The sequence below is a fragment of the Pleurodeles waltl genome, chromosome 5 (genome assembly GCF_031143425.1).
Source record: "Pleurodeles waltl isolate 20211129_DDA chromosome 5, aPleWal1.hap1.20221129, whole genome shotgun sequence".
Taxonomy (NCBI): domain Eukaryota; kingdom Metazoa; phylum Chordata; class Amphibia; order Caudata; family Salamandridae; genus Pleurodeles; species Pleurodeles waltl.
The window spans coordinates 408,740,512-409,893,944 of NC_090444.1; the positions used below are offsets into that span (position 1 = coordinate 408,740,512).

A 1,153,433-nucleotide genomic window follows, 5' to 3' on the forward strand; every position below is an offset into this window, starting at 1 on the left:
ATGGAACACCCTAGTCGACCTTGCCATCCTGGAAGAGGGCCACATCATTCAGACCTATTGTCTGAACCGTCAGAACATCATGGAGCTGGTGAGCCAGTTGGAGCCAGATCTGTTGCCTGCCAATTGTCATCCCAATGCCATCCCTCCCACAGCACAGGTGTTGTCAGCCCTCCACTTCCTTGCCTCAGGGTCATTCCAGATTACGGTGGCCTTGGCAGCAGAGATATCACAGCCCATGTTCAGCTACGCCCTGAGGGATGTACCATGTGCCCTGCTAAAACATCTGCCCAGCAACATCAGGTTCCCCCAACATGCTGACTTAGCCACCATCAAAGCTGCATTTTTCGAATTGGCACATGTACCTCATGTGATAGGGGTCAGTGATGGCACACCCATTGTACTGGAGCCATCCAGGAGGAGTGGAAAGTGTATAGGAACCATAAAAACAACCATTCCACCAATGTACAGGTGGAGTGTCTCGCTGACCAATATATCACACAAGTAACTGCAAAGTTCCATGGTTCTGTGCATGACTCATGCACTCTGCGGAACAGCACCATCCCACACATGATGGCATCATTTCAGAGGGAGCGGGCCTGCCTCATCGGTATGTATTTTTTCAAATGTGTGCCTCTCTGTTCTCAACACCCTTCATGACCTGCCCTATCACCCATCCGGAACTGACATGGCTCTTACCTCTTTGGACATAGGTGACTCTGGTTATCCCAAACTTCCCTTGCTACTGACACCCGTGAGGCATCCAGCTACAGTTGCTGAAAACTGTTTCAATGAGGCCCAGAGTAGGACAAGACAGGTCATTGAGAGGACCTTACTCATGCTAAAGGCCAGATTTTGGGGTCTGCACATCTCCGGAGGTGCCCTACTCTACAGACCACAAAAGGTGTACCAGATCATTGTTGCCTGCTGCATGCTGCACAATCTGGCACTCAGACATCACATCCCATTATGGGATGCAGAGGATGTGGCACCTGTACCAGTGGCTGATGAAGGGGACATGGGGAGTGATGAGGAGGAAAATGATGAGGATGCAGCTGACTCCAGAGCAGAGCTGATACAACAATACTTCCACTAAGATACAGCTACGTGTCAATTATCTGGGATGTGACCTGTGCAACTGTCTGCCTTGTGCCATGCTGCCACCTGGTGTCTGTAATCACTGTATGGATTGGGTGCAGCTCTGACTCTGGGTGGCTTGGGGGTGGAATACATGTGCCCATGAGCTGGTTCCTTACTGTGCACAGGTCAGTGCCATTCTGTACCTGCTGATGTGTTGCAGCACCAGAGACATCTATGTGCATGACCATTGTTGCCTGGACTGGCAAATCCAGTGCTCCATGTATGCAGCACTAGGTGGATTCCTCTGCATGGCACCCTCTCCTGGAGATCGACATTGGGGGCTGAGCAACATCAATGTGTGTGCCAGTGTGAACTGCCTCACGTCTGGATTTGTTTGGTGTGGGGAAGGGGCTACTGGAAAGGTATGTTTTGGGTATGTGGATTTGTTATGAGCATATGGTTGGGGACTTGTGTTGCCATCTCAACTTTGGCCTCCTGTACTTATAGTGCATGTGTGCTGACTAGAGATTTGTGACTCATTTTGTGATTCGTGTCCCTGTCTTCTTCCATTTACAAAGCATTGTTGTGGGGCACCCTGGTACCTGCCTCACCTGTTGCCTCCCTTGACAAATGTCTCCAGCAACCGGCTGCACCCCTGTATTCGTTCATGCATGTTGCTCCCCCTTCTGTCACTCTCACATACATTGGCATCACAATGGGTTGCCTGTTGCACATGTAATGGCAGTATATATCATACTTATGACAAATACAGATGTAGACAGTAACTGTGCTCAATTTGTTTATTTGGTACAAGTGCAAGGGGTGAAGAGTGGGGTCATGGCAGGTTGGGTTCATCAGAATATATAGGCCAGCAGTGGGTAGTCGCACTCCAATATGGTAGCCTTGGGAGAACAGAGATATGACAGTGGACAGTCAACAGGGTGTCTCAGTGACACACAGGGGAGAATGCTCAGGAGAGGGTCACTTCCTGGCAGTGGTCTTGGTATCAATTCCGGCTGGATGTCTGGTTGGATGTCCTCGCTTGCGTGGGGTCTCCTCTGCTACAGTGGGGGGGGCTACTGGGGTCCTGCGGGTCCCGGGGCAGGGCCTCCATGCCAGTAGCTCCCACTGGCATGAAGGGCTCAGATGGGTTGTGGCTATTGGAAGGGCCTGCTGGTGTGAGGTGGACTGATGCTGGATGGTGGTGAATTCCTTCAGCACCCCTGCTATGGAGGCTATGGTTGCATTGTGGGTCTGCCACTGGTGCATGGCCTCCTGATGGTGTGCAGTCTGCATCCTCTGGGTCTCCTGCACAGTGGCGAGGATATGGGCCATGGTGTCCTGGGTTTGGTGGTACGCACCCAGGACTTGGTGAGAGCTCCTGGACAGTCTGGTATTGTGGCTGTACCATCGCTTGGACAACTGTACCCCTCCCACTTCCCCTAGCCCCCTGTGCCACTGGCACATTGTGCCCATTCCCGGTGGCCCCAGGCCCTTCATTGTCGGGGGTGTGTGCGTTCACACTAGCCGCTCTACTGTGGTGCACACTTCTGATTGAGAGGTCTCTGGGGCACAGGTTTGTGGAGGAGGGGCTGACTGAAGACTTGTAGGCACATGGGATGGGGTGTCCAGTATGTCCATGATTAAGCTGCTGGGAGTGGACTGACCAATCTCCCCAGAGGGCCCAGGCACGTTGACCCCATCCATACATCTGCTTGGGCCTTCATCCTGGTGAGGGCTGTCTGACCCTGGCCTCCTCAGCAGGGTGGCAGTGGCAGGGTCACCTTTGGATGGAAAGGTGGAGAGTGTGTATGTGGATGTGTAGTTGTCATTTCCATTGTGTGGTGCACGCAGTGGCCCGACTTGCTTCCCAGTGATGGCATTCACAGCCTCGTCCACCATGACCCGCAGCTCGTTGTCTGTGAATCGTGGCTGCTTCTGGCGTGACATGTTGTTTAGGGGGTGTGCTGTGCGGGAAGGGTGCAGTGTGGGGGGATTGGTGTTGTAGGGGGTGTAAAAGTGGGTGCAGGTGGATGGTGGTGGTGGTGGTGTGTGCTAAGTGTGCAATGTGAAGGTGTTTGTAGTATAAGTGATATGCTTTGTGGCTTGTGTCTCTGTGGCTGGTCATGAGAGCCGCAAGGGGCTGTGGGTGTGGGTGTGTTTTATAGTACTGTGAGCATCTGTGTGTGTGGTGCACACAGTGCCCCGATTTGCGTCCCAGTGATGGCATTCACAGCCTCGTCCACCATGACCCGCAGCTCGTTGTCTGTGAATCGTGGCTGCTTCTGGCGTGACATGTTGTTTAGGGGGGTGCTGTGCGGGAAGGGTGCAGTGTGGGGGGATTGGTGTTGTAGGGGGTGTAAAAGTGGGTGCAGGTGGATGGTGGTGGTGGTGTGTGCTAAGTGTGCAATGTGAAGGTGTTTGTAGTATAAGTGATATGCTTTGTGGCTTGTGTCTCTGTGGCTGGTCATGAGAGCCGCAAGGGGCTGTGGGTGTGGGTGTGTTTTATAGTACTGTGAGCATCTGTGTGTGTGGTGCACGCAGTGGCCCGACTTGCTTCCCAGTGATGGCATTCACAGCCTCGTCCACCATGACCCGCAGCTCGTTGTCTGTGAATCGTGGCTGCTTCTGGCGTGACATGTTGTTTAGGGGGGTGCTGTGCAGGAAGGGTGCAGTGTGGGGGGATTGGTGTTGTAGGGGGTGTAAAAGTGGGTGCAGGTGGATGGTGGTGGTGGTGTGTGCTAAGTGTGCAATGTGAAGGTGTTTGTAGTATAAGTGATATGCTTTGTGGCTTGTGTCTCTGTGGCTGGTCATGAGAGCCGCAAGGGGCTGTGGGGGTGTTTTATAGTACTGTGAGCATCTGTGTGTGTCTGTGTTTCAGGTGTGGGGGATTCAAACTGTCCAATGTGGTGTGGGCTACTATTGGCGATGCCTTTTTGTACCACGGTGGTACGAACCGCCGTGCAAGTGCCGCTTTGCTGGGAACTGACTCGTAATGGGGCAGCCGGAATATTATTGGTGTGGCGGGACCCGCGGTTGGTCAGTCACTCTTTCGTCGTAGGTCGACCTGTTGTTGTTGGTTTTGTGGCTGATTTGGGCATTTACTTTGTGACTCGTGATATGGCAGACGCTGTATCAAAAATCAGGGAGCAAGAGTCCTTAAAAATCCAAAATGTCAGAAACTGAATTTTGGAGGTTAGGTCTGGCTGAGCTCACCCACTGGTGTGGCTAAAAATCCTTAACACATCCCTCTCCTGCCCTCTCCTAATCTATTCAAGAGGGCACCTGCTTGTCTGAGTTTGCAGGAAATGGGGGAGGCCCTGAGCTGCTCCAAATGTCCTTCCCTCCATTAAAGACTTGTTTGGCTGCTCTCCCCCCATCCTGTTTTACCATCTGCTGAGGCAAATCTCCTCCCCCAGGCACTTCCTTTGTGTTCAGCCCAGGCCACTTCACACCTCATCAAGGCAGCCTGGCTAGGCTTCCAGAGGCTGGCCAATCAGAGAAGGCCACTACAAAGCTAAAACTGGTAACTTTTAGGAAGAGTTCTAAAACTCTTTCCCTGAACTAGTTACAGTAAATCCAACAATGGCAAGTTGTTGTATTTATTATAACAATCAGTTTGAAACCTTGCAATGAATAGCTACTTTAGAGACTTGGGGCCAGATGTAGCAACCCTTTTGCGAGTCGCAAACGGCGAAAATCGCCGTTTGCGACTCGCAAACGTGGGTTTGCAATGCACAAATGCATATTGCGAGTCGTTACCGACTCGCAATATGCATTTGCGACTCGCAAATAGGAAGGGGTGTTCGGAGTGGTATGCAACTCCATTTGCGACCGCGTACGTGGTCGCAAATGGAGTCGCAGTTACCATCCACTTGAAGTGGATGGTAACCCACTCGCAAACGGGAAGGGGTCCCCATGGGACCCCTTCCCCTTTGTGAATGGACCCCAAATTATTTTTTCAGGGCAGGGAGTGGTCCAAGGGACCACTCCCTGCCCTGAAAAAACCGAAACAAAAGGTTTCGGATGTTTTTGAAATGCAGCTCGTTTTCCTGTGAAGAAAACGGGCTGCACTTAAAAAAAAAAAAAACCTTTATTTAAAAGGCAGGTCGCTAACATGGAGGCCTGCTGACGTCAGCAGGCCTCCATGTTAGCGAGTGCCTATACTCGCAATGGGGTCGCAAACTGCGACCCACCTCATAAATATTTATGAGGTGGGTCTTTGCGACCCCATTGCGAGTTGCAGAAGGTGTCTGAGACACCTTTCTGCATAGCAAATTGCGACTTGCAATTTGCGAGTCGCACAGACTCGCAAATTGCAAGTGGCAATTTGATTTTTTCCTACATCTGGCCCTTGATTAATTAAAATAAAGTCTCCCCATTTTAGCTTATGGAGCCTATTCACTACATTGAGGGAAAAACGAATTTGGCTATTTTTCCTCACCAGGGCTTATAAAACATATTGTATAAGATCCCTTCTTATAGTTACACTGCACCCAGCACTGGAGGCACATGGGGCCTTAGGTAGTTTAAGATTTTTGGAAGTACTTTCAATTCCAAAGTCGAATTTCCATCTAACTTTACTTACTCATTCACTCTCAGGGCACCCTCAGAGTCAGGAAAACACCACCAAAAAGTGAAAAATGGGGGCAAAAAATTAGGGGACTTCTGCAACCAACCTAGTTATCTCACAAGATGATATTGGGAACTCTTAACAAAGCTCAGTTAGATACTTACAGAGCGTACACACAAATGTTTATATGCAAAGACATTCCAAAACATGTAGGACAAGCCTATGAGAGACTGAATCAGCCCAGAAATATGAATTTGAATAGGAGAAAAGTTATTGTTTAGGATTTAGTGACAAGGATGTTATGAACATGAGACCTCTGGGAATTAAACTGGAAATTAGGACATTAATTTACATTTGAGAATGGAGTGCATTAGACAGGTGAAAAGGAAGATGGGTAAAGAAGAAGGATCAGAAGAAAGTGAGAATAGATCTGCCCCAACTGGAACAGGTCAGAGTGAGAGAGCTGTATAAATGCTTTCCATGAGGGATGTTCCTGGTTGAGGATATGTTCATGTAACTTGGAGTAACAGTGATATTTTGTCATTCACAAATGATTTCCCAAAATTGAGAGATAAACCTGCAGAATGGTATAGACAGGCAAAATGTTTGTGGGAGGATTTGAACACATTGTTTGACATTGTTGTTCCAGGTGATTTGTAGAGTAAATGCAAAGAGGCTGTTAATTGGCCTGATAAGGAATCTCCAAGAGACCCGGTGACTAATGCACCACCTAATGTAGTGAGAAAAAAGGATCAGAAGGTTATTGCATTCTTGAAAGAAAATGTGTACCCTAAATATATTGATTGGCTAAGGATTGACAGTATGAGCCAAGAGTCTAAGGAGTCGATATATTCCTATTATGAGAGATTGTCGAAGGCTTTCAAACATTTCAATGGTACTGAGACCACTAAGGCAAAATATATGGGTAATTTTGTATTCAGATTTCTACAGGGATTGAAGCAAGAAGTGAATACCATGAATCAGCAGCATTTGATATGTTGGCAGAACAAACCAATCAATGAGATCCAGTGATATGCAAAGAAATGCAACATCAAATTTGATTTGAAGCAGAGAAAGTTAAAAGAGAATTCAGAGCTCAGAAATGCTCAGAGAAATCAGAATCCACAGTTTCCAAGGAATACTAGTGAAACGCAAGAAGTGTATCAACAGGGAGTTCCAATGATGCAAGGAGGAAATAGTTTTCAGCCACAAGGTAGTCTATGAGATGTTCCTATTGATCCAAGTATAGATGTGGATATGGTGACTTTAAAGAGGACCAATCCATGTCAAGTATGCATCAAATTGGGCCATTGAAAGAGAAAGTGTCACCTTAATGTAAGTAATAATCAGGTGCAGAATGGTGGATTTGTGCGGGCGCAGGGAAATAATCAACTTCAGACGCAACAAATGCAAAGACCCCGAATGCAAAACTCGAATGTGTCCCAGAGACAACAGATGCAGGTTCCACAAGCACTGATGCCCCAACACCAGTCAAATGTTCTTCAACAAAATTCGAATCAAGTCCTAAATGTGAATTCCAACCAAGTGGCAAGTCACTTCCCAGTGAACCTTTTGGATGATGACTACTTCTTTGATAGTTCCCAATGACAGTGGCCAAGGATGGAGGAGGAATGCACACTTGGCGCATCCTTAGAGGTAGACCAGAGTGGTCCATACATTGATGGTAACATGAATGACCACGGTAGGAAAGTAGGATCTTTCTGACGTAGTTAGTCCCACTTTCTGCCTGGTGCCAGTGTATTTTGACTGTAGTACACTGGGACCCTGCTAACCAGGACCCCAGTGTCAGTGTTCTCTCCCCAAAATGTAGTTGGTAAGCAACCTTTACACCCCACAATTGGCATTGAGCAGAGGCACCCCTGCAAACCCCAGATCCCATTTTCTGGGCTTTGTAATTATGGGGAAGCCATTTTAAGGTATGGAGTGGACAGTGGTCATCACAAGATGCCCAACTACATAAAGGCTTCACTGGACCTAGTTATGTTTGGTATAAAACATGTTGGAATCATGCAACTGCATCGATTCCAGTGTTAGTTGCATGCTACCATGTATTTTGGGGGTTCCTTAGAGGATCCCCGCATGTCTGCCAGTACAGCCTTGCAAGGTCTGCGTGCAAGCCAGTGCGGCCGCCAACCCCAGATACTGTTCTGCCCTGCTGCTGCTGAGCCTAACTCAGGCAGGAGAAGGCAGGACAAATAATTTCCTGTAGAGGAGAGGTGTTACCACCTCTCCTTTAGAAATGGGTGTCTCTGGGTTAGGGTGAGGGTGCCCTGAGCACCAACATACTGATTTGATGGACACAATTGGTGCCCTCCATGTATAAACCAGTTTACTCCAGGGCAGAAGCCCCGGCTCCCCCTCTGGCCCAAAACCACACAAAGGACAGGGGAAAACCACACAAAAGACAGGGGAGGGACAGGGGACTGACCACTCCCCTGTCCAGCTCCTCTCCCAGGAAGGTACCCAGAGCTCTGCAAGGTGGCCACTTGATTCTGCCATTTTGGAAATTAGATGAACAGAGCCCCCTGAGAGAATCTGACTGGCCGTCCACCAGATTGGCATCCCTGCACCCCCCCCCGTAGAAGGGGTCACTGCAGAAGCTGTCCAACCCCCTTTCTGGGTTACCTAAGAGTTCCCCTGAGGGTGAGACCCTAGATTAATCTCCAAGAGCAAGACCCTTCTGCAAGTCTCTTCTGCAAGACACTTCTGCAACCTAGACACTGGAACCACTGCTGGGCTTTGCCAGGAACCAAGACAAGACAGCAACTGGTAGCAGGGTTCTTTCTTGTGAGGACATCACTAACTGATCTATGTGGCATTTGCAATTGCTTTACACCCTCCTGGATAAGCCTTAGCTGCTCTCCACAGCTACCCTTTGAGAGCTCTGGTTATCTAGAACCACTTACACTATCACTAAAGGTTGCCTGAACTCAGTACCGGGGGCCTCATCTATAGGGGAACACCATATACTGAGCCACCCTCCTACAGCCACCATGTGTCTTTTCTGGTTGACACTGGTGCTACCCACCCTATTGTAAGAACAGCAGAGGGTTCCAAACTACCCTCTCGGGAAAACAGGGCCAAATTGTAGGAGTTGCGAATCAACAATTGACAAGCTCTGTAACGGAAGTTATCCCTGTAAAGATAGGATTCTTCAAAAACGAGCACCAACTTGTGGTCTGTGATTTGAGTCCTGTGAGTTTGCTTGGACGCAATTTGTTACACAAATTAAATGTCTCTATCTACTGTACTATAAAAGGCATTGAAATAAGACCCATGATGAGGATGTGGTATTGAAAATTGCAAAACAAACCCTTAGGGGGTCATTCTAACTCTGGCGGGCGGCGGAGGCCGCCCGCCAGAGTTCCCCCGACAGAACACCGCTCCGCGGTCTAAAGACCGCTGCGGAGATTCTGTGTTTCCCGCTGGGCTGGCGGGCGACCGCCAGAAGGCCGCCCGCCAGCCCAGCGGGAAACCCCTTCCCACGAGGAAGCCGGCTCCGAATGGAGCCGGCGGAGTGGGAAGGTGCGACGGGTGCAGTTGCACCCGTCGCAAACTTCAGTGTCTGCTAGGCAGACACTGAAATTCTTTGTGGGGCCCTCTTATGGGGGCCCCTGCAGTGCCCATGCCATTGGCATGGGCACTGCAGGGGCCCCCAGGGGCCCCACGACACCCCATACCGCCATCCTGTTCCTGGCGGGCGAACCGCCAGGAACAGGATGGCGGTATGGGGTGTCAGAATCCCCATGGCGGCGCAGCAAGCTGCGCCGCCATGGAGGATTCCATAGGGCAGCGGAAAACCGGCGGGAGACCGCCGGTTTTCCTGTTCTGACCGTGGCCAAACCGCTGCGGTCAGAATGCCCTGCGGGGCACCGCCAGCCTGTTGGCGGTGCTCCCGCCGACCCTGGCCCCGGCAGTCAAGGACCGCCGGGGTCAGAATCACCCCCTTAGTGTCACATTGTTCTCTATGGTGACATGTAGTGAGTTTCCCACAGACTTGAGAGATACCGTTCTCCTGAAGTCAGGGACTTTTCAGGAAAAGTGATAGGACTCATCAACAGTGTAGACCTATCAAGATAACTGTGAAAACAAAATGTTGAGTGTCTGAGAATCTCACAATACAACATGACACCCGAAACCAATGCAGGGATTACCCCAGTGATGTAGTCCATGATGGAACAGGGAATTTAAAAATAGATAATGGGGAGTCCATGTAACTCTCCCAATATGGGACTGCAAAAGCCCAAGGGAAAACACGCTAAGTCCAGGGCCTTAAAAGGATCAATGAAATAGTGTTGTCCCATGGTACTGAATCCAGCAGTGAGTTTGTTTCAAATTCAATGTAAAGCCGAATGGTTCACTGTGATTGACCTGAGACAAGGATCTTTTCTCCATTCCGCTGCAAGAGAAAAGTAATTTTTTTTTGCACTTCGGTTTGGCAGTCGTGTTTTTGGCATGGTGCCTATTCCCGCAAGGGTGTACAGAGAGACCAATAATTCTCAACCAGATCTTGAAAAAGAATCTGGACTCCCTAGAGATGCCCTATAACTCTTGAAGCTTGAAGGAAGAGACACAATTGCCCTGTTGAACCACTTAGCTGAGAATGGACATGGCATAACGTTTCCCTGACTAAAGTGCAGTACTGTGAGAAAGAAATCTTGCACCTTGGACATCACACTGAGAAAGGTACAAGGAAGGTGTCACAAGAAAGAATCTCAGCAATTTTGAAAATTAATCCCCCAACAACTCAGAAAGATGTTAGAATGTTTTTGTGAATGGTTGGTTACTGTCAACTGTGGATTCTAAACTCTCCCCTATTGGCCAAGCCTTTTCAGAGGCTAATACACAAAGATGTGTCTGATCTGGTACCATTGGATTACAACTTGTGACATGCCTTCACAGAGCTGAGAGAAAATCTCTGTCATTCCCCTGCTCTGGGAATGCCTGATTACAACAAATGTTTTACTTTGTATTGCGGTGAGAGGGAGGGATTTGCTCTCTCTGTGTTGACCCAGCTACATGGAAATGTGTACAGACCTGTCACGTATGTTTCCACCACTCTTGATCCAGTGACTTCTGCTTTGCCCTGCTGTCTTAAAGCAGTTGCACCACCTGGTGTCAGCATTTAACAGTGCAAAAGCATAGTTATTGGTCATCCTTTGAATGATTTTGTTCCCCATTCCATGAAAATGTTGTTAAAGCAGACTAAAACACAATGTCTCACCAGCAGATTAACATGGTATGAGCAGACCATTACGGCTGCTCCCCATGTGACATTGAAACGCTGTTTGACATTGTACCCTGCCGCTCTATTGCCCTTGCCTATGGAGGAGAAAATTATTGGTGTTGATGAAATTGAGCATAACTGTCTAGATGTCACTGACCAATGCACAAAGCCAAGACCCAATATTTAGGATACCCTACTTTCTGAACCTGATCATGTAATATTTGTTATGGCTCCTGTTTGAGAGACCATGAAGGAAACCTGAGAGCTGCCTGTGCAATCTGCACTGTTTCATGTCTGGTTGGAGCCTCCTGGCTTCAAGGAGTCTTTTCTGCCCATGTAGCTGAATTGATGCTCTTACAAGAGCATGCTGTGTTTCTGAACAGCTGAAGGCAACTATTTTTCACCAATAGTCAGTATGGCTTTGGCGTTGTCCATGACTTCGGTCAGTTGTGGTCCTAGAAACCTCTTCTGGTTCCGCAATTCGTCATGGAGAAAAGGTTTACAACCTGTAGAAAGCATTACAGTTGTCTGCTCAGCTTGCAGTTGTGATGTGCTCTGCGCTCTGCAAGGGAGGAGATTTGTCACCATTGGCAATAATTATGCTGACCAGATAGCCAGATATTGCGCATTAAATTGCAGTACATTTAATGGAGAGCCTGCAAATGAGGGTACCGATGAGCCAAATTACAATCTCTTGTTAAATGCTTCAGATACATAGGAAGAAGTTAAAAGATTGCAGGAAGAAGTGTCTGAGGAAGAACAGCAGAGTTGGAGTAGAGCAGGTTGTGTCAAAAGAGATAAGAATGATGTTTGGGTTTCAGTAATGCCTAACAGTTTGGGCCTGATTTAGATATTGGTGGATGGGTTAAACCGTCACAACAGTGACAGCTATCCCGTCTGCCAAAATCTACATCCCATTATTTCCTATGTAATTTAGATTTAGGAGGACAGGGCATCTGTCACCGTTGTGACAGAGTAACCCATCAGCCAATATCTAAATCAGGCCCATTGTTACCAACTATGCGAGGTATTACCATGGTCCAGCTCATGATGGTTGTGATGCCATGGTTAGAGTAATGCAGCAGACATGGTTTATTCCCAGATTTAGATTGATGCCAGAAGCTCTTTGTCACAGTAGTGTCACTTGTCAGCTGATGAATGGAAGCAAACAATCTGATGTTACGCTGAGTCACATAGGAAGATAAGGAGGACCTTTTAATAGAACGCAGCTTGATCTTATTGAACTACCCATATTAGTTGTTGTATTCATTTTCTCTTGTTGGGTTGAGGCTTGGGGCAGTTTATGCCCATAAAAAGGTTGAAGAAAGAAGAAGAGAAATAAAAACAAAGGCAGAAAGAGGTGTACTAGTATGAAGCTGGGGAAGGGAAGAAGAAGCTTACTCAAAAGCAGGACAACAAGCTGCCTTGACATCAGATTGGGAACATGTACAGAAAGTATGTGTATATAGGCAGATCTCCAAAACTGACACAACATTTGTGGGGACAATTGAGTGTAGACATGTGTTTACATTTCAAAGTAGTTGGATATTAATGTAAAATTGACAAAACCCAGTAATACCAGGAGTTTATTTCATTTGTGGAAAGCATGCATACTTTAGGCTGCCGAAAGGATGGTATGATACATGTTATTTAGGAACAGTTTTTCCCAAGATTTATCCTGTAGAACATTTTGTTGATCCTGTATTGGATGAAAAGTCAAACGCCCGAGTCAAGTGAGGTGCTAGTGCTTCAGAATTTGTAGGAGACATCTTTGGTGCAATGATTCCATCTGTAGGAGTGATTCTAAATTATCTGAAAATAAGAAAGCTGTCAACCGTTGTAGATAAGTTGTCTACAGATAGAGCAGGTGCCTTCTTGTTAGTAGATACTGAGATAGTTGCCATAAGATCAATGGTTTAGTAAAATCGTCTTGCGTTAGACATCCTTCTTGTGAAAGAGGTTGGGGTTTGCAAGATGCTGAAAGTTCAACAATTTTGCACTTACATCCCAGATAACAGTAAGGAACTAAGGGCCAGATGTAGGAAATGTTTAGCGACTCGCAAACGGCAAAAATTGCAGTTTGCGAGTCGCTAAACGCGTTTCCCAATGCAGAAATGCATATTGCGAGTCGGTACCGACTCGCAATATGCATTTCTGAATCGCAAATAGGAAGGGGTGTTCCCTTCCTATTTGCGATTCTGAGTGGTATGCAATACCATTTGAGACCGCGTACGCGGTCGCAAAGGGTATCGCAGTTACCATCCACTTCAAGTGGTTGGTAACCCACTCGCAAATTGGAAGGGGTCCCCATGGGACCCCTTCCACTTTGTGAATGGACCCAAAAATATTTTTTCAGGGTAGGTAGTGGTCCAAGGGACCACTAACTGCCCTGAAAAAAACCCGAAACTAAAGGTTTCGGTTTTTTTTTTTAAGTGCAGCTCGTTTTCCTTTAAGGAAAACGGGCTACACTTTTTTTAAAAACTGCTCTATTGAAAGCAGTCACGAACATGGAGGTCTGCTGACGAAAGCAGGCCTCCATGTTTGCGAGTGCCTATACTCGCTATGGGGACGCAATTTGCGACCCACCTCATGAATATTCATGAGGTGGGTCATTGCGACCCCATAGCAAGTCGCAGTCGGTGTCTGAGACACCGTACTGCATACCAATTTGCGACTTGCAAATTGCGAGTCACAGGGACTCGCAATTTGCAAGTCGCAAATTGGCGTTTTGCTACATCTGGCCCTAAGAATGTATTTCAAGAAAAGTATCGATTTGAAAGGAGATATGAAGGAGTTAGAAGCAACAGGTGCCCAAGAGACGATAGGTAGTGGATTCTCAGCAATTGGAAAGTGGTTTGGACACCTAGGGAGCGGAATAATTGGAAGTATTCTGAGACCATTCCTGATAATTGCCCCAAGTATCCTGGTAATTTTTAGATCTTTCTGATTGTACACGTGTGCAGAAGAAGAGAGCAGAAAAGGGGAGAAAACAGGAAGAAATAGAGATTGAGAATAGATGAAATATCTATTTTAGTGACATTCAGCAGTTAGAGGAGTCCTGAAGATCTTTCCGGGATCAACCGGAAAGACTTTGATCTGTCTCATTGATATGAGAGATTGTAATCTGATGTGATGGCTTGATTCGCCAACAGAGGGAGAACTGGTGCAGCAGAAATTTGGCTGCTACCCTTGATGTCACAATGTTGATCTATACGTGACAAAAATTAAATTATAACGTGTGAATTTATGACATGCTAACTGTGAAGTGGTGCGCTCACAGTCCATATTGAGGTGGATTCACTGTAGAGTAGAACCAAAATGTGTATGGTATAACCATATTAATTGAAATTTACCCATTGACTTCTTTGATTTTACATCAATCCTTATGTTAATAGAGTATTTACCTTTGAAACAATAATGATTTTCATAACATGTGTATAAATGCTATATGCCAATGCTGAGAAAATGTAGTTATCCATCATATTGACTTACATGTGCTAACAAGTTTGTTTTGCATTACCTGCAACATAAAGTTTAAACAAGATTATGGCGGTCATTATGAACACGGCGGTAAACACCGCCAACCGCTGTGGTGGCGGGAATGCTGGACCTCCCCACCCCACCCCGCCACTGCCAAGCACACCCACATCCCGCCCTCCAAATAATGATGTACAAATCACCTTAGCAGACAGTGGAGGCCGACCGCCAGGCCAGCAAGTGGACTTAACAACAAGAAGTGCACACATTGGATAAGCGTGCAACCCACACACCTGACACACATCCATAACCCCATAAAACACCCCTAGACACACCCCACAATCCAGTGTGCCTGTGTTTTGGCGGCACACTGTTGAACCCTGGTCTTTTGTTTCATTGTTTGTGGGTGTGGGGCATTTGTATGTACTATGGTCAAGTTGGATGTGCCTTGTGTCGGGTAAGTACCTCTTGCTGTGGGGTGTATGACTTGTGCTGCTGTGAAGGGTTGTGGGGGCGTTGCGGGGTGGGTGGAGTGGGTGGGTATGTAACTGTGCACAGTTAGGGCGATTTTCCCTTCCAGGGGGGGCAGAAATGCCCACTAGACACCAGGGATTTATTTTTTTCTTTTTTTCTTTCATGTGCAGGGATCGACCCCTTAGGCAAGGGTCGCTCCCTGGGGGGCCACATTGTGCTTAGGCCATTTCTGCCCCCCCGGGGGCAGATCTGCCTCATATAATTAGGCCGATCTACCCCCAGGGGGGGTAGAAATGCCCACTAGAAACCAGGGATTTTTGTTTCTTTGTGTTTTGTGATAAAGGGAGAGGTCCCTTGGACAAGGGTCGCTCCCTAGGGGGCCATATTATTTTTACGCCATTTCTGCCCTCCCTGGGGGCAGATCAGCCTAATATAATTAGGCCGATCTGCCCACGGGGGGCAGAAATGCCCACTAGGCGCCAGGGATATATTTTATTTTTTCTTTTATGTGCAGGGGGCGATCCCTTAGGCAAGGGTCGCTCCCTGGGGGGCCAAATTGTGCTTAGGCCATTTCTGCCCCCCTGGAGGCAGATCGGCCTGATATAATTAGGCTGATCTTCCCCCAGGGGGGGCAGAAATGCCCACTAGACACCACGGATTTCTTTTTCTTTGTGTTTTCTAATAAAGGGAGCGGCCCCTTGGGCAAGGGTCACTCCGTAGGGGGGCATATTATTTTTAGTCCATTTCTGCCCCCCGGAGGCAGGTCAGCCTAATATAATTAGGCCGATCTGCCTCCGGGGGGGGCAGAAACCTCTAGTCACCAGGGATCTATTTATATTTTTATTTACTTTATGTTTTTATGTATGGGGAGCGACCCTTTAGGCAAGGGTCACTCCCCTGGGGGGGGAATTGTATTTTGTCCATTTCTGCCTCCCTTGGGGGTAGATTGGCCTATTTTTGTTAGGCCAATCTCTCCTCAAGGGGGGCAGAAACCACTAGACACCAGGGATTGGTGTGTGTGTATGTGTGTGTTTTGTTTTGGGGGGGCAGCCCCTTGGGCAAGGGTCGCTCCCCATGGGGACACATTACTGTTGGCCATATCTGCCCCAGTTGGGGGCGGATTGGCCTATTTTTGGAAGGCCCATCTGCCCCCAAGGGGGGCAGAAAGCTCACCAGAGACCGGTGAAGATTTTATTTTCAAAATGAGAGGGTGGGGTTATGGCCATACCCCCACCCTAAATAATGGGGACAAAGTTGTTCTGCCCACCAGTGGACAGATGGGGCAATTACCCCGATCCACACCCCGGGGGGGGAGAAAGTCTTCTAGATGCCATGCAATTTAAAAAAATAAATATAGTGGGGTGGTGACTACCAACCAGTATGAGCCTGGTTATGCCCTCCCCCGAACTGAAGGGGCTAACAGTCATTCAGCTCTCCCCCGCACTCTAAAACATCTTATCCCATGGCAAGCAAGAGGACAATTGATTTTTTTGGTTTTTGTTTTACATTTGGGCCATGAGAGCTTGGTAACTCTCAAAATCGTCCCACTTGGAATGGTGAGGGGTGCTGCACTTGTTTTTACTTTGGGACGATGCCATGTAGAAAAATCCACAAGACCTAGACACATCTGAAAACTAAACATCTAGTTGATTCCAGGGTGGTGTGCTTCACATGGACCCCGCACCATTTCCTTACCCACAATGCCCTGCAAACCTGCAACTTTGCTGGAAAGCACACATTTTTCCCACATTTTTGTGATGGAACCTTCCGGAATCTGCAGGAATCCACAAAATTCCTACCACCCAGCATTGTCTCATCTATACCGATAACATTTCTGCTGCACTTGTCAGCCTAAAAATGTTTTGTTTCAAACTGCCCTTTTGGACCCACTGTGGTTCCCCCTCAATTTCAATGTGTTTTTGGCTCTTCCCTGTCACAAACACTTGGCCCACCTACACAAGTGAGGTGTCATTTTTACCGGGAGACTAAGGGGAACATTGGGTGGTAGGAAATTTGTCCCGGTGCGGTGATCCCACCCAGAACTGTGGGAAAAATTAGATTTTTTAGCTAAACTTGAGGTTTGCTGAGGATTCTGGGAAAGAAAACATTGGGGGATCCACACAAGTCACACCTCCCTTGAATGCCTCGGGTGTCTAGTTTTCAGAAATGTCTGGGTTTGGTAGGTTTCCCTAGATGGCTGCTGAGCCCAGGACCAAAAACGCAGGTGCCCCCCGCAAAAACTGGTAGTTTTCTATTTGATAATTTTGATGTGTCCAGATAGTGTTTTGGGGCATTTTCCATCACGGGCACTAGGCCTACCCACACAAGTGAGGTACCATTTTTATCGGGAGACTTGGGGGAACGCTGGGTGGAAGGAAATTTGTGGCTCCTCTCAGAATCCAGAACTTTCTGTCACCAAAATGTGAGGAAAAAGTGTTTTTGTAGCCACATTTTGAGGTTTGCAAAGGATTCTGGGTAACAGAACCTGGTGAGAGCCCCACAAGTCACCCCATCTTGGATTCCCCTAGGTCTCTATTTTTAAAAAATGCACAGGTGTGGTAGGTTTCCCTAGGTGGCGGCTGAGCTAGAGGACAAAATCCACAGGTAGGCACTTTGCAAAAAACAACTCTGTTTTCTTTGAGAAAATGTGATGTGTCCACTTTGTGTTTTGGGGCATCTGTTTTCTTTGAGAAAATGTGATGTGTCCACTTTGTGTTTTGGGGCATTTCCTGTCGCGGGCTCTAGGCCTACCCACACAAGTGAGGTACCATTTATATCGGGAGACTTGGGGGAACATAGAATAGCATAACAAGTGTTATTGGGCCAGATGTAGCAACACGGCAATTTGCGACTTGCAAATTGCGAGTCCCTGCGACTCGCAATTTGCAAGTCGCAAATTGCTATGCAGTACGGTGTCTCAGACACCGACTGCAACTCGCAATGGGGTCGCAATGACCCACCTCATGAATATTCATGAGGTGGGTCGCAAATTGCGGCCCCATTGCGAGTATAGGCACTCGCTAACATGGAGGCCTGCTGTCGTCAGCAGACCTCCATGTTAGCGGCCTGCTTTTCAATAAAGCAGTTTTTTTTTTTTTGAAGTGTAGCCAGTTTTCCTAACAGGAAAACGAGCTGCACTTCAAAAAAAACGAAACCTTTAGTTTCGGTTTTTTTTCAGGGCAGGGAGTGGTCCCTTGGACCACTCCCTTCCCTGAAAAAATAATTTGGGGTCCAGTCACAAACTGGAAGGGGTCCCCTGGGGACCCCTTCCAATTTGCGAGTGGGTTACCATCCACTTGAAGTGGATGGTAACTGCGACTCCATTTGCGACCGCGTATGCGGTCGCAAATGGAATTGCATCCCACTGCGAGTCGCAAATAGGAAGGGAACACCCCTTCCTATTTGCGAGTCGGAAATTCATTTTGCGAGTCGGAGCCGACTCGCAAAATGCATTTCTGAATGGCAAAGTGGCTTTTGCGCCTCGCAAACGGCGATTTTCGCCGTTTGCGAGGCGCAAACACTTTGCTACATCTGGCCCATTGTCCCTTGTCTTTCTCTACATTTTTGTCTTCCAAATATAAGACAGTGTGTAAAAAAGACGTCTATTTGAGAAATGCCCTGTAATTCACATGCTAGTATGGGTACCCCAGAATTCAGAGATGTGCAAATAACCACTGCTTGTCAATACCTTATCTTGTGCCCATTTGGGAAATACAAAGGTTTTCTTGATACCTATTTTTCACTCTTTATATTTCAGCAAATGAATTGCTGTGTACCCAGTATTGAATGAAAACCCACTGCAAGGCGCAGCTCATTTATTTGCTCTGGGTACCTAGGGTTCTTGATGAACCTACAAGCCCTATATATCCCCGCAACCAGAAGAGTCCAGCACACGTAACGGTATATTGCTTTAAAAAATCTGACATTGCAAGAAAAAGTTACAGAGTAAAATGTAGAGAAAAATGGCTATTTTTTCACCTCAATTTCAATATTTTTTTATTTAAGTTGTTATTTTCTGTAGGAATCCCTTGTAGGATCTACACAAATTACCCATTGCTTAATTCAGAATGTTGTCTACTTTGCAGAAATGTTGAGGTTTCTGGGATCCAACATTGGTTTCAGACCCATTTCTGTCACTGACTGGAAGGAGGCTGAAAGCACAAAAAATCATAAAAATGGGGTATGTCCCGGAAAAATGCCAAATTTGTGTTGAAAAATTTGGTTTTCTGATTCAAGTCTGCCTGTTCCTGAAAGCTGGGAAGCTGGTGATTTTAGCACTGCAAACCCTTTGTTGGTACTAATTTCAAGAGAAAAAAAAACACAAGCCTTCTTCTGCAGCCCTTTTTTCCATTTTTTTTTTTTAATGAAATTTTTACTGTATTTTGGCGAATTTCTTGATCTCCTTCAGGGGAACCCACAAAGTCTCGGAACCTCTAAAATCCATAGGATGTTGGGAAAAAAGGACGCAAATTTGGCATGGGTAGCTTATGTGGACAAAAAGTTATGAGGGCCTATGCACGCCCTTCCCCAAATAGCCAAAAAAAGGCCTGCCACCTGAGGGGGGGAAAGGCATGGCAGCAAAGGGGTTAATAAATCAATGTCAGTTGATTAGAAAAGGAAATTCCCTTGGATTTTGAGAGGTACAGACCTGTTTGCTCTTGCCCCGCACTTTCCCAGATGCTTATTGAGAGAAGTCAGATTTGTCGTAGATCCATGGGAAGACTATTGACGAGCTTCTGATATGCTGACACCTTCCCTTCTTACATACTTTTTGCCAAATTTGATTTGCTTCATTTTGCCCCAGATGTCAATTTTTCAACCTCTTTTTATCCTTTATTTACTTTTTAGAGTCGAGCCTGCGAGAGCATGTACTAGCACATGAGACTCGCTTACGAACCTTGTTGTATACAGAAAAGGGCTTGGAGCCCTCTCATGCTTACCATTTGTGCGCTGCAGTGTCACTCTTCATTTTAGCATCCCTAATAGGCTAATTCAGTCGAAACGTCACTTCCAGTGCTTGCAGTGGAGCACTGGCCAAGCACAGATTGATTCTACTTAATCAGTGCTCCTCAGCTGCTCCCGACGCTATTGAGGTACTATTTCTTCCCCCACCTCCCACTGCTCCCGCTTTTGCATTATTTTCTTGTCTGGTTTCCTTTCTGGAAGGATGGGCTACTTTCAGGCCCATCTATGAATCTTTCATTCACATGCCCGACTCTCTTTCTTCATTTTCACGCCCTTCTTTTGTTGCTAGTTGTAATCTGTACCCATCGCAGTCATGACTTTTGAGAGCCTGTCCTCCAGCCCGAAACCCTGCGATAGACCAGCAGAGCTCCGGCTCTGAGCGCATGCAGGGGTGGACAAAAGGTCAAGTAACGTTCTTTTATCAGTTTTTTATTATTATTTTTAAAATATGTTGGATATTTAGGGCTGGTTTAAGTTTGGTGATTGCTTTAAAGTGGAGGAGAGCTGCTGGGACGGCTGCTCTTCTGTGGGTGTGCAGTTGCACTGGCTTCTTGCAGGGTTGGTTACTTGTATTTTGGCACACTGTGGCTCATGCAGCCCTGGTGCTTATACACAAGAGAGGGGCATGTATGGTGGGTTCTTCCCCCAGAAGTCTATGCTAGGTTATACATCCCCATCCCAGCACCTAAGAGCAGCAGAAAGCTCTTGGAAGTGGACTTTGGCAGCTGCTGTGCATGAGCAGCTGACCGCAAGGTGCCCCTCCCACACCCTTAGGAGCCTTCAGTGGAACAGGCCTCAGTGAAAACATGGTTTTGTACTGATTTTGTTTCATATTATTGCCTCTTTTCAATAAGAGGCAGAGATGAGCCATGAAACATCAAGAAACTGAGGTAAAATAAAAGAATGCTACATGGGTTAATGCTGCAGAGAGCAGAGCATAATTGCCAGGTGCAGCTTTGAAGCCCAGTGGAGCCGACCATTCATCCTTGCGAGGTCCATAAAAGACAGATATTAAGTTGTGTAGTAACAAGCTATGTTATTTTATATTATTGTCTTTTTCATGCAGATATCATACTTTGACCACCTCTCTCTTAAATAAGACAGACTGGCCAGGATTGGCAGGGACAGTTCACACACTCCCCTGTTGCGCCACTTTTCCTGCAGCTCCTTGGGCAGAAGCAGTTCACTCGTGGTTCATTCACTTTGGAATGCAGGGTACTTAAAATTTCAATTATTTTAGAAGTCAAATACTTGATGAGTCAGCACTGCATGTTTCATGTGTTTGCCATTCATTAGAGAAGAGTATTTCTTCTCCTTTGGGGCTGAGGGGGCTTACATGGTGCTTATATTTGTCAACTGCTCACCAGCTCGGCACACCGACTGACTTCCCTCCCGCAAACGAGGGCCCCTTAATAATACTCCACAGGTGTGTTTTGCACTCTCACAAACGCCCCCCTAATGCATACCACTGTGCTTTTTAAAATTGTTGTACCTCTGTGCGTGATCACCTCAAACCTATGGAAAAAAATTTGAGACAACAATTACCCCCCCACCCCCATCAGTGCTCTCCTGTAGACCTCGTTAGACCTCTCTCGCTTCGCCCTGACTCTCTGCAGCTGCACTCCCATGGGAGCACTTTCCAGTCGTGCAGCAGGAGCAGCAGCACCAGGACACCGAGCACTGACCCAAATTAACGCTTCATTTTTATTTTTAAACAGGACCCACCGGGCCTAGTTAGGTTTGGTGATTTGGTGAAGTGGAGGAGAGTTGCTGGGACGGCTGCTCTTCCGTGGGTGTGCTGGTTCACCGGCGTCTTGACGGGTTGTTTACTTGCATTTTGACACACTGTGGCTTACGCAGTCCTGGTGCTTATACACAAGGTAGAGACGTGTGGTGGTCTCTTCCCCAGAAGTCTAACCCAGGTGATACGTCCCCATCCTAGCGCCTAAGGGCAGCAGAAAGCTCTCAGAAGCAGACCTTGGCAGCTGCTGTGTACGAACAGCTGAGAGCAAGGCGCCCTCTCACGCCCGCAGGAGTCCTCAGTGGAACAAGCCTCAGTGAAAATATATTTTTGTACTGATTTGGTTAAAAATTTTGGGTGCTTTTCAATATGAGGCACAGATGAGCCATGAAAATCAAGAAACCAATGTGAAATAAAAGAGTGTTACATGGGTAAATGCATCTGCTGCGGAGAGCTATGCATAACTGCCAGGTGCAGCTTTGAAGCCTAGTGGAGCCGACTCTGTCATTCATCCTTACGACCTCCATAAAAGAGTGACATTAAGTTGTGTGATAACAGGCTATGTTATTTCATATTATAGTTTTACATCATTGTCTTTTTCATGCAGACGTCATACCTTCACAACATCTTACTAGAATATGACAGACTGAGCAGGAGAGGGCAGGTATAGTTCACACTCCCCTTTTCCCGCAGCTCATTGGGCAGAAGCAGTTCACTTTTACTCCGTGCTTAAAATGGAAAAAAAGAAGTGCAGGTGCAGATTGTTTCTGAGAAGTGCCGGTACTCTCCGATTGAAAGTATTACGTTTTTCTGGAGAAGTGCAGATACTCTCCCTCTCAAAATAAAAAAGTGCCAGTACTCGGTACCGGGCAGTACTGGCCCATTTAAAGCACTGCTTTTACTTGCAGTTCAGTCACTTTGCAATGCAGGGTACTTACATTTCAATTATTTTAGAAGTCAAATACTTGATGAGCCAGCACTGCATGTTTCATGTGTTTGCCATTCATCAGAGAAGAGTATTTCTTCTGCTTGGGGGCTGAGGGGGCTTAACCGTCCGTATAATTTAAAACTGCCTCACCAGCTCGGCACACCGATTGACTTCCCTCCCGCACAAAGAACCCCTTATTAACACTCCACAGGTGTGTTTTGCACTCTCACAAAAGAGCCCCCAGTGCATAATGACACACTGGTTAAACCACTGTGCACTTGTTAAAAAATGTTGTTCCTCCGTGAGTGATCACCTCAAACTATGCTAACATTGTTGAAACAACAAACCCCTCCAATCAATTCTATCAATTCTCTCGTATAGCCCCTCACAACACTTCTCTGACTCTTTGCAGCTGCATTCCCATAGGAGTACTTTCCAGTCGTGCAACAGGGGCAGCAGCACCAGGACACTAGGCACTGATCTAAATGAATGCTTCTGGGACCATCACACACTGCCTACTTCACTGCGTACTGCCACATTTTTGTACTTGGCTCCTTTTTTATGGGCGAGTGGAAAGCGCTCCGTCCCATGCTGTAACCTCTCTTTGGGCTTCTAACCACACCCATGTCATGTCAGTCACTTTCACTGGTTTGTGGGCCTGCCTTTTAAAATCCGCTTGCTTTCATTTGTGAAAAGCATGCATACGTCATGCCTTTTCTGGTATTTAGCCCACCAAGACAGCAGCGGTAAACTACTGAAAGCATTCGAGGCTCCATGTGATCAGCATGGTTTCCAGACTACTTTATATTTTTGTTTTCCACACAGCGCAATCACGCTGGAGTTTACATAGCGCAATCGCACTCGGTTTTTCCGTTTTCAATTTCAGCACGATTGTGCTGCATTTTACATAGCGCGATCACGCTGTGTTTTTTTTCTTGTAATTTGTGTGGCAAGAAAAGTCCATTTAGGAGTTTAAAGTGCTAATAGCTCTAACTCGAGCAAATGTGGGACCCGTTGCATTGCAAATGCTTGTTAACTACCAAGTGTCCTCTTTAATGCCTGTGCTATAATAACACCAACAAAACATATCACCCTTCTCGCTGCATCCCATGTCAAACAGATCTCTCCATCTTCATCTACCGCCAGCTCACCTACACTCACTGGCCCACAGTTGTTTTTTTGTGTGCAACAGGTGCAGTGACACAGTACCCCACACAAACCCAAAAACAACACACTATTTTTTTATTTCACCCATATACATATTCCTCACACATCCCTAGATTTTTCCACGCAATTCCATCGGATTAGCTTCATTGATGCAGTGGTGCCACAACATTTTTCACTCTCACGTGTGTTTTTGATCTCGAACCACTCATGTTGTGCTTTTATGCATCATGTTACTTCAGAATAGCCACAAACCACAATTGTTGACCTTTTCTAAGCCCCTAAAACCCCACCGCTTCATCTTCCTTTTTCACTTCCAAACTTAAAAACCTAAATTGGTCTTTTAGCCATTAGCTGCCACCACATTCAATTACATTTTAACAATATTCACATGCAGGGCATGCTCCTTCAGTTTACTTTCACCTTTTGCAGAGTTATGTTGTATAACTTCATATCCTTCCAGTGCATTCAAAAATATAAACTTTGCTCTTTTACGCACAGTCATTCATACAACACCAACTAACGAGATATGTTGTGCCTTGCCTCCCCACCACATACACAACAACCATGCCTATACCTCTTCCTTTCTATTCCTAGATTACACAACTACACTTACTGGAACATTGCTTCATTATGTGCAACAGATACAGGCTGTGCCCTAAAAATACAAACAACTCAGGTGCATGCTTTCTTACAAAGTTGAAACAGGATCCCAGGGACCCAATTACCTACTTACACTTCAGCCGAAAACACCCTGTCTACACCACTGCTTACTTTTGAAAACAGTTGTTGAGTGCTTGCGTTGTCACCTAGAAATTATGCTCACATGAAACAACACACCATCACTGCTCTTCTAGGACCCTTTAGCCACGAATTTAATGACTCAAGCTCATGGATAACAGCAAAGATGCATAGCTTTTCCCTTGAGGAGGGAGTTAGAATTCTGCTATATTGTAATATGTGTACTCCACGTATTTCTTTTCAGCTGCGGTACAGCATTCCGGATAATGTGATGCATGGCTACACATTTATAAGGTCCAAAAGGCGAGACCTCTTGGCTATGCCAATGCTTGTTATTTTTTTGTCCCCTATTTTTGTAACTTAACCCATGTTAATTAGTAGCATGCTGACTGTGGAGGATTCCCTTTGCTTTAGTTAGTTAATTAGATGATTCTAATTTGATGTCATGTTTAGATGAGTTGGTCAACGTTTATTTTCTGAACACCAAGTATTGTTGTTGTTACTCTGCGTAGCTGTTATTGAGTGCTCAGTTTGCTTGATGTTGATTAGATTACACTTCTTCCAAAGATTTGGACACCCGATGGTAATACTGTACCTTTACAGCCTGTTTTTACGAATTTTCTACATTATCCTGAGTATAAGTTTGTAATAAAACCCTTTAACTTTATTTTCGATTTAGGTTTTCATTGTGTGGCCAAATTGGTCACACTGTAAATTAACTGTTTGATTGTGCAGAATTGATTCCATCCCCTGCTAGAGCAAAAAGATTTGTTGACCTCGTTTTAGAGCATACCGAAATGCTCCATCAGGCCAAACAAAGCGCAGCACAGTATTATTGCGCACAAGAGCCACCACTACTTCGCTAATCTACTTCCAAATTTCCCAAAAAGAGCTTTAAATGTAACTCACCACTGAAATAGGCTAGAGCTACAATATTGCTGAAAAACAATTCATATGTTATAATTTTAGATCAAATTGAGACATCGTGTTACATTATAGTCCCTCTTGTAATTGTTTTTGCCACTTTTTAGCCTGCATTGGGTGTCGATAGGAGACAATTTACTATGGCAATTGTTTGTCAAATTGAGGTCCCTTTTTAGGGTCGAGCCTGCGTTGCATGCGCTCGCGCATGCGTAAAGCAGGGAGACTCTTTAGTGTTCAGAAAAGGGCTCCGAGCGCTGTCATCATGACGTCAGTGTTTTTTATTGGTTCGTGGGCTTGCCTAAAAAAATCTGCTTGATTTCATTAGTCGAAAGCAGGCATATGTCATGCCTTTTCCGGAGGCTAGCCCTCCTCCAGCGCAGCGACCAAGTACAGAAAACATGCGAGGCTCGCTGTTTTCCATCGGGCTCGTGGAGTTCTTTTTCTCCAATTTACGAGCCCGATCTCGCTTGGCAGAAGTCGAGCGCTTTACATAGTTAATTTCACTTTTTCTGGTTATGTACATTAATGCACTTTTTCCCGATAGGTGAAAAGTCGGGTTAGGAGTTTAGAACGCGATCAGCTCTAACATGAGCAAACGCGAGACCCGATGCATTGTAAATGCTTGTTGTGACTAGTTGCGGTTTTTGGCCTACAAAATATGACCATCCTAAATAGATAACGACTGAAACATGATCATTTCACTTATACTTTTTTACTCTTCAATGGATCGCTCTGTCCTTATTTCAATAGCTGCACTGTAAATAATGGAAATTCATATTAACAGAGATTGTTAATAAGTACATCATTTAAAAGGTATTTCTTTTTTGCATTTATCTTTGACATATTCACAATCGTAGGAAAGTGTATTCCACATAGCTTTAAGGATAGTGTCTGAAGTGGGACACCCCACCAAATAATTTCTTAGTAGAATTATGGCCTGTCGGTAACAGTTGGATTTGAAGCTTCCATCAACAGTGACACTCACTGTTGCTGCAAACAGGGTCTGGGAAAGCTAAGTGTACTTACATGTGATGTGCAGACAGGGCCTAGTGCTCAGGGCACAGAGTTGCATGGGGTAGCTATCTGTCACTCACGCCACATTTGGGTGCTGTCTGAGATGATGACCCACGCAGTCACTTGACTCATGCTCATCATTCATCAGAGCTTTGCATCCATGTCAGACTTTGGATGTGGAGCCATGGATGTGGACCTTGGACACATGAGCAGATAGGAAATAGGTGTTAGATTATGTGTTCACCACTACAGCATCAGTTTTCATCCATCCAGTTCTGACCGTGTGATTGACCACCTTCTGACACAGGATATGCATGCATTCAACCTGGCAGTGTCAGGTCCCAATAAAATCCGGCTCCAATCAGGCTCAAATTGAGACTTCAAAGTCCTGAACACCTGTATCCTTTAGCCTCTGCCTGGACTATCGAACCTCCTTCTCTTTAGTGTGATTGTGTGTCATAGGGCATGTGCCTCTGGTGGTTTCAAACAGATACTGAAATGGTAGCACAAACAGTATACTTTACTGGCAGATCATTAGCATCCAAATGCTTAGCTATTATTGTGCTTCATGTTGTGTCACTCTGAAGCACTGTAAATAAACAATATTCTGATTAATTGGGGTACGTTGTTAACACTATTATCAAAGTCACCGTTGTGTGTATGATCTTAGAACTAGAATGTACATGTAAACTCCATTTATTTTCAATGCTACAACATGTTAAACGTCATTCTGAGATGGCTCACACCTCATTTTTCTCGTATGAGTTTCTCTTAAAGTCAGCACTGACTGAGTCACTGTTTCATATCATAGACATCAAGTGTGGCAGTTTAGAATCTTCTTTTTGTTGGGGTATGATACCTAAATGGATATAAGACAACCCACAGTCGCTGTGTAGTGTCAGGATTCCTAATAAGATTCGTTGATGGTGCTGCCCCATCACAGAGATTTATCAGGTTTTGTAGCCCAGAAGGCAAATGTACTTGCCCTGTGAGGTCATTAGTACCTTTTACAGCTCAGCATGTACACAACTAGTGCAAATCCAAGGACAGCAGCATCAATTATGTTTACACTTAAACAACCTCAAATCTATTGATGCACAAGCACACACGGTCCATCCACACGTGCATACATTTGTGCACACAACAGACATACACAGCTGTCATATACACAAAGTAACCTTTAATCCACCCAGGCACACAAACTGACCATCACCCACCCTTGCACAAATACCCTTCAATTTACAGACATTGGGGGTTATTACAACTTTGGAGGAGGTGTTAATCCGTCCCAAAAGTGACGGTAAATTGACGGATATACCACCAGCCGTATTACGAGTTCCATAGGATATAATGGACTCGTAATACGGCTGGTGGTATATCCATCACTTTACCGTCACTTTTGGGACAGATTAACACCTCCTCCAAAGTTGTAATAACCCCCATTGTCTTTTCACATGCATTATCCACCCAGAGACAGCCCCCATTCACCTACTCACCTATCTATTCACACACATTCAATATTCATTCAATAATAAATTCATGAGCCATCTAGTTTCCAACTCACCTAACTGTCCACCAACTCGCCCTACCATTGAACCATAAACGCCTTCATTCACTCATGTATCAATTCTGCCATTCCGCCATCGACTGATAACATAGCATGTGTACTTGTAAAGCACATGTTCACTGTTTGGGGTGTATTGACACTGAAATAAGAGATGTTTTTACTCAGTCATCCATACATAACTTTGTAGTTCAACCATCCAAGCAGTTACCAATCTACACAACCATACTGAAACATATGCATCAAATAGGTGAGGGTGTTTGCAGTGCTGCTGCAGACTCAGCAGCACCTGTTATGTGAGAGAGGGGCTTCATTGGTACTTCCTAAGCGTTTCCTGTTCAGTAACAGCAGGAAAATTGGACTGCTGCTGTAGTGTTGTAACTTTTCAGTCTGGGAGTGAAGCTTCTACTGCTGTAACAATGCTGTACCTGTTCCTTGAGGGATGGAAGGTTGCACTTATGCCCACCAACCCTTTTTCGGTAAAGAATGGATCTTAACTTTGTAAAAAAACCTTTTGCCACTGGCTGAAGCAAAAACATAACATTTTCAGAGTCCCTGTTGAAGCTTAGATCTGCAGCCAATATTTTTTTTTTTTTTTTTTTTTGCTTCTCATGGCACCCACTTTTTTAAGTGACAAACTGGCAGTTCAAAGAATGGGATCTGAGACAGAGACACCTTCAGAAGTTTGGGGGCCCTGGGCCAAACAAATTTTGTGGGCCCCTGTTCAGAATATGTTTTAAAATAGTGTGCAATTTCAGCTCTTCCATACCTGCTAGGTCCAGTTCACTGGTAGTGCACGGTCAGGGGCATTGGGCCCAAACAAAAATTGTGGAGCTTTGTTTTGAATATTTAGACTTATTAAGTGGTACAAATTACACACCTCCAAGATGCCATTTCGCAACTGAATTCCTTGCTAAAGAAGAAGGACTACAATTTAAAATTGCCTATTGAACTACAAAATACAACCAGAGTGTGGCAAACAGCAGATTTCAACATCAGCAACGTTAAAAAGGAGGATTGTGCATTTAGATTAAGAAAAATATGGGATGTATTGCAGCCTTTTCAGTATCATTTAATGCTAACTGAAAGCATTTTCTACACATATGAATGCTGTATACATTTTTAGGTAGAGATATTTGGAATCAACACAAATGTTACAGGACCTGACTTTAGAAAACTGAGGGTGGTCATTCTAACCCTGGCGGTCGGCGACCGCCAGGGCTAAAATGACGGAAGCACCGCCAACAGGCTGGCGGTGCTTCCTTGGCCATTCTGACCGCGGCGGTAAAGCCACGGTCAGAAAAGGGCAACCGGCGGTTTCCCGCCGGTTTACCCCTGGCCCAGGGAATCCTCCATGGCGGCGCTGCTTGCAGCGCCGCCATGGGGATTCCGACCCCCTTACTGCCATCCTGTTCCTGGCAGTTTTCACCGCCAGGAACAGGATGGCGGTAACGGGTGTCATGGGGCCCCTGGGGGCCCCTGCAGTGCCCATGCCACTGGCATGGGCACTGCAGGGGCCCCCTAACAGGGCCCCACTAAGATTTTCAGTGTCTGCAAAGCAGACACTGAAAATCGCGACGGGTGCCACTGCACCCGTCGCACCCCTTCGACTCCGCCGGCTCCATTCGGAGCCGGCATCCTCGTAGAAGGGGGTTTCCCGCTGGGCCGGCGGGCGGCCTTCTGGCGGTCGCCCGCCGGCCCAGCGGGAAAGCCAGAATGGCTGCCGCGGTCTTTTGACCGCGGTGCGGTCATTCGGCGGTTCCTGCTTGGCGGGCGGCGACCGCCACCCGCCAATGTAGGAATGACCCCCTGAGTTTTATTCCTTTAATTCAAATCAGACATGAATTCAATTAGTAAGCATTGTCTCGGGTTGCATGTATCTTAACATACGATAGGCTCAGGCATCACACAGGAAAGGTGTAATAGCCAAGGTTGGGCATGATTTACAGGCTCAGGTATCAACTCCATGAGTTGTAGAGATCTTCCAAAGATTTTGAGCTAGCCCTCCCGTTAAACAGTGTGTACAAGTTCAAACCTCAGACAGGTATAATACTCATATTACACAGATACCACTGACTCCAGTTTTAGACAGTTCTATGAATTAGATGTTTATCAGCAATGAGATCTCTCTTATTACTTAGGTCTTACAGACTCAGTACTCTAACGGCTTGGCTGTTCTCAGGTACATCAGCTTTAAAAGCTCAAGCATCTAAGTAGAAAGCTATCCCTCAGGTAACCCATAATGAACAGGCTCAGGACTCTGGAGGCAAAGCTAACGCCTATGTTAAAGGAAGTTTTCTGGCTCAAACATCAGACACATACCCTGTAACTGAGCTTACATAAAACTTACCAGCTAAGCCATCAGCCAGGAGTAAATTTTATTGAAATCTCACAGGCCCAGACTTCTTACAGCTAAAGTATATATCAGGGTACGAATTTCTACCAGGTTGCAGTCTCAAAGTGAGCGAGAATAACTATCCTGCATGAGCTATATTGCAAGAACTATATTGCATGCTTACTTATCAGACAGGACATATAAACATTGATGAAGCTGTCTTTAAGGCCAAATTGGAAAAATATTCAGTCAGCGGGGAGATGAAAGCTCTCACTTCTATGCAGGGCTCTGAAGACTAGATTATCGCAAACTATTATGGATGTCAGGATTGAAAGCCAATAACGAATTTTCACACTGCAACTGATCCATTACAATAACCCCAAAGTAAGTGTAAGAACCACAAAGTAGTGGTTCAAATAGCTTTAAGGGGATACACATATGGCACGTTTAAGCATTAGTGGAATACTGAACACTAAACCTGTACGAAAGGGACATACTAAGACAGCAACTGTGCAAGCCTTCCTCAGAAACCGAACAGTCACAGTGGAGACAACAGCAGAGCTAGCGTACTTAGGACAGCCCAGGAAGCAAGAGTACAAAAGACAATCTGGGCTTCCTCCAGGCACCAAACGGGCATCACCAGAGAAGGCTTATCATAGAGACAGAAGTGAACAAGCAAATGAAGAATGATGACACGGGCAACAGACCAGTGTGAGCAGCAGTATGCACAGTGTCCCTGAAGCAAAAAAGATGCACCTAGAGTTTCTGCATCCGTCACACAGAATAGGCAAAGCAAGCCTCACTGTCACATGAACAGTATGGAAAGCAGCACTGCAAACTGTCTACACACACCCGCAAACAGCTGGTTCCACACACTGACAGACACTTAGCAAGCTTCACCTCATACAAATGACAGCCTCAGCAAATAGACGGAACAGGTGCGCACTGTGCTTGAAAGTCCAATGTGGACACTGAACATTACTGAATGTTTTTGCCTTTCCTTGTGGGAATATATTATTGACAAAGTGACCTTGCAGAGACCCTATGCCTACTTTAGTCATGTTAAAATGTGTTGAAAATAAAGTAGTAGAGATGTAATATTTTTAAAAAACACATACATTAGAGCTATGTATTGCTTTTAACTGGGTGTTTTACATGCCTTTCCTTCTAACGTTCAGACTATGTGCATCAGAAGCCTGTGTAGTAGTGTTTTTTTTTCAAAGCTATGATGCAAAACTAATGCTCTGGAAAATAATATGTATGACTCCCTCTTCCGTTTCTCATAAGGGGGGCACTGTTTTGATCTAAGCAAAACCATTTTTTATTGATGTTGCATTTCTTTAAAACACAGCACAACAATTCTCTGTAAACTTTCTGTAAGGAACTCCCACACATGACGCTAAAAGTAAAGGAAAAAAACATGGTATCTAAACAATCAACTTTTAAGAGTCACTCAAGGTCATCAGGCCGGTTTGTCTGCAGAACACAGCCGGCTCAGGGAGGCAGCTGAGAAGGCTATCAAGAGGCCCCTGAAAGGGCGGCGCCCTGGGCCAGTGCCCACTTTGCCCATGCCTTAACACGTCTCTGAACTGAGAAGATGTTTACGCATTTTCAGACCCGTGAGTGGAGCGCACTGTTCGCCATAACAGCACAATGAAAGGAATTATATTGGCCATATGCTTTTAAATAGTTCCTTTAGTTTATATCTATTTAGATGCAAAGAATAAACTGCATTTTGTCTGTTGTGTTACATTTCTTATTTGTTCAAAACAACGTCCCCCAAGTCACTCAAAGGTGCAACAGAGCTCTGATGTATATCAATTATATTCTGGTTAGCAAGTCTATAGGCAGGGCCGTCAGAAGGGGGGTTGCAGAGGGTCATTTCTATGAACTTCAAAACAGGTTCTCTTTCTATTTGATGGCCCAAGCACCGCGACAACGTCGATGCACTGCAAAGTATTTTTACGCCGGGCAGCAATTCAGTTCTTACTGACAAAGTAAATAACAAACCCGTAACAGGACATGGTTCTTGGAACGTTATATATGGAGCCTTGTCTAATTCGGGTTCTTGATATGACTGCGTCTAAAATGTTATTAAGTAAAACAGCTGTTGTGAAGCAGCAGTATTTTTGGACCGATTTTGTTTATTTATTTGGCAAGCTTTGCGTTTTATTTTTAGGTTTGTGGGATTGTTTCTTATAAATATATATCTGTTGGGATTCTTATGATGGTTTAACATTCATTTTTGTATTTGCATTTTTTTAATCGATGGCAAACTTTGTGAAATAGAAACAAAATGATCCATACTCCTAAGCTATATATTTTGTAGGTGTGGTTATATGGGCTGTTGTACTGATGAATGCAAGAATGAGTGAAAGGGTAGATGAACGGATTAGTGAGTGCATACATAATAGGGTGAGTGAATGAGTGCATGCATGAATGAATGCACAGATGACTGAATGTATGCATGGAGGCATGAGTGCTTGCACGGACGAATGAATGGGTGAGTGCGTGAAAGGGAGCATTGAAGAGAGATGAATAAGTGTGCATGCAATGACGATTGGAAGAGGAAGTTAGTAAGTGCTGGAATGGCTGAGGGCAGGGTGCTGGCGCTTACCTCTGGTCCTCTTTGGTGGCAGGGTCCTATTCTCTTCTGCTACTGCTCAGTTACATTTCCCTGCTGTCATGCATCTATTCATGTGCCCATTCACACATCCTTGCCATCCAGCATTCACTCATACTTCCATTCATTCACACACCCATAAGGTCACTCACTTTCACTCAATGAAGAATCACTTTTAGGTACAAAAAATGCAGACATTAGCCTTGGTAATGCATGTCCCACCAGTGAACAACAATACTACAAACAACTACAGTAAACAAAAATACTACAAGAACATGACTGCAAGTTTTAATAGGAGTCATTAAATTCAATGCACTAAAATGAAAATGTCGAGCAGTGCAAGAAGAGGGCCGTGACTATGTATCAACAGATCTGGCTTAGTATAACTGTCTAGGGACTCCGCAGTACTAGCACCTGAACGTTTTCCTTCGCTGCACCAGAAACCAAGGGGAAGGCATAGTTGGAGGCAGGATGTAAGTGTCTCTAACCAGAAATGATGCTATTTACACCAGACATCGAAAAGACCATCGTCATGACTAGAGGTAATGGCCTAAACCCTTCATCCCACTAGCACTTCTATTCCAAAACAAACCACACGTAACATGGGCACCACAGAAGCATCACATTCTTACCCTCACATTCGCCCTTTTTTCCATCATTTGCTGAAGACTTTTAGATTCAAATTTTCTTGGTCTAATTTTTTAACGGCCTCAAAAAGTGGGTGCCATTTTTGTGTATATGCTTCCTGGACTTGTGGCCACTGTTCTCTTGTACAGTGACATGCACGTGACCCATGTACTGATTGTGCGGTGCTCAGTGCCACTCAGAGAAGGAACCATCACCTAGAGAGAGTCAGGGAGGTCTCAAAGACCACCCTCTCCTATTTGCCTGTTTAGGGTGCATGGATGGTCTCTACCGTCACTGCTACCACCTCTCACCACAAGCAGTGCAGAGGGCATGCAGATGTCTCAAACGAATGTACTCCTTTGTCTTGCAGATTCTGCCAATATAGAAAAAATACTCCATATAAAGACTAACAGTTCCAACATCCAGAGGCAGCAAGGTGGGCTGATCCAGACTGGGAATGATACTTGCAGCAAGCAGTGGCAGAGGAACACTGGCCGTTTGCCCTTCTATCTATGTCCTATAATGTACTGATTCATAAGATCTTACATCTCAACCACACCCAAAAACAGATGTGAAATCTTCTCTCCCTCAGCAATGTCCGACGTATGTGTTTCAACATATGTGTAATGGTATCTACATGAATGGTGACACATTAGGCAGAAGGGAATTGGAGAATAAAATATATAGGGCCTCTGTCACAAACATGACGTATATCCCATCCGCCGTATTATGATTCCTATAGGATATAATGTGATTGTAATACGGCGGATGGAATATCCCTCATGGTTGTGACAAAGTAACCCCATCCGCCAAACTCTGAATCAGGCCCATGATTTGTGTCTGACAGGGCTCTCACCGTGAACACGTTAGACCTTGATGGTGAACAATTTGAGTACATGGTTGTGCATTAGGGGTCCATTGAGCGCTTTGTAGATGTAAACAGCAGTATTTGTGATTAAAAGACAAAAAATATTAAGTGAATTGTTAAATACCCTGTTAAAGGCCCACCCCAGAGAGCAAACCAAACAAAGAGTTATATTTCTTGAGGTCAATGATGCTTTCAACTTGCATTAGATTAATATTTTGTTGTTCTCAAAGGCAGCCCCAAACATGACGGTAGCACTAGTATGGGCAGCTCGTTACAAAACCCAAACATATACGGTCATACATGAAAAAAACCTAATGAACAAGGTGACAAATGTGGACCCATGATCAAAAGTCCAGTCTGTACAAACATTGAGGTACATATAATGTGCTGAACTTTTCTAATGGACAACAGGGAGGTTTGCATTTAGAAGTAACCAAAAAGAAGATTTGAAATATGAGTTTAGAATTATTCATTTACTATTAGTCATTGCTGTCACTCGTTAAAGCTGATTAAGAATGTTGCTGCAAAACAGGACAGAGGTACACCGCTCTAAAATAGACGCATAAAGACAGACCCGTGAAACATGTCGTTATGTATGACAGATGTGCCATGCATAGTACACACTTAGCTCGAATCCTTTCACTGGGTTTCGGATCAGTGAGGGTTATCAAGGGGCAACAGTGGATTGGTAAGGGGTGTGCTGTGAACAAAGGGGACTAAGCGCTAAGACTATATGAATCACCAATAAGGTGAGTTTGGGCAATTCTGTCAAACAAACAACACACTCTGGCAGTCTCTCCTATGTCCTTAACAACCTGACTGGCTGACTAACTAACATCATTTGTACGGCACCAACAACCTCAAAGGGATTTCTGGGCACAGGTCTAAATACTGTACATACAAGCAAGAAAGACTTCAGCATTTTTCTGGATCTTAGAAGTGTAGTTGAGAGCTTGATGTCATTCTTGTTTCCTGTGGTTGCATCCATTTCCTTCTTATAATTACTCCTTAGTCAATATTTTGGCAATGAGTGATGCTTTTGATGGGCTTGCCAAGGCAACGTGCAAAACTTATAACATAATTTGAATCGTTTGTGCTGTTTGCGTATGCAGAGGAAGTTGGAGGACTCGCTAAGAGCCTTCACTGCAGTTAAATTTGAAGGAGAAGAAAATCAGCCACCAGCTGTAGTTGGGTTAAAAGTGTAGATGTATTTCAGAAGTAATAGGGACAACTGGGCAGCTGCCACCACTGCGAACTCTAGACATTGACTGACAAACTAGACCAGTTGAAATCTGGAACTCTGCAAGACCAGCACATGCACAAGACCAAAAAGCAAGTCTTGAGGCAGAACAAGCATGGAACACCATTACAGCAACAATACAGTGATCAGAATAATGACATACTTCATTGTCCAACATATTTTTCGGCAGTCTTTCTAACTTCCTGTTAGACGTGGCAACCTTGGTGTGGTTCTTCCCTAACTTTTTGTTTTCAACCCTCCTGTCTTGATGACATTGTTTTTGGTGACTTTGGAAATCTGTGCACTCCACCTCTGCTAACCAGTGCTAAAGTGGTTGTGTTCTCTCCTCAAAACATGACAGAAATGGCTTACACCCAACTGGCACATTTAATTTACCTATAACCACCAGGTAAAGTGATACTGCCTGTAACCAGGGCCTGTAAATCAAATGCTACTAGTGGGCTTGCAGCACTGATTATGCCACCCTCTTAAGTAGGCATTTCAACATCTCTCAGGTTTGCCATTGCAGCATCCGTGCGATGTTTAACCTGCCATTTCAACCTGTCAAAATAAACCTTTTGCCAGGCCTAAACCTTCCTTTCTAATACATATGTCACCCCTAGGGTAGGCCCTGAACAGCCCAAAGGGCAGGGTGCAGTATATTTAAAAAGTAAGACATTTACTTTTAAGTTTTACATTTCGTGGTACTGAAAAACCCGTAAAGTCATGTTTCACTACTGCAAAGCCTACCTCGCCTATAGAATAAAATTGGAGTCACCTTATTACATTTAATAAGGTGTATCTTCCAATTGGGAGCAGGTAGACAAGTCGAGTTCATTGTCAAAGGAATATTAATTAATCACCCTTTTCAATGGTAAAGTTGGATTTTCAATCACAATTCTGAAAGTGCCGCGTTTGGAAAGTTGGCATTTTTTTGTTCTAATCATTTGGTGCCTGCAGCCTGGTCCTGGGTAACGTGACTAGGTGTAGCTGACAGTTGGTCCATGTGCATTGCTCCCAGATAGTGAGACAAAGGGAAGATAGGTGTTGGCAGGATTGGCTACTCTGAGTTAACAATGGGGAGGAACTATCACCTACCACACTTGCACATCACAAAGGATCTGCCTGAACACTCTCACAAAGGGTTTGGCACTAGTCTATTGGGACCCCAGACAAGCTGGGACCAGTACAGGGAGGAAAGGGATGCCTGACATCTCAGGGGGTGGAAACCTCTAGAAAATTCCCCGAAAGTGGTCACTGGTATAAATGTTGGATGCTTAGACCCAACTCTTCATTAACTCCTGGACCTGTAGACTTTGCCAGGAAGAAGGGCTGTTGTGATGCTGAAAGTACTATCGCTTTGCTGGACTGCTGCTCTGAAGGACTGCTGGTCTGCTGTGCTGACCTGCTCTCTACTTCCCTCTTCCCTGGGGGAGAAGGAGGATTTGACCTGCATCAGTTGAACCCAAGACCCCAGAATTACCCCGAAGGGCTAGTTGGCTGGCTGTCTGATTAGAGCCCAGGGTCAGAAGGTTCCATTAACCGTGAACCCACACTTGGACTCTGCCATCTGTGAGTCCTACCCTGCCAAGAGATGCCACCCTAGTCCTGGAACCTTGGAAGTGGGCCTTACAGTGCTCTGCTAGCCCATCTGTGGTTTCAGCAGAACCAATGCATCTCTTTTGCTGTGCAGTGCAACCCAGAGCAGAACCGATGCATTGCCTCTGCCACATGGATTTCCCTGGTGCAAGGACTTTGTATTGCAAGCCCCTCGTCGATGGCATCCTCGACGATAAAGCAGGGCTGAGCATTGCAAGCCCACAGCTTCCTAGAAACCAGCAGGTTCTCAGTGCATTTTGACGCAGGACTTCGCATTGCAAGCCCCTCATCGAACTCATCGTCAATGATGTCGCAGAACCTTGCATCTCTGCTTCGCAGCTCCTAGGAATCACTGCAATGCATCCTTGACTCAGGACTCCACAATGCTACTCAACAAAGATTTAAGGTACTCTTGTTCAACAGGCCTAGCTGGCTCCCTGTAGCCGGCCTGTGCTCCGTTGCTGTTACCTTGAACTTGTGACTCTATCCCGGTCTAGTGCAACCAGATATCCACAGTTGGTACTTTGTGCTTTTTGGCACTATTTTCACTTAAATCTTTGCATATCTCCGGTTCTACTTTTTCAATGTTATTGTCATTTGGTCTCATTTGAATATTAAACTTTATTCAATTTTTCTAAATTGGTGTGGGATTCTTCCTGTGCTCTCAGTTGATTACTGTTTGAAATGTTACACATAGACTCCACACATTGCCTCTAAGGTAAGCCTTGACAAGCTACCAGAGTTGAGCACAGGTTAATGTGGGGTTTGGTGGTGACTACAACCTGACAAGGATTATGGCTGCCTCTTGAATAGGGTTTCACCCTCTTAACCAGTAGCCCAGTTTCTCACAGTCCATAACTCTACGTGTATATCTTTCTTCACACATGTATATCACCCTTCTCTTTCAACTTTCAATCATCATTCTCCTTGTATACTTGTTTTTCACAAGTACCCCCAGTTATATGTACTGAACCACTAATTGCCTCATCACATGTAACAAAATCATTTTCCTCTCACACTATCCGATTCTAACATTCTACTACAGATACCACCAGACATAGTTACAGGATAATCCCGTCACAGAACAATCAATTGAACCACCACAATCCACCTCAGTAAAACACCTGAGTTGGGCACTTTTTACTAAACTTTGTAAAATGTTTTCACAAGATGAGGAATGCCCCCAAAGACTCCTTGGAACATTATGTGTAGTCTGAAACAGCTTAGAAAAAGGGGAAGGTTGTGTTAAAAAGTATCTACCGGACAGTATAGAGACCCTCGGACTCAGTGAACTATGGCACCTGGACACAAGCAAGCAAGTCTTTAAGAAAGTTGTGAAAAACTGCATCAGGTTGAAAAGTTGGTGGGAGGACAAAATGACACGAGCAAAGCGAGCACATGTGTGGCTGGTGTGAAATTCTTATGTTGGCCAACATGAACATACCTACTTCAAAGCTGTTTACTCTGTGAACAACAAGGGGAAATGTATGAAAATGAGATTGGGGCTGTTCCCCACCCTGGATTTCAACCCGAAGTGGCAGCAGGAATGACAACATGAGAACAAGAGGTGCTGTTTATGCCATCTGACAAAGGAAACATTGTTGCACATTCGCTGTCTCTGTCCATGCCTACTTGTGCATTGGATGGCCCTGCTACACAACGAATTAACAGCTTTAGGAATTAGACCTTGCAGGTCAGCGGCCACGGAGTCTTTAAATCCTCAAAACATCAAGTTGAATATTCAGCTGGTGCAATCTCTTAACATTTTTAATAATTTGGTTAAGGCCAAAGACTCTCCCAAGTAGGGCTTTAGATTCCCTGTATCAGGAAGGTGCCAATGGCAAGCTGAGTTTGTGCACAGGAGACTTGAAAGATGGTTTGCTAGGAGGTACATTAGGTGTGAAAGCGAGAAGAATACTGTATACTCTATCCCATCTGTGTGGGTCCGAAGGGTAATAGGGATGCACTAAAAATCCCACATGGCTCCCAACCTCTGGGGGGTCAAAAGCCTCTGGGAACTGCCTTTGGCAGACCCTGTTGGAGTCTCTCTGGGGGGATCTAGTTGTACCCTGCATTTGTTATGCATTATGCATGGTACGTGGTGATGTTTTATACTCCACTGTTATGACGAGGAGATGGATCCCAATTACGCTTTTAACATGTTAGGTCATGAGCACCCTGTTTATCACCAGACGCTACTCAGTTGGTTGTGTTTTCGTCAACTTTTTTATAACGTCTTTATTATGTGAAGTGAATGGTTTGGCTAATCCGTCTGAAAACCGCTATGGATGTCTATCAAATTTATGGTTACTTCTCGCTTTATATGATGATCTGGACCCACGAAGGGAATGGGCTACTCCTTGCACTTTACCATGCAGAATGACAGATATGCAACCACGCCCTTGGTTTTTAGATTTTCGCTGCTATTAAGGTGTTTTCTTTTAATCTTCGCCGCTATTACAGGCGGGAGGCAGTAGGGGAGGCACCCTTAGAGGTACACTCTACTATGCATTTTGCACTTTAAAGACTAATAGACACATGGACATGCTCCAGGTTTTGTAATCATTGCTGCTATTACAGGGACAGGGGAGGGTAGGAGGAAGGCACCCCCATGTCTAGGCTCAAGTGCTTCTCAGTTCTTTTAACATTGTATTTACATCATGTTTTTATAGTTCCTATTGAATGGCTATGTCAAATTGTTTGATGTATGTTTTTGTGTTTGTGGTCTCTATTAACTAATACAAAAAATGTCACATTTTTACAAAGAGAACAGAATAGCACTTCTGGAAAAACCAATGATCATCTCTGGACCTTCAAATCCACATTTTCCTTTACATCCCCCTCACTCCTTCCTCTTTATCCAAATTTCTTATCGTGGTATCTGTTAGCTTTAGCTTGTTTCAGTGAAGCTCTACATTTCTCAAGTTTCACAACAATCTGATTTCATTAGATACCTGTTGCATCGTAAAGCCAATTTGGAACTAGCCTAGAATTATCATTTCTCCTACTTAACTGTCAGAAAATAATTTCACTGGAAGCCTCCATAATATTGTACCTCCTGTAGGCCGATCTCCCTTCTTAAAGTAGAAACGAAACTGTTAGCGAAGGTACTGACAAACAGGCTGAGTGATGGATACTATAACTGCCCTGGATCAGTCAGGATGTATGCCTTGTAGAGCAATGCAACACAACTTGAGATAACCATTTGGCTGTCTTGCAAGTAGAGACCTGAACGAGGAACCGGCAATGTTGTCAGAGATAGAGGTCGAAAAGGCATTTCACTCCATGGTCATCGAGTAGCCGTATCTGCTCAAAAGATGGACTTTGGTCTGTCATTCCTGGGATGGGTTAGGCTGCTGTATTAGGACCCTCTAGCTTGGGTCAGTGTGAATCATGTGAGGGCAACAGAGTTCATTTTGGGTAGGAGAACCAGACATGGGTGCCCGTTGTACCCACTTCTATATGGCTATGGGGTGATGCCGTGAGTAAGGGCCTGAAATGGGACCCGGACTGGGAGGGCACAATTAAACTATATGCTGGTGACATGCTACTGTATTTGGCAGCTCCAGAGGTCTTGATCCCACGTATACTCAACATCCTCAATATCTTCGAGAAGTATGCAGGGATCCATATAAACTGGAATGAATCAATTGTGCCAGATAACAGAGTGGACCCCACCCATTGGTTGGGAAACTCCCTTGCAATGAGTGACGACCTATTTTGAATAACTGGACCACAAGAAAGACTGTATTCCTCTGGAAAAACCTAAAGTGGCAGTATCCCACTGGTGAAAACTCCCAATCTCTGTGCTGGGTCGGGCTGCCCTATATACAAGGATATACTTTCCCAAACTGCTTTAAATACTGCAAAATACCCTAGTTGAGGTTCCAGATAATTTTTCGGAACTGAGGTGCAGTGACCAGACTGTTATTATGGGAAGGAGGCCTGCCGAGGATTGCACTTTCCGTACCGAGCCAGCAACAGGAGGTCGGGGGGTGGGAATATCCCTCCATAATCTGCAGCTTTATTATTGGGTGACACAGCTGCTGTTCATTAATGACTTGGCATTTGCAACGAACAAGAGCCATCAGCATATGCAGATGGAAGAGCTATGGAACCCGGTGAATACCTCAGCCAGCTATAAGGGTAGTAAAGAGCAGAATGTTAGTCAATGGGCTGTAGCCAAATAGTTATCTGAAGAATTGTGTAAATCCTGATTGCAAAATAGTTGTTGTTTTTAACATTATCATCTTTGTCCCACTGCACAAGCACTTTATGTATCACTACTACATCAGCACATCCTGATCCGAAGACGTGTTGTGGCAAAATCCGTACTAACATTGACCTTGGTGGTCTTTATGTCTCTATTTAAGGTATTCAATATGAAACTGTCGTAGAACTCTTACCTTGGCGATAAGACTGCATAGTTGGAGGGTGGCAGCACCACCAAGTGAGGGTGACTGAGTCGGTGCCACACTGTCTGAAAGCTGTTGGCCTGACTTTGTCGGCTAGCTAGCAGCACCTCACACAAACCTAGAAAGTAAAGCTGATTTGTCAATGAATCAATCAAATCAAATCAAAATCATTAACATTTATAAAGCGCGCTACTCACCCGTGCGGGTCTCAAGGCGCTAGGGGAAAGGGGGGGGGTTACTGCTGCTCGAAAAGCCAGGTTTTTAGGAGTCTCCGGAAAGCGGAGTGGTCCTGGGTGGTCCTGAGGCTGGTGGGGAGGGAGTTCCAGGTCTTGGCCGCCAGGAAGGAGAAAGATCTCCCGCCCGCCGTGGAGCGGCGGATACGAGGGACGGCAGCGAGCGCGAGGCCAGAGGAACGGAGGAGGCGGGTGGGGACGTAGAAGCTGAGGCGTCGGTTGAGGTATTCCGGTCCCTTGTTGTGGAGGGCTTTGTGTGCCTGGGTGAGAAGTCGAAAGGTGATCCTTTTGCTGACTGGGAGCCAATGCAGGTGTCTCAGGTGTGTGGAGATGTGGCTGTTGCGGGGTACGTCGAGGATGAGGCGGGCCGAGGCGTTTTGAATGCGTTGCAGGCGATTTTGGAGTTTGGCTGTGGTCCCAGCGTAGAGGGTGTTACCGTAGTCCAGGCGGCTCGTGACGAGGGCGTGGGTCACGGTTTTTCTAGTGTCGGCGGGGATCCAGCGGAAGATCTTGCAGAGCATGCAGAGGGTGAGGAAGCAGGCGGAGGACACGGCATTGACTTGCTTGGTCATGGTGAGAAGAGGGTCCAAGATGAAGCCGAGGTTGCGGGCGTGGTCTGTGGGGGTCGGTGCGGTGCCGAGGGCCGTGGGCCACCAGGAGTCGTCCCAGGCGGACGGGGTGTTGCCGAGGATGAGGACTTCCGTTTTTTCAGAGTTCAGCTTTAGGCGGCTGAGCCTCATCCAATCTGCGAGGTCCTTCATACCCTCTTGTAGGTTGGTCTTGGCGCTGGCGGGGTCCTTGGTGAGGGAGAGTATAAGTTGGTTGTCGTCGGCGTAGGAGGTGATGATGATGTCGTGCTTGCGTACGATGTTGGCGAGGGGGCTCATGTAGACATTGAAGAGTGTCAGGCTGAGCGATGAGCCTTGAGGTACGCCGCAGATGATCTCGGTGGGTTCTGAGCGAAACGGAGGGAGGTAAACTCTTTGGGAACGGTTTGAGAGGAAGGAGGCGATCCAGTCCAGGGCCTGGCCTTGGATCCCGGTGGAGCGGAGGCGGGTGATTAGGGTGCGGTGACAGACGGTGTCGAAGGCAGCCGAGAGATCGAGGAGGATGAGGGCGACTGTTTTACCGTTGTCCATCAGGGTTCTGATGTCGACTGTGACTGAGATGAGGGCGGTTTCCGTGCTGTGGTTGGTTCAGAATCCGGTTTGTGAAGGGTCGAGCAGGTTGTTGTTTTCCAGGAAGGTTGTCAGCTGTTTGTTGACGGTCTTCTCTATTACCTTGGCTGGGAAAGGCAGGAGAGAGATGGGGCGGAAGTTTTTCAGGTCGCTCGGGTCAGCCGTAGGTTTCTTTAGTGTGGCGTGACTTCGGCGTGTTTCCAGCATTCGGGGAAAGTAGCAGAAGAAAAAGAAGAGTTGATGACGGCCTGGAGGTGCGGGGAGATGATGTCGTCGGCTTTATTAAAGATGAAGTGAGGGCAGGGGTCCGAAGGGGTGCCGGAGTGGATAGAGTTCATGATGGATTTGGTTTCTTCAGTGTTGATGTGGGTCCAGTTGTTGAGGGTGATGGCCGGGGGTGCGGGTTCGGTGGTGTTTGGTTGGGTCTGGTGTCGGAAGCTGTCGTGGAGGTCGCTGATCTTGCGATGGAAGAAGGTGGTGAGGGATTCGCACAAATCCTGTGAGGGCGTGACGGCGTTGCCGTTGGGGTTGGAGAACTCCTTGACGATGCTGAAGAGTTCTCTGCTGTTGTGGCTGTTTTTGTCCAGTCTGTCGGTGAAAAAGTTCCTTTTGGCAGCGCGGATCAGGTGGTGGTGTTTGCGGGTAGCGTTCTTGAGGGCGGTCATGTTGTCAGCGGTGTGGTCCTTGCGCCAGGCCTTCTCGAGGGCGCGACAAGTTTTCTTTGATTCTTTGAGGGTGTCAGAGAACCAGAGTGGTTTTTTGGTGTTGGTCTGTCGATGCGTGCATTTGAGGGGAGCAAGGTTGTCTGCGCAGTTGGAGATTCAGTTTGTGAGGCTGAGGGCTGCGTCGTTGGGGTCGGTGGTGAGGGTGGGTTGGTTGGCGGCGAGTGCGGAGAAGAGTTGCTCTTCGGGGATCTTGTTCCACTGTCGACGATGGATGGGTTGAGTGCGGAGGTGGCGGGTCTCGCGTCGGAATGTGAAGTGGACACAGCTGTGGTCGGTCCAGTGTAGAGCGGAGGTGTGGTTGAAGAAGATGTGTTTGCTGGCGGAGAAGATAGGGTCCAGCGTGTGTCCGGCGATGTGGGTGGCTGTGTTCACCAGTTGCTTGAGGCCGAGGTTGGCGAGGTTGTCGAGCAGGGCGCTGGTGTTGGGGTCGTTGTTCTGTTCCAGATGGAAGTTGAGGTCGCCTAGGAGGATGTAGTCCGGCGAGGCGAGGGCGTGCGGGGAGATGAAGTCGGCGATGGCGTCGCTGAAAGGGGCGCGCGGTCCGGGGGAACGGTAGACGAGGGATCCTCTGAGGGTGGTCCTGGGGTCGGTGCGAATTTGAAAATGCAGATGTTCAGCGGCGAGAGGGGTGTCTTCGGTGGAGGTGGTGACGCTGATGGAGTCTTTGAAGACGATGGCGATACCTCCTCCTACTTGGTTGGTGCGGTCTTTTCTGGAGATTTTGTAGCCTTCGGGGATGGCAGTGGCGATGTCTGGAGCTGATGAGGCGTTCATCCAAGTTTCCGTGATGAAGGCGACGTCCGGAGCTGTGGAGTCCAGGAGGTCCCAGAGTTCAACGGCGTGCTTGTGGACAGAGCGCGCGTTGACCAGGATGCACTTGAGGTGGTTGATGGCGCGTGGGCTGGTGGTCGTGGTAGTTGCGTGGTGGAAGATGCGTTTGCAGGAGTTACAGGCGAAGGGTCCATGGGTGCGCTTGGGGTGGGCTTGGAAGCAGGTGTTGGAGCGCCCGGGGTTGAGGGCATGGAGGGTGGTGGGGTCGTAGCGGGTCAGCGGGGTAGGGGAGGGCTGGGGACCAGGGGTCGAGGCGCTGGGCGCAGGCCAGGCGCAGACGGGCTTGCCTCTGGCGCGCCTCCGGCGCGCGAGCGGCACGCCTGCTGCGCAGTCGCGCAGCGGCCGCCATAAGAGGGAGGGGGGGGAGGGGTCAGCTGGGGGCGAATGGGAGCTGGGGGGCGGGGGCGTGCAGGAGGTCACGGCAGGAAAGCGCGAGGGAGGGGGGGACAGGTAGAGTGAGAAGAGCTGGGGGAGGGGGGTTTAAGGGTGAAGGGGGGTGAGTGTTAGAGTTTTAGGAGAATAGGGAGATAGATAGGAGTAGGGTTGAAAAGATAGGGGAGGGGGTGGTAGAGGTGGGTGAGGGTGAGAGGTAGAGTGAGAGGGTAGGAAGATAGGAAGATAGGTAACAGAGAGGGTGTCGGGACGGGGGGAGAGATAGGGAAATAGATAGATGGAGAGATAGGTGGAGAGATAGAAAAATAGGTAGATGGGGGGGGGGTCAGTGAGGGAGTTAGATGGAGAGATAGGTAGAGGGGTGAGGGAGGCAGGTAGCGAAAGGGTAGATGTGGGTGATAGTGAGAGATAGGTGGAGAGATAGAGGGGGGTGAGGCAGGAGCAGGAGGGCAGAGACAGGGAAGAGACAGGGGTCGGAGAAGACCGAAGAACAGAAGAAGCGAAGAACACAGAAGACCGGAACAGCACAGAAGAACAGAAGAACACAGAAGAACAGAAGAGAAGAACACAGAAGACCGGAAGAACACAGAAGAACAGAAGAACACAGAAGAAGAGAAGAACACAAAAGAACAGAAGAACTCAGAAGAACAGAAGAGGAGAACACAGAAGACCGGAAGAACACAGAAGAACAGAAGAACCGAAGAGAAGAACACAGAAGAACACAGAAGAACCGAAGAGAAGAACACAGAAGAACAGAAGAACACAGAGGAAGATGCAGGGGACGAAGAAGCAGAAGAGCAGACGGACAGAAGATCAACAAAGAAGATACAGAAGACGAAGAGCAGAAGGCAGAAGACCACAGAGCAAGATGAGGAAGAAGAGAGGCGACAGGAGAGGCTGAGGAGCACACAGAAGAAGAGAGAAGACGGGGAAAAGAAGAGTACAGAAGAAGATTGCAGAGGAGGAGCGAGGAGGAAGAGACAGAGAGGAGGAAAAGAAGCAGGAGCAGGAGAGAGAGTGAGTAGCGCGGGGCAGGGCGAGGGGCTGGGAGGTGGGGGGTACTTACTGTGAGGTGGGTCTCAGGAACTCAGGAACCTGGAGGAGCTGGAGGAGCTGCAGCGGCAGGGGGAGCGACCTACCCTTGGGTCAAGGGTCGCTACCACTGTCGCGCAGCGGCCGCCATAAGAGGGAGGAGGGGGGGAGGGGTCAGCTGGGGGCGAATGGGAGCTGGGGGGCGGGGGCGTGCAGGAGGTCGCGGCGGGAAAGCGCGAGGGAGGGGGGACAGGTAGAGTGAGAAGAGCTGGGGGAGCGGGGTTTAAGGGTGGAGGGGGGTGAGTGTTAGAGTTTTAGGAGAATAGGGAGATAGATAGGAGTAGGGTTGAAAAGATAGGGGAGGGGGGTGGTAGAGGTGGGTGAGGGTGAGAGGTAGAGTGAGAGGGTAGGAAGATAGGTAACAGAGGGGGTGTCGGGACGGGGGGAGAGATAGGGAAATAGATGGAGAGATAGGTGGAGAGATAGAAAAATAGGTAGATAGGAGGAGGGGGTCAGTGAGGGAGTTAGATGGAGAGATAGGTAGAGGGGTGAGGGAGGCAGGTAGCGAAAGGGTAGATGTGGGTGATAGTGAGAGATAGGTGGAGAGATAGAGGGGGGTGAGGCAGGAGCAGGAGGGCAGAGACAGGGAAGAGACAGGGGTCGGAGAAGACCGAAGAACAGAAGAAGCGAAGAACACAGAAGACCTGAAGAACACAGAAGAACAGAAGAGAAGAACACAGAAGACCGGAAGAACACAGAAGAACAGAAGAACACAGAAGAACAGAAGAGAAGAACACAAAAGAACAGAAGAACACAGAAGAACAGAAGAGGAGAACACAGAAGACCAGAAGAACACAGAATAACAGAACAACACAGAAGAACCGAAGAGAAGAACACAGAAGAACAGAAGAACACAGAAGAACCGAAGAGAAGAACACAAAAGAACAGAAGAACACAGAGGAAGATGCAGGGGACGAAGAAGCGGAAGAGCAGACGGACAGAAGATCAACAAAGAAGATACAGAAGACGAAGAGCAGAAGGCAGAAGACCACAGAGCAAGATGAGGAAGAAGAGAGGCGACAGGAGAGGCTGAGGAGCACACAGAAGAAGAGAGAAGACGGGGAAAAGAAGAGTACAGAAGAAGATTGCAGAGGAGGAGCGAGGAGGAAGAGACAGAGAGGAGGAAAAGAAGCAGGAGCAGGAGAGAGGGTGAGTAGCGCGGGGCAGGGCGAGGGGCTGGGAGGTGGGGGGTACTTACTGTGAGGTGGGTCTCAGGAACTCAGGAACCTGGAGGAGCTGGAGGAGCTGCAGCGGCAGGGGGAGCGACCTACCCTTGGGTCAAGGGTCGCTACCACTGTCGCGCAGCGGCCGCCATAAGAGGGAGGAGGGGGGGAGGGGTCAGCTGGGGGCGAATGGGAGCTGGGGGGCGGGGGTGTGCAGGAGGTCGTGGCGGGAAAGCGCGAGGGGGGGGACAGGTAGAGTGAGAAGAGCTGGGGGAGGGGGGTTTAAGGGTGGAGGGGGGTGAGTGTTAGAGTTTTAGGAGAATAGGGAGATAGATAGGAGTAGGGTTGAAAAGATAGGGGAGGGGGGGTGGTAGAGTTGGGTGAGGGTGAGAGGTAGAGTGAGAGGGTAGGAAGATAGGTAACAGAGGGGGTGTCGGGACGGGGGAGAGATAGGGAAATAGATAGATGGAGAGATAGGTGGAGAGATAGAAAAATAGGTAGATAGGAGGAGGGGGTCAGTGAGGGAGTTAGATGGAGAGATAGGTAGAGGGGTGAGGGAGGCAGGTAGCGAAAGGGTAGATGTGGGTGATAGTGAGAGATAGGTGGAGAGATAGAGGGGGGTGAGGCAGGAGCAGGAGGGCAGAGACAGGGGTCGGAGAAGACCGAAGAACAGAAGAAGCGAAGAACACAGAAGACCGGAAGAACATAGAAGAACAGAAGAACACAGAAGAACAGAAGAGAAGAACACAGAAGACCGGAAGAACACAGAAGAACACAGAAGAACAGAAGAGAAGAACACAAAAGAACAGAAGAACACAGAAGAACAGAAGAGGAGAACACAGAAGACCGGAAGAACACAGAAGAACACAGAAGAACCGAAGAGAAGAACACAGAAGAACAGAAGAACACAGAAGAACCGAAGAGAAGAACACAGAAGAACAGAAGAACACAGAGGAAGATGCAGGGGACAAAGAAGCAGAAGAGCAGACGGACAGAAGATCAACAAAGAAGATACAGAAGACGAAGAGCAGAAGGCAGAAGATCACAGAGCAAGATGAGGAAGAAGAGAGGCGACAGGAGAGGCTGAGGAGCACACAGAAGAAGAGAGAAGACGGGAAAAAGAAGAGTACAGAAGAAGATTGCAGAGGAGGAGCGAGGAGGAAGAGACAGAGAGGAGGAAAAGAAGCAGGAGCAGGAGAGAGGGTGAGTAGCGTGGGGCAGGGCGAGGGGCTGGGAGGTGGGGGGTACTTACTGTGAGGTAGGTCTCAGGAACTCAGGAACCTGGAGGAGCTGGAGGAGCTGCAGCGGCAGGGGGAGCGACCTACCCTTGGGTCAAGATCAATCAATCAGGATTTATAAGACACAGCCAATCACCCAATAGGATATCACCCAACAGGATACCCAATAGGATACCCAATAAGAATGGCCAGGTCTTGAGGGCCATTCAAAATTCAAGAAGTGAGGTGATGGTCTCGAGATGCATGGGAGGCCTTTTCAGGTTTTTCTGTGAGAGAAGGCGCATCCTCCACTTCAGATTTGGTAGATGCAAGGAATATGGGCAAGTGAAAGAGAGGCAGAGTGTAGGTGGAAGTTCAAGCCATAGTTAGTGTATGCAGGTCCTTGGTTGTGTAGAGACTTATGCGCATGGGTCAGAGGCTTGGACGTGCATCCCTCCCATAAGGAGGGTCTAAAAACATGACATTCTGACTCCTCAGGAAAGTCGTGGTGAACAGATCGTACCTTTTCTCTCAGATACACAAAGCCTCACACATGGCAAGGGAAATAAGGAGATGCAAGATAGGTTTAAATTAATTTACTTAAGCATTTGCATTTGATTATAAAAAAGGTGGGTTGCAATGATTAGGCAGATGAAGCATAATACAGTGATTATGGTTATCAGTAAAGTGAAGAGAATAAACAGTCCCACCATCCTGGTATGATTATGAAATCTAATGATTCCTACATAAAGCTCTAATGTCTAAAACCTGAAAGCATAGTGGTGCTAGCCCTTCTGCCTATGGGAAGACCCCCGACTCCATACCTGAACGATGGGCAAGGGTCTGCCCGTTGTCTGCTGGAAATCCTCCCGGTTGGCTGAAGAGTCAATGCCAGGATCAATTGAGCTGTCAATGGAATGATGTACTTTAGAAGATGACCATAGCTAGAATGCCCTCTGCCCTCCTTAGGCCTATATGTTGTTTATAAAACAAATAGAACAGTGTTCTACAAACAGGCCTGGTGTGTTAATATGTCTAGGGCTAAGTTTTGCCTCCGTAACTCCTGGAGCAGCAATCAGTGTTAGATTATCATGTACCAAGCATGAGAGCCTTGTGCAGGGCACACAGCAAAATGTGTGCAGAGGTGATAAAATGTACAACACGGGCAACTATACCTTCTCAGAAAAGGCAGCTGATTAAAACATAAAATATATTAAAAGGATTAAAATAAATAAAATGTGTGTGTGCATTTAAAGTCACATGCTACGGGCCTCAAGCTAAAATAAGAATGTCAAGCCTAGGTACTAAGGGGAATCCACAACAAAAGAATCTAGTGTTTAGATTAATGTTTGCGACACAAATGCTGAAAGGTTTTTGTTAACAATTCCAACAGAACCACAGGTGCTTATGTTAGCTATATGGGATGGGCAGAGTCACCAAGCCACCAGACCCGGCCACAGTGATACTTAAAATATGGCATAGAGTGACAAGGGTTCTGGAATCGAAAGGCCATAATGCAGGGTAATGCTTGAGACTCCCCTTTGGCAGTGTGCTCTGCTGTCCAGGCTATGGCAGGTTGAAGACTATAAAAAACACGACCTGCTAGGTATGTCAAAGGTAGGCAATATCTGTTGTGACAGAAAAACAATACAATTCCCTAAATTTACAGGGATATTTTGACCTGATGAGGAGTCAGTTTCTCTGTTACCTGAAGATAAAACATATTCTTTGGAATTATTGTGCCTTCCTCAGGACCATTGTGGAGTAGACACACCTGGTGTTTCACATAGCGATGGCCCCACTCCACAAACATGCTCTCTTGCAGTTATACTCAATTTTACTTTTGAACAATGTGTTTCCCCACCTCCCGCGAAAACCTGTGGAGCAAATGGGAGAAAGACCTGGGGATACTGGTCAACAATGCCTGGGGAAGGCATGTAGGTACCGTTGGGAGGTAGCCACCCAGGCAGGGTTCAGGCTTGTCCAACTGAAGATCTTTTACTGGGCATATTACATGAGAACCAGACTTCATAGGATGGGGAGAGCAAGGGACGACAGATGCCTCAGGGGATGTGGGCAGAGGGGGTCTCTGGTACATACCCTGTGGTAGTGCATGGGTATCAAAAGATATTAGGTGGCAGTGTAGGACAAGATTAAATCTGTTCTTGAGTACCCCTGTCACTCACACCCCAGCTGGTAACACTGGGCATTTGGGAAGAGCAAACACTGGCCTAGTATGCACTTCTCTTCAGTAACGTGGCACTGATGGTTGCAAGAAGACACATAATGAACCAGAGAGACATTGACCCCGAGTCCGTTGAAGTGGATCTTCAACATGCACTGATGCATGAGTGCAGGGGTGATGATGTATTAAGCCAGGGAATGTTCTGCAAATTCGATAAAGTCTAGGGCCTGTGGAGAGAGCCATCTGCTGCCACAGTCTGAGAGGACCATCGCAGGCACGATTGAGACTGGAAGAGGAAATGGAAGAGACATGTTGAGCCGAGCTCCAAGGTCTCCCACAAACGAGAGCTGGGAAGGGGCTGGATGGACACGTGGTGGAACTGTTGAACTGTGGTGGTAATTGCAACACATTCTGCTTAGTTCCAATGTAAGACAGTGCCTTACTACAATGAAGTTATTGCCTGTTTGGGTTATTGTTCAAAATCTAAATAAACAGAATTCTAAAAAAAAAAGAAAGACGTTTTACTGATGGTGGAATGAGGAGTTTTATGGGAACCCCACATTTTGTGTCTGACAAAAGATGTATCATCTTTACTGCATATAACCACAGTTCTCACGCCTTTAATCTGTACTCTGCACTCTGTTTACTCACTTGATGAGACCATTAGGTTGGGGATTTTAAAAATACAGTGTATTGTTGAATGTCATTAGATTTAAAAATGCCTTGCATATTTTTCTGTGAAGTCTGCCACTGAACGGTGTGGCGGGGTGGGATAGGGTGCAAGGGGGGGTTAAAAAAATGTAAAAACATACAAAAACACTTACCTTCGAGGGGGGACACGTTCATCTCCCCTCCATCCTCTTCCTCTTCCCTGCTGCACAGGCTCCCAGCCAGTCATGGCGCTGCTAACAGCAGCGTTGTGATTGGTCTGGGCGGCTTGACTTTGCTGCTCAGACTGGGAATGGGAGACTGTGCATGTTCTCTACCCGGCTGTGCTATACAGCTGAGTAGAGAACATGCAAAGTGCGCATGTCTTTTTGGAAGGCCGAACACGGTCGGCCAAAAAGGCATGCACACTTTGTGTGCACATGGCCTCCTCAGGCCCCCTCCCTCCAGCCCTGCCCACTCTACAAGGAAAAATAAAATGATAATAATGAAATGTACATTATTATTTTATTTTTACTTTTTGGAAAAACCAGTGGGGCGGCGCTCCTCCATCTTACCAAAGGAGCCACCTGTGATAGTTTTCAGAAACAAATTCTACACAGTTATTGGAGACCAACACTTTGGGTGTACCTTGCAACTCAAAAAGTTCCTGAGAAAAAGTAACTTCTAATTCAGTTATTGGTGATCTCACAAAAGCCTGGTGCACCCAATTTGAGAAACAGTTTACCAGCACAGTAATAATGTTCTGGTAGCAATGGGACCTGCAGAATTAATCACTGCCTTCTACCAAGATCCATCGGGCACAGGTATAATTTGTTAAGGGGTATTGCTAACTTTTCAGTGCTTATTTGAAAGAGCATATTTCTTAAAACATCCACCAAGCAACTTCACCAACTGAAGACCCTTTCTTAGTCACAAAAAGTGTTTCCTCTAAATCTTCTTAGTGTACCTACTACCCTCATATCTGTCATGTGCTAAGGAAATGATACACCATCATAACCCTGAAGAGTCACTGATTTCCATAACCTCAAACAGCAAGGCAGGCCTGCCTTTAAGACGGCATTGGGCACCTCAGCAGTGCACCTATGGGGGCACCATCTATGCTGGGATCCCTGAACCTCCATGCCCTACCATATACTAGGGACTTATAGGTAGGTTGACTTAGCCAATTATAATTAGCCTAATTTCCATACTGATTTTACACAGAGCACATGCCCTGGGACTGGTTAGTAGTACCCAGGGCACCATCAGAGTTAGGAAAACACCAGCAAAAAGGGGAAAATGGGGGCAGAAAGTCTGCAATCAGCCCTTTTCTCTCACAGGGACAACCGTAAAGAATCTTGCAGTAATCAACAATCAAGCTGCACATTAGAAACTGCACTAACTGCCATCTGTAAGAAAGCACTAACCTTCTACTCTGGATTCAATAGGGGTATTACTCATCCAGTTCTCACTGCCTCCACCAAGGATCACATACAATGAGAATATCAGGGCTAGCAGTAGAAATGAGGAAAAAGAATGGAATAAGAGAGAAAGTAGAGACACTAGATAACACCACTCTGACTCGTCCCTCTGATATGCATTGACACAATAACAGCTACAGATTGTAATCGATGTATAAAGGCAATAGGGGATATCTTAATTACTTGCCATTTAACTTCTGCAGATGTATCTCCACGTAACTTAATCTGTGTTCTCACATACAAAAACTTACCATTCCTGAAAATGCAGCATAACAAAGGATGACTACCTATATATATATTTTCATCAACAATTCTCCCCTATTTGTAAAATAACCATTTCAAGCATCCTAACGATGCACTCTCTGATAAAGATAAGCTTAGTATATACCTGACTCCTATCGCACAGGTATATTATTTAACGTGGATTAATATTTTGTGGCTCTTATTGTTAGCTGTATTTATAAAACCTGCTTAGAACTATGAATGCCTTATGCATAAAATATATACATATCACAATAAGTTGATGTGGGAATTCTTCATGTTTGTTCACAGGATCAAACCTTAAGTTTAAATTAAACAATTCCAAAAGTCTTGAACAAATCTTGTTTGTTTCTCAACACAATTTGATTTTCAAAATACATCTTTGTATTCACAAACTGTCCAACAATAAATTCTCAAGGAAGCAACTGTTCTTTGCAAAACAATCTTCTGAATCTAAATAGCAAGGTACTGGCTACAGTAATTTTGCAGCATGATTGCGTAGCAAGGATGCCGTGAAATGCAAGTAAAATGATGCTTGACAATCCAAGCCTACAGTATTGCCTAACAATGTGAGAGATCAAGGTCTGTTCATTGTTGGTGCGCCGTCATATAGTGTGTTCTCCACACACATAAATCTTCCCACCAGACAGCGCCAACCTCTCTGAACACCGCTAGCCTTTCCTGCTCTGAAATGAACTCGGCACGAGCTAGAATACTGAGCTTCTGGGATCAACTATGTTGTTTACATGTACTCTTTTTTCACATGGATCAAATTTTCACTGCAAATTCAGAAGTGGTTCTCCCCGTGTCTAAACCTCACTCACAGATGATCACGGCCAGTTGGGTTCAGAGGATGGATAATAATGCGCAACAATAGTTAGGATGTACTGATAGCAAGCCAAGACATGACTGAATGAATGTGTCATAGATGACTAAAGGTCACTTGTTAACTGAGCACATCATCATCATTATAATAATTAGAATTAGTGCATCCTTAAACACCCACATACATCAAAGCCCCATACAAAATACAAAACATTTTATAGTATCCCAACTCAACATTAAAAAGCCATTCGCAAATTCATCAATTGCATTTTCAAGTCGTATTTTGTGAGGAATATGCACAGAGACTGGGGCTAAATGAAAACCATCGTATTAGACATTTCCCTCTATCCCAAGATACTTGACCATACAATAGAGCACTTTCAGGACACAGTGGACTTAAATAATCATGGGGTAGCCCTCCTCTTGCAATATTGAAACTCTTGCAGTGGAGGCTTAACCAATCTTTTAAGAGTTGACCATCAGCTGGGCATACAAAAGACAATGTTGCTTATTCTTCGTCATTGGCAATGACCATGTTGAAGCATGCCCCATTTTTCTGTAAGACTCTTCAAACAGCCCAGGTGGAAATTAGCATACAGGGCTTTCCTTCCTATGAAGATAATTTGACCCAATTTGGGAGAGTTTCACATTGGAAGTAATGCAAACTGCAGGGACAGCTTTAGGATTTTGTGGGCCCTGGGCCAAACGGATTTTGGGGACCCCTGTTCAGAACAGCTTCGAATGCATGATCAAGTTTCGGCTCTTTCAAGCCCTCTTTGGCTAGGACACTGACAGCGCACAGACACATTCGTCCAAATTTTAAATGTGTTTACATCTAACATTCAGACAAAGTGGTGTGTGTTTTTTTAATATTGTAAGACAGCAGCAGCTCACTAACACCACTACCAATAATCTCTGTGACACCCTCCCATTTCTCATATGTGAGGTCATGTTTTGATGTAAAAGAAACTTTTTTATGGATGTTGCAAGAAACATAAATTCTTTCTGCAAAATGTCTGTAATCGACTCTCCCACATCATCCACATTAAAAAATACATTAAAGGAAAATGGAATATGAAATAATGGTTAAGAATTATTTAAGGTCATCGGGACAAGACTCTCTGCAGAACAGAGCTGGCTCTGCCAGGGGAACCCCTTAAAGGCTGGGGCCCTGGCCCACAGCCCACTTTGCCCATGCCTTAACACGTCTATGGCAGACTGAGGGACTATGTATTGTGGAGTAAATTATGTCACATTAAAATTTTTGCCAATGTTTTCCTTTAATCTGAGTTGCTTCAGCGTTTGCAGAATAAGTTGGACTTGTCCATATCACATTCATCCTTGTATTAGCTAGTACTTCCTTTATATGCACCACTCAACTAAGACCTAGAGTTGGATCACAATTCAAAAGGTCTGCTATAGCTTCCTGAAAGACGTTTGCGTCATTATTTGCCCAGAACCTTGCTCACATTAGAACATACTTGATATAGACCATACGCATTACATTGGAGACTCCTTCCACCTTCTTGAGAAATGTCAAGGAAGTATATTACACATTTTATAACCTATAAGGTCTGCATTTAGATGACACCACAGTTTGTAGCTTCTACCATGATCTCAGGCCTGTACAATTTTAGTGGGGCTAATATTGGTCCTTTTTCTTATTTCAAATTCAGGACTGATGTTACTTGGCCAAAATAACTCAGAATCGTACCACTTTTTCTCACTTGTCAAGATGAAACTGGCTAAATCGTATACAAAAATAGCCAAAGTCTTCTGCAAGCTCCAAAATATTCCCTTGATTAAGCAAAAATACCTCTTTAGGATATAACTTTCAGCCCATTATCAAAATTTGAAAATGTCATTGCATTCACCTGCAGCCCCTGTAATAGCACTATCTCTAACGCCAGACAATAATTATTGTAATAGAATTTCTGTCCTGTCTATTAAGATAGTATAATTTATAGAAGAGACGATGGTTGGGAATACTGATTACCATCAGGTAGTCCGTATTGCAGTTCACCAAGAAGTAATCATGGAAATTAAAATATAATAATAATGCGTCCAGAAAACAGCCCTGCCTAACCTCCTTAGACACTGTGGAAATTCAGAATCTTTTTCTGTGTTCCATAATGGACCATGCCTTTATTATTTGCATGCAGCAGAAATACAGCATTGATCAACTCAATCGGGACTTGGATTTACTGCACAGCTACATCACCGTTATTAAATGCCGTCCTGAGGTTAAGTGAGGCAAAAAAAAAAGACTTCCTCTCCTCAGGGCAACTTATTTAATATGTAAATAAAAAATCGAAGGCCCTAATGCACCATCCCCAGTGAGAACCTTACCCCACCCTGAGAATCTCCTATGTGTAGAAATGCTTTACGTGATGATTCAAATGCTTTATCAAACAATTTCCTTACCCTTTCATGGTTTAAAAACCGAAATTATTGTAGCTAACTGCAATGAGGTTACAGTCTTGCCTGCTTTTATAATTGTATTGCATAAACGTGCAAGAGCAGATGTCCTGATCATTGAGTCATGGACGAAATAACCAAGAGAAACATGCCCGCACAGCTGGGCATTGAATGCCACACTCAATGTGCCCTCAGGCAAACCTGCACAGACCACACAGGTGTTTCCACTCTTGAGAGCACTTCTAGGGATGTCCTCAAACCTGTATGGCATGTAAGGAGAGATGTGGGCAGTGAAGGAGAGGAGCACAACACAGAATGAAGGATATTAAATTTGGCCTTTTTCTTCATACGCCTATTCAAAGCCATGTGTTTCAGGAATTAAATTGGGAAAATCTTGTACTGTGGCCTTTCGAAGATGGGATGTATCTAGGAGAATCTGTACAAGATTACCAGTCCAAGATGCAAGAAGTGTTTTTCCCTGTGATGTGATTCCTGTTTATATCATATGTATAGCATCCGTTTCTCATTTTTTACTTATTTTTACAGATAAATACAGAAAAAACACATTGTTTTCTGTCTGATTTTATTTTTAAAAGTGGAAAAATATAGAAAATAGTGCTTCTTTTAAGTTACTGGCCGTGCTGTGTTTCATGAATTCCAGGCCACCTGCTGAGCAGATAGAAAGGATACAGAGTTGAAAAACTGGTTGAAATTTCCCTAATGATGGTGCATGTTAACATGCATTTGCACTATAATGCTAATAATTACCTGTGAATCCATTATTATGTTATATTTGGCTGCTTAGTTTGCTAAAACATGAAAGGCATCAACGTGAGAGTGCACATTTATCAGTTAAATAAATGTTGAAAGATATAATTCTACAACTTCCTATATTCACAAAATAAATGTGTAGAAATACCCACAAGAAGACCAAAAACAAAATATGGATAAATACAGACGAGAATGTAAAAAGAAAATACCATAAAACCGGGAGCCCTATCATATTTAAGGAGTATCTATAAGTGATAGATGCATCACAATACATTTGTACCCAGATTTCTCATTGCGTTCCTCATCGATTTGCTTCTCTTTTTGTCCCAGAGATTAGATTCTTTTTAGATGGATATTTCAGTTAATGTCTTCTGGATTCTTCCTACTTGCCTTACACTCCTTCCTGATGTCAGGGTGAACTTGGTTCCTTGCTTTTCATCTCTACATTGATCTTCAACTACATCTAGCCAAAGATGGTTTTTATCCTTTGTGATTTTAGCTCCTGTACAGGATCCTGTAAAGCAGACACCTTTTACATTTACTATTAAGTGAAGGGTGGAACTATGGCTACTGGGAGGAGTCAATCTTTCCTCAGGCAATCAAAAAGGCAATTCAACAGACCTTCGCAACATCCAGCCTTTGATACTCAGAGTCTTAACCCTTGTTTTGAGACCCTATAGCTAGTGCTACACCTTCAGTTATTAGATCTCTTGGAGGGACAGGAATACTCGCATCAGGAAAAGCCTAGTCGATAGACGTGTCATTTGGGATTGTAGTTGGCATCCCATAAGGACCGAGTAATGGGTGTACTAAGCATTGGCAATTACCTAGCTTTCTGGGATCATATTTTGACACTTCGATTTCCTGCCTACAGGGGTCCAATAAAATCTCTAGGTCTATTTACATACTTCTTTCTATACCTGCTCCTGGACAGAAAATGACTTTCTTTATTTTTTAGGAATTTTTAATTATATGTTTTAATAGACAACACTGTTGCTAGTCAAAGGGCAGTGAAACTCTCGCACATACCCATTGAATCTCTTTTACTCCTTAAGCAACCTTGATCAAACCTCTTGTCATTCTTGTCTGCTCTTCCTCATAGGAACAAAAGTAAGATCTTCAGTCATTGACCCTAATAGTCTTTTAAAAATCAAGCAATACTCCCTTGGATTATGTGCCAGCTCTAAAACTAATTCTAATTCCTGTTCGGCTCACCCAAGGACACCTTACACTGATCCTAGCACACCAGCTTCAACATAAGTACTCATTCTCCAGTCAAAATATATGGTAACCACTCAGGATGAGAACGCAATGAAAGTACTCACAGGATAACGTTCTCAAGACTAGTGGTGATTCTGGTGTGCTAGTTGGGCACACCAGAATCAGTGAATCAAAGGCTGGTATGCAAGAACTTACCATTTTGGGTGGCCTGTACCTTTCCTCCCAACCAAGCCTAAGCCAATAGAAACCTGTCTCCAATATTCGTCAGCTCGTGAAATAGCTTGTCGTGAGCCCAACTCCTAACTGCATGCACATGCTAACTACTAGCTCTGCGTTTTTAGAAATGAAAGTGCAATGTAAAGGCTCACATCGAAACAGAGGGAGGACAAAGAAAGACCAGTATCTTTGTTGTCATTTTACATATAATCTAAAATGAGCATATACTTTTTACCTATTTGTTCCTCTAATTCAGTGTTGACAATATTCCAAAGTGAGCTCACTGTAATGAAAAGGTTTGGAGTGAGTGTAGTATCCTGATTGGTATGCCCTTGGATGCAACATAGTCAAAGCATAGCCTGTGTCCTGGTTTTCCAAAAAAATTTGAATGATGGCACAACTAAGAACACACAGGGTTGCATTCATGTATTGTATTGTATTGTATTGTATTGTACTGTATTGTATTGTATTGTAATAGACACTTACAGAGTGCATAGCTACCATAGGGCATCCCACGCTATAGTGTCCTACACATTACACAGCGGTGACGATGTTAAACATCTGCCATTAGAACCAGGCGATCAACAAGATTAAGCGAACCGCCAAGTCCTTAACTGTTTGCGGAATTGCAATTCAAATTCAACAGTCTGCAAGGTAGTAGGAAAAGAATTCCATAGCTTGGAAACATTGTACTAGAAAGATATGCTGCCTCTTCTCACTTGATGGATCGGCAGAACCATAGCTAGGCAGGCACTGGAAGAACACAAGCATCTTGTAGATATATAAGGAGTGATCCATGCATTCCCAATCTTGAGACCAGTCTGGGTGAGTGATCTGCGAGCAATGCACAGGGATTTAAATGTAATTCTTTGAGCAGCCGGCAGGCAGTGTAGTGACTTTAGAGTTTGTCGGGCAGAGTGAAATTTAGAGATGTTACACAGAAGATGGGCAGTAGCATTTTGCACCACTTGTAATTTGCTAACTGTTGATTTGGGAGCACCCAAGTATAGCTCATTACCATAGTCCATTCATGCCAGATTGAGTGCTTGGACTGTGAGTCTTTTGGACAGGGACGGGAGAAGGTATGACATTTTCCGGAGAGCTCTCAACATCCTAAAGCAGGTTGCAGCCACTAGTGTTGCTTGGGTGTTCATGGTAAAGTCTTAGTCTAGCCAAACGCCTAGACTTTTTATCCTTGGCTTTGATGTTGGCGGGGCGATTAAGTCATTAGGGCATCCAAAATTTATTTGGAGAGGGCCTACCTAGAATTCATGTGACCTCCAGGACAACCAATAAACATTTAGGACAACCAATAAACATTTAGGAATAGCCAGCCATTGCAATCACAGCAAAGCACTCTTTTGCTTAGTGGGAACAGTCTCATGAAAGTGGTGATGCTGCAAATTGCTGAGCACAATGAAAAGACAAGGGCTATAGTCAATAGATGTAACCCCACATATTATGTCTATCATCTATAGATCATTGAAGGCATAGGCATTTAACATAAGGATATTCACATTTACATAGAATGATGCTCTGCTACGGCTAGAGAAAGAACGATACAGACTGATTTCATCTGTGTTTCTTTTCCCCCAGGCAACTCACATTTTTATTTTACATACCACACATCCTCCCCTAAATACTGTCGACGCAGCCTGCTCATGTATAAGTGTTCCTCACAAAAGTGATGCAGGGTTAAAGTATAGTAAATTGTTCCTTTAACCTGGCATTATTGAAAGACCTCTGAGAGAGCGGGATAAGGATTGGTGTACAGCACCATCATAAAAATTATAAAGTGCATCTTCATTGCAGGAAAAGGACAATTTGCAGTCCATGTACTGCAATGGAACCACTATATAGGTGGAATCATAAATCTAGTACACCAATTACAGGCTTGGACACTAGTAAAGAGAAAATAGTCAATCGGTTGACCTAAAATAGGAATTACATTTTCATCTACAATGACTGAAAGGCCACTCTTAGTATATTTTCTGCTCATCCGTTGGCTCTGGCCGACAGCTATAGCTGTCTCTTTCCAGATCTAAAAAAGCAGTCTGGAACCAGTATTTGCTAGAAATAGAGCTCCTTGGTTAACTAAGGCCCATATTTATACTTTTTTAGTCCCGCATTTGCGGTATTTTTTGACGCAAAAGCGGCGCAAACTTACAAAATAGTATTTTGTAAGTTTGTGCCACTTTTGCGTAAAAAACACCGCAAATGCGGCGCTAAAAAAGTATAAATATTGGCCTAAGTCTTTTTTCAAATGGCGCTAAGATCTAAATCCTTGGATAGTCAGTGTCAAAAGCCCCTTATGACAGCAACCTAAGGGCACCAGCTCATTGCAAAAGGCCTAAGCAATGAGCAACCTTTCCCCGTTCCTGGCTAAGGCCCTGGTCACTGAAAGATAGAACTTCCAAAAGCACCTGGTATAGTTCAGCAGTCTTTGCTTTAACTTCAAGTGTGTAACAGTAACAGTTGCAAATCTCTGTTGCACACATACACCTCCACCAATCCAGCATATGAACAAAGCCAATAGCATTAACACTCTGAAACACAGTCCTTCCTACCTGTGAACAAAGCTGATAGCATTAACACTCTGAAACACAGTCGTATCTGGGAACATAGCTGATAGCATCCACACTCTGCAACACAATGCTACCTGTGAACAAAGCCCATATCATTAACACTCTGCAACACAATTCTTTTCCAGATCAGATCTCCCCCATTCTTCAGCTTCTTCAAAAAAAGGTCAAAAAAATTGAGAGGCAATAAATAGCCCCCTTGATAGTAAGCAACACCAGAATATTCAACCGTGATGTCACAGCATATATATAAAGTAAATGTCCAAAGAGTGTGATGCCACCCTACGAATATGGCCCACTTGCAGACTCTGGGCAAGTAGACGGCTCTATATCTCGAGCGGGCATGATGCGGCAAACACACCTTGTAATAAATGTACTTGATGAATACTGTAATGAGTGCGATACAAGCAACAATAAGAACATTAGTTTCATATAATATACAATTCTGTATAACCAAATATGGGTTGGCTGTTTGCTAATTCACCACCATCTAATAGAGTACTCCATGAAGCATCCAAGCTGTGTATTTCAGGGCCTCAACAGGGCTAGTAAGTGCTATAGAAGTACAAGTACTGTGGTGTTTCACCTTTCATTTTCATTCAAATGTTTTAACCATATTCTCATGCTTGTAAGGTTTACTCGTCTTAACTACCTGCCATTTCTGAATGCGATGATCTGCATGGGAGCTTCCAAGTTGAAACTGCTGCCTGTGATTTGATAGAGTGTAACATCCACAAGAAGCAGGTGGAGAATGAGCATATTGCGTTTTTTCAATTTTCTTGCGTGGAGATTTCCAGGAAAAATGGCGCAATCTCAGGTTTATAAGCACTCGGTCACAGTGTTCCCTTTTTCCGTTCTTATCTTTTCTGCTAAAGCAAACTACAAACGTGCCATAACGGCAAGAAATAATAGGAAGATTAAGTTTACTTGAAATCGCTGCGCTGCTTACAGATCATACATTTCTTGCCCTTTCCTTTCCTGTGAAATGCAATGGTGTTCATTTAGATAATCGTTTTTTAAACAATTAAATAAAATTAAAATGTCAGATAAATGTCGAAATAAATACACAAATCACAACATACTCAGTGATGCGTTAACTTTAAAAGTAGGATAACTACCCACTGATACCTCCAGTGATAATGGACGTCACACTGGCCACCTGTAACCTTTTCATGGTCATCACCCTAGAGTCAAGGTGCAACAGAAATCTATGAGTGTACACATTTTTACACGTGATTAGTGTCGGACTGACCTATAAGACAATCTTGCATTGCCAAAAGAACTGGTCTGACCGCTCAGTATGTGGCCTGTTTTCAGGGCGAGCGCGCAAGCGCTCTGGCCAGTTGTAATCTATCTGTGGGCTTTTAACCGCGCCCACCACACGCCCATCACTATTAGTCTTTCATGGGCTTGCCTCTCCAAAATCCTTTATCATTGGTAAATGCTTTACTTTTGTCCCTCCCTGGGGCAGTTTTGTTAACTCCTTGGACATTTACCTTGTTACATGGATAATTGCACTTTTGCAGAGACGTTTTTCTGCGAGTGAACCTCTTTTTCCTTTTGTGCTTCTCCTTCGCACTCATGCTCATGGCAGTCTTGGACAGCGCTTTGAATCGGCTTGCTTATGTCAACTGTTTTACCTTTCATTTTCAAGTTATGTGGCAAGAAAAGTACAGTTAGGAATTTACAATGCCAATACCTCTAACTTCAGCAAACGCAAGACCCATTGCATTTCAAATGCTTGTTTTCACTGGTAGCGTTTCTGGCTTAATGGAGTTCTGAGCCGGATTTTATTGTTAGTCTCCCTGATGTTGTTACCAAAACCCATACCTGAAGCAAGCACAAATGCATCCAGCCTTCAAAATCAGTCAAGCCACTGATAGCGCGTCCAGTCCTTGTAAACTACTTATACTTGGACACGCTGGAGGTCGGTGAACCTTTTGACCAAGTTGGGTCCTCCTCATCTGAGAATAGTCGGATCACTCAAATCAATAATCAATAATCTTTTATAATCAATAACCAATACTCAATTAGTAATTAAACAACAATCAGAAATCAATAGTAATTTGACACACCATGAACTTTCAGTCATGAATAACCACACCTGTTTATTAAATGTTAATGAGCTTATTTCCCTATATTAACAAAGCTAATACAATATAAGTAAGTCTCAAAATCAAATGATATACGTATACGAACGTTATAGCAATGCAAATCACTAATATAAGTAACTGAATTTGACTAATTGCATACATCGGTCAGCATAACAAGATTTCAATTCAACATGGTGCATCAAATGAATACCTCAACTAACCTCTAATTAGCATTGGCTTGTGGGGCTTCATGCAAAACGAATTTAGTCAACACAAATTTAGAAAACTTCTGGCTTGGGCTCTGTCAAAATAAACAGTTGGTACCTAAGAAGGAAAACACAATGCATAATACAATTATCCTTTCATAATTACCAAATACAATCAGCACTCAAGGTAAGTCTTCGTCCTTCAGGTACTGGTTCGATCAGCATGGGGCAGATTTCAAAGGGGCAAACTTAAGGCAAATTTCCTTGCGGCAGCAAGGAAAATAGGGCAAAAGGTATTGCATGGACAAAACGGGGTAAAGTTAAAGTTAAAGTCTCTAGGGTGAGAATTCTTTAAAGTCTCTCTCTCTGGAATAGAGAAAAAGCATCAAAGTGTCATTTAAATTGGCGTCTTGAATCTGGCTTCAAAATGGCATCAAGGAAAATGGCTGACTTCTCTTTGTCCGGTGGGTTTAAGTAAGAAACGAACGTTCCAAATTCTTCAGGGTCTTCCATTGGAGGGTTCATAGGGTGGCTTCTCTTTGACCAATGAATAGTGTCTTTCTCTTAGTACTCATTGATGCATAAGGTGTCCTTGGAGCTTTGGAACACAAGTAGCAACAAAGTTTGCCAATTATTTCTGTATCAGTGTCTTTATTGTCTGCACCTGCAGAAACTGGCCTTGCTTCAAAGGGGATGAAACTTGCCTAGCACGAAACCTTGAGATAAGTGTATTAGTCATTCTACTGGGAAAATACAGCCTTTAAAGTTAAAATGCGTTTTTGTTAATACAAGTGAAAACCACGCAGTTAAATTTGAGACCAGGCAACTAGGCCAAAGCCTCTGCTAAATTTAAACTAAGCATATAACAGTTTCAACAAGAAAATCATAGAATACATTTTGCAATTATGACAGATGACTACATTGTCGATTCCTCATGATTAATTAAGCTCGTTTATAATAATGGCGAACTACCTCGTGGGCACATTTTCCCCACATACATTATTTTTCTTTGCTAAAATCACACTACCTTTTACGATTTTGTTACATGATATATGAATATTTGTTAGCCTTTCTTATTCTGCTTCATCACCACCTACGCAGCATATCTTTATAGGTTCACAGCCGCCCCGATTTGGAAACATGGGCCGCTTTTTTAGCTGCTACGCTAATAAGGCCACTTTTGTTTTGGTTTCTGTCCCAGTCCGACCCTGCACATGATCTGTTCATGGGCCCACTAGTGTATGGAAGAAGAGGTGGTTGCTTGGGATAGAGCAGCATGAGGGTGGCACATTTATCATGCAGTAAAGATGTCCCGTTGCAAGCAGGTATGTGCACAAGAGTGTAACATGTCACTTTCCTAAGGCAGCATAGATCCTTGTAACAGCCCTGACTTAGACCCCTGCTGATCCATCAGCCTTGATTCCCCTGAGATTTCCACTCTCCATGACCCGCATGTAAGGACGTACAATGACTTTACTATGGCCATATTAAAGTGCTTTGCACAATTCACCAGTACACAAAGTGTCACAGCACACACGAAGGACTACTAGACACACTGTTCCAGTAATCACAATGCTAAAGAAAACCTCTGCCCAAATAAGCACACTATCCCAAGTAAGGCCAATGTTCGGATGCCACTGTGGATGTCTCACTACCCACGTTAGATCAAGACAGCAGAATGTCCGAGATTGCACAGCACTAGCATTGTGCATGCTGGAGGTACAGCATTGTGCATACCTTTCAGTGAACACATAGCCCAGGATTGCTCAATATCACATAAGGCAACACACACTGGCAGTTCCATAGCCTCCTCCAACCACTGTTACCCTACCCCGCTGAATCCACTACTTTTGCCATCCAGAGGAGGCCTGCCAGGAGCCTGGCCAGAGAGGGGTAGTCGTGGTGGGATCAAGTCAATATGCTAATATTCTCTCCATCATCTAGCTAGCTCTACCTAATATGGTGGCGGACAGTATAGTCCACATCTGCTACCTAAGTCACTGCTAGTGGCCAACCCACCTACTATTCCTCTGTCTCCATATCACCCACCTTAACCAGGTGACAGTAGAAGAGCATGACGCAACTGGAGGGCCCCTGTGCCCTCATTGAGACGATGCCCCGTTCCTCCGTCACAGAGAGTATCCATGGTCCATGGTGGCTGCCTAGTCTTGTCCTTGAAGCATTCCTAGGACCGAGAATAATGCAATAAATCTTCTTCCGTTTCATCATTAAGCTCATTATGCTTCATTTACATGTACACTGAATTTCCCTCAAACAGTAGAGTTTTTTAAGTATGTTACTATTTTGAAATACTTCCCTTGGAAACCCCATTGCCTTCTTCTCTTTTTTAAAGAGTTATCTTAAACATACTGCTAATATACCACGTAGAAAGTGTATTTTCTGGTACCATACCTGAGATGACTATAACTCATACGATTTTGCAATCCCTGTATAAATATTTACCTCTAATTTCTTCATAATGCACAGGATTCTGCATAAAAACCCATCTCCGGGTCACACAATTGCACATCACCTAATTGACACCACTTAGGCTTTGGCAGACATAAAAGTGTTTTTCACCAGCAGGTTTCTGATGACCAGATGACAGTGGAGACTTCTTTCATGTGGTTTGCATTGTCCTATTATTATGAAATATTGGTCTGCTATTTTCAATATTCTGTTCCATTCTGGGGAGACCTATTAATAACAAGCAACAGATTATCCTGCTGGGGTCTTTTGGAGAACATGGGAAGTTACAAAAGGGGGGGTATCACCTGGTTTGTTTTGGCATCACGATTGCAAAAAGGGAAATTGCACATGCAGGGAAATCTGCTGACCAGTCTTCCTTGGCTATTTGGCGCTCTGCTATGGACCGCTGTGTGAAAACAGAGGAAACTATTTACAAAGCAAAAAGTTGTCACCATAAATAACACAACATTTCGGGCAAATGTTGGTATTGTCATGGCCTAGGGTGACTGATGTAATGAATTGTGTTGTCTCTTATTTGCATAATATGCACTTTAGTGTTTGCATTGTAGTGACTGATTTAAGTTTTGAAAAATCAATAAAGCTGGCTCATAAAAAAATTAAACCTGTCGTTAATTTGGGATTTTGGGATTCTGCAGTCTTGGTGATCCCTGTTTCATTTGTGGGTCTTCTTGTCTGGTGACTGGGGAGCAGGATAAGGGTGAGATAGGGGAGTGCATGAATGGTTGCGAGGTCTTGGTGTGTACGGAACGAAGGATGTGTTTTATTGTCACAGTCACTCAGCTTGCTCAGCGGGTAAATTGGTGTGCTTGGTGGGGTGGAGTCATCCACTATGGGATATCAACGAGTTTGTCAGATTAAAGTTTTATCTTAGAATGTTAGAGGACTAAACAGTCAAATTAAGAAGAGAACAAGTTTTGGCTTGCATCAACAGATTAATGGTTCATGTGGTGAAGGTCTAAGACACTTTCCTAGTAGACTCCACCTTCCTATGACTAACAGTTGACCTTTCCACAACTTTTTCTTGTGTGTGCATGTGCATCTGTGTGTGTATGTGTGTGTGTGTGTGCATGAGCATGTGGAGGCTGGGGTTTTCAGAAGGTGTCCTCACAATTCTCAGAATGATAAACTTTGTTTTTAGAGGTTGGCTTGCCAACGAGCTAGTCATTTTACAACATAGTCCAGCAATGAATTATTCTCATTTACTTTCCAACAGGTTATGATAGAAATGATCATGGCTCACGTTTTATGTTCTTTCTTTTTAGAGTGACTTTTTTTGAAACTGTAGTTGTGATGATGCAGGTGACTTGATAGGTCTGATCAATGTTCCAGACCATGAATGGATACACTTTTGGGCCAAAACATAGCAACTTTTTAGGAAACTGTGAGGTACTAATAACTGTCACATATCTCCTTATGTTTTTTTCTCTTTTAGTAGTAAGACTAGACTGTCACATGAGGGCTACACCAGTCGTTAAAGGCTCTCTTGGAGGAAGGGGACTTTGAAAAATTGCTATAGCCCGAGGCAGAGATCATATAATGCTACTGGAACATAATTCTATGCCAATTGACACCCTCTGGTGACACGCAATCTTTACTCCATTTTCCTGTCTAACGAGGTGATTTGTGCAAGCCACACAGGATTATGTCACAAATAACCTGAAAAGGATTTGAAAAAACGATCAAATTTTAAGAAGTGAGTCACCCTTGATTTAAGCAGCTTGAGAATCAGAAGGATGCACCCTGGTTTCCCTTTAACAACTTCCTCTTAGTCCCCTCTTGTTGATACTGAAACTCCAGTTACAAGCCAGGTTATTTTCCTTGAAGAGGGGGATTTCAGATGCTTCTTCACATTTTTTCTTCTTTAACATCAGATAGTGAACCAGCAATATAGATGGGAGTTCAAGATAGTCTCAGGCATAGGAATCTGCAACAGTAAGCCTTTGTTGTGTTTAGGCGCCAAACATTGATGTTGCTTCATTCTTCATTAATGTTGATTAACTTTGCTTTGTTTGTGCAGTTGAGTGGGAATTCACTGGAGGAATCTTTAACATGACTCTCACCACATCCCTTGACTCCTCCGTTGCAGGCCCACACCCCCTTTCTAAATCTACTAAATCAATGGCCTTATGTATTACTATATTCTGCTAGAGATACATAAACAGCATCCCCATCATGCAGACCTGCCTCAACTCCCTTTTTGCAATTAACAAGACTGTTATAGGGAGATGGGGAGTGCAGCAAAGCACCTACAGGCCAATGTAGTGAGACAGTGAGGTCAGTAGTATGCAGAATGCTATAGTAGGATATATACCTTGGATGTGACAATCTGCCTGTAAATGGTAAAACCCTAATGGATCAATTGACACTGCCACAACTCTTTGAAGGAGATAGAGAGATGATAAGATGATAGGGAGACTCCAGAGCCCCCAAATTCAGTGACAGAGATCCATAGAGCCATATAGTCACTGTCCTGTATGAAAACTCCTGGAGAAAGGGCAATTGCCTCCTGCAGTGAGGACGGTGCACATCTTCAACCTTCCCAAATGAAATGCTTTTTAATAAGTGGCTCATATATGCCACTCTCACTTCAAAAAGCTGCATTGATGGCTCTAGCCATCCATTGGTTGATTCAACAAATTATTCAGGGTGTAAGGGTCTGCAGAGATAAAGGGGGCATGATATTGGCTATGCTCAATGTCATGAAGGCTTTCAATTCAATTTAATTCAATTCATTATTCACTCTTTATTCGGCATAAAAAGCCATAAAAGCATAAAACATAAATACACGGTATGGTAATTCATAAAACTAACATGAAGCATAGTTTGCAGTCTCATAATTGTTAGTAATTCATACCAATCTCTGATCTGTAATGCACTCTTAATAAAATTCAATATTACATGACATATCTCTATTGACAAAACTCTTTATAGAACTTCATAGCAGGCTTGTGCAAAACTAACCTAACTCCATAAAGGTACTAGAAACATTGATCTGGGGTTTGAATTCAGCGGGCAAAACAGGTTAAAGTGGCACATGCTTTGCTTTGAAAAATAATTATAGTGGCATTGGGGTAAATCATATTTCCATGTCCCTTCTACAGAAAGTTGAATAAAAACAATAGCTTGGATTCTTGAACCAAAGTTGATATAGATTGGCGTGTTTCACTACAACCATATAATCTTTCGTTCATACAGATTTCTGCATGGCAAGATCTGACAATAACTTCTGCACTATGTTTTATTGACTGGGGATGGAAAACATTTCTGAAAGCACCAGCCTATCAAATAGTGCATTTATATTTGCCAGCCAGAGTATTTTATTCCCTTTTTTTCTTTCTTCTTTTTTTCTTTTTCCCCCTTTTCCTTGCCTTTCCTTTCCTTCCCTTCCTTCTTTTTTTTTCCTCCTTTCTCTTAAAAAAAATAATCTAGCCTTATTCGGGCATAGCTCTAAAACATAGGACAAGTCGATTAAAATCACAATGAAATCATTACTTAAAATACAATATACTGAAAATATAAAAATAGGAGTGTCATCATCTCATAATTCTGATAAAACATAGAAGACAGCATTATACAGTATGACAGCAATTCTCGCAATTCCCAAAGATGCAACTAATTGCATTTCTTCGGGATGCAAGCCTTTGTAATCCTAAGTACATATTAGATAACACCAGCGTATTCCTTGCCATATAGTCAATAATTAAGATCAATTTAATCCTTGTAAAATTACCTTTGGTTAGTTAAACATCACATACCAGCCCTCTCACCCCTTGCAAGGCTCTGGAGAGCTCCATTAAGGAACCTTGTATTTCATTTAAAAATCAGCCTAAAGGAGATGTCCATTCAAAAATCTCATATCTACCAGCAGGTTGAGAGCTTGACCTCGATTAATAACTTTATATTCCCTAACAATTAGCTTTAAAAACGTTTTCCATTCATCCAAGAACCACAAGCAATCCAATAAAATATGTTTGGCACTACATTATTCTTTGAGGCCACATGTACATAGTCCCTGATCATCCCTCATTATGGCTCTTGTTTTCAGATCCATATAGCATGGGGTTAGCCCGACCCTGAATTTTAGCACCACGTCCCTTAAGTTGGGATTACGGAAACATATCCTAATTTCTCCACCCACGCATCAAGAACGGGGTAGATATTTTACCCTCCAAATAACATAAATCCTTTTCCCTTGCACTTTTGTTTACCATGGTGCACAACTCCTGCTTAGGGATTTGTTCTCTGCACCACTGATTGTCAGCTAAACCCAAAGTAACACAGTTCTTCTCTGGATGACCTCTCACTTGAGATGCCCAGTTCAAATCACTTATCCTTACTTCCCTTTTACATAGGAACGCAATTTTGGGAATACCCTCTTCAGACAGACTCAACCAAAATTTCAATGAAGCTTGCATTCCCAAGTTACTCCATGTAGTTATTTAGCCTTTATGGCCTGGATCAGACTTGAGAGGGGAAGCGAATGCAGTTGTCTTCCGCATCCCACCTCGACTTCCCAGATAATGTTTAAACTTCCACCCCATATTGAAATTAAGGTCGCACCATGGCATTAAAGGCAGAAAGTACAGGACGAAGAGACACACCTCCATACTTCTGACTAAAATGCTTTAATCCCCAAACTGATATTAATGCCGTGGATTTTAGTGACTCAATATGCTCTTGCCATCTTAATTCAGAATCAAACCTAAATATTTATATTTATCAACCATTTCTACTTTATCACCTCCCAGGTACCAGGAAAAAGCCCCCTTCCTTTTTCTCATCACCATTATTTTCATCTTATCCAAATTAACTGTAAGCTTTTTACTTTGACAGTAGTTATGAAAGACATCTAATATTCTTTGCAATCCCAACTCCTTCATGTCAACTATCACTAAGTCATCAGTATATAATAAACAAGAAACATGGGTCCTATCCATTTTTGGGCATAAAACCCTAGCCTCCTCTAGTACGTTTGGCAAATAACACAAAAATATTACAAACGTTATGGGGGCCAAGACACAACCTTGTTGCAGCCCATTCTTTATTGGGATCTTCTTTGATAACGGCCCAACGGTATCTAAAATCACTTGGGCCCAATTTCACGTATGTAGTCCCTAGAGGAGAAATCGTAGTTCAGAGTCGATCTGAGCCACCTCAACATAACCCACAACAAACTCCGATCTACCAAATCAAAAGTGGCACGAAACTCCACAAAGCAATAAAATAGACAACCTCATACCTCTATTGACCTTTTTGCCAGTGCCCAAAGAATAAAACAGTGGTCTATTATGGAATGACCTTCCTTGAATCCACCTTGCTCTACTGGAATCAAATTATTTAACTCTGCCCAGGACTTCATAAGATCTAGCAATAGCTTAACAAAAACATTTTCACCCACGTCCAACAGGCTAATTAGGCAATAATCCTTTGGTTGTGTTGCATCATCCTTCATATAAATTGCCCTAATTATCGGACCCTTTCTACTCTCAGGGACGCAGCCAGAATACATTTTTTTATGAAAGGTAACAGGAAAGAGTCTTGCCCACCAATCAACATTATTTTTTCTTATTACCGCTTGAAGGTTATCGGGCCAGCTGCTTTAGTTAACTTAAGAGCTGCAATTATTTCTTTTATCTTTTGAAGGGAAAAATATGACCTTATGTCACCACCTACTTCAACTTCATTCTCCAGAACTAACCTGACAACCTTCCCCCTATATAGATTGCCCAAATGCTTATTCCAATCATCTTCTCCAACTAGACACTGCATAGTACCAGGGGCTTTCCCCTCCCTCACCAACTACCAAAACCTCCTAATTTTGTGGGTTCCTATCACATCTAACATAACTTTCCAATTCATATTTATGTACTCCTTTTTCCTTTTTCTCAAGATGTTTTTATAGTTTTGTTTGGCTATACGGAGCTTCTGTTCGGTTCCCTTGGTGCGCCTTTTCCTAAATTCCCTTTCCAACTTCCGCACATTCAACTTCTGGATTCTACACTCATGGCAAAACCAGGTAGTTGCATAATCCCTTCTAGCTTGTCCCTGATTTTTATTTGCATGGATTATTTTCATTTTTACTTTCAGCCAATCAACCACTTGTTAAATCACTCTTTCATATCCCATAAACACATCATTCAAATGTTCAGTCAAGCTGAGACCCCAGTAATTTATAATCCAGTCACTGACAACATTGAAGCTATTCTGTGTAATACGGGTGGTTATCCGACACGGGAGCTCTACCTGCAATGCAACCACTCTTTCTCTTAGATCTTTATTCCCTGCCCTGAGTGTCAATTGTAGGGGCCACTGATCACTACCCTCTAGGTGCACAACTTCAGATCTCACAACTTCCTTTAAATGCCAAACATTTACGAAGCTATAATCAGTTGGGCAAGCCTGACTACCTACTCGGAAGGTTTGCTTTGCAGGGCACTCTGCATTCACATGTCCATTCAAACAAAACAATCCTAAGGAGCCTAAAATTCTCACTAAGACCCTATCACGTGCCGTAACTTCTGATCTGGGGAAAATGGCTTGTGGCACATGTGTAGTGGTCAACAACTATACAATTTGTCACAGAATGTTGGATCTAATTTATGATTAAAATCTCCTAAAATCAATACCAGCTGCTCTACTTCATTCTTACATATTGCCTCCAGATCTTACTCAAGCAGACCCAGCTGGATATCATAATCTGTTGTTATCTCTGACTGAATATATACATGAATTACAGTGAGCTGCCTCGACCCTCCAATATCATTATAGAGGTCGACCCGACCAGCTAGTAACCAACGACTTTTTGTTTTTATCTTTATAAATCTGTTAGCTATTCCAGTCGAGGTCATAGTAATTAGGCCACCCGAAGGTCATCCTGGGCCTAGACGTGTAGCACCCTTAAAGAGTCTTCGAAAGCCATCTACTGGTTCAGTTTCTTCGCACAGCAAGTTTCCTGGAAACACACAATATCTTACTTTTCCAACATATCTTTAAATGTATCATTTTAAATGTTTCTTTTATCCTCCTAAATTCCAGGAGAAAACCAGGAGGCTCTGCGAAGTAACTAATCCCTAGACCAAATCACTCAACTGCCCCCCACTATAATCTTCAAGGGGGTTTGAAAGGAGCTCAAAACGGTTCCTCAGCATTGGTCCCTTAGGGTCGGCTACTATGGTCACACTTAGCCTGCTCTTGTTTCTATCCACACATGTTCTTGGATTTTGAGTACTACTAAACTATATTGTACTTGATCTGGGAGCAGCCCTGTGTGACCAGTGAGGGCTCTATAACTTCTCTCTACATTCTTCAATTCCCTCAATAGAACCAGTCTTATGCCCTACTTCTCTAATTCCTTCTCCGCCCTCAATACCAATTGTCTAACACATCCTGAATAAAAAGAGGCTTTGTCACCTCATTCCCTACAAGATTTGTCATAAACCCTATTTGCCCTATATCCTCTGATCCAATCCCACATAAACTGGGACATTTACCCATAACTTCTAATAGACGCAAGCTTCAGCTTCTTCTGCCTCTTCCTCCCAATCTTCCTTACCCAGGGTTCCAAGTATACCCACAAAATCTCACTTCCATTATGGCCCACTATCTTCCTCATGTTCCAATGACCCCGAGATCATAATGATGGACCACCCTTCTCCTGTTGTTCTAAACTTAATTCCTCCCTTTTTTTTTTTACTAATTACCTTTCTTTGGATACCAGTAGCTTCCTTACTTTCCTCCATTACGACCCCTTGGATGTACCTATTCTCCTTTACTAACCGCATGTCTTCTGTGTCTACTGCTCTAGGTCCCCTTTGAGTTACAATTCCCCTCTTGGAGGTGCCTGCTTCATGCCTCTATTGTGGGGCTACTCCTACATTTTTAAGCCAATCTATCCTCCCCCCTTTTTTCATAGTTTTTTTACTTTTAATGTCCCTCTGTTTATTTCTTAATATGTAAAAATAGGGTATATAGTCCCCTACTCCCCAACCTCAACCCCTTTGTATCACCAGCATAGGCTGTTTTGAGATATATTATGATGGCAGATTTGTTGTATTTATAGGTCCTTCTTCACTACTTTCTACCGGCTTACCCACCTCCTGGTGCCTTTTCTCTGGTAGTGGCCACACAAGTACCGGCATATAGCTGTTTATTTGTTTCAGCTCTTCCGTAATCCCCTGTAGTTGGTTTTTGTGTGACGTACTGATACCATTATTCACTGTCAATGCTTCTAAAGTGGCCTGTAAGATTTTCTGCATTAAGAAGATTACCTCTAGTAGAGATGCTGCTGGAGTTGCAGTAGTATCTATACCTAATGGAGACTGCCTATTGAAAGGAGAGGAAGTATCCATTCCGGGAGCACCCCTAACTTCCCCTTCCAACCCCTCCTTCTCGATTGTAGTGTAAAACAGGGATCTTTCATCCATCATGTAATTGTTCACCACAAGGGGGGAGAGGTAAGGTAATGAAGATAACCTAGGCTCCGGTAAGAGAACCCACTATATTCCTACCCATCTGTAAGGAATACAAAATAATAGAATCACTTGCTACAACACGTTCATCTTCTTTCTGATCAAACTTTGAGGGTTTTTATCTTTCAGTTACCTGGGATACATTGGCATTCCTTTTGAAATACTTCTCACAAATTCTTTAATTGATAAACCTAAAGGCATTACACCAGTTTCTTCCCTGGTGCCTGTCAAGTCATCCTCATGTTGCAAGATAGGAGACATATCTCCTCTTTCAGGACTAATATCAATATTTTCTAAGGGTTGACATTCCTTAGGCTTTCCCTTTTACCTAGTGATGTTGTTCAAACCCTTCTTGGGGCCACACCACCCAAAGATCCGTGTTTTGCTTGAAGGCATTCTATATTTCTGTTTTCCCAGGAGACGATTGAGCTCTATGAATAACAGGAACTTTGCTCCACCTGTAAATTATGAATTGCCACTACCGCTGCCTCCACACTCTATGGCCCTCATTACGTCCCTGGTGGGACGGCGGTATTTTGGAGAAAGGTACTGCCAACAGGCTGGCGGTACCTTTCCCCAAATTATGGCATTGGCAGTTTGGCTCAAGCCAAACTGTTCAAGCCAAACCGCCAATGAACCACTCTGTCTGCCAGGGCGGTAACAGCCGCTAGGCTGGAGATTTCGGTCTCTGGCCAGGCGGCTGTCACTGTCCCACCCGGGGGATTATGACCCCACCTACCGCCATGGTTTTCGTGGCAATCTTACCGCCACGAAAACCATGGCGGTGGGCACTATCAGTGACAGGGAATTCCTTTCCTGACGCTGATAAGGGGCTCCCCTGCCCCCTCCTCCTCCCCAGAGTCCTCCCCCACACCCCCCCACCCCCTTCCGATGCCCCCGACATACATGCACATTCACGCACCAACATACACAAGCATACACACACTCATACCCACATTCACCCACGCATGCATACATTCATTCACACACACAACACACACTGACATACATTCCAACACACACGCATTCACACCACACAACATTCACGCACACTCACACCCATTCATGCACACACGCATTCCACACGCCACACACCCACATGCATGCACACAATCACATACACCTCCACACTCACACAAAACCCCCCTGCCCTGTCAGAGCTCCCTGACTTACCTGCATGCAGGGGGTCCTCCGGCAGGAGATGGGACGCAGCGCTGCAGCCGGCAGCAGCGTCCGACAGCCGAACACTGCCAGGCTTTATCATGGATCATGATACGGTCTGCGGCGGTCTTCTGGCGTGGTACTGTTGCAGGCAGCAGCGCCACCTTGCCACTGTCCGCGGCCATGACCGTAGCCGGAATTGCGGCTATGGTCATAATATGGCGAATGGTAGGTAGCCGCGGCAATGGTGTTTTGATGGCCGTCGCCACGGTAGTAGGCGGTCATTACCACCAGGCCAATCTCCAACACTCTGCTCCAACACGGTTCCAACAGTTCCACAATTTCAACTCCTGCTCCTGCTACTCCACAACTTTCATGATTACCATGGCACCTGTGATTTCCACCAGGAAACAAGAACTCTGCACCCACGGTCGTAATGTAGGCACACAGAGGCTCGATAGACCAGAAGATGCGAAGAGGTGGGCACAAGCATGGTAGCAGCAGAGGTGGGATGGGCGTTAAATCAATTGACTCAGCTCATCTCGTACAATGAGGCAAGAAAGTCTCTGTAACTCACAGATTGACTACAGATCATTGTGCTTCAGACAGATTTACAAGGGGAGAGTTGTTTTTCTCAATTCTCACTAGTAATGTGTAAGGAGTACTCTCACACTATAGTCACTGGCAGGCATCCCAAGTAGAATGATAGAGGGTGCTCAGCAGCCTTGCCACCCCAATTTCTTTGTCCTGGCACTTCTTGTCTGAGGGAGACACTGACGCTTTCTCCTGCAGCTTATTCTTGTGCTAATATAGACTGAGCTTTCGGTCACGCGGTGTTCTAATTACTGCTCGTATATTCAAGGTAAAAAAGTCTAAACTGCCCCAATACATGCGTGTAATGTTCCTGCAGATGAACTCAGAGACAAGCCGCCTTTATTTCACAGCATTTTAAGGGGGCGTTAAGCAAAAAACAAAATGGTGGCAGTCAGTCTCCCCACAAGAGATAGGTGCTCCTCTTGCACCAGCCGTAGTCCCCAGGCACCAAACACACCCAGCACTTTGGGGCACTTTATAAACAAAAATATGTCAGAGGGAACTGACCAAATCCTACCTCTTGGCAGGGAGTACCTCGTACTGCCCTCTACGCGCCTTCCTCCTGCCCTAATAGCTGTTGCGGGATCCGCTGTGTTCTTAAAAATGTGTGAAGCAGCGCACAGGGTGCTCACCTCCTAAGTCGGCACAGGATGTCCTCTTCCCCCTGTGCCCTACACTTCCTCCTGCAGGGTATATTCGGTCTTTGCCCATTCCCGGGCAGTTCGGGGGAGCAGGCGCAGCCCACAGAATATGCAGTGCCTCCACTTCCCCTCAACACACCGTGTACCAGGCTCCGCGAATGGCACCAGCCTCAGCACCTCTGTGATCCGGGAGAGGTGCCTTGTACGCCCCTGCATGTGCTCTCAACCTCAATCACACTTCCACAGGATCACTGTGCTGAAGGTGCTGGGTAAGGGAAACAATGTTTTTCATCATTCATATGTTCATAATTACAATTCCACCTCTTAAATCTACTCGTGGCAGGTACTTAACCGATTTGGGTTCAGTTCTGTTTTTCACAAAACTGGTATGACTTCTCAACAGGGATCCTGGGACCTGATGTTGATAGAATTGAGTTATTTCTTTAGCTAGTCCATTTCAGTGAGAGGTGGGACAGGGAGGTCCATTGTTCCATTTGATGTTTTTGATCTCTACTAACCCCTTAGTCATCATGTACAGCCAGGAAATGCTGCACTCTGTGGTTACACATATAATATTACGTCAAATTTGCAGGTACATTCACTTTTTCAGTACTTTCCCTGAAACTTTCATCTACATTAACAACACCGCAGATGGCGGTTAAAAGTTGGATCAAGTTCGCAATAGTACAGGCAGCCCATGTGAGTTTTATAAAATGGTTGTGATTTTAAACATACTGTATAATTTTTGCAACCTGATACATAAGCCAGATTTAAGATTTGTTCCCAAACGCAGAAGATTGTTGACTCAAATTGTCTGGCGGTTAAGGTCACAAGAGTCTCTTTTGAAATGACTTACACATGGGCCGTCTGAGGGATTAAGGTTCCTGATTTGTACACATATTTCTAGCTGTCCAGTTATAGCATGTGTTGTACTAGCCTGACAATAGTTACAGTTCGCTGTATATCCTAATGAAACAGCAGGGTTCAGGGTTTACTTGTTAGGTTTCACCAATGCTTAAATTGTAAAATTAAATGTGCTGGTACTCATAGTTTATCTGAGAAATCCACACTAGTGCCATTAAATGAATGAATGAATGATTTAATTTATAGAGCGCAGTGGCTGCTTACAAGAAGCATCCTGGCACTGTACTAACTGAAAGAGCAGAACAAAATCATATCTCATGAAACAAAGCTGTCCTCAAGTGAGCCTTGAACAAACTTTCCTTCGGGACAAAATGAAGATGATCTGGTAGAGAATTCCAGAGGCAAGGTGCCAGGAAGGAAAATGGTCTGTCCCCTGCCCAGGCTTTATGCACTTTGGGTATGCATGCCAAAGATGATTTTGGTTAACAGAGTGTAGTGCCTCACAGAAAGATATTTTGTAGATATATACTAAGGGCTGTCAAGTGCTTTGAATTTGATTCTCAACTTCACAGGTAACCAATGCAGTACTTTCAGACCTTGCCGTATGGATTGTCCTTTAGGGATGTTTAAGAGCAGATGGACTGATGCATTCAGAACTTGCTGAAGCCGGTTAACCAACTCCAGGGGCTCCAAGATAGACTACAATGGTGTAATACAATATAGATGTGATTAATGCAAGCACAATGTTTTGCAGGTAGGGAATGGAAGACATTTCAAGGTCTTCCATAGAGTTTTTAGAAGTGAGAAACAATTGGCGACAGTGGCCTGAACCTGAGATCTGAAAAATAACACTGTGTGCTAGTGAACCCCAAGATTCTTTGCAAAACATAGAGGCAGGGGCTGGCCCTAGCTCTGTGGGCCATGGTCTTGTGGTGTCTAATGGGGAAGATACACCAAAGACTAAGATTACTGATTTATCCAAATTTAGTTTAAGACAATTACAGTGCATCCACCTAACAACTGCAGAGAGACAGGCTTCAAAGTTCTCAACCAAGGTTTCATCAATCTGTTGGAACAGCAGCATAAGCTGTGTGTCATCTGCATAAGTAACAATGTTAAAACCCTAGCATTGAATGATAGGCGCTAGTGGGGGCTTAAGGCTGAGCCCCATGGGGCCCCAAGGTGCGTTTCTCCCTGAGGTGAATGGTGATAGAAAAACAGCTTCATTCCTCTCTGAAAGACAGTATTGGGGCCAAGTCTAAGATGTGGCCACTATCCCAGCCATCTCCAGTCTCTGTAGGGGTATTTTGTGGGACACCTCAACAAAGGCGGAGGAGAAATCTAATACAATGACCACAGATTTTCTTCCTAGGTCCAGATCACATCTAATATACTCACTGACCTCCAAAAGGGCAGACTCTGTGTTAAAACCACAGCAGAAGCCAGATTGCAATGCATGAAGAATGTTATTCCTCTCAATGTGCCTTGACATCTGGACATTTACCAGGGTTTCCAGCATTTTTCCACAAACAGGGAGTGATGGAATAGGCCTATAGTTACTCAGAATTAGGGTATCAGCATTGTTTTTTTTTTTTTTTTACAAGACTGGCACCCCCAACATCTTTTTTGAGGCTGTAGACATAGTGGCTAATTCCAGAGATAAATTGGAAAGGACATTAATCTGCAGATTGACGGAGGCAGCTGCTTGAGTCAAGATATGAGATAGGCAAACAACAGGGGGTGATCCAGATTTAACATTTTAAATAATTAAATCAGATTCAGCAAAAGTGATCCTCCCAAAAGCCGCTAGCATGAAGCCTTTCTTTTATAGCCTACCTCACGACTTATTCTTCAAGAGAAAATGATCTGAGTCTTCTGGTCATCGGCCAACTGCTGAGAGACCAGAATAATCTGTTTCTTTGCCTCAGGATTCAGAAATATCGTTTTGTGGTACAGCTTAAAAACAGCTTTATAGACTCACATATTCTCAGTGTCATAATTCAGTCACTGTTTTCTTTCCAGCTGTTTACATCTCTGTTTTTCTGCTGGTAGACTGGGAGAGAACCATGCCACGGAGGACATCTTTATCTTCCGTGTGCCTTTTTTAAGTGGTGCAAGATTGTCGAGCCCTTATAGTAGGGTTGAATTGAAGGAACTGACCGCTTCATCCATTACCAAAATTTGCAAACAAATGTCAATCAAGCTTGAATCTGCAGTACAGTGCGAAGGCCTGGGAATTCCCACTGGCCTAGCTGTTTCAATCAGAGCACCAGAACAGGACAGGTGGAAGGGAACTAAAAAATTATCAGTCCAAGCTAATTGGACAGGTTGTCCAGTAAAGACAGAACAATGGTTAGAAAAAATTAGGTCAGCAGTATGCCCACCTTTATGAGTGGGACCTTTGACCAAGCGTGGTAAATTTTTGTTTGCAATTGCTTCCCTTAACTGCTCCGTCAATTTACAGGTAGGGTCCTCCATATCCATACTAAGGTCTCCCAGTACTGTAAAATTGGACTATCGTAAATAAAAAGAAGCAATTACGTTTGGAAACACTTCCGGAAACTTAGGAGGATGGTAAATTAGTGCACCCAATAAAGGAACATTGTCATAAATTGTAAGAGAAAAGTCAAATTGCTCAGCTAATTCCAATATCTCTAACTTTGTGATGGAGTACATACATTTTGAATGGTAAATTATAGCAATCTCCTCACCGGTCCCTCCCACCTGATCCAGATGGGAGACAGAGTCTCCCTCAGGTATTGCCAAGGCTATATCAGGGCTGGAATTAGCATTAAGCCAAGTTTCAGTTAAAGATACAACATCTAAAACATTGTTGTATAACATGTCCCAAATCTCCAATTTATGTTTGGGTATGGATCTGATATTAATGAAACAAGCTCTAAGCTCACACCTGCCCTTATCAGGCTCCCGGGCAGGAAACTGTGGGTAAGTCACATTAGGTTCCCTTTGAACTAACTTGGGAAGGCAGGTCCTGCTTTGAAATATTAAGTTACAGTTAGTGCATTGCTGAATCAAAATAACCTCAGGGGTGAGAAGCCATAAATCATAACAGCAGGGTCTCCTTGCAATAGGTTAACCTCAGAGGTTTACCTGGAAAAAAAAGCAGCATAGTTGGCACTGATCGCAATCTGGTCGCTGACAGACACAGCCTTTGTCGCACATCTGTGCTGATCCTGGCATTAAATGCACAAGGGAGATCTAGTAGCCTCTCCGAGGTTCCAACCACTAGAGCGTTCGGCTCCTAAAATGGAGTTGCAGTATGGAGCACAGGTAGAAAACACTTTAAAAAGACCACCAAAATAATACCCCATCTCTCTAAACCCAGTACCAACAAATTTCCAGTTTAAAAAATGAACAAGTTCAAATTAGAAACAACTAGATGAGAAGTATTCAAACCACCTATTACTCATTGAAGGTTGGGTTTGCAAATACACAGGCTGCTCTGTCTTAATTCCACTTGATGGCCCTTTAATCCCCCATTAGGCACTCCCTGCCTCATTATATCACTCTTGCAAGTTCTTTTTCATCCCTGCTTTCTCACCCCGTTACTGTTTTTCTTTCTTTCTTTTTCTCCTTGTTTTCCCCTTTTATGCCTTTCTCCCTCTTGCTCTGTCTCAAAGGTTCTTGAGGAAAAGTAAGTGCTGGTCCCCAACAATGAGCCGTGGTGAGCCCCACCTACAACCACTGGTTCAAATTAAGTGCTGGGTTTGCTTCGCCTTTATTTATTTAAACTATGGATCATACTTCGGTGCAATATTCCCTTTTATGTTTGGAAAGAGGCGATGCAGCATTTGACTACACCTGTTCCTTGTAGTCTGACCCTTATTTCCTGTGTCTTACAGCTCCTTTGGTTTAGACTTGAGCTGGAATTTTGTCACTGGAGGACCCTTTGAAAATAATTCCCTGAAAATTAGGGACAAGATAGAACCTTCTCTGGGTTGCTCTGTAGGCATTCTGTTGATACTTACAAATGGGGCTAGTCCCTACTTGGTTACTAATATTTGCACCATATATAATGACTTCTCCTTGCAGCCACTAATACCTACAAGAGCCGTGGGAATCAGATTTAGAACTAGAGTTTTCTGATGCAGAGCAGAGGGATTTTTATAGTCACTTTAAGGGGTTATCAATTAATGCACGCTTTCAGATGATTCAATACTGTTTCCTTAAAAGGAAGTACCTCACTCCATTAATTTTCAACAAATTAAACTCTCAGAATCCCCCTCATTGCACCTGGTACTGGCTTTCTGCTCAAGGTCTGGGCATGTTCCTTCCTGAAGTGATTTGGGACTCAGATTCTTGATGATGTTGCAAATACTCTTTATTTGGTGGCAGTACTTGCCGAACGTTTTTTTTCTGCCTTCCATTAGTTGAGGAAGCTGGCACATATGTATGTATATATATATATATATATATATATATATATATATTACATTACGTGGTGGCGGTCGCCACTAAGGGGTGATCCATCCAGGTGGGACCAAGAAAAAGGGGAGATTCCAAAACACGTTTTCCCCATTCATTTTGCAATAGGGATTTTTAACAGCGATAGCGCAAAAACTACTGGATGGAATTAAACCAAATTTGGCAGAAAGTTAGGTCCTGGTCCAGAAATGTACCTTTTTTAGGGTTGAGCACACAAGCGCTCTGTCTTTGTTGTAATCTCCCTTTGGGCTTTTAATCATGCCCATGTCATGCCTGTCTCTTTCATTGGTTCATGGGCTTGCCTTTTAAAATCCGCTTGATTTCATTAGTGAAAGGCATGCATACGTCATGTCTTTTCCAGTGTTTAGCCCTCCTCGAGCACACAGGCCAACTACTTAAAATATACGAGGCTCCATGTTTTCAGCGTGGTTTCTGCACTACTCTATATATTTATTTTCCACGCAGCGCAATCGCTCTGGGTTTTACATAGCACGATCGCGCTCGTTTTTTAATTTCAATTTATGTGGCAAGAAAAGTCTGGTTAGGAGTTTACAAAGCTAATAGCTCTAACTAGAGCAAATGCGAGACCCGTTGCATTGCAAATGCTTGTTCTATTTTGGTGTAACTCCTTTCAGTAGTTTTAGAGAAATTAAAGAAAATCCAAATTTGTGTATATATAGGGACAAAAAAGGACTTGTGACCCCTCCTGACCTCATGCTGAGATCTGATTGGCTGATAACACTTTAACAACAGAAGCTGTTGAAGTGTTGTCAGCCACCTTGGGACTCGACTGAAGCCAAGTCTAAAAAAAAAGTTTAAAAAAAGGAAAGGGGTCAGGGTACGAACACCCGGACCCCTTAACTCTGGTGGTTGGATACCAAAGGCCCTCCACACCCACCCCCCTGGGGCTAAATAGCATTTTTTATTTAATTTTGCGAGTGGAGTTGCGTTGGATCTGAAAGATCCGCTGTAAAATAAAAACAAAACAAAGCGTGGTCTTCCCAGAGGCTTATGTGTAAAAAAGCCGGGGGGCTCTCCCCGGGCTTATTAGTTTTATGCCTGGGGGGCTGAGTGCCCCCCACTGCCAGGGGAACCGCCACCTCCCCAGAGCTGTTATCTAATGTGCAATGTGGATGCTCGGCCACCTCCCGCTGCCCGGGATCTCCACCTCCCCGGGACATTCAGGTAATAATCAGGGGACCTCCGCCCCCTGGGGCAAAATGCTATTTATTTGCTGGTGGCACTCGCCCCCCAGCTGCCCCGGCGATCACCATCCCATAGGGCAAAATGCTATTTATTTTCAGAGGGGCTATTTCCAAGTTGGAGAGGGCCACTCAGCCCCACCTCTTGGAGCCATAGATGGTCCTGAGGCAGCTCTGCAGCCAAGCCACAGCAAACTCTTTGGGTTTTGACAGGGGGATTTTATCTCCGTTCCTGGCACATATGCACACAGCCACTCTCACTCCCAGATACACCCTCTCACACCTATTCTCGCAACCCCTGGAAGCTGCGGCCAACTCCTGCCACGCACGGCCAAAGGGCAGAACTTGCAGGTAACCCCCACTGCTCACAGGTGAAGGCCGTGCAGGGTGCAAGAGTGGGTGCCTCTAGGGGGTTGGGTTGCCAGGCCCTGTGACCAGCCCTGCCATGCACGGCCAAAGGTTGTGCGCAGTGGTGGTTGGATTAAAGAATAATAAATAATTCAAATTACTATATCGTAAAAAAACGAAATTCATTGAAAAAAAACAAAGGTTATAGGGATGTTATAGTTAGGAAATAGAATTGTACAAAACATAGAAATTCACTTAAAAAAAACAAAGGTTACAGGTACGTTATAGTTAGGCTCACATTTTAGACGTATGAAACCATAGAAATTCACCAGCTATAGTTACCTCAAGTAACTATAACTCATGCCCTAAGGTAACTATAACTTGCCACATACTGCTAATTAACCCACAAATTACGGAACTCATGCCATCTTTCATAACATCACTGATAATATCAATGTAATATTTGCAGTAATATTTTTGATGAAAAAACTGTGCATGGTGGGGGCGCGAGTAATAGTTACCTTAGGGCACGAGTTATAGTTACTATGCTTTTTTTAATTCAATTTTCCAACTACATTTTTTTTTTCTGTGAATATATATATATAACATATATGTATATGTATATATATATATATATATATATATTATATATATATATATATATATATATATATATATATATATATACACACAAGTGCACTCCCAACAGGTCATACCGGATTGTCAGCAACTTACAAGGAATTCTTTGGCATTTTCATTATTTCTGGCCTTATATTTTCAAACATCTCAGGACACGTGTTTCTGGGTTCATCCCTTCATCAGCAGAGAACAAAAATTTCAAACATTTCCTTCCTTTTTCAGAAGCCAACTGCCTGGCTGCTCAGCAGATTTAATTGCAGGTACCTGATCATTCAGTTAAATACCAGTAATTTCATAGTGAACTCTTAAGGGAGCTGCAAGGTGCATCCTGGTAAAGGTAGTCCTGCTCATTTTAAATGATATCCCAAGTGGTTTCTGAAGCCAAACAAAAGTAATAAAACCCAGTTCATCAGCCCAGTGGGCAAACTCAAAGTAAGAAAATTGAGTTTGCTGCCAATGTTCCAACCTGCTGCTCTGAAAGTGACAATCCATAAAGTCACACAGCCCTGCTCCTTCATGCACAGGAGCACTTTCTACTGGTTAGTTAGTAAGTGCTACCTCGTTGGGTTAATGGCCAGCGTGGGGAGGGAGACTGTGTGATTGCCTTCCACCAGCCAAATCTGGCCCAGGGGACCCCATCCACCGGCACCCACTACAATTCAATGTGGGGGCTGCGTGGCCTGGACAGCTCTTGGTGGAAAATTTGTGATGTCTTTGCGAATTTGCTGCAAATTGTTTTTTTAAAAGTGCGATTTCGCTCTGTGTGGTACCTCTGGGACTCCAGCACCAGAGCTAAGGGGTCTTTTTCTGAAGCTCGGCTGAAGCCGACTGCCAAGATCGCTGCCAACACTTTCTGGTTAAAGTGTTGGCAGCCAATCAGAGCTCTGTAGATCTTTTCACAATCTTATTATTCGCAAAAACATCGGGAAGGATCCGTAGCCCTAGATATACAAATGTGGTTTACCTTTGATTTCTCTTAAACTACTGGTCAGATTTACAACAAATAACATAAAGTGTAATCTGGGGACCAAAAGCTACCTTTCTGCCAAATGTGGTGTAATTCTGTCTAGCGGTTCAGGCTGTAGTCGTGTTCAAATCTCCTATGAGACTCAACATGGGAAGCGCATGTTTTTTGACCACCCTTTTTCTTGGCCCCCACTTGACGGATCACCCCGAAATTTACAGTGTGCAACAAGAATCACTGGCATACTTTTGCGGGAACATTTTGTGGCAATTTGTCAAACGGTGCCAAGGATATATGCAAGTCAGAAAATGCCTTATCTATGAAACATATATATAAATATATATATATATATATATATATATACACACACACACACATGTGCGGCCACAGAGATGTTCTCATAATTAGAGATTATGCCGCATTTGTCCTCAATGAAACTGACCTTCTCAAAGAGGAGCCCAATTGTGGGACATACTCTGACTTTAGTCCATCTTGGTTTTATCATTCTGACGGTACTACCTACGCTCACAATAGTCTATGAAAATTGCAACCCTTTGCATCTCTCTTTTTGTCTGTCATAGCCAGGATAGTTCATGCTGCTGTTATTATAAGTTTAAGCATGTCTATTGCTGGACAAAATGAATAAAGACATTAAAAATGTAACTTTTATTCAGTTGGCACTCTCCTTCCAGCAGCAAGCCCATTCAGTGTATTAGTTAGCCACACAGAAGCCTACTTGGCTGCCACTAGTTTGACTTCATATTTCAGGGAGTCCACATCCCAGTACACAGACACTGGCTCACATTTTCAGAGGCATAGTGATGAATAGTGCCAGCAGGTGCAGTGGCACTAGGATCCAGAGGGGCCAAATGCACCCCAATCATGCCTGTTTTTACTTGAAAAGCAGAAACTGGTGGCAATTGTCCTTACTTGCATCAGTGCTAGAATGACCACCTCACTCTAGTTCATTACAGGCAGTGTCTCCAGTCCTGAACTTTCCAACCACAAATCACTAATTTCAAGTGTATTAGTGTAATTACTTACATCGAAGAAAAGTAGGAATACAAGACCCAGAATATCTTAGGCTGTCAAGCAAAATTCCAGGACTGGAAACAGTGTCCATAATGAGCTGGAGGAAGGTGTTCATCCAGATAAGGTCTCCAAGTCAGCCATTCTCTCCCACTGCACATCCTGCCTCACACACTCTCTGCAGAACAACGTACTTCACATCTCTTTCATCCTACAATCAATCTCATGTATGTAATTCCCTTGGCCAATGGTTTCAGATTGTGGCATGCGGCCCCTTCTACACTAGCTGCAAGTGGAATATCCGCCATGCGAGCCTGCAGTCCATCAACATTAAACGTGTCCTACATTCATGGCTCTGAGTGGTGTTTACCGAATCTAAAGAGAGCTATCCTCTGTTAATCCCTGAAGCTCTGACACGCGACTAACTCTGGCGATGGGCCTAAATTTAGTTGGTTCACTGGGTTCACCTCCTTCCTCGTGATCAGTAACAGTAACCTCCCTCTGTCATTCGCATTGAGCAAAGCATTGCATAACATTTGCATCAAGTTCAGCTGACAGCTGGAAACAAGCGCTGTCATGACAACTTGGAGGCCAGATACAGATGCAATAACTGTTGGAAGCACCTAACTTCAGAAAGAGGGCAACTTTTTGTAATCAAAGTGATTCCTTTAAATTCATAAACGCAAACTTGAAGTTTAGTTGTTTCGAGAAGAACACTAATTAAGAGGGTAAGGGAGGCGGTTTGCTCTGTCTGGCCTTTCCAAGTATTAACATTTGATAGGTACACTAGGCAGAGCGGGTTGCTACGGGAGGCAGAGTGATGGAATTGTACTGTGTAGTTCTATGAATTTACTGTGAAGTGATCACTGGCATTGGGCTGAAGGCCAGGAATTTACTGGCCGCAAACCAGGCACATCATAAGCCGAAGCAGGGACATTCTGAACGTACTGCCTGTAGTATTCATGTGCTACTTTAGAAAGCATCCATTCCTCTTTCAGAACAGAGACGATCAGCAAAACTTGAAGTGAAAAAAGTTTGAAATAATGTGGGTGTTGGTAGAGAACACCCTGCAGAGACCACCCAAAGCAACTGGGCCACCTTTAGGCACCACATGCAACAATGAAACACACAGAAGGTAAGGGGAGGCATGCTTGCAATTTCTCTAACTACCGGCAACCGTTCGGTGTAGCATTCCAACCTATTGCTATTTTGCCCACCATGCCACCTCAGTTTGGGCCCAGCCATATGCTAAACAGTCTTGACCTTGCTCCAGTCGGAGCAGTTAAGCCCGAACTGCTAGGCCCGGTCCTCCCTGAACCGGAACACAAGCAACTTAAGGCATGTTTCGCCTTGATTGGACCTATTCAGTCAGATCTAGAGCATGCAAAAATGACCATTTCTGCACCTGTCAGATAAAGGATACATCAGTGTAACTCCCTCTCATGCTGTATGTTCTTTCTTCACTTGTTGCACCTGGAGCATTTACAGAGCCAACCAGAATCAAAACAACGGGCGTCTGCTGACCTGGCCTGATCTATGGATGCAGAGACGTCATTGGGCTCCAACTGATGACCAATGCCCAATTGGAGTGGCCTTTTCATGTCAAATATTTAAATGTGAAAATAGCCGTGCCCCAGGCTTAAAGTATTTCTCAAGTTGGCTAGACCCCGCTATGCCCAGCTCTGCCCTAAACCTTGGTTCCAGTAAAGTTGTCCATCAAAACTGGGATGTTTTCTTGAACATATTTACTACCCTTCACAATAATGAGCAGTTTAATAACCCTTTTTTGGGACCTACCCTTAAATTATAATTGGCTGTTTAGAACAGCAGATGAAGTATTATTACTCAATTTTTGGAATGTTGACTTATCTCATTATTTTTAGAAGGGCTGAGAATTGTGTATATTGTCTCTTCCACCCACACCATTCCTCATTTGAATACTTCTTCACCCATGCCAAGCCACTATAAGGTAAGCCAAGCGTACTCTACTGAGACACTGGATCTTCCTTGCTTGTGAAAAGCAGTTGTATGCTGTTTCTCAGCTACAGGACATAGCAATGCATGCATAAAATAAAAGACTAATCAATTTTAAATTTTAAAAGTATAAATATTTAAAAGTCATATATTTAATACGCAAACTAAAACGTCCATTACAGTAAAAAAAATAAGTTGTCCATGCCTTACCATTTCAATAATTTATCTATTGCCTCTGATCCTAATAACATTAAATAAGCGACACAGTTGCTCCTAAACAGAGGCACAAACCTCAAATGCAATATGGTCTCTTTGCCACCCATCTCACAGTCACAATATTCTTTCAGCCGTTCTAATTTCCTGTGTAGAAATGCACCAGCAAAATATCCAATCAAAATTCAATATACCTGCAGACCATATTTGTGCAGTGATCTCATCCAAGAATGGTTAAAACCCATGGTGTGCCTTCCCTGTAGTTCACGAAATAGCTGCATTCCAGTGGTGAAAAAGTTCAGGTAAACTACTTCACACCTTTGTCTTAGTTGCACCTCTATCAAGCCATTGACTTCCTGACAGATGTACCTGGACTTATAAAATCACCTTATTTCCTATTGGACACATGACACTAAGCTGATTGACTCCTATTGGTTTATTGGACTATGTAAATAATGAACCATCCCTCCGGGTGCTCAAACATGTGGATGGGTTTTCTTACGATACAATGCAATTAGCCTGCTATATTCCAATCCCAGATTTTAAAAGCAACTGCTTTAGAAGCAACTGATCACAGTTAAACCTCCACTACCACTTCCATTAATCAGAACCACTGACATTCTCAGGTTTATTGTGGCATTATTGCAATCTATACTACAATCTACTAAGGTAAGGGGAACTAGCTCGTTCCCCTAGCAGCACCACTACGGCATCATTTAGTTGTGCCCGACTTGCCTAGATAACTAAAAATCACCACAGAGAATTCAAGTTGTGCATAGAACAGAGAGTGATTTCAGGTGCGTATCCAACATAATACATTTCTTAAAGCACATGTACGTGCATAGGACTCCTACCTATGCATAAAGGGAGCTAACCAGTTCTGGTGCTAGGAAACAGAGGAATTATGTGTGTCAAAAAGTGAAATTCCATGAAAGAGGAGAGTGAAAAAGGTAATGTCTTGAGCATTCGGTACAATTCAGAGATCTTCTCGACTTACGATAATGCTGTAGACAATGGGAAGTGCTGTCAAATAAACATGCTGAGAAAGATGCCCCCTTCTACACCCTAACCATTCAGAGGAGCTATTCAAATATGAAGGCTTGGGATCAGGGCCAGCCTTAACCTCCCTGTGCAACAATGTTTGTTGGGGCACACCAATGACCTTTGCCACGGATTCCTTCTACCACCATCTAACAGTGCCCCTCAAGTCTCCGTGACCACTCTCAGATGCATTTTATTAATTCCAGTGTAGGGTGTCAGAGCACCTTTACAACGCACACACACTCCACACTCATTCATCTGTGTGTAAACCAGTGTATAAGAAATTTTACATAAGACAGAGGACTGCAAGGTGTAGGAGTCACAGTTTATCCATACTGGTAGGCTGTATAGTTTGAGTGCTTGCTCTGGAGAAGCACAAGCTCAGAATTTAAAATGTAACGCTGTGGCTGGGGGCTTCGCTTTAATAATAAGAATTGATTTATACCCAAATTAATCCTTTTTGCAACATTAGGATAATGAAAGACTGGGGAAAAAATAATAAAGATCTGATCTATACATTGCAGTTTGCATGCAGCTCTTTGATAACAGTCAATAGCTTACTGTTCTACAGTATATTTGGATTTTAACTTATAAGCTGTAAGACCTCTCTGACAAAATCATTAACCCACTGACAATTTGCGTTATATTATCTTTGTGATCTGCATGGTACATGTTCTTTGCAGGAGGCATATAACCTCCTGTGCTACCATAAAACTTCCACTAGAAAAAACTCCGAACTCTCTCTAGACAGAACATTAATCACCTGAGTTATCTTGACATTATTATTGTTGCCTGAAAATTCCTGGAAGCAAGGAAAGCCGGCGGCACCCCCTTCCAAATTCAGCACCCGGGGCTGTGGCACCAGTCACACTGCAGTAGTCTGAGCATCTCCTGCTTGGGATGCTCAGGCTACTGCAATATACACAGAAGGATCTACTGAAAAAAATGTAAATCCCAGCAACACAAAATTTAAAGTCCCAATATATATCAACTAAGAAAATCATAACAACACAGAAAGCAGGTCCTCAGGTACCATTCAGAATAATACACACAATGCATTAGACTTTCTGAAACAAGGTCCCATGGTACCTCCAAAAATAGCCTAGAAGCATCCAGTATGTAATAAGGCTACATGAAAATGCAAGACAAAAATGTATATTTTCCAGGATGCGGCCCAGATGCACTGAACGCATCAAAATCATACCTTAGAAGCACCAGTAAATCATATAGGGGGTCATTACGAGTTTGGCTGTCTCAGGGCCACCATGTTGGTGGCAACGGTCGTACTGCCGACAGCCCGGCTGTGAAGACTGCAAAATTATGACCATAGCGGTGTTCCCAACAGAATACAGCCAACCTACTGTTAGTTCCGCCAGTATTGTCAGGCCACCATGGACAGCAGTAGGCACCTTCAGACCGGCGGGGACCATGTTTCCGCGGGACACATTACGAGGCTGCACACTGCCAAGGTTTCCGCCAAGGTTGCACCACCACGAAAACCCCGGAGGAAACCAACTCTATTAAAGGAAACACCCACCTTGAGGAATTCATACCTGGCCAAAGTCGCCATGGAACCTGGACTGGAAGTCCTCCCACTGCTCCTGCTCGCATAACGACTCTGGAACCACCGACGAAGACAACAACCATAAATAAACACACCTACCGGACACTGGAGGGAAAGGCATCTGTCCCTACGCACACACAACATATACAGCCGGGACGGCTTGCGACTGCCACACATAAATGTAACCACACGCCCATACGAACACACACACACACACACCTACCTACATACACACACACATATCACACACACGTACACACATGTCGACCCATACTACACACACCATGACCAACACATACATGCCATACACACACCAACCCACACACACACATCAATGGCACTGTCTAACACAATCATACACAACACCACCTAGTCACACAACAACACCACAACTGCAACTACACAAACGCTAGGCCAAGCAATCTCACTGCACACCTCCACATGACAATACATACTTACAACACGTAACAACACCACACAACCAATCAACACAATCACACTGCCATGCAATGAAGCATATGTCATACTACACCCACACAACACATATGGCATAGCCACCACCACACAGGCGCACACACAACAACCACACAAGGGCACACCACATCATCATTACACATTTCCACACAAACAATGCACAATTCATGTACATACATGCAAGTAACAACGACAAATATATTCTACACACAATACACAGCAATGACAGCGGGACAACTGGCAGAGCCACATGCAGGCCAGGCACAACAGCTAGCACAACCCTCACACACACACACATCACACACACACAAACCAAAGCTCACAAACACCAAACAGCCCTGTAGAAAGAAAGGCAGGACAAGTATGTTACCATCAAATCCAACACCAGGTTGGTCCAGATGTATTAATAATGTGAAATGGAAAATATAAAATAACTATGTACAATAATGGGGCCATTGGCAAGTCCAAAGTTCAAAGTGCCAGATGCACTAATGGCACCTTCACTGTGCCCCTACTTGACTCCTGACTGCAAAATGACCTCCACAGGGTACGGGCATCAAGGGGGCAGGCAGACACCTCAGGGATGAGGGGGGTGGATTGGGTGGTTTGGGCTTGGGAGGGGGTGTCCGTGGGCTTGAGTGTGGGCTTGGGAGGGGGGTCTTTGGGTTTGGGCTTGTGAGGGGCAGACTTCTTGGCAGGGGGAGGGGCATGGGCACTACCGGGGGGGCAGGAGAGAACTTGGAAGTAGAAGGGCTGGACTTGGGGAGGGACACGGAGTGCTTGGTGGGAGAGGGGTTGGGAACAGGAAAAACTCCCAAAAGTGGTCAACTCAAAAGGGTTTGGGAGTGGAGGAAGAGGGAGAGGGAGTAGTTGTGAGATGAGTCTTGGTGGATGTCTTGGGTTTACGTGCATGTGTGGAGTGCTTGTGGCTGCTGAGTGTCTTTTGGGTGGGTGAGTGTGGGCGTTTAGGTGTCTTGGGGGAGGGGGAGGGAGGGCGGATGTGCTGGGAGATGCTGTGGGGGATGGGTGACTGTATGTTGGGGTGGTGTCTGCAGGGATGGTACATGTGCTGCATGTGGTGGTGTCGGTGGTTGTGGTGACTGCAGATGTGGTGATTGGGGTGGATGTCTGCGGGTCTATTTTTGTGCTGACTGTTGGTAAAATAGCAAAAACAACAAGTGATGGACGGAATGCTGAACATTGTCAAACACTCACCCCCAGTCATAGATCTGGGTTTAATCCATCGTTCTTTTGCTCACCATGCCACCCCAGTTTGGACCCAGCCATATGCAAATCAGTCTTGACCCTGTTCCTCATGGGAACAGTCCAGACCGAACTGCCAAGCCAGGTCCTCACTGGACCGGAAACAAGCATCCTGGGACCGGTTTCAGGGTTTTACGCCTCATCAGCCAGGCTAGCTTGAATCCAGTGGCATGGGAAGCACGGGACCCACGTCTGGGCATACCCTTACCACTTAGGGTGACAAAGCAAAAACAACAAGTGATGGACGGAATGCTGATGCAATGTCTGTGAAGGAGTGGGTTGCAGGGGAGTCAGTGCAGGGAGTAGATGTTGGTGTGTCTGCAGGTGGGTGTTGCTTGTGTGCATGCTGGCGTTGGGTCTTGTGGTGCTTGTGTTTGTCTGAGCTACCCTTGTCTGTTGAGGTGGATGCATGCCTTTGTGTACATGTGCTTTGGATTGGTATAGGGAGAGGGGTTTGAGATTGGGAACAGGCAGTTGGAGTGGGGACGGGAGACTGGTTGTAATCAGAGTGGAGGCCAGAGCCTGATAGGATCTCTGTTGGCCAGCCACAGCACAGTGAATGCCATTCAGGAATGCATTGCTCTGTTGGACTTAAGCTGCCAGTCCCTGGAAGGCATTCACAGTGGTGGACTGACCCACAGAGATGGACCTCAGAAGGTCAATAGCCTCTTCACTGAGGGCAGCAGGGCTGACTGGGGCAGGGGCAGAGGTGCCTGCAGCGAAGGAGATGCTGACCCCCCCGGGTGAGCGGGCAAGGGCAACTGGGTGGGGAACAACTGGGAGTGGTAATAAGGGGGGTGACGGATAAAGATGGTGCTGGGGTGGTCCCGGATGGGTCCGCCAGGGAGTGCCCACCGGAGGAGGATTCTGAAGAAGAGGTGGTAGATCTGGTCTCCCCCATGGCACTCCCCTAGTCCTCTGTTTCCCTGGGTTCATCGCTCTCACTGCTGGCAGCTTCCTGGGTCCCGAGGGCTGCTGCTTTCCCACTCATCTGTGCCCCTTCTCCTTCACCTGATGATACTGATGCACACAAAGAGGGAGAGGGAGGGGAAAAAAAAGATAGTAGGGAAAAGGGTCAACATATACCTCCCATAGACACAGCTAAGCATGTTAATCTGTGACAATACATACCATAGCTAGCCAATGGCATTTGCCAATACACATTACCTTCATCATGTCATTATATGTCACTACTACCCACACCTGTACGCCAACCCTCACACCCATATCGATACCTAAGTAGGACAGCACTACAAGAGTCATCCCCATGATGGCAACCAAAGCCTTTTTAGCTGGCACTGCATGCCCTGGATGCAGTATCAATAGTATGCATGAATACACATCTTACCTCTCCATACCCCTTTCACTCATTAGGTGTACAGCTGACTGAACACAACACTTCAGGCCTCTAGAGTAACAAAACCTGATTAGTCCATGTCCTCTGTAACATGTCAATCACAGTGTAGACAACTCCACTCACAGACTGCACTGCACCTATCTGTCATGTTACATGGCTGATCTCTCAGCACAGTGAAGCCATTATGGAGAACAATTCTGATTTAGCCAATACAGCTAAACAGTTCACATCTAATGTGTACTATGTGAATCTGTGGTATAGCCATGTGATCAGTCAGACCCTATCACAGAGCCAGTGCAGCTGACACTTGACACATACCTCACTACTCAGCATACTAAGTGCATCTACAATGGGCCATGTACTACATATAACACATACAAACAAATCCACTGAGTGCAGTGTCACAACAGATGTGCCACTGGAACACACATATCACATCATGGACCACTTCCATTGCCACCACACATGAAGGTACACCAGTTTGACTACGCACCATGACAACTCCAGCCTCACACAACATTCCACAAATGGCAAAACCTGTCACAGAGCCCAGACAATACACATCTCAGAGGGGGACTTTTTGCATTTTGCAACACCAATTGCACATCCCACTCCCACAAAAGGCAGCCTGAGGAGACTGAATCAAAATATTGAATCACATCAACATGCCATGTGTCATGCAATACCCAAACCACTCCTCACCTGCCACTACCTATTGGCCAAGTCATGCTGTAATAGCCACAAGCCATTAGATATGCACCAAAATTTCCATGATGACATGATGTAGGCAGTTACTCAGCAGCATAGGAATTGCTAGGGCTTTGCCATACATGTCATGTTCACACCATGGTGACAAATAAGGGATCTCCCAGGGCACTTACCACCACTAGTACCATTCCATAGATTCAAAGACCACATCCCCCCAGGTATAGCTTCTAGGAATGCATGATCTGTGCTATCAGGCCCCATTAATTCAATATGTTTCAGTATCCCAGTTTGGCTACAGTCAGCAAATGACCTATATATTCCTAGTCAGCTATCTGGGCAATACTCCTGTCCCATGAGAGCCATTTCTGTGGTGGAACTGTAATGCCATTCCCCACAATCTGTCAATACCAGATACAGTACATGATGTACATAGTCCCAGTGATAAAAGGAGAGCCACACAGTAGCATATACAGGTAGGCTATAGAGATGGTAGTGGACTGACACCTCAGAGCCACTAATGTAAATGGATGGAGCTGGTCATACACAATGCTTAGGGTGATCCAAAAACTCACATCCATTGTATGCCCAGGATGGAGTCAGACATGTGCCTGTGTCATCAGTGCATCGCAACATTACAGACACGGAGAGGTATGGAAAGGTGAGATGTACATCCACTGACAGTAAAGCGTGGAAACACATCAACTAAAGATACTCTTTCAGGGTGCCTAATACCTATTACCAAATGTCGATAAATATGTAGCATAACCGACAATGTCACTTTGCCTGCAGTGAAGCACCCAAGCCCATTTAAGGCCAGCCAAGTCCCAGGATACAGTCAGTTCACACCCCCTTGTGGCTGCTGTGCTGCGATCAAACGTTCATCCATCTCAGGGTAGGCCACTGCCAAAATGCGGGCCACTGGGGGGATCAGGGTCTGGCGGAAACCCATTCCTCATTGGGAGGACATCCCCTGCTGGGCCTCTGCAGTCTACCGGGCCCAGTATCTCAGGTCCTCTCCCCACTTGCAACAATGAATGCTCTGCCAGCTATGTATCCCAGTGTCTGCACTTGCTTGGTGATCGCACGCCATATCCCCTTCTTCTGATGGGTGTTTACCTGCATGGGTGACACAGACAGGCAGAGAAAGTAATGTAGACTGGCACCATACCAACAGCAGTGGACTATAAACATCAGACTGACCAAATGCCCACATATACCCATCGTGACGGTTCACAGGACTTACCTCCATGCCCCCTGCATGCATGTACTCCCTGACCGGTACACTTATGCCATTTAACCTCACACCCACACCTTTCCCACATGACTATGGCATTGGGCTCACCTGCTACTCTGGTTGCCCATACAGCTGTCCATACAGGGGTAGGACCCCTTCCATTAGCTTCTACAGCTCTTCTTGGATGAAAGTTGGGGCCCTATCACCTGCAGGACATGGCACAATGGCTTCCAGAGACAGTACACAGCAGCTCGTGTCGTGGAGGTCTTGCTTGGAAGAGTGTCAGGAGTCAAGTGAGCAAGGCTGCAGAAAATGGCGGTCACGGCCGCCGCATACAGGACCATCATCGCTGGCAGTGATCGCCATTGGCCCCAGTCCCCCATAGGCAGCAATGTTAACCAATGAGAAGTTGCACAGTGGTTGCGACCGCCTACTGCCATGCACCAGTGTACCATCTGCAAGTCGACCTTGCAACCATGGAGGACAGGCATATCATCCTGACCTATCGTCTGAATCATCAGACCACCCAGTTGGAGCCAGATCTACTGCCTGCCATATGTAATCCCTATGCCATCCCTCCCACAGTCCAAGTCCTGTCAGTGGTACACTTTCTTGCCACAGGCTTCTTTCAAAATACAGTGGGCTTGGCAGCAGGGATGTCACAGGTCATGTTCAGTCTTGTGTTGAAGGATGCTCTGTGTGTTTTCTTGAAACACATGGACAGCTACATCAGGTTCCCCCGAAGTGCAGATTTGGCCTAGGTGAAGGCAGACTTCTATGATATGGGACAAGTCCCTTATGTGAAAGGGGCCATAAATGGCACCCATATAGCTTTGGTCCCTTCCAGTGCCAATGAATAGGTGTATATGAACAGGAAAAACTACCACTCCATCAATGTTCAGGTGGTGTGTGTGGCAGGCCAGTACATCTCCCAAGTGACAGCCAGGTTTCAAGGATCTGTGCATGACTCCTACATTCTGAGAAACAGCAATGTCCCCAAATGATGGCACGTCTACAGAGAGAGAGAGGGCTTGGCTCATTGGTATTTATACATTTAGATGTGTGTTTATGCTATGGCACCGGTCATCAGATTCTTTCCTATGTCTGTACCTGTATTGTAACAGGTCCCATCTATGTGCACACAGGTGACTCTGGCTATCCTAACCTTCCCTCGCTGTTGACACCAGTGAGGTACCCTGCCACAGAAGGGGAACTCCGTTTCAGTGAGGCCCACGCAGTGCAAGGCATGTAATTGAAAGGATATTTGTCCTATTGAAAGCCAGATTCAGGTGCCTGAACGTCTCTGGAGGTGCCCTCCTCTACAGTCCCCAAAAGTGATGCCAGATCATAGTTGCCTGCTGCATGCTCCACAACCTAGCCCTGAGACATCAGATACCATTACTAGCAGATGATGATGATGTAGCTGGACCAGTGGTTGGTGTTGCAGACATGGAAAGTGATGAGGAAGCAGATGAGGAAGGTGCAGCTGATTCTAGGACAGAACTCATCAATCAGTACTTCTAGTAATATACAGATATGTTGTGCGTGTATATGCAAGTGGTGTATTTCCACATTGATTGATGTCAATGGTGCTCCAGATTTGGATCATCAGTGGTGGTGGAATGTGACCCTATCTCTATGTGTGTGTTGTGGGAGGTGACTGATTGCATGTAAGTGCAGAGTTAAAATGTCTCATCTCTAACATGTGTACTCTATGCAGCTTGCAAGTATCACATCTCCTATGGACAGCCCTGTATTATGCTATGCGTTCTGCATTCTCCTGTTCTCATGTCATTTCAGCGAGTAATTGTGTACTGTGAATCTTTGCCTCTCCTACCTATTGCTTGAGGCATTCATGTTCATTAGCCTTTGGTTACTGTTTACAGAGTAGAGTTTTTCCCATTACTGACGCCAGCTACAGTGTTTTGTGATGTATTTCCATGAGACTGGTGATGCAGAAGTGGCATCTGTTGTGTCCTGTTCAGTTGGCAATCCACACTGGGCATGACAACAATGACCTGCATTTGTGCTTTGTGTGCCACCATGCCTACTATCCAGATGAAAGTCTCTGTCATGTTCTTTTTGCAGGTTGGATAAGTGGATATACTCTGGTGTGTGGCTGGACTAGTTAACATCTGCCCTCGGACATGTCTGTTGTACTGTGTTTCCTGCAGAGAATGCCTCTCTCTGTTGTCCATTACACTGCCTGTTGGTTTAGGGGGCCATACCCACATAACATTTTGCTGACCAAACATTTGTACATGGACAAATAAAAAACATATGAATTTACTGAGATCTACAGTGTTTATTGTGTATTAATTGTCCAACAGGTGATGAGTGGGGCCATGGAGGATGATATCATCAGAGTAGATGGCACAGCTGTAGGTAGCACAGGTTGAGCGTCCAAGAACCATAGGAAAATTGAGAAATGTCATTGAACAGCCAACAGGGTGTCTCAGTGGCACACAAGGGAGAGAAATCAGGAGAGGGTCACTTCCTGGCAGTGGGTTTTGTCTTGGCATCTGCTCCAGCCAGATGTCTGGATGGATGTCCACCTTTGCCAGGGAGGGTCTTCAGCTACAGAGGGAGGGGTGCCTGAGGGCTGTGGTTCCCCTGGCAGGGCCTCCATTCCACTTGCTGCTGCAGATGTTGAGGGCTCAGTTGTGATTTGGCTAGTGGAAGGGGGCTGTTGGTGTGTGGAAGAAGCACGCAGGGTGGTGTTTATGTCCCTGAGCACCCCTGCAATGGAGGCCATGTGGCATTGTGGGCCTGCCACGGCTGCATGACCTCCTGGTTGTACTCCCTCTGCAGCCTTTGGTTTTCTCCCAACATGTTATGATCAGGCCCATCCTGTCCTGGGACTGTTGCTATGTCCTGAGGACTTGGGAGATAGCCTGCTGGTCAGGTGACTGCCTTGGGTGCCTCTGGCTCACAGGTTCCCTCCCACACCTCCTACCCTATGTGCCTGTGCCCCTGGCACGGTGTGCCCACTCCCAGAGTCAGCAGGACCTTAAATGTCTTTGGTGTGAGGGGTCGACTCAGGTCCCTGTACAGTGGGGCACACAGTAGTTTGAACAGTCCTTGGGACACAGGTTTTGGGATGAAGGGTTGGCTGTAATGTTGGTGCCACTGGGTGGGGGGGTTGGATGTGGGCAGGGTGAGGCAGGGAGTGGTAGATAGGTCATCCCTGCCCAAACATCCAGCGGCATTGTCCTCACTGGGGCCTTCATCCTGAGGAGGGCTGGAAGTCTCTGGTATCCTCTCCATGGTGGCAATGGCAGGGGTCCCTGTGGATGGAGTAAGAGAGGGTTAAATGGTGGAGGTGTGAATGGTTGTGTCATTGTCTGATGCATACAGTGGCTTGACTTGATTCCCAGCAATGGCAATGACAGGTGCAGCACTGCTAACACAGTTTGTGGATAGTGGATTGTGATGTATGTATCATCCTCCTTAGGGGTTGTTGTCGGTCAAGCTTGGTAACCTTAGCTCAGTGGGTGGGTTCTGTTCATGTGGGATGGTTCACATGACAGGTGTGCCCTGTTAGCAGGTGGCAATTCAGGCATGCTAGTTGTGAGTAAGTATGGCTGTACATTGCAGCTTGGTGTCCAAGTGGGAGGAGGGTATATGTGTATGCAAGATTGCTTGCCCTATCTGTGCATGTTGTGCATGGAGTACTTTCTTGCCCATGATCAGTCCATTTAAGGGTTTTTGATCTGGATATGTGTCCTTTAGGTTTGGTGACAGTGCTGTGTCTGTGTTTGGCATTGTTTGGCGTTGTGTTGTGCCATAGCATTCCTGCTATTGCCATGTAGTTGTCCTCAATCAAAGCATCCAGTAGGTGTAGCTGGTGAAATAGTCATACATACAAGAGATGTGATGTTATATGCACATTGCAGGTTTTGATGGTGATGGGCAGGTGCATTGTGGGAGTTGTAGTGATTGTGACTGGCAGTGCCATTCCCTCCCTACACTTGGCAGGGACTGTGTGGGCATTGGGGCTGGGCAGTGGTGTGGCATGCAGGAGAGGGGCATTAGGTGATTGGGTGGGAGGTGTAGTGCAAGATGGGGTGAAATGGTGAGTGATTGTTGGTAAGGATGTATGCTGGACCACACAATTTTGTGCCAGGGGAGTGTTAGTTGCTCACCGGAGTGCAGTGCTTCGGGTATTCCAGTCAGGCCCTCTGGATGAGGTATGTCCAAGACCTTCTCCTCCCACAGTGTGAACTCTGGGGGAGGAGATGGGGGCCACCACCAGTCTTCAGCACGGCAATTTGGTGTCTCGATGTCAAGGAACGCACAGTTCCATGTCCTCCCTTGTGTGTGGATCATTGCCACTGAGTTGACCCTGTCGACTCTTCTCTGCCATAACTCAATTTTCCTGGCAATGGATGTGTGCTGTACCTGTGCTCCAAACTGTTGTGGCTCTACCCTGACAATTTCATCAACCATGACCCTCACCTCATCATCTGTGAAGCGTTGGTTTTTTTGCCGGGACATGGTGGCTGTGTTGTGGGTGGGAGTGGGTGTAGTGTGTGTAAGGGTGCAGTGTGGGGTGGGGGTGTTTGGTTGTGTGTGCTGTTTTTTTTTGGTGTTTGTGTGCAGTAGTTATATGTGTATAGTGTAGATCGTGCAGTTGTGTGGTGGGTGCTGAGTGGTAAGTATGTATGTGCTTATGGTATATAAGTGCTGAGTCATTCAGTTGTGGCTCCTCTCTGTCAATATCGTTTTGGTAGCAAACAATTGTGGGTTTTGTGGGGGTGTTTATATATTGCTGTGAGTAGGTGTGTCTGGTGTGTGTATGTGTGTCAGGTGTGAGGTTTTCAAACTGTCCAATGTGGTGTTGTGCTCTGTCTGATATGAGTTTTTGAGTGCAGTGGTTCGGGAAGAACCGCTGTGGTAATTTGTGGGTCACAATCTGGTGGGTGGAGAGTTCTTGGGCTGGTAGTGCTGGTGGTGGAACCGCCTGTTTCTCACTCTGCAGTGTCCGGCGGTCTCGGATTTGTGGATGTTTTTGGCGGTCTTCAGTGTGTAACTCTTAATAAGGCGGTTGGAATACTCCCAACATGGCGGTCTTTTGGCGGCTGCCACTACAGCGGTGTTCCGAAAAGACCATCAAATTTGTAACAAGTCCCATAGTATTAAACAAATAGCTAACCAATGCATGGATTATGTAAATAAAATACCAACTTGTTTATGTTTAAAACAATTTATTTCTTACAAAGTCATTTTTTATTCTTTCTATAGTCAATTCACATTAATTTTACATGTCCAGATTACTTCATCAGTTTCATTACATTTGACCACTTTGTCATTCGTGTTTTATTCATTACATTGATTTGTATTGCCCTATGCATGTCACAAGACTTCCCAGTGCTAGATTAGTCAATACCAACTCAACAGCAGATTCAGCAAGTTAGAAAGTGAGACAGACCCTGCAAAGCTACCAAGAACATTGATTGTAAATTTAAAATAAAAGGACAGGCTAGGACATCTAAAAGAAGTCAAATCCCTTTTAAGAAGCATCCTCGCGATTTAGGCGTCTTTTTGCAAAGGTTGGTTTTTACAGCTTTTTTGAGCAATGTGTACTGATCTAAGCTGAGGGTACAGTAAGTTCTAGATCTGGGCTTCCTATGCTCTGATGGTATTTCCTTCATGGGCTTTTTGTATTTGGAAGAGCAGTTTAAATTCAAATTGCTACACCTGAGTCTACGACCAGAGGTGCAATGGGGCTTCACTCCTCCAAGGTACTTTATTGGAAAGGATCTGGAGACTATATACAGAAGTTTGAAGGTTATCTTTTGTTCCATCATAATCAATATATAAAACACTCTGAGCACTAGAGCAAGCTGGCAGGTGAGAAAAAACTGAAAACTATTGGCTTTTCATCAATTTCCGGAAACATAGTACATTCTCTGTAATCCAAAATAATTTCAATATGTCAGCCTAGAGCCTTTGCCAAGGAAGGAAAAAGGTCTGCCTCCAGAATGAGACTGATGCCCATTTGGGCATAATTACAGTTTTTGAAACTGAAGCTGTACACACGTATCCAGGAAGCTACTAGGCATTTAAAGTGCTTGAACATTTGTACACTGAATTTTGTCAATGGCACACCCAGTATTTCAGCTCATCCTGTAATGCAGATATCAGGCCACCAGGAGTAATCTGCGGGTAATGGGTTGTACTGTGTTTCAATTTAAGATACGAGCCCAACAGGAGAAAGAAGTCTATTTAGACAGTTGTGGTTCACCTAGTCCTCATTTCAGAACAAAATGGACAGAATGGATGTAATATTCAATGTGGACAAGGAGGATATTTTGAACATAATGTGTGTATTACAAAAAGAACTATTGAATTATCCAAGGTACTACTACAAGATGTTGAAAAAAGCAGAGGACAATTGGAAATCCTGGGGAACTCCACAGGTCACTTGGGTGGGACACAACATTTGCAATGCAAAGAATGAAGGATGTGTTCGCACAAAAAACTGCAAGTTGATTTCTTTCCAGTCTCAACACCGATCTTGCTTGGCAAACCTACACAATAACTGACCTCCGCTGATGAAAATTCCTTGTGCTAAATTTACGAAATGAGGAAAAGCTTTTTCCTCAAGGAAACTGAAGAAATATCAATAAAACAACCACCAGAGGGCACGGAGGGGTTACGAGGAAATAGGCAAGGGCCAAAGGGGCAGGATTAATTGAGAATGGCAGGTAGAGATACTGGATAATAGGCAGAATTCAAGACATAGTAGAGGCAGAAGTACAGGGTGTAGCTAATGTCGAGGTACTAGAGTATAGGGCAGGGATAAATATTTAAGAGTACTTGCATTATGTTAAAGTCAGACATTGACGGTACAGGTGTTAGGAAGAGATAGAGGAATCACGGTATAGGCAATGTTAGAGATAGAAGGGTAGAGATACTAGGTATAAGTAGAAACAAACGGCTGGATTATGAGTTTGTCGGTCGGGAACACCTGTCCGGCAATCTCCTGATGGGGTGGTTGCCACCGTGCTGGCTACCTCCCTGCCGGCCCCATTAAGACTTTCCCGCAGGGTTGACGGGTTCAAGCCAAGGTCAGTCCAGTGGGAAAGTGGCAGCAGCATTGTCGCTGGCTTGTAGTAAAGCCGGTGGCAATGCTACCGCCCAGATGGGGCAACAGCACCCTCATAATGCGCAGATGGTGCGCATTACGAGGGTGCTGGGCAAGGGGATCCCTGCTCTGCCCATTCCATGGGCAGTGCAGGGCCCCACCTGTGGCCCCCTGTACCTGTTCCCTGCCAGCCTTTTCATGGCAGAGGGTACTTACTTGGGGGTACTGACAGTAGAGTATAGCAGTGTTAAATGTATAACAGCATATGTTGGAGGAGATGAATGGTTTAGAACAAAAAAGCATTTGTGAAAAGAAGTGAGAACAGATGAATAATAGGAAGAGTCATGAAGAGAGGACAAAAGGGGAGCAGACAGGGATGTAAAAGAGAAACAAAAGCTGTATGTGATCTGGAAAAAGACAAAGTGCAGGGAATTTTTTCAACATGAAGGGAGTACACCGAAATAGATTTGGCATTTAAGGATAGCCATTCACTTGACAAAAATGGAAAATTTGGCATCTGACTCAGTGCCTCTAGTAGGCTGCAGCCTTAAAATGCCCTTTGCCTCCATAAAAGTTGCAGTTTTCCTGTATAATAAGTAACGATATAAGTATAATTCTTGCAATTGTAAGAATGTAGGGAGCCCTTATTGGCTATAAAAGTGTGTTTCCAAAAATCTATCTATTATGGGGCACAATGAGGAGCACCCTCTAATGTAAAAAAATTGTGAACTGTGTAGTAGTGAGATGGTGCACAGATGCAGAGAAGCAGGCAAAGGCATATACAATGAAACAGGAGGTGAAAGCACAGTAGTAAAACAAGAACAGGATGGAGAAGGCAAGGAAATCCCAAGAATCCAAGCAGCAAAAGGAACAAACAATTGGACAAACTCACAGAGGGACCACTATATATGAACTAGAATTTCCTCCAGAAAAAAGAGAAATTCAATATTCATGTGTAGATTATTCAGGTAGATGGTCACTTGTCAAAACCCATTGAAACAGGGATCTGTAGATACCCCTAAGAAACTCCTAAGAAGATGGATGTACCCCCTGCCTCCCTCCCCTTCCTAATGGTGGCCGCAGTGTGGCTGCGCTGCTGGCATGCTGAAGGTGCGCCAAGAGCAAGCTCGTCTGTGCCCATCCACGCCTGGACCGCGGCGCTGGGTGCAGTCCAGGTGTGGATGGGCGCGCCCAGCGCCACAGACCCTAGTTTTCGCTGGTTCGATGCCAGCATTCTACGCACCCCCAACCCTGGAAGATCCTCAGCCTGCCACCTAGCCGACCCCAGGGATAGTCATGGACCTTTTTCATGCCGCGCATGCTCCAGCACCCTACAAGGATCACCTCATGATCACGTACCAAGCACAATCGACCACCCCAAGTGCATACTCCTCAACACACGTTCCCTTGTCAAGCACGCAGTAGTAGTCTGGGACCTCCTCGACTCAAGAGCCCCGGACAACATCTACTTCACAGAGACATGGATCGCCCCCACTGCTGACCCAGACATCGCCACTGCCATTCCAGACAGAGCCGGACACATCCTTGACCCCATTTTCTCAACAGGAGACAACATCACCATCTCCTACACCTCCGAACACCATTGGACCAACCACAAGTGCGTCCACTTTACCTACACAAAGGACACTGCACGCCACCACGCCCTGTCTTCCCCTTGGCAGACGCTGGGGCAAAGTTATAGAAGCACAACTCACCAACAACCACTCCGTCCCACCAGACGCAGCAGACGCTAATGAAACCGCACACAATCTACACTGCTGGTTATCGGAATGCGCAACAATGTAGTCCGCCTAAGGAAACCAACAGACCCACAGGAATTCAAACACTCCTGCAGATGATGGTAATGGAAATGGAGGCACAGCAAATCAACGGAAGACTGCACAGCCTAAATTAATGCAGTCACCACGCACCACCAGAACATCAGAGCCACCAAAGAAGCCGCCATGCAAGCATGCCTCAACACCAGCACTCACAACAGCAAAGAGCTCTTCGTCATCCTCAAAGAGTTCATGAACCCTGGGACTGACACCTTATCTATCTCCCCTCCCGAGACCTCTGCAAAGACCTTGCCACCTTCTTTCACCGAAAAACCAAGAACATTTACGAAGGCTTTAGGAACCAAAACTCACCAGCATCACTCACCACCATGGCCCTATCACCTCACCAGATCCTGAACTCCGGGACCCCCATCACCAAAGAGGATACCCAAAGACTGATGAACTCCATCCACTCAGGAGCACCCTCGGATCCGTGCACTCATCATATCTTCAAACTGGCCAGTGCCACATAGCACTGGAGCTCTACCGAACTATCAACCGATCCTTCGAGACAGCCACCTTCCCATCAGACTGGAACACACACCAAGATCAACTCGCTGCTCGAGAAACTCACCACTGATCCAAGGGAGCTCAAAAACTACAGACCCATCCCTCTGCTGCCTTTTCCAGCCAAGGTTACAGAGAAGGATGTCAACCAGCAACTCACTGAATTCCTCAAAACACACCAAATTCTAGACCCATCTCAATCCGGATTCAGAAGCAACCACTGCACTGAAACCACAATCCTAGCAGCCACCAATGACATACGCATCATACTCGACCAATGAGGCATGGTTGCACTCATCCTTCTCAACCTCTCTGCTTCGTTTGACACTGTCTCCCACTCGACCCTCTGCGACAGACTACACAAAGCCGGCATCCAAGACAAAGCACTGGATTGGATCAGGTCCTTCCTCACTGGAAGAACACAGAGGCCCTCATTAAGACTTTGGCAGTTTCCAGACAAGACCACCATGCAGAAAACTGCCACCATACCATCAGTGATGGCGGTACAGTGAATGCCGTATTACGAGTCACAAAGTGAAAAACGCCCAAAAGCAGCCATAAATGCAACACCGTCCGGCCAACCGATGGTGAAAGAATGACTGTCCAACCACCAGTCCCGCCACGGTAACACTATTCTGTCCACCATATCACAAGTCAGTTCCATTCCCAGTGGTCCATGCATGGCAGAAAACAATTGGCAGTGCGCACCGCCGCGGTTCCAAAAGGTACTGCCAATAGTAGACAACACCATATTGGACAGTTTGAATACCCCACACCTGGGACACATAAAAAAAAAAAACATACCTGCTCAGGGCACTATAAGTAAGTCCCCCACACACACTCACAATCCCTTGCGAATCCAACGAACAGCACACATAGCGACGACCCATTTACATAGATCGCGTACAGCACAGGCATATTCACACTGCACATCCAGCACAGACCACACAACTACACGTTTTGCACTAGGCACACATCACACTAACATACCAACACCACAACCCACCTGCATCCACAACAAAACACTCCCACCCCACCAAAATGGCACATCAAAAGCACCCACATATCACTGACAATGAGTTAAGGGTCATGGTAGATGAAATCATCAGGTTAGGGCCACAGCTTTTCGGAGCCCAGGTCCAGCAAACATTGATGGCAAGAAAAACAGAGTTATGGCAGAGGATGGTTGACAGGCTCAACTCAGTAGGCACACATCCACGCACAAGGGACGACATCAGAAAGAGGTGGAATGACCTACAGGGGAAGGTGAGTTCCATGGTGTCCAGGCACCAGATAGCCCTGAACAAAACTGGCAGTGGCCCCCACCTCCACCCCTTGAGCCAGCATCCTGGGAGGAGACAGTCTTGGACATCATGCATCCTGTGGGCCTGACTAGAATCATCGGTGGAATCGACTCTAGTAAGTCACCAACACCCCCCAGGCATCAGCCACTCCTGCCCAGTAGCGTCCCCACCACCCATCACTCCCAAATTCATCCCATCCCACGCCCCTGTAATCTCCCAGGCACCCCACACCCCTCCAGTGCATGCCATACCACCCCACTCCGCATGCCAGACCAACTGGCAGTCCCGACTGCATTCCAGCACATGGCAATGACAGCAATGGCATCCACTATCACCAATCCTCACTGGCACATGGAAACAATGGCACTATCTGCATCCCCCAAACAATGTTTCAGTCACTGCAGCTGTGATTGCCATCACCGGGAAGCAAGTCAGGCCACACATTGCATCACACAATGTGGCCAACAAACACATCTACAAAATGGAACACACTCCCTTTCCATCCACAGGTCCCGCAGCCACTTCCACCCGCCAGCGGTTGCAAGGGTCATACATCCCTCCCCAGGATGAAGGTCCCAGTGGATGTCTGGACAGTGACGACTTGCCTGGCCTATCAGGGACAACTGGTCAGGACACCCCAGACTCTCCCTCCCATGTGGCACCCACACCTCAGCCAGCCTTACATCCCCAAACCAGTGCCCCTGGGATGGGTCAATCAGCAGTGTGCCTCACAGTACAGGGGCCAGAGTCAAGGGCACACACTCAAGACAATGAAGGTCCAGGTGCTAATGGGAGGGAGCACACTGTGCCAAGGGCACAGATACAGGGGGTCGGGGTAGTGGGAGGGGACCTGTGGTCCAAGGGTTGGCCAGACTGCCCAGTGGCCCTCTCCCAAGTCCTGGGTGCATACCACCAAACCCAGGACACGATGGGCCAGATACTCACCACCATACAGGAGAACCAGAGGCTGCAGGGGGAACACCATCAGGAGACCATGCAGCAGTGGCAGGCCCTCAAAGCCACCATGGCCACCACTGCAGGGGTGTTCAAGGAACTGACCACCATCCTGCGTGAGGCCTCCACCCTCCAGCAAATCCCTTCCACTAGCCACATTCCAACAGAGCCCTCCACTACAGTGCCGGCTAGTGGAATTGAAGCCCTGCCTGGGAACCCGCAGACCACCAGCACACCTCTACCTGCAGTTGAGGGGTCCCCACAAAAGCGAGGACATCCAACCAGACATCCCGCAGGTACTGATGCCAAGGCCAACACCAACACCAGGAAGTGACCCTCTCCTGAACATTCACACTTGTGTGTCACAGAGACACCCTGTTGACTGTCCGCCATCATCACTCCATTCTCCCATGACCCCCATACTGAACCCGGACAACACACAGCTGCTCACTCTACTCTGATGAGCACACCAACAATCCCCCTTGCACGTGTCAGTCACAAATAAACACTATTGATTACAGCTACTGTCAACATGCTTCTTGCAAGAAGTACCATTTACTGTTGCTTTGCCACTGTCCTGCCCAAATTTGTGTAAGTGACAAAAGGGGGGAGCAATATGCAGCATGGATGATAGTGGAGCAGGCAGAGGCTGGACACATGTGTCAAGTGAGGCAACAGGTGTTGCAGGAACCAGAGTGCACCACACAAATGCCCTGCAAGTAAAACAGGACAGGAACAACATTTACTATAGGATTTCAAAATGGTCAAACATCACACATGCACCACAACTACAAAGTCCCAAGGGTGATTTGGCAAGTGTCAGCTCTGGCCATATGTCCACATGAGCCCCACATTCCCAAGACAACCATCCCCAATGGTCCTTCTATCCCAGCAGACAAAGCTAAACTTAAGGCATGTTCCACAGTCAGTACAGTCATTTTGCACAGACTCCCAATGTGCACTCTTAGGAGAGGTAGCAATACTGTTCACACCACAATGTGTAGCACACATACTGCAGTTGAAGTGGCAGTACAGGGAACAATGGAAAAGCACAAACATGTTGCATGTGAAGCAACACAATAGCAGGGATGTGATTTAACTGAAATGTGCACAGTAACAACCCCACTGATGGTGAAATGTCATCCCCCCCAAACACACCCAGAGGCAGAGCTGAAACCAATTCCACCAGTGCTAACAGACACCAGGAGGATCCATGTTACAAGGCAGCCAAGAATGCAGGTCACATAACATAAATCTGACACATACCTGGATCTCAGTGTAAGTATTGTTGTATCAACTCTGCTCTGGAGTCAGCTGCATCCGCATCATCTTCATCCTTTTCACTCCACATGTCACCTTCATCAACCACTGGCCCAGTTGCCACCTCCTCTGCATCCAATAATGGTATGTGATGTCTCAGGGCCAGATTGTGTAGCATACAGCAGGTAACCACGATGTGGTACACTTTCTGTGGTCTGTAGAAAAGGGCACTTCCGGAGATAGGGCAGGGTGTGAAATGATTTGAGTGTACCGGGGCACACATACTATTGCATACATACTGATGAGCCAGGCCCGGTCCCTCTGTAGTAGTGCCATCATGTGTGGGACGTTGCTGTTCCATAGAATGTAGGAGTCATGCACAGAACCAGGGAACTTGGCAGTCACTTGTGAGATACTTTGGTCAGCGAGACACACCACCTGCACATTAATAGAATAGAAATGTTTACGGTTCCTGAACACTTGTTCATTTCTTCTGGGTGTCACCAAGGCTATATGTGTGCCATCTATGGCCCCTATCACATGAGGGGCATGTGCTAAATTGTAAAAGGTACCTTTGACAGTGGTAAATCAGCACATTGGGGGAACTTGATGTAGCAGGGCAGATGTCTCAACAGGGCAAACAGTACATCCCTCAAAACATTACTGAACATCGCCAGTGACATCCATGCTGCCAAGCCCACTGTCATCTGGAACGAACCTGTTGAAAGAAAATGGAGAACTGACAACACCTGTACTGGGAGGGATGGCATTGGGATGACGGATGGCAGGCAACTGATCAGGCTCCAACTGGGTCACCAACTCCATGATGGTCTGATGGCTCAGGCGACATGTCTGAATGACGTTTCGCTCTTCCAGGGTGGCACGGTCGACAAGAGGCCGGTAGACAGGAGCATTTCTCATCCTCAACATTGCACTGTATCTGTGAATAAGAGGAGGGGAATTTAGAAAATTTACTGGGTGGACACTTTGAAGCTGTGCAAAAGTTACACTTTTCACCCATGATGCAAATAACATTCAGCCCCTATTCACAACATACACATAAAATGGCAGCCACCTGTCCTGCATGCACAGGACAGATGGAAATTACCTCATACCGCTGGCGTTAAACTTCATGGGGGTTGGCAGTCGCAATTGCTGTGCAACTCCTCATTTGATGAAATGGTTGTCTATGGGAGACTGGAGTCAATGGTGATTTCTGCCGGCGGTGACGGTGATGTCTGCGGCAGACGTGACCGCCATTCTATGTCGCAATGCTCACTTGACTCCTTACACTCCTGCACACAAGACCTCCACTATGTGTGCTGCTTTGTTCTGACTCTGGAAGCCAAGATGCCACATCCTGCAGGTGATAGGGCCCAGCCTTCTCCCAGGAGGAACTTGAGAAGCTTGTGGATGGGGTCCTACCCCTGTATGGAAAGTTGTATGGGGCATCAGAGCAGTAGGTGAGTACAATGTCACAGTCCTGTCTGATAGCGATGTGTATGTGGATGTACAGCATTGGGACATGGCAGATAGAGTGGATGCATAGAGATGGGTGAGGGGTCTGACCATTAGTGGCGTGTAGACATGTGAGTGTAGCCATGAGATGTGTGAGATATGTGCTGTCCACTACTGTCCCTGTGATGTAACTCTACATGACTTTCTTCTTCCATCTGTCACCCATGCAGGTCAGCGCCCATCAGGAGAGGGGTATTTGGCGGGTCACCGCCAAGCAAGTGAGGACCCTGGAGTCCATGCCTGGTGGAGCAATGACTGCAGAAAGCGGTGAGAGGACCAGAGACGCTGGGCCTGGAAGACCACAGAGGCCCAGTGGCGACATCCTCCCAATGAGGGAGGTGCCCAGCGGACCGTGACCCCCCTAATGGCCCGCATTTTGTTGGTGGCCTACCCTGAGATGGATGGGTGCTTGAGGGCAACACAGCAGCCACAAGGGGGTAAGTCTCTCTCACCTCATTATTGTGTTGCTTAGGTGCTTTTGGGTTGTGGACTAGTGGGAAGCTGTAGGTACTAGGTAGATACCTGTCCTCTATGGGTCTCACTCACCCTGCCAGGATTGGTGTCACAGATGTGTGGCCATTCCATGCAGTCAGTGACTTATGAGGGCAAGTACTCCCAATGTGTAACTTATGTGGTCACCCTCATCCAAGTTCAGAAACCAAGCTCCTGCCTGAGTCATCAGTACAACTGAGGTGTCAGGACATTGTCAGCTCTGTTGTCCGACCACTGTACCACGGGAGATGAGTGTGTCCTTATACCGCTGCTTTGTACTTTATGTGTAGTGAGGCAGAATGGGGCAAGATGTTAGGGTTCTAGATGTCACTGGCTTAGTAGCCATGCTACCTACCCATGCAGGATTCAGTTGCTACAGGAATACAGGATTTGTTTCCCTAAATGGCCTAGTGGAGTTGGCAAGTACTGGGCATGTGTGACAAGCGTGACTCACATCAAATACATGTGTACATTTGTACCACTATCAGTAATACAGGTCAGCATAGCTGTAGTTTGCCACATGGTGTCCCACTGTTGTAGCATGTATAGGTGAGGGCATGGCGTGCCATGGCATGGCATCAGATGATGATGTTGTTACTCTGTGTGGCTGTTGTGCTGACATTGACCCATTGCACCTTCTTTCTTTCCCACCCTCATTCCCTCCCTCTCCTCCTCTGTCTTTGTGTGCATCAGCATCATCTGGTGAAGGAGAAGGGGCACTGGCAAGTGGGGAAGCTGCAGCCCACGGGACCCAGGAGGCTGAATAAAGCAGAGCAGAGGGGAGCAGAGGGATGGGGTGAGGGGAATGCCACAGGGGAGACAGGATCGACCACACAATCCAGAGGCTGGCATCCCAGATGCAGCAGTCCAATGCATTCCTGTAAGGCATTCATGGTGACCTGGCTGGCCTGCAGAGATCGTTTCAGGCTCTGGCCTCCTCATTGATGACTGCCAGTGTCCCTGTTTCACCTGTCCCCCTCCAGCTACCTGTTTCAATCCCACATCCCTCTCCCCTCATCCATCCAAGGCACATTTTCTGACCCACATGCGTCCATATCAACAGACACGGTACGCAAGGACAGACATTAGCACCACAAACGCCACCACCGCCATGCACACACAACAAAGATGCAGACATGACAACATCCACTCCCTACACCGACTCACCCCACCACCTTCCTCCGCACAAGCACTACACCACTCACACCTGCAGTAACCACTTCATCAGTCCCAGATCCTGCCACATTTGCTCTCACTGCCACCATCACCACAACATTAGACCCACATACATGCACCCCATACACCACATCTGCACTCAGCACCCCCACATGCAGCACACCCACCCTACCAGCAGACACCACCACAACAGTCACTCACACATCCCCCTGCCATCTCCCTGCATCTCCTCCCCCTCCTCCCTATACATCTAAACGCCCACAGTCACCCACCCAACAGTCACGCAGCACACACATGGCATCCAAGCACGCACCTGCACCCAAATCACTTCCACATACTCACCTCTCAACCAGTCCCTCTACCTTCACTCCCATACCTTTCTGCCATGACCGTCCCTGTGCCCCTAAGAAACACTTCCTACAATTAATTTTCCCTGTTCCCCACCAGTGAACTTGTCACTGCCCCTCCAAGCGCCATGTTCCCCTTCCCACACCCCTGCCTTTCATCTCCCAGTCCTCCCCTGGTCGTCTCCTTGCCCCTCCCCTGCCTAAGACCTCCTCCCACACCAAGTCCACAGTCACCCCTCCCAAGCTCAGACCCAAACCCACTCCACCCAAATCAAGATTGAAGTCTAAACCCCCCTTCTGTGCCTAAAGACCCCCCTCCAAGCACAACCCTAAGGACCCTGCCTCCAAACCCAAACCACCACCCCGCACCCCTGAGGTGCCTGCATGCCCCATTGATGCCACTGCCCAGTGGAGGCCAGCAGTTTGCAGTCAGGAGTCAAGTTGGGCCTTCATTCTGTGCACAGTGCGCAAGGGACACAATGGACTATATGGACTGGGTCTTGGGCCCCACGTAACATTGATTTATGTTCATATTGATGTTTCCATATTTATATATATACAGCACTGCACTGTTGGTGTAGATGGTTCCAACCTTGCCCTGGCTTTCCTTCCAAATGTATGTGTGGTGTATTGAGCTTGTGTCAGTGCGTGTATGTGTATGTGTGTTTTGGTACGGGTGTTTGCGTGTGTATGTGGACGTGGCTTGCTGTGCCAGGTGTGTGTGTGTGTTCTAATGTCCTTCCCTCCAGTGTGTGCTAGGTGGGTGTACTTACAATTGGTGTCTTTGTTGCCGTTGCTGGTCCTGGAGTTCAATAGCCAGCAGGAGCATTGGGAAGACTTGCAATTTATGTGCCATGGTGCCTGAGGACGTGCCTGTGTTCCTGAAGGTGAGTGTTCCCTTTTGATTCATTTCCGCCAGGCTTTTCATGGCGATGCGAGCGGCCCGGAATTCCTGGCGGTAGCAGCTTCCTCATAGGCTCGTTGGTAACAGCCTCACCGCCGGCCTGGATGTGCCTGCCGTGGCGGTCCATCCACGGTAGGGGGTTTGGGCGGCGACTTGGCTGTGTTCTGTTTGTTCTGTCCCAATGCTCATAATGTGGCGGTCCGCTCCACCGGAGCTGTGGCGGTGTGACCTCCACCGGGCGGGCCACGGACCGTCAGTCTCATAATAACCACCAGAGTGTCAGACTACTACCGTTCACGTCAGAACACACAGACACATGCTGCGGAGTGCCCCAAGGATGTTTACTCAGTCCAACACTTTTCAACATCTACATGGTCCCACTTACCAAGATCATCAAACAACACAGGCTAAACAAAGTCTCCTATGCCGATGAAACCCAACTGCTCCTCTCCCTGTCTGAGGAACCTCAAAGGCCAAGAGACGTTTCCACAATGGGATGGGAGCAGTCACCGCCTGGATGGAAGCCAGCTGCCTCAAACTCAACTTGGACAAGACAGAGATCTTTGTAGTCGGCTCCACCCCTTACACTTGGAACGATTTCTGGTGACCCACTGTACTGGGATAACGACCACACCCCCATGGACAATGCACGCAACCTGGGCATCATCCTAGACTCATCTTTATCCATGACCCACCAAGTCAATCCTGTTTCTTCGTCATGCTTCCACACCCTCTGAGTCCTGCAGAAGATTTTCAAGTGGATTCCCTCCAACACGAGAAAGACAGTCACCCCCGCACTCATCACTAGCAAACTGGACTACGGCAACACACTCTATGACGACATCACCAAGAAACTTCAATCAAGACTACAAAGAATCCAGAATGCAGCAGCCAGACTCATCCTGGACATCCACAGAAACAGCCTCATCTCTTCACACCTCAGAGACCTACACTGGTTCCCAGTCAACAAGCGCATCAAATTCAAACTCCTGACCCACACCCACAAAGCACTGCACAACATAGGACCAGCATACCTCAACCACCACCTCACATTCTACGTACCCAACAGACATCTCCATTCTACCCAGCTCGCCCTTGTAGCCGTCTCCAAGATCTGGAAAAGCACAGAAGGAGGAAGATCCTTCTCCTATCTAGCAGCCCGGACATGGAACATGCTACCTCTCAAGCTCAGACAGACTGCATCTCTGACTGATTGACTGACTGATTGATTGATTCAGTAAAGAACAACATATTTTGGAATCCACACTGTCTATCCCGGCTGTACCAAAGGTTACAAAGAGGTTGCTCCCTGGGAATTAGTGCCTGACACCACACAGAGGAAAAAGCCAAAGACACAAACAAGTCTAAAGTTTTGAATCACAATAGTAGAACACTTCTTGCAAGTCTGAAATTGTGGATCTTGGTAGGACCAGGAGTGAAGCAAAGCTGGAGCTGCCAGGCCGGGAACAGAGCTAAAGTAAGATAAGAACTGGAGCAGAGCTGGCAATGGCTGACCTGGAACAAAACTGTACATGGAGTTAGCAGGACTGGAACACAGCTGAACCTGGAGCTAGCAGGACTGGAGAGAACTGGAGCAGAGCTAAAGCAGGAGAAAAGAGTCTAACAGCAGGTCAAGCCAGTGGCGTTGCTATGCCTGGGTACTCGGATTAGAGGCTCTTTATAGTGGGTTAGGTCAGGAACTACCTAACAGGAATGGTATGGTCTCTGAATAGGAATAACTTGACAGGATGGAACTGGTCTCAGAACAGAAAAGGAACACATTCGAATGATGTTTACATTTAGTGGCCATTTTAGAGTGGAGCCTGTGTTGGTGGTCATTTTTTGGAATAAAGTCTCACTAAAGAAGCATTGGACTGTAGCTTTCTGTTTACAGCTATACAAGTTGCCACTGCAGAAAAATAGTATAACTTCACACACTGAATTTTCTGAAAATGATGAGAATCAGCAAATATAGGAACTCGCTGTAAATAGTTTGGATCAGGAGGCAACCTGTATTTATTTTCTTTCTAAGATATATGCACAAGCATCAAATGAGCAATGAACTGTGCCTCATCTCCTGATAGTTCCATAGTTGGCTGTTCAGTTCATTTGGAGTGGGTCCATAAGGAGTCAGATGTTTATTTGTTTCTTGTAGAGCATCATTAGACAGTGTACTTGGGTCAGAAATGGTCATGGTTTCTAAAACTAACATTTTGGAATCAGAAAAGGCCTAAATGAAATATTCAGACCTCAGCTGTCCATTCCCCACAAAAGCAATGTGCTAGATCATATTGAGCTTTTATCTGGTTTGTTTGCACAAGGTCTCTGTCTATGGGGTAGTAAAACACTTCTTGTTCACTAATCACCTTCAACTCTCCCAAGGACATACTAGGCAAGACTTACCAGCTTAATGACATTAGGCGAACTATGACCCAAAAATATATTTTACCGTTAACTGGCTAAGGGGCACTATGCCCAGAAAGTGATCTACCGTCTTCTTCAGTAGAAGCGCGTGTTAACTAACTACCAGATGATAACCTACAATGTTCATGACCGAAGGTGGATCTCATAACTATGACCCTGGGCACACAATTAATACATGGGTCAAAACATACAAGCCAAGGCAATCTAAAATCACAGAATTATTGCATGCAGCAATAACATCAATCAAGACTATTTCCTTGTGGTCTCAAATATTATACATAATGGCGTTGTGATGAAATGTACAAGAACTGTACATAACATTGTACTAGCCACTGTCTGCAACCAGTCTGGTTTTTTTCTTTCTAAAAGTGGGAATAAACTGTTATTGCAACGAAGCCAGATTGAGTCAGTAGCTCCAGAATCCAGGCATACTAGCATCTCAAGAAAGTGTACAAAATCCTCTTGCATCAACACACTAAAAAACAGCATAGAATCGCCAATGACACTGGTATAGTCTCACACAATGTATTATTAAGATGGGTTGGCAGGTCTTTCAGGAAAAAAAAGATTATTCGCTTACTGACCCTAATAAAGACAAAGCCGTAAGCGACATCTGCAAGCTTGTTCTTTAACTGATAAACTTTGCATAGCTGTTCTGATTTTCATAGGCTCTTCAGGTAAAGAGGCAGGAAATTCAGGGGCTATAGCTATAGTAAATGGGGACCAGAGTGGTCTGAGACTGCATTTTATTGGCTAGCTTATTTCCTTTGCCAATCTTCTTCTGTTGATTCTGTGCTCTATCTGTTACATTAGGCTAGTCAATTCATGCTAGGAAGTATACGGAGCAAACGTGCTACTTCATTCTTTATGTTTTTTCTTGCAAACCCCTTCACAGAAGTGTCATTTAGGTCTGTTCAACCCAAAATGTCTCTGTGGCTACTTGTTTGAACAGGGTAGCAAATGTTACAGAGTCCATAATGCCTGGCTGGAGATAACAAAGTGCTTCTGCTGCAGACACCTTAGCATTAGGGCAAATGAACATGCATTTAAACTTTGTCAAAAGGTTAGCATAAAACAGCTGACAGGGTTCATTGACAGCCACTATGGGTAAAGTCTGCAATAAAGGTGAGTTTGTGAGGTTACTTATAAAGTAACCTGTCTTAGAACAATCTGAACAAATATGGAAAAAGGGTAAACTAAATCAAGTCACATTCAAGTATTCTCTCCTAGCTTTTGGGGATCCCTTTTGAATTTGGGACACCTCTGGACTTACCACAAGAGGTTCCAAAGTTGGGAGGGGTTGGCTAAGGTTTACCGTAAGTCAGCATTTTCATTCTGCAGAGTCTGCATTTGAGTTTGCTGCTGCTTAATGATAGTCAACAAATCCTGAATGTGTTTATCCATAGACTCAGGTTGACAAGAAACATTTGGCTTTGCAACTTTTCAAGGGCTTCAAATAGTGGTGGATGGTTCACCTCTTCTGAGTAAAGGGCAACCCATTCTGAAAGCCACACTCTCTACCTCAGATGTAATACAGGGTGCAGAGAGGATACCATCTGAAAAGTAGTGCCTGACAGCACAGGAAAGAAACATCCAAAGGCACAAAAACCATACGATGTGCTGGGTCCCAACAGCAGGACAGTCTTGCAATATAAAAGGTTTGGATTCGAGTAAGACCTGGACTGGAGCTAAGCTGGACCTGGTAGGCTTGGAGTACAGCTGGAGTAAGACAAGGAGTTTAGCAAAGCTTGAAAGTCTGGAGCTGAGCTGTAAGCTAGCAGAACTGTAGCAGATCAGGGGTGAAGAATCCAACAGCAAGAGTAAACTAAAAGGATTTGTGATGCACTGGTACTCTGATCAGTAGCTCTTTATATACTGTTATGGCAGGTGCCACCGTACAGGAAGGAGTTGGCCTGAGAAAGGAACATACTGGAATGTTGTTGGAGTGGATTCTATGTTTGGTGCACATCTACAAATGGGGATTCACTAAAGGAGAATTGCATGGAGGGTTCTAGTCCTGAATATCATCTACCAAAATATCCACCTACCAAAATATGTAAAGTCAAAATAATTACTACCAAGATATCAAGAATCCTAGACTTATAACTAAAATAACATCAACAATATTTCCAAAATATTGTCCTACAAAATTATTTGAAGTTAGCTAATAAAAAATAGATATTGAGTTTTAAAAATAACATTAGAATTAACAAAAATAGCAAAGTATACAATATAGTATAAAACAATATGAATAATATCATTTAAAAACATGAAACTTATTTCCGTAAAATTAATTTTCTAAAACATTGAGGTACATTTTCAAAATATATTTTATATAATCAAATATCAATTATTTTTAAATTACTCTTTAAAAACTGGTATTTTAAATCATAAATAAAAATAATAAAACATATTCAATTAAAAATATTTAATTTAAAAATCATCTGTCAAACACAACATAAAAAAATCTAAGCATCCACTTATCTGTAAATATTCTTTCAGCTAAGTATATTCACAAAGAGATTTTTTTTTCATTTTTTAGAAATGTACAATATATATCTACAAAAATGTAAACCTAAGTTTTAAATACATTTCAAATTGAAATAAATTAACTTATTTGGAAGGTCAGATCCTCTAGTCTAACTCCAGTCTATTTAAATTGTGAAACATGCATCTATTTCGCCAGAGCATATTTACTATTCTAACTCCAATCCAACTAACGTTAAAGAAAATGCATACATTTAATGTGATCAAATTTACTATTCTAGCTCAGGTCTGACTATTACTGGGAGAAATACACGTATGTGGAGGATCAGATTTGCTCTTACCCACTCAAAATGAAGCAAAACTGTAAAACATGTTGGATTGTGGGCTGCCAAACATACGAATCCTACTGCAAACAAAGCACCCTTTAGGAAAATGCTGGACTCCAGAGGAGTCTGATTTACTATTCCCACTCCAAACCAATTAATGTTAGGGAAAGTGTTGGACTTTGAAAAGTCACACTTACTGTACCCATTCGGAATTGAGTAATATTGGGGAAAGTGCTTAAATCTGTGAGGTTATCTTTCCTATTTGCACTCCAAACTAAGCAATATACGGGCACCGTGCTGGGTTCTGGTAGTGAGGGTGTGGGGAGAGTCCAATTTACTACTGTCTCTCCAGACAGAGCAACAGTGGGGAAAATGTTAGACTCTAGGGAGTGTCAAATTTACTATTCCCACTGCAAAATGAGCAACACTAGGAACGTTTTGGGTCACACACAGCCTAATCAACATTAAAGAAAAAAAATGAAAGAATGCATTTAAATAAATATATAACAAAAAAACAATAAAAATATCAGTACTTTACCTACCAAAAGTAAAAAATATAGCAAAATAAAACATGGAAGCGCTCTTTAAAAGTAACATAAACATAAATAGCAGTACAAATATAATAGCATCTGAAATATACATTTATATTAACACAATAATCTAATTCTCCAAATTCAACTTTGACTGTTTAGCAATTAACTTAAATAATTATTTTGTTCATTTTTAATCAAAAACACTTTTTAAATAATCCTGAAAGTTGTTTCTTAACTAAAAAATCATATTTAAACCAAAATAATAAAACTTATTAAAAAAAATTAAATAAAGAAAAAATATACAATTATTTCAAACATATCAGTTTGCCAAAGTGTCCAGGCATGCAGTGTTTTGAATAAATTCTATTGGTGATTCCAGGATGCAGTTTATTCAAGTAAACATCTCACAGAGGCAGAGAGGTGCAATTGTGACATTAGGATACAGATGTGGGATCCAGATTGACTGAAAATACCTTGAGGGTCCCCATTGCATCATCTTTAATAGTGGGGTCCTCAGGTATGTCTAAAAAACAAAATACGATGGAATTGTTGAGGTCAATGGCTCAACCCATCTTTTTAGCTGACATGTTTCTGCCCTATCAAGTAGGCTTAACAGGTATGGGGCATTCTTCAGGGCTATGGATCCTTATCTCACTCAGGTGTTCTAAACACAGAGTTCTGTTACCCTACACTATCATTATAACCCAGGTGGATACTACCTGACTAAGGATACTGGAACAGTGACCTATTTGTGATAAGAACAAAAGATTAAAACTTAAAGTTAGCAATAAGATAATTACTTATGCAGGTTTGTTATCTCAAAATGTGCCGTGGTCATGCAATTGGCAAAACACTGCAAATCAAGGCAAAAAAACACATGTTCAGTGAAGGGATGTGTACACACTTAATGCACACGCATTTGCACCTTCGGAAGTTAACTTTGTCTACAAATGCAACTTTCTAGCTGAAACCATTATTTAAAACAAAATTCCACTTTCACTTAAAACTAAAATTAAATAACATAGACTAAACTATCCCTAAGCCTAGATTTTAGGTGATACCATTGCCTGGTCTGGGATTGGGATGGTGACCTTTGTAGTCATATACTTATGGAGTAATATCATAAAAGGTATAGTTAATTGAAAATCACTAAAGGTCCCTCATTGAGACTCTGTTAACAGACAGTGCTTGCACTCTACAGTATAGCAATTGTTTCTCTACAATGTTCATTTTATACTCCTTCCATGTCATGGACTCACACTGGCCCACGCAATGACAGGGTTAGTAATTACTAATGACAATTAACCATGTACCCACGTTATTAGATCTATTCACATTTGGGAGAGCCACTATATTGTTCCTAACTTGCTCAGAAAAAAATTATACAAACATTTTTTGTGCCAACTGTTGGTTCCAAAAACTGAACAGCGTGAGGATCTGCTAGTACATGTATGCACAAATTACTTCTGGGAGTGGGAGAAATCATCCACTCACACTCCTCCCTACCATGTATCTTCTTTGCAAGTTCATAAATTAGGGAATTAGTTCCTCCTGTCACATAATTGGTTCTGAAATCAAAGCATAGTACGTGTGTGCAAGGTGATTGAGGCATAGGCATCTGTTGCTGTATAGTGACACACACTGGCCTTAATGGAGCGGGGCATACAATACTGATCCAGTCAAACATAATCATTAATCGCTGGTACCCATTATTAATTAACCTCTAACAACCGTTTGCAAAACGGCTGGTGCTCTCTCAATCATCCTTGTGACCGAGCTTCTTATTAAAGTGTAGAAGTACATACACAACCATGGATTTCCTTAGTGTGGCTTTTTTTAGGTCACCAACCATACTTTTCAAAGTGCACAGCCCCCATTGTAGTCTCCACTCACTTCGTCAAAATGCTCACCATGCGTCTTCACCAGCTGCTAATACAGTGTGCTGGTGTAGCCGCTTTGTTTTAAAATGCCTCAGGTGTGCTGATCTCTCAGGGCGACAGCACACCTGTGGTGAAACGTGATTGCATCATCAGTCAGTGCCATACCTAGAGCTGCTGGGTAAAGTAGTTCTGGCAGGCAAACATTGCCCGGGTGTGAATTATCCATAACTCATCCTGAGGAAGGTAGAATTCAAAGCAAGTATTAAATACATTCCTATTGGATCCTGACTGTAGAAAGGTGAAGATTTTATATGGTATGATTAAGTAGTCTTACCATGGAATACCAACACAATACCTAGTAGTGGACCTCGGATTCACTCTCAGCAAACCCTAGCTCAGTCCTTGTAGTGTGGCATAGAGCGGTCAGGCTACTTAGAGGAACAAGTATAAAGCATTTCAAATTACCAATATGGATAATAAGTAAACGACACGGCTCAACAGAAATCCAACACCAATTTAGAAAAATAGATTAGTTTTAATCTTAATTTAGACACCAAAATGAACTTTGTAGCTTCTGTACAACAGGAGTTGTGAATTTTTAAGCCTTTAGAAAATAAAGTGCTTTGTAGATTTAAAGGGCTTCAATTAGAGTCAATGGGGAAAATAGCAGTGAGCACTCAGGCACTTATAGGGTAAGTTCTGACAAACCCATGGGAACTTAAGGTTCTGCGAGGACCTCGACCAAGATTCAACAGTCCGACTTTTTTTACCTTCCCCAGTAAGTCCAGTTGCAGAGGTGACTTGACTGTGCTTCGTTCTGAACGGTCCGCAGTGGCTGGTGCGTTTTGCACTCCGTTGCAAGACTGGACTTGGGGGTGGACTCATACTCTACCCTTTGGATGTAGAGGTCTTTGGGGGACCACAACCAAGAATCGATGCTTGGATCTGCACCACCTCGTTCAGTAGCTCTGGGTGCAGAGGTGGCTCCTAGCTGTCAATCACCAGGCTGGTTGTGCCAATGATGCTTTGCTGCTCCAGTCGAGGTCACGTTCTTCAGGCTGCAGTCCCACATCGGTCAGGCAACAGACAAACTTTGGTAACTGCAAGGGTGGTCCACAGGCTTTCTGGCAGCTGGAGGTCGTTTGGCAGGGAGTATAGACTTGAAACTTCAGTCCCACACTTAAGATGCTGGTAACTGAGTTTCTTTAGGCTCAGACACACAGAGCATGTTGGGTAACACTTCTTCGATCTCAGCCGACCTTTACTCCTGCAGTTTAAAGTGGGCTGGTACCACCAGTCAGGGGAGTCTTCCTTGGTGTTTCGGTGTCCACTGGGGTACCTCTTGCTGGGACCAACAAGTCTTCGCCTTGGGCACACATCAGGCATGCAGTTCCAGTACTGGTCTCCTTAGGTCACTCTGTGTCCTCTTCTTTGCACTGGGACTGGAGTCAGGTCCTGTTGTTGGTGCAGGCGTCTTGTTGTGCTTCTTCCTTCTTTTCAAGGTACAATCTAAGTTCTTTTGGCAGGGGAGCCCCTTAAATCCTGGATTAGGGGGCGTTTAAGGGTGTGAGGGACAGAGCCAATGGGCTACTAATCCATACGGCTTGTCTGCCCCTGCAGTAATGACTTCCTGTGGGAATATGTCACTTTCTACCCAGAACCCACTATTCTTAGGATCTGCCAAAATGGCAGAACCCTCCCTCAGCTGTGCAGACCTCTTAGCCCACCCTCAAAATGTGGCTAGTTCTATAAGGGTGCATATCTCCTACATAGCTCATTTCCCACCTGCCTTGCCGGGCAGGGCAGAAAGGGCTTTGTCCTTCACTGGGGGCACAGCTACTTACAAATCAAAGGTGGTAAAGACTTTGAGGCTTACCGCCCTGATGCTTTTCTCAGTAGCCAGCCTGGGTGTCAGAAGGTGGGACCTCCTTCCTGCTCAGGCCCTTTGGCTTACATCCTGCCAAGGTGCTAGCACCACCGGCAGGAGGTCAGTCTCTTGCCTGTGGTGGCAGCAGCTCTGGAGACCCCGCCAAAACAGTACAGGACTTGGTAATTTGCTGGGCACCCTCTAAGGGTGCCACCTGTGCAGGGTGACTGACCTGTCCACGGGCAGTAACAGGGACTCTGCCTGTACCGGGTCTCACTCGAGCAGCAGGCTGCTTATGCAGGCTGATATGGCAGCTCTGCAGTCTTTCTTTTACTTGGGGTAGTCAGGGTTGCACAATCAGTGCTGAAGCCCTGGGGTCCCCCTTTACCAGCTTTGCCTTGGGTACCCTCGGTACTATTCACTAGGGACATACAGGGGGCAAGGTCCTTGCCAATTGGCCTATGCAATTCAACATACAATTTAAGGGAAAGGGCACTGGTAGTGGGGCGGGTTAGCATGCTTCAGTACAATGACAGGTCAAAAACAACAGAATCTGACAGCAAATAGTGAGGGGTGACTATCCAAAAAGGGGCACTTTACAACTTCTATCTATCAAATACTTCTATCATATTACTCTCATCTGGAATATGTGAACAGCAGTGTTGAGCCTTTTACAGACGTCATCTTTCTCACACAACAATATATCTAAAGCTAATCGTTCTTGCAAGACCATTGGCCTAATAGCTAATAATTGTGTATTAACTGCTAGTAAAGAACCAGTTGTACAGGAAACCAGTTTATTTACTATGGTAGAGAGCTTTCTGATTTTCTTCTCATTCAGAACTACTCCTACTGGAGGAATGATTGCCCCAAAGTACCTCCCACTAATTGTGTTCCATCAGTGGTCCTGTATGTATGTTTGTGAGAAGGAGCCATTGTTAAAGCATCTATGCAATTTACATGATACATCGGGTACAATCAAGCTAGATAGGTAACACCCTTTCAGTTAGCAGGCAATTGGAAATATGCATCTTGCCCACAAACAAAACAGACTCCAGAAATAGTTGTCTCTTCTCCTGTTAAGTTTTTGAACAAGCTCTCCAAGAACTTCACATGTATGCTCACAGCTACATTTCCCAATGCATTTCTTTCTAAATTGACTACTTCTGTAGACACACAGGGCCTTATTATGACCCTGGCGGCCTGCGGTAAGCTGGCGATAACACTGCCAACAGGCAGGCAGTGTCCTGCCAGCTATTATGACCGTGGCACAATAGCCACGGCCATACCGGCGGCCCCTCCACTATACCGCCAAGCACGGCAGCCCTTCACCGCTGCCCTGGGGATTATGAGACCCCGACCACCAGCCTCCCCATGGCGGTAAGCACCTCTATGGAAAGGCTGGTGGTAAGGGGGACTTGGGGTGCCCCTGCACTGCCCATGTACTTGGTATGGGCAGTGCAGGGGCCCCCAGCCATAGCCCAGTCGCGCATTCGGGCAGTGAAATGTGCGACAGGTGCTACTGCACCCGCTGCACATCAGCATTGCCGCCAGCTCTATTACGAGCTGGCAGCAATGTTGATGTTACTTTTCCGCTGGGCCAGCGGACGTTAACACTGTTATCGTCCACTGGCCCAGCGAAAAAGTCATAATAGGGAGCCAGAAATACCGCCAGCACTGGCAGTATTCTGGCTCCCGCAGCCTCAGCAGTCTTTTGAAAAGACCGCTGAGGTTGAAATGAGGGCAACAATCTTTCTTTCTGTTGCTTATCTAGTTTTAATGTTAGATATGTTATCTTCTTTTTGTATTCTTTTTCCTTTTTCCAAACATTATTTGATACATCTTGTTCCTTATTTGCCTTATGAAACATGTGAGCTCTCTAATCCTCTAATGCTAGGAAAAAATGTATTTTCTAATGGTTTCACAAAACATGTCAGAATTCCTTTGTATGCCTTAATAGTGTCCACTTTGGTAGGTATTGTAAAGAAAAACTAAGCTACTTCCATATCCTTAGCTTGTGGATGAGAGTTGATTCTTTTCTAAAGGGGGGCTTCAGAAAGAATCATGTTATAATTGGAAAAGTAATATTCGAAATGTTTCTTTCTATATAATAAGCTAAGTAATATACTACATGTATCTGCATATGAAAGTTGAACGTGGTGACATGTTACATCTTCAGCAGCTGAAGAAGGTAAGTTTGCATAAACATAACAGTCTTTAGCATTTATAGCTTGAACTGATCTAGAAAAAACATTGGTTGTTAAATCTTAATTTGAAGCATGTATAAACAATGCATTTATTTTTTGGTCATCTACTGTACTGTGTGTGCATGTGATGTTGGTGCATGTGTAGATTTAAATGTTTCTGTCTCTGGAGTACAACACATACCAACTAAAAGAACTATAAGTGCTAACACAACAACTATTTAAGTGATAGTAATGACTATTCTACATTTAGCATTTGAAAGGAAACTCAAAGAATAGAAGAGAATAGAATGCAACACCAGGCAGATTCAATATTATACTTTGATTTTACTTGTGCAATATGAGCAGAACTTTTGATGGTTAAATTGCAGGTATTTCATTCAGCTTAGATACAACAGTCTTCATGAGATATCCCTAGCTGTACTCTGTCTTCTTCTAAAAGTGTTATTCCTACTCTTCAACTGCAAGCTTGGCCCTAGGAAATTCTTCTTAATTATTTTTATTGTCTTTGTTAGAGAATAATAATCATGTTCATTTACCATAGTCTTTATAACTCGGTTAAACACAATTCATTGTTTGTAGAAACAGATCTCATTATCAATTATACGTTTTATTTCATAGTGTTTGTTTTAAGAAGTTAAATAAAATGCTGTCTTTATGTGGCATATCACAGAGTCTGATATGTTGCATTAGGAATGTTCTCTATGTAATAGGCCCACAAGGTATTCTTGCTTTCTTTGGTCTCCTTGGTGCCTGTTGATCTTGTTCTGACTCATTTTTGCCACTGGATTCTGTTTCTTGCATGATGACTTGTGGTATATGTCCAAATAACACACTAGCTCTCAATTGTCTCCTACTACTCGGCCATTCTGATCTCAATTGTAGCTTTTCCTTTCCTACACTTGTTCCTTCATCAGGATCGCTCATTGGTTCCACTGAAATTCAATGGCTCCATATTTTCAATTCTCAGGTCTCCGACTTCAGGGGATACTTCCACACCACTTTGCAAGATTTCAGGAACTTGAACAGGTGAGGAATTCTGCTGTACTTCATCCCCCTCTGGTCGCCCTCTTCTGGTCCTTCAGGACGTATAGACACAGGAGGTTTCTGACTTGGTTCAAAAGGCACTACTTCATCAAGTAGACACCTCACTCTCTAGGGCATGAAAGGCAATTAGGCTTCTAGGTGCACTTCACAGCAGTGTTAGTGATTAGAATCACTTACTAAGGTCTTTTCCATTTTGGCTCTAAGCAATATTTTTTAAACCTGTTTTTTGAGTAGGACCCAGTTGCCAGGGTTAAGGTTGTGACATTGCTTCTGGCTTGGACTGGCAGTGACAGCTCCAACCTTTTGAGAAACGGAATGCACCACATCAGCTTACCTCTTCCAATAATCGAGGATCATGTCATCAGTGATATTTACATGCACATTTGCATGCACAGCAGGCAGTCACATAGCATGTCCATTGAGTATTTTGTGAGGTGATGATGCTGTCTTTCTATCTGGAGTGCTTCGGAGACTCATCAATACTAATGGCAACACATCTGTCCAAATAGATGTTTGCCAAACTTGATTTCAACATCCCATTCAGCTGTTCAACTATACCCAAAGCTTCGAAATGATAGTTATATTGCAGCTTCTGTTCCACTTGAAGTGCCACACGTAGTAGTCAAAGGACCTCATTGTTGCAGTGGATCCCTCAGTCTGACTCCAGAGTAACTGGAAATCTGAACCTTGGTATGAGTTCATGTAACAGCAGTTTGGCTATAGCAAGTCTGACATTTCTCTATATTGGGTATGCTTCACCCATTTGGAGAAAATGCACACTATAACCAGGATATATCTCAGCCTGTTACAAACAGGCATTTCAATAAAATCCAAATTCATCCTGTTAAAGGGTCTTCCTGATCTTCCTACATGGCTCACTGTTACAGGGGTCCTCTTCCCTACAGTCACCTGCTGACATGTCACATATCTGTGACATAGCTCTTCAGCTAAAACTCAGAATTGGGGATTGAATCAATTCTGCCTGAATAATCTCACCATTGCATCCCTTTCAGTGTGTGGTGCAGGGCCATGACAATGTATTGTGATGGGAAACAAACAGATTATCTAACAACAAGGTCTTCCGTCAGCTCAAACCCAAATATCATTAGCATTTGTAACACACCGTGCACAGACGCATCTTTGCTGTTCTGCTTCCAAAACTTCTTCTTGCAATCTTTTGATTTCTTCCCATGGATCAGCTATTGACAACAGCATTGAAAAGGCGTTGTCCTCATCAGATTCATATATATATTCTCTGCTAGATGCGCATGCAACAATCGCACAATACTGAGCAACTTCATCAGCGTATCTGTTTCCAACAGTGACATAATCATTTCCACTTCTGTAAACTGCACATTTAACTATGTAATTTATTGTGACAATTGCAATGCTTCCAACAATCACATATCACCATTCCAGAATAGAGATCCAGAGGAAGTCATGAATCCTCTTTGCAACCACAACTGTCCAAAATCATGAACCACACCAAAGCCATATTATCTGTACATTGTGTAAGGGTGATCAATTCCACCACCTGTGCAGAGATAACACCTTGAACCCATGAGGCTGCCACCACTTCCTGTACAAACAGCCTAAGATGCTCTAACAGTCCCAAAGTCCCCTCATTATCTCTTAAACATGGGCTGTCTACAAAGATTACATTTTCGGGCTCATCAATGGGTTCATCCTTAATGTCAGGCTTTGCCGCATAGATCCGTAATATCGAGTCCAGTCATGCTCAATCTCTTCTGCATCAATTTAAATTTCAGGCAATGGTAACAATATAGCTGGATTAAGAGTCTGACAACTTTGTAACGCCATGTTTTCGGCTTCAAGAATCAATTGTTCATATTTTGTAAGTCTGCTGTTTGTCAAATATTGGGCCTTAGTGTGAGTGAGCAAAAAATCTACAGAGTGAGGGACCATCACTATAAGAGCATGTCCCATCACTATGATCCCACTTCTCTCAAAACTGACACCAGTCACGGCAACAGCTTTAAGACAGCCGAGCAATCCTGCAGCACCATTGTCAAGAGTAGTTGAAAAATATGCCACAGGTTGTTGAGAGACTCCATGCAATTGAGTAAGCACTGAAAAGAGTGCAGCCCTCCGATTCACTGCAAACAAAGTGAACATTTTTACTGTAAACAGACATTCCCCGTGCCGGGGCACCATAGAGTCTTTCTTTCAGCTCATGGAACGCTTTTAAGCAATCTTTGTTCCATAGAGTGGTTCGGGCACATCCTTGTGTGTCAGCCTCAGTAAAGGCTTGGTCATTTTTTTAAAGCTGGGTATCCACTATCTATAGTAGCCCACCACTCCCAAGAACATTCTGACTTCTCATGTGTTCTGGGTGGATTCCGTTTTAAAATTGTTGTTTTTCTCTTCTGTAACACCTTTCTCATTCTCTTTTCAATGGGATGTCCTAAACATAGAATCTTATTCTAGCAGTATTGCAATTTGGTAGGGAACACCTTGTGTCCATTCTCAGCCAAATGACTCAAAAGAGCAATTGTATTCTCCTTACAAGCTTCTTGTGTTTTTGGTGTCACACGTAGGTCATTAATGTATTGCACAAGAACTGAATTACATGACATTTGTAATGTCTCAGATTATTTTTCAAGATCTGATTAAATATCGCAGGAATCTCTGTATACCATTGTGGAACTTGGCACTATGCAAAAACTGTGGCCCTCATTATGACCCCAACGGTGGGGGGAACACTGGCGGTAACACCGCCAACAGGTGTTCCGCCAGCGTATTATGACCATGGCGCATTTGCCACGGTCACACCGCCAGCCCCTCGACTATAACGCCAGGCTTCCGCCGGGCGGTCATAATCCCCAACCGCCAGCCTGTCCATGGCGGTAAAACCACCATGGAAAGGCTCACAGTAAGGGGGACTCGGGGTGCCCCTGGGGGCCCCCAGGCACAGCCCCATCGTGCATTTCACTGTCCGAATTTCCGGCAGTGAAATGCGCGACGGGTGCTTCTGCACCCGCTGCACATCAACATAGCCGCCGGCTCTATTATGAGCCGGCTTCAATGTTGATGTGACTTTTCCGCTGGGCCAGCGGACAGAAACGCTGTTTCAGTCTGCTGGCCCAGCAGAAAAGTCATTATAGGGGGCAAGCACTGGCAGTATGTTGGCTCCCGTGGCTTCGGCGGTGAAGTTGTAATGAGGGGCTATATCTCTGAATTCAAAGAAGAAGAAGAATTGACTGCCATCATGCAATGGGATAGAGAAAAAGGCCTGGCAGAGATCTACAAAAGTAAACCATTCATTGGTTTAGTACCATGGAAAAGCATGGAACTACAGTGTTGTTAATTTTCCGAAGATCCTGTGCAATTCTATACTTGTGATTAGACTTCTGTAAACCCATAATCTATGAAATGCAAGGACTTCCGACAATGTCCCTCAAAATTCCTTAGTTTAGCATTGTTTCAATCAATCATTGGAGTGATTCCGGCCACTGTTTCAGGAGTGGATTATATGGTGGTTTTCTCAGAAACACTGCATTCTGTTTTATGGTCACTTTGATTGATTCTAGTCTGATATATTTTCTTGAAAATCCCATAATTCCAATTTTACAGTATTTCGTAAATCGGGAGATAAGCTTTCTACTGTTCTTACAGGGTACAATCCAACAGCTGTTCCTTGTCAAGCAATTTTAAATTTGACACTTTCATCATGTGTTAAAGCAACACAATCCGGTGTTCAATAAATTGTGCAATTTAACTTGCACAAAAGATCCGCCCTAGCAGATTTAAAGGACTCAAGTCACACAATAAATTAGTGATCTTTCTCAAATGAACCTATTTTTGCAGGAGCTTTCTTCGAAACGGGGTTGGTTATTTGCTTACTTGTGAAACCTATAACTTGGATCTTTTTTCACGAGAGGGGGTAGGACTGGGTCTACAGCTGTTCTATTAGTGGAATAAGTAGCAAATATGTCTATAAGAATTACACTTGGTGGCCATTTATATCTCCTACTACAAAAGGTCCACTCTGGTCTACCTCCAAGACCGCACCAAGTATGCCGTCTTTCTCCGCCAGAGGGACTGTCATTGTGAATTGTCGTAATCAAAGCTTTCATTCTCAAACATGGGAAATTGTTGAAATGGATGCTGACTTTGGAACAAAATCGAATTTGCTCTTGATTCTTGACTCATATTGAACCTGGGATTATCCAGGTTCTGTGGGTCCACTGGAGCTTGCTGCAACTACATCATAGGGACTTGTGACTGATTTGGCATCTGCATTTGCTGAACTAGGGCCTGAATTGGAACATTTTGCATCTGTGTTTGAATGACACCTTGCATTTGCCCATCACCACTCACTCAGTTATGATTCTGTCTTCCCTCCATCTTCCAATGCCCGAGCTTGTTACAACAATGACACAGAGTCAATTTCTTTAACATTGCACCATCTACCCCGGAATTTGGGTCAATCGGAATACGTCCACCTCTACCCAGAATTAGGATCATTCAGAACACCTTCACCTCTATCCTGTAAAACACCAACTCCAACTTGTGCTATTTGACCTCTAATTTGAACATGAACACCATACATTACACCAACATTCAATACATCTGACTGATTTAGAAAGCCTTTCCGAGCCACCTTCATTTGTGCCAACATACATTTCTCCTTAAGTCTTTTCTGCTTCATCTCATGTTCATCACTAAAGCATTTGACATGTCAGATCTCATCTAAAGGCGTTGTCTGCCAATAGATCACGTTCTGTTGTACGCCCATACTGATTTCTGGCCGCAAATCAAGAATAAACTGTGACATAAAACTCGCTATATCTCCCATTTCTGTCCACTGTGTTGTTGAACTGTGACTGCGGCTGTAACAATCATTCAGAATGGGCATGCACTGATTCTTTTGCTTCTTGAGCAGTTCTATTGATCTTTACCAATCAATATCCATCGCTGAAACTTTTCCTTTCAAAAAAGTAATCAACTCATTGTACTTTGTCATCACCATAGGTAAGCATGCAGGAGTATGTGCATTCCTTGGAGGCTCCGTACCTGGCCACTGCACAGCCACCTTACATTCAACCCATAGATCACTCTGTACCACATTAATGAAGAAACTATTCAAATCTGTCCACAAAACATTTGAAAACTTCACAAACTTGTCAACTAGAGTATACCACTGGGCAGAAGTCCCTCTCAGTTTTGGGAAGTTGTTTGTGAATGTGACAAAATCACCTCTTCTCCACTGCACATGAACATACCCGGTACCTGGTAACTCCCTCATAGGGAAAATTAGAGCCTCATCTTCATCTAGAGTGCTGGTGGAGGTTTACTATTTGCTTCTGTAACATCTGTTTCTTTTTCTTCCCCTGCTTCTTTGCCCATTTACTCTCTAATCTGTCAAAATCACTCCACTTCTGAATGCACTTAACCAATTCAGCAGTGTCCAATCTCATCCCCTGAAGCTCACGTGGTCCCAATAGTCTCATCATCTAACTGTGCCCTAAAGCTTTTCTGAAAAGGGATGCTTTTAGTAAAATCTATTTCACATTTACCTGCCAAATCTGTCAATTTATCGTGTGTTGCAGCTGCACTTCATGTGATCTCCTTACTCTGGTATATCAGCTGATTTCCCTGATATTGATTCAAATGGTAAATATCTAAACATCCTTTATTAATATCTTGTAATTCCACTTTCAGTTTTGGTACATCTACAGGTCATGCCCTTTCTTGGCTACTAGTTGGTCTCTCTATATCTCCCGTTCTTTTATTTTCAGGAGTTTCCACAACTAAACCATAGGGGAAAAATTCCATCATCAAATGGCCCCATCCCTCCTTGTGCATTTGGGGTTTTAAATATAATTCCCCTCCCTTCTCTTAATGACTGAACAATCTGAGAAGAGGTCCAGGCAACAATCTGTGAGTTTTTCACCACCATGATAAACCCTGTCACAGCTACTCGGCTACTTCTCCTACAGCTCCTGGAATAACCGGATTCGGTACAATATTAATTGGTGCAGTAGCCACAGGAATTGCTAATGCCTGAGCTGATGCAACCTGTGACACTGGTGCAGGAACGGTCACAATAGAAGCTGTAACACCTGGAGCAATTACAGTAGTGTCTGCTTCAGCAGGTGCAGCTGCAATTGAGAGTGGTGGAGGTGGTCCCCAATCTGAATAACACTCGGATCCATAGCCAAGGTACCACTAGTGGTTGTAAAGTCTTCTGAACCTGATGTTGGAGCCACATACGGTCGTAGATGTGACAAAACAAGGCATCTAAAATATCCTCCACTGAGTCACCGTCAATTTTTCTGCAGGATGCTACATTGTAATTTCCCTGTTTCTGATTCTTTTTAGGCTTTTCTGTTATTTTTGCTGGGTATGTTCTAGCCCCCTCAACTACACATGTCCTCCATCTCTGCTGTTCTTCATCCCATATAGCATCCACATAATTATGCTCTGTTCTCTTTGGTCTATGCTAGTACCTTTCTTTCTCTTTGGTATGAACTGCTGTTCCCCAAGCATTTCATAATTCATACTGTGTGGGTCAAAGGGTGGGTTTATTTCATATAATTTTTCAACTTAGTTTTCAATAATCTTTAAATTAAAAGTACCATATTGTGGAAACCTTATTGCGCCTTCTATTTCCATGATCTTTATGGAGACCTACATGTGTCACCGTATAATGACATGACATACCTTCTGGAGAAGCTTCCTTGCCCTCATGGACAGAAACTCACACATTACCTCTCATTAAATCTCTAAGTGCTTTACAGCATTTCATGATTGTAGAAATTTCAGAACAAATAAGGCAATATTGATTTGATTTATAAATATTGATTCAATTTTTGGTGTAGTCGCAGTTTCGTACAAATCAATATTCTCTTCCAGTCTCAAAACAATCCCTCCTTGTGAGCCTATCCCTGTACAGCACTTGATGATTCGTCAACCAGCTCCAGCACGGTACTTGGCACCAACTGACCTATCCCAGCGCAGCACAGTCTAATGTAATTCTCAATCCCCACAGTGATTCATCCTACTTTACTATTTTCTCAGACACTAAATTCCAAAATTTTAAGCAAACACAATAAACAAATTATCTTTGTCTGCTCACTAAAGAAGTCAGAGTAATTCATTCATACAAGACACATTCGGTAATAAAACCTCCTGACTTTCTCTCTCATAAACACACAGATAAAATCTAGACTTGGCAGGAAAACATACTGATTGATATAGTCTTCCCTTTGTGCAAATATGTTCCACTAACACCAATCACACAGTATATGATAGTCCCTGTCCCACTTGTGCAGTTGATGATACCTTACAAACTGACACCACAGAACCTTAGCAGACAAGTAACACCACAGTCTACTATTTTCTATTTTTGCTATACCATATTCTCTTATTGCAGGATCTTGGACTACTCTGAGTCCGATAATAGCTTCAACTGCTCAACATCAAGCACAGTAGCACAATCAAACAATCAACTTTACCACAAGTGACATAACTTTAACTAAATAATGATGACTTAACTAAGACAATTGTGATGCATAACTCTATTGATAGTCACACCACTACCAGTGCAACCACCTTTTGAAACTGCAACTTCAGTCTTCAAGTTGAGGCTCTGGACTTAAAGGACCTGGGCAATTCTAAACTTGGGCAATTTATTGCAGTTTCTTTTTCTCTGGTGATATTAACTGTCTTCCTGCCACCACTTGACAGTGCTGGGATTTGTGTACCTTAACCTTTGGGTACAATCATTAAGTAATCCCCCATCGCTGGTTTGTTCACCGACAAAGAGAGTTCTTCAGTGTCAACAATTATTTTCATATTTGTAATAGTCAATAAAGAGAATTTGTGTGAGCTAAAGGGTTTTAATATTAGTACCAATTGGTTTCCAATAAGCAAAAAAAAATATTCACAAAATATTATTCTTTAATAATCGTTATTATAAATTAAAAAATAATTCATTAGTAGATATTTCAAAACTAGGCAGAGTACTATATTAGTAAAGATTACAAATAATAGAAAGATAATACAACAAGTGTGTTCCGCAAAGGAATTCCCCTAATCTAAATTAAGGATTAGAATGGCAATCTAAGACAAAATAAAGGTGCCAGTTCAGAAACCAAATAAAGAGTTCTGATGACAAAACAGAATGCATAAGCATGAAGCCTTTACAATTAAGCAAAATACTTTTTGAGCTGGAAAGTATTCTCAGCTATAAATCAGCAGACACTTTTCAGAAAGAACAAGCATTTGCAATGCATTGGGTCTCACATTTGCTCGAGTTAGAGCTACTGGTGTTGTAAATTCCTAACTGGACTATTCTTGCCACATAAATTGAAAATGAAAAGTAAAACAGTTGACATAAGCGAGCCGATTCAAAGCACCACAGCTGCCATGAGCACGAAGGAGAGACACAAAAAGGAAAAGTGGTTCGCTTGCATTCAAACGTATCGGCAAACGTGCAATTATTCATGTAATAGGATTGGTGCCCAAGATGGTAATAAAACCGCCCCAAATATGGATAAACGTAAAGCATTTACCAATGATAACAGAGGATTTTTGAAAGGCAAGCAAATGAGTGAAAATGATGGACGTGCGGCGGGCGTGGTTAAAAGCCCACAATACTTACAGTAGGTCAAAGCGCTTGCACGCTTGACCTAAAAATAACTACAAATTAACCAAAGGATGCTGCCGCGAGGGACAACAGGTCCCAGAATCCAGTGAAGGAACCAGGGCGCGGGGCCAGACCATACCCTGCGCGCTCTTAAGCACTGACGGAACCCTGCGCCGGGGAACCAAAGAACGCTGCAGCGAGGGACAACAGGTCCCAGAATCCAGTGAAGGAACCAGGGGGCAGGGCCAAACCATACCCCCGCGCACTCTTAAGCGCTGGCGGAACCCCGCACCGCGGGAACCAAAGGACGCTGCCGCGAGGGACAACAGGTCCCAGAATCCAGTGAAGGAACAAGGGGTCGGGCCAGACCATCCCCCGTGTGCTCTTAAGCTCTGACGGAACACCGCACCGCGGGAACCAAAGGACGCTGCTGCGAGGGACAACAGGTCCCAGAATCCAGTGAAGGAACCTGGGGGCAGGCCAGACCATACCCCACGCGCTCTTAAGCGCTGACGGAACCCTGTGCCGTGGGAACCAAAGGACGCTGCCGCGAGGGACAACAGGTCCCGGAATCCAGTGAAGGAACCAGGGGCGGAACCAGACCATACCCCGCGCATTCTTAAGCGCTGACGGAACCCTGCGCCGCAGGAACCAAAGGACGCTGCCGCGAGGAACAACAGGTCCCAGAATCCGGTGAAGGAACCAGGGGGCGGGGCCAGACCATACCCCACGCGCTCTTAAGCACTGACGGAGCCCCGTGCCACGTGATGCACGTGGGCTGCGCCCACGCAAAGCCCAGGCCAAGGGCAGGCCCATCCTGCGCCCGTCAGCGGCCAAAAGAGGCTGGGCCACCACCTGACAACTGTATTTCAGGGAGTAATGCGGTAAGCAATTTTCAGCAGAACCTAGCTCCACGCTCATGTTTAGTTAAGCCTTACTTCCAAAGCAGCACAGTGTATGACTAATATCAGGGCTGGTACCTGGGCCGTTCCCTGTTTTATATATCTCTCCTGGGTTAGGTCTTCTGGATTAGTTATATATAGGACTCCTACTTTTTTCATATATAATGGGTAAAAGGAAAAGCACCACACAAGGGGGACACAAGGGGGAGATGGTGTTCAGGGCCAGCCTATTCAACCAACTATAACTAGTTATCTATCATCTGTGATTGGGGCTATTGAGACCAAAATAGTGAAGGTTGAATAAAAAATCAGGGCTGCTCATAAACTCACCCAGAGAATTCCCCTTGAGCCCTCGGCTCTCATAATGCCTAATCAAGGGACTCAGGGTCTTTCCATGAGCGCTTTCAGTCATGACATATCCCAGCCTGAAGCTGGTGCCCCCTGTCCGCAATCCCTTAATGTATGCGACAAATCTAATGGGGACCATTTTTCTGCAGTCTCCCCACCTTTGAAAAAAAGAAAAGAGGTAGGCCGTCCCAAAAATTCTAGGACCTCAAAACGGACCCAAAGGGCAAAGGGAAACACTCATTTATCTCTGGACCCTCCTGTTGGTCTATTACAAGCTCCAGGTCTACCACCAGATGATTTAGATCTTGACACTAGAGAGAAGAGAGTCATTTGGGACGACCATACACACATAATGAACTCTATGCTTAAACCTCTTTTTGTAGCCCTGGAGGAGAAACTAGTGCTTACTGGCTGAGTTTAAAGATCAGCTATCAATATGATTTAAATAATAAGATACTTATGGCACGTAGAGTGAAGTGGGTAGATCTTTCAAAGAAGATATATGATGGTGACTGTGTTGTGATCAACTTTGCTAATCTGTGCTTGGTTAAACGTGTGTTGGCGGATTCATTATGTTGTGCTAAGAAAACAGGAGGGATTCAAATGCACACAGTGAGTTTCTTTTATGACCCAACCACTTTACCTGCCCGCCCTGTGGTGGTGCATTGTGATTTTAACGCAGGGTTGCCTATGACACTTTCACAAGTAAACACCCTTACTCCCAGCAGCTGTCAGGACTCGACCCCTTTAGATGAGAAAGATTGACAGGTGGTTAAGGATACGCTTACAAAAGGTGCCTCAAGCGGAGCAGTGGCGTGTGATGGGCATGTGTCCCTTCTATTACTGAAAGGGCCTGATGAGATAGATACTCCCCACCATGTCATGGTAGATGTTGCTATAAACAAGGATTCAGTGGTAGGATCCCATCATAAACATTTAACATTGATTAGCTGGAATATTATGGGGCTACGGTCAAAGGCCAAAAACCCAGAGTGGCTGGAATTTATATCCACCTATGGTGTTATTTGTTTTCAGGAGACCTGGTCCAACAACCCTTTTCACTTGGATGGGTATTATTCCGCATTCCAACCAGCAACCCCTTCCTTAGCGGGCAGGGCAAGTGGGGGGCTTTTGGTTCTTGTCTCTTTGCAGCTTCCCAAAATGGAGGCGTCCTTGATCTGGTCTTCTGTGGGGTTTTTTGGTGATTCAATTACTGATAGAGGGGAACAATGGCCTTTTGCTTTTAATTTTTTATAATAATATTCTGTGTGATTCTGTGAAGGGAAGCCTTGAGGAGCTAACAGATTTCCTTGATTCTTTTGGAAAGCTTCAGGACAGTGAGCTAGCTATGATTTGGGTTGGAGATTTTAATGTGTCACTATGCAACCAGGAAGTTCCACATGTGTGTGGTGCTTTTATAGATGGTAGAGAGATGCCTACTCATTTTATTCATACAAACCAAGGTGAAGCGCTAAATACCGTTATTTACAAATTTGATCTTGTCTATGCAAGGGAGAAGGCTGCTACACAAATCCAAAAGATACCCCCCTATACGAGGAATTCTAAGGGTAGTATTATTGATTTTATTTTAATTAGCTCTTCAGATTTCCACTTAATCTTGGATTTTAAGATAATACCACATTGTGCCAGCGACCATAATTCTTTATGTATCAATTTAGCTTTTAACAATAGATCGGCTTCAACTAATATAGAACGCAGGGGCAAACCTGTTTTTAACAGAAATTTTGGCCTTCGCATGAAATAGGAAAGAGTAAATTCCAAAACCTTTCATAAGGAAATTATTGAGCAAAATGTTGATCCTATTAACACATGTTTGTCGCCACAGCCAACTTATGCCCACCTTGTATCTGAATTTGAACTTTTAAGTCATGCTATTGCTGAGGCCCTGGTGAGTAGCAGGCCTATTCAGGGCCCCAAGCCCCAGCAATGGTTTAATTCTACTTGTACAGCAGCCCATAAAGATCTAAAATTAGCCTTGAAAACCACCCCGTTTTGCCGGGAATTAGTCAGGTGGCAAGGGGCTGATATGAGGCAGCCCTGGAGGAAAGAAGAAATGAAATCAGAACTAGAGCATGGGAAGAACTCCTGGCAGCTACGGAATTGAAGGACACCGCACAATTCTGGAAAGTAGTAAACCACCCATACTTTCTGGAACATGATAATAAGGAGGATGACTACCTGATACCTGAAGTGGTTTGGGTGAAATATTTTACAAAGGTCTTTCAGCCTGAAAATGTCCCCCAACATGAATAAGGGAATAGTTGTAATTCGAATCCAGTAGCACCTAACTTGAATACGTATGATTTATCCTTTGAGGTACATGAAGTAATTAGAGCTATCAAACGACTGAGATCAGGGAAAGCCCCTGGCCTGGATGGGGTTCCGGTCAATCTTTTTAAATCTATATCTGACCTCTGGGGCCCATTAATTACAAATGTATTGATTAGCGTAGTTAAAAGTAGCATCCCCTCCTCATGGAAAACGGCAATAGTTGTTCCTATTTTTAAAAAGGGTAACAGGCATGATCCAACTTGTTATAGACCAATTTCCCTCATAGATTCCACGGTTAAGATCCTGGGAGTGTGATTCTGACACGGCATGAGGACTGGGTGGGAAAGACTAGAATTCTCTCCCCAATCCAATATGGCTTTAGACCTGGCTTAAGCACAGTGGATCAGGCTTTAAATTTGTACCTCATCCTTGTCACCGCCAGGAGAGGATCTATTCATTTAGCCTTCATTGATCTATCTACTCCGTTTGACTTGGTGAACAGAGAGAAGCTGTGGCGACTGATGGATTCACCGGGGGTTGACCAGGATCTGCTTGAGTTAATTAAATGTCTATATACTGACCTCACAATTTCAGTCCAATATGGTCAGCATGGTGGGAGGTCCTCTTCCTTTTCATCTACGCGAGGAGTTAGACAGGGTTGTATCATAGCACCGTTTTTATCTTTGCTATATATCAATGTCCTTTATGGATTTTTAGTAAAAAAATTGTAAGGATTTCCCCAGGATGGGATCAAGACAGCTTCCAGTTCAATTGTATGCCGATGACGCTGTTTTAATTGCTCGTACAGCTAATGGCCTTTAGAATTTATTGGATCTCTTTTTAACCTTTATGCCGGAACTTAACTTGAAAGATAATTTTACAAAATCGCATGTTATGACTTGTGGCCCCCAAAACACACAAACCAAATGTTTTACTATGGGTGGAAATATTTTAAACAAAGTGAAATACTTTTGCTATCTCGGACTGTAGTTAAGCTCTTCCTTATCATGGAACCCCCATCTCACTTTTAAGACCCAACAAATAGAGAGAAATATGGAAGTGATTTTTCGCTTTGCTCGTAAATTGGGACATAGACCAGTTCAACAGATTATTATGTTCTATAAGTCTAAGGGGGTGATTCTAATTCTGGCGGGCGGCGGAGGCCGCCCGCCAGAATTCCGCCCCCATAATACCGCTCCACGGTCAGAAGACCGCGGAGGGTATTATGAGTTTTTCCCTGGGCTGGCGGGCGGTCTCCAAAAGACCGCCCGCCAGCCCAGGGAAAAACTCCCTTCCCACGAGGATGCCGGCTCGTAATCGAGCCGGCGGAGTGGGAAGGTGCGACGGGTGCAGTAGCACCCGTCGCGTATTTCAGTGTCTGCAAGGCAGACACTGAAATACCTTGCGGGGCCCTCTTACGGGGGCCCCGCGACCCCCCCTACCGCCATCCTGTTCATGGCGGCTTTTCCGCCATGAACAGGATGGCGGTAGGGGGGGTCAGAATCCCCCATGGCGGCGCAGCAAGCTGCGCCGCCATGGGGGATTCTGAGGGCAGCGGTAAACCGGCGGGAGACCGCCGGTTTACCCTTTCTGACCGCGGCCAAAGCGCCGCGGTCAGAATGCCCTGCGGGGCACCGCCGGCCTGTCGGCGGTGCTCCCGCCGACCCTCGCCCCGGCGGTCGAAGACCGCCGGGGTTAGAATCAGCCCCTAAATGTGTAACAGAAGCTATTTATGGAGCAGGTCTCTGGGGCTACACCAAATCCATCCTTTTACAATGTACTGAGAACATATTTTTGCACAGGTTGCTATTGGTATCCAAGAATGTAGCAAACATCATCTGCCACGAGGAGTTGGGAGTACGGCATATTGAGGATTTGATTGGCGTTGCCCCACTCTTGTTGTGGCTAAACGTCTGGTCAAACTCTGCGGCTAGCTTGGGACAAGATTGCCTGACCGACTGTATTCAATCAGCTAACCATAATAAAATTATGTGGCTTACATTCGTGCATAATTCTTTTCGGAACTTAGGGCTGGAGAACATATTTATTAACCCAGGGTCCCTGCCTACTAATGCTAAGGAATTGGTCAAAACCCTCTATATAGAGTACGCCTCGAACCTTAGATATCAGGTGGCAGTAAAATTGAAAACATTTGATTCTATTTTCAGATTTCAACTTCGATTTCAAGAGAACCATACCTAATTTGGTTTCTGAGCTCCTCATCATATTCTCTTCTTGTTTTATTCAGATTAAATCTGATACATTTTAGAGTGGCTTGCCCAAAGAAATGTACATGGCAAAAAACGCTCTTGAACTGTCCCTGTGATAATTCTTCTAAGCAAATTACATGTCACTTTTTTTTATTCTGTTCTCTCTACTCTGCTCCCAGACGCGTTTTTATATTGCCAATTTTGCACAATTTGCAAACCACCTCTTATAAGGAAGCGCTGATTACCATCCAAAGACTTTCATCAATACAAATGTGTCACTCTGTCTTAAGCTTCATTAAATCTGCTATGGCCATCAGGAATCGATATGAACTGGTTGAAACAGCTGTATATTAACACAAACTGGTAACATATGATTTCATCTTGATGTTGGGATTTTATTACATGTAAATTATTATATTTTATAGATATGGGTCGTTGGACATACTGATAAAAGCAATGTATACAGCTCTGCAATTCTGTTGACTGAAAAAGTTTTGTTATTATTTTCTTAATCTATTTGTATTGTATTTAATTATTTAAAAATAAATAGCCAGAAATGTACATGTGCTTTTATGGCATATTGCCGAATAAAGAATTTTGACTGACTGAATGACTGAACTACAAATTAATCACTGAGTACACTATAACTGGGTTAGTTTGTTCATGATCATTCACAATGTGACAAAGAATACACTTCCACTAATAACACAACATTGTGACTGTCAGAGTACCTTGATTTGATTTCCCTCAGGAGCAGAAGACTAATCTTCAATTCCCAACCCAAGCTGCTCGCAATGAATAGTTCCTCCTTATGAGCACCCTGGAAGGGGAGTGGGGTAAGAGAGACTGCCTCAGAGGTCCACTTCTTCTTTCGTTCGGTCTGCTAGACTATTCTATATTTAACTTGAAGCAACACCTGAAAAATTACAATCACAATTACTAGGGACACGTTTTCTTTAACATCTATAACATTACCAACAATTAATAAGGTTTTTTCTTCTATTCACACTCTTTACCTGCACTTTCTGAGGAATTTGCCTCTCTCCTTCTCTCAACTGGTATATATTAGTATTTATAATAAATAAATCACATGAAGGACTAACTGATTTTCGATTGAGATAATAGTCAATTTGATGCTTTCTTGTTGAATAACATTGTCTCTGTAGGCATGTATTATTAGTTCATTCTTGCCTTAATTTCCTTTTGTAAAAAGTGGTTGCTATATATATGTATTTATAGAGCGAGAATTAAATACTGTCATATGACTTATGAAATTTAAATTCTTATTGACTAACTTTTAAATGTTCCTTAGTAGTCAACAATACTTTTGTTTGAGACTCTTCTTGTAATGTTCGCTCCTTGAAACTCAGCCGACAACTCTCTAACATCCTGTCGACTACTTCGAAGTCTGTAGTGTAAAAATAGAGTTATAAATAGGCTCTCTGATGTATTTTGGAATTGTTCATTTCAAGTGTTTACATAGATTCCAAGCGGAACTCTCAGGACGCTGCGAATCACCTTGAAACCTTCGACAACTTTACATTGTCAAGAATTATCTGAGACTTACTTGAATTGTTGTTAATTCTCATGGAGTACAGTGCCTTCGTCAATAACTTTTACCTCAGGGTTCCTGTGAACTATGGAGCCTATGCCGTCAACTTTTACTTCAGGATAAGCGCTCTCATATTTCACCTCCCAACTCCAGTCAGAACTCAGTTGAAGTGCGCGGCCCTCAAGCAGCGCACGCCTATTGACAACTCGCTTGTGGAAGAACAACACTAGAATAATAACTTGTGCCGGAACAACCTGACGGCCATCTTGGATGCCTCTCTCTGTGCAATAACTGTAATATAACTCAACACAATTCCTTCCAATAAGGATGCTGTCTCTGCCACTGAGGATACCTTTTGAATTGCAAATATTTTACACTTCTCCCACTCTTCACAGCATTGCAACTCAGGGGGTTCTTGACAGTGACATGGTGTGCACTGAAAATGGGGCACGGAAAGCACTCACACTGCTTCAAGGAATCATAGGCATGCACTCTGTAACATGTACACACAGATATGCTTAATTTACAAAGGAAGACCCTGATTAGCCCTGAGAAACACTGGCACAACACACTTGGGCAGAGAGACACTGATCTGCACATTGAGCTAAAAACACAAAGACTCTCTGAACAGATACAGGTGGATGTTGGAAAGCAGGAATATCCAACCCCTTATAGTCTCCAGCAAAGGGGACACCCATCACCATCATCCAACATTCTAAAGCAAACACAGCCTAAAAATCATTGGTAGGACACAAGTCTACCCGTTCCAAATACTAAAGAATCTAGGGCCAGCTGTATCAAACTCCCGGTTTGCATTTCTTAAAAATCAAATTTTATTAAATTGCTATTTTAGAAATGCAAAATGGGAATTATCAAAAATGCGAGTTGGTAATTGCGATTTCTTAAAATTCGCAAACGCAATTTGCGAATAGCAAATACCGAATCGCAAATCAATTGCGATTCAGTATTTGAAAATCTCAAATTGCGAAAATGGCAAAAAGGAACAGCCTGATGACATCACAACCAGGAAGTGAGTCAGCCATCCTGTTTTCAGGAGCCACACCCACAGGAGCAGACAGGGATACATAACCCAGCACCAGGGAGCCAGCTTTGTGAGCCTTCCAGGATCAAACTGCAACATGGCCAATGATGGGAAGGTAAAGGACAAGGGAGACAGGAAGCGCAAGTTCAAATTCAGTGAGCAGTTATTGGAGGTGCTCACTGAGGAGGTGGTCAGGAACCATGACAAACTCTTTGGGAAGAACTCACTCCAGGTATCTGAAAGTGAGAAAAGGAAACTGTGGTCAGAAATCCAGACCAAAATATGCGCAGTGGGTGTTACGCAGCGCTCTGTGGAGGGGATACGCAAGAGATGGTATGACCTACATTCCCGTGCCAAAGAAAGGGCAGCCAGCAGACTAAAGGAGACAAAGAGCACCAGGAGGAGGACCACCCACCCAGACACCGTCCACACCAATGGAAGACATGGTGGAGTCCACACTGCTACCGGAAGCTGACATTAACACCTCAGGGACACCCAGCACCAGCAAAGGTAAGGCCAGCAATGATGTGTATCCCCATATGTACATGTACAAATGCCCCCAAGAAAAGAGCTGTTACTTAGATGCATTGTGATTAGTAGTCCATGCCACATCTTACATACAACCTAACTATACCTTAAGGGAGTGGTAGTCCACAACCCTAAGGTCAAAATGTCACATGAAAAGCAAGTTGGTGTTGAGCAACATAGAGTAACAACACACACAACTCCCAGTGATATGATGTCAGAGTACAATTTTTACTATTGTGCAACTTATTGTGATATATAGATGTCCTGGGCCCTGCTGCAGCAGAAGGTGGAAATGTGGGGAATGTTGAAACACAGCCACAGTCCGACTCCAACACAAGAGAGTCTTTCAGTGTTGCACCAACTAGACATGAGCCAAGGGTGTTTCCTCTCCCAGAGTATACCCGGGACTCAGATGAGATGGCGGATGAAGTCCCCACACCACCCCAGAGGCTAGATCCACAGGAAGGCAGCAGTCCCTGCCCCAGCGTCAGTCAACTCCCCTCAGGAGGCGTCACAATTCAGGCAGACAGTGCACAGAAGAAGGAGAGGGCCCATCAATCTTCAGCGGTCTTGAAGCTTTCATGCTGAAAGTGCAGCGCCTGCAATGCAAACACATGATGTCAATGCACAGGCAGTTGGTGTCCATCGATCAGCACATGGGCGCAATGCACAGGCAGTTTGAGTCTCATAATGATAATATGGGAGTACTGCACAAGCAGATGGATAGACTCAATGAAAACGTTGGATAAATGAACAAGCAGTTGGAGTCTCTGAATGAGGGACAGCAAACAGCAGCCAAAAACACAAAGGAGTTGACAAATGCCTCTGCACTGAGATTCAGCAGGAGCGTTTCAGCCACTGTAGGCGCCATCACCAATTTATGGGAAGGTTTGATGGGTTCTCCAGATCGGTAAATCTGCTTGCTAGCTCAATTGCCTTGATTTCACGACGTGCTGTGGACATACAGGTGGAGATGGCACACTGCAGTTGGGACGCTGCACAGGGATTAGTGCAAATAACCAATGTCCTGGATGCAATGCAGACAGCACGCAGTGCTTTGAACAGCGACCTTGGTGGTTGGGATAGTGAGGAGTTCTCTAGCCTCAGCATTCTTACAGCCCCTGTGATGGATCCTAGGCGTCGCAATACCAGACACAATACTGCCCGTGAACCCGCTACAAGAGGTGCCAATGAGGCCACTGAGCACTCAAGTGGAGTGAGTGGACGTAGGAAGTAATGTTAAGGCCTACAGGGGACTACCATAACATGTAACTGTACAGTAATACAATGATGCTAATAGTGTGAGACTATTAATCGCAAATGTTAGCCTATGGTTCATGGCTACATCCTATTGACACATACTTTACCTGAAGTCAAGGTAATCAATCAATCAATCAATCAATCAAAAAAATGTATAGAGCGCGCTACTCACCCGTAAGGGTCTCAAGGCGCTGGGGGGGAGAAAAAAGAAAATAGGGGGGGCTGTTGATTACTCGAAAAGCCATGTCTTGAGGTGTTTTCTGAATGACCGGAGGTCCTGAGTGTTGCGGAGGTTGGTGGGGAGGGAGTTCTGGGTTTTGGGGGCGAGGTAGGAGAATGATCTGCCTCCGGCGGTGGCGCGTTGGATGCGGGGGACTGTGGCGAGGGCGAGGTCGGTGGAGCGGAGGTGGCGAGTGGGAGTGTGGAAGTTCACTCTTTCGTTGAAGTAGGCGGGTCCAGTGTTGTGGAGGGATTTGTGTGTGTGGATGAGGACTTTGAAGATGACCCTTTTGTCGATAGGAAGCCAGTGAAGGGATCTGAGGTGGGAGGAGATGTGTTCATGGCGTGGGAGGTTCAGGATGAGGCGAGCGGCTGCATTCTGGATTCTCTGGAGTTTCTGCTGAAACTTGACTGTGGCGCCAGTGTAGAGGGCGTTTCCGTAGTCTAGCCTGCTGCTGATGAGTGCATGGGTGATGGTCTTTCTGGTTTCTAAGGGTATCCATTTGAAGGTTTTTCGCAGCATGCGGAGGGTGTTGAAACAGGAGGATGTGATAGCGTTGATTTGCTGGGTCATGAAGAGACAAGAATCTAAGATGACGCCGAGGTTGCGTGCGTGGGTGGCGGGTGTTGGGGGTAATCCTAGGGCGGTGGGCCACCAGGAGTCGTCCCATATTGTTTTGTTGGGGCAGAAGATGATGATTTCGGTTTTGATGGAGTTTAGTTTGAGTCCGGAGTGGAGGTTGGTCTTGGCGGTGGTAGGGTTCCTGGTGAGGGAGATGACGAGCTGGGGGTCGTCTGCGTAGGATATTATGGTGATTCCGTGTGGCCGTAGGATGTTGGCGAGCGGGGCCATGTAAATGTTGAAAAGGGTGGGGCTGAGGGAGGACCCTTGGGGAACTCCGCAGATGATCTTGGTTGCTGGGGATTGGAAGGTAGGGAGGCAGACTTTCTGGGTCCTTTCAGCGAGGAAGGAGGCGAGCCAGTCCAGAGCCTTGTGTCGTATTCCTGTGTCGTAGAGGCATGTATGGAGTATTTGGTGGCAGACAGTGTTGAATGCTGCGGAGAGGTCCAGGAGGATGAGTGTGACGGTCTCGCCATTGTCGACTCTGGTTCTGATGTCATCTGTACAGTTGATGAGGGCGGTCTCAGTGCTGTGGTTCTTGCGGAATCCAGACTGGGAGGAGTTGAGTTCGTTGTTTCCCTCTAGGAAGTGAGACAGGCGAGCATTCATTAACTTCTCAGCGACCTTGGCGGGGAAGGGGAGAAGAGAAATTGGGCGGTAGTTTGTGAGGTCATCGGGGTCTGCTTTGGGTTTTTTCAGGAGTGCGGTTACTTCTGCCTGCTTCCAGGAGTCTGGGAAGGTGGCGTCGTCGAAAGATCTGTTGATTACGGCGTGAAGCTTGGGAGCTATGGTTGGGCTGGCCTAGTGGAAGATGCAGTGGGGGCAGGGGTCCGAGGGGGAGCCTGAATGGATGGAATTCATGTTTTTTTCGGTTTCTTTGTCGTTGGTGGGGGCCCAGGTGTGTAGCAGGTTGAGGAGGGGAGGTGAGTTGTTGTTGGTCGTGTCGGTATTGGAGGTGGTGGGTCCTGGTGGTGTGAAGCTGTTGTGTATGTCTAAAATTTTGAGGTGGAAGTAGTCGGAGAGGGAGTCACAGAGGTTTTGTGTGTGAGTGGGGTCGATGTTGCAGGCTTTGGGTTTGGTGAGCTCTTTGATGATGGTAAAGAGTTCCTTGCTGTTATGTGAGTTACTGTCTATGCGTTCCTTGTAGTAAGCCCTTTTGGTGGTCCGTATGAGTTGGTGATGTTTGCGTATGGTGGTTTTGAGGGTGGAGAAGTTGGTCATTGAGGGTTCCTGGCCCCAAGCTTTCTCTGTTTTGCGGCATTCACGCTTGGAGGCTTGGAGTTCAGTGGTGAACCTGGGGGCGTTCTTGATGTTGCGGGTAGTGATGTTTCTTCTAAGAGGGGCGAGTGAGTCAGCGCAAATCCATTGTGTGAGGTTATGGGCAGCAATGTTGGGGTCGTTGGTGTTGGGGGGGTTATGTGTGAGTTGGGCATTCAGGTGTTCTGTGGGGATCTTGTCCCACATGCGGTAGGGTGTGGTGTGTTGGTGGTGGTGCGTGGGGGGTTTCGAGAAGGAGAAATGAACGCAGTGGTGGTCGGTCCAGTGGAGTTCGGTGGTGTGAGTGAAGGTTATGTGGTTGCTGGAGGTGTGTGTCCTGCTGAGTGGGTGGGTGATGTGACTAGTTGTTTGAGTCCTAGGTTTGTGAGGTTGTCTAGTAGGGATGTGGAGTTGTGGTCGTGGGGGTTCTCCAGGTGAAAGTTAAAGTCACCAAGGAGTATGTAGTTTGTGGAAGTGAGGGCATGGGGGGCGAGGTCCTGGTGGTCTGTAAATGAGGGTTCCTCTGAGGGTGGTGTTGCCTTTTATGTGAATTAGGAAGTGCAGGTGTTCTGCGCTGTCTAGGGTGTCGTGTATGTTGGTGATGATCTTTATGGTGTTTTTATGTATAATGGCGTTCCACCTACTGGTTTGTTTAGACGAACTCTACGATGGATTTTTTAGCCTTCTGGGATGGCTGTGGTTATGTCGGGCTCAGATGAGGGATTCATCCAAGTTTCGTTGAGGAAGGCAATGTCCAGGGAGTGTGATGTGATCAGGTCCCAGAGTTCGATGGCATGCTTGCGTACTGAGCGGTGTTTAGGAGTATGCAGTTAAGGTGGTTGCGGGAGCTGTTGTTGTTGTGGTGCGTGATGGTGTTGGTGTGGGGGTGTTAGTGTTGTTGTGGGAGTGTTAGTGTTGTTGTAGAGCGTGCTGGCGTTGTGGTGGGGCATGTTGGGGTTGGCATGGGGCGTGTGGGTGTCTTTGGTGTTTGTGGTGGTGCTGGAGAACCGGCATGCATAGCATGAGAAGGGTCCATGTGTGCTTGGGGTTGGCTTGGGCGCAGGCGGGGTGCAGACCTGGGTTGAGGGAGTGGAGCTTGGTGGTTGAGTAGTGTTGTCTAGGGGGTCAGGGTTGAGAGGACCAGGGGGACTGGCCTCTGGCGCGCCAGAGGTGGGAGGGTGGAGCAGCTGGTAGGCGGGAGGGAGGGCCAATGGGTGTGCGAGGGGGGCGGGCCGCAGGTAACGCAGTGGCAGGGAGAGTGTGACCGGCGAGAGCCAGTAGAAACGGGCACAGATACTTGCGCAGCAAACGAAATACAGGGGGGGCACGGGGCAGTGAAAAGCAATGCAAACAATGCAAAAACAAGCACAATGGGTCAGACTAAGAAATAGGCTTTAAGATTTAAACGAAAAAAGGAAAAATGAACACTTGAAAAACATGAAGGAATACTTATGCAACAACAGGAAATGCCTACCACTAGGCACCTGGGATGAGGAGCAGGTGGGTGCCAGCAGGTGGTGGAGGACCTCGAACTACTGTCCAGGCGGCAGTCGGCAGGATCAGGGGCACGGGGGCAGGCTGGTGGAGCCAAATGGACTCCTGGGCAGAACCATGTCAGGGAGTCACACGGGGCTCTGCACAGCGGCCGCCATTAAGAGGGGGAGGTGGGAGGGTGGAGCAGCTGGGAGGCCGGAGGGAGGGCCAATGGGTGTGCGAGGGGGGCGGGGACGCAGGGGACGCAGCGGCAGGGAGAGTGTGACCGGCGAGAGCCGGTAGAAATGGGCGGCGATACTTGCGCAGTGAACGAAATACATGGGTGGTACGGGGGCAGAGAAAAGCAATGCAAACAATGCAAAAACAAGCACAATGGGTCAGACTAAGAAATAGGCTTTAAGATTTAAATGAAAAATGGAAAAACGAACACTTGAAAAACACGAAGGAATACTCATGCAACAACAGGAAATGCCTACCACTAGGCACAGGGATGAGGTGCAGAGGGGTGCCTGCGGGTGGTGGAGGGCCTCGAACTACTGTCCAGGCGGCAGGCGGCGGGATCAGGGGCACGGGGCAGGCTGGTAGAGCCAAGTGGACTCCTGGCCACAACCAGGTCAGGGGGTCACACGGGGCTACGTGCAGCAGCCGCCATTAAGAGGGGGAGGTGGGAGGGTGGAGCAGCTGGGAGGAGGAAGGGAGGGCCAGTGGGTGTGCGAGGGGGGCAGGGTCGCAGGGGACTCAGCGGCAGGGAGAGTGTGACCAGCGAGAGCCGGTAGAAACGGGTGGAGATACTTGCGCAGCGAATGAAATACAGGGGGGGGAACGGGCCAGAGAAAAGCAATGCAAACAATGCAAAAACAAGCACAATGGGTCAGACTAAGAAATAGGCTTGAAGATTTAAACGAAAAACTGAAAAATGAACACTTGAAAAACACGAAGGAATGCTTATGCAACAACAGGAAATTCCTACCACTAGGCACCAGGAATGAGGCGCTGGCAGGTGCCTGCGGGTGGTGGAGGGCCTAGAACTACTGTCCAGGCAGCAGTCGGCGAGATCAGGGGCACGGGGGCAGGCTGTTGGAGCCAAGTAATAAAGGTAATAAAGTTGCTACCTACAGAAATACATAATATTAAAGTGGTGTTGTCATTACTTGCATCAGAAAGGGTTGTGCGTGATGTCAGCACGACTTTGCCTGCCCTCTGCTGCACTGGTCCTGTCTACTGGGTGATGGGGTAGTAAAGGAGCACCATCTTCATTTGAGTCAGGCTCCATTGGTTCAACTGGTATGCCCCTTCTTGTTGCAATGTTGTGCAACACTGCACATGTAGCCACAATTTTACAGGTCATCTCTGGGCTGTACTGTAGCGCACCTCCACTCTTATGGATACACCTGAAGCAGACAAAAAGTCCGCTCCACCACACTGCGGGTTGCCCTGTGTGCAGCATTGTACCTCCTCTCTGCAGGTGTTGCAGGGTTCAGGTAGGGCGTCACTATATAGGTGCGCACTGCGTAGGCACTGTCTCCTGGAATGAACAGAGGGTAAAATTAGTACTGTTGTAATCTGACGTCACCATAACATCAATGCAACATTGTCAACTATTACTTTACCCAGTAGGTATCCTTCACCAAACTTCCCAGCTAGCAGTCTTGTGTGAATGCTGCTGTGTCGAAATATGTACAAGTCATGTGTGCTACCTGGGTATCTGGCCACGAGATAGGTAATGATGTTAGAGGCATTGCTAATCTCCTGTATGTTCATTGAATGTTGGTTCTTACGGTTGCAATACCCATACTCGATGGCCGATGGTGGACAGATTGCTACATGTGTCCCATTGATGGCACCTATGACATGTGGGAATTGTGCAATCTGATAGAAATTGATTTTAATTTGTTGTAATTCCTGTGGGTTGTTGGGGAACTTTATCTGCTCGTGTATTTTGCTCAGCATAGCATTCAGAAATGCATTGAAGAAGGGTGAGAGGGCACTCTGTGAGACCCCTTCAGCTGCTACTATGACCCCTTGATAGCTCTCTGAGGCTAATAGGTGTAGGGAGCATAATACCTGCACATGGGTGGGAATGCTATTGGTCCTGTGTGTGGTGCGCTGCAGTAGGGATTGTAGCTCAGCTATCAGGTCAAGTATCATGGCTGAGCTTAACTTGTGCTTCTCATAGAATCCCTGCTCTGTCTGGTCAAATAGGGTTATGCGCACTCTGAAAATGCACTCCTTTCTCCTCCTCCCTCTTCTCAAACCTGCCAAGATCCTCATACTCCTCGCCATCATGTAGAGTGCAGCCATTGTGGAAAAGAGGCTGAGTCATTCTGGGCCTCTTTATATAGGTTGCACCTGGTCACCACCTGATTTCAATTCGTGGTAAACTGCATGTACAAAAGGCCATTCTGCGAATATTCACAATTCGCGAATATTTGATGCATCACATTGCGGCATGGTTTTGCGTGTCACAATCAGTGTATCGCAAATTGCGCAGGATTTTGCAGATTGCTATCTGCGAATTGCAAAACTTTGTCTCAGTTTGCGATAGCAAATAGCGATTCAGTAAATCATGTTGCTATTTGCGATTCTCTGTTTGCGACACGCAAAACCATGTAATATTCGCTAAAACTCGCTAATTTATTGATTCCTTATTTTCCTCATGAATGCCTTTCATACATCGCAGGAGGCATTTCTGCATTCACAAACAGCCGATTTTTTGCGATTCGCACTGTTTGCGAAAGCAAAAAGGTCTGATACATCTTGTTTCAGCCTTGTCAGAGATGAGCAGATTAAGGGCCAGGTGTATAAAGAATGGATTTGGTTAAATTGGTCACAAATCCTTTCCTTTTTTGAGAGCTGACCTATGTAATAGGTAGGTGTACAAAAACACGAATCATAGAGGTTCACAATTCAACCTACTTCATGAATATTAATGAGGTAGGTCACAAATTCTGGCTTTCTATGATTCACAACCATCACAGAGGTGATGACCTGCTGAAGTTGGCAGACCACCATGTTTGTGATTTTTTTTAAATAAGGTGTTTTTGCAAAGTTTAAATAACTGTTTTTAAGAGTAGGTATTCGTCTATTGGACTACTCCTTACTCTTAAAAAATGTATTTGTCACCATTCACAAAGCGTAAGGGGTCCCTTGAGGACCAATTCTCATTTGCAAATGGATTAATCTTAATGCCTTGCATCTGGATTTTGGTTGCAAAAAATGTATACATTTCATACTGAATCAGCATTTGGACAGGACGCTCTAAACATGCCTCCCGCAAATATCAATTCGATATTCGGTCGCAAACACAAATTACAATTTGGAAACGTGTTAAAGAATCATAATTTGTGCTTCACAAATGCATAAAAGCATTTTTGTGTTTGCAAATGCTCGGATTCTGTGAATACAAAAATCCATTATAGTCATATAGCCTTTTTGTTTTTATGGCACAGAAAGCTTCAGATTTGTGTCTTTCCTTTAAGATCATCACTTAAAGTGATTGAGTCTGAAAGTATTTTATACTCCAGTTAAGAAGGGACATTTCTCATGGAGGGCAGCCAACATCCTATTCACCCCACTGTTTGGAAAGTGTGTCCTCCATCTCCATGTTTAAGGTTGGTTTGTGCCTTACCTCATTTGAGATACTAAAACACAACTAACAATGAGATGATGCTAAATAAAACAAATTAGCAGAGAAAATAATTTAATTGCCAACAAAACTGCAAGCTTTCACTTTTTAATAAGAAATACGACTGATTCATTCGTCTTAGCACTGGGAATTTCGGTTCAAAAACTAAAAAGGAAGTCCTAGCCTATGCAAATAATATTTTCTGCATTGAAATACAAAGTGCAACATTAGAGCTAGACAGCTAATACATTTGTTTTGATTTATATGTAAAACGCACATACTTGCAAACTGCATGCACGGATGTTTTCAGGACTGCCTCTGTTCCAAACTGCTGTTTTCCATCTTGGCTTAACACGGCCATATGTTTTGAGATTCCTTTTGTTAAATCGAACAAAGAGGTGACTGGAGGTGCTTTGCTCTGCCAAACTACTAATGTGTGAGCAGGTTTACTTGACTGATGCATGTTTATAGTACTGTTTCACACAAACAAGAGTCAAGGTCCATGCCCAATGCTGAAGTTTCCTAAATAATAATCAAATTGTTTAATTTCTGAGAGAAAAAATCTAATGGAGTAAAAGAGTAAAACGGTTGTGTACTATTTGCATAACATGAGGTGTATAAAAATAATTTTACTATCAAAATGTCATCCTTAAGGAATAGAACGTTGTGCCTTATTGTACTTTCATTGCTTCACTGAGTGTCTCAACCGAAGTCATAGCTTGCAATAAAATTTTACCAGAATGAAAATTCTTGCAAGCATTCTTGCATCGCATGTCAAGGAGCAGTGCAGCCTTAGAAGATTTATGGCCCTAATAGAGGAAATAAGCAATACCCTGTGTGCGATGTTGTGAGTGCTGGCAGGGGAGGGGCTTGGAGAGAGAGACTCAGATGAGAGGCTAAGCAAGTTTCACAGCATTGATTCTAGGTATAGCTACATTCTACAAGAAAGGGCATATTGTGGCTTTCGTGAGCAATGAGCTAAATGGTCGGGTGTTTCTTTTGTAAAGTAAGCTTAGTTTAGAAGCCAAAGGTAAACGAGGACAGCACTGGAATAAAGCCAAAACAAATGTCAGCGACCTGGAAGGAGGTGGGAGGAATGGAATGCTGCAGCTACCAGCATAAAACACCAACAGTGAAAGGGGAGCACCAAAGAAATGTCAAAAATAGTTTGTCACAGCAACAGATAATGAAACCAAAGTGGAGCAATACAGTAGTTGGTCACTGATCTGAATTAGGAAAAGGAGGGAGAAAAAGGCAGAAATGACCACTAGCGAGCAAGAATGTTTAAAGGACATTGCAACCAACAAATGAAATCGCTTTCAGCCACAAGAAGGATACTAAAAGTGTACACAAGGTCGAATGCTTATGCTTGACCTAAAAAGGGATAAAAGTGAAATCTGCCCTGAAGAGATATAAGCCTATGGATCTCAGTGCGAGAAATCACAGTACCGAGAAAGTCAGGGTTCTGATTGTCTGAGTCGGCCTGTCTACTCCAGGAACACATCTAAACACACAGAGAGAGTCAGGTAGAGAAAAACAAGAAGAACCAACCCATACTATCTCCCTATAACTAGAACCATAAACACAAAGAGTATGGGGTTCACTTATATTATGGAGCCGCTGGTGAGAGATTTCGCCTAGGGTTCCTTAAACTCACACTATGGGGGTTATTCTAACTTTGGAGGAGTGTTAATCCGTCCCAAAAGTGACGGTAAAGTGACGGATATACCACCAGCCGTATTACGAGTTCCATAGGATATAATGGACTCGTAATACGGCTGGTGGTAAATCCGTCACTTTTCCGTCACTTTTGGGACGGATTAACACCTCCTCCAAAGTTAGAATAACCCCCTATGAGTTTCCGTGCTGTGGAAGGTTGTATGGTGGGGGGAGTTTCCTTTACAGACTAGGTGGTCTCACACACTAAATAGTGTCATGCTTCATCATATGACCACCTAGCCCCACCCAGGTAGGACAGTGCCACCTAGGCTGACTCAACCTTACTGTTAAAAGAACATGAGGGAGTGCGTAAATTCAGTTTGTCTGGAAAAATATGGGATCCAGCTATATTAGGGAAGAAGTAAAAACACCTAGTCAGTCACCTGTGTAATAGTACACTTTTATTTGTGGTGTCTGCTGGTGTGATTAAGAGCAAGGATGGGACACCTCTGTGAGAACAAAGACTCACTGGGTCACCTATCTAAAGGTTACTGGCCAACATGTTTCTGCCCACTACTAAGAGCCAAGGAAGGTCTGGGGACATTCTTCAGGGCCGAAGATCCCTCAAAATCATGCATTGCAACCATTAAGCCACTCCGCTAAAAGGAGTGCAGATAACATAATATAAAGATAGGGGGCCTACCTGTGGGGAGATACCTTATGGAGGCTCCTCTTTTCTAGGCCCCCCGGGTTACCCGCCCTCCCCCAGTGAAAGAGTGAAATATATTGTGTACAATAACAAATTAATGTGTAAACTTCTGTTAATATGAAAGCAGCAGTTAAGCTAACAAATCAGACATTACGTTATCTGACATTTGTTTATAATGACTAAGGCCCTCATTACGACTTCGCCAGACAGAAACGCCCGTCCCCCGAAACTGTGCAGTCAGAAAATCGCCAGTGCGGTGACCTGACAGGGAGGGCTATTAAGAGTTTCCTGCTGGGTCAGCAGGCCGAAACCCAGCGGAAAACAGCCCACAACATTAACGCCGGCTCATAATAGAGCGATGTTGTGGTGCGTCGGGTGTAGCAGCACATGTTGCACTTTTCACTGTCTGAAAAGCACAACTGGGCTGCCTATGGGGGCCCATGCACTCCAAGTGCATGGCAAGTGCAGGGGCCTCCAGCACCCCGTCTCCAGCAGCTTTTACATGGCCTTGCAACAACTATGTAAAAGCTGGTGGAGAGGGGACTCGTAATCCTCAAGCAGCGCTGCCCTGGTGGATTAAGGCCACTGGCACCTTCAGGCCGTCGAAAAAGTGGCAGTACCGGTGGTCCGACCTCGGTGCTTTCGCCACGGTCTTAATGTGGAGGCCAGATCACCGCATTGGCGGCAGTCCAAAGGCCACTGCGAGGACTCCTATTGGTATGAGAGTAGGGAAGTGGCATTCTTCATTTGAGTGTGGCGCTTGTTGGAGGAAAAATTATCCACATGGTTGGTTGTTGACAACAGACCTAGATAGAGAGAGTTTTGGGACTCCAGAGTATACTGACAAGTGTAGAGAGACACTTGATATATGTTGTAATTTGTTCATTTAGTAGGCCGATCTATCGGGATTGGTAACTCAAGTTTGTGAGAAAATAGTGTGAACGAAAAAAAACTGAAGATTTGGTGAGTGCTAATTGCACTAGACAATAGTCGAAGGAACAGTGGGGTAGTAAAATTTGATGGTCGAAGTTTACTGGTGATTGTGGGAACTGTGAAAATGGAGTAGGCGAAAGCTGAAGGTTTCTTTGGAAGGTTCTGAAGCGTTTGTGTTACCCTACCTGTAGTAAATTAGAGAATTTTGTTTTCTTATTTTTGAGTGAGCTTGCGAATTAATATTGCATTGGTTGTAGTAAGTGTGAGTTGTGAAAGGGATAGTACGATAGACTTTGTCAGCGTCTCAGCGAAGGTGCTGAGGGGAGTGAATGAGTTGAGCGTGACGTAGTGTTGCCGCGCTGGGATTGCTTAGTTGGCAGAAAGGAGTCCCGCATGGATTTGTCAATCACTCTGATAATAATGTAACGTGATTGGAAGGCAAGGGAGGTTGAAGAGAATTGTGGGATAACAGTCACTTCACATGATTGGGTGTTCTTTCTTTAAACTTATTTACTGATTCTTGAATTGTTTTGAAGTTAAACTCTTTTTCTGAGAATATTGTGTTGGAATTAATTGAATCATAATGAAGTTTTTCAAAGCTTTAAAATGTGCGTTGAGGGGTGGTGAGTACATTCCGGTTCTGGAAGGTGAGATTTGTCTGCCAGAAAATACTCCGGCATACATTGTGTTTGAGGAGAGAGGTGCCATTGGTTGAAACATTGGGTCAAAATCACAAAGAAAAAGGGTTGTTTAGCATTTCCGGAACATGGTACGTTTAATTTTAAGGTTCTGGATAATTTGAGAACAAAGATGTACAGTCTCAAATCTCGACCGAGGCCAGCGCAGTATGAAACTTTAGCTATATGGGAGCTGGTAGCGAAGGAACAGCAAGCCTTAAAATGTGAAAAGAGAACGAAAAGGGTAGAGAAATCGTTGACTGAAACATTGTGGGAAGAGGAACAGAAAGAGTGGAGATTAGGTACATGACACTGGGTTAGGTTATTCCCAGCAAGAATAGGTGAAGATGAAGTGAAAACAAAAGACGGAAAGAAAAAGAATAAGAAGAGTTCATTAGAACAGGACACAAAAGAGCTGAAGAGGGTTATGTTTAACGATGATGACACGGAAGAAGATGAGGTGCTTAATCATGTCGTAGAGACATACCTCCCGCCTAATATGAGGCAGCAGAACATAAGTGGAGCGAATGGGAGCGGTATGTGTAGTGCAATTCCTACTGCACCATTGGCATCAGAATCGGCAAGGGGTGACCTGAGTCATGAGAAAGTACAGATGCAGTGTAGTTTTAATGACTCATTTAACAATAGACAACAGATTACAATGAGCATTCCTGAGGTTCAGCCAGAAGCTCAGACAGTGAGGACAATGGCAAACACAGTTTTGTCACAGGGTTGTCAGGGGACAAGGTTATGAGAGCCTGTACATATACAGATTCCACAAATGCAGACCATGAGAGCAGAACAAACATTAGGAGCGGGAACACTGATGAATCCAAACGCAATTACTGTACCTATTATGATGGGTCCAGTAACTCCATTATATGTTTGAGTAGTCAATAGTGACAAAACTTCATTAATGATTGTGCAGGATAGAGAAGGACCAAGTTTAAATGAGATAAATTCTTTAATAGATTTGTCACCTGTCAAGACATCGGGAACGATGGTTCAACAACCGAGCATGAGTTCAGGACATGAGCGAGGAGCAGGTGTACAAACTAGCGGAGTATCTCTGAAAGGTTTGACTGCACAGGAAATAACACACTGGTTGGAGGACTTAAATAGTTCAAAACAAACACAACAACCATAGAGAAAAGAAAAGGAAGAAGAGATGATAAACAGAGTAAGGTTAAACATGGAAGGGAGTGAACTCCTGTAGGGAACAATGGGAGTGAACAGTCTTGAGTTTTAAACTGAAGGGCAATTGAGATACCTATGTAAGGTCATTACGAAAGGAGCAAACAGGGTTTATCAACAGTTGCAAGACGCTGCAGATGAATACAATATTGATTTAACAAAAATTAAAACATTGAAAATGAGTTATCGACTGAGTTTAGAGGAAGAAGACTTTGTTCACATGAGATCTTCAGGGATGAGAACACATCTCAAAGAATTATTGAGAAGGTGCAGATCTGGAGGGCATTACATAAATGGGAGAGTAAATGGGACAGAAAAAGATAAAGACCTAAGAAAGATGATGAGGCAGGGGATACAGTAAAAATGTTACCAATGAGAGAAACACCAGGAGGGAATTTTATTCATGTACCTTGGAGTAGAAGCGATATCATAAGATTTACAAATGATTATCCAAGACTGAGAGAGAAGCCAATGGAGTGGTATCAGTAAACAGATAGGTTTGTGAAACTTTCAAAGTGTCTTTGGGAAGACTTGAATACGCTCTTTGACATTGTGGTTCCAGCAGATATGTGGGTTGAATGCAAAAGAAGTCTTGACTGGCAGATGAGTGAGCTGCAAAGAGATTTGAAGAGGTGTGCGCCGTCACCTGAAAAAATGAAATATTACTATAAGGTCACTGAATGTCTGAAAACGAGAGTTTCGCCGAAAAGTGTTGACTGGCAATGCATTGACAGAACAACACAAGAAGGGAAACAGTCAATTAATGCGTACTATGAGAGGTTGTTGAAGGCATTCTAACAGTTTAGTGGTGCAGGGACAATTGAAAAAGAAAACATGAATCATTTGGTGTTCAGGTTTGTCAACGGGTTGAAACCAGAGGTGAGTCAAATGATTAAGAATCACTTGATATGTTGGCAAGCAAAGCCGATTGATGAGATCCTGTAATATGCTAAATATTGTAGTGACGAAATTGAGTTGAAACAGAAGAAGCTGAAAGAAAAGGCAATGGTAATTCAAATTAAGGCAGCGCAGACCGGGATGCAGGGCAATTTACAGCAGTTGCCACAGGGAAATGGATTGTTTCCTAGCCAAGGTTGTGTTAGAGGAAGAGGAATGATGATTCTAGTGGTGAATAGAAATGTAGACGAACACAGTGCTAATGCTGGGATGAACAGCAGCGGCGAAAGGTATTAATTTGCCACATTTGCAGATTGCTGGGACATTGGAAAAGACAGTGTCTGATGTTGAATCAGGGAGGAGGAATGGTTCAGCAAACAAATGATGCCAATTCATTTCTAGGCATGAGAGGAGCTAGGATAGGAGGTGAAAATCGAAATGTTCAAACTAATATAAATAACATGCAGAGTTTTCAACATTTACAGCCAGTGCAACAAATGCCAAATGTGCAACCTCAAGTACAACTGGTACAAATGCCACAAACACAACAAATGCAGCTGCAGGTGCAGATGGTGACTGTACAGCATAGACAATTACTGAGACAGGTTCAATTAACACAGAGCCCAGTGGAGCAGCAGCAGGTTATGTTTTCACAAGTGATCACAAATCAGTGTAAAAACAAAGGTGTAAACACAGTTCAACAATTTCCTTTACAGAGTGAGAGTGAAATAAATGCTGAATGGCCGTTTAGTAGTTCAGATGAAGAGGAATTCATGATGGATGTATCATTAGATGTTGATCAGAGAGGTTCTTATGTGCAGGGTGAAGTACACAGCATGAAGTTAGTTTTTTGGTTGACACAGGGGCAACACGCTTGACAATAAGGAAAGTTGAGATACCAGACGTACCTGTTTCTGAAAGGACAGTACAGATAGTAGGTGTTGCAAACAAGCAGTTGGTTAATGCCCTTACATAACCAGTTCTTGTGAAGATTTGACATTTCAGAGACTACCATGATTTCGTTGTTTGTGATTCCAGTCCAGTATCACTGTTGGGAAGAGATTTGCTGTGCAAAATAAATTGTTCATTCATGTGCTCCAGAAAGGGAATTACCATGGAGACTATTAACATTGATAGGGAGGAGTTGCCAGTTGATGAGGGGAAAAAGAATTAGAGGTTGTGAATTAGCTTTGTTGAATGTAGAAGAAGATCAAGTAGTAAATGAAGAGGAGACACATGAGGAACATGATCTGGAAAACTTAATGAGTTTCTTTCCAGTGTTTGAAAAGAAGGACTTGCTGAGTGATCTGCAGGAAAGGGTTAAACCAAAAGTTTGAGATTTGACAAGAAAGGACATTGGCTTAATTAAGGGAGTTGAAGGAGTCAGAGTGGGAGTGAAAGAGAATGTGGTGTTTCCACAAATAGCTCAATACCTGATAACAAATGAGATCATTGAAGGGATAAGACCACAGTTTTTGGAACAAGGAGTTTTAAAAGAGGTGATAAGCAGCCCATGTAGTTCACCGATCATGGGTTTGAAGAACCCGAATGGGAAAATACGTTTGGTTCAAGACTTGAGGAAAATAAATGACATTGTGATGAAATGTTGTCCAGGAGTACCTAATCCAGCGGAGATAATGTTTCAGATTCCGTGTGATGCAGAAAGGTTTACAGTCATTGATTTGTGCCAAGCATTTTTTTCAGTGCCTCTTCATGAACACAGCAGATTTCTCTTTTGTTTCAAATTCCTGACTAGAGTCTACTGTTGGTGCAGGATTCCTAAAGGGTTTTCAGAGTCGCCATCAATTTTCAATCAGATTTTGAAAAAGAATTTGGAGACGCTGGTGATGCCTTATGAGTCGACCTTAGTGCAGTACATTGATGACTTACAGATAGCGTCAAAGACAAAGGAAGGCTGTGGGGAAGACACAATTGCATTGTTGAATTTCCTGGGAGACAATGGTCGCAAGGTTTCTCCAGCTATGTTGCAATACTGCCAGCAAGAAGTGAAGTATTTTGGACATTTGATTGAGAAAGGGTCAAGGAGAATTTCCATAGAGAGAATAGCGGCAATAATGAAAATAAAAATGCAGAGTTCGCAAAAGGAGTTGAGAATGTTTTTGGGAATGGTAGGTTATTGTCATCAGTGGATCACAAATTTTTCGGCTGTTTCAAAGCCATTGCAAAGGTTGACACCTAAGGATGTTTCAGACCCAATAATGATGGATGAAAAGTGTGTGAAAGGTTTCGTTGAGCTGAGAGAAAGTTTGTGTCAAGCACCAGCTTTAGGTATGCCTGACTACACAAAGCCTTTCCTATTGTTTTGTCACGAGAGAGATGGATGTTCTTTGTCTGTCTTAACCCAGAAACATGGTGGTTTTAATCACCCAGTAGAATATTTTTCAGCTACTTTAGATAATGTTGCAGCAGCCTTGCCTAGATGTCTGCGAGCTGTCGCAGCAGTGGAACAGAGTATAACTCAAAGTGAAAACATTGTGATAGGTCATCCTCTGACAGTAATGGTACCTCATTCAATTGAAATTTTACTGACCAGATCAAAGACACAATATTTGACAAATGCCGGATTAACGCATTATGAAACAGTTATTCTTAGGGCACCAAATCTGACCATAAAAAGGTGCACAGTACTTAACCCGGCAAGGTTGTTACCGAAAGAGGGAGAGGATCTGTCTAACATAGATGATGTTGAACATGATTGTTTGGAGGTGACAGAACTTTGTACAAAACCCAGGGAAGACATTAAAGATACTTGTTTAGAAGACAATTATCAAATTATTTGTGTCAATGGATCTTGCTTACGAGACAACAGGGGTGCATTGAGAGCAGGGTATGCAGTGTGTAAAGTCACAGGCATACTGGAAGCTTCATGGCTCAAAGGAGTAATATCCACTCAAGTTTCAGAATTGGTGGCTCTTATTAGAGCATGCCAGTTATCTGAACAAATGAAAGTCACAATCTACATGGATAGTCAGTGCATGATTTTGGGCAAATTTGGTCACAAAGAGGGTTCCTGACTTCTTCAGGATCATCTGTAAGAAATGGTGAAAGAATACATGACCTACTGCTGTCGCGTGGGCTCTCATTATCCTAAATGAGACTACTGGATTTCTAGGCAGCAGGATCGATAACGGTGTGGGGGATTGAGTCTGACCCACGTGTAAGGAACTCTGTCACCCTAAATCCGGTTTTTGCTCCGGCTAACTAGCAGTGCCTCATTTCTCCCACAGGGAAGAGATGATTGGGCAGCCGAGCGCATGACATCTTTGGAACTTCTCAGGGAAGTCGTGGTCACTCAGATCCAAACCAACTCTCTCATTTACAGTATGATCTCATATACAAATGACAAAGGCAGTATAAGTTTTATATAATGTTTTAATAAAACGACTGCATTTTAGATATTAAGGCGTGAGCCGCAATAACCAGAACCATACAACACAGTAGGATTGAAATGGTCACCAGGAGAGTAAAACATAAGAACAAAGCTATCATTGTGTCTAATAGTTTCTACTCTCCCTCTGCTTGTTCTATTTCGAGCACAGCATGTTAAGCTTCTAACTTGCCTTTCTGAATCACTGGGGAGACATCAGCCCTCATACCTGAGCAAAGGCCTGTGATCTTGGTTCAGCATCTGCAACGAGGCAGTCAGCGTCTAGTTGTGGTTCCCTGGTCGGAATCTCCCTCTTGCGTGTATTGGGACAAAGAAGTGTTTTTATAACTAACATGTCAGCGTGATCACAAAATGTCCCTACGCAGAAATGCCAAAGACTAAACTCCTACCACGTCTATCGGCAATGTACCAGACTGTATCCTTGACTGAAGCACAGAGTGAACAAGAATGTGTTATGGAGAACTCCAGTGCTGAAGTAGGCTACACAGAGTGATATGAATATAAAACAAGACCATAGAACTGGCTATTTGAAAAATAACAGTACGAAGCCTAATAAAAAGCATGTAGAGCAAAGTGCACAGAGGCTCTAAGCTGCAAGCAAATGAATAAAATACATCCAGGGCACAAAGGCCTAAAGCCTGAAGCTAATGCGCAAAGGGTACGTAAAACTAACCACACTACACCCTCCCCTTGTCGGTAGCAAGTGGTTCCAATAATATAAAAGTATGCCCCAGATATAAACAATACCTAAAAATATATATATTTCGACAAGGTCAGAGAACAACAAAGTCATAAATTTGGGAAGCATGTGACAATAAAGCCAAATTCAATATAATGTCAATTTTCGAGGGGAAGAAAAAAATCCAATTGTCAGACAGAAGCAATAGAAAGCAGGAGCTCCTCCACTTTGATATATGTTAATATCGGAAGATCCACGCCAAAAAGTACCATGGAGCAGCCAAAGTACCATGGAGTGTTCCAAAGCCCCGAAACCATTCAGGGCGGCACGCCGTGCAGGGCCTATGAATGAGACAATACCATCTTCCTCCAGGAAGGGAATCTCATAAACTGCCTCACGAAGCAAACGCAACCGTAGTGCACAAGTCTGGGAATGAGCCCTAATCGGGAACATCAACAGATCAGTATCAACCACTGGAGGGCTGTTAAATAATAATCCGAGATGTATTTGCCTCAGACTTTATTTCTGCGTATTCCATTAATATTGCCATGTGCTCGACAAAGCTGACTCTTCATTTAAACTGTGTAAGTTGACTTCCCTGTGAACTCAGTTTTTGTCTAAAACCATTTCCTTCTCTGGGCCTCTTCACTTATCTAACCAAGCTGACTTTCAGGATACCGAGCCACAGCTGTATCCTTCTTATCATTGTGCACGAACAGAACTGTACCTCTTCCCACCGCATTCCAGGGGCCTCCTGCAAGGGATATCCTCGTAAATTATCAAACCAACTGTGATAAGACTGACATTTGACAAATGAACTGTCACTTTGCCGTGTATTAGCAGGATACTCCCGAGACAGTGGGAGTACAAGCAGGAAAGACTAATCAAATGTATGTACGTCAGCAGGATGCTCTCGGGTTAAAAGGAGAACTGTTTGAAGCTTTTGTGTTCGCCAGATATGGAGGGGTGGCTTCCTGGCTGAAGGGGGGCAGCTTAACTATATAAGATTGTACGCTGCAGAATGAAGCAGCCAGCCTCCGTAGGAAAGTCATTCAGACTGTCCTGGGACACTGTGCTCAGCTCGAGCTACTATCTGTTTTGCTAATAAAACTTTTCTCTTCCTCATCAGTCGTGACTCCGCCTGTTGTGTTCTTTGCTGGTAAGAGACCCTGAAGGCCTAGGGTGTCCCCTCCACCCCTGGGAGAGGTGAGCCTGCCTTTCCCGGTTCTTCAGGGCGCTGCAGTGAGAGACAGAGAGCCAGTGCATGTTCAAACGAGCACCAAAGGCACCGAAACACGGGTTGCACACAATCCAAAACTGGTCGGAATGACAGTGACGAGTCACACTCCAACTGTCCTAGGAGTGTTGCTCCAAAATGCTGCATCATGCGTTCACGACACAGCTGCGCTGACGGGAGCGCCAATATAGGATCTCGTCGTGGCGGGACAGCCATTGCGGAAGAACAGCAACAACAGCAAGACTCCAGCCAATAAAGCCAAGGTAATCGGGAAACCCCCAAAAATGCTTCCGAAAATAGAGTGTATAGCCGAAGGTATTAAACCGAATATGGAAGAGAAGGTGTGAGCAAAACCAACACCAACAAAAAATGTGCAATTCCAGCAGTGCTGGACGCATTAAATATACGTCCCACAAGTTCACCAAAGTGACTCAGAAAGTTTGTATTTAAAAGGGACTGTATTTCCGCCGACGACCTTGCCACCTGAAGTGCGTAGGTCTCGCTAGCAGATGTAAGGGCCACATGCTTTTGAAACAATAAAGCCTTCAGTCGACTCAACTTGTCGAAATTAACCTTGGAAGTAGTAATATGAGGCCAGATGTCCGCTACCTCCCTAATTTGAGTGGGGGGAAACAACACATTCCCGCAGCACGTAACGGCCTTGGTGACAACGACAATGTAAACTATTCCGGCACGCATGCCACAGCAGCGTTTGCTGTTAAGAACAATGTAACTGCCGTTAGAAAGCACCTGGAAAGTGTTTTTAATAACCGGGACTGGAACTCCCTTCAGAAAACAAGCTAAGTTAGCAATCGAAGCGTTACACGCCCGTGCAAGGACAGCTGTTTACAAACCATGGAATAGCTGACAGAAGTTTTGCATTCACTATCGCTAAGAAAAACCTCCCTCAAACCATTAATACATCTGTATAGAAAGGGAAGCTCCCACACCTTGTGTATGTAACTGTCTCCCAACCGTTCATATCTACCCACCGGAATGTGTTTCAAACAAGAAGTAAATTGCAGAGTGGAGATAGGCAGATTAATTACCCCATGAATCAACCACTCAGCTGACGGAATCTCAGCAACCGTGAAAGGCAGTTTATCCAATTTCTCAGTATTCAACATGACATACGTTGCTTCCTTTTTAGCCATCAGCTGTTGTTGACGAGTTAAATTAAAGGAGACAAAGATCTCTCTGGCACGAATGTGCTGCCACGGAACGCGACCTGCCTTCAAGGTCTGAAGAGTCCAACCCAGCTGCATGATGGACCGTGTCTGACTCTGCCCATGATATAAAGAAGACATATCTGATTTAATAATGTCTATAGCAGAGGAAACAATGCTTTCAATTGTGTAAACACAGTCAGAAAGGGTATGCATGCCATTATCCACAACAGATAAAGCCTGTATCAGGTTTTCCTGATCAATTTGCCTCAGCCGGGCTGCTGCCTCCTGTTGTGAAAGCTTCCAAATCTCATTGTATACTTCGTATAAAAATCGTTTCTTCCGAGGTACCTTAGGTCCTGACAAAAAATCTTGTAAGTCAGTATCATTAGACAGTAACGTGAGATGTGATTTAACTGCATCCAGCGTGGATGATTTTAACCATTGCTGACAAAGCTTTCCCACGCTGTATGTAGTTATGATATCAGCATGTTCTGGTGAAATGTAGCGAGGGTCTGCCCTACTAGTCCTGAACCCCCCTGAAGAGGTGACAAAACGTTGATGACACTTATTAGTGTCTACAGGCCATAATAACCACCCGCCCGGATGTACCAATGAAGTGTTAAGCGTACCATTCTGGACCCAGTGTGTAAACTCATTAAACGTAGCATTAACATATCGCTGCCAATTGTTCAATTTGGAAGGGACAGGTATACTAGGCAAATTCAATTCTCTAATTGTCGCCAAGCCCAAACAGCTAGTCTGTTGTACTGTGTCATTGAGGAAAATCATCTGCACAGGGATAATACATGCTCTAAATAATGTGTCCCTGCCTTGCATCTGCCAATTTTTCGTTCCCCAGACACTTTTTAAGTCAACAGTCTTAAACCAATATTTTAAAAAAACGAAAGTTTAGATACAAACAAATTCGAATACAGTAATTTAGTATTGGTCAATAACATTTGCTTATTAGCATACGGAGTAACTTTAAAATAGTAAGAACTAGCATTTTGTTGATTATGCCCAGAAAAATATGCAAATTTATCATAATATGTTTTTGAACTCCCCTGTGGAGGAGTCGGGCAATATTCCCATTACACATAATCAAATATGGACTTAGGGCTACTTGCTTTATGAATAAAGTGGTGTCCATAATAGTTGTAGCAAAACATGTCACCATGATTATCTCTAAACTGATAAGCATTTTCATCGTCATAGACAGTATAATATTGCAATTCAGTCAGCATAGAATCTACTGTCTTCACATCCCAATCATCAGAAACAATGCCTGGTATAACAATATCATTCATTGATAACTTGAGAACATACGGTATTTGAATCAATTCAGTGGGACCATATATATCAAACATTACTTTATCCCACACAATCCCATCCGGAATCGGTATCGCAGAAATGTTTACATTGGACAAATCTCTTTGAACCATATGAGACGAAAAATGTGGTTTTAATACTGTCTCCACATGCTCAATGTCAGATCGTTCGGGAAGAAAATGACCATGTATTACTAGAAAAAAAGTAACCACAAATCCCAACCACAAAAAAGAGTCATTACAGCCATAAAAAGCCACAAATAGTTCCAAGGAAAAACAAAATATGTGCGTTTAAGCCAACACAGCAGCTTACGTGGACCTCGGATTGAAGATAGTGAGGACGAGGAGTCTGACGCGGCATCATCAGTGTCGTTGAAGCAGCCAGAGGCAGTTCTTGCAAAAGGTGCAACTGTGAACAAAGAAGCAGATGGAGGCTCCCGCCTTGGCACACTGTAAACCACATGTTCAGAAACATCAGTAGAACGTACAGCAACTTGATCAAAAGATTCCAAATTAATCGTCGTCTGTGGAACAATCGCAAGATCATCTTCCACCCTCCCCAAGCTCGGAGAGGAAACAGCGTTGGTGCAAATCACCTGCAGCGGGACTTCTTCCCCAGTAGTGAGAGGGATTCCGGAACTACTGGGTGTCCCGCTTGGTCTGCTGTGCAGAATCGGCCACATGTTGTAACTTGACATTATCAATGGAAACAAAGCGATTTCCCTTGGCCCTATGCAGCGGCGGTAAAATTACAGTTCTCGTGCCGCTAACCCCTAATACAGGGACTGGTGCTCGATAAGAAGGACCAAATTCTTTCTTTACTGTGACCTTTTCACGCACAAGATCCCCAATCCTGGGTATCCAACCAGTAGGTGTTACTGGCTCATCCTTAATTCCTGAGGAGTCAGCACTCGCAGAAGAGTTATCTTCACGGAATTGTTGTAAATCCTGTAAAACAGTGACACAATCATTTATGTCAAAAGGCGTATCCGCTGCCTCCACACCAGGACCATCTAGATCAGGAACATACATTTGTGTTCCAAACAGGCACTCATATGAAGTACAACCCCCCAATGACCTTCTAGGCAAGTTATTAAGTGCTCTCTGTACTCCATACAGGTGGGCTAGCCAACCACGACCCGTACCTATAACTCTGGCCGTTAAGGATTGCTTTAAATCACGATTTAAACGCTCCACAACAGAATTTCCCTCGGGATGAAATGGAGACGAGAATTGAAGTTGGACCCCCAACAAAGCCATGGTGTCCCTGAATGCCTTAGAGGCAAATGCAGGGCCCTGGTCCGAATGAAAAGCTGCAACAGCAAATGTATCGACAAAGATGCGCAAATCTTTAATAACAGTACGAGCGTCAGCCGAGCGTTGTGGCCAGACCCACACAAATCTGGAGCACGAATCTACAGCAACCAAAATATATTTGAATGCACTATCGGGTGTCAGCGGACCACAATGATCCAAGTACACACACTGTAAAGGCTTATTTGAAATCAGAAGGTGCGTCTGCTGCGGGCGTCTAGCCGACGAAGCTTTGATTTGTTGACAAACGTCACAACAAAGGACATACTGCTTTGTCTCTTTATAGAGACCAGGCCACCAGTAACGAGCCTGTAAAAGTGAAATCGTGGCCGCCACACCAGCATGTGCAGATGCCGCCCCCTCATGTGCTGCAGAAATTAACCGAGGTCTCTCAATTCTATTGGGCATTTCACGTACACCAATGCCTGGAATGTTAACAACAGCATTTAGCACACTACTCAAGCAGTAACTATATTTAGAAGGAAATCCTTTAGGAAAGGGCGTGCCATCAGCCGTAGCCCTTATAGCAGCCGAAATCTCTGTGTCTGGTTTGGAACTCGAATGAGTTACTGCGGCCACAGTGGCGACAGCCACTGCCGACTTCGCGGCTTCATCAGCCAAAGTATTCCCAGCAACGTGTATTCCAACGCGCTGGTGTCCAAGTGTATGTACAACATGGACCTTGGGAAGCGTTTCCTTCAGATCCGCAACCTTACCCCACACCAATTTGTGTTTAATGGTGTTGCCTTTAGAATCTCTGAACCCATTCAACTTCCAATAGTACAAATATTAATTGAAAGACTGAACACAGTAGTAGGAGTCACAGACCAGCAAGGTTAAAGTCACCAGATCTGTGTGCTCCAATGCTAACAATAGAGCTTTGAGCTCAGCCAGCTGTGCTGTACAATCTCCCAAGGTTTGAGTATAAGTATGTCGAGGGCAGAACACTTCCCCCTCCATAGTGCCGCTCACCACCGCACATGCAGCAGAATATTGTTGTTTAGTCCCAACCGCCGGTTGCGCAGAGCCATCGGTATACATGACCACCTGATATTGGTCAATAGGCAATGTGCCAGCAGGAACTGGGTACTCCATTTCATATTGAAGAAATTCTTGAGTCTGCAGTTTAGGGTCAAATATGTAATCTACATCAGTGGCTGTCAAAGACGTAGCCCATTGTATCCATCGCAGGTGTAAAGCTTTCGAATTAGGAACACTCGCTTTTGTAACAGCCTCTAAGGCTGGAATCGGGGAAACGACAATGATGCGTTGTCCCTGGGCAAGAGGTCTTTCTTTAATCACAGCCATCTGTACTGCAGTGAGTATTTTCTCAGTTTGTGCAAATCGTTGTTCTGCAGCAGAATACAAGTGGGACTTGTATGCAATCGGACTGTCTCACCCTCATTAAAGGTGACATATGTAAACCCAACAGCCCCAGGTATCACCTTGATGACTAAATGTGTTTTATTGTCCCTAGAGTGTAAATGTTGAAATGCTAAGAGATCAGTTTGCAAATCTCGTAGTATATGTGTATGCTCAATCGTCCAAAATCTACTCGAAAAATTTGGGCGAATCAACTCGTATAAGGGTTTTATACGTGTAGCATAATCAGGAATGTAAGTTCTGCCAAAATTCAGAAACCCCAATAATGACTGGAGCTTCCGAACCGTATTAGGAGGCTGCAACTGAGCACATTTCTCCAAAAAATGTGGCGCTAAGCTCTTGCCCTCACTCGACAATTCATATCCCAGGAAAATGACGCTGAGGAAGGCAATCTTTGATTTCTTAAAATTAAACTTATAGCCAATTTCAGCAAACCCCACAACAATGCGTGCTATGCGCCTTAGATGTTGCAGAATCTCATCATCCGTCAAATATATATCATCAACATATGATAACGCTTCAGGGTCCAACTCATGCAGAATTTCAGTAACACGAGCTGAAAATAGTCCCGGGCTATTCTTATACCCCTGAGGCAAACGACAAAACTTTTTCTGAGAGCCAAACGCACTGAAACTGGTATAGTCCCGACTCTCGGGCGCTATATTTTGGCAGAAAAATCCATTCTAGATATCTAATGTTGTTTTGTATTTTTTACGCACAATATTATTCATAAGTGCTGCGCTATGTGAATTCTGTATCGCATATGTGCGTGTATGTCCATTTAAATGTCTGTAATCCACCACTATCCTATATGAATGGTCCGGTTTAGCAACTGGAAATAAGGGATTATTCATCGGTGAGACACAGGTTTCAATTACACCCTGGTACTCCAATTGTGTAAGAATTTTCCTAACCGATGCCCTTGCCTCAAATTTGATAGGATACTGCGGCTGCGGCTGAGGTTCGCCCTTTATTGGAATTACTTGATAAGGTGATTGTCTATCCCACCCCACGTTATTTCTATATAGGGCAGGGGCCTGTGCTAGAGCCCATGTCTTACTATAGGACTCCGCTAGTTCTCTCGGAACAAGTGGTGAGAAGGAAGGTGTAATAACCTCCTCCCCAACCGGACAGTCGCGAACAAAGTCAGGTGGCCAATCTTGTTCAGCCAGCAGAACATCATATGATTTTACCACATGGTCCCAAAAAATGGCGGGCACAACGCGATCAATGTCCCCTTCTAATCGCAGAGTCACTTTATATACTCTATCAGGATCAGAGACTCGCATATCCGCCGTTTCGACTTGTATAAAGTCATCAGTTGCTTTCACCTCCAGATGCTCTAGAAGACTCCGGCGAACTATTGTGACCTCTGCCGCGCTGTCTAACAGTGCTAACGCCCATGTCTTGTTCAAGAGAACTCTCTTCTTGAGCGGCATGTCTAACTGAGACTGCTGCCACTTTCTTCTTTTTATATTGTTGTTTTTGTTGCAGTGGTTTCTCTTCTTGTTTAATAGAAACCTCTGTTGAGCGTTGTGAGTCCTGTCTCGGTTTCACGTACTCAGTTCTGCGCTCAGATCGCCCACCTCTCTCACTTCTCTTGTCCGAGGAGTCCTGAAAGGAACGAGATTGGCGTGTATCAGTATATTGATATCTATCAGGCGTCTTCAAGTTATCCCTATTCCTGAGATTATACCTATTTTGAGGGGTCTCTGGTTGCGGAGACTGTCCCCCATCTTTCTTAGGTGTTTGCTGTTTCTTTTCCCAGCGCTTTTTAGTACCCTCAGGTTGCTGCTGTTTAGCATTATTTTTACCCTGTAATTGGGGTTTTTGTGGTCTAGCCCCTAGGCTATCGCGACCAATACTGGAATATGTTTCTGCTATTATTCTCGGAAGTTCCCGCTCCTGATTAATCTGCGGAACGTCCCGAAGACGCATACGCACTGCTAGTCCTACTGCCTCTCCCTTGAGATTACTCAAAATAATAGAAGAAACTGCGGCAAAATTGCCCATCAACTGCATGCCCAAATCTAAGGCAGGGGCAGCCCCATATTCATCTTGAATTTGTTTAAGTACCTCTGGTAAATTAGCTAATGTCGGTGTTCCGTGTGCCATAGTGTAGAGCGCGGCAAACACTGTGCCCCAGGTATTACAATGATCCACAGTAGGAACCATCCCATATGGCAAACACATCGTCAAAATTCTATGTTTATCCTAAGGTCCCGTATGGGGAAATACTGCTTCCAGCGTATTAATTTTTTGCGCCAGCCAAAATGGAGTTTCCTCACGTTTAGCCGGTACTTTACCCATAACTGAGTGTACAGTGGCTGGATTAATACCCGGAACCACTGCCTGTGGGTGTGCCGGAGCAGCACGCGCTGCGTTTGTATTTAGTGTCTGCATTACAAATTGAACTAATCGTCTATATGTAGCCGTTAAGTCTGTATATAAACGACGAACCTCAGACACTGCCAATTGAGCAACCGCAGGATGTGGTGTATATGTAGCCAATAAAGGCCAGGTAGGACCATCATTACTTAGTGGACCTAACCTAACTTGTGCTACTGTGTGTGGGAGGGCGCCATCAAGCCAATTATGGTGTTCTTGATAAGATAAAGGTATCTCTAAGTATGCATAAGCCCTGTACTGTCCAGGGACATTCGCAACAGTGTATTCGTGAAAAGTGTTTGTACCTCCATCAACTGCTGGAAACACTGTGGTAAATAATTTAAAATACCTCTGAATTTGCCTTGTAAGTTAAATAAATAATAAAAAAAGGAGAGAGACGGGGTCCGAGATGTAGAGAATAATCGGGATTTATTCAATAACTCGAGTTAAGGGAGAGCTCCTTCACCAAGTGGGTTAGGGAGTAGTCTGTCTTACTTCGCACAGCATAGAGCTTTTATAAATTTTTCTACTACATGCAAACAAATGGCAGAGGTTCAATCATTTTCCACTAGTTAGGTATAAAAACATTTGTATGCCTCAGGGGAGAGGAGTGGGAGATTGCTTACAAACAAAAATGTGCAAACAGCTGAAGCGTATAATAGTGTGTAGTAAATGGCAGGTATGACCTTGTTCCAATTGCAGGTTATTCCGTGGAAATTAGTTTTTCTCAAAATTGGCTTAACCGCAGGTATGTGGCCGGTCTGGTATTCGGCCTTAGGCATATTACACGATGTAGCTGCTTTCAAGCTGCATCTTTTTCGGTCTATTTCCTCTGCGACGGGGTGTTTAAAACACTCACAAAATGAATGCCATATTCAATATGGTTGTGCTGATGTCAAATGAACAGTGGTTGCACGAAGGGTGAGAAACTATTTTTCCACAACACGACCCAAGAATAAAAAAGTTCTGTTCTATAGGCTGCATGGGCGTCCACCACAAAAGTGACCGAACCCCCCTGGACCGTCAGTCCATGTGCTACCAGATGTCTTTTGAGCGGGTGTCGCATATTAAGTGCTACATTCATTACATTGGGATTCGCCATTTGTAATGACAGCACTAGGTCAGAGAAGGCACACCAATATCGGGGTTTTCCTTTCAAAGTTCAAGCTTGAACAACCAACCACTAAGTAATAGGATGCCTATCCCGTGGTGGCGGAAATCCTCAGCCCCACGGACGTTTCCGCATACGGAACCGAGGAGTCAATATATATATGAGACCGAGAGAGTCAGCCGGACCTAAAAATTAGAGCCAGACCAAACGTTGGCGGCGCCATGTCGCGTGGGCTCTCATTATCCTAAATGAGACTACTGGATTTCTAGGCAGCAGGATCGATAACGGTGTGGGGGACTGAGTCTGACCCACGTGTAAGGAACTCTGTCACCCTAAATCCGTTTTTTGCTCCGGCTAACTAGCAGTGCCTCATTTCTCCCACGGGAAGAGATGATTGGGCAGCCGAGCGCATGACATCTTTGGAACTTCTCAGGGAAGTCGTGGTCACTCAGATCCAAACCAACTCTCTCATTTACAGTATTATCTCATATACAAATGACAAAGGCAGTATAAGTTTTATATAATGTTTTAATAAAACAACTGCATTTTAGATATTAAGGCGTGAGCCGCAATAACCAGAACCATACAACACAGTAGGATTTAAATAGTCACCAGGAGAGTAAAACATAAGAACAAAGCTATCATTGTGTCTAATAGTTTCTACTCTCCCTCTGCTTGTTCTATTTCGAGCACAGTATGTTAAGCTTCTAACTTGCCTTTCTGAATCACTGGGGAGACATCAGCCCTCATACCTGAGCAAAGGCCTGTGATCTTGGTTCAGCATCTGCAACGAGGCAGTCAGCGTCTAGTTGTGGTTCCCTGGTCGGAATCTCCCTCTTGCGTATATTGGGACAAGGAAGTGTTTTCATAACTAACATGTCAGCGTGATCACAAAATGTCCCTACGCAGAAATACCAAAGACTAAACTCCTACCACGTCTATCGGCAATGTACCAGACTGTGTGGGTTTTTCCGACCGTGGCGGGCGGCGGGCACCGCCCGCCGGGCGGAGACCGCCAAAAGACCGTACCGCGGTCAAATGCTCGCGGCGGTCATTTTGACTTTCCCGCTGGGCAGGTGGGCGACTGCCAAAAGGCCGCCCGCCCGCCCAGTGGGAAAGCCCCAGCAACGATGAAGCCGGCTCCGAATGGAGCCGGCGGAGTTGCTGGTGTGCGACGGGTGCAGTGGTACCCGTCGCGATTTTCAGTGTCTGCTTTGCAGACACTGAAAATCTTAATGGGGCCCTGTTAGGGGACCCCTGCAGTGCCCATGCCGGTGGCATGGGCACTGCAGGGGCCCCCAGGGGCCCCACGACACCCGTTCCCGCCAGCCTCTTCCTGGCGGTGTAAACCGCCAGGAACAGGCTGGCGGGAAGGGGGTCGGAATCCCCATGGCGGCGCTGCTTGCAGCGCCGCTGTGGAGGATTCCCTGGGGCAGGGGAAAACCGGCGGGAAACCGCCGGTTTCCCTTTTCTGACCGCGGCTTTACCGCTGCGGTCAGAATTGCCCCTGAATCACTGCCAGCCTGTTGGCGGTGCTTCCTCCGTCCCCGGCCCTGGCGGTCCATGACCGCCAAGGTCGAAATTACCCCCTGTATCCTTGACTGAAGCACAGAGTGAACAAGAATGTGTTATGGAGAACTCCAGTGCTGAAGTAGGCTAAACAGTGTGATATGAATATAAAACAAGACCGTAGAACTGGCTATTTGAAAAATAACAGTACGAAGCCTAATAAAAAGCATGTAGAGCAAAGTGCACAGAGGCTCTAAGCTGCAAGCAAATGAATAAAATACATCCAGGGCAAAGTGCACAAAGGCCTAAAGCCTGAAGCTAATGTGCAAAGGATACGTAAAACTAATCACACTACACTGCAAGCAGTGCAGAAACCTGAGAAAATTGCTGTGGTCAAATGCAATGCACACCAGAGAGGACATGATTATGTAACATTGGGAAATGTTTATGCAGACCAGGTTGCAAAATGTTGTGCTCTAAATGGAATATCATTCAAAGGAAACTGGGAATTGATGTCTGAAAATTAAGATATTTATGCAAACTTTACTGTACAGATAATGGAGACACTACATGAATTGAAAGCAATACAGAACATTGTTACAGGTGAAGAAATGAGGGATTGGATTAAAAATAAATGCATACAAAGGGAGAATGAGATTTGGGTGACCATGGAAGGAAAGGTAGTCTTGCCAAATAGTCTGCTGACGCAACTGGCTAGATATTACCATGGCCAAACACACATTGGAAGGGATGCAATGATCAGGAGTTTCAAACAGTAGTGGTACAATCCAAAATTCAGACAAGTGGCAGAGCTTGTGTGCCATAGGTGCATAATTTGCCAGCAGATGAATGTCGGTAAAGGAACAATTGTCAACATAGGGTACATAGGGATGGCAGGAGGTCCATTCAGTAGAATTTAGATGGATTTCATTGAGATGTGTGCATGTGCAGGTTTGAAATATGTGTTGGTGATTGTGTGTATTTTCAGTCATTGGATTGAGGCTTACCCAACACGAAGAAATGACAGTCTGACCTTGGCTAAGTTGCTTTTGCGAGAACTAATTCCACGTTTTGGTTTTCCTGTCTCAATTGAATCAGATAGGGGTACACATTTCAATAATGAGGTGATAAAATTGCTTTTCTCTGCATTAAACATTCAGCGAAGACTACATTGTAGTTATCGCCCAGAAGCTTCAGGTTTAGTGGAACAAATGAATGGAACACTGAAATCACGATTGGCAAAAGTGTGTGCATCAACAAATCTAAAGTGGCCAGATGCTGTACCTCTAGTGCTAATGTCAATGAGAAGTACACCTGACAAAAAGACTGGGTTATCTCCACATGAGATACTGATGGGGAGAGCAATGAGAGTACCAGCAATACCTGCAAACACACTTGTGAATATTACAGATTATATGGTGCTAGATTACTGCAAAAGCCTGGCTGATGTAGCTCGGTCTTCTTCTCATCAGGTGGAAGCTGCAACAGCCCAGCAAATACAAGGTCAACAACATAGTCTGAGAGAAGGATACTGGGTGCTCATAAGGAAACACGTGCGAAAGTCTTGCCTTGAACCACGTTGGAAGGGCCCGTATCAAATTGTGCTCACAACAACAACTGCAGTAAAGTGTGCTGGTTTGTCGAACTGGGTGCATGCAAGCCATACGAAAAAGTGCATGATCCAACAGAGAGAGATGAACAGCTGTAGAGATAGCCAACAGTTGCCAATACTGTAAACCAAGGAGGGAACAGTGAGCAAAACAACGGAACTGACAAAGATGTACCTACTCCTAGAGCAGATGAAAGAGAACAAAATGGTGAAAAGGAACAAGCTGTAAAAGGAGTAGAAGAATTAGTCCGGGACAAAGGAAGAGAGACTGATTTTGATCAGAGGAGGGTGTCCTCGAGGGAGAACGAAAAAGAGGAAACCACAAAAGAAAAATCTGCTCAGAAGAGGGAAACCTCAGAAGCAGGTGGTTTGTCCAACCAAACAGAAGGCGAGACAGACCCCGTTGGGAAAGGAATTGAGAATGGTCCCACCCAAGTGGATTATACTCTTACAGAACCAATTGCGGGAACGTCTAAAGAGAAGGGTACAAAGGCAAGTGAAGACTCAATATTGAGGAGATTATTGACAAAAGGAACGTTGAAAGGAGAAAATTGGCCAGAGAAAACGGTAAAAAGGGAATAGTTGATGAGATATCATCAGAACCAGAGGAGAAAGAGTTGCCTGGTGAAGAACAAACGAGTGGAGAAGATAGTGAACGTTGAAGACGACCGAAAAGGAAAAGAGTTGCGAGTAAGAGATATGCTGGACCTGAATGGGCATTTTTGAATTTGAGTGATTGGCAAGAAGAATTTTTGAGCTATTGTTTTGACAGAGACTTAGAAAATTCTGATTTCTGACAGTGTAAACAATTCATAAAAAAGACATTGGGTTAAAGATAAATGAGAAAATTGAGTACTAAACTCATGCTGAAAAGACAAATATTGAAACTTACTGGAAAAGACAAATGAAAAACTGAACTTAGACAAGCTGCTATACTGAATTTGACAAAGGATCTGTCCAAGAGTGAATGAATTCATAAAAAATAAAAAAAAATTAGGAGGCGTTTTTTAGATTTTTGATAATTTTTTAGTTTTTCTTTTTTTTTTTATTGTTATTCTTAAAATAGAAAATGAGTAACTCACACAACCAAAACTGTAGGATTAGTTGCTGTAAAGTGCTTGGAACTGGATTAGCAGTAATGAGTGTGTTGATATGTTTATTGTTGTTTGTGGGAGTGTCTGATTATGAGATTAATGGAGTAAATCAGAATGTGGAAATAAATTCTTTAGATTTGGCTGATAAATCATTGACTAAAGAGAATTTGAGAATAGATGTAAAATATTAGCATAGGGAAAAAGAGCTTTCTTCTAATGTGTTCTATTGCATATTGCATGAGTATGTTGAGGTGATGGATGCGACTGATTGTTATGTATGTACGCAGATTCTGGCTTCAGTAGAAGGAGGAACTACATATCACAGTCTAACTGTGACTTACGCTATAAGTTGTAGTCTTTTGCTAACACGCTTCTAAAAACAAGAGTATATTCAATACTTTTATTCAAATGATCACTTGGTATTGTCCTTTGTAACTATCATAGGATATTTGAATAAAATAGCCAAAGAAAATAACATAGTGATTATGAGAGATTTCTTTGAGCCAACTCTAACCTTTGGAACTGCCTTTGCCCACAGGAATAATTTGGCTTGTTTGCTAACACCAGTAGAAAAGAAATGTCTAGATAATACAGAAGATAGAAGGAGAGAAATCAAGGCAAAAATGGATAAGGGAAAAATAAGTAGGATGCCTGAAATAGACTATGCTTATACTAACATTACTAAGCAGGGTAAGCTAATCATAGATGCTGAGCAAGTAGGGAAACTTTTTATACAAAGACCTTGGAGTAAGAATGATAGATTGTTTGTGTGAAAGAGTGAATGTAAACATGTTTTTATGTTTAAGAGTAAGTGGGATTTTATGATGAATGGACAAGATCCTCCGATTCCTGGCGTTTATTATATTTGCGGAAGAAATGCATATTACCGTCTTCCTAGAGGATGGTATGGGACATGTTATCTGGGAGTAGTCTTTCCGAAAATCTATCAATTGGAAGACTTGAGTAAGGTTCCTATTTCTATTAAATCAAAAACGAGACACAAGCGAGAATCATTTTCTAGCATTGTGGGAGACATATTTGGGGCTATATTTCCATCAGTGGGAGTGGTCCTAAACTCTGTTAAGATTCAGAAATGTTCCACAATAGTGGATAATATGTTGACAAGATATTCCAGAGCTATCATTCTTCTTGATACAGAATTAGCTGCTACGAGAGCTATGGCACAACAGAATCGCCTTGCATAAGACATTCTTTTGGCGAAAGAGGGCGGAGTTTGTAAATTAATTGGTTCGAATCATTGTTGCTCGTTCATTCCTGACAATTCAAGAAAGGTTAAAGAATTATTCACTAATGTGACCAACACTAATAATAAAGATTTGAAAGAGCTAAAAGAAATCACAATTTGGGAGAAAGTTGGAAAAGGAATTGAAGCTGTGGGAAATTGGTTTAGTAATGTGGGATGAAATGTTATTTTTAAAATTGCAAAATGGCTGTCAATAATTGTGTTTTGTTTAATTGGAATTTGGGAAACATTTAGAATAATTAAGTGTGTTAGGAGAGGAAATTAGAAAGGAATAAACAACATTTTTAAATGGAAATGAATACATTTTACAGAGAAAATAAAAGGAGAAAAACAAAGTTTAAATCTTATGATAATATATAAAGTGGATTAAAAGGTGATGTGATGACATGAATAGTCATCAGAGGAGAGATTGTGAGAGCGTGAATTTTCAAATATGTTTATTAATGATTTTCGTATTAATAATGAGTGATGAATTAACGTGTAAAACGAGAAAACTTTTACTTAACTGAGCAAAACTATACTCAGATGCTGTAGCTATTTTCCATGATTAGAAGTTTCAATAATAAACGTTTTCAAGCTTGTGTAGACGTATCCACAGCTACCCCTAGCGGGTTGCAGTGACATGTCCTACAAGGTCATATATTAACTGAGCATTGCATAAGTTGAAATGTCCTATTGTTTGAGAATGTTACTAATATCTGGTCTTTCCACGAGGATGGAAATAAATGCAGCTGAGAGAGTTTATTCCTGAGAACAAGATATTCAAGAGGGGGATGAGTCAATGGAGTTACAGAGGAGACGGAAGAAGAGTGTACCTACTGAAAGAAAATGTTATGGTTAGCGTAGGTTTGTCAAGATTAGCTCATTAAATTAGTTGTCGATTGGTTGAAATAAAAACACCCCATAGACTGACCAATCAGGAGTTGATTAGATTTTAGTTTAATAATCTGTGTAGACTAATTAGGGGCAGTGAGAGGGAGAGTAGAATGCTTGGACTGTGGGTTTGTTGTTCCTTGAGAGCAGTTGAGTGTTGAGATTAGCTGTGGTAAGGCTCAAAGCTGTTGATGGTGTCCTCAAGTGGAAGCTGATCTTTTGCTGTTACTACTATTATGGTAATGTGTGTTATTAGATGTGAATTGTGGCTCTCTTGCTTTTCAGGTACCAACTGCAACTAATGATTAAATTGCTGCACGTTATTAATTTTTATAAATTGACATAATTGAGTTAAGAGTTTTCTAAATTTGTGTTTCTAAATTCTTTTCACATGAAGCCCACATGTAATGCTAATCTGTGGTTGGTAAGAAAAATAACCATCGCTTATGATCTGGTTTGAAATCATTTTAATACTGAACCAATGACTTCTGTACCATCATTACTGGTTTTTATATTATTAATAAGTGTGATTCTATTGGAGATTATTTGTTTAACCGTATTAATCAAATTGAGATAAATACCCATTTCAATGAACCGCTATTGATTCTTTATGCTTATCATTTGTGTTTGAGAGTTATCTTTGTGACCTTAGCATTGTTAATAAAGGGAAATAAAACTCAAATATTCTTGTTACTAAACTGGTGTGATTATTGACTGAAGCTTTATAATATTGAATATTGTTGAATTGTTATTGGAATATTGGTACTCACAAATCCCATAGGTGACATCCCCTCAAACCTATGTCGCTTCCATCCATCGTGCTCTCACAGAGGATCCCTTATAAAGTATTAATAAAAGTTTGGATCTCGTGGCGCGCTTGCAGTACTAAACAACATGTACGGTAATAAATCCTTGACACGGTGTGACGCCATGGCATACGGAACGTCACATGCCAAACATAGGCCCCAATCCCGTCATTACATTTGATGTTTCGCTGTGTCGCCCAAAATTAAATCTCTCTTTTCCAAACCTCCGTTGTGGACCACATATGTTACAACCCGCTTACTCTCTCGACATTCCCCAGTAGTGTCTTCGCAGTACAGAAGTTATGAACTATTTTCATTTTGAATGATTCATATTTTAATGCTTGCTATTTAATTTTACATCACACCTTCGTAGATTTTCACGCTTATAAGTGTAAATGGGATCTTGCCGATTCCAGTAACACGGCACTGGCAATTCAGTTTGCACTGGTACTCAAGACTTGTCTCTGTTGCCCTTAAATAATTAGTGTCTCCCACGCCCCTGCTGGCACCTTCGCAATATCTGTATTACACCGCATTCAAGATCTCTCTAGCACAACAACAGGGATTTCCTGGAAGTCGGAATCACGTCACAGAACATACTCGCTCTCCCATTGGGTGTTCTTCGCGTCACGTGACATTGTCAAGCCCTATCCTCAGCTCCTTTCGTCGCAGGCAGTTGAAACCGGCTGGGACTGCTCTACGTTGTCGGTGAAGCCCGGGTGGCGCTGCGACCACTGCCCGGCATGGAGACTTCGCTCCCCCCACCCCGCTGAGAGCCGTCCCTTCCCCCTCACCCCCAGCCCCCCATTCCCCCATCCCCGACACCGCTGTGAGTATTGGCTGGGAGAGAGGATGTATTATCCCACCCAGGCTAAGAGCAGCAGGATGTTTCTTGGGAACCTTGGGAGGGGAAGTTAGAGGTACTGGGTGTGTGTTCATGTGCGTGTTCTTGTAAGTATCCGTGTCTTTACTGCGCGAGGTGCTGCTACTGGTCTAAGGTCGTTGTTGGGCTTCAACGTGGTACCACCTACCATTTCAAACGTGGATGCAGGGAGATGGAGGTTAGATATTTGGACAGCTCATCTGAAAGCCTCTAGTTCTGGGGCGGAAGAGTCCGCTTATGACTATAACAGAAGATTGGCAACTGCATTGTACGCTTAACCCGTCTTCATTGGTTTTAATCCGGCGTGATGAGGCCTTCGCAAGTAACTGGAGGTCTTCTTAGTTTGTATTTTTGGGAACAGTTGAACAGTCATATTAAAGAGCGGGTTTTATGTATTTGTCCCTGGCAGATGTTTTGGGTGTTGCAGCAGCTCGGAGAAGGGTCTGTGGAGATTCCACAGCGCAGTACCGCGGCAGATTCCAGGAGATTTTACCCCCCACTAACCTTCACTAGCAAGGTGCGCCCACCCGAGACATCGGGGACAGTTAGATGGTCTTGCGCAGGTGTATCCGAGCAATCTAGTTTCTATAACGCTGTGGCTTTGTGAATTCTCCCGTTGGGAAGAGTGATTCGTAATATCGTACACTAGATAACTCTCTCTTTTGTAGGGCTTTGATAAATAACGAATCATCCTCATAAAGCTAAACACACACAATATATTTTTTTTACAACTACGCTGCAATATGTTTCACTGCCTACCTAAACAGATCTAAGCGTTTCATGGCTAAAAAAATATTACCCCAAACGCTCCTAGCCCGTTTCTTCCAAAAGTGAAGCGAGGTTTCTCTAATCTACTAAAACAGCTCAACAATCTTGCATCAACATTTCGTTAGAATTTTTTTTAGACATATACCATGGCACGTGACACTACGCTCCCTTTTCAGATTTATTTTTGCTGCAGTATCAATGTGCGCGTTTTCTTTCACAGGCAACGCTAATGTAGTCATATACATGAGTAGCTACTGAAACGGGCAAATCATTAAACTCTATACTTAGATGTTAATGGCATATTACGTAGCGATATGGCCTCATTGCATGCAAGAATTTGGGGTGGGGTGCTGCATTGCTGTTGAGGATTAGTCGTTTTTCACTATAAATGTACCTTCATTATTTGCAACAGGGTATCCAAATCATATTCGTTTGTTTATTCTCCCGCTGAAATGTATAGCAGTTTAGGGGTTGGAATTCTTATTTCATCGTCAGTACAAAGCATGTGACAAATTAGGCTAAATTGTTTCTTGTAGAAAGTGGGCATAATAGGCTCCGATTGAATGAAGGCATATACTCTTTCTTTGCATCTATTTATGCGGTAGTATCTAATTTCAAGCGACTGTAAAAGCAGGCTAGGTACCATGAACTGTTAATTCTTTTCTACGGTTGTCTTTAGTTAGAATTATCAGCCTATTTTCCCTTAAGGGTGCTTCTTACAAAACTATTGGTGCAATAGCTTAGAGGTTTGAAGGTTGAAATTTCCTTGCACTGTTTCTTAAAGATTCTTTGAAATAAATTGAACGTTTACTTCTGCTGAGTTGCTCACGTGTGCTGCACATTTCTTACTAGTGGAATTTGCAAAATGTTGCAGGAGTATTTCAAGAAACTACACCGTTTATACATTTCTAGAAAAGTTTGCATGTTTAATGCCAAAGGATGAGGAATTTCTACCAGGTGGCAATCTCTTCAGCATAAATGCAATACATTCGTGCAATTTACACAGTTTAACTTTTTCCTTTGAGGAAAATATTTTTTTAATGTGATAAAACCTCCTACCTTAAACCCAATGCTCTAAATGGGCCGGTACTGAATACCAGCACTTTTTTACTTTAAGAGGGAGAGTACCGACACATCTCAAGAAAAACTTAATACTTTCAATTGGAGAGTACTGGCACTTCTCAGAAACAAGCAGGTACTCTGGCACACCACAGTACCTACACTTTAATTTTTCAATTTCGAGCACTACCCAAACCCTCGTTTGAATATGTCGAGATTCCCCCGCATTACTGCCTGAATGGGGGGGCGGGGGATAGAAAACGGACTCTATCTTCGGTCAGCTTCCTCCAGCAACCCCCCCCCCCCAAAAAAAAATAGATGTCATCACTCTGTGTTGATGCTAAAGGGGCTACCCACACCAGTTGCATGAATGGAGTAATTCATTATGAACTGTAGTTCAATTCACAAATCACTTAGAGATTTGAATATGCATTTTCAAGAAACAGTCTTGACACAGTTTGCAGAATTTATAATGCACTATGCGTGTTGGTAAATAATTTTGTTGGTGACAATCCATAGAGCACAAAAACATTGTTTGTTGCCTCTTACATGTCATTTATTACCTGCTTAGCTAGTTTATTTGAAAGGGGATAAGTATTCTGGTTAGACCCTGTCCGATACATTATGCTCGTTAATGTGAGTGTATGTGTAAATATATATATCTCAGACCAATCCTTCAGCTATGTAACACCAAAAGAAAAAGTCGCACTCACTGTGTCATCTTTTCAAAAAAATTTTATTTGGCTACGCATTTCAACCTAAAAGGGTCTTCGTCATGGCCTAAACTTGAAAAATCTTTTTCTACCTGACTGAATGTACATCTAGCTTTGATTTTAAAAAGTGTCAGCGCGTCGGTCCTTAATAAGTAAACTTACAAGGGGACGTGTATAGGTTGAAGAACCTTTTGACTCGTTTGAGATGTTCTTACCATAGCTCCAGAACAGAAGCAATAATCAACACACAGTAGTCAATAATCAAGTCAGTAATTGTCACACGCCATGACCTTTCAGGCATGAATAACCACACCTTTAGTAAAGGTTTAGTACCTTTATTTCCCTTATATTAACAATGCTAAAGTCATATATAAATTAATCTCAAAATCAAATGAAACACATACAAGAACAATACTGGTTGTCTGAAGCATCAGAAGAAACGGTTTAATCAAAGCTTGAATCACAACGCATTCTAAGTTAACAATGCATATCAATAGCAGAGTCCGCTGCAATAGAGATATATGATGCATAAAATTCGGCAAGATAGCTCGTCAAACATTTGTCCCTGCAAATTGTCAGTTATCATGTAAATAGCCTCAACTAACCCAGATTAGCATCAGCATGTGGGGCTTCATAGAAAACAATTTAGAACACACATTTAGGAAAAACGTCTAGCTAAGGAAACTATCAAGACAGCGCAGTTGGTACCCAGAAAGGAAAGGCATAAAAATGTAATTCAGTCACATTGTCATATCTTCCTATCCACGGTATGGGTCAGCAAACAGAATCAGTCTACGTCTTCAGGTCATCAATCAATCAGCAAAACCATCAGGATCTCAGTTCAGAGTATGAGCCCAATGACAGAATCTTGAGTCTCTTCGTCTTCTCAATATCGCAGTAATTCCCTAAACTCTGAACGAGTCTCCTCTGTCGCGTTTACATCAGTCACCTAAAATATCCCCATAATCCCTATTGGTCAGTTAGTTGTACGTTTATACACTACCCAATAATATTTCAACACTAAATTCGACACCTGCTTCAGCAAAAGTCATCCATGTTTACACTCCATTCCCTAACTCATGCACAGCACTCCCACATCCATGCCCTGTACACCCTCAGGCATGTTGTGAGCTTTTTGCACTTTTACACCGCTTGTCCCACAATGTGTACCATACTTGCCCCCCCCCCCCCCCCCCCCCCCCCCCCCATGCAAAGAGTTTGTGATTTGCTGATGTGGTTTTTTTTTTTTTTTTTGTGTGGTTCATTGTTTGGTCATTCTCTGACACTTGCCAGTCCTTTCCCCTCAATATCAAGTGGGGCTCCACTTGGTTGGTTGTTGATACTGAGATACACCACTCAGAAAAAAACAACCAAGCTCTTAACAGTGAGATGACCCACTCTCACCGGCTTTGGAATTCTTTGACTGCGACCAACTGTTCAAATGTTAGTCATGAATGTTTTGAGGCCTACTAAGCATTGTCAGTTGATCAGTTCAGTACCCCTATTGGCTTGCATGAATTGAACCTTGTTGATTTCAAACTGTAGGCAGATAGTGTTCATTGGACTGGGGTAAAATCCATGTCTATCAGTGCCATATATTCAGACTTTGGGCCTCATTGTGAATTGGAAGTCGGAAGATGGCTAAATCATGCAATGGCGGTCGGACTACAAGATTACAACCCAGCCGGTAGAACCGCCACCACTGGCATCCTGGATCATGGATCCTGACACTGTGGTGGCGGTCGGAGTTGTGGTCAGCCACGGCAGAGCTTATGATAGCACCTCAGTGTTGATCACAAGCCCACTTTCAGCCAGCTTTTCCGAGGCTGGTGTGACGGCAACCTCACCCCTGTGGGTTTGGCAGTCAGATGGCCAAACTTGCAGTGGGGTCCTTTTGTCTTGTATCACTAGCTAACCCAATAAAAGATTGAGTTTTTGTAGAGTGCTAGGGCTTGTGTTTTCTGTGACTCCTAAAATCCGCCCCCATGGACAGCTCAATAAATATTCTATTATATTATTGTTCACAGTTGATGGTTATAGAGATATCCGTTGTGCTGAACTCCTACTACATGCTGACCCTTAATAAGTTTCACTGAAAGTCGTGCAAACTGCTCATTTTCATTATGGTTCTGTACGATTAGAAGTGAGAACCACCTTTTGTCTTCTTACAGTTATGCAATTTTTGCAATTGTAGATTGCTGAAAATGGCAGAACGGAGACCAAAAGCGCAATAATTAAAGTTTTTACTCTCTCTCTCTCAGCACTTCATCTAATAACTTGTAAGTAATTTACAACTAGAAATCGTACTTCTTCCCAATCTCCTTTTTTCTGGACATTTCTCATTGCCTTCAGTTTTACCCTTGACCTTATGAATGCATTTGCCTTATTAGCTGCTTTGTTTAAAAATGTTTTTTTTAAACTTTTATGAGCACACCAAAATGAAATAATTGAAGGTTTGTTTACCCTATCACAAAATGTTTAAAACATTTATTTTTTCAAAAGTAGCCAAAATTATAATGTTAACCTTTTAATAATAAAAAAAAAATCTTTCCATGTTTCCATTTGTTCATTGTGCATAGGGGACGATAAGGAGTGCTAGCTTATCAGTCGACAAAACGTTGGATTATGGGACTGGGTTTTACTTTTACAAAGTGCAGTTGGGCAAAAACTCAGAACTATATGAAGTTTTTGCGCATACAGTAGTGCCACTAGAAGTTATGCAGGTGTGCATATGCTTGCGTAGGAGTTGTATATTGCTTTAGTTGTTCATCTTCATGCTTATATGTCTGTTTTCTGTGTGCTTGAGATGTTTTCTCTGTCTGTATGGAAGGATAAAAGGAATGGGCTTCAGTCTTTTCACTTTTTATGTAAATTTAATTGACGTACCTATGAAAAAATATAGTATTAAATATTAATACTTTTTTATATCTACAACTTGATAGAAAATGCACATTCCAAAGTTGGCACACAATCTAATTAACAATTTAAATGCGCTAGGACCTCGGAGATTTGTTTCTGTTGGCGTTTGCTGCATTGTCAGCATATTAGAAAGTTTTAAATTCACTGTAAGTTTAAATTGAGAGTGATTGGACTTATTTTTGCATCCTGTGGTTTTCTGTGCTTTCATTGTGAAATATGAAGCCATCTTTCACAAATTATTGGTCTTGTACTCCTAATTCTTATTTGTATTGTGGAATAGCCTCCAGCTGTAAATTATTCTGCATCCTGTTGCTGCGTTAGTACCCATTCTGTTTATGGTAAATTAATTCTGTTTCCAACTGATCACTTGCATGCTTCTTAAAAAAAAAAAAAGGGAAAAAACAATTCTAAACATTACTATAATTATTGTTTTATTTAATGTATATATTTAACAATATTAAGTGGTCATTAGGTGTTTGGCGGATGGAAACATTCGTCTGCCAAATTCCTGATGAGGATGCCGCCACAGTGCTGGTGGTCTCCCCAGCAGCCCCATCACAACTTTTCCACTGGGCTGACTGGCAAAAACCAAAGTTTGCACCAGTCAGCCCAGTGGGAAAGGTGCAACGGCATTGTTCCCGACTCAATTATGAGCCAGTGGCACTGCTGTCACCATCAGGGTGCACCAGCACCCTTGAAATGCACGCCCAGTGTGCATTTCAAGGGTGCAGGGGGGACCCTTGCACTACCCATACCATTGGAATGGGCAACGCAGGGGCCTCCCTGTGTCCCCCTGCACTTGTTCTCCCTTTGCCTTTTCATGATAAACCAGCCATGCAAAGGATTGTGGAGAACAAGGCTGTAATCAGTACTGTGGCAATGTTGATTACAGCCACAAGCGCCATCATCTCATCGGAATCACTGATCCGAGCGGAGAAGGTGATCTTTTGGTGGTCCGACCGACAAACTCTTAATTTGATGGTCAAAGCCGCTGGGGTCCAGACCGCCACCATGAGTCTGGCGGTCTATTGCATGCCAGAGTCATAATTAGGCCCTTCATTTTCTTTCATAACAAATTTTAATTGGGTATTCATATGCATTAGAGACACAAATGGGCCATACATCAATATAGGATTCTGGAGGATGAGGCCTTAAAGTCGTACAAACAGATGCACCATAAAGCGCCGGTCTACCCTCTCCCCCACCCACTGCTGACTCAGATATCACGTACCAGTGTAGTTCCAGATCACTACACTGCGTTGCTCCATGTCTCAAACCCCCCCCCCCCCGTGGCCACCGTATTGAATCTCCGATAGTCGGTCCATCTCTGCCAAATCTTCTGATGCACCTTGGAGCCCATACAAAAGTCCATTCCAACCTTCCCGACCCCTCAGTAATGTTGGGCGGTGGCTTTCCATAATCGCATGATGTCTCTTTTGCCATTGTGAGCCTGAGGAATAGTAGATGATGATTGTATCTGTTCCCACTTATGCTCTCTGTGCTATGGAGCAGAATCAGTTTCGGGAGATTTGGTATGACCCAGGCCAGAACCTCACTCAAACGCAATACTACGCCTCACCAGAAGTGCGTCCGTGCACTACAGCGCCACACAGTGTGAATAAACCTGCAGACTGTGGTTTCACACCGCACACATGTGGGAGAGCCTGTTGGACCCATACGCCACAGACTGCTCCTCGTATAGAACAGTACACTTAAGGCTTGATATATACTTTGTTTGTGCTGCTTTTGAGAGTAAAAAAAAAAAAGAAAGAAAAGACGCAAATGTGGTGCTAAAAACAGTATAAATCAGGCCCTTAATTTTAAAGTTATTTTTAAAAATAATTCAACATAACTCTTAACCAGGATAACTACAAAATAAACAGAATGTTAGTGAGGGTGGTAATTTTATTTTTGAATTATTGGTCAACAATTAATATGTATTAAGTGAACACATTTCATTTTTTTAAATCATTTAAAGTGTAATACAATTTGAGGAGGTAATGTGTAACTAAAAAACAAAACAAAAAAAACCCATGTTAAATAGCTAATTAAAACTGGGCTAATATACTGAGGGCTTGCACTTATTTAGTAGGTTTAGGTAAAAGCTTACTGCTTGCGTGCACAATCTGTTTTAGCATTTTTTTAAAGTGTTGTATCTGCTAGGGAACACTCCACTTTTTGGCCAGGTTTTGCTTCAGGAAGACGCCCTGCTCTTATTTCTGATAGGCTGGAGGAAACCTCTCCGCCTCGGGGGGACTTCTCCATAGATCTTTTGCCGTGCATTTGGTCAGACCATTTTTTTAAATTCAAATTTCTTCTCTTGGATGTGGAATGGCCCAGGCCTAAACCTATAGCAGCTGAATGCTCTAGAAACTGGGCTTGTGTCAACATGGACTCTTTCTGCAGCTCCTTGGCCAATTCCTAGCCTGATGCTAAGGTCTATCTTGACTGTATGTAGGAGGGCATCATTAATTGTTGAACGAGTGCTTGCAACTTTCATGCCTCTCCTAGAAGTATTAGACCATCAAGGTGTCATGATGCCTCAAAATGTTTTTCATCAGATTTGAAGGTAGCCAAATTGGAATTACGGCGTGCTGAACAGAAGTGGCGAAGGAACTATGCCTCTAAGGGAAAAAGTTTGTCACTCCTCAAACTATAAAGAAAAGTCAATACACAGGCTAAATTCACATATTTCTCAATAATGCAAAAGACATTTTAAAATTGCCTGATCCTGATAGGGCGGCTTTTACGATCATTCCCATGCAGAATGTATGGGAGGCTTTGAACTCTTTCTTTACTTATTGACAAGATTACTAACACTAAATCTAGTATTCCTTCGTGCTCTTGGCCCATGGATCTCCGTGTGCCACGTAATTCTGCCACAATTACAGCTTTGCCTGCTATTACCAAATGAGCGTCTTAGACCTTCTGATTGAAGTAAAATGAGGCTTCCCAAATGACCCGTGCCCCCCCCCCCCCCCGAGCTCCTAAAAATAGTCTGTTCACACATACCTGACCCTACCCTTGCCCTCCTTACCTTTTCTTTAAATTGTGGTCAGTGCCCCAGTTCATTCAAGGAAGCCATTGTAATCTTTACTAAAGAAAGCTGGTGATGACTCCTCTATTATGAAAAATTATTGGCCGATATATTTCCTCCCTTATCTAGCTAAGATTCTTGAAGCCCAAGTTGGGAAAGGCCGCTGCTCTTTTGTGGAGTCGTCAACCTTTCTTGAGCCCTTCAAACCCACCCCCTCTGCCCCAAACCCCATAAGGCAGATTTCAACCTGCCCTTTCCACCGAGACAATCCTACTTGTGTTGGTGAATGACCTCTGGAAGGTGGCCGACGGGGACATTTCCCAAGCATTGATGCTTTTGGATCTCTTGCCGGCTATCGACACGGTCGACCACGATATTTTGGTCGACGGGGTCTAGGACACAGGCCCTCGAGGAACTGCACGAGATTGGGTTACGTCCTTTTTGGAGGACCGTTTGCAGGTGGTCATACTCTTTATTCATCTAAGGTCTGTTTGTCTTTTGGTGTCCCTGAGGGCTCCTCACTATTTGTCTCCCATCCCCAAACAATCTGTTTAATCTATACAGTCACTCTCTGTTGCATTTCCCAGAATCAAAGTAGGGCCAAGTTATACAACTATGCTGATGACTTGAAATTGATATTTACCAGCGACAGCTCCCCTGAATGTGTAAACTCTTTCCACAACACTATGCTGTTTATACACAACTAGATGAATGACAATCAATTAAAACTTAACTTTTATAAGATGGAAATAGTCAGTCATTATTATAAACATGCTTGATATTTGCTGTCCTTCTCTCTGGCCGGTATCTATGGGTTGAAACCTCCTCGCTCCTCCCCTCCCCGCCTAAGAATTCAGTTAAGAGTCTTGGTGTCTTGACATGCCAATTTGACTTTAAAAACCCACGTATAAGCTCTGATTTTCTCCTGTTTTGTTTGATCTTTGGAAGATCAGAAAGATCTGCAACCTTTTGTCTTAAGAGTCCCTCATACAGGTCGTTATTGCTTTGGTCCTTTCAAGTTTAGATTATGCTAATTCTCTGTCCTTGGGTCTTCCCAAGTGTCTGACTCCTTATTGAGAAATTTGCATTGGCTGCCTGTAGAAAGGCACTACATTTTCAAGACCGGTTGTCTTATTTTTAAGTTATTCCAGCCGTGTTGCCCCACCTTTGACACGGTCCGCATACAAAAACATATTCCCAGTCTCAACCTGAGATCTTCCTTTGCTAACCTTCTTTCTAATCCCATTTAAAAAAAAAAAAAAAAAGACTGGGGTGGCGCTAGTGTGCGAAATTGGAGCCCCACGTAGAAATGCTCTTCCTTTCAAAATTAGACACTCTTCTTGCTATTCAGTCTTCAGAAAGCTCCTAGATGTGGCTTATCAGGCTGACATATGAGTAAGGGTGTGCTGTATGTTAGACTCTTCATCCTTGGCGTGGTCTCCCTTAACCTTTTTTTCCTCTGTTTCCCAGGTTGTTGTGTGCTGGACTCTGTTTTTGCTGTTTTTGTTACTCTGGGCACTTTACCACTGCTAACCAGTGCTAAAGTGCAAGTGTTCCTAAACAAAATGTGTATGTAATTGGTTTATCCATGATTGGCATATTTGGTTTACTAGTAAGTCCCTAGTAAAGTGCACTAGAGGTGCCCAGGGCCTGTAAATCAAATGCTACTAGTGGGCCTGCATCACTGGTTGTGCCATCCAGATTAGTACCTCTGTAATCATGTCTCAGACCTGCCACTGTAGTGTCTGTGTGTGCAGTTTTAACTGTAAATCCGACTTGGCAAGTGTACCCTCTTGCCAGGCCTAAACCTTCCCTTTTCTTACATGTAAGGTACCCCTAAGGTAGGCCCTAGGTAGTCCCATGGGCAGGGTGCAGTGTATGGTTAAGGTAGGACATATAGTAATGTGTTTTATATTCCCTGACAGTGAAATATCGCTAAATTCGTTTTTCACTGTAGCAAGGCCTGTCCCTCTCATAGGTGAACACAGGGGCGCCCTTTTAAATCTGATTAAAGTGTAGGTTCCCTTCGGGAGCGGATAGACGTGGAGTTTGGGGCCTCTGAGCTCACAATTTCAAAATACATCTTTTAGTGAAGTTGATTTTAAGATTGTGTGTTTTGAAAATGCCACTTTTAGAAAGTGAGCATTTTCTTGCTTAAACCATTTCTGTGACTTGGCCTGTTTGTGGATTCCCTGCCTGGGTCAGTTTGACAGTTGGGCTGGTTGCACCTCTCACTAGACAGTGACACAAAGGGAGCTGGGGTGTAGCCTGTATATCCTGATGAGCCATCTGTGCTAGGAAGGAGGGGGGGAGTGGTCACTCATACCTGAAAGGGCTGTGTCTGCCCTCACACAATGCAGTCTCCAACCCCCTGGTGTGTGACTGGGGACTGGCCTGGGCAAGGCAGGATTTCACAATCAAGAGAAACTTTGCTTTGAAGTAAGCCTATTTCAAAGGAAGAAGAGCAGCCCTGCTCTGCGTGTGATTGTGCTTTGTGGAGCTATCCTGAAGTTGCTTCTGCCTGTGCTAGAAGACAAAGACTGGACTGACTCTGTGTGCCTTCCATCTTGTGAAGAACTCTCCAAGGTCTTGATTTAGAGCTTGCCACCTGTTATTGAAGTCTCGGGGACAGCAAAGACTTCTCTCTGACAGTACCTGGAGCCTCTGCTGAGATTCCTACTCTGCCAAGTGGTGCCCATCCAGTTCCTGGGACCTGAAAGGAAATGCTGGCAGCCCAAGAGTGAGAAATCCACGCACCGACCGCCGTGAGGGGAGAAGATCGACGCAACTTGGATCTGCAGCTGAAAAATTACTGTGCCGCCAGCGTCGTGGCTGAAAATTGATGCTCGTCTGCAACGCAGCCAGAAGATCGATGCCCGTGGCTGGAGAAACAACACGCAGCATCGCTGACTGAGGCTGGTGAGATCGCAACCCGCGCTGCATGGTTTTCGGATCATCGTGTGGGCGTGTAAAAACGATGCAAGGCCTGCCCGGACCCGAGAGTGCTGACTGGATCGCCGAATCGCTCTCGCCTAGAGAAGAAATGACGCACACCAACCTGACTAAAGGAGAAATGATGCAAGGTTCGCTCGTGAGTGATATCGGCGCATCGCAAGCTGTTTTTGAAGCTCACTCCCCCTTGCAGGGTTATTTTTGACGCACCCAAGGTACATTTTCACGTTAACAGCGTTAGCGTCGTGTTTAAAATTACATGAAGAGTTTTTGCATTTTTTGTGATAACTTGACTTGGGTATTGTGGATTTTTGTTGTTTTGGTCTTGTTTTGTTTAGATAGAGGATATTTATTTTTCTAAACCTGTGTTGTTGTTTTGTAGTGTTTTCATAATGTTATTGTGTGTGTTGGTACACATACTTTACACCTAGCACTCTGAAGTTAAGCCCACTGCTCGTGCCAAGCTACCAAGGGGGTGAGCGTGGGTTAGCTGAGGGTGATTCTCTTTTACCCTGACTAGAGTGAGGGTCCTTGCTTGGACAGGGGGTAACCTGACTGCCAACCAAAGACCCCATTTCTAACACTGTATGTTAGGTTTTAGTTATCTAGTGTCAAGAAACCTATTTTTTTTTATGTGCGGTTTAGAAATATTTGTAACATAACACATAATAAACTTTAATATTTTTTCCTTTATTTGCTAACACACAGATATCTGCCCTGGGGGAGGAGAACTCACAAAATAGCCAGTTACTAAAAGTAATTTTACTAGCATAAGATGGGTTGAAAGAGGCTCCACACCCTCATTTGAAAGAGTGGAGGTCCTAATTCTACACATAGGAGTAACTTGCCACTCGAAAATGGTGAAGAGCAAAAAGTGAACATCTACACAGAGGTGTAGGAGTAGATCACAATAATATTGTATGGTGTGTGTGTGTTTTTTTTTTTTTTTTCTTTATACTCCAATCTCCCTTCTTCAAAATTCCCGAAGAACAGAGTAATGTACCACTTCAAATTTTTATCTGGAGTCCTACTCTTGCTGACTTTTGAAAGTTACGTAAGGACGTCCAGCCTTTTGCAGACACAACCTTTTAGTTGAAAAGAAACCAATATGTGTTTTATCACTGATTGACGTTGCTTGTGCCAAAATTAAAGCAACGTCTGCTTTTTAAGATATTTGCCTAGATGGCCATTGAAATCAAAAAGGTTTAAACTAATGTGGATTCATTCTTAAGGTTTTTTTTTTTTTTTTTTTTAATGGATGTAGAAATCTCATTGCGAAATGTCGTTTTAATTTGCACTACTGTTCATTAAGCTCTGGTTTTGTTTCCTAGTATAAAGTTTATTCTACTTGAATCTACAGTTAGAATTAGAGGAAACATGAAAGGCAGTGTTATAATTACCTTATGCAAAGATATGGTGCTAGGTAATAGTGTGACTTTACATGGGGCTACACGTCTATTTAATATGAAATATTTACTATCCTAGCTACTTCTAGTTCCCCCTTTTTATGGTCTGGCTTGACAGCGCTGCTGTCACCAGACAATTTTATGTATCACCAGGAAAAGGGCTTTGGCTCTGCCCACGTATTGGGAGCCAAGAGTACCTGTTTTGATTGGGCAGAAGTTGTGTACTTCCACAAAAACGTGCTTGCCCTTCACACAGATGTCATAATTTTATTTGTCCTCTGTCTGAGCCTTCAGGGGCACACGAGTGCCATTTCAGTGCTATTAAATTGTCCTAGATAACTAGTTAATTTATGGTGTTTCTATCAGGTAGCAGCACAGATGGGAGCAGACATGCATGGATTTTTAGGTCTGGCTTGACAGTTCATGCATTAGCCTTGACTTATTACTATTGCCAGTGCTTGTTCTGTAAAAGTGTGGGATCAGTCACTTTCAGTGGTTCCCAACCTTGTGACTTCTGTGGACCGCCACTTTACCATTATTGGAACCTGGGGACCCTTACTGAATCATTATTGGAATCAGCGGACTCCCCTTAGTCATTACTGGAAGCCAGAGACCCAGGCCTATATGTCTGTTTGAACTGCAAAACAGCACACAAAAAAAAGTAACAAACATTCCATCAAACGCATACACAAATGTTATTACACTTTTTAATTTAATTTGCAAACAAAATAAAAAAAATTACTAGGGTGGTTGGAGCGTTTCTAAAGTCAATTGAAGCTACACATCGCCCATACTTTAATATGCATGATACGCCCACACTCTTCCCACTAATCAATTTGAGGATACTAGTTTAGCTTATAGCCTCCAATTTTAACATCCAAGACATTACAGTATATTTAAAAAAATTAATTGTACTTTTAGCAAATGTTTTTTATTTTGTTTATTTAAAAAAAAAAAAAATTATATACACTTTATTAATCTGTTAAAATTAGTTAATTTTCTAAGTAGTCACTGACACCTGAGGGGACCACAGGTTGGGAACCACTGGGTTACATCCTATTCTCCTTTGCTAGTTGTAAATGTAGTGAGACAAATTTCAAGCAGCCTTCTTTAGAGGCCGCAATTGTTGTGTTAGTGAGATTCCACAAGCTTGGTTTTGATGTATGCAGTGATTTTAGCGATCATGAAGATGGCTGAAATCAGAACGGCTGTAATAGCGGAGTGTTACACTTTATAAACAGCTTGTTTGTTTTCTTCCAATAGGAACATTTTCTTCAGTGACCTAAACATCTACAGCGATGGCATCTCAAATCACACTTCAAGTGAGAGCATCAACTATACCAGGTAAAGTGTACTTTTTATATTGCTGTTATTTTATAAACCAATTGAGATAGCCTTAAATGAGCAAATGAAATTTAAACATTGAACCTGTCATGGAGTGTTTTTTCATGGGCTAATGTACAGCTTCATTAGTAAGTGGTTTCCAATTAACATAATCCTGCAGCCATGGCCCCCCTTGATTTGTACCCTAACCAAGGGTCAAAGAAGGAGCCGAAAACTGCCAAAGCTGGTTTAATGCCAGGCTAGTATTACTTGCAACTGGATAGTGAGCGTAGTTAATCTGAAGTTGATAGGATTGAAGTGAAGAAGGTGAAACAGATGTTACTCAGGTAAGCTTTGTAGTAGCCAACTGGCTTCTAACCCACAAGCAAATGTATTTCTATCAAGCGCTGCTGCATAAACTGTTTATTTTTAAACATTGCTCACATTTTGGTGGAAAACAGAGTTGGAGAAGCAGTTCTTCAAATGCAAATCCTAGACAGACATGTCTCCCACTTGGTGACTAAACTGACAAAATTTGAGACCGACATGATTATTGTCATAGAAGAGATGTACCAGAATTATAACCATTTTCACCATTTGTTTCTTGATTTGCAACACGGAAATGGAAAGGAATAGTTTAAATGGAAAGCTCGTTCATAAATATGGATGTTTTGGGAATTGACAGCCAGCTATAAAAATGTACACCAAAATTCTAGGGACTTGGTAAAGAGAGACTGTGAAGAAATAAACTTGTTGTTGTATTCTGGTTTCTGTCATAAATTGAAGGGAGGGAGCGTTGGGAGCTTTGGCAACACGTAACTGAGTCAAAGGAGAAAAATACTATGGCGGGGCTATTGAACTAAGGCAAGAATCCACACCACTTAAGAAAGAAAATGGAAAAATGCTGCAGATGACCCGGGAGGGAGGGATTATTACAAATGCCTGTAATGGTCCAGAAAGTAAGGAAAGATTGAGAGCAAAGTATATTGGTTTCAGGAGGTGGATGGGGTGTTGGTATACTTATTTAAAGAAAAATATGAAGGGGGAGGGCAAGGGAGAAAATGTAAAGAATTGCGAGAGGGGCTGTATCTTCTTAAGCGCTTGTATTTTAACTGTGATGTTTCTCAAAATAAATGTTAGGCCAGTTGTTGTAAGTCTGTTTCCCATCCAGAGAATAGATCACCACTCAAAAGAAGAAGGTTTATTATGTCTGCAAAATGGGCCTTTATAACTGGGTTATGTTCTGAGCTACACTCATGCTTGTATTTGAAACTAAGAGCAAGAAATATTATTTTAGGTGAAACAGCAGAAAATTACCTTCCTATCTCGGAGGCATACCATGTTACAAATGATTTATTGATCCAAACCCGATTCTCTCACCTTCTACTGATGTATGAGCAACAGTAGGTTATATTCTGTGTGATGGCCAGCTCAATAATATTTGATTTATTTAGCCTTGATTGGCCCTCAGCTGCTAGTGTCCCAAATCTTTGGATACCAAAAAGGGAGGATATTTTAAGATGTTGGCATCAATAACCTGGCAAGCGTTTTCCTTGTTAAGGCATTATAGAATGTTTTAAAAGTTAATATAGCTTGCAAGTCCTGGCCCATGGGTAATAATCCCGGCCCCTTGATATACCTCAGTTTTAAAAAGAAAAAAAATATGCACTCAAGAGACTTTCATTTTTGATTTGTCATTGGATCATTAGAGACGTAATTTAGCTTGGGTAGACATTGCTGATCTGGGTCGATTATTTATATATATATTTTTTTATTTATATTTTTCTGGACGACATTTTTTTTAACAAGCATTTTCAATGCAACTGGTCTCACATTTGCTCGAGTTACAGCTATTAGTGTTGTAAACTCCTAACCAGACTTTTCTTGCCACACAAATTAAAAGAAGGAAAAATGTGGCGATTGCACTATGTAAAATGCAGCGCAATCATTCTGAAATTGAAAACTGAAAAAAACAAGTGCGATTGCGCTATGTGGAAAAAATCAGATATAGTCCGGAAACCATGCTGAAAACATAGAGCCTCGTATGTTTTCAGTAGTTTACCGGTGCTGTGTAGGTGGGCTAAACATCAGAAAAGGCATGACGTATGCATGCCTTTCACAAATGGAAGCAAGCGGATTTTAAAAGGCAAGCCCACGAACCAATGAAAGTGACTGACGTGACATGGGTGTGGTTGGAAGCCCAAAGAAAGATTACTACAGGGGACGGAGTGCTTTGCACTCCTCAAAAAAATGACGGATGTGTTGCAGTTATGATGTAAAATTTCAGGAGCCATGAGACCTATATACTTCATTTTGGTGTCAAAGCATAGGTTTGGGGTCAAGTAGTCTTACAGAGACAGAAAATAACTCCTCAGAGCAACCCTTTCTTTATTTTCCAAAGTGGATCTTTGATAGAGAAGACATATATAGAAGCAAATAATAATAACAAAAAAAAATCCTTTTACGTGTGCACCAAACAATGTTTATGATATGACTATGATTTTTTTTTTTTTTATGACTTCTGTTTTAGACACATTTTCATAGTTCACTTTCTTTCGGCAATCTCTTGTGGTACATTTGTAGAATGTTAAGCTCTTTTCAAATGCTCTTCGACAGGGACATCTTTTTGCAACACAGGATTTGCAAGTACGTGTAAGTTCTGTGGGTAGATAAAAATGTTATAGGTTTTAGCACCAGATCAGTATCTTCCCAGCCAAATTCATACAGATCTTTCTCTACATATGCATGATCCAAACCTTTTCCACATCTTCTGATCAAGTAGAATGCGCTTTTAATGTGTCCACCCACAGATATTGGTGGAAGGTCACTTAGCAGGACTGATCTCTTGAACTCGCTGTACTGAAGATCGTTAAATGTGTGTCAGTCAGTCAGAACTCATTTTCCACACATTGGTAAGGTATTTTCTATGTCTTTAAACTCACATTTTTCTTCTACTTCAGCAAATCCTTTTAGAAACTTCACAGACTCAGCAGTTAAAACTCCATAATTTGTTCCAGCTTTGCTCGGTGTCATCACCCGTAAGAATATGTGCCTTGATAAGAAAACTGGGCATCTCTGGATGAAGTTTCCTGTACAGAATATGAAGTGGGATTAAGTGTCTTCTCACCGGTTCCATAACGTATCCATAACTCTGAAATTCCTTGACTTATGAACATTGCAACAAATCTAAGTAGCACAATAATAACACTTGTATTTGACAGTACTAGGACTTGATTGAAACCATTTCAAACAGCCCACTCAACGTGGCACAACTCTAAGGTCCGCTTCCTCCAATTTGCTGTTAAGTTATTGAACAATAAGGCCCATACAATGTTTTTTTTTTATTTTTTTATTTTGTATTAATAAAATGCAACAGTATACAATTACATTGAGTATTTTTCTCCTTTTTTCCCCTCAGTTAACATGGAAAGAGCACTCGTAACGTTTTGAAAATATCTCTGCAGGCACCACCTCCTCATTGACAATCGTGCAGGGTGTGGAATTTAATAAAATACCTACATGTCCATGGGACAGGTTACTCCATAAATCTACTTGTCCTGTAAATAAAATCTGCTTGTCCCTTTCGTGGCATGTATTGCAGCAATCTCATTATAAGAACTCAGATAATATCTCTGATTATGCCAGGGCTAATATTTAGGAGGCCCTGAATACTAGCAGCTTCCTTATATTGCCACCTTTCCTCAGATCTACATAATGGCGGTAGCGTTAAGCAATAGTCCCAGGGTTGGCATCTCTTTTGATTCTGTGCAAACCTACTGACTTGCATTTTTTAAGGGTTTCCCCAGCTCCCTTTTTTTTTTCTTACTGAGGAAGGTTGAAAAGTTACTCCTGACGAGGGTCAGAAGTAAAACCTCTTCCAGGGTTGGGGGGTGGGGGTGGGGGAGAAAGTTAAAGGGAAAGTACACTTGTAAAACACTCAACACATTTTTGCATGAGCAAATCTAAACCTGCAGATTTGCTTGTGCTAAAGAACAGTTCAAAAATATTTTCTACAGTATGATTTCCTGGTATTCTTTTATGAATTATTGTGACTTCATGAAATACACAAATCTGCTCTAATGCAAAGACCTATACCATGTGTGCACTTTTGTGAATTTATTTAAGAATTGGCCCCTAATTAGGTCTGACATTAACCAAGAACTTTTGATTTTTATTAGTATTCGGTCTCTCTCTATCCATATATCAAATTCTGTCCCTCTCTATATATCTGCTGCCTTCACTGTGACTGATGCTACTTGTAGAACCCGCCCTACTCAGCACCTGGATACCCTCACAGGTGACAAGTTCTGCGCTATACAAATCCATGTTACATTACAATGAAAACAATCTGCTCTTTAACAAGGAGCATATCAGTACACAAAGTTGTTTTGTTCAATGCCAAGAACTACAATGGCAATGTATGCTTTTTGGTTTTAAAAAACATTTTTGATTTTGTGTAATGTTTGTTACAAAGGCGAGGGCCCACTAGCTCCCACAATAAAGTTTAACAAAAGCCATGTCAAAACAAATCCCAGACTGGCAAAACCAAAAAGACTGACCACCAGTGCCTGACATATTGGCTTTGCCAATGCTTGTTTACGGTGACTTTCCATTATGAATTTATTTTTTGGAAATACTAGAATGCATCAACATTTTCCTAAACATTGGTTCAAAGAAAAGGTATCTAAAATCTCACAGTAGTTTAGCAACACATTTGTTTTCCTAGTTACATTTTTGTGAAAATTTTATTTTGAAAGCAAAAGATCATCAATCTTGCTTTCAAGCTTCTACAAATATTTGCATTTAATCGCAGTGCATTCTGGGAGTATTATAAATCACCTCATATTGTTAAACATTGCTAATGTGTGTCGACATTTTTAGGTCTAGCGTAAGCATTCGACTTCTTGTATACCTCTGTGGGCTGCCAGCTATTTCATTTGTTAGTTTCAGTGTCATTTAAAATCGTTGCACGCTAGTGGTCAGTCATAACTTTGTCCCTTCAGTGAAGGAGCAGGGACCAACTACTGTATTATTACACTTTGTCCTGTTTATCTGTTCTGTAGGGGACTTTTGAAATGTTTTTTTATTTTTTTTATTTTTTATTTTTATTTTTTTACTTTGTGTCCTGCTCCTGTTCAGGGAAGCTTCCCTTTTCATTTGCAAAGCATTCTTCCTCTGAGCTTAGCTGTGTAACCGTGCTATGAATTGGGCTGTTATCTTGGTCACCTTATGGTCTTTGTTGGCTCTCTGCACCCTCTTTCTGCTGCCTGGCCCCCACCCTTCCGTTGCTTCGATTCTCTTTACCAAGTAAGCCTGCCTCTATGCTGAGAGAAAGGGCAGAAGATTGCTTATAGCCTAGAAACCCAGCCCTACAAGGGCTCCGCAATCCTTAGAGACAGTGCCCACTTCTGCTCCATGCTGGGGTCCCACTCACAGTTCTATCAGTGCACCCTGGTTCACACACTCCAAGCCCTCAGCCGTGCCAGTGCTACAAACCCCACATACGCTGTTTGCCAGAGCACCGCAGTTCTTGCAGTCAGTGCACACCATTGAAACTAAGTGGGACATGCTGGGGATTTCTCATGATGTTACCTAAAGAGGTCACAGGCTAACTGCCTCCTTCTTCCTTAACATTACCAAATGCGTGCGTAACGAACCTTTACTAATGACTCCTGTGACAGCCACCTGAGGCTCAGGAAGACCTGTTTTTCATGCACCTTTAACGCACTCTCTGTGCTAAATCCAACTCCTTCCAGTTTGTGGATGCAAGTTGGGGGGTGTACGAGTATGCCGTACAAAGCGATTCCTTGAACTGATACAGCATATCTACCTTTGAAACTAAGGGAGACGTGCTGGGGATTTCTCATGATGTTCCCTAAAGAGAAGGTCATAGGCTATGAAAAAGGGTAGTGTTTGGTGCATAGGGGAGTCCATGAGAACGTAGCATATGTCCCAGCCAACATTATGTGCAGTGATGTGACTATAATGCCCTTATACAGCAAACTGAACATCTACTAAGTTCTGATGGAGGATGAACATGAAAAGCAGGTCAAACACTGACCTATACAAGTCATTCTCCTTCAGTGCTGGGATGGCACCAATGGGTTTGAATCCACAGGTGTAGATGATGTACATCTGTACTACCTTTACTATCTGCCTTCTACCTGTGCAATAACCCTGTGAAGGCACTCCTACCATAAGCTTTCCTTACCCATTCATGTCTCTGTTCTTATCAGAGTCCTGGCTAATCCTGTATAATTGCCAAGTGAACCTATACTAGTTTGTGGAAGCAAGTTGGGTGTTTCCAAGTATGCCGTACAAAGTGATTCCTTGAACTGAGAGAGCATATCTACTGTTGAAAGTAAGGTAGACATGCTGGTGAAGAAAGGGTACTCCGTGGCAATGTGGCATATGTTCTGTCCACTAGTATATGCAGTAGGGGGAATATAATGCATGTTAATTGAACAGAACACCGACCACGCTCTGGCGGTAGATTTAGCTGTCAAGCAGTCCAAAAGGAAGTCCATGATGAAGTAAAATTCTGTGGCTCCTTGCCTAACGAAGCAGTGGCCCATGGATGTTCGGTATCCATGCACTGCCACTGAAAGGATTACCCAACGGCAGCTCAACCTCAGTCGATTTCCCAGAACTTTGCTTTAGTATGATACAACGTAAAGCAAGTAGGGATACAGAGGCCTGGTTGTGATGGACACCGGGGACAGTAATACCGACTCTCCTGCCGCTTTCCATGCTTCGAGCACACTTTACAGCGACGACATGGACGATCCTTTTTGGGTGTTTTAGGAATGCGATCAGCAAAGTGTCGCTCCTGCAGCCTTGCCACATCCTCCAGAACATATAAGGTGGAGGCTGCTGCTTCTTCTGTAACAGCAGTGAGGCTTTCAATTACAGACAACTGGAAGTCCAGGAAAGTCATGAGTCTTCCTGTTGTTGTCTGACGGTAAACAACATACGCATTATATGTTGCCATCTGAATCGGGTGGGTAAACAGTTTCTTGTACCAAGTGCGAGTTTTATGACACGCATTGTATGGTTGAAGAACCTGGTTGTTCTTGTCCACTCTGCCCATTAACTTATTGTAATCAAATATACAGATGGGCTTGCGGACTTTGGCCATCTGACCCCAAACCGTGATGGGAGAAGTGCTCGCATCATGAATTGTAGTGAGCACGTATACATCACGCCTATCTAGGAACTTGACTGCGAGCAGTTCGTTAGAACGCAATGCAGTACTCTGGGATTTCTGGAGCTTCTTGCAAACAAGCTCCTGCGTGAGTCCTTTGCGGTTTCAACGAACTGTACCGCAGGCCACAGTGCCAGCTTTGTAGAGCTCACTGAACAGCTCTACTCCTGTATAGAAATTGTCCACATAAAGGTTATAACCTTTGTGAAGAAGTGGCTGGACAAGTTCCCATGCAATCTTACCTGTGACCCCTAACGCGAGAGGGCAACCTACAGGGTTTAGGGTAGAATCCTTCCCTGTATACACTCTCAAGCTGTACACATAGCCAGAAGAGCTCTCACACAGCATGTACAGCTTTATGCCATAGCGAGCGCTTTTGCTCGCAATGTACTGTCTGAAAAGCAGCCGTCCTTTGTACAGGATCAAGGACTCATCGACTGCTATATTCTTTCCAGGAGTATAGATCTCTGGAAACCTGGCAGACACATGTTCCACAACAGGCCGAATTTTGAACAACCTGTCATGAACTGGATGGTCCCGGGGCAATGCAGCAGAACTGTCATTGAAATGCAGCATGCGCTGCAGTAGCAAAAAACGATCTCTGCTCATGTATGGTGCGAAGATGGGAGTTAACCAAACCGTGCGAGTCGTCCAGTAGGACTACAAGGTGGGTTTCTGCACTAGCCCCATTTTGAGCGTAAGGCCCAAAAATATCTTCAACTCCGCCAGCGAAGTGGGAGTCCACTGGCGTGCCCTAGAACGGGGCCCTAGAGTGCCTCCGCGCTCCCTCAGAAATTGTTCTGCACGCAAATTTGTTTGCTGCACAACTTTCTGAAGGAAGTCGACATCCAAAAAGTAGATAGATGTAGTCGACTGGCAAAAAGTTAGCTGTATCGACTTTACATCCAGCGTCACCAGTAAAAGGTGGAATTTGGGGCTAAACCAAACCGGGGGGCTGCCAAGAGAGCACTCTCTCTGTGCTTGCGGCAGCAAGCACGTGCTCTCTGGGTTCGGTTAACCCAATGTGGTCCCGCTGCCCAGAATGTGCTTGCGAAGAGAGAGCACGGATGTCGTCATTGTCTCCTTCAGACTCACTGGAAGAGGTGTTGTCGGATCGGACTCCGCCGACTGATAAATCACTCCCAGATTCTGCCCCATTGTCCTTTCCCTCAGATGCTGTCTCAGTGTCTGCTGTCTCAGTCTCTGAGCCTACATCAGAACTGTCCTCCATAACCCGAGTTAGGGCTTGATCAGCAGTCATCCAACGAGACGCCATCTCTGCAACTGGCTAAACTGTCCCTCTAAATTACTAGCCTACGTAGAAGGCAGATACCCGCAAGCAATTTTGTGACTATGTTTGTTGTGTACAATAGGAAATGTCGTCACCTTACCTTCGCTTCTTCTCCAATTCTTCAGATTCTCTGAAAACACCGAAAAAACAAAAAAATAATGTATTACTTCACCTTACCACACACCCAGTGCAACAGTCATTTTTGGTGCTCTGCCTCCCATTACCGCCTCTTCTAATTCCCTCGGTAATACCCAGCAAAAGTGCCACTCATATCTCCATAGTCCCCCTGGCATAACATTTGTTTTAAAGCACAGGTAACGCTTGCCTTTACTAATCCACTCGGCTAAATACATATAAATGTATCTCCTTTGCAGCAGGACAATAAACCGTCTGTGCTACTTTATGGCAACTGCCACTAGTGTGTGTGTGTGTGTGTGTGTGTGTGTGTGTGTGTGTGTGTGTGTGAACAAGAATCTCACCGCACTCCACGAGGTTCAAATTGGCATCTTTTATTACAAGCAACAGCCACATACGCATTTCGACTCTCAAGGAGTCCTGATCCCAGTAAATGAGTCCCTCTTTTCTTTCATTTTTTTATACTTGCAATAAAACTTGTCAATTTGAACCTCGTGGAGTGCGGTGAGATTCTTGCTCACAAAATATTTTCGAGGTTGCTCTCCTCCATCACTGAGCAGTGGAGTGCGCAGTACAACAATCTTTTAACCAATTTGTGTTGCATATATATATGTATATGTTTAGAAACTAAGTGGTTGAAGGGTTGCTGGGCGGCGTACTCCACTGCCGGTGCCCAGTGACGGAGAAGACCAATCTTGAAATTATGTAATGCCGAAAAATGTCGCCGCACTCCACGAGGTACAAATAAACGTGTATTTTATTGCAGTCAATAACCACCAACGTGTTTAGACTCACCAAGGAGTCTTGATCACGGTCCTCGTGGAGTGCGGTGAAATTGTTCACCATTATAAAACACCACACAAAAGAAAAACAATGCATTTACAATGCAATGGGTCTCGCATCTGCTCGAGTTAGAGCTATTAGCGTTATAAACTCCTAACCCAACTTTTCTTGCCACATAAATTGATAATTGAAAGTTAAACACTTTCACATAAGAGAGACGATTCACAGGGCCACGGCCACCATGAGCATCGGGTGAAGAGATACACAAAAGGAAAAGAAGTTTGCTCGCAGTTAAACGTAACAGCAAAAGTGCAATTAACCATGTACTAGTGGCGATGGCCAAGGCAGTAACAAAACATCCCCAAGGAGGGACAAAGGTAAACCATTTACCAATGTAATCAAAGGATTTTTGAAGGGCAAGCCTACGAACGAGTGGTAGTGATGGGCGTTGGTAGAAGCCCAGATCCACACCAAGTCAGAAAAGCAGCGCATGGGCGCTGCAATGCGCGACCTGAAAAAATTATAATTATAACTCATTTCACATAACTTTTTTTTTTATACATGCGTGCTTGCCCTCGGCAAAGCACACATGTATAAAAAACAAAAAACAAAATGGCCCCATAGATGGTCATCCTAAGGGCTGACCACCAACAATTGGCGCTGCGATCTATGGCCAGGAAACGGTGCCAGGGAGGCATCGATGGAAAGGGGAGAGCCTCCCCTTTCCATCGATGCATCCCTGGCATCTGGGGAGGCCATTTTGGCCTTTTTTTCCCCACCGGAGAACAAGAGAACGCTTACCTGCTTCTCTTCTTCTCCGGTGGGGAAAAACCGTGACGTCACAAAGGGACGGGGATGGAGACGCGGAAGTTCTTCCTCGTTTCCTATTTGGGGGGGGGAAGAGAATAAAAAATAAAAATCCTCCCTGGCATCGGCCACTGGTCGTGACCCGCACAAGGGAGGAAGTGTAAAAGGGGTAAGATCCACACAGTAATTTTTTTTTTTTTTTTTTTTTTTTTTGTGTTTTTTTTTTTTCAACTGTTTATTTCTACCCCCTTTTTTTTTTTTTTTATTTCTCTCTTCCTCTTGCTATGTCCTCTTTCAAACTCGCAAAAACGTGGTTATTTCTTTCCTTGTTTTGTTCTTTTTTTTTTTTTTTCTTCATCAGCGATTCATTCTCTCACTTTTTTGTTGTTGTTGTTTTTTTTAAGATCTTTCATCCTTCCTTTCTCTGGTGTTTTTCTTCTCGTCATCTGTCAATTCACGTTTTACTATAAATCCCTCTTTTTCCTGTCTGTGTGTGTGAAAGCCACAATTTACCTTCCGGGACCCGAAGTGTCAGTGGTTTGTGGGAAATGTGTCCGTACACACATGCCCTGATTCTTTTGCTGCTTGTCTCTCTCACCATCTTCTCTTTTTTTTTTTTTTTTTTTTTTTTTTTATGTTCATTTTTCACACTTCATAATTTTTTTCCTCTCTTTTGTTTGCTAGCTTCCTTCCCTTTTTTTTTTCTTTTCGCACGTTTGCTCTATTTCTTCTTAGTTTTCATTTTCACTTTCTTTCTTTCCCTTCTTTCTTTTATTTCTTTGTGACCCCCTTCTCTTCCTTCCTTTTTGTATGTTTTCCTTTTGTTTCTGTTTTTCTGCCCCATCCGCTTTCTGTCTTAAATCCTAGTTATCAATGGAGCAACAGGTGCAGTGGCACTGGACCCCAGAAACCTATGGACCTCACACTCAACTCAAATTACTGCTGTATTTTCCTACTGAAATTGCAGTCAACCACTTTTCTTTCTTGCTCTAGGGCCCATGACAACATTGCCACACCACTTGTCCCCTCCATCTTTGCTCCTGACTCCCTTTTTCCTTTCACCCTCCAAATAGTCAGAAATTATATTTGTTGTGGTGTTTTGAGCATTACACTCCAATGGGCCAATGGAATTATATGTCAGGAAAAGACAACTTTATGATACACGGTTGATCAATTTATGTGGCAAGAAAAGTCAAGTTATGAATTTACAGTGCCAATAGCTAACGCAAGAAAATGCGAGACCTATTCCATTGCAAATGCTTGTCTTTTTTAAAAATTTTTACTGGAGCCACTGTCAGTAGTGCAGTCCGAGCTTACAACATATATTTAGAAATCTCACCTTAATAATAAAAGCTTTGTATTAATGAACCGTAAATACAAGTTCGAACATCATTAACATTTAAATGCAAATATTCTTACCTCCGCTGCACACAATTCCTTTTCCTGCTGTGTAACGTGGTACTGTATATTGGCAGCCAAAGGGTTTGTGCTGCAAAGGGTTGGGGCCTACTTGTCCCAAGAACCAAAAAAGTTGGTGAGTTAACATCTCCAAGTTCATTTCGTTCGATGTTGACCAGAATTTATCAAGATGCACCGGTATAGCTGTATTGTGTGCGCAGTGTTTTTTTTTTTTTTTTGTATATGCAGGCAAGTTCAATTATTTCACGTGTTCGTCTTATTCTCTCATATTCTTTGATGGTTAAATATAACTGTCAGACAATTTGCAGTCGTTGCAAGGTGCACACTCACTTTGATGTCTGTAGAGCAGTCTGAACGACTTCTCCAAAATTTTTCAAGGATGAAATCTTGACCGTTCGCAATTGTGACATATAGCCCACAACAGCAATTTTCAATGAGGACACCATTTCGAATTGAAATTCTTCAGATGAAAGGAACAATTTCACAATGATCCATTGATTGTGAAGTTGTCACCTCTGAAAAGATTGCAAATAGAAAGGACTTCACAGTGAACCACCTGCCATTGAGCAACATATTCATTTTTGCGTGTCTGACCAACAATTCCAGGGATGTGGCACACCAGGTATAATTTTTTTTGTTTTTGTTTTATGCATGTGGGAGTGACCCCCTTGGCCAAGGGCAACTTATATATAGGCCTTTTCTGCTGATTTCCCCCCTCCCTCCTCCACCCAGGGGGGGGGGGCAGATCAGCTTATTATACTTAGGACGATCGGGGGCGGCGACTCCTTAGCCAAGGGTGACTCGCTTGGGGACAATTTTACTCTTAGGTCATTTCTGCCCCCCTTGGGGGCATATCAGGAAATTTTTATTAGGCCAATCAGCCCCCAAGGCGGGCAGAAACCACTAGACACCTAGGATGCGTCAGTTTCACGCATGGGGGGGCGGCCCCTTAGGCAAGGGTCGTTCCCCTTGGTGGTAAACGTGTTTTAGGCCATTTCAGCTGCTGCAACAGGCATGATGCAGGCCCAATGAAGCACACACCAGACTTTACCCTTTTCTGCCTCTTGAAAACCTCAACATGCCTGTTTTCTGATTGCACCTAATAAAGGGAGTTTGACCAGCTCCAAACTTTACCCATCATTTCGTGAGTGAGAGCTAACACTAGGCCAATATGCCTAGCCAGCAGCACAAGCACTATCCCCCTGATTACACAGCTCTGTTCATACCAAAATGAAAAATCCCTACCACTCAACCTATTTTACTATTTGTGGGAGGGTTACTTATGCTCAGTTATGCCCCCTAGGCCACATTCGCGCTACAAAATGCCAAATTCAAAGACAAAAACTCAATAGATTGATAACTGAAGACTATGCTTTACCCTTATTTCACCTACTAATGAAGAAGGGGGCTGCATGGGAGTCAGGAGAGAAAATATTTATAATTTTCGGGCACCTGTGCAAAAAAGTGTGTCTGAAATTGCTCCTGCTTTTTATAAAATCGAAATATCGGCCCATTTTTCTATTAGGCAGAGAAACCACCAGACACCAGGGAAGATCCCCCACCCCCCCCAAAAAAAAATAAGAGGGTGGGGGTATGGCCATACCCCCACCCCAAGTAAATGGGGCCAAAGTTGTTCTGCCCACCAGTGTGCAGATGGGGCAGTTACCCCGGATCCACACCCCAGGGGGTGCAGAAAAGATACTAGATGCCAGGGAATTAAAAATTAATATAATAGTGGGGTGGTGGCTACCAACCAGTATGGGCCTGGTTATGCCCCCACCCCAACTGAAGTGGGTAACAGTCTTTTAGCTCTCCCTCTGCCCACTAAAACATCTTATCCCACGGCAAGCAAGAGGACATTTTGATTATTTTGGGTTTTGGTTTTACATTTGTGCCATGAGAGCTTGGCTAACTCTCAAAATCATCCCACTTGGAATGGTGAGGGCTGCACTTTTTGGACTTTGGGACACTGCCATGTAGAAAAATCCACAAGACCTAGACACATCTGAAAAGTAAACAGCTGGGTGATTCCAGGGTGGTGTCCTTCACATGCACCCGCATCATTTTCTTAACCACATTGCCCTGCAAACCTCCAACTTTTCAGGAAATCACACATTTGTGTGATGGAACCTTCCGGAATCAGCAGGAATCCACAAAATTCCTACCACCCAGCACTCTCATTTATACCGATAAAACTTCTGCAGCAATTGTCAACCTAAAAATGTTTTTTGGACCCACTTTGGTTCCCCCTCAATTTCGACATGTTTTTGGCTCTTCCCTGTTGGAGGCACTTGGCACCCCTACACAAGTGAGGTATCATTTTTACCGGGAGAATGAGGGGAACGTTGGGTGGTAGGAAAGTTTCCCCGGTGCGGTGGTCCCACACACAAATGTGGTAAAAATGTATTGTGGTTTTTTTTTTCTTTTTTTTTTAAATAGCTAAATTTAAGGTTTGCTGAGGTTTCTGGGTAAGAAAACATTGGGGGATCCACGCAAGTCACACCTCCCTATACTCCCTCGGGTGTCTTGTTTTCAGATATGTCTGGGTTTGGTTGGTTTCCCCTAGCTGCTGAGCCCAGGACCAATACGCAGGCCCCATTCCCCCTATTCTGCCCCCCGCAAAAACAGGTAGTTTTGTATTTGATAATTGTAATGTGTCTACATACCGTTTTGGTGCATTTCCTTTCGCGGGCACTAGGTCTACCCTTACAAGTGAGGTACACATTTGTGGCTACTCTCGCGTTCCAGCGCTTTGTGTCACCGAATGTGAGGAAAACATGTGTTTTTTTCGCCAAACCCCATTCCCCTAGGTGTCTAGTTTTCAAATATGTACAGGTTTAATAGGTTTCCCCTAGGTGCTGGCTGAGCTAGGGGTCAAGATCCACAGCTAGGCACTTTGTAAAAAACAGGTCTGTTTTCTTTGGGAGATTGTGATGTGTCCATGTTGTGTTTCTGGTCACAAGCATTAGGCCTACCCAAGCAAGGGAGGTACCATTTTTATCGGGAGACTTGGGGGAACACAGAATAGCAAAACCAGTGTTATTGCCCCTTGTCTTTCTCTACATTTTTTTTTCCTTCCAAATGTAAGAGTGTGTAAAAAAGACATCTATTTGAGAAATGCCGTGTAATTCACATGCTAGTATGGGCACCCTGGAATTCAGAGATGTGCAAATAACCACTGCTTCTCAACACCTTATCTTGTGCCCATTTTGGAAATACAAAGGTTTTCTTGATACCTATTTTTAACTTTTTATATTTCAGCAAATTAATTGCTGTGTACCCGGTATAGAATGAAAACCCACTGCAAGGTGCATCTCACTTATTGGCTTTGGGTACCTAGAGTTCTGGGTACAAGCCCTATATATCACCGCAACCAGAAGAGTCCAGCAAACGTAACGGTGTATTGCTTTCAAAAGTCTGACATCGCAGGAAAAGGTTACAGAGTAAAACGTTGAGAAAAATGGCTTTGCTTTTTTTTTTTTTTTTTTTTTTTTTTTTTTTTTTTTTACCTCCATTTCAATATTTCTTTTTTATTTCAGCTGTTATTTTGTGTAGGAAACACTTGTAGGATCTACACAAATGACCCCTTGCTGAACTCAGAATTTCGTCGTCTTTTCAGAAAGGGTTAGCTTTCTGGGATCCAGCATTGGTTTGACACCCATTTCTGTCAATAACTGGAAGGAGGTTGAAAGTACAAAAAATAGTAAAAATGGGGTATGTCACAGTAAAATGCCAAAATTGTGATGATAAATGGGATTTTCTGATTAAAGTGTGCCTATTCCTGAAAGATGGGAAGCTGGTGCTTTTTGGCACTGCAAACCCTTTGTTGATGCCATTTTCAGGGGGGGAAAAAACACAAGCCGCCTTCTGCAGCCCATGTGGACAAGAAGTTGAGGGCCTAAGCGCCAAATAGCCAAAAAAAGGCCTGCACCTGAGAGGAAAAGGCCTGGCAACGAAGGGTTTAATGAAAAGCCTTCATTGTTATTGGTGAGTGTTGTAAATAATGTTTTAAAGTCACACTGCCCTACTGACAGTGGTTCCAGTGAAAAAAAGAATTAAAGTGTACACATTTAAAAAGTTTAACAATTTGAGGATAAGGGTAATTCTCCCACAACGCTCTCTGCTTACCTGCAAATGTTTGCAGAAGCTTGTAAGCAAGGGTGATGATTCTTTGCTTTCAAAATAAAATGTTCAGAAAAAAATGCAAGTAGGAAAAAAAAATGTTTTGCTACAATAAAATTTCAGGTGCTGTTTCCTTGAAGCCTCATTTAGTAAAATGTGCTGATGTATGCTAGTATTTTCAAAAAATATTCCTAATGAGAAATCAGTGTGACCATTTTCAACAAGATTATAGGAAGCATGAAAATAAATAAGCTCTGGCAAAGCCAACCAATCAAACAGTCTTTTGGTTTTGTCAATGTGTGTCTTGTTTTGACATGGCTTTTGTAACTTTGCTGTTGGGGGAGCTGCCAGGCCCTCACCATTCTAACACGCACTGGCAAAAAGAAATAAAAGTTTTTGGTCTCAAAAAGCACACGTTGCCACCAGTGGCATAACAACGGCTCCACAGCCCCCTCCAGGGTCCCCCTCAGGACAGCACCTTCCCGGAGTGAGTCTGGAGGTGAGGAGGGTGTCCATGTTCTTTGCGGGGAGGGGGCTCCAAATTCGTTATGCCACTGATTGCCACAGCAGTTCCTGGCACTGAACAAAACTACTTTGTGTACTAATATGCTCTGTTAGAAATGGGGTCTTTGGTTGGCAGTCAGATTACCCCATGTCCAAGCAAGGACCCTCACTCTAGTCAACGTATGTCACACACAATCCAAATTATCCTGTGCCCACCCTCTGGTAGCTTGGCACTGAGCAGTCAGGCTTAACTTAGAAGGTAATGTGTAAAGTATTTGGGCAATAAATCATGTGATAACACAGTAGAACACCACAAAAATACACCACACAGTGTTTAGAAAAATATATAATATATGTATCTGGATTAATGCAGGTCAAATTGATAAAGATGCAATTAAGTATATGTAGGAAGTTGGCTCTGTATGCACTATTTCAAAGTAAGGAATAGTATGCACAGAGTCCAAGGGTTCCCCTTAGAGGTAAGATAGTGGCAAAAAGAGATCATACTAATGCTCTATTTTGTGGTAGTGTGGTCGAGCAGTAGGCTTATCAAAGGAGTAGTGTTAAGCATTTGTTGTGTACACACACAAGCAATAAATGAGGAACACACACTCAAAGACAATTCCAGGCCAATAGGTTTTTGTATAGAAAAATATCTTTTCTTAGTTTATTTTAAGAACCACAGGTTCACATTCTACATGTAATACTTTGCATGAAAGGTATTGCAGGTAAGTACTTTAGGAACTTTGAATAATCACAATAGCATATATACTTTTCAAATAAAACACATATAGCTATTTTAAAACTAGACAGTGCAATTTTCAACAGTTCCTGGGGGAGGTAAGTATTTGTTAGTTTTTGTAGGTAAGTAAACCACCTACGGGGTTCAAGTTTGGGTCCAAGGTAGCCCACCGTTGGGGGTTCAGAGTAACCCCAAAGTTACCACACCAGCAGCTCAGGGCCGGTCAGGTGCAGAGTTCAAAGTGGTGCCCAAAACGCATAGGCTTCAATGGCGAAGGGGGTGCCCCGGTTCCAGTCTGCCAGCAGGTAAGTACCCGCGTCTTCGGAGGGCAGACCCGGGGGGTTTTGTAGGGCACCGGGGGGGACACAAGTTAGCACAGGAAGTACACACTCAGCAGCACGGGGCGGCCGGGTGCAGTGTGCAAACAAGCGTCAGGTTTGTAATAGGAATCAATGGGAGACCAAGGGGTCTCTTCAGCGATGCAGGCAAGGGGGGGGGGGGGCTCCTCGGGGTAGCCACCACCTGGGCAAGGAAGAGGGCCTCCTGGGGGTCACTCCTGCACTGGAGTTCCGATCTTTCAGGTCCTGGGGGCTGCGGGTGCAGAGTCTATTCCAGGAGTCGGGATCTGGGAGTCAGGCAGTCGTGGTCAGGGGGAGCCCCGGGATTCCCTCTGCAGGCGTCGCTGTGGGGGCCCTGGGGGGACAACTTTGGTTACTCACAGTCTCGGAGTCGCCGGAGGGTCCTCCCTGTAGCGTTGTTTCTCCACCAGTCGAGTCGGGGTCGCCGGGTGCAGGGTTGTAAGTCTCACGCTTCTGGCGGGAAACGCTGTTGCCTTTAAGTTGCTCCTTTGGAAACAAAGTTGCAGTCTTGGGTGAACAGGGCCGCTGTTCTCTGGAGTTTCTTGGTCCTTTTAGAGCAGGGCAGTCCTCTGAGGATTCAGAGGTCGCTGGTCCTGGGGAAAGCATCGCTGGAGCAGTTTTCTTCCGAAGGGGGGAAGACAGTTGGTGTCTCCGTCTTCTCTGCAGGGTGTTTCAGCTCAGCAGTCCTCTTCTTCTTAGGTTGCAGGAATCTAGTTTCCTAGGTTCTGGGGAGCCCCTAAATACTGAATTTTGGGGTGTGTTTAGGTCTGGGAGGGCAGTAGCCAATGGCTACTAGCCCTGAGGGTGGCTACACCCTCTTTGTGCCTCCTCCCAAGGGGAGGGGGTCACATTCCTATCCCTATTGGGGGATTCCTCCATCTGCAAGATGGAGGATTCCTAAAAGTCAGAGTCCCTTCAGCTCAGGTTGCTTTAGGGGCTGTCCTGACTGGCCAGTGACTCCTCCTTGTTTTTCTCATTATCTCTCCTGGACTTTCCTCCAAAAGTGGGGGCTGGGTCCAGGGGGCGGGCATCTTCACTAGCTGGAGTTCCCTGGGGCATTGTAACACGAAGCTTGAGCCTTTGAGGCTCACTGCTAGGTGTTACAGTTCCTGCAGGGGGGAGGTGTGAAGCACCTCCACCCAGAGCAGGCTTTTGTTTCTATCCCCAGAGAGCACAAAGGCCCTCACCACATGGGGTCAGAAACTCGTCTCTCAGCAGCAGGCTGGCACAGACCAGTCAGTCCTGCACTGAACAATTGGGTAAAATACAGGGGTTATCTCTAAGATGCCCTCTGTGTGCATTTTTTAATAAATCCAACACTGGCATCAGTGTGGGTTTATTATTCTGAGAAGTTTGATACTAAACTTCCCAGTATTCAGTGTAGCCATTATGGAGCTGTGGAGTTCGTTTTTGACAGACTCCCAGACCATATACTCTTATGGCTACCCTGCACTTACAATGTCTAAGGTTTTGCTTAGACACTGTAGGGGCATAGTGCTCATGCACATGTGCCCTCACCTGTGGTATAGTGCACCCTGCCTTAGGGCTGTAAGGCCTGCTAGAGGGGTGACTTACCTATGCCATAGGCAGTGTGAGGTTGGCATGGCACCGTGAAGGGAGTGCCATGTCGACTTAATCATTTTCTCCCCACCAGCACACACAAGCTGGCAAGCAGTGTGTCTGTGCTGAGTGAGGGGTCCCTAGGGTGGCATAAGACATGCTGCAGCCCTTAGAGATCTTCCCTGGCATCAGGGCCCTTGGTACCAGGGTACCAGTTACAAGGGACTTACCTGGGTAACAGGGTTGTGCCAATTGTGGAGACAACGGTACATTTTAGGTGAAAGAACACTGGTGCTGGGGCCTGGTTAGCAGGGTCCCAGCACACTTCTCAGTCAAGTCAGCATCAGTATCAGGCAAAAAGTGGGGGGTAACTGCAACAGGGAGCTATTTCTTTACAGTATACGTTGAACTATCACTGTAAAAATGATATAAAGTGTACTTAGTCTCGCAAAAGCAACTTTTTTTTTTTAATTTTTTTATTTTTTATTGGCATTTCAGTTGAAGTTTAAGCAGATAACACAACACCTTGTTCATTTCATGACATACTGCCTGGCATTTGTACAAGTAACATAATTAGGTTTTACAGATGTAGTGAACTTTCTGCAGTACACAGTATTTTCATTTTGTCGCTAATGCCATCACTCCTCTGTTATGATATACGTAGTACTCAATTGTTCAGCGATTCTGATTAGTGAGCGGGTGAGGGGGGGGAATATAGGTAATAATGTCACGTAAGGCCACTTTCTAGTGTCCCCATCAATGCGTATTCATGCTGCCTAGGGATTACCAATCAACTTTGTTGTCTGCAATACTTACAAAGAGAGCCAACTAGAAATGAAGCCAACAATATAACCAAGCCAAGAAAAACTAAGAACTAATAGTCTGCTCGTGGTCCTCGTGTGGCTGAGTGGTGATATTAGATATGGAAATCTTCTTTTATGTACTATCTTGAAGTCCGTGCATGAGGATGGTTCCCCGATGAGGTGGGTGTGCAGGGGAGGTAGCAACTCGTTCATGTGCCATTCCCCTGGGGGTTCTGAAGTAGTCTCAAGGGTGCTCTTCCCTATATCTCTCTCCTATAATCTCATTGTAGTGCTTCCTGTATTGCTTTCAGGGTCTGTGTCTATTCCTGCAGCACTGTTTTCCCAGCCATCCACGACCTCTGTCCACAGTGGTGCCAGTGGCCTACGCCTCATCCCCCTGCTTTCTTCCCTCTTCAGGGCGCTCTCCTCCGCCCTACCCCATCTCATGATATCTAGAGTCCAAGTCTGTAGGCCAGGACTCTGTCGATGGCATGGAAACATGCTCAATCATAGCTTAGCCAGCACCAGAGCCAGATAAACAAATCTCTTGCCCACTTTTTTGGGGCGTGGCCCAGTAAATAACCCCAGGTGGCATGTCTCCATCATAGTCTCTAGTCGTCTATGCAGTGCACGGTTAATTTTATGGATGACTCCCCCCCCCCCCCCCCCCCCCCCTCCCCCCCTCCAAAATTCTGGCAGCTGTGGACACCCTTGTGTCATGTGCCCGAATCCCGCGTCTAGTAATCGGCGCTGTGAGCAGCACATCCCAGCACCCCCCCACCTCCCCCCACAATATGAGCACCAGCCGACGTGGGGTTAGGTAAGCCCTGTGCGTTTAGTTATATTGTATATATTTTAGTCAGGGTGTTTTGGGAGTGTATGCAAGAATTCTGTTCCATTCCCTGTCAGTGAGGTGTCTATCTAAGTCTGTCTCCCACTTAGCCCAGAGAGCATCCAGCAGATTATGTATCATAGCCAGGAGACCAAATTCCCCCCCCACCAATAGACAGCATAGTCTGTAAGACCTTGTGTGTGGGAGGTTCACCCTCTAGCCCTCCCCTGAGGGTCTGAATAGTCCCCACTATTGCCTCATATGTCAAACTGCCCACAAGGCAAACCAGTCTGGTTCCGCAAGATCCTTAAACGGGATCAGCGTTCCCTGACTATATAGTGTGCCTAGCGTATGCAGGTCTGTGGTCGTACAACAGTGTAGTTGTTGTTTTGTAAAACAAGCGAGCGTGTCACCATGGGACATCCCCACAAGTGCCATATCCGGTGCATAAGGCACCTCCGTGTGTGTGTGTGTTCTCCTAAGGAGACTCTGCCAATTGCCAAGAGCTCTTATCAGTAATACCCCCCTCCTTGTGCCTCGTGCGGTAGGCAGAAGCAGCCCATCTACCAGTCTGCCACTACTGAGATCTCTCCCATCTGCTGTCCGCTCCGAAAGCCCCACTCCACTGAGCCACCGTGCAAGCCACTGCATCTGGGTTGATAGAAAATAAAACTCAGTCGGGGACTCCAAGCCCCCTGGCATCCGGGGGCAGTTGTAGAGTGGCCAGTGCCACCCGCTGTCGTCCACCATCCCAAACCAGTTCTCTAAACAGCATATCCAGCTCTTGAAACCAAGAGGGTGGCAGGGTAATAGGCAGAGTAGTAAAATAGAGCAGTCTGGGAAGCACAACCATCTTAATAAGAGATATAAACGGTAGGCGAAGGGAGTGTCAGAAGGTGACTCTGGACCGCAGTGCCTGAGTCTCTGGACCCAAGTTGCCTTCTCTGAGGTCTTGTGTCTCATGATAAATCTGGATGCCCAGATAGCGGAAGGTAAGTGGTGTCCAAGATACCTCCTCCGGGTATGAAGACGGATGACTCGTTTCATTAACTGCCGTGAAGATACAAGTCTTTTTTTTTTATTTAGTCGGAGACCAGAACAGACTTCAAAGTCAGCTAGCAGTTGGAACACCTGGGGCAATGTTTCTGGACCATTGTTAAGATAGATAAGCAGATCATCAGCGTACAAGGAGTCCTCATGGAAGCATCCCTGTCGACATATACCCCATTCTCGGGCCATATCTCGCTGCCAGGGGCTCTCTGGCAATGGCGAATAGCAAGGGGGATAAAGGACACCCTTGTCGGGTTCCCCTATGTATGTCATAGCTACAGGAAATCGTTCTTCCCGTCCTGACTCGTGCCATAGGTTGTGTGTGAAGCAACTTAACCCAGTCACCCCAAGCCCTGCCCAAGCTCAATGCATCATAGTGGCATCCAGAAATTCCCAGCTCAGTGTCGAAAGCTTTTTCAAGATCCACCGTCACAATCCCTGCCATTGAGGCAGGGGGATGTAAATCATCGTAGAGCAGAGGTCTTCAAACTTTTTGATGCCGGGACCCCCTCTTAAAACTTTTTTAGGTGTAAGGACCCCCTTCTGATAAAAAATTTCTAGAACCCGGAACACCTCATCATCAACAACAATAATAAACGTCCCCATTTCCCACAGCAAATCATTTTTACTGTGAGGAAATAATATTAAACAGTGTTTAGCAAACCAAAGGTCAGTGAGTGTGGGGGTGTGGTCAAGGGTGTGGCTAAAAACAAAGGTACTCATTTATGAGGATTTGGCATAGGAGAGTGCCACAAGTCTTCTTGCTACACTGCCCCACGGCAATACAAAAGGGCAGGAATGCACCGTATTTATGAAATACAGTGCATTCCTGTCCTTTCCCCCGCGCTGGAGCACAATTGTTGCCTAGCTCCAATATAGGCAGGATTGTATTTGTGCAGGAAGGGGCACCTTCCGATGCAAAAAGGAGGCATTGTACCTCTTTCTATATGTGCGGCAGATAGCAACACGCATGGACAGAGGAAAAAACAATGAGAAATGAGAAAATTTCTCCTCATTATGCCTCTGGGGAGGCGTAAGGTTTTGGCACTGCTCCAGTTTTACTTGATTTTGTAAATCTGGGGCAGCGTCAAAATCCATGTGTGTTGCATGGGAACACCCACCACTACTCCCATGGAACGCCTCCTCGACGCAAAGTAAGGCAATGCAGCAGCTTGCGCTGCTTTGCCTTTCTCCGTATCTACAATGCCATTCAAAGCCACTCAGGAAGGCTTTGCGTCACCTCATAGGTATGATTGAGAGGCCTGTGCCGCTGGAGCATCAAAAAAGGTGATGCTCCAGCAGCGCAAGCCTCTCATAAATAAACTCAAAATATTCTCTTTTTTTTTTTAGGTCTCTCACTGTCAGATAGCTACATATAAAATAACAGCCAGCTTAAATGAAAAATAAATAAAAGAAAGTTGTTACTTATTGGTAAATGCACTGTAGTGCATTATGAAACCTCTATTAGTTAATGCACTGCAGAGGTCTGCGTGTAACCAGAGAGCGACAGAACGAAATCTTGGTTAGTGCAGTTGAGAATAGTGACTTGTGTATTTTTAGTGCCATGAGGTCACAGACTGTGACAGAAAGCACTGTGAATATGTGAGGCATTATTTTATACTTGTATTACACACAGTATAAGATAGGCCACTACAAAAAGGTTTAAGACAAAACAGTGGTTCCAAAATGTAGATTTAAGTAATACCAGAGCATATGCAATACCTTTTTTTTTTTTTTTTTTTTTTTTTTTTTTTTTTTTTTTTTTTTAATAGCTGTCCCTTCAACACCTCCAGGTGAAGTAAGCACTGTGGAAATACAATTACAATTAAAAGCAGGCACTTCACAGCCCAGTTGTTAACTCTTTGCACTACCCTCAAAAAGAATAAATATTTGTCGTCCCAAAGCTTTGAGTGATTCCATCATTTAAAGCTGCTCCCAAGCACCCTTTACATTTGCAGATGAGCTCATAGAGCACATTTGCATTTCATTCAGGAAGCAGACGCCCTGGGAAGGCCTCAGCTGTCTGTGAGGCTTTCACTGCACAGGAGACTCAATGTTCAGCTGAGGTATTTAGGATCGGCTGGGGGACTGCGGGACCCCCTTTCCAGGACTCCGCGGCCCCCCGGGGGTCCCGACCCCCAGATTGAAGACCTCTGTCGTAGAGCAAGGGAGTACAAGCCCCCAACCCCAGTGCCTGCCTGCAACGCTAGAGTGACCCCTGGGTCCTTCCATTGTTTTCATATCTGAAACCCGATGCCTGCTTTGCACACTGCACCCGGCTGCCCCTGTGCAGCTGAGCGTGTTTTGTGTGCCTGCTTGTCTCTCACCACCTCCCCGAGGACGCGGGTACTTATCTCTGCACCTGACCGGCCCTGAGCTGCTGGTGTGGTAACTTTGGGGTTGCCTTGAACCCCCAACGGTGAGCTTCCTATGCCCAGGAACTGAGAGTTGTGTTTTACTTACCCCACAATCTAACCTTTTACTTACCTCCCACAGGAACTGGTGATTTTTGCACTGTCCACTTTTAAAATAGCTTATTGCCATTTTAACAAAGACTTTATATGATATTGCTTTTATTCAAAGTTCCTAACTTACCTGTGTGAAGTACCTTGCATTTTATGTTACACTTCAAATCTGGAACCTGTGGTTCTTAAAATAAAAGAAAATATATTTTTCTATATAAAAACCTGTTGGCCTGGAGTAAGTCTTTGAGTGTGTGTTCCTCATTTATTGCCTGTGTGTGTACAACAAATGCTTAATACTACCCTCTGATAAGCCTACTGCTCGACCACACTACCACAAAATAGAGCATTAGTATTATCTAATTTTGCAACTGTCAACCTCTAAGGGGAGCCCTTGGACTCTGTGCACACTATATCTCACTTAGAGATAGTATACACAGAGCCAACCTCCTACAATGAGGGTATTCATATAGGGAAGCAGTCTTGTAGCAAGCGCTTTACTAAGGATTTTAAAATCTGTGTTGAGCATGGACAGAGGCCTAAAGTCTGTAACTCTCCTGTCTGCATGTTTAGATTTGGGTAATGGAATCACTATAGCCTCTCTGGTCGTGGCTGGTAACAGTTTGGTCTCCTAGGCTTCAGTATACATCTCCGCCAGTCTAGGAGCCAGGACATCACAGCCCAATTTATAGAACTCCTAGGGCAAACCATAAGCACCCGGGGTCTTTCCCGCTGCTAGAGTTTTAATGGCTGACTTAACCTCTCCCACCGATACCTGCACTCCAAACTCCTCCCTGTCCTCTTTAGTCAGGACATTCCAAGGCAGTGCAGACAAAACTCTCTCCCTCACGGTAAATGAGTCCACCTGGAGAGGACCATACAAGGATTTATAGTAGGCAGTGTTTCCTCCCTCCTGCCCCCATCCTAGTCATTAGGCAACTGATTGGTGTCCCCCAGTCTCTGGGCGGATCAGCCATGCCAGCAGCCTCCCCGTTTTTCCTTCCTCATCTTGCACTTTGGTCATGTAAATTTTATAGTCATAACATCTAAGGCGCTCTAGTGCCAATGAATATTTGTCCCTGAGCTCCAGTAGTTTTGCCTGTGCTTCTGGTGAGCCATCTAGGTCATTGTCACGTCTATGTAAGTTGTCCTCTTAAGTGCGAAATGTCCTGTTCAGGGTCCCTTCGGATGCCCACCCTCTGTCCAAGGCAATGGCGCGCACTACAACTTTTAAGGCCTCCCATTCAATGCCTCTACTGGATGCTAACCCCTGGTTCAGCGTCCAGTATTCCGTCAACCTTTGTAGTAGTGCTGTGCGATATACGTCATCTTCCAATGCTGCTGGGTGCAAGTGCTACGTTGGGATGGGTTGGTGAGTTTCCATCGTGGTTAGATGGATCAAAAACAGACTAGGATTAGATACAGTCCGGCCCAAATATCCGGAGTGTGTAACTAGCCCGCTAAGAGAGGCTAAGCAGAGCATTCTATCTATTCTAGTGTGCACACGGTAGCAGGGGGAATAGTACGAGTATTGTGTACCAAGAGGGTTCTGAAGGTGCGAGATATCCACCAGATCCCAATGGGAGTTCAAGGTCGACATGCCCTTAGCCACTTTGATAGCTGTTGCCCCCTGAAACAAAGCGGCTGATCGGTGTAGGTCAGGGTCCAGTACCCCCTTGATGACTCCCTCAAGTAAAAATTGGAACATTAGTCGGGCAGACAATGTATGTAGGAACTGAAGCTGGCCCTGATTCGGGGTTTAGATGCTACCCAAGACCAGCAGTGTACCGTATAGTCACACCAAATCATATCGGCCCTCCTTCTCTGTGACAATAGTATTGGCGACATTAACAACACAAAAGAATGCTGGACGGAGTGCTGACCATGCAAACACTCTCCCCCAGTCACAGATCTGGGTTTAATCCATCGTTTTTTTGCTGCCCATGCCATTCCAGTTTGGACCCAGCCATATGCAAATCAGTCTTGACCCTGTTCCCCATGGGAACAGTCCAGCCCGAACTGCCAGGCCAGGTCTTCCCTGGACTGGAAACAAGCATCCTGGGACCGGTTTTGGGGTTTCACCCCTCATCAGCCAGGCTAGCTTGAATCCAGTGGCATGGGAAGCACGGGACCCACGTCTGGGCATACCCTTCCCACTTAGGGCGACATTAACAACACAAAAGAATGATGGACGGAGTGCTGACAATGCAAACACTCTCCCCCAGTCACAGATCTGGGTTTAATCCATCGTTTTTTTGCTGCCCATGCCATTCCAGTTTGGACCCAGCCATATGCAAATCAGTCTTGACCCTGTTCCCCATGTATTGGCTTCAAAGGTGACGCCTGCTCTCACCCATATTGCCGCCCCCATTGCATATGCGGAGTATGTAGTTGCAAACAATTGTCCCTGCCAACGCCGTCTAAGGCGATCTGTTTCCACTTGGGTGAGGTGAGATTCGTGTAACATGGCAATTTGTACCCATCTACGCTTCACATATGAGAGTATCTTGTGTAGTTGTGCAAAAGAACTGATAACCCTGACATTCCAAGACCAGCATTTTAGAAAAGGGGTGTGTTGCAGTCGTTCCACCTAAAAGGGTTATCAGGGAACATCCCTCCCTCGCAGTTCCCCATCGACACTTGCAATAGCACATCGCATATTTCTAAGGGACCACAGGCTAGAACAGGCTCAGTTAGCTTAGTATCTTCAATCACCCCAAGGCTCTTGTTCAGTGTGTCCTGCATAGTGGTAGGCACTGCGCTGTTTCCAGGCTCACCGTTAGTGGATGTGCCTCGCAGGGCACCAGCGGCTGTCCGCCTCGCGGACCCCTGCACATGGCAAGGGAGTCACCCAGTACAGTCCTGCCCAAGGGGGGTCAGTCCTGCACTGCTATAACCTCCCCTGTGCAGGTATCCCCCCATCTCCACCCATGCGGATCCACTTTTAATGCGGGTGGGAGGTACGGGGGCAGTTTCAGTGTCTGGCCCCGTGTCAGACACTCCTAGGCCGGCCCCTCTGTCTCCTATGGGGGAGGGCGAGGCAAGAAACACCTTCTGTCGTGCACACTTTTTTTTTTTTTTGGGGGGGGGGGGGGGGCTTTTTCCAATACCCCCCCAGCACAGGAGACCTCACCTAGCTTCAGGCTCGCCACACGCCTCACAACCAGTCCGTGGGGGGGGGGGGTGTGTGCCCCTTATGTTTCAGCCTTGACTGTGCCGTCTCCCATGGATCCAGGCTGCACCCACAGCACCCCTCCTGTTGCGCTCGGGGAGCCACAGCACCCCCCCTCCCCCAGCTGTACCTTGCCAGCCAGCTGGCCGCCGAATGACCAGGCGCATACCTGCACCTCAATTTTCCCCTTTCACCGCTGGTTTTTGGGTGAATCAATGGCCCGTGCTGCATTCAACCCTGGGCCGCTTCACTCCAGTCAGCCAAGATGTACGCTCGGCTAGTGGCGCCTCAGGGGTCTGGGCCGCATCGCCAGCGCCCCGCCGGCTGCACTCGGGGGCACCGCAACTCTCCTCTCTGCCCCCCTCCAGCTCCCAGGAAGCCGCCGAGAATACTCAGATTCTTGTTGTGATTCACTAGTTTCTGCTATTTTTAACAAAGTTTTTCAAAGTCTATTTTCCATTGTATACGACTTGTAGAACTTGTTACTACAGTGATAAAGTATTTAATCCTCTTCACCCATCAGTTTCAATCTTTTGTGAACTTTGTCTTGCCGTAATTCTGCAGCATTTCAGACTCTCTTCTGTCCAGCCGCAGTTGATGGTAGCTTTTCTTTCAGATTCGTTTGGCATAGGACACATTTTACTTTGGTCAAGGCACCCTCAGATTTTGTAGATTGCAACACACTGTCAGGAGGCAATGATCTTCTGCTACCACCTCCTTCGCTCATGTTTATCAATTTGAATCAACGGAAAACCAGAAACAAAACTGTATTGAAATAAATTACTAATATAATAGCTAAAAGATAATTATCAAGGTGCCATACTGGAAAATGGCAGAAATGTTGCTCTGAGGAGTTATTTTCTGTCTCTGTAAGACTTCTTGACCACCCAAAACGTATGTTTTGACACCAAAATGAAGTACATGGGTCTCTTGTCTCATGGTTCCTGAAATATTACATCATCACTGTTATTTTAAGAAATGTCCTAAGAAAGAGGCCCGGCCTACCTAACAAAATTACATCTCTGACACAAAAAACCCAAATACAAAAAATGAAAGCCTCTGGACAGTTTTTTTAATTTTTTTATTTTGTATTTTATTTTTTAGTTATGTATCAAGGGGCCAGGACTGTGAGGTATAAAGTGGATGTTGTTTCCTTTTTTACTCTACTTATTTCATATGTAGTTTGCTTTTTACACAGGTGTTTTCGAAAAGTGACTGGAAGGCTCCCTGTTCTTTGCTTGTATGAGGACTCTGAGATGAAAACAATACCACGCACCCTTTTAATTTGAAGTGCCAATAAGTCCTCCTGAAACTATACTTGTGTTTACTTTCGCAGGCACAAAGGCTCCTAAACCCTCTTCTTTGGCCTGATGGGCAAATGCTCACTTTCAAGCTATTTCCTTGTCTCTTACTACTTGTCTTCACTGCTCTTTTTCGTAGGGTTTTTTCCTCCACCTTTTCATGGCTGTTTCCCCACCATGAAAAGGCTGGTGGGTAACAAGTTCAGGGGGGGAGGAAGAGGGGTCCCTTGCACTGCCCATGGCATAGGTGGTGCATAGGCCCCCCTGCCCAGCACCATCGAAATGCGCACTGTAGACAGTGAGCCTTCTGAGGGTGCTGGGCAACCCCTCCCCCGTGCTATGAGGTAGCACTTGGCTCCTTTATGAGAGCTATCTAATAGCACTATTCCCACCGGATTGACCAGCGGGAACACTCTGTTAACGGGAACATTGTAACAGTGCGGGGGATGCCACCGCCATGGCGTTCTTCATGCGAGTTTTGTTGGTCCCGCATTGGGACTACCAAACTCGCAATGAGGCCATTAGTGTTACATTGTATTTCAAGGGCTAAGTTCTCCAAATTACCCTCATCACACACCGTGGTACCATTTTCCATGCTACTACTCTTCTCTTCTGCATTTTCTTCCTTTCTCTCTAGAAGCCCCTCATTCATCCAACCAATTGTAATTACCACCCGATCCATCAACTTCTTCCTCCAGTTCAACCTCTGCAATGTGAAATGTGATGTGTCCACGTTGTGTTTTGGGCCATTTCCTTTCGTGAGTGCTAGGCCTACCCACACAAGTGAGGTACCATTTTTATCGGGAGACTTGGGGGAACGCTGGGTGGAAGGAAATTTGTGGCTCCTCTCAGATTCCAGAACTTATTGTCACCAAAATGAGAGGAACATTTTTTTTTTTTTTTGGACAAATTTTGAGGTTTGCAAAGGATTCTGGGTAACAAAACCTGGTAAGAGCCCCACAGGTCACCCCATCTTGGATTCCCCTAGGTTTCTAGTTTTCAAAAATGCGCTGGTTTGCTAGGTTTCCCCAGGTGCTGGCTGAGCTAGAGGCCAAAATCCACAGGTAGGCACTGTTTTCTGTGAAAAAATGTGATGTGTTTTGGGCCATTTCCTTTCGTTGGCGCTAGGCCTATTCACACAAGTGAGGTACCATTTTTATCGGGAGACTTGGGGGAACATAGAATAGCAAAACAAGTGTTATTGCCCCTTGTCTTTCTCTACATTTGTTCCTTCCACATATAAGAGTGTGTAAAAAAGACGTCTATTTGAGAAATGCCCTGTAATTCACATGCTAGTATGGGCACCCCGGAATTCAGAGATGTGCAAATGACCACTGCTCCTCAACACCTTATCTTGTGCCCATTTTGGAAAAACAAAGGTTTTCTTGATAGCTATTTTTCACTCTTTATATTTCAGCAAATGAATTGCTGTATACCCGGTATAGAATGAAAACGCACTGCAGGGTGCAGCTCATTTACTGGCTCTGGGTACCTAGGGTTCTTGATGAACCTACAAGCCCTATATATCCCTGCAACCAGAAGAGTCCAGCAGATGTAACAGTATATTGCTTTCAAAAATCTGACATTGCAGTAAAAAGTTAGAGTAAAACGTAGAGAGAAATTGCTGTGTTTTTTTATTTTATTTTTTACCTCAATTTCAATATTTTTTTTCTTTTTCAGTTGTTGTTTTCTGTAGGAAACCCTTGTAGGATCTACACAAATTAACCCTTGCTGAATGCAGAATTTTGTCTACTTTTCAGAAATGTTTAGGTTTCTGTGATCCAGCACTGGTTTCACGCCCATTTCTGTCACTGACTGGAAGGAGGCTGAAAGCACAAAAAATCGTAAAAATGGGGTATATCCCAGTAAAATGCCAAATTTGTGTTGAAAAATTGGGTTTTCTGATTCAAGTCTGCCTGTTCCTGGAGGCTGGTGATTTTAGCACCGCAAACCCTTTGTTGATGCCATTTTCAGGGGAAAACCACAAGCCTTCGGCAGCAACAATTCACAAATTCCACCTCTCGACACTTGGAAAAGTATTCTATGTCCACCATAGCAAACCATTACTCGCCCTCTTCTCTTCCAGTTGGCCCCATTATGGCCACTTCCAAGATTTCCTATGCTATCTCAGGACATGGTACAGGATGCACCTGAGGTCTCAATAATACTCGACTTATCAGTATCTACATACAGTTCACATTCTCTCACTTTTTTTCTCAATCTCTGCATCAATGCTGGGCCACCAATAATTCTCCTTAATCCTTTTATTACTTTTTATGATACTCAAATGCCGTAATGGCACAATTCAACAATAGACCATCTTAACTCCTTGAGAGGAACCACTCTCACCAGTTGCATGATATTCTCATTCATTACTGTTCTACCTTACCCTCCTCCCAGTAATTCCTACAAATGTCATCCAGTAGCTTCTTATCAGGCCATACTTTAGTCACAAACGTTTTAATGGTCTTCAGGGTGATATTATTTCCATATGCCTTTCGCCACTCTTCCCCTGAGAAAGCACAACTTCTTTTGTCACTCATTGAAGCTGCACACTCTGCCTCCAAACCGTCAGTACCAACTTCTTCTAATGGTATAGGCAACCTAATTAAACAGTCCGCTGGCTTGTTTCTTACCCCTGGGAGATACTGCAGATTGTACCTATGATCCAGTAATCGTAAAGACATTCTCACGATCCTTGGTGTGGCTTTGAACAATCCTTCTAAAGATAGCACTTTACTTCAAACTCCCCCTCCCCCCAAATACAAAGTTCCTAAAATGATCGTCTCCACACAAATGCAGGAGTTTCCTTTTCTGTCACTAAGTATTACTCTTCCGCTGGAGATGAGGCTTTTGACGCGGAACCTATGGTGTACTCTTTACCATCAGAATCTCTCTGACACAACACTGCCCCAGTGCCCTTATTACAAGCATTCTTTTTCAAAATACACTTAAGTATTGGATCAACACCCTTCAAGTTTTTAGGATTGGCAATATTTTCTTTGATTTTGTTCAAAATCATTTTGTAAAGTGTCTGACCAATAGAATTTTACCTTATTCTTCAGTAGCTGAGTAAGTGTTTTTTTTTTTTTTTCTTTTTTTTTTTTTTAAATAGGTAGTTTCCATAAAAACCTGGACAAACATGGTATAGAACTCCACCAACCCAGAAATAACCTTAATTCATTTTTATTTGTGGGTACTGGTGTGTTCTTTACTGCATTAAAGAGTTCGATCCCATGGCCTACATAATCCATTGAATTCCCCCTGAATTAGATTTGGGAAATTCAGCTGTGAACCATTCACACCCCCAACATCCAGTACTTGGCACAACCTACAATCATACTGCTCCTTGTTTTTCCCCCCTTTACCAAAATGACATCTTGGAAAAATATTGTTCCCATCTTGTTCCTGACCATTATGTCCATTTTTAAATATTTGTTTTTATTATAAACGACTGAGGCAAAACTGAACATCATGGGCACATAGCGATAACATCCTTTATGGAGTTTTGGGAGTCATAAAGGTGGCTACTCTTGTTCTCCGTCTGAAGTTTTACGTGGTGGTAGGCAGATGACCGGTCTAGTGTAATAAACCATTTTTATTCCCTTTATTAATGTTAACATTTTGTTAATTTTAGGAAGAGGATTTTTTTCCACCACAGTATTACTATGGAGGTACCATGGATCAACACACAAGCGGATCCTCCCTTTGGCATGTTTAGCAACTACCAATGGGGAATCTACTTGTGGGCTTCTACCGGTTCGATGATACCTGCCTTCAGTAACTTATCAATTTCATGGTTCACCTCCTCTCTCGAAATCCATGGTAACATCCTAACTTTTTGTACTTTGGGAACCGCATTTTCTTTCAAAATATTCTAGTGGGAATACCCACTTAGTGTACCAATCTTTTCCAAAAATACATCTTGGTAAGCCTCTTTAATTACTTCTCCCTTCTGATCATTGTTTTCTATGACTAACACATGTTCTTGGCTGTTATGGTCCTGAATGATTATCAATGCTCTTTGATCTATCTCCCCCAAAACTGATGGGCCCTTTTCTGCAGCAGAGTACCCTGTAGTTCTCCTTCCTTTGAACTTGAAACTCCATCTCCTTTAACCCACAATTGGGATGGGTTCCCCTGTGAAACTCTTTAGGAGCTGCATCTGATAGTGGCAAGGAACACCCTAGAACTCTAGCAATTTTCCTGCCAAACACATTTGTCCACAATCTTATAAGGTGACCCTGAATCTGCTACAACTAGTATTTCCACCCCCATCTTCATGACACAGGGACGTTGGTTCCTTGCCTGCTTCTGAAGCTTATTGACTTTCACACCCTTCATAGTCAGTGATCCCTAAAACAGTCACTGGTATGGACAGCTTCTGCCTCTGATACATCTGATTTGGAATCAGGGTCTGAACTTCCCTTTACTCTTGCCACACTCCTATTTGACTTCCCCTTCCCACACACCTTGGCAAAATGTCCATTAATACCACATTCCTTAGACTTCAGGTCTTTTGCAGGACGCTTTTTACTGTGTACCAGATGGTCTTTATTACCACACCTATAACACCTTCTGTCTTTGTCTTTAGCTAAGGTTTTCTTCCTTTGTTCTTGGCCCTGTTTTTCCCTTTTTCCTTTCTGTTTAACCTTACAATCTATCTCTTTATAGTTTATCTTTTGAATTAATTTCTGCTGCCCTCGCACACTTATTAGAAATCTCAGCCTTTTTACAACAGAAATGATATCACTTAACTGTGCCGCACTATAAATCTACAACCTCTCTTCTATATGTTCATTATTCACATACATTATTATGTGATCTCTAATAAGTTTGTCATGCAGTTCATCAAATCAGCAAGTTAGGGCCAGTTTCTGTAGCGCTGAGGTCAAGGTCTTGAGACATGGAACATTCAGTCTCTTATGACTTTGGCAGATGGAAAATGCGGTCTGTCAAATACCCGTGGTCAGGTTACCACCAGTGTGGTCCCCTTCACATTGCCCCTATTCAGAAACGTTGAAGGTGATACTTGCCTTTGTGACATGCAAGATATCACATTGATGTGTAAGAGTTTGTGGTCTATGATGTGATGAAACAAAGTGCCTTTATGCATTATGAGGGCCATCATTACTATATTTAATTTTTGGAAAGGGAAATGCCTACCATTTCGAGACATTACTGAACAACCCTCCATGTTAAATTCCTAAAACAGACACCTTCCAAACACTTCAACATGACCTCGTAACATACATTAAAGATTTATTGCAGTCAAGTCACTTTATGCAGGTAGTATTACTACAACTTGACTTGCACAATGGCCCCACCATAGGAATACAGATTAATAGTCACTAGTTGCCATTGCTAGTTTTGCACACTATAGCAACTCAAGACATTTGCTCATAATCCTGCATTGTAAACAAGAGGAAACAAATTGTACCATAAGCCAATATTATACACCAATATTCCATTGTCACTGAATACTTATTTTCAGTCACTCAAAAGACTTAACAAACACTATGAATCGCACTATCAGGAGCTTGCAAACCCACAAGATTGATCCTAAGGCATAAATGTGCAAATGACCACTTTTAAAGATTATCTTTACAGACCTAGTGTATGCCCTCCTACTAATAAAAATTAAGGTCACATTTTCACCTTATTCTGAGAAAATGGACAGTCTGGTAATTGAAATGTAAGGGAGATGTTTTTTCCATAATTTATTTAAACAGAGACCCTTAAACTAAAACACACAATTAAATTTAATAAAACACTATTAAAAAGCCAAACAAACCATTTGCTCAGAGATTGCATAACAAGTCAGACTGATTGCAGTGTCTGAAAAGTGTGTATTAACTGTAAGGTTCATTTCTGCTGGACGTGAACATCACAACAATGTCTTTGTAATAGTATGGGTTTTAAAATATTTCCATGCATGGTTTAAAGATAGCAGACGATCCAGTACTACATGAGAGCATGTACAATAACAATTGAACACTTATATCCTGTTTCCATCATATTTCGACCTGAAGCCTGGAACAGAGGACAAAAAAAGTACAGCCTAGATTAAACTGAATAATCTGTTTAAAGGCTGCAATTAGGTAGTGGTCCATCTATGGAAATAATTCTTTATCCTGTAAAGATTGTAAAGTAACTGAGATGATTTAATTTTTATATTGAAACTGAAATTCCTTTCTAGAAGAGCTCTGAGATGGGAAGGTCAGTGAGGGGCAGACCAACTAAAACCTTTTGATAGAAATGATTGCTGTGCTTTGCAAGTGTGATTAACTTCTCTTTTATATGGCTCTATCTGATTTACTAACATCTTCGCACTTTTCCTTCTGCTTTCTAATGCATTTCCCCTCAAAAGCAAGAGGTTTTCTGCCCTTTTTAATATTATAAAAACTCTTAATGTACATAAACCTACGGCGTCTGGCTATGAAGTTAGATTTAATTGAGTTTAACTAACACCCTAGATCAGAGGTCTTCAAACTTTTTTTTACTCTCAACCCTCTCCCAAAAGATAAGTATTTTGAAGTTGCGGGGCCCTCTAAACCATATGAAATGCCTCGGGGAATTGTTAGGGGCAGGGTGGAGTGCAGAGGGCAGGGTTTTTAAGATCATTTCAGGGAGACTTTTTCTTTAGCTCATAATCAACAATAAACGTGAGAAGTATGAAAGGGTGAATTAATTAAACAAGAATATTAATTAACCAAAATACTCTGGTCACCATAATTTGGGTGCTGTTAGTGCCTTATAGTCCTTGACCCCAATGCAACTGCGCATGCTGCACTACTGATGGCTGGCCTGCTATTCAGGGCAACAGCTCCTCTGCCTTTTTCATCCCCCTACCCACCATACCTGAACACTTAAACCTTGAAACAGGCTCTGTAAAGAAATGGCTCCCTGTTGCAGTTACCCCCCCACTTTTTGCCTGATACTGATGCTGACTTGACTGAGAAGTGTGCTGGGACCCTGCTAACCAGGCCCCAGCACCAGTGTTCTTTCACCTAAAATGTACGATTGTTTCCGCAATTGGCACAACCCTGGCACCTAGGTAAGTCCCTTGCAACTGGTACCCCTGGTACCAAGGGCCCTGATGCCAGGGAAGGTCTCGAAGGGCTGCAGCATGTCTTATGCCACCCTAGGGACCCCTCACTCAGCACAGACACACTGCTTACCAGCTTGTGTGTGCTGGTGGGGAGAAAATTACTAAGTCGACATAGCACTCCCCTCAGGGTGCCATGCCAACCTCACACTGCCTATGGCATAGGTAAGTCACCCCTCTAACAGGCCTTACAGCCCTAAGGCAGGGTGCACTATACCACAGGTGAGGGCATAGGTGCATGAGCGCTATGCCCCTACAGTGTCTAAGCAAAACCTTAGACATTGTAAGTGCAGGGTAGCCATAAGAGTATATGGGCTGGGAGTCTGTCAAAAACGAACTCCACAGCTCCATAATGGCTACACTGAATACTGGGAAGTTTGGTACCAAACTTCTCAGAATAATAAACCCACACTGATGCCAGTGTTGGATTTATTAAAAAATGCACACAGAGGGCCTCTTAGGGATGCCCCCTGTATTTTACCCAATTGTTCAGTGCAGGACTGACTGGTCTCTGCCAGCCTGCTGCTGAGAGACGAGTTTCTGACCCCATGCGGTGAGAGCCTTTGTGCTCTCTGAGGACAGAAACAAAGCCTGCTCTGGGTGGAGGTGCTTCACACCTCCCCCCTGCAGGAACTGTAACACCTAGCAGTGAGCTTCAAAGGCTCAAGCTTCGTGTTACAATGCCCCAGGGCACTCCAGCTAGTGGAGATGCCCGCCCCCCTGGACACAGCCCCCACTTTTGTGGGCAAGTCCAAGGGAGATAATGAGAAAAACAAGGAGTCGTCACTGGCCAGTCAGGACAGCCCCTAAGGTGTCCTGAGCTGAGGTGACTCTGACTTTTAGAAATCCTCCATCTTGCAGATGGAGGATTCCCCCAATAGGAATAGGGATGTGCCCCCTCCCCTCAGGGAGGAGGCATAAAGAGGGTGTAGCCACCCTAAAGGACAGTAGCCATTGGCTACTGCCCTCCGAGACCTAAACACACCCCTAAATTCAGTATTTAGGGGCTCCCCAGAACCTAGGAAAGCAGATTCCTGCAACCTAAGAAGAAGAGGACTGCTAAGCTGAAAAACCCTGCAGAGAAGACGGAGACACCAACTGCTTTGGCCCCAGCCCTACCGGCCTGTCTCCACCCTTCGAAAGAAAACTGCTCCAGCGATGCTTTCCCCAGGACCAGCGACCTCTGAATCCTCAGAGGACTGCCCTGCTCTAAAAGGACCAAGAAACTCCCGAGAACAGCGGCCCTGTTCAACAAAGACTGCAACTTTGTTTCCAGAGCAGCAACTTTAAAGACCCCTGCAATTCCCGCCAGAAGCGTGAGACTTGCAACACTGCACCCGGCGACCCCGTCTCGACTGGTGAAGAAACAACGCTACAGGGAGGACCCCCAGGCGACTCCAAAACTGTGAGTAACCAAAGTTGTCCCCCCGAGCCCCCACAGCGATGCCTGCAGAGGGAATCCCGAGGCTCCCCCTGACCGCGACTGCCTGACTCCCAGATCCCGACGCCTGGAAAAGACCCTGCACCCGCAGCCCCCAGGACCTGAAGGATCGGAACTCCAGTGCAGGAGTGACCCCCAGGAGGCCCTCTCCCTTGCCCAGGTGGTGGCTACCCCGAGGAGCCCCCCTTGCCTGCCTGCACCGCTGAAGAGACCCCTTGGTCTCCCATTGATTCCTATTACAAACCTGGCGCTTGTTTGCACACTGCACCTGGCCGCCCCGCGCTGCTGAGGGTGTACTTTCTGTGTGGACTTGTGTCCCCCCTGGTGCCCTACAAAACCCCCCTGGTCTGCCCTCCGAAGACGCGGGTACTTACCTGCTGGCTGACTGGAACCGGGGCACCCCCTTCTCCATTGAAGCCTATGTGTTTTGGGCACCACTTTGAACTCTGCACCTGACCGGCCCTGAGCTGCTGGTGTGGTGACTTTGGGGTTGCTCTGAACCCCCAACGGTGGGCTACCTTGGACCCTAATTTGAACCCCGTAGGTGGTTTACTTACCTGCAAGAACTAACATTAACTTACCTCCCCTAGGAACTGTGAAAATTGCACTGTCCACTTTTAAAATAGCTATATGTGTTTTATGTAAAAAGTATATATGCTATTGTGATTATTCAAAGTTCCTAAAGTACTTACCTGCAATACCTTTCAAATGAGATATTACATGTAGAATTTGAACCTGTGGTTCTTAAAATAAACTAAGAAAATATATTTTTCTATAACAAAACCTATTGGCCTGGAAATTGTCTCTGAGTGTGTGTTCCTCATTTATTGCCTGTGTGTATGTACAACAAATGCTTAACACTACTCCTTTGATAAGCCTACTGCTCGACCACACTACCACAAAATAGAGCATTAGTATTATCTCTTTTTGCCACTATCTTACCTCTAAGGGGAACCCTTGGACTCTGTGCATACTATTCCTTACTTTGAAATGGTGCATACAGAGCCAACTTCCTACAGGCTCTTTGTACCTTTTTTGAGGTTTACATAACACAAACTCTGTCAAAGGGTATTGGAGGACTCTACATGAGTGCGAGTTATATTACAGTAGGTCAGATTTATTTTTGTTTGAGCACAGGCAGATTAAGTGATTTGTCTGGAGTCACAGGCTGTTGACTTGAACTTAGTTCGAAAGTCGGCAACGTTCACCATTGGGCCACATCTTTCCTTCCAATTTAAGAAACAATTAGTTCATGTGGGTTGTCATTCTTTTTGCAGCAAACGAACACTGTTCCCTAATGCTAGCAAGGAAAACGATTCCCTGTACCCTCAGACGTCCGTTTTGTTGCACCTGATTCACTAGTGATAGCTACTGCCTTGCGAAAAGGGCTGTCCACTTTACCATTAGATTAAAAACATGGGTCCCATCTTACCCCGTTCCCAGTAAATAAATTAAATATTTAAATAAAAATGTGTAAATAAAAAGTGCTGGTGCCCAAAGCCCTCCTCTTAAACATGTGGCTGCCGCGATGAAATGTGCGAACAGGCAACCTAATCCTAAAGCCAGTTAGGGTCTCTTGAATCCATTTACAGCCACTTCCTGCAGCTCCCTTGCTGCTTTTTGATTTCTTCCATTGTGATGCTTTTTCATTTTTCTCTTCCTCCGTCTTTCCCATATGTCTTTTGCTCAAGGTAATTGAGGCAGAAAAATAAGTTGTGGCCCTCAAAACTAAGTGCCAGTGGCTCGCACCGGAAACAACGAGCACAAATTAACCCCTTAGCTGCTGGGCCTGTACTCCTCCAGTGCTGAGCCCTTTTTTGGCTATTTGGGGTAGTTCGCGCTTAGGCCTTTATAACTTTCTGTCCATATAAGCTATCCACGCCAAATGTGCGGCCTTTTTTTCCAACATCCTAGGGGTTCTAATTGTACCCAGAGTTTCTGCTTTCGCCGGGATGAGACCAAGAAATTTGCCCAAATATAGCTGAAAGTTTTGTTTGGTTTTTTTTTTCCTCCAGTGAAATTGGGGGGAAAAAGGGCTGCAGAAGAAAGCATGTGTATTTTTTCCGCCTGAAAATGGCATCAACAAAGGCTTTGCGGAGCTAAAATCACCAGCTTTCAGGAACAAGCAGACTTGAATCAGAAAACCACATTTTTCAACACAATGTTGGCATTTTACTGGGACGTGTCCCTTTTTTTTAATTTTTATTTTTTTATTTTTTTTACTGTTGTTTTGTTGTTCTTTTAACCGCCTTCCAGTTAGTGACAGAAATGGGTGTGAAACCAATGCTGGATCCTGGACAGCTGAACATTTCTGAAAAAAGTAGACTAAATTCTGAATTCATCAAGGGGTCATTTGTGTAGATCCTACAAGGTTGTCCTACAGAAAATAACAGCTGAAATAAAAAATATTGAAATTCAGCTGAAAAAAAAACAGCCATTTCTCTCCGTGTTTTACTCTAACTTTTTCCTGCAATCGCAGATTTTCAAAAGCAATACCCTGTTGAGTCTGCTGGAATCGTCTTGTTGCAAGGATATATAGGGCTTGTAGGTTCATCAAAAACACTAGGTACCCAGAGCCAATAAATGAACTGCACCTTGCAATGGGTTTTCATTCTATACCGGGTATACAGCAATTCATTTGATGAAATATAAAGAGTGAAAAATAGGTATCAAGGAAACATTTGAATTTCCATACTAGCATGTGAATTACAGGGCATTTTTTCAAATACACTTCTTTATTACACACTGTCTTACATTTTGAAGTAGAAAATGTGGAGAAAGACAAGGGACAGTAACACTTGTTCTTCTATTCTGTGTCCCCCCATGTCTCCTTTTAAAAAACGGTACCTCACTTGTGTGGATAGCCCTAGTGCTCGCAAGAGCAAACACAACAAAAACCAATATGGACACATCAAATTTTTACATTGAAATCTGACGTGTTTTGGGAATGTGCCTAGCTATGGATTTTGGCCTCTAGCTCAGCTGGCACCTAGGGAAACCCACCAAACCTATGCTTAGTTTAAAAAAAAAAAAAAATGCACGTAGGGGAATCCAGCATGGGGTGACTTGTGGGGCTCTCACCAGATTCTGTTAACCAGAATCCATTGCAAACCTCAAAACTTGACAACCAAAAAAAACTTTACTCACATTTTGGTGACAAAGTTCTGGAATCCGAGAGGAGCTGCAAATTTCTTTCCATCCCCCATTCTCCCAGGTCTCCTGATAAAAATGGTACCTCACTTGTGTGGGTAGTCCTAGTGCCCGCCTCAAGAAATGCCCCAAAACACAACATGGACACATCACATTTTCCCAAAGAAAATAAGTTGTTTTTTTTTTGTTTTTTGTGTTTTTTTTTTTTTTTGTTGTGTGTTTTTTTTTTTTTGTTTTTTTTTTTGCTAAGTGCCTAGCTGTAGATTTTGGCCTCTAGCTCAGCCCGCACCTAGGGAAACCTAGCAAACCTATACATTTTTTAAAACTAGACACCTAGGGGTATTCAGAATGGGGTGACTTGTGGGGCTCTCACCAGGTTCTGTTACCCAGACTCCTTTGCAAAACTCAAAATTTGGCAAAAAAAAAAAAACACTTTTTCCACAAAGTTCGGTGCTGCAAATTTCTGGAATCTGAGGCGAGCCACAAACTTCCTTCCACTCGGCATTCCCCCCAAGTCTCCCGATAAAAATGGTACCTTACTTGTGTGGGTAGGCTAGTGCCCACGACAGGAATGGATCACACATGGGTCAATGGTAGTCCTTGCATGATGGCTACTGTTAACCCTGGAGTGATCCATTCATGACGCTGGCACCAGGCACAGGCAGACAAGTGGGGTTGTGTTTTTATCAGGACAAGTGGTTGTTTTACTTTTCACTAATGACTGAGCTGAAACAATCATGCACTGACAAAAATCTCTGGAATGCGCTTCTCAGTCCAAAGAAGACATTATTTCACTACGCAAGGTTCCTAAAAGGAGATTAGCTTTCTGAAAGCGCATGTTTAAAAATGGTCACAGCAATGAAATGAAAACATACACGAATGATTCTCCACTGCAGTATACACAGCAAATATATGTATCTATAGTATAATGCAAAGCAGATGATGAATTAAAAAGTATGCATCACCATGAGGCAAGGGCAAAACTCCATCTCTTTACTATCAGCATCAAATCGTCAGATCCCAGAATCGATTGAGGAGAGAGAGAGATCGATTATCCTCATGGGAAGGATGACACACTTCAGCGTCCTGAATGCCCCCGAGATCTGCTCTGTACCAGGTCCATCGGGCCTTGGCCTCTTATACTTTAAACCAACAAGAGAGGACAATTCCAGACTTCTCTCTCCCTGCATAAGTTTAGTTATTCAAAAAATGCTGATTGCTTTCGGCTAGCTTTGAAAATAACATATCGGAATGTGGCCACAGTCCCACGGTGCCAACCTAAAAGAAGGCCGTTCCCTACCGCCTGAGTACATTCAAGTATGAAAACAAGACAAAATGCTTATTGTACAACTTGGAAAATCACTTGCAGCTTTTAACGTGGCAGTGAAGCCACGGCTAAGCTGCATACAAACTGGAGAAGGTGTGGACAGTTAAACCAGGTACAAAGAGGTGCAACATGAAGTCAGTGGTCAAAACACATATCGCTGCAGTGGAGAAACACTGGGTGGTAGGCATTTTGAGGAGCCCTGCAAATTCTTGTAGTTTCTCTGATGAAAAGGCAAGGAAAAATAATGCTTTTAATCAAAGTTTCACATTTGCAGGGTATTCTGGGTATGAAAACTTTGTGAAATCCAAACACACCACACTTCTGTGGACTGCCTTGGGTGTCTAGTTTAAAAAAATGTCTGGGTTCGGGAGGTTTCCCTATATGGCCGCCGAGCCCAGGACCAAATACTCAGGTGACGGTCTTACAAATCAAAGCTGTTTTGTGGTTGGTAATTTTAATGTCTCCACAATCTGTTTTGGGTACTTCTCTGTTGTGGTCACTTGCCCACCCACTAAAGTGAGGCAGTGTTTTTCTCTGGAGACTTAGTGGAACGCTGGGTGGTAGAAAATTTGTGGATGCCTGCAGATTCCAGGACTTCCCCCTCACTGAAATGCAAGCGTAAGGGGTTTTTTAAGCAAATTGTGTGATCTTATGGGGATTCTGGTTAAAGGAAAACTGGTGAGAGCCATGCAAATCCTGCACCCTTGGACTTCCCTGGTACTAATATGTTAAAGTTAATCCACCACTCACACTTGCCGGTTTTAGCACCTCCAGAAATGATGGTATCTGATAGAAACTTCTAGCTTTAGATTCCTTACCTTAGAATTCCCTGGCGTCCGCTTTGAATCTGGAATTTTTCTGCTGAGCAGTACCCTGCATGCAGCATCAGGTGGAGTCGTTCGGATCTGCGTGCGTCGTTGGAGCAGTCTGTGACGTCACGGTCTTTTATATAGACACCACCCCGGTTGTGCGTACATCAGTTCTTTTCCTTCCGCGCCGGAAAGAGCTACCCTTTTTCTTCGACGTTCGTCAAGGCTTTTTTCTTGATTGCTTGAGATGTCTTTGAGAAAGACAGGATTCAAGCCATGTGGTGCATGTCACCGCACAATGTCGGTCACCGATCCGCACAGTGTGTCTTTGGTGTCTTGTAAAGGACCAAGATTCATCATGTTCCGACTTTCGGGCCATGGCTCCGAAGGCCTTGAGGGAGAGATCCCTCAAACTCCTGGCGGTCCGACAGCCGTCTTCAGTCGGCGCGACTCCTAGGAGGTCACGATCCCGCAGTAGGAGGAGGTCGTGGTACTGCTCCTGGAGCCCCAAGTCCTCTTCCTCGCATTCGAGGTCATGTGGGCACTCAGGTAAGAGGCACAAAAAGAAGTCGTCCAAGCGGACTTCAACTCTGCCATGCTGGTCGGCCGAGGAGGCGTCATGGGAACGTTGATGTTCCGAGCGTGGTTTCGCCTAGCAGTCGCCAAGGCCAACTCTAGGTCTTCCCCTTTTCCAGGGACCGGAGCCACCCCGCTCAAATTAAATAATTTACGAGGCTATGTACCTTATTTAGGAGCGAGCTGCACCCTCTGGTGTGTCAGCAGGGGCCCCATTGGATTCGATGTCAGCAGCTTCGGTGCTGTTGGGGACCCCAGGATCCGATAGCGGATCCGGACCAGTACCGGTCCCACAGTATTTATCTCTGACGGCGGGTCAGACGTCGACGCTTCCTCCACCACTGGTGGTAGCCCCATCCTTATGCCAGAGCAATGTCATACGAGGCCAACTCCGATGGTGCCAATTATGCCCAGATCATTGCCTGAGCCTTATTTTGGACAGCCAGGCACAGGAGAGGAGTGGGAGGGGTCTGAGGACCCTCTAGAGTGTGAACTATAGCAAGAACAGGACTGGTATAAGGAACTAGGAGAAGCCAGTGGACTGGATACATAAGATACTGGCATGCTCTCACCTCCCAATGTGGCTACGGAGGATGGGGCTTCTTATGCCATGGTGGTACATAGGGCAGCTGAGGTCTTGGACCTAGACTTGCCCACGGTGCCAGTCAGGACGAATCTCCTGACTGGTGCTTCAGCCGGAGGTGACTACATCGAAGCCAATGTTGCCCTTCAATGAAGCCTTTACGGACGTCCTTCTTGGAACATGGTCCAAACCCAGCACAGGGCCTCCTGTGAATAGGACAGTCTGCCCCGGCCATAGACCTGCTCCAAATGACCCTAGTTTCCTCACCTAACACCTCACCTAACACCTCACCCAGGAGAGCTTGGTGGTACAAGCCTCCACTTCCTGTGGTGCCTTCCCTTCCTCTCCTCTGGATAGGGAATCCAAGAGGCTGGACCAGCTTGGAAAGAAGTTGTTTTCTTCCTCCAGCCTGGCATTGAGGTCAGTAAACACCTCTTGCCTATTAGGCCGTTTTTCCCATATTTTATGGAATACAGTGTCACAGGTCCCGGAGGGTGTACAGGACAGCCTCACACAGGCTATCAAGGATGGGAGGGATGCAGCCAAGTTTATTATCAGGTGTGGATTGGATACGACCAACTCGCTGGGTAGAGCGATAGTGTCAACAGTGGTCCTACGTCACCATGCGTGGCTTCGTTCTACTTTCTTGTCAGTGAATGTCCAGTCGAGTTTGAAGGACATGCCTTTTGAGGGCTCTCGTCTGTTTTCTGAGAAGGCATACTCCACGCTTGAGAGGTTCAAGGGTTCTCGAGCTATGGCCAGAACCTTGGGCTTCTCAGCGCCAGCTCGCCAGCAGTCTGCCTCTCTTCCCTTTTGAGGCCTCTGAAGGAGGCGCGGTACCACACCAGCTACAACTTAGCCACCGTCCTCCGGCTTCACATCACCCTGTACGAGGTCGGCCACCACACATTACCCCCCCACTCCACTGTGCCCAAGCCCCCCTAGAGTGGTTCTGCAAGACCATGTCCATCTAGTTGGAGGGAGGATTCAATTGCATCTCCCTCACTGGCAATCCATCACATTGGACAAATGGGTCTTGCAGAGCATATGGAAGGGCTATTCCCTCCTTCTATCTCTCTGATAAAAGTACGGCTGATGGAGGATCGTTTGGTTTTGCTCTGCAAGGAAGTTACGACTCTCTTGGCCAAGGGAGCTGTAGAAAGGGTTACTACCGCTACTTTCTGATTCCCAAAAGAACAAGGGCCTTTGCCCTATCCTGGATATAAGGGACGTCAATCTCTTCCTCAAGAAGGAGAAATTCAAGATGCCCACTCTTGCCTGCCCTAGACCAAGGAGACTGGATGGTTGCGTTGGACATTCAGGATGCATATTTTCATATCCCATCCTGCCCGCCCTCAGGCGTTTCTTGCGGTTCAAGGGGAGCCACAAGCATTTTCAGTTTACCGTGCTCCCTTTCGGTCTCACCAGCGCCCCTCGGGTGTTCACGAAGGTGGTGGCAGCTCATCTGCGCACGTTGGGAATTTCAGTCTTTCCCCGTACCTAGACGATTGGCTGTTGAAGGCTCCGACACCCCAGGCTCTCGCCACCCACCTCCAGACGACAGCAAACCTCCTGCATTCGCTGGGGTTCACTATAAATGTGCCCAAGTGTCACCGACTCCCTTTCAGAAGCTCACTTTTATCGGAGTTGTTTTGGACGCCGTGCAGTATAGGGCCTATCCTTCCGAGCAGCGAGTCCAGGATATTCAGATGTTTCGGCCTCTGTCCTGGATTTTGGTGAGACAGACTCCGAGGCTGTTGGGACTCATGGCTTCCTGCATCCTATTGGTCAAACATGCCAGATGGCATATGAGGGCACTGCAATAGGACCTGAAGTTCCAATGGGCACAGCATCTGGGAAATGTTACTGACATGGTTCAGATCTCAAAGGGAACTGCAAAGGATCTGCAGTGCTAGTTCGTGAACTGCGATTGGGTCAAAGGCATACTCCTCTCCCTTCCCCCAACCACATCTCCCAGTAGTGTCTGATGCATCACTTCTGGGATGGGGCGGCCATCTGGGAGAAGGGGGAGAACAGAGGTCTCTGGTCTCCAGTGGAATCTGGGCTCCATATCAACTTGTTGGAGCTTTGGGCGATCCGACTAGCATTAAAAGCATTTCTTCCTATTGTGAAAGGGAAGTTATTGCAGGTGTTCATGGACAACACTACTGCGATGTGGTACTGAAACAAGCAGGACAGTGTGGGGTCGTGGACCCTATAAGAGGCTCTGCATCTCCAGACATGGCTGGAACAGCAGGGCATAACCCTGGTGATTCAACACCTGGCAGGTTTTCTGAACGCTAGGGAGGGTGAACTCAGCTGGCGATGCTTAGCGGATCACGAATGGTATCTCCATCTGGAGGTAGAGCAAAGACTTTTTCAGCAGTGGGGAGAGCCTTGGTTAGATCTGTTTGCCTCTGCAGAGAACGTGCAATGCCAGTAGTTTTGTGCGTTGGAGTTTCCAAGGGGGCTATCGCTAGGCCCCGCTTTTCGTTGCGAGTGGAGTTCAGGCCTCCTTGTACGCCTTTCCGCCCATACCGCTTCTGCCCAGAGTTTTCAAGAAAACCAAGAAAGACCCGGGACCAAGTAATCCTAGTGGCTAAAGATTGGGCACGAAGAGTCTGGCATCCAGAGCTTCTCAAAATGAGCATAAGTCCTCCAATCAGGTTGCCTCTTCAGAGGATCTTCTGTCGCAGCAGCAGGGGAAGCTTCTCCACCCGAACCGCGGCTTCATGCGTGGAGGTTGAGCGACGACAGTTAATGGTTTATGACCTCCCTCCCGAAGTCTGTGATGTCATTCTGGCAGCCAGGCGACCCTCTACTAAGTCTATTACGCCTTCTGGTCGAACCTTTTTGTATCCTATTGTACAGAGAGGGCTAGTGATCCTCTTATCTTCTGTCTAATGTCCTTTTGTTCATTGGGTTACTTTTCAGCCTTATCGGCTTTTCTTCGCTTGCCTGATAAACCATCTTTGTTTAAGTCTCCCATTGTACTGAGATTCTTAAAGAGGCTTTTACATATGTTTCCACCTATGCCTTTTGCTATGCCCCAGTGGGACCTTTTTAATCTAGTACTCACTTTTCTAATGGGTGCTCCTTTTTGAGCTTTACATAACTGTCCTCTCCGGCTGTTCACTAAGCAGCTTTTTCAGTGGCGATCGCATCTGCCAGGAGAGTGAGTGAGTGAGATGCAGGCTTTATCATCGAAACCACCGTATCTCACGAAATATCCTGATAAAGTAGTCCTACAAACTCGTGCCTCTTTACTCCCCAAGGTGGTGACCCCTTTCCATCTGGGTCAAAATATCCTGCCCACCTTCTTTGCTCCGCTGCATCCCTCTAAGGAAAAGGAGCATCTCCATCGGCTAGACCCAAAAAGAGGGTTATCGTTCTACCTTGACCGCACAAAAGAGTATCGGGTGGACAACCAACTCTTTGTGGGGTACGTTGGTGCAAAGAAGGGGGTCGGGCAGTCCAGAAACTAACCATTTCGCGCTGGGTCGCTCTCTGTATAAAAATTTGCTACGCTTCGGCTAAGAAGCAGCCTCCAGAGGGCTTTGAGGGCTCAATCTACCAGGGGGAAAGCTGCTACCACTGCATTGGCTCGAGGCTTGCCGGTACTTGATTTTTGCCAAGCAGCAATGTGGGCTTACTTGCACACGTTTGAAAGACACTATTGCCTGGATAGTCGGGTGAGTAGAGAGGGGCATTTTCACCACTTTGTCCTACAGGACTTCTTGGTGTGAAGTATATTCTCGCAACCCACCACCAGGAGTTACAGCTTGGGTATCTATTCTAAGGTAAGGAATCTGCAGCTAGAAGTCTGAACAAGGTACTTGCCTTCGGTAACGGATTATCTGGTAGAGACTATCTAGCTGCAGATTCCTTACACCCACCGAGGACTCCCCGCTCTGCGAATATATACATTGTGTATCATGATTTTTCCCCTTTCTCAAGGGCATGTTTATTGTACTCAAGCAATCAAGAAAGAAAAGTAAATAATTGTTGGTTCTTCCATGACACTGCGCTTCTGGCGTTGGAAGTTGTGGAAAATAACTTTCGTACGCGCACCTGGGTGGTGCCTATATAGAAGACCGTGACGTCACTGATGGCTCCAACGACACCATGCGAAACCGAACGACGCCACCCAATAGCGCGTGTAGGGTACTGCTCAGCAGAAAAAATTCGTAATGGAAGCTGATGCCAGGGAATTCTAAGGTAAGGAATCTGCAGCTAGATAGTCGTGACCAGATAATTTGTTACCGAAGGTAAGTAACTTGTCCTTCAAAGCATGAATACTTATCAAAGTATCTGAATATTGAAACCAAGCCTTCTGAAGGTGGGCCATAAAGCTGCGTCTAGGCACCAACCTCTTTATGGTCCAATCATACGCCATTCACGCACAACAACCAACCTTGTCATACTGACGGCCAGGGGCCCAATCCAACCAGTCACTGCACTCACATTAACTTACCGCTGCCAGACATGGGCCCATAACATTCATATGCCACAGGTTGGAATAAGTTTGACTACATTTACCATCTTTCAAGTAACTGCCTCCTTCTTCCTGGACAGTACCGACTGCATGCGTAACGAACCATTACTAATGACTCCCATGACAGCCACCCGAGGCTCAGAAAGACTTGTTTTTCATGCGCATTTCGCGCACTCACTGTGTTAAATCCAACTCCTTCCAGTTTGTGGACGCAAGTTGGGGGTGTGTGAGTATGCCATACAAAGTGATTCATTGAACTGAGCGAGCATATCTACCTTTGAAACTAAGGTAGATATGCTGGGGAATTCTCAGGATGTTCCCTAAATAGAAGGTCATAGGCTACGAAAAAGGGTAGTGTTTGGCACAACTGAGAGTTCGTGAGAACATATCGTATGTGCCAGCCAACAGGATGTGCAGTGCTGTGACTGTAATGCACTTATCATACAGCAAATTGAACATCTGCTTACTTCTGATGGAGAATGAACTTGAGAAGCAGGTCAAACACTGTCCCAGACGGGTCATCGTCCTTCAGTGCTGGGATAGCACCAATGGGTTTGAATTCATAGGTGCAAATGATGTACATCTGTACTACCTTTACTATCAGCCTTCTACCTGTGCAATTTCCCTGTGAAGGCACACCCCCACCATAAGCTTTCCTTACCCATTTATGTCTGTCCTCCTCAGAGACCTTACTAATCCTGTATAATTGGCAAGTGAACCTATACTAGTTTGTGGATGCAATCTGAGGGTGTCCAAGTATGCCTTGGGCAGCCTATCCCTCGAACTGAGCGAGCATATCTACTGTTGAAACTAAGGCAGACAATGCTGGTGAAGAAATCCTAAGGTCTCTAAAGTAAAAAGTCAAACAAATATCCTGTGGGACGTTTTCACCAACAATTCTAATTTTGCTTCGAAAGTGAAGCTCCAAATTGTGTTTGCACACTTTCAAACAAGTAGAAATGATGGTGAATTTGTCCGACAGGACATTTGTTTGACTTATCCCACTCTGGTTCTTGTTGGCAGTCATGGTGGTCCTTGTGTAGCATACATAAGTTCCCTAACAAGTATTTCAAAATTCAGTCATGCCTTTAACATTTTGCCACACAGGGTACTCTCTGACAATGTGGCATATGTTCTGTCCACTAGCATGTGCAGTATGGGCACATTAATTGAACAGAACACCTACAGCGTTATGACGGTGGATATAGGTGTCAAGCAGGCCATAAGGAAGTCCATGATTTCCTGAAGTAGATGAAGTAAAATTCTGTGGCTGCTTTCCTAAAGAAGCAGTGCCCCGTGGACGTTCGGTATCCATGCACAGACACTGAAAGGATTACCCAATGGCAGCTCCACCTCAGTCGATTTCCCAGAACTTTGCTTTGGTATGATGCAACATAAAGCAAGTAGGGGCACAGAGGCCTGGTTGAGATGTGCACTGGGGACAGTAATACAGAGACTCCTGTCACTTTCCATGCTTCAAGCACACTTTACAGTGACGACATGGATGATCCTTTTTGGGTGGTTTAGGAATGCGATCAGCAAAGGGTCACTCCTGCAGCCTTGCCACATTCTCCAGAACAAATGAGGTGGAGGCTGCTGCTGCTTCTGTAACAACAGTGAGGCTTTCAATTACAGACATCTGGAAGTCAAGGAAAGTTATATCTTCCTGTGGTTGTCTCACAGTTAAACAACATACGCATTGTATGTTGCCGTCTGGATCAGGTGGGTAAACAGTTTCTTGTACCAAGTGCGAGTTTTACAACACTCATTGTATTTAATGTAATCAAGTATACGCATGGGCTTGTGGACTTGGGTCATCTGACCCCAAACCGGTTTTTTTTTTGTTGGGGGGGGGGGGGGGGTTGGAAGTGCTCATCATGAATTGTAGGGAGCACGTATACATCACGCCTATCCAAGAACTTGACTGCGAGCAGTTTGTTGGAACGCAACACAGTACTCTGGGATTTCTGTAGCGTCTGTGGGAATCCTTTGCAGTTACAATGGGTTTAGGGTAGAGTCCTTTCCTGTATACACTCTCAAGCTGTACACATAGCCAGAAGAGCTCTCACACAGCATGTACAACTTTATGCCATGACAAGCTCTTTTGCTCGCAATGTACTGTCTGAATAGCAGCCGTCCTTTGTTCAGGATCAAGGTCTCATCGACTGCTATATTCTTTCCAGGAGTATAGCTCTCTGGAAACCTTGCAGACAGATGTTCCATGACAGGTTGAATTTTGAACTGGTCATCGTCTGGATGGTCCCAGGGCAATGAAGAAGAATTGTCATTGAAATGCAGTAGCAAAAAAACGCTCATGTATGGTGCGAAGATGGGGGTTACCCAAACTGTGTGACTTGTCCAGTAGGTCTGCAAGGTGGGTTTCTGCACTAACCCCATTTTGAGCATAAGGCCCAGAAATATCTTGAACTCCACCAGAGAATTGGGAGTCCACTGGCGTGCCCTAGAGTGCCTCCATGTTACCTCAGAAATTGGTCTGAATAAAGATTTGTTTGCTGCACAATTTCCTGAAGTAAGTCAACATCCAAAAATAGATGACCGTAGTCGACTGGCAAAAAGTTTGCTGTATCAACATTACATCCAGCGTCACCAGTAAAAGGTGAAAATTGGGGCCAAACTAAATCGGGAAGCTGCCAAGAGAGCACTCTTTCTGTCCTTGCGGCCGCATGCATCTGCTCTCTGGGTTTGGCTAACCCACTGTTGTCCCGCTGCACATACTGCTTGCGAAGGGAAGCAAGACTGTCATAATCTCCCTCAGAATCACTGGAAGAGGTGTTGTGTGATAGGACTCCACAGTCTGAAAAATCACTCCCAGAATCTGTCCCATTGTCTTCTCCCTCAGATGCTGTCTCAGTCTCTGATCCTGCCTCAGAGCTATCCTCCATAACCTGAGGCAGGGCTTGAGCAGCAGTCATCCAACGAGACGCCATCTCTGCTACTGGTTAAACCGTTTATCTAAAGTGTAGCCTACATAGAAGGCAAATAGTCACAAAATTGCTCGTGGGTGTGTGATGTGTCCAGCAGTAAATGTTGTTACCTTACCTTTGCTTCTCTGATTCTGTAGCTTCTCTGAAGACGCTGAAAAGCCCCAAAAAAAGACACAGTATTACTTCCTTACCACATACCCATCATCATAGACTATAGCGATGGTGGCACCCAGTGCGATAGTTATTTTTGGTGCTCGGTCTCTCATGAGCCCCTCTAAGTCCCCCAGTACCACCCAGCAAAAGTGCCCCTCATAACTCCATAGCCCCCTCCATATACATTTCATTTGTTTTAAAGCGCAGGTAACCGCCAGGTTTTACTAATCCACTCAGCTAAATACATGTACATCATTTGCAGCAGGCATATGAACCATCTGTGCTACTTTATGGCGTCAAAACTGCCACTAGACACAAGACAGATCTATATATCACTTTTCTATACGTTTTTTTTTTTTCCCCCCTGGGAACTGATAGTGGCTCCCAGAAAACAACACATGTAAAAAAATAATATATATATATGTATGTTCGGTGGCATGTGTAGCTGCAGATACACATGCTGTGCATTATCCTGCCATCTAGTGTTGGGCTCGAAGTGTTACAAGTTGTTTTTCTTCTAAGAAGTCTTTTCGAGTCACCGGACTGAGTGACTCCTCCCTTTCGGCTCCATTGCGCAATGGCGTCGACTCCATCTTAGGTTGTTTTCTTTCCGCCATCAGGTTCGGACGTGTTCCTCTTCGCTCCGTATTTTGAATCGGGAAAGTTAGCTAAAGTATTGAAAAATTTGACTGTATTATCGCTCGGTACCGGGTTAGTGTATCGGCACCGACATCAAGACCGCGTCGGCGGCCCTTCGGGGCTTCCACTCTTCACCGCGGCCTGGTCGGCCCGACCACACCCGTCGTCCCGTTTCTGTCCTAAGTGCCACTCAAAGTATCTTTATACAGACCAGCACCGGCTCTGTAATCTGTGTTTGTCACCCGAACACAGAGTGCATACTTGTGAAGCTTGACGTGCGTTTCGATCAAAGAATACCTTGAGGGATCGACGAGCAAGAATGCTGCAAATGGTGTCGAAACTGAAAGAACAGCTCGACGTCGGAGGAGGAAAGAATCTCCATCCAAGAGACTGAATCGGATGAATCCGACAGTCAACGACCCTGGACGGTGCAACAAACCGTGAGTAAACCTGTCCTGTCCCAAACTCAGGGTAACACTAAAAAACTTAAGGCCCTAGGGACGCCACCGCCAGCAGGCCATGGCTCAACCCACCAAAAGGAAGGTGACCAAACATTGGCACTGAAAAAGGCCAAGGAGTTGCCGAGGACTTCCGACTCCGGTCGAGAATCGGGCACGGAACGATTTCGACACCAAGTGATCGAATCGACCAAACCCCGTAAAATCTCCTCAGAACCGAAAAAGACTATAACAGAAACTTTGGTACTGAAAAAATTGGCCTCGGAGCCGAAAAGAAGCTCTTATACAGAAGAGCGAGGACTTTCCATGAAACTCAAGGAAATACATCAATTTGAGCAAGAGTTAGGTAAGGAAGAACCTGACCATACACAACAGAGGTTACATATCCAAAAAGAGACTGGCAAGATTCAGACATTACCTCCACTCAAATCAAAAAGAAAACTTGCATTTTAGGAAACAGAAATGCAGCCAAAGTGGTTAGAGACAAATCACCACAACCATCCCCACTGCACTCGCCACAATTGTCACCAGTGGGAACACCGTTAATGCAGTCACCCACACATAAATCCCATGCATCAGCATCATCTTGGGTCATCCCAGTATATGATCCACCAGTATCGGATAACAGCCCAGAATGTTATCCAACCAAGCAGCACCACCAGAAGAAAGTACTGCATATACGCAGGTACTATCCAGGGCAGCTACGTTCCACAACGTAGCAATGCACACAGAGCCAGTGGAGGATGACTTCCTTTTTAACACTCTGGCATCCACCCACGCATCCTATCAAAGTCTGCCAATGCTCCTGGGCATGCTTCAGCATGCGCAACAGGTCTTCCAGGAGCCTGCAAAGGGAAGAGCTATCGCGCTTAGAGTTGAAAAAACGTACAAATCACCCCCTACAAATCCAGTGTTTATAACACAGCAGCTCGCACCGGACTCAGTGGTTGTAGGGGCAGCAAGGAAAAGAGCAAACTCAATCGTCAGGAGATGCTCCACCACCTGACTAAGTCGGAAATTCGACGCTGCAGGCAAGCGAGTGGCATCACAAGCAGCCAATCAATGGCGAATTGCAAGCCCTACTTGCACGCTACGACAGGGCACACTGGGACGAGATGCAAGACATTGTACAGCACTTGCCCAAGGATCACAAAAAACGTGCCAAGCACGTAGTTGAAGAGGGACAGGCCATATCTAACAACCAGATAAGGTCCGCACTAGACTCTGCAGCACGGACTGTCAACACGGCTGTAACCATTCGCAGGCATGCATGGCTGCGAAGTTCTGGATTCAAGCCAGAGATTCAACAAGCGGTGTTAAATATGCTGTTTAATCAACAACAGTTGTTTTGGGACGGAAGTCAATACAGCCATTGAAAAAATGAAAAAAGACACGGACACGGGCAAAGCCATGGGTGCGCTCTATTCCCCACAAGTCAGGGGCACCTTTAGGAAACCACAATTCTTAGGGGGGGTTTCGGAAACAAACATCTGAACCTTCCACCTCTCAAACCAGACCCACCTATCAATCACAATACCAAAGGGGAGGGTTTTGTGGTTCCTATAGAGGACAGTTCCCAAAAGGAAGGGGAAAATTCCAACCAGCCAAACCAAGCCAGACCGTGCAGTGACTGCAATGTCACAACACCCAAACACTTGTCACCAGTGGGCAGGGGGGGAGGCTAACCACATACTACCAAAACTGGACACACATTACCACAGACACATGGGTCCTATCAATTATCCAACATGGTTATTGCATAGAATTCACAACATTCCCTCCAGATGTGCCACCAAAAACGCACAGACTGTCTCAACAACACTTAGATCTATTACAAATAGAGGTCCAAGCACTGCTACGAAAACAAGCAATAGAGCTTGTTCCCAATCACCAAAAAGGAACAGGCGTCTACTCACTATATTTCCTGATTACAAAAAAAAGACAAAACGTTAAGACCTATCTTAGATCTCAGAACACTGAATCTCTTCATCAAATCAGATCATTTCCACATGGTAACACTTCAAGACGTAGTTTCCTTACTAAAAAAGGAGGAATACATGACAACATTGGATCTCAAGGACGCGTATTTCCACATACCCATTGTAGGAAGCTGGCTCTGTATGTACTATTTCAAAGTAAGAAATAGTGTGCACAGAGTCCAAGGGTTCCCCTTAGAGGTAAGATAGCGGCAAAAAGAGAATTCTAATGCTCTATTTTGTGGTAGTGTGGTCGAGCAGTAGGCTTATCAGAGGGTAGTGTTAAGCATTTGTTGTACACACACAGGCAATAAATGAGGAACACACACTCAAAGACAATTCCAGGCCAGTAGGTTTTTATATAGAAAAATATATTTTCTTAGTTTATTTTAAGAACCACAGGTTCAAGATTTACAAGTAATACTTCAAATTAAAGGTATGTCACTCAGGTATCTTAGGAACTTTGAATCAACACAATATCATGCACAGTTTTGACAAAAATGGCAATAAGCTATTTTAAAACTAGACGCAGTGCAATTTTCAACAGTTCCTGGGGGAGGTAAGTATTGGTTAGTTTTGCAGGTAAGTAAACCACCTACAGGGTTCAAAGTTGGGTCCAAAGTAGCCCACCGTTGGGGGTTCAGGGCAACCCCAAAGTTACCACACCAGCAGCTCAGGGCCAGTCAGGTGCAGAGCTCAAAGTGGTGCCCAAAACGCATAGGCTTCAATGGAGAAGGGGGTGCCCCGGTTCCAGTCTGCCAGCAGGTAAGTACCCGTGACTTTGGGGGGGGCAGACCAGGGGAGTTTTGTAGGGCACCGGGCGGGGAGGGGGGGCGACAAAAAGTACACCCTCATCGGCATAGGGGCGGCCGGGCGCAAAGTGCAAACAGGCGTCGGGTTTGCAATTGGTTTCAATGGGAGACCCAGGGGTCTCTTCAGTGAAGTGGGGGGGGGGGGGGGGCGCGGGGGCTCCTCGGGGTAGCCACCACCTGGGCAAGTGAGAGGGCAAGTGAGAGGGCCACCTTCTGCACTGGAGGTCCGGTCCTGGGGGCTGCGGGTGCAGTGTCTTTATCAGGCGTCGGGTTCTTTGAAGCAGGCAGTCGCGGTCATGGGGAGCCTCTGGATTCCCTCTGCAGGTGTCGCGGGGGGGGGGCACAGGGGGGTCAACTCTGGCTACTCACAGGGTTGCTGTCACCGGGGAGTACTCCCTGTAGTGTTGTTTCTCTGCAGGTCGAGCCGGGGGCATCTGGTGGAAAGTCTCACACTTCCGGCGGGAAACGTGGAGTCCTTTAAAAGTTGTTTCTTTGTTGCAAAGTTGTAGTTTCTTTGGAACAGGGTCGCTGTCCTCGGGAGTTCTTGGTCCTTTTAGATGCAGGGTAGTCCTCTGAGGCTTCAGAGGTCGCTGGACCCTGGGGAACGCGTTGCTGTTGCAGTTTTTCTTGAAGTGGGGAAACAGGCCGGTAGAGCTGGGGCCAAAGCAGTTGGAGTCTCCGTCTTCTCTGCAAGGCTTCAGGTCAGCAGTCCTTCTTCGTCTTAGGTTGCAGGAATCTATTTTCCTAGGTTCTGGGGGCCCCTAAATACTCAATTTAGGGGTGTGTTTAGGTCTGGGAGGTTAGTAGCCAATGGCTACTAGCCCTGAGGGTGGCTACACCCGCTTTGTGTCCCCTCCCTGAGGGGAGGGGGGCACATCCCTAATCCTATTGGGGGAATCCTCCATCTTCCAAATGCAGGATTTCTAAAAGTCAGTCACCTCAGCTCAGGACACCTTAGGGGTTGTCCTGACTGGCCAGTGACTCCTCCTTGTTTTTCTCATTATCTCCTCCGACCTTGCGGGCATCTCCACTAGCTGGGATGTCCTGTGGCGCTGTAACAAAGGGGGTGACCCTTTGAGGCTCACCGCCAGGTGTTAGTTCCTGCAGGGGAGGTGAGAAGCACCTCCACCCAGTACAGGCTTTACTAGCCACAGAGTGACAAAGGCACTCTCCCTATGTGGCCAGCAACATGTCTGGTGTGTGGCAGGCTGGCAAAACTAGTCAGCCCACACTGGAAGTCGGGTATGTTTTCAGGGGCCATCTCTGATGCCCTCTGGGGTGTATTTCACAATAAAATGTACACTGGCAATCCGTGTGCATTTATTGTGCTGAGAAGTTTGATACTAAACTTCCCAGTTTTCAGTGTAGCCATTATGGTGCTGTGGAGTTCGTGTTTGACAGACTCCCAGACTATATACTCTTATGGCTACCCTGCACTTACAATGTCTAAGGTTTTGCTTAGACACTGTAGGGGCATAGTGCTCATGCACCCATGCCCTCACCTATGGTATAGTGCACCCTGCCTTAGGGCTGTAAGGCCTGCTAGAAGGGTGACTTATCTATGCCATAGGCAGTGTGAGGTTGCCATAGCACCCTGAGGGGAGTGCCTTGTCGACTTAATCATTTTCTCCCCACCAGCACACACAAGCTGGCAAGCAGTGTGTATGTGCTGAATGAGGGGGCCCTAGGGTGGCATAAGACATGCTGCAGTCCTTAGACACATTCCCTGGCATCAGGGCCCTTAGTACCATGGGTACCAGTTACAAGGGGCTTACCTGGATGCCAGTGTGTGCCAATTGTGGAGACAAAGGTACAGTTTTAGGGAAAGAACACTGGTGCTGGGGCCTGGTTAGCAGGCCTCAACACACTTTCAAATCATAACTTAGCATCAGCAAAGGCAAAAATCCGGGGGTAATCATGCCAAGGAGGCATTTCCTTACACCCATCCATCCTTCTCAAAGAAAATACATAAGGTTTGTAATGCAAGGCAAACACTATCAATTCAAAGTGCTCATGTTCGGAATAACAGCCCCCAGAGTATTCACGAAATGCCTATCACATAAGGAGACCGCACATGCACGTATTCCTATATTTGGACGACTGGCTAAAAAAAGCCAACACTCAACAACGTCATTTTCACACGCAATGCGTAATTGAAACTCTATACAAACTAGGGTTCTCTATAAAATACCAAAAATCACATCTGCAACCATCCCAAATACAACAATACTTGGGAGCAACACAACACACAAAGGTCAATTGCCACTCCAAGTCCACAAAGAGTTCAATTGTTCCAAAATGTAAAATCAAGCATACAACCAAACCAACATTACACGGTAAAGTTTGTAATGAAACTGCTAGGCATGATGTCCTCATGCATAGCCATTGTCCCAAACGCAAGATTACACATGCAGCCCTTACAACAGTGCCTAGCAAAACAATGGACACAAGCACAGGGTCAACTTCAAGATCTAGTGTTGATAGACCGCCAAATACACTCTTCGCTTCAGTGGTGGAACCCTATAAATTTAAACAAAGGGCGGCCATTCCAAGACCCCAGTACCTCAAGCTATTATCATGACAGATGCTTCCATGGTTGGGTGGGGAGCATACCAACAATCACAGCATACAGGGGCAATGGGACAATCAACAAAAACTACGTCACATAAATCACTTGGAACTGCTAGTGGTATTTCTAGCATTAAAAGCTTTTCAACCAGAAATAGCCCACAAACACATTCTTGTCAAGACAGACCGCATGACAACAATGTACTATCTCAACAAACCAGGGGGGACACACTCGTCACAACTGTGTCTCTTAGCACAAAGGATTTGGCATTGGGCAATTCAGAACCACATTCACCTAATAGCAGAATACATACCAGGCATTCAGAATCAGTTAGCCGACAATCTCAGTCGAGATCACCAGCAAACTCACGAATGGGAAATACATCCCCAGATCCTACAGGATCACTTCCACCGCTGGGGAACACCAAACAGAGACCTATTGGCAACAAAAGAAAACGCAAAATGCCAAAACTTCGCGTCAAGGTACCCACACCCTCAGTCCAAGAGCAATGCTGTATGGATCAGCTGGTCAGGGATATTTGCTTATGCTTTTCCCCCTCTCCCACACATTCCTTATCTGGTCAACAAACTGAGTCAAAACAAACTCAAATTAATACTCCTAGCAGCAACCTGGGCTCGCCAACTGTGGTACACAACACTGTTGGACTTAACAGTAGTACCCCACATCAAACTACCAAACAGACCAGATCTGTTAAAACAACAGATCAGACACCCGAATCCAGCATCTCTCAATCTAGCAATCTGGCTCCTAAAGTCTTAGAATTCGGACATTTAAACCTTCCACAAGAATGAATGGATGTCCTTAAACAAACGAGAACACCTACAAGACATTGTTACGGAAACAAATGGAAAAGATTTGTGTGCTACTGCCACTCTAATCAAATTCAACCACTACATGCCTCCACAAAGGACATTGTAAGCTATTTATTACACCTACAAAAGTCTAATCTAGCATTCTCTTCCATTAAAATCCATCTCACTGCAATATCTGCCTATCTGCAGATTACACATACAACATCACTTTTTAGAATCCCAGTCATTAAAGCATTTATGTAAGGACTAAAAAGAATCATACCCCCAAGGAGGCCACCAGTACCTTCATGGAACCTTAATATTGTATTAACACGACTCATGGGCCTACCATTCGAACCCATGCATTCTTGTCAAATCCAATATCTGACTTGGAAAGTAGCCTTTCTAATAGCTATCACATCACTTAGAAGAGTGAGTGAAATACAAGCACTTACTATTCAAGAACCCTTTATACAGATACATAAAGTGGTTCTCCGTACAAATCCAAAATTCTTACCAAACGTCATATCACCATTTTCATCTAAACCAAACTGTGGAACTCCGTCGTCTTTCCACAACCAGACCTCGGTAGCTGAAAGGGCCTTGCATACATTAGACATAAAGAGAGCAGTAATGTATTACATTGACAGAATGAAACAATTTCAAAAAACAAAATAATTGTTTGTAGCTTTCCAAAAACCTCATGCAGGCAACCATAAATCCAAACAAGGCATTGCCAGATGGATAGTTAAATGCATTCAAACCTGTTACCTTAAAGCAAAAAGAGAATTACCCATTACACCAAGAGCACATTCCACTAGAAAAAAGGGCGCCACAATGGCTTTTCTTGGAAATATACCAATGACAGAAATTTGTAAGGCAGCCATCTGGTCTATGCCTCATACATTTACTAAGCATTAGTGTGTAGACTTGTTAGCAACACAACAAGCCACAGTAGGACAGGCTGTACTAAGAACATTATTTCAGACAACTTCAACTCCTACAGGCTAACCACTGCTTTTGGGGAGATTACTGCTTTGTAGTCTATGCACATCATGTGTATCTGCAGCTACGCATGCCACCGAATGGAAAATGTCACTTACCCAGTGTACATCTGTTCGTGGCATGGGACGCTGCAGATTCACATGCGCCCTCCAACCTTCCCGGGAGCCTGTAGCCATTTTTAGTTGCATGAATTGTAAATATGTAGATAAATATTATTTTAATACACATTATGTACATACATTACTACTCCATTGCATGGGCACCTATAGTGTACTCACAAGTCCTACCTCACCCTTTGCGGGGAAAACAGTCTTAAGATGGAGTCTACGCCCATGCGCAATGGAGCCGAACGGGAGGAGTCACTCCGTGACGAGAGAGAGAAAAAAAGAAAACTGTCAGTGGTGTGGCCACGCGCACCCCGGGCCTCAGTGTTAGAACATCTGTTGCACTAATGGTAGAAATAGACAGTTTTTAAAAAGAAAAAAATCCCATATAGTGCAACTTTCTCACAGGCATAGCTCAGAAGAAACTTCCTTTGTCTTTTTGTAAACATCTCCTTGACACTATCCATGGATCCTATTCCTTTCAGCTTTCCCCTGGACTTTTACTCCCAGGCTCCAGAATTCTGGCGCATCTGGTCACTTCGCCTGAATGCAACCCTGCTACCCTTCTCCCTGCCACCTCCTTGACTCGCCATTTAACAAAAATATCCATACCTTTAATGCAGGGCCATTCAAATTATTTCCACTGAAAGGCAAAGTATGAGGCTTAATGCCGTAATTTTTTTTTTTTTAATTTTATTTAATTTTATTTTTGCACTGGTTAACAACATCTGGGCAAATGTTTCACTTCTTTAGTTCCTGCTTAATGCCAGAATACAGCAGTATGCAACATCTGCATATTATGCAGTTGATTGGTTCCGTGGCAAGTGTAACAAATTCATAAGAATGCAGACAAAGTTAAGGCTGACCTTGGGATGGCTCTTAGTGAAGGGGAGGGGGAGTTTCTGTGCTGTGAAGCACAGGGAGGACAGAAAACTAAAGACGAAAAAGCCTTTTCACTAAGGTGTCTTCTTTCTGAAAAAAAAAATGTAGATGTGTACATGTGGTGAATTGCCAAATAAAAAGGCTTCTTTGGAGCTAGTATTGGCTTTAATTGATGGAGTCATTTGGACAAAGATTAACAAAGATGTATTCTTTCTTGAGAGGTAATTTGAGGATGTTGCTAGCTTAGATCTTGATTGCAACCTATTAATAAACATTTACAAAAATGTTTCTAGGTACAGTATGATGCCATACTAATATATCTATGCTTTTATATAAAATGACTTGGATATTCACTGCATTCCCTCAGGGACTGGAACCTCAAAGCACTATTCCACAATGTGCCAAGCAGGATTCAATTCTGTGACTCTGGTCTCATACAGACATCTGCAGTAATTAAATTAACCAGCTGTTCCATTACTAAGAGTACACTTCCCACCAATTTGTTTAACTTGCATTTATTTTTCGTTTAACATGTTAATTTATACGCAGTCACCAAAAGGTGCAAAAATAAAACAAACTAGCTACAGAATATTTTGTTTTCAGCAACACACTTGACTGCCATCCCATTCACTGACCCTGGTCCCGTAGCACTGAGGATCTCAATTCACATACTCTTTGGAAATGTGATAAATAATTTTTCGTACCTCCACAAGGCCATCTTCATTTAAAAGTACGAGGAATTTTCCCACTAGAAACACACCCATAGATCTCCAGGGGGGCACACCACACAGTTTGAAGCCCTCTGTTGTAGGTGTACTTACAATTCAGCAGCCAAGTTGTCTGATAGCTCTGCTTCACTTAAATTACTGACTAAGATTAAATCAGGATATTTATATGAATTCCCCTTCTCTACTATTTTACCAGCAAGATGCCATATAAAACTGACCTGTTTTTTTCCAAACAGATTTTTTTCTTTATCCATTTTTAGCACCAACTGTTTAGTTGTACAAAACCATGAAGTATCTAGTTTTGTTAGCAGTATAGTTCATCAATACTAAATCATCAGACTACAGAAGACACAATGCATGTGACCCATCTTCGGAGAAAATTAGTTTGATTCTCTTAATTTCGTAGGTAAACCTGACCGATATAATCGAAAGAGAATCAAGGCCAAACACACACTTGTGACATCCAGTTTGGTCTCTCTCCAGTTGTGCCTAACTAGAGTTATGAAGTGCGTAGCAGATTGATAATAAACCTAAAGGGATGTTCCAGTTGACTAATTTCCTCCATATGCAACTTATGTTCTAAGTAGAAGGCTATCTCGAAGTCAACCAAACAGCACATCTTTCATTGAATTCAGTAGACTTCTAAGCTATAGCCAGTAACACAATGTATTGGTCGGTGGTGGAATGACCTCCAGAAAAAGCACCTTACTTAATTGGTAGTAATTCATAGTTCAAGATCTGTTGTTCCAGACGTTGAAGTATATCGTTTGAGTACACTTCAGCAATAATGTGTGTTCGACTCCTTAACCTCTAAATTCTTGAAAGCCTGGTATCTCCTTTCTCGCAAATTTGTTTTAAAAATTGCAACCTTTCAACAAATTGGATAAAGGCTTATTTCTGTAACCCAACACCAAATTTCATAATTGGCAAGCCCACCAATCTGTGTTTTTTTTTTTTTTTTTTTTTTTTTCTGCTGCAGGTAAACTATCTGGGTCTGCTGTTTGACTCAACGTCACTGAAAGAATAGTATATAGTGTACTGACCTGGAGAGAAATTTAGTATGACTAACTTGGAAACCTCAGGAATTGTGCAAGCTGATATAGGATACCTCGAAGAGCAATGAAGAAAAACATTTCCTGGATCCCCTTGTTTAATTACTCCTCTCGTATAATATTCCAATTTTTGAAGTAATACATATTTTTCATCTTTGATTGGCCATTTATAATGGCTTTGAACTCAACATCTGGCAAGACAGCTTTTTGGGATCACAATTTGACAGTGTATAGTATACAGTTCACATTTAAAAAGGTTGCATGTTTTATCAAACCATTTCAATTTGTCCATGTTAAGTGGGGGGTTTGCCTTATTCTTGCCTAGTCTGAGAGGAACCTGTAGATATGCAAAAGCCTCCTTAAGCATTGTTAAATATCAAAGAAGTTTACCTTCTATTTGTTGAGAATCATTTTGCCTTGATACTAAATTTTGCAAAATTAGCATTTACTAAATGTGATTAGAATCAAATCTAGTACAGGCCTCCTAAAATATCCTCGCCCACTCACTATGGTGAGTCATATTTTATCAGGTCGAGCTATTTTTAGGACCTTCTTGCCCCTTCTGGTAGTTGACAAAACAGGTGGTCTGATGAAAGTGAAGGAGAAATAGACACCTTTAAATATTGTTCTCATCTTGTCATATTTGCTCTATGTTCCGAGAAAGGGCAAATGTTAGTTTGTCTTCATACAGTTAATTTTACTTCTCAGTGCAGAGTTCCAGGACTTTGTAAGGGGAATGTCCGACCTGCTGTACAAAGAGTGTGAAATGAAGACTGTAGAGTGTCAGGTTTTCCCTCACATTCAAATAACTAACTCAACTGTACAACCATTTTAAAGTATATACCTGTAGTTGTGAAAGCCCATTTTCTGTACTTCTGTGTGATGAAGTATTTTAATAGGATGAAAACAAATCGGAACACTTAACTTGGTGAAGTGCAAAGAATAAATGTTTTCTGAAACCCAGTTTTCACAGATTGTTACTACGCTATGTAGTTTTATCAGAAAAGCTGCAAGTTAGTGGAAAGGCTTTTGGACATTTCTTGGAAATTAACTGTCTGTAAATGACCGCGTGCTACCACATCATGCTTCATATATTTATTAAAAGTGAGTGTCTAAATATAAACTGAGAAGCTCCTGCCCTATCAGTAAACTAAGAGGCAACTCATGGATCATTATTATACATTGAGCAAACGTTTAGTCTGTTTAATCAAACAAGTATTTTTTTTTTTTTGTACATTAGAATTGCTGAGTTAATATTTCAAGGTGCACTTGTGAGAGTAAAGAAAATGGTTATTCTAAACTAAAACATTTGCCTAGGATCACCCAGTTCGAGACCCATTTATGAGTTAGTTAGGTCAAGTAGATTATTCAAGCTACTTGACCTGCAGGTCTAGTAACATCTTTATGATTTTTCGAGGCCTACAGTAGACACTTGATGGGATACTCATCCACAACTAGTAAAGCGTTTTGGACTGTGATGTGGAGTCTTATATCAAGACTTGTCTGCAGCAACCACTGATTACTATCTTCAGTTGTTAATATGTAGAAAATGGTGAAACGTATGAAGTTACAGACTTGTACTAATGTGTAAAAATTGGTGCATTTCAAAAGTCTGACTTGCTGGCGAGTCGCATAATACTGTGACTATTAAGATAGATCATTTATTGGCCAGCAACCTGCACACATTTATGACCCTTTGGAGAATTTCAATGTGGCAAGCTTGCAAGTGGAATATTACAAATTAAGATTTGCTTTGAAAAGAACCTGCACAATGACTGCACACATTTCTCATAAACAAATATTTCAAAATGTTACATAACATTTGAACAGCACAGGCCAGGCCTAAATACATTCTTTCTTCACGGGATCTACATCCTTCATAATTTTTGGGGAAATCAAAATTGGAAGGCCACCTGCCAGCTCCTTTTGACTGGATTAGTATGACCACAAACTCTTGAACATGTAGGCACCCTCATAGGTTTTCTGCAAAATAAGAGTATAATTTTGTCCCCTGTCATGTAAAAGCCATGGATGTTTCATCTGAGGAGGTTTAAGTTACAAGAATTCCCAAAATGTTATGTGAAATATCAGCATCACCTCAGTGATTCGGTCATTGATGTCTTAAGAATCAATGTGCTACAAATTCCAAATGAGAAAATCAGTTTGGAATATAGTCATTTGCTATGACAACTCAGATTGTGTCAATCCAAAGGTTACTGGATGGGTTTTATTCTCCCATATGTCCCATTGAGATAAGTATTTGTTGGTCCATAATCAAGTTTTACTAACCGACGGGAAGTATTTAAGTGACACTTTATAATCTGTGTATTTTTAAGAAAGGGTGAAATGAGGTGTACTCTTTATGATTTATTGCTAATCTGAAATCAGATAGGCATCTGAGGCTAAGAGCACTGTTTTGGCCAAAGAGCAAAGCAAATTTACCTTTGCAGTTTGCCTTCTGACAAAGGTTTTAATTTCAAGAGGTGTACTTTCCATGCTTCACCATCCCCCCCCCTCTCCCCCCCCCCAATTGGTTTCAATATTAATTTCCGGGTCTTTTACTTTGTCTATTTGAAGTCAGAGATGGTGTATTTGCAAACTGAATATAGGGTTTCTTTTGCAACAGTATTCAAGCTAATATGGTTATTTTTTTGTTTTCCTCTTGATTATTTTAGTAACAGTTATGTGATGAGAACAAAGTACTAAGATGACTGTGCTTCTGGCACCACCTTTCGACTAACATTGGTTGAGAAAATAATTGGAGACCGGAGGATACTGTCCTTATCTGTATAACATCTGCAGCACCACTTTTCATGACTATCACTAGTGTAGATAAACTAGTATTAACCCAGTAAAGTTCTGAGTAAACTTCTTTCAACAAATCTGTATGTTTTTTTTATTTTTAAATGTACTGATTTTTGTGGCTACTAAATTTCTAACATAGCATGTAGGGTTCCTTGATTAGTAATAGTTAAGTGCCTTTTATAGAGGTTAATTAAGCTGAATGAGGCTTATGTTTCTCAGTAATGCTTACGTCATTATTGGTAAATACAACATATTTACTAGCAAAATATTTTTTTGTAATTCACTTACATTAGCCATACTATTTACCAATGGACAGGTATCAATGTTTTACGTAGCTTAGACAGAACTCAATATATACTATGGCCCTCATTACAACCCTGGGGGACAGTGGAGAAGTGGTGGTAATACCGCCAACAGGCTGGCGGAACAAAATGGAATTAGGACCATGGCAGTTACCGCCATGGTCATCCACCACTTCTCCACTCCGACCGCTGGGTTTGAGACTTCGGTCTCCAGCCTGGCGGCCATCACCAGACTGCCAGCGGTATCAGGACCCTGCATAGCGCAATGGATTTCGGGTGGTTTGGAACACCTGTGTCAACTTGAGTTGCTGTGGCTTTGAGCAGAAACCAGTGTAAAGAATTTATAAGCACCAAACAAAGTCATGCAATACAAAAGAAATCCAACACCAATTTACAAAAATAGAATATCTTTTTATGAATTTTTAAATATCAAGAAGAGCAAAATCTACTCCAGGCTTACAGAGAAAAAAAACGTAAAGCTCAGCTTTTTAGTCCAAAACGCAAACAAACATTGGTACCGTGACGTCTGAATGAGTTGTGTTTGGTTACTCAGGCCCGAGTTAGGTGACCAGTTTTTAGGCAGGGTAAAGGCCAGGGGGCCCCAAAATGAGTATGTAGACTGTTATCTAGTCACCAAAGCAGTCTCAAGTCCCCCTTCCACTCTTCACATCAACACTGCCATAGACGTCAATGGAGTGGTCCTGATGCTGGAGATTCAGGATGCTCTGTGGGCGACAGGGGTGTCCTTTAGGTTGTTCCTTGGTCCACGAGTAAGGTGTGGCGACTTTAGCCACAGGCTTTGGTGTCCATTGAAATCCTATTTGAGCTAGTGAACGGCAGTTACGGCTGGGCTATTGATCTCTGTATAAAGCAGGTCCAGCGGTTTCCATTGGTGAAGGCTGGTGCCCATCTTTGGTGACAAGCTGGAGTCTGATGACACTCCTGGGTCCAGCAGACTCTGGTGCAACTTTTAGCCATCAAGGATTGGTCTCTTGGATCGCCTGATAACTGTGATTGGCATTTCGAGAAATGTGGCTGCTGACTTGCCACTTGATGGCCCTGTTGCTTGTTCCAAGGGCGGCGGAGGGGAATAGCTGACTGACACGTGGGATTACTTCTCTGCTCTGGGGCTCGGGAGTGACTTTTCCACAAGCCAGGAGCCACAGAAATAGTCCTCTTTGATAGCCTAAGGTGCGGCAGTTGCAGTCCAGCAGACAGTGCAGCCTCTCTTGCCGGGTCCATGGGTTGGCAAGTAAGTCCTTCTTCTTCAATCCTTTGTCCCTTTCCCTTGTGATCTGAGGTTCAGGGTGTCAGGGGTGCCATATTTAGTCTCAAAGTGCCCTGGGAGATGATGCAGTCACTAGCCAATTGTCTCACAGGATCCCGCCTGCTTTCTGATGACTTCAGCTATGCGTGCCGTTTAGCAATTCCAGAGTGTATTATACCTTCCATCTCTCAAGATGTCCGAACCCTTCTTTGGCCGTTAGCTTGGTCGCCCACCCAAAAGGTGTGGCTGCATGCCCATGGGAAAACTGGTTTGGCCACTAGTATCACTTCTCTTTTTCTACTGCCAGCCTGTCTACCTTAACAGAGGGTCAGCTGTACATTGGTGTGATTGTCATTTGCTCAACAAAGGCAGCTACGCCTTCAAATCTTGTCTTTTGGGCCAACACTCTGAGTGACTTCCTGTGAATGGGAGACTGCCCCTCTCTTTGAATCAGGCCTCTATTGTCCCTGAGCCTGGCAATCGTTCACACTAATCCCCAGGGTGACAGAAGGCTGTCTGGTGGGCAGCAGCTGTGTGATGCCACTGGGCAAACCGGGCAGCAAAGTGGCAACTTTCTAAAAGTTGCATTTCCCCTAAAGTTGCATTAAATTCAACGTGGGTATCAATTTGGGTTTAATGCATTGATTAATTTGATACCTTGAAGTAACCATTTTAGTATTTCATGCTTTGAGTACCCTTGGTGCCGTACTCTTGGGACCTACAAATACATCAGCTTATGCTGATTGGGGGTAGCGAATTCAACAGACATTAATGGGTTAGAACACTGGCACTGAGATCTGGTTAGCAGGTCTCAGTGAACTCTCAGTTGAAAACCTAGGAGCATCAGTCCAAAACGTTGTGGGTGAGCATGTAAAAAAGAACCATTTACTTACAGGTAGTTATTAAAGTACACAGTCCACCAGTCTTTATGAGCAGCCACTTTCATTCGTAGTGGGACATCAATCGGATAGTTTTGTGTCATTTTCAATGCAACCACCTTAGAGGGGAAAAAAGTTTAAGCCGTTCAGTGTATACAGTTAAGGCCTTCTCAGGACTTGTACAAGAAAGCATGTATTTGATCTTAGGGAAAAGATGGTTCTATTCCACTCGAAAGGTTAATTGCTTCTAATGCCAATTTGGTCGGTCAGTCCCCAGTGTAGCTCTTAAACGCTTCTTCCTAATGCGAGTTGCTGTGAGTCTGACCTGGGATGAAGCGATGTGGTGTTAGGGCCTAGGATGAGACAACACACTCAAGACTGTAAAGAATGTGGACATCAGTTGTAAATTGTTATCATATGTTAAGTCAGTCCAGTAGGATATCTATTAATGGAGGGGGTTAGAGCTGAAAAAAGACCAACAGTTTACTGCCCTGGCTTTGCTCAGCTATGATTAATTTAAGCCACTAGTCCCACCATCTCTTCATCCCTCTCTGCTTTTCAGCAGCTCTGCCTGAAAAACTTCCAAACTGAATCCAGGCCCTGATCCTGCCCAGCTGCACAGCATTTTGACTTTATCAAACTTTTTGTGGTAAACTAAGTGACAAAACCTGACCCCAGAGAACAACACTTGGGCAGGGGTGTGGAATTCCTATAGCCTGGTGCCTAGGACATATTGTTTGCGGTCAAGAACAACAAGTTTTCAGGTTTAATGTGTCCATGAGACAAGTAGGTCCAACGCCATGCCACACAAACGCTGCCTATTTTACAGTACCACATTTGAATGGGGTTGTCTTCAGTTTAGGTAATGCGTGTCTATATGTTAATGCTGTTCGAACTTGCATTTATTACTCATTAATGCAAAGCTTTTACTATTATAAATATTTGCTGTAAACCCGGACTGTACTACAGGCAGTGGTTCCAGTTAAAGATGTGTACACACGTTTGCAAAGTTTAAAAATGATGTGGCATATAATGCTCCTAGATTACTCTCTGAATAAATGTAAATATTTGCATAAACTTGAAAGGAAGATTTTTTTTTTTTCCCCCCAAAATAAAATGTTAACAAAAATGTGACTAGTAAAAAAATATATTTCTGTTTTGGTAAATTACTGTGAAATGTTAGGTACCAATTCTCTGAATCATCATTTAGTAAAATGTCTAGTATTTCCAAAACCAATTTATATTCAGTGTCGCCAGTTTCAACAAGATTATGGGAAACGTGAATATAAACAAGCATTTTCAAAGCCAATAGGTCTGACACTTGGGGTCTGTCTTGGTCTTGTCAAGGCGTGTCTTGTTTTTATATGGCTTTTATAAAACTTTTTTTGGGGAGCTGCTGGGGGGCTTACCATTGTAACAAATATTAGCAAAAGTAATTTTGGCTCCAAAAAGCACATACTGCAACAGTTGTTCTTGGCACTGAACAAAACTACTTTGTGCGCGGATATGTTCCTCGTGAAAAAGTAGATTGTGATCATTGTAATGCAACATGGATTTGTAGAGCGCAGAACTCGTCACCCACGAGGGTATCCAAGCACTGAGAAGGAGCAGGGTTCTGCAAGTAGGATCAGTCACAGTGAAGCCAGCTGAAAGATGTGTAGAGAGAATTTTAATAAAACAAAAGGTCTTGGTTAACCACCGACCTAATTATGGCGCCAATTCTTAAACAAATTCACAGAAGTGCACCCATGGTATACGTCTTTGCAGATTTTAGTATTTCATGAATTCACAACAAATTTACAGAAGTAGACCAGGAAATCATATACTCAGAAAATATTTTTGAATTGCGCTTTAGCATGAGCAAATCTGCAGGTCTAGATTTTCTCATGCGAAAATTTGTTGAGCATTTACAAGTTCACTTTCCCTTTAACCACTTTTTTTTTCCACTCTGGAAGAAATGTTACTGCTGACCCTTGTCAGGAGTAAATTTCGAACCTCTCCCAGTACAGGAAGTGATTAAAGACGAACTGGGGAAAACTCTTCAAACATGCATGTTAGTTGGTTAGCATAGGCTCAAAAAGGCATTTGAGCCCTGGAACTCTTGCTTACCGGTACCTCCAGTCCCAGTATGTAAAGGTAGCAAAATAATGAAGCTGCTAGAATACAAGCCCTACCATAGTATTAGCCCCGGCATAATCTTAGAGGCTATTATCAGAGTGCTTATATAATGAGATTCCTGTCATAGTTTGTTGCCGCACTACATGACATTAAAAAAAAAAAAGTGTTTTTCTTTTTTTACTGGACAATTAGCTATTTTATTAAGTTCCACACCCCCGGGGAAAGCAGGGTGTCACAGTGCCAGCCTAGTTGCACTCAACTTTCTCACTAAGGCTCTGGGGTGCTGCCTTCCACCTGTAGGCCCTTGCCAACTCCTGCTATGAACCCCCTGTCACTTGTGACTCCCTTCTCCACTAGTACCCATGGGGGTGGGAAGATAAGTGTGGAGACATGCACAGTGAGCAGGCAGCGATTAGAGCAAGAGGGGGAAGCATGCTCAGCAGATTAAATGGACAACAGCAACAACATTAAGTTGTATAATGAGGAGTGAGTTGAGGTGCACTAGCCTGAACCCCACTATTGTAAGCTAGTTATTTAATGTGCAAAAACATTCACATTCAGTAACTGCAATTTTTTGTGATGCCACTCTCCTCTCAAACCTTCTCTAACAAATGAACAGAATTGAGGTGTGCGTGGGTAGCATCTTAATACTCCTATCAATCAAATTCTGCTCTTACACCTCTATAATCATTGCAGCCTCACATTGCAGTGATACAATATTGCATACGAAGCACAGAAATCTTCTATTCTTTTCAATCACCCATGCACACCAGTTACCTTAAAAACATAGGACCAGATGCACAAATCTCAAACACTGCAATTCGCAAATCATAGTTTTGCGACTGCAAAATGGTTGTTTTGTCACTCATACTGACTTTTAGAAGTGGCATTAAAAGGGCATTTCATACAAATTGTGATTCAGTATACAGTGTAGCTGATAGACTTCTAGCCTTAGATTGCTTACCTCTGAATTTCCCCAAGTGACAGACTAGAGCCGGAAGAATTTTTGTGAGCATTAAGCCTGCATGGGGGTAGGTGGCTTTGTTTGATTCAGTGCGTCTGCATCGTAAGTGCTGGAAGTGACTTCTCTGGTACATGCCTTCAGAGGGCTCAGGAGCCCATTCCACCAGCGGGAATGCTGCAACCACTGCATTAGCACATGGACTGCCAGTCCTGGACATCTGCCAGGCAACAATGTGGGCATGCCTGCACACATTTACTGAGGACTACTGCCTGGATAGTGAGGACTGCAGGGATGGTCTTTTAGCCCAATATTTTCTGCAGGACTTTCTAGTTTGGAAAACATTGTCTGCAGCCTAATACTGGGAACGGTATTGCTTGGGTATCTATTCAAAGGTAAGTAATATGCAGCTCAATGTCTTTGTCAGATGAACAAGTTACTTACCTTTTGGCAATGAATTATTAGGTAGAGACCATATCTAGCTGCAGATTCCTTCCGGACCACTAATCCCCCCCCCCCCCCCCCCAATTGTGCGGATAGATTGCTAGGATTAGGAATGACCCTTTCAGGGGCCTACTTTCAACACCAATATCATGCACTTCATGACTGCACCCTTGGTGTGGAAAGTCGTAAAAGTAACTGACTTCCATGCTCTGAGGTGGTGCACGCACAATGCTGCGTGGAATCGAGCAAAGCCACCAACTGGAATATGCAAGCGTGGGGGTGTGTGGTTTATGGTACTGCCCATAAAAAAAATCTTCTGGATCCAGTTTGACACCAGGGGAAATTCAAAGGTAAGGGATCCACAGCTAGGTATTCTCTACCAGATAATTTGTTACCAAAGGCAATTAACTTGTTTTTAAAGGCTTGCACCTTTATTTCCAGTCTCAAACCATTGATGTTAATGATGCCTCTAATGAGGTGTCAACTGATTGTCAAATAGGGAGCCCTGCACAAATGTATCCCCTTTGGAAATCTTGACGACCGCTTCACGGAGAATCTGCAGGTCTCCCTAATGGTTTCCAAATACCTCTTATAATAAACTAGATTAAAAACCAAGGCTTCAAACAGTTGTCTTGCTACAGTAAAATTGGTTTGATACATTTTAATTAGTAAGAGGCAAGCGTTTACATTGTGACTGTAGGAAGTTGGCTCTGTATGCACTATTTCAAAGTAAGGAATAGTATGCACAGAGTCCAAGGGTTCCCCTTAGAGGTAAGATAGTGGCAAAAAGAGAATACTAATGCTCTATTTTGTGGTAGTGTGGTCGAGCAGTAGGCTTATCAAAGGAGTAGTGTCAGGCATTTGTTGTACATACACACAGGCAATAAATGAGGAACACACACTCGGAGACAATTCCAGGCCAATAGGTTTTTGTTATAGAAAAATATCTTTTCTTAGTTTATTTTAAGAACCACAGGTTCAAATTCTACATGTAATATCTCATTTGAAAGGTATTGCAGGTAAGTACTTTAGGAACTTTGAATAATCGCAATAGCATATATACTTTTTACATAAAACACATATAGCTATTTAAAAAGTGGACACAGTGCAATTTTCACAGTTCCTGGGGGAGGTAAGTTCTTGTTAGTTTTTGCAGGTAAGTAAACCACCTACGGGGTTCAAATTGGGGTCCAAGGTAGCCCACCGTTGGGGGTTCAGAGCAACCCCAAAGTCACCACTCCAGCAGCTCAGGGCCGGTCAGGTGCAGAGTTCAAAGTGGTGCCCAAAACACATAGGCTTCAATGGAGAAGGGGGTGCCCCGGTTCCAGTCTGCCAGCAGGTAAGTACCCGCGTCTTCGGAGGGCAGACCAGGGGGGTTTTGTAGGGCACCGGGGAGGACACAAGTCCACACAGAAAGTACACCCTCAGCAGCGCAGGGGCGGCCGGGTGCAGTGTGCAAACAAGCGTCGGGTTTGTAATAGGAATCAATGGGAGACCAAGGGGTCTCTTCAGCGGTGCAGGCAGGCAAGGGGGGGGGCTCCTCGGGGTAGCCACCACCTGGGCAAGGGAGAGGGCCTCCTGGGGGTCACTCCTGCACTGGAGTTCCGATCCTTCAGGTCCTGGGGGCTGCAGGTGCAGGGTCTTTTCCAGGCGTCGGGATCTGGGAGTCAGACAGTCGCGGTCAGGGGGAGCCTCGGGATTCCCTCTGCAGGCGTCGCTGTGGGGGCTCAGGGGGGACAACTTTGGTTACTCACAGTCTTGGAGTCACCTGGGGGTCCTCCCTGTAGCGTTGTTTCTTCACCAGTCGAGTCGGGGTCGCCGGGTGCAGTGTTGCAAGTCTCCCGCATCTGGCGGGAATTGCAGGGGTCTTTAAAGTTGCTCCTTTGGAAACAAAGTTGCAGTCTTTGTTGAACAGGGCCGCTGTTCTCGGGAGTTTCTTGGTCCTTTTAGAGCAGGGCAGTCCTCTGAGGATTCAGAGGTCGCTGTTCCTGGGGAAAGCGTCGCTGGAGCAGTTTTCTTCCGAAGGGGGGGAGACAGGCCGGTAGAGCTGGGGCCAAAGCAGTTGATGTCTCCGTCTTTTCTGCAGGGTTTTTCAGCTCAGCAGTCCTCTTCTTCTTTAGGTTGCAGGAATCTAGTTTCCTAGGTTCTGGGGAGCCCTTAAATACTAAATTTAAGGGCGTGTTTAGGTCTGGGGGGTTAGTAGCCAATGGCTACTAGACCTGAGGGTGGGTACACCCTCTTTGTGCCTCCTCCCAAGAGGAGGGGGGTCACATTCCTATCCCTATTGGGGGAATCCTCCATCTGCAAGATGGAGGATTTCTAAAAGTTAGTCACCTCAGCTCAGGACACCTTAGGGGCTGTCCTGACTGGCCAGTGACTCCTCCTTGTTGTTCTCATTATTTCCTCCGGCCTTGCTGCCAAAAGTGGGGCCGTGGCCGGAGGGGGCGGGCAACTCCACTAGCTGGAGTGCCCTGTGGTGCTGGAACAAAGGGGGTGAGCCTTTGAGGCTCACCGCCAGGTGTTACAGCTCCTGCCTGGGGGAGGTGATAGCATCTCCACCCAGTGCAGGCTTTGTTACTAGCCACAGAGTGACAAAGGCACTCTCCCCATGTGGCCAGCAACATGTCTCGAGTGTGGCAGGCTGCTAAAACCAGTCAGCCTACACGGGTAGTTGGTTAAGGTTTCAGGGGGCACCTCTAAGGTGCCCTCTGGGGTGTACTTTACAATAAAATGTACACTGGCATCAGTGTGCATTTATTGTGCTGAGAAGTTTGATACCAAACTTCCCAGTTTTCAGTGTAGCCATTATGGTGCTGTGGAGTCCGTGTTTGACAGACTCCCAGACCATATACTCTTATGGCTACCCTGCACTTACAATGTCTAAGGTTTTGTTTAGACACTGTAGGGGCACAGTGCTCACGCACTGGTGCCCTCACCTATGGTATAGTGCACCCTGCCTTAGGGCTGTAAGGCCTGCTAGAGGGGTGACTTATCTATACTGCATAGGCAGTGTGAGGTTGGCATGGCACCCTGAGGGGAGTGCCATGTCGACTTACTCGTTTTGTCCTCACCAGCACGCACAAGCTGGCAAGCAGTGTGTCTGTGCTGAGTGAGGGGTCCCCAGGGTGGCATAAGATATGCTGCAGCCCTTAGAGACCTTCCCTGGCATCCGGGCCCTTGGTACTAGGGGTACCAGTTACAAGGGACTTACCTGGATGCCAGGGTGTGCCAATTGTGAAAACAAAAGTACAGGTTAGGGAAAGAACACTGGTGCTGGGGCCTGGTTAGCAGGCCTCAGCACACTTTCAATTCAAAACATAGCATCAGCAAAGGCAATAAGTCAGGGGGTAACCATGCCAAGGACGCATTTCCTTACACAAATCCCCCCCCCCCCCCCCCCGCCCCCCAAAAAAAGAGGATGAGACTAACCTTTCCCAAGAGAGTCTTCATTTTCTAAGTGGAAGAACCTGGAAAGGCCATCTGCATTGGCATGGGCAGTCCCAGGTCTGTGTTCCACTATAAAGTCCATTCCCTGTAGGGAGATGGACCACCTCAACAGTTTTGGATTTTCACCTTTCATTTGCATCAGCCATCTGAGAGGTCTGTGGTCAGTTTGAACTACAAAGTGAGTACCAAAGAGGTTTGGTCTCAGCTTCTTCAGGGACCAAACCACAGCCAAGGCCTCCCTCTCAATGGCACTGCAACGCTGCTCCCTGAGGAGTAACCTCCTACTAATGAAAGCAACAGGCTGGTCAAGGCCATCATCATTTGTTTGGGACAAAACTGCCCCTATCCCATGTTCAGAGGCATCTGTCTGCACAATGAACTGCTTGGAGTAATCTGGAGCTTTTAGAACTGGTGCTGTGCACATTGCTTGTTTCAGGGTGTCAAAGGCCTGTTGGCATTCTACAGTCCAGTTTACCTTCTTGGGAATTTTCTTGGAGGTGAGTTCTGTGAGGGCTGTCACTATGGATCCATATACCTTCACAAACCTCCTATAATACCCAGTCAAGCCAAGGAATGCCCTGACTTGAGTCTGGGTTTTTGGAGCTGCCCAGTCCAGAATAGTCTGGATCTTAGGCTGGAGTGGCTGAACTTGGCCTCCACCTACAAGGTGTCCCAAGTAAACCACAGTTTCCTGCCCTATCTGGCATTTGGATGCCTTGATAGAGAGGCCTGCTGATTGCAGAGCCTTCAAAACCTTCTTCAGGTGGACCAGGTGATCCTGCCAGCTGGAGCTAAAGACAGCAATATCATCAAGATAAGCTGCACTAAAGGACTCCAAACCAGCAAGGACTTGATTCACCAACCTTTGGAAGGTGGCAGGGGCATTCTTTAAACCAAAGGGCATAACAGTGAACTGATAATGCCCGTCAGGTGTGGAGAATGCTGTCTTTTCTTTTGCTCCAGGTGCCATTTTGATTTGCCAGTACCCTACTGTTAAGTCAAAGGTACTCAAGAATTTGGCAGCACCTAATTTATCAATTAGTTCATCAGCCCTAGGAATGGGATGGGCATCTGTCTTGGTGACAGAATTAAGTCCTCTGTAGTCCACACAAAACCTCATCTCTCTCTTTCCATCTTTGGTGTGAGGTTTGGGGACTAAGACCACTGGGCTAGCCCAGGGGCTGTCAGAGTGCTCAATGACTCCCAATTCCAGCATCTTGTGGACTTCCACCTTGATGCTTTCCTTAACTTGGTCAGACTGTCTGAAAATGTTGCTTTTGACAGGCATGCTGTTTCCTGTGTCCACATCATGGGTACACAGGTGTGTCTGACCAGGGGTTAGGGAAAAGAGCTCAGCAAACTGTTGCAGGACCCTCCTGCAGTCAGCTTGCTGTTGGTCAGAGAGGGTGTCTGAATAGATCACTCCATCTACTGAACCATCTTTAGGGTTTGATGAGAGGAGATCAGGGAGAGGTTCACTCTCAGCTTCCTAATCCTCATCTGTTACCATCAACAGATTCACATCAGCCCTGTCGTGGAAGAGCTTAAGGCGGTTCACATGGATCACCCTCTTGGGGCTCCTGCTTGTGCCCAGGTCCACCAGGTAGGTGATCTGACTCTTCTTCTCTAGCACTTTGTAAGGGCCACTCCATCTGTCCTGGAGTGCCCTGGGAGCCACAGGCTCCAGAACCCAGACTTTCTGCCCTGGTTGAAATTCAACCAGTGCAGCCTTTTGGTCATACCAAAACTTCTGGAGCTGTTGGCTGGCCTCAAGGTTTTTACTTGCCTTTTCCATGTACTCTGCCATCCTTGAGCGAAGGCCAAGTACATAGTCCACTATGTCTTGTTTAGGCTCATGAAGATGTCTCTCCCAGTCTTCTTTCACAAGAGCTAGTGGTCCCCTTACAGGGTGGCCAGACAGAAGTTCAAAGGGTGAGAACCCTACTCCCTTCTGAGGCACCTCTCTGTAAGCGAAAAGCAGACATGGCAAGAGGACATCCCATCTCCTTTTGAGTTTTTCTGGGAGCCCCATGATCATGCCTTTTAATGTCTTGTTGAATCTCTCAACAAGGCCATTAGTTTGTGGATGATAGGGTGTAGTGAATTTATAAGTCACTCCACACTCATTCCACATGTGTTTCAGGTATGCTGACATGAAGTTGGTACCTCTGTCAGACACCACCTCCTTAGGGAAACCCACTCTGGTAAAGATACCAATGAGGGCCTTGGCTACTGCAGGGGCAGTAGTCGACCTAAGGGGAATAGCTTCAGGATACCTAGTAGCATGATCCACTACTACTAGTATGTACATATTTCCTGAGGCTGTGGGAGGTTCAAGTGGACCCACTATGTCCACACCCACTCTTTCAAAGGGGACCCCCACCACTGGAAGTGGAATGAGGGGGGCCTTTGGATGTCCACCTGTTTTACCACTGGCTTGACAGGTGGTACAGGAGACACAAAACTCCTTAACTTTCTGGGACATGTTGGGCCAGTAGAAGTGGTTGACTAGTCTCTCCCACGTCTTGGTTTGTCCCAAATGCCCAGCAAGGGGAATATCATGGGCTAAGGTCAGTATGAACTCTCTGAATGCCTAATGCACTACCACTCTCCTAGTGGCACCAGGTTTGGGATCTCTTGCCTCAGTGTACAGGAGCCCATCTTCCCAATAGACCCTATGTGTTCCAGTTTTCTTGCCATTGGACTCTTCAGCAGCTTGCTACCTAAGGCCTTCAAGAGAGGGACCGGTTTCTTGCCCCTTACACAACTGCTCCTTTGAGGGTCCCCCTGGGCCTAAGAGCTCAACCTGATAAGGTTCTAACTCCATAGGCTCAGTTCCCTCAGAGGGCAGAACTTCTTCCTGAGAAGAGAGGTTCTCTTTTTGTTGTTGTTTTGCAGCTGTTTTCCCAGTTGTCTTTCCTTTCCTCTTGGTAGGCTGGGCCCTTTTTCCAGACTCCAGCTCTACTTTTTCACCCTGAGCCTTGCACTGTGCCCTTGTCTTGACACACACCAGTTCAGGGATACCCAGCATGGCTGCATGGGTTTTCAGTTCTACCTCGGCCCATGCTGAGGACTCCAGGTCATTTCCAAGCAAACAGTCTACTGGGATATTTGAGGAGACCACCACCTGTTTCAGGCCATTGACCCCTCCTCACTCTAAAGTTACCATAGCCATGGGATGTACTTTAGTTTGATTGTCAGCATTGGTGACTGGATAAGTTTGTCCAGCCAGGTATTGACCAGGGGAAACCAGTTTCTCTGTCACCATGGTGACACTTGCACCTGTATCCCTCAGGCCTTCTACACTTGTCCCATTAATTAAGAGCTGCTGCCTGTATTTTTGCATATTAGGAGGCCAGGCAGCCAGTGTGGCTAAATCCACCCCACCCTCAGAGACTAATGTAGCTTCAGTGTGACACCTGATTTGCTCTGGGCACACTGTTGATCCCACTTGGAGACTAGCCATTCCAGTGTTAGCTGGAGTGGAGTTAGAAGTGGTACTTTTCTTGGGACAGGCCTTGTCTCCAGTTTGGTGTCCAGGCTGATTACAGCTACGACACCAGGCCTTTTTGGGATCAAAGTTTTTACCCTTGTACCCAAAATTGTTTTGTGAAGAGGCTCTGGGCCCACTCTCCTGTGCAGGTTTTTGGGGGCCTGAAGAAGACTCTTTACTATTTTTGTTTTTGGATGTCTCAACACCCTTCCCCTGGGGAGGCTTTGTGACCCCTTTCTTTTGGTCACCCCCTGTGGAAGTCTTGGTCACCCTAGTCTTGACCCAATGGTCCGCCTTCTTTCCCAATTCTTGGGGAGAAATTGGTCCTAGGTCTACCAGATGCTGATGCAGTTTATCATTTGAACAATTACTTAATAGGTGTTCTTTCACAAATAAATTGTACAGCCCATCAAAATTATTAACAGCACTGCCTTGAATCCAACCATCCAGTGTTTTTACTGAGTAGTCCACAAAATCAACCCAGGTCTGGCTCGAGGTTTTTTGAGCCCCCCTGAATCTAATTCTATACTCCTCAGTGGAGAATCCAAAGCCCTCAATCAGGGTTCCCTTCATGAGGTCATAAGATTCTGTATCTTTTCCAGAGAGTGTGAGGAGTCTATCCCTACACTTTCCAGTGAACATTTCCCAAAGGAGAGCACCCCAGTGAGATCTGTTTACTTTTCTGGTTACACAAGCCCTCTCAAAAGCTGTGAACCATTTGGTGATGTCATCACCATCTTCATATTTAGTTACAATCCCTTTAGGGATTTTCAACATGTCAGGAGAATCTCTGACCCTAGTTATGTTGCTGCCACCATTGATGGGACCTAGGCCCATCTCTTGTCTTTCCCTTTCTATGGCTAGGATCTGTCTTTCCAAAGCCAATCTTTTGGCCATCCTGGCTAACTGGATGTCCTCTTCACTGGAGTTATCCTCAGTGATTTCAGATTTGCTGGTCCCTCCTGTGAGGGAAACAGCATCTCTAGTATATTTGGAGACAGGGCTTGAGTGGCCCTGTTCTCCCTAAGTAGGACTGGAGGGGGGGAATTCTCCTCCAAGTCACTATCTTCATCCTCTGTGTTGCCATCCTCAGAGGGGTTGGCTTTTTCAAACTCTGCCAAAAGCTCGTGGAGCTGTAGTTTGGAAGGTCTGGAGCCCATTGTAATTTTCTTTATTTTGCAGAGTGACCTTAGCTCCCTCATCTTAAGATGGAGGTAAGGTGTGAGGTTGAGTTCCTCCACATTCATCTCTGCACTAGACATTATGCTTCTAAAAGTTGGAATACTTTTTAAGAATCTAAAACTAGTTCTAGGTTCTAATTCAATCTTTCACAAAACGTTTAAACTCTAAAAGGAATGGTAAACAGGGACTAACACAAGGCCCTAGCAGGACTTTTAAGAATTTAGAAAAATAGCTCAAATTGCAAAAATCAATTTCTAATGACAATTTTTGGAATTTGTCGTGTGATCTGGTATTGGCTGAGTAGTCCAGCAAATGCAAAGTCTTGTACCCCACCGCTGATCCACCAATGTAGGAAGTTGGCTCTGTACGCACTATTTCAAAGTAAGGAATAGTATGCACAGAGTCCAAGGGTTCCCCTTAGAGGTAAGATAGTGGCAAAAAGAGATAATACTAATGCTCTATTTTGTGGTAGTGTGGTCGAGCAGTAGGCTTATCAAAGGAGTAGTGTTAGGCATTTGTTGTACATACACACAGGCAATAAATGAGGAACACACACTCTGAGACAATTCCAGGCCTTATATTTTTTTTTGTTATAGAAAAATATATTTTCTTAGTTTATTTTAAGAACCACAGGTTCAAATTCTACATGTAATATCTCATTTGAAAGGTATTGCAGGTAAGTACTTTAGGAACTTTGAATAATCGCAATAGGATATATACTTTTTACATAAAACACATATAGCTATTTAAAAAGTGGACACTGTGCAATTTTCACAGTTCCTGGGGGAGGTAAGTTAATGTTAGTTTTTGCAGGTAAGTAAACCACCTACGGGGTTCAAATTGGGGTCAAAGGTAGCCCACCGTTGGGGGTTCAGAGCAACCCCAAAGTCACCACACCAGCAGCTCAGGGCCGGTCAGGTGCAGAGTTCAAAGTGGTGCCCAAAACACATAGGCTTCAATGGAGAAGGGGTTGCCCTGGTTCCAGTCTGCCAGCAGGTAAGTACCCGCGTCTTCGGAGGGCAGACCAGGGGGGTTTTGTAGGGCAACGGGGGGGACACAAGTTCACACAGAAAGTACACCCTCAGCAGCGCGGGGGCGGCCGGCTGCAGTGTGCAAACAAGTGTCGGGTTTGTAATAGGAATCAATGGGAGACCAAGGGGTCTCTTCAGCAGTGCAGGCAGGCAAGGGGGGGGGGGGCCTCGGGGTAGCCACCACCTGGGCAAGGGAGAGGGCCTCCTGGGGGGTCACTCCTGCACTGGAGTTCCGATCCTTCAGGTCCTGGGGGCTGCGGGTGCAGGTCTTTTCCAGGCGTCGGGATCTGGGAGTCAGACAGTCGCGGTCAGGTGGAGCCTCGGGATTCCCTCTGCAGGCGTCGCTGTGGGGGCTCAGGGGGGACAACTTTGGTTACTCACAGTCTTGGAGTCACCTGGGGGTCCTCCCTGTAGCGTTGTTTCTTCACCAGTCGAGTCGGGGTCGCTGGGTGCAGTGTTGCAAGTCTCACGCTTCTAGTGGGAATTGCAAGGGTCTTTAAAGTTGCTCCTCTGGAAACAAAGTTGCAGTCTTTGTTGAACAGGACCGCTGTTCTCGGGAGTTTCTTGGTCCTTTTAGAGCAGGGCAGTCCTCTGAGGATTCAGAGGTCGCTGGTCCTGGGGAAAGCGGCGCTGGAGCAGTTTTCTTCCGAAGGGGGGAGACAGGCCGGTAGGGCTGGGGCCAAAGCAGTTGATGTCTCCGTCTTCTCTGCAGGGTTTTTCAGCTCAGCAGTCCTCTTCTTCTTTAGGTTGCAGGAATCTAGTTTCCTAGGTTCTGGGGAGCCCCTAAATACTAAATTTAAGGGCGTGTTTAGGTCTGGGGGGTTAGTAGCCAATGGCTACTAGCCCTGAGGGTGGGTACACCCTCTTTGTGCCTCCTCCCAAGGGGAGGGGGGTCACATTCCTATCCCTATTGGGGGAATCCTCCATCTGCAAGATGGAGGATTTCTAAAAGTTAGTCACGTCAGCTCAGGACACCTTAGGGGCTGTCCTGACTGGCCAGTGACTCCTCCTTGTTATTCTCATTATTTCCTCCGGCCTTGCCGCCAAAAGTGGGGCTGTGGCCGGAGGGGGCGGGCAACTCCCCTAGCTGGAGTGTCCTGTGGTGCTGGAACAAAGGGGGTGAGCCTTTGAGGCTCACCGGCAGGTGTTACAGCTCCTGCCTGGGGGAGGTGATAGCATCTCCACCCAGTGCAGGCTTTGTTACTAGCCACAGAGTGACAAAGGCACTCTCCCCATGTGGGCAGCAACATGTCTCGAGTGTGGCAGACTGCTAAAACCAGTCAGCCTACACGGGTAGTTGGTTAAGGTTTCAGGGGGCACCTCTAAGGTGCCCTCTGGGGTGTATTTTACAATAAAATGTACACTGGCATCAGTGTGCATTTATTATGCTGAGAAGTTTGATACCAAACTTCCCAGTTTTCAGTGTAGCCATTATGGTGCTGTGGAGTCCGTGTTTGACAGACTCCCAGACCATATACTCTTATGGCTACCCTGCACTTACAATGTCTAAGGTTTTGCTTAGACACTGTAGGTGCACAGTGCTCATGCACTGGTGCCCTCACCTATGGTATAGTGCACCCTGCCTTAGGGCTGTAAGGCCTGCTAGAGGGGTGACTTATCTATACTGCATAGGCAGTGTGAGGTTGGCATGGCACCCTGAGGGGAGTGCCATGTCGACTTACTCGTTTTGTCCTCATCAGCACACACAAGCTGGCAAGCAGTGTGTCTGTGCTGAGTGAGGGGTCCCCAGGGTGGCATAAGATATGCTGCAGCCCTTAGAGACCTTCCCTGGCATCCGGGCCCTTGGTACTAGGGGTACCAGTTACAAGGGACTTACCTGGATGCCAGGGTGTGCCAATTGTGAAAACAAAAGTACAGGTTAGGGAAAGAACACTGGTGCTGGGGCCTTGTTAGCAGGCCTCAGCACACTTTCAATTCAAAACATAGCATCAGCAAAGGCAAAAAGTCAGGGGGTAACCATGCCAAGGAGGCATTTCCTTACAGTGACTCTGAAGAATGTGCCTCTTATCAAGAATGAAATCAATTGATGATTGGAGAACAGTCTACGATTGTAGTAGAATAGATACAGAAAAGTCGAAATTAGGATTTATTTGTATAAAAGTTTAGGAAGTGATTGGTAAGCCAAGACTGTAGTTTACCTTGAGGTAGGACCAATAAGGAGTTGTTTTGAGAGGGCACCTTCAAATACAACTGAGTATTGTCTGCATAATTGTTAGAAATGGGGTCTGTAGTTGGCAGTGGTTTACACCCTGTCCAAGTAGGGACCCTCACTCTAGTCCAGGTAAGGGAGTTGCCCAGCAAAGATAATCCCTGCTCAACCCCTTGGCAACTCGGCAGAAGAGCCCAGGCAGTGGCAGATAGTCTTTGATATCCCTGAGACTTCTTAACAGGAGGCAAGCTCAGTTCAAGCCATTGGAGATCCTTGGATCCTTGGAAAACACTATGTGCAAAATAAAGTCCAGTCCCTTCACTCTCAGGACAGAAGCATCAGGCCAGCACAAAAAAACAAATGGCAGATTGGCAGTTCCTAGTATGGCATCCAGCTCCTCTTCCTGGCATAATGTCCTCAGTCCAGAAGTGTTTTAACTTTGTAGTGTCAAAGGTCCAGTACTTACACTCATTTCTGCCTTTTGAAGTTGGCAAACTTCAAAGAGAAGTCTTTTTAGTGCACAAGACTCTGCCTTTTCCTGCCCTGGCCCCAGGCACTCTAGGGGGTTGGAGACTGGATTGTATAAGGGCAAGCACAGCCAGATTCAGGTGCACATATCACCTCCTCCCACCACTCTAGCTCAGAAAGATACATTAGTCTGGTGAGAGGCCATCAGGACACACCTCCGCTCCCTTTGTGTGACTTTCGAGAATGTCAGGATGACAGTTAGGGTTTTTGTGAATTCAGACTATACTCTACAGACAGAGGCACAGAATGGTTAAGCACAAATGCTCACTTTCTAAAAGTGGCATTTTCAGACTTGCAATTCAATTATCAATTTCACCAAGAAGTGTAGTTTTAAATTGTGAATTCAGAGACCTCAAACCCCACATTTGTCTGCTCCCAATGGGAAATTGCACTTAAGATATTTCAAGGCAATACACATGTTACGCTTATGGAAGAGATTGGCCTAGCAATACTGAAAAATGAATTTAGCAGTATTTTACTACCAGTGCATTTCCTACCTTTTAAATACACTGCACTCTGCCCATGGGTCTGCCTTCGGCCTACCTTAGGGGTGCTTTACATGTAGTAAAAGGGGAGGTTTGGGCCTGGCAAGTCGGTGCACTTGCCAGTTCGAAATTACAGTTCAAAACTGCAGGCACACACTGCAGTGGCGGGTCTGAGACCTGTTTACAGGACTACTCGTGTGGGTGGCAAAATCAGTGCTGCAGGCACACTGGTGGCATTTGATACATAGTCACTGGGCGCACAAAGTGCACTTCACTAGTAATTTCCTAGTAAATCAAATATGCCAAATCATGGATAAAACATTCACCAATACAATTTACAGAGGAAACACTTGCAGTTTATCACTGGTTAGCAGTGGTAAAGTGCTCAGAGTCCTATAACCAGCAAAACCGAAATATAGAACACAGTCAAAACAGGAAGTCAGAAGCAAAAAAGACAGGGGAACTCGAGCCTACCGATGCCAGGTATAACAGTAATAATAGCAAGATAAGCTGGTTTCTTTTATGACCTCACCCAGGAGTTTCAGATAAAGATTAAATAGAGCAAGGGACTATGACCCATCCTTGTGTAATGCCTTGAGAAACATCTACTGTGTTGGACATCAAACTACCAAATTTGATCAGGTTTCACAAGTTTGCTAGTGGCAACGTGAACCAATCCAGAATGTCGCCTTCAGTGCCGCTGCTGTCTTTTAGCTTATAAATGAATGTATCCTAATTAACCATAACAAACTCTGCCCAGATCAAGTAAGGTCAGCAGGCAAGAATAAAAATTGTCGAGTATATGAAGAGCATCATTTGTGATTTGCAGAATAGCATTTTTTGTGCTGCAGCCGGCTCTGAAGCCAGAGTGCAAGTCATCAAGAAAATTATTTCTGTGGACAAACTACTTGAGTTGACTCTTTGCACAGCTTTCCAGGATCGTTCAGAAGTTGTTACTCTCATCAGTAGTGTTCTTTTTGTTGTTTTAGGAGAGACATTTGTCTAGTCTTGAGACCACCTGGAAAACGCTTCTAGAGCTATAGAAAGGTTTATAAGATTACAGTACATTTCTTTGGCTACTTTGTCCGTAAGAATAGCTGCGAAGCAGTTTGTGGAACTGAGTTTGCAGATTGGACATACAGCTGAGAGAACTGCTTTTCTTATGTTGGGCTTTACAAGATGTTCCACCTTCTACCCATACGATTTGTTTGAAATCCCATTATGGCTACTGGTAAACTTGAGTTGTATTTGTCCAAATCAGTTTTGGCTGTTAGACTAAAGACTACTCGTGTAATGTATTCCTTAAATAATTGTTTACATTGCCCATGGGAAACGGATGTTTGGACTAGTGTAGCATTCTAATGAAAGACTGTTAAATTGTTTTTCTGATATTTATAACTTTTTATTAGCCTCTCAACTGGGGCGTCATTTGAATTTCTGTCTTGGGCATGAATTGTTGTTGACAAATAGTGATCTAGAGATGCTTATTGCCTCCACACTAGGGACATAAATGAACCAAAAATTGGTTATTGAAAAAAATGTTAGAGACCTTCTTTAAAATTCAAACCCATCTTATATTTTCTGCTTAAAGTGGTAAGTCCCTTCCTTTTTCGACCCAACTGTACTCTAACCATGGTTAATTTGTATAACTGTCTTAGAATGCACTCATTAACTCTTCCATGTCCTCACGTTTCTAAAACAGCCCAAATAACTTGCTTATACTTTGAATCAAATGTTTGTCTCATACTACAAAGATAGTTTAAATACAGTAATCTACAAGGAAAGGGACTACTTGGTTCTATTCGATTTCGGAAAACTGTCTTGCAGGTAACTAATACTGCTCGGTACCCTGAATTGTCTTAACGTGAAAGTGTGAAAATTCACACATAGTGAGGATGGTGCCAGTTTTCCCCATTTCCTGTTTTATTTATAAGTTAGGAATAGTTGATTCATTCAGTTAAAAATCATACAGAACTACGGTCTTTTATTTGGAATCTGTTCATGATTACAGGTAAGTAACCGTTCCTTTTTCGCTAGAATGTGATATAATTGTGAATGACTTAATTCTTGATCACTTACATTTTGTAGTGTTATGCTTATCTTGTTTAGGACTTGAAGATACGTCATAAACTTTATTATAGCGTTTTTCTTTCATTAAAATTGTATAGTACTGTTTGAAGCTGTATGTTCTCAACTAGTACGTCTAAATAGTGAACTGGTTTGTTTTTACAGGTGAAATTATTGCAGTTTGTGGGAGTACTCATGCACTGGGAAATTGGAATCCTCAGAAAGCAGTCACACTTCTTCCTGATGCAAATGATAGGTGTGTAGCTAGAGAATTCCTGTTTTTCTTCAGAGTACTGCTGGATTATAATGCAAAATGCATATCTTTAAAGTGCTGCTTTGATAAAAACAAAATGCATAGTAACTTATTTTGTACTGTACCTCCTAACTTTCTTCTGTGTAGACAACCTGTTATTCAATTTCGGGCAGTTTTGCGATTTCTAAAACCTTGACATACGAATGCAGTGTAAGGTAAAGGGGAGTTTTTTTAGTAAGGGGCAGACTAGTGTTGGAACTGAGGTTAAAGTAATAGTTACTAGAATGTAGAAGATTTAAAATAAAAAATAAAATAAAAAAAAGAAATTGGTTTGCATTGTAGATTCCCATTAACATCTGGACAGCCCAGGTGAACCAAGTATGATTAGTCTCTCTGGGAAGTGGCATGGAGATAGAGCACCTTAACTAATAAACACATCAACCCATTTATTTGTTACCACAGTAGAGCAAAATTAACTCACCTTCTCATTTTTGTAATACTGAAGTACTTTTTCAGATTGAGCATAGCAGCGCACAGGCGCTGCTTTTCCAACTTGTTGGTATGTATCAGGGCATGCCCATTACTATCATTCTTTCATGGGCTCGCCTTTCAAAAATCCTTTCATTTTTTTGGTAAATGTTTTACGTTTGTCCCTCCTTAGGGTAGTTTGTTGCCTCCTTGGCTATTGCCCAGGTTATATGACTAATTGCACTTTTGTCAATATGTTTGACTGCAAGCAAACTTATTTTAACTTTTGTGCCTCTTCACGCTGATGCTTATGGCGGCCGTCGGCTCACTTATGTGAAACTGTATCACTTTCATTGTTTTATTAGTTGTTTACTGATCATGTCTTTGTGTGTTGTACTTATTTCTCTGTTATGCCCGTTCTTCCTCTCACAAAAGCCTCTGTTTTAGAGGCACGGGTTGATCAGCCTGTGTTTTGGGTACATTCAGTTCTGAGCAGCTCTTGTTTTTGTTTTTCACTGTGGTGGTACTACGGTATTACTTCGAAACGGTGCACAAACCAAAATCCTTCCAACTATCAGGAATGAAGGGCTGAGCCAGCCCCTTGTTTCAGTCACTCTCAGAAATGTCTCTGAAGGGGAAAAGAGCTTTAACAAAAACCATCCCTATCAGTCCTTCCAGTGACATTTGCGCTGCTTGCAAGCAGCCCGTAAATATTGTCTTTCGTGTGAGCTTGATAGACTAGTTGCTAGTTCTGATCTGCCTAATTCATATTCCTCGCAGCAGGCACATTAACCTTCTGTGCTACCTTATAATCAGTCCAAGCTTCCACTAGAGAAATGTAAGCTCTCTATAGAAATAACATTAGTTACCAGAGTTATTTTAACATTTGGAGATTGAATGCAGTCTGTGACCTGCCTGCAACACGCTCTTTGCATCAGCCGCATTCACCCGCTGCACTGCCTTAGAATAATTCCAAGTTTCAGTTTACAGCGCTGCATTTAGTTTGACCAAAAGAGACACTTGGGAAAGTCATAATAAACCCAAAACAAAAGCGCAACACAAACAATGGAAAAATAGCTTATTTGCAAATTCAAATGAGCCTGCTTTAGTATTATGTACTCGTAAAAGTATATGCAGTAGTTATTAGCTTGCAGTGTAAAGTGACAGCTGAACCTAGAAAAAACATACTTTTTGTGTACGCTAACAAGGCAATTGTGGGTGTAAGTTAAAAACATAAAGCTTATGGCTTCACTGTCGGGGAAAAATAAATCAGCCTTCTGTGTAGAGTGACAGCTGGATCTGAAGAAGTCACACTTATGTTCTCAGTGTGTTCCAAAGCAGGGCACAAACAATTTTTGTTAAAGGGCCACCAGTTATTTTTCTGCCTCATTGATTTTCTGTGGGCAAAATAAAGAATAATTTATTAGAAATGCAAACCCTAACCTATGAAACTGTCCTTCAGCTCCAAACTATAAACAAGCTGCCAGGCTAGAAGTTTAAACAGCAACATGTTATGTTGTAAAAAACATTTTTAACACAAGGCCATGGATCGCTCTTTACTCGTAACCACTGTGAAATACACCAAATTAGCATAGAAAAATACTTCTGGGGAGATGAAAGTTTAATGTGAAAAACAAAAACCCAGAGCAGAAACATTAGCATGCGTTTGTGAAAAGGGCAGCATAACCGAGGTGAAAGAGTGTAAATGACTTTCAGGCTGACTTGCTCTGTAGACAGCAGTGATGTTATCAGATGTAATAAAACTTTCGAAGTGAATTACACCTAAACAGTGTAAATTGCAGACAAACACCATATGGGACACACCAGTAAAACAACACGCAAACATGAATATTAAATGATACAGTTGTGTTATTATGCAGGCATTAGCTTTTAAAAATATTTATTTTCGTGTGACCAATGTGTTCTGTGGTTCAGCTATAGTTTTTAAGTGGAAATTGTGTGTTTTTTGTAAGCACATATTTGCCTTCATTAAACACGTTAGCGTGCTTCAATTAAGCTTTGCCCAATTAAACGCTGCTTAATTGCAACATTTTCGTTTTTTGCTGCAGATAGAGGAAGAAGGAACATGGAAGTGCTTTAGTTTTATACAGGGCCACTGTAATTGTATGGCAGGAAAAGACGAAATTATGAGGCAGGGTTGATGAATGTATGTGGCAACAAAAGAACGGCTATGAATTTACAATGCCAGTAGCTCTAATTCAAGAAAATGCAAGACCTATTGCATTGCAAATGCTTGTTTTACCTATGCGTTGGGCTGTTACATATGCATTTTTCTTAAATCTGCCCCGTTCATCAGCTGTGTTCCATTTTCAGTGTCAACTGATGGTTTAGTGGCTGGGAAGAGGGAGGGGATTGCAGGAGCTTCTTTATGTGGTCCTCTGCACAGGGCAAATTACCTTTTACCTAATATCAGTTGGGCAAGGGTTCCCTATTGAGCGTGCTAATACGAATATTTGGGTATGCTGGCTACAAAAGCCACTAGTTATAGATATCTTGTAAGAAACCTTTGTAAGTGAACTCCTGCTTTTTAATGTTTAAAGATGAGGGGAGGGACCATGTAGTGCATAGAAGAGGCTGGATCTAGAGCAGCGTGCAAATATGTGGGATCCATTAGTAATCAGCATGTTTAGGTTGAGCATAGTAGCTCTCAAGCACTGTTTTTTCTGACGTTTTGTCATCTATCTGTGGGCTTTTAACCACACCCACCTCATGCCAGCCACTTTCACCTGTTCTTGGGTTTGCCTTTCAAAAATCCTTCGATACATTGGTAAATGCTTTTTATTTCTCTCGATTTGGGGTGCTTTCGTTACCCCTTTGGGAACAAACCCTGTTACATTGATTACTGCACAATTGCCAATATGTTTGACTGTGAGTGAACTACTTTTTTGCTTTTGTGTCTCTAGCAGGCCGGGATTGTAAATCTGCCCATCTGCAGTCTAAGCAAAGGAAAAATTGTTGTGACCCCTGTAGTTGATCCTGGTGGGGAGATGTGTGGGGTTGAGGATGTAGAAGGGTGACAATTGGAGGGGCCAGTGCAGAAATGCCCGATCTGGACGTCGGTCAGCACCGCGGAGACTGAGAAAAGAAGCCTGCAGGGCCTTCTAGGCTGCAATCCGATTGCGCTTACCTGCAGGCCAGACCGTGGATAAATGAGTGTGTCCATCAGGTGACCGCAGCTGCGAGAGGCTGCGTCTGGTGTGTTGGGGGACCCAGGACAGGAATACAGCATAGACTGGTGAGGAGCCTAGTGGGATGGCAGGCTGTGGAGACGATGGTTTGATGCTGTGCAGGGACGCGGCTTGTCCTGCTGCGGTAGTGTTTCTGCTGTTCGGGGTCTAGGAGACTTGGATCGAAGTGGATCGGAGTGCAAGTGGCCCTAGCCCATTGCTGTTCAGTCTGTGCGGTGCTGGGTGGGGGTGTGGTGTGAAGCGACTAGGATCCTGTATTAGGTGTATGCTTCACGCTATATCCTACACCCGGTAATCTCAGTGTGAACTGACAATTGCTTTACTAAGTGGTGTGTTGAAATAGTGGACTCTGTAGTAGACCTGAGCAGTGACATGCCCATGCACCATGGAGAAAGCAGATAAATTAATCCCGCATGCATTTTGAATCTAGGACCTCCATTAAGGCGACACAGGGAACTGCGCCTGACAGTGTGCAAATGGCAGATAATGTTGGAGACAACCCTATTGACAATGCAAACTAGTCTACAGGCCATAGACTGTTAGATTGACACCCTGAGTCTCCGGATGGGTCACGTCTCTGCGGCGCTGGATCAACAGTCCTCACGTTGGACAGAGGCGGAACAAAGAATTTAATCAACAGAAAATGATTTGCAAACTTTCCGAACGAAATACCTCAAAATGGAAAAGGTCTTCTGTCATTCATGCAAAAAAATTAGGATTTAGAGGTGTGATCAAGGCACAATAACATGCAAATTACAGGTGTGCCTGAATCAACCAATGCGGGGAAGATGTAACCATGTGGAGCAGATGCTACTTTTGGGTTTTGGTGTTTATGCCTAATCAAAACTGCTTATAGTAGAACTTGCACACCGTTTGCTCATGGCATGCCCCTCCTCCGTTAGCCTAGGCCAATCACCGCTAGGCTATGAAACGACCAGGACAGAATGTTTGTACTAAGATTAGCATGTGAAAAACAAACCATAAGTTAGGAGGAGAACCAAATACACTTCTACCCTGATTTCACTGTTGCAGTACAGGCGGCCCACCAAGAATTTGTCTGTTTTTATAAAAATAAAAAAAAGCATCCTCCGAGTCAAACTTTGATATTCCATCCTGTACTCTGCAAGCAAAAGAATTTCTGAGAACTGTAATGCCATGCAAACGCGATACACCCGTGAAGGTCTCTGCAGATGATGTTTATTTAATTCCATAAGAGTCGACAATATTTGAGCTCACTGTTGATGGTGGTGCAGAGCTGTCCGGTGCACCGGGGCAAACAGAATTTTATTGAGGGTGTTAGCACACACTCTCTGCCCTGTTGGTGCATGCTCAGATGATGAGAAAGTATTCCAGCCACCTCCGATCTCCCAAAGGTACTGGGAGCCTGGCGAACCCCCACGAGTGACAGTGTCCCAACTAGTTTGGTTCTGTAGCAGTATTTTCAATTTTGTTTGTTCATTTTATGTTAGGTGGGGGACTATAGTATACAAACAGTACATATAGTATGTGTTACACGGGAATGTCGGTAGCAAAGTTAAACTGCTGAAGTGGGTTTGGGGGTTGTTTATTTGTTGTTGCACCACCTACGTGTTGCAAATGCCAGTGATAACCTGCGCCTTATACCCTTTGGAAAATCATGCTTTGCAGACTTGGAGACAGCATTTTCTCAATGGGTAGACAAGGAGGCTGGATGAACTTATTAACTTGGAATGTGTGCTGGCTTAATATACCCTGCTTGGTCCTTAATTATTTAGACAGAAGTGATATACATATCTCATTCATACAAGAATCTCATTTCGCACAAACAGAGCAGGTGGCACCCGATGGTCCGTATTCAGATTGGCCTCGTCTTATTCCTCTTATGCCCATAATGTTATCCTATTGATCAAACATGGGATCCCCTTCACAGTCACACAATCCATCCTAGACAAACAGGGACGCCTTGCTATTGTACAAGGAAGTTTAAATGACACTTTCCTTACATAAGAATGCGACCAATGTGGAAATTAATCCAGATTCCACCTGTCTGTGTGGAGTCCTGCATAGCTTACCGGCGTCCAACTTACTATGGGGTGGGGACATGAAACACCTATCTAGATGCCAAATTGGATGGATCTTCCATCATTGACTGGCAAGGTAAAAAAGCTGCTGCTTTTCTGCAGGAGGGTGTTACGGAGTGAGGGCTGATGGCTGCCTGGTGCCTCCACCATCCTTGCACAAAAAAAAGACGGTGCATTTACATCGTCAGTACTTGTGACATGGTCCCATTTGGATTATTGGCTGATATTGGGTGAGACTCATCTGTGGGAACGGTGGCTACACATCTCCCCAAAACATTGTCTGATCATTCTCCCGTACACCTTAGCAGCACGCTCCCAGTTGTGGCTCCTGCACCTCTTACGTGGAGATTTAGAGCATCGGGGCTACTCGATGCTGCCTTTAGTGAGGAACTGAGGTCAGCCATTTTAACCTTATTATAATGTGGAGTCCGTGAGTAGTCCAAAGTCGTGATCTGAGGTGGGGTTTGTATCGGTACACAAGCTCGGGTACTCAAAGCCATTGGAAACAACTCCACACTATAGAGGCCCAATTACGCTCTCCTGAGAGTGCACAATACACTAATCCACAAACGTTCACACTTGGTAAAATCTGGGAATCTCTTATGGATTTCCAGCACTTGGTAGAGCACGATTCACAGTTCTTATTGAATCATCATGTGGCACGAGTTTGTTGCAGGGAGGCGACTAGGGCATAGCCTAGCCCTTAAATTGTCTACTCCTACAGGGTAGAGACGGGCACTAAAAATAACGGATGACCGCAGCAGGTATTATTAAAATAAACCGGCTATCCTCAAGGTGTTTCAGAAATTTTAATCTGACCTGTATAAACCTAGAATACAGCTCCCGTGTCTGGCATTGGGTTATATTTATAAGATATTTTCCTTGGCCTTGTTATCTTGGGGCCAATGTAAATTCCTACAGTAGCCGTTCACTTTCGAGGATGTTAGAGGCAATCTGATCGCTCCCAAATAGAAAAGCTCCCGGAATGGACTGATTGACCAGAGATTTCCATAAAGAATATATGGACCTCTTGGCCTCCCCACTTACATTCTATGTACAAGTAGGTGTACCAGAAAGCAGACTCTGCCCCCTTCACTCTGGAACGCTGCTCAATCCTGATAAGGCGACTTATCTATGCTAGTCCTATAGACCGTTTTCTCTAATAAATATGGATGCTAAAATACCAGCAAAAATATTAGCGGCTCTCTAGCAGCCACTTCTTCACGGGCTAGTACTGCCGGACCAATCCTGCTTTCTTCCACTGCATTCCACAACACTTAATATGCAGCTTGCTACATCAGTTAGATCTCTCCATGCCGGCAGCGGCCATCCTTTTGGACGCTGCTAAAGCATTCAACTCTATTTATATGTTCTGATGGATACAAACTACCTGTGGATTCCTCCCCTTATGAATTCGTCCTTGCACCGGCATCCGACGGAAAGTCGTCTTCCCAGCACTCCACGTCGACGAGGGTGTCACAATTGCACGGCTCCACGCGACTCAGTCTGATTTCACCGTGCCAATAAGAGGTCCTCCCCGGCGTGCTGACGTCAGTTTCCTTTTTTCCGTGCCTTAGACGCTGTTTTTTTTCCTGGCACCAGAGATATCCTGCCTTACCGGCTCCGGGACCGAATCCGGCAGCATTTCTAAATGCTATGTATGCTGTTTTCCAGTGTATGGCCCCTGCTGGTGCACCGGCGGGTCCCACGGGGCCATTCGCATTTTCACTGGGCTCCCCGGCTCCATATAAGATGAGGCCGTTTATGCCGTTTTTCCCGGTTAGGGGTGCCGGGTCGACGCCGATGTCTCCATGATGAGGTATGGCGTCACCATCTAGATCCGTGGCGTCATTGCCATCACAGTGTCAGATGATGCAAATACTATCCCCTGGCCATCCGGCCCCATTACCTTCGTGCCAGCCGACTCTGAAGGAGGCGCCGTTGGAGTCTGTGTTGGCGCTGGATCAGAGTGATTCTCGGATTCATCCATCCTCTCCTTTACCCTGTCGGGATTCGAAAGTGATGTCTTCGGCGTCTGTGAATTCGATGCCGAGGCTAGAGTCCCTCTTGAGATCTTGAAGGAAGGCCTTGCGTCTCTTTGAAGAGGAAGAAAAGCGCCATTGGAGGAGGGCGAGCTTGTAGAGCCTTCGGATGAATACCAAGGATTGGGTTCAGCCAGTGGACTGGATACTTCCTCTGAATGGGACATTTACTCTCCAGAGGAGTTTACGGAGGAGGCATCGACATTTCATTCGGTCATTAGAAAAGCAGTGGACTATTTAGACCTGCCTTTATCTGCAGCAGAGAAGACAAATCTGCTAACTGAGGTGCTGCATCCCTCTACGTCCTCGGCTGTTCCTTTGCTGCCTTTCAACAAGGCATTGATGGAGCCTATTATGGACTTGTGGAGGAAACCAGTTTCGTCTCTGGCTGTGAATAGGGCTGTAGCAAGGAGGCATAGGGGAGCATCCGGGGATCCTGGTTTCCTTTCACGTCATCCAACTCCGGAGAGTTTAGTGGTTCAAGCACTGCTCGTGGTTCATTCTCTGTAGTCCTGTCTGATAGAGAGTCCAAACGAAAGGAACAGTCTTCGAAAAATATATTTTCGGCTTGCAGCATGGCGCTCAAGGCTGCAAATGCTACCTGTGTGCTGGTCAGGTATGTCCATGCCCTTATGGACTCGGCCAAGGCTATGGTTGGGGATCTGCCACAGGATGCACAGAGGTCTTTTGGAACACTCTTTGCGGCTGTGCAGGCTGCGGCACAGCAGATTATACAATCTGACCTTGATACAACTGACTCAGTTGCCAGGGCAATGGGGACATCTGTTGCTACAAGGAGGTACGCTTGGCTGAGGTCCTCCAGATTCGCCTTGGATGTACAGACCACCTTAGTAGACTTGCCCATCGATGGTAAAAGGCTGTTTGGGGGGAAAGCAGACTCTGACCTTGAACGTTTTAAAGACAGCTGGGTTACAGCAAAGTCCTTAGGCTTACAGGCTACCCCTGCTGCCCCTTATAGGCCTTTTCGTAGGTTCAGAGGGTTTGGTCGTGGGGCAGTTCTTCGGAGGCCCCAGTACTCGGCCCAACAACCTGCCAATCCATCCTATTGATCCTTTAGAGGGTGAGGGAGGGCTAGAGCGAGAGGGGCAGCCCAGGAGCACCCTTCATCATCCTCCTCTTCCTCTGGTGGACAACAGCCGTGGAAGCAGCCCTAGTTTTCCCCACCTTATTGAACATGCCTCTCCTGTAGGGGGAAGGCTTTGTCTTTTTCTCCGCAAGTGGTAGTTGATAACAGACTCCTGGGTGTTGAATATTGTGGAAAAAGGATATGCTGTCCCCTTTCAGGAGTTTCCTACTCCCTCCCCCACCCCCGTTCCTCTTTTTGTTCAGAAGACCATCTCCTGTTGCAACAGGAGGTTCTGGCCATGTTATCAAAGGGTGCGGTAGAGTTGGTTCAAGAGCAGGAAAGGGATCAGGGTTGTTATTCAAGATATTTCCTGATTCCCCAAGAAGGACGGTCGCCTGAGACCGATCCTAGACCTGAGGATTTTGAATTGGTTCCTCAAGCAGGAGAACTTAAAAATGCTGACTCTAGCGCAGGTACTTATGGTGTTGAACAAAGAGGATGGGATGGTGTCTTGTCGACTTGCAGGATGTGTACTTTCATATCCCTGTACTCAAGTCGCACTGGAAGTATCTCCGGTTTGTGGTGGGGTCGCAACACTACCAGTTTGCGGTCCTTCCATTTGGGCTTACTTCAGCACCTTGAGTCTTCACAAAGGTGATGGCAGTGGTTGCAGCACATCTCAGGAGGAAGGGAAGAGCAGTATTCCCCTACCTGGATGATTGGTTGGTCTAAGCCAAGTCTCCAGAGCTGGTGCTGCATCACCTGCAGGTGACAACCCAGTTGTTGTTCGATCTGGGGTTTCCGATAAACGTGCCCAAGTCTCACCTGGAGCCCTCAACGCCTCCTGTTCATAGGGGCAGTACTGGGCACAACATTGTATCGGGCCTACCCCCCGCCTCAGTGGATTCGGGACATTCAGGCACTGATTCCAATGTTTCGAAATGGAGCGGTTATTCCAGTCTTCAAGGTCTTACGCCTGCTTGGTCTGTTTGCTTTTTGCATTCTGTTGGTCACTCATGTGCGCTGGCATATGAGGGCTTTCAAGTGGTGCCTCCACAGGCAGTGGTTTCAGCACAAAGGAGATCTTGCGGATTCGCTAAGGATCTCCAGGGACACTGCAGCAGATCTCCAATGGTGGGCAGTGGACGGCAACCTTTCTCAAGGAAGGCCATTCTCACTACCACCTCCAGTGGCCACAGTTGTAACGGATGCCTCCACTCTAGGGTGGGGTGCTCATCTGGGTGATCTGGAGATCAAGGGTCATTGGTCTCCGGAGGAACAGATGTTTCATATCAATCTGTTGGAACTGCGGGCGATACGTCTGGCTCTCCCTTCCCTTTGCATGTCAGTCGGTTCAAGTCCTCACAGACAACACTACCGCAGTGTGGTACGCAAACAAGCAGGGGAGGAGTAGGGTCATACTTTCTCTGCAGAGAAGCGCTGCGGCTCTGGTCCTGGGCTCAGTACCATCAGATTTGCTTGATAGCAAATCATTTGGCTGGGGTTCTGAACTCACGTGTGGACAGTCTCTGTCTGCACTTCTCGGCTGATCACGAGTTGAGTCTCCATCCAGACCTGGTCCCGTACATCTTTGGGATGTGGGGATCTCCGCAGGTAGATCTATTCACCACTTGGGAGAAGAGAACGCGTACTGCCCTTCGTTCTGCAGTCTCCAGTATCCGATGCAAGGAGCGTTGGGGGACGTGTTTCAAATACCCTGGGACGCCCAGTTGCTTTATGCGTTTCACCCCCCCTTCCCCAATACCCTTGATTCCTCGGGTCCTGAGGAATATTCGCCAAGACAGGGCCCAAGTCATCTTGGTGGCACCGGATTGGCCAAGAAGGGTGTGGTACACAGACCTTCTGCAACTCTCAAAGTGCCCTCCGTCCCGTCTCCCGCTCAGGGCAGACCTCCTCTCAGTCGCACGGGTAGGTCCTACACCCCCACCTCCAGAGCCTGCACCTTCATGCCTGGAGATTCAACGGGGCAACCTGAGTTCCTTTTCTCTCCCTCCGGATGTAGTGGATGTTATTCTATTGTCAAAGCGACACTCCACTAAGTCCATTTATGCCAGTAGGTGGGATAAATTTGTGATTTGGTGTGGAGAGAAACCGAAAGCTCCCTTGAATGCCCACCTTTCAGATGTTTTATTTGCTCTTGATTTAGCAAAGAAAGGCTGTGCAGTAGCTATAGTTAAAGGTTATTTGGCTGCTCTATCGGCTTTTCTTTGCCTCCCGGACCAGCCCTCTTTATTTAAATCTCCAATTGTAAATAGATTTATTAAGGGCTTGCTTAATAAGTTTCCTCCCACACCCTTTCATATGCCTCAGTGGGAATTAAATCTTGTTTCAACATTTCTGATGGGTTCACCGTTCAAGCCCATGCATTCATGTCCTTAAGACTGTTTTCCTAATCGCTATAACCTCTGCTAGGAGGGTTGGGGTGCTTCAAGCCCTTTCCATAAAGCACCCCCCCCCCCCCCCCTTTCTTTCCTTGATAAAGTGGTACTGAAAACCAGGGCGTCTTTCCTGCCAAAAGTTGTCACTCCTTTTCATATAGGGCAAACTGTTACCCTTCCCTCTTTCTAACCTCCTCCCCACCCCTCAAAAGAGTAAGAGAGACTCCATCGATTGGACCCTAGAAGGGCTCTCAGTTTTTATATTGAGAGGACGAAAGACTTTCGCCTGGAGGATCAGCTTTTCGTGGGGTATGTTGGTCAGCGGAAGGGTAGAGCAATCCATAAAAGAACAATCTCCAGGTGGGTTATTCTTTGTATAAAAGTTTGCTACTCACTGGCAAAGAAAGTTCCTCCTGAGGGCATCAGGGCCCACTCCACCAGGGCTAAGTCGGCCACTTCGGCCCTGGCAAGGGAGGGTTTCGGTGGTGGACATTTGAAAGGCGGCAGCTTGGGTGTCCCTCCATACCTTTGCAAAGCATTACTGCTTGGATTCTGAGGTTCGGAGGGACGGCCATTTTGCACGATCTGTCTTACAGGATTTCTTGGTGTAATCAGACGGGCACCCACCTCCAAGTGCGGTACTGCTTTGGGACTCTATTCATGAGGTGAGGAATCCACAGGTAGTTTGTATCCATCAGAAGAACAAGTTACTTACCTTCGTTAACGCTTTTTCTGGTGGATACAATAGCTACCTGTGGATTCCTCACAGTCCCACCCGCCTCCCCGTTTCCTGTCTGATTGCACTAGGATATGTGGTTGTATAGATGTATGTGTATATTAATTTTTCCTGTATATATAAAGGATGGTTTTTGATTATGTTGCATCATGAAGGTTTTATGTATTTATTGGAGTTATTGTGGAAGTCGGTTCTCACCTGTTCGCCTCAAAGGCACGTAAAAAATGGGTGAAACGGACGCCAGCAGGCCGGCGAGGACCTCTTATTGGCACAGTGACGTCAGACGGAGTTGCTTGGAGCCGTGCAATTGTGACGTCCTTGTCGATGTGGAGAGCTGGGAAAAAGACTTTCCGTCTGATGCTGGCGCAAGGACGAATTCATAGGGTGAGGAATCCATAGGTAGCTATTGTATCCACCACAAAACGCGCTACCGAAGGTAAGTAACTTGTTTTTCACCATCATGACCTGTATGGGTATACCGAAAATGTTCTTTTGCTGGGTCCACTGACTGTATACATGGCTTGCAGGACTTATGCGTGTCAACTGGCACATTTTGCTTCCTTCCCAGTTGGAACGGCATGCAGCAGGGGTGTCCATTGTCACCCCTGCTGTTTGCAATCACTCTGGAACCCTTGGCATGTGATTCACCATTGTTCTGCAGCAGCAATTTGGTTTAGTCTGCGATCTATAGGTATTTCCCTTTATGCAGTCAACATGGTGCTATACTCTCCCCAGTAATCTGGGAACATCTGGTTCGAACTTTATGCTGGATTGTGTATCAGTTGGTCCTTGTCTGTTATTCTCTTACTTATGCTGGATATTTCGCCGTGCCCCATTGAGTTCCAGCTGAAATGGGACTCTAAACTGGTAAGTTACTTCGGGGTGTGGATGGGATCCCGATCTGGTGATCCGGCAGAATTATGGCACAGCAATATCCAAACTGGAGGATTGGGTGTCCCACAGACAGAGTAGGACAGAGTAGTCCTATTAAAGATGGTGATATTACCGAAATTCCTCTACTTATTTGTAAATATACCCATAATCCTGCCTGTGCATTTTTGCAAGGGAATTCGGGCATTGCTACTGACTTTGGTATGAGCGGGGAAGCAGCCCAGACTCAGTTGGCATGTTCTTACCCTACCGTACGAGAGAGGCAGTTGTAATGCTCCAGATCTCTAAATTATCTATGTGCACAGGATCCCTTTGTGCACTACTGGTATGTAGCACATGAGTACATGCCTCATGTTGTGGTGGAACACGAAGCAGATGACCCGGTTCCACTCCAGGCTTTATTACCACATTGCTGGGAGGGCATCTCATCCACTATATGCTCTACTACACATGCCTGGCACATGCTGTGATGATCGGCTTGGAAACTCCCGTTGTAAACACCAGCACTTTCCTTGTGGTATCAAACTGCGATTTTGACTACAAGAGGGCATGGTCGTTGAATTGCTTCACCAGGCTCTGTTTAAAAACTCTGGGCGATGCATGTCCTGATGACGTTTTCGTGGGTCTGGAGGCACTTGTCTCCACTCAGGCGTATACTCCTCTTTTCAGTTTCTTCTACTGTAGATTTCGAACTGCTCACACCCTCAGACAACTGTGGCCCCTCCCAATCTCAATTACCTATAGGTCCTGCTTATCACCGATGCACACAAACATTTAATCCCTAATGTATATACAGCAGCACAAGCAGATTGGCCGCTACATACGAACAGGGCTCGTATCATTAGGGAGAGAATTAAGGAAGAAGGAATGGGTTTTCTGCTCTGCGCAATTACTTACTGACTGCAAATTGTAACCTAAGAATCCTACATTTCATTCCTTCATCAAATGTATTACACTGCTGTGAAACTTCAGAGATGTTGGGTGCCCAATGATGGGCACTGTGTCCGATGTGGGGCGGGCGATGCAGATTTTCTTCACTTGGTTTGGCATTGTACGGCCATTTCTGAATTCTGGAAGCAAGTCATGGATACTGTCACAGAGATGATACAGGAACAGATCATGTGTGATCCGATAGTGTGCATGTTCGGCTTAATTCAAAATATTAAACCGGCTAATCAACGGTTTGTATCCACTGCCCTGCTTTTGGCAAATCATAGGGTTGTTGTTCATTAGGGTGGCAGAGTTAAGTCAACCAGGGAACGATGGTTGATTAGTTTGACATATTCTAAGGCCCAATTAACATTGTATGCTGAGTAGTTTCCTAGAGAGTCACGACCTAAAGATATATTAGGGCCCTTGATAAAGTACTTATTGGTGCAAGCTGATGAACAGTGTTGAAGTACAAGACTGAGATCCATGGCAGTACTACATTTATCATCTGACTATAAATTCACTATGCATATCTATTGGGGAAGGAATGTCAATGTGACTTGGCGGGTGGGGTAGCATTGGGTAGGTGGATGTTTGAGATGTTCATTTTTGGACTTGTTATATATGCTTTGTTATACATTTTAGTCTCAATAGAAAAACTTAATAAAATACAAAGAAGTATCTTATGGTGCAACACCATTCTGGAGACCTTAATAGGCTAAATAAAATAACTTCTACAGGATGATGAGTCATTAGCCAGTGATTAAAACATATACTGGCTTGTGGAAGAATCATGCATACGTTGTATATCACGAAGATCAAAATAATAAATCCTGTAACAGAAAAAAAAATAAAGTCCTGATCAAAGGAACTACAAAACTACACATAAAAATTGAGGCCCCAATCAGCAGTCTAGGTAGTATTTTAAACACTGAACCAAGAGCCTCCACTAGACTCATCTTACCATTGGTTCTGGGATGTGCAGAGTTATCTGAAGACAAGTTCCTGACTCGAGCTAGCATCAAGTCAGCTACTGCAAGGCTTCTTAAAAAAATACAGACCTTCAGCAAAGGATCCAATTTATTTGGGACCACATCCTAAGCCAGATTAATTGATAATTTCGGATTTAAACATGAGACCCTCTTTGGCTCATAAAACATGAGCAGAGCCAGAGAGCGTAAGTAAGAGCAGTGATTCAATTGGAAGGAAAATGTGTTTTTTTATGGATGTAGCCAGTGCCTAATTTGAGCCAGTGGTTGCTGGTGGGTGACACCAGCACACATTTTTGGGGACTGGCACTTATTGATCTGCATTAGACTTTTACTGAGAGCAGCAGAGGAAAAATAAAGTGGAAAGAATGAGGAAGAGCGGCTTTAAAACCTCCACAAAAAGATAAAGCATGAACCTGTAGAAGGGATTTAAAGGTGAACGGTGTGTCTGTTTAACACATTTAAGATGTATTTAGGACTACACAATATTGGAATTCCATGCTTGCACATTTCAGTTACAAATTAAGTACTGGCTGTAGCTTTTAAAACCGCTAGCACATTAGCTTTGCTGGGCCTATGAAAAATAGTTCTTTGGTACTTTCTCACACCCTTTGTAGAAGACCAGCCACAAACAAGGAAGTTGAACTTTATATAAGTAGTGCATAAGGTCAGATAGTCTTCAGCTAGTCGATTAGTGGAACAGTTAATTCTGCAGACCTCGCTGTCATGGAGTTTTGCCATCTCGCTCCATCAGTCATCCTGGCTTATGTTGTTATATTAAAGCCTGTAGTGAATCTCCTTTGACCTTTTTAATCCCCTTACTGATAAGATTTAACAGATGAAGAAAGAAGCCTAAACGTTAAAGGCAGAGTTGGAGCAGCAAACACAGTTTTACTGCTCCCACTTCAGACAGAGGTGAGATTCCAGCAGAAACAAAAGGTTAGGTCCCTTTAATGGTCCTTCTGTCCTAAAGCTCTAAGGCAGGAATACCAGAAGTCTTAAACTATTACAGATTCAGTCAAATAGGACAACAGCGTTCATACACGTCAGGAAAATCACAGTTACAATCTAAACAATGAAAGGACCACTCCTTCCATTTCCAGCTGGTGGGAGGGAGTTAAAGAAGCTATCTGACATGGTGCAGGTTTATCACAACCGACAGATGGGTCTTGTAGATCATCCAGAGCGACTTCTCCCTTCACTTCAAAGCTCCTCCTCCAACGAGCCTGGCAAAACATCAGCTGTCTCTTTTATGAAAGTAGGTGAAATCTCTGCTCCAAAAACGGGCAATAAAACCAGTCCCTCCATCTCAAAGAAAAGTCATCTATTCCAGGAATTTGGGGGAGTTTTTGTACCCAGGAAAGTCACCAAAGGGAATTCAGATGGATCCTCGACCTGAGACAAAAAAAATAGATGAGGAAATAAATCAATCTGCTTGCTTTGCATCAGAGATATTCACAGCTTAAGAAGGGAGCCTGGATGTGTTCTGTGGAATGCATACCTGGATGACTGGTTGATAAAAGCACATTCTGCACAAATGGGCGAGTTGAATTTCAGTACCTTGCCTAACTTATGTCGGTTAGGCTTGCATATCAAATTCAACATCCATGTTGTCTCCAGTACAAGTTCTCAACTACATAGGAGAAACACTGAATACATATAAGGGAGACGTCTAGTCTTCCGAGGAAAGTGTGTGTACACTTTCAGAAATGTAACCAGTTGCTGCAAATGCTACAACCAATAGTACAGTTTGCCATTCCAAATGGGATACATGACTTTGTGTATCGTCCTCATCCCCAATGCATGACTTCACATGTGGCTTTTGTAACAGTGTCTAGAAGACCAGTGGTCCCAGTGGAAACATGACTGGTATGAAATCTGAATCTTACAATGTAAGTCAAGAAACCCCTCAAATATTTAGGCAAGCGAGACAACAGTTAAAAGAGAATTTCATTTCGTCCAGGCCCACTGAAGCAGTCTGTTGTGACTGATGCCTCCCGGATAGGATGGAGCGCTCATCTAGAAGATCACACCCAGCAGCGATTGTGGTCACAAACTGCTTTACCACATAAACATCCTGGAATTAAAAGCAGTGCTAGTGGAAGAGATTTGTAATACACTTCAACAGACATGGCCCAAATACTTATGAAGAGAATGTGATCTATCCTTATCTGCTCGTTCTAGCTCAATCAATTCTCTTCTTTTAAAGTTAATATTGCTGTCATTACAGTGACCAGAAAAAGATCCTCTCAGAAGGCTTTTTTTTTCAGTTCCTGTGAAGACTTTCTAGAAGCACTGAAGAATAGCTTACTACAAATTAGCCCTCCCCTGCTACTATGGGAGTTGAATGCGCTTCTGTCGATATTAATAGCTCCCTGTTTGGACCCATCCTAAAAGCCTCCTGGTAACCACTTTCCTGGAAAGTAGCTTTTCTGGTACCTATTACTTTGGCAAGTCGAGGTTGAGAATGTCAAGCCCTTTCTTCAGGAGAACCTTACACAGTTTTTTTTTTAAATAATTGAAGTGGCCCTCATAACCGATATCGTTCTTTTTGCTTGAAGTTTTCAGAGTTTCATGAAAACCAAGCTATATCACTGTCTGTATTTGTAAGTACTCCACCAGCTGAGAAATCACGTCACTCCATAAAATGTATGTGAACAAAACTGAGGACCCTTATAAAGCAAACAATTTAATTATGGTCAGCTCAGAACTGGTATGGCTGTTACCAGTTGGTTCGTTTCAAGCATTGTATGTTCTTGGTTTACTAAGAAACCTCTCCCTGGTAAACCTAGAGCTCACACTGCACAAAGCAAGGCAGCTTCTGCTGACTGGATAAGAAAAGTTCTGCTAACCGAGATTTGTAGAGTAACCTCCCAGAAGTCAGGTGACACTTTAATTAGGTAACACTGCTTAAATGAGGATACAAGAGCTGATACTTTGATAGGACAGGTAGCATTAAATAAACAGTTTTGAGGCCCTACTTACTGTTCACATAGACCTATTTGAGTGCTATCAGTATAGTTAATAGCACTCATCTCCTATGCATTACTAATTGCCATTCAAAAAACTATGGCTGAGAGACCAATTGCCAATACTTTTCATGCTGGGAAATAGTAACAGCTGTTTTCCTAAAGGAACTGTGTGTAGCTTCTGTGCGTTTGACCTAACAGACACCTTTTTCTTAATTTGTCTCTTTGACTGAAGGTAGGTTAAACATTGCTTTGGTTTGTGTAGCACATTTCTTTCAGCTAGGTGCTGCAGCGTGGTCTTACCAATGGCTTAAAAGAAGGTTGTTTGCCTAAGAAAAATGCAGCACCAAACTGCAAAGTTAAGATGGCTACCTTCTACTGCCGACAAACTAAATAATATTCAGAAAAAGTGTTCCTGGACTGGCTGCCATGAAACAACTGGAACAACTGATCTGCTAATTAATGACGTTCTTCTGTACAAACCTGACAAAAGAAAACATCCAAGAATTAACGCCAGCTAAGATGGACTGAAGCTCCATGTATGCCTTTATGGCAGAGAAAGCGCTTCCTCGAATCAAACCCCACCATTACAAATTTGGGGGAAAAGCTGGTCAACTGCTGGTACAACAGCTCAAGCATGTGGAGTCTCACCATGCTATTCTGGCTATCAAGTTTGTATGAGTGCCTTCTCGCCCACCCCCAGCACATTACAGAAGGATTCCTGGCTATTTACAAAGAACTATATATGGCTCAACCTGGGGAGGAACCCTCCCCTATGGAATCTGCCTTCTTTGATGGCTTGCCCCCATAAAATGGAGCGAGCTGACGAGTCACTGTAAAAATTATAGAGGCCATGAAAAAGTGCCTGCTTGTAAAGCACCGGGCAGCAGTGAGTTCCTCATTGAGTTCTATAAAAAGAAGGCCCCACTTCTGTCTCCTCTATCTGGAATTTTAACACGGAAACCATCATTTTACTCCCTAACTCAAAGATTTATAGTTCTGTGGAAGTTACAAGCCCATCTTGCTGTTTACTGCAGATATGAAGATCCTAGCTAAAGTGCTGGCCATGCAACTCCGATGTTCATCCCCCTCCTGATATACAAATTGCAGGTAGGCTTTGTACCTTGGAGAGCCTCCTCTAATCATATCTGGTTACTCTCTCATATCATCTGAGAGGCTAACCGATGGGTAACGCCAAGTGGTGATCTCCCTTGATGCCTCATCAAATGTCCCTATCTATTCTGTGCACTTCTGAAAGCTGGCTATCAGGACTGCTTCAGTCAAATCCTCAAACTCCTTTACACTTTCCATCTGCCCAGATCAACAGCAAAGGCTTTGTCAGACCAGTTCCCTATTTCTAGGGGTGTGTGACTGGGTTTAACCCCGCTCACCTCTATTTCTTTTGGTTCTTAAACCTCTGCAGACAAGATACAAATAACTGCACAAATCTCAGGCATTCACACAGCAGAAAGCAAACAAAGGTTATTCTGCTCTGACCTTCTCCTGCTCCTTTGAAAGGTGGACACTTGTTTCCTGGCACTGATGACACTGATTGCTACACATGCTATCACTCCCTACAAAGACAATTGTGGTGCAGGGTCTGATTAAGTCGTACCTAGACTACGGGAACTCCCTATTTTTAGGAAGCCCAAAGTCTGTGATAAACTGTCTCCAAGTAGTCCAGAATGCAGCAGCAAGAATTATTTAAGATTTCTAAGCACCAATCTCCTCTACAAGCCCTGAAAGCTCTCCATTGGCTTTCAGTAGAAAAAGATTTTGTTTTAAAGCCATGTCTGTTGCTTACCTGGCCATCCAGGGGGAAGGTCCGACCATTATCCAGAACCTACTATCTGCTTATGTCGGTGGACAGTCCCTTAGGTCCAGCTCCCAGGGTCTTCTGTTAATACCTAAGGTTAAAAGAGCTAAATGTGAAGGCTGCTCTTTTTCATTTTTGGTTTCCAGGCTATGGAATAGTCTCCCTACTACTACTATTCGGAAATAGAAGTCAAAACCGTTTTTTTAGTAGACTCCTAAAAACCATCTCTTTGGCATATGAGTTCTTGGGGAGTTTATGCTGGCAATTTGGGAGTGGTTGTTCAATAAGCGTTGGGAGGCTTGGTTGGGTAGCCATACTCTGTAGAAAACCTGTTTGAATTGAATTGCTGACTTAAAGAGATAAGATAAACTGGGGGAAATGAGAAACATTTCCGCTGAACCAACAAAGCTGGTGGACTCCCAGTGTCAGTGGGAACATTGTGCTAGATTCTGCTTAGGGCTACGGATGGGACCAATCTTCTTGCCTCTTCTCAAGAAAACACCACTTGTTGACTACCATTGCTATGGATTGCAGGAAATGGGCCCACCTTCCTGTTGGCTCTGAGGGCATATCCAGATGATAAAAACTGATGCTGAGATTCAACTACTTGTTTGGCATGATCCTTTTGGGCATTCTGAGAGATCTGCATCCAAACCTTAGTTTCAAAGAGTATATCTGGGGCAGACAGACCGACAAACATTGCCCCATACTCCAAGATGGAAGCAGATATGGCATCAGATGGTCTATGACTATCAGATATAAACCTTTTACTATAAAGCTCATCCACTGTTTCATCTAGCCTATTTCTTCTTGAAGGACTCAGACAGGACTGGGCCTCAGTAGATTAGGGACTTCTGGGGGAGCATGTTAATCCTGACCTACTATACAAAGCCCTTAAACATTTTGAGATTGCTGCAAAGCCACTGCTGCAGATGATGTTGAAGACTTGGGAGCTGATGCTTAGCACCTTAATATTTATGCCTACCTGCACAAAAGGCTTCTATCTGGGATAACGAAGCCCTTCAAACAGGAGGCAGATCAATCCACAGAGAGGCCCGGTGTAGCAAAGGCTTTCTCAAGGTGGCCCACCTGCTACAGAATGGGGCTTATAAATTGTTTTTCTATACGAGAAGAATTTTGTCTAGACACTGGGAACAGTGGCAGTACTCGCAGCTGCCCCACTTTGTGGTATGGGCTCTATGACCACTGCTAGAATCACTCCCCAGGTCTGTAAAGTATGAATATTTTCTTATTTGGACTTCCTACACAGGAGTTGTTTCGGGGTTATACAGAATGTTACTCTAAGAACATAATTTGTGGCCGCTTCAGTCCTTCCTGCAAGAGAATTGGTGCAGCAGGCTGCTCAGAGGGCACCCTGACGACTGGGATGAAATCCTAGATACTTATTGCAGAGATCCGTGAGGCAAGACTAAAACTGAGATTTTATAGGAGTGCCACTGATCTCCATATAGACTGACGGTCTAACCTAGCTGTCGACTCTGCTTGTTAGCATTCTACATACTCCCAAGGGGACATTGCACACCTGTTTATTCATGCAATTCTCTTCTAGTGTACTGAGCCCAAGTCATATGTACCGTGAACGCCTCCTGTGATTTGAAAATGTAACTCTCCCGAGAGCTGATTTTCTACTACAGTACACTGGTGTGTCAAATGATATTTGTGTGGTCTGGACACTGGTTAGACCAAGCACTTTTGGTGACTATATTTTTAGATATTGGAAGCAGTGTCTACCACCTGCAAACATGGATTGGATATGCGACATGGCAGTTGCTGCATCCCATGAACTGATAATCTATCTACTACAAGACCAACCTGACATTTTCATGGAAAAATGGTTTCCTTTTCTCCATGCGCCATCTTGATTCTTCATTGTCTCTAGCCCCTATACACCTCTGCCCTTTTTCCTGAAGCATTCCTTTGATCGCAGAAGCGCTGTTCAGCTAGCTGTTGTGCAGTTCCTGTTATGGTAATAAGACTGCGTGTTTAAGGCTGCAGCACCACCGACTGAGACTGAGTCAGCCCCATACCACTTTGGAAGCTGTCGGCCTATCTCCTGGCTAGCCTGCAGTGCATCACCCAACCCTGAAAAGGAAGAGGTGATTTTATGGCAATTTACACCTGACAGTCTGACTTCTCAGTTTCTCAGTGACTCACACATGCCAGGGCAGTACACTCAATGCAGTCTGGCTTTCAATGCATTTATTTAAGCACTTACATCCTAGTATAAAAAACATGAGCTGCGATGATGAGGCAGCTGAACCATACTATGGTAATCATCGTTACAACCAGTGCAAAGAAGATCAACCCCACTATTTTGTATGATTCTAGAAAGCCCAGAGATTCTTGCCGAAACCCTGTGTCTGGATCTAATAGAATGGGGGTTGAAACCCTTCTGCTTGTCCCATTCTAAGGGAGAAACCCTTGCCCCTCCCCAATACCTGAAAAGAATGGCAAGAGTCTGCAAGGTGTCTGGATGGCAATCCTCTTGGAAAGCTGAAGAGTCTGCGCTAGAATCAGCAAATTGGTCTTTAGTGTGGTACGAGCCCCAAGACAGCCATGACTTGAATGCCCTTTGCCCCCCTTAGGCCTGTATGTTGTTTATATAATAACCCATTCAGAGTTTCTAGAACAAGCCTGACTTAGATGTGTCTAGTGAAATAGGGACTGGCTCCTGGACTATCAATACGAATTAGCATATCATGTACCGTACTGGTCAGCCTTGAGCAGGGATTAGAGTGCTTGTTTTACAGTGGTTTGATAAAATTGTGCAACGCAAACTCTGTGCTCCTAGAAAGAGGAAGTTGATTAAAACATATAAACAACAAGCTAAAGGCAGGTTGTGCTAAAAACAAATATATGAAAATGAATAAAATGTATCAGGGTAAAAGACAGACTGGGGGCCTAATGCTAAAATAAGGGTATCCAACCTAGTTGCTAAAGGGGCCCCACAACAAAGCTTACCCTTCTGATGAACCGTGAATAGGAGCACCAACTCAGATTGTACCCCACAGTTCTCTGACACCCCCTACTGGTGAAATTGTTCCTTGTTTCTATTATGCTAATATTTCCTTTTTTCCATTTGTTCATTGCACAGCTAACACGAATCCGATCCAGGTATTGCTGTGCTAAATAATTTGTATGCTGTTTTGCATTTGTTCCTTTGCCCTATTGAATGCTATGTATCTAGCTCTTTTTGACTGCTGTCCATTTGTAGCATGTTTTGTAAGTTAGTCCTATTTGGTACTAGAGTGTTAGTTAATCTTGACTTACAATTCATGCCTGAAATGAAAAGGCAATGAAGAATTACTAGGGAAAAAAAAAAAAAAAAAAGTCTGTCTTGTGGACGGGAATATTATAAGTTTATGGCATAAATGAGGATACTTTTGAGGCAGAACTAGGTGCTTCAGTACTGGGCTTTCTAAAGTGTTACTACCCGTATCACATACTGTAACATGTTATTGCTCAGATGCCCCTTTTAATGCAACCTCGTCAAACTGGAGAGGAGGCACTCTAGCTAGTCACAGGTCCGGTTTTCAGTTTCATATTTGAACGTATGTAAAGGGTAACAAATATTTTATGACTATTTGCGTTTGCTATGTGAGCTCTGAGTATCTTGTGCAGAAGCTTGCTCAAAATGTTTGAAGCATGATTTTAATGGCAGTGTGTTAAAAGTCCTAACTCTGCTAATTCTTCCACAGTACCCTATGGCGAACAACTATCCCTGTTTCCAGTTGTACTCCACTTCTGTACCGGTATTTTAAAGGAAGTTTATTAGAATCTAAGGTATGGTCGTTTGTTTCCAAAGAGAATGGTTAGCTCTTTCCAAAGTCACGCTTCTAATATTTTCGCTACAGCACTAGAAATGTGAGTTTAGTAATGGCTAAATCTGGCCCTGACACTGTATTAACTCATGGCAGTCATTTACTGCAACTTTGGACTCAGTAAATTGTAAAATTGTTTGTAGTTTCAAAGAAGTTGGTGGATGCTTTGTATATTATTGTATTTTTCCAGTTTCCCCTTTAGTTCAACTTCTGGAACCCTATATTATCTTGCAAATTAACTGCAAACTATAACTTCCCAGTTGAAAAACCGATGTGGGTTGCAGATGAAATCTTAATAATGTCAGTGTACCATTTGCTTCATCAGACTGCCTCACCCCTCAGTTCCCTAATCTATACGAGCTGTTGCCTTATGAGTCCTGTTCTGTTTTTTCATTTATTTAGAAAACCGTTGTTAAACATGCAGGGGTTTTCTTGCATGCTTTTTTACAGCTCCATTGCTGGAGTCTTTTAAGGAAATACTTAAGTTGTGAGTCTGAACTCCGTGGCTACCATTGTTCCCAATTTGAGTCATTGCCACTTGTTCTATTCTGCCTGTTTTGGTCGAAATATCAGAAGTGCACTCCTGCAACTTGTCCCATTTTCTATGGTTACAGAGACACTAAGACAGGTTCACATGGGTCATGTACTTGTCTTTTAGGATCCTTCTACTCTGTTAGACCGAAGGTTATATTCAAAAGTTAGTTTATTAGGTAATTAAAACCATAAACATTAAATAAACATGCAAGTCATCAAGAAAATCCTTCTCCTAAAACACATCTTTTACCTTCATAAAAAACTGTCACTATTGTCTTGATTATTAAAAGCTTAAACCTCCATATGGTGCTGGATAACTCTACCCTTTATACCCAATAACAAGGCATATGGACGTATAAAGTGCTAATATGGACTACTAATAATTCAAGTGTCGCCTATCTACTTCGCCTTGGTAAGTTTCTTGGAACCATAGGGAAGGCGGATGCGTCTCATGTGCTCCATAGCCCCTTTTGCATCTCAGGATCAGCCAGTTTACTTGCCCTCGGGCTGAAGTGAGGGCACATGTTTAACAAGGTCTTTAAAATATCAAGGAACTAAACTAATCGGATGTTAAGAGTTGTAGTAGCCGGGTTCAGTGACTCTGTTGCAGCTGCCCTACATGTTCTAATCCCCAGCGTCTTAAACTCTCCCCTGAGAAGGCTTCTCTGCGGCTGATCCCCTTGGGGCAGTTGTTTAGGATATGGAGCAAAGGCTCCCTTGTTTGGTGGGCCAAACGACTCCCCATATTCCCTGGTTAGACTCAATGTTTGGGCCTGTTGCCCATGCAAGAGCTTCAGTGAGCCCATCTTAGTTCGGGCAGCATAATTACTATATGATGCTACCTCCTAAACACTTAAAAAAAAAAAAGAAAAAACACTCTGGGAAGTATCTCACACTGTCTGGCAGAGGGGTTCAAAATCACAAGATTCCTTGGGTGCTGACTATTCTTGAAAATGGATTTTGTCCGATTCACCAGCTCTTCCCCGACCATACCACCAAAACCATCCAACCATCATGTGCAAGTTGAAACTCATTCTTGACTTAAACGTAGCCAACACATGGATAACAAAAGAGAAATTTCTGATATTGGCATTGCATCAGTTTTATCCCCAACTATGCCAGGGAGATGGACTCCGTTCTATAGACCTTCAAGGTGCATACTTTCACGTACCCAACGGCAAGAAGCACTGAAGTTTTTGAGGTTTGTAGTGTGGCAGGACCAAGGTCAATATCAGGTTGTAGGAAGCTGGCTCTGTATATACTATATCAAAATGAGATAGTGTGCACAGAGTCCAGGGGTTCCCCAAGAGGCTTGACAGAACAAATAGATAATACTAATGCTCTATTTGTGGTAGTGTGGTCGAGCAGTTAGGCTTATCAGAGGTTAATGTTATTGCGTGTGTGTACAACAAATGCTTAAGTGAAAACACACACTCAGTGACTTAACTCCAGGCCAATAGGTTTTTATATAGAAAAATATTATTTTGTTAATTTAGTTTTAGAACCACAAGATTAATTTAGCAGGTAAGTACATTAAATGAAAGGTACTTTACATAGTAATAGTTGAGACTTTGAATAGATTCAATATTGTACACAGTTTTCATTAAAATGGCAAAAAAGCTATTTTAAAAGTGGACATAATGCAATTTTCAACAGTTCCTGGGGCAGGTAAGTACAGCACAGTTTCAGAGGTAAGCACCACATTTACGGATTCAATCTCCGGAACAAAGGTAGTCCACCATTGTGGGTTCAAGGCAACCCCAAACACCAGCAACACAGGGCCGGTCAGTGCAGAAGTCAAATAGGAGCTAAAATAACGTGGGAGCCTATGGAGATAGGGGGTACTGCAGTTCCAGTTTGCTGGCAGGTAAGTACCCGTGTTCTCAGAGGGCAGACTAGGGATGTTTGGAGAAGTACTGGAGGGGCCCCAAGTAGGCACAAAAACCACACCCTCAGCGACACGGGTAGCCGGGCGCGGTGTGCCAACAGGGCATCAGGTTCTCAATAGAACTCTATGGAGGGAGCCGGGGGTCACTTAGGCGCTGCAGGTCAAGGTCAAGGGCCAGGGCCGCCTGCTGGTCTTTCCTGCACTGGTGGTCGGTTTCTCACGAGCCTGGGGGATGCGGGTGCAGTACTTATTCCAGGTTTCGAATATCTTTGTCCTGGGCGTTCGTGGTCCTTGGAATTCCCTCTGCAGGCATCGTGGTGGGGGTGCAGGGAGGTCAGCCCATGGGTGGACACGTTGTTGGAGTCGCTTGGGGGGGGGATCCTCTTGATAGTTGGTTTCTCTGGACACAGGTCGGGGACGTCAGGTGCAGAGTGTTGGGGACTCACGCTTCTGGAGTGAGGTGGGAGCCTCTTTAAAGATGGCTTCTTCTTTCTTAGTTGGACAGCTCCGCTGGGAGTTCTTTCACCTTCTTAGGTACGGGGCAGTCCTCTGAGTCGGCAGAGGTCGCAGGGCCCACCGGATGCATCGCTGTGTTGCACGTTCTCTGAAGTAGGATACAGGATGGTAGGGCTGGGGCCAAAGCAGTTGTCGTCTTCCTTCTTCTCTGCAGGGTTTTTCAGGTCAGCAGTCTTTCTTTTTTTGTAGGTCATCAGGAATCTGAAGTCCTGGGTTCAGGGTCGCCCCTAAATACTGGGGGGTGTTAGGGTTACAGGGCTGTAGCAAATGGCTACTGTCCTTGAGGGTGGCTACACCTTCCTTGTGCTCACTCCCTTTGGGAAGGGGAGCACATCCCCATCCCTATTGGGCTAAATCCTCCCAAACAAGATAAAGGATTTTCCAAGGAACGGGTCACTTCAGCTCTGGTCACCTTAGGGGTGGACCTGGCTGAGTGAGTGACTCCTTGTTTTTCTCATTATTTCCCTGGGCTTGCCACCAAACGTGGGGGCTGAACATAGGGGGGGGGGGCAATTCCACTAGCTGGAGTGCCCTGGGGCATTGTAACACCAGGCTTGAGCCTTTGAGGCTCACTGCCAGGTGTTAAAGTTCCTGCAGGGCGAGGGACCCCATGTGGTCAGAAACTCATCTGGAAGTGGCAGGCTGGCACAGACCGTTCGGTCACACACTAACAGTAGGGCTAACATACAGGGGGCATCTCTAAGATTTCTCCAAAAAAATCCCACACTGGCATCAGTGTGGGTTTATTGTGCTGAGAAGTTTGATACCAAACTTCCCAGTATTCAGTGTAGCCATTCTGGAACTGTGGAGTTCGTTTTTGACACCTCCCAGACCATATAGTCAGTATGGCTACCCTGCACTTACAATGTCTCAGAATTTACTTACATTGTAGGGGCATAATGCTCATGCAGCTATGCCCTCACCTGTTGTATAGTGCACCCTGCCGTAGGATTGTAAGGCCTGCTAGAGGGGTGACTTACCTATGTCACAGGCAGTGGGCATGGCACTCTGAGTGCATGTGCTGAGTGAGGGGTCCCTGAGGTTGGCATAATACATGGAGCCCTTAGGGACCTTCCCTAGCCACAGGGCCTTTGGTACCAGGGGTACCTTTTACAAGACACTTAACTGTGTGCCAGGGTTGTGCCAATTGTGGAGACAAAGGTACAGTTTTAGGGAAAGAACACTGGTGCTGGGGCCTGGTTAGCAGGGTCCCAGCATACTTCCAATCTAAGCTGGAATCAACACTAGGCAAAAAGTGGGGGGTGACCATGCCAACAGTGGCATTTTCCTACACAGGTCCTTTCATTTGGACTCGGGTCAGCTCCCAGAACTTTCTCCAAGTGCCTGCCAGTAGTTGCAGCTCATCTCAGGGGGCACAAATCTGTCTATTTCTAACTAGATGATTAGCTTATCAAGGGGTCAACTTCACAAGAAGTCTTTCACTGGGTTGTCTTCACATCAACAACAACAAAGCAATCTCTGTTCTTGTTCAGACTCTGCAGTATTTAGGGACTACTATTGATTCTATGCAGGCAAGAGTATATCTTTTGGAGGAGAGACGTTACTTCAAAAATGTCACTTTCTAATGAAAGCCTCGAGTGAGGTCGATGTCCTCCCTTCTCTGCTCCATGGCCTTCTGTATCTTCCTCACTCCCAATGCACCCCTCCACATGTATCCCTTTAAGGAATGGCTTGAGGACTGGAGGGACAAAACAGCAGGCAAGTGGGAAGACAAAATCACCCTCTTCCCTCATGTGAAGCAATCTTTTACGTGAGTGTGCACTCTGACCAACCTTCAGGGGATGCCTTTCCACCAACAGGCTCCTTCTCAAACCATAGTGACAGATGAATTATTACTGGGGTGGGAAGCCCACATGGATCATCTCCAAATTCAAGGCAAATGGTCTCAGAAGGAAATTACATACCACATTGGCGCTCTCTACATTGGGTGGGCCCACTATGGAAGTCAACCCTATACTGATTCCTGATGAGCCAGAATGGCGACGCTCCGCATCGGTTGCATTTTCCATGGGCTCTCCAGGGTCCAGGATTGATCATGACCCCCTACTGCTATGGGTTGGGTCTGGATATGGGGATAGTGTAGAGGGGTTGCTGGACCCTTTCGAATATCAGCTTGACCCTAACATGGACTGGGTTCAAGATTTGGGTGGTGATAGTGGGTTGGACGCCTTCACAGGTACTGGCATGCTTTCTCCCCCCCAACACAAAAGGATGATGGACGGAGTGCTGACAATGCAAACACTCACCCCCAGTCACAGATCTGGGTTTAAACCATCGTTCTTTTGCTCACCATGCCACCCCAGTTTGGACCCAGCCATATGCAAATCAGTCTTGACCCTGTTCCTCATGGGAACAGTCCAGCCCGAACTGCCAGGCCCCCCTACCTTGGCTGCGAAGGAGGGAGAGTTGTACTCAATGGTGGTGAAAAGAGCTGCTGAGGTTTTGGACTTGTAGCTTCCTTCTGTAGAGGTCAGGACTAATCTCTGGACCAAAGTGCTTCAGCCTGGGGCCTGCAACTAGGAACCCCTCCTTCCCTTCAATGAAGCTCTTAGGGACCTCCTTCTGGGTACCTGGTCCAGACCCAGCACAGGGGCTCATGTGAATAGGACGTTTGCCCGCTGCCATCTACCTGCGCTGACTTACCCAGAATTTCTGACCCTACTACCTGAGAGGCTTGTCATCAAGGCTTCATCATCCTCTGGTGCATTCCCTACAGCTCCCCCAGACAAGGAATCAAAAAGACTGGACAACTTGGGAAAGATGTTTTCTTCCGCCAGTCTAGCGATGCGGTCCGTGAACACTGCATGCCTTTTGGACAGCTATTCCCATACTCTCTGGCAAGTGCTGCCTCGAGTTCCGGAGGAGGCCCGGAACAGTCCCTCCCAAGCTGTGACAGATGGGAGAGATGCAGCGAAGTACATGATTCGTTGTGGATTGGATACGACAAACTCACTGAGCAGATCGCTTGCAGCGACGGTGGCACTGAGAAGCCATGCCTGGTTGAGGAAGTCTGGCTTTTCTGGGGATGTCCAGCAATTTTTGATGGGCATGCCCTTTGATGGCACCCGTCTCTTCGGAGACTAGGCAGATGCAGCGCTCGAGTGCTTTAAGGATTCCTGGACTACGTCTCGGTCCCTTGGCTTCACAGCTGCTCCTCATTCCCAACAGTGTGCCTTTTGAGGCTACCTAAGGGGCACCCAACCACATTCCTTTCCACCTGGCCATCGACCTGCACTTGCTGTACAGCCCCATCGCGGACGCAGGATCCCACGAGCTCGGGGATCAGGGAGTCGGTGGGCTGCCCAGTCCACTCCCACTTCCTCCAATGCCTCCAAACCTTCCTAGTCTGTCAGAACATCTGGAGCCAGTTGGCGGCAGGATTCGCCATCACCTGCTTCACTGGGAATCCGTTACCACTAAAAGTGGGCTATTCCCTCCCCTTTGAGACTTCTCCTCCAGCCATGCCACCATCATTAATTTCGTTATTAGAAGATCATATGGCACTTCTCCGCAAGGAGGTCAAGGCTCTCTTGGCCAAGGGGGCTGTAGAGAAGGTCCCTGCGCCAGAAGTGGGTTGTGGTTGTTATTCCTGCTACGTTCTGGTGCCCAAAAAAGGGCAAGGGCCTTTGCCCTATCCTAAATCTCAATGTCTTCCTCAAGAAGTTCTAGATGCTAGCCCTAACTCGGGTCCTTTATGCCCTTCACCCTGGAGACTGGATGGTAACGTTGGACTTGCAGGACACCTGTTTGCACTTTCCCTTCCTGCCAGCCCACAGACGTTACTTGTGATTCGTGGTAGGTTACGAGTGCTTTCAATTTACCGTTGTTCCCTTTGCCCTTACCAACGCCACTTGGGTGTTCGTGAAAGTTATAGTAGTGGTTGCAGCTCATCTGTGTAGGTTAGGGGTGCCAGTCTTTCCCTACCTTAACAATTGGCTGTTTGAAGGCAGACACACCCCAGAAAGTAGTCTTCCCACCTCTAGACTACAGTGAACCTCCTGCATTCTCTGGGGTTCACTATAAACGTGCTGAAGTCACACTTGCTTCCTGTCAGACACTCCCTTTCATGAAAGCTGTTCTGGACACAGTGTAGTTTTGGGCTTATCCTCTGGAAAACCTAGTCAGGGATATTTGGGCTATGATACCGATGTTTCAGCCTCTATCCTGGATTTCGGTGAGAATGACTGACTCTGAGGCTGCTGGGCCTCATGGCCTCCTGCATCCTGCTGGTACACCATGCCAGATGGCATATGCAGGCTCTGCAGTGGGACCTGAAGTTCCAGTGGACGCAGCATCAGGGGAAATCTCTCTGACATGGTTCAGATTTCGAAAGTAACTGTGAAAGACCTGCAGTGGTGGTTGTTGAATCCAGGTTGGGTCAATGGCAGATTACTCTCCCTTCCCCAACGAGATCTCACATTAGTGACAGATGCTCCACTCCTGGGATGGGGCAGCCACATGGCTGAGGCGGAGATCAGAGGCCTCTAGTGTCCAGCGGAGTCATGGCTCCACATCCACCTTTTGGAGCTCTGTGTGATCTGACTTGCATTGAAAGCGTTCCTTCCCTCTCTCAAAGGGAAAGTGGTGCAGGTGTTTACTGACAACACCAACGCCATGTGGTACTGCAACAAGCAGGGCATAGTGGGGTTGTGGACTCTTTGTCTAGAGGCTTTTTGCCTCTGGACATGGTTGGAACGCCAGGGCATTTCCCTGGTGGTTCAACAGCTGGCGGGCTGTCTGATCGTCAGAGCAGACTAACTCAGCTGTCGATGCATAGTCGGCCACGAATGGCGTCTCCATCCGGAGGTGGCTCAAGGTCTTTCAGCAGTGGAGAGAGCCCAGGTTAGATCTGTGCTTCTCCGCAGAGAATGCGCAATGTCAGCTGTTCAGCACGCTGGAGTTTCCAAGGTGGCACTCACTTGGTGACACTTTTGGTCAGGAGGGTAGCTCAGGCCTCCTGTATGCCTTCTCACCCAGAGTTCTGAAGATCAGGCAAAACCAGGCCCAAGTAATCCTGGTGGCTCCACATTGGGCACTAAGAGTCTGGTATCCCGAGCTATTAAACATGGGCTTTGATCCTCTGATCAAACTGCCCCTTCGGGAGGATCTTTTCTCGCAGCAGCAGGGGATGGTTATCCACCTGAACCTGTCCAATCTCCACCTTCTTGCTTGAAGATTGAGCAGCAGTTGATGGCTTTTGACCTTCCACCCGAAGTCTGTAATGTCATCTTAGCAGCAAGGTGCCCCTCCACCAAAAGAGTATACACCTGTCGGAAGAAATTTGTTGATCCCCTCTCTGCATCACTCTGAGGTTCTCCTCTTTATTCTCTGTTGCCCAGCAGGGCTCTGCTCTCGGCACACTCAAGAGCTATTTGTGTGCCTCTCACCCTTTTTAAGGCTACCAGACTAACCTTCTGTAATCAAATCTCCCATTGTTGGGAGCTTTCATAAAGGCTTCACATGTTTCCTCCTGTTCTGTTCATAATGCTCCAGTGGGATTTGAACTTGGTCCTCCCATACCTCGTGTGCTTCTTTCAAGCTGCTCCACAACTGTCTTTTACGGCTCTTGACCCTTAAAACTGCCTTGTTGATTGTCATCACGGCTGCTCGCAGAGTGAAGAAGCTCGGGCTCTCTTCGAAGCCACCATTCCAAGCAGTGCATTTTGACAAAGTAGTGCTTCGAACCAGGGCTTCCTTTCTTCCCAAAGTGGTGAAACTTTTTCACGGAGACCAATCTATCCCCTTGCCTACTTCATACGCACCCTCACATCTCTCTCATGAGGAGGAGAGATTCCACCGTCTGGATTCAAAAAGAGCGTTGGCGTTCTACTTACATTGTGCCAAAGATTTCTGTGTGGAAAATAAACTTTGTGGGTTATGTGGATGCGAAGAAAGGAAAGGCGGTGCAGAAGAGGACCATCTGGCGACGGATAGTCCTCTGCATCAAGATGTGCTATGCTTTGGTGAGAAAGCAACCCCCTTTGGATTTGCGTGCTTATTCAACCAGAGCATCTGCTGCTACCACAGCGTTAGCACGCAGAGTTCCAGTCCTGGATATCTGCCAGGCAGCAACGTGGGCGTCTTTACATACGTTCACCAAGCATTACTACCTAGACAGTCAGATCCGCAGAGATGGCTATTTGGTCCTGCAGGACTTTTTGCTGTGATCTTGGTTCGCAGCCCACCACCAAGGATGATATTGGTCGGGTATATATTCTAAGGTAAGGAATCTGCAACTAGAAGCCTCTATCAGATGTACAAGTTGCTTACCTTTGGTAACCGTATAGCTGGTAGAGACCTATTCTAGTTTCCGATTCCTTACCGACCCGCCCAGCCTCCCCGCACAGGACAGGAATTTCTCTTTAAGGGCCCTATTTTGGCACACCTTTATAGGTGTTCTTCATGGTTCTGCGCTACTGGCGTGGAAAGTCATGAAGAGACAGACGTCAGAGCACCGGGATGGTGCCCTTATACGGCCACAACATCACGGCACCCACGGAGTTGACCAACGCCACCGGGGTACTGCTTGAAGAAAAATCCCCGGATCCAGTCTGACTCCAGTCTGCAGGTAGAATATGTCTCTACCAGATATATGGTTACCGAAGGTAAATAACTTGTACAGAAAATGTCCATTGCCAAAAAAAAAAAAATATATATATTTTTCCAAAATCCAGGTAGAGCATTCCTTGAAGGGTTAAAAAAAAGTCTCATCAGGCGTCCTTCCCCTCCGTGGGAACTTAACATAGCCCTTTCACTCAATCATAAGGCATCCTTACAGCATCGCTCGTAGAAAGCAGCTTTCCTCGTTTGATCACATCAGCTCATAGGTTCATCAAATCCAAGCGTAACGTGCTTATGAACATTTTACTGGTCTTCCATCCTAATAAGGTGGTTCTGAGAACTCTGGCTGAGAGAACTCTACAGTCCCTAGATGTATTGATGTTTCATGTGGACAAGACGCTCAACAAGCGCAGGTCGGACCAACCTTTTGTCAGTTATGGCCTAATCCATACAGGTTTGGCCACTTCCAAGCAATTCATCTCCAGCTGGATAGTATCATATAAACTTGTGTTATCAAAAAGCCAACTAGCCTTTGATGGCTAGACGTTCTATGATGGGCAAAGCAGCTACAGCTTTATGAAAAATGTCCCTATTGCCAGGACTTGTAAAGTAGCCACATGGAGATCTGTTCACACATTCACCAAACACTACGGCTTGGACTCTGATGCTAGAGCAGATCCTGAAGTAGGACAAGTCTCCTTCAATAATGTTTTTGTCTTATCTTCACTCCTCTGTTCGTTCCACTGTGATTATGGGGGGGTGGGCTTGCTATTCTGTTCAAATGCTTATGACTATCAATGGAGATCCCGTACAAGAGAAGGAATAGTTACTTACCTGTAACTTAATGTTCGGTGGCATGTGTAGCTGCAGATACACATGCTGTGCATAGTCCGCCGTCTGGTGTTGGGTCGGAGTGTTACAAGTTGTTTTTCTTCGAAGAAGTCTTTTCGAGTCACGAGACCGAGGGACTCCTCCCACTTCGGTTCCATTGCGCATGGGCGTCGACTCCATCTTAGATTGTTTTTTTTCCGCCATCGGGTTCGGACGTGTTCCTTTTCGCTCCGTGTTTCGGGTCGGAAAGTTAGTCAGAATCAACGGAAAAATTTTCGGTATTGTTTCGTTCGGTATCGGGATAGTTAGGGCAAATCGACACCGAGCCTTAAAGAGCTCCGGTAACCCTTGGGGTATTTTCGATCCCCCGTCGGGGCCTGGTCGGCCCGACCGCGTGCAACATCGAGACTGATGGAACGGACCCCGTTCCGATTCTGTCCTAAATGCCACAGTAAATATCCTTATACAGACCAACATTTGGTCTGTAACTTGTGCCTGTCCCCCGAGCACAAGGAAGAGTCGTGTGCGGCCTGCCGCGCGTTTCGGTCGAGAAAAACGCTCAGGGACCGAAGAGCCAGGAGGTTGCAGATGGCTTCCACGCCGACAGGACAACAAGGGTTCGAGAAGGATGAAGAAGAAGAAACTTTCTCCATCCGCGAATCGGATTCCGAAGAATTCGACGTCGACGAGCAACCAACCGTGAGTAAGACGTCGAAAGAAAGATCACACGAAAAAACAGGCAAAGCCCAGGGGACGCCACTGCCAACAGGCCATGGCATAACCCATAAAGTAGGTGACCGTCCATCGGCACCGAAAAAGGGCGAGCTGGTGCCGAAGTCGTCCGACTCAGGTCGAGACACAGGCACGCAACACTCTCTGGACCGAGAGAGTGGTGCAGAAAAGGCTCGACACAGAGATAGCGGCACCGAAGCTGCTCGGCACAGAGATAGCGGCACCGAAGCTGCTCGACACAGAGATAGCGGCACCGAAGATGGTCGGCACCGAGAGGCCAAGACACCGAAAAAGAGAAAGATCTCGTCGGAGCCGAAAACAACTAAAGACACGGTTTCGGTGCTAAAACACCCAGCAACCGAACCAAAAACCAGTTCCTACTCAGAGGAACAATCACTGTCCTCCCAACTAAAAAGACACCGATTTGAGGAGGAATTACAAACTACAGAGGTAGATCACACGCAAAAGCGGATCTTTATCCAAAGGGGTACAGGGAAAATCAGCACTCTTCCCCCAATCAGAAGGAAAAGGAAACTTGACTTCCAACAACAAGACAAGCCACCACAAGCAAAGGTGGTAAAGAGGGTAACTCCACCACCCTCTCCACCACAGTCAACTCGTGTATCACCGGCACAGACTCCACCACAATCACCAGCTCATACCACCATGAGCCAGGATGATCAGGAAGCATGGGACCTCTATGATGCTCCAGTATCGGACAATAGTCCAGAGTCGTACCCAACTAAACCCTCACCACCTGAGGACAGTACAGCATATGCATAGGTGGTAGCTAGGGCAGCCGAATTTCATAATGTATCTCTACATTCGGAGCCTATTGAGGATGACTTCCTCTTTAACACCCTGTCCTCCACCCACAGCCATTATCAAAGCCTTCCCATGCTCCCGGGAATGCTAAGGCACGTTAAACAGATTTTCAAGGAGCCTGTTAAAAGCAGAGCAATAACTCCAAGGGTGGAGAAAAAATACAAGGCACCGCCCGCAGACCCTGCTTTTATTACATCACAACTGACACCAGATTCAGTAGTCGTAGGAGCAGCTTGTAAAAGAGCCAACTCGCATACATCAGGCGACGCACCACCTCCGGACAAGGAGAGCCGCAAGTTTGATGCAGCTGGGAAAAGGGTTGCAGCACAAGCTGCAAATCAGTGGCGCATCGCCAACTCGCAAGCACTCCTAGCGCGATACGACAGGGCCCATTGGGACGAGATGCAGCATCTCATCGAGCACCTCCCCAAAGAATTCCAGAAACGAGCGAAACAAGTGGTTGAAGAGGGGCAAAATATCTCCAACAACCAAATACGTTCTTCTATGGATGCAGCAGATACAGCTGCAATAACAATAAATACTGCTGTGACAATAAGGAGGCACGCATGGCTGCGCACATCTGGCTTCAAACCTGAGATACAACAGGCAGTGCTCAATATGCCGTTCAATGAACAGCAATTGTTTGGCCCAGAAGTGGACACTGCAATTGAAAAATTAAAGAAGGACACTGACACTGACACAGCCAAAGCCATGGGCACACTCTATTCCCCGCAGGGCAGAGGCACATTTCGCAAAACAACTTTCAGAGGAGGGTTTCCAGGTCAAGCCACAGAAGCCAGCACCTCACAAACAAGACCACCTACCTACCAGGGACAATATCAAAGGGGTGGCGTTTGAGGCCAATACACAGGGGGCCAATTCCCAAGAAACCGGGGAAAGTTTCAAGGTCCCAAAACCCCTCACAATAAACAGTGACTCACAGGTCACACAACCCCTTCACACAACACCAGTGGGGGGAAGACTAAGCCAGTTCCACAGATCATGGGAGGAAATAACAACAGACACTTGGGTCTTAGCAATTATCCAACATGGTTATTGCATAGAATTTCTCCAACTCCCTCCAAACGTCCCACCGAAAACACACAATATGTCAAAACAGCATATAGACCTTCTAGGACTAGAAGTTCAAGCATTACTGCAAAAAGACGCAATAGAATTAGTACCAAAAACACAAAAGAACACAGGAGTTTACTCACTGTACTTTCTAATACCGAAAAAGGACAAAAGTCTGAGACCAATATTAGATCTCAGAACACTAAACACCTACATCAATTCAGACCACTTTCACATGGTCACGTTACAAGACGTAATACCACTACTGAAACAGCAAGACTACATGACAACGTTAGATCTAAAAGACGCGTATTTCCATATACCGATACATCCCTCGCACAAGAAATACCTAAGGTTCGTATTCAAAGGAATACATTACCAATTCAAAGTGTTGCCATTCGGAATAACAACAGCACCAAGAGTCTTTACAAAATGTCTAGCAGTAGTAGCTGCACATATCAGGAGGCAGCAAATACACGTGTTTCCGTACCTAGACGATTGGTTAATCAAAACCAACTCGCTAACAAAGTGTTCACACCACACAGATTGTTATACAAACCCTTTACAAACTGGGTTTCTCCATCAACTATGCAAAGTCACACCTTTTGCCGTGTCAAACACAGCAATACTTAGGAGCGACAATCAACACAACAAAAGGGATAGCCACTCCAAGTCCACAAAGGGTTCAAAATTTTCACAAGGTGATACAAGCTATGTATTCAACACAAAAGATACACGCAAAGATGATATTAAAACTCCTAGGCATGATGTCCTCATGCATAGCCATTGTCCCAAACGCAAGATTGCACATGCGGCCCTTACAACAGTGCCTAGCATCACAATGGTCACATGCACAGGGTCAACTTCTAGATCTGGTGTTGATAGACCGCCAAACGTACATCTCGCTTCTATGGTGGAACAGTACAAATTTAAACAAAGGGCGGCCTTTCCAAGACCCAGTGCCACAATACGTGATAACAACAGATGCTTCCATGACAGGGTGGGGAGCACACCTCAATCAACACAGCATCCAAGGACAATGGGACGTACATCAAAGAAAGTTTCATATAAATCACCTAGAATTGTTAGCAGTATTTCTAGCGTTGAAAGCATTCCAACCAATGATAACCCACAAATACATTCTTGTCAAAACAGACAACATGACGACAATGTATTATTTAAACAAACAAGGGGGAACACACTCGACACAGTTGTGTGTCCTAACACAAAAAATATGGCATTGGGCAATTCACAACCACATTCGCCTAATAGCACAGTTTATTCCAGGGATCCAGAACCAGCTAGCAGACAATCTCTCTCGGGATCACCAACAGGTCCACGAATGGGAAATTCACCCCCAAATCCTGAACACTTACTTCCAAATTTGGGGACCACCTCAAATAGATCTATTTGCAACAAAAGAAAACGCAAAATGCCAAAACTTTGCATCCAGGTACCCACACTGGCAATCTCAAGGCAATGCTCTATGGATGAATTGGTCAGGGATATTTGCGTACGCTTTTCCCCCCTCTCCCTCTCCTTCCATATCTAGTAAACAGATTGAGTCAAAACAAACTCAAACTCATACTAATAGCACCAACATGGGCAAGACAACCTTGGTATACCACACTACTAGACCTGTCAGTAGTACCTCATGTCAAACTACCCAACAGGCCAGATCTGTTAACACAACACAAACAACAGATCAGGCATCCAAACCCAGCATCGCTGAATCTAGCAATTTGGCTCCTGAAATCCTAGAATTTGGACACTTGAACCTCACACAAGAGTGTATGGAGGTCATAAAACAAGCTAGAAGACCATCCACTAGACACTGCTATGCAAGTAAATGGAAAAGATTTGTTTGTTACTGCCATAATAATCAAGTCCAACCATTGCATGCATCTCCAAAAGATGTAGTAGGATATTTACTACATTTACAAAAATCAAATCTAGCTTTCTCTTCCATAAAAAAACATCTTGCAGCAATATCTGCTTACCTGCAGATTACTCATTCAACTTCCCTATTTAGAATACCTGTCATTAAAGTGTTTATGGAGGGCCTAAAGAGAATTATACCACCAAGGACACCACCTGTTCCTTCATGGAACCTCAACATTGTCTTGACAAGGCTCATGGGTCCACCTTTCGAACCCATGCATTCTTGTGAAATGCAATACTTAACGTGGAAAGTTGCATTTCTCATTGCCATCACATCTCTAAGAAGAGTAAGTGAAATACAGGCGTTTACCATACAAGAACCATTTATTCAAATACACAAAAATAAGGTCGTTCTAAGAACAAATCCAAAATTCTTACCAAAGGTTATCTCACCGTTCCACTTAAACCAAACAGTGGAATTACCAGTGTTCTTCCCACAGCCAGATTCAATAGCTGAAAGAGCACTACATACATTAGACATCAAGAGAGCACTAATGTACTACATTGACAGGACAAAAGACATTAGGAAGACAAAACAACTATTTATTGCCTTCCAAAAACCTCATACAGGAAATCCAATTTCAAAACAAGGTATCGCCAGATGGATAGTAAAGTGCATCCAAACCTGCTATCTTAAAGCAAAGAGAGAACTGCCTATTACACCAAAGGCACACTCAACCAGAAAGAAAGGTGCTACTATGGCCTTTCTAGGAAATATTCCAATTACCGAAATATGTAAGGCAGCAACATGGTCTATGCCTCATACATTTACTAGACACTACTGTGTAGATGTGTTATCTGCACAACAGGCCACAGTAGGTCAAGCCGTACTAAGAGCTTTATTTCAAACTACTTCCACTCCTACAGGCTGAACCACCGCTTTTGGGGAGATAACTGCTTACTAGTCTATGCACAGCATGTGTATCTGCAGCTACACATGCCACCGAACGGAAAATGTCACTTACCCAGTGTACATCTGTTCGTGGCATTAGTCGCTGCAGATTCACATGCGCCCACCCTCCTCCCCGGGAGCCTGTAGCCGTTTAGAAGTAGATCTTGAACATTTGTACATTTGTAAATATATTACATTAAACCTTCATTTTGTACATACGTATTTATTCCATTGCATGGGCACTATTATTAGCATACACAACTCCTACCTCACCCTCTGCGGGGAAAACAATCTAAGATGGAGTCGACGCCCATGCGCAATGGAACCGAAGTGGGAGGAGTCCCTCGGTCTCGTGACTCGAAAATACTTCTTCGAAGAAAAACAACTTGTAACACTCCGACCCAACACCAGATGGCGGACTATGCACAGCATGTGAATCTGTAGCGACTAATGCCACGAACAGATGTACACGGGGTAAGTGACATTTTCCTTATCTTGTAGGGAAATCTCCATTAAGCCATAAGCAGCCCCCCCACCCCCGCAAGTATTGGACTTACCTGTCACTGACAATTATCTTCAAAAAATACTGAAGCAACTGCCAGCTGCTGAGCAAGATGGGATACTGGTGGTCTACAGCCTTATAGGCTTAGTTGCTGTTTTAGACTCTCATAACAGCAGCCTATGGGGCTACACTAGGATTACAGATAAGTAACTTGTATATACATTTATATTTCCTAGTGGCGGTCACCATTAGATAGTTATAGTTAGGTCTGCCCTTCCATAGGAAAAGCGTTTTTTGTGTTGCCCACCATTTAAATCTCCACACACTTTCCAAAAAGGTCCTACTTTTTGACAGGTTTGTGCATTGAAAGTTTCGGGTGATGGTCAAATGGGGGCTGAGGGTGAAAAAAAGGGGGTCCCAAAATGCACATATCCCCATGCCTTTTCCATAGACTTCCTTACTATTGGCTACAGCAAAAACCGCTGATCTGAATTACACTAAATCTGTCAGGATGCTAGATCTTGGTCTGTATATTGTGCTTTTTGTGATTTGGTGTATATACGTTCAGTAGTTTGGAGAAATTAAGGTTGAAAAATAATAGTTTAACTGGACACTCGGGAGAGTCTTGATACTCTTGCAGGAGCGCCAATTTCAAAAAATACATTGTTCTGGTTGTCCCACAGAGCTTTATTTCCCTTCGGCCATGTCTCTCACTCGGGAGAGTCTTGATACTCTTGCAGGAGCGCCAATTAAAAAAAATACATTGTTCTGGTTGTCCCACAGAGCTTTATTTCCCTTCGGCCATGTCTCTCCCGCAGGGGTCAGGCTAACAAAGCGAGTGCTTTGATTGGCTGCCACCAGCATGAGAAATTTTGCAATCAGCCATTGCAGGAATCTGGGACTTAATCCCCTGTCCTGAAGTTTATATTAAAAAAAAAAAGATGGGTGGGTGGGAGGCAGGGTAGGGGATACCTTGACACCCCGCCCCCTTACCCCCTCCCCACCAAGCCCCATCAGGTGGACCCAGAGGGACCCCACCATGGCCGAAAAGGAAAGAAAATGCAAAAGTGCTGCAATCCTGGGAGGCTCTTGCAGGATTGGGGAAAAAAAATAAATTAATAAACAGAATAGCGGCTTGGCCTCATTGCTGACATTTAGGTCCCAGGGAAAATCATAAAATAAAGGCAATGGGGCTGTGCGCCCAAAGCCCAGGCCCCCCTCCCCATAGCTCCATGAGCAGTTAAGTGCCCAAGGGGAGCCCACCCCTGGGGCTTAAATGTGTCAAAAAAGGTAAGTGGGAGTTGGGTTATGCAGCCTCTTCCCTGAGTGTTTAGAGGCCCTGGGGGACCCCATCCCTTGGGGCCACTAAACCTAAGTGAATGGACTCCCTCACTGAGCTATTATTGGTCCTTGAGATCCCATCAGCCCAGGCCAGCTCAAATGCTGTGTCCTTAAGGAGCCCACCCCTTGGACATAGAGGTTTCCCTGCTTGCAACTGAGCGAGCAGGGAAATCTGTATTTGTTCTCTTTTGTGGGAGCAAACACTTTCTTTTTCTTTTGGTCTGATCATACTGATGCGGGCAGCAAAACAGATGAAAAGATTGCTCCTGTCCAGAGGAAGCGACATAAGTAGCTGCTCCATGTGGGCAGGAGCAATGCCGGCTCCCGCTGTATGTGGCAAGCCGGCTGGGGCGGCGGGGGCCCTGGGTCAGCCCCTAACAGGAGCATCGTGGGTGCCCTGGGTGGACACCAGGACACCCACCTTTCAAAGTGCTGGGCCACGGGGGATGTGCTCTCCCTAGAACTGAAATTGGCCAGGGAGGGGATTGTTGGGACTGTGTTCAGTGACTCACATCCACACTGTAGGAAGTTGGCTCTGTATGCACTATTTCAAAGTAAGGAATAGTATGCACAGAGTCCAAGGGTTCCCCTTAGAGGTAAGATAGTGGCAAAAAGAGATAATACTAATGCTCTATTTTGTGGTAGTGTGGTTGAGCAGTAGGCTTATCAAAGGAGTAGTGTTAAGCATTTGTTGTACATACACACAGGCAATAAATGAGGAACACACACTCAGAGACAATTCCAGGCCAATAGGTTTTGTTATAGAAAAATATATTTTCTTAGTTTATTTTAAGAACCACAGGTTCAAATTCTACATGTAATATCTCATTTGAAAGGTATTGCAGGTAAGTACTTTAGGAACTTTGAATAATTACAGTAGCATATATACTTTTCACATAAAACACAAATAGCTGTTTTAAATGTGGACACAGTGCAATTTTCACAGTTCCTGGGGGAGGTAAAGTATTGTTAGTTTTTGCAGGTAAGTAACCCACCTACAGGGTTCAGTTTTGGGTCCAAGGTAGCCCACCGTTGGGGGTTCAGAGCAACCCCAAAGTTACCACACCAGCAGCTCCGGGCCGGTCAGGTGCCGAGGTCAAAGAGGTGCCCAAAACACATAGGCTTCAATGGAGAGAAGGGGGTGCCCCGGTTCCAGTCTGCCATCAGGTAAGTACCCGCGTCTTCGGAGGGCAGACCAGGGGGGTTTTGTAGGGCACCGGGGGGGACACAAGCTCACACAAAAAGTACACCCTCAGCGGCACTGGGGCGGCCGGGTGCAGTGTGCAAACACGCGTCGGGTTTCCAATGTAAATCAATGGGAGACCAAGGGGTCTCTTCAGCGGTGCAGGCAGGCAAGGGGGGGGGGGGGGGCTCCTCGGGGTAGCCACCACCTGGGCAAGGGAGAGGACTTCCTGGGGGTCACTCCTGCACTGAAGTTCCGTTCCTTCAGGTGCTGGGGGCTGCGGGTGCAGGGTATTTTCCAGCCGTCGGGATTTTAGAGTCAGGCAGTCGCGGTCAGGGGGAGCCTCGGGATTCCCTCTGCAGGCGTCGCTGTGGGGGGGTCAGGGGGGACAACTTTGGTTACTCACAGTCTCGGAGTCGCCGGAGGGTCCTCCCTGAGGTGTTGGTTCTCCACCAGTCGAGTCGGGGTCGCCGGGTGCAGTGTTGCAAGTCTCACGCTTCTTGCGGGGACTGCAGGGGTCTTTAAATCTGCTCCTCTGTAACAAAGTTGCAGTCTTTTTGGAGCAGGGCCGCTGTCCTCAGGAGTTTCTTGTCTTTCTTGAAGCAGGGCAGTCCTCTGAGGATTCAGAGGTCGCTGGTCCTTGGGAAAGCGTCGCTGGAGCAGGTTTCTTTAGAAGGCAGGAGACAGGCCGGTAGGACTGGGGCCAAAGCAGTTGGTGTCTTCTTTTCTTCTTCTGCAGGGTTCTTTCAGCTCAGCAGTCCTCTTCTTCTTGTAGTTTCAGGAATCTAAATTCTTAGGTTCAGGGAAGCCCTTAAATACTAAATTTAAGGGCGTGTTTAGGTCTGGGGGGTTAGTAGCCAATGGCTACTAGCCCTGAGGGTGGGTACACCCTCTTTGTGCCTCCTCCCAAGGGGAGGGGGTCACATTCCTATCCCTATTGGGGGAATCCTCCTTCTACAAGATGAAGGATTTCTAAAAGTCAGTCACCTCAGCTCAGGACACCTTAGGGGCTGTCCTGACTGGCCAGTGACTCCTCCTTGTTTTTCTCATTATCTATCCTGGACTTGCCGCCAAAAGTGGGGGCTGTGTCCAGGGGGCGGGCATCTCCACTAGCTGGAGTACCCTGGGGCATTGTAACACGAAGCTTGAGCCTTTGAAGCTCACTGCTAGGTGTTACAGTTCCTGCAGGGGGGAGGTGTGAAGCACCTCCACCCAGAGCAGGCTTTGTTTCTGTCCTCAGAGAGCACAAAGGCTCTCACCGCATGGGGTCAGAAACTTGTCTCTCAGCAGCAGGCTGGCACAGACCAGTCAGTCCTGCACTGAACAATTGGGTAAAATACAGGGGTTATCTCTGAGATGCCCTCTGTGTGCATTTTTTAATAAATCCAACACTGGCATCAGTGTGGGTTTATTATTCTGAGAAGTTTGATACTAAACTTCCCAGTATTCAGTGTAGCCATTATGGAGCTGTGGAGTTCGTTTTTGACAGACTCCCAGCCCATATACTCTTATGGCTACCCTGCACTTACAATGTCTAAGGTTTTGCTTAGACACTGTAGGTGCATATGGTATAGTGCACCCTGCCTTAGGGCTGTAAGGCCTGCTAGAGGGGTGACTTATCTATGCCATAGGCAGTGTGAGGTTGGCATGGCACCCTGAGGGGAGTGCCATGTCGACTTAGTCATTTTCTCCCCACCAGCACACACAAGCTGGCAAGCAGTGTGTCTGTGCTGAGTGAGGGGTCCCTAGGGTAGCATAAGACATGCTGCAGCCCTTAGAGACCTTCCCTGGCATCATGGCCCTTGGTACCAGGGGTACCAGTTACAAGGGACTTACCTAGGTGCCAGGGTTGTGCCAATTGTGGAAACAATGGTACCTTTTAGGTGAAAGAACACTGGTGCTGGGGCCTGGTTAGCAGGGTCCCAGCACACTTCTCAGTCAAGTCAGCATCCGTATCAGGCAAAAAGTGGGGGGTAACTGCAACAGGGAGCCATTTCTTTACACCCACCTTCCCCTATATGTAAAAGAATGTCCTTAAGAGATGGGGTTCCCAGTGCCTAACAAGGCTTGTTGGGGGGGGGGGGGGGGGGGGGCACATGTACCCTTTCCCCTTTATATGAATAAGAGGTCCTTGGGGATGGGGTCCCCCGGCTGTTAATGGCTCAGGTAGGAGGCCATGAGACCCTCTCGCATTTAAAAAAAAAAAAAATAAAATAATAAAGTACATGGCCCTGGGTTCCCCAAGTCCTAAAGAGTCTCGGGAGGAGGTTCACAAAGAACTCCCTCCCCTTTTTCAGATAAATGTATAGCTCTGGGAGATGGGGTCCCCAGGGCCTAAAGAGGCCTCTTTAATTAAACAGACTGCCCAGGGGATGGGGTTCCCAAGGCCAGGCCAGAGGGCCAACCCCCCCCACTCCACACATCCAAAAGCCATGAATACTGTGCAGTTTACTGTATGAGGGGTTGTATTTACATTTAGTAATTACTACTTTGTTAAACCCTAGAAATTCACTGTCAAAAAACAAAGGTCAAAATACCATAGCTAAGTGAGTAGGTCAGTAATAACATCAATGTTTTGAACTAAAAAAAAAATGAACCAGTTAGAATTAACTATAACTTGCTGGCTCTGCCATGCACAGCTCAGATATTACATCACTCATGACATGTTCTGTGATGTCATTGATGAAATCACGGACATCATCATCCAACAAGTGTTGGTTTGAATTATAGTTTACATAGAGGCGCGTAACTACCATAGTACTTTTTTGTCTAATTTTGTAAAAGCCTGTTTCCGGATAATGGATGTAATCGTTTCATAGGTTTGTACACGTATTGAGCACTTAATAAATGTTTGCTGGTGCCAGTTGACAACTTGTGTTCAGCATGTTCCACACAAGTTTTTAGGCCTTGTGGAAAAGGTTTGCAACAGGGTGGAGATTCAACATACTAAGGGCCTTATTTAGAGTTTGGCGGATGGGTTACTAGATCCAGACCATGACGGAGATCCGTCCACTGTATTATGATGTCCTAAGGACATAATGGAATTGTAATAGGATGCGTCTCTTTTGTGACGGAGTTACCCCATTTGCCAAACTCTAAATTGTCTCAGAATGACAATTTCTATATATCATAGAAAACTGTGTGCACCAGGTATTAAGCTATGTGAATGGGGTTGTTTTGCATTCTGAAGATAGTGTGGCAGTTAAGTTTTCACTAGAGTATGAAGGCTGTCCATGGTAAAGCATTCGTTTTGGAACAGATTTTCAGTACTTTTAGTAACTTGGCTTTCTTTCAGCAGTTGTATGCTGATTGAACACTGTATGCATAAGGGTTTCCCAAATATCCGTAGTGATTGTTAATATGATTGTTAATGTGAACTAAGCAACCCATGAAGCGTATGTTATAGAGTAGATGCTGCAGATAGCGCATGCTTTCTACATCTAAGGGAATGGTTTCTGTGATGGCATTAATGATACCTCTTATTCTTCTGCGATCTGTACTTGTTTCATAGCTCTAATGCTATACCCTTATATAGAACAGTGTATACATAAGAAGCTTGAATTATCAGTATTGTCATAAATGAGCCCATAGAGCATGGCATGAGTAATATGACGTGAGGTCATAAGCAGTGCATTTGAGGGGGGGTTATAGTTCGCTTTGCCTTTATTTATTTTTCTTTTCCCAAAACGTTAATAATGATGAGGTGCATCTGTTGCAGAAAATGTGAGAAGCTGTACCTATGTTTCTAACTCTCGCATGGTATGTGCTAGGTTAAGGAAGTGTTTCGCTTTTTGTAAATTCCCCGTAATGACATTATTTATAACTGTTGTAAATTACAGAAGAGTAATAATTGCTGCCTGTTATAATTTTCAGGCCCTATTCTGAAATACATTTTTCATGTATTTTCCGTCAGTGCTTGGCGGCCTCCCAGGTCTTTCTTCTAACTTTGTGAATACATTTTGTAGCATAAATTGTAAATTGGTACAGGAGGCAATTGTAACTAGAACTTGAAGAAATGCAGTATAAATATATTTTATTTCTCTTTTGTAAGGCCACTTTATTGCACACTTACTTGCAGCATAGCCATGTTTGTTTGGATTCTTTTTCATTATGTCCCATTAGCTTTGAGTTACCTTGCTGAATTAGTTTCAGTTGAACGTAATGACATTACAGATAGGCATTGGTAGCCTGATTATTATATTTAATATTTTTTTTTTTAGTTGCTTTCATACTTAGGTTTTACTTGCAGCAATAATCATTGTTTGCTGGCATATGTAGCTGTAAATACACAGTGCTGCATACTTATGCCTTCTAGTGTTTGGTCTGGATGGTTGTGAGTTGTTTTTCTTTGAAAAGTCTTTTGAGTCACGAGGTATGGTGCTTTTTATAGGTATGATATACTCCTTTTGCTGGTAATGTGCATGGGTTTTGACTCAATTGTTAGCTTGTTTACTTCCGCTGTCTGGCCAGGTCGTGTTTTCGACGAGCTCCAGTTCGAGACTTTTTTTCCAACTCTTCCGTTCAGGATACCTCCCATGCTGTCTTTCAAATGCATATTTCCTATCCTTTGGGTTCCAGGATTTGAAGAAACTACCTGTCGGATCAGTGAGATCTGACAGAGGCCCGTCAGGCTGCCATTTTCTCAGTTTCATTCTAGAGGAGAATGAACTTCTAATGAAATGGACTCCCTTCCGTTTCTGCCATAAGTGCCACGCGAAGTTCCCATGGACTGGCCAGCACCAGATCTGTAACCTCTGTGTTTCTCTCCAGATCACAAAGTGGAGGACATGTTCTGGTTAAGTCTGTCATTTTTACACTTTTGAAAATCGGCTTACTTTTGAAGAGGCCATTGATATTCCTATGCCTCTTGCTAAATTTAAGAGGGTGGCTAGAGACCCTGATGACATACAACCTCCTTTGCCTTCTTCTCCACCACCAACTATACCACCACCCCCCGTTCACTACCTTATTCTCATGGTGACCCCTTGACATTACACCTCAGGACCGCCCCCTCCCTACCATAAATTTCCCAAAAGACACAGACCCGTGGTCACAATATGATGTTGACCCTCCCTCACACTGACACAGATGCCTATCTTTGCCACCAAATGTTACTATCTCCTTTCAGGAGCTCATTGAGAAGGAGGCTACTTATCAGGTGCCCCTAGACAAAGAGCCGATCGAGGATGATTTCTTCTTTGAAACACTAATGAAATGCCTCCTTGGCATGGTTTCCCCCTAACATTTTGCCTTTGCTGATGCCAAGTTTTGATTGAAAGTGTGCTGGGACCCTGCTAACCAGGTCCCAGCACCAGTGTTCTTTCCCTAAACTTTACATTTGTCTCCACAACTGGCACAGCCCTGGCACTCAGATAAGTCCCTTGTAACTGGTACGTCTGGTACCAAGGGCCCTGATGCCAGGGAAGGTCTCTAAGGGCTGCAGCATGTCTTATGCACCCTGGGGACCCATCACTCAGCACATGCACACTGCCTCTCAGCTTGTGTGTGCTGGTGGGGAGAAAATGACTAAGTCGACATGGCACTCCCCTCAGAGTGCCATGCCAACCTCACACTGCCTGTGGCATAGGTAAGTCACCCCTCTAGCAGGCCTTACAGCCCTAAGGCAGGGTGCACTATACCATAGGTGAAAGCATATGTGCATGAGCACTATGCCCCTACAGTGTCTAAGCAAAACCTTAGACATTGTAAGTACAGGATAGCCATAAGAGTATATGGTCTGGTAGTTTGTCAAACACGAACTCCACAGCACCATCATGGCTACACTGAAAACTGGGAAGCTTGGTATCAAACTTCTCAGCACAATAGATGCACACTGATGCCAGTGTGCAATGTAATGTAACATACACCCAGAGGGCATCTTGAAGGGCACCTGAATACCAATCTGACTTCAGGTGTAGGCTGATCAGGTTCTGCCAGCCTGCCACACACCAGACATGTTGCTGGCCACATGGGGAGAGTGCCTATGTCGCTCTGTGGCCAGGAACAAGCCTGCACTGGGTGGAGGTGCTTCTCACCTCCCCCTGCAGGAACTGTAACACCTGGCAGTGAGACTCAAAGGCTCACCCCTTTTTGTTACAGTGCCCCAGGGCATCCCAGGTATTGGAGATGCCCGCCCTTCCGGCCACTGCCCCCACGTTTGGCGCAAGGCTGGAGGAGATAATGAGAAAAACAAGGAGTCACCACCCACCAGTCAGGACAGCCCCTAAGGTGTCCTGGTGACCCCTGCCTTGAGAAATCCTCTATCTTGAGTTTGGAGGATTCCCCCAATAGGATTAGGGATGTGAGCCCCTCCCCACAGGGAGGAGGCACAAAGAGGGTGTAGCCACCCTCAAGGACAGTAGTCATTGGCTACTGCCCTCCCAGACCTAAGCACACCCCTGAATTCAGTGTTTAGGGGCACCCCTGAACCTAGGAAACTAGATTCCACCGCTGCTGACCTTACCGGCCTCTCTCCAACTTCGAAAACCTGCAACCGGCGACGCATCTGACAGGGACCAGCGACCTCTGAAGCCTCAGGACTGCCCTGGACCAAAGGACCAAGAAACTCCCGTGAGCAAAACCAGCTACTTCTCTGCAACAAAGAAGCAGCTGCCAAAGACTGCACGTTTTCCGCTGGAAGTGTGAGACTTCACACTCTGTACCTGACACTCCCAGCTCGAGATCCAGAGAACAAACACCAAAGGGAGGACTCCCCGGTGACTGTGGGCCCGTGAGTAACCAGAGACAACCCCCCCCCCCCCCGACCCCACACGACGACGCCTGCAGAGAGAATCCAGAGGCTCCCCCTGGCCGCGACTGCCTGTAACAAGGGACCTGACGCCTGGAACCAGCACTGCACCCGCAGCCCCCAGGACCAGAAGGAACCGAACCTCCGCACAGGAGTGACCCCCAGGTGACCCTCTGCCTAGCCCAGGTGGTGGTTGTCCCGAGAGCCAACTTCCTACAAACATTCAATACATCCCACAAGACCGCACAATTCCTTCCCAAGGGAAGGATGAGACACGCGGAGGAAATTTTTAAGGGTTCCTGCCAGGGAATATTTGATCACCCCACATGTGGAAAAGGAATACAAAGCTTCTCCCTCAGACCCTGTTTTTATTAGAGGTCGAATTCCTGCAGCTTTCCTGGTGGTCTCTAATAAAAGAAAGAGACAGTTCACAAGCGGCTAGCGATGCTCCGACTCATGACCAGGAGAGCAAGCTAACAGACGACTCTAGATAGCGGGTGGCTACTCAAGCCACCAACCCCTGGTGCATGGCCAACACTCAAGGCCTGCTTGCTAGGTGTAGGAAGTTGGCACTGTATATACCATCTCTGGCGATGCAGGCAGGTCGCAGGGGGTCTTGTCGGGCCAGCCAACGACTGGGCCAGGATGAAGGCCGCCTGCTGGTCACTCCTGCACTGGTAGGTGGTTCCTCTCGGTCCTGGGTGCTGCAGGTGCAGTGCTTGGTCCAGGCGTCTGGTTCCTTGGTTACCAGGCAGTTGCAGTCAGGGGGAGCCTCTCGATCCTCTATGGAGGAGTCTCTGTGGGGGAGCAGACAGGTCGACTCAGGGTGTCCACGTCGTTGGAGTCGCCTGGGAGGGGGGCATCTGGTGCAGTGTGTAGACTCGTGCTTCTGGCTGGAAGTGAGAGTCTTTTTAAAGTTGCTGTTTTGTTGCTGTTTCTGGAAGGAGCCTCTGTCCTTGGGAGGTTCTTGGTCCTTTAGGTGCAGGTCAGCCCTCGGAGGTCGCTTGTCCCGCTGGATTCATCACTGTACAGGTTCTTTGAGTCTGGAGACAGGCCTGTAGGGCTGGGGCCAAGTCAGTTGTCGTCTTCGTCTCTGCGGGGCTTTCAGGTCAGCAGTCCTTCTTGTTGTTGTAGGTTGCAGGAATCTGATTTCCTGGGTTCAGGGTCGCCCCTAAATACTCAATTTAAGGGTGTGTTTAGGTCTGGGGGGCAGTAGCCAATGGCTACTGTCCTTGAGGGTGGATACACCCTCCTTGTGCCTCCTCCCTGTAGGGAGGGGGGCACATCCCTAATTCTGTTGGGGGAATCCTCCAAAACCAAGATGGAGGATTTCCTAAGGCAGGGGTCACCACAGCTCGGGACATCTTAGGGGCTGTACTGACTGGTAGGAAACTCCTTGTTTTTCTCCTGATCTCCTCTGGACTTGCCGCCAAAAGTGGAGGCTGTGTCCGGAGGGGTGGGCATCTCCACTAGCTGGGATGCCCTGGGGTGCTGTAACAGGCATGAGCCTTTGATGCTCACTGCCAGGATTCACAGTTCCTGCAGGGGGAGGTGAGAAGCACCTCCACCCAGTGCAGGCTTTGTTCTTGGCCACAGAGGGACAAAGGCTCTCACCCCATGTGGCCAGAAACTCGTCTGGTTGTGGCAGGCTGGCAGGAACTGGTCAGCCTAACACTAGGAATTGGACTGGTATACAGGGGATATCCCCAAGATGCCCGCTGTGTGCATTTTTCAATAAATCCCACACTGGCATCAGTGTGGATTTATTGTGATGAGAAGTTTGATACCAAACTTCCCAGATTTCAGTGTAGCCATTATGGAACTGTGACAGACTCCCAGACCATATACTGTTTGTCTATCCTGCACTTAGTGTCTAAGATTTGGCTTAGACACTGTAGGGGCATAGTGCTCATGCAGCTATGACCTCACTTGTGGTATAGTGCACCCTGCCTTAGGGCTGTTCGGCCTGCTAGAGGGGTGACTTACCTATGCCACAGGCAGTGGGATGTGGGAATGGCACCCTGAGTGGAGTGCATGTCGACTTAGTCATTTTCTCCCCACCAGCACACACAAGCTGTGAGGCAGTGTGCATGAGGGGTCGCCAGGGTAACATAATACATGCTGCAGCCCTTAGACTTTCCCTGACCACACAGGGCCCTTGGTACTAGGGGTACCATTTACAAGGGACTTACCTGTGTGCCAGGGCTGTGCCAGTTGTGGGGACAAAGGTACAGTTTAGGGAAAGAGCACTGGTGCTGGGGCCTGGTTAGCAGGACCAGAGCACACTTTCAATCATAACTTGCATTAACAAAAGGCAAAAAGTTGGGGGGGGGGGGGTAACCATGCCAAGGAAGGCATTTCCTTACACTAGGTATGACTGTGCCCACTGGGATGAAATGGAGGAACTCTTACAATATCTCCCAGAGGAGCACAGAAAGAGTGGCCAAGAAATCATCATCGAAGTCCAGCTTATATATAATAAATCTGTTCGGTGCAACTTGGACTCTGCTGTCACGTCTGTGCGTGGCATCAACACCAGTGTCCTCATGCGCCGGCATGCATGTCTACGCATTTCCAGCTTCAAAACTGAGGTACAGCAAACCATCCTCAATGCATCTTTTGAAAAAGAGCACCTTCTAGGCCACCAGATCGATCAGGTGCTTGGACAGATGAAGAAAAATGAGGTGGCCAAATCCATGGGTACCTTCCAAAACCCTGGTTCTTGCAGTTCTTTCGTAGGCCAGTATAAGACAGCCTTCAAAACAATAGCCACCGACACTTCGTCCGCTTATTGAAAGGGACAGCCCTATTTATCCTACTTAGAGGATTTTGCAAAGGTCCCTACAGTGGCAGTAATAGCAGTGACTGTAGTGAAAAACCCTCTAGAGGCTCTACCACTGCCTCCCAGTAGTGACTCCCTTCACTCCATTTTGATCACATAATGCCCACATTTCCGTGGATGGTCCTGGTAGTGAACAAAATTACTTTGTGTGCTTATATGCATCTTGTGAAAGAGCACAATGCTTATACTCCCAGTGGAGCCTGCCGATAGAAAGATAGAATTTTATTTGGAAAAAAAACCAAAGGTCTTAGTTAACGCCAGGTATAACTAGGGGGCCTTTTCTTAAAGTAAAAAAAGTGCACCCTTGGTAAATGTCCTTGCACTAGTGCTGATTTGCGCCTTTCACAAATTCACAAGAATTTACAGACGTTGGCAAGGAAATTGTACTCCTGGGAAATATTTATTTGCTGCGTTTTATCACGAGCAAATAGATTTGCTCACATGAAAATCTGTTCAGTGTTTACTGTTTCACTTTCGCTTCAACCACTTTTTTCCTCAGTCCTGGAAAAAGTTTCTTCTGCCATTGTCGGGAGTAAATTTCCAGTTAGGTTTGCACAGACTCAAAAGGGCATTCCAGCACCGGAACTATTGCTTTCCACATCCTCCAGCCCCAGTATGTAGATGTGCTGAAAGGTAGCAAAATAAGAGAATTACTAGTATTCAAACCTTACTATAGTAGGAGCCCTTGAATAATCAGAGTGGGTATTATCAAAGTGAATGAAATTGCTGCCATAATGCGTTGCCGCACTATGTGGCATCATAGGGACAAGTGCATTTTTTCACAAGACGAGTAGATTTATGAAGCTAACTGTCCCATGGACAATTAGATATTTTACTAAATTTCACACACTTGATGGATATTCTTAAGGAGGCATACAAACCCACTACTAGAGCATGTTATGCAGCGAAATGCACCTTTAAAAAGGGCGGTGAGGTTGCTTGTAGATGCAACTTGATAGCCATCTTAGAGTGGTATAGCAATATGTATACAGCATAGTGTTGTAATACCGATCCAAAATTGCCTACCTGTTTCATAGACTGCATTGTGACCATCCTGAAAGAACAGCAAATACCAGAAATGTCCTAAAATGGCTGCCGTACTCTAGTGGTTTTTACTCTGCTTGCAATGCAGTTCCCTATGCTTTTTCAAAGGAAATACTGACGGGCAGCTATTATGGAACATTACTTTGTATATTTTCAAGATGGCTGCGAAATTATGTCTTGCTTAAGTTATGGCTGCAAACTCGGAAGTAAAAACAAAAAAAAAAAAAACATCCAATTGGCTACCTGCTACTGTGGACTTTGCCTGTCCATGTGACGTATTTCTACAAGCATTGACAAACCAACTAGCAGCAGAAATCAGGCACTGAGGTGCCTCATGAGTTGGCAACATTCCCTGCTGTCTGCAGTGGTATAAGATTGGGGGGGTGGGGAGAGAATCATGACGATAGGAAGTGCTGGGGAGGAAGAGAGGAGGGGGAAAGAAAAAGGAGTTGGAAAAGCAACCACCTTGTGTCCTACAGCTGAGTTGTCTGTGAAACATCAAAAGGAAAAATAGTTTACTGACGTAAACAGTGGATACTTACCCTCAACCAGTGAAAAAGCAGGGTGAAGCCTAAATGCTTTAAGGGCATAACAAGCACAAAACTAGGGAAGGACATTAACTCAGAAGCAGGGTAGTGAAATAAACACAGCCTTCCAGTCACGAGCAGTGTGCATCCCCAGGCGCACTTTAATAAATTAAGTGTTGACTGCTGTACACCAAGCATCTCAAGCTGTCTTTAGTGAGACCACAAAAAGAAGAGATAAGCAATCTTAACATCAGCTGTGTGTGCGTTCATTAGCCATGACTGTGCTGCTTTCTAAGAGCAAAGTACACCCTTTTAGAAGTTAATGCCTGCAAAAATCACTGTGGGGCGCATTTGGAAAACATTTCTGGAATGTCTGTCACATCTGGACCCCCCCTTACCTTTGAGTAAGGACATATTTTTCAGGTAAGTGTAATTTCTTCCTGGTCCGAGCAAAATTGCATTAATCAGCAGTAACAGTGCAATTGTCTGTTAAGTGACCAAATGGTAAGTACTGGGGGATCCATAAAAGTAAGCTTCAACTTTTCAGTAGGAATTCTTCCCTTATAACCCCGAATTGTAACGTGCCTTTTTATTTTCAATTAAGTATTTGAAATAATGCGGCTGATAATTATCCGAAGTGCTACATTAATTGTTAAATCCTTGCTTGTACAGTTTCAGGCTTCCTAAACATACTATACAGTTAAGCATTGCTACAATATAGCTGATTGTGTTTTGATAAAGTCTACAAAATTCTCTCCTTGCAAATACTGTTGCTCGCGTTTACAAAAGCTTTGACGATCATGCATGCATTGATATCTAAATGCTCACTACGTTTCCCACCTTCACTATGGGAATCTTAATTCAACTCCTAAACATTGAAAAGGTCCGCTCATCTGTGAGATCCTGGTGCGCTTTTATTAGAGATACTGGAAATTTTTTAAAAGCAGGCGTTAAAATATTAACATCACTTGTGTAAATCTAAGGGGCTGAAACTCCTTTCAAAATATCATTCATAACAAAGGAAGGAAGTTGAAGAAAAGTGAGTTAGAAAAGCAGCAGCATCGTGGAGCTCAAAGTGAACAATGAACCTTGAAGGTCTAAATAACCACAATGTCGTCGCTGGCAGTTACCGCCGTTCTTTTTCTTTCTTTTGAATAAGTTCCCTAACAATTGGGCTCTTCCCTTTGGACATCGTTCTCGAAAGTTCTGCTGCTTTGCCTTCACTGTTCGGAAAGCACCACCCCCCCCCTTGCCTTACCCCTCTGAAGTTCCCCTTCCGTGTGAGGTTACAACCAAAAAAGATTCCTGGGTCCTTTCTACAGACTTCCTGCCAGGCTTGCATGATATGAAGGAGAACAAACTTTCCGTTCTTGTTGTCTGGAAGACATTTAAGACCCGAGAGGATGAGATTGACAGGGAGGCAGAAACCTGAAGCAGAATGCCGATGCACAGTTACAGCACTCTTGAGATGCCAACAAAATGTACACCCATCCTCCTAAACCACACTGATCCAGCTTCTATAGTAAGCATTGAGGAGTGCTTAGATTAACGCCTCATAAATTGTGGTGTCTGTCAACAATGATTACTTTATGTCTGCCGTTTGCCTATCATTGAAAACTTCAAGATGGCAAAGGGAAAATACTAGTTTTGCCTTATGGGATTCCTTAGTAGAAGAAATAAAGAGGCTCCAACTCCTCCCTTGGTGTCATCAGGATGGTACTGCATGTGAGGTAAGAATTCAGTTTAATCAAAACGAACTGAGGCAGCAAATTGCTACAGAGCCTTGTAGGCAGTGAAACGTCTTGCTACCTTAAAGAAGTGTCCCTTCATGCAAATGCTGCTTACCTTGTGCCATCCATTTCTTCCTGGTTTCTTTGAAGTAATTTTTAATGAAAGGAGTTCTTAGCTATCAGTTTTTTTTTAGTTTTAATGGTATTCTCACTGGTAAGAGTAAAATCGGATACTGTATATGAGCGGAACAGTTCAATATTTATTAACTAAGATTACCATGATGAACGGGAAATAGTAGTTAATTTTTCGTTCAGATCTGTCTTGCACATTATTTTAGAATTGAAGGTGGGACTTCTTTAGAGGAGGGTTATTCAGGAATCTAGTACAGCCTAGTTAAAGTAAATGAAAAATACAAATAATGAAAATTATGTTGCAGTAATGTAACTTTTAAATTGCAGACTACGGGTGGTCCTTGCCAAGTCATAGTACACAAGTGGGAGACTCACCTGCAACCAAGATCAGTATGCCCTTTAGGTATGGCCATCAATTGCACCTTCAAAGAGCATATGCATTCAGTTTTGATTTTATTCTTTGCAGAAAAAGTTGTATTGTTGTTTTCATTTTCTTAACACACAACGACTGTTTGAAACAACCATGTTAATTGCATTAAACTTTATACATCTTTGTAATAGTGTCATGGGCCTCATTATGAAAGTAAGTTTTTCCAATGATTAATAATGAAGTTTAGTGTTTTTCGAAATACAAGGGTATACTTTGTGTTGGTCTTCACAATCTACCCAAGATTTGTCTTGATTGAAGTAACAATAAAATGTTGTTATATGCTGCACATTATTTGCAATGTCACCAGTTTTATCTTGACCTAGTTGTTTCTAGTCAGCCTAACTTTAAGGTTTTGGATCTATTTGGCCACCACAAATGCTCAGCGTGTTCCTCAAATGTGATGCACTGATACAAAGCTGCATTCGTATCAAGAATTAAAACTCTGTACTTGGACTCTTGCAGTGCTTCCAAGAGCTGGGAGACATGCTCGATTAATAACCCTGATTATGATAATTCAGTTCCTTCCCTGTATCAAGTGTTGGCTCTCTGCATTTTAAACTTCAAAGAAGAGATCATGAGAGTAGTGTGATACCTCCAATGTGTACCTCGTCTTGTGGCCTCCCAGAGAGCTACAGAGACACTTCACATCTGACTATGGCCTTTAACTAGTATTGCTCTGCACTAAACAGCCTGTTTTTTATAGTGCTAAACTCTGGGTTTTAGTCTATTTCAGGGCACTCCCATATTTGGCGGATAAGGGAACTGTGCCACGGGGAGTAGGTTTGCTCAGTCCGCAGTCTATAATGTGAATTGCCTTAATCAGACCTGTAGTCTCTGGGTTTGACAGCTGAAAAGCTAAACACTAGCCCTTCATGTCTTTAAAAGGACACTATCGTTAAATAAGTACCTGTTAGAGTCCTAGGAAGACTGTCTAGTCTGTTTGTGACTCAAGAAAAATACCTTTATCCAAATAGTTCCTTATTGCTCTTCTGGTGGTGTAGATATATTTGCATTGTAGGATCTTCTTTGATAATCCTAAATGCCGGAATAGTTCTCCACTGCCTGCATGGACCTCGGTATGCCATTTTGCGTAGTTGTTGAGATTACATTGTAAAATGTCCTTATCCATGAGTTCATGTAAAATCCTATACATGAAAGTCTATTGGAGATGCAATTTTTCTCCTGGATGTCCATAATGTGGCCATAGAATGTATAAAGTGTGCTGTAGCATCTGTCGTACAAAATCCCCTTTTAACATTGTGTACATGAAGGTAAAATAAACGCAGCATGTTAAACTTACTTCTGATGGAGACTTATAACCTCAGATTCATCTCCTTAGAATATTTCCAAGGCTTCTGACTGGATCTGGAAAATCTTGAGCAGTACCTCCACTAGGTGGCATCTACCTCGGTTGTGTTTTGCCCACTTTTTTCCGACATTTTGTCTATTCTTTTACAGCTGCTCCTAGTGTGCTTGCTACATGCCCTCCTTCAAGCCCATTGGAATAAAACCTTATAAGGATATCCGATAGCTGCCTGTATCCAATTACCTTTTGGCTTGCCTGTGGTGCCTAAGGTTGAGCCATGACTCCAGGACCTGTGCCGACCATGTCGCTGCATCCCAAGGCAATTCATGAGGGGGCAAAGAAGTTGATTTCAAAACGTTCAGCTTTCTGTAGCAAGTGCCGTGCTTCTAGGCCTCTCTCGACCTTACAACCAGTGGCCCAATCTCCTCCACAGAGTTCCACGGAGCTGGAGTGACCCCTGCATAACTCTAGGAGTTTTACAACACCACACACTTAATCTTTGGGCCAGCAGCTCTGTCTGGTGACTTTGAGCCCCACTGAGCTGAGAGATGCCACTGCTGGGTGAGGGTCTCCTCGGGTTCAAAGTCAGCGACTTCGGTCCCGACTCTGGAAGGCACCTCAGGATCAGCCTCCAGAGCTGTCCTGACGCCGGTCGTTCCAACTTGACCTTCCCCAGCATCGGTTAAGACATCGCTGCTCCTGGCACAGATTGTGCTCTGTCGGCATCGACCTTGTACTCATTCCTGACGACCCAGAGTCGGAACGACGTTGCTCGATGCCGATTCCATTTTCCATGGACTCTGCTGTGCCCAGGGTTGATCCTGAGCCCTAATACTATGGATATGGGGATAGTGTAGAGGGTTCACTGGACCCTTTAGAAGACTAGTTTGAGCCTGAAATACAGAGGAGGGAGTGTCTTATTCTGTGGTGGTGAGAAGGGCGGCTGAGGTTTTGAACCTCAAGCTTCCTTGTGTGGAGGTTAGGCCTAACCTCCTGACCGAAGTGCTTCAGCCTAGGGCCTCCAACTCAGAACCCCTTCTTCCCTTCAACAAAGCACTTACGGATGTCCTACTGGGGACCTGGTCTAAACCCAGCACAGGGGCTCCAGTGAATAGAACGATTGCCCACCGCCATCGGCCTGCGCCAAATTACCCAAATTTTGTTACCCAACACCCTACGCCTGAGAGCCTGGTCATCCAGGCTTCTTCATTCACAGGCGCTTTCCCTACTGCACCCTGGACAGGGAATCAAAAAGACTGGACAATTTAGAGAGATGTTTTCTTCTGCGGTCCATGAACACTGCAGGACAGCTATTCCCATACTGTCTGGGATACGGTCGCGCAAGTGCTGCTTCAAGTTCCCTCCCAAGCCCTGACAGATGGGAGAGACGCAGCCAAGTTCATGATCCGTTGTGGACTGTATTTGACCCTCTCACTAGGCAGATCGGTTGCATCGACGATGGCACTGAGACGCGCCCCCACCTCCCCCCGGTTGAGGACGTCTGGTATTCGGGGAATGTCCAGCAATCTTTGATGCGCATGCCCTTTGATGGCACTCGTCTCTTTGGAGACAAAGCGGACTCTGCTCTTGAGCGCTTTAAGGATTCCCGGGCTACAGCTCGGTCCCTTGGCCTCGCAGCCGCTTCTAACCCCCCCCCAGTCCGCCTCTTGCTTCTTTCATGGCTAGTGAAGGAGCACCCAACCACATCCATTTCCACTGGACCACCAACCGCGCATGCTGTACAGCCCAGCGTGTACGCGGGATCCACTAAGCTTATGGATCAGGGAGTCAGCAGGCTGCCCAGTCCACCCCCTCCACCTCCTCGGTATCAAAACCTGCCTAGTCTGTTGGGACATCTGGGACCAGTTGGTGGCAGAATTTGCCACCATCTGCCCCACTGGGAATCATTACCACGGACAGATGGGTTTTACAGATCATCTGAAGGGGCTACTCCCTCCCCTTTGAGACTTATCCTCCAGCCATGCCACCATCATTTGATCACCTGTCAGAGGATCATTTGCAACTTCTTCGTGAGGACGTCAATGCTTTCTTGGCCAAGAGAGCCATAGAGGGGGGCCCTGCACCAGAAGTAGGTCGTGGTTGCTATTCCGGCTACTTTCTGGTGCCCAAAAAGGACAAGGGTCTTCGCTCTATCCTAGACCTCCCATCCCTCAATCTCTTCCTCAAGAAGAAGTTCAAGATGTTAACCCTGGCTCAAGTCCTTTCTGCCCAGGACCCTGGAGACTGGATGGTTGTGTTGGACTTGCAGGATGTCTATTTCTGTATTCCCATCCTGCCAGCCCACAGACGTTACCTACGATTCGTGGTAGGTCACAAGCACTTTCAGTTCACTGTGCTCCCGTTTTGGCCTTTCAAGTGCCCCTCAGGTGTTCACGAAAGTGATGGTAGTGGTTACAGGTCATCTGGGCAGGTTAGGGGTCCCAGTCTTCCCCTACCTTGACGACTTGCTGTTGAAGGTGGACACGCCCCAGAAAGTTGTCTCCCACCTCCAGACTATGGCGAACCTCCTGCATTCGCTGGGGTTCATTATCAACGTGCCGAAGTCACACCTGATTCCCTCTCAAATGCTCCCTTTCATTGGAGCTGTTTTGGACACAGCACAGTTTCAGGCTTATTCTCCCGAAAAGCAAGTCCAGGATATTCAGGCTATGATACCGATGTTTCAGCCTCTATCCTGGTTTTCAGTGAGAATGACTCTGAGGCTGTTGGGCCTCTTGGCCCCCTGCATCCTGCTGGTCCAACATGCCGGGCTCTGCAGTGGGGCCTGAAGTTGCAGTGGGCTCAGCATCAGGGGAATCTCTCCAACATGGTTCAGATCTCAGAGGGAACTGCGAAAGACCTGCGGTGGTGGTTTTCGAATCCAGATTGGGTCAGTGGCAGATTCCTCTCCCTTCCCCCAACCAGATCTCACAGTAGTGACAGATGCATCACTCCTGGGATCGGGCGGCCACGTGGGAGAGGCAGAGATCAGAGGCCTCTGGGCTCCACATCAGCCTTTTGGAGCTCCGGGCGATCCGACTTGCATTGAAAGCATTTTTTCCCTCTCTCAAAGGCAAAGTAGTGCAGTTGTTCACCGACAACACCACTATGTAGTATTGCAACAAGCGGTGCTGAGTAGGGTAGTGGCCCCTTTATCAAGAGGCTGTTTGCTTCTAGACATGGCTGGAACGCCAGGGCATTTCCCTGGTGGTTCAACATCTGGCAGGGTCTCTGAACGTCAGAGCAGACAAACTCCGCCGTCAATGCGTAATCTATCCCAAATGGCATCTCCATCCGGAGGTGGCGCAAGGTCTCTTTCAGCCGTGAGGAGAGCCTGGGTTGGTTCGCCTCCGCAGAGAACACGAAATGTCAACTGTTTTGCGTGTTGGAGTTTCCAAGACAGCACTCTCTCTGCGACACTTTTAGTCACGAGTGGAACTCCGGCCCTCCTTTACCCCTTCTTGCCAATGCCACTTCTGCCCAGAGTTCTGAAGATCAGGTGCTGGGCCCAAATAAGTTTGGCTCCGGACTGGACACGAAGAGTCTGTTATTCCAAGCTCTTGAGCATGGCCATCGATCATCTGATCAGACTGCCCCTTAAGGAGGATCGTCTGTCACATCAGCAGGGGACGGTTGTCCACCCAAACCTACCCAGTTTCTGCCTCCTTGTGTGGAGATTGAGCGGCAGAAATTGATGGCTTTTGACCTTCCTCCCACAGTCTGTAATGTCATCTTGTCAGCCAGTCGTCCCTCCACCAAAACGGTATACGCCTGTCGTTGGAAGAAATTTGTGGCATGGTGTATCAACAAATCTGTTGATTCCCCTCTCTGCACCTCTCTCAAAGGTTCTCCTCTTTATTCTCTCTTGCCCAGCAGGACTCTACTCTGGACACCCTCAAGAGATATTTGTCTGCCACCGCTGCCTTTCTACGGCTACCAGACCAACCTTCCCTTTCCAAATCTCCCATTGTTGGGAGGTTTCTTAAAGGCCTCACTCATGTTTCCTCCTGTCCCATTAATCACGCCCCAGTGGGATTTGAACTTGCTCCTCACATGCCTCGTGCCCCCATTTCGAGCCATTCCACAACTGTCCTATATTGCTCTTAACCCTTAAAACAGCTTTCTCGATTGCTATCACCTCTGCTCGCAGAGTAAATGAGCTCTAGGCCCTTTCTTCGAAGCCACCATTCCTAGCAGTGCATCCTGAGAAAGTGGTGCTTTGTACCCGGGCTTTCTTTCTTCCCAGAGTGGTGACACTTTTTCACATAGGCCAATCGATCACCTTGCCTACTTTTTACGCACCCCCACATTCCTCTCATGAGGAGGAGACTCCACCATCTGGATCCAAAAAGAGTTTTGGTGTTCTATCTAGATCGTACCAAAGAATTCGGGTGGACGATCAACTCTTTGTGGGATATGTGGGTGCGAAGAAAGGGAAGGTGGTGCAGAAGAGGACCATCTCACGATGGGAAGTCCTTTGCATCAAGATGTGCTACGCTTTGGCGAAAAAAGCAACCCCCTGAGTGTTTGCGTGCTCATTCAACCAGAGCAACTGCTGCTACCACAGCGTTAGCACGTGGAGTTCCAGTCCCTGATATCTGTCAGGCCGCAACATGAGTGTTCTTACATATGTTCACAAAACACTACTGCCTGGACAATCTGGACTGCAGGGACGGCTGCTTTGGCCGTTTGGCCCTGCAGGACTTTTTGGTGTGATATTAGATTGCCGCCCACCACTGGGGATGGTATTGCTCGGGTATCTGTTCAAAGGTAAGGAATCTGCAACTAGAAGTATCTATCAGCTGTAAAAGTTACTTACCTTCGGTAAAGATATATCTGGTAGAGACATATTCTAGTTGCAGATTCCTTACTGACCCACCCATCTTCCCCGCACTGCAAACTGATTTCTAGGGAGAGGTACTTCTCTGTAAGGGCCCTAGTTTTGGCACACCATTCTCAGTGTTCTTCATGGCTCTGCACTGCTGGTGTGGAAAGTCATGAAAAGAAACTGATGTCAGCGCGCTGGGGTGGCACCTAATTATGACCGTGACGTCGGCACGTTGACGCCCGCGGAGTCGACTGACGCCACCCAACGGTGCGCAGAGGGACTACTGGCAAAAGTAAGGAATCTGCAACTGGAATGTCTCTACCCGGTATATCGTTACCAAAGGTAAGTAACTTGTACATCAACGCCTGTTCCAGTCCCCTCTGCCCTGCTTTCGGCACCACCTGTGTCACTCCATCAAAAGGAATATATACTCGTCTCAAACGCTGAGACGGAGCAGCCTCAACGCCACACGACACTGGCACCTTTCTGCTTCTGGAGACTCAGCCTTTTTCTCCCAGCATCCCTCTCCCAAGAGCCTGGTGGTGCCGGATTCCATGGCCAAACTCACCCAAGCACATTCCCTAGCATCCCACCAGATAGGATATCAAAGAGACACCAACAGCCTGGCATTGCGGTGCGTAAACACTGTAAGCCTCTTGAGCCAGCCGATATACTTGTGCCTTGTGAGACTCATGCTGCTGGAAGAGGGCTGGGCTATCTTCAACCAGGCATTGCTAGATGGTCGTGACACAGCAAAGTTCACTGTTCGTTGTGGACTGGACCCCACGGACTCACTAGACATGGCCATATCCTCAATGATGGCACTCTGCTGCTATGCTTGGCTGAGATCGACTGAGGTTCACGGGATGTCCAATCTTCTCTGTTGTTTTTGATATCTAAATGTAAAAAATCTAAAGTGGTTAAATAGCTGATGATAGGAAATCCAAAATGTATTTACTCTCCTATACTGTCATGGGCCAAAGTAATATACACAAGTATTTTTGTCAATAAGGCTAATGCTACCTGTGGGCTTAAATACACACCACATAGTCCCAATAACCCGAAATGTATTTTTGCATTAGCCACTTGACAGTGGATTATTATTGTGTTCGTTTGTGTTTTGTATTGTACGTTATGTATTATTGTGGTGAAGAAATACATTTCTATATACGTTTTTGAAAGAAATGCTGTTATGTATATGCTTATAAGAGAACCTATATTACTTTGGCCCATGACGGTATAGGAGAGTAAATACATTTTGTACAGGGAGTGCAGAATTATTAGGCAAATGAGTATTTTGACCACATCATCCTCTTTATGCATGTTGTCTTACTCCAAGCTGTATAGGCTCGAAAGCCTACTACCAATTAAGCATATTAGGTGATGTGCATCTCTGTAATGAGAAGGGGTGTGGTCTAATGACATCAACACCCTATATCAGGTGTGCATAATTATTAGGCAACTTCCTTTCCTTTGGCAAAATGGGTCAAAAGAAGGACGTGACAGGCTCAGAAAAGTCAAAAATAGTGATATCTTGCAGAGGGATGCAGCACTCTTAAAATTGCAAAGCTTCTGAAGCGTGATCATCGAACAATCAAGCGTTTCATTCAAAATAGTCAACAGGGTCGCAAGAAGCGTGTGGAAAAACCAAGGCGCAAAATTACTGCCCATGAACTGAGAAAAGTCAAGCGTGCAGCTGCCACGATGCCACTTGCCACCAGTTTGGCCATATTTCAGAGCTGCAACATCACTGGAGTGCCCAAAAGCACAAGGTGTGCAATACTCAGAGACATGGCCAAGGTAAGAAAGGCTGAAAGACGACCACCACTGAACAAGACACACAAGCTGAAACGTCAAGACTGGGCCAAGAAATATCTCAAGACTGATTTTACTAAGGTTTTATGGACTGATGAAATGAGAGTGAGTCTTGATGGGCCAGATGGATGGGCCTGTGGCTGGATTGGTAAAGGGCAGAGAGCTCCAGTCCGACTCAGACGCCAGCAAGGTGGAGGTGGAGTACTGGTTTGGGCTGGTATCATCAAAGATGAGCTTGTGGGGCCTTTTCGGGTTGAGGATGGAGTCAAGCTCAACTCCCAGTCCTACTGCCAGTTCCTGGAAGACACCTTCTTCAAGCAGTGGTACAGGAAGAAGTCTGCATCCTTCAAGAAAAACATGATTTTCATGCAGGACTATGCTCCATCACACGCGTCCAAGTACTCCACAGCGTGGCTGGCAAGAAAGGGTATAAAAGAAGGAAATCTAATGACATGGCCTCCTTGTTCACCTGATCTGAACCCCATTGAGTACCTGTGGTCCATCATCAAATGTGAGATTTACAAGGAGGGAAAACAGTACACCTCTCTGAACAGTGTCTGGGAGGCTGTGGTTGCTGCTGCACGCAATGTTGATGGTGAACAGATCAAAACACTGACAGAATCCATGGATGGCAGGCTTTTGAGTGTCCTTGCAAAGAAAGGTGGCTATATTGGTCACTGATTTGTTTTTGTTTTGTTTTTGAATGTCAGAAATGTATATTTGTGAATGTTGAGATGTTATATTGGTTTCACTGGTAATAATAAATAATTGAAATGGGTATATATTTTTTTTTTGTTAAGTTGCCTAATAATTATGCACAGTAATAGTCACCTGCACACACAGATATCCCCCTAACATAGCTCAAACTAAAAACTACTTCCAAAAATATTCAGCTTTGATATTAATGAGTTTTTTGGGTTCATTGAGAACATGGTTGTTGTTCAATAATAAAATTAATCCTCAAAAATACAACTTGCCTAATAATTCTGCACTCCCTGTATTTTCTATCATCAGCTATTTAACCACTTTTGATTTTTTACATTTAGATATCAAAAATAACAGAGAAAAAAATAATTGGTGTGCTCCGTGGAAAAAAAATAAATAATTTTTGACCATTTGTTACTGGTTTTCTTTTTAGAAATTCCAGGAGGCACATCATGGCAACGATGTGTTTTAGTGTATGAGCACCCTTAATCACCAACACACTTAGGAGTACTATGGGAATGTGCATTGATATTGCTGTTTAGTGTTGCCAAAGTTATTTTTTCAATCTTCTCTGTTAGACATGCCCTTTGATTGCTCCGGTCTATTCCGCAGTAAGGCTTAACATAGAGCTCTAATGCTTTAGAGTCTACTCACTGCTAGATCCCTAGCCTGTTCCTTGTGTTCCCGACAGCAGTGCTCCTCCTTGTGCCCCTTTCGCCTTGACTGAGGCTTCCATGCATGCCAGCAATTCCAGCCTTCCCAGTCTTTGCATGGCCATGGCACGGACCCCACAGAAGATGTGGAACCCATAACCACGTACTGTCGTGTCAGGTCCCCCGTCCCTCTAGCTGTTGCAGTTTCCAGTCCTCTTTGATGGGCCCTCGATGCACCACAGCTTTCTTGTTGGCTGCAGGATCAAACACCACCTGTCACAGTGGCAAGCAATAACCTCCCTCAAGTGGGTGTCTCAAATCATTCAGCGGGGTTACACCCTTCCGTTTCTGGAACCCCCGTTACTCTTATCCTCTGAGTGGCTGACTATCTCTCCTTGCAACTTCAGGAAGTGCAAGCCCTCTTGGCTAAAGGAGCTATTGAGAAGGTGCCAGCATCAGAAGTAGGGCAAAGTTGTTATTACTGCTACTTTCCTGTGCCGAAAAAGTATAGAGGGCACCTTCTGATCCTAGGACTTCATCCTTTCAACACCTCATGGAAAGAGAAACAATCAACATGATCATGTTGGCTCAAACCTTTCAGCCTTTGATCCTGGAGACTGAACTCTTTTTTCCACATTCCTGTCCTGCAGGCCCACAGGCGTTATCTGCAGTCTTGGTAGGCCAGGGGCATGTCCAGGTTGCTGTGCACCTCTGTGGCCTCACCAATGCTTCATGGGTGTTCACAAAAGTGATGGCAGTGATTGCAGCACATTTGAGGAGGCCAGGGTTTGCAGTCTTCCCTTTCCTTGATAACTGGCTGTTGAAGGTGGGCTCACTGAAGGTAGCAGTCACCCACCTCCAGACTACGGCAAACCTTAAGCATTCTCTGGGCTTCACTATCAGCATGCCAAAATCATACCTGACTCCTTCTCATACTTTCCCTTTTATGGAAGCCATTCTGGACATGGTGCAGTCCTACGCTTACCCTTCAGGGCTGAGAGTCTTGGACATTCAGTCTTGGACATTGTTTGAGCTTCCATCATGGATCTCAGTGATTCTCTGATGCTGTTGGGTCTGATTGCTTTCTGCATCCTGCTGGTGAATCACACGCATGTGTACACTCTGCAGTGGGACCTGAAGTCCCAGTGGACACAGCAGTCAGGGAATATGTCCGACATGGTCGGGATCTTGGAGGAAACTGCAAAAGGTCTGCAGTGGTGGTTAACGGACGACAATTGAATCAGCGGCAGAACACTCCCTTCCCCACCCAGACCTGACTGTAGTGACTGATGCATTACTTCTGGGTTGTGGAGGCAACCTAGAAGAGATAATCAGAGCACTGTGCTGTCTGTCTGATTCTCTGCTCTGTATCAACCTTCTGGACCTAAAAACAAGCTGCTAGGCATTGAAAGCCTTCCTTCTACCAGAGGAAGAGTAGTTCAGATGTTCACGGATAATACTACCACAATGTGGTGTTGCAACAAGTGGCATGGGGTCATGGGCCTGTGCCTCTAGACATAACTGGAACGTCGGGTCATCTTTCGGATCGTACAACACATGGCAGAATCTCTGAATGCCAGGGAAAACTAACTCAACAGTTGATGCCTTGAAGACCAAGAATGGCATCGGCATCTGAAGGTGGTGCTTATCTCCCCCAAGACTGGGAACCTTGGGTTGATCTGTTTGCCACTACTGAGAATGTGTAGTGTCAGCAGTTTTGCATGTTGAAGTTTCCAAAGCACTGTCTCTAGAACACACATTCTGCTTACACTGGAACTCTGGACTCTTGTATGCCTTTAAGCCAATCCCATTTCTGCCCTGATTTTTTTCAAGATCAGGACCAACTTGGCCTAAGTCATCTTGGTGGCTTTGGATGGTCATGGAGAGTTTATCTAGTACTTCAGGGCATGAGAATGTGTGCCGCTTCGGGGTGGAGGGGGACTGATATCACAGCAGCAAGGCAGGGTCTTGTATCTGAACCTGCTGCACTCCACCTTCATGCCTGGAGATTAAGGGGCAACAGTTAAGTTTTTTTTAACTTCATACTAGAATCTGTGATGTTATTCCAGCTGGCATGCATCCCTTCGACAAAAACAGTATACACCTGCTGTTGAGCCAAGTTTGTGGCTTAATGCTCCTCACAGCAAGTGGACTCAGTGTCTCCTTGTTGGAAGTGCTGTTGTGTGTGGGTTTTATGCCGGAACCACGCATTCCGTTGCAACACACATCCTTACCTCGCATACATTACAATGAGAGTGCCATTACTAAGCATATCCCTTCTCACGCATGCCTTTACAATGAATTACATTGTAAAAACTTGTGTTTTTAAAGGCATATCCGTGGTAAAGGTCCTAGCTCAACCGGCCCCCAGTCATTCCAAAAAAATACTCCTCCTTCAACTTGAAACCTAAATGAGTCCAACCATATCTCCCACCCTGAATCCTAAAATAGTCTTCCTGCCCTAAGCCTGAAAACCGACTCCCCGCCCTAAAACCTAGCCCCCCCGCCCCTGTCCCCTCACTAAAACAGTAGCACCCCCAGGCCCAATCCCCCGCCCTATGCCTGAAAACAGTACCCCCCCCCCACACCTTAAAAACTACAAATGCCCCTATGCCTGGCCCAATACCGCCCCCCAGTACAAAAACTGCCCCCCCCCCCCCCAGTCCCCCACCCTAAAACCTAATCCGTATTCTAGGCATGATGACCTCTTGGATTGCCATTACACCTAATGCCAGGCTACCCATGCACCCCTTTGCAGGAATGTTTGATATCCCTTTGGTTACAGGCAGATGGCAATCTGGAGGATACAGTGCTGTTTTGGGCCTTTCAAGGCCCTAATTCCACAAGTGACCATTACCACAGACGCATCACTCAAGGTTTGGGGCGCACAAGTTGTAGATGACTTTAAGGAGTATTGACTACTGAACAAAGGACTAACCACAAACTTTTTAGAGCTCCTAGCATTTTGTTGGTTGTCAAGGCCTTAATCTCGTTAATTCACCAGAAAGTAGCCCTTGTAAGAATGGTCAATATGTCCGCATTGTATCACATAGAGAATACCCCTTCAGCTATCTCAGCTAGCACAGAGCATATTGGAAATGGGCAGTACGTCACCACATTCAACACTTGGCAGAATATCGCTGGGGGGGGATAGACAACAGATTTGCAGACCTCTTAAGCAGGATGCAGCAGCAATTCCCTGAGTGGGAACTCCACCTACAAGTCCTTCAGCACCACTTCCAGATTTGGAGAATGCCAAACATAGATCTCCTTTCAAGATGAGAACTCAAAATGTCAACTTTTTGCCTCCAGGTTTTATCACTGTCACTAGGCAATGCACTAGTTGAATTAGGTAGGAACGTTTGTCTAGGCTTTTCTGACTGTCCCACTGCTTCCATATGTGGTGAGGAAGCGCAGGCAAACGTCTCTCACCCTTGTACCAGTAGCACCCCCATGGGCTTGACAACCATGGTACACCACTCTACTCGAGTTGTTGATAGTCCCTCACAAAAATCTTCTGAACAGACAGTTCCTTCTGATGCAAAATCACAGGACAATTGGACACCCAGATCCCAGACAGCTCAATATGGCTCCTGAAGTTTGAATACTTAAGTCAGCCCTCAGTGTATGGTCATCCTTGAAGCAGGGAGGCATAATACTGCTATAACTGCAATATAGCTATGTATAATTGCTTTTGTACTGCACAACTCCATTGGCCCTATTAACGCTACAGTACAGAATTTATTGTACTCATTGGCCCTATTAACGCTACAGTACAGAATTTATTGTTACGTACTACATCTTCAACGGTCAGGTCTAGCGTACACGTCTGTACGTTTTTACTGTTTAGAATTGTAGTTGTCATAGCATTCGTGAAAGGTTTGAAAAAGGGTAATATAATACTTCCAAGGATTCTACCTGCACCAGTATAGAATCTGACTGTGGTACAAACTAGGCACACAGTTTCCCCTTTTCAGCCCTTATACTGAAGTAGACAGGAGTGTGTTTCATGGAAGATTGCTTTTATAGTGGGGATTACCTAGTTAAGAAGAGTTAGTGAAACATAAGCGCTCACTTACAGGAGCCCTTCTTTCAAATACATCGGGCAGAGTAGTTCTAAGACCCAGTCCAGAGTTTTTGTCTAACACCCTGCGATCCTTTCATCTCAATCAGACCATTGAGCTGCCAGTTTTCTTTGCTAATCCAGAATCTATAGCAGAAAGAGTATTTCACGCTTTGGAGGTTAACAAAGCATTATGAAATTACATTGACAGAGCTAAATCCTATAGGAGAATGCAGTAATTGTTTGTAGCTTTTTCTAACTCTAGACAGGGTCACACGCTGTCCAAAGCAGGTATTGCTAGATGGATAGTGGAATGCATTCAAACTTGTGTCAAGGCAGAGAGGACCTTTTTATCCACCCCCACCCCTCTAACGACACATTGGCAGAGGAAGAATGGCGATTCTATATCTTTGTTAGGTAGCATTCTTATAGATGACATTTGCTAAGCAGCTACTTGGTCAGCCCTACACACATTTACCAAACACTGTGTGGTTGCCCTTTCAAGCCAACAGGCACATGCAGGACTAGCTGTAAAGAAGTTTATTTCAAACATCTGCAGCACCCAGTGACTTGCCATTGTGTGGAACATGTGCATCTACAGCCACACATGCTACGACTGGATTATATTACTTACCTTGTAAGCATCTGTTTGTTGCTAGTAGTGCTGTAGATTAACATGCGCCCACCCACCTCTGAAGTCATTGGTTGTTCCAGATAATACCCAAATAATTCATATATTCACTTTATTTACATTCACATTGCATGACCACAACTAAAGCTGCAGCTCGACTATACCTTCAACCGATGTGCGAAAAACAGTCTGAAGATGGAATCGGTGACAATGTGCATTACCTTGAAGAGGATGCAGCACAGGATAAAGTGACTCAAATTTTGACTTCTAAGTAAAACACAATTTTTTTACATCCGAGCCCCAACACTAGAGGGCAGGAATATGCAGAGCATGTAATTCGACAGCATTACATGCAACAAATAGATTCTTATAAGGTAAGTAATATATTCCTTTTCTTCCTACGCATTCCTTTCTGTAAACTATATTGAGAGAATGTTACGTTTAATATGAAGTGTTTCAAAATTTCCACACTGCAAGAAGCTTTAGACTATAAAGCCTCTGTACTTTAACATTTGCCTCCGTAATGATGGTCACTGTTGTGATGTAGCGGATAGGCTTATTATATGTGAAATCTCACTGAAACAGTATAATTTTTTCAGACTTGTCTTTTAAATAGAATTGCTGCGCAGCCTCTGCAAATGCTGTTATTGGAGCGCCAACTCCAGTTATAAATTATATAAGTGTAGCTGACGAAGATGTGTTGGCAATTGCTGTGTAATAAATCAAATTCTTACATCTCTTTTCTATTCTGCTTGCCGAAAATGTTAAAGGCCATTATATTTAAGGCTTTGAATGCTCTCCTCCTTGGTAGGAATAACCTGTTATAGCCATGCTAACAATAGATATTCCTTTCATAAAATCTCTACATCACTTATCCTCCTCTCCTGTGTTGGTATGCTGGTCTGTTTAATTATGATTGTAGGTCAAGACATCTGGACCAGAGGACAGGCAGTACTTTGTGCCTGTGGTAGTGCATGGTGCACTGGGAATGGCCTGGACATGCCCAGCACCTCTGTTTTTTACCATTTCACACTAGGATCAGTCACCTGCTTTTTGTAGAAGAAGGTACCTATTACTTATTTGTCAGTTTGCTGCATATCAGCACTGTTATTACCCTTAATAGTGGTACTGATAAGTGTATCCGTGTCCTGGTTCAAACCAGCTCCTTAGTTGGTAACATGCTAAGTTTAACAATCACTGGTGAAGTGTGTGTTGCCGATGCATTGCATATTTTTATGTAGACAAGATTTCTCCTTGTTCCAAGACTTTGATTATTACTTGAAATAGGCGAATAACTTTAAAAAACTCTTGAACAACAGTATAGGATGTCTCACTTCTCCAAATCATTGTCTTTGCTACTCATTGCAGCAACTTTAGAATTGTTTTTGCAAAAATTAAGCATGCCACGTTTTTTAGACCAAGACTCCTGTGCTATATTAATCATTATTCACTGTTATGTAACTATCAAATTATAAACCTGGCACACCACTTCTACTGTACGTTCCAGATGTGCAGGGAAATTCTGGGTTCTTAGCTCAGAAGTTGCTCTTCACATACTCATCCTGTTTATTTTTGGTAAGATCCAAATCGACTGAGTCAGTGGGGAACCGAGTATGATGCAAACACTGCTAGATTATTTCCCCTTCACATCCTTGTGTCTCACTTTTTTAAAGTTATTGCCAGGAATGTGGTACAGGGTCTTGAGACTTTGAAAATGGTTTGTGATTCTGAAAGAAAACACAGAGGATCTGTGAAATGAAAAGTTCTGTACATTACATCTGAGACTCTTTGAATTTAATTCCAGGGTTTATATCCACGCAAGACTCTTTACAGTATTGGGGTTTGCATCTCCTCTGGTGTGCATAGATACAAAGGACAGTGGCTGTGTAAGACGTTTGCACCTCCTATACATAAGTATATTGTGGTATAGCAAACAATCAGTACATTAGTATCTAGTAACATAGAGGGTGCCCAACTGGTAAGCATCCAGCCACTAAGAGTGCAGTAGTATCATTTGAAAAATCAAATGATACTTAAAAGTTCCTTAATGTTGTACCAAGGCACACCATAAAGGTCCGATTCTTCTTGTTGTGTCAGTAAGAGTTTCAATTCAGTACTTGTATATGGTAGCGTTTTTATTCATCCAAGTGTAACATATGGTAACATCCATCGTGAATCCAGAGATACAACAGCCAACACATGTTTCGTCAACATGACTTCCTCAAGGCACAAAGGTAAGTAAAATTCCAAGTCGCCAAATATTTGTTAATGCATTTCTAAGCACAGAGAAATCCTAATGGTGTAGTAGTCAAGACCAAGTACGTTGAACCTGATTTTTTTAAGCAATAGACACGACCATGATAAGCCTGTCAGACATTGTAAAGTTGTCAATACGATAAGTATCGGCTACGCAGGGTGCTGCCATTTCCCTCTTTTAAGCACCACCGTCATGATCATAACTTGCATCAGAGGAGCAAATATCAAGGTAACCAAATGTCCCCTGGTGTGCGTGTCAACGCATGGTGACCATTAGTCCTCAAGAAGAAAGAATTACTAATATGCCTCGTGACCTCTTCATCATCCTTGACATACTTTCTCTTATTGCAGTGTTTTGTTCTTTTAACATATTTTATTGTAGTTTCATTTAACCATTTGGCAGATAGTCATAATACTGTACAATACAACATATAACAATCTTGTTATCTAATGCCTAATTTCTACCTGATCCTTAGAATACTGCTTACTAAGAGACCTAAAATCGCAGTTATTCCCCTAACATCCCCCCCCTGTCAACAGCACCTACAGCCCCTCACCCCAGGTGAGCCCAGTGATGCACTGTAATAACATCAGTGGAACTGGATGTGTCATGGTTAGGTGTGGCCTTCCTCTCATTGTGTGTGATGGTATTCAACTCACCCATCGTACGTATACCCCCCAAATCTGTAAACATAAGGGAAACTGCCAGTAGTCAGAACTCAACTAAGTCTCTTTTGTCTATTATTAATCAATAATTCAGTCGGGTCGGTTCAAACTGGTTTTCCGCTCCAAAGGCTTCTATCACCATCTCCCAGCCCTGAGCCTCTTCTGGAGGTCTCATTCCTCTCTTGGCCTCCTGATAGAGAATATTTCCCTCACAACTAGCCCATTTAGTCAACTCTCTTCTCCATTGGGATATTCTCGGTCCTGCTGGGTTCTTCCAGGGCATTGCGATTTCTCTTTTTGCCAGTGCGTAGGCCAGGTCCTGAAACTTGAGTTACCTTGTATTTGGCTGAGTGCGGCAACCACCCCAGCAGGCAATGACCCATTGTGCAGGGAATTTCCCTTCCTATAGCTCGAGCCACAATCCGGCTCACCTCTGCCAAGTATACCTCCAACTTAGGACAGTCCCAAAGCACATGCTTAAATTCCACACCTGCCAGACCACATCTCAGGCAACCTACACTTTCTGTTCCAAAGTACCTGTTGATCCGTCCGGGGGTAAGGTATGCCCGATGCAGTACATAAAAATTGATAAACTTAAATCTGGCATTTTAAGTCATTTTAGGGATCCCCTCTAGGATGCGCTCCCAGTCCTCATCGGTAATATCAACGCCCAGGTCTCCCTCCCAAGCCAATTTAAGTTTGGTCAGTGGGAAGGTCCTGTCAGCCCGAATCCTGTAGTAGAGGTTTGACACTGCTTTATATTTGCCGGAAGAAGTCACCAGATATGTACAGGTTGCCTGTGCAGGAGGCTCCCCCACACCCCTGCCAGTGCTTACGAATACTGGCCAGTAGCGAACCATATAATAGGAAATGTCCTCTCTGTAGCCCGAATACTGCTCTGAGGGCCTCAAAGGGTATCATTGTCCCTTCTTTAAACAGTGTTCCCACAGTCTGGATTCTGGCCACTACCCAAGTCTTGAGTCCACTCCGATGGGGGTAGGGACCGCAGGGACAACAGAAGGAGCTCCGGGGAGTAGGGAGCCCTTATTTTGATTTTGCATAGGAAACCTTTCCAGCATTGAGTCAAATTTTATTAAAATCTGAGGAGTCCTGCTTCCCATCGCCCGAGCCTCTTGGCAATACCTCAATTAACCTAGTCCCTGGCGGGGTGAATGACTTCACTCTCGCCCCCGGCTCTACTCTACTTGCAATCCATTGCGCCAGCCACTGGAGTTGTGCTGCTAGGTAGTAAGCTTCAAAATCTGGAACCGCTAGCCCTCCATCCGTGGAGTGCCTCTGGAGTTTGGTGAAAGCTACTCTCCTCCGCCCACTACCCACAGGAATGCCACAACCATTGTTTCCAGCTCCTTAAATATATCCCTGGGTATCCATACTGGCAGTACTGTAAAATGGTACAGCAGCTGCAGTAACCCTATTTTAAGAATCGCTACCCTCCCCGCTACAGATAAAGGTAAGGTTTGCCAAAAAGCCATACTGGACCTTAGTGATCACAGGGAGCCCTCTACATTGCTTTCTAGGATATCCTGTGGGTCGTGAATAATCTTAACTCCCAAAAAGGGGAGACAGCTTGGAACCCATTTGATCATTCCTAGCCCCAGCGGCGCCGCCACGGAAGGTCTCAAAGGGAACAATCCGGTTTTATCCCAGTTCACTCCCAGGCCAGAGTGAACTGCATTTGCTGTGCCCGGGGTAGATCTCTGTGTATGTCCTCCAAAAATATCAGCAGATCCTCTGCATACAGGGCTATCTGATGCCTCTCGCCTCCTGCCATTATTCCCAGAGCACCCGCCCCCCCCTGCGTGCCGTGGCCGCCAATGGCTCCATCGCCAAGGCGAAGAACAACGGCGACAGGGGGCATCCCTCTCTAGTGCCCCGCTCAACCACATAACTTCTGGATATTGCCCGCCCAGTACATACTCTAGCTGTAGGTTTGGTATACAACAGTCTTACCCAGGCGATATACTCTGGCCCTAACTTGAGCCGGGACATCACGGCGTAAAGGAACTCCCATTCTAGACCCCAGGTGCTGTACTATCTGAACTCTGATCCCTCATGACTGCCAGTAATCTGCAAATGTTATCCGCTGTGTTTCGCCCAGGGATAACTCCCGCCTGATCTGGGTGTATTAGTGTTGTCATATGTGGAAGGAGTCTAGTGGCCAGAGTCTTACTGAGGATCTTATAATCCAGGTTCAAAATGGATAATGGTCTGTATGCCCCGGTCTCCGTTGGATTTTTACCAGTTTTTAGCAAGGGTATTATTGCTTCTCGTGCTGATGTTGGTAACACTCCCTGCTCTTTGCCGGTCCTATATAAAGTCTCCAACCTTGTAACCAGTAGATCTACGTAGGTGGCATAGAATTAACAGGTAGACCGTCCGTCCCTGGAGTCTTCCTCTTGCTAAATCGCCAATGGCCCTCTTGAGTTCTGGCTGCATAATGCCCCTCCCAACAGCCCGCAGTATCTGGAGGTAATGACCCGAGTTGCATCTGGGATAAATAACTTGCAGTAGAATCCCTGACATATCGGAGTTTATTTTTATACAGCTGTTCGTAGTAGGTCATGAAGTGTGGGTTAATTTGCTCCTGCCCATATATATGGCCCCCTTGCCCTGTTGTCATGTCCAATATGGCTGAGTTCCTATGAGGTTGTGATACCACCCATGCCAGCATCCGGCCCGCCTTGTCTCTCTCCCCATACGCCCGTATAAGGTAGTTTCTGTAATCAAAGCATCGGAGACGCTCTGCGCAGTCTGCCACTGTTTCTCTAAGCTCTAGTATAGTGTGTTGTAGGTGTGAATTTTCGGGTCTCTTTTTCTCGGCCTCTCTTAGCTTATCTTTTGCCAGCTCCGTGTCCCTGATAAGAGTCCTACAGACCCCCACCGCTCCAACTATGCATCTCCCTCTCACTACCACCTTAAAAGCATCCCATTCAATCAGGGCTACTGGTCGAGGCCTCATTCTCTGTGAAGAATTGAGTAATATGTTTTCAACTCCCCTTGAACGTGCGCATCGTCTAATGTTTCTGGGTTCAGTCTCCAAGTTGGGATGCGAGGGGGGTGGCGAGCCCCACCACAGTGATAACAAAAGGGGGTTGTGATTGGAGAGAGTGCTGCTAAGTACTCAGTGTTGTATATATGCAGGAAGACATTTGACGTGCAAAAAACACATCAAGTCTGACATATAGCTCATGCAACTGGGAGAAATACGAATAGTCCCTATCATCAGGGTGCAACCTCCGCCAGGCATCAATCGGCCCCCAATTTGTTTGCCAGGATGAAAATTGTCGTGCCACCCTCCTCAAAGGGGAGTCGTGCAATGGTGGGTTGGAGCGGTCCATAGTGGGGTCCACCACACAGTTGAAGTCCCTTATATTCCACAGAGGAATTTGTATGAATCCAACAAAGCCATACCGGTGCTTCTCTCACCAAATTGGTTATGCCCCAAACTGTACCACCAACCATAATTAAGGTCTCTACCATCCCACAGCACTGCTCAAGCTCCACTGTTATTTCCCTCTGTAGCTCACCTATCCCCATAAACTGACCCCAACAAATAACATCCCAACTCCCCTTCCCCAGGACAAAAGTTTGAACGTCTCATCAAAACTCAGTAATTAGTTCAACTAGTCTATCGAAACAGGGGGTACTCCTAGTTTGTACAAGGAGTGTGCCGCAACGCCAACCCCCGTTCCCGGATTACGGAATTCTCAGGGATTTGTGGACCCAGTCTCCTTCTGACTGATGAAGCTGCCTGCCACAGAGCTTGGCAGCGTTACCATGATGTCAGCCGCAGCTGTACCAGTCGTGATGGCTTACCATCTATTCCTATTGAGTCCAGTAGTGAGCCTCTCAGATGATAGTCAGACGTACCCGGTGTCACTTCTGGGCCTGTCCTGTCTGTGTGTGATACTTCCGATTCCTGCTCTGAATCTTGACTGTTCCAGTTCTTCATTTATCCGCGCAAAAGCTCCGAGGTCGGAGCCGCTCAAGGAAGCATCCGCTACCATTGCTTTTTGTCGTTCCTTTTGCATCTCTATGTGGGAAGGGCTACCCACTTTACGGGCCTTGCTATGCCTGTTTCCCCTTTGCTGTTCTGTGCACGAGTGCCCTGTCAAAAGTTTTCCTTCCGCCGGTGTTTATCAATCCACTGCCAAACTTCTGCTGCGTTAAAAAAAAAAAACTGTGTGCCTTCTTTAGCCACCACTCTGAGTTTTGCAGGGAACAACATCCCATATTGGAACCTCAATTGCCGCAGTTTTTATTTTGCATCTCTGAAAGTGGCTTTGTTTCTGCACATCCCGGTAGAAATCGGGAAGATACGAATCATATGATTGTCCAAGATGCAATATCCTTTTTACCTGCTTTGACTCAACAAATAGTCTGTCCTTATAATGGAGTGGTCAAGCTACTATTGGTTTGGGGGGGAGGTGCGCCCCGGTGGTGGGGAGCATGCCGGGACCCTATGCGCTCTTTCAATCCCAAAGAAAGGAGATAGTCCATCCTCAGCTACTTCCTCTTTAAGCCAGCGCTTGAGAAATTCGAGCGCTGGCTCGAATTCGAGGCCAGTCTTTTCAGTACGTTCAGGCAGGCCAATCATGCCGATATTATTTCGCCGTGATCTGTTTTCCGCTTCTTCAGCTTGCAGTTCCAGGTCTCTGATTCGCTTCTCCATCTGCTGCGCCATCTTGGTTGTATCTTTAACTTCTGGCAGAAGCTCCTCCATCTGTCTATCCGTAGTGGCTACCTTTTTGGCCAGGCGACAGTGGTTGTCTCTAAGTACTGTGAGGTCTGTGGCCAGGGCGTCCATTTTGCCTTCTAGGGCTATGCGGGAGGCTGTTATGGCCTACAACATATCTTGAAGGGTGGGGTCCCCGCACTGCCCTTCAGGAGAGGTATTCTGGGTTCCCCTCGGGTCAGCCATCTCCTCCGCGACTGTCTCACTTTTTTGTTTCACGTCCCTTTTTCGACCAGTCTTACCCATCATCTGGGACACCTTTCCTATTCCTTCTTGACGTTGGGGGGTGGACCCGGCCTCCCCCTTTTCCGTATAGTCTTTCTGTACTTCCAATTTTAATCTGTGCTGCTTTTGTAAGTTTACTGCTGCACAATTCCTTGTCCCTGTTGGAGGGAACGTCTCCCGTTGACAAAAGGAACGGATCTGGGTAGAGCCTCACCGGCCCAATCCTCAGGGTTCCACCCTGTCCCTGGGTTTACCAGTGGTACTCACAGTTTCGGGCAGCTCCAATGGGTCTCCTTGTCAGTACTGCGTAGGCCCCACACCTCTGTCAGGTGTCTCTGCTGGCGGGGGGTACAAGATTCGTTGCGGCCCTCCGCCTCTGTACGCTTCAAGTTGGGGCCTATGACTCAAACGGGGCAGTTACGGCGCTTCTATGATTTACGCCGATCACCTTACGTCTCGGAGTCTCCGCCACCGTGCTCCCTGGGACAGTGATTTCACCCGGAGCTCCCCTCACTTTGTCGCCAGCTGCTCCACCGGTATTGGGCGTTCATCTGGCACCTCCTCTCTGATCAGCGGTCTGCCGTCTTCGTCTCCTTAATTGCGGCCGCCATATTAGTTTTCTCGCGGCCTGAGCTGCGCGGCACTCCAGCTTCGGGCCCCAGCCTCTGTGCAGGCTGGCTGTCCCACAATTAGTCCCAGGGCTTCCCTGCACCTTCAGCCACACATTTGGCTGGGCTGGGGGTCCACTGTAATTCAGGATGTACCAAGGTGGGGGGATTGAGAGCGGGAGCCTCACGAAGAGACTTCTTCCGCCATCTGCGTCAGGCCACACCCCATCTCTTATTGCATTGTTGATGCTTAAGATGATGGTCTTTAAAATCTTGGCTCCCATTCACACCTCTTTTCTAATTTCTAGAGAAAGGTATGTTGAATGGCATGTCTGGCTGTAGATACACATGCTTTGCGTCCGCATCTAGTGTTGGGTCCGGAGTGTTGCAAGTTGTTTTTGTTTGAAGATTCTTTTTGAGTCCCAGGATCGAGTGACTCCTCCTCTTTGTTATATTGCGCATGGGCACTGAGTCCTTTGTTAGATTGTTTTCTCTCTGCCGTCTGGTTCGGAAGTGTTCCTCTCGTTCTGATTTTTCTCAGCTCAGCTTATTGTGAACTGTTCTCTTCCGTCTTTAGATCAACGATGGAATGGTACCCCAATCATGTTTTCTCTGTATTGCTTCAACGGTCTGAATTTCAGCTCCAGGTGCTTACTCGCAGCCCTTTGGGACCTTCTCGCCCGTCTCGGGCCTACTCCTTCATGTGGCCTCGGACTAAGCAGGGCTAATGAAATGGACTGCATTTCAGTTTTGCCCACGATGCCACTCTAAATTTCCCCACACTGACCAACATCTGATGTGTAGTTTGTCTTTCTCCCTGGATCACAAATAAGAGTTGAGACACCTGCTGTTCCTGTCACTCGAAGAAGATGCTCCAGGACTGAAGAGCTCATGTTTGGAAATGGTGTCCAAAACTCCAAATGACACCTGATATCTTTGGGGAAGAACACTCGCAGAGGAGCCACACCAAATGGAGGCCTTCTCCATCAAGGATTCAGTCAGATGGACAATCCAATATTGAAAGTCAGCCAGTGACTTTGGTGCAACCTGTGACTAGAATAATCGTTACTCCCCAAACAAAGTCTGTGAAAAAGCCCCACAAAGAGAAAGAGACCGCTGGACTGCCACTGCCTCTGGGCCGTGGTAAGACCCAAAACTCCCCCTTGGATGCCGCCCACCCGGCCTGCCACAGAATATAGCCAAGACTCATCTTCAGCATCATCCTGCGGCTCGATCGGTTCACATATAGCTCTGGGATCGAGCTGACTCATCGACCTGAACACTTCCAAACTGTCCAAGAAAGCCTCCTTATCTGCTTCACATCGACTGAAGTCTTCGGTACCAAATATTTCAGAACACAAGGCTGTGCCTCATAAAGACACCCCGATCACTCTTCTGGCATCCCTTCACCAGTTGAATTAATTTTAGAGGTCACGGATGCTCGTGGGCGCCAGCTCCATATTTAAAAAAATAAAAAATAAAAAGATCAGAAAGAATCTTCCCATACCACCTCCCCTCCTCCCCACCCCTGTTCCATTAAAAAGTAAGTTAACCTTTGAAGAGGACATTTCTCCACCCCCAAAAAAAGGCCTCCACGAAAAAGGCTCTAATTTGGCCTTCTCCTCCTCATTCTCCAATTCTTATTTCCACCCCTCCTCCTCAACATTCTCCTGTACCTCTTCCTATACCACAGTTTTTACCACAGGGTTCACCCTTTATATCAAGATGATGACTTTGGTGATGCACCTCATGATCTAGATCCATGGGATTCATTTATCCAGATCCCATAGTACGGAGTGATCCAGACCTATACCCTGCACGACCATCACCACCTGAATATTCTACATCATATCATCAGGTGATAACAAGGGAAGTGGCATTCCACAATGTCCAGTTACACACTTACTCTACTGAACAGGATTTCCTCTTTGACACGCTTACAGCTACACAGTCAATTCCTCCCCATGCTACCCAGCATGCTTTGTCTTGCTGATGAGATTTTTAGAGCACCTGTAAGGTACAGAGTTATCAGCATAAGGTTGATCTAAAAAATAAAATTAAAAAAAATACAAACCTACAGACCCTCTTTATACGAGCTCAAGTCCCTCCTGTTTCTATTATGGTCAGCACAGCATGAAAATATGCACATAGTCTACAGGAGATTTCCCCCACCTCCTGACAAAGAAAGTAAGAAAATAGATGCAGCAGAAAAGAGTAGCAGCACAGGCTGCCAATCATTGGAGTATCACCAGTTCGCAAGCACGGTATGATAGGACCCAATGGGATCTCCTTCAGTATGTCATAGAGCATGGATACTCAAAGCACAGCCCGGGGGCCGCATGCGGCCCACTTGACCTTTACATGCAGCCCCCTGGACAACAGGAGTACAGGGTTGCTCTTCACTAGATCGTAAATAAGGAGGAAATCGTTTATTTCAAGGTTAACTGGTGTTGCGGAAAGAAAGTAACCAGGGAGTCCTGAGCTTCACTTTAGAAGCAAGTTCATTTTTAAAGACCTCTTGCAGCAAAAGTGTACAAATGTAACAGTCACTTCAAAATTCAAAAAGTATATTAAGTTAACATACAGTCCATTTCACCCAAGTATAATTTATTGTATCAGTGCAATGAGAAATATTAATTTAAATGTGTTGGTTTTGAAACCAGAATTTAGAAACATTCATTTTCACTTCCACCCTGACAAATAAGCCAATAGTAAATTAAACAAGCAAGTCAGATGTTTTGAGCACTTTTTGAGTGGCCTGGGTTGCTATTATAGATGAACAACATTATAGTTTATTTAATCAAACACAGAAGCAGATTTGTGCGGTGCAGACCCTGAACCTAAAATTAAGCAATTGCCTTGGATCACACAATTTGGAAAAGTGGGGAAGCTAAGATAAATACCAGGTTTTCTAGTTTCGTATTGCTCAATTAAGCCACAAGATGTAACCCTTCGCTTTACCTACCAAAACTTAACCGCCACTTCTCCCAACCCCCTCGCCTGACAGCCATTCCACTGGCATTGATGCGGCCCTCTGTCATATCACAGACCAAACTTTTTGGCCCCTGGGAAAATGTTTGTGAGTACTCATGTCAAAGAGGAACATCACAAAAGGGCACAAGAAATGGTGTCAGCAGGTCAAGCTTTCGCCAGAAATTCCATTTGTTGTGCCCCAGATACATGCATGCTTGGTTTAGGTGTTCAGGCTTCAAGACTGAATTACAGCAGGCAGTACTGAACATGCCATCTGGACAACAAGTGGATACACTTAAAAAACTTAGACTCAGACAGCTAAAGCAATGGGGGCACTACTAAACACTGCACAACATGGTCATTTTTTATTAGTCACCATTCAGAGGAGGCTTGAAACCATTGTCTACATAGCCCTCCACCTCCCAAACCAAACAAGCCTCCCATGTTTATAACCAAGGTTCCTTTAGGGGAATCGTACAAGGGCACAAAAAACAAAGGCAGAGGTAAGGCATCCAACTCCCAAGGATTTTCATCCAGTACCTGTCAATGACTACCTACACCTTCCACCACCTCCACCCCTCTGGTAGGGGGAAGAATAAGACTTTTACCTATAGTGGTCCGATATCACCATATACCAGTGTGTCCTTTCAGTTAACCAGCATGGTTACTGTCTGGTGCTCACTTCCAAACCACCAAACATTCCCCCTCACTCACAAATTCTCCTAAGAACACCTTACACTTCTCCAAGAAGAGGTTCAATCCCTCCTTCTCAAAGGGGCCATAGAACCAGTCGCCTTGTTACATCAAAGATCAGGCGTGTACTCCCTATATTTCCTTATACCTAAGAAGGAGGGATCCCTATATCTCAGACCATTAAATCTCTACATTCTTTCAGAGCATTTCCAATGGTCAATTCCAAATTTCCAGATGTCATTCCACTGTTACAGCAAGGCAACTTTATGACCGTGTTAGATCTAAATGATGCTTACTTTTATATTTCTATTCACCCAGCACACCACAAATATCTCAGATTCTTAGTTGCGGGAAAGCATTACCAGTTCAAGGTTTTACCTTTCGAGGTCACAACCGCTCCCAGGACTTCGCAGCGTGCATATTAGTAGTTGCTGCGTATCTCAGATGTCCACACATTCATGTCTTCTCTTATTTGGACGAGTGGCTCATCAAAGCTAGTACGTTACAACACTGTCAGCTACTCACGTGGCAAACAGTAGGTCTCCTTTACACTCTGGGATTCACAATTAGCTTTCAAAAATCCTATCTCCAACCTTTGCAGGTACAACCTTATCTATGGGCAGTGCTCAATGTGCAATTAGGGTTTTATCCAAATCCCGCTCTGATGCAAACTTTTCAAACTTTAATTTCCCAGTTATGGGAAGACCACACCTACACACTAAAAACTGTGATGCGACTAATTGGAATGATGGCATCTTGCATTGCCGTTGTACCTTATGCCAGACTACACATACGTCCCCAATAACAGTGTCTGCCTCGTCAGTGGTCTGTCACAGGGTCATCTGGAACATCTAGTGGTGTTGGGCCTCCAAACTCACCGTGCTCTGCAGTGGTGGAATTCCACCAACCTTTCTAAGAGTCCTCTTTAGACCTTGTGCCTCAAATCATTCTGACCAGACTCATCACAGACAGGTTGGGGAGCTCACCTACACAATCTCACAATGCAAGGTCTATGGGATCCCAGTCATCAGTTTTTACATATCACCTGGCATTTCAAGCCATCTTCATAGCACTGAAGGCTCTTCTGCCCCTCCTGCACAAAGTGATTCTAGTCTGTACAGCCGTGACAGCTATGTATTAACTACAAACATAGGGAGGGACACGTTCATCTCAGCTGTCACTTCTTGCTCAAACAATATGGAAATGGGTGATTCACCACTACATTAAATTATTGGCAGAGTATCTCCCAGGCAACGACAACCGATTTAGCTCAGCAGGATGCAGTCACAAGTCCAGGAATGGGAGCTCCACCCACAAGTCCTTCAACAGTACTTTCTAAAGTGTGGAGCACCACAAATAGACCTAGAAAACTTTTCTTCCAGATACCCACACCCTCAGTCCAAGGGCAATGCTCTATGGATAAATTGGTCAGGGATATTTGCTTTCACTTTTCTGACGTTCCCACTCATCCCATCTCTAGTTCGCAAATTGAGGCAAACCTCTCCTTATCATCCTTGTAGCTCCCACATGGGCACGTCAACCTTGGTTCATGACATTTCTGGATCTATCACTAGTTCCAAATGAGAAGCTCCCCCATAGGCTAGACCTTACTCAGGATCAAGGACAGATAAGGCATCCAGACCCCAAATCTCTCAGCCTTGCACTATGGCTCCTAAAGTCATGGTTCGGTTACTTAAAACTACTGCCAGAATGTATGGACATTCTGAAAAAAAAAAAAAAGCACGTAAACCTACAACCAGAAAGTGTTACGCTGCAAAATGTAACCTGTCAACCCGAACACATTGACCCAGTCAACGCTTCTGTTCGACATTATTTGCTACATTTTCAGAAAGCAAAACTAGCATATTTATCTATTTATCTTCATTTAGCAGCTATAGCTGCATGTCTCCAAAAGAGACAGCATTGCTCTCTATCCAGAATACCAGTTAAGGCTTTCATGGAAGGCCTTAATCATCCCATCCTGGGTACCACCACTCCCATAATGGAATCTTAATGTTGTTCTTACTAGGCTCATGGGTCCACCTTTTGATCCAATGCATTCATGTTAATTACAGTTCCTTTCAGGGAAAGGGGCTTTCCTAGTAGCTGTCACTTCCCTAAGACGTGTAAGTGAGCTCCAGGCCTTACCTTTAGAAGGACCATTCTTCCAAATCTACAGGGGTAGAGTAGTTCATCGAACAAACTCTAAATTCCTTCTAAAAGTTTTCTCAATTTGATATTAACCAGTCTATTCAATTAAGTCTTTTTTCTGCAGCCAGACTCTCTAGCACAAAGAACTCTTAACACATTAGATGTTAAGAGCTCTCATGCATTATAATGACGGAACCAAAGAGTTTAGGAAATCAAAACAACTTTGTAGCATTTTAAATACCTCAAAAGTGTAACCCAATATAAAAAAAATGGTAAAGCCAGACAGATAAACACATTTATTTAAACTTGCTGTGCTAACGCCAAAAGCAGTTACCTATTACCCACAAGGCACACTCCACTAAAAAGAAAGGTGCTTCTATGGCTTTTCTCTGTACTACCCACACAGATTTAAGTGAAGCTGCTACGTGGTCTACACCGCATACATTTGCTAAGCCCTATTGTGTAGATGTACTAGCATACCAACATTCCAGTGCTGGCCAGGCAGCACTCAGAACACTTTCAGTTAATGTAGGAAGTTGGCTCTGTATGCACTATTTCAAAGTAAGGAATAGTATGCACAGAGTCCAAGGGTTCCCCTTAGAGGTAAGATAGTGGCAAAAAGAGATAATACTAATGCTCTATTTTGTGGTAGTGTGGTCGAGCAGTAGGCTTATCAAAGGAGTAGTGTTAAGCATTTGTGGTACATACACACAGGCAATAAATGAGGAACACACACTCAGAGACAAATCCAGCCAATAGGTTTTGTTATAGAAAAATATCTTTTCTTAGTTTATTTTAAGAACCACAGGTTCAAATTCTACATGTAATATCTCATTTGAAAGGTATTGCAGGTAAGTACTTTAGGAACTTTGAATCATTACATTAGCATTTATACTTTTTTACATAAAACACAAATAGCTGTTTTAAAAGTGGACACAGTGCAATTTTCACAGTTCCTGGGGGATGTAAAGTAATGTTAGTTTTAACAGGTAAGTAAGTCACTTACAGGTTTCAGTTTTGGGTCCAAGGTAGCCCACCGTTGGGGGTTCAGAGCAACCCCAAAGTTATCACACCAGCAGCTCAGGGCCAGTCAGGTGCAAAGGTCAAAGAGGTGCCCAAACCACATAGGCTATAATGGAGAGAAGGGGGTGCCCCGGTTCCAGTCTGCCAGCAGGTAAGTACCCGCGTCTTCGGAGGGCAGACCAGGGGGGTTTTGTAGGGCACCGGGGGGGGGACACGAGTCAGCACAAAAAGTACACCCTCAGCAGCGCGGGGGCGGCCGGGTGCAGTGTGGGAACACGCGTCGGGTTTCCAATAGTTTCCTATGGGAGACCAAGGGGTCTCTTCAGCGATGCAGGCAAGGGGGGGGCTCCTCGGGGTAGCCACCACCTGGGCAAGGGAGAGGGCCTCCTGGGGGTCACTCCTGCACAGGAGTTCCGTTCCTTTAGGTGCTGGGGGCTGCGGGTGCAGGGTCTTTTCCAGCCGTCGGGAAATGGAGTTCAGGCAGTTGCGGTCAGGGGGAGCCTCGGGATTCCCTCAGCAGGCGTCGCTGTGGGGGCTCAGGGGGGACAACTTTGGTTACTCACAGTCTTGGAGTCGCCGGAGGGTCCTCCCTGAGGTGTTGGTTCTCCACCAGTCGAGTCGGGGTCGCCGGGTGCAGTGTTGCAAGTCTTGCGCTTCTTGCGGGGAGTTGCAGGGGTCTTTAAATCTGCTCCTTGAAACAGAGTTGCAGTTCTTTTGGAGCAGGGCCGCTGTCCTGGGGGAGTTTCTTGTCTTTCTTGAAGCAGGGCAGTCCTCAGAGGATTCAGAGGTCGTGGTCCCTTGGAAAGCGTCGCTGGAGCAGGTTTCTTTTGGAAGGCAGGAGACAGGCTGGTAAGTCTGGGGTCAAAGCAGTTGGTGTCTTCTGTTCTTCCTCTGCAGGGGTTTTTCAGCTCAGCAGTCCTCTTCTTCTTTTAGTTTCAGGAATCTGTTTTCCTAGGTTCAGGGAAGCCCTTAAATACTAAATTTAAGGCCGTGTTTAGGTCTGGGGGGTTAGTAGCCAATGGCTACTAGCCCTGAGGGTGAGTACACCCTCTTTGTGCCTCCTCCCAAGGGGAGGGGGGCACATCCCTAATCCTATTGGGGGAATCCTCCATCTGCAAGATGGAGGATTTCTAAAAGTTAGTCACTTCAGCTCAGGACACCTTAGGGGCTGTCCTGACTGGCCAGTGACTCCTCCTTGTTGTTCTCATTATTTTCTCCGGCCTTGCTGCCAAAAGTGGGGGCTGTGGCCGGAGGGGGCGGGCAACTCCACTAGCTGGAGTGTCCTGCGGTGCTGGAACAAAGGGGTGAGCCTTTGAGGCTCACCGCCAGGTGTTACAGCTCCTGCCTGGGGGAGGTGTTAGCATCTCCACCCAGTGCAGGCTTTGTTACTGGCCTCAGAGTGACAAAGGCACTCTCCCCATGGGGCCAGCAACATGTCTCTAGTGTGGCAGGCTGCTGGAACCAGTCAGCCTACACAGATAGTTGGATACAGTTTCAGGGGGCACCTCTAAGGTGCCCTCTGGGGTGTGTTTCACAATAAAATGTACACTGGCATCAGTGTGCATTTATTGTGCTGAGAAGTTTGATACCAAACTTCCCAGTTTTCAGTGTAGCCATTATGGTGCTGTGGAGTTCGTGTAAAACAGACTCCCAGACCATATACTCTTATGGCTACCCTGCACTTACAATGTCTAAGGTTTTGCTTAGACACTGTAGGGGCACAGTGCTCATGCACTGGTGCCCTCACCTATGGTATAGTGCACCCTGCCTTAGGGGTGTAAGGCCTGCTAGAGGGGTGTCTTACCTATACTGCATAGGCAGTGAGAGGCTGGCATGGCACCCTGAGGGGAGTGCCATGTCGACTTACTCATTTTGTTCTCACTAGCACACACAAGCTGGTAAGCAGTGTGTCTGTGCTGAGTGAGGGGTCTCCAGGGTGGCATAAGACATGCTGCAGCCCTTAGAGACCTTCCCTGGCATCAGGGCCCTTGGTACCAGAGGTACCAGTTACAAGGGACTTACCTGGATGCCAGGGTGTGCCAATTGTGGAATCAAAAGTACAGGTTAGGGAAAGAACACTGGTGCTGGGGCCTCGTTAGCAGGCCTCAGCACACTTTCAATTCAAAACATAGCATCAGCAAAGGCAAAAAGTCAGGGGGTAACCATGCCAAGGAGGCATTTCCTTACAGTTAACTACAACTCCTACATGCTAGTCACCGCTTATATGGAGGAAGTGCTTTACAGTCTATGCAAAGCATGTGTATCTGCGGCCATGCATGCCATCAAACAGAAAATGTTACTTAAACCCAGTAGACATCAGTTCGGGGCATGTAGTGCTGTAGATTCAAATGAAACCTCCCTCCTCACCGTACGCCTGTAGCCCTTGTAGTGATGATAACTTATAACTATTGTACATATGTAAATGCATTGCATGGGCGTCTATTTCTCTTTTCTCTCGATACACTCCTTCCTCGCCTGCCTGCAGTAAAACAATCTAACAAAGGACTCGGTGCCCATGCCCAGTATCACCGAGAGGAATCACCACTCAATGCTGTGACTCGAAAAGAACCTTCAAACAAAAACAACTTTAACACTCTGGACCCAACACTAGATGGCGGACTTGGGCAAAGGATGTGAATCTACAGCACTATGTGCCACAAACAGATGTTTACTGGGTAAGTAATAGGTTTCTTTTTCTTCATATTAGTAATCCCACTGTGTGAGAGAAGTGTTATATGCTATCAAACACCCTCATTGTGGCACATTACCAAATTTCTGAATAGCTCCCAGGCCCATTGCCATTGTAGAGGAGCGCAAACATGACACTGTAGGGTAGTTAAACTAAAGTTACTCCAGTTTTGGATCTTTCATAGATTGACATGCTTGAATCTTTCCCCGTCATCGAAATGGGAGTCCCACGGTCCTTTAGAAAAGCAATGTAATGATATGGAATGGACTAGAAGGGCCCTAGGCCCTTCAGGTTTTTAGTAACATATAATCATTTTTTTTTTTTTTTTTTAGAGAGACCAAACTTAGGTTTGAGCCAGTCAAGCTGTACCACCCTCTGGAACACTCCTGTAAGAAGCTCCAGTCCCTCAGATTTTCTACTGCATGTCATGTAAGGCAGTCTCCACTGAGCTCCGCTCAATATATATGTATATATGTATTTTCACTGAAAAAAACAAAGGTTTCTGGGATGTTATAGTTAACTTCTGAATTTACTCGCACAAAACCTCAGAAATTCAGCAGTTATACTTAGTTACCTCAAGTAACTATAACTCGCACCCTCTCCGTGCACAGTTTTCTGATCAATAATTTTATTGCAAATGTTGGAGAAACAATATCAAAGATGTCGTAGAAGGTGTCATCAGTGACATATAATGTGGAGTAATTGGGCATAGCAACGTGCGAGTCGTAGTTACATTAGGGCGCGAGTTATAGTTACATAAAATAACTAACTATAGCTGCTGAATTTCCAAGGTTTTGTGCCAGTAAAGTTAGAACCTAACTATAACATCCCTGTAACCTTTGGTGGTGTTTTTTCAGTGAATTACAGTTTTTATTTATTTATTTTTTTTATTTTTTTTAAGCACGTACAGACATGACTATAATCAGCACCACACACTGCCTTTGGGAGTGTGCGGCAGGGTTTGGCTGCAAAGTTGCCAACCTCCTTAGTGCACCCAAACCCAAGCTGCACACAGCCTTGAGTTTGGTTACAGTGGTTGTTTTTTTTTTTTTTTCTCACTTTTTCTCTGGATTTGCGAATCCTCAAGTGTATCCGCAAATCTGTGATCCGTGGATCCATCCATGGATCTGCAGATCCGTGAATGGGATGGAAAAAAAAAAGTAATTCAGCAGTTTCTGCCCTTGGGGGAACCCCTATGTGTCCTATGGGGATCAGGATACCTGTATTCTGATCCCTTATGTGTTTTTTCTCTCCTTTTCCCACACCCAAGCCAATGCAACAAACAAAATGGTGGCTGCAACTTTTCTGTCTGGTTTCGGCCAGGCAATCAGGGCCTTGCTTTTCTGAATCCGCGAAACTAGATATCTTTATTTTATAAACTCTAATATCTCAAACTACTGATTACACGAAAGTGTGATCTGCAGAACAGAATCTAGCTTCATGCCAGATTTGGTGTAATTCCATTCAGTGGTTCGGAGTGTATGCATGTCTAAAGAATTGAAAATCCCCATAGACAAGGAATGGAGAAAAGGTGATTTGGGACCCTCCCCCCTTTATTTCGGCCCCCGCTTCATGGATCACCCCGAAACTTTCAAGACAGCAGCTGAGCTGACCAGAAGTATATGTTTTGAAAAATTTGTGAAGATTCACCAAATGGTGCCAAGGCTATTGGCAAAACAAAACTCTGTCTTCGGGGAAAAAAATTATCCTAACTATTATGTTCGATGGCATGTGTAGCTGCAGATACACATGCTGTGCATTATCCTGCCATCTAGTGTTGGGCTCGGAGTGTTACAAGTTTTTTTTTTCTTCAAAGAAGTCTTTTCGAGTCACGAGACCGAGGGACTCCTCCCTTTCGGCTCCATTGCGCATGGGCGTCGACACCATCTTAGATTGTTTTTTTTTTTTTCCGCCATCGGGTTCGGATGTGTTCCTCTTCGCTCCGTGTTTCGGTTCGGAAAAGTTAGTTAACAATCGGAAAATTCGACGGTATTGTTTGCGCTCGGTACCGGGTTAGTGATAGCACATCGACACTGAAGAAAAGAAGAGCTCCAGCAGCCCTTCGGGGCTTCCACTCCTCGGCGGGGCCTGGTCGGCCCGACCGTGTGCGTCTTCAAGGCTCATGGAACGGACCCCATTCCGCTTCTGCCCCAAATGCCACGCTAAGTATCCTTATACAGACCAACATTTGGTCTGTAATCTGTGTTTGTCCCCCGAACACAAAGAGGATATGTGCGAGGCCTGTCGGGCATTTCGGTCCAAGAAGACACTGCGGGACCGTAGCGCTCGAAGACTTCAAATGGCGTAGACACCGGCCGGACACCCAGACGTCGAAGAAGAGGAGACATTCTCCATTCCAGATTCGGACGAGCCCGAGAGTGAGCAGCCGACGAGGCAACAAACTGTGAGTAAACCAGCCCCGGCAAAAACTCACTCAAATCATGAAGGCCCAAGGGACGCCACCGCCAACAGGCCATGGCTTTACCCGAAAGCATGGTGACCAAACATCGGCACCGAAAAAGGCCTCACAGCAGCCGAAGACATCCGACTCCAGTCGAGATACCGGCTCCGAATATACTCGGCACCGAGATACCGGCTCCGACCAGACTCTGCACCGAGAGATCGGCACCCCGAAATCCAAAAAGGTTTCTTCGGAGCCGAAAAAGACTGCTGAAAAGGTTTCGGTGCCGAAACAAAGCTCCTATACGGACGAACAGGGCCTTTCCTCACAATTACAAGGCCACAAGTTTAAACAAGAACGGGGCATGGGAGAGCCAGACCATACCCCGAGGAGGCTCCATATACAGAAAGACACGGGGAAAATCAGAACTCTTCCCCCAAATAAGATGAAGCGGAAGCTCGCATTCCATGAGGCAGAAATGCAGCAAAAAGCAAAAGTGGCTAAAGAAAAAACACCACCACAGTTTTCTCCACAGCCATTGCCACCGCACTGCGGTGTGTTGCTATCTGTCCCCAGTAGCAACACCCCCAATGATGCAGTCACCAACGCACACAGGGATAAGCCAAGATATGACCCGGATGCATGGGATCTGTATGATGCACCAGTCTCTGATAATAGTCCGGATTGCTACCCGGCAAGGCCATCACCACCAGAGGACAGTTCTGCTTACATGCAGGTGATTTCCAGGGCAGCTACTTTCCATAACGTAGCATTGCATTCAGAACCTATAGAAGATGACTTCTTGTTCAATACCCTGTCATCAACACACAGCCAATACCAAAGTTTACCAATGTTAGCAGGCATGTTAAAACACAAGAGCAGAGCCATCACACCTAGGGTGGAGAAGAAATATAAACCTCCCCCTACGGACCCTGTGTACATTACACAACAGCTAACTCCTGATTTGGTGGTAGTAGGAGCAGCCTGGAAAAGGCCAAACTCACAAACTTCTGGAAACGCACCACCACCTGACAAAGTCGGAAATTCGATGCAGCAGGCAAAAGGGTGGCAGCACAGGCAGCCAATCAATGGCGAATTGCCAATTCGCAAGCTCTACTGGCAAGATACGACAGGGCACATTGGGACGAAATGCAACATTTGATTGAACACCTTCCCAAAGAGTTCCAGAAGCGTTCCCAACAGGTTGTAGAGGAGGGCCAAACTATCTCCAACAACCAAATAAGGTCGGCTATGGACTCAGCAGACACGGCGGCCAGAACAGTAAACACGGCGGTGACCATTTGGAGACACGCGTGGCTACGTACCTCCGGATTTAAGCCAGAAATCCAGCAGACTGTGCTGAATATGCCTTTCAACGGACAACAATTGTTTGGGCCGGAGGTGGATACAGCAATAGACAAACTGGAAACACATAACTACGGACTCGTGGGTCCTAGCCATTATCCAACATGGTTATTGAATAGAATTCCTACATTTACCACCAAATGTGCCTCCAAGAACACACAACATGTCCAAACAGCACTTAGATCTGTTACAACTAGAAGTCCAAGCATTGTCACAAAAAGAAGCAATAGAACTAGTACCCAACCATCAAAGAGGAACAGGTGTTTACTCCCTGTATTTCCTAATTCCAAAAAAGGTCAAAACACTGAGACCCATATTAGACCTCAGAACACTAAATCTTTACATCAAATCAGATCATTTTCACATGGTGACACTTCAAGACGTGATTCCCTTGCTCAAACAGGACTACATGTCCACATTAGATCTCAAGGATGCTTACTTCCACATACCCATACATCCTTCCCACAGGAAATACTTGAGGTTTGTAATCCCAGGCGTGCATTACCAATTCAAAGTGTTCCCGTTCGGGATAACAACCGCACCAAGAGTATTCACAAAATGCCTTGCAGTAGTAGCTGCTCATATCAGGAGGCAGCACATGCACGTATTCCCTTACTTAGACGATTGGTTAATAAAAACCAGCACTCAGCAACAGTGTCTTCTACACACAAAATACATCATAGAAACCCTTCACAAGCTAGGGTTCTCTATAAACTACCAAAAATCACTTCTACAACCGTGTCAAATACAATACTTAGGAGCAACAATCAACACACAAAAAGAGATTGCCACTCCAAGTCCACAAAGGGTACAAGCATTCCAAAATGTAATACTAAACATGCACCCAAACCAACACTATCAAGTGGTGTTTGTAATGAAACTTCTAGGCATGATGTCTTCATGCATAGCCATGGTCCCAAACGCAAGACTACACATGCGGCCCTTACAACAGTGCCTAGCAACACAATGGACACAAGCACAGGGTCAACTTCAAGATCTAGTGTTGATAGACCGCCAAACACACTCCTCGCTTCAATGGTGGAATCCTATAAATTTAAACCAAGGGCTGCCATTCCAAGACCCTGTGCCTCAATACGTGATCACAACAGATGCTTCCATGGTAGGGTGGGGAGCACACCTCAACCAGCACAGCATACAGGGACAATGGGATGCTCAACAAAGGCAACTTCATATAAATCATCTACAGCTGTTAGCAGTGTTTCTAGCATTGAATGCATTTCAACCGTTAATAGACCACAAACACATTCTTGTCAAAACGGACAACATGACAACAATGTATTACCTAAACAAACAGGGAGGGACACACTCATCACAACTGTGTCTCTTAGCACAAAAAGTTCGGCATTGGGCGATTCACAATCACATTTGCCTAATAGCACAGTATATCCCAGGGATTTAAAACCAGTTAGCCGACCAATCTCAGTCGAGATCACCAACAAACACGAATGGGAAATTCATCCCCAGATACTACAGACTTACTTTCGAAGCTGGGGAACACCACAAATTAGACCTATTTGCAATAAAAGCAAACGCAAAATGCCAAAACTTCGCATCCAGGTATCCACACCCTCACTCCAAGGGCAATGCGTTATGGATGAGTTGGTCAGGGATATTTGCTTACGCTTTTCCCCCCTCTCCCACTCCTTCCGTATCTGGTAAACAAATTGAGTCAAAACAAACTCAAACTAATACTAATAGCACCAACCTGGGCTCGCCAGCCATGGTACACAACACTGCTAGATCTGTCAGTAGTACCTCCTATCAAACTACCAAACAGACCAGATCTGTTAACTCAACACAAACAGATCAGACACCCGAATCCAGCATCGCTCAATCTAGCAATCTGGCTCCTGAAGTCTTAGAATTTGGACATTTAGACCTTACACAATGTATGGAGGTCATTAAACAAGCTAGAAAACCTACTACAAGACATTGTTATGCAAATAAATGGAAAAGATTTGTTTGTTACTGCCATAATAATCAAATTCAACCACTACATGCTTCCGCAAAAACATTGTAAGCTGCTTATTACACTTACAAAAATCAAATCTAGCTTTTTCTTCCATTAAAATAAATCTCACAGCAATATCTGCCTATCTGCAGATTACACATTCAACATCACTCTTTAGAATCCCAGTCATCAAAGCATTTATGGAGGGTCTAAAAAGAATCATACCCCCGAGAACACCACCAGTTCCCTCATGGAACCTCAATATTGTATTAACACGACTCATGGGTCCACCATTTGAACCCATGCACTCTTGTGAGATGCAATACTTAACCTGGAAAGTAGCCTTCCTAATAGCTATCACATCTCTTAGAGTAAGTGAGATACAAGCATTTACCATACAAGAACCCTTTATACAAATACACAAACATAAAGTGGTTCTACGCATAAATCCCAAATTCTTACCAAAAGTTATATCACCATTCCACCTAAACCAAACAGTGGAACTCCCAGTCTTTTTTCCACAACCAGACTCAGTAGCCGAAAGAGTCTTACATACATTAGACATTAAAAGAGCACTAATGTATAACATTGATAGAACAAAACAATTTCACAAAACAATTGTTTGTAGCCTTCCAAAAACCTCATGCAGGAAATCCAATATCCAAACAAGGCATTGCCAGATGGATAGTGAAATGTATTCAAACCTGCTATGTTAAAGCAAAGAGAGACCTGCCTATTACGCCAAAGGCGCACTCCACTAGAAAGAAAGGCGCCACAATGGCCTTTCTAGGAAATATACCTATGACAGAAATCTGTAAGGCAGCCACATGGTCTACGCCTCATACATTCACAAAACATTACTGTGTGGATGTGTTAACACAACAAGCCACAGTAGGACAGGCAGTATTTCAAACAACTTCAACTCCTACAGGCTCAGCCACCGCTTTTGTGGGGATAACTGCTTACTAGTCCATGCACAGCATGTGTATCTGCAGCTACACATGCCATCCAACGGAAAATGTCACTTACCCAGTGTACATCTGTTCGTGGCATGAGACGCTGCAGATTCACATGCGCCCTCCCGCCTCCCCGGGAGCCTGTAGCAGTTATAAGTTGATGAAAATTGTACATTATATGTTGATGAAACTTGTACATTTGTAAATTTGTAAATATATATCACTTTTATTCACATTATGTACATACATACATACTCCATTGCATGGGCACCTTTACTATATACACAACTCCTACCTCACCCTCTGCGGGAAAAACTATCTAAGATGGAGTCGACGCCCATGCGGAATGGAGCCGAAAGTGAGGAGTCCCTTGGTCTTGTGACTCGGGAAGACTTCTTCGAAGAAAAACAAGTTGTAACACTCCGAGCCCAACACTAGATGGCAGGATAATGCACAGCATGTGAATCTGCAGCGTCTCACGCCACGAACAGATGTACACTGGGTAAGTGACATTTTCCATATGTTCAATGGCATGTGTAGCTGCAGATACACATGCTGTGCATTATCCTGCCATCTAGTGTTGGGCTCGGAGTGTTACAAGTTGTTTTTCTTTGAAGAAGTCTTCGAGACATGAGACCGAGGGACTCCTCACTTTCGGCTCCATTGCGCCTGGGCGTCGACTCCATCTTAGATTGTTTTCTTTCCGCCATCGGGTTCGGACGTGTTCCTCTTCGCTCTGTATTTCGATTCGGGAAAGTTAGCTAAATATCAAATTCAACTGTATTGTACGCGCTCTGTACCGGTTTAGTGTTAGCATATCGACACCGATAGTAGAAGTGCTCCGGCGGCCCTTCGGGGCTTTGGCTCTTTAGCAGGGCCTGGTCTGCCCGACCGCGTCCATCGTTGAAACTAATGGACCGGGCCCCCTTCCTCTTCTGTCCGAAGTGCCACGCGAAGTATCCTTATACAGACCAACACTTGGTCTGTAATCTGTGTCTATCACTGGAACACAGGGAGGATACTTGCGAGGCCTGTCGGGCATTTCGATCGAAAAAGTCCCTACGCGATCGAAGAGCTAGAATACTACAAATGGCGTTGATGCCAAGAGAACAGCTCGACGTCGAGGAGGAGGAAAGAATCTCCATCCAGGAAACGGACTCAGACCACTCCGAAAGTGAGCGACCTGCGACAACGCAGAAAACTGTGCGTAAAACTGCCCCGTCCAAGACTCACTCCAAGATGGTAAAGGCCAAGGGGATGCCACCGCCAGCAGGCCATGGCTTAACCCATCAAAAAAGACGGTGACCAAACATCGGCACCGAAAAAGGCCAAACAACTGCCGAAGACCTCTGACTCCGGTCGAGATTCCGGCTCCGAACGATCTCGGCACCGAGAGTTCGACTCACCCAAGGTGAAAAAAGTTACCTCTGAACCGAAAAAGACTGTTTTGAAACCTTCGGTACCGAAAAAAGCAGCCTCGGAGCTGAAATTAGGCTCTTACACGGAAGAGCAAGGACTTTCCAGCCAAATGCATGAACATAGATTTGAGCAGGAAATAGGTATGGGGGAACCAGACCATACCCAAAGGAGGCTGCATATCCAGAAAGAGACTGGAAAAATATAAACTCTTCCACCAATTAAAATCAAAAGAAAGCTGGCATTTCATGAGTTAGAAATGCAGCAGAAGGCAAAGGTGGCAAGAGATAAAACACCTCCACCAAGGTTTTCGCCACAACCTTCTCCACTACATTCACCACAGCTGTCCCCAGTAACAACACCCCCAATGCAGTCACCGACCCATATAGGGATGTCAGGATGATCTGGATGCATGGGACTTATATGATGCTCCGGTATCTGACAACAGCCCAGATTGTTACCCAACAAGGCCGTCACCTCCAGAGGACAGTACTGCATACATGCAGGTATTATCAAGAGCAGCTACATTCCACAATGTAGCAATGCATTCGGAGCCAATAGAGGATGATTTCCTGTTCAACACCTTGGCATCCGCCCACATTTCCTACCAAAGTCTGCCAATGCTCCCAGGCATGCTCAAGCCCGCAAAACAGGTCTTCCAAGAGCCTGTGAAGGGAGAGCATCATGCCTAGGGTGGAGAAAAAATACAATCCTCCCCCAACGGACCCTATGTTTAGAACACAGCAACTGACACCAGATTCAGTGGTTTTGGGAGCAGCAAGAAAGAGGGCAAACTCTCAATCAGGAGACGCACCACCGCCTGACAAAGAGAGTAGGAAGTTTGATGCAGCGGGCAAACAAGTGGCAGCACAGGCAGCCAATCAATGGCGGATCGCAAATTCGCAAGCCCTACTGGCTCACTACGACAGGGCACAATGGGACGAGGTGCAACATATTATACAGCACTTGCCCAAAGAGCACCAGAAACGTGCCCAACAGGTTGTTGAAGGACAAGCAATGTCAAACAACCAGATAAGGTCCGCATTAGACTCGGCAGACACAGCAGCACGGACAGTCAATACTGTGGTAACCATTCGCAGGCGCATGCATGGTTACGAAGCTCGGGATTCAAGCCAGAAATCCAACAAGCTGTGTTAAGCATGCCTTTTAACCAGGAACAATTGTTTGGGCCAGAGGCGGACACAGCAATTGAGAAACAAAAGAAGGACACAGACACGGCCAAAGCCATGGGCGCGCTCTACTCCCCACAAAGCAGAGGCACATTTAGAAAGCCACAATTTAGAGGGGGGGTTTCGTATGCAAACACCAGAGCCTTCCACCTCGCAAACCAGACCCACTTATCAGGGGCAATACCAGAGAGGAGGGTTTCGAGGCTCATATAGGGGTAGACCATTCCCAAGAGCAAGGGGAAAATTCCAAAGCCCTAAAACAAGTCAAACCAAACAGTGACTATAATGGCACAAAACCCCAACACTTAACACCAGTGGGGGGGAGACTTACTGCATTCTACGAAAACTGGGCACACAACTATGGACGCATGGGTCCTAGCCATTATCCAACATGGTTATTGCATAGATTTCATACATTTCCCGCCAGATGTGCCCCCAAGAGCACACAATATGTCCAAACAACACTTAGACCTGTTACAACTAGAAGTCCAAGCATTGTTACAAAAACAAGCGATAGTTAGTACCCAACCATCAAAAAGGAACAGGTGTCTACTCACTATTTCCTAATTCCAAAGAAAGACAAAACGTTGAGACTCATATTAGACCTCCGAACGCTGAATCTCTTCATCAAATCGGATCACTTCCAAATGGTAACACTTCAAGACCTGATTCCCCTGCTCAAAGAACAGGACTACATGTGAACGTTCGATCACAAGGATGCATACTTTGACAGACCCATACATTCTTCGCACAGAAAATACTTAAGGTTTGTAATACACGGCGTGCACTATCAATTCAAGGTGTTACCGTTCGGAATAACAGCCCCAAGGGTATTCACAAAATGCCTTCCAGTAGTAGCCGCTCATATAAGGAGACAGCACATGCATGTATTCCCATACTTAGACGATTGGTTAATAAAAACCAGCACTCAACAAGTGTCTTCTTCACACGCAATACGTTATAGAAACTCTACACAAACTAGGGTTTTCTATAAATTACCAAAAATCACATCTGCAACCATCGCAGATACAACAATACTTGGGAGAAACACTCAACACACAAAAAACGATTGCCACACCAAGTCCACAAAGGGTACAAGCGTTTCAGAATATTACATTAAACATACAGCCAAGCCAACACTACCAAGTAAGTTTTGTAATGAAACTTCTAGGCATGATGTCCTCCTGCATAGCCATTGTCCCAAACGCAAGATTACACATGCGGCCGTTACAACAGTGCCTAGCAAAACAATGGAAGCAAGCACAGGGTCAACTCCAAGATCTAGTGTTGATAGACCGCCAAACACACTTCTCGCTTCAATGGTGGAACCCTATAAATTTAAACCAAGGGCGGCCATTCCAAGACCCAGTGCCTCAAGACGTAATCACAACAGATGCTTCCATGATAGGGTGGGGGAGCACATCTCAACCAGCACTGCTGGGACAATGGGACAATCAACAAAAACAACTGCACATAAACCAGTTAGAACTGTGGGCAGTGTTTCTAGCATTAAAAGCATTTCAACCACTGATAGCCCACAAACCCATTCTTGTCAAGACCGACAACATGACAATGTATTACCTCAACAAACAAGGAGGAAAACACTTGTCACAACTATGTCTCTTAGCACAGAAAATTTGGCATTGGGCAATTCACAATCACATTCGTCTAATAGCACAATACATCCCAGGCATTCATAATCAGTTAGCAGACCATCTCAGTCGAGATCACCAACAAACACACGAATGGGAAATTCATCCCCAGATCCTACAAGATTACTTTCTACGCTGGGGAACACCAAACATAGACCTATTCGCAACAAAAGAAAACGCAAAATGCCCACTTTGCGTCCAGGTATCCACACCCTCAGTCCAAGGGCAATGCGTTATGGATCAGTTGGTCAGGGATATTTGCTTACGCTTTTCCCCCCTCTCCCACTCATTCCTTATCTGGTAAACAAACTAAGTCAAAACAAACTCAAACTAATACTAGTAGCACCAACCTGGGCTCGCCAACCGTGGTACACAACACTGCTGGACCTATCTGTAGTACCTCACATCAAATTACCAAACAGGCCAGATCTGTTAACTCAACACAAACAACATATCAGACACCCGAATCCAGCATCGCTCAATCTAGCAATCTGGCTCCTGAAGTCTTAGAATTTGGGCACTTAGACCTTACACAAGAATGTATGGAGATCATTAAACAAGCTAGAAAACCTACTACAAGACATTGTTACGCAAACAAATGGAAAATATTTGTTCATTACTGCCACAATAATCAAATTCAACCACTACATGCTTCCGCAAAGGACATTGTAAGTTACTTATTACACATACAAAAGTCAAAACTAGCATTCTCTTCTATTAAAACACATCTCACAGCAATATCTGCCTATCTGCAGATCACACATTCAACATCGCTTTTTAGAATCCCAGTCATCAAGGCATTTATGGAGGGATTAAAAAGAATCATACCCCCGAGAACACCACCAGTACCTTAGTGGAACCTTAATATTGTATTAACACGACTCATGGGACCACCATTTGAACCCATGCACTCTTGTGAAATGCAATACTTAGCTATTAGAAAGGCTACCTTCCAAGTTATCACATCACTTAGAAGAATAAGTGAGATACAAGCATTTACTATACAAGAACCCTTTATACAAATACATAAACATAGTGGTTCTCCGTACAAATCCCAAATTCTTACCAAAGGTTATATCACCATTCCACCTAAACCAAACAGTGGAACTCCCAGTCTTCTTTCCACAACCAGACTCAGTAGCCGAAAGAGCCTTACATACATTAGACATAAAAAGAGCACTAATGTATTACATTAACAGAACAAAACAGTTTCGTAAAACAAAACAATTGTTTGTAGCCTTCCAGAAACCTCATGCAGGTAATCCTATATCCAAGCAAGGCATTGCCAGATGGATAGTGAAATGTATTCAAACTTGCTATATTAAAGCAAAAAGAGATCTACCTTTTACACCAAAAGCGCATTCCACTAGGAAGAAAGGCGCCACAATGGCTTTTCTAGGAAATATACCTATGACAGAAATTTGTAAGGCAGCCACATGGTCTACGCCTCATACATTCACAAAACATTACTGTGTAGATGTGTTAACAACACAACAAGCCACAGTAGGACAGGCTGTGTTAAGAACATTATTTCAGACAATTTCAACTCCTACAGGCGAAGCCACCGCTTTTTGGGGGAGATTACTGTTTACTAGTCTATGCACAGCATGTGTATCTGCAGCTACACATGCCATCGAACGGAAAATGTCACTTACTCAGTGTACGTCTGTTCATGGCATGAGACGCTGCAGATTCAGGGAGCCTGTAGCCGTTATAAGTTGGATGAAAATTGTAAATAAATATTTTTTTAATACACATTATGTACATACATACTTACTCCATTGCATGGGCACATTTAGTATATTCACAACTCCTACCTCACCCTCTGCGGGGAAAACAATCTAAGATGGAGTCGACGCCCATGTGCAATGGAGCCGAAAGGGAGGAGTCCCTCAGTCTCATGACTCGAAAAGACTTCTTTGAAGAAAAACAACTTGTAACACTCCGAGCCCAACACTAGATGGCAGGATAATGCACAGCATGTGAATCTGCAGCGTCTCATGCCACGAACAGATGTACACTGGGTAAGTGACATTTTCCACACACACACACACACACTCACACTCTAGGTTGGAAAAAAAAAAAAAAAGCCTCCCTCTACAACCCCCCCCCCTTCCCGCCCAAAGGAAAAATCAAGTTACAGGTGTGTTATAGTTAGGCTCACATTTTATGCTTGGAAAGCTTCAGATTTTTACCGTGGGACTTGCTTGATAGGTCCAGCTGTCAACACCCGAAGTGTTTGCTATGGCTTGGCTGCTGTTGCATAGCTGCAGCCAAGCCACAACAAACAGCTATGTACCAGGGGTGGGCACCTTTGGTCATAGAAGGAGCCGGCCCGGGGGGGGAGGGGGTAGTGATCCCCAAGGCCATTAATGGCTCCATAAGTGGGGGGGGGGAGGGTGGGTGTACTTTGTAAGTATGGTACTTTGCATAGGTATAGATAGGTGTAAGGAAAGGCCTCCTTGGCATGGTTACCCCCTGACTTTTTGCCTTTGCTGATGCCAAGTTATGATTTGAAAGTATGCTGAGGCCTGCTAACCAGGCCCCAACACCAGTGTTCTTTCCCTAACCTGTACTTTTGTTTCCACAATTGGTACACCCTGGCATCCAGGTAAGTCCCTTGTAACTGGTGCCAGGGCTGCATGTCGTATGCCACCCTGGGGACCCCTCACTCAGCACAGACACACTGCTTGCCAGCTTGTGTGTGCTAGTGGGGATAAAACAACTTAGTCGACATGGCACTCCCCTCCAGGGTGCCATGCCAACCTCACACTGCCTATAGGTATAGGTAAGTCACCCCTCTAGCAGGCCTTACAGCCCTAAGGCAGGGTGCACTATACCATAGGTGAGGGCATAAGTGCATGAGCACTATGCCCCTACAGTGTCTAAGCAAAACCTTAGACATTGTAAGTGCAGGGTAGCCATAAGAGCATATGGTCTGGGAGTCGGTCATGCACGAACTCCACAGCACCATAATGGCTACACTGAAAACTGTGAAGTTTGATATCAAACTTCTCAATACAATAAATGCACACTGATGCCAGTGTGCATTTTATTGTAATATACACCCCAGAGGGCACCATAGAGGTGCCCCCTGAAACCTTAACCGACTACCAGTGTGGGCTGACTAGTTTTAGCAGCCTGCCACACACCAGACATGTTGCTGGCCACATGGGGAGAGTGCCTTTGTCACTCTGTGGCTAGTAACAAAGCCTGTACTGGGTGGAGGTGCTTCTCACCTCCCCCTGCAGGAACTGTAACACCTGGTGGTGAGCCTCGAAGGCTCGCTCCTTTGTTACAGCACCCCAGGGCACTCGAGCTAGTGGAGATGCCCGCCCCCTCCGGCCACGGCCCCACTTTTGGCGGCAAGGCCAGAGGAGATAATGAGAAAAACAAGGAGTAGTCACTGGCCAGTCAGGACAGCCCCTAAGGTGTCCTGAGGTGACTCTGACTTTTAGAAATCCTCCATCTTGCAGATGGAGGATTCCCCCAATAGGATTAGGGATGTGCCCCCTCTCCCCTCAGGGAGGAGGAACAAAGAGGGTGTAGCCACCCTCAGGGCTAGTAGCCATTGGGCTACTAACCCCCCAGAACTAAACACACCACTAAATTGAGTATTTAGGGGCCCCCAGAACCTAGGAAGATAGATTCCTGTAACCTGAAGACGAAAAAGGACTGCTGACCTGAAGCCCTGCAGAGAAGACGGAGACACCAAGTGCTTTGGCCCCAGCCCTACCGGCCTGTCTCCCCACTTCGAGCAAAACTGCAACAGTGACGCGTCCCCCAGGGTCCAGCGACCTCTGAAGACTCGGAGGACTACCCTGCATCTAAAAGGACCAAGAACTCCCAAGGACAGCGGCCCTGTTCCAAAGAAACTGCAACTTTGCAACAAAGAGGCAACTTTTAAAGACCACACGTTTACGGCCGGAAGCGTGAGACTTTCCACTCTGCACCCGACGCCCCCGGCTCGACCTGCAAAAAAGCAACACTTCAGGAAGGACGCGACGGCGAGCCCTGAGTAGCCAGAGTTGACCCCCCTGAAACCCCACAGCGACGCCTGCAGAGGGAATCCAGAGGCCCCCCCTGACTGCGACTGCCTGCTTTAAGGAATCCGACGCCTGGTAAAGACACTGCACCCGCAGCCCCCAGGACCTGAGGGATCCGACCTCCACTACAGGAGCGACCCCCAGGCGGCTCTCTTCCTAGCCCGGGTGGTGGCTACCCTGAGGAGCCCCCTTGGCCCCCCTTGCCTGCCTGCATCGCTGAAGAGACCCGTGGGTCTCCCATTGAAACCTATTGCGAACCCGATGCCTGTTTGTACACTGCACCCGGCCGCCCCTGTGCCGCTGAGGGTGTATTTTCTGTGCTGACTTGTCCCCCCCACCCCCTCAGTGCCCTACAAAACCCCCCTGGTCTGCCCTCCCAAGTCGCAGGTACTTACCTGCGGGCAGACTGGAACTGGGGCACCCCTATTTCCATTGAAGCCTATGCGTTTTGGGCACCACTTGACCTCTGCACCTGACCGGCCCTGAGCTGCTGGTGTGGTAACTTTGGGGTTGCCCTGAACCCCCAACGGTGGGCTACTTTGGACCCAACTTTGAACCCTGTAACTGCTTTACTTACCTGTGAAACTAACAAATACTTACCTCCCCCAGGAACTGTTGAATTTTGCAGTGTCCAATTTTAAAATGCCGTATTGCCATTTTTGCCAAAACTGTACATGCTATTGTGATGATTCAAAGTTCCTAAGATACCTGAGTGAAATACCTTTAATTTAAAGTACTGTTTGTAAATCTTGAACCTGTGGTTCTTAAAATAAACTAAGAAAATATATTTTTCTATATAAGAACCTATTGGCCTGAAATTGTCTCTGAGTGTGTGTTCCTCATTTATTGCCTGTGTGTGACCAACAAATGCTTAACACTACCCTCTGATCAGCCTACTGCTCGACCACACTACCACAAAATAAAGCATTAGAATTATCTCTTTGCCACTATCTTACCTCTAAGGGGAACCCTTGGACTCTGTGCATACTATTTCTTACATTGAAATAGCACATACAGAGACGACTTCCTACAGTGTTAAATCACGTTTTCTCACTGTGGGGCAAACCAAACCTGGATCTTTTCGCCATCCTGCAGAATGCAAAATGCCAATTCTTTTCAAGTCGGGATCCCCATCGGAGCTCTTGGGGAATGTGTTTTCGATGGCATGGTCAGGAGTTTATGCTTACACTTTTCCTTCCATTCCCCTCATACTGAGAGGACTTTCAAAGATCAAAAACTAACGCTGCAGACTTCTGATCCTCCTGGCATGGCCTCGGCAGCATTGGTATACAGAGCTGCATCTCCTCTCAGAAAGCCGCAGCATTCCTCTACCAGTAACGCCGTCCCTCCTAACAGTGAGTGAGGGTCAAATTCTCCACTCTGATCCAGCATCACTCCACTTGACAGCCTGCCTTCTGAACACCATGAATTTGCACACCTAAATATTCCTTCAGACTGTAGTCTTCCTCACCAGAGCTGCAGCTGACAGTACCAACAAATTTTATCACCTGAAATGGAGAAGATTTTGCATTTGGTGCATACAGGCTCAGGTACATCCTTTCTCCTGATTGCTGGAGCAGATGATACCTTATTTTCCCATCTAGCTAGATCAGGTTTGGCGAACACTTCGATTAGAGTCCACTTGGCGGCAATTTCTCGGTATAGGCTGGAGGACAACGCACCACCTCTGTGGCCCGCAATGGTCATAAAACTATTTCTTAAAGGACTTTTTAGATCTTTACCACCAGTCAGACCACCACCACCATTGTGGCAGCGTAACCTGGTTTTGTCCCAATTAATGAAACCTCAGTTCGAAACGATTCAAAAAGCAGACTTAAAATTCCTATCTTGGAAAACTGCTCTCCTTCTAGCCCTAACCTCAGCTAGAGGAGTGAGATCCAAGCATTCACTATCCAAGACCCTTTCAAGGGAGACAGGGTAGTCTTACGAATAACCAAAACAAAACAATGCCAACAGGGAAGATATTCATAGGATTTGGGCGCTCACAGTAAGTCCAATCAAGTAATAGTCCAATAAGTTTATGGTATGGTGCTCATGACAAGAGGATCTCCCTTAGTCCTCCCATGTTTCAAGGCAAACACACAGAAAAAGAACAGGTGTCAGAGCACTCATGATATTCCTAATTAGGAGTTATTGATGTATCCAGTCTTCTTAGTCATAGTGATTGACTAAGAAGACTGGATACATCAATAACTCCTAATTAGGAATATCATGAGTGCTCTGACACCTGTTCTTAGTCTTACGAATAAATCCAAAGTTTATACCCAAAGTTCCTTCGGATTTCCACATTAATCAACCGGTAGTGCTAAAGTTGTACTTCCCAAATCATTGAACACCATTGGAATAGGCTCTTCATTCCTTGGATGTTAAAAGGTGTCTCAAATTTTATCTGGACAGAACTAGGCACTTAAGAAAATCAAATCAACTTCTTGTAGCATTCAGTGCTCCTAGAAAAGGCCAGTTCGCAATCCAAGCAAGGGATTGCAAGATGGATATCCTGTGCTATCGATTATTGTCATAATGCGACAGGAAAACCTCTGCGCAGATCAACTCGGGCACATTCAACATGGGCGGTTGCCGCATCCATGGCTCTCTTTGCAGGAGTGCCCATCCAAGACATTTGGAGGATGGCCACCTGGAGATCCATGCATACATTTGCAAGGCATTATTGTTTGGAAGAAAAGAAACACCGCAGGGTGATGTAGCAGTAGGACAAGCTGTACTGAGGCATTTGTTCTAGTAACGGTAAGCTGTTGTATTTTTCTTCTTTTTTCCTGCCAACCCAGTATACTTTGTGCACATTGTATAAGATTGTATTCTTCCCTTGATAATGCGCTATTTGTCATTTATCACAGTACAGTTTTCTTTTCGTCGCATAATAGTTGACTATTTAATGTTTTCTCTTCCCATTCATGATATTGCTCATGTCAGCAATAGTGGTAATATTTATCGTGCAGTATGCCTCACTACTGCTTGCTATTCTGATTCAAGCATGTGAATCTATGAAAGTTCCAATACTGGAGTAAGAAAATTAGTTACTTACCTGTAACTGTAGTTCTCCAGTATTGGAATCTTTCATAGATTGACAAAGAAAACCTTATTTGCTTCGGCCTTGCACTGCCTTTCGCATCATTAAGTGGCGGGTCGGCGCCATAAAAGGAGCACATCTGAACATAAAACCCTGCACTCAAAAACCTCCCGCTTTAAACATGGCATGGATGACAGACGGGTGCTGCGTGGCTGCTCATCCATGATAAGGATAACCTCCATTTTCAATTACACTTAAATACACTTCACGCAGAGGGGAGGAAAAAGACACTTTCATTACTGCCCTTCCTACTTTACCCCTCTTCTGTACTTCTCCAGGTCCCACATCATAGTGCTCTACATTTTATTTTTATACATACTGGCATCTTTGATATGGGGAGTGGCTGTGGCCTAGCCGCTAGAGGTGCCTGCTTTGGAACTGGCGCATAAGCTGGTTTGAATCCTCGTTATTAAGACATTTTAAATCGATGAGGTAACGTGGCTCGCCTGTTAAGCTGTTCAGTGCTAAAAGGACGAAATACTGCTTGTACTCAAGAAAGGAACCCTCGGGAAGTATTAAGGAGAAAACAAATAAACACCCGCAAAGAGTACATGAACAGCGCTAAATCATGTAATCACAGTCCATACTTGGTAGTAAAGTACTGTTTAATGACTTTTTCTTTCTTTCTGTCCATCATCAATATCAGCAGTCAACCACAGTGTGCTTGCATTGCTCTTGTATGAGCGTGTGTGCGCGCACTATTGTGCAACATGTGTACCCACGCGTGCGTGCGTTCGTGCTGTGGATGTTTATGTATTTTATTGGTGCTGCCCATGTACAGTATCGGCAAAAGTAGGCATTCATGCGACCATGCTAATCACTGGTAACTACAGTGCCCATCACCCACAAGCAATTCAATTGCATGGCAGTCATGAATTAGCAAACACGTTTCACGTCTTTCAAAACACATGGGGGTCCCGTCCTTCGACCGGCGCAGTTCCTCAACTCCTAACGGTGTTCCTTAGCATTTAAGTGCACTGCTAAGGCCTAATCTTTTAAGAGCTATCGACACTTAATAATATAGCAGGGAGTCGACTATATATATATATATATATATATATATATATATATATATATATATATACATATATATACACACCACAATGCCAGTCTTATAAACATGCATTCACCTGCGCTCATTTTCTTTATTCAAACAATTGTTTAAAATCTTACCTCCTTTAGCGCTAAACCCTGTCAAGCTACGTTCATAGATTGTGAAATACCCTTTTCTACAGCTCTTCCCGGGGAGAGGGAGGACCACGTTTAAACCGCAGAGTTTCCTCCTATTAATGATTTTAATAGGCTGGGGTCAGGTGCACTATAACGAGACACAGACAAACCAGTGCTTGAAATGGAAAAATAGAGGTGCAGGTACTCTGTACCAGAGTATCTGCTTATTTTTGAGAAGTGCCGGTACTCTCGAATTTAAAGCAATACCTTTTTCTTGAGAACTGCAAATACTCTCCCTCTAAAAATAGAAAAGTGCTGGTACTCCGTACCCTACAGTACCAGCCCATTTAAAACTGATAAAAATACGTTAGTCTCATAGTTACATCTGCTGCTTAAATATGTAAAATTATGAGATCGAGAAATTGATGGAAGAGAGTTATTGTTAATGTCGAGGAGAGCGAGTTGGGCCACCTTACCTGCTTCTGCGCATGGCCTGCTTCTGGGGGAGAGTCACTTGTTTAGTGGGGCACAACTAAAATATGGCAGTGTCCAACCAGTTCACTGCTACCCCAAATCTATTCTCCGATTTGGAAACACACGCAGGGGCTAACAAAAGCAGTTTACACGCTTCTCTGGCTGTATACCCTGCCCACGCTGTGTTCATTGTAATCCGCCAATGAGAAGCGTGTAAACATGTCCACACACTATATCCGTGAAGGAGAGCACAAATTAGCTACCATCTAATTAGTTGATTTCAACTAAGCCTCATCTGTCCGAGCCCGTGTTTCAATCAGCCAGTCACCACTTTTGCTCCCCATAAAGCCCCACTCCTTCCCCCCCAAGCCTTGTACTGGCACTGTAGTATGCTGTGATTAGCACAGTTCCTTTGCCAGGCCAGTCAAGCAGGCCTGAAAATTGGCTCGCCTTGAAAGAAATTGACCTGCCCTAGCGAGTAGGCAAGTACAGTTTTCACGGTCTGAACAGACACGGAGGTATATGCAGCTAGATCTCCCCCACCTGATGATAAAACTTCTTTCCAGAACTTACTGAGAGGGCAACTACATACCACCAGGTAACCTTCCATAAAGACATCATTGTGGACGATTTTCTTTTTGAGACTCTTACCTCACATATGTCTACACAATATCTACCTGTGCTTGAAGGCATGTTAAGACACGCAAAGGATATTTTCCAAGACCTGGGTAGAGCGTGTATTATTACTCCAAGTGTGGAGAACAAATATAAGGCTTCTCCATCTAATCCAATTTACACCAAGGGTCACATACCAGCAGACTCTCTAGTTGTATCTAATGCCAGGAAAAGAGCCAAATTACAAGCTGCTCAGATGTTCGGGTAAGCGTATTGCTGCTCGGGCAGCAAATTATTGGCGTGTTGCCAACGCAGACTCCTTGTGAGATATGACCCTGCCCACTGGGACGAAATGGCAGAGATGCCCCAATGCCTCCCTGAGGAGCACAGAAAAAGGGGACAGGACATTGTTAATGAAGGGCAATTAACGAAAAAATTCCATCCCTTGTGCTCTAGACTGTGCAGCAAGAGGCAGAAACACAAGTGTCTTCTTATGCCAGCATGTGTGGCTAAGCATTTCCGGTTTCAAATAGGAGGTAAAGCAAACAATTTTAAATGTACTATTCGACAAGGAGCATTGGGCCACAAGCAGATCAGGTGTTAGAAAAGATGAAGAAAGATAACGAGGTGGCAAATTCCATGGGGGTTCTCTAGCGCCCTGCCTCTTGCGGTGCCTTTCTTAGGCCCCCAATATAAAATAGCCTGTAAGCCTGGCACAGCAGAAACTTTACTGTCTGACAGTAAAGGCCAACCCCACACATCCTCACTTAGAGGGTTTTGCAAGGGCTAATACAGGGGTAACAGCTACAGAGGAAGAGCTAAAACATCGCCTCAAGCCACTTCTGCTGCATCGAAGCAGTGACTCACTCCATCTTCCCTCTGATTACCAGGAGAGCACCTTCAGTTCTTCCTCCACACTTGGCAACAAATTACAACAGGCCATTGGGTTATTGTCTGGAGCTCGGTTCCACACCTCCAAACATTCCACCTCACTCTCATAAACTCTTAAAGGATTGCATCATTCTCCTCAATCTGGAAGTGCAGTTTTTTCTAACAAAGGAAGCAATCGAACTAGTTCCTATACAACATCAAGGAACCAGTGTGCATTTCCTTTACATTTTCATACCCCAAAAGGATGGTTCCTTAAGACCCATCCTAGATCTCAGATTGTTAAGCTATTACATCATATCTGAACACTTTCATATGGTCACACTCCAAGATGTGCTACACTTGCTACAACAGGGCGACTTTTTATCTGCACTGGATCTAAGACACCTACTTTCACTTTCCTATACACCTAGGCCATCGCAAATATCTCAGATTTGTCATAGAAGGGCAGCATTACCAATGCAAAGTGCTCCCATTCGAGGTTACCACAGCACCAAGGTTGTTTATAAAATGGCTTACAGTGGAAGCAGCTCAGATGTCCAGGTAGAAAATTCATGTGTACCTGTATCTAGATAACTGGCTCATCAAAGCCAACTCTCTCAAACAATATCTCAGTCATATTCAAACCACAGTAGACTTACTTCACCAATTAAGTTTCACAATCAATTTTCAAAAGTCTTGTTTGAACCCACTTCAGATGCAGCCATATCTTGGGGCCATTCTCAACACACAGTTAGGAATAGCCTACCCAAATGCAGAAAGAATACAGAATGTTCAGACAAGGCTCTCTCACTTTCGCCCCAGTCAACAAGTCACAGTAAAATCAATCATGAAACTTCTAGAGATGATGGCTTCTTGCATCGCAATTGTGCCACATTCAAGTCTTCACATGGGCCTGTTGCAGGAATGTCTATTCTGGCCAATGGTCTTAGACCCAGGGTCACTTGGAGGATCTAGTGTTTGTAGACAGTTGCACCATTCACTGTCTGCAGTGGTGGAACAAAACCAGTCTTTTAAAAGGGCATCCATTTCTGGACTCTGTTCCACAGGTTCCATACTGACAACAGACGCCTCTGATGGGAGGGAGGTGTGGGGGGGCTCATCTCCAAAACCTCACAGTCCAAGGTGTTTGTGATCACACACACACAGGATTTTTACACATCATCCATCTAAAACTGCTAGCTGTTCACCTAGCACTCAAAGCCATTGTGATACATCTCATCTACAAAGTAGTCCTCATCTGTACAGACAACAGGACAACCAGGTTGTATCTGCATAAACAGGGGAGGGACACACTCATTAAAGTTGTCTTGCCTTTCACAGGCAATTTGGCATTGGGCCACTCGTCACAACAGATACCTATTAGCAGAACACTTCCCAGGGACTCATCAATTTTGCTGACCTCCCCAGCAGGGTGTAGCAGCAAGCCCACAAGTGGGAACTCCACCCAGAGCCCTTCTACCCTACTTCCAAAAGTGGGGATTCCCAGATATAGGTAATGTTCGCAACAAAAGAAAATGCAAAATGCCTGAAATTCGCCTCCATGTTTCTATACCCCCAGTCCAGGGGCAATGCCCCATGGGTGATCAGGTCAGGAATATTTACCTACACCTTTCCATCTTTCCCTCTTCTTCCATATATGGTTCGGAAACGCAGGCAGACTTCTGTCACACTAATTCTAGGGGCACCCACATGGGCAAGACATCCGTGGTTTACCACTCTCCTAGATCTCTCAGTTGTGCCACATGAGAAGCTTACCCTAGACCCGGACCTTCTCACTCAGAACCAAGGTCAAATCAGGCACCCAAATCCCATAGCGCTAGCTGAATCTTGCAATGTGGCTCCTGAGGTCAGAGTTTGGATATTTAAACATATCTCATGAATGTATGGACATCCTTAAGGAAGCACACAGATCAACTACCAGAGCATGTTATGCAGCAAAGTGATAATGATTTGTTTACTATTTCATCTCCAAAAACTGAGACCCTTTCCAAATGGAGTAGATATAGGATAATATATCTACTCCATTTGCAGAAAGCAAACCTAGCATACACTTCTATATGGTTACATTTAGCAGCCATAGCTGCTTACCTTCAGAACAGATGATATTCTTCTTTTTTCAAAATCCCTGCCATTAAAGCTTTTATTGAAGGACTTAAAAGGGTGATACCACCAACATTACCTCCAGTGCCTTCCTGGAACCTTAGTGTGGTACTCACTAGACTCTTGGTACCACCTTTGTAGCCACTACGTGCATGCCCTTTGCAGTTTCTTTTGTGGAAACTGGTTTTCTTACTTGAAGTCACTTCCCTTAGATTTGTAAGTTAGCTCCTGGCATTAATGTTACAAGAACCCCTTTTCCAGATACATAGTCGTTCTTTGTACCCACCCTACATTACTACCAAAAGTAGTATCTCAATTCCATCTCAGTTAAAGTACTGAATTGCCATTTTTTCCCCACAGCCCGAGTCGATTGCTGAACGAGCTCTCTGTACATAAGGTGTAAAAAAAGAAAAAGCACTTATGTTCTATATTGATAGAACTAAACATGTTAGGAAGACCAAACCACTTTTGGTTGCCTTTTCTAAAGCTAGTATAGCAGGATGGATCATTAAATGTATCCAAACTTGTTATGGAAAAGCCAGAAGGCCACTACCTATCACCATTAGAGCACACTGAACCCTCAAAGGTGCATCTAAGGCATTTTTAGTAACATGTGACATGTGTAAGGCAGCTACATGGTCAAGACCACCCATTTTCACTAGACATTGTGTGGATTTTTTAGAATGCCAAGAAGCTAATGTAGGTCAGGCAATGCTACATACTTCTCAAACTACTGTAACACCCACAGGTTAGCTGTTGCTTTTTGGGAGGCACTGCTTTACAGTCCGTGCAGAGCCTGTGTATTTACACCACACATGCCATCAAATAGAAAATGTTACTTGCCTAGTTAGCATCTGTTTGTGGCATGTAGTGCTGTAGATTCACATGTGCTCACCCGCCTCCCCGGTCACCTGTGGTCCTTACAGTCTAATATACATTCACACGCATGGACACTTCACTTGCTTCTTTTCACACTACACTCCGTTCACAACCGCCTGCGGTAAAACAGTCTGAAAATGGAATTAATGCCCATATGCATTGCCAGAAAGTCGTCGTCATTCTACCTCGTGACTCGAAAAAGTTTTTGAACAAAAACAACTTCTAACCTTCCAGACCAAACACTAGATGGCAGAAGTATGTAGAGCATGTGAATCTACAGCACTACATGCCACAAACATGCTTACTTTGCAAGTACCATTATCCTCCCAGATCCTAACTCACTAGTAGAAAGGACTTGGCACTCTTTATACATCAAGATGCTTAAAGTTCTACTTGGACTAAACAAAGAGTTTTCACAAATCCAATCAGCTACTTGTGGCTTTCAGCTCCTCAAGAAAAGTCTATTCTCTCTCAAAACAAAACGTTGCTCAGTGGTTATCTAGTGCCACCAGAAAGCTGGCATGCCATTACGCTCAAGTGTGTGCTCATTCTACACGACCGTGTCTACTTCAACAGCATTTTTTGCTAGTGTGTCCCTCAAGGAAACTTGCCATTCAGCGACCTGGAAGAATAGACCCACGTTTACACAGCATTGCTGTTTGGAAGCAGCAGTTCAGAGCTGCTGCAGTGGGCCAAGCGGCGTTACATCTTTTCCAGCGAAGATGAGGCATTACATTTTTTCTCACTATCCTCTTACCTGCCTAGGGTCCCAATTCTTAAAGTTCATAAGTGCATCCATGGAATATGTCCTTGCATTAGTGCAGATTTGTGGCTTTCATGAATTCACAAAAATTTACAGAAGTAGGCCAGAACTCTAGAAAATATTTGTAAACTGTATTTAGACACGCAGAAATATGCATGAGTTGATTTGCTCATGCAAGCATCTGTAGAGTGTTTATAGGTACGCTTTCCTCCAAACACTTATTTCCCCAACCCTGGAAAAAGGTTTACTTCTACCCTTGTCTGATGTAAATTTCCCACCTTTCTCAGTATGTGAAAAGATCAGAGAAGAACTGGTAAACCTCCCCTCCCAAACATGCAAGTTAGTAGATTTGTACAGATTAAAAAGGCCATTCTATCCCTGGAACTATTGATCACCGTTTCTTCCAGCCCGGAATGTGATTTGTTGAGAGGTGGCAAAAGAAAGAAATTGCTAGTATTCAAAGTGTACTATAAAATGAGCCCTGGCATAATCGGATAGGATATTATCAGAGCTCTTATATAATGAAATTGCTGCCATTATTTGTCACTGCACTAATGGGACAAGGGAATTTTTTTAACTGGACAAGTAAATTTATGACGCAGCCTGCCCCATGGGCAAGCAGATCCTCTGTTAAATTCCACAATGCTGGCTGGGGAATGATTCAAGCAAGTGAATCTATAAAATATTCCAATACAGGAGGACTACAGCTAAGTAACTAATTTTCTTACATAGAAATAGAGGTCAGCTGCTTAGTTGATATCTATTTAAGCGTTAATAGGTTCTGTGAGACTTCTGCCTGTTGCTATGAATCTCGTTCAGCAGTTTGCAATGCAGATTAGGTAGGCTAGGGATTGGTTATTGGCATACTTTCAATTCAACTCTGGCAGGGTGTTGTCACAAGATTGACCTTCATTGGTTGGCTGTTTGGGAAACAAAAAAGAGCTCTTACACCTAGTTCACTGGCAAAGTCTTTTACTAGTTTGTTTTTGATAACTTGTTTATTTTGTGGGACTGACGTTTTTTTGCTCCAAGTGTATTCAGTTCTGATGCCAGTGGGAATTAACAAAGTTTTTTTTTTTTACATTTATTCTATTTATGTAAGGCATTTGTCAGTTTCTCAATATAGAGACTGTCAAGGGCTATCTAGCAGACATGTTTGCTTAGCACTTTTTCACTGGCATGTGGTTTATAATTTATTTTGTATGGTTACATTTATTTATTGACTTCCAAGCACCAAACTCTCTCACCCCTACATAGGCCTTCATGATATATTTCAGAGTTATGAATCTAGGCTTCACGGTTTTGATGAAGTTGCCTTTTTAATCATGGCACTTGTCCTTTGAATTTCATGTCTGGCAAAACATTGTTTTATAGACTAGCTCTTACGCAAGCAGGTTGAGTGAATTGCAAGCATGGTCTCCTGTCCTGCCCTTGACAGTATTTCTGAAGATGCCTTGTAACAGTAAGGATCAAACCTTGCCAAAGTAGTACTACTTGGTGTAAAATGCCATTGCCTACTGCTGGATCTCTCTACTTCTGCCTTGCCTATCTTGTCTGTGCTGATGCCTCTGTTACTGTAGCAAAACTCTCTGCACATGCAAGTACAATATTTTATAATAAATATGGGAGGGACTGGGAAGGACAGGTTGAAACAAAACACACCCCCAGTGGGAATAAAACATTTACTCCAGTATTGGCACTTTCACTTATTCACATGCTTGAACCATTCCCCCTCTTCGAGATGGAAGCTCCCTGTATATTTAATTAAGTAGTATTAACGTGGGTTTCAACCTAAAGGCCCTTAGACCTCTCAGTTTAACACTCTATCAGAGTCATTATAAGAAAAAGGACCAAACTTCACTGTCCACAAGTCCGGCAACACCACTCTCCACAACCATCCTGAGAGAAGCTCCAGCACCTCAGATTTTCTACTGCACGTCGTGCTAGGGAGTCTCCTCAGAGCTCTGCTCTATTCTTCACATCTTTTGACATAACTTCATAGTTATACTCTTCAAAGCTTATGAAGCCTACAACATGTCTGACAAGGAAAAGAAGAGTTTGTTCAGATCCTGCAAGACTTGTGGGAAAAAGATTACCCTCTAAAGATCCTCATCAGGACTGCATATACTGCCTTTACCCAGACCACTCTGTTAAGGACTGCAAGGTATGTCGCATCTTCTCTTCTAAGACCCTGAAGGATAGAGAGTGCACATTATTAATATGGCTGCAGAAACTAAAATCTAGAGGCAACCCAGTCTCTGATTCAGACAGCGATGATTCTTCCACATCTTCCAGAAAGTCATCAGAGCAGCTAAGGCAGGCCCACAAAAAGACCACCTCATGGTCTTACAAAGGTTGCAGCCCTTCTTCATCACCTCACAAATTCTCCACAAAAGCGGAAAGAGGACATATCAGCAATTCCGAAAGGCCTAGAAAATCATCTATGCCTCCACCTAAGTCTGCTGAACCATTTAAAAGGCCTTCTTTTGCTCCTACAGTTGACAGGCCATTGGCCAAAACTATACCTTTGACAACAGCCTCATCAACGGCAGCGGTGAGTGCCACCTCACCGTCGACTACAGTTTCTACATGAATACCATCGTCTGTCGCTCTGATGACATCGTCAAGTCTTTACCGTCTACTAGGATGTCGATGACGTCATCGTCAATGAAGACCTACACATCGTCATTGTCTGACACACTGACCACGGTCTCCTCATTGCCGTCTTCATCGTCAACGACCCCGTCGACAGTAGCTCCCACCTCGAAGCAGTCGACAATGAAGATTTCAATGCGGGCAACATCGACGATTGCTCAGACTACACTGTTGACGAAGGCGTATATGACTCAGTCAACTAGGGACAAAATCAACAGAAGTCAAACTGCAAGAATTACTCTGAAGCATATGTCTCCTAGTAAGATAACCCCTCTAATTCCAGTACATCTTTTGGAGGGAAGTGACGACTCTGGTGATGAGGGTCCATTTGGGACAGCCCACAGTCCCTCACAGCTGAACTTAAATTCAGGATGAAGAAGAGGAGTGTGGCGAAACTTATGATCCTACAGTTCTATGCAAGTGATCAGCCATATCAGGAAGATTTGTATATGCCGAGCTCATTACTATCTGACCTCAGAGCGATGCTAGCCAACTACAGTAGGTGCTTTCCTCATTCAGAACATGTGCAACCTCAACCTCGTTCATCGCCTGTTTCAAGAGAAGCCACCCCACGTCGGAGGCCAACCACTCTGCCGCTGGCGAATGTGGCCAAACTAGATATGACCCTACCACATGAGACTGACATATCTGAGGGAGAACAAGAGGAAGGTGAGCTCCTCGACCACCAGTCAGAGTGGGATGAGTATATTATATTATTCCAGCTCCTCCTCCTCCTTCACATCCAAAAGTAGATTCACCTCCAGATGACATCGGAGGATTCCATAATGTTATGGAGAGAGCATCTAAGAGTTTTGCACTTCCAAAGCCTTTCAAGCAAACTGATTGATTGTTTTCTATATAATTTTAAAGAACCATTTCAGAAGTCAATATGCTCCATGCGACTGGTCAGCTACATATGGGAGTAGGGTTTGAGGGTTATGCAAAACTCTGCTACAGTCACAGCAGTACTTCTTCGCTTGGATAAGAAGTACAAAGCACCGAAAGATGCCCCAACGTGCTTGACTGGTCACCCTGTAAGGAAATGCCTTCCTTGGCATGGCTACCCCCTGACTTTTTGCCTTTTGTTGATGCCAGTTATGATTGAAAGTGTGCTGGGGCCCTGCTAACCAGGCCCCAGCACCAGTGTTCTTTCCCCAAACTGTATCTTTGTTCCCACAATTAGCACAACCCTGGCCCACAGATAAGTCCCTTGTAAATGTCCCTTCTAAATGGTTAAATGTAAAGTGCCCTGTTGCCAGGGAAGGTCTCTAAGGGCTGCAGCATGTCTTATGCCACTCCCCGGGCTAGCCCAGTGGTCTTGGTCCCCAAACCTGACACCAAAGATGGCAAGAAAGAGATGAGGTTTTGTGTGGACTACAGAGGGCTCAACTCTGTCACCAAGACAGATGCTCACCCCATCCCAAGGGCAGATGAGCTAATAGACAAATTAGGTGCTGCCAAATACTTAAGTACCTTTGATTTGAGAGCAGGGTACTGCCAAATAAAAATGGCACCTGGAGCAAAAGAGAAAACCGCATTCTCTACACCTGATTGGCACTATCAGTTTACTGTGATGCCCTTTGGCTTAAAGAATGCCCCTGTCACCTTCCAAAGGTTGGTGAATCAAGTCCTTGTTGGCTTGGAGTCCTTTAGTGCAGCTTATCTTGATGATGTTTCTGTCTTTGGCTCCAATTGGCAGGATCACCTGGTCCACCTGAAGAAGGTTTTGCAGGCCTCTCTATCAAGGCATCTAAATGTCGGGCAGGGTACTGTGGTTTACTTGGGACACTTTGTAGGTGGAGGCCTAGTTCAGCCACTCCATCCCAAGATCCAGACTATTCTGGACTGGGTAGCTCCAAAAATCCAGACTCAAGTCAGGGCATTCCTTGCCTTGACTGGGTACTATAGGAGGTTTGTGAAGGGATATGGATCAGTAGTGACATCCCTCACAGAATTGACCTCCAAGAAAATGCCCAAGAAAGTGAACGGGACCGTTGACTGTCAAAAGGCCTTTGACACCCTGAAGCAAGCTATGTGTACAGCACCAGTTTTGAAAGCTCCAGATTATTCTAAGCAGTTCATAGTGCCGACTGATGCCTCTGAGCATGGGATAGGAGCAGTCCTGTCCCAAATAAATGATGATGGCCTTGACCAGCCTGTTGCTTTTATTAGCAGGAGGTTACTCCCCAGGGAGCAGCATTGGAGTGCCATTGAGAGGGGGGGGGCATTGCTGTGGTTTGGTCCCTGAAGAAGTTGAGTCCATACCTTTTTGGTACTTACTTCACAGTTCAAACTGACCACAGACCTCTCAGATGGCTGATGCAAATGAAACGAGAAAACCCTAAACTGTTGAGGTGGTCCATCTCCCTAAAGGGAATGGACTTTGTAGTGAAACACAGACCTGGGACTGCCCATGCCAATGCAGATGGCCTTTCCAGTTTCTTCCACTTAGAAAATGAAGACTCTCTTGGGAAAGATTAGTCTCATTCTCTTTCGTTTGGGGTGGGGGGGGAGGGGGAGGAGGGGTTGTGTAAGGAAATGCCTTCCTTGGTATGGTTACCCCCTAACTTTTTGCCTTTTGTTGATGCCAGTTATGATTGAAATTGTGCTTGGGACCCTGCTAACCAGGCCCCAGCACCAGTGTTCTTTCCCCAAAATGTACCTTTGTTCCCACAATTGGCGCAACCCTGGCCCACAGATAAGTCCCTTGTAAATGTCCCTTCTAAATGGTTAAATGTAAAGGGCCCTGTTGCCAGGGAAGGTCTCTAAAGGCTGCAGCATGTCTTATGCCACCCTGGGGACCCCTCACTCAGCACATGCACACTGCCTCTTAGCTTGTGTGTGCTGGTGGGGAGAAAATGACTAAGTCGACATGGCATTCCCCTCAGGGTGCCATGTCCACCTCTCACTGCCTGTGGCATAGGTAAGTCACCCCTCTAGCAGGCCTTACAGCCCTAAGGTAGGGTGCACTATACCACAGGTGAGGGCCTATGTGCATGAGCACTATGCCCCTACAGTGTCTAAGCAAAACCTTAGACATTGTAAGTGCAGGGTAGCTATAAGAGTATATGGCCTGGGAGTCTGTCAGACATGAACTCCACAGCACCATCATGGCTACACTGAAAACTGGGATGTTTGATATCAAACTTCTCAGCACAATAAATGCACACTGATGCCAGTCGGAGTTATTGTAAAATACACCCAGTGGGCATCTTAGAGATGTCCCCTGAATGCCAGTCCGACTCCTAGTGCTAGGCTGACCAGATTCTGCCAGCCTGCCACACCCAGACGAGTTTCTGGCCACATGGGGAGAGTGCCTTTGTCACTCTGTGGCCAAGAACAAAGCCTGTACTGGGTGGAGGTGCTTCTCACCTCCCCCTGCAGGAACTGTAACACCTGGTGGTGAGCCTCAAAGGTTCATGCCTTTTGTTACAGCACGCCAGGGCATCCCAGCTAGTGGAGATACCCGCCCCTCCGGCCAGTGCCCCCACTTTTGGCAGCAAGGCTGGAGGAGATAATGAGAAAAACAAGGAGTCACCACCCACCAGTCAGGACTGCACCTAAGGTGCCCTGAGCTGAGGTGACCCCTGCCTTTAGAAATCCTCCATCTTGAGATTGGAGGATTCCCCCAATATGGTTCGGGATGTGAATCAAGGACCGCTGACCGGAAAGCCCCACAGAGATGACTGAGACGACAACTGACTTGGACCCTGCTCTACCGGCCTGTCTCCAGACTCAAAGAACCTGCAACAGCGATGCATCCAGCGGGAGCAGCGGCCTCTGCCGACTCAGGACTGCCTTGCACCCAAAGGACCAAGAAACTCCCAAGGATAGCGGCTCTGTTCAACCGACAAAGAAACAACCATCTTTAAAGGGACTCCGGCCTCACTCTGGAAGCGTGAGTCCCCAACACTCTGCACCTGACCCCCCTGGCTTGTGTCCAGAAGAACCAACACTGCAGAGAGGACTCCCAGGTGACTCCAACGATGTGGACACCCTGAGAAGACCTCCCTGCACCCCCACAGCAATGCCTGCAGAGTGAATCCAGAGGCTCCCCCTGGCAGTGACTGCCCGGTAACAAAGAACCTGACGCCCAGAAGAAGCACTGCACCCGCAGCCCCCCAGTCCCGAGAGAAACCAACTACCGGTGCAGGAGTGACCAGCAGGCGGCCATTAACCTTGCCTAGTCGGTGGCTGGCCCGAGAAGTCCCCCTATACCCTGCCTGCTTCGCCGGAGTGACCCGCCAGCTACTTTACACACTGCACTGGGCTGCCCCTGTAAACATTCTCCCCCCCCCCCCCCCCCTCCCCCCCAGTGCTCCACAAAACCCCCTCTGAGGATGCAGGTACTTACCTGCTAGCACACTGGAACCGGAGCACCCCTAGTCTCGATAGGCACATATGTTATTTGGGCCCTATTTTGACCTCTGCACCTGAACGGCCCTTTGTTGCTGGTGCTGGTGCTGGGTGTTTGGGGTTGACTTGAACCCCCAACTGTATGCTGCCTATGCCCCGGAGACTGAACTTGTAAGTGCTTTACTTACCTGATAAATTAACTTGTACTTACCTCCCCCAGGAACTGTTGATTTTTGCACTGTACACTTTTGAAATAGCTTATTGCAATTTTTGCCAAAACTGTGTACATTACTGTTTGAATTCAAATTTCCATATTTACCTATGCCAAGTACCTTACAATTTATGTATTTACTTCAATTCTGAATCTTGTGGTTATAAAATAAAGAAAATATTTTTCTATATAAAAAAACTATTGGCCTGGAGTTGAGTCTTTGAGTATGGGTTCTCATTTATTGACTGTGTGTGTGCAACAAATGCTTAACACTACCCTCTGATAAACCTACTGCTCGACCACACTCCCACGAAAGAGAGCATTAGTATTCTCTAATTTTGCCACTATCAACCTCTAAGGGGAACCCTTGGACTCTGTGCACACTATCTCTCACTTTGGGATAGTGTATACAGAGCCATCTTCCTACAGATGCGATCTCCACTTCAACATCTCTCCCACCTGAGTGCTGTTGATGTTGAGGTCATATTGACGAATCCGTGGTAGGGAATTCCTCTGGTGCCTGCACCAGAAGGAGTCCCTTGTTTATTTTTTCAGGTCAACTGTTGGGGAAGACCTTCCCCAGCGGCCCAAGCCTCCCCATACCCAAAGGTGAAACTCTTCCTCTTCCGAATGTCTCCCTAGTGTACCCTGTCCGGAAATTGCTGCTGGAGTATGACCCTTGAACAGAGATTCACTCACTAGACCTCAATCAGTGACCTCCCGCCCCCAGCCTTCCCTCCCCCAGGCACGGTATAGTGCTCCTCCCAGGGAACAAAAATGATTCAGGCTTTTTGACTCCTGAGTGACGATTTGGTGGTGTATGCCCCCAGTTGCCCACCCTAGGTGGGAAGAAAGCCAAGTACACGCTACTACACTGTAGTGAAATTAACTGCCTAAAAAAAGGAGTGAGTAGAATCCATCCCAGAACCCTCTGTGGGTAGATTATAAGAGTGTTTACTACTAATCTGCACCCTGGGGGCAGATAATCCTCTAGATATGATGGGAAAATAGTTACCAAAACAGAAAGGGAGTTGGGTCAGCCCACATAGTCATGGGCCTGTTTCCTTCATCCCAGGACAGTTGATGTCAAATTGCTGTCCTCCTAGAGCTGGATTGGGCGTTCATACCCCAGTGTGTCCCCCACAGTGGGCTGAAAGCACATGAGACCCCAAGTGGAAAATAAGTCAAAAAGGGTGTAAGGATGACACATCCAGGCATTGGGTCATGCCCCAGCCCTAGAACAAAAACACCTATTTTTCTACCCACCTTGAGGTGCAGATAGGTGGGTACTCCAAAATTACAAGAGACCTCTGTAAACTCCAGGGGTATAAAGATAAAAGAAAGAAGCAATGGTGGTGGCCCACACAAGCAAGCATAGAGCTGTGACGTCTCCCCAGGACAGGCACAAAAGTCTTTCTCCCTCACCCACCATCCCCCATTGTGTGATTCAGAGCGTTTATGGCAGTGCACTCTGAGTGTGGCAGAGAGCCCCCTAGACATCAGGGATTTCCACATGGTAGATAAAATAAGTGGTGGGAAGGGCGTGGCGCGCCAAGTCATGCCCTATCCCAAAAATGGCACTGCAATCTTTCTGCTCTCTTGTGGGCAGATTAGAAGCGTTTACCTACAGATTCCCTGGATTTTACACTGACGCAAAAAGGTGACAGCAGCCTACCATGGCAGCTGGCAATACCTCAACCCCAAAAGGAGCAGTACAGTCTTTCTGCTTCCCAAAACCACTAGGGGTAGATAGGGAATTTGCCTGAATGTGGTTTTCCCCTAATCTGTACTTTGCAGTGGTGGACAGAGGGGATTAAAGAAAGCCCTATAGACACCAGAGATTTTACTTGGGAGCAAGAAAGGGGTAGAGGCAGGCCACAAGATGCAATACAGTCCACAGTGTGAGGCTGATCCTGATTTTCTTTTATTTGTATACAGAATGGCTGCACTTGTCAGGCACAGGGTCTGCTGACAACCAGGAAAACCTACCATACACAAACATGTTTGAAAACTACATACACAAGGGATTCCAGTGTTGTGGCCGAGGGTAGATCCATGGCATTTTCATAACCAGAATGCCTATCAAACCAACTGTGGCCTAATTTCATGCGTTTTCCATTCATTTCTGTTAGGGAAAGTTAGGAAATCCTACAAAATTCCCACCACCCAGTGTTCTTGCTCATCTCTGTAGTGTGGAAAAGTCGGCCTGCACAGCAATGGATCAGACTGATTACCATGCAAGCGAACCATGGGTTTCACATCTGTTGCCATCACAAACTGCAAGTAGTTTGAGAATGCAAAAAATGGTCTACCCGTAAGAGGAATTCAAAAACTGTGTTTAAAAAAGCAAATCGATATTCTTGTACAACTCTTGCTTGTTACCTCAAAGTTGGAATACAGTGTTCTTAGCACCGCAAGCCTTTTGTTGATGACAGTGTCCGAAGCCCCCGCAGTTGAGTGGTTAAACTTAGCTCAGCTCGATGTTCTTAGGAGCCATTTTAAGGATATGGCAGTAAGTTTAATTTTGCGACATTAGTTTCCATTGTGCCCCAAGACAAAAGTAAATCCCCAAGTGCTATTAGGTTAGTTGGGCTGCTACGGATCCTTCTTTCCCCATTCGTCCATAAATGTCCCAACAGAAAGCATGAGGAAATCTAAAGAACGCATTCAATAAAGCTACTTGTATTCCCCTCAGGCATTTTTCATGTGTTTTAATATGTGCCTGACCATAATTTTAGACCTGACGTGGCTGGAATTTATCCAAAAATAAAACTTTAAAACTCGACTTGCTGTATCCTCTGTTCAACTCCCAATATCTGTTCCTTCACTTTTAAAACTTAGACTTCATTATGTCATGATTACCTTGAGTGCAATAGCTGCTTCCCTGTGGTCTGAAGAATTGGAGCCTGTTGATTCCCTTTCTATTAAGAGTTAATGGCCCGCCTGGAATTTAGGAGGTGTAAATCACCAGTGAAAGGTGTAAAATGTATCTAACACAAATAGGTCCACTTGTTGAATTAACCTGATTTTGTTGCTGACCAGAGTATTGTTTCACATGCAAGTAAGTCTCACGACTGAAAATGTCAATTGTGTTTTCTGAAAAATAGCCAAAACCGCCAGTCGTACAGTACAGATACAGCAGAATTAATCTGAAAGTTATAAATATATCATTCTGTAATTCCATGCAGTATGTATTTGAAGACCTTCAGTGTAGATGTTCATTAATTCACTTATTGTTTGCTTAACGCGCAATATTCTTTCTTGTCTGGGCCTGGAGATCTGTTGTACATTTGTTGCACTTCGTCTAATTGGTTACCCTGGAGCGGAATATGTCTTCGGGTAAAGGCACCGCTCTTGGTGCTGCTCATATCATGAACATGTCTATTTACATTGGTTGAGAGGCTGCAGATTGGCCCTGTTTGCATGTCCTGAAGTTTGACATTGTTAATCAATATAGGCAATTGTAACTGGTTAGCCAACATTGTAGTGATTATATAAACCCTCAAGTAATCACTACTTCATTATTTGTGAATTCCTTTTTGTAGCTTCAGTTTACATATGTCTGTAAAAGTGGGAATATCCGTTTGCAAATAATTATTTGCCCTTCCCCAGAAGCGGAATCCATGTGAGCCCTCTGCATAGGCACACAAACAACATCAGATGTATTGCAGACACGTTTGTTGGGACTTCACCCTGAACGTATTGATTGGATGCTTGTTCTACTCCTTTCCTTCGGGATCTGTTTATCAGTAGGAATTCCTTGTGGGGAAGAAAGAACAAGATGCGTTTATTATGAATTTCTTCTCCAGTTAGGGCTGCACTTTTGGCCCTCTGCTCTCACATTTTTTTTGCTTTGATCACCATTTTTCTCTTGCCTTTTTTTATTTTGGAAATGATGAAAAACGTTTAATGATAGGTCTGAGATGAAGGCCTAGGCATATTGACATGATACCCATTTTCTCTTGAATCCGTTTCTTTTAATCAATAGTTAAAAAGTGCGTTTTACTTTTGTCAGAATGTTTTCGTGAACTTTATGAAAATGAATTTGTGAAATAAATATATTTTATGTAGCCAAGCTATGTTGTGGGTGTTGTCAGGCGGCATTGCACGTTATTTGCTACCGCTGTTACATTATAAAAAAAACAGCGATTGATTGACTCGACCGTATTTGTTTTTCACCTTCTGCCATAATGTTTTTAACATTTTCTGTCTCAAGTAGTTACCACAGTTGGCTACCAAAGCAATTTCATTATCCCGCAAAAAGGTCACCCTGGCCAGCCTTTCAATAGATTTAAGGCAGCGCGTAAAACGATCCTTGTATGTTTCAGATTCAGGTTGGAGAGCATTTTCTAAAAAGTATGAACACTGTGCCCTTTTATATTGATAGCTTAAATATGTATTTTCTGGGTAAAACTTGGCAGATGATTTGCTGAAATGCCATCCATGTCCAGACAAAAGTTGGAAAACATGAAAAATATATTCCATATACTCTGAACGTTTTTTGGAAATTAAATGACGAACACATGAGAATGTCACCAGCTTAGGAAGAGTTTGTTCATCTAGTCCATATTTCGTAGGCTAACTCGGACGGTGTTTTTAATGTGAATGCTGACAATTTGAGAGCATTCCATAGAATCTTACTTCATTTTGCCTAAGAGATAAATAACTAGGAGCTTACTAGCATTACACGTTGACTCTGATTTTGTTCTGAATCAGTTTGTCAGCTTTTTATAGTCTGGTTTGATAGTCAGCTGTCGACAGAAAACTATATGAGCATTACTAGAGAGGGACTTTAGCCCCGCCCAGCAGTACACGTTTAGATTGGGCAGAAGCTGCGTGCTTCCACAAAAAGTGCTTGCTAATCATTTTATTTATCCAGCTACTTAATCTCGAACTTTTGTGGTAAACGCATGATATTGGAATGTTTAAGTGTCTTAGAACACCAGAATTTTTTTTTCTCTGGCAGCAGCAGAGTTGAAAGGAGGGCAGTCATCAACTTACTACGTCTGACTTGACTGCAGCTGCCACTGACCTTTTAACCTACACCAGTATTATTATACAATTCTTTGCTTCCACACAAACACATATATAGTCCTATGCACTATGCTTGTAATGCTTCACATTAGTACAGAAAATTCCTTTAAATTGGGCCTATTGGCATGGGGAATATTTGTTTGTCCTGTAGATCGTTTGCTTCTATTTTACAGCACTCAACATAATTTGAGGGGTGATTAACCTTCGTGAAATTGACCGAAGTCTTAATGTGAACATGGTATTTCGTATGCATTCTGGTATAACACGCCTTTGCAATGCAACGGGTCTCACGTTTGCTCGAGTTACAGCTATTAGGGTTGTAAATTCCTAACTGGACTATTCTTGACACAAAAATTAAAAATGAAAAGTAAAACAATTGGCATAAGCGAGCCTATTCAAAGCGCCACTGCCGCCATGAGCGCAAAGGAGAGGCACAAGAGGGGAAAAAAAAGTTAGCTCATAGTCAAATGCATTGGCAAAAGTGAAATTATCCATATAACAGGGTCGATGGCCAAGGCGTTAACAAAACTGCCCCAACGATGGACAAACCTAAAGCATTTTTGAGTGATACAGGATTTTTGAAAGGCAAGCCCATGAACGAGTGATAGTGATGGGTGTGCAGTGGATGTGTTAAAAGCCCACAGATAGATTACAACAGGCCAAAGCGCTTGCGCGCTTGACCTAAAAATGAATGCTTACACAAAACTGTGGCATGTACTTATATTTCAGCCTCATCAAAAGCTCTGGCTGGAGTACTCCTAAAAAATGTATTGTTTTGATTCTTGTACTGGTAGTTCTCATTATCCTTTATTTGTTTATGCATTTTGCAAACACTAATGTGTTTGACAGGCTTGTACCCAGTCTTACCTTGTTGTAACAAAAGTAATTTTGCTTGAAGCCTAATTTGGCACTTTCATAATTAATATTTTTACTTCTCAGTCTTAATTTAAAAAACATACATTTATTATAATAGCATCTTCTGCGCATAAACAAACAACTAAAGCTACCTTATATTATTTGATTACGCATTATACAATATTTAAAGTGCATCTTTTATGTTCCTCACCTTTTTTAAATTACTGATTTAAGGTATCTTATAAGATGTAACAATAATGCATACACAAGTCCGGCATGGCTAACATCGTGTACCATTGAGTGACATAAGTGGCATGGTCATCCAACAGAAATGATAACATCCAATGGCCTAAACCTCTAAAACGCTTTTTTCTTTTTAAACAAAATAAAGGTAACTAAAAATAAATAACTCCCTTCAGGGTAGTTGCGATAAATTGTGTATGCGTTTCGTTCTATTGATTTGTTTTAAATATCCTCTCTACCTCACTCGGTCAATCAAGTCTGTGTTTTATCATTAAACGCTGCGTATTTTATTTAAGTAAAACATCACGTTTTGGTCACCAGCTCTGCGCGCTTGTTGCAGTTGTATTTTCAGTAGTTCACTTCGCGGACCAAGTTTATGAATTGCGCTTCATGATTTTTCTGTTCATATAAAAGAATTCACAAAAAATGAGAAGTTCCGAGTCGTGTGCCTCCTTTCTTGAAAACCATGTTCTTAGTATTATAGCATAAGCTTTATATACCACCGGCTCTACAGGTTTGTATGATCTTGAGGATCTTCAGAAAAATATTGGTGCTTTTTTCATGAAGTGGAAAAAAATGGAGGTATTTACTGTAATTGTGTTTCCTGCAATTCCTTTCTTTGTGGTTTTTAAGTGGTAAAAGCTTTTGGAAGAAATTGTTATGGGGTTGATAAAAGTAATGTAGACTAAAACAATTTTGCTCCAATTTTCCTTAATTTTCCTCCTAGATACTGATTGTAGGTTCTCACCTATATTGGCTAGACTGTCTGACATGTTTGTGTAACACTAGTTCAGACAACATCACATTGCGGATTTTGCGAGATTTAATTTATCTCGTTGTGGCACCGTATACAATGCAGGCCCGGGCTCTTTTAGGCTGTGCACCGTGACTTAATATTAAACCTCTTTTGTGGTTTTGGACGTGCCATCAGAAGCTTTTTGCACAATGAAGTACCTCATCTCCGGAGGCTTTGGTAGATTCAGCGCAAAATGTCTGACGGGTCACAGTACAAGCCCTTATCAGAGTACCCGTTCCAGTGTGAGCATTTTTATGCATGTTTTCACTAGTACCACACTTTTATTTCTGGTCAGGCGTGTTCCAGTTTTTGGTGAAGGGATTGCTACCAGCGGAGGGTTGCTTGGCTGTCCTAACGTTTATTTTGATATTAGTTTTGGAAAGAGAACACTTAGTAGAGGGCTCGAACGTCGTTTTCTGTCTGGAATTTCCGCCGCGAAAGTCAGCCACTACAAGTTTCCCACTCAGCTGGGGATTAACTGCTGTACATGGTGCTTTTCTGGGCAGTTTAATAGTGACCTTTTCCGCCTTGTCTGAGCTGACGGTAAATGTTAGCAGGTTTGCTGGTGGGGGTGGGGCGATGTTAAATGGGGGCCAGGCTGGCTTTTGCCTGTCTCCGTGTGAGCATTTATTGCTCACCTGGACTGCGGCAGATAGTGGCTGGGGGCTGTGAAGTGTTGCTTTCTGAGCTTCCGCGGTGTACCCGTGCCCTGAACAATCGGGTCAGGTGATTTCGAACACACTAATTTCATGCCCTGGAACCCTGGTCATTGCTATTTTTGTTATTCCAACTGGAGTCACTACTGCAGGTGAAATAATAAATCTTTCAATGAGGTCCTGAAATTAAAACTCGTATGTAATAACTTTAGTGTTTATCAAACACTATTTAAATTGTGATAACTTAGTATGACAGATAAACATGCTTTATTTTTATGTGAAGTAGAATAATTACAAACAATTAAGATTCTAGGCCTGTGTTTTGTGATAAACGTCTTAGATATAGGAATTACAATTAATTCATTTTCCTTTTATCTCTAGAATTTGGGTGCTTCAGAGATGATGGTCAGTTTGGAATCTGCAGTAAGTAAATTTCACTTTTCTCTTGCGTACGCCACCTATTCATTAAGGTACAGCGTAAATCAACAGAAATAGTATGTGTGTTTCAAGAGCGCTTGACATGTACGTAAAATATCTTGTAGTTAGTGGGGTCAATCGCGTTTTTGAATCAGATTGTTTTAAATGTAAATGATTTATAGACATGTGTTTCACTTTAAAATTGTAATTTTCTGTAGTAGCAATGTAAGTATTTTTTTCCGAAGTAAACGTTGACACTGACAGCCCACGTCTCGTATAAGGACTCATACCGAATACCATATCCTCGTGTGAGCCTTTATCATCTCTGGGCTTCTGTTATCTAAAATAATGCCCTGGATCCCATTTTGGTATATTAATTTTTGCTTTTTTCGTTAATGCTTGGACTTGCCCAACTATGTACTTGTCCTTGGTCTTAAATAATCCAGTGAATCCAAGTTTCCCCATCCACTGCCTACTCTCGTGAGCTGCCCTACCCTGAACCCCCTTGTCCTGACTCTTCAACTCTAAGTCTCGTTTTTTTGCCTCATCTTGGCTGATCATCTCGTGTACCTGTCCGCCAGCTCCTTGCTCCCCTCCCACATACATTTAGAGTAGGGGAACATCCAAAACCCTGCCCACCTTGAGCTGGCTGCTTCTGTCATAAGCTTTATATTGTCATTTCATTTCATCCTCAGCTTGTGGCCTACATAATGTTAGTCTTGGGTCAGATTTGCTCTGTCACCACTGCACTGAGGCACGTCTTCTTACGTAGCAAGAATGCTTATTGTTTTCTTTTTCATTTATGTCTCTCTTCAGTCCTTCTGATCTTAAATATTCCCGATCACTTCCTTCTAGAAAAGTATTCAAAACCCTGGTGGCCTCTTGCAGCACTTCTACCACACCGCACAACACAGGGAGGTAGTGTTCATATTCTTCTCCTGCAGTCTCCCAAAACCCACCACTTCAGCACACCTCACACCACTCACTCCTTCTCACACAAGTCAGCCACCCACTCACACAGACCAAGCAACATGCCACACTTGCATGCATGCTCTTCAACCTGCTCACTCACCAAACATGACAGAGATTTGGGGCCAACTGCAGCACTACACTCTAATCTACTCTTCCTCCTGGAAACATCACAAAACCCAGCCTCTGCACCGAACATATATATAGGAATCTCCATGGGCTGCAAGATCACCAGGCAAGACTGTAAGCACAAGACCCGATGCAGTCAGCATCTCAAAAGCCTTGGAAACCTCTGCCCAACCTAGCATGTTAATGAACCCACTCACACCACTGGACACTTATTGGACCTGATTTTCTCCTTAATCAGCAACATCACAGTTGACCAGCGAGCAACTGTGACCTGAACAGGCGATGCCCTCACCAATTTCAGCACACCTGTTCTTTACCACAGACCTACCACCGGACGCATCACATCCAGGCAGCTGCAAAAGCATCAGAAGCGGTCTGGGCTTCTGCCCCCTCCATGCCACCTGCCTGAGTACACCAGCAACTTAATGAAATTCATCAGGTACCTCACCAGCTGGATTGCTTCATGGTGCCATCACCCTGGCTCCTGTCAAGTGCAACCTAAAATCAGAAGCCTGACCATAGACCAGCTGGTACACAGAAGAACTCAGGCAGACAAAATGCCACTGGAGGCCTTTTGGAGTACAAATGGAGAACAAGTCAGGACCCCAAAGACAAAGACCTCGTCAAATCCATGCTACTAGCAGTACATTGCTTTTGCAGACCGCATTGACACTGGCACAGCAGCAAAGAAATCTTCACCATCATCAAAGATTTAATTGCGGCTCCTGCTGCCTTAAATGTCACTCCTTAACAAATCCTTTGCAACAAGCTCTAAGAATTCTTCTGTAGCAAAATCATTTCCAGGACTTGCAACTTGAACCTTCAGCCAGTACCTGTCACAACTCTGCTTCCCATCACGACCAAAGTATAAACTCTGACCCTTCATGCCTAGCCGTCACCATCGTCAAAACTGCCTCTACCATGAAGACCATCCAGCCCTTGCCCCCTACCATGCCTTCACCAAAGGCATTAACTCCCATCCTCAAAGCTTTCCCCAACTTGCCCACATTCAGGGACACCTAAAAACATGTCACAGTCCTACCCCTGCTCAAGAAAACATCTGCCAGCCGAGCCCCCCCCCAAAAAATGGCAATTTTGCATGTTTACTGTTGGAACATGTAAAATACATGTCCTGCCAGTGTGATATGTTGCACCCTGCCTTAGAAACTGGTATGCCGGCCAGAAGGATGACGTGCTGGTAGAAGTAGTAGCTTTGCTATACCTTTCAGTAGCTATGTCAGACTAGCAGTGCAGGACTGCTCTGCCTCTCTGCAGTGGCAGACCTGGGGACTTGTTTTTCTTGGGGGGGTGGGGAGTGAGTACCTCCAGGTTGGCACAGCCAGTGCTGCAAGCCGTGGGCTACCCCTCTAAAATACATGCCATCGGTACCAGGGCACAGTATAGTAGGTTTATAGGTAAGCTAGCCAATTCTAGTTGGGTAGAGCCAATTCGACATAAACCTCAGGGTCAGGGCACTAGCACTGAGGCCTGGTTAGCAGGCCTCCATTCACGGAGTAAAAAAAAAAAAAAAAGCAGCTTCAGTCAAAAACTTTAAGGTGATCATACAAAAAGACACAGTTGCCTGCTTCAACTGCCTACAACTTTACAGCCCCCCTACGAATTGATCAACACAGCTCATTCCTTGATTTTATGGTGACTCTCCCGATGAGTTCACTTAACGTGTATGACCGCATCATCTTGGATGTCAATATCACTTTTGATAAAGTCTCACAGGCCATAACTCAAAATGAAAATACACAAAACCCCTGGTCCTAATAGCTTCCCAGGTGAATGATTTAAAACGTTTTGGTCTTCAGTGATGGAATAATCAATTCATTTTTTCCTCACTTTTAGAACTGTTGTCATGCTTCCCAACTGACTGTGCAAGGTTATTACTACTGTTGGGCAAGCGAACTACAGAATGCACCTCCTTTTGGCCGATCTCCCTTATCAATAGTACTCTTATTCCTTTCCAATACAGAAACACACCCATTAGGGCTACCTACAACTCTGACATGCCCTACTCCCTTATTCACATCAAATAGACTCAATTCCAGATTTCCATTCACTAGAGGCCATGATCACTATGGATTACCTTGGGCATAGAAACAAAACCTCTTGTATCTGCAAGTCCATATTGATCAACACACCAGGCACTTTTCCCTAACTTATTTTCCTAGGAAGCCACCCCTGCTTGATTAAAATACACAGAATGGCTCAAAGTGTTGGTTGCACAGAGACATTTCCGTTATAACATAACATAACATGTGTATTTGTAAAGCGCACGTTCACCCGCAGGCTTCTTGGCGCTGAATAACAGATGTTTGTTACCCAACTCAATGGTACTCATTTTATCGACCTCAGAATTTTGGATGAAAGGCTGAGTGAACCTGCCGGGATTTGAACCTGTGACCATGAGGTCAAACACAGGCCCCTATAGTGGACGCATTAGTCCACTAAGCAACCAGACCCGGTTATGTCTAGTTTCCAGTTGGTACAGTTTAAACTACTACTTTGCATGTATCTTACAAGAGAGAAAATGTGACATTTTTGGCCAGACTCATCCCCCACATGTCATCTTTGCCTGACAGAGGTGGGTAGCTTGTTGTACACAGTGTGGCACTCGCTGTACGGCTCCACAGATGTTTGAGGAGGTAGTAAAAAGAACTTGCAATGAAGTGCTGAGCTCACAGATCTCCTTGGTTCCACGTGTAGCATCACTCCACATAACTAAAGACCTGGGCCTCCCAGTATCAGACGATTCCTTGTGTATCCCTGATTGTCGCCAAACATGACATTTCCCAAAATTGACATGCACAGAGCCCTCCTTCAATAGCGAAGTGGAAGAACATCCTTCATGATTACAGTGTATTGGAAAAACTAAAGTTTGAGGGATGTATGGCTGTAGGTGCAATAAGCTGTACATACTCCCTCATAGTAGTGTGCAAGTTGTTTTTCTTCGAAGAAGTCTTTCGAGTCCTGAAGTGCTGTAACTCCTCCTCTTGCGACAATGTGCATGGTCATCAACTTTGTTAGGTTGCTTACCTTCCATCTGGTGTGGACGTGTGCCCAGGTACTGTTGCGGTGCTATTTTCGGTTCACATAGTTTCGTCCTTCTGTCGGAATTGTACTTTGTCTCCCTTACTTTCCGATTTGAGTAGATTTTAACTGCTTCGCTTAAGCAGGGTTTTGTTTGACCCTGGCCCCTCCTGGGCCTTGCCTCTTGTATCTTACTCCTGTAGCGTCCTCTCGTCTCTCCACCATGTCTTGACGGTGCGGAGGCCATTCCTGTAATGTCCTCACTGCAACACAAAATCTTTGACTGATCTCCATCAGGTCTGCAGTCTGTCTGTCGCCGGAACACAACAAGGCTGGCTGCAATGCTTGCCGCTCCTTTCACTCTCAAGAACTCTCTTCGTGACCATCACACTTGTTGACTCAAGATGTTGTGTAGGGGCAGGGACGACACACCAGACATCTTTGGTCCTAATGATGTCAAAGAGGAGCAACACCCACAAGAGAAAGTTTGGGCTCTGATCTGAAGAGTGAGGACCCTTCGTCAGCCCAGCAGTCCGTGAGCACGGCACCCACTTCCACTCAACACTTTCCTGAACCTGCGCAAACTTCAGCCAAGGGGCACTCAGCCAATCTGGAGCACCAGAGAGGCTTACAGAGCACCACTGCTTTCGGGCCATGGTTGGCACTGACACTTTGCATGCCCAGCTCTTATTTGGCACCAGCTGAATAAGCCTTCAAGGCCAACATCTTCAGCGCCGGCTACCCCAGCACCAAGCAGACCCTTTGTGCTGACCACATCCCCCTCAGAGCCAAGAATAACCTCTGTGCTGAAAATGAAAGTGCGCTGAAAATGAAAGTACCCTGAGTCGAAGACTTCGGAGTTGACCAGCCAATCCGATACTGGTGCAATCAAGATGATTCCCCATAAGCTGCAGGAGGAGCTCGACTCAAGGCAGCAAACACCTGCTGATTCGCCCCCACATGGGTCACATCATTGGCCTTTCTTTGGGCCCTAGTGCTCCACTCCCAAAACGTCAGCTGTCCTTCTAGGAGGCCTTGAGCGTTCTGATTCTGGCAAAACATCGCAAGGAAGTGGATAAGGCTACCAGCTCCTTATGCAAGCCCCACCCTCCCTCACCCTCTTCCTTAGACTTTCCCCCATTCCACCTGCTTCTCCAAGGGACCCACTTGACTTCGCACTTCGGGGTCGTCCTTACTCTGACATGGGTGGATGTGGAAGGTTGACACATTTGGCACTCCTCCCACAGGGTGACCCATGGGACTCCTGTGATGTAGACCCACCGGGGGAACACAGACCTCAACCTTTATCCTATCCACCCCTCCCCTCTAGAGGATTCCACATCTTTTCCGGAACTCATTGGTAGGGCTGCCTCCTTTCATAAGATGGAACTCCACACTGAGCCCTTAGAGGAGGACTTTCTCCTGAAACCTTCTCCACTGACCACTCCACTCAGTATCTCCCCACGCTCATGGGTATATTACGTCACTCTCCTGCCTGTTCTAAAGGCTCTGTCTGAGCTAGGGTGGATAAAAAATATAAAGCATTCCCTTCTGACCCTCATCTGTGTTTGTGTCCAGCTCCTGCCCAACTCTTTGGTAATTTCTGCCTGTAGAGAGCCATCTCCCAGGCCAATGGGGAATGCCCAGTCAACAGAGAAAGAAAGCAAATGCATAGACCTGGCAGGGAAGTAGGTGGCTGTACAATCAGCCAACCACTGGGGCATAGCTAATTCTGTCAGTTGTTGATGAAGTTATGATTGTGCCCACTTGGATGAAATCTAGGAACTCCTCCAATACCTCCCAGAAAAACACAGTAAAAGGGGACAAGAGATAGCTTCTGTGGGCAAGCTGATATCTAATACCTCTGTTTGCTGTGCCTTAGATGCAGCTGACACGTCTGCCATGGATGTAAATTCCAGAATTCTGCTACACAGACAACCCTGGCTCTGTATCTCTGGCTTTAAGCAAGAAGTTGAACAGAACCTGCTGAACATGCCCTTTGATGATGAGCATATCTTTGGTCTACAACTGGATCATGCATTAGAAAAGCTCAAGAAAGATACATAGCAGCCAAAGCGATGGGGGAAATGCAATCAACTACTCCCTGCAGCTCCTTTTGCCGCACCCCTTTTAATGTGGAGGCTCAAAGATTTCCTCCCCTGGAGCCTCATCCCTTATCAGTGCACCCAGGTCTAGCAGTCCTTCCCCCAGTGGTTATTTTAGAGGGTCCTATAGGGGCAGTAATTTTAGACCAGAGGCAAGGATAGCTCACCAAAAGGAGCTACACCTGCCACCAAACCCTGACTTGCCCTTTCTACGCCCTTGACCCCACAAAATTTGTCCATGGGGGCCTAAAAGTCACCTCAGACCAATGGTTGCCCCCTGACTTTTTGCCTTTTTTGATGCTAAGTTTTGATTTGAAAGTGTGCTGAGGCCTGCAAACCAGGCCCCAGCACCAGTGTTCTTTCCCTAACCTGTACTTTTGTTTCCACAATTGGCACACCCTGGCATCCAGGTAAGTCCCTTGTAACTGGTACCCCTGGTACCAAGGGCCCTGATTCCAGGGAAGGTCTCTAAGGGCTGCAGCATATCTTATGCCACCCTGGGGACCCCTCACTCAGCACAGACACTGCTCGCCAGCGTGTGTGTGTGCTAGTGGGGATAAAAAGACAAAGTCGACATGGCACTCCCCTCAGGGTGCCATGCCAACCTCATACTGCCTATGAAGTATAGATAAGTCACCCCTCTAGCAGGCCTTACAGCCCTAAGGCAGGGTGCACTATACCATAGGTGAGGGCATAAGTGCATGAGCACTATGCCCCTACAGTGTCTAAACAAAACCTTAGACATTGTAAGTGCAGGGTAGCCATAAGAGTATATGGTCTGGGAGTCTGTCATGCACGAACTCCACAGCACCATAATGGCTACACTGAAAACTGTGAAGTTTGGTATCAAACTTCTCAGCACAATAAATGCACACTAATGCCAGTGTACATTTTATTGTAACATACACCCCAGAGGGCACCTTAGAGGTGCCCCCTGAAACCTTAACCAACTACCCGTGTAGACTGACTGGTTTTAGCAGCCTGCCACACACCAGACATGTTGCTGGCCACATGGGGAGAGTGCCTTTGTCACTCTGTGGCTAGTAACAAAGCCTGTACTGGGTGGAGGTGCTTCACACCCCCCCCTGCAGGAACTGTAACACCTGGCGGTGAGCCTCAAAGGCTCACCCCCTTTGTTACAGCACCCCAGGGCATTCCAGCTAGTGGAGTTGCCCGCCCCCTCCGGCCACGGCCCCACTTTTGGCAGCAAGGCCAGAGGAGATAATGAGAAAAACAAGGAGGAGTCACTGGCCAGTCAGGACAGCCCCTAAGGTGTCCTGAGCTGAGGTGACTCTGACTTTAAGAAATTCTCCATCTTGCAGATGGAGGATTCCCCCAATAGGATTAGGGATGTGCCCCCTCCCCTCAGGGAGGAGGCACAAAGAGGGTGTAGCCACCCTCAGGGCTAGTAGCCATTGGCTACTAACCCCCCAGACCTAAACACACCCTTAAATTTAGTATTTAAGGGCTCCCCAGAACCTAGGAACTCAGATTCCTGCAACCTAAGAAGAAGAGGACTGCTGAGCTGAAAAACCCTGCAGAGAAGACACACACACCAACTGCTTTGGCCCCAGCTCTACCGGCCTGTCTCCCCACTTCTAAAGACACTGCTCAAGCGACGCTTTCCACAGGGACCAGCGACCTCTGAAGCCTCAGAGGACTGCCCTGCATCTAGAAGGACCAAGAACTCCCGAGGACAGCGGCTCTGTTCACCAAAGACTGCAACTTTGCAACAAAGAAGCAACTTTGAAACAACTCGTGTTTCCCGCCGGAAGCGTGAGACTTGGCACTCTGCACCTGACGCCCCCGCCTCGACTTGTGGAGAACAAACATCACAGGGAGGACTCCCCGGCGACTGCAAGACCGTGAGTAGCCAGAGTTGACCCCCCTGAGCCCCCACAGAGACTCCTGCAGAGGGAATCCCGAGGCTCCCCCTGACCGCGACTGCCTGCTTCTAAGAACCCGACGCCTGGTAGGGACACTGCACCCGCAGCCCCCAGGACCTGAAGGATCTGACCTCCAGTGCAGGAGCGACCCCCAGGTGGCCCTCTCCCTTGCCCAGGTGGTGGCTACCCCGAGGAGCCCCCCCCCCCCCCCCTTGCCTGCCTGCATCGCTGAAGAGACCCCTTGGTCTCCCATTGATTTCTATTACAAACCCTATGCTTGTTTGCACACTGCACCCGGCCGCCCCCGTGCCGCTGAGGGTGTACTTTCTGTGCTGACTTGTCGCCCCCCCCCCCCCCCCCCCCCCCCCCGGTGCCCTACAAAACCCCCTTGGTCTGCCCTCCGAAGACGCGGGTACTTACCTGCTGGCAGACTGGAACCGAGGCACCCCCTTCTCCATTGGATCCTATGCGTTTTGGGCACCACTTTGACCTCTGCACCTGACCGGCCCTGAGCTGCTGGTGTGGTAACTTTGGGGTTGCTCTGAACCCCCAACGGTGGGCTACCTTGGACCCAAACCTGAACCCCGTAGGTGGTTTACTTACCTGCAAAAACTAACAAACTCTTACTCCCCCAGGAACTGTTGAAAATTGCACTGTCTAGTTTTAAAATAGCTATGTCATTTATGTCAAAACTGTATATGCTATTTTGCTAATTCAAAGTTCCTAAAGTACCTACCTGCAATACCTTTCATTTGCAGTATTACATGTAAATCTTGAACCTGTGGTTCTTAAAATTATCTAAGAAAATATATTTTTCTATACAAAAACCTATTGGCCTGGAATTGTCTGAGTGTGTTCCTCATTTATTGCCTGTGTGTGTACAACAAATGCTTAACACTACCCTCTGATAAGCCTACTTCTCGACCACACTACTACAAAATAGAGCATTAGAATTATCTTTTTGCCACTATCTTACATCTAAGGGGAGCCCTTGGACTCTGTGCATACTGTTCCTTACTTTGAAATAGTGCATACAGAGCCAACTTCCTACAATTATCCAACATGATTATTGACTAGAGCTCACTTCCAGGACTCCCACCATTTCACCATGCAAATATGGACTCGCACCAGAACACCAGAGGCTGTTCTGGACAAATAATCCTGAAAATGAATACATGCTGGAAGAGCTTTTTCACATGGTGACCCTTCAAGTTGTCACTCTGCTTCTCCAGCAAGGTGACTTTGACTGCTCTTGACCTGAAGGGTACCTGTTTTTACATACCAATAAATCCAGCTCATCTCCGGTATCTCAGAGTTGTGGTCCTCTTAAAGCATGACTAATTCAAAGTGCTTCCACTATGGCTTTGGTGTTCAATAAGTGCCCTGCAGTGGTGGCTGCACACCTGCACACAGAGGCCATCCACATTGTTTTGTATCTGGACGATTAGCTTATCAAAGCTGCCACCTGTCATTAGTGCAGCAAACCTACAGGTCACTATACACCTGCTTCATTACTTAGGGTTTACCATCAGTGCCACAAAATCCCACCACCAACTCATCCTGATCCAGCCCTAATTCAGGGCTATTCTCAACTCTGAGATCAGCGTAGCCTGTCCAAATCCTGCCAAGATCTAGTACTTTCAGGCATTTCCCCCTTTGTTTCAACCAAACCAACAACTCAGTCGGAACAGTCATTTGACTCCTAGGCATAATGGCCTAATGCATTGTCCTAGTACCTTATGTCTGGCACCATATGCATCTGTTGCAAGAATGCTTAGTGCAGCACTGGTTTCAGGTGGAGGGTCATTGGGACCATCTAATGTTGATTGGCCGGTGCATTCATCGCTCTCTACAGTGGTGGAGCACCAACAATCTGTTGCAAGGGTGGCCTTTCCTCCGCTCTGATCGGATTCATATAACCGATAACTCCTGTAGGAAGCTGGCTCTTTATGTGGTATATCAATAACTAGATACACTGTGTAAAGAGTCCAAGGACTCCCCAGTGAGTAAACAGGGCTTGCTATGCAATCCCAAAGTGCTCTATTTGGAGGTAGTGTGGTCGAGCAACCTTGGGTTTAACACAGAGGCGTGCAAGACATGCACAAATACACAAAATGGTCAATAAATGAGACGCAGGTCTACAAAAGGAGATACACCCCAATTTATAAAAATAGGAAGTATCTGTATATGTTTAGGCATTAGAGAAAATCGATCAGGTAAGTACGTACAGTACAGTTTCTGAGTTGTGAAATGTTATCCTATAGGAGGGAGAACAAGTTGTGCAAACAGGTAGAGTACAGCAGCTTACAAGGCCAATCTCCAGGAGTTAAGGTGAGTGGTGAGCAAGGTCCAAGACTGCACCAGCAATACACCACCAGCAGCACGGGGTGGCCGTATGCACAATTCAAAACAGCGTTGGATGCCCAATGTGTTTAGTGGAGATCGGTCACTGCGAAAAGAGGCTGCAGGCTTGCCCAGGTATCCAGTATGGCTGAGCCAGCAGCAGGGCTCAGGCCTCATGATGCTCAGCCACAGGTAGGCACCTTTTTGTCCTCTTCACTGCCCAGGGGTGATGGGTGCAGAGGTGTCTTCAGGTGTCAGGTCTTTCTTAATGGAGCGATTGCGGTAGAGGAGGGCTGCTTGCAGAGGCTGCAGGTATTGTCAGGGACTCGAGGAGGGGTGACACCATGATGGACTAGGACTCTGGAGGGCTGGAGAACCTTGTTGGCACTGGTCCACTTCAACTCTGGTCAGACGGCAGGTGCAGTGGTGACTTCAGGTGTTTTGTTTTGGCGGGTCTGGCAGCTTCTTTGGCGTTTGCTCGAGAACTGGTCTGCTCTTCATGGGAGGTCTTGAGTCTTTTTCAAAGGCAAGCAATCCTCCTTGGTTTCTGGAGACACAGCTGCAGGATGAGTCAACTTAAATGCAGATTCTGATGAGGGATGCAGACAAGCCTGCTGGGTTGGTACCAGCTGCTTCATTTCTCCTCCTCTGCCTTTGTAGCTCTTCAGCGTCCTTGGTCGTCTTCCGTCATCAGGCTCTGCTTCTCTGGAGCCAGGGGCTCCCCTGAAGACTGAATTTAAGGGTGTTTCAGGAGTGTAGGGTGGTAGCCAATGAGCTATTTACCCTTGGGGTTACTACACCCCCTATATGACCACTTCCTGTGGGAAGTGGGCATAACCCTGTCTCAGACTTTCTAAATCTGCCAACATCAAGATGGCAGATTCTGTATTGTAGTTTCCACATCAGGCAGCTCATGTTGGGGGTGGGACTGACCTGAGAGGTGGAGACACCTCTTTGAATTTGAAGTTTCATGCCTGTTCAGGTGCCAGATGGGGCCTGGGGCAGGGGGTGTTGGCATTTCCGTTGTGAAGAACGCCAGATCTGCTTATCAAGTGTAGTGGGCTTCTTTGAAGCTCCGTGCCTTAAAATGCACATTTGCAGGCTATCCTGTTGGATGGGGGTGTGTTTAACACTCCTCCCAGAGCAGGCTTTGTGTTTCACTTCCCAAGAGCAAAGGCTCTCACCTTAGGGGGTCGGACCTGTAAGGTGCCCTCTGGGTGCATGTATTGATAATTCCATCACTGGAATAAGTGTGGGCTTAAAAATGCGAGACGTTTGATCCCAAGCACCCCTATCTTCAGAGAAGCCTCATGTAGCTCAGGAACCCGTATTGACCAGTGTCCAACATGTGTTTAAAATGGCTTCCCTGTCCACTCAGTATGTCTAAGAATCACATAAGATATAGCACAGTGTCAGTGGGAAGCCAAGTACCAGGGCTTCCACATCAACTACCTGGAACATTTATCCATTTACCTAGTAATGAAGGTTTTCCTACCTCACCTAGCAGGCAATGTTTTCTTGTCTGGACAGACCATATGACCGCTATGTATCCCCTTCAGAAATAAGGGGAGGGTGTGCTCTCCACAGCTTTCTTGAGTATCCTAAAGCATTTGGCATTGGGCTCTCTGCCACAAAATGTATTTTATAATGGAGTACCTTCTGGGCTAGACAACAATTTTGCTGACCTCAGCAGGATGCGGCAACAAGTCCACAAATGGGAACTCCATCTGCAAGTTTTCCCCTGTTGCTTTAACAGATGAGGGTTCCCACAGATAGACCTGTTTGCAACAGCAGAAAATGTCAAATGCCCAAACATTGCCTCCAGGTTCCAGCACCCACAATCCAGTTGCAATGAAGTATGGATTAACTGTTCAGGGATATTTGCCTATGCTTTTTCTCCTCTCCTTCCATTTTTGGTACTGAGGCTTTGGCAAATGCCCCTCACAATCACCGTGGTGGCACCTGTATGGGCCCACCAGCCCAGGTTCACAACACTCCGTGAACTCTCACTAGTTCCGCACGAGAGGCTCCCCAACGAGCTACAACGTCAAATGCAGATCCATGGGAAAATCAGGCAACCAGATCCTGCAAACCTTTGGGTTCTTGGTCCAGAGGTCATAGACTGGAATTAGCTAAATCTTCCACCTGAATGCACGAGCATTCTGAAGGAAGTGCACAGACAATACCATCTGTGCCTGCTTTGTGGCCAAGTGGAAGAGATTGGTCTGTTACTGTCACTCAAAAGATATTGGCCCATTGAAACACAGTACAAGACATTGGGGGTCATTCTGACCCCGGCGGTCAGAGACCGCCGGGGCCAGGGTCGGCGGGAGCACCGCCAACAGGCCGGCGGTGCCCCACAGGGCATTCTGACCGCAGCGGTTCGGCCGCGGTCAGATGCGGAAAACCGGCGGTCTTCCGCCGGTTTTCCGCTGCCCTTTAGAATCCTCCATGGCGGCGGAGCGCGCTCCGCCGCCATGGGGATTCTGACACCCCCTGCCGCCATCCTGTTCCTGGCGGGTCTCCCGCCAGGAACAGGATGGCGGTAGGGGGTGCCGCGGGGCCCCTGGGGGCCCCTACAGTGCCCATGCCTATGGCATGGGCACTGCAGGGGCCCCCGTAAGAGGGCCCCACTATGTATTTCACTGCACCCGTCGCACATACCCACTCCGCCGGCTCCATTCGGAGCCGGCTTCCTCGTGGGGAGGGGTTTCCCGCTGGGCTGGCGGGCGGCCTTCTGGTGGTCGCCCGCCAGCCCAGCGGGAAAGCCTGAATGGCCTCCGCGGTCTTTCGACCGCGGAGCGGCCATATGGCGGTTCCCGCGAGCCGCCCGCCTCAGTTAGAATCAGGGCCATTGTCCGTTACTTATTACACTTATAGGTTTCTGGGATGGCCTTTGTCATAAAATTGCATTGAGCCACTGTGGTTGCCTACTTTCAGAATTGACAACACATGTCTCTTCAGGATACCTCGCATTAAGGCTTTTATGGAGGGTCCCAAGAGGGTCGTCATTCCTTCGAGTCCCACCAGACCCCTTTTGAAATCTCATCACTACTCACACGACTCATGGGTCCTCCATTTGAGTCCGTCCAGACCTGCTACCTCCAGTTCCTCTCTTAGAAAGTGGCATTTCTAGATTGTCACCTCACTCAGGCGTTTCATTGAGCTTCCGGCTTGAACCCTGGATGAGCCTTTCTTACAGGTGTATAGGGATAGGGTTGTCCTCCGCACCAACCCCAAATTCTTCTATAAGATGGGGTCTTGCGTCTACATTATTTAGTCCATTGAACTTCCTGTTTTTCCCCCCCCACAACTTTATTGAATTGCGGAACAGGCTCGCCATACTTTAGATGTAAAACGAGTCCTTACATTATGTACCACGTTGATGGAACCAGACCATTTAGTAAGACACATCAACTTTTTGCTGCTTTCTTTGAAGCCCTTACCCCCAGGCATTGCCAGATGGATAGTTAAATGCATCTAGACATGCTGTGCTAAAGCTAAAAGGACTGTTACTACGCCTCCTAGAGCACACTCCACTCAGAAGAAAGGAGCCTCTGTGTCCTTCCTGGGGAACATCCCTATAGTTGATATATGTAAAGCTGCTACTTGAACTACACCACACACTTGTTTTAAAAAACCTTCTATGTGGATGTCCTAGTCCGTCAACAAGCTAATGTTGGTTAGACAGTTCTTCATATACCTTTTCAGCGCCAGCGCTTTTTGGGAGGACTGCTTTACAGTCTGTGGCACAGCATGTGGATCTACAGCCACAAATGCCTAAAATGGAAAATGTTACTTACTGTGTAAGCTTCTGTCTGTGGCATGTAGTGCTGTAGATTCACATGCGCCCACCTTCCTCCCGGAATGCCTCTCGCAGTATCTTTCACTAGCTCTTACTTTCATCTTATGCGTCGACATTTCTATATATCGCTTTGTTTCATATTCCAGCCTCATCTGCATTTTGGGAAAACATTCTAACTGTGGAGTTGATGACCATGTGCATTATCACCAGGAGCAGGAGTCACAGCACCTCATGACTTAATAGAGGTCTTTGAAGAAAAAAACAACGTAAACACATCCAGGCTAAATTCTAGATGGAGAGAGCATGCACAAGACGTGAATCTACAGCACTACATGCCACAAACAGATGCTTAGAGGGTAAGTAACTTTTTCTTTGAGGCACATGACTTATCACAAACACTGGAAGGTCTGGGATGTATTGGCCCAATAGGAATGATTAGGATGAAGTGATGGACTGATTGGCAGATGAAAATGTGTGTACAATGCTACATTGGTGATGTTCTGTTTTAGATCCATTGGTGAAAACTGTGCGAGACCCCCTTACTCTGTATTTCCTTTTCCGGCTTTTCTTCATTTGTTCATCCTACATTTGCCAATCGTCCTGATAATGCTCCTATAGTATGTTGTCAAGTAAAAAATAGAAATACATTTATTATTAAAAAAATAAAAATAAGTCTCTGGGGTTAAAGGCCTTTCAGAAACACTTCTCGGGGAGATAAGTGCAAATCCAGGTGTACAATGCCTGATGAATGTTTTTATCTAAACCAACAAGGAGAGGCCTAGTCTGACTTGCTCTGAAGGCCAGCACAAGACATATGGACATGATCGTTACAAAACAAAGTGGAGAATTTTGTTTGAATGTAAACTAAATCAGCAAGTGGTGCGAAGAATATTTCAACAAGCGGGACACTAAAGATAAACATGTTTGCAACATACACAGCCACTAAATATCAAAGCTTTATGTCCAGGTATCCATGCAACCTTTTCCAAGGGTATGCCCCACCAGTACATTGGTCAGAAACATTGCATACACATTAACCCTGATCCCACTATTATCGTTGGTGATAGGCCTGTGCAGACAGACTACCATGACATCGATCCTTATAGCTCCTCAGTGAGCTGGACAAACCTGGTTCTCAGAATTTATAGAAGTGACTTACAGAAGAGTGATTATAAATAGTGTTGCAAAAACTGTTAAATACTTAGGGTTTGGGTGTATTGCACAGAACCAGCCAGCCTCAGTCTTTTGGCATGGCTCGCAACGTCTTAAAATGTGGACACCTGGGCTTATCATGCAGATGCATGGAAGTATTGAAGGAAGCCTGGAAACCAACAACAAAGATTTTATGTATCCAAATGGGTTAGTTTTATGCACTGGTGCCCGAAGAAAAACTTGGCACATAATCTAACAGACAACACTACCATTAGTCGATATCCGATTCACCTTTTGGCCAACCAAAAATAGCTTATGCTTCATCACAGTACACGTATCAGCAATAGCATGTATAGCAGGGGTACATAAGGGAAGAATCTATTTGATAACATCAGTGATCCAGAGTTTCTTATAAGGGGCAATGAAGAACTGCTCCATCTGGTCCTACACCTTTGTGGAATCTTAGCCATGCCTTGACACAGCCACTAAAGGTCCTGTTTGAACCAGTACACAAATCAGGACGAAAATTAATAACATTGAGATTGCATTTCAGCACCCCTTTCAGAAGGCCACTCTGGCAGAACAGGGTTTACTGGGCCCAACCGTGGGAGTTGAGGATTTTACTCCTTATGTCCTGGAGCCCGTCCTACTATGGACTCTGAACAACATGGCCAAGTACCCCTTTAAGCTATGGATTCTCTAAATAGCAAGGTCTGAGCAATCCAAAGCTCCCTCTTGTACGGACTGGATACAGATTAGCAAACACAGGCCTACAACTATGCATGTAGGGATATATCCTAAACCAACCAAATACTTTCTCTTATGAAAGAAGAGAAGCATTTAATCTTTACCGCTATCCACACAAAAGTACAATTTAACATTCACAAACAAATACACAGCCCTTGCTTGAGGTTGGGGCTTTAGTGTACTTCAGCAATTCCCTGTCCCACACACTCCTCGCACTAGCAATCATGGGTATTCCCTCTTCACAACATCCAGGGTGTGTCCCACTAGTAGTCAGTCTTAAAAGTCCACTGCAACTCTGATTTAAAATCAATAGGGTTCCAGCGCAAACAGTCAAATTAGCAGCAACTTTCCTGGGGACTGAAAGAAGCCCTACCCGCACTGACAGGTGGTGAGTGTCCTGAGATATGGAGTGTGCCCTGTCTACGGGTGCTTACATCAGCTGAAGCCAAATTCAGGTAAATTGGCCACATGCAGACAGGCAGCTGCAGAATCTTACATGCGGTTGTGCTCCTGAATCGACCGGTTATGTTCTGGAGCACGTCCTTTGGAGTAAGGATTGCAACTGCACCATATAGGGTATGGCTACGACTATCCTGTCTTAGTGTCCCTCGCCTAGGTGACAGTGCCCCAGGTGCTGCCACAATGTTCTCACTTTTCCAGGAGTGGGAAAAACAAGTTGTAGTTCTTGATGCTCCCTGCTGATCCTCTTTGACATAAGGGGTCACCGCAACTCACTGTCCACGAACTCTGGCCTGATTACCACAGTGAATTTATCCACAGCTGCCCCTCCTGGTATCCAAGGTTGCCGCCCGTTCGTGCACAAGTCTTTGGCTTTTACCTCATGTCAGTCTTTTCCTCTGCAGCCTCACCTGACAAATTGGGTCACTGCACCTCTACTGCACAAGGCTTCCATCCTTCGATTGTGGCAGTCTTTCACATAGCAAGTTGGGCTTCCTAATGAGCTATGAAAGAATCTGCTGAACAAGTTGCACAAATTCTGGGTGGCAGTTACTCAAACATATGTTTTGTCCATGACCTGTCTTGGTTGACCATGAGCAGGTCGTTTTTCTTAAGACAGAGAATTATCCTCTTCACTTGTAAATCGATGGCCAAAGATCTTTTATTCAATCTTAATTAAAAAAAAAATATTCTGAAAGTAGTGAATAGCAGTCCTAATCCCAACTCCAGCTAGTGATTGGAATCCATGGTTGATAAATTGCAGAGAAACTACTTCCCGTGTGAATTTAGCCTTGTACTTGTATGGTCGAGCTGTCATGCTTTGTGAATTTCTGGTTATGATGCTTCTTGATGTAAATAATAAAGGTCTTAAAATATGAAGGTATATGACTGATTTTAAGTGCCTTGCAACGTGTGTAAGGGGCTGCAATGGTGGGTCAACACAAGTGAAAACTACCCTTTAATTTAGATGGCACGATAATCTGGAAGCTGAAAAAGAATTGAAAATAAATAACCGATTTACACAAAGTTGCATTAAGAAAATGTTTTAAAACAAACTTGCTTTTGAAGCGAGTGATACTGTTTTCAGGTCTTGTCAGCTGTAACAGAATAAATCATGTAGGTTCGAAATACGTCGTCTTATAGACAGGGCAATTTATTTCCCCTAATGCTAGTTAGTGAAAGTGTCTGCTGCACATCCATGAGTGATCCAGACTTTTCTTTCCGTATTGAGGTAGCGTATAGTTGTGATCTTACCTCTAGGAATTAGTGGGATCAATGTCTAATGGTGGCTGAAATATCTGGCCAAGTCCACCTTTGCTTTTTTGGTCTCCGACGTGCGACTTGAGTTATGAAAAAAAAATTCCCGAAAAAAACTTGGGATGAGGGAAGCTATTTAAAAATTGTCCTGTGAGAGGAACCCCTTGCTGAATAGCCTACCATTTCAGATGAGTGCATTTAACTTATGTTCTGCGTTACTTGAATATGCACCCTCTTCTGTATGAGTACCAGCATCCAGGTAAACTGGTGAGCACTTGATTGTGGTAATTTGAAGGAGATGCTTATGAGTCACCTTTGACCACTAGGTGTACAAGAACATTTCAAAGTACACCTTTAGACATGCATATTGGGCAGGTTATCTCTGATGTACATTTGACTATACACGTTAGAAAAATCCATTTAAAATGATTTACATTTTATGTGAACTGTCATAGTGCCAAGTAAGATGGCATTGAATAGTAGAATGTAAAGTAGTTATTTCAAGGGAAACCCCAAGCTACTATTGGATTTTGCATGCATCTTGCCTGGAAAATGTGTCTCGCTTTTATCAACTTTTTTTTTTTTTAACAAGAATGTTAGTATGTCCCTTTTGCATGACTTCAGCAGATCGATTCCACACCATATTCACTTTGATTTCCAGGGTTTAGCCCTGCTTTTTTTTTAAAGGCTGGAAACAAATTGAAATATTTTCTATAAAAAGTGTTGCATGACTTATTTTGGCACATGCGAGGAGTCATAGTCTGTGTTCCACAATTATGACCAATAACTAAGTATTTTTTACATTACATGAATAATTGCTCATTTTCATTGTATCTACTTTGCCAGATGGCGTTGAATCTGTGGACTCCGGATGGTTGACATGCCAGACTGAGATTAGACTGCGTCTGCATTATTCTGAAAAACAACCAGTTTCTATGACGAAGAGAAAATTTAAAAAGTCTAGATTTAGGTATAACTTTTATTCCTGAGGTGCTATTGCATTGTTTGCCAGAAGCTTTACGTGGCTAGTTTTGTCGTGCACTTCGGTGCAGACCTGTTATTTAGAATGTCTGCAGTGAATTCGTTATTTCCTTAAGTGTTGCCACATGTATGCGTGTGTGTGTGTGTGTATTCACATGAACTTAAAACTCATGGTTTTAAACGATTTTAAATGTATTTAAAGTCTTGATGATATTGGTCACAGAGATTGTAATGATTTTGTTATCCTTCTAGATATGTCTGAGCAACTAACTTAAACATAACGTATAAAAACAACTTTTGTTGAAATGTTGATGGCACCCAAGTATTGAGAATGACACGGGCATATTCAGACAAAATATTGAATTGACTAAAAAAAAAATTGTAATACAATGGTATAGTTTTATTGATACGTTTGTGAGTTACTGTTCAATAGGTCGGTTTGTGGCAATAGCATAGTAGAACGACTGAAATAAAGTGAATAGAAAATAGTAGAATGTGAGTGAAGAACCTTGTCAAAGGGACAGGAATATAAAATAAAGGGGTGTATTTCCAGGAAAACACAGAAGGAAAAACTATGTTAAGGATTGTTATAACTCAGTGGACTCAAACTTGAGTACTTTCTCCTGCATGTCCCACATAAAAGTTCATTGTTTCCTTTTCTATTTAAGCTACATTCAGTTTCACTTTCATCTGTTGTAGGCCCATTATGTTTAACATTCTTTACATCTAGTGTTACATGTTTGACTTATACCAGTTTTTTTCCTTTTGATTCAGGCATTTCAACTACAACTTCTGCTCTACATTTATTTCCTCGATCGCTATAGTGTTTCTTTTCATAAAACGTTGTCATTCTTTTATGACGTTTATGAACTGCATCCCCTCCTCTCACCTACCGTCATAGATTTCACCACTTCCTGATTGTTATTGCTAGTTTAGGCCTTATCTTACTCCTTCAGACTGGCTTGTTGTGGATACACTTTTGGCACAAGGTACAGCACATGTTTGTGCTGCCCCAAGCCAGGTCTCTTTCCCTAGAAGAAAACATGAAGAAATTAAACTGATTGAGAATCTCAATAGAAAAAGTATAGGCTTAAAGGCAAAAGTAACAATGGACTCCATGTTGCAGAACAAAGGGTAGTGGCAGATGGCCAAAGGCCTCACTATTAATTGTATTCATATGTTCAAATTCACTCTCTGAAGCATCTGGCAACCATGCTGAGTGACCCACATGGTGAAATTGTTGCCTTTCACTCCGGACTTGACCATACTTGAATGGCCTCTGGCAGCTAGTGTGCCTCCTGGTAATGTTACAAAATACTTACACATTTCATGAAATCTATCCTCAAACTACTTTGCTGAGATGGTTTATAATCACTGCCCATAACATAGACAAAACAAGATTCCAAGATGATATGGCTAGAACCCATTCAGACATGTGAGGACAAGAAACTCTCTACATTTGGCTTGAAAATTCCACTTTTATCCTTCATCTACAACAACATGAACCTCCCTGCATTAACGAGAATTGGAATTCTTATTAGTGTTTATCTATGCCCTCCACTAGAACTGTGTGCCTTTATTCTCCCATTGCAGCCTTTGCTACTAGGACTGTCCTGGCTACCATTAAATCATGAAGTTGCCAGTTGAGGAGATGAAAAATATAATTACATTGTAAGCAAACTGTAAAAGTATAGGTTGGTTGTCCTGCTGTTTGCATTAGTCATTATGGAGTTGTAAACCAGAAAATGTTTATTCACTGTCCAAAGTGAATGTCTGGGGGCCTATTAAACGGCTCAGATTCCTGCCAGATCTACTTTAAACCAGTGTCTAATAAGGATAAGTGGAAATTCTGAATATAGGTCTGTATGTTATAGTATTAGTTACATGAAAATGCTTGACTGAAGGTAATGTGGCTGGAAAACATCAAATCTATATTAAAATTAAAGTTACCTGATTTGAGTCTTGGGAGATGTGGAACGTTGTATTTGTTTCAGTAATGTTAAGTAAACACAAACCTAATTCATACTCTTTACTGGGGTGCTTAGCACTCTATACAACCATTAGAAATCCTATCCAAAACATCCTTCAGCCCATAGCTTCAAACTGGGGCCCCTGTAGATCTCAGATGAGGAAGGAATTCAACTGAGCTTACATGCTTAGATTGCTTTCTAGGAGCATAGCAAAAACATGGACATGGTTCTTTAGAAGTATGGGTCCTCCTTTGATCACCTCAGCTGTTTTTGTGAGGATTCTCTGGCTTACTACCTGTAGAAGATGCTATAATCCTTAACACCGTTTAGTGTGCACTTGGCTGAAGTAGTTTGAAGTAGATAGAGCTCAAATGCAACTTTAGTCTGTTGGGAGTTTCAAGACAATTTTAACACATTAGACACTCTTGCAAAAGAGACACTGCATCACACGGTAGAAAAATTGACATGTTGAGTATAATGCATTCCTTAGTGTGAGGAAATGGGGTGTATTATATGGTGTAGTTGTGCAACCTCAAAGTCTAATAGACTTACCAACCCCTTTAGGACCCTTGGGCTTCGTCTGTCAAACCTTCAGCTCAGTACTGGGCAGATGTGCCACTGTGCAGCAAGGCTTACACAGAGGAGCACGTGTAAAGCATTTAATCAGCACCAAAACAGTTGAAGAAGAAATTGATACAATGCTCTTGAAATCTAACACCAATTTATGAAAATAGACTATTTTTATAAGAATTCAGACACTAGAGCAAAAAAGATCTACCGGAAGGTTCCAGAGATATAGATTTTACAAGCAGTAAGAAATCTGAGCAATTTCATTCAACCACGAATAAGCCTTGACAAAGACAATGGCCACTTAGAATAATTTTTAAGGCAACCTTAGGGAAGTGCCAGTGTGGTTGGTTAGAAGTACTTTGAGCGGCTACACCCAGCAGGGAGCTATTCAAGGGGACCACCAAGGTCCTTCAGAATAGTTATGTTCACAGAACACAGTCCTTCAGCAGTACTAGGCAGTTTAACTGCGATGCAATGGATTCCTATGGAGTGGTCCTGATGCAAGGGATGAAGGACATTAAAAATGATCTAAGGATGCTGTAGATGCGACTCTGTGGGCAGAGGAATCCCTGCAAAAAGACACTTATTCACAAAGATAGTGGGTGGAGGGGGGTTGTGCTGGTAGCAGGGTCGACCTCCCTTGAAGTCCTCACAGGTCTTGCCAAAGGTCAGTCACCACTGGACTACCAGTCACCCATTGTTGCAGTCACAAGCCAATCCTTCTTGAGTCAGTAACTCCTTCTGAGGATCCTAACAACTCTCCGACAGAATTCCTGGGCTCAGCGAACTCTGGTGCTACTCTGTGCATTAGGTCTTGGTCCTTGATGCTGCACGCTGGCTGTGGTAGCAGCTTGAAGATGTTGGGCTACCTACTTGCCCCAGCTGGCTTCTTTAGCTGTTGTGTCCCTGTGCTGCGAACAGGCAATCAGTCAGCTGGTCCTTGGTGTTCTCTTGGCTTGACTGGGCTCTGGACACTGCTTCTGCATGAGCAGGACAATGCAGCCACAGTCCCTGTCTTCGCAAAGCACCAGGTGCAGTCCTCCTTGGTGCAGCCTCTTTGTGGGCCCCTCTATCCAGCAGGGCAATTCTTCAGTTCTTCCAAGTTGGTCAAGATCGGAGGTCTGGGTGCCAGGGGTGCCCTGTTTATGCTTGAAAAGTACCCTCCAGGCTGGATGAGGTTGGTAGCCAGTGGGCTACCTGGTCTCCTCCCACCTGGTGCCCACTTCTTGCGGAGTATGGCATCTGACTACCCCAGGATGCACCATTCTGCCAACTCCCATGATGGCGGTATCCCTCTGTTCTTAAGCCTCCCTAGCCAACCCTGAGGTAGGGCTACATTCCCCTGGGGAAACAGGTTTCCCCTCTCTGTTGGTATGCCCGTTGGGCACCTACTTCCAGTGACATCACAAAGTGTTTGTTGGTGTCACAATGGAGCTAGTGCCCTGTGCTGGGGTAGATGAGCTATTGCAAAACAGTTTGTGGTCAAGACTGGTGTCAGGGGATGTTCTGCTACATCACTCACGGTGTGGAATCTGCAGGTAGACACAGTATTCACTAAAAAGATCATTACCGAATGATCATACCAGTCTATGTGGCCATTTGGACCACTGTGGAAAAGTTGGTTTTCCATGCAGAACCTGACTCTAAAGAGTCTGGTGTCCAGAAGTTTGGATAATGTTCTAAATGTATGAGGCTGCCTTGGGGTTAATAGGCTCCCAGAGTCTTATAGACCTCCAAGTTTTGTGGAGATGGCCTCTAAGTGGTTTAAGGAGGATTGAGAGCACTGCTTAGGCCCACTTAGAACAAGAGATTACAAAATATTTCAGAAAGTATATTGTTTCTTTAAAATTTGTGATCTCCTTTAAAGCTCCACATATGTGAGTTATGGGCGTCTTAAATAACCACATCACTTTGCCTCTCCCAATCTTTCATTTCCCAAAAAGCTGTTCACTCTAAGGGGGGGATGCCAAACCAGTCTTTTGCAGCATATGGTACTTACTGAATCTGCCTCATCGGACCTCTTGAAGCGTTACAAAGCAAGTCCACAAGTGCTTGCTGGTCGACTTCACAGGAGGGGGTTGTCCAAAGCCTCAGTGCTTTCCTTCAATAAAATACAGATCCAGCAGTGCAATCCGCAGGTGCATGTTAGAGCATTAGCACCAACCAGTAAGGCAAGTCTGCAGATTTTGGCAATCAGATCAGGCCACAGCAGCTTCACCGGGATCCTTGTGGTCGAGATGCTTTGACCCTCTGAAACTGAACTTTGGACCCTGGACCTTCACTTCTCCAGAACATCAGCGGCCATTCCAGCTGGTGTACTCTGCTGTTCCACCTTATGCTCATCCTGTCTATGTTGATTTAGACACCTGCTGTAAGTTGTCAGTGGTAACATTCTGCTAATGCCTGTATGCTTTTCAGATGCTTTTCAGATGGTTGCTCCTGTCTGGCTGCTGGGTCGGCCATCTAGTGGCTGTCACATTCATTGTTTTACCTTCCAGGCTGGACTGTTAGTCTCTTCTGTTTGTAGAAGATAACAATTTTCATCTCTGTAGGTGATCAGTTTCAGCTGATTTTGGATTGGCAAGATGGATCACCTTCTCTCTTGGGAAGGCGTTGTGAGACTTGAACTAAACAGGTTTTGTTAAGTGCTACTGTGACATTTGTTTATTGTTGGAAAAATGTTTTGATTAACCCCTTAGCCAATGAGCCTATTTACGCTTCATGCTTAAGCTTCCATAACATTTTTTTAAATGTTTTTTTTATTTTTGCCGAATGTACACCCTGTTTGCATTTTCCCCCGTATGTTGGGGAATGTAAATAATACCCATGGTTTGTGCATTTCTCAGGAATGGGGAAAAAAGTTCTGCAAGAAACTGCAATTTTTTCTAAAAGTTGCCTTAGGTAAAGGAAAAGGCTTGCTGTGCTAAAATTATACCACAGTATTTGCATTGAGTGGAAGTTGATTATTACAAGGAGGCTACACGTATGCATTTATCCTTTAATGCTGTGCTCCATGCAGCAGTTGAACATTACATCAGTAGCAAAGTCAGTCTAGAGTAGAACGTTGATACTACATAGTCTATACACATAGTGATCTGCTTCTGTTAAATGCTGCTCCTCAGATAAGTAGCACTTGTGCTTACTATTTTCATAGTTAATTATTCTGTTTTGTTTATAGAATTAATTTTGTTAGACTATGTACTGACTTTTTATATTAACAGTTTTGGGCTTTCTAATTCAGTTTCCAATGTATGGAAATGTTTCTTACTATTTTATGTTTTTTGTTTGTAATTTAATTTCAGCGTGCCTGATTCTCCGGCAGGGAAGAAGCTGCCGGCTACACAGAACCTTTCTTTGTAAAAAAAGAAAAAAAAAAAGAAAAAAAAAAAGGTCACCCACGTATGAGTCAGTTTCTCTGACTTGCGGTTACTTGCTTGAATTTGTTGGCACCAAATTTTTGCAGCCTCTCTCACGACCTACTAACTACATCCGTTTGCTTTGGAGCTTCTGGTATGCATTTTCAAGAACAAGCGGCCTGCTTTTCGTTTTAGGAGCAGCTGCCTGAACTACTTGACGCAAGCCTACTAGTCCCTATTGACATGTCTGGCCTGATAGAGAAAAGCGTATTACCGTCCCAAATCGATAGTCTCTATGCCATTCTGGATTGGTGTACAATACTTGTTTTCTGGTCGGCCACAGCTTTCTAAGGTCCCAATATATCTGCAGAGGATAGCAATCAACTGCAGCTCTGGCATTTTATTCTCAGAGAGTTCTATCAATGTGCCAGACGGAACATGACTAGAAGACAGAGCTCCTCAGGTTACCAGAGTGAGGACAAACATTTCTCTTTCTTCTTTTTCTGAGGAAAATGTGAAACGCTGTCTCAAACATTTTACCTATATATGGGAAAGCATAACTCTGGACTCTAGGGCTTCCGAAGCATCAGAGATTTCAAAATAGATTTTACGGATTACCTGTTGAAAATGTCCCTCCAAGACTCCTAAAGTTTATAGAACATCAGAAAGTTGTAGACAAGGAGATAAAATCCATGTTGAAAAAGGGACTATAATAGACCTGAGCAAACAAAAAAAGGTCTTAGTCAGTACTCTTTTTCCTAGTAGAGTAGAAGGGCGGCAACCGGTGATAAATCTGAGAAACTTAAACCGTTTCCTAGTTTACAGATATTTTAAGATGGAAGGGATCCATCTTCAAGGGACATGGCATCAAAAGACGATTGGATCTAAAAGATGCAGATTTTACAATTCCCATGGCCAAAGTATACCAAACTTACCTTCAGTTCACCTGGCAGAATAGTCTACACCAGTTTTGTTCACTCCTTTTTGGTCTCTCTTCAGCACCATGGTGCTTCATCAAAGTGATGAGGGCGGTAGCATCATTTCTGAGAACAAGAGGTGTTCATATGATTAAATTTGACAATATCCTTATTATGTCCCAATGTCAAACTCATCTTTTGAGAGGTTTGAAAATAGTTTTATCACTTCTGGTAAATTTGGGTTTCATTGTAATCAAAGAAAAGTCTATTCATATTCCTTCTTAGTCTCTGCGGGGAGTTTTTGGGGTTCACAGTAGATAGTCAAACTGCTTTTACTCCTTCCATTAAAGATTTGCAAGATACGAAAGGAGAATAGAGTATGTCCTCAGACTGGTATCGTTTACCCTGAGAGAACTAGTGAGACTTTTAGGTCTTCTTTCTGCTTCTATTCAAGCAATATTTCTGGGCCCCTTAGCCTAAGAGGTTGAGATGCACGCTTGGGTGTACAGGAGACTGATGGATCATGGTCAAAATTAACTGCTGATCTTTATGCCCTCATGAGTTTCAGACACCGTCTGCAAGGCAGAGTTGTTTTATTGAAGATGGACAATGTTTCTGCTGTAGCTTCTATAAATCGCTTTGGGGAGTGTGTGAAATCTTTGGATCTGGCAGTTTTAGCCAAGAAGCTTTGAATGTTGTGTTTAGAACCCATAATCGGATTACAAGCAGAGTATTTGCCTGGGAAGACAGATGATTTTGTGGATTGGAACTCGGGGTTTTTAAAGGATTATAGTAATTGGCAACTCAACAAAGAGTACTTCAGGAAATTGTACCACTTTTGGGGACCCTTAGAAGATGGACTTCTTTGCAAGCAGACTGACTTGGATGCCACATCCAGGAGCTCTAGCTGTGAATGTCTTCCTTCAGAACTGGAAAGGGGCCAATGTGTATAAGTCCCCATTTCTCAAAGTTAAATGCCAAAGGAATCTGGATTTCATTAAAGACACTGAGCCTAACATCTCACTCTCACACACCAGTTTGTTTTAAGCATAAAAAAGGTTTGTCTGTTGTGCTACTTTTTGAAATTTAGTAAATTTGATTGTCGCGACATTTTTACTGAACGTTTATTTTGCACTTTTCGAATTATGTTTATCTTTACAGATAATAACTAATAGGTCAGACTTCTATGAAGTGTTCGCCTAAAGTATTGAATTTTGGTTTTTGGATGTTTCTTTAATCTTCTACAAGGACGATAGGAGCAACTTTGGATCTATAATGCGCCCATTTTGAAGAGGCAGATCTCTATGTGCATGGACTATTTATGTAATGCCAATGTTGTATTCTAAATTGAGTTTGTTTATGATTTAATGTTCTTTCAAGTGCTACATCGAGTTGTATTAAAAGATGAATGCAGAATGTTAGCCTCTGTGTCTTTTAAGAAATCCTGGCATTTAATTTGGAGGATTGCTACTTTCCCTGTTTTTGTAGTCTGTACCTATATGCATTTTGTGATGGAAACAGATATAAAACCCATTGGGAATCTGGAAAGCTATCTTCCTGACTTAGCTGTTGCCAGATCACGCAAGCCTGTGCTGAAAGCCATGTTTGTCACCTGGATACTGGCTCACAAGCTCTTGATGCGCATCTCCATTACAGTGCTCCCCTCTGAAATAATACTGGTATGTGGGTGTGTGGGCATGCTTGACTGTGCCCCTGGCACAGAGCTGGGATTCTAACCCTCATGCACCTGATTTCTGGTGACCAACTCAAGTCCTTTGAGATGCTACAGGATGAATTTGGCCTGCTGCACACTCAACAATGGTGCTACGCGCAATTACATAATTGTCGGCTAGTCAAACTTGGGTCCCAACCCTAGACCATCCCCTGGTCCCCAGTGCACTCTTACCTTAACACTTAGGGTCAGTTAAAGGTGTGATGTCCAGGTTCTTCAATCTTCCGATTTGCCACCTCTACGCCTAGCCGCAATTGGCATGCCTCAAGACGACTTGTCAGGCTAGTCTTCGGGTGGAATTTGATGGACTGGGTAGAACTCTTAGAAGCCCAGCAACAGAAAGTGCGGAAAGCATGGATGACGTTCCGTCTCCTAAACAATATTCAGAGCTGGCATTGGACCCCGGCAGGGCTTCAGGTTGTAGGATTGCTCCCTCACTCTACCTGCTGGCGATGTGATCACGCGCTGTGTGATGTAGTTCATATATTACTGTATTGCCCGGACATTCATTCCTTCTAGACAGTAGTGGGCTCTGCACTCTGGAAATCCATGGATTTGTCCTCACCACTTTTAGACCCACCCAGTTCTCCAAGATTTAATAGACCTTTTTGAGTTGACCTGCCATGCCCATTGTTTGCTCGTTCTTGCCCTTAAAGCTGCCAAGATTAGTATTCTACAACGTTGGAGTCTCTCCCAACTGCAGTCACATGAGCAATGGGTTGTGGAAATGTACAGGACCATGTCCTATGAAAAGGACATGTACAATTTAATGGACAAAGCAGGTATTTTTCTTCTTATGTGGTCTCCCTTTTATCAGGATGTTCCCTGCCCCCAATTAGCCACGACTCTTGATTATCTCTTTACTCCACCCCCACCCACCCCTCAGCATGACTATACTTGTCATTCGACTGAATGATCCACCTCCCTACCTTCTCTCTCCTGCTTTGTAGTTTAGTCTTCACTCACCTTTTTCATCCAGTCCTTTTTCCTTTATTCTCTCCATCTGTAGCTTATTTTCTCACTCCATCTTTTTTCCTTCCATTCTTATATTTTAGTCACGTTTGGTATTGATGCATGTATTGCAAACAGCATTTGTATCTTACTATGGATTTATGTTGGAGTTGCATGTCATTGAATTTGCTGATATTTCTTTTTTGGTACTTAATGTTTGATGGCATGCGTGGCTGCAGACACACGTGCTCTGCATACTTCTGCCACCTAGTGTTGGATCCGGATGTTTGCAAGTTGTTTGTCTCTGTGATATTGCGCATGGACATCAACTCCATTATTAGATTGCTTTCTTTCTGCCATCTGGTTCGGATGTATTCTTTGGTGCTCCAGTTCAAGACCATTTCGGGCTCCTTTTGGGTCCTCGGACATCTCCATCGGTATTGTTTTTGTTTGCATTTCAGTGACATACATCGAAATCAGGAAGAAAATCCATATTCTTTGTTTCAAACAAATTTGCTGTCTGCCTTCAGGCCTTGCCCAGTCTGGTGTCCCCTATTTCTGCAAATCGGTACTGTAGCAATGCACTGCTAATGAAACTTACACACTTAGATTTTGTCCTAGCTGCCATGATAAATATCCACGTGCAGACCGCCATTTGGTTTGCAGCCCCTCTTTATCGCCTGACCACGACGAGGCAGCTTGTGAGGCCTGTTGATCGTTTCTATCGAAGAAGACCCTGCAAGATCAGCGGGCACGTAGGAAAGAAATGCAGCGCAAGGTGTTGGAAGAGACATCAAACAGCTTCAGTATCCAAGACATTGAACCGCATGAAGAGCTGCATGAAGGCCTTTTCTATTCCAGACTCCAAATCAAACTCAGACTGAGTCCAGCATACACACGTAGGAACTTACTTTGGCGCATGCAGTGAGTACAAAGGCCCTTGTCCTACCCACTAAAAAACATTTGGCACCGAACAAACATAAGACTGCAGGGCCACCACTGCCAACAGGCCATGGCAGGTACTGAACAGTTGCTAAGGATGCCCCACCTTCCGGCTCGGCACCGAAGGCTAAGGCTCCCGCCAAGTCTCGGGCTCAACCGGTTTCGGCACCAAGCCAACCATCGCTGAAGACATCGGCACCAACCACACCCAAGTCGTTTGCACTGACTACTTCGATACCAAAACATAAGGCTTCTTTGGTACCAAAAGTTTCGACTTCAACATTGTAGGTGATTATTTTGACACTAGAGCCTAATTTACAGATTATGGGGGACAAACTCTGTTGGAAGTAAAAGACAATACAGATTCAGCCTGATACTGGTCGGATCATCACAAAATCAGCAAAGCTGACACCAACTGAACTCAAGCGCCAGTCTTCATTCAAGGAGGCCATTGATTTACCCACACCGCCTAAGAAAAAGGAGATGGCAACCAGTACTAATCCGCCAACTTTACCACCCTCTCCTCCACCTCTACCTTCTTCACCACACCACTCACATTCAGATGCAGAAGACATGATTGGGGGACCTCCACAGGGCTCTCCACAATCTTATATAGCAGATAAAGGAGATAAGCCAGACACATCAATTACTTGGAACTTCAAGCCATTCAGCTAGCGCGCAAAGCTTTTCTGGTACACTTGCAAGGCCAGATTGTCGTGGTCTGGACAGACAAGACAAGAACCATGTTTTACTTGTAGAAGGGGGGAGGGGGAGACAACACTCTATAGTTGTCTCACCTAATTCAGACAATCTGGCGTTTGGCATTTTGATACCACATTCACATGTTAGTAGAACACCCCCAGGGGACGGACAGCGACTTTGCCCACCTGCTCAGCAGGATGTGGCAATAAGTCCACAAATGGAAACTCCACCCCCAAATCCTTCAAACATATTTCCATCGGTGGGGGTTTCCATGCACAGATCGGTTTGCAACAGCAAACAGCTCAAAATGCCCAGATTTCACCTCCACACTCCCACAGCCCCTATCCAAAGGCAATGCTGTATGTATGAGCTGGTAAGGGATATTTGCCCTTGCTTTTCCACTTCTCCCTCTTCTTCTGTTTGTAGTGAGGAAGCTCAGGCAGACTTCTCTCACCTTTATTTTAGTAGCGCCCATGTGGGCGCACCAGCCATGGTTCACAACACTACTCAAACTCTACGTAGTTCCCCATGAAAAGCGTCCCCTAGGACCAGACCTTCTCACTCAGAACCATGGAGAAATCAGGCCCCCAGATCCCAAAGAACTCAATCTTGGGATTTGGCTCCTAAAGTCAGTGTTTGGATACTAAAAACTACCTCCAGAATGCATTTTTTTTTCTCCAGACAACTGCAACACCCATGGGTTAGCTACCGCTTTTGGAGGGCACTGCTTTACAGTCTGTGCAGAACATGTGTATCTACAGCCACACATGACATTGAAGAGATTGTTACTTACCCTGTAAGCATCTGTTGCTTGTAGTGCTGTAGATTCACAGGCACCTGTCCTCCTCCCCGGATGGCAGTATTAGTTTACACTTCATATGCATGGACTTCTCTTTCTAACACTACTCATACTCCCTTCTCACCCGACTGAGCAAAATCAATTAACAATGGAGTCAATGCCCATAAGCAGTATCACCGAGAGGAGGGGTCACTACCTCGTGACTCTAACAGCTTCTTCGAAGAGAAACAACATGGACACATCCGGACCCAGTATTAGATGCTTGGAGTAACTAGAGCATGTGAATCTACAGTACTGCATGCCACGAACATATGCTTACACAGTAAGTAATAAAGTCGTTATGCCAATAAAATTGATGCACAAAAAAAATAATCCGAAAAGCTGTATAGTTTTGAAAAATTAGACCAAATTCTGAACCCAGCAAGAGGTAGTTTACAAGATTCTTCTTAGCTGTCCCAAAAAACTGATCTTTGAAATGAAAAATACAATTAGAAAAAGATAAAAGCATTTTCTTCTCTGATCTTTTGCCTTAATGAAAGAATTTTCAAAATTAGTATATCTTTAACTCATTCATTGCCTTGAGGTTGCAAGAATATATCATTGCGAACTGACCTTGCATCAATACGCAAGGTAGAATGTAGTGAATGAAAAATAGGTATGGAGAAAACCTAGACATTTTTTTTAAATGTGCCCTAGATTCTGAGTTTAGGAATAGGGGTTATATGTACAACTTTGAATTGGGGGTTGTCCACATGATCATGTGTTTGAAAGGACATTTTAAATAAGGTCTTCCTTGCACTATGGCCTACGTTCAGTAGACCAAAATTGAGAGAAATTCAGTTGATTCTAACAAGTGCTACACTATACTGTATCCTCACATTTCTCCTGATAAAAATAACTTCCTACTTATGGGGCTGGGCCTAGCATTTGTGGCAGGACGGGAGAGGCCCCAAAGTGCAGCTTGGTGATTTTGAACTTTCGCCATTAACAGTGACCCCTTTTGGCGATCTGGGTAGCTGTGGTATTTTTAGGGTCAAGCCTGCATCGCATGCGCAAGCGTTTAGCTTGCAAGATGCTTTAGTAGTTAGAAAAGGGCTCGGAGCCCGTTCATGTCAGTGTCTTTCATTGGTTCATGGGCTTGCCTGTTAAAATCTGCTTGCTTTCATTAGTGGAAGGCATGCATACGTCATGCCTTTTCCAGTGGTTAGCCCTCCTCTAGCGCAGCGACCAAGTACTGAAAACATGCGAGGCTTGCTGTTTTCCGTCCGGTTTGTGGACTACTTTTTATCTTTTTTTAGCAGCGTGATCTCGCTTGGCAGAAGTCGAACGCTTTCCATGACATCGACCCGGTTACATAATTAATTTGACTTTTGCCAGTTGCATAGATAATTGCACTTTTGCCGATAGGTTTCACTACAAGTGAACGTAGCAGCGCGATCATGCTCTTTTTTTTTTTTTTTTTCCATTTAATGTGGCAAGAAAAGTCCGGTTGGGAGTTTACAACTGCTAATAGCTCTAACTCGGAGAAATGCAAAACCTGTTGCATTACAAATGCTTGTTTAGCTGGGCTTGGCTACCTCTCAGGGAAACCTGCTAAACCTGTAACAAACTCTGGGAATTGCAGGCAGATATACAAATGTCATACTACCTAGCGTTCCCATGCTTCTCCCATTAAAACAGCACTCCACGCTGTGGCTTTTGATTATGGTACTTCTTTGGCTCAGTGCTATTGCAAAGGTTTTCAAGACTTGATGGAACAATTTGAAAGGCTACATAGGCACATACTTTTAATCTGACTGCTCCATTTAAATCGTTCTCACAGAACTTTACTTTTGTGTGGTAGAAAGTGAAACAAAAACACAGGTCTTGCTGAGATGGGTACTGGGAACAGCAATAACAACTCTCCTGTCTCTTCCCGTGAAGCACAAACTCTGCATCTCCAATAAGGATCACTCTTTTGCTCTGTTGCAGGAATGTTAACAGCAAAGTGCCTATCCTGCAACTTAGCTACGTCCACCACAACAGCTGAAATAGAGGCTATTTCTTCTACAGCATTAAGACTATCATTACCTTCCAGCTAAGAGTCCAGGAAGGCTATCAGTCTTCCTGCGGTCAGACAATAGTCAAGATGTACATTGTTTGTTACCAACAGGATCCGGGGTATAGCCAACTTCTTAAGCCATATGCAACTTTAATAACCTGCATTTTATGATTAACTTACCTGGTCATTGTGTGTTCACTCTGTCCATTTACGTGTTATAATTCAGTTTACAGCAGGGCTTGTGTACGTCTGCCAACTGGCCCCAAATATTGATCATAGAAGTGCTCTCATCATGAGTTGTATTGAGCACATACTTATTACCATACTTATTACCTTTCTGAGAATTATACAGCAACCAGTTTGTTGTAATACAGCTCTGATATATATATATTTTTTTTATTTCTTTTTTTTTAAGCATCTCGCGTACATGTTCCACAAGAAATACTTTGTGGTGGGTTCAAATTGCACCACGTGCCACAGTTGTATACTCATTGAAAAGCTGGACTCCTGTATCCTGTTGTCCACATTAAAGTTATAAGAAGGAGTGATTGTGTTAGCTCCCATGCAATTGTCTCTGCTGTCCTTAATGTGCAAGGACAACTCCAGGGTTTTATTCTGGAGTATTTCCCAGTATCCAGTCTGAGCCTTTATACATTCGCAGTGCAGGACTCACAAAACATTTTACAGATTGATGCCTTGAAAAGCTCTTTTGCTTACTATGTACAGCCTGAACAGCAGCTGCCCTTTCTAGAGGATTAACGATTTGTTGACTGCTATATTCTTCCAAGGAGTATAGATACCTGGAAACTTGAAAAACAAATGTTCCACAAAGGACAGAACTTTGAACAGCCCATTATGGTCTGCAATGGATGGGCCGAGGGCAATATTGCAGCATAATCATTGAAATGCAGCATATCCTTCAGAATAAAAAAATTATCTCTGTTCATGATCGATGTGAAGCTGGTTGTTGCCCATACCTTACGAGTAGACCGTTGGTTTTGTGTACTAATCCCATGAGGATCATAAGGCCATAAGTTTTTTTAAAACTCCCAAGCGAATTAGCAATCCACAGATGTGCCCTAGAATGAGGTGCCAGATTGCCTCCCTGCTCCCTCCAACTGTTTGCCACACAGATGTGTTTGTGCACAACTTCCTCAAAGAACACATCATTCACAAATAGATGGAAGTAGTTACTGGACAACAATTTGCTGTATTGACTTTACTTTCAGTATATCAATTCAAGGGGGAATTAGCTGCTGAATTCTATTAGGGGGCTCAAGTGACTACTCCTGCCTTATGTTCTGTGTGTTACCTGTCTGCATTTCAGAATGGCCTACTCTGCAAAGGTCTTTTAGCTGCACAAATTATGCTTGTGAAGAAATGTCATAGTCTCTATGGTCACAATCTAGCCCATGATTCTGTCAAATGCATACTCACTATCAGAACCTTCCCTGCATTTAAGTTAAGGTTTAAGGCCTGGCAGCAGTCACCCAGTGGGACACGATCTCTGCTATATTTAGGAAGCTAGCTCTCTATATACTATATCAAAATGAGCTATAGTGTGCACAGAGTCCAGGGGTTCCCCAGAAGATTAACAGAGGCTAAAGTAGATAATACTAATGCTCTCTCTCTTTGTGGTCAAGCAGTTAGGCTTATCAGAGGGTAGTGCAAAGCATTTGTTGTACACAGACAATAGAAGAAGCACACACTCAATGACTTTACTCCAGACCAGTGGTTTTTTAATAGCAAAAATATATTTTCATAATTTATTTTTAGAACCACAAGATTCAAGTTGCAGGTACGTACTTCAATAGATTCGTTTTTTACACATGTATCAACAGTACTTTGTTTGAAATTGATAAATTATACAGTCCTTGAATTATTGGCAATAATCTATTTTAAAAATGGACAGTGCAATTTTCAGAAACCGTTCCTGGGGGTAAGAAATGTTAGTTCAGTTTGCAGGTAAGTACAACACCTACAGTTTCAATGTCCGGGTTTTAGGAAGTCTACTGGTTGGGGTTGAAATTAACTCCAAATACCCACCACCAGCAACACTGGGCCGGCTGGACAGAGGTCAAAGATGAGCAATTTCAACATGGTCTCCTATGGAGACAGGGGTACCCTGAATCATCTGCCTGCAGGTAAGTACCCACGACTCGGAGGGCATACCAGGGGGTATTAGAGAAGCCCTGGAGGGGCCACAAGTAGGCACCAAACACACACCCTCAGCGGCACAGGGGCGGCCGGGTGCAGGGTGCAAACAGGACGTCGGGCTTCCAGTGCTAGTCTGAGGGGGACCCCTAGGGGTCACTCAGAGGCTCCAGGTGAGGTCCAGGGGTGTGTCTCAGGCACACCACCGGCTGGATAGGGAGGAGGTCACCTGCTAAACTTTACTGCACTGGAGGTCTGGTTCTCCAAGGCCTGGGAGTTGCGGGTGCAGCGTGTCTTTAGGCATTGGAAATTTCCGTGCGGAGCTTTGCGGTCAGGGGGGTCCTCGGGATTCCCTCTGTAGGTGTTGTCATGGAGGGGTGAAGAGGTCAACCCAGGCTTGGCACTTGCTAGCAATCGCCTGTGCACCCTCTAGCTGGGTGGAGCACCTGGACATGGGCCGTGGGTGTCTGGTGCAGAGTGGTCGGGACTCACACATCCAGAGTGAGGTGGGAGTCCTTAGTTGTTGTTTTTTTTTTTTTTTTTTTTTTGGACAGGGCCGCTGTCCTCAAGAGTTCTTGGTACTCTTGGGTACAGGGCAGTCCTGTGGAGCGGAGCAGAGGTCGCTGGGCCCGCTGTACATGTCGCTTTTCTTTTGCAGGTTCTTTGAAGCAGGAGATAGGCTGATGGGGCTGGGGCCAAAGCAGTTGTCGTTTTCCTTCTTTGCTGGGGGTTTCAGCTAAGCAGTTCTTCTTGTAGGTTGCCAGGAATCTGGTGAGTTGGGTTCAGGAAAGTCCTTAAATACAAGATTTAGGGGCGTCGCAGGGGTCAGAGGGCAGTAGCCAATGGCTACACCCTTCCTTTGCCCACTCCCTTTATGGAGAGGGGCACATTCCTAACCCTGTTGGTCCCTGTCCTCCAAACCAAGATGGAGGATTCTGCCGGGGCGGGTCTCTTCAGCAGCTGCGCCCACCCCGAAGGCGTCCAGAGAAGTGGTCACTCCTTGTTTTTTCTAAGTTTCACACCGAACTGGCCTCCAAAAGTTGGGCTTTGTCCTCGGGGTTGGGGCAGGCATCTTCACTAGCTGAAGTTCCCTGGGGTACTGTAACACGAGGCCCGAGCCTTTAACGCTCACTGCCAAGTATTACAGTTCCTGCAGTGGGGAGGTGTGAAGCACCGCCACCCAGAGCAGGCTTTGTTTCTGGCCTCAGAAAGCACAGAGGCCCTGACCCAATGGGGTCAGAAGCCTGTCTGCTAGTGCAAGGTTGGCAAAGACCAATCAGTCCTACACTAGAGGACTGGGTAAAATACTGGGGGCATCTCTAGGATGCCATCTGTGCACATTTTTAATAAATCCTACATTAGCATCAGTAGGGGTTTAAGTGCTGAGAAGTTTGATACCAAACTTCCCAGTATCCAGTGAAGCCATTATGGACCTGTGGAGTTCGAAATTTCAAAATCCCAGACCATATACCTAATATGGCCACACTGCACTTACAATGTCTAAGAATGGACTTAGCTGCAGGAGCAATATGCCCCTACAGTGTCTATGTCCTCACGTGTGGTGTAGTGCACCCTGCCTTAGGGCTGTAAGGCCTGCTAGAGGGGTGACTTACCTATGCCACAGTTTTGTGGGCATGGCACCCTGAGGGGGATGCCATGTCGACTTTGCCTTTTTCTTCCCACCAACACACAATCTGCAATGGCAGTGTGCATGTGTTAGGTGAGAGGTCCCTAAGGGTGGCACGGGGTGTAGTAACTGCAACAAGTGCCAGTTTCCTATACTATCTACAATGTAGAGGTACTCATAACAATTTTAATCATCTGGGAATAATGCCTGAAAAAGGAGCTGAGATCGCAATGCTGTTCAAATCAGAAGCACTAAAGTAATAGCCAGTTAAAACAATTGAATAAAAAAATAAATAAAATGCCTTAGCGGTCAGGAGTCCTTGATAGCCAACAATGCTCACAAACCCCTGCAAGATTACAAGCACAAGATGTTACCCTGCAACCCCTAAAACTGCCTCCCCTCCCTCGTCCAAGTGGATGAACAGTTCACATCCTTAGCACTGTTGAGGTAATGTGGTAAATGGGAACAGTCTCTACCACTTTTAAGGGATGAATGTCTTTCTGCCTTGACCTTGGGCAATCTTTGTCTTTAAAAAACAAAAACAAAAAAAAAAGTATTCTTTTGCTTTGCTTTTTTTATTGTTGTACCATCAAAGTAATTGAGTATAGCGGTGAAACCAAAGATTATTCTTTGGTAGGAGTATGGCTGCCAGTGTACAGGTCCAAACATAACACACGGATGATAAGAATTTTAATGAGTGCAGCTGCCATTGCAAGAGCAAATGCTAGCGAGCAAGTGACTGTAAAGAAGGAAAATATTGAAATGTCTTAAACTGGATGCGCAAAGCCCACACTGTTATTTGCAGCAGTAACTGACATTACTCAAGCCTGACACCACTAACTCAGATGGCAGTTTATCTGGCAGAGCTCATACACTTAAGGTTATCAGTAGGCTTTTCATGTAGTCAGGTTCACAACTGGTTACAGGTGTTTAGGCTCTTGCACAATATAGACCCCTAATATCAGTGGTGGGGATAATAGGGATTTTGTCATTCTAGCAACAGAATTGGAAGAGCACATTCACTCAGTGCTTGTATATCAACACCACCTTTGCAAAGTTTGGGCTGGCCCCTTAAAATACCCAATGAGGTTCTTCTAACACCCCAAAATGTCTCACCAGACCTTGGGCCTGAGTGTATACTGCATCAAAGCCACTTCTAGATTGGCATCAGGACAGTGATTAGGAAAACCTGTGATGTTTTGTATAGTACTTCTTGAGTAATTGACTTGTAGACTTGCATCCGGCTATAATTGATATGAGTCAACCCAGGGTGTTTGCCATGGTTAATGATTATTCAATATGTCCAGAAAATCCCCTTAGAGATTAGAGGAAAGGTGTGTTGCACCGTTCTTCGCTCACCAACCCCCACCCCCCCATTCCCCCCTAATTTGTTTAACATAGGTAGAGGTCTTTGGTTGCATGGCTGGGAACCAAGATGATACATCAGTCTTTTTAGAACTGTCTATGTATCCTTGTTTTTGATGCATACATCTACCTGTGGAGACCTCACCTTTTGAATATTCCTAATGCACTAGCATCCGACGGAAATCTTTTCTTTCTAGCTGTCCACGTCGACGTCACAATGAAATGGCTCCACGTGTGACTCCATCCAACATCAAAGCCATAAGAAATCCTCGCTGGCGTGCTCACGTCCATTCCCTCTTTTCCACGCGTTTGGCGCTAACAGTTTTTACTCTACCTCTCTTTTGTGTTACAGCTGTTTCAAGGGAATTATGTTCATTGCTACAATGCCTCTGCCTAGAAAATCTGGCTTTATGCCTTATAGGGAGTCCTGGGGTCTGATGTCGCTGACTGACCCGCATGAGAAGTTTCTTTGTTGTGAGTTTGGACCACGATGTCGGAGGATGTTCATCTTGTTAGAGCATGAATCCAAAGGCTCTTAAAGAAAGAGAGGCAAAGCCTGTCAAAGGCGAAGAAGAAGAGAGGCCGATGAAGATCCAGGCTTCGGGAGGAGTCTCCATCACATAGATCTTCGAGATCGCACAAGACAGGACGTAGTCATGATTCAAGGAGTCACTTGTCTCGAGATGACAGTCCTCAGTCTGTATCTCTGACTTTGAGATCTTGGCGCCATACGACTCGAGGTGAGTTCCATTCTCTCGCTTTCAACAGAAGTCACCTGAGGCATCTCCCGCGCCGTCTTCGGTGGAGATATCGGCATCGCCTAAAAGACCTTTGGCTCAATTTTCTCCTGCTTCCATACAAGGTCAGGAGATGAAAGATCAGGTGACCGGTTAAGTTCAACCACCACAAAAATAACAAGAGGATCCGGCTTTTCCGACACCGGGAACGGATCTGTCTAGTTTTTTAAATGCTATGTTTAGCATTTTCAACAGAGCAATGGTCCTCACCCCACTATGGTGTCCTGCTGGCCCCATGGGTCCTTTGACATTCAGTCTGGGAGTACTGGTGCCATAAAGGCAGGCTCCACTCATGTCCTTTCTGCCTTTGACTCCGTTTGAGTGGACTGGGTCGGCACAGAATAAAACACCACCTCCTGAAGTGATGGCGCAGTGACGCCGATACCGACATCAGATAGACTTTGACCTCGAGTCAGTCTACTTTGGCATGGAGTAAGGATCCAGCTTCACTTTTGCCACAGCAGGCTTCATCAACCTCCGTGAATTCTTTATTGAGGTTGCACCTGGAATCCAGGCTGAGAACAAGGAGGGAGGCTTTGAGGCACAGCAGTATTTGGAGGAACAGCGTTAGTTGGAGGAAGGAGAGATACTGTTGCCTCATGACTCTCAAGGGATTGATGTAGCGAGTGGGCTTGATAAATCCCCCCCCCCCCCCCCCCCCCCCCCCCCCAAGTGGGAATTATTATCCCCTGGAGTAGTATACTTCCTCCAGAGGTTACTTCATACCATGTAATAATTAGAAAGGTAGCATAACATTTGAACTTGCCTCTGCCTATTACAGAGTTAAAATCTAAGATTTTCACTGAGGTTCTCTATTCTTCTACCTCATCATCAGAACCAGAACCACTTCTTCCATTTAATGATGCATTGTTGGAACCAGTATTAGAAGTACGGAAGAAGCCGGTTACTACTCCTGCAGTTTCAAAATCTATCACCAGGAGATAGTTTCACCAGGTGACCCCCAGTTCTTCAGACAGCATCCAACTCCTGAAAGCTTGGTGGTGCAAGCTTCTTGTTCATCTAACTCGGCTCCTGGATCGTTTCTCTTAGCTCCTGCCAATAGAGTATCTAAGCGTATGGAGCAATCAGCAAAAAAGAAGCATGGCACTAAAGTCAGTCAATGCAACTTGTTTGCTTGGTAGGTACATTTATGCATTGATACATTCAGCGAAAGAGTTCCTCCCTAAATTGCGGCAGGATGTACAGGGATATCTTAGGAGCTTTTATAAGATAGTGGGTAGCGAAACAGGTGATAAAATCAGGCCTGGACTCTGTTGCAAGAGCCATGGGGACTTCTATTGCGACCAGAGTGCATGCATGGCTCCGAGGACCAGGGTTATCCTCTGATGTTCAGTCCACTTTAATGGATCTTCCATTTGATGGATCTAGACTTTTTGGTGCCAAGGCTGACTCTGCCCTAGAGAGATCTAAGGACAGTAGGGCCACTACTAAATCTTTAGGTCTTCAATCATTCTCTACAACCTACAGACCATTCCGTAGGTTCAGGGGGTTTGGCCGTAGTTCCTCCTTTTGAGGGAGCCAGTAGTTACACGTTCAACAACCTGTCAACCCACTCTACAGATCCTACAGAGGTTGTGGAAGACTTAGATCATGTGGTGCCACCCAGCAGCCTTCCTCCTCCTCTTCCACTGGGAAGCTGCAAAGGAAGCAGTCCTAGTTCTCTCCCCTGTCAGCAGCATGTGTTGCCCGTAGGGGGAAGGTTGATTCATTGTGGCAGTTGATAACATCAAACCTGTGGGTACTGAGCATTGTAGAAAATGGGTATGTCCTTCCCTTTTCAGGAGTTTCCATCTCCCTAACAATCTTTTTGCTCAGAAGAGCACCTGCTGTTGCTTCAGCAGGAGGTTCAAAATCTGCTGTTAAAGGGTGCAGTGGAGTTGGTTCCGGAGCAAGAAAGGTTGTCGTTTGAGGCCTATTCTCAATCTAAGGCTTTTAAATTGGTTCCTCAAACTGGAAAAATTCAAAATGTTGAGCCTGGCAGAGGTGCTTTTTGTGCTGGACAAGGAAGACTGGATGGCTTCTGTCGACTTGCAGGATGCATATTTTCACATCCCCATTCTGAAGTCGCACAGGAAGTATCTCCGTTTCGTGATGGTGTTGCAGCACTACCAGTTTGGTGTCCATTCTTTTGGTCTTACTTCCGCACCTCTAGTCTTCATGAAGGTGATGGCAGTGGTTGCAGCGCATCTCAGAAGGAAGAGAATTTCAGTATTCCCTTACCTGGACAATTGACTGATTAAAGCCAAGTCCCCAGATTTAGTGCTGCACCATCTACAGGTGACAACCCAGTTGTTGTTCAATCTGGGCTCTTCGTTGTACGTGCCCACATCGCACCTGGATCCCTCTCAGCTTCTCCTGTTCATATGGGCAATACTGGACACAACATTGAATCATGCCTTCCCTCCTTCTCAGAGGATTTGGAACATACAGGCTATGATTCTAGTGTTTCAGGATGGAGCGGTTGTTCTGGTCTTAAAGGTCTAAGCCTGCTCTGTCTGTTCACTTCCTGTATTCTGTTGGTCACTTCTGCACGTTGGCACATAAGGGCTCTCCAGTGGTGCCTCCGCAAGCAGTGGTTTCAACACAAAGGAGATCTCAAGGAGCCAGTAACAGTCTCCAGAGACACTGCAGCAGATCTTTGGCGTGTGGATGGCATCCTATCGCAGAGAAGGACGTTTTTGTCTTCCACCTCAAATGACTATAGGCATAATGGATGCTTCCACTCTAGGGTGGGGAGCGCATCTGGGGGATCTGGAGATCAAAGGTCTTTGTTCTCAAGTAGAACAGATGCTTCATATCAATCTGTTGGAGTTACGGGCGATACATCTGGCTCTCGAGGACTTCCTCCCGTCCAATCAGTCAGTCGGTACAAGTCTTGACAGACAATACGACCGAAATGTGGCACACCGACAAACAGGGAGGAGTAGGGCCGTGCATTCTCTGCAGAGAGGCTCTGCAGCTCTGGTCCTGGGCGCAGGGCCATCAGATATGCATGGTAGCAAACCATTTGGCTGGAGTTCTCTATGTACGTGCGGACAGTCTTTTGCTAGACGACCCATGAGTGGTGTCTCCATCCGGAAGTAGTTCTTTGTGTCTTCCAGTTGTGGGGGACTTCTCAGATAGACCTGTTTGCCACTCGTGAGAATGCACCGCCTGTCGTTCTGCAGCCTTCAGTATCCGATGCAGGTCGCATAAGGGGACTAGTTTCAGCTGAACTGGAGCAACTAGCTTCTTACACATTTCCTCCTATACCCTTGATTCCTCTGCTTCTGAGGAAGCTTCGCCAAGACCGAGCACAAGTGAGACTAATTGCCCAGGATTGGCCAAGAAGAGTGTGGCACACAGACCTTCAACTCTCACTGTGCCCTTTGCCCTGTCTCCCTCTCGCAGTTGCAGGGGCAGCTTCTACGCCCACACCTCTGTCTGCACCCACATGCCTGGAGATTGGACCGGGCAATCTGAGTTCTTTCTCTCCCCCCGGAAGTGGTGGATGTTATTTTATTGGCCAGGCGACACTGCACCAAGACTGTGCTGGCAGATGAGCAAAATTTGTTAAGTGGTGTGAGGAGAGAAACATTGATCCTTTAGATGCGCATTGATCTAATGTTTAGCAACTTGTTCTTTGCTTAGCGCCACAATGGTTGCGCAATTGCAACAGTGAAAGGTTACCTATCTGCACTGTCGGCTTTTATTTGTTTACCTGATCAACCCTCTTTAAGTCCCCTGTAGTATTAAGGTTTCTTAAGGGTTTGACTACTAGGTTTCCTCTCACTCAATTTATAATGCCTCAGTGGAATTTAAATGTATTCTGAACATATCTGATGAGTTCACAGTTTGAACCATTGCATAGTTGCCAGCTGATACTTCTTACATTTAAGACTGTTTTTCTAATAGCTATCATTTCGGCTAGACGTGTGAGTAAGCTTCCATTTAGGACAATCTATTAGCCTTCTGTCCTTTTATGCTCCTAACCATCCCTCTATGGAGGAGGAAAGGCTGCATCGTCTGGATCCAAAGATAGCAGTAAGCTTCTATTTGGACAGAACGAAAGACTTCAGGACAGATGATCAGCTCGTCTTTGACTAAGTGGGTAAGATAAGGGTAAATCTGTCCACAAGAGAACTCTCTCAAGGTGGTCATATAGCCTTAAAAGGGCACTGGTCACCTTGTAGGGTGACCACTTATTAGGAGGGGGGCTGTGACATCACCTGTCTGACCTGTTCCTAGGGGCCTCTGCCCAAGCCATGTAACACCTATTTCCAAAGGGAGAAGGTGTTGGCTTCCTCTCCCAAAGGAAATCCTTTGTTCTGCCTTGCTGGCCTTGAGCTGTTCAAGCAGCAGGAGGGCAGAAACCAGTCTGTAGGATGGCTTCAGGGCAGGCTGCCCGGGAAAGCCCTGCAAACTGGTAGGAGCAAAGCTGGAGGTCCTCTAAGGAGCCCCCAGAGTGCATGGAATCAAACAACCAATACTGGCAACAGTATTGGGGTATGATCCCAACATGTTTGATACCAAACATGCCTAGGTTTGGGGTTACCATTATGTAGCTGGACATTAGGTAGTCACCTATGTCCAGTACATGGGTAAACTGGCTTCCCCGCCCTCACGAAGTCCAGGAAAATGGAGCTGGAGTTCGTGAGGACATCTCTGCTCATGCAGGTGTGCCCTCACTCTCACACAGGTAGCTGCACCCTGCCCTCTGGGCTAGGAGGGGCTGCCATAGGGGGGTGACTTACAGTGATCTGGTACAGTGACCTGTAGTGAAAGGGTGCCTGCACCTTTTCATGCAGGCTGCAATGGCAGGCTTACACATTTTGCATGGGCTCCCATGGGTGGCATAGTATATGCTGCAGCCCTGGGTACCTAGGTACCATATACTAGGGACCTATAAGAGGGCACCAATATGCCAATTGTGGGTTGTGAAAAGTTAGGGACAACCATATCTAAAGGTTGCAGGACCCCAGTGAACACAGTCAAAACATTGATAGCAGGAATAAAGTGGGGGTAACCATGCCAAAAAGAGGATACGTTTCTACAAGGTGTACCTGTTTTTGACATTTGTAAGGCAGCAACTTGGGCTTCCCTCCACACATTGGCAAAGTATTTCTGCTTAGACTCTGAGGAGGGACGGTCATTTTGCACATTCAGTGCTGCAGGACTTCTTGGTATAGCCAGACCGGAACCCACCTCCGAGTGTGAGACTGCTTTAGGATTCTGTTCAAAAAGTGAGGAATCCACAGGTAAATGTATCCATCAGAAGAAGTTACTTACCTTCGGTAATGCTTTTTCTGGTGGATACAGTATCTGTGGATTCCTCACAGTACCACCTGCCTCCCCGTTGCCTGTTTGGATATACCAAGAATGTTATGTGTTGTAATACATATGTGATATTGGAAAATTATATATTCAGAATGTGTTTAGATAAGTATATATATTTATATTTAAATAATTGTATGGAGTTTGCACATCATGTGCTTGTTAAGGTGGTGATCTCCAGTTCGCCTCGAAGGCACTGTAAAAAAAGTGGGTGAAGCGGACGTCAGTGCAGAGCAGTGTCATTATGACGTGCTTGTGGAGAGCTAAAAAGAAAAGATTTCCATCAGAAGCTGGCGCATTAGGGAATATTCAGAAGGTGGGGAATACACAAGTAGATACTGGATCCACCAGAAAAAGCATTGCCAAAGCTAAGTAACTTGCTCTTTTCCATCTCTTGCCCCACATAGAGAAATATCTGCTACTGCTTCCAGTAACAACTCTTTGCCCTGGCTGTTGGAAAGAATAGATCCATACCCAAAGGGTGACTTGGAGTGGCATTTTTTCACAAGTTGGGTAATTATCTTCTCTTTCATCGATTCACATACTTTAATTATTCCCTAATATCTGTCTGGGACCTTGAAAAAAAGGTTAAAACTCATCCTTAAACCATGGTTCCCTCCCTCCTACCTCATTTTGACGTGACAAGCAGCCAATCGCATGGAGTGGCTTGGGGTTCCGGCCCTCCTCATAGGCACCAACTATCATAGTTCCTACTGCTTTGTACTAGGTAATAGTGACTCCTGAGCTCTAACCAACTATCCTCTGACCTTCTGGTCCAAACTCTTTCAAAAATCTCATGACAGTGTTTTCTCCTTCCTTTCTAAGGATCCTAGCTTCATGTAGCATGTATTTTCTACCTGAACTCATGGCTGAGTACAAATAGTAAAGGTCTGTTTTTGGCGAGAGGTCCTAGCTTCATATAGTATGTATTTTCTGTCTGAACTCATGGCTGAATCCCCACAGTAAAGGACTGTTTTTGACGAGGGACGGAAAGAAATGTCCTGTAGACACTGGGGGACTTGTATGAAGATGTTAGTTCAGTGAGTTATACAGTCTTCTGCACACAATGGGAGATGACTGGGAGATGCTTCCTAGCTTATGGCAGTCCTCACAGCGGCCATTCATGGGGTTTGGGGGGTGGGGGGGGGGTGAATTCCCTCAAGAACCAGATACTCGTGTACTGAATCGGACTCTATCAGACATGGTAGGTGAGGGTAGATTGGTTACCCGATTGCCCAAGCCATGGTGCCTAAGACCGCCCCTCGCTTGAGCGTTCTGAAGTTGCTTTGGGAGTCCGATATTGGTGTGGAGGTTTCAGGACCGCATATGGATTGCTACACTGATCAACTTCAGGAAGGTCACTGGTAATGCACGGTTGAAACAGATACATTACAAGTGTGTGCACAGGGATTACATTACACCAAGGTAGTTGCACAAGATTGATCCCAGTAAGCCTGACCTTGGCCCTAAATGTAAAACAGCAGGAAATTGCATACAAACGTGGTGGGAATGTGTGGAGGTGAGGGAATTTTGGGAAGCAGTAGTTAGGACACTTGGGGTGTGACCGTCCTACCATTACAGCCAATGATCCAGCTTTGTTTGCTGGGGTGGGTGACTCGAAAAGACACACTAGACATGCGGGAAAAAAATCATTGAACTCTTGCATCCTTTGATGTGGTGCCATTACAGCACTTTTCCAAAGGGGCTAATTGTTTTTGGACCTCCTACCACAGCCAGATATTACTATTTAGCTATCCAGTCTGCAGCTGAAACAGCGGTAGATCCATTGGTGATGAACACACTTTTTCATTAGGGTCAGCATCATTTCCATCTATCTTTCTAGCCATGTACTTGCTTTGATGATCTCAGGTGCCAAGCATGTTATGTTAAGTTGTATAGCTCACTAACCAACTGAGAAGAGTATCCAGGCACTAGGGCAAGGTGTGTAGGGGTGTGGTCCCAAGGTGCTTATGTGAATCAATGAAAACACCAGTACTATGATGACTTCAGTACACTAGAAGGAAAAGTGACTTACCGTATAACTACAGTGTTCAGCTTAGATATCTCTTATAGATTCTTGTGCACCCGCCCTCCTCCCCGTTCCTGGGGCTATTGCATACTCAATAACAAGCTACGAAAAACTGGCAGTTGGAAACTGTGAATCCTCTGTCTGGTTGGCTACACATGAGATGGATGGGCTAATGGTGGTCTTGGAATGCTTTTCCATTTTTATTTTTTTACACATTTTTATTTAAATTCTGATGTGTTAACATAGACTACAAAGGGTTCCCAAGCTGACATTTGGGAATAACTGAAGCATGTAAATCTGACAGATACCAGTGCTGAAGAACTGTAGTTACACAGTTACATGTAAGTAACTTTTTTTCTTGCCCAGGCTTCCCTTCATCAAAAGCGCTATTAATGAGGATCCAGGATGTAACACGTGATTACCAAAATGTAAAATCACATTTGTTTCAATCATAAACACATATTCTACTTGCCTTTCCAAGGATCATCAGAATTTCTAGTCAGATGTAAAACACTTTAGCATTACCAACGCAGGTACAGCCTCTTCTTTGCTTTTTCACTTAGCCACTTGCAGCTGCCTCTGGCCCCCTTGAGAGAGACTGCAAATATTCTGACCCGTCTGCAAAATGCTTAACAAAGAATTCCTAGTTTTATTTTTTTGGCAGTGCTTTTCATGGTTAGTAATTTATCCTGATTAGCACCAGTTTTTTTATATTTTTTTTTTATAGAGGATAGCCTCATCCTTTTTCATCTATATAAAGTAAGTTACTACTAAATATATGCTGTAAGTCTATAGTATTAATTTTAGTTGTTAATCAACTTTTTTCTCTCTTTGCAATAGAGTGAAGCTCACACTAGAAGGCCCAGAGGAAGAGGAGGAAGATGAGGAGCAAGATAAATCATCTTCACTTGTGCTTCCAAAGATGGGAAACACCTTGGATATTGCCTTAATAAGTGACAATGAGTACCAGTCTCGGCATTCACAACCAGAGTGTGGTTATGCTTTGCTGCCTGATAGATGGACCGAGTATAGCATACACACCATGGAGCCAGCTAACCTAGAATTACTCTTCGACTTTTTTGAGGTGGGTTTCTGTAAAACATAATTAGTTGGACACATGGAAAACTCTACTTCTGTCAGCAGTTTGCTTTTATGTAGCCATGGCTCCTGCTGGCACGTTAAACATATTTTTCATGGCATCAGCCCATTCTTCAGATAAGTAACTTTTTAGCATGCCTCCTTTGTCAATATGGGTCGGAGCAGTATGTAACAGAAAGGGGTATCGTTGATGCTCTACAGCTTGTTAATATATGACATGACTCCTTGTTATTGTAGGTCTGTGTGTATCCAAATGCAAATCTCCTTCTTTCAGGAAATCTCAATTGATAATCAGAAGCACCAAATAGTCCCACCCATGTTCGGGACCCCAGAACACTTCTTTCAAAGTCACGTTTTGTGTAGTGTCTTGGCCTTGCTTTGGAAAGATCAAGAGGAAAATGTGACTGTATTGTATAATGTTGCAGCCTTAAGACCAGCTATATTGCCAATTCCTTTAATTTACCTTAGAAGATGGAAGGAAAGCCATACAACCCTTAAAAGGTACTAAATATAAGAAAAGTGGTGTTTTTAAAAACATCCTTCACAAACCCTTGTAATTCTCTTTTCAAGTAAATGACAGGGAAGGATAGGAAAATGTAACTATATTGGCTGCAGCAATGTGAGACAGTAGAACACAGCACCTCTAATGGCACCTTGACCTCCAGTGTCCCATCATGCCCCATAGGTGACAGTTGACTTAGTCATTTTTTTCCATCTCTTGCTGACGGGATCCTGGAGCACATAGATCTGCCCTTTAAGACGTTTTGCTCATTAAATTGACACAGTGATTGGATCCACTGCTCAGTCTTAAGTCCATAGCACTTTCTGTGGTTCTTCCTGACATGAAGAGTAAGCAACTGGATTCCACAGGCAGTTAAGTATTTGATTCTTGCACTGTCACCATGAATTCAGCATGCAGTTCTACCCTTCTTGGAAGATATAAAAGGTCACTCTGTCACTCCGTGCAGCAGTTTATAGAAGATTTGCACAAATACGGATACAAGGATTTTAAAAATATAATGAGGGAAATGAAGGTATTTAACCAGGTTATCAGTGTTGCATATGATAAATCCATCCTAGCTGCTTAGATTCTACCAGGGTTTGGCTTTGCACTACTCATCCTTGCTCAGACTCACAGGACTGAAACCTGGATAGGATTTTGATTGTTTTTCAGGGAACACATTGTTTGAATTTCAGCAGATGACGAGACGTCTCACATGAAAACAGAGCATTACCCTCTGCGTGTAGTTGGATTGGAGAAGAGGAAGGAATATAGAAGACATTCCTACAGACCCTACTGGGGCTGATATTTCCTTCAGAGGTTTTCAGTGACACCTTCACCAAGGCATTCCATCCAGGTTTCGATCCCGACATGCCATGTTTCGCCATAGGCGATGTCTTTGTCTAGGTGACATTGAGCATTAAAAATGACTGTCTAGGTCACGAAGGCTGGACTCCATCTTGGCGAGGATATCTCCTGTAGATTCCATTCACACTTTTCAGTAGGTCCTTATAAGAGGTGGAAAAATAATTAAATATTCCTTCTATTGCTACCACAGCCGCCAAGTCTGTCATATTTGAGATGTTGCTGCAACAATGCATCTTAAGACCATTGCTTCCTCTGTTCCCAGGTTTCATGCTGTTGGCCATGAACCTGATCCTGATTCCAGTATCTCTCAAGGTAGCCCCTTCTCATCTTAAAACAAAATTTGCAGACCTTCTGACAGGATCTTTTTATCCTGCAGGATGATCTTCAGTCACAGCAGCCATGCAGGGGTCTCCTGCTGATTCAGCACATCTGCACCTTCATGCATGGAGATAGATAGTGGCATTTCTCTGTGTTTGATTTGCCAACTGAAGTTGCCGAGATTATCCTGGTTGCCAGGCACTCTTCCACAAAGTCTTTACTGGGACAAATGTGTGGCCTGGTGTACAGTCTACAGAATAGAGCCTTGGCAATCCAAACCTTTGGATATTTTGTTATTTTTGTCATTTGCCACCAAATACTTGTAGGGATCATTAGTAAAGAGTATTCGTCTGGTCTTTCTGTGTTTACCGGATCCCCATTCTTATTAAAATCTCCTACTATGATGCTTTTTCTTAAAAGTTTGACACTCATGCCTTCCACGATCATTTGTGATACCACATTGGGACCTTAATTTGGCACTGACATTTCTTATATGTACTCCCTTTGTGCTGATGCACAGCTGCTTATTGCATTATAAGATCCTTAAGACTGTCTTTCTTGTTGCGATCACTTCAGCTTATTACATGAGTGAATTTTAGGTTCTCTTGGTGTACCCCCATACATTATCTTTATTCCAGACAAACTGGTGCTGAGGGCCAGGTTGGCTTTATTGCCAAATTTCATGTGTACTTTTCACATTGGGCAGTCCTTCACACTCCTAACGTTCTTTGCCCGGTCTCCCACCCCTTGAAAGAGGAGGAGTGACTCCGTAGGCTGGGCCTCAAAAGAGCTTTAAGCTTTTAAATCGATCACACCATAGATCGATTTGACAATGTGCTTTTTCTGCAGATATTTTTGGGGCAATGAAAGGTAGGCTGGTGCAGAAAAGGACACTATCAAGGTGAGTGGTCTTTTGCATTGGGACCTGCTACACATTAACGAGGAAGCAGCTTCTGGAAGGAATGAGTGCCCATTCCACCAGGCTTAAGGCTTCCACCATTGGTACCCACGGTGCCTCTCTTTGACATCTGTCAGGCTATGACATGGGTGTTAGTAGAAACTCATGAAGTAGTACTTTTTTGACAGCCAGGTCTGACTAGAAGGACCTTTCACCTGTTAAGTTCTGCTAGACTTTTTAGTTTACATCCATTCCACACTGTAAAGAAATGGCTCCCTGTTGCAGTTACCCCCCCACTTTTTGCCTGATACTGATGCTGACTTGACTGAGAAGAGTGCTGGGACCCTGCTAACCAGGCCCCAGCACCAGTGTTCCTTCACCTAAGATGTACCATTGTATCCACAATTGGCACACCCTGGAATTCAGATAAGTCCCTTGTAACTGGTACTTCTAGTACCAAGGGCCCTGATGCCAAGGAAGGTCTCTAAGGGCTGCAGCATGTCTTATGCCACCCTAGAGACCCCTCACTCAGCACAGACACACTGCTTACAAGCCTGTGTGTGCTAGTGAGAACAAAATGAGTAAGTCGACATGGCACTCCCCTCAGGGTGCCATGCCAGCCTCTCACTGCCTATGCAGTATAGGTAAGACACCCCTCTAGCAGGCCTTACAGCCCTAAGGCAGGGTGCACTATACCATAGGTGAGGGTACCAGTGCATGAGCACTGTGCCCCTACAGTGTCTAAACAAAACCTTAGACATTGTAAGTGCAGGGTAGCCATAAGAGTATATGGTCTGGGAGTCTGTTTTACACGAACTCCACAGCACCATAATGGCTACACTGAAAACTGGGAAGTTTGGTATCAAACTTCTCAGCACAATAAATGCACACTGATGCCAGTGTACATTTTATTGCAAAACAAACCCCAGAGGGCACCTTAGAGGTGCCCCCTGAAACTTAACCGACTGTCTGTGTAGGCTGACTAGTTCCAGCAGCCTGCCACACCAGAGACATGTTGCTGGCCCCATGGGGAGAGTGCCTTTGTCACTCTGAGGCCAGTAACAAAGCCTGCACTGGGTGGAGATGCTAACACCTCCCCCAGGCAGGAGCTGTGACACCTGGCGGTGAGCCTCAAAGGCTCACCCCTTTGTCACAGCCCAGCAGGGCACTCCAGCTTAGTGGAGTTGCCCGCCCCCTCCGGCCACGGCCCCACTTTTGGCGGCAAGGCTGGAGGGAACAAAGAAAGCAACAAGGAGGAGTCACTGGCCAGTCAGGACAGCCCCTAAGGTGTCCTGAGCTGAAGTGACTCTGACTTTTAGAAATCCTCCATCTTGCAGATGGAGGATTCCCCCAATAGGGTTAGGATTGTGACCCCCTCCCCTTGGGAGGAGGCACAAAGAGGGTGTACCCACCCTCAGGGCTAGTAGCCATTGGCTACTAACCCCCCAGACCTAAACACGCCCTTAAATTTAGTATTTAAGGGCTCTCCCTGAACCTAGAAATTAGATTCCTGCAACAAGAAGAAGGACTGCCCAGCTGAAAACCCCTGCAGCGGAAGACCAGAAGACGACAACTGCCTTGGCTCCAGAAACTCACCGGCCTGTCTCCTGCCTTCCAAAGATCCTGCTCCAGCGACGCCTTCCAAAGGGACCAGCGACCTCGACATCCTCTGAGGACTGCCCCTGCTTCGAAAAGACAAGAAACTCCCGAGGACAGCGGACCTGCTCCAAGAAAAGCTGCAACTTTGTTTCCAGCAGCTTTAAAGAACCCTGCAAGCTCCCCGCAAGAAGCGTGAGACTTGCAACACTGCACCCGGCGACCCCGACTCGGCTGGTGGAGATCCGACACCTCAGGAGGGACCCCAGGACTACTCTGATACTGTGAGTACCAAAACCTGTCCCCCCTGAGCCCCCACAGCGCCGCCTGCAGAGGGAATCCCGAGGCTTCCCCTGACCGCGACTCTTTGAACCTAAAGTCCCGACGCCTGGGAGAGACCCTGCACCCGCAGCCCCCAGGACCTGAAGGACCGGACTTTCACTGGAGAAGTGACCCCCAGGAGTCCCTCTCCCTTGCCCAAGTGGAGGTTTCCCCGAGGAACCCCCCCCTTGCCTGCCTGCAGCGCTGAAGAGATCCCGAGATCTCTCATAGACTAACATTGCGAACCCGACGCCTGTTCCTACACTGCACCCGGCCGCCCCCGCGCTGCTGAGGGTGAAATTTCTGTGTGGGCTTGTGTCCCCCCCGGTGCCCTACAAAACCCCCCTGGTCTGCCCTCCGAAGACGCGGGTACTTACCTGCAAGCAGACCGGAACCGGGGCACCCCCTTCTCTCCATTCTAGCCTATGTGTTTTGGGCACCACTTTGAACTCTGCACCTGACCGGCCCTGCGCTGCTGGTGTGGTGACTTTGGGGTTGCTCTGAACCCCCAACGGTGGGCTACCTTGGACCAAGAACTAAGCCCTGTAAGTGTCTTACTTACCTGGTTAACCTAACCAATACTTACCTCCCCTAGGAACTGTGAAAATTGCACTAAGTGTCCACTTTTAAAACAGCTATTTGTCAATAACTTGAAAAGTATACATGCAATTTTGATGATTTGAAGTTCCTAAAGTACTTACCTGCAATACCTTTCGAATGAGATATTACATGTAGAATTTGAACCTGTGGTTCTTAAAATAAACTAAGAAAAGATATTTTTCTATACAAAAACCTATTGGCTGGATTTGTCTCTGAGTGTGTGTACCTCATTTATTGTCTATGTGTATGTACAACAAATGCTTAACACTACTCCTTGGATAAGCCTACTGCTCGACCACACTACCACAAAATAGAGCATTAGTATTATCTATTTTTACCACTATTTTACCTCTAAGGGGAACCCTTGGACTCTGTGCATGCTATTCCTTACTTTGAAATAGCACATACAGAGCCAACTTCCTACACACACTCTTCACCCTTGGGGAGTACTGCTTTGGTATCTATGCTAAAGGTGAGGAATATGGGGTTAGAAATATGATTCAAGAACAAGTTACTTACCTTTGGTTATGCTGTTTCTGGTTGATACCCTGTCAAACCGATTCCAAACTGACCTCCCCCCTCCCTATTCTTTGGAGTCCTCTCTTACCTATAAAGACTCCAATTATAGATCTACATACTGTTTCCTCCTTTTTAGTGCTTCTTCAGATCCAGTAGTAGTAGGGAGAGAGTTGAGCAATAAACAGATGCAAGGTGCATATATGCAGCTCTGCCTTGTCACTTCTGGAGTGGAATGAGACAATTGTGGAGTTGCATGTAGCCACTGAGCAGCGTATGGTTTCACGTCCAGGAACTTACCAGATCCAGCTTTGCACCTTGGGGGATAGTCTAAAGGTGAGCAAGCTGCAGTTAAAGTACCTACCAGAACTAGTGTTGCAGAAGGTTTCAACTTGTTCAACTGAAACACATTTTCCACCACTGGAGCAAATATGGATGTTTTTGCATCCAGTCAAAACAAGAAATGTGGGTAGTATACCAGCAGGCACTCATTTCCCAGGTTTTAGGGGAATATATTTTACATCAGTTTGTGAGAGACTTGTGCGCAGCCTTAACTTCACTTCCCCGATCTGGAGGGTATTGACAAAAAATAAGAAAGAGCTGTATCGTCTCATTCTAATTGCCCCATGGTGGCCCAAACAGCATTGGTTCACAGAGCTTCTCATACTTTCCCAACAGCCTTGAATTCCCCTGAGGCAGTTATTGAACCTACTGCCTTGCTTCAGTGATCTCCTTCTGAACCCACCTCAGTGTGTCGGTTTAGCGCCTGAATTAAATTACCCCAGTAGATATCCTTAATGAATGCGAAGACAAACTAAAGGCAGAGCAGTCTGAACGACTTTGTTCCTTGCATGCAAAGCATACTCTGCAACCAATATCATCATGTTCGATGGCATCTGTCGCTGTAGATACACATGGTCTGCATTAGCTCGCCATCTGGTGTTGGGTCGGAGTGTTACAAGTTGTTTTTCTTCGAAGAAGTGTTTTCGAGTCACTGGACCGAGTGGCTCCTCCTTCTGTGCTCATTGCGCATGGGCGTCGACTCCATCTTCGATTGTTTTCTTTCCGCCATCGGGTTCGGACGTGTTCCTGTCGCTCCGAGTTTCGGAACGGAAAGATAGCTGAAAACTGAAAATTTTCGACGGTATCGTTGCGATCCGGTTCGAGATACACATACGACAACGCATTGAACATCGAAGCGCTTCGGTGCCCTTCGGGGTAGATTTCGGCACACCGTCGGGGCCTAGTCGGCCCGACCGCGTGGAGAACAACGCCGATGGAACGGACCCCGTTTCGATTCTGCCCTGAATGCCACAACAAATATCCTTATACGGACCAACACTCGGTCTGTAACCTGTGCCTGTCGCCAGAGCACAGCGAAGAATCCTGTGAGGCCTGTCGGGCGTTCCGGTCCCGAAAAACTCTGCGCGACCGTCGAGCGAGAAGACTGCAGATGGAGTCCACGCCAAAAGAGCATCGACAGGTCGAGACAGAAGAGGAACAGGAGGAATCCTTTTCCATCCAGGATTCAGACTCCGACGAACTCGACCATCCAAAAACAGTGAGTAAGACGTCGAGATCAGAAATTAAAAAAGGCAAAAAGGCCCAGGGGACGCCACTGCCAACCGGCCATGGCTCAACCCAAATTCACGGTGACCAACAATCGGCACCGAAAAAGGCCCATTCAGTGTCGAGATCGTCCGACTCCGGTCGAGACACCGGCACGCAGCCTCCTCGGGACCGAGAGAGTGCTAAAGAGAAGCATCGACACCGAGAGTTCGGTGTCGACACGGATCGACGCCGAGACAGTGGCGCCGAAGATCATAGAGGCCAAGATTTTTCGGCACAAAAGAAGAGGAAGGTTACCTCGGAGCCGAAAAAACAAACAACAGGGTTTTCGGAGCCGAAAAAAGCACCAACAGACCCAGTTTCAGGCTCCTATACTGAAGAACTTTCTATGTCTTCACAAATGAAAAGACACAGATTCGAACAGGAACTGCAATCCACTGAAGTGGATCACACGCAGAAGCTTATCTTTATTCAGCAGGGGACAGGGAAGATCAGTACCCTTCCACCTGTCAAAAGAAAGAGAACACTTCAGTTTGTAGCACGAGAGGCTCCTCAGCAACAAACAGCAAAGACAGTAACACCTCCTCCCTCGCCTCCACCTGTAACTCCGGCTTCACCAACTTACACCCCGTCACATTCGCCAGCTCACACCGCCATGAGCCACGACGACCAAGATCAAGACGCGTGGGACTTGTACGATGCACCAGTGTCTGATAACAGCCCAGACACATACCCAACTAGGCCATCACCACCTGAGGACAGCACAGCCTATTCACAAGTGGTGGCTAGAGCAGCTCAGTTCCATAATGTGGAACTACACTCTGAACAAGTAGAGGATGACTTTTTATTTAACACCCTCTCCTCCAACCACAGCTCCTACCAAAGCCTGCCTATGCTCCCAGGCATGCTTCGCCATGCAAAGGAGATCTTCAAAGAGCCAGTCAAAAGCAGGGCAGTAACGCCTAGAGTGGACAAAAAGTATAAGGCGCCTCCTACGGACCCTGTATTCATCACCTCTCAGCTGCCACCAGATTCTGTGGTGGTAGGGGCTGCCAGAAAACGGGCAAATTCACACACTTCTGGGGATGCACCTCCCCCAGATAAAGAAAGCAGAAAGTTTGATGCAGCCGGGAAGAGGGTCGCTGTCCAGGCAGCAAACCAGTGGCGCATCGCAAACTCACAAGCGCTGCTAGCGCGATACGAAAGAGCCCACTGGGATGAGATGCAGCATCTCATTGAACATCTCCCAAAAGATCTACAAAAAAGAGCAAAACAGGTTGTTGAAGAAGGTCAAAACATTTCCAACAATCAAATACGCTCCTCTATGGATGCAGCAGACACAGCCGCAAGGACCATTAATACGTCGGTTACCATCCGTAGGCACGCATGGCTCAGAACGTCTGGATTCAAGCCGGAAATTCAGCAGGCAGTACTTAACATGCCAGTAAACGAAAAAATGCTGTTCGGTCCGGAGGTCGACACAGCCATAGAAAAGCTCAAAAAGGACACTGACACTGCCAAGGCCATGGGCGCACTCTACTCCCCGCAGAGCAGAGGATCTTATACCACCTTCCGCAAAACACCTTTTAGAGGAGGGTTTCGGGGTCAGGCCACACAAGCCAGTACCTCACAGTCCGCACCGTCCACCTACCAGGGACCGTACAGGGGAGGCTTTCGGGGCCAGTATAGAGGAGGGCAATTCCCTAGGAATAGAGGAAGATTTCAAAGCCCCAAAACCACTACCAACAAGCAGTGACTCACACGTCACTCACCCCCCCCCCCCCACACAACACCAGTGGGGGGAAGGATAGGTCAATATTACGAAGCATGGGAGGAAATAACTACAGACACATGGGTCCTAGCAATTATCCAACATGGTTATTGCATAGAATTCCTGCAATTCCCTCCAGACATACCACCAAAATCACAAAATTTATCAAAACACCATTCACAGCTTCTAGAGATAGAAGTTCAAGCACTACTGCAAAAAAATGCAATAGAATTAGTACCAAGCACACAAATAAACACAGGAGTTTATTCACTGTACTTCTTGATACCAAAAAAGGACAAGACACAGACCAATTCTGGACCTCAGAGTAGTAAACACATTCATCAAATCAGACCACTTTCACATGGTCACACTACAAGAAGTGTTACCATTGCTCAAAAAACACAACTACATGACAACCCTAGACCTCAAAGACGCATATTTCCATATACCAATACATCAATCACACAGAAAATATCTAAGGTTTGTATTCAAAGGAATACATTACCAATTCAAAGTATTGCCTTTCGGTTTAACAACTGCTCCAAGGGTATTCACAAAATGCCTAGCAGTAGTCTCTGCACACATCAGAAGGCAGCAAATACATGTATTCCCGTATCTAGACGACTGGCTAATCAAAACCAGTTCGCTCACACAATGCTCAAACCACACAAATCAAGTCATACAAACCCTCTACAAACTAGGGTTCACCGTCAACTTTGCAAAATCCAACATTCAGCCAAGCAAAGTACAGCAATATCTAGGAGCCATAATAGACACGACAAAAGGAGTAGCAACGCCAGCTCCACAAAGAATTCACAATTTCAACAGAGTCATTCAACACATGTCTCCAAATCAAACAATACAAGCAAGAACAATACTACAGCTCCTAGGCATGATGTCCTCATGCATAGCCATTGTCCCAAACGCAAGACTGCACATGAGGCCCTTACAACAATGCCTAGCCTCACAGTGGTCTCAAGCACAGGGTCACCTTCTAGATCTGGTGTTAATAGACCGCCAAACTTACCTCTCGCTTCTATGGTGGAACAGTATAAATTTAAACAAAGGGCGGCCTTTCCAAGACCCAGTGCCACAGTACGTAATAACAGATGCTTCCATGACAGGGTGGGGAGCACATCTCAATCAACACACCATAAGAGGACAATGGAACATACATCAAACAAAACTGCATATAAATAATCTAGAATTATTAGCAGTTTTTCAAGCACTAAAAGCTTTCCAACCAATCATAACCCACAAATACATCCTTGTCAAAACAGACAACATGACAACGATGTATTATCTAAACAAACAAGGAGGGACACATTCAACGCAGTTAAGCTTATTAGCTCAAAACATATGGAAGTGGGCAATCCACCATCAAATTCGCCTCATAGCACAGTTTATTCCAGGGATCCAGAATCAACTGGCAGACAATCTCTCTCGAGATCACCAACAAGTCCACGAATGGGAAATCCACCCACAAATTCTGAACACCTACTTCACACTCTGGGGAACACCTCAGATAGACTTATTTGCAACAAAAGAGAACGCAAAATGCCAAAACTTCGCGTCCAGATACCCACACAAGCAATCCCAAGGCAATGCCCTATGGATGAACTGGTCAGGAATATTTGCTTACGCTTTTCCTCCTCTCCCTCTCCTCCCTTATCTAGTGAACAAATTGAGTCAAAACAAACTCAAACTCATTTTAATAGCACCAACGTGGGCAAGACAACCCTGGTACACAACACTGCTAGATCTTTCTGTAGTACCCCACATCAAACTGCCGAACAAACCAGATCTGTTAACGCAACACAACCAACAGATCAGACACCCAGATCCAGCATCGCTGAATCTAGCAATCTGGCTCCTGAAATCCTAGAATTCGGACACTTACAACTTAGCCAAGAGTGTATGGAGGTCATAAAGCATGCCAGAAGGCCATCCACTAGACACTGCTACGCAAGTAAGTGGAAAAGATTTGTTTGTTACTGCCATCATAATCAGATACAACCACTAGACGCAACTCCAAAACATATAATAAATTACTTGCTCCATTTACAAAAAGCAAGGCTAGCCTTCTCTTCTATTAAAATACACCTTGCAGCAATATCTGCATACCTGCTGACTACCTATTCAACTTCCTTGTATAGGATACCAGTCATCAAAGCATTCATAGAAGGTCTTAAAAGAATTATACCACCAAGAACACCACCTGTTCCTTCATGGAACCTAAACGTGGTCCTAACAAGACTCATGGGCCCACCTTTCGAACCCATGCACTCTTGCGGAATACAATTCCTAACCTGGAAAGTTGCCTTTCTCATCGCCATTACATCTCTGAGAAGAGTAAGTGAAATTCAAGCGTTCACAACACAGGAACCTTTTATACAAATACATAAAAATAAGGTCGTCCTACGACCTAATCCAAAATTTTTACCAAAAGTTATTTCACCGTTCCATCTAAATCAAACGGTAGAACTACCTGTTTTTTTCCCACAGCCAGATTCTGTGGCTGAAAGAGCACTACATACATTAGATGTCAAAAGAGCATTAATGTACTACATTGACAGAACAAAGAACATCAGAAAGACTAAACAGCTATTTATTGCATTCCAAAAACCTCATGCAGGTAACCCAATATCAAAACAAGGTATAGCCAGATGGATTGTTAAATGCATCCAAATCTGCTACCTTAAAGCAAAAAGACAACTGCCCATTACTCCCAGGGCACATTCAACCAGGAAAAAAGGTGCTTCAATGGCCTTTTTAGGAAACATCCCAATGCATGAAATATGTAAGGCAGCCACATGGTCTACGCCTCACACATTCACCAAACACTACTGTATAGATGTGCTATCTGCACAACAAGCCGCAGTAGGTCAAGCTGTATTAAGAACTCTATTTCAGACACCACCTACTCCTACAGGCTAATCCACCGCTTATGGGGAAATAACTGCTTACTAGTCTATGCATACCATGTGTATCTACAGCGACAGATGCCATCGAACTGAAAATGTCACTTACCCAGTGTACATCTGTTCGTGGCATCAGTCGCTGAGATTCACATGGGCCCACCCACCTCCCCGGAAGCCTGTAGCAGTTCAGAAGTTACCTTCAATTTTGTACATTTGTATATATATTATTTAAACCTTTAATAGGTACATACTTACACATTTCATTGCGCGGGCACTATTACTATAGTACAACTCCTACCTCACCCTCTGCGGGGAAAACAATCGAAGATGGAGTCGACGCCCATGCGCAATGAGCACAGAAGGAGGAGCCACTCGGTCCAGTGACTCGAAAACACTTCTTCGAAGAAAAACAACTTGTAACACTCCGACCCAACACCAGATGGCGAGCTAATGCAGACCATGTGAATCTCAGCGACTGATGCCACGAACAGATGTACACTGGGTAAGTGACATTTTCATTCCGCTTCATGTATTAACCTTATATGCTTCAGAGAGAAATATGAGCTAAGGCATGTATTCGTTAAAGTCCAGTTAGCTGGCATTTCTTACTTTAGAGGAACACAATCGGCCATCTCTTTTGTCTAATAAACTCATTAAGGAATTCTAAAAAAGTCTTCTCAGCATTATCCTCGTATAAAACCTCCTCCTCCTCTATGGAAACTTAACTCAGTTGTGTACCAATTGATTATACATACTTTTAAGCCGATTGACAAAGCAAAATTGAATTTTTATTCATAGGAGATGTCTGTTCTTTTGGCTCTAACTTCTGCTAGAAGGATTAGTGAGATTCAAGTGTCTACAGTCAAATACCTCTTGTGGAGAGAAACTGTATTCTATTCCCAAGGTACCATCAGACTTCCTTTTAAATGAACCAGTAGTTTTAAAATCATACTTTCAACGTTCAGGTAATGCAGCAGAAGAGCACTTCGTACCTCGGATGTGAAACATTTCTCAAGTTTTATATTGCCAGAACGTAACTTTTTTTTTGAAGAACTAGACAAATATTAGTGACCAATGCCTATCCACGAAAGGGACATTCTTTTTCAAAATGGGGGAAAGCTTGCTTGGTGTCTCCAGCGATAGTCTTTTTGCCATAATAAAGCAAGCCATTTTCTGCTCTAAGTGTAATTGCGCATTCAACAAGAACTGTCTGCAGGCTCGTTCGTGGGAGTGTCCAAGGCAGATATTTGGAGTGCAGCAACCTGTAAGAATAGGCACAGCTGTACTCAACATTATTGCCTAGATTTAACAGTGCACAGAAATGTGGTGGTGGGACAAGATCTGTTTATTTCAATAAGGTAAACCCTTTTCTCTTTCTCACCATCCTCAAACAAACACACATTGTGAATTTGCTCTTAGATACTCTGATTTAAGCAAGTCTGTCTATGAATATTCCAGTATTGGAGAAGAGGAAGTTACTTTACTGTTCTTTACTGTTTACTTTTCTGGTTATCCAGTATTGGCATTTAAGATCACATGGAACCCACCCCCCTCTGTAGTTCAGGCTCACTCACTTGCGGAATCCAGGAGTACTTCTAAAAAGATAAATATTTCTTAGCTTGCCATTAGAAAACTTCAATCTTCCCATTAAAACTATTTAGCAGGCTATGAAAAGGGGACATCAGCCAGTTCAATTTAAGTTCATTGAAAAAAAAAAAACACAGCCGATTTAAAAGTAAAGCAGTCAGCAAATAAAACAGGTGAAATAAAAAATAAAAAAAACTCTACAAACCTTTTAAGAAGTGAAGAGAACAGTTGAGGAACTGTCGTCATTTACGTTGCACTCATACAAGGCAGAACACGTAACACTGCAGCTTTAAGGAATCCTAGTATCCCATCATTACCTCTCGACGGCATTTGTTGCTGTCCTTTTAATTTCCCAGTTCTAGTGATAGGTTCATGGAGCATAGAACTTGGCCACTTTAGGCTGTTTCAGATGGAAATCTTTCCACACCTTCATTAAAAGCTTTTTGTTTGACAGAATCTTTTTTTTCCTACACAAAATAACATCACTTTGTAAAGTGCCCTTCATGTAGCAGCAATAAATGCTCAGTCATTTTTTTTTAATGATGTCTGCGGTGTTTGTCTTCCAGACACTCCTTTTCCTTTTAAAATGCAGCAAAGTTGGAAGTTTTCAAAGCACACCTTAAAAGATGAAAAAGAATTAGACACCAGGAATCCCTCTCAAGGTGTTCTGAACAGTTAGGTGAACAAGGAGCAGGAGGGTCTTTTACCAATGTCCAATTTCCATTTCTGATGACTCCTCAAGATGGTTATTTAAGAGGAGACATATACACTAAAAACCATGCTGTTCTCACTTGAAGTAAAGATCAGGTTTAGGCAAGATACAGGGTTACCTGCTTGCTATTGAATATTTCTGCACTGAAGAAACAGACATTTGATATCAGTAGGCATATGAAATCAGCCTCTCGACACTGGTATGCTGAACAAATGTACCTTCTTTTTCAGAAAGTACTAACAGGCTTACTTTCGCGACAATGGTTCTTATGCCGGTGGTACAATTTCCTGGTTTGCCGCTTAAAAGGCTTCAAACTCTTTCAGTGCTGAATTTGCTGGTTCAACACTAAAACCAGTCACTCCAACCATTCCAGTTCTAGGGCATCTTTTGTAGTCCCACCATCACGACCGCTCTACTCTAGATGTCAGTACCTCAAATCAAGGTCTCCCAAACTGATATCAAATTCTCTTTACAGATCAATCTGTGCATTGAGATGGTCATCACTTTTGTCATTCCTGGCACTCTAGGTGATTACGGTATAAAAGGCAGTTTTTGAGAACAAGAACATATACCTTAACTTCATCTTCTCTATTAAAAGGAAGAAAGAAGATGGTCTTCAACCTTATCTAATTCGCCTCCAGCCAGAATTTCACACGTTGACATAAAAAAACTTACTAGCAAGGCTTTATCTGAGATGCCAATAAATATCCCTCTGCCTTCCACCAATACAACTACTTCATTATATTTGTGACATTACATCAACACTCATAATCGAGACCACACCTTCCACAAGACCCAGGTTTCTTTGAACCTGCAATGTAACAGATTTTGTCTTTTTATTGCGAAGCTGTCTCCGTCTTTGCTTCAGAAAATCAGACCTGCAGAGCATCACTTAATGTTCTTCACCTCGTCCCATCCTCCAAGTTGTCATTGTCTCTGCATCAATGAAAAACCAAGGAGCTTACACCTTCCTCCTGTCAGAGACCAACCACTTAGACTTTGAAAGGGGTAGACTGTAGCATGTCAGTAATAGTGATCAAAACTGCCAGTGCTACTGCCTTGCTGAGCTGATTTGTTGGGTTTCTACATGATTCTCTGCAACTGTTCACTGATTCCTTATCTCATAATAGATGGAGGACATATGGAGAGCTTAAATGAAGGCATGATAGTCTTCAGTCATAGTCTTAGTAGTATTGCAGATGCTTCTTATCCAGCCGCTGATGACTAATGCCCAGGCAGTCCTAATGGGATGTTGGTTTTATTTTCCAAGCCTCAACCTAGAGGATCAACGGAGAATACTAAATTTCCTTTTCTATGAGAATTATCGGTTCGTTTCGGATGTGGATGAACAAATGAACCCCATAAAGGCGGAAATGCTAAAGCCTGTCGGCTTAGGGAAAGTTGAACAAAAGAAGCATGACTGCAGTCCCTAAGACTGCCGCTTCTTCCCACAGAGGGGTCACGATCCTCAGTACCCTAGTATGCAACATTAGCAATAAAGGCAGCCACATTGAAAGGGCTAGGGGGCAGTCAAGGAGAAGTCAGTCGTCAGCATTTTGCAGCTGCTGAGAAATCCTGCAGGAGCAAACAATGACTTTTTACTTTCTACTCTTCTGTTACCCAGCCTGGTTGACAGGAAGCATTTCAAAGCACTTAGAAAAGTTAATGAAAATGGGTGCTGAATGTTATACAAAAAGTTGAACCAGTGCAATCTGGGCAGACCTTAAAAGGTCATCATTCTTTTTGAGACGTATGCCATAAAAAGCTTTTATCCTACCCATACCCCCTCCCCCAGCACCCTCCATAAAAGAAAAAGGATAAGGAATTTAATCCTGCTTTTTCTGGCAAAAAACAGCCCCCAAACACAATTCCAAACCCATTCCAGATCTGACGTTTGAAAATGGATTTGGTAAGAGAAATTTGTTACACAGTTTTCTATAAACCCTACCCCCATGTGCCATAGAGCTACAGGATGCCATTTCCACATTTCTGTTGTAGAAAAACATCAGACATTCCTGGCAATTGAAGTATGGAGTGGCTACTACCAGTACAAGGTCCTTCAATTCGGCCTCACAACTGCACCAAGAACTTATTTTTTTTTTTTTTTTTTTTTTGTGCATGGAGGTGGTAGTTGTCTTTTTCAGAAGATATACGTCAACATACACCTAGAGGACTGGCTAAACCTTCGACTACAGAACAAGCTGTTCAGCATTCCCACTTGACAAATGTTTCTGTGCATCAGTTTTTGCATGACCGTAAATTAGAAGCAGCAGCAAATCCTGTACAATCTATACATTATATGGAAGCAGTGTTGGACAGATTAAAGGCAAAAGTGTATCAGTTGGAAATGCTTCAGCTTTCCAAGGATGAAACCTCCTGTGACAAGGCAGACTGAATATTTTCTGTCTTTTCATCGGTCGGAACATCCACACAGGAAATTGCCAGGCGGACCAGGTTTCCTTTACTAGTTTGCGAGTCATATTCTTTATTCCACCTTTCCCTAGCTGAATTTGCCAGCCTGCTCCTTATCTCATTCAGTCTGGTCATTCAGACTTTCCTCAAGAGTGTAGGGCCATTCTAAAAGAAGCTAAAATTCTGCCATTGAGAACTTCTAATGCTTTCAAATGAAAAGGTTTTGCATTTGATGTGTACAGAGAACTTGAGGTTTGTGACATGTGTATCTGTAATTAAACATGCTCTATGTACTTCTGCTATCTAGTGTTGGGCTTGGATGTGTGCAACTTTTTTTTATTTTTTATTATTTTTTATAAGAAGTCTTTCGAGTCTGAGGTATAGTGACTCCCATAATTGGTAATGCATGGGGGCAGGTGCTCGGTTACTGTTTTTTTTTTTTTCTTCGCCGCCATGTTCAGCTGTATCTGTAACAAGCTACTGGTTGAAGCCTTGTGGTGTTTATTTTCGGCCACTTTCAGGATTCTGTGTTCGCTTTGGTCAAAGCAATCTGTGTTGACAGCACTTGTTTTGTGTAGTTGCGACCTTAGTTCCTTTTTTTTTTTTTTTTTTTTTTTTTTTTTTATTGGTGGAAGAAAACATATTACATAAACATCTTTAAATCATTATAAACTGAAAACTTACAGTAAGATAATCTATGGGGGTGAAAAGATAAACAAAAAAGGGGGATAAAAGATAAGGTAAAGAAAAAAAAAAATAGATAATAATAAATAAAAACAAAAAAGGGGGGGAAAAACCATCACCAAATTAAATCATTCATATCAAATACAGAGCCTAACCACCCCACAAATACTAGCTTGGCAATGGTACCCCTTAATTCGAAGATGGGTGACCCCAGCCGGTATGGGCCTGTACCCAGGCCTGAAACAGACCCCATATTGTCTTCCCCTTCCTCCTGGCCTGTTTCCCCTTCCGTTCATACAGTGATTTTTCCAAGTAGTAAGAGGAAAGCAACCTAGCCAACCATTGTTGCCAGGACGGGGGTCGTGGATCCAGCCATGCCGATGCTATACAAATTCGAGCCACCGCCATGGCTATGAATATAAATGCCCTACAAGGTCCAGCGATTTCGCCATCTGTCCCAAAGACCATAATTTCAGGTGTAAGGTCTATATCATAGCCCACTACTTCCTTCAAAACAGATTGGATCCCTTCCCTTAAAGCTTTTAATTCCCCACAGGTAGCCATCATATGGATAATATCTGTTCCGTACATCCCACATCTCGGACAGCTTGTTCCTGTCGTACATCCCCATTTGACAAGATGGGCTGGTGAATAGTACAGATCAAATATAGTCTTATAATGCTGCGCTTGTAGGGAAGATGATAGTAAAGTAGTGCATCCCATCTCCAATGAACTCAGGAAATTGCTACTACCCTCTGCCATTTTCTTACTCCACCTCTCCTTATGTTTTTCTAGATCGTCAGCTTGTTCTACTAAAAAGATAGGGTAGGTTGACCTAATGGCTAAGCTGGGTTTTGCCAACATGTCGTCCAGCAATTGGATACTTTTGAATCCCTGAGCCCCCCCTGTTTTTTTCCCTAAAAAATCCCTTATCTGTAAGTATTTGAAAAAATCCCTTTTCTGTAGCCCATACTGTTCCTGTAGGTCTCGAAATGTCTTGACCCCCGAGTTATCAAAAAAATTTCCTAACCGAGTTACACCTAATGTACACCACTTCGCCATATATTTATCGTGAAATATTTCTGGGAGTAATGGATTCTTCTTGATCATAGTATAATAATTATATCTACCTAGTCCTTTTTTTTTTACACCAAAATCGCCACCACTTGTGAGCGGCTTCTAACACTTTATACCTAGTTTTTTTGTAATATCTAGGCTCATGGTATGTTACTAGACACCCATTGGCAGCTTCTCCTATCTGCAGCTCATATATGTTGGGGCTGTCAACAATTGTAGTACCTTCCATATCAAATCCGAATAGTGGGCGCATGTATTGAAAGGCTGCTGCCAATTGATACAATTTTATATTCGGTAAGGACCATCCACCCCTTTCCCGTGGAAGAGACATATATTTACTCGCTCTCCTGCACTTTCCATATGCCCATATAAACCTCATGATCATTCTGTCAATCTCTTTAAATTTTAGATTGGAGAAATACAATGGGATAGTGCGAAATAAATACAACAGCTTCGGAAGGAAAATCATCTTTATCATATTGCATCGTCCTACTATAGTTAAATGTAGATTATCCCATCTACGTGCATCTTCTCTAAATTTAGCAAGTATAGGATCTATATTTAAATTTACTACTTTATCTATATTCGGTGTGATATTAATACCTAGGTATACTGCATGATCCACCCTCCGTGTATCTTTAATATTTGTATATTGATTAGCCAACAGTTGTGTCTTGGCTCCATTTAACGAATATCCAGAAAACCGACCAAATTTTTTCGCCACCACTTCTATTTCTTTTAGAGCTGAATCAGGGGATGGGGTTAGTATGGCTATATCATCTGCGTATGCTAGAACTTTGGTATCCCATCCCTGCCTGTGAATTGGTGGTATCTTATTATTCGCTTCCAATTGTCTCAGCAAAGGGTCTATATACAGAGCAAAGAGAAGAGGAGAGCAGGGGCACCCCTGCCTGGTTCCCCTCCTAATCAATATAGTCTCAGATTGTCCTCCCATTAGTTGTATTTTCGCCGCTGGGGATCTGTATAAGGCCCTAATTGCTGTAATGAATTGCCTCCCTAGCCCAAGCTGTTCCATTACAAACCACAAGTACTTCCACTTTACCCGATCAAAAGCTTTCTCTGCATCCAGAAAGATAGCCGCCATAGGCTCTTTAACAGCTTCCGTGGAGTCAAAGAGTGCTAAGACTCTCTGAATATGATTAGTCGTGTCTCTCCCTGGAATAAACCCGTGCTGCCATGGAGAGACCAGCTTTTTGATCACCAATGACAATCGGGCGGCCAAGATCTTTGAATATATCTTGGCATCACTATTTATTAATGTGATCGGGCGATATGAGGCAGGATTTAATGGGGATTTGCCCTTCTTCTGAAATATGACTGTTAGCTAGGTCCCAAGACGGGGGGATTTTCCCTCCTTTTTGTACCTGAACATACAGCTCCAACATTACCGGAAGCAAAGGTGACTTAAAAAGTTTATAAAATTCTAAGGGGATAGCATCAGGGCCAGTAGCCTTCCCTGTGAGCAGATTGTTGATTGCCATTTCTATTGCTGTAATGTCTATCTGTTCTCCAAGGAATAGCTGGTCGCTCTTATCTAGTTTTCCTGTCGTGATAGGATACAAAAACTCTAAGGCTTCTTCATCCGAATAAGCCACTGTATCATCATATAGTTCCTGATAATACCCATGAAACACCTTTCTTATTTTATCCACCTCTGATATTAGCTGTCCTTGTCGATCTATGATCTCCCTGATTACCCCAGCTGCTGTTTTCTGTACTGCCCGAGCCGCTAATAGCCGCCCGGCTTTTTCCCCAAACTCAAGCCTTTGTGCCCGCTGCGCTAAATATTTCTCCGCTATTTTTTGAGCTGTAGTCTCATTTGCTGCTGCTTTGATTATGGCAACCTCTTCCTGTACTTTCGTTATATCTGCTCCAGCTTCTATAGCCATGGCTAGCTGTCTCTCTGCACACTGCAATTTTAATTGAAACTCTATTATTCTCCCTTGAACCTCCTTTTGCCTATTAATACTAAAGCTTAATGTTTCTCCACGTATACCAGCTTTCAGAGTATCCCAAACCATTTCTACTGAAGCGGATCCCCTATTGAACCCCAAAAATTCGGTTATCCATTTGGTCATATGTTCACGGTATTCTGGATTTTTTAAAAGACCCCTTTCAAAGGTCCATCTACTACTCTTTAATTCTAGCCCCTCCAACTCCAAATCTAGCACTATAGGGTTATGATCTGAAACCATCCGGGGATATAATTCGATCCTAGCCTGCTTTAAAAAAACCGGGGAGATTAAAAAATAGTCAAGACGTGCTAATTTCTTATGCGGAGCCGAGTAATAGGTATAACCGGGATCAGGTTTGCGCAGCTTCACCCAGGCATCCATTAGCCCTAATTCTTGTTGCAGAGCACCCATGGCCTTATACACCCGAGGTTTGCGCCCTTGATACTTTTTAGTTGCGAGTGCTAACACATCCTGTAGTCCCTCCCACGAGCCATTAAAGTTAAAATCACCACATATGATATAGGGAGGTACCCATCCTGTGAGCTCAATGGCTAAGGTATCAATTACTATTGGATCGTCCGTGACCGCCCCATATATGGAACATAAAGTGAAGCTGCTATGGCCATATCTACATTCTAAGATTGCCCATCTTCCACCAGCATCAGCCTTTTGCCGAGTAAATTGTAATTTGTTGGTCCGGTCTAAAATCGCCACTCCTTTAGTTTTAGCTTCTTGTTTGGACCAGACAATTGCCTTTAGGCCCAGTGAGCCGAAAATCACGGAGTTTTTATATTCTATGTGCGTTTCTTGCAGGCAGTAAATATCTGCATTGAAGGTTTTCAATTCTTCAGCAACTCTCCTTCTTTTATGAGGATCGTTCAGACCACATATATTAATTGATGCAATTCTGAATCTAGCCATACCCCCTCTTTTTTTTTTTATACTTTCGGATCTCTTTTTTTTTGGGGTCACTCAAATTTCCATATCTAGCTACACCATCCCTTCGGTTTCCTTTCCTTCCTTTTCCATTTCTTTCCCCGATATCTCTCGTCTCCATTAACTGTTCCCTTTCCACATTTTTCCCCAGTTTTACCATTATGGATCCTCCCTCCACCCTTCTTACTTTCCCTTTCCCCATCCCCTTCCCTTTCCCCTCTCCTTTGCCCTCCCCCCCAGGCCAGTTGCCCCCTACCCCACCCCTGCCACCCCCCCCCACTGACACTGGCCCCCCATTCTGTAGAGCAATCAGACCCCTAGTGGCCTGAATGTTGATGTCGTGCGTATGTCAGCCTGTCCCAGCCCACCGGTACCCCAAGCGCCTATGTCTTCCCTATTTCCCTCCCCCTTTATACTCTATACACTTACCCCCGTCAGATATTCTTTTGCTTTGATTTCTGACGTAAAAACTCTTATTTTCCCATTCATTATGGTTTTTAGCCTAGCGGGGGCCAGCAGATAGGCCTCACCTCCTTTCTCAAAAAATGGCTTGATAAGCTGCCGTAGCCGCCATCTCCGCTCAACTGTAGCATGGCAGAAGTCTGGGCGGGTAAAAAATGTAACCCCATTATAAGTACGCGGATTTCTGGGAGGGGTTTTATCAGCAATTTCTTGACGTACCAGATAGCTCCCTAGATATACCAGGACCGCTCTTGGGTATTTAGCGTCTGCCCGTTGACTACCCTCCCGTGTATTTAGCGGGAACCTGTGAGCCCTCTGTACCTCATTGTCCCAGTCCCGATTCCCTAATTCTGGAAAAGACCCGCGCAGAAGAGTAACCATGTATGTCTGCATATTGTCCCCTTCCAGTCCTTCTGGTATACCCAGAAAGCGAAGATTGTTCCTTCTTTGTCTGTTTTCCAAATCTTCTAGCTTCCACATCACATCCGTTAGCTGTCCATCTCGGGTGGCATTCTGTTCTTTAAGAGTGTCCATATCATCCTCGACTGCCACTATCCGATCTTCCATGGAGCATAGCTTCGCTTCGATTTCCTTGCAAGATTTAGCTACCTTGCGGACTGATCCTTGCAGTCTCTTTGTGGCAACCCTTGCCCGATGGCTATCGATCCGCGTCTCCGTTTGAAGCTCTTTGATTGAGCTATAAATTGACTGCAGGATCCCCACATCGGTGCCAATTTCATAGTTTCTACCAGTGGTACCTATCTCTCCGGCTGCAGGTCCCGGATCGCTTCCATTTTTATCTTTAGCGGAGCTTTGGTTGCCACCTGTAGAAGTGTCAGCCAAGTTAATCCCTGTATAGTCCCACCTTAAGGACCTACCATTCCTAGATGCCATACTTTCAGAGCCCTCTTGTAAACCAGAGCGTGATTTAACAGATTTCCTTTGGCGAGCCTTACGTACTGTGCACTCCCCACTTGCAGATTTGTTGCCTGTTTCAGATATCTCGCTCTCGTCAGTTTCACTAAAACTACAATCAGCGCTACCAAGGTCGGACTCCTCTGTCAAGGAATAAAACTTATCACTACTTTCTCTGCCCCAATCGTTTAGTTGGAGATTTCCCCCCCCCCCATAATTTGGTCCCTTATTTTAGGACTGCCGGGAGGATTGGCAGGTTCATTCTCCTCTGCTGTGTGTCCTAATAGGCCGCCAGGTTTCCCCTTATTTTGGAGGTCCACCTGTTCACATTGCTCCACCTGTTGGGTTTGTGACTGCCCATTTTCGCAAAGACTGAGCACTTTTATAGTTGCTTCCCGACTGATATCTTGATTTCCTGACATGTTTGCTGTAGGATTATCACCGTAGTCTGGGTTTCTAGTACTTGAGTCTAATGAAGAGGATCCTTTTACTGAACAGTCCGTTTCAGCGAAAGAGGTTGCCATAACAACAGAGGTTCTTTGCATCCCTCCAGCCAGAAAGGCAGTTATAGTAGATTGGTTTTTACCTTTCACTTTGTCCTCCAGCAGGGGAGTAGTACTATCACTTGCCTTAGTACTCATCTTTGCGTCTATCATCTGTCCTAGGATAGAGGCATTCTCCCCAGCCGCTTTTCCGGTTGTAGACGCTAGACGTTTATTAGAGCCCAGTGGTTCTCCTTTTCCTCTGCCAGAGCACACAGTCTTGACACCTTCGTTTTTATCTCCCAGATGCCGATTAGCTTTAGGTGCCATATTTATTATAATGGCCTGAGATAATGATCTAATGGCTCTCGTTATGCCCACTGCTGCCACAAATACCTCTATTATTGTTTGCTTAATCACGCTCCTTAATGACCGTGCAGGAGTAGGCATATGCCATAGTGCATTTCTGTATGTGGCTACGAGCATTTGACGCTTCCTAGGATACTACACCTTCCTTCCTAGGAAGCTAGAATCTTTTTCTACCCCCTGTTCCGAATTGTTTCTCCTCTCTCTTCCTACCGCACCTTCTATTTTTATGTTATCAAAAATGACAGCCCAAACTCATGTAAGATGCGCGGAGAATTATCAGGAAATATTGATATCCTAAGGGGAATCCTCTTTATGATTACATCCGTTTTGCGCAGTTATTACTGCGGAACATAGTATGTAAAGCGTCAATCCATGCGGCTGTAGCTAGCTAGCTTTATAGTTACTGCGGCTTAACGCGGACTTCTAAGGTATCGAGACGCAGTACAAAAGTCATGTATAGACACACTGCAAAAAACGGTCTGTGCTTTCCCCCATTAGCAGTAAGCAAGTCATATCATGTTGCTACTTCACTTTAGTCATTATTGGTCCTGGCCGGCTATAGAGTTCAACGATACTCGCCCTTCATCTGGATTAAACCACTTCAAATAGTGCGGCCACCATCTGCTAAACGCCTCTGCTGCTACTGCCAATCTCGCCTTTTCAAAAAGCCATTAAGACCCTCTTTTCCTTTCGAGGGGTTTTAATCTGGATATGATGCCTGCATTTTAGCCCCAGGTCCCTCAACTTCTTAATTCCCGGATAAGAAGTCGGTGTAAATCTTATTTCGTTGCTTCCTATACAGCCACAAGGGTTAAATCAGGATAGCGTCCTTGTGCCAAGCAAACAAAGTTTTTCTTTTCCTTTGCTGTTATTTATAGTTGATTATGAAGCCTCCTCCTCCCCCTTACCCCAAAGTTACCACTCTTTTGCTGCGAGGGGGAGGGGGTCCTTGTTGTGGTTGGGCCGCTGTCCTCCAGCCGCGGTGGCTGCCGTGCCTCGCGGTCCCGCGATCCCGCAAAATCCGCTTCTGAATCCCAAGCCTAGTGAGGTAGCTGCTCAATACGAGCGCGGCCAAGAACGGCCGGTGCTGTGACCGTGCGGCGTCTCCGCGGTCAATTTCCTCTTCGCGCTGACTGCCGTCGCCGTGGCGCTTGGTTTCCGGTGGGTGTGGCTAATGGGCCTCACTACGCCGACACCATATTGCCCCCGCGACCTTAGTTCCATCATAGAATAGGGTTACTGCTTAGAACATTCTGCAACCCCACCAGACACCCTTCCACGCAGACACACTCCCCAGAACATCAGCACCTTCAAGAGGAAGTACAGGCACTCATTTGCAAGGGAGCCAGAGAGCCTGTTCAGCCACACCAACACGCAAAGGAGTGTACTACCTCTACTTCCTTATCCCCACTCTGGCTTATACTGTTCCTCAGGACCTCAACACCTACATCCTCTCAGAGCACTTCAACATGGTCATGCTCCAGGAGATCATGACTCAACTCTACAGCAAGGTGACTTCATGACTAAACTGGATGGGAAGGATGACTACTCCGGTTCGTGGTAAGGGGCCAGAATATTTAGATGAAAATGCTGCCCTTTGGGGTCACCATGGCTTCTGGGATGTTAACAAAGTGTTTTGCTGTGGCCTCTGCTCACCTTAGGACGACTGGCTGATCAAGAGCACAAATGAACAACAATGCTTGGCTTATACCCTGACCACCATAAATCTCTTGCACAACCTACAGTTGGCCTTAGGGGCGGTCCTCAACTCAGTTACTGGGAAAGCTTATCTCCATTCAATCATGAATTCAAGCTTTCCAGCCGTTACTGCTCCTTTTTAGTCAGGTCGCCAAATAATGGTTAGTACAGTCCTGCGCGGCCTCTGCATAATGGCCTCCTATACTTTTATAGTTCCCCATACCAGATTACTTGTGTCCATTGCAGGAGTTCCTAGCTGCACAGTGGTTAAAAGCGGAGTGTTACTGGGAAGATTTAGTGTTAATTTGTGCCTACACCTGTTGCTCTCTGCATTGGTTGAACAGCAGCAATCTATTGCATGGCTATCCCTTTCTCAATCTAGTACTGCAAGTTGCCATAATGATAAACCCTTCCCTCTCTGGGTTGTGGGCACATTAACAGGACGTATGTGGATACCCCACCAACTGGTTTTCCACCTCAACTGCCTGGAGCTACTGGCCATCATGTCAGCACTCATAGCTGCCTTCTGCCACATTCAACACAAGGTGGTTTTCATCTGTACAGGCATGACTGCCATATATTACCTACAGAAACAGGGCAGCACACATTCACCACAGTTGTCAGTCTTATCTCAGGGCATTTGATGGTGTGCACTTGACCACAAACTCAATTTACTGTGGGAGTACTTACTGGGAGTGGCAGCAGTTTTGCAGTCCTACTTATCAGGAAGCCGCAACAAGACCACAAGTGGGAACTCTACCTGTAGGTCCTGCTCACTTACTTCCATTGTTGAGGGTTTACAGATGCAGACCTATTCCGCACCGCTGAAAACACCAAAATGCTCAAACTTCACCTTCACCTTTGCTTCTCACGCCCACAGTCCATGGGCAATGCACTATGGATGAATTGGTCAATGATATTTGCCTCCACATTTCTGCCTCTCCCACTCCTCCCATTTGTGATTCTGAGGCTTTAGCAGATCTCACTCACTCTCATCCTACTGGCTCCCACGTGGGCTAGACATCCCTAGTTCACCACACTGCTCATCCTATCATTAGTGTCCCAGGAGAAGCTGCCCAACCGGCCAGACCTTCTTACCCAGAACCAGGCCACCTTGAGGCACCTGAGCCCCAGGCAGCTCAGTCTCCTGATTTGGTCCTGGCATTTGGCTACCTCATTCTGCCTCCTGAGTGTATGACCATCCTCAAGGAGGTTCACAAATGCACGTAGTGGGCCGGCTGTGCAGCCAAATGGAACAGATTTGTCCACTACTGTCTGTAAAGACACTGCCACAGCCCCCCCCCCCACAAGCCAGTAGTCCAAGACAGTCTGCTACATTCTTCATTTGCCTATGTCCATCCTTGCCTATAAATCTATTTGATTTCCCTTCATAGCAGTTGCTGCTTACCTTCAGAATAGTGAACACTTCACTGTTCAAGGTCCCATTCATCAAGGCCTTCATGGGAGGGTTTAAATGAATCATTCTACCTAGGAAACCACCTGTTTCTAAATGTAAACTCAACATTGTTCTCACATGACTCATAGGCCCACCTTTTGAACCCCTTCATTTGTTCCCCCTGCAGTATCTCTCCTGGAAGGTACCTTTCCTATTGGTCACAACTTTATACAGGCGAGTGAGTGAGCTTCAAGCTCTTACCTGAGAGGAACCCTTCTTTCAAGTGCATAATGATAGCGTTGTCCTTTGTACAAATCCAGTATTTCTTATTAGGGTGTTATCTTCCTTCCAGCTTAATCAAACTATTGAACTCCCAGTGTTCTTTCCACACCCAAATTCTGTAGCATAGGGGTTCTTCACACACTAGACCACAAGCAGTCCCTCATGTATCACATTGATATGACAAAATCCTTCCGCAATCACAGCAGCTGTTTGTGCCTTTCTCAAAGCCACAGAAAGGCCATGTTCAATGCAGGCATAGCTCAGTGGTTGGTTGAATGCATTTATACCTGTTAAGCTAAAGCTGAGAGGCAACTCTGCCCAGACGCCACTCTACCTGCAAAAGGGGAACACTCTCTTTTCAATGTAAAATGGCCATAATTGACATATGTAAGACAGCTACTTGGTCCATCCCACAAGCTTTCACTAAGCATTACAGTGTGGATGTTAGCACACCAACAAGCTAATATTGGCCAGGCTGTTATATTTACATTTCTTCAGCCCTTCGTAACACCCTCTGGCTAGCCGCAACTTAGGGCAGAACTTCTTTACAGTCTCTACAGAGCATGGATATTTATAGCTACACATGTCATGATTGGAAACAGTTACCCTGTAGGTATGTAGTGCAGTAGATTCACATGTGCCCACCCTTCCTCCAGTGAAGCATCAGGCTGTTGCAGATGCCTCTTCTCTCTTGCTCTGCTTATGGTCCATTTCTTTTTTTTATTTATATGCTCCATTTCTTCCTCATCTGCTGTGCAGAAAAACAATCTTAACACTATACCTCGTGAACTCGAAAGACTTACTTGAAGAACAAGTTGCACACATCCATACCCAACACTATATGGCAGGAATATGAAGAGCATGTGAACCTACAGCAATACATGCTACAAACAGATGCTTACAGAGTAAGTAACATTTTCATTCAACTTTCTCTCAAGGAGAAACACTATTGCCTTATATTCTGTCATTGGCTAGGTTGGTGCTATAATTCTGTCCTATAAAGGTGAATCTTGTTGCTGTTACTGATTACTGAAAATGCCCTTCAGAGTTGAGGTCATAAAGAACTTTTTAGAGGAAAGTTTTTCTACCTATTGGAATACCTTCTCCAACTGAAAATTAAATGTTGTCCTGTCAAGGATCATGGTCCTTCCATTTGAATCGAATTGAAAACCCTTCTTTCTACCCTGTGCATAATAAGGAGCATTGGTTGGAGCTATTACCTCTGCGGGCAGGGTTATCTAAATTCAAGTCTTATTTAAAACATAAGAGGCTTAATGAAAAACAGAAGTTCTCTGAGGCACCAGCTCCTTCAGATGTAGTTACTCTGGACATCAGACTGCTTCAGTGGTCCTAATAACATGGTCACTCTGTACCACATTCTGTGCTGTTCTTCCTAGTGTAGTGGCAAAAGGCAACAGAACAGGGCATAAGAATGAGATCAAGATTTATATTGGAAGTATCTGTCAAGTCACAGTATGCCTTAATTTGTAATTACAAATTCTCATCTTTGTACAAGAGAAATAAGATTTCTCCTGTTAGTTGACAACCCAAGATATGTGATTTTCACATAATAGAATCTTTTTCCAATGACTAACATGCAATGAAATTCTACTTTTGGATGAATTTGATCCCTTGAAAGATAAATTACTTCTTTACAAGTAAAGTAAAGAAATAACCTTCTAATACGGTTGCCAATAGGTAGTTGGGACCTAGTTTCCATAGGAAAATCGTTTGTTGTTTTGCCAGTAGCTGTTTTGCCATTCGAAGAATCCTCATGTAAGTTGCAAAACTATTTTGCCACTCACTTCAGCTGCTGTCTTGAAAGTTTTGGGATGATTTGTCAAGCGGAGGTCGAGAAAAAAGGGGGGATCCCAAAACACATTTTCCCCATGCAGTTTCCAGTAGGGATTTTAGACACAACTATAGCCCGAACCACTGGACAGAATTACACCAAATTTGACAGAATGGTAACTCTTAGTCCAGTTAGTGCCCTGTTATAAGGTGTAAATCCGTTTAGTAGTTTTAGAGATATTCAAAGAAAAACAAATGTTTATATTTAGAGGTGCAAACCCTGTGTGAATCCTCCTGATCTCATGCAGAGATACGATTGGCTACCAACACTTCAACAAGGAAGTGTTGGTAACCATTTTGGGACTCTGACTCTGCCAAACAAAAATATATATTTTTTTAAAGTAGGGGGGAGGCAGGGTAAGAATACCCTGAAACTCCTAGCTTTGGTGCTTGGGCCCCCCAGGATCCTGCCAGAGTAAAACATTTAAAAAAAAAAAAATATTGTCACTGCAAATCTCAGCAGTCACAAATTCAGTGATTTTTTTTTTTTTTTTAAAGCACTGTATCCCATGCTCAACAATTTTGCCCATGGGTGGGCCAGGTCCCGGGGACATGTGGGTAAAAAAAAAAGAGGGGAGACTGGAGGCTCCCTCCCAGGGCTGTATTGAGCCTCGGGCCCACCACCTTATCAGAGGTTTATTTTAACAATGGAGGGAGTTTTTCCCTCCCCAACCCCCTCTGTGATTATAGACCACCAACCGCGATCAAGGCGACTGCTGAAACGCGTTGAAGCTTTTGAAATTAAACTTGTGAGAAATCTCTGAATCCATAGAGTCCGTTCAAGGATTGTTTATGTATCTCTCTCTCTCTCTCTATATATATATATATATATATATATATATATATATATTATCTAGAGATAGAGAGAGAGAGAGATGTGTGTATATATATATATATGTGTGTGTGTGTGTATATATATATATATATATATATGTATATAGTGTGTTCGACGGCATGTGTAGCTGCAGATACACATGCTATGCATAGTCTGCCATCTAGTGTTGGGCTCAGAGTGTTACAAGTATTTTCGAGTCACTGCATCGAGTGACTCCTCCTCTTCGGCTCCATTGCGCATGGGCATCGACCCCATGTTAGATTGTGTTCTTTCCACCATCGGGTTTGGACGTGTTTCTTTTCGCTCCAATAGTTCAAGTCGGAAAACTCTTAACTCTCGTCGGTATTGTTTCAATCGTGTATTATCTTCCACTTCGGTACCGTCGGGTCAAACATCTTTACTTGCCCTTCGGGGGGCCAGCTCCCAACTCTGGCCTGGTCGGGTTGACTGCGTGGAAGCCTCATGGACCGGACCACATTCCACTTTTGTCCTCTGTGCCACGCAAAATTTCCCTACACAGACCAACATCTCATCTGTAATCTGTCTTTCCCCAGACCATCAGGAAGAAAATTGCAAGGCCTGCAGATCCTTCCATTCGAAGAAAACACTCCAAGACAGAAGAGCACGGAGACGCGAGATGGCAGCCAAAAGCACAGAACGTCTTGGTGTTGAGGAGGAGATCATCCACACGGCTCTCTCTGTTTGAGGATCCGACTCCGAGCAGGATTCTGAGGAGGACAGACCGCTCACAGCAGGAAAGCACGTGAGTACGCCTGCCCCTGTCCCAGCCAAGCCCAAACATAAGGCCTTGGGAATACCACTGCCGGAAGGCCATGGCTTGACCCGTAAAAAGACCTTCGGTGACCAACCAACAACTTCGGCACCGAAAAAGGCCACGCCACCCAAACCTTCGGACTCGAGCCGAAGCTCTGTCTCCGAGTCCACCAAGCATCGATCCTTCTAGTCGAAACCTCAAATCGTTTTTGAAGCCGAGGCCATCCTCCACTCCGAGCCTTTAGATACCGAAAAAAACAGCTTCGGAGCCGAAAAGGTCAATTTATACAGAGGAACATGGACTTTTGCAAGCTCTCAAAGAAAGCCATAAAATAACTGAGAAACATTCACAAATGGAGGCAATAGATGAAAGGCAATCCAGGATTCACATCCAGAAAGACACTGGCAGAATTATAACAGCACCTCCTCTAAAGCCTAAGAGGAAATTAGCCTTTCAAGAAGAATTGGACACTGCTCAGACAACATTTAAAGTGCCAAAAACCAGAGAGAAACCTCCACCTCCTCAATTTTATTCTCCTCAGTCTCCTCCTCACTCTCCTCATTTGCTTATCTCTCTCCCTACTAGTCCCACAGCTGTGCAATCTCCTGTACATTCATTTGATTTGCAGCACGACAATGTGGATCCATGGGATCTTTATGATCCAGATCCCACTCCAGATAACAACCCAGACTGCTACCCCTCTAAGCCATCACCACCAGAGGATAGCACAGGATACACTCAGGTCATAGCTAGGGTGGCATCCTATCACGATGTCTCCATGCACACTGAGCCGTTCGAGGATGACTTCCTTTTTAACACACTCTCCTCTACACATACCACCTATCATTCGCTTCCCAGGCATGTTAAAGCATGCAGACTAACTATTCCAGGAGCCAGTGAAAGCTAGAATAATTACTTCTAGGAAGGAGAAAAAATATAAGCCACCTCCCTCTGATCCTTCCTTTATCACATAACAATTGCCTCCGGACTCTGTAGTGGTAAGCGCAGCCAGGAAAAGAGCAAACTCGCAGTCATCAGGGGATGCACCCCCACCAGACCAGGAGAGCAGAAAGTTTGATGCTGCAGGCAGAAGGGTGGCATTTCAGGCAGCCAACTAGTGGAGGATAACCAACTCCTAGGCATTGTTGGCTAGATATGATCGAGCCCACTGGGATGAGATGAGATATAATACAGCATCTCCCCAAAGAACAACAGAAAAGGGTGCAACAAATAGTAGAGGAAGGGCAAGCTATCACAATCAATCAGATCAGGTCAGCCCTAGACTCTGCAGACTTAGCAGCTAGAGCAATCAACACTGCTGTCACCATAAGATGACAGCATGGCTTAGGTCTTCAGGATTTAAGCGTGAAATACAACAGGTGGTCCTCAATATGCTGTTTAACCAAAAACAGCTATTTGCCCCGAGGTAGACACGGCTATTGAAAAAATTAAAAAAGATTCGGACACAGCTAAAGCCATGGGTGCTTTGTATACAACACAACACAGGGGATCCTTTCGTAAACCCCAATATAGAGGTGGATTTAGATCCCAAACACCAGAGACATCCACCTCACAAAGTCGGCCTACCAACCTCAATATCAAACAGGTGGTTTCAAAAGCACTTACAGAAGCCAGTACCCCAGAGGCAGGGGAAAATATCAGTCAACAAAACAAGCCTCAACAGCCAAAGCAGTGACTTAATCCATCCCTCCCCAACTCACACCTCACCTGTTGGGGGGTGGGAGGTGGGGGGGGGGAGGCGGGGGAGGGGGGACCGCAAAGGTTCCACACCAATTGGCTACCCATCACAACAGACAACTGGGTATTATCAATTATCCGCAATGGCTATTGCATAGAATTGGCACAAACTCCACCAAATATTCCACCAAAACCACACAACCTCTCTACACAACATATCGCCCTGTTGCAAGAGGAAGTAAAATCTCTATTACTCAAGCAAGCAATAGAGCCAGTGCCACAAAATCAACTAGGAACAGGAGTTTACTCCCTGTATTTCCTAATTCCCAAAAAGGACGTAACCTTAAGGCCAGTATTAGATCTCAGAACTCTCAATCTTTACATCCTGTCAGAACACTTTCACATGGTAACACTACAGGATGTTGTCCCACTACTTCAACAGCACGATTTCATGGCAACATTAGACATCAAAGATGCATATTTTCACATACCCATCCATCCAGCACACAGAAAATATCTCAGGTTTGTGATTCAAGGAAAGCATTATCAGTTCAGTGTTACCCTTCGGAATAACAGCAGCTCCCAGAGTGCCTGGTGGCAGTTGCAGCCTACCTAAGAAGGCAGCATATTCATCTCTTGCCATATCTCGACGATTGGCTAATAAAATCCAACAGTCATATACACAGTGTCAAAACCATACGCATTATGTAATACAAACCCTACACAACCTAGGGTCCTCCATAAACTACCAAAAATCACACCTACAACCTGCGCAAATTCAACAGTATTTAGGAGCTACACTAAATACGCAAACGGCGCTTGCGAGCCCAAGTCCACAAAGAATACAAGCATTTCACAATATATTGCCACATATACTGCCACCCCAACAGCACACTGTCAAATTCGTCATGAAACTGGTGGGCATGATGGCATCCAGTATCGCCATTGTCCCACATGCAAGACTAAACATGCGGCCTTTACAACAGTGCCTTGCACAGCAATGGTCACAGGGTCAACTTCACGTTCTAGTGTTGATAGACTGCCAAACATGCATATCACTTCAGGGGTGGAATTCCACAAACCTAAACAAAGGGCGGCCATTTCAAGACCCCGTGCCTCAGACCATACTTAAAACAGATGCATCAATGATTGGCTTGGGGGGGGGGGGGCACCCCAACAATCACAACAATCACAACATTCAAGGACAATGGGATGCCAAACACAAACAGTTACACATAAATCACCTAGAATTGCTAGCTGTATTCCTAGCACTCAAAGCTTTTCAGCCTCTTCTCACTCACAAGAACATACTTATCAAAACAGACATGACAACAATGTATTGCCTAAACAAACAAGGAGGGACCCATTCATCCCAACGCTCCCTCCTAGCCCAAAAGATTTGGCAATGGGCCATCCACAACAAGATTCACCTGGTAGCACAATACATTCCAGGGATACACAGCCAATTGGCAGATGTTCTCAGCCGAGATCATCAACAAACACGAGTGGGAGATTCATCCTCAAGTGCTTCAGATATACTTTCACCATTTGGGGAACACCAGACATAGATCTATTCGCCACCAGCGAAAACGCAAAATGCCAAAACTTCGCATCCAGGTACCCACATCCCCTATCGAAAGGCAATGCTCTATGGATGAATTAGTCAGGGATATTTGCTTACGCTTTTCCCCCTCTCCCGCTCATTCCGTTTCTAGTCAAACTACGTCAAAACAAGCTCATACTCATAGCGCCAACGTGGGCACGTCAACCCTGGTACACAACACTATTTGACCTGTCAGTAAGTAGTACCACATATCAAACTCCCAAACAGACCAGATCTGTTAACACAAAAAAAACAACTGATCAGGCATCCAAATCCCAGCATACTAAATCTAGCGATTTGGCTCCTGAAGTCATAGAGTTTGGGTATCTACAACTACCAACTGAATGTATGGAAGTAATTAAACAAGCAAGAAAACCCACTACCAGGCAGTGCTATGCAAACAAATGGAAAAGATTTGTGTATTACTGTCAATCTAAACAAATTACCAGCAACATGGATAGTAAAATGCATCCAGACATGTTAACTTAAAGCTAAAAGGCAGCTCTTCGTTACACCTGAGGCACATTCCACATGGAAAAAAAGGGGCTACAATGGCTTTCTTAGGAAATGTACCTATGACTGAAATTTGTAAAGCTGCTACTTGGTCAACACCACATACATTTACCAAGCATTGCTGTGTAGGTGTGTTAACACAGCAAGCCACAGTAGGTCAAGCTGTACTAAGAACCGTATTTCAAACAACTTCAACTCCTACAGGCTGACCACCGCTTTTATGGGAGGTAAAACTGCTTTGTAGTCTATGCATAGCATTTGTATCTGCAGCTACACCTGCCATTGAACGGAAAATGTCACTTACCCAGTGTACATCTGTTTGTGGCATGTTTCACTGCAGATTCACATGCACCCTCCCACTTCCCCGGGAGCCTGTAGCCGTTTAGGTTCAACATCTACTTGTACGTGTGTGTATATATATATATATGTGTGTGTGTGTGTGTGTGTGTGTGTGTGTGTGTGTCATTTGCATGGACATCTCTTTTCTTTATACTCTATCACTCCTACCTTACCCTCTGCGGGAAAACAATCTAAGATGGAGTCGATGCCTATGTGCAATGGAGCCGAAGAGGAGTCACCACTCGATCCCGTGACTCAAACACTTCTTCGAAGAAAAACAACTTGTAACACTCCTAGCCCAACACTAGATGGCTGACTATGCATAGCATGTGCATCTGCAGCAGAACATGCCACAAACTGATGTACACTGGGTAAGTGACATTTTTTATATATATATACTTGGGCTCGGAGTGTTACAAGTTGTTTTTCTTCGAAGAAGTCTTTTCGAGTCACGAGATCGAGGGACTCCTCCCATTTCGACTCCATTGCGCATGGGCGTCGACTCCATCTTAGATTGTTTTTTTTCCGCCATCTGGTTCGGACGTGTTCCTTTTCGCTCCGTGTTTCGGGTCGCAAAGTTAGTTAGAATCTCGGAAAAATCGTCGGTATTGTTTGCATTCGGTATCGGGTTAGTTACAACAGATCGACACCGACTTTTGAAGAGCTCCGGTGGCCCTTTGGGGTTTTTTCGATCCCCCGTCGGGGCCTGGTCGGCCCGGCCACGTGTCTCTTCAAGGCTGATGGAACGGACCCCATTCCGCTTTTGCCCAAAATGCCATAAGTATCCATATACAGATCAGCATTTGGTCTGTAACTTGTGTCTGTCTCCAGAGCACAAGGAGGATACCTGTGAAGCCTGTCGAGCGTTTCGGTCGAGGAAGACGTTAAGAGACCGAAGAGCAAGAAGACTGCAAAATGGCGTCGGCGCCGACAGGACAAGGGCGTTTCGAAGAGGAGGAAGAAACCTTCATCCAGGAATCGGACTCGGAGGAGATCGATCCCGAAGAAACGCCGAAAACCGCGAGTAAGACGTCGAAACACAAAACTCACGAAAAGACTGCAAAAGCCCTGGGGACGCCACCGCCAACAGGCCATGGCTTAACCCGAAAAATAGGTGACCGATCATCGGCACCGAAAAAGGGCATGCTGGTGTCGAAGTCATCTGACTCCGATTGAGATACCGGCACACAGCAATCTCGGGCCCGAGATAGCGTCTCCGAGCAAGTTCGGCACAGAGACAGCGGCACCGAAATGAGTTGGCACCGAGAAACGACACCAAAAGCTAAAAAGGTTTCGTCGGAACCGAAAAAAGTAGCCGAAAAGGTTTCGATACCGAAACATCCGGCCTCGGAACCGAAATCAAGTTCCTACACAGAGGAACAAGGGCTGTCCTCACTAATGAAAATACATAGATTTGGACAGGAATTGGAGACAATGGAGCCAGACTACACCCAGAGAAGGCTCCACATCCAAAAAGAAACGGTGAAGATCAGCACTCTCCCTCCTATTAGAATGAAACGCAAACTTGCATTCCAGGAGAAAGACAAACAGCCACAGGCAAAGGTGGCTAAGCAAGTAACCCCGCCACCGTCTCCTCAACGCTCACCGCAAACATCACCGGTAGCTACTCCACCTATGATGCAATCCCCTACACGTACAGGGATGAGTCAAGACGACCCTGACGCGTGGGACCTTTATGACGCACCAGTGTCAGATAATAGTCCAGACTGTTATCCAGCTAGACCTTCGCCACCAGAGGATAGTACAGCCTACGCACAGGTGGTGTTCAGAGCAGCAGCATTTCAGAATGTCAGTCTGCATGCAGAGCCCATTGAAGACGACTTCTTATTTAACACAGTCGCCCACACACAGCCAGTACCAGAGTCTTCCCATGCTACCCGGAATGCTAAAACACTCCAAACAAGTGTTTGAGGAGCCCGTAAAAGGAAGGGCAATTACTCCCAAGAGTGGAGAAAAAATATAAACCGCCACCAACAGACCCCGTGTACATCACACAACAGCTAACACCGGACTCCGTTGTAGTAGGGGCAGCTCGCAAGAGAGCGAACTCACATACTTCAGGAGATGCACCACCTCCAGATAAAGAAAGTAGAAAATTTGACGCAGCAGGCAAAAGGGTGGCGGCACAGGCAGCAAACCAGTGGTGTATTGCAAATTCACAGTCTTTGTTGGCCAGATACGATAGGGCTCATTGGGACGAAATGCAACACTTTATAGAACATTTGCCCAAGGAGTTCCAAAAGAGGGCACAGCAGGTAGTAGAAGAAGGACAAAGTATCTCCAACAATCAGATACGGTCAGCAATGGATGCTGCAGACACAGCTGCTAGAACTGTCAACACAGCAGAGGGAGACAGTTCCAAAAAAGTAGGGGGAAGTTCCAAAGTCCCAAAACTCCTCAAAATAAACAGTGACTTCCAAGTCACACGTCCCCAACACATAACACCTGTGTTGGGGGGGGGGGGTGAGACTAAGCACATTTTACAAACATTGGGAAGAGATAACAACAGACACTTGGGTACTGGCAATTATCCAGCATGGTTATTGCATAGAATTTCTCAAATTCCCTCCATACGTCCCACCGAAAACACACAATATGTCAAAACAACATATAGATCTTCTAGGACTAGAAGTTCAAGCATTGATACAGAAAAAGGCAATAGAATTAGTACCAAACCAACAGAAAGGGACAGGAGTTTACTCTTTGTACTTTCTCATACCCAAAAAAGACAAAAGTCTGAGACCCATACTAGATCTCAGAACATTAAATACCTACATCAAATCAGATCACTTTCACATGGTGACATTGCAAGAGGTAATCCCACTGCTCAAACAGGACTACATGACAACACTAGACCTAAAGGATGCATATTTCCATATACCGATACATCCTTCACACAGAAAGTACTTAAGGTTTGTATTCCAAGGAGTACATTACCAATTCAAAGTGTTGCCATTCGGGATCACAACTGCGCCAAGAGTTTTTACAAAATGCCTAGCAGTCGTAGCTGCACATATCAGAAGGCAGCAAATACATGTATTCCCGTACCTAGACGATTGGTTAATCAAAACCAACACGCAAGAACGGTGTTCACAACACACAAATTATGTCATAGAAACCCTCCACAAACTAGGTTTCTCAATCAACTACACCAAGTCACACCTTCTGCCGTGTCAAACACAGCAATATTTAGGGGCGATAATCAACGCTGCAAAAGGGATTGCCACTCCAAGCCCACAAAGAGTTCAAGCATTTCACAATGTAATACAGGCCATGTATCCAAATCAAAAAATACAAGTCAAAATGGTGATGAAACTCCTAGGCATGATGTCCTCATGCATAGCCATTGTCCCAAACGCAAGGTTACACATGCGGCCCTTACAACAGTGCCTAGCATCACAATGGTCACAAGCACAGGGTCAACTTCTAGATCTGGTGTTAAGACTGCCAAACATACATCTCGCTTCAATGGTGGAACAATATAAATTGAAACAAAGGGCGGCCTTTCCAAGACCCAGTGCCACAATATGTAATAACAGATGCTTCCATGATAGGGTGGGGAGCACACCTCAATCAACACAGCGTCCAAGGACAATGGGACACTCAGCAAAAACAGTTTCACATAAATCACTTAAAACTATTGGCAGTATTTCTAGCGCTAAAAGCTTTTCAACCCATAATAAGCCACAAACACATTCTTGTCAAAACAGACAACATGACAACGATGTATTACCTAAACAAACAGGGAGGGACGCACTCAGCACAGTTGTGTCTCCTAGCACAAAAAATTTGGCATTGGGCGATTCACAACCACATTAGCCTAATAGCACAATTTATTCCAGGAATTCAGAATCAGTTAGCAGACAATCTCTCTCGGGATCACCAACAGATCCACAAATGGGAGATTCACCCCCAAATCCTGAACACTTACTTCCACAATTGGGGAACACCGCAAATAGATCTATTTGCAACAAAGGAAAACGCAAAATGCCAAAACTTCGCATCCAGGTACCCACAAGATCAGTCTCAGGGCAATGCGTTATGGATGAGTTGGTCAGGGATATTTGCTTACGCTTTTCCCCCTCTCCCACTCCTTCCATATCTAGTAAACAAGCTGAGTCAAAACAAACTCAAACTAATCCTTATAGCGCCAACATGGGCAAGACAACCTTGGTACACAACACTACTAGACCTCTCAGTAGTGCCTCATGTGAAACTACAAAACAGACCAGATCTGTTACCGCAACACAGACAACAAATCAGACATCCAAATCCAGCATCGCTGAATCTATCAATTTGGCTCCTGAAGTCCTAGAATTCGGACACTTAGACCTTACACAAGAATGTATTGAGGTCTTAAAACAAGCTAGAAAACCTACCACTAGACATTGTTATGCAAATAAGTGGAAAAGATTTGTTTATTACTGCCATAATAATCAAATTCAACCCTTACACGCATCGGCCAAAGACATCGTAAGATACTTACTACATTTGCAAAAGTCAAAGCTAGCTTTTTCTTCCATTAAGATACATCTTACTGCAATTTCAGCTTACCTGCAAATTACGCACTCAACTTCATTATTTAGGATACCAGTCATAAAAGCGTTTATGGAAGGCCTAAAGAGAATTATACCACCAAGAACACCACCAGTTCCTTCATGGAACCTCAACATTGTATTAACACGACTCATGGGCCCCCCTTTTGAGCCCATGCATTCTTGTGAAATGCAATACTTAACATGGAAAGTTGCATTTTTAATTGCCATCACATCTCTAAGAAGAGTAAGTGAGATTCAAGCATTCACCATACAAGAACCATTTATTCAGAATACAAGTATAAAGTAGTTCTACGAACAAATCCTAAATTTGTACCAAAAGTCATATCACATTTCCACTTGAATCAAACAGTAGAATTACCAGTGTTCTTCCCACAGCCAGATTCGGTAGCTGAAAGAGCACTACATACATTAGACGTCAAAAGAGCGTTAATGTACTACATTGACAAAACAAAACTAATTCGGAAAACAAAACAATTATTTATTGCTTTCCAAAAACCTCATACAGGAAATCCAATTTCTAAACAAGGCATTGCTAGATGGATAGTTAAATGCATTCAAACCTGTTATCTTAAAGCAAAAAGAGAACTGCCTATTACACCAAGGGCACACTCAACTAGAAAGAAAGGTGCTACCATGGCCTTTCTAGGAAATATTCCAATGACTGAAATATGTAAGGCAGCTACATGGTCTACGCCTCATACATTTACTAAACACTACTGTGTAGCTGTGTTAACAGCACAACAAGCCACAGTAGGTCAAGCAGTACTACTAACTTTGTTTCAAACAGCTTCAACTCCTACAGGCTGAACCACCGCTTTTGGGGAGATAACTGCTTACTAGTCTATGCACAGCATGTGTATCTGCAGCTACACATGCCATCGAACTGAAAATGTCACTTACCCAGTGTACATCTGTTCGTGGCATTAGTCGCTGCAGATTCACATGCGCCCACCCGCCTCCCCGGGAGCCTGTAGCCGTTTAGAAGTTGATCTTGAACATTTGTAAATTTGTAAATAGATTGATTTAAACTACATTATGTACATACGTATTCACTCCATTGCATGGGCAATATTACTAGCATACACAACTCCTACCTCACCCTCTGCGGGGAAAACAATCTAAGATGGAGTCGACGCCCATGCGCAATGGAGTCGAAATGGGAGGAGTCCCTCGATCTCGTGACTCAAAGACTTCTTCGAAGAAAAACAACTTGTAACACTCCGAGCCCAACACCAGATGACGGGATGTGCACAGCATGTGAATCTGCACCGACTAATGCCACGAACAGATGTACACTGGGTAAGTGACATTTTTCATATATACTTCCTCAATAACTGCACAGCATTTGAGGTAATAACTCTATTTCAAAGATTATAACAATGTATTGGTCTATCGATACACAGATCTTCCAATAAATTTATCATGTGCTTGACTTGCCCTTTCAAATTAAATATTTTGTAAATATATTAAACCAGTTACAGGCTCGATTTTTCCATTGACCACTTTTGATGTAAGGCTTTGTACTAGCATTAAGATGGGTTAGCAGCTGTGCAATCACTTCTACGCACCAGACCAGCCTGCTGCTTGGCACTTGCCATAGAACAAAATGATTGGGGAGATGCTCAAATGTTGGGTGATTAATAGCTATTTTATTCAATGGCGATGTCTTTTTAAAGCTCAAGGGGATCATCATCAGATTTGCACCTACAAATGTAAACCATTGACTCAGAGTTCAGAGATAAGAGCTCAGTGGTACCTGGCATGAAGAAATTGTTGAATACAGACACATTTATAATAATGTTAGTTATTACAATAATTTCTGAAGAAAGTTAATAACAATCATTATAATGTATACAACTAGCTAAGCTCCACCAAAAGCCTTCTTCGTGTAACTTTACCTAACATACACTCAGTGGCCATCCACTACACTAAGTAGGAAAACTTAAATTACTTGAGAAATAGAGAGGAAGACAGTATATTAAAACAAGTTCATAGACTTCTCCCAAGATATGTTCTGGCAAAGGATTCAAACATATGTTATTGATAAGCATAAAGACAATTTTGAAACACAAAGGACATGTCAACAGTATAAATAAGACCAAAGAGAGTTCACACCGCTGTTCATAATGCATTGTATTAATTGTAGTGAGGTTCATAGGAATGTCAAAAGACTACTTCACAAAATTTGGGCCATTTGGCAAGATGACCAAATACTAACGTGCTCCTAGAATTCCATAAAATCTAGACATTCAAGTAAGTAGAAACATTAAGAGTAAGAAATTTAATGAAAGTTTGAATTAACTGCAAGGGCACATATGTAATCTCAATGCTCCTGTAATAAAACCTATGTTGAACGTACGTAACACAACTGACATTAATAATCCAAGAACACCAAAGAGGTGCATCTCATCTAGAGATATCATTTTGGTGCAAAGTAAATTATTTCATAGCATCTCATCCATTCATATCTCAAGTAGAGGTGGAGTAGAGCTATGCCCCCGAAAATGTAAATGCTTACTATCTTGAAAATGCTCTGTGAGGGCAGCAGACTCAACAAAGATGCAGAATTAATTTATTGCTTGTCATAATCATTGGCCGTTATTTGTTTGTTTACATATGCATAGTACACATAAGTAGTGGGAAACTGAATTGAATTTCTTCCTCTACCTTATCTGCACATAACACAAATTTTATAAACTGATTATATAGGTTTGTGGCGCGTGTAGCTGTAGATACACATGCTGTACATACTTCCATCATCTAGTGTTTGGCTCGGATGTGACTTGTTTTTCTTATAAAGGAGCCTTTTCGAGTCTTGGGATCTGGTGATGCCACCTATTAGTGATAGTGCACATGGGCTTTGGCTCCATTGTTGGATTGCTTTTTCTCTGCTGTCTGGTTGAGATGTGTTTGTGTGATCTCCAGTTTGAGGACCGTGTGGTTGTCACCGGGCCCTCTGATCAGTTCCACGTTGGGTGCAGAAGACAAACAAGTGCGCTTTTCATTACATTTCAGACCGGCCAATGACCTTTTTGAAGACCATCACGGTGCGCGAGAATGTCCATGTGATGGAAAGAACTCTGTTTCGATTTTGTCCAAACTGCCACACCACATATCCGAGGTCAGATCTCACTGAAGTGTGTAATCTGGGTTTGTCCCCCAAACACCATAAAGACTTGTTTTGTGTGCTTGGCCTTTAGGAACAAAAAGATGTTTTGGTAATGAAGAGCACGTCACATCCACCTCAGTGTCGATGGCGTACTGAAGAGATTGGCACAAGACTCTGAATCTCTTTGGAGAGAGGAATCGGGTACTGAGCACCCGACCTCCCAGCTATCCAAGGTGACTGTGCACAGCAAAATGTTGATGCCGATTCGGACAATTGCACATACAGCCGGATCCTGTTCGCATCCTAGCAAAGTCTCATCAGCCGTTCAAGGATCATAATTCTCATAAAGGGAAATTGACTTTGGAGGAGGCCCTCAATCCTCCTGTGGCACCCACATCGAAGATGGCTAAGAGGCATGATAGAGCTACCTCTCCATTGCCTTCTGTTCATCCCCCTCCTCCACCCCCGACCCTTCTCCTCCTTCCCCTACTTCATTCCCTTGCCTGTGGGTCCTCCACAGCAGTAACCACACAGCTCCATACACTCGGGGGGGGGGGGGTATGGGTGGTCTAAGGGCGCCTTCAGACCTTTGTGACCCACGATACCACATGGAAGGTCCATGTCCCTGGAATGATTGATGCAGGGCTTCCAGTGGATACAGATCCAGAGTTGTACCCTATGAAGCAATCACCCTCAGGGTGTTACTGTCTGGTACCATGAGCTATTGCAGAGTGCAGCTGCCTTTCATAAGATGGAAATGCATGTTTAAAATGAGTATGACTTCCTCATGGAAACCTTGTCTGCTACTTAGCACTCCAGTACTTGCCTATGCATAAAGGACGTCCTTATGCTAGCTATTGAAATTTTCAAGGGGCCAGTTAAAGCAAGAATGGTCAGCCAGAAGTTTAAAGCACCACCTACTGATCAACCATACCGATGGGACCATTTACCCCCTGACTCCTTGGTAGTGCATACAGCTGGAAAACGTGCTAATGCTCAGGGGACAGGGTACGCACCGGGAGAGTAAAAAGATACATTCTGGAAGCAAAAGAGTAGCACTGCAATGTGTGACTCACTGGCATGTTGCCAACTCTTTAGGCTTGTTCTCCTATTACAGTTGCGCACACCATGATCAGAATTTGGTACTAGTCCAGTATCTCCGAGAGCAGTATTGTTACAGAGAACAGAGGTTGGTGGCAAAGGGTAAAATCTTAGCCGACACCAACTTCTTGTGCCTGTTGGATGCTGCTGATAAGCTGCCTGGGGGGGGAGTCAACTATCCCTTTACTCTGTCATGCGTGGCTACTAATGTCTGACTTCAAGTCTGAGGTACAGTAAAAGCTTTTAAATGTCTGTATTGATGGTCAGCACTTGTTCGGCCCGAAGGTCGACCAAATGTTATAGAAATGTAAAAAGGATACTGAAAATGCCAAAGCCATAGGAGCTTTGCAGAGAACTGCTCCTTGTGGCTCTTTTCACTGCTCACAGTACCGCAGTGCTAATAAGACCCCAGTTTCTGAGAGCTTTTCCACTTACTCGAGGCCCATGCAGCACACACTACATGGTCTCATAGGAGTACTATGTGGGGGGGGTACTACAGAGGCTTCAGTAACAAGGGCAGAGTAAAGTGCTCTACCCCCAAGAAGCCTGACTCCCATCCCTCTGCCCCCTAAAAGAGTAACCTTATAGAGTTTCCCCGCCAATCACACAACGCCTGTCAGGGGGAAAAGGTTACAGGGGTTTATGTCCTGTTGGATAGAAACCACCTTAGATCGATGGGTTCTCAACATTATAAAGGAGGGGTACTGTCTCAAACCTGTTCAACCACCACCAAACATTCATCCCCCACCGGCACAAAATGTCCCCAGATGATCTGCCAATCCTTCAAGAGCAGATAGAGGACTTAATTGTCAAAGGAGCCATAGAACCAGTTCTGCCACAGTACGACAGAAAAAAGTGCACTCCCTTTATTTCCTTATTCCCAAAAAGTACGTCTCCCTCAGACCCATCCTCCTCCTCATCCTCAGACCTCTCAGCAGGTGCATTTAGTCGGAGCACTTTCACATGGCAACTGTACAAGATGTAATTTCTCTGCTGCAACAAGGCGACTTCATGACTGCCCTCAGTCGGAAGGGCGTCTATTTTCACAGTTTAATTCACCCATCCCATTGAAAAATACCTGAGGTTCTTGGTACGTGTACAACATTTCCAGTTCAAAGTACTAATTTTCAGAGTTTTACTATAGCTCCTAGGGTATTCAAAACATTTGGCCATGGTAACAGCTCATCTATGGAGGAGCGGCATCATGTTCACTTACCTAAATGACGTGCTGATCAGACCACCACCCACCAACCATGTCTGACACATACCCAGATCACCATCCACACCTTGCGTAGTCTATGGACTACCATCAGGTTGACCAAATCGCACCTCCAGCCCCTTCAAGTGCAGCCTTTTCTAGGGGCTATATTAGATGCATGTGTGGTAAAGGTTTACCCTAGCCCTGCAAGTATGCAGGCTTTCCAAAACCTACTGCCTTTTTTAGCCAGATTGTCAGATAACTGTCAGAAAAATTAAGCACTTCCCAGAAATGATGGTGTCTTGCATAGCCAAAGTTCACCATGCCAGATTCCACATGCATCTTTTGCAGTAGTGTCTAGTGGCACTGTGATGTAAAAGGAAGGGCCATCTGCAAAACCTAGTGTTAGTGGGGGAGCCACACATCGCTGTCTGCAGTGATGGAATGTACACAACCTATTGCAAAGGCGGCCCTCAAGGACAGTTTATCTTTACTAGGCAACACTGCACAAAGGCCTCATAAGTTTATTGTAAAGGAGATCTAGTATGTAAAATGTACACAAGTCAATAATGGTGAGTAACTCTTCCATTCAAACCACTTTTGATGTGACAAGTAATTTGTGCCAATTTTTAACGGTAATGAGCTTAAATTCTCTGATATTTAACTTGTAGGAAGACCTAAGTGAAGCAATAGTGCAAGGTGATACACTCCCTGGCCATGTTGGTACTGCTTGCCTTTTGTCATCCGCTATTGCTGAAAGTGGTAAAAGCAGTGGCATTCTTACTCTCCCCATCATGAGCAGGAACTCGAGGAAAACCATTGGAAAAGTTAGAGGTACTGATTTTCTTGTTTTTAAGTGTATTTTTTTGTGGTGCCCTGACTGATCAACTGCAAATTTTCATGTGTCCAGTAAATTAAGAGATTTATCCTGTATGATAATCAAGTGTCATCCCAGAATTGCACACCATTTCTACTATTGACTCATGTAGGAAGCTGGCTCTGTATATAGTATATCTCAAAGTGAGAGAGTGCACAGAGTCCAGGGGTTCCCCAATAGACATGCCAAAGGCAATAATAGATAATACTAATGCTCTATTTGTGGTAGTGTGGTCGAGCAGTTAGGCTTATCAGAAGGTAGCGTTAAGCATTTGTTGTACACACACAGGCAATACATGAGAACACACACTCAATGACAATTCCAGGACAATAGGTGTTTATATATAAAAATATTTTCTTAATTTTAGAACCACAAGATTCAAATTGCAAGTAAGTACATTAAATGTAAGGTACTTTGCATAGGTATAGATAGGACTTTGAATCAAAACAGTAATGTACACAGTTTGGCATACAATTGCAATAAGCTATTTTAAAAGTGGACGTTTAGTGCAAAATTCAACAGTTCCTGGGGAAGGTAAGTACAGTTTGGTAATACGGTAAGTAAAGCACTTACAAGTTCAGTCTCTGGGGCATAGGAAGCCCACCGTGGGGGTTCAAGTCAACCCCAATCACCCAGCAACACAGGGCCGGTCAGGTGCAGAGGTCAAAGAGGGGCCCAAACAACATAGGCGCCTATGGAGACAGGGGTTGCTCCGGTTCCAGTCTGCGAGCAGGTAAGTACCTGCATCCACAGAGAGCAGACTAGGGTTTGTTTGTAGAGCACGGGGGGGGTCCTCAGTAGGCACACAAAACACACCCTTAGCGGCATAGGGGCTGTCTGGGTGCAGTGGGCAAACAAGGGTTCTAGTTTGTAATTGAGAACAATGGAGGGACCCGGGGGTCACTCAAACTTTGCAGGCAGGGTAAAGGGGGGCTTCTCTGGCCAGCCACTGACTGGGCAAGGCTGAGAGCCTTCTTCATGGGCCTGGGGGGCTGTGGGTGCAGTGCTTCTTCCAAGCACCGGTTTTCTTCTTACCAGGGTAAGAACCTGCTAAAAAAAAAAAGTGCTGTTTTATCTGGTCTTGTCAGCACGTAGAAATCATCATTCTGGCAAATAAATTTCTTGTATTCATAGATTTTTTTTTTCGATCCATGTTAGCCATCAGTACTCAGTGTGACACGTTTAAATACTGAGTGCAGATTCCTCCAATTGTGCTGCAGTTTACACAAGGAGGTGCAATGTTACTAAGGTTGCAAAGATGTGCTTTTGTATAAAGTGATTTGCTAGTCCGATCTACAGAGATGCAACTGCTGTATTTTTGTGTGTGTATATATCTGTTTGCTGGCATGTGTAGCTGCAGATAGACATGCTATGCATAGCTCTTCCGACATCTAGTGTTGGGCTCTGAGTGTTACAAGTTATTTTTCTTCGAAGAAGATTTTTCGAGTCACGAGATCGAGGGACTCCTCCCCTTTCGGCTCCATTGCGCATGGGCGTCGACTCCATCTTAGATAGTTTTCTTTCCGCCAACGGTTTCGGATGTGTTACTCTTCGCTCCGTGTTTCGGTTCGGAAAGTTAGCTAAATCTCAGAAAATTCGACGGTATTGTTTGCGTTCGGTATCGGGTTAGTTATAGCAGATCGAAACCGAATAAAAGAAGAGCTCCGGTAGCCCTTCGGGGCTTCCATCCCCGTCGGGGCCTGGTTGGCCCGACCGCGTGCGTCTTCAAGGCTCATGGAACGGACCCCATTCCGCTTCTGCCCCGAATGCCACAATAAGTATCCTTACACAGACCAGCATTTGGTCTGTAATTTGTGTTTGTCCCCCAAACACAAAGAGGATACCTCTCGAAGGCTTCAAATGGCGTCGGCACCGTCCGGACACCATGACGTCGAAGAAGAGGAGACTTTCTCCATTCTTGACTCTGACTTGGACGAGGCCGAAAGTGAGCAGCCGGCGAAAACCGTGAGTAAAACTGCCCTGGCCAAAATTCACACCAAAATAATGAAAGCCCAGGGGACGCCACTGCCGGCAGGCCATGGCTTAACCCGTAAACAAGGTGACCAACCATCGGCACCGAAAAAGGGCACACACGTGTCGAAGACATCTGACTCCGGTCAAGATACCGGCACAGAGTATACTCAGCACCGAGATACTGGCTCTGACCAAACTCAACACCGAGATATCGGCACCCCGAAACCAAAAAAAGGTGGCTTCGGTGCCGAAAAAGACTGCAGAAAAAGTTTTGGTGCCGAAACACCCAGCATCGGAGCCAAGACAGAGCTCCTATTCCGAAGAACAAGGCCTTTCATCACAACTACAAGGCCATAAATTTACACAAGAATTAGAGCTGGGAGAGCCAGACTATACACAAAGAAGGCTCCATATTCAGAAGGACAAAGGGAAAATAAGAACTCTTCCCCCTATTAAAATGAAACGGAAACTTGCTTTCCAAGAAACAGAAAAACAGCCAAAAGCAAAAGTGGCTAAAGAAAAAACTCCACCACGTTTTTCGCCACAGCCTTCGCCACAGCACTCACCGCAACTGTCACCAATTGCAACGCCCCCAATGATGCAATCTCCAACGCACACAGGGATGAGCCAGGATGACCCAGATGCATGGGATCTATACGATGCACCAGTATCTGACAATAGTACGGATTGCTACCCGGCAAGACCATCACCACCAGAAGACAGTACTGCTTACATGCAGGTGGTGTCCAGAGCAGCTACGTTTCACAATGTAGCACTGCATGCTGAACCTATTGAGGATGACTTTTTATTCAATACTTTGTCATCAACACATAGCCAATACCAGAGTCTGCCGATGTTACCAGGGATGTTAAAACACACAAAACAAGTGTTTCAAGACCCCGTCAAAGGCAGAACCATTACACCTAGGGTGGAAAAGAAATACAAACCTCCCCCTATGGACCCTGTGTACATCACGCAACAACTAACACCTGACTCGGTGGTAGTAGGCGCAGCCCGGAAAAGGGCAAACTCAGACTTCTGGGGATGCACCACCACCCGACAAAGAAAGTGGAAAGTTTGATGCAGCGGGGAAAAGGGTTGCAGCACAGGCAGCCAATCCATGGCGCATTGCCAATTCACAGGCTTTATTGGCAAGATATGACAGAGCTCATTGGGATGAAATGCAGCATTTTATTGAACATCTTCCCAAGGAGTTTCAAAAGCGTGCACAGCAAGTGGTGGAGGAGGGCCAAATTATCTCCAACAACCAGATACGATTGGCTATGGACGCAGCGGACACAGCCGCCAGAACTGTAAACACAGCAGTCACTATTCGTAGACACGCATGGCTACGAACCTCCGGATTTAAGCCAGAGATCCAGCAGGCTGTGCTTAATATGCCTTTTAATGGACAACAGTTGTTTGGGCCGGAGGTGGATACAGCTATAGAGAAGCTAAAGAAGGACACGGCCAAAGCCATGGGCGCACTCTACTCCCCACAGAGCAGAGGCACCTTTAGGAAGCCACACTTTAGAGGGGGGTTTCGAGCCCAAAGCACAGAACCTTCAACCTCACAGGCCAGACCCACATACCAGGGCCAGTACCAAAGAGGAGGCTTTCGGGGACAATATAGAGGTGGACAGTTCCCTAAAACAAGAGGGAAATTCCAAAGCCCAAAAACCCCACAAACTAAACAGTGACTTCAATGTCACAAATCCCCAACAGAACACCAGTTGGGGGGGGTGGGGGGAGGACTCACAGATTATTACAAAAATTGGGAAGAAATAACTACAGACTCGTGGGTCCTAGCCATTATCCAACATGGTTATTGCATAGAATTCCTACAATTACCACCAAATGTGCCTCCAAAAACACACAACATGTCCAAACAGCACTTGGATCTATTACAACTAGAAGTCCAGGCGTTGTTACAGAAAGAGGCAATAGAACTGGTACCCAACCATCAGAAAGGAACAGGTGTTTATTCCCTGTATTTTCTAATACCAACAAAAGGACAAAACACTGAGACCCATCTTAGATCTCAGAACACTATGGGCCTGATTCTAACTTTGGAGGACGGTGTTAAACCGTCCCAAAAGTGGCGGATATACCACCTACCGTATTACGAGTCCATTATATCCTATGGAACTCGTAATACGGTAGGTGGTATATCCGCCACTTTTGGGACGGTTTAACACCGTCCTCCAAAGTTAGAATCAGGCCCTCTATCTTTACATCAAATCAGATCACTTTCACATGGTAACACTTCAAGACGTGATTCCCTTGCTCAAACAACAAGACTACATGTCAAAATTAGACCTCAAGGATGCTTACTTCCATATACCCATACATCCTTCACACAGGAAATACTTAAGGTTTGTAATCCAAGGAGTACATTACCAATTCAAAGTGTTACCATTCGGGATAACAACAGCACCAAGGGTATTTACAAAATGCCTTGCAGTAGTAGCCGCACATATCAGAAGGCAGCACATACACGTCTTCCCGTATCTAGACGATTGGTTAATAAAAACCAGCACTCAGAAACAGTGTCATCAACACACAAAATACGTCATAGAAACCCTTCACAAACTAGGGTTCTCAATAAACTACCTAAAATCACACTTACAACCGTGTCAAATACAACAATACTTAGGAGCAACAATCAACACAAAAAAATGGATTGCCACTCCAAGTCCACAAAGGGTAAAAGCATTCCAAAACGTAATACAAAGCATGCACCCAAACCAACAATATCAAGTAAAATGAGTGATGAAACTTCTAGGCATGATGTCTTCATGCATAGCCATTGTCCCAAACGCAAGATTACACATGCGGCCCTTACAGCAGTGCCTAGCGACACAATGGACACAAACACAGGGTCTACTTCAAGATCTAGTGTTGATAGACCGCCAAACACACACCTCACTTCAATGGTGGAATCCTATAAATTTAAACCAAGGACGGCCTTTCCAATACCCAGTGCCTCAATACGTGATCACAACAGATGCTTCCATGGTAGGGTGGGGAGCACACCTCAACCAACACAGCATCCAGGGACCATGGGACACTCAGCAAAAACAACTTCATATAAATCAACTAGAACTACTAGCAGTGTTTCTAGCATTGAAAGCATTTCAACCGTCAATAGCCCACAAACACATTCTTGTCAAAACAGACAGCATGACAACAATGTATTACCTAAACAAACAGGGAGGGACACACTCATCACAGCTGTGTCTCTTAGCACAAAAGATTTGGCGATTCACAATCACATTCGCCTAATAGCGCAATACATCCCAGGAATTCAAAACCAGTTGGCTGACAATCTCACTCGAGATCACCAACAGATCCACGAAAGGGAACTTCATCCCCAGATACTGCAAACCTACTTCCAAAACTGGGGGACACCGCAAATAGACCTATTCGCAACAAAAGAAAACGCAAAATGCCAAAACTTCGCATCCAGGTACCCACACCCTCACTCCAAGGGCAATGCGTTATGGATGAGTTGGTCAGGGATATTTGCTTACGCTTTTCCCCCTCTCCCACTCCTTCCGTATCTAGTAAACAAATTGAGTCAAAACAAACTCAAACTAATACTAGTAGCACCAACTTGGGCACGCCAACCATGGTACACAACACTACTAGAACTGTCAGTAGCACCTCATATCAAGCTACCAAACAGACCAGATCTGTTAACTCTACACAAACAACAGATCAGACACCCGAATCCAGCATCGCTCAATCTAGCAATCTGGCTCCTGAAGTCTTAGAATTTGGACATCTAGACCTTACACAAGAATGTATGGAGGTCATCAAACAGGCTAGGAAACCTACTACAAGACATTGCTACGCAAATAAATGGAAACGATTTGTTTATTACTGTCATAATAATCAAATTCAACCATTACATGCGTCCACGAAAAACATTGTAAGCTACTTACTACACTTAAAAAAAGTGTAAGCTAGCTTTTTCATCCATTAAAATACATATCACAACAATTTCTGCCTATCTGCAAATTACACATTCAGCATCACTCTTTAGAATCCCAGTCATAAAAGCATTTATGGAGGGTCTAAAAAGAATCATTCCCCCAAGAACACCACCAGTTCCTTTGTGGAACCTCAGTATTGTATTAACACGACTCATGGGTCCACCATTTGAACCCATGCACTCTTGTGAAATGCAATACTGAACATGGAAAGTAGCCTTCCTAATAGCTATCACCTCTCTTAGAAGAGTAAGTGAAATACAAGCATTTACCATACAAGAACCCTTTATACAAATACACAAACATAAAGTGGTTCTACGTACAAATCCCAAATTTTTACCGAAAGTTATATCACCGTTCCACTTAAATCAAACAGTGGAACTCCCAGTAATTTTTCCACAACCAGACTCTGTAGCTGAAAGAGCATTACATACATTAGACATAAAAAGAGCACTAATGTATTACATTGATAGAACCAAACAATTTCGCAAAACAAAACAATTGTTTGTAGCTTTTCAAAAACCTCATGCAGGAAATCCAATATCCAAACAAGGCATTGCCAGATGGATAGTTAAGTGTATTCAAACCTGTTATGTTAAAGCAAAGAGACAACTGCCTATTACACCAAAGGCACACTCCACTAGAAAGAAAGGCGCCACCATGGCCTTTCTAGGAAATATACCAATGACAGAAATCTGTGAGGCAGCCACATGGTCTACGCCTCATACATTCACTAAACATTACTGTGTGGATGTGTTAACAACACAACAAGCCACAGTAGGACAGGCAGTATTACGAACATTATTTCAAACAACTTCAACTCCTACAGGCTAAACCACCGCTTTTGGGGAGATAACTGCTTACTAGTCTATGCACAGCATGTGTATCTGCAGCTACTAATGCCATCGAACGGAAAATGTCACTTACCCAGTGTACATCTGTTCGTGGCATGAGACGCTGCAGATTCACATGCGCCCTCCCACCTCCCCGGGAGCCTGTAGCCGTTATAAGTTGATAAAAATAAACTTGTAAATTTGTAAATATATGTTCGATGGCATATGTTGCTGCAGATACACATGTTTAGCACAGTCCGCTGCCTGGTGTTGGGCTCGGAGTATTACAAGTTGTTTTTCTTCGAAGAAGTCTTTTTTGGTCACGGGACCGAATGACTCCTCCCTCTTCGGCTCCATTGCGCATGGGCGTCGACTCCATCTTACATTGTTTTTTTCCGCTGTCGGGTTCGGACATATTCCTTTTCGCTCCGTGTTTCGGTTCGGAAAGTTAGTCAGAATCTCGGAAGAAAGCGTCGGTATTGTTCTGTTCGGTATCGGGATAGTTAGGTACATCGACACCGATCATCGGAAGACTTTGGGGTAGCTTCGATTCCCCCATCGGGGCCTGGTCGGCCCGACCGCGTGCGACATCGAAGCCGATGGAACGGACCCCGTTTCGTTTCTGCCCAAAATGTCACAGTAAGTATCCTTATACAGATCAGCACTTGGTCTGTAACTTGTGCTTGTCCCCCGAGCACAAGGAGGATACCTGTGAGGCCTGTCGAGCCTTCCGGTCCAGAAAAACACTCCGGGACCGAAGAGCCAGGCGTCTACAAATGGCGTCCACGCCAACAAAACAACGTTTCGATGACGAAGAAGAAACTTTCTCGGTTCCGGAATCAGAATACGGAGACTCCGACGTCGAACAGCAGCAACAAACAGTGAGTAAGACGTCGAAAATTAATAGCATCGAGAAGACAAAAGCCCAGGGGACGCCACTGCCAACAGGCCATGGCTCGACCCATAAGACCGGCGACCCGTCGAAGGCGCCGAAAAAGGGCACGCCCATAGCGAAGACACCCGACTCCGGTCGAGGGACCGCCATGGAGCAACCTCGGAGCCGAGATAGCGGCTCCGAGAGGCAAAAACAAGATGCCGGCACCGAAAAACCTCGGCACCGAGACACACTGCCGAAATCCACAAAAATTCAGTCGGTGCCGAAGCCGAAAAAAGATTCTCTCTCGGCGCCGAAAAGTTCCACACCTTCATCCTACACAGAGGAACAAGGAATAAGTGGCCAGATGCACAGATTTGGACAAGAGCTCCAAAGTGTAGAATCAGACTACACACAAAAGAGACTGTACATCCAGCAAGACACAGGGAAGATATCAACCCTTCCCCCAATAATAAGGAAAAGAAGGATCGGACTTCTTAAGGATGACGCACAACCACAAGCCAAAGTGGTTAAAGTCACGCCTCCGCCCTCTCCACCACAACAGGCATCGCCGGCACAAACACCGCCACAAATGCACTCACCAGCGCAAACTACCATAAGTCAAGATAATCAGGATCAAGACGCTTGGGACCTATATGACACCCCAGTGCCGGACAATGATCCCGATTCATACCCCACAAAGCCGTCACCGCCAGAGGACAGTACCTCATACTCGCAACTGGTGGCTAGGGCTGCAGAATTCCACAATGTCCAACTGCATTCCGATCCTATAGAGGATGATTTTTTATTTAACACCCTCTCAGCTACACATAGCCAATATCAATGTCTCCCAATGCTACCAGGGATGTTACGGCACGCAAAACAAATTTTTGATGAGCCCGTAAAATCAAGAGCCATCACCCCAAGGGTGGATAAGAAATACAAACCACCACCCACAGACCCAGTGTTTATTACTTCGCAGTTACCACCTGACTCCGTAGTAGTAGGGGCAGCTCGCAAGAGGGCAAATTCCCATACATCTGGCGACGCCCCACCTCCGGACAAAGAAAGCAGAAAATTTGATGCAGCAGGAAAAAGAGTAGCATCACAGGCAGCCAACCAGTGGCGCATCGCAAATTCTCAAGCGCTGCTGGCCAGATATGACCGCGCACACTGGGATGAGATGCAACTTCTCGTAGACCATCTTCCCCAGGAATACCAAAAAAGGGCGCAGCAAATAGTTGAAGAGGGACAAACAATCTCAAACAATCAAATCCGCTCTTCACTGGACGCAGCCGATACTGCAGCGAGAACAGTCAACACTGCTGTCACCATAAGGAGACACGCTTGGCTCCGCACTTCAGGCTTCAAACCTGAAATCCAGCAGGCTGTCCTTAATATGCCCTTCAACGAGAAACAACTTTTTGGCCCTGAAGTGGACACAGCCATTGAAAAACTTAAAAAGGACACAGACACGGCCAAAGCCATGGGCGCACTCTACTCCCCGCAGAGCAGAGGCTCTTTTAGAAAAACTCCATTTAGAGGGGGGTTTCGTGGCCAACCCACAGACACCACCAGCCAACAAACAAGAACCACACCATATCAGGGTTCATTCCAAAGGGGAGGTTTCAGGGGATATAGAGGGGGTCAATTCCCAAGGAGTAGGGGAAGATTCCAGACTCCAAAAACACCTCCACCTAAACAGTGACTTTCAAGTCACACAACCCCTTCACTCAACACCAGTGGGGGGAAGACTAAGCCAATTCTACCAATCTTGGCAGCAGATTACAACAGACAATTGGGTATTAGCAATAATCCAACATGGCTATTGCATAGAATTCCACAAATTCCCACCAAACATCCCTCCAAAAACACGCAAAATGTCACCACAACATTTAGAACTTTTAGGACTAGAAGTTCAAGCACTACTGCAAAAGGATGCAATAGAGTTAGTACCAGTACAACAAAAAAACACAGGAGTTTACTCCCTGTACTTTCTAATTCCAAAAAAAGACAAAACATTAAGACCAATATTAGATCTCAGGACACTAAATACCTACATCATATCGGACCACTTTCACATGGTCACACTACAAGACATCATTCCACTGCTCAAACAGCAAGATTACATGACCACATTAGACCTAAAAGATGCGTACTTTCATATACCGATACACCCTTCTCACAGAAAGTACCTAAGGTTCGTATTCAAAGGAATACATTACCAATTCAAGGTGTTGCCATTCGGAATAACAACTGCACCAAGAGTATTCACAAAATGTCTAGCAGTAGTAGTAGCAGCACATATCAGGAGACAACAGATACATGTGTTTCCTTACCTAGACGATTGGCTAATCAAGACCAACACAGTAAAAAAGTGCACAAACGACACCACATATGTCATACAAACCCTTCACAAACTGGGTTTCTCCATCAACTATACAAAGTCACACCTCGAACCGTGTCAGACACAACAATATCTAGGGGCAACCATCAACACATCAAAAGGAATTGCCACTCCAAGTCCACAAAGAGTGCAAGCATTCCACAAGGTAATAAGTGCTATGTTTCCAAACCAAAAGATACAAGCAAAATTTGTGCTAAAACTTCTAGGCATGATGTCATCATGCATAGCCATTGTCCCAAACGCAAGACTACACATGCGACCCTTACAACAGTGCCTAGCATCACAATGGTCACAGGCACAGGGTCAACTTCAAGATCTGGTGTTGGTAGACCGCCAAACATACCTCTCGCTTCTATGGTGGAACAGCAACAATTTAAACAAAGGGCGGACATTTCAGGACCCAGTGCCTCAATACGTTATAACAACAGATGCTTCCATGACAGGGTGGGGAGCACACCTCAATCACCACAGCATTCAAGGACAATGGGATGTACACCAAACAAAATTTCATATAAATTACCTAGAACTGTTAGCAGTATTTCTAGCGTTAAAAGCCTTTCAACCCATAATAACACACAAATACATTCTTGTCAAAACAGACAACATGACAACAATGTATTATTTAAACAAACAAGGAGGAACACACTCAACACAATTGTGTCTCCTAACACAAAAAATATGGCAGTGGGCGATTCACAACCACATTCGCCTAATAGCACAATTTATTCCAGGGATCCAAAACCAACTAGCAGACAACCTTTCGCGAGACCACCAACAAGTCCACGAATGGGAAATTCACCCCCAAGTTCTGAACAAGTACTTTCAAATTTGGGGAACACCCCAGATAGATTTGTTCGCAACAAAAGAAAACGCAAAATGCCAAAACTTCGCATCCAGGTACCCACACCGCGAATCACAAGGCAATGCTCTATGGATGAGTTGGTCAGGGATATTTGCATACGCTTTTCCCCCTCTCCCTCTCCTTCCATATCTAGTAAACAAATTGAGTCAAAACCAACTCAAACTCATACTGATAGCACCCACAAGGGCAAGACAACCTTGGTATACAACTCTACTAGACCTTTCACTAGTACCGCATGTCAAACTACCCAACAGACCAGATCTGTTAACACAACACAAACAACAGATCAGGCATCCAAACCCAGCATCATTGAATCTAGCAATTTGGCTCCTGAAATCCTAGAATTCGGACACTTAGACCTCACACAAGAATGTATGGAGGTCATAAAACAAGCTAGAAAAGCTTCCACTAGACACTGCTATGCATCTAAGTGGAAAAGATGTGTTTGCTACTGCCATACCAATCAAATCCAACCATTGCATGCCTTTACGAAGGACATAGTGGGATACTTACTACATTTGCAAAAAGCGAATCTCGCTTTTTCATCTATAAAAATACACCTCGCAGCAATATCTGCTTACCTACAAACTACTCATTCATCGTCTCTATTTAGAATACCAGTTATTAAAGCATTCATGGAAGGGCTAAAAAGAATTATACCACCAAGAACACCACCAGTTCCTTCATGGAACCTTAACATCGTCTTAACAAGACTCATGGGTCCACCTTTCGAACCCATGCATTCCTGTGAAATGCAATATCTAACGTGGAAAGTCGCATTTCTCATTGCAATCACATCCCTCAGAAGAGTAAGGGAAATACAGGCATTTACCATACAAGAACCATTTATTCAAATACACAAAAATAAAATAGTTCTAAGAACAAATCCAAAATTTCTACCAAAAGTAATCTCACCATTCCATTTAAATCAAACAGTAGAATTGCCAGTGTTCTTCCCACAACCAGATTCCGTGGCTGAAAGGGCACTACATACATTAGACATCAAAAGAGCACTAATGTACTACATTGACAGAACAAAGCTAATCAGGAAAACAAAACAACTGTTCATAGCTTTTCAAAAACCACACATAGGAAATCCCATCTCTAAACAAGGCATTGCTAGATGGATAGTCAGATGTATTCAAACATGCTATCTTAAAGCCAAGAGAGAATTGCCTATTACACCAAAGGCACACTCAACCAGAAAGAAAGGTGCTACAATGGCCTTTCTAGGAAACATTCCTATGAGCGAAATATGTAAGGCTGCAACCTGGTCTACGCCTCATACATTTACTAAACACTACTGTGTAGACGTACTAAATGCACAACAAGCTACAGTGGGCCAAGCTGTACTAAGAACATTATTCCAAACTACTTCAACTCCTACAGGCTAAATCACCGCTTTTAGGGGAGGTAACTGCTTTATAGTCTATGCTAAACATGTGTATCTGCAGCAACATATGCCATCGAACTGAAAATGTCACTTACCCAGTGTACATCTGTTCGTGGCATTAGTCGCTGCAGATTCACATGTGCCCTCCCGCCTCCCCGGGAAGCCTGTAGCCGTTTAGAAGTAGATCTTAAATCTTGTACATTTGTAAATAATTATTATAAACTTTTTATGTACATACGTATTCACTCCATTGCATGGGCACTATTTATAGCAAACAACTCCATCCTCACCCTCTGCGGGGAAAACAATCTAAGATGGAGTCGACGCCCATGCGCAATGGAGCCGAAGAGGGAGGAGTCCTTCGGTCCCGTGACCAAAAAAGACTTCTTCGAAGAAAAACAACTTGTAATACTCCGAGCCCAACACCAGGCAGCGGACTGTGCTAAACATGTGAATCTGCAGCGACTAATGCCACGAACAGATGTACACTGGGTAAGTGACATTTTCAATATATATATATGTGTGTGTGTGTGTTCGATGGCATGTCTAGCTGCAGATACACATGCTGTGCACATCCCGCCATCTGGTGTTGGGCTCGGAGTGTTACAAGTTGTTTTTCTTCGAAGAAGTCTTTTCAAGTCACGAGACCGAGGGACTCCTCCCATTTTGACTCCATTGCGCATGGGCATCGACTCCGTGTTTTTTTTTCCGCCATCGGGTTCGGACATGTTCCTTTTCGCTCCGTGTTTCGGGTCGGAAAGTTAGTTAGAATCTCTGAAAAATCGTCGGTATTGTTTGCGTTCGGTATCGGGTTAGTTACAACAGATCGACACCGAATTAAGAAGAGCTCCGGTGGCCCTTCGGGTTTTTTTTCGATCCCCGTCGGTGCCTGGTCGGCCCGGCCACGTGTCTCTTCAAGGCTAATGGAACGGACCCCATTCCGCTTCTGTCCAAAATGCCATACCAAGTATCCATATACAGATCAACACCTGGTCTGTAACTTGTTTGTCACCAGAACACAAGGAGGATACTTGTGTGACCTGTCGAGCGTTTCGGTCCAGGAAGACACTCGGGGACCGAAGAGCAAGAAGACTGCAAATGGCGTCGGCGCCGACAGGACAAGGGTGTTTCGACGAGGAGGAAGAAACATTCTCCACCCAGGATTCGGACTCGGAGGAGATCGATCCCGAAGAAACGCCGAAAACCGTGAGTAAGACGTCGAAACAAAGAACTCACGAAAAGACCGCTAAAGCCCAGGGGACGCCACCGCCAACAGGCCATGGCTTAACCCGAAAAATAGGTAACCGTCCATCGGCACCAAAAAAGGGCGAGCTGGTGTCGAAATAATCCGACTCCGGTCGAGATACCGCACACAGCAATCTCGGGCCCGAGAGAGTGGCTCTGAGAAGATTCGGCATCGAGACCGCGGCACCGAAATGGGTCGGCAGCGAGAGGGCACCACGCCGAAAGTAAAAAAGATTTCGTCTGAGCCGAAAAAAGCAGCCGAAAAGGTTTCGGTACCGAAACATCCGGCCTCCGAACCGAAAATAAGTTCCTATTCAGAGGAACAAGGACTGTCCTCACAAATGAAGACACACAGATTTGAACAAGAATTAGAGACAATAGAGCCAGATCACACACAAAGGCGGCTCTTTATTCAAAAAGATACACGGAAGATCAGCACTCTTCCTCCAATCAAAATGAAACGTAAACTTGCCTTCCAAGACAAGGACAAACAGCCACAACCAAAGGTGGCTAAACAAGTGACACCACCACCATCCCCACATCACTCTCCACAACCATCACCAGTAGCCACTCCACCAATGATGCAATCCCCAACTCATACGGGGATGAGTCAAGATGACCCTGACGCATGGGACCTTTATGACTCACCAGTGTCATATAATAGTCCTCAATGCTATCCAGCGAGACCATCGCCACCAGAGGATAGTACAGGCTACGCTCAAGTGGTATCAAGAGCAGCAGCATTTCACAATGTCAGCCTTCACTCAGAACCCATTGAAGACGACTTCCTTTTTAATACACTGTCGTCTACGCACAGTCAATATCAAAGTCTTCCGATGTTGCCCGGAATGCTGAAACACTCCAAACAAGTGTTTGAAGAGCCTGTCAAAGGGAGAGCCATTACTCCAAGAGTAGATAAAAAATATAAACCGCCACCAACAGACCCAGTGTACATCACACAACAGCTATCACCAGACTCTGTTGTAGTTGGAGCAGCGCGCAAAAGAGCCAACTCTCATACTTCAGCAGATGCACCACCTCCAGATAAAGAGAGTAGAAAATGCGACGTTGCAGGCAAAAGGGTGGCGGCACAGGCAGCAAACCAGTGGCGTATTGCAAATTCGCAAGCTTTGTTAGCCAGATATGATAGGGCCCATTGGGATGAGATGCAACACTTTATTGAACATTTACCAAAAGAGTTCCAAAAAAGAGCGCAGCAAGTGGTAGAAGAGGGACAGAGTATCTCCAATAATCAAATTCGATCAGCAATGGATGCTGCAGACACAGCTGCTAGAACTGTCAACACAGCAGTAACAATAAGGAGACATGCATGGCTGCGTACATCAGGATTTAAACCAGAGATACAGCAAGCTGTGCTGAATATGCCATTCAATGGACAGCAGTTGTTTGGGCCGGAGGTGGACACTGCAATAGAAAAACTTAAGAAAGACACTGACACAGCCAAAGCCATGGGTGCACTCTACTCCCCGCAGAGCAGAGGCACATTTCGAAAGACACAATTTCGAGGGGGGTTTCGAGGGCAGACCACAGAAGCCACAACCTCACAAACAAAGCCCACTTACCAGAGCCAGTATCAGCGGGGAGGTTTTCGGGGACAATATAGAGGAGGACAGTTTCAAAGAAACAGAGGAAAGTTCCAAAGTCCCAAAACTCCTCCAAACAAACAGTGACTTCAAGGTCACAAATCCCCAACACCTGTGGGGGGGAGACTAACCAAGTTTTACACACATTGGGAGGAAATAACAGACACTTGGGTCTTAGCAATTATCCAGCATGGTTATTGCATAGAATTTCTCAAATTCCCTCCAAACGTCCCACCGAAAACACACAGTATGTCAAAACAAATAGATCTTCTAGGACTAGAAGTTCAGGCATTGCTACAGAAAGAAGCAATAGAATTAGTACCAACAGAACAATTAAACACAGGAGTTTACTCACTGTACTTTATGATACCCAAAAAAGACCAGAGTCTGAGACCTATACTAGATCTCAGAACATTAAATACCTACATCAAATCAGACCACTTTCACCACTTTCACATGGTTACTCTACAAGACGTAATCCCACTGCTCAAACAACAAGACTACATGACAACACTAGACCTAAAGGATGCATATTTCCATATACCAATACATCCTTCACACAGAAAGTACCTAAGGTTTATATTCCAAGGGATACATTACCAATTCAAAGTGTTGCCATTCGGAATAACAACTGCGCCAAGAGTTTTTACAAAATGCCTAGCAGTAGTAGCTGCACATATCAGAAGGCAGCAAATACATGTGTTCCCATACCTGGACGATTGGTTAATCAAAACCAACACGCTAAAATGGTGTTCACAACACACAAAATATGTCCTAGAAATTCTACACAAACTAGGTTTCTCAATCAACTACGCAAAGTCACACCTTCTGCCGTGTCAAACACAGCAATACTTAGGAGCAACAATCAACACAGCAAAAGGGATTGCTACTCCAAGTCCACAAAGAGTTCAAACATTTCACAATTTAATACAGGCCATGTATCCAAAACAAATGATACAAGTCAAAATGATAATGAAACTACTAGGCATGATGTCCTCATGCATAGCCATTGTCCCAAATGCAAGGTTACACATGTGGCCCTTACAACAGTGCCTAGCATCACAATGGTCACAAGCACAGGGTCAGCTTCTAGATCTGGTGTTGATAGACCGCCAAACATACATCTCGCTTCAATGGTGGAACAGTATAAATTTAAACCAAGGGCGGCCTTTCCAAGACCCAGTGCCACAATACGTGATAACGACAGATGCTTCCATGACAGGGTGGGGAGCACACCTCAATCAACACAGCATCCAAGGACAATGGGACATACAGCAAAGACAGTTCCACATAAATCACCTAGAACTGTTAGCGGTATTTCTACCACTGATAGCATTTCAACCCATGATAACCCACAAATACATTCTTGTCAAAACAGACAACATGACAACAATGTACTACCTAAACAAACAAGGAGGGACACACTCAACACAGTTGTGTCTCCAAACACAGAAAATATGGCATTGGGCGATTCACAACCACATTCGCCTAATAGCACAATTTATTCCAGGAATTCAGAATCAGTTAGCAGACAATCTCTCCCGGGATCACCAACAGATCCACGAATGGGAGATTCACCCCCAAATACTGAACACTTATTTCCAAATTTGGGGAACACCACAAATAGATCTATTTGCAGCAAAGGAAAACTCAAAATGCCAAAACTTCGCATCCAGGTACCCACAACATCAGTCTCAGGGCAATGCGCTATGGATGAACTGGTCAGGGATATTTGCGTACGCTTTTCCCCCCTCTCCCACTCCTTCCATATCTAGTAAACAAGTTGAGTCAAAACAAACTCAAACTCATACTAATAGCACCCACATGGGCAAGGCAACCTTGGTACACAACACTACTAGACCTTTCAGTAGTACCTCATGTCAAACTACCAAACAGACCAGATCTGTTAACACAACACAAACAACAGATCAGACATCCAAATCCAGCATCGCTGAATCTAGCAATTTGGCTCCTGAAATCCTAGAATTCGGACACTTAGACCTCACACAAGAATGTATGGAGGTCATAAGACAAGCTAGGAAGCCTACCACTAGACACTGCTATGCAAATAAGTGGAAAAGATTTATTACTGCCATAATAATCAAATTCAACCCTTACACGCATCTGCAAAAGATATAGTAGGATACTTACTACATTTGCAAAAGTCAAAACTAGCTTTCTCTTCCATAAAGATACATCTTACTGCAATTTCAGCTTACCTGCAAATTACGCACTCAACTTCATTATTTAGGATACCAGTCATAAACGCGTTTATGGAAGGCCTAAAGAGAATTATACCACCAAGAACACCACCAGTTCCTTCATGGAACCTCAACATTGTCTTAACACGACTCATGGGTCCGCTTTTTGAGCCCATGCACTCTTGTGAAATGCAGTACTTAACGTGGAAAGTTGCATTTTTAATTGCCATCACATCTCTAAGAAGGGTGAGTGAAATTGAAGCATTTACCATACAAGAACCATTTATTCAAATACACAAGAATAAAGTAGTTCTACTGACAAATCCACAATTTTTACCAAAAGTTATCTCAACGTTCCACTTGAATCAAACAGTAGAATTACCAGTGTTCTTCCCACAGCAAGATTCTGTAGCTGAAAGAGCACTACATACATTAGACATCAAAAGAGCGCTAATGTACTACATTGACAGAACAAAACTAATTCGAAAAACAAAACAACTATTTATTGCCTTTCAAAAACCTCATACAGGAAATCCAATTTCAAAACAAGGCATTGCTAGATGGATAGTTAAGTGTATTCAAACCTGCTATCTTAAAGCAAAGAGAGAGCTGCCTATTACACCAAAGGCGCACTCAACCAGAAAGAAAGGTGCTACCATGGCCTTTCTAGGAAATATTCCAATGAACGAAATATGTAAGGCAGCAACATGGTCCACGCCTCATACATTTACCAAACACTACTGTGTAGATGTGTTAACTTCACAACAAGCCACAGTAGGTCAAGCCGTACTACAAACATTGTTTCAAACAACTTCAACTCCTACAGGCTAAACCACCGCTTTTGGGGAGATAACTGCTTACTAGTCTATGCACAGCATGTGTATCTGCAGCTACACATGCCATCGAACGGAAAATGTCACCCAGTGTACATCTGTTTGTGGCATGAGTCGCTGCAGATTCACATGCGCCCACCCGCTTCCCCGGGAGCCTGTAGCCGTTTAGAAGTTGATCTTGAACATTTGTAAATATATTACTTTAAACTTCATTATGTACATACGTATTCACTCCATTGCATGGGCACTATTACTAGCATACACAACTCCTACCTCACCCTCTGCGGGGAAAACAATCTAACATGGAGTCGACGCCCATGCGCTGTACTCCGAGCCCAACACCAGATGGGGGGATGTGCACAGCATGTGAATCTGCAGCGACTCATGCCACGAACGGATGTACACTGGGTAAGTGACATTTTCCATATATATATATATATATATATATATATATATATATAATATACACACACACTGCATGGACATCGCATTAATTTGATATTTATGTACATATACAATCTAACAAAGGACTCCATGCCCATGTGCACTATCACCCGAGAGGAGGAGTCACTCAATCTCGTGACTTGAAAAAGCTGCTTCTAAGAAAAACAACTTGTAATGCTCCGAGCCCAACAGTAGATGGCAGACTTATGCAAAGCATGTGAATCTGCAGCACTGCATGTCACGAACAGATGTCTACTGTGTAAGTAACATGTTAGGTGGCATGTGTATGGCATCGACTCCATCTTAGATTGTTTTCTTTATGCCATCAGGTTCGGACGTGTTCCTCTTCACTCCGGTTGTTTGAGTCGTAAAACTTAAACAAATCACCGAAATTCGTCGGTATTGTTTGCAATCGAGCCCCATGTTACATCGAAAACTCGATACCGGCAGACACACACCTTCGCTTGCCCTTCGGGGCACCCGCGTCCAACCTGGGCCTGGTCGGCCCGACCACAAGAAGCGTTGAAGCCTCATGGACCAGACCCCGTTCCGATTCTGCCCTCGGTGCCACGCCAAGTATCCCTACACAGATCAACATCGAGTCTGTAATCTGTGTTCGTCACCAGATCACCGAGAGGATACTTGTGAGGCCTGCAGATCCTTCCGTTACAAGAAGACTTTGAGGGACCGAAGAGCGAGAAGGCTACAAATGGCGTCCAAGAGCACCGAACACCTCGACGCGGAAGAAGAGGAGATGATCCACACTGCCATCTGCGTTCAAGGATCTGATTCGGACGAATCCGAGGTCGACCGACCACCGACAGCGGGCCAACATGTGAGTACGCCTGCCCAAACCCAGACCAAGACCAAACAAAAGGCCTCTTGGATGCCACTGCCGGAAGGCCATGGCTTTACCCGGAAGAAATGAAGTGGTGACCAAGTAACACCTTCGGCACCGAAAAAGGCCACACCCACATCGAAGTCTTCGGACTCGAGTCGAGACGCAATCTCTGGAAAAAATTAGACAGACGATTCGAGACCCCAAAAGACTCTTTCGGAACCGAGGCCTACTATCACCATGGGCATTTCGGTACCGAAAAGTGGCTTCGGAGCCGAAATGTGCTGAGGAACATGGTCTTTCTAAACAGCTTAGAGAAAGCCATAGACTTGAGGAAGAACTTCAACAAATGGAGGAATTTGATGAAAGACAAGCCAGGATACAGATCCACAGGGATACTGGAAAGATCCTCACAGCACCTCCCCTCAAATTTAAAAGGAAGCTGGCATTCCATGGACGTATGGACACTAATCAGCCAAAGGCTAAAGTGCCAAGAGAACAATCTCCGCCATGCCAGTTTTCCCCAGAACAGTCTCCTCCTCATTCTCCTCAAAGACCTGTATCTCCACCTGCTACACCTACTGCAGTCACCCACACACACTATACAGTCACATCAGGACACAGATCTGTGGGATCTTTGATGACCCTGTGTCAGACAACAGCCCAGATTGCTATCCGTCTAAACCCTCTCCACCAGAAGATAGCACCTCCTACACACAGGTCTTGTCTAGGGCTGCAGCTTTTCACAGTGTGAGCATGCATACTGAACCACTAGAGGACGACTTTCTTTTTAATACGTTATCCTCAACACACACAACATACCAAACTCTACCCATGCTCCCGGTTATGCTCAAACATGCTCAACAGATTTTCCAGGAGCCTGTTAAAGGAAGGGCATAACCCCTAGGGTTGAAAAGAAGTATAAACCACCACCTTCTGACTGAGTATTTATCACACAGCAGCTGCCCCCAAATTCGGTAATGGTCAGCGCGGCGACGAAAAGAGCGAACTCTCAGTCCTCTGGAGATGCACCCCCTCCAGATAACGAGAGTAAAAAGTTTGATGCGGCAGGAAAGAGGGTAGCGTCACAAGCAGCCAATCAGTGGCGCATAGCAAACTCACAGGCCCTCCTTGCAAGATATGACAGGGCTCATTGGGATGAGATGAGACATTATTCAACATCTCCCCAAAGAATACCAAAAAAGAGCTCAGCAGGTAGTCGAGGAGGGACAAGCAATAACTAATAACCAGATAAGTTCTGCATTAGATTCAGCCGATACAGCGGCAAGAACAAAAATACGACAGTTACTATTAGACGCCATGCATGGCTCGGATCATCAGGTTTTAAACCTGAGATTCAACAGGCGGTCCTCAACATGCCATTCAACCAACAACAGTTATTCGGCACACAGGTGGACACAGCCATAGAAAAAATGAAGGATACTGACACAGCCAAAGCAATGGGAGCGGTTTACTCATCCCAATACAGAGGGACATTTAGGAAGCCGCATTATAGGGGGGGTTTCAGGCCACAGCCATCAGAACCATCCACCTCACAAACAAAGCCCTCATACCAATCACAGTATCAGAGGGGGGTTTCGAGGGTCCTTCAGAGGGCAATTTCCCAAATCCAGGGTAAAATTCCAATCAACAAAGCAAGCCACAAACAACAAGCAGTGACTTTGCCATCACCTTCCCCCAATACACATCCCCTGTGGGAGGAAGACTGAAAATGTTCCACAATCAATGGTCACACCTCACAACAGACACATGGGTACTATCAATTATCCAACATGGTTACTGCTTAGAATTCACACATTTACCTCCAGATATTACCCCAAAAGTGCACAAACTATCGTCGCAACATTTAGTAATGTTACAAACAGAGGTGCAGGCACTATTAACAAAACAAGCCATAGAAGTAGTACCTCATCAACAAAAAGGAACAGGGGTCTATTCCCTGTACTTCCTCATTCCCAAAAAGGACAAAACGCTAAGGCCAATATTAGATCTCAGGACTCTCAACCTATACACTACAAGATGTAGCCCCATTACTGAAACAGGGAGAATACATGTCAACACTGGATTTAAAAGATGCGTATTTTCACATACCCATCCATCCAGCTCACAGAAAATACCTCAGATTTGTTATACAAGGAAAACATTACCAATTCAAGGTATTACCCGTCGGGATAACAGCCCGCTGAGTATTTACAAAATGCCTTGCCGTAGTAGCAGCATATGTAAGGAGACAACACATGTATTCCCATACCTCGACGATTGGCTAATAAAGGCCAACACTCAAAAACAGTGTCAACATCACACACACACACACACACACACACACACACCACACACACACACACACACACACACACACACACACACTAGGGTTTTCAATAAATTATCAAAAATCACACTTGCAACCATCCCAAATTCTGCAGTACTTGGGAGCTACACTCAAAAGGCGATTGCAAGTCCAAGCCCACAAAGAATGCAATCATTACACACCATGGTGCCAAAAATACAACCAAATCAGTGCTACACAGTCCGATTTGTGATGAAACTCCTAGGCATGATGGCATCATGCATCGCAATTGTCCCAAACGCACAGTTACACATGCAGCCCTTACAACAGTGCCTTGCAAAACAATGTTCTCAGGCACAGGGTCATCTCCAAGATCTAGTGTTGATAGACCGCCAAACACCCTATTCACTTCAGTGGTGGAATCCCACAAATTTAAACAAAGGGCGGCCTTTTTCAAGACCCTGTGCCTCAAGCCATTCTGACTACAGACGCATCAATGATTGGGTGGGGAGCACACCTCAACAATCACAGTATACAAGGACAGTGGGACAGCAAGCAAAAGCAGCTACATATAAATCACTTAGAGCTGCTAGCAGTCTTTCTAGCACTAAGAGCCTTTCAACCTCTTCTGGCTCACAAACACATTCTTGTCAAAACAGACAATATGACAACGATGTACTACTTAAACAGGGGGGAACACACTCATCGCAACTTTGCCTCCTAGCACAAAAAATTTGTCATTGGGCAGTTCACAACAACATTCGCCTAATAGCTCATACGTTCCAGGAATTCACAATCAATTAGCAGACAACCTCAGTCAGGATCACCAGCAGACTCACGAGTGGGAAATACTTCCCCAGGTACTACACAAATACTTTCATCAGTGGGGTAAACCAGACATAGATCTGTTTGCCACAAACCATAACGCAAAATGCCAAAACTTCGCGTTCAGGTACCCACACCCTCAGTCCAAGGGCAATGCTCTATGGATCGACTGGTCAGGGATATTTGCTTATGCTTTCCCCCCTCTCCCACTCATTCCATTTCTAGTCAACAAACTACATTAAAAAAACTCAAATTAATACTATAGCACCAACGTGGGCACGCCAACCATGGTACACCGCACTGTTGGACCTCTCAGTAGTACCTCACGTCAAGCTTCCAAACAGACCAGATCTGTTAACGCAACACAAATAGCAGATCAGACACCCCAATCCACCAATGCTCAATCTAGCAATCCGGCTCCTGAAATCTTAGAATCTTCCACATGAGTGTATGTAAGTCATTAAACAGGCAAGAAAACCTTCCACTAGACAATGTTATCCTAACAAGTGGAAAGGATTTGTTTTCTACTGTCAAGCAAAACACGTCACACCTTTGGATGCGTCCATACAACACATCGTAGGTTATTTACTACACCTACAAAAAGCAAATCTAGCTTTCTCATTCATCAAAATACACCTCACTGCAATTTCGGCTTATTTGCTAAATAAACAGACAAAATCCCTATTTAGGATACTAGTCATTAAAGCCCTCATGGAAGGCCTAAAATGAATCATACCTCCAAGAACTCCACCAGCACCGTGGTGGAATCTTAATATTGTACTTACATGACTCATGGGTCCACCATTTGAACCCATGCACTCTTGTCAGATCCAATTCTTAACTTGGAAAGTGGCATTTCTAGTAGCAATCACTTAATTACGAAGAGTTAGTGAAATACAGGCTTTCACTATTGAAGAACCCTTTATACAAGTACACAAACATAAAGCGGTTCTCCGCACAAACTCAAAATTTCTACCAAAAGTCATTTCACCGTTTCACTTAAACCAAACAGTGGAACTCCCAGTATTCTTCCCACAGCCAGACTCAGTGGCATAAAGAGCACTGCATACATTAGATATAATAAGAGCTCTAATGTATTAGATCGACCGAACAAAAGCATTTTGTAAAACTAAACAATTGTTCGTCGCATTCCAGAAACCCTATACTGGTAACCCTATATCCAAACAAGGCATAGCCAGATGGATAGTGAAATGTATACAAACCTGTTATCTGAAAGCTAAAAGGCAACTACTCATTACACCAAAGGCACACTCCACTAGAAAGAAAGGAGCAACAATGGCCTTTCTAGGAAACATACCAATGACAGAGATTTGTAAGGCAGCCACTTGGTCCACACCTCATTCTTTTACCAAGCATTACTGTGTAGATGTTAGTACAGCCTGTCCTACTGTGGCTTGTTGTGTTTCTAACAACATTATTTCAAACAACTTCAACTCCTACAGGCTGACCACCGCTTTGGGGAGGATTACTGCTTTGTAGTCTATGCATAGCATGTGTATCTGCAGCTACACATGCCACCGAACAGAAAATGTCACTTACCCAGTGTACATCTGTTCGTGGCATGTTCCGCTGCAGATTCACATGCGCCATCCCTCCTCCCCGGGAGCCTGTAGCCGTTTGTTATAATTAAAATTGTAAATATGTATATAAACATTCCGTACTTAAACTTTGTACATACATCTCTATCCCATTGCATGGACATCTTTCTATATCACCTCTACCTTACCCTCTGCGGGAAAACAATCTGATGGAGTCTATGCCCATGCGCAATGGAGCCGAAAAGGAGTCATCACTCGGTCCTGTGACTCAAAAAGACTTCTTCGAAGAAAAACAACTTGTAAAACTCCGAGCCCAACACTAGATGGCAGGATAATGCATAGCATGTGAATCTGCAGCGGAACATGCCACAAACAGATGTACACTGGGTAAGTGGCATTTTCCATGTGTATATATATATATATAAATATATATATGAGAAGAAAAAAAGAGGGGGGGGGTGAGGGCGTTGGCTCTGTATGTACTATTTCAAAGTAAGAAATAGCATGCACAGAGTCCAAGGGTTCCCCTTGGAGGTAAGATAGTGGCAAAAAGAGATAATTCTAATGCTCTATTTTGTGGGAGGGTAGTCGAGCAGTAGGCTTATCAGAGGGTAGTGTTGAGCATTTGTTGTACACACACAGGCAATAAATGAGGAACACGCACTCAAAGACAATTCCATGCCAATAGGTTTTTGGATAGAAAAATATGTTTTCTTAGTTTATTTTAAGAACCAAAGGTTCAAGAAAGATTTACAATCAATACTTCAAATGAAAGGTACTTCACTTAGGTATCATAGGAACTTTGAATCAGCAAAATAGCATGTTCAGTTTTGGCAAAAATGGCAATAAGCTATTTTAAAACTAGACAGTGCAATTTTCAACAGTTCCTGGGGGAGGTAAGTATTTGGTACTTTTGCAAGTAAGTAAACCACCTACAGGGTTCAAAGTTGGGTCCAAGGTAGCCCACCGTTGGGGGTTCAGGGCAACCCCAAAGTTACCACACCAGCAGCTCAGGGCCGGTCAGGTGCAGAGGTCAAAGTGGTGCCCAAAACACATAGACTTCAATGGAGAAGGGGGTGCCCTGGTTCCAGTCTACCAGCAGGTAGGTACCCGTGACTTCGAAGGGCAGACCAGGGGGGTTTTGTAGGGCACCAGGGGGGACACAAGTCAGCACAAAAAGAACACCCTCAGTGGCACGGGGGCGGCCGGGTGCAGAGTGCAAACAGGCGTCTGGTTTGCAATGGAGTTCAATGGGAGACCCAGGGGTCTCTTCAGCGAAGCAGGCAGGCAAGGGGTGGCTCCTCGGGGTAGCCACCACCTGGGCAAGGGAGAGGGCCACCTGGGGGTCGCTTCTGCACTGGAGGTCGGATCCTTTAGGTCCTGGGGGCTGCGGGTGCAGTGTCTATCAGGTGTCTGGTTCTTAGAAGCAGGCAGGCAGTGTCCGGGGGAGCCTCTGGATTCCCTCTGCAGGCGTCGCTGGGGGGGCTCAGGGGGGTCAACTCTGGCTACTCACAGGGTCGCAATTGCCGGGGAGTCCTTCCTGTAGTGTTGTTTCTCCACAGGTCGAGCTGGGGGCATCGGGTGCAGAGTGGAAAGTCTCACGCTTCCGGCGGGAAACGTGCAGTCCTTTAAAAGTTTTCTTTGTTGCAAAGTTGTTTCTTCTTTGGAGCAGAGCCGCTGTCCTCTGGAGTTCTTGGTCCTTTTAGATGCAGGGTAGTCCTCTGAGGCTTCAGAGGCCGCTGGACCCTGGGGGACGCGTTGCTGTTGCAGTTTTTCTTGAAGTGGGGAGACAGGCCGGTAGGGCTGGGGCCAAAGCAGTTGGTGTCTCCTTCTCTGCAGGGCTTTCAGGTCAGCAGTCCTTCGTCTTCAGGTTGCAGGAATCTATCTTACTTGGTTCTGGGGGGCCCTAAATTCTCAATTTAGGGGTGTGTTTAGGTCTGGGGGGTTAGTAGCCAATGGCTACTAGCCCTGAAGGTGGCTACACCCTCTTTGTGCCACCTCCCTGGGGGGGGGGCACGTCCCTAATCCTATTGGTGGAATCCTCCATCTGAAAGATGGAGGATTTCTAAAAGTCAGTCATCTCAGCTCAGGACGCCTTAGGGGTTGTCCTGACTGGCCAGTGACTCCTTGTTTTTCTCATTATCTCCTCCGGCCTTGCCGCCAAAATTGGGGCCGTGGCCGGAGGTGGCAGGCATCTCCACTAGCTGGAGTGCCCTGTGGCGCTGTAACAAAGGGGGTGAGCCATTGAGGCTCACCGCCAGGTGTTAAAGATCCTGCAGGGGGAGGTGAGAAGCACCTCCACCCAGTACAGGCTTTGTTACTAGCCACAGAGTGACAAAGGCACTCTCTCCATGTGGCTAGCAACATGTCTGGTGTGTGGCAGGCTGGCAAAACTAGTCAGCCCACACTGGAAGTCTGGTATGTTTTCAGGGGGCATCTCTAAGTGGTGTGTATTTCACAATAAAATACACACTGGCATCGGTGTGCATTTATTGTGCTGAGAAGTTTGATACAAACTTCCCAGTTTTCAGTGTAGCCATTATGGTGCTGAGGAGTTCATGTTTGACAGACTCCCAGACCATATACTCTTATGGCTACCCTGCACTTACAATGTCTAAGGTTTTGCTTAGAAACTGTAGGGGCACAGTGCTCATGCACCTATTCCCTCACCTATGGTATAGTGCACCCTGCCTTAGGGCTGTAAGGCCTGCTAGAGGGGTGACTTATCTATGCCATAGGCAGTGTGAGGTTGGCATGGCACCCTGAGGGGAGTGCCATGTCGACTTAGTCATTTTCTCCCCACCAGCACACACAAGCTGGCAAGCAGTGTGTCTGTGCAGAGTGAGGGGTCCACAGGGTGGCATAAGACATGCTGCAGCCCTTAGAGACCTTCCCTGGTATCAGGGCCCTTGGTACCAGGGGTACCAGTTACAAGGGCCTTACCTGGATGCCAGGGTGTGCCAATAGTGGAAACAAAGGTACAAGTTTAGGGAAAGAACACCAGGCCCCAGCACACTTTCAAATCATAACTTGTCATCAGCAAAGGCAAAAAGTCAGGGGGTAACCATGCCAAGGAGGCATTTGCATATATATATATATATATATATATATATATATATATATATATATAACAAATCACTTCTGAAAGAAGAGAAAGTTACAGCCACTCGTGTCACTAAAAGTAAATTTAATGTGGCAAAAAAAGCAAAACAGCTAACAAAACTCTATTGCGTTTCAGGAGACAAGGCTCCCTTGTTCACAGAGATATTTTCAGCCACACACAGGGAAAATACAAACCATCCCTCTGCTCAAATTCAAAAGAAAACTGGCTTTTCATGAGACTGAGATGCAACCAAAAGCCAAAGTGGGTAGAGAAAAGTCACCACCCCCACATCTCTCACCACAAACGTCCCCACTTCATTCACCGCAACTGTCACCAGTGGGTACACCAATGGCACAGTCACCCACACATACTGGGTTGACGCGGTGCAGTGTGGACCCCTGGGATCTGTACGACCCACCAGTTTCGGACCACAGTCCAGAGTGTTATCCTTCAAAACCTTCACCTCCAGAGGATAGCACGTCCTACACACAGGTACTGGCCAGAGCAGCAACATTTCAGTGTTACAATGCATTCAGAACCAGTAAAGGATGACTTTCTGTTTAACACTCTGGCATCCACGCATGCTTCGTATCAAAGCCTGCCAATGTTACCGGGCATGCTTAAACATGCACAACATGTTTTCCAAGAACCAGTAAAAGGAAGAGCCATCATGCCAAGGGTCGAGAAAAAATATAAACCGCCCCCGTCAGACCCTGTGTTTATTACACAACAGGTCTCTCCGGACTCAGTTGTAGTGGGGGCTGCAAGAAAGGGGTCAAATTCAGTCATCAGGGGATGCGCCACCCCCTGATAAAGTAATCCTTAAGTTCGCGTCAGGGAAAAGAGTGGCATCGCAAGCGGCCAATCAGTGGTGTATCGCCAACTCACAAGCCCTCCTTGCCCGCTACAGCATAGCACATTGGGACGAGATGCAGGATATTATCCAACATCTACCAAAAGAGCATCAAAAACGTGCCCAACAAGTGATGGAGGAGGGACAGGCCATCTCCAACAAACAGATTCGCTCTGCACTAGACTCTGCTGATACTGCGGCACGGACTGTCAATACAGCAGTTACCATTAGAAGGCATGCATGGCTGCGAAGTTCAGGTTTTAAGCCAGAGATACAGCAGGTGGTATTGAATATGCCGTTCAATCAACACCAACTATTTGGGCCGGAGGTCGACCCCACAATAGAGAAAATGAAAAAGGACACGGACACGGCCAAAGCCATGGGCGCGCTCTATTCTTCTCAATACAGGGGAACATTTAGGAAACCACAGTTTAGGGTAGGGTTTAGACACAAACCCTCAGAACCATCCACCTCCCAAACAAAACCCACTTACCAGTCTCAGTATCAGAGAGGGGGGTTTTGTGGTTCCTACAGAGGACAGTTCCCAGGAGGAAGAGGAAAATTTCAGCTTGCCAAGCGGACCCCTAGTAGCAAGCAGTGATTTCAATGTCACACTTCCCCAACACACATCACCAGTGGGGGGGAGATTAACAAAATACCACAACAATTGGCCACCCATTACCACGGACACATGGGTTCTATCAATTATCCAACATGGTTACTGCATAGAGTTCACAAAATTCCCTCCAGATGTTCCCCCAAGAACGCACAAGATGTCAATACAACACCTAGACCGATTACAAATAGAGGTCCAAGCACTACTAGCAAAACAAGCCATAGAACTAGTACCTTATCACCAGAAAGGAACAGGGGTGTTCGATGGCATCTGTCGCTGTAGATACACATGTTCTGCATAGCTCGCCATCTGGTGTTGGGTCGGAGTGTTACAAGTTGTTTTTCTTCGAAGAAGTCTTTCGAGTCACGGGACCGAGTGACTCCTCCTTCTGTCTCCATTGCGCATGGGCGTCGACTCCATCTTCGATTGTTTACTTTCCGCCATCGGGTTCGGACGTGTTCCTGTCGCTCCGAGTTTCGGAACGGAAAGTTAGTAAATATCGGAAGATTTTCGTCGGTATTGTTGCGTTCGGGATCGGCGTAGTTAGATTCAACACTGCATCGAAGATCGACGCGCTCCGGTGCCCTGCGGGGTAGTTTTTGATCCCCCGTCGGGGCCTGGTTGGCCCGACCGCGTGTCGAACAACGCCGATGGAACGGACCCCGTTCCGTTTTTGTCACAAATACCCGTATACAGACCAACATTTGGTCTGTAACCTGTGCCTGTCACCTGAGCACAGTGAAGAGACTTGCGAGGCCTGTCGCGCGTTCCGGTCCCGAAAGACACTCCGTGACCGTCGAGCCAGGAGACTTCAGATGGCGTCCACGCTGACAGCGCACCGAGAGTTCGAGGAACAAGAGGAAGAAGAAACCTTTTCGATCCACGAATCGGACTCCGAGGAATTCGACGATCAAAGAACCGTGAGTAAGACGTCGAAAACAACACATAAGAAAAGTGACAAGGCCCAGGGGACGCCACTGCCACCAGGCCATGGCTCCACCCATAAATTCGGTGACGACCATCGGCACCGAAAAAGGCCCAAACAGTGCCGAGATCGTCCGACTCCGGTCGAGACACCGGCACGCAGCCTTCTCGGGATCGAGAAAGTGCTGGAGAAAAGCAACGACACCGAGATAGCGGTGTAGAAACGGCTCGACGGCGAGACAGCAGCACCGACGAAGATCGACGCCGAGAGGTTTCGACTCCAAAAAAGAAAAAAGCCACCTCGGAGACGAAAAAAGATACAGGCAGGGTTTCGGTGCCGAAACAACCCGTAACCGACCCAGGTCCAGGTTCTTATACAGAGGAGCAATCACTGTCCTCTCAGATGCGAAAGCATAGGTTTGAGGAAGAGCTGCAATCCACCGAAGTGGACCATACGCAAAAACGTATTTTCATACAGCAGGGAACAGGAAGAATAAGCACCCTTCCCCCTATTAGGAGAAAAAGGAGACTGGAGTTTCAAACAGACCAGGCGCCACAAACAAAAATGGTGAAAAAGGTGACTCCGCCACCCTCTCCTCCACCTGTAATTAACGTCTCACCAGCGCAAACTCCGTCACATTCCCCGGCTCACACCACCATGAGCCAAGGTGACCAGGATCAAGACGCTTGGGACTTATATGACGCCCCAGTGTCGGACAACAGTCCGGAGGCATATCCAACAAAGCCCTCACCACCAGAAGACAGCTCAGCATACTCTCAAGTGGTGGCTAGAGCAGCACAATTCCACAACGTAAACCTCCACTCAAGTCGAGGATGACTTTTTATTCAACACCCTCTCCTCCACCCACAGCTCCTACCAAAGCCTGCCTATGCTGCCAGGTATGCTTCGGCACGCAAAGGAAATCTTCAAGGAGCCGGTCAAAAGTAGGGCAATAACGCCAAGGGTGGAAAAGAAGTATAAGGCACCTCCTACAGACCCTGTTTTCATCACCACACAGCTGCCACCAGATTCCGTCGTAGTAGGAGCAGCTCGGAAAAGAGCCAACTCCCACACATCTGGGGATGCACCACCGCCAGATAAAGAGAGCCGCAAGTTCGATGCAGCTGGGAAGAGTCGCAGTACAAGCTGCAAACCAGTGGCGCATCGCTAACTCTCAAGCACTACTTGCGCGCTATGACAGAGCCCATTGGGATGAGATGCAACACCTCATCGAGCATCTTCCCAAGGAACTACAACAAAAGAGGGCAAAGCAGGTGGTTGAGGAAGGACAGAACATATCAAATAACCAGATACGATCTTCTATGGACGCAGCAGACACAGCTGCAAGAACAATTAATACATCTGTGACCATTAGAAGGCACGCATGGCTAAGAACGTCTGGGTTCAAACCAGAGATACAGCAGGCAGTGCTCAATATGCCATTCAACGAAAAACAACTGTTCGGACCAGAAGTGGACACGGCAATCGAAAAACTTAAAAAAGACACTGACACTGCTAAAGCCATGGGCGCACTCTACTCCCCGCAGAGCAGAGGAACCTACAGCACCTTCCGCAAGACACCCTTTAGAGGGGGGTTTCGGGGTCAGGCCACACAAGCCAGCACCTCGCAGGCAACACCGTCCAGCTACCAGGGACAGTACAGGGGAGGCTTTCGGGGCCAATACAGAGGAGGGCAATTCCCTAGGAATAGAGGAAAATTTCAAAGCCCCAAAACCCCTACAACCAAGCAGTGACTCAGATGTCACTCACCCCCTCCACACAACACCAGTGGGGGGAAGAATAGGTCATTATTACAAAGCATGGGAGGAAATAACTACAGACACTTGGGTCTTAGCAATTATCCAACATGGTTATTGCATAGAATTCCTACAATTCCCTCCAAACATACCACCAAAGCACAGAATTTATCAAAACAACATTCCGAACTTCTGGAAATAGAAGTTCAAGCACTATTGCAAAAGAATGCAATCGAATTAGTACCAAACACACAAACAAACAGGAGTCTATTCACTGTACTTCTTAATACCAAAAAAGGACAAAACACTGAGACCAATCCTAGACCTCAGAATACTAAACACCTACATCAAATCAGACCACTTTCACATGGTCACGCTACAAGAAGTGTTACCATTGCTAAAACTACAGGACTACATGACAACCTTAGACCTCAAAGACGCGTATTTCCATATACCAATACATCCGTCGCACAGGAAATACCTACGGTTCGTATTCAAAGGAATACATTACCAATTCAAAGTATTGCCTTTTGGTTTAACAACCGCACCAAGAGTCTTTACAAAATGTCTAGCAGTAGTGGCTGCACACATCAGAAGGCAGCAAATACATGTATTCCCGTATCTAGACGACTGGCTAATCAAAACCAATTCACTAACAAAGTGCTTACAACACACAAATCAAATCATACAAACCCTCTACAAACTAGGTTTCACCGTCAACTTTGCAAAATCCAACATTTTGCCGTGCAAAGTACAACAATACCTGGGAGCCATAATAGACACAACAAAAGGAGTAGCCACTCCAAGTCCACAAAGAATTCAAAATTTCAACAAGATCATACAACGCATGTATCCAACACAAACAATACAAGCAAAGATGATATTACAACTCCTAGGCATGATGTCTTCATGCATAGCCATTGTCCCGAACGCAAGACTACACATGAGGCCCTTACAACAGTGCCTAGCATCACAATGGTCACAAGCACAGGGTCACCTTCTAGATCTGGTGTTGATAGACCGCCAAACTTACCTCTTGCTTCTATGGTGGAACAGTATAAATTTAAACAAAGGGCGGCCATTCCAAGACCCAGTGCCACAATACGTAATAACAGATGCTTCCATGACAGGGTGGGGAGCACACCTCGATCAACACAGCATACAAGGACAATGGAACATACATCAAACAAAGCTGCATATAAATCACCTAGAAATGCTAGCAGTTTTTCAAGCATTAAGGGCTTTCCAACCAATTATAACTCACAAATACATTCTTGTCAAAACAGACAACATGACAACAATGTATTATCTAAACAAACAGGGGGGCACACACTCAACGCAGTTGAGCCTTCTAGCACAGAAGATATGGCGATGGGCAATTCACAACCACATTCGCCTAATAGCGCAGTTTATTCCAGGGATCCAGAATCAACTTGCAGACAATCTCTCTCGAGATCACCAACAGGTCCACGAATGGGAAATTCACCCCCAAATTCTAAACACTTACTTCAGACTCTGGGGAACACCTCAAATAGACTTGTTTGCAACAAGAGAGAACGCAAAATGCCAAAACTTCGCATCCAGATACCCACACAGGCAGTCCCAAGGCAATGCCCTATGGATGAACTGGTCAGGGATATTTGCCTACGCTTTTCCTCCTCTCCCTCTCCTTCCTTATCTGGTAAACAAATTGAGTCAAAACAAACTCACTCATTTTAATAGCACCAACTTGGGCAAGGCAACCCTGGTACACAACACTGCTAGACCTATCAGTAGTACCCCACATAAAATTGCCCAACAGGCCGGATCTGTTAACACAACACAACCAACAGATCAGACATCCAGATCCAGCATCGCTGAATCTAGCAATCTGGCTCCTGAAATCCTAGAATTCGGACACTTACAACTTACCCAAGAATGTATGGAAGTCATAAAGCAAGCCAGAAGGCCGTCCACTAGGCACTGCTATGCAAGTAAATGGAAGAGGTTTGTCTGCTACTGCCATCATAATCAGATCCAACCTTTACACGCAACTCCAAAGGACGTAGTGGGTTACTTGCTTCACTTACAAAAATCTAACCTAGCCTTCTCTTCCATTAAAATACACCTTGCGGTAATATCTGCATACCTGCAGACTACCTATTCAACTTCCCTATATAGGATACCAGTCATTAAAGCATTCATGGAAGGCCTTAAAAGAATTATACCACCAAGAACACCACCTGTTCCTTCATGGAACTTAAATGTTGTCTTAACAAGACTCATGGGTCCACCTTTTGAACCCATGCACTCTTGCGAAATACAGTTCCTAACCTGGAAGGTTGCATTTCTCATCGCCATTACATCTCTAAGAAGAGTGAGCGAAATTCAGGCGTTTACAATACAAGAACCTTTTATACAACTACACAAAAATAAAGTCGTCCTAAGGACTAATCCTAAATTTTTACCAAAGGTTATTTCACTGTTCCACCTAAATCGAACAGTGGAACTACCAGTGTTCTTCCCACAGCCAGATTCCGTAGCTGAGAGGGCACTACATACATTAGATGTCAAAAGAGCATTAATGTACTACATTGACAGAACGAAAAACATCAGAAAGACTAAACAACTATTTATTGCATCCCAAAAACCTCATGCAGGAAACCCAATATCAAAACAAGGTATAGCCAGATGGATAGTTAAATGCATCCAAATCTGCTACCTTAAAGCAAAACGACAACTGCCCATTACACCAAGGGCACACTCAACCAGAAAAAAAGGTGCTACCATGGCCTTTCTAGGAAACATCCCAATGCAAGAAATATGTAAGGCAGCCACATGGTCTACGCCACACACGTTCACCAAGCACTACTGTGTAGACGTGTTATCCGCACAGCAAGCCACAGTAGGTCAAGCCGTGTTAAGAACATTATTTCAAACCACTTCCATTCCTACAGGCTGAGCCACCGCTTTTGGGGAGATAACTGCTTACTAGTCTATGCAGAACATGTGTATCTACAGCGACAGATGCCATCGAACTGAAAATGTCACTTACCCAGTGTACATCTGTTCGTGGCATCAGTCGCTGGAGATTCACATGTGCCCACCCACCTCCACGGGAGCCTGTAGCAGTTCGGAAGTTAGCTTCAACTTTGTACATTTGTATATATATATTGTTTTAACCTTAAATAGGTACATACTTAGTCACTCCATTGCATGGGCACTATTACTACAACACAACTCCTACCTCACCCTCTGCGGGGAAAACAATCGAAGATGGAGTCGACGCCCATGCGCAATGGAGACAGAAGGAGGAGTCACTCGGTCCCGTGACTCGAAAGACTTCTTCGAAGAAAAACAACTTGTAACACTCCGACCCAACACCAGATGGCGAGCTATGCAGAACATGTGAATCTCCAGCGACTGATGCCACGAACAGATGTACACTGGGTAAGTGACATTTTCATTACTCCTTATATTTCCTTATTCCAAAAACAGACAAAACGTTAAGGCCTATTCTAGATCTCCGAACGTTAAATATCTTCATCAAATCAGATCATTTCCACATGGTAACACTACAGGACGTAGTTCCCTTACTAAAACAAGGGGAATACATGGCAACACTGGATCTAAAGGATGCGTATTTTCACATACCCATCCATCCATCTCACAGGAAATACCTCAGGTTTGTAATACAAGGCAAGCATTACCAATTCAAAGTGTTGCCCTTCGGGATAACAACAGCACCCAGGGTATTTACAAAATGCCTAGTCGTAGTTGCAGCTCATTTAAGGAGACATCACATGCACGTATTCCAGTATCTAGACGATTGGCTAATAAAAGCCAACACAACACCAATGTCAAATTCAAACGCAGTATGTAATAGATACTCTACACAAACTAGGGTTTTCTATAAATTACCAAAAATCTCATTTACAACCATCCCAAATACAGCAATACTTGGGAGCCACACTCAACACACAAAAAGCAATTGGCACTCCAAGTCCACGAAGAGTTCAATAGTTTCAAAATATAAGATTAAGCATGCAGCCAAACCAACAATACACGGTCAGGTTTGTAATGAAACTACTAGGCATGATGTCCTCATGCATAGCTATTGTCCCAAACGCAAGACTACACATGCGGCCCTTACAACAATGCCTAGCAAAACAATGGACGCAGGCACAGGATCAACTCCAAGAATTAGTGTTGATAGACTGCCAAACACTCTTCGCTTCAATGGTGGAACCCTGTAAATTTAAACAAAGGGCGGCCTTTTCAAGACCCAGTGCCTCACGCCATTATCACAACAGACACCTCCATGTTTGAGTGGGGAGCACACCTCAACAATCACAGTATACAAGGTCAGTGGGACAGTCAACAAAAACAACTTCACATAAATCTCTTAGAACTGCTAGCAGTCTTTCTAGCACTAAAAGCCTTTCAGCCTCTTCTAGTCCACAAACACATTCTTGTCAAAACAGACAATATGACAACAATGTATTATCTAAACAAACGGGGGGGGGGGGTCGACACACTCGACACAACTATGTCTCCTAGCACAACAAATTTGGCATTGGGCAATTCACAACAACATTCGCCTGATAACATAATATATACCAGGCACTGACAATCAGTTAGCTGACAGTCTGTCGAGATCACCAGCAAACTCACGAGTGGGAAATACATCCCCAGATTCTACCAGATTACTTCTACCGTTGGGGGACACCAAACCTAGATCTGTTTGCAGCAAAACGTAAAATGCCAAAACTTCGCATTCAGGTACCCACACCCTCAGTCCAAGGGCAATGCTCTATGGATCAGCTGGTCAGGGATATTTGCTTACGCTTTTCCCCCTCTCCCGCTCATTCCTTTCCTGGTCAACAAACTGAGTCAAAACAAACTCAAACTAATACTCATAGCACCAATGTGGGCTTGCCAACCGTGGTACACCACACTGTTGGCCTTCTCGGTAGTACCGCACATCAAACTACCAAACAGACCAGATCTGTTAACACAAGCAAAATAGATCAGACACCCCATTCCAGCATCGCTCAACCTAGCAATCTGGCTCCTGAAGTCTAAGAATTTGGCTATCTAAACCTTTCAAATGAGTGTATGGAGGTCATTAAGCAAGCAAGGAAACCGACAACAAGGCATTGTTATGCTAATAAATGGAAAAGGTTTGTTTTCTACTAACAGGCAAATCAAATCACGCCGCTAGAGGCCTCCATACAAAACATTGTGAGTTATTTACTACACTTACAAAAAGCAAATCTCGCTTTTTCTTCCATCAAAATTCATCTCACTGCAATATCTGCTTGTCTGCCGATTAAACATACAAAGTTGCTTTTTAGAATCCTAGTTATTAAAGCCTTTATGGAAGGACTAAAAAGAATCATACCTCCAAGAACCCAACCAGTACCTTCGTGGAATCTTAATATTGTACTTACATGACTCACGGGTCCACCATTTGAACCCATGCATTCTTGTCAAATCCAATTCTTGACTTGGAAAGTAGCCTTTCTAATAGCCATCACTTCACTACGAAGAGTTAGCGAAATACAGGCGTTTACTATCCAAGAACCATTTATACAAATACACAAACATAAAGTGGTTCTCTGTACAGAATCCAAATTTTTTACCAAAAGTCATATCACCGTTTCATCTAAACCAAACAGTTGAACTCAGTCTTCTTTCCACAACCAGACTCAGTAGCAGAAAGGGCACTGCATACATTAGACATAAAAAGAGCGCTAATGTATTACATAGACAGAACAAAAGCATTTCGTAAAACTAAACAATTGTTCGTAGCTTTCCAAAAACCCCATGCCAGTAACCCTATATCCAAACAGGGCATAGCCAGATGGATAGTCAAATGTATTCAGACCTGTTACCTAAAAGCTAAGGGAATTACCCATTACACCAAGGGCACACTCCACTAGAAAGAATGGTGCCACAATGGCTTTTCTAGGTAATATACCAATGACAGAGATTTGTAAGGCAGCCACTTGGTCTACACCCCATACATTTACTAAGCATTACTGTGTAGATGTGTTAGCAACACAACAGGCCACAGTAGGACAGGCTGTGTTAAGAACATTATTTCAAACAACTTCAACTCCTACAGGCTGACCACCGCTTTTGGGAGGATTACTGCTGTGTAGTCTATGCACAGCATGTGTATCTGCAGCTACACATGACATCGAACGGAAAATGTCACTTACCCAGTGTACATCTGTTCGTGGCGTGGCATGTTGCGCTGCAGAGTCACATGCGCCCTCCCACCTCCCTGAGGGCCTGTAGCCGTTTTAGTTGCATGTAAATTGTATATATGTAAATAAATATTCCTTTACTACAAACTATGTACATAAATATCTACTCCATTGCATGGGCATCTTTAGTATCCTTATTCTACCCACTCCTACCTCACCCTATGGGGGGAAAGCAATCTAAGATGGCGTCGACGCCCATGCACAATGGAGCCGAAAGGGAGGAGTCGCTCTGTCCCGTGACTCGAAAAGACTTCTTCGAAGAAAAACAACTTGTAACACTCCGAGCCCAGCACTAGATGGCAGGAACAGTGCACAGCATGTGAATCTGCAGCGCAACATGCCACGAAGAGATGATATACACTGGGCAAGTGACATTTTCCATAGAGATGTAGAGGTGTGTAGAGATAGATAGATAAATATATATATATATATGTATGTATGTGTATATATATATATATATATATATATATATATATATATATATATATATATATTCGATGGCATGTGTAGCTGCAGATACACATGCTGTGCACATCCCGCCATCTGGTGTTGGGCTCGGAGTGTTAAAAGTTGTTTTTCTTCAAAGAAGTCTTTTCGAGTCACGAGACTGAGGGACTCCTCCCATTTCGACTCCATTGCGCATGGGCGTCGACTCCATCTTAGATTGGTTTTTTTCCGCCATCAGGTTCGGGCGTGTTCCTTTTCACTCCGTGTTTCGGGTCGGAAAGTTAGTTAGAATCTCAGAAAAAACGTCGGTATTGTTTGCATTCGGTATCTGGTTAGTTACAACAAATCGACACCGAATTTTGAAGAGCTCCAGTGGCCCTTTGTTTTTTTTTCGATCCCCCGTCGGGGCCTGGTCGGCCCGGCCACGTGCGACTTCAAGGCTGATGGAACGGACCCCATTCCGCTTCTGTCCAAAATGCCATAACAAGTGTCCGTATACCGATCAGCATCTGGTCTGTAACTTCTGCTTGTCCCCAGAGCACAAGGAAGATACTTGTGAGGCCTGTCGAGCGTTTCGGTCCAGAAAGACGTTAAGAGACCGAAGAGCCAGAAGACTGCAGATGGCGTCGACGCCGACAGGACAAGAGCTTTTCGAGGAGGAAGAGGAAGCTTTCTCTATCCAAGAGTCGGACTCGGAAGAGCTCGAGGCCGAAGAAATGCCGAAAACCGTGAGTAAGACGTCGAAACATAAGACTCACGAGAAGTCAACAAAAGCCCACCGCCAACAGGCCATGGCTTAACCCAAAAATAGGTGACCGAGCCAAGGCACCGAAAAAGGGCACGCTGGTGTCGAAGTCATCCGACTCCGGTCGAGATACCGCCACACAACAATCTCGGACCCGAGACATCGGCTCAGAGAAATTTCGGCACCGTGACAGCAGCACGGAACAAATTCGGCACCGAGAAACCACCACGCCGAAAATTACAAAGGTTTCTTCGGAGCCTAAAAAGACATCCGAAAAAGGTTCGGTTCCGAAACATCCAGCCTCGGAGCCGAAAACAGGTTCCTATACAGAAGAACAAGGATTGTCCTCCCAAATGCAAAAACATAGATTTAGAGAGGAACTTCAAGCTGTAGAGCCAGACTATACTCAAAGGAGGCTCCACATTCATCAAGACACAGGGAAGATAACCACTCTTCCCCCAATTAAAATAAAAAGAAAACTTGCCTTTCAAAAAAAGGACAAGGAGCCACAGGCAAAGGTGGCAAAGAAAACAACTCCACCACCGTCTCCACCACCATCAGTGCACACATTACCAGTAGCAACTCCTCCACTGATGCACTCCCCGACTCATACTGCCATGAGTCAAGATGATCCCGATGCATGGGACCTTTACGATGCTCCAGTATCGGACAACAGCCCAGACTCGTACCCTGCCAGGCCGTCCCCTCCTGAGGATAGTACATCTTACACACAGGTGATCGCAAGGGCAGCTGCTTTCCATAACGTCACCTTGCATTCCTAACCAATTGAGGATGACTTTTTGTTTAACACGCTATCCTCCACTCATAGCCAATACCAAAGACTACCTATGCTCCCAGGAATGCTAAAACATTCAAAACAAATCTTTCAGGATCCTGTTAAAGGCCGAGCCATAACTCCAAGGGTGGAGAAAAAGTACAAGCCACCGCCAACAGATCCTGTTTATATTGCAACCCAGTTAACACCGGACTCAGTAGTTGTCGGGGCAGCTCGTAAGAGAGCGAACTCTCATACCTCGGGGACGCACCACCTCCAGACAAAGAGTCGCAAATTTGATGCTGAGGGCAAAAGGGTTGCAGCACAGGCAGCAAACCAATGGCGCATTGCCAATTCACAAGCACTTTTTGCAAGATATGATAGAGCTCACTGGGATGAGATGCAACATTTGATAGAACACTTACCCAAGGAGTTCCAAAAAAGAGCACAACAAGTGGTGGAAGAAGGACAAAGTATCTCTAATAATCAGATACGGTCTTCAATGGATGCAGCAGATATGGCTGCAAGGACAGTAAATACTGCAATAACAATAAGAAGGCACGCATGGCTGCGCACGTCAGGTTTCAAGCCGGAAATTCAACAAGCCGTGCTAAATATGCCATTTAATGAACAGCAGTTGTTTGGGCCGGAAGTCAACACTGCTATTGATAAACTCAAGAAAGACACTGATACAGCAAAAGCCATGGGCGCACTCTACTCCCCGCAGAGCAGAGGCACATTTTGCAAAACACCTTTTAGGGGACGGTTTCGAGGACAACCTACAGAAACCACAACATCACAAACAAGGCCCACTTACCAAAGCCAATATCAGCGGGGAAGTTTTCGGGGGCAATATAGAAGGGGACAATTCCAAATAAAATAGAGGAAAATTCCAAAGCCCCAAAAGTCCTCAAAATAAGCAGTGACTTACAAGTCACACATCCCCATCACATAACACCTGTGGGGGGAAGACTAAGCCAATTTTACAAACATTGGGAGGAGATAACAACAGATTCTTGGGTACTAGCAATTATCCAGCATGGTTATTGCATAGAATTTCTCGAATTCCCTTCAACAGTCCCACCGAAAACACACAGTATGTCAAAACAACATATAAATCTTCTAGGATTAGAAGTTCAAGCATTGCTCCAAAAAGAGGCAATAGAATTAGTACCAAAACAAGAACTAAACACAGGAGTTTACTCACTGTACTTTCTGATACCCAAAAAAGACAAAACTCTAAGACCTATACTAGATCTCAGAATATTAAATACATACATCAAATCAGACCACTTTCACATGGTTACATTTCAAGAAGTAATCCCACTGCTCAAACAACAAGACTACATGACAACACTGGATCTAAAGGATGCATTTTTCCATATACCAATACATCCTTCACACAGAAAGTATCTAAGGTTTGTATTCCAAGGGATACATTACCAATTCAAAGTGTTGCCATTCGGAATAACGACTGCGCCAAGAGTTTTTACAAAATGTTTAGCAGTAGTAGCTGCACATATCAGAAGGCAGCAAATACATGTGTTCCCGTACCTAGACGATTGGTTAATCAAAACCAACACGCAAATACAGTGCTCACAACACACAAATTATGTCATAGAAACCCTACACAAACTAGGTTTCTCAATCAATTACTCAGTCACACCTTCTGCCGTGTCAAACACAGCAATACCTAGGAGCAACAATCAACACAGTAAAAGGAATTGCCACTCCAAGTCCACAAAGAGTCCAAACATTCCACAATGTAATACAAGCCATGTATCCAAACCAAAAGATACAGGTCAAATTAGTAATGAAACTCCTAGGCATGATGTCCTCATGCATAGCCATTGTCCCAAACGCAAGGTTGCACATGCGGCCCTTACAACAGTGCCTAGCATCACAGTGGTCACAGGCACAGGGTCAACTTCTAGATCTGGTGTTGATAGACCGCCAAACATACATCTCGCTTCAATGGTGGAACAGTATAAATTTAAACCAAGGGCGGCCTTTTCAAGACCCAGTGCCACAATACGTAATAACGACAGATGCATCCATGACAGGGTGGGGAGCACACCTCAATCAGCACAGCATCCAAGGACAATGGGACATTCAGCAAAGACAGTTTCATATAAACCACTTAGAACTGTTAGCTGTGTTTCTAGCGCTCAAAGCATTTCAACCCATAATAACCCACAAATACACTCTTGTCAAAACTGACAACAATGTATTACCTAAACAGACAGGGAGGAACACACTCGACAGTTGTGTCTCGTAACACAAAAAATATGGCATTGGGCGATTCACAACCACATTCACCTAATAGCACAATTTATTCCAGGGATTCAGAATCAGTTAGCAGACAATCTCTCTCGGGATCACCAATAGATCCACGAATGGGAAATTCACCCCCAAATACTCAACACTTACTTCAGAATGTGGGGAACGCCACAAATAGATCTATTTGCAACAAAAGAAAACTCAAAATGCCAAAACTTCGCATCCAGGTACCCACAATATCAGTCTCAGGGCAATGCACTATGGATGAACTGGTCAGGGATATTTGCGTACGCTTTTCCCCCTCTCCCACTTCTTCCATATCTAGTAAACAAGTTGAGTCAAAACAAACTCAAACTCATACTAATGGCACCAACATGGGCAAGGCAACCTTGGTACACAACACTACTAGACCTATCAGTAGTACCTCATGTCAAACTGCCAAACAGACCAGATCTGTTAACGCAACACAAACAACAGATCAGACATCCAAATCCAGCATCGCTGAATCTAGCAATTTGGCTCCTGAAATCCTAGAATTCGGGCACTTAGACCTCACACAGGAATGTATGGAGGTCATAAAACAAGCTAGAAAACCTACCACTAGACACTGCTATGCAAATAAGTGGAAAAGATTTGTTTATTACTGCCATAATAATCAAATTCAACCTTTACACGCATCTGCAAAAGAGATAGTAGGATACTTAGTACATTTGCAAAAATCTAAACTAGCTTTCTCTTCCATTAAAATACATCTTACGGCAATTTCAGCTTACCTGCAAATTACGCACTCAACTTCATTGTTTAGGATACCAGTCATAAAAGCGTTTATGGAAGGCCTAAAGAGAATTATACCACCAAGAACACCACCAGTTCCTTCATGGAACCTCCACATTGTCTTAACACGACTCATAGGTCCACCTTTTGAGCCCATGCACTCTTGTGAAATGCAATACTTAACGTGGAAAGTAGCATTTTTAATTGCCATCACATCTCTAAGAAGAGTGAGTGAAATTCAAGCATTTACCATTCAAGAACCATTTATTCAAATACACAAAAATAAAGTTGTTCTACGGACCAATCCTAAATTTTTACCAAAAGTAATCCCACCGTTCCACTTGAATCAAACTGTAGAATTACCAGTGTTCTTCCCACAGCCAGATTCTGTAGCTGAAAGAGCACTACCTACATTAGACATCAAAAGAGCACTAATGTACTACATTGACAGAACAAAACTAATTCGAAAGACAAAACAACTATTTATCGCCCTTCAAAAACCTCATACAGGAAATCCAATTTCAAAACAAGGCATTGCTAGATGGATAGTTAAGTGCATTCAAACCTGCTATCTTAAAGCTAAAAGAGAACTGCCTATTACACCAAAGGCACACTCAACCAGAAAGAAGGGTGCTACCATGGCCTTTCTAGGAAATATTCCAATGAACGAAATATGTAAGGCAGCAACATGGTCTACGCCTCATACATTTACCAAGCACTACTGTGTAGATGTGTTAACTGCACAACAAGCAACAGTAGGTCAAGCTGTACTAAGAACATTATTTCAAACTACTTCAACTCCTACAGGCTGAACCACCGCTTTTGGGGAGATAACTGCTTACTAGTCTATGCACAGCATGTGTATCTGCAGCTACACATGCCATCGAACGGAAAATGTCACTTACCCAGTGTACATCTGTTCGTGGCATTAGTCGCTGCAGATTCACATGCGCCCACCCGCCTCCCCGCGAGCCTGTAGCCGTTTAGAAGTAGATCTTAAACATTTGTACATTTGTAAATATATTACTTGAAACTTCATTATGTACATACGCATTCACTCCTTTGCATGGGCACTATTACTAGCATACACAACTCCTACCTCACCCTCTGCGGGGAAAACAATCTAAGATGGAGTCGACGCCCATGCGCAATGGAGTCGAAATGGGAGGAGTCCCTCGGTCTCGTGACTCGAAAAGACTTCTTCGAAGAAAAACAACTTGTAACACTCCGAGCCCAACACCAGATGGCGGGATGTGCACAGCATGTGAATCTGCAGCGACTAATGCCACGAACAGATGTACACTGGGTAAGTGACATTTTCCATATATAGCAGCAGTTGCAACTTGGTGTAATATAATTTGTGTAATGTTATTTGTCTGTCCCACCACAAAAGACAAATAATGTGCTACATTAGACTGAAATCTTGAGAAAGTCAAGCATAGGACATAAGAAAACTGGTGCTCTGTGCTGAGAAACTCAAAAATGAAAACAGTCCATGCTCCTTTAAAAATGTTAGCATTACCTATTCTATGCATAGCAACGTATGGAAGAAGGATTTCTAGTTTTTACTCAACTGAGCTAGGATTCCCTGAACATGGCAGCATGTCTAGGGCAGTGACCCTCATTTCTCTTCTCAACACCATTAAAGCGTGTGACATTTTTTCTGGGTAAGAGATGAAGTTGATGTCTGGCCTTGGGCTCTAAATAGATCAGAAAAACTCTTTTCCTATTGCTATTTTTCTGCAGAGAATGGCAAGGATTGCCTGTTTCTTTCCCCCTATCCCTCTTAGCACCACCTCCTCATCCGTACAAAGCTAGTCTCCAGCACCCTTGTCCACCTTTTATTTTCTGTGTATCACTGCATCATACTGTTGACCATGCTCACTTGGTGTAAATAATCTGAGCACTCTAGCTCCTTTTTGAACTCGTACTGAACAACAAAATTTTAACTGTCATTCTGTCACCACCAGATTTTCTGTGTGTAGCATGCTTCCAAAAACCCATTTTGTTAGCATCCGCTCTTTCCTGCGTAAACCACAGAGGATCAGAGTGGCCAAACAATGGGTGTTGGTGGTGATCAGGAAAGAGTTGTGTGGGGAGAAAATCTGAAACAAGATGAGGGCAGAAATTAAGCAAACATCTACACCAGGGGTCTCCAGCCTTTTCTGTAATAAGAGCTACTTTCGTCCAATGACAGTCACCCAGAGCTACAAATATTAGTGTTGTAACAAAGATCACATCAGACTAAATTACGTTAGTGGTTACCATATTCAGGATTACTACCAGTGCATCAGACATGGTAGCTACCAGTAATGTAAACAAGGCTTTACCAATATCTAATGCCTCTGCATGAGTAATACCAAACAGCCATAGTTACCATGCCTTTGGTACCAAGGCAATAACATTTGGGGAAAAAAATCCCCAGTGCTGTTTTATCATTAAAATATCAAATTTAAATATTTTGGATATTCAGCTATTTTTCTCCAAATATCAGCACATGAGTTTTGAAAACAAGCACATTTGTATCTTGAATATACACTCAATTGTGGTATACATAAATTAATTTGACAAATCAAAAGCTTCTAATATAGTCCACTGAGCTACACAGAGAAGAGCTGCTTACAGGTAGCTAGAGAGTTACCAGTAGCTCACGAGCTACTCCTTGGAGAAGCCTGATCTACACTATAACTAATCTTAATTGCAGTCCTAGAAATAGCATAAACCATTACCCTACATAATAGTTGCAACTGAGGTGTTCGGGTTGTGGATGTATGAAGAAATTTAGCTTCGTGCAAAACAGACTACTAAGATCAATTTCATACTTTATTATTGAGAATGCATGATAGCTTACAGTGGGACTGTTTTGGGAACTTTGTCCGGTTTCTCTCTGGCACTAAGAGGTTTCAGGATGTCCAGTGGCAGGGATGATTACTTTGGACAATATCAGTGCTTTAGAAAGCATAGCTGACTTCTCTTTCTTCAGCTTCTGACACAACCTTTTATGATCTCAATGTGAAAGAAGAAAAAACAGACTGAATTCTGATACAGGTACTCCAATCTGGAGAGTTGAAGAAGAGGATTATAAAACAAGCCAATGTCAACTCTTTGATCCACCCTGGAAAATGCAGTAGCTGAACTCTATGTACCAGTGATTAAATTCCAGTGGGAGAGGGAGTGAGGAAAGCTACATCCATCCATCTCTGCCGGTAAATACATATGTTTAACAAAACCGTGTCTGCCATTCTGCCTGTCCATTTAGCACCCTGTTGGTAGGTAGACTATTCAACCATCTACCAGCAATACGAATTATAAACAAAGGCAGATGTCTTTGTGCAGAGTACATATAAATTTAGGTTTTCAGGTCCACACGCCACATTACATCAAGTGTTGTTAACCACTTCTGCAACAGCTGTGTGGGAAGGTACAAATCCTTCAGAAGAGGAGCGTAGTTGAGCTTGTCCCGAATCATTAAGGGAACAAGAGTGTTTTCTCCCGCTTTTTTCCAGCATGAAAAAGGGCCTACAAAAAAGATTCCTGAAAGTCTGTAGTTGAAAGAATAGTCGCAAATCTATAACAAACGGTATCCCAACTCCAGAAAAATGGCTTAGTTGAGACGTGGCTGTAGATACACATGCGGTGTGTGGAAGTTTTTTTTCTTCGACAAATTCTTCTTGAGTGACAAGGTAGTGTAACTCCACTACTTGCTTGGAATGCGATTGGTCACCAACTCGATTGTTAGATTTATTTTTTATTTTTTTCCCCCAAGCCTCTACGTTTGGAAATGGACCTCCGTGCTCCGGATCTACTCCATCTCGGTAATTGTCATGCTCTATTTCTCTGTCCGTTATGACATACCCTCCACAGGGAGATCCTTGGGACTTGTATGATGTAGATCCGCCTGCGGATTCTGATCCCGACCACTACCTACCCGACCTTCTCTGCCAGATGATATCTCCTCTTAGCATGAGGTTTTATGAAAGGCTGCTGCTTATTCCAATGTGAAGATGTTTAAAGAGCCTTTAGAGGAGGACTTCCATTTTGAGACTCTTTACTCTGGACACGGCTGCATGCAGTATCTGCCTGTGCAGAAAGTGTTGCTCAAGCAAGCCACTGAAATTCTCAAGGAGTCAATCAAAACCCGACTTATTACTAACTTTAGAACACTATTCTTTAACCTTACAAATGTGCTCTGACTACTTTTGAACAGGCTGATTAATTTGTGCTAGTTGTGCATTTGTTTATGCTGGGTACCCATTTGAAAACAGATATGGTCTGAATTTTGGGTTTGTGTTAACACAGACACATTCTCAGTCAATGTAATCTGACTCAATTGTCCCCAAATTGCTATTTGATTCTCCTATAATCTGACAGTCACCATGCTGTGATATATTCTCTTTGAAGCTATTTTGTGGTGAAAAGAGTGTAGCAGGTTCCTGCTCCTTCATTTTTGGGTTGGCGTTTAAATGATAATATTTTTAATTTTCTGGTTTAAAAAAAAGAAATGATTTTTACCTTTGTTGGCCATTTTTTACCCATTTCAAGGCTTAACTCTGATTTATCTACATCTGATGAAAGGCTAACTAAAGAATCTTAACTAATGTTAGACTCTTCTCTCTATACATTATCATAAAATGGAATACATTTGCAACTTCATTCACTGGAGATTTAAGCAGAGTGAGGGATCTTATCTCTATAAATCAGAACCTTCTTTAGTTGTGAAGTGAGGGTAAGTTGGAACAATTCTGCAGTGGATTGCTCTTTTCCTAAATCTGGGAACAAAAGAACCGTAGTGATTACTGTCTTTTCCTCCCTCCAGAGTGTCCCTCCAATTTATTTATTTTTAGTCAAATATTTTACCTTCCTTTGCCATTCCCAATTTTATAGAATTAATTGTTGTGAACAATGTTTCCCTTCCCTTGTTATCTGTTTATTTACAGGACTGAGAGACATTTTCCAGGTGATTTCTAGAATAAGAATTATAAATATTTTTCATAGCCCCACTGGTGTAGGGATTTTACGACCATGCAAAGGCAGAGTTTTTTGGTTTTAATTTCATGTAGTCCTTTAGACCAAGACAGCACACAGTACATCACCTGACTTGCAATTCTCCATTATTGGATCTTTAATAGATTCACATGCTTGAATCATTACCTGTTGCTGAAGTACAATAGAAACAATAGTGAAAAAACCCCAATAAAGGTTAATGTTAAAGACATTCGCTTCATTAGCTTATTCGCATGGTTAAAAAATAGACCCAAGGTCCAGCCAATCAGGTGGCAGCACCTTTTAGAACCCTTCACCAAAGAGGATTCAGTCCTTCAGACATTGTGTGATAGGAGTTTCTCTGAGCCCTGCTCAGTTTTTTCACTGTCTATTCAACTTTTGAGAAGAATTCTCCTCAGGTCATGATTTATTTCTACTGCTCCAGACTACCTACATGTTCAGGCCATGTGTGACATGCAGCAAAGAGATTACGCTGGTGATCTACACTGAGTGGGAATCTATGATCTTCTTCCTGAACATAAACCTAAAGGCTGTAAGGTAGGTTAAACTTTTTCACAGAAAGAGATGAAAGATTATTGATTTGGCTGCGGACACTAAAAGCGAAGGAAAACACTCTTAGGAAGACAGTCATGACTCCTCCAGGACGCAACAGTCCTGTAAAAGGGATAGACCTCCTGAAAGTGCGTCTCCAGAGTCACCAACAAAGGCACCTAAAAGTCTCATCACAGGTCTTCTGGGCATTCTAAAAAAAATCAGAGCTTCTGCATACCTCTAAAAAGGAGAAATTCTCCTCTGAAAAGATCATTCAGAACCTTTAACTTCTTCTCTTAAGGAACAGACAACCAAAAGGTAATGTACAGCCTTACTGTCAACAACACAATTGTCAAACTACATCTGAGGCAGTGATTTGCTTCTAATCAACAGCTTTGTGGTCACTGCCACCACAGCCACATACACATTCTTCTCTATGGTGTCCCCAATGTTAAGATCATTGTCACCTCTAGCCTTGACGAAAATTATAATGTAGAAGATCCTCTCAACCAAGGTGGTCTTCGATATGCAGTATAGTGGTGAGACCTGTTCGTCAAGCATGTTGATGAAGCACTTCCGACCATCAAGTCATTTACAGGCATGACTAAGTCCCGAGGCACCCTTCAGATGTGCAGACAGCCTTTTTGAGGGATCAATGGGAAGCGGTTGCTACTCTCCTCAATGAGGATGTCAACCTTATAGGCAGCAGCAACCTTTTTAAACTCAGTATCGCTCACAATACACACAGCAGTATTGGCAGCCACCTCCATCAGCCTACAAGCAGGTAGCAAGAGGGAAACAACATGCCAGAAAATGGTGACCATTCTACATCGATGGTTCCTTCCCCCAACCTCAGCAGACAACTTGGGGCTGTATATCCCATTATCTACCCCGTGTTCCCAAATAACTACAGACAGATGGGTCCTGGATGTTGTAGCTCGAGGACACGCCCTTGAATTTATCACCAAGCATCTGAATCCCTCCCCCCTCCCCCCCCCCCCCCAAAAAAGGGCCACCGCCTTCTCATCTCTAACAACTTCTGCTGGATATATCAACTGTGCTGACAAAGGGTGCAGTAGAAGAGGTCCTCACGACTCAGAAGGCAATCTGTTTCTACTCCTGTTTCTTCCTGGTATGGAAAAAGTCAGGAGATTGGCGCCCTATCTTGGATCTGTGGAACCTCAGCAATTACCTGCGAAAACAGTAATTTCTCATGGTAAGATATTTTGCATCTCCTCAATCACAGGGATCATATAACATCCTTAGACCTACAGGACGCATACTTCAATATCCCATTTCACCCAAAACATCGAAAGTACCTAAGATTTAAGGTGGCCGGAACCCACTACCAGTTCATAGTTATTCTCTTTGGCCAAAATTGGCTCCCCGTATCTTCACCAAGTGTTTGGTTCCTTTGGCAGCTCATTTGAGAAAGAAAGTAGTTCAGGTATTCCCATACCTGGATGACTGGTTAATAAAGGTGCCCACGTCTCACTAGCCACAGCAAATACTTCCCTCTGCCCCACTCTTCAAAAAGCTGGGTGTAGGAAAGTGCCCCTTTTGACATGGTTACCCCACTTTTTGCATGGTAAATGATGTGATTTCAGTTCAAAGTGCACTGGATTCCTGCTAACCAGGTCCCCAGTGCCGGATCTCGTTCCCAAAATTGTGCTGTTTCCCTCAATTAGCACAACCTTTACCATTCTCTGTTAGCCCCTACTAAAAGGTACCCCTTGTATCTAGGGTACTAAAGAAGGGTCCCTAAAGCCTGCAGTACAAATTGTGCTACCCTAAGAGACAACTCACCAAACACACACATTGCTGCCATGGCAGGCTGCGTGTCTTGGTGCAGGCTAAAGTGAAAACACGACCTGTCACGCATCCCTGTGTGCCAGGTCCCCTTCCACTGCATATGATCATTGTTAGTCACCGCTACATAATGCCTTCCAGCCCTAAGGTATGGTGCATTATGTCACATGTGAGAACATATCTGCATGAGCAGATATGCCTCTGCTAAGTCTTTGTTGATTCCTAGATATAGTTAGTGGGCAGGGTAGCCAATTTAAATAAGTGTGCTGGACACTGGTTGTAGGAAGGTGCCATTTTTTAAAAATGGTTACCCCCCACCTCCCCCACACACCTTTTGCCTGATACTAATGCTGACTTGACTGTGTGTGTAAGATCCTGCTAACAAGGCCACAGCACCAGATTTCTTTCCCTAAAGATGTACTATTGCTTCCACAATTGGCACACCCCTGGCATGCAATTAAATCCCTTGTAAAAGGTACCCATGCTACCAAGGGCTCTGTGGCCAGGGAAGGTCCCCAAAGGCTGCAGCATGTTTTGTGCCACCCTGGGTGACCCCTCACCAAACTCATGCAAACTGCCATTGCAGCTTGTGTGCTGGTGGGGAGAAAGACAGTCAACTTGGCACTCCTCTCCGGGCGCCATGCCCACAAACCACTGCTTGTGGCATAGGTAAGTCACCCCTCTAGCAGGCCTTAGAGCCCTAAGGCAGGGTGCACTATACCATGGGTGGGGGCATAGTTGCATGTGCAATAGGCCCCTGAAGTGTCTATGTCCATTCTTAAACATTGTAAATGCAGTGTGGCCATACTGAGTATATGTGCTGGGAGTTTGTCATTACGAACTCCACAGCTCCATAATGTCTTCACTGAAGTCTGGACAGAGCCGCTGTCCATGGGGGGGGTCTTGGTCCTCTGGGGTGCAGTCCTCTGGGGTGCAGTCCTCTGGGGTGCAGTCCTCTGGGGTGCAGTCCTCTGGGGTGCAGTCCTCTGGGGTGCAGTCCTCTGGGGTGCAGTCCTCTGGGGTGCAGTCCTCTGGGAAGTGTGGTATCAAACATCTCAGCACAATAAACCCACACTGATGACAGTGATGGAGGTAATGAAAAATGCACCCGGAGGGCATCTTAAAGATGCCTCTTGTATTCTTTATCAAACGTCTAGTGCAGGACTGACTGGTCGGTGCCAGCCTGCCACTTCCAGACAAATTTAGGGTGAGAGCCTTTGTGCTGTAATATCTAGTGGGGAGCCTCAAAGGCTTAGGCCTCTTGTTACAGTGCCCCAGGGCACTGCAGCTAGTGGAGATTCTGAGCTTAGTTCTTCAGATTCCTGGTGACCCCAAGAAGAAAGGACTGCTAAGGTGACCCCCAGAAGACTGAAGACACCAACTGACTTGGTCCCAGCCCTAAAGGGCTGTCTCCAGCTTCTGAAGCCCTGCTGCAAAACAGAAGTATCCTTCAGGACCAGCGACCTCTCAAAAGCCTCAAGAGGACTGCCTGCACCCCAGAGGACCAAGATCTCCCATGGACAGCGGCTCCGTCCAGAAAGAAACTCCAACAAAGGACTCTAAAACCTCCCCAGGACCGTGGGTCCTGCCCACTCTGCACCCGTCGCAGAGGGCCCATGTCCAGGTGGCCAAACCAATTAGAGCTGGTCCCCAGGTGATTCTGACCTAGTGTCCACCCTGGGTTGACCCCTCCTGTCCAATGACAACTCCTGCAGCCTAAATCCAGAGTGAAACCCCCACCCCTACTGACTGCAAGAGAACCGGACAGATTACCGCCGATGCCTAAAGATACCCCTGCACCCGAAGTCCCCTGCCTTGGGGAATCCAACCACCGGCACAGCAACATCCAGCAGGCAGTCCTACTCCTTGCCCAGCTTGTAGTTTCTGGAACCGACCCCCTGGGCCTAGCCTGCAGCATCTTTGAGACTCCCTGGATCCCCCTATTGAAAATCATTGGAAGCCAGACGCTGTTTGCACCCTGCACCCGGCAGCCTCTTTACCGCTGAGAGTGTGTGTTTGGTGCTGACCTGTAGCCCCCCTGCCCGGTACTCACTTAAACCCCCCAGGTCTGCCCTCTAAAGACACTGGTTCCTACCTGCAAGCAGGCCTGGTTACGGGTGCCCCCAGTCTCCATAGGAGCCCCTTTAAAATCTACATCAACTTTGACCTCTGTGGCTGGCCCTGTGTTTCTGGTGGTGGGTGTTTGGGGTTAGCTTGAACCCCAACCTGTGGACATCCTAACCCCCATAGACTGGAACTGTAAGTCTTGTACTTACCTCAAAACTGTAACATTTCTTCCCTCCTAGAACTGTTTCTGAAAATGTCAGTGTCAACCTTTAAAACAGATATTAGTTATTTTCTTGAAAACCATTTAACTTGCCAAATTGAAACAGAGTGGTATTGATACATATGTTGGATACTTATTTGCAAATGTACTATCTGCAACTTGAATCTTGTGGTTCTAGGAATAAAGCAACAAAATCTATTTTTGCTATCCAAGAAATGGTGGGCTCGGAGTGGCAACATTGCCAAGGGTCTCATGTTCTTCTTCCAAGTCTCAAACTTTGTAATAACGACAGACGTGTCCTTAGAGTTTTGGGACACTCGCCTTCAGGAACTCAGTCAGTTGGAGATGGAGCAACATGGAAAAGTAAAAGCACATCAACTTGCTGGAGTTCAAGGCCATAGCACTGGCTCTACTATCTTTTCTCCCCAGGATGGCATGCTCATCTGTACTGATCCGCATGGACAGTACCACCAGCATGCATTACATAAACTGGCAGGGAGGAACAAGGTAATCAGCTCTGTCACAGTTAGCACAGCAAACTTTGTAGTGAGCCCTGCACAGCCTAATAACAATGAAGGAAAAACAAATGCCCAGAGTAACCAATGTCTCAGCGGACTCACTGAGCAGGACGGCTACCAGCTGCTAGTAGTGGGAGCTCTATCAGCAGACTTTAGACAACATCCTCAATCTTTGGGGCAGACCAGACCTGGATCTGTCTGCGACCAGGGTCAATTGGAAATGCCAATACTACGCAAGCTGACATCATCAAGAAGGATTGTAGGGATATGTTTTTGATCAGATTGTCAAATCTTTGCATACTCTTTTCCCCTGATCCCATTAATCCCCACGCTCCTCATGAAGCTAAAGTAAGAACCCTGTTGGATGATCCTCATTGCTCCCAGGTGCCCCAGACAGTTCTAGTTCATGGAACTACTTCTTGCAAAACAGGAATACATTCAGCTTACTCCCTTACCAACTTTACTTATGATGAGCAACTGTCAGGTACGTCATCCCAGTCCGGCATCGCTGCTTTTGTTGTCCTGGCTCTTGACTCCTGATCCAGAGATTTTTCTCAAGCAGTACCCCTTAGCGCTGTTGGGTGGCGTCAATTGACTACATCTGTTGTCGGTGTAATCTGTCCCAGATATGATGTTACGAGTCCTATATAGGGGCCACCGTGGCATGCTGACATCAATTCTTTCATTTTCGCGCTAGCCAGTGCTGATCCGTAGACAGCACTACCCCTCAGTTGTTTTTTTGACTTGTCTTTTTTTACTTTTTGTCGAAGATTTTTGAGTTTCTTAACTCTTGGTGCCTCAAGGATGTCTTGGCTTAAGACCGGCGTCAAGCCCTGCGGATCCTGTCATTGGGTGATGTCCAATGGCGGATCTGCACTTCGTGTGCCTGTGGTGTCTGGGATGACCCGAAGTCGTGCTCCGGGTGCTGGGCCATGAACCCAAAAGCTTAAAGGGAGCAGTCCCTAGAGCTGCTGGCGGTCCGGCGTTTGACTTCGCGTAGGTCCTGATCTTGGTAGAGAGGAAGGACACCCACTCATCCTTGTCCCACTCCCAAGTCCTCGGGACGATCGGGTAAGTCGAGACACAAGAAGCCGAAGAAGACCAAATGTTCTTTGACTTCACCCTGCCCTTTGGTGGAAGTCAGGACTTACCTCCTGACAGATGTGCTTCATCCTGAGACTTCATCCTCTGAACCCCTGTTGCCCTTACCTTTCTTGCTGGGTACCTGGTCCAAACCCAGCACCTGGGCTCCTGTGAACAGGACTATTTCCTGCCATCATCGACCTACTTCAACTGACTCCATTTTCCTGACCCAACACCCCATCTCTAAAAGCTTGGTTATCCAAGCCTCTACATCCCAGGGCTTGTTCCCTTCCACATGTCTGGATAGGCAATCTAAGAGTCTTGGCCAACTTGGGAAATTGTTTTCTTCTGCCAGCCTTGCATTGAGGTCCATGAACACTGCATGCTTTTTGGGCCGTTACTCCACATATTGTGTGACAGTGTTGTGCAAGTGCTGCCACAGGTCCTGGAGGAGGCCCGGGCTGTACTCTCAGGCTGTTGCTGACAAGAGAGATGCAGCAAAGTTCATGATCCGTTGTGGACTGGACATGACCAAATCACTGGGCAAAGCGGTTGCATCGACCTTGGCACCATGTCTGGCTGAGGACGGCTGGCTTTTCTGGGGATGTCTAATCTAACTTTATGGTCATGCCCTGTGATGGCACTCATCTTTTCGGAGAAGAAGCAGATTTGACTCTAAAACTCTTCAATGATTCTTGTGCTATGACCAGATCCTTGGTCCTCGCGGCTACCCCTCGCCTCCCTCAATCTGCTTTTTGCTCCTTTCGTGGCTATGAAAGGGGTGTCCTGCCCCGTCCATTTCCATCCATCCACCTCACCGTGCATGCTGCACAGCCTCTGTATGGCCGGGGATGTGGCATCTACCACCCTTGTGAATCAGGGAGCCATCGATCTGGCCGGTTATCAATCGTCCCACCCCCCCTCGAACTAGTCGGAGAAAGAATTCGCCATCACCTGCTCCGCTGGCAATCCATCATATCAGACAGGTGTGTTTTGCAGATAGTCCAAAGGGGCTACTCCCTCCCCTTCGAGATTACCCCTCCATTCATGTTACCATCCTATGATAGGATGACTGAGGATCGATTGTCACTTCTCGACACGGAGGTTACGTCTCTCTCGGTCAAGAGAGCCATAGAAATGGTCCCTGTGCCAGAAGTAGGTCATGATTGGTATTGCTGCTGCTTTCTCGTGCCCAAAAAGGACGAGGACCTCCACCCCGTCTTAGACCTTCGGTCCCTTAATCTCTTCCTCAGGAAGTTCATAATGCTCACTATAGCTCGGGTTCTTTCTGCCCTGAACCCAGGAGAGTGGATGGTAGTGTTGTACTTACAGGACGCCTACTTCCACATTCCTGTCCTGCCTGCCCACAGATGTTACTTGCGGTTCACCGTAGACTACAAGCATTTTCAGTTCACTGTGCTCCCCTTTGAACTTACCAGCGCCCCTCAGTGTTCAGCAAAGTGATAGCAATGGCCACAGCTCATCTGCGCAGATCAGGTGTTTCAGTCTTACTCTATCTTGACGACTAACTGTTGAAGTCTGCTCGCCCCCGACTATTGTCTCCCACCTCCAGACTACGACAGATCTCCTGGATTAACTGAGGTTCACTTTAAATGTGCTGAAATCACATGACTCCCTTTTAGGTGCTGCCTTTCATCAAAGCTGTTCTGGACATAATACAGTCTTATCCTCCTGAGCGGCAAGTCCAGGATATTCAGGCTATGCTGATGTTTCAGCCTCTGTCCTGGATTTCGGTGAGAATGACTGAGGTAGCTGAGCCTCATGGCTTCCTGCATGTGACATATACCAGATGTCATATGCGGGCTCTGCAGTGGCAACTGAAGTTCCAGTGGACACAGCATCATGGGAAACTCTCCAACATGGTCCAGAACACTGAGGGAACTGTGTGAGATCTGCAGTGGTGGCTAACGAACCGCGATTGAGTCAGAGGCACATCCCTCACCTTTACCCCTACAAGATCTGACAGCAGTGACAGATGCGTCACTACTGAGATGGGTGGCCGCCTTGGATAGGCGGAGATCAGAGGCATCTGGTCTCCGGCAGACTCCACATCAACCTGTTGGACCTCGGGGCTATCAGACTAGCATTGAAGGCATGTCTTCCCTCTCTCAAAGGGAAAATAGTGCAGGTGTTTGCGGACAACACCACCACCACCATGTGGTATTGCAACAATCGGGGGAGGGGTGGTGTCATGGACCCTTTGTCAAGAGGCTCTGTGCCCCTGGACGTGGCTGGGACACCAGGGCATTTCTCTGGTGGTTCAACATCTGGCAGGCTCCTTGAGCACCAGAGTGGCCAAACTCAACCTATAATGATTGTTCAGTCACAAGTGGCGTCTCCATTTGGAGGTGGCGCAAGGTCTTTTTCAGCAGTGGGGAGAGCCTTGGTTAGACCTGTTCGCCTTCGCAGAGAACATGCAATGTCAGCCATTTTGTACTTTGAGTTACTAAGGCAGCTATCGCTTGGAGACTCTTTTCGCCTAGAGTGAGGGTCAGGCCTCTCCTGTATGCCTTTTTTCCCATACCACTTCTGCCCAAAGTCCTCAAGGTCAGGAACGAAAGGGCCCAAGTTATCTTTGTGGCTTCGGACTGGGCATGGAGAGTCTGGTATCCCAAGCTTCTGAAAATGAGCATCGATCCTTCGATTGAGTTGCCCTTTTGGGAGGATCTTCTGTCACAGAAGCAGGGGAGGGTTTTGCACCTGAACCTCTCAACTCTGCCTCCTTGCATAGAGATTGAGTGGCAACAGTTGTTAGCTTTTGACCTTCCTCCTGAAGTCTGTGACATTATCGTGGCAGCCAGGTGTCCCTCCCCTAAAACAGTATATGCCTTCCGATGACAACATTTTTAAAAATGATGTACAGAAAAGTCTATTGATCCTCTTTTTTTGCTTCTTTCTGATATTCTTCTCTTCATTCTTACCCTTGTCCAGCAGGGCTCTGCTCTGGACACTTTTAAAGGTTATCTCTCTGCTCTGTCTGCCTTCCTGTGGCTGCCTGACCAACCATCTTTATTTAAGTCCCCTATTATAAATAGTTTCATCAGTGGGCTTGTGCTTTGGCTTGGGAAAGTGGTGACCCGATTCCTGTGGTCACCTTGCCCACCTTTTACTCTCCTCCATATTCCTATAAAGAAGAGGAGTGAGTCCACAGTCTGGACCCAAAAAGATCGTTGTTCTATCTTGACTGCACAAGAGTTCAGGGTGGACAACCAACTTTTCGTGGGCTATGTAGGCACTAAGAAAGGTTGGGCAAAGCAGAAACAAACCATTTCTCGCTGGGTCATTGTCTGTATCAAGATCTGTTACGCCCTGAATAAAAAGCAGCTTCCTGAGGGCTTTAGGGCCCATTCCAACAGAGGAAAAGTTGCAATCATGCATTAGCACATGGAGTCCCAGTCCTGGACATCTGCCAGGCAGCAGCGTGGGCGTCCCGGCACACGTTTGGCAAACTGTACTGCCTCGACAGTTCAGTCAGCAGGGATAGGCATTTTGCCTATTAGATTCTACAAAGTTTTCTAGTTTCGAAACTTTGTCTGCAGCCCACCCCCAAGAGGTTCTACCTTGGGTATCTATTCAGAGGTAAAGAATCTGCGGCTAGATGTCTATCAGATGAACAAGTTACTAACCTTCCGTAACACATTATCTGTTAAAGCCTATATCTAACTATAGATTGCTTACACTTTCCCCGCTCTGCAGATAGTTTTCTAGGGTTAAGGTTAATCCCTTTCAGACTCCTATTTTAGACACATTTGTTCACTTCATAGCTCTGCGCTCCTGGCATGGAAAGTTGTGAAAAGTAACTTACATCAACGGGCCTCAGTGGTGCCTATATAGGACTGTGACATCACTACTGGCACAGGTGACACCAATGAATGGAACCAAACTAAGACAACCAGACGGCGCTCACGAGTACTGCTTACGGGAAAGATTCTGGATTCAGTCTGAAGTCTGGGAAATTCAAAGGTAAGTAATCTGCAGCTAGATATAGTCTCTGCCAGATAATGCATCACCGAAGGTAAGCTTTTCCTATAGTGGCTGTCCTGAGTTCCCTTGGTAGGGTCCCTTTAATCCTGGCCTCATAAAACATACTTCTCAGGGGTTCCCCCATGGGTCAACCTACACTTTTAAAATGGTCTGGGGGGTGGTGGGGGGGAACCTTTCAGACCGGGGTCTTCCCTCTTCTAAGTTGCTGCAAATCCTCCTGTATATTTCTCCCACTGTGTTCTTTGTGTATCCTTTTCAAGCCATTGTTGCACTGTGTCTGGACTGGACTGGAATGTGAATTCTTGTAGGTCCTCTGTCTGCACACCCTTTGTTGGAATTATAGAGAGTATGGAGGTACTGTGCAAAGATTACTGGTATGGCAGCTGCCATCACATTTTCCTTTCCGTCCTTCCCCACAGCCTTATGGAACCACCAGACCCCTCTTATCTTCTTGCGAGCTATGCCATCAGTTTGCCCACTTTGTTCCTAGCCTCATACAGTTGGTGTTGTTGGTCATAGAAGTGCACTTGGACTTCTTGTTCTACTAAGTGCTTTCATCCCTGAGTATCACCATGCTCTACCATCCTTTTGAGAGTTGGCTGTTGTGTATATTTTTGTTCAGTGGAGAGTGTTGTTAGCTGTTGTTAGCTTCTGTCTCAATGTAGTTGTTGCTTCCCATGTTGTGATTGCTGTTCCTGGGACAAAGCCCCCAGCTCCCTCACATCCCTCCCTCTCTTAATGTGCGTCAACATTGCCTCATCTGTGTGGTGTGATGAATCCTCTTGATAGAAAAATTGACTTGACTGTATGTCCCATCTCCCCTACCTGTTCTTTCCACTCCCCCAACCCCCACAAATACTGTCTCAGGATGTGACCTTAGAACTGATTGCCACCCCAATGCCTGAAAGGTCTTTCACCCTCTGATTTACCTCCTCAAACCTTCAACTTCAGCTATGTTCAAATGAAGGCATCTGATGTAGTTCATTTCCTGTGGTGGGGGCAGTATTAGTGGTACCATTGGTCACCTACCCTTTCTGTTCCCCCTTTCTGTTTCCCCAGCTATCTCTATCTGTTGCTGCATCCAGTGTGGTTTCCTTTCTACCAGGCATCAACCATCTAACCAGTCCAACACTGCCTCTAGTGTAGTAAAAAACCACAAGCACCACTCCACGATCACCTGCAGTTTTGCTGGGACGATCATCATGTACTGCATGTCCTGTTTATGGAGCTCCTTTTTAGCCTTGCCAAAGGAGTCTCTTTGCTTGTACCTCTTGGGTGAAGTGAAAGACTACAATTATCTGGTTTTCATTTCTCAGTGTGCTGTTTTTTACAGGCTGCACAAAGGATTGCATCCCTGTCTCTATTGTTCTTAACTTTGGCTATAAGGGGCCATGGTTTTGCACTGAGCTTGGGGGGTGTTCTGTGCAATCTTTGGGCCCATTCTACCACCAAGTGTGCTGACAATCATCTGGCCGGATCCTGTTTTGAATAAAGTCTTCATGGAAACATTCTGGGTCTCTCCCCTCGCTGCGTTATGGTAGGCCCACCAGACAGATGTTATTTTGGTGAAGTTCTTCTGCGTCTTCAGCCCTTGCATGCAGCCACCAAGTGACCTCACCTAGATGTGTGACCTACCCTTGTAGTTTGTGAATTGAGTCTGTGTGGTATTGTAGGAGTTGTTCGTTAGCAGACACTCATGTAGACCTCTTTTGGAAGGCTGCCAGCCCCAAGGTGACATTGAGGGCCACTGTACCAATTTTCCTTTCGAGGGCATTCTGGATGTGCTTCCCTTCCATGTCTCCAATCTGTGCCCCTCACATGCACCACCATCCTAGCTGCGGAATCCTTAGTTCTCTAGCCTGCAAAAGGGGTGGGGGTTCGTGCTGGGCATGCTTTCTCCTTCACCATTGTCGCAGTGGCCCAGGGGGTGGAATTGTTGAACCTGCTGTCCGTTCCTGCCACAGTAGCTTCTTCACAGCACCTCTAACTGATCCCTATGAGGCCTCTTGCCTGCAAAGTTCCTAAGTTCCTATGGTGCCGAACGTCTCGATTGTGATTGCCACTCGAACAGGCATGGCTCCAAGCCCTTCCACTCCACTTCTCCAAGAGTTTCAGCTCTTTTGCCTCACGCACTGCCAAATAAGGGGGATGAGTGGGGAGGTGAAGGTGAAGGGGACTTGAGAGGAGGGGATTGTAGGAGCCCTACCTTTTTCGTGTGGGATCCCTTCAGGTTGCTCAAATCTATCTGGGGTGCCTAACCCGTGCCTGCCACTGAGGTCCTCTTGCCATGTGAAATCTCCCCCAGGGATGTGTTAGGCCAGTAGCTGCTACCTTCTTCCGTGTGTGTCCTCCCTTTCCTGAGGACAGTAGTGCATCTTTGCTGTTAGCTATGAGGGTTTGGGCCAGAACTCTCTTCAGGCATCCCCACTCCACTCTTTGATGTAGCCATTCCCCAGGAGCATGTCTACAGTGTGGCTGTCCACTCTGCCTCTGCGTCGTCCTACCTTCAGGGTCCTCCCTGTCATCTAGACTTGGGGACCAACGTCCCGCCCTCTCCGTGGGCCTTGGTTCCCAGATTGTTGTGGGTGCCGAAGGAGACAGTTGGCCCCATCAACTTTCCCGGGGAAGGGCCGTTCTGGGTTGAAGCTCAGTACTCCTCCCCTCTAATGTGAATTGTTATACGTTGCAACCAGTTGCAACATTTTAAGAATTAATCATCCTCTCCTTCAGTCCTGACTTGCTTCTATTCAAATAAAATAATTCCAAATCATGAATATGTGCCAGAAATTGGCAAAAACATAGTTAAGAGAGTGAGAAAATGTTAATGGATTGGTTTAACTACTACTATTTGGAAAGGGCATTTTCGGAAAAACACATAAGCAGAGCTAACAGTCCAAGTCATGAATGGCCTAAATGGTTTTAAATGGCTGGATGGCGATTGCTTATTGGAACTGGTCACACTGCTAAAATCATTAAAGGTACTAAATGCATACTTGTCCACTTTGTGATCTCTTGAAATGATGGAGGTTGCAAGAAATATTTCTACAGTCTAAACTGTATTAGAATGTGTAAATTGTCACACATCATGTCTGGCAGTACTGCAATTTGTCTGTGGTGTTACATGGTACGGAGGAAAATCGTAGATGTTTCTCGCTTCTCCTCCCCCCAATACAAATAGCGCAGTTTTTTCCTAGTCATGAAATATTGGAAAATGTAAGTGTCTTTCTGTTTTGTACCCTTGAAGACCAACATCTATTGTCAATAAAGCCTTGGGCTGTGACAGCTTAGATGTAAAATATAATCTAAGGTAGGATCATTGTCTTGAAACTCTTGCATATGCACTCCTAAAATCTCTAAACAGTTATTAAAGGGTCACATGACACTCTATGCATTACTGTACCCAAAACCTAACCAGTACATATAAGTTAGTCGTGCACTAAAACAAGAGACAACGGCCAAAGGGAAATAAGGGATGCTATTAATTGCTAATTCAATGCATGTATACCAGAGTTGGCTAGACATGTGGGACTGTGCCATTTATGAAGAAACAAGATATAAGCTTGAGGTTTTTAACCTGCCAGGTTAAAAGAAGGTGCAGCTGTTGGCAGTGATTTTTGTACTAGCATAGACAAAAAAATGGTATCCAAGACTGTGAATGATTTAAATATTTTGTGATAAGACAACTAAAATGTTGGCAATTTTTGAATGAACCTTTTATAATATGAATAATTTAACTAGAACATTTAGTGAATTGCTAGGGTATTTTTATGCAACTCAATAAAATCCATTGAACCTGTTTCTTAAGGGGTTTGGGGGCAGTACCGGCACTTAAAGCTGCTGTATGTACAGGCTCTTGCATACACGAGCATCCTAGGAATGTGCACTGTCTGAATAGCCAAGGTAAGCAATGCTAGCTATTGATGCACAGAAACCAACTGTCCAGTCACTGACACTCCTAGGTTATAGATATTTTTAGCTTAGTATTGACTATAAGGAGAGCATGCCTAGTTCTAACACGATTTCTCTTAAATGCTACATATTTTCGGTATCTGATAGACATCTAGCTGCAGATTCCTTATTTAAGAGCCTTTGCCAGGCACGAGCCTGGAGCCGGAAACCTTTTTTCCTTTAGCATATCTGGAGGATCGGCATCATCCACGAATGTGACATCAACACAGTCCATATACTTTGGCGCCAGTATCCCATCAGCCGACTCCCGCAACTCTGCTGGCGGTGCAGATTGAAGTCAAATTCCTTTCTCCGTCTCAAGTCGAATTTTACAGCTAGGAATTGCCTTCTCAATGCCTTTGATGTCTGGAACAGCACCACTCATGCCGGTTATCTCTGATCTTCCTCTGCAAGAGTGCCCTCATGTGTATCCTACTGTGGGAGATGGTGGAGAGTCGTTAGAGGAGTTGGAACCTCATAGAGAAAACAGCTGGTTAACTGACTTAGCTGTGGCTATTGGCTTGGATTGTTGTCCAGACTCAGGCCTACTTTCCTCCCGTGCACTTGCAACGGAGGCAAGCTCCTCTTTTGCAGACATGCTGAAAAGGGTTGCATTAGTGTTGGATTTGACTCTTCCTTCAGTGGAATTAGCTTCTGATCCCTGAATTGATGTCCTGTATCATGGCCAAACCGAGGTTGAACCAGTACTTCTTTACAGCGAAGCCCTACATGACGTTTTATTGAGGCTTGAGCTAAGCCTGATACAGGGCCCCCTGTTGATCGGGCTGTATCTCACAGGCACCGACCTGCTCCTGGTGATCCGGTTTGTCTTCTAAGACATCCTACTCCTCGAAGTTTGGTGGTACAGGCCCCTTTGGACTTCCCTGATAATGAGTCTCTCCCACATGTCCCATCTGATAGATTCCAAGAGTTTGGACTTCTGTGGCAGGCATATTCTTTTCCTCTACAAGTTCTGCTCTACACTCTGTGAATACATCTTGTGTACCTGGATGCTTCTCTCATTCATTATGGGTCTCATTGGCAAGCATCTTGCCTACGATTCTTGAAGATATCGGGGGGGGGGGTCCCTCCGGATTTAGGCTGCAGGCATTGTCATGTTGGACAGGAGGGGTCAACCCAGGGTGGACACTAGGTCAGAATCGCCTGGGGACCAGCTCTAGTCAGTTAGGTTACCTGGATATGGGACGTGGACGTCGGGTGCAGAGTTGGCAGTACTTGCGGATCCAGGGCGGTCCAATCTTTTTTTGGGGGGAATTTTGTTCTGGACAGGGCTGCTGTCCACAGGAGATCTTGGCCCTCTGGGGTTCAGGCAGTCCTCATGAAGTCACTGGTCCTACATGATGCGTCGCCTGTTTGTAGCAGGGCTTCAGAAGCTGGAGACAGGCTTGTAGGGCTGGGGCCAAGTCAGTTGCTGTCTTCAGTCTTCTCTGCTTGGGGTCAGCTTAGCAGTCCTTTCTTCTTGTCATCTTCTTGAGGTTGCCATGAATCTGATGAGCTAGGTTCAAGGAGGCCCTTAAATTCTGTATTCAGGGGTGTTACAGGGGTCTTGGGCAGTGTCCAATGGCTGTTATCCCTGAGGGTGACTACACCCTTTTGGTGTCCACTCTCTTTGGGGAGGGGGACATAGACCTAACCCTATTGGTCCCTGTCCTCCAAAACAAGATGGAGGATTTTGCAAGGAGGGGGTTCACTTCAGCTCTGGACACCTTAGGGGTGTTCCCAGCTGAAGTTGTTACTCCTTGTTTTTTCCTAACTTTGTCGCGCTGGACTTGCCGTCAAAAGTGGGGCTTTGTCCGGCAGGCAGGCATCTCCATTAGCTGAAGAGCCGTGGGCCACTCGAACAAGAAGCCTGACCCTTTCAGGCTCACCACTAGGCCTTACAGATCATGCAAGAGGGGTGGGAGGAGTGTGAAGCACGTCCACCCAGTGCAGGCTTTGTTTCTGGCCATGAAAAGCACAAAGGCTCTCTCCCCATGTGGTCAGAAACGTGTCTGGAATTGGCAGGCTGGCACATACCGGTCAGACCTGCACTAGAAGTGTGGCTAAAATGCAGTGGGCATATTTAAGATGCCCTCTTGGTGCATGTTTCAGTCAAATCAACACTAGCATCAGTGTGGGTTTATTGTGCTGAGGGGTTTGATACCGAAATTCCTAGACTTTATTGAAGCCATTATGGAGCTGTGGAGTTCATAATGACAAACTCCCAGCCCATATACTCAGTATGGCCACACTGCACTTACAATGTCCAAGAATGGACTTACACTGTAGGGGCATATTGCTCATGCAAGTATGCCTTCACCTGCGGTATAGTTCATACTGCCTTAGGGCTGTAAGACCTACTATAGGGGTGACTTACCTTTGCCAAGCAGTGGCTTGTGGGCAAGGCGAGGCACCCTGAGAAGGGTGCCATGTCGACTTTGTCTTTTGCTCCCCACCTGCACACAGAAGCTGTAATGGCAGTGTGCATGTACTTGGTGAGAGGTCCCCCAGGGTGGCATAATACAGGCTGCAGTACTTTGGGACCTTCCTTGGCCACAGGGGCCTTGGTATCATAGGTACCTTTTACAAGGGACTTAACTGTGTGGCAATTATGGAAGCAGTGGTACATTTTTAAGGAAATAACACTAGTGCTGTGGCCTGGTTAGCAGGATCCCAGCACTCTCTGTCAAGTCAGCATCAATATCAGGCCCCAAAAAAAAAGGGGGGGGGGGGGTGTATAACCATACCAAAAAGGGCACTTTATATATATATATATATATATATATATATATATATATATATATATATATACTGTTTTATTTTGATAGTTACAACATAGGAAATTGTTTTATACTCCTATGTCAGTTGGTGTGTGTATATATAATAATAATATCTTGAAAATTTTAGCATCTCTAGCTACTTTTCCTGGGGGAAAGTATAATTATATGCAAATGGTTGCTATTGTTGTCTTCAACTTCTTTAAAAAAAAATAAAAAAAACAGAGCACTTGTATGCTTTCTCTGCAAGAGATAATCATTCTGTGTGTGTCTTAGAGTGTAGGTCTGGTTAGGGTATACCTTTACGTGGTAAGAGGTACTGCTCAATGGCATGTTATGCTGCTCTGTGTTCTAACAAGGTAGAGCATGCAGGTTCGGTCTCTAGAAAACAAATGGATTGATTTTCACTAGCTCATTTGGCAATACTGTGCTGTGGTCATAGGGAGACTTTCTTACCCATGTTTTCTTTGTCTATTTGAGTTTTATTGCTGTGGTCTTTTCCACAGTAATATTTGTGCTCATGCATGGGTTCGGATCTCATTAAAGGAGCATGTGTTTTGTATTAATTTTGTTAGTTCCCCTCTAACACCAATTGGTTATATTAACATGGATTTTCTTTATTCCAGGTTTCCAATGTTTGACTCCTTATCCGTTGTTCCTCCCACGAGTTTCACTTCATGAAATATGTTAGGGCTCACCTAAATTCTTACAAATGCCCGGCCTTTTTGATTTTTTTTTTTTACACTGGTTTTGTTTTAAAGCCATATTTTTAATGGTCTTGATCATGGGTGGTGCTATCTCCATGCTGTTAACCTTTTTGTAACCTTTCCGTATTGTGATCCTTTATACAGTTCTTTTAGTAAACAGTAATTGTTTCCTCATGGGTATTCTTATAAATGCATGACCAATTTCTTTTACTAGACTGGTTTTCTTCTGGCTGGAGACTCTCGATGTTGTTGTTGCTTCTGGCACACTTTTGACATACTAACATGGATGAGACCTGTTTCTTATGTCTTATGATTTTATTTACTGGTGGTTCCTTTCACAGGTTTTGAGGTCATATAGTATTTTATTACTCACCTTAATTATGATTGTGGTCTTTTTCTCTTGCTCTAGACCGGTTTTGTGATACTTACAGCCTTTTTTAAAGGTCTCAGTTCGTAACCCCTCCTCTGGGTTACTGATAGAGACAGGATCTAGCTGCAGATTCCTTAAGACTCCTCCCTGCTCTACTGAGTCATCTCTTGTCTCAAAGATTTCGTGATGGAAATTCACATCCTGAATTGAGAATTCAGTGACTATTTGACACAAAGGTGTCTTTTATTTTAGCACACTGTTTCGATAGGTAGTTCCTATATGTGGCTCCACGTTTTGAGCGAGGACAATAGTCACAGAAGAAACAGATCTTGGTGAAGGGGTTATATGGACTCTACTGATATCACTTCCGGTAGATGGCATCAATACTGCTCGCGCAATGCCCTTTTCTGACGTGCAAAAGTTTCCAGATCCAGGCTCGTGTCAGGGGAAGATTCTAACCTGAGGAATCTGCGGCTATATCCTGTCTCTGCCAGATACTGTGTTACCAAAAGTAAGTAACTTGTTCTTTTATTCTGCAGCTTGTCGATACACTGCACTAGTGCTGGAAATAATTTTAAGTGTTTATACATTACTTTTGTGAAAAGTATATATTTATAGTATTAAAGCTCGCTAGAAATCAAAACAAGCGAGCCTGTCCTTAGTCACATTACTTGGAAATAGATAACATATACTTCTGCTATCCAGCCTGTGTCAAGTGCAAAGGAAACTAAATCAGGTTGCCAAAAGAAAATGCTGTGGTACTAAACCAAGTTATTTCCATTTATAGTTGACTTCATTGTTATCAAACCAATAAAGAACTATAGTTGTGACATGAGCAGTTCATTTTCAAAATACTGGAAGCCAAGAACACCTTTAGATGTTGGACATAGAGGTGCAGGGAACTCTACCACAACCACACAGTAAGTTACTAATCAAACATTGGTGTGCTGTGCGTGAATATGTCAACAGTATTTTTATGTGATTTGCGGATCTGAAGTGCTTTGTAACCTTTTGGTTCTTTAATAACAAAGCTGTGTCACATTTTCACTGCATTAGCTTGACTGTCTGTTTATCCTGTGTGTTCAGTAGTTAAGATACCCCCACCGTATACTTTAGACAAAACTTTGTACTTTATACAAAAAAGTTAAGACCAAAAGATGTCCAAACTCCTAGTACCCAATTACGCGATTACACACGTCACTGCAATTCCCACAGAAAACTGTTATTGTCTCAGATTAATTTGGTATGACATTTGTCTTTCAAGAATAAAGTGCATCAGTTATTGTTCCACTAACTAAAGCTGTGGTCTGCAACCTATGGTCCAGGGACCCCGGGGGGTCCGCAGTGCCTCCTCAGGGGGTCTGCAACTGCTTATAAAATTAGTGACTCAGTGGGGGGGGGGGGTTGAGGGGGGGAGGTGGAGGGTGGGGTGGTCTCCGATTCCAATGATGATTCAGTGGGGGTCCCTGGTTTCCAGTAATGGTAAAGTGGGGGTCCACAGATGTCAAAAGGTTGGGAACCACTGCACTGAAATGTTGATGTGAAGAGAGATCATTTATGTGCCAAACACAAGAGGAAAGGAGGTTCTGAAAGCAGAATACACTTGGAAATAAAACATAAAGTAGATGGTATGCCACTAAGCATTTACAGGAATGCAAAAATAATTGGCAACTTAAACATTCAAAGTGAAAACACTGTTGCACAGTTTGCACATTCATTTAAATTATATACTGCTGCACAGTTTGCACGTTTAGTGCAACTACATGCACCAAAACTAATTATGAAAGTAGCCTGATTAGGTGGCAGAATGCATGCAAGGACATGGCGTTTGCTGTGTTTCCCTTCTTTGTTTGAATGTGTGGGTGGCCTGTTGGCTCTGTTTCGTTAGGTAGCCCTCAGGGACTGAGCAACACCTAAAGATGGCAGTCTTTAATAGTTGTAAGGAGAATGCACCCATTGGGTAAGAATGACAATTAAAAAGCTACCGACCACCAATCCTAGTCAGTCAGCTGGGGCAACCTTGGATTGGCCCTCATTTCTTTCAGACATTAACGAAGGAGGATAGATCTATTGCCACACTTGCTCATTATATTATTAACTTTATGTGGTTTGAACAAAGTTGATGTTGTGAAATAGTTCCCATACTGTCAGCCAGTGCAGTGTGAGGTGAAGGGAGGCCAATAATTGTAGGACGCTGGCTTTCTATATACTATATAAAAATAAGATAGTGTGTGCACAGAGTCAAGGGGTTCCCCCGAGGCTTAACAGAGGCTAAAGTAGATAATACTAATGCTCTCTTTTGTGGTAGTGTGGTCAAGCAGTTAGACTTATCAGAGTGTAGTGCAACGCACTTGCTGTAGACACAAGCAATAAATGAGGCACACACTCAATGACTAACTCTAGGCCAATTGTTTTTATATATAGCAAAAACATATTTGTTACTTTATTACTAGAACCAGAAGAACTTTATTGCAGGTATGTACAGTTGTAAGTAGATATCAAGCATATTTATCAAATGTGCTTTGTTTGTTTTTAGGAGATAAAGCAGTTTACAAGTAAGTAGCAATTTTCTATTTCAAAAGTTGACATGGTGCAATTTTCCATAGGAGTCCATAGAGGCCTGTGGGGGAAGTAACCACACAGAAAACAGGTAAGTACACGACTTCGAATTCCAATCTTCGGGGGTTAGGATGTCCACTGGTCAATGTTTAGGCTGACCCCAAAAGTGCACCCCTAGCAACACTGGGCCAGCTGGGTGTAGAGGTCAAAGTTGGCTTCGGGTTTGTAATGGAATCTTATGACGACTGGGGGTGCTTGGAAGAGATCTGCCTGCAGGTAAGTACCCGTGTCTTTGGATGGGCAGACGTAGGGGGATTTAGGTGAGCACCGGCAGGGCCACAGGTTAGCACCAAAAACACACCCTCAGCAGCACAGGGCCGGCTACGTGCAGGGTGCAAAAAACGCATTGGGCTTTCAGTACGGGGACCCCAGGGCCACAAAGATGCAGCAGGCTGGTCCAGGGGGTTGGTTACGGGAAATCACAGGCTGGACAAGGAGGAGGGCCACCTGTTGAATGTTGCTGGACCTGGTCTGATTCCCCAAGGCCAGGGGGACTCGGGTGCAGTGGTACCTTTGGGCAACTGGTATCTTTGTCCAGTTCTCTCGCGGTCAGGGGGTCCTCCATATTTGGGCTGCAGGCGGCGTGTTGGCCAGGAGGGGTCAGCCCAGGGTGGTCACAAGGTCATAATCGCCTGGGGGAGCCCCTCTGGTCCAGTGGGCCACCTGGACATGGGCCATGGGTGTCTGGTGCAGAGTAGGCAAAACTTGCGGATCCGGGGCGATTCTAGAGTCTTTCTTAGATTTTCTTGTGGACAGGGCCGCAGTCCTCAAGAGTTCTTGGTCCTTTGGTGTGCAGGTAGTCCTCTGGGGGTTTGGAGAGGTTACGTATCCTGCAGGATACGTCACCTTTTGAAAGAGTATTCTACGCTGCAGACAGACCGGTAGGGCTTGGGCCAAGTCAGTTGTCGTCTGGAGTCTTCACTGCTGAGGGGCTGGCTTAGCAGTCCTCCTTTCTTCTTGTCTTGATGTTGCTAGAAACCTCATAGGCTAGGTTCAGGGGAGCACTTACATCCTAGATTTAGGGGTCATACAGGGGTGAGAGGTTAGTAGCCAATGGCTACTGTACCTTAATGTGGCTACACCCTTCCTGTGCCCACTCTTTCTGGGGAGAGGGGCACACTCCTAACCCTATTGGTCCTTGTCCAACCAAACCAAGATGGAAGATTCTGCAGGGAGGGGGTCACTTCCGCTCTGGACACCTTGGGGGTGGTCCTAGCTGGAGTGGTCACTCCTCGTTGTTTTACCTAATTTTGCCACCGGGCTTGCCCCCAAAAGTGGGACTTTGTCCGGGGAGGGCATCTCCACTAGCTGGAGTGCTCTGTGGCACTGTTACAGGAAGCTTGAGCCTTTGAGGCTCACCACCAAGTTTTGCAGTCCCTGCAGGTGTGAGGTGTGAAGCACCTCCACCCAGAGTAGGCTTTGTTACTGACTCCAGAGAGTACAAGGAGAGCACCACATGGGGTCAGAAACGTGTCTTTTAACGGCAGGTTGGCACGGACTGGGCAGCCTTACACAAAAGGGCTGGGTAAAATACAGGGGTATCTCTAAGATGCCCTCTGGGTACATTGTACAATAAATGCAACACTGGCATCAGTGTGGGTTTATTGTGCTGCGATGTTTGATAACAAACTTCCCAGTATTCAGTGAAGCTATCATGGAGCTGTGGAGTCTGTAATGACAAACTCCCAGCCCATGTTCTTAATATGGCCACACTGCACTTTCAATGTCTTAAGAATGAACTTCAACACTGTAGGGGCATATTGCTCATGCAGCTTTGCCCTTATCTATATTATAGTGCACACTTCCTTAGGCCTGGAAGGCCTGCTAGAGGGGTGACTTACCTAACAGGCAGTGGTTGGTGGACATGGCACCCTGAGAGGGATGGCATGTTGACTTTACCTTTTTCTCCCCACCAGCACACACAATCTGCAATGGCAGTGTACATGGGCATAGTGAGGGGCCCATAGGGTACTACAATACATGGTGCAGCTATTACGGACCTTCCCTGGTCACAGAGCCCTTGGTCCCACTGGTATCTTTTACAAGGGACTTGGCTATGTGCCAGGCGTGTGCCAATTGTGTGGTACAATGGTACAGTTTAGGGAAAGAACACTGGTGCTGGGGTCTGGTTAGCCAATACCCGCACACTCTGTCAAATCAGCATCAATATCAGGCAAAAAGTGTGGGGGGGTAACTGTAGGAAGCAGGCCTGGTGTGTGGTGAGCACCTATAGTGTTATCTTATACCAGGTCCAGGTATTACCTATTAGTGAGGTGTAGACAGTGTTTAGGAAGCCAGGGCTCCCTAGAGCCAGCGGTGGATGAGCAGCCAAGACTTTCTAGGAGAAATGCAAAGCTTCTGCAATACCACTATAGTCACACAGCAGTTACACAAATAAAAGAACCACACAGTGTTACAAAAATAAAGGTACTTTATTATGGCAACACAAATACTAAGTACAGTTTAGGCAATGCTCTATTAGCAGGTGAGTAAACAGTTATTTTCACATTAGTAATCAGGAATGGACATGAAAAGCAATAGAAAACAGTAAAATAACAATACATAATAGCGACCCTAGGGGGAGACCAAACCATATACTAAAAATCACAATGTGAAAGCAGGACCCCAACCTATGTAAGTGGAATGTGTAGAGGGGAGCGGGAGGAACTAGGAACCCCAAAAGGTAAGTACCAGAGGGCCCCCCTTGTGACCAGGAGAGAAAAGGTAAGTAGCAGGATCTTCCCCAAACCACCCAAAAGGAAAAGGAAGAAGAAAGAAGAAAATGCAACACCCACGTAAGACTGCTAGAAACCAGCATTGGTTTCCTGAAGAGAAAGACCTGTGGAAAAAGGGGACCAACTCCAGAAGTCACAGAAGAGTCCAGGGGAGCAGGAGCTACTACCCACCCAGCTGTGGTTCCAGGAGTTGATTGACGGTAGGATGAAGCCGGTCAAGAATGCAGCCCTGGAGCAGGTGAAGAGTTCCTGGAGGATGCACTAGTCACCCCACGCGGATGGATGATTGCAGTCAGTCAGTGGCTTAGAAAAGCCACCAACAAGCCTTGTTAAAGACGGAAGTCGCGATGAAGCAAAAGTGGAGCTGCTGGGGACCAGAAAGGTCCAGGAGGACTCAACACACAGGGGAAGTTCTAGGGGGACCCTCAGCAAGGCAGAGAATCCACAGAAGAAGAGGCAGCCCCCACAGGAGACTCACTGGAAGAGGAACCAGAAGTCACAGTGGAGCCCACGCAGCATAACTAGAGAGGGGTCCCACGCCGCAGAAGAAGCACGCAGAGTACTATGCGTCGCAGGAAGGTGTTGGGGGCTGGGGATACACGGATCCTGAAGATCTCTTGGAGGAGATGCCAACAAGCCTTGGTAACTGCAAAGAACGTGGTGCACAGGGTAATGTTCTGCGTGGGAAGGAAAGGGCTTACTTCCACTAAAGTTGACAGCTGGCATAGAGGACCAAGAGGACTACTTCAGACCACCACCCGTTATGCAGGATCCATGCAGCTCAGGATGAGAGGAGATCCTCGCAGCTGGTGATCGTTACAGTTGGTGCCTGTGGATGCAGGGGAGTGACTCCTTCACACAAAGGGAGATTCCTTCTTCCCTCTTGTGCAGACTGAAGACTTGCCGCCCTCAGAGGTTGCATAGCTGGGGAAATATTGCAGAAACTGAAAGGAGCAGTGGAAACAATTTGGCAAGCTGAGTCTTCATCGTGGATGCAGATTGTCAGTTTCCGGAGGGTCCAGTCACGGTCCCAGTGGCTAGAAGTCAAAGTAGAGGATGCAGAGGAGGCGTGCTGGAATCTTGCAAGCTGAATCTGAGGACCCACCCAAAAGAGAGACCCTAAATAGCCCTGAAAGGGAGGTTGGTCTCCTAGCCAGGTAACCACCTATCAGGCAGGGGCTTCGATGCCACCAGCCTGACGTGGCCACTCAGATGCTCCCGGAGGTCCCTGCCAACCTTATATTTAAGATGGCAGAACCCAGGGACCCTCTGGAGGAGCTCTGGGCGCCACCTATGGGGTGGTGATGGGCAGGGGAGTGGTTTCCATTGTCCAGTTTTGCGCCAGAGCATGGACTGGAGGTCCCTCCACTGGTGTAGACTGGTTTATGCATGGAGGGCACCAAATGTGCCCTTCAAAGCACACCAGTGGCTTGGGGAGGCTACCCCTCCCAAACCATGTCACACATTTCCAAAGGGAGAGGTGTTCTATCCCCTTTCCCAAAAGAAATCCTTTGGTTCGATGGCATCTGTCGCTGTAGATACACATGGTATGCATTAGCTCGCCATCTGGTGTTGGGTCGGAGTGTTACAAGTTGTTTTTCTTCAAAGAAGTGTTTTCGAGTCACTGGACCGAGTGGCTCCTCCTTCTGTGCTCATTGCGCATGGGCGTCGACTCCATCTTCGATTGTTTTCTTTCCGCCATCGGGTTCGTACGTGTTCCTGTCGCTCCGAGTTTCGGAACGCAAAGATATCTGAAAACGGAAGATTTTCGACGGTATCGTTGCGATCCGGTTCGAGATAAACACATACGACAACGCATTGAACATCGAAGCGCTTCGGTGCCCTTCGGGGTAGATTTCGGCACACCGTCGGGGCCTAGTCGGCCCGACCGCGTGGAGAACAACGCCGATGGAACGGACCCCGTTTCGATTCTGCCCTGAATGCCACAACAAATATCCTTATACGGACCAACACTCGGTCTGTAACCTGTGCCTGTCACCCGAGCACAGCGAAGAATCCTGTGAGGCCTGTCGGGCGTTCCGGTCCCGAAAAACTCTGCGCGACCGTCGAGCGAGAAGACTGCAGATGGCGTCCACGCCAAAAGAGCATCGACAGTTCGAGACAGAAGAGGAACAGGAGGAATCCTTTTCCATCCAGGATTCAGACTCCGACGAACTCGACCATCCAAAAACAGTGAGTAAGACGTCGAGATCAGAAATTAAAAAAGGCAAAAAGGCCAGGGGGACGCCACTGCCAACCGGCCATGGCTCAACCCAAATTCGCGGTGACCAACAATCGGCACCGAAAAAGGCCCATTCAGTGTCGAGATCGTCCGACTCCGGTCGAGACACCGGCACGCAGCCTCCTCGGGACCGAGAGAGTGCTAAAGAGAAGCATCGACACCGAGAGTTCGGTGTCGACACGGATCGACGCCGAGACAGTGGCGCCGAAGATCATAGAGGCCAAGATTTTTCGGCACAAAAGAAGAGGAAGGTTACCTCGGAGCCGAAAAAACAAACAACAGGGTTTTCGGAGCCGAAAAAAGCACCAACAGACCCAGTTTCAGGCTCCTATACTGAAGAACTTTCTATGTCTTCACAAATGAAAAGACACAGATTCGAACAGGAACTGCAATCCACTGAAGTGGATCACACGCAGAAGCGTATCTTTATTCAGCAGGGGACAGGGAAGATCAGTACCCTTCCACCTGTCAAAAGAAAGAGAACACTTCAGTTTGTAGCACGAGAGGCTCCTCAGCAACAAACAGCAAAGACGGTAACACCTCCTCCCTCGCCTCCACCTGTAACTCCGGCTTCACCAACTTACACCCAGTCACATTCGCCAGCTCACACCGCCATGAGCCACGATGACCAAGATCAAGACGCGTGGGACTTGTACGATGCACCAGTGTCTGATAACAGCCCAGACACATACCCAACTAGGCCATCACCACCTGAGGACAGCACAGCCTATTCACAAGTGGTGGCTAGAGCAGCTCAGTTCCATAATGTGGAACTACACTCTGAACAAGTAGAGGATGACTTTTTATTTAACACCCTCTCCTCCACCCACAGCTCCTACCAGAGCCTGCCTATGCTCCCAGGCATGCTTCGCCATGCAAAGGAGATCTTCAAAGAGCCAGTCAAAAGCAGGGCAGTAACGCCTAGAGTGGACAAAAAATATAAGGCGCCTCCTACGGACCCTGTATTCATCACCTCTCAGCTGCCACCAGATTCTGTGGTGGTAGGGGCTGCCAGAAAACGGGCAAATTCACACACTTCTGGGGATGCACCTCCCCCAGATAAAGAAAGCAGAAAGTTTGATGCAGCCGGGAAGAGGGTCGCTGTCCAGGCAGCAAACCAGTGGCGCATCGCAAACTCACAAGCGCTGCTAGCGCGATACGACAGAGCCCACTGGGATGAGATGCAGCATCTCATTGAACATCTCCCAAAAGATCTACAAAAAAGAGCAAAACAGGTTGTTGAAGAAGGTCAAAACATTTCCAACAATCAAATACGCTCCTCTATGGATGCAGCAGACACAGCCGCAAGGACCATTAATACGTCGGTTACCATCCGTAGGCACGCATGGCTCAGAACGTCTGGATTCAAGCCAGAAATTCAGCAGGCAGTACTTAACATGCCAGTAAATGAAAAAATGCTGTTCGGTCCGGAGGTCGACACAGCCATAGAAAAGCTCAAAAAGGACACTGACACTGCCAAGGCCATGGGCGCACTCTACTCCCCGCACAGCAGAGGATCTTATACCACCTTCCGCAAAACACCTTTTAGAGGAGGGTTTCGGGGTCAGGCCACACAAGCCAGTACCTCACAGTCCGCACCGTCCACCTACCAGGGACAGTACAGGGGAGGCTTTCGGGGCCAGTATAGAGGAGGGCAATTCCCTAGGAATAGAGGAAGATTTCAAAGCCCCAAAACCACTACCAACAAGCAGTGACTCACACGTCACTCACCCCCCCCCCCCCCCCCCACACAACACCAGTGGGGGGAAGGATAGGTCAATATTACGAAGCATGGGAGGAAATAACTACAGACACATGGGTCCTAGCAATTATCCAACATGGTTTTTGCATAGAATTCCTGCAATTCCCTCCAGACATACCACCAAAATCACAAAATTTATCAAAACACCATTCACAGCTTCTAGAGATAGAAGTTCAAGCATTACTGCAAAAAAAAGCAATAGAATTAGTACCAAGCACACAAATAAACACAGGAGTTTATTCACTGTACTTCTTGATACCAAAAAAGGACAAAACACTGAGACCAATTCTGGACCTCAGAGTAGTAAACACATTCATCAAATCAGACCACTTTCACATGGTCACACTACAAGAAGTGTTACCATTGCTCAAAAAACACAACTACATGACAATCCTAGACCTCAAAGACGCATATTTCCATATACCAATACATCAATCACACAGAAAATATCTAAGGTTTGTATTCAAAGGAATACATTACCAATTCAAAGTATTGCCTTTCGGTTTAACAACCGCTCCAAGGGTATTCACAAAATGCCTAGCAGTAGTCGCTGCACACATCAGAAGGCAGCAAATACATGTATTCCCGTATCTAGACGACTGGCTAATCAAAACCAGTTCGCTCACACAATGCTCAAACCACACAAATCAAGTTATACAAACCCTCTACAAACTAGGGTTCACCGTCAACTTTGCAAAATCCAACATTCAGCCAAGCAAAGTACAGCAATATCTAGGGGCCATAATAGACACGACAAAAGGAGTAGCAACGCCAACTCCACAAAGAATTCACAATTTCAACAGAGTCATTCAACACATGTCTCCAAATCAAACAATACAAGCAAAACAATACTACAGCTCCTAGGCATGATGTCCTCATGCATAGCCATTGTCCCAAACGCAAGACTGCACATGAGGCCCTTACAACAATGCCTAGCCTCACAGTGGTCTCAAGCACAGGGTCACCTTCTAGATCTGGTGTTAATAGACCGCCAAACTTACCTCTCGCTTCTATGGTGGAACAGTATAAATTTAAACAAAGGGCGGCCTTTCCAAGACCCAGTGCCACAGTACGTAATAACAACAGATGCTTCCATGACAGGGTGGGGAGCACATCTCAATCAACACACCATAAGAGGACAATGGAACATACATCAAACAAAACTGCATATAAATCATCTAGAATTATTAGCAGTCTTTCAAGCACTAAAAGCTTTCCAACCAATCATAACCCACAAATACATCCTTGTCAAAACAGACAACATGACAACGATGTATTATCTAAACAAACAAGGAGGAACACATTCAACGCAGTTAAGCTTATTAGCTCAAAACATATGGAAGTGGGCAATCCACCATCAAATTCGCCTCATAGCACAGTTTATTCCAGGGATCCAGAATCAACTGGCAGACAATCTCTCTCGAGATCACCAACAAGTCCACGAATGGGAAATCCACCCACAAATTCTGAACACCTACTTCATACTCTGGGGAACACCTCAGATAGACTTATTTGCAACAAAAGAGAACGCAAAATGCCAAAACTTCGCGTCCAGATACCCACACAAGCAATCCCAAGGCAATGCCCTATGGATGAACTGGTCAGGAATATTTGCTTACGCTTTTCCTCCTCTCCCTCTCCTCCCTTATCTAGTGAACAAATTGAGTCAAAACAAACTCAAACTCATTTTAATAGCACCAACGTGGGCAAGACAACCCTGGTACACAACACTGCTAGATCTTTCTGTAGTACCCCACATCAAACTGCCGCACAAACCAGATCTGTTAACGCAACACAACCAACAGATCAGACACCCAGATCCAGCATCGCTGAATCTAGCAATCTGGCTCCTGAAATCCTAGAATTCGGACACTTACAACTTAGCCAAGAGTGTATGGAGGTCATAAAACAGGCCAGAAGGCCATCCACTAGACACTGCTACGCAAGTAAGTGGAAAAGATTTGTTTGTTACTGCCATCATAATCAGATACAACCACTAGACGCAACTCCAAAACATATAATAAATTACTTGCTCCATTTACAAAAAGCAAGGCTAGCCTTCTCTTCTATTAAAATACACCTTGCAGCAATATCTGCATACCTGCAGACTACCTATTCAACTTCCTTGTATAGGATACCAGTCATCAAAGCATTCATAGAAAGTCTTAAAAGAATTATACCACCAAGAACACCACCTGTTCCTTCATGGAACCTAAACGTGGTCCTAACAAGACTCATGGGCCCACCTTTCGAACCCATGCACTCTTGCGGAATACAATTCCTAACCTGGAAAGTTGCCTTTCTCATCGCCATTACATCTCTGAGAAGAGTAAGTGAAATTCAAGCGTTCACAACACAGGAACCTTTTATACAAATACATAAAAATAAGGTCGTCCTACGACCTAATCCAACATTTTTACCAAAAGTTATTTCACCGTTCCATCTAAATCAAACGGTAGAACTACCTGTTTTTTTCCCACAGCCAGATTCTGTGGCTGAAAGAGCACTACATACATTAGATGTCAAAAGAGCATTAATGTACTACATTGACAGAACAAAGAACATCAGAAAGACTAAACAGCTATTTATTGCATTCCAAAAACCTCATGCAGGTAACCCAATATCAAAACAAGGTATAGCCAGATGGATTGTTAAATGCATCCAAATCTGCTACCTTAAAGCAAAAAGACAACTGCCCATTACTCCCAGGGCACATTCAACCAGGAAAAAAGGTGCTTCAATGGCCTTTTTAGGAAACATCCCAATGCATGAAATATGTAAGGCAGCCACATGGTCTACGCCTCACACATTCACCAAACACTACTGTATAGATGTGCTATCCGCACAACAAGCCGCAGTAGGTCAAGCTGTATTAAGAACTCTATTTCAGACACCTTCTACTCCTACAGGCTAATCCACCGCTTATGGGGAAATAACTGCTTACTAGTCTATGCATACCATGTGTATCTACAGCGACAGATGCCATCGAACTGAAAATGTCACTTACCCAGTGTACATCTGTTCGTGGCATCAGTCGCTGAGATTCACATGGGCCCACCCACCTCCCCGGAAGCCTGTAGCAGTTCAGAAGTTACCTTCAATTTTGTACATTTGTATATTTATTATTTAAACCTTTAATAGGTACATACTTACACACTTCATTGCGCGGGCACTATTACTATAGTACAACTCCTACCTCACCCTCTGCGGGGAAAACAATCGAAGATGGAGTCGACGCCCATGCGCAATGAGCACAGAAGGAGGAGCCACTCGGTCCAGTGACTCAAACACTTCTTCGAAGAAAAACAACTTGTAACACTCCGACCCAACACCAGATGGCGAGCTAATGCATACCATGTGAATCTCAGCGACTGATGCCACGAACAGATGTACACTGGGTAAGTGACATTTTCATTCTGCCTTCCTGGGCTTGATCTGTACAAGCAGTAGGAGGGCAAAAACCTGTCTGAGGGGTGACAGCAGCTTGGGCTGCCAGGAAAACTCCAGAAGGCTGGTAGGAGCAATGCTGGGGGTCCCCTAAGGAGCCTCCAGAATGCATGGAATCATATTTCCAATCATACTGGCAACAGTATTGGGGTATTGTAGGAAGTTGGCTCTGTATTTACTATCTCAAAGTGAGAGATAGTGTGCACAGAGTCCAAGGGTTCCCCTTACAAGTTGATAGTAGCAAAATTAGATATTACTAATGCTTCATTTTGTGATAGTGTGGTCGAACAGTAGGCTTATCAGAGGGTAGTGTTAAGCATTTGTTGTACACACTCAGGCAATAAATGAGAACACACACTCAGACTTAACTCCAGGCCAATATGTTTTTATATAGAAAAATATATTTTCTTAATTTATTTTAAAACCACAAGATTTAAATTTGAGGTAAGTACATAAAATGCAAGGTACTTCACACAGGTAAGTATAGAACTTTGATTTAAAACAGTAGTACACACAGTTTTGGTTAAAATGGCAAATAGCTTTTCTAAAAGTGGACACAGTGCAAAAATCAACAGTTCCTGAGGGAGGTAAGTTTTGGTTAGTTTTTCAGGTAAGTAAAGCACTTCCACAGTCAGTCTCCTGGGCATCGGCAGCCCACAGTTAGGGGTTCAGGGCAACCCCAAAGCCACAGTACCAGCAACACAGGGCCGGTCAGGTGCAGAGGTCAAAGGAGGGCTCAAAACACATAGGTGCCTATGGAGAACAGGGGTGCTCCGGTCCCAGTCTGCTCACGGGTAAGTACCTGCGTCCTCGGGGAGCAGACCAGGGAGGTTTTGTAGAGCGCGGGGGGGAACACACCCAAGCACACAACACGCCATCAGCGGCCGGGTGCAGTGTGCAAAGTAGGCATTGTGTTTGCTATACAAAGCAATGGAGGGACTCGGGGGTCACTCTAGTGATGCAGGCAGGGCACGGGGGGATTCTTGGGCCAGCCACCGACTGGGCTAGGATGAGGGCCGCCTGCTGGTCACTTCTGCTCTGGTAGTTGGTTCCTCTCGGGCCTGGGGGGTGTGGGTGCAGTGCTTCGTCCAGGTGTCTGGTTCCTTTGTTACCAGGCAGTCGCGGTCAGGGACAGTCTCTGTATCCTCTATGCAGGCATCGTTGGGGGGTGCAGGGAGGTTGACTCAGAGTGTCCACATCATTGCAGTCACCTGGGAGTCCTCTGCAGTGTTGGTTTCTCCAAACTCGAGCCGGGGGTGTCGGGTGCAGAGTGTGAGGCCTCAAGCTTCTGGCGGGAAGTGAGTCTCTCTTTAAATTGCTTCTTTGTTGGAAGTTTGTTGCTGTTTCTGGACAGAGCCACTTTCCTCAGGAGGTTCTTGGTCCTTCAGGTGGAGGTCAGTCCTCCGAGTCCTCATAGGTCGCTGGTCCCACTAGATGCGTCGCTGTGCAGGTTCTTTGAGTCTGGAGACAGGCCGGTAGGGCTGGGGCCAAGTCAGTTGGTGTGTCTGTCAGTTCTGTGGGGCTTTCAGATCAGCAGTCCTTGTTGTAGGTTGCAGGATTGTGATTTCCTGGGTTCAAGGTCGCCCCTAAATACTAAATATAGGGGTGTGTTTAGGTCGGGGGCAGTAACCAATGATTTTCCTTGTTTTTCTCATTTTTCTCATGATCTCCTCTGGACTTGCTGCCAAAAGTGGGGGCTGTGTCGGGAGGGGCGGGCATCTCCACAAGTTGGGACGCCCTGGGGCACTGTAACAGGCATGAGCCTTTGAGGCTCACTGCCAGGTGTCAGTTCCTGCAGGGTGAGGTGAGAAGCACCTTCACCCACTGCAGGCTTTGTTCCTGGCCACAGAGTGACAAAGGCACTTCACCCCATGTGGCCTGAAACTTGTCTGGTTGTGGCAGGCTGGCAAGCACTGATCAGCCTAGCACTAGGAGTCGGACTGGCATGCAGGGAGGCATCTCTAAGATGCCCTTTGTGTGCTTTTATTAATAAATCCCACAATGGCATCTGTGGGGATTTATTGTGCTGGTAAGTTTGATACCAAACTTACCAGATTTCAGTGTAGCCATTGTGGAGTTCGTAATTGACAGACTCCCAGACCATATACTCCTTATGGCTGCCCTGCACTTACAATGTCTTAAGGTTTCGGCTTAGACACTGTAGGGGCATATTTCTCAAACAACTGTGCCCTCACCTGTGGTATAGAACACCCTGCCTTAAGGCTGTAAGGCCTGCTAGGGCGATGACTTACCTATGCCACAGGCAGTGAGAGGTGGGCATGACACCCTGAGGGGAGAGCGATGTTGACTTAGTCATTTTCTCCCCACAAGCACACACAAGCTGTGAGGCAGTGTGCATGTGCTGATTGAGGGGTCCCCAGTGTGGCATAATACATGCTGAAGCCCTTAGAGACTTTCCCTGGTCACAGGGCCGTTGGTACCAGGGGTACCATTTACTGGGGACTTATCTGTGTGCCAGGGCTGTGCCAATTGTGGGAACAAAGATACAGTTTAGGGAAAGAACACTGGTGCTGGGGCCTGGTTAGCAGGATCCCAGTACATTTACAATCATAACTGGCATCAACAAAAGGCAAAAGTTAAGGGATAAATGCCAAGGAAGGCATTTCCTTACAGGTATGATTCTGACATGTTTGATACTAAACATGCCTAGGTTTGGAGTTACCATTATGTTGCTGGATTTAGCTAGTGACCTGTCCAGTACACGATAAAATGGCGCCCCCACACTCAAGAAGTCCAGGGAAATGAAAGTCGAGTTTGTGGAGGCACCTCTGCTAGTGCAGGGGTGCCTTCACACACAGCTACCTGCCCTCTGGGCTAGGAGGGCCTATCTTAGGGGTGACTTAGTGACCTGTAGTGAAAAGTGTGCATGCACCCTTGCACGCAGGCTGCAATGGCAGGCCTGCAGATAAACTTTGCATTGGCTCCCCATGGTGGCAAAATACATGCTGCAGCTCATGGGGGGGATTCACCTGGTACCCCAATGCCCTGGGTACCGTACTAGGGACTTGTATGGGGGCACCAGTGTGCCAGATGTGAGGTGTAAGTAACCAGGATTGAAGGGAGAGCGCAGGATCACTGGGGTCCAGCAGGCTCCCAGTGAACACAGTCAAACACACTGACAGGAAGAAAATGGGATAACCATGCCATGAAAGGGTACTTTCCTACAGCCCCAATCAAAATGTTGTTGTGTCAGCCTATGACATTGTTGGGAGAATTTATAGGACTTTCTATGCTAGCAGTGCTTGGTTATGTTTAAGTCATGAACCTGCCTAATATCCAACCATTCATTGTGTAAATTAAGTGAGGGGTCAGTGTTAAGTTGTCATATGCAGTGCCAATACAATGGCAAATTGAACAGTATATAAATGAGAAAATAATAAAATCACCTTCTGACATTTAGGTTAAATCCCTACCTCTATGCATAGCAGAGTGTTATGATCTTGGTGTTTTGAAATTTCATTTGAGAAAGACAGTCCACTGCAAAGTAGAGGATTGCACCTTAAAATGACATAGCAGTATTATTGCATTTGCCATTTTAGCCATTAGGAAATTAAGATGTATATGTGGAATGTACTTGCATACTTTTGTCAAAACAATGGCACAAGTTGAATTTTGGCAGGTTGTGTGCCACAAAGTTGCTAATGGTAGGTAGCTGAAAGACCTATATAAGAATGCCCACTTTTTGCAAGCATGGCACGAAGTATTCATGCTTCAACAATCCTATGTAAAGAGATTGTGGTAATGCATTCTGGCCTGTGCCATATTTTGGAGAAACCAACAGTCAATTTATCTTGCCGTTTGAATTGTTCCTTACTGCATTTTACACAGTATGAAGGTGAGTCCATTAGCTTGGATATTAATTTTGGTAACCACAATGCTGTTTTAAAGTTGACAGTCATGCTGAAATAGTTAACCTGTTTAACATAGGTAACTATATGACTTAATTACCTCTCCTTCGTGTGATCTTCATTGATAGTCATAAGCACTGTATAGTACCCATGTGTGGGATCCCCAAGCACTTTCAACAAATATCTGTCCACATGTGTATTTTATTACAGTTTAGAATTAAAAATGCCTAGCTATAGTCTAAATATGTCTAATTTATATTTTTTTTAAAAAGGACAAATGTAAATGAAACAAATTAGATTAGCTTTTCAGCGATGTGTCAGTATCACATTATGCCCTGTAGTGGCAGTCACTTGGTTTTCTTTTCAAGCATTTGAGGATCTCTGAGCATTGGTCCGCACATTATTTTTAGGTAGTCAACATGAAAATCTTTACAACCTAATTTTTAGGTCGAGCATAAGAGTTCAACCTCACGTATACTTTTAGTAAATTGCCTAGAGCAATTTCATTTGTTGGTTGCAGTATCCATTAAAAAGTCTTGCTCGCTAGTGGAAAGTTCTTCCTTTTCTACCTCCTTTTACTGTTTCAGAGCCGTGACTAACTACTGTATTATTCCACTTTTGGTTTCTTTATCTGTTGTTGTGACAGACTATTTTTGTTATTTCTTTGGTGCTCCCCTTTCACTGTGGGTGTTTTAGGCTGTTAGCTGTCCGCATTTTACTGCAGCATTCCGTTCCACCCATGTCACTGACATTTGTTTTGGCTTTGTTCCAGTGCTGTCCTGGTTTGCTTGTGGCTCCTAAAATAAGCTTATTTTCCAAGGAAATACCCTGTCAGTTCACTCACCCATGAAAGCCACAATATGCCCTTTCTGGTAGGATGTAACTAAACCTACAAGACATTTATTTTTGTTAAAAAGAAAATACTTTTCCAGCCCTATTTTCCAATTTCTGCTCAGATTTTACACATCGCAATGTAGTGCATTCATCTTCTAGTCTCTCCTCAATGGCTTATGATTTCTGATGTCAATAGTCACCAGTGACCACCAAAACATGGTGGGGAAAGACGAAATTATGAGTCAGAGTTGACCAATTTATGTGGCAAGGAAAGTCCAGTTCTGAATTTACAATGCCAATAGCTCTAACTCAAGAAAATGCGAGAACTATTTAATTGAAAATGCTTGTTTTTCTTTGCACCCAAGCTAGTCTGAGACTGATTAATTTTTTCCAGTGATTTCTGACTGACTATCCTATTTTTTTTCTATAATATGCCTCCATGTATTGTCAAGTGTTTCTAGTGTGGTAAGAGCAAAGCAGAAACCAGCATCGTTAACCAGACTCTCTCTTTGTGGCTAAGTGGCACAGTTATTGATGGAGGTTACAGAATACTAGATGGCGTAGAAAATCTGTTTTTATACAATGCTAGAGAAGTTCTAAGAAGTAGAGGAACAGTGAGACATAAATGTTCCCCAGGTGTCCTGTTGCACACTCTCAGGACCCTCTCTGAGAAAAGTCCTGTGAAGCCCCTTCTAGATGTCACTTTTCCTGGCATGCATTGTTAAAATGGAAATCAGGTACCTGTACTGCCTACTTCTTATTGACCCTCAATGAGCATTGAAGAAAAAATTAAATGTCAAGGCAAACTTTGAAGCACCGTTCATAGCTGAGATATTTCAAATTAAATCGCCCTTTGCTACTGTACAAAAATATGCAGATGGATGTCGGTCTTCCTTTTCAGATATAATTGGCTTCTTTTTGTGGGGCCAAAAGTAAATTGATTGATCAAATTTAGGCCCAAATAAGCTGCATATTTTTCTTTTAAAGTTTCCTTTCAAGAGAATATTTTATAAATGTAATTTAAAAATGTGCTCCAAGATCACAGAAGTGGGCAAGAAGATTTGCTGCTTATGACTTCAGTGACGAAACCCACGAAAACTTGAATGAGGAAACCCATGAAGGAGAACTAGTAGTACAAGTAACTAACTTTTTGTCATGCAAAACTGAAAACGTTGGTAATTCTGTAGATGTTTTGTGCGTTTGATTATATTTGAGTGAAAGTATGCTAAGAATATTGTGTCTTATTGTCTACTTTCCGTAGTGGCCTCCATAGTGTTGATGGGTGATCAGCATGACATAAGTTAGAACTGATGTAGTCATTACCTTGTAATTGCTGCACTTTGCAGGGTTGTAATCTACACTTTCCTCCCTTTGTATCATTACAGACTTGCTAAGATCCGAGAAAACACTATTGCTTCACTGAAGAATGCAGCAAACCACGTATGTTTCTTACTACTACAAGTCTGACTATACCATATTGACAGCTCTAAATTAATTCCCCATTCTACTTTCTACTGGGCTACTTTCTAACCTCTGTGATTCCTCTAATTACACAATGTTCATGTAGATTTAACAGAAATGCTGTCAGCAGAGTATTTAGATTTATCTGATTTGCCATACTTCCCTCATTTAGGGCCAGATGTAGCAAACCATTTGCGAGTCGCAAACCGCGAAAATCGCCGTTTGCGAGTCGCAAACGTGTTTGCTATGCAGAAATGCATTTTGCGAGTCGGAACCGACTTGCAAAATGTATTTCCGACTCGCAAATAGGAAGGGGTGTTCCCTTCCTATTTGCGACTTGCAGTGGTATGCAATTCCATTTGCGACCGCATACGCGGTCGCAAATGGAGTCGCAGTTACCATCCACTTGAAGTGGATGGTAACCCACTCGCAAACTGGAAGGGGTCCCCATGGCACCCCTTCCCCTTTGTGAGTGGACCCAAATATATTTTTTCAGAGCAGGCAGTGGTCCAAGGGACCACTACCTGCCCTGAAAAAATACCGAAACTAAAGGTTTTTTTTTTTTTTTTTTTTCTAAGTGCAGCTCGTTTTCCTTTAAGGAAAACGGGCTACACTTGGAGAAAAAAAAACTGCTTTATTTCAAAGCAGTCACGGACATGGAGGTCTGCTGTTCCCAGCAGGCCTCCATCCCCGTGAGTGCCCATAGTCGCAATGGGGGCGCAAATTGCGACCCACCTCATTAATATTAATGAGGTGGGTCTTTGCGACCCCATAGCGACTCGCAGACAGTATCTGAGACACCGTTCTGCATAGCAAGTTGCAATTTGCGAGTCGGAAGGACTCGCAAATTGCAACTCGCAATTTGCCTTCTTGCTACATCTGGCCCTCAATGGTTGGATCCCAGCTGCAGTGTACCTAATGACTCATTCTTGGAGAAAACCACTGAGAAAAGCAAAATGTGATGGATTTAAATACTTGAATATTAACTACTGTTATTTATACTGGGCAGCATTGCAGTCCGTCAAGGCCAAAGGAATTTGCAGTGGTCAAAATTAATTCAGGCACTTCAGTACAATGATTTTGTTTGCCTGAGCAAGTTGCCAGAAGTATCGAACATATTGTCATATTTGGTGCCTGCAAAATGTGTGCTGAATCAAACACGTCTGCGGTTGCTTGTGGTTTTTTTTTAGCAGAGACACGGCCTGTGTAGGAAGCTGGCTCTTTATGTGGTAAGTCAATACCACACCATGTCCCAATGAGTGGACAGAGCTTGCTATGCAATCCCAAAATTCTCTATTTGGAGATAGTGGTTGAGCAGCCTTAGGTTTAGCACAGAGGAGTGCAAGACGTCCACAAATACACACAATAATCAATAAGTGATACACACGACTCAAAAAGGAGATCCACACCAATTTATAAAAATTGCAAGTATTTTGTATTTATGTTTAGGCATCAGACAGAAACCATTCAGGGAAGTAAGTTTTTAAATAGGAATACTTTTCACCTTAAAGTGGATACTTGCTGCAACTTCTGAATTCTGCAGTGTTATCCTATGGGGAAAAAAAAAAAAAAGTTATGCAGAGAACAGCAATTTACAAGCCCAGTCTTCAGGAGTTAAAGTGAGTAGTGGGCACTGTCCAAGGCAGCAACAGCAGTACACCATCAGTGGCATGGGGTGGCTGGGTGCAAAACAGCATTTGGTGCCCAACGCGCTGCAATGGAGATCGGGTTACTGCCAAAGGCTGCAGGCTCTGGCCAGGAGGCCAGTCCGGCTGAACCAACAGCGGGGCTCAGGCCTCACGATCCTCTGGCACAGGTAGGCACCTTTAGTTTATCATCAGCTTTTTTTCTTCCTCTCAGCCGTAATCAATTACATTTGACCTGGGGCGAGCGCAAAGGCTGCACTTGTTCGATGGAGTTTATTTATTTGGTGGAAGTTAAGGTTGACTTCCCATGCTACTTCGGCTGGGAGAATTGGGGCTCAGCGTTTCTTATCGTGAGAAGTGCTGCCAGTCAGCCCTGGCTATCAATTAAGGTACATTTTGCCCCGTTAGCCTCTCATAGAGTGATTAATACTTGGTTTACAATGGCCTTTTACTTATCTTTGTAGGTGACTTTTGCACCATGTTGGACTGGACATGGGCGAGTTATTCCCCCTTCGGAGAATGGCTCCCTTTTTTATATTTTTGAATAATATTAAACATTTATTTACTGACTTTAGTCACTTTTTTTCTGGATACCTTCAACATTCACCAAAATGAGGTCCTTTAATTGTCTACATTGTAACAAGTACTAGTATGTATACTTTCTTAGATATAAAAATCCCTTTTTTGATTTTTCTCGTTATAGCACACTTTTAGTAACATCCCTTTTTTGTTAGTTCCCCAGTTCATTGTTGTCCTGATGTGACCCTGGGACCCCATGTAAGGGTCAAAACGTTGTTGATACAGACCTCCTTTGCTGTGTTGTGGTTGATAAGCCACTGTATTGACATATGTACCTCATAATTCAATAAGAGGCTGTCTGTTTTCAGATTCACCAAACATTTTAGTGATTTTTCTTTTATTTATTTTTTATTCCCTCTGTTGTGGTGTCTCTTGTTTACGTGAGGAGCACATTTTTTCCCCACTTCTTGTCCCGGTTTGTTTTTCTTATTTCAATAAACTTGTGTTACATATATTTTGGTACTGGATTTAGTGGACCAATTTGAGATATTTATAACAGATGATTTTCGTCTTTATCCAGGAATTGTAGAGTGATTAAGTCAGTAGCAAGATATTTCTGCTGCAATATACGTTGTTGATGGAAAATGAGTTTCACATGAATGTGTTTTGTGATAATTGTACCCAGGTTCATGTGAACATTCTGGGTTGCTCTTGTAGTTGTTTTTTATGAATGCAGCCTGAGCACAGATTGTTTTCTGAGTGGCTAATCAAGCTGCAAAGAAGCCTATCATAAACAACATAATTTATAAACCTCTTGCAACAATGAACCAACATCAGAGCCACTACCTTTAACATTATTCAGTGAACACTTTAAAAAAAATATTAAATCCATTGTATGAGTACTTTTCTTATAGGTAGTCTGTCTCTGAACCTATATGCTTTTTCTGAGAGTTAATTTAAAAAGGTATGTTAATCAATTGGGGATTTTAACACCCCTTCAAAATGAGTAGGATTATAAAACGCTTTTATTTTGATTGCCATAAGTGTGTATATTTTAATACTTTTGCCTTATTCCACATCAGATCACATGAACTGCACTGTGAAATTGTGTTATGGGTGAAAACCCTTTATTCCTATCTACTACTTCTCTAACACCTCACTAATGGTTACCCTGCTAGGAGTCCACCCTCCCATCCTCTGCTCAGGTGCTCATTCTTACTAGTTAACTTTTCATTGCTTGATGTGAGCTTGATCACACATCTCATGTTCTGCAGTCCTTGGGTTTAGGAGACCACCCTGTTCCATCTCTCGTTTTTAAAAAAATGTCCTGGGCTTACTTGTTTCATCTTTATCGCTTACGCAACAACTTTGTCTTCAAACCATATCAGAAAGAAACAGCTTGCTGCAGCTAACCTGTGAAGCTACTAATATCATCAAACAACTTTATTTTGGCCCTAGGGGACATAAAAGTGCATACTAAACACAAAAAATAAATATACATATATATGTGTATAAAATCTTTGCAATACATTTTATAAAGAGTAAAAAACCTGAATACTCCTCGTAAGCATTTTTCAGTACATAATTATTTATAGAAATGCATCATGTTAGTGTAGATAAAACTTTTGCTCTAAGAACCCACATTGCTCCAAGAAACTTGGCAACAGCATTAACCAATGCCAAATTAGTATCTGATCTAAGGATTTGAAGAGCAACAAGGGGCCTACGAACTCCCAACAACCTACAGGCTGGAGCAAGCTATTTCCTTTGAGGTGTTGTATAAGCAGGGCAAACAAATAAAACGTGAGACAGATTTTTGGTAGGAACATTACAAGCTGGACAAGTGGTCACCCCCTCAGATGACCAATGACTGGTAAATTATCTTAATGGTAAGGTTCCTACATGAAACTGGAAGTACAACTTCTTGTCTTTGGGAACTAGAATTGTATCCCAAAAAGGCTCGTATTTACCCATATCTTTCTGATCAATAAAATTGCGTGATAATCTGGAGTGAAGTGAAGCCCCCAGCTCCCCAGCCTACCACCTTCCAGTACTGTTTTTTAAGGTCCAGTTTTGATGGAAAGATAGCAATACTTGGAGAATCCCAAAGCTCACTGAGCCCAAGTATGTATAGTGACTTTTTAATGTATCTGAGCCAAGGAATGCTAATTGAGCGATCTGCTTCCATTACGGCCTCCAGGGCTACAGTGTAGGGGGCGCAAGCTTTGGTGTAGTCCACAGCAGCCTCCATTACTAAAGAGGGCATAAGCGGGCCTTAATGCAGTTTCCTTGAAAAAAGGGAGCAATGGAGTACTCAAAGGGAGAGAGACGGGCTTTCTTAGAAAGGTATTATCAGCAGTTGATATTTCTTGGCCTTTGGCATGGCCCCATAATTCTGCACCATAAAGAGCAGAGCTCACAGCATTGTCTTTATAGATCTGGAGTACTGAACGAATCTGCTTAGTATAAGGCCAAAATCCTAAATTAAAACCCCCATGATTTGCTGTTGATTCAACACCTGCTTAGCAATGTGTGGCTTTCAAGACATGTTCTCCGATAGCATTAGGCCAAGATAGCTAAACTATTTCACCTTCTCAAGTGGTGTACCTCCAAGTGTAACCTTCCCTTTAAAAGATCTATGGGGATTGAACGCCATCATTTTGGTTTTGGAGGTGTGTATTTCCAGTCCCAGAGTGGAACAGAATTCCTCAAAAACCGTAAGGAGTTACCGTAGACCACTTGGGGTCTTAACTATCAAAAGGGTGTCATCTGCAAATAGCAAGATCTGAACTTTGTGTACCTTAAAATGGTGCATCTGCCTTCACCTTGAGTAAAGAAGAAACAATGTCATTAATATGTAAAGAGAACAGAGTTGGAGCAAGGACACAACCTTGGTTTACTCCCCTTAACACTGGAATTTTATCAGTAAGCTGTCACAAGTAACCCCACCTACCACATGCATAGTGGCCCTCAAGGAGCCGCACTAGCACAGAAGAATGTGGGCGGGGATTGCCATCCTGGAAAGAACTTCCCACATCTTTTTGCGAGGCACTAAGTCAAACACTGATTTCAAATCAACAAAGGCAACATACATATTCCCCTTATCAAAAAAAACATCTTCCAATATAGAAGCAAAACCTAAAGGCCATCTGAGCCAGATGCCCTGCCGAGCTTTAAGCTACCAAGTGAGTGCAGTACCTCCAAAAGAGTAAACTATTTTAGCAACAAAGGGCTTGGAGTTTGGTCACTAGTGGTTCTCAAGACCTTATCAGATTCACATAGTATACTGAGATGATCATCCGAATACATGCGCTAAAGTGGTCTACCCATTATGCTGCAGCAGTGTTGGTTGTAACATTCAATACACTTATCAGGGCCACGAGCAGCCAAAGACCAGAGTTTAGTGCAGTTCTCCCCAGGCGAAGCATTCTTTAGTGCTGCCCACCACTTATCTTGCTTGCGTTTGGCCTTTCAGATAGCAGACTTACAAGACTTCCTAGCTATATGGATAGCAACTGCATCCTTTGATTTTATGGCCTGGATCGAGAGTTTATTTGAAGCTCGACATTCCTTATTGAACTAATGATGTTTCCCTTTAGTCCTTCCACCACCAGAGTCAGTACCTGCAGTGAAGTTGGCCGTAATACTCTCACAACATTGGGCATGTGATCTAATTATTTTGTCACCAGTAATTGCAAGGCCCACCTCTAAATGCACCAATAAAGTCCTCAAAGCAGCATTCGCAGAGCTTATAATGTTAAGCCATGCTGATACCTTACTCCACTTTAAGTGCTGCTCATCATTAGTCATACCTATACCTAATGATAATATAGTGGGGATTTTGGTCGTAGACATTTTATTACACGGGGCAAACATTTGGACCGAGAGCAGATTATGATCACTCTTGGTTCTCTCTAACTATCAATATCTAAAAGCCATAATCTTATATCAACAATAGTCAATTCTACTTGTGTGGTTAACTCTATTATAATTAGGACAACCCTTTGTGTCAGATTTTGTCCTGCCATTGAATGCTCTAAGCCCAAATTCAAGAGTCAAGGTTTTTAGCTGGACGGCAACTTGTGACCACCTTTTAATGGGTGGAATGTCCAAGGAAGGGATGGACCACGCCCTATCCTCCTCACAAGTAAACCCAAGATCATCCCAGTCAAGAGGTTCGAACATGACACTAAAGTCACCTGCAGCAATGATTTTGAAGTGCCGGGGATATTGCCTTAGGAATGTCTCCAAAACACAGAGGTTATCGGAAGCCAAACCTCCCCTAACTCCTCTTGCATAGATGTTAAGAATAATCACGCCCACTTATGCCCCAAACAGTAACCGGATGCCTAGTATGTCAGGGGAGTCAATAGATAGCTGAGATATACAGCAGTTTAATGATGTTCTGACCCATGTGATTAGGCCACCGGGCGGTCTGCCTATATTACTAGAAAGTGCAGACTCTGAGGCTGTTGGGCCTCATGGCCTCCTGCATCTTGTTAGTCAAATATGCCAGATGGCATATGAGGGCTTTGCAGTGGGACCAGATGTTCCAGTGGGCACAGCATCAGGGAAATCTCAACAATACCATTCAGATCTTAGAGGGAACTGCAAAAGATTTGCAGTGGTGGTTAATGAAATGAGATTGGGTCAGAAGCAGACTCCTCTCCCTACCCCAACCAGTTTACGGTAGTGACAGATGCGTCACTTCTGGGATGGGGAGGCTCTCTGGTAGAGGTGTCTATCAGAGGACTCTGGTCTTCGACGGAATCTGGACTCCATATCAACTTGGTGGAGCTCCGGGCAATCCGACTGGCATTGAAAGCATTTCTTCTTGTTGTAAAAGGGAAGATGGTGCAGGTGTTCAAGAACAACACTGCCGCACTACGGTACTGCAACAAGAAGGTTGATGTGGTGTTGTGGACCCTTTGTCAAGAGGCCCTTCATCTCTGGACATGGCTGGAACAGCATGGCATAACCCTGATGGTTCAACGCCTGGGCACACAGTCAGCCATCGATGCCTAGCGGATCACCAGCAGTGTCTCAACCCAGATGTGGCACAAAGACTCTTTCAGCAGTGGGGAGAGCCTTGGTTAGATCTGTTCGCCTCCGCAGAGAACTTGTAATGTCAGCAGTATTGCACGTTGGAGTTTCCAAGGCAGCACTCGGTCGGTGACACTTTTTGTCATGAGTGGAGCTCAGGCCCCTGCACGTTTTTCTGCCCATACCATTTCTGCCCTGAGTTCTCAAGAAGATCAGTAGCGACTAGGCCCAAGTAATCCTGGTCGGTCCAGAATGGGCAAGGAATGTCTGGTATCCCAAGCTTCTGAAAATTTGCATTGATCCTCTGATCAGGCTCCCATTACGGAACATCTTCTGCAGCAGCAGGGGAAGGATATCACCTGAACCTGTCAACTCTGGCCTTCATGCATGGAGATTGAGCAGCGGCAGTTGACAACCTTCAACCTTCCTCCCGAAGTCTGTAAAGTTATTGTGGTAGCCAGGCATTTTTCCACTAAGACGGTACATGCCTGCCATTGGAATCGTTTTGTAAATTACTGCATAGAAAGATCTATTGATCCTCTTTCTGCTTCTCTGTCTCCGACATTCTTCTCTTCATTTTATACCTTGCCCAGCAGGGTTCTCCCTTGGGCACTCTCAAAGGCTATCTCTCCGCCATAGCGGCATTCCTTCAGCTTCCTGATCAGTCTTCATTATTCAAATCACCTGCTGTAATTAGATTTCTCAAAGGGCTTATACATATGTTTCCTCCTACGCCCTTTGTTATGCCTCAGTGGGATTTGAATCTGGTTCTCACATTTCTCATGTGTTCGCCTTTTGAGTCACTGCACAATTGTCCCCTCCGGCTTCTTACCATCACGACCAGTGGTGGCCCGTCCTTTTGCCCCTCATGAACAGTGTCTGTCAGGCTGAACAAAGGTCATCCTGACAGACACTTTCCATGTTCAGCCCAGGCAGCCAGGAGCAGACATGCGGAATTTGGGCACACTCCTGGCTGCCTGAGCTGAACTTTGCTGGGCTGAGGAGGTCACAGCTCCTATGGGCGGGACCTCCTTGGCTCAGCAAAGATGCCTCGAGGCCCTCCCCTGGGTGACGAGGAATTGACACTCTCCCTGGGCACTTCAGGTTTAAGCCCTGAAGTGCCCAGGGCGAGTGTCAATCAGTGGCACTTCGTCACAGAGTGGGGTGGGGTCAGCAGTCTCACTGACCCCATCCCACTCTGTGATGAGGCTGGGACTGCTGCCTTCCCTCATTGGCTGACCTAAGGTCAGCCAATGAGGAAAGGCAGCAGTCCCAACCCTCCTGGGACCTGGAGGCTGAAGGTAAGTGTGTGTGTGTGTGATGTTTTAAATTGAATGTTTGGTGCTCGCGTGCATGTTTGAGTGTTAGGAGTGTTGTTAGTGGATGTGCGTGTGTGAAAGAATTAGTGTGTGCAATCTTTTCAAATGAATGTTTGCGTGTGTGCATGTTTGAATGGTATAAGTGTTGTTAATGGATGTGCGTGTCTGTGTCTGAAAGAATGTGTGTGTGTGTGGCCCACTCCCCTCTCTCCTAAAGCTGCCGGCCGCCACTGATCAAGACAGCCTTCTTAGTGGCGATAACATCTGCCAGGAGGGTGAGTGAGATGCAGGCTTTTTCATCTAAACCGCCGTCTTTCACCATGTTTTCAAACAAGGTGGTACTTAGAACTTGTGCCTCTTCCCTCCCTAAGGTTGTGACCCCATTTCACCTGGGTCAGAACATCACCCTGCCCACCTTCTTTGCTCCATGGCATCCCTCTAAAGAAGAGGAGTGACTCCACCGGCTGAACCCAAAAGATAGTTATTGTTCTACCTTCACCACACTAGAGTTCCGGGTGGATGACCTATTTTGTGGAGTACGTGGGAGCAAAGAAAGGTCGGGCATTGCAGAAGCGAACCATTTCACGCTGGGTCATTCTCTGCATTAAGATCTGCCACGCGCTGGCCAAGAAGCAGTATCCTGAGGGCATGAGAGCTCATTCCACCAGGGGCAAGCCTGCTACCACCTCTTTAGCACGGGGTGTTCCAGACCTAGACATCTGTCAGGCCATGACATGGGCATCCTTGCACATGTTCGCAAGACACTGATGCCTGGACTATCAGGTCCGTAGCGATGGGCATTTTGCCCATTCAGTCCTACACTACTTTCTAGTGTGAAGATCTGTTTGCAGCCCACTGCCAGGAGGTTATGGCTTGGGTATCTATTCTAAGGTAAGGAATCTGCAGCTAGAAGTCTCTATCAGTAGAACAAGTTACTTACCTTTGGTAACGTATTATCGGATAGTCTCTATCTAGCTGCAGGTTCCTTACACCCACCCATGCTTCCCGCTGTGCGGACCCGCCTTAATAGGGTAAGGGATTGTCCCTTTCAAGGCCCTAGTTTTTTGCATTGACAAACTGTTAGTTCTTTCCATGTCTCTGCGCTTCTGGAGTGGAAGTTAGTGGAAAAGGAACTGACGTACGCACACCTGAGTGGTGCTTTTATAGGTGACTGTAACGTCACAGACAACTCCACTGTCACCCATTGCAATACGCTGATCCGAACGCCACCCAACATCGTGTGCAAGGGTATTGCTCAGCAAAAGTTCAGGATTATAAGATGAAACCAGGAAATTCTAAGGTAAGGAATCTGCAGCTAGAAACTCTACCAGATTGTGTTACCAAAGGTAAGTAACTAGTTCAACAGGCCCCTCCATCATATTTACCCTAGTTCTTTCATGGCCAGGGAGACAGATCAAGCACGCACTGTTTTGGGCCCCATAGTCACTGATCTTCCCAGTCTTCCTACTCCCCCTTCCCCTGTGACATCCGTTGTCAAGTAGCTTTAGATTGTCCTTAGTGGCACACATTATCTCTGTTGGACGTAGGATCCAAGACTTTATCATAGCATGGCAAGCCATCACATCCAAAATATGAATCCTCCAGATAGTTCAGTAGGGCTGTGCCCTTCTGTTCCATTCCTGCCCACTGCATCTTGCTGCAAGAGGTGTAAGCTGTGTTCTAATTCCTGAGTTGGGAACAGCAAACTATACACTCCTAAGCTGTCTATTGGAAACCTAAGCCCTGTTTCTATTGTCTATTAGTTGTTCCTCAGACCTAGGCTCTAGAAATTAATATCTGGGTGTAAGGGTGGGAAGTGATGATTTGTGGGAGTTTTGGTAAGGTATGTGAGGCCACCATGATTGAGGTTCTGCATAACTTGGAGTCTGTATGGTGTGGTGTATCAAATAGTATAAAAGAGGACAAGTGGAAAGTCACCACCCAGGGTCAGAAATTGTCCATTTAGATATATTATTAATCCGTATCAGTCCTAGTTGTTCCAACTAGAGCTGTGCCTTGGGCTCTAATGATAGCAGCTTACATAGATTGTTCACTATTGGTGTCATAGTTGATCATAGGGGAGTTCTTCCTATATCTTTAGATACACAGACGAAGTATGGTTGTTGTTGCATGTCACTGGTGTTGCATGTAGTCTGCCTTGGCATTGGTGTGCTATCGCTGTATTCAGTGGACATGGGGAAGCTCTCTACCTATGCTGCCAAATAAGGTGGATGGAGTTCTGAATGGTTCCATCATGCCAATAATAAGCAAAATGTGCCTAGGAGGTATAATCATATAGTTCTGTATATGGCATTCCCGTCCCCACATGCTCGTAGAGTAATAGAAGTTTCTTAAGCAATTCCATCACACATCAGTAGTTACCATCATGTGGCCCAGTATTGAATCCATCCCGTCCAGGATGTGACTTAGGGGCCCCTACATGGCCACCACCTCTGCACGTTGAAGTAACTTTCACACCTTCTGATGTGGATTCACAGCTCGCTCCCTTGTGTTCTTCCACACCTAATAGACTTTATTTTTGAAATGTTACTAGCATGCAAGGGAAATGTCTCACTTCAAATCAGAGCTCAAGCCTCATAAGGATTTCCACACAGGTCCATGACGATCCATCACAAGGTCTGTCTGTGGTATCTGATAGAGACTTCTAGCCATAGATTTCTCACCTTTTGAATTATCTCCAGGTGTCATACTGGATCCAGAAATGTTTCTCTAGCTGTACTCCATGCCGTAAGGTGATGTCGTTCAGCGCCGGTGTAGCGTCGTCTTCACAGGAAGTTAGGTGCATGGTGCCTATATAGGGGCCACCCCACACTGATCTCAATTCTCATCTTTCCATGCCAGTCAGCACAGGTCCGGATAGAACTACCCCATAGTCACTTTTTGACTAAATTTGTTTCCACTTAGTCAAAGTATTTTTGAGATGATCTTCTGGTGTGGCACAGATGTCCTCTTGGAAGGCTTGCCTCAAGTCCTGTGCCTTTACAAGCACTGTGACGGACCTGCATCTTTGCATGCCTTTGGTGCCTTGAGCCTGACCACGATCCGAAGGACGCCTCCCAATGCTGCGCCATGAGCCCAAATACCTCAAGCTCCTAGTGGCTCAGGGTGCAACACAGTGATGCTCTCGGTCGAGGACCCGGGAGTGTTGCAAAGTCTGAGATCCTAGTCGTACTCGAAGTTGTCAGGTCACTCTGGTAAATCACATCGCAAGAAAGAGAAGGAAGTTGAACAGGTCTTCAACTTCATCTAGTTTGTATGCCATTGAGACAAGGGAACATCAGCATTTGAGGCCTGCCTACTCGGTTGAGGCAGTGGCTGGGTCTGCTCAGTGCTTTCCAGAGTTTGCGGGAGCTGGAGTGACGCCCGCTCAACATCAAGAATGTTAGGAGGCTATGCGCCTCATATTTGATCAATCCGATCCAGCTGGCATGCCTTCAGGCCCTGCAGGTTCTGGAGGGACCCTTACTACATGCACAGCGGTGACTCCAGCCCCGGTGCTGATGTCTAAGCTCCCAATGCTGTTTTTATTCTGATCCTGTACTCTGACACGGAGCCCGAGAGGTGTCATCCGATGCAGACTCTTGTACCAACTGGAGCAATGCCTTCCAGGCCACAGCCTGAGCCCCATTCCTATGGGCTAGGACTCTGAGAGAATTGGGAGGGATCACTGGATCCTGAAGAACACCAGCCCTTTGACACCAGTATGGACTGGTGAGGTTTAGTCAGAAGCCATCACACGGACACCTTCCTAGATTCTGACATGATTTTGTCCCCTATCTTGGCTGCAGGGGTGGGAGCATCATTTGCAATGGTGATGAGGAGGGGTGGTTGAGGGTCCTGGACCTTAGTCTGCCTTCTGTGACAGTCAAGACAGACCTGTTGATGGAGATTCTTCAGTGGGAAATGACCCCCCTCAGAAATTCTCCTTCCATGTAATGAGGCCCTTGCTGATGTCTGTAGGAAAGGACCCTCCTTTTCTCACGGTTACCCCTACTTTTTGCCTGCTGTTGTGTTTTGCCTGTGTTCACTGGGATCTTGCTAACCAGGATTCCAGTGACTGCTCTTTCACCACAGGTCACTGCATCAAGTCTCTGTAAGTCACCCCTGTGGCAGACCCTCCTAACCCAAAGGGCAGGATGCAAGAACCTGTGTGTGAGGGCACCCCTGCATGAGGAGAGGTGCCCCTACGGACTCCACAGCTCCATTGTCCTGGACTTCATTAGTGTGGGGAAGCCATTTTGCCCGTGTACTGAACATAGGTCACTACCTGTGTCCAGCTATATTATGGTAACTCCGAACCTGGGCATGTTTGGTATCAAACATGTCAAAATCATATCCCCATACTGTGGTTGTATGATTCCATGCACTCTGGGGGCTCCTTAGAGGACCCCCAGCATTGCTCCTACCAGTCTTCTGGGGTTTTTCAGGCAGCCCACGCTGCTACCCCACAAACAGGTTTCTGCCCTCCTGCTGCTAAACCCGCTCTAGCAGAGGAAGGCAGAACAAAGGATTTCCTTTGGGAAAGGGAGGCAACACACTTTCCCTTTCGAAATAGGTGTTACATGGCTTAGGAGGGGTAGCCTCCTCAAGCTATGGGTTTGCACCAGTCCAGGGACCACCGGTCCGTGCCCTGGTGCGAAACTTGACAAGGGGAATGACCACTCCCCTGTCTATCCTCACCCCAGGGGTGGTGCCCAGAGCTCCTTCAGTTGCCCACTTAATTCTGCCATCTTGAATCCAATGTGGGCAGAGGCCCCTGGAAGCATCTGAGTAGCCAGGTCCGGCAGGTGATGTCTGTAGGAAGCTGGCCTGGTGTGTATTGAGTACCTATGTTACTTAAACCTTATACCACAGTTCCCCTATATGTGAAATGTAGGCAGTGTCTAGAAGCCAGGCTCTCTAGAGGTAGCTTTGGATGAGCAGCCAAGGCTTATCTAGGAGACAGTCAAAGCTCATGCAATACCACTGTAGTCACACACAACTCACACACATGAAAGAAAACACTAAGTGTTACAAAAATAAAGGTGATTTATTTTAGTGATACAATTGCCAAAAAGTACCAGTAAGGCAACCCCCAACAGGAGGTAAATAACATACTAGATATGGACACTAGTAATCCGAAATAGGCATAGAAAACAGTGCAAATGTGTAAGAAAATGGCTCCCTGTTGTAGTTGCCCCCCACTTTTTGCCTGATATTGATGCTGATTTAACTAAGAAGTGTGCTTGGACCCTGCTAACTAGGCCCCTGCGCCAGTGTTCCTTCACTAAAAATGTACCATTGTTTCCACAATTGGCACACCCCTGGCACCCAGATAAGACCCATGTAAAAGGTACCAGTGGTACCAAGGGCCCTGTGACCAGGGAAGATCCCTAAGGGCTGCAGCATGTGTTGTGCCACCCTAAGGGACCCCTCACCTAACACATGCACACTGCCATTGCGGATTGTGTGTGTAGGTGGGGCGAAAAAGGCATAGTCGACATGGCATCCCCCTGAGGGTGCCATGCACATAAAATACTGCCTGTGGCATAGGTAAGTCACCCCTCTAGTAGGCCTTATAGCCCTTAGGCAGGGTGCACTATACCACAGGTGAGGGCATAGCTGCATGAGCAATACGCCCCTACAGTGTCTAAGTGCATTCTTAGACATTGTAAGTACAGTGTGGCCATACTAAGTATATGGTCTGGGAGTTTGTCAAAACGAACTCCACACTTCCATAATGGCTACACTGAACACTGGGAAGTTTGGTATCAAACTTCTCAGAATAATAAACCCACACTGATGCCAGTGCTGAATTTATTTAAAAAATGCACACATAGGCCATCTTAGAGATGCCCCCTGTATTTTACCCAATCCTTCAGTGCAGGACTGACTGGTCTGTGCCAGCCTGCCACTGAGAAGAGTTTCTGACCCCATGGGGGGAGAGCCTTTGTGTTCTGTGAAGCCAGAAACCAAGCTTGCACTGGGTGGAGGTGCTTCACACCTCCCCCCTGCAGGAACTGTAACACCTAGCAGTGAACCTCAAAGGCTCCGGCTTCGTGTTACAATGCCCCAGGGCACTCCAGCAGGTGGAGATGCCCGCTCCCCCCGGACACAGCCCCTACTTTTGGTGGCAAGTCTGGAGGAGATAATGAGAAAAACAAGGAGTCACCCACCAGTCAGGACAGCCCCTAAGGTGTCCTGAGCTGAGGTGACCCCCCCCCCCGCCTTAAGGAATCCTCCATCTTGGTTTTGGAGGATTCCCCCCCAATAGGAATAGGGATGTGCCCCCCTCCCCTCAAGGAGGAGGCACAAGGAGGGTGTAGCCACCGTCAAGGACAGTAGCCATTGGCCACTGCCTCCCAGACCTAAACACACCCCTAAATTAAGTATTTAGGGGCGACCCTGAACCCAGGAAATTAGATTCCTGTAACCTACAACAAGGACGACTGCTGACCTGAAAGCCCTGCAGAGACGATGGAGACACCAACTGACTTGGCCCCAGCCGCACTGGCCTGTTTCCAGACTCAAAGAACCTGCACAGTGACGCATCCAGCGGGACCAGCAACCTCTGAGGACTCACAACGCTGACCTGCACCCAGAGGGCCAAGAACCTCCTGAGACCAGCGGCACTATTCAGAAACTGCAACAAAGAAGCAACTTCCCGCCAGAAGCGTGAGTCTTAACACTCTGCACCTGACGCCCCCGGCTCGAGTCCAGGGCAACCAACACCGCAGAGAGGACTCACAGGTGACTCCAATGACGTGGACACCCTGAGTCGACCTCCCTGCACCCCCACAGTGACATCTGCATAGAGGATCCAGAGGCTCACCCTGACCGCGACTGCCTGGTACCAAAGGAACCAGATGCCTGGACCAAGCACTGCACCCGCAGCCCCCAGGACCGAGAGGAACCACTTACCAGTGCAGGAGTGACCAGCAGGTGGCCCTCATCCTAGCCCAGTCGGTGGCTGGCCTGAGAAGCCCTTCCCCCCTGCCCCCCCCCCCCCCCTCAAACCCCCCACCTCCACCCTGCCTGCATCAAAAGAGTGACCCCGGGTCCCTCCATTGTTTTCAATAGCAAACCCAATGCCCACTTTGCTTACTGCACCCGGCTACCCCTGTGCCGCTGAGGGTGTGTTTTGTGTGCTTGTGTGACTCCCCCCCCCAAAGTGCTCTACAAACCCCCCCCCCTGGTCTGCTCCCCGAGGACGCAGGTTCTTACCTGTTAGCAGACTGGGACTGGAGCACACCTGTTCTCCCTAGGCGCCTATGTGTTTTGGGCCCTCTGTTGACCTCTGCACCTGACCGGCCCTGTGTTGCTGGTGCTGTGGCTTTGGGGTTGCCTTGAATCCCTAAGGGTGGGCTGTGTATGCCCAGGAGACTGACTGTGTAAGTGCTTTACTTACCTGAAAAACTAACCAAAACTTACCTCCCCCAGGAACTGTTGATTTTTGCAATGGGTCCACTTTTAAAATAGCTTATTGCCATTTTAACCAAAACTGTGTGCACTACTGTTTTAAATCAAAGTTCTATACTTGCCTGTGTGGAGTACCTTGCATTTTATGTATTTACTTCAAATCTTGAATCTTGTGGTTCTAAAATAAACTAAGAAAATATATTTTTCAATTTAAAAACTATTGGCCTGGAGTTAAGTCTTTGAGTGTGTGTTCCTCATTTATTGCCTGTGTGTGTACAACAAATGCTTAACACTACCCTCTGATAAGCCTACTGCTCGACCACACTACCACAAAACAGAGCATTAGAATGATCTAATTTTGCCACTATCGACCTCTAAGGGGAACCCTTGGAGTCTGTGCACACTATCTCTCACTTTGAGATAGTATATACAGAGCCAACTTCCTACAAAATGCAATTAGACTATAGTGATCATAGTGGGAGCACAAACCATATACTAAGAAAATGGAATGCAAATGCAGGACTCCTATCCAGGTAAGTGGACTGTGTAGAGAGGAGCTGGACGAACCTTGAAACCTCAAGGTAAGTACCACAGTGCCCCCCAGCGACCAGGAAAAAAGAGTAAGTTACTGTTTTTTCCCCAAACCACCTAAAAGGAAGAAAAAGAAGATATTGCAACACCCAGACAAGACTGCAAGAAACCAGTGGCATATTCCTAAAGAGGAAGACCTGTGGAAGAAGGTGACCAAGTCCAAAAGTCACATAAGAGTCCAGGGGGAGCAGGAGCTACTACCCATCCAGCTGTGGTTGCAGGAGTTGGTCGACTGTAGGACGAAGACGGTCAGGAATGCAGCCCTAGAGCAGGTGAAGAGTTCCTGGAGAATGCAGTTGTCTCCCCATGCCGAATGGGTGATTGCAGTCGGTCAGTGGCGTGGAAAAGCCACCAACAAACCTTGGCAGAAGCAGAAGTCGCAGTGGAGCAAAAGTGGAGCTGGCAGGGACCAGCAAAGTTCACGGGGACTCAAACCCCGAAGGGAGTCCTAGGGGGACCCTCAGCAAGGCAGCCCCCACCGGAGACCTACTGGAAGAGGAACCAGGAGTCGCAGAGGAGCCCTCACAGCACTACTGGAGAAGGGTCCCATGTCACAGGAGAAGCACGCAGAGGACTGTGAGTCACAGGAAGGAGTGCTGGGGCTACACAGAGGCTGAAGATCCATTGGAGGAGATGCCAACAAGCCTTGGTAGCTTCAAGAGATGCGCTGCACGGGTGTACTGTCCTGCATGGGAAGGCAAGGGCTTACCTCCAACAAAGTTGGCCAGCTGGCCGAGAGGACTAAGAGGACTACTCCGGACCACCACCTGTGATGCAGGATCCACCCAGCTCAGGATGAGGGGAGATCCGCGCAGCTGGTCATCATTGCAGTTGGTAGCTGTGGATGCAGGGGAATGACTCCTTCACTCTAAGGAAGATTCCTTCTTCCTCCTTGTGCAGACTGAAGACTTACCGCCCTCAGAGGATGCACAGCTGGGGAAGAGTTGCAGAAGCTGGAAGGAGCCGTGGAAACAATGTTGCAAGCAGTGTCTTCATCGTGGTTGCAAATTGTCAGTTCCTGGAGGGGCCAGTCGCGGTTCTCGTAGCTAGAAGTTAACGTAGAGGTTGTAGAGGAGTCCTGCTGGAATCTTGCAAACGGAACCTGAGGACCCACCCAAGAGAGAGTCCCGAAATAGCCCTGAAAGGGGGATTGGTCACCTAGCCAGATGACCACCTATCAGAAGGGGCTCTGACGTCACCTGCCTGGCCTGGCCACGCAGATGCTCCCAGAGGTCCCTGCCAACCTTGGTTTCAAGTTAGCAGAACCCAGGGACCCTCTGGAGGAGCTCTGGGCACCACCCTTGGGGTGGTGATCGACAGGGGAGTGGTCTCTCCCCTTTCCCTTGTCCAGTTTCGTGCCAGAGCAGGCACTGGAGGTCCCTGAACTGGTGTAAACTGGTTTATGTGTGGAGGGCACCAAATGTGCCCTTCAAAGCATACCAGCGGCTTGGGAAGGCTACCCCTCCCAAGCCATGTAACACCTATTTCTAAAGGGAGAGGGTGAGGGGATTCTGCCTTCCTGTGCTTAAACTGTTCAAGCAGCAGGAGGGCAGAAACTTGCCTGAGGGGTGGCAGCAGCTTGGGCTCCCTGGAAAACCCTAGGAGGCTGGTAGGAGCAATAATGGGGGTCTTCTAAAGAGTCGCCAGAGTGCATGGAATGCTACTTCCAGTACTGGCAACAGTATTGGGGTATGATTCTGACATGTTTGATACCAAACATGCCTAGTTTCGGAGTTACCATTATGTAGCTGGATATAGGTAGTGACCTGTGTCCACTACATGCTTAAAATGGTGTCCCGGCTCTCACGAAGCCTATGAAAATGTCACTGGAGTTCATGGGGACACCTCTGCTATTGCAGGGGTGCCCTTACACAGGTACTTGCACACTGCCCTCTTGGCCAGGATGTCCTGCCTTACAGTGACCGGTAGTGAAAAAGGGGTGCATGCACTATTTCATGCAGGCTGCAATGGCAGGCCTGCAGAACACTGCTTGGACTCCACATGGGCGACACAAAGCATGCTGCACCCTATGGGGATCCCCTGGTACCCCAATGCCCTGGGTACCTGTGTACCATATACTAGGGACTTACATGGGAGCACCAATATGCCAAATGTGGGGTGAAAATGGTACAGTTTGCCAAGTTAGAAGGGCGAGAGCATGATCACAGGGGTCCTGGTTAGCAGGATCCCAGTGAACAGTCAAACACACTGCCAACAGGCAGAAAATGGGGGTAACTATGCCACGAAAGAGGGTAGTTTCCTACACAGGTCCTCTTCTGTCAGGAAGAGTGCTACCTTTGGTTTGTTCACATACGGGAGTTCCAGGTGGACAACCAAATCTTCATGCAGTATGTCAGAGTGAAGAAAGGACCATGTCCCTATTGACCATGCTCTATATAAAGATCTATATGAAGATCTGCTACGCATTGACCAAAAAGCAACCCCTGAGGGTTTGCCTGAGTATTCCAGTAGAGCTAAAGCTGTGACCACTACATTAGTTTAGATATATGGTCCTAGATATCTACCAGGCAGCAGCATGGGCTTTCTTGCACACGTTCACAAAGCAATACTCCCTGGAAGGTCAGGACTTTTGGGAATGGTGCTTTGCCCGTTTGGTCCTGCAGGACTTCCTAGAATAAAATTGGTCCGCAGACCCACCTTCGGGGAGGTTTTGCTTACGTATCTATTCAGAAGGAATCTGTGGCTAGAAGTCTCTATCAAATGAACAATTTACTTACCTTTGGTAATGCCTTATCTGGTAGAGACCCTATCTAGTGGTGTATTTCTTACCGACCCACTCATCCTCCCTGCTGTGTAAACTTATTTCTAGGGACAGGGTTTTCCCTTTCATGCCCCTAGTTTTTCACACCAGTGTCAGTGTTCAACATCCTGCGTTGGCCCCTATACAGACACTGTGCACATCCATTCCAGCACAGACAACACCACATGGAGCTGAATTAGGCTACCTACCGGCATGCAGGGGTACTGTTTTAGAAAACAATCTGGCTCCAGCCTGATACCTGAAGGTAATTCAAAAGGCGAGGAATCTGCAACTAGATAGTGTAGGAAGCTGGCCTGGTGTGTGGTGGACACTTATGGTGTTGGCACCTTATTCCAAATCCAGTCAAACCCTATTTGTGAAGTGCAGGCAGTGTCTAGGAAGCTAGGGCTCTCTAGAGGTAGCCGTGGTTGAGCAGACAAGGCTTATCTGGGAGACATGCATGCAAAGCTTACAAAGCTTATGCAATACCACTATAGCCACACAGCAACTTCCCACACATGAAAGAACCGCACAGTGTTAAAAAATAAAGGTACTTTATAATAGCAACACAACACTAGATTAGCTATAGGCAGTCCCCCTCAACTGGAGGTAAGTATACTAATTATTATATATATATATATATATATATATATATGTGTGTGTGTGTATATATATATATATATATATATATATATATATATATATTTATTTTCGATGGCATTTGTAGCTGCAGATACACATGCTATGCATATTCTGCCATCTAGTGTTGGGCTCGGAGTGTTACAAGTTGTTTTTCTTTGAAGTATTGAGTCACGGGATCGAGTGACTCCTCCTCTCCGGCTTTATTGCACATGGGCATAGACTCCATGTCAGATTTTCTTTACATTAGATTTTCCGGCTCTGAAGAAAAAGTTCTATAACTCGTTAATTCTCGGTATTGTTTCAATCGCGTACCATCTCTCTTCGACACTTCAGTACCGTCAAGTCAAACATCTTTACTCGACCTTTGGGTTGCCCGCGCCCAACCCTGGCCTGGTTGGGCCGACCGCATCGAAGCCTCATGGACTGGACCCCTTTCCTCTTTTGTCCTCAGTGCCACGCCAAATTTCCATATACAGACCAGCATCTCGTCTATAATCTCTCTCCCCAGACCATCGAGAGGAAAATTGTGAGGCCTGCAGATCCTTCCGTTTGAAGAAAACTCTGAGACAGAAGAGCACGAAGACTGGAGATGGCATCGAAGAGCACCGAACGTCTTGACGTCGAGGAAGAGGAGATTATGCACACCACAGTCTCCGTCCAGGGTCCGACTCCGAGCAGGAGTCCGAGGAGGGCAAGACCAGTGAGTATGCCTGCCCCTCTCCCAGCCAAGCCCAAACATAAGGCCTTGGGAACGCCACTGCCAGAAGGCCATGGCTCGACCTGCAAAAAAGACCTTCGGTGAAGCAACAACTTCGGCACTGAAAAAGGCCACACCACCGAAGCCTTCGGACTCGAGCCGAAGCATTGGCTCCGAAACTAGCAGACATCGAACCTTCGAGTCGAAACCTTGAAAATCACTTTCGAAGCCGAGGCCAACATCCACTCCCAGCCTTTCGATTCCCAAAAAAATTGCTTCGGAGCCGAAAAGGGCAGTTTATACGGAGGAACACAGACTTTTGAAAGTACTTAAAGCCATAGATTTTCAGAGGAACACACACAAATGGAGGACATAGATGAAAGGCATGCCAGAATTCACATTCACAAGGACACTGGTAAGATCATAACTGCACCTCCTCTGAAGCCTAAGAGGAAGCTGGCCTTTCAGGAACAATTTGGCACTTTGGCTGGTGGCTGAGCAGTGTCTAAGACTAAACCAAAATCTCCACCTCCACAATTGTCTCCTCCTCAGTCTCCTCACCTGCTTGTCTCTCCACCTACTACTCCCACACCTGTATAGTCTCCTGTACATTCGTTTGATTCACAACAAGACAATGTGGATCCATGAGATCTCTATGATCCAGATCCCATTCCTGATAACAGCCCAGACTGCTTTCCCTCCAAACCATCGCCACCGGACGATAGCACCGGATGTACTCCGTTTTTAGCTAGGGTGGCATCCTACCACAATGTCTCTATGCACACTGAGCCCTTAGAGGATGATTTTCTCTTTAACACATTATCCTCTACACAAACCACCTACCAGTCCCTTCCCATGCTTCCAGGCATGTTAATGCATGCACACCAGATATTTCAAGAGCCAGTGAAAGCCAGGATAATTACTCCCAGAGTGGAGAAAAAGTATAAACCACCTCCCTCTGATCCGGCATTCATTACACAATTGCCTCATGATTCTGTAGTTGTAAGCGCGGCTAGAAAGAGAGCCAACTCCCAGTCATCTGGGGATGCACCACCACCAGACAAGGAGAGCCGAAAATTTGATGCTGCGGGCAAAAGGGTAGCATCTCAGGCAGCCAACCAATGGAGGATAGCCAACTCCCAAGCACTATTGGCTAGATATGATAGGGCCCACTGGGATGAGATGAGGGGTATCCTACAACATCTCCCCAAAGACCAACAAAAAAAGGCACAACAAATCGTCGAGGAAGGGCAGGCTATTACCAATAACCAAATTAGATCAGCCCTAGATTATATGCACACAGCAGCTAGAACAATTAATACTGCTAGTACTATACGGAGACATGCATGGCTTAGGTCTTCAGGGTTTAAGCCTGAAATTCAACAGGCAGTCCTTAATATGCCGTTTAATCTAAAACAGCTTTTTGGCCCTGAAGTAGATACGGCTATTGAGAAAATGAAAAAAGACTCCGGCACCTCTAAAGCCATGGGTGCTTTGTGTACGACACAATATAGGGGATCCTTTCGGAAACCTCAATACAGAGGTGGTTTTAGAGCACAAACACCTGAGGCATCCACCTCACAATCAAAGTCAACCTACCAACCTCAATACCAATGAGGTGGGTTTAAAGTTGATTACAGAGGCCAATTCCCCAGAGGCAGGGGAAATATCAGTCAACAAAACAAGCCTCACAGCCAAAACAGTGGCTTACTCCATCTCTTCCCAACTCACACCTCACCTGTGGGGGGAAGACTGCAAAGGTTCCACAACAATCAGCTACCCATTACAACAGACAGCTGGGTATTATCTATTATCCGCAATGGTTATTGCATAGAATTGGCATAAATTCCCCCAAATATATCTCCAAAACCACACAATATCTCCTCCCAACATATCTCAATGTTGCAAGAAGTAAAATCGCTATTACTCAAACAAGCGATAGAGCTTGTACCACAAGATCAGATAGGAACAGGGGTTTACTCACTGTACTTCCTTATTCCCAAAAAAGACAGAACCTTAAGACCAATATTAGATCTCAGAACTCTCAAGCTTTGCATCCTGTCAGACTACTTTCACATAGTAACACTACAGGATGTGGTCCCACTGCTACAGCAGCAAGATTTCAAGGCAACGTTAGACCTCAAGGATGCGTATTTTCACACACCCATCCATCCAGTGCACAGAAAATATCTCAGGTTTGTAATTCTGGGAAAACATTACCAGTTCAAAATGTTACTCTGGGAGCTGTTGTTATCCTGAAGGGTATTTACAAAATGCTTGGCAGTAGAAGCTGCCTACCTACGAAGACAACACATTCATGTCTTCCCATATCTCAATGATTGGCTAATAAAATCCAACAGTCATACACAGTGTCAAAACCATACACATTATGTAATACACCCTAAACTACCAAAAATCCCACCCACAACCTGCGCAAATTCAACAGTATTTAGGAGCCACACTAAATACACAAACAGCACTTGCAAGCCCAAGTCCACAAAGAGTGCAAGCATTTCACAATATATTAGCACAAATTCAACCAGGACAACAGTACACAGTCAAATTCATAATGAAACTGTTGGGCATGATGGCATCATGTATCGCCATTGTCCCAAATGCAAGATTAAACATGCGGCCTTTACAATAGTTCCTTGCACAGCAGTGGTCGCAGGCACAGTGTGAACTTCACGATCTAGTGTTGATAGACCGCCAAACACACATTACACTTCAGTGGTGGAATTCCACCAATCTAAACAAAGGGCGGCCTTTTCAAGACCCTGTGCCTTAGACCATACTTACAACAGATGCATCAATGATTGGATGGGGGGCACACCTCAACAATCACAACATTCAAGGACAATGGGACACCAAACCCAAACAATTTCACATAAATCACCCAGAATTGCTAGCCGTATTCCTAGCACTCTGAGCTTTTCAGCCTCTTCTCACTCACAAGAACATCTTTCTCAAAACAGACATGACAAGAATGTATTACCTAAATAAGCAAGGAGGGACCCATTCATCTCAGCTGTCCCTCCTAGCCCAAAATATTTGGCATTGGGCAATCCACAACAACATTCACCTGGTAACACAATACATTCCAAGGATATACAACCAATTGGCAGATGTTCTCAGCCGAGATCATCAACAAACACACAAGTGGTAAATTCATCCCCAAGTGCTTCAAATATGCTTTCACCACTGGGGAACGCCAGACATAGACCTATTCGCCACCAGCGAAAACGCAAAATGCCAAAACTTCGCATCCAAGTACCCACATCCTCTATCCAAAGGCAATGCTCTATGGATGAATTGGTCAGGGATATTTGCTTACGCTTTTCCCCCTCTCCCGCTCATTCCATTTCTAGTCAACAAACTGCGTCAAAACAAACTCAAACTCATAGCACCAACGTGGGCACGTCAACCCTGGTACACAACACTGTTACATCTGTCAGTGGTACCACATATCAAACTCCCCAGCAGGCCAGATCTGTTAACGCAAAACAAACAACTGATCAGGCATCCATATTCCAAAATATTCAATCTAGCGATTTGGCTCCTGAAGCCATAGAGTTTGGATATCTACAACTACCAACTGAATGTATGGAAGTAATTAAACAGGCAAGAAAACCCACTACCAGGCAGTGTTATGCAAACAAATGGAAAATGTTTGTGTATTACTGTCATTCTAAACAAATTGCCCCTCTTTCAGCGTCAATACAAGACATTGGAAGTTATTTGCTTCATTTACAAAAAGCTAATTTAGCCTTTTCGTCCATTAAAGTACATCTCACTGCAATCTCTGCGTATTTGCAAAATATACAACACAGCTCTTTATTTAGAGTCCCTTTTATCAAAGCTTTCATGGAAGGATTAAAACGCATCATTCCACCTAGAACACATCCAGTGCCTTCATGGAATCTAAACATAGTGCTCACATGACTCATGGGTCCACCATTTGAACCTATGCATTCATGTCAGATTCAATACCCGACATGGAAAGTTGCCTTCCTACTCGCAATTACTTCATTAAGATGAGTTAGTGAAATCCAAGCTTTCACTATTCAAGAACCGTTCATACAAGTACACAAACATAAAGTTGTACTTCAAACACACCCAAAATTTCTCCCAAAGGTTATATCACTGTTTCATATCAAACAGTAGAACTACCAGTCTCCTTCCCACAGCCAGACTCTGTAGCAGAAAGAGCCCTGCATACATTAGATATTAAAAGAGCTCTAATGTATTACATAGATGGAACATAGATGGAACTAAATAAAAACTTTGCACATCCCGCCATCTAGTGTTGGGCTCGGAGTGTTACAAGTTGTTTTTCTTCGAAGAAGTCTTTCGAGTCACGAGATCGAGGGACTCCTCCCATTTCGGCTCCATTGCGCATGGGCGTCGACTCCATCTTAGATTGTTTTCTTTCCGCCATCGGGTTCGGACGTGTTCCTTTTCGCTCCGTGTTTCGGTTCGGAAAGATAGTTAGAATCTCGGAAAATTCGACGGTATTGTTTGCGTTCGGTATCGGGTTAGTTACAACAGATCGACACCGATATTTGGAAGAGCTCCGGTGGCCCTTTGTTTTGTTTTTTGACCCCCCGTCGGGGCCTGGTCGCCCGACCACGCGTCTCTTCAAGGCTGATGGAACGGACCCCATTCCGCTTCTGCCCCAAATGTCACAACAAGTATCCTTATACAGATCAGCATCTGGTCTGTAACTTGTGTTTGTCTCCAGAACACAGAGAAGATACTTGTGAAGCCTGTTGAGCGTTTCGGTCGAGGAAGACTTTAAGAGACCGAAGAGCAAGAAGACTGCAAATGGCGTCGGCGCTGACAGGACAAAGACACTTCGAGGAGGAAGAAGAAACCTTCTCCATCCAGGAGTCTGACTCGGACGAGCTCGATCCCGAAGAGACGCCTAAAACCGTGAGTAAGACGTCGACACACAAAACTCACGAGAAGACCACAAAAGCCCAGGGGACGCCACCGCCAACAGGCCATGGCTTAACCCGAAAAATAGGTGACCGATCATCGGCACCGAAAAAGGGCACGCATGTGTCGAAGTCATCCGACTCCGGTCGAGATACCGGCACACTGCAACCTCGACCCCGAGACAGCGGGTCCGAGGAAGTTCGGCACCGAATCAAGTCTGCACCGAGAAACCGGGACGCCGAAAGTAAAAGTGTTGTCGGAGCCGAAAAAGGCTACCGAAAAGGTTTCCATTCCGAAACATCCAGCCTCTGAGCCGAAATCAGGTTCCTACACAGAGGAACAGGGACTGTCCTCCCAAATGCAAGGACATAAGTTCGGACAAGAACTAGAGTCAATGGAGCCAGACTACACTCCGAGAAGGCTCCACATCCAAAAGGACACAGGGAAGATAAGTACTCTTCCACCAATTTCAAGAAAAGGACAAGCAGCCACAGGCAAAGGTGGCAAGACAAACAACTCCGCCACCGTCTCCACCACCATCAACCCACACATCACCAGTAGCCACTCCACCACTGATGCAATCCCCAACTCATACTGGAATGAGTCAGGATGATCCCGACGCATGGGATCTTTATGATGCGCCGGTGTCAGATAACAGCCCAGACTGTTACCCAGTGAGGCCGTCGCCATCTGAGGACAGTACAGCCTACACACAGATGGTTTCAAGAGCAGCAGCATTTCATAATGTCACCTTACACGCAGAACCTATTGAGGATGACTTTTTGTTTAACACACTGTCCTCCACTCATAGCCAATACCAAAGCTTACCTATGCTACCTGGAATGCTAAAACACTCAAAACAGGTGTTTCAGGAGCCCGTGAAGGGCAGGGCCATTACTCCAAGGGTGTACAAAAAGTACAAGTCACCGCCAACAGACCCTGTATATATTACGCAGCAATTAACACCAGACTCTGTGGTAGTAGGGGCAGCTCGCAAGAGAGCAAACTCTCACACCTCGGGAGACGCACCACCTCCAGACAAGGAGAGTCGCAAGTTCGACGCTGCAGGGAAAAGGGTTGCAGCACAAGCGGCCAACCAATGGCGCATTGCTAATTCACAAGCACTGCTGGCAAGATATGACAGGGCTCATTGCAGCATTTCAATGAACACTTACCCAAAGAGTTTCAAAAAAAGGGCACAACAAGTGGTGGAGGAAGGACAAAGTATCTCAAATAACCAGATACGGTCAGCAATGGATGCAGCAGATACAGCTGCTAGGACCGTAAATACAGCAGTAACCATAAGGAGACATGCATGGCTATGTACGTCAGGATTCAAGCCGGAAATACAACAAGCCGTGCTGAATATGCCTTTTAACGGACAGTTGTTTGGGCCGGAGGTGGACACTGCTATAGAAAAACTAAAAAAGGACACTGATACGGCCAAAGCCATGGGCGCACTCTACTCCCCACAGAGCAGAGGCACATTTTGCAAAACGCAGTTTAGAGGGGGGGTTTCGAGGACAAACTACAGAACCCACAACCTCACAAACAAGGCCCACTTATCAGAGCCAATATCAGCGGGGAAGTTTTCGGGGACAATATAGAGGGGGACAATTCCAAAAAAATAGAGGGAAGTTCCAAAGTCCCAAAACTCCTCAAAACAAGCAGTGACTTCCACGTCACAAATCCCCAACACAACACCTGTGGGGGGGAGACTAACCATGTTTAACAAACATTGGGAGGAAATAACAACAGACACTTGGGTCTTAGCAATTATCCAGCATGGTTATTGCATAGAATTTCTCAAATTCCCTCCAAACGTCCCACCGAAAACACACAATGTCAAAACAACACATAGACCTTCTAGGACTAGAGGTCCAAGCGTTGCTACAAAAAGAAGCAATAGAATCAGTACCAATTCATCAGAAAGGAACAGGAGTTTACTCTCTGTACTTTCTCATACCCAAAAAGGACAAAACTCTAAGACCTATATTGGATCTCAGAACGTTAAATACCTACATCAAATCAGATCACTTTCACATGTTGACATTACAGGACGTAATCCCATTGCTCAAACAACAAGACTACATGACAACACTAGACCTAAAGGATGCATACTTCCATACACCGATACATCCTTCACACAGAAAGTACTTAAGGTTTTTATTCCAAGGGGTACATTACCAATTCAAAGTGTTGCCATTCGGGATAACTACTGCGCCAAGAGTTTTTACAAAATGCCTGGCAGTAGTAGCTGCTCATATCAGAAGACAGCAAATACACGTGTTCCCGTACCTGGACGATTGGTTAATCAAAACCAACACGCAAGAACGGTGTTCACAACACACAAAGTATGTCATAGAAACCCTCCACAAACTAGGTTTCTCACTCAACTACACAAAGTCACACCTTCAGCCGTGTCAAACACAGCAATACTTAGGGGCAACAATCAACACAACAAAAGGGGTTGCCACTCCAAGTCCACAAAGAGTACAAGCATTTCACAATGTAATACAGGCCATGTATCCAAAACAAAAGATAAGGTCAAGATGGTGATGAAACTACTAGGCATGATGTCCTCATGCATAGCCATTGTCCCAAACGCCAGATTACACATGCGCCCTTACAACAGTGCCTAGCATCACAATGGTCACAGGCACAGCGTCAACTTCTAGATCTAGTGTTGATAGACCGCCAAACATACACCTCGCTTCTATGGTGGAACAATATACATTTAAACCAATGGCGGCCTTTCCAAGACCCAGTGCCTCAATACGTAATAACTACAGATGCCTCCATGATAGGGTGGGGAGCACACCTCAATCAACACAGCATCCAGGGACAATGGGACTCTCACCAAAAACAGTTTCACATAAATCACTTAGAACTACTGGCAGTATTTCTAGCGTTGAAAGCATTTCAACCCATAATAAGCCACAAGCACATTCTTGTCAAAACAGACAACATGACAACGATGTATTATCTGAACAAACAGGGAGGAACACACTCAACACAGGTGTGTCTCCTGGCACAGAGAATATGGCATTGGGCGATTCACAACCACATTCGCCTAATAGCACAGTTTATTCCAGGGATTCAGAATCAGTTAGCAGACAATCTCTCTCGGGATCACCAACAGAACCACGAATGGGAGATTCACCCCCAAATACTAAACACTTACTTCCAAAGATGGGTAACACCACAAATAGACCTGTTTGCAACAAAAGAAAATGCAAAATGCCAAAACTTCGCATCCAGATACCCACAGGATCAGTCTCAGGGCAATGCGTTATGGATGAGTTGGTCAGGGATATTTGCATACGCTTTTCCCCCTCTCCCATTCCTTCCATATCTGGTAAACAAATTGAGTCAAAACAAACTCAGACTCATACTAATAGCACCAACTTGGGCAAGACAACATTGGTACACAATACTACTAGACCTCTCAGTAGTGCCTCACGTCAAACTACCAAACAGACCAGATCTGTTAACTCAACACAAACAACAGATCAGACCCAAATCCAGCATCTCTGAATCTAGCAATTTGGCTCCTGAAGTCTTAGAATTCGGACACTTAGACCTTACACAGGAATGTATGTAGGTCATAAAACAAGCTAGGAAACTAACCACTAGACATTGCTATGCAAATAAGTGGAAAAGATTTGTTTATTATTGCCATAATATTCAAATCCAGCCATTACACGCATCTGCTAAAGACATTGTAAGCTACTTACTACATTTGCAAAAGTCAAAGCTAGCTTTTTCATCCATTAAAATACATCTTACTGCAATTTCAGCTTATCTGCAAATTACGCACTCAACTTCATTATTTAGGATACCAGTCATAAAAGCGTTTATGGAAGGCCTAAAAAGAATTATACCATCAAGAACACTACCAGTTCCTTAGTGGGACCACAATATTGTCCTAATACGACTCATGGGTCCACCTTTCGAACCTATGCACTCATGTGAAATGCAATACTTAACATGGAAAGTTGAATTTCTAATTGCTATCACATCTCTAAGAAGAGTAAGTGAGATACAGGCATTTACCATACAAGAACCATTTATTCAGATACACAAGCATAAAGTAGTCTTACGAACAAATCCTAAATTCTTACCAAAAGTCATATCACCGTTCCACTTGAATCAAACAGTAGAACTACCAGTGTTCTTTCCACAGCCAGATTCAGTAGCTAAAAGTGCACTACATACATTAGACATCAAAAGAGCGTTAATGTACTACATTGACAGGACAAAACCAATTCGGAAAACAAAACAATTATTTATTGATTTCCAAAAACCTCATACAGGAAATCCAATTTCAAAACAAGGCATTGCTAGATGGATAGTTGAATGCATTCAAACTTGTTATCTCAAAGCAAAAAGAGAACTGCCTATTACACCAAAGGCACACTCGACTAGAAAGAAATGTGCTACCATGGCCTTTCTAGGAAATACAGCCACATGGTCTACGCCTCATACGTTTACCAAACACTACTGCGTGGATGTGTTAACGGCACAACAAGCCACAGTAGGCCAAGCAGTACTACGGACATTGTTTCAAACAACTTCAACTCCTACAGGCTGATCCACCGCTTTAGGGGAGATAACTGCTTACTAGTTTATGCAAAGCTACACATGCCATCGAACGGAAAATGTCACTTACCCAGTGTACATCTGTTCGTGGCATGAGTCGCTGCAGATTCACATGCGCCCACCCGCCTCCCCGGGAGCCTGCAGCCGTTTCGAAGTTGATCTTGAACATTTGTAAATATATCACTTTAAACCACATTATGTACATACATATTTACTCCATTGCATGGGCACTATTACTATAATACACAACTCTTACCTCACCCTCTGTGGGGAAAACAATCTAAGATGGAGTTGATGCCCATGCGCAATGGAGCCGAAATGGGAGGAGTCCCTCGATCTCGTGACTCGAAAGACTTCTTCGAAGAAAAACAACTTGTAACACTCCGAGCCCAACACTAGATGGCGGGATGTGCAAAGCATGTGAATCTGCAACGACTCATGCCACGAACAAATGTACACTGGGTAAGTGACATTTTCCATATATATATATTCATTCAATGGCATGTGTAGCTGCAAATACACATGCTGTGTATATATCAACATCTAGTGTTGGGCTCTGAGTGTTACAAGTTGCTTTTCTTCAAAGAAGCTTCTTTCAAGTCACGAGATCGAGTGACTCCTCTCAGTGATAGTGCGCATGGGCATTGACTCCTTTGTTAAATGGTTTTCTTTTTGCTGTCGGGTTTGGACGTGTTCCTTCGCTCCTGTACTTTTGGTTCGGTACTATCTGAACTTCTCTTTCCTTTTTAAAGAAGACCTTACGAGATCGTAGAGCAAAGCGGTTGGAGATGGCGTTGAAGTCCACCGATCAAACGCCCAACATCTTTGGTAAGGAACATTCACAGACTGCAGTCTCCATTCGAGACTCCGACCGAGATTCAGATAAGGACAGCCAGGTACTCCCTGCTGCGCAGTACGCGAGTACATCAGCCCCTTCCCAAGAAACTAAAAAATGACAGAAGGCCTTGGGTATACCACTGCTTGCTAGCCATGGTTTCACACGAAAACACCAAATCGTCGACTGACCGTTGGGTTCAGTGCCCAAAAAGGCCAAGACTCTCTCCCACCAACAGACTGTCACACCTGTTTTGGCGTCAAGTTGAAAGTTGTAGTCCTCCACTGCAGACCCAAGTCTGCTTTATACCACATCGGAGCTGAAACATCCACGCTCTTTTTCTGAGTTGAAACATTGAAGCCCATCTTCGGAGCTGAAAACACTTTCCCCTACTGATCAGACCACTTTTTTGGCACATATAAAGCATGCTGCCACCAAGCTTTCGGAGAATTTATTAGGAGGCAGAAAACAGGTTTTATCTTCAGGGCAGGAGAGAGATGAAACCGACATTAGGCCCATTCCTGAGGTCATGGACCAAAATCAATGGAGGAGTCCAATCCAGAAAGAGACTGGAAAGATTATTGCCCCTCCTCCTCCAATTACAAAGAGTAAATTAGCATTCCAAAGGAGTTTGGGTGCTGGCCCTTCACTGGCGAAAATATTTAAGCATAAGGAAAAGCCAAAGCCTGTTCAGCTTTCTCCACCACATTTGCCTTATCTTTCCTCTTCACCACCACCTCCAACATCACCCACACAATCTCGTGCTTCTTCACATGGGGACTTTGTGGGTGATAGTATTTATAACATGGATCCATGGGACTTGTATGACTCTGACCTAATCCCACCCAATGATCCTGATTTGTATCCCACATGACCGTCTCAACCTGAGGATACCACACCATATAATCAGGTTGTTTCCAGAGCAGCCGCCTATCAGTGTACAGATGCACTCTGAGCCATTAGAAGAGGATTTTCTATTTAACACTTTCTTCAACTCGCAAACAATATCAATGTTTGCCAATGTTACCTGGTATGCTAAAACAGGCCAATGAAATTTTTAAAGAACCAGTCAAGGCCAGGGTGTTAACACCTTCAATAGATTAAAAAAATATAAAGCTGCACCACCTGATCCAGTTATTATTTAACAGCAGTGAAGCCAGAAAACCGGCAAATAGCCAGTCCACAGGGTATGCTCCTCCCCCCGATAAAAGCCGCAAATTCGATGCAACAGGCAAAAGGGTGGCAACTCAGGCTGTAAATCGGTGGCGAATTGGTAACTCCCAAGCTCTTTTAGCCAGGTATGACAGGGCACATTGGGACGAGATGCAGGAGTTCCTGCAATACCTCCCAAAGGAACATCAGAAAAGAGCACAGCAGGTAGTGTAAGAGGGACAAGCCATTGCCAATAATCAGATCCGATCAGCACTAGACACAGGTGGTACAGCAGCTAGAGGAATAAGCACTAGTGACGCAATTAGGAGACATACTGGGTTGCGGTCCTCAGGCTTTAAACCTGAAATAAAACCAGCAGTCCTTAACATGCCTTTTAATAGGCAGCAACTCTTTGGGCCAGAGGTACACACAACCATTGATAAATTTAAAACTGACTCTGAGATAGCAAAAGCTATGGGAGCTCTTTATACAAAACCTTTTTGCAGACCTCAATTTAGAGGCTGTTTTAAGCCACAAACCTCAGAGGTCTCTATGTCCCAACAAAAACAGGGACAGTGATATTATCCCAGGGGTTCTTACAGGGGCCCCTTTAGAGGATACAATTTCAGATCCAGAGGTAAATCCCCTGCTCCGAAAGATGCCGCCACCTCATCAAAGCAATGACTTTTCCTGCTCCCCAAACAGCATGCATCTCCTGTGGGAGGAAGACTGCAATATTTCCATCCTCACTGGAAACAAATTACAACAGATCAATAGGTGCTGTCAATTATCCGCAATGGTTATTGCCTAGAACGTATCTCCACTCCGCCAAACATTCCACCCCGTTCACACAGGCTTTCTCTTTAACACATTGCCCTGTTTAAACAAGAGGTAGAATCTCTTCTACTCAAAGGTGCAATAGAAAGGGTTCCTGTCAGTCAGCAAGGAACAGGAGTACACTCTCTATACTTCCTCATACCAAAAAATTATGGCACTCAAACCAATTCTCCATTTCAGACCTCTAAATCAATATATCCTGTCAGAGCATTTCCACATGGTCACTCTACAGGATGTCATTCCCTTGCTACAAAAACAAGACTTCATGATAGCGTTACACTTAAAAGAATCTTACTTCCACATTCCTATGCATCCAGCACACCGCAAGTATTTAAGGTTTGTGATAGCAGGCAAGCAGCATCAATTCTAAGTACTACTACCCTTTGGAGTAACAACAGCGCCAAGGGTATTCACAAAATGTCTAGCAGTAGTTGCGGCATGCCTTAAAAGATAGCACATAGATGTCTTCCCGTATCTGGACGACTGGTTAAAAAATGCCAGCACCATTCAAAACTGTCAATAGCACACACAATACACAATAGATACCCTACACAAATTAGGGTTCACAATCAATTACCAGAAGCTAGCACCAATTCTACCTTATCTAGGAGCAATTCTGAGCACTCAGCATTAGCCTACCCAAATCCACAACAAATTCAAGCGTTTCACACACACATCCCAATTGCAGGTCAATCGAACTTACACAGTAAGGTTTGTCATGAAGCTATTAGGAATGATGGCGTCATGCATAGCAATAGTGCCCAATGCACGTCTAAACATGAGACCACTGCAACAGTGTCTCTCACAACAATGGTCTCAGGCACAGGGTCAATTACAGGATCTAGTGTTGTTGGACCACCAAACTTAAAAATCTCTGCAATGGTGGTATCATACCAGCTTATCAGAAAGGTGGCCATTTCAGGACCCTTTGCCACAGACCATAATCACCACAGATGCACCAATGACAGGTTGGGGAGCCCATCTCAGCTATCTTAAAATACAGGCAGAATGGGACTCAATCCAGCAAACTTACCACATAAACAACTTGGAATTGCTGACAGTGTTCTGAACCATCAAAGCATTCAAACCACAGATTGGGGGGAGAGGGGGGGGGGGGGGGGGGAGAGACACGACACTCATCCCAACTGTCCCTTCTAGCATAAACAATTTGGAAATGGGCAATTCACAATCACATCCACCTGCTAGCAGAATACATCCCAAGGATGCACAACCAGCTAGCAGACCTCTTAAGCAGGACGCAGCAACAACTGCATGAATGGGAGATTCACCCACAAGTAATTCAATATTACTTTCAAATGTGGGGAACACCAAACCTAGATCTTTTTGCAACAAGCGAAAAAGCAAAATGCCAAAACTCTGCATCCAGATACCCACACCCTCAATCCAAGGGCAATGCTCTATGGATCAATTAGTCAGGGATATTTGCTTACACTTTTCCCCCTCTCCCATTAATTCCATTTCTGGTCAACAAGATCCGTCACACTTCCCTCACTATAATACTCATAGCGCCCACGTGGGTACGTCAACATTGGTACGCAACACTATTGGATCAGTCGGTAGTACCACATCACAAGCTTCCAAACAGACCAGACCTATTGACTCAAAACAACAGTCAGATCAAACATCCCAATCCCAGGATGCTCAAGCTGGCGATTTGGCACCTGAAGTCATAGAATTTGGATATATGGAGCTTGCACCAGAATGTATGGACATTCTAAAACAAGCACATAAACCTGCAACCAGGCAGTGCTATGCAAATAAATGAAAACTTATTTTTTATGTTACTGCCAACCTAAAAAAAACTATGATCCACATAAAACATCAGTACAGGATATTGTATGTTATTTTCTGCATTTATAAAAAGCAAATCTTACTTATTCATCTATTAAAATTAATTTAACAGCAATTTTAGCTTATCTCCAAAACAGACAATATACCTCTCTCTTTAGAATTCCTGTCATAAAAGCTTTAACGAAGGTCTTAAAAGTTATTCCACCAGCTCCTGCATGGAATCTTAACATTGTGCTCACAAGACTTATGGGACCTCTTTTTGAACCAGTGCATTCTTGTGCGATTCTCTCATGGAAAGTTGCGTTCCTGGTAGCAATAACCAAAGTGGTTTCACCGTTTCATATTAATCAGTGGAATTGCCAGTTTTCTTTCGACAGCCAGATTCAGTTGCTGAAAGAGCTCTCCACACTCTTGATCTCAAAAGAGCTCTGATGTGTTATATAGACAGAACGAAAGACTTTAGAAAATCTAAACAATGTTTTGTGGCTTTCCAACAGACTCATAAGGGTAATCCTATTTCCAAACAAGAATTGGCGAGATGGGTAGTAAAGTCTATTCAAACTTGCTATCTTAAATCTAAAAGGCAACTATTAGTAACTCCTAAAGCTTCAGTGGCATTTTTAGGAAATATGCCAATGGCAGACATATGCAAAGCAGCCACATGGTCCACACCACACAAATTTACTAAACGTTAGTGTGGATGTGTTATCTAGGCAACAAGCAAATGTTGGTCAAGAAGTGCTAAAAACACTATTTCGAACTACTGGCTAGCCAAGGCTTGCTTACGGGAGGGACTGCTTTTTAGTCTGTGCACAGCATGTGTATCTGCAACTACACATGCCATCAAAAAGAAAATGTCACTTACGCAGTGTACATCTGTTCATGGCATGTAGTGCTGCCGATTCATGTGCATCCTCCCTGGAAGCCTGTAGCCATTGTAGTACTTTATTATGTAGCTATGTATAATACTTTGCGTGGACATCTTCTTTACTTTCTATATATATTTGTACATATAGAATTCTTCACTCCTAACTTCACCGTCCTGCAGGAAAACAATCTAACAAAGGAGTCAATGCCCATGCGCACTATCACCGAGAGGAGGAGTCACTCGAACTTGTGACTCGAAAGAATCTTCTTCGAAGAAAAGCAACTTGTAACACTCCCCAAACATCCCACTGCGTTACCACAAATTGTTCCCAGAATCAACATTCTGTTGCAACAGGAGGTACAATCACTATTACTGAAACAAGCAATAGAATTGGTCCCACATACTCAACAAGGAACAGGGGTATATTCACTATACTTCTTCATTCCCCAAAAAGATGGCACTCTAAGGACCATCTTAGACCTCAGGTCTCTCAATCTATACATCTTGTCAGAGCACTTTCACATGGTAACTCTACAGGATGTTATTCCACTATTACAAAAACAGGATTACATGACTGCTTTAGACCTCAAAGATGCGTATTTCCATATACCCATCCATCCAGCTCAAAGAAAATACCTCAGTTTTGTCATAGGAAAACATTATCACTTAAAAGTTCTGCCGTTCGGCATAACAGCTCCAAGAGTCTTTACAAAATGTCTAGCCTACTTAAGAAGACAACACATTCACATCTTTCCATATGTAGACTTATAAAATGCTGCAATTTTACATAATGCAAACACTCATTATGTAATAGAAACCCAGCAAACTCACCTTCAGCCAGCACAGGTAAAACCTTATCTAGGTGCTATTTTAAATACAGAAAAAGCCCTAGCATATCCAAATACAAGCTTTCGAAAATATCATACCACACATACAGCCAAATCAACAATACACTGTAAGATTTATCATCAAGATTCTAGGGATGATGGCGTCTTGCATAGCGATAGTTCCACATGCAAGAATCAACATGAGGCCTTTACAACAATGCCTTTAACCACAATGGTCTCAGGCACACGGTCGACCTCAAGATCTAGTGTTGATGAACCGCCAAACGCACACGTCATTTCAATGGTGGAATTTCAGCAATCTAATGAAGGGGTGGTCGTTTCAAGACCCTGTTCCTCAGACCATAATTACAACAGATGCATCAATGATTGGTTGGGGAGCTCACCTAAACAAGCACACCATTCAAGGGCAACGGAATGTCAAACAGAAACAGCTACACATAAACCACTTAGAATTATTATCTGTATTCCTTGCCCTAAAAGCATTTCAACCTCTTCTCAAACAGAAGAATGTTCTCATAAAGACAGACATGACAACCATGTATTATCTCAACAAACAGGAATGGACACATTAATCTCAGCTGTCCCTTCTAGCCCAAACAATTTGGAAATGGGCAATTCACAATCAAATTCAACTAATAGCACAGTACATTCCAGGAATAGACAATCAGTTGGCAGATGTCCTCAGCAGAAATCACCAACAAACACACAAATGGGAGATTCACCCCCAAGTACTTCAAAAGTACTTTCAAAGGTGTGGAACACCAGACATAGATCTATTTGCAACAAACGAAAACACAAAATGCCAAAACTTTGCATCCAGACACCCACCTCCCATGTCCAGGGGCAATGCTCTATGGATCAGTTGGTCAGGGATATTTGCTTATGCTTTTGCCCCCTTCCCACTCCTTCCATTTCTAGTCAACAAGTTGCATCAAACATCACTCATCTTGATACTCATAGCACCAACATGGGCACGTCAGCCTTGGTACACAGCACTACTAGACCTATCTGTAGTACCTCACTCCAAACTCCCAAACAGACCAGATTTGTTAACACAGAACAAAGGTCAAATCAGGCATCCAAACCCCAGTGCTCTCAATCTAGCGATTTGGCTCCTGAAGTCATAGAATTTGGATACTTAAATCTTCCATCTGAATGTATGGAAGTCATTAAACAAGCACGAAAACCCACTACTAGACAGTGCTACGCAAACAAGTTGAAAAGATTTGTCTACTATTGTCAATCTAAGACCATAGATCCACTTATAGCGTCTATACAAGATATTGTATGTTATTTACTTCATTTACAGAAATCAAATTTGGCTTTGTATAGCATGTGTATTTGCAGCTAAACATGTCATCGAACGGAAAATGTCACTTACCCAGTGTACATCTGTTCGTGGCATGTAGTGCTGCAGGTTCACATGCACCCTCCCTCCTCCCAGAAGCCTGTAGTCGTTTAAGTTACTAACATTTGTACATATGTACTGTATATACATTTGCATTGACATCTCTTTTCTCTTATATACTCTATCACTCCTTTCTTCACCCTCTGCGGGAAAACTATCTTACAGTGGAGTTGATGCCCATGCGAAATGGAACCAAGAGGAGTCACTCGATCCCGTGACTCCATGTCGGAATGGATATGCCTAACATGTGAATCTGCAGCACTACATGCCACGAACAGATGTACACTGGGTAAGTGACATTTTATATATAATATATATATATATATATATATATATATATATATATATATATATATATATATATTCGATGGCATGTGTAGCTGCAGATACACATGCTGTGCACATCCCGCCATCTGGTGTTGGGCTCGGAGTGTTACAAGTTGTTTTTCTTCGAAGAAGTCTTTTCGAGTCACAAGACCGAGGGACTCCTCCCATTTCGGCTCCATTGCGCATGGGCGTCGACTCCATCTTAGATTGTTTTTTTTCCGCCATCGGGTTCGGACGTGTTCCTTTTCGCTCAGTGTTTCCGGTCGGTATTGTTTGCGTTCGGTATCGGGTTAGTTACAACAGATCGACATCGACTTTTGAAGAGCTCTGGTGGCCCTTCGGGTTTTTTTTCGATCCCCCGTCGGGGCCTGGTCGGCCCGGCCACGTGTCTCTTCAAGGCTGATGGAACGGACCCCATTCCGCTTCTGCCCAAAATGCCATAACAAGTATCCATATACAGATCAGCATCTGGTCTGTAACTTGTGTTTGTCGCCGGAACACAAGGAAGATACTTGTGAAGCCTGTCGAGCGTTTCGGTCCATGAAGACACTAAGAGACCGAAGAGCATGGAGACTGCAAATGGCGTCTGCGCCGACAGGACAAGAGCGTTTCAAGGAGGAGGAAGAAACATTTTCCATCCATGAATCAGACTCGGATGAGGTCGATCCCGAAGAAACGCCGAAAACCGTGAGTAAGACGTCGAAGCACAAAACTCACGAAAAGACCACTAAAGCCAAGGGGACGCCACCGCCAACAGGCCATGGCTTGACCCGAAAAATAGTTGACCGACCATCGGCACCGAAAAAGGGCACGCTGGGGGCGAAGTCATCCGACTCCGGTCGAGATACCGCCACACAGCAATCTCTGGCTCGAGATAGTGGCTCCGAGCAGGTTCGGCACCGAGATAGCGGAACCGAAATGGGTCAGCACCGAGAATCCACGACGCCGAAAGTAAGGAAGGTTTCGTCAGAAACGAAAAAAGCAGCCGACAAGGTTTCGATACCGAAACATCCGGCATCGGAACCGAAAACAAGTTCCTACACTGAGGAACAAGGACTGTCCACACAAATGAAGACACATAGATTTGGACAGGAATTGGAAACAGTAGAGCCAGACTATACACAAAGAAGGCTCCATATCCAAAAAGAAACGGGGAAAATCAGTACTCTCCCTCCAATTAAAATGAAACGCAAACTTGCCTTTCAGGAAAAAGACAAGCAGCCACAGGCAAAGGTGGCTAAACAAGTAACCCCGCCACCATCTCCACAATGCTCTCCGCAACCATCACCGGTAGCCACTCCACCAATGATGGAATCACCAACTCATACAGGAATGAGTCAAGATGACCCTGACGCATGGGACCTTTATGATGCACCAGTGTCAGATAATAGTCCTGAATGTTATCCAGCTAGACCGTCGCCACCAGAGCATAGTACAGCATACGCACAGGTGGTGTCTAGAGCAGCGGCATTTCATAATGTCAGCCTGCATGCTGAGCTTATTGAAGACTACTTTCTTTTTAACACACTGTCGTCCACACACAGCCAGTATCAAAGTCTTCCTATGGTACCCGGAATGCTAAAACACTCCAAACAAGTGTTTGAAGAGCCTGTAAAAGGAAGAGCCATTACTCCAAGAGTGGAGAAAAAATATAAACTGCCACCAACAGACCACGTGTACATCACACAACAGCTAACACACTCAGTTGTAGTAGGGGCAGCGCGCAAAAGAGCGAACTCACATACTTCAGGAGATGCACTACCTCCAGATAAAGAAAGTAGAAAGTTCGACGCAGCAGGCAAAAAAGTAGCGGCACAGGCAGCAAACCAGTGGCGTATTGCCAATTCACAGGCTTTGTTGGCCAGATACGATAGGGCCCATTGGGACGAAATGCAACACTTTATAGAACATTTGCCCAAGGAGTTCCAAAAGAGAGCGCAGCAGGTAGTAGAAGAAGGACAGAGTATCTCCAACAACCAGATACGGTCAGCAATGGATGCTGCAGACACAGCTGCTAGAACTGTCAACACAGTAGTAACAATAAGGAGACATGCATGGCTGCGTACATCAGGATTTAAACCAGAAATACAGCAAGCTGTGCTGAATATGCCATTCAACGGACGGCAATTGTTTGGGCCGGAGGTGGACACTGCGATCGAAAAACTTAAAAAAGACACTGACACGGCCAAAGCCATGGGCGCACTCTACTCCCCACAGGGCAGAGGCACATTTCGAAAAACACAGTTTAGAGGGGAGTTTCGAGGACAAAGCACAGAACCCACAACCTCACAAGCAAGACCCACTTACCAGAGCCAGTATCAGCAGGGAAGTTTTCGGGGACAATATAGAGGGGGACAATTCCAAAAGAATAGAGGAAAGTTCCAAAGTCCCAAAACTCCTCAAAACAAGCAGTGACTTCAAAGTCACACATCCCCAACACATAACATCTGTGGGGGGGGGGGACTAACCAAATTTTACAAACATTGGGAGGAAATAAGAACAGACACTTGGGTCCTAGCAATTATCCAGCATGGTTATTGCATAGAATTTCTCAAATTCCCTCCAAACGTCCCACCGAAAACACACAATATGTCAAAACAACATATAGATCTTGTAGGACTAGAAGTTCAGGCAATGCTACTAAAAGAAGCAATAGAATTAGTACCAAAACACCAGAAAGGAACAGGAGTTTACTCTCTGTACTTTCTCATACCCAAAAAAGAAAAGAGTCTGAGACCTATATTAGATCTCCGAACATTAAATACCTACATCAAATCAGATCACTTTCACATGGTGACATTACAAGACGTAATCCCACTACTCAAACAACAAGACTACATGACAACACTAGACCTAAAGGATGCATATTTCCATATACCGATACATCCTTCACACAGAAAGTACTTAAGGTTTGTATTCCAAGGGATACATTACCAATTCAAGGTGTTGCCATTCGGAATAACAACTGCGCCAATAGTTTTTACAAAGTGCCTGGCAGTCGTAGCTGCACATATCAGAAGGCAGCAAATACATGTGTTCCCGTACCTAGACGATTGGTTAATCAAAACCAACACACTAGAAAAGTGTTCACAGCACACAAAGTATGTCATAGAAACACTACACAAACTAGGTTTCTCAATCAACTACACAAAGTCACACCTTATACCGTGTCAAACACAGCAATACTTAGGGGCGAAAATCAACACAGCAAAAGGGATTGCCACTCCAAGTCCACAAAGGGTTCAGGCATTTCACAATATAATACAGGCCATGTATCCAAAACAAAAAATACAAGTCAAAATGGTGATGAAACTCCTAGGCATGATGTCTTCATGCATAGCCATTGTCCCAAATGCAAGGTTGCACATGCGGCCCTTACAACAGTGCCTAGCATCACAGTGGTCACAGGCACGAGGTCAACTTCTAGATCTGGTGTTGGTAGACCGCCAAACATACACCTCGCTTCAATGGTGGAACAGTATAAATTTAAACAAAGGGCGGCCTTTCCAAGACCCAGTGCCACAATATGTAATAACAACAGATGCCTCCATGATAGGGTGGGGAGCACACCTCAATCAATACAGCATCCAAGGACAATTGGACACTCACCAAAAACAGTTTCACATAAATCACTTAGAACTATTGGCAGTATTTCTAGTGCTGAAAGCATTTCAACCCATAATAAGCCACAAACACATTCTTGTCAAAACAGACAATATGACAACTATGTATTAACTAAACAAACAGGGAGGGACACACTCAACACAGTTGTGTCTCCTGGCACAAAAAATATGGCATTGGGCGATTCACAACCACATTCGCCTAATAGCACAATTTATTCCAGGAATTCAGAATCAGTTAGCAGACAATCTCTCTCGGGATCATCAACAGATCCACGAATGGGAGATTCACCCCCAAATACTGAATACTTACTTCCAGAGTTGGGGAACACCACAAATAGATCTATTTGCAACAAAGGAAAACGCAAAATGCCAAAACTTCGCATCCAGGTACCCACAAGATCAGTCTCAGGGCAATGAATTATGGATGAGTTGGTCAGGGATATTTGCTTACGCTTTCCCCCTCTCCCACTCCTTCCATATCTAGTAAACAAGCTGAGTCAAAACAAACTCATACTAATAGCGCCAACATGGGCAAGACAACCTTGGTACACAACACTACTAGACCTTTCAGTAGTGCCTCATGTCAAACTACCAAACATACCAGATCTGTTAACGCAACACAAACAACAGATCAGACACCCAAATCCAGCATCGCTGAATCTAGCAATCTGGCTCCAGAAGTCCTAGAATTCGGACACTTAGACCTTACACATGAATGTATGGAGGTCATAAAACAAGCTAGGAAACCTACCACTAGACATTGCTATGCAAATAAGTGGAAAAGATTTGTTTATTACTGCCATAATAATCAAATTCAACCCTTACACGCATCTGCCAAAGACCTCGTAGGATACTTACTACATCTGCAAAAGTCAAAGCTAGCTTTTTCTTCCATTAAGATACATCTTACAGCAATTTCAGCTTACCTGCAAATTACGCACTCAACTTCTCTATTTAGGATACCAGTCATAAAAGCATTTATGGAGGGTCTAAAGAGAATTATACCACCAAGAACACCACCAGTTCCTTCATGGAACCTCAACATTGTCTTAACACGACTCATGGGTCCACCTTTCGAACCTATGCACTCTTGTGAAATGCAATACTTAACATGGAAAGTTGCATTTTTAATTGCCATCACATCTTTTAGAAGAGTAAGTGAGATTCAAGCATTCACCATACAAGAACCATTTATTCAAATACACAAGCATAAAGTAGTTCTACGGACAAATCAATTTTTTTTACCAAAAGTCATATCACCGTTCCACTTAAATCAAACAGTAGAATTACCAGTGTTCTTCCCACAGCCAGACTCTGTAGCTGAAAGAGCACTACATACATTAGACATCAAAAGAGCGTTAATGTACTACATTGACAGAACAAAACAAATTCGAAAAACAAAACAATTATTTATTGCTTTCCAAAAACCTCATACAGGAAATCCAATTTCTAAACAAGGCATTGCTAGATGGATAGTTACGTGCATTCAAACCTGTTATCTTAAAGCAAAAAGAGAACTGCCTATTACACCAAAGGCACGCTCGACTAGAAAGAAAGGTGCTACCATGGCCTTTCTAGGAAATATTCCAATGACCGAAATATGTAAGGCAGCTACATGGTCTACGCCTCATACATTTACCAAGCACTACTGTGTAGATGTGCTAACGGCACAGCAAGCCACAGTAGGCCAAGCAGTACTACGAACATTGTTTCAAACAACTTCAACTCCTACAGGCTGAACCACCGCTTTTGGGGAGATAACTGCTTACTAGTCTATGCACAGCATGTGTATCTGCAGCTACACATGCCATCGAACGGAAAATGGCACTTACCCAGTGTACATCTGTTCGTGGCATTAGTCGCTGCAGATTCACATGCGCCCGCCCGCCTCCCCGGGAGCCTGTAGCCGTTTAGAAGTTGATCCTGAACATCTGTATATTTGTAAATATATTACTTTAAACTACATTATGTACATTACTCCATTGCATGGGCACTATTACTAGCATACACAACTCCTACCTCACCCTCTGCGGGGAAAACAATCTAAGATGGAGTCGATGCCCATGCGCAATGGAGCCGAAATGGGAGGAGTCCCTCGGTCTCGTGACTCGAAAAGACTTCTTTGAAGAAAAACAACTTGTAACACTCCGAGCCCAACACCAGATGGCGGGATGTGCACAGCATGTGAATCATCTGCAGCGACTAATGCCACGAACAGATGTACACTGGGTAAGTGACATTTTCCATATATATGCGCGCGCACACACACACACCCCTGAAACCCCCTCTACCCCCCTCCCCCCCCCCCCCCCTCAGTCCCTGCTCTGGCACAAAACTGGACAATTGAAAGGGGAATAACCCACTTCCCTGTCCGTCACCACCCCAGGGGTGGTGTCCAGAGCTCCTTCAGGTGGCCACTTGATTCTGCCATCTTGAATCCAAGATGGGCAGAGACCTCTGAGAACATCTGAGTGGCCAGGACAGGCAAGTGACATCACAGTCCCCTCCTGATAGGTGGTCTGCATGCTAGGTGACCGATCCCTCTTTTGGGCTATTTAGGGTCTCTCTCTTGGGTGGCTCCTCAGATTCGCAAAATTCCAGCAGGACTCCTCTGCATTGGTCACGTCATCTTCTGACCACTGGAACTGCAACTGGACCCTCCAGGAACTGACACTGTAACGACTCTGCTCTGCACCATAGTTTCTCCGGCACCTTCCAACAACTGCAACATTTCCCCGGCCGTATATCAGATGGAAGAATTTAAAAGGAAGTTTCCACTTCAACTGGTCCACCCTAGGGGTGGGAATGGTATGAAGTGGGAACACCTTCTAATATAATTAATTTTCCTACCACCAAATTTGGGGTAAGGAACTTGGGGTCTGCAAGCTCTAACATTTGGAGAGCCCTGGGTCACATTTCAAAGGTGGCAAGGCCTTTGAAGCTCCCCACCCTGGAATATCCATCCTGCCTGGGAGAGGTGTTCACACCTCTGCCCAGAGCAGGCTTTTGTTCTGAGCCCTTGAGAGCATTAGCTCTCACCTCATGGGCCAGAGCTCTGTCTAAGGTGGCTGTACTGGTTTTCCCAGTCGGTGCCCATGCTAGGAGGTAGTAGGTTTTCAAGGGGCACCTCTAAAGTTCGCTCTGAGTAGTGCGTGTATTAACCCCTTCACTGCCAGTCCTTTCCCCCACCTCAGGTGCCAAGCCTTTTTTGGCTATTTGGGGTAGTGCGCACTTAGGCCCTCATAAATGTTTGTCCACATAAGCTATCCACACCAAACTTGCATCCTTGTTTTTTTTTTTTCAACATTTTGGGGATTCTAGAGTACCAAGAGTTTGTGGGTTCCCCTCATTGCGTAGGCTCTCATTATTCTAATGAGACTACTGGATTTGGGTGTCAGAATCATTTGCACTGTGGGGGACTGAGTCTGAACCCACTACAGGTGACACCTGCTGACCTAATCCGGGTTTTGTTCCGACTAACTAACAGTGCCTCATTACTACCCAAGAGCAGGGATGATTGGGCAACCAAGCGCATGCCACAGTTGACTCCTCAGGGAAATCGTGGTCACTCAGATCTCATCCGTTTCTCTCAGTTACATTAGTCTCACATATACAAGGACAATGAGAGGCAGAATATAGTTCAATAAGGTTTATTGAAGTAACTGCATCTTAGATAATAAAGCATGTACTGCGATAACTAGGACGATGAAGCATGACAGGATTAAAATTGTGACAAGGAGAGTGAAGCATAAAAATAACACTACCCTATTGTAGGAAGTTGGCTCTCTATGTGCTATTTCAAAGTAAGGAATAGCATGCACAGAGTCCAAGGGTTCCCCTTAGAGGTAAAATAGTGGTAAAAAGAGATAATACTAATGCTCTATTTTGTGGTAGTGTGGTCGAGCAGTAGGCTTATCCAAGGAGTAGTGTTAAGCATTTGTTGTACATACACATAGACAATAAATGAGGTACACACACTCAGAGACAAATCCAGCCAATAGGTTTTGTATAGAAAAATATCTTTTCTTAGTTTATTTTATGAACCACAGGTTCAAATTTAACATGTAATATCTTGTTTGAAAGGTATTGCAGGTAAGTACATTAGGAACTTTGAATCATTTCAATTGCATGTATACTTTTCAAGTTATTCACAAATAGCTATTTCAAAAGTGGACACTTAGTGCAATTTTCACAGTTCCTGGGGGAGGTAAGTTTTGGTTAGTTTTACCAGGTAAGTAAGACACTTACAGGGTTCAGTTCTTGGTCCAAGGTAGCCCACCGTTGTTGGTTCAGAGCAACCCCAAAGTCACCACACCAGCAGCTCAGGGCCGGTCAGGTGCAGAGTTCAAAGTGGTGCCCAAAACGCATAGGCTAGAATGGAGAGAAGGGGGTGCCCCGGTTCCGGTCTGCTTGCAGGTAAGTACCCGCGTCTTCGGAGGGCAGACCAGGGGGGTTTTGTAGGGCACCGGGGGGGACACAAGCCCACACAGAAATTTCACCCTCAGCGGCGCGGGGGCGGCCGGGTGCAGTGTAAGAACAAGCGTCGGGTTCGTAATGGAAGTCAATGAGAGATCAAGGGATCTCTTCAGCGCTGCAGGCAGGCAAGGGGGGGCTTCCTCGGGGAAACCTCCACTTGGGCAAGGGAGAGGGACTCCTGGGGGTCACTTCTGCAGTGAAAGTCCGGTCCTTCAGGTCCTGGGGGCTGCGGGTGCAGGGTCTTTTCCAGGCGTCGGGACTTAGGTTTCAGAGAGTCGCGGTCAGGGGAAGCCTCAGGATTCCCTCTGCAGGCGGCGCTGTGGGGGCTCAGGGGGGACAGGTTTTGGTACTCAGTCGTAGAGTAGTCCGGGGGTCCTCCCTGAGGTGTTGGTTCTCCACCAGCCGAGTCGGGGTCGCCGGGTGCAGTGTTGCAAGTCTCACGCTTCTTGCGGGGAGATTGCAGGGTTCTTTAAAGCTGCTTCTGGAAACAAAGTTGCAGTCTTTTTGGAGCAGGTCCGCTGTCCTCGGGAGTTTCTTGTCGTCGTCGAAGCAGGGCAGTCCTCAGAGGATTCAGAGGTCGCTGGTCCCTTTGGAAGGCGTCGCTGGAGCAGAGTTCTTTGGAAGGCAGGAGACAGGCCGGTGAGTTTCTGGAGCCAAGGCAGTTGTTGTCTTCTGGTCTTCCTCTGCAGGGGTTTTCAGCTAGGCAGTCCTTCTTCTTGTTGTTGTTGCAGGAATCTAATTTTCTAGGGTTCAGGGTAGCCCTTAAATACTAAATTTAAGGGCGTGTTTAGGTCTGGGGGGTTAGTAGCCAATGGCTACTAGCCCTGAGGGTGGGTACACCCTCTTTGCGCCTCCTCCCAAGGGGAGGGGGTCACAATCCTAACCCTATTGGGGGAATCCTCCATCTGCAAGATGGAGGATTTCTAAAAGTTAGTCACCTCAGCTCAGGACACCTTAGGGGCTGTCCTGACTGGCCAGTGACTCCTCCTTGTTGCTTTCTTTGTTCCCTCCAGCCTTGCCGCCAAAAGTGGGGGCCGTGGCCGGAGGGGGCGGGCAACTCCACTAAGCTGGAGTGCCCTGCTGGGCTGTGACAAAGGGGTGAGCCTTTGAGGCTCACCGCCAGGTGTTACAGCTCCTGCCTGGGGGAGGTGTTAGCATCTCCACCCAGTGCAGGCTTTGTTACTGGCCTCAGAGTGACAAAGGCACTCTCCCCATGAGGCCAGCAACATGTCTCTAGTGTGGCAGGCTGCTGGAACTAGTCAGCCTACACAGACAGTCGGTTAAGTTTCAGGGGGCACCTCTAAGGTGCCCTCTGGGGTGTATTTTGCAATAAAATGTACACTGGCATCAGTGTGCATTTATTGTGCTGAGAAGTTTGATACCAAACTTCCCAGTTTTCAGTGTAGCCTTTATGGTGCTGTGGAGTTCGTGTTTGACAAACTCCCAGACCATATACTCTTATGGCTACCCTGCACTTACAATGTCTAAGGTTTTGTTTAGACACTGTAGGGGTACCATGCTCATGCACTGGTACCCTCACCTATGGTATAGTGCACCCTGCCTTAGGGCTGTAAGGCCTGCTAGAGGGGTGACTGACCTATACTTGCATAGGCAGTGAGAGGCTGGCATGGCACCCTGAGGGGAGTGCCATGTCGACTTACTCGTTTTGTTCTCACTAGCACACACAAGCTGGCAAGCAGTGTGTCTGTGCTGAGTGAGAGGTCTCCAGGGTGGCATAAGACATGCTGCAGCCCTTAGAGACCTTCCTTGGCATCAGGGCCCTTGGTACTAGAAGTACCAGTTACAAGGGACTTATCTGGATGCCAGGGTCTGCCAATTGTGGTTACAAAAGTACAGGTTAGGGAAAGAACACTGGTGCTGGGGCCTGGTTAGCAGGCCTCAGCACACTTTCAATTGTAAACATAGCATCAGCAAAGGCAAAAAGTCAGGGGGCAACCATGCCAAGGAGGCATTTCCTTACACCTATTGTCACTAAAATCATTAAAATAGCTCTTACCTAGGCTATGTTAGAGCACAACATGTTGAGCTTTAATTTTGCCCTTCAGGTTCCCCTGGGAAGACGGCATCCCTCATACCTGAGCAAGAGGCCTGTAGTCTATATAAGCAGCCGCAGCGAAGCACTCGGCAATCAGCATACAGTCGTGGTCATCTGACAGGAATCTCCCGCTAACGTACATGGGTCAAAGTAGTGTTTTTATTTTAAAAAACAGCTGATGTTCCAAGTAAGGATCCCCACGTAAGAGTGTATGTTTCTGTGAACATTAGAGACAGAGCATACCACGTTTGCTGGCAACCTATCTTACTGCAGCCTTGAGAAAAGCACAGAGTGAAAGAAATGTCTTGTTTACAAATGCAGTGCTGGCCTAGGCAAAGAACAGCTACACAGGGAAAATAAAACAAGACCGCAAATGTGGCTATTGTTAAAATAATAACAGCAGAAGGCCTAGTTTGCTAAAATTATGTGTATGAAGCTATAACCAAAATGGCTACACAACACCCTGGAGGAGACCAAGAAATTAGCCAAAATACAGCTACATTTGTTTTTTTTTAAATGGTGGGGGGGGTGGAGGTCTGCAGAAGAAAGCTTGTGTGTGTGTGTGTGTGTTTTTTTTATTTTTATTTTTATTTTTTATCCCTGAAAATGGCATCGACAAAGGGTTTGCAGTGCTAAAATGACCATCTTCCCAGCTTTCAGGAACAGGCAGACTTGAATCAGAAAACCACATTTTTCAACACAATTTTGGCATTTTACTGAGACATACCCCATTTTTACTATTTTTGTGCTTTTAGCCTCCTTCCAGTTATTGACAGAAATAGGTGTGAAACCAATGCTGGATCCCGGACAGCTAAACATTTCTGAAAAGTAGACAACATTCTGAATTCAGCAAGGGGTCATTTGTGTAGATCCTGCAAGGTTTTTGGACACAAAGTAACAGCTAAAATAAAAAAAATAAAAAAAACTTCCATTTCTTTTTCCAGCTAAGGCAGATTTTTAAAGCAATATACCGTTAAGTCTGCTGGACTCTTCTGGTTGCGGGGATATATAGTGCTTGCAGGTTCATCAAGAAACCTAGGTATCCATAGCCAATAAAGGAGCTGCACCTTGCAGTGGTTATTCATTGTATACCGGGTATGCAGCAATTTATTTGGTGAAATATAAAGAGTGAAAAATAGGTATCAAGGAAACCTAGGTATTTCCAAAATGGGCACAAGATAAGGCGTTGAGAAGCAGTGGTCATTTGCACAGCTCTGAATTCTGGGGTCCACATATTAGCATGTGAATTACAGGGCATTTCTCAAATAAACGTCTTTTTTTACTCACTGTCTTACATTTGAAAGGAAAAAATGTAGAGAAAGACAAGGGGCAATAACACTGGTTATTCTATTTTGCATTTCCCCCAAGTCTCACGATAAAAATGGTACCTCACTTGTGTGGGTAGGCCTAATGCCCGCGACAGGAAATGCAACATGGACACATCAATGAAAAAACGTGAAATCTGAAGTGTTTTCTCGAAAGTGCCTAGCTGTGGATTTTGGCCTCTAGATTAGCCGGCACCAAGGGAAACCTAGCAAACCTACACATTTTTTAAAACTAGACACCTAGGGGAATTCCGAATACAGTGACTTGTGGGGCTCTCACCAGGTTCTGTTCCCCAGAATTCTTTGCAAACCTTAAAATGTGGCCCAAAAAAACTTTTTCCTCTCATTTCAGTGATAGAAAGTTCTGAAATCTGAGAGGAGCCACACATTTCCTTCCACCCAGCATTCCCCCAAGTCTCCCGATAAAAATGATACCTCAGTTGTGTTGGTAGGCCTAGTGCCCGCAGCAGGAAACGCCCCAAAACGCAACATGGACACATCACATTTTCCCAAAGAAAACGCACCTGTTTTTTGCAAAGTGCCTAGCTGAGGATTTTGGCCTCTAGCTCATCCGGCACCTCAGAAAACCTAGCAAACCTTTCTGAAAACTAGACACCTAGGGGAACCCAGGATGTGGTAACTTGAGGCACTCCCACCAGGTTCTGTTACCCAGAATTCTTAGCAAACGTCAATTTGGCAAAAAAAAACACTTTTCCCTCACATTTTGGTGCTGCAAAGTTCTGGAATCTGAGGGGAGCCACAAACTTTGTTCTTCCCAGCATTTCTCCTACATCTCCTGATGAAAATGGTCCCTCACTTGTATGGGTAGGCCTAGTGCCCGTGACAGGAAATGCCCCAAAACACTACGTGGAAACATAAAAATTATGAAAACAAAACTACCTGTTTTTGCAGGGGTGGGGAGGGAATCTGCGTTTTTGGTCCTGGGCTCAGCAGCCATCCAGGGAAACCTACCAAAACCAGATATTTCTGAAAACTAGACACCCGAGGTAGTCCTGGGAGGTGTGACTTGCATGGATCCCCCAGTGTTTTCTTACCCATAATCCTCAACAAACTTCAAATTTAGCTAAAAAGTCATATTTTCCCCACATTTCTGTGTGGGAACACTGCACCAGCACAAATTTCCTACCACTCAACATTCCCCTCAATCTCCCGATAAAAATGATAAATCATATATGTAGGTGGGCCAAGTGCCTGCGACAGAGAAGAGCCTAAAAAACATGTTGAAATTGAGGGGGAACCAAAGTGGGTCCAAAAGGGCAGTTTGAAAAAAATAAATAAATTTAGGCTGACAAGTGGGACAGAATTTTTATTGATATAGATGCGACAGTGCTGGGTGGTAGGAATTTTGTGGATTCCTTCAGATTTCGGAAGATTCCATCACAAAAATGTGGGGAAAAGGTGTGATTTGAAGCACAGTTGGAGGTTTGCAGGGCATTGTGGGTAAGAAAATGGTGCAGGGTGCATGTGAAGCACACCACCTTGGACCACATGTTTAGTTTTCAGATGTGTCTTTGTCTCGTAGATTTTTCTACATGGCAGCATCCCAAAGTCCAAAAAGTACAGCCCTCACCTTCCAAGTGGGATCATTTTGAGAGTTAGACAAGCTCTCGTGGCCCAAATGTAAAACCAAACCCCCAAAAAAATCAAATGTACTCTTGCTTGTTGTTGAGATAAGATCTTTTAGTGTTTGGGGGGGAGAGCTGAAAGCCTGTTACCTCCTTCAGTTGAGGTAGGGGCATAACCATTGCCATACTGGTTGGTAGCCACCACCCCACTTTTTTTTTTATTCCCAGGCATCTAGTGGGCTTCCCCTCAAGGGGGGCAGAAATGGCCAACAGTAATGTGACCCCATGGGGAGCGACCTTTGCCCAAGGAGCTGTCCCCTTCATCAGAACACACACACAGTTTTTTCTGCCCCCCCCCCCCAGGACAGATCGGCCTAATAGTAATAGGCTGATCTGCCCCCACTGTATGCAGCCTAACGTTCATACAATGTTACCATTCACTTTACTAGGACTAAGATGATGATGGAGGTATTTTCTAAGCCCCTGTCAGATATGCACCTGACAGCTACCTGGGCTACTGCATATAGTAAATTCCACACTGCAAAATCTTCTTCCCGAACCCATGCAAAAATGTCCTGTGAGGTTGTGTGACCTAGTACTAAACTACCAGATGCTGCATTGTTCCTGCTACCTGCTTGATGTTGTGGAATGAATCCACATATTGAATAGCATCATCCAGTATATGCAAGTAGGATAGGCTAATTTTAAGTGACTCCAAACTTTCCCTGTGCCAGTTATTGTTTAGAAATCTTTCTCCACTTGGTTTACTTTTTATCTACTTGAAGAGAAACTGTGAGGTTTCACATCCGCGTGAATTGATACCAGTTTGGGAGAGCTTCTTAATAAAACAGTCATAAGAGAAATTTCTGTCCTGTCACTTGGGGCAGCGATACTCTCAAGTTGATAATGGGAAAGAGCTAAGCACTATGAGTATTGTCAGATTGTAAGGAACCAGGTTTTGTGCAGGTTTTCCCTGACTTTTTGCCCTAGTTTTGACTACTAGGTACTAGTGTGATGTAATGGTTCTGAAATACCCAGCTAAAAAGGACTTAGTGTGTGCCCTGGCCTTAAAATGGTGTATTTTTTATTGGCTGGCCCCCAATTGGCATAACCTGAGAAGTCCCTAGTATATGGTGCCAGGGGTACCCAGGGCTTGTAGGTTGGGGTGTCTTCATAGACTGCAGCTGTAGTTGTGCTCTCCAAACGTGTACCAGAAGGTAAAACATGGCTCCCATTCTGCCATTGCAGACTGGAAGAGCAGTTTACAATTGCTAACTCAACGTTGCCACTTAAAGTAATGGCGAAGCCCACACATTCCCTTTTAATGTATGTAAGCCACCCCTATGGCAGGCCTAATGAGCATTAAGGAAGGGTTCTGTATGGTATAAATAGGTACTTTTACATGTGCCAGCAGTAAAAATCCTAAATTGTCGTTTTTACTGTGAAAATGTTAGTAACCACATTCAAAAGTACAGTTACAGGCTGGCACCCCAGCTCTTTTATCTTCTGAATGGGGAATACTAAGGCTGGCAATGTTTGATATCGAAGGAATTACTCAATTAAATCAGAGTTTATGGTTAAATCGAATTTAATTTCACTGGTGGGCAAATTGCAACTTTAAAAGTTGCCACTTCAGTTGACCAAGGTTTACAGTGCTTGTTGACTGATGTATATGAGACTTTCACTACAGGCAGCTTTCTGCCCTTCTGGGGCGAAGTGCTTAAGACTCCCAGGAAAGGACACAACAGGGGCCTGCATGCGAGAGAGGTATTACCTCCCCCATGCAGAAAGCCACAAGGGTGTTAGCCAATAAAGGTGAGTTTCAAAGAAGAAGCCGCCTTTGAACAGCAAATGGGTAAAACATAGGAGAAGGGCACTCTTTTGTTTCTACATACAGGCTGGAACTGGGTACAGGAGAGAAGTCAGTTGCACCTGGTAGCTAGCGAAGGAAGGGACTGTGCCTGCCGTGTCCTGCTCAAGGGAGAAGCCATCTCCAAGAGCCCAGCAAAGCTGAAGAAGCCTGCCGTGGCATGTTGGTAGCCCAAAGTCTTCAAGTAGCTACCACCACCACCACCTCCCTGCAGCACCAAGGACCAAGACATGATGCACAGAGTTGCGCCGGAGTTTGCTGAGTCTGGTAGTGTTGTTGGAGAGCTGCTGAGATAATCAGGAGATGCGTTATCGTCCCAGGAAGGATTGGCATTTAACTGCAGTGTTTTGTGACCGGTAACCTAGTAGTGACTGGACTTCAGCCAGGCGAAAGAGGACCTTGTGGGACATCAGCCCTGCAATCAGGAGCCCCGCACCATCTTTGGTGACCAAGGAGCACCTGGAGGAAAACCGCAATCAACCGCACCGCATTCCCAGCATCCCTGGAGCATATTAGGCATACATATCCCTTGCATCAGGACTTCTCCATATGAATCCATTACAACACAGATAAAGTGCATGGAACTGCTTGAAGACTGCTGCTTCTCTGGAGGTAACTATTTCTACGGGCCTTGCTGGTCCCCGACTTTGCTCCTTGCTGGAGTTCTACTTCTAACCGATTGCATGACGCTTACCCAGCTTTCGTTCAAAAAGTTTTTAAGTGTCGCGGTTGAGTGAAAATGCTTTGATTTATTATTGCATATAAAATCCATATCTCCGGTTCCCTCAAGTGGATCTTTTTCTTTGTGATGTCTAGATTTATGTAAAATACAGGTTTTTTTAAATAAATAGTGTCATCTTTCTTAAGTGTTGCATCAACGTCATCTTAATTGTTTTTTTTGGTGCTGTTTAAATGTTACTCACTAGATCCGCTGTGTAAGCCTGGCTGCTTAGTGCCACATCTACCCTGGATTGAGTTGCGGGTTTTACAGGTGAAACCTACTGGCCCTAAATGGGTTGTTAAGTGCACTACACTGCACAACCACACCATATAATAACCTCAGTTTCCTCGTACACATGATGGTAACTATATTCTTGTTCATTAAGTAGTGTAAGCTTACCCCCAGTACCTGGTAGGCATGGCCTTCTGCCACATCTTGCACCCAAAATTAAGTACCCAGTTACATTGCCCTTGGTCATGTCTAGTGGGTACTGGGCACAGGGAAAAGCACTTTTTAACAAGCATAGTGGGTACTCATTAATAAAACAAGTCAAAACATTTCTGTAGTCGTATCTACCTCTTTTCTTTTTGGTCTTCACTTGTTTTTAACTTCAGTTTGTTGAACCAGGGATTCCCTTTTGTTTGGATCTCTGTTCCTAGAGAAATCAGCCTTTTCTTCGCCATAACTTTCAGAAGAAGCCTTGTGGTTCAAGTCATTTTGTTCAAGGACACATGGGAATTGTACAGTTTTCTTTATATCAAAGGTGTTTTCACTTTTATAAAAGCCGGGAAGTGCACCTTCTTGTGTTCCTTACTGGTGAGGCTTTGCACAGTCTTTATGTGGCTCATGCACTACCGTTGTATCCTGTTGTTTTGATACTTATTTACGACTATTCTAGTCAACCGGTGTTAGGAAGGCATACAATACATGCCTAGTCTGTTGTTGGTTGTGCTATTCCAAACCATGACTGGCTTTGTGCCGCTTCTACCAGATATCCAGCAGCATCAATTCTTCAAAGGCAAGAACCATTATTGGTAAACTGTAGGGCAGCCACCAAGTGTACTCATGCCTTTTGTATGTATTAATTATATGCATTTTTGCAAGAGAGCCCTTCCAACATTTGTGGATAACTCGTGTATGTACATATGGCGCCCTCTCATTCTTGTAGCATAACATTTGATAATGAGAGGACATAGGACAGTAGATTAAAAGGATGTATGTTACAGACTGAGGTACTTGTAGTCCTTAATATTCCTCCATTACATCATTCTCATATGAGCATATACCTCCTATCAGTCTTGCTGCAATAAAATCCAGTGAAACTGAAGTTAGAATGTTGCTGACATTAGAAGTGAAAGAGGATTGGCTTATAGTGTGACTTGCCTGTGTAAGGACCCTTTTTAAGTTCAAAACTGCAGTATTTTCTGTTTCCCCCTGGCTGGGCTGTTAGCAAGATTCTCGGCTATGTGTGATGAAAGAGTAAACACTGATTAAATGTTTGTGTTTTTGTTGTAGGGGGCTGCTTATGTGGAATTTGATGTGCATCTTTCCAAGGACTTCGTGCCCATAATATACCATGACCTCTCTTGTTGCATATCAATGAAAAAGGTATGTAGAAGCATGCTATAATTTATGTATGTGTTTTGTTTTGTATGACTGGGTACTTGTGCTTATTACCTTTTGTCAATTGTCTCTTCCACTCTTGTAGTAACTGTATTCTTCTTGCCCATGCTCATCAGTTGTATGCTGGGAACAGTGTAAGCAATGACTCTTGTAGGAGTTTGTGTTTATAGATCTAGATACTTATTTGTAGATATCTGTATAGATAGTTTATATCAGTAGGCATTTGTAGATCTATCTAGGTATCTATATCTCTATTCAGACGTTTTTGATATGTGCTTGTGGTGGCTATGAAGGGGGTTAAAAAACAGATATATCTAGTTGATCTTGATGGAGTCTTGTGGTACCATAAAAAGTAAGCTTGAATGCTCCTGCTACACCATGAAAGCGATGCCTGTTTGTAATACTGTGGTAACCTGGGGGGAAAAAAACAATAAATATACTTGTGGGGTGGGAATAGCCTTGCACAACCTTAGGCTTGTGCGCCTCTGTGGTGTTGAGAGCCTGTAGCGGGGTGGGGAGGGTGAGTTAGGTGGAGGGGTTGTGTGCAGGTATAGCCATATCCCCCAGCCACACACGGCCTTTGACCTTGTATAGAGGCAAGTTGCTTGCAAGATGTGGCCAGATGTCGGGCCCTATGGCCAGACCACCGCTGTTTATGGTAAAAATCTATGCTCAGTGGGATAATTGTATGAATATGATGAAAAAGCCCCAGACATTAACAGGAAAAACTAAAGATTAAAGTGATGTTATAGTTTGGTATAATAATCTTATGTTTAAAAAAAAAATAACATAGAAGTTGACTAAAAAAAAATAATGGTTAGTGTTAGATGTTGAAATAAATATTAAAAAACTAATGTTTCAAAACAAAAATTTACATTCAATACTTCTAGTTTACTGAGCTAACTATAACTTTTGCCCCGCCATGCACTACTTATGACCTCACGTTGCATTAGTTGCCATGTTAAATTGCATAATTGATTACATCACTTCCCTCTATACGCCATGGTAAAAAAATAAATATATATATATAGGGGTCGGAGCTGCCCACAATGGGCATGATCAGGGTCCCACTGCCCTCTAAAAATATGGTGACAGTCTTACTGTCCCCTCTAGAGGGCACATAGGATAATTACCTCCAATCTGCCCCCACCACCCTGGGACAGAAAGCCCACTAGACACCAGGGAAAACAACATAAGGGTGGGGGCTGCCCACCATGAGCTTGGCCATGTCCCCACCACCAAAGGGCCAACTTGACCCCAGGGGAGCAGAAAGCCCAATAGACACCAGAGACTGTTTATGCAGTATTTTTGTGGGTGAGGTGCCCTTCCTGTGCATGAGCCCATGATGTCCCCCACTGCATGGCCCATTAGTCTTTGACACAAGTAGGGTAAACCTAGGTGGTAGGATTTTTGTGGATTCTTGCCCATTCCAGAAGTTAGTTTCCATAACAGATTTCTAAGGAAAATACATGATTTCTGCCATAGTTTGAGGTTTGCATGGCATTGTGGTTAAGAAACCTTTATGGTATCGACGTGAGGCACGCTACCCTGGAATCTCCTTGTTTCCTAGTTTTCAATAATCGGATTCCTTGCTTTGCATGGGTGGCCACCTCTGCATGTCCCAGAATACCCCAGCTACTCGTACTGCTTCTCTCAATGAAGCGCTTTCAGGTCTTTTTTTTTTTGTCATGATCTCATGGCTCACCCACACAAGTGGGGCGACGTTCTTATTGGGCACAAGTGGAAACTCAGGATGGTTGGAAATATGTGGCTCCCTGCAGATTCCAAAACGTTCCATCACAAAAATATGAGGTAAATGTTTTTTTTTTTTTTTTTTTTTTTTTAACTCCTTCGCTGCCAGACCTTTTCCCCCTCAGATGGCAAGACTTTTTTTGGCTGTTCGGGCCAGTTCACGCTTAGGCCCTCATAACTTTTTATCCACATAAGCAACCCACGCCAAATTTGCATCCTTTTTTCCCAACATCCTAGGGATTCTAGAGGTACCCAGACTTTGTGGGTTCCCCTGAAGAAGACCAAGAAATTAGCCAAAATATAGCGAACATTTCGTTTAAAAAAAAAAAAAACCAAAAAAAGGGCTTGTGTTTTTTTTCCCTGACAGTGGCATCAACAAAGGATTTGCGGTGCTAAAACCACCATCTTCCCAGCTTTCAGAAACAGGCACTCTTGAATCAGAAAACCCCGTTTTTCAACACAATTTTGAGATTTTATTGGAACATACCCCATTTTTACTAAAAAATAAAAATTGGGCTTTCACCCTCCTTCCAGTTAGAGACAGAAATGGGTTTGAAACCAATGCTGGATCCCAGACAGCTAAACATTTCTGAAACGTAGACGAAATTCTGAATTCGGTAAGGGGTAATTTGTGTAGATCTTACAAGGGTTTCCTACAGAAAATAACAGCTGAAATAAAAACAAATATTGAAATTGAGGTGAAAAAAAACAGCTACTTTTCTCAACGTTTTACTCTGTAACCTTTTCCTGCGATGTCAGACTTTTGAAAGCAATATACCGTTGCGTTTGGTGGACTCTCCTGTTTGCAGGGATATATAGGGCTTGTAGGTTCACCAAGAACCCTGGGTACCCAGAGCCTATAAAGGAGCCGCATTTTGCAGTGGGTTTTCATTCGATACCGGGTATACAGCAATTCATTTACTAAAATATAAAGAGTGAAAAATAGGTATCAAGAAAACCTTTGTATTTCCAAAATGGGCACATAAGGTGTTGAGAATCAGTGGTTATTTGCACATCTCTGAAATCTGGGGTGCCCATACTAGCATGTGAATTACAGGGCATTTCTCAAATAGATGTATTTTTTACATACTGTCTTACATTTGGAAGGAAAAAATGTAGAGAAAGACCAGAGGCAATAATACTTGTTTTGCTATTCTGTGTTCGCCCACGTCTCCTGATAAAAATGGTACCTCAGTTGCGTGGGTAGGCCTCATGCTCGTGGCAGGAAACACAACATGGACACATCACATTTTTACATTGAAATCCAACGTGTTTTTTGCAAAGTGCCTCGCTGTAGATTTTGGCCTCTAGCTCAGCCAGCACCTGGAGAAACCTGCGCATTTCTTTTTAAAACTAGACACCTAGGGAAACCAAGATGGCGGTGACTTGAGGGGCTCTTGCCAGGTTCTGTTACCCAGAATCCTTTGCAAACCTCAAATGCTTAGTATTCAGATGTGTCTGTTACCCCCTTTAGTTGGTGTGGGGGCATAACCAGGCCCATACTGGTTGGTAGCCACCAACCCACTATTTTTTTTTTTTTTTTTTTCGCTGGCATCTAGTAGACTTCTTGCCTCCCTCGGGGTGTGGATCGGTGGTAATTGCCCTATCTGCCCACTGGTGGGCAGAATAACTTTGGCCCCATTTATTTGGGGTGGGGGTATGACCATACCCCTACCCTCTTATTTTGAAAAAACTATCTTCCCAGGTCTGTTGGCTGAGCATTTCTCTTCCGCATCGCACTGATGGGAGATGACCTCGGATGAGGTCAGCACACGATTGCGTGCTGATGTCATTGGATGTCACTGGGGGGGGTGGGGGGGGGTCAGGGTGGAAGGGGAGCGCTTTCCCCGAGGGCTGGTACCTGGATGTAATGGTTACGTCTGTGGTGCCTGTTCGCCGCAAGGGATTAACCAGTGTTTGCAAGGACTTAGTGAAATGACCTAGTGAGATCTGTGTAAGTCACGCCCCTATACTCCCCTAAGTGTCTAGTTTTCAAAAATGTGTAGGTTTGCGAAGTTTCTCTAGGCGTGCCACCGCTATGGCCAAAACATTGGGACAGTTTTGAGTGGAAGAAAAATTCTGATGTATCCAAGTTGCAATTTAGGGGGTTTCCTGTCAAGAGCACTAGGCCTACTCAAAGCGATGTACTATTTTTATCAGGAAAGTTGGAGGAATGCTGGGTGAAAGGAAGTGTGTGACTCCCTGCAGATTACAGCACCTTGCATCACAGAAATGTGAGAAAAATGTGGTGTTTTTTTTTTTTTTTCTCAAAGTTTGATATGTAAGGGATTCCGGGTTAAAAAAAAAAAAAAAAATCCTCTGGGGAGAGCACCACATCACCCCATCCTGGATTCCCCTAAGAGTCTAATTTTCAGAAATGTGTAAGTTTGTTAGGTTTCCATAGGTGCTGACATAGTTGGGGCTCAAAATCCACAGCTACGCAATTTGCAAAAAAGGCTGTTTTCAGTGGGAAAACTTGATGTGTCCATGTTGCTTTTTGGGCAGGTTCCTGTCCTGGCCATGGTCTGATCTGAAAGGTAAGTCCAGATGACTAACCTTCTTGTTCGGCACGGAGATTAAAGACTAAAATGCATTCATCATAGACATAACAGACTCTGAATCAAGCCTAAATCTGAAGGGACATCTTCAGAGCCGAAAAAATCCTCACCAATGTTTTCAGTTTGAGCAAAGCACTCCACACTCAAACCTTTAGATGTCAAAAGACACTTTTAGCAAGCAAACTACTTCTACCCTTGAATCCTTGGACATAAAACCTATTTTAGAAGTGATGGGCACTAAACAGCGAAAAATAACCTTACAAAAGGACACAGGAAGAATAATTGCTTCCCCTCCAATGTCCCTTAAGAGGAAATTGACTTTTGAAGGCACTTTAAAGGATATACCTCCATCAAAAAAGATCTCCGAGAATAAACAGTATGAAGAAGCTACAAAACACAAACCGCCTTCACAACCACATTCTCCTGTTCTTCTTTTCAGCCACCTCCACCACCATCACCCACATATGAAGCACAGTTATCACCACACACATCCACATAATGATGACCAGCAGGACAAAGATCCCTGGGATTCCCATTCTGCCAAATGATCCAGACTTACATCCTGCTGGACCATTGCCACCAGAAGACACTACTGCATACTATCAAGTAGTGGCCAGAGCTGCTGCCTATCACAATGTGCAGGTACATACAGATCAGATAGAACAAGATTTCCTTTTTGACACACTAGTGTCTACACACAAACAATATCAATGTCTTCCAATGCTTCCAGGAACACTCAGTCATGCTTCTGATATTTTTGAGGAACTCGTAAAGGCCAGAATTATCACTCCTAGAGCAGGTAAAAAATATAAATCTGCACCCTTGGACCCAGTGTTTATAAAAACTCAGTTACCACCTGACTCCATTGTAGTTGGCACAGAAAGAAAAAGGACCAACAGTCAGTCCACAGGAGATGTCCCTACTCCAGACAAGGAGAGTAAGAAAGCTGTAAATCATTGGAGGATAGCCAGCTCACAGGCTCTTTTGGCTAGGTATGATAGGGCCCACTAGGATGTAATGGAAGAACTATTGCAGTACCTCCCTCCAGAACACCAGAAGAGGGGACAACAGATAGTAACTGAAGGGCAAGCAATATCTAATAATATTATTAGATCTGCTAGGGATGCAGTTGATACAGCAGCTAGATCAATCAACACCAGCGTGCTTATTAGGAGATTAGCCTGGTTAAGATGTTCAGGGTTCAAACTGGTAATACAACAGGCGGTGTTAAATATGTCCTTTGACAAACAACATCTATTTGGCCCTGAGGTTGACACAACTATAGATTAACTTAAAAAAGATTCTGAAACAGTCAAAGCAATGGGTATGTTACATACCACACCCAGCAGAGGTATTTTTTGTAGATCACAGTTTAGAGGGGGTTTCAAACCATCAGCTTCAGAAACAGCAACTTCCCAACAAAAACAATCCTCACGCTTCTACACCAAAGGATCGTTTATAGGCTCCTATAGAGGATCCAGCAATAGAGGAAGGGGTAAACCGTCCACTTCCAGAGATTCCTCTCAATCAAATAAACAGTGACTTTCTCACCATTCCACGGAGCACATATCTCCTGTTGGAGGAAGACTGGTAAAATTCTATCCACAGTGGCACAACATCACTACAGATCGGTGAGTTCTCTAAATTATACAACATGGTTACTGTCTAGAACTCATTTCCATGCCACCAAACATTCCTCCTTGTTCACACACACTTACTCAGGAGCATCTCAGTCTATTAAAACAAGAGGTACAATCACTACTGCTCAAAGGAGCCATAGAAACAGTACCGTTATCCCAACAAGGATCTGGAGTATACTTGCTATACTTCTTCATACCAAAGAAAGATGATGCTCTCAGACCAATCTTGGGTCTCAGACCCCTAAATCTATACATACTGTCATAACACTTCCATATGATAACTCTACAGGACGTCATTCCCCTATTACAAAAACTGCATCCTTGAGGTCTTGCTTATTAAATCTCAAGGATGCTTATTTCCACATTCCCATACATCAGCACATCAAATGTATCTAAGATTCGTTGAAGCAGAAAAGCACTACCAGTTCAAAGTGATTCCATTTGGGGTAACAGCACCAAATGTTGTTGCAGCATTCTTCAGGAGACAACACACACGTCTTCCCATATCTCTACTACGGGCTTATAAAAGCTAGTACACTTAAAATTTGTCAACAACATACTCAATACACCATAAACATCCTACACAATCTAGGATTCACCATCAATTACCAAAAATCTCACCTGCAGCCATCACAGATACAAATGTATTTAGGAGCAATTCTAAACACTCAATCAGCATTGGCATACCCAAACCCAGTCAGGATTCAAGTATTTCACAATCTCATATCGCAACTACAGTGCAACCACACTTATACAGTAAAGTTAGTCATGAAATGATTATTAATGATGGCTTCATGCATCGCAACAGTACCCAATGACAGACTCCATGAGACCACTCTAACAATGGTCTCAGGCACCCGGTCAAATTCAGGATCTAGTGTTGGACTGCCAAACTCACGGCTCTCTGCAATGGTGGAATTGCAACAACCTATCAAAAGGGCAGCCCTTTCAGGACCCTGTGCCTTAGACCAAAATCACAACAGATGCATCAATGATAGGTTGGGAAGCTCATCTCAACAACCTCACTATACAAGGGGAGTGGGACTCAATCTGACAAACTTATCACATAAACCACTTGGAATTACTAGCAGTATTCCTAGCACTCAAAGCTTTTCAGACACAAATTACACACAAAATAGTATGAATGAGGACAGACAAAATGACCACAATGTGTTATCTGCAAAAATAGGGGGGACACATTCATCACAATTGTCCCTTCTAGCACCGACAATTTGGAATGGGCAATTCACAATTGCATTCAATTAGTGGCAGAGTATTTTCCGGGGATACACAATTAACTAGTGGACTTCTTAAGCAAAACGCAACAAGTACATGAATTGGGAGATTCACCCACAGGTGATTCAACGAGACTTCCAAATGTGGGGAACACCAGAAATAGACCTTTTCGCCACAAAAGAAAATGAAAAATGCCAAAGCTTTGCAATCAGTTACCCATACCTCCAATCCAATGGCAATGCTCTATGGATGTTTGCTTACACTTTTCCACCTCTCCCACTAATTCCATTTCTGGCAAAAAGATGAAGCAAACCTCACTCACCATGATAATCATAGCTCCAACGCTGGCATGTCAACATTGGTACACAACACTATTGGATCTGTCTGTAAGTACCACGTCACAAACTACCAAACAGACCGGACCTGTTGACACAAAGGAGAGGTCAAATCAGATATCCAAATCCCAGTATATTCATCCTGGCAATTTGGCTCCTGAAGTCATAGTTTGGCTACTTACAACTTACATCAGAATGATATTCTAAAAGAAGCACGCAAACCCACAACTAGACAATGTTATACAGCAAAATTAAAGCGTTTTGTCTACTATTATCAGCTAAAAACATTGACCCACTTAAAGCATCACTACAGGATATTGTTTGCTATTTGTTATATTTACAACCTTGCATATTCCTCTATTAGAATCCATTTAACATCAATAGCTGCTTACCTCCAAAACAGACAACATACTTCCCTGTTTAGGATTCCTGTTATAAAGGCTTTTATGAAGGGTCTTAAAAGGGTTATTTCACCTAGAACTCCACCAGCCCCTGTGTGGAATCTTAATATTGTACTTGCCAGACTTATGGGGTCACCTTTTGAACCCATCATTCTTGCTCCCTTCAATTTTTATCATGGAAGGTTGCTTTTTTGGTAGCAATCACTTCTTTAAGTAGAGTTAGTGAAATTCAAACATTCACTTTAGAGGAAACCTTTCTTTCATATTCACAAAAACAAAATAGTTTTTAGGACAAACCCCAAATTCCTACCAAAGGTGGTTTCACCTTTTCATATCAGTCAGTGGAATTGCCAGTCTTTTTTTCCACAGCCAGATTCAGAAAAGAGCTCTCATGTACCACACAGACAGAATAAAAGATTTCAGAAAATCCAAGCAACATTTTGTGGCTTTTCAACAACCTCACAAAGGTAATCCCATTTCCAGAAACGGATTAGCACGATGGATAATCAAATGCATACAAACCTGCTATCTTAAAGCTAAGACAGTTACCAGTAAATCCTTAAGCTCATTGCACTAGGAAAAAAGGGGCTTCAATGGCATTCTTAGGAAATATACCAATGGCAGACACATGTAAAGCAGCCACATGGTCTACACCACACACATTTACTGAACACTACTGTGTGGATGTATTATCTCGCCAGCAAGCAAATGTTGGACAAGCAGTGGTTAGAACACTACTTCAGACTACTACAACTCCTACATTCTAGCCACCGCTTATTTTAGGGAGCGGACTGCTTTACAGTCTATGCAAAGCATGTATCTACAGCTACACATGCCACTGGACGGAAAATGTTACTTACCCAGTAGACATCTGTTAGTGGCATGTAGTGCTGTAGATTCACATGCACCCTCCCTCCCCCCCGGACGCCTGTGGCTGTTGTAGTATTATAAATTGCATGTATGTACGTTGCATGGACATCTCATTTACTCCAGTATTGGAACTTTCATAGATTCACATGCTTGAATCATTCCCCGTCGTCGAGATGGGAATCGTAGGTACCTTAGAAAAGACAATGTCCCCAAAGACATAGTAAGCATAACATTATAACTCTACATTTTAGTAATCTATTGAAGACCTTATGCAAAAAGGACCAAACTTGAGCCTCAGCCAATCAGAGTTCCCCAACCTCTAGAACCTGCGGTCGTATCAGGAAGATCACAACTCAACAAGGACTTGCATAGCATTATTTAACGAGTTGGGCCTCACTCTGAATCTGAACAAGTCGAACATATTGCCAACAAGAGTGACAAACTTTTAGGGGCAAAAATCGACACCATCAGAGATTGGGCTTTTCCTTCGATGGAGAGGCAAGCGAGACTCGTTTATCTAACAGAGTACAAAGAAAAAAACTTTCAGTGCGCACCTACAAGCCGCTTCTGGGGATGATGTCTTCTTACATACTGTTAGTCCCCTTTAGTTGACTGAGAATGCGTCCCCTGCAGGAGGAACTAGATCTTCAAAGGATACGGAAAGAGGGCTCATTCAACGATTTAATCACATTAACGCTTCGAATTATTCAAGCGCTCCACTGGTGGAAAGACCAGTTAAACATCGAAGTCGATCTTCTTTTCCTATCTCCTCGTTCTCAGTTAATCATTACCATGGATGCCTCGCTATAGGGGTGGGGAGCATATCTTCAAGAACTTCAGATCAGCGGAAAGCAGAGCAACTCCTTCCAGAAATATCACATCAATTTCCTGGAGTTTAGAGCTCTTTTCCTGGCCCTGCAGGCTTTCCTCCCAAGAATAAGACACCCAGCGGTTCTCCTAAGAACAGACAGTACTGCAGCAATGCATTATTTAAACAAGCAAGGGGGAATTAAATCTCTTCGCCTATCTCGAGAATCGCAGACTATTTGGAACTGGGCCATTCGGAATGGCATTTGTCTACGAGCGGAACATCTGCCAGGAAGGCAGAACGAGACAGCAGACACTTTCAGAAGGCTGACGTTCTCCTGTCAGTAATGGGAGCTGAACCAGGAGGTGCTCGACCAAGTCTTCAGGAGGTGGGGGAAACCCAAACTGGATCTCTTTGCAACTCTGCAGAACACCAAATGCCGCTTTTATTTAAGTTGTGTTCACCATCTGGGCTCTTGGGGGAATGAGTTTTCGATGGCATGGTGCGTAATATTTGCCTATGCTTTTCCGCACATTCCCCTGATCTCAAGAGTACTTGCAAAGATCAAAAGAGAGCATTGCAGGCTCATCCTGATTGCTCAGTTTTGGCCTCGCCAACATTGGTTCTCGGAACTCCTCCTGCTCGGAGACAGACCACATTCCATTGAATATTTCACCGCAGCTCTTGACGAGGGTCAGGTTTTACATCCAGACCCCAGATCACTCAAATTCACGGGCTGGCTCCTGAACACAATGAGTTCACCCATTTAAATATTCACCCTGAATGTCAGGATATTCTTTCTAAAGCCAGAGCAGATAGCACCAACAAATCATACTCTTCAAAATGGAAAACGTTTTGTTTGTGGTGTCAGAGGAGCAGATTGTTCCGCTGCTGTCTCCACCGGAGCGAATATTGCCTTATCTCCTCCATCTGGCATCAATGGGCTTGGCGCATGCATCCATTAGGGTGCATTTGGCAGCTATATCTCGCTTCAGATGTTCGCCGACATCGCCATCTCTTTGCTCTTCTAGATTGGTCAAGCAATTCCTCAAAGGACTCTTTCGAGTTTTTCCACCAGTAAGGCCTCCTCCACCGTCTTGTCAACTCAACACAGTTCTCTCAGCTTATGAAACACCCATTTGAACCGATGCACAGAGCGGATTCAAAGCACTTATCGTGGAAAGTAGCTCTTTTGCTAGCCCTTACTTCTTCTAAGCGGGTCAGTGAGATCCAGACATTGAACATTCAAGAGCCTTACCTTCAATTTAAACAGGATAGAGTGATACGAACCCCAAGTTTGTTCCAAAGGTGCCATCAGACTTTCATATTAATGAACCATTGATTTTGAAATCATTCTTTCCGAACCCAGAAAGAGCTCTGCACTCGTTGGACATCAAAAGAAATCTCAAATTTTACCTGGAAAGAACTAAGCATTTTAGAAAGACTACTCAATCATTCATCACGTATAGTGCCCCGAGGAATGGACAGGCCCTTTCCAGGCAGAATATAGCCAGGTGGATAGTAGCTGCTATAAACTTTTTCCATCAAGCAGCTGGTAAGTCTTTACACTCTTTGGTAAGGGCACACTCTGAGATCTGTCTCAGCGTCCTTGGCACTGTTTGCAGGTGTACCCCCTGCAGGACATTTGCAGAGCAGCCACCCGGAAGAGTACTTGCAAGTTTAAGAAGCACTACAGTATGGATGCCATCCCTAAGAGATGTGGCGGTTGGTCAGGCAGTCCTGCGACATCTGTTCAGTAACTATGAGCTCACTTTACCTCCCACCATCCTTCCTTTTGCTACGCACATTGCATGGTTTGATCTTTATATGTTTCATTTGTATATACCTTTAAATACATATACAAATACATAATACTATCTTTATAGAATGTAATGCTTTCATGTTGTTAGATAGCTCAGTGATCTCTCATTAATTTGAATGATGTAAAGGCAAGTGCGATGTGCTCCGAATACTGCTTTATAGTCTGATTCAAGCATGTTAATCTATGAAAGTTCCAATATTGAAATAAGAAAATAAGTTACTTACCTGTAACTATAGTTCTCCAGTATTGGAATCTTTCATAGATTCACATGTGACCCACCCGCCTCCTGGGGGAAGCTCACCTTCAATGTCTTTTGTTCAACCTTTAACATGCGCACTAGTGCTTAGAAAATCTCAGGTCCTGGAGCTTCTCTCAGGAGGGTTCTAGAGGGCGGGGCACTCTGATTGGCTGAGGCTCAAGTTTGGTCCTTTTTGCATAAGGACTTGGATAGATTACTAAAATGTAGAGTTTTAATTTTATGCTTATTATGTCTTTGGGGACATTGTCTTTTCTAAGGTACCGGGGACTCCCATCTTGACGACGGAGAATGATTCAAGCATGTGAATCTATGAAAGATTACAATACTGGAGAACTATAGTTACAGGTAAGTAACTTATTTTCTTCTTTACTAGCGGTGTGTGTGTTATTCGCCTAGTTAGCTGTATTGTAATTACCCAATTTTAACAGAAAATTATGCATAACTGTGTAAAATGCAGCTCACTCAAAAAATACTTACTTGAATTGTCAGTTTGAGTAAAATGCATCTTGAAAATATAATTTCCAGTTGTTTTTAGTGGTCATATATAGCTGCTTGCGTTAAGATTTGCAGTTTCACTCCAAAATTTCCTGAACGTGTTTGCCCTTGGGGGGGAAAGGGAAAAAAGCCCTGAAATTAATTTGCGTTTCAAAAAGTAACTGGACATGTCATCCATTATCCAATTCTTACCCACAGTAAGCTATGACCGTCATTCCCATCCCGGAAAACATTGTGGAACATTGTCATATAGCAGCTGATAGGAAAATATTCGTGCTCTAAAAAAATCCCAAGGCGCACACTGGTATTGCTAGAACTTGACCTTCTTGAACTTGGATGTGAAATGTAAAAAAGACAAAGTCTTACCACAAATTAATCAGGACTGACGCTGGGTCAATAAAATATACTCTTAAAATAATATTTAAAGAAACAAGCATTCCCTGGACGCTATACTTCCATACCGTGGGTACAACATTAAATCTTATTGCGGATAATATAAAACAGTAAGTACTTACCCTACCACTCTTAAAGAGAATCCTTAAGAATCAGACGGACCCTTTTGAAAGAACAAGGCCTTTCTGTGATCAGTCGGATCCCAGGTGCCTTGGGACTTTACAATACACACGGTCTGTGAGACGAATTTGAAAACCATCCTAGGGAGGCAGGCTTTTAGGAACAGCTTGAGCACCAGACTCCTAACTATGTCAGTGACTGATTTCAGAGCACACTGAAAATCGCAACTGGCAGTTGCACAGCACTGAAGCCTCTGCACTAAGTTCCACTGAATCAATTATCTATCTGTTTGTTGCTGCGTGGAACTGCTGCCACAAAGTCACCTCTTACTAAGGCCAATATTTTTGCAGCAAGGCATTCGATCATGTAAGGAGGGCATCTACTACGTCTACACATGTATGATTCCCATGGATTTAGCAAGAATCTCTAAGTTCTTTGCCATATGAAGAGAGAAACTGAGGGTTCACTGCATGTAATGTTTAGTTGGCTTTTAGCACTCATTTAGCTTGAATGCTTTGTGAGTCAAATCTTCTTAAATTGTATCTCCGAGGCCAGGCCAAAGAAGAAATAGTTGACTATAGTATGATGAGAGCCCAAGGTCGATGCTGCTATTACAGTTATCATGATTGCACATATAGTTTTTTTTTTTAATTTTTTTTTTAACACCCTGTTTTTCTGTCGCTTTTCGTTTTGCAGTTTGCAATGTTGAATCCATCATTTTACTTATATTACATCCTCAAAGTTAGTTTCCCTAGAGTAATTCAGGTGACGCTTTCTTCAAAAGGTTCAGCAGCAGTGAGCGCGCCATTAGGCCAAACTTCAGGTGGGCAGCTAATGTCTCCCGTCATGGTTGACCTCTACATGCAGATAGCTGCCATGATGATGTGAAATTTTTTACTGCTATACACAGTCTGCTATTTGGCTGAATTGTAGTTTATATGTTTCTCTCTGAAGCACCTGCATTTTGCTTTTGCTCCAAATTGCTTTGTGTGGGATCCAACGGAGCTGTTGTGTGCTATTAAGTGATACTTTAGTTTGCACAACATAATAAACTACGTTGTGCCGCCACTCCCATCTGCTGTATAACATTTTAATATTTTTTCAATCTGGTCACTATTCTAGGTATAGCACCTGTCCTGTAGTCTCATGCATTTGGCAATTTTTTTTAAAAGAATGCTATATAAAACACGCCTCAGCCTGAAGACAGAATTCCGGAGTCACTTTATTTCTTTTTAACACAAATTTTCATAAGCACTCCGGGTTCCAAAACTTGAGCAGCACTGATCCTTTCTTATGACTTTCATGAAGATTCCCCTTGAGGTGAATAACAGTCATAAATAGGCATGTTTCGCTCTCGGGGAAATCTCCATTGATGATGGTTGGCAGTGAATAGACCCACCCACTTGCAGGGATCCCGGAGCACCTCTTTACAATATATGTTTTCTTTTCTTTTTTTCAGTTTTACAAAATACAGATTATTAACAGATCAGAAGATTGTATCAAGAGTTACACAGTACACATTATGCGTTGCAAATATAGTACTGATCATTTCAGATGAATAGGATCTATGCCCCTCGACTGAGGGATAAGGCCTAACTAAATGTGTGACTTGGTACTCTACTTTTTGCCTAAGGGGTTGAGTATACGGTCAGAGCATCACTCCACCACATTATCTGTGTCTTTGCTGTCCTTTGAGGACATGTCAGATTCCTGGTGCTGCAGGTAAAGATGGCCATACCACCTTCGCCATTTCTGCAAGGGCAGCATGGTGCAGGAATTGAACAGGACTAAGTGGGAACTCCTGACGGGCCGCTTCGAAGGAGATGACGGTCTCCCAGGGGCACAAATCGCCTAATAATGTGCATCTGCCAAGCCTGATATGACAAGCTTTCCATTACCTGTCTGACAGGTTTTAGTGTCCAGATTGATTGTTCTCTGTATAATGGTGCCCGTTTCAATACTGTCTGCACATAACAGTGCAATAGGAGAACTGTTTGTCGGACTATGTAAGGACCCAGGGCCCTGTGGTTAGGGAAGGTCTCTAAGGGCTGCAGCATGTATTATGCCACCCTGGGGATCCCTCACTCAGCAGATGCACACTGCCTCACAGCTTGTGTGTGTTGGTGGGGAGAGAAAAAAGGTAAAGTCGACATGGCGCTCCCCTCGGGGTGCCGTGCCCACATCCCACTGCCTGTGGCATAGGTAAGTTACCCCTCTAGCAGGCCTTACAGCCCTAAGACAGGGTGCACTATACCACAGGTGAGGGCATAGTTGCATGAGCACTATGCCCCTACAGTGTCTAAGCAAATTCTTAGACATTGTAAGTGCAGGGTAGCCATAAAGAGTATATGGTGTGGGAGTCTGTCAATTACAAACTCCACAGTTCCATAATGGCTACACTGAATTCGGGGAAGTTTGGTATCCACCTTCTCAGCACAATAAATCCACACTGATGCCAGTGTGGGATTTATTGAACAATGCACACAGAGGGCATCTTAGAGATGCCCCCAGTATACCAGTCCGACTCCTGATGTTGGGCTGACCAGTTCCTCCCAGCTTGCCACAACCAGATGGGTTTCTGGCCACATGGGGTGAGTGCCTTTGTCACTTTGTGGCCAGGAACAAAGCCTGCACTAGGTGGAGGTGCTTCTTACTTCCCCCTGCAGGAACTGTAACACCTGACGGTGAGCCTCAATGCCTGTTCCAGTGCCCCAGGGCATTCCAGCTAGTCGACCTCCCTGCACCCCCACATCGACACCTGCATAGGGGATCCAGAGACTCACCCCCTGACCGCTACTGCCTGGTAACAAAGGAACCCGACGCCTGGACCAAGCACTGCACCCGCAACCCCCAGGACCGAGAGGAACCACCTACCAGTGCACGAGTGACCAGCAGGCGGCCCTCATCCTAGCCCAGTCAGTGGCTGGTCCGAGAAGCCCCTCTGTGCCCTGCCTGCATCGCCAGAGTTACCCCCTGGTCCCTCCATTGCTTTCAACTACAAACCCGACACCTACTTCGCACACTGCACCCGGCTGCCCCTGTGCCTCTGAGGGTGTGTTTTGTGTGCTCCCAGATGAGGAGGCTAGAACCGGAGCACCCCTGTTCTCCATAGGCGCCTATGTTGTTTGGGCCCTCCTTTGACCTCTGCACTTGACCGGCCCTGTGTTGGTGGTGAGGGAAGGAAATACGACATGCATGCTACAGGACGCCACAGCAAACATCTACAACAATACCCAAACTCTCAAGGGGCCGAAGATCCCTCTGGAACTAAGGGGAAGAGGCAGGGGGAAGACGCTGGGCAGTTAAGCATTCCAGCAGCCCCTGGAGGTGAGAGTCCAGAGGCCATCTAATTGGAGGCTTCTGAGGCAGAAGAGGAGGAGATGCAAAATGTCACTGTGAAACCATAACTCTAAAGACCAAATAAACTTCCCTCAACTCCTCAGTGCCTCCGGCACCACAAGATCTCTCAACCTCTGAAACACCCCTCAACAGAGACAGACAGAGGACGGTTCCCATAGGGGTCTGCCTTTAAACACTAGGTCAAGAATACATCTGTTAGTTTTGCGTGAAAGAGGATATCCCCACAGGCATCTGATGCTCCTTCCACCAATAAGGTGTTCTTGTGCATGAACGCAGCAGACAAGCGTGTAGCGCTTGGAGTAGCTGCACATTAGTGCATTGCAGATCAGTACAACTTGGAGGAAATGGAAAACCACAGCAGGAGTTGGTTGTTGAGGGCAATTCCCATCAGCAGCACAAATAGAACATGTGTCTGTGACATAGCAGATACTGTAATTAAAGGAAATAACACCAACATCCTTCTCTGCAGGCATTCCTGGCATAGATTCTCAGGAATTATTTTGCCAGAGGTGCAGCGGCACAGTCTAAAAGTACTTTTTAACAGCGAGCATCTGTTTTGCTTCCAGGTGGACCAGATGCTTGTATAAGTTCAAAAGAGCATGGACATTGTAAAGTCCATGTGTGAAAAGGGTACTGCCTAGAATTTCTCACTATGCCACTCATTATGCCACTCTGCTGCCATGTCCTCAGCTCAACCACCTTGAGAAGTAGGTTCAAGTGCTTCTCGCAGAGGGTACCATTGAACTAGTCCAACCCAGCACAGGAAAGGGGTGTCCTCCATCTACTTCTGTATGAAGCTGGCTGTCTGTGCTCTCTACCAAATGTAAGGGTATACTGTACAGGTAGCACAGACGACCCTTATTGGCTGGCGGAGGTTAAAGTAAAAACCCTGGATGCTCTTTTGTTCTAGTGGGTAGTGCAAAGCATTTGTTGAAGACAGTGAGTAAGAGAGTCACACACTTAAGAAGAAACTCGAGACCAATTGCAGAAAAATATAACACTTTTTGTCTATTTTTAGACACCAGTGAGGTGAGTAAATCGTACAAATACGCTTTTACGCAGTAATGCTTTTCAATAGGATAAAGAACATATACTCCATAGAGGTATTTGCAGAGGTATCTCGGGTGTTCCCATTAGGTAGTAGGGTCCTAGAGAGCCAAGGTCCTGAGAACCGCCAGCAGTTCAGTTAAACCTGCCCGGGGGGGGGGATCCTGATACAGAGGTACTGGACAGGTCTTGGTGTCTGTCCCACTGCACGGTTGGTGAAGGCGGGGGCACCTAGAAACAGGCTGCAGAGGGGGACTTTGGGGCAAGTCCTGGAGCTCCCAATTTGGGGCAAGTTCATAAGGGTCCTGGAAGCAAGGAGACAGTCGATAGTCGTGGACCTGGGCTGGGGAGATCGGGTGCAGAGGGGTTTGATTGTCTGGTCCTTTGCATCAGAGGGACTCACAAGGTCTGGTTAGACCTGCAGAGGGGGAAGAAAACAGACTGTCGGAACACTGTTGTGGGCAGCCTAGTTAGTTCTGTCGTCCCTCAGTGGTCAGGTCATCTTTTGCAGCAGTAGTGTCTGGTCCAGACACAAACATGCCCTTGATGCGTGCAACTGCTTTGGTTCCCCATGTGTTGATGCAGGGTGACTCCTGGTGAGCTTGGAATCTCCAAACTTGATGGGGAGATGGGTCTGTCCTCCTGGAGCACATTGACCTCCTCCTGGGTGACTGCTGCGTTGTTGGACCTGGTGGTCAGCTGATCGGTGGTCTGGACATTGTGGTCTGTGTCTGCAGGATGCATGGAAGTGGCTTCTTCACTCCAAGGGAGATGCTGGCTGGTTTGTGAAGTGCTGGCAGATGGGTCTGGGCTATTGTTGGGACTGCAGCAGGTAGGCAGGGTTTGGAGCGAAATGTCCAGGCTGGGACTCAGTTCTCACATTGGTTGGCTCTTCTGCGTCCTCCCCCTTATTCAGTCACAAGAATAAGTTCCTAGGGTTGGGGGGGGGGGGGGGGTTGCACCTAAATACTCTATTTAGGAGCATTTAGAGGAGTCTAGAGTAGTAGCAAATGGGCTACTTTCCCTTGGTGGGGGGGAGACTACACCCCCTATTTGATAATTTCCTGTGGGGAGTGGGCATAACAGTGTCTCAGAATTCCTAATTCCACTAAAAACAAGATGGTGGAACCCTTCCTTTGTGGAGCACATCAGACTACCCACCTTAGGGGTGTGACTAGCCTGATAGTGCAGCATGCCTTCTTGCATAGCTAACTGTCTTCCTGTCCTGGTGTGGAATGGGCCTCAGGGCAGGGGTTGGCCTGTCCCAAGTCTAGGGGAAGCTGGGGTGGCCCATCAAAGGTGGCAGGGACTTTGAAGTCACTGGCCTTGGTATGCAGATGCACTAGCCATCCTACTGGAGGAGGTGATAACACCTTCTTTCTGGCGCAGGCATTGTTTCTGGCCTCTTAGACCGCAGGCTCTTACCTCCAGGGTGTTATCTGTGGTGACAATGTAGTTGATACCAGTGAGCCAGCACACTAGAGGTTGTAGGTTTTTAGGGGGCACCTCCAAGGTTATCTCTGGGTGCATGTCATAATACATCCAGTGCTGGCATCAGTATGGCTTTATCAAGGCAAGGTGTTTGATACCAAACACCATAGATTTCAGTAAAGCCATTATGTAGCTGGGTAACTCATAAAGACCAGTGCCCACTGTAGGAAGCTAGTTCTGTATATACTATACCAAAGTGAGGTATAGTGTGCACAGAGTCCACGGCTTCCCCAGAGGCTTCACAGACGTTAAAGTAGACAATACTAATGCTCTCTTTTGTGGTAGTTTGGCTGAGGCGTTAGGCTTATCAAAGGGTAGTGTTAAGCATTTGTTATACACACACTGTAGGGGGTATATTGCTAATGCAGCTGTCCTCACCTGTGGTATAGTGCACCATTCCTTTGCGGCTGGAAGGTCTGCTAGAGGGGTGACTTACCTATGCCACAGGTAGTGTTTGGTAGGCATGGCACCCAGGGAGGGATGCCATGTCGACTTTGCCTTTTTCTCTCCACCAACATACACAATCTGCAGTGGTAGTGTGCATGTGTTTGGTGAAGGGTCCCTTAGGGTGACATAAGGTATTCTGCAGCCCTTAGGGACCCTCTCTGTTAGCAGGGCTCTTGGTACAACTGCTACCTTCTACATGATACTTATCTGTGTGCCAGAGGTGTGCCAATTGTGGAAACAATGGTACAGTTTTAGGGAAAGAACAGATTTAGGGAAAGAGTGTGCCATGTTGTGTTTTCACTCCTGGTTTGCACAGTGACATGCAGTCTGCAATGATAGAGTACATGGTTGGTCCCTTTGGGTAACATAGTACATGCTGCAGCCCTTAGGGACCCTCTAGGACCTAGGACCTAGGCCCTAGGTACCAGGGGTACCATTTGGTAGGGCCCTAAAGGGGTGCTAAAGTGTGTGCCAATTGTACACAATAGGGCCTTTTACCTCGTTTTAGGGTAAGAGCATTGGCACTGGGAACCTAGGAAGCAGGAACCCAGTGCACTTTTGGTCGTAAAACATCAGTAACAGTGGCAAAAAAGTGGGGGTGACCATGTCAAAAAGGGGATTTTACTATAACCTCTAAAGGATAGCTACTGCCAGCTGATCTTATACCGTTGTACATCGAGCAGGATCATCCACTCCAAACACTCTTGAACCAATGTGACTGACTTAGTGTCTGTGCAGGATCTGAAAAATGAATAGTGTCACATGGTGTTCCACCCAGTGCATCACCAGTACTTTTGATTCGTGTTAAGTAATTAACACTGTTAGTTCAAGGTGTTACCATTCGGAGTCACTAATGCTCCAAGGGTATTCACAAAGTGCCTAGTGATAGTAGCACCTGCACAGAAATTCCATGCATGCCTCCCCCCTACTTTAGCGACTGACCGGTCACAAGCAGCGGCAAACAGCAATAACACACACTAGACACACTCAAAAAGCAGTGTCCCTACGCCATAAGTTGAGGATTCACTAGCAACACCTAGAAGTTATACCTTCACCCCAGCAGGTTCATCCTGGTTGGGCTCTTTTCTAAAGGTGTTAACAGGGAAAGGATGCCCAGTGAGCACTAGGTTACGACGTTCTAAAAGTTGCTGCCTCTTTTTCAGACACAACATCTTAACATGTTAACTGTGATTAAACAGTTTCTAATGATGGCCTTGCGTGCAGCAATTGTGCTGAATGCCAGACTACAGATGTGACCACTCCAGGAATCCATTTGGGGCAGTGGGCACAAGCATAAGAGCATTGTGAAGATCTAGTATTGGTAATGATCCGGGCTCAGTGCACTCCGCTGTGATGGGACAGCATCAGCTTGATCCTTGTCAGGCCCTTTCTAGATTCTTTCTGCTACTGAACATCCCCACAGACACGGCTCAATAAATGACTGTACAAGGCACCTAATATGTTCAGGACAGAGCAGTATTGACAAAGACAGACAACATGACAGCCATGCATTATATCCAGAAACAGCTACATCTCTTTGCTCTGCCTCAGGGGATTTGGCAGCTACATCTTCCTGTTGGCGAAGCTTTTTCCAGGAATGAAAAACAACCTTGCTCATGAATACTGAGTACTTTAACCAGTGGGGGATGCTGACCATCAACCTCTCCCAAAATGCTGAAACATTGTCTCCAGGTACCCACACAGAAGGTCTTTATGTCTAACACTTTTCCCTCCTCTCCCCTTTTTTCCTTTGTGTAGTGAGGAACAGGAGACAGCTGTCCCTGACCCTCATTCTAGTTGCACCAACATGGGCAATACAGCCCTGGTATAAAGGATTCCTTGAAATGTTAGTCAATCCCAACACCTCTCCTGCTGGGGCCAGACATTCTCAAAAGTGGAGCCAAATAAGACTCCCAGATTCCAGGTAGCTGAACCTCGTGATCTGACAACTAACTGCCAGGAGTTTGGCTATCTCAAAGATCCAGAGAAAATGCATGCCTAATCTATGAGAGACATGCAAGCTCACTACTTGCACCTGTAATGGAGCTAAGTGGAAGAGATGTATGTGCTGCTATCTCAAATTTCCAGAGGAATGCATGCTCATCCTGTGAGAGCTGTGCAAGCCTACTCCTTGTAACTGTTATGCAGCTAACTGTTAAAGATTAATGCGCTGCTGTATCTCTCTGGGGTGGACTGATTGGGGATAGCATCCCCTATTTCTCCTAGGAGGGCAGAAAGAACATTTGGGCTACAGGGTTGGTGTGGTGAGAGCAGCCTGATGCCAGGGCAGTCCCTCATCTCAATTTTTTTTTTTTTTTTTTTGCTATCACTGCTGCCTATGAACCTTTCTGCCCCCCTCTCCCACAAAGTAGGGGATCAATTGCCTATTTCTTAGGGGGCTGGTCCCCCTTTTAGTAATCCCGGCTATCTAGTGTGTGGGTCCCTGGTCTGGCATCACCCTCCTATTTCTTGAACACCAGGAACATAAATAGAGGTGACATGCCACTTCATGGCACTCAGCCACTTCAAAATTAACGGTGCTTTGAGAAACCTAGATCTTTTCTCTCCATTTGTTGAGGGAATGCTTTGTTGCAACATTGGTTGTACAATCAGGGAGCCAGTTGTGGCTGTAGGAAAGTGCCCTCTTTTTGGCATGGTTACACCCACTTTTTGCCTGCGGTTAGTGTGTTTTTGACTGTGTTCATTGGGATCCTGCTAATCAGGACCCCAGTGACTGTGGTCTCTCCCTCTAAATTTGGTTGCTTACGACTTAGCACACCCCACAGTTGGCATACTGGTGCCCCCATGTAACACCCTAGTATATGGTACTTAGGTAACCAGGCAACTGGGGCACCAGGGATTCCCCATGGGCTGCAGCATATATTGTGCTACCCATGTGTAAGGAAATGCCTCCTTGGCATGGTTACCCCCTGACTTTTTGCCTTTTGCTGATGCCAAGTTATGATTTGAAAGTGTGCTGAGGCCTGCTAACCAGGCCCGCACCAGTGTTCTTTCCCTAACTTGTACCTTTTGTCTCCACAATTGGCACACCCTGGCATCCAGGTAAGTCCCTTGTAACTAGTACCCCTGGCACTAAGGGCCCTGATGCCAGGGAAGGTCTATAAGGGCTGCAGCATGTCTTATGCCACCCTAGGGACCCCTCACTCAGCACGGACACACTGCTTGCCAGCTTGTGTGTCCTAGTGGGGAGAAAACGACTAAGTCGACATGGTACTCCCCTCAGGGTGCCATGCCAACCTCGCACTGCCTATGGCATAGATAATTCACCCCTCTAGCAGGCCTTACAGCCCTGAGGCAGGGTGCACTATACTATAGGTGAGGGCATAGGTGCATGAGCACTATGCCCCTACAGTGTCTAAGCAAAACCTTAGACATTGTAAGTGCAGAGTAGCCATAAGAGTATATGGTCTGGGGGTCTGTCATGCACGAACTCCACAGCACCAGAATGGCTACACTGAAAACTGGGAAGTTTGGTATCAAACCTCTCAGCACAATAAATGCACACTGATGCCAGTGTACATTGTATTGTAAAATACACCCAGAGGGCATCTTAGAGATGCCCCCTGAAAACATACCAGACTTCCAGTGTGGGCTGACTAGTTTTGCCAGCCTGCCACACACCAGACATGTTGCTGGCCACATGGGGAGAGTGCCTTTGTCACTCTGTGGCCAGGAACAAAGCCTATACTTGGTGGAGGTGCTTCTCGCCTCCCCTTGCAGGAACTGTAACACCTGGCGGTGAACCTCAAAGGCTCGCCCCCCTTTATTACAGCATCCACAGGTCATCCCAGCTAGTGGAGATGCCCGCCCCCTCCGGCCATGGCCCCACTTTTGGCGGCAAGGCCGGAGGAGATAATGAGAAAAACAAGGAGTCACTGGCCAGTCAGGACAACCCCTAAGGTGTCCTGAGCTGAGGTGGCTCTGACTTTTAGAAATCCTCCATCTTGCAGATGGAGGATTCCCCCAATAGGATTAGGGATGTGCCCCCTCCCCTCCCCTCAGGGAGGAGGCACAAAGAGGGTGTAGCCACCCTCCGGGCTAGTAGCAATTGGCTACTAACCTCCCAGACCTAAACGCACCCCTAAATTGAGTATTTAGGGGCCCCCAGAACCTAGCAAGATTGATTCCTGCAACCTGAAGACGAAGGACTGCTGACCTGAAGCCCTGCAGAGAAGACAGAGACACCAACTGCTTTGGCCCCAGCCCTACCAGCCTGTCTCCCCACTTAAAGAAAAACTGCAACAGCGACTCGTCCCCCAGGGTCCAGCGACCTCTGAAGCCTCAGAGGACTACCCTGCATCTAAAAGGACCAAGAACTCCTGAGGACAGCGGCCCTGTTCCACAAAGACTGAAACTTACAACAAAGAAACAACTTTTAAAGGACTGCACATTTCCTGCCGGAAGCGTGAGACTTTCCACTCTGCACCCGACGCCTCCGGCTCGACCTGCGGAGAAACAGTACAGGGAGGACTCCCCGGCGACTGCGACCCTGTGAGTAGCAAGAGTTTACCCCCCTGGGCCCCCCCAGCGACGCCTGCAGAGGGAATCCAGAGGCTCCCCCTGACCACGACTGCCTGCTTTCAAGAACCCGACGCCTGGGAAACCCACTGCACCCGCAGCCCCCAGGACCTAAAGGATCTGACCTCCAGTGCAGGAGTGACCCCAGGTGGCCCTCTCCCTTGCCAAGGTGGTGGCTAACCCGAGGACCCCCCTCCCCCTTGCCTGCCTGCTTCACTGAAGAGACCCCTGGGTCTCCCATTGAAACCAATTGCAAACCCGACGCCTGTTTGCATTCTGCACCCGGCCGCCCCCGTGCCGCTGAGGGTGTACTTTTTGTGCTGACTTGTGTCCCCTCTGGTGCCCTACAAAACCCCCCTGGTTTGCCCTCCGAAGTCGCGGGTACTTACCTGCTGGCAGACTGGAACCGGGGCACCTCCTTCTCCATTGAAGCCTATGCATTTTGGGCACCACCTTGACATCTGCACCTGACCGGCCCTGAGCTGCGGGTGTGGTAACTTTGGGGTTGCCTTGAACCCCCAACGGTGGGCTACCTTGGACCCAACTTTGAACCTTGTAAGTGCTTTACTTACCTGTGAAACTAACAAATACTTACCTCCCCCAGGAACTGTTGAATTTTGCACTGTCTAGTTTTAGAATAGCTTATTGCCATTTTTGCCAAAACTGTACATGCTATTTTTGTTGATTCAAAGTTCCTAAGATACCTGAGTGAAATACCTTTCATTTAAAGTATTGTGTGTAAATCTAACCTGTGGTTCTTAAAATAAACTAAGAAAAGATATTTTTCTATACAAAAACCTATTGGCCTGGAATTGTCTGAGTGTGTGTTCTTCATTTCTTGCCTGTGTGTGTACAACAAATGCTTAACACTACCCTCTGATAAGCCTACTGCTCGACCACACTACCACAAAATAGAGCATTAGAATTGTCTTTTTGCCACTATCTTACCTCTAAGGGGAACCCTTGGACTCTGTGCATGCTCTTTCTTACTTTGAAATAGTACATACAGAGCCAACTTCCTACATTGGAGGATCAGCGGTGGGATACAAGACTTTGCATTTGCTGGACTACTCAGCCAATACCTGATGACACGACTAAATTCAAAAAATTGTCATTAGAAACTGATTTTTAAGAAATTTTAGCTATTTTTCTAAATTTGTAAAAGCCCTTCTAGGGCCTTGTGTTAGTCCCTGTTAGCATTTCTTTTAGAGTTTAAAAGTTTTGTAAAAGTTTGATTTAAGTTCTAGAGATAGTTTTAGATTCTTAAAAAGTATTCCAACTTTTAGAAACATAATGTCTACTACAGAAGAGTTAGTGATGGAACGCAACCTCACCCCTTACCTGAATCTTAGGATGTCAGAGTTAAGGTCTCTCTGTAAAATCAAAAAGATAGAAACTGGTTCAAACCCTACCAAAGTACAGCTCCAGGAGCTCATGGCAGAATTTGCTAAAAACAACCCCTCTGATGATGGCATCACAGAGGGGGATACTGGTGAGTTGGAGGAACTCCCACCTCCAGTCCTAGATAGGGAGACCAGGGTTTCTCCAACCCTGACTCGACATGTGATAGTCAGAGATGCTGCTTCTCTCACAGGAGAGTCCAGCAACTCTGGAATCATTGAGGGCAGCCTCAATGAAGATGACCTCCTGCTAGCCAGGTTGGCCAAAAATTGGATTTGGGAAGACAGATCCTAGCCATAGAAAGGGAAAGACAAGAGATGGGCTTAAGTCCCATCAATGGTGGCAGCAATATAAATAGGATCAGAGGTTCTCCTGACATGCTAAAAATCCCCAAAGGGATTGTAACTAAATATGAAGATGGTGATGACATCACCAAATGGTTCACAGCTTTTGAGAGGGCTTGTGTAACCAGAAAAGTAAACAGATCTCACTGGGGTGCTCTCCTTTGGGAAATGTTCACTGGAAAGTGTAGGGATAGACTCCTCACACTCTCTGGAAAAGATACAGAATCTTATGACCTCATGAAGGGAACCCTGATTGAGGGCTTTGGATTCTCCACTGAGGAGTATAGAATTAGATTCAGGGGGGGCTCACAAAACCTCGAGCCAGACCTGGGTTGATTTTGTTGACTTTTCAGTCAAAACACTGGATGGTTGGATTAATGGCAGTGGTGTAAATGATTATGATGGGATGTACAATCTGTTTATGAAAGAACACCTTTTAAGTAATTGTTTCAATGATAAACTGCATCTGCTAGACCTAGGACCAATTTCTCCCCAAGAATTGGGAAAGAAGGTGGACCATGGGGTCAAGACTAGGGTGACCAAGACTTCCACAGAGGGTGACCAAAAGAAAGGGGTCACAAAGACTCCCCAGGGGAAGAGTGTTGAGGCATCCACGGGTAAAAGTAAAGAGTCTTCTACAGAGCCCCAAAAACCTGCTCAAGAGGGAGGGTCCAAAGCCTCTTCACAATCCAATTTTGGGTACAAGGGTAAAAACTTTGATCCCAAAAAGGTATGGTGTCGTAGCTGTAATCAGCAGGGACATCAAACTGGAGACCAGACCTGTCTCAAGAAAGGTTCCACTTCAAACTCTACTCCAGTTAGCACTGGAATAGCCAGTCTCCAGGTGGGATCAACAGTGTGCCCAGAGCAAATCAGGGTTCACACTGAAGCTACATTAGTCTCTGAGGGGTGGGTGGACTTAGCCACACTGGCTGCCTGGCCCCCTAATATGCAAAAATACAGGCAGCAACTCTTAATTAATGGGATTAGTGTAGAAGGCCTGAGGGATACAGGCGCCAGTGTCACCATGGTGACAGAGAAACTGGTTTCCCCTGGTCAATACCTGGCTGGACAAACTTATCCAGTCACCAACGCTGACAATCAGACTAAAGTACATCCCATGGCTATGGTAACTTTAGAATGGGGAGGGGTCAATGGCCTGAAACAGGTAGTAGTCTCCTCAAATATCCCTGTAGACTGTTTGCTTGGAAATGACCTGGAGTCCTCCGCATGGGCTGAGGTAGAACTCAAAACCCATGCAGCCATGCTGGGTATCCCTGAACTGGTGTGTGTCGAGACAAGAGCACAGTGCAAGGCTCAGGGTGAAAAAGTGGTGTTGGAGCCTGGAATATTGGCCCAACCCTCCAAGAGAAAAGGAAAGAAGACTGGGGAACCACCTTCAACACAACAAAAGAAAGGGAACCTCTCTTCCCAGGAAGAAGTTCTGCCCTCTGCGGGAACTGAGCCCATGGAGTTGGAACCTTATCAGTTTGAGCTCCTAGGCCCAGGGGGACCCGCAAGGCAACAGTTGTGTAAGGGGCAAGAAACATGTCCCTCTCTTGAAGGCCTTAGGCAGCAAGCTGCTGAAGAGACCAAAGGAAAAATCACTGGAACACAGAGTCTATTGGGAAGATGGACTCCTTTACACTGAGGCAAGAGATCCCAAACCTGGTGCCACTAGGAGAGTGGTAGTGCCTCAGGAGTTTAGGGAGTTCATTCTGACCTTAGCTCATGATATTCCACTTGCTGGGCATTTGGGACAAACCAAGACTTGGGAAAGGTTAGTTAACCATTTCTATTGGCCCAACATGTCCCAGAAGGTAAAGGAGTTTTGTGTCTCCTGTGCCACCTGTCAAGCCAATGGTAAGACAGGTGGCCATCCAAAGGCCCCCCTCATTCCACTTCTAGTGGTTGGGGTCCCCTTTGAAAGAGTGGGTGTGGACATAGTGGGTCCACTTGAACCTCCCACAGCCTCAGGGAACCAGTATATCCTAGTGGTAGGGGATCATGCCACTAAGATACCCTGAAGCAATTCCCCTTAGGTCCACTACTGCCCCGGCAGTAGCTAAAGCACTCATAGGTATCTTTACCAGAGTGGGATTTCCTAAGGAGGTGGTGTCTGACAGGGGTACCAACTTCATGTCAGCATACCTGAAACACATGTGGAATTAGTGTGGAGTGACTTACAAATTCACCACACCATATCATCCACAAACCAGTGGTCTTGTAGAAAGATTTAACAAGACATTGAAAGGCATGATCATGGGGCTCCCTGAAAAACTCAAATGGAGATGGGATGTCCTTTTGCCATGTCTGCTTTTCGCCTACAGAGAGGTGCCTCAGAAGGGAGTAGGGTTTTCCCCCTTTGAACTTCTGTTTGGCCATCCTGTCAGGGGACCACTAGCTCTTGTAAAAGAAGGCTGGGAGAGACCTCTTCATGAGCCTAAACAAGATATAGTGGACTATGTACTAGGCCTACGTTCCAGGATGGCAGAGTACATGGAAAAGGCAAGCAAAAACCTTGAGGCCAGCCAACAACTCCAGAAGATGTGGTATGACCAAAAGGCTGCTATGGTTGAGTTTCACCCAGGGCAGAAAGTCTGGGTTCTGGAGCCTGTGGCTCCCAGGGCACTTCAGAACAGATGGAGTGGCCCTTACCCAGTGCTAGAGAGAAAGAGTGAGGTCACCTACCTGGTAGACCTAGGCACTAGCAGGACCCCCCAAAAGGGTGATCCATGTGAACCGCCTCAAACTCTTTCATGACAGGGCAGATGTGAATATGTTGATGGTGACAGATGAGGACCAGGAAGCTGAGAGTGAACCTTTCCCTGATCTCCTCTCCACTGACCCTAAAGATGGTTCAGTAGATGGAGTGATCTATTCAGACACCCTCTCTGGCCAACAGCAATCTGACTGTAGGAAAGTCTTACATCAGTTTGCTGAGCTCTTTTCCCTAACCCCTGGTCAGACACATCTGTGTACCCAGGATGTGGACACAGGTAACAGCATGCCTGTTAAAAACAAACATTTTCAGACAGTCTGACCAAGTTAAAGAAAGCATCAAAGTGGAAGTCCACAAGATGCTGGAATTGGGGGTCATTGAGCACTCTGACAGCCCCTGGGCTAGCCCAGTGGTCTTAGTCCCCAAACCAAGGATGGTAAGAGAGAGGTGAGGTTTTGTGTGGACTACAGAGGACTTAATTCTGTCACCAAGACAGATGCCCATCCCATTCCAAGGGCAGATGAGTTAATTGACAAACTAGGTGCTGTCAGATACTTAAGTACCTTTGACTTGACAGCAGGGTACTGGCAAATCAAAATGGCACCAGGAGCAAAAGAAAAGACCGCATTCTCCACACCTGATGGGCATTATCAATTTACTGTTATGCCCTATAGTTTAAAGAATGCCCCTGCCACCTTCCAAAGGTTGGTGAATGAAGTCCTTGCTGGCTTGGAGTCCTTTAGTGCAGCTTATCTTGATGATATTGCGGTCTTTAGCTCCAGCTGGCAGGATCACCTGGTCCACCTGAAGAAGGTTTTGAAGTCCCTGCAAGCAGCAGGCCTCTCTATCAAGGCATCCAAATGTCAGATAGGGCAGGGTACTGTGGTTTACGTGGGACACCTTGTAGGTGGAGGCCAAGTTCAGCCACTCCAGCCCAAGATCCAGACTATTCTGGACTGGGCAGCTCCAAAAACCCAAACTCAAGTCAGGGCATGCCTATGCTTGACTGGGTATTATAGGAGGTTTGTGAAGGGATATGGATCAATAGTGACACCCCTCACAGAACTTACCTCCAAGAAAATGCCTAAGAAGGTAAATTGGACTGTAGAATGCCAAAAGGCCTTTGACACCCTGAAACAAGCTATGTGCACAGCACCTGTTCTAAAAGCTCCAGATTACTCCAAGCAGTTCATTGTGCAGACTGATGCCTCTGAACATGGGATAGGGGCAGTTTTCTCCCAAACAAATGATGGCCTTGACCAGCCTGTTGCTTTCATTAGCAGGAGGTTACTCCCCAGGCAGCAGCGCTGGAGTGCCATTGAGAGGGAGGCCTTTGCTGTGGTTTGGTCCCTGAAGAAGCTGAAACCATACCTCTTTGGTACTCACTTTGTAGTTCAAACTGACCACAGAACTCTCAGATGGCTAATGCAAATGAAAGGTGAAAATCCAAAACTGTTGAGGTGGTCCATCTCCCTACAGGGAGTGGACTTTATAGTGGAACACAGACCTGGGACTGCCCATGCCAATGCAGATGGCCTTTCCAGGTTCTTCCACTTAGAAAATGAAGACTTTCTTGGGAAAGGTTAGTCTCATCCTCTTTCGTTTGGGAGGGGGGGGGGGTGGTTGTGTAAGGAAATGCCTCCTTGGCATGGTTACCCCTGACTTTTTGCCTTTGCTGATGCCAAGTTATGATTTGAAAGTGTGCTGAGGCCTGCTAACCAGGCCCCAGCACCAGTGTTTTTTCCATAACTTATACCTTTGTCTCCACAATTGGCACACCCTGGCATCCAGGTAAGTCCCTTGTAACTAGTACCCCTGGTTCTAAGGGCCCTGATGCCAGGGGAGGTCTCTAAGGGCTGCACCATGTCTTATGCCACCCTAGGGACCCCTCACTCAGCAAATACACACTGCTTGCCAGCATGTGTGTGCTGGTGGGGAGAAAACGACTAAGTCGACATGGCACTCCCCTCAGGGTGCCATGCCAACCTCACACTGCCTATGACATAGATAAGTCACACCTCTAGCAGGCCTTACAGCCCTAAGGCAGGGTGCACTATACCATAGGTGAGGGCATAGGTGCATGAGCACTATGCCCCTACAGTGTCTAAGCAAAACCTTGGACATTGTAAGTGCAGGGTAGCCATAAGAGTATATGGTCTGGGGGTCTGTCATGCACGAACTCCACAGCACTATCATGGCTACACTGAAAACTGGGAAGTTTGGTATCAAACTTCTCAGCACAATAAATGCACACTGATGCCAGTGTATATTTTATTGTAAAATACACCCAGAGGGCATCTTAGAGATGCCCCCTGAAAACATATCCGACTTCCAGTGTGGGCTGACTAGTTTTGCCAGCCTGCCATACACCAAACATGTTGCTGGCCACATGGGGAGAGTCCCTTTGTCACTCTGTGGCCAGGAACAAAGCCTGTACTGGGTGGAGGTGCTTCTCACCTCCCCCTGCAGGAACTGTAACACCTGGCGGTGAGCCTCAAAGGCTCACCCCCTTTGTTACAGCGCCACAGGGCATCCCAGCTAGTGGAGATGCCTGCCCCCTCCGGCCACGGCCCCACTTTTGGCGGCAAGGCCGGAGGCGATAATGAGAAAAACAAGGAGGAGTCACTGGCCAGTCAGGACAACCTCTAAGGTGCCCTGAGCTGAGGTGGCTCTGACTTTTAGAAATCCTCAATCTTGCAGATGGAGGATTTCCCCCAATAAGATTAGGGATGTGCCCCCTCCCCTCAGGGAGGAGGCACAAAGAGGGTGTAGCCACCCTCAGGGCTAGTAGCCATTGGCTACTAACCTCCCAGACCTAAACACACCCCTATATTGATTATTTAGGGACCCCCAGAACCTAGGAAGATTGATTCCTGCAACCTGAAGACGAAGATGGACTGCTGACCTGAAGCACTGCAGAGAAGACGGAGACACCAACTGCTTTGGCCCCTGCCCTACCGGCCTGTCTCCACACTTCAAGAAAAACTGCAACAGCAACGCGTCCCCCAGGGTCCAGCGACCTCTGAAGCCTCAGAGGACTACCCTGCATCTAAAAGGACCAAGAACTCCTGAGGACAGCGGCCCTGTTCCACAAAGACTGAAACTTGCAACAAAGAAACAACTTTTAAAGGACTGCACGTTTCCCGCCGGAAGCGTGAGACTTTCCACTCTGCACCCTACGCCCCTGGCTCGTCCTGCGGAGAAGCAACACTACAGGGAGGACTCCCCGGCGACTGCGACCCTGTGAGCAGCCAGAGTTGACCCCCCTGAGCCCCCCCCAGCGACGCCTGCAGAGGGAATCTAGAGGCTCCCCCTGACCGCGACTGCCTGCTTTCAAGAACCCGACGCCTGGGAAACACACTGCACCCGCAGCCCCCAGGACCTGAAGGATCTGACCTCCAGTGCAGGAGCGACCCCCAGGAGGCCCTCTCCCTTGCCCAGGTGGTGGCTACCCCGAGGAGCCCCTCCCCCCTTGCCTGCCTGCTTTGCTGAAGAGACCCCTGAGTCTCCCATTGAACTCCATTGCAAACCCGACGACTGTTTGCACTCTGCACCCGGCCGCCCCAGTGCCGCTGAGGGTGTACTTTTTATGCTGACTTGTGTCCCCTCCGGTGCCCTACAAACCCCCCTTGTCTGCCCGCCGAAGTCGCGGGTACTTACCTGCCGGCAGACTGGAACCGGGGCACCCCTTCTCCATTGAAGCCTATGCGTTATGGGCACCACTTTGACCTCTGCACCTGACCGGCCCTGAGCTACGGGTGTGGTAACTTTGGGGTTGCCTTGAACCCCCAACGGTGGGCTACCTTGGACCCAACTTTGAACCTTGTAAGTGCTTTACTTACCTGTGAAACTAACAAATACTTACCTCCCCCAGTAACTGTTGAATTTTGCACTGTCTAGTTTTAGAATAGCTTATTGCCATTTTTGCCAAAACTGTACATGCTATTTTGTTGATTCAAAGTTCCTAAGATACCTGAGTGAAATACCTTTCATTTAAAGTATTGTGTGTAAATCTTGAACCTGTGGTTCTTAAAATAAACTAAGAAAAGATTTTTCTATACAAAAACCTATTGGCCTGGAATTGTCTTTGAGTGTGTGTTCTTCATTTATTGCCTGTGTGTGTACAACAAATGCTTAACACTACCCTCTGATAAGCCTACTGCTCGTCCACACTACCACAAAATAGAGCATTCAAATTATCTATTTTTGCCACTATCTTACCTCTAAGGGGAACCCTTGGACTCTGTGCATGCTATTTCTTACTTTGAAATAGTTCATACAGACCCAACTTCCTACACCATGGGAGCCCATGCAAAATGTATCTGTAGGCCTGCTGTTGCAGCCTGCGTGAAAAGGTGCATGCATCCTTTCACTACAGGTCACTGCACCAGGACACTGCAAGTCACCCCTGTGGCAGGCCCTCTTACCCCAGAGGGCCGGGGTGCAAGGACCTCTGTGTGAAGGCACCCCTGCATGAGCTGAGGTGCCGTTAATACTCAGCTCAATTTTCCTGGACTTCATTAGTGTGGGAAGCCATTTTACCTGTGTACTTGGAAACAGGTCACTACCTGTGTCCAGCTACATAATGGAACTCCGAACCTGGGCATGTTTCATATCAAACATGTCGGAATCATACCCCAATACTGTTGCCAGTATTGGTTGTATGATTCCATGCATTCTGGGGGCCCCTTAGGGGACCCACTGAATTGCACCTACCAGTGTTCTAGGGTTTTCCAGGCAGCCCACGCTGCTGCCATCCCACAGTCAGGTTTCTGCCCTCCTGCTGCTCAAGCAGAGGAAGGCAGAACAAAGAATTACCTTTGGGAGAGGGTGGCAACAACCTCTACCTTTGGAAATAGTTGGTTCGATGGCATCTGTCGCTGTAGATACACATGGTCTGCATAGCTCGCCATCTGGTGTTGGGTCGGAGTGTTACAAGTTGTTTTTCTTCGAAGAAGTGTTTTCGAGTCACTGGACCGAGTCCCCTGGGCCTCGCTGGTCCTCTTCAGCCTGGCAAAACCTTCTTCACCGACTCATTTGCCAAGCCTTGTTGGTGGTTTTTCATACCCACTGACTGCATCACGACTGCTGACGTGGGACATCACTTGCATCGCTCCTGGACCTCCTTTTCTGCTGCTGTGCTGACTTTCTTCATCCACCGTCAACCTGGTCCTGCATCCGGAGAAGGGTGGGTAGTGGCTCCTGCCACAGCCGGGCAGGACACTCCAACTCGAACTTGACTTGGTCCCCTCCTTTTGTAGGTCTTCTGTCCCGATTCACCTTTGGTTTCTTACAGTCTTGTCTGGGTCTTGCACAGTCCTTTTCCAATGTTCTCCCTTGGTTTGAGGAAAACCCAGGTACTTACCTCTTCTCTCCTGGTTTGCTGGAGGGGTCCCCGGTACTTACCTTTTGGGGTTCATAGTTCCTGCATCTCCCTTCAACAGATTCCACTTCCTTGGGTGGGGGACTGCCTTTCACATTCACTTAGTATATGGTTTGGTCTCCCCCAAGGGCCTTCACTATTTTCTATTGTTTTACTGTTTGCTATTACTTTCTATGCTAATCACTGACTTCTAATGTGTGTATAATAGTGTGTTCGGTGGCATGTGTAGCTGCAGATACACATGCTGTGCATAGTCCGCCGTCTGGTGTTGGGTCGGAGTGTTACAAGTTGTTTTTCTTCGAAGAAGTCTTTTCAAGTCACGAGACCGAGGGACTCCTCCCACTTCGGTTCCATTGCGCATGGGTGTCGACTCCATCTTAGATTGTTTTTTTTCCGCCATCGGGTTCGGACGTGTTCCTTTTCGCTCCGTGTTTCGGGTCGGAAAGTTAGTCAGAATCAACGGAAAATTTGTCGGTATTGTTTTGTTCGGTATCTGGATAGTTAGGGCAAATCGACATCGAGCCTTAAAGAGCTCCGGTAACCCTTCGGGGTATTTTCGATCCCCCGTCGGGGCCTGGTCGGCCCGACTGCGTGCAACATCGAGACTGATGGAACGGACCCCGTTCCGATTCTGTCCTAAATGCCACAGTAAATATCCTTATACAGACCAACATTTGGTCTGTAACTTGTGCCTGTCCCCCGAGCACAAGGAAGAGTCGTGTGAGGCCTGTCGCGCGTTTCGGTCGAGAAAAACGCTCAGGGACCGAAGAGCCAGGAGGTTGCAGATGGCTTCCACGCCGACAGGACAACAAGGGTTCGAGGAGGAGGAAGAAGAAGAAACTTTCTCCATCCGCGATTCGGATTCTGAAGAATTCGACGTCGACGAGCAACCAACTGTGAGTAAGACGTCGAAAGAAAGAACACACGAAAAAACAGACAAAGCCCAGGGGACGCCACTGCCAACAGGCCATGGCATAACCTATAAAGTAGGTGACCGTCCATCGGCACCGAAAATGGGCGAGCTGGTGCCGAAGTCGTCCGACTCAGGTCGAGACACAGGCACGCAACACTCTCGGGACCGAGAGAGTGGTGCAGAAAAGGCTCGACACCGAGACAGCGGCACCGAAGTTCTCGACACAGAGACAGCGGCACCGAAGCTGCTCGGCACAGAGATAGCGGCACCGAAGATGGTCGGCACCGAGAGGCCAAGACACCGAAACAGAGAAAGATCTTGTCGGAGCCGAAAACAACTAAAGACACGGTTTCGGTGCTAAAACACCCGGCAACCGAACCAAAAACCAGTTCCTACTCAGAGGAACAATCACTGTCCTCCCAACTAAAAAGACACAGGTTTGAGGAGGAATTACAAACTACAGAGGTAGATCACACTCAAAAGCGGATCTTTATCCAAAGGGGTACAGGGAAAATCAGCACTCTTCCCCCAATCAGAAGAAAAAGGAAACTTGACTTCCAACAACAAGACAAGCCACCACAAGCAAAGGTGGTAAAGAGGGTAACTCCACCACCCTCTCCACCACAGTCAACTCATGTATCACCGGCACAGACTCCACCACAATCACCAGCTCATACCACCATGAGCCAGGATGATCAGGCAGCATGGGACCTCTATGATGCTCCAGTATCGGACAATAGTCCAGAGTCGTACCCAACTAGACCCTCACCACCTGAGGACAGTACAGCATATGCACAGGTGGTAGCTAGGGCAGCCGAATTTCATAATGTATCTCTACATTCGGAGCCTATTGAGGATGACTTCCTCTTTAACACCCTGTCCTCCACCCACAGCCATTATCAAAGCCTTCCCATGCTCCCGGGAATGCTAAGGCACGCTAAACAGATGTTCGATGGCATCTGTCGCTGTAGATACGCATGTTCTGCAATAGCTCGCCATCTGGTGTTGGGCCGGAGTGTTACAAGTTGTTTTTCTTCGAAGAAGTCTTTCGAGTCACGGGACCGAGTGACTCCTCCTTTTGTCTCCATTGCGCATGGGCGTCGACTCTATCTTCGATTGTTTTTTTTCCGCCATCGGGTTCGGACGTGTTCCTGTCGCTCCGAGTTTCGGAACGGAAAATTAGCTAATTTCGGAAGATTTTCGTCGGTATTGTTGCGTTCGGGATCGGCGTACTTACATTCAACACCGCATCGAAGATCGAAGAGCTCCGGTGCCCTTCGGGGTAGTTTTTCGATCCTCCGTCAGGGCCTGGTCGGCCCGACCGCGTGCTGAAGAACGCCGATGGAACGGACCCCGTTTCGTTTCTGCCCCAAATGCCACAATAAATACCCCTACACAGACCAACACTTGGTCTGCAACCTGTGCCTGTCACCTGAGCACAGTGAAGACACCTGCGAGGCCTGTCGTGCGTTCCGTTCCCGAAAAACACTCCGAGACCGTCGAGCCAGAAGACTTCAGATGGCGTCCGCACCGACAGCCCAACTGGAGTTCGAGGAACAGGAAGAGGAAGGTACCTTCTCGATCCAAGACTCAGACTCCGAAGGATTCGACGATACACAAACCGTGAGTAAGACGTCGAAAACCACACAGAGAAACATTTACAAGGCCCAGGGGACGCCACTGCCACCAGGCCATGGCTCGACCCATAAATTCGGTGACCGACCGTCGGCACCGAAAAAGGCCCAAACAGTGCCGAGATCGTCCGACTCCGGTCGAGACACCGGCACGCAGCCTTCTCGGGACCGAGAAAGTGCTGGAGACAAGCCTCGACACCGTGATGCCGGTGTGGGCACGGCTCGACGCCGAGACAGCGGCACCGAAACAGATCGACGCCGAGAGGTTTCGGCCCCGAAAAGGAAAAAAGTCACCTCGGAGCCGAAAAAACACGCAGACAAAGTTTCGATGCCGAAACAAACTGCAAGCGACCCAGCTTCAGGCTCTTATACAGAAGAGCACTCGCTAACCTCCCAAATGCAGAAGCATAGATTTGAGGAAGAGCTACAAGCAACTGATGTGGACCATACGCAAAAGCGTATCTTCATTCAGCAGGGGACAGGAAAAATAAGCACCCTTCCCCCCATTAGGAGAAAGAGGAGGTTGGAGTTCCAGACGGATCAAACACCACAACCAAAAGTGGTGAAAAGAGTTACACCACCACCCTCTCCTCCGCCCGTGATTGACGTTTCACCAGCACAAACTCCATCACACTCCCCAGCTCACACCACCATGAGCCAGGGTGACCAAGATCAGGACGCATGGGACCTATACGACGCCCCAGTGTCAGATAACAGCCCGGAGGCATACCCTACAAAGCCATCTCCACCAGAAGACAGCACCGCGTACTCTCAGGTGGTGGCTAGAGCAGCACAATATCACAATGTAAGCCTCCACTCAGAACAGGTCGAGGATGATTTCTTGTTCAACACACTCTCCTCCACCCACAGCTCATACCAAAGCCTGCCTATGCTCCCTGGTATGCTCCGGCACGCAAAAGACATATTTAAGGAGCCGGTCAAAAGTAGGGCAATCACACCAAGGGTGGAAAAAAAGTATAAGCCGCCTCCTACGGACCCGGTTTTCATCACTACACAGCTGCCACCAGACTCTGTTGTTGTAGGAGCAGCTAGGAAAAGGGCCAACTCCCACACATCTGGAGATGCACCACCCCCAGATAAAGAAAGCCGCAAGTTCGATGCAGCTGGTAAGAGTCGCAGCACAAGCTGCAAACCAGTGGCGCATCGCGAACTCCCAGGCACTACTTGCGCGCTATGACAGAGCCCACTGGGACGAGATGCAACATCTCATTGAACATCTGCCCAAGGACTTACAAAATAGGGCAAAGCAAGTGGTCGAGGAAGGACAGACCATTTCCAACAACCAGATCCGCTCCTCCATGGACGCTGCAGATACAGCTGCACGGACAATTAATACATCTGTAACTATCAGAAGGCATGCATGGCTCCGAACGTCTGGATTTAAACCAGAGATTCAACAAGCAGTTCTCAATATGCCTTTTAATGAAAAAGAACTGTTCGGTCCAGAAGTGGACACAGCGATTGAGAAACTCAAAAAAGATACGGACACTGCCAAAGCCATGGGCGCACTCTACTCCCCGCAGAGCAGAGGGAATTACAGCACATTCCGTAAAACGCCCTTTCGAGGGGGGTTTCGAGGTCAAAGCACACAAGCCAGCACCTCACAAGCCACACCGTCCAGTTACCAGGGACAGTATAGAGGAGGTTTTCGGGGACAATATAGAGGAGGGCAATTCCCTAGAAATAGAGGAAGATTTCAAAGCCCCAAAGCCCCTACTACTAAACAGTGACTCACAGGTCACTCACCCCCTCCACACAACACCAGTGGGGGGAAGAATAGGTCATTATTACAAAGCATGGGAGGAAATCACTACAGACACTTGGGTTCTAGCAATTATCCAACATGGTTATTGCATAGAATTTCTACAATTCCCTCCAGACATACCACCAAAAGCACAAAATTTAACAACACACCATTCACAGCTTCTAGAGATAGAAGTTCAAGCACTACTGCAAAAAAATGCAATAGAATTAGTACCAAGCACCCAAATAAACACAGGAGTTTATTCACTGTACTTCTTGATACCAAAAAAGGACAAAACACTGAGACCAATTCTGGACCTCAGAGTAGTAAACACATTCATCAAATCAGACCACTTTCACATGGTCACACTACAAGAAGTGTTACCATTGCTCAAAAAACACAACTACATGACAACCCTAGACCTCAAAGACGCATATTTCCATATACCAATACATCAATCACACAGAAAATATCTAAGGTTTGTATTCAAAGGAATACATTACCAATTCAAAGTATTGCCTTTCGGTTTAACAACCGCTCCAAGGGTATTCACAAAATGCCTAGCAGTAGTCGCTGCACACATCAGAAGGCAGCAAATACATGTATTCCCGTATCTAGACGACTGGCTAATCAAAACCAGTTTGCTCACACAATGCTCAAACCACACAAATCAAGTCATACAAACCCTCTACAAACTAGGGTTCACCGTCAACTTTGCAAAATCCAACATTCAGCCAAGCAAAGTACAGCAATATCTAGGAGCCATAATAGACACGACAAAAGGAGTAGCAACGCCAACTCCACAAAGAATTCACAATTTCAACAGTCATTCAACACATGTCTCCAAATCAAACAATACAAGCAAGAACAATACTACAGCTCCTAGGCATGATGTCCTCATGCATAGCCATTGTCCCAAACGCAAGACTGCACATGAGGCCCTTACAACAATGCCTAGCCTCACAGTGGTCTCAAGCACAGGGTCACCTTCTAGATCTGGTGTTAATAGACCGCCAAACTTACCTCTCGCTTCTATGGTGGAACAGTATAAATTTAAACAAAGGGCGGCCTTTCCAAGACCCAGTGCCACAGTACGTAATAACAACAGATGCTTCCATGACAGGGTGGGGAGCACATCTCAATCAACACACCATAAGAGGACAATGGAACATACATCAAACAAAACTGCATATAAATCATCTAGAATTATTAGCAGTTTTTCAAGCACTAAAAGCTTTCCAACCAATCATAACCCACAAATACATCCTTGTCAAAACAGACAACATGACAACGATGTATTATCTAAACAAACAAGGAGGGACACATTCAACGCAGTTAAGCTTATTAGCTCAAAACATATGGAAGTGGGCAATCCACCATCAAATTCGCCTCATAGCAGTTTATTCCAGGGATCCAGAATCAACTGGCAGACAATCTCTCTCGAGATCACCAACAAGTCCACGAATGGGAAATCCACCCACAAATTCTGAACACCTACTTCACACTCTGGGGAACACCTCAGATAGACTTATTTGCAACAAAAGAGAACGCAAAATGCCAAAACTTCGCGTCCAGATACCCACACAAGCAATCCCAAGGCAATGCCCTATGGATGAACTGGTCAGGAATATTTGCTTACGCTTTTCCTCCTCTCCCTCTCCTCCCTTATCTAGTGAACAAATTGAGTCAAAACAAACTCAAACTCATTTTAATAGCACCAACGTGGGCAAGACAACCGTGGTACACAACACTGCTAGATCTTTCTGTAGTACCCCACATCAAACTGCCGAACAAACCAGATCTGTTAACGCAACACAACCAACAGATCAGACACCCAGATCCAGCATCGCTGAATCTAGCAATCTGGCTCCTGAAATCCTAGAATTCGGACACTTACAACTTAGCCAAGAGTGTATGGAAGTCATAAAACAAGCAAGAAGGCCATCCACCAGGCACTGCTATGCAAGTAAATGGAAGAGGTTTGTTTGCTACTGCCATATTAATCAAATACAACCATTACACACAACTCCAGAACAAGTAGTGGGTTACTTGCTTCACTTACAAAAATCTAACCTAGCTTTCTCTTCCATTAAGATTCACCTTGCAGCAATATCTGCATACCTGCAATCTACCTATTCAACTTCCCTATATAAAATACCAGTCATTAAAGCATTCATGGAGGGCCTTAGGAGAATTATACCACCAAGAACACTACCTGTTCCTTCATGGAACCTAAATGTTGTCCTAACTAGACTTATGGGTCCACCTTTTGAACCCATGCACTCCTGCGACATACAGTTCCTAACCTGGAAGGTGGCATTTCTCATCGCCATTACTTCCCTAAGAAGAGTAAGCGAGATTCAGGCGTTTACTATACAGGAACCTTTTATACAACTACACAAAAATAAAGTCGTCCTAAGGACCAATCCTAAATTTTTGCCAAAGGTTATTTCACCGTTCCATCTAAATCAAACAGTGGAACTTTCAGTGTTCTTTCCACAGCCAGATACCGTAGCTGAAAGGGCACTACATACATTAGATGTCAAAAGAGCATTAATGTATTACATTGACAGAACAAAAAACATCAGAAAGACTAAACAACTCTTTATTGCATTTCAAAAACCTCACGCAGGAAACCCAATTTCAAAACAAGGGATAGCCAGATGGATAGTTAAATGCATCCAAATCTGCTACCTTAAAGCTAAACGACAGCTGCCCATTACACCAAGGGCACACTCAACCAGAAAGAAAGGTGCTACCATGGCCTTTCTAGGAAACATCCCAATGCAAGAAATATGTAAGGCAGCCACATGGTCTACGCCTCACACATTCACCAAGCACTACTGTGTAGACGTGTTATCCGCACAACAAGCCACAGTAGGTCAAGCCGTATTAAGGACATTATTTCAGACTACTTCCACTCCTACAGGCTGATCCACCGCTTTGGGGGAAATAACTGCTTACTAGTCTATGCAGAACATGCGTATCTACAGCGACAGATGCCATCGAACTGAAAATGTCACTTACCCAGTGTACATCTGTTCGTGGCATCAGTCGCAGTAGATTCGCATGTGCCCACACGCCTCCCCGGGAGCCTGTAGCAGTTTGGAAGTTACCTTCAATTATTTATATATGTATCATCTCAACCTTAAATAGGTGCATACTTAGTCACTCCATTGCATGGGCACTATTACTACAATTCAACTCCTACCTCACCCTCTGCGGGGGGAAAAACAATCGAAGATGGAGTAGACGCCCATGCGCAATGGAGACAAAAGGAGGAGTCACTCGGTCCCGTGACTCGAAAGACTTCTTCGAAGAAAAACAACTTGTAACACTCCGGCCCAACACCAGATGGCGAGCTATTGCAGAACATGCGAATCTACTGCGACTGATGCCACGAACAGATGTACACTGGGTAAGTGACATTTTCATTTCAAGGAGCCTGTTAAAAGCAGAGCAATAAATCCAAGGGTGGAGAAAAAATACAAGGCACCGCCCACAGACCCTGCTTTTATTACATCACAACTGACACCAGATTCAGTAGTCGTAGGAGCAGCTCGTAAAAGAGGCAACTCGCAGACATCAGGCGACGCACCACCTCCGGACAAGGAGAGCCGCAAGTTTGATGCAGCTGGGAAATCAGTGGCGCATCGCCAACTCGCAAGCACTCCTAGCGCGATACGACAGGGCCCATTGGGACGAGATGCAGCATCTCATCGAGCACCTCCCCACAGAATTCCAGAAACGAGCGAAACAAGTGGTTGAAGAGGGGCAAAATATCTCCAACAACCAAATACGTTCTTCTATGGATGCAGCAGATACAGCTGCAAGAACAATAAATACTGCTGTGACAATAACGAGGCACGCATGGCTGCGCACATCTGGCTTCAAACCTGAGATACAACAGGCAGTGCTCAATATGCCGTTCAATGAACAGCAATTGTTTGGCCCAGAAGTGGACACTGCAATTGAAAAATTAAAAAAGGACACTGACACAGCCAAAGCCATGGGCGCACTCTATTCCCCGCAGGGCAGAGGCACATTTGGCACATTTTGCAAAACAACTTTCAGAGGAGGGTTTCGAGGTCAAGCCACAGAAGCCAGCACCTCACAAACAAGACCACCTACCTACCAGGGACAATATCAAAGGGGTGGCTTTCGAGGCCAATACAGAGGGGGCCAATTCCCAAGAAACCGGGGAAAGTTTCAGGGTCCCAAAACCCCTCAAAATAAACAGTGACTCACAGGTCACACAACCCCTTCACACAACACCAGTGGGGGGAAGACTAAGCCAGTTCCACAAATCATGGGAAGAAATAACAACAGACACTTGGGTCTTAGCAATTATCCAACATGGTTATTGCATAGAATTTCTCCAACTCCCTCCAAATGTCCCACCGAAAACACACAATATGTCAAAACAGCATATAGACCTTCTAGGACTAGAAGTTCAAGCATTACTGCAAAAAGACGCAATAGAATTAGTACCAAAAACACAAAAGAACACAGGAGTTTACTCACTGTACTTTCTAATACCGAAAAAGGACAAAAGTCTGAGACCAATATTAGATCTCAGAACACTAAACACCTACATCAAATCAGACCACTTTCACATGGTCACGTTACAAGACGTAATACCACTACTGAAACAGCAAGACTACATGACAACGTTAGATCTAAAAGACGCGTATTTCCATATACCGATACATCCCTCGCACGGGAAATACCTAAGGTTCGTATTCAAAGGAATACATTACCAATTCAAAGTGTTGCCATTCGGAATAACAACAGCACCAAGAGTCTTTACAAAATGTCTAGCAGTAGTAGCTGCACATATCAGGAGGCAGCAAATACACGTGTTCCCGTACCTAGACGATTGGTTAATCAAAACCAACTCGCTAACAAAGTGTTCACACCACACAGATTATGTTATACAAACTCTTTACAAACTGGGTTTCTCCATCAACTATGCAAAGTCACACCTTTTGCCGTGTCAAACACAGCAATACTTAGGAGCGAAAATCAACACAACAAAAGGGATAGCCACTCCAAGTCCACAAAGGGTTCAAAATGTTCACAAGGTGATACAAGCTATGTATCCAACACAAAAGATACACGCAAAGATGGTATTAAAACTCCTAGGCATGATGTCCTCATGCATAGCCATTGTCCCAAACGCAAGATAGCACATGCGGCCCTTACAACAGTGCCTAGCATCACAATGGTCACATGCACAGGGTCAACTTCTAGATCTGGTGTTGATAGACCGCCAAACATACATCTCGCTTCTATGGTGGAACAGTACAAATTTCAACAAAGGGCGGCCTTTCCAAGACCCAGTGCCACAATACGTGATAACAACAGATGCTTCCATGACAGGGTGGGGAGCACACCTCAATCAACACAGCATCCAAGGACAATGGGACGTAAATCAAAGAAAGTTTCGTATAAATCACCTAGAATTGTTAGCAGTATTTCTAGCGTTGAAAGCATTCCAACCAATGATAACCCACAAATACATTCTTGTCAAAACAGACAACATGACGACAATGTATTATTTAAACAAACAGGGGGGAACACACTCGACACAGTTGTGTCTCCTAACACAAAAAATATGGCATTGGGCAATTCACAACCACATTCGCCTAATAGCACAGTTTATTCCAGGGATCCAGAACCAGCTAGCAGACAATCTCTCTCGGGATCACCAACAGGTCCACGAATGGGAAATTCACCCCCAAATCCTGAACACTTACTTCCAAATTTGGGGAACACCTCAAATAGATCTATTTGCAACAAAAGAAAACGCAAAATGCCAAAACTTCGCATCCAGGTACCCACACCGGCAATCTCAAGGCAATGCTCTATGGATGAATTGGTCAGGGATATTTGCGTACGCTTTTCCCCATCTCCCTCTCCTTCCATATCTAGTAAACAGATTGAGTCAAAACAAACTCAAACTCATACTAATAGCACCGACATGGGCAAGACAACCTTGGTATACCACACTACTAGACCTGTCAGTAGTACCTCATGTCAAACTACCCAACAGGCCAGATCTGTTAACACAACACAAACAACAGATCAGGCATCCAAACCCAGCATCGCTGAATCTAGCAATTTGGCTCCTGAAATCCTAGAATTTGGACACTTGAACCTCACACAAGAGTGTATGGAGGTCATAAAACAAGCTAGAAGACCATCCACTAGACACTGCTATGCAAGTAAATGGAAAAGATTTGTTTGTTACTGCCATAATAATCAAGTCCAACCATTGCATGCATCTCCAAAAGATGTAGTAGGATATTTACTACATTTACAAAAATCAAATCTAGCTTTCTCTTCCATAAAAAAACATCTCGCAGCAATATCTGCGTACCTGCAGATTACTCATTCAACTTCCCTATTTAGAATATCTGTCATTAAAGCGTTTATGGAGGGCCTAAAGAGAATTATACCACCAAGGACACCACCTGTTCCTTCATGGAACCTCAACATTGTCTTGACAAGGCTCATGGGTCCACCTTTCGAACCCATGCATTCTTGTGAAATGCAATACTTAACGTGGAAAGTTGCATTTCTCATTGCCATCACATCTCTAAGAAGAGTAAGTGAAATATAGGCGTTTACCATACAAGAACCATTTATTCAAATACACAAAAATAAGGTCGTTCTAAGAACAAATCCAAAATTCTTACCAAAGGTTATCTCACCGTTCCACTTAAACCAAACAGTGGAATTACCAGTGTTCTTCCCACAGCCAGATTCAATAGCTGAAAGAGCACTACATACATTAGACATCAAGAGAGCGCTAATGTACTACATTGACAGGACAAAAGAAATTAGGAAGACAAAACAACTATTTATTGCCTTCCAAAAACCTCATACAGGAAATCCAATTTCAAAACAAGGTATCGCCAGATGGATAGTAAAGTGCATCCAAACCTGCTATCTTAAAGCAAAGAGAGAACTGCCTATTACACCAAAGGCACACTCAACCAGAAAGAAAGGTGCTACTATGGCCTTTCTAGGAAATATTCCAATGACCGAAATATGTAAGGCAGCAACATGGTCTACGCCTCATACATTTACTAAACACTACTTTGTAGATGTGTTATCTGCACAACAGGCCACAGTAGGTCAAGCCGTACTAAGAACTTTATTTCAAACTACTTCCACTCCTACAGGCTGAACCACCGCTTTTGGGGAGATAACTGCTTACTAGTCTATGCACAGCATGTGTATCTGCAGCTACACATGCCACCGAACGGAAAATGTCACTTACCCAGTGTACATCTGTTCGTGGCATTAGTCGCTGCAGATTCACATGCGCCCACCCTCCTCCCCGGGAGCCTGTAGCCGTTTAGAAGTAGATCTTGAACATTTGTACATTTGTAAATATATTACATTAAACCTTCATTTTGTACATACGTATTTATTCCATTGCATGGGCACTATTATTAGCATACACAACTCCTACCTCACCCTCTGCGGGGAAAACAATCTAAGATGGAGTCGACGCCCATGCGCAATGGAACCGAAGTGGGAGGAGTCCCTCGGTCTCGTGACTCGAAAAGACTTCTTCGAAGAAAAACAACTTGTAACACTCCGACCCAACACCAGACGGCGGACTATGCAGAGCATGTGAATCTGCAGCGACTAATGCCACGAACAGATGTACACTGGGTAAGTGACATTTTCCTTTTCCATATAAAACATATTGGCCTTGAGTTAAGTCTTTGAGTATGTGTTCCTCATTTATTGCCTGTGTGTGTACAACAAATGCTTAACACTACCCTCTGATAAGCCTACTGCTTGACCACACTACCACAAAATAGAGCGTTAGTGTTATCTAATTATGTCACTATCAACCTCTAAGGGGAACCCTTGGACTCTGTGCACACTGTCTCCCACTTTGAGATAGTTTATACAGACCTAACTTCCTACAGCTGAGGACCCCACTGAATCATTATTGAAATTCAGGGACTCCGTCCTAAGCCACTTCGATTGTTTTGAACCACAAGACAGTACACAAAAATAGAGAAAATAGCGTTCATCAAACAAATAATTATATGTTCGATGGCATATGTTGCTGCAGATACACATGTTTGGCACAGTCCGCTGCCTGGTGTTGGGCTCGGAGTATTACAAGTTGTTTTTCTTCGAAGAAGTCTTTTTTGGTCACGGGACCGAAGGACTCCTCCCTCTTCGGCTCCATTGCGCATGGGCGTCGACTCCATCTTAGATTGTTTTTTTCCGCTGTCGGGTTCGGACGTATTCCTTTTCGCTCCGTGTTTCGGTTCGGAAAGTTAGTCAGAATCTCGGAAGAAAGCGTCGGTATTGTTCCGTTCGGTATCGGGATAGTTAGGTACATCGACACCGATCATCGGAAGACTTTGGGGTAGCTTCGATTCCCCCATCGGGGCCTGGTCGGCCCGACCGCGTGCGACATCGAAGCCGATGGAACGGACCCCGTTCCGTTTCTGCCCAAAAGTCACAGTAAGTATCCTTATACAGATCAGCACTTGGTCTGTAACTTGTGCTTGTCCCCCGAGCACAAGGAGGATACCTGTGAGGCCTGTCGAGCCTTCCGGTCCAGAAAAACACTCCGGGACCGAAGAGCCAGGCGTCTACAAATGGCGTCCACGCCGACAAAACAACGTTTCGACGACTAAGAGGAAACATTCTCGGTTCCGGACTCAGAATCCGGAGACTCCGACGTCGAACAACAGCAACAAACTGTGAGTAAGACGTCGAAAAGTAAAACCATCGAGAAAACGAAAGCCCAGGGGACGCCACTGCCAACAGGCCATGGCTCGACCCATAAAACAGGCGACCCGTCGAAGGCGCCGAAAAAGGGCACGCCCATAGCGAAGACACCCGACTCCGGTCGAGGGACCGCCATGGAGCAACCTCGGAGCCGAGATAGCGGCTCCGAGAGACAAAAACAAGATACCGGCACCGAAAAACATCGGCACCGAGACTCCATGCCGAAAGGAACAAAAATTCTGTCGGTGCCGAAGCCGAAAAAAGATTCTCTCTCGGCGCCGAAAATTTCCACACCTTCATCCTACACAGAGGAACAAGGAATAAGTGGCCAGATGCACAGATTTGGACAAGAGCTCCAAAGTGTAGAATCAGACTACACACAAAAGAGACTGTACATCCAGCAAGACACAGGGAAGATATCAACCATTCCCCCAATAATGAGGAAAAGAAGGATCGGTCTCCTCAAGGATGACGCACAACCACAAGCCAAAGTGGTTAAAAAAGTCACGCCTCCGCCCTCTCCACCACAACAGGCATCGCCGGCACAAACACCGCCACAAATGCACTCACCAGCGCAAACTACCATAAGTCAAGATAATCAGGATCAAGACGCTTGGGACCTATACGACACCCCAGTGCCGGACAATGATCCAGATTCATACCCCACAAAGCTGTCACCGCCAGAGGACAGTACCTCATACTCGCAACTGGTGGCTAGGGCTGCAGAATTCCACAATGTCCAACTGCATTCCGATCCTATAGAGGATGATTTTTTATTTAACACCCTCTCGGCTACACATAGCCAATATCAATGTCTCCCAATGCTACCAGGGATGTTACGGCACGCAAAACAAATTTTTGAAGAGCCCGTAAAATCAAGAGCCATCACCCCAAGGGTGGATAAAAAATACAAACCACCACCCACAGACCCAGTGTTTATTACTTCGCAGTTACCACCTGACTCCGTAGTAGTAGGGGCAGCTCGCAAAAGAGCAAATTCCCATACATCTGGCGACGCCCCACCTCCGGACAAAGACAGCAGAAAATTTGATGCGGCAGGAAAAAGAGTAGCATCACAGGCAGCCAACCAGTGGCGCATCGCAAATTCTCAAGCGCTGCTGGCCAGATATGACCGCGCACACTGGGATGAGATGCAACTTCTCGTAGACCATCTTCCCCAAGAATACCAAAAAAGGGCGCAGCAAATAGTTGAAGAGGGACAAACGATCTCAAACAATCAAATCCGCTCTTCACTGGACGCAGCCGATACTGCAGCGAGAACAGTCAACACTGCTGTCACCATAAGGAGACACGCTTGGCTCCGCACTTCAGGCTTCAAACCTGAAATCCAGCAGGCTGTCCTTAATATGCCCTTCAACGAAAAACAACTTTTTGGCCCTGAAGTGGACACAGCCATTAAAAAACTTAAAAAGGACACAGACACGGCCAAAGCCATGGGCGCACTCTACTCCCCGCAGAGGCTCTTTTAGAAAAACTCCATTTAGAGGGGGGTTTCGTGGCCAACCCACAGACACCACCAGCCAACAAACAAGAACCACACCATATCAGGGTTCATTCCAAAGGGGAGGTTTCAGGGGATATAGAGGGGGTCAATTCCCAAGGAGTAGGGGAAGATTCCAGACTCAAAAAACACCTCCACCTAAACAGTGACTTTCAAGTCACGCAACCCCTTCACTCAACACCAGTGGGGGGAAGACTAAGCCAATTCTACCAATCTTGGCAACAGATTACAACAGACAATTGGGTATTAGCAATAATCCAACATGGCTATTGCATAGAATTCCACAAATTCCCACCAAACATCCCTCCCAAAACACGCAAAATGTCACCACAACATTTAGAACTTTTAGGACTAGAAGTTCAAGCACTACTGCAAAAGGATGCAATAGAGTTAGTACCAGTACAACAAAAAAACACAGGAGTTTACTCCCTGTACTTTCTAATTCCAAAAAAAGACAAAACATTAAGACCAATATTAGATCTCAGGACACTAAATACCTACATCATATCGGACCATTTTCACATGGTCACACTACAAGACATCATTCCACTGCTCAAACAGCAAGATTACATGACCACATTAGACCTAAAGGATGCGTACTTTCATATACCAATACACCCTTCTCACAGAAAGTACCTAAGGTTCGTATTCAAAGGAATACATTACCAATTCAAAGTGTTGCCATTCGGAATAACAACTGCACCAAGAGTGTTCACAAAATGTCTAGCAGTAGTAGCAGCACACATCAGGAGACAACAGATACATGTGTTCCCTTACCTAGACGATTGGCTAATCAAGACCAACACAATAAACAAATGCGCAAACGACACCACATATGTCATACAAACCCTTCACAAACTGGGGTTTTCCATCAACTATACAAAATCACACCTAGAACCGTGTCAGACACAACAATATCTAGGAGCAACGATCAACACATCAAAGGGAATTGCCACTCCAAGTCCACAAAGAGTGCAGGCATTCCACAAGGTAATAAGTGCTATGTTTCCAAACCAAAAGATACAAGCAAAATTTGTGCTAAAACTTCTAGGCATGATGTCATCATGCATAGCCATTGTCCCAAACGCAAGGCTACACATGCGACCCTTACAACAGTGCCTAGCATCACAATGGTCACAGGCACAGGGTCAACGTCAAGATCTGGTGTTGGTAGACCGCCAAACATACCTCTCGCTTCTATGGTGGAACAGCAAAAATTTAAACAAAGGGCGGACATTTCAGGACCCAGTGCCTCAATACGTTATAACAACAGATGCTTCCATGACAGGGTGGGGAGCACACCTCAATCACCACAGCATTCAAGGACAATGGGATATACACCAAACAAAATTTCATATCAATTACCTAGAACTGTTAGCAGTATTTCTAGCGTTAAAAGCCTTTCAACCCATAATAACACACAAATACATTCTTGTCAAAACAGACAACATGACAACAATGTATTATTTAAACAAACAAGGAGGAACACACTCAACACAATTGTGCCTCCTAACACAAAAAATATGGCAGTGGGCGATTCACAACAACATTCGCCTAATAGCACAATTTATTCCAGGAATACAAAACCAACTAGCAGACAACCTTTCGCGAGACCACCAACAAGTCCACGAATGGGAAATTCACCCCCAAGTTCTGAACAAGTACTTTCAAATTTGGGGAACACCCCAGATAGATTTGTTCGCAACAAAAGAAAACTCAAAATGCCAAAACTTCGCATCCAGGTACCCACACCGCGAATCACAAGGCAATGCTCTATGGATGAGTTGGTCAGGGATATTTGCATACGCTTTTCCCCCTCTCCCTCTCCTTCCATATCTAGTAAACAAGTTGAGTCAAAACCAACTCAAACTCATACTGATAGCACCCACATGGGCAAGACAACCTTGGTATACAACTCTACTAGACCTTTCACTAGTACCGCATGTCAAACTACCCAACAGACCAGATCTGTTAACACAACACAAACAACAGATCAGGCATCCAAACCCAGCATCATTGAATCTGGCAATTTGGCTCTTGAAATCCTAGAATTCAGACATTTAGACCTCACACAAGAATGCATGGAGGTCATAAAACAAGCTAGAAAATCTTCCACTAGACACTGCTATGCATCTAAGTGGAAAAGATTTGTTTACTACTGCCATACCAATCAAATACAACCATTACATGCCTCTACAAAGGACATAGTAGGATACTTACTACATTTGCAAAAAGCGAATCTCGCTTTTTCATCTATAAAAATACATCTCGCAGCAATATCTGCTTACCTACAAACTACTCATTCATCGTCTCTATTTAGAATACCCGTTATTAAAGCATTCATGGAAGGGCTAAAAAGAATTATACCACCAAGAACACCACCAGTTCCTTCATGGAACCTTAACATCGTCTTAACAAGACTCATGGGTCCACCTTTCGAACCCATGCATTCCTGTGAAATGCAATATCTAACCTGGAAAGTCGCATTTCTCATTGCAATCACATCCCTCAGAAGAGTAAGTGAAATACAGGCATTTACCATACAAGAACCATTTATTCAAATACACAAAAATAAAATAGTTCTAAGAACAAATCCAAAATTTCTGCCAAAAGTAATCTCACCATTCCATTTAAATCAAACAGTAGAATTGCCAGTGTTCTTCCCACAACCAAATTCCGTGGCTGAAAGGGCACTACATACATTAGACATCAAAAGAGCACTAATGTACTACATTGACAGAACAAAGCTAATCAGGAAAACAAAACAACTGTTCATAGCTTTTCAAAAACCACACATAGGAAATCCAATCTCTAAACAAGGCATTGCTAGATGGATAGTCAGATGTATTCAAACATGCTGTCTTAAAGCCAAAAGAGAATTGCCTATTACACCAAAGGCACACTCAACCAGAAAGAAAGGTGCTACAATGGCCTTTCTAGGAAACATTCCTATGAGCGAAATATGTAAGGCTGCAACCTGGTCTACGCCTCATACGTTTACTAAACACTACTGTGTAGACGTACTAAATGCACAACAAGCTACAGTGGGCCAAGCTGTACTAAGAACATTATTCCAAACTACTTCAACTCCTACAGGCTAAACCACCGCTTTTAGGGGAGGTAACTGCTTTATAGTCTATGCCAAACATGTGTATCTGCAGCAACATATGCCATCGAACTGAAAATGTCACTTACCCAGTGTACATCTGTTCGTGGCATTAGTCGCTGCAGATTCACATGTACCCTCCCGCCTCCCCGGGAAGCCTGTAGCCGTTTAGAAGTAGATCTTAAATCTTAAACATTTGTACATTTGTAAATAATTATTATAAACTCTTAACGTACATACATATTCACTCCATTGCATGGGCACTATTTATAGCAAACAACTCCATCCTCACCCTCTGCGGGGAAAACAATCTAAGATGGAGTCGACGCCCATGCGCAATGGAGCCGAAGAGGGAGGAGTCCTTCGGTCCCGTGACCAAAAAAGACTTCTTCGAAGAAAAACAACTTGTAATACTCCGAGCCCAACACCAGGCAGCGGACTGTGCCAAACATGTGAATCTGCAGCGACTAATGCCTCGAACAGATGTACACTGGGTAAGTGACATTTTCATTTTATTTCACACATATAAAAAAAAATGTTAATGAGAATGTTGAAGTTAATTTAAATTCAATTTAGGCCATCCATCACCCATACTATATTCTGTTTGATGTACTTGCACTGCTCCTCAAATCTTAGGATACCAACTTAATTGGATGTAAATTGGTGATGCAGTAGCGCAATACTTCCTCATTGAAGAAATGTGAGTCTGTGCCTGTAAGTTACCATGAATAAAAAACACACAAGCCTAATTTCAATGAGTTAATGCCTGCTCCGATGTCCCTACCACATCTTGCCACTTATGTATGTACCTATATCATCGACTTATATGTACTCCGATTAACATTGAGCGGACTGATTGTGCAAGACTCTCTGCTAAGCGGATGATCTAACATTTTACTCCTCTGGAAACCTTTACAGCTCAAAAAATCTCAAATTTGTAAAAACTTTAAAAAATCTTTGCTGGGGATCCCAAAATGGCCTTGCAGTGTTGTAAAGGAAACAATTTCTTCATTGGAAGAAAAATCCCCCAATCTCTTACTATCTCTCCCCGCCCAGTTTGTCACTGGATATTCCCTAAAGGTACCTGGTAAAGATGGATTGTTCCAAATTAAAATATAGTAGTGATATCGCTCCATCCCGGACTTCTTACAAATCGGAGCCCAAACTTTGTGGGCCCCCTGAAATACGTTAAATCATACTTTCTTAAAGTAGTTGGGTTCCACCTGTCTCAACAGACGTCCCCTGGCCGCGTTCCCTAGCATACGTTCATATATCGAGGGTATAAGCTACTCTCCTCCCGCATGGATAAATAGAGGCCCCATATATTGGAGTTCTGTGGCCCAGTAATATAATTTGAAGTCTGGAACTGCCCATCCCCTTCTCTCCCTAGATAGTTAAATACCTAAGAGCTCTTCTAGGCTTAGAATACGCCCAGATAAACCATGTCGCCATTCTGTTCATAGACAAAAACCAGCAGTTCTTGATCTCAAGAAGGATGGCCCAAACAAACTAAAGAAGTTTAGGCAATAAAATCATCTTTATAATGTTAAACCTTCCCATTATCATAAGATGAAAGTTATTCAGATTGATCAAGTTTTGCTGCTTGCCTTTGTCAACATTGGTCCAAGATTTGTTTCAACCAGCCTATCCACGTCAGTAGTAATTGTAACACCCAGAAAGGTTGCTTCTTTTGTTACCCTTTCGTCATGCATCCATCTAAGCGATTGCAAACTATCTGGGTGACCACAGCCACATCATCTGCATAGGCGAGCACCTTGGTATCCCAGCCATGGAATTACATGGGGGCTAGCCCAGAGACTTCTGCGATTTTCAGAGTGAAAGGATCTATATACAGTGCAAATAACAATGGGGACCCTGCCTGGTGCCTCTTTGAATCCAGATTATATCAGACTGCCCTTTACGTACTAACACCCTAGCTCTTGGATTTTGATATAATGCCTGCTTGGCTCTAATGTATCCTGCCCCCATTCAGTAGCGCCCAATGATTGTAATTGTAATGGTATTTATATAGCTCTTACAACCCCTGACGAGGCGTTGAAACGCTTTTTGGAGAGTAGCACGGTACTCCGGAACCCAAGAGGAATTAGTGGTGGATTAATATAGGGAAATATGGGTACAGTTTTAGTATTATGAGTTAATTTGAGCAGAGGATATGTGAGTTTGTTAGTTGGATTGACTAGAGTAATGGTGGGATTGAGGCGGGAAGAATCCATAAGTGTTAGCAGGGAATTTATAGTAATAGGATGAGGCTTGGGAGAGATGGAGGAGGGAAGAGTTTTTGGAAAGGGTTATGGAGATTCATAGTAGCAGGAGGGGGTTTGGATGAGTAAAAGGTTAGATAAATGAGGGAGAATTTAGTAGGGTTGTTTGAGAGATCATGGTAGTAAACTGAGGTTTGGGTGAGCTAGATGTGGAAGGGGTGGAAAGAGCTTAGGCAGGGTGTTTTGGAGATGAAAGTAGTAGAAGGGGTTTGGGATGAGTCAGAGTGGGGATGGAGGATAGATTGATAGACATGGCATATTGTGATGGGTATACAAAGTAAAGCTTACAAGAGTAAATTTTATATTTGTATTTATACTTATATATATATATGTATATATATGTATGTGTATATATGTGTGTATGTTCGGTGGCATGTGTAGCTGCAGATACCCAAGCATCACTCAACCTAGCAATCTGTCTCCTGAGGTCTTTGAATTTGGCTATCTAAACCTTTCAAAAGAGTGTATGGAAGTCATCAAACAAGCAAGGAAACCCACAACAAGGCATTGTTATTCTAATAAATGGAAAAGGTTTGTTTTCTACTGCCAAGCAAATCAAATCACACCGTTGGAGGCCTCCATTCAAAACATTGTGATTAACTTACTACACCTAAAAAAAGCAAATCTCCCTTTTTCAAAATTCATCTCACTGCAATATCTGCTTATCTGCAGATTAAACATACAAAGTCACTTTTTAGAATCCCAGTTATTAAAGCCTTTATGGAAGGACTAAAAAGGATCATACCTCCAAGAACCCCACCAGTACCCACGTGGAATCTTAATATTGTACTTGCACTACTCATGGGTCCACCATTTGAACCCATGCATTCTTGTCAAATCCAATTCTTGACTTGGAAAGTAGCTTTTCTAATAGCCATCACTTCACTACGAAGAGTTAGCGAAATACAGGCGTTTTCTATCCAAGAACCCTTTATACAAATACACAAACAAAGTGTATACAAATACACAAACATAAAGTGGTTCTCCGTACAAATCCCAAATTTTTACCAAAAGTCATATCACCGTTTCATCTAAACCAAACAGTTGAACTCCCAGTCTTCTTTCCACAACCAGACTTGATAGCAGAAAGAGCACTGCATACATTAGACATAAAAAGAGTGCTGATGTGTTACATAGACAGAACAAAAGCATTTCGTAAAACTAAACAATTGTTCTTAGCTTTCCAAAAATCCCATGCTGGTAAACCTATATCCAAACAAGGCATAGCCAGATGGATAGTCAAATGTATTCAGACCTGTTACCTCAAAGCTAAAAGAGAATTACCCATTACACCAAGGGCACACTCCACTACAAGGAAAGGTGCCACAATGGCTTTTCTAGGTAATATACCAATGACAGAGATTTGTAAGGCAGCCACTTGGTCTACACCCCATACATTTACTAAGAATTACTGTGTAGATGTGTTAGCAACACAACAAGCCACAGTAGGACAGGCTGTACTAAGAACATTATTTCAAACAACTTCAACTCCTACATGCTGACCACCGCTTTTGGGAGGATTACTGCTTTGTAGTCTATGCACAGCATGTGTATCTGCAGCTACACATGCCATCGAACGGAAAATGTCACTTACCCAGTGTACATCTCTTCGTGGCATGTTGCGCTGCAGATTCACATGCGCCCTCCCACCTCCCGGCAGCCTGTAGCCATTTTAGTTGCATTTAAATTGTATATATGTAAATAAATATTCCCTTACCACAAACTATGTACATACATATCTACTCCATTGCATGGGCATCTTTAGTATCCTTATTCTGCCAACTCCTACCTCACCCTATGCGGGGAAAACAATCTAAGATGGAGTCGATGCCCATGCGCAATGGAGCTGAAAGGGAGGAGTCACTCGGTCCCGTGACTCGAAAAGACTTCTTCGAAGTAAAACAACTTGTAACACTCTGAGCCCAACACTGTGGGCTTGTGGCTTAAATGTAATAGCCTGGCAGCGGAGTTCTGAATACATAGTAGTTTTTTTGATAATAGATAGAGATGATCCATGGTAGAGGCCATTGGCATAATCCAGTTCTGATAGTATGAGAGAGATAGTATCCTGCATCTTGTGTGGAAATCTGAGGTGGGGGAAGATGCGTCACAGAGTCCTCAGGGTGATGAAGCTTGTTTGTGCTAATTTCTCCACTTGGGCATTCATTGCTAACTTGGTGTCCATGGTAATTCCAAGGTTTTTAACTTCCTCGGATAATTGAAGAGGTGGTCCAAATCATCAGGGCAGGCACACAGTGGGTCATAATTTTTCCAGTCACCACATATGAGTATTTCAGTTTTAGAAGGATTTAGGGCCATATTTATACACGGTTTGTGCTGAAATAGCGTAATTTTTTGACGCTATGTCAGCGCAAACTTAACTCATTTTTAAAATTATTTTGACGCTAAACCCGTCTAGCGTCAAAATATTGGAGTTAGTCAGTTTTTGCCTGCGGAAAACTACCTTGCGTCAATGAGATGCAAGGTAGGCATTCCCAAGGCAAAAAATGACACTAAGGCCCTTGCGCCCTATTTATCCTCCCGTGCAAAAATTGTGCAGGGGAGGGACACAGGCCTCAATAATGGCGCTAAGATGAATCTGTGCTACTAAGGAGTCACTAACTTACTGATAACCGAGATTAATCACATGGCAATTTTAGGATACAATTTTGCGTCACTATTGATTAATGTAATAGGATGGTACGACCCAGGATTATCTGTTGGCTTGCCTTTCTTGGGAAAAACTATATTAGCTGCAGCCCAGGAGTATGTGGTATACCCCCATTCTGTATTAGACCAAAAGTGGTCAGTAAATCTGATTGTAGATAAGGGAGGAAAGTTTTATAGAACTAGAGCGGTATATTATCTGCCCCTGCTGCCTTCATTCAAGGGAATTACCTTATAGCTACCTGCTGCTCCTCCAGGATAAAGGGTGTATCAAAGTAGCTGTTTGCCCTCTTCCCCCAGCGTTTCAAAAGAAATAGAATGTAAAAAAAATCACATAAATCCATCCCCAGGAAAATCTGCTTCACCATCATCCATTTTATATAGACTCTCATAGTACCCCCTAAACACCACTCTAACACCAAAATCATCGGCCACCCTTTTCCTGCTTGAGTCTGGTACCTCTGATTTCCATGTGTGAAGCCCTTTGCCTGGCACAAGCTGCCAACTGATGCCTGACTGGTTTGCTATACGCTTAGCTCGCAGATCTTCAGGCGAAGAATTTGCCAGCAGCTAAATTACTGTAGATCAGAATTGCTGCTTTTGCGACCTACACCTAAATAATGACGAGGTCTGCAATGTTCCCAGAGGGAGTTGCAGATACTAGGTGAGCTTCTGCCTCTGCCAGAGCCCCATACAATTCTGCCTGACGCTGCCTCTCTTGCTTTTGCTGCCTCAGCCCAAAGCTAAGCGTCTCACACCGTACCCCGGCCTTAGAAGCCTCCCATACTGCGTCCTGACGGATGCACTATTTCTGTTAATCTCCAAAAACTATGGGATCCAGCCAATCATGTGTTGCATATACTCTTTATGAAATAAAAGGGCACAATCGAAAGTCCAGGTAGAAGCTCCTGTCCGTGACCCAGCCACTTCTACTGCAATACCACCTGGTTTTAGTCAGATATAACTCGCGCAAAGGTATCTCTGACACCTCATTAACATGCAGGAAACCATCATGTAATAAAGCCGGGCATGTGTCTTATGTGGTGTGGAAAAATAAGTGAACCCAGGCTCGGGAGCCCTTAACAAGTACCACATGTCTATCAAACCGTATCGGTCAGATGCCGGAGGGACTGCCAAAATGTTGGTTTCTGCCCAAGATATACCTTTGCTTCCCTTCCCATCCAGCCCCCATGCCCATTGAAATTTAAGTCCCCACAAAGCACTATTGGGGTGGGCCAAAGTGCCAGCTTGTTATTTAGCCAATCAAACAGTACTGGATCGTCTGTCACTGGCCCATACTGTGGCAAGTGTAAAGCTTCCTCCTCCACCATGACATTCTGTGATGACCCACCTACCAAGGTTCTGGCATTGTCCGTCTGAAAGTAAAGTCTTTACCCTAAACAAGGATGGCCACCCCCCCCCCCGAGTTTGTGTTCCTTGTGTTGTATTTCTCATGATTTTAAAGCCTAGAGTCTCAAGTACATGCTTCCGCAAAGCCTCAATATGGGTTTCTTGCAAACACAAAATGTCTCCACCATAGGACTCGAGCCCTATTCGGCATTCTCAGTAGGTAGCCAATTCTTTAAGATACTCAGAGACTTTAACCTCTGACTGGAATGGGCCGCTTGTGCCCTTGAAGTTGACTTTCAACCAAGCTGGGTTCATCAGATAAGTCTCTGCACCGATGTCCTGAAAGGGTTTTAAGAGTTGTTGGAGCCGCCACAGTCTCTAAACTGTAACGTGACAGAAATCCAGACAAACCAAAAAAGATTGAGGGACATAGTTTCTTTTAGCATCTGGATGTGCCTTTTCATAGATGGCCTGGCACAACAAAAAGTTTCCAAAAAAACCCAGCATAGCCCTTGGTTTCTACGCTTGCCCCTCAGAGGTTCTCTTCTAGTAAGAACTTCTTAAGTCCCAGTTCCAAGTAGAAAGTTCAGGCAAGGCACCTTCTAGAAATGTAACCATGTATAGCCTACAGTAATTTCCTTCGATATCTTCTGCCAGACATAGCAACCTTAAGTTATTATGACATTGCCCATTTTCAAAGCCTTCCAACTTTCATATTATGTCCGATACCTTTGATTGTAGCTGCTTGACTTCACCCTGTAGTCCTCCAACGTCTTGCTCCAATGCTGCTGTGCATTCTTCGACAAGTGCTTTCCTTGCCCCAATCTCAGAGCAGGGTTTATTACCTTTTCTTAATGCCTACTGGACTTTATTATCTAGCCTAGCCCGGTGACTCTCACTTCAGGCTTCCTCTTGCATTTGCCTTACAGACTTATAGATGAGGCTCAGCATAGGCCTTCTTTGCTCGCTAGGGTTTGCTGAACTATATCCTGCTGAGGCAAATCCACTAGTGACTAAGGCGTTCTTGGGATAAGACTGCCTTGTGGTTGAATAGTCCCATTTTAATGTTCTGACTAGCGAGAAATTACTCTGTGCGGCTGCTTGATCCTTTTACAATGATGTTTTCTTCATTTGACAGTAGCTGGTTTAACCCCCTCATTGACGGAACTTACTTCTGAGACATCTAAGGACCCTGAGGCCAAACCCTTGTCTGAGTCACTAGTCCCAGTAATGTAGGATTGCATATCATCTGTGAGTGAGAGAAATTTGTCTCCATGCCTCGAGGACCCCCTCAGGATTCGCCCCTCCTCTAAAACTGCTGCAAAACCAGGTTTACAAGCTTTGGATGTTGGTATCTTCGAACTCCGCCCTCCTGAGGAGATACCTACAGCCGCATACTCAAAGGTTGCAGGATGCCGAGAGGCTCCAGCAGCCCATCCCCAACCCCCCTTTCCCTCCACACACCACCCCACCCCCGCCACCACCTACCTTATTGCCATCCAACCTGTTCATATATGTGTGTGTTTAGGATCCAGCAATTTATCCATCATCTGTACCTCCCCCAGAGCAGCCTGTAAGGTTACCTCTGAGCCCCCTGCCATTCTCTGAGCCATAATCTAGATCTCAGTATTGTTGCTTGCAATGTTCTTACCCAAAGGGGCTACCTTGTACCTTTCAGATTCCTCATCGTTTCGAACTTCTCTTGATAACTGCATCATTCCTCGTGTCTTCCCCAGTGCATGCGCAGCATCACTCTCATTACTCCTCCTGCTTCAATTTGGCCTTGGTAATCTTCGTCTCCATCAGAAAAAAATCAGCAATAGTATGCTGACGAGATGCCTGCCCGGCCTGCTAGTCTGTCTCCCTTAGATCTGCATGCTGGGTTACTGGCCGTGGTGCCTCCCACCCCTTCTTTTGATGTTTAGGCTGAGGCTTCCACATTCCAATGCTTCCTTGTCTTCCAAGGTCCAATGAGGAAGGGCTCATGCTAGCAGGCATCCAGGCATCTGCCTTTCCGCAGAGAGGCTTCGTGGCTTGGGAGGCCTACCACACTGCGCCTGATGTCTTTTCTCACTGCGGAACGCAGTGAAAGCCACCAACACCACCACCATGCTATCTCACCTCCCGGGAAGGCAAGCCCAGGAAATCCTTTAGCCACGGTGAGCTGTCACTGCTGTGTTCTCGGTCTTCAGGAGCCTCTGCTGATATTGGTAGGTGCAGGTCGGCGTACAAAGAGTCAGGATGGAGGAAGACCCACGGAGGTGAGTCCCCATTATAGCAACTTCGTGCACATTCTTCCTTTCACTTCGATGGCCCGGTCTCCTGTTTTCCCTCCTCCCGATAATTTGGCAGGAGGATGTAAATTAATTCCAGCAACAATCAAGAACAGCAACAATCAAGAACAAAAAGGAAACTGTAGGAATGCCTTTCCTTTCCCCGAACTAACAAACACCATCAGAGTGGGGAGGACAGCTTCACCGGATGTGTGCTAACCGATCGCCATCTTACCCTCATGCCATGAGTGTAAGAAAAGAGAATCTTGGTCTGGAGGATTCTACTTTTCTAGGCTTTTTTTTTTTTTCAACCAGGCAACAGCAAACTTAACTGAAGTTGATGTTAAAACAGCTACTTGTCTCATGAAATGGACATTTATGTAGGAAGCAGGCCTAGTTTGTGGTGGGTACCCGAGGTACTTACACCTTATACCAGGTCCAGGTATCCCCTCTTAGTGAAGTGTAGACAGTGTCTAGAAGCCAGGCTCCCTAGAGGTACCTGTGGATGAGCAGCCAAGGCTTATCTAGGAGACCTACCACTGTAGTCACACAGCACTTACACACATGAAAGTTTTACAAAAATAAAGGTACTTTAGTTTTGGAACAAATCACCCCAAAATACTAGACAGGTGACCCACCCTTAGGAGGTAGGTACTACACTGAATATATACACTAACAATCAGAAATATGCATAGAAAAGGTTAGAAAACAATGCAAATAGCAATAACCAATAGTGACCCTAGGAAGAGCACAAGCCATATACTAAAAAATGGAATGCGAACAAGGTACTCCCACCTAGGTAAGTAAGATGTGTAGAGGGGAGCTTGGGGGTATTAGATAGCCACAAAGGTAAATAGCACAGTACCCCCAGCAACCAGGAATGCAGGAGTAAAACACTGGATTTTCCTTCAAACCACCCAAAAGGTGGAAAAGAAGAAAGAAATCCAGAGAACACCGCAAGAAAACCAGTGATGGAGTCCTGAAGAAAGAAGACCTTTGGAGAGAGGGGACCAAGTCCAAGAGTCACAGTGGAGTCCAGGAGGAGTCTGAGGACCCACTCAGCTGTGGATACAGGAGTTGGTCGCTGGTGATGAAGAACAGGTCAGCATTGCAGCCCTGGAGCCGATGAAGAGTTCCTGATGGATGCAGAAGATGTCCCACGCTGGAAGGAAGATTGCAGACGTGTGTCAGTGCAGAATTTCCACCAACGAGCCATTGCAAAGGCAAACTCACGGTTAGTGGAAAAGAGTTGCTGCCAGGGACCAGCAAAGCCCAGGAGGACTAAACCCAGGAAGGGGGAGTCACAGGGGACCCCCAGCGTCGCAGAGTGTCAGCAGAGGCAGCACCCACAGAAGTCCCACAGGACGGGGACGCAGGAGTCACAGAAGGAGACCACGCTGCACTACAAAAGTGAATCCCATGCCACAGGAGAACCACGCAGGAGGCTGTGCTTTGCAGGATGGAGTGCCTGGGGCTGAGCTACATGTCACCTGAAGATCCCTTGGAGGGGATACAAGTAAGCCTTGGCAGCTGCAAGAGACTTCATGCACGGGGTACTGTCCTGCGTGGGAAGGCAAAGGCTTACCTCCACCAAAGTTAGCTGGCAGAGAGGACCAAGAGGACTACTCCGGACCACCACCCGTGACGCAGGGTCCACGCAACTCAGCAGAGGAGAGGATCCACGTAGCCGGTCGTCGCTTGTCTGTGCCTGTGGTTTCAGGGAAGTGATTCCTTCTTCTTCTTGGGCAGGCTGAAGAGTTGCAGTCTTCTGAGGATGCATGGCTAGGAAATTGTTGCAAAGGTGGCAGGAGCCCTGGAAACAATGTTGCTGAAGAGTCCTTTCTTCTTTGAAGCAGGTTGTCGGCACCTGGAGATTCTAGCCGCACTTCTGGAGGCCAGAAGTCAAAGCAGAGGTTGCAGAGGAGTTCTGCTGGAATCTTGCAAGCTGAATCCGAGGACCCGCCCAAGAGAGAGACCCTAAATATCCCTGAAAGGGGGACTGGTCCCCTAACCAGGTAAGCACCTATCAGGAGGGGCTCTTTCATCACCTGCCTGGCCTGGCCACTCAGATGCTCCCAGAGTTCCCTGCCAACCTTGAAAACAAGATGGCAGAACCCAGGGATCCTCTGAAGGAGCTCTGGCCACCACCCCTGGGATGGTGGTGGACAGGGGTCACTCCCCTTTCCATTGTCCAGATTCGCGCCAGAGCAGGGACCTAGGGGTCCCTGAACCAGTGTGGACCGGTTTATGCACGGAGGGCACCAAATATACCCTTCAAAGCAAACCAGTGGCTTGGGGAGGCTACCACTCCCATGCCAGTCACACCTGTTTCCCAAGGGAGAGGGTGTTACCTCCCTCTCTCAAAGGAAATCCTTTGATCTGTTTTCCAGGGCTTGATCAGATCAAGCAGCATGAGGGCAGAAACCTGTCTGAGGGGTGGCAGCAGGTGGGCCCAGAAAGCCTTGTAAGACTGGTGGTAGCAATGCTGGGGGTCCTCTAATGAGCCTCCATAGAGCGTGGACTCAAACAACTAATACTGGCAACAGTATTTGGGTATGATTCAGACGTGTGATACCAAACGTGCCCAGGTTCAGTTACCGTTATGTAGCTGGAAATAGGTAGTGACGACTGAAGATTTGGGAGTTTGCAATGCCTTTGGGGCATTTCAGTTTAAGGAGTATTTGTCTCATCTGCATAGTTGTAGCATGTGAGTTGAAATGTATTGATCATTGTCTGCAATGATATCATGTAGATGTTTAAAAGCATGGGAGAGATGATTGAGTCTTTAGGGACCGCTGCTTTTTATGAGTTAAGGATTGGACGAGAAGGGGGGGGGGCATATGGATGATATTAGTTCTGTTTTGAAGGTATGATATGATCCAGTCGAGAGCAGTCCCATTTATGCCGGCTTCAGAGTCTTTGTATTAGTCTCATGGTCAGCTGTGTCACAGGCAGCTGAGAGGTCCAGAGGACGTAGTGTAGCAACTCCATTGTGGTCTATTATGATTTTAAGCTCTTCCCAGATGGTGAAGAGGGCACATTCTGCTCTTCCTGGGCAGAATCCAGTTAGGTAGTCTGAAAGTATGGAGTTAACTCCAATGAATTGTGACATCTGAGCGAAAGCTGCTCCTTCTATCAGTTTTCCCAGGAAAATACCATTTGTAATCGGTCTGTAGTTGTTGGGGGTCATGCGGGTTTAGGTTTGTTTTCTTTAATAACGGGCGTATGTTTGCCATTTTATGATCTTCAGTAAAGATTCCTGTAGGTAAAGAATTATTGATGATTCTTCTTATTAGTGAAGCAGACAAGGTAGATAGAGGAATATTCTTGAAGATGTGGTGTGGACAAGGGTCAAAAAGTCAGCCAGAAGGCCTACTTGCTTTGACCAAATCCATAAATTCAGTTTGTGTTATTTATTTGAAGGGGTGCAGAGGCTGGGTTAGCTTACGCTTGTACGGGGTTTTTGGAAACAGGTTGGTGCTGTTGGTTTTCTGTTTTTAAATAGGCGTCCATTGTGTCTGCCTTGGATGTGTAATGATGTGCCATTTTGTCTGCTAAACCTTGAGTAATGGGATGAGTTCTTTCCATGCATTTAGGTTTTTGAAATTTAAGAATTAAAAAAAAAAAAAATTATTTGCAGATGTAGCATTTTGAATTCTGTCTAAGTAGTACCTTTTTTTTTCCTAGCTTTTTGATTGTTGATTTGTATATTCTGGTAGGTTTGCATTGCTGAAGTTTGTCGTGATTTGATCTATGTGTATTGCAACTTTCTGATCTGTGGTTTTTATCTTTTTAAATTTTGTATTTCTCCAAGGTGCTTGTTTTCTTTTGTTTGGTTTTGGTTTCCTTAGTGGTATAAGGATATTGAAAGCTTCCTTTAGCCACTTGTAACGTTTTTTAACAGAATTTATTGTTTGTAGATCTGTTAGATGCTGGTTGTGTTTCTAAGTGTTCAAAATTGAGTTTGTTCCATGGTTGGTAGGTGGATGTATGTAAGGTGGTCTTGGGTCTGTTGATGTGTGGTGTTTTATGTTGGAAAATTACCAAATGGTGGTCTGACCATGTGACTGTTGTGATGCTTTGTTTGAACAGTAACTAGTTCTGGGTTTGCAAAAACGACATCTAGGATGTGTCCAGGTATGTGTGTGGGATTGTGTACAATCTGCTGTAGGTTGAATGTGACTAGGCCAGTGATGATAGCTTTTGGATGGGGCATATTGGGTTTGTCAAACCAGATGTTTAGTTCCCCAAGAATGCATAGGTTGGAGTATAGTGTTAGAAGGTTTGAAACTGTGTCTGGAAATGTCAGGGAATGTAGAATTGCTAAGTGGTTATCTGTAAAGGAGGTGGAAGTTACCAGAGAAAGTTGGTGTAGAGTTGCATCTGGTGCAGAGGGGCTCACAACCTTATATTGAGATGGTTTTTTGTTTTGCTGAGATTTGTTTGTTTGAATATAATAGCTAGTCCACCATCTTTTTTGCCTGGACGGTTTGTGTGATGGTTTGCTAGTGTGTAAGAAGGACTTCATGCAACACCGGGGCCATGTTGTATCCCAACCGTGATTCAGTTATGAAGAGTAAATCAGGTTGTGTGTCAGTGGGTATGTTGTAGATATGGTACTGGTTTTTAGAGAGTGATTGAGCATTTATGAGTAGGCGTTTAGAGATTTTGGTTTGGTGGTGGTGTAATTTTGTTTAGTAGTGGAGTTATCAGTATATTTTAAACTTGTATGAGGTGTCAGTGTTGATTATAACTGTATGAGGATCACAATAGTGTTGTTCTACATTGTGTTCTTCATCCAGCAGGCTTAGAATGCATTTTGTTGGGTCTGTGTTGAGAGTGAGATGGTGAGTTGTTCTGTTTTTGTAGAGTAACCTTGTGTAATAGACATAGGGATGCAAAATTGTGAAGAGTGATATGTTGGGTAGTTTGTGTCTGTTTAGGCCGGAAGGAGTATTGGTTAGGGGTGGTGGTGGAGCATGTAGGTCATATTGTAAGGCTCTAAATTGTGCAATGGATGAGAGGCAGATGAATGAATGTTGCTGTATAAGGGTGTTTGTGGTAGATGTTGGTGAAGTGTGTGAACTTTAGAGTAAAGTTCGTTTTGGATTTGTATTTGTGTAGTCAGGAGGGTGGGCGTGATGGAAAGTTTTTTGAAAGTGTTATTTTGGAGTGCTGGTGTGTGTGTTGTTGAGATATGGATGTAGTGTTTTTTGTGAAGGATTTGTATGTGAGTTACTGCTGGTGAGTAGTGTTTGAAAAGTATAGGGTGCGGTGATATAATTTGGAGAAGAGTGTTGAGTAAGAGGGGATGGACAAGAGTTTGTATTATTAGATTTGATCACTGGAAGAGGTAATGTGTGGTTGGTTAGAGTTTAAGAAATCTATAGTTGTGTGTAATTGGAAAAAGAGGAGGTTTGTGGATAGTGTGATGGAATGCTGAGTATAGGTTTTGTCATGTTAAAAAGGGGTCTGTTATGAGTAAGTAGAGGAAAGAGCTGGTGTTTTGTTTGAACACGGAACTTGTCTGGATGCTTTATAGTTTGGTATGATGTGGCTTTGTGTTTGTGATGTGTGTATGTGTTAGTGGTATGGGAAAGAGTTGTGTTTTGTGAGAGAATTAAGGTTCCATAGTGATGTAGTTGGGGGTTTACGTCTGTATAGGTGGTATTAGTTTGGTTTTGTAGTTATTGTTGAGACATTGAAATCTGTATGAGGTTTGTTTGTGGTATGTAAGTAGAATACCTTTGCTGGTTTTGTGTTTGGATGTTGGCGGATAGGGAGGGCTTAAGGTAGTAGTTGGTAAAGGAGAAATTGGGCAGCATTTCTGGCCCAAGACCTGACCTGGCCCTAACAGGCCCAAACAGGCAACTGCCCTTGTCCTCTCCACCCTTAGCCTCAACACTCGGTCTGAGACGCCCTGAGCCTTAGGCTTAAACAGCCCTATTGGCCAATAGAACACCAGCCCTAACAAATCAGAATCCTAACTCTAAAGCCAGTGGGATACTCGCCCTATTAACCAATCACAACCCTAGCCCTAACAGCCAATAAGAACTGTAACCCTAAACCCTTAGTCCAATAGGAACCCTAGCGCTAGCAGCCAATCAGAACCCCAGCCCTGGCAACCAGTCGGAACAGTCACCCTAAACCCTTAGTCCAATAGGAACCATAGCCCTATTGCCAATCACAATGCAAACCTTAGACTCTTACTCTAGAAGGAAACCCTAGCTATAGATCCAATTAGAACAAAACCCCTAAGCCCATAAATACTAGCCCTAGCAACTAATCACAACAGCAGATGCAACAACCATTAGAAACTTATATAAGGGGCGCAAGTTATCTTAAGCCCAGACGCCAGGGAAAGGGAAGAGGGAGGTGCTCCTCTAGTCTGAATCTCCTTGGGTACAACCAGACACAATGCACACTTCCAAGCTAGCAGATTCTACTTTTCAGGTAAGAGACAATTTGAAACCAATAAAATACCGCTTGTTGCACACTCAAATATATAACTTTTTCAAGCCAAAAACAAGTGGTGCATATCCTTTCCAAGCAAGCATTGGTGGCTCTTCTCATCACACTATATGGAAGTAGTAAAGTGAAATAAACTACTTGCAGGTGATATATTGCAGCGGTACGGTTGAAGTTGTCAGGTTACTGGAAAAAGTACAGTAGGGGACACGTTCAACCCTGGGGCCTCTGAACCTCCAACAGTTTGGCTAAACAATGCAGGCAAAGTCAAGAATCAGTAAAACAGTATACACTGAGCTCATATTTGCCCCATGCCCCCAAACATTCCACTGTTTAAATACAGAGCATGTCAGAAAGCTCATGGTGTTAACTGGGCTAGACCTGCTGTCACAGATGAGCGATCTTTGTGGGGATGGGGGCATGTGTGCACCTAAACAAGGGACATGGGCTCAGTCTTAACTCTTGTAATGTGTTCTAAAACTTTAAGGCTGCAGGTGAGAATGAGCAAGTTGATAAGAACGCAGTCTTCCTACATTGCACAGGGAGGCATTTCCTCCATTAGAATCCAGAAAATGTGCCAGTTGGTCAGTGATGTTTTTCTATCTGTGGTTAGTCATGATAGGCCGATTAAGGACCCTAAAATTAATATAGCCCTATTGCAGTCTCGGTCTCCGTGAAATTAACTTTTTCCTCTTGATGACAATTTCATAAGAGTAGTTCAGCAGCTCTGAAGAGACAAGAATGTCCATGTCCATTGGATGGATTGTGCAGACATGCTGGTGTAGTAAAGACTTAGTACTGTAGTCCCTTGGTTGGTTGTTTTCTGGGGACCTCGAGGTTGAATTTTGTGGGCTGTTTTGAATTGTAGTGGGTCCAAAAGCAGACTTCCTCCATATTGAAGTTGAAAGAGCCTACCTTGGTACTGACAGATTTCCTCATTAGCATCAAAAATGACCTAGTGCATTGATGTTGTGGGTGCGTAGCTTCTTTCTAGATAGAGCATCTGACTATAGAAGTTGTTACAGTGACTTTCAAGAAGACAAAGGGCTAAAAATAAGGCATGTGGGACCCAGTGTCAATATACAGCAGATGGGTGATTTCAGAGGCAGTCAGTATAGGAGGGCTGTATATCAGTCTGCAGTGATATGCCTGGGGGCATAATGAGCATTGTCAAGGCTCCTCACACTACAACCTGTTCCACTGAACTAAATGCAAATGTAGAAAGTGCATTCTGACTGTGATGCTGGTGGAATGGGTATGCGGTGGCCCTGCAGGCTCATGCAGACTCCAGTCCAGTAGGTAGAATAGTTTAAAAAGCTTAAGAGCAAGACACACATCTGGAGTGACCAGGTGTTCTGTCGTGCAAGGGTACAATCAAATGAGTATAGGACCCCAAAGCAGCATTCACCCACAGTCCTTCAGAGGCTTTGGGGACAAGGCACACCCTGATGTGATGGCTGATACACGTTACCAAGATGCAGCAGTCTCTGGCATGCTTTTCCACAGTACTCTGTTGAAGGACATACAAGACTGTTATGCAGATGGGAGGAGGAGAGCTGCCTTTAAATATCTGGTCCGTTGCAGCTTCCCATATTTAATTTCTGTATTCTGATATTCCAAAGCAGGCTTGAGCTACTAGTAGCTCTCCAGCTACCTATTAGTAGCTCTCCCATGTGCAACCCAAGCTACAAAATTAAAAGCTTGTTTGTCGGAGTTAGAATCTGTATACCAAAATTGAAAAGTATGTTTTCAAAATGGAAATGTGTGTATTTTCATAGACCATAAGCTGATGTTTTGAGAAATGGTTCCATTTCCAAAATACATTTAAGTAAGGGGGATTGTGTGTGTGTATATGTGGGGGGTGGGGTCCATTCTGGGGTTGCTACATTACAGACTGGCAGTGACTCCAGTGGCTTTAAAGCTATCCCGGACATAGCCTGTCGTGCACCCACAATCTAGCCCTGCAGCCAAGGCCCCCGATGTCGGGGGCTCTGATGAGAGTGCAGCACTCTCCTAAATTAGGCCCACAAAAGCCCCAGAAACTGCAAGCGAGGAGGCCGCAACCACATCAGCAAGTGAAAAATTATGGTGCCCAGAGGGGTGAAGCTGTGTGTGGTTTGCCGCAGGATAGAAGAAAGGGCATTGGAGGTGGTGAAGTTGATCATGGCCCGCGGGCTGGTTAGGTATTGTGTACCCTCTCCGCTGCCCCATCTGGCGGATTGGCTGCCCAGAAGGCAGCATCGGGCTGAGCGATGCAGAGGGGAGAGTTGGTGTAGGCGATCTGAGGCCCATCAGGTGAGAAGCGCACAGGGGCAACTGACTATCGTCGGCAGACGGCAAAACACTGACCTCATTCTTTCTTCCCCCTACTGCCCACTAGGCCCACGGTGAACGGGAGGAAAGAGTGCTTCTGGTGGCCGTTGTGGGCTATGGCCTGTCAGCTGCAGCCGAGATGGGAGGAGCAGCCTAGCCATAAGCGTGTAGGCTTCAGTGAACGTGCCCGAGATTGCTCCCACCTACTCCTAACGCACAGGTGTAAATGCGGTGGTGAGCATGAAGGGGATATTCCATTCTTCTCCTCCCAAGGAGCCCCCTACGAGTTTAGTACTTTAACGCCATACATAACTACAGAGCCTCAACTGTCACGCCCCCCCCCCCCGACGCTTATCTCGACATACAGTGCCCAGTGGGGCACCTGTGAGTCACAGGGGTGGAAGCTGGAGCAGGTGTGAACTGAAAGGACCCAGTACTAAAGATAGTGTGAGGTAAGTAACTTCTCCTTTTCAATTTAACAAATAGGTGCAAAGAGAAGAGTGCTTATTTGGATTGTTTAAATGTAGATGCTAGTTTGATATTATTTTTTCTTTACATATTAAATATTTTCAAAAGGGGTATGTGTGTGGCTGTAATGTAACACATTTTTTTTTTTTTTTTTAGAAAGGTGATGCTGAGTCAATAGAGCTGTTCGAGATTCCTGTAAAAGATCTCACATACGGCCAGCTTCAACTGCTGAAGGTATTTGGATTTTGAACATTTTTGTGTAATTTCAGTCCGTAAAAACCTTATTTTCAGAATTGTGCAAACAGCAAATTATACCACAACAGAATTCTGTTGCTGTTAGTTACCGATTATCTGTGAGGATCAAGTTAATAAAATAAAAAGGTTTCCAAAAGGTGACTGAGACATTTAAGTAGATCAACCTGCAGAATGTAGTTTAGACTCTGCTATTGATAGCATCATCTATTGTATCACAGTAGCAATGTGAATGAGGTCAGAAGAATAAAGAAATATGCTTGTCCTAGCATCCATGTACATTAAATCTTTGAGTTCAATAAGGAATATGTTACACATTGCTTTACAAGTGCATATATAGGAAGAGAAATGGAATAAAGATTTGCCATTATTACAGTTAGTTATATTGGTAAATTTGATTACACTGAACAGGGCTCGAAAAATCTACTCGACTACTCGCTGTGGCGAGTTTTATTTTGAGGTCGAACCATTTTGTAGATTCCACTCGGCCCTTCTGGTAAGTGGACAAAGAGGTGTTCTGTTCAGTCAAAGTGAATTAACATGCCTTTAAATCTTATTCTTGACACATTTGCTCTGTATCCAGAGACTGAGGTCAAAAGTCAGTTTGTCTTCTTGCAATGCTCATACTTTTCCTTGTGACTGCAGAGTTCACGGATTTTGTAAGGAACTGTCTGACTTATGTGAAATGAAAGTCTTCTGGTATCAGGTTTTTCCTAACATACAACATTTATATAACTAAGTCAACTTTACAAACATTTCAAAATATATTCAGTAGCTGTGAAAGACCAATACACTATATCGTTTTCTCAATAAAGCTATGTTAGTGGGATAGTTTTTAGACATTTCTCTGAAATTTACTGTCTGACGGTGCACTACCACATCATGCTTTAGTAATGTATTTATTTAAAGGGAAGGTTTAAACATAAACTGAGAAACACTCATGCCCTGATGGCAAAGCTATTAGTAAACTAAGAGGCAAGTCATGCATGGATCATGTGTACCCTGTATGTGGGCTAGAATTATTATACATGGAGCAAACATTAAATGTACTTAAACAAAAGGGGATTTTTTTACGGCATAAATGCTGAACTCACATATTTGAAGGTGCACTTATGTGAGAATGAAGAAAAAGGTGATTGTAAAATACAATATTTGCCTAGGATCACACAAATTGAGACCCGTTTACGGGTCAAGTACATTACAGTTAGGTCAAGTAGTTTATTCAAGCTGCTCAACCTGTGGGTCTAGTTACATTTTTATGATTTTTCGAAGGCCTGACTGAATATGTTTGCATACTCCTGCCATCTAGTTTTTGGGCTTTGATGTTTGCAACTTGTTTTTTTTCGAAGAAGTGGTTTGAGTCACAAAGAATAGGGACGCATTCTTCAGATTGTAATGTTCATGGCTATTTGCTCTATTGTTAGATTGTTTTTACTGCCATTGGTTTTGGGTGATTTCTGATCAGGCTTTGTGTTTGGGGATTAGTAATGCTTATCAACAAGTTCCTCTTCAACTCCAGTTATCATGGAATAATCTTCACAGAACCACAATCCCATTTTGTTATCGTTTAAAGGACTTCAACACACATGCTCACTTTATCGCCTTCCACCAGGGCCATGGCCCTGCTCTGGGGCCTTGTCACTGGTGCCTTTTCTATTGAAATGCCGGGTCAGTCGTTTCAGTACTAACTGCCCCCCCCCCCCCCGAAACAACCCTTCCCCCACCCCTGTGGCCACTCCAAATTCCCCTAGGTTGACCTCCATCAAGTCTGCAATTTTTGCCCCCCCCCCCCCAAATAGACAATGGCCTGCCTCAGACTCTGATATAAGAAGACCTTTTGATATTGACAGGAGTGGAGGTGGACCCATCGGAGAACGTAGAGGCTAGATTGAGACGACAGCCCTGACATCCTTAGGGAACGCATAGTCCGTGTTTGGAAGAAGAAGTTGGCCCTTCTGAGGCCCAGCTTGTGTCCAGTTTGGAGAAGAGTTCCCCCTCTAACGAGCCCAAGGTTCAACAGCCCCCAGAGACTTCAACCATGTGTATGGTCACTACCTATTCTCAACCCACGGCCACACAACAACCCAGTGGACAGGCAGAGCATCGCCTCAGTGGGAGTCGAGCATCTAACCCCGAGACTCAACAACAGCGTGCTGGTCCACCCCTACTGTCGGGTCATGTGCGACACCGACAGACACCTTCAGAGTTGACACCTCTCTGTCCTCCAGACACAAAGACTCTGCATAAGTAACAGTCTTCCTCTGAGCTGATGGGCTTTTCAGCTGCAGCATTGAAGGTTACACTGAAACTAGCATTGTAGTCCACCTTGGCATTGAAGCAGCCATCAGCACCCAAGGCCTTGATGTTGAAGATACTGAGGATCCCACTAATGCTAAAAACCCGATTGATGCTGAAATCACCATCAAATGCTGGGTCTGATGACTTTGAGCAGCCTATTATCCAGTGCTTGCAGGAGGAGGAGTTGGATGTTTGCCAAAAGTGGCTTTTGTCTCGCCCACAAACTGGGAAAATCTCCACCAAACTGCCACTGAAGTCACATGAGACTGTCACAGAAGAAGTTGTCCTTCAAGGAACAAATTAACTTTAACCCACACTTTCCCCAAGGTCTTCAGTACTTTTTCTTTAAGGTCCCCAGGAATCTGAAGAGCAAGGTTCCAGGGGTGCCCCTAAACATTATATTTAGGGGTGTTAGAGGACAGTGAACAATGGCTATTGACCATGAGGTTGGCAACACCCTTCCTGTGCCCACTCCCTTTGGGGAAGGGTGCACATTCCTTACCCTATTTGTTATCTTCCTCCAAAGCAAGATGGAGGATTCTGCCAGGAGTGTTTCACCTCAGCTATGGGCACCCTAGGGGTGGTCCCAGCTGGGGTGGACACCCCTCCTTGTGTTTACTAATTTTCCCATCAGACTTGCCACCAAATGTGGGGCTCAGTCTGCGGGCAGCAGGTGGCATCTCCACTAGCTGGAGTGCCCTGAGACAACAGAACAAAAAGCAAGAGCCTTTGAGAGTCACTGCCAAGTGTTGCTGTCCCTGCAGGGGGAGGTGTGAAGCACCTCCACCCTTAGCAGGTTTTCTCCCCAACCCCTGAGAGCACACAGAACCTCACCCCATGGGGTCAGAAACCTGTCTGGTGGTGGCAGGCTGGCACAGACCGGTCAGCCACACACTATGGAGTTTAGGTGAATTTCAGGGGGCATCTCTAAGATGCCCTCTGTGTACATTTTACAATAAATCCAAAACTGGCATCAGTGTGGGTTTATTGAGCTGCGAAGTTTGATACCAAGCTTTCCAGCATTCAGGAAAGCCATCATGGAGCTGCGGAGTTCGTAATGAAAAACTCCCAGCGCTTGTACTCAGTATGGCTACACTGCACTTTCAGGGTCTAAGAATGGACCTAAACATGGTAGAAGCATATTGCTCATGCAACTATACCCTCACCTGGTATAGTGCACACTGCCTTAGGGCTGTGAGGCCTGCTGGTGTGGTGACTACCTATTCCATGGCACCCAGAGAGGGATGTCATGTCGACTTTACCTTTTTCTCCCCACCAACACACATGATCTGCAATGGCACGGTGCTTGTTTGGTGAGGGGTCCCTTAGGTGGCACAATACATGCTGCAACTCTTAGAGGCCTTACTTGGTCACAGGGCCCTTGGTACCATTGTTACCATTTACAAGGGACTTAGTGCCAGATGTAGCAAGGGGTTTTATCCATTCTGTGTCTATGGGAAAATGTGTTTGTACATAAGGCCCTTAGCTGTGTGCCAGAGGTGTGCCAATTGTGGAAGCAATAGTACAGTTTAGGGAAAGAACACAGGTGCTGGGGCCTGGCCACATATCAGGCAAAATGTGTCTATCGGGGGAATAATCATGCAGAAGGGGCACTTTTCTGCAACGTGGACTCGACATTAGAGAAAATAAAGGGCACTGAGACTGCGAAAGCCAAAGGAATGTTAAACACCTGCTTCCCGTGGGACTTCTCTTCACCCAGCTTAACATAACGCTTACAGATCTACCTCTATAGAAGCATCACCCTAGTTTACATCTGAAGGACCATGCTTGCCCAGTTGGAGGGAGATTATACCTTTGTCTCATCCACTGACAAACATCAGACGCATGAGTACTGGAGATAGTCAGAAACGGCTATTCTCTGCCTTTACAGTTCTTTCCTCCTCCGATCCCACCTACGTTTGAACGACTGGCAGAGGATCATTTGTGTCTGCTTAGAGAGGATGTTTCGGCTCTCTTGGCCAAGAGTGTCATAGAGAGGGTCCCAATATATGAAGTAGGCAATGGTTGTTACTCCAGCTACTTTCTGATACACAAAAAGAACAAAGGTATTTGACCTAGTCGGGACCTACTGACCGTAAATCTCTTCCTCAGGAAGTTCAAAATGCTCATGTTGGCTTAGGTCTCTTCTGCTCTAGACCCAGAAGACTGGTTGGTAGCGCTAGACTTACAGGTTGCATATTTCCATATCCCAATCGTTCCGGTCCACAGGCCCTACCTACGGTTCAAAGTAGGTCACAAACACTTTCAATGCACCATGCTGCCATTTGGCCTTACCAGTACTCCTCGGGTGTTCACCAAGGTGATGGCTGTGGTCACAGCTCATCTCCGCAGGTCAGGGGTTTCAGTCTTCCCCTACCTTGACAACTGGCTGTTGAAAGCAAGTTCGCCCCCAACAGTCATCTCCCACCTCCATACTTCGGCGAACCTCTGGCATTCGCTGGGCTTCAATATAAACGTGCAGATGCACCAGACTCCCTCTCAGAAAATCCCTTTCATCTGAGCTGTTCTGGACACAGTGCAGTTTCAGACATCTTTCCAAGCAGCAAGTCCAAGATATTCATGCTATGATACCAGTGTTTCAGCCCATGTCTCAGATTTCCGTGAGAATGACTCCAAGGCTGCTGGGCCTCATGGCCTCCTGCATCCTGCTAGTGAAACATGCCAGATGGCATATGCACGCTCTGCAGTGGGGCCTGATGTTTCAATGGTTGCAGCATCCGGGAACTCTCCCCGACATGGCCCAGATCTTGGAGGGAACTGCAAAAGATCTGCATTGGTGGGTAACAAACTGATAATGAGTCCGAGGCAGACATCACTCTGTTCCCAAACCAGACCTCACAGTAGCGACAGATGCGTCACTCCTGGGATGGGGCTGCCATCGGGGAGAGGTGGAGATCAGAGGACTCTTGTCTCCGGTGGAATATAGGCTCCACATCAACATGTTGGAGTTCATGGCGATCAGACTAGCGTTTAAGGCATTTTTTCCCTCTGTCAATGGGAAATTAGTGCAGGTGTTCAGACAACACCACCGCAATGTGGTCCTGCAACAAGTGGGGCGAAGTGGGGTCGTGAACCCATTTGTCAAGAGGCCCTGCATCTCTGGACATGGCTGGAACAGCAGGGCATAACCATGGTGATTCCACACGTGGCAGGTTCTCTGAATGCCAGAACTGACAAGTTCAGCTGCCGATGTCTAGCAGGTCACATGTGGTATCTCCATTCAGCGGTGGTGCAAGGCTCTTTCAGCAGTTGGGAGAGCCTTGGTTAGATCGATCCGCCTCCGAAGAGAATGTGCAATTTCAACAGTATTATGTGATGGAGCTTCCAGGGTGGCACTTGCTTGGCAACACTTTTTGTTGCAAGTGGAGCTCAGGAATACTGAATGCCTTTCCACCCATACCACTCCTGTTCAGAGTGCTTAAGAAGATCAAGAATGACCGGTCCCATGTAATCCTTATGGCACCGGATTGGGCATGGAGAGGGTTGTATCCAGAGCTTTTGAAAATGACCATTGATCCTCCGATCAGGCTTCCCTTACGGGATGATGTTCTGTCAGAGCAGCACGGGAGGGTCCTCCACCTGAACCTCTCAACTCTGCACCATCATACGTGGAGATTTACCAGCGGCAGTTGACAGCTTTGGACCTTCCTCTTGAAGTCTGTACCGTTATCTTCGCATCCAGGCTTTCCTCCACAAAAACTGTGTAACCTTGACGTTGGCAAAAATTTCTAAGATATTGTACAGAGAGGTCTATAGATCATTTCTCTGCTTCTTTATCTGATATTCTTATTTTCAATCTGTCTTTTGCCCAACAGGGTCCTCTACAGGACACTGAAGGGCTGTCTCTCTGCTATATCTGCCTTTTAGCAGCCCGATAAACCCTCGGTTTTCAAATCCCCTATTGTGAATAGGTTCACTAAGGGGTTATAAATATGTGTTCGGTGGCATGTGTAGCTGCAGATACACATGTTGTGCATAGTCCGCCGTCTGGTGTTGGGTCGGAGTGTTACAAGTTGTTTTTCTTCGAAGAAGTCTTTTCGAGTCACGAGACCGAGGGACTCCTCCTCCTTTGTTCCATTGTGCATGGGCGTCGACTCAATGTTAGATTGTTTTTGTTCCGCCATCGGGTTCGGACGTGTTCCTTTTCGCTCCGGGTTTCGGGACGGAAAGATAGTCATAACTTCAGAAAACTACGTCGGTATTGTTTCGTTCGGTATCGGGTTAGAATAGAATCGACACCGAATCGTGAAGAGCTCCAGTCGCCCCTCGGGGTAATTTCGATCCCCCGTCTGGGCCTGGTCGGCCCGACCGCGTGTAAGATCGACACTGATGGACCGGACCCCGTTCCGATTCTGTCCTAAATGCCACAATAAATTGCCATATACAGACCAACATTTGGTCTGTAACTTGTGCCTGTCGCCCGAGCACAAGGAAGAGACGTGCGAGGCTTGTCGTGCGTTTCGGTCCCGAAAAACGCTCCGTGACCGGCGAGCCAGAAGATTACAGATGGCGGCCACACCGACAGGACAACGAGGGTTCGAGGAACAAGGAGAAGAAGAGGAAGCCTTCTCCATTCATGAATCGGGCTCGGACGAATTCGACGTCGAAGAAACCGTGAGTAAGACGTCGAAGCAAGCACCACACAAGAAAACAGACAAGGCCCAGGGGATGCCACTGCCAACAGGCCATGGCTCAACCCATAAAGTAGGTGACCGACCATCGGCACCGAAAAAGGCCGAACCGGTGCCGAGATCGTCCGACTCGGGTCGAGACACAGGCACGCAGCAATCTCGGGACCGAGACACTGCTGCCGAAAAAGATCGACGCCGAGACAGCGGAACCGAAGCTGCTCGACGCAGAGACAGCGGCACAGAGGAGGATCGACGCCGAGAAGGCTCGACTCCGAAAAAGAGGAAATTAACCTCGGAGCCGAAGACAAGCAAAGACAGTTTCGGTGCCAAAACGACCAGCAACCGAACCGACTGCCAGCTCGTATTCAGAGGAACAATCACTGTCCTCTCAAATGCGCAAGCACAGATTTGAGGAAGAGTTGCAGACCACTGACGTGGACCACACACAAAAGCGGATCTTCATACAAAGTGGGACAGGGAAAATCAGCACCCTTCCCCCAATCAGGAGAAAAAGGAGACTCGAGTTCCAAACACAGGAACAAACACCACAAACAAAAGTGGTTAAAAAGGTAACCCCGCCACCCTCTCCTCCACCTGTAACTCATGTATCACCGGCACAGACTCCGTCACATTCACCAGCTCATACCACCATGAGCCAAGATGACCAAGACGCTTGGGACCTATACGACGCCCCAGTATCAGACAATAGTCCTGAGTCGTACCCTACCAAGCCCTCACCCCCTGAGGACAGCACAGCGTATGCACAGGTGGTAGCTAGGGCAGCAGAGTTCCATAACGTGTCGTTACACGCAGAACCTGTTGAGGATGACTTCCTTTTCAACACCCTCTCTTCCACCCATAGCACCTACCAAAGCCTGCCTATGCTTCCAGGAATGCTAAGGCACGCAAAGCAGATCTTCAAAGAACCTGTCAAGAGTAGAGCGATAACTGCAAGGGTGGAGAAAACATATAAAGCACCGCCCACGGACCCTACTTTTATCACCTCACAGCTGCCACCAGATTCAGTCGTGGTAGGGGCAGCTCGCAAGAGAGCCAACTCGCACACATCAGGCGAGGCACCACATCCGGATAAGGAGAGCCGCAAGTTCGACGCGGCTGGGAAAAGGGTCGCAGTACAAGCTGCAAACCAGTGGCGCATCGCCAACTCTCAGGCGCTCCTTGCGCGATATGATAGAGCCCATTGGGACGAGATGCTGCATCTCATCGAGCATCTGCCCAAGGAATTTCAGAAACGGGCAAAACAAGTGGTTGAGGAGGGACAAAACATCTCCAATAACCAAATACGCTCCTCTATGGACGCAGCGGACACAGCTGCAAGAACAATAAATACCGCAGTAACCATAAGAAGGCACGCATGGTTGCGCACATCTGGCTTTAAACCGGAAATACAGCAAGCGGTGCTCAATATGCCGTTCAATGAACAACAATTGTTTGGACCCGAAGTCGACACGGCAATTGAGAAATTGAAAAAAGACACTGACACAGCCAAGGCCATGGGCGCACTCTATTCCCCGCAGGGCAGAGGCACTTTCGGCACCTTCCGCAAAACAACCTTCAGAGAGGGGTTTCGGGGTCAAGCCACAAAAGCCAGCACCTCACAATCAACACCGGCTACATACGAGGGACAGTACCAAAGGGGAGGCTTTCGGGGCCAATACAGAGGAGGACAATTCCCTAGAAACCGGGGAAAATTTCAAAGTCCAAAAACCCCTCCAACCAAACAGTGACTCACAAGTCACTCAACCCCTTCACACAACACCAGTGGGGGGAAGACTAAGTCAGTTTTACAAATCTTGGGAGGAGATAACAACAGACACTTGGGTCTTAGCAATTATCCGACATGGTTATTGCATAGAATTTCTCCAACTCCCTCCAGATGTCCCACCAAAAACACGGAATATGTCAAAACAACATCTAGACCTTCTAGAACTAGAAGTTCAAGCATTACTGCAAAAGGACGCAATAGAATTGGTACCATGTACACCAAAAAACACGGGAGTTTACTCACTGTACTTTCTAATACCAAAAAAGGACGAAACACTGAGACCAATCCTAGATCTCAGAACACTAAACACCTACATCAAATCAGACCACTTTCACATGGTCACGCTACAAGACGTGCTACCACTGCTAAAGCAACAAGACTACATGACAACCTTAGATCTAAAGGATGCGTATTTCCACATACCGATACATCCCTCGCACAGGAAATACCTAAGGTTCGTATTCAAAGGAATACATTACCAATTCAAAGTGTTGCCGTTCGGTATAACAACCGCACCAAGAGTATTTACAAAATGCCTGGCAGTAGTAGCTGCACACATCAGAAGGCAGCAAATACACGTATTCCCGTACCTAGACGATTGGCTAATCAAAACCAACTCCCTAACAAAGTGTTCACACCACACGGATTATGTCATACAAACCCTCTACAAACTTGGTTTCTCCATCAACTATACAAAATCTCACATTCTGCCGTGCAAAACACAGCAATACTTAGGAGCAATAATCAACACAACGAAGGGAATAGCCACTCCAAGTCCACAAAGGGTTCAAAATTTTCACAAGGTTATACAAGCCATGTATCCAACACAAAAAATACAGGCAAAGATGGTATTAAAACTCCTAGGCATAATGTCCTCATGCATAGCCATTGTCCCAAACGCAAGACTGCACATGAGGCCCTTACAACAGTGCCTAGCATCACAATGGTCACATGCACAGGGTCACCTTCTAGATCTGGTGTTGATAGACCGCCAAACATACATCTCGCTTCTATGGTGGAACAGTATAAATTTAAACAAAGGGCGGCCTTTCCAAGACCCAGTGCCACAATACGTGATAACAACAGATGCTTCCATGACAGGGTAGGGAGCACACCTCAGTCAACACACCATCCAAGGACAATGGGACATACATCAAACAAAGCTGCATATAAATCACCTCGAATTGTTAGCAGTATTTCTAGCGTTGAAAGCATTTCAACCCATCATAACCCACAAATACATTCTTGTCAAAACAGACAACATGACAACAATGTATTATCTAAACAAACAAGGGGGAACACACTCGACACAGCTGTGCCTCCTGGCACAAAAGATATGGCAATGGGCAATTCACAACCACATTCGCCTAATAGCACAATTTATCCCAGGGATCCAAAATCAACTAGCAGACAATCTCTCTCGGGATCACCAACAGGTCCACGAATGGGAGATTCACCCCCACATTCTAAACACTTACTTCAAGATTTGGGGAACACCTCAAATAGACCTATTTGCAACAAAAGAGAACGCAAAATGCCAAAACTTCGCATCCAGGTACCCACACAGGCAGTCTCAAGGCAATGCTCTATGGATGAACTAGTCAGGGATATTTGTGTACGCTTTTCCCCCTCTCCCTCTCCTTCCATATCTAGTAAACAAATTGAGTCAAAACAAACTCAAACTCATACTAGTAGCACCAACATGGGCAAGGCAACCTTGGTACACAACACTACTAGACCTGTCAGTATTACCCCATGTCAAGTTACCCAACAGGCCAGATCTGTTAACACAACACAAACAACAGATCAGGCATCCAAACCCAGCATCGCTGAATCTAGCAATCTGGCTCCTGAGATCCTAGAATTCGGACATTTAAACCTCACCCAAGAATGTATGGAAGTCATAAAACAAGCTAGAAGACCATCCACTAGACACTGCTACGCAAGCAAATGGAAAAGATTTGTTTGCTACTGCCATAATAAGCAAGTTCACCCATTACATGCATCTCCAAAGGATATAGTGGGATACTTACTACATTTACAGAAATCAAATCTAGCCTTCTCTTGCATAAAAATACACCGTGCAGCAATATCTGCATACCTGCAGATTACCCATTCAACTTCACTATTTAGGATACCTGTCATTAAAGCGTTTATGGAAGGCCTAAAAAGAATTATACCACCAAGAACACCACCTGTTCCTTCATGGAACCTCAACATCGTCTTAACAAGACTCATGGGCCCACCTTTTGAACCCATGCACTCTTGCGAAATGCAATTCTTAACGTGGAAAGTTACATTTCTCATTGCCATCACATCTCTAAGAAGAGTAAGTGAAATTCAGGCGTTTACTATACAAGAACCTTTTATTCAAATACACAAAAATAAGGTAGTCCTAAGAACCAATCCTAAATTTTTACCAAAAGTTATTTCACCGTTCCACTTAAATCAAACGGTAGAACTACCAGTGTTCTTCCCACAGCCAGACTCAGTAGCTGAAAGGGCACTACATACATTAGACATCAGAAGAGCCATAATGTACTACATTGACAGAACAAAAGAAATTAGGAAAACAAAACAACTGTTTATTGCATTTCAAAAACCTCATACAGGAAACCCAATATCAAAACAGGGTATAGCCAGATGGATAGTTAAGTGCATCCAAACCTGCTACCTCAAAGCAAAGAGAGAGCTGCCCATTACACCAAGGGCACATTCAACCAGAAAGAAAGGCGCTACCATGGCCTTCCTAGGAAACATTCCAATGAACGAGATATGTAAGGCAGCCACATGGTCTACGCCTCACACATTTACTAAGCACTACTGTGTAGACGTGCTATCCGCACAACAAGCCACAGTAGGTCAAGCCGTACTAAGAACTTTATTTCAGACTACTTCCACTCCTACAGGCTGAGCCACCGCTTTTGGGGAGATAACTGCTTACTAGTCTATACACAACATGTGTATCTGCAGCTACACATGCCACCAAACTGAAAATGTCACTTACCCAGTGTACATCTGTTCGTGGCATTAGTCGCTGCAGATTCACATGTGCCCACCCGCCTCCCCGGGAGCCTGTAGCCGTTTGGAAGTTATCTTCAACATTTGTATATTTGTAAATATATTACTTAAACCTCATTTGGTACATACTTATTCATTCCATTGCATGGGCACTATTACTAACATACACAACTCCTACCTCACCCTCTGTGGGGAAAACAATCTAACATGGAGTCGACGCCCATGCGCAATGGAACAAAGGAGGAGGAGTCCCTCGGTCTCGTGACTCGAAAAGACTTCTTAGAAGAAAAACAACTTGTAACACTCCGACCCAACACCAGACGGCGGACTATGCACAACATGTGAATCTGCAGCGACTAATGCCACGAACAGATGTACACTGGGTAAGTGACATTTTCATTCCCCCTACGCCCTTTGTAATGCTTCAGTGAGATCTCAATCATTTTCTCACGTACCTCATGTGTGCTACTTTCGAAACATTGCACAACGGTCCATGCGGGCTACTCACCATCAAGACAGCCTTCTTAGTGGCAATAACATTTGCCCGGAGGTTGAGTGAGATACAGGCCTTATCATCTAAGCCGCCATATCTTACTGTGTTTCCGGAAAAAGTGGTGTTAAGCACCTGTGCCTCTTTCCTCCCCAAAGTGGTGACCATTTTCCATCTGGTTCCTAGCCCCCACCTTCTTTGCTCCTCCATAGCCCTTCAAAGGACGAGGAGCGACTCCACCAGCTGGACCTAAAAAGTTTTTTTGTTCTACTTTGACCGCACAAGAGTTTCAGGTGTATGACCAACTCTTTATGGGGTATGCGAGAGCAAAGAAGGAAGGGCAGGTACAGAAGCCGACCATTTCGCCCTGGTTCGTTCTCTGTATCAGGATCTGCTACTCCCTGGCTAAGAAGCAACCTCCTGAGGGTTTACAGGCCCATTCCACCAGTGGAAAAGCTGCAACTGTGGTGTTAGCACGTGGCGACCCAGTCCTGGACATCTGCCAGGCGGCATCATGGGTGTCCCTGCACATGTTTGTCAAACTCCACTGCCTGGGCAAACAGGTCCTCAGGAACGGCCATTTCTCCCGTTCCCTCCTGCTAGACTTCTTAATCTAAAACATTGTCCACAGCCCACCACCAGGAGGATATGGCTTGGGTATTTAATCAAAGGTAAGGAATCTGCAGCTAGAAGTCTCTATCGGATGAACAAGTTACTTACTTCGGTAAAGCATTATTTGGTAGAGGCTCTATCTAGCTGCGGATTCCTTACACCTACCCATCCCTACCCTCACTGCAGATTTGTTACTAGGGTTAGTGTGATCCCTTTTCCAGGGCCCTAGTTTTGACACGTTGCACCAGTTCTTATCATGGTTTTTTTGCTTCTGGCATGGAAAATTGTAGTAGAAGTAACTGCCCGTGCACTTGGGTGGCCCCTATATAGGTGGCCGCGATGTCACATCTGGTGCCAGTGACACCACACGTAGCCAAATTGAGCCATCCGACGGTGCACACAAGAGGTATTGCTCAGCAAGTTTCTGGATCAAGCCTGATGCCTGGGAAAATCAAAGGTAAGGAATCTGCAGCTGGATAGTCTGTACCAGATGCGTTACTGAAGGTAAGAAACTTGTTCTTCACTGAAAATAGGGATGTTTGGTATCAAACATTTTGTATTAATAAACCCTCTCTGATTCCAGTGATGGATTTATTAATACTTGCACCCCAAGAGCACCTTGGAGGTGCCCTCTTAAAACCTACTAACTGCTGGTGGGCTCACTGACTAGTTCTAGCCAGCCAGCCTGCCACCCACAGACGTTTCTGACCCCAGGGGTTCTGAAGGTCCTGGAACAAAACCTGCTGTGGCAGGGGTGTTGCACACCCCTCCCAACGGGATAACCTGCAAATCTGCATTCCAAGGCAGAAAGATTCAAAGGAGCCCACCACCTTTAGTACGCAGATCTGGCTCTCCTCAGAGGGAGATGCCAACCCTCCCTTAAATTAAGCCCATTTGGCACCTGGACAGGCAGGAAAATTAGCTATGCAGGAGGCGTGTTACATTTACAGGCTGGACACACCTGTAGGGTGATCTGCCTGATGTGACCGCAGCCTTAGAAATTGCTCTATCTTGTGAGTGGTTGCATTAGGATTTCTGGGACAAGCTTAGCCCCCTCCCCTAAGGAAGTTGTCATATAGGAGAAATAGTGACCATACGGGTAAGTAGCCCATTGACTATTTCACTCACCGTAGCACCCCTAAAGTTAGTATTTAGGGGACCCCCCCACCCCCTGGGTTCCAGGACCTCAGATCTTCGCTGAACACAGATGGAGTGGACAAGAAGCCTGCTCTCCCAAGAAACGAAGAGCACGACAGACTTGGCGCCAACCCTGTTGGTTTGCGTGCAACACCAGATCCTTGTCGAGTAACTGACCTGTCCTGCTGTTTCAGCTTCCATGAAACCGGGAGAGATTCGCAGGCTGTTTAGAGAATAAACCCACCTTGAGTTTGCCCATTGTGAACTTTCCAACAGAGTCTGCAGCCTCTTTTTTTGCAGACTGCCCCTTCCACCAAGACCCCCTCCGGAGATGGAGACCTGATGGTCCAAACCACCTCTGCACCCAGATGCCCCGGATGGACAACAGGACTACTGGAGTCCCTACTTCCCTGAGCATAGAAAAATATTGAACCCCAGACCAGCCCCCAATGACTTACACAGGGCACCCGATGCTGAACTGCACCCAGCTGCCCCACCCGTTGGTGTGGCCTAGGTCCCTGTCCTGTACTCGCCTTAAGTCCAGAAGATTGGTCTTGTAAGTTGCTATGAAGTACCTCCTTGCTTTGCATGTTTCTTCTCCTAAAGAGTAACATTACAGCTACAGAAAAATGCACTAATTGTCAAGTTGAAAAATTGAATACTCTTTAAAAAAAAAAAAAAAAAATCCTATCTCAAAATATTCACCTGATTCCAGTGATCTGGGTATCTAAATTTTTTATAGAAGTATGTGTTCTATTTATAAATTGGTGTCAGATTTCTTTGTGTGTGTCTCACTGTCTGTGTGTGCTCTACATGCTTAGCACTAACCTTTTGATATGCCTAACTGCTGGCCCCACCCTACCACAAAAGAGAGCATTTGGGGTGTCATTTGTGCCTCTGTCATTCCTCTGTGGTCTGCTTGGATTCTTTACATGGTGTCTCTCTCTTTGATCCACTATATAAAGAACCAGCTTCCTACAATAACATATTCCTTGTGCACCTTTTTGGAGTGGCGGCCTCATGCATAGCGCGTAGTTCTGCATGCTGGAGTTCAAATGCACCCCCTCCAACAATGCCTTTCAACACAGTGGTCACAAGCAGAGTGTCACTGGGAGATTCCAGTGTGGATGCATGCCAACATCACTTTCTTCAGTTGCAAAATTGCACAATCTGTTACACAGTTGCCCCTTCATAGACCCTGTCCACCGCTGTCTGCATTAGCACAAAATATTTGGCATTGGGTTTTTCATCAACGGATACACCTGCTGGCGGGGTACATTCCGGGAGCCAACAGTGATTTTGCAGGCCTCCTCTGCAGGAGACAGCAACAAGTCAAAAAGTGGGAACTCCACCCACAAGTCCTACTCCCATACTTCGGTCAGTGGCGGTTTCTAGAGATTGACCTTGTCGCCACTGTCCAAAATGCTGAAACTTTGCCCCAAGGTTCCACACATACAGTTCATGGGCAGTGCTCTATGATTGAAATAGTTAGGGTTATGCAGGCACCCCAAGCAACTCAATCTAGCAATTTGCTTCCTGAAGCCCTATTGTTTGTTTATCTTAAACTTCTTTAAGAGTGCATGTCTGTACTCAAAGAATCACACAGAATCTGCTTTGCTGCCAGGTGCAAGTCATTTGTCCACTACTCCATCCCTAAGCACATAGACCTACTTAAACTTACAGTTCAGGCTATCATCCACTACGTCTCCCATCTATAGAAATCAAGCCTAGTCTATACTTCCTTACACCTTCCCTTGCCACTATTGCAGTTTACCTGCAGACAAGAGAACACTTCTTTCTTAAGAATCCCTGTTATCAATGCTTTCGTGGAATGACTCAAATGGGTTATTCCATCCAAGGTACACTGCCCCTATCTTGAACCTTATTGTTGTCCTTACCAGGCACGGGGACCCTTTTGCCCATTATGGATCCTTGCCTAGAAGGTTACTTTCCGTGTCACTATCACATCTTTAAGGTGTGTTAGCGAATTGCAGATCCTCACTCTAGAAGAGCCTTACTTTTTAGGTTCCTAACAGATTGTCATTAGAACCAACCCTAAATTCCTTTCTGTGGTGATATCCCCGTTCCTTATTAAGCTAAACATTGAGATCCCAGTTGTCTTTCCACTGCAAGACTCTGTGGCAGAGGGGGGAATTCATACTCATGATTCAAGCATGCCCTCATGTGTTAAATCGATAGGACCAAGACTTTTACAAAACTCAGCAACTTTTTGTTGCTTTCACTAAGCCGCGCAAAAGACGCATTCTTTCAAAGGTGTGCATAGCTAGATGGTTTGTCAAATTAATTCAAATCTCCAACATTAAGGCTAGAAGGCATGTTCCTGTCCCACCAAGGCCTCATTCTACTCGTAAAAAGAGAAGCCACTGTGGCTTTCCTTGGCTGACATCTGTAATTCAGCTGCATTGTCTATACCACACGTGTTCACCAAGCATTTTTGTGTGGAAGGCCTAGCACGGCAAAAAGCAAGAGTTGGCCAAGTTGTTCCATGTACTGTTTAAACTGTCTTCTGCAACATCTTCTGTCTAGCCACCACTAACAGAGTTCTGCTTTACTGTCCATGCAGAGCATCTGTATCTACAGCCTCAAAAGTTACATACGGAATGTTACTTACCTTGTAAGCAATTGTTCTTGTCATGTAGTGGTATAGATTCACATGCGGCCACCTACTGTCCCAAAAGCAGTTGTGTGTCGCAGATGTACATTGCTTTTACTCTTAGTATTTACCTTCTTGCATGGTCATCACACTAGCCTATTCTAATGCTCCAGCTTTACGCTTGCATGCTATGCCCATGGAGCAATTACTCATGCACATTTCCGACTAAGAGATGTAATTATACCTCGTAACTCAAAAGACTTCTTTGGAAGAAAAATTTGTAAACATTTGAGCCAAACACTAGATTGCAGTAGTATGCAGAGCATGTGAATCCACAGTGCTGTGTGCTACAAACAGACGCTTTCAAGGTAAATAATATATTCATTTTCAAGCTTGTCTAGGGTAAGGATAACCATAGTCAAACTCTGTGTTTTTTTGGGACTTAAACTAAGGCCGTTCCTCTGTGGTTCGGACTCTTATCAAGTAACTCACTGAATGTTTCTATAGTGTTTGGAATTTAAATCTTATTGGAAGATGACATTTGAATACCTTCAATAAGGTGACATGCTCATCAAAGCAATCAGTCTTTCCACCTTGAGAAACTTCTATTAAATACAATTGTTTTCCACCATAAACGATTTACACATGAACTTGAGTACTTAAAAGGATCTCTGCCTCATCATACCTCACTGAGCCAATGATCAAGAGAGTCCATTTCCCTACTTTAATAGTTTCCAGCTGGTTCCCTCAGAACTGCCTTTGCTCCCAAAAGTGAGTCTTTGACTTCTTTAAGGTATTTAGTCTGGGGATTATAGTAAGACATATGAGTTACTAAAATTACTATTTGATACTAAGATACCATAGTGAAAATATTATAGTAATCAACATTGTCAGTTTTGAACTACATTTTGTGGATAGTCCACTCATGATATCTTCTGTATGGAATATTCTAGTGTTGTTCACAAAGAAATGAGAAATGGAATGTTTAGCAACCTTACTCATGTTGTCTGTGCATTTAGCATTGAATATTCACTGAACTCTTATTTTATGTATTTAATTTTTAGTTGTCTCACGTGACTGCACTCAAGTTGAAAGAGACTCACGGTAGGTATAAGTGGAAAAATTGAGTTTTAAAATGGGTACTTCAGTTTGTCAACATTAAATTATATAGAACACTAGTGATATACACAATAGACCAATTATATACCAACATGCTGCCATTTGGAACTTGGAAAAAGTACTACGAACAAGATGTCTCGCACTACCTATAACAAAGTCTGGAATTCATTTTGCAGGAGTGTGGTGTTCGTGCTCCTGGCTTTCGTCTATATTTTTTTGAAAACTTCAATTACAGCCACTGCCGCTAAGAAACAGATGTGTGGACCTTTCTTTATTTTTTCCATCAGTTTTTTTTTTTTTCTTGTTTTGTTTCTCTCCTTTAGCTCGTTCTTTCCTTTTCTTGCTTTATTTCTCGTGCTCTTTCATCCTTATTTGTTTTCGTTCCTTTTTTCCTGTTCTTTTTTCTTTTTATTTTGTCAGCGATTCCTCCAGAACAACCGGGCTTGTATGCATAATTAAGGGTGCACCAATCTTGAATGAAACTTTAGATTTGATCAGGGAGAGGTCTAGCTTGTAGATACAGCCTGTTGGCACTGCACTAATTGCCAAGCACTCTTCCTGCTGGTGAGGTAGCAATGACTACTCCTTGGGCTTCTCTCTCCACCCACTCCCCCACATGTAATCCATGAATGTGTAAGACACTTACTGGCCCCACACAGATTGTGTGAGGAACCCAGGGTAAGGTGGAAGTTTGTCATTGGAAGGCCATTTCCTACCATAGTGTTAGACAACTTGTTCCAACCAGAGTGCATGACCCTCTCAACCGTCTCTGCTGATCAGTCTTCTGGAGAATCTAGATTTCACACTTAAATTCCTTGTGCTGTGAAGCTAGTACCAGTGGCTCATTAGATTCTCAACTTGCTGTTACCCCACCTGCTGCTGGAGTGTTGACTGCATTGCATTTGATGTTAAATAAATCAAATTCATCTGACCCTGGATCAGGAGCTGACTGAGCCCTTATCTGCTACCTTTGGTGCAGTTTCAAGATTTTCCTCCATCCTGTCAATTTTATGCTACAATACATTCCTTAAGAGTTAATGCTGGCAGCCGCAGCATCCTGTCCCAGTGCACCTCCCTTCATCCATGCTGCAACTGTTGCAGACTAGCATGCAAATCCTGTGTCCAGTAGGATGTCATGAGACACGACTCACTGTACTACCCAGCAGTGTGAGACCTGATTTAGCTAACGTCCTAGCACTGGTCTCACTTGCTCCAACTGGGCCGTCTGGTATGGGCAGTTCTTAAATGCATTCATTTCCCACACTACCTGCTAGCTAAACAGCTTGGTTGTAACCACATCCCCTTGAGAACCAGATGCCCCTTTGAGAGAATTAGACCATCTCTACTTCGGTGGCTGTAATAGCTCCACCTCCAGAGTGAGTACTTACCATTGAACCGCAGATTTGCAAACAGGCTCAGAAGATTAAGAGGAATCCTTTCTGTCAGACTATGATCTCGCTCTCTATCTGAGAGGAACTAAATGTACTTCACCAGTATAGTGCACTGCTGTTCCACCTCCATGATTCACTTGGTTTTGACCAAGATTGTAACCTTGGTGGTACTCCTTTCTGAAGCAAAGATTCAGTCCTATCCATAACGAGACATTTTTCTCATGCTAGTTGTTTTGTGTGCAAGAAAGGTTGAGAAAGCAGTCTAGTACTGCCGCTTGGAAACTTCCACAAGCTTGGCTTTTCAGAGAACTACCCTGAATCCTGCTTGTTTCCGTCCAAAATGATTCATTTGATAGGAGCAATTCTAAACTGCAGCATGTCAAAAGTCCTCCCTTCTCCAAAGGAAATGATGTCCTGTGGATTAGATCACTTCTTAACAAACAAGACCACAGCAGCATGGTTGTTCTTCAACCTCGGGAGACAGCAAGAATCCATATCAGGATGATGTCCCATGCCACATTCCAAATGAATTCCCATTCCAAATGAATTCCCCTCAACTCAGTCTAGCAGAACACTGAGACCACCTGCTTGATGACCAGTCAAAGCTCATCCCAGCCCACCGTTTTCTTATTTCTGACCTTTCAATAATGTACATATACATTTACTCCAAACCCCTTTCCACCTGCCTTATTTCAACTGTTCCCAGACTCTTCAAAGCACAAGTTAAAGTCACATTGTGGCAGACTTAATCTGCTCCTTGTGGAGCAAGTGTGATTCTGCACTGCATATGAGGCTGTTTGAGTTCTGAAAGCTTTCTTCCCATTGTAAGCAGTCAGTTTTTTGAGTCCCGTAGGCAACTCAACAGTACTTTTTGGTTGTGAGGAAACGATGGGAAAACCTGCACCACAGCTCTGCCAGCTGACAGTGGCTCTGTGGTAATAGGCTTGCAGGTGCCATGTCCCTTCAAATATTCGATACGGCTGCAACTGACAACGCCACAACTTAATGCCTCCACTTGTCACACAAGTGGAATATTCTTCAGAAAGTGCTTAACCTCATGAAAGAAGTATGAGCACGTACACCCATATACCTTTGTAACTCATCCGACCACTAGTTATGGCAATTTCACCTTGTGAATGGGCTTAGGCTCCAAAGGAGGCAGACCGATGTTTGCTAAGTACTACATGAGTACTGTCGTCAGCGCTTCTGACACAGATGGTTGTCCAAAAGATCTGGGAGAATTGGGGTGCATTCTCATTCATCATTGTGATTTCATTCTGGCAGAAATGGCTCCAAATCTGCTCCAACTGGTCAATCAGTAACACATCAGGGCTTCTGTCTATGGATGAGGGGATGATATCGCTGCAAACCAAATCACCCGTTAGGAAGCAACTACCATATAGCCCTTAAAGAGAAGAAAAATATTTTGGCAGCTACCAGGAGGGCCGCAACCAGAACCCAGTAAAAACATACAATGAAATGGCTAGGATTGTTGGTGGGCGCTAGCAAAGAACCTAAACCAGGTAACACAAAAAAATACAAATTAATCGTTGCATAGCAATAACAATGTCAGTTTTTTTTAATAACACATTTTATTGAATTTTATGTGAAGAGCAAACTTGTACAGTATTGTGAACAAGACATGGCCCGACCCGCTCAACATAAATTCTTCCAACAGTGCCCCATAAATAGAAAAAATACAATTTCAAACCGCTACTAAGCCATAGGTATTTATCTCATATAGGTTCTGGGTTTGTACACTACATGGTTCAGAAAGGAAACCTTATTAGTCACACAAGTTCTACCATATTTTCTAGAGTTTTTGTGGGCATTCTCTGGCCATGCAAATAGATCTTTATAGGCTCATACACCGAGCTAGTCCCATTTTCCACCTCTGTAGACGTAGGGGACCTCGGTTTTTACATGCCCTAGCAATATCTCTTTTGGCCACAGTAAGCCTCAACTACAGGAATGCCAACTTTGATCTGTAACTGTCTATATAGATGGTAAGATTTAGTAGGTCTAATTTCATGCCCCTGGGGAGAAGCCATCTCAGTACCCTCCTCAGACATTAAAGCATTCTCCCAAGAAGGTGGACAATACTATGTGTTTAAAGACTCTTCTTTGGATGTGGCGTCTCAAACAATTCAGCAAGGATATTAAACCAATCTTCCAGAGCCTGTAGTAGGCCCTCTGCAAGTATTTCAATTGTTTGACTCTGAACTGGGATGCGATTGCAGCCTCCTGGGGGATGGCCTAGCCTCCACCCAGTCGTTGGGGTCAATAAATGTGATAATTTATGATCCGTCAGCTCATCTGCCATGACCTTTGCTCATTTTGGAATGTAATCAGGGCACTCAACCATGTTAGTAATGTGGGAGTAAGAAGACATGTCGAAGCTGTAGATATCTAAGAACTGGCTTGTATGGAGATCAAATTCCTGTTCGAGATTTCAGTGTGCTCCCAGACCTAATGTCTCCTAGTTCTGAAATATTAATGGCCTCCTAATGCCCAAATCCCAGTGTGTGTCTCTGTCCTAGCCAGTGCCCCACCCACAGGGCAGTTTCCCCAGTCAAATGCATGGTTTGACCAGGAGCCCAAAAGCCCAGTTCCAGATGCCAAATACCATTCTTGTAACACGCGGAAGAGAGAGCAGTCAGCACACTAAAAAGCAAGTGTGATGACTGTGGCTCTGTGCCACTCGATTCTCCGGAGAGAAAGGTATGGTCCTCAAAGCTGTTGCACTGCCATTCAATTAGGATTACTAAGTGGGCTGCTTTATCGTATGAAATAATGTCAGAGGCCATTATACCACCCTTGTAGGCAGACTTGAGACACTTGTATAAGGCAGTTGGGAGTGGGGGGGGCTGATTGTTCTAAAGGAAGTTTTGTAATAGAGGTTCAATTTTGAAATAGGAGCAAGAGTATGGGTAGTTATAGAGTTGTTATAACACTCTTGGTAGGACTACCATTTTATAAATCTAGGACTGCCCTAGAAAGAACAAAGGAAGTGCCTGCAGTTAGTCCTCTCGAACATAAACCTAGATGCTTGAACACCTCCGTCACCATATGTACGTCTCCAGCCCACTCAGACGTTTGAATTGACGGGGTGAGAAGGAAAACAGAGAATTGGGTTTTACGGAGGACGTGGATTTGTTAATAGACTACCAGAAAATCTCCTGAAGATTTTGAGTATTTGTAGTACCCATGACCCCGTCTCCTGCAAGTCATCCAGGATGATCTGGAAGTCCTCCTCATATAACGCTACCCCTGTCCAACACTGCCAGGACCATTCGAATCCCCTGATGAAAGCAACTGGCTAGAGGTACACTAGCCATTGCAAAGAGTAAAGGAGATAGCAGACACCCCTGTCGGGTGGCAGGCAACACCAGACACGTGTGAGACAATGATTTACCTATGTGGACACTTGCAGACAGGTCCGTTTCTAACAATGACAGTTATTTTTAATGCATTCGACCATTGGGTAATTTGTCAAGTTGTGTTCAGCCTTTGCAAACAGGTGCCATAGAAATAAGGTACAGCAGTGTATGTGCAGTGTATATGCCAGTTCTACGATGAGGCTTGTCTCAGCCTTGTGCTACGATTCTTTGTGGTAGCTAATGACTGGCTATGAGCCAATCCAGTTTGAACTTATTGGTATTGAGGAGACTGTTGATTTACAGTTATGTATATTTTGAATTTAACAACAACTCTGTTCCTTGATATTTACAAAATGAAGGATTTATACTTTCTAAGAAGCATGGGTGCAAATTAGCAATTCATTGTTTTCTGGTTTTATCAGTGCTTCTAAAATATCCTTCTATTCATGCTTTTGTGGCTCATTGTTGCTTGCTGACGTTATCCATGCATCAGATCAGACCTAGCTTAGCCTATGATTAGTGTTCAACACCACTTTACAATTTAAATGTTTTCTGCAAGGTGATGTCTACCTCACTACTACTTAATAAGAAAAGCAGCTCACCAGCTAACTGGACTGTTGCAACAAGGTCTTCAAGGGCTTACCCAACAAAGTTTTTGAGTAGAACAAATGCAAACCAAGCATCAAGGTTGGCCTAAAATAATGTGCAGTTCATAACACTAAAATCCAATAGTCCATCCAAATTATTCTGATTAATTGCAATACATGTCTTTGGAAGTGTACCTACTCCGAGTATACATAATTGTAAATGAATAACATGCACCCTATTGCTTGTCTACCGCTTTATAAAATGGTGACTGTAGGACTTACCATTTTTTAGTTTTTAAAGCTTAATGTGTAACGCTTCTTCGTCACGCCAGGCAAGCATTTTTGTTGCTTTGAGACAGATGTTGGATGTCCATTTTTTAAACAAAATATTGGTGTAGACGCTCGGCAGGATGACTATTTTTACTGCAAACATCCCACAATATGTATTAACAGCAATTACCACTGCTATATCCTTTGGCAGCTCGATTGGCTGAGGAATATAGCGGGAGCTGTCCACTCAGTGGGTTTAATGCACTTTAGACACAGCAATTTTGTGTGCTCTGGTGTATCTTTTTTTCGAAGTAAGTCTAGATTGCAACATGCTGAGTGTTCAGACTTCTGTATCTCCTTTAAGCTTGAGGACGTACAGCCCCACATAATTTATGATATCTTCTATATGCATGAAACGATTTTCCAACTACAAATGTACTCTTTCTGCATCTGACTATGCATTACCAATTTACTGTATACAGATTTCCAAGTGACTGCCCCTTTAGAGATGCAGGTTTTAATTTATACTGTGGGAAACCAATACACTGTGTAAGAAACTTAGTTCTTGGGCTTCATTTTTGTTCCAAACAGATTTATTTTCAAAGTAATGATAATAAACTAGACTAGTAGCACTTTAAAATGCTATTTACAGGGCTCTGACATTCAAATGTGATTTCCTAAGCCACCTAAGCATTGGTATTTAATATATATTAGCATCTATCCGAGCTAGTGAACATGCTAAATTGTACCCACTTAGTTGTGAAGCCATCTCTTATCAAACAGTGATAGCATACATCTATAGTACTGTAACAAGGTGTGTTTGTATAGGATCTAAAGCACAGTTCTAAAGGTGAAACCCATGAAGGAGCATTGGGCAGGGGGCTTAAGTGAGGTGAAAATGTGAAATATTGCTTAAGATGTGTAATACTTCACCAAATGTGAAACACAGCTTGAAGCTATGGGCAAAGCATTGACATAAGGTGAAACAACTGCAGGATCATGGCCTGATGTCTGAGCGGGGATGAAAAGGACAAAGTTATGTCAGTCCTGCCAACACTGTGAAAATGTTCATTGTTTGGGAGTAAGTGTGAACTTAACTTGGTTCCTTACACTTTCAGTGAAGCTAATTCACTTTATAAGATGCATCACACTTACAAAGAAAGGCATACTGTAGGAAGTTGGCTCTGTATGTACTATTTCAAAGTAAGAAATAGCATGCACAGAGTCCAAGGGTTCCCCTTAGAGGTAAGATAGTGGCAAAAAGAGATAATTCTAATGCTCTATTTTGTGGTAGTGTGGTCGAGCAGTAGGCTTATCAGAGGGTAGTGTTAAGCATTTGTTGTACACACACAGGCAATAAATGAGAAACACCCACTTAAAGACAATTCCAGGCCAATAGGTTTTTGTATAGAAAAATCTTTTCTTAGTTTATTTTAGGAAACCACAGGTTCAAGATTTACAATCAATACTTCAAATGAAAGGTACTTCACTTAGATATCATAGGAACTTTGAATCAGCAAAATAGCATGTACGGTTTTGGCAAAAATGGCAATAAGCTATTTTAAAACAAGACAGTGCAAATTTTAACAGTTCCTGGGGGAGGTAAGTATGTTAGTTTTGCAGGTAAGTAAACCACCTACAGGGTTCAAAGTTGGGTCCAAGGTAGCCCACCGTTGGGGGTTCAGGGCAACCCCAAAGTTACCACACCAGCAGATCAGGGCCGGTCAGGTGCAGAGGTCAAAGGGGTTCCCAAAAGGCATAGGATTCAATGGAGAAGGGGGTGCCCCGGTTCAAGTCTGCCAGCAGGTAGGTACCCGTGACTTCGGAGGGCAGACCGGGGGGGGTTTGCAGGGCACCGGGGGGGGGGGGGGGGGGGAGAGACACAAGTCAGCACAAAAAGCACACCCTCAGTGGCACGGGGGCGGCCGGGTGCAGAGTGCAAACAGGCATCGGGTGTGCAATGGAGTTCAATGGGAGACCCAGGGGTCTCTTCAGTGAAGCGGGGGGGGCGGCTCCTCGGGGTAGCCACCACCTGGGCAAGGGTGAGGGCCACCTGGGGGTTGCTTCTGCACTGGAGGTCGGATCCTTCAGGTCCTGGGGGCTGCAGGTGCAGTGTCTTTACCAGGTGTCGGGTTGTTACAAGCAGGCAGTCGTGGTCAGGGGGAGCCTTTGGATTCCCTCTGCAGGTGTCGCTGGGTGGGGGTGGGGGGGGTCAACTCTGGCTACTCACAGGGTCGTAGTCACCGGGGAGTCCTCCCTGTAGTGTTGTTTCTCCGCAGGTCGAGCCGGGGGCGTCTGGTGCAGAGTGGAAAGTCTCACACTTCCGGCGGGAAACGTGCAGTCCTTTAAAAGTTGTTTCTTTGTTGCAAAGTTGTTTCTTCTTTGGAGCAGAGCCGTTGTCCTCGGGAGTTCTTGGTCCTTTTAGATGCAGGGTAGTCCTCTGAGGCTTCAGAGGTCGCTGGACCCTGGGGAACGCGTCGCTGTCTTTCTTGAAGTGGTGAGACAGGCCGGTAGGGCTGGGGCCAAAGCAGTTGGTGTCTCCGTCTTCTCTGCAGGGCTTTCAGGTCAGCAGTCCTTCTTGGTCTTCAGGTTGCAGGAATCTATCTTGTTTGGTTCTGGGGGGCCCTAAATACTCAATTTAGGGGTGTGTTTAGGTCTGGGGGATTAGTAGCCTATGGCTACTAGCCCTGAGGGTGGCTACACCCTCTTTGTGCGTCCTCCCTGAGGGGAGGGGGGCACATCCCTAATCCTATTGGGGGAATCCTACATCTGCAAGATGGAGGATTTCTAAAAGTCAGTCACCTCAGCTCAGGACACTTTAGGGGTTGTCCTGACTGGCCAGTGACTCCTCCTTGTTTTTCTCATTATCTCCTCCGGCCTTGCTGCCAAAAGTGGGGCCGTGGCCGGAGGGGGCGGGCATCTCCACTAGCTGGAGTGCCCTGTGGTGCTGTAACAAAGGGGGGTGAGCCTTTGAGGCTCAACACCAGGTGTTGCAGTTCCTGCAGGGGGAGGTGAGAAGCACCTCCACCCAGTACAGGCTTTGTTACTAGCCACAGAGAGACAAAGGCACTCTCCCCATGTGGCCAGCAACATGTCTGGTGTGTGGCAGGCTGGCAAAACTAGTCAGCCCACACTGGAAGTAGAGTGTTTTCAGGGGGCATCTATTTCACAATAAAATGTACACTGCCATCAGTGTGCATTTATTGTGCTGAGAAGTTTGATACCAAACTTCCCAGTTTTCAGTGTAGCCATTATGGTGCTTTGGAGTCCGTGTTTGACAGACTCCCAGACCATATACTCTTGTGGCTACCCTGCACTTACAATGTCCAAGGTTTTGCTTAGACACTGTAGGGGCATAGTGCTCATGCACCTATGCCCTCACCTATGGTATAGTGCACCCTGCCTTAGGGCTGTAAGGCCTGCTAGAGGGGTGACTTATCTATGCCATAGGCAGTGTGAGGTTGGCATGGAACCCTGAGGGCAGTGCCATGTCGACTTAGTCATTTTCTCCCCACCAGCACACACAAGCTGGCTAGCAGTGTGTCTGTGCTGAGTAAGGGGTCCCCAGGGAGGCATAAGACATGCTGCAGCCCTTAGAGACCTTCCCTGGCATCAGGGCCCTTAGTACCAGTGGTACCAGTTACAAGGGACTTGCCCGGATGCCTGGGTGTGCCAATTGTGGAAACAAAGGTACAGTTTTATGGAAAGAACACTGGTGCTGGGGCCTGGTTAGCAGGCCTCAGCACGCTTTCAAATCATAACTTGGCATCAACAAAGGCAAAAAGTCAGGGGGTAACCATGCCAAGGAGGCATTTCCTTACACAAACTGACATGCACGTAGTTCTTCATGCCCCTTGGATGAATCATACCTCAAACTGTGTATACAGGGAGTGCAGAATTATTAGGCAAGTTGTATTTTTGAGGATTAATTTTATTATTGAACAACAACCATGTTCTCAATGAACCCAAAAAACTCATTAATATCAAAGCTGAATATTTTTGGAAGTAGTTTTTAGTTTGTTTTTAGTTTTAGCTATGTTAGGGGGATATCTGTGTGTGCAGGTGACTATCACTGTGCATAATTATTAGGCAACTTAACAAAAAAAAATATATACCCATTTCAATTATTTATTATTACCAGTGAAACCAATATAACATCTCAACATTCACAAATATACATTTCTGACATTCAAAAACAAAACAAAAACAAATCAGTGACCAATATAGCCACCTTTCTTTGCAAGGACACTCAAAAGCCTGCCATCCATGGATTCTGTCAGTGTTTTGATCTGTTCACCATCAACATTGCGTGCAGCAGCAACCACAGCCTCCCAGACACTGTTCAGAGAGGTGTACTGTTTTCCCTCCTTGTAAATCTCACATTTGATGATGGACCACAGGTTCTCAATGGGGTTCAGATCAGGTGAACAAGGAGGCCATGTCATTAGATTTCCTTCTTTTATACCCTTTCTTGCCAGCCACGCTGTGGAGTACTTGGACGCGTGTGATGGAGCATTGTCCTGCATGAAAATCATGTTTTTCTTGAAGGATGCAGACTTCTTCCTGTACCACTGCTTGAAGAAGGTGTCTTCCAGGAACTGGCAGTAGGACTGGGAGTTGAGCTTGACTCCATCCTCAACCCGAAAAGGCCCCACAAGCTCATCTTTGATGATACCAGCCCAAACCAGTACTCCACCTCCACCCTGCTGGCGTCTGAGTCGGACTGGAGCTCTCTGCCCTTTACCAATCCAGCCACGGGCCCATCCATCTGGCCCATCAAGACTCACTCTCATTTCATCAGTCCATAAAACCTTAGAAAAATCAGTCTGGAGATATTTCTTGGCCCAGTCTTGACGTTTCTGCTTGTGTGTCTTGTTCAGTGGTGGTCGTCTTTCAGCCTTTCTTACCTTGGCCATGTCTCTGAGTATTGCACACCTTGTGCTTTTGGGCACTCCAGTGATGTTGCAGCTCTGAAATATGGCCAAACTGGTGGCAAGTGGCATCGTGGCAGCTGCACGCTTGACTTTTCTCAGTTCATGGGCAGTTATTTTGCGCCTTGGTTTTTCCACACGCTTCTTGCGACCCTGTTGACTATTTTGAATGAAACGCTTGATTGTTCGATGATCACGCTTCAGAAGCTTTGCAATTTTAAGAGTGCTGCATCCCTCTGCAAGATATCTCACTATTTTTGACTTTTCTGAGCCTGTCAAGTCCTTCTTTTGACCCATTTTGCCAAAGGAAAGGAAGTTGCCTAATAAATATGCACACCTGATATGGGGTGTTGATGTCATTAGACCACACCCCTTCTCATTACAGAGATGCACATCACCTAATATGCTTAATTGGTAGTAGGCTTTCGAGCCTATACAGCTTGGAGTAAGACAACATGCATAAAGAGGATGATGTGGTCAAAATACTCATTTACCTAATAATTCTGCACTCCCTGTATATATAAAAAAAAAAACACAATGCTTTCACCAGAACATTGTACCTTTCATGTGACACAAAAATATGTAGTGGAAACTCATGCACATCATGACAAATTGTTGTTGCAGTTGTGATCAGTGGTCTATTAGTGTTGAAAACATTCCATAATATGTCCTAGTGAAAAATACAACCACTTTTGTATTATAAGACAGCCTGACTAAGAGAATTAAAGCTGGAGCTGTCTACATAGAGGGGTTAATACACACATCTGCATCGGAAGCTGAAAACTCATTTTGTCTATTTTGATTTCTTTTTTAGGTCCTCAATAAAGACCGCTTTCGCTGTCTTGCCAGCCTCAAGTTTTCCAAACAAAGGGCTTGATTTAGATCTTGGTGGAGGGGTTACTCTGTTGCAATGATAATGGATATCCCGTCCGGTGAAATCTAAATGCCATAGAAAACAATGGCTTTTAGATTTGGGCGGACGGAGTAACCGTTGCAATGGAGTAACCCCTCCTCCGAGAGCTTAAATCAAATAAAATTGCATACTTAAAGCCAAGCCTTTTTATCTGTTGTGCGGTTTGTCACTCAAATGATGTTTCTTCCCACCATTGAACACAGTATATTACAGTAGGTCACCCAACTTTAGCCACTGGCTGCTTTCACTTTGAGCTACTGCATTTTGCTTGTGCATTTGTACTGATCCACCTACAAATCCCCCAAGGTTAGAAATTTAAAGGCTTTTGTATTGCTGGTACTTATGTATATTTTGGTGTTTTCACCTATGTCCATAACAATCAAGAAATGTATTAGAAGCTGCAATGTTTACTCGCCATAAACCAGTTTGGGCTTATTTATTTATCCTATAAAAACAAATACAAATCATAAGTTTATGTTCAAACCACATACCCTCCACTTTTGGGAGAACATTTAAGGAAATTGCATATGGCATGAGAGGGTTCTCTAGTAATGACTGGAGGAACTGCCGGTATGAGAATTTGTTACGAGACTGAAGATGTATTTAAAAAAATCATGGTGAAAATACATATAAATACCAATTAAAGGACTTTTGGCTGAATTTCTTTATGCATTGGTTTGATTACCTGACCTTAACAGTTTGCTGCTTGCTACCCCAAATGCACGGCATTATAGTTGACTAGCACAGTTCTGTTCTAGGCTGTAGCACTAGTGGCAGCCCAGTCTGCTAACATTAAAATGGAAGACATTTGAATTTGTATGTATTAAAGTGTCATTACAGTGTTCCGTCCTAATCAAGACATTTAAAGTTCCATGTTGACTCGTATTAATAAACCAGCTTTAACATATTTATTTGTCCTAGAGAAAACAAGCGCAAACCATATTAGTATATGCTGAGGCCACATCCCTTCAGCTTTAAGGACATTTGGAGCAGTTCCATCTGACTTGAGGGCCATCCAATGACAACTTGAGGTACTAATGGTTTGTGAAGATTTTAAGCAGTCACATCTGACTCGAGGGTAATATAGTGACCACTTAAAGCACATCAGTTTTGTGAAAGACTTTTAAAGTAGTTGCATCTCACTTGAGAGGGACATCTAGTAACATGAGTTACTGCAGCTTTGTGACGACTTCAAGCATGGATCTGCCTCTTAAGAGACAGACGTCTAGTAAACTCTTGCTGCTCTGAAGCCTTCTAAAAGGCTTCAGGCAGTTACTTTTGCCTCTTGGCGGCAATCTAGTAACATTGAGGAACTTCAGCCTTGTCAAAGACTTCAAGCCCTTTCTTCTGGCTTATGAGGGACATCCTGTCATGACCTGAGGTACTGCAGCTATGCAAAAGACCAGACCTGTTGACTTTGAAAATGCTTTTTTTTTCTTTACAGTCTTGATTCCCTGTATGCTAAGAGCTTGCCAGATTCAAAGGCCACTCTCTAAAATCTACTGTGTCCAGTTCAATTCAGTGTCCATGGAAGGAAGTCATTTGCTAGGTTTACAAATTAAAGAAAAAACAACCACATTTTTGCAAGGAACATGCCTTATTGGACTAAACTAAATTTTTGTTGCAGGATTTCAGTGCAATCTTACATTTAAGCAACCAAAAATGTTGCATGTATCAAGCCATAATGCTTGTAAGATTGCTCATTTTGTGCACTCTGTATTTGTAATTCTATTTATATAGTGCTTACTACCCCTGATGAGGTGTCAGTGCTTTTCAGTGAGTAGCATGCTACTCTGAAACCCAAAAGGATTAGTAGTGGATTAGTATAGGGATATATGAGTAAAGTTGAGCGGTTATATTGAATAGAATAATGGAGGGATAGAAGAGGGAAAATCTAAGTGTTAATTGGGAGATCATAGTAGTAAGATGATGTTTTGGATGAGTAGGGGGGAGATAAGAGGGAAGAGTCTGTAGAAAGGATTAGGGAGATCATAATAAAAAGAGGTTTGGGATGAGTCAAAGGAGAGAGATACATGAGTAACGAATTTAGAAGGGTTGTTTGAGAGATCATAGTAGTAAAATGAGGTTTGGAATGAGCCAGGAGGGAAAGAGAACGGAAGAGTCTAGAAAGAGGTAGTTTGGAGACCATTGTAGTAGAATGAGGTTTAGGGTGAGTCAGAGAGTGGAGATAGAGGACTGATTGAGAGAGGTGTAGGATGAGACAGAATAGTGTATTGGAGAGATACATGACTACATACAAAAGGCTATATATGTATAAGGACGATAATATATTGAGATTTAAAGTTTTACTGTATAAACCCAGACTTGCAGTACTTAAAGGTAATTGATTTGTGTATTTTTTTTTTTTTATAACTCAGTTGTTTTAAAAATATATATTTTTTTACTTATTCTCAATATTTCAGTAGTGAAATGTTTGTAGATAGTTATGATAATTTTTACCTATTGTGAAAAAGCAGAGACCCATAAGCATCTATTCAAACAACTTATTATTATTATTTTTTTTAAACATATGCAGTGATCTATAAACATGTTAAGCATAGAACAATATATATTTAACTGGAAGTAATATATACCTTTGTTAACCAGACGTAAAGAGTATCTATACAATTAAAAAAAACAGTTATTATATATATTTGTAAGAAATACACATCTAGAAATATAATCAAATTAGAAATGTTTACATACACGGGGATATGCTGTACATTAGTGTTTGAGTATTGTGGTTATGTAGGAAAGAGACAGCTATTTCATTACTTTTTATATAAATTGAGAAATTCCTAGCTTTTGTTCCGAAGAAAGTAAGTTGCATTTCTTCTTACTACATGTAAAAACAAACTTGCCAGCATTTAACATGTGCTTTTGAATACTCAAAAGAGAAAACTAATATTTGTTTTCTCCAATTAGGGCACACTACAGCCCCATAGAAAAGATTAGCAATAGAACATTCAACAACTACTTTCAAAGGAGATATTCTTGCTCTCACTCTTCCATTGATACCTATGATAATACACCGTTTAAGCATATTTACAGTATTCGACCAGAACCTCACTAAAAAGGTTGGACTGGGTAATAGAGGGTGGGAGAAAGTAAATGGGAACATAATGGTTGGGGTACAAAGAGTTATACCAAAATATGGAGACCTTTTGAGAACACTTGCTTGAAATATATACATTTAAATATTTAGTCTAAGCACGCAACATTCTAGATCATTAGGCAACACAAAGTAACCAATTAAATGTGTGGACACAACTTTCTTTAGCAAGATAAGTAAATACAATCAATCTCCATTCCCCTTTTCAATTACTGTCCTGTTTTGCAAAGCCCACATGTCCGTTCAGACTTGGTCCATTCCACCGTTCTCTGTGCCATCTCCCCTCGATCTGGGATGCCCTCGGAAGCATTCACCAGCTTTGAGCCTGAAGCTGGCATCCATATGCAGTAACTCTATTAATGCTGTTTTGTTTCACTCAAAGCATCTTCTGTAGTATTAGATCTCTCATAGCTTCACATAAGTGAGTCAGTCACCATTGTCAGCTTGGAGTTCCTGTTATTATCCATTGCAGTAAACAATATTAACATGTTTTATTGCCAATGTAGTTGTGTTTATGTAAATGTACATTCATCCCATTGCAAACATCAATAAATTAAGCCAAAGAGCTGAATGTTTTCACTCTGGTCCCTTCTGCAGGCTACCAGAGTTACAATTTCTAACACAAGACATGTGTAAGGGTGACCCTGTGCAGACAACATCATTTCTTACTTAGCAGTTAAAATGCCCGACTTTGTTATTCATGCTTTTTGTGTGGCCTATCTCAGAACCCAGTTCCAAAGCCTGATATATTTGCTTTCTAATGGTTGTTTTGGAGGTCCTATTCCAGGGCAATTCTTTTACCCCATGGTTGAGTCTAAATCTAAGGAGAATAAATCCCTCTTCGAAGCTTTCCTCATCAGTGGTATGAAGATTTATGCTGACAACTAATAAGGAATGCTTATACTTATTGAATGCTCACCCTTTCCCAAAAGACATTACTGTCTATCACAGCTTTTCTTCAGTAGCTCTTAGACAGTGAAAAGAGATGTGTTTTGCTCTCAGAGAGACTGCCCAGGAATACTCCTCCTCCCGTTGAAAAATTGAGAGGTGCTCTCCCGTTTGTTCCTACCAGGAAGGCAGGTGAATTACCTAACTGGACTTTTCTAAATCTACAATGCCCCAAAAGCAATTATAATGATGAACTTCATCTTCTCCCTCGTTCCACTTCTCCTTTCAACATACACTTTAAAATTCCCCTGGGAACCACTAACACTGCCTTTTGGTGCTTTTACCACCTACATCCGCTTTGTCAAATTCATGCTTGTTGACACAGACAATCTGCAAAATCCCACGTGACCTGTATGTCTTCTGAAATGACTGTCTATGGCCTGGCCCACCGCAATGTTTGAAACAAACATTCAATACCATTTTTATTTTTTACTTTTTCCAGTCTTCTTTCGCTTGGCAAATTATATCCTAACATGAAGTGCAATCATTTTTTCTGACCAGGTTTAACAATTATTTTCCAATTCATAGAAAACACATTGATACAAAAAAGAAATATCTAGTTAATTTGTACATTTCAAATACATTTCACATAAAAACACTTAGCAGTAACATTTCTGTTGTATCAACAATAGTGATATTTTCCAATCCCATATCACACTCCTCTCTCTTATTCATACACATAGCACACAAGTCCTGTCTTCCACACCTTCTCATCCTGACCACATATGACATATACTCTGTAATCAATGGGAAAGAAAGTCTGAATTTTTCTACTGCTGTGGTGTTGCGAGCTGAATTCTCACAACAGTGCAGTCAACGTACGTTTCGGTGGGTGAAAATGAAATGTCAACCCACCTTCAGGACCAGACAATCTAACCATGCACTGGGTACGCCACTATGGGGGAATCTGTAAAACTGCATATACGGAAAAAGGCTGGCCAGATGTAGTTTCTTTTAAAAGACTTATTGATTTAGATGCAAAACGCAAGAAATACTATTCTAAATTTTATTTGAAATACTTCCTTGTTGACTATAAAAAAGCCCAGCTAATTTCCTGCTAAACTGCCTTTAATGGCCTCTTTATGATTAACCTCTGCCTCTTCTTTGGCCACTGCCAGCTTCACCATAGCCTTAATAACACGAGCCACTTGGGAGATGGCTTCTTTGACCATTGATTCGTGAACCAGCATCACCTTTTCTACCAAACTCATCAGTTTTAATCTCTTCTATTGTCTTTCAGTTAATGCTCAACTTGTTGACAACAGGTAGCAAGGACTGTGCATGAAAATAAGGCTGGTGATTAGGACACATTTGTGTCCTTCAATTTCCTGTTTATTACCTTTCCCACAGATATACTGATGTCTTTTGTGCCATTAATGACTTCTCTGGCATTTCAGCCCTGCATTTCCTGTAAAACAATGGAGTGACAGCAGCATGAATCTAACTAAAAGACTCCAAAGTCAGCCAAGCCCAGGGCAGCCGATGCACTAGTACCCAAAGGGTGAGGACCAAGAGGAGGCGAAATCTAGTGTGGTTTTTGTGCCAAAGTAGGCCTTTTATTACATAAGAGGACCTAATCAAAAGGACTGTTATCACTTTTATTAGCCCCAATTTGTATTCAAAACATCAAGTAGTGCAGATACCCTCAGATAGCATGACAGGTGAGTTTTACAGCAGGTTCCCATCCCTTTCACAGCCATGACCCTTTGCCAACTCCTGCTCTGGCACTGACAAGACCTCCTCGACCAGTTATGTTGTGTTGATTAAAGCTGTACAAAACAGGGTTTCAAAGGACTGATGTTCGATTCCAACTAACACATGTGGCAGCAAGGTGTTTTGGGGTTAGAGTAAGTAAATAATAGCCATTGTAATAGCTCGCCACCATCTTTCCTGGCCTTCTCTTCTCATTCACATCTGGTCTTACTAATCTTTTTCAACAATAAATTGCAACTGTCTGGGAGCCATCTTCTTTGTGTTTCCCATTGGCTTTGCTTCCTTGCTTTACTCGCTGCATGTGTTACGGATGCCTCTTTGTACTTGGTTGTATAAATTCCGGTTATACCGCTTTGCGATGAAAATGATTTCGTTCTTCCTCTTCGCTGAAGTGGCAGTAATCATTGTCTAATGTTATCCTCCTTGTCTTTATTAAAATTATGATTTTCTATGTAACCAGAGGAAAATCAAAACTATTAGTTATCTACTAGTTAACTAAGAGATTACTAATTTCATACATTTAAGTGAGAGATTTCCAAGATGTTAGTTTTATGGTGGACGGGTGTAATTGCAAATTGCCTGGGATGAAATGTTTGCTGTACTGGATTATTACCCAGTATTATATGTATCCATAGCGTTGCCACTGAACTAGTTTAATACTTGCACATCGGTATCCTTAAAGAAAAAAATTGTGCGGGATGGTCTTCACCCAGCATTTTGAACCAAAACTAGATTTTTGATAGTTTTTCAATCTAGATAAGTCCTATTCTCCTGAGGGCATAGTTAAAAGATTTTCCCCTGTATCGATTACTATTTTGATACTTTTTTTTTATTTGCAGCAGCTTTTCCTGATGAAGAGAGTTCAGTTTCAGATAACCAACCATTCCCCTCTCTTCAGATGGTAAGTGTACCGGAAAGATACGATTTCATTTGAGCTTTAATTTGCAGGCATCAAACTGGTGCACTGCCACAAATGTTTTCTTTCTTACTTTTTGAAAACATGAAACAGATTTATCACTCTGTTGGAATGTTTAGTTGAAGTTTAAAACCTACTGAGGCAGAATTTGAAACTTTGTTAGCATTTCATTGTATTTATAGTGACCACATCTGTCGGTCTCATAGGAAGGACCACGGATGTCGCACAACCACACAGACTGACCCCTAAATCTGAAATTACATTGCTCTTCAGAACACTGGAGAAAGTATGTAAACCTGAAATGCATTTTACGTTTTTGAAGCACCACATTTAAGTAACTGCATCAAGAAACTTGCAATAGAAAACACCAACAGAATGAGTAATCACTTAGAAAGCCCATCTCATAAATTCATCACCAGTAAGGAGCAACACTCACAAGCAATGCATGTCTGAGTTATTTAATAAAAACAAGTTATGTTACTGAATTCAAGTCTTCTAAAATAGTTCTACCCAAATCAACTATTATGAGCATATGCATTCCTTTGTGTCCAAACGTCATTAGATTGACTAATTGGCTAATATTGTAGTTTATTTCTCCAACATTAAATATGTTTGATTCACATATTTGAAATATTCCCTGTTCTCACTATGGGAGTCCCTATCGTTTTTCAGTATAGGAGTCCCTATCGTTGTTTTAAACAAAGTTGCCATATAAATGTAACATTCCCTCAGTCTTTCACCTTGTGCAGATATCCACCACATTATATGACCCAAACTATGGCCAAGGAGGAAGAGCTATTGAGCTCCAAACCCCCACAGGCTTAAATGGTTAAGAATGTTTTGCCTTGCATAAAGTGTGAGAAGAGAATCCTCAGACTTCTGATGTTCAACGTCGATATATGTATTGTATTAGTTTCTGCATCATTGGATCTTCATTGATAGTCCTAAATGCTTTGATAATTTCCTGTTGCGTGTGGACCCAAGGACGTACTTTTATGTAGTACTTTTCATCTGCATCAGAGTGTCTTAGTCCATGAGTCTTCCTAATCTGCTGAATGCAAGCCTAGCAAAACAACCTCATTTTTAATGAGTGTCCAGAATATTCCTCCCTAATGTATTCATACAATTGAATTAAAACAAAAAAATAGTTTTGAACTTGAATGTAAAAAATGCTACCTGAAGGCTTACATCTAACTGAGATAGAAAAAAGGGGCTTATTCCCCTATGGGCTTGAGGGGCACCTCTTCCCAACAAGTTAACTACCTCTTCTAGAGCCTTTTTCCAACCTTTGAGACTAGGATCTTAGGAAGAGGGCTGAGGCTTTTAACCTCCAATTTTAAGTTTTGTGCTCAAAGAAAAATAATTTTCTCCTCATTTGATGTCTTAACATCTTCTCTCAAGTGGATCATTGTGTGGCTAATTTTGCAGTGGGAATGGCATTACTGTTTTCCAAGTGTTCCCTCTTGTTAAAGAAAGCAAGCTGCTTCAAAGCACACAGTGTTATATCATCCCACTCTGTTTTAAAGTGCGAATCTCTAAGAAGATGTCTATTAGAACATATAAAGACAGGAACAACACTCATCTATGAAATATTCTAGGGGACTTGAGGGCAGAAGAGGAAGAAACTAGAGATACAAGTCTCCTGGTCACTCTCAACCTCTGGTAATAACCATACCAGACAAAGATACATGGGGGGAAAAAGACAACATCATTGTCTGACATCGGCAAAAGATGTCCAACGCCGGCAGCACTGAGACCATCAGCGGCAACTTGCCTGCTATTGAGAGAAGGGTCAGTGCCCTCTAAGCATAGCCATTCTGGTCCGTCACAGTCAGAACAGACCACATCATACCTCGTAACGGTTGCTGACACACTCTGTTGTCATCAACTACACAACCCACATGGTTGATGATGGAGGCTCCTCAACCTTCAGTATCTGTGATTTTGGAAACGCTCCAACCTAGAGCCAGCCCCAAAGTCAATTCTATCTCTTGTCCAAAGGCTATTGAAAATAGCATAAGTGAAAATTCTAACTCTTGCCACAGTAGAATTAGTGACACCATGTTTATTGAAAAAATACAGTTGTCGAGATCAGGATCCAATTTTCTTCAAATCAGATCCTAAATTAGACTCTGTGATAGTAACAGCAGGAAGACTTTAACCACAAGAGTTTGCTGCCGCTCTTGAGAGCGATCAAAAGAAATGATGTGACTGACAGGAAGATGTGCAAGACTACATCTACTCATTTAAACAATGCATGTGTGACAGTGCTTCTTGTATGGTACCACAAAGAACATCAGCAACAAGACTTCTTAGAAACGATCAAATAAAGTGCTGTAGTCTCAAACCAAGTGATTTGCAGGACCCATAACCCACCCTTCTGTGGCTGCAGGACCAGGTCGACAAGGGGTGAAGACCAGCAGTGCAGCACAGGAGATGAAGAGGGGTTCCTGAAGTGATGCAGATGATGTCCCATGTCACATGTAGGGTTGCAGTTGGTCAGTTGTGCTGGAGAAACACCAGCAAACCTTGGCAAATGCAAAAGAAGACCAAGAAGACAAGTTGCAAGGCTGAAGAGGACCAGCAAGTCCCAAGGATGGGAGTCCAGGGTGAACCTCAGCAGTCGGGAGAGTCCCAAGAAGAGGAGGCAGCCCCGATAGGCAACCCACTGGCAGTAGGCACAGCAGTCACAGTGAGGCTCAATTAGCACACCTGAAGAAAAGTCCCATGCCGCTGGAGCAACAGGAAGGACACTTAGCTTAGCAGGAAAAAGTGCTGGGGGCCAGGGCTACACTGAGCCTGAAGATACCTTGGAGAAGCAAACAAGTCTTGGTAGCTGCAAGAGTCGCGGTGCACAGGGATACTGTCCTGCAAGGAGAGACGAGGGTTTACCGTCTCCCAAGTTGGACAGCTGGTAGAGAGGATCAAGGGGACCACACAGCTGGTCATCGTTGCAGTTGGTACCTGCAGATGCAGGGGAGTGACTTTCACTCCAAGGGAGATTCCTTCTTACTTCTTGGTGCAGGCTGGAGTCTTGTTGACTTCAGGGGATGCATAGCTGGGGAAATGTTGCAGTTGCTGGAAGGAGCCGGAGAAACAATCTTGCAAAGTGTAGTCATCGCTGGAGTTGCAGATTGTTGCTGAAGAGTCCATTTGTGGTTCCAGTGGCCAGCAGATGAAGTAAACGAGGCAGAGCAGTCCTGCTGAAATATTGCGTGCCGAATCTGAGGACTTGCCCAAGAGGAAGACCTTAAATAGCCAGGGAAGGGGGGGGGGGGGATTAGTATTCTAGCAGGGTGACCACCTATCAGGAGGAGGCTGTGACGTCACCTACCTGATCTGGCCTCTCAGAGGCTCCCAAGGGCCTATGCACATTTTGGATTCAAGATGGCAGAACCAAGTGGCCACCTAAAAGAGCTCTGGGCACCACCCCTCGGGTGGTAATGGACAGGGGAGTGTTAACTCCCCTTTCCTGTGTCCAGTTTAATGCCAGAGCAAGGAGCGGGGTACCCTGGACTGGTGCAAACCAGTTTATGCAAAGAGAGCACCAAATGTGCCCTTCAAAGCATACTGGTTGCTTGGAGAGGCTACCCCTCCCAAGCCAGGTCTTACCTGTTTCTGAGGGGAGAGGGTGTTGGGCCCCGCTCTACCCCTCCCCATGCCCCCCCCCCCAACACACACACACGCACAAGAATCATTTGTTCTGCTTTCCTCTGCTTGAGCTGGTCAAGCAGCAGGAGGACAGAAATCCGTCTTTAGGGGGCAGCAGCGCCGGCTGCTTGCAAAACCCTGAGACTAATAGGAGCAATACTGGAGGTCCTCTATGTAGCCCCCAGAGTGCACCGAATCATACAAACAATGCTGGCACCTTTTCACGACGGCTTCAATGGCAGGCCTGACGCCCCTTTTTGCATTGGCCTCCATGGGTGGTACAGTACATGCTGCAGCTCATGGGGAACCCCTATTGCCCCCAATGCTCGGAGTACCTACGTACCATATACTAGAGACTTATATGGGAGCGCCAGTATGCCAATTGTGTGGTGTGCAAATTCCTAGACAACCAAATTTAGAGGGGGAGAGCACAATCACTGGGGTCCTGGTTAGCAGGGTCCCAATGAAAACCGTCAACGCATACTAACAGGCAAAAAGTAGGGATACCCATGCCAAAAAGAGAGGGTACTTTTGTAAGTCTGTTATCTACCCATGACTTAAATGGCCTGGATTGATTGCAGAGCTTGAGCTTGAGTATCACAAGTTTTTTGACCTCCTGTGTTCTAGCCCCCTTTCCCCCCCCCCCCCCCCAGGATCAGGCAGGTTCTCTCTCTGTTTACTATCACTACATGTAGATATGTAGTCCAAATAGGATATTGCTAGAAAAGTTAGTTAGCAACCCGCGACTACACTTACAGCTGAAGATCAGACAACATGGACCATGAATGCATTGGGAGGAAAAACTTCAGAAGTTCTATAGATACAGGTCCATGATGTAGGCTGCCAACTTTTACAACTCGATAAATGTAACTTGCCCCTCGGTGAGGGGCTTCTGCCTCTGCTCTATTACTTTGTCAGGATTTGCAGTGGTGAAGGAAACGTCCAAGGAAGTACATTTCCCCTTCCCCAGTTCATAAAATACATATCCCCTTTACAGTAGAGGTCACTGAAGCAAGAATTTCTATGCTACTTTTGAAACTGTTAAATTGTATTTCAATGATTTGAGCAGTTACAGTGGTAGTAGCGAGTCTTTTATTTTGTATTTGAGCCTCACCAAGCTACAGGTGCAGAACAGCTCCCCTACTCCAGCTGACTCTTAGAACGAACACATCACATAAAGTGGGTTAACAATCCCGGTGATATTCTTACCTCCCCTTTGTTATAACTGCTTAGCTCCATAACAAACCCCAAACCCTTTAAAAAGAAATTATGAATACATTGAAAATCAATAAGAATGCTCTAATTAACAATAACAAACAATTTGAACCTTGACAATAAAAAGGAAATAACTACAAACATCTTCGCAGTAAGGACCTATTTGTGTTATAATCCATCCACCATACTGGCCTTCTTAGTTCTCTTGATTCTCTGTGTGAGTACCTAACAGGGTTGGTAAATCCATTCTTTGGCTGGGCCGTGAAGTCATATTGTAAATCCTTCACCAGTTGAAACATACATCATGTGTTCACTGTATCCAAGACCCACCACATTTTTCTTTATCTTGCTTATATTATGTGGACCCATGAACTTGAATCTTCCTTTATCATATCAGATTTTACCACATCATCAACATTCCATTCAGGGTTCTTAGCACATTTGTTCTCTTCGTAGCGTTCCTTAAATCTTCTATGGTGCTCTTCTCTCTTCAGAGAGACTTCTTCATCTCTTATCCCAATCTTTCTTCTCATACGGTCTACAACCCAACCACGTTTATCTTAACTTTGCATAAGCAATTCTCCCCTTTAGACAGAAAAAAAGCAATTTCGTGATTAGAGTATTGTAGTGTGCCCACCAAGTCGGAATACATTCTCAAGCATTACCCTGTTCAAGAGTCCTTTGCACACATGATTTGACCACCCTGTTGGTACCCTCCCCTAAACCATTTCAATACAAGGCAGTTATTTGGTGAATAAAGAACAACCTTTCAAAAATATTTGCATTTCAAATGAAATCAACTGCACTCCATTATCAGTCCTCCAAATACCTCTGTATACCTTCACGGGCAAGTTCATCCTTCAAAAACAAAATCACCATCTTAGTTTTGGCAGTTCCTACACATTTCTCCACAACCCTTTTTTGAAGTGTAGTAAACTAAAAGTAGCAGGCAAAAGATCAGAAGGTCCCAGTAGGTCAAACTAATTTTGTCTGTGGTTCTTCTGGTACCTCCACCAGAGATAGTGGGGGTTGTATGTGTGACTCCCTTGTACTTGACTTGGTAAGTTGTTTCCAAGATGTTTCTCATGTGCCAGATTAACTTCTCTTTCAGATCCTCTGGCAGTATTATTCTACTGGATCTCAAAAGCTTGTCCTCTAACAAACCTAACTCCTCTCTCTTATTCTAGAAAACCATCTCAGAAATGTATTTGTGCTCTGGCCATCTTTTGACTACAAATTCTTGGTACCTAAACATGATTTTAGGTCCATGGCTTCTGCTTGTTACCATTCTACCAGTCAGTCATAGCATTCTCTCGCCCAAAATACAAGGCCAAAATATTTTATTCACTGTACTGTCATCTTCAATAGGTAACCTTGATAAGCAATATACAATTTTATTGTTGGCCCCCAGCAAATATTCTACTTGAAAATTAAACTAATCTGGGCCCGCAACCCATCTTCTAATCCTGTTTGTCAAATTATCTCCTTTTCTACTTGTAAAGATGTGAGTTATGTCAGTGATCAGAACCCACAACAAAATGCAGACCCCACAAAAAAAAATGCATGTTAGCCCAATACCACACTAAAGCTTCCATCTTTGTTGCCCAGTTACGTTCTTCAGCATCACAAAGAGCACATGAAGTAGAAGCCACAATTTGTTTCCTCTTAATCAGTTTTTGTAAAGTATAACTACTTACCCGTGAGGGTCTCAAGGCGCTGGTGGTGGGTCTGGGCCTCATTCGAAGAGCCATGTTTTGAGGTTCTTCCTGAAGATGGTGAGAAATGGGCTTTGTCTGAGGTGCGTAGGCAGGTTGTTTCTGCTCTTAGCTGCGAGGTATGCGAAAGATCTTCCGGGGGTGTTTTTTTCAGATACGTGGGATGGTAGCTAGCACCTGCTGGGCGGAGCGGGAGGGTCTGGCAGGTTATGGAAGGAAATGCGGTGGTTCAGGTAGGCCGGTCCGATGTTGTGCAGGGCCTTGTAGGTGTGGGTGAGTAGTCTGAAGTTGATTCGCTTCTCTACTGGGGCCAACAAGGGTCCTCAGATTTTGGTAGATGTGTTCTTTGTGGGGGAGGTTCAGGACGAGTCTTGCGGCATTTTGGATGAGCTGTAGTTTCCTGATGTTTTTTGTTGTGGTGCCAGGGTAGAGTGCGTTGCCGTAGTCGACCTTGCTAATGACTAGGGTGTGGGTGATTATTTTGCGACGATGTCTCAAAGGCTGCAACTCAGTGGCAAAATTATCAGTATTCTTCAAATAAGACTCTGCTGACTCTAAAAATTACCTGACAAGATCTTTATCAGTGGGTATCAGAGCTTTGGAGATGCATTGAGTTAACTCCCACTTAAGGTCTGACGCCTTCCTCCTGATATGATGTGACCCAGATAGTTAACGGTGTTAATCCCTGAATTTGCCCTTCTCTTTTTTCAACGCAAGTCCTAGTTTTGACAACGTATCTAAAGATTTCTCAGTATCCTGACATGGTCCTAGCGGTCCTTTCCAAATACCAATATGTCTTACTGAAAGAACAACACTTATAGTATCCACTCTTAATCAGTCTCTGAAAACACATCATTGCAGATGCCAAACCAAGTGGCATTCTGACAAATCTATAAATGCCTAAAGGTGTAACAAAAGATGTCACATGCCTGGATTCTTAGCTACAGAACTTGGTCGTCGCATGCAGATGATAAATCCATTATACTAAACATTTTAACATCTCTCAACAATGCAAATGTTCTGAAATATTAGGCAATGGTTGTCTGCTCCCCTAGATTTGCTTATTTAAATCCCATAAATCTACACACATCCTGATTTCATTCCTTTTGGTACCAAGAATATTGGTGCAGATCATTCATAGGACTCCATCTAGGAATAATGTAAGAGACAAAGTAATGTTTGCAACTCCCTGAGTAGCGTCATCATCAAGTACCAAACTTTCCTCAGTTTACGAACAGTTGGTACAGCATTTCTTTAAATGATCTTATGCTTGAAATGATTCATTTGTCCAAGTACACACTCAAACACTTTTGAGTATTGTTCTGCAATACCGCATTATCATTCACGGAGGCTACTAGAATAACTTGTTCTTGGGCATTGGTATTGGGGCGGAGACGTGTGATCCAAATGTCTACTGGATGGTCCCATCCCAACAAGTTGTCTCCACATCTAGCTTCAAACACTTTTTCCTCTGTCTTGAAATGAAATTGTCATGGCTGTGTAACCAAAGACCTCTATCCTTGCATCTCCATAACTTACGGGATTAATAGCAAGCATTAATAGTGATTACTTATAATTTCAAAATGTTGTTCCAAATTGTGACCCCCACTTTGGAGCACACTGAACCAAAATCTGTAAGCACTTTACTTTTCCCACCATTAAGTACAATCTCACATTCTTTTATGTGTATGTGATCACTATCATTGTGTCCATCTTTCACATTAAAAAGTATTTTTTTAGCTCTATGCCCCCGTGTTAACACATCTATAGCATTTCACACAAAAATCTGTCATTTTTACTAACTGAAATATTTGTCCCCTTTTGACTTGTTTATTTGTACCTGCCTTAACAATTTCTCCTTTTTCCTTTAGCACTACTCACACTTTCTTCTTTATCCTTCATTTCCCGCACCCAGTTGCTGTCCACCTCTTCAACACTTGATATAGCCTCTTTAAGAGCAGATTTTTTTTTCGTCAGCAACTTCTTTTGAACTCTATTAATCTCACAAGCTGATCTTTTATATGAGAATCAGTGAGATCACCAAACTCACACATTTGTGTTAAAGTTCTCAGAGAGGCTACATAATTTCCAGCACTTTCTGTTTTCCCCTGCACTTTTTTGTAAAGAATTTGCAGTGTTCAAGGACCACAGCTTGTTCCCTTGATGAGGAAAACCTTTTTACCCTTATCACGAGTGGATAAGAATAAAATAGTCTCTTCCATTGCTTTCAGGGAAGTACTACTTCACTTCAGAAAGAAATGTTGCTGGTTGAGACACACGTCCAGCTGCCATGCTGCTAATGTGTGCAATTCTCTTAGAAAGTGTTTTGTAAAGGCTCTGTTGATAGTATAGGATACGGTCACTAATACTTACTAGTCAGCAAAACCTGATGGTGGTGTCAGATAAGCTGTTGCTGGCCTTCATAAATGCTGTTTATTCTCAAAAACCCTTTAATCACTTGTTAGGTACTATTCAATAGGTCATCTTAATGTGCATTATGTACTGTCCAGCCTAAAATGCGCAATGTCAAATAAAATAGGACAACTGATGAATTGTTATGCACTTGTCCTGCTTTACCATGTATGCTATAAAAACATGAAGAAAACAAGACACATCCATGTGTGTTGTTAACGCTTGCAACGCTTAACATTCTCTGAAAGGTAGTCGTTCTGGTGTTGCTTGTGTAAGTTCTGAAAACACCGGAGCTCTCAACACCACGCACCTCTAATGTATTCAGTAATTTAACGCTTGCTTTTGCATGTTTACATTAAAGATTTGACTCCCTGAAAAAAATCCATTGTAAGCAAAATGAAAAGTCTGGTGAGGATACTCACTCCAAAACTAAGAGACTCTGATAATGTCTAAGCAATTTGTGAGCCTGAACATTCAGTGGGTTCTTTTTTTTTTTGTCTTGTTGTTGAAGATGTTGGTTGGTGAATTGCATATTGTCCCAATGTTGAGCAGTAGTTCAATGAATAGACCAAGTACATTAGTAGTAAATTAGTCTTTGTTTGTTTTTTCTTAGACACCCAAGCCGCGTGCAGGGCAGCTAATACTCCAGCTGACTCCTAGAACTAACACATTACCTAAACTGGATTCACATTTCAGGGGACATCTGCAACATTCCTGAACTCCCCATATATGATACAACTACTTAGCACTTTACCACGCTGCTGACAGCAGTCAATCAGCTTGGTGGCACTCTATTCACATGGATCTTATATGTGCACCTTACACAAATGCAAACAGCTTTGTTTGCAACAGGAGAGTAAAAACTGAACTCCACTGGTCTGAGAGCCTTTGCAGTTTGGGACAATCCTTCAGAAGCTGCAAATCCAATGGATTAAGGTAGAAACATTTCTGAAGCTGGAATGTTGAACATGAATGCCAAAGCACTTTGTTGATGCATTCATAAGATCCTTAGTGGCAAAAGGAACATCCTATGGTGCCCCCTCAAAAACATGTCAATCGCCCCCACTGCTGGCATTTCCAGTTTGAGTTTTCTACTACCCCTCTACATCATCATCTTCACTACCCATCTTTCTGTTGGTGTTCCTCTTAGGAATGGCTAAGGGCCAGCTCCATAAGATGCCCACTAATGCCCAGTCGAAACTGGCTGCACAGCCCTCCTGACCTGATTTGGTTTCGTCTGCATTGAAAACTTCAGAGGTTCATAGCCTTCTCTCATTGGTGAAGAATAGCTGTAATGAAGCATTACATGACCTCAGAAAAGACTATGCTGACATAGGTATCTGCTTCAAAGACGGCCAGAGGACTGCAACACCAGAAGGCGGAGGGCACAAGAGGCACCTTGTTAAGGGGCATAGAGACTGCACTGTATGTAGCTGAGAAAGGAACATGGTTCCTGGTGTTAAATGGAAGGTTTTAGAGTGCCTAAAATGCTGAGGTGATAACATTGTAATTGCCCTGTCTGACTACCTTAGGTCTCGTATTTCAACTTCAAGCCAAAATGTCAGTTGGAGGCAACCAGTATCTGCATCTGGAATGCTCATACTCACTTGACATCTTGCCTTCATCCTCACTGCAGCATTTCCATGAGCCCATATGCCACAGAATTGAAAAACAGTAATCTGACCTCAGGAAAAAAAAGATAACAAATGAAAGGTGGAAGAGGGACGCTTCCCACGAAAGACACCATTGAGTTAAAAACTGTTGAAAAGAGATGAGGATTCCTAGCTTTATCTTTGTTGCTCTCTCAGAGAAAATGCATATAGGAAGAGGAGAAACTAAAAAAGTTGCAAATTCATTCTAAAAATGGTAAACATAATCTGATAAAAGTCGAGTTGCAGATTCCTTACCTTATGATTGCCCTGAGATGTCAGTCTATATCCAGAGACTTTTATCAGTGGTACCCCACTGCGCTGTTAGGTGGCATTAATCGGCTCTGCATCGGAAATATTGAGTGTCCTATATAGGCTCTACTCGGGCACGTAGAAGTCTGTTCTTTTCTTTCTGCGCCAGTCAGCTTTGATTTGAAGAAAAACTTACCCCTCAGTAATTTTTTGACTGGCGGACCTCCTGCATTCGCCTGGGTTTACTATAAACATGCCAAAGTCACACCCAGGTCCCTCTCAGATGCTCCTTTTCATAGGCGCTGTAGTGAACACAGTGCAGTTTCAGGCTCATTCTCCCTGGCAGCAAGTCCAGGATATTCAGGCTATGATACCGATGTTTCATCCTCTATCCTGGATTTCGGTGAGAATAACTCTGAGGCTGCTGTGCCTCATGTTCTCCTGCATCCTGCTGGTGACACATGCCTGATGGAATATGTGGGCTTTACAGTGGGACCTGAAGTTCCAGTGGGCTCATCATCACGGTAATCTCTCCAACATGGCACAGATCTCGGGAGGAACTCTGCAAGATCTGCAGTTGTGGTAAACGCACCGTGATTGGGTCAGAGGCTGATCACTTTCCCCTTCCCCAACTAGCTCTGACAGTAGTAACAGATGCGTCACTCCTGGGATGGGGCAGCCATCTGAGAGAGAGGCAGAGATCAGAGGCATCTAGTCTAAGGTGGTATCCAGTGTCCGCATTAACCTGTTAAAGCCCTTATGAGATTTGACTAGCATTCAAAGCATTTCTCCCCTCTTTCCGGAGGAAGTAGTGCAGGTGTTCACGAACACCACCACCGCTTCTGGCATGGAAAGTCGTGAAAAGAAACTGGTGTCAGTGCACCCAGATGGCTCCTGTATAGGACCCGCAGCGTCATTTCCGGCGTGGACGATGACAGATGCAGAGCCAGTTGACACCAACTAAGGCTGACACTTGGGGGAAGTTCTTTGGTAAGGGATCTGCAACTAGATAGTCTCTACTATATAATGTTACCAAAGAGAAGTAACTTGTCCATTAATTAAAGTACACGTTACTAAGCTCTGATAAGAAAAGGTACAAGAACCCATTTCAGTATATTTTGTGTTTAAAATACCATTCTCGTGTTTCATTTTAGCACAACAGTGACTTGATTTTAATAGCCAGTGGGAAGATAAGTATTAGCTTTTAACATGAAAGAAAGTAAAGCCGTCTAAACAACACTTTTTAAAATAGTTCATTTGTTATAGAAAGTCTTGCTCCCTAGAAGCTAATGTTCTTGGAAAATAAATGTTGGTCTTCAAAACTTGTCTCGAAAGTTCTTGTCTTCCTTTCTGACTCCTACATTTCAGAAACCCTTCTTTGGATTCCAGGCTGATAGTTTTGGTAGTCAGGCTTCACATGTTCTTTCCTCTGAACCACAGCCAGAATTACAGCCCTAAATGGATCTGCTAATCTTCTGCATAGCAGCAAAAAATGCACCTTTTGCCTCAGACCTTTTCCCCCCTTCATAGGCTTCGAGGGCTATAGTTGCTCTCCTGGATCAGCTCAAACTCCTCTTTCTTCAGGTTACCAGATAACTTTCTCTTACCCAAAGAACAGCATTCATAACTTGGGTTTAAGACTAAGGAGAATTCTGTCTCCAGTCCTCCTGCAAGCAAACAAGTACTCTCACCACATTCTTTTTGTCTTCTACAAGGCCTGTCAGTGTTTTGATTTCATCTTGTGACAGTCCTAAAATGTAACCTAGTTGTGGTTGGTAAGAACTCCTAAACAAACCCATGCACAATGTTCACACTGCTTTCACCTAGTTTATCCATGGCTTCTGCGTTTTCAGAATCTGTCCAGGAAGCATCACTTGTAATACTACCCACCTTGTGCCAGACCTCCGGGCATAGGAGAAATCCTATTACAGTTCAGTATAGGAGATTGCTGCCTCGTTACATTGATGGTAAAAACTGTAGGACTTAACAAGACTTCTAGAAATCATTTTATAGACACTTACAAAAAATATCCACTAATTTTCTTCAATTAATGGAACACTGTAAGAGTGAGATTTCTAACAAATTGAGTTTTAAGCTCATTGAAGACTATCGATGAAAAGCTGCCACAGCCTAAGCAGTAACAACACTTCGATGTCGCAGTGTCTCTACTGAAAACATTCAAGCTAACATTACTTCATGTTTTCCTTGTGACCTTTGTGCAATTGGGTGTTGTGTTCTTAAAGGCACACATTACAATAGGCTCATCTAAAGTTGGCTTTAAACTTACTATGTCAAAATAGTTTAGTACTACATGTCAACAATGCACCCTTGTCTGCATGCTCCCATCTACTTGTCAGCTCTTTTACCTTGTTTTAAGTCCTGTGTGTGGGTGGCATAAAACCATGCCACATTAGGATTTAGACTTTGTGTGCTGCCAGCACACTTTTGGGACTACCTAAAAACCAATTAGACCAATTGGTATTAGTCAGTCAACTTGTTTTAGGGAAGAGCATATTGTTGGAGGGTAGGCCATTAGTTGTGTGGCCTGCACAAGTAAGGGATCTGTACTAGACCACTGGGAACCAAATACCCCGTTGTAGTGTATGACTCTCGTAGGGTAGCATTTAAGAGCAGTCCAAGGCTTACTGCAAGTCCCTCTTTCTGGCATAATTACCCCCTCTTTTTGCCTGTTGTCAGTGTGGTTAGACTGTTTTTGCTGGGAACATGCTAGCCAGGACCCCAGTGATTGTGCTCTCTCCTCTAAATTTGGTTGTCTTGGTAATCTTTACACCCCACGCATGGCATACTGATGTACCCCTGTAAGTCCCTTCTATAGGGTACTTGTGTACCTAGGGCATTGGTATACAAAGGGTCCCCCAGGGGCTGCCGCATGTATTATGCCACCCATGGGAGCCCATGCAAACTGTCTGCAGGCCTGCCATTTGCAGCCTGCAAGAAAAGGTGCATGCACCGTTTCACTGCTGGTCACTACCCAAGGTCACTGTAAGTCACCCCTGTGGTAGGCCCTTCCAGCCCTAAAGGGCATGGTGCATGTCCCTGTGTGTGGGGCCACTCCATGCAGGAGCAGAGGTGCCCCTACGAACTAGAGTTCCAATTCCCCGGACTTCGTAAGTGCGGGGAAGCCATTTTAGCTATGTACTGGACATAGGTCACTACCTATGCTCCAGCTACATAATGGTAACTCCGAACCTAGGCATGTTTGGTATCAAACATGTCAGAATCATACCCGAGTACTGATGCTGTTATTAGTGGGATGATTCCATGCACTCTGGGGGCTCCTTATAGGACCCCCCCCCCCCCATATTGCTCCTACCAGTCTTCCAGGGACTGCGAGCAGGCCACACTACTGCAGCCACTCAGACAGGATTCTGCCCTCCTGCTGCTTGACCAGCTCAAGCAGGGGAAGGTAGAGCAAAGGATTTCCTGTGGGAGAGGGGTGTAACCTCCTCTCCCATGGAAATAGGTGTTATGAGGCTCGGGTGGGGTAGGCTCCCCATGCCACTGGTTTGCTTTGAAGGGCACATATGGTGCCCTCCTTGCATAAACTGGTTTCCATCAGTCCAGGGTCCCCGGTCCCTGCTCTGGCACAAAACTGCACAAAGGAAAGGAGTGGCCACTCCCCTGTCCATCACAACCCCAGGGGTGGTGCCCAGACCTCCTCCAGGTGGCCACTTGATTCTGCCATCTTAAAAACAAGATGGGCAGAGGCCCTATGAGCATCTAACTGGTCAGGTTAGGCTGATGACATCAGCGACCCCTTCTGATAGGTGGTCACCTTGCAAAGTAACCAAGCCCCTTTTTGGGCTACTTAGGGACTCCCGTGTTGGTAGGTCCCCAGATTCAGCATGCAAGAGACTACCAGGACTCCTCTGCAATGACCTCTTCTGCTCCTGGCTGCCGGCTTACTGTGTTACTACTGTGGTATTGCAAGTGCGTCACACTCCTCCTGGATAAGTCCTGGCTGCTCACCACAGCTACCAGTAGAGCGCCCTTGCTACCTAGACACTAACACTATCTAACAAGGAATGCCTTGACCCAATATAAGTTGTAATACCATAGGTGTCCACCACACACTCTGCCATTCTCCTACACCTACTCGAAGGAGGTGGTGTGAGCTAGTAATCACCATTCACTCAATAAATGATTGTCTGTGCTTTTTCTTTTGATTAATTAAAAGTACATGTATTACACACACTACTCAATATTATGAAACAATTTATAAATATACACAAGTTGATGAAATTCATTTTGGATGACATTGCGTAATCATTCTTGTCTCTCCCAAGGGGAGATATAATCCAGCAACCCACATGGCAAAACATTTACCTGTATCCCAGTGCAACATCTGACTGTAACTAGGAGTGAGAGCACCTCGTACTGGCAATAAAGTACATCTACTTTGATCACCGGTGGCTGCCGGTCTCATTACTCAAGCATTAACAAGAAGCATGTATAGGCATGTTGAAATGATTTGTGCTGTTAAGATTACTCTTGTTAAACATCATGTAATACCATCCTTTATCCCTAGACGGTGCCTTGTCATATGACCCTTCACAAGTCATACTATTGGCCTCAACACTGTGACCACCTATATTTATAAACACATTTAGCATAACATGCTACCATTTGTACCATAGTCTCTAAAAGACCCCATTGCTGTTGAAACACCCACAATTACAGCCTTTCACCCCTATGGGGTGTTCACCATTCTAACAATCCTGCTATCACTGTTCAGGCTGCAGGAACTGCAGCCATGATCTTCGCACCTAGAGGGCACAGCTCCAGCATTCCAAAACAAAAGTTTGAATAGGGTGGGGACACAACTTTCTCTTGGCGGGGAGGCTGCTTGGCTCCTACAGCTCCTCCCATCCATGGCTTTCTGTTGGTGGTGACCCTATATTCCTGTGGCCACGACAAGCTGAGTAAGGGCCAAATATGTTGTGCTTCGCAAGGCAATATGGGGGCGCTCCCTCGGAATGTGCATATTTAATTAGCAGTTCTCCCGCTGAGCCAGGGAGAGCTGCTTCACTGTTATTTTTATTTTTCCTCATGCAGCTTCACGCTGCGCTCTTCTTTGTCCTGTGGTGTCAAGTCCCACCCTTACACCCCCGTGATGCTGCCTCATTGGAGGGCAGCTCAGTGTGCCCATTGCTGGCTGTCCTCATCTTTGAGGGTATCCAGTGCTCTCCCTGACTCCCCCAGCGATGCTGTCTCGTTGGAAGACAGCTTGGGAAGCCAATCATCAACCCCCCCCCGCACATCCCTCTCATTTCCCACCCCCTGCAGCTGCCTTCATCTTCAGGGTTGTCCGGTCCCACCCAGACACCACCTCGCGAGGGGCAGCTCAGGAAACCAGGCCTCTCCTGCCGGCTTCCTGCACGGCCAGCACCCGTTGATGCTGCCACGGGAACCAGCACTCCATTCTTTGGAGGTCTGCCCGCTCAGACGCAGGTGAGAGGCGGCCTGAGGACGGGATGCGCAGGGGAGGTGGCCCGGTGCTCCCCCACCTCTCCTCTTGTGTCTGCCTGCTCCTGCGAGCAGACTCAATGTTGGTGATGTTCCTCCCAGACGCCCTGGGTGAGTGCAGTGGCACACCCTGTAGGAAGTTGGCTCTGTATGTGCTATTTCAAAGTAAGGAATAGCATGCACAGAGTCCAAGGGTTCCCCTTAGAGGTAAAATAGTGGTAAAAAGAGATAATACTAATGCTCTATTTTGTGGTAGTGTGGTCGAGCAGTAGGCTTATCCAAGGAGTAGTGTTAAGCATTTGTTGTACATACACATAGACAATAAATGAGGTACACACACTCAGAGACAAATCCAGCCAATAGGTTTTGTATAGAAAAATATATTTTCTTAGTTTATTTTAAGAACCACAGGTTCAAATTTAACATGTAATATCTTGTTTGAAAGGTATTGCAGGTAAGTACATTAGGAACTTTGAATCATTTCAATTGCATGTATACTTTTCAAGTTATTCACAAATAGCTATTTTAAAAGTGGACACAGTGCAATTTTCACAGTTCCTGGGGGAGGTAAGTTTTTGTTAGTTTTACCAGGTAAGTACGACACTTACAGGGTTCAGTTCTTGGTCCAAGGTAGCCCACCGTTGGGGGTTCAGAGCAACCCCAAAGTTACCACACCAGCAGCTCAGGGCCGGTCAGGTGCAGAGTTCAAAGTGGTGCCCAAAACGCATAGGCTTCAATGGAGAGAAGGGGGTGCCCCGGTTCCAGTCTGCCAGCAGGTAAGTACCCGCGTCTTCGGAGGGCAGACCAGGGGGGTTTTGTAGGGCACCGGGGGGGACACAAGCCCACACAGAAATTTCACCCTCAGCGGCGCAGGGGCGGCCGGGTGCAGTGTTAGAACAGGCGTTGGGTTCGCAATGGAAGTCAATGAGAGATCAAGGGATCTCTTCAGCGCTGCAGGCAGGCAAGGGGGGGCTTCCTCAGGGAAACCTCCACTTGGGCAAGGGAGAGGGACTCCTGGGGGGTCACTTCTGCAGTGAAAGTCCGGTCCTTCAGGTCCTGGGGGCTGCGGGTGCAGGGTCTTTTCCAGGCGTCGGGACTTAGGTTTCAGAGAGTCGCGGTCAGGGGAAGCCTCGGGATTCCCTCTGCAGGCGGCGCTGTGGGGGCTCAGGGGGGACTGGTTTTGGTACTCACAGTCGTAGAGTAGTCCGGGGGTCCTCCCTGAGGTGTTGGTTCTCCACCAGCCGAGTCGGGGTCGCCGGGTGCAGTGTTGCAAGTCTCACGCTTCTTGCGGGGAGATTGCAGGGTTCTTTAAAGCGGCTCCTTTGGATAAAGTTGCAGTCTTTTTGGAGCAGGTCCGCTGTCCTCGGGAGTTTCTTGTCGTCGTCGAAGCAGGGCAGTCCTCCGAGGATTCAGAGGTCGCTGGTCCCTTTGGAAAGCGTCGCTGGAGCAGAGTTCTTTGGAAGGCAGGAGACAGGCCGGTGAGATTCTGGAGCCAAGGCAGTTGTTGTCTTCTGGTCTTCCTCTGCAGGGGTTTCAGCTAGGCAGTCCTTCTTCTTGTTGTTGCAGGAATCTAAATCTTTAGGTTCAGGGGAGCCCTTAAATACTAAATTTAAGGGCGTGTTTAGGTCTGGGGGGTTAGTAGCCAATGGCTACTAGCCCTGAGGGTGAGTACACCCTCTTTGTGCCTCCTCCCAAGGGGAGGGGGTCACATCCCTAATCCTATTGGGGGAATCCTCCATCTGCAAGATGGAGGATTTCTAAAAGTTAGTCACCTCAGCTCAGGACACCTTAGGGGCTGTCCTGACTGGCCAGTGACTCCTCCTTGTTATTCTCATTATTTTCTCCGGCCTTGCCGCCAAAAGTGGGGGCCGGGCCGGAGGGGGCGGGCAACTCCACTAGCTGGAGTGTCCTGCGGTGCTGTGACAAAGGGGTGAGCCTTTGAGGCTCACCGCCAGGTGTTACAGCTCCTGCCTGGGGGAGGTGTTAGCATCTCCACCCAGTGCAGGCTTTGTTACTGGCCTCAGAGTGACAAAGGCACTCTCCCCATGGGGCCAGCAACATGTCTCTAGTGTGGCAGGCTGCTGGAACTAGTCAGCCTACACAGACAGTCGGTTAAGTTTCAGGGGGCACCTCTAAGGTGCCCTCTGGGGTGTATTTTGCAATAAAATGTACACTGGCATCAGTGTGCATTTATTGTGCTGAGAAGTTTGATACCAAACTTCCCAGTTTTCAGTGTAGCCATTATGGTGCTGTGGAGTTCGTGTAAAACAGAATCCCAGACCATATACTCTTATGGCTACCCTGCACTTACAATGTCTAAGGTTTTGCTTAGACACTGTAGGGGCACAATGCTCATGCACTGGTACCCTCACCTATGGTATAGTGCACCCTGCCTTAGGGCTGTAAGGCCTGCTAGAGGGGTGTCTTACCTATACTGCATAGGCAGTGAGAGGCTGGCATGGCACCCTGAGGGGAGTGCCATGTCGACTTACTCATTTTGTTCTCACTAGCACACACAAGCTGGTAAGCAGTGTGTCTGTGCTGAGTGAGGGGTCTCTAGGGTGGCATAATACCTGCTGCAGCCCTTAGAGACCTTCCCTGGCATCAGGGCCTTTGGTACCAGAGGTACCAGTTACAAGGGACTTATCTGGATGCCAGGGGGTGCCAATTGTGGAATCAAAAGTACAGGTTAGGGAAAGAACACTGGTGCTGGGGCCTGGTTAGCAGGCCTCAGCACACTTTCAATTCAAAACATAGCATCAGCAAAGGCAAAAAGTCAGGGGGTAACCATGCCAAGGAGGCATTTCCTTACACACCCCCTCCCACATTTTCCTGGGAAGCGCAACGGTGCACCCCGACTTGGGTTCTTTGTGGAGCCACAGGTTGGGGCCAGGGCCCCCTCCCTGCATCTTCATGGGGAGTTCGATGGTGCTCTCCGGCTTGCTGTTCCTTGCGGGGCCCTGGGATGGCCTGGGCCGCTTGACAATCTTCAAGGGGAGCGTGAAGTGCTCCCGGGCTTCTTCCTGAGACCCTGGCCAAGCCCTCAGCCTGCGTCTCCTGTCTTTGCTTCCCTGTGGGGCCCTGTGATGGGGTCTGGGCCCCTTCTACTCCTCTTTGTTGGGAGCATGACAGTGCTCCCGCAAGCGGCCATATTCGGCGGGGTGGCGTGATGGCGATCCCTGGCTCCTCGTTTCTTTATGTGCAGCCCCTGGGGCCTTGGCCCACCCCGGGGGCACAGTCTGGAGCAGTGGTGGAGCCCCGCGTACTTTGCTGCTTGCTCCTAAAAAGTCATAGACCTTCCCCTCTAGATATCTGGCCCCATTGAGCCTTTTTTGACAATTGAGGTGTCATTTCACTCCTGGTGGCGAGCCCTTGCCACCAGAATACCCTTTCTTTTTTGGCCTCTTTGTCTAGAAGGATCCCAACTCAGAAGAGAGCCAGTCGCACTAACTCCCTCTGCCAACCTTTCATTTGGGAGCTTTCTTTTCTTTGGGGCTGCATGCCATCCTTGCACCAGATCCCATTCTTTCCCTTAACTGATCCTCAGCGAGTTTAAGGGGGCCAGCTTACCTGGCCCTGGCATGCACCTCGCTGGGTCTGAAGTCATTGAGGCAGAGGCCTTGCCCCAGTGGGCAGTCAGGGTTCTTCTTTCCAATAGTCCAAGACGCCTGTCTTCAGTTAGTGTACTGCAGGGAAGCACAGCCACGAGAGGTAGCTCTCCGCTGTGCAAGACCTTTTAAATGAGGGAACGAAAGTGTCCATCAGGCTACACCTCTGACGTACCCAGATGTGCCACATCACCTCTCTGCTATTCTCCCAACCTTCCTGCACAGTCTTCTGGGATAGCTCAAAATGGCATCGTCCAGGAGTTAATTGACACTTGTGTTCTGAGAGACTCAGCCCCTTCTCCGACATTCATTCCAGGGCCTCTCCCTAGCCCAGTTCCTGGCAGGGAATGACAGCTGGCTGATTGATACAAGGCCCTGCTCGGGCAGCTGGACAGAGCAAAACTGGGCCGTTACCTTGAGCTGAGTCAGAGAAAGATGACATTCCTGGATGACCCATAAGTTGTACCAATATGCTTTTGTAACCTACTACATTATTCTTTTCATACAGGTTACAGTGTACATTGGTGCGACTCTGAAGTCTGTGGATCCTGGGGAACTGGAGTTGCGCCTTAGGCCATCCTTTCCCCTAGACATTTAATGGAGTGTCACTGCAATAAAAAGACAGTAAGCAAACTGACTCTCCCTCACATGTGTACACCCATCTTATAAGGACTACTCCAGGTCACCACCCATTCTGCATAGTCCCTTCTGCACCAGGCCACCTAAGGGCAGTTGTATTTTATTTAGGCTTACTGTTCTCCCAGGATACATTTAGTATTTAGTTTAGCTTGACTTAATGTGTTAATGCTCCGTATGCCGAATACAGTCTTAGGTAGGAGGTTTATTTAGCCCTTGTTTACTGAGAAGTGTGTCCACATGTTTTTTTGTTTCCGGTAAGAAGTCATGAAAAGATTAGACACGGCGTGACTTCTTCAGACAGTACACTGCTGCAACATATGGAAAGTGATGACACATTGGGGGTTGTTGAAGGACATATGAAGTTTGCATGAGAGCTAAGCTGGGCTTCCATGTGGAGGGAGAACATCCATCTACCTCAGTGTTCCACATCTGCAAAAGTCAGCAGTGGGGATTCCTCTACCACTAACCTGATAGCAGCTGGGATAATAACCTAAAAAAGTATGCAAATGCCGCCCTGACGATTCCCTGCTCTAAATCCATCATCTTGAGGATTTTTTTGGTAATGACATTGTGACCTCCTTGTCTTGAGAAATGGACAACACTGTCCAACAATTGCATACATCTGTTTTTTTTATTTTTTTTTATTTATAATTCTGCTTTAACCTTTAGCCACAATCTTCTGGTTTTACTCAAATTAGATAATATTCTTACTTATAAGGGCTTTCTTTACTCCATTGGTCTGTTAATATCATTCATATTTTTTCCACACACTGTAGCATACAGCATTGGGCCCAGTCAGCCCTTTAACCTCGCTGCATTCTACCCTTTCACAAGGAGCACATCCACACAATGTAGTTCCCTCCAGTGCTGGAGTCTAAGATGGCAAGGTGTATTGTTGAGACAAATTAAATATTTTTCCTTTCAGCTTGTTTTCTTTTCTTTACTGGCATGGCCTTGCAGCTCCCACAGCAATAACGTTTTTCAAAAACCTTGATAAAACCAAACAAGCACTTACAAAGTCAAAATGCTTGCAGCCAATGTCCGACTTAGTGACTGCCAGTGTTGCTTGAATGTAAATTTACCTACATAAACAAAAACCAAGAGGCATTTGGTAAAACAGGAACGATTGTTTAAATTAAACATTACGGCAGGGAGAGCAGTTACAAAACCGGGGTCTGAGGACTGACTTAATATACATAATTTTGGAGTGAGGTTTTATATATTTCTTTGAGTTCCATAAAGTAATACAAATATTTTTCTTGGTTAAGAATGTGAACAGTTGTAATGGAATCATAAATAAGGTCCTGATAACAAATGCAGGTGGGCCTCCACCTTGCATGGACACAATATGGGCCAGCAAGTATGTGTACAGATGTCTGGCCTGAGGGATCCTTGACGTGTTGCTGTGTTCTGATTGGTTAAATGTTCCTAACTACATGTGGCTTCTAACCTTATGGTGTTCTTGGGAATTTATGCCCCTGTCTAGCCATATGTGCTTTATTGAGGCCAATCTTCTGGGACCATTGTGGTGTTGCTGAACCTCTGTGGAATCTGATCAAAGTCTCCTGTGTGCGTGTTTGTCTGCCGGCTACATGCCACCTCACCTGTTACCTGTCAGTCTGTGACTTCAAGCGTAGGTCTTAGAGGCTACCTGACCACTTATCTTCGTGCCGGGGTTGAAGAAGAGCTCACGACAGGGAAATCTAATAGTGGTGATGCAACTTTGTTCTTACATGTGAATGTATCGTTATGCACATCGAAATTGACTATTCCAATATTAACATGCCCTACTTCTAGTTGAATTTTCACCTGCACCATCTAACCCTTAAGTCATGACAATCACATTATTGGGGGCTTGTTGTCCCAGTTCCCTAGTTACTTGCATTCTACCCAATTTGAGGACTGCATTTTTACAGTAGGAAACCCCCACTTATAAGAAACCACACAAAAATTGTAATACGATGAAAACAGGCAACATTTCCATGCCAAAACCTGTTAGCCACCGGGAGAGCGAGGGGAACCAGTTTGTGAACAAGTTTGTGAACCACTAATGCTCGGTGGCACCTCCTTCTTCACTCATGTCTTTTTGCATTTGGTGCCATGCTTGGATGGCAAGAGTCAGTCCATGTAATTGCCAGGTATAAATGTACAGTAAGATGCACTGATTCTTGTGCATATCCCTCCCTCCATTGCAGTCATCAAGTCCAACATCACCATGAGACAGATGGCTCTCACTTCTTCCTTGACTGCGTTCAAGCCGTGCTCGGTGCTGTTCATCATTTTGAGCATTTCCCACCTGGTTATTTGCAACCAATGGGTGTTCGCTTTTGCCTGCAAGATGAAGGGGTGTGGACCCTCCCTTTGATACTTGTGTGTCAGTGAACAGCCTGAATTCCTCTGAAATTTCCTTTTATTGAGCCCAGCCAAAATAACAAACAGTTCTTTTCTCTCGAGTCTGGTGCAACAGAGTTGTCTTCTTCCCTAGTAGGTGTTACATCAGTTCTGACAGATCTTCTTAGGGAATGACCACGGACGGGGTATGTATGGTGAAGAGGGAGCAGAGGCCATGTAATCCAGGGACTGAGTTTTGGCAAACTCGCTGCACTGCCAGTAAGTGTCCATCAGTGTGGAGGTGCCCCATTACATGTCCAGAATGTGCTGGATTTTGCTGCAATTTTCATTTGTACCCAGCAGAATGGTTCCTTTGCCTCTGAAACATAAGGAGTACAGCTTAGGTTTCCATATATTTAGGGGTTGCCCCTTACCTTTTATCCGTGTATACATATCTATCTCAGAATCCCAGATTTCCTGACACTGGGTATCTGTGCTGTCATTTAACCCTCCCCCACAATAAATATTTCTCTTCGTATCATCGAGGTGGATGGCCCTGCACTGAAACACCATGTCTTGAGTCCACTTGTTATTAATGAAGACGGCCCTAAGTGCACTAAAGGCCACCCTGAGACCACAGATGGAAGCAAGAATTTATGTGACTTTGCTTCGGTTAGTTGGTTTTGCTACCACCAAGAATCTTTTTTTCCCCGACAGTCTTGGTGGCAAACAGCATCCTCCCTTATGGTGACCTCCCTGTGCATCCTATGTAGCTTAGTTTGATTATCGGTAGGCCCCGTGAGAAGGTACAGTTCTGTGGGATTGGTCTTGTAGTGGGTCAGATTTACTACTACCCTGTGGGGTTCTACTCTATTAGGTTGTATTTTGCCCCTAATCCTACATAGGTATAGGTGGAGAATGCATTTTGTTTTTGCAGGGTCTAACTTTTGGGACAAGTAAAGCCAATTGTGCCTATTGCATGTGGTATCAGGTAGCAGATGTTAAATGACCTGGTTGATGTCTTGGAGCCCACGTTGGTCATTTGTCGATGCCAATTGTTGTGTAAAATGGGGCTGTGTAGTTCGTGTGGAACACAGGTGTTGGATGCAGTGTAATTATAGGTGACATGGGATACGTTTCTATGTAATTACTGTGGTAATTTCCAAATTAGACTAGGCTCTTCTCTGGAAATGCATTCGTGCAGTAGCACCCCTAAAAAACAGTGGGTGTATCAATGTATAAAACACACATAACTTGAAGGACATTGTAGGTTTAAAGATGTCCATAGTCCTCTGGTGATGGGAGTTTCTTGGTTGTGCACAGTCCGAAAAAAGTCTTTGGAACATGGTGTGTTTTGGGATCCCGTTGGGGGGGACTGATGTGGAAAGTTCTGAGAGCAGGTTGTAGCTCTTTATCATGTTGGGAGTATTGGTGCAGAAAGTTCTTGAAATAGTTTGTGACTCTCAATTCTGTTGGGGGTACTGTTGCAATTGCCAAGAAACTGATGGTCCGCTATGGATGTGTGGTGCATTTTAGCAGCTCAACTGCAGACTTGTTGAATAAGAGCTAGGGTTGGTTGTTTTAAAAAGAGAAAAACATTGCATCCTTACATATTGCCAACTATTTCCTAGGAATTTCCTGCATTTTTGTTATTTCAGTGAGGCAGCTGAAGGTGGATCCACTCGGGGTATTTAATTTGGAAAAAATGGGTTAGTGTTAATGAACATTTTAATTTTATGGGTTGTTGGGCCTCCGCCCTTTCTGTGCCTGACTAGGTGTACGACTATGTTTTACAGGCTGCTCTTGTGAGCATGTGAGTAATTTTATTTAATAACTGGTGGTCTGTCAGCGTCTCAGCCCTCCAGTACCCTAGTATGTGCATGGGTAGGTCATTGGTGTGGGCACTGTTTTTGACCTACGCATGCGCAGGGGATGTAAAAAGAGGAGGTGTATTGCACTGAATGTTGGTTGGGGATTGCAGCGTGCCCGGAGGTCATGTGTATACCCCTCAAGTCCTGCCATGTGCTGTGCAACATGACCCACCCTATTGGTGCTGGGTGTCTTAATAATGCCCTTTTTCTAGAGGCTTCTTTTTGGGCTAGCTTAGGGCTTATTTTTATTAGTATTGGGATGTTTCCCTACATTTTTTTATGACTTGTTATTCTTAATTGTTGTGAACCGGAAAGGGTCAGAGAGTTGTATTGGGGAATACGAAAGTGTTCCTACGGGCAAGGTCTTGTGTTAGCTTGTTGCTAGGCCTGATACAGAGGTGAGCATTTCTCTGTTCTCTACTCTGCTTGGAGCTATGATGGATCTTTTTGGACTCCCTTTCTGCTGGCCCCCCACCCCCATACCATCTGTGATTTGGACCTGTGGTTTCCAGCGGTTACTTGAAAACATTGGGAGTGAGGAGGAGGCGGCAATACATTGCTGCATGGAGAGTCTGTTGCGTGGCCAAGACCTCACTGAAGTTTTCTGAAATGCTGGTAATGGACTGGGACAGCTGGCAGTTCTGGTGAGACCTACTCCCATCTAGTGACATGGTCGGCGCCATGCAGAGATTCGCAAACCATGGATTTTGTGTGTTTGCTGTGGAGATTATTGGGTCTTCACCGCCTCAAGTGTATGGTAATCCTGGCCCCCAGCACTAAAGGACAGCTTTGTTTTGGAACTTAGCGGGCCTCCATTTGGCTGGAGCCCATTAGGCTCTCTGGGAACTGGGTGCCTGAGATTGGGGATCCTTTAGCTTGGTCATTAGATCTCGCCGCAAATGACTTGTGGGTGCAAGGACCTGTGGTGCCTGCTCTTAAGCAAAATGTATTCATGTATTTTTGATGATATTTTAACCACCAGAGTGTGGTTTAAGGTGGGGATGTGCAGAATTATAAATCACAAAATCAGTAATAACGTCATCCCCGACTTCGAGACCAAGTTTCACTTTCCTGTCACATATTTTCAGTAGCCGATGAGAACAGAATGTCTGGCTGCAGGGACTTTGATCTCCACTTTCCCCTGTCAATCAATGACAGCATTGTAATGTTGCTGTGTGTACCATCCACTCCTTGCCCTCCGATATGCCCATTCTTAACAGTAGGACATCAGAATGGTGAGGAAAGCAGTCTTTCACAGGGCAAAGGTGACCCTGTCAAACATTAACCATTTCATCACCTTTTTGTATAAACTACACCTGCTTTGCCTTTCGTGAAATTTACAAAAAATTATTTTGTGAAGCTGGAATCATTGAACAATGCAACTTTTCCACAACTAGGTTAGGCTGTTTAAGTGCTTGAATAGCATGTATGTGTCAAACCATCATCTTTCAGGTGAACAGAAGCACCTTAAGATCATTACAAAGACAGACAAACCTATTTTGACCAGTTATTGTTTATAATAAAGTGGTGATCCATAGATCATATGTGCTATATTTGTTGCAAGGTAATTGCAGGTGTACCTCCTATACAGTTAAGTCCATTTGGTATATGTAATTTGTATATGACTTCACAGTAGATTCTATTTTTTCATGTTTTTAATATTCAGCTATCTGACGTTTTATATTGAAGAAAGTAATGACATGTGTTGCCTTTCCAGAACACAGAATTGCAGTTTGCATCTATTATACTTTTTCACTTGAAAGACTTTGATGTTAGATTATTCTGTGGTGTTTTCCTTCAGGCTTTGGAATCAGTACCTGAAGATGTTGGATTTAACATTGAACTCAAATGGATATGCCAACAAAAGGTAAGGATGTTAACTTTTGTTTATGCATGCAAATTTCACCTTGAGTAGCACAACTGTTAAAAGATTTTGACTACATTTGGGGATACATAACTTTGCATAGGAGAGTAATTATAGCATAAGAAATACAAGAGGGTGGCACTAATCAGTGTTGATTAATTTATGGATACTTTTTTGTGCAGCGATGTTCCCTTACTAGATGCTATGCTTTATTTGACTTGTAACTGATGCCTATTACGTAAATGAAAACATTAAGTATTTTCGTTTAACTGCACATCATTTTAATCCATGTTATACCTGATCCAGGCCTTCTGGAGCCAGCAGTAGAGATTTCCCCAAATATGGCTTCAGTGAAGGCAGCAACTCCCCAGCTTTAGATACAAAACAGGGCATTGATAAGCAACTCCCGTTTTGGTTACTTATCCACTTTCTGCAGAAGTAGTAAGAATTGTGCAACTACTCCTTTATTTCTGGTACTCTTCGAGGACAAAGGAATCAAGAAATGGATCATGTCAGTATTCAAGATGCGTGATCCAGACAGTACAAAAACATTGACTGTTGATCAGCTTTTAAGTGTAAAATGATCATTACGCCAATTGAAGGTGTTTCCATTCTGTCTGAAGTCAGCACCACAGACTTTCCCAAAATAAATCGTGAGAGTTGCTGCTTACCAAAAAAAAAAAAGACAGCCATGTTTGTATGTCCTTACCTTGATGACTGACTGATCAAAACTTTGATTTCTCCTGATTGTCAGCATTATTTACAGTTGAGCCTCAGGTTAAACTCGAATTGATTGCATGTTGGTTATGCCATGTCAACATCTTCTGCATTACCATCCATTTGCTACTTACAGGTTGTCCACAGCATTTAAAACCCAAGAGTGTACCACTTAAAAAAGAAATTGTCTTCTACCTGATTGAAACGTCACAATCGTCAGAGTACACTGTAACCAAACTGTCCCCCACATTTAATCTTTTCTGGGCTACATGGCATCCTACATTTTCCTGGTAGGAAATGCATGCCTCAAGAAAAGGCTTCTTCGCCAGTGCCTTGAGGGCTAGCAGAGACAATACTCTGGCTGGGAACATGAAATCTAAAGCCACCAGACTTTTAGCTCTTCCCTTGATAGCCCTTGGAGAAGAATCTATTGCGGGAGACCACTTCATGAGCATATTCAGTCTCAAATAACTGTGATGGGTATCTCTTTGACCCAGGGTGCACGCATGAATCTCCACTGGAATTAGGGCACATGGTCTTACAAAGAGAAGTCCTATCACGTAAACTTTCTGGAGGTAAGGGAAGTCCATCTCACCCTGAAATCCTCAATTCCTTTTTTTCAAAATAAGCTCACTTGCTAGTTCTTGAAGACATGACAACGATTTACTATCTGAATAAGGAAAGCAAAGCAGTGCAAAATCCTGAGTTACACCTGGTGTCTGGTAATATTTTGAAGGTAAAGGATCTGCCGTTAGAAGTATCCAGCAGTAGCATTTATTAAGCTTCCTCTGCAGAATCCTTTAACACATGCTTAATTGTAGATATCTGATAGACATCGAGCCTGGATCTGGAAAATGTTTCCAGTGTACATCTGCCTGTCTCCATATCAACATTTTCAACCAGATGTAACATCAGCGGAGTCCATATAATCCCCATGCTGATGTCAGTTCCTTCATTTCTGCGCTTAGAACGCAGATCCATTAATGGTTAGTCTGGCCTTTGACATTTTTGTGTCTGGAACAGTGTGCTTATTCCTGTCCATATCTTCAGGGTTCAAACCCTGTTGGTCCTGTGGATGACAAATGTCAGCTATAGACCCCCACTCAATTTTTATGTGGTGCATGGGTGAGCTCCATGAGGCCGAAGTGTGACTCCTGTTGTCAACTTTGGGTGGAAAGCTCTGCAGGAGCATCATATGAAGCTTCTGGCAGTGCGGATGTTAGAGCCGTCCCGGACGTCCCATCAACCGAAGTCTCCTTTCCGTACTGATGTCCGTTCACAGGCCTGTTCAAGGACTCGTTCTTGTGGTTGCCAGTCTCCATTGACGTCAAGAGGTAAGTCTTGATGCAAGCGGTGGAAGTCAAGGAAGTTGCTGACTTGACTGCATACGACTTCCCACCATTGCTCGGCTGAGGAGTTGAGGTCTTAGTCTACCCCACGTCTACCTCCCTATCCCAGTGGGTAGGGCGACTCTAAATCAGATGCGTGAGTATTAAGTTTCCCTTGATGCTGTCTGTGGTGAATCACCTTCCTCTGGGGCATCTGTGGGTCTCAAGAAGGAGCAAAGCACCTTGACTGTGTTCATGCCCGCGGATTTGCCCTCTGTTTCAGTTAGGCCTTCAGCGTCGGTTGATGAAGCCATTCTGGCGCCAGGGCACAGCCCTTTGGGGTTTCCACCTTCCGCGCTGATATCTGATCAGCCAACTCCGGAATATCCGCTGGCAGCGCCGATCGAAGTTGAATCCCCCTCTCTGTCTGAAGTCAAAATCTACATCTAGGAATCACCTTCTCGACGTTGGGTAGGGCGCCAGTCATGCTGGTTATCCCTGATCTTCCTTAACATTCTGGAGAGTCCACTCATGTTTATCTTTCTAAGGGACATGGTGGAGAGACGGCAGAGTAGTTGGATATTTATCAACCTCATAGAGAGGACAGCTGGCTAGCTGACTTAGCCTCTTCCAGTGGCTTGGATATTTCCCCAGCCTCTGCCTACTTCCTACTTACCCTCTGGCCCCTTATCCACAAGATTGTAAGCTCCTCTCTTGTTGACATGCTGAGAAGGGTTGCTGTAGTTTTGTATCTAACACTTCTCCAGTATTGGATCTTTCATAGATTCACATGCTTGAATCATTCCCCGTCGTCAAGATGGGAGTCCCCGGTAACTTAATAAAGCAGTATATATATCACTATCATAGGCTATACAGGCAGTGCAGAATTATTAGGCAAATGAGTATTTTGACCACATCATCCTCTTTATGCATGTTGTCTTACTCCAAGCTGTATAGGCTCGAAAGCCTACTACCAATTAAGCATATTAGGTGATGTGCATCTCTGTAATGAGAAGGGGTGTGGTCTAATGACATCAACACCCTATATCAGGTGTGCATAATTATTAGGCAACTTCCTTTCCTTTGGCAAAATGGGTCAAAAGAAGTACTTGACAGGCTCAGAAAAGTCAAAAATAGTGAGATATCTTGCAGAGGGATGCAGCACTCTTAAAATTGCAAAGCTTCTGAAGCGTGATCATCGAACAATCAAGCGTTTCATTCAAAATAGTCAACAGGGTCGCAAGAAGCGTGTGGAAAAACCAAGGCGCAAAATAACTGCCCATGAACTGAGAAAAGTCAAGCGTGCAGCTGCCACAATGCCACTTGCCACCAGTTTGGCCATATTTCAGAGCTGCAACATCATTGGAGTGCCCAAAAGCACAAGGTGTGCAATACTCAGAGACATGGCCAAGGTAAGAAAGGCTGAAAGACGACCACCACTGAACAAGACACACAAGCTGAAACGTCAAGACTGGGCCAATAAATATCTCAAGACTGATTTTTCTAAGGTTTTATGGACTGATGAAATGAGAGTGAGTCTTGATGGGCCAGATGGATGGGCCCGTGGCTGGATTGGTAAAGGGCAGAGAGCTCCAGTCCGACTCAGACGCCAGCAGGGTGGAGGTGGAGTACTGGTTTGGGCTGGTATCATCAAAGATGAGCTTGTGGGGCCTTTTCGGGTTGAGGATGGAGTCAAGCTCAACTCCCAGTCCTACTGCCAGTTCCTGGAAGACACCTTCTTCAAGCAGTGGTACAGGAAGAAGTCTGCATCCTTCAAGAAAAACATGATTTTCATGCAGGACAATGCTCCATCACATGCGTCCAAGTACTCCACAGCGTGGCTGGCAAGAAAGGGTATAAAAGAAGGAAATCTAATGACATGGCCTCCTTGTTCACCTGATCTGAACCCCATTGAGAACCTGTGGTCCATCATCAAACGTGAGATTTACAAGGAGGGAAAACAGTACACCTCTCTGAACAGTGTCTGGGAGGCTGTGGTTGCTGCTGCACGCAATGTTGATGGTGAACAGATAAAAACACTGACAGAATCCATGGATGGCAGGCTTTTGAGTGTCCTTGCAAAGAAAGGTGGCTATATTGGTCACTGATTTGTTTTTGTTTTGTTTTTGAATGTCAGAAATGTATATTTGTGAATGTTGAGATGTTATATTGGTTTCACTGGTAATAATAAATAATTGAAATGGGTATATATTTTTTTTTTTGTTAAGTTGCCTAATAATTATGCACAGTAATAGTCACCTGCACACACAGATATCCCCCTAACATAGCTAAAACTAAAAACAAACTAAAAACTACTTCCAAAAATATTCAGCTTTGATATTAATGAGTTTTTTGGGTTCATTGAGAACATGGTTGTTGTTCAATAATAAAATTAATCCTCAAAAATACAACTTGCCTAATAATTCTGCACTCCCTGTAATGGCAATGAAAAGGGTCAGTTTAACAGCCTATCCATGTCCTTTTTCAAAAAAGGACCAAACTTGAGCTATAACCAATCAGGCGACAGCACCCTCTAGAGCACTCCCAATAGCGGCTGAGTCCATCAGATTTTCTACTGCACGTCGTGTGAAGGGAGTCTCTATGAGCACTCAGTTCTTCAGCTTTGAGTTCTTTTTGGATCATCCAAGATTGTTTCCTGTTTCATTTCTCTAACCATGGCACTAACATGTCAGAGTAGCAGTAAACAAGGAAAAAGACTACATAAATATGTCTAACCTCTTCGTCAAAAACACTCACGTTCTGAGAGAGGATGCTATTACTGGCTGGGATTACAAAATCTTAAATCTATCACTAATAATGAGGACAGTGAGGATTCCGTCACCTCACAGGAGAGGTCAGAGGGAGACGTTGCACCAGGCTCTCCAGGAGGCACATAGAAAAGCCATAAAAAACTTACCATGAGTCTTCATAAGGTACTCTTGACACTAAATGATTTTTTGGGGCATTACAATTTCAAATGAAACAATTTTTAGGGGGACCCAAAAAAGACAATTATCCATTGATAAGTATCTGACTTAGCAACCCTCTCAGAAGCACTTAGGCTAGCATACCTACAGTGACAACGTGCTGGTGCTGATTACACCATCCAGTGGTAAAAACCATTCCAAAAATGTTGTAATCTATGGCAGAAAATAGCATCGGACAAATGAGTCCTGGATCGAATCACATAGATATACGTTGCAGTTCATCCAGATTCCGCCATCTACCTTCAGAAGGAAGTGCTAGCTACTCTGACCAAAGGGTCCATTGAGAGAAACCCACATTCTCAGTAAGAAAGACGTTTCTATTGTTGGTTTTGCCTCATAAACCAGAAACAATCCTTTTATATGGTCTCCTTCTGCACAGGATATATAATATATATGTTCGATGGCATGTGTAGCTGCAGATACACATGCTATGCACATCCCGCCATCTGGTGTTGGGCTCGGAGTGTTACAAGTTGTTTTTCTTCGAAGAAGTCTTTTCGAGTCACGAGATCGAGTGACTCCTCCCATTTCGACTCCATTGCGCATGGGCGTCGACTCCATCTTAGATTGTTTTTTTTCCGCCATCGGGTTCGGACGTGTTCCTTTTCGCTCCGTGTTTCGGGTCGGAAAGTTAGTTAGAATCTCGGAAAAATCGACGGTATTGTTTGCGTTCGGTATCGGGTTAGTTAAAACAGATCGACACCGACTTTTGAAGAGCTCCGGTGGCCCTTCGGGGTTATTTCGATTTTCCCCCCCGTCGGGGCCTGGTCAGCCCGTCCACGTGTCTCTTCAACGCTGATGGAAGGGACCCCATTCCGCTTCTGCCCAAAATGTCATAACAAGTATCCATATACAGATCAGCATCTGGTCTGTAACTTGTGTCTGTCTCCAGAGCACAAGGAGGATACCTGTGAAGCCTGTTGAGCGTTTCGGTCGAGGAAAACATTAAGAGACCGAAGAGCAAGAAGACTGCAGATGGCGTCGGCGCCAACAGGACAAGAGCGTTTCGAGGAGGAAGAAGAAACCTTCTCCATCCATGACTCGGACGAGCTCGATCCCGAAGAAACGCCGAAAACCGTGAGTAAGACGTCGAAACATAAAACTCACGAGAAGACAACAAAAGCCCAGGGGACGCCACCGCCAACAGGCCATGGCTTAACCCGAAAAATAGGTGACCGATCATCGGCACCGAAAAAGGGCATGCATGTGGCGAAGTCATCCGACTCCGGTCGAGATACCGCCACACAGCAATCTCGGGCCCGAGACAGTGGCACCTAAATGGTTCGGCACCGAGACACCACGATGCCGAAAATAAAGAAGGTTGCCTCGGAGCCCAAAAAGGCGACAGAAAAGATTTCGATCCCGAAACATCCAGCCTCGGAACCGAAAACAGGTTCCTACACAGAGGAACAGGGATTGTCCTCCCAGATGCAAGGACATAAGTTCGGAGAGGAACTTGAATCTGTTGAGCCAGACTACACTCAAAGAAGGCTCCACATTCAAAAAGACACAGGGAAGATAAGCACTCTTCCCCCAATTAAAATGAAAAGAAGACTTGCCTTTCAAGAAAAGGACAAGCAGCCACAGGCAAAGGTGGCAAGACAAACAACTCCACCGCCATCAATACACACATCACCGGTAGCCACTCCACCACTGATGCAATCCCCAACTCATACTGCAATGAGTCAAGATGATCTTGATGCATGGGACCTTTATGATGCTCCTGTATCAGATAACAGCCCAGACTGTTACCCTACGAAGCCGTCACCACCAGAAGACAGTACATCCTACACGCAGGTGGTCTCAAGGGCAGCTGCGTTTCATAACGTCACCTTGCATTCAGAACCAATTGAGGATGACTTTTTGTTTAATACACTCTCCTCCACTCATAGCCAATACCAAAGCTTACCTATGCTCCCAGGAATGCTAAAACATTGCAAACAAATATTTCAGGATCCTGTTAAAGGCAGAGCCATAACTCCAAGGGTGGAAAAGAAGTACAAGCCACCACCAACAGACCCTGTTTATATTACGCAGCAATTAACTCCAGATTCTGTGGTTGTTGGGGCAGCTCGCAAGAGAGCAAACTCTCATACCTCGGGAGATGCACCACCTCCAGACAAGGAGAGTCGCAAATTCGATGCTGCGGGTAAAAGAGTTGCAGCACAAGCAGCAAACCAATGGCGTATTGCCAATTCACAAGCACTTTTGGCAAGATACGACAGCTCATTGGGACGAAATGCAGCATTTCATAGAACACTTACCCAAAGAGTTCCAGAAAAGGGCACAACAAGTGGTAGAAGGACAAAGTATCTCCAATAATCAGATACGGTCATCAATGGATGCAGCAGATACAGCTGCAAGGACAGTAAATACTGCAATAACAATAAGGAGACACGCATGGTTGCGTACGTCAGGGTTCAAGCCGGAAATACAAGCCGTGCTGAATATGCCCTTTAATGAGCAGCATTTGGTTGGGCCGGAAGTCGACACTGCTATTGAAAAACTCAAGAAAGATACTGATACCGCAAAAGCCATGGGCGCACTCCACTCCCCACAAAGCAGAGGCACATTTCGCAAAACACAATTTAGGGGAGGATTTCAAGGTCAACCTACAGAGGCCACAACCTCACAAGCAAGGCCCACTTATTAAAGCCAATATCAGCGGGGAACTTTTCGGGGGCAATATAGAGGAGGACAATTCCAAAAAAATAGAGGGAAGTTCCAAAACCCCTCAAAACAAGCAGTGACTTCCAATTCACACATCCCCAACACATAACACCTGTGGGGGGGAGACTAAGCCAATTTGACAAACATTGGGAGGAGATAACAACAGACACTTGGGTACTGGCAATTATCCAGCATGGTTATTGCATAGAATTTCTCAAATTCCCTCCAAACGCCCCACCGAAAACACAATATGTCAAAACAACATATAGATCTTCTAGGACTAGAAGTTCAGGCATTACTACTAAAAGAGGCAATAGAATTAGTACCAAAACACCAGAAAGGAACAGGAGTTTACTCCCTGTACTTTCTCATACCCAAAAAAGAAAAGAGTCTGAGACCTATATTAGATCTCCGAACATTAAATACCTACATCAAATCAGATCACTTTCACATGGTGACATTACAAGACGTAATCCCACTACTCAAACAACAAGACTACATGACAACACTAGACCTAAAGGATGCATATTTCCATATACCGATACATCCTTCACACAGAAAGTACTTAAGGTTTGTATTCCAAGGGATACATTACCAATTTAAGGTGCTGCCATTCGGAATAACAACTGCGCCAAGAGTTTTTACAAAGTGCCTAGCAGTAGTAGCTGCACATATCAGGACGCAGCAAATACATGTGTTCCCGTACCTAGACGATTGGTTAATCAAAACCAACTCGCTAAAAAGGTGTTCACAACACACAGAGTATGTCATAGAAACCCTCCACAAACTAGGTTTCACAATCAACTACACAAAGTCACACCTTCTGCCGTGTCAAACACAGCAATACTTAGGGGCGACAATCAACACAGCAAAAGGGATTGCCACTCCAAGTCCACAAAGAGTTCAGGCATTTCACAATTTAATACAGGCCATGTATCCAAATCAAAAAATACAAGTCAAAATGGTGATGAAACTCTTAGGCATGATGTCCTCATGCATAGCCATTGTCCCAAACGCAAGGTTGCACATGCGGCCCTTACAACAGTGCCTAGCATCACAGTGGTCACAGGCACAGGGTCAAATTCTAGATCTGGTGTTGGTAGACCGCCAAACATACACCTCGCTTCAATGGTGGAACAGTTTAAATTTAAACCAAGGGCGGCCTTTCCAAGACCCAGTGCCACAATATGTAATAACAACAGATGCCTCCATGATAGGGTGGGGAGCACACCTCAATCAATACAGCATCCAAGGACAATGGGACACTCACCAAAAACAGTTTCACATAAATCACTTAGAACTATTGGCAGTATTTCTAGCGCTGAAAGCATTCCAACCCATAATAAGCTACAAACACATTCTTGTCAAAACAGACAACATGACAACGATGTATTACCTAAACAAACAAGGAGGCACACACTCAACACAGTTGTGTCTCCTGGCACAGAGAATATGGCATTGGGCGATTCACAACCACATTCGCCTAATAGCACAATTTATTCCAGGAATTCAGAATCAGTTAGCAGACAATCTCTCTCTGGATCACCAACAGATCCACGAATGGGAGATTCACCCCCAAATACTGAAAACTTACTTCCAGAGTTGGGGAACACTACAAATAGATCTATTTGCAACAAAAGAAAAATGCCAGAACTTCGCATCCAGGTACGCACAAGATCAGTCTCCGGGCAATGCGTTATGGATGAGTTGGTCAGGGATATTTGCTTACGCTTTTCCCCCTCTCCCACTCCTTCCATATCTAGTAAACAAGCTGAGTCAAAACACCTCAAACTCATACTAATAGCACCAACATGGGCAAGGCAACCTTGGTACACGACACTACTAGACCTCTCAGTAGTGCCTCATGTCAAACTATCAAACATACCAGATCTGTTAACGCAACACAAACAACAGATCAGACACCCAAATCCAGCATCGCTGAATCTAGCAATCTGGCTCCTGAAGTCCTAGAGTTCGGACACTTAGACCTTACACAAGAATGTATGGAGGTCATAAAACAAGTTAGGAAACCTACCACTAGACATTGCTATGCAAATAAGTGGAAAAGATTTGTTTATTACTGCCATAATAATCAAATTAAACCCTTACACGCATCTGCCAAACACATCGTAGGATACTTACTACATTTGCAAAAATCAAAGCTAGCTTTTTCTTCCATTAAAATACATCTTACAGCAATTTCAGCTTACCTGCAAATTACGCACTCAACTTCTCTATTTAGGATACCAGTCATAAAAGCATTTATGGAAGGTCTAAAGAGAATTATACCACCAGTTCCTTCATGGAACCTCAACATTGTCTTAACAGGACTCATGGGTCCACCTTTTGAGCCCATGCACTCTTGTGAAATGCAATACTTAACATGGAAAGTTGTATTTTTAATTGCCATCACATCTTTAAGAAGAGTAAGTGAGATTCAAGCATTTACCATACAAGAACCATTTATTCAGATACACAAGCATAAAGTAGTTCTACGAACAAATCCTAAATTTTTACCAAAAGTCATATCACCGTTCCACTTGAATCAAACAGTAGAATTACCAGTGTTCTTCCCACAGCCAGACTCTGTAGCTGAAAGAGCACTACATACATTAGACATCAAAAGAGCGTTAATGTACTACATTGACAGAACAAAACTAATTCGCAAAACAAAACTATTATTTATTGCTTTCCAAAAACCTCATACAGGAAATCCAATTTCTAAGCAAGGCATTGCTAGATGGATAGTTAAATGCATTCAAACCTGTTATCTTAAAGCAAAAAGAGAACTGCCTATTGCACCAAAGGCACACTCAACTAGAAAGAAAGGTGCTACCATGGCCTTTCTAGGAAATACTCCAATGACAGAAATATGTAAGGCAGCTACATGGTCTACGCCTCATACATTTACCAAACACTACTGTGTAGATGTGCTAACAACACAGCAAGCCACAGTAGGCCAAGCAGTATTACGAACATTGTTTCAAACAACTTCAACTCCTACAGGCTGAACCACTGCTTTTGGGGAGATAACCGCTTACTAGTCTATGCACAGCATGTGTATCTGCAGCTACACATGCCATCGAACGGAAAATGTCACTTACCCAGTGTACATCTGTTCGTGGCATTAGTCGCTGCAGATTCACATGCGCCCAACCGCCTCCCCGGGAGCCTGTAGCCGTTTAGAAGTTGATCTTGAACATTTGTAAATTTGTAAATATATTACTTTAAACTACATTATGTACATACATATTCACTCCATTGCATGGGCACTATTACTAGTATACACAACTCCTACCTCACCCTCTGCGGGGAAAAACAATCTAAGATTGAGTCGACGCCCATGCGCAATGGAGTCGAAATGGGAGGAGTCCCTCGATCTCGTGACTCGAAAAGACTTCTTCGAAGAAAAACAACTTGTAACACTCTGAGCCCAACACCAGATGGCGGGATGTGCACAGCATGTGAATCTGCAGCGACTAATGCCACGAACGGATGTACACTGGATAAGTGACATTTTCCATATATATATATATATTTTTGGTTTTGTATTCCCACTCAAAGTTCTTCTATTTGGCTTCAGATCGGCCTTTTCCCCAACTTCGACAACTAGTTGATAAAAGCACCAACGACATTTCAAGTGTCCAGGGCCACAGAGGCTTGCCTAAAGTTGTTTCACAGGCTGTCTTCTGAATTATCAGAGATAATTAACTCCTCCATCAAAGAAGATACTTTCTGTTCAATTAGCTTTTGGGCGCCAGGTCCTCAGCGATCAATAGGATCGGTCTTGTACACCTGAAAACAAATGCCTTGCCGGAGCAGCTACAAAGACAATAGATTCAATCAAACAAATCATTTCAGGGCCTGATAAATTTTCACATAGGTGATGGAAGCTCTAGTCTACACATGCTTCCCTGGAAAGCTGGGGCAGCCATCTACAGAACCTCCAATTCAAGGAAAGTGGTCTCTGCTCCAGAAGAGCACACTTACCTAGATCTCAAAGCCAGCTGTTCGGTGTAGGAAGTTGGCTCTGTATGTACTATCTCAAAGTGAGAGATAGTGTGCACAGAGTCCAAGAGTTCCCCTTAGAGGTTGATAGTGGCAAAATTAGATAATACTAATGCTCTATTTTGTGGTAGTGTGGTCGAGCAGTAGGCTTATCAGAGGGTAGTGTTAAGTATTTGTTGTACACACAAGGCAATAAATGAGGAACACACACTTGAAGACTTAAATCCAGGCCAATAGTTTTTATATAGAAAATATATTTTCTTAATTTATTTTAGAACCACAAGATTTGAGGTAAGTACATAAAATGCAAGGTACTTCACACAGGTAAGTATAGAAATTTGATTCAAAGCAGTAGTACACACAATTTGGGTTAAAATTGCAATAAGCTATTTTAAAAGTGAACCCAGTGCAAAAATCAACAATTCCTGGGGGAGGTAAGTTTGGTTAGGTTTTTCAGGTAAGTAAAGCACTTACACAGTCAGTCTTCTAGGCATAGGCAGCCCACTGTTGGGGGTTCATGGCAACACCAAAGCCACAGCACCAGTAACACAGGGCCGGTCAGGTGCAGAGGTCAAAGGAGGGCCCAAAACACATAGGTGTGTATGAAGAACAGGTGTGCTCCGGTTCCAGTCTGCTAGCAGATAAGTACCTGCGTCCTCTGGGAGCAGACCGGGGGTTTTGTAGAGCACTGGGGGGGGGGGGACACAAACAGGCACACAAAACACACCATCAGCTGCACAGGGGCGGCTGGGTGCACTGTGCAAAGTAGGCGTTGGCTTTGCTATAGAAAGCAATGGAGGGACCCTGGGGTCACTTAGGTGATGCAGGCAGGGCACCTGGGGGCTTCTCGGGCCACCCACCGACTGGGCTAAGATGAGGGCCGCCTGCTGGTCACTCCTGCACTGGTAAGTGGTTCCAGTGCTTGGTCCAGGCGTCGGTTCCTTTGTTACTAGGCAGTTGCAGTCGGGGGGCCTGCTGATCCTCTATGCATGTGTCTGTAGGGGTGCAGGGGGGTCAATTCAGGTTGCCCACGTCATCATAGTTGCCTGGAACTCCTCTCTGCGTTGTTGGTTCTTCTGAACTGGAGCCGGGGGCGTCGGGTGCAGAGTGTGAAGTCTCACATTTCCAGCGCGAAGAGAGAGTTCTTTGAAAATTGTTTCATTGTTGCAAAGTTGTTGCAGGTTTTGAACAGTGCTGCTGTTCTCTGGAGTTTCTTGGTCCTTCGGGTTCAGGGCAGTCCTCTGAGTCCTCAAAGGTCCGTGGTCATGCTGGATGCGTCGCTGTGCAGGTTCTTTGAGTCTGGAGAAAGACCGGTAGGGCTGAGGCCAAGTCAGTTGTCGTCTCCGTCGTCTCTGCGGGGCTTTCAGGTCAGCAGTCTTTCTTATTGTTGCAGGATCTGATTTCTTGGGTTCAGGGTCGCCCCTAAATACTAAATGTAGGGGTGTGTTTAGGTTTCAATCATAACTGGCATCAACAAAAGGCAAAACATTAGGTGGTAACTATGCCAAGGAAGGCATTTCCTCACAACCACCATTGCCTTCTCCAACACACTCATTATATGCACATGGAGATACAGTAGACCCATGGGATCTCTATGACCCTGATCCCATTCCAGACAATAATCCTGACCTCTACCCATCTAAACCCTCTCCTCCAGAAGACACTACTGCCTACACTCAAGTAGTCTCTATGGCAGCGGCTTATCATGGAGTGCTTTTGCATTCTGAACCCCTGGAAGAAGATTTTCTATTTAACACACGGTCTTCCACTCACTCCAGGTACCAGTGTCTCCCATTGTTGCCTGGAATGATTAAACATGCTGAGCAAATTTTTAATGAGCCTGTCAAAGCTAGTGTCATCACCCCTAGAATTGACAAACAATATAAGCCTGCCCCAATGGACCCAGACTGTCACACATCAGGTTCCTCCAGAATCAGTGGTAGTCAGCGCGGCTAGAAAAATAGCTAGAAGTGCCTGAGAATAGGCAATCCTCCATTGGTTAGCTGCTTGTGTGGCTTCTCTTTTACAAGCAGCATCGAATTTCCTACTTTCATTATCAGGAGGAGGTGCGTTTTCTGATGACTGGCTGTTAGCTCTTTTTCTAGCCGCCCTGACTAACACTGAGTCTGCATGGCGTCAGCGTAGTTGGAGCTGTCTATGAAGTCATGGTCGTCTATATGGGCGCTACCTCGGTGTGTGTATGTCAGTTCTTTTCCTTCCGTGCCGGTTAAGCGCAGATCCGGATAAGAGCTACCCTTTTCTTCAACGAACGTCAAGGTTTTTCTGCTTATTTGATTGTTTGAATTATGTCTGGGTTCAAACCGTGTGGTGCATGTCATTGCACCATGTCCATAGCGGATCCACACCATGTGTGTCTGGTGTTTAGCAAAGGATCACGACTCCATTTCGTGTTTCGATTGTCGGGCAATGGCTCTGAAGGCCGTGAGGGAGAGATCACCCGACATCCGTCTTCAGTCGGTGTGACTCCGAGGAGGTCACGGTCCCGCAGTAGGAGGAGGTTGCGGCACTGCTCCCGGAGCCCCAAGTCCTCTTCCTCGCTTTCGATCACTCAGGTAAGAGGCGCAAGAGGAAGTCGTCGTCCAAGCGGACTTCGACTTCGCCACGCCCGTTGGCCGACAAGGCATCAAGGGAACATCGACGTTCAGTGGAGCCGTCGCCAGGGTTGACTCCGTGTATTCTCCCTTTTCCGGGGACCGGAGCAAGTCCCGCTCAAAGGAATTCTGAGCAGGCTGCACCCCCGGTGGGTCTCTAGGCCCGGTGGGGTCAGCAGGGGCCCCATCGCGTTCGTCGGCGGCTTCGTCCTCAGCGCCGCTGGGGACCCCAGGATCCGATACCGGATCTGGACCGGTGCCGGTCCCTCACAGTAGACCTCCTCTGGCGCCGGGTCCGACGTCGACGCTTCCTCCACCACCGGCACCCACCAGTGGTAGCCCCATCCTCATTCCAGATGATCCAGAGCAACTTTGTTGGACTTCGACTTTGGCGACAATTCGGCCAGATCATTGCCTGAGCCTTGTTCTGAACAGCCAGCCACAGGAGAGGAATGGGTGGGTCTGAGGACCCTTTAGAGTACGGCCTAGAACATGACCAGGACTGGTACGATGATCTGGGGGAGGCCAGTGGACTGGAAACATCTCCAGATACTGGTATGCGCTCTCTTCTGAATGTGGCTACAGAGGAGGGAGCTTCTTATGCTATGGTGGTCCGTAGGGAGCTGAGGTCTTGGACCTAGACTTGCCCATGGTGCCAGTCAGGACAAATCTCCTGACAGAGGTCCTTCAGCTGGGGGTGGCTACATCAGAGCTGATCTTGCCCTTCAATGAGGCCCTAACGGACGTCCTTCTGGGCACATGGTCCAAACCCAGCACAGGGGCTCCTGTGAATAGGACAGTCTGCCGCCACCATAGACCTGCTCCGAGCGATCCTAGAATCCTGACCCAACACCCCACCCCGGAGAGCATGGTGGTCCAAGCCTCTACTTCTCGTGGTGCCTTTCCTTCTGCTCCCCCGGATAGGGAATCCAAGAGGCTGGATCAGCTTGGAAAGAAAATGGTTTCCTCCAGCCTGGATATGGTAGCACAGGTGCTGCCCAGGACCCAGAGGGCGCATGGGACACTCACCAAGGCTGTCAAGAATGGTAGGGATGCAGCCAAGTTTACAATCAGGTGTGGATTGGACACGACTGATTCGCTGGGCAGAGCGATTACATCGACAGTGGCCCTACGTCATCACGCCTGGCTATGTTCAAATGGCTTTTCGGGGGATGTCCAGTCTAGTTTGAGGGACATGCCCTTTGATGGCTTTCGCCTTTTTGGTGAGAAGGCGCTTGAGAGGTTCAAGGATTCTCGAGCAATGGCCAGAATCTTGGGCCTTTCAGCGCCAGCATGACAGCAGTCTGTCTTCTGCCCTTTTCGAGGCTTTGGAAGGGGTGTGGTCCCATCCCAGCCACAACTTAGCCACCGTCCTCAGGCTTCACACCATCCCGGAAGAGGACGTGGTTGTGGTACCATCAGACCCAGAGGGTCTGGCCAGCGGTCAGCCACCACACAGCCCCACTCCACTGCGCCCAAGCCCTCCTAGTGTGGTTCTGCAGGACCATTTCCGTCCAGTTGGAGAGGATTCAATTTCATCTCCCTCACTGGCATTCCATCACAACGGACAAATGGGTCTTGCAGATAATATGGAAGGGCTATTATGTCCCCTTCCAGTCTTTTCCTCCCTCTATCCCTCCAACAAAAGAACAGCTGATGGAGGACCATTTGGTTTTGCTCCGCGAGGAAGTTACGGCTCTTGGCCAAGGGAGCCATAGAAAGGTTCCTGATACCAGAAGTAGGCAGTGGTTGTTAATCCTGCTTCTTTCTGATTCCCAATAAGAACAATGGCCTTCACCCTATCTTGGATTTAAGGGATGTCAATCTCTTCCTCAAGAAGGAGAAATTCAAGATGCTCACTCTTGCCTGCCCTAGACCAAGGAGACTGGATGGTAGCGTTGGACTTGCAGGACGCGTATTTTCATATCCCCATCCTGCCAGGTCACAGGCGTTACCTGCGGTTCAAGGTGGGCCACGAGCCCTTTCAGTTTACTGTGCTCCCTTTCGTTCTCACCAGCGCCCCTCGGGTGTTCACGAAGGTGATGGCAGTACTGGCAGCTCAGCTGCGCAGGTCAGGGATTTCAGTCTTCCCCTACCTCGACGATTGGCTGTTGAAGGCTCCCACACCCCAGGCTCTCGTCACCAATCTCCAGATGACGGCAAACCTCCTGCACTCGCTGGGGTTCACTGTCAATGTGCCGAAGTCACACCGGTCTCCCTCTCAGAAGCTCATCGGAGCTGTTCTGGACACAGTGCAGTATCTGGCCTGTACTCCTGAGCAACGAGTCCAAGATATTCAGGCTATGATACTGATGTTTCAGCCTCTTTCCTGGATTTCGGTGAGACAGACTCTGAGGCTGGTGGGACTCATGGCTTCCTGCATCCTATTGGTCAAGCATGCCAGATGGCATATGAGGGCTCTGCAGTGGGACTGAGGTTCCAATGGGCATCAGGGGAATCTTACCGACATGGTTTAGATCTCGGAGGGAACTGCAAAGGATCTGCAGTGGTGGTTAGTGAACTGCGATTGGGTCAAAGGCAGACTCCTCTCCCTTCCCCAACCAGATCTCACATTAGTGACAGGTGCGTCACTTCTGGGATGGGGCGGCCATCTGGGAGAGGGGAGATCAAAGCTCTCTGGCGGAATCTGGGCTCCATATCAACTTGTTCGAGCTTTGGACTATCCGACTGGCATTAAAGGCATTTCCTCCTGTTGTGGAAGGGAAGGTAGTGCAGGTGTTCAGACAACACCACCGCAATGTAGTACCGCACCGATCAGGGCGGTGTGGGGTCTGGACCTTTTGTCAAGAGGCTCTACGGCTCTGGACATGGCTGGAACAGCAGGGCATAACCCTGGTGGTTCAACACCTGGCAGGTTCTCTGAAAGGCAGGGGGGACAAACTCAGCGGAAAATGCTTAGTGGATCACGAGTGGTATCTCCATCCGGAGGTGGCGCAAGGACTCTTTCAGCAGTGGGGAGAGCATTGGTTAGATCTGTTCGTCTCTGTAGAGAATGCACAATGTCAGCAGTTTTGCGCATTGGAGTTTCCAAGGGGGTTATCGCTAGGTGACGCTTTTTGTTGCAAGTGGTGTTCAGGCCTCCTGTACGCTTTTCTGCCCATACCACTTCTGCCCAGAGTTCTCAGGAAAATCAGGAACGACCCTGCCCAAGTAATCCTAGTGGCTCCGGATTGGTCACAGAGGGTCTGGTATCCAGAGCGTCTCAAAATGAGCATCAGCCCTCCAACCAGGTTGCTTCTTCGGGAAGATCTTCTGTTGCAGGGGAAGGTTCTCCACCTTAACCTGTCAACTTTGCGGCTTCATGCGTGGAGGTTGAGCGGCGACAGTTGATGGTTTATGACCTCCCTTCCAAAGTTTGTGATGACATTTTGACTGCCAGGCATCCCTCTACTAAGTCAATTTACCCCTGCCGAAGGAAACGTTTTGTTTAATATTGTACAGAGTGGTCTATTGATCCTCTTTCTTCTTCTCTATCTAGATCCTTTTGTTTATTTTATCTGTTTCCCAACAGGGTTCCTCTTTAGGGACTCTCAAGGGCTATCTTGCTGCCTTATCGGCTTTTCTACACTTGCCCGATCAACCATCTTTGTTTAAGTCTCCTATAGTACAAAGATTTTTTTAAAGGACTTGTGCATAGGTTTCCACCTGTGCCTTTTGTCATGCCTCAGGGGATCTTAATCTTGTTCTTACTTTCCTTATGTGTGCTCCTTTTGAGCCCTCACATAACTGTCCTCTCCGGCTGCTCCCTATCAAAACAGCCTTTTTGTTGGCAATTACATCTGCCAGGAGAGTGCGTGAGCTGCAGGCTTTATCATCGAAACCTCTGTATCTCACGATATACCCTGACAAAGTAGTGCTATGAACTCGTGCCAATTTCCTCCCGAAGGTGGTGACCCCTTTACATTTGGGTCAAAACATCACCCTGCCCACCTTCTTTGTGCCATCACATCCCTCTAAAGAAGAGCAGCGTCTCCATTGGCTGGACCCAAAAAGAGCATTATCGTTCTACCTTGACTGCACAAAAGAGTTCCGGGTGGACGACCAACTCTTTGTGGGGTACTTTGGTGCAAGGAAGGGTCGGGCAGTCCAGAAACAGTCCATTTTGTGCTGGGTCGTTCTCTGTATAAAGATTTGCTACGCTTTGACCAAGAACCAGCCTCCAGAGGGCTTCAGAGCTCACTCTGCCAGAGGAAAAGCTGCTACCACTGCATTAGCTCGTGGCATGCCTGTGCTTGACATCTGCCAAGCGGCAACGTGGGTTTCGTTGCACATGTTTGTGAGACACTACTGCCTGGATAGCCAGGTGAGAAGGGAGGGGTGTTTTGCCCGCTCGGTCCTGCAGGACTTCCTGGTATGAAATATATTCTCAAGACCCGCCACCAGGAGTTATAGCTTGGGTATCTATCCTAAGGTAAGTAATCTCCAGCTAGAAGTCTCTGTCAGATGAACAAGTTACTTACCTTCGGTAACAAATTATCTGGTAGAGACTCTTATCTAGCTGCAGATTCCCTTACACCCATCCAAGCCTCCCCGCGCTGCATATATATATATATATATATATATATATATATATATGTATATATATATGTATGTATATACAGGGAGTGCAGAATTATTAGGCAAATGAGTATTTTGACCACATCATCCTCTTTATGCATGTTGTCTTACTCCAAGCTGTATAGGCTCGAAAGCCTACTACCAATTAAGCATATTAGGTGATGTGCATCTCTGTAATGAGAAGGGGTGTGGTCTAATGACATCAACACCCTATATCAGGTGTGCATAATTATTAGGCAACTTCCTTTCCTTTGGCAAAATGGGTCAAAAGAAGGACTTGACAGGCTCAGAAAAGTCAAAAATAGTGAGATATCTTGCAGAGGGATGCAGCACTCTTAAAATTGCAAAGCTTCTGAAGCGTGATCATCGAACAATCAAGCGTTTCATTCAAAATAGTCAACAGGGTCGCAAGAAGCGTGTGGAAAAACCAAGGCGCAAATTAACTGCCCATGAACTGAGAAAAGTCAAGCGTGCAGCTGCCACGATGCCACTTGCCACCAGTTTGGCCATATTTCAGAGCTGTAACATCACTGGAGTGCCCAAAAGCACAAGGTGTGCAATACTCAGAGACATGGCCAAGGTAAGAAAGGCTGAAAGACGACCACCACTGAACAAGACACACAAGCTGAAACGTCAAGACTGGGCCAAGAAATATCTCAAGACTGATTTTCCTAAGGTTTTATGGACTGATGAAATGAGAGTGAGTCTTGATGGGCCAGATGGATGGGCCCGTGGCTGGATTGGTAAAGGGCAGAGAGCTCCAGTCCGACTCAGACGCCAGCAAGGTGGAGGTGGAGTACTGGTTTGGGCTGGTATCATCAAAGATGAGCTTGTGGGGCCTTTTCGGGTTGAGGATGGAGTCAAGCTCAACTCCCAGTCCTACTGCCAGTTCCTGGAAGACACCTTCTTCAAGCAGTGGTACAGGAAGAAGTCTGCATCCTTCAAGAAAAACATGATTTTCATGCAGGACTATGCTCCATCACACGCGTCCAAGTACTCCACAGCGTGGCTGGCAAGAAAGGGTATAAAAGAAGGAAATCTAATGACATGGCCTCCTTGTTCACCTGATCTGAACCCCATTGAGAACCTGTGGTCCATCATCAAATGTGAGATTTACAAGGAGAGAAAACAGTACACCTCTCTGAACAGTGTCTGGGAGGCTGTGGTTGCTGCTGCACGCAATGTTGATGGTGAACAGATCAAAACACTGACAGAATCCATGGATGGCAGGCTTTTGAGTGTCCTTGCAAAGAAAGGTGGCTATATTGGTCACTGATTTGTTTTTGTTTTGTTTTTGAATGTCAGAAATGTATATTTGTGAATGTTGAGATGTTATATTGGTTTCACTGGTAATAATAAATAATTGAAATGGGTATATATTTTTTTTTGTTAAATTGCCTAATAATTATGCACAGTAATAGTCACTTGCACACACAGATATCCCCCTAACATAGCTAAAACTAAAAACAAACTAAAAACTACTTCCAAAAATTTCAGCTTTGATATTAATGAGTTGTTTGGGTTCATTGAGAACATGGTTGTTGTTCAATAATAAAATTAATCCTAAAAAATACAACTTGCCTAATAATTCTGCACTCCCTGTATATATGTATATATATATATATATATATATGTGTTCGATGGCATGTGTAGCTGCAGATACATATGCTTTGCACATCCCGCCATCTAGTGTTGGGCTCGGAGTGTTACAAGTTGTTTTTCTTCGAAGAAGTCTTTTCGAGTCACGAGATTGAGGGACTCCTCCCCTTTCGGCTCCATTGCGCATGGGCGTCGACTCCATCTTAGATTGTTTTTATTCCACCATCGGGTTCGGACGTGTTCCTTTCGCTCCGCGTTTCGGTTCAGAAAGATAGTTAGAATCTCGGAAAATTTGACGGTATTGTTTGCGTTTGGTATCGGGTTAGTTACAACAGATCAACACTGAATTTTGAAGAGCTCCGGTGGCCCTTCAGGGTTTTCCATCCCCTGTCGGGCCTGGTCGGCCCAACCACGTGTCTCTTCAAGGCTAATGGAACGGACCCCATTACGCTTCTGCCCAAAATGTCACAACAAGTATCCCTATACAGATCAGCATCTGGTCTGTAACTTGTGTTTGTCTCCAGAACACAAAGAAGATACTTGTGAAGCCTGTCGAGCGTTTCGGTCCAGGAAGACATTAAGAGACCGAAGAGCGAGAAGACTACAGATGGTGTCGGCGCCGACAGGACATAAACACTTGGAGGAGGAAGAAGAGACCTTCTCCATCGAGGTTTCGGACGAGGTCGATCCCCAACAGACGCCGAAACCGTGAGTAAGACGTCGACACACAAAACTCACGGAAAGACCACTAAAGCCCAGGCGACGCCAGCAGGCCATGGCTTAACCCGAAAAATAGGTGACCGAACATTGGCACCGAAAAAGGGCACGCATGTGTTGAAGGCATCCGACTCCGGTCGAGATACCGGCACAGAGCAGACTCGACCCCGAGACAGCGGGTCAGAGCAAGTTCGGCACTGAGAGGGCGGCACCGAAACGAGACTGCACCGAGAGGCTGGAACGCCGAAAATTAAGAAAGTGTTGTCGGAGCCTAAAAAGACTGCCGAAAAAGTTTCCATACCGATACATCCGGCCTCGGAACCGAAAACAAGTTCCTATACAGAGTAACAGGGACTGTCCTCACAAATGCAAGGACATAGGTTCGGACAAGAACTAGAGTCAATGGAGCCAGATTACACTCATAGAAGGCTCCACATCCAAAAAGACACAGGGAAGATAAGTACTCTTCCCCCAATTCGGATGAAAAGAAGACTTGCCTTCCAAGAGAAAGACAAGCAGCCACAGGCAAAGGTGGCAAGACAAGTAACCCCGCCACCATCTCCACCACGCTCAACACATACATCACCGGTAGCCACTCCACCACTGATGCAGTCCCCAACTCATACTGGAATGAGTCAGGATGATCCCTACGCATGGGATCTTTATGATGCGCCAGTATCAGATAACAGCCCAGACTGTTATCCAGCGAGACCGTTGCCACCTGAGGACAGTACAGCCTACACACAGGTGGCATCAAGAGCAGCAGCATTTCATAATGTCACCCTGCATGCAGAGCCTATTGAGGATGACTTTTTATTTAACACACTATCCTCCACACACAGCCAATACCAAAGTCTCCCTATGCTACCTGGAATGCTAAAACACTCCAAACAGGTGTTTCAGGAGCCTGCGAAGGGCAAGGCCATAACTCCAAGGGTGGAGAAGAAATACAAGCTGCCGCCAACAGACCCTGTATACATCACGCAGCAATTAACACCAGACTCGGTGGTAGCAGGGGCAGCTCGTAAGAGCGCGAACTCACACACCTCAGGAGACGCACCACCTCCAGACAAGATCAATCTCAGGGCAATGCGTTATGGATGAGTTGGTCAGGGATATTTGCATACGCTTTTCCCCCTCTCCCACTCCTTCCGTATCTAGTAAACAAATTGAGTCAAAACAAACTCAAACTCATACTAATAGCACCAACCTGGGCAAGACAAACTTGGTTCACAACACTACTAGACCTCTCAGTAGTGCCTCATATCAAGCTTCCAAACAGACCAGATCTGTTAACTCAACACAAACAACAGATCAGGCATCCAAATCCAGCATCACTGAATCTAGTAATTTGGCTCCTGAAGTCTTAAAATTCGGACACTTAGACCTTACACAGGAATGTATGGAGATCATAAAACAAGCAAGGAAACCAGCCACAAGACATTGCTATGCAAATAAGTGGAAAAGATTTGTTTATTATTGCCATAATAATCAAATTCAGCCATTACACGCATCTGCTAAAGACATCGTAAGCTACTTATTACATTTGCAAAAGTCAAAGCTAGCTTTTTCATCCATTAAAATACATCTTACTGCAATTTCAGCATATCTGCAAATTACGCACTCAACTTCATTATTTAGGATCCCAGTCATAAAAGCATTTATGGAACGCGTAAAGAGAATTATACCACCTAGAACGCCACCAGTTCCTTCGTGGAACCTCAACATTGTCTTAACACGACTCATGGGTCCACCTTTCGAACCCATGCATTCATGTGAGATGCAATACTTAACATGGAAAGTAGCATTTCTAATTACCATCACATCTCTAAGAAGAGTAAGTGAGATACAAGCATTTACCATACAAGAACCATTTATTCAGATACACAAGCATAAAGTCGTTTTACGAACAAATCCTAAATTCTTACCAAAAGTCATATCACCGTTCCACTTGAATCAAACAGTAGAACTACCAGTGTTCTTCTCTGAGCCAGATTCTGTAGCTGAAAGAGCACTACATATTGTTTGTTGCTTTCCAAAAACCTCATACAGGAAATCCAGTTTCCAAACAAGGCATTGCTAGATGGATAGTTAAATGCATTCAAACCTGTTATCTCAAAGCAAAAAGAGAACTGCCTATTACACCAAGGGCACACTCAACTAGAAAGAAAGGTGCTACCATGGCCTTTCTAGGAAACATTCCAATGACTGAAATATGTAAGGCAGCTACATGGTCTACGCCTCATACGTTTACCAAGCACTACTGCGTGGATGTGTTAACACAACAAGCCACAGTAGGACAAGCAGTACTGCGAACTTTGTTTCAAACAACTTCAACTCTTACAGGCTAAACCACCGCTTTTGGGGAGATAACTGCTTACTAGTCTATGCAAAGCATGTGTATCTGCAGCTACACATGCCATCGAACGGAAAATGTCACTTAACCAGTGTACATCTGTTCGTTGCATGAGACGCTGCAGATTCACATGCGCCCACCCGCCTCCCCGGGAGCCTGTAGCCGTTTGAAGTTGATCTTGAACATTTGTAAATTTGTAAATATATCGCTTGAAACCACATTATGTACATACATATTTACTCCATTGCATGGGCACTATTACTATAATACACAACTCCTACCTCACCCTCTGCGGGGAAAACAATCTAAGATGGAGTCGACGCCCATGCGCAATGGAGCCGAAAGGGGAGGAGTCCCTCGATCTCGTGACTCGAAAAGACTTCTTCGAAGAAAAACTTGTAACACTCCGAGCCCAACACTAAATGGCGGGATGTTCAAAGCATGTGAATCTGCAGCGTCTCATGCCACGAACAGATGTACACTGGGTAAGTGACATTTTCCATATATGTGTGTGTGTATATATGTGTATATGTGTATATATGTATATATGTGTATATATGTATATATACATATATATTCGATGGCATGTGTAGCTGCAGATACACATGCTGTGCACATCCCGCCATCTGGTGTTGGGCTCGGTGTGTTACAAGTTGTTTTTCTTCAAATAAGTCTTTTCGAGTCAAGGGACTCCTCCCATTTCGACTCCATTGCGCATGGGTGTCGACTCCATCTTAGATTGTTGTTTTTCCGCCATCGGGTTCGGACGTGTTCCTTTTCGCTCTGTGTTTCGGGTCGGAAAGTTAGTTAGAATCTCGGAAAAATCGTCGGTATTGTTTGCGTTCGGTATCAGGTTAGTTACAACAGATCGACACCGAATTGAGAAGAGCTCCGGTGGCCCTTTGGGGTTTTTTCGATCCCCGTCGGGGCCTGGTCGGCCCGGCCACGTGTCTCTTCAAGGCTGATGGAACGGACCCCATTCCGCTTCTGTCCAAAATGCCATAACAATTATCCATATACAGATCAACACCTGGTCTGTAACTTGTGTTTGTCACCAGAACACAAGGAGGATACTTGTGAGGCCTGTCGAGCGTTTCGGTCGAGGAAGACACTCGGGGACCGAAGAGCAAGAAGACTGCAAATGGCGTCGGCGCCGACAGGACAAGGGCGTTTCGAGGAGGAGGAAGAAACATTCTCCCTCCAGGATTCGGACTCGGAGGAGGTCGATCCCGAAGAAACGCCGAAAACCGTGAGTAAGACGTCGAAACAAAAAACTCACGAAAAGACTGCCAAAGCCCAGGGGACGCCACCGCCAACAGGCCATGGCTTAACCCGAAAAGTAGGTGGCCGTCCATCGGCACCGAAAAAGGGCGAGCTGGTGTCGAAGTCATCCGACTCCGGTCGAGATACAGGCACGCAGCAATCTCGGGCCCGAGAGAGTGGCTCCGAAAAGATTCGCCACCGAGACAGCGGCACTGAAATTGGTCGGCACCGAGAGGGCACTATGCCGAAAAGCAAAAAGATTTTGTCTGAGCCGAAAAAAGCAGCAGAAAAGGTTTCTGTGCCGAAACATCCGGCCTCCGAACCGAAAATTAGTTCCTATTCAGAGGAACAAGGACTGTCCTCTCAAATGAAGACACACAGATTTGAAGAAGAATTACAGACAATAGAGCCAGATCACACGCAAAGGCGGCTCTTTATTCAGAAAGATACAGGGAAGATCAGCACTCTTCCTCCAATCAGAATGAAACGAAAACTTGCCTTCCAAGACAAGGACAAACAGCCACAAGCAAAGGTGGCTAAACAAATAACACCACCACCATCCCCACATCACTCTCCACAACTATCACCGGTAGCCACTCCACCAATGATGCAATCCCCAACACATACGGGGATGAGTCAAGATGACCCTGACGCATGGGACCTTTACGACGCACCAGTGTCAGACAATAGTCCTCAATGCTATCCAGCAAGACCCTCGCCACCTGAGGATAGTACAGGCTACATTCAAGTGGTATCAAGGGCAGCAGCATTTCACAATGTCAGCCTTCACTCAGAACCCATTGAAGATGACTTCCTTTTTAATACACTGTCGTCTACGCACAGTCAATATCAAAGTCTGCCAATGTTGCCCGGAATGCTAAAACACTCCAAACAAGTGTTTGAAGAGCCTGTCAAAGGGAGAGCCATTACTCCAAGAGTAGATAAAAAATATAAACCGCCACCAACAGACCCAGTGTACATCACACAACAGCTATCACCAGACTCTGTTGTAGTTGGAGCAGCGCGCAAAAGAGCCAACTCTCATACTTCAGGAGACGCGCCACCTCCAGATAAAGAGAGTAGAAAATTCGACGCGGCAGGCAAAAGGGTGGCGGCACAGGCAGCAAACCAGTGGCGTATTGCAAATTCGCAAGCTTTGCTAGCCAGATATGATGGGGCCCATTGGGACGAGATGCAACACCTTATTGAACACTTGCCAAAGGAGTTCCAAAAAAGAGCGCAGCAAGTGGTAGAAGAGGGACAAAATATCTCCAATAATCAAATTTGATCAGCAATGGATGCTGCAGACACACCTGCTAGAGCTGTCAACACAGCAGTAACAATAAGGAGGCATGCATGGCTGCGTACATCAGGATTTAAACCAGAGATACAGCAAGCTGTGCTGAATATGCCATTCAACGGACAGCAGTTGTTTGGGCCGTAGGTGGACACTGCAATTGAAAAACTTAAAGACACTGACACGGCCAAAGCCATGGGCGCGCTCTACTCCCCGCAGAGCAGAGGCACATTTCGAAAAACACAATTTCGAGGGGGGTTTCGAGGGCAGACCACAGAAGCCACAACCTCACAAACAAAGCCCACTTACCAGAGCCAGTATCAGCGGGGAGGTTTTCGGGGACAATATAGAGGAGGACAGTTTCAAAGAAACAGAGGAAAGTTCCAAAGTCCCAAAACTCCTCAAAACAAACAGTGACTTCAAGGTCACAAATCCCCAACACATAACACCTGTGGCAGGAGACTAACCAAGTTTTACACACATTGGGAGGAAATAACAACAGACACTTGGGTCTTAGCAATTATCCAGCATGGTTATTGCATAGAATTTCTCAAATTCCCTCCAAACGTCCCACCGAAAACACACAATATGTCAAAACAACATATAGATCTTCTAGGACTAGAAGTTCAGGCATTGCTACAGAAAGAAGCAATAGAATTAGTACCAAAAGATCAATTAAACACAGGAGTTTACTCACTGTACTTCCTGATACCCAAAAAGGACAAGAGCCTGAGACCGATACTAGATCTCAGAACATTAAATACCTACATCAAATCAGACCATTTTCACATGGTTACTCTACAAGACGTAATCCCACTGCTCAAACAACAAGACTACATGACAACACTAGACCTAAAGGATGCATATTTCCATATACCAATACATCCTTCACACAGAAAGTACCTAAGGTTTGTATTCCAAGGGATACATTACCAATTCAAAATGTTGCCATTCGGAATAACAACTGCGCCAAGAGTTTTTACAAAATGCCTGGCAGTAGTAGCTGCACATATCAGAAGGCAGCAAATACATGTGTTCCCATACCTAGACGATTGGTTAATCAAAACCAATACGCTAAAACGGTGTTCACAATACACAAAATATGTCATAGAAACCCTACACAAACTAGGTTTCTCAATCAACTACGCAAAGTCATACCTGCAGCCGTGCCAAACACAGCAATACTTGGGAGCAACAATCAACACAGAAAAAGGGATTGCTACTCCAAGTCCACAAAGAGTACAAACATTTCACAATGTAATACAGGCCTTGTATCCAAAACAAAAAGTACAAGTCAAAATAATACTGAAACTACCAGGCATGATGTCCTCATGCATAGCCATTGTCCCAAATGCAAGGTTACACATGCGACCCTTACAACAGTGCCTAGCATCACAATGGTCACAAGCACAGGGTCAGCTTCTAGATCTGGTGTTGATAGACCGCCAAACATACATCTCGCTTCAATGGTGGAACAGTATAAATTTAAACCAAGGGCGGCCTTTCCAAGACCCAGGGCCACAATACGTGATAACAACAGATGCTTCCATGACCGGGTGGGGAGCACACCTCAATCAACACAGCATCCAAGGACAATGGAACATACAGCAAAAACAGTTACACATAAATCACCTAGAACTGTTAGCGGTATTTCTAGCGCTGAAAGCATTTCAACCCATGATAACCCACAAATACATTCTTGTCAAAACAGACAACATGACAACAATGTACTACCTAAACAAATAAGGAGGGACAGACTCAACACAGTTGTGTCTCCTAACACAGAAAATATGGCATTGGGCGATTCACAACCACATTCGCCTAATAGCACAATTTATTCCAGGAATTCAGAATCAGTTAGCAGACAATCTCTCACGGGATCACCAACAGATCCACGAATGGGAGATTCACCCCCAAATACTGAACACTTACTTCCAAATTTGGGGAACACCACAAATAGATCTATTTGCAACGAAGGAAAACTCAAAATGCCAAAACTTCGCATCCAGGTACCCACAACATCAGTCTCAGGGCAATGCGCTATGGATAAACTGGTCAGGGATATTTGCTTACGCTTTTCCCCCTCTCCCACTCCTTCCATATCTAGTAAACAAGTTGAGTCAAAACAAACTCAAACTCATACTAATAGCACCAACATGGGCAAGGCAACCTTGGTACACAACACTACTAGACCTGTCAGTAGTACCTCATGTCAAACTACCAAACAGACCAGATCTGTTAACACAACACAAACAACAGATCAGGCATCCAAATCCAGCATCGCTGAATCTAGCAATTTGGCTCCTGAAATCCTAGAATTCGGACACTTAGACCTCACACAAGAATGTATGGAGGTCCTAAAACAGGCTAGAAAGCCTACCAATAGACACTGCTATGCAAATAAATGAAAAAGATTTGTCTATTACTGCCATAATAATCAAATTCAACCCTTACATGCATCTACAAAAGATATAGTAGGATACTTACTACATTTGCAAAAAGCAAAACTAGCTTTCTCTTCCATAAAAATACATCTTGCTGCAATTTCAGCTTACCTGCAAATTACGCACTCAACTTCATTATTTAGGATACCAGTCATAAAAGCGTTTATGGAAGGCCTAAAGAGAATTATACCACCAAGAACGCCACCAGTTCCTTCATGGAACCTCAACATTGTCTTAACACGACTCATGGGCCCACCTTTTGAGCCCATGCACTCTTGTGAAATGCAATACTTAACGTGGAAAGTTGCATTTTTAATTGCCATCACAAGAGTGAGTGAAATTCAAGCTTTTACCATTCAAGAACCATTTATTCAAATACACAAAAATAAAGTTGTTTTACGAACAAATCCCACATTTTTACCAAAAGTAATCTCACCGTTCCACTTGAATCAAACGGTAGAATTACCAGTGTTCTTCCCACAGCCAGATTCTGTACCTGAAAGAGCACTACATACATTAGACATCAAAAGAGCACTAATGTACTACATTGACAGAACAAAACTAATTCGAAAGACAAAACAACTATTTATCGCCTTTCAAAAACCTCATACAGGAAATCCAATTTCAAAACAAGGCATTGCTAGATGGATAGTTAGGTGCATTCAAACCTGCTATCTTAAAGCTAAAAGAGAACTGCCTATTACACCAAAGGCACACTCAACCAGAAAGAAAGGTGCTACCATGGCCTTTCTAGGAAATATTCCAATGAACGAAATATGTAAGGCAGCAACATGGTCTACGCCTCATACATTTACCAAGCACTACTGTGTAGATATGCTAACTGCACAACAAGCAACAGTAGGTCAAGCTGTACTAAGAACATTGTTTCAAACAACTTCAACTCCTACAGGCTGAACCACCGCTTTTGGGGAGATAACTGCTTACTAGTCTATGCACAGCATGTGTATAGCAGCTACACATGCCATCGAACGGAAAATGTCACTTACCCAGTGTACATCTGTTCGTGGCATTAGTCGCTGCAGATCCACATGCGCCCACCCGCCTCCCCGGGAGCCTGTAGCTGTTTAGAAGTAGATCTTAAACATTTGTACATTTGTAAATAGATTACTTGAAAGATTAAGGAATCTGCAGCTAGATAGTTTCTACCAGATAATTTGTTACCGAAGGTAAGTAACTTATTCTTCAATCCCCTAATTGATTTCCCCCATCAAGGCTAAACGGGTTGAACCTGTACTTTGTTACAGCAAAGGCATACATGGCGTTTTGTTGGGGGCTTGGGCTAAACCTGATACAGAGGCCCTGCATCGGGCTATAGCTCACAGGCACCAACCTGACCCTGGTGATCCGGCTTGTTTTCTAAAACATCCTACTCATCGAAGTTTGGTGGTACAGGCTGCTTTGGTCTACCATGATAACATGTCCCATCTGATAGAGATTCCAGGAGTCTGGACGTCTGTGGCAGGCATATATTTTCCTCCACAAGTTCTGCACTACGCTCTGTGAATACATCTTGTGTTCTTGAATGCTTCTCTCATTCATTATAGGACTCATTGGCAAACAAGAGATATCAGGAGCACTGTTACCCCTATCATTTAAGATGGCCAGCAAGCAGCTAAACTAGTCATTTGCTCTGGTATGGATACTGCTGACTCTGTGGGTGGAACTATGGCTTACTCTGTTGCGTTACATCACCATGCCTCATTACGTACCTCCAGATTTTCAGAGCCAGTCCAATCCACATTGATCGACATGCCGTCTAATGGCGCCCATTTATTTGGTGCACAAGCAGTCTCAGCTGCCAGGCATTTTTTGTGGCAGTAGGGTGCTCCAACGAATAAGTTTGGTTCCTCTCTACCCTTTGGCCTAGTTGATAACTCCTGTACTGACTGGTAAGGGGTTATTTGAATTTATTTATTTCATGGAGGAGCCATGCTTTGGCAGGGCCGTGAGGCTTTTTCGGTTCTATGTCTGTTCTATCTAATGGTGGCACCCGGTGGGTGTTCCTGCTTTCGGTATCTGTAATTTTTCCTTAAATTGTCAAGGATAGATGATTGTGGTGTGTTACCCTGGGGCCCTATAGTGCTTTTCATGCCTGCCGTTTCAAGGCTACTTTAATTATTGTCATCACTTGGTGTAGAGTGATCGCTTTCCACTCTGTTTATCAATAACAGCCTCTGAGAAGGTTCTCACTTTTTAATACAACTGATATACAAGTAATATTGTTTACTTTACTCAGAAGAGCTTGTGCTTAAGAGCTGTTCACTTAGAGTATGGTATATACCATGAAGGTGAGTGTTTGCTTGTATGCCGATGAGCATTCAGATATATATATGTTCGATGGCATGTGTAGCCTCAGATACGCATGCTTTGTACATCCCGCCATCTAGTGTTGGGCTCGGAGTGTTACAAGTTGTTTTTCTTCGAAGAAGTCTTTTCAAGTCACGGGACCGATTGACTCCTCCCTTTCGGCTCCATTGCGCATGGGCATCGACTCCATCTTAGATTGTTTTCTTTCCGTCATCGGGTTTGGACGTGTTCCTCTTCGCTCCGTTATTCGAATCGGAAAAAGACTAAAAATACTCAAAGTGTCGGTATTGTTTGCGATCGGGAAACATCTTGCATCTACACATCGACGAGACACACCTTTGGTGGCCCTTCGGGGCTTCCGCACCCAGCTGGGGCCTGGTCGGCCCGACCATAGACGTCGTCGAAGCCTATTGGACCGGACCCCTTTCCGTTTCTGCCCACAGTGCCACGCTAAGTATCCCTATACAGACCAACATCGGGTCTGTAATCTGTGTTTGTCACCGGAGCACAGGGAAGATACTTGCGAGGCCTGCAAGTCCTTTCGATCGAAGAAGACCTTGAGGGATCGGAGGGCGAGACGGATGCAAATGGCGTCAAAGTTTAGAGCAACTCGACGTCGAAGAACAGGAGATGGCTATCTCCATCCAAGGATCTGACTCGGACAATTCCGACAGAGACCGGCCACCTACAGCAGGCCAACACGTGAGTATGCCTGCCCCGACCCACGCCCACAGTTAGCCTAAGAAACATAAGGCCTCGGGGGCACCAATGCCTGAAGGCCATGGCTCGACCCATAGAAAACAAAGCGGTGACCAAGCAACACCTTCGGCACCGAAAAGGCCAAAGCTGTCGGACTGGAGCCGAGAGCCAGTCATCGAAAAAACTCGACACTGACTTGAGTCAGCGAAGCCTCGAAAGAGCCTTTCGGAGCAGAGGCCTTCCATCAGCATGGGCATTTTGGTGCCAAAAAAACCCTTGTACACCGAGGAACATTGGGCTCTCCAAGCAGCTAAAAGAAAGGCACAGATTTGAGGAGGAACTTCAAATGGAGGAGTTTAATGAAACGCAGGCAACTATACTGATCCATATGGATACTGTGAAGATCCAAACTGCCCCTCTCAAATTCAAAAGAAAACTGGCTTTCCAGGAACGATGAGAGACAAAAGCCAAAAGCTAAAGTGCCCAGGGAAAAATCGTCAACTCGCCATTTTTCACAAGAACTTTTTCCTCCACATTCACCACAAAGAACAGTCACCTCCTGCCACGCCCACTGCACGGTCACCCACACACACTGTGCAGTCGCAAGCCGATGCAGACCCTTGGGACCTCTACGATCGCCCTGTGTCGGACAGTAGCCCTGAGTGCTACCCTTCAAAACCCTCTCCACCTGAGGATAGCACCTCATACACCCAAGTCTTGGCCAGGGCTGCTGCATTCCATAATGTAAGCATGCACTCAGAGACATTGGAGGACGATTTTCTCTTTAATACCTTGGCCTCCTCGCATGCTTCCTACCAAAGCTTGCCCATGCTCCCAGGTATGCTTAAACATGCCCAACAAGTTTTTCAAGAGCCTGTGAAAGGAGAGCCATCACACAGCGGGTGGAAAAGAAGTACAAGCCACCACCGTCGGACCCAGTGTTCATCACACAACAGTTGCCTCTGGACTCTGTAGTGGTTGGAGTTGCAAGAAAGAGAGCCAACTCAGTCATCTGGAGATGCACCATCTCCAGATAAGGGGAGTCGGAAGTTCGACGCGGCAGGAAAGAGGGTAGCATCACAGGCTGCCAATCAGTGCTGCATTGCAAATTCTCAAGCCCTCCTCACACGTTATGACCGAGCTCATTGGGACAAGATGAGCGATATCATCCAACATCTCCCCAAGGAATACCAAAAACGGGCTCAGCAAGCGGTAGAGGAGAGACCGGCAATATCGAACAGTCAGATACGTTCGGCATTAGATTCCGCTGACACTGCCGCAAGAACAGTGAACACAGCAGTCACAATTAGATGACACGCTTGGCTAAGATCCTCAGGGTTTAAACCAGAGATACAACAGGCAGTACTTAACATGCCATTCAATCAACAACAACTGTTTGGACCACAAGTGGACACAGCCATCGAGAAGATGAAGGAGGACACTGATACGGCCAAAGCCATGGGCGCGCTCTACTCGTCCCAATATAGAGGGACATTCAGGAAACCGCAATATAGGGGAAGTTTCAGAAACAGCCTTCAGAGGCATCCATCTCTCAAACAAAACCCACCTACCAATCCCAATATGAAAGAGGGGAGTTTTGCGGGTCCTTTAGGGGACAATTCCCAAGGTCAAGGGGAAAATTTCAGCCCACTAAGTAGGCCACTAATAACATACAGTGACTTGCCCGTCACCTTCCCCCAACACACATCTCCTGTGGGAGGAAGACTGAGATTTTACCACAAACATTGGTCAGACATAACCACGGACACATGGGTCCTATCAATTATCCAACATGGTTACTGTATAGGATTCACACATTTTCCTCCAGAGCGCACAAACTGTCGGCACAACATCTAGAAATGTTACAAACAGAAGTGCAGGCACTATTAACAAAACAAGCCATAGAACTAGTACCTCAGCAACAAAAAGGAACAGGGGTTTATTCCCTATATTTCCTTATTCCCAAAAAGGACAAAACACTAAGACCAATTTTAGATCTCAGGACTCTCAACCTATTCATCAAATCAGAACACTTTCACATGGTCACACTAGAAGATGTAGTCCCCTTACTAAAACACAGAGAATGCATGTCAACACTGGATCTAAAAGATGCGTATTTTCGTATACCCATCCATCCATCTCACAGAAAATACCTCAGGTTTGTCATAGACCACCAACCACACTTTTCGCTTCAATGGTGGAACCCTGTAAATTTAAACAAAGGGCGGCCTTTTCAAGAATCTGTGCCTCACGCCATTCTCACAACAGATGCATCAATGATTGGGTGGGGAGCACACCTCAACAGTCACAATATACAAGGACAATGGGACAGTCAACAGAAACTACACATAAATCACTTAGAGCTGCTAGCAGTCTTCCTATTACTAAAAGCGTTTCAACCTCTTCTAGCTCACAAACACATTCTTGTCAAAACAGACAATATGACAACAATGTACTACCTAAACAAACAAGCGGGAACACACTCATCACAACTATGCCTCATAGCACAAAAGATTTGGCATTGGGCAATTCACAACAACATCCGCCTAATAGCGCAATATATTCCAGGCATTCACAATCAATTAGCGGACAATCTCAGTCGAGATCACCAGCAAACTCACAAGTGGGAAATTCATCCCCAGATACTACAAGAATACTTTCACCAGTGGGGGACACCAGACATAGATCTGTTCGCCACAAAACGCAAAATGCCAAATCTTCGCGTCCAGGTACCCACACCATCAGTCCAAGGGCAATGCTCCATGGATCAATTGGTCAGGGATATTAGCTTACGCTTTTCCCCCTCTCCCACTCATTCCTTTTCTAGTCAACAAACTCAGTCAAAACAAACTCAAACTAATACTGTTGGACCTCTCTGTAGTACCTCACATCAAACTTCAAAACAGACCAGATCTGTTAACACAACACAAACGGATCAGGCACCCCAATCCAGCAACGCTCAACCTAGCAATCTGGCTCCTGAAGTCTAAGAATTTGGCTATCTAAATCTTCCAAATGAGTGTATGGAAGTCATTAAACAGGCAAGAAAACCTACCACCAAGCATTGCTATGCTAATAAATGGAAAAGGTTTGTTTTCTACTGCCAAGCAAACAAAATCACACTGTTAGATGCCTCCATACAACACATTATAGGTTACTTACTACACCTACAAAAAGCAAATCTTGCTTTTTCATCCATTAAAATTCACCTCACTGCAATCTCTGCTTACTTGTAGATTAAACACGCAAAATCACTATTTAGAATACCAGTTATTAAAGCCTTTATGGAAGGACTAAAAGATCATACCTCCAAGAACCCCACCAGTACCCTCGTGTAACCTTAATATTGTACTTACACGACTCATGGGTCCACCTTTTGAACCCATGCATTCTTGCCAAATCCAATTCTTAACTTGGAAGATAGCATTTCTAGTAGTCATCACTTCACTACGAAGAGTTAGTGAAATACAAGCGTTCACTATCGAAGAGCCCTTTATACAAGTACTCAAACATAAAATAGTTATCCGCACAAACCAAACTGTGGAGATCCCAGTCTTCTTCCCACAGCCAGACTCAGTAGCAGAAAGAGCACTGCATACATTAGACATAAAAAGAGCACTAATGTATTATATAGACAGAACAAAACCATTTCGTAAAACTAAACAATTGTTTGTCGCTTTCCAAAAACCCCATGCTGGTAACCCTATATCCAAACAGGGCATAGCCAGATGGATAGTCAAATGCATACAAACGTTTTACCTAAAAGCTAAAAGAGAGCTACTCATTACACCAAAGGCACACTCCACTAGGAAGAAAGTAGCAGCAATGGCCTTTCTAGGTAACATACCAATGACAGAGATTTGTAAGGCAGCCACTTGGTCCACACCTCATACGTTTACCAAACACTACTGTGTAGATGTGTTAGCAACACAACAAGCCCCAATAGGACAGGCCGTACTAAGAACATTATTTCAAACAACTTCAACTCCTACAGACTGATGACCACCGCTTTTGGGAGGATTACTGCCTTGTAGTCTATGCACAGCATGTGTGTAAGGAAATGCCTCCTTGGCATGGTTACCCCCTGACGTTTTGCTTTTGCTGATGCCACGTTATGATTTGAAAGTGTGCTGGGACCCTGCTAACCAGGCCCCAGCACCAGTGTTCTTTCCCTAAACTGTACCTTTGCCTCCACAATTGGCACAACCCTGGCACCCAGGTAAGTCTCTTGTAACTGGTACCCCTGGTACCAAGGGCCCTGATGCCAGGGAAGGTCTCTAAGGGCTGCAGCATGTCTTATGCCCCCCTAGGGACCCCTCGCTCAGCACATACACACTACTTGCCAGCTTGTGTGTGCTGGTGGGGAGAAAATGACTGTCGACATGGCACTCCCCTCAGGGTGCCATGCCAACTTCACACTGCCTGTGGCATAGGTAAGTCACCCCTCTAGCAGGCCTTACAGCCCTAAGGCAGGGTGCACTATACCACAGGTCAGGGCCTAGGTGCATGAGTACTATGCCCCTACAGTGTCTAAGCAAAACCTTAGACATTGTAAGTGCAGGGTAGCCACAAGTGTATATGGTCTGGGAGTCTGTCAAATGCGAACTCCCCAGTTTTCAGTGTAGCCATTATGGTGCTGTGAAGTTTGATATCAAACTTCTCAGCACAATAAATGCACACTGATGCCAGTTTGCACTTTATTGTAAAAATACACCCAGAGGGTGTCTTAGAGATGCCCCCTGAAAACATACCCAACTTCCAGTGTGGGGTGACTAGTTTCTGCCAGCCTGCCACACACCAGACATGTTGCTGGCCACATGGGGAGAGTGCCTTTGTCACTCTGGCCAGGAACAAAGCTTGTACTAGGTGGAGGTGCTTCTCACCTCCCCCTCCAGGAACTGTAACACCTGGTGGTGAGCCTCAAAGGCTCACCCCCTTTGTTACAGCGCCACAGGGCATCCCAGCTAGTGGAGATGCCCGCCCCTCCGGCCACTGCACCCACTTTTGGCGGCAAGGCTGGAGGAGATGATGAGAAAAACAAGGAGGAGTCACTCCCCAGTCAGGACAGCCCCTAAGGTGTCCTGAGCTGAGGTGACTCTAACTTTTAGAAATCCTCCATCTTGCAGATGGAGGATTCCCCCAATAGGATTAGGGATGTGCCCCCATCCCCACAGGGAGGAAGCACAAAGAGGGTGTAGCTATCCTCAGGGCCAGTAGCCATTGGCTACTGCCCTCCCGGACCTAAACACACCCCTAAATTGAGTATTTAGGGGCTCCCAGAACCGAGGAAGATAGATTGCTGCAACCTAAAGAATAAGGAGGACTGCTGACCTGAAGCCCTGCAGTGAAGACTGAGACGACAACTGATTTGGCCCCAGACCCACCAGCCTGTCTCCCTACTTCGAAGAAAACTGCAACAGCGACGCATCCAACAGGGTCCAGCGATCTCTGAAGCCTCAGAGGACTACCCTGCATCTAAAAGGACCAAGAAACTCCCAAGAACAGCGGCCCTGTTCAAGAAACTGCACATTTTTGAAACAAAGAAGCAACTTTTAAAGACCACACGTTTCCTGCCGGAAGCGTAAGACTTTCCACTCTGCACCCAACGCCCCCGGCTCGACCTGCGGAAAACTAACACTACAGGGAGGACTCCCTGGCGACTGCGAGCCCGTGAGTAGCCAGAGTTGACCCCCCTGAGCTCCCACAGCGACGCCTGCAGAGGAAATCCAGAGGCTCCCCCCTGACGGCGACTGCCTGCTTCAAGGAACCCGACGCCTGGAAAACACACTTCACCCGCATCCCCCAGGACCTAAAGGAACCAAACTCCAGTGCAGGAGCGACCCCCAAGCGACCCTCTGCCTAGCCCAGGTGGTGGCTACCCGGAGGAGCCCCCCGTGTGCCTGCCTGCATTATTGAAGAGATCCCCGGTCTCCCCATTGATTCCTATTGAAAACCCGACGCCTGTTTGCACTCTGCACCCGGCCGCCCCTGTGCCGCTGAGGGTGTACTTTCTGTGCCTGCTTGTGGCCCCCCAGTGCCCTAAAAAAAAACCCTGGTCTTCCCTCCGAAGTCGCGGGTACTTACCTGCTGGCAGACTGGAACCGGGGCACCCCTATTTCCATTGTTTTGGGCACCACTTCGACCTCTGAACCTGACCGCCCCTGAGCTGCTGGTGTGGTAATTTCGGGGTTGCCTTGAACCCCCAGCGGTGGGCTACCTTGGACCCAACTTTGAACCCTGTAAGTGTTTTACTTACCTGTGAACTTAACATTTACTTACCTCCCCCAGGAACTGTTGATTTTTTTGCACTGTGTCCACTTTTAAAATAGCTTATTGCCATTTTTGCTAAAACTGTACATGCTATTGTGATAATTCAAAGTTCCTAAGATACCCAAGTGAAATACATTTAAAGTATTGTTTGTAAATCTTGAACTTGTGGTTCTCAAAATAGACTAAGAAAATATATTTTTCTATATAAAAACCTATTGGCCTGGAATTTGTCTTTGAGTGTGTTCCTCATTTATTGCCTGTGTGTGTACAACAAATGCTTAACAATACCCTCTGATAAGCCTACTGCTCGGCCACACTACCACAAAATAGAGCATTAGAATTATCTACTTTTGCCACTATCTTACCTCTAAGGGGAACCCTTGGACTCTGCGCACACTATTTCTTACTTTGAAATACTATAAACGGAGCCAACTTCCTACATTGGTGGATCAGCGGTGGGATACAAGACTTTGCATTTGCTGGACTACTCAGCCAATACCTAATCACACGATTAAAATTCCAAAAATTATTAGAAACTGATTTTTGAAATTTGAGCTATGTTTCTAAATTTTCTTAAGTTCTGCTAGAGCATTCTGTTAGTCCCTGTTAGCATTTCTTTTAGAGTTAAAGTTTTGTAAAAGTTTGGATTAAGTTCTAGAAATAGTTTTAGATTCTTAAAAAGTATCCCACGTTTTAGAGAAATAATGTCTGCTGCAGAAGAGACAGTGGTGGAGCTCAACCTCACCCCTTACCTGCATCTTAGGATGTCAGAGTTTAGGACTCTCTGCAAAATCAAAAAGATAAAAACTGGATCAAACCCAACCAAAGTACAGCTCCAAGAGCTCTTGGCAGAGTTTGCTAGAGACAACCCCTCTGAAGATGTCCTTACAGAGGATGATGCTAGTGAAGTGGAGGACAATTTCCCCCCTCCACTCCTAGTTAGAGAGAACAGGGTTCCTCCAACCCTGACTCCACAAGTTATAGTCAGAGATGTTGCTTCTCTCACAGGAGAGTCTAACCGCTCTGGAAGCATTGAGGGCAGCCTCAATGAAGATGACCTCCTGCTAGCCAGGATGGCCAAAGGATTGGCTTTGGAGAGACAGCTCCTAGCCATAGAAAGGGAAAGACAAGAGATGGGCTTAGCTCCCATCAATGGTGGCAGCAACTTAAATAGGGCCAGAGATACTCCTGACATGCTAAAAATCCCCAAAGGGACTGTAACAAAATATGAAGATGGTGATAATACCACCAAATGGTTCACAGCTTTTGAGAGGGCTTGTGCAACCAGAAAAGTAAACAAATCTCACTGGGGTGCTCTCCTTTGGGAAATGTTCACTGGAAAGTGTAGGGATAGACTCCTTACACACTCTGGAAAAGATGCAGAATCCTATGACCTCATGAAGGCCACCCTGATTGAGGGCTTTGGATTCTCAACTGAAGAGTACAGGATTAGGTTCAGGGGGGCTCTAAAATCCTCGAGCCAGACCTGGGTTGATTTTGTTGACTTCTCAGTCAAAACACTGGATGGTTGGATTAATGGCAGTGGTGTAAATGATTATGAAGGGCTGTACAATCTGTTTATGAAAGAACACCTTTTAAGTAATTGTTTCAATGATAAACTGCATCAGCATCTGGTAGACCTAGGTCCAATTTCTCCCCAAGAATTGGGAAAGAAGGCAGACCATTGGGTCAAGACTAGGGTGGCCAAGACTTCCACAGGGGGTGACCAAAAGAAAGGGGTCACAAAGGCTCCCCAGGGGAAGAGTGTTGAGACATCCAAGGGTAAAAGTAAAGAGTCTTCTACAGGGCCCCAAAAACATGCTCGGGAGGGAGGGACCAAAGCCTCTTCACAATCCTCATTTGGGTACAAGGGTAAATACTTTGATCCCAAAAAGGTCTGGTGTCATATCTGTAATCAGCAGGGACACCAAACTGGAGACAAGGCCTGTCCCAAGAAAGGTTCCACTTCTACTACTACTACTCCAGTTAGCACAGGAATAGCCAGCCTCCAGGTGGGATCAACAGTGTGCCCAGAGCAAATCAGGTATTCACACTGAAGCTACATTAGTTTCTGAGGGTGGGGTGGACTTAGCCACACTGGCTGCCTGGCCCCATAATATGCAAAAATACAGGCAGCAACTCTTAATTAATGGGACTAGTGTAGAAGCCCTGAGGGATACAGGTGCCAGTGTCACAATGGTGACAGACAAACTGGTTTCCCCAGGACAATACCTGACTGGACAAACTTAACCAGTCACCAACACGGACAATCCGACTAAAGTACATCCCATGGCTATGGTAACTTTAGAATGGGGAGGGGTCACTGCCCTGAAACAGGTGGTAGTCTCCTCTGCTATCCCAGTAGACTGACTGCTTGGAGTTCTCAGCATGGGCTGAGGTAGAACTCAAAACCCATGCCGCCATGCTGGGTATCCCTGAACTGGTGTGTCAAGACAAGGGCACAGTGCAAGGCTCAGGGTGAAAAAGAGGTGTTGGAGCCTGGAAGAATGGCCCAACCCTCCAAGAGAAGAGGAAAGAAGACTGGGGAACCAGCTTCAACACCGCGAAAGAAAAAGAACCTCTCTTCTCAGGGAGAAGTTATATCCCCTGCGGGAACTGAGCCTATGGAGTTGGAACCTTGTCAGGTTGAACTCTTGGGCCCAGGGGGACCCACAAGGGAACAGCTGTGAAAGGGGCAAGAAACATGTCCCTCTCCTGAAGGCCTTAGGCAGCAAGCTGCTGAAGAGACCAAAGGAAAGATCATTGGAACACGTAGGGTCTATTGGGAAGATGGACTCCTTTACACTGAGGCAAGAGATCCCAAACCTCCACTAGGAGAGTGGTAGTGCCTCAGGAGTTTATGGAGTTCATTCTGACCTTAGCTCATGATATTCCACATGCTGGGCATTTGGGACAAACCAAGACTTGGGAGAGGTTAGTCAACCATTTCTATTGGCCCAACATGTCCCAGAAAGTAAAGGAGTTTTGTGTCTCGTGTGCCACCTGTCAAGCCAGTGGTAAGACAGGTGGCCATCCAAAGGCCCCCCTCATTCCACTTCCAGTGTTGGGGGTCCCCTTTGAAAGAGTGGGAGTGAACATAGTGGGTCCACTTGAACCTCCCACAGCCTCAGGGAATCAGTATGTCCTAGTAGTGGTGGCTCATGCTACTAGGTAGCCCGAAGCAGTTCCCCTTAGGTCCACTACTGGCCCTGCAGTAGCCAAAGCACTCATTGGTATCTTTACCAGAGTGGGATTTCCTAAGGAGGTGGTGTCTGACAGAGGTACCAACTTCATGTCAGCATACCTGAAACACGTGGAATGAGTGTGGGGTGACTTAAAATTCACCACACCATACCATCCACAAACCAATGGTCTTGTGGAAAGATTCAACAAGACATTGAAGGGCATGATCATGGGGCTCCCTGAAAAGCTCAAAAGGAGATGAGATGTCCTCTTGCCATGCCTGCTTTTCGCCTACAGAGAGGTGCCTCAGAAGGGAGTAGGGTTTTCCCCCTTTGAACTTCTGTTTGGCCATCCTGTAAGGGGACCACTAGCTCTTGTTAAAGAAGGCTGGGAGAGACCTCTCCATGAGCCTAAGCAAGATATAGTGGGCTATGTACTAGGCCTACTGGAATTGTCCTCGAGTGTGTGTGCCTCATTTATTGCCTGTGTGTGTACAACAAATGCTTAACACTACCCTCTGATAAGCCTACTGCTCGACCACACTACCACCAAATAAAGCATTAGAATTATCTACTTTTGCCACTATCTTACCTCTAAGGGGAACCCTTGGACTCTGTGCACACTATTTCTTTCTTTGAATTAGTATATACAGAGCCAACTTCCTACAATGTGTATCTGCAGCTACACATTCCATCGAACGGATAATGTCACTTACCCAGTGTACATCTGTTTGTGGCATGTTCCGCTGCAGATTCACATGAGACCTCCCACCTCCCCGGGAGCCTGTAGCCATTTAAGTTGCAATTAGAAATTGTATATATATGTAAATAAACATTCCTTCAGCACAAACTATGTACATACATATCTATTCCATTGCATGGACATCTCTGCTATTCTCATTCTACCACTCCTACCTCACCCTATGCGGGAAAACAATCTAAGATGGAGTCGATGCCCATGCGCAGTGGAGCCAAAAAAGGGAGGAGTCACTCAGTCCTGTGACTCGAAAAGATTTCTTAGAAGAAAAACAACTTGTAACTCTCTGAGCCCAACACTAGTGCACAGCTAACGGTGTCTGTTTACTAACACCTTCTTGTACTGTCAAACAATGTAGCTGTTTGTAGGAAAATGCCTCTCATGGCATGGTTACCCCCTAACTTTTTGCCTTTTGTTGATGCTAGTTATGATTGAAAGTGTGCTGGGATCCTGGCTAACCAGGCCCCAGCACCAGTGGTCTTTCCCTAAACTGTACCTTTGGCTCCACAATTGGCACAGCTCTGGCACACAGATAAGTCCCTTGTAAATGTTACCCCTGGTACCAAGGGCCCTGTGACCAGGGAAGGTCTCTAAGGGCTGCAGCATGTCTTATGCCACCCTGAGGACCCCTTACTCAGCACATTCACACTGCCTCACAGCTTATGTGTGCTGGTGGGGAGAAAATGACTAAGTCGACATGGTACTCCCCTCGGGGTGCCATGCCCACATCCCACTGCCTGTAGCATAGGCAGGTCACCCCTCTAGCAGGCCTTTTAGCCCTAAGGCAGGGTGCACTATACCACAGGTGAGGGCATAGTATCATGAGCACTATGTCCCTACAGTGTATAAGCCAAATCTTAGAGGTAAGTGCAGGGTAGCCATAAAGAGTATATGGTCTGGGAGTCTGTCAATTACGAACTTCACAGTTCCATAATGGCTACACTGAATTCTGGGAAGTTTGGTATCAAACTTCTCAGCACAATAAATCCACACTGATGCCAGTGTGGGATTTATTGAAAAATGCACACAATTCCTAGTGTTAGGCTGACCAGTTCCTGCCAGCCTGCCACAACCAGACGGGTTTTGGGCCACAAGTGTATTTGTCACACTGTGGCCAGGAACAAAGCCTGCACTAGGTGGAGGTGCTTCTCACCTCCCCCTGCAGGAACTGTAACACCTGGCGGTGAGCCTCAAAGGCTCAAGCCTGTTTCTTACAGCACCCCAGGCCACTCCAGTTAATGGAGATGTGTGCCCCTCCGGACGCAGACCCCACTTTTGGCAGCAAGTCCAGAGGAGAAAATGAGAAAAACAAGGAGGAGTCACCCACCAGTGAGGACAGTCGCCTCTAAGCTGTCCTGAGCTGAGGTGACCCCTGGCTTAAGACATCCTCTATCTTGTTTTGGAGGATTCCCTCAATAGGAATAGGGATGTGCCCCCCTCCCCTCAAGGAGGAGGCACAAAGAGGGTGTAGCCACCCTCCCGGACAGTAGCCATTGGCTACTGCCCCCCAGACCTAAACACCCCCCTAAATTAAGTATTTAGGGGTGACCCTGAACACAGGAAACCAGATTCATGCAACCTGAAGAAAGAAGGGACTGCTGACCGGAAAGCCCAGCAGAGACGACTGAGACAACAACTGACTTGGTCCCAGCCCTACCGGCCTGTCTCCAGACTCAAGGAACCTGCACAGCGACGCATCCAGCGGGACCAGCGACCTCTGAGGACTCAGAGGACTGACATGCACCTAAAAGACCAAAAATCTCCTGAGGACAAGTGTCTCTGTCCAAAAACAGCAACAAGAAACCAACTTTAAAGAGACTCTCGCCTCACTCCGAAGTTGTGCGTCTTCACACTCTGCCCCCGACGCCCCCGGCTCGAGTTCAGGACAACCACAGAGAGGACTCCCAGGCGACTCCAACAACGTGGACACCCTGAGTCGACCTCCCGGCACCCCCACAGCAACACCTGCAGAAAGGATCCAGAGTATCCTCCTGACTGCGACTGCCTGGTATGAAAGGAACCCGATGCCTGGACCAAGCACTGCACCCGCAGCCCCCAGGACTAAGAGGCACCACCTATCAGTGCAGGAGTGACCAGCAGGCGACCCTCATCCTAGCCCAGTCGGTGGTTGGCCCGAGGAGCCCCCCTGTGCCCTGCATGCATCTCCAGAGTTACCCCCAGTTCCCTCCATTGTTTTCAACGCAAAACCCAACACATACTTTGCACACGGCCGCCCCTGTGGCGCTGAGGGTGTGTTGTGTGCTTGTGCGTGCCCCTGTGCTGTACAAACGCCCCCTGGTCTGCTCCCCGAGAATGCAGGTACTTACCTGCTAGCAGACAGGAACTGGAGCTCCCCAGTTCTCCATAGGCGCCTATGTTGTTTGGGCCCTCCTTTGACCTCAGCACCTAACCGGCCCTCTGTTGTTGGTGCTGAGGGTTTGTGGTTGCCTTGAACCCTCAATGGCGGGCTGCCTATGCCCAGGAGACTGAACTTAAGTGCTTTACTTACCTGAGAAACTAACCAATACTTACATCCCCCAGGAACTGTTGATTTTTGCAGTGTCCACTTTTAAAATAGCTTATTGCCATTTTTGCCAAAACTATATGAATTAAAACAGTATAAAGTTCCATACTTATCTGTGTGAAATACCTTACAATTTACGTACTTACCTAAATTCTGAATCTTGTGGTTCTAAAATAATTGAAGAAAATAATATTTTTCTACATATAAACCTATTGACCTGGAGTTAAGTCTTTGAGTGTGTGTTATCATTTATCGTCTGTGTGTACAACAAGTGCTTAACACTACCCTCTGATAAGCCTACTGCTCGACCCCACTGCCACAAAATAGAGCATTAGTATTATCTATTTTTGCCACTATCAACCTCGAAGGGGAACCCTTGGGCTCTGTGCACACTATCTCTCACTGTCGGATACTATATACAGAGCCAGCTTCCTACAGCAGGTAAGTACTCACTGTTTCAGTCTCTGGGTTTTAGGAAGCCCACCGGTTGGGGTTCAAGTTAACCCCAAACACACACCACCAGCAGCATGGAGCCAATAGGGTGCAGAGGTCAAAGATGAGCAATTTTAACATGGGCTCCTGTAGAAACGGGGTACTCAGAATCAGGTCTGCCTGCAGGTAAGTACTGGTGAATCAGAGGGCAGACCAGGGGGATTAGATGAGTACTGGAGGGGCCACAAGTAGGCACCAAACACACTGCCAGTGGCACAGGGGCAGCCGGGTGCAGGTTGCAAACAGAACATCAGGGTTCCAATGCTGGTCTATGAGGGGACCACGGGGGTCACTCATAGGCTGCAGGTGAGGTCCAGGGGTGTGTCTCGGGCACACCACCACTTGGACAGGGAGGAGGGCCGCCTGCTGAACGTGTGTGCACAGGTTGTCGGTTTCTCCAAGGCCTGGGGGCTGCGGGTCCGTTGGTGTCAGATATCTTCATCAGGAGCTTTTGCGGTCAGGGGGTGGGGGGTCCTCGGGATTCCCTCTGCAGGCGGCGTCGTGGAGAGGTCAACCCAGGGTGGGCACTTGCTTAGAATCGCCTGGGGATCCTCTCTAGCTGGTTGGACCATCTGGACATGGGCCGTGGGCTGGGGTGCAGAGTGGTTTGGATGTATTCTGAGTGAGATGGGAGTCCTCAGTTGTTGGCTTCTTCTTGGACAGTTTCGCTGTCCACAGGAGTTCTTGGTCCTTCTGGGTGCAGGGCAGTCCTCTGGAGCTAGGCAGAGGTCGCTTGTCCCAGTGGATACATCGCTGTTCTTTTGCAGGTTTTGTGATGCAGGAGACAGGCCAGTAGTGCTGCGGCCAAAATAAATTGTTAGTTAAAATAAATTAAGAACATATTGTTTTTCTATATAAAAACCTATCGTCCTGGAGTTAAGTCTTTAAGTGTGTTTTCTCATTTATTGCCTGTGTGTGTACAACAAATGCCTAACACTTCCCTCTGATAAGCCTACTGCTCAACCACACTACCACAAAATAGAGCATTAGTATTATCTAATTTTGCCACTATCAACCTCAAAGGGGAAACCTGGGACTCTAGGCACACTATCTCTCACTTTGACAGAGTATATACAGAGCCAACTTCCTACAGTCATATTAACATGGATTTTCTTTATTCCATGTTTTGAATGTTTTAATTCCTTATCCCTGGTTCCTCCCACAAGTTTTAATTCATGAAGTATGTTAGGGCTCACCTATATTCTTACGAATGCCTAGTCTTTTTGAATTTTTCTGCACTGGTTTTGTTCTAACAACATATTTGTAATGGTCTTGATCACGGATGCTGTTATCTCCATGCTCCTAACCTTTTTAGAACCTTTTCTTAATGTGGTTCTTGATGTAGTTCTTTAGTAAATAGTGTGTGTTTCCCAATAGGTATTCCTAGAAATGCACTGTCTGTTTCTCTTTTACTAGACTGATTTTCTTCTGGTTAGAGATTCTCAATATTGTGGGGTCACTTCTGGCAGATGTTTGACAAACTGACATGGATGAGTTTATTCCCATGTTATTCTTGCCCTATGGTTTTATTTGCCTGTAGTTCCTTCCACAGGTTTTGGTGTTGGTGAGTACTTTATGCTTAATGTAATTATGGTTGTCTGGTGTTTTTCTCTTGTTCTACACCGGTTTTGTGATGCTTAGAGACTTTTTGAATGTCTGTTTGCAGCCCCTTCTCCAGGTTACTATGACTTTGGTATTTGATTCTAAAGTAAGTAATCTACGGCTTGACGTCTCTATCAGATGAACAAGTTACTTACCTTAGGTAACACATTATCTGGTAGACACAGGATCTATCCGTAGATTCCTGAACGACCCTCCTATCCTCCACACTGTGTGAACAGAGTCATCTTTTGTCTCAAAGATTTTGTGATGGAAATTCACATCCTGAACCAAAGGACGACCGTTTCCAGACCCTGTTCCCCAGATTACCACAGGGGATGCATCACTTGCAGGAATGGGAGCACACTTACAGAATCTGACAGTGCAGGGTCTCGGAGACAGGAAATATCAGACTCTTCACATCAGCTACCTCGAACTTCAGGTGCTTTACCTAGCACTGAAAGCTTTTTTAGGTCACTTAAAAGGCAAAGTTGTTTTAGTCCACACGAACACAATAGCCATGTTTTATTTACAGAAACGGGGTGGGAGTGACTCTACAGTTATCAAGATTATTTCTGATGATTTGGCATTGGGCAATACATCACAACATTGACCTATTAGCTGAACACCTCTCAGGGACAGACAAAAACTTTGCCAACCTCAGCAGAATATGGCAACAAGTCCACTAATTGGAACTCCACCCACATGTCCTCCTCTCATACTTCCACAGTTGGGGGTTTCCACACATATACCTGTTGGCAACTGCAGACAACCCAAAATGCCCAGTCTTCCATCTCCAGGCTCCCACGCTCACTATCCAAGGGCAATGCTCTGTGGATGAAGTGGTCAAGGATATTTGCCTACGCCTTTCCACCTCGCCCTCTTCTTCCATTTGTGATTCGGAATATCAAACGTCTCTCACCATCATTCTAATTGCTCCCACTTTGGCTCGATAAACAAAGATCACCACATTACTCAAACTTTCTGTAGTGCTTCACGAGAAGCTTCCCTTCAACCTGGATCTTCTCACTCAGAACCATGGAGAAGTCAGGCACCCAAATCCAAAGGAGCTCAGCCTTGTGATTTGGCTGCTGAGGTCCTAGAGTTTAGTTTCCTCAATCTTTTATCGCAATGTATGATCCTAAAGAAGTTTGTAAACCCACAACTAGAGCGTGTTATGCTGCTAAGAGGAAAAGATTTGTACTGCCATAGTAAACATATTGAACCTCTTCAGGCAACTGTTCATGACATTGTCTATTTTCTTAATTTGCAGACTTCAGGTCTAGCATGCACTTCAATAAGCTTGCATCTGGCTGCAGTTTCCGCCTACTTACAAAACATACAACATTTATCCCTTACCAAAATACCAGTTATTAAAGCATTCATTGAAGGACTTAAGAGTAATTGCACCCAGAGTTCCCCTGCACCTGTTTGGAATCTCAACATTGTACTTGCCAGACTTATGAGTCCACCATTTGAACCTTGGCATAACGTCAATCTCCATCTTGGAGGGTTACTTTTCTAGTGCCCATCACTTTACTCAGATGTGTGTGAGCTCCAGGCATTAACTTTGGAAGAACCTTTCTTCCAGATTAACAAAGACAGGGTAGTCTTTCGAACTAACCCAAAATTTCTACCTGATGTAGTTTCCTCTTTTTGCCTAAACCAGTCAGTGGAATTGCCAGGTTTCTTTCTGAAGCCTGATTCAGTTGGGTGTAAAAAGAGCTTTAATGTGTCTTATTCATAGAACTATAAAGAGTTTCATAAAACCAAACAACTGTTTCCTTTTCAACCCCTTACACAGGGAAACCCATATCTAAATCGGGCATTTCAAGATGGATAGTTAAATGTATTCAAACAAGTTACGTCAAAGCTTTGCCCATGCCTCCTAGAGCACACTTCTCGTAAAATAGGAGCTTCTAAGGCTTTTTGGGCAAGATACCAATACCTGAAATATACTAAACAGCTACATGGTTAGCTCCACACACATTCAGTAAACGTTGCTGTGTGAATGTATTAGCACACCAACAAGCAAATGTAGAACAGGCAGCACTCTGTACATTTTTTCAAACTATTGCAATTCCCACTGGTTAGCCACTGTTTTCTGGAAGGCACTGCTTTATAGACTATGCAGAGCATGTGTATCTATAGTCACATGTCATTAAACTGATTATTACCCTATAGGCATCTGTTCATGGCATGTAGTACTGTAGATTCACATACGCCAGCCCTCCACCCCCGGACACCTGTGGCTGTTGTAGTAGACTCTTATACTTTCATATGCATGGACATACCTTTATAACACAAACTCACACTCATCTCACCTGACTGGAGGAAAGCGGTCTTAACAGTGGAGTTGATGCCCATGCGCATTATCACAAAGAGGAGTCACTTTACCTTGTGACTCAAAGCTTCTTCAAAAGAAAAAAAGTTTGCACACATCTGGGCCCAACAGTAGATGGCAGGAGTATGCGGAGCAGTTGCTTACAGGGTAAGTAACATAATCCTTATCTGTGGATGGAATGGTCTCATGACTAAATAAAATATTAGTTTTGAATGGATAGGTTGGCATTTAAGATCATTCAGTATATGACAATCATACCCTTTTTCAGTCATTTACTTAATAATACCTTAGGAGCACTCTAGGTGCTGGGAATGAGAGGAAATTAATGGAGAATCCCTCAAGATGTATGGAGAAGAATAACATGAAATGTGATACTAGGGTATGCATTGAGGAAAGAACTGGCGCCAGGAGACTACTAAAGAGCAAGATCAGGTTGACTGAAAAGGAGATTGCAGATTTAGAACGCAGGATGCTTGGCCTAACACTCCCAAAACATGGTTCCATGTTAAAGGCGTAGATTATGCACAACAGTAGAGAGGATCATGACTTATCGAGTGACACAGCACAGACAGCTGCTGCTTGGGAGGAGGATGTCAGGCAGAACATTGGTGTGGATCCTGACTGTGGCCTCTGCTTTCTGCATCCCTTAAGTATGAGTTTGGAAATGTGGTTTATATGGCAATCAAAATGCATAGAGTATTTTCTGAATACTTGAAGAAACTGTACATGCACCCAGCCCTCCCATTGTTATCAGAAGCGGATAACTGGATGTAGACATGCTCACTTACCATATGATTACCGAAAGAAGGGTGACCTGCAATAGGAAATTGAGATGGGAGAAATGGTGACCGCTCTAAATATCTGAATCGTGATTGACTGACCTCAGAGTTTTAGAAGTTTTCTTCTGAATCTTTGGTTGCCAGGTTGCTGGGGGCTCGGGATACTGTAGTTTGTATTAGGATCCTTTCTGAATGGAAATACAATCCACCCATAGTGATGGCCCCAAAGCTTTAAAAGGACCACACAGAGTATAAAACTTATGGATCCTGATGCTGTATGGAGATACCAAAATCCAAGGATCAGTGAACAGCATGCAAAGTAGGATGTCAGGCTTGGTGCATCTGAGACCAAAATAGGTTCAGCTTAATGGGAGAGGTAGTTCAGGGAGAAGGGAACTACTCTGTGATGTGTAGGAATTTTCAGTTCAGTGGCATAAGTGGCTGTAGATGTACATGCTCTGCATACTTGAGCCACCTAATGTAATGTGTGTAAGTTGTTTTTCTTCAAAGAAGCTGTTGGAGTCACGAGGTCAGCTAACCCCTGCTCTTGGTGATACTGCGCATGGGCATATGCTCCATTAGTAAATTGTTTTCTTTCCGTCTTTGGATTCAGACGTGTTTTTTCAGTTCTCCCTTCGGATCATTATACATCTCCATACTTGTCGGTATTGTTTACATTAGCGTTACATTCACATACTGTAGGTAAGTGCCCTTATCAGCATGGTTAAATCCTTTCCCGACACTTTTTCCCTGATATTAATGCTGACTAGACTTGAGAGTGTTCTGGGATCCTACTTCCCAGGCCCTAGAACCAGTGTTCTTTCCCAAAAACTGTACCATTGTTCCCACAATTGGCACACCCCTGGCACACAGTCCCCTGTAAAAGGTACCCATGGTACCAAGGGCCCTGTTGCCAGGAAAGGTCCACAAGGGCTGCAACATGTAATATGCCACCCTGAGGCCCCCACCAAGCTCTTTCAAAGGTCTCAGGGTTCCATGACCGCAAACCGCTCATATAGGTAAGTCACCTCTCTAACAGGCCTTCCAGCCCTGTCAGGGTGCACCATACCAATATGCCCCTACAGTGTCGAAGTCCAATCTTAGACATTGTAAGTTCAGTGTGGCCATACTGAGCATATGGGCTGAATGTTTGTCATTACGAGCTCCAAAGCGCCATAATGACTTCACTGTAGTCTGGGAAGTTTGGTATCAAACTTCTCGGCACAATAAATTCACATTGATGCCACTGTTGGATTTATCGAAAAATGCACCTAAAGGCCACTGTAGAGATGCCCCCGTATTTTAGCCAAACATCTAGTGCAGGACTGACCAGTCTGTGCTAGCCTGCAACTTCCAGACAAGTTTCTCACCTAAACACCCCAGGTCTGCCCTCTGAAGATGCGGGTACTTACCTGCAAGCAGGCCTGATTCCGAGAGCCCCCAGTCTCCATAGGAACCCATTTTAAAATCTACATCAACTTTGACCTCATAACCTGTGGACATCATAACCCCCGGAGACTGGAACTGTAAGTCTTGTACTTACCTCAAAACTGTACTAACCTTTCTAGCTGCCACGCTGAGTACCTGCACGCACACCTCCATTTAGTTTGCAACCTCTGTTTATCTCCTCACCCTGACAAGGAAAGCTGTGAGGCCTGTCAATCCTTTCAATCGAAGAAGACATTGCGGGAACGTCAGGCGCATAGGAAAGAAATGCAGCAGAAGGAGTTGGAAGAGCCACCAGACATCTTCAGTCTCCAAGACATTGAACAGCAGTGGAGGAAGAGATCTTTTCCATTCGAGACTCTGAATTGGATCCTGAGACTGAGGTCAGCGTGCCCACATAGGAGATTACATTGGCTCAGCACGCAGTGCGTACAAAGGCCCCTGTTCTTCCCACCAAAACAACTTCATCACCAACCGAACATAAGGCTGCCTGGGCCACCATTCCAACAGGCTATGGTAGGCACCGAACAATCGCCCTGCCCCTAAGCCTAAAGCTCCAGCCACTCTTCAGACTCGTACCGTTTCAGCACCGAGCCAACCATCGTCTTCAGTCCTGATGACATCGGCACTGACCTTTTCGGCACCGAAACACAACGCTTCTTTGGTATTGAAAGTTTTGACTTCAGCATCGAAATTGACTGTTTCGGCACCAGAGCCTATTTTACAAACTATGGCCGAGAAACTCAATCTGAAACAAAAAACAATACATATTCAGCATAATACTGGTCAGATCATCACAAAATCAGTGAAGCTGACAGCAACCCAAACCAAGCATCAGTCTTCATTAAAGGAGGGCATTGATTTACTGACACCGCCTAAGAAAAAGGACATTGTCACCAGTCCTATTCCTCCACTTTACCACCCTCTCCTCCCATGCCACCTTTTTCACCACACCACTCACAAGCAGATGCGGAAGACATAATTGGGGGAACTCCACAGGGCTCTCCACAATCCTGTGTAGAAGATCAAGGAGAGAATGATGACACACAACAGCCAACATTAGATCCCTGGAACACATACGATATTGAGCCACCAAGTGATCCAGACACAGACGTATATCCAGCTAAACCATCTCCAACAGATGACACCACATCTTTTAAAGAAATGGTAGCTAGGGTGGCTGCATATCGGGTCCCTTTACACAAGGACCCTATAGAAGATGATTTACTGTTTTAAATCCTGTCCTCCACCATTAGGGCTTGTCAATAGCTGCCCATGTTAAAAGGTATTACACGTCAATCAGGCAACATTTGTTAGGACCCACATCTGTGCTATAATACTTGCACCTAGAGTAGATTAAAAAAAAAAAAAGTTAGGCGCCACCTTCTGATCCTGCTTAAAATAGAGGTCATATTCTACTAGATTCCTTGGTGGCATCAAATGCTTGTAAGTGAGCACAAACCTCAGCTGATGCTAACACCCAAGGGATATTAACAAGATATGATAAACACTGATACAGCCATATCTAGGAGCTGTTCTAAACACTCTGTTAGGGTTAGCCTACTCAAATGCACTCAGGATTCAAAATATAACAACCCTGCTGCAATAGGTATGTCCCAACAATCAGATTCCAGTAAAGACAGTTCAAAGAATATTAGGTATGATGACATCTTGTATTGCAATAGTGCCACATGCATGACTACACATGCCCGCTGCAGGTGTCTGGCTAATCAATGGTCTCATTTACAGGGTCAACTACAAGATCTAGTGTTGGTAGACAGCCGTACTCACTACTCTCTGTAAGGTGGAACACACAAAATCTGACAAAAGGTGGGCATTTCTTGACACTGTTCCCCAGGTTACTCTCAACGGACGCATCCCTCATAGGTCGGGGTGCTTACCTACACAACATATCAATACAAGGACTATGGGGCACCAAGCCCTACACATCAATTACTTTGACTCCAAGCCATTCATCTAGCACTGGAAGCTTTCCTAGTTCAAGGCAAGATTGTGTTAGTCTGGACGGACAACTCAATAGCCATGTTTTATTTGCAGAAACGGCTCTGTACAGTTGTCTCGCCTATCTCAGACAAACTGGCATTAGGCAGTTTGGCATCACAATTACTTGTTAGTGGAACATCTCCCGGGGATAGACAGTGACTTTTCCGACTTGCTCAGTGGAATGCAGCAATAAGTCCACGAATGGGAACTCGCCAAACATATCTCCATCGGTGGGGGTTTCCACAGATAGACCTGTTTGCAACCTCAGACACCACAAAATGCCTAAGCTGCACCTCCAGGCTCCCACACCACTATCCAAGGGCAATGCTCTATGGGTGAGCTAGTCAGGGATATTTGCCTAAGCTTTTTCACTTCTCCCTCTTCTGTTTGTGGTGAGGAAGCTCAGGCAGACTTCTCTCACCCTCATTCTAGTAGCTCCCACTTGGACACGCCATCCATGGTTCACAACACTACTCGAACTATCAGTAGTTCCCCACAAGAAGCTTCCCCTGCGTCCATACCTTCTCAGTCGGAACCATGGAGAAATTAGGCACCCAAATCCGAAAGAACTCAATCTTGCGATTTGGCTCCTGAGACAATAGAGTTTGGATACTTAAAATGACCTCCAGAATGCATGACCATTCTTAAGGAAGCACTTAAACCCACATCTATAGCATACTATGCTGCTAAATGAAAAATGTTTTCTTTCTATTGTCAAAACAAACATATTAATCCTTTTAATGCAACTGTTCAAAATATTGTTTGCTATTTACTTCATTTACAAACTTGTGGGTTAGCGTACACTTCAATAAGGTTACACTTTGCAGCAGTATCAGCATATCTGCAAAACAAGCAACACTTAACATTGTTCAAAATACCTTTAATTAATGCATTTATGGAAGTCCTCAAGAGTAATTCCACCTAAGGTGCCTCCAGCCCCAATACGAAACCTTAACATTGTACTTACTAGACTTATGGGACCACCATTTGAGCCTTTGCATAACAGTCCACTCCAGTTTTTAGCTTGAAAAGTAGCATTTCTGGTAGCTAACACTTCACTAAGATGTGTGAGTGAGCTTCAGACATCAACCTTGGAGGAACCTTTTTTTTCCAAATACATAGATAAAGTAGTCTTCTGTACTAACCCACAATTTCTTCCAAAGGTAGTTTCCACATTCCACTTAAACCAGTTGAATAACCAGTTTCCTTTCCACATCTTCATTCACTTCCAGAAAGAGCTCTACACAACTTAGATGTAAAAAGAGCATTAATATTCTATATTGATAGAACTAAAGATGTTCGTAAAACTAAACAACTTTGTTGCTTTGTCACATCCACACACAGAAAGCTATATCTAAAGCAGGTGTCTCAAGTGGTTGATGAAATGTATTCAGAGTTGTTATGCAAAAGCAAAAAGGGTTTTACCCACACCTCCTAGAGCACACTCAACTCGAAAAATAGGTGCTTCTATAGCTTTTTTGGGTAATATACCAATAGCTGTCAATTTTAATCAGCCACCTGGTCCAATCTGTACACCGTTACTTCAACACTATTCTGTGGAAGTACTATCACAACAACAAGCAAATGTTTGACAGGCCGTGCTTCGTAGTCTTTCAGACAACTGCAGCACCCACGGGTTAGCCATCACTTTTGGAGGACACTGCTTTATGGTCCATGCAGAGCATGTGCATCTACAGCCATGTATCCCATTGAACGGATTGTTACTTACCCTGTAAGCATCTGTTTGTGGCATGGTGTTCTGTAGATTCTATATACATAGATGTAGATGTATATACATATATACAATATCATACAAAGAAGTGTTTCTAGGTCATGCACATATTAGGCACTGTCCAGTGCTTGACTTGAGCAATGATTCCCTTGAAAGAGAACTAGGATAGTTGGCAAGTAGCTTTTGTTTCCTGCTCAGGTGGTAGAATAATAGTTTTCCTCAAACTGATGCTGTATCTGTGAGACAACACTTCTCTATTTGTACTTCCCTCCTCTTCAGTATTTTCAATGTTTTTGATTAAAATCTTCTGAAAGCAGTATCAAGCAAGAAAACAGAACAGATCCATTTTATAATATGGTATAGAAAAAGATCAGAATCGATGGCATCTAATCATAGAAGTAAAATTTGTAAAAGCATTTACATGTGAAGGTTTGTAGGCTAAGATCACAACATCATATTTGTCTTGAAATTTATAATTAGAAGTTTCGGATTTCCTATGCTATCTCATAGGGTCCTTTGCATTGATGGCTACAAGAGGCTGTGTAACAGAATACATTTTCTTATGCTTCAGCTTTTTAGTCTAGATGGGGATTATTGTATATAGTACTTGCAAGTATTTACAATTAGGGCAGTTATTGGATGTTGTCTTAATTTGTATCCTTTAAAAAATAAGTTCTTTAAGTAGCAGGAGAAGATTCTTCTTTCTTCTTGGACTCCTCACAGAAAAGGTTTCTCCTTTTCGCCTCTTTACCTTCTATATGCACTGTTGATAGGTTGCCTCTACAAGGGATAAAATTGCCATCACTGACAAAACAGCACTTAGCTGGTGGAATGCTTCTTTCAGACACTTTTCCCTACAGCAGGCATCAATAATACATTGAGGGGTGAGAACACATTAAATTACAACAATGGGATGTGATGATGGATGTCATGCGATGTAAATTAACAATATTCACTTTTGTCAAATTCATACCAATAAGTCAGAGGTACTGGGAAATACTGATTTGATGAGCTGGCATAATAGCTTGTTCAACCACCATCTTCGCAACTAACACCACCATTGGCTTATTTGATCTAGTTATGGTCCACATCAATCTTGTGTCCATACACATAAGGATCTCAGTGTGAAATCCCCATTCAGTTTGCCCTCTGTTATTGAGGAACACCGCCTGGTTCCCCACCTCAGTCTAGAATCTGTCACCCTCTTCTCATTCTATATATTGGACCAAGTCATACTAAAGATTTCATCACAATCTTAGAGACCTGGAAACTCACAACGAAGCCACGTCCTATTTATAGAAAGTTTTGTTTTGCTTCTTGAACAGTTTTCAGATGTCTTAACATATGAAGATGTAACACAAATGTGATCAAAAATGGTTTGCAACAAGATTTTCTTGAGGATTTAGGAAAATGCTAAGTCAGTACTAAAGCACTTTCTAACTTGGTTCTGTTTGTTACTGAAAGATTGTTCTTTTTTTTTTTTGGCAACACATGAGGTGATGTGACACGTCTAGTTGCTTAGGTATTAACCAAGTAAGAACGGTGAAATACGGGGATGTTCTGTACCTTTTTCACTGTAGTCCATATGTGCATAGTGGTTTGGAGACCTATCCAACCATTTGTTTCAAAGATTAGTTTCTGATGGATACTTGTGTCACAGATTCCTCACCTTTAGAGTATCCCCTTGTGCCAGACATGATTCGGAAAATTTTCCCAAGAGTGCTTCCGCTCTAGCATGTGGCACTGTGCAGCTCTGTGGTGACTCCGTCCCACCCTGGAAGTGACGGGAGCAGAGTCGCATATAAGCTCCATTCCGGTGCATTGACATTTGTTCCCCTCTTTCCATTCCTTTGAACATGGATCTGGAGCTCCACTCCCCTTTTAGCTCGATAGATTGACAAGTTTAAGAAAAATAAAATAGGAAACCCGGGTGCAAGTGAACAGGGTTTAAACCTTGTGACTGTCAAACAGATTTTGATGGCAGACCCTCACCGAGTGGGTCTTGACTATTTGGACTCTAGAGATGGCTCCAAGTCATGTCAGGAAAGTGCCTCATGAACATGTTGGCAATCCGGGACCATGAAGCGAAGCTGTACATTGTGAAATGGAGTAAACCACAGAAGTCCCTGCTCCCTCTTGAAGTAGAGAGTGCGGACTCAGCCCTTTCAGGGTTCAGTAGGCAGCGTGCTGATCTGAAGGGGCATGGGTCTTCCCAGTCCTTGCTGCAGCAGCATCCACTAGTATGCCCTTAGTGTCACACAACCAACCTGTGGGAGGAAGCATCAGACATTACCTCAAAGTGTGGTAAGCTCTTTCATCTGACAGATGTACCCTTCAGATCGTTCAACAGGGCTATTCCCTTAAATTCCCTTCAGACCCATTGCATCTTCTGTCTGCATCAGGGCTGCTTTCAGAGTAGCACCTGTACTCTTTGTTGCAAGAGGTCCAAACCCTACTGTCCAGTTGGGCTGTAGAGTGTTCCAGGCACAGAAATCAGCACTTAATGTTACTCTTGTAATATTCTAGTACTGTAAACAAAAAAAGACCTTCATCCTATTTCAGATCTTGGCCTGCTGAATGCCTTCCTGTGGAAGGAAAAATCAAAATTCTCATGCTCACCCAGGTTCTGTCTGCTCTGGATCCAAGTGACTGGATGGTAGCCTTGGGACCTACCGGACGCATACTTTCACAGACCCATCCTGCAGTCCCACAGATGTTACCTGATGATCACTGTAGGCCAGGAGCATTTTCAGTTTGCTGTCCTGCCCTTCGACCTTACCCGCATGACTTTGTCAGTTTTCCCCTACCTGCCTAACTGACCATTGAAAGTGGGCTCACCACAGTTGGACATAGACCACTTCCAGCTGATGACGAACATCTTGACATCACTAGGGCTTGGCTCAGTGTGCCAAAATCACACCTGACTCCTTTGCAAAGGCATCCTTTAATAGGAGCTGCCTTGAATATGGTGCAGTTCAGGGCCTTCCCTCTGTCAGCCTCATTCCTGGGCCTTGGGACCCAGGCTTCTTGGCATCCTAGCCTTCTGTATCCTGTTCATTAGCTATGTGAGATGGCACATGTGGGCCCTGCAGCAGTGAAATCTGAAGTCGCAGTGCACCCAACACTAAGGAAATCTGCCTGTGAAAGCATTTTCTGACAGATACCCGTCCAAACTGCAGATTTCTCACTTGTGCGTACCAGTTCTGTGGAATTTACTCTTGTTCATCTGAAAAGGTCCCAAATTAGAGATCTGCACACTGTTAACTCATTATTTGTGTGCTGCCTGTCAGAGGGTGTAGACAGAGTCAAGAAAGAAACTGACGTCAGCATACCGGAGAGGTGCTTATTTGTACCTACACTCAGTAACATCCAGAGTGGAATGGAATCACTGCGGAGCCCACAGCGCAAACTGCCAGTGCACAGAAGCACTGCTGTGAAAGCTTTCCTGATCCAGTCTTGCATCTGGGGATACTCTGAAGGTGAGGAATTTGCCGTTATAGTATCGACCAGAAAGAGTATTACCAAAGATAACTTACTTGTTTATCAGACTTGCAACTTTATCGCACCATAGATTTATAAGGCCATTTCAAATACAATACAGTGTTAACTACCACATTCAACTGTGAAGATTTCAAGTCTGAGACAACATTCTCCAAATAACATTTTTAACTTGGGTATTTCAGAGAAACTAATTTTTTCACAATCCCCTTAAGTAAATAAAATAAAGGTATAAATTATAGGTATATGATACCAGCAGAAGTTAGGGAATGTACTGAAGTGAGATTTATTCATAAGCTTCCTGTTGTATTTCGCAGACCCCAGTCTCCAAAGCAAAATAAGACCGAGGAGCTCAAACTACGGAAGACCCATGTTTTCCTGAAAGCAATAGTGCCTACCTGCTCTTAGACACTGAACAAGCGGAACACTTGTGTTAATTGAGCAAGATAACGATGGAGGAGAGAGACGGGGCATTTGTCGCCTTTTGTATTTAACAGGAAAACAGCACCTTCTCAACGCTGCTCTCCCAACGTTGCTGTCAACTACAGATTTTTAACCTCCGAGTTCTCTAGGAGTGCTTCAAATGGAGACTGCATCAGTAACTAATCCTTCTGTATACTCATGTATCCCATACATGCATTCTAAAGTTTGTGATATATAGATATATACACGTGTAGAGAAAATGTTACTTTTGTAAACACTTCCTAATTATGTACTTATCTTTTTACGCAGGACGGCTTGTGGGATGGTAATCTGTCGACATATTTCGACATGAACCTTTTTTTGGACACCATTCTTAAAACTGTTTTGGAAAATGCTGGAAAGAGGAGGATTTTGTTTTCGGCTTTTGATGCAGATATTTGTACAATGTAAGTTAATGTAAACTCTGAAACATTCTTGTCATGTTTTACCCTGGATTTAAATCGGATTATGTTCTCTGTTCTGTGCACCTGCCGTAATTTAGCACAACGTCCAATCTAGGAGATGAAACATTTAAAACAGGTAGACTTTTTCCGTGGGCAATGGAACCAACTTGCAAAAGTTTCGAAAGTATTCTTTGCTGTCTCTATGCTTCTTTGCCTGTAAACCACCAGAATGACGAACAGGGAAGATCTTCCTGTCACTAGCTAACAGGGTCACTAAGGGGTTTTCTGGAGGTTTTAAGACTAATCCCTACATGGTCTGAAAGTGTTCATATTTTTACATAATTCTGCCATTTAGCTTTTACAGTGTACATTTTCACATAGATTCCTTGTATATTTGCAATATCTTCACTTTTGTATTGGATCCATAAAATTGTTAGTCACCATGTTGCAACAAAATATCTAAAGCTACATGTTGAAACCACAAACCTCAACACTGTGCCTAATTCCTCATTCAGAGTGGCACATACTCTTGTTTAGGAAGCTGCCATTTGTCATTCGGAGACCATCCCTCAAAGTTGACATATTTTTATACTGTGTTCCAAATGCAGGCATAATGTTTGTATTCTATCCACGAGCACAGAATGGTGTCCTTAAGATCATAACGCCACACATAAGGCGGTCTTTTTTTGTTAAGAAAATGCTCACTAAGTCATTTTATTAAAGGGATTAGAAGGTTTTGATAACCAAGCACCAGTGGGGCATCAAAGACTAATTATATATAATCTTCCCCTTCAAGGCATGTAAGTTTGAATAAATTTCAACAGGTAGACTATGTGACGTTGTTGTTTTTAAAACTCATCAGATGAGCCATTGCCTGGTTGAACATAGTCTACCTTCTCTGTACCCAAATCAGGGTGCTTTTTTGTGAGCGCACAGTTTTTTTTGGTCGAAAAATACAGGGCAACCAACAAAGGTTATGTCACCAGACATATATACCTTAAGGCCCACTACTGTTACATCGAAATTGTTAACAATTGCAAAACTTACCAGCCGTTAGTCATTATAGCTTGTATTGGTGACCGCATGTAAATTACCCAAACTCATGTTACAGCTCCAACCCAACCACCTGAGCATTCCAACCCGCACTTTTCAAAATTTTATTGGGTAACCCTTGTTCCCCACCCCAGACACGAATGCACAACCGTATGACTAACTTTGTCATATTCTGGTTGATTCACACAGACCTAGCACTCTTAGCTTAGGTGGGTAATATCTCACTAACGATAGTGAAGTATTGTATCAAAACATCCCACATTTTTTCAAATGACTCATAGATTTTTTTAAGGGTAATGATGTGCCACAGCTTCACTATCTATAAAGAAACAAAGGGAAGGGGAGTTAATTATTTTTTTTTATTATTATTTTTTAATCTAGCAAATATATTACTATTATCCCCTTAGCCACCCCTTGACCTGAGTGAGGTGGCCCTTTTTTGCCGGGGTTCTTTCTGCTGTTGTCCCATCATTTCATCTATGTGGCATAGCTCTTAAAAAATGTTTTGGATCTTAACACAGTCCCACAATATATGCAGAAGTGCACCCACCCCTACTCACATCTTCAGCACTTGTTTAATGTATGCATGGCATGTAGTCTTTGTGGTGTGAGATGCCATTTCATTCTCAGTTTGTCCTCTATCTCCTTATGTGTAATGTTACAACATTGTTTCTGTACGCCCTGACAATTCCTTTAATTGAGCCTCAGTGAATTCTGTTCCCAACTCCAGTTCTCATTGCAACTGGTAGTTCCACTTCGTGACTTTTTTCCTCGGCAGAAAGAATAACATTGATATTAGAGATCAAACGCTTATCGGACTTCAGTTTAATTAGAAATGTTTCAAAGGGAGTTATCTTTCTTGTGGCTGTCCTTTTATTACTCCGATGGCGTGCCCAATGTTATAGTTGAGTGTAATGCATTCTGTCCTGCTCCGTTAAGCCAAATTCTTGAACAACTTGATAGTGTCCTTCACAAACAGGTCTCAAGGCATAAGGGGTTTACTGATTTGCCATCTTTCAAACCAATTCCCTTTCAAGGCTGGGAAATAGCTTGGATTCTGATGTAGGGAGGTGACTGGCAATGGATATGTGGTAAGTCCTCCCCTAACTTCCACGCTGTTCCATATTTCAAGGGCCGTTTTGTTAAAATTGAAATCTAGAGATTCCATGACCTTGCTTCTTGGAAGTTCATGGTGTATCCCATAGAGGTCTCCCAAAGAGCGCCCAGTATCCAGTGTTCTGTCTCTCGCTGGGACCACTCTGATATGCTGGTAATCTGCATAATAATATTCTAAAATATCTGTGCATGTCTATTTCCATTTTCATGCAAAGCTATCAACATCTTTTTAGCTATTTTAGTCATCCCTTGGGACCAGATAAATGATTGTTTATTTTGCATAAATTGAATTTCAAGACAAAAGTGCTTATGCTCCCCCTTTTAACGTGGTTGAATTGTCATACTTCTACTTTATATTTTGAACTATGTAGGAAAGTGTCTTTTTGACATGGTCACCCCACTTTTTTGCCACTGGTACTGAGGTTTTTCGACTGAGTTGGACTGGGTTCCTGCTAAATAGGTCCCCAGTGCTCTTTCCCAAAAACGAGGCAAAATGTCTTAAGTGTGTACAATTGTCACCCACTTTAGTACCGCTATAAGTCTCTAGTAAATTGTACCCTTGGTACCTAGCCTGGGTATTAGAGAGGGTCCCTAAGGGCTGCAGCATGTATTTATGCCACCCTAAAGGACTCCCTTCCCCCTGAAGATTGTTCACAATCTGCCATTGCATACTGAGTGTCATTGTGTAATCCATGAGTGAAAATATGACATGGAGCACTCTTGTGCAATGCCCAAGTCACTGAATCTAGTATATGTAAGTCATCCCTACAGTAGGCCTTACAGCGCTAAGGCAGGATGCATTATATTTGATGTGAGGACATATCTGCATGAGCAGACATGCCCCTGTGATGTCTAGTTCAATTACTTACACATTGCAAGTTAACAGGGAAGCCATCTTAAGCTATGTAATGGGCACTGGTCAGCATGGGCTACCCAGCTAAATAATGACTTCACTGAAACCTATGGTTTTGGGTATCAAACACCTTGCCTTAATAAATCCAGACTGATGCCAGCCTTCGATTTACTATGACAACCACCCAGAGTGCACCTTAGAGGTGCCCCCTTAAACCTACTAGTCCTCTAGTGTGCTGGCTGACTGGTATCGAAAAGCCTGCCACCACAGACATGTTTCACTAGAGGTGAGAGCCCACGCTCTCGAAGGTAAGGAACAATGCCTTCTCTGGAGGAAGGGGTTATCACCTCCTTCAGCAGGTTGGCTAGTGAATCTGCATACCAAGGCCAGGGACTTCAAAGTCCCTGTCTCCCTTGATATGCAAGCCCGGCTTCCCCCAAACATTGGAGATGCCCTACCCAGAGGCCCATTTAGCACCTGGACAGGTGGGAAATTAGTTATGCAGTAGGCGTAATAAGGGCTGCCTGATGTGCTCCATGAAGGAAGGGTTCCACCATCTTGTTTTTGATGGTAATAATTCTGGGTAGGGCTATGCTCACTCCCCATTGGAAGTGGTCATATAGGGGATGTGGTCACCCCAGGGGTAAGTAGAACATAAGCTACTACTTTAGACTCCCCTAAATTAAGTATTTGGGTGGCCCCCTGACACCAGAAGAAAAGATTCATCTGACAAAAGAAATAAGAAGAGCAAAAGAAACAAGAACTGCAGACTGCTGGTGGACTTCGGCATGAAACCCTGCCTCCATACCTGCTCCTATCCCGACAATTTACGGCAAACATTTGTCCTACGGCTGTGCATCCTCCAAAAGCCTCCGAAGGCCTCCAGCACTTTACCAAGCCGTCAGCATCTCTTTGGACGTGAAGGAGCACCTTCCCTGCAGACACCAACTGCAATGTCTGGTCCACCTTTCTGCTGACCACTGACACAGCAGGCACCCAGGAAGAGGTCCCCATGCTCCGGGAGGACTGACCTGTCTCCCCACCAAGTGAGTAGAACCCAGGACATACCGGAGCCGTCCTGCACCAATACCTGGGGTACCGAACCCCTTGCAGCAACCAACGCTTGTTTGAGTCCAGTCCGGACTCCAGCTCCACAACCAGAAACCCGCTGGTGAGGGATAGCGGCATTGCAAAGGCCAGAATGGAGAGTGGGCCAGCTGCCCTGTTTTTGTCCCCTCCTGCAGGTCTTACTGAGAACCTTGGCCGCCTTAACGCAGGAGCTCCCAAAACCCTCTGCATCGGAGCTCAACGGTTCAGGGCCATGACAACCGATGGTATTCCCTTGCTCCTAGAAACCCCATCGACCGGGCCCTTGTTGGGAGCTCCCAGACTTGTTCTCAAGCCCCCCTCTGAAGCTTATTTCCAGTGGCTCCCATCCACACTAAACGTGCAGTGCGCAGTGTAACCAAATCATCCAGCACCTCTGCATCCGGACAACCCAGGGCAGGTAAAACTAAATTGCTGATGTTCCTTGTGGCCTTGCCCCCTTAGCACCAGAAGACCTAAAGGGAACCCCTGAGAATCGACTGCAAATACCATTATGCAGTAAAAGTACTTTTCCCACAGGAAGTCCTTTACCACATAAAAGCACATTTCAGAGTACTTGTTATGTACTTGCAAAAGTTGATAAGCTGCAACTGTACTTACCTTCTTTGAAATTTTTCTGGTGTTGAAACATTATATAAAAATGACTATTTTTCGAAACATTGGTCTTGAGTTTCTACGTGAGTATGTGTCACATTTATTGACTGTGTGTTCAACAAATGCTTAGCACTACCCTCTGATGAGCTTAAACTGCTCGCCCACACTACCACAGAAGAGAGCATCCATGGTTATCACTTTAAAACTTTATCAACCAATAAGGGTCGCATTTACTATCTGCATGGTGTACCCCTACACTGGTATACTACATAGACAGCTTTTAACAACCTACACTATCATAGTATATGGTACAAAATGTACCCATAGCTTGGTAGTTAAATGCAATGGGTGGACTGCAGCACCAAGACTTTCATCCACTACAGTGGCATTGCCAACATGGCTTCAGGTTTAACCGTTGTAGCATGACTGTAATAATGTAAACACTGCAATTCGACCTGTCTAAATAAGCCTTTTGACAGGTCAAAACCTGTCTTTTAGAAATATATGTGATTGCCCTGTAGGCCTTCTAGCCCACAAGTCATTGTGCAGGTATTTGAAAATAGGACATAAAGAATTGTAATGCTTGCATGTCTTTATAATGACAAGCACTCACAATACTCTATTTCAAGGTTATCCTGGTCCGCTATAGAACCTCCCTTCGTATGCATCCTTGTCAACGTATCTGACAAAATCCTAGAAGGAAGTCCCTCTCCCTGGGATCCATGAATATCCAAGCGTCTGTCTATCCCTGATCAGTGAAGTAAGCTTTTAACCTCTTATACATAGCTTTCATATGGGCTGAAGCTTAGGCTGATACCAACTCTGGGTCCCAGACCACATTGCGATGTTCCCTCCATGATTACCGTACCCGTCGCCTTTCCAACATACTCCCTAAAAATACAGGTTAGGAAGTCATCTGGTGTGTGTTAGGGTCATAAATGTTCAAAAATCTGTACTTCTCCCCTAGTGATCTAGCAGTAAGATTATCAAAGCCATCTTCTGGGTCTCCCACAACCATGGGATCCTTCACTGCCAGACCCACACCAAAGATTGCCTCCCCTGCTGTCTTCAATTTAGCTGAGGGGGTAAAACTTATGCCTTGTAGGGTAGGGTGGGTTTCTAATAGACCTCTAGCCACAGATTCCCCACCTTTTGAATATTCCCCAGGCGTCAGGCTGGATCTGGAAACTTTACAACAGTACCTCTGCACACAGTAGGTTCTGCTCCAGAAATTTTGTGCAGAGCCTATATAGGCGCACTTCCGTAAGCTAACATTAGTTCCTTTCTTCCCATACCACCAGATGTGGGTCAGGAGCTTCCTCACACTATTTACCTAAAAATATATATATATTAATATATAATATAAAAACAGTGTGCAATGGAAATGTCACCTCCCAAAACAACAGATTTTTTTTTTTGCGTCCTACATTTTGTTACATTTTTCCAGGCTGAATTTTTTTTTATAATAATTCTTTGAACATAATGACATGACCCAAGACCACAGTCACAACGTAGTATTGCAAGCAGTAGGTACAGATACATACACACTGGTCATATTTGCCTATAGAAGTACAAAAGAAGTCATCCTATTAATTCTCATTAAATTATACTATAACTTTGAAAAATAATGGCCCATTGTTAGCCCTCCCTCTCCAAACGTCCCCAGTCAACTGAAACATCAAAACTGCATGCATGTGCAGAGGTGCTGTGGAATTCTTGGTGTGGTGAGTGGGACCCAAAAGTCCATGTCCATGCCAGACAAAGCCCAGCAGAGGAACAGGGCAGGCCCCAAAATCCAGAGGTCAGATCTGAAAGAGGTAATGTACTCTTGTTCATGTGGGACAGGAAAAGAGGGAGAGAGAGAGACCTATGGAAAGGAACTGCCCACAGGGTCCCCAAACACGAACAATGCCTTTCAGAGTGTCCGTAAGAATCTGTCATCTGTTCCATAGTGAGACTTTTTGGCATGCCATTGTGATACAAATGGGGCCTCTGGTTTTCACCAAGCTGCTACCAGGGCTATTTTGGCTGCCCGAAGCACAGCCAGAGAGTGGAGCAGTCTCTCTGTGTTTGATGTTTAAGGGTTCTGTCCCGTAGTCCCAAAAGAACAATGTCCAGAGTGTGTGTGGTAGAGGAAAACACAGGATCTCCCTCATCTGTGCTAGAAGTTCCGCCCAGTAAGGTTGTATCACGAAACAGTCCCACCAAATGTCTAAAGTCTCCCAAAAGGTGTCAACCTCTCCAGCAGCGATCCGATGTTTCCAGATATATTTTTTGTAAATTGGCCAGCTATAGATACCAGTCGAATAGCACCTTGTAGTGTGCTTCTCTTAGGCCTAGTGAGCAATTAAATCTAGGGTTGTCTTTCCGTAGATTGCGTCATTGATCTAAAGTGAAGACCCGCCCCATAGTCTGTTCTCAAAGTCATGTGACGAAGAGCAGCAGTGGGGGTAGCTGAAGCTTGAAGTGAGTAGAGAAAAGAAATGCATTTCTTAGCGGATCCCTGTCATCTTAAAATTCTATTTCGAGAAAGTCTCTGGTGGCTGCCTGTAGCGTATCAGGTTGCATTACCCAGTGTTTCAATTGGGTGTAATGGTATGTTTGATGGCATATGTGGCTGTAGATACACATGCTATGCATACTTCTGTCATCTAGTGTCGGGTCCTCTTGCTGGTAATGTGCATGGGCTTCGACTCCATCTTCAGATTGGTTTCTTCCACCATTGGGTCCAGTTGTGTTTTCATTGTACTCCGGTTCGAGGCCGTATAAGGCCTTTTTTCTATTTGGGAAACCTCCATTCCACCCATATTGTTATAGAACATGGTACCTCTTTTCTCTTTCGTTCTGGGATCGAAGGAAACTCTATCCCGGTCAACCCATCTCAATAGAGGTCCTCAGATCCGTGCATTTTGGGATGCAATTTTCTCTTATTACATACCTCGGAAAATGAAATCCTGATGTGTCACTCAAAAATTCCAAGGACCGACCTCCGTGAGGTTTGCAACCTTTGTCTGTTGCGAGAAGACTGAAGCTTGCCGGTCCTTGTTGTCGGAAAGGACTGCATGATCAGATAGCTTGTCATATAGAGATGCAATTACAAAGTTTCGAGGAGACACCCTACATGTTCAGTATTCAGGACATCGTGTCGGACACAGAGCAGCAGCAGGAACTTCACAAGGCTTCAGCTACAGAAGCGGAGGCTTTCTCCATTCAAGACTGACTCTGACTTGGATGCCTACATCACACTTGAGATGCAGGAAATTTCGATGGGTCTACCAGCAGTGAGTAAGCCTCCCCCTGCTTCCACAAAAAAAACACAAATACGGAACAAAAGACCATTGAGCCGCCACTCCTCTCGTGCCATGGCAGTCATTAAAAAACTGTATCGGATGCCCCACCTTTAGGCTCGGCACCGAAGCCAAAACATAAGCCTTCCACTTTGGTACTGACCTGAACACCACCAGCCTCAGTACCAAAACCTTCTATGTCACATTCTGCACTGGCTGTTTGTTCATCAAAGAGACTTTCTGGCTCTGCACTGACCACTTCGGCACCGAAAATAAAGAGTTTTTTGCACCAAAGAAACTCACTTTCCATGCAGCCTCAGAGCCGATAACATCCCCTGAGCCCATTCTTCACAAGATGAAGCAACAGCTTCATGCCAAGCAGTCACAGCTGCATATACAACCACAAACAGGGAGAGTGCTGGTTAAAGTGGTGGTTACTAACCCATCTAAGAAGCAGCTTTCCTTCGAAGAGGCTATTGATCCACCAGAATCTCCAGTTAAACAGAGGAAAATAAAAAAGGACTAGGTAGATATCCATTCTCCTCTTCCTATGTCTGCACCACCACAGTTATTCCAACACCACTACTAACTCCTTCACAATCTCAGGGTGACCCTCTTGATATCTCTCCATGGGGCTCTGTAAGGAAATGCCTCCTTGGCATGGTTTACCCCCTGACTTCTTGCCTTTGCTGATGCCAAGTTAAGATTTGAAAGTGTGCTGAGGCCTGCTAACGAGGCCCCAGCACCAGTGTTCTTTCCCTAACCTTTACTTTTGTTTCCACAATTGGCACACCCTGGCATCCAGGTAAGTCCCTTGTAACTGGTACCCCTGGTACCAAGGGCCCTGATGCCAGGGAAGGTCTCTAAGGGCTGCAGCATATTTATGCCACCCTGGGGACCCCTAACTCAGCACAGACACACTGCTTGCCAGCTTGTGTGTGCTGGTGAGGAGAAAATGACTAAGTCGACATGGCACTCCCCTCAGGGTGCCATGCCAACCTCACACTGCCAATGCATAGATAAGTCACCCCTCTAGTAGGCCTTACAGCCCTAAGGCAGGGTGCACTATACCATAGGTGAGGGCATAAGTGCATGAGCACTATGCCCCTACAGTGTCTAAACAAAACCTTAGACATTGTAAGTGGAGGGTAGCCATAAGAGTATATGGTCTGGGAGTCTGTCATGCACGAACTCCACAGCACCATAATGGCTACACTGAAAACTGGGAAGTTTGGCATCAAACTTCTCAGCACAATAAATGCACACTGATGCCAGTGTAAATTTTATTGTGAAATACACCCCAGAGGGCATCTTAGAGATGCCCCCTGAAACCATACTAGACTTCCAGTGTGGGCTGACTAGTTTTAGCAGCCTGCCACACACCAGACATGTTGCCGGCCACATGGGGAGAGTGCCTTTGTCACTCTGTGGCTAGTAACAAAGCCTGTACTGGGTGGAGGTGCTTCTCACCTCCCCCTGCAGGAACTGTAACACCTGGCGGTGAGCCTCAAAGGCTCACCCCCTTTGTTACAGCACCCCAGGGCACTCCAGCTAGTGGAGTTGCCCGCCCCCTCCGGCCACGGCCCAACTTTTGGCAGCAAGGCCGGAGGAGATAATGAGAAAAACAAGGAGGAGTCACTGGCCAGTCAGGACAGCCCCTAACGTGTCCTGAGCTGAGGTGTCTCTGACTTTAAGAAATCCTCCCATCTTGCAGATGGAGGATTCCCCCAATAGGATTAGGAATGTGCCCCCCCTCCCCTCAGAAAGGAGGCACAAAGAGGGTGTATCCACCCTCAGGGCTAGTAGCCATTGGCTACTAACCCCCCAGACCTAAACACACCCCTGAATCGAGCATTTAGGGGCTCCCAGAACCTGGGTAACTAGATTCCTGCAACCTAAGATGAAGAAGGACTGCTGAGATGAAAAATCTGCAGAGAAGATGGAGACACCAACTGCTTTGGCCCCAGCTCAACCGGCCTGTCTCCCCACTTCAAGAAAAACTGCAACAGCGACGCGTTCCACAGGGTCCAGCGACCTCTGAAGCCTCAGAGGACTACCCTGCATCTAAAAGGACCAAGAACTCCTGAGGACAGCGGCTCTGCTCCAAAGAAGAAACATCTTTGCAACAAAGAAGCAACTTTGAAAGAACACACGTTTCCCGCCGGAAGTGTGAGACTTTGCGCTCTGCACCCGGCGCCCCAGCTCGACTTGTGGAGAACAAACACCACAGGGAGGACTCCCCGGCAACTGCGAGCCCGTGAGTAGCCAGAGTTGACCCCCCTGACCCCCCACAGCGACGCCTGCAGAGGGAATCCAGAGGCTCCCCCTGACCGCATCTGCCTGCTTCTAAGAACCCGACGCCTGATAAGGACACTGCACCCGCAGCCCCCAGGACCTGAAGGATCCACCGTCCAGTGCAGAAGTGACCCCCAGGTGGCCCTCTCCCTTGCCCAGGTGGTGGCTACCCCGAGGAGCACCCCCCACCCCCCCCCCCTTGCCTGCCTGCTTAGCTGAAGAGACCCCTGGGTCTCCCATTGAACTCCATTGCAAACCTGACGCCTGTTTGCACTCTGCACCCGGCCGCCCCCGTGCCGCTTAGGGTGTATTTTTGTGCTGACTTGTCGCCCCCTCCTGCTGTGCCCTACAACACCCCCCTGGTCTGCCCTCCGAAGACGCAGGTACTTACCTGCTGGCAGACTGGAACCGGGGCACCCCCTTCTCCATTGTAGCCTATGTGTTTTGGGCACAACGTTGACCTCTGCACCTGACCAGCCCTGAGCTGCTGGTGTGGTAACTTTGGGGTTGCCCTGAACCCCCCCAACGGTGGGCTACCTTGGACCCAACTTTGAACGCTGTAGGTGGTTTACTTACCTGCAAAACTAACAAACACTTACCTCCCCCAGGAACTGTTGAAAATTGCACTGTCCAGTTTTAAAATAGCTTATTGCCATTTGTGTGAAAACTGTATATGCTATTTTGCTAATTCAAAGTTCCTAAAGTTCCTAAGTGAAATACCTTTTATTTAAAGTATTGTGTGTAAATCTTGAACCTGTGGTTCTTAAAATAAATTAAGAAAAGGTATTTTTCTATATAAAAACTTATTGGCCTGGAATTGTCTTTGAGTGTGTGTTCCTCATTTATTGTCTGTGTGTGTACAACAAATGCTTAACACTACCCTCTTATAAGCCTACTGCTCGACCACACTACCACACTACCACAAAATAGAGCATTAGAATTATCTATTTTTTGCCACTATCTTACCTCTAAGGGGAACCCTTGGACTCTGTGCATGCTATTTCTTACTTTGAAATAGTACATACAGAGCCAACTTCCTACAGGCTCACAACATTCTTTTCGTTATACACGGGGCAAAGGGGACGACAATCTCCCCCCTACATCCAGGCTCAGACCTTAGGCCTCAATATGATGTGGACACTTACACAGACGTATACCTAGCTAGACCTTCTCCATCTGACAAAACCACTTTGTTTCAAGAACTCATTGCGAGGGCAGCCGCATTCCATTAAGTTCCTCTTTACTAAGAGCCCATTGAGGATGATTTCCTTTTTGATAAATTTACCACCTTCCATAAATCCACACAATATTTTCCAAGACCCTGCTAGAGCACACATTATCATTCCATGAGTAAACAAAGAATACAAGACTTCCCAGTCTGACCCAGTTTTTATTAAGGTTCACCGTTCCTGCTGACTCCTTGGTAGTGCCCAATGGCAGAAAAAGAGTGATCCCACAATCAGCTCAGGATGCTTCACCTCCTGATAAGGAAAGTACGGAAAGTATGCTTGTAGATGCTTCTGGCAATGTATCGCTGCACAAGCAGCCAATCACTGGCAAATCACCAAAACACAAGGCTTACTTGCCAGATATGATCGTGCCCACTGGGACGAAATGGAGGAGCTTCTCCAGTACCTCCCAGAGGAGCATAAAAAAAGAGGTCAGGAAATTCAGTGAAGGGTAGTAAATTTCCAACAACTCCATCCGCTGTGCTTTAGATTCAGCCAACACTGCAGCAGTAAGAATTAACTTTCATGTCCTCTTGTGCAGACCCGCTTTGCTACGCATTTCAGGCCTCAAGCAGGAGGTACAGCAGTCTATACTTAATGTACTTTTTCATAAGGAATACCTGTTTGGCCCACCTGTCGATCAGGTGTTGAATTAAATGAAGGAGGACAATGAGGTGTGGAAGTCCATGGGGAGGTTACAGCCTCCTGCCTCCCGTGGTACTTTTCGTAAGCCTTAATTTAAATCTGTCTCTAAGCCTTCTATATCAGAAGCCTCACAATTATATACCAAGGGACAACAACTAAACACACCATCTTACAGAGGTTTTTACAGGGGTTCCTATAGAGGAAATAACTACAGAGGTAGGGGAAAAAAAAACACCCTCCTCTCGAGCCTCCTCCACTGCCACCAAGCAATGACTTACTACACCTTCCCTCCGATTACCAAACACCTGTAGGACATCTTCATCTCTTTTTGCACAATTGGCAAAAAATCACCACGGATCAATAGGTGTTGGATATTATCCAGCATGATTGTCTGGAGTTCGATTCCACACTTCCAAATATTCCCCCTTGCACTCAAAAACTCTCACAAGAACATCTCACTCTCCTCAAACAGGAAATGCAAGGCTTACTCCTCAACGAAGCGTTAGAACCAGTTTCCATTACAACATCATGGGACCGGGGTGTGTTCACTATGCTTTCTCATCCCCCAAAAGACTGCTCTTTAGGACCTTGTTGGATCTCAGGCTGTTAATCGTTACATCATATCAGAACACTTTCACATGGTCACACTTCAGGACATGATCCCATTACTGCAACAACGTAACTTTTTGTCACCACAAGACCTAAAAGACGCTTACTTTCACATTCCTATACTCCCAACACATTGCAAATACCTCAGATGTATGATAGAAGGATGTCACTACCAATTCAAAGTGCTTTCCTTCTGGAGTCACAACCGCTCCAAGGGTGTTTACAAAATTCCTAGCAGTAATAGTGGCTCACTGGAGCAGGCAGAAATCCATCCCTACCCATACATAGACAACTGGCTGATCAAAGCCAGCAATCTGTCAATGCTTACATCATACCAGCAATCTGTCAATGCTTACATCATACCCAAGTCACAATAAACTTACTTCATCAATTAGGTTTCACCATAAACCTTCAGAAGTCACACTTCAATCCAGATCAGATTCACCCCTATTTAGGGGCCATTCTCAATACCCAGTTAGGAAAAACATACCCAAATGCAGCCAGGATGCAAAATTTTCGAATACAACTTTCTCATTTCAGAGTAAAATTAGCTCCTGGGAATTGCTTCTTGCACTGTGACGGGCCTACATGCTCGTCTCCACATGTGCCTGTTACAGGAATGTCTTTCATGACAATGGTGCCAGTCACAGTGTAAATTAGACGATCTAGTGTTGTACAGCCACACCTTTCACTCTTGGCAGTGGTGGAACAAAACCAACCTGTTAGGCGGGTGGCCATTTCTGGACCCTGTTCCCCAAATCATTCTGACGGATGCCTCTCGGGCAGGGTGGAGTGCTCACCTACAGGACCCCACAGACAATTTATTAGGCAATTTGCCACAGTATGTTTGTTAGCGGAACACTTCCCAGGAAAACGCAACAGTTTTGCCAACCTTCTCAGCAGGAAGCACCAACAAGCCCACGAGTAGGAACCCCGGAGTCCTTCTCGCCTATTTTGAAAAGTGGGTATTTCCAAACATAGACCACTTTGCAACAGAAGAAAATGCAAAATGACCAAATTTCACCTCCAGTCCGAGAGCAATGCTCTATGGATGAACTGGTCAGGTATATTTGCCTACACTTTACCACCTCTTCCTCTCCTTCCATATCTGGTTTGGAAAGTCAGGCAAATTTCTCTCACACTCATTCTAGAGGTGCCCACATTGCCAGACATCCGTGGTTCACCACTCTATTAGACATTTCAGTAGTACCGCACAAGAAGCTTTCCCTCGACCCAGACCTTCTCACTCAGAATCAGTGTCAAATCAGACACCACAATCCCAAGGAGTTGAATCTTGCAATTTGGCTCCTGAAGTCATAGAATTTGGTTATCTAGACCTAGCTCAAGAACATATGAATAGTCTTAAGGAAGCACATAGACCAACTCCTAGAGCCTGTTATGCAGCAAAATGGAAATATTTTGTTTCACTTTTGCATTGCTCAAAATTGGGATCCCCTCAAAGTATCAGTCCAAAATATCATCCTTTACCACATTCATTTACAGAAGGCAAACTTAGAATGCACTTCCGTATGGCTACACAGCTATAGCTTGACAACAATTGACACTCTTCAACATTCCTGTCATTAAGGTGTTTGAGTAATACCACCAGGACTACACCCAGTGCTTTCTTGAAACCTTAATGAGGTCCTCACAGTATTTCAGGGCCCACCATTTGAGTCTCTTCACTCATGCACTGTTCAGTTCCTATCATGGAAATTGGCACTTTTAGTTCCCATAAACCTCCCTCAGATGTGTGCTTACTAACACATGCTCCAGGAACCTTTTGTAGGAAGCTGGCTCTGTATATAATATACCTGAGTAAGGTATAGTGTGTACAGAGTCCAAGGGATCTCCAGAGGTCTTAAAGAGGCCAAAGTAGATAATATTAATGCTCTCTTTTGTGGTAGTGTAGGCAAGCAGTTAGGCTTATTAGAGGGTAGTGGTGAGCATTTGTTGTACACACAGTCAAGAAATGTGGCACACGCTCAATGACTAACTCCAGTCCAATGTTTATGTATTGAAAAATATACTTTGTTGCTTTATTTCCGGAACCATAAGGATCTTTGTTGAAGGTAAGTACAGTTCCAAGAATGTATCAATTTGAAATGTCAAATGCACTTTGTTTGTAAATCATTGAATACAGGTTTCAGGTATGCAATACTTTTCAATAGCAAAAGTAGACACAATGCACAAACCGTTGAAGGCAATGCCTACCTAGGGGAGGAAAAGTACAAGTACGGTTTACAGGTAAGTACTCTACTAGTGGTCCCAGTCTTTGGGGGTTAAGGTGTCCACAAGGCAAGGTTCAAGGGGACACCCAGAGTGCACCACAAGCAACACAGGGCTGTCTAAGTGCAGGGGTGTCAGGCATCCAACAGGAACCAATGGAGACTGAGGGTGCTTAAAGGAAGACAGATTGCAGGTAAGTACCCGTGGTTTCAGGGCGCAGGCCTGGGGAGTTTAGATCAGCACTGGGGGGTGGGGGGTGCCACAGGTCAGCATCTAACATACATCCTCAGCGGCATGGGAGCAGCCCGGTGGAGGGTGCAAACACAGCGTCGGGTTCCCAGTGCAATTCAGTGAGAGAGCCCGGGTTCACAAAAAGGCTGCAGACCTTGTCCAGGGAGTCAGATGAAGACCAGTGGCTGGACAAGTAAGTAGAGATCATACTGGACATCGGTGGACCGTCAGCTGACTTCTCAAGGCCAGGAGCTGCAGGTGCAGGGGTACCTTTAGGAGTCGGGAATCCTAACTGGAGAACATCGTGGTCAAGGGGGTCCTCTGGATTCAGGCTGCAGGTGTTGTCGTTTTGGTCAGGAGGGATCAACCCAGGGAGTAATCAAGGTTGGGAATCATCTAGGGACCTTCTCTGGACTGGTGGGCCAGTGGTGTGTGTAGAGTGGGCAGGACTCGTGGATCCGGAGGGCACTGTAGTCCTTGTTGGAAGTTTCTTTGTGAGCAGGGCCACTGTCCTCGTAAATTCTTGGTCCTTGGGGTTGGCAGGCAGTCCTCTGGGGGTTTGTGGAAGACACTGGTCCTGCAGGATGAGTTGTCATTTTGTAGCACAAGTCTTGAAGCCGCAGACAGGCCAGTAGGGCTGGGGCCACATCAGTTGTCATCTGGAGCCTTCACTGCTGGTGCAGCTCTGCAGTCCTTGTTCTTTAGGACACCTGGAATCTGAATAGGGAGGTTCAGGGGTGCCCCTAAATACCAGATTTAGGTGTGTTACTGGGGGTCAGACAGCAGTAGCCAATGGAAACTGACCCTGAAGGTGGGTACACCCTTCCTATGCCCACCCCCTTTGGGGAGGATAGCACATTCCTAAGTCTATTGGCTAGCATCCTCCAAAGCAAGATGGAGGATTCTGAAGAGAGGGGTCCCAGCTGGGTGGACACTTCGCCTTGTGTTTACAAATTTTTCCGCCGGACCTGCTTGGGGCTTGGTCTGTGGGTGGGCATCTCCACTGGCTGGAGTGCCCTGTGTCAGCATAACAAAAGGCAGTAGCCTTTGAGGCTCGCCGCTAAGTGTTGCTGTTCCTGCAGGTGGAAAGTGTGAAGCACCTACACCGGTAGCAGGCTTAGTCCCTGACTCTCAGGAGCACAAAGACCCACTTCCCATGGGGTCACAAACTTGTCTGGTGGTGGCAGGCTGGCATAGACTGGTCAGCCACACAGTAGAGAGTTGGGTGTATTTTAGAGGACATCTCTAAGATGCCCTATGTGTGCATTTTTCAGTAAATCGAACACTGCCTTCATTATGGGTTTATTGAGCTGAGAGGCTTGATAGCAAACTTCCTAGCCTTCAGTGAAGCCATCATGGAGCTGTGGAGCTCTTAGTGACAACCTCCCAACCCATGCACTCAATATGGCTACACTGCACTTACAAGGTCACAAAAATGGACGTAAATACGGTAGAAGCATATTGCTCATGCAGCTGTGCCATCACCTGTGGTATTATGCACCCTGCTTAAGGGCTGTAAGGCCTGCTAGAGGGGTGACTTACCTATGCCACAGGCAGTGTTTTGTCGACATGGCACCCAGGGAGGGGTACCATGTGGACTTTACCTTTTTCACTCCACCAACACACACACTCTGCAGTGTTCATGTGTTTAGTGAGGAGTTCCTTAGGGTGGCATAATACATGCTGCAGTCCAAAGGGACCCTCCCTGCTCACAGGGCCCTTGGTACCACAGGTACCTTTTACACCGGATATAGCTGTGTGCCAGAGGTGTACCAATGGTCTAAGTAGTGGTACAGTTTAGGGAAAGAACACAGGTGGTGGGGTTGGGATTGCAGGATCCCTGCACACACACAGTCAAGTTCGCAGTGGATATCTGGCAAAATGTATGTTGGAGGGGATGACTGTGTCAAAAGGGCCACTTTTCTACTGCATTTCTCTAAATACATAAGTATAATGTGGTTCTTCGTAGCAGCCCCAAATGTTTTACCCAAAATAGTACCTCATTTTCATAATAATCAAACAATTGAATTGCCAGTCTTTCCTTAACCAGACTCAGTTGCTGAAAGGGCTCTACACACGTTAGATGTTAAAATAGCACTAATGTTTTATATTGATAAGACCAAAACTTTTAGGAAGTCCAAACAACTTTTTGTTGCTTTTTCCCCCACCACATAAAGCCAACCCTGTTACTAAATCCCCTATAGCAAGATGGATTGTCAAATGCATACAGACTTGCTATGCAAAAGCTTAAAGGCCACTACCTATTCCAACTAGTAAAAACATTTGTTAAAAAGGTGCGTCTTGTTTTTTTTTTTTTTTTTTTTTTTTTTTGGTAACATTCCCTAAGTTGACATAAGCAAAGCAGCAACATGGGCTACACCAACATTACTGTGTGGATGTCTAAGTTTAAGGCAAGTTCCCTGTAATGATATTACATCAAATCTTTGATCCTGGATATATTTCCAGATTTTATGGCATTGAGCCAGGGAGTAAAGTTCCTTAACGTTCCATGAAACCTCGTTTCGGACCGTGGTGATATCAAGTGTGGGTTATAAGCTTTTGAGTCCCTTTCCAGAAGCCCGCTAAGTATATGGTCCCACATCCCTCTCCACTTCACCGTTTTTCCGCCTCCCACAGACCCGCCCCCCCACCACCACCACTCCTTCTCATTGCCTCCAGGGATGCAGTAGCTGAAAAAATAAGTACCTATTTAGGGCTCCCAGGAGTGCCGTCGAGGTCTTCCCTCTCCAGCTATTGAAACTGCAGAGATTTTTTAGTCATCCCTAGGAGGTAAGCTAGGGAGCAACATGGTCGTCGTGTAATCGCGAGGCTTGTCTGCCCCGCACACCTGGGATCCCGAGGCCACAGTCGGTGCCGCGCTCGCGGCCGCGCAGCATCGGTCACAGAGACTGGGGAGAGGAACCGCCGGTAATTCCCAGCAAGCCGGCGGATTTTGCCTCTGAGCGGAGGTGAGAGTGGCGGCAGAGGCGGCAGCTCACAGAACGACATGTGTGAAAAACTTAACAAATCGAGGAGCCGCCTCGGAGCAGGGCGGCTCGAGCCCTGATCACGGGCTGGATTCCCACGAGGCTGGGCCGTGATGGCCCTTTAAACTTTGAGGCTGGGCCAAACAAGAAAAACCCTGAGGGGGGGAGAGCCCCATGGATCACTGCACGTCCACATCCAGGCAAGAAGAGGATGTGAGGGGAGTGTGAAACTGCTATCTGAGCAAGATGGTGACGGCGTAATGGAGAGGTCTGCAGATTACGCCCACCGGAGCTACGCGCCGCGCTTGGCTGCCTTTCTAGTTGCGGCAGCTATCAGACAGCCGCTGGCGGTGTTGATTGCCGCCCTCCGTACCGCGGCGCCGCTGCCACAGTAAAGGGAACTCCCCCCCGGACACCAGCGTTTAACGGAGTCGTAACTGCCTTGCTGCTTACATAGTGGCTGCCGCTCTCTTTCACCGCGGCAGCCACCACAACGAGGTCTCTGGCGCATACCTGTAACCGTTGCCATCTTTGCTGCATATAGTGGCTGCCGCTCTTCTACCGCGGCAGCCATTACAACGAGTACTGCCCCAGGATCTCGGCACATAGCCGTAACCGCTACTGCGCGAGCGTAACAAGGAATATCTATCTATGGCAAGGAGCGCAGGGGCGCCCTTGCTTTAGGTGGTTGGAGCTGGAGCAACACAGCAAGAACTGAATCAGCGGGAGCACGCCAAAGTGCCACGTGCCGGTAAGGAGGGTAAAAACTTCATTAAAATAAGGACGCTACCCCGAGGTGATGAAAATTCCCCTTGTTTTCTGAATTTGTGGCTATCCAGGGAATTTTTTTTGAATTACAGCAACCAAGCACTTGGAAACCAAGGGAAATATACTAACTATAGGAGAAAGGATATCATGACAGGAGAAATGATATCAGCCAGCGGTATCTGATTCTGCTAGTTTTCTTTTTCCTGTCCCTTTCTCCTACCACCAGGAAATAGAGGAGAAGGATCTAAAAAGTTCTGAAAAGAGTCCATTAAATCAGGGAAGGGAAGAGGAAGAGTCTTAGGAGGCTTCAATGCTCTCGATCATACATAGTAATTCATCTTGGCATATGTCTACCCCCTCATGGCCATTGAGGAGTGTGATTAAACAAACAATATCAGAGGTGTTGGAGGTAGCGGTGGGTATAACCAGATTTATCAGATTATCTCATACTATAACAATAAATATGGCACCCAAAGCTAGTAGGAATCTGGGAGACAAAAGTGAGGGCGCTAAGACCACACGTACTGGCAGAGATAAAGAAGTTAGCAGGTTTAAATAAACGATTGACGTCTATAACTGGTAAAGCGGCTGGGAAAAATACTTCAGGATTGATGAAGATGCCAAGATGAGTGACAGCACTACCTCCCTGTTGGAAATTAAACTGAAAGGTAAAAATCAATCTACTATTACGGCTTTTCTTGCAGGTGGGGTACAAGGTACCTCTACTGTAAATGCAACCCCCTCCCCTGAAAATAATTGGTCAGGAAAAGAACCTACTCCCCTAAAGTTAAGTATTGAAAACAAAGATCATTGTGATAAATCTATAGAGAGCCCGTCAGAAATCCAAGACATCAACAGGGAGACAAGGGAAAAGGTGCTTGGTCTCCCCGGAAATGGGCAGCTACAAATACAACAAACGGATCAAAGCGAGCAGTTGGACTTTCAAAATAAGGGGAAAACTGGAAGCCCAATAGGACCTACAGCAGAGGAGGACGATTCTACTAACCTCTTAGGTAGCCCTAAAAAATGGGATAAAATTATGGGGGGAAAAAATCCCCAACTAACGGACTGGGGTAAAGATAGTAGCGACAAGTTTTACTCCCTGACAGAAGAGTCTGATCTCGGCAGCGCCGATTGCAGTTTTAGTGAAACTGATGAGAGTGAGACATCTGAGGCGGGCAACAAATCTCCAAGTGGTGAATTTACAGTACGTAAGGTTCGTCAACGGAAATTTGTTAAATCACGTTCTGGCTTACAAGAGGGCTCGGAAAACATGGCATCTATGAGTGGTAGGACTTTAAGGTGGGATTACTCGGGTATCGGCTTAGCAGATACTCCTACCGTTGGCAACCAAGGCCCCGCCAATGATAAAAATTAAAGTGATCTGGGAGCTTCGGCTGGGGGCATTGGCAATCCCGGTAATACTCATGCGATGGGCACCGAGGCAGGGATACTGCAGTCAATATACAGTTCAATTAAAAAGTTACAAACAGAGACCAGGATCGAAAGTTGGCGGGCAAGGGTTGCTACAAAGAGACTGCAGGGATCGGTCCGTAAGGTAGCAAAATCATGCATGGAAATTGAAGCTAAGTTATGTTCTATGGAAGATCGGATAGTGGCAGTCGAGGAGGATATGGATACTCTCAAAGAGCAGAACGCTGCTAGAGACGGACAATTGACGGATGTGATGTGGAAAATAGAAGATTTGGAAAATAGACAGAGGAGAAACAATCTTCGATTTCTGGGTATACCAGAAGGACTAGAAGGGAACAATATACAGGCATACATGGTTACTCTTTTGCGCGGGGCCTTTCCAGAACTGGGGGATCGGGATTGGGACAATGAGGTGCAGAGGGTCCATAGGTTCCCGACAAACCGACGGGAGGGGGGTCAACGAGCAGATTCTAAATACCCAAGAGCGATTTTGGTATATTTTAGGAACTATTTAGTACGACAGGAGATAGCTGATAAGACTCCTCCCAATACCCCACGCTCCTGTAACGGGGTTACCTTCTTTACCAGCCCCGATTTCTGTCACGCCACGGTGGAGTGGAGATGACGGCTCCGGCAGCTTATTAAGCCATTCTTCGAGAAAGGAGGGGAGACTTATCTGTTAGCCCCTGCTTGGCTTAAAACAATAATGAATGGAAAAGTGAAAGTTTTTACCTCAGAAATTAAGGCAAAAGAATACTTGATGGGGGTCAATTTATAGAGTATAGAAGCACAGGGAAGGTAAAGGCGCTTAGGGTACCGGTGGGTGGGTGGGCCGATGTATACACGACACCAACATTCAGGCCATTAGGGGTCTGATTGCTCAACAGGGTAGGGGGCCAGTATCGGGGGGAGGGAGGGGGTCGGGGAGGGGGTGAAGGGAGACTGGTCCTGGGTGGGGGAAGGGGGGGATGGGAAGGGGAAAGCGGGAGGGGGGAGGGGCAGGGGTGAACCATGGGAAGAAAATGGAAAGGAAACGACTAATGGAGGTGAGAGAAATGGGGCGGAGAAGTGGAACAGGAAGGAAAGAGAATTCAAGAGAAGGTGCAGTTAAATATGTAAACCTGAGGGATCCCAAAGAGAAAATATTTGAAATTACAAAAAAGAAGGGTGATGGCTAGACTTAGAATTGTGTCAATCAATATATGTGGACTGGATGATCCTCGTAAAAGGAGAGTGGCCGAAGAATTAAAAACTTTTAAGGCAGATATTTTCTGCCTACAAGAAACACATGTGGAATATAAAAACTCTGGGATCCTTGGCTCGCTTGGTATGAAGGTAATTGCTTGGTCGAAACAAGAAGCTAGAACTAAAGGAGTGGCGATTCTAGATCGGACTAATAAATTAAAATGTATTTGGCAGAAGGCAGATACAGGCGGAAGATGGGTAATAGTAGAATGTAGCTATGGACATAGTAGCTTTACATTATATTCGATATATGGGGTAGTCACGGATGACCCAATAGTAGTTGATACCCTCGCTATAGAGTTAACAGGATGGACCCCTCCCTATATTATATGTGGTGATTTTAACTTTAATGGATCGTGGGAGGGACTATAGGATTTATTAACACCCACAACTGAGAAGTATCAGGGGCGTAAACCTCGGGTATATAAGGCAATGGGTGCTATTCAGCAAGAATTAGGGTTAGTGGATGCCTGGGTGAAGTTGCGTAAGCCCGACCCCGGATATACTTATTATTCGGCCCCTCATGCGAAATTAGCACGACTTGATTATTTTCTAATCTCTCCTGTATTTCTAAAACAAGCCAGGATTGAGTTATATTCACGGATGGTGTCAGATCATAATCCTTTAGTCCTGGATATGGAACTGGATGGGTTAGAACCGAAAGTTAGTAGATGGACATTTGAAAGGGGACTTCTAAAGGACCCGGAATACTGTGAGCATATGAGTAAGTGGATAACTGAATTTTGGGGGGTTTAATCAGGGGTCAGCCTCAGTGGAGATAGTTTGGGATACTCTGAAAGCAGGTATTCGTGGGGAAACATTAAGTTTTAGTATTAAAAGGCAGAAGGATACTCAAGGGAGAATAATAGAGTCCCAAGCGAAGCTGCGGCTTGCAGAAAGGCAACTGGTTATAGCTATAGAAACTGGAGTAGATATAAGGAGAGCGCAGGAAGAAGTCGCCATAGTAAAAGCGGCAGTAAATGAGGTCACGGCCCAAAGAATAGCAGAGAAATATTTAGCACAGCGTGCACAAGGGTTTGAGTTTGGAGAAAAAGTTGGGAGGTTGCTAGCGATACGGACAACCCAGAAAACAGCGGCTGGGGTTACTAGGGAGATCGAAGACTGGCAAGGACAGATAATATCAGAAGTGAGTGGAATTAGAAAGGTGTTCTATGGATATTATCAGGAACTTTATAATGATACATCAGTATATTCGGATGAAGACATTTTAGAGTTTTTATACCCCATTAAGATGGAGAAACTAGGTAAGAGCGACAAGTCACGCCTGGGTGAGCACATAGATATTTCAGAAATGGATATGGCAACGAGTAACCAGCCCACAGGGAAAGCTACTGGTCCTGATGCGATCCCCTTCGAATTTTATAAAACTTTTCAACTATTGTTACTTCCGGTTATGTTAGAGCTGTATTCTCAGGTACACAATGGAGGGAAAATCCCCCCCATCTTGGGATCTGGCTAATAAAGTTATGTTCCAGAAGAAGGGAAAACCCCCGTTAAATCCAGCCTCATATCGCCCGACCACATTAATAAATAGTGATGTTAAAATATATTCAAAGATCTTGGCAGTTCGATTATCACTGGTGATAAAGAAGCTGGTTTCCCCGCGGCAGCATGGGTTTGTTCCAGGAAGAGATACAACTAATCATATCCAGAGAGTTTTAGCACTCTTTGACTCTACGGAAGTAGCAAAAGAACCTATGGCGGCTGCATTTTTGGACGCAGAGAAGGCATTCGATCGGGTGAATTGGAAGTATCTGTGATACGTTATGGAGTATTATGGGCTAGGGAAGAAATTTATTATAGCAGTAAGGGCTTTATATAGATCCCCGGCTGTGAGAATACAACTAATGGGAGGACAATCCGAGAGTATTTTGATTAGGAGAGGTACCAGGCAGGGATGCCCATGCTCTCCCCTCCTGTTTGCTTTGTATATAGACCCTTTGCTTAGACAGTTGGAAGAGAATAGTAAGATTCCACCAATCCATAGGCAGGGATGGGATACAAAAGTCTTAGCATATGCAGATGATATAGCCATACTAACCCCCTCTCCTGATTCAGCACTGAGAGAGATCGAAGTGGTGATGAAAAAATTCAGAAGGTTTTCCGGATACCTGTTAAATGGAGCTAAAACGCAGCTGTTGGCTAATCAATACACAAATACTAAAGACACACGGAGGGTGGATCATGCAGTATATTTAGGTATTAATATTACACCAAAGGTAGATGAAGTTGTCAATTTAAATATAGATCCTATACTTGCAAAATTTAGAGAAGATATGTGCAGATGGAATAACCTGCATTTAACTATTGTAGGGCGATGCAATATGGTAAAGATGATCTTCCTCCCGAAGCTGTTGTATCTATTTCGCGCCATACCACTGAACTTTACTAACCTAAAATTTAAAGAGATCGATAGAGTAATCATGAGATTTATATGGGCAGTGTAGGAGATCAAGCAAATGTATGTCTCTTCCTTGAGAAAGGGGTGGGTGGTCCTTACCGAATATACAATTATATCAAATGGCAGCAGCTTTCCAGTATATGCGCCCGTTATGGGGGCCTAATAAAGAAGGAGTTATAAAAGCGGACCGCCCCAATATATACGAGTTGCAGATAGGAGCAGTAGCCAATGGGTGTTTGGTAACATATCACGAGCCTGGATATTATAAGAAAACTAGGTATAAGGTTTTGGGAGCGGCTCATAAGTGCTGGCGATTATGGTACAAAAAGAAAGGATTTGGTAGATATAATTATTATACCATGATCGAGAAGAATCCACTGCTCCCTGAAATATTTCATGATAAATATTTGGCAAATTGGTCCACCTTAGGTATAACCAGGTTAGGGAACATTTTTAATAACTCTGGGGTCAAGGCGTTTCGAGATCTTCAGGAACAGTATGGTCTAGAGAAAAGGGACTTTTTCAAATATTTACAGATAAGGGATTTTTTAGGGGAAAAAACAGGGGGGGTCCAGGGATTTAAAAGTAACCAACTGCTGAATGATATTCTGGCTAATCCCAGTATAACTATTAGGTCAATTTATCCTTTCTTATTGGCAGAACAATCAGATGATCTAGAAAAGAATAAGGAGAGGTGGAGCAAGAAGTTGGTAGATGGGAGCAACAACTTTATGAGGTCACTGGAGTTGGGATGCACTATTCTATTATCATCTTCCCTGCAAGCGCAACACTATAAGACTATGTTCGATCTGTATCATACCCCAGCCCACCTCGCCAAATGGGGATGTGTGTCAGGAATAAACTGTCCAAGATGTGGGATGTATGGCTCAGACATCATACATATGATGGCTACATGCGGGGAATTAAAGGCCTCGAGGGAAGGTATTCAATCTGTTTTGAAGGAGGTTTTGGGATATGACTTTGTCCTTACACCTGAGATCATGGTCTTTGGGATTGATGGCGAGGCAGGTGGATCACATAGAGCGTTTATCTTTGTAGCTATGGCGGTGTTTCGAATTTGTATATCAACAGCATGGCTGGATTTACGACCCCCGTCCTGGCAACAATGGTTGGCTAGGCTGCTGTCTGTATATCATTTGGAGATGGCATTGTATGAGCGTAAGGGGAAACAGGCTAGGAGGAAAGGAAGGCAATATGGGGTCCATTTCAGGCTTGGATTCGGGCCCATAATGATCGGGGCCACCCTCTTCTAAAATAATGGGGTACCATCTCTAGATTGGATCTGAGGGGTGGTTACGTTTTGTATTTTGTACGATTTAACTAGGTGATGTCTTCCTCTTGTCTGTCCCGCTCTATGTTCCGAATTTTTTTTAAAGTTTTCAGTGTAAAATGATCCAAGAATATATGTGTTATATGTTTCCTTCCAATAATAAAATAAAAAAAAATAAAAAAGAGGTAAGCTGCATCTTCCTGTTCTGTAAAATTGTTCCGTTTATTCTGGAATTCAAAGGCTATCCCCAAAGGATAGGTCAGTGATATCTGATATGGTCTGTGAGCAGCTTGACAGTTACTGGTTTAAACTGCAAGCTTTCTGCCAGAGTTGCTGGGGCTACATCTTGGGGAAGACAGCATGCTGCTCCTAGGATGGGATCTAGTTTTCTGGCTTCCTCTAGTATCTGTTCTTTAGCCTTAAAGAGTGGACTTTAGTGAGGTTGTTCCTGGGATGCTTCCCCTCTCCAGGTGTCAGTGGACCCACTTTCTGTACCTTTTCTAGTCTCACCTTCAATGGATTCATTCTCTGGGCCAGTTTCTTAGCATTTTTGTCTTGAAATCAAGTGTGCGTGCCCCTGCTTAAATCTACATTAGCCTGCAGTGGAATTAATATCAGCTTGGAGGGTATCGAGTGAGAAGGTCTGATCTGCTTTCAGTTCTTCCCTAAGTTCCCTCTTGAAGTCTTGGAGAGAGGAGATGAGGTCTTCTTTTGTCAAGGCCATTGTCAGGGCTGGGGTACTCACCCTGGTCCCTGGATTCCATTGTGGTAAACACCCTATTAAGCTGTCTTTTTTGGCAGCATAGAGGCCACCAGGGTGCAGGTCAGTAGAGAGAGAGAGAAACCTCGGGATGCCATTGTCCGAAGGGGCTTAAACAGAGTTTGGTCAGCAGGTTTAGGCCTGTTTCGCTGTCACTTTCATTGAGGGTGCACAGCCTCCAGCTAAAACGGCTACTTTTGCTATTTCTATTGGGGGTTATTACAACATAGGACTCTCCCTCCAGCTCGCTGGGTCATGTCTCAGCCTCCACCCCCTCCCCCAAATCCCCCAGTCCCGCCATAGCTGAGTTCAAATATGCAGCCTACAATAGTATGTGACTGCTTTCTGGAAGTATCTGGATGGCACAGACCAGAACAAGTTTCTCTCAGGCCAAATTTGTGGTGAGTGAGCCATCAGAGAGCCCACGCCGTTGCAGTGGCAGTGTGGTTTGCATGGAGTCACTCAAAGCTGGAGCAGGCGGCAGGGAAAATGGCTTGCGTCCCCCCATGGTAAGTCCCATTGGTGAAGGGGAAGCGGGAGTAAGGCAGGAACTGTGAGCACTCACCTCATCCCTCTGATGATGTTCGGGCAGTTCACCAGCCGACTGGTGCTTTTGTGTGCAGCATTACAGTCCGTGCTGGCTGCCATTATCGCAATGTAGGCAGCTTTCTCCAGGAAGCTTGGGCCGCAACTCCCCCACTTGGCACATAAAGACCTTACTAGCTCCACTGTCTCCTCTTAGGGTGAAATCTCATAAAGGCAGTCACTTTTGTATACGTGGTCATGGCTTGGCTGCAGCCGCCGCCATGATGGCTCTCTGTATCGAGGAGACGCATGAGCATTTCTCGGAAATAGGTTGGTCCAGGCCAGAGATAACCTCTTTGCCCAAATATCTGTAAGCTGTCCTAGTCTTTCCTGATATGTAGGGGGCAAAACTGGAACTTTTGCGGCCAGCACCATCTCAGCCTGTGGATCCCTCGGCAGAGTCTCTGTGGATCACTTCCACACGGCCATGACAGTTAGCCACACCCTAAAACAGGTTTTTGACCTTATAAAGGCTGTTGCAAACAAATATGTATTGGACCATCATCAGGTTGCCTGTAGTTCCTGTGGATGAGTCACAACTCAGTGATTACAGGCCGATAAACCTATAGGCCATATGGGAAGGTAGAAAAGCACAGGAGGGCTCCATGATGTGACCACTCAGTCAAGTTTGATTCCGGTCCCCATCCAACTCTAGAAGTTCCAGGGGTCTGGCTTCATCTCTTTGTTGGGGAGGTCAAAGAAACAGCACAAGAAATCTAAATGGGACTTGGCCCTTTCTGCCACTCTCACTTTCTAAAATGCGTTGGAAGGACAGCACCATACTGCTTGATCTTGCTGCTGAAGTCAGTCGACATCAGAGCCTAGCCCTCAACTTGTTCCAGCACATCCAGGGTGTGCAGTGTTGTCCGTCACTCTAAAACAGATCGAAGAGTCATGTAAAGGTCGTTCTTTGGATCTTTGCAGACTCCCTTTAGTGTGCTTCCAACCTCCCCTGGAGCTAAAAGGCCCTCCATTTGGAATGCTGCCAGGTGGTTCACCTCAGTACTGTTTGGCCCTTCCGAGCCCACCAAAGAGAGGCCTTCGACTACAGTTCTGACTCCACCTCCAGCTCAAGGTTCCCAGAACTTCAACGCCAACACAGACTCCCATTGATGCAGGAGGAAGTACTGATTGTAGTCTGACTTAGTTGGTGCTGGTTTAATCTTAAATGAGGTTCCTCCCAGCCACTGCAGTAATGACTCTTCCTCCACCAGAGCCTTGAGAGAACACATACTCTGCATACCCTTTTTGGTATGGATTGGAGGTCGGTCAGCCATAGCATGAAGAACATTGGTACGGCGAGTTACAAGAGGCTAGTGAACGTGGTACCTCCCCAGAGTCAGGGCTCCTCTCCCCCTTGGTCCTGTCACTGAGGAGAGTGCTTCTTGCGCCATAGTAATGCATTGGCGGCCTGAGTCTCTGACCTCCAGCTCCCCATAAGAGAGATCTTGAGCTGTGGCAAACATTCATCAAACCCCGCTTATCCTTTAACGAGGCCCTTACCGATACTTTATTGAGCAATCGGCCAAACCATGCTCTGGCCCTCTTGTCAATTGCTAGATAGCACAGCCCCACTGCCTTGCCCCAAGTAACCCCGCATTTGTATCTCTGACCCACCCTGAAAGCTTGATGGTGCAGGCATCTGCAAACAAGACTAACCCCAAAACGTTCCCAACTACTCCCTCTGATAGGGAGTCAAAACGAGAGGATACATTCGGAAAGGTTCTTCTCGTCCACCAGCTTGGCTCTTCGATCTGTAAAAGTCTAGCTACTTGCTGGGGCACTACTCAGATGCCCTTTGGGATTCAGTAGCCCCAAGACCTCCCTGGTGTTCCTGAAGATACACCACCTGTCCTCGCTTAGTCTTTCCAGGACTGTCATGAGGAGGCCAAGTTCACAATTCGTTGTGGTTTGGACACTACAGATTCCATCTGGCAGGCCGTTGGCACCAGTGTCACCATTTGCAGTCATGCTTGGCTGCGGTTCACCGGGTTTTCAGGTGGTGATCAGTTGCCCTCATGGACATACCATTCGAAGGGGACTTAGCTGTTCGGGGACAAGGCTCACTCCGCTCTCGAAGTTCAAGGAAAACAGGGCCACGGTGAGCTCCATGGTTTTATCTGCCCCGCGTTGCCAGCCGCATCGGGGCTACTGCTTGTTTTGTGGCTTCAGCAGGGATGTTCTTTACTGCAAGCCAGTCCAGCTGCAACAAGAGGACAGAATCCGGCAGTGCTTGGCAGACCATAACATCGGACAGGTAGGTCCTGCAAATTGTTCAGCAGGGATATACACTACCTTTCGTTCTCTCACTACCACACTATCCAGCCCCCCAAGCAAATCACTGAGGTCCATATTTCCTTTTTGCGTTAGGATGTGCCAGCCCTTTTGGCTGAGGGTGCCCACTCCAGAAGTGTGTGGCTGTTATTCCCACAATTTACTGGTGCCCAAGCAGGATGAAGGCCTCCATCCTATTTTAGACCTGCACCCTCTCAGAACCTTCCGATGGAAGGAGAAATTTAAAGTGCTCATAATGGGCCAGGTTTTGTCTGCCTTCGATCCTGGAGGCTGGTGGGTGGCATGTGTGTTTTGGTTGGGTGAGAGGGTGTATGTATACATGACATCTATTGGTAACACAAAAAAGTGAGAGTTGGGGCAGGGGTATTGAAATAATTTTGCTATTGATTTGCAATGAAGTGGAGGCTTTTCTATGTTTGTGGAAGTTGAATTAAAGCCATTTATGTCTTTACAAAATCGTGTCTTCCACTAACATCGGGAGCATGTGTGCTTACTTGCGTATGTATTTGTTGTATTTTCTGCATAATGCAGAGCATCCAGTCAGTTTCTGGTGTAAGCAAATCATATGCTGTATCTTTCTAGAATATGTATGCTTTCTGTCACAGTTGCTTCCCTTTGAAATGTTCAATCCAGGAAATAGGGAGGGAAATTAATAGGACTATTTTGTATAGTAAGGGTGGTAGCATAGAGTGAAAGTGGTTACAAACTCCTGTTAAAAAGTCACCAGTTTCGACCATCTTTCCATGATGTCTAGTTACAGAAATCAGTAAGACTCCCCTCATTTTCATTTGAGCTTGCAAATGTAGGGCACTGGAGCAGCTGAATGTAATAGTGTATGGCTTTTCTGGTACTGACGTGTTGGTGACACTACTGGCAGTCATGAACCGAACCTTGTTTTGCGTTTCTGGTGCCTGAATAGCAAGTGATGATGCTGTGTAGATTTGTCATGCATTGGCACACTTGTTTGTGATTGTCAGTACTTAAATAATAGAGTGCTGCAGTTCATGATTGGGTCATAACTAGGAAGAAGTCCACACACGCAGCTGTTAGAGCAAGTCTGCTCATTCATGCTCCTTCCAATTTGTACTGCTTCTGTTCCCATCTTTTCCTTGCTGAGAGTGAATGGAGCATTTTGTTGCCACTGATTCAGTTTTACATCACAATTAAGTTTCACCACATAATCAGGTGGATTGTTTATACTGAGAGTGTTCTTAAAACTACATCAGGATTGGCGGATAAGTAAACTCCAGTTTACCATTTGGCACAAAGTGGGCTAATGACAGTTTTGCACTTCCAATCACGGTGTCCATTAGCTCTGGATTCCTGGGGCTCTAAAGCCAATCATACACCTTTTACCGATCACAAACTTTGAGTGTTAGATCAAATACCCTGCTCAATCTTTAGGAAACACATCCCTGTCTGGTGAGAATTCTAGCCTCAGATTTGTTACCTTAGAATTATTCCCAGGAGTCATCCTTGATCAGAAAAGTTTCAAGCAGTACCCCTGTACACCGGTAGTTGATCTAGCTTGGCTTCACATCATCTGTGCTGAAGGTGACTGCTGCAATACTTGTAAGCTATCCGAGAAGGCATCTTTATATCATTTCTTTCCTTTCCACGTCAGATAGCCAGGTCTGTGAAGAGCTACTCCTTAGTCACTTTTTGACTGCCTTTTTTTTTCACTTCAGCTACTTTTGAGAAAAAGTCCTTTCGTCTGGTGTGAGAGGGTTGTCTCCCAAGAAACAAGCTGGTTTAAAACCATGTGGCGCCTGTCACGGACGGATGTCTGCAACAGACCACCACTTGGTCTGTCTGATGCCTTGACAAAGACCATGACTCGAAGGCCTGCAAGGATTGCTGCCCCATGCACCAGAAGGAGCTGAGTGAGCACTCCCTCGAACTCCTCACCACCTAACAACCCCTCAACGATCACGATCCCGGTTGTGTGGAAGGGTTTTGACAGAGCTGCACCCAACAGTCGACGTCTGGTAAGTAGCAGAAGAAAAATCCAAGAAGTCTTCAACTTCTCACTGTCCGTCCAACCCTTTAGACAAAACAAGAGGGCTTCAGCACTCCATGCCTCTGCAAAGCCCTATCCGGAGCAGACGCTTCCCCAAGTTTTCCAGAGTGGTCCCCACTCAACTATGTGAGTTATATGAAGACATGCACCTATTTTTAGGGCAGCCCAACTTCTCTGAAGTGTCCTCCTGCTCCATAGGTCTGGAAGCCACCCCTGCTGGATTCCCTCCGGTGGGTAAGCCCTCTGCACTAGTGTGGCCCCACAGATCAGGATCTGGAGCAGTGCTGCCATCAAGATCAAGACCACCTCCAGCACCCACTTCTGTGCCAGCAGTGCAGTCGCATCCCACACTGAGCAGGACTGGTTTTGGTGCTGCCCGGAGCCATGCCTTCTGGGTTGGAACGAAGGCCTTTTGCCTTTGACAGGCCTGGTACGTGGGATGAATTGGACACGTTTGATGACCCTGATGAATATTGCCACCCATTGGATGATACAGAGGACACCTGGTATGAGGATCTGTTGAATGCCAGTGGGTGAGACACTTTACCTGAAACTGGCTTGGCCTTCATTCCTACTGTGGCTACGGCAGAGGGGACATCTTTCGCGATGGTGGTGTGTAGTGCAGCTGAGGTCTTAGACCTTTAGCAGTCCGCAGTGGCAGTCAAGACTACAGTCTTGCTGGAGGTGCTTCATCTGGGGAATGCCCCCTCCGGGCCCTTGATCCTTTTAATAAAGCCTTCAGCAATGTTTTCCTCAAGGCCTGGTCCAAGCCCTGCACAGTGGCTCCTGTGCACAGGACAGTTGCCCACCACCGCTGCCCCACTCAAGTGGACCCTAGTTTCATCACCCAGCACCCCACTCTGGAGAGCTTGATGGTCCAGGCCTCCAGTTCAGGAACTGACACCTTTCCTCCACTCTACAGGATAGAGAGTGCAGAAAGCTTGGATACCTTTGGCAAGAGAATGTTCTCTCCTGCCATCCTAGCACTGATGTCGGTGAACATCAGGTGTCTACTCGACTGTGTGCCAGTGCTGCCAGTTGTCCCAGAGGAGGCCCAAGCTATACTCTCCTGCGCTATTGCAGAAGAGAAAGATGTGTCAAAGTTTGCCATTTGTTGTGTTCTGGGCATGACGACTTGCTGGGCAGAGTGATTTCTTAGTCAGTGGCCCTTTGACTGCACACAAGTAATCTCTTACTGATAAGGCATTACCAAGGCAAGTAGCTTGTTCTTGAGGTCAGTGCCTCCACCTTGTTTCCTCTGCTGATCTCTGGAACCAATGTGCTGCATCACGACAAGCCTACATAGCCTAGATATATTGGCTTTGTCAATGCTTGTTTAGTTTTTCTACTGGTATAGTAGGGTGTCATAAGCAACACAAAAGAATGATGGGCGGAATGCTGAAACGTTTCAAACACATGCCCCCAGTCATAGATCTGGGTTTAATTCCTCGTTCTTTTGCTCACCATGCCACCCCAGTTTGGACCCGCCCATCATGCTTTTGTGTTTCTAAAGTTGCCCTAAGTGGGAAGGGTATGCCCAGACGTGGGTCCCTTGCTCACTGTGCCACTGGATTCAAGTTAGTCAGGCTGATGAAGGGTGATACCCTGAAACCAGTCCCAGGATGCTCCTTTCCGGTACCGGGAGGATCTGGCAGTTTGGGATGGACTGTATTAATGGGGAACAGGGTCAAAACTGATTTGCATATGGATTGTACCATTCTGTGGTACAATAGATTCCAGAGGTGTTGAAACTTCTCACATCCATTGAGTCAAAGACAAATGTCTTGGTGGACGCTCTGCATCCTTCAGCTGCACCGTCTGAACTGCTACTCTCTTAATGAGGCTCTGATAGAGCTAGTACCTGCTGTCTGACACATCTCTTATTTAAATGGTTTAAATGGGGTGGTACAGAAAATTGATGGATGGATGGATGGATGGATGGATGGATGGATGGATGGATGGATGGAATGCTTGAGTTAATCTGTGCCAGTCGCTCCGTCTACTAATTTGATAGGTAATTTTTTGTTCCACAAATATAATTGGTCGGCAGATGTGCCTGTAATTTGGGATGCTTCCAAATGATTGCTTATGGAAAGATTTAACCTTGTGAAGCAACAAGTAACACATGGAGAAGGAAAAACAAGAGGACCTAGAGGCACTGTCAAGAGACTCTAATATTAATTAACTCACTGTAAAATATAGAAGAAATATGCAAGGCAAAGGAATTTAAAGGGTTACTATTATGATGAAATCCTATTAAACAACACTACCTATTTGCAGCAGTGATTTTAGGAAAGGGAGTACTCCGTGAAATATGTAGTATGAGCAGCAAGAAAAAAGGTAGGAAAAATAAGTCAAGGTATTGCAACATTCCCTCCCTAAAGATGAACATTCCTGCACAACTGCAAGAAATAGTTTGAAGTGTATTTCCTCCAGGCAACAGGAAATCATCTAAATCAGCTGAAATTGTTTAATCTCCCTGTCCCTACCCAGTTTGTCGCCAGAAACCTCCTTCTAATCCTTTTTCTGTAGACGATGTCTTGGAGACTATGAAAGAGCTTCTGAATAGTAAGGCTGTTGGGATTGACAGTCTTTTATCTGCATTGTGGAAAAAAATGAAGGGAGTACATTTCTAAGTATATTATCAGGATAACAGATTTTACTCTAGAATATGGTAGGGTCCCTGAATCATTTTATTTAGGAATAATTCTGAACTTCCTAAAGCCCAGCAAAAACCCTGAAGATGTGAATTATTAAAGTCCGCTAACACTGCTAAACTATAAGATTATTGCAAAGTTACTGGCAAATAGAATAAAGAAGTACAATAATAAACAGAACACATTACTTACCTTCAGTATGCTCTTTCTGGTGGATAATGTATCTAATTGCAGATTACCCACCGACCATTCCTCCTCCCCATTCTGTAGATTAGATTATTTTCCTGTTTAAAAATGTCCCAAACTAAATCTGTACAGAGTGTCAAGCCAATATGCTGATGGGTGGTTTACGTGTCTGAGGGCAGGGACAAGCCTTTGATATCAACTGTTGTCATTGTGCCTGAATGGCATTTAAATGCTATGCAGCTCATCACTACTTGAATGGAGTGACATCTGTGCATAGCCGCATAACGACACCTACTGGTGTGCAGGAATACTGCTATTGAGTTTCCAGGTCCAGTCTGACACTGGGAGGAATATGCACAAGGTGAGGAATCTGCTGTTAGAGGTTCCACCAGAAAGAGTGTTTTTGAAGATAAGTGACTTTTTCTTTTAACTCATTGGATGCTATTGATGTGTAGGTCACTTTAGAGAGCTAAAGGCACGGAATCCCTCTCGTGCTGGCAGGAGAGGGATCCTTTTTTCATTATTCAGGTCTGGCTGTGGGGGAACAGCTTCCCCATCATACTGAGGCATTTTTTAATGACTTGGCGAGCAGGCATGCTGATATCACTGCTGTAAAAGTGAATGTGAAATAAGAGGATCTATTAATTTTACCTTCAGGTGCATTAACGCCGCGGCATTGTTGACCCCGAACACAGATTTTGATGGGAAATGCATTGTTGGAAAGGAGAGAATCTCCCTTTCCAAATGCTTCTCCTTAGCAGATCCCTGATTGGGCATTGTCTTTCTAGAGTGATCTGCAAGTTTCTTCCATTCTTGCTGCTCCTAACAAGAAGTGGTATAAGTGGTCTTCGGTACCCCTCAGAAAAAGTCCATCTGACAGAAATTTCAGGGTTCAGAAGAATTGAGGACAGTTCATCCTTGTTATCACAGATTGTTAAACAATTTATAAAAGGGCTGTTTAGATCGTTTCTTTCTATATGGCACCCTGCAGTACCTTGGGAGCTGAACAGTGTTGAGCCAACTCATGCTACCTCCTTTTGAAGCAATCCATGAAGCACATGTACTTGCCGTCACATCAGCAAGATGGATTGGTGAGTTGCAGGCTTTTACAGTAAGGGGCCTTTCTCAGATTTGTTATGGGCAAGGTCATCCTTTTAACGAACAAGAAGTTCATGCCAAAGGGTTGTTACTGACTTCTACCTGTGCCTGTTACTCTGCTCTTGTGTTCTTTATCTTTGCAGGAAGCTGGCTCTTTATATAGTGTACTAAAAAGAAATACACTGTGAGTCCAATGGATCCTAAACTGGTATTGCAGAGGTAAAAGTAGATAGGACTAATGCTCTAATTTGTGCTAGTATGGGCGAGCAGTTAGGCTTATCAGAGGGAAGTGCTAACCATTTGTTGTGCTCACAAAGGCAAATAATAAGACACTTTCAAAGAATAAAGTCAAGACCAATTTAGAAATATAAAATGTATTTTTATATATGTTTCAGACCCAAGAACTTCGTAATCAGGTAAGTAGATTTACAAGCATAAATACTTAGCAGTTTCAAAAATCAACACAGTGCAATTTTTCAGTTCAGCAATGCTAACTTATAGGAGGAAAACAACAATGCAGTTTTGCAGGTAAGTACACGACTTACAAAATCCATTCTTCGTAGTTTTAGGTCAACACCAAGTATGGTTCAAATCAGTACCAAGAGTGCACCTACTGTGGAACAGGGGCGGCCAGGTGCAAAGGTCAAATTCGGAGTTGGGTGCCCTCTGTTAAGCAATGGAGACTGGAGGTGAACAAAGATGTGCTGCTCACGGGTGAGCAAAGCGGTGTCTGGGGTGGATCTCCTGGGGTTGAGGTAAGCACAAGGAGGTCCACAAGGCAGCACCAAACTTACACCTTTAGTTGCACAGTGGCAGCCGGGTGAAGAGTGCCAAACCAGCATTGGGATCCCATTGTATATCAATGAGGGAGATCAGTTTTGGTAAAAGGCTGCAAGCTCGGGCCAGGATGCTGAGCAAAGAAAAACCACAGCTGTCCAGGTAAGTTCTGATGCTAGGGAATGTGGGGACACATACTATCCAGCTCCCTAAGGCCCAGGGGCTCCAGGTGCAGGGGTGTCCTTTGGCATTGGGAACAGCTTACCGCACAGGTCCCAGTCAGGGGGAGTCAGGTTTGAGGCTGAAGGCTTTGAGGCAGAGTCTGGCAGGGGTCAGCCCATGATGGACTCTGAATTGCCGGGGAACCTCTGCAGGACTCAGGCCATGGGCGTCGGCTGCAGAGGTGGACCCAGAGGCGGGTTTGATGTTCCTCAGGGCATCTTTTTTTTCTTTTAAAGTTGTTTTTGTCTAGAACAGCTCTGCTGTTTGCAGGAGATCTTGATCTTTGAAGGCAGGCAGTCCTTCCGAAGTTTTGGAGGTAGCTTGGCTGCAGGACAGACACGGTTGGCTTTTGGCGCAGGAGCGTCAAGGGCTGCAGACAGGCTGGTAGGGCTGTGGTCAAGTCAGTTGGTGTCTGTAGTGCTCTGCTGATGTGACTCAGTAGTATCTGGATTTTTCTTAGTCATCCGGAATCTGGGTTCAGAGGTGCCCCCTTAAATACTCAATTTAGGGGTGCTACAGGGGGTGTCAGGCGGAAGCCAATGGGCTGACCAGCTTTACAGTGACCACACCCTTCTTATGACCACTTAACGCTGGGAAGTGGGCATAGTCCTAAACCTAGGGCACTACTGCCTTCCAAACTAGATGGAGGAATTTTAAAAGTGGTGTCCACTTCAGCTCGTCCACCTTAGGGGTGGGATTGGCATGAAGTGGGCACTCCTAATTTAACTAATTTTCCCACCTGTGCTGCCACCAAAAGTGAGGTCAGGACGTGGGTTGGTAAACTCCAGCATCTGGAGAGACCTGGGTCACATTACAAAGGTGGCAAGGCCTTTGAAGCTCCCCTCCCTCGAATGTCCATCCTGCCTGGGAGAGGAGGTCACCCCTCTGCCAAGATCACCCTTTCTTCTGAGCCCTCAAGAGTGTTGGCTCTCATCTCAGGGGGTCAGAACTCTAAGGTGGCTTTAATGGTTTTGATTACTGTCTATGCTAGGAATTGGTAGGTTTTCAAGGAGCACCTCTAGGGTGCCCTGTGAGTCCATGTATTAATAAATCCATCACTGGATTTAGTGAGGATTTATAAAATACGAGATGTTTGATACCAAACATCCCTATCTTCAGTAAAGCCATCGTATAGCTGGGGAATTTGTGAAGACCAGTGTCTAGCACATGTACTTAAAATGGCTTCTCTGTTCACTTACTATGACTGAGAATCGACAACGATATAGCAGGGGTAAATCTGCTCACGCGGGTATGCCCTCACATGTAATATAATGCACCCTGCCTTTAAGGGTGGAGGGCTGCTAGAGGGGTGACTTACATATATTGCATGCAGTGTAAGGGGGACAGGGCACACAGGCTGTGTGCCATGTATTTTCATTTTAGTTCTGCACCAAGACACACACCCTGCGAAAGCAGCACTGTGTGCACTTAGTGAGAGGGTTCCTGAGGGTGTCACAATTTGTGCTTCAGCCCTCAGGGGCCTTCCTTTAGTACCTTTACTTTACTTCCTTTGATACCAGGGGTACTATTTACTCGGGACTTACAGTGGTAGCTGAAGGCTTGCCAGTTGTAAAAAACAACTGTGCAGTTTTGGGGAAAGAGATCTGGCACTGGGGACCTGTTTAGCGGGTACCTAGTGCACTTTCAGTCGAAATTGCACCAGTAACAAGGCAAAAGGTGTGTGGAACGTTGGGGTTGGGGGTTTAGGGAGTTGGGGGGTGGTTGCAGGGAGTGGGGTGTGACCATGTCAAAAGAGGCGTTTTCCTACAATCCTGCGATGTTGGCAGAAAAATCCTGCACTCCATGTATGTTCTCAGGTGCTTTTGATTTTACGTGCACAAAATAAAAGTTCGCACATCTGACCAGCTGTTTTTATTCTTCGGCCGTCCTCCGTCTAAACTGGGAATAGCAGAATGGCTTTCAACCTGCATCACCTTCTGCCACAACTAGGTGATGCATCCATTGGAGGGCAGAGTGAGGCCGGATTCCACTAGGAGCAGGGCAGCAGTGGCTGCACTATATACCAGAATGCTTTTGGAAGTCATCTGTCATGCAGCCACATGGCAGAGCAGGCACATGCTATGAAGCTCTACTGTCTCAACGTGAACACAAAAGCCGACTCATCAAAGAGGCAGGTATCCTCCATAACCACTTTCAGTAAAAATTAGCCTGCTTCCCATTTTTTATGTGATTTACTTAGAATATATAAAAGATCCATTGCTAGTGACAAAATTGGTTACTTACCTGTAACTCCAGGTCTCCAGTGTTGGTAACATTCATATATTCACATGTGACCTGAAACCTCTCCATAGTCAGGGGATCTAGTTCTATTAGCTTCTATTGTATACGTTTCTCACTTGTGCTTTCAAATCAGAGCTGAAATAGCCTATGGGAGGAGGAGGAGGGCTCAGCATCTCCAGCTCATCAGCTGAGGTTTGTGTTGTTTCAAATGAGGTAGGTTGTTCTGCTAAACAAACATTGTTGAGACCTGTTGCCATTTTAATGCTGTTTACTGCTATTTAGGTTTAGAGGGATTCTCATCCTGATGATGGGGAATAATTTGAGCATGTACAAATATGAAAGCTACTAATGCTCGAAGTGGAATTAAAAATGAACTGTGCAGACAAAGGTCTTATAGTTGACAGGTTTTCAGCAGGTTTGATTTACACAAGCATAGCATCTAGTATTGATAATGTAAGTAGGAAATCAGCAGTGATCATATGGAAAGTCTCTTGGGTTGGGAGAAGAGAAAGGAGGATTGTGATGAGAAGGGGCAAAAGAGAAGAATGAAAATCTCATCAAACAAAAACAAGGGTAATGGGTAGATGCAGGAAAAAGAAGTTCTGAAGCAGAATTGAAGATTTGACCTTGATACTTGCTAGTTCAGTTGCATTTGTAAAGGAAAGTTCATTTTTATGTATTATTATTATTATAACTATTATTATGTTTAAAAATGTGAGAAGGTCTTTGTGACATCTTAGGCTAGTTGGGAGGGGTTTCAGAGTTGGGGCTGCTCCTGAGAAGGTTTGGTAGATTGTTGCATCTACAAAGGAAAAGGAACAGCACACTGTACAGGTCCACCATCACCCATCTTGTTGGGGTGATGGATAGGGTGGGTGCTACTAGATGGAGGCAAATGGCTATATTTTCGATGTTGACTGGCTTCTCATATCGAGGAAAGGGTGCATGGCTTCTTTTTTCAGGGCACATGGTAACTGGGCAGCTACAATGTATTTATTTTGTTACATATATTGGTGTAGAAGTTGAGAGAGCTGCTCTTAAAAAGCATTGTTGTAAGATTATGTAAATCAGCCTTGCTTGTCCTTATATATGACATCCCTTGTCCGTTCACAGTAAGTGACATGTTCTGGTCCGACATATAAGGGGTGGCTGTGAACAACCACCACATGCATGCTGGAAGCACTTTGTCATTAATGCTTAATCCCAAGGCAATATGCACTTTAGAGCAAGGGGTCTTGAGGAACCTGTTTGCTTATGTTTTTTGCTCCTTAGCAATCATTTTCTCCTTTTCTCATACTTTTATTTCCTTGATATGCGAGCTCCTCTGGTTGGGAGTGGAAAACAGCCAGGATGTATAGGTGATACAAAATTCATTTCATGGGTATTTGTGTTTATCCTATTTCAGGCTGTCTGCAGTTACCAACATCCTGACATACATTCCTCTTATCAATCAAAACCATCTCACTGAAAGGCTCCTTTTTTGGAGAGAAAAATAGGAATGGTACACACCCACTAATTGTAGATGGTGTGCTCAGTATGTGCTTGTGCTTACATGGTTCTGGCCACACCGAGATCTGTATAACCAGCTTTGTGATGCAACTTTATGCTACTGCGATGTGACCGGGTACCCACTGATCGAGGTGTAAACGCTGTGTGGTGTTCTCACCAGGCCTGTTCAGTCTACCTTATCGGATGAAGAAACAGTGTATCTACGATAACTCCTAGCCTGTCCCCTTCAGGCCTCCTTCATTCCTCAACACCAGAGAACGCACCCTTAATGAAAAAGACTCCATTCCGCTACTGCCCGAAGTGTTGAGCAAGTACTCCAGGACAGACCTACATCATGTTTGTAACTTTTGTCTGTCGCCAGACTATCAGCAGGGTTCATGCTTAGTATCCTTGGACTTTCAAAATAGTCTTTTTAATACCATCTGGATTGCCACTTGTCCACATCCGTGTGCATGGATGCTTAGAAGGCACCCTGTACTTGTTCGGAGAACAGGAGACCGAGCGGCAGCCAGAGGTGACCATTGCAGAAATGCAACTCAGACGCCTCACACACAAGATGGGGAGCTCACATGGGCTCTCAGGAGGCAGTACAACACATCAACATCCTGGAGTTAGTGATTGTTATTCTAGCATTGAAAGCTTTACTTAAACATCTTCAAGGGAAGGCGATATTAATTCAAACAGACAATACACCAACCATATTTTACATCAGCAAACAGGGGGGGGGGGGTCAATCTCTGCCTCTTTCAAGGTTAGCTCAGCAACTCTGGATATGGGCAATCCAGAGGAACATGGAGATTCAAGAGATACATCTGCCAGGGAAAGACAATTTTGAGGCAGACTGAACAGGCAGGCCTCACTCTCCCACGAATAAGAGCTCAAGCAGAAAATGGTGAAAAAGATTTTCCAAATGTGGGGTACACAAATTATAGATCTGTTTGTTCATCAACAAATGCAGAAGGAGTCACATGACGTCGATTTTAATTGCTCTGCAATAGGCAAGACAAACTTGGTACTCGGGGATACTACAATTAGCTCAAGGAACCATTCAAACGCTACCACAACAACAAGTTCTGTTGTCAGTAGAAAATGGAAAGGTGTGGCACCAAGAACTATAATATTTCAAACTAACTACGTGGCTCCTGAAGACTTAAAATTCAGACACAGCAGGTTGCCAGAAAAAACAATGACAGTATTAAGAGAAGCTAGAAAACCAATAACTAGAAAATATGTTATATGGCAAAATGGAAATGTTTTTCACTTTGGTGGGTGAAAAATAAGTTGGACAAGATCACAAGGGAAAAGATAATGTTAATATATTTAGCCTACCTTTTACAAGAGGGTCTTATATATGCATCTGTCATCTGGCTGTGATAGTGGCCTATACAAGCGGTCAAATGAGAGGACTTTTTTTTTGTTGTTTTTTTTGTTTTTGTTTTTTACAGCACCAGTGGTAAAAAGATTTTTAGAAGGTCACTAGAGGATAGCACCACCAAGAAGGGAACCAGCACCCATATGGAACCTAAATTTAGTTCTTACACAACTAACGATGAACCCTTTGAGCCATTTCACAAAGTTACTTTACAGATGCTAAAGACCTCTTTCTCAGTAGCTGTTACTTCCCTACACAGGGTTAGTGAGTTATGGGCACTAACAATTTAAGAACCCTACTTTCAAAATTACAAAGGCAGAATTGTCACGAGAACAGATCCACAATTCATACCAAAGGTCGTTTCACATTAACCAATCTATTCAAGTTCCAAGTTTCTTTCAAAATCCAAAGACGCACGCTGAAAGAACATTGCACACATTGAATGCAAGACGCTCCATTGTGTATTACATGGAAAAGACAAAACCTTTCAGGAAAACTCAATTTTTTTGTATTTTTCTCAAAAAGTCACTTAAGGAAACTAGTTGGGGATCACAATTGTTAGATGAATTGTGGAAATAATTGTCATAACATTGCAGGTTAAGCATTAATGATAGCACCTGACGCACACACTGCAAGGAAAAAAGGTTCAGCCATTGCTTTTATGTCAGATACTCAATTACAAAAAAAAGTGTGCATGGCTGCAAGTTGCTCATCACTACACAAATTTACAAAACATTATTGCATTGACATTCAAATAAACAAGGAAGCTCAGGCTGGACAAAGGGTTCTAAAGTATATATTTACAAGTCAATACCCATCTTCAACCCAGCCACCACAGTAGTTAAAATCACTTTAAAATCAGTGCACAGCACCTGAATAAAGAAAAAATTCATGCTGCAAAGTGTAAAGTTTCTTACCTGTAGATGTAGTTTTTGCAGCTTGAAGAATTTTCTGGATTCACAAGCGACCCACCCACTTCCACCAAGAAAATGTGGGGGGGAGGAGAAGAAAGAAAAAAAAAAAGAATCTGAAGATGACGACCTAAGCTGGGAACATCCAGAGGAAGTACGACGGCGCCACAAGGAGACACCAAATGAAGGTTCTGTCAACGCCCACCAAAAAAACAGCTAAAAAAAATTTACAAATTAGACTAAAAATTTTGTAAAATTGTAGAAATTCCGGATCTTTGGAGGAATCAAAGCTCTGCTGGTTGTATGTGTGAGGTTCACACAATAGGATTTAATCTACCTTACATTTTTACCTGTAGCACTATCTCCTTTGTGTCCCTGATTGATCACAGAAATCTACTTCATCTGTAATTAGGTTTAAAGCCTTCTGCCTCACAATTGTTTGATGAAGACCATGGGTGTTCGATGTTGGTCCAGGCTGTACTTGTGCCAGATTTCTAAGATCGCCATTGAATGTGTAACTGATTTGCATTTATGTGCACTGTATCTACATGTATTCAGTGTGAAAATCCTGAAAGGCTGCATTGGACATTTCTTAAAAGCCTGCCCTGAAAATCATTGGGAGCCTTTATAACTTGAGCAACACAAAAGAATGATGGACGGAGTGCTAAACAATTCAAACACTCACCCCTAATCACAGGTCTGGGTTTAATCCATCATTCTTTTGCTCACCATGCCACCCCAGTTTGGACCCAGCCATATGCAAATCAGTCTTGACCCTGTTCCTCATGGGAACAGTCCAGCCCGAACTGCCAGGCCAGGTCCTCCCTGAAACAAGTATCCTAGGACCGGTTTCAGGGTATCATCCTTCATCAGCTAGGCTAGCTTGAATCCCGTGGCATAGTGAGCATGGGACCCACCTCTGGGCATACCCTTCCCAATTAGGGCAACTTTTGCAACACAAAAGGATGATGGATGGAGTGCTGAACAATGCAAGCACTCACCCCCAGTCAAAGATTTGTGATATTGCCTTCATAACTTGGCCATGGCTGATATGATACAATGTTTGCAGTGACCAGACCTATGCAAACTCTTAAAGACATAGCTGTTTGGTAAAACTATGACAAATCCTTTGCATAGCCTGAATTCCATTGTTTCTATTGCACACACTGGTTAGAGTGATCTCAATTCTCTTGTTTGTTCTCAATTTTAAATATTCTTTTCTAGGGTTCGATTGAAACAAAACAAGTACCCCATACTGTTTTTAACTCAAGGACATTCTGAGATTTATCCAGAACTTATGGATCTTAGAAGCCGTACAACGCCTATTGCTATGAGTTTTGCGCGGTTTGAAGACATTCTGGTAAGCACAGCTGTCTTTAAATGTCTAATTGCAGTGGTGCCAAAATATTTATTTGTGTTTTTGTCAGCTAATATAGTCAATGTTTAACACAGTGGTGTTCTTACACTGTTTGGTTTTTATCTTTGCTGAATATTAATAAACCAGTCATCTTATGAGTGTATTATTTGTACTGTGGTTTCCTTACTTACCTGTATGACTTCCCTTTCCCTTATGGATTGTATTTCTTTCGCCCTTATTTTCTGCTGACTGGTGATCACATGATCTGATCCACAATGTTTTGATAGCATCCGTTACATTACTTGTTTTAAATCGTTTTTGAGTTCACAAGATATATCTGATAGAGACATCTATTTGCAGATTCCTAAACTTATAATTTCCCCCAGGGGTCTATATGGATTTGGAGATTTTTCTTGAGCAGTACCCCTGCGCACCATTAGGTGTCGCTGATAGTCTGTCGCAGATGTCGTCCAAGCCGCATATGTCCCAAATCCTATTTAGGAGCGTTACTTGGCGTACTGATGTCAGTTCTTTTCTTTCCGTGCTGCTGTGCACTGATCTGAAGAAGGGCTACCCCTCTGTCACTTTTTGACTGGTCCTTTTTCAACTTGTCAGAAAAGCTTTGAGCATTCTACTCCTGGTGCATCGAGGGATGTCTTTGCATAAGGCCAGGTTCAAGCCCTGTGGATCTTGCCATTGGGTGATGTCTGTGAAGGATCCGCACCTTGTGTGCCTTTGGTGTCTGAAGCCTGATCACCACCTGAAGTCACGCTCTGAGTGCTGGGCCTTAAATCCAAATGCTTTGAGGGAGCGGTCCCTAAAGCTGATGGTGGCCTGGAGCTCAACTCTATGCAAGTCCCGGTCTCGATTGAGAGGAAGGTCTTGGATCGGTCGCTGAGTCCTCCTTTGTCGACCCACTCGGATTCCTCAAGACAATCAGGTTTGTCGAGGCATAACAAGAAGTCGAAGAAAGCAAAAAGTTCTTTGACTTCACCTCTTCCGTCGACTGAGGGGAGGGAGCGTGAGCATAGTCTATCTATACCTTCCTTTGCGGAGCCTGCATCTGGGCCGATTCCACACCTGAGTTTCCGAGAGCTGGAGCGACCCCTGCCCAACGTAAGACGTTTTGAGGCCATGTGCCTCATTTTTGGACAGTCTGACTCCACTGGTGTGCCTTCAGGCCCTGCAGATTCAGAAGGGGCCTCTTTGAGAACTGGGCAGAGTGGTTGCTTTGACAGCAGCCTTGAGGCACCATGCCTGGCTGAGGATATCTGGATTTTGGGGGATGTCCATGCTAATCTTATGGACATGACACCCATCGCTTTAGAGAGAAAGCAGACTCTGCACTCAAGCTCTTCGAGGTTTCTCATGCAACGGCCAGGTCCTTGGGCCTTGCAGCAGCACCCCATCCCTTTGTCTGCTTTTCGCCACTTTTGTGGCTACAGAAGGGGCACACAGCCACATCTGTTCCTATCCAGCCACCATGCTGCCTACCCTCTGCATGACCAGGGACATGGGACCTACTGTCCTCGTGGATCAGGCATCCAGCGGTCTGGCCCGTCCACTGCCTTTAAACCTTCCTAGTCTGACTCTTCCCTACCAGAGACCAGTCTGAGACCGATTTCGCAATCACCTGCTCCTCTAGCAATCCACCACATCAGAAAGGTGGGTTTTGCAGATAGTCCGAAGGGTCTATTTCCTCCTCTTCAAGACTACCCCTCCATCAAGGCCACCAACCTATGATCGAATGAAGGATCACTTCGCACTTCTCCAAGAAGTTTCGGCTCTCTTGGCCAAGGGAGTCATAATGAGGGTTCCTGTGCAAGAACTAGGTTATGGTTGCTATTCCTGCTACTTATTGGTACCCAAAAAGGACAAGGGCCTCCGCCCTATCCTAGCCCCTCAGTCCCTCAATTTTTTTTTCTCAAGAAGTTGAGAATGCTCACTCTGGCTTAAGTTTCAGTCTGCCCGGGATCCAGGAGACTAGATGGTAGCGTTGGACTTGCAGGACACGTATTTCCATTTACTCCAGTATTGGAACTTTCATAGATTCACATGCTTGAATCATTCCCCGTCGTCGAGATGGGAGTCCCGGTACAATTTTCACAAGTAATGTTAAAACATATTGAAGAGAAAAAGGCCCTAGGCCTCTTCAATTTCATAGTCTATCAGTCATTTTGTGAAAAGGACCAAACCTGATCCTCCACCAATCAGGCGACAGCACCCTTCAGAACCTCCTGAAAGAAGCTCTAGCACCTCAGATTTTCTACCGCACGTCGTGCTAGGGAGTCTCCTCGGAGCTCTGCTCTGTCTTCACACCTCTATTCAGCTATTTTTCTCTCAGAGAAACTCATTTATTTGGATTTGTCAGCTATTTTTCAACTATGTCTGACAAGGAAAAGAAGAGTCTCTTCAGAGACTGCAAGACTTGTGGGAAGAAAAGACTTCATTCTGAAGACCCTCATCAAGACTGCATTTACTGCCTGTACCCAGATCATTCAGCCAAAGACTGTAAGATTTGCCGTACTTTTTCTTCTAAGACCTTAAAAGATAGAGAAGGCAGATTATTAATATGGCTGCAGAAACTAAAACACAGGAAGGATCCAGTTTCTGGTTCTGAGAGTGAGGAGTCCTCAACATCTAAGAGACCAGCTAAAAGGGCAAGATCACGCTCTAGAGCTCCCTCACAAATCTCAAGGAAAGCCCTCAAAAAGACTGCTTCAGGGTCTTATAAGGGTCGCAGCCCATCTTCTTCCCCAACTAAACTCTCAAGTAAAGAGGGGAAAAGACATTCTTCCAGTTCTGAGAGACACAGGAAATCTTCATCTGTTCCACCATCTGTGCCTTTCAAAAAGCCATCCTCTGTGATTGGCAAAAAGGCCTCATCGACGGATTCCCCGTCGAAGGCACAGTCAGTGAGTGCATTGCTGACGACAACAGCTACTTCGGGATTTCCATCGTCAACGGCTCCGCCGGCGACATCGTCGACGAGAACAAGTACACCACCGTCAACGAGAGCTGCAACGACGACATCAGCGTCGACGACTGTCTACACCACGTCATCGTCGACGGCACTGATGTCAGTGTCGGCCCTACCGGCGTCGACGACTTCGTCGACGGTAGACTTGTTGGCGAAGCTTTCTGCTATTAAAATAACTGTGCGTCCAGCGTCGACGGCACCGTCCATGACAGTCGATTTACACGTCGTCCGTCGACGAGGGAAAAACATCAAAAAAGAGGAGAAAAGTTAACTCCAACCCACACATCACCTAGTAAGGTATCCTCCCTGGTGCCAGTACATCTTTTGGAGGGAGATGAAGATTCAGATGAAGACGGGCCTTTTGGAACAGCCCACAGTCCTTCTGAATTGAATGTAAAATACCAGGAAGAGGAGGAATATGAGGAAGCTTATGAGGAAGCTTATGATCCCCAGGCTTACTCGGAGCATCACCAATATCAACAGGGAGCGTATATTCCTTCCGACCTGCTTACTGGCCTTAGAGCGATGTTAGTGGATTACAACAGAAGGTTTCCTCCTCAAGGAGAACAGCCTCCTCCATCGCCTATTTCTGTTGTTTCTACTCCACATCAAAGACCAACGTCTTTCCATCTCACAGATGTGGCCACTCCGGACATGACATTTCCCCAAGACACCAATATCTCAGAAGGGGATCAGGAATGAGAGCTCCTAGACTCCCACTCAGAGTGGGACGAGTACATTATCCCTGCTCCATCTTCTCCTTCTCATTCGAAGGTGGAATCCCCACCTGAAGACATTGGAGGTTTTCACAATCTCCTAGAGAGGGCAGCCAAGCGTTTTGCTTTACCGCTACCTACGAAGCAAACAGACTGTTTCCTATATGATTTTAAAGAGCCCTTTCAAAAGTCTGTGCGCTCTATCCCAATGGTGAACTACCTGTGGGAAGAGGGCCTTAAAGTCATGAATAATCGGGCAACAGTCATGGCAGTTTTGCCACGTCTGGATAAAAAATACAAAGCTCCTGATGATGCACAAACATGCTTAATAGGACATCCTCCTCCGGATTCAGTAGTAGCTCAGGCAGCTCAGAGAAGATCAAAAAATCCTTCTGCCCCGATTTCCGCACCCCCAGACAAGGAGGGTAGGCGGCTAGACAACATAGGAAAAAGATTTTCGTCTATGGCCAGTCTAGTGCTTAGAGCTGCCAACTCCTTGGCTATTTTGTCTCGATACGACAGACAGCTTTGGGCGGATATTGCACCTTTTATTAACCAACTGCCAGAAGACGCAAAATCGGAGGCAAATAAAACTGTACAAGAAGGTCAACGCACGTCTGCAGAGCTTATAGACTGCGCAATGGATAGAGCGACCACTGCTTTTAGACAGCTTGCGGGTGCAGCCGTATTAAGAAGACAGGGCTGGCTTAAAGCCACCTCATTTCGGCCAGAAATCCAGAATAAAATCCTAGACTTACCCTTTGATGGCCAAGTGCTATTTGGGAAACATGTGGATGAAGCCCTACAGTCAATTAAGACGGACACGGCAAGGTCATTAGGGACCCTGCAATATCGAAGATCGTCCTTTTGTCCTAGGGGGCGTGGCCAACCCTCTTACAGAGGGGGATATCAACAACAGAGATATTCTTCCTATCCATCATCCTCACAACAGTATCATCCATACTACTCCCAAAGGCAACCGACTCAACCAGCCTATAGTAGACAGGTAGACCGTGGACGTTCAACCCGCCCGGCCAAAGATTCAGCTCGTAGAACCTGATGTTTTCAAGGCACCGGCTGTGCTCAGTCCTCCTCCTTTCACCCTGGGCGGGAGAATTTCCTTATTCCTCAGTTAATGGCAAACCATTACGTCAGACAAGTGGGTCCTACAATTAGTGGAACGGGGCCATACTTTAGAATGTATCCAGATACCTCCCTCCAACCCTCCCCGCAGGACTCCTTCAAGATATCCTCAGCAACTCAAAGAAGAGGTCGACAAGCTGCTTCTCAAGGGAGCTATAGAGAAGGTGCCTCTGGCTCAACGAGGAACAGGATTTTATTCCAGGTTCTTCATCATTCGAAAAAAGTGGAAGGATTGGAGGCCGATCCTCGATTTAGGGGAACTAAATGTATACCTAAAAAAGCAATTGTTTCGAATGATCAGCCTGCGAGACGTCCTTCGGCTCAATCAAAGAGATTTTATGTCATCACTAGACCTCAAAGACGCATACTTCCACATACCCATCCACCCTGCCCACAGAAAGTATTTGAGATTCACCGTAGCCGGGAGCCATTATCAATACCACGTCCTTCCCTTCGGACTGAAATCAGCCCCAAGAATATTTACCAAATGCCTAGCACCAGTCGCAGTCTTTCTCAGGAGAAGAAAGCACCATGTTTTTCCATACTTAGATGACTGGTTAATAAAGGCAAAGACGTACACAGGAGCACACAAAAGAAAGTGTTTCCTTACTGACCAATCTCGGATTCACAATCAACTGGGAGAAGTCCAACCCTCTACCAGTACGCAATATTACTTTTCTGGGAGCAAAACTGAACACAGAATCCGGCATGGCATGTCCCACGTTAGAGAGACAACAAAGATTACTGACCCTAGTGAGTTCCATACAGAGAAAACGAAAGGTTACTGTCAGTCTCTTCAAATCACTGTTGGGCATGATGTCTTCATGCATACCTCTTACCCCTCTGTGTCGGCTAAAGATGCGCCCCTCGCAGGAGCAGCTAAATCGTCAATGGCTCCAAGTATCAGGCACTTTCGAAGACCAGGTACAAATAACTCCGATAATGATCAAAACTCTCAAATGGTGGTCTCAAAAGCATCATCTGTCAATCGGCCTCTCGTTTCTTCAACAGCCAGCCCCATGGACTATAACAACGGATGCCTCACTGGAAGGCTGGGGCGCAGTATTACAGGACCTGAAAATAAGTGGCAAATGGCCAATCCATCTGGCATCAATGCATATCAATTGGCTACAACTCAGGGCAGTGCACCTGGCCTTACAAGCCTTTCTCCCAAGAATCTCAGGATCGCGAGTGGTGATAAGAACGGACAACACCTCTACGATGCACTATCTCAACAAACAAGGAGGTACAAGATCTCTCACCCTCTCCAGGGAAGCCCAAGCGATCTTGAACTGGGCCTCGCAGCAAGGCATCACACTATCAGCGGTACACTTGCCGGGAATAAACAACAAGACAGCAGATGCACTCAGCAGGCAGAAATCAGACTGCCACGAGTGGGAGCTAGATCAGACAGTACTGAACCAGATTTTTTCCCAGTGGGGAACACCAACAGTGGATCTGTTTGCGAAGAAGGACAACGCCAAATGCCGGTTCTTCGCAAGTTGGCATCACCAAAAGGGATCTTGGGGGAATGCGTCTTCGATAGTCTGGTCAGACATCTTTGCTTACGCCTTTCCTCCCATTCCGTTGATCCCAAGGGTCCTCACGAAGATGAAAACAGAACCGTGCACTCTCATACTGATAGCCCCGTACTGGCCGCGCCAACATTGGTTCACAGAGCTCCTCATTCTGTCAGTCAAACCTCATATTCCACTGGAGCCGTTAACTCATTTACTAACAATGAACAACGGCCAGGTTCGGCACCCCGATCTGCAGTCAATGCGGTTATCAGCATGGCTTCTCACCACAGAGAGTTTGCGCATTTGAACATCCTGCAGAACTGCTGGGATATTTTGTCGAAGGCCAGAGCGGATAGCACTAACAAGACGTATCAGTGTAAATGGAAAAGATTCTGTGCCTGGTGTCATCAACGACAGATCGACCCTCTACTCTCACCACCAGAAGAAATATTGCCGTATCTCTTACAGTTAGCTCAATCTGGCCTAGCACACTCGTCCATTAAAGTTCATGTAGCAGCTATAGCTGCATACAGACGTTCAGATGACACACCCTCGCTCTTCTCTTCTCGGCTGATTAAGAGATTTCTAAAGGGGCTTTTCAGGGTTTACCCTCCTTTCAGACCACCACCTCCTTCATGGAATCTAAATATTGTTTTGGCACAACTGATGAAGCATCCATTTGAACCGATCCACCGTGCTTCCCTCAAACACTTGTCGTGGAAGGTTGCCTTATTGATAGCTCTTACATCAGCTAGGCGGGTCAGTGAGGTGCAAGCTTTGTCCATCCAAGAGCCATTTCTGCAGCTTAAACGCAATAGACTATTAATGCGCACTAACCCGCATTTTATTCCAAAGGTTCGTCAGACTTTCACATGAACGAACCTTTAGTCTTCAAGTCTTTTTTCCCTCATCCATCTTTTCCGGCGGAGAGGGCATTACACTCTTTAGACATTAAAAGATGCGTTCAATTTTATTTGGACAGAACTAAATCTTTTTGGCGCTCTAATCAATTATTTGTGACGTACAGTGCCTCTAGGAAAGGGTGCCCACTATCCAAGCAGAGTATTTCTAGATGGATCGCCTCTGCCATTCAATTTTGCCATCAGGCAGCGGGCAAACCTTTGCAGTCATCTGTCCATGCTCACTCGACGAGAAAAGTATCATAGTCAGCGGCACTGTTTGCCGGAGTGCCACTACAAGACATATGTAGGGCAGCAACATGGAAGAGCTGTCATACCTTCACTAAGCACTACTGCTTGGAGTCCCTCTCTCACGGAGAGGTAGCAGTGGGCAAGGCGGTTCTCAGGAATCTCTTCAGGTGAAGGTGAGCCATTTCTCCTACATCCCTCCATCCTAGAACAGGTATGCACATTGTTTACTTAAAAAAAAACAAAAAAAAAAAAAACAGAAATGTATGTAAGAGAACGCTATCACAATCACATAAGTAAGCAGGCTTACAGACATTGATCATGTTACAGTAGTGTCTTATGATAATTTCTATTACTGTTTTCTTCTTCGAATTTCTTCATGTATCTTCACAGGTATATCTGTATATATATATTAGAGATAAGTAGATAGATATCTTTATATGTATATATATATATATATGTTCAATGGCATGTGTAGCTGCAGATACACATGCTGTGCACATCCCGCCATCTGGTGTTGGGCTCGGAGTGTTACAAGTTGTTTTTCTTCGAAGAAGTCTTTTCGAGTCACGAGATCGAGGGACTCCTCCCATTTCGGCTCCATTGCGCATGGGCGTCGACTCCATCTTAGATTGTTTTTTTTCCGCCATCGGGTTCGGACGTGTTCCTTTTCGCTCCGTGTTTCGGGTCGGAAAGTTAGTTAGAATCTCGGAAAAATTGTCGGTATTGTTTGCGTTCGGTTTCGGGTTAGTTACAACTGATCGACACCGACTTTTGAAGAGCTCTGGTGGCCCTTTGGGGTTTTTTCGATCCCCCGTCGGGGCCTGGTCGGCCCGGCCACATGTCTCTTCAAGGCTGATGGAACGGAACCCATTCCGCTTCTGCCCAAAATGTCATAACAAGTATCCGTATACAGATCAGCATCTGGTCTGTAACTTGTCTGTCTCCAGAGCACAAGGATACCTGTAAAGCCTGTCGAGCGTTTCGGTCGCGGAAGACATTAAGAGACCGAAGAGCATGAAGACTTCAGATGGCGTCGGCACCGACAGGACAAGGGTGTTTCGAGGAAGAAGAAACCTTCTCCATCCAGGAATCGGACTCGGACGAGCTCGATCCCAAAGATATGCCGAAAACCGTGAGTAAGACGTTGAAACATAAAACTCACGAGAAGACAACAAAAGCCCAGGGGACACCACCGCCAACAGGCCATGGCTTAACCCGAAAAATAGGTGACCAATCATCGGCACCGAAAAAGGGCATGCATGTGGCGAAGTCATCCGACTCCGGTCGAGATACCGCCACACAGCAATGTCGGGCCCGAGACAGCGGCTCCGAGCAAATTCGGCACCTAGACAGTGGCACCGAAATGGTTCGGCACCGAGACACCACGACGCCGAAAATAAAGGTTTCCTCGGAGCCCAAAAAGGCGACCGAAAAGATTTTGATTCCGAAACATCCAGCCTCGGAACCGAAAACGGGTTCCTACACAGAGGAACAGGGATTGTCCTCCCAAATGCAAGGACATAAGTTCGGAGAGGAACTTGAATCAGTTGAGCCAGACTACGCTCAAAGAAGGCTCCACATTCAAAAAGACACAGGGAAGATAAGCACTCTTCCCCCAATTAGGATGAAAAGAAGACATGCCTTTCAAGAAAAAGACAAGCAGCCACAGGCAAAGGTGGCAAAACAAACAACTCCACCACCATCAATGCACACATCACCGGTAGCCACTCCACCACTGATGCAATCCCCGACTCGTACTGCAATGAGTCAAGATGATCCCGACGCATGGGACCTTTATGATGCTCCTGTATCAGATAACAGCCCAGACTGTTACCCTACGAGGCCGTCGCCACCTGAAGACAGTACATCCTACACGCAGGTGGTCTCAAGGGCAGCTGCTTTTCATAACGTCACCTTACATTCAGACCCAATTGAGGATGACTTTTTGTTTAATACACTATCCTCCACTCATAGCCAATACCAAAGCTTACCTATGCTCCCGGGAATGCTAAAACATTCCAAACAAATATTTCAGGATCCTGTTAAAGGCAGAGCCATAACTCCAAGGGTGGAAAAGAAGTACAAGCCACCGCCAACAGACCCAGTTTATATTACGCAGCAATTAACACCAGACTCTGTGGTTGTCGGGGCAGCTCGCAAGAGAGCAAATTCTCATACCTCGGGAGACGCACCACCTCCAGACAAGTAGAGTCGCAAATTTGATGCTGCTGGTAAAAGGGTTGCAGCACAAGCAGCAAACCAATGGCGTATTGCCTATTCACAAGCACTTTTGGCAAGATACGATAGAGCTCATTGGGACGAAATGCAGCATTTCATAGAACACTTACCCAAAGAGTTCCAGAAGAGGGCACAACAAGTGGTAGAAGGACAAAGTATCTCCAATAATCAGATACGGTCAGCAATGGATGCAGCAGATACGGCTGCAAGGACAGTAAATACTGCAATAACGATAAGGAGACACGCATGGTTGTGTACCTCAGGATTCAAGCCGGAAATACAACAAGCCGTGCTGAATATGCTCTTTAATTAACAGCAGTTGTTTGGGCCGGAAGTCGACACTATTGAGAAACTCAAAAAAGATACTGATACGGCAAAAGCCATGGGCGCACTCTACTCCCCACAGAGCAGAGGCACATTTCGCAAAACACCATTTAGGGGAGGGTTTCGAGGTCAACCTACAGAGGCCACAACCTCACAAGCATGGCCCACTTATCAAAGCCAATATCAGCGGGGAAGTTTTCGGGGGCAATATAGAGGGGGACAATTCCAAAAGAATAGAGGGAAGTTCCAAAGCCCCAAAACCCCTCAAAACAAGCAGTGACTTCCAAGTCACACATCCCCAACACACAACACCTGTGGGGGGGGGGGGGGGGAGACTAAGCCAATTTTACAAACATTGGGAGGAGATAACAACAGATACTTGGGTACTGGCAATTATCCAGCATGGTTATTGCATATAATTTCTCAAATTCCCTCCAAACGTCCCACCGAAAACACACAATATGTTAAAACAACATATAGATCTTCTAGGACTAGAAGTTCAGGCTTTGCTACAGAAAGAAGCAATAGAATTAGTACCAAACCAACAAAAAGGAACAGGAGTTTACTCTCTGTACTTTCTCATACCCAAAAAAGACAAGAGTCTGAGACCTATATTAGATCTCCGAACATTAAATACCTACATCAAATCAGATCACTTTCACATGGTGACATTACAGGACGTAATCCCACTGCTCAAACAACAAGACTACATGACAACACTAGACCTAAAGGATGCATATTTCCATATACCGATACATCCTTCACACAGAAAGTACTTAAGGTTTGTATTCCAAGGGGTACATTACCAATTCAAGGTGTTGCCATTCGGAATAACAACTGCGCCAAGAGTTTTTACAAAATGCCTGGCAGTCGTAGCTGCACATATCAGAAGGCAGCAAATACATGTGTTCCCGTACCTAGACGATTGGTTAATCAAAACCAACACGCTAGAACGGTGTTCACAACACACAAAGTATGTCATAGAAACCCTCCACATACTAGGTTTCTCAATCAACTACACAAAGTCACACCTTCTGCCGTGTCAAACACAGCAATACTTAGGGGCGACAATCAACACAGCATAAGGGATTGCCACTCCAAGTCCACAAAGGGTTCAGGCATTTCACAAGGTAATACAGGCCATATATCCAAAACAAAAAATACAAGTCAAAATGGTGATGAAACTCCTAGGCATGATGTCCTCATGCATAGCCATTGTCCCAAACGCAAGGTTGCACATGCGGCCCTTACAATAGTGCCTAGCATCACAATGGTCACAGGCACAGGGTCAACTTCTAGCTCTGGTGTTGGTAGACCGCCAAACATACACCTCGCTTCAATGGTGGAACAGTATAAATTTAAACCAAGGGCGGCCTTAACAAGACCTAGTGCCACAATATGTAATAAAGACAGATGCCTCCATGATAGGGTGGGGAGCACACCTCAATTAACACAGCCTCCAAGGACAATGGGACAGTCAGCAAAAACAGTTTCACATAAATCACTTAGAACTATTGGCAGTATTTCTAGCGCTGAAAGCATTTCAACCCATAATAAGACACAAACACATTCTTGTCAAAACAGACAACATGACAAAGATGTATTACCTAAACAAACAGGGAGGAACACACTCAACACAGTTGTGTCTCCTGTCACAGAGAATATGGCGTTGGGCGATTCACAACCACATTTGCCTAATAGCACAGTTTATTCCAGGAATTCAGAATCAGTTAGCAGACAATCTCTCTCGGGATCACCAACCGATCCACGAATGGGAGATTCACCCCCAAATACTGAACACTTATTTCCAGAGTTGGGCAACACCACAAATAGATCTATTTGCAACAAAGGAAAACGCAAAATGCCGAAACTTTACATCCAGGTACCCACAACATCAGTCTCAGGGCAATGCGTTATGGATGAGTTGGTCAGGGATATTTGCTTACGCTTTTCCCCCTCTCCCACTCCTTCCATATCTGGTAAACAAGTTGAGTCAAAACAAACTCCGACTCCTACTAATAGCGCCAACATGGGCAAGACAACCTTGGTACACAACACTACTAGACCTCTCAGTAATGCCTCATGTCAAACTACCAAACAGACCAGATCTGTTAACGCAACACAAACAACAGATCAGACACCCAAATCCAGCATAGCTGAATCTAGCAATTTGGCTCCTCAAGTCCTAGAGTTCGGACACTTAGACCTTACACAGGAATGTATGGAGGTCATAAAACAAGCTAGGAAACCTACCACTAGACATTGCTATGCAAATAAGTGGAAAATATTTGTTTATTACTGCCATAATAATCAAAATCAACCCTTACACGCATTTGCCAAAGATATCGTAAAATTCTTACTACATTTGCAAAAGTCAAAGCTAGCTTTTTCTTCCATTAAAATACATCTTACCGCAATTTCAGCTTACCTGCAAATTACGCACTCAACTTCACTATTTAGGATACCAGTCATAAAAGCGTTTATGGAAGGCCTAAAGAGAATTATACCACCAAGAACACCACCAGTTCCTTCATGGAACCTCAACATTGTCTTAACACGACTCATGGGTCCACCTTTTGAGCCCATGCACTCTTGTGAAATGCAATACTTAACATGGAAAGTTGCATTTTTAATTGCCATCACATCTCTATGAAGAGTAAGTGAGATTCAAGCATTTACCATACAAGAACCATTTATTCAAATACACAAGCATAAAGTAGTTCTACGGACAAATCCTAAATTTTCACGAAAAGTCATATCACCGTTCCACTTGAATCAAACAGTAGAATTACCAGTGTTCTTCCCACAGCCAGATTCTGTAGCTGAAAGAGCACTACATACATTAGACATCAAAAGAGTGTTAATGTACTACATTGACAGAACAAAACTAATTCGAAAAACAAAACAATTATTTATTGCTTTCCAAAAACCTCATACAGGAAATCCAATTTCTAAACAAGGCATTGCTAGATGGATAGTTAAATGCATTCAAACCTGTTATCTTAAAGCAAAAAGAGAACTGCCTATTACACCAAAGGCACACTCAACTAGAAAGAAAGGTGCTACCATGGCCTTTCTAGGAAATATTCCAATGACTGAAATATGTAAGGCAGCTACATGGTCTACGCCTCATACATTTACCAAACACTACTGTGTAGATGTGTTAACAGCACAACAAGCCACAGTAGGTCAAGCAGTACTACGAACATTGTTTCAAACAGAAACAGACTTCTTCGAAGAAAAACAACTTGTAACACTCCGAGCCCAACACCAGATGGCGGGATGTGCACAGCATGTGAATCTGCAGCGACTAATGCCACGAACAGATGTACACTGGGTAAGTGACATTTTCAATATATATCTATAAATATAGACCTATGTCAGTATACTTATATACTTCATAATTTTAGGCATGATGATAATAAGGTTTAGTGGTTCAAGATATTTTGTTTATTAAAAGTGTTGTAATTTTACGATGTGCATAGTTATTTCTTTCTACTCTGATTCAAGCATGTGAATCTATGAAAGTTCCAATACTGGAGTAAGAAAATAAGTTACTTACCTGTAACTGTAGTTCTCCAGTGTTGGAATCTTTCATAGATTCACATGCGACCCACCCGCCTCCCCGGAGAAGCTCACTTCACCTCTTTCTTTCTATTTATATACATAGTCAACATAATATACGCACTTGTGCTTGGAAAATCTGAGGTGCTAGAGCTTCTCTCAGGAGGTTCTGAAGGGTGCTGTTGCCTGATTGGTGGAGGATCAGGTTTAGTCCTTTTCACAAAATGACTCTCATAGACTATGAAATTGAAGAGGCCTATGGCCTTTTTCTCTTCAATATGTTTTAACATTACTTCTGAAAATTGTACCAAGACTCCCATCTCGACTACGGGGAATGATTCAAGCATCTATGAAAGATTCCAACACTGGAGAACTACAGTTACAGGTAAGTAACTTATTTTCTTCCTCTCAGGTTGACGATCCATCACATCTAAAAGATGTGTCTTGCAAATTGTCCTAAAAGGCTATGCCTTACATTTTCTCTGGTTTCCAATCAATATCCTTCCCAATTCAGGACAAATTTTTGAAGAATATTTGTTCATCTTTTTACAGGCTCTCCAGGGGGGGCATAGACATGGTACTGGACTTGAAGAAAGGTGTTCGTTTTTTTTCCTGCTACTTCTCTGCCCTGAAAAATGATGGGGACTTCAGGTCTACCTCGAACCTTCAACTCATGAACGCCTTCCTCAGAATGCTCACATTGGTTCAGATCCTTTCTGCTATAGACACAAACGGCTTAATGCTGTACTTGGACTTGCAGGACACATTTTTATACACCCATCTTGTAGTCCCACAGGCTTTACATGCAATTTTAAGTCAGTCAGGAGCTTTTTCAATTTGCCGTTTAACCATTCGGCCTCATCAGTGCTTCGCGGATGTTCATTAAAGTGATGGAGGTGGTCACAGACCATTTTTAGCAGTTTGAGTCTCCATACCTCAAAGCAGGCTTCTGAAGGTGGGCTTGTCGCATTTAAATGTCATCACCGGATGGCGATGGAACTCTTACCATCATTAGGGTTTTTCAATAAACGATCCAAAGTCCCACCTGATTCCATTACAGAGGCCTTCTTTCATTGATGAGATCTGTGACAACTGGAGTTCAGTTCTTTTCCTACACTGCAGTGCGTCTGGGACATTGCAGCTGAGATCCTGATATTTCAGGCTTTCATCTGGATACAGATGAGGGCTTCTTGACCTCTTAGTCTGGTGCATCCCTCTGTCAGGTGTCACATGTGCCTTACAATGGAAATTAAAATCCCAGTGGGCCCAGTATCAAGATAGTCTTTACAACACTAGTCAAGTCTCAGAAGAGGTACCCGATGATCTGCAATGGTGGCTGACTGATCAGTCTGTCCTGCAGCAGGCCATTCACTTTTTCCCACCCAGTGCTGTCCGTGGTAACAGACACAGTTGCTGGGTTTGGTAGGGGAGACCAGAGGAGGCGGAGTTTAGAGGCCTCTGGTGTCCAGTGGAGGGCTACCTCCACATTAACATGTTGGAGCATCAAACCATTCATCCGGTCCTGAAGACTTTCCTGAAGACTGCTGTTCATCGGTATTAGGCCAGTGAAACTTTTTGTGGACAACACTAACATGTGAAACTGCAAGAGGAAAGTATGTGTTAAATGCTCGGTCCTCTGCCAGGAGGCATTGTGTTTCTGGAGGGGCTAGAGTGGCAGGCAATCGTCCTGGTTGCCGGCCAACTGACGGGGCCCTGAATTCCAGAGTGATTGCAAGTGTTGCATAAATGCTGAAGTGTCAGAGTTTTTTATCAGTGGGAAGAGCCCAGGATAGACCTTTTCCACCCACTTGAAACAGTGTCACCAATTTTGCGCATTCGAGTCTCCAAAGAAACTCTCATGAGGAGATGCATTATGGCTGGAATGTAGCAGGGAGACTTCTGTCTGCCTTCCTGCACTCTCTCTCCAGCCCAGAGTTCTGCAAATTTAGAGCTACCAGCCCAAACTCATCCTAATGGTCCCTGTTTGGGCCAGGAGAGTGTGGTGCTTGGAACTCTTGAGCATGAGCATCTCTCCAGCAATCAATACACCACTTCAGGAGGACCTTCTTTCTCAGTAGCTGTGAGGTCTCCACCCAGATCTTCACAAGTTACTCTTTTGTGCATGGAGATTGAGCAGTGTCAATTGACTAAGGAGGTGGATGTCATCCTTGCTGCCAGATGCCCCTCCATGAAATCCATCTGTTCTGGGGATTGACACCAACTTGTAAGTTGGTGTGGGGCTCAGGGCAAGACACCATACACGTGAAGCTGACAAATGTACGTTTGTCTTTAGCCAGCAAGGCCTTAAAGTGGGCACTAAAAAAGGTTACTTTCTTCTGCCTGTCTACATTTGCCTGCCAAATCGTCCTTGTTTACGTCACAGATTACAATGATTGTTGCAAAATATTTGACATGCATGTTCCCTCCTAAATCGTTTGTGATGCCACATTGGGTCTTTAACTTGGTCTTGACATTGCTCATGTGTACTCGTTTGATGCTGATGCATACATGCATCTTTTGACCTTGAAGACTGTCTTCCTCATTGAGATTATGTCTGCTCATTGCATAAGTCAATTCCAGGTGCTTTTATTGCCACTGACACACACCACGTTTTTTTCCCCAAACTAATTGGTGCTGAGGGTTATGGAAGTCTTCTTACCAAAGTCATGACTCCTTTCTACGTTGAGCAATAACTCTATCAGCATAATTTGTGAGCCCTCACTCCTTGAAAGAGGAGGATAGGCTCAGTCGAGTTTGATCACAAAATGGACTTAAACATTTTGTTGGATCGTACCAATAACTATCTGGTAGACAATTCACTTTTGAGGAGCTGTGTCACAGAAGTATAAAGCTGTGTGGAATCTGTATAATCCTTTGTTTTAAGATCTGTTATTCATTGGCCAAGAAGCAGCCCCTGGGCTGGATGGTGTAAGAGCCCATTTCACCAGGTCCAAGGCCACTACAACTGTGATGGTGGTATGAGATGAATGTCCTTGAAATCTGCCAGGCTGCAGTGTGGGTATTAGTGCCTACTTTCATGGAGCTCTTTCTGCCTGGACAGCCAGATCGGTCAAGATGTACACCTCACACGCTCGGTTCTTCAAGACTATTGGTCTGAGTCCACTCCCGCAGACCCTTCACCTTATTTAGGTTGTGATCTGGTATCTTTACGAAGGTGAGGAATCTGTTTTAAAAGTAGCTGTCAGAAAAACAAGTTACTTACAATCAGTAGAGCTATATCTGCTGGATATTCTTTTTAACCACAGATTACTCCCTGTCCTCCCACCATCTACTCAGTTATTTAGTATTAAAAAAAGAGATGGATAGGTAACTTTTGTAGTCTTTTTCTAGAGGCCAGAAGGGCATAATCGCCACAGAATTAGCAGTACCTGCGTCTGCTATAATCTGGGAGAAACCTACCCAACAGAAGGTGTTCATTCCCACTCTACCAGAGGGTGAGCAGCAACTTCATCCCTGCTTGAAGAGCTAGCCATCTATGAAACATATGTTTTTAATGCTTAACTTCAGGCCAGTTTTGGTTGTCTAATCCTTATTCAGTTTTTAGGATGAGCCTGTAAACACGTGATGTTTGTTGTGAGGCATATTGCTGCTTACTAAGAAAATAGAGGGGGTGGGGATCCTGCCCATTGCTTACCTTTAATGGGCTTTTGTAGGAAGTTGGCTCTGTATATACTATCTTAAAGTGAGAGATAGTGTGCACAAAGTACAAGGGTTCCCCTTAGAGGTTGATAGTGGCAAAATTAGATAATACTAATGCTCTATTTTGTGGTAGTGTGGTCGAGCAGTAGACTTATCAGAGGGTAGTGTTAAGCATTTGTTGTACACACAGAGGCAATACATGAGAACACACACTCAAAGACCTAACTCCAGACCAGTAGGTTTTAATATAGAAAAATATCTTAATTTATTTTAGTACCACAAGATTTTAGGTAAGTACATAAATTGTAAGGTACTTCATACAGATAAGTTTAGAACTTTGATTTAAAACAGTAGTACACACAGTTTTGGTTAAAATGGCAATAAGCTATTTTAAAAGTGGACACAGTGCACAAATCAACAGTTCCTGGGGGAGGTACGTTTTGGTTAGTTTCTCAGGTAAGTAAAGCACTTACAAGATCAGTCTCCTGGGCATAGGCAGCCCACGGTTTGGGGTTCAAGGCAACCCCAAAGCCACCGCACCAGCAACACAGGGCCGGTCAGGTGCAGAGGTCAAAGGAGGGCCCAAAACACCCAGGAACCTATGGAGAACAGGGGTGCTCCGGTTCCAGTCTGCTAGCAGGTAAGTGCCTGCGTCCTCAGTGATCAGACCAGGGAGGTTTGTAGAGCACTGGGGGGGGGGGGGGGGCACACACAAGCACACAAAACACACCCTCAGTGGCACAGGGGCAGCCGGGTGCAGTGTGCAAAGTAGGTGTTGGGTTTGCTGTAGAAATCAATGGAGGGACCCCTGGGTCACTGGCGATGCAGGCAAGGCACAGGGGGGCTTCTCAGGCCAGCCACTGACTGGGCTAGGCTGAGGGCTGCCTGCTGGTCACTCCTGCACTGGTAGGTGGTTCCTCTTTGTCCTGGGGGCTGCGGGTGCAGTGCTTGGTCCAGGCATCGGGTTCCTTTGTTACCAGGCAGTCAGGGGGAGCCTCTGGATCCTCTATGTAGGTGTCGCTGTGGGGGTGCAGGGAGGTCGACTCAGGGTGTCCACATCGTTGGAGTCGCCTGGGAGTCCTCTCTGCTGTGTTTGTTGTCCTGGACTCGAGCTGGGGGCGTTGGGTGCAGTGTGTGAAGACTCACGCTTCTGGCGGGAAGTTAGTCTCTTTAGAAATTGCTTCTTTGATGCAGTTTCTGAACAGTGCTGCTGTTCTCAGAAGGTTCTTGGTCCTTTGGGTGCAGGGCAGTCCTCCGAGGTTGCTGGTCCCACTGGATGCGTCACTGTGCAGGTTCTTTGAGTCTGGAAACAGGCCGGTAGGACTGGGGCCAAGTCAGTTGGTGTCTGTCGTCTCTGCGGGGTTTTCAGGTCAGCAGTCCTCCTTGTTTTTGGTTGCAGGAATCTGATTTCCTGGGTTCATGGTCGCCCCTAAATACAAAAGTTAGGGGTGTGTTTAGGTCTGGGGGGCAGTAGCCAATGGCTACTCTCCTTGAGGGTGGCTACACCCTCCTTGTGCCTCCTCCCTGAAGGGAGGAGGGGCACTTCCCTATTCCTAGTGAGGGGAATCCTCCAAAACAATATGGAGGATTTCCTAAGGCATGGGTCACCTCAGCTCAGGACACCTTAGGGGCTGTCCTGACTGGTGGGTGACAACTTATTTTTCTCATTATCTCCTCTGGACTTGCTGCCAAACATGGGGGCTGTGTCCTGCGGGGGGGGGCATCTCCAATAGCTGGATTGCCCTTGGGCATTGTAACATGAAGCCTTAGCCTTTGAGGCTCACTGCTAGGTGTTAGTTCCTACAGGGGGGAGGTGTGAAGCACCTCCACCCAGTGCAGGCTTTGTTTCTGGCCCCAGAGAGCAGAAAGGCTCTCACCCCAGGGGCTCAGAAACTTGTCTCAGTGGCAGGCTGGCACAGACCAGTCAGTCCTGCACTGAAGGATTGGGGTAAAATACAGGGGCCCTCTGTGTGCATTTTTTCATAAAGCCAACACTGGCATCAGTGTGGGTTTAGTATTCTGAGAAGTTTGATACCAAACTTCCCAGTATTCAGTGTAGCCATCATGGAGCTGTGGAGTTTTTGACAAACTCCCAGACCATATAATTGGCTGATGGCTATTCATTTATTTTCTTCATGTTTTGTATATATATGTATATGTTTATGTATTTAAGAAGATTTTTCCTTTTTGTATTAAAACTTATATTCGCATGGACATATTCATTTTTTGGTTAGTTGTATATTTGTTTACAGTATGTTCTGGTCAGATTTATGAATGTTTAGTTCATTTAAGGAAGAGAGAGGACCAAACAAGCATTCTAGGGGAATTTATTATGATATGTTAATTGGTTTCTTCAAGATATTTGACTATCTCTTAAGTAGAGATATTGTTTTGCTTGGTGTGCACCACTGGTTTGTTTTTGTAGTATTAGAACGGGTTTACTTAGAAACTCGGTTTTACACATCAGGGCAACGATGTGTTTCAGTGTATGAGCACCCATAAGTTTCTTCTTACATAATTCGAATGTGCATTGATTTCAACTAATGAGTTGCCATTTGTTTCTGATCATATAATTAATATGGCCACACTGTACGTACAATGTCTAAGAATGGACTTAGACACTGTAGGGGCATATTGCTCATGCAGCTATGCCCTCACCTGTGGTATAGTGCACCCTGTCTTAGGGCTGTAAGGCCTGCTTGAGGGATGACTTACCTGTGCCACAGGCAGTATTTTGGGCACATGGCATCCAGAGGGGGGGTGCCATGTCGACTTTGCCTTTTTCTCCCCACTAACACACACAATTTGCAATGGCAGTGTGCATGTGTTAGGTGAGGAGCCCCTTAGGGTGGCACAACACATGCTGCATCCCTTAGGGATCTTCCCTGGTCACAGGGCCCTTGGTACCACTGGTACCTTTTACAAGGGACTTATCTGTGTGGCAGGGGTGTGCCAATTGTGGAAACAATGGTACATTTTTAGTGAAAGAACACTGGTGCTGGGGCCTGGTTAGCAGGTTCCCAGCACACTTCTTAGTCAGCATCATCAATATCAGGCAAAAGGTGGGGGTAACTGCAACAGGGAGCCATTTTCCTACAGCTTTCTTTGTCACATATTTCCCTGCTTTTTGTTCATGTACCTGCTTGTCAGTCTTGTTTGTCCTTCCCAGGGAGCAATACCTCTTATCACTTGCTTTGATTGGCTGACATCACTACTTGATTTTAAGCACTACCTTTTTCTTTTGTATGAAGCACTTCATTAGATTGCATTGCTTTTGGAGTTGCCTCGCTCATGTATGTCTACCCCTGCACTCTGTGTTGCTCTCTATTGCTTGACTACTTCTCCACGCCCCCTCCATCATGCTTTAGTCCATGTGCTTCTCCACATTGCCTTACCCCACTCATGCCCTCAGTGTTGCTTCTTCGAGCCCCTGTGTTACTTTCTCTACCCACTGTAGGAAGTTGGCCTGGTGTGTGGTAGACACCTATGTTGTTGGCACCTTATATCAGGTCCAGGCAACCCCTATTGAATGAAGATAGTGTCTAGGGAGCCAGGGCTCTCTAGAGGTAGCTGTGGATGAGCAGCCAAGACTTATCTAGGAGACATAAAAAGCTTATGCAATACCACAATAGTCACACAGCAACTTATCACACATAAGAAACCACACAGTGTTACAAAAATAAAGGTTCTTTTTTTAAAGTAACACTACACTGGATGACTTATAGGCAGTCACCCCACTGGAAGAAAGTACACATTAAAATATATGTTCGATGGCATGTGTAGCTGCAGATACACATGCTTTGCACATCCCGCCATCTAGTGTTGGGCTCGGAGTGTTACAAGTTGTTTTTCTTCGAAGAAGTCTTTTCGTGTTACGAGATCGAGGGACTCCTCCCCTTTCGGCTCCATTGCGCATGGGCGTCGACTCCATCTTAGATTGTTTTCTTTCCGCCATCGGGTTCAGACGTGTTCTTTTTCGCTCTGCGTTTCGGTTCGGAAAGTTAGTGAAAATCTCGGAAAATTCGACGGTATTGTTTGCGTTCGGTATCGGGTTAGTTACAACAGATTGACACCGAATTTTGAAGAGCTCCGGCGGCCCTTCGGGGTTTTTGATTCCCCGGCGGGGCCTGGTCGGCCCGACCACGTGCGTCTTCAAGGCTAATGGAACGGACCTCATTCCGCTTCTGCCCTGAATGTCACAACAAGTATCCTTATACAGATCAGAATCTGGTCTGTAATTTGTGTTTGTCTCCAGAACACAAGGGGAGGATACCTGTGAGGCCTGTCGAGCGTTTCGGTCCAGGAAGACCTTAAGGGACCGAAGAGCAAGAAGACTACAGATGGCGTTGGTGCCGACAGGACAAAAACACATGGAGGAAGAAGAGGAAACCTTCTCCATCGAGGATTCGGACTCGGAAGAGGTCGATCCTGAACAGACGCCGAAAACTGTGAGTAAGACGTCAATACACAAAACTCACGCAAAGACCACGAAAGCCCAGGGGACGCCACCGCCGGCAGGCCATGGCTTAACCTGAAAAATAGGTGACCGAGCATCGGCACCAAAAAAGGGCATGCATGTGTCGAAGTCATCCGACTCCGGTCGAGATACTGGCACAGAGCAGACTCGACCCCGAGACACCGGGTCAGAGCAATCTCGGCACCGAGAGAGCGGCACCGAAGCAAGTCTGCACCGAGAGATCACTATGCCGAAGAGCAAAAAAGTGTCGTCGGAACCGAAAAAAGCAGCTGAAAAGGTTTCGGTACCGAAACATCCGGCCTCGGAACCAAAAACAAGTTCCTACACAGAGGAACTAGGCCTGTCCTCACAAATGCAAACACATAGATTTGGACAGGAGGTAGAGGCAATGGAGCCAGATTACACCCAAAGAAGGCTCCACATTCAAAAGGAGACAGTAAAGATCAGTACTCTCCCTCAGATACGAATGAAACGGAAACTTGCCTTCCAAGAGAAAGACAAGCAGCCACAGGCAAAGGTGGCAAGACAAGTAGCCCCGCCACCATCTCCACAACGCTTTCCACAACCATCACCGGTAGCCACTCCCCCAATGATGCAGTCCCCAACTCATACAGGGATGAGTCAGGATGATCCAGACGCGTGGGATCTTTATGATGCGCCAGTCCCGACTGTTATCCAGCTAGACCGTCACCACCTGAGGACAGTACCGCCTACACACAGGTGGTGTCAAGAGCAGCGATGTTTCATAATGTCAGCCTGCATGCAGAACCAATTGAAGACGACTTTCTATTTAACACACTCGCGTCCACACATAGCCAGTACCAGAGCCTCCCCATGCTACCTGGAATGCTAAAACACTCCAAACAAGTGTTTGAGGAGCCTGTCAAAGGAAGGGCCATTACTCCAAGGGTGGAGAAAAAATATAAACCACACCAACAGACCCTGTGTACATCACACAACAGTTAACACCAGATTCAGTGGTAGTAGGGGCAGCACGCAAGAGGGCGAACTCACACACGTCAGGAGATGCACCACCTCCAGACAAAGAGAGTGTTAAGTTCGGCGGGGAAAAGAGTGGCGGCACAAGCAGCCAACCAGTGACGCATTGCCAACTCACAGGCCTTGTTGGTGAGATATGATAGGGCTCATTGGGACGAAATGCAACATTTTATAGAACATTTGCCCAAGGAGTTCCAAAAGAGAGCACAACAAGTGGTGGAGGAAGGACCGAGTATCTCGAACAATCAGATACGGTCAGCAATGGGTGCAGCAGACACAGCTGCTAGGACTGTAAATACAGCAGTAACAATTCGGAGACATGCATGGCTGCGTACATCTGGATTCAAGCCGGAAATACAACAAGCCGTGCTGAATATGCCATTTAACTGACAGCAGTTGTTTGGGCCGGAGGTGGACACTGCTATCTAAAAAGGACACAGATACGGCCAAAGCCGTAGGCGCATTCTACTCCCCACAGAGCAGAGGCACATTTCGGAAATCACAGTTTAGAGGGGGGTTTCGAGGACAAAGCAGAGAACCCACAACCTCACAAATAAGGCCCACTTATCAGAGCCAATACCAGCGGGGACGTTTTCAGGGACAACATAGAGGGGGAAAGTTCCCAAGGAGTAGAGGGAAGTTCCAAAGTCCCAAAACTCCACAAAATAAACAGTGACTTCGATGTCACAAATCCCCAACACATAACACCAGTGGGGGGGAGACTAACCAAGTTCTACAAAAACTGGGAGGAAATAACAACACACGTGGGTCCTAGCCATTATCCAGCATGGTTATTGCATAGAATTTCTAGGATTCCCTCCAAATGTCCCACCGAAAACACACAACATGTCAAAACAACACATGGATCTTCTACAACTGGAGGTCCAGGCGTTGTTGCAGAAAGATGCAATAGAGTTGATAACAATTCATCAGAGACGAAGAGGAGTTTACTCACTGTACTTTCTCATACCCAAAAAAGACAAAACTCTAAGACCTATATTAGATCTCAGAACATTAAATATCTACATCAAATCAGATCACTTTCACATGGTGACACTGCAGGACGTAATCCCATTGCTCAAACAACAAGACTACAAGACAACACTAGACCTAAAGGATGCGTACTTCCATATACAGATACATCCTTCACACAGAAAGTACTTAAGGTTTGTATTCCAAGGGGTACATTACCAATTCAAAGTGTTGCCATTCGGGATAACAACTGCACCAAGAGTTTTTACAAAATGCTTGGCAGTAGTGGCTGCTCATATCAGAAGACAGCAAATACATGTGTTCCCGTACCTAGACGATTGGTTAATAAAAACCAACACGCAGGAACGGTGCTCACAACACACAAAATATGTCATAGAAACTCTTCACAAACTAGGTTTCTCACTCAACTACAACAAGTCACACCTTCAGCCGTGTCAAATACAACAATACTTAGGAGCGACAATCAACACAACAAAAGGGATTGCCACTCCAAGTCCACAAAGGGTACAGGCATTTCACAATGTGATACAGGCCATGCACCCAAAACAAAAGATACAAGTCAAGATAGTGATGAAACTACTAGGCATGATGTCCTCATGCATAGCCATTGTCCTAAATGCAAGATTGCACATGCGGCCCTTACAACAGTGCCTAGTATCACAATGGTCACAGGCACAGGGTCAACTTCAAGATCTAGTGTTGATAGACCGCCAAACATACACCTCGCTTCAATGGTAGAACACTATAAATTTAAACAAAGGGCGGCCTTTCCAAGACCCAGTGCCTCAATACATAATAACAACGGATGCCTCCATGATAGGGTGGGGAGCACACCTCAACCAACACAGCATCCAGGGACAATGGGACACTCAACAGAGACAGTTTCACATAAATCACTTAGAACTACTGGCAGTATTTCTAGCGCTGAAAGCATTTCAACCTATAATAATCCACAAACACATTGTTGTCAAAACAGACAACATGACAACAAAGTATTATCTGAACAAACAGGGAGGAACACACTCAACACAGTTGTGTCTCCTGGCACAGAAAATATTGCATTGGGCGATTCACAACCACATTCGCCTAATAGCGCAGTTCATTCCAGGAATTCAGAACCAGCTAGCAGACAATCTCTCTCGGGATCACCAACAGATCCACGAATGGGAGATTCAACCCCAAATACTAAACACTTACTTCCAAAGATGGGGAACACCTCAAATAGACCTATTTGCAACAAAAGAAAACGCAAAATGCCAAAACTTTGCATCCAGGTACCCACAGGATCAGTCCAAGGGCAATGCGTTATGGATGAGTTGGTCAGGGATATTTGGCTACCCTTTTCTCCCCCCCCTCCCACTCCTTCCTTATCTTGTAAACAAACTGAGTCAAAACAGACTCAAACTAATACTGATAGCACCAACATGGGCTCGCCAACCATGGTACACAACACTACTAGACCTGTCAGTAGTACCTCATATCAAACTACCAAACAGACCAGATCTGTTAACTCAACACAAGCCACAGATCAGACACCCGAATCCAGCATTGCTCAATCTAGCAATCTGGCTCCTGAAGTCTCAGAGTTTGGACATTTAGACCTTCCACAAGAATGTATGGAGGTAATTAAGCAAGCTAGAAAACCTACTACAAGACATTGTTATGCAAACAAATGGAAAAGATTTGTTTATTGCCATCATAATCAAATTCAACCACTACACGCTTCGGCAAAAAACATCATAAGCTATTTATTACACTTACAAAAATCAAACCTAGCCTTTTCTTCTATCAAAATACATCTCACAGCAATATCTGCCTATCTGCAGATTACACATTCAACATCACTCTTTAGAATCCGTCATCAAAGCATTTATGGAGGGTCTAAAGAGAATCATACCCCAAGAACACCACCAGTTCCCTCGTTGAACCTCAATATTGTATTAACACGACTCATGGGTCCACCATTTGAACCCATGCACTCTTGTGAGATGCAATACTTAACCTGGAAAGTAGCCTTCCTAAAAGCTATCACATCTCTTAGAGTAAGTGAAATTCAAGTATTCACTATACAAGAACCCTTTATACAAATACATAAAAACAAGGTGGTTCTCCGTACAAATCCAAAGTTCTTACCAAAAGTTATATCACTGTTCCACCTAAACCAAACAGTGGAACTCCCAGTCTTTTTTCCACAACCAGACTCAGTAGCCGAAAGAGCCTTACATACGTTAGACATCAAAAGAGTACTAATGTATTACATTGACAGAACAAAACAGTTTCGCAAAACAAAACAATTATTTGTAGCCTTTCAAGAACCTCATGCAGGAAATCCAATATCCAAACAAGGCATTGCCAGATGGATAGTGAAATGTATTCAGACCTGCTATGTTAAAGCAAAAAGAGATCTGCCTATTACGCCAAAGGCGCACTCCACTAGGAAGAAAGGCGCCACAATGGCCTTTCTAGGAAATATACCTATGACAGAAATCTGTAAGGCAGCCACATGGTCTACGCCTCATACATTCACAAAACATTACTGTGTAGATGTGTTAACAACACAACAAGCCACAGTAGGACAGGCTGTATTACGAACATTATTTCAAACAACTTCAACTCCTACAGGCTAAACCATCGCTTTTGGGGAGATAACTGCTTACTGTCTATGCACAGCATGTGTATCTGCAGCTACACAGGCCATTGAACTGAAAATGTCACTTACCCAGTGTACACCTGTTCGTGGCATGAGACGCTGCAGATTCACATGCGCCCTCCCGCCTCCCGGGGAGCCTGTAGCCGTTATAAGTTGATGAAACTTGTACATTTATACATTTGTAAATATATAATATTTTGTATACACATTATGTACATACATACTCACTCCATTGCATGGGCACTTTTACTATATACACAACTCCTACCTCACCCTTCGGGGAAAACAATCTAAGATGGAGTCGACGCCCATGCGCAATGGAGCCGAAAGGGAGGTTTCCCTCTGTCTCGTGACTCAAAGACTTCTTCGAAGAAAAACAACTTGTAACACTCCGAGCCCAACACCAGATGGTGGGATGTGCACAGCATGTGAATCTGCAGCGACTCATGCCACGAACAGATGTACACTCGGTAAGTGAAATTTTCCATATATATGTTCGATGACATGTGTAGCTGCAGATACACATGCTGTGCATTATCCTGCCATCTAGTGTTGGGCTCGGAGTGTTACAAGTTGTTCTTCTTCGAAGAAGTCTTTTCGAGTCACGAGACCGAGGGAATCCTCCCTTTCGGCTCCATTGCGCATGGGCGTCGACTCCATCTTAGATTGTTTTCTTTCCGTCATCGGGTTCGGACGTGTTCCTCTTCGCTCCGTATTTCGAATCGGGAAAGTTAGCTATTTATCGAAAAATTTGACGGTATTGTTCGCGCTCGGTACCGGTTTAGTGTTAGGACATCAACACCGATAGAAAAAGCGCTCCGGTGGCCCTTTGGGGCTTCCACTCTTCAGCGGGGCCTGGTTGGCCCGACCGCATCTATCGTCGAAAATCCTGGACTGGACCCCCTTCCGCTTCTTCCCGAATTGCCACGCCAAGTGTCCTTATACGGACCAACACTTGGTCTGTAACCTGTGTCTATCACCAGAACACAGGGAGGATACCTGCGAGGCCTACCGGGCATTTCGATCAAAAAAGACCCTACGCGATCAAAGATCTAGAAGACTTCAGATGGCGTTGACACCGGCGGAACAGATCGACATCGAGGAGGAGGGTGAGAATCTCCATACAAGAACCAGACTCGGACGACTCCGAAAGTGAGCTACCGACGGCACAGCAAAAAACTGTGAGTAAAACTGCCCCGGCCAAGATTCACTCCAAAATCATAAAGGCCAAGGGGATGCCACCGCCAACAGGCCATGGCTTAACCCGAAAACACGGTGACCAACCATCGGCACCGAAAAAGGCCTCCCAACAGCAGAAGACATCTGATTCCGGTCGAGATACCAACTCCGAACTATCTTGGCACCGAGAGTTCGACACGCCCAAGGTAAAATAAGGTTTCCTCGGAGCCGAAAAAGACTGTTCCGAAACCTTCGGTGTCGAAAAAGGCAGCCTCGGAGCCGAAAATAGGCTCCTACATAGAAGAGCACAGACTTTCCAGCCAATGCAAGAGCACAGATTTGAGCAGGAATTAAGTATGGGAGAGCCAGACCATGCTCAAAGGAGGCTGCACATCCAGAAAGAGACTGGTAAAATTCAAACTCTTCCTCCAATAAAAATAGAGCTAGCATTTCAGGAGTCGGAAATGCAGCCAAAGGCAAAGGTGGCAAGAGAGAAAACACCACCACCAAGGTTTTCGCCACAGCCTTCTCCACTGCACTCACCACAGCTGTCCCCGGTAGCAACACCCCCAATGCAGTCACCAGCACACACAGGATGACCCGGATGCATGGGACTTACATGATGCACCGGTCTCCGACAACAGTCCCGATTGTTACCCGGCAAGGCGTCACCACCAGAGAACAGCACTGCATATATGCAGGTGTTATCAAGGGCAGCTACTTTCCACAATGTGGCAATGCATGCGGAGCCAATAGAAGATGACTTCTTATTTAACACCTTGGCATCCACTCACAGCTCGTTTCAAAGTTTGCCAATGCTCCCAGGCATGCTAAAGCACCCCAAACAGGTGTTCCAGGACCCAGTGAAAGGCAGAGCTATCACGCCTAGGGTGGAGAAGAAATATAAACCTCCCCCAATGGACCCTGTGTTTATAACACAGCAACTGACACCAGATTCGGTAGTCGTGGGAGCGGCCAGAAAGAGGGCAAACTCCCAATCATCAGGAGACGCACCACCGCCGGACAAGGAAAGTCGGAAGTTCGATGCTGTGGGTAAACGGGTGACAGCACAGGCAGCCAATCAATGGCGGATTGCCAATTCACAGGCTCTACTGGCTCGCTACGACAGGGCACACTGGGACGAAATGCAACATATAATACAGCACTTGCCCAAGGAGCACCAGAAACGTGCCCAACAGGTTGTTGAGGAAGGACAAGCGATTTCCAACAACCAGATAAGGTCTGCACTGGACTCTGCAGACACAGCAGCACGGACAGTGAACACTGTGGTAACCATTCGCAGGCATGAATGGTTACGGAGCTCAGGTTTTAAACCGGAAATCCAGCAAGCTGTGCTCAATATGCCGTTTAACCAGGAACAATTGTTTGGGCTGGAGGTGGACACGGCAATCGAAAAACTACAAAAAGACAGATGCAGCCAAAGCCATGGGCACGCTATACTCCCCACAAAGCAGAGGCACTTTTAGAAGACCACAGTTTAGAGGGGGGTTTTGTTCCCAAACCGCAGAGCCTTCCACCTCACAAGCCAAACCCACCTATCAGGGGCAGTACCAGAGAGGAGGGTTTCGAGGATCATACAAGGGTGGACAATTCCCAAAAACAAGGGGAAAATTTCAACGCCCTAAAGCACCTCAAGCCAAACAGTGACTTCAATGTCACAAACCCCCCAACACTCAACACCAGTGGGGGGGAGACTTACCGCATACTACCAAAACTGGACAAACATAACTACGGACGCATGGGTCCTAGCCATTATCCAACATTGTTATTGCATAGAATTCATAAATTTCCACCAGATGTGCCCCCAAGACCACACAATATGTCCAAACAACACTTAGACCTGTTACAGCTAGAAGTCCAAGCATTGTTACAAAAACAAGCAATAGAACTAGTACCAAACCATCAAAAAGGAACAGGTGTCTACTCCCTGTATTTCCTAATTCCAAAGAAAGACAAAACGTTGAGACCCATATTAGACCTCAGAACACTGAATCTCTACATCAAATCAGATCCCTTCCACATGGTAACACTTCAAGATGTGATTCCCTTGCTCAAAAAACAGGACTACATGTCAATGTTAGATCTGAAGGATGCATATTTCCACATACCCATACATCCTTCTCACAGAAAATACTTAAGGTTTGTAATTCAGGGCGTGCATTACCAATTCAAGGTGTTACCATTCGGGATAACAACAGCCCCAAGGGTATTCACAAAATGGCTTGCAGTAGTAGCCGCTCATATAAGGAGACAGCGCATGCACGTATTCCCATACTTAGACGATTGGTTAGTAAAAACCAGCACTCAGCAACAGTGTCTTCAACACACACAATACGTTATAGAAACTCTACACAAACTAGGGTTCTCTATAAATTACCAAAAATCACATCTACAACCATCCCAAATACAACAATACTTGGGAGCAACACTCGACACACACAAAGCGATTGCCACTCCCAAGTCCACAAAGGGTACAAGCGTTCCAGAATATAATATTAAACATGCAGCCAAACCAACACTACCAGGTGAGGTTTGTAATGAAACTTCTAGGCATAATGTCTTCATGCATAGCCATTGTCCCAAATGCAAGACTACACATGCAGCCCTTACAACAGTGCCTAGCAAGACAATGGACACAAGCACAGGGTCAACTCCAAGATCTAGTGTTGTTAGACCGCCAGACACACTTCTCGCTTCAATGGTGGAACCCTATAAATTTAAACCAAGGGTGGCCATTCCAAGACCCAGTGCCTCAATACGTGATCACAACAGATGCTTCCATGATGGGGTGGGGAGCACACCTCAACCAGCACAGTATACAGGGACAATGGAACATTCAACAAAATCAACTGCACATAAATCATTTAGAACTGTTGGCAGTGTTCCTAGCAGTAAAAGCATTTCAACCACTGATAGCCCACAAACACATTCTTGTCAAAACAGACAACATGACGACATTGTATTACCTCAACAAGCAAGGAGGGACACACTCGTCACAAATGTGTCTCTTAGCACAGAAAATTTGGCATTGGGCAATTCACAATCACATTCGCCTAATAGCCCAATACATCCCAGGTATTCAAAACCAGTTAGCCGACAATCTCAGTTGAGATCACCAACAAACACACAAATGGTAAATTCATCCCCAGATCCTACAGGATTACTTTCTACGCTGGGGAACACCAAAAATAGACCTATTCGCAACAAAAGAAAACTCAAAATGCCAAAGCTTCGCGTCCAGGTACCCACACCCTCTGTCCAAGGGCAATGTGTTATGGATGAGTTGGTCAGGGATATTTGCTTACGCTTTCCCCCTCTCCCACTCATTCCTTATCTGGTAAACAAACTGAGTCAAAACAGACTCAAACTAATACTCATAGCACCAACCTGGGCTCGCCAACCATGGTACACAACACTGCTGGACCTATCAGTAATACCTCATGTCAAATTACCAAACAGACCAGATCTGTTAACTCACCACAAACAACAGATCAAACACCCGAATCCATCATCGCTCAATCTAGCAATCTGGCTCCTGAATTCTTAGAATTTGGACACTTAGACCTTAAACAAGAATGTATGGAGGTCGTTAAACAAGCTAGGAAACCTGAAACAAGACATTGTTATGCAAACAAATGGAAAAGATTTGTTTACTACTGCCACAATAATCAAATTCAACCACTACATGCTTCCGCAAAAAACATTGTAAGTTACTTATTACACTTACAAAAATCTAAACTGGCATTCTCTTCTATTAAAATACATCTCACAGCAATATCTGCCTATCTGCAGATTAAACATTCAACATCACTTTTTGGAATCCCAGTCATCAAAGCATTTATGGAAGGATTAAAAAGAATCATACCCCCGAGAACACCACCAGTCCCTTCGTGGAACCTCAATATTGTATTAACGCGACTCATGGGACCACCATTTGAACCCATGCACTCTTGTGAAATGCAATACTTAACCTGGAAGGTTGCCTTCCTGATAGCTATCACATTGCTTAGAAGAGTAAGTGAAATACAAGCATTTACTATACAAGAACCCTTTATACAAATACATAAACATAAAGTGGTTCTCCGTACAAATCCAAAATTCTTACCAAAAGTTATATCACCATTCCACCTAAACCAAACAGTGGAACTCCCAGTCTTTTTTCCACAACCAGACTCAGTAGCCGAAAGAGCCTTACATACGTTAGACTTCAAAAGAGCACTAATGTATTACATTGACAGAACAAAACCGTTTCGCAAAACAATTATTTGTAGCCTTCCAAAAGCCTCATGCAGGGAATCCTATATCCAAGCAAGGCATTGCCAGATGGATAGTGAAATGTATTCAAACCTCCTATACTAAAGCAAAAAGAGATCTACCTATTACACCAAAGGCGCATTCCACTAGGAAAAAAGGCGCCACAATGGCTTTTTTAGGAAACCTACCTAACACAGAAATTTGTAAGGAAGCCACATGGTCTACGCCTCATACATTCACAAAACATTACTGTGTAGATGTGTTAACAACACAACAAGCCACAGTAGGACAGGCTGTATTACGAACATTATTTCTGACAACTTCAAGTCCTACAGGCTAAGCCACCACTTTTGGGGAGATTACTGCTTACTAGTCTATGCACAGCATGTGTATCTGCAGCTACACATGCCATTGAATGGAAAATGTCACTTACCCAGTGTACATCTGTTCGTGGCATGAGACGCTGCAGATTCACATGTGCCCTCCCACCTCCCCGGGAGCCTGTAGCCGTTATAAGTTGAATGAAAATTTTAAATTTGTAAATAAATACTATTTTTATACACATTATGTACATACATACTTACTCCATTGCATGGGCAAATTTACTATATTCACAACTCCATACCTCACCTTCTGCGGGGATAACAATCTAAGATGGAGTCAACGCCCATGCGCAATGGAGCCGAAAGGGAGGAGTCCCTTGGTCTCGTGACTCGAAAAGACTTCTTTGAAGAAAAACAACTTGTAACACTCTGAGCCCAACAGTAGATGGCAGGATAATGCACAGCATGTGAATCTGCTGCGTCTCATGCCACAAACAGATGTACACTGGGTAAGTGACATTTTCCATATGCATGGGCATTGAGTCCTTTTGTTAGATTGTTTTCTTTCCGCCGTTGGGTTCGGATGTGTTAACTCTCGCTCCGGTAGATCTTGGTTCGGTACTATCTGAACTTATCTCTTCGTTTCTATAAACGTCGGTATAGTTCTTGGTCGCATTTTCCAAACTTACACTCGATCCGATTGCAATTTTCGGGATCGATTAAACACCCTTTGTGGGCGACCTTGATCTTTCTGCGCCTACTTCGACGCGTTGTAGTTGAACAATGTTAGGCTGATGGAACGGACTCCGTTTCGCTTTTGCCCTCTGTGTCACGCCAAGTTTCCATACACCGATCAGCACTTGTTGTGCAATCTGTCTTTCTCCGGATCACAGAGTTAATAGCTGTGAATCTTGTCAATCCTTTCATTCGTAGAAGACTCTTAAGGATAGAAGTGCATGTCGCTTAGAGATGGCATCCAAGTCGTCAGAACAAACACCCAACATCTTCAGTGAAGAACACGAACAAGAAGAATTAGCTCATCACACAAGTTTCCATCGCAGACTCCAATTCGTATTGAGATTCCAATGGCGACAGCCAGTCCATCACACCGGTGTAGTACGTGTGTACATCAGCCCCTTCCCACCAACAAAAAACAGCCAAAAATACTTCAGTGCCGGTCTTGGGTCCCCCACTGCTGGCCAGCCATGGTTGGACCCGAAAAATACAATAGGATGACCAACCCTCTGGTTTGGCACCGAAACATGACCAAAGTGCATTCGGCGCTGACCAAACAGTTTGCTATACCCGTTTCTGGATCAAGTAAAAAATTAGAGACTTCCACCTCAGAGCCGAAAGAAGTAACAACGCTTTCGGAGCTGACATTTTCAGCCCAACTCAATCATTTGGTTTCCAAACATTCGGAGCTGAAACCTGTGGGCGGAAAATATGCTCCAGTTACTGAGGAGTCTGTGAAATGAGACCCATATTGAAAGTAGTGGATGCTAAACAGCGAAAAATACATATACTGAAGGACACAAAAAGAATCATAACTTCTCCTCCTCCAACAATCAAAAAGAAATTGTCTTTCCAAGAAACTGGACCACCACCTACTAAAATATTTAAACAAAAGGAGAAACCAAAGGCACCACAAAAAGCCTTCACCACCACATTCTCCTGTACTCCCTGCTGCTCCACCACCAGATACTCCACCACCTTCACCTACACAATTTTCTCCACAATCCCCTATCTCAACACATGGGGATGATTATATGTCAATCAACCGGATATAGATCCATAGGAATTATGATTCAGATCCCATTCCTTCGAAGGATCCTGATTTATACCCTGCAAGACCATCTTTACCTGAAGATACCACTGCTTCCAATCAGTTTATAGCTAGGGCAGCTGTGTATCATAAGGTACAGTTACACACAGATCCCATTAAGGATGATTTTTTTATTTGATACACTACAGAGGACATTTTCAAGGAACTGGTAAAATCTAGAATTATTACACAAAGGGTGGATAAAAAGTATCAATCTGCACCCTCTGATCTGGTTTTTATTAGAGCTCAATTGCCATCTGACTCTATAGTAGTCAGTGCAACAAGGAAAATAGCAAATCTACAGGGGATGCTGTTCCTCCAGACAAAGAGTTGTAAATTTGACGCAGCTGGAAAGAGAGTAGCAACTCAAGCTGCTAACCATTGGAGGATTGCAAACTCTCCAGCACTGTTGGCAAGATATGATAGAGCTCATTGGGACGAAATGGAAGATTTGCTACAGTACCTTCCACCAGAACACCATAAAATGGTACAACAGATGGTAGCAGAGGGGCAGGCCATTTCTAATAATCAAATTAGATCTGCAATAAATGCAGCAGATACAGCAGCAAGGGGTATCAACACTAGTGTCATCATTAGAAGGCACACATGGTTAAGAACTTCAGGGTTTAAACTAGAAATACAACCTGCAATGTTGAATATGCCTTTTCATAAACACTTATTTGGGCCAGAGGTTGATACCACCGTAGAAATGCTGAAAAAATATTCTGATACAGCTAAAGCTTTGGGTGCCCTTTACACTACACCTACTCGGGGAACTTTTTGTACGCCACAGTTTAGAGGTGGATTCATACCATCACAAAACCCAACAGAAACAAGGGCCACATTTTTACAACAGGGGTTCCTTCAGAGGTTCTTACAAGGGAAATAATTATAGAGGGAAAGGTAAATCAACCACCCCAAGTGGTAGCTCCACCACAACCAAACAGACTTCTTACAGATCCCCACACAGCATACATCTCCTGTGGGAGGAAGACTGAAAAATGTTTACGCACAATGACACATTACTACAGATCAATGGGTTCTATCAATTATCCAACATGGTTATTGCCTACAACTTCTCTACTCTACCAAATATTCTCCCCTCGCTCACACAAAAGGTGCCATAGAGATGGTACCTATATCCCAACAGGGGTTGGGAGTGTATTCACTATACTTCCTCATACCAAAGAAAGATTGTACACTCAACCCAATCTTAGATCTCCGATCCCTCAATCAGTACATTCTGTCAGAACACTTTCACATGGTCACTGTATAGGACATCATTCCCCTGTTACAAAAAGAGGATTACATGACAGCATTGGATTTAAACGCTGCTTATTTCCACATTTCCATACATCCAACAGATCGGAAATATCTAAGATTTGTTGTAGCAAGGAAGCACTACCAATTCAAGGTACTACCCTTCGGAGTAACACCAGCACCAAGGGTATTCTGCAAATGCCTGGCAGCAGTTGCAGCATTCCTCAGAAGACAACACGTGCATGTCTTCCCGTATGTGGATGACTGGCTCATAAAAGCCAGTGCAATCCAGACCTGTCAGCAACACACACAGTATACAGTGGACACCCTACACAACCTAGCATTCTCAATCAGTTATCAAAAATCTCACCTGCAGCTAGCACAAATATAACCATATCTAGGAGCAATTCTGACCACTCAATTAGCATACACAAACTCAGTGAGGATTCAAGCTTTTCACAACCTCATATCTCAACTGCAATACAACCACACTTATACAGTGAAGTTAATCATGAAACTATTAAGAATGATGGCATCATGCATAGCAATAGTACCTAATGCACACCTAAACATGAAACCCCTGCAACACTGTCTCTCACAACAATGGTCTCAAGCACAGGGTCAGCTTCACGATCTAGTGTTGTTGGACTGCCAGACTTACAACTCTGCAGTGGTGGAACCACACCAACTTATCGAAAGGGCGGCCATTTCAGGACCCTGTGCCACAGACCATAATCACCATGGATGCATCAATGACAGGTTGGGGAGCCCATCTCAACGATCTTACAATAAGGGGAGAATGGGACTCAATCCTGCAGATCTACCACATAAACCAGTTTTGCTGGCAGTGTTCTTAGCAATCAAAACATTCCACCCACAGATGTACACAAAACAGTGTTAACCTCTTAAATGCGGGCGTCGGCCACTGGCCGACGCCCACACACCCTCCCTGGTGCGGGTCACGACCAGTGGCCGACACCAGGAAGGGCATTAATAAATCCTCGGGTGCATCGCACCCGAGGATTTTTTTTTAATTTTTTTTCCCCCCCCCCGGGAGACACGGAAGCTACCGTGTCTCCCCCCGCCCCCCACCCGCCCCTTTGTGACGTCAGCGCGCCGCGAGGCGCGCTGACGTTGCAAAGGTGTTTTCCCCATGAAAGCAGGAAGCAGCCTTGCGGCCGCTTCCTGCTTTCATGGGGAAAACGGCCTTTTTCACGTTCGGGAAGGCCTCGTAAGAAAGGGGAGAGTCTCCCCTTTCTTACGAGGCCTTCCTGAAAGTGTTTCCTGGCCCCCGATCGCAGCACAGCTCGATCGCGCCCCCCCCCCCCGGGGATTTTTTTTTTTTTTCAAAAAAAAAATAAAATAAAAAAAAAAATGAAATGACAGGGGGTCGCCCGTGGGCAGGGTGACCCCCTGTGGGGGCATTTTTTTTTTTAGATGTTGTAGGGTTTCCCTGGGGGCCATTTTGGCCCCCAAGGAAACCATACAGCAACTAAAAAAAAATATATGTATATATCTATATATATATATATCTATGTAGATAGATATATCTAGGTACATGGATATATCTATAGATATATCTATGTAGATATATATTTATATATATATATATATAGGTAGATCTGTATCAAAGAGATTTATAAAGCGCGCTACTCACCTGTGAGGGTCTCAAGGCGCTGGGGGGGGGCGGAGGGGAGGGAAAGGGGCTAGGAGGTTCACTGTTCAAAAAGCCAGGTTTTGAGGCCCTTCCTGAAAAGAAGTAGGTTTTGGGTCTTGCGAATGTGGGTTGTGAGTGCGTTCCATGTTTTGGGTGCAATGTAGGAGAAGGATCTGCCCCCGGTGGTGGTGTGTTTGATGCGGGGGTCAGAGGCGAGAGAGAGGTCAGCTGAACGGACGTTTCGTGTGGGGGTGTGGAAGGTGACTCTCGTTGAGGTAGGCAGGGCCTGTGTTGTGGAGTGATTTGTGTGTGAGGATGAGGATCTTGAAGGTGATCCTTTTGTCAATGGGGAGCCAGTGGAGGGATTTGAGGTGTGGAGAGATGTGTTCGTGTCGGTGGAGGTCGAGGATGAGTCGTGCTGCTGAGTTCTGGATGCGTGTAGTTTGCACTTGAGTTTTAGAGTGGTGCCGGCGTAGAGGGCGTTTCTGTAATCAAGCCTGCTGCTGATGAGTGCGTGAGTGACAGTTTTTCTGGTCTCTGTGGGGATCCATTTTAATGTTTTTCAGTATACGGAGTTTGTTGAAGCATGAGGAGGTAAGAGCGTTGATTTGTTGGGTCATAGAGAGGGAGGAGTCTAGGATGATGCTGAGGTTGCGTGCGTAGTTGGCGGGGGTGGGTGCAGGGCCTAGCGTGGTGGGCCACCATGGGGGGTCCCAGGTTTTTTTGGTGAGGGCCAAAGAGGATTATTTCGGTTTTGCTTGAGTTGAGTTTCAGGTGGTTGGCTGTCATATATACATCACTTTTGTCAATATGTGTGTGGTTTCCCTGGGGGGAAAAGGGTCCGACTTGTCTAGTGGCAGTTTTAGTGCCATAAAGAAGCGCAGAAGGTTTATATGCCTACTGCAAAGAGCACATCTGTATTTTATGTAAATAGCTGAGTACATTAGTAAAGTCTATGGAGAGATGAAGGGCACTTTTGCTGGGTGGTAATGAGGGAATCCGAGGAGGAGGGAGTGGGAGCACCAATAATGATTGTTGGACTGGGCGCAGGAGGTGCTAAAGACTGTGACGAATGGTATGTGACAAGGTGTTTTTTGAGTGTCTTGAAAGTACGTGCAGATTGAGGGAAGAAGCGCAGGTAAGGTGGCCTCTACTGTTGCACGTATCTCACACACACCATCGATTTTGTGACTGTCTACGTAGGCTAGTGTTTTAGAGCAACAGTTTAGCCAATAGCAGAGATGGCATCTTGATGGATGACTGCTGCCTGCACTCGGGTTATAGAGGACCGCTCTGACATAGGATCAGAGACTGAGACATCAGATACTGAGACAGCATCTGAGGGATAGGACAATGGCGCAGACTCTGGGAGTGATTTTTCAGTCAGAGGAGTCCCATTCGAAAACTCCTCTTCCAGTACATTATGAGGGAGGTGATGAGGACAGTCCTGCTGTCCCTTCGCAAGCTGTTCGTGCAACTGGGTAATAGTGGGTTAGGCCAACCCAGAGAGCAGGTGAATGCGGCGGCAAGCAGAGAGAGAGTGCTCTCTTGGGAGCTCACCAATTTAGTTCAGCCCCAAATTCCACCACCCAAATCATATTGTGGAGACATCAAAATTGTCTATGGCAAAACAAACTGGTTTTGTAAGGCAGGCACCTGTGTTTTTGGTCCTGGATTCGGCGGCCATATAGAGAAACACACTAAACCCAAACATTTCTGGAAACTAGACATTCGGGGGAGTCCACAGAGGTGTGACTTGTGTGGATTCCCCAAAGTTTTCTTACCCAGAATACCCTGCAAAGCTGAAATGTTGAGAAAAAACTCTATTTTTATCGCATTTCTGTCACACAAACTACAGGAATATGCTGGGATCCACAACATTCCTACCACCCAGTGACTCCTCACCTGTCCTGATAAAAACACTACCCCACTTGAGTGCCTACACCTAGTGCCTGTGTCAGGAATGGATCACCCCAGGGTCAACAGCTGCCTCACGTAAGGACCAACATTGACCGTTGTGTGATCTATTCCTGTCGCAGGCACCAGGCCTAACCACACAAGTGAGGTATCATATTTATCGGGAGACTTGGGGGAACGCTGGGTGGAAGGAAATTTGTGGCTCCCCTCAGATTCCAGAACTTTCTGTCACCGAAATGTGTGGAAAACGTGGTATTTTAGCCACATTTTGAGGTTTGCAAAGGATTCTGGGTAACAGAACCTGGTCCGAGCCCCACAAGTCACCTCATCTTGGATTCCCCTGGGTTTCTAGTTTACAAAAATGTGCTGGTTTGCTAGGTTTCCCCAGGTGCCGGCTGAGCTAGAGGCCAAAATCCACAGGTAGGCACTGTTTTCTATGAAAAAATGTGATGTGTCCACGTTCTGTTTTGGGGCATTTCCTGTCGCGGGCGCTAGGCCTACCCACACAAGTGAGGTATCATTTTTATCGGGAGACTTAGGGGAACGCCGGGTGGAAGGAAATTTGTGGCTCCTCTCAGATTCCAGAACTTTCTGTCACCGAAATGTGAGGAAAACTTGTTTTTTTAGCCACTTTTTGAGGTTTGCAAAGGATTGTGGGTAACAGAACCTGGTCCGAGCCCCGCGAGTCACCCCTCCTTGTATTGCCCTAGGTCTCTAGTTTTCAGAAATGCACAGGTTTGGTAGGTTTCCCTAGGTGCCGGCTGAGCTAGAGGCCAAAATCTACAGGTAGGCACTTCTCAAAAAACACCTCTGTTTTCTTCCAAAAATTTTGATGTGTCCACGTTGCGCTTTGGGGCGTTTCCTGTCGCGGGCGCTAGGCCTACCCACACAAGTGAGGTATCATTTTTATCGGGAGACTTGGGGGAACGCCGGGTGGAAGGAAATTTGTGGCTCCTCTCAGATTCCAGAACTTTCTGTCACCGAAATGTGAGGAAAACTTGTTTTTTTAGCCACTTTTTGAGGTTTGCAAAGGATTCTGGGTAACAGAACCTGCTCCGAGCCCCGCAAGTCACCCCTCCTTGGATTCCCCTAGGTCTCTAGTTTTCAGAAATGCACAGGTTTGGTAGGTTTCCCTATGTGCCGGCTGAGCTAGAGGCCAAAATCTACAGGTAGGCACTTTGGAAAAAACAGCTGTGTTTTCTATAAAAAAAATAGGATGTGTCCATGTTGTGTTTTGGGGCATTTCCTGTCGCGGGCACTAGGCCTACCCACACAAGTGAGGTATCATTTTTATCGGGAGACTTGGGGGAACACAGAATAGCAAAACAAGTGTTATTGCCCCTTATCTTTCTCTACATTTTTTCCTTCCAAATATAAGAGAGTGTGTAAAAAAGACGTCTATTTGAGAAATGCCCTGCAATTCACATGCTAGTATGGGCACCTCGGAATTCAGCGATGTGCAAATAACCACTGCTCCTCAAAACCTTATCTTGATCCCATTTTGGAAATGCAAAGGTTTTCTTGATACCTCTTTTTCACTCTTCATATTTCAGCAAATGAATTGCTGTATACCCAGTATAGAATGAAAACCAACTGCAGGGTGCAGCTTATTTATTGGCTCTGGGTACCTAGGGTTCTTGATGAACCTACAAGCCCTTTATATCCCCGCAACCAGAAGAGTCCAGCAGACAAAACGGTATATTGCTTTCAGAAATCTGACATCGCAGGAAAAAGTTACAGAGTAAAACATAAAGAAAAATGGCTGTTGTTTTCAGCTCAATTTCAATATTTTTTTATTTCAGCTGTTATTTTCTGTAGGAAAACCTTGTAGGATCTACACAAATGACCCCTTGCTGAATTCAGAATTTTGTCTAGTTTTCAGAAATGTTTAGCATTCCGGGATCCAGCATTGGTTTCACACCCATTCCTGTCACTAACTGGAAGGAGGCTGAAAGCACCAAATATAGTAGAAATGGGGTATGTCCCAGTAAAATGCCAAATTTGTGTTGAAAAATTCGGTTTTCTGATTCAAGTCTGCCCGTTCCTGAAAGGTGGGAAGATAGTGATTTCAGCACCAGAAACCCTTGGTTGATGGCATTTTCAGGGAAAAAACCACAAGCCTTCTTCGGCAGCCCTTTTTTCCCATTTTTTTGGAAAAAACAAAATTTTCATTGTATTTTGGCTATTTTCTTGGTCTCCTCCAGGGGAAACCACCAACTCTGGGTACCATTAGAATCCCTAGGATGTTGGAAAAAAAGGACGCAAATTTGGCGTGGTTAGCTTATGTGGACAAAAAGTTATGAAGCCCTAAGCGCGAACTACCCCAAATAGCCAAAAAAGGGCTCAGCACTGGGGGGGGGGGAGGCCCAGCAGCTAAGGGGTTAATAAGGACAGACAACATGACGACAATGTATTATCTACGGAAACAGGGAGGCACACATTCATCTCAATTGTCCCTTCTAGCACAGACAATTTGGAAATGGGTGATTCACAATCTTTCACCTATGAGCAGAGTATGTTCCAGAGATACACAACCAACTAGCGTGCCTCTTAAGTAGGACGCAGCAACAAATACACGAATGGGAGATTCACCAACAAGTAATTCAACAATACTTTCACATGTGGAGAACACCATACATAGACCTTTTCGCAACAAGCTAAAACCCAAAATGCCCAAACTTCACGTCCAGCTACCCACACCCTCAATCCAGGAGTAATGCTCTATGGATCAGTTGGTCAGGGATATTTGCTTAACGCTTTCCTCCCTCCCACTTATTCCATTTCTGGTCAGCAAGATTTATCACACATCTCTTACTGTGATACTCATAGCTCCCACCTGGTCACGTCAACACTGGTACACAACACTGTTGGATCTGTCTGTAGTACCACATCAGAAACTCCCAAACAGACCAGACCTATTGACATAAAACAAAGGTCAGATCAGGTATCCCAATCCCAGTATTCTCAACCTGGCGATTTGGCTCCTGAGGTCTTAGAATTTGGATATCTACAACTTCCATTGGAATGTATGGACATTCAAAAGGAGGCACTTAAACGTACAACTAGACAATACTATGCAGCTAAGTGGAAACGTTTTGCATGTTACTGTCAACCCAAAAACATTAATCCTCTCAAAGCATCAGTACAGGATATTGTATGATGTTTGCTTGATTTACAAAAAGCAAATCTTGCATATCCAGCTATTAAAGTTAATTTAACAGCAATATCAGCCTACCTCCAAAACAGACAGCACACTTTTTTGTTTAGAATTCCTGTCATAAAAGCTATTATGGAGGGGCTTAAGAGTTATTCCATGTAGAGCTCCACCAATTCCGGCCTGGAATCTTAACATTGTGCTTACAAGGCTTACGGGTCCACCATTTGAACCCATGCATTCTCGCGCTCTTCAATCTCTATCATGGAAGGTTGCTTTCTTGGTAGCAATTACTTCCTTAAGAAGATTTAGTGAAATTCAAGAATTCACTTTGGAAGAACCCTTCTTCCAAATTCACAAGCACAAAACAGTACTCAGGACAAATCCAGAATTTTTACCCAAAGTGGTTTCACCATTTCACATCAATCAGTCAATGGAATTGCCAGTCCTCTTTCCACAGCCTTTCTAAAGGTAAGGAATATGTAGCTAGAAGTCTGTCAGATGAACAAGTTACTTACCTTCAGTAACGCATTATCTGGTAGAGACTCTGTCTAGCTGCAGATTCCTTACACCCACCTATGCCTCCCTTCTCTGCTGACTCGTTTCCTAGAGTTAATGATTGCCCCATACAGGTCCCTAGTTTTTTCGGGCAGACAAAACTGTTGGTTCTTTCCATGGCTCTACACTTCTGGCATGGAAGTTTGTGGAAAAGTACTGACGTACTTGGTCCTGAGTAGTGCCTTTATAGGTGACCGTGACGTGTCAGAGGTCTCCAACAATACCGACGCCATGCAGATCCGAACGATGCCACAGACAATGTGCGCAAGGGTATTGCTCAGCAAAAGTTCCAGACTCCAAGCTGATGCCTGGAACGTTAAGGAATCTCCACCAGATTATGCGTTACTGAAGGTAAGTAACTTATTCTTCACGACAAGCATTGTTCTAGCAGTACTTAACTCCTGATAATGTCTGCCTCTTGTGGAGATGATGAATCTGCAGTAGGATTTATTTAAAAAAATATTATAATAATAATAAAAAATATAAGACACAAGCACACTTTTCTTAATGGCCTACAGGCGATAGCCATTTTTTAGATTCCTACTGCTGATGGCTGTATCTGTCTTTTGGCATGACCTGTAGTTTGCAATTTATTACGTACACAGAGTGAGCTGTAGGCCAGTCCCTTGCTCACAAGTGAATTACTTTGTTGACTTCCCTACTGCTGACTCAGTAACGTTCCTCTCTATTCTTCTTTGTCCCACATGGGAGCCTGTTCGTCTCGGTGTTTTGATTGGCAGAAGTATCCTTCCAAAGCTGACGTCAGACCTTAGCTTATAAGGCATTATTTTGTACCCTCATCTCCTCTTTCCTTACTACTCCTTCTCCTCGTTTCTTCCTTGCTTTTCCGTCTCTCTCATTTTGTTTTGGTAGTGGTACTAGTGTTGCTAGATATTCTGTAAACTGGAAATATTACTTAAACCAGTTTTTCTCCCCTCTTCCCCCCCCTTAAATATTTTTAGAGGGAGTTACAGAGAGGCGGCACATCAGTCATGGGAACACTAGATGGCTTAAGAATATAATACATTATTAAAATGTAATTTACTATTTAGAGAAAAGTGTCTGACCTTATTAAATACACCTGTATGTCCCAACTATGTACACTTACTTCGATAAAGTACTAGCTTTCAATTTTATTACTTTGCAGGGCATCAATGTGCACACTGAAGACCTACTAAGGAATCCGTCATATATCCAGGAGGCAAAGGAGAAAGGCCTAGTTATATTCTGTTGGGGTGATGATACGAACAACCCTGAAAATAGGCTGCTGATGCGACAATATGGCATTGATGGGTTAATATATGACAGGTAAATTTGCTTATTCTATATGAAATCTGTCTGTACCTTATTAGCACAGCTCACGGATAGCCTAAATGTTTCAATGTAATCTGAGTATAACTATAGTCATCTTAGGTCAGTCTGACTCTGAAGTTGGAACCTTCTAGAATACTAAAAATACTGGAGACACTCAGCATGACCTGTTAGTACTGTACACTTGTTCTTCTTAAAAAGAATCCCTGTTGTGGTTCCATTCAAACATGAAGATAATCATTCTCTATCGTGATTATCTTTGTTGGTGATTTCAGCACACATTTTTAAATAGCCCAAAAAAATTCTTATTTGAAAATTATTGCAGAAAGAAAGCATGCTTCTAGAAGGTTACACTCCCATTAGTTATTGTTAAACAGAGCACATTAGAAATGCCAGCAGTAAAACAAATTTGGCTAAACGCACTACTTAATTTATTCAAAGAAAACATGGCGCTTTGGCAAAGTAAGTAGCCTCAGCCATAACACCTGTTGAAATTCCTAATGTCTTCAGATCTGCCTCCCGTGTGCTTACGGCCATGGTTGTGTGCGCAGAAAATAATTTCAAGGTAACCGCCCCAAAAAAGAAAAAAAAAGTGAACACGGGGATTGGAGGTGGGACACGAAATGGGATGCTAGTGGGGGGGGGGAAGGCGGCGTCGAGGCTGGGGAAGAGGTGGAATTAGAAGGGGGGGGGGGCAAGGGAAAAAAAGGGAGAGGATGAGCAAACTCTGACATCCACAGTGAAAGAACGTATCATCCAATCGAAATACTGTGACCGAAATGCTCCTGGGCAGGGCAAGTACAAGAATAGGATAGATACAAAGCCTTCAAATCAAAAGCAGAGACGTTTTCACACTTGGGTTTATTGGTCTTTATTTCATGTAGGGAACGTACATATTTCCAGTTGCGGCGGAGCTACATATAGAAATGTTTTAGGAAGACTGCTATTGAAGAAAGTCCTTCTTTACTTGTTAAAGTGTATGGTTTCAGAAAGGGGAAAGTGTTTGTAATAAAAGTGTATATGCACCACTTTGAATTATTGATGATAAATCCTACCTTTTGACAGGATATATGATTGGAATCCTGAACAGCCAAACGTATTCCAAGTGGAGCAGCTAGAGCGCCTGAAGAGAGAATTACCTGAAGGAACTCTGAAAAGTTGTGTGTGCCCTTCTGTTAGTCATTTTGCCTGTACATCATTATTTTGTATGCGTAATATTGGTAGTATGGAAAATATTGATGTAAATAATACTCATGCGGAACTTACTGGTGAAAATGGTATGCCTTTAGAAAGCTGTAATGTAAATACCTTCTTTGTAGCAACCAATGGCATAGATAGCCATCACGTGCAAGTCTGTGATAGCGAATGAAGGTTGACTCAGGGCTCAACGCTGCTTTATCAGAAGATGTTTTATGTCCCTCAGCGGTGCTAAACCTTCACTTTTTATTTGTTTGTTTTTTTGGTTTGAATAAAGCAATAACCAATGCTTTCTTACTAGCATTATTTTCCACTGTTGATTTTAAGGTTCGTAAGTTTATTTTTGATTTAGCTAGATAAAAATACTATTTCTGTCTAATGGTCGTTTTTAAACAATCTGCACGAGAAGCTTAAAACAGCAGACAGCGCCAAGTACTGTAACATATTTGTCAGCTGTAAATCTAGATCAAAACCACAGTACCTCCTAATAGAATTTTACCTTTCTGTGCAATATTTGAAATATGTAAGCTTGACTATATCCAGTCTAGCCACAGCTGTAGGAGTAGATTAGGGAAAGTTGCTGTACTGTATGTATAATTTATGAAACATTAGCAAGTTACCTCATTTTGCATACATTTTTGCACTGGTAAATTCAGTTGTCCAAAATGATTGTGCCACCAAGATGCCGAGGTTTAAACTGTGTCTTGGTAGCAAGCCATGTGCATGAATGTTTTGTTGTGCAAACTTGTAAGCGCAATTCGTTGCCTGCTTTGTTTTCTTTACGTGTCTCCGTACTATTAAATTGTAAACGTGCTAATGATGCATGTTACAGAAAGAATGTCGCATTTGCGATCTAGTGATTGCACCATACACAAGGATCGAAAAATGGAAAAAAATGTATTATAGTTACTGCTTGAAATGCTTTTATGCACCATAATGTAAAAAAAAAAAAAAAAAAACGCTAGCAGTTGCATGTTTCAAGAAGTAAGCATGATTTATAAGTGTTTGTGCCCAGTACTTCTAGCCTATCTTTAAGCTGGTTACATTGATGGGAGATATGGGACAGGGGAACCATGGGTAATGTTGCCTAAAAACCAAAAGCCTATAGCTATATTTAAACTGGCTTTCACCTTTTGTTGAAAAATTAAATTATTGTTTTTCTTGTAATAGGTAGCTATCACTTGAGCTAGAATTGTTCCAAGAAGTGTGTATTTTCATTTCTCATTAGAATCATGTATATAACCAGTGTACAAAGAGTTATGTTAAAATATTTGCATACATGAAATGCACGTACTAACAAAAATGTTTTTATATTGATGGGAGGGGTTGACAACATAAAAATGACTTTTTACTGATAATGTTGATAAATAAAAGACTTACTTTCCATTCTTGTTGATTGTATATTATTACAGTGAATGAGACCATCGTAATCAGCAACTTTGACAGCACCTGCAACTTCTCAGGAAAACTTTCTTAAGTATATGCTTTGGAACACTATATGTGACCATTTTGTGGATAAATGCAAGATTTTAAGGGTTTCATTGTTAACGAGTCAGGTTTTTTTTCCCCCATAAATGTGAGAGTTCATATTTCCTTCGAAGGCAAATTTACCCGAGCCTCTCCGATTCTGCTTGTTTAAAGGGGTGACACTTACATGCTCAATCTTCACTCTAGCCAGGGTGAAGTCAACTGGATGCGCACTACTTACTGGTGTGCAGGAGTAATGCTTTTTAAATCTTCCAGATCCAGTCTGGCACTTGGAGAAATTCTAATGGTGAGGAATCTCCGGTTAGAAAGATCTCTCCAGAAAAGTACTTGTTCTTTTTATTGTTGTTGAAATGATCGTTTGGGATGCGTTTCCTATAGAGTTTTTGAGGTTTTTCTTGTGTATGGCTGTCTCGCTGTTGATTGAAATACAGAGCACCTGCCCACAGGAACTGAAAGAAAATAACCAAAGCAGACTGGACCTCTGGCCTCTGCATTCCAACCCAACCACACCAGCAGCCTACCAAGTGTTGTTTTAAAAAAAAAAAAAAAAAAAAAAAAAACTTCAACAGCTGTGTCACTGCTTGATCCGGTGCACTTGCTCCCCTCAGTTGCAACACCAGGGCAAGATCTTGACAACATGCCAGCTGGTAAACTGAAGAACTCAAACTGATTAAACAAAACTGCAAACAAATGGAGAAGCACCCAGGACACCTCGGACAAAGACCCCTTCAAATCCACCGTAAGATGCTACCACCAGCAAATTCATAATGCCAAGCGCACAGCCATCGCAGACCTCCTTGACGCCTGCATGAACATGTAGCTCTTTTCTATCATCAAGAAATGTTCTTGGCCTCCAGCCACCCTCAGGAGCATCACCCACTCACAAGGAGTCTGTGATAATCGCACAGAATTCTTCAAGCTAAATCACCACCATGTGCAGCAATTTCAACCCGCACCCGTATCCCATCTTCCTGGCAATCTAACTCCCCTTCGAAACCAATGAACAAAGCATGGCTCACTTTCACTCAGACAAAACGTTACCACCATATAGTAAATCTACTCTGAAACCCCTGCCTTCAGCAAACACCTCCACCCGATCAGCAAAGCACTAACATCAATACTCAATGCTTCCATCGACTCGGCCAGATTCCTAGGCACCTGAAAGCATACCACCATTACCTCACTGCTCAAGAAACCCTATGCGGACTCCACCATGCTCGCCATCTACTGACAGATCTCCCCCCACTGAATCCAGCCTTTGTCCTACAAAAGCTCAACTGACACTTCAGCAACCACCCCAGCCACCATCAGCTCCTTTATGTTGCACAACCAGGCTTCAAGCCCATCCACAACACTAATTGCTGCCACCAATGATGTCTGCTTGATCCTAAACAGAGGGGATACGGCAGGCCGCTTCCTTATGGACTTTTCAGCAGCATTTGATTTGACACATCTTACTCGCCATCCTCATCAGGCACCTCCATGGCATCAGAATCCATGACCCTGCCCTCTGCTGCATCTGCTCCTTTTCAACAAGTAGAACACAAGCTGTCAGACTGGCACCTTGCTTCTCGGAAGCCCGCGTTCTCATCTGTGGTGTGCTCCAAGGCTCATCACTCAGCTTGACCCCCTTCAACACATACATGATCCCTCTGGCCAATGTCATTTACACCCATGACATCAACAACTTCTCCTTTGCTGGCGACACACACCTGATTCTCTCTCTCTCAGGCAAGACACAACACAAGCCTAATTCAGTACTTGCATGACAGACTTCACCAAATTGATGAAATCCAACTGTCGCAAACTCAACACTTAAAAGACAGAAGAAGTAATCTTTGGCAACACAATTCTCACCATGGGACTCCAACTGGTGGCCTACCAAACTCAGACCTTCACTCATTACCGCAGCCAGGAATCTCAGGATCATCGTCCACACTAAACTGGATTTAAACACACAATTCAACGCTGTCACAGCATCCTGTCTCCAAACTCTGAAGATGCTGAAGATCAAGTAGTTGCCCTGCCAACGAGAAACAGCATCACACATGCCCATGTCACCAGCAAATTGGACTATAGGAACATCCTATATTCTGGAATCACAAAGCAACTCACCAGAAGAATACAAGCTATCCAGAGCTCTGCAGTCTAACTCCTTTCAATCCTATACAGAACCTACATCACACCATGCCTCAGAGCTCCACTGACTCCCTATACACAATTGCGATCAGTTCAGTCTCCTCATCCACTCTTTCAAGGCCCAACACAACCTATGCCCCGCATACCTGAGGAGCCTTACCACCTTCCACCAATCTCTGCTCCCTTGGGCTCCTATTTGCACACATCCCACTCACACACAGGAATAGATCTGGAGGTCGGGCCTTCTTGTATATCGTTCCTGAAGCTTGGAAGGCCAGCCACATCAGAGCCTCCTCGTCACTTCTGGAATTCAAAAAGAAGCAGAAGACCTGGCTCTTTGACTAACCACTTCCTGCACTCACCCTAGGATACTTATGACTTGCACCTGCTACAGAGCAAGGATACCTTTGCAGGTGATAGTGCATTCTACAAATGCTCATAACATAACAGGTGCTTTCAGCAAGGAAGCATATTAAGGGCAAACTGAATATACATTAATAGCTGCCTTCTTTCTAACTTTGTGAGAAGCATATTATAAGCTGAATATGGTATTTGATAGAAGGATCATGGATCAATAATGTAGTGCAATGCGATAACTTGAAAGAGAAGCGGGTAGTGACAACGGTCAGCAGTGGGCCAGTAGAAGAACTTTAGACTGTCTTCCTACTTAAGATGATGTGCCCCTTTAATGATGCAAGGTTCATAGATCGTAGGTTTTCCTTGCCTTGCTGGAATGTGGATGATGGCATCAACTTAATTCAGATGGATTGCAGAAGCAAATGCAAAGATAGAAGTGGACTGAACGTTTGTCTAGAGCGAACAGCTTTTTGGAAATAATATTATTACTCTGGGAATATCACTCAGTATTGGGCAATACCAGATTGGAGCCAATTGAGGACTAGGAGTAGCTGGACAAAGCTAGGATAAATAAGTGACCATGGATTTTGTTACACAAATTAGCAGACTATAAAGATTGGCAATTATGGTCAGGCATTGGCTTTCAAATTCCAAACTAGATTAAGGGTGAGACAGTATGCAGCTGGGGGAATTCCTCAAGGTGGATAAATACAGAATGAAACTTGCAGGGACACTGATTTCTTTAGTCTTGCCTCCGGAAAAATACGCAAATGCTTTTGTACTTTGGTTATCTAATGCTGGCCTTTGGGGCTTTGGGATGGTAGGCTTTTGAGGACTATCTTTCTGGTGAGGGAAAGTGGCTGCAGGGGAGCACAACAGATAGCATTTTACCTGAGCTCTATTGAAGAGAGGTTGCAGTCTGGAGTAAAACAAAAGTACACTCCTAACTGCAGCAGCCAACTATCTTTAACCTAGGACAGTCTAGTGGCACCCAATAGTGCACCAAATGTACCAATGAGAAATATTTGGACCGTGGTCTCTGTCTCAATAGGTGGTGTAGGAAAATGCCACTGTTGGCATGGTTATCCCCTAACCTTTTGCCTTTTGTTGATGCCAGCTTTGACTGAAAGTGTGTTGGGACCCTGCTAACCAGGTCCCGGCACCAGTGTTCTTTCCCTAAAACGGTACCTTTGTCTCCACAATTGGCACAGCCCTGGCACACAGATAAGTCCCTTGTAAAATGTACCCCTGGTACCAAGGGCCCTGTAGCCAGGGAAGGTGTCTAAGGTATGCAGCATGTATTATGCCACCCTGGGGACCCCTCACTCAGCACATGCACACTGCCTCACAGCTTGTGTGAGCTGGTGGGGAGAAAAAAGACTGTCCACATGGCCCTCCCCTCAGAGTGCCATGCCCACAACCCGCTGCCTGTGGCATAGGTAAGTCACCCTTCTAGCAGGCCTTACAGCCCTAAGGTAGGGTGCACTATTCCAAAGGTGAGGGCATAGCTGCATGAGCACACTTCTTAAACATTGTAGGTGCAGGGTAGCCATATAGAGTATATGGTCTGGGAGTTTGTCAAACACAAACTCCACAGTTCCATAATGGCTATACTGAATACTGGGAAGTTTGGTATCAAACTTCTCAGCACAATAAATCCACACTGATGCCAGTGTGGGATTTATTGAGAAATGCACACAGAGGGCATCTTAGAGATGCCCCCTGCATGCCATCCTAGCTGCTATTGCTAGGCTGACCCGTCTGTCAGCCTGCCACTTCCAGACCAGTTTCTGGCCACATGAGATTGAGTGCCTTTGTGCACTCTGCAACCAGGAACAAAGCCTGTCCATGGTGGAGGTGCTTCACATCTCCCCCTGCAGGAACTGTAACACCTGGCAGTGAGCCTCAAAGGCTCAAGCCTGGTGTTAAAGCACCCAAGGGCACTCCAGCTAGTGGAGATGCCTGCCCCCAGGGCACAGCTCCCACTTTTGGCAGCAAGTCCAGGGAAACAAGGAGGAGTCTCACCCCCACCCCTAAGGTGACAAGAGCTGATGTGACCCCCTTCCTAGTAAATCCTCCATCTTGCTTTTGAGGATTTAGCCCAATAGGAATAGGGATGTGCACCCCTCCCCAAAGGGAGGAGGCACAAGGAGGGTGTAGCCACCCTCAGGGATAAAAGCCATTGGCTACTGCCGTCCAGCCCTAACACACACCTAAATTTAGTATTTAGGGACACACCTGAACCAAGAAAGTCAGATTCATCCCGACCTGCAAAGAAGGACTGCCTAGCTGAAAAACCCCGGCAGAGAAGAAGGAATACAACTGCTTTGGAGCCAGCCCTACCGGCCTGTCTACTGATTCAAAGAACCTGCACCAACGACTCATCCTGCAGACCCAGTGACCTATGCCGACTCGGAAGACTGCCCTGCAACTACAAAGGACCAAGAACTCCAGAGGACAGCGTAACTGTCTACCTCAAGCAAGAAGAAACCATCTTCAAAGGGCCTCTCACCTCACTTCAGAAGCGTGAGTCTCCACCTCTCTGCACCAGATGCCCCTTGCACGTGTTCAGAGAAAACAATGACCCAGAGAGGACCCCCAGGCGACTGACAATGTGTCCACACCGGGCTAACCTCTCTGCACCCCCACAACGACTCCTACAGAGGGAATCCTGAGGACTCCCCTGACCGCCACTGCCCGGAAAGAAGAAACCGGACACCTAGAGCACTGCACCAGCAGCCCCCAGGCTGGTGAAGAACCAGCCACCAGTTCAGCAGTGACCAGCAGGCGGCCCTCACCCTTGCCCAGTTGGTGGCTGACCCGAGAAGACCCCTGTACCCTGCCGGCAACATCCAAGTGACCCCCGGGTCCCTCCATTGATTTCAACTACAAACCTGACACCTTGTTTGCCCACTGCACCCGGCCGCCCCTGTGCCTTTGAGGGTGTGCTTTGTGTGCCTACTTGGAACCCCCAGTGCTTTAATAAACCCCCCTGGTCTTCTCCCCAAGGGTGCATGTACTTACCTGCCAGCAGAAGACTAGAACTGGAGCACCCCCGTCTCCATAAGCGCCTATGTTATTTAGGCCCCTCTTTGACCTCTGCACCTGTCCGGCCCTGTGTTGCTGGGTGTTTGGGGTTGACTTGAACGGTGGGCTGCCTGTGCCCCCGAGACTGAACTTGTAAGTGCTTTACTTACCTGAAAGCTAATCTTTACTTACCTCCCCCAGGAACTGTTGAATTTTTCAGTGTCCACTTTTAAAATAGCTTATTGGCATTTTATGCCAAACTGTGTACATTACTGTTTTGATTCAAAGTCCTAGCTATAACTATGCAAAGTGCCTTACATTTAATGTACTTACCTACAATTTGAATCTTGTGGTTCTAAAATAAATTAAGAAAATGTTTTTCTATATAGAAGCTGTAAGGCAGTGCCTTCATTGGCATGGTTACCCCCTGACTTTTTGCCTTTTGTTCATGCCAGTTATGATTGAAAGTGTCCCGGGATCCTGCTAACCAGGCCCCAGCACCAGCGTTTTCCCTAAATTGTACTGTTGTTCCCACAATTGGCATAGCCCTGGCACACAGATAAGTCACTTGTAAATGGTACCCCTGGTACCAAGGGACCTGTAGCAAGGAAACGTCTCTAAGGGCTGCAGCATGTCTTATGCCACTCTGAGGACCCCTTACTCAGCACATGCACACTCCCTCACAGCTTGTGTGTGCTGGTGGGGAGAAAATTACAGTCAACATGGCACTCCTCTCAGGGTGCCATGCCCACCTCTCACTGCCTGTGGCATAGGTAAGTTACCCCTCTAGCAGGCCTTACAGCCCTAAGACAGGGTGCACTATACCACAGGTGAGAGCATATGTGCATGAGCACTATGCCCCTACAGTGTCTAAGAAAAAAGCCTTAGACATTGTAAGTGCAGGGTAGCCATAAAGAGTACATGGTCTGGGCGTCTATCAATTACGAACTCCACAGTTCCATAATGGCTACACTGAAATCTGGGAAGTTTGGTATCAAACTTCTCAGAACAATAAATGCACACTGATGCCAGTGTGGGAATTATTGTAAAATACACCCAGCGGGCATCATAGAGATGCCCCCTAAATACCAGTGATAGGCTGACCAGTTTCTGCCAGCCTGCCACAACCAGGTGAGTTTCTGGCCACATGGGGTTAGTGCCTTTGTCACTCTGTGGTCAGGAACAAAGCCTGTACTGGGTGGGGGTGCTTGTCACCTCCCCCTGTAGGAACTGTAATACCTGGCGGTGAGCCTCAGTCTCATGCCTTTTGTTACAGCACCCCAGGGCATCCCAGCTAGTGGAGATGCCTGCCTCTTCGGCCACTGCCCCCACTTTTGGCGACAAGGCTGGAGGAGATAATGAGGAAAACAAGGAGGAGTCACCCACCAGTCAGGACAGCCCCTATTGTGCCCTGAGCTGAGGTGACCCCTGCCTTTAGAAATCCTCCATCGATGGTGTAGCCCCCCTCCAGGACAGTAGCCCTTGGCTACTGCCCCCCTGACCTAAACACCCCCCTAAATTTTGTATTTAGGGGCAATCCTGAAGAAGGTCTGCTGACCTGAAAGCCCAGCAGAGATGATGGAGACAGCAACTGACTTGGCCCCAGCCCAACCGGCCTGCCTCCAGACTCAAAGAACCTGCACAGCGACGCATCCGACGGGGACCAGCAACCTCCGAGGACTCAGAAGTGACCTGAGCCTAAAGGACCAAGAAACTCCAGAGAACAGTGGCACTGTTCAGAACATGCAATAACTTTGCAACAAAGAAGCAACTTTGAAAGACTCTCCCTTCCCGCCGGAAGATTGAGACTTCACACTGTGCACCCAACGCCCCTGGCTCGAGCTCAGGAGAACCAACACTGCAGTAGGAGGACTCCCAGGCGACTCCAACGACGTGGACACCCTAAGTCGACCTCCCTGCACCAGCACAGCGACGCCTGCATAGAGGATCCAGAGGCTCCCCCTGATTGCAACTGCCTGGTAACAAGGAACCCGACACCTGGACCAAGCACTCCTCCGCAGCCCCCTGGGCCAAGAGGAACCACCTTGCAGTGCAGGAGTGACCAGCAGGCAGCCCTCTTCCTAGCCCAGTCGGTGGCTGGCCTGAGAAGCCCCCCTGTGCCTTGCCTGCATCGCCTAAGTGACCCCCGGGTCCCTCCATTGCTTTCAATAGCAAATCTGACTCCTACTTTGCACACTGCACCTGGCCACCCCTGTGTCGCTGAGGTTGTGTTTTGTGTACTGCCCCCCTCACCCCTGCAGTGCTCTACAAAACCCCCCTTGATCTGCTCCCCTAGGACGCAGGTACTTACCTGCTAGCAGACTAGAACCGGAGCACCCCTGTTATTCATAGGCGCCTATGTGTTTTGGGCCCTCCTTTGACCTCTGCACCTGACCGTCCCTGTGTTGCTGGTGTGGTGACTTTGGGGTTGCCGTGAACCCCCAACGGTGGGCTGCCTATGCCCAGGAGGCTGACTGTAAGTGCTTTACTTACCTGAGAAACCTAACCAAACTTACCTCCCCCAGGAACTGTTGATTTTTGCACTGTCCTCTTTTAAAATAGCCTATTGCCATTTTAACCTAAACTGTGTGTACTACTGTTTTAAATCAAAGTTCTATACTTAGCTGTGTGAAGTAACTTGCATTTTATGTGCTTACCTCAAATCTTAAATCTTGTGGCTCTAAAATAAATTAAGGAAATATATTTTTCTATATAAAAACTATTGGCCTGGAGTCTTTGAGTGTGTGTTCCTCACTTATTGCTTGTGTGTGTACAACAAATGCTTAACACTACCCTCTGATAAGCCTACTGCTCGACCACACCACCACAGAAAAGTGCATTAGTGTTATCTAATTTTGCCACTATCAATCTCTAACCTTTGGACTCTGTACACACTATCTCTCACTTTGAGATAGTATATACAGAGCCAACTTCCTACAGGGCTCACCCATTTATTTCCTGCCACTCCATTTATCATGCCTCAGTGGGACCTTAATCTTGTACTTACTTATTTGATGTGTACCTCCTTTGAGCCAATGCATAATTGTCCCTTGTGACTCCTCACCTTCAAAACTGTCTTTCTGATCACTATCACGTCTGCTCACAGGGGGAGTGAGCTTCGGGCCCTTTCCTCAAAACCTCCATACTTATCTGGGCACCCTGACAAAGTAGTGTTGTGCACTAGGGCTTTCGTCCTTCCTAAGGTGGTTACACCCTTTCATGTAGGCCAGTCCATCACTCTCCCTACTTTCTACACCCCCCCACATCCTTCCCGTGAGGAGGAGAGACTCCACCGTCTGGACCCACAAAGAGCGGTGGCGTTCTACCTCAATCGTACTAAAGATTTCCGGGTGGACGATCAACCCTTCGTTGGATATGTGGGTGTGAAAAAAAGGGAAGGCGCTGCAAAAACGTAACATCTCTCTTTGCATCAAAATGTGCTACGCCTTGGCCAAAAAGCAACCCCCTGAGGGCTTGTGTGCTCATTTTACCAGAGCAACTGCTGCTTCTATTGCGTTAGCATGCGGAGTTCCTGTCCTGGATATCTGCCAGGCAGCTGTGTGAGCGTCCCTGTACATGTTTGCCAAGCACTACTGTCTGGACAGTCAGGTCCGTTGGGACAGCTATTTTGGTCATTCGGTCCTGCAGGACTTCCTAGTATGATCTTGGTTCGCAGCCCACCACCGAGGATGGCATTGCTTGGGTATCTATTCTAAGGTAAGGAATCTGCAACTAGAAGTCTCTATCAGATGTACAAGTTACTTCCCTTTGGTAACGAAATATCTGGTAGAGACATTCTAGTTGCAGATTCCTTACCACCCACCCATCCTCCCGCTTGCAAACTGATTTCTAGGGACAGGGATTCCCCTTTTCAGGTCTCAGTGCTCTTAACGGCTCTGCGTTTTGGGGTGGAAAGTCGTCCAAAGAAACTGACGACACTGTGTGAGTGCAGTGTCTATATACTACTCCCGATGTCATCACATCGACCACGACGCCCGTGGAGTCAACCGACGCCACCTGCCGACGCACAAGGGTATTGCTCTAAGAAAATTCTCCTGATCCAGACTGACACCTGGGGGGGATTCTAAGGTAAGGAATCTGCAACTAGAATGTCTCCACCAGATATTTCATTACCGAAGGTAAGTAACTTGTACAACCATGCCAAAAAGAGTGACTTTCCTACAGTATTTATTCTAAAGTTAAGGAATCTGCAGCTCGAAGTCTCTATCAGATGAACAAGTAACTTACTTTCGGTATTGCATTATCTTGTAGAAACGCTATCTAGCTGTAGATTCATTACACCCACCCATGCCTCCCTGCTCTGCAGACTCATTTACTAGGGTTAAGGGGTGTCCCTTTCAAGACCCTAGTTTTTTGCCCAGAAAAAACTGTTGGTTCTTTCCATGGCTCTGCGCTTCTGGTGTGGATGTTTGTGGAAAAGTTCTGATGTATGTGGGCCTGGGTAGTGCCTTTCTAGGTCACCGTGACATAACAGACCGCTCCAACTATGTCATGCAGTGCAGCACGCAGGGGTATTGCTCAGAAAAGTTCTGCATTTCAAGCTGACGCCTGGAAAGTCTTAATGTAAGGAGTCTTCAGTTAGTCTCTAGCTGAAGTGTGTTCATGCAACCTATGGCGTAAATCAATAAGGGTTCTATTCCCATTTCTTCTATGAGACCCCAGAGTTTGGGTCGCTGGACAGTGGCCAACACATATATTAGGTCCATAAATGAGATTAATGCTCTCTTATTTTGGCCCCAACGTGTGTTTGTGTGATGAGATAGAGGTTAAGGTTTTGTTCCACTGTGCCCAACCCTGGGTGAAACCCAAACTGTCAGAAAGCCCCTGTTTTTCAGTGACCCATGTTTCCAGCTTAGACAGTATGAGCCTGCCCAGTGTTTTAAACATGCTATCTTCTAGGAAAATGGGATGGGAGCAATGGGGTTGATTTTGTCCCCTTTTTTAAATATGGGAACAATTATTGTCTCCTGCAAAATCAGGACTAGTGGGCCTAAAATCGATGCTCTTTTATCATTAGTAATTAATGGACCTCAAAATTGCGAGAGCGCCTTAAACAGATCTGATAGGATTCTGACTGGGCCTTGTGTGCCACTTCAGAATATGATGATTGTGTAAATCATTTGAAACTACATAAAATCTAAAGGTGTTCAGAATTTTGCTCTACTTTTGCCGATTCATCACCATTATCCATTGCAGACCATATCTGTTGCCGCTTACCTTTTTCCACAGGTTGTAACTACACATTTTGGTTTGTCATACATTTAAGCACAGATGTTGACGTAGGGTATCTGATAGAGACTTCTAGTTGCAGATTCCTTACCTTTGAATTTCCCCAGGCGTCAGACTGGATCTAGAGATTTTTCTTCGAACAGTATCTGTGTGCGCCATCAGGTGACGTCGGTCCACTTCGTGGGCGTAGTTGATGTCATGTTCGCGTGATGGCGCGTAGTCGTATATAGGCGCCACCCCGGCGCGCTGATGTGAGTTCTTTTCTTTCCGAGCCAGCCTACACGCAGATCTGGAGAGAGCTACCTCAGTCATTTTTTGACTATGTGGACACTTTTTGTTGAAGTTTTTTGAAGAGTTCATAGATGCGTTGAGGGATGTCCCACAAGACTGGATTCAAGCCCTGCGACTCCTGTCACCGAACTATGTTGGTGACGGATCCGCACCTCATGTGTCTTTGGTGCCTGGAGCGCGATCACAACCCGAAGTCGTGCTCAGTGTGTCGGGCCATGAACCCGAAAGCTTTGAGGGAGTGTTCCCTAAAGCTCATCACGGCCTGACACTCGACTCCGCTTCGCTCACGGTCTCATTCGAGAGGAAAGTCTTGAGATTGGCTGTGGAGTCACCACCACTCCTCGTCCTCCAAGTCATCGGGACATTCCAGTCACAAAAAGAAGTTGAAGAAGGACAAGCATTCTTTGACTTCACCACTTTGCTCAGATGATGCAACGCGGGAAGAGCGTTGATGATCTGGGCCTCTCATCGGAGCCTTCATCTGGGTCGGCTCCACGCTTCCCCGACTTCCCGGGAGCCGGACCCACCTCTTCCCAGCTTAAAATTTTTTGAGGCAATAAGCCTCATTTTTGGGCAGTTCAACCCACCTTCGGCACCCTCGGGCACAGGTGAGTCGGTGGGGGCCCCCTCAGGTTCAAAGTCGTCGGCTTTGGCCAAGGCTCCGGAGTGCCCCTCCGGATACAGTCGAGGATCCATCCCGATGCTGGTCGTGCCACGATGACCTTCCCTGGCATTGGGTCAGACGTTATCGCTTCCGACGTCGGATGGGCCCACAATCGATGTCTAGCCCATCCTCATACCGGACGACCCAGAGCCGGAACGACATCGCTCAACGCAGATTCCATTCTCTATTGGCTCTCCTGGGCCCAGGGTTGATCCAGAACCTTATCCTTGTGGGTATGGATACGGGGAGAGTAGGGAGGGGACACTGGACCTTTTAGAATACCAGCTTGATCCCCCAAATGGACTGGGTGCAGGATTTGGGTGATGCCAGTGGTCTAGACACCTCCCCTGACACTGGTATGCTCTCTCCTCCTACCGTGGCTACAGAGGAGGGTGCTTCCTATGCCATGGTGGTGAGAAGGGCGGCTGAGGTCCTGGACCTCGAGCTACCTTCTGTGGAGGTTAGGCCTAATATCCTAACAGACGTGCTCCAGCCGCGGTCTTCCTCTTCCAAGCCCCTTCTTCCATTTAATGAAGTACTGACAGACGTCCTTTTGGGTACTTGGTCCAGACTCCGCACAGGGGCTCCTGTGAATAGGACGATTGCACGCCGCCATCGTCCTGCGCTGTCAGACCCGAAATTCCTCACCCAACACCCCACACCTGAGAGCCTTGACATCCATGCTTCTTCATCTGGCACATTCCCTGCCGCACCCCCGGATAGGGAATCAAAAAAACTGGATAAATTGGGGAAGAAGTTGATTTCTTCCAACAGTCTAGCGCTGCTGTCCGTGAACACCGCATGCCTTTTGGGCTGTTATTCCCATACTCTCTGGGATACGGTTGCGCAAGGGCTGCTTAGAGTTCGCGGAGGAGGCCCGGACTATCCTTTCCCAAGCCGTAACAGACGGGAGGGATGCAGCGAAGTTCATGATTTGTTGTGGACTGGATACAACCGACTCTCTGGGCAGATCGGTTGCATCAACAGTGGCATTGAGACGCCACGCCTGGCTGAGCTCATCTGGCTTTTCAGGGGATGTCCAGCAATCGTTGATGGATATGCCCTTTCATGGCACATGGCTTTTTGGGGGACAAGGCGGACTCGGCGCTCGAGTTCTTTAAGGATTCCCGAGCCACAACTCGGTCCCTTGACCTCGCGCCCGCTCCTAGACCCCAGCAGTCTGCCTTTTGCCCCATTTGTGGCTACCGAAGGGGCTCTCAACTGCATCCTGGCCCCCCCCCCCCCGGCCATCGACCTGCACATGCTGTACAGCCCTAGCGCAGCCGCAGGATCCCATGCCCCTGGGGATCAAGGAGCCAGCGGGTCGCGCAGTCCACCCCTCACCCCCTCCTCAGCCTCCAAACCTTCCTAGTCCATCGGTACACCAGGAGCCAGTTGGCAGCAGGATTTGCCATCACGTGCCCTAGTGGCAATCCATTACCTCAGACTGGTGGGTCCTCCAAATTGTCTGAAGGGGCTACTTCCTCCCCTTTGAGACACCCCATCCAGGCATGCTGCCTTCATACAATCGGATATCGGAGGATCATATGGCTCTTCTCTGCAAGAAAGTCCCAGCCCTTTTGGCCAAAGGAGCTATTGAGAGGGTTCCATTGCCAGAAGTAGGTCTTGGTTGCTATTCCCGCTACTTTCTGGTGCCGAAAAAGGACAAAGGTCTTTGGCCTATATTAGATTTTCGGTCCCTCAATCTCCTCCTCAAAAAGTAGTTCAAAATGTTGACATTGCCTTAAGTCCTATCTGCCCTGGATCCTGGAGACTGGATGGTAGAGTTGGACTTGCAAGATGCATACTTCCACATTCCCGTCTTGCCGGCCCACAGACGTTACCTACGATTTGTGGTAGGTCATGAGCACGTTGTTTACCATGCTCCCCTTTGACCTCACCATTGTCCCTCAGGTGTTCACGAAAGTGATGGTAGTGGTGGCAGCTCATCTGCGCTGGTCAGTGTCCCAGTCTTTCCCCTACCTCGACGATTGGCTGTTGAAGGCGAACTCGCCCCAGGCAGTCGTCTCCCACCTCCAGATTACGGCGAACCTTTTTCATTTGCTGGGGTTCACTATCAACATGGCAAAGTCACACCTTACTCCGTCTCAGCCGCTCCCTTTCATCGGAGCTGTTCTGGATACAGTGCAGTTTCAGGCATATCCTCATAAAAGCGAGTCCAGGATATTCAAACTATGATACCGATGTTTCAGCCCCTGTCCTGGATTTTGGTGAGAATGTCTCTGAGGCTGCTGAGCCTCCTGCATCCTGCTGGTTCAAAATGCCAGATGGCATATGCGGGCTCTGCAGTGGTCCCTGAAGTTCCAGTGGGCAGAGCATCAGGGGAATCTCTCTGACAAGGTCCAGATCTCAGAAGGAACTGCGAGAGACCTGCAGTGGTGGTTAACGAATCAGGATTGGGTTAAGGGCAAATTCCTCTCCTTTCCCCCAACCAGATCTTAGTCGTGACAGATGCATCACTCCTGGGATGGGGCAGCCACATAGGAGAGACGGAGATCAGAGGCCTCCGGGCTCCATATCAATCATCTGGAGCTCCGAGCAATTCGACTAGCATTGAAAGCATTCCTTCTCTCAAGGAGAAAGCAGTCGAGGTGTTCAGACAACACCACAGCCATGTGGTATTGCAACAAACAATGTGGACACTTTGTCAAGAGGCCCTTCCCCTCTTGACTTGCCTGGAACATCAGGGCATTTCCCTGGTCGTTCAACACCTGGCAGGCTCCTTGAATGCCAGAGCAGATGAACTCAGCCGATGATGCGTGGTCAATCACAAATGGCGTCTCCATCCAGAGGTGGTGCAAGGTCTCTTCCTCCAGTAGTGAGGACCTTGGTTAGACTTGTTCGCCTCCATAGAGAACGCACAATGTCAGCTGTTTTGAGCGTTGAAGTTTCCAAAGTGGCACTCGCTCGGCGACGCTTTTCATCGCAAGTGGAATTCAGGCCTCCTGTACGCCTTTCCGCCCATACCACTACTGCCCAGAGTTCTGAAGAAGATCACGCAAGACCGGGCCCAAGTAATACTGGTGCCTTCGGACTGGGTACGAAGAGTCTGGTGTCCTGAGGTGTTGAGCATGGCCATAGCTCCTCCGGTCAGATTCCCCCTTTGGGAGGATCTACTGTCGCAGCAGCGGGGGAGGGTCCTCATCCGAACCTGTGAACTCAGCATGCATGCAGATTGAGTGGCGACAGTTGACGTCTTTTGACCTGTCACCTGGTGTCTGTTACGTTATCTTGGCAGCCATGCGTCCCTCAACCAAAACTGTATACGCCTGTTGGAAGAAATTTGTGACAGGGTACATTGACAAATCTGTCAATTCTCTATTTTCTCCTCTTTCTCAAGTCCTTCTCTTGATTCTTTCTCTTGCCCAGGAGGGTTCCACCTTTGGCACTCTTAAGGGACATCTTTCTGCTAGCTCTGCTTTCTTGAGTTTACCAGATCAGCCTTCCTTATTTAAATCTCTTATAGTTGAGAGGTTCCTTAAAGGCCTCACACATCTCTTTCCTCCTATCCCATTTATCATGCCCCAATGGGATCTAAACCTGGTATTAACATACCTTACGTGTACCCCGTTTGAGCCGCTTCACAACTGTCCTTTACAGCTCCTAACTATCAAGACGGTCTTATCTGATAGAGACTTCTAGCTGCAGATTCCTTACCTTAGAATTCCCGGACGTCCGCTTCAAATCTGGAATTTTTCTGCTGAGCCGTATCCTGCGAGCGCCTTCGGGTGGCATCGTTCGGATCCGCATGCATCCTCCAACTTAGCGTGGTGTCCTCAGTGTCGTTGGAGCTGCCTATGATGTCACGGTTGTCTATATAGACGCCACCTCGGCGCGACTACGTCAGTGCTTTGCCTTCCGTGACGGTTAAGCTACCCTTTCTTTGACGATCGTCAAGGCTTTTTTCACCTTTTTGATTGTTTGAAGTCATGTCTTCGAGAAAGACTGGGTTCAAGCAGTGTGGTGCATGTCATCGCACCATGTCGGTGACGGACCCACAGCGAGTTTGCCTTTGGTGCCACAAGAAGGATCATGACTCTACCTCGTGCTCCAACAGTCGGACCATGGCTCCGAAAGCCTTGAGGGAGAGATCCCTCAAGCTTCTTGTGGCCCGATAGCTGTCTTCGGTCGGTGCAACTCCAAGGAGGTCACAGCACCACTCCCGGAGCCCCAAGACCTCTTCCTTGCATTCGAGGTCATCTGATCATTCAGGTAAGAGGCACAAGAATAAGAAGAATTCCAAGCGGACTCCGACTCTGTAACGTCCGTCAGCCAACGAGGCGTCAAGGGAACATTGATGTTCCGAGCGCGGTTCCGCAGAGCCGTCACCAGGGTCGACTCCACATCTTCCCCCTTTTCAGAGGACCGGAGCGACCCCTGCTCAAATAAAAGAATTGTACGAGGCCATGATTCCCATTTTTGAGCAGGCTGCACCCTCGGTGTGTCTTTGGGACCTGCGGGGTCAGCCGGGACCCCTTCGGGTTCGGCGGCTTCGGCCTCAGCGTCGTTGGGGACCCCAGGATCTGATACTGGATTCAGACCGTCGCTGTTCCCTCACAGTCGACCTCCTCCGACACCAGGTCCGATGTCGACGCTTCCTCCACCACCGGTGGTAGCCCCATCCTTATTATGGATGATCCGGATTGACGTCGTATGATGCCAACTCCAACAGCACCGATTCGGCCCAGATCATTGTCTGAGCATTATTCAGAACAGTCAGGCACAGGAGAGGAATGGGAGGAGTCTGATAACCCGTTACAGTATGACCTAGAACAGGACTGGTACAAGGATCTAGGGGAGGCCAGTGGACTGGCAACATCTCCAGATACTGGTATGCTCTCTCCTCCTAATGTGGCTACGGAGGAGGGAACTTCTTATGCTATGGTGGTGCATAGGGCAGCTGGGGTTTTAGACCTAGAATTGCCTACAGTGCCAATCAGGGCGAATTTCCTAACAGAGGTGCTTCAACCGGGGATGACCACATCAGAGCTGATGTTTCCCTTCAATGAGGCCCTAACAGACGTCCTTCTGGGTCCATGGTCCAAACCCACCACAGAGGCTCCTGTGAATAGGACAGCCACTGCAACCACAGACCTGCTCAGAGCGACCCTAGTTTCCTGACCCAGCACCCCACTCTAGAGTGCTTGGTGGTCCAAGCCTCTACTTCCTGTGGTGCCTTCCCTTCCGCTCCCCCGGATGGGGAATCCAAGAGGATGGATCAGCTTGGAAAGAAAATGTTTTCTTCCTCCAGCCTGGCATTAAGGTCAGTACACACCTCTTGCCTATTGGGCCGTTTTTCCCATACTTTATGGGCTATGGTGGCACAGGTGCGGCCCCAGGTCCCAGCGGGCGTACGGGACACTCTCTCCCAGGCTGTCAAGGATGGGAGAGATGCAGCCAAGTTTACGATCAGGTGTGGATTGGACACGACTGACTCGTTGGGCAGAGCGATTGCATCGTCAGTGGCCCTTTGTTGCCCCGTCTGGCTCTGTTCAACTGGATTTTCGGGGGATGTCCAGTCAAGTTTGATGGACATGCCTTTTGATGGCTCTCGCCTTTTCGGTGAGAAGGCAGACTCCGTGCTTCAGAGGTTCAAGGAATCAGGAGCTATGGCCATATCCTTGGGTCTTTTAGCGCCAGCACATCATCAGTCTGTCTTTCTCCCCTTTCAAGGGTTCGAAAGCGGCGTGGTACCACGCTAGCCACAGTTTAGCCACTGTCCTCAGGCCTCACAACATCCCGGAAGAGGACGTGGTCGCGGTACCATCAGACCCAGAGTGTCTGGCCAGAGGTCGGCCACCACACAGCCCCCTCCATTGGGCCCAAGCCCTCCTAGTGTGGTTCTGCAGGACCGCGTCCGTCCAGTTGGAGGGAGGATTCCATTTCATCTCCCTCACTGGCTTTCCATCACAACGGACAAGTGGGTTCTGCAGATCATACGGAAGGGCTATTTTGTCCCTTTCCAGTCTTTCCCTTCCTCTATCCCTCCGACAAAAGAACGGCTGATGGAGGATCATTTGGTTTTGCTCCGCGAGAAAGTTACAGCACTCTTGGCCAAGGGAGCCATAGAAAGGGTCTATGTCAGAAGTAGACAGTGGTTGTTATTCCCGCTACTTTCTGATTCCCAAACAGAACAAAGGCCTTCGCCCTGTCCTGGATTTTAGGGACGTCAATCTCTTCCTCAGGAAGGAGAAATTCAAGATGCTCACTCTTGCTCAGGTCTTGTCTGCCCTAGATCAAGGAGACTGGATGGTAGCGTTAGACTTGCAGGACGCATATTTTCATATCCCCATCCTGCCGGCCCACAGGTGTTACCTGTGGTTCAAGGTGGGCCACGAGCACTTTCAGTTTAGCGTGCTCCCTTTCAGTCTCACCAGAGCCCCTCGGGTGTTCACGAAGGTGATGGCAGTGGTGGCAGCTCATTTGCGCAGGCCAGGGATTTCAGTCTTCCCCTTACCTTGACGATTGGCTGTTGAAGGCTCCCACGCCCCAGGCTCTCATCACCCATCTCTAGACGACGGCGAACCTCCTGCACTCGCTGGGGTTCACTATCAATGTGCCGGAGTCACACCTGACTCCCTCTCAGAAGCTAAATTCTTTCGGAGCTGTTCTGGACTCTGAGGCTGCTGGGACTCATGGCTTCCTGCATTCCTATTGGTCAAGCATGCCAGATGGCATATGAGGGCTCTGCAGTGGGACCTGAAGTTCCAATGGGCACAGCATCAGGGGAATCTTACAGATGTGGTTCAGATCTTGGAGGGAACTGCAAAGGATCTACAGTGGTTGTTAGTGAACTGCGATTGGGTCAAAGACAGACTCCTCTCCCTTCCCCAACCAGATCTCACTGTACGTACAGATGCGTTACTTCTGGGATGGGGCGGCCATCTGGGAGAGGTGGAGATCAGAGGACACTGGTCTCTGGCAGAATCCGGGCTCCATTTCAACTTATTGGAGCTTCGGGCAATCAGACTAGCATTAAAAGCATTTCTTCCTATTGTGAAAGGGATGTTAGTGCAGGTGTTCACGGACAACACCACCGCAATGTGGTACTGCAACAAGCAGGGGGGTGTGGGGTCATGGACCCTTTGTCAAGAGGCTCTGCGGCTCTGAACATGGCTCGAACAGCAGGGCATAACCCTGGTGGTTCAACATCTGTCAGGTTCTCTGAACGCCAGGGTGGACGAGCTCAGCCGAAAATGTTTAGCGAATTACGAATGGTATCTCCATCCGTAGGTGGTGCAAGGACCCTTTCGGCAGTGGGGAAAGCCTTGGTTAGATCTGTTCGCCTCTGTAGAGAATCACGCAATGTCAGCAGTTTTGCATGTTCGAGTTTTCAAGTGGGCTATCGCTAGGCAATGCTTTTTGTCGCGATTGGGGTTCAGGCCTTCTGTACGCCTTTCCGCCCATACCACTTCTGCCCAGAGTTCTCAAGAATGACCGGGCCCAAGTAATTATAGTAGCTCCGGATTGGGCACGGAGATTCTGATATCCAGAGCTTCTCAAAATGAGCATCAGTCCTCCAATCGGGTTGCCTCTTTGGGAGGATTTTCTGTAGCAGCAGCATGGGAAGGTTCTTCACCCAAACCTGTCATCTTTGTGGCTTCATGCGTGGAGTTTGAGTGGCGACAGATGATGGTTTATGACCTCCCTTCCGAAGTCTGTAATGTCATTCGATTTACGTCTGCCGATGGAAACGTTTTGTTTCATATTGTACAGAGAGGTCTATTGATCCTCTTTCTTCTTCTCTTCCTAATATCCTTTTGTTTATTTTATCTCTTGCCCGACAGGGTTCCTCCTTAGGGACTCTTAAGAGCTATCTTGCTGCCTTATTGGCTTTGCTACGCTTGCCCTGTCAACCATCTTTATTTATGTCTCCTATAGTACAAAGATTTTTGAAAGGGCTTGTGCATTTGTTTCCACCTGTGCCTTTTGTCATGCCTCAGTGGGATCTTAATCTTGTTCTTACCTTCCTAATGTGTGCTCCTTTTGAGCCCTTACGTAACTGTCTCTCTGGCTGCTCACTATTCGAACAGCCATTTTGGTGCCAATTACATCTGCCAGGAGAGTGAGTGATCTGCAGGCTATATCTTCAAAACCACCGTATCTCACGATATATACTGACAAGGTAGTATTAAGAACTCGTGCCTCTTTCCTCCCAAGGTGGTGACCCCTCTCCATCTGGGTCAAAATATCACCCTGCCCACCTTCTTTGCACCACCGCATCTCCCTAAGGAAGAGGTGTGTCTCCATCGGCTGGACCCAAACAGAGAGTTATCATTCTACCTTGACCGCACAAAAGAGTTCTGGGTGGACAAACAACTCTTTGTGGGGTACGTTGGTGCAAAGTACTGCTACGCTTTGGCCAAGAAGCAGCCTCCAAAGGGCTTGAGAGCTCCTTCTATTAGAGGGGAAAGCTGCTACCACTGCGTTAGCTCGTGGTGTGCCGGTGCTTGAAATCTGCCAAACGGCAATGTAGGCTTCTGTGCACACGTTTGCGAGACACTACTGCCTGGATTGCCAAGTGAGAAGGGAGGGGCATTTTGCCCGCTCAGTCCTGCAGGACTTCCTGGTATAAAATATATCTTTCAGACCCACTGCTAGGTATTATATCTTGGGTATCTGTTCTAAGGTAAGGAATCTGCAGCTAGAAGTCTCTATCAGATGAACAAGTTACTTACCTTCGGTAACAAATTATCTGGTAGAGACTCTATCTAGCTGCAGATTCCTTACACCCACCCAAGCCTCCCCGCTCTGTGGATATTTTTATATGTATATATGTTTTTGGCATTTTTGCCTTTCTTAAAGGCATGTAAACATTTTTCTTCAATCAAGTGAAAAAGCTCAACTAAATACTGTTAATTCTTCCATGACTGAGCTTCTGGCGTGGAAAGTTGTGGGAAAAGAACTGACGTACACGCACCGAGGTGGTGTCTATTTAGACTACCTTGATGTCATAGACGGCTCCAATGACGCTGACGACGCCACGTGGAGCTGGACGATGCACTTGGATCCGAACGACACCACCCGACGGCCCGCGCAGGGTACTGCTCAGCAGAAAAATTCCAGATTCTAAGCTGACGCCAGGAAATTCTAAGGTAAGGAATCTGCAGCTAGATATTCTCTACCAGATAATTTGTTATCGAAGGTAAGTAACTTGTTTTTTAGCTGCCATTACTTCTGCCCGCAGAGTAAGTGAGCTCCAGGCTCTGTCATCTAAGCCACCTTTTCTGGCCATATATCCTGACAAAGTGGTGCTTCGCACGAGGGCATCTTTGCTACCTAAAGTAGTGACACCCTTCCATGTCGTACAGTCCATCACCTTGCCTACCTTTTATGCACCCCCACACCCCCCTCATCAAGAGGAGGGACTCCACCGTCTGGACCCAAAAAGAGCATTGACGTTCTATCTTGATCGTGCAAAAGACTTCCGGGTGGACGATCAACTCTTTATGGGATATGTGGGTGCAAAGAAGGGGAAGGTAGTGCAGAAGATGAGCATTTCACAATGGGTACTCTTATGAATCGAAATGTGCTATGCTCTGGCTGAAAAGCAACCTCCCGAAGGTTTGCGAGTTCCTCCCGAAGGTTTGCGAGCACACTCCACCAGGACTACTGTTGCTACCACAGCGCTAGCATGGGGTGTTCCAGTCCTGGACATCTGTCAGGCAGCGACGTGGGCATCTCTGCACACTTTTACCAAGCACTAATGCCTGGGCAATCTGGTCCGAAGGGATGGCTACTTTGGCCGTTCGGTCCTACAGGACGTCTTGGTGTGATCTTGGTTTGCAGCTCACCACCGGGGATGGTATTGCTCGGGTATCTATTCAAAGGTAAGGAATCTGCAACTAGAAGTCTCTATCAGATGTACAAGTTACTTACCTGCGGCAACTATATATCTGGTAGAAACAAATTCTAGTTGCAGATTCCTTACCACCCCACCCATCCTTCTTGCTCTGCAAACTGATTTCTAGGAACTTCCTCTTAAGGGCCCTAGTTTTGGCGCACCACTCTGTGTTCTTCATGGGTCCGTGCTATTGGTGTGGAAGGTCGAGAAAAGAAACTGACGTAAGCGCGCCGGGGTGGCGCCTATATATATGACTGCAATGTCATGAAGTCGAACAGAATGCCAACGATGCCTGTGGAGACGACGGATGCCACCTGACGGTGCCCAGAGGTACTGCTCGAAGAAAAATCTCCAGGTCCAGTCTGACGCCTGGGAAATTCAAAGGTAAGGAATCTGCAACTAGAATATGTCTCTACCAGATATATCATTACAGAAGGTAAGTAACTTGTACTTTACAGACAGAAACATGTTGACCTCCGCTAGTGAACTGAAATATTCACCATGTTACTTTCAATTCGGTCACTTGGTTACACAGTTAAACTGTCCTTTGTCCACCTATGAGATTCTTTTAACTTGCATGTTTCCTCTCTTACTATACCCTCACACCTACTTATTTTGAAGGTGGCATACATTCATTCCCTTGCTAAAGAAGACATCCCCACAAGCTCCACAACTATACAGTGGGTAGTAATTTGCACCAGGATCATCTTGGATCAGGTACTAGAAGTGGCCCAAGGATGAAGCTTCCTACCTATTAGGCGGGTTAGGGCCTTCAACCTGAAACAGTCAACTCCCTCTTCTTTAGCAATCAGTTCTGGTGTGTGTATTCATTAGAATAGGGGGTTGCACAGTTAATCCTCCAGATCCTAATGTGTTTGACACTCTTATTTGAGTGGAAGTAATTTTGTATAAGGGAGAAGTCAAGACTCCTGTGAGAGAGAGATGCCGTCTCCACAGAAAATTTGAAGAATAAAGACAACTTAGCACAACCTTCTTCCCTCACTAGTGTCTACATTTTTTTAAGTTGGCCTACTAACTAATTTAAGGCAATAGGTGAACAGTATACCCTAAAATTTAAAACGGTGGTCTTCAAACATTTAATGCCGCCTCCCCCAGTAAAAAAATAAGTGGGCCCCCTCCGAATTTTTCCCCAGTTATTCCATTAAATTGGCACAGTATAAATGTCTAGACTTATTTAACCCCCCTGGGTGCTGCGGGCGAGCTGGTCGCGTCCTGGTACACAGTTCCCATGTGTCTGGGACGAGACCAGCTCGTCCTGCACCCAGCCCACGTGGGAGCGCTAGCGATCCCCCGTGGGCCTCCCTCCCACATCCACCAGTCAGGAATAGGAGGGGAATCGCTTCCCCTGCCCCCCCCCCCACCAGGGACGTCTGATGACGTCAGCATGCAAATCCTGCTTCCAGCGTGATCCAGGAAGAGAAATGCAAAAGCCTATCTCTTCCGACCGGGAGGTGGGATGGGAGAGACATGAAAGGAAAGATCTTTCCTTTCATGTCTCTCGAAGCATAATGCCCACTAGACACCAGTGATTTCTTTTAAATGTATTTCAGTAAAGGGAGCGGCCCTAGGGAACCATATTATTTTTAGGTCATTACTACCATCGCCTGAGGCAGAAACCACTAAACCACTAGACACCAGGGATTTATTTTTATTTTTTAAATCCTACTTAAGCATAAGGGGAGCGGCCCCTTGGGAAAGGGCCGCTCCCCGGGGTGGTCAAATATTTTTAGGCCTTTTCTGGCCCCCCCTCACCGCCACCCCGAAGGCAGATCGGCCCAATATAATTAGGCCGATCTGCCTTCGGGGTTGGGGGGGGCAGAAACCTCTATACAGCAGGGAGATATATATATTTTGTATTTACTTTGTTTTTATGTATAGGGAGCGACCCCTTAGGCAAGGGTCTCTCCCCTTGGGGGGCAAATTGTATTTTGGCCATTTCTGCCCCCCTTGGGGGCAGATCAGCCTATTTGTGTTAGGCAAATCTGCCCCCAAGAGGGGCAGAAACCATTAGACACCAGGGATTGGTGTGTGAATGTGTGTTTTGTTTGGGGGGAAGCCTCTTGGGCAAGGGTCGCTCTCCATGGGGGCACATTATTGTTGGCCATATCTGCCCCCCCCCCATGGGGGCAGATCGGCCTATTTTTGGAAGGCCCATCTGCCCAAGGGGGGCAGAAAGCCCACCAGAGACCAGGGAAGATTTTGTTTTTAAAATAAGAAGCTGGCGGTTGTCCTGTCCATCAGTGGGCAGATTAGGCAATTACCCCCAATCCACACCCTGGGGGGGGGGGCAGAAAGTCTTTTAGATGCCACTGAAGGGAATAAGTCTTTCAGCTCTCCACCGCACACTAAAACATCTTAGCAAGAGGACATTTGATTATTTTGGGTTTTGGTTTTACATTTGGGCCATGAGAGCTTGGTAACTCTCAAAATCGTCCACTTGGAATGGTGAGGGCTGCACTTTTTTGACTTTGGGACGCTGCCATGTAGAAAAATCCACAAGACCTAGACACATCTGAAAACTAAACATCTGGTTGATTCCAGGGTGGTGTGCTTCACATGCACCCTGTAGGAAAATAGCTTCCTGTTACAGTTACCCCCATGTTTTGTCTGATATTGATACTGACTTAACTGAGAAGTGTGCTGGGACCCTGCTAACCATGCCCCAGCACCGGTGTTCTTTCACTAAAAATGTACCATTGTTTCCACAATTGGCACACCTTGTAAAAGGTACCAGTGGTACCAAGGGCCCTGTGACCAGGAAAGGTCTTTAACGGCTGCAGCATGTGTTGTGCCACCCTAAGGGACATTGCAGACTGTGTTGGTGGGGAGAAAAGGGCAAAGTCGACAAGGCATCCCCCTCAGGATTCCATGCACACAATATACTGCATATGACATAGGTAAGTTACCCCTCTAGCAGGCCTTACAGCCCTGAGGCAGGGTGCACTATACCACAGGTGAGGGCATAGCTGCATGAGCTATATGCCCCTACAGTGTCTAAGCAAAACCTTAGACATTGTAAGTGCAGTGTGGCCATATTAAGTATATGGTCTGGGAGTTTGTCAAAACGAACTCCACAGCTCCATAACGGCTACACTGAATACTGGGAAGTTTGATATCAAACCTCTCACAATAATAAACCCACACTGATGCCAGTGTTGGATTTATTACAAAGTGCACATAAAGGGCATCTTTGAAGATGCCCCCTGTATTTTACCCAATCCTTCAGTGCAGGACTGACTGGTCTGTGCCAGCCTGCCACTGAGATGAGTTTCTGGCCTCCTGGAGTGAGAGCCTTTGTGCTCTCTGAGGCTAGAAACAAAGCCATCACTGGGTGGAGGTGCTTAACACCTCCCCCTGCAGGAACTGTAACACCTAGCACTGAGCCTCAAAGGTTTAGGCTTTGTGTTAGTGTCCCAGGGCACGCCCCCGGACACCGTCCCCACTTTTGGCGGCTAGTCCAGAGGAGATGAGAAAGATGAGGAGTCACCCACATGTCAGGACAGCCCCTAAGGTGCCCTAAACTGAGGTGACCCCTGCCTTTAGAAATCCTCCATCTTGGTTTTGGAAGATTCCCCCCATAGGGATAGGGGATGTGCCCACCTCCCCTCAGGGAGGAGGCACAAGGAGCGTGTAGCCACCCTCAAGGACAGTAGCCATAGGCTACTGCCCGCCAGATCTAAACACACCCCTAAATTCAGTATTTAGGGGTGACCCTGAACCCAGGAAATCAGATTCCTGCAACCTGAAGAAAGAAGGACTTCTGACCTGAAAGCCCCGGCGACGAAGGAGACACCAACTGACTTGGCCCAGCCCTACCGGCCTGTCTCCAGACTCAAAGAACCTGCACAGCGACGCATCAGCCAGGGACCTCTGAGGACTGCCCTGAACCTAAAGGACCAAGAAACTCCAGAGAACAGCGGCACTGTTCAGAACCTGCAACAACTTTGCAATAAAGAAGCAACTGTTTTGAGACTCTCCCTTCCCGCCAGATGCGTGAGACTTCACACTCTGCACCTGACGCCCCTGGCTCGAGTTCAGGAGAACCAATACTGCAGAGAGGACTCCCAGGCAATTCCAACAACGTGGATACTCTGAGTCGACCCCCATGCACCCCCACAGTGAAGCCTGCAGAGAGGATCCAGAGGCTCCCTCTGACCGCGACTGCCTGGTAACAAAGGAACCCGACGCCTGGACCAAGCACTGCACCCCCCAGGACCGAGAGGAACCACCTACCAGTGCAGGAGTGACCAACAAGCGGCCTTCATCCTAGCCCAGTCAGTGGCTGGCCCGAGAAGCCCCCCTGTTCCCTGCCTGCGTCACCTAAGTGACCCCCGGGTCCCTCTATTGCATTCAATAGCAAACCCGAAGCCTACTTTGCCTACTGCCCCCGGCTGCCCCTGTGCCACTGAGGGTGTGTTTTGTGGGCTTGTGTGCCCCCCCCCCCAGTGTTCTACAAAACCCCCCTGGTCTGCTCCCCGAGGAGGCAGGTACTTACCTGTAAGCAGAGTAGAACCCTAGCACCCCTATTCTTCATAGGCGCCTATGTGTTTTGGTCCCTCCTTTGTCCTCTGCACCTGACCGGCCCTGTGTAGCTGGTGTTGTGGCTTTTTGGTTGCCTTCCTTGAACCCCCCAACGGTGGGCTGCCTATGCCCAGGAGACTGACTGTGTAAGTGCTTTACTAACCTGAGAAACCTAACCAAACTGTTGATTTTTGCACTGTCCACTTTTAAAAAAGCTTATTGCCATTTTAACCAAAACTGTGTGTACTGCTGTTTTAAATCAAAGTTCTATACTTACCTGTGTGAAGTACCTTGCATTTTTTTACTTACCTCAAATCTTGTGGTTCTAAAATAAATTAAGAAAATATATTTTTCTACATAAAAAATATTGGCCTGGAGTTAAGTCTTTGAGTGTGTGTTCCTCATTTATTTCCTGTGTGTGTACAACAAATGCTTAACACTACCCTCTGATGAGCATACTGCCCAACCACACTACCACAAAATAGAGCATTAGTATTATCTAATGTTGCCACTATCAACCTCTAAGGGGAACCCTTGGACTCTGTGCAGACGATCTCTCACTTTGAGATAGTATATACAGAGGCAACTTCCTACACACCTGCACCATTTTCTTACCCACAATGCCTTGAAAACCTTCAACTTTGCTGGAAATAACACATTTTTCACACATTTTTGTGATGGAACCTTCCGGAATCTGCAGGAATCCACAAAATTCGTACCACCCAACATTGTCTCATCTGTACCGATATAAATTCTGCTGCACTTGTCAGCCTTTTTGGACCCGCTTTGGTTCCCACTCAATTCCGACATGTTTTTGGCTCTTCCATGTCACAGGGACTTGGCCCACCTACCCAAGTGAGGTATCATTTTTACCGGGAGACTGAGGGGAATGTTGGGTGGTAGGAAATTTGTCCCGGTGCAGTGATCCCACACAGAAATGTGGGAAAAATGTGGGGTTTTTTTAGCTAAATTTGAGGCTTGCTGGGGATTCTGGGTAAGAAAACATTGGGGGATCCACGCAAGTCACATATCCCTGGACTCCCTTGCGTGTCTAGTTTTCAGAAATGTATGGGTTTGGTAAGTTTCCGTAGATGACTGCTGAGCCCAGAATCAAAAATGCAGGTGCCCTCCCAAACCCGGCAAAAACAGGTAGTTTCGTATTTGATCATTTTGATGTGTCCAGATAGTGTTTTGGGGCATTTCCTGTCACGAGCACTAGGCCACACAAGTGAGATACCATTTTTATCAGGAGACTTAGGGGAATGCTGGGTGGAAGGAAATTTGGGGCTCCTCTAAGATTCCAGAACTTTCTGTCACTGAAATGTGAGGAAAAAGTGTTTTTTTGGCCAAATGTAGAGGTTTGCAAAGGATTCTGGGTAACAGAACCTAGTGAGAGCCCCACACGTCACCCCATCTTGGATTCCCCTAGGTGTCTAGTTTGCAAAAATGTGCAGGTTCGGTAGGTTTCCCTAGGTGCCGGCTGAGGTAGATACCAAAACCCACAGCTAGACACTGTAAAAAACAGGTCGGTTTTCTTTGGGAAAATGGGATGTGTCCACGTTGTGTTTTGGAGCATTTCCTGTCGCAGGTGCTAGGCCTACCCACACAAGTGAGATACCATTGTTATGAGGAGACTTGGGGGAACGCTGGGTGGAAGGAAATTTGTGGCTCCTCTCGGATTCCAGAACTTTCTGAATGTGAGGAAAGTGGTTTTTGGGCCAAATTTTGAGGTTTGCAAAGGATTCTGGGTAACATCACCTGGTGCGAGCCCCACAAGTCACCCCATCTTGGATTCCCCGAGGTGTCTAGTTTTAAAAAATGCACAGGTTTGGTAGGTTTCCTTAGGTGTCGGCTGGGCTAGAGGCCACAATCTACAGCTAGGCACTTTGCAAAAAACGTGTCAGATTTCAATGTAAAAATGTGTCCATGTTGCGTTTCCTGTCGTGAGCATTAGGCCTACCCATGCAAGTGAGGTACCATTTTTATCGGGAGACTTGGGGGAACACAGAATAGCAAAACAAATGTTATTGCCCCTTGTCTTTCTCTGCATTTTTTCCTTCCAAATGTAAGACAGAGTGTAAAAAAAACGTCTATTTGAGAAATGCCATGTAATTCACATGCTAGTATGGGCACCCCGGAATTCAGAGATGTGCAAATAACTACTGCTTCTCAACACCTTATCTTTTGCTCATTGTAGAAATACAAAGGTTTTCTTGATACCTATTTTTCACTCTTCATATTTCAGCAAATTAATTGCTGTATACCCGGTATAGAATGAAAACCCATTGCAAGGTGCATCTCATTTATTGGCTCTGGTTACCTAGGGTTCTTGATGAACCTACAAGCCCTATATATCCCGCAACCATAAGAGTCTAGACGTAACGGTATATTGCTTTAAAAAATCTGACATCGCAGGAAAAAGTTAGAGTAAAATGTGGAGGAAAATGGCTGTTTTTTACACCTCCATTTCAATATATTTTCATTTCAGCTGTTACCTTGTGTATGAAACCCATGTAGGATCTACACAAATTACCCCTTGCTGAATTCAGAAGTTTGTCTACTTTTCAGAAATGTTTAGCTTTCCGGGATCAAGCATTGGTTTCACACCCATTTCTGTCACTAACTGGAAGGAGGCTAAAAGCACAAAAAATAGTAAACATGGGGTATGTCCCAGTAAAATGCCAAAATTGTGTTGAAAAGTTGGGTTGTCTGATTCAAGAATGCCTGTTCCTGAAAGCTGGGATGATGGTGATTTTAGCACCGCAAACCCTTTGTTGATGCCATTTTCAGGGGAAAAAACACACGCCTTCTTCTGCAGCCATTTTTTCCCTTTTTTTTTATTTACAAAAAAAAAACGAAATTTTCACTGTATTTTGGCTAATTTCTTGGTCTCCTTCAGGGGCACCACAAACTCTGGGTACCTCTAGAATCCCTAGAATGATGGAAAAAAGGAAGCAAATTTGGCGTGGGTAGCTTATGTGGACAAAAAGTTATGAGGGCCTAAGCTCGAACTGCCCCAAATAGCCAAAAAAAAAGGCCTGGCACCTGAGGGAGAAAAGGAGTTTATTATTGCAGTTCTGTTACTGTTTTAAAAATGTATTCAAATATGTGTTGGAAATACAGGCCAGGCAGGCCTTACTAACATATAAAAATATCATAGTGTGAGTATTAGAAATGAGGGGGTTGGGTGAGGGTTTTGGAAAGGGTAGAAAAGTAACCTCTTTTTGGCATGGTTACCCCACTTTTTCCTGCTCTCAGTATGTTTTGACAGTTTTCACTGCGATCCTGCTAACCAGGACCCCAGTGATTGTCCCCTCTCCCTATAAATTTGGTTGTCTAGGACTTTGCACATCCCACTATTGGCATACTGGTGCCCCCATATAAGTCTCTAGTATATCGTACTTGCACATCCCACTATTGGCATACTGGTGCCCCCATATAAGTCTCTAGTATATCGTACTTAGGTACCCAGGGCATTGGGGCACAAGATGTTCTCCATGGACTGCAGCATGTATTATGCCATGAATGGGAGCCCATGTAAAATGTAACTGCAGGCCTGCCATTGCAGCCTGCGTGAAAAGGTGCATGCACCCTATTACTACAGGTCACTGCACCAGGTAACTGTAAGTCACCCCTATGATATGCCCTCCTGTCCCAGAGGACAGGGTGCAGGTCCCTGTGTGTGTGGGCACCCCTGAATGAGGAGAGGTGCCCCTACGAACTCCAGCTCCATTACACTTTATTTTGTAAGTGTGGGGAAGCCATTTTACCTGTGTACTGGACACAGGTCGCTCCCTGTGTCCAGCCATATAATGGTAATGCTGAACCTCGGCAAGTTTGGTATCAAACATGTCAGAATCATACCCCAATACTGTTGCTAGTATTGGTTGTATGATTCCATGCACTTTTTGGGCTCCTTTGAGGACCCCTCAGATTTGCTCCTACTAGTCTTTCAGGATTTTGCAAGCAGCCTGTGCTGCTGCCACCCTCCAGACAGGTTTAGTCCCTCCTGCTGCTTAACTGGCTCAAGCAGGGGAAGGCAGAACAAAAGATTTCCTGTGGGAGAGGGAGGAAACACCCTCTCCCCTTGGAAATAGGTGTGACATGGCTTAGGAGGGGAAGCCTCCCTAAGCCACTGGTATGCTTTGAAGGGAACATTTGGTGCCCTCCATAAAAATAAACCGGGTTGCACCAATTCAGGGACCCCCAGTCCCTGCTCTGTTGCAAAACCGGACAAAGGAAAGGGGTATAACTACTCCCCTGTCCATCACCACACCAGGGGTGGTACCCAGAGCTCCTCCAGGTGGCCACTTGGTCCTGCCATCTTGAATGTAAGATGTGCAGAGGCCCCTGGGAGCATCTGAGTGGCCAGGTCAGGTAGGTGACATCACAGCCCCCTCCTGATATGTTGTCACCCTTCTAGGTGACCAATCCCGCCTCCTGGGATATTTAGGGTCTCCCTCTTGGTTGGGTCCTCAGATTTGATGTGCAAGATTCTAGCAGGACTCTTCTGTATCGTTTACTTCATCTTCTGGCCACTGGAACCACAACTGGACTCTTCAAGAACCAACAATCTGCAACTCCATTGATGACTCCGCTTTGCAGCATTGTTTCTCCAGTGTCTTCCAGCAACTGCAACATTTCCCCGGCTATGCATCCTCTGAGGATGACGAGAATCCAGCCTGCACCAAGAAGTAAAAAGTAATCTCCCTTGCCGTGAAGGAGTCACTCCCCTGCATCTGCAGGTACCAACTGCAACAACTGCTGCGTGGATCTGCTCCCCTGTGGAACTGCGTGGATCCTGCATCACAGGTAGTGATCTGGAGTGCTCCCCTTGGTCCTTTCTACCAGCTATCTAAATTGAGAGAGGGTAAGCCCTTGCCTATCCTTGCAGGACAGAAGCTCTGTGCACCGTGACTTTTGAAGCTACCAAGGCTTGTTTACTCCTCCTCCAAGGAGTCTTCAGGCTCCGTGTAGCACTGGCCCCCAGCACTTCTTCCTGCATAGCCTAGTCTCCTTCCTGATGCTCCAGCGACGTGGGACTCCTCTTCAGGTGTGCTGAGTGGGCCTCACTGCAACTGCTGTGCCTGCTGCCAGTGGGTTTCCTGTGGGGGCTGCCTCCTCTTCTTGGGACTCTCCCAACTGCTGAGGGTCACCCCGGACTCCCCTCCTTGGGTCAATTCCCCTGGGCCTTGCTAGTCCTCGTCAGCCTTGCAACTTGTCTTCTTCTTTTGCATTTGCCACTGCTTGTTGGTGGTTCTCCAGCACCACTGACTCACTGCAACCCGACGGATGACGTGGGACACCATCTGCGTCACTTGAGGATCTCCTCTTCATCTCCTGTGTTGCACTGCTGGTCTTCTTCGTCCCTCGTCAACCTGGTCCTGCATCCACAGAAGGGTGGGTAGCGGCTCCTGCCACACCATACACTCCATCACAAACTGGACTTGGTCTCCTTCCTTTGCAGGTCCTCTTCTGCCGGAATCCACCTTTGGGTTCTTCCAGTCTTGTTTGGGTCTTGCACAGTCCGTTGTCAGCAACACAGGGCCGGTCAGGTGCAGAGGTCAAAGAGGGGCCCAAATAAGATAGGTGCCTATGGAGACTAGGGGTACTCCAGTTCCAGCCTGCTAGCAGGTAAGTACCTGTGTCCTTGGGGAGCAGACCAGGGGGGTTTTGTAGAGAACTGGGGGGGGGGGGGGTCCCAAACAGGCACACAAAATAAACCCCCATCTGCGGCACAGGGGCGGCCGGTGCAGTGTGCAAACACGGCGTCTGGTTTTTTATTGAAATCAATGGAGGGACCCGGGGGTCACTCTGGCGATGCAGGCAGGGCACAGGGGGGCTTCTCGGGCCAGCCACTGACTGGGCAAAGATGAGGGCCGCCTGCTGGTCACTCCTGCACCGGTAGTTGGGTCCTCTCGGGCCTGGGGGCTGCGGGTGTAGTGCTTGGTCCAGGTGTCGGGTTCCTTTGTTACCAGGCAGTCGGGGTCAGGGGGATCCTCTGGATTCTCTCTGCAGGCGTCGCCGTGGGGGTGCAGGGAGGTCGTCTCAATGTGGACACGTCGTTAGAATCGCCTAGGGGTCCTCTCTGCGGTGTTGGTTTCTCTGGTCACGGGCCGAGGCATCGGGTGCAGAGTTTTGGGGACTCACGCTTCAGGAGTGAGGTGGGAGTCCCTTTAAAGATGGTTTCTTCTTTGTTGCTTTGGACAGAGCCGCTGTCCCCGAGAGTTTCTTGGTCCTTTGGATTTGCAGGGCAGTCCTCTGAGTCAGCAGAGGTCGCTGGGACCGCTGGATGCGTCGTCGTTGCAGGTTCTTTGAATCTGGAGACAGGCCGGTAGGGCTGGGGCCAAAGCAGTTATCTCCTTCCTCTCTGCAGGGTTTTCAGGTCAGCAGTCCTACTTCTTGTTAGGTCATCAAGAATCTGATTTCCTAGGTTCAGGGTCGCCCTTAAACACTAGATTTAGGGGTGTGTTTATGGCTGGAGGGCAATAGCCAATGGCCACTGTCCCTGAGGGTGGCTACACCCTCCTTGTGCCTCCTCCCTTTGGGGAGTGGGGCACATCCCTAATCCTATATGGCTAAATCCTCCATGCCAAGGTGAAGGATTTTCTAAGGAAGGGGTCACCTGAGCTCTGGACATCTTAGGGCGCTGTCCTGGCTGGAGAGTGACTCCTCCTTGTTTTTCTCATTATCTCCTCCGCACTTGCTGCCAAAAGTGGGGGCTGTGTCCTGGGGCGGGCATCTCCACTAGCTGAAGTGCCTTGGGCATTGTAACACCAGGCTTGAGCCTTTGAGGCTCACCGCCAGGTATTACAATTCCTGCACGGGGAGGTGTGAGGCACCTCTACACAGGACAGGCTCTGTTCCCGGTCTCAGAGTGCACAAAGGCACTCACCCCATGTGGCCAGAAACTAGTCTGGAAGTGGCAGGCTGGCAGAGACCGGTCAGCCTAGCACTAGCAGTTGGGCTGACATGCAGGGGGCGTCTCTAAGATGCCCTCTGAGTGCATTTCTTAATAAATCTCACACTGGCATCAGTGTGGATTTATTGTGCTGAGAAGTTTGATGCCAAACTTACCAGTATTCAGGGTAGCCATTATGGAACTGTGGAGTTCGTGTTTGATTTTGTTCACTTCTCAGTCAAAACACTAGATGGTTGGTTAACTGGCAGTGGTGTAAATGATTGATGTGCTGTATAACTTGTTTATGAAAGAACATCTGTTCAGTAATTGTTTCAATGACAAACTCCATCAACATCTGGTAGACCTGGGTCCAATTTCTCCCCAAGAATTGGGAAAGAAGGCAGACCATTGGGTCAAGATGAGGGTGACCAATACTTTCACAGGTGGTGACCAAAAGAAAGGGGTCACAAAGCCTACCCAGGGGAAGAGTGTTAGACATCCAAGGGAAAAAGTAGAGTCATCAACAGGGCCCCAAAAACCTGCTCAGGAGGGTGGGCCCCGAGCCTCTTCACAGACCTCAAATGGGTATAAGGGTAAAACCATTGATCCCAAGAAGGCCTAGTGTTGAATCTGTAGTCAGCATGGACACCAAACTGGAGACAAGGCCTGTCCCAAGCAAAGTCCCACAACAAGTACTACTCCAGTTAGCCGTGGAATAGCCAGTCTCCAGGTAGGATCAACAGTGTGCCCAGAGGAAATCAAGGTTTGCACTGAAGCTACATTAGTCTCTGAGGGTGGGGTGGATTTAGCCACACTTGCTGCCTGGCCACATAACATGCAAAAACACAGGCAGCAGCTCTTAATCAGTGGGACTAGAGTAGAAGCCCTGAGGGATACAGGTGCCCAGTGTCACCGTGGTGACAGACAAACTGGTTTCCCCAGGACAGTACCTGGCTGGACAGACATATCCAACCACTGATGCTGACAATCAAACTAATGTCCATCCCATGGTAATGGTAACTTTAGAATGGGGAGGGGTCACTGGCCTGAAACAGGTAGTAGTCTCCTCTGCAATTCCAGTAGAATGTCTGCTAGGGAATGATCTGGAGTCCTCAGCATGGGCTGAGGTAGAGCTCAAGACCCATGCAGCCATGCTGGGTATCCCTGAACTGGAGTGTGTCATGACAAGGGCATAGAGCAGGGCTCAGGGTGAAAAAGAAGTGTTGGAGTCTGGAATAATGGCCCACCCTTCCAAGAGAAAAGGAAAGAAGACTGTGGAACCTGCTTTAACACAACAAAAGAAACAGAACCTCTCTTCGCAGGAAGATGTTCTATCCCCTGAGGGAACTGAGTCAATGGAGCTGGAGCCAGAGCCTTACAAGGTTGAGCTCTTGGGCCAGGGGGACCCACTAGGGAACAGCTGTGAAAGATGCAAGAAATGTGTCCCTCTCTTGAAGGCCTAAGACAGCAAGCAGCTGAGCAAGAAAAAGGACCTGTCAGTAGAACCCACAGGGTCTATTGGGAAGAAGGGCTCCTTTACACTGAGACAAAAGATCCACACCTGGTGCCACTAGGAGAGTGGTAGTGCCTCAGGAGTTTAGGGGGTTCATTCTGCCCTTAACCCATGACATTCCCCTTGCTGGGCATTTGGAACAAACCAAGACATGGGAGAAATTAGTCAACCATTTCTTCTGGCCCAATATGTCCCAGAAGGTAAAGAAGTTTTGCACCTCCTATGTCACCTGTCAAGCCAGTGGTAAGACAGGTGGCCATCCAAAAGCCCCCCTCATTCCACTTCCAGCGGTGGGGGTCCCCTTTGAAAGAGTGGGAGTGGACATAGTGGGCCCACTTGAACCTCCCAAAGCATCAAAGAACCAGTATATCCTGGTAGTAGTGGATCATGCTACCAGGTACCCTGAGGCAACTCCCCTTAGGTCCACTACTGCCCCTGCAGTAGCAAAAGCACTCATAGTTATTTTTACCAGAGTGGGATTTCCTAAGGAAATGGTTTCTGACAGAGGTACCAACTTCATGTCAGCGTGCCTAAAGCACGTGTGGTATGAGTGTCGGGTGACTTATAAATTCACCACACCATGCCATCCACAAACCATTGGTCTTGTGTAGAGATTTAACAAGACATTGAAGGGCATGATCATGGGGCTTCCTGAAAAACTAAAAAGGAGATGGGATGTCCTCTTGCCATGCCTGCTTTTCGCCTACAGAGAAGTGCCACAGAAGGGAGTGGGGTTTTCTCCCTTTGAGCTTCTGTTTGGCCATCCTGTTAGGGGACCACTGGCACTTGCAAAAGAAGGATGGGAGAGACCTCTCCATGAGGCCAAATAAGATGTGGTGACTAGGTACTAGGCCAGGGTTCTGCAAAGTCGATCCTGGAGAGCCGGGTCCATGCCAGATTTTTAGCATATCCACATTTAGAAACAGGATATTTCAGAAATCTACATTTTTCTAAATGTGGATATGCTAAAAATCTGGCATGAACCCGACTCTCCAGGACCGACTTTGCAGAACCCTGTACTAGGCCTATGTTCACGGATGGCAGAAAAAACTTGAGGCCAGCCAACAACTCCAGAAGTTGTTGTATGATCAAAAGGCTGCTATGATTGAGTTTCAGCCAGGGAAGAAAGTCTGGGTTCTGGAGCTTGTGGCTCCCAGGGCACTTCAGGACAAATGGAGTGGCCCTTTACCCAGTACTTGAGAAAAAGAGTCAGGTCACCTACCTGGTGGACCTCGGCACTAGCAGGACCCCTAAGAGGGTGATCCATGTGAACCGCCTCAAACTCTTTCATGACAGGGCAGATGTAAACATGTTAATAGTTTCAGATGAGGACCAGGAAGCAGAGAGTGAACCTCTCCCTGATCTCCTCTCCACCGACCCTAAAGATGGCTCAGTAGATGGAGTGATCTATTCAGACACTCTCTCTGGCAAACAGCAGGCTGACTGCAGGCAAGTCCTCCAGCAATTTGCTGAGCTCTTTTCCTTGACCCCTGGTCAGACACACCTGTGAATCCATGATGTGGACACAGGAGACAGTATGTCTGTCAAGAATAAAATATTCACACAGTCTGACCAAGTCAAAGAAAGCATCACAGTGGAAGTCCTCAAGATGCTGGAGTTGGGGGTGATTGAGCACTCTGACAGTCTCTGGGCTAGCCCAGTGGTCCCCAAACATCACACCAAAGATGGCAAGAAAGAGATGAGGTTTTGTGTGGACTACAGAGGGCTCAATTCTGTCACCAAGACAGATGCTCACCCCAACCCAAGGGCAGATGAGCTAATAGACAAATTAGGTGCAGCCAAATACTTAAGTACCTTTGACTTGACAGCAGGGTACTGGCAAATAAAAATGGTACCTGGAGCAAAAGAGAAAACAGCATTCTCTACACCCGATGGGCACTACCAATTTACTGTGATGCCCTTTGGCTTGAAGAATGCCCCTGCCACCTTCCAAAGGTTGGTGAATCAAGTCCTTGCTGGCTTGGAGTCTACGTGCAGCTTATCTTGATGATATTGCTGTCTTTAGCTCGAAATGGCAGGATAACCTGGTCCACCTGAAGAAGGTTTTGCAGGCCCTGCAAGCAGCAGGCCTCTCTATCAAGGTATCTATAGGGCAGGGGACTGTGGTTTACTTGGGTCACCTTGTAGGTGGAGGCCACGTTCAGCCAGTACAACCCAAGATCCAGACTATTCTGGACTGGGTAGCTCCAAAATCCCAGACTCAAGTCAGGGCATTCCTTGGCTTGACTGGTTATTATAGGAGGTTTGTGAAGGGATATGGATCCATAGTGATACCCCTCACAGAACTGACCTCCAAGAAAATGCCTAAGAAAGAGAACTGGACCGTGGACTGTCAAAAGGCCTTCGACACCCTGAAGCAAGCTATGTGTACAGCACCAGTTTTGTAAGCTCCAGATTATTCTAAGTAGTTAATAGTGCATACTGATGCCTCTGAGCCTGTCCCAAACAAATGATGATGGTCTTGACCAGCCTGTTGCTTTTATTAGCAGGTGGTTACTCCCCAGGGAGCAGCGCTGGAGTGCCATTGAGAGGGAGGCCTTTGTTGTGGTTTGGTCTCTGAAGAAGTTGAGACCATACCTCTTTGGTACTCACTTCACATTTCAAACTGACCTCAGACCTCTCAGATGGCAGATGCAAATGAAAGGAGAAAACCCTAAACTGTTGAGGTGGTTCATATCCCTACAGGGAATGCACTTTGTAGTGGGATACAGTCCTGGGTCTGCCCATGCTAATGCTGATGGCCTTTCCAGGTTCTTCCACTTAGAAAATGAAGACTCTCTTGGGAAAGGTTAGTCTCATCCTCTTTCATTTGAGGGGGGGGGGTTGTGTAAGGAAATGCCTTCCTTGGCATGGTTACCCCCTGACTTTTTGCCTTTTGTTGATGCCAGTTATGATTGAAAGTGTGCTGGGATAATGCTAACCAGGCCCCAGCACCAGTGTTCTTTCCCTAAACGGTTCCTTTGTTCCCACAGTTGGCACAGCCCTGGCACACAGATACGTCCCTTGTAAATTGTACCCCTGGTACCAAGGGCCCTGTTGCCAGGGAAGGTCTCTAAGGGCTGCAGCATGTCTTATGCCACCCTGGGAACATCTCACTCAGCACATGCTCGCTGCCTCACACCTTGTGTGTACTGGTGGGGAGAAAATGACTAAGTCGACATGGCACTCCCCTCAGGGTGCCATGCCCACCTCTCACTGCCTGTGGCATAGGTAAGTCACCCCTCTAGAAGGCCTTACAGTCCTAAAGGCAGGGTGCACTATACCACGGGTGAGGGCATAGGTGCATGAGCACTATGCCCCTACAGTGTCTAAGCAAAACCTTAGACATTGTAAGTGCAGGGTAGCCATAAAGAGTATATGTTCTGGGAGTCTGCCAAATACGAACTCCACAGTTCCATAATCGCTACACTGAAATCTGGGAAGTTTGTTATCAAACTTCTCAGCACAATAAATGCACACTGATGCCAGTGTGGGATGTATTGTAAAATACACCCAGAGGTCATCTTAGAGATGCCCCATGAATACCAGTCTGACTCCTAGTGCTAGGTTGACCAGTTTATGCCAGCCTGCCACAGCCAGATGGGTTTCTGGCCACATGGGGTGAGTGCCTTTGTCACTCTGTGGCCAGGAACAAAGCCTGTACTGGGTGGAGGTGCTTCTCACCGCCCCCTGCAGGAACTGTAACACCTGGCGGTGAGCCTCAAAGGCTCATTCCTTTTGTTACAGCACCCCAGGGCATCTCAACTAGTGGAGATGCCCGCCCCTCCGGGCACTGCCCCCACTTTTGGCGGCAAGTCTGGAGGAGATAATGAGGACAACAAGGAGGAGCCACCCACCAGTCAGGATAGCCCCTAAGGTGCCCAGAGCTGAGGTGACTCCTGCCTTTAGAAATCCTCCATCTTGATGTTGGAGTACTCCCCAGTAGGATTATGGATGTGCCCCCCTCCCCTCAGGAAGGAGGCACAAAGAGGGTATAGCCACCCTCAGGACAGTAGCCATTGGCTGCTGCCCCCCAGACCTAAACACCCCCCTAACTTTAGTATTTAGGGGTGACCCTGAACCCAGGAAATCAGATTCCTGCAACCTACACAAAGAAGGACTGCTGACCTGAAAGCCCCGCAGAGATTATGGAGACAACAACTGACTTGGCCTCAGCCCTACCAGCCTGTCTCCAGACTCAGAGAACCTGCACAGCGATGCATCCGACAGGGACCAGTGACCTCTGAGCACTCAGAGGACTGCCCTGAACCCGAAGGACCTAGAAACTCCTGAAGACAGCGGCACTGTTCACAAACTGCAACATTTTTGCAACTTTAAAGGTACTTTGAAAGAACTCTCCCTTCCCGTCGGAAGCGTGAGACTTCTCACTCTGCAACTGACTCCCCCAGTTCGAGCTCCAGAGAACTAACACTGCAGAGAGGACTGCCAGGCGACTGCGACAAACTGAGTCAACCCCCCCTGCACCCCTACAACGACGACTGCAGAGAGGATCAAGAAGCTCCCCGTGACTGCCTGGTAACAACGAACCCGAAGCCTGGACCGAGACCTGCACCCGCAGCCCCCAGGACCGAGAGGAACCACCCACCAGTGCAGAAGTGACAAGCAGGTGGCCCTCTTCTTAGCCCAGTCGGTGGCTGGCTCGAGAAGTCCCTCCATTGCTTCCTATAGCAAACCCGACGCCTACTTTGCATACTGCACCCGGCCACCCCTGTGCTGAGGGTGTGTTTTGTGTGCCTGTTTGTGTCCCCACAGTGCTCTACAAAACCCCCCTGGCCTGCTCCCCGAGGACGCGGGTACTTACCTGCCAGCAGATCGGAACCGGAGCACCCCTGTTCTCCATAGGCACCTCTGTGTTTTGGGCCCTCCTTTGACCTCTGCACCTGACCGGCCTTGTGTTGCTGGTGCAATGACTTTGAGGTTGCCTTGAACCCCCAACGGTGGGCTGCCTATGCCCAGGAGACTGACTGTGCAAGTGCTTTATTTATCTGCAAAACCTAACCAAACTTACCTCCCCTGGGAACTGTTGAATTGTCCACTTTTAAAATAGCTTATTGCCATTTTAACTTAAACTGTGTGTAGTACTGCTTTGAATCAAAGTTCCATACTTACTTGTGTGAAGTACCTTGCATTTTATGTACTTACCTCCAATCTTGAATCTTGTGATTCTAAAATAAATTAAGAAAATATATTTTTCTATATAACAACTATTGGCCTGGAGTTAAGTCTTTGGTTTTTCAGAATCCCTAAGGGAGTTGAAGAAAATTCCACAATGGAAGAAGTTCTCTGAGTCACTTGGAGCACTATTAGTACATTCTTCTGCAACCATTGAGTATTTGACTGTTGCTACACTACATAGAGATCTGTTTGAGTCCTTAAGAAAAGATTTCAAGGCCCTTTTTAAGGCAGGGGTGTGTTTTTGATGCCAGTCAGGGGTCCTCGACCTGGGGGACACCGCTCTAGCACTTTCACCCATGGTTAAAAAAAATCAGGAGCCTCTGCATCGTTCTTGTGAAGGCTTCCAATCTAAAATGGACACCTGCCTTTTAGGTGATGTGGACTTCTTTCCAATCCAATATGGCGAAACACAGTTTCCAAATTTTTTCCAGTTTTTTGTTAATATGTAGAAGCGCAGCTTCACTACTCTGTCTCACAACACTTTGAGTATTTCATCATGTTTCCTCGCTTCTGATCCTTTTTGGAATTTTCCTTTGATTCTTGTTGTCCCTACCGCCTAGTTTCCTGCCTTCCTTTCTTGGTGTTTCTTCATTCACTCTCCAGCTTCTTCTATGTGTATTCTGTTGGCGACTTTAGATGCTAGCTGGGGACTCCCCCTCTTCTTTGTTAGGGTCACTTATCTTTATGCTGAGTACCTGTGGTCAGACCACGAAGCCTGGCTGCCATCTCAGATGTTTTTGCCTTCTGGCTTTTTCCTCCTTGAGGCTCCTTCCATACAGCATTTTCTTCTAGGTGCAACCTCCTGTTGGCGAAAGCATGGCTGCTGGAAGAGGCCCACCTTACCTCTGTCAGACCATGACTGTGAAGAGCTTAACATCTAGACCATGAAGCAGCCTGAGGACTCTGTTAGGCGTCATACCTGTGACAGGAGGAAGTGGAGAAAGTTTGTGTTGATATAGGGGGCAAGCAAAAGGTATCAGTTGTAAAGGTAATGGACTACTAGAGTATAGAAAATGCAATAAAATTATGAGCTTCCCGGAGCAGCCTAAAGCTGAAGTACTTTTACTACAGGAGACATCTCAAAAGTAGATATTGTTTGTTAAACAGATATACTTGCTTTTAGGAAACAAGACATCTAAATGCCATGTGGCAGTTTTACAGAATGGCAATCATAACTGAAAAAAGTGATTATTCTAATGGACACTTCTAACTGCAGATTCCTCACCTATAGAATACTCCTAAGCACCAGACAGGAGGTAGAAGCATTGTTCCTGTGCACAGGAGGAGGTGCCATGCGGGTCCACAATTACCATGTTCCACCCTCCAAAGGACGATGCAGCTGCATATAGGCGGCAGCCCTGTATTTCTGTCAGTTCCTTTCCTCCTGCTCTCTCTCGCTGCTCCTTCATCCAAGGATCCGGAGCTCACTCCCAATTTTCCTGAGTTTTCAAATTTCTTCTTCCTCCAGTGTGTCCTCTCATAAAATTATAGGGTTTAAACCTGCAGGAACTGTTGCACACAAATGTCTGTGACTGACACAGACAGGGTGTGTCTCCGTTGTTTGGGCTTGGGGTACAACTCAAGTCATATGAGAAATGTGCCCTTCTGAATCTGAATCTGATCCAGGAACATAAAGTGATGTTGTGCTTTACCAAACACCGAAAGCAGTTACAGAGGTCCCACATGAAGATGAGGGCACTGACACATTCCTGCTCTCGGATCCTCGCCTGCAACATGTCCTCATCACATTCCAAGTCTTCTGGTAAGCAGAAGCACAAGAAGGCTAAGTGGGATTCGCTCAGTTTCGGCCACTCTCAACCCCAGAAGTTGTATGGGTGTTGGGATGTGTCCAGGTCCCACTGCCAGCCCTCTGAGAAGGAGCCATTTCTGTTACTGATCCCAGTTCACCCTAAGTTTCCAGGGTCATCAAGACAACCTAACAGATTCAGGCTTTTAGAGAGGTCATGTTGCTAATCTTTGGCACTATAATCTCTCTCTTTGGTGTGTCTTCAGGCCCTAAGTATCTGCAGAGACCTTCAATCTAGTTACTGTTGGCAGTTACATCCTTAGCACCATCAGTACTTCCTGAACCTGCCTTGGGTTCTTTTAGATGTCAGAGTGGACTTCCAATCTGGCACCTCAAGCCCCTTTGATGTTGATGCCAGCCAGCAGAGAAACTTGTCCCTGTGATCCTATCTGACTCAGACAAATTTCTCATCCCTGATTGAGGTGGCACCCCAAAGTTATACTGACACACCCTGTCCCACTTCAGTCAGACTCAAACAGAACAATGCCTTTACCTTTGAGACACACCCCAGCACTTAAACAACTTTTTGGTTCTGATGCTGATCATAGTCAACCAGCTTTCGGAGATGACAATTTGTACATAGACTTAGAGGCAGCCAGTTGGTTAGACACTTCTCCAGACACTGGGTTATGTTCTTCCCAGACTATCAACAGAAGAGATTGTCTTCTTTGCTGTGGTGATGATTTCGGCAGCAGAGATCTTAGACTCACAGCTAACATCTGAGAAAGTAAAGATTAATTTGCTAACAGATGTTTTGCAAACTTCCTCTGAGCTTTTATTGCTATTTAATGAAACCCTGACAGGCACTTTAATGGGCTCCTGGTCTAAAACTTGATCCTGCCCACTGGTTAAGAGGCAGGTACCCAAGCACCCCTAACTTCTTGACACAACAGCTTACACAAGAAAGTCTGGTGGTTCAGGCAGCAAAGTAAACCCAGATTAATTCCCTACAACCCTCGAGTCAGAGTTAAAGAGAATCGATCCATTCTGGTACCATATGTTTCTTTAGCCAGTCTAGTTGTCTAATCAGTCACTGCCAGCTGTTGGGGAGATATTCCAATTCTTTACAGGACATGGTCACTGCGAGATGCTGGCAGTACCTGAAGAACGTTGGGCCAACCTGGCTCAAACCATCCAAGATGTTCCAAATGCAGCTGAATACTTAATATGTTTTGGACTGAACACTAATGACTTTTTGGGCAGGGCAGTCTGCACTACTATGGTGCTTTCAGATCAAACCTGGGTGAGATTCTTGGCTTCTGTGGCAATGTGCAAGCCTCTCTGATAGATATGCCATTCAGTGAATCTCACCTCTCTGGCTGGGCAGTACCCTCACCAAGTTTGCTCCTTTTGAGGCCATTTCAGAGGTTTAGCATACCAGCAACACCAGGGTCCACCACCTCTGCAACAGGCACCCCAGTCCTTTTCAGGGTTGGGTCTGGGTGGGATCAAGTACACAATGTCCAGGCTGCGAGAGACAGTGAAATACTTAGGCCCTCATTACAACCCTGGCGGTAAATGCCTCTTACTGCCGTGCAGAAGACTGCCAACATACCGCTGCGGCCGCGGAATTCCGCTACAGGTATTACGACCCACAGCTCGGAATCCTCCATAATACAGACACCCACACAAGTCCGCCACACCAAAGGTCAGTGATAAACTGGCGATAACAAAACCTCCACCGTCACGCCAACTGGAATACGCCCACACTATCACAACCCACGAATCAACTCAGCGGTCTTTCAACTGCGGTAATCCATTGGTGGTACACACCGCCGCACTCAAAATACACACACAATTACAAAACACAACCACATTGGACAATTCGAAATACACACACCTGATACACATACACACACCAAACCCACACACCCAATCCAATATAAAGCACACACCCACATCACCCACAAACCCTTACTACCAGAATTTTGAAAGCAGGCCACAGAGAGACACTACCTAAAACTACACCAGCATCCACAGACACACAACACCATCACTTACACAACATCCACGCATCTTAAACAACACACATCAACACATCCCCTCACACATCACAACACACATCACCCACACTACATCTTGGCACCTCAACGACACCCCAGGTTCTCTGAGGAGGAGCTCAGTGTCATGGTGGAGGAAATCGTCCGGGTAGAGCCACAGCTATTCGGATCACAGGTGCAGCAGACTTCCATTGCAAGGAAGATGGAGCTATGGCGCAGAATTGTCGACAGGGTCAATGCAGTGGGACAGCATCCAAGCACACAGGGTGACATCAGGAAGAGGTGGAACGACCTACGGGGGAAGGTGCGTTCTGTGGTCTCCAGACACCAGATTGCTGTACAGAGGACTGGCGGTGGACCCCCACCTCCTCCCCCACAACTAACTAAATGGGAGGAGCAAGTCTTGGCAATACTGCATCCTGAGGGCCTCGCAGGAGTAACAGAAGGACTGGACTCTGGTAAGTCAAATCTTTATTACCATATCCCCGCACCCCACCTGCATGCCATCACATACCCACACCCTCCCCTCACCCCCATCTCTCCAACACCTCACATATGCCCCACTATCATCACCCAGCCATCCCAATACAAAGCCCTGCATGCAATACCATAGGACACCCATCACCAAAGCATGTCCACTACAGATACCCACACAGACCCCAAACCAACTATCACACAAGGACCAAGCCAAGAATGCAAGCACTGGAGTACAGGGTCACCCATTGCACACAATGGCACACACAGATGCAATAATCATGCCTTTACACCCCTACAGGACCCCTACCCAACGTCACCGGACAGGAGGTGCCAGACATATCCAGTCCCCCCACAGAAGAGACCCACAATGATGACAGCAGCTCTGCACAACTGGATCAAGATGACCAGCCCGGCCCATCAGGTACCTCGAGACAGTCGGTTCCCCTGACACTGGCACAAGCCACCACAGAGCCTCCCCCCCTCAGGAAACACCAGCACAGCACCCACCCAGCGGGCCCATCCCTCTGTCCCCAGGACACGTCAGTCAGCAGTGTGTCCACCACTACAGGGAACCCAGGCAAACCCACTAACACAGAACGATCAGGGACCTGTGGGCAGTGGCAGTGGGCACACGGTTCAGGGGATAGAGGCACAGAAAAACAGGGACACTGGGAGGACTGCTGTGCGACAGGGGGGGACAGGCCCAGGGAACCCACTCTCCACGAGGCACTCTCCAACATCATGGGAGCTTACCATCATTCCCAGGAGACGATGGCAACAGTACTGGCCAAGTTTCAGGAGACCCAGCGGCTGCAGGAGGAACACTACCTTGGGATCAGGGAGGACTTGAATTAACAACACCCTGGTCACCATTGCAGGGGTGCTGCAAGACCTTGTCAACACCAGGAGGGACACAGTGGCACAACAAGGGGCCCCTGACACTAGCCTGGATGATGAACAGCCCTCCACCTCCGCCGGCGCTAGTGTACAGGAGGCACCGCCACAGGAACACGACACCAGCACCTCACCCCCTGCAGATGGAGAACCACCCGCAAACGGTCCCTGAGATCCAGGAACAAGACAGAAAACATTGCCAAGACCCCCGCCAGGAAATTAGACCCCCCTGAATGTCACCCTTCTGTCCCACTTTGTCACCCTGTCCATCCTTCAACTGCCATTGCTCCACTTCCTATGCCCCTTTGGACAATGCACCTGATGAAACAAATAGACAGGACTCTGCCATGGACATTCCTCCACCATCCTCCCAGCCCATTTTACAACCCCCTCCACTTATTTGCACAGAAATAAACACACTTCAATCACAAAACAATCTGGAGTCAGTCTGTGCTTTCACAAACTAATTGCAATAACCATGGAATATAGCAATGTCAATTTACTTGTGCACATACCGATGTAACACAGCTGTAGGCCTGGAGGAAATATAGCAGAGGGCACAAAGTGGGACCCACATCTGTGAAATGGAAAGGCAAAGTGTTAAGTCAGGGTCCATACACTGAGTGAAAAAGACAGACTTATGCTAGCTCCTGAAATTGTATGAGATGTGGGAGGCAGTGACATCTTCTTACCTGTGTCTCACTGGAAGTATTGCATGATTATGTTGTTTCGGTTGTCGATATCCTCTTCTTCACTGTCCACAGGCTCCAAAGCTGCCACAAGACCACCAGCTGGCCCATCCTCCTGCAGAAAAGGCAACTGCCGTCGCAAAGCCAGGTTGTACAGCATACAGCAGGCCACGATTATCTGGCACACCTTCTTTGGAGAGTAGTAGAGGGAACCACCTGTCATATGGAGGCACCGGAATCTGGCCTTCAGGAGGCCGAAGGTTCGTTCGATCACCCTCCTAGTTCACCTATGTGCCTCATTGTAGCGTTCCTCTGCCCTTGTCCTGGGATTCCTCACTGGGGTCAGTAGCCATGACAAGTTGGGGTAACCAGAGTCACCTGCAAATATTGAGGGACAACTATTAGACAACCCCATACCCGGACACCTGTTCACACTGTATTGGGTCCTTGGCCTCACCTATTAGCCACACACGGTGCCTCTGGAGTTCTCCCATCACATAAGGGATACTGCTATTCCTCAAAATGTAAGCGTCATGCACTGAGCCAGGAAATTTGGCATTCACATGGGAGATGTATTGGTCTGCCAAACACACCATTTGCACATTCATCGAATGGTAGCTCTTCCGGTTTCTGTACACCTTTCACTCCTGCAAGGGAGGGGGTACTAATGCCACATGTGTCCTATCAATGGCACCAATGATGTTGGGGATATGTCCCAGGGCATAGAAGTCACCTTTCACTGTGGGCAAATCCTCCACCTGAGGGAACACGATGTAGCTGCGCATGTGTTTCAGCAGGGCAGACAACACATTAGAGAACATTTGCTGGGACATCCCTGATGCAATGGCCACTGTTGTTTGAAAGGAACCACTTCCCAGGAAATGGAGATCTGACAGGACCTGCACTAGAGGGGGTATCCCTGTGGGATGGCGGATAGCTGACATCAGGTCTGGCTCCAACTGGGCACACAGTTCCTGGATTGTTGCACGATCAAGTCTGTATGTGACTATTATGTGTCTCTCTTCCATTGTCGACAGGTCCACCAGAAGGTCTGTACACCGGAGGATGCCGCCATCTCATCACCTGCCCCTGCAGATGTGCCCTATGGAGGAGAACAGCGAGCAGAGAGTCAGCCAACACTGAGGTATCCCAAAATGTCATTTGCACAAATTTATTAATCCGCAATGTGCCTGTAACTGTGTGTATTCCAGGCCTACATAGGTGTGACGCAGTTATTATTAATGCAAGGTGGCCCCCTGAAATGGCGGCTGCCTGACCTGTAAGGTGGGACAAGGGGATATGAGGTAACTGCGCTGGCGTTGTACACCGTCGCGGTGGGCGGTCGAAGACTGCAGCGCAATTCTGCATTGGTTAACATTGGGACCTGTGGGTCCGAGGAGCCAATGACGATGTACGCAGGCAGTGACGGTACACACCGCTGTGGACGTGACCGCCATTTTCTGTCTGTTCACTCACTTGATACCTGACTTTCAACAGGAGAGGACCTACACTGCAAATGCTGCTGTGACCTCAGTCTGGAAGCGACGTTGGCTCATGTGTCTGGGGAAAGGGCCCCTGCCTTCACTTCGGAGGAGTTTGAGAAACTAGTGGATGGGGTCTTCCCGCAGTACACGCAACTGTACGGTCCTCCAGACAAACAGGTGAGTACACTGTGAGCATGCTGCATGGGCAATGCCTGTTTTGAGTGGTGTGGATGGAAGATACATGGGGGGGCTGAGGCCTGCATGTGCAGATGGTGAGTGTATGTGCGTCAGAGCAAGGGTGGGATCGGGGGGCAATGAGTATGACGGTCCGGACAGGTAAGTAATTTCCTTTCCCCCTGTACCATTCCTCTAGGTCAGCGCCCACCAGAAGAAGGGTATTTGGTGTGCCATCGCCAAAGACATCCGGACCATGGGGGTCCACCACAGACGGAGCACCCAATGTGGGAGAGGTGTCTGTTGCACCATGACCCCCCTGATGTTCCGGATCCTGGCGGTGGCCTATCCGGAGTTGGATGGGCGCTAGACGGCATCACAGCAGCCACAAGGGAGTGAGTACACTCTCATTCAGCTGACTTTGCGCGCATTACGATGTGTCTGGGTGGGGGAGATGGGCAGTGGGTTCCCCTAGGCCAGGGCGAAGTTGGTAGGCAAGGTCCCTTGTGAGGCAGGCTATGTGGCAAACCAACCCCACTAGTGGTTAGAGCCATCTACACCTAGTCAGGTTCCTGTGACTTCCAGGTGTGCAGCAATTGGGCTTAGGCCTCGTACCCGATGGGCACGTGATTAATCCAGGAACTATAAGTGCATGGCGTAGTGCAGAGGGCTGCTCACTGCCTGTTGTGTCTGCCAACGGTAGTGGTGTTGCATGCACTGAACATGTCTTTCTTCTGTCCCCCCTCTCCCTTTTTGTGTTCTCCCTGATCTTGTGTGTAACAGCATCATCAAGCAGAGGAGCATTGGCACCGGAGCAGGAGGGAGCTGCATCCCACTTGGCCCTGGAGGGTGAAGCTACGGAGTCTGAAGCCAAAAGTGGGATGGAGGGTGAGGGGAGTTCCACGGCGGGGACAGGAGCAGAGACCAGCAACAGCGACTCCTCCTCTGATGGGAGCTCCCTTGCGGTGGCGGGCCCCTCTGTGCCCACCGCATCAACAGGTAGAGCCGCCACCCCCCCTACCAGCACCGCCCTCCCAGCAGCCCCTCAGGGTGTGCCCCGTGCCCGCTCACCCAGGAGGGTGGGCATCTCCTTCACCCCAGGCACCTCAGGCCCTGCCCCAGTCAGCCCTGCTGCCCTGGGTGAGGAGGTTATTGACCTCCTGAGATCCCTCACTGTTGGGCAGTCTACCATTCTGAATACCATCCAGGGTGTTGAGAGGCATTTGCAACAAACAAATGCATACCTGGAGGGCATTCATTCTGGCCAGGCAGCCCAACAGCGAGCTTTTCAGGCTCTGGCCTCAGCACTGATGGCAGCCATTGTCCCTGTCTCCAGCCTCCCCCCTCCAACCGCCTCCACCCAGACCCAATCCCCTGTACCTCAGCCTATCGAAGCACACCATCAGACCAGCATGCACACACATCAACACACAAGAGTGTTTAAGGCAAACATGAGCACCACACATCCCACAGGCACTCACACAAGCACCATACCCATGCACACATAGCAACATCCACTTCCTCCACTGTGTCCCCCTCCTCCACGTCTCCCTCCTCCCTCCCAGTCTCATCTCCACTCACACCTGCATGCACTACATCCTCAGCCAGTACCTCCATCGCCAGCACGCCCATCACCACACACCGCTCACGTTCACTCACCACCCCCACTACCATTCACACATCCCGTGTCCTCTACCAGTGTGTCTGTGAGCCCTCCTCCCAAAGTACACAAACGCAAACACACACACACCCAACAGCCATCCACTTCACAACAGCCTCCAGCCCCTTCACCAAACTTCAGCAGACGTGTACCTCCTACAACCACTACCTCTTCCTCCACTCCCAAACCCCCTCCATCTACCCATCCCAGTGTGTCTAAAAAACTTTTCCTGTCAAACCTTGACCTCTTCCCTTCACCTCCCCCTAGTCCTTCCCCTAAGGCCATGCTTTCCAGGTCCCAGCCCAGCACCTCAGCCACCACATCCCCAGGCACAGTGGTGCCAGCAACTGTGGGGTCATGGAGTGTGCCAACCATCAGGGCTGCCAGTGTGCCACGTAGCGAGGGCAAGGACATTCCACCACCTGCCAAGGTGAAAAAGGTGCCCACATCCCAGAGGGAGAAGCCGAAAACACCTGCCACCAAGGGGTCAGCGAAAACGAAAGGGGATAGTGGCAAGACAACTGCGCCACCATCAAAGGTGGGGAAGGGCCAAAAACTGAAGGGCAGGTCAGGAGAGGGCATGGTGGCACAGACTGAGGGACCAGTGTTGCACCTTCTGTCCACGTCCACGCCAACCTGTACAGCGGCGAACACCGCCACCTGCACCGCCTCCGGCACGTCTACAGCTGCTGCGACAGTCCCCAGCCTCTTCCCCGGTGGGCAGCCGTCCGAAGTGGCAGGAGACCTCCTGCTTTCTCCCTCAGCAGGTGCTGACACATGCCCCGCCACCACAGACCCTGCCGCCAGCACCGCCGCAACAGACCCCGCCACCAGCACCGCCGCCACAGACCCCGCCACCAGCACCGCCGCCACAGACCCCGTAGCCAGCACCACCACGACGGACCCCGCAGCCAGCACCGCCACGACAGACACCGCCGCAAGCACCGCCAGCGGCACGCGACATCCTCGGACAGTGGCAGACATGCCTACCATCCCCAGTGGTCAGTCGTCCGAGGCTGGTTGTGAGTTCCAGGACCCTTGGCAGCTTCCCTGAAGCATTACTGTCATCACTGTTGTTACCTGCAGGTGGAATGCGAAGCCGCAGCAGTGTGGGATATGTCACTGCCTTCATGGCGTATCACGCTACCTGTACCTCGGCAATCTCGTGGCACACACACCCAGGTGAGGGAATTGTACCGGCCACACTGCACGTGGAGCACTCTGGGCACCAGGCCCCCTTCAGAACCAGTGGAGAAAGGCATCCACTACTTCAGTCCTTGGCAGGATGAAGCACTCTGGGCACAAAGCCCCCTCCAGAACCAGTGGAGAATAGCATCCACTCACCCTATCCTTGGCAGGATGAAGCACTCTGGGCACAAAGCCCCCTCCAGAACCAATGGAGAAAAGCATCCACTTGAGAGACTGTGGCTTTGCACTCCCCAGGATAAAGCAGTGGGCAACCCACCCACTGGAGAGACTTGAGAGACTGTGACTTTGCACTCCCCAGGATAAAGCAGTAGGCAAACCACCCACTGGAGAGACTTGAGAGACTGTGGCTTTGCACTCCCCAGGATACCTCAATGGGCATGGAGCCCCCTCGTGCAGCAGTGGCATCGTGCGTTCATCTGGCTGAGGTACACCCCCTCCCCCTGAGGTGCCTGTTTAATTTCGATCTGATGCCCCACCAGTGTTCTCTCCGTTTCCAGTCAGGTATCTAGTGTGGGCTTCGCCTATGTATTTTGGGCTTAGTGGTCCACGGACAATGATTGGTGCACTATCCGGACTTGTGTAGTTGGTGTACATAATTGCGTTTACTGGATTTTGAACTTTGATAATGAGATTTCACATGATTACATTTGTTCAAATTAATTCCTTTTGTCCTTGCGTTCTTCCAGGAGGTTGGGGGGGTGGTGTATGTGTACTGTTGCTGCATGTACAGTATTTGTATCACAACAGATGATTTGATAAAAAGGGCAGCTGGTTTGACAAATGCAATGGGTTAAAAAAATTGTAATGGGTCCGTATTTTTGGTGGTAGAACAGGCCACAAACTTGTCCCCAAACCAGGTCTGTTGTAGGCCCAACGGTGGTTGAGCAACCACCACTGCAGGCCTTTTGCAGTTTCCTCCAAAGGAATATGACAGATTCAACACGTGTTGGGCCCATTGAGACTTCAGATTCCACTGCCAGCTGGCACAGTCAATGAACAAGATGCAAAGAAGCCCAGAAGCCTCAGAGCCACTCAAAATGATCAAGGGCCAAGGCTGAATCCTTGAGATTATAGCCCAAATGGCCTTGGCTTTTTGCAGCGAAGGGAAGACCAGAAACAGCACCACATTCCGTATGACCCAGATGAAAAGGAGCCTTTGTAAAGAAGTCAGTTAGGATTTTGGCACATTAATGGTGAGCCCCATTGAAGTTATAATGTTTGTTGTATGGAGGCGGTCTACGACTGACTGCAGCAAGTGCACCCTCAACAGTCAGTTGTCGAGGGAGTGGAAAACATGAGTCTACAGCCTCTGAAAGTGTGCTGTGACCATCACTTGAATAACTGAGGGGTACCGGCGAGGCAGAAGGGCAGCAACCCAAATTAAAAATAATCTTGGCCTACCTAGAAAAGTAAGTAGCATCTGTGATACAGTAGGATTGGTATATGAAAGACAGAACCTTGACCAGAGTGATCATCTGGATTCTATGGCTTCCTTGGCCAAAGGAGCCAGCACATCCTGGAGCCGAGGTACCCCTCTGAAAGTTGCTTGATGGGTTGAAAAGGAATGGCAGTGAGTAGCCCTGTTGAACGGACTGAAGGACCCATCTGTTGGATGTTAGATTTTGCTAACTTTTGAGAAAATGTCTGATACTCCCTCCCAGAGGGTTGTTGTGTGCCACTAAGGGTAAACTAAAGGGGCTTGCAGGCTGCTGTCACATGGGTCAAGACACTAAGGCCCTCATTACAACCCTGGCGGTCGGTGTTAAAGCGGCGGTAAAACCGCAAACAGGCCGGCGGAAAAAAAAATGGGATTACGACCAGGGTGGAAACCGCCAACATAGACAGCCACTTTAACACTCCGACCGCCATGGCGGTACAAACAAACAGGCGGTAACCGTCAACAGACAGGCGGAAGATAATGTATTACCCACCCTATCACAAGATGCCTATCCGCCACCTTTTCCGGGGCAGAACCAACGCGAACAAAAACACGGCGGAAACATGTGCCCGAATTGCAGATACTGACGATGCTGGTCTTCCTTCTCTTCTATCAGGAGCGGCAACGACCACGGTGAGTACTACACCTACAACACAGGGGAGGGGGAGGGAAAAGAGAGTGACACCCCCACGCAACACCCCCACCCGTTTGATGAAAAGAGTTAAAAAGTCGCACCAAAATGGGAACAAGTTCCACACAGAAGGATTTATAAAAAAGTGCTTTTTGCGCTCTACATGGATCCTTTGGCGCAGAGGCTCCGAGATAACCCTCGTATCAAGGGCGTGAAGTTTGGGGGAGATGAACACCTTATATCACTATACGCGGATGAAGTCATCCTTACGCTGGTGGAACCTATGGCCTCACTACCGCCGCTAATGGGTGTCTTAGAGGAATTTGGGCGGGTCTCGGGGTTCCGAATGAATATGCTTAAATCTCAGGCCATGGGCAAGTTTATTAGTGCAGAGCACGAACGGGATCTGAAGGCCCGATTCCACTTTACATGGTCCTCCTCGGGGCTCCCATACTTGGGGATCGAGCAGGCTCCACAGTCGCCCGCACAGCGACGTTGAAATATGCGAAACTAACTCGAGAGGTGCATCGTGACTTAGAGGCATGGGGGAAACTTAAATTGTCCTGGTTGGGTAGGGTCGCGGCAGTAAAAATGACCATCCTACCACATATATTATATCTGTTCCAGGCGCTCCCGTTGGAGCCACCTCCACGGACGATAGCGACCCTCCAAACAGCGGTTCTAAGATTTATATGGGAAGGGAAGACGGCGCAGTTATCGCGGCAGATCCTGTATCGCCTCAAGAGAGAGGGGGGACTGGCGGTCCCCTGTCTCCTTCGATACTTCCAAGCAGCACAGCTGCGTTTCCTCTTGGAATGGAGCCGACCGTCTTCCGAGAAGCATTGGTGTTTTATGGACCAGGCAGTGGCGGGCTCTCACATATGGAAGGAACCCTGGCTTAAGCATCGTCACAGGGCGCAGGGATTGTATATATCCCCGGTCACGGAGGTTTCGATGAAAGTGTGGGATCGGGTGGCTGACGGGGTGGGCTTGACAACCTTTCCGTCTCCAATGACTCCTCTGGGCGCGAACCCCGATTTTGGCCCGGGCCTACAGTCTGAAGCATTGCGTTGGTGGTCTGAAGGGGGCTGCAAAAGGGTGGGATACTTATTTGATGAGCAGGGGGTTATCCCCTTTGACCGGATGAGGGAGCTATATGGCCTAACCAAAGCCGATAGGATGATGTACTATCAAATAAGTCACTGGGCCCTGCTTCCAGCCAATAGGTTATTAATAGAGAGACCGTTAACACCGTTTGAAAAATGGATACTGACGAAAAAGGATGATAAGCGCGTGGTCTCTGAGCTTTATGTCCTTATACAAGGGGAGGCCCGCTCGACCAAGACTAAGGGGCAATTGAGATGGGAAAAGGAGCTTGAGAGGGAGCTATCGGAGGATGAGTGGGAGAGTGTCTTTTATAGGGTGCACCACACAGCTTATCATTCTGCAGGTACAGAGACAGCCTATAAGGTAGCCTCCTCCTGGTATTACACCCCAACTACGATCCACGCTTGGGATTATGACAAATCTAGTCTTTGCTGGAGGGGTTGTGGGGGGGAGGTTCCCTTGGCATCTGTTATGGATTTGCCCCAAACTACACCGGTATTGGAAGGACATATTAGACACTGTGGACAGGGCTTTTGACACTCAGATCCCTAGATTTCCTGCATATGTCTTATTGGGCCTTCCCAATTCCCTCACGTCTCCCCTGAGATCATTGAAGGGCCGGCAGATGGCTTTAGCCTTGAATGCAGCAGTACAGCTGTTGCTATCTATGTAGGGGACAGAGTGGATTCCGACATCAGTCTCGTGGCTGCATAAGCTCTGGTTTATTCTCGCTATGGAAAAGCTTACCCTGTCTTCTCAGCAGCGGAGTGGGGACTTTAAAGAACTTTGGCAACCATTCTTATGTATCCTGTCCGGGAAATTTTCAGAGCTGACATGCTGTAAGGAAATGCCTCCTTGGCATGGTTACCCCCTGACTTTTTGCCTTTGCTGATGCTATGTTTTGAATTGAAAGTGTGCTGAGGCCTGCTAACCAGGCCCCAGCACCAGTGTTCTTTCCCTAACCTGTACTTTTGATTCCACAATTGGCACACCCTGGCATCCAGATAAGTCCCTTGTAACTGGTACCTCTGGTACCAAGGGCCCCGATGCCAGGGAAGGTCTCTAAGGGCTGCAGCATGTATTATGCCACCCTAAGAGACCCCTCACTCAGCACAGACACACTGCTACCAGCTTGTGTGTGCTAGTGAGAACAAAATGAGTAAGTCGACATGGCACTCCCCTCAGGGTGCCATGCCAGCCTCTCACTGCCTATGCAGTATAGGTAAGACACCCCTCTAGCAGGCCTTACAGCCCTAAGGCAGGGTGCACTATACCATAGGTGAGGGTACCAGTGCATGAGCACTGTGCCCCTACAGTGTCTAAGCAAAACCTTAGACATTGTAAGTGCAGGGTAGCCATAAGAGTATATGGTCTGGGAGTCTGTTTTACACGAACTCCACAGCACCATAATGGCTACACTGAAAACTGGGAAGTTTGGTATCAAACTTCTCAGCACAATAAATGCACACTGATGCCAGTGTACATTTTATTGTAAAATACACCACAGAGGGCACCTTAGAGGTGCCCCCTGAAACTTAACCGACTATCTGTGTAGGCTGACTGGTTCCAGCAGCCTGCCACACTAGAGACATGTTGCTGGCCCCATGGGGAGAGTGCCTTTGTCACTCTGAGGCCTCCCCCAGGCAGGAGCTGTAACACCTGGCGGTGAGCCTCAAAGGCTCACCCCTTTGTCACAGCACCGCAGGACACTCCAGCTAGTGGAGTTGCCCGCCCCCTCCGGCCCCGGCCCCCACTTTTGGCGGCAAGGCCGGAGAAAATAATGAGAATAACAAGGAGGAGTCACTGGCCAGTCAGGACAGCCCCTAAGGTGTCCTGAGCTGAGGTGACTCTAACTTTTAGAAATCCTCCATCTTGCAGATGGAGGATTCCCCCAATAGGATTAGGGATTTGACCCCCTCCCCTTGGGAGGAGGCACAAAGAGGGTGTACCCACCCTCAGGGCTAGTAGCCATTGGCTACTAGCCCCCCAGACCTAAACACGCCCTTAAATTTAGTATTTAAGGGCTCTCCCTGAACCTAGAAACTAGATTCCTGCAACTACAAGAAGAAGGACTGCTGAGCTGACAAACCCCTGCAGAGGAAGAACATAAGACACCAACTGCCTTGGCCCCAGACTTACCGGCCTGTCTCCTGCCTTCCAAAGAAACCTGCTCCAGCGACGCTTTCCAAGGGACCAGCGACCTCTGAATCCTCTGAGGACTGCCCTGCTTCGAAAAAGACAAGAAACTCCCGAGGACAGCGGCACTGCTCCAAAAGAACTGCAACTTTGTTACAAGGAGCAGATTTAAAGACCCCTGCAACTCCCCGCAAGAAGCGTGAAACTTGCAACACTGCACCCGGCGACCCCGACTCGACTGGTGGAGAACAACCAACTCAGGGAGGACCCTCCGGCGACTCTACGACTGTGAGTAACCAAAGTTGTCCCCCCTGAGCCCCCACAGCGACGCCTGCAGAGGGAATCCCCAGGCTCCCCCTGACCGCGACTGTCTGAACTCCATTTCCCGACGGCTGAAAAAGACCCTGCACCCGCAGCCCCCAGCCCCTAAAGAAACAGAACTTCTGTGCAGGAGTGACCCCCAGGAGGCCCTCTCCCTTGCCTAGGTGGTGGCTACCCCGAGGAGCCCCCCCCTTGCCTGCCTGCATCGCTGAAGAGACCCCTTGGTCTCCCATTGAAAACTGAAGGAAACCCGACGCGTGTTTGCACACTGCACCCGGCCGCCCCCGCGCTGCTGAGGGTGTACTTTCTGTGCTACTTTGTGTCCCCCCCGGTGCCCTACAAAACCCCCCTGGTCTGCCCTCCGAAGACGCGGGTACTTACCTGCTGGCAGACTGGAACCGGGGCACCCCCTTCTCTCCATTATAGCCTATGTGTTTTGGGCACCTCTTTGACCTTTGCACCTGACCGGCCCTGAGCTGCTGGTGTGATAACTTTGGGGTTGCTCTGAACCCCCAACGGTGGGCTACCTTGGACCAAGAACTGAAACCTGTAAGTGCCTTACTTACCTGTTGAAACTAACAATAACTTACCTCCCCCAGGAACTGTGAAAATTGCACTGTGTCCACTTTTAAAACAGCTTATTGTGTTTTATGTAAAAAGTATACATGCTAAAGTAATGATTCAAAGTTCCTAGAGTACTTACCTGCAATACCTTTCAAATGAGCTATTACATGTAAAATTTGAACCTGTGGTTCTTAAAATAAACTAAGAAAAGATATTTTTCTATAACAAAACCTATTGGCTGGATTTGTCTCTGAGTGTGTGTACCTAATTTATTGTCTATGTGTATGTACAACAAATGCTTAACACTACTCCTTGGATAAGCCTACTGCTCGACCACACTACCACAAAATAGAGCATTAGTATTATCTCTTTTTACCACTATTTTACCTCTAAGGGGAACCCTTGGACTCTGTGCATGCTATTCTTTACTTTGAAATAGCACATACAGAGCCAACTTCCTACACATGCCCAATTAATTTGAGGGTTCTGAATTTGAATTGAGTGCAGGGGATTATATCTGCAAAGAGATCTGTATATGGGACTAGCTTTACATATGGTATTAGAGCCTGGGATTGTTTGATCATTGAATTGCTAGCCAGAAGTGGGGAAACGTAGTTGTATTAAATTACTAACCTCATTTTTTTTCTATTGTTTCGCATTAAGTAAGCTAATAATGAGCCTTCAGGCAATATTGTGATGTATTGCATATGCGATGTTCGATAATTGAAAATTAATAAACAGATTTGATCCATAAAGTGGTGCTGAGGACCAGCACAGCCTATTTGCCCAAGGTAATGATTCTTTCTATATTGGCAATCAATCACTCTCCCAACGTCCTTCACTCAGCCTCAACTCTCAAGAGAGGAGGAGAGACTTCCATTGGCTGGATGCCAAGAGAACCTGGAGCTTTCACATCGATTTTGTCAAAGACAATTGAGTGGGCAATCCGGTTTTTGTCGGGTTCTCTTGTGGGGAAAAAAAGCAAAGCCATGCAGAAAGGGGCTCTGTTAAAGTGGTGGCTTGTTCCTTGCATTAAGATTCACTATGCATTGACCAAGAAGCAGCCTCCAGATGGCTTGAGGACATATTCCACCTGGGTCAAGTCTGCTACCACTGAATTGATATCTGTCAGCCCACGACGTGGACATTAGTACACATTCATGAGGCACTACTGCCTAGACAACCAGGTCCAACTGAAAGGACATTTTGCCTGTGCTGTCTGACAGAACATTTTGGTTTCAGCCATTCCATGGACCCACCACCTTCGGAGATACTGATTTGGTATCTATTCTAAAGGTGAGGACTCTACATCATTCAGAAGAACTTACCACTGATATCGCTCTTTTCGATTGATACTCTAACTATAAATTCCTCACTGCTCTCCCACTTCTCCATTCTGAAATGGTCTCTCTTCTCTTCTGATTATTGTGAGGCTCTGCGTCCAAGAGTACAGACAAAGTTAAGAAAGAAAGAAACAGCGTGCAGGGGTGGCACTTATATGTGGCTCCATTGTCAATTCCTGGGCAGAATGAAATCAGTGTGGAGCCATATGGAGCTACTTACCACCGTACAGGAGCGGTGCTGTTTACATCTTCTGTATCCAGCCAGGGAACTAGGGATATTCTAAAGAAGAGTCATCTGCGATTAAATAGAATACCAACCAAAAAGAGCTATTTACCGGAGGTAGGCAAGTTCATTTGGTAGCTCTCACACTAAAACAAAAATTGGGAACTTAGTTGGTCTGCTTTTATTATGGCCCTGTAATAGATGTCACACACTCGTGAGAGAAATTCCTGTTATTATTTCCACAATTTTCTGCCACATTGATATTAGGGAATGAGGGGCGAATTTTAATATAGCTTTAAAAACCAATGGATAGAATCAGTAAAACTGAAGGCTACGTCCACCTGCGGATGCCCCGCCTCTCGAGTAGGCCACATACCAGAATGGATCCAGAAACTTATAACACAACTCTCCTGTGCCAGTAGGGGTTGCCAACTCCATTTCAACATCACAAGTGGATTCGTTTGTGATGTCACTGGTGCCATATAGCACTCACTGTGGCACCCTGACGCCAGATGTTGATAATTGACTCCCATGATGACAACATTTGGTGCCAGGATTCAATTCTATGTATGATTCCAGTTATTGCACCCAGTGCCTAAGCCCAAGGCAGTCTAGGAAAGGGTGATCAAGCACTTTAATGCCCACGCTTGATATGATCATTGAGCTTTGTCCGTTGAGGTCAAGTTCGAGGTCTGTTTCCTTCTCGTCTCCACCATCCCAAGTCTTCTAAGAATAAAAGGAAACAAAATAGGAATCGCTCAGAGGCATCAAGGTCAAGGTGTAAGTTACTACCATGCTAATGTCTTCCAGCATCATCGCCACCTGAACTGGTAGAGATTATTTCTGATTAGCAGGCACAGCCTTAATTGCAGATGACCTTTTGGCACAAGTGCTGCCCTTACCCACAGTTCCCATCTTTGGGGGCTGACCCATTCCTTTTGTTCCACACACTGCTGAAAATGTTTTGGTGGGCTTCAGTTCCCTGTGGAGTGCTGTTAGGCCCCATGAGACCATTTCGGTGACTGCGTGGAGGGTCTGCCAACAAGTGGTTTTGCGCTCTCTCTCTCTTGTTCCTCTAGTGCCTCCCCAGCTGCTGTCTGACATCATTCCAATGTCAGAACCTTTGAACGATTTCTTCTGCCCTGGTTTGGTTGTTGACCAACTCTGGCACTGCCTGCTCCACAACACACACTTCCATAGGAAATGTCACTGGCCCCAGTCAAGACACTGAAATCCAGGAGGGAGGTTTAGAGGGTACTTGAAGAGAAGAAATGCAAAGAAAATAATTTTGGTGTCTGTCAACGTCACTTGGACAAGCTGCACAATATTTTTGGAACATACTTTGATCTCTTGCAGCTTTCAGAGGGGCATAAGGACAAGAATAACAAAGAGACAGTAGCCTTTCCACCTCTTCCCACATCTGAGGCGGCAGATTATTTAGCTCTGCAGAGTGCTACAGGGCTGAATGTGTCACAGGACATAAATATTATTCTTATGGAAGTTTCTATCTGCAGATTCCTCTTCTCTATAATAATCTGAGGTGCAAGACTGGATACAGAAACTTCAAAGCTATCATTTCGGCAGTTGAAAGCCCTAGCGTCATATCGACGCCAGAAGTAACATCAGATGACATCACCAAAGCCATACATCGCCCACCACGGTGTAACAGTCAGTTCTTCCTTTTCTGCATCTTCGGCATGGATCTGGAGATTGCTTTCTTCTGAGTCAAGCCTTTCCGTCACAACAAATTTCATTTTGTGTAGTACCATTTCAACTCCCAAATAAGCAGATTTCGATCTCTGTGGGGATTGCAAGGGATTTATGTCCATCACTTATCCAAATGCCATCTGGTTGTTGTATTTGGGGTCGGATCACAATTCTCGTTCTTGTGGCTCCTGCTAAAGTATGCATCACAAGGCCATCAATGACCTTGAGCCCAAACTGTTCATGGCCCAGGATGACAGGCGGAACAGTCCATGGTCAATGTCTTGTTCCAGATATCCTGTCTTGCAACGGTCAGGGAAACAGTAGGAGCATAGGAAGCACAAGAAAATTATAAAAGTAGGTCTCCCATATGACTCCCACAGGATCTTCATTATCAGAGCCGAATTTGGTTGTGGTAGAGCCTTCTGATCTTCCAAGAGGCTTAACACCTGCTTCTCAGCTGGACCAATCCTCTGAGCCAACCCTACCATTACCACATTGACATTCCCAAACTCATGGGCACCGGCAATGTCTGACTTCCTAGCGCCACGTCATCCTTCCAGAATTCCTGGCACAGGTACGGAAACTGCAGCATTCCTAAATTCCATGTTTGGCATTTTTTTTTGCAAGGGCCTCTAATTCATCTGGAATGGCTCTGGGAACTGGGGCATTGTTTGGCCTTCATACGTTTATACCTATGGCACATTACAGTGCTGGACCTTCATCCTCACATGCTCCTGCCTTCACTCCGGCACACAGCTATACAGGACTACCACAGGCGCTGTGCTCTGTACCAGCGCAAAAGGTACTAACACCACAAGTGCTCCTCCACTGAGTTTGGAGCTGGTGGCTCTACCTTCTCTTATTGTATGGAGCCTCCCTCCTCGGAAAAGGTCCAGATGAGAGTCACAGAAGCTCATTGAAGAAGACTAATATTGGGGACAAATTAATGACATTTTCAGATGAGACTCCAATGCCCTGCCCACTGAACCTATATTTCTATGGGGATAATGATAAAAAACAGTCGTATGAGGTGCCTGGTCTGTCCTCAGCCACTGGAATTGACACTTCACTTGAGGTAGAGATGGCGTTCCATACTCGACCCCCACTCCAGAGGTTGTGCCGTTCCACACTGTAATTGGAAAAGCGGCAGAGGCTTTGGATACGCACCTACCTTGGTAGATTTTAAAATCGATGTGCTCATGGAGGTTTTCCTTCCCTTGGCTCCTACATCAGAGCCATTGGTGCACATTGGTAAAGCTTCGATGGACCTTGCCTGGCAGCACAAGAGAAACCCTCTTCAGCACCTGCAGTTAAGCTGATTGCCAGGTGCGATCAGCCTGCTCCTAGGGACCCAGTTCCTCTCCGCGTAAACCTCTCATGAACATTTGGGCATTCAAGCCTGCTCCTCAAGCCAGATGGCAGGCACGTTCCTGACAACACAATCTGACAGGGGATCTGAATGATTTGAAGCATGGGAAAGTATGTTTTCTAAGCTGGCAGTAAGGTGATGAAATCTCTAGATGCCAATTGACTGTTGGTCTTCTAGAGGACATGGCCCAGGTAGTTATGCCACATGTCCTAGAGAACATGCTAGGACACTTCCAAGAGGTACTGGAGGGTGGTTAGAACGCTTCCAGGTATATCATCAAATCTGGCCTCAAGACTGCAGACTCAGGGGAAAGGGCTATGGGAATATTAACCTCTATTCCACACCATGATGGGTTCATGATCTCCCGGTTCTCTAGTGATATGTGCAAGCTAACCTGTTGGATCTCCCATTCAATATCATTTGTTTGTTTAAGGACAAAGCTGACGATACCTTGGTGCGATTCAAAGCCAGAAAGGCAACTGCATGAGACTTTGGCCTCCAGCAACCTAAACCCCAAACAGACTACATCAGTTTAGGTGCCTTAATGGATTCTCTATGTGCTTTTTTTGTGAACAACAGCCCTACCAACATCAGATGCAACAGCTCTAGTGCTCTCTGGTCTGCCAGTGCAGGGGTAAAGCCAGAGTTAAAGGCTGTGGGTCCTTCTAGCAAGCCACCTCACCCTCTTCCTCTCCAACATGGATGCAGTATTGGTTCTCTTTCCCAAGCCCACGCTGACCCTGTGGGAGGGCGAGTGTCCTCCTTTTTACCATCCTTGAAGGTCATTACTATGAGCCAGTGGGTCCTTAAATAGTAGAAAGAGATTACACCTGTCCTTTATTTTTGGCTCCAGGCCCCATTCTGCAACAACAGACTTCCTCCCCTCCTCCAGACCACCATGCCATCCTACAGCAGGAGATGGCTATCCTTCTTTTAAAAGGAGCTGTAGAGATAGTTCCCAGGCAGAAAAAGGGGAAAGGATATTGTTCCCATTATTTCCTTCCAGCTGAACAGTGGTCTGCTCCGGGAGCTTAACTTCTTCCTCAAATTTCAAGATGCTGACCTTAGCCCAAGTCTTACTGACATTGGAAGCTGGAGACTGGATGTTGTCACTGGACCTGCAGGATAGGTACTTCCACATCCCAATCCTGAGGTCCCACCAGAAGTATTTGCACTTTGTAGTGGCTTCCACAGCACTACCAATTTTCAGTGCTCCTGTCTGGCTTAACTTCGGCACCTGGAGTCTTCACCAAAGTGACAGCGGTGGCCCATCTCAGATGGTTGGGCATCCTGATTTTCTGGATTTCTGGAAGAGACTTCTAACCACAGATTCCTTATCTTAGAATGTTCGCCAGGTGTCAGACTGGATCTTGGAAATTTTGAGCAGTACTTCTTGTGCTGGCAGGTAACGCAGGTGACACCACGTCGACATTGTCCATGATGTGGCATGCGCGGTACCTATATAGGTGTTACCTGGCACACTGATATTGGTTCTTTTCTTTGCACGCTGATGGTTGTGGATCCAAAGAGCTACCTCGGTCATATTTGACCAACATTGTTTCACCCTCTGTTGAGCCCTTATAATTGATTCAGGAAAGAGTGAGGGGGCTCCTTGTGGGGCAATGTTGCAAAACTCTCATTGTTCCCGCTTCCAAAGACGGTCTTGATCCCGTGGGCATTCACTATTTTCCACCCAAAGTTGTTTCCCTGACAGGTCTTCATCAAAATCAAAGTCTTTGTCAGTTAATTCAAAGAAGAAAAAGTCACTGAAGTGCCATTCGACCTCCCTGCACCCTTCCAAATCCCTAAAAGAGCTTCAGACCCCTCGTGCGCCTGATCCCACGCACCTCCTGTGGAGCCACTGTTGAATCATGCTTCCCAAATTTCCTGGGTCCACAACGACTCTTGCCCAACTTCAACTCCAATAAAATAACTGGTATCAGGAGAGGGGCAATGCCAGTGGGCTAGACACCTTTTCTGACACTGGTTTAGTCACTCTGCCTGGTCCAGCCACTGAGGAGAGTGCATCTTTTGCAGTGGTGATCAGTCAGGTGGCCGACACCTTTGACTTCCAGCTTCCGGTGGTGAAAGTGAAAACTAATCCATTGATGGAGGTCTTCCAGCCAGTCAGACGAGTTCAGCCCTCATGCTTCCATTTAATCAGGCCCTTAAGGACGTCCTCCTAGGGGCCTGGTCCAAACCCTGTTCAGGGGTCCCAGTAAATTGCAATTGACACGCCACTGTTGTCCTGCTTAGGGGCACCCCCCATTTTTGACCCAGCACCTAACTCCTGGGTGTTTGGTGGTGCAGGCCTCCTGTGCGAGGGTCAAACCAGGGGCTTTCCCCACTGCCCCTCCAGACAGAGTTCAAGATCCTGGACACATTTGGAAAAAAAGATCTTTTCCTCCACCTGTTTGGCTGTATAGTTGGGAAATACTGATTGTCTTCTGGAGTGCTATTCCCACAAGCTGTGGGATTTGGTGGCACAAGTGCTCCCCATGCTACCTGATGAAGCCTGGCTGACTCTTACCCAGGCTGTGACTGATTGATGGAAAGCAGCAAAATTCACAATACATGTGGATTGGACACTATTGACTCCACTGGCAGAGCAAGTGCTCTTCAGTGGCCCCTAGACACCATGCTTGGCTACGATCCAGGGATGTTCAATTAAGCCTGATAGATATGCCCTTCAATAGTTTGTGTCTGTTTGGTGACAAGGCAGATGAAGCACTGGAGCACTTTAAGGACAGGAGAGTCATGGCTTGCTCTTTTGGATTGGCCACAGTCCCATACCAGTAGCATTCCTCCTTTTGCCCCGCCAGTAACCACAGTAGGAGATTTCAGTTTTGTAATTTCCACCCATATTCCTAAGGCCAGCAGTTGTCCCAGATTTTCATGGCTAAGATAAAGGCCTCCATAGGCCGCGTGGTCAGCAAGGACACCATTCTGCCCAGTCCTCCACCACCAAATCTACCACTCCCACCACCCTCCCTGGTGAACAGCCATCCAGTAGTAGGTTGGATACGGCATTTTCTACCTGCATGGCAAGTGGTCACCCTAGACAAGTGGGAGTTACAGATTCTGGCCAGGGTTATGCACTTCCATTTCTCAAGACACCACCACGAATGCCACCATCTGTATAACAGTTGTGAAGCATCATTTTACCTTGATGAACCAGAAACTGTGGGATCTTTCGGCAAAACGAGTCATCAAGAGAGTTCCATCACCAAACTTAGGTGGTGGTTGTTGCCAGTGTTCCCTCTAATTTGTTTCTCTGGTTTCTGTGCACTGCTACCAAAGGTACATGTGCCGAGAAGCAAATCATTTACATGAGTGCAGTGCACAGCTACCAAAAATAAAGATTTTTTTTTTTTTTTTACAAACACTGCTCCATGTCATAAGGAATAAAGGCAGTTTTGTAATGTACTTGCACACCCCTAGGACATGACCTGTTAAGTAGCACCTACACCCCCGGAAGAGAAAACAACAGGAATCAGGTTGGACCGTTAAGAAATTTCACTGTATACTCTCAGTTATAGTGCTCTTGAGAGTTGTGTACATCAATATTATACAGAGCAACAGTACAATTACATAACATTTACAATATGTTCCACGTACTATTGATAAATACCATGATACCCCTGCCAAGAGGGAGGGTTAGAAATGTTAATATCCAAGCCCAGCATGGACTGTGGAAAGGCCTAAGGTGGGGTTCAGACAAGTCAGGTGGCGACACTAGATGGGTGACATGTTTGCTTCTCTCTCCAGTCTTTGCCATTCTACCAGTGCTGATAAACTCGATCAAGGTCAGCTTTCCTATTTAAGAAGTGGGCCTTTGTCCTCATCAGTATATCTAAGTGGTTTATTAATTTGGACTTGATTGAGTTCATGATGCTGAATCCTTGTTCAGTCTGCACTTGAAGCCTGAAACGTTGAACAGACCTCAACAAGCTGAGATACAACATTATTCTGTTTAGTGTTCCACAGAATGAAATTTGCTGTCTTGAAATGCCTAAACAACCCGCATTTTACATGTTCTGCCACCACAAACTTATAATCTCTGCATTGCTTTACATCATCATCAGGTGTTTCACAATTGCCCAGGGCCAAAAGATTCCTATAGTTTTCAACTTGTATTTGTACATTCTCAGTCATAAAATCACATTGCGATTGTATTGCAACTGCATGGAAATCAAAGCTTGTCCATTCCTTCAATTCATCTTCTGGGAACCTTTTTCAGCATGTGCTCACAAAGAAGTTTTAGGAAAGACAAAATTGGTTCACTGTCATACTCTTGGTCTTCTCTGTACAAAGCCATCATATCTCTTACTGTGTTGCTTCAAAAGACAGTGTCATCTAAGTACTATCCTTGATTTGGTCAGATTTTGCTTTTGCATACTGCTTTGTTTCAACAGTAGTCAAAGAGCTTTTCTGAAACAGCTTGCACAAAGATGCAAGTTTACCCAGAAAGTATTTCAGTGCTGCAAAGGAAATATGATAGTTTGAGTCAGATAACTTTTGTAGCAATTTGGTCATTCTCAGCTTTCCGATGCTCAAAGTATTTAAGAGCAACTTCATAATCATGCACAAGAGCAACAACCGCAAAATGCCTTGAAAGCCGTTGCACTTCATTCAATGACCAAAAGGAAACCTCTTCACATTTAGTGACCAAAGCAATTTCATCCAGCTTGGACTTACTCACAAAAGACTAGAACACAGTGTAGACAGTCCTCAATAAGGTCACCATTTCTTGATCATCAGTACCTTTTCCAAGGTATTATCAGCTCCCATATCTTCTTGATATGTAATACAGTGCTGTTCTGCTAGATGAGGAATGTATTGTTTAAGGTGGGTAGCAACAACATTGTTCTTTCCCAGTATCACTGATGCACCATCTGATGAAAACATTACCATTTTCATGAGGTCCAGTTCATAGGCATTGTAGGAGTCTTTCACAGCTGATATCCTCAGCATTACATGTACCCAGCTTTACTCTTCCCCAAACACTGTTTTGTACTCTGTTGATGTTACAAATAGGAACTTGAAGTACAGTATGAGAATTTTTGTAACTAAAATATCTGTGGTCTCATCAATTGTCAATTTGTGATATTGAGCACTGCAAAGATCTGCCATGGCACCTAAGCGTATCACACTGTGGATGGTTTACAAAAACAAAAAGCCATAGTTCTTGCTCCTCCAGCTATATGCTGCCTTCATATACAACGATAAGTGGCCTTGGATGTCTTAAAACAGACAACATTGAAATGTTTGTCTTAACCGCCAGCAACTTGTTGTTGATGAGACGTTTTATCTATTCAGGCAGGGATCTTTGGTGTTCATCTACTTCAAGTCTGCTTGCTCTGTCAGTTGTGCTTTTTACCAGCATGGTGCACACTTAAAACCCTAACTTGACAGCAGCGCTTTTGTTTATAGTATCACCAGAGCAGATTCATGAACATTGCTACATATGTGGTGTTTCAAGTAGTCCAGCTTCCAGCCATTGCTCCACTTCTCGGTAGAGAAGTCCCCAGCAACCTTTACTCCTGCACATGCTTTGCAAAAAAGGCCCACATCTGTATTGTAATGAAATAGCTCCTCCAGTTTTATGCAGTTCTCACACCTGCCCATCCAAATGTCTTTGGAATACTGTTTATAATGCCTGTATTGAAAGGCAAGATGCTTAAAACGGGTTGTTATTTTGCAATCTACTGGATGCACCAGAAGTGAAGTCTGCCAAATAATTACTTGGTCTTTCTGCTTCACGTCTGTCTCTTTAAGTGTATGTGTAGCACTGTCTCTGATGCCCGCAACAGAATAATAAAATGGCTAAAGTACATTGTTATTCCCCAATGTCTCCAATGCACCATAAGAGAAAAATACCAAATAATTACTGGCTCTTTTTGCTTATAGGCACGGCCGCTGTTTCTAACCTATGAGTAACACTTTTTAAGAAGCCTGCAAAAGAAGCTGGTTGAAGCATGTTGTTATATTATAATGTACCTGGCACTTCACAAGGGAAAGGTACTAAACAATTACCTGGTCTTTCTGCTTCTACTCATGTCTGCCCTTTCGAATAAATGTGGAGCATTATTTTAAGATGACAAGTGGTTAGGTTCAAATGTCTCAGATGCCCCACAAGGAAATACACAATTACCTGGTCTTTCTGCTTTTATCCACATCTGCTCATTGAAATCTACAGCTAAACTATCCACAAATCTGTGATAGAAGTCAAAGTGTGGCTCATGAACTTGATTTACCAGCAGACCCATAATCCCATGTCTAAGCATAGTATTTTGTCATGTAAGGGGACCATTACAGTACAAGATACTATGCTGGACCACACACAACTTTGCCCTAAGGGGCAAAGGTGTGTTTAAAGCACTAGGCAGCCTGTTTATGCGTCAGCACTAGAGGAGAGAGCAGCAGAGCCATATCTTAATTGATATGGTTCTGTGCTTCTCTCCTCTTAGCTCAATCCTATGCTGCAGCTTTGGTTGCTGCCTTGTAGTATTTCTTTGTAAATCCCCGTGTATTATTTGCTAAACACAACACACACACACACACATATATATATATGTGTGTGTGTGTGTGTAGGAAGTTGGCTCTGTATATACTATCTCAAAGTGAGAGATGGTGTGCACAGAGTCCAAAGGTTCCCCTTAGAGGTCGATAGTGGCAAAATTAGATAATTCTAATGCTCTATTTTGTGGTAGTGTGGTCAAGCAGTAGGCTTATCAGAGGGTAGTGTTAAGCATTTGTTGTACACACACAGGCAATAAACGAGGAACACACACTCAAAGACTTAACTCCAGGCCAATAGTTTTTATGTAGAAAAATATATTTCCTTAACTTATTTTAGAACCACAAGATTCAAGATTTGAAGTAAATACAAAAATGCAAGGTACTCCACACACGTAAGTAAGGAACTTTGAATTAGAGCAGTAACATACACAGTATAGGTTAAAATGGCAATAAGCTATTTTAAAAGTGGACACAGTGCAAAAATCAACAGTTCCTGGGGGAGGTAAGTAAGGTTAAGTTTCTGAGGTAAGTAAAGCACTCACAAGTTCAGTTTCCTGGGTATAGGTGGCCCACCGTTGGGGGTTCAAGGCAACCCCAAAGTCACTGCACCAGCAACACAGGGCCGGTCAGGTGCAGAGGTCAAAGGAGGGCCCAAAACACATAGGTGCCTATGGAGGGGTGCTCTGTTTCCAGTCTGCCAACAGGTAAGTAACTGCGTCTTCGGAGGGCAGACCAGGGGGGTTTTATTGCGCACTGGGGGGACACAAACAGGCACACAAAACACATCCTCAGCGGCACAGGGGCAGCCGGGTGCAGTTTGATTATTAGGCATCGGGTTTTCTGTAAAAATCAATGGAGAGACCCAGGGGTCACTCTAACGATGCAGGCAGGGCACAGGGGGGCTTCTCGGACCAACCTCCAACTGGGCTAGGCAGAGGGTTTCCAGATGGTCACTCTGCACTGGAGTTCGGTTCCTTTCGGTCCTGGGGGGGAGAGCAGTGCTTGGTCCAGGCACCGGGTTCATTGTTCCAGGCAGTCGCGGTCAGGCGGAGCCTCTGGATCCTCTCTGCAGGTGTCGCAGTGGGGGGTCGTCTCAGGTTACTCACGAGGTCGCAGTCACCTGAGAGTCCTCTCTGCATTGTTGGTTCTCTGGAGCTCGAGGAGGGTGCAGTCTCACGCTTCCGTGTTGCAAATATGTTGCTGTAAGTGAACAGTGCTGCTGTTCTCGTAGTTTCTTGGTCCTTCGGTTCAGGGCAGTCCTCTGAGGCTTCAGAGGTCGCTGGTCCCTGTCGGATGCGATGCTGTGTAGGTTCTTTGAGTCTGGAGACAGGTCAGTAGGGCTGGGGCCAAGTCAGTTGTCGTGTCCAGCATCTCTGCAGGGCTTTCAGGTCAGCAGTCCTTCTTTGTGTAGGTAGATGGAATCTGATTTCCTGGGTTCTGGGTCGCCCCTAAATACTAAATGTAGGGGGTGTGTTTAGGTCAGGAGGGCAGTAGCCAATGGCTACTGTCCTGGAGGTGGCTACACCCTCTTTGTGCCTCCTCCCTAATGGGAGGAGGAACATCCCTAATCCTATTGGGGGAATCCTCCAAACTCAAGATGGAGGATTTCTCAGGACAGAGGTCACCTCAGCTCAGGACACCATAGGGGCTGTCCTGACTGGTGGGTGACTCCTCCTTGTTTTTCTCATTATCTCCTCCAGCCTTGCCACCAAAAGTGGGGGCAGTGGCCGGAGGGGCACGCATCTCCACTAGCTGGGATGCCGTGGGGTGCTGTAACAAAAGGCATGAGCCTTTGAGGCTCACCGCCAGGTGTTACAGTTCCTGCAGGGGGAGGTGAGAAGCACCGCCACCCAGTACAGGCTTTGTTCCTGGCCACAGAGTGACAAAGGCACTCTCCCCATGTGGCCAGAAACTTGTCTGGTTGTGGCAGGCTGGCAGAAACTGGTCAGCCTAGCACTAGGAGTCGGACTGGTATTCAGGGGGCATCTCTAAGATGCCCTCTGGGTGTATTTTACAATAAATCCCAGACCTTCACTGGCATCAGGGCCCTTGGTACCAGGGGTACCATTTACAAGGGACTTATCTGTGTGCCAGGGCTGTGCCAATTGTGGGAACAAAGGTACAGTTTAGGGAAAGAACACTGGTGCTGGGGCCTGGTTAGCAGGGTCCCAGCACACTTTCAATCATAACTGGCGTCAACAAAAGGCAAAGGGTCAGGGGGTTACAATGCCAAGGAGGCATTTCCTTACAACATATTTGTGTGTGTGTGTATGTGTACAAGAGAGAGGAGTCCTAAATGAAAGCGCACTCGAAACTGGTCATTGTGGAGTGTAGCAAAGTCAGCAACTTACAGAGAATCCTTTGGCATTTTCATTATTTCAGGCTTTGTATTTTCAAGCATCTCTGTGGCATTTTCATTATTTCATCTCTGGACACATGTTTCTGGGTTCATCACTTCATCAGCAGAGAAAAAACAACTCCTTCCTTTTCAAAGGCCAACTGCCTGGCTGCTCAGCAGATTTAATTGTAAATATTATAAAATGTGCAGGACTACCTTTATCAGAATGCACTTTTCAACTCACTTTAGAGGCCCACTGGGGCTGAACTGGTATTTAACAGAGTAATCAGGTGCCTGCAATTGAAACCAGCAGAGCAGCCATGCACTTGGTCTTTGAACAAGTTAGGAGATGTCTGGAACACTTTCAACATTGGCTGCACCTACTGAGGTGAAACACTACAGACTACGTTTCTCTGCTGATGAAGGGATGATCTAGAAACGCGCGCCCAAGGATGAATGAAAATATAAGGCCAGAAATAATGAAAATGTCAAAAGAATTCACTTTACGTTTCTGGCTTTGCCATATTCCCTAATACATAACCTGTTGGCAGTGCACTTTTGTAGAGGACAACCCTAGTTTGTTATATATATGGTAGCTGCCGCTAGGTAGTTATAGTTAGGACTATGTTTCTATAGAAAAAGGTTTTTTTCACTTGCCTTTATCTTTGGCACTGTTTGACAAATCTTCACAAAATTTTCCCAAAAAGTGACCCAATGATTCTTGTTGCACACAGAAAGTTTTGGGGTGACCTGTCAAGGAGGGGCTGAGAAAAAGTGTGGTGGGGGGGCGGACAGGGGTAAAAAAAAAAAGATGTGCTTCCTACATTAATTCCCATAGGACCTTTAAACACGACTGCCTCATGAACCACTATATGGAATGACTCCAAATTTGGCAGAAAGCTAGCTTTCGGTACGCAAATCACACTTTAGCTTATTTGGTGTAAGTCTGTTCTGTATTTTTTGAGAAATTTAAGGAAATCCACATTTCTATATCTCTGGTCGCGAAGCCTTCGCGCATAATGATGAGCTCGTGCAGGAAAATGCACAGCTCTGATTGGCTGCCAACACTTCAACCAGGAGCTGTTGGCTGCCATCTTGGTACTCTGCTTCAGTCAAGTCCCTCAAAAAAATGTGGAACAACGGGGCCAGGGTAGAGACACCCTGAACCCTTAGCTCTGGTGCTGGAGTCCCAGAGGGACCCCGGTAGGGCAAAAAAAAATTTTTTGCTGCCAAATTTGCAGCAAAAAGGTTTGTTTTTTTAAATTGTGGGCTCCTGCGTCTGTTGTTTTTTTAAAGGTTCCTAGTGGGCCAAGTCCCAGGGTTAAAGTAAAAACTTAGTAAGGGGGCACACGCCCCCCCCCCCCTACTGGGATTTTCAGTGCCCTGCGGAGCACCACCTTCCTGGGGCTCTAGTTTAATCTACTGTGGGGTGCTGTGCGGCCCCCTCCTCAGCCCCGGGGACCACCACCATCCTGGACTTGATTTTATTTGAATGCAGGGGGGTCACGCAGCCCCAGGGTTCTACCTAAATCTAGTGCAGGGGGGCACACAGCCCCGGGGACCACCCCATCCCCAGGGCAAACATAAAAAAAAGAAAAACAGAAAGGGGTTTTGTTTCCAATCCCCACAGCCCCAGGGACCACCACCTGCTCGGGGCAATATATGTTGGAGGAGGGCCACACGGTCCCCCTCGAGGAGCCAACAATGGCCCTGGGAACCACCACCCCACAGGGCCAGCTCCAGCTATGTCTCGGGGTGCCCACCCTGGCACATAGCTGTCTGCTTTTGCGTGGTAGGAGCTGACAGCTCACACCAAGCAAAAGCAAACAAAGTTTGCTTCCTGCAAGTGAGAACTGTTAAGTAGCTCTCACTTGCAGAAAGCGGAGTTTTCATCTGTCTTCCCTGCACGAAAATATGCATGTGGGGAAGAAAGATGAAAACATTGCTCCCTGCTTGGGGGAGCAATGCTGGCTCCCGCAGGACGCAGCTATATATATATATATATATATATATATATATATCCTCCAATTCCATCCCATGATGGGATGGATTAGAGAGAGGGATTGCCATTGCAATGGACTCCTCATGCAATGACTTTAAAGTGTAAGACTAGCAAATGTTTGGGGCGAAAGTTATAGTTACGGAACAGAGTCACTTCTGGGCTAATGGTCAAGGTCTTGTGCTGTCACTCAGTAGGCTGAAGGTTCAAATCCTAATATCACTTGGCAATGTGTTTGTTCATTTACTGGTGTTTTGACTGTTAAACCTTCCTAGTGACGGAACATTCACATTTCTTTCCAATCACATGCGTAGGTAGGACTATCATAGGTATGTCTGGAAGCATCACAGTAAGGAGAGACCTATGGCCTAAAGGTTACAGTCACAGACCCTTGCACTAAAAGTTGAGGGTTCTACTCCAGGTGTGCCCGTGGTTGTTGTCCTTCTTTAATTTCTTTTAAACTTCAAAAGTTTAAGGTTCATAGTGAAAGTTGATCTCACCTTTGCAGTTGAGAACTACATTTTTCTTTTTAATTTGTCCAGAAATATTTCATTCTAAGTGAAATTTCATTCAAATCCTGAAAAACAATTTATTTACTCTCTCTCTTTCAATCTTACACCCACTCAGACCCCCTCACACACTCAGGCACCCACTCACAGACCCACTGAAACCTTCATGCACCCAATCACAGACCTGCCCAGACACTGAAGCACCCACTATAACACTGATGCACACACTCTCACACCCAGACAGAGACTCTTAAAGCCACTCTCACTCCCAGATAACCCTCTCACACCTATTCTCACACTGAGAGAGACACGCTGTGGCCCATTCCTGCCAGGCACTGGCAAAGGGCTGTGCACAGTGTGGGGTTGGATAGTTAGGGGGATTGGCTGCAGGGTCTGGCATGGGTGAAGGCCATGCATGGCGCAATGTTGGATGCTTATAAGGGGTTGGCCTCAGGGCCTGGCCACAGGCTGTGCGCAGCAGTGATTGGATTACCATATAGTAATTAAATTACTTTACGTTAAAAAAAAAACATTGAAATTCACTGAAAAGGTTGAAGGGACGCTAGAGTTAGGCTCACATTTTAAATATGCAAAACCATAGAAATTAACCTGTTCACCGCACCCCCCGCTACCCCAGGGAGGTGGTGGTCCCAGGGGCAGTGAGGGGACTGCATGCCCCCCCACATAAAATTACATTGAAGCCCCAGGGAGATGGCAGTTCCCTGCTCACCTCCTTGGTAGCTTGGCACAAGCAGTCAGGCTTAGCTCAGAGGCAATGTGTAAGGTATTTGTACAATCACACACAGTAACACAGTGAAGACACTACAAAAGGACTAAACACTAGTTTAGAAACATAGCCAATATCTATCTGACTAAAACAAGACCAAAATGACAACAATCTATCATACACAAGCAAAGATATGAATTTTTAAAGAGAGTCTTTATCAATAGAAATTAATGGATGCATGGTTTTACACACAGTACCTGGTGTGCGTCAAAACTTAGGACTTTTTCAACATTTTGCTTCCTCCGTCCTCCAATACACCATCAGGGATACTTATCCTTGCTACACGTTTGGACTATACACTTCTGTGTGCTGTGGTCATCTTGTCCTAGAGTTACAGAATGGTTAAGCAAGAAAATGTCCACTTTCTAAAAGTGGCATTTTCAGACTGACAATCTAAAAACCAACATTACCAAAAGATGCACTTTTAAAGTGTGAGTTCAGAGACCCCAAACTCCAACTCTCTATTGGCTCCCAATGGGAAACTGCCCTTAAAAGATATTTAAAGGCAGTCCCCATGTTCCCCATGACAGAGAAACAGGCCTTGCAATAGTGAAAAACGAATTTGCCAGTATTTCACTATCCGGACATGTAAAACACACCAGTACATGTCCTACCTTTTAAATACACAGCACCCTGTCCAAGGGGCTACCTAGGGCCTACCTTAGGGGTGACTCACATGTAGTAAAAGGGAAGGTTTGGGCCTGGCAAGTGGGTATACTTGCCAGGTTGAATTGACAGTGCAGGGCGACTGCACACACAGACACTGCAGTGGCAGGTCTGAGACATGTTTACAGGGCTACTGATGTGAGTGGCAGAATCAGTGCTGCACGCCCATTAGTAGCATTTGATTTTCAGGCCCTGGGCGCCTCTAGTTCCCTCCACTAGAGACTTAAATCAAATATGCCAATAATGGAAAATCCAATTAGTTACAATTTATACAGAGAACCCTTGCACTTTAGCACTCGTCAACAGTGGTACAGTGCCCAGAGTACCAAAACCAGCAAAAATGAAGTCCAGCACACAGTCAAAAACAGAGGAAGTAGAGGCAAGGGGAAACCATGCCAAGGATGCCAGGTCTAACATCCACTCAGACTGTCATGCACCCACTCACAGAGCCACTTGGAGACTCACACAGCCACTCACAAATCCAATCAGAAACTCATGCACCAACTCACAGATCCACTCAGACCCTCATGCAGCCACTCATAGACCCACTCAGACACTCATGCACCCACTCACAGACTCACTCAGAAATTCATGTACCCAGTCACAGACCCACTCAATTTCTTAGGCAGTCACTTATAGACCCACTATGACACTCATGCACTCAATGAAAAAAAACCAAAGGTGACAGGGTTGATAGTGTTAGGAAATAGAATTTTAAAACAATTAGTTATTCACTTAAAAAACAAGGATTACAGGGATGCTATAGTTAGGTCCTGAATTTACTCGCACAAACCAATAGAAATTCAGCAGTTATAGTTAGTTATTTTAGGTAACTATAATTCGCTTCCTAAGGTAACTATAACTCACGCCCTCATCATGCACTGCTAATTACCCCACATATTACAGGACAACTTCTTAGAACGTCGTTAAAAATATACGTTAAACATTTGCAGTCAAATTATTGCAGAAAAAACTGTGATGGTGACGGCATGAGTTATAATTACCTTAGGGCATAAGCATTGTGAATTAATCCCTGGGGAGGTGGCGATCCCCGGGGCAGTAGGAGAGGGCACGCAGGCCTCCCCACTTTCATTACATCTGAAGCCCCAGGGAGGTGGCAGTCCCTGGGGTGTGGTGGGCATATGGCCACCCTCCAACTTAAACAGCCCCAGGAAGGTGGTAGTCCCTGAGTCCGGGGGTCCGTGACTGCCCCCTTCATTATTTAAATTGAGCCCAGGAAGATGGCGGTCCCTGGGGCTAGAGGTCTGTGACTGAAGCCTTTATTATTTAAATTGAGCCACAGGGGGGGTGGCAAATTCCTGGGCTGGGAGGGCCACGCACCCCACCCCCTCATCCATTGTGAATTAAACCCTGGGGAGGTGGCGGTCGCTGGGGCTGCGGGGGTACCACGTGGCCCCCAAACATTAATTGTATCTTAAGCCCAAGGGAGGGGGCAGTCCCTATGATTAGGTAGGGGAGGAAGGGCTGCAGGCCACACAAGGGCCTCTGCATTAAAAATTACAATAGCCCCAGGGAGGTGGTGTTCCCTTGGGCTACAAGGGGGCCACGTAGCCCCCTTACATTCTTTGTATCTTAAGCTTCTGGGAGGTGGTGGTCCCCAGGCTGCAGGGGTGGCGCTTGGTCCCCTGCATCCAGTATATCTTAAGCCCTGTGGAGGTGGTTGTCCCCGGGGCTGAGGAGTGGGGGGGTGCTTGGCTCCCCTCACCTTCATTATCTCTGAAGCCCGAGAAGGTGGCAGTCCCTGGGGCAGGGTAGGCACGCAGCTACCATCCAACTTAAACAGCCCCAAGCAGGTGGTGGTCCCCGGGTGACTGACCACCTTTATTATTTAAATTGAGCCTCAGGGTGGCAGTTCCAGGGGCTAGGAGGGCCCCGCACCCCTGCTTCCTCATTCATTGTGAATTAAACCCTGGGGAGGTGGTGGTCCTTGGGGCTGGGGGGGCACATGGCCCCCTCACATTCATTTTATCTTAAGCCTCAGGGATGTGGTGGTCCCCAGGCTGTGGGGGGGGGGGCGCCTGGCCCCCTGCATCCATTATATTTTAAGCCCCCAGGGAGGTGGCGGTCCCCAGGGGGGCCATGCAGCCTCCCCACATACATTGTGAGTTAAGCCCTGGGGAGACAGCAGTCCCCAGGGCTGCAGGAGCGGGCCACGATCTCCCCCCCCCCCCACATTAAATGTGAATTAAGCTCCTGGGAGAGGGTGGGCCCCGTGGTACGGGCAGTCCCAGTGGGCACGCCCTCATAATAATAATATGCAGCTCCTGGCAGGTGGTGGTCCCTGGGGCATAAAAATGCCCTAGGAGGGGGCCATGTGAATCCCCCTCCTTTATTTTAGCATGCCCTCAGGACCCTGGCCCACCCGGGGGCTTTATGAAAACAAGCGCAGTAGCACTTGCTTGTTTTTTTTTGTGCCACAGATTTGCATCCCCACCATGAATTTGCGGCAGAAGGTTTTTAAAAATAATGCTTTTTTGCCCGGGGGGAAGCAGAGTCCTAAAATGGCTGCCAACACTTTCTTGTTGAAATGTTGCCTGCCAATCAGATCTCAGCATGAGATCGGGAGGGCTCTCAGAGCCTTTGCAACCCTATATATACAAATTTGATTTAATATTCCCAAAGCTACTGAACAGATTTACACCAAATAACAAAAAGTGCTTTGTTCTGGACCAAGAGCTACCTTTCTGCCGAATTTGGTATAATTCGGTCCAGTGGTTCAGCTGCTATTCCTGTTCAAAATCTCTATGGAAATGAACATGGAGAAAACACGTTTTGGGACCCCTCCTTTTCTTGGATTTTGCCTAACAGATCACTCCAAAATTTTCCAGACAGCAGCTGAAATGAACATTGAATTTATTTGGAACCTTTTGTGAAGATTTTTCAACCTGCGTCAAAGATACGGGCAAGTAAAAACAATGCTTTTTCTAAAGAAACTAGGTCCTAACGATACCTAGTGGCAACCACCACATATCTATATATATATTTGTCTTGATTTTACCTTGGTCCTCTTTCTGTCACCACCCTACACTTTCCATCCCATTAGCTCACTGTTCCACATTCTTTTTCATCCATGCTTTCTCTCTTTGTCATTGTTTTCATATCTTTCTCTCTCCTCTGCCTTTTTTCTTGGTCTGGGTCAAGATTTGATGCATTGTGAGCTGCTGTGCAACATAACAAAGTACAAAACAGAAATAGCAATTTGACACGGCCTCAACATCATATTGCTTATTTTCCTTTAAGCCCTGTTGCATAGCAACACACTTCTACAAAGGAAAGGAGAAAAGTAAAAGAAGCATTTGCAGTGCAATCGGTGTCACATTTACGAGAGTTAGTTATTGGTGTTGTAAATATATAACTGGACATTTTTTGCCACATAAATTGGTCAACCCTACTTTATAATTTTGTCCTTTCCTGCCACAAAATGACACTGAGCAAGCAGCTCTGCAAGAACAGGTGTGACAAAAGGCAACTTTTAATTCGGAACAGTGAAAAGAATTGTCAAGGAATTGGTATCACAGCACTATACAATGATGAACAAAATTAAAGTTCTTCACTATAGCTGAAGAAGCTTTGTGTTGTTACTTTGTAAGCTGTGCGCGAACAGGATGCACTGTCCTCTCCGTAACTGTGATGTGAGGTGTAGGAAGTTAGCTCTGTATATAATAGCTCAAAGTGAGAGAAAGCGTGCAGAGTCCATGGGTTTCCCTTAGAGTTTATTTTACAATTTATTTATTTATTGAATATTATATGAAACATACAATAAAACCAACAATGAAACCAACAGTAGACAAGCCCAATGAACAAAAAAAACATTGCAATGTAACAACGTTCCAGTCAACATCTAGGACCACACTCCTGGACGCCGAAGCACCCAAAGGATGCCGACCGATGCACATCCTCAAAAAGTTCCAGAGCAACCGAAGGAGCCCTGACCATAGCAATGTACACGTAAATATCATAAGCCCAAGAGCGTTAGACAAGAAACTTAGCATTCATAGGGCTAGGGACTAACACAAAACCAACAGAGACAGAGAGAAGAGAGGGAAGGGGCGGGTAGAAGGTAGGGCGCAGTGGTGTGCAACGTCCAAGCTGCTACATATTATAAGCACAGCACAGTAGAATGCACCAGAGATCAGAACCACTCGACGCATGGTCACACACAGAGTACATGCACATCTGCACTATAAAGATTCCAGGAAAGTACGCAGTGGAGCCCATATGTCCGGAGGCCGAGACCCCTCAGGAGCCAGCTCCCAAAAATTCATCAATTGTTCTTGGCAATAAGAAGCATCACGCAACCAATCCGATCCCCGAGGACCACGGTCCCAAACATAGCAACCCTACGCTTGGCCAGCAGGAGAAGCAGTCCCACCAGCCTCCTATAGGTCTGCCGCACCTCATCCACACAGCCAAGCAGCGCCAATCGAGGTGACAGGGGCAGTGCCAAACCAGTCATCTCCTCCATCCAAAAAACGTGGACCTCGGCGCACTCCCACGCGAGGTGAAGGAATCCGGCATCAGGGGCGTGACACCGTTCACAACCCGCATCCGCGCGAAGGCCCATAGAACAGAGGCCTCGTGGGGTGTAGTAGAGGTGATGCAGGAACTTGAAGCGGATCAAACGCAGCCTTTAATTGGGGGACAGAGCTCGCATATGTGCACAACATCTCCGCCACTCCTCCTCTGATATAGTCACACTGAGATCCGCCTCCCAGGGAGTCCTAGCTAACCCCGCAACCTCACTGCGCTGATCCTGCATGCAATTGTACAATTTAGTAATGATCCCATGCGGCGACTGAGCTCGACAAGCACCTCCAAAGCCTGACACACCAATGGAGTATCAGAAGAACCAGAGTATCGAGCACGCAGCATGGCACAAACTCGCAAAGCATACAGCTGCCGCAAAGCAGTGGCATCACCGCCCCCAAGCGCCTCCCCCGGAGAAATCAGATGACCATCCACAAACCAGTCCCCCAATGCAACTAGATTCAAATCATGAAGCAAGCCACGCAGCTTCCCATCTTGAAACATCTCAGCATCCACGACTGAGAGAACCGGCAGCGAAGGGGCAAAGGGCACACCCACCACAGAGCGATGCATCAATGCAGTCAAAGCGCGAGAGGTACACAATACAGTGTCAACGCCACGCGTCCTAGGCCGGGAAGGGTTCCCAAGCATGCGAGGCAACCCATTGGGCCACACCGCGTCGGTCTCAGGCGCAAGATGTGGCAAATATCGAACCGGACGCAGCCAATAGTGCGCAAAATGAGCCTGAACACAGAGATAGTACAGCTCCAGATCCGGGGCAGCCAGGCCACCCAACTCAAACTGAAGCATCAGCTTCTCCCAAGCAATTCTTGGCTGCTGGCCAGACGAGGCGTATCAAGGTGGAGCGAAGACGCCGCATAAAGCTTGCCGAAGGAAGAAGAGGGAGGTTAACAAACAAATATAAAAATTTAGGCAAGACCACCATTTTGGCAATAGCAATACGCCCAATGAGTGAGAGCGGCAATGAGCGCCACACCTTGACTCTGTCCTCCAACCACGTCAGCACTTTACCATAATTAGCTGCCCAAAGAGTCTCCACATTGCGGCTCAACCAGATCCCCAAGCAGCGCACTGGGCCACTCGTCCAACCATTTGGATACTGGGAAGGGAATTCTGCCACCCCCGCCACCAAAGGCATCACCACAGACTTAGACCAATTGATCGCAATCCCGGAGAAGGTACCAAAGCGCACAATTTTGTCTAGCAAAAAATCAAGGGGCTCCATGGTACAGCAAAAAGGAGTGGGAAAAAGGGCATCCCTGGCGGGTTCCCAGAGCTACCGGAATAGGGTCAGAAATATTCCCATTGAGGCGCAGACGAGCGGTGGGCGCCGAATACAGCAATAGGCTTCACAAAGCGCGCACTCAGCCCGACCCTGGCAAGCAACGCAAACATATACTCCCAAGCTAGCGAGTCAAAGGCCTTGGAAGCGTCTAAGAACACCACCACTGTATCATCCGCAACCCCCAAAGAGCCGGCCACCGCAAAGAACGTACGCAGATTATGTGACGTGGACCAGCCAGGCACAAACCCAGACTGATCTGGCAGCACCAGCTTCGGGAGCAGTGGCTGTAGCCGCGCCGCAAACATCTTAGCCAAGATTTTGTTGTCGATTTTAATCATAGAAAGCGGGCGATACGAATTGCACCTATAAGGATCCTTGCCAGGTTTAAGAATTGTAATAATCAAAGCCTCCCGCAGGGAGGCGGAAAGTATCCTGGTCTCCATAGCCTCAGCATAGACCTCCAAGAGATGTATAGCAAGTATTTCAGAGTACTCCTTATAGAACGCAGGCGTCAAGCCATCCAGCCCAGGAGCTCTGTCTCCCGGTAAACTACGAATCGCAGCAGTGACCTCCTCTACTGTAAAGGGAGCATCAAAATGGGAACGGTGCGCATCGTCAAACCAGAGCAGGGCAATCTCTGAAAAGTAATCCTGAGCCGCACCAGCATCCAGCCCGGAGGGCTCCGCATATAAATTTGTATAAAAAGAAGAAAAAACCTTCATGACACCCTGCGTCCTGGCAATGCGATCGCCCTCTGCACTGTCGATTTCAGTGACATAATTGCTGGTCCACGGCCTCCGCAGCATATTCGCCAACGTACGTCCGGTCTCACCCTCACCGTACCATCTCGCCCTGGCATATTTCCCCAAAAAACAGATCTCCCAAAGCGAGGCCTCCTCGTACGAAGACACAGCACTCCGAAGGGCTGCAAGCACCACACCCGACCAATCCAGCACCAAGCGCTGCTCCAAGTCCGCTATCCTCCCCTCCAGGTCAGCCAACTCCTGGCAAAGCGCCCTCAATACACTGTGTTGCTTCGAGAGCCATACACCCCGGATGACCACTTTAAACGCCTCCCATAGGGTACCCGCAGAGCTCACAGACCCACTATTCTCTGCGAAAAAATGTACTATGGCCTCACGAACCTCCTCCCGAAAAACCTGGTCCCGGAGAGCCCCATGCGGCAACCGCCACAAAAACGTGCGCGCCAACCCGCTCGGCACCGCCAGCACCAGTTTCACTGGCGAGTGATCAGATAAAGTGCGGGCCAGATGCTCCACTGACGTCACCCAGAGCTCCACGTCATGCGTGCCCAGCCAGCGATCTATATGGGACCAACTGCTGTGGGCATAATTAATACACGTGCCCTCCCGAGCAGTGCCATGCCAGATCCACCAGAGCACCCTCATCCATCACAGACACCAAAGCCTTTGCTGCAGCAACATGCTGCACCCTTGCCAAGCTCTCACGTCTGCAACTGGGTCCAGGATCACATTGAAGTCACCACCCCAGATTACCGCACCGTCGCCCAACGACTCCAGTAAGCGCCACACCTCGCGGAAGAACTCGGGGTCATCAGTGTTGGGACCATAGGCAGACACCAGCCGACAGGCCCTATCCATCAACATCCCACCCAGCAGAACATATCTACCATTAGGGTCAATCACAACCTTGCGCGTACGCCACTGCAAACCCCTACGCAGCAAAATGGCTACCCCCTCGGGCATAGCTCGAGAATACCGAACAGTGATATTCACCAATCCAGCCTGCCCTGCGCAGAAGCCACCAAGTGAGTCTCTTGTAACGTACAAATATCGATGTCATGACGTTTAACATAAGCAGACATGAGGAGCATCTTCTGACCACCATTCAAGCCGCACACATTTCAGGTGAGACAACGAATCGTTGTCATATTACTCGACATCAGCACAACCTCCCAGCAGAAGCGAAGCACTGCCACAACGACCACATATGCCTGCCGGCAAGTAGCCAACAGTGGAAGGTGAAAAGGGAAGAACACCAGAAAAGGAATAACAGACACAAAACAGACCCCGCCCCTGTCCCTGCCCACGCAGACCCCCCAACCGGGTCAAAGCAGTAACCCCACCCCCATAACGCACAAAACAGGTAAATTAATACAAGAAGTCATCCAAAAGGCCGAAGTCAAGCCACCCATCCCGCCATCCAAGAGGACTTGGGGAAGGAGGGCAAAGGGCCAAACATGAACACAGAGCAGTAGAGCAGCAGAATAATAGTGAGCACATCTAGAGAGCCCCTAGCCGGCAGACCAGGAGTCCCCAGTTAACATCTCCGCACCCAATCAGTCATTATCACTCAAGGCAGCGTGCTCAGACCCAGAGCCCTCCGGGCCCGAAGTCTCCGTCTTAGCAAATTTAGCCGCTGTCTTTGGGTCAGTAAAGAAAAACAGTTTCTTTATGCTGGACCTTGAGCTTTGCGGGGTAGGCAAGAGAAAATCTAGCGTCGGTCTGACTCAGCAAGTGCTTAACCGGCAAAAAGGCACGCCGGGCAGCCTGAACCCCAGGAGTGTAATTTGGGAAAAAATTAAGTTCAGTGTTCTTGTATGTCACCGGTCTCCGCTCCCGGGCCAACCTGAGGACAGCATCCCTGTCACGATAGTTTAGCAAGCGAGCTATTATAGGACGCAGGGGAGTGCCAGGCGGGGGCCAAAGGCCCAAGGACCTATGCGCTCTCTCTACCACGAGCATCCGGTAGAGCTCACCAGGGAAAAGTTCTGAGAGCATGGCCTCCACGAAATCTTCTATGTGTCCCATATCCGTGGATTCAGGCAATAATACGTCTGTTGTTACGACGAGAGCGCGCCTCCAAATCCTCATTTTTAGTACGAATAATGTCCAACACTCGCTCCATTTGGAGCAGTCGTTCCCTATTGCCATTATGGTGGTCCTCCAGATCAGATGTGCGTGACTCCAAATGATCAAGTCTAGAGTCATGGTCGTCCACTCTGGCCTTAATGCCATCCAGCTGCTCAGTCATATGGTCGAGCTTAGCATCAATGCCTGCAAGGCTGCTCTTGAGATCCTGAAACATAGCCTTGACCGAGACCTCCGGGCCGACCTCAGCCGGCGGCCTATCCCCAGACAGAGAGGGGGAGGAGCCTCCTCTCTTTTTGCCACCATCAAAGCTGAGCTTTGACTGTCGCTGATCGGATTTGCCCATATCCAACGGCTGCCCTGCGTCAGCGCAGATCACCCAGCCCCAGGCAGCACCCAACGGGGTCAACACGACAACTTCTAGCGTCAGCAGGCACCACCGGAGCTCCAAAAAAACACTAGGAGCAGGCCGGCCAAAACAGGAACAGGCCGCGGGTTCGCACCTCAGCCACACCAGTCGCAGCAGCCCGTCAAGGCCAAGCACCAAACAGTCCCCACATCCAGCGTGCAAGCAAAAAAAACTCAAGTGGCAGTGGCCTGAACAGTCCGTCGTCCGGCAGCCCAAGCTCTCTCCAGCAATTCCACACTCAACCACTCATGCGGTTTTGGGAAAAGAAAAAAATTCCTCAAAGGGCCCGAGAGCAGCAGCACCAAAAACTCAACGGGCCCCAACAGCGCCAAGGCCTCAAAATCCAGATGCGCCGGGCCGATGCAATCAGCAGCCGACCCCCGATAAATGGGGTGCGCCGCCAGGCCCCCGGGCTCCCAAGAAATGCAGAAGCCCCCACAGGCCACCCCTCCCTCCGACCTCTCGGGGGAGCAGCCCGCAGAGCCCCGGCAACACAGCCAAATCCGGGGCCAAATCAAGGCCCCAGGCCTGTGCGACAAAACTCCAAGCGCGTGTGGGCCCACCAGGGAGGCCTACTCTCTCCAGCCCGGCCTGCACCGCCGGGGCAGAGCCGCCACGCCCGAGCGCCACAAATCCTGCGAGGCCACGGTCCGATCCGACCGCCGAGCAGGACCTGGGTGGAAGGCCCCTGTGCCCCCCTCCGGATCTCACAATGCCGCCTAGAACAGCACGGCCCGGCAGGGCCCACCAGCCACCGCACGGCCAAAGGCCAGCGCAGCCCCCCCCGACCACTCGGGGAGGGCACCTTGCAGTGCCCAAGCAACTCTGCCAAATTCAGGCCCAAATCAAGGCTCAGGCCTGCGCGGCAAAAATCCAGGGAGGCCCCCCCTCTGGCCTCACCGTACCACCAGGGCGGAACCCCCGCGCCCCAGCTCCCTGAATCCTGCAAGCCCGCGGTCCGATCTGACCGACGAATAGGCTTCGGGAGGAAGGCCCCTGTGCCCCCCTCCGTGTCCCTCAATCCGACCTAGAACAGCGCTGCCCGGCAGGCCCGCCAGCCACAGCGCGGCCCAGGGGCGGCACAGCTCCTAATGCCGCAGGCCCGGCTCGTCCGCGAGACCGGGCCCAAGAAGCCGGCAGCGCAGGACAGGCCCGCAGCACACAGCGGGACCGCCGCTGAGACCGATGGCGGCACAGAGGTGCCAGGAGTCCCCCGGGGTGGCACTAATGAAATTCGGCCACTCAACGAGGAGAAATAAAGGATTAAGGCCCAAAGCTCGGCAGAGCCTCACAAAGTGACGGCCATCTTTCCGAAGGCTAGGCCACGCCCCCTCCCCTTAGAGGTTGATAGTGGCAAAATTAGATAATACTAGTGCTCTATTTTGTGGTAGTGTGGTCGAGCAGTAGGGTATCAGAGGGTAGTGTTAAGCATTTGTTGTACAAACACAGGCAATAAATGAGAAACACACACTCAAAGACTTAACTCCAGGCCAATAGTTTTTATATAGAAAAATATATTTTCTTAATTTATTTTAGAACCACAAGATTTGAGGTAAGTACATAAAATGCAAGGTACTTCACACAGGTAAGTATAGAACTTTAATTCAAAGCAGTAGTGCACACAGTTTTAGTTAAAATGGCAATAAGCTGTTTTAAAAGTGTACACTGCAAAAATCAACAGTTCCTGGGGGAGGTAAGTTTGGTTAAGTTTCTCAGGTGATGTAGGAAGTTGGCTCTGTATTTACTATTTCAAAGTAAGAAATAGTGTGCACAGAGTCTAAGGGTTTCCCTTAGAGGTAAGATAGTGGCAAAAAGAGATAATTCTAATGCTCTATTTTGTGGTAGTGTGGTCGAGCAGTAGGCTTATCAGAGAGTTGTGTTAAGCATTTGTTGTACACACACAGGCAATAAATGAGGAACACACACTCAAAGACCTAACTCCAGGCCAATAGGTTTATATATAGAAAAATAGTTTATTTTAAGAACCACAGGTTCAAGATTTACAAGTAATACTTCAAATGAAAGGTATTTCACTCAGGTATTCTAGGAACTTTGAATAATCACCATATCATGGCAATAAGCTATTATAAAAGTGGACACTGCAAAAATCAACAGTTCCTGGGGGAGGTAAGTCATTGTTAAGTTCACAGGTAAGTAAGACACTTTCAGGGTTCAAAGTTGCGTCCAAGGTAGCCCACCGTTGGGGGTTCAAGGCAACCCCAAAGTTATGACACCAGCAGCTCAGGGCCGGTCAGGTGCAGAGGTCGAAGAGGTGCCCAAAACACATAGGCTTCAATGGAGAACAGGGGTGCCCCGGTTCCAGTCTGCCGCAGGTAAGTACCCGTATCCTCGGAGGGCAGACCAGGGGCGTTTTGTAGGGCACCGGGGGTGGGGGGGAACACAAGCAGGCACAAAAAGTGCACCCTCAGCGGCACAGGGGCAGCCGGGTGCAGAGTGCAAACAGGCATCGGGTTTTGTATTGAAAGCAATGGGGAGACCCGGGGGTCTCTTCAACGATGCAGGCAGGCACGGGGGGCTCCTTGGGGTAACCACCACCTAGGCTAGGCAGAGGGTCGCCTGGGGGTCGCTCCTGCACTGGAGTTCAGTTCCTTCAGGTCCTGGGGGCTGCCGGTGCAGTGTTGGTTCCAGGCGTCGGGTCCCTTGTTACAGGCAGTTGCGGTCAGGGGGAGCCTCTGGATTTCCTCTGCAGGCGTCCCTGTGGGGGATCAGGGGGGTCAACTCTGGCTACTCACAGGCTCGCAGTCGCCGGGGAGTCCTCCCTGTAGAGTTGGTTTTTCGCAGGTCGAGCCGGGGGCGGCGGGTGCAGCGTAGAAAGTCTCACGCTTCCGGTGGGAAACATGAAGTCCTTGAAGTTGTTTCTTTGTTGCAAGAAGTTGCAGGATTTTGAACAGAGCCGCTGTTCACAGGAGTTTCTTGGTCCTTTGGGTGCAGGGCAGTCCTCTGAGGCTTCAGAGGTCGCTGGTCCCTGTTGGATGCATCGCTGTTGCAGTTTTCTTCGAAGTTGGGAGATAGGCCGGTAGGGCTGGGGCCAAAGCAGTTGTCGTCTCCGTCTTCACTGCAGGGCTTCAGGTCAGCAGTCCTTCTTCTTCTTTAGGTTGCAGGAATCTAGTTTCCTAGGTTCTGGGGGCCCCTAAATACTGAATTTATGGGTGTGTTTAGGTCTGGGAGGGCAGTAGCCAATGGCTACTGTCCTTGAGGGTGGCTACACCCTCTTTGTGCCTCCTCCCTGTGGGGAGGGGAGCACATCCCTAATCCTATTGGGGGAATCCTCCATCCACAAGATGGAGGATTTCTAAAAGTAAGGGCCACCTCAGCTCAGGACACCTTAGGGGCTGTCCTGACTAGTGGGTGACTCCTCCTTATTTTTCTAATTATCTCCTCCAACCTTGCCGCCAAAAGTGGGGGCAGTGGCTGGGATGCCCTGTGGCGCTGTAACAAAGGCTGTGTTACAGTTCCTGCAGGGTGAGGTGAGAAGCACCTCCACCCAGTACAGGCTTTGTTCCTGGCCACTGAGTGACAAAGGTACTCTCCCCATGTGGCCAGCAGCATGTTTGGTGTGTGGCAGGCTGGCAAAAACTAGTAAGCCCACACTGGAAGTCGGGTATGTTTTCAGTGGGCATCTCTAAAGATGCCCTCTGGGTCTATTTGACAATAAAGTGCACACTGGCATCAGTGTGCATTTATTGTGCAGAGAAGTTTGATACCAAACTTCCCAGTTTTCAGTGTAGCCATTATGATGCTGTGGAGTTCGTGTTTGACAGACTCCCAGACCATATACTCTTATGGCTACCCTGCACTTACAATATCTAAGGTTTTGCTTAGATACTGTAGGGGCATAGTGCTCATGCACTTATGCCCTCACCTGTGGTATAGTGCACCCTGCCTTAGGGCTGTAAGGCCTGCTAGAGGGGTGACTTACCTATGCCACAGGCAGTGTGAGGTTGGCATGGCACTCTGAGGGGAGTGTCATGTCGACTTAGTCATTTTCTCCCCACCAACACACACAAGCTGGCAAGCAGTGTATATGTGCTGAGTGAGGGGTCCCTAGGGTGGCATAAGACATGCTGCAGTCCTTAAAGACCTTCCCTGGCATCAGGGCCCTTGGTACCAGGGGTACCAGTTACAAGGGACTTACCTGGGTGCCAGGGTTGTGCCAATTGTGGAGACAATGGTACAGTTTAGGGAAAGAACACTGGTGCTGGGGTCTGGTTAGCAGGGTCCCAGCACACTTTCAAATCATAACTTGGAATCAGCAAAGGCAAAAAGTCAGGGGGTAACCATGCCAAGGAGGCATTTCCTTACAGGATCCATATCCCTTCCCAAACCTCCTATAGTAACCCGTCAAGCCAAGGAATGCCCTGACTTGAGTCTGGGTTTTTGGTGCTACCCAGTCCAGAATAGTTTGGATCTTGGGTTGGAGTGGCTGACCTTGGCCTACACCTACAAGGTGTCCCAAGTAAAGCACAGTACCCTGCCCTATCTGACATTTAGATGCCTTGATAGAGAGGCCTGCTGCTTGCAGGGCCTGCAAAACCTTCTTCAGGTGGACCAGGTGATCCTGCCAGCTGGAGCTAAAGACATCAATATCATCAAGACAAGCTGCACTAAAGGACTCCAAGCCAGCAATGACTTGATTCACCAACCTTTGGAAGGTGGCAGGGGCATTCTTTAAGCCAAAGGGCATCACAGTAAACTGATAGTGCCTATCAGGTGTAGAGAATGCTGTTTTCTCTTTTGCTCCTGGTACCATTTTATTTGCCAGTACCCTGCTGTTAAGTCAAAGGTACTTAAGTATCTGGCAGCACCCAATTTATCAATTAACTCATCTGCTCTTGGGAAGGGATGATCATCTGTCTTTGTGACAGAATTAAGCCCTCTGTAGTCCACACAGAACCTCATCTCTCTCTTGCCATCTTTTGTGGGAGGTTTGGGGACTAAGACCACTGGGCTAGCCCAGAGGCTGTCAGAGTGCTCAATGACTCCCAACTCCAGTATCTTGTGGACCTACACTTTGATGCTTTCCTTAACTTGGTCAGACTGTCTAAAAAAGTGGTTTTGGACAGGCATGCTGTCTCCTGTGTCCACATCATGGGCACACAGGTGTGTCTGACCAGGGGTTAGGGAAAACAGCTCAGCAAACTGTTGTAGGACTTTCCTGCAGTCAGTTTGCTGTTGGCCAGAGAGGGTATCTGAGTAGACCACTCCATCTACTGAACCATCTTTAGGGTCAGAGGAGAGGAGTTCAGGGAGAGGTTCACTCTCAGCTTCCTGGTCCTCATCTGTAACCATTAAGATGTTTACATCTGCCCTGTCATGAAAGAGTTTGAGGCGGTTCACATGGATCACCCTTTTGGGGTCCTGCTAGTGCCTAGGTCTACCAGGTAGGTGACCTGACTCTTTTTCTCTAGTACTGGGTAAGGGCCACTCCATCTGTTCTGAAGTGCCCTGGGAGCCACTGGCTCCAGAACCCAGACGTTCTGCCCTGGCTGAAACTGAACTATAGCAGCCTTTTGGTCATACCACATCTTCTGGAGCTGTTGGCTGGCCTCAAGGTTTTTACTTGCCTTTTCCATGTACTCTGCCATCCTGGAATGTAGGCCTTGTATATAGTCACTATATCTTGCTTAGGCTCATGAAGAGGTCTCTCCCAGCCTTCTTTCACAAGAGCTAGTGGTCCCCTAACAGGATGGCCAAACAGAAGTTCAAAGGGGGAAACCCTACTCCCTTCTGAGGCACCTCTCTGTAGGCGAAAAGCAGACATGGCAAGAGGACATCCCATCTCCTTTTGAGCTTTTCAGGGAGCACCATGATCATGTCCTTCAATATCTTGTTAAACCTTTCAACAAGACCGTTGGTTTGTGGATGGTATGGTGTGGTGAACTTGTAAGTCACCCCACACTCATTCCACATGTGTTTTAGGTAAGCTGACATGAAGTTGGTACCTCTGTCAGAAACCACCTCCTTAGGAAATCCCACTCTGGTAAAGATACCAATGGGTGCTTTGGCTACTGCAGGGGCAGTAGTGGACCTAAGGGGAATTGCTTCAGGGTACCTAGTAGCATGATACACTACTACTAGGATATACTGATTCCCTGAGGCTGTGGGAGGTTCAAGTGGACCCACTATGTCCACTCCCACTCTTTCAAAGGGGACCCCCACCACTGGAAGTGGAATGAGGGGGGCCTTTGGATGGCCACCTGTCTTACCACTGGCTTGACAGGTGGCACAGGAGGCACAAAACTCCTTTACTTTCTGGGACATATTGGGCCAATAGAAATGGTTGACTAACCTCTTCCATGTCTTGGTTTGTCCCAAATGCCCAGCAAGTGGAATGTCATAGGCTAAGGTCAGAATGAACTCCCTAAACTCCTGAGGCACTACCACTCTACTAGTGGCACCAGGTTTGGGATCCCTTGCCTCAGTGTAAAGAAGTCCATCTTCCCAATAGACCCTGTGGGTTCCACTGACATTTCCTTTTGTTTCCTTGGCAGCTTGCTGCCTAAGGCCTTTAAGAGAGGGACAGGTGTCTTGCCCCTTACACAGCTGTTCCCTTGTGGGTCCCATTGGGCCCAAGAGTTCAACCTCACAAGGTTCCAACTCCATAGGCTCAGTTCCCTCAGGGGATAGAACTTCTTCCTGAGAAGAGAGGTTCTTTTTCTCTTGCTGTGTTGAAGCTGGTTCCCCGGTCTTCTTTCCTTTTCTCTCAGAGGGTTGGGCCATTATTCCAGACTCCATCACCTCTTTTTCACCCTGAGCCTTGCACTGTGCTCTTGTCTTGACACACACCAGTTCAGGGATACCCAGCATGGCTGCATGGGTTTTGAGTTCTACCTCAACCCATGCTGTGGACTCCAAATCATTTCCAAGCAAACAGTCTACTAGGATAGCAGAGGAGACTACGACCTGTTTCAGGCCAGTGACCCCACCCCATTCTAAAGTTACCATAGCCATGGGATGTACTTTAGTCTGATTGTCAGCGTTGGTGACTGGATAAGTTTGTCCAGTCAGGTATTGTCCTGGGGAAACCAGTTTGTCTGTCACCATTGTGACACTGGCACCTGTATCCCTCAGGGCTTCCACACTAGTCCCATTAATAAAGAGTTGCTGCCTGTATTTTTGCATATTAGGGGTCCAGGCAGCTAGTGTGGCTAGATCCACCCCACCCTCAGAGACTAATGTAGCTTCAGTGTGGACCCTGATTTGCTCTGGGCACACTGTTGATCCCACCTGGAGACTGGCTATTCCAGTGCTAACTGGAGTAGTAGTAGAAGTGGAACCTTTCTTGGGACAGGCCTTGTCTCCAGTTTGGTGTCCCTGCTGATTACAGCTACGACACCAGGCCTTTTTGGGATCAACGTTTTTACCCTTGTACCCAAATGAGGATTGTGAAGAGGCTTTGGACCCTCCCTCCTGAGCAGGTTTTTGGGGCCCTGTAGAAGACTCTTTACTTTTTCCCTTGGATGTCTCAACACTCTTCCCCTGGGGAGTCTTTGTGACCCCTTTCGTTTGGTCAACCCCTGTGGAAGTCTTGGTCACCCTATTCTTGACCCAATGGTCTGCCTTCTTTCCCAATTCTTGGGGAGAAATTGGACCTAGGTCTAGCAGATGCTGATGCAGTTTATCATTGAAACAATTACTTAAAAGGTGTTCTTTCATAAACAGATTGTACAGCCCTTCATAATCATTTACACCACTGCCATTAATCCAACCATCCAGTGTTTTGAATGAGAAGTCAACAAAATCAACCCAGGTCTGGCTCGAGGATTTTAGAGCCCCCCTGAACCTAATCCTGTACTTCTCCGTTGAGAATCCAAAGCCCTCAATCAGGGTAGCCTTCATGAGGTCATAGGATTCTGCATCTTTTCCAGAGAGTGTGAGGAGTCTATCCCTACACTTTCCAGTGAACATTTCCCGAAGGAGAGCTCCCCAGTGAGATCTGTTTACTTTTCTGGTTGCACAAGCCCTCTCAAAAGCTGTGAACTATTTGGTGACATCATCACCATCTTCATATTTTGTTACAATCCCTTTGGGGATTTTTAGCATGTCAGTAGTTTCTCTGACCCTATTTAAGTTGCTGCCACCATTGATGGGAGCTAAGCCCATCTCTTGTCTTTCCCTTTCTATGGCTAGGAGCTGTTTATCCAAAGCCAATCTTTTGGCCATCCTGGCTAACAGGAGGTCATCTTCATTGAGGCTGCCCTCAATGCTTTGAGAGTTGCTGGACTCCCCTGTGGGAGAAGTAGCACCTCTGACTATCACTTGTGGAGTCAGGGTTTGAGAAACGCTGGTCTCCCTAACTAGGACAGGAAGGGGTAAATTATCCTCCAGGTCACTAGCCTCCCCATCTGTAAGGTTGTCTTCAGAGGGGTTGTCTCTAGCAAACTCTGCCAAAAGCTTCTCGAGCTGTACTTTGGTAGGGTTTGATCCAGTTTTTATCTTTTTAATTTTACAGAGTCCTTAACTCTGACATCCTAAGATGCATGTAGGGGTGAGGTTGAGCTCCATCACTATCTCTTCTGCAGTAGACATTATTTCTCTAAAAGTTGGGATGCTTTTTAAGAATCTAAAACTATCTCTAGAACTTAATCCAAACTTTTACAAAACTTTTAAACTCTAAAAGAAATGCTAACAGGGACTAACACAAGGCCCTAGCAGGACTTTTAACAATTTAGAAAAATAGCTCAAATTTCAAAAATCTGTTTTTAATGACAATTTTTGGAATATAGTTGTGTGATCAGGTATTGGCTGAGTAGTCCAGCAAATGCAAAGTCTTGTACCCCCCGCCGCTGACCCACTAATTTAGAAAGTTGTCAACACCGGGGCAGTACGCACTCTATTGGCGACTAGAATGCAAAAACCCAGCACTCTCCAAACAACATAATTTATGCATTGCGCTGATATGTTGTTGTTTAACCTTTTGCATTGTAGAGTTCAATCCTGAAGACTTATTTTTAATGTGCTTACAAATGCTGTTCATTTGCTGTGTATTGCTGCAGGCTTTCAGAGTGTGTTAGGGTGTGGTCCCTTTCCAGGGCCTTCTAGAGCCTTTCCCTGCAACATTCCTGGGTGTGGTTGTGGGCTGGGCCAAGACGCTATAAAAAGGAGCCAGCCCAACTCCAGGTGCTCACTATTCAGAGGTCCCGGTGCAGAGCAGCACCTACTTCCTGAGCGCCTGTCCCGGTGGCCTATTTGATCTTCCAGACATCTGACTTTCATTCTTCATTTGGAGATCCTTGTTCTGGGCGGTAAGACGGTGGTTGGGCTGGCCTCCCGACACCGTTATCGAGAACTCTCATGTTCTTGGGCCTAATTCTTTTATGATTTGACAGAGTACTTTGCACGTGTGAAATATGCACGTGAGTGTTTGTGACATTTGCAGGGTGACTTGCGAATCAGCAAGACGCGCGATTCGTTTCATGATAATTTAATCTTGTTAATTATTGCGCGCTACCATTTCTTGACATTTACATGGTGGCTTAAGAATCGTCAAGAGACGCGATTCGTTTTATGGTGTTTTAACTTTGTTGTTCATTGCGCGCTACCATTTCTTGACATTTACATGGTGGCTTAAGAATCGGCAAGACACGCGATTCGCTTTATGGTGTTTTAACCTTGTTGTTCATTGCGCGCTACCATTTCTTGACATTTATATGGTGGCTTAAGAATCGGCAAAAGACGCGCAATTCGTTTCATTGTACTTTGATTTTCTTATTCATTGTGAGCTGTTATTTCTTGGCATTTACATTGTGGTTTACGAATTGGCAAGACGCACAATTCTCTCCTCGAGTTTAATTCATGTTGTTTATTGTATGCAACTATTCTAAGATATTTATCATGTAATATTCGAGTTGATAAGTTATGTGATTTGTTTTTTCCTGAATCCATATTTTGTTATTCATGGTGCACAATTCTTTTATGGTGTTTTACTATATATATATATATATATATATATATATATATATATATATATAAATGTACAATATGTGCTATTTGTGTTGAAACATTTTGAGAGTACACAGAAGATCAGAGTGTCTAGATGCAATATTGTATGGTCCTAGTATGTATTCTCAAAAAAGCATTTATATGACTGGTTTAAAATTTAGTCAGAACTTTTTTTCTGATTCTCATGTAAAGGGAAAGTACTTGAATAAGAAAGTTTTCATTTAATCCATCTTGATTCCCTTACAGGTATCCGGTCATATTGAAACTTAGTCCTTTTACACTAAATTCTTATATTGTTCATGTTTTCAGAATGACTATGCTTAGAATCATAGTCTAGTGTTGGCGATGCGCAGAGCTTCATTGTGATCTACTTCATATTCTGTGCCACTGTCCGACGATACAGGCCCTATGGGAAGCTGTGTTCCAGACACTTAGGGATTTCATATCAATACCAAACCCGTCACCGATAACACTCATTATCTTACACGACATGCACCCATACCCCTCCCTATCACGCCCCCATAAACGACTACTTCACACGGCAATTGCCACAGCGAAAATCTGTATTCTTTGACACTGGAGGTCTACTGTTGCCCCAACACCAACGGAATGGATGACAGCCATGTTCCAAACAGCTACCCATGAGCGAGTCATTTATAACCTACAGGATCAAGCGGCCCTATTTACAGAAATTTGGAGCCCCTTCCTGACAAGACCATGAGGCAGCTGGCTGATGGTCAGTGGATGGCAGTTGACACCCCACCATTTTACTTTCTCTCCTTCCCTCGCTTCCCTCCCTGCTCTCGTACCCCTTTCCTCCACTCCAGAGACTATTCATCCCAGAGAACATCCTTTACACCATGCCATATCGACCCACTTAAATACGTACTAGAAACTATCTTTCTTGGTTTTGCTCGATCAGAGGCTAACTGTCCAACATTAGTAGGCAAAACCGGATTCTTTATACATCTAATCCTGAATCTACACAGGTACTCTCCCTTGTCTACCCACGCCTGGAATGGCCCTCCCCCCCCCCATAAATATATCCTCTTGGACCATCCTACAATACACGTTGATAAATGTATCACATGGCACAATCCTATAAGATCGTCGGCAAATGACGAGGAACAACCGGAATATTCATCTAATAACCCAGAAGCACGGAGCCAAAATATTTGCCTTTCCACCCTAATATTCTACCTAACCCTCCTACTCCCCCGTTCTCCTCTCTATCACTCTTCTCTCTCTCCTGCTCCCCTCTATTACAATTTGACCCCCCAATAACCTCTACCCCCGCACCCTTCCTAATTTTCAAACCATAGTCTATATCGACGAATCAATGTACCTATTAGACAATGTACATTCAGATATCATTTGTAAAATTACCATCTGAACCACGGATTACTGAAAAATGTCAATGCATACTGTGTATCGTCTTATGTTTTTCTCTAATAAAAAAAAGTTTAAAAAAAAAAAAAAAAGAATCATAGTCTAGTATTGATTTCAGGAGATATAGGCCCTGATTCTAAGCTTGGCGGGCGGCGGTAGCCGCCTGCCAAGTGGGAACCCCCAGAAGACCGTACCGCGGTCAAAAGACCGCGGCGGTCATTCTGGGTTTCCCACTGGGCTGGCGGGCGAACGCCGAAAGTCCGCCCGCCAGCCCAGCGGGAAACACCCTTCCCACGAGGAAGCCGGCTCAGAATGGAGCCGGCGGAGTGGGAAGGTGCGACGGGTGCAGTTGCACCTGTCGCGAATTTCAGTGTCTGCAAAGCATACACTGAAATTCTTTGTGGGGCCCTCTTACGGGGGCCCCTGCAGTGCCCATGCCATGGCGGATTCCCATGGGCAGCGGAAAGTCGGCAGTACACCGCCCGCTTTCCGCTTCTGGCCGCGGCTGTACCGCCGCGGTCAGAATGCCCGGCGGAGCACCGCCAGCCTGTTGGCGGTGCTACCGCCAACCTCCGCCCTGGCGGTATTTACCGCCAGGGTCAGAATGACCCCCATAATGTTCATATTGTGTGTTCTAACCTTTTTCTTACTACAGGTCTCCTTCCCAGCTGTTTCCCTTCCTAATCCCCTCTTCCCCTCTTGAACTCTCCTAGCCTCTGTGATTTATCTATCAGAGTCTTGGAGCTGTTCAGTGGTGGACGTGTTGGGAACGTGCGCAGACCCCGAGGATCTGGTGACTCTGACAGAAGTTGGCTCTGTATACACTATTTCAAAGTAAGAAATAGTGTGCACAGAGTCCAAGGGTGCCCTTTAGAGGTAAGATAGTGGCAAAAAGAGATAATTCTAATGCTCTATTTTGTGGTAGTGTGGCCGAGCAGTACGCTTATCAGAGGGTAGTGTTAAGCATTTGTTGTACACACACAGGCAATAAATGAGGAACACACACTCAAAGACTTACTCCAGGCCAAAAGGTTTTTATATAGAAATATATATTTTCTTAGTTTATTTTAAGAACCACAGGTTCAAGATTTACAAGTAATACTTCAAATGAAAGGTATTTCACTCAGGTATTCTAGGAACTTTGAAGAATCGCAATATCATGTACAGTTTTGACAAAAATGGCAATAAGCTATTTTAAAAGTGGAGAGTGCAAAAATCAACAGTTCCTGGGGGAGGTAAGTAATTGTTAAGTTCACAGGTAAGTAAGACACTTTCAGGGTTCAAAGTTGGGTCCAAGGTAGCCCACCGTTGGGGGTTCAAGGCAACCCCAAAGTTACCACACCCGCAGCTCAGGGCCGGTCAGGTGCAGAGGTCAAAGAGGTGCCCAAAACACATAGGCTTCAATGGAGAACAGGGGTGCCCCAGTTCCAGTCTGCCAGCAGGTAAGTACCCGCTTCCTTGGAGGGCAGACCAGGGGTGTTTTGTAGGGCACCGGGGGGGGACACAAGCAGGCACAGAAAGTGCACCCTCAGCGGCACAGGGGCGGCCGGGTGCAGAGTGCAAACAGGCGTCGGGTTTTGTATTGAAAGCAGTGGGGAGACCCGGAGGTCTCTTCAACGATGCAGGCAGGCGCATGGGGGGGCTCCTCAGGGTCGCCACCACCTGGGCTAGGCAGAGGGTCGCCTGGGGTCGCTCCTGCACTGGAGTTCGATTCCTTCAGGTCCTGGGGGCTGCGGGTGCAGTGTTGGTTCCAGGCGTCAGGTCCCTTGTTACAGGCAGTCGCGGTCAGGGGGAGCCTCTGGATTTCCTCTGCAGGCATCGCTGCAGGGGCTCAGGGGGGTCAACGCTGGCTACTCACGGGCTCGCAGTCGCCGGGGAGTCCGCCCTGTAGTGTTAGTTTTCTGCAGGTGGAGCCGGGGGCGTCGGGTGTAGATTAGAAAGTCTCACGCTTCCGGCGGGAAAGGTCATGTCCTTGAAGTTGTTTCTTTGTTGCAAGAAGTTGCAGGATTTTGAACAAAGCCGCTGTTCACAGGAGTTTCTTGATCCTTTGGGTGCAGGGCAGTCCTCTGAGGCTTCAGAGGTCGCTGGTCCCTGTTGGATGTGTCGCTGTTGCAGTTTTCTTCGAAGTTGGGAGATAGGCCGGTAGGGCTGGGGCCAAAGCAGTTATCGTCTCCGTCTTCACTGCAGGGCTTAAGGTCAGCAGTCCTTCTTCTTCTTTAGGTTACAGGAATCTAGTTTCCTAGGTTCTGGGGCCCCTTAAATACTGAATTTAGGGGTGTGTTTAGGTCTGGGACGGCAGTAGCCAATGGCTACTCTCCTTGAGGGTGGCTACACCCTCTTTGTGCCTCCTCACTGTGGGGAGGAGGGCACATCCCTAATCCTATTGGGGGAATCCTCCATCCACAAGATGGAGGATTTCTAAAAGTAAGGGTCACCTCAGCTCAGGACACCCTAGGGGCTGTCCTGACTGGTGGGTGACTCCTCCTTGTTTTTCTAATTATCTCCACCAGCCTTGCCGCCAAAATTGGGGTCAGTGGCCGGAGGGGCGGGCATCTCCACTAGCTGGGATGCCCTGTGGCGCTGAAACAAAGGGGGTGAGTCTTTGAGGCTCACCGCCAGGTGTTACAGTTCCTGCAGGGGGAGGTGAGAAGCACCTCCACCCAGTACAGGCTTTGTTCCTGGCCACAGTGTGACAAAGGCACTCTCCCCATGTGGCCAGCAACATGTCTGGTGTGTGGCAGGCTGACAAAAACTAGTCAGCCCACACTGGAAGTCGGGTATGTTTTCAGTGGGCATCTCTAAAGATGCCCTCTGGGTCTATTTGACAATAAAGTGCACACTGGCATCAGTGTGCATTTATTGTGCTGAGAAGTTTGATACCAAACTTCCCAGTTTTCAGTGTAACCATTATGATGCTGTGGAGTTCGTGTTTGGAAGATTACCAGACCATATACTCTTATGGCTACCCTGCACTTACAATATCTAAGGTTTTGCTTAGATACTGTAGGGTCATAGTGCTCATGCACTTATGCCCTCACCTGTGGTATAGTGCACCCTGCCTTAGGGCTGTAAGGCCTGCTAGAGGGGTGACTTACCTGTGCCACAGGCAGTGTGAGGTTGGCATGGCACTCTGAGGGGAGTGCCATGTCGACTTTCTCCTTTTTCTCCTCACCAGCACACACAAGCTGTGAAGCAGTGTGCATGTGCTGAGTGAGGGGTCTTTAGGGTGGCATAAGACATGCTGCAGCCCTTAGAGACCTTCCCTGGTCACAGGGCCCTTGGTTCCAGGGGTACCATTTACAAGGGACTTATCTCTGTGCCAGGGCTGGTCCAATTGTGGGAACAAAGGTACAGTTTAGGGAAAGAACACTGGTGCTGGGGCCTGTTTAGCAGTGTCCCAGAACACTTTCAATCATAACTGGCATCAGCAAAAGGCAAAAAGTCAGGGGGTAACCATGCCAAGGAAGGCATTTCCTTACATGAGGTAACTTAGAAACAATGTGAAGTAACTGGTAGTTATGCAAAGCGCTTCAATACTGCTCATTGCGCTGTGTAAATGCGTCCTTACAGGTTCACGTTACAGCCAGTCTCAGTTACCTCCAGTTACTTTGCTCATCATAACATTCAGTTTTTAACCAGTTGAGAAGCAAAGTTTTGCTGAAGAGATGGGGCTTTGAGAATTGACTGAAAGCTGATGATTGAGGGGTTCTAGTGGGGTCCAACATTCCGGAAGAGTGGGGTGGCGGTGGTGAGGAGGTGGGAACCAAGCTGAAAAGGCAGCTGGGGAGGTACAGGAGGTGGGTTTAGGGAAGAGGGGAATATGAGGGGCCCTGTTACAAAAGTCAGGGTACAGCCTTGGCAGGAGTGTAAAGGGAAAGGGAGACACTGTATGAAATGAAGTCTCCATGATGCTAGTGAATAAGGTAGCTGAGTGGGCTGCGCTCGTACTGTCAAGCTGTGTGCACCCTGCACCTTACAGCTTTGGATCCAGAGCGTTTGTGCCACAACACGTTGCCATTGCCATGCTACACAATGGCACCATTGTGGATGGAGGTGGTGACCTTGGAATGATAAAAGGCTGAGACACCCACACCCTGTTATTAGCAAGGTACACATGGGCCTTGGAGGCTGAATGCAGTGAGCTAGACGGGTCACCTACCACACCTCTGGGTTTGTTTGTTTTCTGGAGCTACTCTCCTACTAATAACACGGTCTGGGCTTTGCTGCACTACAGGGAGGCACAATTTAGGCAATATAGTCAATATAAACATGCAAAGCACTCCAATACTGCCCATTGCGCTGTTTTTAACCGGTTGAGGATGAAAGGTTTCCTGAGGAGATGAGGCTTTGAAAAGTGATTGAAAGCTGATGAGTGAGGGGTTCTGGCAGGGTCCAACATGGTGGAAGGGGGGGTGAGGCGTGGAGGTGGAGACTAAGCTGGATGGGGGGCATAGAAGGGCCCCTGTTACAGAAGTGAGGGTACAGCCTTGGCAGGAGTGTAGAGGGAAAGGGAGACACTGTAGGAAATGAAGCCGCCATGATGCTACTGAATAGGGTAGCTGAGTGGGTTGGGCTCGTGCTCTCCAAAGCTCTGTACACCCTGCACATTACAGCCTTGAATCCAGAACGAGCTGCAGTAGATGGCCATTGCCAAGCTACACAATGACACCATTGTGGTAGGAGGTGGTGACCTTGGAAAAATAATAGGCTGAGGCACCCACTCTCACTCTGCGTTCAAACCATGCTATTAGGAAGGTACACATGGGGCCTGGAGACTGAACGCAGCAAGCTAGACGGGTCACCTAACACATTCCCAGGTTCATTTGTTCTCTGGAGCTACTCTCTGGGAAAACAAGCAAACAAAAGATGTTTTCACCCAAGTGTGTGGTTCAACTTTCACATCTCACATTATAGTGCACCTGTCCACCAGGCAGGCACAATCTGGGCATTGCAGCACTACAGGGCGGCACAATCTGGGCATTGCCGCACTACAGGGAGGCACAATCTGGGCAATATAGTCAATATAATCATGCAAAGCACTCCAATATAGTCATTGAAAAGCGTTCCAATACTGACCATCGTGCTGTGTAAAACTTGAAAACGCCACGGCCACCATGAGCCCAAATGAAACACAAAACAAACAATAAGAAATACCTTGTCATGTAAATCGATCCAATACTGTTGATCGAGTATCTGCTATATAAAACTTGAAAGCACCGTTGAGCGCTTTGAGGAAACAGAAGAAACAATATAGATGGGAAGTAAATGGTAGGCATGCTAAGCGCTCCAATACTGCTGATTGAGTTTGCGCTGTGTAAGACTTCAACGAGCCATGGAGTGCCAAGGGGAGAGTCATAAGCTTGACCAAAAAGTAAAAAAATAAAATAGTCCAGAAACTATGTGTAAAACATGTTAACAGTAGTTGGCTGGTGCTCTCGAGGAGGGCTAAACAACGGAAAAGGCATGACATATGCATGCCTTTGACAAGTGAAATCAAGGGACTTTTGAAAGCCATGCCCATGGAGGAATAAAAGTGATGGGCGTTGTTAAAGCCCAAGAGAATAGAAGACAACAGGTCAGAAGGGAAGGACACAGTTAACATGTAGTGTTGCCACCTTTCCAAGGCACAAATATGGACCATTTGTATCTAAAGGCCAAGACATAAAACTTAAATAGGGTTGTGTATCAAGTCGTCTGTAATCATTTCTAACAGGAGTTTTCAGTCTGTGTTTACTTTAACTACTAGTCAGGGGTCCCAGCTCTACAACAATATATGAGAAGAAATATGAGGTGGAAGCGCATCTAAATATGTTCTAGAACTCCGTTAATGACCCCAACTAATAATTCATGTAAACAAAGACAGACAAATAATCTTAAAACATCTTGCTATGGTAACCACCTTCCCAAGAGCAAAATAGGGACAAAGACCCAGAAGCAATGAATAAATACGGCTGTATATAAAACCCTACGTAACAGCCAAGCTAGCATTAACAGCTGACAAGATAACCGTGATTCATTGCCTGGAAAAAAAGAAATTCCACTGCAGAATGGGAACAGTGAAACATTCATTCTAACACAGTGTTTCAATTGTAATTGGATTTAAATAGCGCCCTCTACCTCTGACGATGCGTTGAAGCGCTTTACAGCGAGTAGCGTGCTACTCCGAAGCCACTGCAGCCTCCTTTTCAATCTACACAATACATAGCCCCTACAGCTTCTGCGTCCCGTCAAAATATGTACAAGACACTCACACTGCAGCCCTGTCAACCATTGCACAGCCCCATTTAACCTCAGCATCTCCCATAACAAACCGTATAGCCACAAATTATATATGCCTTCCCCTCAACAATTCTAGCTGCCATAGTTAATTAAGGTACATCGGGTGAACTGACTAGCAGTGGCAGCTTTAGGATTGAGGGGGGCGGGCGGGAAGCACACACACACACACACTCATTCTTTCACACAAAGACACGCACGCACATCCATTAACAACACTCATACCATTCAAACAAGCACGCACGCACCAAACATTCATTTTAAAACATCACACACATACACACACACTTACCTTCAGCCTCCAGGTCCCAGGAGGGTTGGGACTGCTGCCTTCGCCAATGAGGGAAGGCAGCAGTCCCGCCTTGTCACAGAGTGGGATGGGGTCAGTGAGACTGCTGACCCCCACCCCACTCTGTGACAAAGTGTCACTGATTGACACTTGCCCTGGGCACTTCAGGGCTTAAACCTGAAGCGCCCAGGGTGAGTGTCAATGGGTGACGCTTTCCTCGTCACCCAGGGGAGGGCCTTGTGGCACCTTTGCTGAGCCGAGGAGGTGACGCCCATAGGAGCTGTGACCTCCTCAGCTCAGCAAAGTTCAGCTCAGGCAGCCAGGAGTCTGCGCAAATCGCGCATGGCCCACTCCTGGCTGTCTGAGCTGAAAATCAAGAGTGTCTGTCAGATTGGCCTTTGTTCAGCCTGACAGACACTCTTCATGAGGGGAAAAAGGTCGGGGCGTGGCCCCTCTGCCCTAAAGGACGGGCCGCCACTGCTGACTAGTGCTATTGATCCCTCTTTGGGAGTACTCTAGGGTTGTATTTTGGCTTTGTCATTGTTTACTCTTTATATTAATATTCTAACAGCAGTGGGTTATACCTTTTTAAAGAGGTGGGGCGAATGAAGTGCCCCACCACTTTGCTAAAATAAAATAAAAAACACCCCCTCCCTAAAAAACCCCAACGTAACCCACCCCTCCGCCCTAAAGCCCAAATAACACTTTAACACAAATACTACACGGACATGCAGTACACACATACATGCACTACACACGTACATAACATTACACCCATGCATTACACAAACATGATATATTTTTTTTTAAAGGCATTTACCCATGAACTGCATGTCCTTCTTCGTGTGCTTCTGCTCTCCAATGCCAAAAAAGCTCCCTTAACTAATACAGACGCTGCTCTCATGCTGTTAACCAGCATGAAAGAAGCGCCTGGATTGGATGGAGCATCCTGGCTGGACGTTCCTGTGTCAGGTCTCCACCCAGCTGTCTTAGGCAGCTGAGTGGAGAGCTTCAAAGCGTGCAGGTCACTTTGGGTGGCGCAAAGCAGCCAGACAAAATGACTTGCTCACTTTGGAGCGTCCCTGCTGGGCACTGCTCTGGTCCTCTGCTGGCGGAAGCAGAGTCAGTCCTCTGATGCCGGCAGCAAAGAACATGCCCAGCATGTTTCTGGGCTGGTGCACGCTTGCGAAGGAAAAAATAACATGGCAATGAAATCTTTTCATTGCCATTCAATTTTTTCCTGTGCATCTCGAAAGCGGGGGGCGATGCTCCTCCGCCCTTGAGAACTAAAACTAGGGTACTTAAGAGGGACAACCCTTTTCTCTAAAATCTGTTCGCAGAGTGGGGAGGATGGGTGGGTCTGTAAGGAATCTGAGGCTAGATAGAGTCTCAACCAGATAAGGTGTTACCCAAGGTAAGTAGCTTGTTCATCTGATAGTCTTCTAGCCCCATATTTCTTATCTTAGAATTGATACCCAAGCAATACCTCTCCTGTGATGGGGCTGCCATACAGATTAGACTAGAAAGTGCTGTAGGACTGAACGGGCAAAATGCACACCTCGCCAGACCTGACTGTCCAGACAGTAGTGCTTCATAAATGTATGCAGGGAAGCCCCGGTTCCTGTCTGACAGATAGCCAGGACAGGCACTCCATAGGCTAGCGCAGTAGTTGTATCCTTAGCTTGGGTAGAGTAAGCTCACAAACATTCAGGAGGTTGCCTTTTGCTTATTGCACAGCCAATTTCAATGCAGAGTACTATCCATCAAGAGATGGTCCATTTCTGGACTGCGCTTCCTTTTTTGGCTCCAACGTCATCCACAAAGAATTGATCACCTATATAGAAGTCTTTTGTGTAGTCAAAGTAACAACAACACTTTTTTGTGTCCAGCCAATGGAGTCTCTCCTCTTCTATAGAGTTGTGAGGTGGAGTGTAAAAGGAAGGCAGAGTGATAGACTGGCCCACATGAAAGGGAGTTCATGTAGGCCAGTAGTGAAGGTGCAGTAGTGCGAAGGACCAGTTTGTCTGGATTGATGGCAAGATAAGGAATTTGTGATGACAGTGCCTGTAGCTCTCTAACCGTCAGTGTAGATGTTATCACCACTAGGAGGGTCGTTTCTATGTTAAGGATACCAAAAAGATAATTGTGGAGCAGCTCAAAGGGAGCACACATGAAAATTGTGAGAAAGAGGTTGAGCTCAAACTTTGGCATAATGCAAGGAGCTGATGGAAACATATGTTGGAGACCTTTTAGAAACCGATTTACAATAGAGGATTTGAAAAGGAATGTCTGATCTGACAACTGCAGAAATACCAATATGGCAGATAGATAACCTTTCCATGTGCCCAGAGAAGAGCCCTACTGGGCTAGTAGAATGAACAAAACAACCTGGAAAATGGGGTGCAAGTAGACAGCCAACTTGTTTATCTTTACACCATTCTGCAGACCTTCTCCAATGGCAGCCATAAATGGTCTTGCTTGCTAAGATAACATTGCAGACTTTGCTTGGGAGGTTGAAAGCTGCAACTGTTGCCACTCCATTTCCACACATAAAGGCACAGTATTTCTAGATCTAGGTGTATGACCCTGCCCTGCTGCTTCACCAGAAGGTCCTTCCGAAGAGACAGCCTTATTGTGCTCATGCTCAACAGCTGGGGATGCCAGACTCTCTGTGCCCAAACTGGAGCCACAAGAATGACTTGGGCCTTGTCATTCCTGATCTTTTTGAGAACTCGGTGCAGGAGTGGTATTGGACATCAGGCATACAGGAGGCTTGAGCTCCCCTGAAGACAAAAAACATCTGAGAGAGAGCAGTCTTAGAAACTCCATCGCACAAACATGCAGACATTGCACATTCTCAAAGGAGGTGAAGAGATCCAACCAGAGATATCCCCATTTTTAGAAGAGGCCTTGAGCCTCCTCCAGATGGAGATGCCATTTGTGATTCACTAGGCATCAACGGCTGAGTTTGTCTGCCCTGGCATTCAGAGAGCCTGCCAGGTGTTGAACCACCAGGGATATGCCCTGACATTTCAGCCATGTCCAATGTCACAGTGCCTCTTAACAAAGGGTTCACAACCCAACCTCGCCCTGCCACATGTCGTGGGAATTGTCCATAAACACCTGCAGGTTGATGTGGAGCCCATCTCCACCTCCCCCCGATGGCCACACCATCCTAGAATTGACACATCTGTCACTACAGTCACACCTGGTTGGGTAAACGAGAAGGGTCTACCATCAAGGTTCATTATCCACCACTGCAGTTCCCTCCGAGAGCGGGACCATGTTTGAGAGATCCCCCTGATGCTGTGCCTACTGGAACTTCAGGTCCCACTGTACAGCCCTCATATGACAATAAGCATGTGTCACAAGAAGGGATGCAGGACAACATGAGGCCCAACAACCTCATTGTCAGACTCACCGAAATCCAGGATAGAGGTCGAAACATCAGTATCTTAGCCTTAGTATCTTGGACTTGCCATTCAAGAGGATAGGACCAAAACTGCACTGTTTCCAGAACAGCAGATGAAATGGAGCATCTGAGAAGGAGTCGGGTGTAACCACTGTCATCAAATTTGTGAACAGCGGAGGGGCGATGGTAAGGCTGAAAGGGAGCAAGGTAAACTGAAAGTGCTCTTTGCCGACCCTGAACTGCAAGTAACAACAGTGGGCAGGCAGGGTGGGGATGTGAAGATAAGCGCTCTTTAAGTCTAGCAATACCATCCGGTCTCCTGGGTCCAGGGAATAAAGGACTTGCGTTAGCATTTTGAATTTCTCCTTATTCAGGAAGAGACTGAGAAGGTACAGGTCTAGAATAAGACAAAGGCCTCCAACCTTCATTGGCACCAGAAAGTAGTGGGAATAGCAACCATGACCTACCTCTGATGCTGGCACCTTCTCGATATCTCCCTTGGCCCTGCTGAGGGAATAAAGAAAGGTGGTCCTAAGAAGGTGGAATGGGTAGAGGGGTGGTTACAAAGGGGGGGGGGGGGTAGCTCCTTTGGCTGAGCTGCAAACCCAACTGTCAAATGTTACTGACCTCCAGTTGTACAAGTAATGGCCATCCTGCCCCCTCACTGAATGCTCATGGTGGTCGGAGAGCATACTAAAAGGGAATGGAGGCTGCAGCTGCCCAGGGGGTGGTGGACTGGCTCTACCTCTGGATGCATGTTCCACTTGGTCTATGGGAACTGTGTACTCGGCCACAAAACGATTGTGTGGTTTGCTAGCTGGGTGTGTAAAGACATGTTCAGAAGTCCCTACCATAGCCACTAAAAGGGACTGGGGTTGGCAAGGGGCAATGGGAAGGCTCAAAGACCTTTCAATATCCCTGTTATCCTTGATGCACTCTAGCGCTGAGTTCACCTTCTCTTCAAACAACTGAGAGCCATCAAAGAGCATGTCCATAAGCGATGCCTGGACATCCTCTGAAAAGCCAGTGGTTCTCAACCAGACATGGCATCTAAGGACCACAGATGATAAAATAACTCTGCCCAGCAAGTCAGTCGTGCATTGCCCAGAGTGCATGGTAAACTTGACTGCATCCATCCCATCAGCAATTGCTTGATAACAGTATGGTTCAGTAGTCCTCCAAGTCCATGTGCAGCACTTGCCCAACAGAGACCCAGATGGTATTAGGCACGCTGTGTTCACCAAACACAGTGCCAGACTGGCAGAAAAGAACACTCTCTTCCCAAATGTATCCAGCCTTTTAGATTCCCTGTCCAATGGAGTGGACAGGAAGGAATCAGGGTTAACTTCATTAGGCTTAGACAACCAGGGTGGGGTGCTGAAAGAGGAAAAGGGGACCTCTTGAAGCAGGGCAATGGTGGAGGGTAATTGTGCTATTCACAATTGTTCAGGGCTTGGATGAGGCTTCAAGAAGGATATCTGTAAGTGCTTCATGAAAGGGGAGTAAAGGTCAAATGGGGGTAAATCTTGGCTGAAGCACCTCCAACAAGGCATTTGTCTTAACTACCACTGAGGGCAGCGTAAGGTCCAAGACCTCAGATGCCCTTTTCACCACCATAGCAAATGAAGCACCCTCTGTAGCCACAATAGGGGGAAAGACCTATCCAGTTTCTTGGGAGATGTCTAAAATAATGGCATCTGCCAATCCCTAATACTGTTGACCTTAGTGTCTTCTCCAGGGTACTAGTAACCATAAAGATCATATGACCTCCCCTTCACCCCCCACAAGTTCAGGCCCATCAAAAGAATACAGCTCTGACTCTGACATGAAGAGTCTGCCCCTCATCAGCCCTGGGGATGGTGTTAGTCGACACTTGCCCGACTCCCTGTCACAGCCAGGAATGACAATGTGGATGGTGCCTCCATAGGGCATCAGTGGCATTGGCTTTAGAGCGAACGCTGGGGAAGTTCGAGGTGATTCGACCAGTGCCGCTCCAAATCTGCCAACTGATGTTGCTTGGAGTAATCCCATAGTCAGAAGAGCAGTAGGAGCTCCTCCCAAACCTGTGGGGCCCAAAGGCACACCAGAGGGGATGGGCTGTTCAAATATGAGGTACATGGCATCATAGATTCTCGTAACTGGACAGGACTCTTTCCTGGAAATTCTGTGAGGTGCAGAGACAGCCCAGGTGCAGGGTCCACCACAGAGTTAGGACACAAAAACAGATGCTCCCTCGTCTCATCAGATGCCGACGGATGTGGCAAAGTCAAAGATCTCTTCAACTTCTTGCTCTTGTTGTGCCTGTGGCACTTACCTGATTTTGATGATGACTTTGACTACAAAGACAAGTGCCTGGAGTGGTTCAGCCCACAATCTTGGGACCTTCCTCCCAACCAAGATCTTGAATGTCGTGGTGTTGAGGAGATTGAGTGACGGTCTTTGGGTGCATGGTGCGGCAGTGGATGCAGGTTTTGATGTCATGGTCGGTCTCCAAACACCAGAGCCACACCATATGTGGGTCTATCGCAGACATCTGCCACTGACAGGAAGGCCGGCCCAAAATCAGCCTTCCTGGCAGACATCCTTATCCACCAGTAGCCAAAGTTGAAAGAAAGAGGGGGTAGCTCTTCCCAGATCTGTGCTGACCGGCGTGGAAAGAAAATAACTGACATCAGTGTGTTGGAATGGTGCCTACATAGGCACCGCGTTCTTCAGTTCTGACACAGACCACCACCATGCAGGGCTGAACGAACCACCTACTTGCTCGCAGGGGTACTGCTCAATAAAAATCTCTGAATCCAGTCTGATGCCTGGGGATTATTCTAAGGTAAGGAATCTGCGGCTAGCAGTCCCTACCAGATAAATGTATCCATTGGAAGTAACATCTTTACCGGAGTTAATAGTTTTCCATACCTACAATGATTTTGTTTTTACTCCTTGGGTACTTGTTACACTCAGATTCTGAATGCTTGCTTGAAGCTGTCCAAATCTGCAGGAGCCATACTAAGTTTCCTGCAGCCTCAAGACCACACAATAATGCTATGTTTACTCTCAATTTATAAAGCCATGTGTTCAAGCTGCATTTTATGGGGCTGGTGTTATAGTTGCTCTAATTTATAATTTCTCCAGTATGAGGAAAATTATGTCTGCAGATGACTCCTTTAAATTCCGTCAGCGAACTCAGATTATATTCTGCATACAGAGCTGTCACTGCAGTATGTATCAGATTTAGTGCGTTTGTCACCTGTGATGCTTTATGTATCAGCGTGGACCTCGCAGGAAGCAGGGCTGAATAGGGAGATTCTTAAGGACTGCTTAGCCTGTAAGTATGGGCTAAGCTTACAGCAACTTGCTTACACGAAAGATTCTTTAAGTAAAATAGGCCTCCCCAAATTTTTTGTTATGTTGGAGACTCTTTCTTTAAACATCTCTTTATCAAATCTTTCAACAGTGTTAACAGCATTTTACAGCTAGATAGTGATATCTCTCATCATGAGTTGAACACAAGACTTCATACAGTAGTGGAAATGAAAACGTGTAGTAATTGCATTGTCGGCGTAGGCTCTCATTATTCTAATGAGACTACTGGATTTTGAGCAACAGCATCATCTGCGGTGTGGGAGACTAAGTCTAACCCACTGCAGGTGACACATGTCGCTCCAATCTGGGTTTTGCTCCAGCTAACTAGCAGTGCCTCATCTCTATCCGAGGGCAGGGATGACTGGGCAGCCAAGCGCATGACATAATTGGTTTCTCAGGGAAGCCGTGGTCACTCAGGTCTCATCCATTTCTCTCAGTTACATTAGTCTCATATATGCAATGGCAAACAGAGGCAGTATATGTTTCAATAATGATTTTAATGAAGCGACTGCATCTTAGATAGCAAAGCGTGAGCTGCAATAAACAGGACGACATAGCATGACAACATTAAAATTGTGACAAGGAGAGGGAAGCATAAGAATAACACCATCATATTGTCATTACCGTCAATAGACTAATTCCTACCTAGGCTATGATAGAGCACAGCGTGTTAAGCTTTATTTCTGCCATTCAGGTTTCCCTGGGAAGACATCCCCCATATCTGAGCAAAGGCCTGAAGTCTGCAAAACAGCAGTAGCGAAGCATTCAGCAATCAGCATACAGTTGTGGTTTTCTGGATGGAATCTCCCTCTAACGTGTAAGGGACAGGGAAGTGCTTTTATAATAAAACAGCTGATGTTCTGAAAAAATGTCCCAACGTAAGGATGTGTATTTTCTAAGAGTGTCGGAGACTAAACTTATACCACGTTCAACTGCAATGTACCTTGCAGTAGCCTTGGAAAACTCACAGAGTAAGCAAGAATGTCTTGTTTGAGAACAGAGTGCTGGCCTAGGCAAAAACAGTTAGATAAACAGAAAATAAAACAAGACCGTAAAAGTGGCTATTGTAACAATAATAAAATAAAGCCGAATAAAATATATCTAGGTTAGAGTGCACAGCGGCTTGGCCTAGTGTGTAAAAATAACGTGCATGGAGCTATAGCTAAAATGGCTACACAACACCTTCCCCTTGTTGGATGAAGGTGGTTCAAAGCCTAGTGACATATAAAATTGTTACTAAAAAAGCTCAACCTAAGATATACATGTAAAAATTAATGTAAATTATGACAAGTGCAGGGGACACATGAGCATATAGAAGGACAATTTAAAACATGAACATGTGGCATAAAAGACCACATTTAAAGTTATTTTTTAAAAATTCCAATCAATTCCGGAACCATAGAGGACAGGAAATCTTCCACTTTGCCAGATGTTAAAGTTGGAAAGGCATCACTAAGAAGGACAAAGGAGCAGTCGTGTTCCATAGCCTCAGCCTCAGCCAATGCGGCATTCTGTGGTGTACCCAAAGATGAGTTAAAAACCACATCCTCCAGGAAGGGCAACTTATAAGTAGCTTCAACGCGCACGTCTGGTAATGAGCCCTCAGCGAGAACATCAACAGATCAGCGTCCAATGAAAGTAAGCGCTGCGTATTCGAAAGAGCACCAGAGGCACCGAAACACAGGCTGCACACAATGCAAAACCGGTCTGAATAACAGAGACCAGTCACACTCCAATTGATTCAGGAGTGTTGCTCCAAAATACTGCATCATGCGTTCATGACACAGCTGCGCTGATGGGAGCGCTTTCATTCCTCCTTGTTGCGGCGGGACAGCCATTGCGCATAAAAAATAGCAACAGCAAAATACCAACAATTATAGCCAAAGTTATTGGAAATCCCCTGAAAATACTGGAGAAAATTGAATGAATGGCTGATGGTATCAAACCGAATATGGAGGAGAAGGCGAAACCAGAACCAACAGCCTTAAAGAAGTTTGCGATTCCAGTTGTACTGGACGCATTAAATACCCGTCCCATGAGTTCACCAAAGTGTCTCGGAAAGTTTGTACTTAAAACGGACTGTATCTCTGCTCTCGACCTTGCCACCTGAAGTGCGTAGGTCTTGCGTGCAGATGTAAGGGCCACGTGCTTCTGAAACAATGAAGCCTTGAGTCTACTCAGCTTGTCAAAATTCACATTAGAAGTAGCAATGTGAGGCCAAATGGCTCCCGCCTCTTTTATTTTAGTAGGAGGAAACAGTACGTTCTTGTAGCATGTAACAATCTTAGAGACTGACACAACATAAACTATTCCGGCTCACATCCCACAACAGTCTTCACAATTGAGGACAACATAGCTGCCGTTTGAAGGCACCTGGAAAGTAGGTCTAATCAAAGGGACAGGAACTCCCTTCAGATAACAAGCTAAATTTGCTGCAGACGCATTATACGCCCCATGAAAGGACAGCTGTTTACAAACCATTGAATGGCTGACTGAAGTCTCACATTGACTACTGCTAAGAAAGACTTATTTCATGCCACTGAGACATTTGTACGAGAAGGGTAGCTCCCACACCTCATGAATGTAACTATCTCCCAGCCTTTCATATCTGCCAACCGGAATGTGTTTTAAACAGGAGGTGAACTGAAGTGTAGAAATAGGCAGATTAATGACCCGTGTATGAGCCACTCAGCAGTTGCTATTTCATCCACAGTAAAAGGCAACTTTTTTTATTTCTCGATGTTTAGCATGACATAAGTCGCTTCTTTCTTAGCCATTAGTAGTTGTTGTCACATTAAATTAAAGGAAGAAAATATTTCCTTGCTGTAAGGAAATGGCTCCCTGTTGCAGCTTCCTCCCACTTTTTTCCTGATACTGATGCTGACTTGACTGAGAAGTGTGCTGGGACCCTGCTAACCAGGCCCCAGCACCAGTGTTCTTTCACCTAAAATGTACCATTGTTTCCACAATTGGCACACCCCTGGCACACAGATAAGTCCCTTGTAAAAGGTACCAGTGGTACCAAGGGCCCTGTGACCAGGGAAGGTCCCTAAGGGCTGCAGCATATGTTGTGCCACCCTAAGGGACCCCCTCACCTAACACATGCACACTGTCATTGCAGATTGTGTGTGTTGGTGGGGAGAAAAAGGCAAAGTCGACATAGCATCCCCCTCAGGATGCCATGCCCACAAAATACTGCCTGTGGCATAGGTAAGTCACCCCTCTAGCAGGCCTTACAGCCCTAAGGCAGGGTGCACTATACCACAGGTGAGGGCATAGCTGCATGAGCAATATGCCCCTACAGTGTCTAAGTCTATTCTTAGACATTGTAAGTACAGTTGTGGCCATATTAAGTATATGGTCTGGGAGTTTGTCAAAAACGAACTCCACAGCTCCATAATGGCTACACTGAATACTGGGAAGTTTGGTATCAAACTTCTCAGAATAATAAACCCACAATGATGCCAGTGTTGGATTTATTAAAACATACACACAGAGGGCATCTTAGAGATGCCCCCTGTATTTTACCCAATTGTTCAGTGCAGGACTGACTGGTCTGCACCAGCCTGCTGCTGAGAGACGAGTTTCTGACCCCATGTGGTGAGGGCCTTTGTGCTCTCTGAGGACAGAAACAAAAGCCTGTTCTGGGTGGAGGTGCTTCACACCTCCCCCCTGCAGGAACTGTAACACTTAGCAGTGAGCCTCAAAGGCTCAGGCTTCGTGTTACAATGTCCCAGGGCACTCCAGCTAGTGGAGATGCCCGCCCCCTGGACACAGTCCCCATTTTTGGCAGCAAGTCCCTGGGAGATAATGAGAAAAACAAGGAGGAGTCACCCACCAGTCAGGACAGCCCCTAAGGTGTGCTGAGGTGACCTGTGCCTTTAGAAATCCTCCATCTTGATTTTGGAGGATTCCCCCAATAGGATTAGGGATGTGCCCCCCTCCCCTCAGGGAGGAGGCACAAAGAGGGTGTAGCCACCCTCAGGGCTAGTAGCCATTGGCTACTAACCTCCCAGACCTAAACACACCCCTAAATTGAGTATTTAGGGGCGCCCAGAACCAAGGAAGATAGATTCCTGCAACCTGAAGACGAAGAAGGACTGCTGACCTGAAAGCCCTGCAGAGAAGACGGAGACACCAACTGCTTTGGCCCCAGCCCTACCAGCCTGTCTCCCCACTTCGTGAAAAACTGCAACAGCGACGCGTCCCCCAGGGTCCAGCAACCTCTGAAGCCTCAGAGGACTACCCTGCTTCTAAAGGGACCAAGAACTCCCAAGGACAGCGGCCCTGTTCCACAAAGACTGCAACTTTGCAATAAAGAAACAACTTTTAAAAACAACACGTTTCCCGCCGGAAGCGTGAGACTTTCCACTCTGCACCCGACGCCCCCGGCTTGACCTGCGGAGAAACAACACTAGAGGGAGGACTCCCCGGCGACTTGGATCCCGTGAGTAGCCAGAGTTGACCACCCTGAGCCCCCACAGCGACTCCTGCAGAGGGAATCCAGAGACTCCCCCTGACCGCGACTGCCTGCTTCAAAGAACCTAAAGCCTGGTAAAGACACTGCACCCGCAGCCCCCAGGACCTGAAGGATCCGACCTCAAGTGCAGAAGTGACCCCCAGGTGGCCCTCTCCCTTGCCCAGAAGGTGGTTGCCCCGAGGAGTCCCCCCCCCTTGCCTGCCTACTTCGCTGAAGAGACCCCTGGGTCTCCCATTGAAACCAATTGCAAACCCGATGCCTGTTTGCACTCTGCACCCGGCCGCCCCTGTGCCGCTGAGGGTGTACTTTTTGTGCTGACTTGTGTGCCCCCCCCCGGTGCCCTACAAAACCCCCCTGGTCTGCCCTCTGAAGTCGCGGGTACTTACCTGCTGGCAGACTAGAACCGGGGCACCCCCTTCTCCATTGTAGCCTATGCGTTTTGGGCACCACTTTGACCTCTGCACCTGACTGGCCCTGAGCTGCTGGTGTGGTAACTTTGGGGTTGCCTTGAACCCCCAACAGTGGGCTACCTTGGACCCAACTTTGAACCCTGCAAGTGCTTTACTTACCTGAACAACTAACAAATACTTACCTCCCCCAGGAACTGTTGAATTTTGCACAGTCTAGTTTTAAAATAAATTATTGCAATTTTTGCCAAAATTGTTCATGCTATTTTGTTGATTCAAAGGGCCAGATGTAGGTACAAAGCAAATTGCGACTTGCAGTTTGCGAGTTCGAGCGACTCGCAAATTGCAACTCGCAATTTGCTATGCAGAACGGTGTCTCAGACACCGTCTGCGAGTCTCTATGGGGTCGCAAAGACCCACCTCATTAATATTAATGAGGTGGGTCGCAAATTGCGGCCCCATAGCGACTCAGGGCACTCACTGACATGGAGGCCTGCTGTAGTCAGCAGACCTCCATGTCCGTGACTGCTTGCCAATAAAGCATTTTTTTTTTTTTTAAGTGTAGCCCGTCTTCCTTAAAGGAAAACGAGCTGCACTTAAAAAAAAAACGAAACCTTTTGTTTCGGAATTTTTTCAGGGCAGGTAGTGGTCCCTTGGACCACTACCTGCCCTGAAAAAATATTTTGGGGTCCATTCACAAAGGGGAAGGGGTCCCATGGGGACCCCTTCCAATTGGCGAGTGGCTTACCATCCACTTCAAGTGGATGGTAACTGCGACTCCATTTGCGACCGCGTACGCGGTCGTAAATGGAATTGCATACCACTGCGAGTCGCAAATAGGAAGGGAACACCCCTGCCTATTTGCGAGTCGGTCCCGACTCGCAAAATGCATTTCTGCATAGGAAACTCCGGTTTGCGACTAGCAAACGGCAATTTTTGCTGTTTGCGAGTCGCAAACTGGTGCCTACATCTGGCCCAAAGTTCCTAAGATACCTTAGTGAAATATCTTTCATTTAAAGTATTGTGTGTAAATCTTGAACCTGTGATTCTTAAAATAAACTAAGAAAATATATTTTTCTATACAAAAACCGATTGGCCTGGAATTGTCTTTGAGTGTGTGTTCCTCATTTATTGCCTGTGTGTATGTACAACAAATGCTTAACACTACCCTCTGATAAGCCTACTGCTCTACCACACTACCACAAAATAGAGCATTAGAATTCTCTCTTTTTGCCACTATCTTACCTCTAAGGGGAACCCTTGGACTTTGAAATAGTGCATACAGAGCCAACTTCCTATACTCGCGCTGACATGTTGCCAGGGAAGGCAACCCGCCTTCAGTGTTTGAAGTGTCCAACCCATCTGCATAATGGACAGTAGCTGACTCTGTCCGTGGTGTAAGGAAGACATATCTGTTTGTATAATGTATATAGCAGAAGAGACGATGTAATATAAGGTGTATATCCGGTCGGACAGGGTATTAATCCCATTATCCACAACAGCTAATGCCTTTTTTTAGATTTGCCTGGTCTATTTGCCTAAATCGAGCAGCTGCTTCTTGTTGGGAAAGCTTCCAAATTTCATTATATATTTCATATAAGAAACACTTTCTGCAGTGTTTTCTGGGGCCTACCAGGAAGTCCTGTAAATTGGAATTATTGAGGTAATATTGAGGTGTTCTCTAACCGCATCTAGTGAGGAAGTTCTTAACCATTGCTGCCATAGTTTCCCTGCACTGTATGTTGTAACTATACCTGCATGTTCAGATGATATATAGCGAGGGTCCTGCCTATTAGTTCTATTACCCACCGAGGAGTTGATAAAACATTGGTGACAGACACCCATTGGTATCTACTGACCACAATAACCACCCGCCAGGACGTGTCAGTGAAACATTAAATGTACCATTCTGAACCCATTCGTCGAGCTGATCTTCAGTTGCATTTGTATATTTTTGCCATTTATAAAATCTTGCAGGTGCAGGTATACTGGGCGTGTTTAATTCTTTGATCTTTGCTAAGCCTAGACAACTTGTTTTTTGTACTGTTTCATTTAAGAATATCATTTATACAGGTATTTGGCATGCTCTGAATAAAGCTTCATTCCCCATTATTTGCCAGTGTCTAGCTCCCCACATACTTTTTAAGTCAATCAACTTCAGCCAATATTCATAGCCTTCTATAGTCAACTGGGAAACAAAGGAATCAGAATATATAAATTTCGCATTTGTCAATTATATGTGTATGTTGTCAGTAGGTGGCAATTTAAAATAATACGACTCAGCATTTTTAACATCATGCCCAGAAAAATATGTAAACTTTTCAGAATACGTTTTGGGACTCCCTTGTGGTGTAGTCGGACAATGTTCCTATTGTGTATAATTAAAAACAGTTTTGGGGCTGCTTGCTCTGTGTATGAAATGGTGCCCATAATAATTATAGCAAAACATATCACCATAATTTTCTTTAGATTGATAAACATCTTCGTTCTCAAATACAGTATAATACTGAAATTGTGTCATCATAGAATCAACTGTTTTCACATCCCAATCATCAGAAACAATGCCTGGTATTATTCATGGAGAGTTTGAACATATATGGTATTTGAATGACCTCCGTAGGGCTGTATATATCAAAAGTTACTTTATCCCAAACAATCCCATCAGTAATTGGTATTGCGGAAATGTTCACAAAAAAAAATCTCTTCGGACTTTGTGTGATGAAAAATGTGGTTTTAGGACCTCATCCACCAGTTCAACTGTTGATTTTTCAGGAAGGAAATGACCATGTATTAACAAAAAGAAAGTGATGACAAAACCAATCCAAAGTAGGAAAGCTAGTACAGTCAAGGAAAGCCACAGATAGTTCCATGGAAAAATAAAGTATGTAATTTTAAGCCAGTTCATTAGCTTACGTGTTCTTGACAGTTGATGTGTTCAAGAGGCGAATGAGTCTGAGACGTCATCATTAATGTCAGCAAAATATCCAGAAGCAGTTTGTGCAAAAACCGGAGCTTTGTTAGTTGGAGGAGTTGTTTTTTCTCACGGTGGCACAGAATAAATAGCTCCATCCGTTTGTGTTGAAGCTGTATCAAATTGATCAACTATTTCTGCATTATTAGATGTTAGTGGAACCAATGCAATATCATTTTCCACGCTCCCCAAGCTCGGAGAGGTGTCGGTGTTGCTACTCACAACTTATAGAGGAACTTCTGACCAGTAGTAAGAGGGATTCGGGAACTACTGATTGTTCCTCTTGGTCTGGTGTGCAGGATCGGCCACATGGCTTAATTTGACATTGTCGATGGAGACAAAATGATTTTCTTTGGCACCTGCCAAGGGTGGTAGAATTACAGTTCTGGTACCATGTATTCCCAAGACTGGGGCTGGTGCTCGATAAGAAGGACCAAATTCCTTTTTCACAACAAACTTTTCATGTACTAGATCCAGCCGGTAGGCACTATGGGTACATCCTTGAGTCCTGTGGAGGCAGCACTGATAGAAGAATTGTCGCCACATAACTGTTGTAATTCCTGTGAGACAGTGACAAGTCAATTTATGTCAAAAGGTGTTTCCGCCGCCTCCACGCTAGGACCATCAAGATCTGGAACATACATTTGAGTTTCAGAAAGGCACTCATATGAAGTACGACCCCCCCAGGGACCTTCTAGGCAGATTGTTAAGTGCTCTCTGAACTCCATACAGATGATGAAGCCAACTACGACCCGTACCTAAGACTCTGGCTGTTAAGGATTGCTTTAAATCACGGTTTAATTGCTCCACAACACTATTTCCCTTGAGATGAAATGGAGAAGAGTACTGGAGTTGGACCCTCAATGAATCCATGGTGTCCCTGAATGCCCTTGAGGAGAAAGCAGGGCCCTGGTCCGAGTGGAAAACCGCAACTGCATATGTACGGATAAAGACTCACAAATCTTTAATAACAGTCCGAGCGTCAGCCGAGCGTTGTGGCCACACCCATAGAAATCTGAAGCAAGAGTCATCAGCGACCAGAATATAATTGTATGCACTGTCCGGTGTTAGGGGACCGCAATGGTCCAAGTACATGCATTGTAAAGGTTTATTTGAAATCAAGAGGAGTGTCTGCATCAGACATTTGGCAGTGGAAACTTTAATTTGTTGACAGATGTCACAACAAAAGACATACTGCTTGGTCTCCTTGTAGAGGCCTGGTCACCAATAGCAGGCTTGTAAGATTGATATTATGGCCGCCACACCGGCATGGGCAGATGCTACCCCTTCGTGTGCTGCTTTAATCAATTGTGGTCTTATATCCTTGTTGGGAATTTCTCGCACCCCTGCACCTGGTATCTTAACTTCAGCATTCAGGCAACCTCCCATTCAGTGGGAATATTTGTCAGGAAATGCTTTTGGATAGGGCGTACCATCAGCCGTAGCTTTCAGGGCAGCTCATATGTCTGCGTCCGGTTTCATACTTAAACGAGTTACTGCGGCAACAGCAGCCACAGCTACTGCTGACTTTGTGTCTTCATCAGCCAATGTATTCCCAGCAACGTGTATCCCAACGCGCTGGTATCCAAGTGTGTGTACAACATGGACATTTGGTAGTGTTTCTTTCAGATCCACTACTTTCCCCCACAGAAGTCTGTGTTTAATGGTGTTGCCTTTAGAATCTCTGAACCCATTCTGGCGCCAGTAATGCAGGTATTCATTGAAGGGCTGGACACAATAGTATGAATCACAAACAGTCATTGTATACTGTGCAGGATTTGTCAGTTCCAGTGCCATCACCAGAGCTTTGAGCTCTGCTAATTGTGCTGTGCAATCCCCTAGGGCTTGCGTAAATGTATGGAGTGGACGGAACTTTATATCCTCCATCTAGCCGCTTACGTCTGCACAAGCAGCAGAGTATTGATGCTTTGTACCTATTGCAGGTTGTGCTGAGCCATCAGTGTACATGACTCTGTGATATTGTTCGATAGGCAATGTGTTTGCTGGAATTGGGTATTCCAGCTCGTATTGCAAGAATTCTTGAGTTTGTAACCTTGGGTCAAAGATGTAGTCTACATCAGTGGCTGTCAAAGACGTGGCCCATTGTATCCAACATGGATGTAATGCTTTAGCATTTGGGATGCTTGCTTTTGTGACAGCCTCTAGGGCTGGAATTGGAGAAACATCAATAAAGCATTTGCCCTGGGCTAGAGGTCTTTCTTTAATGACAGTCATCTGAACAGCAGTGAGAATTTTCTAAGTGGGAGCAAAACGTTGTTCTGCTACTGAGTACAATTGTGATTTGTAAGCTATCGGGATGGTCTCACCCTTTATTAAAGGTTACATAAGTGAAACCAATGGCCCCAGCAAGTACTCTGATGACCAAGTGTGTTTTGTTGTCCCTCATGTGTAGGTGTTGTGCTGCAAGCATGTCTGTCTGCAGTTCCCTAAGTATTCGTGTGTGTTCGACTGTCCAAAATATACTTAATAATCTGGAATGTAAGTTCTTCCAAAACTTAGAAAACCCAATAGAGATTGGAGTTTTTTTATCGTGTTTGGAAGTTGTAGTTGTGCACATTTTTCTAAGAATTGTGGCGCTAGCCTCTTTCCTTCATTTGATAGCTCATGTCCCAGAAACAGGACGTTAAGGAAGGCTATTTTTATTTTTTTTAAGTTGAATTTGTAGCCAAATTCAGCAAATCCTACTACACTGCGGGCTACCCGCCTTAAATGTTGTAGCAAATCATCATCTGTAAGATAGATATCATCTACATAGGACAACGCTTCAGGGTCAATGTCGTGCAATATGGCAGTCACACAAGCTGCGAACAGTCCTGGGCTGTTCTTATACCCCTGAGGTAAACTACAGATTTTTTTCTGGGAGCCTACTGCACTGAAACTTGTTAAGTCTCTACTCTCAGGCGCTATATTCTGGCAGAAAAAAAACATTGGAAATATCCAGTGTTGTTTTGTATTTTTTACGCACTATATTGTTCATCAGTGCTGTACTATGTGAATTTTCTATAGCATATGTGCGTGTATAACTGTTTAGGTATCTGTAGTCGAAAACTATTCTGTATGAATGGTCCGGTTTAGCTACTGGAAAAAAAGGATTATTCACTGGGGAGACACAGGGCTCAATTATGCCCCGGTACTCTACTTGTGTGAATATTTCTCTCACAGGCGCTTTTGCTTCATGTTTTATTGGGTACTGAGGTTGGGGCTGAGGTTCATTTTTAATGGGAATTACACAGTAGGAGGATTCTTTATCCCATCCTACATGATTGCGATATAACGCGGGTGCCTGTGGCAATGCCCAATCAATGGCATAGGATTCAGCAAGTTCCTCCAGAACAAGGGGCGAGAAAGAATGTTTAATAACATCTTCTCCATATGGGCAGGTATGGACAAATTCAGGTGGCCAATCTTGTTCGGCCAACAAAACATCATATATATTTACTACGCGACCCCAAAAGATTGCATCTATTATGCGTTCAATGTCTCCTTCTAACTGTAGCGTTACTTTATACACCCTATCAGACATGGAGACACACATGTCCGCAGTTTCTACTTGTAGAAAATCATCAGTTGTTTTCACCTCCAGATGCTCTATAAGACTAAGGCGAACTATTGTGAGCTCTGCCACACTGCCTAGTAGTGCTACTGCCCACTTCCTGTTCTTCAAGAGGACCCTCTTCTTGAGTGGCACTTCGTACTGCAACTGCTGCCACCTTTTTCTTTTTAAATCGGGGTTTCTGTTGGGGAGGTTTCTCTTCCTTTTTAATGAAAACCTCTGATGAGCGTTGTGATTCCTGTCTTGGTTTCACGTACTCTGTTCTTCACTCTGATCGCCCACCTCTCTCACTGCGTTTTTCCGATGAGTCCTGAAAGAAACTAGATTGGTGTGTATCAGTATATTGATATCTATCAGGCGCTTTTATATTATCTCTGTTCCTGAGATTATATCTATCCTGTGGGGTCTCAGTACATGGAGATTCTCCCCTTCCTTTTTTAGGTGTTTGTTGTTTTTTATCCCAGCGTTTCTTATTACCCTCAGTGGCCTGCTTGGAAAAATCTTTATTAGATTGGCCCTGAAATTGTGGTTTAGTTGGTCTGACCCCTAGACTATCTCGACCAATGCTAGAATAGGTCTCTGCGATAATCTTGGGCAGCTTGCGTTCCTGATCCTGGTGAGGAACATCACAGAGCCGCATGCGCACTAGTGCCTAGGCAAGTGTGGCTGCTTCCCCTTTAAGATTACTTAAGATAATTGAGGATACCATGGCAAAATTGCCCATAAATTCCAAACCCAAATCCAGGGCCGGGGCAGCCCCGTACTCATCTTGAATTTGCTTCAACACTTCCGGTAAATTGGCAAGTTTCGGTGTACCGTGTGCGGTTGTATAGAGCGCGGCAAATACCGTGCCCCAGGTATTACAGTTATCTACTGTAGGGACCATCCCAAATGCCAAGCACATCGTTAGAATTCTATGTTTATCCTGAGGTCCCATTTGGGGAAATACTTCTTCCAGACCATTTATTTGTTCTAACCAAAACAGAGTATCCTCTCATTTGGCGGGTATTTTACCCATGATCGAGTGTACAGTCGGAGGGTTTATACCTGGCGTCACTGCATGTGGTTGTGCTGGAGCAGCACATGCTGCGTTTGTATTTAAGGTTTGTATCACAAACTGTACTAGTCGTCTATATGTCGCTGTTAGCTCAGTATACAAACGACAAACCTCAGCTACTGCTTAAGTTGCTACTGCAGGGTGAGGTGAATAGGTGGTCAATAAAGGCCAGGTAGGACCATCATTACTTAGAGGACCTACCCTTACTGGTAGAATTGTGTGGACTAGGGTGCCGTCAAGCCAATTATTATGTTCTTGATAAGATAAAGGTATTTCTAAATATGCATATGCCCTGTATTGTCCAGGTACGTTTGCAAGTGTATAGTGATGAAATGTGTTTGTGTTCCCACCAACTGCTGGAAATGTGACCCATGAATAGAAAAGTTCTGTTCTATAAGCTGCATGGGCGCCCACCACAAATGTGACTGGACCCCCCTGGGCTGTTAGGCCATTTGCTAATAAATGTGTAGTCAGAGGTTGTCTCATATTGACTGCTACCTGTTGTGGATTCGCCATTTTAGATAGTAAATTTGTTTAGAGAAGGCACACCAAATATGGTTTTTCCTTTTAGAGTTCAAGCTTGAACAACCTCTTAGCATCAGATATGATTTCCTACGTAGCTGAGGAGGAAGTCCTCAACACCACGGATGTCTCTGTATAAAGTACTGAGGTATTGTTGTATATAGTGAGACAGAGATACTCAGGAGGACCCGGAAATTAGAGCCTGTTATCATTATTCTAATGAGACTACTGGATTTTGAGCAGCAGAATCGCCCGCGGTGTGGGAGACTAAGTCTAACCCACTGCAGGTGACACCTGTCGCTCCATTCCAGGTTTTCCTCTGGCTAACTAGCAGTGCCTCATCTCTACCCGAGGGCAGGGATGACTGGGCAGCCCAGCGCATGACATCATTGGTTTCTCAGGGAAGCCGTGGTCACTCAGGTTTCATCCGTTTCTCTCAGTTACATTAGTCTCATGTGTGCAATGACAAACAGAGGCAGTATATGTTTCAATAATGATTTTAATGAAGCGACTGCATCTTAGATAGCAAAGCGTGAGCTGCAATAACCAGGACGACCCAGCATGACAATATTAAAATTGTGACAAGGAGAGTGCAGCATAAGAATAACGCTACCATATTGTCACTACAGTCAATAGACTAATTCCTACCTAGGCTATGATAGAGTGCAGCGTGTTAAGCTCTAATTCTGCCCTTCAGGTTCCCATGGGAAGACATTATCCCCCATACCTGAGCAAAAGCCTGAAGTCTGCAAAACAGCTGTGGCGAAGCATTCGGCAATCAGCATACAGTTGTGGTTCTCTGGCTGGAATCTCCCTCTAACGTGTAAGGGACAGGTAAGTGTTTTTGTAATAAAACAGCTGATGTTCTGTGAAAATGTCCCTACGTAAGGTGTATATTTTCTACGAATATCGGAGACTAAACTTATACCACGTTCAATGGCATTGTACCTTGCAGTAGCCTTGGAAGAAGCACAGAGTGAGCAAGAATGTCTTGTTTGAGAACGGAGTGCAGGCCTAGGTGAAAACAGTTAGAGAAACAGAAAATAAAACAAGACCATAAAAGTGGCTATTGTAACAATATTAAAATAAAGACGAATAAAATATATCTAGGTTAGAGTGCACAGCGGCTTGGCCTGGTGTGTTAAAATAATGTGCATGGAGCTATAGCTAAAATGGCTACACAACTGCATCACATGTCTTAGAAATAAACCTCTATTTTGACATTGTCGGCAATCGTCACAGTGCTGAGCATTGTTGGAGAAAAATGGTACATATCAGGAAAAGAAAGTAACCAACATCACATACCTATGAATATGTCTCCCATGTAAATAACAAAGATACAATCCAAGAAGTAGGGGTGAAGAGGAAATTAAGAGTATGGGGAACCAGGTGTGGTAGTCCTGCTCATATGTGTGGGGTGGGTCTAGAGATTAGTCCGGAGTTCATCAGCAAATAGTACGCCCGTAAGGAGAGAGAGGCCTTGGGGGTGGTCATCCTGTGATGTTTGGCAGGATTAGGGTGAGGGCCCAAACAATAGTAGAGCCTGCAACCTGGGTGGATTAAAACAGTGCTAATCCAGTTTAGAGAAGTATTGTATTAATGGGCTCCAGGTTCTCAGGACTTTCGTCTCAGTATGGGATAGTGCACTTGAGATTTGCTCCATTGCCAGTACAAACCATTAGATGATAACTGGAGGGGTTGTCTGTTTCCACGCTAGGGCAATGAGTTGTTTGGCTGCATGGAGCACGTAACTAATGAGTGTCCAGTCAAGGGTGTCAGAGCAGTTAATGTAATCAGGCGGAGAAACAGTGTCACCATTCTGTATGTGGATGGTAGGGGGTAGCCTACCATGCCGTTGATATGGCTTAGGGCTAATTTCTAAAATGTTGTGATCAAGACCAAGACCACCAGATATGGCAGAAGTCGCCCCACTCAGTTTTGTATCGCCAGCATAGTGCAGATGTCCCCAGGTATATATGTGCCAGTCATGTAGGGGTGTAATACCATTGATACATTATTTTGTATGCAGTCTCTCGGAGGGAGAGGCTGCAGAACAGTGCATTGGTTTGTAGGTATCTCCTTGGTTATCGCTGAGGTCCATGTGGACTGAAGAGGTTTCAAACTTGTCGCGACTGAGCATTGGAGCGCTCTATAATATTGAAGATCAGCCCTTTCATTCCCGTGTAGATATGCACCAGCGGTTCAAATAAGGTAAGTGGACGGATAGCCCCTGGGTATATTGAGGGGTGAAGAGTTTAGTGTCTTAATTGCACGTACTGTAGATGGTGTGAATCAGGAAGGGTATAAACTTCTTTACATTGGGCAAATGTTTTCATAATGGTGCCTGCGAAAAGGTTTTGTAGCACCCAACAGTCTTTATCAGTCCAGCCCTGGAATGAGTGCGTAGAGAGAGCTGGTGGGAAAACCAGATTATAGGCAATTGGGTTGTTTGGGGAGGAAAAAGATTATAGTTATAGTATCCCAGATAGGCAGCACCATTTTTGTGGATGTAGCTAACTATGCACTATGCGGCCTGGTGTGTTTTGAGAGCCAAGCTAGATCCCACAGGGGTCTGCAGGCCACCGCTCGGTCCATGTGGAACCAGTTGCATTCGCTTTTATGCTCTGTCCAGGCAGATATAAAACATAGGTGCGCTGTCCAGTGACACTCTAGGAAGTTGGGACACGTTAAGCCTCCTCGTTCATGTGGCTGCATCAATAGTATGTGAGATGTTCTGGGTTTCTTGTTGATCCAGATAAAGGAGCAGATATCCCACTGTAGTCTAATGGTACCATCCTGTAGAATAGGTGTGGGTAAGGCTTTGAACACGTAGAGGACCCTCTGTAGGATATGCATTTTTATAACCTTGATCCTTCCTAGCTATGAGATATGCAGAGACTGGCAACGGCAGAGGTCCTATAATGTGCCCGTTTGAAGAAGGGGCCAGTTCGTCGCTGTCCATGTGTCGAGGGTGGCCGTAAGGTTGCGGCCCAAGTATCGGATCATGTGTGTTTCCCATTTAAAAGGTGTCAGGCTTTGTAAGTGAGGGACGTCCGACCTCGGGATAGTGAGATTCAAGACAGACGGTTTGGACATGTTGACTTTAAAGGCAGAGGCACTCGCAAAAGTATCAAGAGCCTGAACAACCGTTGGAAGAGAGGTAGAGAGCTGTGTGGGAGTTAGTAGCAGATTGTCTGCAACGAGACTGACTTTGTGTTCCCTGTCGCCAAAGGGGATTCCCATGATTGTATTGGCCTGTAGTAGTGTGATGGAGAGAGGTTTCACAGCTAGAGCAAAGTGGACACCCCTGCCTAGTGCCCCTCCCAATCTGAATTGGAATCATGCGAGTGCCATTGACTTGGATCGTGGCTGCTGGGGTGGCATATGATGCCATTATCCTGGTGAGTAAGTTAGGACCCACTCCTATCTTCAGAAGGACAGTTTTAAAGAAGGCCTAATTTACCCTGTCAAAGGCCTTTTCCGCTTCCAAGGACCGCAGAAAGTCCGGTAGTTGATGTCTCTGGGCCTTCTCTGAGAGGTTTGCGATACGTCACACATTGTCTGCCCCTGTGTATCCTGTATAAACGCCACTTGATCAGGGTCTGTGAGGCCAGGCAGGAAGCACTCCTAGCGCATAGCCAATATTTTAGTGAAGAGCTTTGCGTTGGTGCTGAGAAGGGCAATTGGACGATCCGATTGGCAGTAGAAGGGTCTTTGCCTGGTTACGGATTTGGAACAATCTCATCTATTGCCATAGAGGGGGTAAGGAATGTGTTATAATCAAAAGAGTTGAAGAGCCGGAGGAGAAAGTCTCCAAGTTCAGGCAAGAACATTTTAAAGAAGCCAACTTCCGGTCTGGGGGATTCCCCCACCGGTAGTGCCTGCAGGGTCTTTGTGATCTAGTCAAGTGTGACGGGGGCATCAAGCTCAGCAGCGTGTTGAGGGAGGAGTGGTTACCATTTACAGGCCTCCAAGTAATCATCGAATACTGGGGGAGGCTCCTCCCTTGTATATAGCTTTTGGTAAAAGGTTTGAAAAGCCCGACGTTTACCTTCCTCCCCATGGACCCACTTGCCATCAATAGATCGTAATCATCAATATATGCTTTAAGCTGGGACTGGCGGAGTCTGCGTGCTAAGAGGGACTCCGTTTTATTGCCTCCCCCATAAAAGCGCTGCTTAAGCATCAGGAGAGCATGTTCCACTCTATTTGTTCTGTGTGCCCTGAATTGCCCTCTCGGTGGAGCTAGCTGTCTGGCGTCTCTTTCTAAGAAAGACAAACTAGTGTTCAAGCCTACTTTTTGGGAGATTAGCCCGACTGAGAAACTAAGGGATGAATTAGTGAAGACTTCTGTTCAGGATTATATCCAATTTAGGCGAATTAAAGCCACAGTCCTGTATCTAGATCCCCTTTTGACTCTGTGGGAAAGGTCCATCTTAGCTCATTTTAGGACAAGGACAGTTTGGCAACTATTAAGTTTCCCTCTTGGGCCCAATACGCTTACTAGTAGCTTGCCAGTTTCAACATATGGTGAAGCGTTTCCCCAGTCCTTACTACAGTTTATGGGGGTTATTACAACTTTGGAGGAGGTGTTAATCCGTCCCAAAAGTGACGGTAAAGTGGCGGATATACCACCAGCCGTATTAAGAGTCCATTATATCCTATGGAACTTGTAATACGGCTGGTGGTATATCCGTCACTTTACCGTCACTTTTGGGACAGATTAACACCTCCTCCAAAGTTGTAATAACCCCCTATGTTTTTTTGTAACTGTTTTAGGCTGTATTTGGACCTATTTTTAAAAGCTTAGCCTTCAGGCACTGCAGAATTGTGTTACCTTATCTGAAACTTCTAAATAACACTGAAGTTTGCTCTAGAGTTAGTTTCTATTTGAAAGCAGTGGTTAAAGCTCAAAGGGCCAGATGTACAAAGCATTTTACTGGGCACAAACTGCCCATTGGGCCATTTGCGACCGATAAAATGCTTTTTGCCACATACAAAGGGCAATGTGTGACTCAGTAACTTGTTACCAAATCACATTTTGCTTTTGCAGTTCGATATTAGGAAGGGGAGTATAAAGGGCGTACCTTCCTAATAGGGCCTTGCAGGGCCATGTGTGAATGTTTTGTGACCGGAATGTGGTTGCAAAACATTTGTAGATTACCACCAATTTCAAATTGGTGGTAAGCCACTCGCAAATGGGAATGGGTCCCAAAGGGCCTCTTCCACCTTTGTGAATGGAGATGCCAACATTTTTTCAGAGCAGGCAGTGGTCCCACATACCACATACTACTCTTAAAAATCAAAGTAAAACTTAGCTTTTTCTTGTTTGAAATGCACCCCGTTTTCCTTTAAGAAAAGCAGACTGCATTTTGAAAAAATGCTTTATTTAAAATGCAGTCACAGACACGATGGTCTGCTTACCCCAGCAGGCCACCATCACTTTGAGTGCCAGACATTCCCAATGGGTCGCTAATTGAGACCTGTATCATGATTATTAATAAGGCAGGTGCCTTGCGACCCATTTGGGAATCACAACCAGTGTCACAGACACTGTTGTACATTAGATTTTGTGACTCTCCCTTTGTGAGTTACTAAAAATGGCTAATGGTGAGTCTCAAAATCTGACAGTCGTACATGTGGCCCATAAATTAATGGAAGGATAACTGGTTATTAGTTTTGCGGTTTAATGTCTCATGTTTCTTTCAGCAGACAACTTCCTGCACAGGTTTCATCTTAAATTCTGTTCATTGCAGCTCCTTAGTGTTTTTTTTATATCAGAATTGCTCGCTGATGGCAGGATTTGCTGCTTTTTTGTGTTGTTGCTCTCTGTTCGTATGTATTCTGCACTTTCGAACTATTTTGTAGGTTATCATCACGCACATTATGTATGCACTTTATTACGATCCTGGGATGCTGTTTTATAGTTCTATGAATGATATATTTTGATATTGTGCTTTTATGGTTTTATTTAAAATCAAATAAATGTTTTTTTAACTGAATTGAAATTAACATAAATTCATAAATTAAATGATGTGCTCTTGCTTACAGTTTCTGAGAAGGAATGCCAGTGTCTATCTTTTCAATAATTGCCAGCACAGCTTCTAAGAAGTAATATAGTTAACAGTGAGTTTGTGGTGGAGCTAGGAGATCGAGGATTAAATCCCAGTGTCCACCCTTCTTCTTGTAACTGTGTGGCTATGTTTAAATCACCGAGTGCCCCCCAAAGAATATTGAAATGGGAGTACTTAGAAACTGAGCCAATGCTGTGCAAAAAAAATACTGGGTAATTACAACTAACTCTAGTTTTACACACTCTGAGCTACTGTCAGATACCAGCATTTGCTGAGTGCACATTGGATGAGTGCATACTGTCAGATACCAACATTGGATGAGTCTCACTCCAGGAATTCGCTTGTAACAACTAGTCACACGGAGTGTTCCAGAACATGCCAGCTGTAGTCCTGGCCCATTGATATACCTCTATAAAAAAATTGCTGTCCACTGATTTTCATTTTTGATTTGTGTTTTGTATCATTAGAGAAGTAATTTAGCTTAGGTAGACATTGCTAATCCAGGACGATTTCTTCTGGGCAACATTTTTAAAAATGGTAGATGTGTTGCAGTGATGATGTAATATTTTGGGAACAAGGAGACATATATACTTCATTTTGGTGTCAAAACATAGGTTTTGGGGGTCAAGTGATCTTATAGAGACAGAAAATAACTCCTCAGAGTAAAACGTTCACTAATTTTCAAACAATGGCGGTTCTATAATGATGTGTTTTCTATAATGATGTGTTTTAGCCATCATATTGGTAATTTATTTTAATATTGGTTTTGTTTCAGGTTTTCCGTTTATTCAAATTTGTAAACTTGAGCAAAGCAGGTAGTAGCAGAAAATCTTTACCTCCTGACAGAGTGTTGCTAACTACAAAATCGGAGGAATCCTTCAACAAAGAAAAATGTGTCATATCCCAAAATAATCTGAAAGAAAAGCTAACATCAACTGCGGCTGGACAGAAGAGAGTTCGAGATGCTGCAGATGTTTCACAAAAGATTGAAACTGATGGGTGAAGAAGATTAACTATTTTATTATTGTAACAATGAGTGCTATAAGTTGTAAACAATGGAAAAAAGTTTGGAAAAAATTGTGAAAAAATAGCAGAAACCAGTGTATCACAACAAGAATCTAAGTCTTCTGGGAAAGCAACAACAATGAAACCCAGTGCCCATCCACTTAGAAGATCAATGGCTACTCCTCCTATACCTCCTACAACTGATCAGAGAGCAGAGGACCTTCAATGTTATCTGTAGTTTGGCCAGAACAAGGGCAAAAGGGATTGATGAAAGAACAAAATACAAAGTATGTGAGTCTCAAAGGGCAACATGTTTTTATCTGCAGCTAGTTTCTTTCAAGATTAAGTTCTCAGCTGAGTAGCTGATCTAAACAGTGAGGTGAATGTATTTGCAGCAGATTTGTATGCCCACCTGAACTGCATGTGTGCATAGATTCGAAAATATGAATGTACAATGAGCTCCCAGCAGCAACATAACCACCAGCTTTCAGTTAAAATTCCACTCTTTGAAAAGGAAAAGGAAGTTTTAAAGTCACTCTTGAGTGCTGGCTATGTGTTTATACTCAATAAGATCAGAGAACTAATGGTCAACATTGATGATCTGTATTGATCCACAATAATGAAATTAAGATGTTTCTGGTGAGAATGTACAATGACAGAATTTGTTTTTGTCTAACAAAAAGAATAGGCCACTTATGGCCTTCTCAGCTGATTTGACTCCTGAAGTTCTTGCTGCCAAAATAAAATCACAGAATGCAGTAAACTCAGCAGAAACCATTTTAAGAAGTGTCCCGAAAGATTTAGACTTTGGACTTAATTACATATTTTATGATGCCCCAGGGCTCCGCAAATCATGGGAGTCAACACGAATGCCTGATGTTGTCTTAACATTTTTTACATCATTGTTTAATATCAGCAAAGCAAAACTGTTACAAACTAGTTTTTGAGTTCAGAACAGAAGAAGACACCATCGATGATGGTTTTGAAGATATAAGTGAAGAAGTGGAAGATAATCCTATGAACTGACAGGCTTATGCTGTGCAAATGTACGCTCTTTTCCAAATCATGTTTTATTAATTTGATCACAGCAAAAAGAGAACTCCGCTACACATGATAACTGCCCTTACAATCTATGACAAGTGCAAATGTAGAGAGCTAATCACTTCAATTAATAGTAGCAGCTCATGATGTAAAATCTTATCAATCCAACAGCACACTATCTCCAAGTCACTTTACCAGGAAGGGATTTATAGTTGCTGCTCTTGATAATGTTGATTTTGAGGACAGCTCTTCTTTGTCTGGAGCATCCAGCACACATGATACTGCCATGGTACCAATGAAGGAGCTGCTGGAAAACAAGCTGTGTCAGCTGTAGGCATAAATAAACGAAGCTGCAAACTTATAACCCAACTGCGTGCCAAAGTGTACAAAATTGACTAAAAGCCATCAACCTGTTCCAGTCTACCAGAAAGTTTGAAAGTGGGTGAGTACATGGATCGTCTACCTGATGCTGTCATCAACAAAGCTGATTTAACTGAATTTATCATATCTCTTATTCTGTGTGGACTGCAGGATGAAGAAAAGCCAGTTCTTCCATGGGCTGGAATTCGTGGTCTGATCGCCCAGAATACCATTCCACTGAAGAAGATTTGTTTTTTACCAATAATACCATCTCCAGTCATGAACTAGGCAACAGTATACACAGCTCTAACCAATTTCCAAAATGTGCATGCTTATCTTGAAGACCAGCCCATCCTGTCAATTTTCTGCGATGAAAGTGTTTTCAGTATTATAGCCGACATTTTTATAAGCAATCCAGTAGAATGTGATGATCTTTATCCAATGATGGGCATTTTCCACATGTCGAAGGTTGTGTTGGGGTGTGCAGGAAGTTATCTTAGTGGATGTGGCATATAGGATGCACTTATTGAGGCTGAAATCTTTGGAAGCAAAACTGTCCTGTCAGCACTGAGCGGAACTCATCATGTTCTTTCGTTACAAGGTATTCTCATCATATCTGAGGCTATAGAAACATTACATTGGCATGTTTTCTGCAACAAGAATGACAAATTAGGGTTTGCATATCTTATCTCAGGATTGAACAAGGCTCAGGGAGCACTTCATTCAAAAGGCATAATGCAAAGCCATGCAATGTTCAATATACTCAGTTCAAAATCAGAAAATCTGAAAACCAATTCATAGAGTTTGTCAAAGAATGTGAAATAAAATCAGAACTTTGCACGTACTGGGGAAATATGTTACACATGTTAGCTCTAGTGAAAAACCTGGGCGATGCTGATCCGGAAGGTGATTGGGAGCTGCACATTAAGACTGTGGAGTCACTGATTACTGTGTTTCACAAATGTGATTGCATGAACTACCGGAGGTATGGATCCTGGTGTTTGGAAAGAGTGAAGAAGCTAGAGGTGGAAAAACTATATCTCTGCAGAAAATTCACCCACAGACATTTTGTGGTGAAAGACTGAGATGGAAAGTTCAATGCTGTGGCTCCAGATATGAAACTGGAACAGACGAACCAGAGAGCACAGAAAAGTTCCAAGGTAATTGTTGGTCAGACACATGCAAGGGAATATGTTGCTCAACGGCAGCTAGTTTACCATGAAGTCCTTTCTATTTGCAATGTTTTCAGAGTGATGACAAATTCAAAATGAATTGACCATTGTGAAACTGTTCCTAACCACAAACCTGTGGGAAAGAGAGGGGAATGTTTTATTAAACATGTTGAGAGCCTGCGTCATTTTATACAGCAGCAAGAAACCCCTTTGAAAGTAAGGAAGAATCCCGTTTTTTGCCTATAAATGGTAAAGACAGTCCACAAGTTTTATTTCCACCTCTTCCTGCCTAAAAGACTCACATGCAAGTCAATGTGCACATAGAAATCTTCCCACATGTTGGTTAGTGCGCATGCAGCACACAATAAATTGCTTATATTTTCAATGCGGTGACCACTAGAGACTTTCATTGTGTAAACAGCCTCTCACAAGACACAGAGAGAGAGAGAGAGAGAAGGCAGCCAGAACAACGAGTGGCAGGAATGCATAAACTTTAAAAACTGCAATAACCAAGCTGTGGGAAAGACTCTTCCCAGCTGGCCCCCAACCTCGATAATAGATCAAGAGGTATATGTCGAGCTGCCTGCTCTGAACTCTGTGACCCTGCTGAAACCCTGAATGCCATGGAAGAACACTTAAACCTGCTTCAATTTTGTGGCGTCTTCTTCCACAGTGACCTGTGCCTCTGTGCGGGCCTCCTATGAAACTGCTGCACCTTGTCCTGCTCTGCTGCGAAGAGAGTGACTTTTTTTTTGTTGCACTTCTTGTTTTTTAAATCCAGCGCTGATAAACTGTTTTTCACTCTTGCATGACACAAGAAGTGATGTGACTTGCACGCTTTGCACTTATTTCTGAGTGCTGGAGGAGGGTAGGGTATGGCTGCTCACCCTACAGGGAACTCTGGTTGTTACTTCTGCTACTATCTAGTGCCAAAAGAAGATGAAGGTATTTGTGCTATTCTAGGTCTTCACCCTCTCAATGCTTTCTTAAACAAGCATTGGCAAAAGCAATAGTGATTACTAATACTTTTTTTGCTGGAAATTTAATTTGGTGAGCAGTTGTGCAATATAAGTTTCTGAAACTCCAGAAAAGTGTTGTGACTTTATTGAGAAAGGCAATATATTGTGCAGTAATTGGTGCTAATATAAAGCAGGGAGATTAGGTAAAGGGCAGAGAACAAGGGAAAAACACATTCAACCGACAGGCATGCTTGAAATGTGTGCAGCCATGGGGAGATTAGGTAAAGGGCTGAGAACAAACAAACAAGCATAGTGCAAGTGCTCTGCAGGCAAAACTTTAAAAAATCAGGCAAATAATCAGCAATAAACTGTTTACAACAGTGAGACATTATGATGTGTTGCAAATGAAAAATGATGCCACCTTATAATATGTGAACTATGTGGTTAATTGACGAATTAGAATCCCTAGTAAAAGAATGTGGTCAAATATAAAATGAAAGAGTTTCCTCACTAAGATGTTTAGCTCATAGTAAACAACACTCAAGACTACATTATAGCACCTTATAGCACTTAGACGCTTCCTGTGATGCCATAGACATCAACATCACCAAAACTCCCTTTCCTGTGATGTCATTGTGACGAAGGACCTGTGATGTAACCTCATGTGACGTTATAATGGAGGACAACATTTTTGTGGTGTGACCAGAGTCGGCATTTGCTAGGATGGCTCCCTGGGTGGAGAGACATTTGGGGGCATATTCATACTCTGTTTGCGCCAGAATTGCGTCGTTTTTTTTTTACGCAATTTCGACGCAAAACGAACTCCATATTTATACTTTGGCGTTAGACGCGTCTAGCGCCAAAGTCCATGGAGTTAGCGTCATTTTTTAGCGTGGACACCTACTTTGCGGTAATTATATGCAAGGTAGGCGTTCCCGTCTAAAAAATAGACTCCGAGGCATGTGCGTCGGATTTATACTCCCGGGCAAAATTCACGCCCGGGAGTGGGCGGGTCAAAAAAAATGACGTACGCCCGCTTTTGCGCCGTTTTTTAGCACCTGCAAAAGGCAGGCGTAAAGGGACCTGTGGGCTCTGAAGGAGCCCAGAGGTGCCCTCCCATGCCCCCAGGGACCCCCCCTGTCACCCTTGCCCACCCTAGGAGGACACCCAAAGCTGGAGGGACCCATCCCAGGGACATTAAGGTAAGTTCAGGTAAGTTTAAAAAAAAAAAAAAATTGTGGCATAGGGGGGCCATATTTGTGCCCCCCTACATGCCACTATGCCCAATGACCATGCCCAGGGGACAGAAGTCCCCTGGGCATGGCCATTGGGCAAGGGAGCATGACTCCTGTCTTTGCTAAGACAGGAGTCATTTCTATGGGGGTTGGGAGTGAAAAAAAATGGCGCAAATCGGGTTGAGGTGAAAAAATTGCCTCAACCTGACTTGCCCCATTTCTTGACGCCCAAGCCCCATATCCCCCTACGCCGGCGCTGCCTGGTGTACGTCGTTTTTTTTAACGCACACCAGACGACGCCGCCAGCTAACGCCGGCTAACGTCATTCAATAAATACGGCGCCCGCATGGTGCTTCAGAATGGCGTTAGCCGGCGATTTTTTTTTTTACGCAAAACTTTGTTAGCGCAGTTTTGCGTCAAAAAGTATAAATATGGGCCTTGGGGGCATATTTATACTCCGTTTGCGCCGAATGTGCGTCAAAAATGTTGACGCACATTCAGCGCAAACATTGCCCCATATTTAAACACTGACGCCCGAGCCGGCGCAAAGGAAAATTCCGCTATGTGCGTCAGTTTCTGGAAGCGGCACCCCGCCCTGCGTTAATGACATGCAGGGTAGGCGTTCCCGTCCAAAAACCGACGCACACAGCCGTGCGTCGTATTTATGCTTCCGGGCAAAAATGACTCCCGGACGGTAGGCGGAGCTAAAAAATGACGCAAAGCACGAATAGCGCCAAAATTTAACGCCTGGGTTAGGGCAGGCGTTAAAATGGGGCAAACACACCTGTATTTAATCAGAACACACAGAACAAACAACAGAGCAGCAGAGCAGCAACAGGGAGACATGGAGGTGATTTTGATTCAGCGTGCACGTAGACGCAGAGCCCTGCAGCAACAACAGCAGCTACAACAACAACAGCAGGGACCCCAAAGGCAGCGCAGAAGGCAGGAGAGGATATTCCGCCCAAGAACAACCCTTCATGGCCTCAGGGAACGGGACATCATCCAGAGGTACCGGTTGAACTGGCAGGCCATTCAGCAGCTGCTGAGAAATATTGAACAGCAGTTGGCCCCCACTTTAGTGACTCCCCGCACTATCCCAACAGAAACAAAGCTGCTTGCCGTACTTCACCTGCTGGCAAGTGGCTCGTTTCAGACAACTGGTGCCCTGGTTGGTGGAATATCCCAACCATCATTCTCTGCATTCCTGCCAAAAGTACTGGATGCCATCATTCGACTGACACCCCTCCACATCTGCTTCCCTAACACACTGCAGAAGCAGCAGGAAACTAAACAGGGGTTCTACGCCATCAGTGGCTTCCCGCACGTCCTTGGTGCAATCGACTGCACACACGTACGCCTTGTGCCACCTGCTGCGACTGAACACCTCTACCGCAACAGGAAGCACACACATTCCATCAACGTGCAGGCCATAGTCGATCACCAAGGATTGATCAGCAACATTGTGGCTAAATATCCTGGGAGTGTACATGACGCATTCATCTTCCGTCACAGCACCATCAACCAACACTTCCAGGATGGACGGTATGGCAATGGACTACTTGTTGGTAAGGACAAAAATCCTACTTATATACACACTGCACAGCAAACCTCTAGGACAAACAACACATACACCACAATAGCAACACCTAGACAGGAACACACTGAGGTACTCACATCACTAGCCATGTTTCAGAAGTCACCATTGAACCTGTCACACATCTGATTTTACTCTACAGCTTAATGTGAAGACATTAATGAGTGTGGTTGCCTAAATGTCACCTTGCAAATTGGAAGTCTCACAATAACCTGTACACTAATACATTGCATAAGTTTTAAGGTATGGGATGGCCTGGGTACTTTCACATGAACGTGTTAACTACACTGTCATGTTTCAACTCTGCATGGAACTATCATCTCACCCCCAGTGAAGACACACGGACACCTGTATGACAAGTCACAATGCTAGGGAGGGCACACTGTACTGACAAAACAAATACATACTGCTGACAAACGATTAGCCAACAAACACTTGCTCAGCCAAGGCAAAAAACTCAATGCCAAAGTTTTCACCAACAACTATAGGTTGTCACATTAGTACACAAAAGAGTCACAGACAACACAAGACAACTACTGCCATCAAAGATCTGTACAACAGTGCCTCCTACATCTAATTGATCCCATTCTGTGTTTTTCTTTCAGCTGATCAGGGGTATGGCATCCAGCCTTGGCTAATGACACCATTTGGGAACCCGACTACTGCTGCAGAGCGGGCATACAATGACGCCCACAAGAGGACACGCAGCATTGTGGAGTGGACCTTTGGGATCCTAAAGTCAAGGTTCCGCTGCCTTGACATAACTGGCGGTAGCCTACTCTATTCCCCAGAGATGGTCTGTAAGATCATACTCACTTGTGCCATATTGCACAATATTTGTGTGAAAAGGAACATTCCCCTCCTTGAACCGGACCCAGACATGCCTGAGGATGACGAAGAGGAGGATGCTGCCCTGCAACAGGAGGGGGAACAACCTAACACGGCAGCAGGTGTGCGTAGGCGCCAACAGCTTGTCAATAATTTTTTTTCATAATTTCTTATAACAACTCGTATTGCACAATTGTAAATAAACACAGATAACAAACACCGCATCATGCGTTGGCCTATGCATTTCTGACCACCTTTAGTTTGAAATTGCTGAAGAAGAATGTCGTCTCATTGATCAAGAATGCTATACCAATCATCACACCAAAAATAAACATCACAAATGTATGCACAGAGGGTAGGATGTGACATGATAAATTACCATACACAGAGGCCAACAGGAGTACAAATGTGGCCATTACACATGCCTGATCCAGACACCTGAGACAGTCTCTCACCCAGGCCAAAAATGTAGATCATTTGAAAGTCTCATCACACGTGTTCAGAGACATGGTGGGACCATCCATGTGTACGTGACCATGTCATCAATAGCTTCTCTCAAGTGTGTGATATGAGCAATACCCAATTGGAACAACATTAGCTGCCACTAACTCATGAGGAGAGCTTGAAGTTACAGTGACAACATACACCCAGACAGGTGATAGTGGATCCACATTCCCACACAAATGTACACATATGTCATCCAATCAACCAAATATTTGAAAGCAGCCCATCACAGTAGTGTCCCAGTTTGAACCTAGCAGGAAGAATGTAACATGCCACTAAACCAGGTAATGCCGAAAGGGCCACAGACATCAACTAAATATTTGTCATCAGCACATGAGGAATGCTGAGATTTTGCAAACATAGTCATTGGAAAATGGTATGCCAGATTGCTCCAACTCATCAATAGTGCAAACGTCAAATGGGCTAATGAGATAAATGAATGGTTAACAGTGATTCATACCATATGGCCTAACATTAGCCTGCTGCTGCAGGTTTTGCATAACAGAACAAATGAAAGCCATGGATACATTAGCTAATCTGGATGGGCAAATCCTAGGGTGCTGGGGGCCTAAGTCCACCTCTACCGCCCCACAAATATATAAGAATCTTGTGCTTGTGAACTAAACACATGCATAAGGCACATGTGTGGGCTACATGTCAAAAGTAAAACAAAAATCAGAAACACAAATTCATAATGGGACATGGTTAGCCCCATAAAAACTGTAAGTGACTATTGCACTCTCTGTTCGGAATATAGATAAAAGCATCACCATCATAATTGTGGACACATTTTGGAGGAGGAATACATCATGGTATCCCATCCATCATTCCAAAATAGCCATCAGCAATTACCCAAAATATGTGGACAAATATGGTTAATACATTATTTAACGTATCATAAATATTACAGTGTGAATGCCTTCTATACATACAACAACGGACATGTGTCATAGCTAACCACAAATGTGTATCACATAGCACCGTTTGGCCATGACAAATCACCTTCCCCAAGTTTAAAAAATGAAGACATAATTTAAAAATAGCTCAAATATCTACGCATACAGCATGGGCGACATAATTGTTTCACATACAGGAGTGCACAGAATGCAGAGTCAAATATAAATTTTCATAAATGTTTCTCATATTTAGCCATGAAATTATAATTTTCATATCATATTTTTTGACTCTGCATAATGTGCACTCCTGTACGTGGAAAAAATATGACGCCCATGATGTATGCGTGGTAAATTTGACGCAACATGGACAATATGTTGGACATCTCATGTACCTTATTAAATTATTAACTTTCATATCATATTTTTTGACTCTGCATTATGTGCACTCCTGTACGTGGAAAAAATATGACGCCCATGATGTATGCGTGGTAAATTTGACGCAACATGGACAATATGTTGGACATCTCATGTACCTTATTAAATTATTAATTTTCATATCATATTTTTTGACTCTGCATTATGTGCACTCCTGTACGTGGAAAAAATATGACGCCCATGATGTATGCGTGGTAAATTTGACGCAACATGGACAATATGTTGGACATCTCATGTACCTTATTAAATTATTAATTTTCATATCATATTTTTTGACTCTGCATTATGTGCACTCCTGTACGTGGAAAAAATATGACGCCCATGATGTATGCGTGGTAAATATGACGCAACATGGACAATATGTTGGACATCTCATGTACCTTATTGTTATTAATTTTCATATCATATTTTTTGACTGTGCATCATGTGCAATGTTATGCGTCATAAAAAAATGACGCACATTGTGTATGCGTGAAAATATGACGCATAACGGGAAAATAAAAACGGCGGCCATTTTATGCAGGAAGTGATGTAATAGGATATCCTGTTTACTAAATCTGTACTGGGAGTTAACTTTCACTTTCACTTTGCAGTCTCAGATTTATCTAGACTGTGTGGTTGTGTGAAAGGTGTTGTCCTGTGTTTAACTACTTTTGTGTCCTGTGTACCTTGTATTTTGTCTTTTTGTGATCCTAGTCTTGTTGCATAATATTGTCTCAGTCAGTTTAGTCTAATTTTGTCTAATCCTGTTTTTGTTTGTATTGTCTGTGGGCGTCTGTTCTGGGTAGCATGATTTTGGGGTTAGTTGGGCTATTTTTCTCATTTTTCTTTTTCCTTCACAACTCTACCTTTCCCCATTTCCCACTTTTACTTTATTATTTCATTTGTCTAATTTTTACTGTAAATATGTCAGGTAGGCCTCGCCTTTCCAGGATGGGTGAGGATGAATTGGGGGGATTCATTTGGCTAGTTTGCCATTTCCTCCCACTGATGCTGGAGGCTGGAGGCCGTGTGATACAGGGGTATCACACGGAGGCACGGAAAGTCCGGTGGGGGAAGGTGCGCCATCACCTGGTCCGGGTGTATGGGAGCATGCGGAATGACCATCAACTAAAGCACCGCTGGGCAGATCTGATATCCAGGGAACAGGACCTGCTGGACCACCTTGGAATCAGGATTGGTGGCCATGTTGGTGAGTACAAATCAATTACATGGGAATAATAGAAATCTGTGTGGGGACATGTGATGATAGTTACCCAATCTGCTAGATAAGTAGCTGACTGTGTGTAATGCTAGGGAAACCTAGGCCCATGTTTATACATTTCTATCCCCGATTTTGCGCCACATTTTCACGCAAAAACGGCGCCATCTTACAAAATATATTTGTATTTTGCTAGTTTGCCCCGTCTCTGCGTCAAAAAATTATGCAAATGCTGCGCTACAAAAGTATAAAGATGTGCCCTAATGTGTTTTTTTTGCACAATGTGTAGGAAGACCAATGCTAGCAGTCAGATGGCTCATGTTTTCAACACATACCAGATGCCAGTAGCTGTATTTAATGTAGTGTTGCATTTGTGTCAGACAAGCGACACGTTAATGCCTCTATTTGTACTCTACAGGTCATATTGGCCAGTGGGTAAGTCATGTAGAAACAACATACCTACATATGTTGACGCCATAGCTAGACAGAAAATTTGTAACCCATGATGATGCTATAAATGTGTGTTGCCTTCACGTCACATGAAGTTAGATATGTTGGCCACACATATGTCACATGTGTGTCTGGTTGCTGCGTGTTGAACATGTCCACCTAGCCTGTTTGATTGTGAGGGGTCATGCAGTCCTCAAGTAACCAGCTTTTTGATGTCTCTCTGGGATGCACATGCTGAGATGTATGGAAGACATTATTGTTGGGGCATACTAATGGAGGGGTATCTTTGACAACACCTGACTGTCCTGGCCACTGCATGTGTGTAGTAGGGTGTGTAACTGTAGCAGGAGACTCATCCAATGTTAATGTTGAATACAAATTCATCCATGCAGTATGAGCATGTGGGAAAGTGTATCATTACCATGTCATATTCACACAGTGTCATTGTAACTGCAATTATTTGTCAGTGCACCCAGTCTGAGTATATTCTTCCTTTCATGCTTTACAGGTGGACCAGCCCCGTACACCGTGGGAGAGGTGGCACATTTTGAGGACCCAGATACCTACAGTGAGTGTGGCCTGAGTGCTATTTTTATTGTTTGCTAGTGATGCATGATGGACTACTATGGACAACAGAATTCATGATTTGATGCGCTGGCCGTTCATTGGCATTGTTGCTTTAGTGGGATATCAAATAGCACTTCTGTGTCTGTAAACCAATACCTAGCCATCTTTCAGATTTAGGGGCTGTAGGTCATTCCAGTTGGGCGGCAATGGGGAATGGGATGAGTCATTTGGAATACACTGGTCAATGTAAGACTTGGTCGGGGACTTGGCATGAACTGAGTCTGCATATCAGACTGACATTCTCCCATATAGCTTTGGCAAATGGCTTTGATGAAAAGTGCATCTTCCTAGTTGAGGATGGACTGTGTACACTGTAGGTTGGATCTTCCGGGGGCATGTACTGCCACAAGGTGAACTAGAAGTGTGTGTGACTTGAGTGCAATGACCTAGGTGTTCTGTCGACTCATGATAATGGGTGTTCTTGCTCCTCTGTGTGTGTTGTAAAACATGCCTCACTGATAGTATGTGATGTTGGCCTAAGTCATGGCATTTTGACATGTGTGGACCTTGGATGTGACAATGTTTGGCTGACTCCAACGTGTTGCTAGCCCTTCATAGGTGTTGTGTGTGAAGGCACATACTTGTTGAACTTTCTATACACTCCTGGGTGTGCATTGAACATGGGATTGTTAGTTGTTATTCCCACACCACCCTCAAAGACTGCCATGTTAATGTGAAACAGGGTACCTAGGACTGTAGCAACCAGTATGTTACACGTACTTGCGACCTTTTGCGACTTGATTTAGAACCTAGGGCCAGATGTAGCAAACTGTTTACAAGTTGCAAATGTCATAAATTGCTCTTTGTGATTTGCAAACGTCTGTTTGCTATTCAGAAATGTATTTTGTGATTCTGAACATACTTGCAAAATGCTTTTCCAAATCGCAAATAGGAAGGTGTTTTCCCCTCCTATTTGCGACTCGCAGTGGTATGCAATTCCATTTGCAACCGAGTACGTGGTCGCAAAGGGAGTCGCAGTTATCATCCACTTGAAGTGGATGGAAACCCACTTGCTAACTGGAAGGGGTCCCCATAGGAACCCTTCCCCTTTGTGAGTGGACCTAAATAATCATGTACAAAACAGCCAGTGGTCCAAGGGACCACTAACTGCCCTGAAATAATCCAAGATTGAAGATTTTGTATTTTTTTCAAAGTGCAGCTCGTTTTCCTTTCAGGTAAACGGCCTACACTTGGGGAAAAATAACCTGCTTTATTTAAAAGCAGTCACGGCCATGGAGGTCTGCTGTTCCCAGCAGACCTCCATCCCCGTGAGTGCCCATAGTCACTAAGGGGGCGCAACTTGGAACCCACCTCATTGATGTTAATGAGGTGGGTCTTAGCGACCCCATGGAGACTCGCAGACGGTGTCGGAGACACCATTCTGCATTGCAAATTGCTAGTCGCAATTTTCCTTCTTCCTACATCTGGCCCCTAGTGTACACATTTGGTTATGGCCCATGGGTTCAATATTAGCACACAACTAATTACAAATGGCATTGAGTGAGGATTGTGATAGTTATCACATAGAGTGACATATCTTGTGAAGTCAGTATGCAGAAGAGGTGCAGCCATAACGTCAGATGCCTTAGGTATAATTTGGATGAGTAGTTTAGGGTGATGTCATCCATCACGTAGAGACATGGATATGTTAGGTGTGATATGGCCTTATGTATGCATGCTTCACATGTACTTCCTCTGAGCCTTTCAGTGAACTGTGTTGTGACAATTGCTGCAACCAATACATTTCTAGTAATGTACAAATAACCCATTGTGCTGTTCCACCCAATGCAATTCCAAAGGTAAATATTTGCCTTTTCTCTTCACAGCTGCAAACATGAGTGCCGCAGATCGCAACCATTTTGAGAGGCGTGCCATGAGATACAGGCACATCCTGCAGGTGCAGTGTGGGTACCGGAGGATGGCCCGCAAATATCATTCGGATCGGGCCTCCGGGGCGTGGTGGGCCACACCACAGGCTCCCCCTACATTGCCACCAACAGCCACCAACACCCAATCCACCAGGTCTCCCCAAGTGGCCCCAGCAACGTCTGGAACAATAGACCCTGGCTCTTCCTCCAGACCTGGACCCAGCCGTGTTGTGATACCAGGACAGTCCAGTGGGCAACCAACTCCTGCCACAACCTCAACCTCCGCCGGCACACAAACAACCTCAGCCCCTCCTGTGGACCCAGCTGCCTTCCTGGCATTAAGTAGAAAAATGGACAAGCTTGTCAAGAAGGTGGACAACCTGAGCCAGGATATGGGCTATATTAAAAAAAGGGTCCGCTCCATCAGGAGGACACTACGGAGGGCAAACCTGTAGGACTTTTGCCCTGTAGAACTTTTACCCCTCCCCTCTCTCCTCTTACCTATTTTCTACTGTTAGTTGGGTTTTGGGGATTAGTATTAGGTAAGTATAGGTAATTAGCTTAGTTAGTGTTAGGGAAGAGGGTGGGGGGTCCTTGTTCTTTCTATCTGTATTTTTTGTGTGGGTGGGTGGGTGGGTGGCAATGTTGGGATTCCTGTTAAAAAAAAACAAAAAAAAAACTTTCGAAAAATTACAAAAAAATATATGTTTGTTTAGGATAGCATAGTATGTGTGTAGGTTAGTAAGTGTTGTCCTGCATGTGTCCTGTCTCATAATGGTGGGTGGGGGGTTGATGTTTAGATCGTTTCGTTACATGTGTAGAGTAAGTTTAGCTTAGGTTAGTTAGGGACAGTTGTGGGTTAGTAGTAGTCAGGTTAGATTAGTGTAGGTTTACCTTTCCCTTAGTTGCCTCTTGTGTTACTCAATAGAAATAAATATATAGTTAACCCTTGACATGATGCGTTAGGTGCTACTTTATCATGGCCTTGACATCAGTGTAGCTGAATGTTTTAGTATGATATTTGTGTCCTATGCTCGCCATCCCCAGGAAATTGAGGTTTAACATGCCAGCTACCCGTGTGCTAACTTGGTAAGTATCCACCATTTGGGAGACCCACCATTGGTAGTGTGCATTGATCCCCAAGGTTTTGTGTTGGTATGTATCCTACTTCACAAAGAGTGCTTCCAGACTTGTTATTGTGGGTAAATTGATAGGTCGGACAGCAGTGTGAAGTTCAGGGAGATCTTTGTAGGTGAGGAGTTGTTCACACTCTTGTCTTGTTGCTTTCATTGCTGACCTACATCATGTGTGTACTGATTCTGCATGACTTTCCTTCATGGAAGTATACTCCGTAAGGGTGAATGATGCATTGTAATTGGTTAATGTTTCCTTACATTTTGCGGCATTATTTCTTATTGTAGTATTGCATGGTGCCTACATTTCTCAGCCACCATTAGTTGTCTAGAATAGCTATAGATGGTGCATTATTCTGTCCAACACAGCATGATTGTGTGGGGCTAGTCCCTTCATCAGTTATTTTCCTAAGTATGGTAAGGCTATGATGCAATCCTGGCCACTGCACAGATGTTTCAGAATACATGAAATCAGGACAGTAGTATTGAGAATCTACATGGTTGCCACACAGGCACTTTGGAGTTAGGTACTGCACAGTTGAAGTGTGAAATAACACAGAGACATAATAGTTGTGCAAGTGCTATTTATTTATAGGTGCTGTAGTGCAAAATGTCCATTCACCATGTTTGCTGAGTCCGTTCTGGTGCATTCTTACATGGTGATCCTACAGAAGGGGTGTGGATGATGCTCCTGACATGCTGGGGGGATGTCACAGACAGTACAGAGGGACAGGAATTGGCAAATAGTAGGAGAGAGACATTCACTGGCAATGGGGACAAGTCATACAGTGGATTGCCGAACAGTCATTGAGTGTAGTTGTAGTGAGACTGGCATTTGACAAAACGTAGGACCTTGGTCAAAGTAGGCCATGGTGCAGGGACTAGTGCTTCCGGGTACTCTTCCGTGAGAATGTTATCTGTTCCATGTCTTCTTCTTCTGATGTGTGTGTTGCCTGGTTTGTCCTTGTTGTTGTTGGTTGTGAAGGGGCAACACACACCTCAGTGTTAGAAGACATGGAGGCAGACATCCCGGGGGCTGCTCCCTGTGGAGTTATGAAGGGCAGTACTGCAGCAAGGAGGGCCTGCTGGTTTTTGAGAATGGCAGCCACATCACGATGGTAGGCAGCCAGGTCGGCCCTGAGGGGTTCTATGTTGCATTCGTGCACACGTTGATTGGATTGCAGTTGTAGTTGTTGTGTCAACTGGATGACAGCTGTGCAGATTTCCTTCTGTGTTTTGACAAGTTCCTGCAAGAGAGATGTTCGGCCTTGCATAGCAGCTGCCTGATCAGCAGAAGACATCATGCACGAACGCACCCCCTCAAGGCTGGCTGCCATAGTTTGCATCCCCACCCGCACCTCCTTGGCCAGCTCCCGCTGTACCCCAACGACGGTTCTTTCGAAGCTGGTGCCAGTGTCGTCAGAGTCCTCAGCTGTGTTGGAGCTGGCAGGTCTTACAATTGGGGTGGCGGGTGGTTCTCCTGTGGTGGCTGCTTCTTCTGTGCTCCTCCTTGTGACTGAAGGTGGGGTTTGGAGGCTTTCAAGGACCATTTGGATGGTCTCCTGTGGAATGTTTATGGGCTCGTCATCAGGGAACTCAGGGACAGGCATGTCGGCAGAAGATCCATGTTCCTCTGCAATGAAACAGGGTACAATTAGTGTGTCTGTGTTGTGACAATTTTGCACTAAGATACAAGCCTTTGGATGCCTTAACTTTGTGCTCTGTTTTTGTCTTGGTATCTGCTGTCCTTCATATGGGCATTGTTGTAGGCCTTTGGCCCACCTGTGTGTCACATGTATGATATGGAGCTATCAGACTTGTTTGCCTGATCGCCTCTAGGTGTTGCTTTGTCAAAATTTAGGAATAGGCATGTTTTTGTCCTACTCCTCCCTCCGTGTTTAACTGTTCTTATGGAGGGACATTTTGTTGGGTGGGCTCTCATTATCCTACATGAGAATACTGGCTTTCTAGGCAGCAGGATAGCTAATGGTGTGGGGGACTAAGTCTGACACACTTGTAATTAACTCTGTCACCCTGATTCTTTCTTTTTGCTCTGGCTAACTAGCAGTGCCTCTGGTCTCCCACAGCAAAGGAATGTTTAGACATCCGAGCGCATGACATCTTTGGAACTTCTCAGGGAAGTCGTGGTCACTCAGATCCTACACAATTCTCTCTTTTCCAGTATGTTCTCATACACAAATGACAAAGACAGCATTTGTTTAATATGATGATTTAATTGTACAACTGACTTGTACATATTTAGGTGTGAGCCACAATAACCCAAACAATACAAACTGTTAGAATTGAAATAGTCAGCAGGAGAGTAAAACATTTGTACAAAGCTATCATGCAGCCTAACTGTTTCTACTATCCCTCTGCTTGTTCTATTATAGCACAGCATGTTAAGCTTGGAGCTTGCCTGTCTGAATCACTGGGGAGACATCATCCCTCATATCAGAGCAATGGCCTGTGATCTGGTTCTGCATCTGCAGCAAGGCAGGCAGCGTCTAGTTGTGGTTCTCTGTTTGGAAACTCCCTCTTGCGTGTCTTGGGACAAGGAAGTGATTTTATAAGTCATATGTCATTGTGATGACAAAGTGTCCCTACGCAGGAATGCCAAATCTTAACCCCTACCACGTCTATCGGCAATGTACCAGACTGTATCCTTGACTGGGGCACAGAGTGAATATGTTCTGGCAAACTCCAGTGCAGAAGTAGGCAAAACAGTGTGATTTGACTAATTAACAACACCGTAGGACTGGCTATTTGCTAAATTAACTGATAGGAAGGCCAATAAAAAGCATTTAGTACAAAGTGCTCTGAGGCTCTTAGATGTGAGCAAATGAGTAAAAGTACATTCAGGGCAAGGTGCACAAAGGCCTAAAGCCTGAAGCTAATGCGCAAAGTATACGTTACACTTACAACACTACACTTTGACTGACTGTGGGTGTTGTGAATGCCCTGGCAGCACACTTGCCTCTCAGGACCTGCCCCAAACACTTTTTATTCACATTGCCCGAAATGTACATGTGACGTGGCATATTCTATGCATGTCAATGTTAGGATGTGGTATGGATGTAAACATTGTTGATGTTTGAAGATGATGTTGGGTCATGCGTGTTTAATTGGATTGGCCTGTTTATCGTATGAAGGTTCGATTTGGTTGTCAGACTGTGCAGGTGTGTTTCAGTGACCAATTGCCTGTGTCCCCTCCTCAATATTGTTGTCTGAGCATTATCACATTAGTGATGTAGCCTTGTTAGCCAGGCACGTGAGAGACCCTGACGTATGCAGCATGTGTGTGTCCTTAGTGCTGTGTGGCTCCTATTGCTGTTTACTTTGGCTTATGTATGTGTCAAGTATGGACATTCGGCATTTGAGTGTACTGGTGCCTTTGTCTTATTTCTATGAATAGTTGCAGATGTCATCCTCACCCCCTAATTTAGGTATGTATGTTCCATGGGGAGGTTCCTGCCATTTGGTACTATAGCTGCACAGAGATGAGAGGTGTTATTGTCAACTGTTGTGGCAGTTACATTGCAGTTGTTGTTTTGGCTACTGCATTACTGATAGGGACCTAGTTGATGTAGGATAGATTTTGCAAGACAAGTGCCTGGATGTGAGTTTGACGTAGTGGCCTTCCCACCTGTCGCTGCTTTCCCTTGGCTCTATTGTTGTACTTACAGGATGGCCCCATGGGACTGTTGTTGGTGCTGTATTTTGTCGTGCCCCAGATTCAGTCTGTGCTGGCCATGCCCCCCTGCCGTGCCCCTTTACCCATGCCACTTCATATATGTGCTGACTTACATGCATTGTGTAGTAGGTATCCCCCCCTGCTTACAGTCCCCATTATTGCATTTTAATTCCCCATGCGACTTACCCTGCATGTGCGTTGTGTCGTGGTAGTCTGCGCTGTCCTGTCCTTGAATCCCTGTGACGATCTCCTCCGGGATGACGGCTGCGACCATCTCCTCCATGTGGTCCAGGGCCTCCTGTTGTGCTGGACTCCCCCCTCCAGTCTGCATTGCTGCCTTCCTGTTCCTGGCCATTTTTTCTTTTGTCCTACGTTTGCAGTCATGCCAGCGTTTCTTACACTCGATGACTGTGCGGCGTTCTTCAGCCACACTGTTGATCTTGTCCACAATTTGTTTCCATATGGCCTCCCTCCTACTGAGTGGCAATTTAGAGGTGATGAACAATTGGTGCTGGTGTTCTGTCACCTCTTTCACCAGGATTTCCTGCTCCTCTGCACTGAAGCGACACTTTCTTTTTTTTCTAAAAATTTCCTGGTTCCGGTATGGATCCTCCTGCCTGGTTCCTGGTCTGCTGTCATCCTCCTGGGGTCTGTACTGGCATCTGGGATCCATTTTGGCTCTCCTCTGCTGAAAGGGCAGTTTTTGCGCTAAAATTTGACGCAATAGCGTCAAGAAAAACAACGCTTTCCGGTTTGCGCTGTCGTAAATCGACCCACAGTGATTTGCGTCGCGTTAACGTTGGTTTCCTTTACAACGTAACGCCGCTGTGTGCGTCACGAAATAATGACTCCCACCTGTTGGTTGCGCCGCCGTACGTCAAAGTATAAATTTGACGCCCGCACGGCGCATCGAAATGGCGTTAGCCGGCGCTAATTTTTTTGACGCAAAACTGCGTTAGCGCAGTTTTGCGTCAAAAAGTATAAATATGGCCCTTGGTGTCCTTGCTGATGGTAGTAAATTAAATGAGGCATCAGGGGCCCCTTTTGTGTTCACTGATTAGTCCCTGGCTGAGCAGAGACTGACACCTGAACACTAACATCCCTGGACCTCTCCCAGCTCACCTAAATCCCCAATAGCTTAGCTATCTCGGACTGATGATGGTTTTGTTGGTTTGTGTCAGTAGGGGTGAGAGGATGAAGGAAGGGCAAGGAAGGGGTGTTAAAAACATCGCCCAAGGGATTTTGAAGGCCTAAAACCGCTTTAACCTTGCAAATCAGATAGAAACTTGCGCGCAGGGACCCGGAAAAGGCTGGAGCCAGATGCGCCCCTTGGAATATTGACAACGAAGGATTCTCACAAGGAACTCCCTCTAAAAAGACCTCGTGAAACAACAGAACGGTATAACGAGAGTGAAAGCCTCGTTTACGCACGCATCGGTACAGTAAGTATTTACTAGGTTAAAAGTCCCGAGTGAAAGAGCAGGTACATCTCACAGTGAACTGACCAACACAAATGTGATGTTCAAAAGAGAGAGTTGCATTTGAATACATAGTTAATGTAAAGGCTTAGTTTTCATGCAAATGAAATAAATACCTCTTGTGAAATCATACATTCAAGATTATTGACATGTCTTAAGTGCTGAAAATCATTACAAGTGGTGCTCTGCAAGACGGCTCGCCCGCAGCAGCATGCTTAACCTTCACCCATGGATTGTCCACTCCTGCAGGGCCCGACTAGCTATACAATCAGACCGTTACTTGACACAGCTGCGAACCTATAATAATGAAACCCGCGGAGTCCATCACAGATGCCACCTGCACACCGCTCATTGTAAACCGCCCATCTCATGGGTGTGACCTCCTACGCCATACATTTTGCTTAATCGACGTCCATTGAAATGCTACCTAATTTAGACGTCCTACATACCTTATCTAAAACGTTTTTAAATGAGGTTGAAATATTGACAACCCTAAGTATGTTTCCCATATTAACACAGTAATTTCTCTGATTAATATAGCGCTCAAGCGAAACTGCAGGAACAGACGTCACAACGAACTACCAATTGGCATGGTGGATTATTCAAGAGACATTATACATGATTATCTTTATTAACTGAACTGATTTTGCAGGGCAAATCTATATTGATTTATATCAACATCTGAGTGCCACAGGCTGTTTGAAAGTAAAGAGCCTTTGTTTAATCAACATACCTGGCGCTGAGGACACAAAACCATGCACTATAATGTTCAGCGCCGTTGACTCAGCCGAAGCTCCCGGCAAGAAGTCGATAAAGATGGTTCTGGAGTAACACGGGCTCACTGTCGCCCACTCTTTCCAGGAGAATGTATGTCATAAACGAATATGCAACCAATGAAAAGGTAGTCTTTGAAGCTGGGAAACCGCGTTTGAGTCTCGGCTAAAACTTAACAGTACTGTTACTAGATAACAGCATCTCTTATTCCTGTGCAGACGTATTCAAAACAATCTAGACCCTTGGTCTAATTAGGGTGACTACAACTCTGAGAATACAATGAGTTATTAAATATAAGCTCATAACGAAACTGTGTTACTAAAAAGACGGAGGCTTCCATTCACTGTTGGACGGCACGTCCAATACTTCAGCCTGCCCCAGTGTGCCACATACGTGCAAACCACAGCCACATAAGTAAATGTCATCATGTTAAGGCATTACACCATCTAGTACAAAGGGTCCTATTACTTGTTTTGCTTAGTATGTTGCCATTCTAGAACAGATACAAATCTGGTGTGTGGACTTGTATTTAACAAACAGAATGTTTCTTATCTTTTTTTTAATTTAAAACAAATATATGCTGCAACCAGGCCAACCGTTTGCTACTGGTTCACTACAGTGCCATGCAGTGATGATTTATTAATCAAATTCATAACACTGTCTCCTCTATCACTGTCTTGTTTTGAGACAGAAAAACACAAGTTTTTGCTCTTCTTCATGGAGAAAAGAACGTCACCCGATTGTGGTGTCTGCGGGTGTGGTGACTGGGGTGGATGTCTGAGGGTCTGCTGGGGTGCTGTCTGTGGGTATTATAGGTGTGGTGGATGGATCTGTGAATGTTGGTGTGATGTCTGTGATGCTGGGGGTGTCAGGTGGATGCTGTCTGTGTGCGTGCTGGTGGTGTGTCTTGTGGTGCTTGTGTTTGTCTGAGCTATCCTTGGATGTTGAGGTGGGTGCATGCTTGTCTGTTTGTGTGCTTTTGCTGGGTTGGGGAAGGAGGAATTGGGACTGGGACGAAGAAGGTGGAGGGGGACAGTAAACAAGGGGTGACTGGCTGCTATCAGCGTGGAGGCCAGAGTCTAAAAGGTCTCTGTAGGCCAGCCAGTGCACCGTGAACACCCTCCAGGAACACATTTCTCTGTTGGAATTGAGTTGTCAGTCCCTGGATGGCATTCACAATGGTCGACTGACCTACAGAGATTGAACTCAGGAGGTCAATAGCCTCCTCACTGAGGGCAGAAAAGCTAACAGGGGCAGGGTCAGAGGTGCCTGTGGCAAAGGAGATGCCAACCCTCTTGGAGGGGTGGGCATGGCCAGCTGGGTGGGGAGCAACAGGGAGGGCGGTGATAGAAAGGAGGGTGGCGGACAGAGATGGTGCTGGGATTGTCCCATATGGGTCCGCCATCACTAGGGAATGGCCACTGGAGGAGGATTCCAATTAAGATGTACTGGATCTGGTCTCCCCGTGGCACTCCCCTCACTGGGTCCCTCGGTGTTGGTGGTGTCGTGACTGGAGGTCCCGTGGCCAGAAGCTTCCCCACTCTGATGTGCACTGTCTCCTTCACAAGCCGATGCTGATGCTGAAAAACATAAAGGGAGGTATGGTCACCACATTCACTAAATAACACTTCCATTATACTTTACACATTACTGACATTACATCCAGTTGACCAACACCCTTAGGTAGTGCCAGTTAAGTGCTAACATCACATCACAACAAAATACAATGTATCCCTTTCTTTAACAACATTGTTACACACCAGCTAAACTACCAAGGTTTCACCTACAATACCATGATATCAGTAGACCTATCACACTGACCATTCCATGACAAGGTGACTTTGCAACAAGATATAGGTTCCCTACCCACAACAACATAGTCAAGCACCAATGAAGCTATAGTTCAGAAATGTGACATTGATTTCCACTATTCAAATACACAAACTCAACACACACAAACAATTAACCCTGATGTCTTGTACCAGGCAATGAGACATATTGTATAGTAAATTCAAGCCAGCCTGTTGAAGACAAGCCATACCCACTTCATGCCACATGGCGAACAACATGCACAGTGGACATATACAAACATGCAACTCCTCTAATTGAAATACATGATTTTTTTTTAGGTGACAGTCTCAGAACACATGAAACACACACATGTACCAATAGTGATGTATGAAGGACTGTAACTACATTATGGACCAAGGCATCTAAGTCATTGTTTTCCAAGATAACAAACGCTATTAGTCATGTAAGGGCCAAATAAGCTCAGAGCAGTGTCTCATGCACAATAACAAGTTGTCATTCATTTGTTTCTAGTCAATGGACCACTGGAAGGTGACAATCAGCCTTAACAAATCATGCAATTATTCCATCAATAGCCCACTGACCGGGTGGCAACATCACTATCCACACATCAGGCATGACTACCCTTATATATGTCTGTGAATAAATCTCAGAGAGAAAGCACATGTGATGCTACCATGACAGGTACACCCACCATGATGCTAGCCATATGCCTGAATATACATACTATACCACGAACATGTGTATGTGCACTACCACTCCTAAACCACATAGGTGTTGGTGCAAACAATAGCTTCTCAAACAGCCAGGACTCAGTAGACATATCCTTCATAGCAACAGGAAGTAAGTATATAAATGTTTACAATGTTCAATCATGACAGAACCTTTCAATTTACATATAAGATTGTAACTGTGAATTTTCCTATGTATCATGCCTGTATACCCAACAACAATGCTGGGTAGTCACTTTCTACCTATAGAACATTAACATGGTACTAACATTCCTAGCCCTGACAACAATATATGTGAACCAATAGAATTGTTGCAAAACCTCAGTGGTTCCCAACATGTATGCTGTCTACTCAGATGAGACATTACAAATGTCTATGTGCATCCCTCACTCACCAAGGGGGATCACCTTGTGACAGGTATGAAGAAGTCAAGGTAGTATGTCATGTGAAATGTCAGATGGACATCACAGCCTCACAAAATGTTGTCACTCATTAGAAACCTTTTGTAAAGTTGGAATGACTTGAATATCTCTGCCTCAATGTTGCACATAGACGTGAATCAAGGGACATTACAATGGATGGAGATCAAGGACCTGGACACCTTATCATCATGATATTGGCAGTATTGACCTGTAGTTGGAAATGAACAACCACCAGGGTATGAAAAGCTGTATAGTGGTACACATGTGACACAGTCATATGTGCACCATTATATGCCATTGTACTGAGGGGACAACATAGGTGAGTAAAATGTCTCTAAACACATTTGTATGTGCACACCTGTGTGATGTTGATGTCTACTGTACATCAATGTGTTCACAGTAGATCTGTGACACTTTGCACTTACCATATTGTCAGATTTAACAATCTGTCATATCAGACACAAACTTGGTAAAGGGGTGGACTTGTTTTAGGCCTGTACGTACCCCCTTGTGACTGCTGTGCAGCCCTAAAAAATCCATCCAACTCAGTGTGGGCCACCGCCAAAATGACGGCCACTAGGAGGGCCAGGGTTTGATGGGCCTGGAATGTCCTCCTTGGGAGGACATCCCCAGCTGAGCCTCTGCGGTCTTCCGAGCCCAGTGTCTCGGGTCCTCCCATCTCTTCCTACAGTGGGTGCTCCGCCGGCTGTGGACCACCAGTATTTGCACTTTCTTGGCAATGGCACGCCAAATCCCCTTCTTCTGATGGGCGTTGACTTGCATGGATGACACAGAAAAGAAAGGAATGTCATGTCCACATACACCATACAAACACAAGCAGGGTGAATAACAAGTTAATTCAACAAGCCAAACACAGAATATCTTCAGTATCCCCTCCAATGATAGATTACTATATGCAGTCAGGCCATGTGTGAGGTTAGAATAGGTAAACATCACGCATATCCAGCAGCAGGTGTCAGCTTTTTACATATGATCAGACTGCAAACACATCTGTAAACATGGTATTCCAGGTGAAGTTTTGTATACCACCTTCACTAATCATGTACTACAGTCAGAAGGTGGGCCAGGGAACATAAATCACACACACTCCACTATGTCTCAGTTCTCAACATCTATCACTACACATATGAACATGCCCATGTACCCACACATAGTACCACAACTTTGAAACCTTCCAGACTTTCAGGACGCAATAAGAAACATTTGCTTAGTATTACAAAGGACAGATGAGCTAATAAAACTTCTGTCCACATGGTGCACTTACCTGTTCCTCTAGTGCACCATAGCACTGTCCATACAGTGGTAGGACCTCCTCCCTCAGCTTCTCCAGCTCCTTCGAGAGAGAAGGCAGGGGCTCTATCACCTGTAGGATGTGGCATGATTGCCCCCAGAGGCAGTACACAGCAGCTCAGGTTGTGGAAGTCTTGCTGGCAGCAGTGTCAGGAGTCAAGTGAGAGCTGAAGTATGAGATGGCGGTCTCGTCCTCCACATAAGAGACCATCACCGCCGGCAGACGCCGCCATTGGCCCTAGAGCACCAAAAGTAGGATTGTGTGCCAATGGCGATATCCTACCGCCATGACAATTTCTGCTGGTGGGCGTACGTCATTTCCCATTGTCCAGTACAGAAGGTCAGGCAGCTTCCATTTTAAGGTCCATACATGGTCAGAAATATCAATTTATTGATGCATCACAAGGTTAGAATCACAACTGCTGCATTGTATTTATGGCTTGCGTACAGCAACCATGTATCAATTTGTAGTATCAACAGACATGTTGTGATATTAACGAGATGAGAGCAATGTTTCATTATTGGCATAGTCTGCAGCCCCATGGCAAAAGGATTGTTAGTAATGTGAAAAAGTGGTAAAAATATCATTATTACAGAGACTATTGTGACATGCGTATCTGTTATCAAAACCCTAAGTTTGAAAATGGGATGAGATTGCAGCAATAAGCCATTATGACCCTTGGTGTGTGCTGTGTACTATGTTTTGACTATTTCTTATGTCATGTCCGAGCATGCTGTGTGACATTTGTACTTACCCACTTGCAATGAGCACAATGTGTGATAGACATACAGTCTTGGGATTTCTCACATTGTTATCGTGGCCTAAGAATAGTCTGACAAACTCCAGTGCAGGGTACACTAGCAGACCTGCAGACCATGGAGTATCGACATGTCACCCAGATCTACCGCCTGTATACGCAGACAATCATGGATCTCTGTCATCAGTTGGAACCAGATCTGATGCCTGCCATTCGTCATCACAATAGCATACCACCCATTGTATAAGTTATGTCAGTGCTGCACTTCCCGGCCACAGGCTCCTTTCAAAATACCGTAGCCCTAACTGCAGGGATGGCTCAGCCTATGTTCAGTCTGGTCTTGAAGGATGTAATGTCTGCATTGTTGAAACACCTGGACAGCTACAGCAGATTTTCACAATGTGAAGATTTTGCCCATTTGAAGGCTGATTTTTATGATTTGGCACACATCCCACATGTAGTGGGAGCCGCTGATGGCACCCATGTAGCCTTGGTTCCCCCAAATGGCAATGAGGAGGTGTATAGGAACAGGAAGAACTTCCACTCCATAAATGTCCCAGTAGTCTGTTTGGTGGACCTATACATTTAACAAATTTGTGCAAGGTACCCGGGGTCAGTCCATGATGCCTTCATCATGTGGAACAGTAATATCCCATTGCTGATGACACAACAGTACACAGAGAGAGCCTGGCTGGTTGGTAAGTCACATATGTCATGTGCGACAGTAACTTATGTCTGCTACCAAATGTTAGGATGGCCAAGATTTATGTTTGCACACATGTAACTATTCCTTACAGGGAACTCTGGCTACCCATACCGCCCTTGCTTGTTGACACCAATGAGGTACTTAACCATGCCTAGGGAACTCTGCTTCAGTGAGGCTCATGGAAGGACAAGGCATGTTGTGGGGTGGACTTTTGGGCTCCTGAAGGCAAGATTTCGTAGCATTGATAAGTCTGGTGGAGCCCTCTTCTACTCACAAGCCAAAGTGTGTCAAATCATTGTGGCCTGCTGCATGCTCCACTACCTCGCTCTGAGACATAAGATCCGATACATCCCAGATGAAGGGGAGCCAACAGTTCCACCAGGTGTGAATGCAGAATTGCCAAGTGAGGAAGACTGTGATGAGGATGACGCTGGAGACATCCTGGCAGATCTCATCAATCAGTACTTCAACTGACTGTAGGTATTGGATATGCTGTAATTTGACTAAGTCAGTGGTCAATTGGGTGGGTTATAGATACCTGATAAGGGTATTTGAATGACTACCAGACAGGTCATAAGTAGCTTACCAGCATATAGCTCAGATGTGCATTCAGACTAGTACATGGAGTTGTGTGTAGTGGTTTGTTCACCATAGTGTAAGTTTGTCACAATGCACAATTAGAGTTACCATTGTATATAGCACGTCTGTATGATATTTTGATTATCACATCCTGCTATATACCTTATGTATTATTTTTTTTATTTTGCAGATTACTTCACAAGGTCATCTTCATTTGGTAAAATCTGACTGTGTCACAAGCAGGTGGAATTTTCAGGTTGTCATGTGAAGTGAACATGAATAGATCCAGGTACTGTATGACATGAGATTTGTGATGTATGACTTCCATGCCCAGACTGTCAGGACAGTGGGATGGTAGTGTCCTATTCCACACTATAGACCTGTTTGCCATGGGAGGTGGACTCAATGTTGCCATATGTGTGGTGTTGTGTCCCTGACACATGTCATCCTGTGCAATCCATAACCTCAACCTTGTTATTGGCTTGATTTTGCTAGCAACTGATGTGTATGTAGCTGTAACTGTGTTTCCTCATTGAAGACCACTGTGCATGTGTTTCAAGATTGACATAGGTGAGTAGCATGCCTACAGATACCTGGCCATGGTAAGCAAAAGGTTACCTGACTGGGGGCATTTGTATTGACATCTGTTAAAATTATGGGCAATGGTAATTTGGGAGGTACGGTATTGGTATGTGATAAGGTTTTAGCTGATGATACATTGAACCAATCAGTTTGCCTACTTGGATAGAGAAAGAATGACATGTCCCTGACTTCATTCATCAGTGGGTTATTCACACCTATGATGAAGCACTAAATTGTGCAGCTGTACTTCAATGTGTGATCATTGGCATTTTCCCAGCCTTTGTGTACTAACGTTCAATGAATGTGAATAGAAGTGTGTCCATCAGTATCATCAAATTCGAATTGTACCCTGATTATACAGTACACGTGAGATGGGACTGTACAGATTTTGAACATATGTGTATATCTTGTATAAGCAAGAGGTATAACAGTCAACAGTTCAAAATAGCAGATAAATGACTCTCAAACATAATATGTGGTTTCGTAATGTTTATTAAGAAGTGCACATTAAAGTATGGGAATTGGATGTTATCAAAATAATGTAAACAGTAAAGGGTTCAGTCATGGTGGATGTAATCATCAGGGTAGCTTCTACAACATTTGGAGTCTCAAGTACAGTGTTCTTGTACCATTGGAAGATGGAGATTGGTTGCAGAACAGTCAACAGGGTGTATCAGTGACACACATGGGGAATCAATCAGTACAGGTTCACTTCATGGCAATGTTTGAAGACTTGGCATCTGCTCCTCCTGGATGTTTAAGTGGACGTCCATGTTTGCGGGGGGTTCTCCAGCTACAGAAGCAGCGGTGTTTGAGGCATGTCCTTCCCCTGGCAGGGCCTCCATTCCACTGGCTGCCACAGATGTAGAAGGGCCTGATGCAAATGGAAGTGGTCAGCTGTTGTGGATGTAACCTACTTAGAGTGGTATTCATGTCTCTCAGCACCCTTAAAATGTCAGCCAGCTGGGCAATTTGGGCCTCCCACTTTTGCATAACATTGTGGTTGTTGTCCCTCTGCAGCTGCTTGATCTCCCCATCATGGCAATTACCTGGCCCAAGCTGCCAAGACTTGGAAGATGGTGTCCTGGCCAGTTGTATCCCTAGGAGCCTCTATCTGCTGGCCCACACCATCCCTCCCACGCACCCTACCGCAATGTGCCTGTGCCCTTGGCACAGTTTGTCCACACCCACTGGTGCCAGGTCCTTCATTGTCTGGGTTTTCTAGTGGTGATTCAGGTACCTGTACTGAGGGGCACACAATGGTAGACACTGTCTTTGGAACACAGTTTTGGGGACAAATGATTGTCTTAGATATAGAAGTGACAGGGCCGGGATGAGTCTATGTAGGCAGGGTGAGGCTGACAGTTGTTGATTGACCAGGTGACCCAGATGGGCCAGAGTAGTCCTCAATATCCACACATCCACAGGTGTTTTCCTCTCTGAGGGCTTCATCCCAAGGGGAACTGGCTGTCTCTGGTGTCCTCTCCATGGTCACAATGGCTAGGTGACCTGTAGAAGAAGTGGAACAGACCGTTACTGATAGTAATGCAACATTTGGTATCAACCTTCGACAGGTAGACATGCTATGTGCCATTTACTGAAAGCCATTACTTGATCCCCTGATATGACAGTGATACCTGCTTCCACATCTAGGGAACAGCCATATGGCATATAGACAGTTCCCATATCATACACCTTGCTACAGGATGTTAGAATATCTTGGTCGTTTGATGTCTGTTCGTAGAATCATATCTTGTATACAGTGTGGCTTTACATTTTGCATGTTACCCCCCCAGTTAAGAGTTTAGCATTATTGAGTCAACAGACAGCTGCTCAATGTACAGTGGAAACTGACCTGACCATCAGATTAGGAGTTACCATTATACCTGGGCCTCTGTATGAGTTTACTCCAAGTACACCAAACTTCACATATATGTGCCCCCCCCCGCCCAGGTGAGTTCATTTCAATGGTTGATTTAAGGATTAAAGGCAGTTTAGCAGAGAATAAAGCTGTAGCTGTGTTGGGTGTTATTGTACTGGCAGATGCCTATAGCATTGCTGTCATTGCCCTAGACTGTACCATTGTGGAGCATTCAGGTGGGCTTAATTGATTGTTAGTTTCACGTGCAAGGCAAATAAATTGAAGTACACTGTTCTGGTTTTCTTACAGGTGGAACTGTGCCTCTGGGAGTTGTAGTGCAGTCAGTCCCTGTACTACCCATGTCATATACAGACACTGTAGCCCCAGGTTAGTTAGTTAACATGTGGGATGCCAGAGAGGGATATTTGGATAGTTGGACACAGGAGTGGTAAGTGGGTTGGCTGTTAAGGTGGCAAAAGGTGATCAGTGAGCATGCAAGACAGAACCTTTAGGGTGACTGTTATGGTGTAGTAACTTACCAGACTCCACTCCCCCAGGTATTCCTGTCAGGTTCTCAGGATGCAGGATGTCCAAGACCTTCTCTTCCCATGATGTGAAAGTTGGGGGAGGAGGTGGAGGCCCACCACCAGTCTTGAGGACTGCCAACTGGTGCCTGGCAGCTGTGGAACATACCTTTCCCCTGAGGTTGTTCCACCTCTTTCTGATGTCCTCCCTTGTGCATGGATAGCTGCCTACAGCATTCACGCTGTCGACTATTCTTTGCCACATCTCCATTTTCCTAGCAATAGATGTTTGCTGGACCTGTGCTCCAAATAGGTGTGGCTCTACTCTGATGATTTCGTCCACCATGACCCTCAATTCATCATCTATGAAATGGGGGTGTTTTTGTGGTGACATGGTAGTGGTGGACGAGTGGAAAAGGAGAAAATATAAAATAGGTGATGAGGTGTGGTTTCTGTGATGTGCGTGGATGATGGTTTTTGTCTAATGTGTGGGGTACTAATTTTTGCGTTAGGTGTGTTGTGCTGGTGTTGGATTAGTGGTGTTTTAGACGTGTAGGGGTGCCTATTCTATTGTTACAAATTTCTGTGTGTAACCTCTATCTTCCTGTGTGTGGTGTTCTGGTTGCAGAGGATTGTGGTGTGTGAAGGGGTGTGTTTTATAGTGCAGTTTGTAAGTGTGTCAGGTGTGTGGATGTGTGTCAGATGTGGGGTTTTTAAACTATCCAATGTGGTGTAGTGTATTACTGTGGTGACCGCCGACCGCCACGGTTCGCACCACCATCGGTTTCCGCCATGAAAGAACTGTTATTGTGATTTGTGGGTCGTAATAGGTTCGAAGGATTTTTGGCGGGCTGGCGGTGGGACCGCCTCTTTCCCTCCCTCCAGAGTCCTGACAGTTTCAGAATTTTGGGCTGGATTTCAGTGGGCATGGCTGTGTAACTCGTAATACAGCAGTCGCATGTCTGCCAACATGGCAGTCTTTTTGGCTGCCGCCACCACGGTGGTCTTGCCAAAATACCCCCAAATATTCTGTTGGATGCACCTTCACTGCTCCCACAAATCAATCTGAGTTTACTAATTGAATTGTTATCCTTCAATTCCAAATTCCTTGACATTTACAGTACATTTACAGTACATTTTAAAATGTTCAATTGTACATTTAACCACTTTATTTATATACACTTTATAATCCATCAATAATATTACAAATTCTAAGCAGTCACAGCCCCCCTAAGGAAGCTTTGTGGCCCCCCGTGGGTCCCCGGACAACAGGTTGGGAAACACTGCTTTACGTAAAGCAGAAATCCTTAAATCGAAAGGGGCTGTCCTGTCACAGCGGGATAGCTGATACTACAATTTTCACTACACTCGCGAAACTCGCCCCATAATACTTTGCAGGGCAGTACTTTTACAAAACATTTTTGCCCATAAATCAGCCTGTGGTAGTCCTAGGACAACGGGACTATGTTCAAAACATTCACCACAGTGTGTTCTTTCTGCCTACATCCTTGTGTCCTCACACTGGGTTAGTGGGGACCCCAAAATAATAACCCCTCCCACAGTTCAGTGTCTTTTTAAGCGCTCTCAAGACTGGAACTTTTGTTTTACAGCTGGGAATAAGGGCCTTATTTGTAATATCATTGCCATAGGGCTGCTGTCCCTGAAAATATGTAATACATTACGTTTTCTAGGGCCAGATGTAGCAAAGGGTTTTTCCCATTCTGTGTCAATGGGAAAATGTGTTGGTACATATGGCCCCTAGTCATTAAATATATGGTTACACTGCATCATTTGTTGCCATTTTCTTTCTGTGTGGTTATGTTTTCTGGGGGCTAACTATATAGTTCTATGACCATGTTTCTTACAAATGTTATTTTCATTGTGTTGTCCTCTAGCGGCTGTTTCTGGCATTACAGTCATATCCACGTACTAAAATATTCGTGGCACGGAAACTTGCCCCATAATGCTTTGCAAGGCATTACTTTTACACAACATTTTTGCTCATAACTCGGCCTGTAGTGGTCCTAGAACAATGGGACCACCCTCAAAACATTCACTGTGATGCACTCTTTCTATCTACACCAACTCTGGGTGCTCATGCTATGTCAGTGGGGACTCCAAAATAATAACCCCTATTAAGGACCTCTTTGTATTATCATTGCAATAGGTCTGCTAGTCTTATAAATGTGTAATGTGTAACTAAATTCTCTATGGGGCTACATATATGGTCATACTGCATTAATTTCTCCCATTTTTTTATGTTGTTATGTACATGACCATGTTTCTTGCAAATACTGTTTTGATTGTGGTGTTTTCTAGGGGCAACATACTATAAAGTTTGTGGCACAAAAACCTGTCCCATAATGCTTTGCAGGGCATTAATTTTACAAAACATTTTTCCTCAATTTTAGGACAATAGGACCACCTTCAAAACGCTCTTTCTGTCTACATCATCTATGGGTCCCCACACTAGGTTAGTGGGGACCCTAAAATAATACCCCCTCCCACTATTCAGTGTCTTTTAAGCTTTCTCATGGCTAGAGCTTTTGTTTTACAGGTGGGAGAAGTTTTGTTTTAAAGGCCTTGATTGTAATATCATTGCAGTAGACTGCAAGCTTTAAAAACGCCCTCTAGAGGCTAAGTATATGGTTACACTGTATTACTTTCTCCTGTTTTGTCATGGAGTTATGCTCTCGCAGGGCTAACAATATGATTACATGACTGTGTTTCTCACAAGTTATATTTTTATTATGGTGCCCTGTAGGGGCTGTTTTGAGCATTACAGTCTAATGCCAAAAGTTATTTCTGATAAATGCTTGTATGATAATTGAATATGTTTTAATAATATCTCCTTATTACAGTTATGACCATGATTCAGGCCAACTTAACATCCTTATCACACTATGACTGTTTGAACACTCTTGATATGTTTGGGTGACCATTCTAGTATATTTCTCCTCCATGGCTGTCTTGTGTCTTTTTTGGGAAATTGTGTTGGCCAGTCATCAACTCTAATGGTGGGGTGGTAAAAGTGGTATTCCATGGGAATTAGCATGGCAGATTTTAATTAGGATGATAAATGGCAACATTTTCATTTTTGTTCTGCAGATAGAGGAAGAAGGTAAATGGAAGTGCTTTAGTAATATGCAGAGCCCTTGGAACAATAAGGCAGGAAAATAAAAAATGATGAAGCAGGGTTGACAAATTTATTTGTCAAGAAAAGTCCAGTCATGAACTTACAATGCCAATAGCTCTGACTGAAGCCAATACAAGACCTATTGTATTGCAGGTGCTTGTCTTTTGAGTGCTTTCTGTGAAGTTGGTGGCATGTTGTCAATGCTTAGTTCCTTTTGTTAAGATATAACAAGCAGTAACGTAGCATTTTTAGAGTGATAGACAGACAGCACTGTGAATATGTAATTCATTATTTTAAACTTGCATTACACATAGTATAAGATAGACTGCTATAAAGCGCACAAAACAGTTTAGGATAAAATGGTTCTTCCAAAATATAGATTTTAGTAATACCCAGAGTGTACATAGTGTAATTCTTTTTTTTAACTGCCCCTTCATCACTGCCTGGTCCAGTATACATGTACAATTAAAAGCAAGCACTTCAAAGGCTAGTTGCTAACTCTTTGCACTATCACTCAAAATGAATAAATCTTTGTCATCACAAAGCTTTGAGTGATTAAGGCAATGAAAGCCAGTACTGGCTCTTAAGCATCCTTTACATTTGTAGATTAACTTGTAGTGCACATTTGCATGTCTTTCAGGCATTAGGCACCCTGATAGGAAGCCTTCTTTAGCTGTCTGCCCAGCTTTGGTTTCACCACACAGTAGACTTCTTGAATGACACTTCAGCTGAGGCATTTAAACTGTTAGAATTAACCGTCCTGTTGCTGTTGTCTGTTTATAAAAACTAGGGGAATTTTGGCTCATTAATTATGAAAGTATGGGCACGTCATTTCCCTTCGATCCTGCCCACTTTGACCACTGCCTTGCACAGCCTCCGCATTAAATCCAAACCAGAGGCTAGAGAACAGAAGGAGGCGGGGAATGTGGGCGGGGTGGGGTGTTAACAAGGAGGAAAGATATCGTGCCAGTAATGTCCTTTAGACAGAGATGGTATACAATTAACCTGTTGACTAAGTTTAAACACATACAATCGTATGGAGTGCCAAGTCTAGGGTAAAGGATCTGTTGTAATGGCTGGAGCGGTAGTCTTTGAAGCAGGGGAACTGGGTATGAATCCCTGCAACAAGAGACAATTGGTTCAAAGGCTTTGGAGACCAAAAAATAAAATACAGCTGACAACGGTAAAAATAAGTGCTAACAGGGCAAGATTACATTTAAAAACATGCTGTAAATGCCTACAGCCGGACGCTGTAAATGCGTGCAGCCAGGGGAAGATATATAAACGTAAACAGCAAATGCAGTGCAGCCTTAACATAATAAAAATAAGTTCCATCCACAAAAGCAGATGAGAATGAGTATTTGGTCCACGGGATACTGATAAGAGTAACACAACCAATAGAAATGGAGAAAAAGCAAACTGACAAGCACAATGACACATATGATAAGAAGTAAAGACAGGGTATAAGCCCCTTTTAAGATATATTCAGTACAATAGATTATGCAAGCACAGCACCAGTACTGTGCAGCCAACATCTAAAAAAGGCACGTTCAAGATGCTCACCATTGCCTAAGGCCTGTTTGCCATGGAGCCTTGACACTGGATGGTAGCATTGGATCTGCAGGATGCTTACTGCCATATCCCCGCACTGCTGTTCATGGTGGGCTCTGAGCACTTTCAGTTTGCAGTGCTAGCTTTTGGCCTCTCCATTACTCCTCGGGTGTTCACAAAAGTGATGGTGGTGGTTACTACTCACCTCCAGGTGTTGGGTTCATAGTATTTCCCCACCTTGATGACTGGCTTTTGAAGACAGGCTTGCTCCTGACATTTGTCATCTACCTCCAGAAAAGGCTGAACTGCCTTCATTTGTTGGCGTTCACTATCTACATGCCACAGTTGCACCTGACTGCTTCCCAAACACTCCTTTTCACCGGAGCTATTCTGGACACAGTACAGTTTCACACTTACACTCCAGCGCAGAGTGTCCAGGACAGTCAGGCTGTGATCTTGATGTTTTAGCCTCAAGCCTGAATTTCAATGAGAATGACTCTGAGGCTACTGGGTCTGATGGTCTCCTGCATTCTGCTGGCAAAGCACTCCAGATGATTTAAAGTCCCAGTGGACGCAACATAAAGGGAATTTCCCTGACCTGTTCAGATTTCAGAAGAGACTGCAAGAAATCTGCAGCGTTGACTGTGAATCTTGATCTGGTCAATGGCAGACCCCTTTCCCTTCCCATCACAAAGTTGATAGTGGTGACAGATGCATCACTTCTGGGGTGGGTTGGCCGTCTGGGAGAAGTGGATATCAGAGGACTCTGGTCTCTAGAAATAACCCGCCTCCTCATCAACTTGTTGGAGTTGCAGGCCATCCTCTTGGCATTGAAAGCCTTCCTCTGATCCACCAAGGGAATCTTGTTCAAGTGTCCATGGACAACACCACTGCCATGTGGTACTGCAACAAGCAGGGTGGAGTGGGATTGTGGACTCTGTGTCAGGAGGCCTTACTTCTCTGGAAATGCTTGGAATTTCAGGGTATCTTCCTGATTATCCAGCAACTGGTGGGATCTCTGAACATCAGTGCAGACAAACTCTGCTATCTGCACCTTGCAAACCATGAATGGCATTTACACCCATAAGTGGTGCACGATCTCTTCCAAGAATGGGGTGATCCTTGCTCGATGTATTTGCCGCTACAGAGAACGTGCAATGTCAACACTTCTTGATAGGAGCCGCATTCTGCTTGTAGTGGAACGTGGGATTCCCACTTGCCTTTCTGCCAATACCGATCCTGCCCCAGGCCCTCAAGAAGATCAGGACTGAGCAAGCCTAAATTATCTTAGTGGCTATAGATTGGGCACAGGGACACTGGTATCCAAAACTCCTGGATCTATGCTTCCATCCTCCAATCTCCTGTCACAGCAGAAGGGTCAAGTCCTAAACCCCAACCTGCACACACTCCATCTCCATGTTTGGAGATTGAGCGAGGGCAGCTGAGCACCTTTGACTGGTCTCCTGAGGTTGTAGATGCCATTCTGGCAGCCAGACATTCGTCAAGAAGTCTCCATACACCTGCCATTGGACAAAAATGTGGCTTGGCGTTCAGACAAGTGCATTGACCAGCTTCATTCCCAACTGTCTGAGGTGTGCTGCTCTGTGTGTTGACCTTGGCCTTGCATTTGATACTGTTAAAGGTTGTTTGGTGGCTATCTCTGTTTTTTTGAGGTTGTTGGATCAGCTGTCTCTATTTAAGTCACCTGATGTCACTCGCATTCTGTAAGGTTTCCAGCATGTTTCCCCTTCTCCTTTCATTATGCCCCAGTGGAACTTGGACCAGATCATTACCTTTCAGATGAGCATCTCTTCTGAGCCCACGCCCATTGTCCTTTCAGGCTTCTGACTGTTAAAACGGTCTTCTTGGTGGCCAGAACACCAGCCCGGAGAGTGAGTGAGCTTCAGGCTCTCTCAGCTCGACCACTGTATGCTACATTCATCTCAGACAAACTGGTTCCCAGAGCACGTTCCTTCTTTCTACTCGTGGTGGTGACCTGTCATGCCGGGGGGCACTTTAGTGGGAGATCTTTTTACTGCCTGTTATCGTGATTGGTGCTTCAGTGATGTGGCAGGTGATTGTGAATGAAAATATCTGGAGTAAGTCTGCATTAAAATTGACTGAAGAATCCCTCATGCACATGCTTTATTAATGGGGGTTCCTGTCAAGATAAAAAACAGTCTAGAGCAGTGGTTCCTAACCTGTCGTCCGGGGACCCCTGGGGGTCCGCGAAGCCTCCTCAGGGGGTCCGCAACTGCATAGAAAACTAAATAACATCAACAGATTAGACCCTTGCCTTTCAGTAGTGACTCGGTAGGGGGTCCCCAGAGTCCTATAAAGATTCAGTGGGGGTCCCCAGGCTCCAGTAAAGGTAAAGTGGGGGTCCACAGAAGTCAAAAGGTTGGGAACCACTGGTCTAGAGTACCAATGGGAACATAAGTAGTTTGGTGGTCCTTCTGTGATTGTCTACATGTTTCTCTCATAAATCTGCCCAATCAGATCACACAGCCTTTTGTCCAAACATAAACTAACATTCACACTACCCTTGTGGGGTATAACCTGTCAAAGATGCTCACAAAATAAAAGATTCCAGTGTGTACCTGTGCCTAACCTGCCAACGTCAACTCACGGGGAATAGGCAACTCCAACCTAGTGGGTACAGTAAAGGACAAACATTAAGTATTCAGTGATCATAGTGCAAATGATAAGTGTTCCTAACAAGATCATGAATAGCTATACCAAGGAACAATGTCCAAATCTCATCAATAGGTCTCAGCAATAGTATCAATATGTAGTGTCTTTCAGAAAAAACCGTGGATAGTGTAAAGACCCAAATAGGCAGTGTGATCACATAAATAACCCAATGTTACTGAGCTAAAACGAATAACATGCAGCACCCTGCAGAGCATCTTTCACATTTACCCTTTTTAGAGTGAGCTTATGGCCCCATCGGAGACCGGCAACCCTCTTGTACCAAAAGGCTAAATAGTCAAAACTCCTTTGAGACCCATTGCATACAGCACCACGGTCCAGAAACATCTGTAAGGAATCCTTACTCACTGTGATCTAAAGGGCGCTGGTCACATAACCTGCATTTGCTCCCTTGTCCCAAAATGTGATTTGAAGCAAGCTGGGAGGGATATTTAACCAGTGTAGAGGACTCACCCAGAGAGCAGTGTTGCCAGATGTGAGAGTCGTCCAAAGCTGTCCAAGTACAACCCCAAATTCGGCCCAACGCAGAGCAGCATCAGCCCAAAATGCAACTTTTAATTTACCCAGAAATAGCTTTCAGAACACATTTCAAGGGTCATTTTAAAGTCTTTTCAATATACAGGTAGCTGAAGGAGGTACAATGGACACCAATGGACTTCGGCAATCATGCCAAACTTCTATTAAAAAGACTCATTTTGAAAACCACTCCCTACTGTGACCTTCTAATTGGCCCATCTGTCACTACAAATCCAAACTCAAGCCTGGCACTCATGAATGAAATCTACAAGCGCAGTTTATAATCAACATTTAAGGAAATCTAAGAATGGGAACATCAAAACGTTTTCAGCAGTGTGACCCCAAAGAGATGAACACCACACAATTATATATTTATAATGAAATGACTCACTATGACTTGTTTGGCAATGTTTGAATTATATCTATTTGTCTGAAGATATGTAAACAAAAAACATGTTTTACAAGGCCTGCATGGCAGTATGGGACACCAACAAAAATAAACATTAAGATAGAAGTAACAAGTGTGCTTAAACATGAAGCAACCATGTGAAAAGTTAAAAGACTAAAAGGAGAAGTGTCCTGTTTGAGAGCTGGAAGGTCGCCGCAGTTAGATGACAGGCCCACAACCCTTCACTTAAGATGTACTGAAAATGCCAGGAGACTTTAACTTAGACTGACTAATTCCCTTCCCTTGTCTCCACTTCAAACTCATTCATCATGGCCACAGACACCGGCACTAAGCGTTATACAGGGCTTGTGTTGTTACCTTCGTGCTGCAGCAAAAACTAGGCTAAGGCTTTCAGTCTTGTCAAAAAACACATGTGTTGGTTTGGTGTCTAAAAAAAACCCTTTTGTCTTAACAAACGGCAACACCTTCTGCCCAAGATCTGAAAATGAATTCTCCCTTCACACTGCTGACACTGTCATCATTTCTCTTGTCCACCCCAATCCAATCTATTTCATCATTTGGGCTGTACTGCTATCACACAACCGCTGACCTAAGCAATCTCATGAGCCTTTTCTATACCTATTACTTACAATTGAATTTACGAAGTGTGGGTCCGAAAGCTGACTTTTAAATGGATACCTACGTTTATGTTCTCAACTTTAAAGGCAAAAGCACAGATTAATTTCTCAACAATAACTCTAAAACCCATGGCAGCAAAACAACCCATGTTTACATTACACATGCTTGACCTTATCCATAGGAAAAGTTGCTTTTTCCAAATGTGTTTCTGTAGTTTTATTTTCATGCAACATATGACCGTTATTTCGTACATATTCAGAACTGAGTCCCATGAGTCAGGGGGTCATTCTGACCTCGGTGGTAAAAGGCGCTTACCGCCGGTCAGAAGACCGCCATAACTCCGCCGCGGTCGCGGTAAACCGCCACGGTCATTCTGACCCGCAACTGGCAAACCGCCAAAAACCCGACATCAACAAAATTCCGCCACAGCAACGGCAAGCGAAAAACTGGCGATGACCAAACCTCCACCGTCACGCCAACAGAAATACGCCCATGCCATTCCGACCCACAAATCCCCGCAGCGGTCTTTCAACCGCTGTATTCCATTGGCGGTACACACCGCCGCGCTCAAAATACACACACCGTTACAAAACACAGCCACATTGGACAATTCAAAATACACACACCTGAGACACATACACACACCACTCCCACACACCCAATACAATATAAAACACACACCCACATCACCCACAAACCCTTACAACCACAATTGCGACTGAAGGACAGAGAGAGACAGCACAGAATAGAGTACACCATCACACAGAGGCAAATCACAACATCACCCACACAATATCCACGCACAAAACACCATACACAACCACACTCACCACACTCTACAACACATACACCACCCCTCACCTCATCCACACCACCCCATGGCACCCCAAAGACACCCCAGGTTCTCTGACGCAGAACTCAGGGTCATGGTGGAGGAAATAGTTCGGGTAGAGCCCCAGCTCTTCGGGACACAGGTGCAGCACACTACCATTGCCAGGAAGATGGAGCTATGGCAAAGAATAGTGGACAGGGTCAACGCTGTGGGACAGCATCCACGAAATCGGGACGACATCAGGAAGCGGTGGAACGACCTACGGGGGAAGGTGAGTTCCATGGTATCAAGGCACAACATCGCAGTGCAGAAGACTGGCGGCGGACCCCCACCTACTCCCCCAGAATTCACAGCATGGGAGGAGGAAGTCTTGCACATCCTGCATCCTGAGGGCCTCGCAGGAGTAGGCGGAGGAATGGACTCTGGTAAGTCAAATCTTCACTACTTCATTCCCCCCACCCCACCCCACCTGCATGCCAAATCATACCCCCACCCTCACCCCCACCCCCATCACACCAACTCCTTGCAAATGGCTCACCATCACAACCCACCCATCCCAACACCTAGCCCTGCATGCGTCCACAAAGCATGGACACCCATCACCTAAGCATGCCCACTGCACATACCCATCTCCTCCACAAGCCACCCTCACAACAGCCCCCACAAGGGAATTCCAGCACTGGGGTACACGGGCACCCACCCATTTCACGAAATGGCACACACAGAGGCAATAACCATACTCTTATACCCCTGCAGGACCCGAACGCCACCACACCGCCCAGGAGGGTCCAGAGATGTCCATCCCACCCCCAGAAGAGGCCCCCAGTGATGACAGCAGCTCTGTCTCCCTGGACCCAGATGACCAGCCCGGCCCATCGGGGACCTCGGGACAGTCGGTTCCCCTCAGACAGCCACAGGCTACAGCAGACCTAACCCCCTCTGGGAACACCAGCACAGCTCCCACCCAGCGGGCCCATGCCTCTGTCTCCAGGACACGTCAATCAGCGGTGTGTCCACCACTACAGGGCACCCAGGTTGACCCACCACCCCAACAACAACAGGGACCTGGGGGCAGTGGTAGTGGGCACACAGTCCAGGGGACAGAGGCCCAGGGAAACAGGGGAACTGGGAGGGCTGCTGTGCGACGGGGGGGGACAGGCCCAGGGAACCGACTCTCCAAGAGGCCCTCTCATCCATCATGGGAGCATACCACCGCTCCCAGGAGACGATGGCTACGGTACTGGCCAGGTTCCAGGAGATCCAGGTACTGCAGGAGGAACAGTACATGGGGTTCACAGAGGAACTGAGAAGCATTAGTTCCGCAATGGGGACCATCATTGTGGCCCTTAACCAGATAGTCACCACATTGCGGGACCATGTGGCACCACAAAGGGCCCCTGTCACTAGCATGGACCCAGACCAGGCTACCACCTCCGCCGGCGCTAGTGGACAGGAGGCCCCCACACAACGACAGGCCACCAGAACCCCACCTCCTGCAGAAGAAGAACCACCCCGCAAGCGGTACCTGAGATCTCAGAAGAAGACAGAGTAGGATGCCAAGACCCCCGCAAGCAAACGATACCCCCTGATGTCATCCCACTGTCCCACATTGTCACCCTGTCCAAACTTAAACTGCCCCTGCTCCATCCTTCCACAGGCATATGGTCAATTCACCTGTGAGACTGAAAACTGGACTCTGCCATGGACATTACTCCACCATCACCCATCACCGTTTTACAATCATGTCCCTAAATAAAGCACTTTAATAAAATCACTTATTGCACTTAAAGAATCTGGAGTCTGCTTGTATTTTGAACAAATGTATTAGACATAACGGTGCCAAATGTTCAGTTATGTTGTGATGACATACCACTGTCACACAGCTGTAGTCCATGGGTAAACAAAGCAGAGGTCACGCAGTGGGGCCCACAGCTCTGAAAACGGAAGGGAAAGTCACAACTCAGTTAACAGGAACTGAGGGGAAACACATACAGTAGAGAGGCAGGAGACTTTAAGTAAATGTAAAATGGCGGGGTTGATTCGTACCTGTGTGCTACTGAAAATACTGTTGTATCACTGTGTCCCTATTGTCTGTGTCATCCCCGTCGTCTTCCTCCTCTTCACTCTCCACAGGCTCCACAGCTGCTACAACACCACCATCTGGACCATCCTCCTGCAGGAAAGGCACCTGGCGTCGCAAAGCCAGGTTGTGAAGCATACAGCAGGCCACGATGATATGGCACACCTTCTTTGGTGAGTACATTAGGGATCCACCTGTCATATGCAGGCACCTGAACCTGGCCTTCAGGAGGCCGAAGGTGCGTTCAATCACCCTCCTAGTACGCCCATGTGCCTCATTGTACCGTTCCTCTGCCCTTGTCCTGGGATTCCTCAATGGGGTCAGTAGCCACGACAGGTTGGGGTAACCAGAGTCACCAATTAGCCACACACGGTGTCTCTGTAGCTGTTCCATCACATAAGGGATGCTGCTATTTCGCATGATGTACGCGTCATGCACTGACCCAGGGAACTTGGCATTTACATGGGAGATGTACTGGTCAGCCAAACAGACCACCTGGACATTCATCGAATGATAAGTTTTTCTGTTCCTGTACACCTGCTCACTTTCACTGGAGGGAACCAAAGCCACATGGGTCCCATCAATGGCACCAGTGATGTTGGGGATATGTCCAAGGGGATAGAAATCACTCTTCACTGTAGCCAAATCGCCCACCTCAGGGAAAACAATGTAGCTCCACATGTATTTCATCAGGGCAGACAACACTCTGGACAAAACCTTAGAAAACATAGGCTGAGACATCCCTGATGATATGGCCACTGTTGTTTGGAATGATCCACTTGCCAAAAAATGGAGTACTGACAGAACCTGCACCAGAGGGGAAATCCCTGTGGGTTGGCGAATGGGGGACATCAGGTCTGGCTCCAGCTGGGCACACAGTTCATGTATAGTGGCTCGGTCAAGTCTGTATGTCAGTATGACATGTCTTTCTTCCATTGTCGACAGGTCCACCAGCGGTCTGTACACGGGAACATTCCTCCATCTCCTCGCAAGTTCCAGCGGACGGTGCCTAGGAAGGACAACATGGAGCACAGAGTAAAGCAACCCACAGGTACGTAACCACAGCTAGCACAGAACACGATTCGCTATGCATTGAATGGCTTGTATGAGTGGCAATGCAAGGCCTAGGCCTGTGTGACGCAGTAGAAATTAAGCCATGTGGGCCCTTGAAATGGCGGCTGCCTGACCTGTGAAGTGTGACAATGGGATGTGAGGTCAATGCGCTGACGTGGCACACCGTGGCGGTAGGCAATCGAAGACCGTGGCGCAAAGCAGCATTGGTTAACATTGAACCCTATGGGTCTCAGGAGCCAATGACGAAGTGCGCCGGCGGTCGCGGTACGCACCACCGCGGTACGCACCGCCGCGGGCGTGACCGCCTTTTTCTATCTGCTTAATCACTCGAGACCTGATCATCCACAGGAGAGGACCTATACTGCAAGTGCTGCTGTGACCTCGGTCTGGAAGATGCAATGGCTGCTGCGACTGGGGAAAGGGCCCCTGTCTTCACATCTGAGGAATTGGAGAAACTTGTTGATGGGGCCCTCCCCCAGTATGCGCTACTCTACGGTCCTCCAGACCAACAGGTAAGTACACTGGGACCATGCTTTGGGGGCAATGCCTGTGTTGAGTGGGGTGGATGAAAGATGGTGGGGAGGGGAGCGAATGAGGCATGCATCGCACGACAGATGAGAGCATGTGCCATAGGGCAAGGTTGGGGAGGGGGGGCCACTCACATCGACCATGCAGAAACTGATGATATTTATTTTCCCACCCTGTCCATGTCACATAGGTGAGCGCCCATCAGAAGATCGACATTTGGCGTGCCATCGCCAAGGACGTCCGGACCCTGGGGGTCCACAACAGACGGGGCACCCACTGCCGCAAGAGGTGGGAGGACATCCGCCGCGGGAGCAGAAAGACTGTGGAGACTCTGCTGGGGATGGCCTCCCAACGTAGGAGGGGTGGCTCCCGTCAATTGACCCCCCTGATGTCCCGGATCCTGGCGGTGGCCTACCCCGATTTGGATGGGCGCGTGAGGACATCACAGCAGACACAAGGGGGTGAGTACCAGCACATTCTGCTATATTAGCGCACAGTGGAGGTGTCTGGGTGGGGGAGGAGGGCTGTGGGTATCTCTAGGCCAGGGCAATTTCTGTAGGCTAGGCCCCTCCGTAAGGCATGGCCCTGTGCCCCCGCCCCCCAACTCTGTAGAGTGCTAAGTACAGCTATCCATGGCCCTGGGTCACCTATGTGTGCAGTTGTCGTCCATAGGCTTGTAGGCCGAGTCACCATAATTGAGTAGTGTCCAACGAGTGCGCGGCGTAGTGCAGGGGGCTTCTGTGTCTGTCCTCTCCGCCAACGGTGTCGCCAATGCATGCACTCAACATGTAATTTTTTCTCCCACCCCCCTTTTTTTTGGTCTTCCTGTTAATGTGTGCATTAGCATCATCAGGCGGAGGAGAAGTGGCATCGGAGCACGAGGGAGCTGCATCTCACATGGCCCCGGAGGGCCATGCAACCGACTCCGAGTTCACCAGTGAGACGGAGGGCGAGGGGAGCTCCACAACGGGGACCCGTGGAGACGTCAGCGACACAGACACGTCCTCGGAAGGGAGCTCCCTTGTGGTGGCGGCTACATCCGTGCCCACCGCTACAACAGGTACAGCCGCCACCCAGCGCACCAGCTCCGCCCTCCAAGCAGCCCCTCAGCGTTCGCCCCGTGCCCGCTCGGCCAGGAAGGCGGGCATCTCCTTCGCCCCAGGCACCTCAGGCCCTGCCCCAGTTACCCCTGCTGCCCTCAGTGAGGAGATCATTGACCTCCTCCAGACGCTCATTGTTGGGCAGTCTACCCTTTTGAATGCCATCCAGGGTGTAGAAAGGGAGGTGCACCGGAGCAATGCATACCTGGATGGCATTCATTCGGGTCAGGCTGCCCATCAGCGATCGTTCAACGCTCTGGCCTCAGCACTGACGGCAGCCATTGTCCCTGTCCCCTGCCTCCCCCCTCCAATTTCCTCATCCCAGTCCCACTTCCCTGTTCCTCTGCCTATCCCAGCCACACCTACAGACCAGCCTGCACACACATCAACACCCAAGGGCAGCTCACCCAGACATAAGCACTACAGATCCATCCACATGCAGACATGCCAACAGCCACTGCCTCCTCTGTGTCCCCCTCCTCCTCGTCTCCCTCCTCCCTCCCTGTAACGTCTCCACTCACACCTGCATGCACACCACCATCAGCCAGTACGTCCATCACCACCACACCCACCAGAACACTCCGCACACGTACAGTCACCACCCCCACTGCCATTTACACGTCCCCTGTGTCCTCTCCCAGTGTGTCTGTCACCCCCTCTTCCAAACCACACAAATGCAGGCAGCCACCCACCCAACAGCCATCCACCTCACGACAGCCTCCGTCACAAGCACCTGCACCCAAAGACACCACACTTGACTCTCCTACAACCACATCCTCTTCCTCCACTCCCATACCCACTGCACCTACCCTTCCCACTGCTCCTAAAAAGTTTTTCCTCTCCAAAATTAACCTCTTTGCATCACCTGACCCACCCCCTCCATCTCGTAAGAGTCCAAACAGCACCTCAGCCACCACAAGCCCTGCACCTACAAGGACCATAGTCCAGGCCTATTGGAGTCCACCAGCTTCTAGGGCAGCAACATCGGCCAGCATCAAGGGGACAGGCAGCCCACCCCCCTTTTTTAGAAAAAAACTAAAAAAGGGAAGGTCCGTCGCGAGAGGCCAGATACGGCAGCCCACAGAGAAACTACCCTGGCACTGTCACCTGGCACATCCACAAAGGGAGGCAAGGGCCACAGAGAATCGGCGAAGGAGGGCAAGGGCAGCAGGGCGGACAAGTCCGGCAGCAGGCGAGCTGCCCAGGAGGGCCCCACCAGCCCCATTTCGGGTGTGAAGGAGGACACCCACGGGCCCAGGACTCCAGCACAGGAGGGCCCAGCAAGCGAAAGGTCGGATGGCGACTGAGCGGAAGATATTGGCCCGATCTGGTTCCCTGAGAACACATGTCAGGCACCGCTGAACAGGGCCCCGCCGTGACAAGCACCGCTGAACTGGGCCCCGCCGTGACAAGCACCGCTGAACAGTGCCCTTCAAGACAGGCACCGCTGAACAGGGCCCGCCGTGACAAGCACCGCTGAACTGGGCCCCGCCGTGACAAGCACAGCTGAACTGGGCCCCGCCGTGACAAGCACCGCTGAACAGGGCCCTTCAAGACAAGCACCGCTGAACAGGGCCCTTCAAGACAGGCACCGCTGAACTGGGCCCCGCCGTGACAAGCACCGCTAAACTGGGCCCTTCAAGACAAGCACCGCTCCGCTGGGCCCTTCCTGTCAAGCACCGCTCCGCTGTGCCCTTCATCTCAAGCACCGCTCCGCTGGGCCCTTCATCTCAAGCACCGCTCCGCTGGGCACCGCCGTCTCTGAACTGCTCCGCTGGGCCCTTCATCTCAAGCACCGCTCCGCTGAGCACCGCCGTCTCTGAACTGCTCCGCTGGGCCCTTCATCTCAAGCACCGCTCCGCTGGGCCCTTCATCTCAAGCACCGCTCCGCTGGGCCCTTCCTGTCAAGTACCACTCCGCTGGGCCCTTCATCTCAAGCACCGCTCTGCTGGGCCCTTCCTCTCAAGCACCATTCCGCTGGGCCCTTCCTGTCAAGCACCGCTCCGCTGGGCCCTTCCTGTCAAGCACCTCTCCGCTGGGCCCTTCATCTCAAGCACCGCTCCGCTGGGCCCTTCATCTCAAGCACCGCTCCGCTGGGCGCCGCCGTCTCTGAACTGCTCCGCTGGGCCCTTCATCTCAAGCACCGCTCCGCTGGGCCCTTCCTGTCAAGCACCGCTCCGCTGGGCCCATCATCTCAAGCACCGCTCCGCTGGGCCCTTCCTGTCAAGCACCGCTCCGCTGGGCCCTTCATCTCAAGCACCGCTCCGCTGGGCCCTTCCTGTCAAGCACCGCTCCGCTGGGCCCTTCCTCTCAAGCACTGCTCCGCTGGGCCCTTCCTGTCAAGCACCGCTCCGCTGGGCCCTTCCTGTCAAGCACCGCTCCGCTGGGCCCTTCCTGTCAAGCACCGCTCCGCTGGGCCCTTCATCTCAAGCACCGCTCCGCTGGGCACCAACGTCTCTGAACTGCTCCGCTGGGCCCTTCATCTCAAGCACCGCTCCACTGGGCCCTTCCTGTCAAGCACCGCTCCGCTGGGCCCTTCCTGTCAAGCACCGCTCCGCTGGGCCCTTCATCTCAAGCACCGCTCCGCTGGGCCCTTCCTGTCAAGCACCGCTCCGCCGGGCCCTTCCTGTCAAGCTCCGCTGGGCCCTTCCTGTCAAGCACCGCTCCGCTGGGCCCTTCATCTCAAGCACCGCTCCGCTGGGACCTTCATCTCAAGCACCGCTCCGCTGGGCACCGCCGTCTCTGAACTGCTCCGCTGGGCCCTTCATCTCAAGCACCGCTCCGCTGGGCCCTTCCTGTCAAGCACCGCTCTGCTGGGCCCTTCATCTCAAGCACCGCTCCGCTGGGCCCTTCCTGTCAAGCACCGCTCCGCTGGGCCCTTCATCTCAAGCACCGCTCCGCTGGGCACCGCCATCTCTGAACTGCTCCGCTGGGCCCTTCATCTCAAGCACCGCTCCGCTGGGCCCTTCCTGTCAAGCACCGCTCCGCTGGGCCCTTCATCTCAAGCACCGCTCCGCTGGGCCCTTCCTCTCAAGCACCGCTCCGCTGGGCCCTTCTTCTCAAGCACCGCTCCGCTGGGCACCGTCGTCTCTGAACTGCTCCGCTGGGCCCTTCATCTCAAGCACCGCTCCGCTGGGCCCTTCCTGTCAAGCACCGCTCCGCTGGGCCCTTCATCTCAAGCACCGCTCCGCTGGGCCCTTCCTGTCAAGCACCGCTCCGCTGGGCCCTTCCTGTCAAGCACCGCTCCGCTGGGCCCTTCATCTCAAGCACCGCTCCGCTGGGCCCTTCATCTCAAGCACCGCTCCGCTGGGCACCGCCGTCTCTGAACTGCTCCGCTGGGCCATTCATCTCAAGCACCGCTCCGCTGGGCCCTTCCTGTCAAGCACCGCTCCGCTGGGCCCTTCCTGTCAAGCACCACTCCGCTGGGCCCTTCATCTCAAGCACCACTCTGCTGGGCCCTTCATCCCAAGCACCGCTCCGCTGGGCCCTTCATCTCAAGCACCGCTCCGCTGGGCACCGCCGTCTCTGAACTGCTCTGCTGGGCCCTTCATCTCAAGCACCGCTCCACTGGGCCCTTCCTGTCAAGCACGGCTCCGCTGAGCCCTTCATCTCAAGCACCGCTCCGCTGGGCCCTTCCTGTCAAGCACCGCTCCGCTGGGCCCTTCATCTCAAGCACCGCTCCGCTGGGCCCTTCCTCTCAAGCACCGCTCCGCTGGGCCCTTCATCTCAAGCACCGCTCCGCTGGGCACCGCCGTCTCTGAACTGCTCCGCTGGGCCCTTCATCTCAAGCACCAATGGCCCATTGGCAGGGCCGGATCTGTGTCGGCCAGGGCTTCACGAAGCACTCTGGGCACCATGCCTCCTCCAGAACCAGTGGAGTCTGTAATCCACTTGATGGACTGTGGCTTTGCACTCCCCAGGGTGGTACAGTGGGCAAGCCACCCACTGTATGTACTTGAGAGACTGTGGCTTTGCACTCCCCAGGATGGTACAGTGGGCAAGCCACCCACTGTATGGACTTGAGAGACTGTGGCTTTGCACTCCCCAGGATGGTACAGTGGGCATGGAGGCCCCTCGTGGATCTGGCGTCGTGGACTCAACTGGCTGAGGTGCCCCCCCTTCCCTTCCCCCTGAGGTGCCTGTAGTTTTACTATCTGATGCCCCTGCAGTGTTCTCTCCAATGGAATCGGGTCTCGTGTGTGGGCTTTGCCCATGTGTTTAGGCCCATTGGCCCACGAACAATGGATGATAGCCAATATGGGCCGGACTTTTGACCTATGTATATATTGTTCATGATGTAATATATTTTATTTATATATTTCATATTTCACTTAAGTTCAAATATGCTATAATATACTTCATTTTTAATGATCATTTTATTTTGACTTTGCATTCTTCCGGGGGGTATGGGAGGTGTCACTCTGACTTGTTGCTCTGCATTGATGTGTGTGTTGTAGTGGGTGAGGGTGGGGGTGGGGGTGGGTGTGTGGCGTATGTGTGTCCCCGTAATTTTTTGTCTCCCCCCTCCCATGTGTCGTAGGTGCAGTACTCACCGTTGTCTTCTGCACCGGCGTTCGTGCTCCTGGTAGAGAAGCAGGTAGACAATAGCTGGTAGGATGTGTAGTTCTGGTTCCATGCTGTCCAAATTCCTCGTGGAGTGTGTAGAGGTGAGCGTTTTCCCGTTCGTAGTCTGTTTCCGCCGTGTTTTTATCGGCGGGGCTCCCGCCCCGGAAAAGGTGGCGGATTGGTGAGTTGTGATAGGGTGGGCGGTACATTGTCTGCCGCTTGTCTGTTGGCGGTGACCGCCGCGCTGCTTGTCTGTACCGCCGTGGCGGTCAGAGTGTTAAAGTGGCGGGCTGTGTTGGCGGTTCCCGTCAGGGTCGGAATTCCATTTTTTTGCCCGCCTGCCTGTTTGCGGGTTGGCCGCCGCTTTTACACCGACCGCCAGGGTTGGAATGACCCCCTCAGTGTCTAGTTCAGATTTTGGGTGGGTGTTGATGATGGGCCAACTGAGAGCCCTGAGGCTGATGGCAGTATGGGTTTCTCACAGTTCCTGCCAGTGGGTTATTAAAGTGTTTAGACTAAATGCACATGCAATCCTTGACTTCTCTGCAGGGTGCATAGATTGATGGTCACATGTATTCCAATTGGAAATGAAAACAACACTACACATGTGCAACAGGATTCTGTGGCATGACCAGTTTTGCATGCTCATCTGGGTGAAGTGAGGGTAAGGCTTCAGGATACCCTTCTTCCCCACATGTTTCTGAAATCTTCCATTGGCATACCTCACATCACCTCTTATCTCTTCAGCACAAGTTTCCACTCACTCCTTTGTACATTTTGCTTTTACTCGGTGCAAGAACTGAGTGGGGTCTGGCAGCTATTACTGAGGTGGCTCTGAAGTTGGGGCCAGCATTAGTGAAGTACGATGAATTTGTCCCAATGTAATTTGCTGACACCAGAACACATTTAGCAGCAGCTGCATATTGTCCATTTTACTATGGGAGCAGCAATCTGTAGGAGGTTTCTTATTCTCACTTCCATCTGGGCCCAAAACAATGGCTCCACTTAATGGGCCATCAGCAACTCCCTTTGGTGGAGTCCTGTCCTGACTCAGTGCTGTCTGCAACCTAACAGCTAAATATTTATGCAATAGATGTAAACAGACACACAGCTTGTAATCACTTTGTAGGTGCTTAAGGAACACTATAATTGGAGGGAGGTATTTGGCTTCGTTTATCCCCTGTATGTAAGAGGTATGCATGTACTGTAAGAATGTCAAATGTATGTCTGAATGAGTAATTAATGATATAAACACCACTTGCAAATGTATTTTTTTATTTTATTTATTGTGTATTGCTTTTCATCATAATGTAGGGCGTCAGAGCAATTTACATCACACAAACATATTATACAGAGACAATAAAACAAACAAGTGTATAAATCAATGTACTGGGGGGGTTTACATAATGCAATCATTAACGTTATATGCTAAGAGCAGTGCTTGATTTTTATAAGAATGAGTGCCGGTTTCCAAAGCTCTGCTCCAGAGGTGCTGTTAAAACTCGGCACCCCAAATACAGAAGCTGCTTACTTTGGAATTCACCTCAGGCCTCCTTAATCCACTAACAGACACTACTACCCCTTTATTCCACTTTTGCCAGCCATTGCTTTCTCCGTTTGTGACAGTTTTTTGGTCTTCCTCTTTCTCCTTCTTTCCAATTTGTGTGTTGTTTTTATCTTACTTGCTCGCAGTAAAAATCTGATGAAGAAAAATAAGTGATGGTCCGCAAAAATGTGTGCCTGGTGGACCCGACCAGCAACCACCGGCACAAATTAAGCACTGAATAAGAGTAGTTGGTCCTGGGAAACACATAAGGGTATACCTATAATGTCCTAGTGCCACATTAGCATCATTATGTTTTACGTTAATGTGGCCCAACCAGGCCGAAATCCCAGCGTTGTATTTACAGGGTGGTGCAATGCATGCATTGCACCACTCTGTAACCCTTTGTACTGCATTATGCCTGCATCAGGCATAATGTATGCAAAGGGGGCATTCCCCCATTAGAGGAGCCGTAAAAATGGTGTAAGGAAATCTATGAGATTTTCTTGCACCATTTTTTACAGCACTTTTAACGCCTGCTCAAGAGCAGGTGTTAAAATGGGGTTTCAATTCTTCAGAAAGGGGCCCTATGTACCCTGCAGGAGTAGCCTCTATATTTTGGTGCTACTCCCGCAGAGTACGTCAATAGCATCATGAGATATTACGCTATTTCCCCCACCCTACGCCATGGTGTGCCGTATTTTAAATACGGTGCACACCATGGTGGTGGTAGGAGGGTGCTAAGGGGCGCAGAGAAAGTGGCACTGCACTCGGTGCAGCGCCATTTTCCATAAATATGCCCCAAAGTGAGAATTTAAAACATAATGCAGTAGCTGCCTGTGCTAATTAGACTTTATTGCTACCCAAAGGAACCCTTTTAAGCAACCTGGTAGTAACGAAAGCTTAAGGAAAAAGCATAAAAGGCCTAATCGGTTTGCATGCATTTCCTTGTCTCCTTGATGCCAGTTCATAGCTCACCATGCTACATTAGAAGGATTTTAACTTATTAGCTGCAAGTAACTAAGGGACCTCTGTGACAAATGAAGTAATGCACTGAGCAATCTAAACATATTACAAATCTGGGATCTGCATGTTACAATTAGGGTTGCCACCTGGTCGGATTTTTACCAGCATGAGCAATGTTTTAAGGTCCCACCTGGTAGAACGAAATAGCAAAAACAAGAAAAGACAATATTGTTACTCTCATCAGCATATAGCTTCAGCAATAAATATAACAAAATTTAACAAGAAGGCACTTTAAAATTTGTGTTCTATAGCTACCTTAATCATGCCTGACCGATAACTGGAACAAAGAGAGAAAAGTCATTGCTTGGCATTACATGTAAAGCTACAATGATCAAGGTCAGGACTTTAAAGAATCTTGAATCGTGAAAATATGGCCACAATTGTCCCCTAGGAAAGGTGGTAACCCCTACAAGTAGTGCTTTGCAGCATCCCCATTAAACCTCTGCACTTCTTTATAATGAGGCAATACTGTGACTTGACAAAACATAAAGCTCTCTATCAAGTATACTAATCACCAGATATCCTATGGCTGTTTATATCCCTTGATGGTTCTGAACACTCAGGATCAGGACAGCAGCTGGCTGGTGGATGGCCTCACCAGCAACCAGACAACCTTGACTGTGAAGTCCAAGGTCAGCTTATACCACAAAGCAATCAATGAAAGAAATAAGACAGGCCTCCCCCTTGAGACCACATTGGTCTACTCACCCAGGGGGCAGGCCAAAACACATGAACCAGGACTGTCATACGTAGCACTTTTGCGCTACAAATGATTGACAGCACTTCACAGAGTGTCTGGGCTAAGCAGAGCCTCAGAGCTTGCATTAATTATACTGAGGCATCTCTGGGTGCCGCCGATTTGGTACATTTTGCGCACATAGGGGCAAATATCTCCCAATTTTGTCCAGCCCACCTGGGGAATTTAATGGCACATAAATAGGAACAATCTTGTGCATTTGTGCAGGAAATCACCCAACCTGCAACACTGCCAGACAGGTTAGCGGGCTGACATCACCCAGATGCCATTTCCTGTGACCGCATCCCAGAACCAGTAGATTAACTATGGCTGACATCTTAATGTGTAGTAAAATGCAGTGATTATAATGAAACAAGATAATGTTGCAGTGAATACTTCTCAATAACTGATAATTTCTTCAGTACACCAAATCTAAAGATAAATTCTGGAAAAATCTGACATTTGACCTACAAACGTTGCAAGTGAAATATACTATCCACCTTCAACGGCCATTTTTAATTGGGCTGATAAAACAATGATATTGGAAAAGAAATCCAAAATAAATCCAACAAATATAGACTACTGAAACCATGAAAGGCACTGTTCGACCTATCTACTGTGTCAATGTCACAAACCATAGTTGGTAACAAAATCAGTTGTTGGTGAATGATGTTGGGAGACACTGCAGAAGACAGAATAGGAGAGATTTAGGTGTTGTGCAGTCATGTGAAGCACCATAAAAACTAAAAACGTAATCAATTACACACTACAAATAGAGTTAGTGCAATAGTTTTAAAAAGGTAAAAGCTTTATTTGTTGGATGTGAAAACATACAGGGCATTAATATCAACCACGTACCCCTCTGTTATCTGTAAGATAAAAATGGTCCCATCAAGAGGATTAATTATCATATAAGCCTATCTCCTGTTTTGACTCCAATGAAACTAATCATTAAGCCTTGCTGGTCTTATGCAGTCTGAAGACCCATCATTGTTCTTTCCTTAGGAGCACCTGTTTAATATTGTAACTGGGGTGATCTCTTCAAGTAAAGTCAAATATAAAACATTGGAGGTATGTTGAGCATCTAAGAAGGGTTAGTGAGTTCAGAGATTCAACATTTACATCTAATTGTACTTCTGTGTTCATTAACATGGGTGCTCACTGGCCTTGTTGCCATCCTGACATATCAAATATTACAGGCATATACAGTCTTGTAAATGAAATTCCTGGTATTGCAGTTCATATGATGTTGAAGCTCCCATGGAGACCGCATGCCCAGATCAAGAGATTTATCTTCTTTTGTATATTAAAAAGAAATTACAATTTCCACATAGGAAGTGGCCCACAATCTGTGGCAGGCCCAACTCCTGGTAACTGAATCCTTCTCAGTTTTAGCCCTAGGGCTGGTGTGTATTAACCAGTCTTTCAAGTTACGAGACCTCTTCAAAGGAAAAAGATGTTTGGTAATGATGTACTTCCATGTGATTCAAAATTATCTTCTCTACTAATGGGAGTAAACGTGGTCACACATCAGTTTTTCAGTTATGGCACCTAAGGAAGGATCCAATAGACCTTCTCTTTTGTTATTCAATGCTCTCTTCCTGGACCTCTGTATAAATATCACTTGGATATCCTCTCTCTTGCAATGTCTGAGTCACATCATTAGCCTGCAGAACTAAGTCCTCCCTTTAGGTACAATTCCTGAGTATTTGAAGAAATTGGCGGAACAATAAGTTCGCTCTTTCTGCCTGTGGATAAAAACTTTCGTCTGAGGTAGGCTATTGTGGTCAGTTGGTTTGTTGTGTGTTCTATTGATCATCTTGCAGTTGTCAATTCTTTTTTTTCAAATCGCAAAACAGATACATTCACTTGATGAAGTAGATGTGACCTTCTTGTAAGGTGCTAATACGTTAATCCAAGTAACAAATGGAGGTACCAATACCCCAAATCCCTTCCATATATTCAGAATGTCAATGATATATCTTCTCCACAAGGAAATTAAATCCTTGAATGGACTACTTTCAGGGGATATTTGAGTCTTTCCTAAAAAAATACATATACAGCCCTACCAGGCTGGGAGCAAGTACTCTCCCATAGATGTTTCTTGTATTTGTAAGAAAAAAGTTGTTTTCAAAGTTAAAGAAATTCTTGTTTAAGGCTGTAGAAGCACATGGTATCATAAAGTTGATAGGTGTGATGCACTGCCATTTGTTGTCCCTGAGGAGTTCTTTAATCACTTTTGAGGTGGTCTCTTGGGGGTCGGAATGCCCAATTACAACTTTGGCAGGTGGACCCGCCTAAAGACCGCTGCCCCCACCAGGATCATAGACTGGGTGACTGCAGTCTGGCTTGGAACCAGCCAGGGCGGCACTGAACTCAGTGTCACCTGGCTGATCATAACCCCACTTTCCACCAGCCATGATGGGACCGCCAAACTCAAAATGAGATCCTAAGTCTTTCGTCTGCTTAATGTTGGTCTCTTTCCTCTCTGCATCGTGTCACAATTTGCAGCTTTTTCCATCTGAACTGATCTTCGTGACCTGCCTCTTCCTCTGCCCTGGACTCTTCCTAAAAAAGGGAAATATCCCTGCGGGAGTGTTCAGTAGAGGTCCCTAAAATGGAGGGCCATTGGGAAGGAAGTAGGCCATTCTCCTTGGGCCATAGCCCAGTGAGGGTATTGAGCCTTCATCCCCACTGCTCCAGGCCTATGAGCTTGATGACACCCCCAGCTGCCTTGTCTTCTTTCACTGTGAATTTGTAGCAGGAGAGTGTTGTGCTTGCTAATCCTTGATGGTATTTGGATATACCCTCTCCCTACTAAATTTATTTATGACCTCATTTAGTTTTGTTATTTCCTGTTTGATCAAATATTCTTTATTTTCTCTAATTTCCTTGTTGATTTCTTCTAGTCTTTTGCTGTATATAGATGCCATTTGTATAGTGCATTTTCAGTCATTTGGATCTTAATTATAATGTCATGTGAGATCCTTTTGGATGTGTTGCGTATTAGGACCAACCAATCTCTTGTGCATGTCCAGACTAACTGGGACCATTCACTCTTAATGACTGAATCCTCTAAAAATAGCCAGTGGCATTGATTACTATCAGGCCTTTTAGAGCTATATTAGCCCTCAAGAATCCTGCCATTATCATCCCATGAAGAGCTATTTTGGTACATTAAGTTTTGTCAGTGACTCTCAATCGTCTTGTATCTAGACTGTCATTTGGCTGGATGTTTTGCCCAGCAACCAGTGTGTGGATAAAATTGTTACTACTACATCATCATCATCATAGCTAATGCTTTGTAATTCTGCCATTGTTTTTTGTAACATCTCTTTATTATTTCAAAGTGAAATACTTAGTGAAGCGACCATTTAGGTTCATAGAAAAGAGCAACAGAAGAAACACATTTTAACGTTAACAGAGAATTACATATACAGCTTCAACTTAAATTATAATCTGTGTCATGTGGTGGCCAAACCGTAGTCACGCCGGGGAGGCCGGGGGGATGCATGCAGTAGTCTTCAGAAAGGGGGAGGTGGGTGGAGCGGGGGCGCCCACGCGCATTATAGGCATTTGTTATGCGAGTGTGTTAGTGATTGGGGGTATACGATAAATATTTCAGATGTGAAATGGGATGAGCAAGGGCCTAATAGATAGAGTCACAGAGATGTCCAGAAACACTTTTATGCTGGTATAGTAGCGGCGCCTTCTTTCACGCTGGGACAGCGGAATTCGCAATGGTCGCTTCCAGAGCAAAATTCAGACCGGGGTGGAGGGGGCAAATAGCCAACCCATCTCGATGTCTATAGGGGATCTAAGATGGGCGAGAGTCGTCCCTGACCTCCATCTTGACTATCAAAGCGTCCGATATATCTGAGCCACCCAGCGCTAGTCCTCTATATTGTAAGCTGCGCAGTGTCTGAGCCTCGGCCTGAGACTGTTGTAGTAATATCCGTAGCCACCCATCCTGTTTAGGGGCATGGGGTGCCTTCCAATTAATGGCTATTTGTCGCTTGAAAACTATGTATGCCAGATCAATAAACCTATGTAGTTGCTTATCTTTGCTGGTGTGACGTCTCAATCCCAGTAGGCAAGATTCGGGAGTTTGTTGCAAAGCGTGGGAGGTAATGTCAGACACCTCGTCGGTGACAGCCAATGGGGGCAGCTCCACACTATGTGGTAAAAATCCGCCAGGGGGTGCGCGCATCGGGGGCAAGCTGGATCGGAAGCAGGGAACATGCGTTTTAGACGGAGGGGGGGAGGTAGGAGCAGTGTATGTAATTAAATTGGGTATAGCAGAGTCTAGCATTTCGGGAAACAGTTTTAACAGAGGAGAGTGCAGACGACCACGCCGCCGAGGATAGGGGGGCAGGCAAAGTTTCGTCCCAGCGAGACTTTGCATGATCTAGGCTTGGGAGGGCGTCCAGCAGGAGCGCGGCGTACAATCGTGATACCACTCTCCCACCATCGCCCATTGAAAGGAGTAGAGTGAGGATTTGCGACGAAGGAGGTTCAACATCTCCCAGACCCCACTATATATGAAGGAGGTGACGTATAGCGCATTATGCTAAAAGGTTACCGGCCGGTATCTTTGTGTGGGTCAATAATTCATCGAATGTTAGTACTGTGCCCTCGGAGGAGAAATCTCCAGTTGTGACAAGGCCAGCCGCCTTCTACGGGGACATATAATGGTGCGTTAACAAGGACCGTGCTTCGGGCAGAAGTGTCAAGGGGAATATGGGGGAGTGTGGTATGCGAGGTCCCCTGCCATGGACACAGCGTAGCCAGCCCGACTTTGCAGCAGTCAATACAGTATTGCCATGTAGAGGGGTGAAGGATTTGTCTGACAGCCAGGTCAGTAATGGTTTTGGAGCCAGGGCGTTGAACAGGACTGATTTTTTGCACGAGGGATGATCACCCAACCAATCTGCTGGCCACTGCAGCTGGGCTGCGGCGTATTACATTTCAAAGTTGGGGACTCCCAGTCCACCCTCAGTCTGTGGATGTTGGATTGTAGATGAGGCCACGCGGCGTCTGTCCTTACCTCACACAAAATCTGTCAAAGTGCTCTGTAGTGTCTTAAAGAATGTGCTTGGCAAAACAAGTGGGAGTGCTGCAAAGTAGTAAAGTAGGCGAGGTAGGATGATCATCTTAGTGATAGAAACCCTGCCCATAGGGGACAGGGGAAGCGTTCCCCAGAAGGGCAGGGAGCCCTTAATGGAGCGTAGGGCTCTGTCCAGATTGCCCTCCCTAAGGTCCACGAGAGAGTGGTACATCTGTATGCCCAAGTATTTAAAGATGGTATGACACCATGGCAGTTGATAATTCGATAATGCCGACTGGAGTTCCGGAGGTACTGGAGATAGGGGGAAAACACAAGATTTGGACTTATTTACCCGTAGGCCGGAAATATCTGTGTAGGAATCCAAGATCTCCAATACCTGACTCAAGGACGATGTGTGATAGCGTAGATAAATCAACGCGTCGTCCGCATACAAGGAGATTATATGAAATGTATGTAGTTCTGGGATGCCCCAATATTGTGCCTGTTGTCTGAGGTGTACGGCCAAGGGTTCCATAGCCATGGCGAACAGCAGAGGGGATAAGGGGCATCCCTGCCTGGTGCCCCTGGAGATGGGGAATGGGTCTGAGATAATTTGTCCCGTCTTGACGCGGGCCGACAGATTAGAGTAAAGGATCCTGATCCATGTTATGAATCCTGCTCCGAGCCCCTTCGCGGCGAATGATTGAAAAAGGAAATCCCGCTTCTTCTATGTCAAGTGACACGCAACTTCACTACCGGTGGGAGTTGGATCGGTGCGGTGTAGTATACGGATCATTTTCCTAATATTTTGGGAAGTGTTCCTGCCAGGTATGAAACCCGATTGATCCTCGTGAATTAAATGAGGGATGTATGGGAGAAGTCAGTTGACCAAGATTTTCCCTAGTATTTTGCAGTCTGTATTTAGTAATGAAAGAGGAAGATATGATTGGACATCCAGGGGGTCACGGCCAGGTTTCGGTAGTACCACTATGAGGGCTTCCCGCATGGAGGCAGGCAGTATGCCGCGGGACTGCGCCTCGTTGTAGACCTGGAGTTGGGGTTGCAAGAGGTGGGGTGCTAACGATGTGAAATACTCGGGCAGGAGACCATCTGAGCCAGGTGCCCTGCCTCAAGACAGTTGGGATATCACAAGGCGGATCTCTTCAACCTCGATAGGACCATTTAGTGTGCCCGCCTGTTCCAGGAGCAGGCGGCGAAACTGTAGGGAGTCCAGAAAGCCAGTCACACAATCCCCTGGAGGGGGAGGAGCATATAGTGTACGATAGTAGGTGTAAAAGGCTTCATTAATCGCCCCTTGAGCGTTTGCTACTTCGCCGGAATCCATGCGAATCGCTCCGATAGGCGAGGACTGGAGATTGTCGCAAACCAGCCATGCCAGCAGGCGGCCTGCTCTGTCGCCCTCCGTGTACTGACGTGTAATGTAATGACGGTGATCATGTTTACACAATCTATCGTCTGCTTCCCTGCGGTCTGCGCGTATGGATATAAGTGTGTTTGCCGCTTTCTCGCCTCTAGCCACAGCAATCTCTTCCGTGCGTAGTTTGGACTCTTATTCCGACAGTTCCCTGGTTAGAACCCTACGGACCCCGAAAGAAGCTGTCATGCAGTGTCCCCGTATCACCACTTTATGTGCATCCCACTCCGTTGCCCTAAGTGTGGTCGTGTTTTGGTTTTGTGATAAATAAGTGGTCAGGCATTGAGCTAGGTCCGCCCGAAAGGGAGGGTCCGTCAGGGCCTCCGGCTGCATGGGCCACGTTGGTATCTGGGCCCTTTGTCGGCCCCAATCCAGAGCCACCTGTAGGGGGCAGTGATCCGACACAGTACGTGCCAGGTAAGTGGTGGTGCTGATCTTGGGTATCATTATGGAGGGGACAAAGAATAGATCAATCCTTGTATGCAAGTCATGCACCGGGGAGTAAAATGAGTATTCACTGACTGTCGGATGTCGCAGGCGCCAGACATCATTTAGGCCATTTTTCGTGCTCCATGCCCTGAGCTCTTGGGATACCTGCCTGCTCGGAGCGGAGGGTAGGGGAGGAAAAGAGCGATCAAGGTGGATATCTGAGACACAATTAAAGTCTCGGCCCCAGATGCTCTCCACAGTCCGGTCTCTGAGCAAGCCAGCGGACATTACATGTAGAAAGCTCTTTTGGGAGGTATTGGGTGCATAAAGGGCTACAAGAGTCAGCGGTTTACCATCTAGGCAGCCCTCTATCAGTACATATCGGCCATCAGGGTCCAGTCGGGTGTGGGAAATCGTGTACAGGACATTTGGTGCAATCCAGATTGCTACGCCTTGAGCAAAGGACGAGGCAACAGTGCCCACCAACTGACCCCTTCAACTAGCTCGCGCTCTCTCTAACGTGGTTGCAGACAAGTGCGTTTCCTGTAGCATTGCAATATGGACAAGGTGTTGCCTTAAGAAACTGTATATGCGTTGCAGTCTGCGTGGATTGGACATACCCCGGACGTTCCATGTGATTACGCTATAGTGAGGGGTGTGTGTCTGAGGTTGTGTAACCATAACTAAGCAATTATGTTTGATCGCAAGGAGGTTCCCCAGTACCAACCCCCCATTGCCTGTGGGATCCCCTCAGGTACCTTGCCCCAGACATGAGTTTCGGAACAGGAGCGCTGAGGCAGCCCCTCGTCCCCCCCGACCACCAGACGCGACACCATCAGAGCAAACCGATGAGAACACAGAAAAGAAAATCCCCAATATAGTGGGGGAGGAAACGTAACTCAATACATAGTAACTATGTGCAATCAAAGAACAAGGCCCGTAGGCGCGCATAAGAGTGTTGCGTATGCTCTCATTATCCTAATGAGACTACAGGATTTTGAGCTGCAAGATCGTTCACTGGGTGGAGGACTAAGTCTGGCCCACGGTGAAGGACTCTTGTCACTCTAAATCCGGGTTTTGCTCCGGCTAACTAGCAGTGCCTCATCTCTCCTGAAGGGAAGAGACAACTGGGCAGCCGAGCGCATGACAACTTAGCACTTCCCAGGGAAGTCGTGGTCACTCAGGTGACAACCGGTTCTCTCATAGGCAGTGCGGTCTCACATAGAAATGACAAAGGCAGTTTAAGTTTTAAAGATTGGTTTAATAAAACAACTGCATTTTAGATAGCAAAGCGTGAGCTGCAATAACCAGAACTACACAACACATTAGGATTAAAATAGTAACGATGAGAGTGAAGCACAAGAATAAGGCTATCATAGTGTCACTAGATTATGTTCTCTCTAAGTTATATTCTGAGCAGAGCATGTGACGCTCTAAGCCTGCCTTTCAGGTTCTCCCCGGGAGGACATCAACCCTCATACCTGAGCAAAGGCCTGTAATCTGCATCAGCATCTGCAACGGGGCAGTCAGCATCTAGTTGTAGGTTCCTGGCCGGAATCTCCCTCTGACCTGTACTAGGATTAGGAAGTGTTTTTATAACTAACACGCAGATGTTCTAAGAAAATGTCCCTACGTAAGGATGTGTATTTTCTAAGAATACTGGAGACTAAACTTCTACCACGTTTACCGGCAATGTACCAGACTGTAGCCTTGACTGAATCACAGGGCGATCAAGAATGCATTATTTGAGAACACAGTGCTGAACTAAGCTAAACAGTGTGATAGAAGGAAATAAAAACAAGACCGTAAAACTGGTTATTGGAAAATAACAGTGCGAGGTTGAATAAAATGTATCTAGGGCAAAGTGCACAGCGGCCTAGTATGTTAAACTAACGTGCATGAAGCTATATTAAAAATGGCTACAGTACAAGAGGAAACTGGTCCATATGGAGCCGGACGCGGTGTGTGAGTTATAGATTGCAGAGGTCTGGCCCCAGGTCACCCAAGCAGCAAATCAGACTGCCACCGCCTCGGATCCCGCACCAGTTGTAACAGTTGTGTGGCCTGCATTCCCAGGCAGCAGCACGTTGGCCCAGCATGTCATAAATTGGATGAAGAGGACCATATTGGTGAAAGAGTATCTTGGGGTGTTATCCCCCATGGAGATAGTGGTAGCGCGGATCTTGTGGGTCAGATGTCGTCCGCCAACCGTGGAGTGAGTGGTGGGCCCTGGTGGGAGTCCCCAGTGTCTGAGGAGTCGGCCTGGGTGGTTTCGGCATCAGTGTCCGGCAGTGCGTTCAGGGCCAGGTAAGGATTGGAGTCAAATTGCGTGGCTTCGCGCAGTAGGCGTGTGCGCTCCTCTTCTGATTACGCCTTGGTGGGTCTGTTACCTGATCAGGCCCAGCGATCGCGCTTCCTTTTTGGGGATGCCCAGGACCCTTCCGGGCTCCCCTGCCGAGCGGGCTGGGCAAGCCCCTTAGCATGAAGCCACGTCCAGACGTCCTCCGAGGAAGTGAAAACGTGCACCGTAGAGCCATCCTGTATCCGTAGTTTCGCAGGGAAGAGGAGGGCGGATTTAATGTTGTGCTCGCGGAGACGTTGTTTTGCAGAGTAGAAGGAGTTACGACATCTTAGGACTTCAGCAGTGAAATCCAGGTAGGCAGAAATTGATGTGTTCTCAAATTTTTAAGGGCCCTCCTTGCGGAAAAGCTGAAGCACTAGATCTCTGTCTCGATAATTAAAGAAGCGGGCGATCAATGGCCGGGGGTGGGCACCCGGTGGTGGAGATCTGCCCGGTACTCTGTGAGCCCGTTCGATCAAGAAGAATTTTGGCACATTGTTCTGTAGAATGGTGTCCGTTAGACATCCTTTCAGGAATAGTTCCGCACTGGGGCCCTCGGCTCTCTCAGGCAAACCCACCAGGCGTATATTGTTAGGCCTCGATCTTCCCTCCGCATCTTCAGCTCTGCGTCTTAGTTCATCCACCTCTGTGGATAAGTGGGTCATTTGCTCCAGGAGGGACTTCACGTCTGGGGTCAGCTGTGCTATGTCACCCTCCGCCTCCGCCACTCTTTCCGCCAGTGTCTGGTGATTGGTTCGTAGTAGGTTGACATCTAGAGTGATGGCATCGATCTTCGTTTCAAGAGTGGTTTTAGTGTCCATGATGGCCTGTAACACCATCTCGAACTGCGAAATGTGGCCCAGCAAGGTGGACTCCATCTGGCACAACACCTGGGCGGTCAAGTCCGGACCTCCAGGTGACGTTCCCTGGTGTCCTGGCAGGTCGCGTCTTACCCATCCGGATGTCCAGGTGTCAGATTGGCACCAGTCAAGAGCGCTCAATCAGGATAGCGCACGTTCTATTCGTTTCTGTGGTGTGTGGCCAGAGAGTTGAGGGGGTTAGGGTGTATGCAGTGCCAGATAATTGAAGAGGTATTAGTGCGGTAGCATGGCACAGCAAATTAGTAGAGTAAGTTGAGACAAATGCGGGTGCTGCCCCCAGCGGTATGATGTCGTGAAGGAGCAGGGTGGTATCAGAAGGGGTGAGCGACCCGCTGATTGAGTTGTTAGTATGAGACCGCAGGCTCGTTAGACTCCGGTGTCGGCGGGGAGATGGTCCAGATGAGTTAAATATAACAGGCTGGGCGCCAATGCTATAAATGTGGGGTGAGGGCCGAAATTTCCGGTGGTTGGCCGACCTCATAGGGGGCATAGACTTCAGAAGCAAGGAGCTGCGGTGGCACCCACTCCGGCAAAGGTTTGTTGCTGGGCGCGATGGCGATGGGTATCCTGTGTATGTGTGCAGGGTGAGCTGTGGCTCGATAAGTGCCACTGATTCCCCACCCGTCGCTGCCCAAGCCCTAGTCTCCGATCCTTGAGACCAGGTGGTAGTCCCGGTGCTCCCTGTCACAGGGGTCAAGATGGATGTGCCCCACGGTTTACAGAGGGGGGGCTCTTGGGGTCCATCTGCGCACTCAACACCAATGGTGCCCAGGGTGAGAAGTCACCTCCAGCGATGCGATAATGTAATTTACCCAGTTGGGCAGCGTGTGGAGAGGCGGAGACGGCAGGGGCCCTCCAGGTCGTGTGTGCCGTCAGCAGAGTTTCTAGGGAGATCGTAGCAGTGGTGCTTGTATTCCCTCGGTACTCCGGGCTCGCGGGGCCTGGCGGGCGCGGCTCCGAGAGTCGCCCAAGAAGCATCCAGGAATTGAGGCCGATCGCACCCCCGTCACGGAGCGGGTGTCAGGCCCCAGCCAGGGATGCGTCGTGCAGGGTGCTCACCTCGCACAGCGAACGCGGCACGCGCGTGAAGCGGAGCGTGCCTCCGATTAAATCAGGCAGGAACTTCCCGGGGGCTCTTCCGAGTGGTGGGGAATGCAGCGACCCGACAGGGGGTGGGGGGAAGCCTGGATGCAGGATAGTCAGGTGACCGGGAGCGGAGCCGCAGTTTATACTACCGCTCGGGTCGCCATCTTGGACACCCCCCTGTAATTCTGCCATTGTAAGTTAATGTACTATTAGAATCTACTGTTGGGGGAAATTTGATTAGCAACTAAAGTAATGTCATCAGCAAACAAAACCCATCTGTGATAACTCATCTATCATAAACAATCAGTTGCTCTACAATAGTCAACACAAGCCTCAACAGAAAGAAAGCAGGACATAGAAAGATTCAGATAGGTCTGACGTATATCCCCCTTCAATCACGCAACACAAAAAGTACAACATTCCATTGGTGTAGCCCCGACCTATCAAGTAAGAGTATAATCTAACGTCTGTCCACTAACTGACCTCCTTGTCTTATTGGAAAATCAATAAGGGAATCCAGAATGTTGAATTTTAGACCCCCTCAGTCATCTAAGTGGCATGTTTCATAATCAGGTTCATCTCCACACTAGGCAAGTGCTACAACGCCTAGTGGACCCTACATCCTCTGTGAGTGGTGGAGAACATTTGTTTGACAAAAGTCTCCATTCTTTATGAGTCCATAGAAGGTGTGGTTGTGGGGAATGCACTGGTGTATTCACTACTAACGGATGGCTGTTTCATCTCCACCTTGGGGTTCTGCAGGAGAAATCTAGGTCCCAGAATCAGGACAGTGTCAGAAATGGTTTTAAAGCAGGGAAACACCAAGGCTTAGAAGTACCTGGGGTGATGCACAACTCTGAATGGTGGGAGTGGTGATAAGACAGACACCCATGCTTGGATTTCTTATTCTTCTTTGATTTCTTGGACTGACTTGAACTGCACGAACTTGATGAAGATCAGTTGAGAGACTTTGCTCTGAAGCGAGAGCACGTCCATGGCTCCTAACTTTGACAGTGTCCAATTTGTTGATTTATTTTAGAGTTCGGCAACAGTGAATTTGGATTCCGATGGGCTTCTTTTTCATTTTAGCACAATATTCACATAACACCGAGACAGCAGTGAGTCCCGTGACTGAATGAACTGTTGGAGTGATGTATGGAGGGTTGCTGGTGGAAGAACAGGGTGTACTCCTTTTATCTAATTGGAAGGACCCACCAGTCTAATATCATGGGCCTGTAGATAGGAGGATACCCATCTTACCACAGGCTGCACACACTCCTTTAGGCTGAACTAACAAGGATTTTGTGGTGCACTGGAGAAGATGAAGAGGGGACAATAGGTTTGGTCTGGTGACCTCTTCCTTTGCCTCTTCCATTGTTTTGCTGCAAATAAGGGGTTCTGCTCATGTTGGGAGGTGTGGTGCTGCCTTTACTTGAACCCCTTAGAGAAGCCCTGAAACTTTGGAATTTGAAAAAGGTTTTTTGTCAGAGATTGGAAGCTGAGGATTGGAGACCTCCTAGCCTTTTAGTGCTCCAAGGCTACATCTGCCTTGACTCTACACTGTCACATGGCATGTCCATAAGTATGGCTCGGACATTGCCAGAGAAACCTGTAGAGTGCAACCAGGCATTCCAGTACAGGCTCTAAGGACCCCCTCTCTCTGGCTTCAAAGTCTGTATCCAGACCATTCCTGTGGATATGCCTGTACTTGTCCAAACCACCACCAAAGTCATCTGCAAAATGATCCCTTTGATTACTAAAGAGGTTTGAGAAAGAGACAATCACTGCTGCCATGTCCCCCAAAGCATGGGTGTGGCAGATAAGTAGGCAGGTGAAGTTGTCTAGGCACGGCCACAGAGAATACCTTCCCCATTGCTTCCAGTTATTTTAGACTCCTTATACAGCAAATGGGTAGGACAAAATCCAGGGTTGAGTTTAGTGGAGAAAGACACCTGTACTACATGTCTCTGTGGTTATCAAGATCTCAGTGAGCAATCATGCTCCTTGCCCCTGGAACAGTTCAGCCGCAGTCTCATTGTGTATGTGGCAAAAGTCACCAGTTTGCTACATTCAAAACCAAATGATGGCTCCAGTGTTGGTGTACACATGTTTAAAGCTCTTATCACATGTTTAAAGCCAATCATAACGTGTAGTGCCAATTGAGCTAGTCAGTCACAAAATGAATGATGCAGTAAAATGTATTCATTCAAATGTAACCAATCTGGCTGCTTTTATTTAGGAACTACAAGTTCTATCAGGCCTAGTGCTTCAGTCATGTTGGGTCGAGTATGTTTATAAAAAGCAGCCCAGACTGATAATGCATGCTCACTATTCTGAGGATTGCCTGGTGATAGGAAGTCTGTCCGTGCTGAACCTTCATTCACACCTATGTGTTTTGGAAACTCAATGCAGCTACCTATCCTGTTTTTTCCAATCTGGAGGCATTCTCATTGGGGATCGATCAGATCTCCCAGGTAAGGGCCATGTGTTCCAGTTCCTTGTTAGAAAACAGGACTCTATGGGGCATATTTATATTTTGGTGCTAGACATGTCTAGCGCCAAAATATTGGAGTTAAAGTCATTTTTTGCCTGTGGAAAACTATCTTGCATCAATGAGATGCAAGGTAGGCATTCCTGGTAAAAAAATGACTCAAAGGCCCTAGCGCCTTATTTATCCTCCCATGCAAAAATGGCACACAGGAGGTAGACGGGCCTAAATAATGGCGCTAAGCTTGCTTATCACCATTATTTAAAGCCTGGGTCAGGGCAGGTGTTAGGGGACTTATGGGCCCATTTCCATGGTAGAACACAATGGAATAAGACTACAGGTGCCCTCCCCAGGCCCCTGGGACACCCCCACTCACACCAAAGGGACAGCAGAGGATGGGGGACCCCATCCCAGGTAAATACAGGTAAATGAAGGTAAGTATTTACCTTTTTTTCTTAAAGTGCCATAGGGGCCCATAAATGGGCCCCCATACATGGCACTGGGTGCGATGGCCATGCCCAGGAGACCCTTGTCCCATGTGCTGGCCATTGGGGTGGTGGGCATGAGTCCTGTCTTTTATAAGACAGGAGTCGTGGTATGGAAGGTTTAGCATCAATGAACGACGCTAGGCTGGTTAGAGTTATCTTTTTTTACTCTAACCAGCCTAAAGTCATTTTTAACACTAAACCCACTACTTCCATACCGCCACCCCCACCGGGCTAACGTCATTCTCCATGGCATAAGCCCACCCTTTGCCCGGGATTGTGCCATTCCATAAATAAAATGTCCAGCAGGCATCTTGGAATGGCGCTAGCCGGCGGTATACTTTTTGACGCTAAACTGCGTTATCGCAGTTTAGCGTCAAAAAGTATAAATCAGGGCCTTTGTGTGCTTATCAATACATTGTTTCACCAAGACCATATCTTAATAAAGGATTGGTGAGTAATGATTGAAAACAAGGACCTTGAAACCTTTAGTGACAATCCTCACGAACCAAGTGAAAGATGTTATTCTGACAAACTGTTTATGAGAATCAAAGATCTTCGTATAGTTTTGACTTTATTACAAACTCTAGATTAAAGAGTACTACTCACGCTTCATAATCAGAGAAAACCTGTTTTAAGGCAGTGTAAAAAGATGATGGACTGGACACCACTACAGAGGAGGTGTGGATGTAACAAGTTTTATTTTTATCTAAAATATGCCTTGTAAGAATCCAATAAGGTGCAACCACAACACACTGAGTCATTTTCCTGGTTTCACAGATTGGACTCTTTGACTTCTGCCCTCCATACATTGACGTGACATACCCTCAGGGATAAAAGAACATAGGTCTTAGTAATCAGGCTCCTACAACTCTGTATTGCTCACAGCACTACACCAGCATGTGTCTTTTCTGTACTCAGAGTGTGGTAAAAACCTTCCTACACCATGCGTCTCTGGCCCCCATGTTTGACCTTGTGCAATGATTAATACACAAAAAACACTCAGGTGAAAATAGTGTTGACACTGGTAACACCCAGTAATAGAGCCCAAGTAACATTTCCCATGTTGCCATCCTCCACATTGTATTCCCTGCATCCCTGCTAATCACTTTGCTGAGGCCACGACTTTGCTTCAGAGCTGCTGCAGCCACGTCCAGAATGCCTCTTCCCGAGGAAGTTGCCTCTGTCTTCTCCCTAGGCGCTGCTGGCGTCTCCTTCTGAAGCCATTTGTTCTCCCACCTGGCACCTCCACTCACATCCACTCTGGTACTTCACGTTCTAGGGTAGTTTCCTCCGCTCCTGCAGACGTCCCTCTGGGCTTCCTGCCCCCATTCTCCTGCCGCCATCTCTTCCACAAGCCAGGCTCCTTTTCTTGCCAATCCTCGCACACATGCTTCCTCTGGGTCTACTCCGCCATTACTCCCTTTTCCACCCATTACAAAAGGATTGGCCACAACATCCTCAACTACTAGATCGCTGTTCTGACAATCATTGGTACCCCCAGGGTCCTGACTGTTATGATGAAGGCAGTAGGAATGTAAAGAGATCATAATTTGTTGTTGCTGTGGAATGTGGCTAAAAGGACTGGACCATAGCATGATGAAAAGAAAGGAGCAGGGGTGAAAGGAGCAGCTGGATGTGGTCTCTGCCACTGTCTTGTCAGGGGCATGCTTAAGTCTGGCTGAATTTTACTCAGAATATGTACAGAAATTCTCGAGTAAGACCTACCCTATCAAACAACTACTAAAATTGAAAAATCAGTTCATATAGTCCAAGGAATGTGAGGATGCTATTGTGTCCATAAAAAGGGAGACTACCAATACAGCTTCATTGCAAGGTTTTGATCCTGGTCTTAAGAGTATTGTTACCACAGACACTAGTAACAAAGGGTTTGGGGCAGTACTCACTTAGGTGGGTCATAGTGGAAAAGTATGTGTGATAGCATTTGCGTCACATTCCTTGTCTACACCTGAAAAAAAAGTCTTTGGTAATCGAGCGGGAGGCTTTAGCGTGTGTTTGGGGCCTGGATCATTTTAGACCATTTATTTGGGGATCTCAGGTGGAGTTGCACAGTGATCACAAACCTATTACAAAGGTGATAAGTAGCAAGAGTTTATTCAATGCATCACCCAGCTTGGCACGTATCTCCATACAACTGCTAGATTACAACTATGTTGTAAATTATGTACCTGGTGTCAAGAACAAAGTTCATGATTTTCTCAGTCACCTACCTATTACGGGGCAAAATACTGTTGGAGGAAGTATAGATGCAGATAAGTTTGATGATTGTTGTGTGGTTGATGAGAAAGAGAATGGTTTAATGAAAAGTGAATGGAAGGAGTCCATAGAAAATGATGCCATTTTTGCAAAAGGTACGTATGTGGATAAAAAAGAGATGGTCCAACAAAGGTGAAATGGAAGGTGACACCCTTGTTTTTTGAGAATTGAGGAATTGATCATAGGGAGATGATGGAGCAGTAATACGTAATGGTAGAATGGTTCCACCGAGTGGACTAAGGGAAAAGATTCAGAAAATTTGCCACAAAGGTCATTTGGGAATATTGAAGACCAAAAGCAGAGTAAAGGAATTATACTAGGGTCTGGTATGGACGTGGCGGTTGAAAGGGAAGTCCGAGATTGTGATTTGTGCAATGATTCAGAAAAAAAACCCTAGTTACTTCTAATCAACCATTGGTCCCTATTAAGGCTCCTGATGCACCATGGGACAAGATTGGTATAGACATAATTGGACCAATACAGGATGATGCCATACCAAAATATATTTTGGTGTGTTTTGATCACTTTGCCAAGTAGCCAGAAGATCTAAATCAGATTCTAATGTTGTAGTCTGCTTCTTGTATAGCATATTCTTAAGAGAAGGGGTACCTAAGTGCATTACCATGGACAATGAGCCCCAATTTACTGGAGACATTTTTTAAAATAATCTGTGAAGGAATGTCATAATACATAACAAAATATTTGTGTACCATCCCTCAGGTAATGGCGCTTTTGAGCACGTCAATGGACTTATTAAGAACAGCATACAATTGGCAAAGAATGCAGGGCACAAATGGAAAAAAGGAATGGAAAACAGTATGGGCGTACAGAGTAACACCTTGTCTATCTGGGGGGTGTGGCCCTTTTGAACCCAGGAGTGGGAGAGTTCCAATCAGAAAGGATAATGCTGGTAGATGAGTGAGGCAAGAATGAGTGGATGGACACCAGAAATAGTTAAAAGTAATTTAGCAAAGCAAAACACAATTATAAGAGATACTATTATCACAAACATGGATGTAAAAAAAATCAAATTAAGGAAGGTGTGTCGGTATAAATTAAGAAACCAGCTGTATATATAAGAAAGGTGAAGGCAGATTTTATGTACTAATTAAATTGGTTAAGGTTTTTTTCAACTCGGTTTTATTGGAGGATGGTAAACTCTGGCACCTGAGTGGAATATCTCTGTATAGAGTCCTAGTGATTGGATGATTGGGGAAGAAAATGCTCAGGAACAGAGAGCCAGAAATGTAAATATTAATGAGAATGATTGTAGTGCTCCTGGGCAGAGTTGACCTCTAGATTCCATCAGTGTTAGCAATGGATCTTCTACTACAGGAGGTCCAAAGGTTGGGTTAAATATTTAAGGTTTGGTAGAAGAATTTCTAAGCCAACAAAATTCAAGGATTTTGTTTGTGCATAAATGCTAGTAGTTTTAACTCTTTTTTAATTATTGATTATGTTATTGATGATAATAATTGTTATTTTATTTTTGCAGTGTTTCAATGTATATGCAATATTATCTCTTGTTGCTGGGGTATATATCTGTCTTTTGTGTTTTAAGGGGGAAGATATGTCGTGATGAAGGCAGCAGGAATGTAAAGACGCCACTGTAGAATGTGGGTAAAAGGGCTTGAACATGGAATGATGGGGGGAGAGGAGCAGTGGCTATGCGAGCAGCTGGACATATTGCCAGGGTCGTTTATGTGCAATAAAGCATTTCTCAAGACACTGGGCCTCATTATGACCCTGGCGGTAGAGAACCGCCAGGGCCAACGGGGGCGGGAGCACCGCCGACAGGCCGGCGGTGCTCCCTTGGGCATTCTGACCGCGGCGCTTTGGCCGCGGTCAGAAAGGGAAAACCGGCGGTCTCCCGCCGGTTTTCCACTGCCCCTAAGAATCCTCCAAGGCGGCGCAGCTCGCTGCGCCGCCGAGGGGATTCTGACAATCCTTACAGCCATCCTGTTCCTGGCGGCTCGCCCGCCAGGAACAGGATGGCGGTAAGGATTGTCGTGGGGCCCCTGGGGGCCCCTGCAGTGCCCATGCCAATGGCATGGTCACTGCAGGGGCCCCCGTAAGAGGGCCCGTTAGTATTTAACTGTCTGCGTAGCAGACAGTGAAATACGCGACGGGTGCAGTAGCACCCGTCGCACCTTCCCACACCGCCGGCTCGATTACGAGCCGGCTTCATGGTGGGAAGGTCGTTTTCCCCTGGGCTGGCGGGCGGCCTTTTGGCGGCCGCCCGCCAGTCCAGGGGAAAACTTGGAATACCCTCCGCGGTCTCTGGACCGCGGAGCGGTACTTTGGAGGGGGGAAGTCTGGCGGGCGGCCTCCGCCGCCCGCCAGACTCAGAATGAGGGCCACTGTGTGTGAGGATCATCATTACACTGATGTCCTTGCATTGCACTCAAGTGTACAGGAGTAACTTCATATTACCTCCCACCCATGCATGGCCAATCGGGCTGTGAGGAAGCAGCAGTCCGAGACAGGAAATCAACAGTGCCCAGTAGCTTCCTCAAGGAGATGGCAAGTCTGGAACTCCGAAAAGATAATGTTTGACTAGCTAAAGGCCACCCTAGGACTCTGGCATTAGTGTCATTCATGTAGAGCCAAACCAGAACCAAACCAGAGGGGCATGATTAGTCAACAATAAAAATGATTGACCCAACAAGTAATAATGCAGAGCCTCCATGGCCCACTTGATAGCCACACACTCTTTTTCAGTGGTAGGGTAGTTGAGTTCATGAGGAAGCAGTTTCCTACTGGTGAAAGCAATGGGCCTAAAAACAGCACTGATAGCCCTGTTTAAGGTATCGGTCTGAAGAGAAACAGCCATTCAAAGTTGGGACAGATTAAGATGGAAAGAGTACACAAGGAAGACTTTAGGCACTCAAAACTCTGTTACTGTTTAGGGGTCCACTCACCAATCTTGTTGGGCTGGGATTCGAGTAACATATCAGTTAGTGGAGTGTCTTTTTCAGCAAAATGTGGAATAAACCTTTGGTAGTACTCTACCAAGCCCAAAAAAGAGCAAACCCCTGTTTTACCCGGGGGTCTGGGCAAAATACATATTGCTCGTACTTTGTCGATCTAGGGACTGATTTTTCCTTTCTGAATATGATAACCCAAGTACCTTATAGAAGTAGTGGCTTGAGTACATTAAAAATTTTGGGATTTACAGTGAGCCCTGCTTCTCTAGGGGTTTGAAATACGGCATCCAAATGAGGTAGGTGTTGTTCCCAATTGGGGCTGTATACCACAATGTTGTCCAAGTATACCGCTACATAGTACCAATGAGAACTTAGTATGATGTCCCTGAGCCTTTGAAAAGTGGTCTGTGTCCCATGTAGCCCGAAAGGTAGGACCTTCAACTGATAAAGAACGGTAAGTGTAGAAAACACAGTCTTTTATTTGGCTGTAGCAATTAATCCATCCAGCCTCAGCATGGGTTATGTATCAAACTTGGATTTACTATTTAACTGTCAGAAGCAAATACAAAACCTAATGGTCCCATTAGGTTTAGGTACCAGCACTACAGAAAAACACCATGCACTGTGGGAGGGCTATATTATACCTTTCTTTAATGTATTGCTTACCTCTGCTTTTACAGCTCCCTACGTGCTTCTGGGATTCAGTAGGGCCTCAATCATACCACCTGGTTGCCCTGGTAACAATATCATGATAGGTAAGAGAAGTACACCCAGGTTTAGTGAAAAAGACTTCTGTGTACTGGTTTATGAGGTTTTCTAACTGCTCTTTCTGTGCAATAGGGAGGAAATCTCCTAGACAAACTTTATTTTTCTCAGGGTTTGTCATACCAGGAATGAAAGCAATCTCTAGAGGTTTCCTCCTCGTCTACCTTCTTGTCCGTTTTCCACCTCTTGAGGAGATTGATATGGTGTATCTGTTCATTATTATGTCTGTGTGGTATCACCAGTTTATAGGTCACTGGAGTGACCTGAGATACTATTTTATAGGGTCCTTGCCAGCGGGCCAAGAGTTTGTTATCTGAAGATGGAAGAAGTACTAATGCTATTTCTCCCACCTGCAGTTCCCTTACTCTACTGGTTTTGACATATACTCTTTTCTGTTTGTCTTGTGCTTTCTCTAAGTTATTCCATACTATCCCCCAGAAACTATGACTCTCTCTTCATGGGTTGTAGCATACTCTAGAAGTCCTAACTCCTCATCTTCTTTTTCCTCCCACTGCTCCGCTGCCATATCCGGGAGACTACAGGGCTGGCTCCCAAAGACCAACTTATATCGCTACCCCTGGAAAAGGGGCCTTCCTCCACCACTCAGTCTCACTCTCTTGTTTTTTAGTGGAGGTGGCCTTGGCTACAGGATAGAGTTTGCTATCCCCGTGGACACATGTAATAACTACAGTTTCTCCTTAATCCCACTGTTAAGTCTTCACTTTTTCTTTACTTGTCACTGAATGTCAACAAACTGAGTCCACTACAACCTTTGTCAAAATCCCATTCACTTCTAGGATTCTCTAGGACTTGCTTGGACTTCCCCTTGCCCAGGGAACATGCTCCCTAGAATACCCAGCTCCCACTGGCTCTGCCAGGGCCACTTTCTGGGGACAGTAATGGGCAATATGACCCCATTCTGCACAATGAAAACACTGGGACCATGGGTCGAATATCCTTCCTTGGGGTCTAACTGGTAACCAGGGTTCAGGAAGCAGTAGGGGTAGAGGTATGGTAGTGGAACTCCTCCAACTGGTGTTTTCGGCGGGACCTGATCTTTACTGAGTGACTCTAAAGACTGGAGACCTATAAAAATCGCATACTAAGTCAATCACCATGTTGACAGTCAAATTAGGATGTTGTTTTATCCAGACAATTGTTCCAACAATATGTTTTTCATGTCATCCTCAATGTAGCCCCTTGTGGTTTGAGCCACCAGTTTCCCAAGTCCTGAACCTGAACCTGAACCTGAACCATGAGGCAGAGTTTAGTGTTTTTAAAAGGTTGGACATGTACTTTTAACATTTACATGTCCTGGTAGTGCAAAATCATTATATTCATTTTTCACTACTGCCAGGCCTGGCCTTTCCTGAGGATCACACAAGAACACACAAAATAACATGGGGTTACCTAATCACATTTAATAAGTGATAACTTTCAATTGGGAGCAGGTAGGAAAGTCAAGTTTGGTCTCTAAAGTATTATAATTAGGACTCCCAGTTTTATGGTATTTATTGTTTTAACATTTCCATTCGTATTCATCCATATTTATTTTTTGGCAATTTTATTGGTATTTATCAATATTTATTTTATGTTTTCATGATAAAGGGAGTCGTAAAATGGTATACTTCCACATTTATTTAACTGATAAACATGCGCTTATACTTTGATGTCTTTCATGTTTTAGCAAATTAAGCAGGCAAATTTAGCAAAACACTACACCAACAGGCAAATATTAGCAGTGTATACAAATATATGTTAACATGTGCCTGTATTTAAGTGAATGTCATCCTGTTTTTAAATCCCTATGGTGTGTATCTACTTAGTCACTGGTCTGAAATTCATGAAAGACAACAAAGAGAATCACTTACAAGAAGCAAAATTTGTTTGTATTTTTTTGCTTTGAAAAATAAATACAAGACAGGAAATAGATTACTTTCTGTCAGTATTTATCTGTAAAAATCAGTAAAAATTGAAAACTGGAAGCCTTAATTATAATTTAAAACCTTCTTTCATGGTAAAGTTGGATTTTAAGTCACATTTCTGAAAATGCCACTTTTAGAAAATTGACATTTTCTTGACCTAACCATTTAATGTTTGGTACATGTAGACTGTATCCTTGGTCACATGATTAGGTGTAGATGGTCTTTGTGTATTGCTCCCAGACAGTGAGACAATGGGGGAATGGGTATAGTCAGGATGGGCCATCTCTGTCAGGATGAGTGGGAGGAGTTGTCATCTACAACACTTGCACATCACAAAGACTCCGCCCCAGCACACTCACAAAGGAGTTCACACTAGTCTTTTGTGGCCCCAGTCAAGCAGGGGTCAGGGCAGGGAGGCAGGAAATTTTAGACACCTCTGTAGGGGAAGGACTCTAGAAGCTAGTGCTGACCAACCACTGCCCTACTGAAGCCAGCCTGTCTATGTGGACCCAGAACTCCAGGAAATCTTATAGGGTCAATTGGCTGCCCCCCTGTTCAAGCCATAGAAACATAATAGGCTTTTTCGATGTCAACGCATCCCCAAGGATTTCAGTGGAGTGCAACGTAGCCTGCCATCGACTGTGGCCCAGCATGACACAAAACATTCTCAACACATCTCAGAGCATGTCCTCGCAAGCACTGGTGGCTACTTCAATGCAGACACTGCCACATCGGCTTAGTGTGACACATCTTATCCCCTGTGCCGACACATCACAGCAAGAGTCTCCGTTAGCCCCACTGGCTTCCTCGATGATGACACAAGACCTCACATTGCAGCTGTTCATCAACAGTCATGGACTCTGCCACTGCATGATTCATCTAGATGCCGGAACTCTCATTGTAGCTCCTCATCGATTGCTTCGCATCTCCACCTTTCAGGTAATTAGGTACTTTATTGGCGGACTGAACTCAGTCCTGTATCTGGCCCATGATCGATAGCGGTCAGTCGGAAGTTGTGACGTGGCCCCGTCTACCATGACCAGATTACAACTTTTGGCGCTTTTTGCGCAACAGTGCTTAACTTTCACAAAACCTTTGAATTGGATTTTTGTCATTCAGGTGTCAAAAATGGATTACATTTTACTCTATGTTTCTAAATTGGTCTGGGTTGTTTTTGTGTTGTCTTTTCACTTTATTACTGTTTAAGTGCTGCATAAATACTTTACACATTGCCACTCAGTAAAGTAAAGCCTGACTACTTTTAAAGTAAGTTACCATACACAGAAATGGGCACAGGTTAATTTGTGTCTCACCCTGACAAGAATTGTGGTTGCTGCTTGAGTAGGGTTTCACCCCCCCTCAACCAGTAACTCACATTTCTACACCCAGATTGCTTCATCAGGCGCTGAAAGCTCAAATATACACTAAATTAGATTTTAAGGGCACCTATCATATGGTCTGCATGAGAGAAGGTAACAAGTGGAAGACAGGCTCCAAGGCATGCTTTAGTCTCTAAGGGCCAGATGTATCAAACCATTTTGCATTTACAAACGGTGCGAATCGCAGAATTTGGCCGTTTGCGAATGCAAAAATGTGGTCTGCGATGCATGAAAGGCATTCGCAGGACAAAAACAAGGAATTGTAAAATTTGCGATTTTTTGCGAAGCGACATGGTTTTGCGTGTCGCATTTTGCGTCTCGCAATTTGCGACATGAAATACCGAATCGCTATTGCCATTTTGCAAATTGCGAGTCGGAATAGCGACTCGCAAAAACAAATTGAGGTTTGAGGAGAGGGAGGAGGAGCGCATATTCAGAGTGTGCATTACCCTTTTTGACCAGACTGAGGAGGAGATATATGATAAGTACAGGTTGAACTCAGCCACGATACTTGACCTGATAGCTGAGCTACAACCCATACTGCAGCACACAACACACAGTACCAATAGCATACCCACCCATGTGCAGGTATTATGCTCCCTGCACCTACTTGCCTCAGGGAGCTATCAAGGGGTCATAGCAGCAGCTGGAGGGGTATCACAGAGTGCCCTCTCTAGATTTTTCAATGCATTTCTAAACCCCACGTCCTAGGTGCCATAGATGGGACACATATTGCAATCTGTCCACCATCGGCCACAGAGTATGTGGACCGCAATCGTAAATACCAACATTCCATGAATATACAGGTGATATGCAATGTCTCCTACATCATAACTGATCTCGTAGCATGGTACCCAGGGAGCACACATGATTCGTACATCTTTCGCCACAGCGGGATTCACACAAGACTGCTAGCTGGGGAGTTTGGTGAAGGATATCTACTAGGTATTGTCCCTCTGTACACTGGTGCATTGATGGCGTTGTGACGTCAGATAGCTCACTTACTCATTATACCCTCTGTTCCTTCCAGGAGACAGTGCCTATGCAGTGCGCACCTACATGATGACGCCCTACCTAAATCCTACAACACCAGCAGAACGGAGATACAATTCAGTACACTGGGCAACCCGCAATGTGGTGCAGCGCACCTTTGGCCTGCTGAAGAGTCGCTTCCGGGGCATCCACAAAAGTGGAGGGGCACTACAGTACAGCCCGGACACGACCTGTAGAATAGTGGCCACATGTGCGATCCTGCACAATATAGGTACCACAAGGGGCATACCTGTGGAAATATCTGTTTCAGACTCAGATGAGGATGATGATCTCATACCCCACCTACAGCCAGCAGACAGGACCAGTGCAGCAGAGGGCAGGCAAAGGCGAGCTGACATCACGCACAACCATTTCAGATGTAAGTAATAACAACACAACTTCACTGACGTGTTCTGGTAGTTAGTACCTTTATTACCTTGACGTCAGGTAACATAAGTGTCACTAGCAAAAAAAATAAACACGTGTCATAAAATAACCATTAACAGTGTCTCACTATTGTATTCATAGTTCACTGTAAAACAAAATATGCAGACAGTCCCCTGTGGCCATCAAAGTCACTTTTTACGGCCACGCAAACCACTCGAGTGCGCAGTGGCCTCGCCGGCACCTCTGGTATGTGCCTCAGTGGCAGTGCTGTGCCTGGCACTGCGATGCCTAGGATCTGTTGTGGGCACTGCAAGGCTGCTGAGGCTAGATGAGTCCTCAGTCTCACCTAGTCCAAGTTCACTGGGTGTAGCAGAGCGGTTACCCAGCATAGTATCCAGAACATTTGTTTTCTGGACCAGTCCCTGGGCTACATCCCGACTGCTGTGTGCTGCCTCCACCTGTGCGGCCACAGCACGCAGCGATATGAGGGCCATAGATGTTGCAAGGCGATTGACAAATCTACAGAATCCACTAAACATCCCCATGAATCGCCTCTCATGCCTGCGGTGGCTGACTCTCTCATGCCTTATCTCTATGCAGAGTTCCTTCACTGCATTGGTTAGTTCCCTGGTGTTCTCAGCAGCTGTGATTTGTCCCTCATTTAGCTTGGAAATGTTTGAATTAAGGCACTCCAACTGCCGATGCAGCCCCCCCATGTTGGCATTGTGTGCCTGCATCTGCCTATGAATTGCTGTCATCTTCTTATTTTGCAGGTGCTGCAGTTTAAGCATAGAGGATTCCAGGCCACCGAAGAATGATGGGCCCTCTCCTGCTTCCACGTGCTGTGTGCCTGCATACTGAGGCGTCCTGCGGGGTGTTGAGTGACCCTGGGTCTGGGACTCCTGCATTACGGTGGATCTGCCATCTGGGGATAGAGTGTGGCCTTCATCCCGCATGTCATCTGAGTCCTGGCTCAAATCGGGAAGAGGTACAGCCCTTGCCCTGTGTCTGATAGGCGCAATATTCACTGACTCACTGGTGTTGGAGTCTGATGGAGTCTGTGTTTCAGCATCCCCCACAACGGCACATGCTGATGCTGCTGGGCCTGGGCCATCTGCAACGACAATGTGCAGCATGTCATTTATGTATGGATCACCAAATGTTGCAGAATGGTAATAAATGCACAGTTACATCATATCACTATGTAGTGGGTGTTGTGTTCTTCTGGGTGTCACTCTACTTGATTACATTCTATGTGCTACTTTCAGCTCTGGGTTGTGGACTACCACTCCCATAAGGCATTGTTGTGCCGCTTCTAAGATGTGGAATGGACTAATTTTCGCAATGCTTTGCACTAATTGGTAATTCCTAAGGGGCATTTGTACATACACGTATGGGGTTACATTTCATTATTGGACTTACCTTTACTGGTGCTTGGTGTGCCAGATGTGTCTATGCCAGTGACCCCACTGACAGCTTCTGGGAGGAGTGTCGACTCCACCAGGTCTTCCATGGGGGTGGAGAGTGTCTGGGTGGATGGTCCGCTCCCTGTGCTTCTTGCCTCCTGTAGTCTTCTGGCTACCCTCTCCTTGGCACGGGAACACAGGTCGTACCACCTCTTTCTAATCTCCTCCACTGAGCGCTGCACAACCCTCACTGCGCAGATTTTGGTTTGTATGTCCACCCAGAGTTTGTGCTTCTCACTCTCTGGGACCTGGAGTGAGCTCTTCCCGAACAGCCGGTCATGGCTCCTCACCACCTCCTCAGTGAGCACCTCCAGTTCCTGCTCACTGAACTTCAGTTTTCTCTTCCTCTCTCCCTTCTCCTTTCCATTTGCAGAATTGGCCATGCTGATGTGTAGTCCTGCCTTGCTCACAGACTTTCTCCCTGGGGCTGGGCTGTGTCTCTCTCTCTGCTCCTTTGTGTGTGGCACCTGCAAACTGCCTGGGATGATTCACTTCCTGCTTGTGATGTCATCAGGCTCTGCCAGGTGTGCGTTTTCGCTATTTAAGATTTTCAAATACCGAATCGCTAATTTTTTTGCGATTCAGTATTTGGGCCTTGGAAATTGCATTTGTGATTTTTAAGAAATCGCTAATTCCGAATCGCAATTATGTTACATTGCATATTGCGACTCAGAAATAGCGATTTCTTAAAAATCGCTATTTGCAATTCGCAAAGGTTTTTTTTCATACATCTGGCCCTAAGACTCTGCTGCCATGCTGTATGGGCTTTGTAATGCCCTGGAGGCTTTCAGGTTCTTTCTAACTGATGTGTCCTCATTTTTTAAAAACCCTGCATGTCATCATATTTTTTTAAAATCTGCAAAGACGTAACCTGTTTGGTAAGATAAGCACATGTAGTTTCCATGTCATTGAAGTTGAATTCTTGGGAGTCATTCTCTTGCCGTCAGGGCAGATTGAAGTTGTGATGTGCTGGCCAGCTCCCCAAAGCATCCACGATGTTCAGTGTTTCTTGGGATTTACCATTTTATTGGACATTGTACCAAAGTTGTGATTCCCATCTGTAAACTACGATGAAAGAATGTTCAATTTGTTTGGTCATCTAAAGTGGACCACACATTGCTTCTGTAAAAATACCTTTACTTCAGCAGAAATCCTCGCACATCCAAATCTGGACAAGCCACTCATAGTAGAGAAAGATGGCTCTGAGGTTGGAATTGGTGCATTGCTGTCCCAAAGACATAAAACGTCTAATCAATTGCACCATGTGGCTTACAGATCCCAGAAATTAGAAGCAGAACAGCACTGTACAATTGAAGAGAAAGAAATTCTTGCTTTTCGAGACACCTTCAAAGAATGGAGGCATTATCCTTCGGGTGGCAAACATACAGTGACAGTTTTCAGTAATCATCGAAATCTGCAGTTTATGAGCTTAGTGCATCTCCTCACTCAGAGGCAATTAAGGCGGATGTCATTCTTTGCAGAATTTGATTTTAATGCAATGTGGCAGTAAACTGAAAGGCAGATGCATTGATTTCACCCGCACAGCTCAATTAAGAACTCCAAAGTCCATTATAAATCCAAAGAAGATCACCTGTGTCTTACAAGCATAAAGATCCTTAGAGAAATTTAAAGACACCTTCAAACTGACAGATTGGCAGGATTGTTTAGCTCAAGGGGAAGGAAGAACAATACTTTAAGGTCTTCCAATGAAAGACTCACAGTTATTTGTTCCCATGAAAGAATTACAAAAGACTGTCTTCTAATGGTGCTATGACATCCTCCATACAAAACAACCTTAGAATGAATTCAGCACAATTTTCAGTGGCTCACACTAAGAAAAGATGTCCAAGACATGATTACCTCTTGTGAAATCTGAGTTGGAGCTAAAACAGACCATTTCAAAATGTGCTGAATGTTGCAGCCCAATTCTACTTTTGAAAGACCTTCATAGCATATCTCTGTAGACTTCATAACTGGTCTACTTATGACAAGGGTCAAATAGGAATTTTGGTAGGGATCAGAAGTCTCTCTAAATATGTACACTTCATAGCTTGCAAGAAACTACCCACATCCAGCCAACTGGCGTATATTTTACTAAAAGATGGTGCCAGACTCCATGGTTTGCCCAAAAGCATCCTTTCAGACAGGGGTTTGCAGGTTACCACACACTTCTGGAAGGCAAGGCATTCACTGTTAAAGAACAAGTTATTTAACTCTGGTGATGCTCTTTCTAGTAGAGTCAATTTCTAGTGAGGGATTCCTAAATATTTTAATATTCCCTGGGTGTCAGACTGAATATGAAACGTTTTCAGCAGTACCTCTGTGTGCTGGTATGTGGCACCTTGCGGCTTCACACTGATGCTGATCCACTCTGGAAACAATGTGTGAGGGCCTTTACAGACTTTATAGGTGCACCTCCCTGGGATGGCATCAGTTGCTTTTGACATTGTCCATGCCCTAAGATGCAGAGCCCCAAAATGAAATTGGTAGACAGTGTGCAGGTTCCTAGACTTTTTAATGGATAGAGGCCAATCACGGAACAGGAATGATGGGTGGGTCGGTGAGGAATCTGCAGCTAGATAAAAGTCTTTACGATAAAGAGCATTACCAAAGGTAAGTAACTTCTTCCAATAGAGGCTTCTAGCTGAGATTACTTACCTTTTGAATAGATATCAAAGCAATAGATATTCGGAAGTGTGTCTGTAAATGTACTTAAACTACAATGTCCTCCAGGTCTGAACAGGCAAAATACCCCTCCCGGCGAACCTGGATGTCCAGGCAATAATGCTTTGAGAATGTATAGAGGGAAGCCCACATAGCTGCCTGACAAATGCTTAGGACAAAGACTCTGAATGCTAATGCAGTGGTAGCAGTTATAAACCTGGTCGAATGAACATGCATTTCTTCTGGCGGCTTCTTTTTGACAATGTATAGCAGGTGATATTGCAGAGCATTATCCAGCAGGAGATGATTCTTTTCTGCACTACCTTGCCTTTTTCTTGCTCCAGAAAACCCCATAAATAGCTGATTGCCGAGCTGGTGTTCCTTTGTACGATCTATGTAGAAGCTCAGCACTCTCTTGGGATACAAGCGATGGAGTCTCTCCTCCAAGGATATGTCAGACCAAATCCACTTGACCTGAAAATCAGGGCTCTGTGGAGGCAAAGATAATCCTCTGATGCCCCTCAAAATAACCACCCAACTTGATATACAACTTTACCAAGGCTGAGCAATTACCTCGACGGAAAGGGGGGTTCAGATGAGAGAGAAAGAAGAGAAGATTTCTTCAGTTGTTGTTCTACTGACTGCCTCAGGAGGATGGAACATGTCATATGCGAAATAGAACTTGGAATCTTCCCCAGGAGAGTTCCAGACAATAATTTCAAAATAAGTTACCACTTCACAGATAACAGCCTGAGAACACCACACCCTATGTGTTTGTTCCAGAGCACTGCCTTTTCTTGGTACCCACTCTCAAATCACCTGGGATGCCTCTTTATCTGGAGGCAAAAATAATCTTGGGATCAATTTTCTTGGGTACTAGAATCTAACTTCAAATATTCCAGTAACTGAAAAAATTAGGAAGAACACAATTATAAAGCCCTTTAGTGTTTTACCCTCTAATTATTATATGTATTTCCTTCCTTTGCTATGCTACTGCCTTTTAACCCTTCTGATAAGTCTTATTGTAATCTCAGATTATTTTGCTTAGTTTCTCAGAATCTTCGAATTCAACCGCAGCAGCAATCTATTAAATGCTCATTCAATATCAGAATATCCAGAATTGTTCCACAACAGTAGTGGTGCAAGGATCAAGCCAACGTTCGCACCATTCACAGAAAAGACCTTGGGACACCCCCAGGTGTACCTACCATTCGTGCTCTGCTAAGCGTCGTCCACCCTGGCATTCAATGATCAAGTCAGGTGGTTCACCACCAGGAAAATGCCTTGGTGGTCAAGTAATTTCCAGAGGCATGAGGCCTTCTGCACAGGATCCATGATCCCACCCTACTCTGTTTGTTGCAGTACCACATGGCACTGGTGTAGTTCATGAGCCTTCCCTTGATATCAGGAAGGCTGTCAATGCCAAGCACATAACTCTCATCTCCTCGAGGTTGATGTGGGGCCAGGACTCTGTTGGAGACCAGAGGCCTCTGATCTCCACCTCTCCCAGAAGGCTGCCCCAACCCAGAAGCAATGCATTGGTCAACACTGTCAGATCTGGGTGGGGAAGTGAGACAAGTCTTCTGCTGAGCCAATCACAGTCCAGTAGTCACCACTGCAGGTATGTTGCAGCCTCCTCAGAAATCTGAACATGGTCAGAGAGGTCCTCTTGATGTTGGGACAACTGGGACTTCAGATCCTTCTGCAGAGCCACATATGCCACCTGGCATGCTCTTCCAACAGGATGCAGGAAGGCATCAGTCCCAACCGACTCAAGAGTCGACTCACTGAGATCCAGGACTGAGACTGAAAGATCACTATCATAGCCTGAATGTCACTGAGTCTCTTTCCTGAGGGACTGAATAGTGTCCAGAAAGTCTCCTATGAAGGTGAGCATCTGAGAAGGAGTCCAGTGTGACTTCTGCATAATAATATTGAAATCCAAGAAGGTTTGCCCTAGGTTGGAGGTGTATGACAAATGCCTGGGGCGAGCCCGCCTTCAACAGCTAGTCATAGAAGTAAGGGAAGACTGGCAGCACTAGTATTCAAAGGTATGCTGTTGCCACCATTGTCAACACTTTCGTGAACACCTGAGGGGCTATCAAGATCAAAGGGGAGCAGAGCAAACTGAAATTGCTCCTCTCCCACTAAGAACTCCTACTAAGAACAACAGGTAGTGCTGATGTGCCAGCAAGACAGGAATATGGAAATAGGTGTCCTACATGTCCAACACTCCTTTCTAGTCTCCAGAGTTGCTAGCAAACAAGACCTGGGTCAGTATTAGCATTTTGAATTTTTCTTTCTAGAGGAAGGCATTTAGAAGGCTCAGATCTAGAATAGGTTGAAGTCCTCCATTCTTCTTGGGCACCAGAATTTATCAGGAATAACAAACATGCACCACATTTGACATCGGTGCCTTTAGGCAGCCCGTTTGGCAAAAAGGGACACCACTTCCTCGGTTAGCTGTTAGTCGCTAAAGGGATGGTGGAAGGTGCAGTGGAGAAGAGAGAAAGGGCAAGGGCTATCCCTTGCAAACAATCTGTAGGACCAACTTCTCTTACGTGATCGCTTGCCAGCCTAAAACCATGAAAGGAATGGGGGAACTGTTACGGTTGGCGAGACTAGGTAGAAAAGCTCAGAGAGTGAGTGGTAACCTTGTTGTTCTTAAAGTGCTCGCTAGTAGAATTTGTTTTCTCCCCATGCAGGTGAGTCCTATGAAAGGACATGTCCAACAAGAAGGACTTCAGGATGCCAGAGATCCCAGTCAATTGCAGTCATGCACGGCGGTGACTGACAACTCTGGTGCCCATGGCCAGCCCAATGAAATGAGTGGTGTCCAACCCAAAACAAATTGTGAACTTGGCAGTATCACAACCATCTTGAATCACCTCAGAAAGTACAGTGAAAAGGTCTTCAGGCACACCAGAAAGGACTTGCGCAAGTGAACACTAAAGGCTGTTAAAAAATTGAAGGGCCAAGTGGGTAGAAGAAAAGAAATATTTGCCAAATGTTTCCACTTGCTAAGATTCCCTATCAGGCGGAGGGGTGGGAAATGTGTTGGGATTAGAATGTCTGGTAGAAGTTTCAGCAGGTGTCCAAAAAGGGGGACTAGAAGAGAGAAAAGAGAGACTGCTCACCTTATCACCTGGTCCAGCATGCAGTCAGTTCTTAAGAATGCAATTGGTCACTGTCTGCATTCTGTCAGGCTGCGGGTTCTGTAGGTTCTGGTATTAGGAACAAAAAACTGGTATTAGTGACACATTTACAGAGAGGCCTACTGATTGTGTTTAATGCACAATGATAAGAACAGTCATGCAATCACCAGACACCTTAGCAGAAACCTTTTTTACATATCCACTCTCCTCCCATTAGGGATATACACACTGGGGTTGACTGTTCTCACTCAGATGAAGTAGGTTTTAGTGTCTCTAATGATTCACATAATTAGGCTTCACTGGTCTTGGTCTGAGGCTTTAGAATGCAACCACTATTTTGTATGCCAACTTCTCACAATATTTAAATATAAAACATAATCATAACAGAAAGGAATACAACACATAGTGATGCTTAACTGTTCTGAGCACCATAAGAATATCTATGTAAAATCACAAGTATTGTTCTTAGGGTGATGTGCCTAAGCCCCAAAAATGTCCTAAACACACAACGCGCAAAGTCCGATTTTAAGTTCAATCAGTTCCGAGCATCCAATAGCCTTTGTAGTGCCAAGAGCATAATGTTTGTCCAGCAACAAAGTTTTAAATGCAACAAATCTTTCGGTAAACTCGCTTCACTTAGCTGACATTCGGAATGTCCGAAAAACAATCCATACTGCAACAGGATTATTGGCCCGCGCTCCACAGATTCTGCAGCTGCCATTGAGCGTCCTCCAAGGAGGCAGGGCAGGAAACAAAACATAGTCAAGCAAGGCTCTACATTGGGCGTGGCTATTTATAACTGAACTGGGAGATTGTTGCTGTGCACATGGTCTCATGATCAGCTGACAGGAGGCAACATGGAAGTTGCCTAGCAATGTGTAAACAGCTGCGGCAGGCAATGTGTAGCCCGCACGAGGTTAAACAGGGGACCAAGAAAACTAAATTTTCTGGTTTTGCGTTAAGACTTTTTGATTCTATTAAGGCCACGGAGGCGAGGATTATGCTTCTCAATCTTTACTATTCAAAAAAACAGCAGCCAATAAAAAAACAGTAAACACTACAAAGGCTTTGAACCACGCCCGCTCATAACTACCAACAGTAGTCCAACACAGTCTATAAACTGGAGAAGCATTATCTAACTTCCTCTTTCTTTGTAAAAGTGCAATACCATTCAGCTACCAAAACCGGACCAGCAGAACCAGGGGTTGATGTACAAGGGAATGAATCAAGAGACAGAAGAGGATCAGAAGGACCAGATAAAGGGGATCAATCAATCAATCAATCAATCGCATTTATAAAGCGCGCTACTCACCCATAAAGGGTCTCAAGGCGCTGGAGGGGGGGGGGGTCAGTGCTCGAAGAGCCAGGTCTTGAGCTGCCTTCTGAAGGAGAGGTGGTCAGGTATGGCGCGAAGGTGGCTGGGCAGAGAGTTCCAGGTTTTCGCTGCTAGGAAAGAGAAGGATCTTCCTCCGGCGGTGGCTTTGCGGATGCGGGGTACGGCTGCCAGGGCCTGTCCGGTCGAGCGTAGAGTGCGCGGAGGGGTGTAGAAGGAGACGCGGTTGTTGATGATTTTGGGTCCGAGGTCGTGGAGGGCTTTGTGTGCGTGGGTGAGGAGTCGGAAGGTGATCCTCTTGTTGACTGGGAGCCAATGAAGTCTCTTCAGGTGTCCGGAAATGTGGTGGTGGCGGGGTATGTCCAGGATGAGTCGTGCGGCAGCGTTCTGGATCCGTTGTAGTTTCCTCTGCAGCTTGGTGGTGATGCCGGCGTATAGGGTGTTCCCGTAGTCCAGGCGGCTGGTGACGAGGGCGTGGGTGACGGTCTTCCTGGTGTCGGTGGGGATCCAGCGGAAGATCTTGCGGAGCATGCGGAGGGTGTTGAAGCATGCCGAGGTCACCGAGTTGACCTGTCTGGTCATGGAGAGGGATGAGTCCAGGATGAAGCCGAGGTTGCGTGCGTGGTCGGTGGGTTGGGGAGTGCTGCCTAGGGCGGGGGGCCACCAGGAGTCGTCCCATGCGGCGGGAGTAGGGCCGAGGATGAGGACCTCCGTCTTATCTGTGTTCAGTTTAAGCCGGCTGTCTGTCATCCAGTTCGCTACTTCCTTCATTCCTTCATGTAGTCTGGTCCTAGCTGAGGTGGGGTTGTTTGTGAGGGATAAGATGAGCTGGGTGTCGTCGGCGTAGGATATGAGGTCGAGTCCGTGTTTGCGTGCGATGTTCGCCAGGGGGGTCATGTAGACGTTGAAGAGAGTGGGGCTGAGGGAGGATCCTTGGGGTACGCCGCAGATGATCTCCGTGGCTGTGGATCTGAAGGGGGGCAGGCGGACTCTCTGAGTCCTTCCGGAGAGGAAGGAGACGATCCATTCCAGGGCCTTGCCTCTGATGCCGGCGTTGCTGAGGCGGTGTATCAGGGTGCGGTGGCAGACCGTGTCGAAGGCTGCAGAGAGGTCCAGGAGTATGAGGGATGAGGATCAAAACAGGAAGAGGTAGGTTCAGGGGTGCTGGATGGGACTGGTGAACCAGGAACAAGAGGGCTAGGCATACACAGAACCAAACAAGGAAGAACAGAAGCAGGGGGCTCAAGTATAATGGCCACAAAACCAGAAAGGGAACACAGACTGTGGGGAATAAGAACACCAGTACTAAGAAAACCAAACCAAGAGTAAAGAGGATTGGGAAAACTAGTCCTGGAAGATCAGGAGAAGATATTCAGGAAAATAAAGCCAGCAGAACAAGGAATAGGAAGACCAGGGCAAGGAGGAGCAGTGAGACCACAACCAAAGGACAAGGAAGATCAAGTCACAGAGGCCCAGGAGGGAAAAGATCTGGCATACCAGGATAAGGAAGCTGAAGGTGAGGAGGAAAAGGAGGACAGGAGCTAGGATGACCAAACATGGTGGATAAGAATGGGATGGCCTGAACAAGGAGGATCAGGACAAAGTGGATGAGGTTGTTTAGAAACAGGACACAAGGAGCAGGAGGACTAGGTCCAAGAGTATCATGACAAGATGGAGGATGTCCAGGAGAACTAATCAGATCAGGGCTTTGTGGACTAGGGCCATTAGGACCAGGGACCAGATGCAGGAACCTTAGGTGTTCTAGAAAGAGCAAGATAAGGAGGACTAGGAAAAAGCTTTAAAGTGTCAGAGGGACTGTCTCAAAGGGAACAGGACCTTAAGTACCAAATGGAGGAGGAAGACAATGTACTGGGATAGCAGGACCAGGCTGACGAGTATCAGGGGGACCAAAGCAACCAGAGCCATGAGAACCAATGGGACCAGATCAGAACTAAAATGATGAGGCCCATCCCAGAAGGACCTAATATGGAGGACTAAGACCAGGTGCTGCAGTATTCCATGGGCCTGAGGGCAGGGGCCAGAGTGAGAATGGTCGAGTTGACCCAAATCAGGAGACCTAGGAGAACCAGGACAAGAGAGCCAGGGGTAGAAGGACCCAGCCGACCAGCAGGATCAAGGTGAGAAAGATCAGTAGTGTGAAGATCAGGAGGCCCAGGAACTGCCAATACAAAGGAAAGGCCAGCACCAGGAAGTGCAAGGAAGGAGAAGGGCCAGGAAGACCAGGGAAAGGACTTAAAAGATCAAAACAACTCAGATACGAAGGTTTGGAACAGGACTATAATGATGACCAGCACCAGAAGACATAAAAGAAGCAGGAGGGGATGCAAGAAGACAGGGAGCAGGAGGATACTTATGTGATTCTAAGCCACATGTTTTAGGATACCCCTTTTGTAAATGGTTCTTATTCACACTTATGATGCTGTCAAACACTAGAAACTCCCACCACCTTTGTAAACCCACAAATAGAACTGGTAAATATTTGGGGGCATTTCAGAGAATCCACAGTGAATAAAAAGCCAGGACTGTTACACTCTAAATGATAGCAGATCTGTCTGATGTTGGCTCAGTAGTCTGAGGGTGGATCAGATCACAGAATGACCGACACTTGGCAAAGGGGTCTAAAGTTGGGTGGGTGAAAAGAAGTGTGGCCTGTGAAGGATGGTAGAAAGAGTTTAAGAAACTCAGAGGACTAAAGTCAGCAACAGCGGTTAATGAATAACAAAGGGGGTAAAAATGCTATTGTCAGCGTCTGCTCACTCTCCTCTGTGCAGCTCCACCTGTTGCTGCTGCTGCTGCCTCTGTAGCGTTTGGAACAGAGAGCTTGCCTGACTCCCAGTTTGAGGCCCACCTCCACCTGCAGGCTCCTGCCTGCACCTCATCCCTGGTTGCCTAGTGGCCATCTGTATGTAAGTATCTCACTGTCTCTTTATTCTTCTGCCTTATTTTCTGTCATTTTTATTTTCTTTATTTCTTGTCTCTTTCCCTCTCCTTCAGCCTTTCACTCTCCCTGCACTGCTCGTGCTGCTGCCGCCCCTGCGGCCCCCTCCCTTCCTGTGAAGCGCTTTCCCGCCTTCCCAACTCCCAATTGACCGGGCCCCGGCCCCCCACCTCCGCCCCCAAAGGTGCGCCAAAGGCAAGCCCATGTGTGCCTGTCTGTACCAGAACCGCGCCCAGCACCACAAACCCTGGTCCTCCAATCTTCCATCACTACAATGTGCAGACCCTCCATGCGTTGAAAACAGGACGATCCACTGCCTGTCATCTCGCATCACCCAGAGAAACCCATGGACCATTCTCCTGCCTCCACTGCTACTGCACCTTCACCCTACACCAAGTACCGGACCCTTCCACCACTGAGCCATCGAACACCAACCCAGGGCATCTGAGCTACATCCTCAACATTTACTCCCTCTACAAACACACCATAGAAATCGGCGACCTATTTGACTCCACCCGTCCGAACATTGCCTTTCTCACTGAAACTTGGACAAAACCAGCATCTGCACCAGACATCGTCATCGCCATCCCCAGCGACTACAAACTGCTCCATAAAGACCTGCCCTCTCACCCATGGGGCGGCCTGACCATAGTACACAAATCCTCCCTCTGCTTGACAACCAATGCAGAAGAACACTCCCTCCTCATGGAGCACCTCCATTTCCAGATACATGCCACACCCAAGTCAACCTTCCGCAGAACACTCATCTACAGGCCACCTGGCCACTGTCCAGCCTTCAGTGACTCCATTGTCAACATCATTTCTCCTCACACTCTCGCCTGCTCAAACTACTTTCTCTTCGGCGCCCTCAACTACCACATTGACAACGGCAATGACACCAACGCCGCTTCCCTGCTCAACAACTTCACCACAATAGGACTAAAGCAACTGGTCCCCTTGCCAACACACATTGCTGGACAGACGCTCAATTACATTTTTTCCACCAGCAACAACATCACTGTCGGCAACACCTCCATACTTCACTGGATTGACCACCGCTGCATCTATTTCATCATCACCTCACCGACCATCTACCTAACCACACTTTGAGCCCCAAGGAGAAAATGGAACCGGATCCCCAAGGAACAGTTTACTAACATCCTCAGCAAGTCTCCCCCGCCCCTTACCTCAGACACTAACATTTAATCACGGAACCTCCACCAATGGATCTCCAAATGTGGAAACGCCCTAGCACCTCTCCATAAGACCTCAGCTAAATACCACCTCAAGAAGGCCAGCTGGTTCTCTCCCGCACTCCAGGACTCCAGGCACACATGCAGAAGGCTAGAGAAACGATTGAGGAACAGCAAGTTCCCTGAAGACTTCGAGGTCTTCAAAGCTGCCAGTAAATTCCATCACCACCTCATCCGAATCACCAGGAGAGACAGGAATGTTTTAGCGCCACCGCTCACAACACCAAAGAGCTCTTAGCAGCGGTCAAAGAGCTTGCCAAACCCCATGGCGAGCATCACTCCATCTCAAGACCTCTGCGATAGGCTAGCCAACTTCTTCCACTGGAAAATCACAGACATATACCATGGATCCCTAGACCCTCCAAGACCTCCAACAACCCCCAGATCTAACCCTTTGAACCACCACAGACCCTGCAAGGCTGGACCACCCTCACCACAAACGAGACCTGCCCCTACAGGCCCCTGTCCTGACCACATTTCCAACAAGGCCAACACATCCATCACACTTGAGCTCCGACACACCCTCAACTGTTCCATAGAGACAGCCACCTTCCCAGAGGACTGGGAGCACGCTGAGATCTGCCCACTCTTGAAGAAAGCTACAGTCAACCACCTGGAACTCAAGAATTACAGCCCCATCTCTCTTTCCCAGCCAAGGTCATCGAAAAGGTCTTCAACACACAGCTCTGTAAGCACATTGAGGACAGTAACATCCTGGACACCTCCCAATCAGGCTTCAGGAGCAATCGAAGCACAGAGACCACCATCCTCACAGATGACATACGGTCACTACTTGACTGTGGTCATACAGCAACCCTCATCCTACTGGACCTATCGGCCGCCTTCGACGCAGTCTCACGCCTCACACTCTGCTCCAGGCTCCATGCAGCCGGCATCCACGGATACATTTCTTACTGTCTGCCAGAACACAGAGAGTCAGACTCCCACCACACCTGTCAGAACCTACGGAGATCAGCTGCAGAGTTTCACAGGGCGAACCCCATTAGCACCTTGAAACCCTTACAGGTAAGTTGTTGCACTTTATAAGCCCTGTTTTTGTTTTTTTTGTTATAAGGAAAGGGGACCTCGTTATCCTAAGAAGGTTCAGATGTGATAGTCTGATATGGCCTGCAGAGAAAAGGCTCTGATTGTCCTCAGTGATGTACTGAGAACCAAGAGAAACTTTGAGAGCTAACTGAAAGATGGTGGAAGTTCATATGGGGCACATGTGTAAAAGAAGGCCAACAAAGAGATACTTAGGGCCTGATTCTAACTTTGGAGGACGGTGTTAAACCGTCCCAAAAGTGGCGGATATACCACCTACCGTATTACGAGTCCATTATATCCTATGGAACTCGTAATACGGTAGGTGGTATATCCGCCACTTTTGGGACGGTTTAACACCGTCCTCCAAAGTTAGAATCAGGCCCTTAGTGTCAATACCGATTAAGTAGTCTGCTTGTCTACCAGACCTTTGTGCTGACACTGTATATGTTGGTTGAGTGCATATGTGTGTGGTAGAAGTGTAACAACTGTGTATTAGTGAGACTCCATGTGTGGTGAAAGTGTGAGTGCTGGGACCAGTGGGATGTATTTTTGATGTCACATGATGGAGAGTAGATACAGCTTCCCGAGACAATGAAAGTGTATTGACTACATCCCTGAGACTGGAAGGTACAGACCCAGACACTGAAGTGAGGAAGGATGGAGAAAAGGCTACCAACATAAATTCAGTGAGGGCTGCTGATTGGTTCTTCCTGAGAGATGTCATTGAGTAGATGGTGGGAGTGAGGGGTAGGCCAGCGATTTCTTTTGTTAAGGGTGATGAAGTTTCTAAGAAGGGATTGAACTTTTGTCTGTGCCTGATGACTGCTTCAGAAAGGTAGATGACGGCTAGATGCTAAGATTTCACGCTTCATTGTGTCCTTGTTTTGATGTTTCTGCTTAGAGCCAACACTATTGCTACTACTGGGAGATCCAACAGCTGGTACAAATAAAGGCTGTATCTGAGCTAGAAAATGATATTTCGAAGAAAATCACCACAAATTAGTTCTGAAACCTTAGACAGTGGGTCCATCTCCTTTCTGGAAAATTAGTTTCAAAGTAAAACTGAAATGATCGATTCATAGGTCACAATAATGTAAATTAAAGAAAGTGTCTGTTTATCCACAGTGTCTTATTTCTTACTTTAAGTAAAATATCTCTGTCAGTTTCTTTTGTTCTATGTCTTTCAAGGCTATGGCCCTCATTATGACATTGGTGGTAAATCCCACTTACAGCCATGCTGACTGCCGCCAACATACCGCCGCTGCGGCGGATATCCATTAACTATATTATGACACACACACACCAATCCGGCGCTATTCAGCCACACCAAATGTCAGTGATAAACTGGCGGCATCAAAACCCACACCGTTACACCAACAGAACAACGCCCATCACATTATGGCCCACGAATCAAAATGGCGCATATTCAACCGCGGTAAACCATTGGCGGCACATACCACCGTGCTCAAAGTACACACACTCAAACAAAACAACACCACATTGAACAATTCAAACTACACACACCTGACACTCATACACACACCACACCCACACCACTATCAAACACACACCCACATTACCCACAACCCTTTACGACTACAAACCATTGGCCTGAGACAGACACCATGACCACTGACAAAATCAGACCCACACACCACCATCACCAATACACCACCCAAGCACCTCATAACACACACCCTAACACATCACCCTACACACCCTCATACATACTACTCACACAACACCCATGGCACCACAACGACACCCCAGATTCTCTGAGGAGGAGCTAAGGGTCATGCTGGAGGAAATCATCTGGGTAGAGCCACAGCTATTTGGAGCACAGGTGCGGCAGATATCCATTGCTAGGAAGATGGAACTATGTCGGAGGATCGTGAACAGGGTCAACGCTGTGGGACAGTACCCAAGAACAAGGGATGAAATTAGGAAGAGGTGGAACGACCTATATGGGAAGGTGCGTTCCATTGCAGCAAGACACCAACTCACTGTACAGAGGACTGGCGGTGGACCCCCATCTCTTCCCCCACAACTAACAGCATGGGAGGAGCAGGTCTTGGCAATCATGCATCCTGAGGGCTTGGCAGGATTAGCAGGAGGACTGGACTATGGTAAGTCAACTCTCTACTACTATCACCCCCCTACCTGCATGCCATCACATTCCCTCACCCTCACTCCCATCACTCCGCCACTTCCCACACACCCCACCATCACATCGCGCTCATCTCAATGCCAAGCCCTGCGTGCCATACCAATGCATGTACACCACTCACAGACCTGCATGAACACCTATCACCAAAGCATGCACACTAGAGAGAATCACCTAGCCCACCACATACCAGCTCACATGAGTTAAAGCTGCCAGGGCAAATACAACTAAATAGGGCAACCCACCCATGCACAATATGTCACACAGGGAAACAATAAAACTGCATTTACATCCCCACAGGTATCCCAACCAATGTCAGCGGAGAAGAGGTGCCAGCAATTTCCAGTCCCCCCCACAGAAGAGGCCCACAGTGATGACAGCAACTCTAGTCGCCTGGATCTGGATAACCAACCTGGCCCATCAGGGACCTCTGGACAGTCGGTTACCCAGCCACAGTTACACACCACCACAGAGCCTCCCCCTCAGGAAACACCACCACAGCACCCACCCAGTGTACCCATGCTTCTGTCCCCAGGACACGTCAATCAGCAGTGTGTCCACCACTACAGGGACCCCAGGGCACACCCCACACACAAGACAATCAGGGACCTGGGGTCAGTGGCAGTGGGCACACGGTTCAGGGGACAGAGCCACAGGACAACAGGGAAACTGGGAGGAGTGCTTTGCGCCAGGGGAGGACAGGCCCAGGGAACCGACTCTCCAGGAGGCACTCACCGAGATCCTGGGAGCATTCCAACATTCCCATGATACGCTGGGCCAGATCCTGGACAACGTGCAGGAGAACAGGCGGCTGCAGGAGGGACAGTTCCAGGGGATCAGGGAGGACTTGCAGGCCATTAACACCACCCTGGTCTCCATTGCAGGGGTGCAGGCAGACATGGCCAATAATATGAGGGAGGCAGTCTTACAACAGCGGGCCCCTGCCACTAGCCACTAGCTAGACTACTGAGCTGCCCTCCATGTCTGCTGCCGCTAGTGGACAGGAGGCCCCACCACAAGACCAACAGGCCACCAGCAACCCTCCCCCTTGAGAAGGAGAACCACCCCGCAAATGTTCCCTGCGATCCAGGCAGAAGCCAGAGTCTATTGCCACTATCCCCGCCAGGAAATAATACTCTCCTGATTGTCACCCTTGTGTCCCACTCTGTTACCCTGTCTACCTTGAACTGCCATTGCTCCCCTTCCTATGTCCCCTTGGAAAATGCACCTGTGCTACAAATAGACTGTAACAATACCCTGGACTTTCTTCCATCATCGCCCCAGCCAATTGCACTTCCCCCTTTTCTTCATAGCATTTCAATAAACACTTAAAAAAATACAAGTATGGAGTATGTCAAATGATTTAAGTATGTATTCGTTTAACAAAGTTCAAACATTGCAAATCAACTGTACAGTAATATGCACATAGGGTAGTTCTGCAGTTGGTTGAGGTGAACACACCAGGAGCGATAGTAGGGCACCAACATCTGCAAAAAGAGTTGCCAAAGGGTACAGTGATTGGGCATAGAATTGGGAAAGCACAGCCTGACAGTGACAATGTGAAACAAACAAATGACAATGAAATGTGAAGTTACACTGCCTTACCTGTGTGTCATTGGAAGTATTGTTGAATCACTGCAGTTCTGTTGTGCTCATCTTCATCCTCTACCTCCTCATTTTCACTGTCCACATGGTCCACTGATGCCACACGGCCATCTCCAGCCTCCTCCTCCTGCAAAAAAGGCACATGGCATCTCAAGGCAGGTTATGCAACATGCAGCATGCCATGATTATCTGACAGACCTTCTTGGTTGAGTAGCACAGGGATCCACCTGTTAGATGGAGGCACTGAAACTGGGCCTTCAGGAGGCCAAAGGTACACTCAATGTTCCTTCTTGTTCGCCCCATTGTGCCTCATTGTAATGTTCTTCTGCCTTTGTCCTGGCATTCCTCACAGGGGTCAGTATCCATGATAGGTTGGGTTAACCTGAGTCACCTGCAAATATTGAGGGACAACATTTAGCCACACACCTTGCCATATGGCCTACACCATACTCATACACCGACATCCACTGGGTTGGAACTAGGGCTCACCTATTAGCCACGACCTGTGCCTCTGTAGATCGGCCATTACATTTGGAGTGCTGCTATTCCTCAGGATAAAGGCATCATGCACAGACCCAGGATACTTTGCATTGACGTGGGAGATGTACTGGTCCACCAAGCACACCATCTGGACATTCATTGAGTGAAAACTCTTTCAATTTCATTTTGCCGGGGGGGGGAACAAATGCAATATGTGTGCCATCAGTTGCCCCAGTGATGTTGGAGATATGTCACATTGCATAGAGGTCAGCCTTCACTGTGGGCAAATCCTCCACCTGGGGGAAAACAATGTAGTTACACATGTGTTTAATCAGGGCATCCAGCACTCTTGTAAGCACGTTTGAGAACATTGGCTGTGACATTCCTGCTGCCAAACCCACTGACACTTGGAAAGAACCAGTTGCCAAGAAATGGAGCACAGATAGGGCATGCACAAGAGGGGGGAGCCTAGTGGGGTTACGGATAGCAGATATCAGGTCTGCTCCGTGATTGTGGCCCTGTCCAGTCTACAGGTGAATATTATTTGCCTGTCTTCCAGTGTAGCTAAGTCTACCAGGGGTCTGTACACAGGGGTATGTCTCCATCTCCTATTCATCCACAGCGGTAGCAATCTATGGGGCAAAAGAGTGAGTAGCCGGTCACATCCTGTACATTGTAGCCACAACAGTACAATGCATGATGTTAATTTGAAATGTATAAGTGGCATCTGTCCTGTAGGTACAATTATGAACCGTGATGCAGTTATAATACAGAGCCTGCCCCCCCTATGAAATGGCATCCGCCGATCCTGTGTGGAGGGACAGGTGGAAGTGAGGTAATTCTGCTGACGTTGTGGGACGTTGCTGGAGGCGGTCGGGAACCTCCGTGCAACACCTCATTGGATAATATTGGGCCCTATGGGGTACAGTGGCCAATGGTGATGTATGGCGGCGGTGACGGTATGCACCACTGCGGACGTCACTGCCATTTTCTATTTGTTCACTAACTTGCTACCTAACCTTCAACAGGAGAGGACCTACACTGCATGTACTGCTGTGACCTGTGTCTGGAACCGACCATGGCGCGTGTGACTGGGGAAAGGGCCCCTGCCTTCACCTCAGCGGAGTTGGAGAAACTGGTGGATGGGGTCCTACCCCAGTTCTGACTGCTGTATGGGCCTCCAGACCAACAGGTGTGTACACTGTGATCACGATGTATGGGGCATGAATGCATGGAGTGCTGTGTGTAAATGCCTTATGAAGGGGGGCTGGTGGATGTTCCCTGGGCGGCGTGCAGCTTGTGTGCTGGGCCACGTCTGGGCTAATGGGGACGGGAAGGGGTATGGTGGGCCAAAAGTGTAACAGGCAGGACTGTCTGACTAATACCTTTCCCATGTGTGTATTTCCTCTGCAGGTCAGCGCCATTCAAAAGAAGGGTATATGGCGTGCCATCGCCAAGGATGTGTGGACCCTGGAGGTCTATGGCAGGCGGAGCACCCACTGCCGCAAACGGTGGGAGGACCTGAGATGCTGGGCACAGAAGACAGCAGAGGCCCAGCTGGGGATGGCCTCCCAACAAGGAAGGGGTGCCTGTCGAACCCTCACCCCCCTGATAGCCCGCTTACTGGTGGTGGCCTATCCTGAGCTGGATGGGCGCTTGAGGGCATCACAGCAGTCACAAGGGGGTGAGTACAGTGCCCATCCTTACTACTTAAGCCTGGCGGGGTGGTATCCGGTGGGGGATGTGTGTCTGTGGGTGCCCCTAGGCCAGGCCTGACATTGCAGAGTCCCATGTTGGCCAGGGTTTTGATGTGATATTCCTCCTACCTAGCTAGAAGGCATCCACTACTGGGCAGGGCTGTGTAAACTTCGTACTTGTATAGCGCACTACTCACCCGTTAGGGTCTCAAGGCGCTGTACGCATACCACTGTGGAACCCCTCCTGGCTTTTCCCTGTGAGGTGCCCACTCCTGGGCAACCTCCAAGGTGAAGCCAGGCATCCCAGCACTGTTGGGGCTGTTGTGGAGATTAAGCAAGCTATTGCCCAGAGTTACAGAGTGGGACCCATGAATTAGATTAGGCACTGATGCAAGAATTATCTGGTCTGAGGAAATTGAGCTCAAGACCCGCTGAGGCGGGAATTGAACCCTGGTCCCGGGCCAGATTCTGCATCAGGGTCTGCCGCTCTAACCATTGAGCCACACTTCTCCACCAGGTATGCTGCAGTTGGGTGTATGTGTCCCTCCCCATGCCCTGGTGACTAGTATTGTTACTGGTAGTGCATTGCATAGTGCGTAGGCCTGCTCCCTGTGTGTGGGTGTGCTGTGTACGTCAACGGTGGTGTTGGTGCAGTCATTGACCAAGTGTATCCTTTGTCTCTCACCCACCTTTCTTGTTTTGCCATCCTGTCCTTACGTGCATTAGCATCATCTGGCGGAGGAGCAGAGGCACCGGCAATGGAGGGAGCTGCATCCCACAGGACCCAGGAGGCAGAGTCCACCGACGCTGGAGGGCACAAGTTGGACGGAGGGCGAGGGGAACACCACGGCAGAGACTGGAGGGGACAGTTCGGACACAGATACCTCCTCCGATGAAAGCTCCCTGGTGGTTCTCCCACTGTGTCTTTCCCACTCCCAAGGTACACAAACACAAGCACTGAGACACCCAACAGCCATCCACCTCACAACAGCATCCAGACCATGCACCTGCACCCAAACACAGCAACAGACACCAGCCACAACCACTCCCTCTTCCTCCACTCATATACCTTCTCCCTCTCCCAGCCCCAATGTCCCTAAGCAGCTTTTCCTCTCCACCATTGACCTCTTCCCTACCCCTACCCCTGTCCTTCATGTCTGGCCAGGGTGGCTAAAATCCGGGCAAGCACCTCAGCCACCCAGTCCACAGGCCCAGGTCCAAGGATCCAGGGCACCAGGCTGCCTCACATAAAGGGTGCCTGCCCAAAGTGCTGCCAGGACAGGCAAGGCACCTGCCCCAAGTGCTGCCAGGAAGGGCAAGGAGCCTGCCCCAAGTGATGCCAGGAAGGACAAGGAGCCATCCCTAGCTGCTGCCAGGAAGGGCAAGGAGCCTTCCCCAAATGCTGCCAAGAAGAGCAAGGAGCCATCCCCAGCTGCTGCCAGGAAGGGCAAGGGGCCTGCACCAGCAGGCAGGAAGGACAAGGGGCTTGGTGCCGGGACTCAGTCGGAGCCCCCACCACTAACCATGGTTGTGAAGCCGTCCAAAGCTGCAGGAGATGGGCAGGAGCTTCCCCCCACAACCAGCAGCAGCACCACCACCACCACCAGCAGTGGGCAGACATCTGAGGTTGCAGGGGATGGGCTGGAGCTTCCCCTCACAACCACCAGCAGCAGCAACACCACCACCAGCAATGGGCAGCCATCCGAGGCTGCAGGGGATGGGCAGGAGCTTCCCCCACAACCACAACCACCACCAGCATCAGCACCACCACCACCACCAGTGGGCAGTGGGCAGCCATCAGAGGCTGCAGGGGATGGGCTGGAGCTTCCCCCACCAATACCAGCAGCAGCAGTACCACCACCACCACCAGAAGTGGTCAGCAATCTGAAGCTGCAGGGGATGGGCAGGAGCTTCCCCCCACAACCACCACCAGTAGCAACAGCACCACTAGCAGTGAGCCGCCATCCAAGGCTGCAGGGGATGGGCAGGAGCTTTCCCCTCACAACCAGCAGCAGCAGCAGCACCACCACCACTGCCACCACTGAACAGCCGTCACCACCGGTGGACAGTCTGTAGTCCTGCCTCCATGGGCTGTTGTGCGGCCTGCCCCATGCAAATCCTGTGGGAATGACACCAAGCTGAGAGACTGTGACCTTGCACTCCCCAAGATCTGCATCACAGGGCACAATGCCCCATCCAGAACCAGTGGGTAAGCCACCCACTCACCCCATCCTCCCCAAGATGAAGATCACAGGGCACAATGCCCCCTCCAGAACCAGTAGGCAAGTCACCTACTTAAGAGACTGTGGCCCTGCACTTCCCAAGTTAAAGCAATGGGCATGCTGCCCCCTCCAGAGCATGTGAGCATGTCACCCACTTGAGAGACTGTGGCCTTGCACTTCCCAGGACAGCACAGGGCATGTTGCCCTCTCCAGGACCAGTGGTGTTGTTCCATCTGCAGGCTGAGGTGCCCCCCTTTCCCCATCCCTCTGAGTTGACTGCCTATTTTCGAACTGATGCCCTGTCAGTGTTCTCTCCGTGTTGTTGCAGGAGACAAGTGGGGCCTTGGACTTTGTCATGTGGCCCTGTGGCCCACACACATTGAGGACTGGGCAGTGTCCCTTGAATTGTACATATGTATATACTTTTAGATTGAATGTACATATTTCTACTGTATTTATATTATTACACTCACTTTCATCTATTAGTTTTGCCCTTGCATTATTCATGAGGGGTACGGGGTCAATTTATTTTCTTACTGCATCTGATTGTGTGTATGGTGTTGAGGGTGTGGGGGTGTGTGTTGTGTGTGTGGGGGTCACTCCCTTTTTCCTCCCCCCCTGTGTGCTAGGCGGCTGTACTCACCGTGGTTGTCTTCACCGTCGTTGGTGTTTGTGGTGGAGCAGGACGTAGAAGAGCATTGGAAATATCTGCAGTTCTCGTTCCATGGCAGATTGGTTGTTCCCTGTGTCTCCAATGGTAAGTCCTTTCACCTCTGTGCAGTGTTTCCGCCAGGCTTTTGATGTCGTTGGTACCGCCCTGGAAAAGGTGGTGGATTGGGCTGTCATAATACTGTGGGCGGAACATTGTCTTCCGCCTGGCTGTAGGTGGCTACCACCGTGGTGGCTGTTGTTTCCGCCCTGGCAGTCGGTGTGGTAAAGTGGCTGTCTATCTGAGCGCTCCCCGCCATGGTCATAAATTGGAGGTTATTACCTCCAGCCTGTTGGCGGTATTACCAGCACTTTGTCACCGACTGTCAGGGTTGTAATGAGGGCCTATATGGCCTTCTCTAATTTAGGGGGAATATTTGTTCCTGTTAAAATTACATTCATTTCAATTAATTATTGTTCCATTCCTTTGCAAATAAAGAAAACATGGGGGTCATTACAACATTGGCGGTATAAGGCGCTTACTGCCGTGCAGAAGACCGCCAATACAACGCCGCGGCTGCGGTAGACCGCCACAGCTATTATGACACACATCTCGGAATCCGCTGAAATGCAGACACCCACACAACACCGCCACACCAAAGGTCAGCGATAAACATGCGGAAACAAATCCTCCACCTCCACGCCAACAGAAACACGCCCATGCTATTACGACCCACAAATCCACGCGGCAGTCTTTCAACCGCGGTATTCCATTGGCGGTACACACCGCCGCGCTCAAAATACACACACAGCTCCAAAACACCGCCACATTGGACAATTCCAAATACACACACCTGAGACACATATACACACCACTCCCACACACCCAACACAATATAAAATATACACCCACATCACCCACAAACCCCTACAACCAAAAATTCTGAGAGAAGGTGAGAGATAGAGCACAGCTATTGACAACCCCATCACACCGAGGAACACAACACCATCACCCACACAACATCCACGCACAAAACACCACATACCACTACACTCACCACACTCATCAACACATACACCACCCCACACATCACACACACCACCCCATGTCACGCCAAAGACACCCCCGCTTCTCCGAGGAGGAGCTCAGGGTCATGGTGGAGGAAATCCTACGGGTAGAGCCACAGCTATTTGGATCACAGGTACAGCACACATCAATAGCCAGGAAGATGGAGCTATGGCGAAGAATAGTCGACAGGGTGAACGCCGTGGGACAGCACCCAAGAAATAGGGAGGACATCAGGAAGAGGTGGAACGACCTACGGGGGAAGGTGCGTTCCACGGTCTCCAGGCACAACATCGCTGTACAGCGGAATGGTGGCAGACCCCCACCTCCTCCCCCACAACTAACAACATGGGAGGAGCAAGTCTTGACCATCATGCATCCTGAGGGCTTCGGAGGAGTCGGTGGAGGATGGGACACTGGTAAGTCAAATCTTAACTATCACATCCCCCGCCCTACCTGCATGCTATCACACACCCCCACCCTCACACCCTCCCCTATCACCCCAAATCCTCAGTAATGTACCCATAACACAAACCACCCATCCCAACACCAAGCCCTGCATGACACAACTAAGCATGCTCACCCCTCACCAAAGAATGCTCACTGCACATACCCAGAACACCCCCCCAACCATCATCAAACAAGCCCCCACACAGGAATGCCTGCACTGGGGTTCACGCACACCCACCCATTGCACACCATGAAACACACACATGCAATAATCATGTTCTTATAACCCTGCAGGAACGCGAAGGAACGTCACCACACCAGAGGGTCCAGACAACACCACTCCACCCACAAAAGAGGCCCACAGTGACGACAGCAGCTCTGCCCCACTGGATCTTGATGACCAGCCCGGACCATCGTGGGCCTCAGGACAGTCGGTTCCCCTTGCCCAGCCACAGCCCAACACCGAGCTTCCACCCTCTGGTAACACCAGCACAGAACCCACCCAGAGGGCCCAAACCTCCCTACCCAAGACAGGTCAATCAGCGGTGTGTCCACCACTACAGGGCACCCAGGGTAACCCACCACCCCAACAACAACAGGGACCTGGGGGCAGTGGTAGTGGGCACACGGTCCAGGGGACGGAGGCACAGGAACATAGGGGAACTGGGAGGGCTGCTGTGCGACAGAGGGAGGACAGGCCAAGGGAACCCACTCTCCACGAGGCCCTATCCTCCATCATGGGAGCATACTACCACTCCCAGGAGACGATGGCAACGGTCCTGGACAAGTTGCAGGAGACCCTGTGTCCGCAGGAGGAGCAGTATTTGGGGTTCAGGGAGGAGCTCAGGACCATCGGCTCCGCCCTGGGCACAATCGTAGGGGTGCTGACGGACATTCAAAAGACCTTGAGGGACACCATGGCACTCCAAGAGCCCCTGACACTAGCCACAACGATGAACTGCCCACCACCTCCGCCGGCGCTAGTGGACAGAACGCGCTGCCACAGGACCACCACACCAGCACCCCACCCCCTGCAGACGGACAACCACCACGCAAGCGGTCTCTGAGATCCAGGAATAGGACAGAGCAAGATGGCAAGACCCCGCCAGGAAATGAGACCACCCTGATTGTCCTCCCACTGTCCCACTTTGTCACCCTGTCCATACTTGAACTGCCCCAGCTCCACTTCCAATGCCCAGATGGCCAGTGCACCTGTGAGACTAATAGACTGGACTCTGCCATGGACATTCCTCCACCATCCCCCATCACCAGTTTACAACCCCCCTTCATTTTTTGAGCACTTAAATAAACACCCTTGAAACACAAAAGAATCTGGAGTCAGTCTATGATTTGGAACTTTGTATTATCAATTACAGTGTCATAATGGGTTACCCATTGTAAGGCCAACATACCAATGTCACACATCACAAGCCCTTCAAGGATGCAAGCAGTTGACACGTAGGTTACCAAACTTGTCAAACTGAAATGGAAGGGTACAACTCAATTAACAAATAGTGAGTGAAATGTAGGTACAGGATAGAGGTAGACGTGTGAAAGTTAATGTAATGTTAAACCAGAAAATGTTCTCACCTGTGTGTCACTGGGAATATTCCTGTATGACTGAATCCCTGTTGTCGTTTTCTTCTTCCTCAGCTTCATCCTCATCACTGTCCACAGGCTCCACAGGCTCCACAGCTGCCACAACACCGTCATCTGGATCATCCTCCTGCAGAAAAGGCACCTGGCGTCGCAATGCCAAATTATGGAGCATGGAGCAGGCGACGATGATGTCGCACACCTTCTTCGGTGAGTAGAATAGGGATCCACCTGTCATATGGAGGCACCTGAACCTGGCATTAAGAAGACCGAAGGTGCGTTTGATTGCCCTCCTAGTCCACCCATGGGCCTCATTGTACCGTTCCTCTGCCCTGGTCCTGGGATTCCTCACTGGGGTCAATAGCCAGGAAAGGTTGGGGTAACCGGAGTCCCCCAATAGCCATACACGGTGCCTCTGGAGTTGACCCATCATATCAGGGATGCTGCTATTCCGCAGGATGTAGGCGTCATGCACAGAGCCAGGGAACATAGCATTTACCTGGTCTGCCAAACAGACCATCTGGACATTCATCGAATGATAACTCTTCCTGTTCCTGTACACCTGTTCACTCCTGTGGGGGGGGACCAGAGCTACATGGGTCCCATCAATGGCACCTATGACATTGGGGATATGTCCAAGGGCATAGAAGTCACCTTTCACAGTAGGCAAATCCTCCACCTGAGGGAATATGATGTATCTCCTTACGTGTTTCAGCAGGGCAGCCAACACTCTGGACAAGACGTTGGAAAACATAGACTGGGACATCCCTGATGCCATGGCCACAGTTGTCTGAAAAGACCCACTTGCAAGGAAATGGAGCACTGACAGCACCTGCACGTCAGGGGGGATTCCAATTGGATGGCGGATTGGTGACATCAGGTCTGGCTCCAACTGGGTACATAGTTCCTGGATTGTGGCACGGTCAAACCTGTAGGTGACGATGACATGTCTTTCTTCCATTGTCAACAGGTACACCAGCGTTCGGTACACCGGAGGATTCCACCATCTTCTCATATGTCCCAGCTGACGGTGCCTAAGAAGGACAACAGCGAAGAACCAGTCACTTTTCCTCCAGGTATGTACCCACAGTTACGCACAAGACTACACCAGACAATAAACCCTTCCTGTATGTGTGTTGAGTATAGGCCTAGCTATGTGTGACGCAGTAGTAAATGAAGCCATGTGGGCCCCTGAAATGGCGGCTGCCTGACCTCTAAACTGGGACAATGGGATTGTGGGGTAACTGCGCTGGTGTTGCACACCGGCGTGGTAGGCGGTAGTAGACCGCGGCGCACTGCTGCATTGGTTAACATTGGACCCTATGGGTCCCAGGAGCCAATGAACAGG

General features: G+C 45.6%; 1 protein-coding gene across 5 annotated transcripts; it reads left to right on the forward strand.

The window, feature by feature from the left end:
• Window positions 1-180,046: 180,046 nt before the first annotated feature.
• On the forward strand, window positions 180,047-921,639 carry GPCPD1 (glycerophosphocholine phosphodiesterase 1). 5 transcript variants are annotated; one of them, XM_069234162.1, is made up of 20 exons: window positions 180,047-180,204; window positions 194,376-194,456; window positions 279,949-280,039; window positions 303,352-303,436; window positions 335,666-335,741; window positions 407,996-408,037; window positions 426,769-426,892; window positions 455,030-455,273; window positions 500,428-500,590; window positions 567,184-567,316; window positions 585,290-585,344; window positions 640,802-640,894; window positions 710,022-710,099; window positions 727,792-727,831; window positions 745,931-745,992; window positions 772,639-772,704; window positions 831,664-831,800; window positions 875,050-875,185; window positions 918,893-919,053; window positions 920,122-921,639. In XM_069234162.1, the coding sequence occupies exons 2-20, from the start codon at window positions 194,411-194,413 to the stop codon at window positions 920,423-920,425; spliced, it is 2,136 nt and encodes a 711-aa protein (XP_069090263.1). In that variant the 5' UTR covers window positions 180,047-180,204; window positions 194,376-194,410; the 3' UTR covers window positions 920,426-921,639. The 5 variants fall into 5 exon arrangements, with proteins under 5 accessions (XP_069090263.1, XP_069090267.1, XP_069090264.1 ...); XM_069234166.1 differs by having other exon boundaries at window positions 745,934-745,992; XM_069234163.1 differs by having other exon boundaries at window positions 180,083-180,295.
• Window positions 921,640-1,153,433: the final 231,794 nt, after the last annotated feature.

Bases quoted from the DNA above. Each gene is read 5' to 3' on its own strand.
- GPCPD1 (XM_069234162.1), top strand. From the start codon at position 194,411: ATGGCATCTCAAATCACACTTCAAGTGAGAGCATCAACTATACCAG. The intron at 303,437-335,665 runs GTATGGTCGTTT...TTTAAATTGCAG, and splicing joins GAAGTTTATTAGAATCTAAG to ACTACGGGTGGTCCTTGCCA. The intron at 500,591-567,183 runs GTACTGATTTTC...TTCCATTTATAG, and splicing joins AACCATTGGAAAAGTTAGAG to TTGACTTCATTGTTATCAAA.